This window comes from Chelonia mydas, chromosome 8 (assembly GCF_015237465.2).
Source record: "Chelonia mydas isolate rCheMyd1 chromosome 8, rCheMyd1.pri.v2, whole genome shotgun sequence".
NCBI classification, from domain to species: domain Eukaryota; kingdom Metazoa; phylum Chordata; order Testudines; family Cheloniidae; genus Chelonia; species Chelonia mydas.
Genome location: NC_057854.1, coordinates 84,037,739 through 85,191,171, shown reverse-complemented (window position 1 = coordinate 85,191,171; position 1,153,433 = coordinate 84,037,739). Strand labels below are relative to the sequence as shown.

General features: G+C 40.6%; 3 protein-coding genes across 7 annotated transcripts; all 3 read right to left on the bottom strand.

Moving 5' to 3' along the window:
* Window positions 1–64,539: 64,539 nt before the first annotated feature.
* Window positions 64,540–87,277, bottom strand: PTGER3 (prostaglandin E receptor 3). Its single transcript, XM_027825881.3, has 2 exons — window positions 86,107–87,277; window positions 64,540–70,311 (listed from the first exon to the last, which is right to left on the bottom strand). Exons 1-2 carry the CDS (start codon window positions 86,953–86,955, stop codon window positions 70,024–70,026), a joined length of 1,137 nt encoding a protein of 378 aa, XP_027681682.2. The 5' UTR covers window positions 86,956–87,277; the 3' UTR covers window positions 64,540–70,023.
* Window positions 87,278–95,327: 8,050 nt separating this feature from the next.
* ZRANB2 (zinc finger RANBP2-type containing 2) lies at window positions 95,328–111,251 on the bottom strand. The gene is made up of 10 exons (XM_007063439.4): window positions 110,997–111,251; window positions 109,836–109,888; window positions 109,616–109,724; window positions 108,183–108,265; window positions 106,749–106,825; window positions 105,559–105,696; window positions 104,267–104,439; window positions 100,603–100,689; window positions 97,819–97,983; window positions 95,328–97,281 (listed from the first exon to the last, which is right to left on the bottom strand). The coding sequence occupies exons 1-10, from the start codon at window positions 111,050–111,052 to the stop codon at window positions 97,218–97,220; spliced, it is 1,005 nt and encodes a 334-aa protein (XP_007063501.1). The 5' UTR covers window positions 111,053–111,251; the 3' UTR covers window positions 95,328–97,217.
* A 94,627-nt stretch (window positions 111,252–205,878) lies between these two features.
* On the bottom strand, window positions 205,879–805,907 carry NEGR1 (neuronal growth regulator 1). Of its 5 annotated transcripts, XR_006283270.1 has the most exons (9): window positions 805,469–805,907; window positions 542,257–542,489; window positions 440,527–440,652; window positions 395,517–395,648; window positions 348,288–348,408; window positions 338,645–338,796; window positions 295,941–295,982; window positions 209,677–225,098; window positions 205,879–209,575 (listed from the first exon to the last, which is right to left on the bottom strand). XR_006283270.1 is itself a non-coding variant. In XM_043520871.1 (8 exons), exons 1-8 carry the CDS (start codon window positions 805,642–805,644, stop codon window positions 224,974–224,976), a joined length of 1,107 nt encoding a protein of 368 aa, XP_043376806.1. In that variant the 5' UTR covers window positions 805,645–805,907; the 3' UTR covers window positions 205,879–224,973. The 5 variants fall into 5 exon arrangements, 4 of the variants coding, with proteins under 4 accessions (XP_043376806.1, XP_007063502.2, XP_043376808.1 ...); XM_043520871.1 differs by having other exon boundaries at window positions 205,879–225,098; XM_007063440.4 differs by lacking the exon at window positions 295,941–295,982 and having other exon boundaries at window positions 205,879–225,098.
* Between the last annotated feature and the right edge of the window lie 347,526 nt (window positions 805,908–1,153,433).

Sequence of the window (1,153,433 nt, the reverse complement as noted above, 5' to 3'; positions counted from 1 at the left end):
GGCTGTTGGGACAGGAAAGCAACAAGGGACCATACCAACCTCTGTGCAAGCATCAGTGTTAATAGGGAAATGCCCTGTGTGATTTCAGCTGGTTAGCAGGGTCTCCTGCAGTGTGATTCCTTGGTGTGAATTGGACTTGAAAATACCCATTATAGAGAGCAGGCACACTCTAATAACATACAATGAGAGCACAATGCAGTGTGTAGGAAAATGTGACCTCATAGTTACTAACCTGAAAAATAACAGATGGTACCAACTGAAGTTGATAGTAGTGGATAAAAACCACAGACCCCTTTTAGGGAATACAGCCATACAAGCCATGATCAGGGTTCAGTGTCAGAACTGTATGACTGAAGTGCAAGAAGCAAAAGACGGAATTCCGTGGGCAATGGAGAAAATTTGTAAAGGATATGGGGATTTTACAAAGGTGACAGGTGCCTCAAAGGAAAGCTGCAATTACAAGTAGACCCTGCAGTGGAACCTGTGTGCTTACTGTTAGGATATATTTCAGAGTAGCAGCCACGTTAGTCTGTATTCGCAAAAAGAAAAGGAGCACTTGTGGCACCTTAGAGACTAACCAATTTATTTGAGCATAAGCTTTCGTGTAGCTCACGAAAGCTTATGCTCAAATAAATTGGTTAGTCTCTAAGGTGCCACAAGTACTCCTTTTCTTGTTAGGATATAGATATTCAGGCCTGTCTGTAAAGGCCTATACTCTAAGAATTTAGGTGTATTCTTATCACTTAGCTAGTTATAGAGGTATAAAAGAGAGAATCAAAATCACTGTCTGCTGGTGTAAGGTCCTTCTCTTACTGTGACAGTCTGAGGACCTGTGCTTAGGCTAAGATCTTTGGCGAAGCAGCAGAGGCAGCCATAAGCTGGGAAGCGACCGATCACATCCTCACATTCCAAACTAGTCACATTGAAATAAAGTGCTATTGGGCTATTAGGAATACAGTCCTGTCCTGATAGTGCCTGTCGCCTCCAGAGAAAGGGAAGTGCCTGGAAGATGTAAAAGGAAACTTAGTTTGATAGCATCCTGTTGGGCAAGAACTCACTTATCAATAGCTGGGATGTGAAATCCTCATTTCTTTGTTGTTCTATCACTGTAGTCCCCATTTCCCTATTGTTTATCTGTATAATCTCTGTCTGGTTCTGTGATTGTTCCTGTCTGCTGTATAATTAATTTTGCTGGGTGTAAACTAATTAAGGTGGTGGGATATAATTGGTTAAATAATCATGTTACAATATGTTAGGATTGGTTAGTTAAATTTCAGGAAAATGATTGGTTAAGGTATAGCTAAGCAGAACTCAAGTTTTACTATATAGTCTGCAGTCAATCAGGAAGTGAGTGTGTGGGGGTGGGTTGAAATGGGAACAGGGAATGGGGGTGGGGAAATTGGAATCATGTTTAGCTAAGGGCAGGAATGGGAACAGGGCCACAGGTAAGGCTCTGTGGTGTCAGAGCTGGGAAGGGGAACACTAAGGAAGGAAACTGGAATCATGCTTGCTGGAAGTTCACCCCAATAAACATCGAATTGTTTGCACCTTTGGACTTCGGGTATTGTTGCTCTCTGTTCGTGCGAGAAAAACCAGGGAAGTAAGTGGGTGAAGGAATAAGCCCCCTAACACTTACCATGAAGGAAGGCACACTATGTAATCCAGTACACAAACAGCTCAAAAGTCTGCAAAGCAGAGGTATTTGTAGCACCCATAGAGGTCCTTACAGCCTGGGTAAGTAGCGTGGTTGTGGTAAAGAAGCCATCGGGCAAATTCTCTATCTGCATAGACCCAAAGCCACTGAACTAGGCATTGAAAAGAAGCTACTATTTATGTCTCACAATTGAGGACATCTTTCCAGAACTGTCCAAGCCAGAATCTTTACAGTCTGTGATGTGAGGAATGGTTTTTGGCAATAAAACTGAACAAAAAGTCCAGCATGCTGACAGCCTTTCCGACATCATTTGATTGCTCAAGATGGCTGCACATGAGTGCTGGAAGGCCTGCCTAGGTTGCAAATAATTGCAGATGATATCCTCGTTATAGGTGAAGGGAGCAATGATATAGAAGCTGGAAGAAAAAAATAACAGAAAACTATACATTTTTCTGCACTGATGCAGAAACAAGAACATAAAAGTGAACCCAGAAAAAATGTGACTCGAAAAGCGTGAGCTGATATACATTCAATATCTACTCTCAGCAGATGGACTGAAAGCAGATTCCAACAAGATCAGGGAGGTCAGAGACATGCCAGCTCTAGTGGATATGAAAGGAGTACAATACTTCATAGGAATGATAAATTTTCTGTCCAAGTTCTATAGGAGAAATGAGATTGGACATTAAAAGAACGCTTTAATATACTCTTCTCCTTGGAGGATTTTGGGATCTATTCATGGACAGCTCACAAACAGAGGAAGAATGTGGCAAATTATCCGCTCTTAAATTCTAGTAATAATATGAAGTTGTACTCTTTCATTTGAGTTTGTTTAACATATATAGTGTAAGCTATTTGTTTTTCATTAATGTTTTTATATTAAGTGTAGTAAATACACAGTGAGCCAAATTATTCCCTGTTGTGACTCCATTGAAGTCAATGGCCTTACCCCAGCCCTGAATTTAGCTCAGTAAGTATATAAAGAATTTTATATACAGTTATTGTCAAGCATAACCTAAAATGGAGTACATTACAGGTAAATCCTGTTTGCACTGAAATACTGTGCAACGAAAATGTTTTCAAGAAAGGAAACCCTTGCTCTAAGTTCAAAAGCAGTCGCACAATCTTGCACAGTTCTTAACCTCCACCCTGTTTGAAAATTCTGCTCCTGTAGGTTTGCAGATTTGTAAAGCTCCAGTTCAAATGGCTAAGAAGGCTAACAAGTTGTACATGCAGTGTTTGGAAACACAGTATCACAGCTGAGTGTGCAGGATGGCATTATATTTGAGGGCAGGAGAGCTTTTGTCCCCACCTCCTTATGTAAGGATGTCAAGCAAAAACTCCATGCCTCATACCTGGGAATTAACAATTGTCTTAGACTAGCTCAAGAATGTGTTTTCAGGCCAGGGATGAATACACAACTCTGTGATACCTGCCCGTTGTGTGATAACCACTAGCAGAAAGAGAGTCTTGTTACCACATGAGCTGCCCACCTAACGCTTGGAAAACGTGGGAGTGGATTGATTTACATTCAAGGAAAAGCAGTTCTTAATGACAGTGGACTACTATTCAGACTTTTGGGAGGTTGATGCCTTTCTGATTCAAGAACCGCATTAGTGATTGGCAAACTGAGAGCATACTTTTAGAGATGTGGCATTCCAGACATGGTATTCATTGACAACAAATGCCAGTTTGGAAGAATTCAAGGAATAGGCATGCAAATGTGATTTTGACCACCATACCACTATCTCAGTAGCTAGCTAGAGTAATGGTAAGGTGGAATGAGCTATGAGACTGTTACAACAGGCTCTTTCTTCTGATTCAGACCCCTTCTTAGCATTTTTGGCACACAGGAGTATCTCATGATAGGGTGCCAAAACAGTCCAGTGCAGGCACTGATGGGATGAGGGACCAAAACCCTGCTATCAGTGAAGGGAGACTTGTTGCAGCCAGAAAGATGGGGACACCATTGAGAGGAGATGGCCATCAATCAGAAAAAGCAGGCACTGGAGTACTACAGGTCAGCCAAGGACCTACCAGCCCTGGTGACGGGCATTCCTGGGAGGATTTGGCCACTACAGAGACACCAGATGGAGTGGACTGAAGGTGTCATGAAGGGAGCAGTGACATCCAGGTCATATGAGGTGACTATACAAGAGGAACATGTGGTCCGAAGGAACATGAGGCAGCTATAACCCAGTGGACACAACCCCCAGAGTGCGCCTACAGAAATCAGCACAGAACTGAAAGAGAACCATCAAGAGGTCAACCCCACAGGGAAGGAGCAGTCGCCACAGAGAGAGAGAGAGTTTGCTAGACAGAGAGAGGTCACTCCTGATGTGGTCATCTCTTGAGGAGACTAAACTATCTCAAAGATTATGTGACCAGCTGAGTCTGTAGTAAGGAGGAGACTATGGAGGAACTATTCCTGCTGCATGAAGGAGGCTGTTATTGAGGGGACACTGGGGGAAGCAGGGAACAGGCAGAGTTAGGTTGGAAGCAACTCAACCTCATGGACAAAGCATTGCACGGGGAGCCTGCATTTAGCCTCACTCATTGCTAATGAAACAGGCAGGGCCAGATTAAGACCTTTAGAGACCTTAAGCACTGAAAAGATTATGGTGCCCCCTATATGTAATTCAAAATAAAAACAATACTATATCGTAAAATAAAATTTTATTTTTCGAAATGACACAAAACTTACATGTATGCTGAAATTAAAATAGCTTCTTTCTAGATTTTTCTGATTGCAAAATTCTGGATAAGTTCATCGAAGCTGACTCGCCGAAGCATGTCCGCTTCCATACACAATAGGGAAAGTGAATCAAGTCTGCCTGACACATTGTTGTTCTCTGAGGGTTTTTTTCTTTTCAGCTGAGAAAAAGAGCATTCTGCGGAGCAGTTAGTAATCATCAATGTTAGAAAAATATGTAGTGCGATCTCTACATTTGGAAATACACATTGTATTCCTTCTTTCAGTATTGTGTCATGAAGATCAATGTGACTGAATTTCATTTTTCCTGTTTCATTAAACTTTGCATGCATATAACAGTGGAACTGTCGTACTTCTCCACAGAGATTCATGTTCAAGTCAACAGGGTATGAGTCAACTAGCTTTTGGGAACCTTGTGAATATTGTTCGTCAGATAAGTCCATATAGTTTAGAAAGGAAAATCTACTTGATACTTCTTTGTACGCTTCACCTCTCCTCTTCATATGAGCTTCAAGTGTATCAATTATAGCATAGTAGGTGGATACGTGAAATTTGTCTCTAGGATTCAATGCTGTTTCTATTGCACTGCTATCCTTTGCTTGTTTTTTCCTGATTCGCTTGCGGGACTGGGCTTCTTTGTAGTTAGTATCAGGCAAGATATCTTTTGATATGTCTTCAAATCTTTCGAAATCATTCCTCAAAGTGTGTAAGTGATCTGCTAATAATTGACAGAGGTCTGCACATGTTTTCAAATCCAATTCTTTTTATTGGAGAGCTTGACTTGTGTGGTAAAAGTGTTGTTGTTGTAAAATTTCATTCCACATGGTCAACATGAATACAAACTCTAGTACTTGCATCTTGTTTGCAGTGTTTTCTGCCTCTCGTATAGTTTCTCCCTTTTGTGATTGGTCTTCAGCTATACTTTCTAATGCATCCACAATCTTTGAGTAGGACTCCAGAATTGCACTTGTTGCCACTGCATGGGCCTCCCAGCGAGTATTAGAAAGAGATTTCAACACACGATCATTGCCCAGATATGTTTTAAGAGCTGCCCATGGGTGTGTTGAGGCAGAGAAAAATGTATAAAGTAACTGGACTGTTGAGAAAAAACTTACTGCCACCGGACAACAATCAACAGCACTGCAGCCAACAAGATTGAGAGTGTGTGCAGCACATGGTATGTATATGGCATTTCTGTTCTAAAAGCTTCTTCTGCATTCTTTGATAACGCCCTGACATGTTGGCAGCGTTGTCATAAGATTGACCTCTGCACTTTGAGAAATCTATTCTGCAAACTTGGCACAGATAATGCAGGACTTGATTTGCCATTTCTTCACCAGTGTGGCTTTTCAAATTGAGGAATGTTATAAATCGTTCAACTGGTTTTCCGTCTGTGGGAGACACATATCTTAGTACAATACTCAATTGATCAATATGTGAAAGATCAGGTGTAGAGTCGACAGATAAACTGAAGTACCCAGCAGTACTTATTTCATCCACAATAGCTGAACGAACTTTGTCACTCATTAGACCAATGAATTCATCACATATTGTCTTGGATAGGTATGATGGTTTACGTTTGCCAGCATTCCGATATTTTGAGGTATGGCCTGCTAAAAATGGGTCAAACTGAGCCACAAGCTCCAACCATCCCAAGAAATTTCCATTCTGCAAATGTGACTTCCTTGCATTATTTTGATCTACGTTAGTAGGACGCCCCCCTGGTTTAGGTGGGGATAAGTAATAAAAAGAGAAAAGAAACTGGGGAAGAGTGTGTAGTGAAGTGTAAGGAAGTCTAACAAAGTTCTGATTTTTCCCACGATGACTACTTCGATGCTTTTTTTGAAATATCAAATATCAAATTTTTTAAAAAAAAATCTCATATTTTTTTTTTGGTGCCACCTACTTTGCTGGTGCCCTAAGCACGTGCTTAGTCTGCCTATTGGGTAATCCAGCCCTGGGAATAAGGCAACCCTGCAACCCCTCAGCTGCACTGCCAACTCCGTGATAGAACAGGGGTTGTGAGCCGTGCGTATCCCCTAGGAGTATATGAAGGAGGGTGTGGACACTGTCTGCATATCTGCGAGTCCCCTGGCCACTCCGTGTTCCTAAAGTCCCCTCCTTGCTGGGCTGTGGGAATCTGGAATGAACCTCAGTGCTGCAGAACACAGGGGCTGTACATTTACAGTGACCAGATAGAAAGCGTGAAAAATCGGGACGGGGTGGCGGGGTGGAGAGGAATAGGCACCTATATAAGAAAAAGCCCCGAATATCGCTATAAAATCGGGACATCTGGTCACCCTGTGTACATTCCTCCTGTGTACCCACTCAGTAGCAGCCTCCTCCATGCAGGGGGAACTCCACAGCTCTCAGACTTCCCTTGTGCTGGTTTAAAGCAAGGCGTCTTGTGGTGATTTTATTGTTTAATACCGAATACAAATGGTCGTCAAACCATGTATCGCAAGCCTTAGTGCAGGAAGGGATTTTAAACTATAATCGCTGCAGTCAACTGATGAGATTTCAAAGAGGACTAGAAACTATTGGAGAAAGCTGAGAAAAAGACCTCAGGCCAAATGCTGCTTGTCTTAATCACTGCACAAGTCATCTCATTGAAGCTAAAGAGATTACTAAAGTGGAGAAAGTAAGAAGGATTGGTCTGAAAGAGCACTGAGACAAAGAAAATCAGTGAGTTTCCTTTCACAGGTTTAACTTCCATATACGATTTAGAGTTAAATTTGACCACAAGCTCTTTGTTTCAGTGCATGTTTCCTTTGATGTGTGGCTCTCATTAATATTAATGTAGACAGTGTTTAATTCCTTCTCAAAGTTTGCCCTGTGACCTCTTTCATAAAAGGCTCTACGGAACATATTACTGTTATTATCAGTAATAGATCTAGTACTGAGAAAGTGTGATTAGGTCACAACCTGTGGTTGACTGAACTTTTACTGAATGTACTCAGATCATATTACGAAATGTTTAAGTATTTCAAGAAAGATCCCTTTGAAAAATGTTGCCAAAAGGACATTGACCATATGTCCTAAGAAAAACAGAGTTGCTGACATTAAAAAATTGAGATTTCAGCAACAGCTGCATAGTTCAAAGATAAAAATATGCTTTCTGGATTTTTCTAATAGCATTTCTTCTAACCCTATCAAGACTTGTTTTTTCTGTGTTTCATCCATGTCAGCTAAGGTGCAAGTGTTACCTGTACAGAAGCAGAATACATGAACACAGTAAGTTATTTGCAGCTAAGTGAATAACGATAAATAATTTTCACTTCTCCAAGGCAGAAACTGAGAGCTTTTTTAAATAGAACTCACCAAATTGCGTTAGAGAACTTGTTGGGATTTGTCACCTCAAATGTATTTTCTGTCATATAACTGATCAGTGCCCAATACCAGTTGTCAGATGCAGAATTCAGTGACGGTGATTTAGTATGGAAAGGAAATCTCTGAAATCACAGACTGTATGGTAGGCAGACATATCCATTATTATTGTAGTAGCACCTAGAGGCCATAAAGGTGAAATAAAGACACTTTTAATACCAAGCCCATAAGAAGGGCTAGATTTGAGCGTCCTCTACTCATGTTGGGTAGTACCCTGCTCTTCAATTCCACTGAAATTTGTCTGCTAAAGCAATTTGATTAGTGGTTTTAAAAGGGTAAACTCAACATTGAATTCAGTAGAACTACTCAAGGTGTAAGACATTAGTCAACATGAGTCAGGGGTGTAGAATCTGCCCCTTAATGAACTAAGGGATTTGATATACCCTCTTAGATATATGGCCACAGAATCGATAAGGGAGAGAAGTTCATAAAGCCTGCCTTTCTCAACAGAAAGAAGACTTCTGAATTTATCACCAGCTCTGAACATTAGCCTATCATGTGCCATGACTGAAGAAATTGGTTCAACAGGGTTCCTTCTCCCCCCCTACCCCCGCCAAAATATATTATTTAAAGGTCAAGATTTCATCGTTAGAGTAAAAGGCAGAGAGCCTGTTCTCTATACACAAATTCATGGCGGGGGTGGGGGGGGTAGGAGAACTAAATCACACATGTAGCTGAAGAGGAAAAGCTATGAGAAAGCTTTCTCCTGTCCTTTGGAATTGTTATGAATGGTGAAATTAAATTCATTTCCCATTGATACCCCAGTTCTTACTATGCCACTGTCCTCAGCTGTCATATTTATTGCATAGATGTCAGTAGAGACATCCTTCTTAAAACTACTATTTTAGTTTGGGAAATATCATGCTTTCCACAAGGGAAACAAGGAACATAGAATTTTCTGGGCCATGTGCTCAGTTGGTGTAAGTTGGAGAAGCTACAAGGACTTCACTGGTAACCCCTCTGTTATTGAATGCATGGAATCTAATTGTTACACTTGTCACACACAGTCTCTCTTCTGGCTGATACTTTTTTGTGTGTGGGTGGGTGGGGGGATTTTGTTTGCTTGTTTGAAGGAATAAAGAGGAGGCAACACCAAAGATTTTATTAATCCACTGATTCCATTTAAACTTAGCCCATAAAAGCCAGAAAATATGAATCTGGGAAAGAACAGATGGTGGCCATGATATATCTAGACATTTATTTTCTCAATAAAGATCAGCTGGTTCTCCAGCAACGCCAAAATTCCCATTGAAGACTTCAAAGTCTTGATCACTTTCAAGTTGTTACAGATTCAATTCAGAAATGTCAGTCATCACATAGACATAAATCTATGAGCTGTATAAATCCTTTGAGCTGCATAAAAATGATTGACAGATGGCAGACCTGATTCACCACTGCCTTGCACCTCAGTTACATCCATTTACACAGTGCAAAGTGGTTGTAAACTTCTGCCATTCTGATTTCACAGGAGTAAATGACTATTCCAGGTGTATGGCAGTGTCAAATCAGGGTCATGAAGCTTGCTTATAAATAACTGTACAAGGCCTGGTGGGAATGGAATGTCCTGCCCAGCTCCTACAGGTTAACATTTAGGCTTCACAAAACAAGAATATAAAAAAAAAAGGTGACTTAAATAACATTCAACATGGCGGCAGAGTCTCATTTTTGGTAAATTGTCACAGCTGCATTGAGTTCCTGCCAGTTGACACCAGCTGAAGACCTGGCCCATTGAACTGAAATGCAGAGAGGGAAGTTTGACATGTTTTGTTTTCATAGTATTTATTCTGTTCTTGTTTAGAGATGGGTCCAACTGTAACATTGGATGTGAAACTACGCTCTCCTCCCAAGGAGTCCAGCTCTGGACCCACACTCCACAGTCAGTGCCTTTTAATGTACTACACTGAACCGTTACAGAGAAGCCAAAACACACTAAACCTTGGGGAAGTCTGGGGTTCTGGTCCAAATCTGATACATATTCTGCTGTTCAGGCCCATCTCTATTTCTGTTGTCACTAACAGCATTGGATGCTAAGCTACTGCTATATCAGTTCAGAAGAGAGCTTAGAAGGTGTGCAGTCTTATTTAGGGTTAGCACTGGTAGCAAGACAGAGGTCTTCCCTTATTTGTCATTGCTGGTTTTTGTTAGGCAACAGGCTCCATCAACCTTGGATATTTCATTTTCCCTTAACCGATCACCAGGATCTCCTTCAAATCCAACATTACCAACATATCCAACATATATGTAATGTGTGCTGATCAGTTTGAGTAGATAGTATTGTTGTATATGAATAAGGTGCTTTCTGCTTGCTTACTTTTGTTGGTATGGCTGGTACTGGGGAAGGAAAGGACCTGGAAAAGTATTACTGCTTGCATCTTATCAGTCAGAAATGTCCTACACTCTGTATGTATCAAAAAGAAATCTGTCTGGAAATCATGGAGGAAATGGGTCATATACAGTCTGTGAGATTTTCCCTGGTTGGTAAGTTTCTGTAGCAGGACAAATGAACACACATTTCTTTAGCATTCACTAACTGTATTTAAATTCTTTGGGAAATGAAATTCAATGAGCCACTGTCAGAATTGATCTTTTTTTCTAGCTATCACAAATGATTATAAAATACAACAAATGTTTCTTCATGTTTCATTAAGCACAGTGTAGAACAGTGCTGTCCCCAATGTCTTTCTGCATTACACGAATGAAGTATTCAATCTTTCCTACGTTCTAGTCAGGAACAATGGAACTGTTCGCTGCTAGCATGTGTGCCTCTACATTCTTCAGGCAGAAATTTCTCAGCAGCATTGACACAGCTATGGAACTCACACGGGATCTGAAAGTGAACACAAACTTTTCAGTCGTCTTGTCCAAATGTGAATCTCACCTCTGTGATCTTGCATTTTGTCTCCGCTACAGATAACTAAAATAATAATACTGGTGATTAAAAGAATCCAAACACCAACCTCTGGAGGGGGTGGGGGAGAACAATATCAAATACATCCTTATATATTTTTCTAATCTATAAGGTTCTCAGACACTCTGATGGGTAGGGTACAAAAGACTATGTTAGATTATATAATATATACTCTAGTTTTCCATCTGGTGAAATGGAAGAAATTTACTTTTATGGAATTTTGACAAGAAATGTTCATTATATGGGTGTAAACCGTGTACCTGTTTTGGTAATAGCTATCAATAGCTGCCTGTTTACTAAACTTCAATGGTAACACATACTACCTGGGACAGAGGAAGAATGTACTGTAACTTAACATTATATTATACTGACTTGAATTGTGTCAGCAATGTGAAGGACTTTTTTTTCCTATTCAGCATGTATCTAATCACTAATCTCAAGCTTTCAACCTGCAAAGGCCTAAATATGGTCTGCTTGCTTTATGCCAGTAGTCCATGGGACTGAATGTGTGAGTAGGGTGAGCAATGTAATAAAAAACCCCTGTAAAGAGAGAGACGAAAACGTTACTGATCCTGGAGGCTTAACACGACATGGAATGAATTTCCTTTAGTTTAAATGACCTCCTCTACAAAAGGTTTCAGAGTAACAGCTGTGTTAGTCTGTATTCGCAAAAAGAAAAGGAGTACTTGTGGCACCTTAGAGACTAACCAATTTATTTGAGCATAAGCTTTCGTGAGCTACACGAAAGCTCATGAAAGCTTATGCTCAAATAAATTGGTTAGTCTCTAAGGTGCCACAAGTACTCCTTTTCTTTCTCCTCTACAACCTTAGTCCTGTGAATCTGCATTGCTGATGTGAATTATATTTCCTGACCCCCCCCCCCTCATTTCTTATCCCATGCTCCCCCTTATGAATGGAAAAGACTCCTCTACAAAGAATTGCAAAGTCATGGCGTTGACCTCCTTCATTTTCCTCCTTGAGACTTGCCTCTGCTCTGATGCGTCCTTGCCTGCTGACAATTGCTAGTGAGATGGCAAGCTGTGACTGTTGCTTACCATGCAAAATGTTACTTTCTTCATCCATGACATCTGTTTGTTTAATCTTCTCTTGAGTCTTGTAATTAAAAACAAAGTTGTAACTAGCTGCAAAATAGGGGGTTTTTCCCATGGAAAATTTTGACTTTTTGTTGAAAAGCTGAAAAGTTTTGGCCCAAAACAGACAAAAAATGAAAAATGATCTGGACCCATGGAAAAGAAGCCCTTGAGGAATTCCATCATGATTTCAACAATTTCCATCCCACCATCAACCTCAGCCTAGACCAATCCATACAAGCGGTCCGTTTCCTGGACACTAATGTGCTAATAAGCGATGGTCACATAAACACCACCCTATATCGGAAATCTACTGACTGCTATACTTACCTACATGCCTCCATCTTCCATCCAGGACACACCACACGATCCATTGTCTACAGCCAAGCTCTAAGATACAACCATATTTGCTCCAATCCCTCAGACAGAGACCAACAAGATCTCTATCAAGCATTCTTAAAACTACAATACCCACCTGCTGAAGTGAAAAAACAGATTGACAGAGCCAGAAGAGTACCCAGGAGTCAGCTACTACAGGACAGGCCCAACAAAGAAAATAACAGAACCCCACTAGCTGTCACCTTCAGCCCCCAACTAAAACCTCTCCAGCGCATCATCAAAGATTTACAACCTATCCTGAAAAACGATCCCTCACTCTCACAGATCTTGGGAGACAGACCAGTCCCTGCTTACAGAGAGCCCCCCAACCTGAAGCAAATGCTTACCAGCAACCACACAACAAAAACACTAACCCAGGAACCTATCCTTGCAACAAAGCCCAGTGCCAACTCTGTCCACATATTTATTCAAGTGATACCATCATAGGACCTAATCACATTAGCCATGCCATCAGGGGCTCGTTCACCTGCACATCTACCAATGTGATATGTGCCATCATGTGCCAGCAATGCCCCTCTGCCATGTACATTGGTCAAACTGGACAGTCTCTATGCAAAAGAATAAATGGACACAAATCTGACATCAGGAATCATAACATTCAAAAACCGGTAGGAGAACACTTCAACCTCTGAGGCCACTCAGTAAAAGATTTAAGGGTGGCAATTTTGCAACAGAAAAGCTTCAAAAACAGACTCCAATGAGAAACTGCTGAGCTTGAATTAATATGCAAACTAGATACCATTCACTTGGGTTTGAATGGAGACTGGGAGTGGCTGGGTAATTGCACATATTGAATCTATTTCCTTAAGTTAATTATCCTCACACCTTCTTGTCAACTGTCTAAATGGGACATCTTGATTATCACTACAAAAGTTTTTTTCTCCTGCTGATAATAGCTCATCTTAACTAATTAGCCTCTCACAGTTTATATGGTAGCTTCCAACTTATATATATCTTACTGTATGTTCCATTCTATGCATCCGATGAAGTGAGCTGTAGCCCACGAAAGCTTATGCTCTAATAAATTTGTTAGTCTTTAAGGTGCCACAAGTACTCCTGTTCTTTTTTTGAAAAATGATTAGTTTTTGAGTGAACTTTTTTGGTTTTTCACTTTTCTGACAAAAATGTTCATTTAGTCCATAATTTTCTTTTGAAAATAAGTTTTGATGGAAAAATTTTGACCAAAATCATGGGATAGGGGCTATTTTTTTACTTCATGTTTGTACAGTGCCAATTGTACAATGGGGCCTTTTTCCTTGAGTGAGCTGTTTTAGCCTGTGCTAGGCAGTAGTCAGGCTAGATCAGGGGTGGCCAACCTGTGGCTCCAGAGCCACATGTGGCTCTTCAGAAGTTAATATGCAGCTCCTTGTATAGGCACTGACTCTGGGGCTGTAGCTACAGGTGCCAACTTTCCAACGTGCCCGTGTGTGTAGTATTCTGTCTAATATGTGTATCCCAAATGGAACTATAATGTTCAAAGAAGGATTATATTATCATTTTCAACAAGATACTGTTTTGGCATGTGTGAGCAGATAATGGAGAACTGGAGGTAAGGGGGAGCGGGAAGAGGGAAATGCAGATTAGATCTCAAAAGAACACTTTCTTATACTTTTCTTCTTGAAGGATTTTTGGGATGTGTTCATGGACAGTCCACAAACAGAGGGAAATGTTGCAAATTATCAGTTAAACTCTAGTAACAATATAAAAGTTATGCAGTTGGTTTAATTGACATGAATTGTTTAAACTATTTGTTTTTCATTAATATTTTAATATTAACTATAGTAAATACACAGTGGGCCAAATTCATCCCTGTCGTGACTCCATTGAATTCCATGGACTTATACCCATCTTGTATTTAGCTCAGTAAAGAATTTTTTACAGACAGTAGCTATCAGGCAAAACCAAATTTTTTTTCATTGAGGTAATACATAGCACACGTTAAAGGTGTATCCCATTTAGTAACATATTTGCACTGAAATACTGTGCAATAAAAATTGTCAAGAAAGGAAGCCCTGGCTCCATGTTCAAAAGCAGTCACACAATCTCACACCGACCTTAGACCCTGTTTGAAAATCCTGCCCCTGTAGGTGTGCAGCTCTGTAACGCGTCAGTTCAAATGGCTAGGAAGGCTAACAAGGTATGTATGTGCAGTATTTGGAGAAACTCTGTTGCGGCCGTATTTTATAACACTTATTTATAACAAATGTAAATGGTTGGAGATAGCAGGGTTGAATTTACATAGTGGTCGCAAGCTCTACACACAATATACTTCAAGCGAAGAGCAGTAAAAAAATGCTGTAGTCTGCCACTGACGTCAGTGTGAGTTGTACTGGGCTCATAGCAAAGGGTGGATGTGCAGCTGGTATATGGCAAATAGGGAAAAGATGGGGAAGTATTTTGTTTGTTTTTGGATTTAACTCTGATTTTTATAAACTGCTTCGGAGGGATTATTTTAGCAAACACTGTTGTTTTTTTTTAAACTGTAATGGACATACTACACTTGATCTTAGCTGGGAGAATGAATCCTGAAAACACCCATGGTAGGAGAGGATGGACCAATTTTGGATGCTCATTGGAGGACAAGAATTGTTTTGTTTTAATGTTCAGATGAATTACGTCTTTTATTATCTCTTCCCTCGCTTCATTAAAAACACATCATTGACAGTCCTGCTCTGCTGTGTGAGAGCTGTTATGAGACCACTGAGGCACTGGGATATATTTCACACAGAGCCTGTGGAAATTGCTTAGATGTTAGCCAGCCAATTACAGGAAGTAATTGTGTAAATGCTTACAGACAACAAGCATATTGCTGCTAATATAGGTGAATGTGGCCACTGTTGTTTGTCATAATTTTTGGAGGGGCATCTTCCAAGAAGTACCTGAGAATTTATTTCATACAAGCAAGATGAGCAATGAAGAAAAAGTACCTGGTGATTTATGAGAGAGATTTTCAAAGGTACAAGAAAGGAGTTAGGTATTGAGTTTCCGTAAGTGCCGGGCACCAGTTTGGTCACTGTGCCTTTGGAGAAACTCTCCCTGTCACTAGAACTCCTCATTACAAATATAAGTTTGGGTAAACCTCTTTGAAACTGGTGGGTGTAACACCCTCCTTTCATTCGGGATAAATGTAAGAAACAATTAAAGTCCCTTTAATGGAACCAGATAGCTGAAACAATAGGAAGCTCCACTCAAAACACAGGCATATGTCACTGCTCAAAACAAAGGCATGTGTTTTGCTGTACAGAAAGCTGAAGTGTGTGGATGGAGGGGTTTCACTGGATATTGTTTGATGTGGTGGTGTGTGTCTGTGTGAGTACGAGAAGGAGGAGAAACAGCAAAGAAACAAAGAAGGCAGCAGAAAGTCAAGGCCACAGCCAGAACAAGCACTGGAAATGTGACCCTGAGAAAAGTCTGGAAACAGAGCTTTTGGACTGTGTGCTGGCTGCAGAGGAGTATGGAACTATGAGCAAAGAAACTATCTTCTGCTGTTTGATTCCTGCTGTGTTCAGGGAAACAGGACTTTACACATTTTTTGTAAATAAATAGGGTTGCACCAAAGAAATACCTGAGTCAATCATCAATTTTTTCTCCTTACCAAAACAACCCAATGCACCCTGAATTCTGACTAGTCGCTGAGCTCAAAAAGTGGTAACAACATTATCTATCCCATGCAACGACTCATTTCAGAGCAGCACTGTCTCAAAGAAGCCAATGCTACATTTTCATATTGACAGGTCCCTGTGTAAGAAATGTTGTAGGTCAGAAAAGATTTGTGGGAGTCTGGAATCACTCATAAAGGAAAAAAGAATTTCTGTTACCCTAAGTATGTGAATACCCTCATGCTCTATGTAGTGCCTAGGGCAAGATGTGGCAGATGATGTACATATTATACCCACGGTAACAGTGATTCATGATAGTACATATGAAATGCGGACAAAGGCTGTTCCTCAAGACACCAAATAATGGCAGCAGATTTTTCCTAAGTTGGTGTTTCACTCAGATATGCGCATCCTTTCACACAGAGGCTGAACAAATGAAATGATCAGTAGGGGTCTTAATGGTTCAGAAATTGTGAAAAAATTAAAAATCTTCTGGCTGCATGAAATAGAGGCAATTTTCGTGTGTCTTTTAGCTCCATATGTCACTAAGTTGCTATTATGGGACCAGAAGGAGCTTTTTCTAGATGTGGAACAGGACTCTGATAATTTATCAAAGTAGTAGGGAAATGTTTTCAGACAGGGTTGTGAGACTTTAAAGCAAATCTGGCAAGAAAGGGATCACTCATTAGTATGTTCTTCTGTCAGGCATGAAGTGGTCTTGTTGTGCAGATAATTCCTAGGGGAGTGATAGAAAAATCATTCTGTTAACAGGTTTCTCAGAAGTGCAACAGAACATCTTGTTCCTATAAACAACCTACCCGCACATACCTGCTGCCAGTGCCAAGTCTCCATACCACTGATTGGTTTATTATGATGCGGAAGGGCAGGTTTTATGACATTACCAGTTTTTGATGGCTGCCAACCTCACTGCTGTGTTAAAAAACTGCTCTGAATGTTCTTCCGGTTGAGTAGACGGATCTGCTTTGTCATGTGCCAATGCATTGTCAGTCACTTCTGCCAGTGATTCTGCTGAGACGTGAGCCAGCTCAAAAATGTTTCTCTCCATCCATTGGCATAGCTGAATATTGCTACAATACTCTGATGTGGAACTCTGAGAAAAATAATGTGGACAATGAGGAGCATTCTTTGATAACTTCTGGAAGTTCATCTTCCAGATCTTCTACCAGCCAACTAAATAAAGGGAAAGAATGGAGTACTGTAATAGGGTTTTCCAGTGGTGACTAAAATCCACATTTTTTACTATGGAAAGTAAATCTGATCTTTTCAAAGGATGCAAAGATAAAGTCAACTGCAAGGCAAAGGGATGTTCTTGGTTTCTATAGAGGAGCTTTGGACAGGCACAAAAGGAATGCATTTAATGATCTCTTAGTTTTCACTTTTTGTAGGACTCTCTTTTTGAGTTTCCGATCATTGAAGATCTCCTGGTTAAGCCATGGTGGTCTCTTGCCATACATCCCATTTTTCCTATGCAGTGAGATGGTTTGCTCTTGTGCCCTTAATAATGTCTATATCTGGACTTTAGTAAGGCTTTTGATACTGTCTCGCTTGACCTTCTCATAAACAAACTAGGGAAATGCAACCTAGACAGAGCTACTATAAGGTGGGTGCATAGCTGGTTGGAAAACTGTTCCCAGAGAATAGTTATCAGTGGTTCACAGTCAAGCTGGAAGGGCCTATCAAGTGGGATCCCGATCAGTCTTGTGTTTGGATCTATTCAATATCTTCAAGGAACTTATGAATACTCTCCTTATCCCTAAACCTAAACCAGCACCTCTTAATACAACCTGAGGCTGTATTAACTTGAGCTGCTTTTCTGTCCATATTATGGGTCCCTCTCCCCATTTTACACGCACACTTGGAAGTTTTCAGTGGCAGCTGTGGAAGGAAAAAGTCCTTCAAAGCTCCTGTAGTTCTCTTTGGGAACAGGGGAGCTGTACAGGCCATGAAAGAAAGCAGGGCATTCTCTCTTGTGTGGTGTTGGGGTGGGGCTGAGGGAACTGAATACAGATTCAGAACAGGATGTTTGCCAATTTCAGACATCTCTCATGAACGTCATAGTTGCAGAGAGTTTGCCCCCCCCACGCACAATGATGTTGGTGAATTGTCATGCACTCAAAAATCCTAGCTTAATCTATATATACACTTACAAATCTCCTAATAAAAAATTAGGCCCTGATCTTATGAAGGCCAGAGAACCCTCAATCCCCATTGACTTCAGTGGGAGTTGGCACCTCACTGGAAGCCTTCAGCACCTTGTAGGAGGAGGCATGAAAAGCATTTGTGCTTGTATTTTCCTTGATATTTGGAAAATAGATTGTGGCAGTGCAGACCACCAAACCCAGGCTTTTACAGAGCAGCTAGAGAAGAAGAGCAGTCTTGAGTTCTGGCTTGCTAGAATAATTAGTCTCCAAGGGCCTTAGAAAAATGGAGGCTGGCTGTGGACAGGGCTATAGGCAGCATTTGGCCAAGCTGCGCTTTGGGATCCGTGTGTTATATGCCTGACAGTATAGTGCCTACTTGGATGAGTAACTGTTACAGTGTTACTTCCTTGAGGTACTTTTAAAGCTTTATTGTGTCATCCTGGAAAATTCAAACTGTTTCACTGAGTGGGTGCCATGGTATGTGTGTGCGTATGTAATTTTGTGTTTGTATTACATAAATACAATAACTGACAATAAATTCAGTTTTTGAAAACATTTTCAAACACCACATTTCCTGGGCATTCAGCCATCATAACAAAAATAAAAGCTCCTTCTCCAATAATTGACTATATTTATTACAAACCCGAAAGTCTGCTGTCTAATTGATTATTTTCCCACAGTGACCTCCTCTAAACTTATTTAGAGGGAGCTCTTTTGCTCGAGGAGTCGACTGTGTAAAAAATACCTTCCCAAGACCACATGAGTCACCATATATGAAATGTTTCGTTTTATTTTTTAGTTTCTTATATCTTAAAAGATAATTTCCAGCTGAAAATTGGACATATATATGTCCCTCTAACTGAAGATAAGAAACAGAGGCTGTATTCATATTCCCTATCAAAAATGCACATGAGGGTCCCATGTAAATAATAAAAATAAACCAAAACAAGGTCATTCATATTTAAGGCTGAGTTTCTTTCCTGGCCACAAAGGTTTGTATTAAAGGAGAAAGCTAAACGCACTGTATATCTGGAGATTAGTTTTATCTATTTATTGGTTTTATAAATTTCTCTTTCAGCCCAAATATTCTTTTCACGTATTTGGTGGCCAGTTAGTTTTCAGTTTGTTATATGTTTATATATTTTTAAAAGGAATATGAAACTAAATGATTTACAGTAAAATAGTCTCTAGGAGTCTGGACAATTTCCTAAACAGCTGTAATCACTGATTTCAATGGCTGATTTAGATCAGCTGAGTATCTAGTCCTGTATCTGAGGGGCCGCATGGCTCAGAGATTGGTGAGGAATGGGCTATGAAGCATTTCACCTCTGCTGCAAGATATCGTTTCAATTCTGGTTCTGGCTGCTAGTGAAGAAAGTTTTACCTAAAGGATTGTAGGTTTCCTATGGGAGGTGAGATGATGGTCTCAATCCAGATCCTACTGGGCAAATTTTCATACATAAAAAATTCCATTAACTGACTCCCTTCCTGGCAGTCTCAGAAAATAGTCTAACGCTTGAATAATCAAAGAGACAAAGCTATGATCTGATTCCTGGAAGGGTTCCCTCCTAAACACTCTTGTTCCTTTCTGATAAGTCAAAGGTGTTAGAATAGTACTGATGAACTACTGATTTAATGCATCCTGGGATACACATGTCGAGGATGCCTGACAAGTGAAGGGCTTCCCAAGTTATACAGAGAGCAAACTGCTTTCCTAGTTCATTAGCTTAGGGCCAGATCATTCCTAGAGCTAGTATGGGGGCACAGAGGGGAAGGAGAATGCAAGGTGTCTTCCCCCCAACCCCTCTCTGCCCTATGCAAAAAGATCAAGGACAATCAGTCCTTGCAGCCGGGTAGTACAGGAACAGTTCTCTTCATGCGTCTGCGGGTAGACAAATTGTCTCAAATGAAGGAAGGGATAGGAACTAACTAGGGCTGAGACACCCCACCCCCCGCCGAAGCCAACACTGGCTATCTGCAGAGAGGGGTGCATGCTGCACCATCCCAAGATGCAGTGCAGTGTGTATGCTCCTGCATTCCTTGGGCAGAATCCCTCCTGCTTGGCTCTGGGGCTAAGAGCTACAATCTAGTCCTTAAAATGTAAGGCATGCCATTTTCCCGGCAGAGCCGGTATTCGTAGTAATAATAACCGATACCTTCAGGGTGAAAGGTAGATTTGTCAAATTTCAGAGCCCTAAAGCAAGGTATTCTGTACCACCCAGCAGTGACATTAGTGATGCAATTTTTGAATGAATGCAGGGTAGCTTTTGTCTTAGCCTTTTCAGTACCTTCTGAGAATATTCCATTCTTCTTTCCTTTTTGCTATCTGTGCATGAACCAATGGTCTTTTGAACAAATGAGGCTTTTCCCTGCACTTTAAACAATCTTGGTCCGTTTACCTTTATACCAAGGCTACTTCACCTGTCAGACAATATGCTGTGTTAAAGGACATAGTCTAAAGTCCATGGGAGCGTCTGGTTCTTCAGCACTTTTGAAAATTAAGCCATTTATTTGGACAGCTAAACACAGACTTAGAACCTTAACTTTAGGGACCCATTTTATCAGAATCTCAACCCCAGATCACTTTTCTCCATTCCATAGGGTGACATCAGAGTTGCTTTGCCTGTTGGTTGCTGGCAACAAGATGTCATCTTACCAGATACATCAACATTATACATCATGTCACCACTGGCTAATGGGCTAGGATGTTCTAGAGTCCATTAAGCAGTGGAATAGCTAGCAGTGAACAAATGATGGCGAAGTACAGGTGGCTCTGACAAGGGTGTTGTAGATTGTATGGTATGTGTTTCGGCAGTTAATGACAGAAATTCAGATGAGCAGTAAACTAGCTCAGTCAGCTGATCATCTAAACAAGTTCAGTAGCAAGACTAAAATAATGACAAGATTTGAATCAATGTCACAAAAGGAAGTATTAGCTAATAGCAAATCATTAAATACATTATAATCCTATAAATCAGTGGTTCTCAGACTTTTGTACTGGTGACCCCTTTCATACAGCAAGCCTCTGAGTGTGACCCCCCCCCCCGCTTATAAATTAAAAACACTTTTAAATATATTTAACACCATTATAAATGCTGGATGCAAAGCAGGGATTGGGGTGGAGGCAGACAGCTTGCAACCCCCATATAATAACCTTGTGATCCCCTGAGGGGCCCCGACCCCCAGTTTGAGAACGCCTGTTATAAATAATAATGATACTTGATACTTGTATAGTGCTTTCATTTTCAAAGCACGTTACAAAAAGCAAGTCAATGCCTGCACTGTTAAGCCCTGATATGTTGAAAATGGCCATTCATTTTCAGATTTTGAATAGTAAGGCCCAGTTTTTTAAAGGCATTTGTGTTGCTGCACTCGGTGTGGCAAAGCACTTGGTGTTGCAAAGCCTAGATTTAGGAGCCTACATCTCATTTTCAGTAGGGATTTAGGCACTTAGTCTAAATCCCATTGACTGTTGATGGAATTTAGACTGAAGTGCTTAAATTCCTTTGGAAAATGAGATTTAGGCTCCTAAATCAGTTTGCTGTGCTCAGCATCACAACATCTATGTCTAAATACCTTTAAAAATCTGGGCCTAAATACTTAATGAGGCTCATCCGGAAAGGCATGATTTAGTTCACATGGGTTATCCGATGCATTTGTAATATGTTTATCACCATAGTATCTAAGCACCATTACAGCAATTAAAAAAATATTATTGCTTGTGAGCAGACCATTTTCTCTCCTGTGTGTGTGTATGTGTGTGTGTGTGTAACATGAATTCCAGAATTCAGATACATTGCATGCTTGTGTTACTGTGGACGTGTTGCAAGAAGTCACTACTCCTGTGAGTCCCAGTGATTACAATAAGATGACTTGCTTAAAGATTCATAGGATTGGGTTCTTAATTATATGAGTCAAAGCAATTCATTAGATCACATCAAGAATTTGAAATAACTCTGGTATGTTTTGCTCCTTCACAAGTAGATCCAGACAGCAGATATTCTTGCCCATCCAATCATGTTTTCCACATATTACTTTTGGGAGGTTTTCCTTTGCTGCACAGACTAGTCTCACATTTACTCTAACCGAAATTTCAGATCTATTGCTAAAGGAGAAAATATCCTGAGACATCTATTGAACTGAGTTCTGGATGATTCTTTTAACAGAAAACAACTGAAGGATAGCTACAACCTCAATGGATGAGATGGGAGAGGATTGTGTGTGCAGTATGAGGATATTGGGAATGGATGTTGCACAAGCGTGGTCTCAGAATCAAAGTTAAGGCTGTGCTTTGGAAAGGAGGGAAGGACACTTTTTGGACAGAAAGAAATATTGTTTAGTGAGTGTAAGGTATTAACAAAGAAGCTTATCTGCACATGTGTTTTCTGATACAGTGAATGTGATACAGAACTGATTGTGTAAAATTCCATCGTGCTTTCCAGTATTTAGAAACAGAATGTGTCAGGCTTAGTTATTTATTTAACCAGAAAAATTTCTTCCTTAAAGCCATCGGTCATATGAAGGTGAACCAGAATCCCTGAGCTACTTGGAAAGTCACAGTAGATTTGAATGCAGCTTTAAAGAAAAGGGTATGGAATGAAAGAATATCATTAGGAGGTAGAGAGGATAGATATACCACTTCTGATACTTATAATTTCTTAGGGAAAGTGTTGGTTCTCAGTTACACTGGTATAAATCTAGGGTAATTTCTTGGTCTTCATTGGCATTCATGTGGATTTATGCTGCTGTAAATGAGATCTAAATTTGGACCACAGCTTCCTTTGTTTTACCTTGAGTCATACCCACAGAGATTGAGGGAAATATTCTCTCTAGATAAATATTGAGTCAGTCACATTCAATATGATTAGACTATAGTGATGTAAAACTAAGTACATATTTTAATTTTACAGTAGTAGCTAAGTATATTTCACAGAAACCATTCCTGTATATATTCAGTAAGAAAAATAATGAAACAATAAACCTGAATTTGGGAAAACATCTTTGATGCCTGTAGTTTTGCCTTGATTAAACTTCTGAAAAGGTAAAGGGTCACTCTTGTAAAATGAATAACATTTATTCTGAGAAACAAAGATCTGTGATGCTTTTAACATGGTCATCACTGAGAAGTTGCTGCTGGCTGGAAGAAAAAAGGCAGAAGTAGCTTGTCTTGTTCTAGATCTCAGAGATTGGCATTACCTTTTGAATGGTAAGGTTGAGGTTTGTGGACTCTCTTTTTTTTATCCTGTCTACGTCAAAAGCAAGCTCTTTTAAGATGCCTTAAAAAGGTATCTATAAGATTCTTTTGTAATATCCTTAGGGCCAGATCGTCAGCTGGTGTAAATTGTCATAGCTCCAGTGACTTCAATGCAACTATGACAGTTTACACCCAGGGAGGTTTTGCCCCATTCTGGCTACAAAGAATTTCCTTGTACTGGAATTTAATTTCACCAAAATTCTTGTTTACAGCTGAGCTATAAGATAGTCTTTAATAATGTAGTTTATTTATTTGAAGAATTCCATTCTATGTGAAATGATAGGGGGTTGGGCTTGCCCCTTAGTCTTATATTCCCATCACCCTGCATTACAAAAGCTTCTCCTGGAAGAACCCTCCAAGTCCAGTAACTTGAAAGAACATCTGTTGCTTTCTGAGAGAATTCTGAGCCTGCTGTGATCAGGAATCAAGGCTCATCTTATGTCCTGATAGGAGAATTCCTACAGAGTTGAGGTGTAGTGTGATGCTGCAGAAAGAAACTCTTACCCCGACTTCCAGTGCTTGAACCTCACGATGGCCTTCTGCATAGCATAGCATGACTTAGAGGGGGAACATGGCACTCACCCTATTCTGGTGTCTACCAGATTTGGTTAATCTTATTCAAATTAGCTAATATATGTATTTTAGGGAAGAACCTCTGTCCAACAGGCCACTTTGGAAAGGAGGAGTTCAGAAGAGTTGTAAAAGGAAACCTGTCACTCCCCAAAGCTTGAGTTTCAGCTCTCCTTATTATTTTTAATGTCTGAAATTGAGCAAAATCAACATTTTAAGGTTTTTTTCTATCTGACAATGGTAAGTAGCCCCTCTTTGGTCCCGTCCCTCACTACTGCAGGATCAGCTTGGAGAGTTACCACAGCCATAGGGCGGCAAATTCTACAGCTCTAGCACCGGGGAGAGAATGGCGGGACTGATGTATTGTTGCTCAGAGTCAGCTTGTTTTAACAAGCGTACCTCCCCTTCTCCTCTCCAGACAGCACATCCAAACCACTGACTCATGTCTGCTGAACATTAGCACCAGATCTGACCCCCCTCAGTACTGGGCAGCACAGGGTGGATACAGCATGGAACTAGGCTCAGAATATGGCCCTTGGTTTTCAGTGGAAATTCCCAACGTACCTAATGCAATGAGTTAGCAACACACCATATACGTTTTCAGTAATTCACAGAACAGTCTGTTCAGTATAGGATTCAGTATTTTTGACAAAGGACAAAAGGAAATGAGCGGTCTGTGCCTTACAAAATGAATTTCTTTAGGTGGTAGGATCCACAGGACTATTTTATCAGCCATCCTGTTGTTATCACAATGTCTGATTACATTCCAAATGCATCTGAAGAAGTGAGGTTTTTACCCACAAAAGCTAATGCTCAAATAAATCTGTTAGTCTTTAAGGTGCCACCGGACTCCTTGTTGTTTTTATTCCAAATGATACTGACTGTTGCTGCAATCAGCAGTGAAATAATACAAAGGACATACCTAAATGAAGCAGGGATTTTTACTCTGAATAAAACTTTCATTAAAGCCTTTTGCTCAGGCTGAGATTTGTTACTCTTTGGTTTGAAATAACCAGGTATTCCCCCACCACCACCTTATTCAATAGATCAATTTTAGGAATATTAAATAATGACGTATTCCACTTCCACTGCAGAGCCCAGGCATTTAAAGTGGCTCTAGCCTAATGCCTTTATCAAGTAACCTTGGGGGAAGGGAACAAGAACAGATGCTGTGAGAAAGGAGAGACTTCATTTTAAGGAGTCTGGTAAATCATGTATTTCTGTAGTGAGTATTACAACACATATGAGTTCCTTAAATTGCAGGCTTTCTTATTGTTAAATAGATGCAGACTAATCAAATTTATGAATCTGTTTCTTTTATCTCTGTTAAGGCCAGAAGAGACCATTGGATCATCTAGTCTTACCTGCATAAAGCAGGCCATAGCATTTCACCCAGTTAACCCTGCACTAAACCCAAAAACTTGTTTGACTAAAGCATATCTTCCAGAAAGGCATCCGGTCATGATTTGAAGACACCAAGAGATGAGGAATCCACCACTTTCCTTGGTAGTTTGTTCCATCGTCATTGCTAAACATTTGTGCCTTATTTCTAATTTAAAATCATTTGGCTTCAGCTTCCAGACATTGGTTCTTGTCATGCCTTTCTCCACTAGGTTAAAGAGCCCTTATGTAACCAGTGTTTCCTCCAGCGAACCAGCCTTACATTTTTATGATTCTATAATCAATGCAAATGATCAAAATTAGAATTAACCTGAAACTTTGCTGAAAAGGTCTGGTTTTTCCCTCCAAAACAAAAGAATTTTTAAATTTTAATGACATTGCTTTAGTGAAAAGTGAATTATAATGGCTTATTATTCTTACAGTAGCTCCTAGAGGTCCTAACTAAGTTCTGTGCACAGTTGTGCCAGGCACTGTACAACTCTGTAGTCCCTGGATTGAAGAGCTTCTAGTCTAAATAGACAAGACAGTCAAAGAATGGGAGGGGAAGCAGTTCATAGTCAAGTAATGAAATGAAACATGAGGAACGGTACTAATAGCCTGCTGGGGGGAAAGGGAATATACTTAACTGAGCATGGCACATTAAATAAGAAAACTGTAGAAAGGTCTGTGAGATTGCACCTGCACTACTGAGAGTGAGACTAACACACTGTGGGATCCCTGCAGTCTTTACTAAGACCTTGCAAGGCAAGGCAACAGTTCCATTAAACTACGTGGGAATTTTGCCTGAATAACACCTGTTCCTTCAACCCCGTTCAACAGGAGTTGTGAGGTGCTCAGCTCCTCTTGACAGAGCCCTTAAGGTTGTGGTCCCATCTAATTTGGCACTGCAAATGATGGCAGCCTTGAAGTCATTATGTCTTCATTGATGCTACATCCTATGTGTGGAAGGCCTCGCTGCTTTGGTCCACCAAGCGACCACCCTCTTCTCATTTGAAATCCTCCTGAAAACTCAGCTCTTCTGTGATAGTTACAAGAGAGTCAAGTATATTCAGTCTTTGAGCTTTTATCTTCCTTATGTTTACACACCTGTAAAAAACAAGCCCAAACCTTAACCACCACGATGCGTTACACATGCACAGGCTGAGTAACCTTGTGATCATATTGCAGTAAGCATTGCCCTTTCTTACCCCTCCTCTTCCCTAGGAACTCATGTTTAGATAGGGGCTTGGACCTGTATCTGCTGTGAAACATCGAGCACATGTCTAGGTGCTATAAAATAATAACATGCCAACAGTTTGGTGTATACCACCTGAAGTCAATGGGAGTTTTGACTCTGCAATGGTTGCAGGATTGGGGTCCTTAATTTGTCAAGGAATGGTGATGTTGGAAAAAGGGAAGAGATTGGGACTTCAGAAGAAAAGTTATCAGGAGGGGTAGGAAAAACTGTTGCCAGAACCTGGACAAAGGGACTCTAGGGATATTTCATGTGAGCTGTTTTTAAGGGTTATTCATACACATAGTCATTGAACTGTAAATGCAAAAGACACAATCAGGTCCAATTTTATGTGCCCTTACATGAACTCCAGTATTCTGCAAGTTGTAGTTTACTGTACTATAAAGCAACTAATCTATATACATTTCTTTTCAGTCACAGGCTTAAAAGCCTTTTAACCCATGAATTTATTTTCTTCAATGGATACACGTAGGCCTTGTCTACGCTCCTGAAGTACATCGACCTAAGTTACACTACTCCAGCTACATGAATAACTTAGCTGGAGTTCATGTAGATTAGGTAGACTTAATGCGTGTCTACACCATGCTGCATCAACGGGAGACTCCTCTCGTTTTGGTGGAGTACCGGAGTTGACTGGAGAGCACTCTGCAGTTGATTTAGCGGGTCAGACCCGCTAAATCAACCCCCGCTGCATCGATAGCAGCAGCATCGATCCCCAGTAAGAGTAGCCATGGCCCTAGTAACTGTGATTCCTTCCCTTGGAAACAGACTATGTAGAGGAGGGTTGGGTGAAGATATAGTAAATTTAGTCAATATCTTTACAAAAAGTCACAATAACTTATATTTCCTTCATTGATTTCCTCTATTAAAACAAAAATCCCCAAAATGTAAATAAATTGTCATTAATAAAATGTTTATTAATAAAAATACTACTCAGCATTTATATACTGTTTTATATTTTTCAAAGCACCTTCACTAATTAGGGCTGAATTTTGCATGGTTCTGAGCACTCTCAAATAGCACTGACTTCAGTGGAAGTTGAGAGCACTCAACACCTAGTAATTTTGCCTTAAAACACCTTATTCCTTCAAATCCTGTCAAGTAGAGACAGAGAACAGAAAAGGGACTACTTGTGCGTACATTGAAATCAGTAGCAAAACTCCTCTTGCCTTCAACAGGGCAGGATTTAAGCCCTAAGGGCATGACCCAAAGCCCACTGAAATAAATCATGCAATGAGTTCTGGATCAGACCCTGAATGACTTTCCCAATTCTACACAATGAATCAATAATACAGTTTGGACTCTGACATTTCTGGTTCAGCCCTAAATCCAAACCATGTTGCCTGTCAATATACTACTAACATTGCCATTTTTGTCATGATGTTCCCTGTGTTGGACTTTTATAGCTTGCTATAATATATGCTTGATGTGAGTTACTTCTAAGAAAAGGGAGTAAATGTATAATTCTCATGAAAGTGAGGGATATAGTGCAGACAAGAACCAGATGTAGCATGGATAGGCTCTTGCAACTTTGCCAATGCATTTTATTTCTGACCTACACCTCCCTATGCTACTTCACTGTGGGACCCCTCTGGTACAGAAACTAGCAATCATGCCAAATCATTTATTAAACTTAGTAATTTGTAATGCTCCCATGGGTGTATCCATTCATAACTGCCCACAGTAGGATGCAATTCTAACAAGGAAATGCTCTCCTTTCAACGAGGAAGGAAACTGGAAACATTGGGAAAGAAGGTTCAGCTGATACTGGCTTGGCCAGAATGTGCAGAGCAGTGGTTTTGTGAGGTGCACAGATATAGACTGTCCATTTTGTGCATTTTCACTTTTGATCTGAGATGAATTCTGAGCCAATGGGCCAAATGCTGCCATGACAAGTGGCCACAAAACTGACTGCCTCCAAATGGGAGTTGTGTGCACCCATGTGCAGGACAAATTTACCGCAAAGTGAGAGACTGTTTTTGCCTAGTACTCTGGAGCAATGGCTGTTGCAATAAGTAAATCAATCTTGCGTGCTGCAGTTTTAAAAATTAATGATGCATTATAACCTCAGAGCAAACTTTCCAGTAAATAAAAATGTGGTAGAAAATAGCTGGTTAGCCTGTGTAGCTCCCACACTTCAAGGTAGAAAATCATGGTAAAAAATATAAATAATATAATGCATCTCATTAACTTTTAACCCTCCTACACTCAAAACAAATCAAATGGCAGCAGATTAATAATGCACATAGCATGCTTTATATGGGACTCAGCAGCCTCACAATAAATATTAATAAGGACATTAGTTCCAACTAGCTGAATCTTGAATTGCAAGGTCTTAGACTAGTTATGATCTGCAGATTTTATCTTGTAAATACTTTTCCTGCCCCTGAGTTGTTGCCAGCACTTCCCAGAGAAGATCCAACAGACCCAAAATAGCTAGCCAAGGGCATCTGATCCCTATGGGTTACCTATGAGTTGCAAATAGCCAATTCAAGGGTAAACTGTGATCTGGTTATTGCTGACAGGCAAGGTGCCAAGGAATGTTTTTAGGCCAACAGGCACAACAAAGGTGAATCCTTTTTCTCTTTGCATTTTTGGTGTAGGATATTCTTTGCTCACCTCCTAATGAATGGTGGATGGAAGCTAATGGATTTTTTGCTTTGTCAAAGCTCCTTGTTTGTGCAGTTGTTTCAGGTGTTGGTTTTGTAAAATTCATATATTCCATTGTCACAGGAAATCCTTGCTGGACATAGAGAGGCTAATTCACTGATACCTGATGTAACAGGCAATTTAACCTTTGAAATCTGGCTGGATATAGCGTTAGGATTTAGTGAGGACAAGTATAATCCACCTAGCAATAGATAAATTTGAGTATTAAGCACAGATGGCCAGCTTTCTAGGTACACCTAAATGTGCATTGAGGGTGCGCAACACTATCCTGGATCAGACCCTGTGTTTACTGATATCTAACTGTGTTAAATGAGTAAAAGCTTTTCAGTAAAATTTTCAAAAGTGTCTAATTGATTAGGAGCCTAAGTCCTATTTTTAAAAGTGATGTAGGCATTTTAGAGCCTGACTGTCGTTGAAAATCAGTGGGACTTAACTCCTAAGGGTACATCTACACAGCATTTTGGAGCAGGTGGCAGCTTTGGGCTACCAGGGCTCACGCTCGAGCTCTAAAAATAGCTGTATAGACAGCACTCTAAAGTTGCAGCTTGGGCTCTGAAGCCCACCCCCTTCCCTGGACATCAGAGCTTGAGCTGCACCCTGAGGCCTAACTTCAGAGCACCGTCTGTACAGCTATTTGTAGAGTGCTAGTGAGAGCCCCACTAGGCCGAGTCTGTTGACCTGGTCTGGGAAGAGTGGGATGTTATATAGACATGCCTAAGTCGCATTTGAAAGTAGGACTTAGGTTCCTAAGTAACTTAGGAGCTTTTGAAAATTGTACCCCTTGACAAAATTTCTTTGCTGTCAGAGTATTGATCTTCAATAGCACTGCAGTTCTACTGCAGTTCAAAGTTACTGGGCCTATTCAATGGAAAGGGATGCCAATAAGTGGAAGTTAGGAACATAATGAGTGAATGCCCAACATATATAAAGTCTTTCTGCTCTATTTACCACAGCTGCTTGTATACTGTACTTTGAAGTGACTCTCCCTTCAGCAGCATGCAAAGTACTCTCTCTTCAGCAGAAATGTTGTTAAATGGCTTAACTTCCCTTTTATTTATAGGCAATTTCTCTTTCTCCTTTGCATACAAACAATATGTGTGGAAGATCCATCCTGATACCAAAATGGTACACTAAAGCTGTTTAGAACTGGTACCAAGAAGATGTGAATCTATATTTTCAGATTTTTATAATGACAGAATTTCCTATGTAAAAATAAAATTTCCAACAGTTTGCTTCGAAAGGCAAGACAGGGATTCTATTAGAGTTGTACACATGATCGTATAAGAGCCAAATTGTGTATTGTCTTATGCAGACAAAATTCCCATTGCCTTCAACAGAAACTTTGCCTGAGTAAAAAATGCAGGATTTGGCTGTAAATAAGGCCCAATTGTGCAAAATGCTGGTTTGCACCTTTAGGGCACTAATTAATGTCTTTAATGTCTATTGCCTTACTTGGGTTATATAACAAATATCCTGCAACAAAGTTGACCCTCTTCTGTGCCTCCAACTATAGATTGCTGCCAGATCCATTATTCCCATCCAATAGTGGAAGTCTATCAACTCTCTTTTGGGTTTGGCAAAGTGTGAGAGATTGTTGTCATAGAAAAAACTTACTAATGTAAAATACAGAAAATATATTTTATCTGTTGGTTTTCTTAAATATGATGGTTCTAATATATAAGCAGCCAAACGACCTAGTTTATTGCATATAGAAAACTAGAATTGTAGGACTGGAAGGGACCATTAGAGGTCATCTAGTCCAGTCCCTTGCACTCATGGCAGGACAAAATATTATCTAGAACATCCCTGGCAGGTATTTGTCTAACCTGCTCTTAAAAATCTCCAATGATGGGGATTCCACAGTCTTCCTAGGCAATTTATTCTAGAGCTTAACCACCCTGACAGTTAGGAAGTTTTTCCTAATGTCCAACCTAAACCTCCCTTGCTGCAATTTAAGCCCATTGCTTCTTGTCCTAGCCTCAGAGGTTAAGCAGAACAATGTTTCTCCCTCCTCCTTGTAACAACCTTTTATGTACTTGAAAACTATTAGCATGTCCCTGTAGTGGGGTGAGCACCTGCTCCAGCCCCGAAGGGGTTGGAAAAGCCCCGCAGAGGGCTAGGGCTGGGGAAGGGAGTGAAACCCTGACTGACTGGGGGAAGTGGTGGCAGTTGAGGGCCACGCTCCAATCAGGGCCCAACTGGCTCTATAAAGGCTTTGAGCCAGAAATTCCAGGAGAGTCTCCCTCTGCCTGTAGAGGGAGAAGGGCCTGGCTGCAAGGTGCTGAGCAGGACACCTAGATTGGAGCAGGGCTGGGGAAGGGCCAGAGGAGCTAGGGCTCTGGCCCGGAAAGGCCTATTAGATAGGGGGGTTGTAGGAGCAGCCACAGGTAGGCAGAAGCAGCAGGTCCAAACCCCCTCACCTGTGATGAGTGGCTTATACTGCAGTCTGCCCCAGGGAGTGGGGGCTAGTTGGTGACTGGCAGTAGTCTAAGACTGAGGTGGGGATAGTGGGTGGGGGTTCCCCTGGGAGCGGGAGACCCAGAACTGTGGGGGTACTGGTAGGGGGCAGCACCCAAGACAAGGGCACCAGGGTCCGGGAGGGACATGGGGGCCAGGGGTAGTGAGACACCTGCCTGAAGGAGGCGCTCTGGAGGCTGGATGCTTATTCCCCAATGGCGACCAGTAGGAGGTGCTGCTGTGTGAGTCTGTGCCCCGTGACCGTCCCCGCTCAGTCATCTCTTCTCCAGACTAAACAAACCCAATTTTTTCCATCTTCCCTCATCAGTCATGTTTTCTAGACCTGTAATAATTTTTGTTGCTCTTCTCTGGACTTTCTCCAATTTGTCCCCATCTTTCCTGAAATGTCAAGGAGTCCGGTGGCACCTTAAAGACTAACAGATTTACTTGGGCATAAGCTTTTGTGGGTTAGAACCCACTTCATCGGATGCATGGAGTGAAAATTACAGATGCAGACATAAATATACTGACACAGGAAGAGAAGGTAGTTACCTCACAAGTGGAGAACCAGTGTTGACAGGGCCAATTCAATCAGGGTGGATGTAGTCCACTCCCAATAATAGATGAGGAAGTGTAAATTCCAGGAGAGGCAAAGCTGCTTTTGTAATGAGCCAGCCACACTCAGTCCCTATTCAGGTCCAAATTAATGGTGTTAAATTTGCAAATGAATTTTGGTTCTGCTGTTTCTCTTTGAAGTCTGTTTCTGAAGTTTTTGTATTCAAAGTTTTTTGTTAGCTACTTTTAAATCTGTTATAGAATGTCCAGGAAGATTGAAGGGTTCTCCTACTGGCTTTTGTATGTTACAGTTCCTGATGTCCGATTTGTTGTCCTTTATTCTTTTATGTAGGGACTATCCGGTTTGGCCAATGTACATGGCAGAGGGGCATTGCTGGCACATGATGGCATATATCACATTAGTAGACATGTAGGTGAATGAGCCTCTGCTGGTGTGGCTGCTGTGGTTGGGTCCTCTGATGGTGTTGCTAGAGTAGATATGGGGACAGAGTAGGCAACGAGGTTTGCTACAGGGATTGGTTCCTGGGTTAGTGTTTCTGTGGTGTGTAGTTGCTGGTGAGTATTTGCTTCAGATTGGGGGCTGTCTGTGAGTGAGGACTGGCCTGCCTCCCAAGGGCTGTGAGAGTGAGGGATTGTTTTCCAGGATAGGTTGTAGATCTTTGATGATATGCTGGAGAGGTTTTAGCTGGGGGCTGTACGTGATGGCCAGTGGTGTTCTGTTATTTTCCTTGTTGGGCCTGTCCTGTAGTAGATGATTTCTGGGTACCCGTCTTGCTCTGTCAATCATGAAAGCTTATGCCCAAATAAATATGTTAGTCTTTAAGGTGCCACCTGACTCCTTGTTGTTTTTGTGGATACAGACTAACACAGCTACCCCCCTGATAATTTCCTGAAATGTGGCACTCAGAACTGGAAATAATACTCCAGTTGAACTCTTATAGTATGGAGTAGAGTGGAAGTCTTGCTTACAACACTCCTGCTAATCCCACAATGCTGTTTGCTTTTTTTGCAACAGTGTTACACTGACTCATTTTTAGCTTGTGATCCACTATGACCCCCAGATCCCTTTCTGCAGTACTCCCTCCTAGGCAGTCATTTCCCATTTTGTATGTGTGTCACTGATTGCTCCTTCCTAAATGGAGTACTTTGCATTTGTCCTTGTTGAATTTCATCCTATTTACTTCAGACCATTTCTCTAGTTTATCCAGATCACTTTAAATTTTAATCCTATCCTCCAAAGCCTTTGCAATCCCTCCCAGCTTGGTATCATCTGCCAATTTTGTAAGTGTACTCTCTATGCCATTATCTAAATCACTGAAGATATTGAACAGAACCAGACACAAAACTGATCCCTGCAGGACCCGACTTAATATGCCCTTCCAGCTTGACTGTGACCACTGATTACTCTCTGGGAGCGGTTTTCCAACCAATTATGCTCCTACCTTATAGCAGCTCCATCTAGGTTGTTTATACCCATTTACCTTATGCTTCTTGCAATCAATGCTCCCACTGAGTTCTCTGATTGTACCTGCAAATGTTTATTATATTTTTGTTACTCTGCATCAAAAATATTTTAAAAAATAAAATTAAATACTATTTTGTTATCCACAATAACATAAAAACATAGATACTCTCTGCATGATCTCTGTGTGTTCATCTTGTGTCAGGGAACTTCACAGATATCAGTCAAATATTAACCCATTATTTACTGGAGTTAATTTATGCCCAAATCCAGCTAATTTTCAGTTGAAATCAATGGCATTTATTTGCTTGGGCAAGGTTAGCAGAATCCAGTCTATTCACAGTTTATATCTGCACCAGTTATTACTAGATTTATGTAAGGTTTGTTGTAACAAAACCTGAAACCACATAAAAATCTTGCTTCGTTTCATATTTTGTTGCAAACTTAAAACTCTGCCAAGCTTCAGTGAAAGCTTTGCAAACCTTTCTAGCAAACTTGACCCCAATTTAAATCCAGAACCAGGTGAAATTTAGTGATTTCTATTTAGGTTTCAATTCATGTTTTCAAAAACCCTGCATCTGCTAAACTTTGAGTATAAACTGACATTAGCCCCAGCTGAGAAACAAGTTCATCCAAGCCCCTGGAAATTGTCTGTGTTACTTTTGTACAGCATGCTGGGGACTGATTCACGAAGCACTTAAGTACTTGTCTAATTTTGAGCGCAGAAGTAGTTTCACTGATGTCAATGGGACTACACTTAGGCTTAAGTACCTTGCTGAATCAGGACTTCACCAGGGGCTAAAACCTGCTTACTTACCTCACGTGATTAATCCCACTGGAGTAAATGAAGCAGGATTTTTCCCAATAACAAACTTTTTCATTCTCTCTGAAGTTTTGACAAAGGTATATAAATGTAATAAAATATTATGTTCTCATACCCCACATTTCCTCTGAATTTCTCGTTCCTCCTGGCCTCTAAATCATTGGCTCTTGCTTTTCCTGCAGTTTCCTCCAAATTCCATTAGACAGCTTTTGTTAGGTGGGTCCTTCTTACTTTCCTCACTTCAGCACCCTGATTTTGTTCATTTATCAAACCATCTTTTTAAAACTGAGGTTAAATCTAATTTTTTCCAGTTAGTTTTGGGTTAGACATTTGGGATGGGATTTTCATGAGTGCTCAGTTGTTCCCACTGAAGTCAGTGGGAGTTTTGACATTTATCAGAGGGAGCAGAGTTGGGTCAGTGCTAAGAGCTTTAGCAGATCCCACCCTTGAGCTCTGTTTAATTTCTGTGTGTGTAGAATGCTTTAGAACATTTACATGAAAGATGCTTTATCTACATGTCATTATCAGAAACTGAACTGTGGTCAGGTTTCTCAGTAGGAAGTTTAAAAATAAACTCACACCTCCCAGGTTAAAAGGTTTTTAAAATTCTGTGATGTGGTGGAGAGTCTCTATAAAAATGTTGTGCCAAATTCTGATCTCCACTATACTAGTGCAAACCCTTGAGTAACTCCATTAGAATCAATTCTCATCCTACACCAGTACAAATTCACTCTATTGACTTCAGTTGACTTACTCTGAATGTGTACTGAAGTAAGTAAATCCATTTATTCATATCTGAGCATCAGTGACATCCTAGCACCAAATGATGAGGTCACTGAATGTGTACTAGTGTAAGTGTAAAGTCCATGTCTGCAGCCGGTCAAGGACTCAAGGTCTGCAACAGTGTACCGGAGATCTGAATTTTTATAGGGGTTTTCTACTACATCAGAGCGCTGGAAGTCAGGACTTGTCCCAAAATATACATTTTCCACAGCATCTGCATTTTCACTTTAAAAAAGTCAGAAGGTCTGATTCTGTTTTCCTACCGTTTTTATACCAATGTAACTTCATGGATTTCAAACAAGTTACTCCTGGTTTATTGTGCTTTGAAATCAGAATCAAGCGCTAAGTTTTAGCCTTTCTATTGCAACCAATACTTATGCAGATAGTCTTTATTCACATACATATTCCCATTCATGTAAATAGGGCTATCTGCATGAATAAAGGCTGTAGGGTTGGAATTATATCCTGCATCAACTAGGTAAACTGCTGCTTTGTTAAGCTTGTAGAAATCTGTCTTCAATTAAGTATAGGGGGAGCAAAGATGTAAATTGATTCCCACCTCCATTCACCACAAGGCCTGAGGTTAACATCTCTAGGCATAGGTAACCAAGGAAGCAAATACTCAACTTCAGTCACTTTATGCAAATAGCGTATTCTTAGAAGGGAAGAACAGACCATTACCTGTCATCTGTGTTCCTTTCACATCATTATTTCCTTGTACTCCCTCATCTGTCTCTCTGTATCCACCAGTCATCTTTTGTCTTATATTTAGATTGTAAGCTGTTTGAGGCAGGGATGCTCTTTTTTTCCCCCCCTGTCTGTACAGCGCCTGTCACAATGGTGTCCTGCTCCATGATTAGGGGGTCCTAAGTGTACAGTACTAATAATAAACCAAACACAGACACTGAATATATCAAACCCTAATGTTAGCTGATGTAATATGTAAGGCTTTACAATCATAACTAATTCCAAAATAACCACAGCACAATACATTTTAAAAAATTACAACCACCCACCTTCCCCAAAACAGGATGATGTGTGGAAAGACAGGACAGACCTCAGGCAAACTAGCATTAGTACATGCAGTGATTGAATCTCACTGCTTCCGGAGGGTCTGAGCTGTATGTAAATCATAAGGGGCATCATCTAAATGGATGATATTGGGGGGGGTAATAACCTGAATAAAATGTAAAGCAGTAGTAATCCTAAGAGTGTAGTGAGGATTCCTGTCTGATTGCTCCCCAGGGAGTTCACCAAATGGTAGCATGCTCTCTTGATCCAGGCTCTGATCCTGCAGGTCCCTGCATGGTGAGGAGCAGGGTGTGCAAAGCTGCTGTGCTCCCATAGAAGAGTGAGGGGAAGCGGCAGGCTGGCATACTCCTGCCTGCTGTTGGCAAGTCTCAAACTGGCTACATGTCATGCCTCTCTTAACGCAATTTACCAAAAGGTTAAAATGGAGGAATATGGATAGAAATGGCGGTCTGAGGAGATGTGGGTGATGTGCAGACCTCTGCATGCTAATGAGACACTTAGCTATCATGGCTCCATAACAGTGCTCTTATTAATACAGGATTGAGTTCCCCTGTAGTCCTTGGCCTGCTCACCACTTTTTTACCTTGTGTTCATAAGCAGGGCACTTTACACCTACCTTGGGCACTGTCATGCTTTTAACATACTTGGCTGTTTCCAATGATTGACCTATTGCCCAGTCACCATAATATCTGGCCACTGTTACCCCAGGGATGCACATATGAAAGAGAGAGCTCCAGTCCATTAAAATTATTTAAGTACCAGATTAGTTCCTAGAAACCCTTAACCCTGAGCCAAAACTTACATATCTGGATGCCTAAAGTTAGGCTCCTACCTCCATAGTTATGTACTAAAACAACAGTAGCCTGATTTGTAGAGATGCTAATTGCCCTCAAATTCCACTGCAGTCAATGGGAGCTGCATGTGGTCTGGTTTTCAGAGGTGCTGAGCACATGTTTTGGTTCCTATATGTGGATTTAGAAGCCTAAGTACAGGCTCACCTAGGTTTGAACTTTTCATCCTAGGTTATTGTACTGATTTGTCAGAATAAATTCAGAGGTATTATGTAGCGTGGTCAATAGTTGAATTTCTTCTAGATATCCTTATTTAACACCAAATCAATTGCAAACAAAATATCTGACCAAACTGACTGAACTCTTGGGCAATGTTGAAATATGAGTTAGCATAGTTATTACGCTATTGTAGTGTATCAAGGACTGTGTTGGAATTGCAAGTTATCACTTTAATGGTGAGGGTGTTTCCTGGTCCTGCTTGTTTTCTAGAGGGCTCTATAGTGAAGTGTGTGATCTGGGGTCAGCAGACAACCATCCTAGAGTAAGATAAGGTTGGTCATCCCTCTCTGCTTTAAGCAGCAGCCTGCTTTGTGTCTCTCTGTTTTGGGGTTCTTGTGTATTATTGCTCAGAATTCTAAGAAATAAAATAGTGTTATGTTTCAACCTTTCAGTAAGAATATTCTGTTTGTTTGTATCATGTGAAACATAACTGTCAGTAGTTATCTGAAGTTATAAACCTTTTGGTCAAATATATCCTGCATGTTTCCTTAAATTGGATTCCCTATGTCTTTAGAACCATAAAACCATTTAAAATATTGCTTTGAATAGTATTCCTGTCAATCTTCAAAACTAATTTTCAACCTATCCTTGGCTCACAGGTTTAACTTAGGCTGGTGTCATTTTTAGAGATTTTTCTCTCTAGCCTCATCTCTATTAGGGCCTGAACTAAAGTAATTGGGAATCTTTCCAATGGCTTTGGATCAATGGCTTTGGATGAGGGCCTTAGAGAAATGCAGTTAAAACTCACAATAGTTCATACATACCTAATGGATGCTCCTCAGTTCTTTTTACAATAGAATCTCTGTTGTACACTCCTTTGGAGAGGAGTAGTTCTTTTTCTTGTCAGTTGTCCCATTTATGACCTCAAGTGTTCAGGAGATATTTTGAACTTTCAGAGGCTCTTTTTTGGAAGATGTTCCATGACCTACTGTGGCTTTTAGATGTTGCTTATAATTATTAGAACTGGGAGCACTGGCTGTTGGGAGTCTGAAAGGACAGGAAACAGGAAGGAGAGGGGAGGAGTCGAGAGGCTGGGAGAAAGCTACGGAGGGTGCAGCAGCACCTTGGTATAGAGGTTTCCCATTTGAAAATAAAGTCCAGTTGAAGCTTGTTAGTACCTTGCCTGGTTGATACAACACCTACTTCTTTCCCTTCAGCATGGGAGTAATGTATCACATTAAAAATATTTTACCTATATTCAGTGATGAGCTGCCAAAATCTTAACAACTGGTTCCCTCCTACCCCACGAGGGGGTCATTGCCCACACCCGCCCCCTGGGACTCCTGCCCCATCCACCCTCTCCTCCCCTGACTGCCCCCAGAACCAGGCAAGGAGGGTCTCGTGGGCCACTGTAGTGGGTGCCCACCCTACCCCAAAGAGCCAGAGGGATCTGCTGGGGGGGGCGGTGAGGTGGGGAGTCCCGGCGGTGCTTACCTGGGGCAGCTCCCAGGAAGCATCTGGCAGGTCCCTCTGGCTCCTAGGGGTGGGGGAGCATAGCTGGAGGGGGAGTAGGGGGAGTGGCCACTCCCCACGCTGATGACCTCAAAAGTGGCGCCTTAGGCACCAACTCCATGGGTGCTCCGGGGCTGGAGCACCCACAGGGAAAATTTGGGGGGTCCAGAGCACCCACTGGCAGCTCCTCGCCCAGCCTCAGCTTGCCTCCGCCTCCGCCTCCTCCCCTGAACGCACCTCCCCGCTCTGCTTCTCCACGCACCCCTCCCTCGGCTTCCCGAGAATCGGCTGTTTGGCGGGAAGCCGGGGAGGGCTGAGAAGCAGGCGGCGGCTTCCCACTCAGGCCGAGGGTGGCAGAGGTGAGCTGGGGCGGGGAGCGGTTCCCCTGCGCGCTGCACCCCCCCCCCCAGGTTACCTGCTGTGGCACAGGCGGCCCTCCTAGCGCCCCAGCTCACCTCCGCCTCCCTGGGCCTGGGCGCGATGCCGCCGCCTGCTTCTCAGCCCACCCCGGCTTCCTGTGCGAACAGCTGATTCGTGGGAAGCCTGGGGGGGGGCGGAGAAGCAGAGTGGGGTGGTGTGTTCAGGGGAGGGGGCGGAGCGGCGGTGAGCTGGGGCCGAGGGTGGGGCAGGGAGCTGCTGGTGGGTGCTCTGCACCCACCAAATTTTCCCTGTGGGTGCTCCAGCCCTGGAGCACCCATGGAGTCGGCGCCTAAGGTGCCACTTTGGGCCGGTTAAACTTAGAAGCCCTTTTAGAACCGGTTGTCCCTCACGGAACAGCCGGTTCTAAAAGGGCTTCTAAATTTAACAACCGGTTCTAGCGAACCGGCTCCCCCTCACCACTGCCTATATTTAAATCTAACTCTGTGTGTGTGTGTGTGTGTGTGTGTGTGTGTGGATAGCAGTGTGAAAAACCAGACTAAGCAGCCACAGCTCTTAAGGAAGTGAAGGAGTTATGAATGCTCAACACCTTTATAAATCATGTGATTCATGGTGTATAAATAATACAGAACATCTCTCTAATCCTTTGGAGCTACAGTCAGGTTAGTTTCTTTTCTCTTATGATGGGGGAGGGATAGCTCAGTGGTTTGAGCATTGGCCTGCTAAACCCAGGGTTGTGAGTTCAATCCTTGAGGGGGCCATTTAGGGATCTAGGGCAAAAATTGGGGATTGGTCCTGCTTTGAGCAGGGGGTTGGACTAGATGACCTCCTGAGGTCCCTTCCAACCCTGATATTCTATGATTTCATCTCCCAGGATGGATTACCTGCCAATTTTTCTTTTTCTTGGTATTCATTCAAAATACTCTCTGCTCTTGGGTGATATCATCAAGATTTGAAAGCAAGAAGTAATGAAAAAACCCTTTTCTCTATCCTAAGAGTTCTGCTGTTGTCATCTATCTCTGTAGTGAAATACCAGAGGTGACAGCCAGTGTACATTTCTACAGGAAATACCATGGTCATTTGTTTTCTTAATGTTTTTCTTTTACTGCTTATCTGATTCTCTGGGAATATGTTCTGATTGCAAAGAAATATTTACATTTTCAGCACTGTTTAGTTCTGGTCCTGCTATATTTTCATATTTTGATGCCGTAGAATTTTCCTAACTTGAATTTTCCTAATTTGTAATTCTTATACCAAAAATGGCAGTTTCTCACTTTCCTTTTCAACAAATGCTACAGCTCAAGTGTCCTCCTCAAAGTAATTATGATTAACCCTCCAATTTTGGGGGGAGACCCTCAAGACACACACTTTACTAACCAAAGAAAACACACTGGCCCCATTGAAGAGAATGAGAGTTTTGCCAGTGACTTCACTGGGGCCAGGATTTCACTCCAAATCTTACTGTTGTGTGATCTCATCTTCCTTTCTTCTAACACTTGGTTGTCCATCTAAGGGTTGCAAAAAGGTGTCTGGTGGTCTTTATTACCCTACTCTTCCCATATTACTAAATGGGGTCCTGGCTAGATGGAAGATAAGTCCTTGGATGGCAAAGGTTGGTAAAAAGATGGTGCTTTTTACCATCTTTCATTAAATCAGTCTTAACAGTAGACCCAGCTCTGCTTCCACCTGAAGCCAATGGCAAAGTCCCTTTAATTTCAATGGTTATGCACAGTTATAATCACTAAGGGAATGCAGGATCAGAACTTCAAATTGTAAAATCATTGGGTCAGACTCATCCCTGGCGTAACACCATTGAAGCAGTGTCTTGTGTCTGAAATGTCATCCTGCAGTGATGAGCAACACAGAGAAACCTATAAATTAATAATAAATATGTAAATAAAATGGTGTATATAATATATGATTGCTAGTATCAGAGAGCTCTGAGGCTATTCAGAAAGCAAGTATATAACATTTACCAGTGTACTAGGAAGTATTTTTCTGAATAATTAAAACTAAACTATAACAGTCGAGTGAACAAAGTACCTTTTTAGTATGCATTATCCTTGCTTTTTAAATTGTCTTTCTTGTGTATGAATTCACAAAATTCAGCAGTTAGTCTTCTAGTCATTCTTGTGAGGTTCTTTCCTAATGAATGCATCAGGATCAGTCTAAGCGAGTAACACACAGTCTGATTTCATTTTCCTCACTAATTGGCAGAGTCGTCTCCACACTTCATCACTGATGGTGCTCCAGTTTCCATAGTCTTAAACTGATTTCTCATCCTTTTAATATTCCTGCCAAAAGCATATTCAATGAAGAGTAAACACTGTGTGCACAGCAGACTGAGAGTCCAGAAACACATTCTCCATTGCTGTGATTCTGATTGCAAGCCTGATGAAAAACCTCAAATCCTAGCCATTGGGAGCAGCAGAATCTATCTGAACAGGGCCCCCATGCATGATTAAACTTCTGCAAACAATATAGTCTGGATATTATAGGCAAATTATCCTCATGCAGCTAAAGAGGCCAAAGGTATTTGTTTCTGATAAAACATTGCTGAGTGGCAAACACATCCCTCCACTGGAGCTACTTTATCATGCAGAGTTTTTAAAATAAAGCATATTGGGCTGTGATGTGCTCCCAGATGTACACCCTTAGCCTGTGTTCAAGTCTGTGTCCTATTAGTGCGTGTGATGACAAAGAGAAGGGATCAGGGGAATCTATTGATTTATTTTCCCATTTCAACAAAAATTCTTTCCCATATGTCGAAGGAAAGAAGCAGCATTACTGGGTAAATACCTATTCTATATAGATTCTTATACCATGCTCATCACTGTAGTATCTGAGTGCTTTCCTGTAGTGTGGTAAGCAACGTGACTAACATCTGTCACGCGTTAGTTCTCTCATCCTCTCCCCAGGGGAAGAAGTATGTGCAATGGAGTGTTCTGGAATTTTTTTAATAATATATCTATATGCACACCTGTTGGTAAATGTTAGAGAAGTCAAGGTCAAAGAAATATTCCTTGCACTTAAAGCAGAATGTGCTGAGATTTGTGATGGTCCTTAGTTCCTGTGAGACTTCATTCTATAGTCTTAAGCTGGCCCCTGAGAAAGCCCCGTCTCCCACATAAACAATCTGATGAGGTTCAACAAGGACAAGTGCAGAGTCCTGTACTTAGGAAGGAAGAATCCCATGCACTGCTACAGACTAGGGACCGAGTGGCTAGGCAGCAGTTCTGCAGAAAATGACCTAGGGGTTACCGTGGACGAGAAGCTGGATATGAGTCAACAGTGTGCCCTTGTTGCCAAGAAGGCTAACGGCATTTGGGGCTGTATATATAGGGACATTGCCAGCAGATCATGAGACATGATCATTCCCCTCTATTCAGCATTGGTGAGGCCTCATCTGGAGTACTGTGTCCAGTTTTGGGCCCCACACTACAAGAAGGATGTGGAAAAAATGGAGTCCAGGGAGGGCAACAAATGATTAGGGGACTGGAGCACATGACTTATGGGGAGAGGCTGAGGGAACTGGGACTATTTAGTCTGCAGAAGAGAAGAATGAAGGGGGATTTGATAGCTGCTTTCAACTACCTGAAAGGGGGTTCCAAAGAAGATGGATCTAGACTATTCTCAGTGGTAGCAGATGACAGAACAAGGAGTAATAGTCTCAAGTTGCAGTGGGGGAGGTTTAGGCTGGATATTAGGAAAAAACTTTTTCACTAGGAGGGTGGTGAAGCACTGGAATGGGTTATCTAGAGAGGTGGTGCAATCTTCTTCCTTAGAGGTTTTTAAGGCCCAGCTTGACATCCCTGGCTGGGAAGATTTAGTTGGGATTGGTCCTGCTTTGAGCAAGGGGTTGGACTCAATGACTCCTAAGGTCCCTTCCAACCCTGATATTCTATGATTCTAAGCTTTACTTTTATTGATGAATGTTCCACTGAGCCATGGGAGCAAAGTTGTCAACCATGGTCTTCATCCTGGGGCTTTAGTCAATCTGAGTCAGGCTGTGGAGCACCAGGAAGAGAACTTGAACTAGATTTGATAGTCTATGGGAAGCCAGCATAGGGAGCAGATGACAGGTTTGATGTGCTCATGGTAGCCTGTGTTGCTGAGGAGATGTGCTGCAGCATTCTGATCTCGTTGGAGTTTCCTGAGTGCTGAAAGCTTAATGCTCAGGTATATTGTATTGCTGTAGTCTAGCCAAGACATGATGAAGGCATTTTATAACTGATGCTGAGGTCACAGTTTGACGGCTGGGACTGAGCCTTCTAGCTAGCCATAGATGGTAGAAAGCATTACTTATGGATAGTGCTGTATGGGACCTTAGGATCAGCGAGGAATCCAGAAGCCCTCCAACGCATAGACTTAACTGACCAGTTGTGGACATGTATCTTTAATGAAAGGAGACTGCACTGTGGTTGCAAACTCCTTAGAATGCTTTCTTCCTCCCACCAGCATTACCTCGATCTTGCTTGGGCTCAGCTTCAGCTAGCCATTCTTCATCCATAAGCTGACATCCAAGCACTGGGCTATCTTGGTGCAAGATGTCAGAAAACCAAAGATCTATGTGGGCAATAGGGAGGAAGTGTCTGCTTCAGGGCCTGTGTGTCAATGACTGAGGTTAGTGTACAATGCTGATTCACCAGCTCATCCATTCCTCATCCTGTGGATGTCCTTTAGCAAGCTTTGGAAATTGGTGGACTTAAATATTTTTGCTGGAAACATGTGGGTGCTCCTAAAGATTGTGACAAAGTTCCTGCTCTACCTTGGTGGGTCTTGTGCTTATTGGCGGATTTGCTCACCTTGGAGCTTCACGGCAGCCCTCAGCTTGGCCGTTTTTCTGAACCCACAGTCCAGGTCGACTCCTTCTGTGTCTGCCCAGGAGTTGGGAGGATTTAGGGGGAACCCGGACCCGCCCTCTACTCCGGGTTCCAGCCCAGGGCCCTCTTGAATGCAGCTGTCTAGAGTGCCTCCTGGAACAGCTGTACGACAGCTACAACTCCCTGGGCTACTTCCCCATGGCCTCCTCCCAACACCTTCTTTATCCTCACCATAGGACCTTCCTCCTGGTGTCTGATAATGCTTGTACACCTCAGTCCTCCAACAGTCCGCATTCTTACTCTCAGCTCCTAGTGCCTCTCGCTCCCAGCTCCTCACATGCACACCACAAACTGAAGTGAGCTCCTTTTAAAAATCCAGGTGCCCTGATTAGCCTGCCTCTTTATTGATTCTAGCAGCTTCTTGATTGGCTGCAGGTGTTCTAATCAGCCTTCTGTCTTAATTGTCTCCAGAAGGTTCCTGATTGTTCTGGAACCTTCCCTGTTACCTTACCAAGGGAAAAGGGACCTACTTAGCCTGGGGTTAATATATCTGCCTTCTGTTACTCTCCTATAGCCATCTGGCCCAACCCTGTCACAAGATCTATAAACTGTAATGGGAGTACAGCAGAGTATTCATCTAATTTAATTTGAAATGGGCAGGAAGTGATAAGAATATTTTCAGGAAGTCAGTGGAGGTTTACATCTTCTGAACTTTTTTTTTTTTAAATATCTGCAATTCAAGCCCTGAGACAGATAACACAACTAGGCTGGGTTACAGTAACAGCAATGATGTGTTTACTGTAGTCCTTGTGTTTCGTTGTTCATTAAGTAAATAAGTTATTCTGAGACCAGCCTCAGTCAGAATTGAAACAGTACATTATTGCGCTGGTTAATGAGATCTGTCTGATTGGTCCCAGTAGTGCAAGAAAAGAAAGGAACATTGCAACTCTGATAGTTTTTACTTGCCTGCTGTGCCTTGTGCACAGGCTTCTGCTTGAAAAAAGTGTCTCAGTGGTGTGCTGTTGGGGGGAAAATCCGCCAATAAGCGCAGGACCCACCAAGGTAGAGGAGGAACTTTGTCACACCGTACAGAGACAATAGTATCAAATTTAGAGCAATATCCTGTTTTCTGTATGTAAAACTCCCACTGATGTTCATGAGTGTTTTGCATGCTGATCAGTGATAAGATAAAACCCTAATACTGTGCACAGTAAAGGATGACTCACTGGCTACTTTGCACCCTGCTGAAACTTTCTTAGAAGCAACTTTGTTGGCAAAAATGTAAAATATGGAAATAGACGAGGGAGACAAAATATTTGCTTAATTTAGTCTTTGTCAAACAGACCTCTCAGTTGTTGAAAGCTCCAGTTTTCACCACTGATGAAGCTGTTATTAGAAGGCAAAGAACCGTTCATGTAGGAGAATCAAATATATGAAGTACCTCTGTTACAGGCCTTTTGGGGAAACAGTGTTGGTTTTGTGCTGTCACAAAATCAGGTCACAGGCGATATCTTCCTGAAACAAAGGACACACACTGCTCTAATAACATTGGCCTGGCTCACATTGGACAGAAAATTGCCATCAGGCTTCTATAGAGTTAGTTTTATGATGAAGCTGATTCCTTTTCTCCTGCGGTACTTGTGATTGTTGCAAGGTGTTTTCGAATGGAAGTAACATTGGCTAATGTGTCCATTTGACATAGCAGGCTGCAATTTGAGAATGGCAGATGTTGAAATAGGACCCTTCCTGATCAACAAGAAGATCATCACCTGAAAAAAGTCAGCATTCTGCTACCAGTAGCTACAGATCTGTTTTTACGGCACTCAGTACCCTCCTGGTAAAGCTGGTGTTGTCAGAAACGTAGGTAGAATGATTTTGTTTGCCTCCCTAATGAAGGAAAAGTCACAGTGAAATTGTAAGGAGCTTTTTCTGTTTTTTAAATATCAAAGCAATATAAAGGTGAAAAACAAAAAGATGTGAAACCAGGTGAACGGAGGATCTAGGAAATGACATAATTGTCAAAATTCTGCTCTCCTACCAGTGTGACTCGGGGGTAGTATCCTGGCATGACTCACTTCTCATTTGTGGTTGGTTTGAGTGAGATCAGAAACTGGCCCATTGTGGCTGCAGTCTACAGTCCCTCACAATCTTCAGACACAATATGTACGTGGTGTGTGTGTATAATTAGTGGCATCCTGACCGTTTCTGGAAGGGATCTGTCTGCAATCTCTCACTGATTGATGGAGATCAGAGAGATTCTAACTATTAGCCCGGCTACTAATTATGTTCATACCAGTTACATTGATTAACATGCCAGTTGCATACTTAATTTTCAGTCATCCCATAATAACCTACATAGATAAAAGGTTACTTTGTCCTGATCAAACTCTCTATTGGCATTTGTGCTTGTGGAAAAATCTGATGTGCTAAGCCACTTTCATTAAAAATGAACTAATATGGTATCACTCAAAAGCTGAACTTCCTATGAGATTCCAAATTAATCAAAAACTTAATTTTTCTAAATAACTCCCTCCATCAGCTGGTGAGTTTCAGAGCCCCTCCCCCATTCCAAATTAACAGGTTCTATTTAACTATCAAGCTTCAAGGTTATTATTTAGTATCTTAATGTTATCCTCACTTCAGAGGAGGCTGCTCTGCTACAGCAATCAGATTAGAGCAAGGTTTCAATGTTACTGTCTTACATAGCTGAACAGAAACTGTGAACTAGGCATGTTTCTCAAGGCCTGTCTAAACACAGTTTTTGCACGGATTTAAACTAAATCCGTGGAAGAACTGATTGAGTTAAATCAGGGCAACCTGCTGGTAGAACTGTGTCCACCCTAGGTAGGGAGTGGCACCGATTTTAACTAATACTTTTTTCTATTGAATTAATTAAATTAGTTCAAAAACTGTGTGTAGACAAGTCCTCAGACATCTCTAAGGTCATGTTTACGGGGGTGATTGCATCAGGAAAAATCTTTTGTAAGTGTCCCTTCCAATGTACTTTTGTCAAATGAGATGCCAGGATGCATGGTCAGCTGGGCTGTCAGTCTCCTCTACCCCCTCTTGTCTCATTCATGGTGCTCATTGTCTGGTCAGGCATGTCACCGCATGCCACTTCTTGTCTGTCAGGGAAGCCATCTCAGGAATCAGGGAACACTCTGATCATCAAGTTCAAGGAGAGCTTCCCTGAAACTCTAGACCTGCTCACTAGCTACCCACGTAGACTCTGCAATGTCCCCCCACAAACCTACACACACGTACCTCTGTTCTTCTTCTCCACTTCTCCCCATCACTGGAAACAATCTATTCTGTTCTATTCTATCTTCTGTTATCACCCTCATCACTAAAGTATCTGAGCACTTTCCAGTGACTCATCAACTGGTGTGATTAACACCTGTCATATGTGGTTCAGTCTGTCGTCATCATCATCATTATTTTATCAGCTGTATTACCGTAGCACCTAGGAGCCCTAGTCATGGACCATTATAATAGATGCTGTACAAGCAAGAACAAGTCCTTTCCCCAGCATTTTTAACCAGGTTGGCTGAGATCCCCCCACTTTGTAAGATCAAGACAGCTGGTGCTTGTCCTCAGATTGAAGGATGCCAAGGTGTCTTATGCACCCCCCAAAATACACCAGAACAGACCTTTGATGCTCACCTGAAAATAGTTCCCCTTCCACACTGTTTACCTCTTCCTGTTAATTTCCTTCTAAAGTCTCTGCCAGCTTTTCATTAGTGTTTGACTTAGACAATACAGAATGGTCCTCCTGGGAGTTAAGTTTCTCCAACCCCCTGTTTGGAGAAATTTGTCTCAAAACACTCTACCTTTGAGTGGCCTACTTTTAACTATACATTGAGAGAACATAGTATTTAGTACATATACATAACTGCTCACATTTTCCATATATGCCTCTCACAGTGACTCTGATAGCCCGTGTCATACTGACCATCAGTAGATACCTTTCATAACTCCTTTTGGTGAGCCCTTGGGATCTGTTATATTTGGATGGAATAAATAGGCTAAAGGTGTTAACATAACTTAGTTACTATTTCATATTAAACAGTGTTAAATAAGGTTAGGGGTTTGGTACACAGAGACTTTAGCCTGCTTAGTACTACGGCAAACACACCATTGTTCTAACTTTTTATTAAAGGTAGATGGAAAAACAGTTAAAGCATTTGAAATGTAAAATGTTAAGTAAGGCTTCTACTTTAACTTTTTTTTTAAGCTGGAGAGAGTTTTAGAAGGCAGACTTTCCTTGTTTGGCAGTTTTTAGATGGGATTAAAGATGGTAACTGCTTTTTGGGGGAAAGAGAAGAGGCTAATTGAGATAAGCTGGAGCTGTTGCTGCTGCTGTTAAAGTTCAATTTTGTTTTATTTTAGGTGATGTTTGGGATTTAGCTGGAGCTGGAAGAGGTAGCAATGTAATTTGGATTTCTTTTTGGTCTGATTTGGCTAGGACCTTTTTTTTTTATTTGTTTGTTTTTTTATAGGATTAAGATACAGAAGGTCCAGGGTCCCAGGAGATGGGGATGAGGGTGGCAGCATTTTGGTGAAGCTTGCTTCAGTACCTCTGTCTGTGGTTTTCCCCCCAAAATCTTTTTTTTTAAAGGACCCAAAAAGACAGTGATGGGTAGAATAGTCAATCCCCTTATTATTGTCTACCAATTAGGCTGAATATTTGACACACACCAATTTTGGTTTATTAATTTCGGATTTTACATCTGTTTTTAACATAGTCCTTGAATCATATCAGCTTGGCCTTTTTGTCTGGACTAATTTCTCAGAGGTCCATTCCTCAGAGGTCCAGTTTTCTAAATCTTCTTTATCATATTTATTGCTGTCCTCTGGACTCTCTCCAATTTGTCCACATCTTTCAAAAAGTGTGGCACCCAGAACTGGATACAGTACTCTGCTGAAGCCTCACCAGTGCTGAGTAGAGCACGACAATTGACTCCCATGTCTTACATATGATATTCCTGTTAATACACCACAAAATGATAACCTTTTTTTGCAACTGTATCACATTTTATCCCAGAGCCTTAGTTGATCTTTTAACTATGCTTGAGCCAAGCTATTGACAATCTTGAAGATAAGTATTGAGACCTCGAACCTGACTCCGTATTCTATTGGAAACAAGTGTAGAGAGTGGAGGACAGGTTTGATGTGCTTGCGGCAGTCTGTGTTGCTGAGAAGTATCCCACACTGCTCTGCATGTCACATGCCCTGCATCCCCCATTGCCCTGCATGTCACAAGGAAGCATATAACAGCCTATCCAAACCCTTATTTAATATTTAAACATTTACTATTATACCAATCAGGGAATCTCTACAAATGACTGATTGCTGTTAGTGCATGCTCCTCCAGAGACCTTCCCCTTTCACTTTGGACTAAAAATCACTCCAGATGATCCAATCCTTTTAAGAAGAACATGTTTTTAAGAAAGGACTGAATCCAGTGTTTGAACCACAATTATATTTTGTTCCAGTCTACATTTTACTCTGTCTCCAGCATATGTCACCAAAAGGAAGTAAAAATTTAGTCGTCAACAATGCAGTCATTTGTGACCTGCAGTACAAATATGTCAATAGAATAAACAAACTTATTTAAGTACTATAATGTTTCTTTGCTAACAAGGTATGTGATAGGTTATTCTTGGTTTAGATAGTAATAAGGCATATAGCTGCCAAGCTAGCATACAGATCAATCCTCTACATTACCTCACAGCTTTAGGGAAGAAAATACATTTTAAAAATAACTCCCCTCATTGGGTAGGACTCGCTTGCATAATATGTTAAAATAAATCAGTAAAACATATTTGAGCTAACTGGGTATATATTCCGTCAAAACTGATCAAAATATATCCTGCTCAGTTCCGAATACAGTCTACACAGTAGCAGTCCAACAGCAGCCGAATCTATTTTAGTATAACATGAAATGCCAGAGGCAGCTCAGACCTAGAATTTAGAAGATAATCGTGTTTCTGATAGTCCGTGTAATGAGTCCTGGCTGTTGTATGCTTCATTATGACATGCAGCTTATTCCAGAGCTTCATAGGAAAACCTTGTAGAATGTAATGGGGACACAGTTCTGTGGAAATTACTCCAAGAACTCATCAAACTATTGACTGTTCCATGTAGGACAAACCCTCCCTCTCCAGAAATTACTCCAGGAAAACTTCACAATGGGATCCTCACAGAATTCTTCTCCTTCCTCCTGACCAAAACCTCTTCCTGCAGGTATTTCTGTGGCATGACTAATCCACGCCTTTTGTAGCAGGCAAAATAGGAAAAAACAGATTTTATAGCTAATGGGCCATATCCTCAACTGTTGCTGGGGAGGGTACAAAGATGCCCTTTGCCAGTCCTGTTTTGTGCTAGGCCAGTTGCACAGCACACATTGGAGTAGCCCAGGGATTGGCAACCTTTGGCATGCAGCCCATCAGGGAAAGCCCCTGGCGGGCTGGGCCAGTTTATTGATCTGCAGCGTCCGTAGGTTCGGCCGATCACAGCTCCCGCTGGCCATTCCAGGTCAATGGGAGCTGCAGGAAGCGGCGCGGGCTGAGGGATGTGCTGGCCGCCCTTCCTGCAGCCCCCATTGTCCTGGGACGGTGAACGGCAGCCAGTGGGAGCTGCGAACAGCCGAACCTGTGGACACTGCAGGTAAACAAACCGGCCGGCCTTCTGGGGTTTTCCCTGGTGGGCCGCGTGCCAAAGGTTGCCAATCCCTGGAGTAGCCTGTAGGCTGCTCTAGCTTGTGCCAGCTTCAGTAGACCTAAGCAATTGTTAGTGGAGCCTTAACCATGCCCCTATACTGGCAGCTGGTTTGGGAGATGGTGTAGGAGCCACTACAGTAGAGAGGTTCTCTGGTGGCTGGATCTGTCATGTTTTAAGGCTGCTTTATGTCAGTGTCATAGACAGTCATAGAGTTTAATGCCAGATGGGACCACCAGATCATGTAGTCTGACCTCCTGTATGTCACAAGCATATCACCACTTAAGCTCTGTCTAGGGGACTTAAGTGCAACTTATACAGTGCGTAGACCTTGCACTGCCCAGGTGCATATCAGCTGAAACCCTTAGCAGCAGACAAAGGATGGATCAATTTTTTCCATAAACAGTACTGGTGTCAAGCTAACAAAAACAAATTCAGGCTTAGTTCATCTGTAGAGGGATGAATTTCAGCCTGTATAGTCCCTTCAGGAAAGTATTTTATATAAGATTCTTCTCTCAGGGATTTAGATATAGAAATGTCTACACCAGGATCTTTTAGTTCTCTTACTCCAGGCATTTGAGTAAAACAACTGTTGTAGTAGAGCTGGCTCCAAATTTTTGATGAAACAGGTTTTTTATGAAAATGCCACAAAAAATGCACAAAATTGTGCTGATTTTAATGACATTTTTCAATTTAATATTTTCAGAATGATTGGGGGGGGAATCAAAGATTTTGTTTTGTTTTTATTTCACCGTTTTGTTAAGCATTTCATTTTGAATGTCCTAATTCATTTAATTTTGACTTTAGAAATTCACTCCAAATTCCCTGTTTCATTTTGTTCCAACTTTAGAAGACTTTCTTTTCACCCTGTATAGTCCCTTCAGCCTCTTTCAACCTAGAACAGTAAGTCCACTAGTGGCCATTTTGGTTTCTAATTTCACTGCATCAAGGAAGGGAAGGGAGTGTTGTAGCAGGGCTCGGTAGGACTAGGGGAGTGACAGTGGGGATGGGGGGAGGAGATGGAGGAATGAACCCTTCCCCACTCCATGAGGTGCTGCCACTGCACAACCATATGGGAGCACGTTGTGGTGGTGGCAGGCAGCCAGATTTGGCTCCTGCCACCAGTGTGATGGGAGCTCCCATGTGGCCAGGAAGAGGGAGAGTAGGACCAATGCCCTCTGGTTGCACCTAAAGAGGCACCAAGGGTCCGTTGCCATACTGTCCACCCAAGCAGTGGGCTGGCTCCCTTCCATGTCCAGGTGCAGCCCATAGCACCTCACCCAGGTTCTGTCCCAGAGGAATGGGACCAGGCCTGGGTGCACTGACAAGCCACGAGGGAGCAGGTAACTGAGTGGCTCTCCTCAGTGGGGCAAGAGGGGGAGGACAAGCTGCAGGCTCACCCTGGGGTGCTGTGGGAAATGTTCGTGGCCTGGGAAAGGGCAGTGGAGGCTGAGGACTGCCTCCATGTCCACTTTCAGGACCAGAGGGAGGCATTTGTGAAGTGGTGGGCCAAGGCTACCGCTTTACTTCTCAGCCATGCTGTTGCCGTGGAGATCAGTCTGTCCCAGGCGCCCCTTCGACTCCTGTGGAAGAGGATTAAAAGGGCTCCACTTTAAAAAAAAAAAGGGTTGGTTCGTTACTTTTTCTATTAAAAGACACAACATTCCCCTGCCCCAGTTAGTTTGTCCTTTGTTACATTCATCAGGTTCATGTTGTTTCTAGTGAAGTTAGTTCTGCTTCTCTGTGCCTTCACTGGGGACTGCACTTTGACACTGTGGGGAGGCTTGTGTTTTCGAGTCGGAAATGGTCTATTCTGGGTCAAAAAAAGGTCAAAACGTTTCATTTAGACCCAAACTGTTTCAAAATGAGTGAAACTTTTTGTTTTGACATTTTCAACTTAAACATGTCAAAGTCATCAAAACAGAACATTCTGATGTTTTAGAAATAGAAGGGTTTTTTTGGCATTTTGGTCCCATGAAGAATTTTGAAAATTTGCCTTTTCATCCTAATTTGGAAGAAAAAAAATTGCACAACTTTTCATTGCATTTCCTAGCCAGCTCTAACTACAAGCACAAGCTGAAGGATTCTAGACCACTCTTACACCAAAATCAGAATGTCTACAAAGGATTTTGCACCAGTTTAACTAAATCAGTTTAAAGATGAATTTAAACATGTGCAACTTCCGGGCTTCTCAGTGCCAAGTCCCTCCCGCCCCAGTGAACACTTCCAGCTCTGCATCTGGGCCATCCCCTGTGCTGAAGAAATTCTCCCTTGGCCGTCTCTGGGGCTTTTATAGCCTTTGTATGGTACCAGATAGTGTACAGGGGCCACAGCAAAGGGAAGGATCCCTCTCTTTATATTTGTTCTTTGCTATTTGCTGTTTTCCTTAATCTGATATAAAAGTCCTCTTGCCAGAAAAACAAAAGTTTTGCTCATTATGTCTCTGTGTATTTTGTGTGTACAGTGCCTAGTTTGATGAGGCCCCAGTCCTAATCGGTGGTGGTGGATGCTGCCACAAAATAAATAAATAAATAAGATTGTGAATAAGGGAACAGGCAGGACCTTTGAAATAGGCAGACCACATGTCTCTATCTGCTATTTCTGTTCTGAAAATCTTTTAATTTAAGCCCAAAGGAATTCATGTTGATTTCTCTGAACCATCAATAAAGCATATTATTAATGACTCTGGTGGAAGTTTGGGATTTGCTTTTGTTTGACAATTTTTTCATACATTTTAGTGGATTCCTTTTGCCACAATTCATCAATACAAATTTAATGTAATTCAGAAGCTATGCTAAAGACAAGAAATGTAACCCATTTGTGGAACAGATATTTGAGTGAACAAATAACATTTTCCATATTGGTCCGGAAGGTCAAAAGTTCCCAAACAAAGGAGTCACTGAATCTCACTGGACCAGAATCTGATCTCCCATTCACTGGCTTGACACCAATGTATATTTATGGACTTCAGTGGAGTTACTCCTGATTTACACTGTGTAGGTGAGATCACAATCAAACCCATTGATTTTAGTCAGGCTAGTACTACCTATGTGTCTGATTATGACTGAATTCGTAAGTGAAGAGAACATAATTGCTAGAGCTGCCAAATGCCACACGTACTCAGAATGTTTGTGTCCATCCTAATCTTCTGATCTTAGCAAAAACGATAGATCTGGCATTCCCTATGACCAAGTTCTGCTCTTTTATGCTGTGCTATACATGACATCACTATAGTTTCTGAGTTAACTAATATTTTGGGGAAAAAATCCTTCGTGATTAAAACATCCCAGTCTGCAATTCTGTTTGTAATTAGCTCTGTATTTAGACTCCTTGTTCTGTTCTCCCTATAATAACTCCCTAAACTATTTTTGAAATATTTGTCTCTACAATTATACCAGTAGGTAAAAGTAGAGACAGTCTAGAAAAATGTCTACTAGACAGTCAGCAGAATTTCTAGCAGATCCCTGTAAGTTTTTGATTTGTTTTCACATTCTTCTGTATTTCATACAGGATATCAGATGCTGTAATAACAATCAGGGAATGGCTGATGCTTGCCGCCACTTGTCTCTTGTTAGTAAAATTATGACTCTATCTATTTTCTGAAATAAAGATTCCTTCGCTGACAGAGTGGAAAAAGGCATTTTAAATTTGTAATGTTTCTAAATGAAACTGTAAGTATCTAGGGTTTTTTAAACTTGGAACTGAAGCCAATACCGACAGTTAGAAATGGAATAGAGGCAGGATACAAATGCTGTGATATCTTATCTAGTTCTGAAAAATGCTCCTTTTGCCTGGTAGTGCCAAAATACTGAAGCATTTTTTAAGACTGATCCACCCTCCCTGGTTACACTTTACTGAGCCATATGAGGCCCTGACCTAAGGTCCAATGCTTCACTCCTTTACTCCTATGACTGGTCCTGCTTGAATAGGATTACATGCATGGGGTAGGGTTTGCCAAATTAGATGCTTATTTATCAAATCTCACCTCAAGAATCTTCCAGCTGAACTATGAGAGCGTACATGAAATCACTTAGAGGCTCAGACTGTGTTTGGGGTTTTATGAGCAGAGGAGGCTGCAGAGGGGAGTGGGGGAAGTCAGTTACATTCGCTACAGCATTCCCTCCTTTTCCCAGACCTTTCAGGGTGCTCCAAGGGGTTGGGATTTGCTGGGGGAGAGGGTGAGGCATGGGTAGGATGGTGGTCACAGAGTGGGTGGCCCCACGCTGGTTGGTGTTTGGGCTGGGGACACCACCCCTTGTGCCATGAAGAGATTACCTGGGAAAAATCAATGTTCTGTTTTGAAAAATGTTGAAATGAAACATTTTGATTGGGTGGGGAGAGGCATTTTTGTTATATTTTTAACTGAAAGAAGTTGGTGAATTTGATATGAATTTATAGAATATTGTGGTTGACCTTAATCTGCATATTTCCCCTCAAAAATGTTTCATCCAAAAAAGTTTGCCTAGCTCAAATCAGGGGCATAAGAGCCAGTGCAGAAGTGCAGGGATTCCGCTTGGATGGTTCTGGCTTCCTGCAGATAAACTGGGATCCCATGGGTTTGTGGGATGGTCCTGCAGCGCATTCCATGGGGAGTCCGGCAGGAAGAAAGGGGAAACCCTCCCCCCCACCCCCCTAGGGAGAAACTAGGCTAACCTGCTCTTTAGTTGCTGGGCAGGGAGCCTACTGCAAGAGGGGGTAAATGTTAATCAGGAACTGCTGATTTGCTTCCAAAGCTTGGACATGCATTTTGGCTAAAGGAGTTTTTAAACATGTTTTTCAGTTTATTTTTTCTCTGATGTGTGACATTTATGGGTTATCTAACATTCTTACAGTTCCATGGACTATAGCTAAAGCCAGAGTGACTTTTCTACTACACTGCTTCCTGTTTGTGAAGTTTGTTTGGGTTTTTCCTCCTCCATTTCCATGTGCTCCTTCAACAAAACATGCACAGTTACTTGGATTCTCAGATTCTGTATTTGTTTGGTAAAATTTTCCACAAGGTCTGGACATTGCTGTATAAATCAGACCTGGAGAAAGTGCTGGTCAAAAGCTATTACTGTATGTTGAGGGGAAGCTGATGGATAGATAAATGTAAGATGTGCTCTACGCTAGGTTTCCCTAGAAACAGAAACAGGTGCTCTGGAGCTGCAGCCAGGGAACTCCTCCCTCTTGCTTTAAGAATGCTGCAGTAGTGTGAACTTGGATCCTGTTTTTCAATGCTCATCTGTAACAAACTTCAGAAATTAGGTTGTCTGTGGCTGGACAAGAAGAATGTTAACAGGACACATGCTCCCATCTAGCTATTTGTATAATCCTCTGGTGGAACAGTAGGAAAGGCTCTCATTGTTAGCTTTTCACATCAGAATTGCTCATTATTTACTTCTGCAGGTGTGAGGGGAAGTATGAAAACCTCTGAGAACTGGAAGAAATGTCATTACATAGGGGTAATGGTAATCTCAGGCTTGGCCAGCTCCATCTGCAATCACAAATGGCCCTTGGTGTGGCTCTCAGAGCTGGTCCCAGGAGTATACAAATATTGCAGTTCTGCTTAGAATCTCCCGGCTCAGCAGCCAATGGGCTGGGCAAGGAGTGGCCACCTGCAATAAAGTACCCTTTTCTTTATGTAGGAAGGGTGAAGGTGGCATATGCTCATAGTGTCCAAGAGGAATCCTGGGACCCTCATTAAGGTTGTATGGGAGGGTAGAAGTTTTATTGTGGGTGGGATGAAAAGAAATAGGTGCCTTCTCCTGCCATGCATGATTCTTGCTCTCCCTCTGAGAATATCTAAAACTGGCACTGGTGGGCATGGGAATAATGCTGTCTGCAGCAGTTATAGATAAATAGCATGTAAAAATTCTATGCTACTATTCTACTAATGGCTGGGAATAAAACTAGGCTAAGTTACCATATCTATATCTCTGTAGCTGTGAACAAAATATTGTGTACACCTTTCTCTGTTATGCACCTCAGACAGGGACTTTGGTCCCGAGGACTGTTAGACTGATGGTGCAAGCATGTGATGCTTAAAATGTGCTAAAAATGCAAAGTATTTGTCCCAGGTTGTCATCTTCAGAAATGGAGGCTTTCATCTCTCCTTCATTCTTTCTCATGCTCAATGCAAATGAGTGATAACAAAAGATGCTGCTAGGGTAAATGCTTTGATCTGCCATAGGACGTTTATTGTTAGGGAATTACACCAAATTGCCCCGGAGCCCCACTAAACATGACGACAAGACTATCATTGTTGTGAGCTTATTTTAAAAGTGTTTAAAGTTCACTCTAAAGAGGAGTGCATATGGTACTGTATACATTGCTTGCTGTACAGTATTTGGTATGCATCCACTATAAAATCATTGGGTTTGGAAGGACCCCCTAGGAATTCATTTAGGCGCTGATCCTGCAGTCTTTACAGATGTGAGTAGTCCCCACCCTACTAAATGAGGATTTCTCATGTGAGTAAGAGTAGCAGGACTAAGTCTTTAGTCAGTCCCTCTGTGACTCCATGACCATTTAAATCTATTAGTACTTGGTCTGACTTCTCTGAGTAATAATGTAAATGATCCTGGATTTACATACCGCAGAATCCTAATAAGTGCCGTAACATAGATACTAACTAAACAAAGTAACCCCATTAGGAGTGTAGTACAAACCATTAGATAATGTTTTCTATCTGCCAGAAAAAGACCATTCATATTATGAAGTCTTATCTAGACTCAATCAATAAAAACTAAACAAGCTTACAGTTTACTCTAATAGTTCTTTTCTTAAACTGATGTTGGTAAATGAGTACACAGTGGTGATAATTATAATGGTTAAAGGGATACACACACTAGAATCTAAAATATAATATGTATGCTAAATTAGCACATCTAAGACTGATTATGTATGTATACAAGTGTTAGCCATATGTGTTTTCATTTACCAATATCTTTTTAAATGGAAAAATACATAACTATAACATGTATACAATACTGTGGTATTGTAAAGTAATTTCCCCTAGTAAAATGTAGGGATTTAACACCATTTCTGTAAATTACTATTACGCACACACACACACACAGAGGCTAGGCCACATAAATTTGTAAAAATCTTCACCACGTGCAGCAATGGTTGTTTCAGCCCTGACTGACTTTCCATTGTAGATGGTCACCAGTGTGTTATAACAGGACCCAGTCTTTGCATCCCACATGCTTCCAAGCCAGCTGGGTCTGGTAGTGACTGATCACTGTTCCAACTCTCTGGGTCTCTCCAGTACACTCCCAGATGAAGACTCTGTGTTTGTACCCTTCTTAGGCAGTGAGACCATGAAGTCTAACCTTCTAGACCTGGGAACCAGTGTCACAGTCCACCCCTGCACATACTCTGGTTTAACTATTTGGGGACCACGTGACAGTTAAAGCAAGGAACGCAGCCTCTGCAAAGGAACTTAACCTCACTCACACTTCACTCTTAGACAGCGCCAGAGTGTTAAGGATCTAGGGAAAACAACAAACTCCTCAATGCAATCCCTCCCCTTAGTCTGGTCTTTGTCAATCTTGGGATTTGGCCCAAGTCCTTCAGGGAGTCCAGATCCCTCCTGCCTCCACTCCTCCTGCTAAGTGGTCTGGTTCTGGTGTTGAAATGGCTGATCTTGTCAGAGAGCATGTCACTTTTTTGAAAAGAAGCCTGTGAGACCTTTTTTGTATTCCTGTCCTTCCACTAGGAGTTTCCACACCACAGCCTCCAAGTAGGATTGCTGGCAGAGTGTTAAACGTCAGTGGCTCTGCCTGTAGCAACCCCATAGGTCTAGCTGGGTAGAGTTGTTCAATGTTGATGGCCCCTTGATGGCTCTGTTTCAGTTCCTCAGGCCCAGCTATGGATTAGTCACAAAGTCCATGTCCATGGCCTTCCAGAGTGCACTACCTCCAGGTAGGGGGTCCTAGTTCATGGCCTACATCTGGTACAAGGCTATGCGCCTGCTGAGGGTTCACACACGTCTTTCCTTTTTCACTGGACTGCAGTCCTGGGATCTGACAAGCGAAACCCTGGGGTGTCCAAATTGGTTCCCTGCTTCTATTTAAACCAAGTAGAGGACCAGGAAGCTGTCAGTAAAGCTGGGTTTTTCTTTGCTTCAGACTGCTTCTCTGGGTTGCCTGATCCTGCTACCTGACTCTGACCTCCCAATATGTGCCCTGCTTCTTGACCCTGACTCCCAGTCTGCCGTCTGGCCTGTCTCAGACTCTGATTGCCTGGTAACCTGACTCAGTTTAGTTGTGGCTCCCAGAGCTACCAGCCTCCCTGCCGCTGGAGTTGGCTGCGTGGTAGCTTTGGACGCATTACAGCTGTGGAATCATTAATAATTAATTTCACTTAGCAGTTGCCAGGAATCCAGGGAGCATATTTCATTTCAGTGTTTTTGAAACAAAAATTTTCAGAATCCCTGGGCCACAGGAAACTTTGAAAAATTTGGTCTCAGTCCATATTTATTGCAACCAAATTTCAAAATGTGGCACTTCTCTGCTAACCAGAAATCCTGAATGTCAGCTAGCTCTAATCACACAGGGCAGGCTACAGTCTGTATATTGCAGGTATATGTGAGAGGTTTATGTAGGGAGCCTGATCATGTATTCTTTGCATATCCAGTGATATGAGTGAGTTTAGGATGTGAACAAAATCAGGATCAGGGCCCAAAATAGCAGCCTATAATGATTCAGTAAAATCCACAAATTTCCTGTAACAATGCAGTAACAGCGCTATAGAAACACCAGTATCATAATGGGCAAGTGGGTGGAACATCCCTGCATGCTTATGAAAATAGAATGAAGTTGTAAACATAAAAGTTTGCCTTCTGGAATCAGTAGGTATTATCTTCAAGTGTCACTAATTTTATTGAAAAGGTGGGTTTTTTTTTTTCATTTTTAAGGTTTTAACTTAATAGGATCACTCTTCGCTCTGCATACTAAAAAAGTGCTGTAGAGATCTATTTTAACTCTCTGAATACGAAGGGGTAAATAAAAACCTTGTAAATATCCCACTTGAATTAGTAATATTTTGGAAAGCTAAGGTGTAAGAGAAAATAAAGAGAGTGGAAATTTTCACTGTCTAAGTACTTACTCTCTTCACCAGGATATTTTTGTCACCTTACCATTGTTAGAAGTCACTTTAGCCAAGTAAATTTTTCCTGTGAGCACTTAAATTTCACTCTATCTTCTCTAGCAGTTTGTTCAGGTTCCTACAGCAATCTTTCTTTTAAATATTGCCATTTATTTCTCCAGTATATTTATTCAAACTTTGCTGTATAACTGAATGTATTTATTCTTTGTAACATTAATAAAAAGCCTTGTCAAAGATTTAGGTCCAGAATAAGAATGGACCTGAATCTTCAAATCCCCCTTAAGATATGAGTGAAGTTATTGCTCATGCACCTCATCCAAAGCCCACTGAAATCAAGGGGATTTTTTCCACTGACTTTGGAACTGGCTCCTATGAAAGGTTCCAGAATGACAACACAGGAACCTGAAGTCCTGAAGCCAAAGGTAAGTTACAGCACTTTGCCATGATGTTCCTCCAATGTGCCTCAGACCTGCTTTGGGGATCCCAACTCGTAGGTGGATGAACAAGTCAGCATGAAGACATATTTCTATTAATAAAGGCTTACTTGTGCTTTTTGAGTAAAATCCACCCCTGTGCAGATGACCAGCCCAAGGTCAATTTGGATGTACAAGCCCTCTACACCAACATTCCACACAAAGATGGACTACAAGCCACCAGGAACAGTATCCCCGATAATGTCATGGCAAACCTGGTGGCAGAACTTTGTGACTTTGTCCTCACCCATAACTATTTCACATTTGGGGACAATGTATACCTTCAAATCAGCGGCACTGCTATGGGTACCCAGATGGCCCCACAGTATGCCAACATTTTTATGGCTGACTTACAACAACGCTTCCTCAGCTTTCGTCCCCTAATGCCCCTACTTTACTTGTGCTACATTGATGATATCTTCATCATCTGGACCCATGGAAAAGAAGCCCTTGAGGAATTCCACCATGATTTCAACAATTTCCATCCCACCATCAACCTCAGCCTGGACCAGTCCACACAAGAGATCCACTTCCTGGACACTATGGTGCTAATAAGCGATGGTCACATAAACACCACCCAATACTGGAAACCTACTGACCGCTATTCCTACCTACATGCCTCCAGCTTTCATCCAGACCAGACCACACCACACGATCCATTGTCTGCAACCAAGCTCCACGATACAACCGCATTTGCTCCAACCCCTCAAACAGAGACAAACACCTACAAGATCTCTATCAAGCATTCTTAAAACTATAATACCCACCTGCTGAAGTGAAGAAACACATTGACAGAGCCAGAAGAGTACCCAGAAGTTACCTACTACAGGACAGGGCCAACAAAGAAAATAACAGAACACCACTAGCCATCACGTTCAGCCCCCAACTAAAACCTCTCCAACGCATCATCAAGGATCTACAACCTATCCTGAAGGACAACCCATCACTCTCACAGATCTTGGGAGACAGGCCAGTCCTTGCTTACAGACAGCCCCCCAACCTGAAGCAAATACTCACCAGCAACCACACACCACACAACAGAACCACTAACCCAGGAACCTATCCTTGCAACAAAGCCCGTTGCCAACTGTGCCCACATATCTATTCAGGGGACACCATCATAGGGCCTAATCACATCAGCCACACTATCAGAGGCTCGTTCACCTGCACATCTACCAATGTGATCTATGCCATCATGTGCCAGCAATGCCCCTCTGCCATGTACATTGGTCAAACTGGACAGTCTCTACATAAAAGAATAAATGGACACAAATCAGATGTCAAGAATTATAACATTCAAAAACCAGTCGGAGAACACTTCAATCTCTTTGGTCACTCGATTACAGACCTAAAAGTTGCAATTCTTCAAAAACAGACTTCAATGAGAGACTGCTGAATTGGAATTAATTTGCAAACTGGATACAATTAACTTAGGCTTGAATAAGGACTGGGAGTGGATGGGTCATTACACAAAGTAAAACTATTTCCCCATGTTTATCCCCCTCCTTCCCCCAACTGTTGCTCAGACGTTCTTTTCAACAGCTGGGTATGGCCCACCTTGATTATCACTACAAAAGTTCCCTTCCCCGCTACCCCCCGCTCTCCTGCTGGTAATAGCTCATCACTGTATTTTCCACTGAATGCATCCGATGAAGTGAGCTGTAGCTTATGCTCAAATAAATTTGTTAGTCTCTAAGGTGTCACAAGTACTCCTTTTCTTTTCACTTTCAAAGTAAGGCTTACACAGAATTTAAATAGAGCTAGTCAGAAAATTTTTATTGAAACGGTTTTTCACTGACAAGTGTCAAACTGGTTTATTACAACACAAACCGGAGACACTTTGAGCTGGAAAGATGTTTCAATCAGGATTAAATAGCAGCTGCCCTTAATGATTTTAAAAATAAAATAATAGAATACTTCAACTATTTTAAGTCATATTACAGTAGATCAGTAGTAATAGTGCATAATCATGAACTCATTTAAAAATAATTAATATGACATTCAAAATTCCCAGAAGAAACATTTTTGAAATGAAAATTTTTTGCCATTTCCATTTCACAGGAAACTCTGAAAAATATGTGTTGACATAAGAACGGCTATACTGCTTTAGATCAATTGTCCATTTAGCCCTGTCTTCCAAAAGTGGCCAATGCTTCAGAGGGAATGGACAGAATAGGGCAATTATCTAGTGACCCATCCCGTTGTCTGGTCCCAGCATTCCATTCCAATCTGAAACAAAAACAAAAGTCAAAATATCAAGAAGTCCCTGAAATGAAATTCCAGTGTCCAACCAGCTCTTGATGGAATTGGTGCATCAGCCTTAGGCTGGTCTTCTGTACCAAGGAGAAATCCCCCTCAAAGCACAATCCTGAATGATGGGGATTGCACCACCGTGAGAGCTCTGAGGGCATCATGACTCAGACAGGCACAGAGGACAGGAACGGCATAGCTGCTCTTGCATCTTCCTCCTGTAACCAGCCAGCTCTGCTCCACTGTCCGAGCTCTGCACCTGCTTACTATTACCCCTCAGAAAAATGGTGCACAAGGACTGCACTTGTGCCCAACCCTTGCACGGGAGTATGAGCAAGAAGGGCGGCTCCTTGGGCCCTCTCCCTGCATCTGAATAGGGCTGGGCCAAAGAGAGTGAGAATGACTCTGTAGTCCAGTGATTAGGGCACTCACCTGGGAGATGGCAGACCTAAGTTTCAGTCCCTCCTCCAATGCCAAGTTAAGTATTTATACAAAGTAGAAGAGCTTCAACAGGAGAGACTGAGATACCCACCCCCAAAATATCACATAGTCTAGTGGTTAGGTCCCTCTCTTGCTTGATAGTGGAGGAAGATGAGGAATGGCACATATCTTGGGCTTTACAAAATTCAGTCCATTTTGGTCAATTTCATGGTCACTGGATTTTAAAAATCGTCAATTTCATGAGTGCAGCTATTTAAATCGGAAATTTCACATGGTGTAACTATAGGGGTCCTGACCCAAAAGAGGGTTGGGGGGTCACAAAGTTTATTGTAGGGGGGTCACGGTATTGCCACCCTTACTTCTGCACTGCCTTCAGAGCTGGGCAGCCCGAGACCAGCCGCTGCTGGCTGGGAGCCCACCTCTGAAGGCAGTGCTGCCACCAGCAGCAGCGCAGAAGGAAGGATGGCCTGGGATGGTATTGCCACCCTTGCTTCTGCACTGCTGCCTGCAGAGTTGGATGTGCTGGCCAGCAGCCACTGCTCTTCAGTCACCCAACTCTGAAGGCGGTGCAGAAGTAAAGGTGGCAATACCGCAACCCCCCTACAATAACCTTGTGGCCCCCCCCACATCCTCCTTTTTGTTCGGGACCCTGAGTTTTAGAAATGTTGGTCTCCCCTGTGAAATCTGTACAGTATAGGGGAAAAGTACACAAAAGACCAGATTTCATGATCCGGGACATGTTTTTCACAGCCACGAATTAGGTAGAGCCCTCCACATATCCAGTCATACTAGCATTAATCAAGGGGTGTAAGATCTGAAGGCAGACAGCTGCTCAGACATGTCCATCTGGGACTCTTGCCCAATTGCTACTCTTTGGAAACTCCTACCTGACACTGAGAAGACAGGGAACGCTTTATGTGAGACAGAAAGGGAATTTTTTTTTCCCAGCTGCTCAAATTGTTCATCACAAGTTCAAAGATTGCTCTTCTGTCCAAATGGGTGTCTTAGATACACTATTCATCTGTTATTCAGAATCTGTGGGCTATAGACTCTGATCTGCTGGTGCTCCTCTTACCTTTAACAAGGAAGTGCAGGCGCAGAGTCATATCAATATCATCAGCTGTTCTTAGCCCACAGCAGGGTGAAAGCCTCTTCGGCACTGCTAATAAAAATACATGATGAGCCGTTCTGCATGCAATTATCAATGTCACCATAGCTGTCTAAATATGCTACTGTGATCTGCAAAAGTGGTAAGGTGAACAACCCAGACAGTTACGTACAACAGCAAACACAAATGCTATAAATCAGGTATCTTGTTTTATCAAGATATACAAATGTGCTGCTAACCTGGTGATAGAGTGCTAGATTCTGCCACCCTTACTCACGTATAGTACTACCTTATTCTGCAAACGGTGACACTGATTTCAGTGGGCATGAAGTACTACTTGGTGTGCATAAGGATGGCAGAATCTGGCCCACAAAAAAGGCCAGATTCTGTACTTAGACCCTCTGCCGTCAGTCCTAATGTTGTCAGCACAGAATTTGGCTCAAGGTGTTTACCAGCAAATAGTGCTCACATTGAAGCCAATTACAGAAGGTTACTTGAAACTGTTGTAGCAAAACGTTGCAGGCAAAAGCTGGCATCAAGAAATAAAGACCAGTTGTTCTGCTGAACTTTTAAATATTTATTTTGCATTGACAAATATGACACACACACATTCAATACACCAACAGCCTGTGTTTTGAATGCCAACAAAATTATAGCAAAGAATTCCACCAGACACCACAGTTGCTACAATGTCTCTGACAGAAGTACATCATTTTATCAAAATGGATCTTTGAAATACTACTGTAGTGAAATTTACATACTTTAGAATAATATAGAAGGCATCTGCAAAAATGTACAGCAAAAATATCTTTCTCACAAAACCAGATAAATGGGAAAACAAAACAAATCCTTACATTTCTGATAAAGATCTTTGAATTCATTTAAGAAAGTGCTTCAGTTGCCAGTCATGTCATATCGCCATGCCTGGCAAATAGTGCTTAAATTCTTTTGCTATAAACAAATAAGATGTAAATAATCTATCCCACTTTCTTGTTTTATAAAATGGTCTTCATATTACTGCATCCAAAGACAGATATGATCCCCTTTTCTCTAAATTAAAAAAAATAAAGGAACTGTTTTAATAACAGGAGTTCAAGACGGATGAGATTATTCTGAGCATTATAATGCCCATATCTGGTTCCCTTCAACAATTAGCTTAAACTATCTTTACATTTCATCAGTTCTTATATTGCCATTGCATATCTCATTGTTAGTCTATATGAAAAACTAATGTTTTCCCAGTGGCTCCTACAGTAGAAGTGGTGATATTAGGACAAAAATTACTCAATTTCATAGACTTTTTGTACGCTTGCTACACTATACTAGAGAAAATTGAATCCTATTGTACCAGGCTGCTGTTCAGCTATTGACAGAAAAGTCCAGCAGAGCACAATTCACTCAAATAATTGAGGTCACTCTGACCCACTTCACAAGGGACAGACTTCTGAAAAATGGCTAATGTGCATAAACTGAATGAGGCTAAACTCTTGAACAGAAAAACAGGCTTTTAACATACCATTCTTTTGGCACGAAATGGCACATGGCACTTTTTCAAAGAGAGTAAGGGATAATTTGGTTTCATACAGCATCTTTCTCACTCAGTATTTCCCAAAGCACTTACCATTAATGAGCTCGACACTAGTAGGACAGATGCTGTGTAGGCACATGTGGTCATTTTACTGAACATTATCTCCTTGTTAGACAGTAGAGCTGGTTTTTTTCAGACTGCAAATGTTGGCCAGGACATTGTAGTTCTAGTTTATTGTATTCTGTTCCATTACCTAGAAGGTACTGAATGCCAAATTCTGATCTCAGTTACATTGGTGTAAACCTATTGTAGTTGAAGGGTATGTTTCCGATTTTCAGAATATCAGCCAAATTCCACTCCTTTTTTGCACCAGTGCAAACCTACTGAGCTGTGCATGTCCAAGCGGAATTAAGCTCTATGTCTTCTCAGACATATTGTATGGATGTGCATAACTGACTATCCTAATATGCCTTGAAGAATAATGGATCTGCTTTTAAAAGGTGTGTCCTTGGTTCCGCCTTAGGTATGACACTAAATTATTAAGATAGTGCTCTTATTGGATCACATTAGTCTAAGTAGTGTCCTAAGAGCAGCTTTCATTTATAAATGATCTATTTATATAACTATACCTGAATCAGCCTTCTTTTTAATGATAGGCACATTAATATAACACATAACTTTTGCAAGAGGGACATCACAGAAATGGGCTAAGATAGAAATACCCACACAAAAAGCATGCAAACCAGAAGGGAGACTTGCTAACTGGAAAAAAAAATGCTTTCGATATCACAACATGCTGCCTTCCTCACTTAGACTGCTGTTAGATGTGTCTTCTGCCCTGTTACCGGGGAACATCATAGATGTTGTTAATTAGGTTAATTAGGTTAATTAGTCTTATTGGACGGGTTTTGCACATCTGTTACATATTCAGGAGTTGTTTTATTTTTCCGAGTAGCTATCTAGCTTTAGAGATACATCAGTTGGTGAACAGCTGTTCCTAAGAGACTATGAATGAAAACAAGAAAATCACAGTGAGCCACAGAAGGCCACAAAACATTTGATGGAGTTGCACTTCCTACAGGTGTATGTGATGAGGATTTAGGAACTATACAGGAGTTTTTCTAAATGATATTTTAATAGCTGAAAGCCTTTTTAAATGTTAGCAAGGCATTTCCCTTTCTTTCACTAGCCTCAATTGTTATTACCATTCATTTCAAGGGAAGTTATAAGTGTGGAAAGTAGTTTGAATTAACCTCCTCGTCAGGTACCTAAACCTCAAAGGAACTAGAACCTGTCTAAACCTGTTTGGCCCAGCTCTAATGTAACTCTTTAAAGTACAAGATGAACACAAAGAAACAACTCTACCATTAACCAAGTCTACACTTAATAAAAAAAAAACAAGTTTAAAACAGGCACATTAATTCAGGGCAAAAATTACAAAACAAAAACAGCAAAAGACATTATTAAATTCTAGGTGACTTCACATTTTAGCTTAGAGCCAAACTATTAAGACTGATTACCATGAACGCAGGCTAATCAAAATCTTATTTACAGACTGCTGCTCTCCTACCTTTTACATTCAAAGTGGGAATCCATTTGTTGTGATTATTTCTCTCTGGTGTCCATGCAGGCTGACTGGTTTGTTTTCCATTGACGCAAGCAATATGCTCCTTAAATTGGGTTTACATCTTGCTTTATTTCATAAAGTCATTATCCTCTCTCCTACCACTACACTATGTAGAAGAAACATTACTTTTAGGAGTCTCAGTGTCCTGTTTCCAAGCTAATGGCAAATTTCCCATTGATTTCAATAGGAGGAGGATCAGACCCTTAGCATTAGATTCACAAGGAGGCCATGGCATTGTAATGCTGAGTGTTACCACACCAAACTTTTTGGTGCCCCGCTGCCTAGTGCAATTCACAAACCCACGTTAAGCACAATGCAGGGAGAGAGTAAGGTGCCTAAAAGGGATTCTCAGAAGCCAATACCCTGATTAGCAACAAGCTAACAGGAAATGCTGAGGACAGGGGTGCGGCCTAAATCCCACCCTTCAAAGGGATTTAATCACTGGCCAGAGAGAGATGCCTTCCTCCACACAGGGCTCAAGCCATGAACTCCTCTCCTGGAGTTAGGCACCCAAGTCAGCTCAGCCCTTTCTTGCAAAAAAAATATTTTTTTTGCAGAAGGTGGAGGAAAAGGCTGTGGTGCCCACATTATACCCAATAGCCCAGCGGGTAGAGCAGTCCCCCAAGCTCCCCTATAGGCCTTCACTTGACTTGCTAACCCAAGTTAAAAGATGAGTTGCCTTGTGTTGACTGCTAGTTTAACCCAAGTTAATAGCATATCTCTTTTTTGCAGTGTAGACCTACCCTTAGTGACTGATCCAAAGGCCATTGGCTTCAATGGGCTTTGGATGCAGTCCTTGATTTCTTCCTTATTCAGTCAGATATGGGCTGAATAAGCATGTTTATTTTGTGTCACTGTGAAACTGAACAAGAAGGCAAGTAGATTTAAAGTAAAACCAGTGGATTACAAAATGTCAAAGTACCTGAGTGTAATTTACACTAATTCTTGAATTATCATTGAGATGTCAGAGTCCTGATGTCACATTAAAAGTAATCAGCTTTGATATACAATAGTAACTGCCAGTATAACTCCAGTTACTTTTCTTTCTTGTCTGTCATGATGGTGCAGATTAGACACAAGGGCATGAAAAGTGATTAGCCAAATGCTTTCTGCCTGCCACCTCGGATTTTCATATTTCATGCTATTTCAATGTGTACCTACAGACACGGGAAGATTAGTTGTCATGAATGTTATCCTTATCTACAAGAGTATTTACAGTAGCACATTTCTAATATTGCCCATTACCAAACTACAGACTAGTGTGATATCAAAAAATATGTTTGAACTTGAGAGCTAATTTTTCCAGTCAATTATGCACTGCTGTTAAGTAAAATTATGCCATTTTAAAGGCCTTATCTGCCCAATGGTTTTTCATACTCTAACATATGAATACAGTTATTGTACCAATCCCATGTACAAACCTCCTTTAACTCAGATAGAAATTCCATGGCTGAATTTAGATATGGCATAAGAAAACGTATCTCCACTAATCTCAGCAAGCTTGCATTTATGTGTAACAGACCAGAATTTGGCATGTATATTCTTGCAAACAATTTCATAGAGATCTAATCCAGCAAGGAAGCCATTAAATGGGACAGGTTAGAGGTTATGGGCCCATGAAAAACTGGAGGAAAAAAGGGGAGTTAGTAAAAGATGGTCAAACGATTCAGCAGAAACGTGAGTCCTTATAATCCACCCTGAAAATTATTCCAGGAAAGATCTGACTAATGAGATCCTCCAGCTGAAATCTGACAATGGGGCTTGATTTAAAAAAAGAAAAAAAAATTCCAAGGCTGTCATGTTTCTGAAAGCTGTATTTTAGGAAAAATCTATTGTTTCTTGGCTGACATTTCATATTGTGAGTGACCCACCCTTTGGGAGCTTAAGTAAATAAGTGGTGCTGTGTATGTGGTGCGCCCACCACCAGAGGGTAGCTGAAAGGTCTTTCTGTTCCCAGAATCATGACCTTCACAAATAAAGCTGCTCTTTGAAGGTGTTGGGTGAGTTTTTTGCTATGTGAAAGGGGCATCTACTGTAAATAGTTAAGGTAGACTACATCACCATAGTGATGAGTGCTTTGCTGGGTGTTTCACAGGTATTACTTGTAAAAAAAAAAAGTTTTAAGTTTATCTTCTTTTTGTTTTCTTTTTTAAAGCAGATTGTACATTTCTGCTGTTCCCCAAAGCCCCCTCTCCTTTGCAGCAGGTGAGTTTATTCTTGCAGTCACTAAAAATCAGTAATTACCATGGTAAGCCCCTGTAGCACATAAGACTCCAGCAGCCTTTCAGCACTTGAAAGAGAACACCATTATTCTACACAAAGGCATTGGCAATTCTTCTAACAAATCATTGAAATCTAAAGACAGGGAAGGACTCCTATTATTTTTCCCCTCAAGTCTCTTGCATTTTCCCCAGAAAAGGAGGTAGGAATAATATCTGGATCTAGCCGATAATCTTAAGAGTCAAAATTAAGTACAGGAATGAGTCTTTTCAATAACTTAAGCTGTTGAATCTGTGCCTCAAATGTTACCTGACATAAAAATTATTGATTCTTCTCCTTCAAAGAAAGAAAAATCCCCAGAAAACATGAAGTATACAGCAGAAAAAAAGTCATATTCTTTAGCTTGAATGGTTTTAGCTGTGGATCAAAAAGAGACCAGAATTTTAACAGGTAACTGTTAATAATAGACCATATTCCTTTGTTTATACTTATGTATTGCTGGCACACCGGACACATAATTATCTGGCAGTCTAAGTCCATTCAAAAGTACTACTATGCTGCAGTTAGTTATGTGGGGACCGGCATGCCACAGATGCCCAAATTCACAGTAAGGCTTAAGACTACTTGTCAAAAGTAGTTTGCATGCAAGGTGTATCAATATTCTTTCATGCTGCTGTTTGTCTGATTTCATCTGTTAATGTGATAGGTCGCCCTTTCCATCCATTATTAGAACAACTGGAGATAGCATTTGCTACCTGACAAAACTTTCGGAGGAGAATTTTTCTTAATAGCAGATAAACCCAGGGGTCCAAGATCTGGTTTAGTGAGGCCAAGCGGATAGCCGTCAAGAAGAAATTACATTCTTTCTGCAGTTCTATGCTTTGAACTGTGTTCTCAGATGGCTTGCAGTGTTCAACCGATGTGTGACTGAAGATCATTTTCAACATCATAATCTAAGAAAAGGTGAGATAAATGTGTATCATTAAAAATAAACCACATCCATATTTCTTCAGGCAGGTATGAGAGAGGGGCCCATCAGATTAGAATCTTCCGATCCCCTCCTGCTACTTCCCTCAAATCAAACCATGATCATGGAAAATAAAGAATGGCCCCCATGAACTTCATTCAAAGAGGCCTTACATACAATAGAGAGAGAGTGTGTGTGTGTGTGTATTTACGTTGAGGATGTGCTTCAGGTCACAGCAGTAATGGGGGGAGAGAAAGATCTTACCCTCCACCTTGTCCACTGGTTTGATCTAATATATCTGGCACTGATATCAGCCAGGAGCCTGTTATCTCCCATCTTTGGGACATGGCAGAAGGCTAGATGAAGTTGTACTGGTGAGAGATGGACTGATCTAGACTAGGAAATTGCAGAGCTTGGGAAATCAATTAAAAGAGCTCATTCTGCCACCTCCACCCTTACCCATGTTGCTAAATCTAGCTGGATAATTCATATTGAGAGAAGAAACTTCAATATAATACGAGTTAATAAGGTACAAAGAATGATAAGAGTGGCCATTTGACCCCTAAGTATTTTAGTTGGTGTGGTTGAGAAAAGGTAGGCAAATTGTAAAATCATGGGCATTTAAACATACTTTATGCATGTGTTTCCATGACCGACATATCCCATATGTTACAGTACCTACCACCCAAAATGGGGCCAGAGTGGCCATGCCTCTGGCTACTATAACATGACTGGCAGCTGTCAAAAGAAATTTCATCAGTAGACTGGCTTTTCTTGATGTGTTACCACTAACTACCCTAGGTAAAACAATAGCCATTAATTTGTAGAAAGCAGCCTAGGAGCTGAAGATCTTCAATCATACTATCTCCCAGAAAATCTGTACTCCAGGGCAGTCCTAACACTTGTATTTCAAACTGTCAGCTGCTAAACTAATAGCACCATCATAGAGATGTGTCAATGATCCCCTTAGACCTTGGGGATTTTAGGTAAGATCTGTGCATTACTTGATATTGCTTATTGAGATGGTTGGCACAGATAGACATTTGAACTCAGCAAATCAATTTTCCCTGTTGGTTTATCATATGCCATAAGGCTTGTGGCTTTTAAAGACTTATCAATTGAAGACTGCAATATAATAATTCAATCAATCACAATAATGCTTAGCACTTCAAGAGCCCTTTGCATCTCAGAATCTCAGAGTGTTTTACAGACATTAATGAAATAAATCTCGTAATACAGAAGCATCATTAGCCCCATGTTACTGAGAGGGAAATGAAGGCGAATAAGAGTTTAGTTCATTTGTCCAAGGTTATACAGGAAAGAGGCAGAGCTAGAAATAGACTCCAGCTTCCCAGTCCTTTGCTTAATCCACAAGACCACAGTTTCTCTCTGTCTATTGTTTTCCCAGGATATATCCATTAATTACCAGAAAAAAGATGGTGAGAGGCTCTCTGTGTTGTGATATGTTCATCCCTCGGCCCACGCCACTTCCTGCAGCCCCCAGGCCTGGAATGGCGAACCGCGGCCAGTGGGAGCTGTGATCGGCAGAACCTGCAGACACTGCAGGTGAATAAACTGTCCCAGCCTGCCAGCAGATTTTCCTGATGGGCCACATGCCAAAGGTTGCCGATCCCTGCTTTATATAATTCTGAGAACTAGGAGGCACATTTTGAAGGTTGTCAAATATGTATTTATTTTTCCATGGTTTAGTTGGTATCTACTTTCTGATTTTTTTCCATTGAGATTAGCTGCTTTTATATTTAGTACCATTTCAGAGACACTTATTATAGCTTCATTATAGCTAAGGTCCAGCATATTACAAACTGTTTTCTAGGGGCTATAAATACAAGACAAAAATTCTTTCTGAGTATAAATTTGGCATATAAGTTTCTGCAAGGGCGTTTGGATTGCAATTGCATAATGGAGCAATGCCTATGCCCCACTACTTGTTTGTAATTAAAAACTAAGATACTCAACACTTTAAAGCAGACACATAATGAAAGACAATCTTTTCCCTGAAGAAAGTGCATTCTAAATAGGTCACACTGACAGAGGGAGAAGGGGAGACAGAGACACAGAGATGATACAAGCTCCTTGGGTCAGGGATTGTCTTTTTGTTATGTAGTTTCACAGCACCTAGCTCAGTGGGGGCCTAGTCCATAATTATGTCCCCTAGGTACTTCTGCACATCAGATAATAAGTGTAGCAACTTGCCAAAATCACACAGAAGGTAGGGGTGAAGCCAGGAATCGAATACAGGTTTCCTGACTCCCAGGCTGTTTCCCAGCATGGGAAATATTGAAATACGTATTTGAGTTCTAAATTGAAATCTGCACTTTATGCATGGCTATCCCTGTGCAAAAGACAGAATCAGCTTTTTCCATGGCACCATCTGTCCCAGTCCTGGAATTTACAGAGGATCAACTATGTATCTCAGGAACAAAGTGGAGGCGAGAGGAGAGACCAGAGAGGGGGCACAATTCACCCCCTGAGAAGCCCTGCAGGGAAACTTCCAAAACTTAATGAAGCTTGAGACTTCATACTGGCCCTTGACAGCCCAAGTGGCATGGGGGGGCCATCCCCAGGCCAATCACCTTGGGGTCCTTTCAAGTATAGCTATTGCCCAAGAACAAAGCAAACAGGGTTCTGTCTTGGGGTCCGATAGGCTGAGAGAGTTTGCAATGATAATTAGCATAATATAATTAACAGGCTTAATTCTGCCTCAGTTACACAGGTGCAGTTCCTGTGGGGTTTGATGGGAGTAGCATCTATGTACCTGGGTGCAGAAATGAGCCCAAAGGATTTACTGGTAGGTTATGATCCTTGTTTTAAGGTGATAAGGTGAGGTAGCTATGTATGTTAGTCATAGGATACTGCTGGACATTACAGGGCAAATCCAACCCCCCTTCTTCATGTTGTAGAGGGACACATGGAAGCAGACCTGATTCCCCTGCAAAAGGGTTGGTGGCAATGGACACTCGGGGCTGGTGGGGGGAAGTGTGTGTGGGAGCATGGATGGAGCAACTCCCTCGTTCCTCACAGAGCTCTTCTTCCATCTCTGTGAAGGCTGCCTGAACATCAGGAGGCAGGACAGAGGAGTGGGAAGGGCTGGAGGATATGCTGCTACAAGGTCATGGATACAAGGATGCATGCTACAAGGATATGCTGCAAGGAGGTCATGTATGGGTTGGCAGAGGCTACTCCGTGGAGACAGGACTCCCCTCCCAGCTACTCCTGCCTAAAGACTGGTCCCTCTATGCACAGATGCCATCCTCTTCTCCCCATACCCCAATATGGCTCCTAAGAGCAAGGGCATGGTTTTTCCTAAAGAATCCTTGCAAATAATTAAAAATTACAATTCTGGAGGCTGGCTGGCTGGCTAAAACTAGTTAAGCGGAGCCTCCAGAAGTCAGGAAAGCTCGCCAGTAGTTTTGTCCTCAATGATCACCAATCACATAGGTCTCCAGAAGCTGAGTTCTCAAGCTGAAACATTAGACTTAGCGCAAGTTTGAATTTGTCTGTTTTTAAATAGAATGAATGCTCTTTTAAATTGCTTTATTTTATAAAGTTGCTGGGAGTCTTTGAGCTTTCATATATATAACATGTTGTGAGTAGATATTTAAAATTAGACTGGACAGATCGTTAGTAAATGTATAATACAGAATACGTAATCTTGTGCTACCAGGAAGATGTACTTGATGACATAATAGCTTTTTATTATCTCTAGAGTCCATGATTCTATGTGAATTGCCCCATCACTTTATGTAGTTTATAGTTTAATAAAATAGGGTGATTAATTTACATTATGATACAAATTGTGGGCCAGACCCCCTGTTGATATAAATCTCTGTGGCTCCAGTGACTTCAGTGATTTACACCAGTTGAGGATTTAGCCCTGTAACTTTTACAGACTTCAGTTAAAATTATTTTAATAGGCCAACATAGAATTCATGGAATTATAACCTTATATGTTGTTTAAAGTGAAATTTCCAGCAAAGCAATTTAACATTCCATGGAACAGTGGAGCATTATGTAATATAAACAAAACAGATAGCAACTGGCACATGAAAGCAGATTCTTTATAAATACTGTATTTTATCTGCCAATTTATATTGCAATTTCATGAATTCTGAGATCACAGAACAAGATTAAAATGATTATAAGGGCTATCATGTTTCAGAGTTCCTCAAATACTGATCCTAAAGAAAATAACCTGAATGCTGGGAATGTTAATTAATTACCTTTTGGTTTCCATTTGCTGTAATGTACACACAGAGACATATTTACATCTCATAATTATTATTTGTATTATGGCAATGCCTAATGACCCAATCAGAACGAGGCCCCATTGTGCTAGATTCTGAAGACGCTCAATCTAAACTGTAGACAACTAATGATAAGTGGCTTTAAATAAAGAGTTGGAGAAAGTAGATGGGCAGGAGGAAGAGGGTCACAGTGGTAAGGTCATGTGGTCACACTGTATAACCCATGTGCCTAACAGGGAGATATCTCTTTAGGACAGGGGAGAGCAAACCATGCCCCTGCGGCCCCTTAGGAAGGGGGAGGGCAGAGGGCTCCATGTGCTGCCCTCGCCTGCAGGCACCGCCCCCCTGCAGCTCCTATTGGCCGGGAATGGGGAACCATGGCCAATGGGAGCTTTGGGGGTGGTACCCTCAGGCAAGGGCAGCGCGAGGCGGAGGTGCTGGCCCTACCCCACCTCACCCCCAGGAGCCACTGCCGGACATGCTGGCCACTTCCGGGAGCGGCATGGGGCCAGGGCAGGCAGAGAGCCTGCCTTAGGCCTGCTGCATGCCACTGCCACTTGAGGTAAGCGGCACCAGGCTGCAGCCAGCACCCCGCACCCCACCTGCACCCCAACCCTGAGTCCCCTAACCCCCTGCCTTGAGCCCCCTTGTTAGGATATAGATATTCAGGCCTGTCTGTAAAGGCCTATACTCTAAGAATTTAGGTGTATTCTTATAACTTGGCTAGTTATAGAGGTATAAAAGAAAGAATCAAAATCACTGTCTGCCAGTGTAAGGTCCTTCTCTTACTGTGACAGTCTGAGGCCCTGTTCTTAGGCTAAGGCCTTTGGCTAAGCAACAGAGGCAGCCATAAGCTGGGAAGCGACCGGTCACCTCCTCACATTCCAAACTAGTCACATTGCAATAAGGTGCTATTGGGCTGTTAGGAACACAGTCCTGTCCTGATAGTGCCTATCTCCTCCAGAGAAAGGGAAGTGCCTAGAAGATGTAAAAGGAAACTTAGTTTGATAGCATCCTGTCTGGCAAGAACTCACTTATCAATAGCTGGGATGTGAAATCCTCATTTCTTTGTTGTTCTATCACTGTAGTCCCCATTTCCCCATTGTTTGTCTGTATAATCTCTGTCTGGTACTGTGATTGTTTCTGTCTGCTGTATAATTAATTTTGCTGGGTGTAAACTAATTAAGGTGGTGGGATATAATTGGTGAAATAATCATGTTACAATATGTTAGGATTGGTTAGTTAAATTTCAGGAACATGATTGGTTAAGGTATAGCTAAGCAGAACTCAAGTTTTACTATATAGTCTGCAGTCAATCAGGAAGTGAGTGTGTGGGGGTGGGGTGAAATGGGAACAGGGAATGGGGGTGGGGAAATTGGAATCATGTTTAGCTAAGGGCAGGAATGGGAACAGGGCCACAGGTAAGGCTCTGTGGTGTCAGAGCTGGGAAGGGGGACACTAAGGAAGGAAACTGGAATCATGCTTGCTGGAAGTTCACCCCAATAAACATCGAATTGTTTGCACCTTTGGACTTAGGGTACTGTTGCTCTCTGTTCATGCGAGAAGGACCATGGAAGTAAGTGGGTGAAGGAATAAGCCCCAACACCCTCCCACACTCTGCACCCCAACCCCTTGCCCTGAGCCCCTTCCTGCACACCACACGCCCTCCACACCCAAGCTCCCTCCTGCATCCCAACTCCCTGCCCCAGCCCTACATTCATGGCCCTGCATACAATTTCCCCACCCAGATGTGGTCCTGAGCCAAAAAGTTTGCCTACCCCTGCTTTAGGAAATCTACTGGGTGGGGTAGGAATGAGTTGTGTGTGGTTCACTGTTGCTAGGCAGATGCACAATTAGCAGTCCACACTCAGACGTTTCTGGAATTGGGTTTGGTAGTTTTGGGTATGCCCTGTTGCTGGGCAAGTAGTCAGGGCAGCGGCTTTGCAAAAGGCTATCTGTGGGTTGGGAGAAGCTGAGCCACAGGAGCAGAAAGCAGGCTGTTTTCCCCTAACTCTGAAGTATTTTGCAGCAGGTTAGTGATAATGTTAAGCCTCCAACAGGGAAGCCCTGGCTGCGTTAATTATAGAAAGGGAAACCTTTTTTTATTTTAATTGTATACTTGGAATGTTGTTTGATTTTAACCAAATTATTTTAAATTGTCTCAATTAGAATGATTCACCAACTTTTATCTTATTTAAATGTGATGATGGGGAAAGAGTCACTTATTTTGTTATTTTCAGTTTTTTAAAACCTTTTTTTTAAAATCTAGATACTTAACTGAGGGGTTGGTTAATTGGTTAGCTGACTAGCTGAGTGATTGCAGCAGAGGAAGATGATTCCAGCTGGAGATTTCTATAAGCAAGTGAAGGGAAGATGTTGTTGCAATGCTTTTGACTCAGCAGATTGTATAGATTTTGGTGAGCAAAGACTGTAAGTGAGATTCAGGTGAACTCAATCTTAGCGTTTGGGAACTCCAAGTTACATCTCACTGTTTTTCTGTGGGAACTGACCTGTTTATATTTAATTTGTTTTCTTTGTTACAGTTTATGTATAACTGAAGATAATGTCTGTGGATTATAAGGTGGCCATGTTATGTTGTAGAAATTGTAATGTTTCTTTATCTTTATAAAGTTGGTACTTAAGAATTACATTTTATTCCTTTTTGTTCTCTTTGGATCTGAACGTGGGAAGGTTGACCCTGTGCAATCCTTAGTGAAAATCCTTAGTGACTGAATTCTGGGTGTCCTTTTTTAGGCAGTGGAGAAGGACAATGAAGTAAACTTCTAGCCCACCCAAAGGTTACAATAGCCTGTTTCATGGACAACTTACTGATTGCAGCTTCCATTAATTTAGTTTTATTTTTTTAAAGACTTCTGCCCATGATTATTTCCAGTTTTAAATTATATAAAATAGACTTAAGCCTCTACAGCTGTCTAATTTTAAGCGATAACAATACAACATCACTTCCCCTGTATCCCCCTTTTTTAACCAAGCCTTCCTCGGGGTCTGGGCACTGTCATCTACCTGACAATTCCGCTACGATTCCCATCATAAAGGACTGATGTCCAGGGCTTTTGAGGACCTTGCTGCTCCTTGCCTGTCCCTCACCATAGTAACCTCTGACTAATCCCATTTAGGGTTGCCAGGCATCCAGTTTTCGACCAGAACACTCGGTCGAAAGGGACCCTGGCAGCTCCGGTCGGCCCAGCTGATCGGGCTGCTAAAAGTCCGGTTGGCCGCAGCGGCCAGCTCTGCACGGCTCCCGGAAGTGGCCAGCATGTCCGTCTGGTTCCTAAGCACAGGGATGGCCAGGAGCACTCCACTCCCTAACCATGCCTGCGGTGCAGGTGCTGCCCCGAGTGCCGGCTTCGCAGCTCCCATTAGCCGGGAACTGCGGCCAATGGGAGTTGTGAGGGCGGCACCTGTGGACAGGGGTAGCATGCAGAGCCCCCTGGCCACACCTGTGCCTACGAGCCAGAGGGACATGTCGCCGCTTCCCAGGAGCTGCCTGAGGTAAGCACCGCCTGGAGCCCACACCCTTCTCCCCCTCCCACACCCAAACTTCCTCCCAGAGCCTGCACCCCCTCCCACACTCCAACCCCTTGCCCTAGCCATGAGCCCCCTCCCGCACTCTGAACCCTTCAGCCCCAACCCGGAGCCCCCTCCTGTATCCCAAACCCCTCAGCCCCAGTCTCACCCCAGAGCTCGCATCCCCAGCCGAAGCCCTCACCGCCCCCCCCACATCCCAGCCCAGAGCCCCCTCCTGCACCCTGAACCACTCATTTCTGACCCTATCCTGGAGCCCGCACCCAGTCCATACCCCCTCCCACAGCCCAACACCCTGCCCCAGCCTGAAACCCCCTCCCACACTCCAAACCCTTCATCCCTGGCCCCACCCCAGAGCCTGCACCCCCAACCAGAGTCCGCACCCCCTCTTGCAGCTCAACCCCCTGCCCCAGCCCAGTGAAAATGAGCGAGTGAATGAGGGTGGGGAGAGCAAGCAACAGGGGGAGGAGGATGGAGTGAGCAGGGGGCGGGGCCTCGGAGAAGGGGCAGGGCCTCAGGGCACAGTTTTCTGCAATCAGAAAGTTGGCAACCCTAACCCTGTTTCCAAGAGAGAGGCCTAAAACAGAGCATTGCCCATGTAAGGTTTTCATTTTATAAATATAATGAGTTAATAATAAGGGTTTTCAAAACTCATTAACAACAGCGGTTTACTCAAAAAAACCCAAAACCAAAAACAACAACAAAAAAAACCCATTAAGCCACAGAATACAAATCTCATTTTACCAAAGTCTCTACAGCATAAACAAATGATTCTGGGAGAAACTGACTTTTTAAGCTGGAAAATACTCACAAAATGTTCAGAATAGTTGTTTTAATGCAATTGTAGATAAAAATGAGTAATGTAACTGGGGTTTCAATGAAAGCCTCTGCTTTTGGCCTATGTTTATGCAGGATGTCAGACTAGATGATCATAACAATCCCTTCTGGCCTGAAAAAAAATCTCTATTTTTTGAGTTAGCCTTAAAGGGTTAATTGCTTTGTATTCCAAAGTATTGTATGCACTAATTATAAGTGTAATCATGACAAATATATTCCAGCAGATAATTTTTTAAAAAATTAAGAATTGTTCTTTAATGATTACTCATAATGTTAAAACTATTTATGCACCAAATTTAAGTCTATCTATGCTAGGAAAAGAGGGACAAGGCAATTAAAAGGCAATTCTCCCTTTACTGCACATAGAAGAAATTCCATGGGCGTTAAACACAAACATCAAGGGAAAAAATATACTTTAGATTTCCTATCTATGGGCTATGTTGGGCCTGATTCTGATCTCCTTTATGATGGTTTTACTCTGATACGCTACTGACTACATAGAGTTACTCACAATTCATTCTGAGAGAAGTGAGATCAGAATCAGGCCCATTGTTCCTAGTGTGTGCCAATCTTTTTAATTATTTATTACAAAAAACCCACAAATTGTTCTGTAATGCCTGCACTGAACTTTGGGACTATGAATCCAAGAGGGATACATGTTGGCATAGAGGCTACACACTGGAGAGAAGATTTATGGAACTTGGCTCCTGGAAAATTCATGAAAAGTTTTGAAGTGAGAAACAAATACCACTCATTAATTCACTCTGGGTATCAGCAGAGTCCCAAGCAGACAGGCAGAAGAAATAAGATAAAACAAATTCAAAGGTCTGCTGGCCAGTATGTTTTTAATTGGCCCTGCCTTTGATTTGTAAAGGTCAGGTTGGTTGCCAGTTCAGCATTCACTGCTGACCTTTTATAGCAATATGTTAGAGGATCTCTTTGCCTTCTCTCTACAGCTCCCTGAATATTTTCTCATAATATCAATGATGTTTAAAAGCCTCAGATGGTCTGTCCAACTTCTGCTGTGACTGTCCCATTTTTCTCCTCGCTGCATATAAGTGCGTCTTTTGCTCTTGACATAGATGCTTTAAGTAAAGTGGAGGGCACCCTTACAGTATAAGTCAAGTAGTTTGTCTTTCTGCTTTTAATCTGCAAAAATGTTATTTAAAATAAATCAACAGGAAGCGTAGAGGAGGGGATATTTTTTGTTGTGTGTGTGTGTGTAAGAAAGAGAAAAGGCCATTTTGCTTAAAAACATAAGGCTTGGTGAAACAGACTTGCGAGATCCTTCTGCCTTTTAAAGAGAGGATCATGTGTTCCTCTGCATTTGGAAAACACCTAGCACATTTTAGGCACTAGCTACATAATAAGAGTAAAAGCAAAATATGACAAACAAAATGGAAGTAGTTTGAAATTGCTTTAGGTCTGTATTCAATGTACGGTACTAGTGAACAAGGAAGAAGTCATTAAATGTTGTCTTTGGCTTACTTAGTTTCACAGTCTTTAATGACAGACAACTCCCATGTTTCAAAAAATGGAGCTGTTCTTGTCTCTTATAGCTTTAATATTACACTAGAAAAGGTAATAAAGCGGCAAGAAAAATAAGCCATCAAGATACACACAATAGGGCTTTCATAGTATTGATAGTGGAAGGAGACATCTGGTATCTGTGTGAGCAGTAGAGATTCTGGCTGTATAAACACTCATTAGGGGCCAGATACCAGAAACACTTATGCACATGACTAAATTTTCAGTTTATGGCCCTATATTAACTGGTCGGGTTAAGAATCAACTAGTTTATTGACCCTCAAATAATTAAGGCTAAGGACAAATATTATTTTCCATACTGGGAGTGAAATCTTGGCCTATTGAAGTCAGCTGCAAAATTCCCCTTAACTTCAAAAGGCCAGGAATTCAAGCTTGTTAATGGGGATGTTGGGGCAGAGTTAAGTCTCCATAGAGTTGTGTAGCCTGCTGTATATTCTAGTCCGTTTCATGACAGCAAAAAATGCCAGCCATCTTGAATGTCCTGAAGGGAGAAGTCTCTGTGGCTGTTTCTAAAGCATTTAAATCTTAAATTTTAACTGGAAAAAGCCTATTCAAATAGGCTTTGAGAACAGCTGCATGAACTCCTGTCATTGAAGGAACAATAGTGAGTATGGATGGCCCTATGGGAAAATGCATTAAGCCAAAGTCAGGAGGATCCTGCATAGCTCTCCTGCCTTCAGGCCCCATACACCTTGTGCAGTGGAACCACATCCGCAATCCACATTCTACAAGGCTGAATAGGCTTCTGAATGGAAATATTCAACAAGGAAGCAGTGACAGCGGGTGATAGTGCACCTCTTTGGTCAATTCTAGCAACTGTCATTCAGCTCTAATTCACATGTACTAATGTGCTGCATTAAATCCTGTGAATGAAGATACCTTACTGCTTTGAGGGCTCACTACAGCATTTGTTCTTACATTGCTGCTGAGATGTGAAGTAAGATGGTTGGTTTTGGTATGAATTAGAAAAGGTGCAGATTTGTAGAGAGCAGGATAATCAGGATGTTTTGTAAATATTGGGTTTAATCTTTAAATATAACATTTACTGTTCTGTGAAGTGACTTGAGATCCTATTTTATTATTCATATTAGGACAAAGCCTGCTTTCCTCATTGAGGCTGTGATTCAAGAAAGCACTCAACTTTAAGCACGCGCTTTCCCATTGACTTCAGTTTAGGATTTAGGTACATGCTTAATTTAAACATGTACTTCAATGCTTTCCTGAATAAGGATCCTTTGCTGAATCAGGACCTAAGAGTTTGAATCTAAAGCCCAATGACATCAGTGTGGATTTTTCCATGAGCTTCAATGAGCTTTGGATAGGGCCATAAGTTTCTACTTAGTTTCCCAGGCAAACTCTTGATGATGCAATTGTTTTTGAGCAAAGGCTTAGTAAGGGTATTGTAGTTTGCTCATAAACTCACACTATGCCTCTGAGATATGATATTGCAAGAAAGCAATAGTTTAGTCTGCAGAAGAGAAGAGTGAGGGGGATTTGATAACAGCCTTCGATTATCTAAAGGGGGGGTTCCAAAGAGGATGGAGCTGGGCTGTTCTCAATGGTAGCAGATGACAGAAAAAGGAGTAATGGTCTCAAGTTGCAGTGGGGGAGGTCTAAGTTGGATATTAGGAAACAAGATTTCACTAGGAGGGTGGTAAAGCACTGGAATTGGTTACCTAGGGAGGTGGTGGAATCTCTATCCTTGGAGGTTTTTAAGGCCTGGCTTGACAAAGCCTTGGCTGGGATGATTTAGTTGGTGTTGGTCCTGATTTGAGCAGGGAGTTGGACTAGATGACCTCCTGAGGTCTCTTCCAACCCTAATCTTCTATGATAGCCAGCTCAGTGCTGAATACTAAAGTATGAGACTCTGAGACTATCATGCACTTAGACAGAATCTTTCATCCCAGGCTCCCAAAGCACTTTGCAGACATTAAGTAATGAAGCTCACGTGTATTGTTTATCAATGTCATTCACAAACCCATTCCAAACATTATGTAAAAAGAGGATGGCCAATTAAATAAGGAGGAGACATTGGGCTAGATTTGCACCTTGCTCTCCTCCGTGAGAAAGGGAAAGCAGATAGTTGTGCTGCCCCAGGACCAAAGCAGAGATGGAACGGTGAGAGTCCCACTCTGATCCCTGGATCCCCCTTGGAAGGTGTAAGTTACACCCGCCCTTTCCTGGGCAGTGTATGGTCTCTTTGGTGCCAGCTCAGCTGTGCTGACCTACATGTTGGGGGGTAGAGCCAAGGCTCTGTCCCCTCCCAGCCCCTGCCTGCCTACTCCTTGTCCACCTGCGGTGGGAAGGGGAAGTAAGGGGAAGCAGGGAGTCAACTGAGAGGGATAAAGGAGTATCTTATGCCCCCTTATTCTCCTGCATGGCCACATAGGCTAACTTCTGAATGAGTCCACTGGGAGTGTTGGGGGCAATACACAGCACAACATATCTATTTTAGCTTGCCAGGAGGTGCATTTACACCAAAGGCAGAGCTGGATAGAGCACTGTCCACCAGCAGTTCCTTTCTGGGGTCAATTGGCTCATTCAGCTCCTCTGGTGTGGAAGCAGGAGGCTATGTAGCTTTTAGAGAAGCTGATTCAATATAGTGGAAAAAACAGTTAATCACCAACCGCTGATATCAAAGACTGAACACATGATGAAGGGAGGGGCAATGTTAAAAAAAGCAATCATATCTAAATTGGGCATCCTGCATGCGTGTGTGGTCAAATCCATGCTACCCTGGTGCTCTTAAGAGTAAAACATTGTCCTGTCTCTCATATAGAAAGCAATTCCTAGGTTTGCAATATGGTTACTGATTTCACATTAATGATCTCTGTACAGCTAACATGCAGAAGTTGCAGGGGGAAGCGGGGTTGTTTTAAGATTTTCCTGGAATGTTATTAATTTACAAAAAATAAAGTCATTGGGCAGAACTAGCTCATTTCTACTGCTATCTTATTTACACTGAATATTCCAGTAGCACTACTAGCCATTCTTAGCTGCACTAGTCAATGGTAAGGGCCGAATCCTCAACGCTAGTACATGAGCCATGTACTAGCATGGGGAGACCTGCAGGGGTCTCTGTTGGGTAGGAATTCTCCCTACCAGGAACAGCAAAGGAGTCAGTGAGGCCCACAGGTGCTGGAACTAGGGATGCTGCTGCACCGCCTGCCTCCAAGTGGTTTCCATTATATACAGGGTTTACAGTTTGGTTCAATGGCTCTCAGCACCCCCACTATAAAAACTGTTCCTGCATCCCTGCTGTAGGCAGCCCAAGGTGGTGGTAGGCCCCATAGCTGGTTACACCTCTTCCCTTCAGAGATGCGTGCATGCATACACATCGGAACATGTCTGGTGGGTCCAGGTGCTGGATGCTCTAGCACCATTCACAATTCTATCCTGTGGGGGTAAAGTCCCTGCCATTCTTCATAGTGTACAGTGCTACAGATATCATCCCCTCCCTTTACCCCTCGGACAAGTCTCATGCAGCAGAAACACACACATTCTACATTCAGGGCCCTCTGCTTCTCAAAAGGGGTTTGTCCCAGATCAACAAGGAAGGACTGAGCAAGAAAAGAACAGAATAAGAAGAAAGGGTAAAAGTTGTGTGATTAGCCTCTTTAAAAAAATGCTAAAATGTTGCAGTGGTTACTGTCATCACTACTTCTCTGAAAACAGCCAAAAATATGAAACAGCGAACAACCCTTGAATGAAATAACTAGTGTAACAAGTGAGAGGTAGATAACAGGGCCCAGGTCAGATCATCTTTCTCAAAGCAGTGGAGTAGGTGTGCCTACAAGGTTGGTGCAGAAAAAATACACTTTTCCCCCTTAACACGAGGCCCCATCACAATAAGGCTTCCAGCAGTACACACTTCCTCCCAAGATCCTGAAGATGATTGATAGCCTCAGTACTTGGTGCCTGTTCCACCAACTCTAGGCTTCTCAGTGCTCCAGTAGGTAGATCCCTTGCCGTGGTTGGATGAGCAAAAACATCCCTGCCACACTTCATAGTGCAGAGAATACAGAACTGCTCAACCTGCTCTCTGCTATCCAGGCAGCAGAACCACACCAGTCCTGGTGTGTTTTGACTCTTTGCTAACACCAGTCTTTGGACGAAGTTTTGAATTTTCAAATCCCTCATCAATCTCCCTCTTCTTTCCTTTCACTCACTCACTACCTAGCTGCCAAATACATTAGTGTCTCTAATCTCTTCCAAGACCCACATTCTTCCTTCATGTTCCCGGTTTCTTTTCTTCCTTCTTTGCAAAGCCCTCATTTCCCTAAACATCCCCACCTCTCTTGTCCCAAACCTTCATTCTGCCATCCCCTCTGGAATGTTTCCCAAATGGCCACAGCCTATGACAGCCCCCATTCTACACAATCACAGAAATATGATAGCTCATCTAGTCCAGTCCCCTGCACCGAAGCAGGACTATGTAAACCAGGGGTTCTCAAACTGGGGGGCAGGACCTCTCAGAGGTCGCAAGATTATTACATGGGGGGTTGTGAGTTGTCAGCCTCCACTCCAAACCCCGCTTTGCCTCCTGCATTTATAATGGTGTTAAATATATTTAAAAGTCGCACTCAGAGGCTTGCTATGTGAAAGGGGTCACCAGTATAAAAGTTTGAGAACCACTGATGCAGACCATCCCTGACATGTATTTGTCTAAACTGTTCTTAAAAACCTCCCATGACCAAGACTCCACAACCATCCTAACTAATTTAGTTCAGTGCGTAACTACTCGAGAAACTTTTTGCTAATATCTAAGCTAAATCTCCCTTGCTGCAATTTAAGCCTACAACTTCTTGTGCTGTACTCAGTGGGTAAGGAGAACAATTTATCACCCTCTGCCTTATAACAACCTTTTATGTACTTGAAGACGGTTATCAAGTCCCCTTTGGTCTTCTCTTTTCCAGACTAAACAACCCCAGTTTTTTCTCTTTCCTTGTAGGTCATGTTTTCTAGACCTTTAATAATTTTTGCTGTTCTCCTCTAGACTTTCTCCAGTTTCTGCATATCTTTCCTGAACTGTGGTGCCCAGAACTGGATACAATACTCTAGCTGAGACCTTATCAGCTTCTCATCAAGGTCTTTCTGAACCTCCATTTCCCCCTTAGCCTTCTCTCGGGGGTGGGGGAGGGTGTCTGTCCCATACATCACACTCACCCCTGCTCAGTTCCTCAAGAGGACCCTCATACAGGTCACCCCAGCTCTACTAGCTCTTCACAGTGAGTCCCCTTGTATATGTCCACCTCCCATCTTCAGCTCCCCTTCCCAAGGGGTCCTCCCATACATACTGTGCCCTGCACCTGCTCCTATCCCCAGTACCTCTCACCAAGGGATCCCCTTATACCTGTATCCTGCTACTCAATTCCCTTCAACAGGGTGCGCCCCCCTCCACTTGCTTATCTCCCCTACAAAGCAGGCTGAAAGTTGGGGGACACAATGACAATGTTTTAGGGAGTTGGATGTAACAGGTTTTCCCTCCCCGCACCCCCACTGTACCGTAACCATCACCCCCCATTCTCTGTGAAAGAATGCTGTGGGGTTAGCAATATCACACAGCAAATTAAAATGTAACCTACCAACAGGGGTGACCAACAAGCAAAGAGAACACACATGATCCCCAATAGCTGGACCAGTGTTTCCATGGTGATTCTCCCCCACTGCCTGCTGGACTGAGATGCCGAGGGTTTGGTCCTGCACCGAGCCACTAAAGCTTTGATCGTGGCCAAGTTACACGCCATGGTGACGATCAGAGAGCAAAGTCCCAGAAAGGCAAAGGCTGAAGCGAAGAAGGTGTTGCCCGCAACGGGGTTGTCCCTGGCCTGGATGAAACACCAGGTGCCTGGCCACTGCAGGGTGTACTGCCCTAAGCCAGCGATGGGCAGGAGGGCAAAGACAAACACTGCCAGCCAGATGCTGAGCAAGACAGTCTTGGTCACCCCGGTTCGCATGTGGCTGGCGTACCAGTGAGGCGCTCTGATGGCCAGGGTCCTTTCTACGGCCATGGCACTGGCGATGAAGAGGGGGCAGAGGCCGAAGACGGTCATGCAGAACCCAAAGAAGGTGCACAGGTTGCCCGAGGGGTCCAACTCCTGCCAGTTCCTGTTGGCCTGATACACGGCGATGACCACGGGGCTGGTGAGGAGCTGGCCGGTGAGGTCGGTCAGCGCCAGGGAGCCGATGCACAGCAGGAAGGACTTCTTCCGCGTGTTCTCCGTCTTCTGGCAGGCGCGGTACACCAGCAGCATGGCCAGGGCATTGCCCACCGTGCCCGTCAGCATCATGCTCAAGGGGAACGCCACCGAGACCGAGCCGCACCCCTCCGCGGGGCGCGCCGTGCCGTTGCCGGCCCCCCGCGCGGCGCCGCCCCACGGCCTGGGGGCGGTGTGGTTGAAGCGGCCCCACACACACAGCTGGGGGGGCGTCATGCCGCCGGCTTGGCGCGGGAGCGGAGCCGCAGCAGCAGCCCAGCCACGGCCGCGCTGCCCCAGCCCATGGCGGGGAGCTCCGGCTCAGTGGGGAGAAGGGACCAGCCGCCGAGCTATAAGGCAGAGGAGGCGGGGCCCCGGGGCTTCATTCATCCAGTTCTGCTTGGGGGGGGGGGGTGCGGGGGGCGCCTCCCACCCCTGAGAGGCTGGCAATCGGGGCGGCTTGCGGCCAGCAAACCGGCGCGACGGGGGGCGGGGGACTGCCACTGGCTGGGTCCTGCGCGCGAGCCGCCGGGCGCCGCGCTGCCGGAGGAGACTGAGCGAGGAGCCCGGTTTCCAGCGGTAACCGAGCCCGGGGGCAGGGCAGGCTGTGGGGCTGCAGTCCGGCTCAGTGCAACGCGGGGCGAAGTTGCCACAGACCGTTCTGCTGCTGGTCACATTCTTCCTCCTACAGATTGTTCCTGACAGGGAGCTGTGTGTGTGTGTGGTCCGGGGAGACTCGGGACCATTACAGCAAATCACGAGGTTTCCTTTTATTTATTTGTAATTTGGGACGCGGGGGACGAGAGCAAAAGGAACAACCGCGTACTTAGAAGTGAAGGGGGCTATTAGCGCCATCTAGCTGGACATTAACACGCACGCAAAAATCCATTCAGACAGCTGCTCTGTTACGTTACACCGTCGCTAGCTCCATGGTTTTAATAGATTTTCTGTACCTATGCCTTCTTACTTCTGTGCCAACAAAGCGAGAACCCAGCAGTTTCCTTTGGTAAACCTTAAACGCTTGTAAATCAAGTCAAACTTTATTTGCGAGTGCCTGTATAGACCTGGCACTATGACTGGTGATTATAAGAATGAAAGGAAGTATAAAAGATGCTTTATCCTTCCCTGGAATTATCTGGTTTGACAGCGCTTTTCCACTGCTTTCTCGATTTAAAAATCAGCTACACTGGAATGGAATTTACACCTTTACCATTGTCTTCAGGAGAGGAAATCACTTTTTAAAAATTCCTTATTAATCGGTCCATTAAATACATTTAACATTAATTAAAATTGTTAGGTGCTTTTTATTCTCCTCTTGCCGCTCATCTTCAACTTAAATTCACACCACAGCTGTTTTCTCTTCTTCATGTGGAGCTATATCCTAGAATGCTTACTTATGTATAAATTGCACTCATTCCAGCCCTTAATTTCTTTTATCCAGTACAATAGCATCATTGCTAGTGAAACCCAAGTTATTATCCTGACATAAACATCACCTCTGTGGGTATCTATGAATATTATTGGATCATAAACACCAATTGTTGTCATTAACATCAAGCATCAGTATATAATAGACCGGGGTGGCCAACCTGAGTCTAAGACGGAGCCAGAATTTATCAATGTACACTGCCAAAGAGCCACAGTGACAGGTCATGCATCCGATGAAGTGAGCTGTAGCTCACGAAAGCTTATGCTCAAATAAATTGGTTAGTCTCTAAGGTGCCACAAGTACTCCTTTTCTTTTTGCGAATACAGACTAACAAGGCTGTTACTCTGAAACCAGTAACAGGTCAGCAACGCGCCCTCCCCCCCCCCGCCCCATCAGCTCCTCCCCTGCTCTGAGCATCTTCCAGACACCAGCAGCTCCACCACTCAGCACCTCCCCATTATCTGTTTCATGGAGTGCAGTAGGCTGGGGGAGGGAGGGAAGGGGAAGGAGCGAGGGCATGGCAGGCTCAGGGCGGGATGGAGTGGGGGCAGGTGTCTAGCAGGGCCAGAGGCTGAGCAGTGAGCACCCCCCGGCACATTGTAAAGCTGGCACCTGTAGCTCCAGCCCCAGAGTCAGTGCCTATACAAGGAGCCGCATATTAACTTCTGAGGAGCCACAGGCTGGCCACCCCTGTAATAGACTATTGGAGTTGTTTTGGCACAGGACAAACAAAATGAGCCATCATCTTTCTCTTTAGAAATCAAAATTTGCCAGATATTAATTCATAATATTCATGCTGCTACTTTCATATCAGGTTAAGGAGGAATAGAGCAAAACTAAAAACAGGGTGTGGCACAGTTTTTAAAATGTTGTGGTAGTAGAGGGAAAAAAATTTTTGGTGGGGGAACTTCATCCCCCCTCCCCAGCCTTTGAGGCCACTTTATCATTTCTTCAGGTAAAAATCCATTTTAGCCAAACAATGGAAGTCTTAGTTTTAAGTAACTAACATTGCAAGATATTATTTAGTTACTGCAGTTATTTTATTCAGGTGTGGCACTTTTGAATAGACGAATAATAAATCTGGGGGAAAAGTAGTCCTACAGAGTGAGTTTAAGGTATCTATTCTGCCATCTTAGGGAAGTCTGATTAGTTTTTCACTTTTGTATAAATGAAAATCTGCCATCAGGGTCCAGCTTACAGGTTTAGTGCGCCATCTTAGGGGACATAATTGCTAAGTTCAGGTATCCTCACTGGCAGATAATACTTTATCATTCAAAGAGATAAATTCAGGTTTCATTAAAAAAAAACAAACCACAAACAAACCCAAATTTAACAGAAATATTTTCATGAAAAAATGTTGAATGCAACAAACCTGTTTGTAACACAAACATTTCAGTATTCTACTAGTGACTGAGAACCAGAAAGTGGAACTGAAGATAACACAACCAGTTCTAATACACCTGCATCCAACAATCTCAAATAGGCTTTACAGTCATTACATCTGAGGCTTTTTAAAGCTGCCTAATGGGTTTGGACACCCAATTCACATTAAAATTGGACATCCAAATCATTAGGCAGCTTTGAAAATCTCAGCTAAGTACACACATCTCACTGCAACCATGTGAGAGTAACTTATATGGCCCCAATAACCACAGTATCTGAGTCTCACCATTTTTGATGTACATTCCCCACATCATCTGTGTGAGGTAGGGCAGAGCTATTCTTCTCATGAAGAGATGGGGTATTGTGGCCCAGAGAGATTAAGGCCAAGACCCAAATCCTCAAAGGTATTTAGGGTCCTAACTCCCATGACTTTCAATGGAAATTAGGAGCCTAACTACCTTTGAGGAGCTAGGCCTAAGTGACTGGCCCAAGTAACATAGTCTGTGGTAGAGCTGGGACTTGAACCTAGGTGTCCTAAGGCTTACCTTGTGTCCTAACCACTGGACCACCTGTCCTCTCTTGTATTAGCTCCCTTTTACAAGTGAAAACAATGAGGAGTACTTGTGGCACCTTAGAGACTAACAAATTTATTTGAGCATAAGCTTTTGTGGGCTAAAACCCACTTCATCAGATGCATGGAATGGAAAATGCAGTAGGCAGGTATACATACACAGTACATGAAAAGATGGGAGTTGCTTTACCAAGTTGGGGGGTCAGTGCTAATGAGATAATTCAATTAAAGTGGAAGTGGGCTATGCTCAACTGAGTTCAGGGAGGTCAGGGAACTTGTCCATGATCGCAAACACGTCTGTTAACAGCAACAGGATTACTGCACCACACGTGTCTCCTGTTTCCCAGTCCTCTTCTTGATCTAAGTTGTGAGAAAGAGGCTGAAATCAACTTGATCATTTTCATTGCTGTAGCTGATAAGTACAAAAGATAGAAAACAGCCTAAATGAAGAACACTAAATTAGCTTAACTCAGCCACTTGCAGCACAATCCCTGTGGAAGGGGTGGGGGTGGTCATCAGCACTGAGTGCTGCTATTTGGCCAAACTTTTTGGTATAGACAATTCCATGGTGTATGCCATTGTGTTAGATGTCTGCACAGTGATACAGCAACTCCTACTGCCCTGCATAAATATTGCAGCAAATGTGCATGAGCTCATGGAAGCCTAAGGTGGGAAAAGGTACATGACTGCACCATAATTCAGATTCTAAAGACCAGGAGTGACAGTTCTGCTCAGCTTAGTGACAAGTCTGACCTCCTACATGACACAGGTCATAATAATGACCCCCCATTTCCTTTCCCAAGCCCTCACCCCCTGCAATCTCATTTCTGCTGAGTTCAAATGCTGACTGCTTTTTTATTTTACTTTGTTGCTGAAGTAGTACAGGGAATTGCATTTGTCCGAAACAACAGCACCATCCAGTGATTTGTTGTGTTAATAACTTGGTATTTTTCACTCATACAGTATCTCAGAGACTATTTAAATCAGCTTTCTTCATGAAAGGTGCCAGCTGATATCTGGCTGGAAATGAAATTATTTGCATAAGAAATGTACTAAATGCTAATTTTTGGCACTACATGCTATTTGTGCTTCATAAATTTATCTGTATATGAGTATTCAGCTCTGCCTTTATTTTTAGTGGAATGGCTATTTTATGCACATTAATCAATCTTAATGGTGTTGGAGATTTGACTCAACAGTTCTAGTCTTGAGAATGTGAGCAAGATTTCTGTATTTATTGAAATACCTGGCACATGTGGTTAATTACATAATGCAGGAGATAGAAATTGTCTTGGGCTTTTCTTGTTTTTTTCTTGGGTGACTTAAAGGCTCACAAAAAAGGTGGGTACCGGCACCACAGAGATTACAGCCCTTTGTGTAAATTTCTCCATGGGTTGTATTTAGCCTCCTTGCACATTTAGCCCCTTGGCACTGTACTGAGACCACCAGCAAGCCTGGTTACTAATATGGTAGTTTTCAGATGGGGATGCTTACCCCTTAGCAATTGAACCCTCATCTAACTCATCTCTCATAAGTCAACCAACCATCAGATGTCAATTACTTCAACTTTCTCCTGACCTAGGCTAGATTCACGCTGTTACTGACAGGCACAAAGATCTGTGCCCCATTGCCAGTTCCTGAGATACTCTGCTGCCACCATCAGTTGCAAGGCTCTTTTCTCCCAGACTGCTACACAGTTAGGTCAGATCTCCTCTACTATGCCAACACTCCTAAATGCCTGCAATCTCCCTCACCTCACAACAGCTACTTTGCTATTCTCAGTCACTCTCCTTTGGCCAGTCCTAGCCCCCTTGATGTAGCAGTTTCCAATAAATAAATGGAACATACAGGGTGATATGTCACAGCCTGTCCTCCTCAGTTCAACAAGAAGACATTAGAGAGGCCCTGGGTCAGGCCTCCTATTTCATGTTAACATTAATGGGTGTTTCACAAACAAATTAACATACATACATTGTTAAAAATATAGCTGAGAACGTTCTCTCCGCTTTCTCAAGCCCTAGCACATTGCTGCTAGAAAAGCAATGTTGAGTCCACTCTTTTGTTCTCAAGAATAAGGCCCTACACTAATTCTGAAGACCCAAAACAAGAGAATGATTACATACTGCATGTGTTAAGGGACTGCTAGGCAGGGCTTAGAAAAATCTTTAGAACATTATACCAAGCAAGGACTTTTGCCCAAATTCAGCTAGGAAGCTACAAGAATCCTCTGTTGGCCACTGTTTAAGGTAATCTAAAGGGGAGGGAGGGATGGGCTTGTATCTTGTAAATGTGGTTTTATTTTTTTTTTAAACTCTTCATTTTGTACATTATCAAGAGTCTCAACTATTTTTTTTTTTTTCTTATTTTGCTGGAGGTTTCTGGTGGAGGAACTAGAGATGAAGATTTGAAGCTCCCTTGTCTCTTAAAAGAAGGGGCAGAGGTGTTCAATCTTTACAGCTGGTATTCTCACTGTTTAGAAGGCATTTGAATTAAATGGTTTTTAATACCCAATAGCTGAAAATACTCCAGATAAAAGCCACTTCTTTCCTCAGTCGGCCTCGGCGATATCACAAGTTCTCCAAAATAGTTCAAAAAGTGTACCAAAGACATTAAAGTTCTCTTCTTTTACAATGCTATCACCGACAGTAAAAAGATAATAGATACAAACAATTCATTTCAGGAATTCCAAAGCTCTTAAGTGACAGAGCACTGTAGACCAATTTTATGAAAACAGGTTTTTTTTTAAGTTTTAGATCATTAAAAAAGTGTCCTGCTCTCAACCTCCCTCCCTCTGTTGCTTTCTTTTAAAACCAGAAACTCAGATTTCGGACAGATTGATATTTTAAAATCTCTAGGAGAGAAGCAGGGGATCAAGACTGTGACAAATGGCAGAGACGCTGATGTATCGTATTATCCACTGTTGACACTGAAGTGTATGATAGGCAGGCCCAAGAGGGCTAACGGAGCAACATACCAAACAGATGGACTAGTCTGTAACTGCTGATGAGGCACAGACTGAACTTTTGCTGTGGGGATGGCAACTGAGCTCCTCAATCAATCATATTGTGTGGCAGGATATAGGTCTATTCATTCTGTAGAAAAGGGGAGAGGAATGATAGTAGGACTATGAGAAGACACACCACTTCCTAGATCAACAGGAAACTGAAGTGTTTTACAAAATGTAACATGTACCATTTCATAAGTTTCCATTCAGAGCTTTCCCTTCACATGGTAAAATTTCCCTACAGCAATAGGTGCAATATGGGTTTAAAAATTAAATAAAAAACCTTTTCAGTAGTTTTGCATATGTTGGGATTACACATTTCGCAAATTCCTGCCATGACATAAACATGCATAAGTATAACCCCGTGGTCAGTGCATATTACATGGCATCCTCTATGCCTGATCCACAGAGGACATGTCTGTAATAGCCTGGCTATTTACCTCAAAATGTAAAAAATCATGTTTATGTGGTGTAAGTTTCACACACAGTGCAGGGATGGAAACGTATCCCAAATTATTAGACACACTAATGCTAATCCTGCCTGCTCCAAGTTAGTACAATGCTAATTATTTAAGTTGAACGGACTTAAGTTATTATGTTTTTCCTGAAAGATAAAGACACATACCTAACATAAGCAATTCGTTGATCCTTTGTCACCCTCACCTCTTGCAGAAGAAACAAATCACTGAATTTAGGTCTGGGGCAAGTAAATCTATTTACTTTTAAAATGTACTACTTTGCAATTTGAAGGCTACATATGTATTCTGTTAATGATTTAGGATTTCAACCCATTCTCCTCTCTCCCAACTATTTATTTAAAAGGCAATTCAGCTGATCTTAAAAAAAAAAATCAGTTATTCTTCATCTTTTACATTCATGGTTTGCATTTTCCATTTTCACTCAGTTTGGATAATGAAACTTGACTGGTCTGTTTTTATTCAGTTTTACTTTATGGTTTTGAAAGACTGCTTAATGTACTTCCATGAAGACGTTTCTTTTATTCCAAACCAGACCGATTTCCCTTCATCTGGGCTAATATAAGGGCTTGGCTACACTTGCAAGTTAGAGCGCATTAAAGCCGCCCCAGGAGCCCTAACTCACAACCCGTCCACACTGGCAAGGCACTTAAAGCACCTGGACTCTGCAGCAGGAGCGCTTCTGGTAATCCACCTCCACGCTGCGCCTTGGCTGAAACGCCCCAGCGTCACTGTGAACCAGGTGTTGCATTACTGCGCAATTATCGGCCCCCGGAAACATCCATAATCCCCTTAAGTCAAGTGGCCACTCTTGTCATTGTTTTGGAATCGGCTGTAGAATGCGGCTATGTCCTTTCAAAGCTCCGTTTTTGACAGCCAGCATGCTTATCTGCTCCAGGACAAAGCAACCATTAGTGTGGAATGATGCTTGCTGTGAGTGTGTGAGACAGATGGGAGGGGGAGCAGGGTCTGTCTGAACTTACAAGACAGCAAGGTGACACGCTCTCAGTTCCCCAAAACCCCACTCTCTTTCTCCCCACATACACACAACACACTCCCTGTCACACTCCACCCCCAACCCCCCATTTGAAATGCACGTTGCAACCACTTGCACGTTGGGATAGCTACCACAATGCACTGCTCTCTGTGGCGTTGCAAGAGCTGCTAATGTGGCCACGTCAGTGCGTTTGCAGCTGACAGTGTAAACACATGGCAGCATTTTCCCTGCTGCAGTCTCCAAAGGCTGGTTTAACTCCCAGCGCTCTACATCTGCAAGTGTAGCCACGCCCTAAGTTTTCCAGGTTTAAAAGAGGTCTGTAGGAACTCCAACATTTACTCTATAGCTGTTATTTATAATCTAATTATAAAGGTCTTTACTTAGGACGTGTGCAAGGCCAAGCAGAAGGCCATGGAACAATATTTTACTGTAGTCAAATTATAACATTAGGCTATGGAAGTTGATTTCTTTTTCCTGAAACAAGCCCTAAGATTAATCTATGTTTTACACAAAGCAGGCCTGATTCTGATCTACTGCCCAGGTTTTTTTTTTTATTTAATAAGAATGGATATTGCTTGTATTTTATGAGACATGTTGGGATTGGATTAACTGCTTTTGCTTTTAAGTTGCTAGTTCTTCTTACATCACAGATATTTTAAACAGAGTAAAAAGGCTTAGCGTTGCGGAAAGTTTAAAGAGAGCCAACAGATAGAAAGATTTGTTCTACATGTCTAAACAAACACTCATTGTATAATTGACTCACAGGCTTTATTTACATTTGTCTGCAGAATCATTTCTTCATGAAATGACCTAGTACATTTTATATAAGCCAAATGAAACCATAATTTTCCTCAGAGTTATCTGTAGCTTACCATTTGCTAAATTTAAAAACTTTTATCTAAGTACAGCAACAATTTTAATACAAAGCACAAGAATAAACCAAAAGGTAACATATAGCTTCTAATAGATCTGATTTTTACAATTTAGTAGGTAGACTTTCCTGAAGTCAGAGGCACAGTTAAAAGAGACTAACTGTTCTTGTGCAATCTAAACTACACTTAGCAAGGAAATATAAAAGAAAACAATAAAGAAGTAGTTGCAGGGCAATTTTTTCTGCAAAAAGATTATCAAAATATTTCTACAACAAAAACATTTTGCTCTGTCAAATCAGTCCAAAAGAAACTTAAAAAGTCATTTTTTAAAAAAGGAAAGCAGAATGTAATTTTGCTCCGTTTGTCTTTGTGAAGTTCATTTTACAAAAGCAACTGTCAAAGATGTTGAAAGTTTTACTACTCAAATAATTACAGATATATTGCTTTTTTGTTTTAAAAAACATTATTTTCCCTTAACATACTTACCTTATGATGCCACTGAAGATAACTGTTAACACAAATTTTTCTTAACCAAACAGAGCTCAAGAGTGACCAGGCTTTAATGTGATATTGCTAGTAAAACAAATTTCATAAAGCATTTTAAGCCATAAATTTTATAAAGTTTAGGGGGACAGTGATGATCTTTGATCACATTTATTTAGAAGCACAGATTTATCTGTATTTCAGTAGAACATCTTATGCAGTTTATCTACCACAAGTAAAATTTAGTGTGGAAAAAAATAGCTCTCTCCAGCCCAAATTCATCTTTGACTGGTGGCTTGCAGAGGCTACAACCTTGTACTGTAATTCCAAATAAACTAGTTTCATAAAGTCCCCCATCACTTCAAAAGTAGCTACATAATGTTGATTTCAGCATTATAAGTCCATACAAGACTGTTCCCTTTCTAAGAGAGGATCACAGACTTCATACACATGGAAATTAAATTGCACTCAGCAACCTACTGCAGAAAGCAAGCTTTTCCTTGGCTGAGACAGGATCAAATAGGCTGAATCTCCACAGAGACTTACAGCTTTGAGACAGACCTCAGCTATGGAGAAGAGAGTGCTTAATGATCCAAAAATCCTTCAATCTGGGAGAGGGGAAGTCTCTCGCACCCACTACAGAACCTAGTACTGGGTGCGGGAATCGGGCGTCTGCACTAAATCTGTGTGAGAGAACTGCCACTCATCACAACTTTTGTTTAAATACAGAAAAATTGGAAGCCTGGCCTAAAACCTCCCCATATGGGATACTTTCGCCTTAGAATTGTATTAATTTCCTCTGGTCCTATCAAAAGTGCATTAAAGAAGCTCAGGAGCTGTTATGTGCAGGGAACTCTCTTTTGGGGGGTGGGACTACACATATCAACCTGACTCCATTCACAGATCAACCTGTCTCCATTCACAGCGGTAAATAATGTAATGGGTTGGAGCCGTAAAAAATAAAAAACAAACCATCTGGTAGTACTAAAATAAGTGGGCCCAATTATACATTGTTTAACAATACAAATATGCAACATCTGAGGAGATAAATGGAATAATGAAAAGTACACACCTACTCTGGAGAATTTATGGCTTAAAATGCTACCTTACTTTTTGTTTAATGAATGAACAAAGCTGCAGTTTCCCAGAAAGCAAGGACGAACATGCACTTCTACTAGCAGATTTAGCACTTCTGACCAAATAAGACACCAAGTTCTTAAAAATATGCCTCATGCACTGGACTGGATTTTTTTTTTTTTTTTTTTAGATGTGAACTTTAATACATTATTTCTTTTTAGAACTTGTACGGGAACCAGAATGGGAAGATCCAGATGACGACCTGCGGCGTCTGTAAGATACAAACAGAGAAAGCATGCAAAGAAATAAGTTCAAATTAATTTGATCACTCACACCCACAATAGTTAGAAGACTAATTTATTTGATGGGGTAGTATATAAACTGAACATGTAAATCTGAAACCTTCAGTTTAGGCTCACTAATGTATTACACTTTTTAGTATTAAATTTGCTACACTTCATATTAAATTTACAATTCCTTGATGTCACAGTATTCATTTATGAAAGTTAATCAAGCAACGGAGTACATTAGCCCTTTCAAACACTGAAAGAATGGTAATCTAGGTCTTTTTCTATGGAACATGGTCCTAACAGGAGATTTTGCAAAGAAAGATTTTTTTGATGGTTTTAAAACATTATGTTTTAAAAAACAGCATGGTAATTGGGAGAGGGAGGGCGAAAACCTATTTTTAAATACCAAAATGAATAACTGATAAAATTCAATCCTTTCCCCAGTTCATTTTATTTCTTCAGAAAGTGTATTACACACATTTTAAATGCACCCATTCTTATTCTACATAAACCCAAACCTTTCGGGTGACCGTGATCTCGATCGTCTTTTTTTGCGATCACCGGGCGAAGAAGATCTAGAGCGACTCCGCTTCTTGCCTCTCTCAGGGGAAGATGATGAACGAGAGCTTGAGTAAGATCTTTTTCTTGGGGTTGAAGACCCCCTGTGGGACCTGGAGCTGGATCTTTATTGATTAAGAAATAAATTTGATTTAATTTGTGCATAATACAAAGAAGTCAGCAAAAGTCTACTACAGAGTTCAGATCCAAGACCATTCAATACAAGATTTGCCACAACATTTTACAAAATGTATTTGTAGGTATTTTAATACTTACTTCTTAGTTAATAGCCAATAAGAACTTCTATCTTAACAATGAAAATACTTATTTTTAAAGTAATGCTTTTGAAATATAGTATTGTGGACCAGTGGTTTGGGAGCCTTTTCCCAGTGTTCTCCAGAATTAAGCTTTTTGTTAAACATACTGCAGGAGACTGGGATGAGAGACGGCCTACAAGAAGATTATACTCGTGCTAAGTAGTACAGTCCATAAAGTGAGAGGCTGGAGAACTACAGATTTAATAAGCTATTTAAAATCATGTTTCATTTTACCATTAGTACACATATTCCATTATGGATCATTAAACCAAGGCTACTTCAAAAATAAACTGCCTAAAAAAATTACTAAAATTGAAGAAATCTCAAAAATGGCCATTCCCCCCACCCAAATTCACCTATTTGAGTTTGCAAGACTTTTGCTAAACTGAATTTTAATAAACTAAAAATGTTAGCAAAATACCTTGCATGGCATTTTCTCATCTATGTTTACAAAAATCAGCTACTTTCTCAAGAAAAAAAATCATATTTGTGGATCTGAAAAGCTGCCGGACAAGGTGATGGAAATAGAATTTAGGACCTCCTGACTTCAAGCCCAATGTTAAATCCACCAGACAAAGACAACTTGGTGACAGTACTTTTTCAGATATCAAACATGCATATTTTTCTGCAGAAATGTTTCACAAATTTTGTAAATAATAAAGTACTCACAAATGCTAATCTGAAACCTGTCACAAATGTTAAGCAATTTAACAGACAGGAAGGTCTGAAATCCAGTTTTTAAACCAATTTTGTACCCTAAAAATAACTTGTTCTGAACTTGTTGCTTCCGTACCAATGGGGAGTCAAATAATAACTTGCTTTGTCTTTTATTACTTAACTTTATAGCAGCTGCAATTCTCACTATGCTAAAATTCAGACTAATCCCCAGGACAAATATAGCCAATATGGACATTGGGCAAATGCAGGATGAATGAGGGAGTAATCCTTCCCTCAGAGCAGCTAAACAACCGTTTCAGAAGATACATCCACACTGCAAACCACTGGCTGCAGCATGTAGGGTAAGTGTAGCTCCATGCCATGGTGAAAAGCAGGATGCGTGCACACTTCAGTATGTAGCTACATGGGGCAGTGAAAGGCTCTGGCAGGGGGGAGGGAGTGGGAACCTTTTCCCACTCCCTCCCCCCTGCCAGAGCCTTCCCCTCCTCCCAAAGTCTCTCACTGTGGTGGGGCAAGGCTCCAGCAGCTCCCTGCTGCTGGAGCCTTTCCCTACCGCAGGGAGTTGCTGGAGCTTCTCTGTCCACTGTTGGAGTCTTCCCCAGCAGGGGAGGAAAGCTCCAGCAGCAGAGCCTTTCCCCACTGCCAAAGTCTTTCCCTACACTACACTGCTAAAAACAACAGTGTGGACAGAGAGGCACTGCTTGCGTGTGTAGAGAGCCGTGCAGAGTATTTACCATAAGTGTCAGGTGTATCTTTATCCAAACATTCACTATCTACACCATTTATATGTGGTCAGAGAGGTGGGGAGGGGAGTTCACATGCTGCCATAAGGAGTGTGCAACGTAGACATACCCATAGTGGCTGTACGGAGCACTTCCACAGTTTTCTCTTTAGGAGATAATGGAATCCCTGCTTATACTCCACCCCTTAAATGAGGACACTCAAGAAGTCAGTGCCATACAAGGGATGCAAGATTATTTTTAGATGCCCTGTCCCACTTGTTTCACACCATAGGGGCCATCTCCAGGAATGGAAAGAAGAGGTGGATTTGCATTCTACTGCAGAAACTTCTGGCAATAGGAAGCCTCAGTGAACTCATCACAAAGACTAATTGCTAGCTTTGGCTGCCATGCACAGTTCAATAACTGCTATACAAAAAGACCAGCTAAATCCGACTCTAATGAGTATATCCAGAAAATCTGGACCAAGTCTTGCTTGCCTTGACCACATGTGAGTAATCTCACTGACTTCAGTGGGTTACTTACATGAGTAATTGATCAGTGATTTCACATATTTCCCCCACATTTACAATAATGTTTCAACAGTTTTATCTAATGGGGGTTCATATACATTACCAACATATACAAAATAAGAATATAGCACATCTTCTAATATTTCACACTTAATCGCCAGAGGAAACAGTAAATAAAGTTGCAAGAATTATTTTAAGCAAAAATATGCATTCAGATTCTCTTGCTTTCACATACAGCAGACATTGGGTTATTCACTTGCCTAGCTTTAGACGAGACTTTTAAAAATATTCTCATAAAAAAACAAACTTGCATTTTCAAGAATAATTATTTCATTTAATAGTGGTAACTCCTTGGAATACTGGACCTGGGAACAACTGATTTCCATGCTGAAAATGAGTTAAGTCAAAATAGTTTTTTTAGAGAAACAAACAAGCAATCAGTTCTGCTACCCTTTTAATTTCTCTCTGCAAAGCAGAGAGAAAACTACCTCATTCACCTTGATTTCGACCCACGAGATCTAGAATGTTCTCTGGAAGTGGAACGAGATCTTGATCTGGAACTGGAAGAGCTTCTTGAATGGGACCTGAAACAACATGGAGGATTTTTTCCAATACTTAAACAGCCTTATGAGACATGATTATTGTAAAATTACTTCTAGAATTTTGCTCAATGCATACGAGCATCTGAAATACTAGTTCTTAATATCTGAAACTTTTCAAAAATTAATATTCATTTTCTTTCATAAATTGTTTTTAACAATATGCAGATGCAGCTATTTATCATACATTAAGGTCCTTGGGGCCCAGATTCATGAAAGAGATAAAAACATTTGGTCTTTAAAGTTTTGCCAGATTGTACATTGGAGTTATTTATCTACTTTCAACTGTTAATGGATAAATTCTAGTCAGAAGTTCCAATATATACAGAATGGCATAAAGAAGTTAAGGTTTTTATTAATGGCTTCCTATTAAGATACTGAAAGTTGTCATTAGAACTATTAGTTAAATTGTGAAAGCAGACAAAGTAAGTAGGGTAGCAGTTATTCGGTAAAGTTAATAAAATGATTGCTTACCCATTAACTATTTCATGAATCCAACCCAAATCTTGAATTTGCACCTTAATGGGACACCATCACCTTGGATTTTTAGAAGTATATTAAATTAGGAGTCCTAGTATCTGATATAGTACTCCAAAAACACTATCATGAACGTTTCTTAAACAAATTATTTAAAAAGTGTCAAGATTTGTTATTCACTTGTTGATATTTAGAAGGCTGTTTTCAGCAAGTGTGAAACTGCCTATAATCAGTCTCATTGTTTCCTCTGTATAAAAGGCACAATGCACACACAAGAGTAAATTTTTTTTTGCTAACTTATGGAAATCTCAGGTATTAAAAACATTGTAAAGTTACAAGTAAACTAATTTCAGAGTAGCAGCCGTGTTAGTCTGTATCCGCAAACAGAACAAAAGTACTTGTGGCACCTTAGAGACTAACAAATTTATTTAAGCATAAGCTTTCGTGGGCTACAGCCCACTTCATCAGATGCATGCAGTGGAAAATACAGTAGGACGATTTTATATACACAGAGAACATGAAACAATGGGTGTTCCCATACACACTATAACGAGAGTGATCAGTTAAGGTGAGCTATTATCAGCAGGAGAGACTACAAAACCTTTTGTAGTGATAATCAAGATGGGCCATTTGTATTTTCCTACTGTATTTTCCACTGCATGCATCTGATGAAATGGGTTGTAGCTCACGAAAGCTTATGCTCAAATAAATTTGTTAGTCTTTAAGGTGCCACAAGTCCTCCTGTTCTTTTAAAGTAAACTAATGCAATTTTCAAATTGATGGTGTCTCCTTAAAATGCAAGCTGCAAGAGTACAATACTATAAGTCTGGTATAATTGTAATTATTTTGAACAGAAGACATGTCAAATCAAATTTTAATAATCTTTTCCGGCACTATTTGGTCAATTAATTCCATAACTCCCAATAAATATTGTTACCACTGTCTCTATTTCATCATATTATGCAGAACAAGAATAGCCTGCACTTTTATTTCCAGCAAGATAAGATTTATGTTTCTAAAAAACAAAAAAATCCTTCAAGGAGAACTCAAAACCCTTTGAACACACATTTATGTTTAATTAAATGAAGACTCAGCCCAATGTTGAGAATATGTATTGAAGTACCCATGACAAGATTACACGCAACACTGGGAGATCCCAGGAGAAACAAAATAAATTAAACTACTTTTCATCAACTTTGAGGGTTGTGAATTTATGTTTGACCCTTCATCTGAGCTGATAGTACTTTATACTTTAAAAAAAAAAAAAAAAATGACAGATAATCTTATTTGCATTCCAGTAGCTCCCATGCAGTAGGTGCAGTTCACACAGGATGACACAGTCCCCGCCTCACAGAGCTCAGACTCTAAGATGAAGTGTGGAAGAAGAGAAATGAAACGTACTATCAAAATGTGTTTTTTGATAAACAAATTGGCAAGTGCCAATCAGCTCTGCCAATAATATTTGGTTAGCTTCTTGTAGGCACTATAGCCTATGTGGGCCTTATGGAGGCATTTCAAGGAAAGGATAGTGATCTATGGATCTGTTCATGGAGGGCATTCTGTATAGAAGAAACTTTATGCAGTGAAAAAGGGGAATTCAGTAGAGGATTCAAAAAAGTCAGGCAAGGATGGTGCACTTAGCAAATGAGTTTTGAATGGACCGTGCAGGGGCAATGTGGTGTCATGTAGGCCAAGTAAAGCATTTAATATACACATCCTGACACAAATGAAAAAGGAAAGCTGATTTTCACATATTTGAAATCCTGGCCACTTCAGAGACAAAAGCAAAGTGTGCCTCACTTACCTTAAAGTCTGGCAAAACAATAGCTGATATTTTAAAGAGAGAAGCAGTTTAAGTGTTGAGACCATCCTAATGGATTTTTCTGCGGGTGCAAATTCTCCTAAACCAAGAGGCTATTCACCAAGTTTCAACTTGGGCAATTTATTATAGTTAAATTGAAGCTTCCTCCTACAATAACTAATTCTTAGCTATACTACTACTAGTTACATATCTGTGGGTTAATCTTACGTTTATTAGTATTAAGGAGCTTAAGAAATAGAGATATTTTGCAACCAACTAGTAAAATGATGTGTTTATTAAATGGTTGCTTCACTACTGATTTGAGAATAATCTTTTCTGTGTTCTCTTTAAATGTGCAAATTAGAGCTTTTATCTGGCCTCACTGAGACCCACGTAGACCCTGCAAACTCAGTTAAGATCATCTTCCTTGCCTGATGCTCTAACCCAGTGGTTCTCAAACTTGTTCCACCACTTGTGCAGGGAGAGCCCCTGGCGGGCTGCGCCGGTTTGTTTACCTGCCGCATCCGCAGGTTCGGCCGATGGCGGCTCCCAGTAAGTCCCTCGGCCTGCGCCGCTTCCAGCAGCTCCCATTGGCCTGGAGCAGCGAACCGCAGCCACTGGGAGTCTCGATTGGCCGAACCTGCGGATGCGGCAGGTAAACAAACCAGCCGGGCCCGCCAGCGGCTTTCCCTGCACAAGTGGCGGAACAAGTTTGAGAACCACTGCTCTAACCACATCATAATCATCTTAATCAATCATTCCACTGACTTCCCCTTTTCTACCAAATGAAACTCAAATTTCTTATCTTCACCTTCAAGGCATTTTCCAACAGTGGCCTTCTACTTTATCTGCTCTGATTGCATTACCTCCTACTTTACTATCCCTGCCTCCCAGTTTGTCTACTTTTCTCCCAACGATCCTCAGTACTTCCAAAAAAGCATCTATTTCACATTAAATGCGACTACTCAATAGCAAGCCAAAAGGACTACAATTAGTTTTGAAAACATGCTAGCTTTCCTGTTTTTATAAGCCATATTTGTTACAGATACAGCTGAAACATTAACTCACTGAAAGCGAAGTGACAAACTAAAAGAAGTCCTCACTTCTAAAACTGTGGAGCTACAAAAGGCCATTATAAAAATGTAATCTACCTGCGTAAACTGAATATATAAAACTGTCACATTAACAACTGAAACTATAAGTCAATCACGAAAAAAAGATGTAAATAAAGAAGTTAGATACTGACATTTTGCCTGGCGTTACCCTTGACCTGTACCCGTTTACCTTGACCTAGACCTTGAGCTTGAGTGGGAGGATGAGCGCGATGAAGATTGTGAGTGGGAAGATCGAGACTTAGAGCGACTGCGCCTGTTGGATTTCTTTTTCTTATTAGCATCTTCTTCCTCACTGGCATCAAGATTATATTTTGAGAGATCAGCCTCATCTTCATCCTCATCCTGAAAAAATGCAGACTGTTAGTTAGGTTTGGAGACTTAAATATGAAGAAAATATGCAGAAAGCAGGATTACATTTTAGACTGTTTTTACTTGCTCTTGTCTGTAGTTTATTTGGAGCATATTGCCAATCCTTTCAAATCCGTTTTTTTAGTTCTCTTTTGTTAAGATACCAAAAAACCCTCAAGCATTGAGTGCAGCTTGTTAAAAATCAAATAGCTAGATAAAAACAATTTCAGAAACAGCAATAAAATAGGACTGAAAAAAGTGATCCTCAAAAACCTGCATAATGACTGAATAATTAAAAAGTTAGGTAGTGAATTATAATGCCAGTATATATTATATATTATAATAATATAATTTGTATTACAGTTCAGTGTCTTAAAAAAATGAGACAAAGATTTTGGGCAGATGTCTGGCAGAAGTCTCAGGCTCCGAGGAAGTCTATCCCACTACCAAACTTAGGTTCCAATTCTGCAAATTCCTCACTGATTTTGGTCAGTGTGTAAAAGTAAACATGTGCACAAGTCTTTTCATGATCATGGCCTAAAAGGAACAATTAATATTTAACAATCACTCTGTATTAAAAACAAAACTGCAGATCAGGAGGATATTTATTTCAATTTTATAGCTAAAAATAAAGCCAGCATCATTTAACAGAAGACATCTGGAACATGTCTAGTCCATGTTGACATTTATTTTAGATATTTTGAAAACATCAGAAATAGTGCAGCAGTAAAGATTTTAGTGTGCATTTTCACCATACTCTACTGGATCTACCTATTAAGACATCCTATATAAACATATATTTCTCACAATGATTAATTCTGTTCCCAAAGTTAAAATATAAATGTAAGTTTAAGTGATAAGATTCTGACAGCAGTCATTCAAAGCAACAAATACAGAGTTCAGGCTGACAAACTCTCCTCAGCTCATGCATTCTTCCAATACACACATATCCCACTCCAATATGTATACGGAGGTTAGGTGAGCATATCATCCTTACTTATAACTTATGTATTGTATAACAATATTGATTTACAAGCAGTTAAGAATTAAGGCCAATCTCACTTAGTAAGAACACAGTATGTTAGCAGTAATAAAGAACAAGGATTATTTTACCTCATCCAGTTTATACTTGGAAAGATCTTCATCCTCATCCTCTTCTTCTTCCCCTTCAGATTCCTTATCTTCTACTTCCTTCAGGATAGATGCAGGCCCAACTGGCTTCCCTCTGTATTTTTTTTTTTTGCGACCAAACTAATTGCAAATAAATAACGTGAGTGACACACGCTTTGTTTCTGCCCACTCCACCATAAGTAAGACTAATTACAGTATATTAAACAAGCAGCCTCCTACGAGCTAATATGAAAAGACTATAATGAACTAAGACTTTTGTAAGACTCGTGGGAAAAAGTGAAAAATAGTAAAGACAACTTTAATTACAAATAAAAAAAAATATTGCTGTGTGGAGACAGAGAAGGCAAATTTCTACCATGAAATCTTAGTTGAATGACCCAAAAGTACTCAGCAAAAACCTACTGTAGATCTAAAATAAAGACACATCACAATGTCTATATTCTGATAAATTCATCAATAATCTGGATGTAATCAAACAGCATGTGCTTTACAAGACTGCTTTATAACAGACTTCAGTATATTTGGGAAGCAGTAGGAGCACCCTAAAGAAAATAGCATAGGAAATCTAAAGCAGATCTTGCAAGCAGTTAAACTAATGAAACATGAACCACAGTTAAATTTAATTTCTAACTGATTTTTAGACGTTTACCCCCCACACCTTTCCAGATTCAACATGAAATCTGCTTCACATATGAATCGGCAAGAGATGTAATTCAAAAGATTTGTACAGCTAGCTTCCCTCACCCTGAGCCTGGATGGCTGAGGCTTGGTCTACGCCTAAAACTTAGGTCGACGTAGCTACATCACTCAGGCTGTGAAAAATTTCATGCGCAGAGGGATGTGGTCAGGTCAACCTAAGGTAGCTGCAGCTAGGTCAAAGCTTGAATGCCACTGCTGACGGCAGCTAGGTCAATGGAACAATTCTTCTGTTGCCCTCGCATCTCAAGGGAGTGGATTTACTACAGCAACAGAAAACCCCCCTTCCATCGCTGCAAGAGGTGTCTACACTACAATGCCATAACTGCAGCTGAGTTCATTGCAGTGCTTGCCGCGTAGACATACCCTGAGTTAGTTTCTTAAGCCAGGCTTCCCTGCCAGATACGTGCTCTTAAACACAAATCTCTTCATTTTAACTTATGTTCCTCCAATGTAATAATTATACATAATCTTACCTCATCATATTCCCCATCTGATTCTTCACGTTCTATATACTCAACATTCTCTCTTTCATTAAAACCTCCTCCATATCCTGTAAATTAGAATGTAAAATAAGAATGCATGACATAATCTCTTATATTGTGTAAATTCAATTACATTAAATACAAAGTCTTTGGTAAATACTTTTATTATGCCACATTTGATTAAAATCCAGTAGAAGATGTTTCTAGATGTATAAGTTATCATGAAACCTATACCAAGAATGTTATGCAATCTGAAAGGAAGCAGACATTGAACTGTTCTCACACAAGTGTATCAAAAATAGTTTTTACATATCTAATTGAGAAGCTGAGGTAACCTTTGAGGTAAATGAAAGAAATACATTCCACTGCAACTGTTTACGTAATTAAGGGCCAAGTGCCACAAAGAAGCCATAATCAGGCTGCAAATGCCCAGCAGAGAATCACTCTTGCATAGGAGAACACCCTGCTGAAGCATCTGTGCTGCAGCCAGACCCTGCCTCTCCTTCTGACCCACAGGGCATGTCAGGGCAGAGGGGGCTCTGCTCCACCACTGCCATACTTCCATGATGTAGGGTCCATTATAGCCCATAACGCAGAAGTGGAATTTAATATTCCTTGCTAGCAGTTTTAAGTTGAATACAATCAAGAGTGGGCCTTAGAATCAAGAAAGCTGAAACAGACTCCCCGACACCCTATAGATTTGCCAGGCAAATTTGGCTCAGGAGATAATCTAGTCCCCCCAAAATATTTTTTGCACGTTTTGTTTAACCCTACATTTATAGGGAGATCTCAGAAGGAAAGCAGAGGAAAAGGGAATATCACTGAGTTGACATTTCTGCTTAAAGCACAATTTCTGCTACAAGCACATTTCTGCTTAAAGAACATTCAGTTCCAGTTACAACATGGTTGCAACCCTGACCTAGTTATAATATGGTTCCATTTTGTAATGCAGATGGCACTTTATTATATCCAAAACATGACCAAGGCTATCGCTTGATTATGAAATAGTTATGGTCCATTCTATATTACAAACTGGAAATGTGTTGTAACCTACTACTGACTTATAAGTTTAATGTAGATGGTCTCTATGGCTACATATCAGAAATTCAAAATTAACATCTCCTGGGCTTAAGCATAATCTGTTGGAAATTTATTTAAGAATTTGTTTTAATACTGTATCTTCACGAAAACTGAGAAAGTGGTTTAAACTGTATGACCTTAGGGGATTTCCTGAGGTGAACCACTGTCACACTTGTATTTTACATACTAGTAATACTTGGCACATATATAGACTTACAAGGATGGGATATGCAAAAGGAAGACTAGTTAGCATTGCTACGCCTATTAAAAATGACTACTTGATTTAAGTTAAGTTATAAAGTTTATGAAGAGAACTGAATATTTAAAAATGCAAATTCATCTTACCTGTCCTTTCCTCCAGTTTTGCATACTTTGGAGTATTACACATATTACATTCTGATCTCCTGGCCCAGTTCACATTGCCACAACTTTATGGGGGGGAGGGAAAAGAAAGTAAGTGTAAAAATGCAACATTTTATTTCACGTTAAAGAGCTTGCGAATTAGGCAACATGCTCCAGAAAAAAATGAAATCAATTTATATCGATTAGCTGTGATTTAAGTTCACTACTAAACAAATAGGCATTTGTAACATCACCAGGGCCTACTCTTGCAATACTTATGTACATGCAACTCCAAGAGAAGTCTATAAGAATTTTGCCAGCATAAGGATCACAGACTTGAGTCATGTAGTCAACCCAAAGAGCCCCAAGAGAGGCACAGCTATGATCAAGATTAAAATGCATATACATGCACATATCTAGACCAAATCATATTATAGTAATAAAATGGCATATATTCGGGCATAAAAGGAATTTTCACATCATAACTGCACAGAAGTCATTTTTACCTGTAACTTTTTTTCAAGGGTTCTATATATATATTGGGGAAAGGTGCTTGGATTATTAAAAAAAGGCAGCAGAGGTGGAAGAAAACAGAGGAAGAATGGAAAATAGTGGGAAAAGGACAAGAATTGGGGGTGGGGGGGAATAGGAGAGCATGAATGCGAAGTGTAGGAACACAGGTGCAAGTGCAAGTTGTAAAGTTGAAATTTGACATAAACGTCAACTAGAATTCAATTAGCATTTTCTGGAGATGGAAAAATATTCGAATAAGTACAGGTTTCAGAGATTGGAAATTTTATGTAGAATTAACAAAGACGGAATAGATAAATCAAAACTAAGAGGGTCTCAGGAGATATGAAGCTCGTCGTAAAATTAGGTTATCAGAAAAAAATCTGTCTCCATAAAAGTTTCAAACAATACAAGTATTCATATGAACAAAGTTTGTGAAAAAACAATTTCTCTGTACTTTTCCCTTCTTTTGCACTTTCCGAAACTTCACAAAGTCACTATGAAGTAAGTTTTATTCTCCCACTTGCATCTCTTTTTAAAAAAATCCACACACACAGTAGCCTGTGAAGTGAAGTAACTTGCCTATTGTCAGACAGGAAGTTTTTCAGTCAGATCAGGAACAGAACACATACTTCCAATCCTGTGCTATAATCAAAAGACCATCTTGTCTGTCCAAAGCCACACTGATTAAATATTTGTTGTCCAGAAAAAACTAAAACTAAAAACTAATCTAATGTGAAAACATATAAAACCTATTTTAAAAAGCAGTAAAAAAAAAAAAAAAAAAAGGAGGTCCCAATTTCTCTTGCCTACTCACTAAAAACCACATTGATTCTGACTGAGTTAAATATCCAAGATACATGACCTTTTAGTCAATTAAAAATGTTTGTGGAAGGAATAATATTTAAGTTTCAAAATCAACATACGTTTTACATTGCCAATCATTAGCACTGAACAGGCCACGGCTCTTTTCAGCAAGCGTCTTCCCTATTTCAGTCCCTCCAGCTTTCATCATTTTGGCTTCAGTTGTTTTTTCTGAAAACAGATTCAAAAAAATAATTTTCAAGAAGTTTCTTATAGATTGAACATTGCATTCTTTTGGGGGGGATGAGAGAGAAGGGAAATCAAAACGGGAAAGATAGTCACCTCGACCACATCTGTTACAGCTGGTTCTTCTAGCAAAATTAACGTTTCCACACCTGAAAAAAGAAACATATTCTTATGAAGGGCAATTAACAGTTTTTTTTAAAAAGGGAAGAGGATAAAGATGATAGCAATTAGTATTCGGAAAATATTTTAAAGATGAAAATTCTTATAAAATTTTCTTTGTTTTGCAAAATGAATCATGACATTTTCACACCTTAAATTATTTTAATGTTGGTAACTTAATTTTTGTAGCTAAAATAAAACTGCTATAGAAACTCAAAGGACCTTTTAAAAATGACTTTTTGTTTTCTAACCTCTGACATAAATAAGCTGTTTGTAACAGGGTGGCTAGTTTTCCTTTTGTTGTACAAATACACATTTCAGACCAGCAAAAAACAAACAAAAAAAGGCCACTGGCAATTTTATTTTGTCAGGATTCTCTGCTTCACAATAATAGCAGTAGGACCTTCATTAACTGTAAACATCTGGCAAAAGTTGGCAAATATTTTGTATTTCATAAAGCACTCCGGGCAAATATCTCACTTTCTTTATTAAATATTTTCTCAAAGACACGGGAACCAAACTGAAGAACTATAAATAAGCCTGAAGGATTGTTGGGTTTCACTGCAGATTTTTAAGTACTCCTGTAGCCATGACACTTTCTAGTTTATGGTCCTGATTCTGCAATGTTTCTGCTCAGACACACCCCTGCACCGACAGACCCCTACCGACAGCGATCGGGCTCTGGGGAGGCACACAGGATCAGGGCCCGTTCACTTTCTGTGCGCTGCAGAGCTGCCACCGTGTCACCACCCCGAGAGCGCAGTGACCCTGGGGTGCCGTCCGCAGAGGAGCTGAGCCCCCCGGGCGGGGAGGCCTTTGAGTTGCAGGGCGCTGATCTAAAAGGCGTTATTCATATCTCGGGCCCCACTGAGGCAGCCTGAGGCAGCAGGGATGCCCGCAGGGAGGAAGGTGCTAAGGGGCAGGAGTGCGTCTGAGCAGAAGCCACCCGTCCGTTCAACAGCCCCGCAAACGGCGCCTCCGGTGCCCTGTAGGGAGAAGACTCGAGGACGTTGAGCTCCCCCGAGTCCCGCTTCCCTCCCCTCACCGGGAGCCCTGGTGTCCCGCCCCCCGTCCGTGGCGCCCCCGGGCCCCCCTCACTTCTTGTCCGGGCAGATCCAGTCCCCGTCGCTGACTCGGAAATTCTTCGTCGACATCTTGGCCCACCACGTCCAGAGCCGAGCGTCGCGGCAGGGCCGGGGTCCTGCGTCTGACGGGGCTGCCTCGTAGCGCCTGTTTCCCGCGATCAGCCACCAGTGTCGGAGCGCACAGGGTCTGGCCCGGCCCTGCCCGATGAAACACGCCGAGGGGCAGCCGTGCGACGCGGGTTGTAATCAGGCATTGGAATAGACACCCTGCCCGGCCGGGAAGGGGAGGCGGCGCGGAGAGTGCCCCCTAGGGGCCGGAGGACCCCATGGGTGGGAGCGCGGGCGGGGCTGAGGGTGAGAATGAGAAGTGGCGGAGGGAAGCAAAGGGAGGGAGGGGGGAGAGAGAGCGTGGTGGGAGCAGGAGGGGTAGGGGCAACCATATTTCCCAAAGAGAAAATGGGACATCCCAGGTGCCCCTCTCCCCCACACATGAGGCTGTTGCTGGAACCCATCCCGCCCACTGGCACGCTGCCTCCCCTGCCCAGCTCTGCCTTCCCCCCTGCAGGAGGGGGCTGGCAGCTCTGACTGCTCGTGCCCTCCACCCCCAACCCACTGCACATTCCTCGGCACCACACCCCACTTTTTTGACAAAAATGAGCATTTGTCCCATTTGCTCTGTGTTTTCCCCAGGAATTGAAATGGGGACAGTGTTTACATTTATGGGGGGGGGGGGGTGTTCAGGGCCGATGGGGGGTGAAACTGTGTGGGTGAAGGTGGGCTGTATGGCACCATAGTAAAAACTACAACATGTTTCATGAACGTTTTATTAGATTTTAAAATCATCACACAAATTAAAGTTGGCTACTCAAGCCTTCTGTGAAGCACTACAACTACATCCTTCTTGGTTTCTTGTTATAATTTTGCACAACTCTGTTAATGAACTTCTTGAATGCGTTCATCTTTGATGGCTTCCCATGTGTCCGGTACTTCCATTCCTTCAACTGATATGCTCATTAGTTCATTCACGTGATCAGGCAGAAGGTGACTTCTTTCAAAACACAAAATTCTATTCAATGATGAAAAAGAACACTCAACTCTAGCTGTTGTGACTGGGAGTAGCAAGAGATGAATTCCTACTTCTTTCAGCCCAGGAAACATAGCATAAAGATCAGGTCAAGCCACTAGTGATGATAAAAAAGAAGTTGAAGTCAATCTTCATTCTCATTCGTCAAATGATATTCCACTCTGTGTTCAAATTCTCTATTCTATCCTGAGCAAGTGGCAGCCCCATTGCTGGTAGTGCCTCACTCCACTCAACTGTCATATTTCCTCTCAGCCTTTGTTTTGTTAGGCTAAATTGGTATGAAAAGATTTTGAGCAGCTCTAGTTCATTGCCTTAAGCACAGCACTGAGAACATTGTTTTGCCACCATTGACTGAAAACAGGGGAAGAACTGAATAAAATTAACTAAATTGGTAGAAATGGGGTGGTAGTGGTAGACCATAACATTAAGGAGTGTAAGTTACAATTAAGCGTATTCTAAAGAAATAAGGTGATGGTTTATAGTTTAAAGTTTGATAATTTAAGTGTTGTACAACATTGGCACACAGCCAAGGACAGTGAATTGGCAATTTAAGCAGGGTAGCCTATAGCTAGTGTGTTGGTAGGCAGATATGGACTAAGATTAGGTAAAGGTCATTTCAACACTGCAGAGAGGGGTGAGTCAGGCATTCTCAGTCCAAAACTAGGTGAGGGTCACCATCCCATAATAGTAAACATCCTATCTTACTAAAACTTGTGTAACAGCTTTGATTGACAGCTAGATTTAGCAGTTGTGATTGATCTATAAGTATGGACCAATCAGCGAGGAGTTAAAGATGATTGGAGGATAGATATGCTAATGATAGGATTGAGAAGCCAATTAGAACAGGCCAAAAATTGTGTAAAAGACAGAAAGCAAGCAGGTAAAAGTCAGTCAAGTCAAGAGAAGAAGGAGAACCAGAAGAAAATGAGAAGAAACCTAAAGAGCGGAGGAATCAGAAGCATCAGAAGCAACTGCAGGGTAACAGCAACAGCAGCAGCGCTGCTGGGACAGAGCGGAAGGACCTAAACAGACAAGAGGCAGAGAAGCCTACAGAGAATAAGCATGCTAGCTATAGTATAAGTTATAGAATAGAAATAGGGCTAATGTATGTGCATACTTAAGATAATAAAGATGAGTATCTGTGGTGTGTGTGTTTGTTACTATGTATAAAATTTTGAGTTTATTAAGGTTAGTCAGTTTCCTGCATATGACCTATCACCATGTGCAGAACATAATCACTTAAGCCATTCCAACTGTATAACATTACAGTATTGGGTACTTTATCTTGTATACGTGTGCTAAGGGATTTATGTTTAGATTAATTGTGTTAGGAAAGATTGGGTGCATTGAATAAAGAAAAGAATTTGTTTTGGAAAAGTGCTGCTTGGGTGTCAATCCTTTGAGCAGAGGGCTGTATCCATGTCCTCCCAGCGGTGAACAGATCTAATCTGTTCTTGGGAGTTTCCTGAAGGCATAGGAAAATCCTTGGTAAATGCTGGCAATTCTACTAGGGCGGGACCCCTCCTTTCACCTTGCAGGAACAGATTAATAGGTCAAGATCTTGGGAACCCAGATAAGCAATAGGAGGGCTACTCTGGGATCCCTGAGTCTGTTCTTGGGGTAACAAAATAAGGTCCTTAAATCTCCTGTCATAAGGTAGGTTCTCCATTCCTCTGGCTATCCTAGTAGAAGTAGTGCAAGTAAGCTGGTACGGTCAGCTATGCCGTACTATTAAGACATTTATTGCCAGTATGCCGTACCGGAAAGACACGTTCGGTATCCGCTGAACACCGCAGGGCTCTCCTGGGAATCACAGTGGCGAAAGAAGCAGAACATGGGGCTGCCAGGTGGCCCCACACCAGCAGCTCCTCCAGCACAGCTGTACCGCTCCCAGCCCCACCCCCAGCCCTGTCCTCCGGCAGGGCTGTACAGACCCCAGACAGGAGATGCAGCTGTGTGGAAGGGCTGAAGACAGTAGAGCCATGCTGGAGGACCTGCTGGCGTGGGGCCGCCTGGTGGCCCCATGTTCTGCTCCTTTCACCACTGCGATTCTCGGGAGAGCCCTGCAATTCAACGGATACCAATTTCTATGCATGGATATCTGCATCCGTGGGTATAAATTTGTATCCGTGCAGGGCTCTAGTCAGGGGAACACTTTTTGTGAGGGGGGTGGGGTCGGGGGGTGACGATGGTGGCAGGGACACAAAGGGTCAGGTGACCCTCCCCAGGCTGAAGTGCTCCCACCGGCCCGGGCAGGGAGAGGAAGGGGCAGGGCCAGCCTGCTGGAAAGGCAGGGCAGCCTGCTCTCCTCTTCCAGCCACACTGCCTGGGATGCTGCCCGGTGCAGCCCAGCCGCTGCCTAGGAGAGCCAGGCACTCTCCCAGGTAGCTGCTGTGCTGCACCAGGCAGCATCCGGGAGTGACTGTGGGGCCTGGCTGCCAGCAGGGCCAGTGCAAGGATGTTTCACGCCCTAGACGAAACTTCCACCTTGCACCGCCCCGCCCCCCCCCCCCCCGGCAGCTCCCCGCCGCCCCCTCCCTCCCTCCCCTCAGCCCGGGGAGCCGCGTGCAGCAGCTCCCCGCCCTAGCTCACCTCTGCTCTGCCTCCTCCCCAAGCATGCTGCCGCTTCTCCCGCCTCCCAGGCTTGCGGCGCCAATCAGCTGTTTGGAGCCGCAAGCCTGGGAGGGAGAGAAGCAGAGCGGGGCGGTGCTCACGGGAAGAGGCAGAGCAGAGGTGAGCTGGGGCGGGGAGCGGTTCCCCTGTGCGCCACCCCCCCCCTTACTTGCTGCAGGCGGCCCTCCCCGCGCCCCAGCTTACCTCCGCTCCACCGCCGCCCCCAACCACTTGGCGCCCTAGGCGACTGCCTAGTTTGCCTAGTGGTTGCACCGGCCCTGGCTGCCAGGAAGAACAGCCGAATGCCAAGGGAAGCCGGCACAGTGAGAGGACAGAGCTCCCCCTCGCCCGGTAACATGGGATGGGGAGGAGACTGGGAGAGAACAGCGGCCCCGGGGCTGGAGGTGGGGAAGGGAGGAGTCACCTGGGGAGGTCACTTCCACCCCCTTTAGCTGGTGTCCTCCCTTTGTGGCCCTCCCGTGAGTCAACATACCAGTAAGAGTTAAAATCTACTTGCACCACTGTCTAGTAGCCCTTCTTCACACCAGTTCCAGTTTGAATTCATCTTTCCTAAACCTGGGAGACCAGAATTGCATATAGTATTCCAGTGCCATGTATAATGTTATTAACACTTCCCTATTTCTAGTGAAAATATCCTGCCTGGGATTGCATTCTAGGATTGCATTAGCCTTTTTCACAGCTGCATCACATTGGTGGATTATGGTCATCCTGTGATCGAGCAAGATACTCAGGTCTTTCTCCTCCTGTGTCACTTTCAACTGCTATGTCCCCAGCTTAAGATCAAAAATTCTTGTTAGTCTCTAAGTGCATGAGCTTGCACTTTGCACTGTTGTATAGCTGCTGATGCACCCTATGTAGCCTGGCACTTCTGAAGTAGGACCACAAGCACAGACAGGTGGGGTCACATTGTCATGCAGACCTGGGATGACTAGCAGTGGGTCCAGAACTTTCCAATGGAGAAACCTACATTTCTAGAGCTTTGTGAGCAGCTTGCCCTAACCTCCAGCATTACAACACATGCATGAGGGTGGTCTTGCCAATCCAGAAGTGGGTTGCTCTAACCATCTGGAAGCTGGCTATTCCAGACGGTTCCAGGTCTATTGCTAACCAGTTTGGTGTTGGAAAGCCAACTGTGGGTACAAGTGGTGGCAGAGGTTTCTGAGGCAATCAGGTGTGTGATTTACCCAAAGGTAGTGGGCATAAACAATATTCCTGAAGTAACTGCTGGTTTTGAGAGAACAAGGTTTCCAAACTATGGTGGGGCCATTGGTGGGACTCATGTGGCTACAGTGTCCCCCCTTAAGGAGCATATGAGTACATAAACCACAAAGGGTACCACTCCATTGTTATGCAGGCCCTTGTGGACTTCAGAGGCTGATTTATGGATGCCAGCATGGGCAGTCCTGGAAAAGTTCATGATTGTAGGGTTTTCTGCCAGTCAGGAGTCAATTTTCATAATCATTCTGAGACATTATTCCCCCCAAATGACATTGTCATAAATAGAGTTACTGTCCCCACTGTTAGTCTAGGGACCCCACATAACCCCCTTTGTCTTTGTTTATGAAGCTTATCCTGATCTTGGAGGGCCTGGCAAAAGGTTTCTTTATACTTGTGATGGCAGTTCTGGGTGCAGTCCAGACCAGTGACGGGTTGTGTCATCACCTGCCCTGTAATCCTGAGTGCCTCACAATGTCTTGCTGCTGTAGCTCACAGTCTACGATGCTCCCAGCCAGCCTAAAAGCATGTAGTCACACCCTGAGTGTCTATGTGCTTAGATCGCTCTGATTCAGCCTGTGTACAGTCCTGCTCTGGCTTCCACCAGTGTTGATTACAACAAGCAAGGTGACCCAACACACTCCCAGTCCCTAATTTTTCCAAAATTGTGTATTTTGAAATGTCCAGCCCTCTCATGGAGTGTTCAGAGAAATAAAAAGTTTTGTTTGTTCCTCTAAAGACCCAGAAACTAATCAAAGCTTATTAAATGGGGGTAAATACACCCTTTCATTTAAACACAGCACTGAGCTGGTTTATAGTAATAGTAAAACAAGTTTATTAACAAAAACAAATAGGTTAAGTGATGCCAAGTAAAAGGAATAAAGTTAGAAAGGGTTACAAGCAAATACAAATGAAAATATGTATCCAAAAGTCTAAAAAATTTAGAAGATACAGGCTTTGTTCAAGATGATTTGTTACCTATATTCAGTTTACAGAAGCTTCAACCTCCACTGGTTGAAGAACCCATCTTTCTCAACTTGCAAGAGCTCTGTTCCCTTGTGTCTGTCTAGTGATGGATACCAAAGATGGCTTCTGTCTTTGCTTATATCGTCCAAAGTTCAATTATTTCGTTTCAAGAGGCAGGATGACCTCATGCTGTTCTTACCTTCCTGTGGGCTTCCCAGCCCTTTGCATGAGGCTTCCATACTTTTGGTTCCACCAGGCTTAATTTACATAGGAGACAGGTAAATAGCTGCCTTCCCTCCTGTCTGGGAGGGAATCTGCATTTTAAAACATAATATCATTAAGTACCCATATTTCCTCATATAATGTTCGTACATACATTTCACAAAGATATTAATCACCAGCGTGTCATTAGCTTTCAGAAAAGACCTCACATACACTCTTATAATACAGTAATATTGTATATAATCAGTTGATTCAATTGCTTATCACTTGAAGTTCAGCCACCCCCGAATCTTTATAGGCCATAAAAACCTTTGCAATGAATTCTTTGAAGATTAAACCCAGACCAAGCTTCTCTGTCCTGTTCGGTGTAGATGCCATGCTGTCTTCTCCCTAACTTATTCGTGTGAGATTTGCCTTTGCTTCTTGATGGCTTTGTTTCCACAATATGTAAATACACTCTCATTGTCTTTCAAAGTACTTTGGAAGTACCTCTGAGATGGGGAAAATATATTCCTTTGTCTAGTGCAGGCCTTTTTAACAACTGCTGCTGACATCCCTGGGTTAAGCACACTTTAGTCATAATTCTAGCATATATCCATAACTCTTAATGCCCACTGCATACATACATCACACAAGTATATTAATGATCAGTGGTGATACTTCACAAGGCATATTTTGTACAAAAATTATTACAATAGTGTATAGGTTATGAATATAAGGATGTAGAAGGTGCATTTGTCACACTGAAATCCCAACAGCACAATTTACAGAACTCTTTGGATTCCAGTGTCATCAATGCTGCCTGTAATAGTGTGGCTTGTTGTGCTCTTCAGAGTCTTTGTGAAGGCAAAGGAGAACCATTTGCCCCTGGATGGACCTATGGCAGCAATGGATTGCTGAACTCTACAATCAGCCAGAAAGTGCCCCTGTCACAGCTGGAGCAGGACGCAGTAGAAATCAGGGATGCTCTGTGCTCCCACACTATACACTTGCGCGGACCAGAGAGGAACTAGGGAGAATAGTATGTTTATGAATGTGTTTGTACAGCAGTGCTAACAATAAATGAGGTACTGTCACTGTATGCAATGAATGAGGCTGTGTGATGATTGGCGCTTGAAGTAAGTGTCACCTACTGGTTACAAGGTCAGTTCCTTCTTAGTGCAGGGGGGGTTTGGCAGAGGAGCCCAGGCACTCCCATTACCCCAGGCTCCAGCCCAGGACCCTGAGAGAGTAGTCAAAGGCCAGGCACTCCTGAGCACCTTGCAACTGCCCTCCCTGGGCCACTTTCTACCACACCCCCATAGTCCAAGCTTTGCAGTCTGTAGCAAAAATCATAGAAGAAAATGTATCAAATGCACCTTTAGTCTGTCTGGGTCTAGCAGGTAGGTTCCTCATTTCCCAGAGGAGCTGCTGCAGCATCCCTTTTCAGGACCTCCCAGGGCAGCTCCTTTTCCCTGCCTTCTCAGCCCCCTTCTGAACTCTCTGGCTTCCTTTTAAAGCCTGCCTCTACCCCAGGCATGCTCTTAAGGTGTGGTTGTGTGGGGTTGTCTGGGCCCAGAGTTGTTCTTTAACTCCTTCAGTCCTAGTGTGGGGTTTATACACCCTGTCACAGGGGGATTGATTGTCATGATTTTAATTATGCATGAGAGATTACTAATGAAATGGGCGGGTGGTGCACCGTGTAGCAAGAACTGTGGATTTTCATTATGGATTGATGTATATAGATGCATTGAGAAATTGTGTTTGCCATATCATGGTTTACCTTTATTATTTGAAATACACATTATATGATGTGATGCAGTGATGATAATGAACTTAATAATATAAAAGCCTTTATTTATGAACATGTCTGTCTTACAAAAACACAATATTAAAGCATTGCCAGGCAGGCCAGCTGCCATTAGGACACCAAAATACCAATAATAAACCAATAACAAAACCAATAATAAAAGAAAGTCCATAAAACAAAAATTGAACAGTCCAAACAGTGACAAGTGCCAATAGATAAATCCTCTGCTTTTGTGTGTCCCTTGGCACATCATTCTTCTTTTCCTTTCTTGTACATGGAGGATGCACTTGGTGCTGCTCCATGGTCCGGGGAGGCCTGCAAGGGGTATATTTACCCTGTCCAGCTAGTGTGTTAAGGAGTGCATTGGCCACCTAACCATGGAATCATACAATGCATTCCTGGTCTGTAGCACTTGGTACCATGGAGGGGATTCAGGACGTGAGAAGCCTGCGCTCTTATGGCCAATACCACAAGTAGCCTCTCAAATAGGTCTTTCCACTGTACTCTTACTCCTTCCGCCAATGTTCTTGCCAGTCTCTCCTCATGTGCTGCAGTTCTGTCCTCTCATTCTGCAGTCTGTCTGTGCTTTTCCACTTGGTGCGAGTCCTCTTCTCTTTGGTAGTGCACCTGCTTGTTGGCCCTGTCCAGAAAGTCCAACTGGAAATGCTTCCACTTGGACTGGTCTGCGACAGTTCAAAATCCCAGGCTCCTGCAGGAGTGTGGCTGAGCTGCCAAAGTACGGAGGCCTACAGAGGTAGACCTGAAAACAGTTATCAAACATTGTCAAATATTGTCTCAGTACTTCAAAAAAGGTTCAGGGCATCCACAGAGAAAAGTGCCTGCCGAGTCTTAAGGCCAAAAAAAAAAAAAAAAGAAAAAAAAAAGATACAAGACATTAAAACACAGTTTTACAAAGTAAGAGAATGCTTCAGTTCCCAGGAGCTCTGTGGACAATATTAAGTTAATCAGAGTGAAAAGAAATGCAAATAATGGTCACTTAAAATATGCACATGCTAGATTTTTTAAAATTGCTGACCGCTTTGGGAGAGGGGTGAAGTGTGTGTGGGTGTGCAGGGCCGGCCAGCAAACCAAGCACATGCAGTGATGAGCTGCCAAAATCTTAACTGGTTCCCTATAAAAAGTTCTGATTTAAGGGATGTGCCCCAGTATGTATTTTTTGTACCAACAGGGTTACCATACGTCCATATTTTCCCAGGAGGAATTTTTAAATTTTAAAAATTCCTCCCGGACGGCGATTTAAGAACCAAGAAGCCTGACCTGTCTGGGAAAATATGGATGTATGTTAACTCTGCCTAAAGTTCTTTTTTAAAAAGATGGGCCTGAACTAGACATGAGCTCCGTTTCACATGTGTGGTTCTCCGCCACTCCCTGGGGGTGTGCTAGGGTGACCAGATGTCCCGATTTTATAGGGACAGTCCCGATTTTTGGGTCTTTTTCTTATATAGGCTCCTATTACCCTCCACCCCTTGTCCTGATTTTTCGCACTTGCTGTCTGGTCACCCTAGGGTGTGCACATGTGTGGGTCCCAGCTGCTCCCTGCCCCCCTCATTGAAGCAGGTGTGCAGGGTTACTGCCCTGGGAACTGCAGGGCACCAGTGGACGTGGGGCCAGCTGCAGACAGGGGCGTGGGGCAGGGCTAGCTGGAGGCAGTGGGTGCAGGGCTGGCTGCGGGCAGGGCAGGGCAGGGGGTGCAGAGCTGGCTGGAGACAGGAGGGTGTGGGGTTGGCTGGAGGCAAGGGGGAGTGGGCTGGCTGGAGACAGGGCAGGGGCTGACTGGAGGTAGGGGCTGGCTGCAGGCAGGGCAGGGGGGTGCAGGGCTGGCTGGAGACAGAGGCTGGCTGTGGGCAGGGGAGGGGGTGCGTGCGGCAGGGGTTGGCTGGATACAGGGCAGGGGGTGCAGCAAGGGCTGGCTGCAGGCAACTGAATCAACTGGAAACAACTGAGTGTTCTAAAAGTGAGGCTTAATTTTACTTAGAAATCCTATCAGGCACCTGATGTGAGCAGGGGCTCCAGCTGTCAGTCCTGGGTGGCTGCTCCCCTACCAGCCCTGGGGTAGGTGAAGAACCCGAAGGAGCAGAGGTGAGGCTGGAGGCTGCAGAGGGACTGAAGTGAGAAGGGTGAAGGATGATTGGGTCAGGGGCCTGTACTGATGGTGGGTTCTGAGCAGATGGGGCGGTACTGGGAGCGTGAACTGAGGGTGGTGGGGGTTGATGGGGTAAGGGGGCTGAACTGCAGGGGGCTGAATTGAGAGGGGTTGGGTGGAGACAGAACTGATGGGGACCTGGGGGACCGGATTCATTGCTGGGCAGGAGACAGGCAGATGTGGGGGTTAGAGCTCCTGCAGCAGGGGCCAAAATCCCCGTATCCAGTACATGTGGGAGAGTGGGCAGCACTATTTGTCACATGCACACACGCTGGGGATGGGCAGCGGCAGTTCAAACATCAAGAGATTGACCTAAAACCACAATATAATCTTTTTAAAAGAGGTCATGATCTTTGGGCCAATCTCATGACTTTTGATCTCTTGAAGTTGTCAATACTGTGAGCCACACAGAACTCTTCTTCCGATCTGGGAAAGGAACTCCCAGCTTCACAGCAAAATGCAAGGTGGAACAGATTGTTTAGCATAAGTACTTAGCACATATTCTAAGGGACCATTCAAGGTGGATTTCAGAATAGCAGCCATGTTAGTCTGTATCCGCAAAAAGAAAAGGAGGACTTGTGGCACCTTAGAGACTAACATTTATTTCAGCCTAAGCTTTCGTGAGCTACAGCCCACTTCTTGAGCTTTAGCTCACGATAAGGTGCCACAAGTACTCCCATTCAAGGTAGAGTGACCTCTTAACTCCTCTGCAATCCTGGGGGTTAGTGGGTTACAGATTGTTATAAGAAGCCATAAATCCCCCTCTCTGGTCAGTCCATGATTTTTAGTGTCTAGCAGAAAAATGTATTTAAACTCCCAGGCTCATCTTTTGAAAGTGTTGTGCAGGTTCCCTTTAGGGATGAGGGCTGATAGGTCAGATGTAGAGTGATCGCTTTGTGAAAAGTGTTCACCTGCAGGTGATATAGTATTTTTGTCTTTTATCATTAACCTGTGTGAGTTCATTTGAGAGCACTGTAATTATCTTCTCCCTTGAATGGTTCCTTACAATCTGTGCTAACTATTTATGCTAAACATTCTGTTTCATCTTGCATTTTGCTGTCATACTGGGAGTAACTTTCCCAGACCTGAAGAAGAGCTCTGTGTGGCTTGAAAGTTTGTCTCTCTCAGCAACAGACATTGGTCCAATAAAAGATATTACCTCACCCACCTCGTCTCTCTAATATCCTGGGACTGACACGGCTACAACTCCACTGCATATCCCTAATGAATCCAAGGTAAAAACATATTTTTGAAAACTAATATAGATTAAAGCAAATGTAAACAATCTGGCTCAATTCTGTGCTACAGCTGAGGTGGACATGGCCCAGCTCAGAGGTGAAGTAGTATTGTGCTCCCCAAATCCTGGGACTACCTAATCCCTGATGTAAATTAGAGCAGCTTCAGGGCTGCTCTATTTTATGCTGACTGCCAATGGTCCCCCAAAATTGCCCCATTGGCCATGGAACACTGGGGCATAGGGATTTTGCAGCCCCTTTTCCCAGCATGGACCCCTGCATCAGGGACTGTGACTGGTGGCAAATGGTGATATGAGAGCTGCAACATCCAGCCAGGGTTTTTCCTAGGCAGGGGTAATCCTTCACTGACCTTTATGGATGCTTTGCATAGTTGAAGCAGTAAAGCCAAATAATTCATAATGATCTTGGCAGTTCTCAACAGAAACGGTGCGAGGTAGAGCCTGGTGCTCCAAATCCAGACTCCGACAACAGTCTTCTTGAAGTCTGGGAGTTTTGACTGCACCATGACTTCAGGATTGAGCCCGTAGATAGTAGAACAAAGGGAAAATGAATTCCAGGCAATAAAAGTTGCTCTTGAACTGTAGGGAAAAAAAAAAGAGCTAGGACGTGTTCAGAAATTATCTTTCCCCCAGATTCCAAGCACAAACTTTCTAGAGCAGCAGTACTCAGCCTGACTGATCTCTGGAGTTGTGTGTGACCATTCATGGCCTTTATGTGCCTCTCTTCCCCAATTTGAGTAAAGTGGGGCAGGGCATCCTTCAAACAAAATGGCAGTCACAAGGGGTAAAATGGCCCACTGGGGAAATTATGAGAATACTGAAACAAATGTTCGCACAGGGAGGCACACAGCTATGTGGGTGGAGATGAGAAGATACTGTTCTTTTCTCATTTGGGACTGGGTGGGCACAACAGGAGATGCACCATGTGCCATCTTTCTTCTAACTCTTTCTGTTTTTTCCTCCCTTCTTTATATACATCTTTCTCTTTCCATCCATCCTCTTCTTTCTTTCCCTCCCTCCCTCCTTTCTTTCAAATGAAGTAGTGAACTGGAGAGACCCAGACCTCTCTCCTTAGTCAAAGCCAATTTTCTTGTATATATTTCATGTGCTTATTTATAGCCTTTTTGACTGTCCTAGTAATGTTTATTCACCTTCACTAGCATGCTGTAACTACATTTTGTAATAAAAAAAATCACACAAACCCTCTGTTTTGGAATCTGGCTACAGGATTGTTATTTACCACCTTCCACTACCCAGTACACAAGGCACTGTGACAGCGTTATTAATAAAAGAGATAAAATAGTAAGAGATTGCTGGAGAAGGTGTGTTATGAATGGACCATCTGGGTTTGTCTGCCACAGGAAATGCTGTTCAGTTATTAAATGGCCCTAGTAAATCAGGAAAAGGGCTACTCCTGCCTTCTATTGGTGCAGTCCACTGTGCTAGGCACTGGGGCAGGATTTGTGGCGGCTCCCCTGCTTTCCCATGCAGACAGATTTTAAGGGCAAGGGGTAGACATGGGGCCAATGGGACCACAGTTACCTGAATCCGCCATTGCCCCCTGTAAATCAGCAAGAGCTACTGGACCGCAGCTACTGGACTGTGGAGCAGCTCCACTGCTGCCTTGTGGTCTGGGCACGGGTATGGGGGAGCAGTCCCTAGAAAAACAAACAAACAGTCTCCTCTGTCTCGGCTTGGTGCAGAGCGGGGGATTTAGGACAAACTAAACAGCCAAAAGACTATGATGCTATTTGGTGCACAGCCAGTTTTAATGAGCTGCACTTCAGAGACAGGCAGCATAGTCTGGAAAGTTTAAAACCTCTATTAACAAACACTTGTTTCCAGCTGATATGCTTTCATGGCACTGAATAATCAATCTAAACTTAAAAAAAGATGTCAGAGGCTTTGATAGCACTATAATGGATAGAAACAAATGGTCTTTGGTCAACTTTGTCATTATAGATCTTTAGAACAAGGTAAAGAAAAATAAGGCATGAGAACAAGCAAGAGATTATAGTTGTTCACTAAAACGTTTAGAAAGATTTGCTTTTGCAGTGACATTATGCACTACTTTATTCAGTACAGTAGGTGGCACTTTAACATACACTTCCAGTGTATTATTCTGGGAAATTAATTTTAGCTGTTATCTTTTATTAAATATGGGGGAAATATTTTAAAAATATACTTTATCTAAAAATCTATTTGCAAAAAGACAAAATTGTTTGTTCCTATGTGCGACCCTGCTGGGTTTTGAAAGGCAAAAGTACTTAAAACATACACCTGCTATAAAACATAAGGTTGGCAAGATGTATCAGAACCATGCAGTGTGTCCCTCCTTTACACTGTTTACATCTAAACAACATGTGTTTTGCTCCATATACCATTGCTTTTATTTCAATTAAAGGTAAAGAACCTGGGAAGGTCTCCCCAAAATAACATGAGTAGAGCAATGGTAAACAATTGATGTCTCAGCAGAATATTTAAATATAAAATACTTATTCAGATTTGCTTTCTACAGCAGGCAGGATATTTAAACACTGGAGTGAGAGAGAGGCAAAATCAGGCCTTTCACTGGTAGAGTTAACCAACCAAAAGATAGCCTTGTTGCCACTGGTCAAACTTTAAGGGACCTACCCTGTGAGGTCACCCCCTGAGAGACAATGTAAAGTCAGTCAAAGCCACTCCAGGAGTGATCAGCACCTTCCAGGATTGGGCCCTAAATCCCCGATGTCTTGCACTGTCAATTGCACTTCCCTTTGTGAAATGGGCACTTTGTGTACTATTATTCAGTTATGTATGTGACGCTAATTTACAAAGGGCATTTGTTCTTAGTTACACTGATGCAACCCTGTTAATGTCAGTGGCGTTGCATCGTGTAACCAAGAACAGAATTTGGCCCCCGAGGCTTAATTCATGCCTGTGTACCTCAAAGGGATATTTGTGTACAAATAGCAGTAGCACGCAGTAGAATATAAAACTTACTTTCAGGGATTAAAACAATAGAACAAAATTTCATTGTTATTGACGCTTTCCCTCCAATCTGGTATTCTGTCACTTACTACAGGGCATTGATTTACTGTCTGGAGACCAGTCCAGATCTCACTGAAGACCTGGGTCCTCTCCATGTACTTTAACAAGAACTAGATTGGACTCCCAGGTCACCAGGAAAGGCGGTGCTATGGAATCTCTGATTAATATTGAAATGATTATTGATGTTATTGTAGCCTCAAGTGGCCTCAGGATTTAGAGCCCCATTGTGCTAGTTGATGTATAAACATACAGAAAGGGACAGTCCCTGATTTTATTCCATATCTGGCTCCACGCAGGTGCAGTGGTCCATCTACACAGAGCCATCTGCAGAATTAGGGCAGAAGAGTCCTCTCTGTATCATAGAGGATAAAATCCTGATCCCATTAAAGTCAATGGCAAAACTCTGATTGACTTTAATGTGGCCAGGATTTGATAATCTCTAGACTCTCTAGACTGCCCTTCAGGGAATGTTCATAATATAATTAACAAACCGCCCTCACCCTTTGTTAACATTTTGGAACCAATAAGATGTGTACCATTTTTGATTGCTCTTTCATGCTTTTACTTTTGCCTCCTTTACTTATAATATTTATATGCCATCCACTTATACTAAAGTCTTTGAGGCAGGATCCATTTTTTATCATGTCTTTAAAACACTTTGTTGGTCCTCTACAAATGCATTATACTAACAATTTAAAATTGATGAATTATCAATTCAGAGTGTAATGTGTCTCCATTAGATGACATCAGACTATCACAACCTTGTATTGTTGTAACTGAGCATACATTAATCTCCTTTAAAAAAAAAAAGAGCACCAGGGCTTGACAGATTTCTTGCTGAAACAAGAAATAGAGAGTATAGCACTACCAATGTGAAATTCCTTAAACCATTAAAATAAGGCTTATTTGTTTATAATTTCCTAAAAAAAAATATCTTCTGTGACTGTAATGGAAATGGAAGTTTTAAAAATGCATCATAACATTTTAACTGCATTGGTCTTGCAATGTTTTTTCCAATTTTCAAGTGTGACAGACATTCAGTAATAGAATTTCTCTAACAGATGCTTAGTGAGGAGTACTCACATGTCACTCAATCTGACATGGTTTTGGAGAAAAGATATGTTCTTCAGCATGTGATCATTATAAAAGATCATCAATTGCATGAGAGTTTATAATTATATTAGAAGAATGGTTCAAACCTTCTGAGAGCACATAAAACACAATTAAAAATAGATATACTATAGTTAAGAGTGTAAACATCTGTTTATTTTAACAGTTTAGTGTGCAAATAATCTATGCACAGATTGGGTATTTTTACATAAAATATCTTTATTTTTTGGAGTCAGATATTTTCAATGCTCAGAAATGTACTTGATTTTGTCCCATTGATGACACATTTCTCTATTTTCTAAAATGTTGACTGGGAGCCTTTTTGTCTAAACAGTGTGTGAAATTGTGTTATCCATGGAAGGAAAAAATTGTGTCCATTTCACAGACACCTGTGGATACACCATTTACACATAGAACTTCAGCAGAAAACGCACATGTCACATGAAAATGGTCTGCTTTTTGTTGTTATATTTCGTGGTTCTCTAGGACAATAACTTCACATTCTCTAATTGAGCTCTCTGCTGCTTTGACTGACAGCCTCTCACCCAATCTGTGTGGCGATACACATGCATCGTTTTCTCCAGCAAATTTCACCTGTCAAGCTGCTGTCTTAGCTGCACTATTCCTGCTCAAAAATAAATAAGAACTCATAATGCACTTGAGCCTACCATTCTGCCAGCAAAATCTAGATATTTATTTGCCCACAATTTAGCTGACATTTACAATACAGATTAGGATTTGCTTTTACAGCCACTGGAGACCTAGCCTGGCTTTTAAAATTATTCCCCCAAAAAGATGTAAGGCAAAATAACATCATGATACAAGAGAAATATCATATCCAACAAACAAATAGCCCCCAAATATGCAGAACAGTTAAGACATGGACCATCACCAAGAATTGCATTAATCATACACCTTCAAAACATTAAGCCAAATCTCCTTAAAATGTATGAGTTATTTAATTTAAAAATACTTTGTGGTTACTTAAATCACACAAAAGTGCGTGTGACAGCCAACTATATTCAGGGATGCAGAGGCTTACAATTTTTAAAAATTGGGGGGGGTTCACATTAAAAATGATTATACATTTTATTATTATTTTAAATAAAGAAGCGCTAGTTTGGAAAATCACCACCTCTACCAGTTATATAGGTCCTAACCCTGAACAGTGTCCACAAGCTTATGAACTACAGCAAGGATACCCAGTTAATGTTACTAGGTATTGGTACAGTAAGGTGTATCTTCTAGAGTTGACTCCTAGTTGGGGGCTGATCCAGAATGATACTGCGCACTATACCGGGAGTCAGCATCTTGAAGGATTGGGCCCTTTCTGTGTACCCAAAAAGTGGACAAACTAAAAAAAAAGAATGAACAAATGTCTGTTGCACAGGAAAGAAATTCTGCCAGGTTTAATAGGTCAGCTAACATGCTAGTTCAGGGGTGGGCAAACTTTTTGGCCTGAGGGCCGCATCGGGTTTTGGAAATTGTATGGAGGACCGGTTAGGGGAGGGGGTCGTGGCCCAGTCCACGTCCCCTACCCCCCCCCGGACTCCTGCCCCATCCAACCCCCTCCTGTTCCCTGATGGCCCACCCAGGACCCCTGCCCCATCCACACACCCCCGCTCCCTGTCCCCTGACTGCCCCCGGAACCCCTGCCCCTGACTGCCCCCTGCCGTCCCATCCAACCCCTTCTCTCATTCCTGACTGCCCCCTGGGGACCCCTACCCCCATTCAACCCCTTGTTCTGGCCCCGACCTCATCCACACCCCCCCGCTCTCTGACCACCACCCCGAGCTCCCCTGCCCTCTATCCAACTCCCCCGCAACCCCGCTCCCTGCCCTCTTACCGTGCTGCCTAGAGCACTGGTGGCTGGCGGTGCTACAGCCCTGCCGCCCGGCTGGAGCCAGCCATGCCACCGCGCAGCACAGAGCACCGGGTCAGGTCAGGCTCTGCAGCTGCGCTGCCCCAGGAACTCACAGCCCACCGCCCAGAGCGTTGCGCGGGCGGCAGAGAGAGGTGAGGCTGTTGGGGAGGGAGACAGCGTGGGAGGGGCCGGGGCTAGCCTCCTGGGGCAGGAGCTCAGGGCTGGGTAGGAGGATCCCGTGGGCTAGATGTGGCCTGCGGGCCGTAGTTTGCCCACCTCAGTACTAGTTTCTACCAGATTAGAGGCTGGAGTACAAATCCAACCTTGTGATCCCATGCCCCTCTCAAAGAGATGTAACATTATCTTGACAGGACAAATAGTGAGATGGAATGAAGGGATAGATTAAAAACTTCATTTTCTATTGCATTTGTCACAGACATATTTGCTGTTTCATTTTGGGCAGTATAGCTATTCTGCAGAATTTGATGATTTCCATGCTATTTTTGTATCAAAAACATGCAAAAATTCAAACTCTTAATTTCAAAGTTGCCTTTTCCTTACAATGGGATCATCTCCATTGGAAAAGTGGCCCATCTTCAGACAACATTCACAAACCTTGCAAATTTCTCAGCAAAATGGTTTCATTTTTGTGTGTGTAATCAGATGCAAACTCTCTCAGATTTTCAGTAACCTAGACATTCCTCAAATATTCTGCACCTCTCTAGTCTAAAAGAATTAAGAGAACTGTGGTCCAGGCATCGCAGGTTCTACCACAAAATGCACACAGTGACTTTTCCTTTCTGTTTATAAAGCACATTTACTGTGTAAAGGTCCTGGCTGTTATTATATGACTAGGTTACACCAGTCCCATTAAACTGTTCTACAGCTATTCATTGTTTGCTTTCTCTTATTATTACTCTTATTTTCTGACCCCCCACATCTCTCAAGGAATGGACTGAAGAATTTTTCAGAAGTGTAGTGGATTTCTCAGAAAAAAAATAAAAGATTTGCCATTAGTACCTTTTTTTTAGGAATGAACCATGAACTCTGCAAATTATACGGGGACACTTAGTCCTCTTTCCTCTTGGTAACTTGACGTCTCTCACAAGCACAAAAGGCGTTTCTCGAATTCGGCTCTGACAGTTTAGGTGAGCAGGTGGCAGCAGTTCTAATGATGACACGTCTGAGATTTCAGAGAAACATAAGACAGAAGAGGTTGTGCGGAAGTAGCTGTTCTGTGCTCTCATGTCACTGAAGGAATAATAAAACTCCCAAGAGGGAAAGCAGAAGACATACTTTAACCTCTGAAAGGCGTTATGATGAAGAATAGCTGGGTGTTCTTTAAACGTGCAAATAATGGTTTTTCAACAGATAATATTCAAACAACTTCTAATTTCAAGATCTGTGCAATGAAAAAAGGTTCGTTATCTAAGACAATGGATGTAATTACAAAGATTCATGAATGAGTTACTTCAGGAATACATTTGTCTGATCAAAAATATTTAATGTGCAAGTTCAGCTAACCTAGAAAAAGAAACTGTGAGACTTAGAGAGATCTTATATCTCATTTTAAAAAGCTTGGTTGGAAAAGGAATTACCATTTAAATGGCCAACTTAAACAAGATACAATTAGCCCTTTCCATGCTAGCCCTCCACTGCACTTGTTATGCTACATGGTATCTTCATTAATTAACATACCGTAGAAACCAATGGAATGCTAGGTCATGTTATATTCTATCTAATCTCTCTCTATAGGTATGTTTGTCACCATGGTATCAGACCACCTAGATCCTGGAAAAGCTTAGATATTCAACAGCATAGCTGGGGCATTCTACTTGGCTACATCAGGAATGTTTAAGAAGCATTTAAACATTTATGGTTACATTTCCGTTCTCAGTCAAGATCTTTCATTTGTCAATTCATCAGAACAAATTCTGCCATGAAAATAAATGGTGTTACCTGGGATGTACAGAAGAGCAGAATTCAGCCTGTTAACCCTAGAAAGGGGAAGATCAGGTTGGTACTAACTGTGTCAATTTGTAACTTGCTCATTGAAATAGCTCACCCTTCTCTAACTAGTCTATTTGAATGAGTGATTTCTTTTTTTTACTAGGTCTGCTTGCATATAAATTAAAATGTCTTTGACTAAATATTTGTTTTTTTGCATTCCATCTAGAAACATAAATGAGGACAATGTATTCACCCATATTACAGTAGGAGAAAATACATTAATAGATTTCAAAGAAATGAAAACAATTCCAAAAGGGTTTGAGCCTAAAACTTTCTATACTGACCTATCTACAAGGCTACAAATGCAGACCATAGTTTTGCCCATATGCAAAACTAAGGAAACACATACCAGACCTAGGCCTGATTCTGATTTCACTCACACTGGCATAAAATTAGGAGTAATTCCACTGAAATGAATTGAGCTATGCCACTGTAAAACTGGTGTGCTGTCAAAAATCAGACCTCACTGCATTTTCAGTGCAGTTCTGGCACCACACCCAGGAAGCACTTGGGGCACCTTCAAACCTAAAAGCATGAGCTGGTACAGCTTGAGCTAAAGTTGGGGGCTGTAACAGAAAGGGACCTGTAACATACATTCAGCAGAGGGTTATTAAAGCACTCTATAGGCCTCAAATGCTCACCACCAGTGCCTCACCAAATAGCTACACTGAGGCAATGCATGAGGAGAAGGTGGAATCCTGTTTCATACCTATTACCTCAGCCCTAAGATTAAAATAGCCCTCTCAGCCTGGAGATGTCTCCACTGCAAGGGGAGTCCTGGAGGACCAAGGAGGCAACTGCATCCACACCCTGCATGCTGGTGCACCTGAGCAACTCCCAAATCCTAGACCCCCCAAAAGCAAAACTGTGCCAGTGTCACTACCAGTCTATGGAAGTGTAGGCTCAATTTGTCCTTAAGTGTATCTCATATTATTCATTATGGTTTTTATTAATGATGGAAGCTTTGTAGATCCATCCTGCACCACAGCCTTTCCTATATTTTCCTTCAGGGACCCAGAAACCAAAAAAACTTCAAACAATTATGTATTATTCAATCAGTTCATTGCAACATTTTACAGTACTGTTGGGGTTTAAAACAAAGGTAGTCTGAAATGAGATTGTCTTTCAATTTTCTGTGATATCAGGGAAGTGCAGAGAGGTGGAGGTGGGAGTTTGTCTTGGATATGATTTTTTTTTTTAAAGGCCCAATTTTCCTGGCAAACTGGGTTAGTGTCAATCATATTAAGCCTAAATAATTTAGGATTCACTTACAGCTGATATCCCTTCAACTGAAGTGATACCCAAGAGCCACTCTAGCCTAAAGATTCAGGGCTAATTTATGCAAAATGTCAGTGCAATTAGAAAGATTTCTTTTTAAAGTTACAACTGCCCACCTACTCTCTGACCTCCCCCTGCACCTCTCCCACCATTTCCTTCACTTTTTTTAAAACTTGCATGTACATGGCCTTATCTGGCACTTCCCCTGCTATTTCTAGCAACAGCTATTTCTATCTTCCGGCAACTCGCAGAAGTTACTAGATCGCAGGCCCTGGTTCTCATGGGAGACTTCAATCACCCTGATATCTGCTGGGAGAGCAATACAGCGGTGCACAGTCAATCCAGGAAGTTTTTGGAAAATGTAGGGGACAATTTCCTGGTGCAAGTGCTGGAGGAACCAACTAGGGGCAGAGCTCTTCTTGACCTGCTGCTCACAAACCGGGAAGAATTAGTAGGGGAAGCAAAAGTGGATGGGAACCTGGGAGGCAGTGACCATGAAATGGTCGAGTTCAGGATCCTAACACAAGGAAGAAAGGAGAGCAGCAGAATACAGACCCTGGACTTCAGAAAAGCAGACTTTGACTCCCTCAGGGAACTGATGGGCAAGATCCCCTGGGAGAAATACATGAGGGGGAAAGGAGTCCAGGAGAGCTGACTGTATTTTAAAGAATCCTTATTGAGGTTACAGGGACAAACCATCCCGGTGTGTAGAAAGAATAGTAAATATGGCAGGCGACCAGCTTGGCTTAACAGTGAAATCCTTGCTGCTCTTAAATACAAAAAAGAAGCTTACAAGAAGTGGAAGATTGGACAAATGACCAGGGATGAGTATAAAAATATTGCTCGGGCTTGCAGGAGTGAAATCAGGAAGGTCAAATCACACCTGGAGTTGCAGCTAGCAAGAGATGTTAAGAGTAACAAGAAGGGTTTCTTCAGGTATGTTAGCAACAAGAAGAAAGTCAAGGAAAGTTTGGGCCCCTTACTGAATGAGGGAGGCAACCTACTGACAGAGGATGTGGAAAAAGCTAATGTACTCAATGCTTTTTTGCCTCTGTCTTCACGAACAAGGTCAGCTCCCAGACTACTGCACTGGGCAGTACAGCATGGGGAGGAGGTGACCAGCCCTCTGTGGAGAAATAAGTGGTTCGGGACTATTTAGAAAAGCTGGACGAGCACAAGTCCATGGAGCCGGATGCGTTGCACCCGAGAGTGCTAAAGGAGTTGGCGGATGTGATTGCAGAGCCATTGGCCATTATCTTTGAAAACTCATGGCGATCGGGGGAGGTCCCAGATGACTGGAAAAAGGCTAATGTAGTGCCCATCTTTAAAAAATGGGAAGAAGGAGGATCCTGGGAACTACAGGCCAGTCAGCCTCACCTCAGTCCCTGGAAAAATCATGGAGCAGGTCCTCAAGGAATCAATTCTGAAGCACTTAGAGGAGAGGAAAGTGATCAGGAACAGTCAGCATGGATTCATCAAGGGCAAGTCATGCCTGACTAATCTAATTGCCTTCTATGATGAGATAACTGGCTCTGTGGATGAAGGGAAAGCAGTGGACGTGTTGTTCCTTGACTTTAGCAAAGCTTTTGACACGGTCTCCCACAGTATTCTTGCCAGCAAGTTAAAGAAGTATGGGCTGGATGAATGGACTATAAGGTGGATAGAAAGCTGGCTAGATTTTCGGGCTCAACGGGTAGTGATCAATGGCTCCATGTCTAGTTGGCAGCCAGTATCAAGTGGAGTGCCCCAGGGGTTGGTCCTGGGGCCGGTTTTGTTCAATATCTTCATAAATGATCTGGAGGATGGTGTGGATTGCACCCTCAGCAAGTTTGCAGGTGACACTAAACTGGGAGGAGTGGTAGATACACTGGAGGGTAGGGATAGGATACAGAGAGACCTAGACAAATTGGAGGATTGGGCCAAAAGAAATCTGATGAGGTTCAACAAGGACAAGTGCAGAGTCCTGCACTTAGGACGGAAGAATCCAATGCACCGCTACAGACTAGGGACTGAATGGCTCGGCAGCAGTTCTGCAGAAAAGGACCTAGGGGTTACAGTGGACGAGAAGTTGGATATGAGTCAACAGTGTGCCCTTGTTGCCAAGAAGGCCAATGGCATTTTGGGATGTATGAGCAGGGGCACTGCCAGCAGATCGAGGGACGTGATCGTTCCCCTCTATTCGACATTGGTGAGGCCTCATCTGGGGTACTGTGCCCAGTTTTGGGCCCCACACTACAAGAAGGATGTGGAAAAATTGGAAAGAGTCCAGCGGAGGGCAACAAAAATGATTAGGGGACTGGAACACATGACTTATGAGGAGAGGCTGAGGGAACTGGGGATGTTTAGTCTTCAGAAGAGAAGAATGAGGGGGTATTTGATAGCTGCTTTCAACTACCTGAAAGGGGTTTCCAAAAAGGATGGCTCTAGACCGTTCTCAGTGGTAGCAGATGACAGAACAAGGAGTAATGGTCTCAAGTTGCAGTGGGGGAGATTTAGGTTGGATATTAGGAAAAACTTTTTCACACTGGAATGCGTTACCTAGGGAGGTGGTGGAATCTCCTTCCCTAGAAGTTTTTAAGGTCAGGCTTGACAAAGCCCTGGCTGGGATAATTTAGTTGGGGATCGGTCCTGCTTTGAGCAGGGGGTTGGACTAGATGACCTCCTGAGGTCCCTTCCAACCCTGATATTCTATGATTCTAGAGTCATTATTACTGACAAATCTTTAAAGAATCTTTCTGCATGGGGCTAAGTTACTCCCTTGCTCCCTGAGGCTAAGTATCCGTATCCTGACAGGGTTCCACCTAACTCTGCATGTCCACAGGGCCTAGGAACCTGGATCTCTTGGCCCAGGACTGCAGGCCACCAGAAGATGATAATTGCTTATGCAAGGTAATGGTGACTGACAATTTCATCTTTAAGCTATTTATCAGTTTGCTCTCTGCATGGCAGGTGTCACAAGAACATGACAACTCTTGTCAGTGAAACAAAAGAATCTTGTGACAGCATTTCAATTGAATTTTTTCACCCAGCACTCACCACATTAACACTATGCTAAAGCAATTTCATTCATTAGTCAGAAAAATCCCAATGAAATCCTGATAAAGTATATGACATTTTTGTTTTTACACCCTAAAATGCACCTGATCCCCCTTCTTCAGCACCTTCAGAATAACCTGACTTGGTTCATTAAGAATCCTTTTATTTGTTGCAGACAAATAAGCTAACCATGGGTCATTCTGTTAACACAGGTGATTCATTCTTATGATACAAATGATTCATAACGCAGAAGGTTTTTTAATACAATGCCAAAGTTAAAATGACACATGCCAAAAGGAAGAAGTCACAATTCCTCTCTATATTTTCATTATTTATAATCAGTGACAACACACACACATGCACGCACTTACATGCACAGTCTGCACTGCTCATGCACCTTGCCTACCCATGGTGACTTCATTCTCCTGCCCTATAACCTTAAGAGTGCTCTACTTATATTGGTTCTGTATAAAGAACACCCATAGATGTCCAGTTACTTTTGGCCTTTATTTTATGTTAAGAAAACAAAACAAATGTAAGGACTGTAGGAGGGAGCATAGTGTGTATGCTTCCTGTCTCTGAACACAAAATGGCAGTGGCCTCTGTAGCATAAAGTGTGACACAGCTCCATCTAAAATTGCATAGAAAACGTGACATAACAGATAGAAGCTGCATACCCTGCAACTCGTAGCATATTTTTAATAGCTTCAGAACATGGCATAATGTCATGGCTCCAGTGGTTGAGTCGGGAAGAAAAAAAACACACAAAAACAAACAAACAAAAAAAAAACAAAAAAACCCACGCAGTTGTGCTCTTCTAAATTCCCCTCACAAACCAAGATAGTCCACTCTTGATGCTGCCGCATGTGGGGAAAGCATCTCTCAGAATTTGCAGCCTTGTGAGGCTGCCCTTGTCCCCTAGAATCCTCAATGGGCCCACTTTCCCCAAGCAAATGATTTGGGGGAAACAATAAGTCAACTTTTTGGACTTTCCTGCATTTCCTTTGCCTCTCCTATAGGCATCTCCACAGGGGCAGGTAGTTTGGCCCTCAAAAAACATAAATTTACAGCCTTTTAAAGAGGAGACTCTTTCGTCACAATTGCTAATTAACAGAACACTGGAGATATCTGGGGTAAAATAGGCAGATTGTGTAAAATGATGTTATTAAAGAGCAGCAACTGAACATAAAAGCCGTTTAGAGAGCAGGCATCTTCTCTCTATTAGCAGGGTTTTCTACATTCTATTTTCAGGTAGGCATGTTCATCATTCACTGAAGTCAAGCATATGTATCTGAGAGCGAAGTCTGGCCAATTTGTGTTTTATATCACTAGACTAGTGTGTCTGTTGCTCCTATTGATTCCTTTGTCCTTTGCCTCAGTACTGTTCTCCCTTGAGTTTTACTCTTTCCCCCCTTTCCCTCCTACTTCAATGCTTCCCTCTTTCTCGATCTGTACCTTTTCTTTTTTGTTTCTCTCTTCTTTTTCAAACTATTGGCATACCAAGCACATTGACTTCCGTCTAGTCAGATTTGCCCTGCAGCACTTACTGAGGTGGTAGTTTGCCTGTACAGGTCATGTACTGCTGTAAGATTGAAGGAATGCAATGGAAGTCACATTAGAAAAATTGGATGGGGACACACATTGCTCTTTAGAGTCCACTATGTATCCTTAGGCACATTATTTCTCTATACCATGCTCTGGTCATTCTGTTTTCTGATAACATGTATCTTCACAATGTGATAATACTAGACATTTTCACAGAAGTCTTCCTTCTGAAATGGCATAAATTAGGAATTAGTGTTTAGTAGCTTTATCCTGTACTCTTTGCACACCTAAGCCTCTCATTGAAGTCAATGCAATTCCTATGCCCTTTCAGCATTCCATATATTGTTGCATACAAGAGTGAGATCTAGCTTTTTTAAGGTAGCAGTGTTACCATTTAACATATTGTGCTTAGTCAAGCTCTATGACTAGTTTCCATTTTATTATTATGCATCATCTCTTACACATGCACATGTGACCCTTCTGCCAGGCAGTTACCAGCAGCAAAAAGGGTTGGGTTTAATATATATAGGGTCCTTCTTGACAATTAACTAAACTATCTCTAGTCCCACCCAGAAGCCTGGGAAAGCTACACATACCCTCCCTTGGTGCCCTGAACAGGCAGAATTTCCCCACTCACAAGCACTCAGAGTATGTGTACAAATGAGCGAATCCTTATTATGAGAAAGGGATCACAGTCATAAATTTGGGAAACAAAGCAACAGACCGTACATGCAAATAAAGAGTAAAGTATGCCCCTTTCTAATAACTTTGATAGTAATCTGTAACTCTCTTCCCATCCATTGGTAAGAATGTCCCATACAGCCCCTTGACTGTACCACTTCACTCACCCATCAAACCTCGCTCTTGGTTGGGACCACCAAGTAGCAATAATCCAAGTGTTTTTTTGCAGGTCTGTCTCTAGGCCTTTTGGAGCGGCTTGCCCACCTACAGGTGCCACCACTTAACTCATCTTAGTGATTCAGCTTTATTAAAGCACTGGATAGACAGGATCTCACCACAATTCATCCATCTCTGCTGCTGTCCTCTGTGTTGTCTCTCACTGTGAAGTCCTCAGTCTGTGTCAACTCTCACAGCAAAGTCCTTAATCTACATTGTCTTTTGCAGCAAAGTCCCCATACAAGGAGAGACAAGAGAATTTAGAAAAACGAGAAGTCCGTTGGCACCTTAAAAACTACCAGATTTGGGAATAAGCTTTTTTGGGTAAAAACCCCACTTCAGATGCATTGAGTGAAAATTACAGATGCAGGCATAAATATATTGGCACATGAAGAGAAGGGAGTTACCTCACAAGTGAAGAGCCAGTCCACCTTACAAGTGGAGAATCAGTGTTAATAATTTAGGACCTTTGAGCAGAGTCCTGGCTGCTTGGAAATGAACTTTTTATCACAGGGTCAGAACTCTTTCCCCTCTCTGAACTTCTCTGAGAGCCCACTAACTCATGTATGGTTATGGTTACTACCCAAGTGCCATTAGAGAAAATATGGGTGGGTAGTCTATACAAATTAAGTGCTCTATGGTAGCACTATTCCCTTGTCACCAATTGAGGAAGTAAAGAACTCTTTCCTCTGTGGCTTCTTGTCAAGACCAGAGTTTGGGTGGTCAGGACAAATAGTTGAAGAAGTGGTGGTGAGAAGCCAGGAACCAGAGCCAAGGGTTAAAGCCAGGGTCAAGAATCCCTGTTGAAGTGGTAGAGATTAAGTGCACTACATAACGGGAGTGTACATCAGCTACTGTGGTGAGGTTAATGCACTGCAGTTTGTCCCTTGAGCAACAGGGTTTACCAATAATTATTTCTCCCCCTTCTTCCCTCCCCCCACTTTTTTAACCTTTAGGAAAAACATTTCCCTGCGGTTAATATTTTGTTTGTGGAAACTTTAATATTATCTATTAAAGGCTATTTTTGGCCACTTAATATGATTTGATATTATCAGAGATGTGTCATGAGCCAGTCCCCTGGATCTGACCCCCCCCCCCCCCCCGCAAAGCTTGGGAGCGTAGATTTAATAGATTAAGGCCAGACGAGACCACTATGCTCATTCAGTCTGAGCCCCTGTGTAACACATGCCGTAGACTTTCCCTGTGATTCGTATATCAAATCCAACAACTCTGTGGTTGAACGAGCATATCTTTTAGAGTGACTAAGTCTTGATTTAAAGACCCCCAAGTGACCGAAAAATGTACCACAGTCCCTGGTAATCTGGTCCAATGGTTAATTGCCATCACTTTTAGAACAGTGCACCTTTTTTCAAACTTGAATTTTGCTGACTTCAACTTCCAGCTATTGGATTTTGTTGTACCTTTGTTCTTCACTGGATTCAAATGTGCCTTCAAACTGATACTCTGGATTGAAAGATCCTTGATCTTTGGATCTGATTCAGATTTTGCAGCTGTGCTGTTTCTGCTTTATGTGGGTGTTTCCATGGAGGAAAGGCAATGTTCTATAGTTAAAGTAAAATTAAGAGTACTCCTAAGGATTAATACCTACCCTTAATACCAGTCCAGACTCACTGACTTCAATGAGTTTGCTCAGGTGTCAGTGAGAGCAGAATCTGGCAACAACTGAAATCACAAGGTATTATGGTTTGGTTGTCTAGCATGGACAGAGACCAAAGAACAAAACAGAAACTAGAAGGGCACTAAAGCTGTTGGATCAGGAAACAATCTGGTGAATTCAGATTTTCGTGGCAGTCATTACGGGGGAATTGATGCCTTTTTAAGTTGCCTGGTAACACACCCAAGCATGAAAAGAACCTCCACATATATGGGAAAAAATTCTTATTGACTCACCATGTATGGAGTCCTTTTCAGGCCACGGCATCATGGAAAATGATCTGGGTGCCACTGGTAGCAGTGGAGAGAGGGCTAGTAGAGAAAACGCTGGTTTAAGGAAGCTGGAGTGGAGAAACAGCCGATATTGAATTTTTCAAAAAAAAAAAAAATTGAAGAAAAAAAGGTAACAGAGATTGTAGTGCTCCATTCTTCCATCCCATCTGTTCCTTTCTTAGCTGGTCTGCATCAGCTTGCTCACTTTCCCCCTCCTGTCTCTGCCTGCCCTTGCGCTTTTCCTTTTTTCAGCTACTCTTCCCATTCCTAGCTTCTTGTCTCTGTTTTTCCTCCCAATTGCTTTAAATTATGACAATTAGGTCCTCAAATCATTCCTCATTGGAATGGAATCTCTGGGCATTGAACTTTCCCAATAAAACAGAACACTGATTGCAGCTGTGCCAATCACTTATGGCACCGAGATATTTTTGTTACTGCATTTTGCGCTGCTCAGTCTTGGAAGAGGGGAAGCAATATGAGAAGCCAGAAATGGCCCCTCTCAGACTTGCATGGAGCTTTGTTAGAGCTGATGACCAGGAATCCTAGTTTTCTGGGATGAAAAAACCCAAAATTCTCTAAGAATAATAAAAATCTGCATTTTTCTGCAATTAAAATAAAATTAAAATGTCCCTAGCCACAAAATATATATGGGTATCACTTGAACACAATGTTTTATTGATAGAGACTTACAATTTAAGCAAGTTTGAAGCCTACCACTGCCATCAATCATTATAATAGAATAAAATCAATAGAATGATCCAGTCACAGTGCATTGTTTCTTTACTGTTGTCGATGGCTCGGCTGTTTCGGCCTCTTGTTTTCATTTCTTTTCATTCAGTTTACATTTAGTTCTTTCCATGTGTTCTACAGTCGTCTGCCATCGAATGTAATCTATGGCCTTACTGTATACGGTACACAACAGCACATTACCATCAACATGAAATGTGTCTTTGCCAAACTCAGCGACACGGTCTTTGGGGGGATTTTTAAAGTTTTCGGCAGCTTTTCATACTTCAATTACTCACGTCTGGAGGCTGAAGTGAAATCTGAGATGTGTTAAAAAATGAATCCCTATATGCCGTTTAGTAACCTCTGTACACTGGAAGCAGTTTATCGGAGTATGTTTAGTTATGTAACTTTAAAGCACATACAAAAATCAACCACAAGAGGGGGAAATTGTGCACGTTGAATAAGTGACAATGGTATTTTCAGTAAAATGTAGTTAGTTAATACATGTTTTTCTTTTTTCATAAAATGTAAAAACTAAAGATTCGCTGTAAAAACAAAAATTCCACATTTTTATGGGCAAATGGATTTCTAGGCTACCTGCTGGTGATTCATGCAGCCTCTGGCATTATGTACTCTGGCATGACCCCAGGCATTATTAACATCCTTTGTCACTGCACACACTGACAGAATCCTGGGGAAAATTAGCTCTGGCAACACTATTCTGTCCATCTCTAACACAATTCAGCTAGACCCATTCATGGCGAAAAAGAGGCACTGGCTGGATCAAAGCGAGGAGGAGAAAAAGTGGTGGGGCAATGGCAGGGGTGGGGAGGTCAAATCAAGTCACTGGGACCAAGATTTAGCCCACTCTATTGGTGTGCTCATGTTTTGTCCATTGATGCACACAAACACTTAATCATGGATATAGCTGGCGAATTTTAAGTCAAGATTGGATGTTTTTCTAAAAGATCTGCTCTACGAATTATTTGGGGGAAGTACTCTGACATGTATTATACAGGAGTTCAGCCTACATGATCACAATGCTCCTTGTGGCCTTGGAATCTATGAAACTGGAGTGTGATTCAGCAGGTCCAAGAGGGAGAAGTCTTGTCCTGTGTAATGCCAGCTAATGTCTATGAGGGAATTAGCCGTCTTATTGGATGCCAGTTCCAAATAGGGACAGCTGAACTCTCCATGTCCAGAGAACGGGTATCATCTGGTATCCAGTGTATTATGCAGGCCAGAGTAGTGCTTTCTGTGGACTGCATGGTACAGCACCATTCATTGCTATTTATCTGCACAACTGTATTTTTATTGTTCACGGGCAAACCTTAAAAGGTTTTGAGATTTGTGCCAGCTCCTGGACTCGGGTGTGGCCGCAAAACTGCTTCAAAAACAGGCTTAGCTTGATACACGAGGAGTGAAATCTCTGGGTAGTGTAAGGCTGACCTTTTTATGGGGACTGCAGTGGTCAGGTGGGAGTCCCACTGTGGGGCAAGGATTGAAAGCAATTTAGGATGCTGCAACTCTTCTCGGTTTTCCCGGTCAGGGCGGCAGATAGATGACTCAGTCCCCCGGAGGAGAGAGTCCCCGACCACCACCACCCGCCTTCTCCTCTTGGGAGTGGTGGTCGTGGAACCCCCAACCTCAGGACATCGCATCTCATGCCTTCCAACCAGCGGAGTCTCCTTCTGCTTTCTCCCCCCAGACATATCATCTGGTCCACTCTCCGCAATGATACCTGTGGAGAGAACATGAAAGAGGTTAGTTACCTGTGTCTGTGTTACTGGAACCCGGACGTTCCGCTTACCTCTTCTGGAGGTCACATGTTGCCAAGCTCCTTCCTTAGAGGTTTTTAAGGTCAGGCTTGACAAAGCCCTGGCTGGGATGATTTAACTGGGACTTGGTCCTGCTTTGAGCAGGGGGTTGGACTAGATGACCTTCTGGGGTCCCTTCCAACCCTGATATTCTATGAACTCCTATCAGGGCAGATTTTTCTACCACTAGGAGTCCTTTGCATGGACTTTGGTGACAGAAGCCAGAATAACCTAGGTCTATAGAGCCCTTTGGCCATCAGAGCACTTTTCCAAGTTCTGCAGGAGGATTTTGTGTAGCCTTAGTAACAAAACAAAGTGATTATTTAGTAAGTGAATAAAGAAAGACCTATTAAAAGGGTTATAAAATGCCTGCAATACGTCTTGTTTTATGTCCATTATCCCTTACACATGTTAAAGTTGTATGGACTTCTTTGTTTTGTATAATTTGATAGTGCAAAGCAGTGAATGCAGATAACTCTGACCAGTAGATGTCATCGTTGTGCTATTTAAAGCTATTTACAGAGTGTCTACATTTCATTTTGAATGGACCATAAATAAATAGTCACTATGAAATATACTGAGATGTAAAATAGCAGGTGCAGCAAATCTGTGGTGAGGATACATTTAATGGGTGAAGGATTCAATATTCCATCTACTGAGAAAACTGTATATAAAAACTCCATCTGTAGCTTTTTTGTCCTTGTTGTGGAAGATGGTTTTATACAATTAAGTGGCAAAATGGATTAAAACCATTGACAAAAAAAGTAAATATTTGAGTAATTTTTAGGTTCCATCTGCATACATTCAGATTGGGGTAACAAGTGCTTTATAGTTCTCCTAGTTCCAGTCCTTATTATAATCAATAATTACATGGTTTTTTTAAAATGATGCTTCTATTTCCCCCATTTTTCTTCCCCAGGTGCCCCTACATTTCCTCCACTCATGATCTCCCCTGGAGCCCATCAGTCAAGTGGCATTATACTGACACCCATCACTGCAGAATCTGAGCACCTGTTCAGCAGCCATCCATACAGCTCTCTGCGTTGGCCACAATGGTTTGCACGAGAACAATGCAATGCACTCTATTTCCTTCAGTGGATAACCAGTCTGCCTTTACAATGTTCCTGTCTTTTCTTAACTATGAAAACTGGGACTGGGTTCTGCCTCAGTTGTATACTATGGATTTGCAAAAATTAGATTAATCTATGAATTGAAGATCTGATCCAACTCCCACTGAAGTCAACGGGCATCCCAGCAGCTTTTATACTAAAGTGTTGACCTGCTCAGATTGTCCTGTATCCCGAGAAGTGCAGATCTCCATACTCCATTCAAGTTTATGTTAGCAGCGCTCCATAAAAGAATGTGATTTGATCATAAATAGGTGGATATAGCCAAATTCATATTCTACCATTTGAAATAAGTGGATCTCAAGCCAATATTTTGGCCAAATTCACAGCTAGCATAAATAGGCACAACTCTATTGAAGTCAGTGGTGAAGTTACCCCATTTATCTTAAATTCAGCATAATGCGATAGGAAATGAATTGGGCACTGAAAGCTGCTTAGATGCGAAGCCAACAGGGAGCTGTTTGGCTATAATGGCTGGTAAGTTCTTAGGCCTTCACTTGTCTAAAGTGGTAAGTGTCTGCATCAGTTTATATGGTAATTACTATAAAATTTGTAGCCGGCTTTTCTCATCTCTTTGTGATTGCTGGAAAAGAGATCAGATAATGGCTCATTTCTGTTGCAGAATCCTGATGACGAGCCTCAGTTGTTCAAAACTCCTATCAAAATGCCATGTGCAATCACAGTTTGTGAAGTAGAAAATAATATTTCAGTTCTCTGTACAGCACAAGAAAATGTATCCTGTAGTTAACTCCATATGTCATCTAAGGACTGGCTAATGGCCACTAGGGAGTATTACTATGTGGACACTGGAAGATCTGTTGCTGCTGGATTACACTCCTGTTCTACTCTGTTGGGAACCTCCATACCCTCCTTGGCTGGCCTTCTCCCTGAAACTGATCCAGCTCCACTGTAGTCACTAGGGAATAGTGTTGGATCAGACCCACTGTGAGCTGCCTCCCTCTGCTGCCAGATTCTGCACTTTCCTTTGTCCACAAAATAGAGACTATGTGTGGAGCTCAAAGCAGCTCCATGCCAAGGAGCAGGCTGGCTGGAGAATATAGCATTCTGTTCACTCAACAGAGCATCGTGTGGTAGGGGGGAATCTTTTGGAAGCCACAGGGGAATATAGGGAGGACTAGGAAGATCATGATGGGATCTCATTTCAGAGACAGGAGAGAAGTTGGAGATGGGCCATGTGTTTGAGTGCGTGTGTATAGGGTGGGTGGGGAGGGCAGTGAAATACCCAGAATGAGCATACTCATTCTCCATACAACTTACAGAGGCACCATCTTGAACTACAGGATAATCAAATTGGTGCTGAGATAATAAGTATCAGAAGAATGAATTAACTTCAGATACTATAATTCCCTGTCCATATCTTGGTCTGTTACGTCAAGTAAAGAATTAGCTAGTGTGGCGCTATCTGGTGCCTAGCAGTCAAAATGAGGCACATTGCAGGAAACTTTCACACAGAAGTATGTACTTCTTCATGGGGGTATTTATGACTTAAGCACTGCACATGTCTGGCAGAAAGTGTGGACCTAATAACCCCTCACACAGCCAGACATGCATGTAGCAATCTTTGAAAATCAAAAGATAAAATCGAAGATGAGCTTTGGTGTTCTGACCCCAAAAAGCAATCTGTCAACATTTGGAGGTTACACATATAGCTCTTCAGAAGGCCAGTGTTGCCACTTTACGGACAAGTATGCATCTGAACATGATATCTCCACCTACTTAGCAATCAGTTTTGGGCTCCGATTGCCATCATACAAGGGTTTACGGAGCTTAACTTCAGATGATCCCAACCTGAATATTTGGGGTTTCACAGGTTACTGTAAGTCAAGCTCCTCTCGCCATTTGGCCCATTTTTGATGATGGCCATTTGGACAAGGAAGCTAATGTTTAGAAAGTATACTCTAAGGCTGGAACAATACCAACTGGACAACATGGATGGTTCCTGGAAGTATAAATCCTTCCATCTTGCCACTCTGCAATATAATTTATTACTTTAGCAAGACACCTAATCGCAGCCAATCTAAGAAGTGACAGACCCAAACTACTTCCATACCTGGGTATTCCTCCTGTTAGGGATTTCTGCAAAGCTGATGGACTGCTCCAGAATATTTATTATATTTTCTCCTATTTACTGAGGTGGTCAGGGGTGGGGCTAACGGGGTTGGGGGTAGTTTTAGTTTTATTCATCATTAAAATGAGAGTAATCTGCATACCTTTTAATCCAGGATTAGCCCTTTTTACTTTATTTTCCCTTCAAACTGACTGTCAGTGCTTCAAAAACATCAACTGCTGATGGATTTCTATACAGCTGCCCAGGCATCTGTGAATGTGAATGTGCTTTAAACAATATCTGAAGATTTCTGCTTGGGTTTTAAGCAAAAAGAACAGCTTTTTCAGAAAACATTTGCATAGTCTTCAAATGTAGCTTCAAAAATTATGAAATTTAAAATCATTAATCTCTGGGAGACTATTTTAGATATGGTTAGGCTTTCGAACCTGATTATGACAAAATCCTCCCATTACATTCCCCCCCCCCACAAGCTTCATTATCACTGAAGTCAGAAGATTCAAATGCTCAAAAATGGCACAGTAATAAGCAACAAGTGGTTATTTTCAAAGGAAGGAGATTTCAGTACAGTCAATACAAGGGTGTGAGCTGGGAGGAAAGAAAAGAAAAGATTCTTTGATGTGTGTTTTGAGCATAGAAGGGTATGATCCACTCCGGAGTATGTTTGACGTAGATACACAGAGGTCATAGAGTATGCATGGGTATTGCTAGAGATTAATTTTCACATCAGGCTAATATGGGCGTGAGAAGCCATTTCTTTTTACACAGAAGAGATAGAAGCTGCATATAAATCTTGTGGGAACACAGCACATAATCTTTTTCTCAACAACATACTAAGAAGGGAGAAAAAAAAAAGTCTTGCAATCCAAGGTGAGTCAAGTGACAAACAATGTCTAGAGGTACAAAATCAACATGCTGACCCTGTAGTGAGGCAGCAGGCAGCTCTGTACCCGTAGAACTATCACAGCTTGGCCAAGAAACAAATCAGAGACGCAAATGTCATTGCTGTAAAAGCACAATATATTCCAAAGTCAGTCTTCAGGGTCCTGCAGCTGCCAAGAACTTTCCATGAGTGACTGTCTGTTGGCTCTCACAACACTAAAGCATAGATGAGGTGAAGGGAAGCACAGCTCAACACCACAGGCTACATAAGGAGAGAATTAGTATTGAAATTTTATACAGGTTTGAGTCACTATTACTGTGAAGTCCACTTACATAGCTATCAATTAAAGAGATAGGCCTGTTAAGGATGAATTCCTCCTCCCACAGGAAAAAATACAGTGCGGTCTTTTTAAGAGAACACCACATAATAGGAAAATAATAAACTCCCAATGCGTTTAAAGGTAAAGTACAATTGAAAATTGACGATAGATGAACAAGTCAGATGGATGAATACATTCCTTGTACATCAGACCAAGATGTAGCTTATGCTGCCCCTCCCACCTCCTTGGGCAGAGGGAAACTTCTGCCTGTAGATCCACTCTGCTGTGTGGATCCAGGGTTAAAGTTGCCTACATGGTAGCTGTACTGGTCCAGTGTGTGAGGGTGGAGGAGCTGGGTGCAGTGCAAGGCTGGAGAGCTCATACATCTACCAGCCCAGCAGAGTTTGCAAGGAAAAGTTAATCCTCCCATTAGCACCATGGTTGAATTTCCTTTTCTGGGAAACTTTTTCCACAGTGAGGAACTCCTCTTAAAGGGGTGGGAAAGTAGCTCCCAGAGCAGCAGTGGCCAAGGGGAAGTGACTGGTAGCTGCAGTGAAACTATGCTGCCAGGAATCTGGGGAGAGAGGGACAGCATGAGGTACACAGAACCAGCAGAGAGTCATATGGTCTCCATGTAGATTGTCCTGACCTACCACTGATCTATTCAACATGGAAGGCAAACCCTGACTCCAATGGACCAATGAAGGGGACCCAGTCTTTTAGCAATTTCCTTTCTTTGAATGCATCCTGTGGGTTTTAGCATGGGAGAGGTAATGTAGTTCCAAAATAGGAAGGAGCATATTTAGTGGTTAGAGCAGGAGAATGAAAGTCAGGAGACCTGAATTCTATTGCTGACTGGGTCATTTAATCACTCTGTACCTCAGTTTCCACATCTGTAAAATGGGGATAAGAAGGCTGACTCATCTTTGCCAAAGGTCTTTGACAGCTTTGACATAAGGACATTATATAAATACAAGACATGACTAGTAATGAAATTGTTTCATTAAACAGGAGAGCCCCTTTCAATGAGGAGGTGTTAAAAGAATACAACTATGGTGCAACAAAGGTTTTGTCCCATATTGTTAATTGCAGCTATAATCACTAGATTTGTATTCAAGATGTTGTGAACTAACTCAGGTCTTTTATGTCATTATTGTACAAGGTCAGACAGTGGTATGGCTGATGGGGAGTTTGGGCTTTTCAGCCGTGCACTGAAATTTCACCCTTAGAAATAATGTTCCTTTATCTTTAACTTGCTTTTCTCATCAGGTGCAATGATGATGAATTATGTTGCCACGTAAGGTAACCAGACAAGATGCAATATACAGAGCTCACACAGCATTTTCCCAGGGATAATAATACTTAGCACGTTGTATTTTCAGCAGGAGATCTCAGAGTGATTTGCAGAGGAGGGTTAATTTGAGCAGCTCTGTTTTTACAGCAGGGGAAACTGGGGCTCACTGCACACTAAGCCTGGGCTCTGAGTCAGGTTTGAAGTCCCCTTCCATCCACCCACAGATCACTCTGACTCAGGTCAGCAAGCTCTCAGGACCCAGGTTCCTGTGACCCTGCGAGGAGGAGTAGGTGAAAGCCCAAGTCCCACTATGAGTTGGGTAAAAGTGTAGAAGCAGGTCAAGCTGCAGACCCAGGTCAGATGGTCTGTGTAGCACAGTACGGAGATGTTAGCATAGCTGTGAGTCCTGGGTCCAGCAATTATAAATCCAGCTTTACAATGCAGTGTGAATGCTCAGGCCCGGGCTTGGAAACACTGAGTCCACAGACTCTGGCTTAGTGTGCTGTGCAGACATACCCAGAACCATTTGTTCAATGTTGCATGGAAAATTAGTGCATAGCTGAGAATAGACACTAGGGAAGGGATTCTTCATCCCATTGGCAGTTCCCGTACACTGGTGTACCAGTAAAAGCCCTAGGTCAGCTATGGCTTAAGGCAGACCTATACTGTCCAATGAGTCCTCTTCCCTTCCTTCCTTCCCCACAAGGACCAGAGTAGGGGGTATGCTGTGAGTAGTAGGAAGTGGACCTATAGCACATAGTGCTATGGGGATTTTCAGTGGTATTACTTCCCATAGGGCAGCCTGGGGACGCTGCTATGACTGGGGATGACCTCCTGAGCTGCCTAAATTATGCTAAGGCTGCACCTGCCCTTGCAGGAGCCCAGAATAGGAGGGCCAAGATGACTGAATGCCATCTTTGCCCTCCCTGCTGCAAGGCAGTGAGTTCTGCTTTGGCACAGCACAGGATCTCAGCCCACGTCTCTTGACTCCCAGACACATGCTGTAAGGTAGCTGCTAAAATACCCTCCATGCTCTCCTGTCATGCACCCTGATTTACAGCCTGTGCAGGCAGAGTGATTTCAGCAGGGATATGTGGGTGTAGGTTAAGAGAGAACTGGGACTCAAGTTTTTACAGCTACCCATATGTGCTCAGCAGCACTATGGTGCAATGCCATTTTGAAGGACCCCATCCATCCAGAGCTCTGAAATTCTGTTGGAGGAGGCCTGGAATCCCCCTGGGGGACTGAGTCGACCTGTCAGTTGACACCTGGTTAGCTACAAACCACTTGTAAATTCATCAGCCAACTCATTTTACAAGAACACTATGAGAGAGCAGCTGTTTTTAATGTTTAATGAAAGATATTTATAAATTGCTGTAATAACATTGTTTACCGTTTGAATTACCTCTCTCAGTCTGGTTCATTAGCTGTCATTAGAAGCTTCTCACAACATGTATTCTGCATATAGAAATAGTGTAATAATTCAGAGTCAATCCCAAATGAACTTTTTCCCCCACAGAAGGGTCCACAATGTATAATGGGAATGGAAGAAGTGATTAAAGAGTACTTGCCATTCTTAATGTAATTGTCTGTCCAGCATGCCAACATTCTCCAACTTCCCTTATGGAAGTCTTAAAGATTTTACTAGGGATATAATTCTTTACTATTTCTAAAGCACTGTGGTTCTCAACCATATCCATGTTGGGACCAACCTAGGATACTCCTTCTGTCTAGTCAGGATCTAGTTGACACCCCTGCCCTTTTAACAATACCCTCCAGGCTGAGAAACCCAGTGAGAGGATGGCTCAAATAAATCTGCCCACACCCATTGATTCTTTAACATTTGCTTTTTTGCCCCCTTGAAATTAGGAAAAGGTGACATTTTTGGCATGGTGTGATTGAGGTGGAGTGGTTATTTCATGATGACTGAGCAAGTAACTGAGCTTAGCCCCATCAGAATGGCCTAGAAGGAAAGGATTGGGCAACAGGCCACTCTGGGAGGCAGCATGGGATCCTGCTCAACATCTAGCCAACAGAGAGCTCTGTGTTGCCTAGAATGACCAGGAAAAGCAAGGGGCATCAGAGGATCAGGCACAAGGAGAGAGCATGTGGGCCAGTGCATGTGCAGCAGGCTAAAGGTAGAAGCTTGGGTGCTGGCTGCAGAGGGAAGGTCAGATTAAGAGATCTGATTGGAAAGAGCCCAGGGAAACTTAGGCAGGAGGCTATGGGAAGAGGTCATCTTTGAGCTGGGATGAAAGATGGAGACCAGCTTAGCATCTGTGTAGTCACGTGACGGACCTGGGAGAGGCTGGGCAGCTGCTGAGGAGCAGGCCAGGGGCTGTGACCAGCTCAACTAGTGTTGTGGGAAAGAACAGCCTGAGCAGAAGACTAGCAGTAGAAAAACCTCAAACAGCAGTGAGGTGGGTTGTGGTGTAGTCTGTCACCCTTGGGAGAAAAATCCGGTTCAGTAACGGAACAATGGACAAACAGTGCATCAGGGAGACAACATGGAGCGATGCCTCCAACATGACCAGTAGGTGTCTGTGAGAGCACCAGAGACTGCAAGACCGGGCTTATGAGATCAAAGGTCTACGTCTGTCAGAAAGAGGTAGACTTAAAGATGTAACTTGGGTGGAGGCCCAAGGAACCCTGAAAGGCTGGCCTTGTACCTCTGTGACCTTAAGTACCCTGTATTCAAACCCTATAATAATTTTTGTTCAAAATATGCATTGTAAGGTATAATTTGAAAACCAATATCTCACTGATCATTAATATTCTTGTATAATGTATATAAATGTGTATTAAAAGTTATGAACATATGCTGGAATTGTGACTAAACTGTGGAAACTGGTCATGTTCGGGTGGTCAATAGGTGTGACCTAAACAAAGGAATGTTTGTTTACCTTAATTTCCATATAAGCAGTAAATAGGCCTTTCAAGACAGCAGGGGGAAGAGATGGCAGGAGACAGAACACTTTGCATTCCAGCAAACACCAGTAGGGAAAGAAAGAATACAAAGCTTCCTTCCTCACCAGACTCCATGTCACCTTCCTCATAGCTTGCATGAACTTAACTTTGAGAGGTAACCCTGAGAAAAATCCATTTCAAAGGTTCACTGGACTATAAAAGAAAGGGGTAGAGAACCCCAAGTTCTTTCACCTAAGAAGACAAAGCACCCAGCACCTTTGGGCCCCTGAATGAGTTCCTGACTGAAGGGCTGTGGGGTAGTCACCATCTTGCTGGAAGACTGTGGGTAGGAAAATCCATCTTGATCAAATCCTGTACCTTGCTAGATTAAGTTTTAAACTTTTAGATGTGTGTTCTCACTTTTATTTGCTTGTAACCCTTTCTAAATTTATTCCTTTTAGTTGGCATCACTTAACCTATGTCCTATTATTAAGGCTATGATTTAGTCATGGGTATTTTTAGTAAAAGTCATGGACAGTCATGGGCAAAAAACACAATGGCTCTTGACCTGTCCATAACATACTAAAAATACCTGCGGTTAAATCTTGGAGGGGAGGGCGCTAGGGAGGGGGCAGTTGCTGCGGGGGGGGGGGATATTGGGGGAGTGAGGGCGCCCAGTGCCAGCAGCATCAGCGGCCAGGGTCCACAGATCAGGGCTGCTCCGGCCAGCCAGCCAGCGACTGCTGCCGGAAGCTGCTGGAGCAGCAGCTGGTGTGGCTGTGCCTGGGGCTACCTGAGCAACTGGCCCTAGAGCCAGCTGCTTGGGCAGCCCTGGGGTCAGTCACACTGGCCTGTGTAGAAGTCATGAAAGTCACGGAATCCATGACTTCCACGACCTCCGTGACAGACATGGAGCCCTACCTATTAAGAAATTTGTTCTACTTTTACTACAAACTGACTCAGTGTTGTGTTTAAATGAAAGAGTATTTACCCAGTTAATAAGTTGTCATGTGTTTTTGGGTCTTTAGAAGAACAAACAAATGTTATTTCTCTTAACTGCCCAGGAGAAAGTAAATAAGGAAGTGTTATTTACTTCTTCTCACATCACAAGAACTAGGGATCACCAAATGAAATTAATAGGCACCAGATTTAAAACAAACAAAATGAAGTATTTCTTCACACAACTCATAGTCAACTTTTGGAAGGCCAAGACTATAACAGCGTTCAAAAAAAGAACTAGATAAATTCATGGAGGATAGGTCCATCAATGGCTATTAGCCAGGATGGACAGGGATGGTGTCCCTAGCCTCTGTTTGCCAGAAGCTGGGAATGGGTGATAGGGGATGGATCTCTTGATAATCATGTTTTCTGTTCAGTCCCTCTGAAGCACCTGGCATTGACCACTGTTGGAAGACAGGATACTGGGCTAGATGGACCATTGGTCTGACTTAGTATGGCCATTCTTACATTCTTTCTTTAACACAATATGCCCTAATACAGTAAATCTAAAACATATACTTGAAAAAAAAATACAGACATAAATTCTCACATACAGATCATGAGATAATACACATTTTATTAGCACAGATTTATATTAAGGTACTTAATATTACGATATCATGCAGTTGGAAATAGCTTTTTAGTGGTTACACTCTATGTGTGAGCCGGTCACATATAGGATGCTGGCAACAAGCTACTTATTTAAAACATTTAAACTATATACATAATAACAAATATACACAGACATCCACCTTTGTTATCCCAAACTTACTCAATTTATTTCTTATCACTAAAATCACCAAGCTTACTTTTCCTGCAGTCTTCCTTCCCTCTGACTGGTCTGTTCTGTCTATCCAGCTGTTGTCTGCTGCTCTGCTACTACTGCTTCAGCCATGACTGTCATCTTCTTCTGTGATATCAGCTCTTTTAGCTCTTCTATCACGCTTTCTACTCAGGCTGACTAAAACCAGTCAGCTCTCTGCCTTATATACAGATCCTAGCTTTCTCTGATTGGGCCTTCCCTTCTTATGGGCCAATCATGGCTGCTAACCTATCTGTCAATCAAAGCCAGACCTGTTTGAAGACTCGTACTATTAAAGCTGGACCTGTTTGAGACCTTGTGCTATGCTTAGCTGACCCCTCCCTTCAGGTTTTGCAGTGACCTTTGACTCACCTCAGCCTGATTGTTTGCTAATTGCTCCAAGACAGCCATTTTGTTTTCTCAGGCTATGATTGCTTGCAACTATCACCTTGTTTTCCCTAGCTGTAACCACTTAAAACCATCTTTATTAACTTTGAAATCCTTATAACTATATGGCAAATTATGCACTTATGTAGATCTTAACATTATGATTCACTGTCATCAATCTATTTTGTTTGTTTGATTAGGCCTAAATTTTGGTCTTTTCCTCTGTTTCAGCTAATGGTGGCAGGACAGAGATTTTAATGCTATATTCCTCTCATAGAATAGAGCAGCCAGAAAATCTCTTGTTTCAGCTGAGAGCATCCCAGGTTAGGAACTATGGCAACAAAGCATTGTGAGGCACTCCGTGGCAGGGTAAGTGATAACAAAACCCCTTACTGGTCTGGATTGCCCCCTGAATCCCGTTTAAACCTCCCTTATAGACTGATCTCCAGGGGGTGCTGCTTGGAAAAGCTCTGCTTTTCTTTTTAAATTAATTTCTGACATTTGCATCATTTCTTGACTATCAACCCTAGTAAAGAATTCTCTTATACTTAAGAAGTGTGAGCTTGTTTATTGAGAACGTATCAAGGGCTCAGCCTGTAAAAATCTAGTGTTCAGAGAATCTTCAGCACTTGACTCTGAGGTCAACATAGGACATTGCCAAATATCTAAAAGGGACTAGTGTGCTAAATTCCTTACAGAGCAATGGGGTGAGTTCTGATATTTTATTTCCATACCCCACCTGTCACTCAAAGGGACCCTAAAGCACTTCACTAAGTCTATATATACAGCACCACACAACTTCAGCCACCTTGGGGGCAGAACCCTAAGCAGCAAATGCATATGGTAGATGATACAAGGTATGCAAGGATCAGGGATTAACACAATGACCATGTGTCAAGGTTCCTTCCCCACTCTGAACTCTAGGGTACAGATGTGGGGACCTGCATGAAAGACCCCCTAAGCTTATTCTTACCAGCTTAGGTTAAAAACTTCCTCAAGGTACAAACTTTGCCTTGTCCTTGAACCCTATCCTCCCACCACCAAGCGTGTTAAACAAAGAACAGGGAAAGAGCCCACTTGGAGACATCTTCCCCCCAAAATATCCGCCCAAGCCTTACACCCCCTTTCCTGGGGAAGGCTTGATAAAAATCATCACCAATTTGTACAGGTGAACACAGACCCAAACCCTTGGATCTTAAGAACAATGAAAAAATAATCAGGTTCTTAAAAGAAGAATTTTAATTAAAGAAAAGGTAAAAGAATCACCTCTGTAAAATCAGGATGGTAAATACCGTACAGGGTAATCAGATTCAAAACATAGAGAATCCCTCTAGGCAAAACCTTAAGTTACAAAAAGACACAAAAACAGGAATATACATTCCATTCAGCACAGCCTATTTTACCAGCCATTAAACAAAAGAAAATCTAATGCATTTCTAGCTAGATTACTTACTAACTTTTTACAGGAGTTCTGAGCTGCATTCCTGATCTGTTCCTGGCAAAAGCATCTCACACACAGACAGGCCCTTTGTTCCCCCCCTCTCCAGGTTTGAAAGTATCTTGTCTCCTCATTGGTCAATTTGGTCAGGTGCCAGGTGCTTAGCTTCTTAACCCTTTACAGGAGAAAGGGTTTTTCCTCTGGCCAGGAGGGATTTAAAGGTGGTTACCCTTCCCTTTACATTTATGACACCATGCAACATCATGCCTAGCCAAGGACACCCTTGCATGATCTTTGCATCAAGTATTTGTGATCCATGATTTTTTATCAGTATGGGAGGGCAGCAACCAATGGGAGCACAACACACAGAAAGCTGCTTGGTTAGGAATTGGTTTATGTTTTAAGTGTGTATGTAAATAGTGTTAAACAACCTGGGGGTGGAACATCTACATTGCAATTAAAGAGCCCCACAGCCCAAACCCTGTGAGACCAAGTCAGCTGGCATGGGCCAGCCGCTGGTATCTAATTGCAATGTAGACATACCCTTTCTGGTTTTGATTCTTATGTATTAGGGTTCTGGATTCTAAGAAATAAAACTCTTATGTTCCAGTCTTCCAGAAAAAGTATTTTTTCTTTCTAACTCTTCTGTGTGGGTGCTATGAATATAACACTGATGTCAGCCTCTCAATGGCAGTCTTAGGGTTTGACCCTGGAATCCCTTGCTCACATTGGTAAAAGCGACTTGTGGGAGTTAATGTTTGCAGGATTGATCTTGGAACATTTAAAGTGATAACTCTGATGTCCTCACTAGCATTTTCTCTCTCCCTCTCTCTCAGAAAAGTGCTTTAATGTTTATATTTTGATTTTTTAAAAAAGACTTCTAAGCCTATGCATGAGGTGTAGCTGAGTGCATAATGACTGTCACTGTTTGCCTACACTACTGCATTACCAGTTTCTGACATAACTAAAGCACTGAACTTGGGAACAACTTGAGTATGAAAGGCACTTTATAAATCCAAATTCTATTAGCCATTTCATGCTGTACATGTACATTGTACAGTACATCCTAGCTCTTTATCTTGAAAAAAGAGCAGAATACAAGACTTATAAAAATGTGCTTACAATCAACAAAGAATTATTATTCCAGGGCAGCACTAATCTATTGTCATATAAATGCCAAGGCAGCCAGATAAGACTTCCACTGTTTAAGTTGAATAGTTTCTGCTCTGTTTTTATATATTCCAGCTAAACTAGTACTCTTCATACTTTTTATTTATAAATCCAGCGAGTGAAATTGTACAGAAGACGATGCTGGGCTATATATTTTTTTCCTATTCAGTCTTAACTACTCAAAGCCATTCTCCAATTATTTAATTAATTTATTTATTCTGAATGCCTGGCATTTTGCAGTATCCAAATCCAATGTTGCAGTGGATTCCAGTAAATCATCCCTGAAAGCTCTGCCTTTCTTATAAACCGTTCTGTGCAGAGCATCAATCATTTTACTGTTTCACAGGAATAAAAAAAAAAAGTTTTCTAAATCTGTCTTGCTTTATCGTCCACCATTACATAAACAAGATGATTTATGGAACATGAAAAGGAAACAAAGGAGGAGGAGGAGATGTATAATCTTTTTAGTTTTTTTTTCTTTATCCTGGAATTTACACTGTCTGTTTTATTTTTCTAGAAGTGCTCTTGTACTGAGTCAGCCTCTTTACCTTTTTTGGTGGCCTCTGCTCCTTATCTTTCATGCTGTGCCCCTAAGATGGATAAAATACCTGAATACTGCTTTGTGCTGGGCTAGATAGTGCAGGGGATCTAAATGACCCTCATCGGCAGTGTGCTGGTAGTGTGCTGATTTACCTGCCTTGGAACCCTGGAGTCCACTTACCTCAGCACAGCTGAGTGGATGAACAGCACCATGGTGTGGCACTTTCCATTGCTCTAACATGCTGTGACTTCGCCATGGAAACCAGAATACCGAACATACACACACGCGCAAATCAAAATGATTTGGTTGCCATGGTGATGCAAGACAAGTGATCTTTTTCACAGGTTCATTGGTGGCACAAAGGCAGGTAATCAAGTATCATGGGGCTACAGCAACTCCTTAATAGGTTCCACTGCCAGGAATCTGTAGTGACAAGTGAGCCAAGGACAGCAAGACAAAAATCACTTCGGTCTAAATTGTGGCTTTAAGCTACTGCCGATAGGAGGAGAGTGTGAGCGTACAGCACCCTGGCGACAGCTCTTGCAGACGTTGCTCTTCAGGCAGGCACATTACTTCCAAGTTAGCTGAAGGAAGCTGCTGCTACAACTTTTAATGGATTGTAAATTGTGTTATTCCTGCGCTGGCCCAGCTCTGTTGGCTGGTGTTGAAATGGGGTGGGGGTGGGGGTGTGCGGGAGGGAGATGAGGCCTTGCCCTTGCTGAATGTCTCCTTCCATAGGGTTACTGCTACCACAGGGAGCAGACTGAGATTGAGCCTGAATCCAACACTGGGGCAGAAGGAGAGGGAAGGGGTTCTGGTATCTTCTAATCTCCATCCTATGCGCCAAGGCTAGGTATAGTCTAGCCACTAAACCTTGAACCGGTTCATGCAGTCATAGCAGGCATTATGGGCCACCTTCTGTTCTCAGGTACAGCAACCCAACCTCATGGACTCAAAGCACAAAGACAGACAGGATTTTAACCCTCTCCCTGCATAGACTGGTCTTCAACTCGTTTGAGTTAAGAAACATGCGCATCATTTTGCGAGGTTATACTCCTCTAGTTATGCTATTAAATAATACGGGTTGAAGATATTTCCTAATGAATGTGGGCATCATACAATACTGCAGCCTGGCACATATGAAATACCAGTTCCACAGTGCAGCTGTGGACAGACTTGGGCCCCGTCTAATAGAAAGTGTCTCTTTCTTCCTTTTCAAAATTTTTTTGTTATTGATACATTTTGAATTAACATGCAATTGAAAAGCCATCACACCAAAGTCCCTGTGTCTTTGAAAAGAACAGAATAGAGGGAGAAACATTCCAAGCCACTAGCAGCACCTTCCAGCAAAATGCATTTAGAAAATAGCCTTGGCTAAACAAAAGCCTTGGCACTAACATAATTGGCCTTGGTACATCATTCTTCCGGAGCAAACAGGGCTAGGGAAGAACAATTTGTCAAAGATACACATTTGTAGTGTTCAAAGAAACAACTTTCCAGCACCGTGTTATCTCTTTCCTCCCCCTTTATACACCTATTGTTTACTGTAAGTTTTTGTTCAAGGGAAAAATTAGGTATACTCCTGAGTGTCTGGCTGCCTCAGTAATTTAGACGTGCCAGGCTCCAATAATTTTATTATGCCCCTGCATGTTAGGGAGTATCTTCAAACAATAGTATCTTGTAGGCTTACTAGAATATAATGAATCCACTATCATCAGGCATAAGTACATGCATGTGATTTAACACAAGGCGGTATAATCCAGAATAAATGTGGATAGGCTAGAAGGCTGAACTATTGTATCACAGAAAGTCTGGATGAGATGAGAGGAGTTGAATTTTTTGACCTTTATGTCATAATGGTTTTGAAATAAAGTCCAATATTTAGCAGCAAATATAGTCAAAGGTACTTTTTGTTCAAGCTCTGTCTATTGTTTAATCCGATTCTATATGAGAGTTCCTGGGGTAGAAGATTCAAGAATTCCTCCTTGGAGTGTAGGCAAGGGTATATAAAGGATGGAACCCAAACCTCTTTGCTTAATAGATAGGCAGCTGGCCTAGTGGACAGGGCTTCAGATTAGGACTCAGAAGATCTGGGTTCTATTTCCCAGCTTTGCTACTGACCTGCTGGTGTGACCCTAAGCAACTCACTTACTTTACCTTGCTGTGCTTCTGTTTCCTTCCACCCCTTGTCTATCATGTCTGTTTAGACTGCAGTCTCTTTAATGCAACGACTATCTCTTTGTGTTTATATAGAGCCTAACATAAGGAGGCCCCTCCCTTGGTTGGGGCTTGTGACAAAGGATCTGGGATCTGTTGATAATTTATATCAAGGGAAAATTGATAAGAAGGTTTAAAAGGAAGCCTGATAACTGGATACAGCCAGAGAAAAAGGTCTGTGATAGGCTGTACTTGACCCAGGTAGTTAAGCATTTGAAAGGTGGCCATTAATAATTCTTGCTAAAGGACCTTCTTCTCCTCCCTTGGCAGTCTCCCAGAGGCTGAGAGAATGCAAAGATTCACCAGTCCTATTTATCTTCAGAAAACTGTTTTGGAAAATGTGAGGAGGACTCTTTGCTGCCTTGGATCAAGGGGCAGGTCTCGAGGGGGATGAAAGAAGTCTCTGGACATAGCATTGAGAGGCTGTCAGGAGAAGGATCAGAGAAGGAATTTGCTTTCTTAGTACAGCAGGTTGGGAATTTTCTGTCACAATGATTTTCCAACAGAAAATGCAGCTTTAGCAAAACTCAAAATTTTCCATGGAAACATCTTGATTTTGTAGAAAATGTTTGATTTGCGGTTGAGAAAAATTGAAATGAATTATTTAATTTCAGGTTTGTTTGACCTGAATCAGAAGATTTCATTTGGTTGAACTGCCTGGAAACATTTTGTTTCAATTTAGTTCAATAAAACAAGAAACTGCACATTCCTATCATTCCTGATCCATAAAGGAGAATGAGGGGCATATGGCGCTCAAACTACAGTGCCCATGAGGCAATGCACCACAATGGGAAAATGAAGTTAATATTGAACTGACTTGAAAGAAAGCGTTTTGGGTCATTTCAACAAACCCAAATGAACCATTTACATTTGAGAATGAAATGAAACATTTTGACACTCAACTATGTTTAAATGAAACTTTTTAAAATGTCCAAAATTAAGATGTTTGGAACTGCTCTTCTCTGAAAGGTTGTGAAATTTCAGCATTTTGCCCAATTTGGAATGAAAAAAAATGCTGAACGACTGGAATTTCCTACAGGACAGAAATTCTAAATTTTGCTCAGCTCCGCTTTCTAGAGAGTATTATGAGGATAAAACCATTAAAGATTGAGATACACTTAGATATTCTGGTAATGGGGGCTGTATAAGTAACTAAGATAGATAGACGTGTCCGTTGTTTTAAACTATCTGATTCTGGGCCTGATTCTGCTCTCATTTAAACTAATATGAGTCAGGAGCAAAGCTGGATGGAAATGTTTAATAAAATAAATAAAAGGAAAACATTGTCCTTCAGTTTTTTGTGTCATTTTCCTACCACGCCCCATCTCTTCCCCCCGAGCTCTAGTCATTAGAAAGTCAGTGGAGTTGCACTGGTATAAAAAAAATAAGGGAGATCACTATCAGTGTCCTTGTTTCTGCAAAATGAGGATGGAAATATTACAAGGACAGGATTTCTAATAAGATTCCTGGACCTTACATCTTCTGGTCATTCCAGAACATGGTATATCAGGTACGGTATATCAGGACACAGCTTCTGGACTTGGGCTGAACTAGAAAGCACAGAGGTGTGCAGAAATGAAAATGAAGGAAAGCTACACACACAGTTTCAAACCTCCACAAATGTATCATTCCATTTCAGTTTGAGTCTTTTTGTGAAAGTTCTCATTTTGTATGAGCCAACTGACCCAGTCTTAGTAACAGTACATTGTAAATCATTATGTTGTAAGCTTCCTCCCTTCAGGGTTGTTTTATTGCTGGTTCATTTCTAGCCTCCAGCCAACAATGCTCTCTTCACCCATCTTCTGCTTCATGAAACTCTTGAGGGGTTTCTTGAGTCCTAGAAAAGGTCATGTTGAAGTGGCTTGTTTTTTACTAGTAAGGATCATGTTGGCCTATCCTCCACTTAATGTGCAGACACGAGTCAGGGATTCGATAAGAAAAACTGTAGAAAAACAAAGGACCTATTGGGACAATGTAAAAAGCAAATGTTTTTGATGGAACTGCTCTGGAATATGCCCTGCCTGGTCACAGTCAAGCCCTCTCTGTAATGGTGATGTAGGTCAATGTATCCAAATACTGACTGTAGCCAAATACTTAATACTAACTTCTGCACTTCCTGTCTAGCCGTCTACCTAAAGCAATCTATAAAGCTCTTGTCGCCATGGCTCTAAATATATAACAGTTATTATATACAAAGAAAAAACATTTATTTAGGACCTAGTTTTGCCCCTCTGACTCCCACTGAAGAGTGGCTTACTTAGCAAGTAGCCCCCTTGGGACAGATTGTGACAAGCCCTCATGTGAATGCACTGTGTGTGAAGCAGTAAGAAGAGTTTTGCTCTTGTTCATCCCAGTTCAGGGCCAAGCAGAATTTCAGTCTCTGGACTCAGGGGAGCCCAGAGACTACTTCCCTGGCCCTTGAAGGAAATAGGGGATTATTCCCACTGTTTCTCTACAGGGCTCCTGGCTCAGGAACACAAACCAAGTTAAAATTTATTTTATTGACTCTAAAGTCTTCATTTTTGTTTGAATCCAGGAGCTTAATGGTTGTATATCAATTAATCTCCAGCCTGTTATTCCAAGATAATACTGTGATTCAACTCAAATCACATAAAACAGCACAGAGGACATATTATGGGCTGGACAGTAACCTACCAACCCAGTCTGATAAAGAGGCAGTGTATTGCTGTTATGCCCCAGGATGGAGCAGGGTAGGGTCCAGATTGTGACTCTGCAAATCACAGTCTGGTCTCTGCTTCCCCTGTGCTCCAGGGGTGGAGGGGTGGGGGAGATCTGTGCTACGGAGCCCTTCTGCTGGTGCAGTTTAACTCCAGTGTGCTGGCTGGCATTTTGTGTGGGAAGGCTCCACCCAGTTCCCACCCACCTACATGGGAGGTGGAATAACAGCATGTTGGTGGATACCCTCCACCACCCCACCACCCTGTGCATGCTCTGGTGATACAGGTAGCCCACAAGAGGGAGTTAAGAACCTTACACCTCCTTACTCCCCTGGACAGGTGCACAGGTAGGCTCACGATTGAGACTTACGACTTTATAAGCTTGTGTTCTTACTGACCTTACAGAACTTCTCAAATGCTGTGTCACACTGAGTTCTTAATAAAGAGAGTACACAAACATGCAGCATCACTAAAGGAAGAAAAGTAGCTCTTTAGCTTCACTATGCTGCAACTTCTCAAGCCTATCCTTGCTAACTAGCACACAAAACCAAAATCTGCATTGGAAAAACATTTGCTGGCCCACCTGAAGTAGGAGAAAGTATTTCCTGATGAATGATGCACTCTCCTGTGATTTTGTTGGGGAATAAGTTACCTGCACTCCAGGCATTCATGTCTGAAAAAAAAATCCATCTCTTGTCTTTGTGAGGGTGAGAAGAAAATCCTTGATGGCTAGAAAGAACAGCAAAATTCACAGTAACAACTAAACACAATACACACACACAAAGCTCAATACTCATCAAGCAGCTATTCAACTACAGCAAGATCAAAACAATTGTTCCTGACCCAACTCTATTAGCATTCTAGAAGTGCAGAGCTTATACTATATATGTACTTGGAGGAAGAAAGGACAAGAGGACCTTTAGGTCAATATAAAACATGCAAGAAAGAAGACAAAAGCTAAGCTTAAGTACACTGTCAGGATTGTTGATCTTAATCTGATATTTAGGAACACAACCTAAAAACAACACTGGAACAGGGGTGGCCAATCTGTGGCTCCGGAGCTGCATGTGGCTCTTCAGAAGTTAATATGCGGCTCCTTGTATAGGTGCTGACTCCGGGGCTGGAACTACAGGTGCCAACTTTCCACTGTTCAACCCCAGGCTCCACGCCTTACCCCAAGGCTCCCGCTCCTTCCCCCGCCCTCCCCTGAGCCTGCTGCACCCTTGCTCCTCCCCCCTCCATCCCAGAGCCTCCCGTACACTGCAAAACAGCTGATCGTGGCGGGCAGGAGGCACAGGGAGTGAGGGAGAGGTGCTGATCGGCAAGGCTTCCAGCGGGCAGGAGGTGCTGGGGGTGGCGGGGGAAGGGGAGCTGATAGGGGCTGCTGTGTGGCTCTTTGGCAATGTACATTGGTAAATTCTGACTCCTTCTCAGGCTCAGGTTGGCCACCCCTGCACTGGAGCATTGGTTGTAGCATGGTTGTCTGCAATGCAGGCCATGGTGAGTGCTGCAGCCACCAAACCAAGATCTGCATGTTGGTGGTTTGCTTTCCCAGGATATTTTTATAAACAATAGATGAGGCCTTTTCTATTTAATGGCATCAAACTTTTCATCGGACATTATAAAAAGTTCAGGCCACACTCTCCAGGCTAAGTAGGCAGCTTTGTGTCAGTCTGCTGTCATAAAGCTGCCCTAAAGGCAGCAGGAGTGGCCAGAGAATGAATTCCTATAGTGCAGGGTGATCCGTGGGTGGCACAGAGCACCCCATGTATGGCAGTGCAGTAGCATGACCGGAGAAAATGGGACACAGCTGGAGTGTCCCTAGGCCTGGAGATGCCTGGCTCCTGGAATGGACCATTTGGATCAAGGGCACACAGGGCAGGCCTCAGCATGGGTCTGAGCCAGTAGAGGATTGGGGTGGGGACCACTAAAGAGGCATAAAGCCACCTTTGGCTCCCCATGCTCCCCGCCATCCCTACATACCAGAGCTCAGTGAGACCGGAGGTTGTGGCCCTTTATTTTATTTCTATTTCAAATCTAAAAATATAGCACCAGCTTCTCCTCTCACTTACACGGTGTAAAACTGGTAACACTGGGAGGAGAACCAAGATCACCATGTAGAATCTACACTGATTTCACTCCTCCTCATGCTGGGAGGTTCTTATGTGGATGAGGAACTAATCATGTGAGGGAAGATTCACTTCGGGGTGTAGGCCAGGCAGTCCTGGAGCTCTATTGTTTGGGGACAGGTTTAAATTCTAACCAGGTAAAACAGCAGTAGATATTCGCTGAGTTAGCTCATCCAACTGTCTCCATTACCACCCCACCACCTTCATAGAATCATAGAATATCAGGGTTGGAAGGGACCTCAGGAGGTCATCTAGTCCAACTCCCCGCACAAAGCAGGACCAATCCCCAATGAAATCATCCCAGCCAGAGGCACTCATCCTTGGTCAGAGGCACTCATTTTTTTGGCACTGCTGGCCACCTGTGGTCCCTCTAACAGAGGGATGAGTGCATCTTGTCTCTGGTGCTATAGCCTCCTTCAAGTAGACTTTCTGCTGTTGGGACTTCCCTCCAAAGATGGTGCAAGCCCTGTGGTGAGTCTACCCCACAATGATCCCTGATCAAATGCAAGACTGTCAGGTTCTTGTAGTCTTAAGAAGTGAATGAGTGTGAGGAAATGTAGCAAGACTTTCATTTTTCTTTCCTGAGTTTGTCCTTTGTTAAAGGTTATGAGGGTGAAATGCTTCAGAGTCCAAAATACTGCTGTAACCCTCCACAATGTTATTCCCTTGTTGACTGTATTGGAGGTTTCTCTGTCTTTTTGGAATATGTTCTTTACCTCAGCAGTTTTCTGCAGTCCCATCTCTTCCCTGTATTGCACCCAAATTAAACAGTATGCAGGCCTTGAAGAGGGATAAAGTAGCTTGAAACATCTCTGATTTTGAAAGAGAATGACTTCCTGACAATAGGAGCAGCCTGTCATGAAAGAGGTACAAGATGGATGAGGTAATATCTTTCATTGGACCAACTTCTGTGGATGAGAGAGACAAGTTTTCAAGCCACAAAGGCCTCTTCTTCAGGTCTGGTGGCTTGTCCTCAACACCATTTTTTGACACCTTCACTCCCACCTTGTCTTTTTAATATCCAGGGATCGACACGGCTGAAACTATACTGCATACAACAAGGAAAGAGATAAACAGGTAGGAAGACGGGGCCAAGTAAAATGGAATCTCTTCTGCCACTTGTGAGCCAGTGAGTCTATCTTGAAAAAAAAAAGTGATTTCTTTCACTTGATCTTTAATCCTTAGGAAATTGGAATCTTTAGAGTAATTGCTGATGGAATTTTCCACAAACTGGTGTCTGAAAAACACTACTAGGCATAAATATGAAAACAATTTGGAATTTATTAATGCTGTATATTAAAATAATTCATGGTAGAAAGTGCTGGTTAGAGGCTGGACTCTTTAGATAAATGTCACATACTGAACATTTGCATTAATTTGCTGCACAGATTGTTTTGACATGTCACATCCTGAATAAAATGTAAGAACAGTGTCTCCTGTGGCATTTTAGAGCTATAGACACATGGGCTGGACCTGGAATCCTTACCACCTTGTTTTGTACTTATGAGATTTTTTTACTGGAAACCGCATGAGTTTATCTTTAAACACTACACTGTGCAGATTCCCATAATTTACATTTTTAACTTGGCAGAGGGAGAAGGAACAAAAAATATCTCAGAAGAATTCTAGCAGTATATCTGAATTTCTTCGAGTTTATGAAGTTCAATAAGAATCCAACATTGTTTTATTATGTTTTTCTTTTTTTAATTGCCAAACCATAGAAATTGGAATTTCAGGTCTCTTAACTAAAAACAAAATGAAGCTGTATAGAATAAGGATAGAATAGAATAGAAAGGAATTACAAATAAAAGCGTGCACTCAGGCATTACAGTGAAAGCAGCACTAGGCAGGCATAAAGCCTGCATTCCCAAATATGGAAATATCCCTCACAACAAGAAATAACCACATTTCTCAATGTCAGCCTAACAGACTGCCTCTTGCAGCTGTGTCATTTTGGGGCATTCAGGTTAATCTTGGTCTAGATTGTACAAATCTTGACCCCTATGAGTAGTCCTTCCTAATGGCATTGGGCCAACTGTTGTGTATAGGATTTGAATGTCATACCCCAATTTCTCTCCTTCTCCACTTACTCTAGTATCAGTGACAAAGGGCCCAATCCTGCAATCCCTTAAGCATGTGCTTAACTCTACTTCTGTGGAACTGCGACTGTTTGCAGGGTTGGTGCCATTGTTATGGTTCCCTTTGGAGATGTGATGAAGTAGTTACTGGAGCTGGTTTAGAATGTTTGAATTTTCAAAATGTCTGTGAAATTTGTTTGTAAAAAACTTTCAAAACTATACACAAAATATCGTTGCTGTTTTTCAGCTGGTTTTCAGAGTGATCTAAATTTTTTTGAAAACTTGAGAAAAATGTAACAATTTTTTAAAAATTTGTCTGGATAGTTTCCTCTATATTTTTTTTATCAGCTCTAGTGGTTATCCATCTCTCCACACCCTTACTTGAAACAAAGGATAGGCGCCAACTCCGTGAGTCCTCCAGTCAGCTTCCCCCCGATACCCCACCAGCGCCTCCCGCCCGCTGGCATCCCCACCAATCAGCACCTCCCCCTCCCTCCCAGCGCATGGATCAGCTGTTCCGCAGTGTGCAGGAGGCACTGGGGGAGAGGGAGGAGCTAGGGTGGGGCACACTCGTGGGAGGGGGCAGAATGGGGCAGGAAGAGACAGGGTGAGGGTGGAGTAGGGGCAGAAAGAGACGGGGTGGGAGCTTAGGGGAAGAGGTGGAGTGGGGGCAGGTGGGGGTGGGGTGGCAGCAGGAAAAGGTGGGGTGGGGGTAGGGGTGGGAATGGGGGCTTGGGGAAGGGGTGGAGTGAGGACAGGGCCTGAGGCACAGATGGGGGGTTGAGCACCCCCTAGCACATTAGATGATTTTAGGGGTCTTAATTTTGGGATGCCCAATGTGAGCTACCCTAAAAGAGTCTGATTTTCTGAGCAGCTCTTGGCCATCAATTGGATACATTCATCTCTGAAAGTCAGGCTCCTTTGGAGTGTCTCAAACTGGAAATTTAGGCCTGCATTTCTTGATGTATAAGCAAGGTTCCTAAACCTGCAAACACTCATACTTTGCCTCAGGTTTTAATAAGGCTAATGAAGAGCTAAGGGACAGTGGCAAGGTGGCCAATGGGAACAAGGATAAGGAGGTAGAAATTACCACATCCAGGGTGGAGGTCAAACTCAAACAGCTTAATGGGACTAAAACTGGGGTGGGGGGGCAGGATAATCTCCATCCAAGAATATTAAAGGAATTGGCACATGAAATTAGAAGTCCAATAGTAAGGATTTTTAATAAATCTGTAAACTTTGGAGTTGTACTCTATGACTGCAGAATTGCAAATATAGTCCCTATTTTTATGAAAGGGGAAAAAAATGATCTGGGAAACTACAGGCCTGTTAGTTTGACCTCAACTGCATGCAAGGTCTTGGAAGAAATTGTGAAAGAGAAAGTAGTTAAGGACATAGAGGTTAACGGTAATTGGGATAAAATACAACACGGTTTTACAAAAGGGAGATCATGCCAGACCAACTGATCGCCTTTGAGAACATAACAGATTATTTGGACAAAGGAAATGCAGTAGATCTAATCTACCTGGATTTCAGTAAGGCATTTGATACAGTTCCACATGGGAAATTATTAGTTAAACTGGAGAAAATAGAGATGAATATGAGAATTGAAAGGTGGATAAGGAACTGTTAAAGGGGAGACTACAATGGGTCATACTGAAAGCTGAACTGTCCGGCTGGAGGGAGGTTACTAGTGGAGTTCCTCAGGGATTGGTCTTGAGACCAATCTTATTTAACATTTTTATTACTGACCTTGGCACAAAAAATGGGAGCGTGCTAATAAAATTTGTAGATGACACAAAGTTGGGAGGTATTGTCAATATGGAGGAGGACCAGAATATCATACAAGAAGATCTGGATGACCTTGTGAACAGGAGTAATAGAAATGGGATGACATTTAATAGTACAAAGTGTAAGATCATACATTTAGGGACTAACTAAGCTGGGGACTTAGCAGCTGGATGTGACAGAGGAGGAGAAAAATCTGGGTGTATTGGTTGATCACAGGATGACTATGAGCCACCAATGTGATGTGGCCATGAAAAAGGCTAATGCAGTCCTAGGATGCATCAGGCAAGGTATTTCCAGTAGAAACAGGGAAGTGTTAGTACCATTATACAAGGCACTGGCGAGACCTCATCTGGAATGCTAGGATTTTGGTATCCCATGTTTAAGAAAGATGAATTCAAATTGGAACAGGGGCAGAGAAGGTCTATTAGGATGATCCGAGGAATGGAAAACCTACCTATGAGACGAGACTCAAAGAGCTTGGCTTGTTTAAACAAACCAAAAGAAGGCTGAGGAGCGATATGATGGCTGTCTATAAATACATCAGAGGGATAAATACCAGAGAGGGAGAGGAGTTATTTCAGTTAAGCATGAATGTTGACACAAGAACAAATGGATATAAACAAGTTTAGGTCTGAAATTGGCCAAAGGTTTCTAACCATCAAAGGACCGAAGTTCTGGAACAGCCTTTCAAGGGGAGCAATGGAGGCAAAAAACCTAACTGAGCTTGATAAATTTATAGAGGGGATGGTCTGATAAGATTGCCCACAATGGCATGTGGCTCATCTGCAACTGCTAGTAGGAAAAATCCCCAATGGCTGGAGATGGGACACTAGATGGGGAGGGCTCTGAGTTTCTACAGAGAATTCTTTTCCAGGTGTCTGCTGGTGAGGCTTACCAATGTGCTCAGAGTCTAAGTGATCGCCATATTGGGGTCAAAAGACCCTGCGGGTGGGGTGGGGTGGGGAGTGTGGGGGGGTTGCCTTTTCCTGCAGCATGGGGCGCAGGTCACTTGCAGGTTTAAACTAGTGTAAATGGTGGATTCTCTGTAACTTAAAGTCTTTAAATCATGATTTGAGGACTTCAGTAACTCAGCAACAGTTTAGGGGCCTATTACAGGAATGGGTGGGTGAGGTTCTGTGGCCTGTAATGTGCAGGAGGTCAGACTAGATGATCATGATGGTCCCTACTGACCTTAAAGTCTATGAGCGCTAAAGGTAAGCATGTGCCTAAGAGTTTGCAGCACCAGGGCCAAATAGAATCAATCATACAAGAGGGGTGCTCCTCTCACATTGCCTTTGAATAGCTTTTTGTTTCTTTTCCTGTGTCAGAGCTACATTCTGCTGTCACTTATACTAGTTTAAATTAAGAGTAACTCCACGAAAGTCAGGTGTAAATCCGGAGTAAGTGAGAGTAGAATTTGGCACTCTATTTACAAGAATTCACATTTAATAAAAGTTTCTTTCTCCAATTCCATTGACTAAAAAGGATGAGATCTGTAAGTTTAGGTAGTTCCCATAAAGCCTTAAAAGCCCCTGGATTGTCCTCCACACCTTTTTGGACACCTTCATTTCTAAACAATGAGAAATAATTCTTGTTCCTATGCTGCCTAATTCCTATATAAATTTATAGAACACAAAATTAAATTCATATTAGGCAGGGAAAGAACCAAATGTTTGTGTTATTTCGTCTTTTCCCCTGCAGCTCAATATTTTTCCTAAGTTTTCTCTCCAGCAGAACCGGCTCTAGGCACCACCAAAGCAAGAACATGCTTGGGTCGGCACAATTGCAGGGGCGGCATTCCGGCCACCCTTTTTTTTTTTTTGGCTTGGGTAGTTGCGCTCTTGGAGCTTGGGGTAGCAAAAAACCTAAAGCCGGCCCTGCTCTCCAGTCCACTTCTAAATGATTCAGGTGACAGGGGTGGGGGAAGGGAGGTGGTGCAGTTTTAGAGCTGATGTAGTTTCCTTGAACTGCTGCTGTAGCAGGGAGTGTATACTCCATACTAGGAACTAGGTACCCCAGCTAAGGAAGTACAACGTTCAACATGCCGCTCTGTGGGTGCATTGAAAGGAATGTAATCATTCAAGGGGAGGCTTAAAACCATCTAAGAGACAAGCAGCAGGGTAGATTGCAAAGGGTTAATTAAGTGCATAGTGGGAGGGCTCTTTACCCTCTCTCTTTTTGTGGTTAATGGCAATTTCACACTCTAATTGGACAAGTTAGAAGTTCCAGGGAGTTACAAGTGGAACAGGTGAAAATGTAACTGATGATAACTGAAAGTTAATTATATTCCTTCTAGAAGTAGCCATCAGGTATTCTGAAACACATAAAAGAAGAACCTGGACAGCAACATGCATCTTAATGAGAATCTTGGCAAGAGTCTGATCATTTTGGCTACCCTTTAAAATCTCGGCAAACGCTCTCGGTTTGTTGGATTATATTTTTTCACTTCACCTACAAGCTTTTCAACTTCACCTAAAAGAAAGCCAGATGCTCATGATTTGGTTGCAAGAAATCCTTTTGATTTGGGTTTGCTGTGGGTTTTTCCTCCTGATGGCTAAATGGAAACTCTGTATGTGGAGTAGCTACTGATTCAGGCCCTCAGAGTGAAAACAAAAGCCCTGTGATTTACTGCTCCAAACTGTACGTTTGATGAAAGCCGTCATGAGATGAGCTAATGTGCACCCTTATTGCTTAAATAGGAAATATAAACACCTCCAAATGAGAAAGGAGCACTTTGTTCTCCTGCATTACAAATGTTAAGTGATTCAATAAAACAGAGAACCATAGCTGAGTACACACCATACATCTGTGTAAAATGGGTGGCTTTGTTTATACATCCTGTTTAATATCTACATTGCATTTGCACTGAGGCATTAAAAAGAAATAATGTGAGCAGCACAACTGAAAGCATCAATCTCTTCCTTCTGTTCTTTGCTTCCATAAGGGCAACTTTAAGGCCAGGCTCAGACAGTGAATTGGATGAAAAGGAGGCAATGTGGGAGTTAGTTACTCTTCCCTCCACCGACTCATTGCTATCACACCCCTGGCTCCTCCCCATGTACTTTCCTTTCTGATTTCACAGTGTGGCTCTCCCTTTTTCTCTCTTCTCAATCTCATCCTTGAGGACTTCAGTTTCCATGTCAGGTCCCCCTCTAACCATTAGCTGCCCAAATCCTTGGCCTCATCTCCTGTGGTCTTCAACGTTAGCTCTATCCTCTCACTTACAAACATGGCCACTCAACCTTGTTTTCACTAAAAACTATCCCTTCTGTTTTCTCTCTGAATTCCCTCTCTCCTGCACCACCTAGTCTCATTCAGCATCTTGTCAGTGAGGTTCCTACCCCAGGAACCTCTGGGCTAGGCCCCAGTAGTCACCTGGGCCTCTGTTCTGCGGCATTCAGGTGTTCCACCACACCAGTCCAGTCATAAGAAACTCAGCCCTCCAGCTGAGCCCCGGATAGCCCCAGAATGGGGTGGGCTCTCAATAAACACAAACACCAATGAAATGTCCCACAGGTGTGGTAAAGCTCTCTTCCTTCAGAGGAACTTCTGGTAAGCTGTGGCTCCAGCTAGGCTCACTGGCTAATGTAAAATAATAGTGCCCTTTCAAGTGGATGAGCATCAGGCCCTCCCTTCCTTCAGGGAGGGGCCCTTAGGCAGCAGTCATCTGAGGAGTTCTTGCCTTTAGCCAGCTTTGCTTCAAGAACTGAGGACTGGAAACCTACTCTATTCTCTGATCTGCCACCAACTGTGCTGGGATTATCCCATTTAAGATCCTCAGGCCAAGTCCGATGTCTCTCACAGGTGTGGTACATTATCTTATTAACCCTGTGTTGCCTGGTGTGGGGTTTCTACCCCATCACGTGCCCACTAACTCCATCCCCTTCTGCAACCTCCAGTCTGTCAACGTACATGAGATCTCTTCCACTTCAGCTCTCTCATTGCTCCTCTCAGCTCTCTCATTCCTCACTTCAGTAATTTACTTCCTCCATTCCATGCTCTTCTCTGTACCCTTGACTCTCTCTCACCATTAAGTCTGTCCTATTAACCCCAGCCCTGACTTACTCCCTATATCTGCTTCCTCCACTCCTGTCCTGTTGCTGCTTCCCATAATCTTGAAACATTGCAGGTGTGTTCTGTCCTACTTCAGCTCTGCCGTCGCTCTGGCCAAACCGCAATGCCATTCTCCTCTCACTGAGTGCAATGCCCGCAGTCCCTGTCACTTATTTTTAACCATTGACTCTTCCTTAATCTCTCTCCCCTTACTTTCTCTTGGCACAGCGTCTTTAAGATGTTTTCAGAGAGGAAATCGAATGAGAGGCCAGTGTCAGGGGCTGGATACCACAGGGAAACGATTCAAAGAGACTCAGGGATTATATGCACCTATTGATAATCTGCAAAGTGAAGTTAAGGCTGGCATAGCCCAAAGGAAAGTGCTTGAGTGGCTGAAAGGCTGGTGTTGTTAGGGAGCTGACGCCCAGCTACCACAAGAAAGACTCCCACTCGATGGAGGCAGGGGATAAGAAGGTGACTCACAGTCCTGGGTGCCTTGAGAACTGTTATATCCACCAAGATCTTCTGTGTCTCACATCCTCACCCCCCTCCTTATCCCCCTGCCTGCCAAACACCATGTCCTCCTTCTTTCCTGTTACTTTGAGCTCTACTCTCTTCTCCCCACCTCTAACCCCCCCCACCCATCCCTTCCTGCTTCCTTACTTCCATTGTCCTGGTGTTTGCCCTTCCCTTACCACCTCTCATTGGCCTCTGGTTCCTCCCTCACCCTATGTAAGCATGTCCTGGTTTCTCCTATGTTTTATCCCACTTGTTTTTCCAATGACAATCCCATTTCTCTTTCCCTTAATCTCAAAAATTACTGAATGCACAGTTTACAACTGATTAATTGATCTTCCTTCCTCCAACTCTGTCTTGGAATCATTCAAATGTGGTTTTCAACATTTACACTAAACTGAAACCACCCTGCCTAGGGTCTGCCTAGGATCTCTTCATGGATAAATCACAGGGCTTCTATCCATCCTCATCTTCCCTGGCCTCGCCGTTCCTTTTGTTATTGTTGATCATTTTCTCCTTCTTGACCTCTTATATTCACTGGGCTTTTGAGATACTGTTCTCTCCTGCTTCTCCTCCTACTTCTCCCACTTTTCTCTTACCTCTCTGACCATTCTTTCAGTATCTCTTTCAGTGGATTCTCCTCCTCTCCTCTCCCACTCTCTGTGGGGCTTCCTCACAGCTCTGTCCTTGACCTTTTGCTCTTTTCACTGTGCATCCTGTTTTTAGGTGGTCTCATCATCTCACCTTGTGTCAGCGATCATCTGTGTGCTTATGACTCACATACCTCTTTCTCCACCACTGAACTGTCTCATTCTAGCTCCTGTTGCTTCTCACCCTCTCTCTCTGTCAGCTCCTCCTGGATGTCTTATCATAAACTAAACATGGCCCAAACTCAGCTCCTCATCATTCCTGCCAAAACTCCTCCTCTTCTCTCCCTTTCTAGCACTGTTGACAGCACCACCATCTTCCCCATCACCGAACCCAGCAGTCTATGAGTTATTTTGACTCCTCCTTTTCTGTTACACTTTTCCAAATTCTGACACTTTTCTCTCCTCAGAAGGCAATCTCATGACTGTCTCCCACAGTGCCTGTACAAATTCTCCTGAATTCTCCTTCAGCTGAAACTGGGGCTTTTATGGTTCCCTTCATGCCACTCTGGTCCTTTTATCTGGTGTAAAGGATCTGAAAGTGGAGATAAAGATCTCATCCCATGTCTTTGGTAAATTGTGTATGAACAATGGTTTAAGATTACTGGATGAGTAAAGGTAGTATATGAAAAGCAGAGCATAATACATCACTGGCCTCAGTATGCACAGGAAAGCTGCTGCCAGAGTTTTATTTAATATTCACTACACTGATTCCTAAAACTTCCACAAATATTTTTAACATGTCTATGTATTGTGGGAGGATTTGGCAGGGCCCACTATCAAGCTCCAGATAGTGCTTGACTCTAGCCCAGCTGCACTGAGTCAGAAGGGAAGAATGCAAGGAGCCATCACTCCTTGGTGATCTAAATGAAAGAACTAGGTGAATGCTGCTCTGGGCTAGTATCTCAATGTGCACGGGCCAGTTCCAAAGGGGCAAGGACATGATCCTACCATCCATGCCAGTCAGGGAAGGAAGAAGCATGCAGCACCCTGGCATGAGGTAGTTCAGTGGATGCGCTTCACCTGCACAACCAGGGAGCTTCCAGAGGCTTTGAGCACAATGTGGTCCACAGGACTACCAAAGTGGGCCTGGGCATCTGTGGTATGATCTAGCCCTAAATAATGGGTTACTAATCACCAGGCGCTGTGTCTGGGTTCCAAGGGAGCATTTCATCCCTCTCACTCAGGGGAGGCAGAGGTTGTGCTGAAGATCTGGAGGTAACATTAATAAATATGTGGTTGAGATTTGTGTCTCTCTTATTAAGGGCAATAGCTGTAGTTTCAGTGGAAATAAACCTGCAAGAGCAATGGAAGATTTTTATTTTGCGTATTGCACCAGTTGCGGTTGTGTTCCTCCCAATTGCTGATGAAGTTATGTCGAATAGTAACGCAAAGGAAAGCTGCAGATTTTGCTTTCCAAGTAATGCTGTGAAAGTGGTTTAATAGCATTCAGACAGAGAGGGTGTGGCAGCTTGCCAATGTTAAGCCTAAGTAAACGGCAATAGAAATGGAAATGATTGTTACTGGCTGAACTTGTGCCCCGGGATTAAACGGAAATCTTGCTGGCACCATGCTGGGAATATTGAAGGGAATTGTAATTCTGTTGGCTTGGCCTAGCAGTAGCACTAGCAGTTCCATTCATATAATAAGGAGCAGAACAGGATCTCCTCAAAAAATTATGAACAAATGAGTAGAAACTGCCTAACACCTCAATAGTAAATAATACGAACAGTGAAATTGCTTGATATCGTGAAGGCTGCCGTTATGAAATTACTGAACCAGAATAATAGCAACATTGTTCCAATTCCCTTCACTGCTCCTGTGGATTAACTGACTTTACATTATTTCCCAGTGATACATTCTGTATTATTTATTGCTGTAATCAGTAAGATTCCAATGCCATAAATAACTTTTCTCACGCTATACGTGACTTTGTTTTATGGATCCACATTAATGTATTAAATTAGATTTCATAGGAGATAGCTATGGCTACAGTCCTTTCAGAGAGCACATTTATAAAAGGACAGCTGTTTGGCGGACCTTGTGTCTGAACTTTGGTCCTCCACCTAGAAAAATACTTTTATATGGAAGCTGGAAATGGACAAGAAAAGTAGATAAATTGCGGCTACGCCACAAGTGGACCTTACTTTAGCAATGCATTTTCTTTCCAAATGCTTCTTCCGTTAAGGACCTGTTTGGTGACACTTATTCCTGCAAGTAGGTCCACTGACTTCAGCTGAACAGTTTGCATGAGTGCTCACTAAAGTTGCACAGTTGGGCACACCTTCAGGAAAGCAGATATGAGTGAACAATGTGGAGAGGACCATTCTTCTGAGGAACTCATGCAGACTTCTCAATATGCCACAGGTCTGATTCCTTAAAGGTCAAATCTGCTTTGAATCCTGATCTACCAGAGAAGACGTCTTCCAAACTTGAATGCCTAAAGTTAGGTGCCTACCTGGGCTGGGAGACTGGAGGTCTGTGTTCTGTTCCCAGCTGTGCCACCGATTTACTTCATGGGTGTGAGCAGGTCACGCCACTTCTCAGCATCTCAGTTGCTCCATTTTGAAAGTGGAAATAATACTTACGCTCCTGGGGTGCTGGGAAGCTTAATTCATTAGTGCTTGCAAATAGTTTTGAGATCCTAGGGCAGAAGGAACTATAACAATGCAGAGTTGTTATTGTGGATTATTTACCAAAAATAATGCAATTTTCAAATGTGTTTTGTACTATCAGGTTCAGAATGAGGTATGGCGTACAAGCACCCCTGAGGGGGCTCCCTTGTTCTCGGAGGTTCAGCTTTCATTTTATTAAGTTGTTATGGTTTGGGCTCCATACAGGGGTAACTATGTGAAATTTAATGCCTGTGTTGTACAGAAGTCAAACTAGATGATCTAATAGTCTTTTTTTACCTTAAACTATATGAATCTATGAATGGTTGCAAGGAACGTCTCAAAAATGTGAGCTAAGTGTAATTTATGGGGAGATGTCTATGGGCTTGTCTTCACTAACTTTTGTGAATTGATTGCCAGTTAACACATTTGTATGGGCTAGTGTGGGGACTCCCTACACATTTCATGCAAGCTACAAACTTTTATTCTTCACCCTTGGTTGAGCCATAGGGCAAAGAACAAACACGTGTAGTCTGTGTGAAATCTGTGGGGAAGGTCCACACCAACCCTTGCAAACATGTTAACTACCTGGAATTAATTGGCAATCAATTAACTCAAGGTGTAAAAGTCTACTGAAGACATATCCTTTGTCTTCACTGCACAGGTAACATGGGCTGTTGACCTGGGTTCGGAGGTGCGTTAAGCCTGTTTACCCATTGGGGATGGGGGTTTACAACCCTGGCTCTGGTTTAACTTGGGCTGGAATCTGTCCATTTTGGGTGGCGATGTAGGCTAAATCACTTGAGTGCTAATAATCCTCCAATACTTTCCCACAATTTTCCCTGAGGACAGAGACGTTTTCCTGCAATTGACACAGCTGTTTGGGAAAGAATCCTAGAGCATCTCTCAGCACACAGAGTCATGTGATGTGTCCCCAAACACATGGGTGACTGCAGTAACTTTGCTGTGGGGACAGTCACTCATGAAACAATAGGTCTGGGAGGCGTGAACTGCCCCATTTAATCTCACTGAGGTGAGGCTAATCTAAAAGTCAACATCGGAAACTTTTCATTCCTAATGTAAGAGCACAGAGGGAGGGCCCAGATCTGCACAATTTACTGAGGGTGATGTCTCATTTTGGTGCCACCAAGTGGGCACCATTTCGGAGACATCATCACTTCCCCTCCAATCAAGGAGCCACGTCAATGTCTCCTCACCCACTTTCCAATTCCACCACAATTTACAATCTTCTGTTGCGGGGGGGAGGGGAGGATGAAAATGAATGACGTGCATAACATATACGTATTCATACTCAACAAAAACTGTCACCCCGCACCCCCTTTCTTTTTTCTCCTGGAAATCTGAGCAGTGTGAACATTTTTAAATGGCTGTTCTAAAGCCCTTCTGCAGTGTGAAGGGAAAAGGCATTTTTTCGTTCCGGTGTGAAGCTGTATAATATTGTGGTAGGCCTGCTTGCCCTCTAGTACTCTCCCAGAGTGTGTCAGTCTATGAAAATATAGAGCACTTCAGAAAAAAGAACTTGTCTGGAAATGACAATGTCAGGCATTAGACAGTAGATGGGAATCATCAGTATCTTCAACCCTGCAGCATCTAAAAAGATATAATGATCCACGGACACTGCAAGCTTGCACTTTATGCCTATTGTGTTGATAGTAGGTTTCTGGGCTACACCAGAATTACAGAAAGTTACTGCCATTACAATGTCTTAGGAAACCCAGTTGTCTAATAAAGACAAAAGGATTTTTTTAAGTGTAGGCAGTGATGTCTGCTTCAAGCTCAGATTCCAAAGAAAAATGAGCCCTCTCAGATAGGCAAGGGAAGCATAAGATATTCGCAGATATTTCTTTTCGGGGAATAAAAAGGAAGCTCCTATACTAGTAAGATCTGTCAGCACCAGTCCTGAAGGCAGCATTCACCACAGATAAATCCCACACTGGACTTTTGTGACTATCACTGGAGAAAAGCATTAGCTAACCCAGCCTGTATTTGTTCAAACAAGTCAAATACCCTTAAAAGCCCCCTAACTGGCCTCCCCAGGTAGAGATAGCAGGAAAAGACCTGTTCGATAGGCTGTCCCTTAGAAAGCCCTGCAGGGGAATCTCGTGGTCAGTAATAGTGCCTAATTGCTTTGGCCTGCCCAAGCCCGTCACTGGCCAGTCCCAATTAGCAGCTGCCTGACTGATAGTCATGGGTCCAATCAGGGGATGTGACCTGGCCCAGAACCACCCCCACACTCTGAAGGCATCGACAGTGGGACCCAGCCCCCCTGGGACCCTGCAATTCTTCCCAGTTAGCAAATTATATTTTTCTGCAGTTGTGGCAAAAATAACAGAGCTTCTCCAAGAGGGCTTCGGTCAGGACCCAGAGCTAGGAAGCCACAGAGAGTATTTCTGCACTGCAGCTGGGATCAAGCCTCCCAGCCCAGACAGACAGACAGACTTGTGCTAGTAGGCTTGAGCTAGCATGCTAAAAAGCGCAGCGTGGAGGAGTGGCACTGGCAGGGGCTCAGGCTAGCCACCCAATCTCAGACCCAGTGGATCAGGTGGGTCCTAGCTCGGGTGACTAGCCTGAGCTTCCACTGGTGCCTCAACGTGCTTGTGTGCTCATGAGAGTGCGTGCCAGGCAGGGAAGCTCGCTCCCAGCTGCAGCATAGACATACCCTGGTGTCTGACTGAGCCAGCATCAGCATGCCTGGGATCATGTTACATTGCTGAGGGGTCCACAAACCACAGTTAGCTCTGTGGGGCAGGCCCATGAAGAGCTGGCCTGGCAAAGCTTGGCTACCATTTGGGGCATCAGGCATCACCACTGACTCACTTGGAAGAAGGTCAAAGAATACTGTGGCCTGGACTTTGTATTTACACCACCGGAAGTCTGTCTCCCTCCCTGGCCAGCACCCTTTAGGCACCTGTAGCTGGGAGGATGCTGTTTTGTTTCTGAATGCAGAGCACCTAACCAAACCAGAACTCCAAGTGGAGAAGTGACAGGAAAAGCTTCAGGTCAAATGCCCATTTGAATCACTATCTTCCAGAAGCAAAAGGCAAATGATGGCATCTGGCAGCTAAACTCTCCATATTTTGGAGGCATATATGACCATCAATTAACTTCTAAATTATGAACCAAAATCTGCCATATGTATTCAAACTATTATCTTTCAGTTAGTAGCCCACTAACCTCCCCAGACCATCTGAACACATCATCACAGCATATTTCCCTCCTTTGTAAGTATCCCTGGAGAGAGAATGAATGAAATATTTTACATGTATTAGTGAAGACTGTTATCAGAAAGGAAGGAAAATATGATTTTAAAAGTTTTTTTTGTCCATTTTTATTGCCACAGGAATTAACGATAAACAAATTCCTTGTCTCTTTTTTAACAAACACAATCCTCATGCTCAAAGTTAAGGTTTCTATGAGGAGCACAAATGTCTAAACGTGGAGAAAAAAGGAGGTGTGTATTAAGGTATTCTTTAATCTGATGGAAATTTCCATTTTGTAAAGCAGCAGTCCGTGCTTCATATGCATTAATTAATTAAAACTGACTCCTAAGCTTATCTTTACAAAGTTAGGACCATAAAATTTCTCCCTTTTAATGTTTCTTTTAATTGGTCTTTCATTGAAAGCACAGAAACACCAGCCAAATCAATTAGCTACCTCAGATATAAAACTTATTACTGACACTGTAAAAACTGGAATTTTTTCACATACAGCAAAGAGGCACCTTAAAAATGCAAGCGAGTGGGCAGGTACAAACAACCAAAATCAGTTCAGCAGTGACGCACTGTTTAGCGTTTTATTGATAACTACAAAGTCTGGTTAGAGCGACAGTGATCAGAATAGAAACCCTGTGATTAAAATTCAATTTGTTTTTCCTTACTGTTATGGAGATGACTCTATTCAGCAGATAAGGGTGAATACTCTCTGGGAACAACAAACAGGGTTAAATAAAGACATTATCTGAGTCAGATCCAGAAATATAGACCTTGTACTTAGTCCTGAAATCAGAAAGCCCAACATCACAAATTAGCATAGTTAAAAGAGTAAAATAAATCTAGCAATTGGAAAGCTGGTATGTTTCAGCTAAGTAGTTTTGTCATTGTTGATTGAGACCAGACATTTTTGTTCTCGATTCATTAATTTGAAGACAGAATGGAATTAATTCTTGGGAATCCTGTAATATTATTGCTTGAGATATTGTAAGGTTTGGTACTCAGTGCAATTCTTTCCCCCAACATTTAAGAGTAATGTACAGTTTAATTGTATAACATACAAATACAAACTGTACTATAGAAATAAGCATAATGGTGCTTTTATACTTGTAGGCATCTTTGTTGTCTTTTCAGATTGCAAATCATTCAATACTAGAGGGTCTCGTGCTTTTGAGGCAAGGTAAGTTGAATCACAGTAGGCACAGGTCAACAGGAGAGCTAAGTGAGTACGTTTTCAAAAGTGATGTGCCAAGTTATAACTATAGAATTCCCATTAAAATCAATGGAAATGAAATGACTAACACTCTGTGCACTGCTTTGAAAAATTTATCCCTGCCATTTTTTCCACCTACGTATAAAGGCAGATCGCTGTTGGGGCTTGGCTCATGCAAGGTACTGAGCACACTAAATGGCCTCAACTTTCGTTGCCTTCAGTTGTGGGTCTGATTCAACAAGGCAACTAAACATGTTCCAAAGTTTAAGCTACTGCGTAGTCCTGTTGAAGACTGGTTAAGGCTAAAGTTAGGCATGTGCTTAAATACTTTGCTGAACTGGGGCCTTAGTGCCTTCCAGGGTAGGATTCGTGGTGGCCTGGAATTAGACATCTAAGGAAGTGCCCTAATTTTCAAAGGTGCTGAGCGCCTACTGCTCCCATTAACTTCATTGGTAGTTGTGGGGTTTGCTTGGGATTGCTGAACAGCAGGCCACTTCCATCTAGAGGCTTAAATGTGGATTTGGAAGGCTAACATTAAGCACCCAAGTTTGAACATTTTTGGCCTCCACCTCCCATTCCCACCCTCACTCCCTGTTCCCCGGCACTCAGGAACCCCTGGTCCACCATTGCTCCTTATGGCCTGATGACCCAGGTGTGAGGGGAAAACCCTTCCCACAAAACTCACCGCCAATCAGATAGTCCCCTTGTTACCAAAGGATCCAACATTGCCCCCCTTAGTCCATAGCTGGTATAGCATCTCCTCCTGTGGCTTGAGGGTGTTCTTTCTTTGGCTGGGGCAGGGCTTGTGCTCAGGGCCCCACATGGCGTCATTTGTCCAGTAGAGCTCTGGGTCCCTGGGCACCCCTGTGCTCACCCCCTACAAACACTACTGCAATGATATTGGCACAAAATATGCCTTGTGTGGCACCCTTTGAAAACTGAGTACACATTGGTCAGTAATATCATTGTGAAATGTATGACAACGCTGTGTGTGTAATTGCTGATATTCTACTTTACAGTCTGTGTCTAAAACATGTTTAAACCAGGCACATTTCGGTGTGGGGGTAGAGGGAGGGGACGTGTTGATAAACAGCTTATCTCCAGACAAGTGAAAGAGGCCAACTCTTAAATCAGGTGTGGGCAAATTCAGTGGGCTATTCACTGGTATCGGAGGTTGCAGGAAGAGAACATTTATAATGTAAAATTGCAGAAGGAAGCATCACATAGTTGCTCATCAGGGAACACTTAAAGCAAGATGAAGTCACCTCACCCCCTCCCCTCTGGAGGAGAGACAACCCCAGGGGATCAGTTTGATCCTGGAAACAAAGGCAGACTTTCAGATATAAGGACACACAGAAAGCTATCCTTCTCCTGAGGAGACAAGGAAACCCAGCGCCTTGGATTCTGAGGATTTTTACTATTTCTACTTTAATTCCTGCTATTTGGCATCACTTAACCTATGCCTTGTGTTAATCAACTTGTTTTATTATTTTTTTTTTTACTGTAAACCAACTCTGTGCTGTGTTTACAGAGAAATGTGTGTTTACCTCAGTTAAGTTAGTAAGCTGCAATGTATTGACTCTTTAAAAGAGCAGCAAAGTTAGTATCTTCTATGTCAGGTTTCAGAGTAACAGCCGTGTTAGTCTGTATTCGCAAAAAGAAAAGGAAGACTTGCGGCACCTTAGAGACTAACCAATTTATTTGAGCATAAGCTTTCCTGAGCTACAGCTCACTTCATCGGTTGTGTGTAATGTGCATTGCACAGATATCTCTGAGGCACTTGGAATTCACTGGTTGTTGCCTGCTAGGCAAGACTAAAGACTGGTAGAGTCTTGAGGCGTTTGCTGGTGAGGAAGACAGACTGGTGTGGCAGGGAGCTGACACACAGCCTAATCTCCAGCAATGCTCACGCTTGCTGAGACAGCAAGGTAACACAGTGGTTCAGAGCTCTGGGTTTCCCCAGCAGTGTATTACAAGCTCCCAAGCACCTGTCTCCCATATTATCAGTTCCCATCTATAGGCTTTAGGCTATGGATGTGTGCCTGGTACGAATACTATGGCTGAAAACATCCACAAATTAAAGACACATGACTGCATCATGGGATGCTCATATTACAGAATGGCAGTTTTAGGCTAGTGTGGTCACCTTGGGTTCCACTGTGCCAGGAACCCTGTATTATATATACCCTGACCTGCCGGTCATAGCACGATCTCTGGGCTCTATTGGTTCTCACAGATTCTGTCTAACTCCAGTGGTAGCCAGCAGGAATGACTCCTCCTAGCTTTCACTCTACAATGGGGTAAGGGCACTAGAGGTCACAGAGCCCATGGTATGAGGGTCAGCATAGCCAGAGGGCAATTACATGTAGGCAGGAGTTGGGCAGTCTGTGTGCGGATGCAGAAGTGATGGAGGACACTACCATAGGTGAGAAGGCAGCGAGGTGGATCTACTCACAGATTTGTTCACATGGGGCCCTGCAAAACCTACAGCTGGCTTTATACATACCCAACCGGCACCACACCTCTGTCAGTCATATGTGTTTAGTCTTTCACATGGCTTGCACCCGGGAGTTGCTTGCAACAAAGATGGACCAGGAGAGAACTACCTGGTATTTATTGTTCTTAGAAGGTGTTCACAAAACATCCAACCTACCTGCTGGCAGATCAAACTGATGAGGATCTCCAGGCCTGATTCAATTCTCCTCCCCTAAACTGGCAGGCCTGGGAATGATTGCAAAGATCGTGCACATCATTTCCCTGTGCTTTGATGTCACTGTCTGAACCACTTTGCTTCTAAGGATGACATAATCAGCAGCTATCAAAGACTTTAGAAGAGGGAGGGGATGGTATAGGTTTCCAGCTGTGACATCCCCATGACAGTATATCCACTGTGGCAACATTGCTGTTGCATATGTTAGGACAGGTGTACTCTATCTCTAAATCTGTAGTAGGAAGGCAGACAGGATGGCACTGTGGAAGTTCTAAGCAGACCGTCTCCAGTTAGCACAAAGGAGTGGGAGAAGGAAAGAGAGCTTTAGGGCTAAGGTGGGTCTTTCTTATTATAATACATTGCCTTGTTTGAGGTTAAGAGAAAATGACTCTGGTTCTTTACTAGTCACATGACAGCTGTAGTGTGTTTTCCAGACAGTAGTACTCCTGGTAGTTACATCTGAGTGAACAGCAGTGAGTTGCTATTGTTGGGAACCATGTCAAGTTGAATGAATCTGGTGGTCCAATCTTTGTTTATGGACTTTGTTTTTTAGTATCCACATACGGCATTTCAGGTCTCTCTTCATCACTATTGGCTGAGTTTTCACTTAGTTCATTTTTAGATGTTGCAAAGGTCTGTCTGCCCTGTGTGTTGACAGCTAAGAGCAGCCCACATTCAGTTAGGTACAGCGCTGAGACAGGCAGTGTGGGATTTTAAAGGTGCTGCTCATTGTTGGCCTAACTCTACTTCCCTTGAAGTCAATCAGAGTTAGGCCAATGTTGACTATTTTTGAATCTCCCACCCTCAGCCTGGGATGAAAGCACGGGAATGTGATCAAATTAAACACTAATACACATAAGGTCTAGCCCATTGAATAGTTCTGGTTTAACTATTTCAAGTGCTAAGGCTCTTGGTGTAAAATGGAACCTTATTCACTTCGTGGCAGACATCTTTGTTCAGTATCCAAGATAACAGAGCAACCATACCACTCAAAGCTGTACTCTTGTCATACTTGATACACAAACATGGGTGTGCCAAGCTACTGCTTACATGGGTACCAGCATCAAAAGGAAAACCAAAGATTTTGCAGGAAATAATATTGATCTTCTTTGACTCAATTCAACACCCTTGGGAGTTTTTCCATGGACTTTAATGGGCATTAGCTCAAGCCATAGGTCAATATTCAACAAACTCCCCAACATAATGTTGGGCCTGATGTGCTATTTTCAGGGTTATAATGTGGAAGAGATGTAAAACTGAGGTTCTCTTGGTATCCTGGGCAAATTCCTATCTGGGTTTTTACATTCTATCTGCCTAAATTCCCTCTGCAGTGTCAATTTATCAACTTGGAGTCATTAAGAATGCAGCTGTTCCAAGTCTTCTGGGGTCTACGTCTCAGCATGCTACCTCATTCCTAAATCCCCACCATAAGCTCCTACTACAGCAGAGGGCAATTATTATAATTTTCTTCATCTTACTGTTATGTAGTGTTCCTGTGTGCTCTTAAATGGCTGCCATGTTTCACCCCAGACGTAGCTACAGTTCAGCATCAGGTGACGTGATTCCTGTAGCAAATTTTGCTAAAGGGTTTTTGGATCCTTTGGGATGAAAAGCACCATACAAAGAAGAGCTCTGTGTAAGCTTGAAAGCTTGTCTCTCTCACCAACAGCAGTTGGTCCAATAAAACACTACCTCACCCACCTTGTCTCTCTATTTAAATATAAGGCATTATTATTATTACTATTATCATTCGACCAGCATAGGAATATTTAAAGGGTAAGTTCATTTCTTGGCAGGAATGACTAAAAAAAGCAACAACTAATATTTCCTTTTTTCTTCTTTTTTTTTTTTAATATTTCCATTAGACAATTGTAATTCATTATTTGCTAGGTTACTGGAGGGTACACTTCATCAGCTCCGTTTCATTTAGAATACAGCTGCTCCAAGTCTCATGGGGTCTAGTCTTTCTCAGCATGCTACCCCTTCATTCCTAAATCTCCCCACTGGCTCCCAGCGTTGGCATGATATTATGATTTGACTGATAAACCAGTAACCTAAGTGTAGCCTATTTGTCTGAACTTCTATCAACTTACATTTGTCTGCTCACTCATAGCTGCCATTGATGGCAATCTGGTTTGCCTCCTAGTAAAACTCTAATGCAATTTAGTTCTCATGAAATTGAGGGATGGATAGCACTGGCTGGAGTCAAACAGAAAGTACTGTGCACGGTTCCCCACGCAGCTCTGCCCATGCAGCTTGATCCTCTTCAGCAATAGCTCTGCTGTTCCAGTTCACAGCCTGTCTGTCCAGGATGCCAAAACTGTATAACAGCATTAGGATGTGTCCAAAAAATCCATCACTCGCTTTTAAAAGGTCTAGTTTATTTCACTTTTTTCTCCAATCAAGTTTGCAGGCAGATGAGCAGACAAGATACCGCAGTGCTTAAATACTCCCCCCCAGGCTCCTTGGATAGACAATGCATCACACTTTTGTTTACTCACTAACATTTAGTATATATGAAAAAGTGACTTGGCTGTCATAGATCCCAATGAAATAATGCGAACATCAATCTCCTTTTGCCTGCCATGGGAGCTTTGCGTATTTTAGGTTCAGGTACTGCTGGCTCAAGATTAAGAGAACACAACTTGAACTCTCTTTTATTCAAGGAACCCTTCTTCCCCACTGAAAAACTTCCCTAGAAGCAGAGGGTTATGAGGGGTCAGAGTCTGCCACCTTTACTTATGCTGCATATTGCGTTAATTCTGATCCTGTCTGGGTCCTTCCACAGAGCTCACTGGAGGAACAGGGCCTCCAGAGCAGTTCTACTGAAATCAACAGGACTTCTTACAGAAGAAGATTTTAGTCAGCGTAGCAGAATCTGACCCTAGATTTGGAAATTCAGTGTGCACGCTGCAATACATTGAAACAACATGGGGCTTTCACTCACCTCCACTGTACAGTACTTCTAGCTTATCTCTCTTCCGAACATTTGCTTTCTGAGGAGCATGAAAAATACTTGTGGAACAAGATTGCATGAATGGGTTATAAATGCATTTTTTTCTTTTCTGTTTTTTCAAAAAAGCAAGAGTTAGGAACAATACAGCCAAAATGTTTTATTTGGGCAATACAAATACAATCAAATCAAAAATATCACAGATTTTCATACATTAGTAAGAAGTTACTGTACACTTGAACAGTTGCCATTTTTACAGCTAACGAAGCTTTACCTTTATTAAAATGTATTTTCCTCTCACATAAAATATACACTTTTCACTGACGTATTTTACATCATACACCTCTCTGGGATAAGAAACATTTCACAAACAATGCACAACAGAGGCCATCTTCTCTAAACCCATACAAAATATTACATAGAAGCGAGAAACACTGTAATATCCTACTAGGCTGAAGCCCTCAAATGTCATAGTCTGTTGCTACTAAAAATACTACATGCATCATAAAATGCTGTACATTGTTTAGAGTTTGGACTTGTAAGATTTGTTCATAGTTCCACACGGTACTTTATAGTAAGTGTTAAACATCACTTTGTACTAATGGCACACTGACTCCTCCTTTATGTCCCTATGTGCAATTAAAAATAATGGCCCAAATATTAGAATAAATACAGTACTTTTGGCAGTATAACGCCAAGGTTGATCATTTGATACTGTGTGTGTCTTGCAGACATGCGGTTTGCTGTAACCTGATGGCATGTTAAAGCTCTCGGATGAAATCCTAGTTGCATCAAAGTCAATGGGGGTCTTCCCATTGATTTCAATGGGGCCAGGACTTCACCCTTGCAGTAGTGTTATATTTTCCTTACAATTAGTACAATACAAAAGGAGGAAAAAGGTTCCTCGAAGATTCCAGCCATGCTGTAATACAAAGATCACTAGCAGTAAGCATGTCTGTAATGTAAGGTTTCTATAAGAACATCCCTGGGGACTATCAAGACATCATTTTTATAAACAGTTTCTTATTTAATTTAGAGAGCAGAGGAAGGAAATAAGTACAGTGATCCCTACAGGGTGTTGCTAGGATTTGGAAAGAATTAGTGACTCAATCAACTTAAGGTCAACCTACTGAAATAAAGCATTTCACAATCTTCTAATCCTGGGAGAGATTCTTCTGTTAACCGAAGTAATTTGTCTGGCAAGTTATAAAAAAGTGATTTTCTTCCTATCCATTGTACAGTAGTAAGGTTACATGGAAAATTACCGAGTGGCTTTAGAAACATTTTTCTGAACATATCAAGTACCATTAATTCTTTTTTCAGAGGCTTTAATTTTTTTTTTCAAATAGCAATGTCTGTCTGATTAATGAGCCAGATGCAATATGTACTGTAGCATTGTCTATACACTATCCTTTCTATGCTTGTAACCCTCCTGAAAGGAACCAGCTGTTTCCTAGAGCAATCCTGTGGGGTGCTGAGCTCCCAGAACTCCCACAGGGAGATGAAGATGCAAAGTAACTCACAGGGCCAGAACCAGTGTTTGTGTGTCTGATGTTTACCATGAGTCTAGCTAGCCCTAGGTTCCCATAAAAGTTAATCCAGGCTTGAAATTTCAAGGCTCCTTTCAGACCTCAGCTTCTCATTTTGCACAGGTTGTTACTAACTTGCTGTCAGACTGGCTTTACATAGAAATGTCCTACACACCTCTCACTCTTCTCTAAGGAGAATATCCCGAGCTAAGATTTCTGCAGTTACCTTTGGAATAGGGGATTGTCTCTATTCAGAAAATCCATCAATCCTCATAAATAAGGCATCCGTTTAATGTATTTACTGTAAACCACATTTTGAAACTAAAATTCCCAACCATTTCTCTATCATCTTGAGATGATTTATTTAGAATTGAATAAAAAAAGAGAAACATATATATATATATTTATAAAAAAGCATTATTTTCTAATTGTGACACAATGTACAATGCATGATCTGATTCTGGAATAAAATGCAGTCCCTGCAGGAAGGAATATGAGCATAATGTAAAGCAATTTAATCGTCTTCCTTTATACAAGTGATGTGTTTACTGTGTAATAATGGCTTTATCATTTCTGTGACTAATGGCTGCTCAGACAGAGGAAATGCAGTCTGCAGTGGTTTCACTTTACTTATAGCTTCACATTGCTATGCTGCTTTGAAATGAAATCCCTATTTTACCCTAAGATCAACATAGTGACTTTGACAAAGTCACTATGTTGATCTTAGGGTAAAATATATGTGCAACAGAAATGAATCACTAGTGTAGGTATGTTGCCTGAAAATGCACTGACCTAGTCACTGCTTTAGCCAGTATACACAATCTGGTTCCATTCAGTCCCATCCCTCCATGAGCTTTGGGGCAATGCTTTCCACACTGCTGATTGATTATATTTAAGTAGGATTTCATGCATTTGGGCTCATATTAGTCATGGGAATATTTTTTTTTTGCAACTGTGTTAGGGGGACCAGTGTATTGTGATGAATTATTTTCCTTGGATTTACTTGGCCCACACTGTTATCAGCTAAAAGCAAGCTAGAAAACAAACAAATACAATATCTGATCTTTTGACAGATACTGTACATTAGATTCAAAGCAGAAATTCCATCAGCTGAAGAGAGAAAGGTGTGATAGGTCTCATCCATGACAGGAAATCTGCTTCTGAAACTAGGTGAGAGGCACATTATATTGGAACACTATCGAGAATCCTGCTCCTTGAGTACAAGTTAGATTTTTTGTATACAACCATCTATTTACAAGAAAGATACACGTAGAATGTAGGGTAGAATGTGGCCTAGAGTCTATGAACCAGGTATTTATTTAGTCTGGAATGAAATAAATTATTCCACTCATTAGCTGAAATTGGTTAATCTCTCAAATGGATGTTCTAGAGTTTTGAAATTCATTACAAAAATGGATAGCATCATGATGAATCTTTCTTCTCTCTCATCTTGAATTTCAACTGATCAAATGTATCTCATTTTAATTAAACTAAATTCAATTAAAATACACTTTGGGGCACCCTCTAAAGAGAATATCTCTTTCTTACAACCCTAGTTAAGACTAATTTGCTATCATTTGTGTCCCACATATCATATAGCGTATGATATCATATGTATCATTTTTTACATTTGGCTCTACCAAATATATTTTATTTTTTAATATCTGGTGTTTGTCCTTATTCTGATAATGTAAACATGAAGTGTGTGTTTCCTGTAACACATTTCATTGGAGTAAAAGGAACAGGAGTACCTGTGGCACCTTAGAAACTAACAAATTTATTAGAGCATAAGCTTTCGTGCGCTACAGCCCACTTCATTGGATGCAAAGAATGGAACATATAGTAAGAAGATATATATACATACACATACAGAGAAGGTGGAAGTTGCTACACAAACTGTAAGAGGCTAATTAATTAAGATGAGCTATTATCAGCAGGAGAAAAAACATCTTAATTAATTAGCCTCTTACAGTTTGTATGGCAACTTCCACCTTCTCTGTATGTATAGATATATCTTCCTACTATATGTTCCATTCTATGCATCCAATGAAGTGGGCTGTAGCCCACGAAAGCTGATGCTCTAATAAATTTGTTAGTCTCTAAGGTGCCACGAGTACTCCAGTTCTTTTTGCGGATACAGACTAACACGACTGCTACTCTGAAACCTTTCATTGGAGTAGTAAAAGTAATTCATTCAGTAAGGCCAGTTCTAGCAAACCCAAACTGTAGACCTAATTTGATTATCTTGTATATTTCAACCATATAATTGCATCAAAACCCCCTGTTTATCACTTGGTTTTCTTACTGTTCTGTGATATTTTAATGTAAACATTAACTCAATGCCTATGCTTTTCTTCCTTCTGCACAGAAATGAAAAAAAATATCAATATTTACCATGGCCGTATCATGGGGATACTTAAGTAAATATATAGGGACTGATTCTGCTTTCACTTACATCATTGTCCACTAGATTTATTCCACTTAAATCGATGGAGTTACACCAGTGTAAAACTGGGGTGACAGCAGGATCAGGGACATAGTGTTAATCCGCAGCAAATATCATCTTCGGTACATGTAAATCTGTCTGTACAGAAGCCCTGCAGAATAACCCAGCTGGGCATCAGGAAAGGACTACTAGCAAAAAACGGCTGCACAGAGATACATACCTAGTCTCCCAAACCAAAGATGAAGACATGGTTTTTCATCATAAAAGTCTACAATGATACAAAGCTAACAAAACCCGCTTCCTCACTGAAAGTCCAGAATCTATGTACACTATATACAGATCTATAGAACAAGAGCTCTGCTAGAGACTAGAATGGCGGCACTTTCCAGCATGCCTCTGTTATGTGCTCCATTATATCATAAAGTAAATTAGCAACTGTCTGCTCTTCTGCCCCTTTCAGTCTCAGGGGAAAGGATATTAGACTTTCATTAAATCCTGCTCCCTTTTCTTATTCTATTTGCTGTAATAAAATAAAAGTTGTTTTTCATTATGGGTCATTATTCGTTATACATGTCAAATCTGGCAAGTTTCAAGAAAAAGAACAAAGTTCCTTGTGGAAGGAACGGTGTTCTATCTGGTGAATAGCACTGGGGCTATATGATTTTTTTTGTAATAACAGCAATACTGGCTTTTTGCAAAAGGAAAGTGTTTGAAGATGTACAGTACTACAAGTGGAAAAGCATTTTTTCTATCACATGTCCACATTATTTAAAAAGGGAAAAAATAACCCCAATTTCAAAGGTAGTTTTATGTAAGCCCCCTATTTGCAAAGCAAAAGGCTCAGTCAGACCCAAGCTATCCTGGTATTTATTGATTTTTTTAGGCTCATTTCATAAAATACTGAGAAACAGAAATTTTGTCTGATTCTTTCCCATGGGACTCTCAAGGCGGATGCTGCACAACTACAAAATTTAAAACTTATTCCCATACAGTATACCTATAAATGTCACTAAAAATGTGACTCGGTTAAATCTGAGCCCTGGGAAACACTGTTGTGGTGTTTTGGTAAAGGTTGTAATGCACAATCCGTGCATCTTTTAGGAAATGAAATAACAGTAACCACTTGTTTTTCTGCATCTCCCCCTGCACAGGAAAGCAATACAACAGTGCTGCACATGAGAGTTGCAGCCTTACACACCTCCTCTCCTTACATCTTTCATTATTCACAGAGAAATCATCACACTGCAGAACAGAAATAATTCTCAAGCATTAATTTGATTTACGTAAGTGAACTGTTATTCAAATGTTTACTTTAACTGTTAGCAGTTAGCACAGACACTTTATGTTCCGAACTGATGAATAATACTAGGCTTTCCCTTCATTCTCCTTTATGCTTTTTTTCCACCTTATTTGCTCTTAAGTAGCTTTGCCATCAAAAGCTGTAATTCTGCTGAATGATTTCCCAAATGCGAGAGGAGTCCTACTGTGTAATACTTGCCAAATCTAATGGTCAGATTTTACTGCGGTGTGATTCCATTTTGCAGTCCAGCTAGTACCATCCTATAATTAAATCGCAAACTCATGCAGTTTAAAGGTCAAATGCTTTAAGTGCGCCGACACAAATGCGGGCGCTCAGACTGGAGACCAAAGTCAGCACATATAATAAACACTTCTGTTCAGTTAAAATGAAGACTTGTATCAATTATTAAAAATAATTTGCTTCTACATATTTTGCATGAAAATGTACTCAAATGATGGAATTGGCACACATGGCTTAGAAATATATAAAAGGATAATGGCAGATTGATGTTTATTTTAGCTTTATAATCAGGCAAGAAGTAATGTTGATTTTCACATCAATTGTCTTCATTTTTGGTGAGGGCTCCTACAATAGAAAGCATGACAATGCAGCAGAAATGAAACTAAGAATTGTATGTTAACAGCTAGGGTAAGCTGCTTTGCAAGAGATGCAAATGATAATCAGCAATCAGTCCATCAGAGTTCAAATATTAACGATACATATGCTCTGAAAAGAGGTCTAGCTTAGAAACAAATTAGAGAACCTAAGACCACTCACAGTTCACATTAACTCATCAGATTTCAGTGACCAGCTAACTCTGTGGACCACCAGGGAGCCCGCTTCCTGGTTCAGTAGCATCCCAAAACATTTTGCACATCTGCACATTTTAGTAGCTGTTCTTCCTCCTCAATGAAGCATTACTTTTTTTGTCTAGATGATTTCCATTTGGTTCACTTTACTGACAAAGGGATACTACAAAGATAAGTAATTAAGCTTGACGTACTCTGCAAGTAAAGCAAAAATTCATAACTAAGGGTAAGTATCCTTGAAATAGTGAGAAGTGTCATTATTTGGGCATTAGCCAGGAAATTAGTAATAAATTTGTGGAATTACATCACCATCACAGTTTCATTGGTCCTGTACAGATTCTTTTTTTTTAAGTCAATGAGTCAGATCTTTGAAGGGTGTAAGTCAGCATGCTTCCATTGCCTTCTACTGAAATCAATGGAGTGACACCAATGTATTCCATTTGAGCATCTGGCCTGATATTTAACAAAAGAAATTTAGGATGCTTAAATGGATTTTATATTGCTAATGTATGTTTTAGTTCTCTTCCAGTGTAACAGACAGGGATCAGCTCAAAATAAGGATCAAGAACAATGGAATCTTATTTTGTCAACTGTTGTGTAAATATCATACATTTAATGTAATAGGTACTATTAATTTACCATCTCATTCGCCAGTGAAGTGCTCCAAGCCTAGGAGCCCAGGATATCTCCATTCTGGGCCAGTGGAATGGCCCCTAGGGTTCCATTCCAGCTGACATGAGCTGGAGCAGCCCTAAGGCAGGCCCATGATTGAGGCTGGAAAGAGGACCTGCCCTGAGATGTATTTCCACCAGATTTGTAACACAAGATTTACTGAATCTTTTTTTTTTAAACAGAAAAATGCAAACCCCACTCCTGTTTATAGCCGTATTGTGATGTGTGTTTGCAGGATCAGACTGTTTCTTGTTTTTTCTTACCTATTTATCCCAAATAAATATTACAGATTCAAGATACAAAAATCAGCATAAAATTAGATCTAGATCCTGCAATACTTTGTATATGTAATACAACTAGATACAATTTTAGAACGGAATATTGTTATGCCAAGACCGTTTTACTTATTGCTAAGTTTCCCTGTTCATGGCTCAAAATAGTTTCTAAACACATCCCCTTAAACGCTCACCTGCGTTCCTTGTTTAAAAATTGCTTCAGTTTCCTAACCTATTATTAGCTCAAATATCATGCAGATCATATTGTCACATTGCCTTCTGAATTCTAAGCTTCATGGCACAGGTATTGTTTATTGTTTTAATATGTCTTATTATCATCTGATAATGTACTAAGCCTTCTGCTGAGGATCACTAATGAAAATATATTTCTGGAATGAGGAACAGAAGGCTCAGAACCAAGATTTTTTCAGGGCAATGTTTTTTACTGCTCTTTAAAATCCCCAATATATGACTAGTAATATATAGTAATTAAAATATAAGCTAGCAGGATTAACTCAGCAAGCACTTTACAGGCACTCTTTTCAGGAGACTGTATCTCCGTCTCATCCTTCCCAAGGCTTCCTAATTACTGCAGTCTTAGAAAAAGGAAAAAGGTTTTTTAAAGTCAAGCTTATATTAGACAAGAGGAATAATCACTAGTGATAAGATACTAACGATCAATGTCAATGCAATACAAGTTAGAATCAAGGGGCCAATTCAATATAAAAAACCTCCTTGTTATGCAGTGCAGCAACCTGCACAGAGCTATTCACATTTCCATCCTTGCAAGGGATTTTACAGAAACTATCTAAACTGTTGGCTGAATCAAGCTCAAAGCGCTAACATTTTGTTTCAAACGGAAGAGAATTTGACAGCATGGAACTGGTATATTCCCAAATTGCCATGTTAATACAAGTTGGGTTTTGTGTGCAGGTGCTGGGTGGCGGTGGTGGCCTGTGATACACAGGAGGTCAAACTAGATGATCTAGTGGTCCCTTCTGGCTTTAAACTCTAAGACTCTCTGAATTTAATTGAACATGCTGCATGTGTAATGAGAAGCAATCCATCTCACTCCTGTTGATCTAATAGTACTGTATAAACATTCAAGACAATCAGTCCACTGAGTGCGTAATATGAATGTCAATCCTAAGAATCTACATTCATTTGGCTGGCTAGAAAATGACAGTGCTGGAAGAAATATCATTAGCGTAGCTGAATTTTTTCTTTTTCCCTGGGAGACACAATAAAACCTAACTCCTGCCCTGGCTGAGGAAAGCAGGCATAGTGCAGATGCCACATACTGTCGCTGCCCATCCAGCACAAAGAGCTTTTTACCATCGCAGTGTGGGATAGCATACCATGGACCACTGCAATGGGCTGCAAGGCAGAGGTTGCGGATTCTCTGGGCAGAAACAAAGTGCATGTCATGTCTGATCTGCTCCTGGTCAGCACTGGTCCAGGGCTTAGCCATACTCCTTTTCCTCCAAATCAGGGCTCAGACAGTCAAGACATACATCCTATTATGTTATAGCACCAGAGCTGTCATGCAGCCTTTTGTGTTACAGGGACAGAGCTGGCAATCTGTCCCTTGTGCAGTGTGCAAGGGTGCCATATGTCCCTTACATTTAACACAAACGGGCTTTCCTGTTTTACTGGCTATCCATCAGAGCCATAACTATGCCTTTTAGTGCCCAAGGTGAGTAAGCATATTTGCACCCCCTACCATTTTTCCCCCCCCTCATTTTTCTGCCCCATTTTCCCGCCTCTGCAGCTTTGCCCTATGGCAGCAGCCCTGCCCTGGTTACGGCCCTGCTAGCCATAAATTTGGCCTAAATTTCAGAGGTGATGAGTGGCCTCAACTCCAAGAAAAGTCAATGTGATCCGTGCATACTCAGTTCCTCTGAAATGAAGCCCACAGGGTGTGAACTTATAAAATACCTACCAACCTAAGCGAGATGACTGGTTCCACCACTATCCCCCAATTTTCATACCACGAATCACTCTCAAGGTGGTAAAATCTTTCAAAACAGAAGACACTTTTTATTAAGGCAATCAATGTATATTGTTTGTAGAGACACAGTGCATACCTATCTCATCGTTTTGAGCAACCAGAATTTTATGTTTCCATAAAAAAGAAACATGCTCTTTAATTTCGTATTTGGCAGGACAGATTCAATGGCAGTTCTCCAGTAAAGAGTCATTCTGCTTATGGCAACAAATGTACAAATGGTGCTTCTCTTACTACACAGATTAAATGATTTTTGTGTTTTGGTTTCACAAATCATCCATTGCTAATTTAAGATCACTTACACGTAGGGATTTTTATTTTGAAATATGCTCTCATTTTAGGTACTATAATAGCAAACCAGTGTGTATTTTGCATAGCAAAATTTTTTTTAATTTTCACTAGGATCATCTGCTAGGATAACACAGAATTCATGAAAAGTAATGCTTTACCTTTAAATACTCTGGTATGTTTACTCACAGTGATTAGAATCCAGCTATGGGAGGATCAGAGCATTCCCTCTACAGGGGACCTTTTATAGACACAATTTTCTCTACCTGATCAAAAGGAAGGAAAACCTTCTCTTCTTTCCTTGATCACAGAGCAAGCCTCTTTGTTGGGTATCCCTGAGTTTATGGGATGGGTGGGGGAGGATCAGAGCCTGGCCACTCCCATTCAGCCTGCAGATATCCAAGTCTATACACTAACTCAGCTGGAGATAAAGCTGTTTGGAGCAGCCTTCACTCCAGCAAAGCTTCCTTTGATGAAAATAGAAGCATAATGAGGCACTCTGCTGCTGAAATATGTTGTTGTTCAAATTCTAAGTATCTTCCAAGTAGCTGCAGGGGGATTCATGAGTTATGAGGAGAGGCTGAGGGAACTGTGGATGTTTAGTCTACGGAAGAGAAGAATGAGGGGGGATTTGATAGCTGCTTTCAACCACCTGAAAGGGGGTTCCAAGGAGGATGGATCTAGACTGTTCTCAGTGGTAGCAGATGACAGAACGAGGAGTAATAGCCTCAAGTTGCAGTAGGGGAGGTTTAGGTTGGATATTAGGAAAAACTTTTTCACTAGGAGGGTGGTGAAGCACCGGAACGCGTTACCTAGGAAGGTGGTGGAATCTCCTTCCTTAAAAGTTTTTAAGGTCAGGCTAGACAAAGCCCTGGCTGGGATGATTTAGTTGGGGATTGGTCCTGCTTTTAGCAGGGGGTTGGACGAGATGACCTCCTGAGGTCCCTTCCAACCCTCTTATTCTATGATTCTACCATTTTATTGCAAGCACTGATCTTGTCATGTGGTCTAATGACAGAAGAAAGTCAGCAAATATAAAAAAATATGCTCTGGCAACTAACTGGGTTAATTCTTACACTCACAGCTCTCTACAGCTCTAGTTTGGTTCATCAGCATTTTTAAGGTAATCCTTGAAAGAGAAGTGCTGTGGCTGAAATATGTGGTAGTTGAAAGTCTAAGCATCTGCTGGAATTTTTATTTAAGCTGTTTTGTTCCATGTGTAATATTTCATAAAAAATCTTTAAAATGGAATATTTATATAAATTTTTGGTAGCAGCAGCGCAGCCAGCTGTAGCAAAGTTCATTTTAAAAAGAATAAATGAGTTACAATTGAGATTTCATGCCACTCGTGTCCTAACTGGTGTACCACATTTAAGGTGAAAGTGATATTACTATCATGAAGGTATTTTCATGCAAATCAATTTTTTTGTGCCAATGAGCAAGCAACATGGCTACATAAAAACACTGGTTCTTAAACTTGCATATATAAGATGATCGTCATTATATTTTTCAGATCACCTTTTCATTATGCTGTGTTTTATAAATGTGTTTATGGAAAAGTGCTCACAGAATATATTAGCATTTGACCAGAATAGGGTCTTTAATTCAGCATGCATGCATTGACAATAGAGCATATATTATCCCTCCCACACAGCATTTACTGTCATTATAATCGCCTACATGTATTAAGTTATTTTGTTGATGATTATGGATGAACACTAGTGAGAGAACTTTGTGAAAAATAAAGCTACAATGCCAACAATCTGAAAATGAAGAAAATATGAGGCATAAACAAATAGCTTGACTTGCACATGATAGTCTCAAGACTATGAGTTTATCATAGGAAAATTAAAAATTATATCCCGTCAGCTTTAACTTGCAGCACAGTGACATCAAATCTTATGCCTTCAAGATTTTCTCCACTCTGATTCCTGACTGTAACTCCTTCGAGTGTAAATGGAAGCAACACACTCACAAAGCAAGGGAAATCCAGCTGTGTTTGTGTGTGGTATGGCTATGTATCTGCCAATTGATGTCTCTTCTGGGTGAGCCAATGTGCCAGGGGTTCATGTAATTTTCCATTACCATCGCCTGTATCAGTGGAATAATAATTATCATGAGGCAAAAACTGTGTGTGAATGATGAAGTAATTCACTGCAATTTGTAAACACCACATCAAGTATTATAATAATACGCACTCCTTATGCAGCGCTTTGCATCTTCAAAGTTCTGTCCAAACTTTAACGGTTTAATTAACATTAGTAGCATTCATATTATACCAGTTAAGTCAATTTCTCTAGTGTCAATTAGCTGGTGTTGATAGTGGTGGCAATGAGGAACAGAAAATTGGTCCAGATGATTGCAACAACCACCTGTCAGATCATTAGTTTAACTTGTTCTGCTATGGTACCATACTTGGGTGGCCGTTTGACTTTCAGGCTTGTAAACCACAGTATGTGATGATGTAGCAAAGCTTTCTGTATACTACAGAGTGCCAGGTATTTTCTAATGTTGTTGTGCAGCAATTTGGTGTTATCAGAGGGCTCTTTCTCTTGTGTGGTTATAGCTCCATCATATGTCTCTGTCTCATGCTGGGACTGGACAACAGGGGATGGATCACTTGACAGTTGCCCTGTTCTGTTCATTCTCTTTGAGGTATCTGGTATTGGCCACTGTTGAAGACAGGATACTGGGCTAAGTGGACCACTGGTCTCACTCAGTATGGCCATTCTTATGATACCTGACTCTGTGATCCTTTAGGAGCCTCTCCTCTTCGAGAGCCTCCTATGTGAGGCTTATACTTGTCTCCCATGAGTGTGTCTGATTTTGGTTTTCAGTGGCTGACGACACAAAACCTGGATTGATTGAGCACAGATGGCACATAATAAAAAGGCATATGGAGAGGTTTAATAAGCTTGGCTAATGTTTCCTGGCAGGTGCCACTGGCCAGTGTCTCTGGACTAGGAGGTTGTGGCTGAGGAGAAACAACACAAATTGTGGAGGGATGCAAGGGCTTTACTAAAACTCACCTGTGCACTCCTGCAATCCTGGGGCTGCAGGACTGCTTCTCTACCACTGCTGTAAACTGCAGCAAATCTAAGCAGCTCTAATTTACACTTGCTGTTAACAGCCCTAAGGCACTGAAATGACTGGTGGGCATTGGCACATCCTTCCATGTCCCTTTTCCTCTATCCACAACCTCTGTGCCAGCAGCAAGGGATGGTTTGGGTTCAGGAACCTGCCCAAAGGCTCTGTGCAACACTAGGATACCCTGACATTGCAGTGACCCTCCTGGAGCTGGATGTTCTAATTGTATGGCCAGAATCTTGTGGTGCGGGTCTGAAGCTCAATGGAGGATCTGATCTTTTATTGCTAACCTTTATTGAGAGTTACCTTCAAATTCTGTGCTTTCATATTTTTCTGTTGGCCTTGATGTTGGTGGTTGAGAGGGAGGGGAAGTGTGGAATGCATTAGGCTTTGTTGTAGGTGGCTTTGAGGAAATCTGGGATACAGCAGATGAAAAGTGAAAGAAAAGAAGATGCTATTTCCTTCCTGGGCACCTAGCTAGAGAGATCTAATGGTGTGCTTTCTACATTCAGATAGGTGGGACCTAAGGATCCTGTTTCAGTGTCAGGTAGAGGGAGGAGGGGGCCTGGAGCAAAGGACACACATTCATCTACAATCTTGATATGGGCAATCTATTGGCTGAACATAGGCCATGTTCAGGGAGAGTGTAAAGCCTTCACACAGTCCAATCTGTAACATTCAGATCCAAGGGGCAGGCAGAACATTCAAAGAAAGGTTCACTGACTTGCTAGTGTGCCAGAATCCACAGGCAGTGTCTCCCTAAGCAGGGTTTCATCCTAAGAGACCGTTTTTAAAGCAGTGAGTGTTAGGGACTTTGCTGAAATATGTAATTGTACTAATTTCTTTATTCATCCTACTTTTACCGCATCATTAGGAAAATAAACTTGCCACAGTACTGTCATAGCTCCCTACGGTAAGATGTAGAAATGTACAGTAGTTGGTATTCTAACTCACCTGATTTCATTTATAAATGATTCAGACTAAGATATAAGTGAAAGGAGAAGCCAAATGCTTTCTTAGTTGATAAAATATAATCCTTAATTGGCTATTCCCTATGTTGGAAGCAGACCAAGAGAAAAACAGCATTTCAAACTTATTGTGTTCCTTATTCAGTGAAAAAGTCCAAAATCATGTCCCGTTAATAAAATGCAATTATGCTTTATGGGTATAAAGCTGTCTCTATAGGCCTGTCAATTGTGCTGAGTCAAACTAGCAGCTGAGGTTTACTAGTTTACAAAAGCTTGTTTTGTAATTATCACAAGGGAGGATTTTCCTAAACTCTAATTTCAGCAGATATTGGCTTAATTCATCAGAATTTCCCATTACTGTATTTCAGGTAAAGCATTAAGTTATTACTCACACCACATGATATTGTCTGAATCCTTATATATTAGAAACAAAGTGAACAGAGTGAAATAAAATTATATTTCATTCTAATAAAAATGACAAACATTTTTTTCTCTAAAAGCATCCTATGGGAAGCAGAAACTGATTTGCACTCTCATCTCTGCTTGTGTATTTAATCACCCTGAAGGATGCATTTATTAACTTTAATTCTTTAAAACACTGTCTGTACTCAGTCTATTTAATATGGTTTGTGCAGTGAAACATGAAAATTGCACATTGGAACCAATCATATACCTATTTAATGTATAGTTATACACATATCACATCTGTGGTGGCAAGCTTCATGTTATAAATTGGAGAATCATGTGATAAACTGCATTTATCATGCATATTTGACCACCTCAGCTGAACTCTGCTCACTAATTCGTGTCCACTGGGGCTGTTTCTAACATACCAAACCTCTGGAGAACATCAAACAGTTGAACTTTAAAAAAACAACAAAAATGTGCAAGAGAGCATTTTTTTCTTTTCCTCCCAAATCCAGAATTCTCCCTCACCCAAAGTTACACCAGCCTAAAGCCCTACACCTCCACTATTCACTCCTGCACCATGGTTAAGCTCTGACAACTTGCAACACTGTAGAGATAGAAAAGGGAGTATTATGCCACTGGAGAAAAGAGACTTTCAGTTCTCCAGTGACACGCACAAAGAAATTGCCTCTAGTCCTGAAAGTTCCTGAGATATCAGGCCTTAAAACGGCAACATCACTAAACTCAAAAAAGCTATTTTAGGTAATCTTTTCAGGTTTCGAAAATGTATTATTTACAGTTTTCTTTTTTTCCATGTCCTGCATTGTTTGGCTCATCGAGACGGATTCTGCTCTCATTTAAATCAGTGGAAATAAATAAATAACTCAGTGGAGGTCAGTAGAGTTTCACTGGTGTTACACCTCCATGGAGCTCCTGTTGATTTACAGTGGTGTAAGATTGATTGGTATGGGTTCTGTAGTTATTAAAAATATTGGCTTTATAGGCTGTGGATTATAGAAGTAATACCAATAACATTTCAAAAAATTTCTCTAAAACATTTCTGTGATAGCTTTTCTATAGCATGTGTGGCATATTCAGAATACACAACAGTGCTGTACAAACATTTTATCACATTTTTTGTAATGACCCACATAACTCGCTTATGGACTCACCCCTTTCGTGCACTACAGTCATCCCAAACTCAGGTCGATAAAACCTTTACATCATACAACTATAGCTTCTTTCAATGGACTGGTATATCTACAAGATTAGGTTTACCCATCATAAACTTATGTGAATCACTTTTACTGAGTCTCAACTCTTTGGCATCTTAATTAGGATTTGCCAACTCTTCCAGCACTGTGTAACATGGAAAGGCAGACTGATATGACTCTTCTAGAGCTTGAGCCAATGCCCATTAAAGGCAACATAAAGACTCCCATTGACTTCAATGGACATTGGATCAGGCCCTTAGGGAGCTCTCACTTTTAGATTTATGGCTCAAAGAGTACAGGATATGGGAACATACTGACCTGTACATTGGCTATATTCAGTATTTTCCAGAAAAGTAGGGTTTTTGTATCTGAATTTTCAGCATATGGACATGTCCAATTATATGCTCTAGTCCCACTTTTGGTCAACTCTATTTTCTCGTTGTTATCTAAATGGCTCCTTAGCTGGTAAGTCAGGATTTCTAAGTGCTCAACTTACAAAGTTCTCTTTCTATAATGGGAGCTGCAAAGCTTGTTTTGCCAGTAATGAGGGAAACTAAGCTTGTCCATCTCAGGTGGCAATTTTTTAAAAATCTACAAGTAAACAAACTTACTTAGACACTTTTAATGTTTCTTCCCTACTGGTATGACAATTTTTTTCATTATGGAAATTTGGCTGGCTTTTGAAAAAGTAGAGCATTCTTTAAAATCAAGTGATTTACAGCAGCATTAAGAATGCTAAAGGTGATCTATTGTTAGAGATAGCTCTTAGAGAGGCTTCTTCCAGAGTTCCTTTCAATTAAAAACCCATGTAAAGACTATGAAATCTAGTCTCCACTAACACATACGCCCCTCTCACTGCTTCCTGGCAGTTAGACACGTATACTGCACAGAAGAGAGGAAACAATTAATTATGGGCCTAATTTTCCCCTCATCTGGCACACATATGCAAAGATCTTGAAGCAAAGGACACTCATTTGAGGGCAGAATTGGATGGTCCAATATGCATGTAAGAACTGCTCTAGAGCCTCAGAGCCTGCAATACTCTAGAAATTCTCTAACTAGAAGTATATTAATTAGTGTTAGGAAAAAGCAACATCCTATTACAGTTTCATTGAACAGCTTCTTACAAGAGTTTGCAGCCAGCCAAAGTATATCATTTGTGAAAGTGAATGTTGTGTGAAATGCCTTGCTCAGATTCATTCCAGAGGAAGGAGTATGAGTTCACAGGGTTAAATGGGTGATAAGGAAGTTGAAAAGGATTTAGTGGAAAAGAGGGTTAGGTACAGAGCATTAATGCCATAACAAAAATATACAGCTAGCGATTCACCAGATATTGTTGAAAACACATATTTCTAAGCTGCAAAACCTGATTCTTTGAAAATTGAATGTGAACAAAAACACTGGACATCTAGTTAGTATGTGAAGATAATTACAGAACAGTTTATAAGTTTCTAGAGAGTTGACATTCCCTATTCACACTTCATAGACAACTTAATGTGTGCTACTGTGCTCTAAGGAGAAACTTCTGAATATAGATCTGACTTCCTGTGTAACAGTAAGGTCTTTTGTAACCACTGGGCCAAAGTTTTAAAGAGGATATCTTCCTTTCGTGGGGCAATTCGCACCCTCACTTGAATTGTGGATGCAAATCACAGGTACAATAATCTACACCCCAAATGTCACTTGGGAGCAAAACGACTTTTAGAAAACTTGTTTTGCAATTTAATATTATTACTATTAGATGTAATGCTGTAGGGCCCAAAGTCGCTAGTCAAGCTCAGGGCCCCATTGTGTTAACTCTGTACATACTGATATACTTGCCCGGAGGAGTTTACAGTCTAGCTTTAGTTTTACTTCCCACTACTTTTTTTTCCATTCATGACAAAATTGATTTTCTTAAACTTGTTTAGAAAGAGCCTCCACAATGCTTTGGAAACAGTGGCGGGTCAATCCCACCTGCGCCCAGATCTCAGGGGCATGAGTTGGCCCACTGTCTCCATTAGAGGAGAATGAAGCCATTTATTTCAGAAATAGCATGTTGGAAAATGGCAGATTTAGTTGGGTTAAATGAAAACCCAGGCTATGTCAGGTCCCAAAGAGGTTCTGCAAACTTCTGAAAGCCAGGGCTGATGAATAAGTATTAAGGCTATGGACTATCCTTGATCTTTGTGTAACATGCCTGTTAATATCAATAGCAGTTCAGGTCACAGAATGCAAATGGCCTTTCATCTTGATCCTAAAGACATCTATTAGCTTCATATGATATTAGCTCAGAATATAATTAGCTGAAATGCTATTCTGGAAAAGATTGTATCATGATGTGGTATTGTTGGAGAATGATTATTAAGGCCCTAAAATTAAGACACCCCTCAAAATGCAACACAAGGAAAATTATCAACAAGGGTTTTTTTTGTAATGATTCACAAATGTTAGTTTGGACTTGACTGAAAAAAATCTCTGAAAACCCATGTTTAAAGAAGATAAAGAAAATATTGATATTTTGAGATTGTGGCAGTATTTAGCCCTCCAAATAGGTTAAAGGGTGTAATAATTTACATGTACTGAATTATGATATTGAAACATAAAAACAAAGAATTGCTAAATGGTAAGATTAACAGCTTTTTTAGTTACACTTCAATAATTTATAATTATGGACAGTGAATGAGTTAGATGAGGTAACCTCTAGGCTAAGGTCTTGCTGGCATGAGTGTTGTTTTGCCAATTCTCTTTTTATATAGAATTTCTGATTTGGTTAACCTGATGTTATTGTTGATAGGACAAAGGTAACAGGCTATGCTGGAAGATTTTTTTAAAAAGTACACCAACTTATAATGACAAAAAGGCCCCTTTACTGGGAAAACCCAGGAGCAGGGTGACACAGAAACAGAATAGCAAACTGCCAAAATTGTGTAAATGGAATCTTGCACATGCATATTGTATGGGTTACCCAGAATAAATGCTTAATGGGTTTCATGCTGATTGGAGAAAGGTTAATAAATGTGTGATGAGGAAATATATAAAAAGACAAACCTGTGTTGCAGAAACACCGGAACAGGGAAACTGAATGAATGGGATGGAAGGACAAGACCAGACATCAAAGGCAGCAATGACCATCAATGAAGTACAGGAGAACTTCCAGTGCCCTGGAATGCAGTAAATTTGGCTCCCTACCAATTTCATCTTACCTGTTTATCCTCTAGCATAAATATATGTTCAGACACTATACATGACAATAATTCTGTCTGAAGTAGTATAAATAAAGGCAAAAATTGATTAAGCCTAAATTCGGTTGACTTGTGACTCAGTTTCCTACCTTATACTCCCAACAGTATGGAAAACTATTTATTGCTATTTCAGTGCTAACGTCAAAAGTTTTCAATTACTCATAGAAATAACAATGCAGCCAAATAACAACAACAACATCATCATGCTCAGTTTTATCAAAACTATTGGGTAAGTAAGAGTTCCACACAAATAACAGCTTCCCATTCTGACTCAGGGAAAAGATCTAAAGCTGTACCTTAAGCTATCGTCACCAAACTACGCTCTTAGAATATCTGAGTCTTAATGACAGATGACTGCCCCTTCAGCTATATTCATGCAGGATAACATTAACATCTATTTTCCAGTCAGAGAAGGTACACCTAATGAAACTCTCGCTATTGCAAATGTACAGTATATAAATGTATCTGAGCCCTCTGTACCCATCTAACAGTTTGAGTCTGAAAGTGAGATCACCTAAAGCACTGACCTGCCACACACCTATTTAGAGCAAGACAAAACATATGAATGCCATAAATAAAGACATTTTACTATACATTGCATGACATAGTGAGAATAATACCTTTGTTTTACTGAGTCATGACTTTCTATTGATGGACTGATTAGCCTTTCTGCCTTCACCAAATGTCTACCACAAAAGCTAGCAGTGGAATCTCCTACGAGATAGAGAAGCATCCTCACAGGAAGTCAGCAAAGGTTCTGAGGTGAAATCCTGGCTGTATTAATGGGAATTTGGGGCCAGGATTTCTGCAGTGAAATGGATTGTCGCTATTACAGAAGCTGTATTTTCATAATTGAGGTTTGAAAAATGATCAGACACGTACTAGGCAGATGACCAAACATACTAGCTAAAGGTAGATACAGAAGGTATGAGTGGAATGGTTTAAACTGTGAATTCTCTGGGCAAGTCCTGGCAGGAAACCCAGCCCTTCTGCTGCCGTAGCTGCTGGAAAGGGGAACAACATAGCTGCTCTTTGGATCTTGTTTGCAGGCTCTGTCTTTAATAGCAGCTTCTAACCAGAAGGTGTCTGTTAAATTTGAAGCTCCACTCACCTCTAGCTCATGGATGAAAGAGGAAACTTTAGGACTAAAATCCTGGCACAGCTTCATTGACTTCAGTGGGGCCAGCATTTCAACCAACCTAATGGCTGCTGTGAGGGAGGAGGGACTTCACCCTGCAACATAGGATCTCTCTTGCAGGAGAGGAGGGATTTTAAAAAGAAGTGGGTGGTTCCTTCACAAGCATAAAGTGGCAATTTATACCAGCTGAGGATCTGGCCACAGGACTCTAACTTGTGCAGATTAGAAGTCCCAAAACAATTTAAAGAGGGTTTAGCTTTGTTGTTTTAAAGTATAAATTAAAATATAGACGCTATTAAACTAAAGGAGCAGTCTTTTTAAATTCTAATTGACTCATCGTTTTGCTTGCATATAAGGCATACTGTAAAGCTGAGCAAAATTAATAGGGACAATAATTTAATTTCCAGAAGCTCATTTTTGGAACAGATCAGCTCTTCATTTTTATTCTGACTGCAGGTCTAAATATCTAACAGCACAGACGCAGAAGAATGTAACATATTGCATCTTTCACTGGAGCTGCCCCTTATCTTGAACAATTTGCCAAGTGCATGTTCTGTGCCAACTGATCGCATCAAAAAAGCATAGGGCTTGAGGAGTTCAGAAGCTCAGTGAAAGGAGACCTGCGCCGATACAGATTCAGAACTAAGATGTGTGCACTTCAGCCATGCACTTCAACAGAATGAGCTGAAAGATTTGTTCAGAAATAAGGAAACAGATCATGCTCATGTGATTGTGTTCCCATCTATGGAATAATGTTGCCTAGATACCATTCCCTACAACCCATGAATCTCTTTGTGTCTTTCTGATTACACTGTAAATCTCACTCTCTCATCTGTCATAAAGATTGATTTTTCTTTTATTGTTTTGTCAGTATATGGTTTTATCTCTGCAAGTCCCCCCCACCATAATATGACATTTTGTTGAAAGTAAATGTTATTAGCTCTACTGCGTGTTATTGAGTGAAGAGCTAAAAACAAGTCCGGCAAATTAATAAACACAGTCACAAGATAATAACCCATAAAGAGAGTGGAACACAGTGTACATGTGGGAGGTCTGCCCAGTGTTTATTACTTTTAGCACTCCCAAGCCATACTGTGCCACACTTCAAACTCTGGCTGAGTCTAATACATAGGAATCACTAATGATTTTGTGAAACACAGAAAGGAAGAAGGGGAAAATCTCTGGGACAGAAGCTACAATATTGTGCTTATTGATATTAAAGCATTTTTACCAAAGTGGCAGTAGGCTAGGTAAAGAGGAGATATGAGTTTATTACTGTCTCCTCTGGAGATCTCACATGGTTTTCTGTGAGGTTTCCCAATGGGCTGCAGTAGCACAAGTCATTATTTCCTTTGGAAATTATTTGAAGCTATAGCAATTCGCAGTGTTAAAGTCATGTTATCTTCTGAAGGAGGGTACTGTAATTACTTTGTGTCACCATTGACTATAGGCTGATGACTTTCTTTTCGTCTCACACATTATTGCAATGAGTTTTTATGTGCACATAAAGGAAATGTTTACTTTTATTGGACAGAAATTTGTGAATGTTTATATAAATATCTGTACTGTTGGGTCATAGCAGCTTCCCGCCCCCCGTCCATTATCAGGGCCTGCTGCTCTATTGCTTTGCATCTTGTGCAAAGTGAGTGTAAGCTGCTAGCAAATCAGAATGCCACATTCATTACATTCTGTTTACACTGACCTTGCACTCATTTTACCTGGGTGTAAATGACTTCACAAACTGTAAGACTGCACTTCAATGCAGTGGTTCAAAATGTACCAGGTTGTAGGTTTGTAATATGACTTAATACAGAGCATTGTTTCCATTGAAGAGGAAGAAGCAGCCCAGAACAGTATTGTTCATAATATTGTGTTAGTTATACAGGTGAAAATGCACATACAGTAGCTTAGTCTTATTAGTCTGATAGCAGTCTTGTTACAGCCAGCTTATAAACAGGTTATTGGATAGGATACTGTGTGAAGGATTCCTGGTTATGTATAAAGAACTGGAGTACTTGTGGCACCTTAGAGACTAACAAATTTATTTGAGCATAAGCTTTCGTGGGCTACAGCCCCCTTCATCGGATGCATGCAGTGGCATCTGATGAAGTGGGCTGTAGCCCACGAAAGCTTATGCTCAAATAAATTGGTTAGTCTCTAAGGTGCCACAAGTACTCCTGTTCTTTTTGCAGATATAGACTAACACAGCTGCTACTCTGAAACTTGGTTATGTATAGTAAATGCTGTAAGTCACTGGCTTTATTTGCTCTCTTTAGCTTGATGCTAAATTTTTTTGGAAACCATTTGAATCCCAACTGTAGCTCCTCCCATTTCTTGACTGCATCCTGGAGTAAATAATGGTAATAATAGTTCTTATATTGCACTTTTCATCTCTACCTCTCAAACAGCTTCACAAAGGAGATGAGTATCATTTGCCCCATTTTACTGATCCCAACCTGGAGGCTCAGGGACATGAAGTGACTTGCCCAAGGTCACAGAGAAGCAGAGATGAAAATAGAACCCAGGTCTTATGACTCCTAGTCCCTTATCTAACTATAGGATTAAACTAACCCACGATCACTGCACTGCACAAAATGAGGCAGAAATATACTTTAGGTGCCTGCCAGGTTTTAATATTGTTTAAAAAAAGAGACATGCTGTAAAAATAACATATTTTGGCACGTAGGCAGCTCAGTGTTAGGCACCTTCTACAAATGAAGATAGATAACAATATTTTAGTGGCTTATGTATTCTTCAAACAAATCAAGATATTCTGCTACCAGGTAGCATGAGTTATACAGCACCATTTCATACCTTACTTAAAATGGAATTATGTTATAATCTCAGAAAGCTAGATGAAAATCAAAGGACGCAGAAGATGTACACAACCAACACATTCTCTTTTTCATCTATCCAAAGGTGAACCAAATTCCTTCACATCTCACATGTCTGTGGGAGCTGTCTCAAAGCAGCACATTGCAGGAAATTAATAACCTTGAAACTTAAAAATTTGGGACTTTTATAACATTTTACTTTGATTGTATTAATGAATGATAACTGGGTACTAAAAACCTTCAGTAGGTACTTCAGGGAGGGTCATCCCTCGTGTTTGTACAGCAATCAGCACAATGATCCTGATTAGTTTTTGGGTGCAATTGGAATACAAATAATAAATAAATACTACTAACAATACACTATCCAAAAATATGTGCCAGATTCTCAGGTGGTGTAAACAGGAATTGATTCAGTGACGTCAATGGAAATTATGTTGCTTTACACCTGCTGAGGATCTCGCCTTTGATCCAAAATGGAAATGGGGTGTCCAATGACTGCATAATAGTGACGATTCTTCAAAGTGTACCAGTTTTACCTTGGATAAATAGATCAGGTTACTGCAGTATACACAGTGCTCCCTTGCACTTCCCATTATTCTATTTACGATATGAAATACTTTGAATACTGCAAAGGCTGACTGCAAATACATAGTTGGCTATCTAAGGCGACTGGCATGTGTTTCGGCACCAGTATACTATACTGTGCCAGATTCTAATCTCATTTGCACTGGTATTTAATCTAGAGTAACTGCTCCAACTTCCTTAGCATTTCTCTGGAGTTACACCAGTGTAACTAAGATCAGAATTTTTCACACCTTCAGTGATGTAGTTATACCGAAATAATTGTGTTTTTGCAGAAATATACATACCTACTCAGGTACTGAAGTCTGGGTATTATACCATGGCATATGCTTAATTATATCTCTTTTAGAGACCAATCCTGTAAACAGTTATAACCAAATGTATCTTTAATCCTGTACATAATCCTATTGATTTCAAATGTAGGAGGGGGTATTATCACTGTATATAGCATTAGTGAGACCACTACTGGAATAGTGTGTCCAATTCCGCTGTTCAGACTTGAAAAAAGCTGTGAGAAATTGGAAAGGATTCCGAAGATAGCTACAAAAATGGTTTGAAGTCTGGAAAACTTCCTTACAGTGAGAGACTAAAGAAACTCAATCTGTTTAGTTTATCCAAGAGAAGGTTAAGAGGTGACTTTGTTACAGTCTGTAAGTAATTACATGAGGGAAAAATTTCTGATGGCTGAGGGCTCTTTAATTTAACAGACAAAGGAATAACAGGAACCAATTGAAGGAAACTGAAGATAGATGGAAACTAGAAATAAGGCACACATTTTTAACTGTCAGGGTAGTTAGCCATTGGAACAACTTACCTAGAGACGTGGAGGATTCTCCATCACTCGAAATCTTCAGTGAACAATGGCTATCTTCTAAAAGCCCAACCAGAACCATGCGCATGATGCAGGACTTGGAGAAATTCTACGATGTGGGTTATGCAGGAGGTCAGACTAACTGATCATAATGGTCCCTTTTGGCCCTAATATCTATTAATTACTCAGTAAAGATATACATAATAGCAATTATTTGTAGAATATCATTAAGTTGACTCCCTCATTGGACAAATAACGAGAAGGACAACAAGCAGAGGAGGTGCCCTTCTCAGTGGTGTAGCACACACGCCACATCAATCCAAAGATCATGACTGTGACCAGTATTTAAAAAAATCCCTCTTTTTTTAGCTTGAGAGTTTTCTGGAACTAATTATGAAATCCTTAATATTAAATATTCAGGAACACTTATTTTTGAATACTTTTGGTTTAATTCAGATTCTTTGAAATTTTAATATCTTGCTTTAATATTTAATGTCAGCCTTGACATGCATATGGAAATGCAAAATCTATTCTTTGAACAAAACAAATCACAGAGGTAGGTTCCTATAAAGAACAGACTTCTTCCCCCCCCACCCTGAAATGATTAGTAGACATGTGCAGGTCTTTTGATGTTTTTTTCCCCCTAAGGATGTTTAAAGGTATAGGTCATAGCAATAATTTCAAGTAACCCCATTCTGTCTGCTCTGTAATGTATCTATGCTGCAGTTCCAGGAATATATTGTAGTCTCATATCCTCAGGTATGCCAAATGATTTTCTCTCTATAAGCTAATCTCTTTCCCCCCTAATTAACAAAGAATATGATCTTTTAAAAATTGGCTGATTCTATTTTGGAACTTGTGAATCATTCTCATCTATCAAGTTGTACCTGAACTGCATTTTTCAATTAGGTCTGATACTTCAGGAGACACTTACGGTATATTCTTAAGGGCTACACAGAATACAAAAGACAGATAGATCCAGACAGTAAATTAAATGGAAAGGTAAATTATCCCGTGTCTTTGTGGAGAAAGAGCAAACACATTATCCTTGTGCCTTTTGTTTACTGATCTGATGCCAAACAGGTTACTATTGTGAAACATTACCTAGTTAGCAAGCTGCAGTGAGAGCGCATAGGGAACCTGCTGAGAATAAAGTGTGCATTAGTATTCACTTGGCACCAAAAAGATGCCATTCATATCTGTTCATTTATAACATTAATTACACATAATAATTCTAGGTTTTAGTTAAAACAACCCTTCATATATATAATGTACTGTAAGATTGCTCAGTTCACGTGTCAGCCCCAATTAAAACCTCTCTTAGCATTTGTTAAAATCTGGCTCAACTGTTTAACATCTTTTAGAGCATGGTACCTTCAAATGAAAAACACCATGCACTCTTTTTTTTTTCTTCCTTTTTGCAGTTTCAGTTGTCTAATTAATGGGACCATTAATTTGTGAGTAGCATTCAAACTGAAATGAGTAACACAGGCTTTGTTTAATTTTCTAAGGATCTACATTAGAGTCAAGATCCATAAGAAGTACTTAGAAAAAATTCACAAATTGACTTTGCCTTGTACTTAACAGGTATAGGCGATACTGTAGTTACATGAAAACTGAATGTACCCTGGGAAAAAGGAGTACTCGTGGCACCTTAGAGACTAAGGTGCCACGAGTACTCCTTTTTTTTTTTGCGAATACAGACTAACACGGCTGCTACTCTGTAACCTGGGAAAAAGGGTTCTTTTTAAGGATACAGTGTGAAACTGACATAGATCCTCTAGAGGATTTTGCATGCTGTCTTATTCAGAAAGCTAAAGGTGAATGAGCCAAATCGCTAAGTGTGAAAGGGGAAGAAAATGTGTGTGAAAATGCAAATTAGCAGGAAGATTATTAATACAAAGGCTCTCTGGTCAGGACATCATGATATAACGGGGCTGATTTGGAAAAATGACCTCTAGTTTTGCATCTGCAATTTCACATGTACACGTATCATTGGTGCATCTTTACAGACACATTTTATGCACTTAGATGAATGGCTGCTTAGCTTTCACTGCCAATCAAGTGTTTACATTTTGAAAGACCAGACACTGTAACCCTTATTCACAGTGAGTAGTAACTTACACACATATTCTCATTGGGTTCTGCTGGACTCCCTTTGTGAATAAGTATAACTTGGCATGAATAAGGATTGCAGAATTAGGATGCAAGCGGCATATAGTTTATGCCAGCAGCAGCGGATGAGGTGCGTATGGGTTTTTATACACACCCCCACACAACTCAGTAGCATATTATATATATATTGTAGTTCAGCAAGAACTACTGCCACTCCTGAGAACCAGTGATGAGGAGCCATTGCAGGATATCTGCTCTCTGGCTCAGTGGGAGTATTCAGGAGGTGAGCCCTTTCGGTCTTTTGAGGGGAAGCTACAATTTGTGTGGCACTGGAACTATAGATGAACCTGAGCAGTGGCATTCAGATCCTGATCCAAGCTTTCCCACAGTGCAGGCGTGTTCAGATTCTGTGTTCTGATTTGGCCTATTATAAAGACTGGCTGGACCCATCAAGTTTGGAGATGGAAGACTTGGTGGTTTGAGATCCACCCTCTCAGTTCAGCCACAACTCTAACTGCAATATGCTCTAGCAACTTGCACCACAGCTTTCAGAGACAGAAGAGATTTTGGACTCTTAGTTGCTATAAACCAACCTGGATACGGGGACATCGGAATATCCTTATGGGGGAGGGGGTGTCCCTCTGTGGAACTAGCCCAGACAGACTCCTCAATAGTTCTACAGAGTCTGAGCTTTGATTTTCAAAAAAAATGTAAGTCTCTAGGTGTTACATTCTCAAAGAAAATCTTTGAAACTAAAACATAAAGAAAGTGCAACCTATGTGCAGAAGTCTGCCTAAGCTTGAAACAAGAGTTTTGAGGATTGCACTGCCATATTCATTTCAATGGATACTATCTAAGACACCAGTGATGTTACTTTCAATGTCAACATGGTTAGCTATTTCACTGCTGATCAAAGCATTTAAGAAAGAAGAAGAAGCATCAGATTCTGAATAACTGCACCAGTGTTTCCCAAATAAAGAGCATATTTGTGTAGATGGGACACAAATGACTAGCCAGGTTGTGTGTGTGTAAGTTAAGAGGTGTTGTAACAAACACATGGTGGGGTTGAAGTGGAGCAAGGGAAGGAGGGGATCAGTTGGGAAAGATAGTTATATAGGATAAGACAACCATGAGATCTTACTGTCTTGGGCCAAATTCCACCCTTATTTAAGCATGAGCAATTTGCCCTGAGACCAATCCGAGAACAGATTTTGTCCCTTGGACAGGTTAAATCTATCTGAAAGTGGGTCCAGGTGGGTGTGGAATAATTCAGGGCTTCAAGTGATCTCAAAAATGCCAAGATTGTCATGACCTGATGATGGAAATTCATTAGCTCCTAACTTGGAAGTACATAGCTATGATTCTCTTTTCCTGTTAAACCTCTGTCTGTCTGCAAAGGAACAGGAGAATATGTAGGATGGATATTATGGATGATACACTCGCTTGCTTGCTTTCCTGTTTTCCCTAATCTAAAGCAATCCCACTAAATTATACATAGTTTGGAAAACAAAACCATATTTAAGGGCTGAGAGAGCTTATTTAAATATATTAGGGATGGAACAGCTAATTTACCCTTATTAACTGCAGCATTCTACAGTAATGATTCAAAACCACTACAGTTTACAGTAGTGATACTGTTTGTGGCTATTTTTATTTTTAATATTATTAAATATTATTATTTTTAACTGCAAATAAATGTAGACCTGCGATATCTTGTTTAAGTATATTTGCATGTATTATTTATATACGTGTCATCAAATCCTGGGCAGGGAAGCACTTTTTTAAGACCAGAGAGCAGTCGGAAAATGGATAACAAGGTGAAATAAATTTGCAAGTGACAGCGGTGCACGACAAGAGGAGCCCCAGGAGGGGGCGCCCAGGATGGGCCCAGAGCCGTCATGTGGTAGTCTGATGTGCAAATGGAACAAGTATTGCCAGAGTGAAGAGTTCAAAAATCAGGAGACAAACCAAAGAAAGCCCCTGAGACCTACTTCCAGCCTGCAATGCCACACAAAATGTGTTTCCAGCATATAAACCTCAGTGCCCCACACCACTGCAAGTGGCCTCATGTCCTGGAAAGAGGAGGAAACACACAGGAAAAACCTGGCATAGGGATGAGCGATGCTGCATCAGAGCTGGCCTTAGCAGCCCCTCTCACTAGCAGGCAACAGCCTTTTCCCCTCAGAGCTCTCTTACTTAGGGAGGACGGGGGGTTGCTACGTTTGTGTCACTGGCTAGCCTAGCCTAGTTTGAGGCTTGGGTATTTTCCAGTCTCATTATTTGGTCCCCAGTCATAGACTAAAATGAATTGGTTTAAATCCAAACAAGTGTTGCAAAGAAGATTTTTTTGTGCAAAAAAGATTTTTTTGTGCAGAAAAATTCTGCGTGCCACCCTTACAGTGAGTGGATCTTACTTGAGTAGCCTCATTGAGAACAATGGGGCTTCTCATGGAGCTAGGTACAACTCAAATGAAGTAAGGAGATCAGAATTGAGCCCTTAGACCCACTAACAGCAATCTCAGTAAGACTTCTCTCAACATCAAAAAGAAAATATTCTCATTTTACTCATCACAAATAGAATGCAAAACAGATTAAATAAACATGTTTTATATTTGTCATCACATTAAATCAAGTGTGAATTCCAGACAGTAAGCTGAGTCTGGAATTATTTTGATAATTTGATAATTACACACAAATGCCATTTCTCACTGACACAAGGTTTGTTTTTTGCATTAGTCTGTATATTCCCTCCTCCCCCCCCAACTAGGGTGACAAGATAGCAAGTGTGAAAAATTGGGATGGGAATGGGGGGTAATAGATGCCTATTTAAGAAAAAAATATCGGAACTATCCCTATAAAATCGGGACATCTGGTCACCCTACCCCCGCTTATTCCTTCTAGACATTCTGCCCTTAGAATCTGTTTCAAGGATTGTGAAGACCAGAGACTGCGAACTCTGTATGAGAGAAATGGGCCTGAAAACCGTGCAAGGGCCCAATCCTGGGTCCTTGTTTAAACTGGCTTTAAGCAGGGGAGTCTCTCCTTGGGTTGGGAGCTAAGATGGAATTCTCCACCCCTTGTGCCAGGAGCCAGGAGTTCTAGTGCAGCTGCTAACAGAGCCTCTGGGCTATAGTATCTGCTGCTGTGCCCCCCTTCAGCGAGTGGTCCTCTGGCTGCAGCCAGTGCTCTGTGTAGTGCAAAGGATAAAGCATTTCCCTGGCCTATTTGCTGCCTGCTCTGTGCAATGGAATTGTGGTCATGCGTTTCAGTTTAGGGCCTTCCGCGTCTGTGGAATGTGGGAAGGTGTTTTGCCCCCAAAACAGTACATTTAAGTTAGAACTTTCAAAACTTTTCATTAGTCATATGGTCTGTTAACAGTGGGAATATTAAATATAAGCAAGTGTCTTTAAGTTAAGACAAGTGAATTATTAAACTATTGATTACATGGCCTATAGTAATAGCCTAGGTTTCAGAGTAGCAGCCGTGTTAGTCTGTATTCGCAAAAAGAAAAGGAGTACTTGTGGCACCTTAGCGACTAACCAATTTATTTGAGCATAAGCTTTCGTGAGCTACATCAGTGCATCCGATGAAGTGAGCGGTAGCTCACGAAAGCTTATGCTCAAATAAATTGGTGAGTAATAGCCTAGACAACTAACTTTTGCAATGCTATTTGGGAATTGGTCCAGTAGTGCATAATGGTGGTCTGATTTGTGTGTGTGAGGATGAAAGAAGGAAAGGAGAAGAGAAGCTTTTCTCTTTTTAAATACAATGATGTAGTTTCCTCTTCTCACTGGTTATGACAGAGGTTATGCCACTGCAGTGGGTATTTTCCCAGAAATGGCTTGGGGGTAACAGTGATACATTTCAAAGCAGTGCTGAAGTAGTTTCTTTCACTCTCAGCTAGATAAGGAAACAAAAGAACAATTGCAGTTTTTAATTGCAAGCCACCTGAAAAATAAATACAGGATTAAAGATTTCAAAGGAAAATCCTGTATACCCCTTTCCTTGGTCTTAGTTTGGGAGGAAAATAAAGAAAATGGCAGGGAAAGCTTGCACAAAGACTTGCACTGGCTTGGATGATTTAGTTGGGGATTGGTCCTGCTTTGAGCAAGGGGTTGGACTAGATGACCTCCTGAGGTCCCTTCCAACCCTGATATTCTATAATTCTATGATTAGACTGTTTCTGTTAAACTGCTAATAAACCAAAACTAGGTGGCACAATGGATGAATACACCTGCCTTTCATCTCTGGTGTTCTGGGTGTAAATTCCTTTTCAATCACAAATACCAGTGAGTTTGGTAATTTCACCCTAGTTCCTCTATAGTGTAGTACGGTCCATGAAATTTAGTATAGCTGTCTTGAGAGGACAGGACCAAATAAATAACAGTAAGGTCTGGCCAGGACTGAAGTGTATTATCAGTGCTATGTAGGGAAGGTTGTACAATGCCTGCCTATGCTATGCCTGAACTCTAGTTGGTGCCATTAGTCACTTTCATGGGATCCATATTCAACTACAAAAGAAAAAAAAAGTGTATTTGTCTAATGGAAAATCATCTCCATGCTTTCCTATACCACATGCTTCTAGGGCCTAATCCTCCTTTCACGAATGTCAATGTAAATCTTCGCATTAAATCTAGTCCCTAAAGATTAGATGACAGCATAGGAACAGGTACCTTTTGCAAAAAATATATGATCAGTGATCTTTACATTTTAAAATTATTTCTTTAAGTATTTTGGGGTATAATTCTCAACTCTCTCAATCTGTGCATTAACCTTTCTCAGAGTGTTTAATTCTGTACTCAGATATAAGGTCAAAGCCCTTAGCTGAACTTTTTATTTCAGAAGAACTGAGTATCTTGTCTGCAAACTTACTGAGAGAAATATCTTGAAGGCAGAAGTGCTCATCAATGCCTCTTGACTAACATTACTAACAATCTCAATTTAAAAGGAGCGGATGTTAAATCTGATGTAGCTCACAACTGTTCTAGGAAGCTGAGTTACTAAGGGTAATTAACTTTTGAAATTAATTTTTAATATGTACCCTTTTACATTATATTCACATACAAGATGGTGTTTAACACAATGAAATGAAAACTGCAATGTCAAAATGAAAAATGAAAACTGCAATGTCAAAAATAACTATACTGTAAATGCTCTGGAACTGGTCCACTAAGTAAATCATCTACAGGGAAGGCAAACCTGTAATCAAATATCTCCTCCATGTTGTATGAATATAAATAACATAAAAGATAGTATTTTAACTCCACACCTCTTACTGAAAGCACAGACTACATAAGAATAATATGCACTTATAGCGTCTTTCATCCCAGGACCTCAAAGGACTTTCCAGACATTAAGGACTTGAGACTGAAAGGTATTGAGTATGCACAGCTCTCACTGAATTTCCCTGGCAATTGTGGGTCCACAGCACATCTTAGGAGGAGCTCCTATTTAATTAAGTCTCACAACATATCTGGGAGGGAAGTATAGCTTAGAATGGAACCCAGGAGGGTCCGTGCTCCCAACCTTCTGCTCTTGTCAGGAGAGATTGTCTTGTACCCCACTGTACTATCTCCTAACAACAATTCAGAACATAGAAGCTTAGCTTAGCAGCTTTGTAATGAAATTAATGTGTAACCCCCCCGCATGACTTGAATAAAGAACTGCACCAGAGCAGCTTGCTACTTGTTGATTAAAAATATTATGGGTGCAACTTGCAAACTTGGGTGCCTAACGTTAAAAATCTAAGTCCATATGTAGGTCTCTGAACACACTCCCTGATGATCAGAGATGCTAAGCACTCAAGATTCTTGCTGTTTTCAAAATCAATTGAGAGCACACATAGCACCTCAGGAAAAAAAAATCAGAATATTTTTATTCAGGTGCCTAATTTTTGATACCCAACTTTGGAAACGGTGACACATATTTTTCACCTCTAATAGGGGCACCTGAGGATATTAACAGTGTAGGCCAAACCCTCCTCCCATGAATGGAACCTGATTCATTGAGGTTAGTCAGGACCTAATCTCTCTCCCATTAAAATCAATGCCAAACCTGCATTGACTTCAATGGGAGCCAGCACAGGCCATGAGTGAGTCAGGTGAACTGGATTTGGCTCTCTATGTATGTTGTCACCAATAGAATTGGTCAGAAAACAAGGGGGGTGGGGGTGGGGAACCGTGAAAAAATTCAGTTCTAATTTTTTGCCAAAATTGTGCCTTCATTAACATTTTCCGACCTGCTTTATCACCACAAAGACTTGAATACTTGTAACAACACCACGACACTGATTTACAGCTAAACAACGCTTTATGGATAAAAAAGCTTCTCTGGGATTCTCCTGCTTTCATGCCTATAGGATGGGTTCATTAAATCTTAAAAATAATAATCAAGCTTTTTGCTCACCTGTGGTTTAACCATGTCTGCTTGATTAACTGTGGCATAAGATACTATTTATGGAAATGTCTCAGAATAAAACTTCAGAAGAATGTGTGAACTATGCCGTGTAATTTTTTTTATTATTTTAAATTATCCTAAACTCCACATGGCTGGCTTTCAAGCTTATTTTCCAGATCACTGAAAGCAATGAGAGAATTTTTGACAGACACCAGCTAAAGCAGCTTAAAATCAAAGGCATCGCTTTCTAAAGGAGTATCTATAGAAGAGCCATTGACCACATTTTCCTTAGGTCACTGCTCAAGTGTGTTTTAGGCAGGATGTCAGGTCATAGAACTAGCATAATCCAGTTTGTTTTTCTACTCCTATGAGCAAATGGGTAAAAAGACCCAACAGATTTATACAGTGTGGTTAAAGATAATTTAAACATGTTCAAATGCAATTTACATTCTTTAATTTTTATCACATTATCTTCATTTATAGGCAGAATATATTGGAAAATAAGTCCTGTTGCTTTACTGTACTAAACTCATAGTCTCTTCAGTTTTAAAGACATTTCCAGTCATTGGGGGGAAGGGAATTTACAGTGGCTTACCCTAAAGTTAACTTTTTTCTAAATGTAAAAAGATCAAAATTAATGAAGGGAAGAGTGAATTCAAAGTTCCATAGTGGAACATCCCAGTGCTTTTAGCAAATCACTTGAAATGAGGGAGGAAAAACAGTCCTTTTAACATTTTAAAGCTTTTGTAGCCTAATGAACCATGCTACCTCCTGTAGTTTCTATCAAGTTGGAATTTTTACAAGAAACTGTCTCATTAGCATTAAGTGGAAGCAGACTGGCCAACTTTTACTGTAGCTTTCCGGAATGTTTTACCTCTCTCATTTGTATTTAGTTGATGAAGTATCACTACCTCAAGTGATACCTCAAAAATGTTAAGCACATCTAAATGACTAGTATCTTGGAAATTAAATTAATCTTCCAGAAGATGAGAAAAGGGTGCTTTTTATACTGGGGGAGGAGGGGCAAGACATAATCACAAAACTGGAAAAGGGATGGGTCCCCTCTTTCCACAATTGGAAATATACAAAAAAGCAAGATCAGTGTTATCTAAAGTCCCTACAGTTTATTCTCACTTCAGAGTCGCATTTAAGTAGATGCCTTTAAGGTTAATGGGAGCTGTGCACTTATGACTGTAATGGGTTTGTTAAGTGGAAAGCTTATGTTATTGTACATATTTCACATCTTGTAATGGGTAAATTGTATTTTGCTTTTGGTTGGAAATTAATAAAGAGGATAGATGTTCATTGGGGAAAACAGACTGCTTAGCCCTCTGGACGCTGAATATAATGTATACATCATTACAGGCCTTTATTCAGCTGGCAGTCTGCAAAAAGCAGTGACAGGATAACGAATATTCACATATTTAAAACATTTCGGGGGAGATTCATGTGGTCTTATTGGCATTAACTTTACAATATTGTCTTCTTTCCTGTCTTTAAATTCTGTGTTTTGCTGCAGAAATGTAATCTATTTGACTTCGGGTGGTTTCAGCTTTACCAGGTTTAATAGTTCCCAAAGAAGGTGAATAAAAAAAAAGTGAATAGATGAACATTGATTGCAAGTAGAATTACAGTCCCCTCATTATTTTTCATTTTTGTTTACATTTCTATTTAAAGTTCTTCAAGATTAAGGGCCAAATTCTCTGGTTGGGCAGAGCTGTGCTCAGAGCAAGATCAAAGTGAAAGGTGAACTTATGTCACCTTTACATTTACCCAATCATGGTGATGGCTCCTGGCATAAGTTAGAGCAGTCCCCAACAGGCCATTTGAGCAGCCAAGGACTGCTGGGGTATCAGAATGCTCCTGTACCAGGGATGGGATAGTGGATGGTGCAGAGCTGCTCAAAAGTATACTATGTCACTCAGCAATTCCCCTTCCAATGGGAATCCTCAAAGGGCTGGATCCAACAGCTTTACGGTTTCTTTGTGCCATTGGAGAGGTATAAAATAGTCATAGGAGGGCTGAGAATCTGGCCCCAAATCTTGTTTTAAAATACAGGTTTATATGTGGTCAGACCAAAACATAGGAGAGCTGAGCTTCAAATATATTTTTAAATCCAATTTAGGGCATCTAGAGTTTAGCTGTGATTCATCTCTGGTTTATCAGAAGTGTAAAATGAATATGTTGATATATAAATTTTAGAGCAGAAGTTCACAAAGTTCACAAAGCCTTCAAACTCTAGAAATTAGGCATACGGTTAACAGAAAGTCGACTTGTTAGGATAAGAATAAATATGCATATAGTAATTAGTGCTCAGCGGTGATGGTGACCTGGGGAAATCTCCTACACCCAAACTTATATTAATTTTGAGAACCAGAGTCAGGTATTGGACAGAACATGGATCTCATTTGGAATCCCTTCAGCATTTTCCTGTTATCCTTATGACAGTTGTTTTTTACTTGGCTATTTTCAGTTATAATGTAAGAGTCCATTCTGAAGATAGACTAAAATTGCTCCCCTTCCTCTAAATATTCAATAGAGAAAAGCAAGATATGATTGAACTGTTAGCAGACCCAACCCATTTTAAGTGCATTTAATGTTTCAATTCATGTGTAATGAACATAGTTAAGATGAGTCAAACTGAAACTGAAGTCTTCACTTCACAACTTCTACCCTCCCTAGCTGAACAAAAAATGTGACATAAATTTTGGCACAGCCAGAAAAGTTAAGGTTATACTGGCTCTGGATCAGGAGATCTCAAGTATACCTATTCAGAAGATAAATTGTGCTGTGCAGAGGGCAAAACTGGCATAAACTAAAAAGCTCAGGGATAGTTATGTAGCTTGGAGGTGGGAACAGTTGCACAATTCTCCACCAGCAATAATCCATCTATCCACCTCCAGCTAAGGCACACGGTCTGAGGAAATTACAGCCATCCTAGAGCATTGTACAGCCTCACAAAAGACTAAGAGAAGCCAGCTCTGGCCTAAGAACCATTTTTTTGACTAATTAAAAATATTTCTCTTTATAACATGAGCTATAACTCCCCCCACCCCAGATGCTGGTGAGGTATAGTTTGGGATGTCCTGTCATCCCTCCCTCCCAGGCACTGTTTTATTATGGGGGAAAGGAGTAATCTTTAGGCAATGTGCTCACTCCTGTTGTCAGAATTCAGTCATGTTGATCTACTGTTATTAGACCACACTTCCTCTCTACAGATCTTCCCCAGCAGGCTCAATGTCTATCAACAAAGGGAATGTCCACCTGACATAAGGACATCTGAGGGTGCACTGAGCATGAGCAGTACATTTTCAACACCTCTGAATGCCACATGAATGGAGATAGAAGGGCTAAGTCAGCTGTTTGCATATTAGCATCATGAGGCTGTTACCTGGGAGAACAGAACAGAACAGAACCCTCAGAACAGAAAGCAACTTTAATGAGGCATGTAGAGCGTCTTTAGGTCAGCAGCCAAGCCGGTGCTTTTTGCTGCATAGGTCTTTAGGAAATGTAGTACTGTATTTAACACTGTGCCCTGTTCTGAGACCGTTATAATTGCTACAGTAGGCTCAGTACTAGGTACAACAATATGATGAGTTAATTAGTCAGTTCTCTAAGGGTTTCAGGACAAAGTGTTTTCTAAAGTTTAAATTCTGCTCTCACATATTCATGCACTTAGGCCAGCGTCAGCTGCATGTGGCCCTAAGGATTTTGGAAAGCCATTGTTAATGGTGGTACAATGCTGTGAATGAGTGAAGGCTTCCAGAAGCTGGGAAATAGGGCCAGCTGGGACTTCTGCATACAGTAAGTATAGTCCTGCCTTATCTCCCTAAAGCCAGACACCTTCCTTCTGCCTGGCTGCACTCCTGATATGACTGTCTTTCCTCACAACTGTCAGAAACTCCTGGAATAATTTGTGTTCCCAGCTATTTTTTCTTGACCCAACTCTCAGGCCAGCAATCAGAAGGAAGTGATCAGTGTGTATGTGAGAGAGTAGGGAATGGAGCTGAGCAAGAAGGCAGGAAGAGAATAGGAGGTACTCTATCCCAGAAGGCTTGGGAGGTGGAAGAAATGTTATTGTGTTGTGTTAAAGACAGGGAAATAGGGCCAGCTGGAGGGGGCTCCTGTGAGAGGGAGAGAGAGAAGAAAAATTCAAAATGAGCATTCAGTGATACCTATAAAAATCTTTACATATGCCCTTGCATTAATGTACCCTACCACCTATTCACAGCATTTCCTTTAGTAAGTACAGGCAATTCTGTAATATCTACTTGCAAATGTACAAGTTTCTGTGGCAACCACCAAACTCCTTGTCGTTTTCTCAGGGCAAAAATTGCTGAGAACAAGTTGATTTGTCTGCAATTCAGGTCAGAGTGTCAGGACAGAGTTTCATCCTAACTTTTCCTTTCCTCACATATGTTAGTTTGTACAAGAACTTTAAAATTATTTCATACTTTTAAAAAAAGAACTGATCATGTTTGTTTTTTAAGAAACAAAATCTTCCATGGCAGATTGTGAAATATGGATTATTTACCTCCAAACTGGAAGAGCAAGATCCAGTCTTAGAAGTAAATGCATATTTAGACTTTAAGGCATATTGTTTTTCCAGGTAAATACATATTTTGGTATACACATTCTTTAATACACAGTTATGTGGGGTAAGCAGATATTTTGGTAGGCATAACGTTTATCATTATTTTGCTAGAGTGCTAACTCTGAAAATGTGCAAAAGAGCAGCTTTCACTGGTAATGTCTTCAATACTCCTGTCTCTTAGAAACAGCATATTTTCTAAATATATATAGAAAAGTTAAAAAAGCTGTCTAGTTATGAAGAATATATTTTCCTGCCAAGTTATAAACCCTTGAAACTGCGTTTGTATTAGAAATTCTGAGATGTCCTTAAATTCAATATTAGTAAAGAATCATGGTCAACAACACTATAATTACAGCACCATTGCCCACATATGTCATCAATGCAATGGTAGTTAATAGACCTGAGTTATTGCACATTCAGGAACTTATGGAATTACAAACTTTAGTAATTCAAGTGCGGGACCACAGTTTTAGCATAAGAAATGTTGTACTGCTTGGAGCAAATCCATTTATTTTCTATATTTTTTCATGGTTGGGATAAATATAATAATAATTGATTAAAAAATCTGAACTGTAAGGGGTATCAACTGGATGAACATAGACTATATCATGAAAGTATCAGCTAGAAAGTAAATATTTGCCAGAGATTAAAAGATCAATTTTGTAAAATGCTACTGTATTTAATTTTCAACAGTCTGCACAGTCCATGTTGAAAGAATGTCCCAATAAGTCCCAAACTGTACAATTATCAGGTTATTATATGGAACAGATTAACCTAAAATGCAAGTAACTTTATTTGACCAATATTGAGTTGGGCCCCAACCCTGCAAAAACTTCAGAATTTGCTTAACTTTATGTACTGTGAGGAGTTTCTCTGGGACTACTCAGTGCATGAAGTTACGCATATGCATAATCCTTTGCACAGTTGGGGCCTTAGATGGTCAGGTGTTCATGAACACCCTGTGAGAGACCAATCCTACAAATACTTAATGACCAACATAGTGTTAATGTGAGTGGCCCCAGTAATTATGTGTAGAATTGGTCTCTTAAATTTGCACACCCAAACTATCACTTTTGAACATGCAGAGTTGATAGATGTTTAGGTACCTAATTTGCAGAAGCAAATGTTGTGCCTAGAAACATGGATTTTTGCATGCTACAAACTGTCTCACAAAAATGGCAAGTGCAAATTCAGAGGCTGGGTTGAAAATTTGGCCTATGTTTTCCAGTGGCTTTATTGGCAAGAATATTCTCATGATGCAAAAAAGTAAATACTTCATTTTTTCATATCTAATAAAAATGTTTCCATACTCTAGTCTGCTGCCAGAATCCTCACATTCCATGTGTCAGTAATCATGGCAAAAAACAATTAGCCTAAATATAGAATTTGGTCCAGCTACAGTATAGAAACAATTCCTAATTCATGTGAGAAGAGGCATATGAGTTATACATCTCCTTGATCTGTTTCTGTCTTCATAAAACGGTAACTGACATGTAATACTTTCTGCAGCACCATTTTTTCCTGTTGAATGGATTCTAGAGCTTAGCACTTTAAAGCTGCAATACAAGAGTGAGCAGAATCTTAGGACAGTGTACAATATGGGTCGTACTGTTTTATACACTGCTTCCCCAACTAATAAAATTTCATCATGTTATTTGAGGTTTTTAAAAAAACACCATATTTATGAAAATAGAACCTGCTTAGCGCACAAGCTTAAGAGAATAATAGAAATATTCTACTCCATTACTGAATACAAACAGCGTGATTCAATACATTTTATTGCCCTGTTACGGAGTCAGTGTATTCTTTTTATGCTCCTTATCTAAACGTCATTTAATAATTACAACATATTTGCTGCATATTTTGTTTATATATTAGTAATGGGGCAGTTGATCAAGGTACTAAAGAAATCCCTAATTTGAGTTTTAAAAAATAGGATATTTGCAAAATGAACTTGAAAGTGCTGAATATGTACAGTACCCAGCTAGCTAGTTACAGAGCTTAACACAGTAGCAAAAAATGACTGAGTAGGAGCATGTCTCAGTGAAATTTCTGTGGCAGTGATACTAAAATGTCGCCAAATTAGCAATATGGTGTTCAGTGACAATCTTCTTTTGATATAAAGAACTCCAACTTTCACATGGCAACAGTCTTTTTATTATTTACTGTGGTTTTATATACTGAACAAGTGACCGGATAATTTTATATTGTAATTAATGTTTTAATTAGAAATTCTAATCACCAGTAGCTCTTTCTGTATGGGCCCAATCCAATTCCATTGAAACTGGTGGTATCTTTGTACTGACTACAATGGGTGATGGACTGGACCATCTATGGTCAACTTTCATAATGAGTCAAATTTTTAAAGGGACGCTGCTTCAGCCTCTAGTTTTTTTGCAAGTGCAGCTGAGTGCTCACAATTAATTTACAGCATGATTGTTCAATAAATTGGGAGCAAAATTAGAGGCTGTTTTAAAAAACAACTCTATTATAGTCATAGAAATAAAATTTGCTATTTTAGGATCTAATCTGTTACTCAGGCAAAACTTCTCTTGAACTCAATGCAATATGTGGGGATTGCAAGGGTCATTTATGAAAGGTGAAATTAATTGTTATGGTAAGATATTCATACAATCTTAGCTGTGCATTAATGAAATTCTGGAAACTATGCAGTGTGCAATGTGTCGGCCTTTGCTAGGTGGACCAAAATATAGTTATTGGAGCCACTTGTTTTTAAATATATCTATATTAAATGTATGTTCAATGCTTCCTATGTTCTCAGCTATCTGAGATTTAAAAACATTTGCATGAAAGTATCATTGCTAAGTTAGTCTGATCAGTACAACTCCAGTACAAGAATATCAATTCATGTAGTATTGGCCAATAATAAAAAAGGGACTGTCACGATCTCACATATACAGCCTTTTAAGAGTTCTGACTTAGAGCAGTGAAAGGGATAAGTGCTACATTCAGAAGAAGTCTCTTAACAGAGTTGTGCTGTATTTTATACCGGGAAAACTTGTTTTACAAACAAAATCTACAGATTAAACTACCACTAGAGGGAAAAAATAAGGGAAATATACCTGTGCTATTCTTGATTGACTGGTTAAAAAAAAGTAATCTAGTTTTTGTGGGCAGAGTTTGGAGCAGTTCCATTACCGCACTGGAGGTGGAAGAGAACGGTATTCTTTTCAGCCAATAGCATCTTTGTCCTCAACTGGAGATTAGGTACGCTTGAATTTACAAGGTTGTCATTACCAATACACATTCCAGAATGTTGGAGAGGAAAAGAAAAGTAATATTTTATGAAGGCACACCCATGCTGAATTTACAGGGGGGTGGGGAAGCAGGAACTGCTTTATGCAGTCTTATTACAAGGCTCATTCTTGAAACCTGAATATCATGCTAGAAGAAAATCTAGATATCTGTTATATTTTGAAGAAATGTTTTGAAGGCAATATTATTTGATTTCTTAAAATAAAAATGCTTCTGAATAATTGTGGATAGAATCGTATTTAAAGAGGGAACTGAATACTTGTATTGCAGCCTTAAGAATCACATTTTCACTGCAATATTTTTTTTGTAAACTACAGTCTGCAACCCAGCAGACCATGACTGAATGCTTTTGAAAACTTGTAGATTACAAACATGAAATCACAATTAATATCCTCTAAAAGTAATTTCAGAGCTTTCACGTCTTAAAAAAGGACAATGTGTACTGCTTCACAAGGTAATGCAGCTAATCAAAAAAAGGAGTAGAATTAAAGTATTTACATAATGAGCAATTCTACAGAAGGCGATCATCCCCATGTAAGCACTGCTGATTATATCCCACGCTGCTTTTAACAAACTGTACCAGATTGGCTCCAGTCATCAGCACTTTCAGAGAATCCTTAAAAGCCTTTCATGGTTCTTTATATTTATTGTAGAATGATGTTCTTCAGGTAGAATATGCTGGTGAAAGAGGATAGTGTCAACACAAGGTACCAGCAGGAGAACAGAACTTCAGCACCACCGGTAATCCCATATTGGGCTGTACTTGGAGCTGGAAAGAAAAGAATAAATATTAAGTAAATATATCTATTCCTCATCTCCATTCTTTTATTTTACCAGCAATCTGGAAATCTTTTGCATTTTTCTTTCTGTCTCAGGATGTGCTCAATATGAAACTAGAAGATAACTGGAAAATGCAGCTGAAAGATAGAAAGACACACTACAAAATAGACTGGATAATGTCTATTCTTTCATCTTACCTAGAACAATAAATAATTATTACCATTAACATTTTCAAATGTGGATGCCTAAAATTAGGCAATTACATCCCTGTTTAGACACCTGAATCAATGACCTAATGTTCCGATGTGCTAAGCACCAAGGTTCCCATTGAAATCAATGGAAGTTGTGGGCGCTCAGCACTGCTGAAGATCAGATCATTGACTCAGATGCCTAAATATGGATTTAGGTACTTGACTTTAGACACCAAAGTTTGATAATTTTGTCTGGCTAGGAGGTCCATGCTTATTTTCACTCTCTTTAAAAAGGGATTTGTTTTACCTTTTCTTAATGCAAATATATATTGCAATCTTCCGTTTTAACATCTCAGTGAATACTATAGTTATAATTAATACATACAAATAGAATAAAGAAATACAACAGTATATTAAAAGGAACAGCAACTGAAATAAAAACCAAATTTTGATACAGCAGTGTTCAGATTGCTTGCTGGCTATTTTGATTGGGACTTTAACAGATGACGAACACAAAGACAAAAGCGGAAAGTGTTCATTTTGTTTTAACAAAATCATAGAAATTAGAAATGAAAAAGAACAATTAAGTCATCCTGGACATCCCCTGAGAATGCACAATTATTTCCACTGTTCATTCATTATTTTTCTGTACAGTTCTAAATGATACAAAGAGGTTGGGGCTTTTATTTTTCAGATAAACACAATATCAAATGAATCACTGAACATTATTATTTTAATCCTAATAAAGCAAAAAGAAAAACAACCCCTAAGGAACAAATAAGATGAAAGTTGTGCTGAGAACCACTGGGAGGTCTGATTTAATAATCAATATGGGCTGAATTCTGCCCTCAGATTTGCACCTACATCTGTTACTGAAATCAACTGAAAATGCACGTGTGAATCTCAATGCAGAATCTGGGCCTTTCCATAGGTTCCCCTTTTTAAGACTGTGCAAACACTGACAACTCGATTTCTCATAGCTTCAACAGTGCCAAAGTGCAGACCAGAATTTATGAAATGGGCTTTGCTAGCTTCTAACACAATACTGACTATGATCTTGATTCTGCATTCTGAATGTAACAAAACTCCCAGTCAAGTCAAAGGCAGATTATATGCACAAGCATGAAGGACTGAGCCTTTGGATATATCTGTAATATGCAAAGCTGAAAAGGAAATTACAGTTTACTAAAGACTTCGTGTTACCTTACATACATCTTAGTACAGTCTCTCATACAGGAAAAAGAAAAGGAGTACTTGTGGCACCTTAGAGACTAACAAATTTATTTGAGCATAAGCTTTCGTGAGCTAAACTAGATCACAAAAGCTTATGCTCAAATAAATTTGTTAGTCTCTAAGGTGCCACAAGTACTCCTTTTCTTTTTGAGGATACAGACTAACATGGCTGCTACTCTGAACCTGTCGTACTGGAAAGCTTCTCTATTTAGGACAACTTTAAGCATGTGAATTTAAGTCAATGGATCTTAAGCACTTGAATAAAAAGTTAAACAGGCTTAAGTGATGTCCTGAAGTGATGGATTTAAGCATGTTCTTAAGTGTTTTCCAGAACCAGGGCCACAATTATTTACTTATTACCATACAGCCACTGTATCTTATTTTTAATCAAAGCAATGCTAAATTATCCCTTGTTTCAATCAGATGGTATTTCTTTTAAAGGAGAGTAGCAATCTAAGTATGAAATCTTGCATTTTATTATGTCTACCACTAATTATTCTCTTAGATAAAACCCCAGAAACTCAAAATTTGAACTAAAATAAAAAAAAAAAGCAGTGATACTAAACATTGGCCTAGCAAAAGGATCTTGGATTCCCAATCCTGGTGTTGCTGGATAATTATGAGAAAATAAAGAAAAGGTAATATACTCCTTCATTTTTATTTTCTTATGCATAGCTATTTTTTCACATAGTTAGCAGTGTATGTTTCATGCTAAGTTTTGGGGAAAGTAATGGAGAAGTTACCGTAACAATGTTACAAAACATGAAGTCTCTAAATAGGTTAATGAAAAACATGTTTTATTGCATAATTTGATTATTTAGCTACTGCCTATTCCCCCTCCACTTCCCTTTAACAGTCCTCCTTACATCCTAGACTGCTTTCCCCCCACTTCCCCCATTAACATTCTCTGTTCAGAGGCAGAGGACTGCAGCAGGAGTGCTGCAGGTTGGATTTAAAGTACATTGCTATCACTACGTGGAGAACCTTGTTCTTCGTGCCTAGCATGACATGCATTCTTGTGCAGAAGGCCAACAAAAGGCCTTAAGCTAAGGTCTAAGTGAGACTAAGTTGTGCATAGGACTTGAGCTAGTCCTCTGCATAGGCTGAATTTTACCTCTGAGTTCTAGGCACTATTGTTTAGTTCCCTTAAGTTCATGAGCGCAAAAACCATCTACTTTCAAGTATATATTCTGCAACAATGCAACCTGTAAAAAGTAAAGCCACATATTTTTCTTATCTATTTGCACACTTGTAAGTATCACCCACTGTATTACAGCACCATTGTTTTTGTTTCTGCTACACTAACCATACTGACTAATGCATGTCCGACACTTTGTTGTATTTATTAAATAATGAATTGAACTCACTGCTGAGGTATTAGATTGTACTTCCTACGAGAGAGTTTGATGCCTCTCCCTCATAACACTGAAATGCTCTTGATACAGCTCCAGTCTTTCCTTCAGCACTGTAATGCTATACCTGGTTGTCCTACTCACCTCCAGTTATGACTTTGCTCAAGAAACAAGTAACCCAATACAGGATACCTCCTAAATATTTGAGTGATATATTCAAAGGTTATGCCGTTGACAACATGGTTGTAAAAAGGGTCCTCAGATTTATTTTTCAAATAGACCATCCTGTAATCTTTTCCATTTAGCCAGTTTCTGCAAGGAATCTAAGGCATTTATGAATTGGTGATTTGGAATGCCTTAAATAGATTTTCTTAGCTGTCAAAATTCCAATTCCTCAAATAATTTTTTAATTATTATTACTGGCTTTTCCATGGCATTTCTATGTATAGAATCTGAATATCTCACAAACAATCAATTCATCCTACAACAGGGGGTGTGAGGTTGGGAAACATTATAATTCCCATTTTACATACAGAGAATGCAGGCAAAAAGGGGAATTCATTCTTCGTTCCAGAAAAAAATTATTCTCCCAAGGTTACATGGGAAGTCTGCTGGGATCAGAAGAGAAATTCTCATGTGCCAGTTTGGTGCCTTAACAAGACCATCCATCCTCCCATCATCATTTATTAATTACTGAATCTTGGGAGCTTTACACACAATGCACAGTTCTCGTTTAAAAAATTAGTTATCTAGTGGGAGGGTTAAATTTTCAAAAGTAACTTTGAGCACTTAAGAACCTCAGTCCTATTTAATTCCATGAAATTTAGGTTCTTAAGTCTCTATGTCATCACTTTAGAAAATGGGACTTGAGCTCCTAAATCACGTAGATAATTTTGAAAACTTAACCCATTAGTCTCTACTTTTGTTAAAATTACAGTAAAACTCTCACCAGATAAGTATGTAAACCACTTTATCCCAGTCAAATTGTATGTCAATATAATCTGAATATTTTATGCATAGCATTAGGGATACTAGTAATGATGTTCAATGTGTTTCTGTGATAGGAAAGGCCATCTGGGTGCTAAACTACTGTAGGCTAGATAAACAAACTTGCTTCATTGTTTTCTCAAAAACTGAAGATACAGAAACTAGTCTCAAAGGTTTTCATTCGAACTTGGAAGAGCAGTAAATTCAATTTTTTCAAAGGAAGAAGGAACTTTAATTGATACAATTCACGGCTGAGATGAAGGCTTGAAATTATACAAAATGAATACGGGTATTCCCAGAGAAAAAGAATACTAAAGAACAAATATAGAGAATACTATTATAAATGTATATTAGGGATCAATTTTTCCCCTCATAAAATTAAGAACAGAAGTTAAAAATCTTTTGAACGATTTAATCAGTTAGAGACACATTTACAAAATTTCACATTGTGTTCAATTCCTTTAGGCAGTGGTGTGGGATTACAGGAAAATCACGTCAGCACAGAAAAACGGTAGTACTGTATGTAATGGTGATAGCTCATGAAAAACTCAACTGGTAACAAGCGGTAAAACTGGAAATAATAGCTGTGCTGAGTCTTATTGTAATTAACTTATTAACTCATCCTATGTATTTTTTGTGTGGTCTTTGTCTTTGTTTCTGCATAAAATTTTCATCTTTATGTCAGAGTTGACCCACGTAGGTGAGGGTGAAGAAAAACTAAGATACAGCAATATTTCACCTGCTGTGTATATTTTCGTTTGGTTTTGGTGACAGGGTAGTTAGACTAATAACTGATTAAGTCTCTAGGTTCCATGTTTTGCCACGAATATCAATCTTTCTGCAGTAGAAAATTATTACTTTACTAAATATTTTCAAACCCAGCCTATTATAAACACTGTTTAATGTATCTTGATATTAGAGGATCCTTATGAGTAGTTCAGCATTGTGTCAGAGCATTACAAAAAGAAATTAAGTGGGTTTTATCCAACTGCCTAAACTGTGAACAAGAAACCCTTTAATACAAATAGAAGTTACCTGTGAGCAATGTGTATATTTATTCTGAAGTAACAAAAATTTTTGAATTTCAATTCAACATTAAAAAAAAATTCCCAATTCCCCCTCTTATTTGTTGCACTTGGTTGCATTATGCATCTGTTTAATGTATAATGGCATAGTCTATTATGATAGATACTATGCCTTTTGTGAGGCAGCCTTCATTCAGATTTATAAGGTTAGAAATTTTCAGACAATTGAGCAACGTGACTGGAAGAATATCCCTATTCTTTATACAGTTTCTTGGATGATTGATTCCCTAACTAAAGACATTTTTAATGCAAGGTTTTTTGGGGGGGAGTGGGGGGAATTATTTTATGAAGCACCACAGCTACTCAGTTTATTACAGATATCCATGAATTAGGCTGAAAGTACACTCAAATAACAATAGACACTGAAACATGCATCTGGCCTCAGTTTAGACTGAAGACCTCTGACCTGCATGCAGGATAAACACAAAACAGGTTGGCATATATTTCCAAAAGTGGCTAGTGATTTGGCATGATCTAAGTTTTGGGTACCCAACTTGAGGCACCTTAAAGGGACTCAGTATTCAGAGGGCAGGAGCTCAGCACTTTGTGAAAATTAGGTCCCTTTAAGTTGTCTCAAGTTGGGCCCCTAAAACCACTGGTCATTATTGAAAATATAGGTTATGATAAAAGGCTTATAACAAACATTATGGGTGAAGAACTATTGGAAAGTCAACTTTATCTGCATGGAACTATAGAAAATATTCATTTAAATAAGATAATCTAAAAAGTTATCAGCAAAATGTTGGGTATGGCTAATTCTTAGGTATTTACTTACTGGAAAAACAAAAAAGGCATTTAGTAAAAATGTTAGCACTCCCTCCTTTCACTTTGATGTATAGCTCATTATAACTTTTCTAGCTTGTCTGAAATGGAAAACTAAAATATGTAGTATGAAATTGTGATTGAACTGAACTTTCGAGAGATGGACCTTAATGCAGGGCCATGGGTGGCCTGTGTGCACCGGTCAGTTACCAAGCTGTGGTCAGGAGATGAATAGTGGGGTTACAGTCAAGCTAGGTCTGGATACCAGGAAGTCAGGGGCAGACAGCTGGCAAACAGAAGAGTTGTGGACAAACCAGAGTAAGAACCACGTTTTGCACCAAGAGCTGGGTGGTGGTCTTGGCAGAGGATACGTGGTTGCCGGGGAGGAAGTGGCCCATATTAGTCAGACAGTTCACACCCATCAGATGCTGGGAGTTCCACAATGAAGGTTAGCCTGATGGTGGTCCAAAGCCTAGATGGAGTCTTCAGGAGTACTAAGATGGCAAGGGGTCTGGTCCAGGATTTCTTGGTATGTGCACACACTTGCAGGCACCCACGTGAGCTTGGACTTTGACCTGCATGAGGGACAACCAGGAAGAATGGGCAACTATACAGAAGATCTTAAGGCTGCCACAGTGATCTGCCAATGGAGCATCGTGGCCCAGCCATAGCACCTCCAGTAGGGGACACCCCAGGGAGACACATATACATCCATCGAAGTAGGTTATTCCATCCCACACGAAACAGTGCATCTTAGCGGCTAATGGCATAGATTGTATCCCTTGGGCAAGCAGCTCTTCTTTCAGGGCCCTTCCTTCAAGTTGTGCTGAATTGTGGCATTTACAAAATACCATGCTTGAGGAGTTGGGTGGGGTCAGAAATAGGTTCCTTGTTTTCCTGGTAGTATTCCCCCTTTTGTGATAGAGCATCAGCTTTCCAATTTTGGGTGATAGGTAATTGTAAACTCAAATTGGGAGAAGAACAAGGCCCACCTTCACAATTTCTGGTTCAAAGTTTGAGCCTCGTGAAGGTACTCAAGGTTCTTATGGTCAATAAATACCTTGATACTGGATGCAAGGTGGCAAAGCCATTCTTCTAATGCAGTTTTGATTGAGAGCAGCTCTTTGCTCAGGATTTCATAGTTCATCTCTATAAGGATGAATTGTCTGTGTCTGTGTCGCTGTCAGGGCCATGTTGGATGCATCTGCTTCTACTATAAATGGGCAGGTGGGGTTGGGGTGTGCCATAATCGGACCTGTGGTGAAGGCAGTCTTGAGGGTCAAAAGCAAGCTGGGCTTCAGGTGACCAAATGAATCAAATGGCTTTATGAAGGAAGGAAGTCGGGGGCTATTTGTTCAGAGAAGTTGGCGATGAATATCTATAAACAGTCGCAAAGCCCATGAAGTGCTGAAGTTTTCAGAGGGTCCAGAGTACTGTCCAGTTGTGGATGGCTTCCATGTTCTACAGGTCCATCTGAGTGCCCTCCCCGGAGATGATGGAACCTAAAAATTCAACGGTGGCCTGGTTGAACATGGACTTCTCTACTTTGGCATACAAACAATGCTTCTGTAGTCTCTCCAGGACAGACCAGACATAATGGCAGTGCTGCTCAGGGTTTTCAGAAAATACCAATATAGCAAGGTAGATGATCAGGTACTGATCCAGAATGCCCCTGAACACAATGTTTATGAAATGTTGGAATGTTGGGGGGAGCATTCGTTAAGCCAAACGGCATTACTAAGTATTCAAAGTGCCCCTACTACCAAGAATAAAAATGGTCTTCCATATGTCCCCAGGCCCTATGCGAACTAGATTGTATTCCTCCTGAAGATCTAGTTTAGTGAAGATCCTGGCAGTTCTCAGGTGACCCAACAATTCTGGGATGAGGAGCACGGGTACTGGTTATGAATCATCACCTGATTCAATATGTGATAGTCTATGCAGTGGCATAGTGACACATCCTTTTTTTTGCACAAAGAGGATTGGTGACCCTGCTGGAGAGGTGGGTCTCCAAATGAAGCCCTTTGTGAAATTTTCCTGGATATACACATGCAGCCCCTCCTGCTCTGATTCAGACATAGTGTATATTCATCTGTAGCACACTTTTGCTCCAGGTTGTAAGTCTACTGGACACTTTTAGGCCTTATGTGGGGGCACAAAATTCACATTTTTCTTTTTGAACACACTCAAGTAGTCGTGGCACCTATTGGGGAGCCTGAGGTTCTGGTCTGGAGCAGCTGCCTTCTGGTTAGTCCATGATGAACAGGTTCTCGCTTTCAAGGGTCTTATCCAATCCTGGGGCCATGAATGCAGTTTACCTAGGGGTTAGTCAAGCAAGCAAGCTTTCTGGCAATATTCAGAGGAGAAGCTAATGATCCTCCACCACCAGGAGACATGGATCATGCCGCTCTAACCAAGAAATGCCAAGAATTATTGGTAAGAATGGAGAGTGGATTGCAACCAAAATCTATTATTTCTTGTTGCTCTTCCACTATGGTCACTGGTACTGACAATAGGAGCAACCCATCAATTGTTTGTACAGGGTCTGGTGTGGGTTTTGGTCAGAGAGGGATCTGGAGGGTTTGGATTGCCTTAGCATCTATAAAGTTTTTCTATTTATATATAAATATTTTTTCTATTTATCTATCAGCTTACATTTTAGACCATTTAGTTTCTGCTACATTTGTTTTTAACGGAGTGTCTTGGAAATGCAGACATAGCAGAAAACTGATTTGGCTCTTGACACTACTATTGCTTCAGATATTGTTCTTCAGTACTATGTCTTGCCAATTTTACTGAACAGTATGTCCTTGGATATCCTGGACCTGCTCTTGCAATCTGTTGCGGGCATTTTTGCAATATTCCCAGTAAAAGTAGTCCCTCACCACGGTACTATCTGAATGTTAGCGTTAGTATTAGCATATGGTGTCTAATATCACTTGGTAAACTGTACAAAAGAATTTACTGGTAACTGGGAATACAAATTGCTAATGGAAACGTGAGTACCAAAACAGTATCATCTTTTCAACAGGAAGAGAAAGAATGCACAAAAAAACAAAACAAACAACCCCAAAGCCCCGGGTTGATTAAAGGCTTCGAAAAAAAATGCAGTAAATGACTTAATCTCTATATTTTCTAGCCTCGTCTGCATGATTTCAAAATTAACAAAATTTCAAATTCCAAATCTAAGAATGAACTCTGAATTCTGATCTGTGTGCTGTTATATTGATTGTATTAGAACATCCTAGATTTTCTGTAAGAATGTGTTCCTCTACCTTTAATTTTACTTCTTCCCATATAGATTACATGGAAAGATTCTGTGCTTTCACTACTGTGGTTTGGCCTCAGTTTCCAGTCATGGCAGTGCTTTGTTTATTAGAATAAATTTTCTGATGTTAAGAATAGCCAGACAGTGGAACAATTGCTCTTATAGCTATGACAAACATATACAAAGTGTTTACATTGAAGATTAGGTAAGTAAATTGAGAGTACCGTATAGTATGCAGTAGGGATTGAATTAAAAAAGAACCCCACTGAATTTTCACCCATTGCAGGACTGAACTTATTCAACTCTTTTCTTTATTTTATATAGTATATTTTATTAATTTTTTATGACCTTTTAATGACAATGATCAACCGGATGGCATTGCTATACTATTCCAAAGGTAGGAAGTTCAAACTTTTTCTTGGAGCTTCTGAAATGTTTAGTAAGTATTCATTTCCCTTCTTCCCATTCAGGTTCTAGTCAACACCTATTTTTGTCATATATCTAGCCTAATTTGAAGACACAAGGAGCTTAACAATAAACGCCAACTTTTTGGATGCTTTCCTGAACAGTGCCTTAAACATTTGAATTTACATGTATATCTAGTAAAGGGTTCTACCTGCTCGAAGCACAGAATTACATAAAATAACCCATAATTCTAAGATCTCTGCTATTCAAACATCAGGAAAAGAATCTTTGAATAAAAAGGAGATGACATAAGGCACTACAGTACTTCTCTGCACCTTAATCAGAAGTAACTTTCCATAGTATTTTAACTTTCAGTTGTGTTGTAGCATTGATAAATAACAATATTAATGGACACCTAGGGCTAGATTATGCTGCTTCATGCTGGTGTAAACCTTTGCATAGGGCTCCAGCTACAGAAATTCTACCAAGGGAGGAGGCTGCAACAGAGAAATGGCTACAACTCCTTCTCTGTTGGGGTGGGGTGAGCTCTATGTGACAGAACAGCCTAAAATCATAGGCAGCACTGGCTGACAAGAGGCATAGCTGCGATAGCTAAGGAATGGCATTTTTATCAGTGCATCTTCTTAGCAGCTTCCACCTGCAGAGCACCTTGTGGCAAATGAAGGTTGTCTCATTGCTCGCCTGTCCCTGGGATTTGAACATTCCTGCACCACCTTCAGTGAATCTGGCCCATAATCCTAAATGATGTTCAGTCACATTTCAAGATTTTTCTTGGTATATCTGACAGGTTTCACAGTGGTTGAATGCCAAAAGCACACACTGAAAATAAACTACACAACACTTAATATTCAGTGGTCTTCAGTGAAAGATTCTATTTAAAAATATCACTCCAATATATGAAACAATACATTCCCAGTCCTCCTATGATTACATATGGACCTTGTGCTTTTGATTTGATTTTTCTGCATTTATTATGAGTTATTCTAAAATGTAGGACCAGATTGTGCAACCGTTTTGTTGAGTAGCACTTACTCATATGAGCAATCCCTGCTCATGTGAGTGCTACTTTAGCTAATGGTTGCAGAATTAGGCCCTTAAATTGTAGATCCTAATTAGTATGCATTTCTGCAGAAACTTGCAGTCAAAGAGGGTACTATCTAGAATAGCCCTATCAAGGGGTTCAGAAGAATGCATAGAAGGATACCCCCAAACAGTCATGGGAAACTACACCTCCATCACTAGACCTAACTTGAGGAGTTCTATCACCAATCCTATTCAACATCTACATGCAGCCACTAGGACAACTAATAAGAAGACATGGCTCATGTGGCAACAACACACAGATAACATACAGATGAAGAGCAGCTAGTTCAAGCTGAACCCAAGCAAGATGAAGGTTACACTAGTTGGTAAAGGGAAATGCTTGGAGGAGTTTCTGGCCATGGTGCACTCTCCTTTGGTTGAAGATACACATTCACTACTGGTTAAGTTAGTCCATAGTTTAGGAGTACTCCTGCATTCCTCATTGACACTGAGCTCTCACACAGAGTATGTGAGTTACACTTTCTATCATCTCTGGTTGGCTAGGAGACTCCATCCCATCCAGACAAATGATGACCTGGCCTCAATAATTTAAGCCTTCACCATCTCCTGGCTGGATTACAGCAGTACTGCAATATAAGTAGGCATGAAGTCATCAGTCCTTAGGAAACTCCAGCTAGTACAGTCTAGGCAGCAGCACATCTCTTCAGCAACACAGTCTAATACAAGCACATTAAATCTTGTCCTCTTCTCTGTACACTGGCTACCCACAAAAAAAGAGTCAAATTCAAAGTTTTGATCCTTATCTTCAAAGCACTCAGTGGTCTGGGCCCAGAATACCTCCTGTAGCTCTGGGGTGAGGACTGTGGTCAACAACTCTGCTTTTGAGACACAACTGAGCTGTACACAGCAAGGGTAAATTTCATTTGTACAGGAGACAGAAATTTCTTGGGGGCCACTCCAAAGCTATAGAGGAAACTCTACGTGATCTCAGAACTGCCTTAAACACTAACACTTTCCATTACAAGTGTGAGAAGCACTGCTTTGGCCTTGCCTTCAATAACAAAGGCACATAGCACAGCAGACATCAACTAAGAAAATAAAAAATATATTTAAAAATCCTTATGTAATTTTGGAGAGAAAAAAAGGGAGAAAAAGAATTACATGACAAATGGGCTTAATGGATTTCTAGAAGATACTTTTTATTGGCGTATGCACAACATGTCTCAGATGGCACATGACCAGGATTCATCACCGAATTTGGTCCGCTGGTTGGATCATTAGCTTCCCCGGCCCAGGCCGGGTAATGACGGGGAGCGCAAGTCAGATGATATGGTATGAGACCCTGAACAGACAAGAACAGAATGGAATGGGACCATTCGTGAGAGTGAGCACTGCACTTGATAGTAAGTGTTTGCAGGAACAGATTCACAGATTGAAAACTCACTGGGGGTTGGACCTGTCATTTATTTGCCTGTAAAGCACCATTATTACTAATCATGTTTAATACAATAGTGCCTAAGGACCAGTGAAGAAGGTGTTAGGCCCTGTACAAACACAGGATTTCAAAGAGTTTTCAATCCAAAGAGAAAAGACAAACATGGAGTAGGGGAAAGGGTTAGGGTGACCATACCTCCCATTTTGGCTGGGATAGTCCCTCTCTTAAGACCTGTCGCGGCCGTCTTGACTTTTTGGGCAAAAGTGGGCATTTGTCCCATTTGCTCTTGCCGACTTGATCAGGTGGTAAGAGCAAATGGGACAAATGCCCACTTTTGTCAAAAAAGTGGGGTGCAAAGGAACATGGGGAGGGGGGTCGGTGGCGATGCCAGCCCCACATGGGAATGGGGCAGAGGTGGTGGGAGGAGGAAGGGCTCCAGCAGGGGGCAGGCAGGGCTCAGATGAGCAGCGATGCCAGCCCCAGCCTTTGGGATATATGGTCACCCTAGAAAGGGTAGAACTCACCAGCCGAGTGAACAATGTGATGGCAGCAAATGGCATGTTAGTGCCAAAATTTTGTTTTGGTTTTGAAGTGGGGTCAGTTAGGAGAGGATATGACAAATGGAAAGAACAGTGAAGGGAGAGGTGACTTTGAAGTGAAGGTGGTTGAGGAGGACAGGGCAGGGAAGAAGGTAAGCGCAAGAGGGGCAGGTGTGGGTGTTGTTACGGTGGGAGAGGGAGATGGTTAGAACAAAGTGCCAATTAACATAGGGCAGAAAAAGTCCAGTCAAACCTGTAAAAAGTTTTCTGAATGTCCTAAGGTCCCTGCTTTGGCTACTTCTAGGGTTGCCAACGGTCTAATAGCACAAACCCAAACACCCTTGTCTTGCTCCCTGCTCTGCCACTTCCCCAAGGCCCTGCCCCTTCACTGAGACCCCACCCCTGCTCACTCCAGCCCCCATCCCTCTGTCACTTGCTCTCCCCCACCCTACCTCATTTTCACTGGGCTGGGGCAGAGGGTTGATGTGCGGGATGTGCTGCAGGCTCTGGGGTAGGGGGTGGGGCCGAGGGGCTCAGGGTGTAGGAGGTGGCTCCGAGCTGAGTCTGGGGCAGGGGGTTGGAGTGTAGGAGGGGGTGCGGGCTCTGGGAGGGAGTTTGGGTGCAGGAGGGGGTGTGGACTCAGGGCTGGGTCAGAGATTTGGGGTGCAGGAGGGAGAGAGGGGGGTGGCACTTACCTTGGGTAGCTCCCGAACGTGACGAGCACATCCCTCTGGCAGCCACTCCTAGGTGTGGGGGCCAGGGAGCTCCGTGGGCTGCCCGTGCCCGCAGGCACCACCCCTGCTGTTCCCATTGGTCACAGTTCCCAGCCAATGGGAGCTACGGAGTCGGCGCTCTGGGCGGGGACAGTGAGCGGAGACTCTCTGCCCCCACCTAGGAGCCGCAGGGATGGTGCCGACCGCTTCTGGGAGCGGTGCGGAGAGAGGGCAGGCAGGAAGCTGCCACAGCCCCGCTGCACTGCTGGACTGTTAGAACCCAAAATCTCCCAGTTTGGCTGCAGTAGCCTCTGGGAGATAGGGCCTGATTCCAGGAGTCTCCTGGCAAAACTGGGAGGGTTGGAACCCTAGCTACTTCTGTAGCTGCTCTTATCAGCTGGAGTCTCTGGCTGGTTTCTCCCTGCAGGTTTTTTTCCCCCAGTGCCACATGTTGGGAGGGATAGGGGAAAGGTTGCATAACCTATGTCCTAGTCTCCCAGAGTGTGTGTGAATGGGGTCTTCCCCAAACAGTTATGGGCCCAGAGAGGATGCTGGGGGGAGCGGTGGCCACAGCTGGCCCCTCTTTCACGTCCTCCGTCCAGTGCATCAGTCCCTGCTCTGGCCGCTGCTGGAGTTGCTCCTACCATATACACCTATGGTACTATATAAATAATAATAATAATAACATATAGTAACATTGGTTCTTTCACTAGAAATCACTAAAAATGATAAGAGTAAGGAATACCTGAAACCAGAGGAGAAGAAATAAAATAAATGAAGAAATAAAGAAAGACTGAAAGGTTCACCATATTTAGTTTGCTTTCTACTCCAGCCCCAAGAGTTTGGAATTTACGTGAGTTTTGAATAGCAATAACTAAAAATTTCACTAGTTTCCTTGTAAAGAAATCTGAGATACAGTTGCCATGTTCTTGCCAATTTTCAATGTAGGTCAATCTTATTATGTGGAGAACAAGAGACATGAACAAAACATCACTTTTACTTCCCAAGCATAAGTTTCAGCTAATAAAATAAATACATAAAAAGACAACATTAGGTCTCGATTCAGAAACCTTTCCTTGCTCAAGAAGTCCTTTTGCGGCTAGTAGTTTATTCACATGAGTAAGAACTGCAAGATTGGGCCCTCCCTGGAGGAATCTGAATTATTTCTCAGCCAGAAGTGAAAGGGGTTTCTCTTTTACCTTAGCTTCCTTTGCTTACAATGGCAGTTTATATTAAAAGTCAGTATGACAAACCAATCTTTAATTTATTACAAAAGTCAAGCTAGCAGGATCAAGCATACTGTAGGTGGTATTTTATCTTATCATATTAAAACCATCTCCCCAATGTAAAAGACAATCTGAACTGCTGTGGCTCTATAAGCAAGTGGAAAATTATGTAAATCTGATTTCCTTGGTATGAACCAGCACTATCTTTTTAAAGCTTATTAAATCATATTCAGATTGTATAAATACAAAGACACTAGAATATTTGGAATAAAAAAAAGAAGATGATATATCCAGGTAAGTAACTGAAAAAGTAATGTTTTCCAAAGCTGACAAATCAGACCAATTCAATACTGAAAAACAAACAAACAAACAAAAACTAACCCCCCGGCCCCTTTAGCTGCTAATTAGCAGCTCATTAATGATTAAATTGCTCGTTCGTAATAGACTAAAACAAGATATGGTTTCTATAACTCCTTTCATATCCAGGATATTCCCAAAGCACTTTACAGATCAATGAGTTAGGAACTGGTAGTGCAGTGACAGTGTAGCCAAACATAGAAACAATAATATGCCCAGAAATAATCACTCATACAAAGCTTTGGAAACTAAGACGTGTTCTACTGAGGGAGAGAAAAGCTGTGCAAGTTTAGGTTCTTGAATCAATTTAGGTTCAGTTGTAGCTTTGAGTTCACATCTGGTAAAATGAGAATCTGAAAGAGAGTTGAATGAAGGGAAATGAAGACTCAAAAGTAACATACAGGATACAGAACCAATGAATTTTTTATGGATATAACATACCCACAGACTTAATATATAGTCTCAACTAACTAGTTATGGTGTAGTTAATATGGCAGTTTCTTTTAACAAAAACTTCAGCTGTAAGAACCTTATAATAAATATCTTCATTTGCCTAAAACATCTTTGAGCACCAGCATCGTCAGGTGAGGTAGACTCAGCTCTGGGAATAATGGGCCAACTTCATTTCTGGCATAACTATGACTTCAAAGGGGTCACCCAAAGGATAAATTTGTCTCAATTTCTGATATTTGCAACAACTGCTGAAAATCCAACAGAAGGAGCAAAACCAAAGTGGACCCAGTTCACGCTCAGGATTGCTTTTGCAGACCCAACCCATGCTGCTGACTAGGACGCAGTAGCTCAAACTGTCTGGCAACCTCTATTTTGTCATAGGCCTGCAGTCTCCTGTTATGGCCCCAAGTGAGTAGTGTCAAGCCAGCCAGGAGAAGCAATGATTCAGTGCCTCTCCAGGGCAGTTTCTGTAGGCAGGGCTCCAATGGAGCTCCAGACAGAACTTAAAGCTGCTCCCCATCCCGAAACATGTCAAATACCTTCTCTAGTACCTCAGCTTCCCTACAGACAGGGGACTGGGATGAATCTTTTATCTTTAAGATCTACAGACTAATAATTACTGGGTATGTTTGACTGTGTCACATTCAGGGTGGAACAGCAAGACAAAACAAAACACATAACTATTCAGAATCAAATAACCTGCAGTCTGATTCTTCCTGGGCAAAGAAGTTGCTTTTATTGCAGAAAAGAAAATGTTGACAATTTTCAATGTAATAAAACTAGTCTCCTAATTTTGCAGAAAGTTGAAAATATCTTTTCTTCATCTATGAATGTTCATTTCCCAAAAATCATAGTATATTAATAAGCAAGTTTTCAGAAAACTGGCTGTGTAGTTTAAAATGAAAACTAGGTCATCTGGGCATTTTTGAAGAAAATTGCGATTTTTCTTCACAAATCACTCTGATTAGAACTGGAATCGGAAATATTATTAAAATATAACTTTTTTGAAGGATAAAAAATTAGAGAAGACATACACATTATCATATTATTCTTCAAATACATAACGGATCTCTCAGTAAATGCATCTACTTCACTAAAACAACCTTACTGCCATATGGTTTGCTGGATAAATCTCCTGCTTGTGTTTTCGGTCTGGGTATAACCTTCAGGATAAAGTATCCTCAGTAAAGTCTGGCTAGTAGAAACAGGAATGGAAATAACCAGGTGCCCAGCTGCTGGATCATCTTGGAACAAGCAAGATCTCTTGAGGCATGATGTATACAGAGTTATCTACTTGAATGTGCTACCATCTGGTAAGTCTATTCTGCATCAGTGCATCCTCTCCTCGCCTTGAAACTTATGGAAATCTCCAGGTGTTCTGAGATCATCTGTAATCTTCAAAGCACACTTACAAGCAGTGGCACATCCCTTAATCTTAGTACCAAATAAATAGCACCAATTATAGTGATGCGACGGTGACATTCTTCTGCAGTGATTATTTTGGAGGCACTTTCATTCTAGGCACATTGTAAAACACTCACAACTTTTTGAAAAGAGCTTGAAGTTTCTCAGACTTGTTCTAACCCCAAGATGAATTTTCTGGTAAAATTCTTTTTGGCTGTTTGAGTTCTTTGAGTATGGAAAAAATACTTTTTTCTGTGAATTAATATAATATTTTAGAGATTTTTGGGGGGATGGGGGAGTTGTCCTTTGCTAACTTAGTCTTAAAATTCAAATGTGCTATGAACTTAATATATCCTCAGTACTACTAGGCCACTACTCGGGTATGTGAAACTGTTTTGAAAGAATAACTGAAATATCTGTCACCTCCACCATTATTGTCTTGGTAAGCATGGGAAAGCAGGGTTTTGTGCCCAAGTTAGTAAATTTTTCATTAAAATTTTTAAGGCTGCCTTTGACATGTGAGGCAATTTAGTTTAGAAATAACGTTCTAAATGTTCGAAAATATCGTGGAATTAACAATACGTAAGAAAGTGTCCACTAAATGTTTAACAATGAACTAAGTTGCTACATACAGATACACATATACATATGGACCTCTGCACAGTGAAATAATCATAGGTGCATATAGCATCAGACATTCAAATAGATGCATGAATCTATCTATCTATTAGGGCTGTCGATTAATCGCAGTTAACTCACGTGATTAACTTAAAAAATTGATCGCCATTAATAGCAGTTTTAATTGCACTGTTAAACAGTAGAATACCAATTGAAATGTATTTAATATTTTGGATATTTTTCTACATTTTCATATATATTGTATTCTGTATTGTAACTGAAATAAAAGTATATATTATTTTTTATTACAAATATTTGCACTGTAAAAATGATAAACAAAAGAAATAGTAGTTTTCAATTCACTTCAAGTACTGTAGTGCAATCTCTTTGTCGTGAAAGTGCAACTTACAAATGTAGATTTTTTTTTGTTACATAACTGCACTCAAAAACAAAACAATGTAAAACTTCAGAGCCTACAAGTCCACTCAGTCCTACTTCTTGTTCAGTCAATCGCTAAGACGAACAAATTTGTTTACACTTACAGGAGATAATGCTGCCCTCTTCTTATTAACAATGTCAACTGAAAGTTAGAACAGGCATTCGCATGGCACTTTTGTAGCTGGCATTAGAAGGTTTTTACATGCCAGACATGTAAACGTGTTTACATGGTAAACATTCGTATGCCTCTTCATGCTTTGGCAACCATTCCAGAGGACATACTTCCATGCTGATGATGCTCGTTAAAAAATAATACATTAATTTAATTTGTGACTGAACTCCTTGGGAGGAGAATTGTATGTCCCCTCCTCTGTTTTACCCACATTCTCCCATATATTTCATGTTATAGCAGTCTCAGATAATGATCCAGCACACATTGTTCCTTTTAAGAACACTTTCACTGCAGATTTGACAAAATGCAAAGAAGATACCAATGTGAGATTTCTAAGGATAGATATAGCACTCCACCCAAGGTTTAAGAATCTGAAGTGCCTTCCAACATCTGAGAGGGACGAGGTGTGGAGCATGCTTTCAGAAGTCTTAAAAGAGCAACACTCTGATGCAGAAACTATAGAACCCAAACCACCAAAAAAGAAAATCACCCTGCTGCTGGTGGCATCTGACTCAGAGGATGAAAATGAACATGCGTTGGTCCGCAGTGCTTTGGATTGTTATTGAGCAGAACCTGCCATAAGCATGGACGCATCAGCATGGACGCATCAGCCCCGCCCGCACTCTGCCTCTTCCTGTCCCTGCTCCGCCCATATGGGGGCCTCGGGGGAGGGAGCAAAGAGGCATAAGTGGTAGGCGGGTGGGGACCTCAGCAGAGGAGACAAAGAGGTTCAACAGGTGGGGAGGCCTTGGGGAAAGAGGCATGAGAGGTCAGCGGGGAGGCCTCAGGGGCAGGGGTGGGCAGGGGATCTCAGGGGAGGGGACAGAGCAGGGCCAGAGGTGGAGTGTGGGCAGGGTTTCAGGGGGAGGAGGCTGAGCGGGAGTGGGTCTCGGGGTGGGGCTATGGTCCAGGCACCCCCAGGCTCCCCAGATGGAGGAGTCACATGCCGCTCATGAGGGTGAGGTACAGCATTGGCCTTAAAAGCATTATTTCTGTCTATCTGCAGATTCAGCACTGAATTGTGTCACATTCAGAATGGTATCTTTGGAATAGAAACTCAGAGCTAGATAATCTGGTCTATTCTGCTGTGTGTGCTGTTGCTGTGCTCTCCAGGGACTCCAGTGGCTATCAAGTTGCAGTTGGCTTCCCTGCCTGCACTCACAGACTCCTCTGCTGACACACCCTCGACCCCCTCTGCTCCATGAGAATCTGGCTCTCAATTCTTTAAAATAAAGCTTAGATTCTACAAAACTGGCTTAACCCACCAGAGAAGTGCTAGAAAACCACTAGAAATTGGCTCAGTCAACCTCTACACAGAGACAAGCTCTAAATCAAATACATTTTAATTTCCTGACTTTAGGGCATATCATGTTGAATTCAAAGGTTTGGGGGTTTTTTTGGTCTACTTTTAATATGTTGATAATTTCTCTGCCTCTATGGTCTATGTTGTTCAGAATCAATTGTCATCCATGAAAGGAAAGATTATTATTCCTTGTAGTAATAATAAAAATATGATAACACATTACTCTTATAAGAATTCTGAGGTTTGGGTGTAACAGGGTATCTGAGAAAGCCACCTATCAGTTATTATCTGCAGCTTTTACCGTAATATTAGTGAACAGAGAAAAATCAAAGTCAAACTGCTACAGAAGTACAGTAAAGCAAGCCAACTCCTCCTCCTCTTTGGAGAAGAGTCATAAGAAATAACTATCTTATCCATCAAATAAAATGGTGCCATTTACAGTTACTCTTACTATTTCTTTAAGCTGAAGAGCTTTCCCTGTGTGTGTGCTAAAACTGGAGTTCTATAATACGACGTGAGCTCTTTGAGGCTGTCTTTTATTATATTTCTCTAGCGTGTCCAGCATGTGTGATGCCTTTGGGTGCTAATGTAAGACAAATAATAAATTATATTACTAAGCACTTAGACCTGTTTTGCTGATAAAAGTGGTACCCAAAAATCTTAAAGGTGACTCAGACAGTTGTAGAACTGTAATGCCAAGTGACAGTGTTGAAGTAGTGCTCATATGATCAGTCCACCAAAACTGTTGGAATAATTTGGCAGAAATATAAAGATGGCATAAAAGTTCTACTGGACAAAATCTGTCCGGAGTGACTTCAGTAATGGAACAATTAAAAGACTGAAGAAAATACTGATCTTCATAAATGTATCATTCCCCTTCCGACCCCCACCTCTGAACAGGCTCCCTGTTATTGTGAATTCAGTTATCAGATGTATGGAGGTAGATGCTGTTGCCATAAATGAAGATGAATCATTAACTGGCAGAAGATGAAGATAGCTTTTAGATTGAAATTAAGGGATTTGGTAGTATAGCATGTTGTTAGAAGAATGTGATGGTGTTTTTCCACAGTCAGTGGAATCGCCTATCAAATACCAATGGATGTAACTAGGTCACATACAGGAAAATGTATCAGTTTTAGTCATTGGGGATACTGTCTTTTATTATAGAATTAAGATAAAATTAGCTTTCATGGTTCCTGGCAAGTGCAGTTATTTTTGTCCAGGGACTTAGTTGTTGCTGAGCTATTCTATTTAACCATATCTGGCATGTAAGGCTCCATTTTATTTGACAAGCAACTCAGAACATTTTGTTTGCTGAATGGAATGATCTGCCTTGAGCTCTATACTGTGTTTGATGTTTGCATAGCTGGGAGGGGCACAATTCATAGTGAATACACTTTAGATTAAGAGAGATTTACTGGCCCATATATTTGCATGCATTGTCTTGATAAGTCAATAAGCACTAACATCTTCAAGGTTGTGAGTCCTTCGTGTGGTATGCTGGGCACCTTCAACTGTTGTTAGTTTCAATGGGAATTGAGGATGCTCACCATCTCACAGGCCCAACTCAGTTACTTATTTATGCACAACATTTTAATTTTATAGATGCTACAATGTCTACTTCATTGACTCTATCAAATTTCACTCCTAAAGTATTGTGGCTGGAGTCCAGCCTTAAAATGAAAATAGTAAATGATGCAGTATCTGCAACATTCCAGCAGATCTATTTCTGTGAGTCTTCATTTGATTAGACTATGTAGGCTGTGGTTGATCTTCCTATAGAACTCTGACTAAAAATATTCTGTAATTTGTTAAGTGTAATTTGTTCTGGTGAAACCTGGAGCTAAAAACTGGGGCTCTATTATGTATTTGATCAGCAAAGAGGAAATCTTGCCATTTTACTGGTGACTATTACAAACTAGTCTGTAAAAGCTTTCTTTGCTTGACTTTCTCAGTTCAGAAAGGTACCTGACTAGTTCATACCATTATGGTATGCAACAAAGCCACCAGTCCCACTTTTGTTAACAATTCAGGTCAGAGTCCCTTTCCCTGATTTCTTCCTGTACCCCTTTTCTCTATTTTAATTTGTTCCCAAAGCAGACAAAGTTAGGTTATATGTGCCATTTTCTTAAAAGCCGCACTCTTACTAAATAATCAATACAAGCAACTTATAGAAGAACTAACAAAAATAACCAGTACCCAGGAAAACATCAGAAATAATAGATACAGTAAAAGTAAACATAATCAGAACATGAAATAGCTGGTTGTAGAAGAGTTAAATATTTTCCTTTCACTGGTGCTGACAGACTGATGGATCATCAGTAACTTGGATGCCATCAGTTATTGACTAATGAACCTCCAAACTGAGTTTTCTTCAGCAGATTCACACCAATGAGACTCTTACAGTACCTTCCAATCTTCATCTAAGTTAGTAAATACTAAGAAGGTAAATACTTACCCACTGCCTATCTCAACAAATCTTCTTCACTCATTCTCCCCATACTAGAATACTAGAACATCCCAAATGTATATAGAATATTCCCTTGAAATCCTTATGCCACCTTCTCTATGTCAGGCTGCTTTAAAGTGCAGCTCTTTCACAAGCCATAGTTTAAACCATTGAGTTTTAGTTATTAAGGAAGCCAGTGGACATTTAGGCTTTCTACAACTCTAAATAATTAATAAACCTATATAGGATAATTTCCACAGAATAGTTTTATTTCAAGGCTCTCATTTTAAAGCTAGGTCCCATGCAAATGCCTTTGTAAGAATAGTGACTTTAGCACACGGGTGCTCTTCAATCTTAGAGAACCCTTTTGTTAATAGGTGCTATATTGTTAGGTAAAATGCTAGTTATAGCTATCATCACTCATGAGGAAAAGTAATTATTTTACTTGGACCTCTCTATAGATCACCACATCTAGGCTATGGCTTGGGAGGAGCTCCCTATAAACATCTGCAAAGTTACCTCATTATCTTCTTTCAGATCCTTCTTTAAAACTTTTGTGTGATGCCTACAACAAATTTGACAATGATTAGGCTGTTGAAACTACTGCCGGTCAGGCTGACCAAAACTGTGTCAAGCTCTTTGCCTTACAATCTAAGTATCTTTTGTTCTGTGCTTGTATAACATGTAGCATAGGGGAGTCCTGGTCCATTGCTAGGGCTTCTAACCACTCTGGTAATACAAATAATCAACAATAATATATGGGTGTCAGTATATATAACTCATGCACCGATGATAATATGGCAAAAAGTTATGAAGCTTTTGGATTTCTAAAAGGTGAAAAGTTCTTATTTGGAAAACAACCAAAGCAGGTGGTTAACAGAGACATAGCAGACAAAGTGACATTTTTTATCCATATGAAATCACCCAGCAGTTTTTGTACATCTTTGTCACAGCTCTCTTATCCCAGAAGGCATTTCTCTCTCCTTTGCTTCACAACACATAGCTAATGCTCATTGATTCTTGCATCCAGCAGCCTTGCAACATGAGAAAACTATTTAAATTCACGCTCAGCAATGCGAGTTAGAAATTGGTTTTGTGTGCATGTATTACACTGTGCCTTTACTATACATTATCAGGCTTGAGTAATCTCCCATAGTACATTAAAATAATATCAAAGATTTGCATGAGAAGTTCCTTTTAGTTACAGTAGAAGCAGATATGAATAAATTGAAGAATGGAAAGAACTTTGGTGCACTTGGTCCACCCACTTACAAGGAAAGCTTTGAAATTCAGTGGGTCTACCCAATATTATTGGACACCAAGTAAAAGTCTGTCCTTTTCTTACTTTTGTCCATTATATCTGCTCCATGCATTTCCCAGGAGTCATTTATAAAATATAATGATCCCCTGGGGGAAGAAAGTCCCTCTTGTATCAGTACTAAAACCATTCTGTATCACCTTCAAATCATTTGACCATGCCTCTGCAAGCTAAGCTCACCTTTCCCAAAGTCCCAGTGTGAACCTTTTAAGCACGTGTAGACGTATCAAGCTACCCTTTCACTCTTTTTTAGTGGTTTTTCTAAATCATCTTAACATTTTATAAAACTATGTAGTTGTGAAAATATTTAAGTGTGCACTCAGCACAGATGGGATTACATTCAATCCTCTCTCTTGGTAGTAAATAAAGGGGAACAAAGTCATATTATATCACTGTCCCTAATTAATACAAGAGATTAGGAAAACTACAATACTGTCTCTGCTAACCAACATTTTAAAACTCCAACCACTGCATTAGCCATTTGTTGAAATAATTATAAACTGTAATACTGACACCCCACAGATAAAAACATTGACTTCTTCAGGGTGCCTGAATAAGCACAAATAAATCTGTTAAATGGATTATGTATGGAAGATGGTAATAGGCACCACATTTTATTATATTTAGGTTAATGATGTATTAAGGGGGGGAGCCTTAAGAAATAGTTTATATGCAGAAAGTAAAACAAACTAAGGAGGAAGGGAGAAACCAACTCAAGGTCAGGCTTAGTGGTAAAAGACAGATGATGAAAAAGTCTAGCTCTTCAAAAAAAAATTTTTAAAGAAAAGATTGTAAGATAATGGGACTCTGAAGTCTCGGTAGAGTCCTACAGATAAAAATCTCTAAATATTGTTATACTTGAAGTTAGTTGAGGATTTATGACTTTGGAGGAGCAGTTCCACAGTCTATAAAAAGACTGCATTAGAAAGCGATGACTTGAGACAGGAGAGGTAATCAGCTTGGAGGGCACCACAACACACTTATGAGTGTTTTGACCAGAGAAAAGTTTGTCAAAAAGAGAAACTGCAATTCCTGTCTTGAAGGCCAGAGTAGGATTGTTCAAACAACAACCTTGAAAAACTTACACAAATCTGAATCAGTGACACCACCAATTTGTTTAGTCTTATGGAAATACAGTCATTCTCCAGGCTAAGCACTGAAGATATGAATCTCACGATGGAAAATTCACGATTCAATTTAAATACAGAGAGACAAGATAGATAACGAGTCCTTTCAAATGGGAAAGCTGAATGGAGATTTTGATTAAACAGAGACAAGCCTCTTAGACCATGACAACATTTGACCAAGTGATACTTTGGATATTTTAAGTATGCCAAGAACCATTTCAAGCTGACCACGCCACTGTTATTCCCATGTTTCTCCACTGTGAATCACTCCTATAAAAAAAATTAACTACAAAGAAAGAAGTCCACGTCACACAGTATGATCATGTTATTATGTTTAATCACAGTGTAGGAAGAAGTCATCAGTGAAGTGATACTTGGTCTCATCTTACAGGACAGTCAAAACTCTTAAGTAATATTGAATCAAACGATGTGGACATGATTGTGGCGTTCAGCCATGACACAAGTTGGAAGGAATTGGACCAGAGAGGCTCTGCACTAGTGGCCTATACTGGAATTATTGTGTCTAAGGTAGAACAATGGCCCATAGGGTACTGTGGAAAACTAGGCCTGAATAACATTTGCATCCCCACCCTTTTATAGAGTGTAATGTTCACACTTAGTCATGCCAGCCCAGCTCCACTGGGCCCTTCCCTGCTTACCAACTGTGGGGAGTCTAAAACTAGCTTTTTGTGCTGGTCTTTCCATTCTCTCCCACTCTCTGGGACTGCAAGGATCAGGACTGCACCCAACACAAGGCAGGAGGGAAGGCTATTTGTGCTCTCCTCTCCATTTGTGCTCCATGCAGGGCCAGGCAAAATCCATACCCACATAGCTTAATCTAAATCACTCACAATAATCTGCCTGCATTTTAGAGCACCCCTGACTCTAATATCTAGTTGCTGGATTCATTCTATCCTAGGTTACATCCCAGAAGTCCCATTTTCTACTGTGGGCCAAATTCTGCTCTCACTTATGCCCATGCAACCACACTGAAGTTTATATGGTTGCATGGGTATAACTGGCTAAAACTTGGCCCTGTATGTTTTCCAACCAGGAAGCACTTTGCTCTGTTGAGGCAAATGCATTGGAAATCATTTCAAGACAAAAGATGAGAGGTACAGAAAATAAAAATGATTACAAAAGCGGTCCATCTACTATTCTACTTTGGTAAAATGAGATAAATGCTACTTTCGTATATTCTGAGATAACAGTCTGAGGAAATATAGCTGAAAAGCTTTGGTGGCTTAAAAAATGGGTTTGGTCACTCTCCAAAATTGAGCAGTTGCAGAGGAAGTCAGAAGGTGAACCACTAAAGGAGCAACAGCATTTATAGTAAAAAGGAAGCGAGGTGGACATCAGCAAGTCTTACTCATCTCTATTTCACACAAAACCACCGTTTTTGAGATTCAACACTAATGTATTTACACTGATTAAGTTCCTATTTTCAATACAAGCAAATTAAGGCTTGTCATGGCATGTTTTGGGTTTCAATCTATCATGAGTGCTTAGAATAGCATCTGAGTATGCCTGGACAGGAGTAATTGCTAAGATTCCAGAACAGGAAATGGCTATTCTTTGTACTCAGTGTTAGCACTATCATTAACATTAAATATTTTAGTATAAATTTGCAGTATAGCCATTAGTCCAATCTGCTGCACTAATAAATTCTGAAGAAATCCTTAATTTGAAGGAAAACAGGTAACCTTAGCTAAATTCTACTATTCTACTACTGCCCAGAATGAGTTTGCCACTGAACAATACACAAAAATAAAAACAGCCCCTGCTTTAGAACTTTTAGTCAGGTATCATTACTGAGATGATTACACTAGTACTCAAGAGTTCTGGAGGAGAATCACTAGACACATAAGCTCATTGCTAATTCTCATTACAGTATTTTGCATTCTTCAGATCATTATGCAACCAGTAACTATCATTATATATATATATATATATATATATATATATATATATATATATATATATATATATATATATATAAACATTTCTACTACATACTGTAATAGCTCAGTCTGATATTGATTTTAAGGTATCCTAAAATGTCTGTGTAAAAAAGTTGTCACTGAGTTCAGATTTAAAACATAATGAAATACCTGAGGGATTTGGGGAGGGGTAATAAAAACACTTGAGACAATCAAAATATGACAGCTATTGGTTGCACCATAACAGAGTATAGATTTGGGGGTCTGTGTGTAGAGAGGCCTTAGAGTTCAGAAAGACAATAGAGATTGTCCATACTAATTCAAAATGTCAAGTACCTCAGAAGATAGAGCTTTCAAATAGCGTGTGGGTGGGATGCGCAACATTCTTTCCATTCACCGCTATTCACTGCACATTGCTAGCTTTGTCTGTCTTCTAGATTTAATCCTCCCCCCCATTTCACTCCACACACACTCCAAATGTCTACCCATGAGGTCCTGAATCCATTCCTATTCTCTTGACTGGAGTCAGACCATTACCAAAGATAAATTCTGAATGTAACCTTTAAGCCTAAGTTTTTCTGTTATGTCCACGCTCCACAGTGAAGACGCTATGTGGTGGCCACATCTGGACCCCTTAGGGAGACACCTGTCATTGAGAGTGGGAAGTGAGACTTTGAACCTGATGGGTTGGCTGGATTGCTAGTGTGGTGCTTCTTGCTGCAAGAGCACATTTTTTATCCTGCCATTTCAAGCTGTCTAGAACAAATAACACTGCAGTCAGGTAAACAGAGCCCAATATTTAAAGAAATAGGAATAAATACATCCAACCTCACACTATGAATGTCAGACTTGCTGATTTTACCTCATTCTCTGGCTCTCATTAATCTTGATCTTGAAATAACATCAAATGATTTAGTCATTAAGTATTCACTAAAGACTTTCTTCTATTTTGTGCCTATGTGGACCAAGTTCCACAGTTCTTACACAGGTAAACTTAGGTCAGAGTAGGTATATTCACAAGTTATGGGCAAAGAAGAGTCTATTGTCCCTTTACTATTTCAGTCATCTCCAGAATAGAAACTGTGTTAAAGATGTACTGAGTACAAAATCACAAAACCAAACACTGGAAAGCATGAAAATACAAAATTAAACGATCTTTAAAAACCTTAAAAATGCCATTGTATCACACCCACCTATACATTCCCCAAGCTACAAAAATTATGATTATTTAAAAATACAGTATTTGATTTTTACTGATATTCTACAGTTATTTTTTAAACATACAAGCAATTATTCTTTATAGCAAGCTCAGGACTCTAATTTCTTTATGCAGACACAAATTCAGCATGGGATGATTACACAATTATCAACTACATACAGGGCTTCTGAGGTTCATATTAATCTAATCTAATAACTCCCAAAATCTAACTAACTTTCCAAAACAGTCAAGCATACTAGTCCTTGACAAGGCCAACAAAGTAAAGCCAATTTGAGTGTGTGCAGTAAAACATTGAGGACTATTTTGGATAAGTCAAAATCCTTCATTTTTCAAATTTACAAACGATGAACAATTTGTCCAATATACCACGCACATAGAAAAAAAATAGTACTGAGTCAAATGACCATGTGTGAAATCTCAAGCAGACTGGTTACATTTTGGTAAATTAGTTGGGAAACCTTCATAATGAAGAGGATGACGTGCATGTTGTTGAAGAGTAGATATTGTCACTTGTCTGACATGAATGATCCTTGCTAAGCAGTGGGTACGTGGAAAATATTCTAACTAATCACAATAGCTTGAGAATGAGAACCCTTATTTTAGAGTAACAGCCGTGTTAGTCTGTATTCGCAAAAAGAAAAGGAGGACTTGTGGCACCCTAGAGACTAACCAATTTATTTATATAAATTATATAATTTAAATAAATTGGTTAGTCTCTAAGGTGCCACAAGTAACCCTTATTTTGGCTTTCTTTGCTTCTGAAGAGTTAAATCAGAACCTTCACATTCTTTTAATGTTATTTTTATGCTCAATTTACTTAGTTTATAAAAAAAAAACCCAAGTGTGTAATTGAGATGGTATATGACACAATGTGACAGAAACCTCATCAGGTCTACATATAATGGAATCATTACAACTCTTTCATTGAAATTCCAATGAGTTCTTTAGAAATATTACAAACTGCATGCATGTATGCATGTACAAACTGCATGTGAGATATAGAACTTGAGGGTGGTTTGATGATGCTTTGAAGTGCATCTAATTGCACTGAGCCTTTATATACCTTGATGCATTTTCCATGCGTTGCAACATAGTAGATTAAAAGCAACAGTTCAAAGATCTCCTAGTGACCCATTAGTCATGGATCATGAAAAAGGAAGTGTTATGGTCTTCAGTGTCAGTCTGTATACTACTTAAGATGTTCAAAATCTGCAGCTCATTGACACAATAGTTAGTAATGGCTCCAAAGGAGATGTCAATGCATACTATTAAGGACCCTTATTCAGTGGATTATTGACTCATTGAACTCATATGATAGACCACAGTAGCTCTGAAGGAATCAAGTCAACATGTATTTGAGTATACATATATTATATGCTTCTGCTTTCACAGTGAAAAAGTATAGTACAAGTTTTATTTAATAGCAGTTACTTGATTATGAACTTTAGTTAAATTTTAAATCTTAACACAGTGGCTGCCATTAAAAAGTCAACATTTACCAACAATTACCACATTGTGATTTCTAAGATACTCCAGTTATTGTTTAGTCCAAATCTAGGGACTTACTGTAATGTCTCAGATACAACAGTTGGTGAATGTTGACTTTTTGATGGAGACCACAATGTGTGTACACATTTTTTATAACTGTCAGAAACCTCATGAAAAATTAAAATAATGATGATTTTGACAGACTTTTAACAGCCCTAGCAGGAACTGATGCAATTTAGATAATCACTGTAAATAATGGATTCCTCACCTGTTGCTGTTTAGCATGTATTCCTACTCAAGCAAATGGCTTTGGATATCATAAAATCTTCGTAGAGAGGTGTTAAAACAATGTAGTGTCCTCTAACTTTTCAGATGTTACAGATACCTTTTGTTAAAACAAAAAGTATTTAAAATATCTCTCCTATACTATCTGTCATGGGGCTTACCTGTAAAGCAACTTGGAAATACAGAGCATCATTGAGGCACAAATAAATTTGATCATATTGAACATGAAAATTTTTATTGAACAATAAAAAATGAATCATGATTATGCATTTAATAGGATAAATGAAGCAGTACTAGAAGACAGATGTTCTTGATGTCTAACAGGATAAAATAGTGCAGTCCTAACATCACTTGAGTTTAATTTCTACTGCTAAACAATATTTCATAATCACGGGAAGTATTTATGAGGCAAATTACCGAGAAAGAATAGAATAAAATTGGGTTTTAGATAGCATCTTTCATATTCAAGGGATCTCAGAACTCCTTGCACAGATAGCAGTGCAATGATCATAGGAAAATGAAACAGCCATCATGCACTTCAGAATAGCTGACATAAAACTGCCTTGGATATTAGAACCTGTTTTTATGAATAGAGGCAATATTGGCCATAGCCCTCTGGATAACCCCTAATTATACTGATAAGCACCATGTGATCCTTAACTTTAATGATGATAGCTGTCAAGGGACCACAGTTAAGTAGCTTGTCCAAAGGAAGGCTCCTTTAACAATGTAGCAGCCTTATAATATTCAACTGCACTGTCAGTACTGAGTGTTGGAGGGGGACTTGAACCCATGAACTTAGATATATGAGTGCTACTATGTGTGACATGTTGACATAATGTACACAATTTTCAATTAGAGCTGGTCAGAACATTTCATTTTAACGAAATATGTTGTTTCATTAAAGCTGAAATGTACCAGTTTCCACAATACTTTCTATCAGGAAGTAGATGGAAAGAGACAATAGCTGGGTGGCTACGGTATTAGGCTGCAAAGTGGGAATGACCTAGGATGAAAAACTCTGCTCTGACTCAGGCAGAGAAGCAGGGACTTGAACCTGAACCTCATACACTGCACTAGCCTATAGACTGTGAGGTGCATTCACTCTCTCTCTCTAGTTGACTGTATGTGACATGTTTATGATAAACATTTATTTAGGCAGAAACAGAGAACTGTCCAAATGCAGATTCTTTGGGAGTCAATAGGAATTATTTCTATGGGGTCAGGATTTCACCCCTACAATTTACAGTCTTAACCAGTTTTAGAACAGGCCACCAAGGTACCATCTGCTTAGGGTTCCTACAGCACATGGCCCCAGTGGCTCACTTTCGACTCTGGGGGCACAATCTGTTTCTCCCAGGACTGAGGACAAAACCCTGAGAGGCAGGGCAGGACAGGGTGTCAGTCTGGTTGCGGCTGAAGCTGCTGTAGTGGTGCAGGCAAGGGAGGAACAGAGTTTGCACTTTCAGAGATCTTTGATTTTGACTAGGGAAGAGGGCTATGTCTCTAGGTAAAGGAGGTTTGGATCAGCAGTGGAGGTGCAGGTGGACTGGGGCACGTGTTTAGAAGGAAGAGGGAGTGAGGATAGCGCAACAGTTTGGGGGGAAAGTAGCAAACAAAAAAATTAATAACGACCATATTTTGTATCTTCCATCACTGTTTCCTGTACTGTTTATTTAGAATATAAGCCAATCAGGGCAGGGAATGTCCCTTACCCTGGAGATGCACAATGCCTAGCACAATGCGGAACCAATCCCTTATTATTATCCCTAATAATAATAATAATATAGGGCTTGTGGCCTAATACGGACCTGGAGGTGTACTACCCTCATCTGAGCTCTGTCACAGGGCTCCTCAAAAACTCCACCCTGTCCTTAGCACTTTAAAACACTCCCCTGCTACATTAGGATTCACTTTATTTAGTCCATACACACATTGACCTTCCAGACCCCAACCCCAGTTCACTGTCCCCCTCTCCTTGAATCTGGAAACCCCAGCCCTCCTTCCTGGAGCTGAGTTCAATTCAGTCCCTTTATTCCTTGCAGGAACCAGTCTTGTTCCCTGCAGCTTACTAGGTAGGGGTCGGTCCTGCCTGACACTCCCAGCCCTACCTAGCTGGAGTGTTACTGGCTATATCCTTCCCCCTTCTGTCTGGTTCCCCAGGGCCTGCCTCAGCCCCTTCCTTCTCTCCAGCTGCCCTTTCTCTTCTGGGTCAGTCACAAAAGACACCCTCCCTCTGGCCGCTCTCCTGAGCTCTCTTCAGCCTTTTAAAGAAGCACCCAGATGATCAGGATGAGGTGTGGGTGAGCCCAACCACCCTGAGCGGGCCAGCCAACCTATTACATTCATCTAGATGACAATCAAGTTTGAGCACAATACTCAAAGGGTGAAGAAACTAAGACTAGAGAGGAATTATTAAGAGTTTTACAAGGAAGTTTAAAATGACGGTATGAAATTAAGCAAAAATGTAGGATTAATATGAAAACTGTTATTCAAAATGAAGGCATTAGAAAAAACACTAGAAAATACATTGTTGCAAACAATCCTGAATTTGGCATGGGAATGGACATCATGCCCTTACAGTTTTTTTCCTCAGATCAGATTTCTATGGCTCTAGAGTACAAGTCTACAGGAACTGAATTCTCATCATTGGCCCAACAGTCCATGAAGTCTAGCAAGTTTCTTCAATAAAGTCCAGTAACAGTGCCATTGCTCTATTCAACATTCTACAACAGGAAAAAAATCCATGATCAATATCCCCATTCGCATATTTTCATAAGGAATGGTGTGACTTTGAGCCATCTGCTAGAGTTCTTTCCTCACAGATTTGCCTAATGCAAAAGTGTCAGGTTGCAAAGATAGCTATTAGGTGTATTTCAAGTATCATATGCATTGCACATGCAATTAGATATTTATGCATATGCTTATGACAAAATACAGTAGTGCTTCTACCACTGGACTTTAATGACAGTGATTCCTTCATTTGTTAGTGTCATGTTGGAGAAAAGAAAAAGCATTTTAATGTGAGATTAAATTTAAATTTAAATTTAAATTTGGGAACTAATTATTCTAATTTGATAGAATTTTTGTTTCATGTGCATCCCTGACAACTATTTATGACTTTACTATAGATAATTAGGGGTTGAGTGTTACTCTATAATATTGTAAATAGCTTTACAGACATTAGCTGAACTGCTAATTTTTACAAGAGATGAATTTATTAGTAGTAAAATGTTTGTGCTTTTGACCTTTAAAAACATTCTTTCTATATTTTAAAAGATTGGTTTGAATCAGTTTTCAAAATGCAGTGTGACGTTGTAAAACAGCTCTTGAATTAAACAGCATATTAAATCTACGTATTCAGTGGCAACCTTTGATAGTTCTTCCATATATATTAAGAACTTTTTGTTAGTTCTACAGCATTCAAGCAGAGTCATATAGTATACCGTGAATGATAATCTTTTACATTAAACTTTGCAGTTCCTGGACTGTTCCAACGTCACTCTTCTGATTTCAAGAAAGGATACTAAGTTAAACAGATTTCTTGTTTTTTTGGTGATTCTGCATATAAAAGCAACTTTCATACAGAATTTTGCTAACGCAGATTACAATCTTAAAACAATTCTTCCAATATGACAGCAGACAGGTGTTTTCTATAGATCTATGTTTCATTCATCTTGTTCAAGGATAAATTTAGCTGATGTTCTTAAATATTTGATTACTCACTTTTTCTATGTTACTTTCACATACAGCATAAGCTGCTAAAAATATTTTCAGATACAACTATTAAAATGCTGTAATTTGTGAAAGTACTGTGGGCACTGCTGGTGAATCACATTAATATTAAATAAATTCATCATTGTTAGCGCTCACATTACAAAAAAGCAGTGAATGAAATAAATAGCAAAATCACAATGATGGGACATTTAACACATAGTGCAGCCTTGAAATGTAACTGACAAGATCTGCATTACTTCACCAGCTTGTTTCGTATGTCAATACTGCTTAATCATGCAATTGTTATGGAGAACAACTAAAATAGAAGGACATTGGATAAGTCACACACATAAAACAGATCTACAGCTTGCTGGCATATGAAATTCCTCTAATATATATTTTTATGAAACTACCAGCACATTATGTGCTTGGCAGCATAAATAATAAAGCATGTTACCCTGGCAATTTTACATTTACTGTATTAGTTAGTAAATGCAATGGCCACCCTTATTCTCCTATAATAAAAACTACCCAGCCTTTTCATGAAAGATGATTGTAATTTCCACTGGCCTGTATATGCAATAAAAACATAGCTCATCAAAATTTGAGCTATCTGCTCTTAAGATACAAGAGCATTTTTCTTGAACACTCTACGTGACATTAAATATTCATGAAACTAGAGAGAGTTCAAACACTGCCTAAGTAGAATTGTTACTACTTTTCAACTTGATTGAAATCATTTCTAAACTAGACTATACTACAAACAGCTGAGAGGACTCTTAAAAAAATAGACTGTGAGATATGCAGAGTGTGTCCAGGTACTGTAGCTACTAGCGATCGATTTTTCTGAAAAGCGTTGTTCCTCCTCTGAAATTGATTCATGATAACTGCCTCCATTTGGGTCAAACAGTTATTAACCGCTTGTAAATTTTAATTAAATGATTTGTCACTTTGAACATATAGTTTGTCATCTTGCAGCTAAGCGATGTCTCTTTATCAGAAAATGACTCAGGGGGAAGGCATTCATCTTGTCTGTCATTTAAACACCCATTAAGATAATTTGGTTGTTTGCACAGAAGCAAAGTTGAGGTGTTGTAAAATAGACTGCACCACTTTACATGAGCAGGACCACAATGTAAACTGTAAATATATAATTTGGCTTTAATTACACCCTAATAATAATTTTAGTCTGGTCATTTTTCATTTACAGACATTCAACTTTCTGAGTACAGCAAACCTTCCTCCAGCTGCATTTAGCAGGCAAGAGTTTCCCTTTTTAGTTCCCCTTTCCTTATTTTATTTGAAGGTACAAACTGCACCTGTGATTATTGGACTGTTTAGTACCTGATTTACACCTACAGTTGTTAGTCCCCACAATTTTGCTAGTGCAAAAAGCAAGGCCCAGTGAAGACTGGGTTAAAAACTAGGCTAGTGTATTTGTTTGACTGAATATAGAAAAAATAATCTATTTCAATGAAGTGATAGGGTGCTCCAAGGGCTGGGTGGCCTAGCTTAGTGGAGATGGATCAGTTGCTAAAATGGACGGCTGACACAACCTGCAAAACGAGCAGCAGCAACTCTTGCAACAAATGGCCAAGCAGCAACAGCATTTGATTCACGATTTAGCAGCAGGTACAGTAGGTGTTTGCAATACTACAGCCAGCTGCCACAGTAAAGCCAGCGACCAGCAGTGGCCCCCACCCCTATCAGACTTACTAAGCTGGGGCCTGACAATGATCCTGAGGCCTTCCTTGAAACCTTTGAGTGAGTTGCCACAGTAGCTCCCTGGCCCCTAGACTAGTGGGCCATTTTGCTGGCCCCATACCTAACCGGGGTGGTGCAAACCGCTTATTACACTTTAGATTCCATTGTGGCCCCAAAGTATATGCCGGTCAAGGCAGCCATTCTCAACGCCTTACAGATCTCAAAAGAGACATTCTGGCAATGCTTCCCCATTGCCCAGAAGCTATGAGACTCATGCTGGAGATGACTCAGACCACAGACGAAGACAGGAGCTCAGGTGGCTGAGTGGGTCCTATTTGAATAGTTCACCCTGATACTGCCCCCTAGGGGGGAAGACTGGGTGTTATGGGACCATCCTGAAACCATGACTGATGCCATGGCTGCCAACACCCTCATGATGACACCCCTCCAGGGACCTTTTGTGACCAAGGGCCCCACACCACTGAATAAGAAAGTGGGCTGTGGAAGCCAACATCTTGAGGGCTTCAACCCAGACTCAGGGGGGCCCGAGGATTGAGAGGCCCATGGATACACTGAACCAAAAGTCCAGAGCCATTGACCCACAGCCCAGTCTGAGAGACTGCCAGCCCACTGGAGTTTAAAAAGGGAATATCACCAGTTCCCAAACTAGGGGGATGCCATGCAGAAGGGACCTCCTGAGTACCGAGGGACTGGTGGCAACCGTAAAGACCAAGATGTGTATTTTGCATGTGGACGCCCTGGGCACTAGTCCTGAGACTGCTCCTATACGCAGTGCAGCTTTGGGAAAATCTGGACCCGAGGGGCCCAAGCTCAATAAAGAAAATCTGCAATGCTAGACATCCCCATAAGGGTGCATGGGTCGGACGTGGCTATGTCTACACAGGGATAAAAACCCTGCAGCTGACTTGGGTTTGTGGGACTCAGGCTCTGGGGCTGAAAAATTGCTGCAATTTCTACATAGGCAGACCCTACCTATTTAAGTCAATGAACCTTTTGCTTGTATAGGGATTGCAGGATTAGACCCCTAGTACTTTATTCAAATTATTTGGTTATGCTGTTCAACAATTTGTGAAGAAATCACAAACTTTATTTAAATTTAATCTGCAAAATATGTAGAAGAATTCAGTGTTCTTACAAGCTAATCAAACATTCTCTGACATTAAATTGTGACTTTTTATTGTACTGGTATCTGTAAATAGAAAATTGTGCCTTTGCTACAAAACAACGTATTTAATAATAAATGGTCTTTCGCTGAAAAAAACAAACATATGTACTACAAGGGAATAAGGATTAAATCTTATGCAATCAAGACAAATCATTTGCTTATTTTTCCTATTTTCTGAGTATCACAATACGATGCTGGAAACAAGTGAGTAATATTTACTGTCATGTCTATAAAGTGAATTGAAAAAGCTATTAGTTGGGTCTGCATGTTTCAAAACCCTTGCACTTGATTCACAAATTATAAACATGCTGAATTCTTCTGAGCCATTAACTTCACCATCTAAGTTGTGTGAGGGAGTGCCTCACTTGTGCCTGCGAACATCCAGAGGTGAAAGAAAGTGAGTTTACCTCAGAAATCAGAGCTGCATGCCCTACAAGCATGACTACTAATTTAGTTGGGGGTTTGGATATCACTGTGATAAAGCATACAGTTTCAACTAAATGAAGATGGATGAGTGTAGAGAACCTTGGATTTGAGAGAGAGCCTCTGTGGAAGGAGGCTGAATTCCTTAGTTTCAGTAATCCTTTATGACAGTGGCTCTCAACCTTTCCAGACTTCTGTACTTCTTTTAGGACTCTGATTTGTTTGTGTACCCCAAGTTTCACCTCACTTAAAAACTACTTTCTTACAAAATCAGACATAAAAATACAAAAGTGTCACAGCACACAATTACTAAAAAATTGCTTACTTTCTCATTTTTACCATATAATTATAAAAATAAATCATTTGGAATGTAAATATTGTACTTACATTTCAGTATATAGTACACAGAGCACTGCTTTATGAGACTACAACAAGGAACAGTGTCCTAATTTACAGGATAATTTGGAAAAACAGTAAAACTGTGAGAAAAAAGATTTTCTGAGTAACTGTACACCCTTTTAAAGAGGACACAGATGTGGGCTGCTGGAGTAAAGTCTATCTATTATCATTCCATTTATTAATTTGGCTAGAGTGTTTACTTGCATAATTTCCTAAGGGTAAATGTGATTCCTTGAATAATAGACTAGGTAGTGTTCCTGCTTATTTTCATACAAAATTTTAATTGACTGAAAGACTTGAATGTTATAATATATTAACGCATTTCTCTAGCCTTAATTATTTGGAGTTGTAGCTTTAAAGGATTACAGCAAGAGATGGATTGGCAAGACTGCAAACCAACCCCAATAACTACTCTATACTTTTACAGCTAGATATAAAGGGCTAGTTGCGTCATTTATGTCACAGTTCAGTGTAGGATGTAGAATGAAATCCCTTATCCCAGGAAGAGTGACAGGGATACTGTACAGGCATAACTTCTCCTGGGGTTGCACACTTTGCACAAAGCAATTCAGTGGATGCAGAGTATTATCCCAGTATGTCAACCCATCTCTACAGACTGGTGTAGGTATGAGGTGGCAGGCAGGCGACCACTGTCTTCCTATCCTTTGTAGGCTAGTTGCTCCCAGCGTGAGCAGTCTCTGTACTGCCCAAAATTCAGGGGCTACTACTAAGAAGGAGGAGCTTGAGCAGCAGTGTAAGAGGAGAATGGTTCTTGTGTACCCCCTTTCCTGCATGGCCATGCAAGGGACATCATGATCTGGCCCAGAGGACTCAAGAGACATTGTGCAGATGAAAAATAAGTCAATAAAGATCATAAAAATTTGGGAGTTTTAAATTGGAATGGGGAATTAACCACAAAACACCTCTTTAAAATTAGTGGCTTTTAAAATCTCAACCAATAACTGTATTGAAATCAGTATTTGGGGTGGAGGTATCTTGCAAAAGTGTAAACTGTAAAGGCCTTGCAGGAGACAATGTGTGAATGGACTGATATCAACAATGCAGTGCTTAAGGCTTGAATTGAGTATATTATTCATTACCACATTTGCTCATCTGTTTTCTAAAGTCAAGGCAGTCCTTTTTGAGCAGAACAGGATAAGAAATATCCATAGTTTAAACCAGAAATGCAGGCATAGCATCTCCAATATTGAGACATTTAGAGTGACACGTATCCAGATATCTGTTGGAAAAGTAATATGGCAAACCCCACAAAATATCCAATAATGGAATAAGTAGAGGGCAACTTCCTGTTTCAGAAGGTGGAGAAAGTATATATGCGGAAGCCATTTTACATATTATTTTGACCATCAGGGAAGAATTGGTTGTGAATCTGAAAGTGGCAGGCAACTTGGGTGAAAGGAAATGGAAACATGGAAAAATGGCTAAGGATGAGTAAAAAGAATAGCACTAGCACGAAGGGACAAAATCAGAAAGGATAAGGTACAAAATATAAGTTACACCTAGTAAGGGACACAAAAGGTAATAAGAAGAGATTCTGAAATACATTAGGAGAAAGAGAAAGATGAAGGAAAATGTAGGTTCACTACTTAGCATGGAATGAGAGCTAATAATGGGTGACATAAAGAAGGCTGAGGTGTTAAATACCTATTTTGTCTCAGACTTCACTAAAATATTTAATTTTGACAGATACTTAACTCAGTATTAATGACAAGGAGAAAGAACAGAAGCCAGCATAGGAATAGAATGGGTAAAAAAATATGTAGATAAGTTAGATGTATTCAAGACAGCAGGGCCTGACAAAATTCTCCCTAGGGTACTAAAGGAACTAGCTGAAGCAACCTTGGAATCATTAGCAATTGTCACCAAGAATTCATGAAGGACAGGTGAGGTCCCAGAGGACTGGAGAAGGGCAAACATAGTACCTATCTTTAACACAGGGAGCAAAGAGGACCTTGAAAAATAATAGATCAATCAGTCTAACTTCAATACCTAGAAAGTGTGACAGGGTCGGGCCAGATGGCTATAGGAGAGTAATAGAAGGCAGATATATATTAGCCCCAGGCTAAGTAGGTCCCTTTTCCCTGGGTAAAGTAACAGGGAAGGTTCCAGGACAATCAGGAACCTTCTGGAGACAATTAAGACAGGCTGATTAGAACACCTGCAGCCAATCAAGAAGCTGCTAGAATCAATTAAGGAAGGCTAATCAGGGCACCTGGGTTTTAAAAAGGAGCTCACTTCAGATTGTGGTGTGCGTGTGAGGAGCTGGGAGCAAGAGGCACTAGGAGCTGAGAGTGAGAACGTGGACTGTTGGAGGATTGAGGTGTACACGCATTATCAGACACCAGGAGGAAGGTCCTGTGGTGAGGATAAAGAAGGTGTTGGGAGGAGGCCATGGGGAAGTAGCCCAGGGAGTTGTAGCTGTCGCACAGCTGTTCCAGGAGGCACTCTGGACAGCTGCATTCCACAGGGCCCTGGGTTGGAACCCAGAGTAGAGGGCGGGCCCAGATTCCCCCCAAATCCTCCCAACTCCTGGTCAGATACAGGAGGAGTTGACCTGGACGGTGGGTTCAGAAAAACGGCCAAGCTGAGGGCTGCCGTGAAGCTCCCAGGCGAGAAAATCCGCCAATAAGGTAGAGCAGGAACTTTGTCACAAAAGATACTGGAACAAATTATTAAACAATCAGTTGTAGGTGCCAACAAGATAATAGGGTTATAAGGAATATCCAGCATGGATTTGTCAAGACCATATCATTCCAAACCAACCTAATTTCCTTCTTTGACATGGCTACTAGCCAAGTGGATAGGGGAGAATCAGCAGATGTGATTTATCTTCATTTTAGTGAAGTTTCTGACACAGTCCAGCATAACATTCTCATGCACAAACTAGGGAAATGTTGTCTAGATTAAATCACTATAAAGTGCACAAACAAATGATTGAAAAACCATACTCAAAGAGTAGTTATCGATGGTTCTCCATCAAAGCACGAGGAGGTATCTAGTGGAGTTCCACAGGGGTCTATCCTGGGTCCGGTCAATATTTTCATTAATGAGTTACATAATGGAATGGAGAGCATGCTTATAAAATTTGCAAATGACACCAATCTTGAAGGGGTTTGGTAGCACTTTGGAGGACAGAATTAGAATTCAAAATGACCTTGACATACTGGAGAAATGTTCTGAAATCAACAAGATGAAATTCAGTAAAGACAAGCATAAAGTGCTACACTTAGGAAAGTGAAAATCAAATAGGGCCTGGGGGTTACAGTGGATCACAAACTGGATAAGAGCCAACAAAAGGCTAACACCATTCTGGGATATAGAATCATAGAATATCAAGGTTGGAAGGGACCTCAGGAGGTCATCTAGTCCAACCCCCAGCTCAAAGCAGGATCAATCCCCAATTAAATCATCCCAGCCAGGGCTTTGTCAAGCCTGACCTTAAAAACTTCTAAGGAAGGAGATTCTACCACCTCCTTAGGTAACGCATTCCAGTGTTTCACCACCCTCCTAGTGAAAAAGTTTTTCCTAATATCCAACCTAAACCTCCCCCACTGCAACTTGAGACCATTACTCCTTGTCCTGTCCTCTTCTACCACTGAGAATAGGCTAGAACCATCCTCTTTGGAACCACCTCTCAGGTAGTTGAAAGCAGCTATCAAATCCCCCCTCATTCTTCTCTTCCGTAGACTAAATCCCAGTTCCCTCAGCCTCTCCTCATAAGTCATGTGTTCCAGACCCCTAATCATTTTTGTTGCCCTTTGCTGGACTCTCTCCAATTTATCCACATCCTTCTTGTGGTGCGGGGCCCAAAACTGGACACAGTACTCCAGATGAGGCCTCACCAGTGTCGAATAGAGGGGAACGATCATGTCCCTCGATCTGCTGGCAATGCCCCTATGTATACATCCCAAAATGCCATTGGCCTTCTTGGCAACAAGGGCACACTGTTGACTCATATCCAGCTTCTCGTCCACTGTCACCCCTAGGTCCTTTTCTGCAGAACTGCTGCCTAGCCATTCGGTCCCTAGTCTGTAGCGGTGCATTGGGTTCTTCCGTCCTAAGTGCAGGACCCTGCACTTATCCTTGTTGAACCTCATCAGATTTCTTTTGGCCCAATCCTCCAATTTGTATAGATCCCTCTGTATCCTATCCCTGCCCTCCAGTGTATCTACCACTCCTCCTAGTTTAGTATCATCTGCAAATTTGCTGAGAGTGCAATCCACACCATCCTCCAGATCATTTATGAAGATATTGAACAAAACCGGCCCCAGGACCGACCCTTGGGGCACTCCACTTGATACCGGCTGCCAACTAATATACTAATTGGAGTGTCATATACAAGACATGGGAGATAATTGTTTAGCCTCAGCTGGAGTATTATGTCCTGTTTTGGGTGCCATGTATAAAGAAAGATGTAGACAAGTTGGAGAGGGTCCAGAGAAGAACAACAAAAATGATAAAAGGTTTAGAAAACTGGGCATGTTTAGTCTTGAGAAAAAATGAGTAAAGGGGGATCTGATAACAGTCTGCAAATATGTTAAGGACTAGTGTTAGCATATAAGCCTGTTTGTCACCCTGAGCTAGAATTTTGGGTTTGACCTTTTGATACTCTTATATCTTATACTAAGATGTTTGAACAAAGAACAAAAGACACGGTGTGTGTTTTCTCCCTAGCCAGATGGGTTTGTTAGTACAATGCGAACAGATAAGAGCAGTTAAAGTGTTTCCAGGCATCATGGGAATGTAATAAATGAGCACACTTTAAGATTGCCTCAAATCTCAAGATAAGGTCAAGCAACCAGTCGGGAGGGGCAAAGAGGGATTGGGGGGAAGGTATAAAACACTAAAAGACCAAAGAAATGCCTGTCCCTGACCATAGCACGACCTCATTCCTCCTCCCTCCCATGGGATACAAAAGGGGTGGGACTGTGGGTGTGCATTGCAGGTATATTTGGGCCTGCTAAGAAGGAGGAGGTGAGAATAGGGAATGGGAAATGAGAATGGGGAATGGCCACACAGGCAAAACTCTGAGGCATCAGAGCTGGGAGGGGGGGAAGGGTTAAATGCCCTGCAGCATCAGAGCTGGGAAAGGAACACTGGGAAACAGTTTCTGCTGGCGTGTAGAGCTATGGATATGCTTGTTTGGAACTAACCCCAAGTCTGCACTTCAGACTTCTGGTCTTCTGCTTTCTGTCTGTGTGACAAGAACCAGGGGAGGGGGCGAAGGGAAAGCCCTCTAACAACTGTTATAAAGAGGGTTGTTAGCAATTGTTCTCCATGTCTACTGAAGTTAGGTCAAGAATCAATTGGCTTAATCTGCAGCAAGGGACATTTAGGTTAGATATCAGGAAAAACTTTCGAATTATAAAGAGAGTTAAGTACTGGAATAGGTTTTCAAGGGAAGTTGTGAAATTGCATCATTGGAGGTTTTTAAGAACAGGTTAGACAAACATCTGTCAAGGATGCCCTGCATACACTTGGACCTGCCTAAGCACAGGGGTGGTGAATTAGATGACCTCTTGAGGTCCCTTCCATCCCTACATTTCTATGATTCAATACCCCAGGAATGATGGCCAAGCACATGTTCTTAGAAAAGGTTTTAACGTGTTTGACAAGGGGTTAAACACACAGGGTCAAAGTCACACCTGGTGTAAGCAGCTGCAACTCTCATGGCACTCGTTGGCCATTTTCAACAGTGATAGAAAGGTGCTGGCTCATATGCTTTTCCTATTTGTTCTGCTTTAGTGTTTCAGTACATTTTTTCTCTATAAGGCCAAGGTTTAGGTTATGGAATTGCAAGATCATTTTTCTGAAAGAATGTTCTTTTCTTTTTGCTAGTGATATTTTCTTCCTGTAAACTGCTCTACATTTCTTTAGGGTAATGAACTAAGGTGGTAAGGTACATTTTGTTCTGCAGGTTTCTTGACATGTATGCAGGAAAAGCCTTTTTCACCCTTAACAACAAACCCTAAAAAGATCAGGTCTGCTTTCTGCAGCGTTGTACTAATTGCCTCCCCAGCGGCAGCCGCAGTTCTGCAAGTGTCCTCCTCGGCTCTGCCTTTTCACCTCCAGCCTGTGCTGCTTGAGTTCTAATAGCTCTGTTTCTGCCTCCAGCTGTGCTATATGCTGCAGTTTCTGCTCTGCAGCCACTTCATATTATCTCACCCTCTTCACCTTTTCCTGAGAAATGGCTACTGATATTGATGGAAGGAGAGGCAAAGTAGCTTCTGGTGTCTGTTCAGCTGCAGGATATATGCCATGTACAGTGAGTTGAAGGGGTAAGTAATGTTTTTGGACCCCTAGATTCCAGGCACTAGCTGTGCCTCTCTTTCAGTCCTATGATGTATTTATTTTGTTTATTTATTTCAGCAATGATATATTGCTTTTTTTGTTTTACCCTTATTGGTTTATTCTTTAACTGTTTGATAGTCAACAGGGAATCAATGACTGACAGCATCTTTTCCGTATCTGTGATCTTTAATAGGAAAGATTGCTTTCCCCCTCCAGAGAAACTGCTGATGGAGGTACTCAGGGCAGGTGTTGATGCAGATGTTGCTGAAACCAGAGCCCCGTGCCTCCAAATACTGGCAGGTTGTGTGGCTGCTCTTGTGGCCTGTGTGTGTGTGCGCGCATGCGCAATGATCTCCATCTCTGCTTCTCCTTTATGATGAAGAGGTCAGGCATCTGGCTATGTAAAGAAAAATAATTCCTACTTCTTTTCAATAACCTCTGCCTCCAGCCTCCAGCAGACCAGGAGTCATGTTCAGGTCCTCGAGCATAGGGTGCTGTACTTTGCTGTCCCAGCTTGTGCCTCAAGGGGAATTCATCCAAGGGAGGATTGGCAATGGTACTACAGCCTGTGCTCATGCATGGGAACTTTAATCTCCCCCAAAGTCTCCACAGGATATGTATTAAGCCAGCTCCAAACACTACCGCTAATGCTGTCCACTTTTGAGCAGTGCTGAGTGGCTGTTAGCCCCTGGTGGAGGTGAGGTTGTGTGTTCCAGTGTGTATGCCTGAAGAATTTGGCTCCAAGATTAGTCCTACACACTTATCAATTTAGGCAAAAGGTAAGAGTAAATGTATGCTACATATAGGATCAGATTCTTCCCCATACTATAGCTATGTGGGGAAATGCCCAGGAGTCAGATAGCTAGCAAAGTTGACTCTGTGCTACCCCTTTCTGCTCCTGGTGTGTTGAAAGTGGGACAATAACATCTGGAACATGCTGTGTTTCTCCAGTGTCTGCTGGTGTAATGGCTCCAAAAAGGCAATTACAAACCAGTAGCCATGAAGCTGCTCCTAGGATTGGGATTAGAAGGGTGGCATAAAGTCAATTTTGCATATAGCCCTGCCTTCCTTAGGTGCACTGAGCACTGCCCCGGCCCTTGCAAATCTGGCCCTTGCAGTAGAAATACACTTTAACAGAAAGGAGATTTCCCTCCTTCTGGAAAGTTACATTTGAAAAGGATTTTGTCATTCAGACCAGCTCTAGTCTAGGTGAATTATAGCTCAACTCTCTTTAGTGTTGTGTTATATTTATATGTTCCAGTCAGATCAACTTTAAATCATTCATATTCCCTAGTTCATGAGAAAACAGCAGACTTCAGCTGATAGACAATTTTCTTAGCCTTCCAATACTCAATTATTTTTTGCCTTTGATTTTGCCATCTATTTGGCACTCACAATTTTCTCAGTGCCCTGGACTGTTCAGTGCATTTTTTTTCATGTAAATGAAGAATAACCGTTGTGCTGATGTGTCAATGGCTCATGAGAAAATATGCAGGTATCCTCATATAATGGATTTGCATTTTGTGCAGACTACATATTTATCTTGCAGTCAGTCTATTGCACTAGAGGAGGTAAAATCAACTCTAATTCACCACAACTCAATGTAGGCCAGCATGTCATGGCTGTTAAGCTTTGGTCCTCTCTTGCCTTGACTTCTTTAACTGATTACACCGACTCTGTCTGCTGTTTGCTCTCTCCAATATGTTTTCGTTCAGAACAACTACTCTAAACTTGTCACCCCCTCCTTGACTCTCTTCTTGGAATCCCTGTCGCTCTGTGCTTTAAGTTCAAACTCCACATCTGCAGCCTCAATTTTAAGGCACTGCAAAAGTCTCACCCTGCCAACACCTCACTCCTTGTTTCTCTCCACTCAGCAAATAGCTGCCACTCTCCTTGCTCCCTTTTAGCCTTAATCCTGCAAAGTGCTCTCAAATCCTTCCTGGTTCATTTTATTAATTCAGTGCTAAGGCTACAATAGCTCTATATTGTTTATGATGGGTACATCACATGTATGTGTGTACATCCTGAAATTTGGCACCTGGAATCAAGTTAGGATATAGGAAGATAAGGCAAGAAACTGCTAAAGTAGATTTAATTAGCTGTTGGAAACTTTAGAAATATTCAGGGTTGTCACACTCTAACCAAAACTATCACAAAAGAAGAAATACTATATAATCCTGCTTAGGTAATACAGAAAGGGCACAATTCTGCAAGGTGCTGAGTGCCTTCAACTTTCTCTGCCATTAACCTCAATTGGAGCTGATGGTACTCAACACCTTGTAGGTTTTGGTTCTAAGTCATGCTCAATACCTATTAAAGAGGGGTATATCCTATATTTTTTGCACAAGTGGAAAAAGGCATATTTTGCTATAATGGGCAAATGGTTTTTGCTAATTTCTATTGCATATAACCCTTGAACTGCTAAAACCTTCATGTATCTTCATACAAAAGAAGGTTTCTTTCTAATTCTAGAATATGTGAATAGTGACCATTTGAATTTAGCTGGCTGAGGATTTCTTCCCCTTTGTAAAAGGCTGCTGCTTCTTCATTTAAAATGGACCATTCTAAATGAGATTCCTCGGGGGTGGGCGGGGGAAGCATTAGAAGATTCTAGATACAGACATCTTACAAATAGCATTGCAGGCATTAGTTATTACTGGAATGCGTGTATAACTGAAGTGCTTTGCTTTGACAATTTACCACTAACTATTCAAATTACTTGTTGTTTTCCTATTATAAAATCCATACTCTGTTAAATCAAATAAATTCTTGTTCTTTCAAAAGTGAGTTGTTCTCTGAATCAGCTTAGTATGGCAGAGAACTCTTTCAATGTGGCTCCATATACTGTGTCAGTTGAATGAGACCTTTATTTTCAATGGTAGGTTATAATTTTTTCATCTTCAGAAATAATAAGAAGAGTGAGTCCCATAATAAATTTTAAAAAGTTAGTTAATTAAAAGGATAAGTCCCTGCCATTGTGGGCATTACTGAGAATGAACAATCTCTTTCACGTCATATCCCTATAATATTACTCTGCGGAAATTTTAGTAATATATTCTATTTCTTAGGCTGTAAGATGTTCAGGTTCAGGACTTGCATTACCCCCCCCCCCCATGGTTGTGTCACACCTAACACAATGGGTTCTTTGCAATAACAGTATAAATATTAAATAATAAATTGAGAGCTCACATTTATTTCAATGGGCTTTGGATCAGACCCAAAGTGCTTAACATTGAAAGCTTCTATTTTAAGTTATCTTACCCTGTTATATATGAATAATAGTAATAGTCAAAAATGTCTGACTTGATCCAGTAGGCAAAATATTTTGCTCATAAAACAAAAACCTTTGATGTGAAAGAACACTTTCTTTAACAAAGGTTTCAGTGTAGTCCCATAGTCTGTATGGATCCCTAATATCCAGTGGGATAATTATGGGTAGCAGAAAATGAACAGGAATCAGAGCAAAAGCATCTACGAGAACATTTTCCATGCTACTCTTACTGGACCACTGGAACAGTTTTTGGCAAACTGGGCCAGGCACTTAACATTTTTCATCATGATTACATGTCCTGAATTATAGTTGACTGATCTGAATAGTATTTGTACAGGATTTTAAACAAGTCCTCAGACTCAAGAGTGTAATATTCTAATCCTGTTGCAGACACACAGAGGTGCACCATACCCCAGAAAGAGTTTGCATTTTTTTTAAATTAATGAGATTCTATAGTTTTCAGCCATCTGAGTGGCTGGGTCTAGGAGGAGGAAAATTCTTAGGAGTTTCAAACCACAGTGCCTGAGGTTTTAGAGTATAATGTATAATAAATTACCTTGAATATCTGCCCCACATTTTGCTTGATCTAAGTCATCACACTGAATTCTATGAGTAAATTACCTCTAAGTCTATTCAAGCCATTTGGAGTATTCATAGCCTATTCCACTTTATTTGCCAGCATACTTGGGACATTTGCAAAATTTACTACTCTGAAAAAAATTCACTTGCATATATGGTATAATATTGTGCAAAACGAGGCCAAATATAATGAGCCAGCACTCTCATGAGCAGCAAAGAGTTCTGATAAATGAATAAACATTTCTGAACTGAGAACATTTTAAGCTCTCTTGGGTAACTTATATGACCAGAGCTGTGAAGCTCATACAATAGATAACCTTTATGCACATTGACCTTGGTTACATGTAATAGGGCCTGAGCCTCCTCTCACTCACAGGATTTTACCGCCATTGGTAAGCTGCCATTGACTTCAACTGAATTACTTCTGATTTACACCACTATGGGAGGGGAATCAAGCCCACTATTGTGTTTTAATGTATGGATACACACATGTTCCTGTAAAATCAGCGACACATATAATATATTTTATATTAAACAGACTATTATAGGGAGAAAAAAATCACATTCACTTGTGAACTCCCTTGTGGCATATCCATTTTACATGATCCCTAAAACACAGAATCCTATAATCATATGCATCTTTTATGTCTGATGCTGTCCTTAAGATATCAGAAGTGTAGAAGAAAAGGGTACTGAACTCTTTATGAAACAGTTCAGTCATTTGAACATTGTAATAGTAATTTAACTGGAACAAAAAAGGATATGAAGACAGTAAGGTTTTAAACATTAGGCACAACAGAAGTAAATAGTTGACTCCATACTACATAACCAAACATTTCCTGGGCCCTATATGTGTAATAGGTAGACAGGTTGTTGCTAATTATATCCAAATGTTCATACTATAAGGAGGTTAAAAGTAAAGCTGGCTGGAAACTGGAATCCCCATTTTGCAGGAAATTCAGAAATTAAAAAAATATTCTGAGGAATTGGATGGCCAAGCTGGCAGGAAACCAGACAGGTTTGTATCAGAAACCTGCTTGGATTCCAGCTTAATTTTGTCAAAATCCACACGTTCCCAAGGAAGTTTTGTTTTCAACAAATCAGCATTTTCCAATGAAAATTTCTGACCATTTCTAGTTCTAAGTTCTTTTGTATGGTAAAAGGAAGAGGAACCTTCCATTTTCTGTCCATATATTTGAGTTTGGCAACTCAGTCAAAATACCTATTGGCCATGTAGAACACTCACATAAAATATGTTCATAATACAATAAATATTAAATACTGCTCTGGTCTTCTCAAACACAACTTATCCTCAGATGCAGGCTCCTTGAAGGAAGTTTTTCTATCTTTTGTCCTGGTCCTCTCAAAGTTACAAATTGGAAAGTTTATCTTGAACATTTTTCTTGTTATTTTAATGCTATCGAAGGACTGCAGATTGGGAGCACTGAAAACCTAGAACAGCACATTCTTTGGGCTAAATTTACAGCCTAACCTCAATGCAGGACATAGTCACTTTGGTCTAAGAGCAATTAGATGTGTAAGAATCTGATTCACCAGCACAACCCAGGTACACAATCATCTAAATGACCTAGACTACACCCACAAATAGAGAGTCATATTTAAAAATCTGGGTCACTACCCCAGAACAGTTACAGAGCAGGCATTTTCAGTCTTTGTGCCTTAGAGTTCATCTGGATGAATCATCTCTAAGGGTTGGGGTTCTGTAGTTAACTCTATATATCTATTCAGCCCTTAACGCTGCACTGAGACTGTCAACATATACTAATTGAGATGGGGACACCTGTCACTAGGAAACGGATGGAGACCATCACACATTTTATCTGCATTAATATTTAATAAAAGTTGTTGGAACTATAAGGAAAAATATCTATCTGTAAAACTTTTCCAAAAATACATTACATCTGGAACGTTAGCTCTTCGCTTTACTGCTTTTCATCTGTAGTTCTAATATATCCAATCTTATTTGCTATGTGCTTACATTGGCAAACAATGGCACCAAATAGAAAAACATAATCACCTAAACATATCAGGTTACCTTTTATACTGATTCCAGAACTATCATATTTGCCAGTATTAAAATACTTGTCCATGGACAATTCTCCAAATCAGATGATGTTTTAAAGGCTTCTGGGCCCAAAGCTGATAAGAGAATTGTGTGCATATGCCATTGAATTTTAGGGTGTTTTAAAATATGAATATCTTAATTATAGGACAGCAAAACTGATATAGTTATCAAACTGTTCTTGAAAATCTGCTCACAAAACACAACATGCAAAAAATTGATAAGATTCTGCGTGGTCTGTCCCATATAATTTCATTGACTTATGGCATTAATGCTGATGTTTTGTTTTGTGTTTTGTTAAAACAATAAAACATGCACGAGGGAGTTCAGAGGAGAGCAAAAAAAACCCTGCACAGTGACCAGTGCAAAATACATAGACAGGCAATGATTAGAGAATCTTCCACACTGCAAGTGTGGTATTGGTTTTGAATCCTTATCTGAACCAATACTGCCCCCCCACCCCAGCTTCTGAACCTCATGCCCTTCCTGATTACATATTCTGGCTCCTCTTGCCACTTGGTGTTGTTTGGGTGGAAGTCTGCTGGCCTGCTACCTCTATCAGCTATGATTTGAGGTGGCTCATAGGTCACCCATCTTCTTCAAGGAAGTGGAAGAAAGAACTACTTTTCCAATATTTTTATGGACTCTACTCTCCCCTCCTTGTTCTGGGAGGGTGTGATGTGTTCCTCGTCAAGGCATAAAGAGTTTGTATTTAACACTTACATTATTTTTATTAAACTATTACACAGTTCGAGCATAACAGCACCCAGCACCTGGCATGGTCTGCAGCCGGCAGCTCCCTTCAGTCCAGAGCCAGTCCTTCCAAAATGGAAGGTAAACTTTGATCTCTGCTTCAGAGTAACAGCCGTGTTAGTCTGTATTCGTAAAAAGAAAAGGAGTACTTGTGGCACCTTAGAGACTAACCAGTTTATTTGAGCATGAGCTTTCGTGAGCTACAGCTCACTTCATGCATCCGATGAAGTGAGCTGTAGCTCACGAAAGCTCATGCTCAAATAAACTGGTTAGTCTCTAAGGTGCCACAAGTACTCCTTTTCTTTTTTTGATCTCTGCAGCATTCTTACATAACAATAGATGCTTTAAACAGAGGTGTAGTGTTTTCCTTGGGGTATGTAACAATAAGCATCAAGTTATTGATGTGGAAATGACTTATTGCAATGAGAGGTACTGTTACTATGGGAGTGACTACATTAATCCCTGTGCTAAGCCTTTGAGCCTTCCCAGTGGGTTCTAAAGTCTCCAAAAGACTAAGCCTTGGCTGTGTTCAGGCATTTCAAGTGTGGTGCCTTCTCTCCAACTAATTTGCCTCTTACTTGTTTCAATGTTAACAGGTGCTGAAATATGATTTCAGAGACAAAATCACCACAACCAAAATAGTGAGACATTTCAAGCAAAATTTCACACACATACAGATTCACCTCTTTCCACATGTCTAGTTAGAACAGAGGTCCCCAAACTGTGGGATGTGCCCAGCCCTCGCGGGGGGAATGCGGACAGGAGTAAGGGAAGGCACGACCCTGAAAAGTTTGGGGACCACTGAGTTGGAACTTTCCAAAGTTTTGGATTACCTTAGCGTAAAGATCTTCTACCTCTTACTAACAACATTATGGAACTATACAGATCATGAAAATATATTCTAGACTAAATAAAGGCCAGCATTCATTTTTAGCATGCTATATTCTGATAACCCTTCAAATAAAAAAAAATACAAATCTCCACCCTGTTATAGACATAAGACTTGCCATACTGGGTCAAGATCATGGTCCATTTTGTCCAGTATCCTCTGTCTGACTGGCCCATACCAGAGTTTCAGGAATGTACAGAACAGATTAATTATGGAGGATCCACCCATTTTCCACTCCTGACGTCTGGTAGTCAGAGGTTAAGGGTTGTGCCAAGCATGGAGTTGCATCCCTGACCATCTTGGCCAATAGCCATTGATGGACCTATCCTTCATGAATTTATCCAATTTTTGTGAATGAAGTTATACGTTTGGCCATCAAAACATCCCATGGCAATGAGTTCCACATGTTAGTTGTGTGAAAAAGTACTTTGTCTTGTTTGCATTAAACCTGCTGCCTATTAATTTAATTGGGTGACCCTGGGTTTTTATATTGTGTAAATAACACTTCTCTAGTCACTTTTTCCACACTAGTCATGATTTTATAGACTTCTATCATATTCCCTGTTAGTTGTCTCTTTTCTAAGCTGGACAGCCCAGATTTTCTCTCCTCATATGGAAACTGTTCCACTCTCTTGATCATGTTTGTTGCCATTCTCTGAACCTTTTCAAGGTCCACTGTATTTTTTTTGAGATGGGCAACCAGAATAGGACACAGTATTCAAGATGTGGGTGCACCATGGATTTATACAGTTGTATTATGATATTTTGACAGACTCCAAATTTCATTGGAACCTTTTGCATCATGAAAAAATACTTGCATCTTTACCAAAATCAACAGTCAAAGAGAGCAAATTGATTAATCAAAATAATGCATTAGGTTTTGAAAAACTTGGAAATTCTCATTTCTATCTGAAACAGTGGCTAAGCAGAGTCTAACTAGGCAGAGTCTCGGAGCAGCTATTTGACTCAGAAAGGCTACTCAGATTTGTTGGAAAGCTTATTAATATTTAAATTCCCAAAGAAGAGCATGTCTGTAGTCAATATTATATCAGCAGAAAGTATTCTTACATTTTGCATACAGATCTACAGAGTATGGATCAATGGACCGAAAATGACCTACTTCTGTCCTGTTCTTTAGCTGACAGAAAATAGTTTTTCTCGTATGTGATGTATTTATTCAGCAAGCAGTGAATAATATCCTTATGATTTGCTGTGGTCAAGAGTCTTCTGAAATAATATAGTCTTTAAATATTAGAGGCTGTCACTGAGTTCACACAGTGAGTTTTTTGAAACACGTACTTCTTTTAAACAGAAACATTTACCTAATTCCACAGTTTTTATTTTCAAAATGTACTTTTTCTCAGGACGATTTAGGAACATCTCTGAAACAAAGTTTCCATTTATTTTGTAAGTGCAGATGAATACCTTACTTCAAAGACAGTTCATTTTCTAGAGTACAACTAGTTTATCATTCGTCTAAATGTCACAGGTTTAAGAACTAACATTGCTTTAATATTCCACAGTTCTTATAATAGCAACTGCTACACTAAATAATCTGAAGATGAATAGCCATATTAGTTGAATTTATAACCAAACCTTCCCACCCCAGAATGTGGTGCAACAATTCACATTAATATATCATTCTAAAATACAATAAAAATAATAAACCTACCTGCATAAATGTATAAACAGGAAAAATATAAGGCATCCAACATAGGGAAAGGGGTAAGGTTTTAAATAAATATTGGGCCAACTGTAGCCAAAACACTTTAGGAAAAAAAAGCCTTTAGATTTAGTTTCAAAGGGACTCCATCTACCTAAAAATTACATATCTGTTTGAAAATATTATACCTACTTGTAATTACAAAAGTACTTAAGATAAACTATTACACATATCAACGGGGGCACAGAAAAAAACCTCTATAGTGTTCTGAAAATTATTTTTTTTTAAAATCAGGGCATATTATATTGTATCATATTATGTGTGCAAAGGATACTTCAACCAGAAAATTGATTTTTTTAAATTAGCCAATTAAAAAAAAAAAAAGGTCCCTGAGATGATTGCAAAGGTATGATGTTAAGAAGAAGCAGAAAGTCCAGATCCATCAAAATTTCAAAACAACCCAACCCAGTACTGAAAACATTTGTTTTATATTTACTGTTATTATTTCCAATGTGCCTACTTACTCTAACACAGACTATAACAGAGAGAGGGCTTAGTGGCCCTTGCTTCTGAGAAAGCAGAGGAAGAACCCACAGATGCAAAGACATTTAAAAATCCTGAGGGGAAACTTTGATTTAATTTGCTATAGTAATTCTTCTAACAACAGTGAATACAACATTCCCAACATAAAAGCAATACTAGTCAGATGATTTATTTTACTACAAACTGGCATTGACCAGAAGGCTCAATAATGTTGTAAATTCTAAGGTTCATAGGGTCCAGTCCTACAGTTCTTATTCAAGCAAAATGGCCACTGATTAAAATAGGAACATTGACTTTGTAGGATCTGAAAGCTAGGGCTTAATGGATTTTCCCTGTGACTAATAGGGCCTGCTTGAAAATTGAGATTGTTTTAGTATCTATGTATATTAAAATATACTAGATAAGTTACAATGGCAGGACAGAGGGAAATAATTGGGGACTCAACGAATTGTCCAAACTGCCCACAGTATTAAAACAGATACAGTATGCACTTTTCCTCTGAATTATATAAAGCAAGTGCCCTCATCACTGCATGTCTTTAATTTTCATAAGTCCTTTAATAATGTGTGAGATCATGAGTCCCTAATTATTTCCCTATGTCCTGTCATTATTACTTATTTAGTCATCTTCAAGAATTCAGTAGCCTCGTAAAAGATTCTTCAATGCATTGTCTTCAGAATAATTATTATTATGGTAAGGGACTAAATCATTGCATGAGACTTGTCATAAATATAAAGGGAAGGGTAAACCCCTTTAAAATCCCTCCTGGCCAGAGGAAAAATCCTCTCACCTGTAAAGGGTAAGAAGCTAAAGGTAACCTCGCTGGCACCTGACCAAAATGACCAATAAGGAGACAAGATACTTTCAAAAGCTGGGAGGAGGGAGAAAAACAAAGGGTCTGTGTCTGTCTGTATGCTGCTTTTGCCGGGGATAGAACAGGAATGGAGTCTTAGAACTTTTAGTAAGTAATCTAGCTAGGTATGTGTTAGATTATGATTTCTTTAAATGGCTGAGAAAAGAACTGTGCTGAATAGAATGACTATTCCTGTCTGTGTGTCTTTTTTGTAACTTAAGGTTTTGCCTAGAGGGATCCTCTATGTTTTGAATCTAATTACCCTGTAAGGTATCTACCATCCTGATTTTACAGAGGGGATTTCTTTACTTCTATTAAAAGTGTTCTTGTAAGAAAACTGAATGCTTTTTCATTGTTCTCAGATCCAAGGGTTTGGGTCTGTGGTCACCTATGCAAATTGGTGAGGATTTTTACCAAACCTTTCCCAGGAAGTGGGGTGCAAGGGTTGGGAGGATTTTTGGGGGAAAGATGTGTCCAAACTACATTTCCCAGTAAACCCAGTTAGAGTTTGGTGGTGGCAGTGGAGATCCAGGGACAAAGGATGAAATTAATTTGTACCTTGGGGAAGTTTTAACCTAAGCTGGTGAAAGTAAGCTTAGGAGGTTTTCATGCAGGTCCCCACATCTGTACCCTAGAGTTCAGAGTGGGGGAGGAACCTTGACAAGACTACAGTAAATATCAACCATGCACCTGATTTTCAAATGTGAGCAACTAACTCGACATCCATGTGCTAGGATCAGCATAGAGGAGCTTAAAATTTGGTTTCAGTACTTAACTGCTAATTTGAACTTTCCAAATGTGAATATGGGCACCCAAAGCTAAGCACAAAAATTTGTAACAAAAATTTATAACTACGCTCCCTGTTTGTAATCTTTTTTCTTTAATTAACCAAGCATTTTTTTAAAGTGCTCTCCAGATCAATGCTGCAGAAGAGACAAAAAGTAGTTTAGTAGTGGTTTAATACATTCAAACGAGAAGTTCTGTGTTAAAGAATACGATCATTTAAAATCCATTTGGATTTTGTAAAAATGCTAAAAATATTTGAAACCTCTGTCTACTAATATGGATGATAACCTTTTTGAGTGAATATAGAATTTTGGGACTACTTTGTTCATGAAATGTTTCACCTATTCATATTCTTCTTGAATTACAATTGCTTGTTTTTGGCATCTCAAAGATAGAAAGTAGAATTGTACGACTAGGACTCTGTTAAAATTAGTCTTTGTAGATTTGTAGTACATTTTCTGCTTGGAATAACAAATGAAAACACATTTTATCTAAGCTTTTTGGAATAAATCTTTACAAAGCATACCAACAGAGTCACCGTATGTGTTTTATAGACAATTTTTAACATTGAAAACTCAAAGTAGCAGATTAGCATAGCTTGACTGAACTTGATCATGGAAAATCGGTGAAATGAATGTTCTTTTGTGTTACGGTATTTGTCTAGCAGATTCAATGTTATGGTGTCTTGATAGTGTTTACACAGTATGGAAGTGTTAAAAGTCAATGGAGCCTCATCAGTTCAGTATTTCACCTATTGAGATAGGGACTATTAGTGATATTCCCCAGCTAAATAGTTCTAAGGGAAAGCTAGAAAAAGACTGATAAGGAAAAAAGAAAAAAAAACTACAGTAATGAGATCCAGCAGAGTTTGAGCATTTATTTTAGCACCTTAGCATGTAATTGACTTTTTTCCTTGTCAGCATGTAGATCAAGTAATGAAAATGAGTCATATTTTTCAAAGATGCTTGGATACATATAGAGGGGAATTTACTAGACTTTATATTCCATGCTGGACTCTGGGACCCACAAATCTTGTGGCTGCAATCTCCCACCAACACCACATACTCAGGAGTTGGCACACCTGAAAAAGGTATAGGAGAACTTCAGCTTTTTTACTTAAAAAGTAAAGTGTTTTTTTCATTAAAAAAGTGTTAATTGCCCACTTCATATTGACACCTTATGCTTAACAGTTTAGCTGTGACTCTCATTACCTTTCCCAGATCTGAAGAAGAGCTCTGTTGAGCTCAAAAGCTTGTCTCTTTCACCAATGGATGTTGGTCCAATAAGCTATTACCTCACTCATCCTGTGTCTTTCTTTAGAAAAGTAACTTTCTAGCCCCTTTTATTAAGATATAACCTGAAAATCGAAACCAGTGATAATGATTGATAGGGTTAAAATTGTACCACTCTGATTTTTTTTAAAAGGTCCAACTCCCTATAGTCGCCAATAGCTGGTTTTTGACACCTGTAAAACTCATAGGCCCTGTGATTTTTTTTTCTGGGGGGGGGGGGCGGGGAAAGGGGGACCAATTGGTCCAGACCAATTTGTGGTTATGAAGGCAGTACTACCTTGGGTGCTGCTGAGAGGCTACCAAAGCCACACTCTCCATTCTAGTTATTTCTTGCTGGACTGACTTCTCGGCAGAGCACTAATGTAGTTGTGGCCACAAGAATAAGTGGCCTAGCATGAGATGTAGAATGATCTAGTGGACTAATCACAGGAAAGAGAGCACTTTAATTCTAATCCAGTCTCTGATATTCAGTCCTTCTGTGGCCTTATGCAAGTTACAGAGAATTCTGCTGTAGGTGTGTGTGTGTGTGTTCCATGTGCACAAACTTAGAATATTTTAGCCAACAGTGACATTGGGGCTACACTTGTACCCTTCCCACCTTTACATTGCCTACAATGAGGGTATAAAGGGCAGAGCAGCTCCAACTACATTCAGTTCCTTCACTAATACAGAAATTCAGACTCTATTGGTGCAGAAGAAGGGCAGGTAATGAGATCTGTGTGGACAAAAGCACTCCACACAGACTCGAGAAGAACACCAATTACCGTAAGGTAAGCAACCTCTTTCTTCTTTGAGCATTTTATCCACATGGATCCCACCTTTGTTGCCTGGCTAATGGCTGCCAAACTGGGCATCTGATCTAGAAGCTGGAGTAGTGATTGGTAAACACACGAACTGAATTCCAAGTAACCACCCTACAGGTCTCAAAAATAGAGACTCCCCTAAAAGCAGCTGAATATATCTACTGAGACCTAGTATAGTGTGCTCTAAACTAGAAAAGGAAGAATGTATTTAGAGTGTCTTGGAGAGCAAACAGCCTGCTCTTTAAACTGATTACCAAAATTTGCAAAGATTTTGAAAGATTTACAAAATGTCTTTGTTCTGGAAAGGTAAAAGGACATAGCCCTAAGAACATCTAGTGTGTGGAGTTCAGCCTCTGCAGGGAGTCAGGTGCTTTACGAAAAAATACTGGTAAAAGGTATAAATTGATTTATATGAAAATCCTTTTGGTAAACATTGTGGATGTGGGCATGAGGGTAACCCTCTCCTTATGATAAACGGTTTATGAAGGTACTGTCATCAAAGCCTGAATTTCATTCACTCTGCGAGTCGAAGTGATGGCTACCAAAAATGCTCTTTTAAGAGAGAGGTAATATAGTGAACATGATGACATGGGTTCAATGGAGAGGACTCTCTGTTCCTGGAATACTTAATCTATAACCGAGACTTTCAGCTCCCACTCATGAGTTACAGATCTTTTCCTGCTCAGCTGATCCAACACACTCTTCCATATACTTAGAAGATGAAAGCCAATCTGATGTAGGATGCACCAGATATGTCTCTTCTCAACATAAGGGGGATGATCTTGACCCTCCTTGTGTGTTTAAAAAATGCATCAATCTTCTATTGTCTGTCAATATCTGAGTAGTGGTACCCTGAAGGAGAGGCAGAAACACCTTGTAGGCTAGCCAAACAGCCTTCAGCTCTGGAACATTTATGTGTAAAGATATTAAGCTCAGGACCACATGTCCTGTGTCTGAAGAGAGTCAGATGAGCCCCTCAGCCTTGTCTGAATGCATTGGCCACCAGAGTCTTTGAAGAAGGTGGTGGTTGAAGCAAAATATGCTGGTAGGTGTTCTGAGGTCTTTCTACCAAAGCAGAGGTGACAGTATTTTCAGGTGAACTTCTATACTGGTAAGTCCATGGTGTGTTTGATTGGCTGATAAATCCTCCTTAACCAGCCCTGAAGAGGCCAGAGGTGTAGTCTTGCGTGTACAATCATGTAAATACAAGCTGCCATATGATCCAGAAAACTGAGGCTGATTCTCAGTGTGGTTTTTGGATGAGACTGAATGAAAGAGATCAAGTGATTCTTTGCAGAGACTATGGTCTCATTGATCTAGAGTCCAACATGCCCCTATACATTTTTTAGATTGAGTAGGGGTGAAAGCTGGCTTGTCCCAATTGATCTTGAGGCCTGGTTTGGGAAATAAATGAAGAACTGCATGAACATCCCTTGTGACCTTCTGCTATGAATGACTTCCAATCAGCCAACCATTGAGATACATATGGAAGTCTTTTCTCTTTATATGAGATGCCATCTCTGCCAGATATTTGGTAAAACCCTTGGAGCTATTCAGAGGTCAAGGAGTAGGACTCTGAACTGACAGTGAAATACATTGACCATGAAATACAGAAACTTCCTGTGAGCTGAAAGCATTGACACATAGAAGCAAATATCCTGCCTGTCAGCAGTTGTGAACCAATTAATAGAATCCAAGGAAGGAATTATAGAAGAAAGGAAGATCTTTTGAAGCAACAGATGAACTAGTTCAGATGCCTGAGATCTAAAATTGAATGTTATCCTTCTTTCTTCTTTGGAATGACTAAGTAGTGGGGATAGAAACTCTCTGTAGCAGAGCCTGGCAGGGCCCCCTTTGTTCCTGCCTCTGCTAGGTCTACAAAGTCACTCTGAGACCCTGGGGGTTAGTATCTACTGGTGCGGTTTATTCACAGGCTTGTTCCCACCACCGTTTCACCATATACAGTTGGCCCTTCACTGTCTGCAGGCAGGAGAGAGGCAGAGAAGAGCTACCTCCCTACTTCCACTCCCTACCTTTTCCCTTTCTTTCTGCTCTTCCTGGCTTCCTTCTTCTGAGGCTTTTATACAGTCCCAGGTTAATTAGGTGGCAGCTGTCCCTGCTTCCCCAAGTAGGGCCAGATTACCTCCAGCCAGCTCTAATTTATTCTCCTAAATGGGAGCTGGCGTGACAGAGGGCTGTACCAGCAACCCTGTGCCCAGCACCCTGTCACATCCTTGCTTCAAAACTCTGGAGGCACCTCTTCTACTGTACTCAGTTGAAGAAGAGAGTCTGTCTCCAAAAGCAGCACTGTGTCATGAAACAGGTCCCTGAAGATGGATAAGTTGGGGAAGGGGGATATGGAATATATTTGCTAGATAATTTCTAAGAAACACTGGTCAGTAAAAATTGCAGACTATGTATCTGAAAAAAAAAAAAGGAAAGGTGACTTCCAAAGGGAGGAGAGAAATGGTAAAGATGCTCTACAACTGGGTTCAGGACTCTCCATCAGTGCATCAAACCTGCAACCTCATGCCCGATGAAGAATTTGCTGTCACAAAAAAAGAAGGCAGGCCTCTCGTCTTCTAGAAGGGAACCCTTTTTATAGAAAAAATCAGGAGCCCTTTTGTACTGATACAAAGAAGATGGAGGTCTTTGCCTGAAGAAGGATTTCAATCTACTTTGCTCTTTCTTCTGCGATGGGGTGTAAAGACCGAGAGACCAAACAGAGTCATTTAGAGAATGAAGTGCTTCATCAATTCTTGAATTAAAAAGGTCATGGCCCTCAAAAGGAAGGTCCTCAATAGTGGCCGGAACCACTTTTGGAATGCCCAATGACGGGAACCATGATGTTCTTTGCATAGTGATCTTAATGGCCTTTGAACTCATTGCAGTGTCAGAGGCATCCAATGAGGCTTGTAGAGCTCTCTTCGCCACCAACTGGCCTTCTTTAACCACTGACTTCAATTAGTCTCTAGTCTTCTGAGGAGAAGTTTTTCAGTTTACTTAAAAACTTTCCCCATTGAATAAAATTGTACTTAGCCAAGAAAGCCTGTTAGTTGGCTACATGAATCTCCAAACTAGCATATTAGTAAACTTTTCTTCCTATAAGATGTGTCTTCTTGGGCGCCTTGTCTCTGGGTATAGAGTAGGGGACCCAGGCAGCTTAGACTTTTTGTGAGCTGTTGTTACAATCAAAGACAGAGGGATTGGGTGGGTAAAAATGTACTTGAATGTCCTTTAGGAGGAAACTGGTTCAGCAATCTGCTCTCTTAGATGTGGCAGAGATAGTTGATGGGGTCTGCAACAGATTTTTGACAGGGTCAAGAATGTTCTCTTTAACAGTCATGGCTGAATGACCTTGGATACCAGGTGCAAAATGTCAAATAATTTATAAGACGTCTTCTGGACGTTCTCTAGGGTGAGTCTCAAAGAAAGAAAAGTCTTTTTTTAAAAAAAAAAATAAAGCCAACCAGCTTAAATTAAGATTTATCAAAACCCACATTAATACTAATCAAACGAACCAGCTATAAACCCTAAACTATCTAAGAGCTACATGAAAGCAAGAGGACACTGTGAGCTCTGACTCACTACCATGGGCAGTGAGCAGAAACTGCATGGCAGTTGGATTGGTTCTGCCCTTATTACCCTTCTTGTAGGAAGCATGAGGGTGCACAGAGCACGTGTGCATATGCCCCAGTGGACATTGCTGGCTAACAGGTTCTAGGCTTGCATGCATGGGATGCACACACCTACAGTGGGATCGGTGTGAAAAATGCTTAAAGAAGAACCTTTCGTCCTTTGGTTCCCCCATTTGTTTGCTTTTTATAATATTATTTCCCTTTCTCACAGGGACTGAGGGGATGGTTAATTATTTTAGCTTTGTAAAGTACTATGTAAATACTACAGCCCCCCTGAACCGAATGGCTGGTTAGCTAGCAACCCCCAGATCCCTAGGTTATTTGTAGAATTGTCCTCCAAAACATGTTTTATAATTATAGAAGTGCACAGATTCTATCATAAGTAGATGGTTTTCCCTTCTCCTGAAGCAGAAGACTGAGTGGAGCAAGAGGACTTCCTCCACATTTTTGTACAGTTTCAGGGTCTGTCTACAGTGGAATTGGAAATGTAATTGCCAACTCGAGTAGATATACCCACACTTGAGCTCTGCTCAAGCTAGTGCACTAAAAACAGAAGTGTAGCTGTGGCAGTGCAAGCAGCAGAAGAGGGTAGTTACTTAGGGTCTTAGACCCTCCTGCCCCTTGTGCAGCGTGGCCACACTTCTATTTTTAGTGTGCTATCTTGATCAAATTACACATCCTCACTCCAGTGTAGATATACCTTCAGTCAATTAAATTTGGAGATGCTCTGAGGAATAATTTCATTGGTCCTACCAAAAATCCTGTGTATATTGATATGACCATGGTGGATGGGAGTTGGTTATGTTGGGGATGGAGGACCTGAAAAATAGCTTTGTAAGTCTATCCCAGCCACCTGAGTCTGACTCTGAGATCATTGAAACGTTTCTGCATACAGGCATTTGAACCACTCTTTTTTCCATGAAAACATTTTGTAAAACAATATATAATCTTCTGGTTTTGTTGAATTAATTTTAGAAAGTTTCCATAAATTAAACCAGAAGCATGACTGCATAAAATAGAGCCTGACTGACTTCAGCTGGGAAAAGCTAGTAAATTGAACATCAAAACTGACCCATATTTAACTCTGCTCATTGTATATAAGTGGAAGAGAATCTCAACATTATGAAAGAAGCACTTCAGATCATGCATATGTTAATGTAAGGACTTGATGGTAAAACATCAATTATTGACATGTTGGAATGTAACTCTCTGAAGGCTTAGTTGGATTCTTCATTCCTTAATCTAGATACATTTGACCCAATAGACCTTTGGTTATCTTATGATTGATCTTTTATGTCAAAACTCACTTGAACTCTTCTTCACATGTGAACTCATTGCACGATAGACTCTTATGGGTGTCTTAGAACAGCATTATCGCAAGAGCCCCCTTTAACTTCATTGAGACACAGATTTCAAAAGGCTTATCATACTAATGATATACTGTTGTGCTTGTGCACTCAGTCATAAGGGCAAAGAGAATTGTTAAACACAGAGAGAGAACTTGGCTTAGCACACATTTCCCATTCTAAGTTAACTTCAAATATTCCTAGAAGTTCCTTTTTACTTGGAAGTAAATTCTCAGTACAACACGAAAAAAGTATTGCATTACTCTCACTAACCTGAATGAGAGTCACATGCTTAAATCCCCATGCATTACAGTGAAAACTTACCTCTGTATTCTCTAATCTTTAGATAATATTCCATTGTTCATGATTAGTTTTTCACTAATGTAGCTTTTCCCTGAGTATCAAACTCTGTCATCATTCAGAATATTTTTATTTGAACTCTTTTAAATTTAAATTTAAAATAAAAAAAGAACACAATACAACATGCAGTTGAATACCAATGACATCAAAGAGACAGAAAATACCTGTAAGTCTATCTGTGCCTGTAATAATTAAATAACAAATTAAACACATAATATCTATTCAAAATTATTGGTTATATATAAAAATGTTAATGAACTCATGAACCATTACTACACCTGGTTGGAGCCTCTGTGGACAGTTGTCCACGGCGGCTGGACAGAAGGGAAGAAAAATATTTAAGTGATGTCGGAAGGATCCCATGGATGGAAGACAGAATCCCATGCACTGCTACAGGCTGGGGACCAACTGGCTAAGCAGCAGTTCTTCAGGAAAGGATATGGGGATTACAGTGGATGAGAAGTTGGATATGAGTCAACAGTGTGCCCTTGTTGCCAAGAAGGCTAACGGCTGCATTAGTAGGAGCACTGCCAGCAGATCAAGGGAAGTGATTATTCCCCCTCTATTCAGCACTGGTGAGGCCACATCTGGAGTATTGTGTCCAGTTTTGGGCCCCCCACTACAGAAAGGATGTGGACAAATTGAAAAGAGTCCAGCAGAGGTCAATGAAAATGATTAGGGGGCTGGGGCAAATGACTTATGAGGAGAGGCTGAGGGAACTGGGCTTATATAGTCTGCAGAAGACAAGAGTGAACAGGGATTTGATAGCAGCCTTCAACTACCTAAAGAGGGGTTCCAAAGAGGATGGAGCTAGGCTGTTCTCAGTGGTGGCACATGACAGAATAAGGAGCAATGGTCTCAAGTTGCAGTGGGGAAGGTCTAGGTTGGATATTAGGAAATACTATTTCACTAGGAGGGTGGTGAAGCACTGGCATGGGTTACATAGTGTGATGGGGCAAGGCCAGATGGCTATAGAAAAGTAGTGGGAGATAGATATATTAGCTCCAGGCTAAACAAATTCCTGGTACCAGGATAAGTGAAATGGAAGCTGCTCCAGGTCAATTAAGACACCTGGGACCAATTAAGAACTTTCCAGAAGGCAGGGAGAATGCTAGGTTGATTGGGACACCTGAAGCCAATCAGGGGCTGGCTGAAACTAGTTAAAAGCCTCTCAGTCAGTCAGGTGTGTGTGCATGTCAGGAGCTGTAGAAGGAAGTTGTGCTGTTGGAGAGGCTGAGTAGTACACACCATATCAGGCACAAGGAAGGAGGCCCTGAGGTAAGGGTGAAGTGGAGCTTGAGGAAGTGAGGGCTGCTGTGGGGGAAGTAGCCCAGGGAATTGTACATGTCATGTTTCTAAAAGGTCAGCTACCATAGCTGATACTATTAGGGTCCCTGGGCTGGAGCCCGGAGTAGAGGGTGGGCCTGGGCTCCCCCCCCGACCTTTGCCACCTGATTAATCACTGAGACTGGGAGACAACAGAGACTGTGCAAGGAAGGATAACTTCTCGTCACCTCCCTCGCTGGCTTATGATGAAAATGGCTCAGTAGACTGTGACCCTTGTCTCTAGAGAAAGAAGGGTTACGTGGAGGGTCACAGTGAGCCTCTGAGGCTAGCAAAATCCGCCAGGGAACGCGGGACCCATGGAGCCAAGGACAGAGCTTTGTCACAATAGGGAAGTGGTGGAATCTCCATCCTCAGAGGTTTTTAAGGCCTGGCTTGACAAAGCCCTGGCTGGGATGATTTAGTTAGGGTTGGTCCTGCTTTGAGCAGGGGGTTGGACTAGATTACCTCCTGATGTCTCTTCCAACTCTAAACTTCTATGATACTTCTATGATTCTATGTCCTATTCTGAGAGGTAATGATGGCCCAATCCTGCCAGGTGCAGAGAACCTGCTAAGATGTGCTGGTGGCCCTGACTGCTTAGCACTTCATCAACTAAAAAGCCTGAAGTTGCTTTGCAAAGCAAATACTTCACATGGATTCTACACACTTTTTCTGGAAAAACCTTATGGTTAGAACAGTGAAACAACAAATAAAAGGTCCCACATTTGGGTTTCCCAAATCTTTTTGTACGGGTTTATCAAAAGACACAACAGACCAATAGAACAAAATCAACTCGTGTTTAGCTATTTTAGATTTAAGAGTCCCCAGGTCTTTCATTGAGCATGGCCTTGCCTCACTTACTTTCCCAAATCTTTTCCTATAAACAGTTTGCAGAAATCACTCTCTCAGAACATGTCTCTTCTCATCCTGAGTAACATTCATCTTTGAAAGCAACATGATAGTAGACTTCACACCCACCTTCCAAATAAACCTCCTTTATTTGCAACACTTCTTGTTGTCTAACATGCCCTAGCGGGACTGATGTAGGGAAGAACAAGAACTGATACCTCTCATTCTGTTTCAACTGTTGTGCTGCCTAAATAATTCTCTCTGTCTCAGTGACAATCTCACTGTTCTTTTTAGGGGATCCTGGGGATCCTATTTGCCTACGACTTAGGCTGTCTTTTAGTTTCAGTTTCAGGACTTCAGGTAGTTAAGTAACATTCTGTACTATCCATTGGCATCTCCAGAATCCTCATGTTCAGAACCCTTGTTTTAGGCACTCACTGTCACAGTCAGCAGTAATCTACCCCTTCACAAAATGCTAAAATATTAGATTTTGTGCTGCATTGTGCCCCCAAATTATTTGCAGTCTAATTTCCATTTCTTCCACATTGCCGACATCGTCTCCGGATGGTTTTCAAGTATTTTTACCAGACAATCCCATGGTGCTTTGCAATGCATTACCAACTTCATTTGGTAAAGTACTTCCTGTCTCAAATTGGTGGCAGTGTAGGAGACTGAAGAGAATTCAGACTTCAGTCTGTAGATGGCTTAAAAAAAATCCCAATAAAAACATTTGCTTCTGCTTCTTCATTTGAATAACTTTTACTACAGAAGTAAAAAACTAGACAGTGGTATAATGTTGTTAAGTTTCTTTGATCTATTATGGGTTATTCAAAGGGAAGAGAAGAAATTTTAACAGCTAGGTCCTAGAAACCTAAAAACATGTAGCTATTTCAAAGGCATCGATTAAGTTACATAAAAGTCTTTTTTTTTCTTCTTTGATAAGACTAAATTTAACATCTTTAATTTCCTCCTAATGCATGATGGTCAACTCAATGGAGCTTTACCTTATTCCAAAAGTTTATACTCAGCCTGGCTGGAAATACTGTTATGGAACTTTGATACATGTATAAGTGCAGCCATGTTGAATGTTTATGATTTGAAACAGGGTGGATTAATTGTTAACCAATGGGGTGAATCCCAGGTGAGGAATTACACATAATAGTAAACTGTATTTAAAGAATCAAAAAATGTTTAAGAGCCCAGTAAAAACTAGGTAAGGAATGGAAGCATGGAAAAAATCAGAAAGACAATGAAAGGAAGGTTACTTTTTCTTTTAATAAAGAGTGTATGATGTACTTTTCTGCTATTAAAGCAATTCAGTAATTATGGAGAACTATCATATGAATTTGGGCCACTTGAGTGAACAGTTCCACATGCAGTGCTAAATTATTTCATTATGTGCGCATCTCTGTATAGTCTGACAGTCAGGTGAAAATGCTTCTCTGCCATATTTGTAAATAAATTACAAACATATCTTTAACATTTAAGTGAAACTGATTATAGTTTAACAAGCGATCATGAATAAGTTCACAGAACTGGTTTTGGCTCAAGCAGTGATTCCATGAAAAGGTGACAATATTGAAGAATGTATTTGCGATTAATCGTGACCCTTGTTCCTTGTAAAGAAACATTTCTTTTGAGGTTTACCTTCTCTCTCTTGATGTTTCCTAGCATTTTAATGCTTTTTTTAAATAGAGATGTGGAATAGGATAGTGATTTCAAATATTTTTGCTGCAATAACGTTGAATTCCCTCTTAGTCTATACAGTAGGCAGCTATTATATTTTTTGTATATTCCTGCTTCTAATTCAATAATCTTTTGCTACTACAGCTATCAATTTACTTTGTCTACAAAAGTCCAAAAAAATTTCCAGCTGCAGAAATTGCCAGTTACTCATTTTTATATCGCTCCTGAGCCAATTTTCTATAAAACAAGGTATTTTCATTTTCACATCATGAATTCTGCTGGCTAGTCAATAGTTTTTAACATGGAATTCCTAATGAATGCTTTGATTAAATTTCAGGATATAATCACCACTTTATTTACTTTCTCTGTAATGATGGCAATATCTCTGAAAACCAGTGACAGCCAGTTAGTTAAACAACCCCTGCCTCTCAAAAATCTACTTTGTTAGTTGTTTTTTAAATTATGTTTATTAAATCCTTCCCAAAATTGTCTCTGATGTTGCCTGAAATTATACTGTTTATTTAGCACTCTATATTTTGACTAGAACTTTGATCTATGAATAAACTATCTTAATGTAGCAGCAAACTTACAGCATGAAGAAAGTTTTGCCATTGCCTTCAGTAAGAAAAAGACAGGACCTACGTTTTTTAAAATTCATTTGTCATGTCTAAAGCCTGATAATCTCAGTGTACCATCTCACTAAAAAAGTTATGCATAAAACTTGGAGAAGACTGTAAACCTGCTACAATGTTAATATGATCAAAATGTAGTTAGAAAAGGAATTTCTGTGTTTAATATTTATATTAAGTTTAATATTTAAAATGGTTTTTTGATTGCTCAACCAGTGGTAAAGCAGATGGAAATATGCATACAGTCTTTTGTATTTGCTTTAACATTTATGGGGTCACAAGACTGTTTTTACCGAAATGGCGACCAATAAGCTCAGAAATGCCATTTGCAATAAAAAAATACATTAGTTTTTTAAATGCACTGTACAATTTATCATAGTGGAAAACACCCCTTACCTTTTATACCTTCACCCTGCAGGGCTGATCACAGTATAGTTTTCTTTTAATCTTATCACTTGCTACATTTCATAGACCTTATTTTTGTGAATAATGGTGTTAATAATTCAATTTTCCAGTCCTGTTAGTTGAATCAGAAACTGATATGGCAAAGACTTTATAAAATATTAAGTAGACTTCACTACCCTCATTTTGAGAAAAAAGAATGGATGTTTCTTATGTTAATCTAGGTTTCAGAGTAGCAACCGTGTTAGTCTGCAGTCGCAAAAAGAAAAGGAGTACTTGTGGCACCTTAGACACAAACAAATTTATTTGAGCATAAGCTTTTGTGAGCTACAGCTCACTTCATTGGATTCGCAAGTACTCCTTTTCTTTTTATGTTAATCTATTAATCTTTAATTTCTACCAAAATCTTTATTCTGGTCATTTCCCCCCATAAACAAAGTCCTCAGCAACAGTACTATCCTAGTCCACGTCGTTGTCCTCCTCTGTTGAGAGTGAGGCATGCTAGGGGCTCAGATCTTGGCTGCCCTGGAAAACTTTTAATTGACTTTGAAATTACATGATATTATAGTAATAGTAACAGCATACCCTAGATATTTAACATATTCAGAATAGAGAAGTGTAAGTAATACACAGGAACATTGTCTAGTTATGCAAGGCAAATTTAGAACAATTCAACTGCTATGTTGATTTCAGTGGGACTAACTTTCATGAGCAAGGATTATGACTGAACCCTTATTCTTTAACCAGTTTGATTTTGTTGCAACTTTTAAATCTGTACTGTCAACAGATCAACTCTCTCTTACGTTTTTCATTTTGCAAATGTATTTTAAACTCATCTTTGAAATTATTTAAAGTTTGAATATATCATACATATATGATATTCATATCTATAGCTATTCATTATCTTTTGCTTCTCTTAATTTTCTTCTCTTTGGCTTTAAAGGTGTGCCATTCCTATTTTGCAGACTGTACCTCAAACAAATGCCTTTTGTTTATTTTTAGCTCCCTTTTTACATCCCTGCTTAACCACAGTGATCTCTTGTACCCAATTTCAGTATTAAGAGAAATATATCACATTGGGATGCTGGTCTCTCACTTCATTAGTTTCTAAACTATATATTTTTGTCTGTAGTAGATTTTCCCATTTACTAAGAATTCCATAAAAAAGTCTTTGTGACCTTTTATGTTAATTCAAAGTCAGCTTTCCTAAACTAGACATGTCTGTGATCCTTGCTGCAGTACTTACCCTCATAAGTCTTTCAAACTGAATAATATTAGATGCCATCTAACTTTAACCATATAATATTTATCATTCTTGCCTCATTTCCTTGAATTAGGTCCAGAATAGCATCAGACCATGTAGACTGTTCAACACACTGTATAACAAAGCAATTCTGCAATACATATTGAAAGAATAATTCAGTGTGAAGTTTGTGCACAGTTGACATGCCATTCAATATCTGAGTTATATCAAAGTTCTGGACTCCTTAAAGGCTTCTGTTATCTATAAAAACATTTCTCGATCTATCTATATTTCACTCCGTAGAGGTCTATAACAACAGTGAAAAATCGCCTGACTAGCTTGGTTTAACTTCAGTAGAACCTGTGTCCGTTCTTTGCAGGTCAAGTTCATCCTCCCCTTTCACCCCTGTCTCGGCTTTATTTTGTCTTTCCTTTTTATGAGAGCCATATTATGGTCTTAAATAAATCCACGTTACTGATCTTTCTTGGTAGTTTAGTTGAAATGCTTTGGATTGCCGGTGTAGGAGGTCCTGGGGTGGATAAAGGCAGCAGTTTCTTGAGGGAAGGAAGATACAAATGGTAGTATGGACGTGCAGCCCCTCTGTGAAACTGGAGCCTCTGTATCTGTGGACTTTGGAAAGTACACTCCTTCACAGTCTGCCCAGCCTCTATCTTAATAGAGCCTTCTCAAGGTTAACCTTGGAGCTCGATGGGAAGGTTCAATATGCTTCTTAGTTTTTCTTTTGTACCTCCTCCTTATTGCCTCTCCCTGACTTCTACATCATTAGCCAGTGAACACTTTACTTTGGGTTATATTGTACTCTCCTTTAGTAAATCCTGTGGGGTAGGGGAAGGAGAAAGCCCATGAGTCACCTTGTGGAGTTACTGGTGACTATTACTCTAATGGAAAAAGGAGATAGGGCAGGGGTGGGAAAACTTTTTGGCTCGAGGGCCACATCTGGGAAAAGAAATTGTATGGCGGGCCATGAATGCTCAGAAAATTGGGTTGGAGTGCGGGAGGGAGTGAGGGCTCTGGCTGGGGCGGGTGGGCTCCAGGATGAGGAGTTTGAGGTGTAGGAGGGTGCTCTGATCTGGGACCAAGGGGTTCTGAGGGTGGGAGGGGGATCAGGGCTTGGGCAGGGGGTTGGGTGCGGGAAGGGGTGCAGGCTCCGGTTGAGGGTGTGGGCTCTAGGGTGGGGCTGGGGATGAAGGGTTTGGGGTGCAGGAGGGTTCTCCGGGCTGGGATTGAGGGATTTTGAGGGTGGGAGAGGGATCAGGGCTGGGGCAGGGGGTTAGGGCTTGGGGAGAGGCTCAGGGGTGCAAGCTCCGGCCAGCACTTGCCTCAAGTGGCTCCTGGAAACAGCGGCATGTCCGTTCTCTGGCTCCTACGCGGAGCCGCGGCCAGGCAGCTCTGCACGCTGCCCTGTCCACAGACACCGCCCCTGCTGCTCCCATTGGAGTGAACGAGGGGGCCATTGGAGTGTGTAGGAGCCAGAGGGGGCCCATGCCGCAGCTTCCAGGAGCCATGTGGAGCGGTGCCCAACCCTGCTCCTCGGCTAGAGCGCCGGAGCGGGGCAAGCCCCTGACCCCACTCCCCAGCGGGAGCTCAAGGGCCAGCTTAAAACGGCTGGTGGGCCGGATTTGGCCCATGGGCCGTAGTTTGCCCACCCCTGAGAGAGAGCCACAGAGGATGCAACGGGTTTGGTCTCCAGTCCCTTTAGGGAAAGGAGCCAGGCTACATTGACTCCACCCCCCATTTCTGCTCCTGTAGAGAATTAACTGAGGGTTAAATTTTACTTTTGTTTTTTTCTTTACCATGTCTCACAGCAGAGAGAAGAATAGAGGCCCAAATCCTGCTTCTCTCAGGAAAAGTTTTGTGCCAATTTTTTCCCTTTTTCCCCGGAAGCATCTGACTCTCCTTCAGATACTTTTGCTAAGAAACATGTTTGTGAAACGCATGCTCGGTATATTAACTGCTTTCAGTTTCCTCCTAAAAGCCACATTTGACTACACTGCAGATTAGTAATCTGATAACATAAAAAACTCTTAGTATATTATAATAACCATTTTCTTAAAAAAATAATTGTGTGAAAGGAGTTTTCTTTTCACACATCATATGTGTGGGGTCAGTTTTTATGACCAGTTGAGAAAATATGGTTTTATAAAAATCTTTAAATTTAACTGTGCAAAAGACAACCACTGTTATATGCAAAAATGGAACCAAAATTTGTATAGCTGTTGATCCAGATTGTGCCTCCTAGGTTTCTGTTTGGAGGGACCTCTCAGCTTGCAGATCTCACTCCTTGTGTATAAAAGGAGATTTAGCCACCTTTGTGCCACCCATGGTACCATCATCAGACCCTGTGGAGAATTCTTTACATGGACTGGGGGAAGAAAGTTCAACCGGGAAGGTCTGGAAGGGGACACATCACTTCCCCCTGCCCTGTCCCTGTGGACATTAGTTAAAAAAAAAATACAGACAGGGACTATATTATCTTTTCTACAGAGTTCCTCCTCCCACTGCATTATGGGGACACTCATGGCTGAGGCAGTCCCTGTTAGAGTGATTCCAATGGAGACACATTGTTAGGGAACCAATAATGGGAAATCTCCCAGGGGTCAAGGCCTCTCTATGGATAATCCTCACCTCTCACAGATCATGGGGGCCAAGTGTAGGGCCAGGCTCTGCAACCTTTTTTACATGGAGGCAAACTCCACCTCCTTCAACAAGACGACTTCTATGAGGAAAACCTGACTTCCCTGAGATCCTTCTCTTGAGTTTTTCAGAAGTAGTGATGACCTGGAATGTTTCTTTCAGAAAAGCTAAATACATTCCTTCATTTTGGTTTGCAGAAAAAAGGCTTACAAAAGCCAAAGCAAATGCCTTGTTTATAGTAACACAAACCAACCGTCAGTTTTCTACAGCTAACACTACAAAGAGTACTAAAAGTAAAGGCAATGCACAACTAAGTCCCCTTGTATGCATTTACTGCATAATCTTTGGACAGAGAGAGAAGGGAGGCAGGAGAGATACAAACCAGAACAGTTTTCTCAAAGAAAGAAACTAATAAAAGAGCAGAGTATACACCTCAAGGAAGGACAGACTAATGAATACACAAAGACAGGAAAGAGACAATCCAGCAGTACTAGAAACAATACTGCCCAATATCAATTCAACTTATTGATATGACAATGTAAAGTCATGATTCCTGAAGAGAGAGAGAGAGTACCCAAACATACGTTGTGAATGTATGTGGATACTGACCTGGGCTTGAGACAGGACTAGAGGTAGTAGGCTCAATAATTTCTACAAAAAGGGAAAAGGAAAAAAAAAAGAACATTTGGATATTAATTACACATGGAACACAGATACAAAATGAGACAATAAACAGTCATGCAAGAGACACCCATAAGACCTTTTATTGAAAGATTCAACTGACCACCAGAGATTCTGTGAAAAACATGCAATAAATCAAACCTATGTCATGAGATTCACATCACTGTCTTTCTTTTTAGAACTATTTTATTCATGCATCATCAATACACAGTACACAGGATACCACATTCCAATTTGCAAATTTCCATTCTGCCAGCTTTCTAAACCTACCATTAAAGTTTTCAAGCCAAAATTCACAAGGAATTCTTCTTGTGAAATACTGAAACCTGTGTACAAAAAGGCTTTCTTTCACCCTAAGTATTTTTGCAAACATAAGCAGTGACAAAGACTGTGAACATAAGAAATATGATTAAGACAATTCTGGCATTTTCTTAGGTGAACTTGAGGAAATAATTGTTTATTATCCTCTGTTTAAACTGTTTCTAGAAAACATACATTGAAAACACCAATATCAAACCACATTTTGAAAAAGTTTAATTTACTTGGTGCAATACAAGGAATAGTAAAAAGAAGCTATATACAATTCCAAAATTCTCCACACGTAGTATAACAAATCATTAACTTTGTGACATCTCACTATCTCGCGATGGTAGTACTTTATACTCCACTTTTTCCATTTCTTTTTATTGGATTTAATAGTGCTACACAAACCAAACATACCAATCTTAATAAATATTGCACAGGTGCAAATAACTAGTAACATTTCCAAGCGGCAACTTAATGCTCTTAATTAAAAAAGATTCAACAGTAGCATTACCTAAATCCAAAGGATCCTGGGCCATACAATGAAAATACCATGAAAACATAATGCAACCGCTGAAAAAATATGAAATAACTAGTAAGACAACAGTAGACATGCAAATCATAGCAAAAGAACTTCACTCTGTCGTCTCCATTTCAATTTTCCATATTAGCTGCCATATTCGATTTAATGCTGTGAGTGTAAGATTTATTCAAAATGAAACAACACCCAACATTTGCTGAAAGAGAGACATTTAATTATAAATATGGTTTCTTTAAGAAGTGCTGCTTCATTTAAAACAACAAAATGAATTTTAAAATCATGCATTATTTTGAATGCAAGTTAATAGTGTTACAGGCCCTTAAAATGTATCAAGTGACAACTCAATCATCACATGAATTTATTGTGATATTTAAAATAAATCTGTTCTGAATTGGCACTTCCATGACACTGTACATATTATTTTATTAATATATGCAGGAATTCACAACTGCACTGTATTTTAACTTTACAATTCATTTTGAAAACTAAAACCCATGCAGTGTGAAAGGCTGACATTTTGTGCCATACACAGTGGTTTATATAAATGGATTTGAAGCTACAGCTTCCTACATATTGCTTAGAGATGGTTTACACGATTACCCACATTTATCAGTTCAGCTGGTGGAGGAAACCCACCTGATATCTGAGACAGCTTTAAATCACTTCAGGGATGGGTAAACCATAACTGCTTTTTGGCATGATGGGTACAACTCACCCTAATGCAGGATCTGCAAAGATTCTCTGCACCTTTTAATCCCCATGAACCCTCAGAACTGGGGTGAATTTCACCCTCTGAGAGTGGAGCTGCCTTCGTCTCCAAGGCCCCAATAGAACAAAACATGGAAACCCATGTGTAACGTTATATATGTGAGTATTAGAGGTTAGTGGGACTATCACATGCATAAAGTCATACTCATACATAAGTGCGCTGCTGAACCAGAGCACAAGTGAGCTCTTACCAGGGGATCTGCCTGGGAAGAGCATTCAAGAAAGATGGGAAGGCCCTTGAATGTTTGCAGTGCAGTGTTCGGCTAAGATCTGTTAGGTAGTTCTGGGTTGAAAACAAGTTCTGTTATTTTGGGACACCCATAGTACAGGTATATACACCCCAAGGAACCAATCCCAAAACCTTGCTAGCCAAATGGATCAGTCTGGAAGGAATGATTGAAAATCATCCTCTTTCTATAGAACATGGACTCAGAATCTACTTAATCATTATGAGGATGGCAAGCTCCAGCCCCAGGCTTTAACACTTATGATCCTGGAGACTTAGAATGTCTTGCAGGAAGGGAGACTCCTTTCTTTCTCAAACTCACTGTTACTTATTCAATGGAAATTCCCTGGTGGGGTAGGAAATTTCTTGCAGGACAGGTGACATTCTAAGGCTACAGCCCTGTACACTCTTGTTGCCTGCTCGTTTCAGTAAGTCTGATGCAAATTCAATATAGAAAAAAATAATTTCAGTGGATTCTTCTGGGACCAGAATTGGTGTCCTGAAAATGAAGGTTTCTGCTTAAATGACGGCTATACATACACACTTTCCCGCAATATATTCTACAGATACATCACTTATTAAAACCAAATTATATGACCCTAAAGAAATAATGCTCTCTCGGTGAGGTACCTGTTCTGTTAACTAAACTGACTGACCAGCAATGTCTGACCTTTAAAAAACCATGGGCTTTATTATGTTGATGTGAATTGGGAAGTTATTCAATTGTCTTGGTAACCTATTTGTAGGGCCCTACCAAATTCATGGCCATTAAAAACTTGTCACAAACTGTGAAATCTGGTTTCCCCCTGTGAAATCTGTTTTTTTTTTTGGTGTGCTTTCACCTGTACTATACAGATTTCACAGGGGAGACCAGTGTTTCTCAAATTGGGGGTCCTGACCCAAAAGGGAGTTGAAGGGAGGGGGTCACAAGGTTATTTTAGGCGGGCGTGGTATTGCCACCCTTTCTTCTGCACTGCCTTCAGAGCTGGGCAACCGGAAAGTGGTGGCTGCTGACTGAAGGCCCAGCTCTGCCAGCAGCAGAGCAGAAGTAAGGGTGGCAATACCATACCGTGCCAGCCTTACTTCTGTGCTGCTGCTGGAGGCAGCTCTGCCTTCAGAGCGGGGCTCCCGGACAGCAGCCGCTGCTCTCCAGCTGCCCAGCTCTGAAGGCAGAGCCACCACCAATAGCAGTGCAGAAGTAAAGGCAGCAGTACTGCAACCCCCCTTACAATAACCTTACAACCATCCTACAACTCCTTTTTGGGTCAGGACCCCTACAATTGCAACACCATGAAATTTCAGATTTAAAAAGCTGAAATCGTGAAATTTATGATTTTTAAAATTCTATGGCTGTGAAATTAACCAAAATGAACCAGGAATTTGGTAGGGCCCTATCTATTTGCAGACTCTAAAACAATCTGCTTACGACACCAACTCTGCCTTCTTAGATGAGTGACAGTATATGGCCTCACTGACAAGCACTATGTGCCTCATTTTGTGGAGAATCAGTGAGAGTCTGTGAAGGTTAGTGGCTGAATATATCATAGAGCAGCATTGCATTGTTGTTAGAGATGGCCTAAGTGGAAGGAACATTTTAGTAGTGCATAGAACGGGGGTGAAGAAAAGTTGTCTGAAAGGAGTGAAGTGTCTTGTGAAAAAAAGCTTGTATTCATATAGAGCAACTAGCAGAGGAAAAAAGAAATTAGATTAAAATTAGGTATCCCTGAAAACCAAGTGTACTGTAGACAGGAACTATTGATAAGCATACTTCAGATGCTATCTATTAATTTTTGGTTTACTATTTTTGATCATTTGATCTGGTGGATATCAGCCCTTGCCATGTCTATATGCTTTGGAAAATCATATCTGGTTTCCCAGGTGTTATTGTTGTCTTCACTTCAATAGCATTATACAGTGGTGATATGAGTCATCTTCCTGGTTGTCCTGAGATAACATGATCTTGTTCTTATGATATTGTAGGAGTTAATCCTTCTTATTGCTGTGATTTCCTATAGAAGTCCTGGGTTCCATTTACTGCAGACTAGTAGCAAAGTTATCTTTGCTACTGTCAGCAAGAAGAAAAGGAGTACTTGTGGCACCTTAGAGACTAACCAATTTATTTGAGCATAAGCTTTCGTGAGCTACAGCTCACTTCATCGGATGCATACTGTGGAAACTGCAGAAGACATTATATACACAGAGACCATGAAACAATACCTCCTCCCATCCCACTCTCCTGCTGGTAATAGCTTATCTAAAGTGATCACTCTCCTTACAATGTGTATGATAATCAAGTTGGGCCATTTCCAGCACAAATCCAGGTTTTCTCACCCTCCGCCCCCCCCGCCCCACAAACTCACTCTCCTGCTGGTAATAGCCCATCCGGGGCTATTACCAGCAGGAGAGTGAGTTTGGGCGAATACAGCCTAACACGGCTGTTATTCTGAAAACTGTCAGCAAGGTAACTCATGTTTTACTGTAATTTGCCATTAAAAAGAAAACCACCATTTCCACCACATCAATATTAATAAGGATTTTATTACTATTGGGCCAAGTTCCGTAGTCGTGACTCAGGGCCAGATTCTCCCATCTTTACTGAAGTTTAGTAGTACCTCACTTTGAAAGGAGTCCCATTCAGTACAATTACTTGCTGAGCAAAGTACTACTCAGCATCAGAAAGGAGGCAGAATCTGGCTGTAACTCCTTGGACAAAACTCCCATTGACTTTACACATTACTAGAATCATAGATCAAGCTATTTGGGGCTGGAATATCTTCCCCAGCTTCAAGTACCAAAACTCTTTTTTGGACATGTTTATTCATGAAGCAGTTCACGTCTTTAGAGAGAAAATAAAAACAGCTGGTTTCCTCATGAACACACTGGGCTATTTTATTAAAAATAAAAACACATTAAAGATTCATTAGTAACATTCTGCTTTTTTTTTTAGCATTTATTTTCCATTTCCTTTGGGCCCAAGTCTAGAATTCTTACAATATCAAGGTCTCACATATATCACAGATATTGAGGGACAGTTTTGCTAGCCATATTTTACACTGGCATATGATATGCAACTGAAAAATACATAAAAACATGACATTTTTTACTTCTATGACTTCAATGGGAATTTTTGCCTATGAGCATTGGGTCATAAAGAAGTAGAACAGTTGAGCTGTTCACACCTCCTTTCAGAATTTTGACATTTATAAATTTGGTCTAACGTGAACTTTTGCATCCATGAAACCTGCACCTCACTCCCAAAAGAGAACATAACTGTGGTGTTGTACCTCTCAGCCCAGACTTAAAGAAAAATGAATTTTCTATGGGATCATGCTTCCTAGCGGTAGCATTCTGAGTCACATCTTGCTTCTGGGGAGACCACTAAATCTCTAGTTGACTAATAATTTATATAGTTTTAACAATAACATGTTGAGAAAGTTCATAGAATCAGAGTTTAAGGCCAGAAGTGACCACCAGATCATCGAGTCAGAGCTCCTGTGTATCACAGGCCACCAACATCACTCGCACACTAAACCCAACAAATAACATTCCCATTAAAATGTTACTAATGATGCACTAATGAGTTTTTATTTTTATTAAAATAGCCCAGTGTGTTCATGAGGAAACCAGCTGTTTTGTTTTTCTCTCTGAAGATCCAAACAGCATCATGAATAAACAACATATCCAAAATGTTTTGGAACAGGATAAGGTTTAAGACAGGGTGAAATATTCTAACCTAAACACCTCTGATCTAGACTCTTAATTCTGTGCAAACATAACAAAAAAATCAAGCCATAAAGCACAACAAGTGAATTCCTGAGAGATTAATGAATGCGTCTTTGAAATATGAGGCCAAGTGTGTGACGTTAACGTTAACTGTCAGGCTTCTTATTGTGCCCTAAGTGTGATCCCACGCATTTATTTCAGGTGTGTAACAGCTGCCACGTGGCTCCGCAAAAGCTACTGTAAGTCCCAAGTTGCTGTAATGGATTCTGGGAGTGTATGTAGAAGCACATCTTAGGCATCCTGGAACTGGAACAGCAAAACCCAGCACAGGCTTTTCTGGAGAGCACAGCCCAAGGCAGGTACAGCCAAAGTCTAAAACACATCGGTAAAAGCCGATAAGGCAAGACAGAGTAATTTCTTTGAAAGCGTGCATATGTGTCTTTTAAGGTTCATCTTGCTTTAAATATACCTCAGCAATGACAGTATGAATGGGTGATGATCATCAAGGTGCTTTCAGGAGTCATGTGACTGTGGAAAATGGACCCATGAAGATCAGTATTTCTGAATAAGCACATCTTGAATGAGAGTTCCTATCACTTTAAAGGTTCTGCCATAAATTGCAGACCTACAGAGTTGCTGAGCAAGCTGGAATACCCTTACTGAAGTTTGTGGAAATATGTAAGTAGCAAGATCAGTGTATTTGATAGCTGTTTAATTTGTGCTGATCTATAGGCATTTTTGCATTTCTGCAGGATTGAATCCACAGTGAAGACATTTTCCCCTAAAATAAGTTCATTATAAGCAGATGTTTACTATAGCTGGAACTGAAATTTACACAATGTGATACAAAAAGAAAAGGAGTACGTGTGGCACCTTAGAGACTAACAAATTTATTTGAACATAAGCTTTCATGAGCTCACATCTGATGAAGTGAGCTGTAGCTCACGAAAGCTTATGTCACCCCCATGCCAGATTGGGCTACAACAGGCCAGAGCAGCTGCACAAGGCAGCAGCCAATCAGGGAGGGCCTGTTAGAGAGCCAATCAGGGCCAGTGTTACAGCCAATCAGGGCTAGGCTAGGCCCTATATAAAGGCTGCCCAGGAAGGGAGCAGGCAGTCTCTCTCAGATCTTCAAGGGAGAAGGTCTGTCTCCTGAGTGAAGGAGACCTGCACCCAGGACAGCGCAGCGCAGGCTTGGGGGAGCCGAGGAGAGCTCCAGCCCAATACCCGCCAGGCTGCAGGCCCTGATAGAAGGGCCTGCAAGCGGGCTGAAGGGGAAGCGGCCCAGGGAGGAGAGGTGAACAAAGGGAGCGAAGGAGGGCAGGGATGCTGCCGCCAGAGGGTCCCTGGGCTGAGAGCCAGAGTAGAGGGTGGGCCTGGGTCCCCCCTTCCCCCTTGTACTACACCCGGCCGTTAGGAGTGGCCATAGCATACTGCACCCGACCCCTGATAGAAGGGATTAGACTTTGAGGATGTGGTTGGCCACTGCTGCTGGGGTGAAGTGAAAAGACTGCTGTTAATCCCCTTTCCCCCCGGAAGGGGGCAAGTGTGGACTTGGGGGCACTGCCGGAGGGCAGTGTCCTGAAGAGGACACCGTGAGCTGGGAGCAACGCAGGTCAAGAAGCAAATTGAGGGCGAGAGACGGACGGGACACCACCGGCAGAGGGCGCTCTGCATGAACTGAGCTAATTCCCAGGAGAGACCAATAGGAGGCGCTGCGGTGGTGAGTCCCAACCCCATCGCATGGACACATGCTGTTGGAACATTTATCCACCATACACTATCATGTATTCCTAAATGAGTTCTCCAGCTTTTTTTCCCATCTTCAAATGTTATTGATGAAAGAAGAGAGAGAACAATGTAGATCCAAGAAATTTAAGATTTGGGTCATGATCCACCAGGAGAAACTAGAGAAGTCTGACATACAGAGGAGGATCAGCTCAATCTTCCAGCACTACTCAGATTGCTTTCTTGTTTCTCCTTTTTCTTGAAGAGGAAATGCTGGTTCTTTTTCAGTGTTTATTCTGACATAAAAATAAAGCAAAACAGAAGCATAAGAAAAAGTGATTTTTTTTTCTGCTTGAACTCCTTGCATATTGTTTAATAATGAACATAGAGAACTTTTAATCACACGAGGCCCCATGCACACAACTTATGCTTTCCCTCCTATCCGTGTGGTAGCTTGCCTTTTAGGCACAGTATTCAGCAATTTTTTTATAACAAACTGGAAATGACATAATACTTACTTTAAGGGACTGGCCCCTTTAGCTCCTGGCACTCATGGTCCACTTGCCTGTTTTTTCCTCACTGGAAAAATCACCTGTTTCTCAGGACCAGGGAAAAGATGACCAAATATCTTCGTTGAAGACTTTTCTAAATGCAGTTCTCCTCCAAATGCACCGATCATTTACAACTACATAACTTTAACATCACTTTGACAACATACGGAAAAATATCCTATTCATCCATGAGTATAAAGAAGTTAAGGATATCTTCTGCTAATCATGGCCTTTAAAAACAAAACAGAAAATACCTTTTTTATATTGAACAATATTAAACAATGAAATACACTGTTCCATATTAAGAATAAAGAATACACAAGAAAGCTTACCATAAGTATCTTTCTACTTACCAATTTGCATAGTCCCAGCAGGGACAGAGAAAACTGTGCATCCAAAACACATTGATGTGAAAGATTTTACTTTACTGGGATCCATGAATGCAAAGATGGGCTTCAAAGTAATATGTTGTATGTTGTTCATCAGCTGACAATGGTGTTGATAAGGCCATTTCAAACACATTATGCGATTACAGTTGTTAAGCAATACCAAAATCATGATGTTCTCTTCTATTTTGTGGATTTTGCATTCAATATTGCTTCAGAAATAAACTAGACCATTAAAAAGGGTCTTTGCAAAAGAAGAGCCCTCAGTAATATAAACAGCTCTTTGAGCCACATGAGGCTTGTATAGCCTACCACAGGTTTGCAAGTCTACATTATCTGCAAGGTTCATAGAACTGACTTTTGTGATTAACTCAAACCTCTGTGATAGAAAAGACAAGTTCTATGTATGGAACTGCAACTAACTGAAAGAACTGCTGGTGTCGGAAGAATCCCTCCAAAAGTGAAAACTTATTTAAAGTCGATTTTCACATAGCAGCAGCTGAAAAAGAATCACCATAGGGAGGTCCAACATTTCTTTAAAAGGAAACACAGCTTTTATAATCCTGGATTGGGTCCAAAATTAAGCAGCAGTGCACTCGTACCATTGCTTAGATACCAGCTTTCACAATACATAGATAATGTAAAGCACATTATGAAAAAAATGTTTATATGCTATGGTCCAATCAGATTTCCTGGCAAACGAAATGATCCTATACCAGACTGATATGGAACTATATATGGTTACATTGTGCTTTTTTATTTATTTACATGTTTGGTTATAGGAATTGTATCCCACTTTCCAAATAAATGTGGTGTAGACAAACTGAAGAACTTATAAATTGTTTTTTAAAGCCTTTAATTTTCAAATACTGTAACTTAAACCCCCCCCATTACTGAAACATTTTATTTTGGTCCATGTGTGAAAGGATTAAAATAACTGCAACTGCTCTGCATATAAAAGCTTGTATTTCTTGAAATGCTGGTTTTGTAATGTGTTATGTGGAAGAGTATAAAACTTAATACCACTTTCTCAGGAGAGCCCAGGAATGAAAAGCGTACAGTGAATTAGCATTGTCAGGGAAAGATGTCCACTGCATTTGACCTAAGTATAGTTCCAGCATATCCCTGCTCTAGTCTTAACGTTTTGCATTATAGATACTGATCAATGTTCCTCCTACAACAATCTCCTCAGTTATATTAATTTTAGGTTAATATTACATGAAATAGTTTTCACTATGGTAACAGTAAGGGATTGCAACAGTTATGATTAGATATTTATATATAGCATACAGTGACATTTACATGTTCTATATATTTAAGGCATACTATGGAGAAATGCACTCTTTATTATAGGCCAGATTCTTATATCCTTACTGAAACTGAGTAGCACCCTGTTCCATAAGCACTATTTACACTATTAATTGGAAGAACGGTATCTGTATTGGTACTACAAGATTAATTATTCTTCATCTGTTTAGTAAAACATAACAGTCCTATCAAAACATCCATTTTACCTCAATCTGTATCAATGGTATCTGTTCTTGATCTGTAAACAATGGTTAGGTTTCCCATATTTTACGGTAATAACTTGACAGGTCCAAAATAAAAGTGGCATTAGTGTATAGATATGAGTTGAAAATTAATTGCATAACTATTTTCAATTAAGATCATTGGTACTTAACTACATTAATTTCATTTAATCTCCTTCAATCTGCACCTTATGTTAATGAATATTTTTTTTTTTAAATAAAAAGGCTCGTTAAGCCAAAGTAAGCCAGGGACTATTTGAATGTGATGGTAAGTGGAAAAACTTACTCAAATATAAGCCTTCCAGATGAAAAGGTTTAAGTGGATTGGTACATGGGAGATGCCCTTAATTAATTCTGTATCGTATAATCATTAATATATTGCAATAACAAGTCAAGCTCTTTTCCAGGTATGAGTTATCACATCTTAGTTGCCAAATAATAGCTTATTTTACTTGAGTGGTTTGTTCTTTTATTACAGTAAGATAAATATTCATATTTCAATTTGTACAAGATGATTAACAATTAATTTAATAGCTATGAGCCTGATACTGGAAAGGATCAAGTAGGTCATTCATTCCATCTTTCTGACCATGAAGAACTGTTCACTGCTGTACATTTGCTATTATCTGTCTGCCCTTAATCACAGCCTATTTTTGTAAAGCTCAGTATATTTTAAATCTTGCCAAATGGTGTTACGCAGTATTTTAATGTATGCCTAAAATGATAATTCATTACTTTAATATTTAGGTCTTTAAGACACTACATTACACACTAAGGGTGAAACTTATGCCTCTGCAGAAGTCTAGGACAAGACCTACATACCATTTAAACCCAATAGTTATGGATTCAATTCTGTAGCCTTTAGGTTAAACCCTTATGTCTCATCGGGCCCTGTGTCTGAAGGATTAGGTCCAACAGTTGTTAATGTTGCAAATTTTGCTAATCCTTCAATCTGCTATGGATATATGGGGTTTTTTTTGTATTTTTTTTAATACTGGATTTCTTGATAGGTTACAGACTGGAAATCACCCTATTTAATGCAGGATGAATTATTTTTCACAGCTTGAAAAGGAAAAAATGGAGTACAAAAGTCTGTCAAGTGTTCTAAATACTTTTAAATAAGTACATTTCTCGTTAATTCAGTATATTGTAAATGTGGGGTGTTTTTAAATGGAAAGTTATTTTTCCATTGGAACATTCAAAACAATATTTTAAAACATGACAGGATCACACAGTGATATTACTCTATACTACTGACAAAAAAACCAAAAAACCCAGCTACTTCACTTAACTATCCATACCACATTTGTTCATGTTCAAGGCTTTGCCTTTTACAAGATTCTTGGCGTATTTATGGATAGTGACCAAATGAGAAAATTTTAGCACTATGTATAGGGAACTTTTCACAAGTTCACCTTCATATTACAACCTTCTTTTTGAGTGTCCTATAAACATTTACACCACTAGTTTCTGACCCCATGGTGTTTCCTTGCAGTACAGATGGTATAAATCCAACAAAATTCAAGGGTGAAAAAGTGAAGCACATACAAGTTTCAAGCAATGTAAATAAATCTGAAGAGTGAAATCTTTACTCTGCTTATGTAGACTGAAAAATTTAAACTTGACATCTTCCAATTATAAATAATCAGATTAAAAATGAAGATAAATATTGTATCACAAATACAGAAAATATGACTCTGCACCTTCTCTCCTCCAGTGTTTGTAATGCAGGATCCTCAGATATCCTCTTCCCGATTCATATATTGCTAGAACATAATGGCTATGGATTTCTGGACAGTCATGCAATGTAACAAAGTGGCTTCATTCAAGATAACCCTTCTCCCTGTCCCTTTTACATAGCCATTATGGAGCTCCCCATTACAAAGTCAGCATTTACCAACAGTTACCACATAAAGAAAAGGAGTACTTGTGGCACCTTAGAGACTAACAAATTTATTTGAGCATAAGCTTTTGTGAGCTACAGCTCACTTCATCGGAGCTGTAGCTCACGAAAGCTTATGCTCAAATAAATTTGTTAGTCTAAGGTGCCACAAGTACTCCTTTTATTTTTGTGGATACAGACTAACACAGCTGCTACTCTGAAACCTAAGTTACCACATAGTGGCATCTGAGGTCTGTGCTCTACTCAACCACCCCTTTTTCTCCAGCACCTTCCCTCTGACTAGTAGCTCAGTTCTGTTTCTCTGTTCAACTCCTTCTCCTTCCTTGCCCTAATGCAATTTAGCTGTTTGCTCCAGTCCTATTCAGGCAACCCTGACAGCCACTGTTAGGGTGCCAACCCCCCCAGTTTCGCCGGGAATCTACCGGAATCACGCTCTATCTCCCGGAGGCTACTGCAGCCAAACCGGGAGATTTTAGGCACTTGACAGTCTGGTGGCACAGTGGGGCTAAGATAGGCTCCCTACCTGCCTTGGCTCTGTGCCACTCCTGGAAGTGGCCGGCACATCCCTCTGGCTCCTGGAGAGGAGCAAGAGGGGTCTCTGTGTGCTGCCATGCCTCGAGTGCCGATTCCGCAGCTCCCATTGGCCGGGAACTCTGCGGGGACCCCTTTGGCCCCCCACCTAGGAGCTGCTGCCAGAGGGGTGTGCTGGTCGCTTTCTGGAGCTGCCTGAGGTAAGCGCTGCCTCCCTTACCCCCTCCTGCACCCCAACCCCCTGTCCCAGCCCAGAGCCCACACCCAAACTCTCTCCCAGAGCCCATGTAACCCACACGCTTCTTGGTTGTGGTTCTCTGTCCCGAGACAACTTAGAGAGAGATTAATGAGTTTGCTCTATAGCCTTAACTAAGGGCCATATGGCTTTTGGCCAATGGGGACTGTGGGAAGTGGCGCGGCCCAAGGAACATACCGGCCACCACTTCCCGCAGCCCCCATTGGCCTGCAGCAGCGAACCACAGCCAGTGGGAGCCGCGATCGGCCAAACCTGCGGATGCGGCATGTAAACAAACCGGCCCGCCCCGCCAGGGACTTTCCCTGAACAAGAGGCGTCCCAAGTTTGGGAAACACTGCAGTAGACGATCATGCATTTAGCACCAGAGGTCTCAGGTTCAATCCTGCCTGCCGACAGCCGGGGTCTGTTGGCGTTCCTCCTGCACCCAAAAATTCCCTCCCAGAGCCCACACCCCATCCTACACCCAAACTCGCTTCCAGAGCCTGCACCTCACATGCACTCCAACCCCCTGCCCCAGCCCATACCCCATGCCCCCTGCACCCAAATTCCCTCCCAGAGCCCACACCCAAACTTGCTCCCAGAGCCTGCACCAGTCCATACCCCAACTCCCTGATCCAGCTTGGTGAAAGTGAGTGAGGTGGGGGAGAGCAAGGGAGAGCAGATGGAGTGGGGGGCGGGGTCTCAGAGAAGGGGCAGGATAGGGGTGTGGCCTCAGGGAAGGGGCAGGGCAAGGGTGTTTGGGTTTGTGCGATTAGGCAGTTGGCTAGCCATTGCTGCTGTGCCTGACATTACTCAGCCTGCTCTGTTGTCTTGGTTTGTTGGGCAGGACACTTAAATACTTTTTTGCCCAGATAGCACTCCTACTTGTTCCAGGTTTCTGGACAACAGAATTTCCCCTGCCTATGAACACTGCATTCACAATCTCTAAAGCTCATTCCTTTTGTTGCTGAGAGAGTGAACATCCCCGTTCTGAGGATGCAACTCTTCCATCAGCAACTAGAATTTACATAAATACCACTACAAGCTCTCTGAACACCTTGTCTCCTAAGCAGAAATTTGTATTATATATACACACATACAAACTAGTTGGCATGAGGAGCTAGAGACCTGTGTGATTCCTCTTCAGCTTGTTTTCTGGTCTCGGAACTACCAGCTTATAAACATTCCAGCTCAGTGTCACTGATGTACCGCAAGAGTTGCAGCCTGCCCCGGTCATCCTTCACCACAGCTGAAAGAGGCAGTAGGACTGCAGGAAGTCAGCCAGGTCTCTCTGTAGTGCCTCCTCTCAGCTACAAGGGTTTTACTTATTTTTGCAGTTGCTGAGCAGGCAGGCAAGATTACTTTCTCTCTTCACCTCTCACAGCTCCCTCTGTCAACTCCTTCACTCCCACTGCTCAGTGGAGCAGACAGTGGTAGGTGATGGCAGAAGCTAGCACCAACTGCCTTACACACGTTCACCCACTCATCTCCTGGCCCTCAGGAGCAGAAGCAGTGCTAATAGTGGGAAATAAATTTAAGGAGAGGGAGACAAAGTGAGTTGGTCAAATTCTGGCTAGGGCGACAGGAGCAGTGGGGTGACAGAAATGAAAGGGAAGGAAAGAGTTAAGAGGAGACCACCCACTGTGGGGGAGAAGGGTAATGGGGGAGAAAGGAGCAGGTAGTGGGCAAAGAGAAAGACAACAGTAGGGGAAAAAAAACAGAAAAGAAAAGAAAAAACAGTAGAGAGAGAGAGAGTGATTGTCACTAGCCAGGAGGGGAGATAAGGACAAATCTTTGGAATTTGTGCATGGAAAGTTGCTCCTGACCTAGGGCCTTTATTATGACTTGTCAAAAAAACAAACAAACAAACAAACAAAAAAAAACCCATCAAACATGCCCACAATCTCACAAACTGTTTTAGACACTCACCACAAGTGTGTATCCCAAAGTCACTTCAAAGCTAGTGTTGCAGGGTTGCCAGGTCAGTCAGCTAATGGTTAGGGCCCACTGCCCGGTCTCTCTTTTCACTCTGTGTGTCCGGGATCCCCAGATGGGGTTCAGCTAGGTCCGCTTCCTTGCCATTCCAGGGGTAGGCATAGGGGACTCTGGGCTGGGAAGGGAAACCCAGGAACTCCCACCTCATTGGGCTCAGGGCCCTGAAAGTGTGATAGCACGGGCTGGCCTATGCTTGGCTCACTTCCTGATCATCTTCCCCTGTGTCACTTACTATCCTGCCCAACGTCTCAGATTGGGGCGTGACTGCTGTTATATAGTCCTTTGCGCCAAACCCCCAAAGTCTCAGGGCTGATGCATACAACCCTCTGGTGCTCCCACACGTGGTTCTCCCTATCTCTGGGGTGATGTTTCAAAGAAGGAGGGAAAGACAAACAGCCAGACCTCCTCAGTAAGATCTCCTTCTCCTCCTATCTCAGGAATGTGCTCTTCCTGGAAATGGTGTCTCTCCTCTGCCCTTTCTGGGCTGCTGGAACTCTTTTTATACTGCTCTCTTCCACAGGAGCATGCTCAGCAGTGCCTGAAGGGTAGAGTTTTCCTGGCCCAGCACTGCTCCAGCCTTTCCCCTGCCTTGGCCTTGTTTTTGTAAACTCCATCATGCTACAGGGTTTTGTAAACTCCATCACGCTACAGACTGAAAAAAAAAATAGAGTGGTTTACTTGCCCACACCTTTCAGGAGAGGCCATCACCGTTACCAGGCTTCTCCAGATCTCCCCCCGTCTTGTTTATCTATTCTCCTGTATGTCCTATAATGCCTTGCCAGAAGCTAGGAATAATATGGGTAAACTATGTTTTCCAGTTTGTCCTGCTCTCTGATTCTCAGAAAGTTACACGATGGAACAATCAAGAGCCAGCGACATGCCTTGTCACTGAGGGAGTTTCAGCCTACGCTGCTCATCAAACTACAATTTCAGCTCCTAAAGCCAGGATCAGCAACATGGTCTGTTTCCCTGAGATCACTTCCTCTCACACAGAGACAGACTTATCCTCTGCACCACAGGCATTTTACATGCTCACCATGCTTAGAGCTCAAAGGGCTTATCCATCGTGTTAGAGGGACCAGGAGGAGAGAAAGTACTCAATGTAAAGACTAATGCAAGGGATTGTGAATCAGGACTGTTAGATTAGCATCCAAGATGTGCCACCAACACACTGTATGATCTTATACAAGTCAAATCTCTTCTGTGTCTCAGTTTCCTCATCTGCAAAATGGAGATAATTATACTTTCCTACTACACAGGTAAAGTGAAAGAACCTTAAAATGCTAGGACACAAGGTCATATATATGTGCCAAGTATTATCATTAAAACATCTTTATTATTACCAGAGATGCTGAATTAGAGAAAGCTTGTTCACTTCTCTCACATATTCAAAATTCCACTCAAAAAATAGCTACCCAGAATTTCACCACTATGGGGCTCCTTACGTGCAATTCATGTGTGCACAGTGCCTATTACAATGTGGCTCTGGTCTCTGTTGGGGTCCCTAGGTGCTACCATAATACAAATAATGTAATAACAAAATAAACATGACAAAGACAACTGTATGTACTGGTAGCACATGGCTTTGCACTGGATGAGCAAACGATTTTAATAATTCACCTTAATTATGGGAGGGCAGCAGACTTTTTTTCTCTTACTGTGTTCTGTATAGCACAAAATGATAAAAAAACTTTATTGCTGATCTGCAGGTATTTTGTTGTATTTATTTGAGTCTGTCTGTCTGTCCCTATTATTCATGTTCAAAAATTAACAGTGGTGACAAGGGACATGTCTTGGCAATCCACTGAGAAAAGGACCACAGGACTGTTCCCACCAATATTCAGAAAAAAACAAACCTATAATGGAACTGAACATATGTTACTTAATTACATATGCTCGCAAAGCCTCCCAGAATCTGAAGTGACATAGATAAGCTCTAGAGGAAAGAAAGAAGGGGAACAAGTGTGCCAAACACACTTCTGTGTAATGCAAAGATAATAAATAGTAAGTGTGGCAGTTGTAAACAGGCAAAGAGAGAGCAGCTTACTAAGGAAGTAAGGTACAGCTACCAGTGACTGTAGGAAAACTCCATTTGGGCATAACTTAAGAGTTCATGGCAAAAAACAGGAATTGTTGTACATAAGTTAGTGCTTTTGGGCCCCACTGAAAATAATGATTTGAACAAAATTCATAATGGCAACCACTGTTTAACAAGAGACATGAGGATTTTTGATAGTGTAGAACACAGAGAACATTTGGAACTCACAAATACTATAACAAAGCCCCAAATTGTACCCAGTTTTCTCTCCTGAGCATGGCAGCAGGTAAAACTTTTGGCCTGTTGCACACAGATTGTGCAAGTACTACATACACATTGTCTTCTGAAGCCACTAGTAATCACCAAGAGATTTCATTTTAACAAAAGAAAACAAGAAGAGGGGAAAAAAATTCGAGTCTTAAAAAAATTGCACTGAAGTTGAGACACACTGGATGCAACAAGGTAATAAACTGCACTATTATTTGAATGTCCTGCAACTTACTCATCTTCCCCTGCAAAGCTGGAGACAGTGACTGTGCTATGGTCTATGGATAGACTGTCATTCTTGGCAGGGAAGAGGACTTCCACAATCCATCCCAATCATAGTTTGAAAGGGTTTAGGTGAATGGGCCAGAAACTCACATTGTGGCAAAAAGTGAAAGAATTCTATCACTCCTGGTGCAGACTCATACTTCATTTTCATAGGAGAGCTGGGTAGTATCAAAGATATCCTCTTAAAGCTAACTTCTATGTTGAATTTAGAGACTCACACAAATTAAAGAACAAAACAGCTGCAGGGCCACAACAAAAGTTTTATTTTTCTACTGAAAACTACAGAGAGAAAAATGGTGCCGCCACCCCATAATATTAAGGCAGATTTGAGGTGGACTGTTCATTCTATGCGAAGCCACATAGGGCCAGATTTTCAAACGTATTTAACTGCCTAAAGATGCAGATAGCCAGCTAGAGGGATTTTCAAAAACACCCAGGCGCTTCTGAAAAATCCCATTGCATCTTTAGGTATTTAAATACATTTGTAAATCTGGCCAATAAATACAAATACATAGCAAAAACTACAAGTCCAAATGATTAATAACCTTCTAAAAGTATTTATTCTTTTTGCACTATGCCAAAATACAAAAAGAAAACAACACATTTGATATGTAAATCAAAGAGAGAGAGAGAGATTGTGGGTCTGAAATTACAAAACACTGCCTAACATTCTCAAAAAGAAAGGTAATAAAAAGCACAGCCAATTTTCAAATGAGACCCCATATTCCTCAAAGTTTTGTAAGCTGTTTATATCTTTTCCCTCCTGAACTGTCACCAGGAAAAGCACAAAACTAACCTTTGAGTGTATAATCTTTGTAATATTATCTTTCTTTGCATGCCTGAAACAACTCAATTAGTCTTCCATGAAAAAATGTGCCAGACATAAAGTGGACTGTCAGCCAAAGAGAAGAGAGGGGAATAAATAGGGATTTTAATCTCAATCAGTAAACACAAAAGGGAAATTTTCCTGAAAGACTGGAGCATTAACCTAACTTGCCCCTGAGAAGTCTGGCCATTTCTGTCAATTTTTATGCTATGGTTTACTTATCAAGTCTGTAGAAGTAAGCATTTACCATGATAAGCTCTACATCATGATACACACATTACCCCTGAAATACAGGATATTCTAACTTCTAAAAAGAAATCCATCACTGTGTAGCACGGAGATTGTAGTAAAGACATTGCTTTAAAGCTCATCGTGTGTACTTTATAATTAAAATAAAAAAAGAGAGAGGAAAGTGAGTAGTTGTATTCCACCGAGAGATAAAAGCGAGCTTTCTATGCCCTCTTTTTAATGTAATCCATAAATGCTTGCTTAACCTGTTCCTGGCCTTTTGCTATTATGAAGCCAAACTGTGGAAATATTTCCTACAGAACAAGGTGGCAGAACATCCTCAGTCTAAAATGATTAAAGGAAACCACACAATGCACGTGGTCTGATTTTCAGAGGTGCTGATTATCAGCTCCCACTAACATCAATGGGAACACTGGGTGATGGTGCTCATCATCACTTTTAAAAATCAGACCTCTCCTGTGTACTTTATGTTTTATGTAATGAAACCAAGGAAAAGCAAATGGAGAAAGCCTATTTAGTTACCACATTTAGGTGAATATCTAATAAGCTGCCCCCCCCGCACAAAACTCCACCAAATAATAAAATAATATAAATAAAATAAATATAAATAAAATAAAATAATTTTATTCCATTTTACAAAGTAAAAATATTTTACTATCGAAGAGGAACAATATTTGCATATAAATCTTTATTTCTAATCTTAGATTTTTCCAGAGGAAACAGCTGGTTTAGATGTAATTTTTACAGCTGTTCAGCCTACAACAAAAAGAAGAAAAAGTGACAAAATATTCTTAGTACTCTTTTTAATTTGTGCTTTCATTAATATGTATAAATAGGAAGTTCATGAATAATGTAGAAGCAGTAAACTGTTAGAATTTTTTTGCCGTTAAAAAAACATATGATTAGAACTACTCCCGCTCCCACCAATTATATATCATTGTCCTCAGAGGTCATTCTTTGAATCTGCACAATTGTTAACTCTCACTTCCAGCCATAAAGTAAATTTTACAGAGTAAACTATATATTAGAGATACGATAGAGCTGAAGTGTACACTACAGTGACACCTCTTTCCTGCTATATAATGGCATGCCTTCAACAGACAATGCTATCAACCAAAGTTCTATTCAGATTGGACTTTAGTCAATTACATACTTTCTGGCTTCTGTAAATACCACACATCTGACAAAAAGCCTGTTAATTTTCCCCTTTTTACTGACTATGCAGATCTGCAACCTGAAGAATCAGGAGCCAGAGGGATCATGCAGATAATCTTTTTGCCTCCTACAAAATTCTGCACTTGAGTTAGAAGTTTGTCTCCTACAGTATCTGCTATCATGTTCTGTATTTCTCAGTCCTGTGTTAATCCTGCATAAAATTGGACTATGTTATGATGCAATCATACAACTAGGGTTGCCACTTTCTGATTGCAGAAAACCGAACACCCTTGCCCCGCCCCGCCCCTTCCCTGAGCTCCCACCCCACCCTGCCCCTTCTCCAAGCTTTGTGCGCCTCCCCCACAGCTTCCATTGGCCAATGGGAGCTGCGGAGCTGGCGCTTGGGGTGGGGGTAGCACGTCGAGCCTCCCTGGCAGTCCCTGCACCTAGGAGTTGGACATGCCACCTGCTTTCGGGAGCCCCGTGGAGCTAGGGAAGGCAGGGAGCCTGCCTTAGCCCCACTGTGCTGCCGACTGGACTTTTAACAGCCCGGTCAGCATCACTGATCGAAGCCGCCAGGGTCCCTTTTCAACAGGGCATTCTGGTAGAAAACCAGATGTCTCGCAACCCTAGATACAACTACCTTGAAAGATCCTTTTAAAATATCCTCCCCTTTCTGATTGACTGGTCTGTTTCTATCTTTACATCCAGAAGATGTTCCTTTCCTTTTTTTCTGGTCTGCTAGTTAAGGATATACACCTCTCATCAAATATCAGGAAAAGACTTAGTCTGATATGAAACAGCTTACCCCAATATTGAAGACCTTAGTGCAATATGCCCAGTAGAGCTCTCTGTGTCATCAGAAATGTCATTCACCCATTACATATCCAGAGAAAGTAACAGATTTTCTGCAGGGGTTGAATGCTTTATATCTTAATGCTATTGCCTGCAGCCAATTAAAGTGATTAGATTTTACCCATATTTTTTTAATGAACTGTGCTCAGCGTCTCTTGCCAGCATAAAGGATTTCTGAGAGCATTTTTGAGAAAGAAAGTTCTTAAAATGTTCACTAAATTAAACTAGCAGAAATTAGGCTTAGTGAAAAAGGACAGTTTAAAATCTATTCCAAAGGATTGTCTGGGAGAAGAGTAGTACATTATCCTTTTATTATCCTAAGAAGAGGGTGGATATATAATAGGGTATCCACAATCCTTTTGCTAACTCAAACAGAAGTGGACAAACAACAAAACAATAGGGAAACAGATGAAATCCTTCTTTGTGTCCTAATTAATTCTGGATTTAAGACTGTTATTGATATCTTTAAAAGTCATTTGATCAATAGAAGTGTGTGTGTGGTTATAAGTGATATCTCATTTCACAACTATATCAAAATTACATTACATTTTTCATGATGCTTTAGCTAATCCATAGACAGTACACTGTATTATTGTCTCCATGGTTATGTCCAAAAAGCCACATTATCTGTGTAACAAATGACTTAAAGATATAGTTGCTGTAAAGTAGTTGCCTACCTTACTCCAATACTAGCTCCTACTGATATAGCAATTTGTGAATAAGTTCTTTAATCATTACTGTGTAATTACAGTATTACTGATCCATGATGAATTGAAATCCACAGTCAATGTCTATCAAATGAATCGTTACAAATTTGTATAAATTACATATTGAGATATGCTGGCTTCATGGTGAAATTCTAAACCATATACAATTCCTGAAAAAACTTCATTAAGCTTGAATTATGGTTGTAAATTTATATTAGTAGTTTAAGGAAACACATTATACAATTAGCCTCAAATTTCCCAGAAAAAAATCTATTCCTGCATAACATCACACACATGAAATTATGGACCGTTTGGTTTGTATAAAGTTACAGAAGATGGAAGGATCAAAATTAGACTTAGAAATAGCAATTCTAGGTTCAGCACAAACTATGGAAAGATTATGGTCTCTGTCAATAATAAAATGCTAAAAGAAAGGAAATATGCAGCAGAGCAATTCTGGACATGTGTCTGGCACTGGAACCACCTTTCACTTACAGAGCAGGGTAATGAGAGGAAAGACATTGCTGTTCACAAAAAGAAGCGTATACTCCAATTTGCATGTGCTACTGATCCTGGCCAGGGTCACAGGATGTGGGCTGGCACTGAAGTTATTCCTCCTTCATAGCACTCTGAAGCACTAGGGAGAGATTACTTTTGCACACTAGTGTGGGAAAAACAAAAAATCAATGAAGATATTGTTGCCTATTACAATATATCCTTGCAGTGAAACTCCTACTGCCCCTGCTCCAAAGAGTCTAGAGTCACATAACATATGAAGATAGGAGAGGGCAATAGATGCAAAAATTATATGAATATGGACTGCTGAAATTAGGCATGAGCTATAGATAGGTAAGAGAGAATAGTTAGTGGTGTAAGACTAGTCAAAGAAGTGTCTCACTATTCCATATAATAAGTGGTACTGCAAACAGCAAACACATGTATGTAGAGGAAGGAAATAGATTCACTGGCTGGGGAGCTATGGAATGTTCAGAGCCAGGAAAGAAGTGAAGTGTATTTCTGTAAGGTACTGGTTTGAATTCTCCCCTTACTGATAAGTCCACAGGACCAACTAAATCATAAAATGCATTTCTCTTGTGTGTGGCCCCATCCCAACCACACAAAAGAATCGGTTATCCCATTTAAAGGATATGAATTGTGATTCCAAGGGGATTTTCTAGTGCTCAGAGTGATATACTGCAAAAAGATATTAGCTGCTTGTCCCTCTCCTCAAAATTAAGATCTGACTGTAAACCACTAGCCATTATACCCCAAACAGGGACCAGTACAACTGAGGGACAGAGAGAGTACTTTAGGCTTCATTCTCTTTTTCTTACAGGGCAGAGATTGGACGGAGGTTCAAGTCCTATACACTACAGAATCATAAGTTATAAGTGCAAATAAATGTAGTGAGTATATAAGCATATATAAACTGTGTGTGCTATTTTGTGTAAAATAAACAAATTATCACTTACAATATTAAGTTCTCCACCTTTTCCATACTGGGATAACACTGAGACCCCAGAACCCGCTTCTCATTTAGCAGCATGGGAAGGGCAGAGTGGTCATGATCATCAGGTTGAAAACCCCTGCCCTAAGGTAGCTCAGTCTTCCTTTCATTTTATTCTGTGGTACGAGACAAACAGACTACACTTTTATGTACACAAGAATATATAGCCCTTAGCCTACTGAAGACCAAATACAGAACACTTATTTTTTATGTGTAGAATGGTCAGCATAAAACCAAACTAATAATTAAAAAATCCCAGGAAATTAAAGTACATAGAAACAATTTCTTAGGTACGTCAAGAACATCTTTAACTATCTTTTCATCAATGTAAAGCAAAAACAATGCTGCTGACCCCAATCTCCACTCAGTAAACAGTAAACACTCAATAAAACTGAACCACCAATAAACCCCTGGATGAACGTGGGTTTTATTTAGCTCGGCAGCAAGTTGTTCATTAGAGTTTCAAACTATCACACAGTTCCTCTAAGCCCTTGTGACCTTACTGCCTTTCATCTCTTACTCTTAATCACATGTACTGAAAGAGCCTGTTAGGCTTCCTCTGCATCATATGCTTAAACAAAGGCAGAAAACTGCACCACTGTGATGCTGGGAAATTCTAATTGCTCCCAGTGAAGAAAATAAGGGAGCTGCTGAAACTTAAGATTACATTCAAAGCAAAAACAATCTCTCTGAAAGCAATTCTGAGTGTAAAATGAACACAGGGCTTGCTTGGTAAAAGCTTGCAAGAGGGATGCAAGCACTAGTCATATCACATACAAAGCTAGATCTTGTTCCCTGATTTTATTTGAAAGTGCTGCAGGATTTGGTCCTTAGGTATAATTCTCCAATGTTGAACACAAGAAGACAAAGATTCAAGGCGGAATGCACAGAGCACCAATATATTATTTAAGGGGTTTCCTACAGTGCCATTATTTAAAGAATGAGGCATTCCTGTGGAGTAAGTGTCTGATTTTTGTAGCAACCATAAAACCCCACCAAGCAGGGATTCCAAGATGGAGCACCATGCTAATTTGAGATTTTAAAAAAGATTTTATTTTGTTAAAAGAAATATGTGAACCTACTGGCATGACTGTTAAAAGAGAAAATGACAGTAGGCACTCTCAAAAGGGACATTTTCAAGGGTATGGTCAATGGCAAAACTCATCTAATTAATTATTAATATAAATCCAAATGAACTTTACTCCATTTATGTAGCTCAGAATGATGAAGGAATGAGTATACTCTCCTGAAATTTCAATACGTGCTTCCAAGGAGCTACAGGTTGCAGACTTAGAACACTAGAGCTTTGACTAGCCACCCCCTTTTCTTTTTTGTCTAAATCTAATAATGAAATAATAGAAATGCTTTGATTCTGTAACAGAAAATGTGCAGATGCACCATATACCCAAGCAGAGTCCCACTGACTTCGGAGATACTCTATGCAAATAGGATGTATGCAGGATCCTTCTATCTATAAGGTCAGCTCCCAGACTGCTGCGCTGGGCATCACAAAATGGGGAAGAGATGGCCAGCCCTCTGTGGAGATAGAGGTGGTTAGGGACTATTTAGAAAAGCTGGACGTGCACAAGTCCATGGGGCCGGACGAGTTGCATCCGAGAGTGCTGAAGGAATTGGCGGCTGTGATTGCAGAGCCCTTGGCCATTATCTTTGAAAACTCGTGGCGAACGGGGGAAGTCCCGGATGACTGGAAAAAGGCTAATGTAGTGCCAGTCTTTAAAAAAGGGAAGAAGGAGGATCCTGGGAACTACAGGCCAGTCAGCCTCACCTCAGTCCCTGGAAAAATCATGGAGCAGGTCCTCAAAGAATCAATCCTGAAGCACTTACATGAGAGGAAAGTGATCAGGAACAGTCAGCATGGATTCACCAAGGGAAGGTCATGCCTGACTAATCTAATCGCCTTTTATAATGAGATTACTGGTTCTGTGGATGAAGGGAAAGCAGTGGATGTATTGTTTCTTGACTTTAGCAAAGCTTTTGACACGGTCTCCCACAGTATTCTTGTCAGCAAGTTAAGGAAGTATGGGCTGGATGAATGCACTATAAGGTGGGTAGAAAGCTGGCTAGATTGTCGGGCTCAACGGGTAGTGATCAATGGCTCCATGTCTAGTTGGCAGCGGGTGTCAAGTGGAGTGCCCCAGGGGTCGGTCCTAGGGCCGGTTTTGTTCAATATCTTCATAAATGATCTGGAGGATGGTGTGGATTGCACTCTCAGCAAATTTGCGGATGATACTTAACTGGGAGGAGTGGTAGATACGCTGGAGGGGAGGGATAGGATACAGAAGGACCTAGACAAATTGGAGGATTGGGCCAAAAGAAATCTGATGAGGTTCAATAAGGATAAGTGCAGGGTCCTGCACTTAGGATGGAAGAATCCAATGCATCGCTACAGACTAGGGACCGAATGGGTAGGCAGCAGTTCTGCGGAAAAGGACCTAGGGGTGACAGTGGACGAGAAGCTGGATATGAGTCAGCAGTGTGCCCTTGTTGCCAAGAAGGCCAATGGCATTTTGGGATGTATAAGCAGGGGCATAGCGAGCAGATCGAGGGACATGATCGTTCCCCTCTATTCGACACTGGTGAGGCCTCATCTGGAGTACTGTGTCCAGTTTTGGGCCCCACACTACAAGAAGGATGTGGATAAATTGGAGAGAGTCCAGCGAAGGGCAACAAAAATGATTAGGGGTCTAGAGCACATGACTTATGAGGAGAGGCTGAGGGAGCTGGGATTGTTTAGTCTGCAGAAGAGAAGAATGAGGGGGGATTTGATAGCTGCTTTCAACTACCTGAAAGGGGGTTCCAAAGAGGATGGCTCTAGACTGTTCTCAATGGTAGCAGATGACAGAACGAGGAGTAATGGTCTCAAGTTGCAATGGGGGAGGTTTAGATTGGATATTAGGAAAAACTTTTTCACTAAGAGGGTGGTGAAACACTGGAATGCGTTACCTAGGGAGGTGGTAGAATCTCCTTCCTTAGAGGTTTTTAAGGTCAGGCTTGACAAAGCCCTGGCTGGGATGATTTAACTGGGAATTGGTCCTGCTTCGAGCAGGGGGTTGGACTAGATGACCTTCTGGGGTCCCTTCCAACCCTGATATTCTATGATTCTATGATCTGTGGACTGGGACCGAAGCCATGTCTGTCATGCAGGGAATTCTCACAGGCTCAACAGGTCTGCTACACATTTTTAGGTTCAGCTATTTTGCTGTATCACAGCTCTGCGTCCCCAGTTCTCTGGGCTGCCAGAAATTGATCTAGCCAATAGCATAATCAAGAGCAGCCTCGGGGTTGTTTTAAATTACACTCAGCTTCAATGGCCCTAGACTGGCTCCAATACTGTCGGAATATCCAGCTGGCTATTTAGGGCTATTTAAGGTGACTTTGCAACACTGGAGTGGCCCAGATCAGCTGTGTTAGGGGCCACGATCTGGCTCTCAGTTTGATGACAGAGAGTCTGTTTTGTTTTATATTATATTGTGTGATCTCTGAATAGACAGGGAAAGATTTTTGGGGAATGTGAAAGAACAGTAAGACAGATTTTTGGTGCCTGTGTGGGCTGTCTCCACTGGTTTTAAGCTTATGCTGTTCTCAAGACTCATGAATAGGTCATCTGATTTTCTGGATTAGTTTTTTTTATGTTTGGGTGTGAAAATAGGGTAAAAAAGGAAAAAAAAACACTTTCTATTTGTTAGAAGCAATGAAAGGCAATTTTACTTATATTATTACAATTTTCAGGGTTTTTGGTTTATATAAAAGTCAATAATTGTATGTAGAAGTAGATAATTTCTCTAAGGATCAAAAGAATTAAAAATAAATTTCTCACTCAAATGAATGGTCATGCACCAAGAATTGCATCTTCAGTTCACATTCTATCATGTTAGCTCATTCAGGTTCAACACTAATTTTTAAATATTTACACAGATCAGCAACACTTTTAGTATCTAGGAGTTAGTGGTGAATGCTCAATGACCAGTAAAAGTATTCTTATTTTCAAACTGCCTGACAGATATCCTTACAAGTTAAAGTCACTAGCCTTCTGACTGACTAATGGCACATCATCATTACCAAACAACATAGGTCAGATGATGACTGGAAATATGAGGAAGATTTAATGTTTTCCTCCTGTTTTAATCATAATTTTAAAGCTTGGATTGACAGAAAGCAGGGTTTTGATGTATCTGAATTTTAAAATTTTGAGAAATTATATTTTGAAATGTGCTTGTTGATACTGTAGATCTTTCTGAGTTTACCAAGTCTAATTTTCAACTCACTTCTAGGAAAAGAAGGGTAACATTCCTTTAATGCAAAAATAAATAATGAAATAAAATTCCAAATGAACAGATTTAGCAAGTATTGCCTCAGAACATAAATGCAGCAGCTGCTGGTGATGTAGAAGTGTGCAGCACCTCCATCAACTGTAGTTTTAAAAGCCACGAAAGGCTCATAGGTCAAATATTATAAGATTCCTAACCCCAAACTCAGGCTTACCATTTTGTTATTTTCTTACTGAACTGTGTTACTTTGGAATTTTTAGTCCTTATATTCTCAAAGAGCTGTTAAAGATTTAAATGTTACAGCCCAAAGAGTTCAGCATGATTATTTTCTATATTGCATTATGTTTTAGCTTACTGTAACAACAATAAGATTTGCTACCTCCTCTTTCCCTCTCCAGGACAATTTTGAAAATGAAATACTTAAAACATTTTGTCCTGAGAAAGCATTTTAATTACAGGTGTTAATATAATTTCAATCATCAAGTTCCCAGCTTTACGTTTTATCTTAGAATAAAGTTTATGAAATTAAAATATTACAAAGATTAAAAACTTGAAAATGCAGAGTAATAATAAATTTGGGAAGGAAGTACATTTCTGAAAAATAAATTATATGCCTTTACCTCTAACTGTCTCAAATGTTACAAGCGGTACCCAGACATCAATTGCTAGCATATTTCAGCTGCTCTGTTTTTTTTAAACCCTGAAGCTTTTATAAATCCTTAGTTTATTACAGAACACTGTCAAAAGCTTGTGAGATTCCTGTGGGTTTTAAGTTTGTTGGTTTGACATGATAACACTGTAGGTAGATTTCAGAAAAAAATCTGCTTGAATCTCCTCCTTTAAAGACTTGGTTAAATCCCTCAGCATCTTGTTTCCTAGATGATCCAATGCAGAAGTTAATGAATGTTTATACAGGGACGTGACTGAAAAAAAAGCTCTCTTACAGTTTTAAATCTGTGAATCTATTTTTGGTATTGTTGCATTAAAGTACAGAAGATTTCCCCCTCCCTAATTTTCTGTGATTTCCAATTTGTTGCTGAAATGTGTATGAATTGCACAGCAAGTTTCAGCAAGATGAATGATACATTTTTTGGGGTAGTATGCCACCCACCACCATTTCTTCTGAATCATTTTTCACATTTTAACTCATTATACTAGAAGATTGCTCACAAGGTAGAAACAAACAAGTGCCTTTCAGGAAATTATGGTTTGGAGAGAAGCTGCTGTTTTCTAAAGAGCAAGAGAAAGCAACATATATTCTTTGGGGGGCATGATATCTCTGAATATGGGTCAAATCCTGTTTGGCTTACTAGTTGCTTCAATGGGATTTCTTAGTGAGTAAAGTCAGGAAAATTTGGACATCATGTACATCTAGTCAAGTACGTATTTGTAAACTTCACCTACAGTTCCATTTTTTTAAATAGAAGAATAGTTGGGGTGACTGCACTTAGCAATAAGAAAATTCCATAGATGTCCCTATATTACACCATTTCATTGGGACTCATTCGGTATACAGACTGAGAACGAGCTCTCAGATCTGGTTATAAATATGCAATTTAAGAAAAGACATAAGAAAAGGTAAATGCCCCAGGATCTTACAGCCTTTATAAAATCTAAATACAATATTTTCATACAGGTACAATCCTGGGATCTTAAAATTCCATCTGACCTAAAGGAAGAAATGGAGGAATAACCATATCGATTAGACCAGTGGTCCATCTCGCCCTGTCTCTGACACTAGCCAGTGCCATATACTCCAGAATAAAGTGCAAGAAATCCCAGTTATAGAATAAACTGGGCATGGGGGAATTACTTCTGAACTCTCATTAGTCAGTGGTGACTAATTACCTGAGCAATGAGGGTTCATATGCCTTCTGAAAGTTGTGAGCCAGATCCCTATAGATCTACATTCTTTACGCACGCAGAAGAGATGGCCATTTGTTTTATCCTATTGGATGAAACTGCGCATGCTGCATTATGGATATAAATCCCTCCATCTCTTTTGATCCTACTAGGCAGTAATATCTTGTGACAATGTATTCCACATATTATATGGGTTTTTTTAAGGAAAAGATTCCTTTTATCAGTTTAACATTTGTTGCCTTACAATTTTATTGATCATCTGCTGTGTTGTTGCATCATGAGAAAGGTGAAATAGGAAACCCAATTAACTTTTCTATAACATTAGTATGCACACTAGAACTGGTCAGAAATTTTCCAATGCAACGTTATTCCACCAGAAAATGCAGATTCATGAAAAATTGAAATATTCCATGAAAATGTGTCAGTTCTGATGAAATGCTAACAGAAACCATCTTCCGGAGACCTCACCCGGTGGGCTGCTGGGGAGTGGGATTGCAAGCTCCCAACTCCTCGGCAGCCTGCTTGGCTGACTGAAGGGAAGCAGGGACTGGAGAGCCTGGGAGCAGTGAGAGCCCAGCTTCCCAGGGCTTCTAGCATCCTCAGATCCAGGGCATCCCACCTGGCAGGCTGACAGGAAGTCTGGAAACCTTGGCTCCCAAGCTTGTTGCTCTTCAGCAGCCTGGGCTTCCGACTCTGGGGCAGCCTGCCAGATGTATTGCCTCAAAGCCAAGGTTCCCAGGGTATCCAAATCTCTTGGCAGCTTTGAACATTTCAGTCACAATCTACACATTTAAGTAATCTCATGTCCTTAGTTTTGTAACCTTTGCCTCTTCTCCCCGCTATGTTTTTTGTTGCTCTCACCGGTTGTGCCTGGGCTAATAAGTCAACTCTAAGCTCTTTGGGTACGGTAAGGATCTTATCTTTTCTATTTGTTTGTGAAGTGCCTAGCACACTTTAGGGGGATATAATAAAATAATGAACTGCAACCATCTTCACTAACTATCTCAGAACCTGACAGCACTAATCCTTATTCCGATAAGCAATGCTTACTCTCATGCATAGTCTACATCGTAATCAACATGAATACATGCAGGGATAAGTGCAGGATGGGGCCTTACTTTTTGTGCAGTGCTGTACACTTTAAGGGCATGATCCAAAGCCCAGTGAAATAAATGAAAATATTCCCATTCACTTCAGTGGGCTCTGAAGAGGCCCTTAATCAGTTGGGACATTCAATCCCACAAATGACTGAATTTCACTGGCATCAAAAGGGATTCATGTGTAGAATTTTTAAAGCAGTCAGTTAAGTTTATAAAGTACTTTGTGTTCTTTTGAAATGAAAGGCTGTATATAAACATAAGACACAGTATTATTATTATTATTAGCCTCAAAGATAAAATGCTTTGCTCAACTCTTCAGGGTTTCATGACATCCAGCATTCAACTGAATTGGACCTGCATCCAGCTTACAATATCAAGGGGTGTGCAAAGTGATATGCTACAAGCAGTTGGCAATCAAAAGCAGAAGTGTCACAAATTATTTAAAAACATTTAGGGGTTCACAAAATGTGTCTGCATACATCACATGCTTTGAAAGAAATTCCCCACCCCATTACTACACTCCACCACCTACTTCCCACAAGGAGAAGAGAAGATCCCTGGCCTGCCTTCTCACAGGAACCAGAACAACAGGACTTGACAGGAAAATCTCTAGATGGAGTATGTGTACCCCATGGGATTTTCTTTGGAAAAAACAAGGCCGCAGCAGTAGGGGTCCATTTCAAATGAAAGATTTAGCTATATCATACTGGTTTGCAATCCAGTGCTCTGTCTCTGCAGGAGCCCATGTACCTCGTAGTTTTTTGGGCCTTACCCAAAGCCTACTGAAATCAAGTCTTTCCACTGACCTCATTGGGCTTTGCACCGAGCTCCTAATGCCTGCAGGAATTTGAAAACAAATTTCGCAGACCCTCCAACTCAGACCCGACATAACATAGACGAGCAGTCAGATTTCAGTCTGATTCGTTTTTAGGGTTAGTGCTTTGTGAAATGAAATAGTAAAACAAGAAGGTATAATGCCTCTGTAAGTTATTAGGCAACAGAACTGAAACTCTGAACATAAAGAAGATTTCTCTGGAGAGCACATTTCTTTGCAGAAATGACAAAATGGTTAGGCTAGTGGTGATATTCAGCTAAAACTTAGTGGGAACCTGCCACAAAGCCAAACACATTAAAATACAATTTATCAGTCAATAAAGAAAATAACTTAGAGTTTAATGATAAAACAGCCTGTAAAAATTCTCACTGAATTTCTATGCAGCCTGTGACACACTGTGCATAATTTCAAACAACAATATTTTAAATTATTGAAACCTATTAATAGTAGCTACAATAGGATTTCTATGTTCCTGGATGGTATAGCAGTTGGCCGCATACACAATAAACTTAATAGCGAGAAATCCTAATAGGGACTCAGATTTTACTGCTAGATTAGACAGGCAAATATAGTTACCAGGTGACTTAATACAGCTTTCATTATATCAATAAAATAGTATAGTATCAAATTATTATCCTGGGCAGAAAAAAAGAGCAAAAAGCTGTCATGGATCAAACCCAAATCTCCGCACAACTAGACTAACAAAGCTTTATTCAGAGGTTGAAAGACAAGAGTGCGTGCCTTTACTCATTGCTTATACATATGGAGTGTTAGACACAGGTGAGGGGGTGGTGACAGCAGCTTTTAGGCCATTAGCAGTGGCAGTATGGACAGCACCGGCATGCGTTCACATCATGAAGTGAAGCTAACTTGTTCCTGCCTTGTACACGCTGGTAGGTAGTGTCTAAGCTATGAGGATGAATAATGCATAAGGTGCTAAATGTTCAGTCTGTATATGTTTTTGTGCAGTTCAAATACACATTCAAATTAAGGAATTTCTCTCAGACTATACTCAGAATCCAATTTGCAGTCAGTCATTCCAAGGACAGTATACAGGTAAGGGATGTGTTAAGTGGATCATTATTTGATGAATGCCACACAATCTGCTGCAGAGATTAATTATATAGCAATACAACAATTATGATTACATCTCTGTAGCACAGGTGTGTGTGTTTATAGATAGCTATAGCCATAGGCAGATCTAGCTATAGATTTACAGATATATAATCTCATATATAATGTATCGTAACAAATTCAAGGTTACTAATGATGAATCGAAAACTAAAGTGCATATATGGCACTAGGGTAGGATTTTGGGATTAAAAACAGTATTATGTCCATTATCTGGAGTAGTATTAGGTCTTTAAAAATGGCTGGAGATGAATATGCAATTTGCACTGTGTAAATTACAAAATGTGATGAAAATATACCAGACCAAAGAGAAAATCTGCACACCTATTCTTACCATAATATTGACAATGATGGTACAAATAAAGGTATTTTACTCATGTATCAAATTACTCACTTTGGAGAGTAAAATTTTCCCAATGCTGCATAAAAAATTAAAGAATGACGTGGCCCAGTATTTTCTATTTAGAAGATGTCGCATAGTGCCATAAATATCTACTGTTTAAGGATGCCCACTATACACACCTATGCATGTTTGACATTCCAGTAGAGGTCAGTGGTATACAAATCATGCATAGTAAATGTGACTGAGCAATACACATATTACTACATGTTATGTGGAGATCACAAAGACTTAATTTAAAACTTAAATATATATAAATATATATATAATATTCTTTTTTTACATTGTAGGCATGGAGCGCAATTTATTAAAGATATTGTTTGGGTGTGAATCTTTATGTGGGAATTGGGGCACAATCTAATCAACAAACATAAATTAAGGGCATGGGCTGGTGCTTAATGGCACTGAGGAAAGTTTGAGACAAGATCATAAGCATGTTTAAGTTCACAGTTGGATGCTTAATTCAACAGAGTAGTTCTGTTTTGCTGCAGAAATTAAATTAGCACAGAATATACTGTCACATCACACAGACATCCTGCTATCCAGTACCTCCTCTTCCAAATGTAACCACTAACATTTTTCCTGCAGCTCTTCATGATGATTCATATTTTATAATCATTATTACTATTACTTCAAGGATTTCTCTCTGATGCCAAAAGACCTGAAAGCAAGTAACAAGTATGAATGGATCATTTAATCCACCACTAACAGGAAGTAATATCTGGGTAGTTACGTGCAGTGATGAGCTGCCAAAATCTTAACAACCAGTTCCCTATAAAAAGTTCTAATTTAAGGGATGTGCCCCAGTATGTATTTTTTGTACAAACAGGGTTACCATACGTCCCTATTTTCCCGGGAGGAATTTTTAAAATTTAAAAATTCCTCCCGGACGGCAATTTAAGAACCAAAAAGCCTGACCTGTCTGGGAAAATATGGATGTATATTAACCCTGCCTTTAAAGTTCTTTTTTAAAAAGATGGGCCTGAACTAGAAATGAGCTCCGTTTCACATGTGTGGGTCCCCGCCGCTCCCTGGGGGTGTGCTAGGGTGACCAGATGTTCCGATTTTATAGGGACAGTCCCGATTTTGGGGTCTTTTTCTTATATAGGCTCCTATTACCCCCCACCCCCTGTCCTGATTTTTCACACTTGCTGTCTGGTCACCCTAGAGTGTGCACATGTGTGGGTCCCAGCTGCTCCCTGTCCCCCTCATTGAAGCAGGTGTGCAGGGTTACTGCCCTGGGAACTGCAGGGCACCAGTGGACGTCGGGCCAGCTGCAGGCAGGGGCGTGGGGCAGGGCTAGCTGGAGGCAGGGGGGGCAGGGCTGGCTGCGGGCAGGGCAGGGGGTGCGGAGCTGGCTGGAGACAGGAGGGTGCGGGGTTGGCTGGAGGCAAGGGGGTGCGGGGCTGGCTGCGGGCAGGGCAGGGGGTGCGGAGCTGGCTGGAGACAGGAGGGTGCGGGGTTGGCTGGAGGCAAGGGGGTGTGGGGCTGCCTGGAGGTAGGGGCTGGCTGCAGGCAGGGCAGGGGGGTGCAGGGCTGGCTGGAGACAGGGGTTGGCTGCGGGCAGGGCAGGGGGTGCATGCGGCAGTGGCTGGCTGCGGGCAGGGCAGAGGGTGCGGGGGTGGCTGGAGACAGGGGCTGGCTGCAGGCAGGGGGTGTGTGCGGCAGGGGCTGGCTGCGGGCAGGGGGTGCGGGGGTGGCTGGAGACAGGGCTGGCTACAGGCAGGGGGTGCAGCAGGGGCTGGTGCAGGCAGGGCAGGGGGTGTGCCAGGGGCTGGCTGCAGGCAGGGCAGAGGGTGTGGGGGTGGCTGGAGACAGAGGCTGGCTGTGGGCAGGGCAGGGGGTGCGGCAGGGGCTGGAGGCAGGGCAGGAGTGCGGGGGTGGCTGGAGGCAGGGCAGGGGGTGGCTGGAGTTGGGGGCTGGCTGCGGGCACGGGGTGCGGGGGTGGCTGGAGGGGAGGCAGGGTGTGCAGCAGGGGCTGGCTACAGGCAGGGGGTGCAGGGGTGGCTGGAGGCAGGGCAGGGGGTGGCTGGAGGCAGGGCAGGGGGTGGCTGGAGTTGGGGGCTGGCTGCGGGCAGGGGTGCTGGGGTGGCTGGAGGGGGGGAAGGGGGTGCTGGGGTGGCTGGCTGCAGGCAGGGGGTGTGGGGGTGGCCGGAGGGGGGGCAGGGGGTGGCTGGAGATGGGGGCTGGCTGCGGGCAGGAGGTGAGGGGGTGGCTGGAGGCAGGGCAGGGGGTGGCTGGAGGCAGGGGCTGGCTGCAGGCAGAGGGTGCGGGGGTGGCTGGAGGCAGGGCAGGGGGTGGCTGAGACGGGGGCTGGCTGCAGGCAGGAGGGGAGGTGGTGGCTGGAGGCAGGGCAGGGGTGGCTGGAGATGGGGGCTGGCTGCAGGCAGGAGGGGAGATGGTGGCTGGAGGCAGGGCAGGGGTGGCTGGAGGCAGGGGCTGGCTGCAGGCAGAGGGTGCGGGGGTGGCTGGAGGCAGGGCAGGGGGTGGCTGGAGACGGGGGCTGGCTGCGGGCAGGGGGTGCGGGGGTGGCTGGAGGGGGGGCATGGGGTGGCTGGAGATGGGGGCTGGCTGCGGGCAGGAGGTGAGGGGGTGGCTGGAGGCAGGGCAGGGGGTGGCTGGAGGCAGGGACTGGCTGCGGGCAGGAGGGGAGGTGGTGGCTGGAGGCAGGGCAGGGGTGGCTGGAGATGGGGGCTGGCTGCAGGCAGGAGGGGAGGTGGTGGCTGGAGGCAGGGCAGGGGTGGCTGGAGGCAGGGGCTGGCTGCAGGCAGAGGGTGCGGGGGTGGCTGGAGGCAGGGCAGGGGGTGCGGGGGTGGCTGGAGGCAGGGCAGGGGGTGGCTGGAGACGGGGCTGGCTGCGGGCAGGGGGGTGGCTGGAGACGGGGGCTGGCTGCGGGCAGGGTGGTGGGTACTCATGGGGAGAGCAGCAGGACGCAGCCCAGGCCCAGCAGAGCAGCTGGGGACCCACCAGGCAGCATCGGGAGCCCCAGGGCCAGGGGAGCAGCAGCAGCACCAGGGCTCGTGCCCAGGGCCAGGCGGCAGCCCACATGGCTCCCGCAGCGCAGCGCCCCCGGCGGCCGGAGGAGGAATTACATCACTTCCTGGCCAGAGCCCATCAAAGCCTCAGCGCTCCCTGCAGGGAAGCGGGTTAACAAACAGTTCTAAAACTGCTTCAAAATTTAACAACCGGTGAGCACGAACTGGTGTGAACCGGTTCCAGCTCACCACTGGTTACGTGGCAGCTGTTTAATAGGGCACAGCAACAGACAATTTCTCCTCTACAGTGAAGCTCCTAAAAAGGTACCATTTACATTTTTGCATTTGGCTAAAGTATTGGCAGCATTCCCCATTCTATGCATAGGTGATACATAGAATGGGGATTACTACAAATACCTTGCACAATAGTAAACTGATACAATTATGGTTACTTAGCTCAGTAACTATGGTTCAAGATGATTGCCTGAATGAGCTGCCTGTTGCTCTCATTAAAAATGAAGGTGGAGGAGAGCAGATCCAATGGCCACTTAATTCCCCCCACTGATTCAAGAATCTGTGATAAAACTCAAATAGTGAGAAAAGGTGGCAGGAGGCCATACAGGAAAACATCTAAAAGAAAATCACAATTATTGTTGTAACTATCCATTTTTCCTTGAGCACTGTTTACATGGATCCATGCTGCAGGAGACTGACAAATCATCTCAGACCTAAAGAGATGGATCTAAGGAGTTTCTTAAAGAAATGTTACAGAACTATTCTCACAAAGTGAGTGTCTGCTCTACAGGCTAAGCCCAGGGAGTAATGCTGCATGAAGATGAAGGTATGAACAGAAATCCAGAGTCTTGCTTACCTCTATCACAGAGACATTTCTGAGATATATTTGGAGGCTGCCTTAGAGCTGGTGGAATGAGCCCTTAAGATAACGGAATCTCTATTATATCATAACAAGAGTCTGATCTACTTTGATACCTTGAATAGAAATGGATTGACCTGTACTATACAAATAATCTGTCTGACCTGTGGAATAGCATAGTTCTATTCAGATAGCAACGCAAATCCCCCCTATCAATGTAACCTAACCTCCCTGGGTAGGCCTGAGGGGGAAAAAAACAGGCAAATGGACAGACTGATTTAACTGGAAATCAGAATAATTTTAGAATGTAGGGTGAGAATTAAGGATCAGTGTATCCACAGTAACAGCACATAATGTAGATCACCTGTTAGTACTGGTATCTCATTGAATCTCTGAGCCAATGTGGTCTATGCCAGGAATGAAGTTTCTCAGGAGAGAAGGCAGGGTCTTTGGCTACAGCATGGAGGCTCCTTTGCCAGCGCTGTATAAAGGGCCAATCATTTGAGGGTGGTTTTATGGTATTTTAGAGCGTGCAAATGTAATGCTGACAAACCCCAATCATCAATGGGTGGGATTGAACCTGGGACCTCTAAAGCTAAATGCATGAGCCTCTACTTCATGAGCTAAAAGCCACACAGCTCTTAGTCAAGCCTGTAGCAAATTCATTAATTTCTAGGTGATCTAGGTGCCACTAGAGGGGGACAGAGCACCACACCCAGCAGGCATGGGTTACACAAGGAGTTCTCTGTTCTGCCTCTAAACAGACTGGGATTTCCAAAGGACAAGTATTCTCTTGCAATCTAATCTCCCCTGCCAATCCAGAAGAGTGTAGCCACAAGGACTGGCACACAGTGATGGGTGTTGAGATGGACCAGGTTGCAGTGGCACTTGAATCATAAGTCACAAGTCATGTTTTGTCATTCAGCAATGTGAGCAGTAGCTTCTTTTTAGTTTTCCTCAGGAAACTGGCCCAGAAGTGGGGACAAGCTGTTTCTGATGAGGGAATACTTCTTATTAGTGCATTTGGTAATTAGCTATCCTCACTTGCAGCATAGCTGATACATATGGATTCTACCCTTGAAGGTCTAATCTCTTCTATACTCTTTTTCTGGCTGTCAAACAAGTCAATCCAAACTGTCAAGACCTCTCTGAAGCAGCTGAATTGGCTCTCAAATCTCTTCTATAAGACTTGATACCTATAGGGCAGTTCTCCTGGATGCAGCTGACATGGAGGCTGGATTTAACTACAGACCCCTTCTAACTCAAAAATCCTCTTATTTTCTAAGGGGGCCACTAGGCTAGGTTGCCTCATCTGAACAATGTAGAACAAACAATAAAACTTTTCTTGGGGCAAATAAAATTTGAAGTCCAACATCTAAGCCAGCCTCTCCAAGAGTTCTTGATAACTTTTAAGGTCATCCGTATGGTGGGACTACCAGTGGTGCAACAGAATTGTTTGCTGAAGAAAAGTATCAGTGCGCCCTTCATCCGCTCAATCCTCTGAGGAGGAGGGTGGCTGAGAAGTCAGCTGCTGGCATTAAGGCTGTGAGGTTTTCTTTTGATGAATGAGATCTCAGCTTTTTCTTCTTAAGTGCCACCAAAACATTAATGGGTCGGAGGAATACTGGTATAGGCAGTAAAATTAATATCCTGCATTACACGCTCACTGAACGTTCTTCTGTTGGAAATACCCAAACATTTCCATATTCTTTCTCCCATTATTAATTAAAAACAGAGAAAATATACCTGACTATATTAACCATAAAATACATGACTCCCTTATTTGTAAAATCAACCAACCAACCATTTTATAATCTGTATATATTATGTCACACATACAGGTATCTCACCTGACATTTCCAGTCAGTGAACTGCAGAGCATAATACTGTATGAGATACATGTTTTAGCAGTAAATATTGTGACTACTTGTTTTTTCTGGTACAGCAGAGTAAGTATTCGTGTAAAACCTGTGTTAGTGGCTAGAGTTAAAGTTAGACCCAAAGGGCAGTTTCACAAATTCATTTTCAGGAAAATGCTTTCTTCTTTTATTTAAAACTGTTAATTTAGAGGAAGATTCTGCATATTTAATCAAGGACTATTCCTTTCTCCACCAACTCCCTGCCTTGTTCCTCTGTAAATGGAACCTTTTATTCTGGGTACATATCATAACAATACTTGTTCCCTTGAGAAAATGGGTTTAATGAATCATAAAATCCGTGCTTCAATCAGAAAAACCTGCATTCTTCCTCTTTTTAAGTGCTGCAAACTGTGGAAAATCTGCTTAAATAGTTCAAAATATTTGATGAATAGGACCCATAGATGGCAGGATGGGACCATCCAATCAGCGCGCACACTAAAATGGTGCCTTGAGAGGATCATCCAGTTCATATACTTGTACAAAGAAAACGCAGGAATACATCTGGAAAAGAACATATCTGGAATATACCAAGGATTTAGCCATGAATAATTAGCAAACTGCCATTCATTATTAATTTATGGGAACCACTGGGTCTCTGTTTCTTCCTGCAAAGTTCACTTTATTGCTGATCGATTTTTAATAGCTAGATCTTACACTTTCAGAACCCATCATGTTCTTCAATTAGTGATGTGGCAAAGCTCAAAATATCCACAGAAGCTGGAATATCTGGAAGAGCCCCCAAAAATTCAGATTCACATCAGATCTGTTCTGATTTATTTCCCAGCTTCCCATAGAAATGATCCTGACCAGTTTCTTCTGCTCACAACAGTATCTGGATTACCTTTCCCCCACTTTGAAAAACAACTGCCTCTACTCCTCCCACCCAGCTGGCATTACTATTCCATAGTTATGTCACTCCCTTAACCCAGGCAACCACTTGTGGCCTGGTCACTCTCCTCCCAAACCAGCTGCCCAGGCCACATGAAGAGATTATGTACCTTATAATTCATCTGTCCCCATACCCACTTCCTGCCTCTCTGCTGGCTTAAGCCTGAATGTACACACCACGGATACTCATCCTCCCCTTGCTAGTAATCCTATGTTAAGTATTCTTGTATTTCTTAATAGCCTTAATTTGAACCCTTTCAAAGAATACTCTGCTGTCGAGATACTACTACAAGAGAATACAGCAAAGGTCTGACCACCCCTCCCCTAAGAAAGGAGTACTGGTTCTTGATAACTGAGATGTCATGTACCTACTATATATGAACCTGCAGATGAAGAAAATGCAGGCTTTCTACTGCTATATTTAAAGAAGATCCTTTTAAAGATGCATACATAGAAGCATCCAATTAACAATTGCTCAGAGACATTGGGCAATTTGCCAATACGTAATAGCAGAGGTGTGTAGTCTTTTGCACTCAATATTTGCTGCTTTTGTAATACAGAAGGGCTTTGTGACAGAATCCTGATAAAATCATTTGTCTTCGTACACTGATTGTGGTTCTGCAGAAGAACTCAGAAGTACACCCAACAGCGGCTCTGCAATCGCAGTAATTATTGGCAGCTTTTCTAATGATACTATTCTAACCACTCAATGGCTCATTTTGTAACATACACTCTTCATTTTTATTAATATACATTTAAATAAGACATCAAAGACTAATTTGTAAAATATTTTAGGCAATGTTGCCACCAGATTATGTTTATCCCTGCAACGGATATGTTTCATCATCAAATAACTCTTTATTGTTAACTGAAAAAAACCCTCCACAACAATGGTTTGTAGATTATGGTGTTACACATTGCTATATCTTTGACTTTCACCAAACTAAACCGTATCTTTTAGAGAGAAAATACTCTCTGTCATATGAGCATAGAACCAAATACTTAATAGAATCACTACTCGAGGAGTTTTGCATGAGAATCTCTCTTCCTGTTTCCTGGGACTATGCAAATCATGTCACAGGAACAATCTCAAAAATCCTGAATTCCTTATTCTCGTGCAGTTCATTAACTCCTGACAAGCCATAACTTGATTTGCGCAATGCTAATATAAAACAACAAAATATTATAAAGTACCCCATCCTGTATTACTTGCACACTCAAAACTCTCAGTGACGTTCACAGTGCTACTATGACTATCATATTCTACAACATTGAATGCAGGATCAGACCCCTGTTCCATTATTTTCTGTCATTATGTTCCACTTTAGATCTGCCATTATCTTTTATGATGCAAAATTTCTATTAACAACAATACTAATACTTTGCATTTTATATATCCCTTTCAATCCTTACATCTCTGAGTGCTTCACAAAGATGCTCAGCCTGTATCTACTATCATCAAAATAGAGCCAGGATAGTATTTTCCAGCTCTCAGCTCTATTCTGTTGCTGCTGGCACACAGACTTTGGCCAACCTCTGAGCTGCCTCCCAAACCAGCTGTTACTTCAAGTGAACTGGTTTTAAAGCATAGGAAGGGTGCATACCACCCTGCATCTCCAAGAACAGGCTCCCACACATGATGTGATACAGCTCTCTTCCCTCATTAGGCCTCCACCCATCTGAATTGGCTTCTGCAGCACCTGAACTTGCTCCTGCACATAAACTGGGGAGTGAAGGAAACTATACGCTACTGTTTCATTCCCTGAACTGACTCTGGCTTCTCCCTGAACTAGAGTTTATCAAGGGGGCAGAATTTCTTTACAGATACAAATTTCATAAAAACTTTTAACACATTTTTATTTGCCTATTTTCACTTTTCTGACTTTCACCTGCCCAAATTCTGACCCCGTACAAATTTTGAATACATCCAAACAGTATGGAATGCACTATGGACCTGATCTTTGCCGGATTCTTCTTTTGTTTGTGCTGCTCCAGCAGTGCTAATCAGGTGGAAAGATGGTTTAACAGCTGGAGATTCCTTGATGTGGTGGACATCCCCATGTGGCACAGAGCTGTTGTTGTTGGCTTTACAACACCCTCTTCCCACCAACCCAGGCTTAAGGAACATAGCCAGAGTGCGTCTGTACACTAGTAATCCTTGGACCGCAGGACAACCCTTTTGCTAGTAGCAGCCAATGCAACTTAGAGTAACTTTCTAAATTTCACCAGAAAGTGAGCTGGGTATGTAAAGGTGGCCTCTAGTCATCTTTGCTACTCACTTGTGCTGAGCAGAGATTAAACACGTTAGGATTCAGCCATATGTCTTTAATAGACACAATGACAACAGCTATACAGGTAAATGAGCTTTCCCCCTAAATTCAGATATGTTCGTTTCAATAAAAGTATGCCACATTTTATCCAATTTGTTTGGAAATTTAGGGGAAGCTCTACTACTTACATTTACTCTAAACTCTCATGTGGAATGTTGTTTTGGGAGGATGGGGTCTTGTATTGTATTGTGCTATGTCTTGTATTTTAGGTTAAAAACATTTGTAACCATTTTCTCATTTGGGTAATGACATCTCAAACATTAAATACATTCTCCCTGTTGAAGCAATATAAATAGGCTTCCTACTACTCTATGATGATTCAGACTCTTTTCGTCTGCTTTAAATAATATAAGTAAGATATCAGGGCTTAAATTCTCAAGGGATTATTTCCTGGAGCCCCTGTGCCGCCTGCACCCCCATTCAGGGCTCCAGGCTTCAGCTGTAGGCTGGGAGGTCTTATGGCTTTAGACCTGGGGAGTTGCCTAGTCTTGGGGCTTTAGCCCTGGGGTCAGGGAGCTGGGGCTTCTACCCAGCAGGAGGCACTGGGGATCCCGCGGGTTTGGAAGTATTTACCAGAGCTCTGCTCTGAATGGCTCCAGCTGAATATAAGCCCTGGAAGAGAAAGGAAATAACTGGACTATTAAGAAACTTCAAGGTTATAAGTTAGGAGTCTCAGAATTTAAGCATTTATTTCCACTGAACCACTGGACTCACGGTTTCTTTAAAAATAAAAAATGTACCAAATTTTGCAAATAGTTCACATTTCCTGAATTCCTTTTTCACCATTAAATCTGTTATATTAAAATACTGTAAATTAACACACATAATTCACCTGATAGACAATATATATCTCCAGATATCACTATCACAGATGTCACGATTTTCAGATCAACTACAGAAGTACTGCAACCAGAGATAAATGCCTTAACTCTAAAAGTAGAAGATAATTGAAATAGGATATTTCAGACTCATTCTATGCAAAAGAAATTGGGTGTTAATCACCAAGCTACTTTGCTTTGTCCATCACAACCACTCTTGGCTTTTCAGAAAGATTCAATCTTAAATTCAGACAGGTTTTCTGAGGGATTTATGAGAATTGGTCTGTAGATTGGGAAAAATGTGTCAGAATAAAATCTGTAGGGTAGAGTTATGAGAGAGTTAACCTCCATGAGTGTAATCCCTGGTTTGTGCATGTTCAGGTATTACTTCATCGAACAGACTGGAAAGTTTTCTTGTTTTGTTTACAGTAAAATCTTAGGCATGCATTATTCAGTCATGCTAATTTCATGCTTGCAGTAAGACCTTGGATTTTTGTATCTCCAGTATGTAAAGTTTTGAATCTTTCTTGGACTTCTCAAGGAGAGAGCATCAGAAAACAACAGATTCTAGTTACAACTCCATCAGAATAATGAAAAAGAGACAGAAACCAAACTCAGCATCATGTGTAGTAGCAATCCCCCACCACCAAAGATGTGGTACTTTTGGATTCACTTAAAGCTTCTCTCCATCCCCCAAATAAGGATCTTTCTAAAGCTCAATGTATTATTTTCAGGAAGTGAGTAGTTAGATTTGTGTATTTGCAGTTATTAAGGAATGTATGCTATGGTATTCACACTCCCTGTGAAAAAAAACCCCAAACAATCATGCTGAATTCTTATGCTTTTCCATCCATTGTAGAAAAACAATTACGAATATTTTGCCATACATTCATGTTACTTACGGTTGAGAGGCAGGCTGGCATTGGTCACCCCCAGCTTGTTGGCAGCGACACATGTGTAGTTGCCGAAATGCTCCTCTGTTACATTGGTGACAGTGAGAAGTGATCTTGTACTATAGTTTTTAATAGTAATTCCATGTTTACCATTGATCAGTCTAGAAGGCAAAAGGAAAATCTTCTGTAAACCACATGCCTCAATCAATCATGTTTGCATTTTCTTTATTTGCTTATGATGCCTGACTGCAACCACAGTAGCTAACAGTGGGGAATTATCCAGTGGTATAAAGCTAACACAATGGCAGAGGGGCTGGGGAGCACTGGCAAAGCAATAACTGGATAGTATTACATTGGTACAATTTCCTGCCAATTTGTTCTATAGTCTAAGGACAATAATTCAATGTAATGTTCACTTTCATCTAACTATCACTACCCTATATCACTGAGCATATAGTATTACAATAGTAAGATAGAAAGCCCAGATTTTAAATCTTGGCACCTTAATAGGAAGGTGAAATCCTGTACTTGGATATTCAAATTGGCACATAACTGTGTAAAACATATAGCTGAGTGTCCAAGTAAAGTAGTGTTGTGATAAGTTTAAGCGCCAAGTCTGAAAATTGTGCCATTAGTGCTAACAAACAAAGTATAAAGCAAAGTCATCCAATTATCATAGTGTGGTCACACTGACATCTACACAGCCTGTGGAAGCGAGCTTCCCAGATCAGGTTGATGGCCTTGGCTTGCAGGACTCATGCTACCACACTACAATAAGATGCATAGACGTGGCTCAAGTTGGAGATTTGGCTCTGAAGCCTAGGGAGAGGGGTCCTCCAGTCTGAGCAGCAACTTTGAAGTGCTGAGCACTGCTCTACTTTCCTTTGTCCTGCAAAGAAAACAGAAAGCAGTTTGCATCTTTCCAGGTGAGGATTCGCCTGGTTTGAGGAAGTTTCCAGCTCCTGAGATGAAGGGCAAAATGCCCCCTATAAGGAGCCGATATAAGACCCAGGATATTTGGCACAAAATAAGGCTCAAAATAAGGCGTACTTCTCCCGCATTTTTTTGTTTTGGCTTTGCTGGAGAGTCCCACGCTTCCATCTAGTCCCTGTCATGCAAAAATGGTAAAGAAGCGCAGAAAGTGTTACTTACTCCTAACGCCAAACAAGGGACTTTATTAGGAAAAGGAAACAGTATTATTCCTAAAATTACTCTGCATCTCTCTTTGCTTTACAGGAAAGCTTTTGCATTGAACTTTTTCAAGATCCCCTCATTGGTTGTGTAGTTGTTTCTCTAAACAAAAACCAGTTGTCTAGGGGAGCAACTACTTGGATTTATGGTCATTCCACAACCATGGCTACCACATTGGAGAAAGGGATATTGACCAAGTTAGAAGAGTAACAGTGTGTCCAGGCAAATGAACATCAATTTTTGAGCCCTCTCACTGTCTAGATTCACCAAAGATAAGGGATACCTAATTCATCCTATGTAAAAAGCAGGCACTGTAGTGATAAATAAATAAATATCTAAAAGAGATAGCAAATCTGATTTAATATCAAGGTTTTTTAAATGGCTCAGAAAAATCTGGGGTAGAGGGGCAGCCATGGGACTTTACCTGAGCTGAGAGGAAAATCTAAGTCTTTATAATTTGTCATGGTAGGGAAGAATGCACAAGGTGCATCGTACCAAGTCAGACACAAGAGAAATATAGTTAGATTACATGATGGAAATAACCAGCTATGCTTGATTACTCAGAGAATTGCTTATATTTCATATTAAGAGCAGAATTTTGGCTTATATAAACATGTTACTCTTTAATTTTGATATATGGAAGCAGAGAATCATAAATCCAGGAGAGGGATGCAATCTTTTAATATTCTGCCTCAAAATGCAAATTATCATTATTAATAGTACATCTGCATATTGATTATTGAATATTTTACTGCATTTCATTAACGCTTCTAGTTTTCATTTAATCACTATACTTTCCTGCATATAAATTAGATTTTCATTGCAGTGTGTACTTTATATTCTCAGTGTAAGTCAACACACTAAGAGTTCTGTATTGTTTTTATACGTGTTGGCTGAGTGTATTGGCTAAACCATACACTGAAAAAGAATATATCAAATTTCAGTGGCTATGTACTACCCAGTGGACACTTCAATTTCAGGAACAAACTAAGATAACTTACTGGAAGAAAAAACAGAGGATTGAAAATTTGGTTTTGTGGGTAAGAAGAATAGTAAGAAAATCCATGTTTTCCTCCAGACTTGCGAAAGGCAAAAAAGTGGCCCTTCATTTTAAAAGTACATATTACTGTAAACGGCTATTTGCCTTCTGAAATAACTTTCTTTTCCTCCACCACCCACAGAAAAACTGTGAAGCTCCTGCTTTGCAGTTCTGGCTCCTCAAAAACTTACCACTTAGCTGCTGAACAGCGTACCATGTACATAATACCAAACTTACATGCAGCATTGCATCATATATCTAGCACTGAAATTTTGAAAGACATACTAAATAGTACTTTGGTGCTGCAAAGACCATTTTCACTGCTCTAATGATCAGCAGCAAAGAAGCTAATAGAAAGCTTTGTGGGAAGGGCCTTTCATTGGGTTTTACATTGCCCATTCCAGTGGTCAGACCTGCCAAATGTAAGTGTTAAAGGCTTTTATGCTTTCATATAAACCCAACAGATGCCAGTGATCATGGCAGCTACAATAGAAGGATGTGAAGACAATATTGAACACACACCCCCCCCAAAAAAAACCCCCAAAAAAGTTAAACAAGAGAAAGTCTTTGGTCCACAAAGTCTGGGTCAGAGGAGAGAAAGATCCTACAACACAGAGCCATGAGGCTCTACCCTTATGAGGTTCCAAGCAGTACAAGTTCTTTTCTATCACACAAAGCCCACCTGCATTACAAGTACTGACTTTGGTGATGCGAGCTGCTTTGACCTCTCTCAAGCTTTCTGGCCACATTGACTTTTGTGCTTCCTAGGCTTTGCCAGCAGCATATTTTGGTTACAGCTTTTAGTCTACCTATTAAGACAGTCAAAACTTTCCCTTTATTCTGTTCTCCTTCCCCACAAAATCCCTCTTACTTTGTACTCCCTCATTCTTCATTCCTTCTCTCAGTATCTCCTCCCTTTCTCATCCTTCCCTCTTATCTGCTTCCACCATGTTCTCTCCCTCATGCCACTAGCCCTTGTAGATGCTGGTCTTTGCCTACCTCCACCTTCATGCTTCCTAGCTTTACTCTCCATGCTCACAGCATTTGCAACACCCCGGCTCTTTCTCTTTGTCCTCCTGGGTTTCTACCACTCCAGCTTTCACTCATCCTCCTTACGCTTCCTCCCACATCAGCTCTTCATCCCTCCTCTTACCTCTGCTTCCTCCTACTCCTCCTCATCTCTATTGCTCCATCATCCTTTCTAATGTCTTGCCTCCCATTGTTCTCCTCATCTCCCTCTCTGTGTTTCCTCCAGTTTGGTCCAGCGGGTCCCATTTCTGTGTATTCAGCCTCTGCCACCTTCAGCTTCCCTATCACACCTAGTTTCTATTAGCCTCTTTTCCCAGCTGTTTCTCCAGCTTCTGTGCCCCAGAACTCCCCTGTCCCTGTCATTTCCCCACCCCCCTGAATTTCTGTGACCTCCAACCCATCCTCCAGGCTATTCCCACCTCCAAATTCCTCTCCGTCTATCACAGCTCCCTCAGCTATCACAGCTGCCCTCAGTTCCCATGTCCTCTAAGGGTGGTTTTCCCCTATCTGTACCTCTTAACTCTGTTTACCCTTCGATGCTCCTCTGTGCTCCCAAGTTCCTCTTTCACCTTTCATCCCACTGTACCAGTCCCTTGGATGTGAAGCGGGAACTAGCTGCTCTTGCTATTGGGGAATGGAGGCAGAGTGTGCCCCTTTAGGCCCTGGGAGCCATTTAGGGTGGGTCATGGAATTTCACCAATAATTTCTGTATCAAGCCCATAACTTCTGTATGAGAGAGTGAATTTATTTTAGGATGATACCCAGCTGACTATAAGCCCAGCTCTCCTGTTCCTGGGAAAGGGATGGAGACCTGGGATTCCTACCAGAGTGCTGCCTCTAGGCTCCATTGGGGTCTACATCATTTGTATCCAGCAAGTAAAGGAGCCTGAGGAATATGAAGTTTCATTCCCCTTAAGCTGCTGGAATGGAACATGAGCTTTCTATCTCTATCGCCACAATCCTCCCACTCAAGAGTCTCCTCCTACTCTACCCTCATCCTCCTTTTCATGTCATTCTCTTCAACAAATAACTCCAGTGCTTGTATCTGCCGGTGGTTCATAACTTTCTCAAGCAGCAGCACATGCAACTGAGAGGGACAGTTTCACTACTTTTCTCCAGATTTCTGAACAGCAACACTAAAATCGATCCCTCGGCCACTGTTTGAGAAAGCTTTGAGCAGCAATAAAGGCACAGAAGCTGTCTGTCTGCAGACCAGGAAAACAGCACTGTACTGGTTAACATGGTGCAAATTTAGAAGGCTTTCTTTGCAACTATAAGGCTAGAAACATCTATTTTTAAATAAATAATAATAATACTACCTAGCTTTTATATAACACTTTTCATTTTTAAAGGGCTTTACAAGGAAAGGTCATTATCATTATATCCACTTTAAAGATGGGGAAATTGATGCATAGAGAGGTCAAAGTGACTTGCACAAGGTCATCCAGCAGGCCAGAGGTAGAACCAGGAACAGAACTCATGTCTCCTGGGTCCAGTCCAGGACTCTACTATATCACAGGGCCTCCCATGGAAATAGAAAAGGAGTACTTGTGGCACCTTAGCGACTAACCAATTTATTTGAGCATAAGCTTTCGTGAGCTACAGCTCACTTCATCGGATGCATTCAGTGGAATACATCCAATGAAGTGAGCTTTAGCTCACGACAGCTTATGCTCAAATAAATTGGTTAGTCTCTAAAGTGCCATAAGTACTCCTTTTCTTTTTGCGAATACAGACTAACACGGCTGCTACTCTGAAACCTCCCATGGAAATGAAAGTTTATATTCTGCTGCCTTTGTTTTTAGGATCCTCACTCCTCAGTGTTGTGTGGTGTTTGCAAGACCTGTTCATTGTCATTTTTGCTTACAACAATGTATCTTAGTCAATAAAATAACTCGAGCCATTTTTACCAAGTCACTTTTCAGAGAGCAACTGCACTTTAAGAGAATGCAGTACATCATCTTTTCGTTCACCTTGCTATATCGCACTTGAGGCCTTCCAGTATAATAAGATCTCACTTTTATTCCAGGTATTATACCTAGAAACAGACTACAGAAGATCACGCATCAGTATTAGCCCCAAGGAGTATTTATCTTTAGTCTCAAATTTGAATCAATTAATGTTACTATAATCTATTAGACCATTATAATGATTTTAGTCTTTATTAGGTTATTTGAAATGTATGTTTTGTTTTCTTTATCAATTTTAATGGAATTAATATTTTTAGATTAAAGACCTTTGGGCTGCCTCCCTCATAAAGGTTTAACCCTGTACTGTAGGCAAAGTGAAAAATGTGTCAGTGTGGATCGGTAGGATAAAATAAAATCCCACTCCACCTCTCCTGCCAAAAAATCTTTGTCCTGTTCCAGAGCGCAGCTCAAACCAATCCTTATTTTGAGATTTTGAAATATAGTGATAAATCCTCCACAAATCCCTTGAATCTCTATTTTTATCCAATTTTGTCATCTGGGTTTTTAGACAGGGTTTAAAGTACAAATACAGGAAATCTCATGAAAAACTCGTTATCAAATAGAGCTGTGTGAAGAGCTGATTTTTCAGTTAGGTGGCCAAAATGAAAAATCAGAAAAATATTTTGATATGGGTCAACCTGAAATGAAAAAAAATTGAATTTTTTGGTAAATTGAAAAAGTAAAATAAATATTGTTTCTGGCGAAATGAAACATTTTGTTCAACCTAAAACACTAAATTTCATTATCAATTTTTTTAACTTACAAAAATTAAATAAAGTTGAAGTAAAATTTGTAAAATTGAAGTAAAAATTCAAAATTGTTCTGAATCTAAGTCTAAACATTTCATTTAGAAGATGTTGAGACAAAACATTTTCAACTTTTTTTGTTTTTTCCCCCAACTGAAACAATTAGCAAATTCGCAACAAATTTGCAAAATATTTCAACTGGCCACAATCTGCATTTTTCTTAAAAAAAAAAAAAAAGTTTTGTCTGAAAAATTTCATCCAGCTGTATTCTCCAGGCGGTTCCAGCCCAATTAAATTAATTCATGAGTTGAATGTTTCTGCAGAATGTGTTGTCCCGTATATTAAATGGAATCTCATATTTTATGGTACACACATTCATCAGTGCTCTGAGATCTGCAGTGGCTGACTACTGGCTTCCAGGTGGAGTTTAAGGTATTGGTATTGACAGATGAAGCTCTAAATGGTCTAAGACCTGACTAACTGAGAGACGACTTTTCTTCTTGTCCCACATGTTACAGCTGATATTAATATGGTGCTTGAACTGGAGATCATAGAATATCAGGGTTGGAAGGGACCTCAGGAGGTCATCTAGTCCCACCCCCTGCTCAAAGCAGGGCCAATCTCCAACTAAATCATCCCAGCCAGGGATTTGTCAAGCCTGACCTTAAAAACCACAAAGAAAGGGGATTCCACCACCTCCCTTAGTAACGCATTCCAGTGCTTCACCACCCTCCTAGTGAAGAGGAGATCCCTTAGCCTACAGAAGATGGAACTTCCCATGAAATGTTTTGTGTGAAGGTTTTTTTATACTGGGATTTGCTCCTCACCTTGATCCAAACTAGCTTGAATTTGTTGACCTTCAGAGCATGAAGCATCTTTCTGAAAAGACGCGTGTAAAGGGTGGATGGGTTGGGGTTTGAGAGGAACTTATTGATAGGGACTTATTGACAATTTGTTTTGCAACTTTTTAATTTTCCCGACTAGTTGTTTTATGCAGCGGGGGTTTGTGACTGTTCCCCTCCGCCCTTATCTTATGGACTGTATTTTGAATGGATGCCAGGGTGCCTAGTGCCTTGAAAGGCAACTTTTTATTGTGTTTAGATCCAAGTAAATGAAACAGTTTGTAAATTCAACAGCCAGTTATTTCAGATACAGATATTCTTGGGTCTTTTTCAAACTCACTCAACACTCAATTTTGTTTTTAAATTCACTCAGCACTAAATTTAGGGTCCAATCCAGTTCTGATTATAGGGAATGGAAGTGTTTCCATTGACTTCAGAAGGAATTGAATTGGCCCCTAACATTTCTGGCAAGTGACTTCAGCCACGCCTATAAATAATCTGCTCACCGCTCTGCATAGTCTTTTCCTGAACTGCCTTTGAAAATTGACATTTCTCAGTTGTGCGTTACGAGTAGAGAATTGGCTTTACCAGCATAGTACTGTGTAGATTTTTCATCTTCCAGAGATGACACTTGCAGGGGTATTATTGGGAAACACAGCAATGTATGAGAAAAAAAAAGTGACTTTCTTGAAAATGGGAAGGTTCTGCATTGTTCAGAAATACTAGAATCTTTGCAAATGTTCAGTATCTGCAGTGTGTCTATAAACAACATTTTAACAAAAATACTATTTACCATTAGACTTAACATAAGCATGTACTAAAAATACTTAAGCAATAAGAGACAATAGAGTAGTGCATTTCTGGGTGATTAAAATAAGCCTTAGGTGATATAATAACTGAAGCAAAAGGCAGATGGCAATGACTTTATTGTCCTGAAATGCATTGCCTGTTGTGTCTTACTGCTCTCATGAAACTTGAGTTCATACATAAAAATAAGGGAATCAGTCAGATCCATGAATTTAATGGATATTACTGACATCAAATCAGGAGTCTCCAGTTGAGTCCAGACTCTATGAAGTATGCAAACAGTACCGCAACATTGCTTGTAAAAAAAACAAAATACCTTCTCGTACTTAACGGTAGTTTTTTGGTATAATAAACGGAGAGAGACAAAGTGTGGACCTTTGGGAGCAGGATTTATGGGGTTCCCTCAAAAGAAGATAATCTTCTGCTACTGTTAGTGCTAAGTCTCAGTTGCACCACATTGAAAAAACACTTTGCAACTCATCTGAATATAGTATTCATGACCATTCTGTGAAGTTGTGCAGCAAAGGGAGCAGGTAATACTCCTATAGGGGAACAAATCTAAAGAAGAGCAGCTGGCCAGTCAGAAATGTTCTGACTAATTGTTTTTGATGAAGAATGCCCATTAATATTCTGTGTTAAATCCTAGCATTAATGGGAAGCTAATGTTAAGAAAGCAAGCACTTATCAGTCCGGAAATTCCAAAAGCTAAGCTAAACATTCACTTTGTCCCCTTGGGCATATGCCTTAAACAGACACTGACCACTTAAATTTGCCCCAATATTTAAATTTTTGTAAAAATAAACTTTTATATAAACTTAAGAGCTGTAAAACAGTTTTCACATTAAAAATATCTCAATGAAAGCAGTTGTTTTTAAATAAATAAAGATGTCCTGGAGGAGAGGGATACTCAAACTAGGTAGCATTAAGGATCTAAAAATGAAACTGACTAAAAACAAATATGAAAAACACTTTGATTTTCAGCGTGCAAGACGAGAGAAAGTAAACCCTGGACCAGATTCTCAGCTAGCATAGAGCATCCTAGCTCCACCGACTTCAGCGGAGTGATGGCAATTCACACAAGTTGGGGATCTGTTTCTCAGACCACAAATGGCAGAACTTGTTTCCCCCCACTGCCCAGTCTTTTGGTTGAACAACCTTTTTTTCAAAACGGAAGTTGTCTGTAAATACTGTTACGATAGTAAAAATTTCCCATTTTTTGTGATTTTTTTTCTATCCATCTTAGGCACGTATATAGCCTCCATTACCATAGTATCTGACAATGGTGCATAATCTTTTCCTTCTCATTGCTGGATGGAATTTTGGGCTTTTCCTCATCTCATCCTAATGCTGGGAGAGGGCTCTTCCAATGTTTCACTTGGTTTCTGCGAGAGAGAGGAGGCTTTCATCCCTCATTCTCCAGAGAGGCTGTGATGATGTCTCGTCCCAGTAGTGCCTTCCTTCTCACCTTCTGAGTAGGGGGGAGGGATTCTCAGGGCTCCCATGCTGCTGGGATTGTTTCTTTCAGTCACTTTGATTTGCACACACAACTTGGCTCCTGCACTATGTCTGATACCCAGGCATTGGCTTTAGTAGGGAGCACTCCAATGTTCAATGCAGTGTCATTAAGATATATCAGGTATTCCTCAGATGTGCTGAAACATCTGATCTGTTTGCATGTGAGTACAAGTACACTGGAAAACTGAAAAGACTTTGGAGACTGGATTGGGAATCAAATATTAGGCCCACAATCTAAAATCAGGCTCATGATAACCAAAGCTATCCACAAGATACACTGACTGCATCTTTTAAATGCTTCTTTACACATTAATGGACCCAATCTTAGAAGTTAAGCCCTGTCCGTATTCTGTTTCTTCATTATAATTTTTCTACTGTAAATCAACTGAACATTAGTACTACACCAAACTCCACTGATGCCTCTCTTTATATCACAAAGCTTATAATGTGCAGAACAGCATTAGACTGGTATCAGTGTATAACATATAGAATAAATACATGCAGGCTACTTACTTTCTCTCTCCTTTGTACCACTCAAAGACTGGAGCAGGAACTCCTGCACTTTCACATCTTATCAGTCCATTACCTCCTAGCATCCCACCACTGGATTTAAGTTCCTGAATTGTGGGGGCGACTGGAAAAAAAATTGAAGCGCAAATTTTAAAAGAAAAATCACTACAGATTTTTTTTTCATTTCTTCTACAGGATGCTTGAAGTCACTTTCATGTCTGATGGATCAACACTTTCCTATTTGATTTTTGTGACAGGACTACTCACAGTTAACCACATTTCTCAAACTGGATATGAAAGAAGTTATCCCTGAAAGTAGAATATAATATACAGCTTTTATTTAGCTGTGTGTATCAGGCAACAAACATATAATCCTGTGTTAGTAACAAACAAGTGCCCACTGCATGTTGCACTAGGAATTATTCAAAAATATTTAAATTTCTTACCAAAAACAGTATGTACCCTATAAACATACATAATCCTTAAGGGACTTCTACAAACCCCATCTGGCAGGCCCTAAATGTATAAAATGACACAATGCCCACAGACTCTGCTAAGATTTTCACCCGTCTAAGGAATTCAGGATTAAACCAAAAGAGTGTAAAATGTGGACTGTACATATTAAAGGTAGAACTCACTTTCACAACAAGTCTGATTTTTCCCATAATTCACTATACACATAAATGTTGCATCCTAATCTAATCTAATCTAGATAAGTGATTGCCAATTTCTCAATTTTTCAGGAAAATCCAACCTTAAACACCACAAAATTGCACAGGAAATAGTTTAACAAAGGGAAAACATGAACAGATAAGCAATTGCCGCCTTCTTAGACTTTTTTTATATTTTCATAGCATTTTATGATGCATATAAATTATATTTAAAAACAGAAAAAAAACCCATACAACTTATAAATAAAACTCCATTCATGTTTTTCAAGCAATTTTCCAGATGTTGCTTTAAACTAGTTATATATATATAGGTGAAATGACTCCTCCCTCCATTCTTTTTCATAACAACACTCATCTTTAAGCTTGTCATTTTAAGAGGCCATAATCTTTTATGAAAGCCGAGTACTGCAAAAAAAAGGAACATCTATATTAAACAGAAGGTTCATGAGGAAGTTCTTTACATAGGCTGGTCAGTTTCATAATGCTATTTTATGTGCCAATAGGGACATGACTAAGTACAAACAAAAATATGTGAATCTCGTTAAAAGTACATGAAGTAGAATTATGATGTACTAAAATAAAATGTCTGGAAACAAGCATTTGTATGCAGTATCCACTTCTGTAGACCCTTAAAATAGCCTATACAGTGACTAATGCAGAAATTACCCCTAAGTATATTCACAAATATTTAAAAGGACACTTTACCTGGCAAGAATTATTGCCAGTGAAGGGCATGATCCAGCTATTACTGAAGTCACTGGGAGTCTGTCTCTCCATTGACTTCAATGACAACTGGACTGAGTCCCTGTCACAGGGTTTGGGGGGGTGCAATCGAGACCTGCAAAGGGTTGTGTCACTGCCCTGTAACCCAATGCTTTGCTGCTGTAGCTTCCAGCCTGGGATGCTCCGAGCTAGTGTAGCATGCAGGTCACACCTTGAGTGTTTTTGTTCTAGACAGCCCTGATTCAGCAGCTCTGACCCCAGTAGCCTGTCTACAGCCCTACTCGGACTTCCACCAGCCTCGGTTACAACCAGCAAGGTGACTCCAACACACTCCCAGCCCTACATTTCTCCCAAACCATGTGCTCTGCAATGTCCAGCCCTCTCCTGGACAGGTCAGAGAAATAATATGGTTCATTGTGCCTTTAAAGAGACAAAAGCGCAATACAGTGTATTAACTTAACTGAGGTAAATACACCCTTCCTTTGAAACAGAGCACTGAGTTGGTTTATAGTAAAAATAAAACAAATGTATTAAAAATAGCACATAGCTTAAGTGATACCAAGTAAGAGGAGTAACATTAGAAAGGATTACAAGCAAACAAAAGTGAAAACATGCATCTAAAAATCTAACATTAATCTAGCAAAGTACAGGCTTTGGTCAAGATCATTTCTCTCACCAGTCTATCTTCTTTCCAGCCATGGCTGACTTTCCCTCAGTCAGGAACTTCTACGGAAGTATAAGGTGCTGGCTTCCCTTGTCTTCCTAGGTGAAATATCTGTTTCTAAGCAGGTTTCTCACCTATACAGAGATTTCAACTGCTGTCCCCCCTCTCCCCCTTGGGTGAAGGACCCAGCTTTCTCAGCTTTCAAGAGCTCTGTTCCCTTGTGTCGCTCTAGTGATGGATGCTAAAACAGCTTTCTGGCTCTGCTTATATGTTCCAAAGTTCAGTGAGCTTATTTCAAGTGGCAGGGTGACCTCATGCTGTTTTTTCCCCTTCCTGGGGGCTTCTCATCCCTCTATATGTAAATGGAGATTCCATTGTTTTGATTTTACCATACTTAATTTACATAGGAGACAGGTAAACACCTGTGACATTCCCTCCTCCCTGGGAAACACTTGTTTTCCCTCAGTTTGGACACATACTGGAAAGCCTAATATCAATGCAATCCATAATTCCTCATATAGTGTTAATACATACATTTTACAAAGATATTAATCACCAGTGTATCATAGGCTATCATACAACATCTCACTCGATAAAACTTTGATAATACAGTTTTACGGTATACAATTGGTTGAGTCAATTGCATATCACTTCAGGTTCAGACCCCCTCCCCATAAAGTTTCTCTTTGCTGCTGGAAACAGTCTCCTCTGCCTCTTGTTAGCTTGATAGCTTTGTTTACCTAAAATGTAAATGGGCCTTCATTGTCTCTGCCTGAAGACCGGGCTAACCAGAGAAGCAAAAGCACATTCCTTTGTCTAGGGCAAACCAATTTACTCACTCCCTCGACATATGTGGTTTAAATATATTTACATATATCACATAAGAATATTAATGATCAGTGAGTTATTAGATTTCAAACCATATATTACATGTCACCTTTTATATAAATATCATGACACAGTGTGTGAAGTATAGTGAGCATGTCAGGCCTGAGAGGAGCTACTGACATAAAGCAGTGAACCAGAAATGAGCCTCTGTATCACAATCCCATATATTGTCCCAGATCTTTGGACCTTAAAGGCAGTTAGACACTGTAGTTTGACAGCATGGTGTGTTTAAAGTACAGGACTGGGAAGACTGGGTTCTGTTAATGACTCTGTCACTGACTTCCTGTGTGACTTTGGACACAATCTCGCTGGGCTTCCATTTATTAAAATATTAACTATTAATTAGTATTCCAGAGATGTGAGAGAGCTCATCCAATTTTATATTAATTTGGAGTCTGGGAAGAGAAAACCTGGATGCTAGAAATATGAGGATGTAGCCCTGCATCTAATAAAAACACACAGGAGAGTAAAATTTTAGATGGGATTGAACAGAATGTATGATTTTCCATACCAATACATAGCACACTGTGAACTGGCTTCAGAAGGCCACCAAAAGATCTTTTCTCTCCTTTAATTTCAGAAGCCATAACCACTCTCTCCAATTGTCTCTTCCCCGTGATAACAAGAGCGTGAATGAATCAGTCCATTCTCTTTAATTGGTAGTGACAAGATTTTCAACTGTGCAATAAAAAGGCGTTCTCAATTTACATGCACTATTACCATGATTTAAAATCAGGACCACATTTTTACAGAAAAGCATACTAATATGTGTAGTGAAAACTAGTAACCCTCATGGGACTAGAATCTGTACTGTCTCTGCTGAGAGATGCAGCACAGAAGGTGCACTCTGAGACTGGGGGCAAATGCCACCTTTGTGCTGCCCCAATTCTGGGCTACCAGGGAAACTGAAATAGCTCCTGGCATAAGTTAAAGCAGCTTTCAGGATGACTCTATTTTTTGGAAGCTGTATCTGGGTTTCTCTGGGTTGTCCTGCAGCTTAGAATTGCCGTAGCACGAAACACTATGAGCATAACCTCTCCTATCTCTAATTCACCCACTCCCACCCCCACGCCAAGGCATGTAAGGTGAGGCAGCATAGTGCTTACATGAGCCTGAAACTGCTACTGTGCAGAGGGATTTCCCCTGGGCCTGTTGCATCCCTGTAAGGACCATATATGCCATCACAGCAGTGTAAAAGGACTGGAGTTGGGGTCAGAATCCAGACCAAATTCCAGATTGATGACAATAAACAGACTCCCAACTTCTTTCTGTTGTACTCAACCAAATGAAAACAGTTTAAATACGATATCTGTTTGTTACCCCTAGACCCCTTACCTAACTTCCCTCAGTTACACAAAAAGCAGACATCTACTTCCTCAGCTGAACACCACCAACTGCTTCTGCATATTTCTCCTTTTTAATCAGTTTGTATTTAAGTCAACTGTGGATGCCTTTCTTATAATTCTGATTCTCTGAAGATACCACCTTTCAGGATTCTCACACCTCTCAATGGCACATTCAGAGACCAACATTCATAAGTGGTCCGGGTGGCTTGTGATCGCAGGGGGTTTGGTCATACTCTATGCTGCTACCGCTTCGGTCAAGAGTAAAAACAAAAAACCTTTAGCAACTGGGGTGTTCCACGAGGCTCATGCTGAGAAGTTAAAACCAGGAGTTAAAATCCTGCTAGTATTTTTAGAGAAATATTTCTTATCTTTTTCGTTTAACTCACTTTCCTTCTCAAGCACTTTTCCTGCTGCCTATTAACTTTTCTCAGAGAGTGATCCCTCTTTCTCTGTCTGTTAGGAAAGTCCAGCTGCCCTCAGTAACACTTTGCTGTGTTCCCTCCTTTACTAACTGCTGAAATTTTATATAGCCACAGGTTAGGAAATTGAAAATAAATAAATACATCCCAATGGTCACTCCCAAATGACAGGTAACCTATTGCAATATGTGCAATTATTATAAATTGTGTTAAACATCTAGTTACAATTACCCTTTTTAGTGAAGACGGAAGCAAAATCATAGAATCATAGAATATCAGGGTTGGAAGGGACCTCAGGAGGTCATCTAGTCCAACCCCCTGCTCAAAGCAGGACCAATCCCCAGCTAAATCATCCCAGCCAGGGCTTTGTCAAGCCTGACCTTAAAAACTTCTAAGGAAGAAGATTCCACCACCTCCCTAGGTATAAGCATTATACATTTCAGCTTTCTTGATGTTGTCCGTTAGTTCTCCTTCTTTGTTACCTAGAGGGCCTACACTTTCCTTTGTCTTTCTCTTTGTCTTTATAGAACCTCTTCTTATTGCCTTTTACGTTGCTTGCTAGGTGAAACTCAGTTTGTGCCTTAGCCTTTCTGATTTTGTCCTTACATGTCTGTACTATTCTTTTATACTCATCCTTAGCAATTTGTCCATGATTTTTTTTTTTTTTTTTGATTTTCAGGTCATTAAAGAGCTCCTGATGCAGCCATATTGATCTCTTGCTATTCTTCCGATCTTTCGTTTGCATCAGGATAGTTTGCTGTTGTGCCTTTAATATTGCCTCTGAGAAACTGCCAGCTCTCCTGAACACATTTTCCCCTTATATTGTCTTCCAATGGGACCTTAGCTACTAGTTCTCTGAGTTTATTAAAGTCTGAGCTTTTAGAAGTCGATAGTCCTAGACATTGCTCATTGTCCTGAAACATTCTGTTGCTCTGAGTCCTTCTGTGACAAGAAAAAACACTAACTGAATAGCTAATACTTTCCTTACAGTAAATGAAAATAATAAAAATAATAGTGATATTCCACAAGAATTTTTAATCACTCATGTGTTATAATAATGAAATTAGTTTATTCCCTGCTAAAATATATATATTGTAAAAGAATATGATTAACATTTAGATGAAGTAACAATATGAAGAAAAAGGGGATTCTATAACACTGGTATATGCATCAGTTCTAGCATATAGCTTTTGTGACTCAACTTACAGACGTACCCTCCTTCCCTTAGGTCATGATTCAGGTACATCCTTACTCAGCAAAGTATGTGAATACAAGTTCAGCTTTTACTCTGTACATAAGTGAATGGGATTTCAAAGAAACTTACATATATGATTAATTTCCAGCAAAAAAACAAACAAAAACCTAGGGCCTTATTGATGAACTTTTAAGTTTATCACTTAAGCAGAGTGGATAAGAGCAGTAAAACTGTTCAGCCCTGATTGACCCTTGAGAAATCCCAACACATAGCTGCCTGACTAGAAGGCGGTAGCTGGAGACAGTCAGAACTCGCTGGTACAACCAGCATCAAGCATTCAAATAGTAAAACAAAAAATATACCAATGACAGTTTTATAGGACTGGCCCCTTGGTAGGCTGAACTTATGAAGTGAGTAAGTAAGGATGAGGGGTGCCGTAAAGTTTTTATTGCCATGAGTTTTACAATTGCATGATGAATTGTGCAGGTCTTGCTAAATAAGAGACAAAACTTTCCAGTAACCAACACCATCACATATTCTGGTGATGTCAGTTATTTTGAGGAGGGGTTCGAGGAATGTGTACTTTTTTAGGCTGCACTGGCTATTTCAATTATATTCTATAGGAATAATTATATTATTGGTAGAAATAGAGTTCAATAACTTCCACTAATTGAGAATGAAGTCAGTTTTAAAACTGCATATCATATTTTGGGAAAAATGCAATGACGTGCCCATTTTTATGATCACATGTAGTGAGGCCAAATTCCGTACTGACCCCCTGCTGTGTAATCGTCTTGAAAATTAATCACTGACAGTGGTAGTGCATGGGGCTGAAGGCAGGCAGAATTCGACTATGTGCCTCTCTTATCCTGTACTGCACAAGACAGATGTGGTATTGCACAAATAAGCATAACAGTGACAAACAGGACAGGACCCTTATCCTGTATCAATGACAGTGCTGATGTATGGCTTTGAAGTTATTGCCTAGTTGCCAAATTAAGGCTTGTGATGAGAATTAGTCATTTAGTGCTTGCATAAACCCCTATGGTCTCCCATTCACCACTCACTTCCTACCCATTTTTTGCCATGCATTCTTGCAAGGAAGGGGGCAAGCATGCAGAGGGCCTGAGATTTACTAGTAGTCAGTGTGGAGAACTACACCTAGCACTAAACCTTACTTTGGATGACGTGTGAACCTGGGCTGGGGCACAATCAGATTGCACATTGTGCTACACAAAGGCTCCCAACATCACAATCACAATTGAGCATGAACATCACATGTGCTTAGTAGTAGAGGCTCATGGATCTATTGTCTCCTTAGTGTGTATGTATAACTCCTACAACACTTAAAGTTAGATATGTGCAGCACGGGCAGAGTGTATCCCTTAATGAACAGTAAAGTAGACAAAATCCTTTTTGAAAAGCATTTGTCACAGACCTGTTTGGTTTCATTTTAGTAAAATGATTGGATGGATCATAATTCACTTGGCTAGGAAAGTCTCTTCTTACAGCTGCCTGTCCATTGCACATTGCGGTCTTCTCTTGTGCTTAAACAACAAATAAATTAAACAAAGAGTGGAGATGACATTTTTGCTATTTATGTTGATATTTCTTTGTTCCATAATTTGTTCCTGCTCAGATTACATGCATCTGAAGTGCACTATCCCATTTTTGATAAACCAGGCCTTTATGCTGGTGGGATATCATTAGAAACGAGATTCAGCATCTCATGTTCCAACTGGAAACCGGATAAGGTAATACTGAATCTGCTCTACCAAAGATTTTCAGTATGTTTTTTAATGCATAATTTATAAAAGAACAGGAAGAACAATGCACAAGGTACATAGGCATTCAGACAGCTACAGAAAATATGCAAAAATTCTAGCTAGAACAGGTTTTGTCTTTTAACATTTTAATGAGCTCTGGGACTTTTATGCATATTAGTTATGTTGCCCTAATTACTCATTATAATTCTAATGTGCATTTTATATTTAATTACAATGCTTATAAAGATTTGGTATGGACAGTAAATTATTATAACTACCATGAGCATAATGATTATGAGCTGAACTTATTAACTTTTACACTATCATTCAGTGGTAGTAACTTTCAATTTCACCTGTGTGATTAGCCACACTGTCTGATTAAACAAACATTTTTGTGAAATTAATTGTAAATATCAAAAAAGTATCTTTTACTTTGCCAGATTTCATTAAAATTTAAGTTTTGGTTTCTTTCACTTTTTCTTTTGGTAAGCAAATTACTCTCCAATGTTTCAAAATAAACATATTTTTCTTAAAAGGGACCAGGTTTTTTTATAGTTCATTGAAACAGGAAGTCAAACATTAGCAGTTTTCAAGTCTTTGGGATGTCTTAATATGAAAATCACCAAGGTCTTTACAGCAGTAAGAAATGTCATTTATAACCTATACTCAGCCAGACACAGTAAAAATTGGTCTCTTTATGGAGATTTATAAATCTTTACAAAATATTTCAATTTGTTTAGGGAAAAATGAATGCTTTTTCATCAGTTGTAAAATGTCGTGTTTGCCAAAATATGATACATTCATCTTAATCTATATTATTAATATTAGAGAAAAAATTAGTTCATGTTACCACAGCATATTTGCAATTCATAAATGTATTCTTGTAAAGATTTACTAAGTCTTAAAAGGGTCCAACTCCTGATTTCTTGCATTGGGCCAGAAACAGCAACCCTAATTCATACTGAGTAGCACTTACATAGTCTTTTTTAATTTCCATATCAGCATGAGAAACTGTCCTTTAATCATTAAACAGACAAACTCTCTGCAAAATCAAAAGCAGTTTGCCTGAGTAAAGAAAGAAGGAAGGATATAAAACTGAAGACCTGAGAATTTCCAAGAAATCCTTTCTTTTGTTCCAAGAAAAATAAGTTTTATCTTCCGTGTGTGAATATTTGAGAGCGTCAAATACCACAGAAGTCAGAAAGCTAAACAGCTACAAATACTTATTAGGTAGATTATCAGGAAGAAATTAAACAGCTTAAAATGGCATTAAATACAATGGGAGGTGTGTGTGTCTCAGGTCAGAATTTGCTTTCTAACCACTGCATTTTAGATATGTTTTCTGAATGTGTGTGATATATGTGTGCCTTTCATAATGATGGCACAAGACCTCTCCTGTCATAAATATAAAGAGAAGGGTAACCACCTTTCTGTATACAGAACTATAAAATCCCTCCTGACCAGAGGCAAAACCCTTTCGCCTATAAAGGGTTAAGAAGCTAAGATAACCTCACTAGCACCTTACCAAAATGACCAATGAGGAGACAAGATACTTTCAAAGCTGGAAGGGGGGGAACAAAGGTTCTGTCTGTCTGTGTGATGCTTGTGCCGGGAACAGATCAGGAATGCTCTTCAGAACTCCTGTAAAAAGTCAGTAAGCAATATAGCTAGAAATGCATTAGATTTTCTTTTGTTTAATGGCTGGTAAAAATAGCTGTGCTGAATGGAATGTATATTCTTGTGTTTGTGTCTTTTTGTAATATAAGGTTTTGCCGAGAGGGATTCTCTATGTTTTGAATCTGATTACCCTGTAAGGTATTTACCATCCTGATTTTACAGAGGTGATTCTTTTACTTTTTCTTTAATTAAAATTCTTCTTTTAAGAACCAGATTGCTTTTTCATGTACACTTTGGGACAGGGACTATGTGCTATTCTGTGTTTGTACTGGTCCTAGCTCAATAGGCCCTCATTCTTGGTTGGCCCCTAGGCATTACTGTAATAAACATGATTAGTGATAATAATGAGGCGGATGCAGCCAGGTGCTCTGCAAATTTCCTCAAACAACTTGGACAATGTACAAAACATTATGATTTGGAACATGGCCACTACTACAGTCTGGAGTCCCTTCGAACACATGATTAGCAAAAATGTGGGGATACACTTAGGACTTTCGCTACCTGAATTGTGATAATGGTGCTATTTAACTGAAACATACAGAGTGCAACAGTCTTTTTTTGGCTCTTGTTTACAAGATTTTCTGGATAAACAGTTTCTATTTTCTCTCAGTGCTGCAGAACTTAACTGATAAAAAACTAATTGTTTGGATGCTAGGAAGCAGAGTGGGTTAAATGTATTGTCTTACATCTTTATAGGCCAATGTTCAAAACAAGGATTAGATCACAACTTATTTTCTGAAAAAAAAATTTTTAATTCCTTATGAAAAGGATACAGCTGTGACTTTCTAGTTTGACATTTGGTATGAATATTTTGCCCACCGTTAGTCAGAAACACTGAGCAATATTATTACGAGTATTCATTAGCAAGGGAATGTTCAGAGGTGGTGATGACAGCAATAATCAGGATGTTGCACATCAGGACAGGTGAATTGGCAGAACTACTTGGGAAAGCTGGAATACCTGCCCATATTTTCCTTCATTTAAGCCAATTTTACATCTAAATCCAGCAGTTTTTAGTTTAGGTGTTAATACAATATCAAGCTAAACTATTTAGACAGTGAAACTATGCTACTTAGGGCTTGTCTACACCGGGAGTTAGCGTGGTGTAAATCAACAGCGTGCACTAACTTGCCATGTAGACAAGCCCTTAGACTTTAGCAATATTGTCAAATATAACACTCAGAAAGGTAGTGAGCAGATAAGTGTTTCAAGTCAACTATGTACAGTGCATTGTGAACTGACATATGTGCCATGCAGCATGTGGTGAATTACATTTTAATAATAATTTACAATCCAGAAATGGATGTTATCTTCTTACTCACACAGATATAGTAAGTGTTTAACATAAGCTAAAGTAGCATGGGCCAAAATGGTGTTTGTAGACTCATAGACTTAAAGACCTGAAGGGATCATTATGATCATCTAGTTTAACCTCCTGGACACTGCAGGCTAAAGAGCCTCACCCACCCACTCCTGTAGTACACCCATAACATCTGTCTGAAATCCTCAAATCATGGTTTAAAGACTTCTTGCTCCCATCGTAAAGAAGTATCATTGTTCTGCTTTCTTACGAAGTAGTGTTAGTTGCTCCAGAGTAAGGTTACAACTGAGTTTCTATTATAAGCCTAATTTTTGCTCCACACTATCAAAAAAAAAAAAAAAAAAAAAAAGGAAAAAAAAAACCACACTGGCCTCAAAATTAGCAGGTTAGATTTGAGGCAGAAAATATGTAGAGAATCAGTTAAGTGATTCATGAGCAAAATCATTAATATTGATTTTCAAGAAGTCTTGGAACACTGATGAAGTTCCAGAAGACTGGAAGAAAGCTAGTGTTGTGCCAATACACAGAAAGGTTAAACAGGACAACCAGAGTAATTACAGGCCTGTCAGCTGACGTTGATCTCTGGAAAAATAATGGAACTGCTGATACAGGACTTGATTCATATATAATTAAAGGAGAATAATATAACTAATGCCAATGGTTTATGAAAAATAGATCCCATCAAACTATCTCAATATTTTTTGAGATTACAAATTTACTGGATAAAGATAATAGTGGTGATATAAAATACTTAGACTTCTGCAATGCATTTGAAATGGTACCACACAACATTTTGAATAAAAACCTAGAACAATATAAAATTAACACAGCAATTGTTAAGTGGATTGAAAACTGGCTAATTGTAAATAGGGACACACCATTGAGCAGGTGTATTTCTAGTGGGGTTCTGCAGGGATCAGTTTTCTGATGCTATTAAACATTTTATGTTTTCTTCAGTTCATTTATAAGAATCATCGCTGATAAAGTTTGCAGGAGACACAAAGATTGGGAGCGTGGAAAAAGAATGAAGAGGACAGGTCACTGATACAGCGTAATCTGGATCGATTGGAAAAGTGAGCACAAGCAAAAAATATGATTTTTAATACAGCCAAATATAAAGTTATGCATCTAAAAATAAAGAATGTAGGACATACTTAGAGGGTGAGGAACTCTATCCTTGGAAGTGATGACTCTAAAAAAGACTTGTTGGGTCACGGTGGATAATCAGTTGAACATGAGCTCCCAGTATGTTGTTATAGCCAAAGAACTAATGCAATCCTTATATGTATAAACAGGGGAATCTTGAGAAGGAGTAAGGAGGTTATATGTCCTCTGTATTTGGTACTGGTACAACTGCTGCTGGAATACTGTTTCCAGTTCTGGTCCATAATTCAAGAAGGATTTAATAAATTGGAGATAGTTCAGAGAAGAGCCATGAAAATGATTCAAAGAACGGAAAACATGCCTTAAAATGATAGACTCAAGAAGCGCAATCTATTTAGCTAAACAACGAGAAGGCAAGGAGTGACTTGATCACAGTCTATAAGAACCTAACATGGGGAACAAAAATTTGATAACAGGCTTTTCAGTCTAGCAAACAGGCACCAATGGCTGGAAGTTGAAACTAGACATACTCAGACTGGAAAAAAGGTGCACATTTTTCAGTAAGGGTAATTAACCATTGTAACTACTTACTAAAGTTTGTGTGGATTTTCCATCACTGGCAATTTTAAAATCACAATTGTATGTTTTTCTAAAAGATATGTTCTAGTTCAAAAAGGAAGCAATTCAGCTAGGTCCTATGGCCTATGTTATACAGGAAGTTAGACTATGATCATAGTGTGGTCCTTTCTGGCTTTATAATCTATGAACACTAAAACAGAGAATTCACCTATGTTCCAAAACCATTTTGTTGTTGTTGGCACTTTGCAGCATAAAAACAGAAAGCAGGAAAGAAATAATACATAGTTTATAATGCTCTCCGAACTCAAATCTAGGACCAAAGATTTGGGTTATTCCAGTCCAATTATAGAAGTTATTAAAAATCTGATTTAATAACTTCACCAGGGAACCAGTGCTGTAATCAGCAAGCTTTAACAATAGAATTGAAATCTACACCTACAATCAGAGATTGGGTGGAGTTCAAATGATTAACAGAGTCATGGGGACAAGAGTACGGGATCTGTGAATACATGCCACACAGGAGCATAGCTTTGCAGATAAAAGGTGCACAACACAGACTGCCATCACAAAACTAACTTGGACATTAAGGGTGAAATCCTATCTCCACTGAAATCAATGTCAAAACTCCCACTGACTCCAATGGGGCCAAGATTCCATCCACCCTAGGAAGTTGATAGGCAGGCACCACATTCCTGTGTATCTCCCAGGGTCTTGCAAGAGTAAAATCTTTATCCTGAGGACCTACAGAGAGTCAACGAAGACACACAGTCACACTGTATATGGGCCTGGACTCTTATTTTCACCTTCACAATTGTGTGTGTGTGTGTGTGTGTAATACTAGCATGAACTGAAAAGTGTGGGATATTTATCTGAACCAGGCCTGTCCATGCCAACAGAGTAGAAAAATCTCTTCATTACTGTAGAAAACCCCCCTAAATCCCCTAAAAAATTCTTGCACCCTCAAAGTCCAGCATAGCAGTTGAACAGACTGCAATGTATTCTATATTTATGCATTAGGATTCAATTTTATGATTATTATATATACACAAGGCATTAAGTATATTTTTCTATTAATTGTGAAAAAGTGAATGTTAGTATGATATTCTGCTAATCCTCTAAAAAAGGAAAAGATTGTTGGTGACACAAAACATTGCTTGCAAAAAATATAGTTCCATAGTGTCTTTCACTTTTTCCAAACTGTTAGTGATTTATTGATTTATTAGAGCCAGGTTTAGAACAGAGCTGAATTGATTTGGGAAAGTGTGTGCACTTGTATTTAAAACCCTGCAGGTGGATCTACTGTTTTGGTGCCTGCAACTGATGAATCATAGATAATAGGCAACGAAGGTCCAGGAAGGTAGTCAATGCCTTTGCAATGAGTGTCAGCATATTGTTTTACATCATTATCAGAAGGGCTGCCTTGTGTGTTAAGATTATTCATTGTGGTCTGAATTCCTAAAATAAGATAAATTTAATCTCTAAGTGACGCGCATTTCCTGGTTAGAGATATTAATTTTCTGACATTCATATAATTTTTATTTTATTTGAAGTGTTTCCTTTTTGGGGGAGCAGATTTTCTTGTTCAAAGAAAATTTTACATCACGTCAAGATTTTCTGGTTTAAAATTTTTATGGTATTGAATGCTCTGGAAGGACACAACCAACTGCAGAGGCCTTTGGACATTTCAAATGACTGCCAAATGCTACTAGCAAAAGTTTACTTGGCTCTACCACCACCTGCAGTTCTTTCACAAATTATCTGGAGAAGAAAAAGGAAACCCACAGCAATCTCCAGAGTTAGCCATCGAGGAAATGACCCAGAGTGGAGAAGCCCAGAGGTACTTAATACTCAACTCTCTCTTTTATTTGAGGAAGTCTTTTATTGCCTGTATCAAGATCACATTGATGTTTTCTGTCTGAAGCATAATTTTGGGGAAGGCAATGACATACATTTATTCAAAAATATTTTAAATCCCTATTATTACTCATCTTACTGCTGGTATTGAAAACAGTCTTGTCTTCACCTGAAGGGGACAAAGCACAGTGTGTATTGTTGACATCCTGATCAACTTGTGCTGCTTGACACCTGAACTGAAAACTATCCTGTCTCAATGACAATGCTAGTGTTATGACAAGCAGCTTCTCATCTTCCAGTGAAGGAGCAAAACTGCATCCTTGTCCTACTTGCTTTATGCAACTGATCAAGATCTCTGAGGATCTCTGAGGAGCGTGACAAAGTTCTTCCTCTGCCTTGGTGGGTCCTGCGCTTTTTGGCAGATTTGCTCACCTCAGAGTGCAGCTCTCAGTCTGGCCGCTTCTGCTAGAGGCTCAAACCTGCCGTTCACTCAGCTAACCTCATCACTGGCCAGCATGGGGGAAATGGAGAACAATCTCTGCGTCTATTGTCCCACCTAGTGGGTCGGGGACAGGCCAGATACCTTTCCAAATTAGACCTTCCCTTCTGGTGTTACTCACAGACCAGGTCAACTCCTGTGTCCAATCAGGAGTTGTGGGGATGGGAGGTACCTGGGCCGGCCCCCGACACCGGGTTCTAGCCGAGGGCCCTGTGGATAGCAGCTGTCTACGTCTCCTGTATCAGCTGCACGACAGCTACAGCTACAACTCCCTGGGCTACTTCCCCATGGCCTCCCCCCAGCACCTTCTTTATCCTCACCACAGGCTCTTCCTCCTGAAGCCTGATCACACCTGTACTTCTCAGTCCTCTTGCAGCATGCCTTCTCACTCCTTGCACGCCCTCTACTAACTGATGGGAGGTCCTTTTTAAACCAGGAGTCCTGATTAGGCTGTCTGCCATAATTGATTCTAGTATGTTCTTAATTGGCTGCAGGTGTCTTAATTGGTTCTAGCAGGTTCCTGATTGCTCTAGTGCAGCCCCTGCTCTGGTCTCTCAGGGAACAGAAAACTATTCATCCAGTGGCCAGTATATTTGCCTTCTACCAGACTCCTGTACCCCACTGGTCTTGGTCTGTCACAGGAGGCAGAAGATGGCTCATTTGATGGGCTGATGTCATAGAATTTTAGTTACACTGTACCACTGGCATAGAATTCAGTAGGTGAAAACAAGGTAGAGATTTTAAAAGAGATAGCCTTTATCATTTTTTCCCTGTTCATGGATTATCTTGAATACTAATATGCTGTAACATCTTTAGATATAGCATCCTGCTCTATGCGGCCAGCGTAAACTGATGTTGTGTTATGGGAGCTGAATACTATCTACATAAAGAAAACAATTTCTATTTGACTTTGTTGTGCCTTAACATGAGCAACATCCTTTAAAAAGAAGCTGCAAATATCTAGGAGTTTGCAGAATTCAGGGCAACAGAAAATCAATGTAAATTTAGGACCAGGACTGATCTTCAATCAGAGCCTTGTGCCACATTGTTTCTGTCTGTCTTCTCAAATTTTAAACACACATCTGAAGGACATAATTGATGAGCACTGTACTTGTAAACAAAACATCTCTCTCTCTTCTATGGGAATAAATATGTTTTCTCAGATCAACACATTACAACACCTGTTTATTTTTCAGATTTTAGTATACGGTTCTTAAGTCATGGATATGGGCAGCCTTTCTTAGTCTAAACTTATTCATGATGGAAAACATTTGGACAACTATATAACTATGTGACATAACAACATCATGGTTCAAATCCTGTTCACCCAGCTCACACAAGTAGTCTCATCAATGACATCACCCTTGCGAGTGAAATTATCAGGATTTGGTCCCATATCTCCGCTAACAGGGAGTTTCAAGCTCTCCCGGTGAAGGAGGAGCAAATATGGGACCCTTGGGGTAAGTGGCTGACTGTAGTGTGTGTTTGTGTTTGGGGGTTACTTGCTGTGTGCTGAGCTTGTGTTTGTCTGTCTGTCTGTTTGTTTGAAGGACTGTGTGCTGTGGCTGGCAGTTGGAAGCTGTGAGCTTCTAAACAACGTTTGAAATCTAGAAGCCTCTGTTCATTGGCTGAGCCTTAGTTAGGGGGCGGAGCTATCAATAAGGCCAGGGCTTTATAAAGCAGTGAGCAAGCAACCAGGGACTGCTAACAGGGAGTTTTGAGAGGGTGTGTGGGAAGGGGGTGAGGTACACTTGCCGTTCTTTAAAACCTAATCTATAATCAAAACTTCTTGATTTAAACAAAAACCCTATCTTTAACCTAAGTAGCTGTAGGAGAAAATGCAGGCAGAAGCCCAGCAGCAGAGTGGGGGCTATCCTGTTTATTGCACTCAGTGTACCATGATTACCTGCCCTGTGGGCAGGTGGCGTATGTGTGCATTCAGTGCAAGGAGCTCCTGGCCCTCAGAGACCGTGTACGGGCTTTGGAAGCCAGGGTTGTGGAACTGGAGGAGTTAAGGGAGGCAGAAAGGTTTGTTGATGAGGCTTTCCGGGACACTGTAGATTTGTCCCACATCTGGTCAGACAACCCCTGCACTGTTAAGGAGGATGAAAGGCCCAGAGAAGGAGAGCAGATGGTGGGAACAGAGGGAACCCTTCCCATAGTTGGGACCCTCCTTCTAGATGATGTTGTGGTATCCTCTCACACTGAGGTTACCTCTCTGAGGGAGGGAACTCCAGTCATTAGGAAAAGGTAGGTGTTAGTAAAGGGAGATTCGATCATTAGAAACATAGATAGCTGGGTTTGTGATGACCGGGAAAACCATATGGTGACTTGTCTGCTTGGTGCGAAGGTTGCGGATCTCTCAAGGCATCTAGATAGACTTATGTGTAGTGCTGGGGAGGAGCCAGTGGTCGTGGTACATATAGGTACCAGTGACATAGAGAAGGGTAGGAGAGACGGCCTGGAGGCCAAATTTAGGCTGCTAGGAAAGAGACTGAAATCCAGGACCTCTATGGTGGCATTCTCAGAAATGCTACTAGTTACACGCGCAGGGCCAGGTAGGCAGGCAGAGCTTCAGAGTCTCAGTGCGTGGATGAGACGATGGTCTAGAGAGGAGGGGTTTAGATTTATTAGGAACCGGGGAAACTTTTGGGATGGGGGAGCCTATACAGGAAGGATGGGCTCTTCCTAAACCAAAGTGGTTCCAGACTGCTGGCATTTAACATTAAAAAGGTTGCAGAGCAGTTTTTAAACTAAGAGATGGGGGAAAGACGATTGCTGCAGAGATGCACATGGATCGGACAGAGACTTCTCTTAGAGGAGAGTCTGTTGATAGAGATTCTCTAGGTTTTAGTCAGGAGGAGAGGATGGAAGAGGATAAAGTATGGGCCAGATCAGATGAGAAACATTCACATAAAGAATCCGACACATCAGAAAAAGGCAGACAAATAAACAGTGACAAGTTTTTAAAGTGCCTGTACACAAATGCTAGAAGTCTAAATAATAAGATGGATGAACTAGAATGCCTCGTGTTAAAGGAGTATATTGATATAATAGGCATCACAGAAACCTGGTGGAGTGAGGACAATCAATGGGACACAATCATTCCGGTGTACAAAATATATCGGAAGGACAGAACAGGTTGTCCGGGGGTGGGTGGGGGGAGGGGAGAAGGGGGAGAGTGGCACTATATGTGAAAGAAAATGTAGAGTCAAATGAAATAAAAATCTTAAATGAATCCACATGTTCCATAGAATCTCTATGGAGAGTAATTCCATGCTCTAATAAGAATATAACAGTAGGGATCTATTACTGACCACCTGACCAGGACCGTGACAGTGACAATGAAATGCTAAGGGAGATTAGAGAGGCTATCAAAATAAAAAACTTCAATAATAGTGGGGGATTTCAATTATCTCCGTATTGACTGGGTATATGTCACCTCAGGACGAAATGCAGAGACAAAATTTCTTGATAATTTAAATGACTGCTTCTTGAAGCAGCTGGTACAGGAACCCACAAGGGGAGAGGCCACTCTCGATCTAGTCCTGAGTGGAGCGCAGGATCTGGTCCAAGAGGTAACTATAACAAGACCACTTGAAAATAGTGACCATAATATAACAACATTTAACATTCCTGTGGTGGGAAGAACACCTCAACAGCTCAACACTGTGGCATTTAATTTCAGAAAGGAGAACTATGCAAAAATGAGGAGGTAGTTAAACAGAAATGAAAAGGTACAGTGACTAGAGTGAAATCCCTGCAAGCTGCATAGACACTTTCCAAAGACACCATAATAGAGGCTCAACTTAAATGTATACCACAAATTAAAAAACACAGTCAAAGAACTAAAAAAGAGCCACCGTGGCTTAACAACCATGTAAAAGAAGCAGTGAGAGATAAAAAGGCATCTTTTAAAAAGTGGAAGTCAAATCCTAGTGAGGTAAATAGAAAAGAGCATAAACACTGCCAAATTAAATGTAAAAATGTAGTAAGAAAAGCCAAAAAGGAGTTTGAAGAACAGCTAGCCAAAAACTCAAAAGGTAATAACAAAACACTTGTTTAAGTACATCAGAAGCAGGAAGCCTGCTAAACAACCAGTGGGGCCCCTGGACGATCGAGATACAAAAGGAGCACTTAAAGACGATAAAGTCATAGCAGAGAAACTAAATGAATTCTTTGCTTCAGTCTTCACGGCTGCGGATGTTAGGGAGATTCCCAAACCTGAGCCGTCTTTTGTAGGTGACAAATCTGAGGAATTGTCCCAGATTGAAGTGTCACTAGAGGAGGTTTTGGAATTAATTGAGAAACTTAACAGTAACAAGTCATCGGGACCAGATGGCATTCACCCAAGAGTTCTGAAAGAACTCAAATGTGAAATTGCGGAACTATTAACTATGGTTTGTAACCTGTCCTTTAAATCAGCAACTGTACCCAATGACTGGAAGATAGCTAATGTAACGCCAATATTTAAGAAGGGCTCTAGAGGTGATCCTGGCAATTACAGACCGGTAAGTCTAACATCAGTAGCGGGCAAATTAGTTGAAACAATAGTAAAGAATAAAATTGTCAGACACATAGAAGAACATAAATTGTTGCGCAAAAGTCAACATGGTTTCTGTAAAGGGAGATAATGTCTTACTAATCTGTTAGAGTTCTTTGAGGGGGTCAACAAACATGTGGACAAGGGGGATCCAGTGGACATAGTGTACTTAGATTTCCAGAAAGCCTTTGACAAGGTCCTTCACCAAAGGCTCTTACGTAAATTAAGTTATCATGGGATAAGAGGGAAGATCCTTTCATGGATTGAGAACTGGTTAAAAGACAGGGAACAAATGGTAGGAATAAATGGTAAATTTTCAGAATGGAGACGGGTAACTGGTGGCATTCCCCAAGGGTCAGTCCTAGGACAATCCTATTCAACTTATTCATAAATGATCTGGAGAAAGAGGTAAACAGTGAGGTGGCAAAGTTTGCAGATGATACTAAACTGCTCAAGATAGTTAAGACCAGAGCAGACTATGAAGAACTTCAAAAAGATCTAACAAAACTAAGTGATTGGGCAACAAAATGGCAAATGAAATTTAACGGGGATAAATGTAAAGTAATGCACACTGGAAAAAATAACCCCAACTATACATACGATATGATGGGGGCTAATTTAGCTACAACTAATCAGGAAAAAGTTCTTGGAGTCATCGGGGATGGTTCTCTGAAGACGTCCATGCAGTGTGCAGTGGCAGTCAAAAAAGCAAACAGGATGTCAGGAATCATTAAAAAAGGGGATAGAGAATAAGATGAAGAATATCTTATTGCCCTTATATAAATCCATGGTACGCTCACATCTTGAATACTACGTACAGATGTGGTCCCCGCATCTCAAAAAAGATATACTGGCATTAGAAAAGTTTCAGAAAAGGGAACTAAAATGATTAGGGGTTTGGAACGGATTCCATATGAGGAGAGATTAAAGAGGCTAGGACTTTTCAGCTTGGAAAAGAGGAGACCAAGAGAGGATACGATAGAGGTATATAAAATCATGAGTGGTGTGGAGAAAGTGAATAAAGAAAAGTTATTTACTTGTTCCCATAATATAAGAACTAGGGGCCACCAAATGAAAATAATGGGTAGCAGGTTTAAAACAAATAAAAGGAAGTTCTTCTTCACTCAGCGCACAGTCAACCTGTGGAACTCCTTGCCTGAGAGGTTGTGAAGGCTCGGACTATAACAGGGTTTAAAAGAGAACTGGATAAATTCATGGAGGTTAAGTCCATTAATGGCTATTAGCCAGGATGGTGTCCCTAGCCTCTGTTTTGTCAGAGGGTGGAGATGGATGGCAGGAGAGAGATCACTAGATCATTACCTGTTAGATTCACTCCCTCTGGGGCACCTGGTATTGGCCACTGTCGGTAGACAGGATACTGGGCTGGATGGACCTTTGGTCTGACCCAGTATGGCCTTTTGTTCTTATCTAACAGAGAGGAAACTCTTTCCTCTGATTGTAGGGTGCATAACTGAAGAACCTTCCAGTTTTAAGAACACAGGAAATTTTTAGATTAAAGCAGAGCAGGAAGCCTTCCAAGACCCATCCCCTACTTTGAGATCATGGTTCTGTCCTACCTATTTTTACTGATGAGTACTTAACTAATTTTATAAAATACTTTGTCTTGTAACTATTCTTATAACTGCCCTGTCTGTATTTATTAGCCTTAATGTGAAGTCAAAATTCTGTCTCAGTTGCTTTAGTGCTCAGGTCCCCTTTAGCTGAAGTGTATAATATTCTTGTATATTTGACATTACAAGTTAATCAACCATTATTTCTCTGTTCCCTTCCGCATAGTGTGTGCATGCTGCAGAAGAACTCTGTGTAATGTCCTTTTCATCCTTGCAATACAGATCTGGCTTCCTACATCCTTCTGAACAACCAAAAATTTCTAGTTCTCTTATTCTGTAAAGTATTTTCTGTATCTTTTATATCAAGGCAGTGCATGGAGGCTAATTTTCAAAATTTAGCTATATCTCTTTAATACAAATATCAGCCATTTGTAAGTTCTACCATCACACAGATCAAAAGATTTAAAAAAAAAAAAGAGGCTTCCTTTTCTTCAGATGAGATTTAAACAAATAAAAGCATGTTGACAAAACATCTAAATGTATAACCGTGGATTAGATAGAAAATTTTACTCCCTGGACAAAATTGTGAATTTGCCTCAGATGTAAATTGACTGTTTGCCATTTGCTAAAGCTGCCTCTGGTTCTGCCAATAAATTTAAGGTGAAGTATCCTTTCCCTACCATTCAAAAATGCAAGTGCAAAAAATCTGAGCACCACATTTCAGCATGTTTCTGAAGTTAGGGAAATATACTGTTCACGCTCTGAATGATATTTTTAAACATCTTTAACTTCATTAATTCAAAACTAGATTTCTGTAAACAAAGCAAAACATATTCCTTATTCAGGAATTACCAAATATGGAGTTTTAAAACAAAATAGTTTTTAACTCATGTGCAAGACAGAATCTGCTAAAATTTTCACAACTGAAATCTGCTTTCTGTCCATGGCGAGATTACTCAGAAATGAAAAACAGACTTTTACTATGGTTTAAAAGAGCCCATACACACCACTGGACAGACCCATACACTTCATCCTCAGAACTAAAAATCTGAGAAAGTTGTAAACAACTGAAAAGAGAAGTTTTGGATGTAGTACCAACTGAACCACAAATACAAGGTCTTTTAAATATTTTCTGTAGTGCAGACACCAGTTCTTAATGTTTGTTTTCCCCCTTTCCTTACTAACATATTAAGTGGTAGTAACAATCATTGCTCAACATTTTTTATTCTTTTTTCCCGCCAAGTAAGCTCTCTCTCAAATTTTGCAAAGCAAAGACTTTTCTGAAACAATTTGTAAAATTTATTCACAGAAAAAACACTAACCATGAATATTTTGAAAAGTTAACAGTAAGGAATAATTGTATTAGGCTATGTAAAAAGTTTGAAAGCCAAAAGAAAATCTTAAAATTTCTACAAAAAGAAAAGGAATACTTGTGGCACCGTAGAGACTAACAAATTTATTTGAGCATAAGCTTTCGTGAGCTACACCTCACTTCATCAAATAAATTTGACAGTCTCTAAGGTGCCACAAGTCCTCCTTTTCTTTTTGCGGATACAGACTAACACAGCTGCTACTCTGAAACTTAAAATTTTTAGTACCCCTTCTCTATCCCCTGGACTGAGTGCCATGCATCTGCATTTGGGCTGTGATGTCAAAGTGTCTTAAGACTATACTTCCTTCCATTTAAATCAGGAGATTGCCCTCCCCAGATTTCAGCCTAAACTGATGTATGGAATTCGCATTCCTTAGCAGTTATAAGAAATTAAGTTTTTGCTGAGCAGATCCTAATTTTATAGAAAGTTGGATTGCCTCTGAAGATGCAGAGCAGGTTTATAAAAAATGATGGCTGAACTTTCTGAGCATGACACTACACTACTTAGTTTACTGTCTTTGCTTTTACTACCAGTGGAATGACACCAGCGGTGATTTACAGGTCCTATTTTTGCCAGAGCAGACAAGGCCTATGTTTAGTCCAAAGGCCAAAAAAAGGTTGTCCTGCTTTGAAATCCAATATCTCTAAATGGAGTAGGCTATTCTTAATTTAAGGCCTAGTCCCTAACTTAAATCCCCTTACCCAAGTACTTCAGAGGTACTAAAAGCATGGCCATCCTTCCAGGGGAAATGCAAATGAAGTCAACAGATATGCCATGGTAGAAATGGTGTAAGTGATGGGTGTGACTTGCTATGGAACAGTCCAGACCAGTGGCAGACTGTGTCACCCCTGCCCTGTAAGGCCTTGTCTGCCTTACAATGCCTTAGTGAAATATCTCCCACAAACAGCCTTCCAAAATGCAAGCCATGATTTAATGTGTAGAAGGAGATTTTGATTGATTTCAAGGCTGAATGCCAAACTGACTCAACTATGGAAAGCACTGATATTTGCAGTGTGACAACACCAGTTGAAAGTTCAGAGGTGTTGTCTGTGCTGCAAGAGCACAAAGAAGCATTTTCTAATAAGCCAGGGAAGACATACTTGCTAACTCATAAAATTATTATAGAAGGACCACAGCCACCTCCCAGCAGACCCTACAGGGTCAGTGGAAAGGTGCAGGAACAAATTCTTACAAAAATACAAACCATGTTAGACCTAGGAGAATAAAAGAGTGTAACAGCTCTTGTGCATCACCTGTGGTCTTGGTCCCTAAGAAACACAACACTGTATGGTTTTGTGTTGATTATACAAAACTCAGTGCTGTCATAGTACCAGATGTGTATTCCATGCCTAGAACTGATGATATGCTGGATATTTTAAGCAAAGCTAAATATCTCGGCTCTTTTGATTTAACTAGAGGTTACTGGCAAATTCCTTTAGATAAGGATGCACAGAAAAAATCTGCTTTCATCACTGATATTGACTGCTATGAGTTCACAATGTTACCATTTGAGTTAATTAATGCAGGAGCCACCTTTCAGAGGCTGGTCAACCAAGTGTTAAATGGTTTGCAGAGCTTTGCAAAGGCGAATGTGGTGACATCCCAGCATTTAGCAACACTTGGGCTGATCACAAAAAAACACTTAAAATTGTGCTGTCAAAGCTCAAAGAAGCAAGCCTAACCATAAACGTCTCTAAGTGTAAAACTGGAGCAGCCAAAGTTCCTTATTTGGGACACTGGATAGGGGGGTGTTTAAATATTCCCAGATCCCTTAAAAGTAGAAGCCCTTATAAATTGGCCTGTACCCCAAACCAAAAAACAGGTCCACATCTTTCATAGGCTGGTAAACTTTTACAGAAGGTTTGTGCCTGGGTTCAGTGACATTGTATCTGCAATCACAGATCTATGTAAAAGATAAAGCCTGACCTGTTGCCTACAGGTTAGTTGGTGGCTAACCTTACCGTAGCTTTGTAAGGGGGGGAATATGTGACAGAATATATCCCTGTATACACAACCTACACATTATTGTAACAATACTTGTATTACATATACCTTGTAAGGTATCATTGGAAAACTCATTATTTGCTGGTCATTATTTCCCTGGTAAAATATGTGTGGCAACATTGTATGTGAAGTTATAAGATTTTCCTGGATGATGTTATTAACACATGTTCCAAACCCCATAGCCCTGTCATTGACATGAGAGATTAGTAGGTTAAGAGATAGTGGACCTATACCTTTTACAGGTAGCCATCCAATGGAGACATCTGCCCCTGCGGTGTTTCTTTTGAGATGCAATGCTGGCTGTTAGGCAGGTTTTAAAATCTGTTAGTGAGACAAAGACTGCGACAGATATAAAGTTAAAAATGAAATGGTTTTTGGGCAGTTCACCCAGACCCAGTGGAGAGGTTGATTATTCCACTTGGTGAGCTCATGCCAAATAATTATGAAAAACAGTTAAGTCTCTGACAAGGTCAAGAGAAGGAAGATCATTGAGAATATGAATGAAGGCACCCCTGTTGTCATAAATATAAAGGGAAGGGTAAACACCTTTAAAATCCCTCCTGGCCAGAGGAAAAACCCTTTCACCTGTAAAGGGTTAAGAAGCTAGGATAACCTCGCTGGCACCTGACCAAAATGGCCAATGAAGAGACAAGATATTTTCAAAGCTGGAGGGGGGGGGGGGGAGAAACAAAGGCTCTCTCTGTCTGTGTGATGCTTTTGCCAGGAACAGAAAAGGAATGGAGTCTTAGAATTTAGTAAGTAATCTAGCTAGATATGCGTTAGATTCTGTTTTGTTTAAATGGCTGATAAAATAGCTGTGCTGAATGGAATGTATATTCCTGTTTTTGTGTCTTTTTGTAACTTAAGGTTTTGCCTAGAGGGATTCTCTATGTTTTGAATCTGATTACCCTGTAAGGTATTTACCATCCTGATTTTACAGAGGTGATTCTTTTACTTTTTTTCTTCAATTAAACTTCTTCTTTTAAGAACCTGATTGCTTTTTCATTGTTCTTAAGATCCAAGGGTTTGGGTCTGTGTTCATCTATGCAAATTGGTGAGGATTTTTATCAAGCCTTCCCCGGGAAAGGGGGTGTAGGGTTTGGAGAGGATTTTGGGGGGAAAGAAATTTCCAAGCAGGCTCTTTCCCTGTTATGTATCTGTTAGACGCTTGGTGGTGACAGCAATAATGTCCAAGGGCAAAAGGTAAAATAGTTTGTACCTTGGGGAAGTTTTAATCTAAGCTGGTAAAAATAAGCTTAGGGGGTTTTCATGCAGGTGTCCACATCTGTACCCTAGAGTTCAGAATGGGGAAGGAACCTTGAAACCTGTATTCACACCCTATACACCACTGTACAAAATATGCCAGGTGAGGTATCATTTGAAAACTAATAATTCACTGGTCAGTAATATCATGGTGAAATGTATATACAAAATGTGTATTAAGAGTTATGAACATAAACTGAAATTATGACTCAGTGTGTTTACCAGACAGGTTTGGGGAGTGGGTAAACTGGTTTATCAAAGACAATGGAAACTCTAGCCACATGTCAAAGTTGATGGGCACTCAGCTGTTAAGTGGCCAGTCTTTGACAACAAAAGGGGGCAGAGCAAAGTGATCAGCATTTTAGCAAACAACCACACAGAACCTCTTTCACCAGGAGACTCCATGCCTTCTTCCTCACAACAGGAAGTAACTTTATCCAGGGATAACTGTCAGGAAAATGCATTCCAAAGGATTACTGGAGTATAAAAGTGGGGGGCAAAAACACCCAATCACCTCTCTTTCTCTCAGTCTCTTTCACCTAAGAAAACAAAGGACCCAGACATGTGGTGATGTGAGAGATCCTGACCTGAAAATTTGGTCATCAGTGTTGCTGGGAACCTGTGGTAAGAATTTTACCTTGAACCATGTCTAGTTTAAGTTGCAGCTAATGGAAAGTGTTGTATCTTTATTTCTCTTGTAACCATTTCTGACTATAATACCTATACTCACAATAAATAAACTTGTTTTAGTTATTGTTTATTTATTTTTTAACTCAAAACTAATCCAGTGTTGTATTAAAACTGAACTGTTTGGGTAACTCCAGTTCAAGTAGTATATTGACCCCTTACAGGGACAACTGACTTTTAATATCTGAACTGTCAGGAGAGAGCTGGACAGTGCAACATACATTTGGGGGGGGAAAATTCGGGACTGGGAATGTGTTGGGATCACCCTGAAGGTAGTAACCAAGGCTGCTGGAAGCCAGCGTGGGGCTGGTGTGTTGCCGACAGGCTGCTGGGATAAGAGTTGCTAGACCAGAGTTGTAACTATACACAGACACTCACACTGTGACCTGCATGCTATTTGGCTGTTTGTGAGCAGTCCATATTGGGAGCTACAAGAGCAAACCGCTGAGAGACACCCAAAATTGCAGGGCAAGTGATGACACCACCCCGCATTGGTATGGATTGCACCCTGAGAATCTGAGAGTTTACTGCCCCTTGCACTACAGATACCCTTATAAGTTGGTACCAAGGCAAGTGCTAGAAACTGTTTTAGGATTCTACAAAAGGTCCATGGGAGTTTAGTGAGTGTATCAGAGTTTAAGACTCAGTTTTCTGAAACTCATCAACATATAATAGAACAACCTTCTGTGTACCTGAGCAGATTACATCCATTAGCCCACAATATTGTTGAGTTTAAGGGAGTAAAAAAATACAGAATTAGATTCACATACAAGATCAGTTTTTACGAAGTTGTTGACAAGTAGCATTGCTAATCATGCTCAAGATCAAGGATGTTAATTCAGATGGCCAACAGAGAAACATTTTCTGTGCAGAATTCTTTTTGAAGTTAGTTCTATCAAGGAGGAGCATTCTAAATCAGAAAAGAAATGGGATATGTAGCGGATATCCATGGATTTGCAGGGCACTACAAATGAAAAGCCAAGAACCAGAGCTGCCTACTAGAGTATGTGGGTGAAGAGGCCAACCAGAAAATAATCATGTAGGCCAATGGAGTACAAATTAAATTTTAGAATGATAATCCTGGAGAATAATTAGCAGTGTGAGCTACAAGATTTACAAAGGTTCTGCCTTGTGACGAGGACAGCATGCTGCAAAAGTTTCAAACTCTCCAAGTCCATGGCCCGGAAGATAAAGCACCCAAGATTCTATTTCCATTGACAGGAAAGGTTTACAGTGATGTGGTAAGTATATAGCACATGTGATTCTGGCATCAGGTCACAGACCAAGTCAGAATGAGGAGATGGATGAGAAATGAAAGACCCATCTATATTTGCAAGAATGATTTCTCCTGTCAGATGGGGTTTTGTACAGGAAGGTCCAGAGGAAAAGAGAAGAGTTGGGACAGCTAGTGATTCCCTACAGTCAGAGACTGGGAATTAGAAGGAATCCATGATGAGATGGACCACATGGGAGTAGCAAGAACCTTAGAGCTGGTTGGCAATTAATTTTGTTGTCCTCTAATGCCCTGAACCATAGATGGGAAAAATGTGAAATTGTGTTTTGCGAAAATACTTTGCATACACATGTTTTTGGTTTGAATATCTTTTTCCGAACAGTTATTTCAAGTCATAACTGCAATTCTATGTGGGTGGGGGAAGGAAATCATGAAAATGTGGTATATATAGATCTCACTCAAAAAAAAAAGTACAATACACTGAGAATATCAGCAACTCCTTTTCACTTCTGTCAGAGCTATAGATATGTGGTTTCATGTCTATAGGTGGTCATGATCAGGGTTATTTATCACACATACAACACATACCAGCTAAACTGGACTCCATTGCTTTTCCTGTAGGTTGTATTAGAAGTTACAGGAAACAGAAAAAGTTGGTACATTGTTGTGACTAATGTTCTATTGTGCACCAGTGTCTAATAAAGTCTGCAGAACATCAGAGACAGATCTGTGAAGTAGCCTTTTGGAAGCTTTTATACATATTGTTCACTTTTGAGAAATTATTTTTTGTTGCATCATAGAATCATAGAATATCAGGATTGGAAGGGACCTCAGGAGGTCATCTAGTCCAACCCCCTGCTCAAAGCAGGACCGATCCCCAACTAAATCATCCCAGGCAGGGCTTTGTCAAGCCTGACCTTAAAAATATCTAAGGAAGGAGATTCCACCACCTCCCTAGGTAATGCATTCCAGTGTTTCACCACCCTCCTAGTGAAAAAGTTTTTCCTAATAGCCAACCTAAACCTCCCCCACCGTAACTTGAGACCATTACTCCTTGCTCTGTCATCAGCTACTACTGAGAATAGTCTAGATCCATCCTCTTTGGAACCCCCTTTCAGGTAGTTGAAAGCAGCTATCAGATCCCCCCTCATTCTTCTCTTCCACAGACTAAACAATCCCAGTTCTCTCAGCCTCTCCTCATAACTCATGTGTTCCAGTCCCCTAATCATTTTTGTTGCCCTCCGCTGGACTCGTTCCAATTTTTCCACATCCTTCTTGTAGTGTGGGGCCCCAAACTGGACACAGTACTCCAGATGAGGCCTCACCAATGTCAAATAGAGGGGAACGATCACGTCCCTCGATCTGCTGGCAATGCCCCTACGTATACATCCCAAAATGCCATTGGCCTTCTTGGCAAAAAGGGCACACAGTTGACTCATATCCAGCTTCTCTTCCACTGTAACCCCTAGGTCCTTTTCTGCAGAACTGCTGCCGAGCCATTCGGTCCCTAGTCTGTAGCGGTGCATGGGGTTCTTCCGTCCTAAGTGCAGGACTCTGCACTTGTCCTTGTTGAACCTCATCAGATTTCTTTTGGCAAAATCCTCTAATTTGTCTAGGTCCCTCTGTATCCTATCCCTACACTCCAGTGTATCTACCTCTCCTCGCAGTTTAGTGTCATCTGCAAACTTGCTGAGGGTGCAATCCACACCATCCTCCAGATCATTTATGACGATATTGAACAAAACCGGCCTGAGGACCAACCCTTGGGGCACTCCACTTGATGCCGGCTGCCAACTAGACATGAAACCATTGATCACTACCCGTTGAGCCCGACAATCTAGCCAACTTTCTATCCACCTTATAGTCCAAAATTAAGCATTTAGTTAATGAAATCCAAGTGGGTGATTTGTAATTCTTTAATATGAAATGTGAATAGACTTGGAAAGATTAGATTTTTATTCGCAAATGTTAACAAATGTTGATTTCATTGTACACACACACACACACACAAAATATTTTCATAGATAACAGAAACTTACAAATAGGCAAAGTAAGAAAAATGCTGCTTGAGCATTTCATTTAAGGATATTTACTTTAGTATATTTTGACATGTGATATTGACAATTTGTGTTTTAATAGTTATAAAGCTTTAACTTTTTCAATCTCTGCATTTATGGACATTAAATAATGACTGTCTAGTGTCCCTATTGCCTGCCACTTCACCCCATAATTTTGCACAACTACGAACATTTAAATTGCTAAAAATGTTTAAAAATCAATATCGATTTTATAAAGGATAAAAATTTAATTTTGCCAAGCGTCAATACGAACAACAGTTCTAAAGTAACACACCTTCTAAAAGAGTAAGGACAGTGAGAAATGTCTAGACAGTAAGAGGCACAACAAACACTACAGTATAATTTCTTCCACAGTAGTTTTAAGGTTACAGATATAATTAGGTTAGAGTGACTTGTACAGTATGTCTGATTTCAAAGTAAAATTAGAGCATTATGGATAATATTATGCAAACTGCCATAGCAACAGTGAGGCAGACTTCTAAGACATGCTAATGAGTTAAGCTGTTCTGCAAAAACCTAAACTATCTAAGAAAAAACAAACATTTAAAATAAAATTCAAGTGATTAAGGACCCTATCCTGTTCCTATGCAAAACCATGCAAATCTCTCATTGACTTAAAAAAAAGTGGCAGCAGAATCAAATCCTTAGTGAACCATTATATCAGAAATAAAACAGAAAATTAAATGACAGTGTCTACATATTTTTGTTTTCTTTAATTAACTTCTTAGCATTAGGGAAGCAAAACATTACATTGGATTTTACTGTGGTAAGAATCACAGCAGAGATGGAAAAGACTAATAGGTTGATGAAGTCCATCCCCTGGGCATAATATTGTCTATTCATTTCAATTTGCCTTTAAAATAGTACAAAATGTACATAAGCAACAAATCAAATTGGAAATTATACATGTAGAAATCAACCAAAACAGTCACTATTAGAGCAGATTGAATATTAGAATAATATTTATGTAAATTCTTGATCAAAACTTTAAATGCATTCACTTTTGTTGTGTTCATGTCCCTTGTGTTTGTTTTTCTATGAATATTTAGCAAATCTCCTACTTGTCATTAAAAGGAAATGTTAAGCTTAAATATTCTAATATTTGGCAAGAGTGAATTCTGAATGACTTAAGTGAAAATTCCAGCTGCTGGTTAGTTGTGTAAGTCATCCAATCAGAGAAGAGAAACAATACCACATGACTTATGCAACTAACAAACAGCACCAATTTGCTTAGCTTACGCTGTGCAGGCTCCTCACGTTGGAAGCCCAACAGAGGAGGAGGTTGCAGTACTGAAAAGTAGTTGCAAACTCCCCTCTCTTATTAATGGGGAACGACAATGGTAGACCGTTGCTGGCTGGGAAGGGGACATTGTCTGAAGATGTGCTAACTCAGAACAACCCCTTAAGCAATCAGTACCAGCAGAACTCCTTTGGAGCACTGGTCAAAAACTAAAGATATCTATTCTCCCCCCAACCTCTGGGCGAAAGCCAGGGGGAAAGAGTAGGTAGCAGGTCCATAAGTTCCCTCCCTTATGTTAAATACCTTCCAGGGGTCAGGAGGCTAAATTGGTGCAGGGAAGTGTAATTTACACCACCCTGCCCCAGCACCAGTGAATCTAGCGCTTGGTCTGTAGCACAAGACCAATAAGAGCTACATTTAAATTAACAATCTTATCCTTTATTTTCAGTTTAATAGTTGCATTTTCTTTTAGAAGGCTAGTGGACTCTTACTTGGTGAAATCCACATGGTCTAGCTTGAAGCAAACTGTTTATTTTACAGCTACAGCAGAACAGACCTTTAGTATAATTTACAAGAGGCAGCTAAAAACAGAAATTCTGCAATGCAAGTCCATTTAAAAGTTCACATTTGCTATTCATTAATTTAGGGAATTGACAATTTTACATAAATTAAAATAAAAGCTTGCTTCATGGTGCATGTGTCTCATTCTTCATCTTCTCAGCATGACCTCAGTGCTTCTAGGGATTTCAGCATTTAGCAACTGCTTCTATTTTTTTTTTAAGTATTTCATTTATAAAACAGACAAGAGTTAGTGAAGCTGCAGTAATGTATGTATAACTACAGACCAGCTTTCAGAATACGTATTAAAATCTTGTTAATCCAAGATTCTAGTTGTTCCAAAAGGGGGCTCAAGATTATCATCTGTAAATCAGTATTTGCCTTATAAAATGTAATGGAAAATGTGAATAAGATTTACTGGTAAAGTGAAATTGGATTATATCTTATCTATTTTAGCTCAATTTGGAAATGTATTCCTTACTTGGAAACTACCATCACCACACTACGTGATGCTAAGATTTCATTACACTTTCTTCACTGAGCACACGCAAAAAAGTCATGAATTCTGTGACCATCATTTCTAAAGAGAGCACGAGAGACACACATATATTAAAGAGAAAAATAATTTATGCAATACACCACTGCAAAGAAAAAAAGGTTACAAAGTTATAATATTTACGGTACAAGGGCAGACAGCAAATTGCTGTTTATGTCTGGTTGGATGTAATCCAGCCTGGAAACTTTAGAATCAAAAACTAATTGAAACCACATAATTTTCTTGTACATATTTGGAAGACTGAGCAGCTATTATATGCAGTGAATATCCATATTCAAAAATATGCCTGTTTCCTATGCAGCATAGCTATTCAGGGTTCACTGCAACCATATATTACAGGGCATAGTAAAAACCTGATTTATTCAACAACTACTAGATCTGCAGTAAATAGTGTAAACTTTTAATTAATAGGAAAATATTGACTACTTCTTTTGACTATATATTTTTTACATTAACCTGTTCATGATAATCGTGATACTATATGGCCAAAGGTCTATATGTGTAGTGTTTTGGAAAAAACACACTAAAGTCGTGATGCAAGAGGATATGCAAGGAGAATACAGAGATGGAATAAAGATCACTTGAACCTTAAATCAATCCAGTGTACATCAGCAGATCAGAAAAGCTTAGAAGGGAAAATGCAAAGCCAAACAGAGGATGCAAGAGGCTGCGTTACTTCTAAAAAGAGCATGCACCTATTGTATACCTTGTCCCAGAGTAATCAAGTAAAAATCTTGTGAGATATAAAGGCTAAAATTGGGTCATTCGTCCCTAGAGTACTATTTGGTAATCTGGCCACACCCACACAGTAAAGATCTGTTGAGGAGCTGAATTGGAAGGTAAATAATGCAGCCAAATTAAAAACCCACGAGAATTAGGTAGAAGATTAGCAGAACACATCATGTACCAGAAACACAGCCACAGCAAAGTATTAGGATGGGCAGATGAGCAGAATAGAAGTGGAGGTACCAGTGAGCCAACAAAGGACGAATTTTATCAATAGGGTTAACAGAACCAGACATCCTCCAATACCAAACGTAGATTAGGAAAATTATTGTGTTTTTTCCCAAACACAAACCCTTCCTTTACTGATAACTGCAGTATGCTGCTCCCTCAAGTATTTCCCTCTATTCCATCCTGCCCTTCCACCCCGAGCTGTGCTCTTAATGCTCATCTGGTTTTTAAAGAACTAAGCGATACTAAACCACCTTGAGTTACACTTTCATCAGATAATCATTGCTTTGTATGGTTGGAGTTCACTATGTGTCTTGCTAGAGTTGCTGTTGGTTGCATTTTCCTGACTGAAAAATCAAGGTTTGCACATATATCCTTGCCCATCTATCCACATTTATACCTACTTTAATTACAATTGTAGAATCAATGCCATTGGAACAGAGTGCATACTGTTATGCTTCTGCTAATCTGAAGTAACGCCTCTGAAGCCAATGGAGTTACTCCCAAATTACTACAGTGTAACTGACATCAGAATCCAATCCAATATGTCCAAAGGCACTGGAGTGGTAAATGATAATATAATTTCCAGATCACTGAGCCAAGTGACTATAATATTTTTGCCAGTTGGTCTCTCTCCTCTTGTTAATACAGCAGTTTACTCCAAAAAATTCTTTTCATCTAGTGGAAGAGGCAATAAAGTTTATTCTCCAATATCAGACAGAACTTGGGTGCACAAGTGACTCTACACTGGGATCTAAGGGGCAGGATTCGACAGACAATATACTGTACTATATGAGGGTCTCTTGCCACACTGTATATGAGAATTTTTCAATAGTAGAAAGGATACAAAGAAGAGGAAGGCAGGCTTTTATCTTCATTTGTTCACTTTTCTAACAAAAGTGAATATTTTATTCAGTGTATATTTGGAAAAAAGAAAAGAAAAAAGGAGACTGAAGAACACACCATTAAGAACAATCCTACACTGGCCTGGGGTGGGCAAGATGATCAGAAGGCTTTTCCATCTTCAATTTCTATGATTCTTTTGTTAAAAACCTTACAGATTTAATTTTCAATACATATTTAATGTAATTATTTTCACATAAAAATAAGAAACTGGTCTTAATATAGTGGTATTCAGTCTCTAAGAGCTGAAGAGCCATTACATCATTAAATGACTGCAGAAATCCACAAACCGATTACGGAAATGAAGACCTGACATTCCACTGTGTTGACCATGCAACTGAAACTCCATTCAGGGCTAGATTATAAACCAGGCTACCCAGCTAGTACTGATGCCTAGAGAAGGAATCCTTGCGGCCAGGTGTAGTAAACCTCTCTGGGCAAGCATTGCACACTCAAAGGAATTGTGATATTCTGCTTCCAGCTGCAGGCATCTCTGAGGCCAATATGAGAGCCTAGGGAACAGTATGCAAATACAGGCAAATAAATGTCTTGCACAGATTGTGATGCAGCCCTGAGTAGTATGGGGTGTGCAGGTCTGAGCATTCTCTATACAACCAGCCTAGCTGATGTACCTTATCCATCAGGCAGGCTTTTAAGCTGGGGTAAGGAGCAGACAGTGTTGGACATCATCTTTTTGCTATTAGCTGCATCCACTCATGTCTCAGTTCAGCATCTGATACTTGTGACAGAACTGATGGTGTCAGCTAGCATGAGGTGGAATGGTGATGCCCTTGCAACGGACAGTGTGACCCAACTGGAACACCACCAGTGGAATTATGTTACAAATCATCTCAGCATGCTGTTGTGGGTGGCTATTCAGCAATGCTCTGAGAATGTAAAAACATAGTTCCAAACTCTGCACTACTTCACAGGAATGTGACTGGCCATTTCCACATTTCTTGTAGGGAATGTGCTATGAAAGGTCACGTGCAAAGGCTACTCTGTTCTCTGGCTGGAACTCACATTGCTCTGACCTACACAGTGCAATGACAAACATGTATTGTAATTTCACAATCTAGCCCTCAGTGGTTAAGTGGCTCTTCACTTACCCCCTCCCATGACTACTAGCAGGCATGGTGTGCAATCCCTGTGTAAACCCTCCTGGTTGCTGAGACAGTTAGTGAGAAGGCCTCTCTTTGTGAGAGGGGAAAGAGTGGTTCTTCTAGCTGCTGGTGTGTGGGGCATGGTTTTGTAAAATGCTTGTACAGTGTGCCTGGGCCACAGAAGATTACTATCATCAGCTAGTGGAGTTACTCTTTTCTATTCAGTGCTAGAGATCTATGCTTTATTGTTGTAAAATATCTAAGGTTAAGTCCATATGGGGGTGTTTGACAATGCTGCCGAAGCATGGGGCTTTAAATCCTGTGGACCTCAAGAGAAGTTTCCCCAGAGAGATGGAATATGTAACATGTTTTCACAGTATATGTTGTGTCCCTAGCTAGTGGTTAGTTCATAGAGAGACTAACAATCTATTACCGCTACCAGGTTACTGCTTTAGCTCGAGAGGCACAGAGATCTGTGCTTTGTAGATGTACGTGCTAGGTTCAAACCCCACTGTCAACCCACGCCAGGGTTGTCGCACTATCTCCCATGTATCTAGCAGTTTAGGGAATATTCCTAAACTCTGTGCTTTCCTCACTTCATGGACCTCATGCAGTGAACAGAACACAGATTAGGCCCATATAGTCAATGAGAGCCTGATGGAAGACACCTCACTGCGAAGCATTTTTTACTCTTTGAGTGGTAATTAGGCTGATTACAGGCCAGATTCTCAGCCCTGGTTAAGTCAGGGCACAAAGAGAATTTAAAGCTGCTATAATTGGGCAGCTGGAGAGTCCTCTCTGTAGTGGAATCCAGCAGTGGTGTAAAGCTTGCACACCAGTTTCCCCTGCTGTGTATGAGGAATTCAGGAGCAGACATGGAAGCTGAGAGAAGACCAAATGGAGGTGTAAAAGGTGGGCTTAGAGGATTTTGTACTCTAATGCCCTTGAGCTGATGGAACAATCCCTTATGCTAGCATGACCCCCAGGCAGCCCCAGGACTCAGCTCACACTCAGAACAATTGAGAATTAAGTGCTTAGTATTTCAGTATTCTCTACCCAACTGTAATTTTACATTTAAAATTCAATGTGAATGAAATATACACAGCAGTTTGATCACTACAGGGTGCTTATGCTTTTCTAATGTAAGTGAGTTTTATCTTGAAATGCTCCTGAATATAATAAGTCATTCTTCTGCCTAGTCAGACTGAATAAGTGTTGTGGTATGGAACAGATGTTGGGAGTGTTTCTGCATTTAGTTCAGCTGGCTAGTGGACAAGTTACATACTGAGACCAACAAAAATGTATAACAATTAGCTGACTTTTACAAGTTTTTCATATGCACAAGCTGTTTCATCTTGTACCTGAATCTTGGTTTTGCCATTTCTTCAGAAAAAATTATCGAAGGGATAACATACTCAGCATGGGCCCTATGCAGACCCAAGAAGCCTACAGCAAAGTTAAGGGGAAGCAGAGTTTGAAGATTCCCTTTCCCCTGTAATAAAAGTTGTATTTTGTTATACAGAGACTCAGGTCATGTCTACACTACAAAGTTAAGTAGACTTCATGTAAATCAACATTGAGCCTCTGATTTAAGCAAGTTGATCTTGCATGTCCACACTACACTCCTTGTGTCAGCGGAGTGCATCCTTACCAGCAGAGTTTGCATTGACACATGGCTAGCTATCCCACAGTGCACGAACCTGAGTGGAATTTTGGGTTGGGCTTGCAACATCTTATGGGACCAAAACATTGGTATGGGTTTTTATGGGAACATGGCATTAGCCCCCTATGATGCACTTATGTCCCTCCTTCCCTGAAATCAATGGCAAACAAATCAAGCCTTTCTCACAAGCCTGGATTACCTGCGCAGACACCATAGCACAATAAGCATGGACCCCGCCTAACTGTACACTGTTGTTGTGAGCATTACAAACACCTCATGCCTCATCCTGAAGTATTTACACAGCCGATACAGGAGCCGCTGCACAGAACAATGTGATGCCATGCAAGCAGCCCTGCTGGAGGACATAGAGCAGAGCAATTTGCAGTTGTTGACGACAGTCACGCATCACCTTGACATGGCTGAGTGCTGTTTCTGGGCCCAGGAAACAAGCACTGACTGGGACTGCATTGTTATGCAGCTATGGATGACGAGCAGTGGCTGCAGAATTTTCGAATGCATAAGGATGCTTTCCAGGAACTGTGTAAAGAGCTTTCCCGAGCCCTGAAGCACAACAATACTAAAATGAGAGCTGCTCTGACAGTTGAGAAGTGAGTGGTGACAGCTCTGTGGAAGCTTGCGACGCCAGGCTGCTACCTGTCAGTGGGGCATCAATTTGGAGTGAGTAAATCTATCATAGACTCATAGAATATCAGTGTTAGAAGGGACCTCAGGAGGTCATCTAGTCCAACCCCCTGCTCAAAGCAGGACCGATCCCCAATTAAATCATCCCAGCCAGGGCTTTGTCAAGCCTGACCTTAAAAACTTCTAAGGAAGGAGATTCCACCACCTTCCTAGGTAACGCATTTCAGTGGTTCACCACCCTCCTAGTGAAAAAGTTTTTCCTAATAGCCAACCTAAATCTCCCCCACTGCAACTTGAGACCATTACTCCTTGTTCTGTCATCTGCTACCACTGAGAACAGTCTAGAGCCATCCTCTTTGGAACCCCCTTTCAGGTAGTTGAAAGCAGCTATCAAATCCCCCCTCATTCTTCTCTTCCGTAGACTAAACATCCCCAGTTCCCTCAGCCTCTCCTCATAACTCATGTGTTCCAGTCCCCTAATCATTTTTGTTGCCCTCCGCTGGACTCTTTCCAATTTTTCCACATCCTTCTTGTAGTGTGGGGCCCAAAACTGGGCACAGTACTCCAGATGAGGCCTCACCAATGTCAAATAGAGGGGAACGATCACGTCCCTCAATCTGCTGGCAATGCCCCTACTTATACATCCCAAAATGCCATTGGCCTTCTTGGCAACAAGGGCACACAGTTGACTCATATCCAGCTTCTCGTCCACTGTAACCCCTAGGTCCTTTTCTGCAGAACTGCTGCCGAGCCATTCGGTCCCTAGTCTGTAGCGGTGCATTGGATTCTTCCGTCGTAAGTGCAGAACTCTGCACTTGTTCTTGTTGAACATCATCAGATTTCTTTTGGCCCAATCCTCCAATTTGTCTAGGTCCCTTTGTATCCTATCCCTACCCTCCAGCGTATTTACCTCTCCTCCCAGTTTAGTGTCATCCCAGTTTAGTGTCTATCATGGGATCTATTGTGATCCAAATTTGCAGGGCCATTAACAGACTTCTTCTAAGAAGGGTAGTGACTCTGGGCAACGTGAGAATGTAGTGGATGGTTTTTGCCGCAATGGGGTTCCCTAACTGCGGTGGAGCGATAGACAGAATGCACATCCCTATCTTGGTACCAGACCACCTTGCCAAACAGTACACAGAACGAAGGGGGTACCTGTCAATTGTGTTGCAAGCGCAGGTGGCTCACAGGGACCATTTTACCAACATCAACGCGGGATGGTCAGGAAAGGTGCATGATGTGCACATCTTTAGGAACACAGGTCTGTTCAGAAAGTTGCAAGCAGGAACTTTCTTCCCAGACTGAAAAAAAAAAAACACTGGTGATATTGAAATGCCATTTATGATCCTGGGAGACCCAGCCTACCCCTTGCTCCCATGGCTCATGAAGCCATACACAGGCAGCCTGGACAGCAATAAGGACTGGTTCAACCATAGGCTGAACAAGTGCAGAATGGTGGTGGACTGTGCCTTTGGACGTTTAAAAGGTCGCTAAAAGAAAAGGAGTACTTGTGGCACCTTAGAGACTAACAAATTTATTTGAGCATAAGCTTTCGTGAGCTACAGCTCACTTTATTGGATGCATCCGATGAAGTGAGCTGTAGCTCACGAAAGCTTATGCTCAAATAAATTTGTTAGTCTCTAAGGTGCCACAAGTACTCCTTTTCTTTTTGCGAATACAGACTAACACGGCTGCTACTCTGAAACCTGTCATTATAAAAGATCGCTGATGTTGTTTTCTTACTAGGTTAGACCTCAGTGAAAGCAATATCCCCACTGTTATTGCTGCCTGCTGTGTGCTCCATAATATCTGTGAAACAAAGGGAGAAAAGTTTCTGCTGGGGTGGGAGGTTGAAGCAGATCACCTGGCAGCCAATTTTGAGCAGCCGGACACCATGGCAATACGAAAAGCACATAGATAGGCTTTGCATCTCCGTGAGACTTTGAGAACCAGTTTCAGCAATGAGCCAGAATAATGTGACACTTATCCATTGTTCCTTACCAAACTGTCCCCTCCATTGCATTTTATCCCCTGTAAATTCTACCCGCACTAACCACCGGGTGTTGAATGAATAAAGAGCCTTTTCTCCTCAATCTGTTAAGTTTTATTATGCATACAAACACACAGAGACAGCAAAGAAAAGTAAGATAACCTGGGGCAAAAGGGCTTATAACACTGTGGGGGGAGAAACAAAGAAAGTTTGCTTACAGATGCACTCCAATAACAATCGAAGGTGTGGGAATGGACACCTTCTAGTCCTTGTACCCTCTCCTTGTGTTGGGTACAAGGGATATCAAACTCTCCCCCCACACACACACTTCATAGGATGTTTGGGGGAGGAAGATGTAGAACTGGGTGATGATGGAAGCAGGTTCAGCATAGGCTACAGAGGGACTCTAGCATCAAGCTGCCTTTCTTGAACCTCAGCCAGATGCCTCAACATATCTGATTGCTCCTTCATAATCCGCACCTTCTCTTCCTGCATGGCATGCTCTTGTTCCCTGCATGCTCTCCTGTCCTTCCTGTCCAAGTCCAGGTTCTCAGACAGGGTAATCCTCCATGTTCTGAGCTCCATCTTGTCACTCTCGGAGGTGTGCATTAACTCATTGAACATGTCCCCCCGAGTCTTTTTTCCCCATCTTCTAATCTGGGAAAGTCGCTGTCCTCGTGTGGAGGATGCACCGACTGACAAGGTTTCAGCTGCAAGGAATGCAAAGCACAAGAGTAGCACTGACAGTGCATACATTGTTTCTGGTGCAAGGTTAATGTCTTTTAAATAAAAAAACACCCCTCAATACACTTCACTGCAAGTCACAATGTAATCACAACCGCTGGCTGTTGCAAGAGTAAGTTTGCTGCTCCAGCCATGGTGAGTAAGGCTCCAGGGCCTGGGTGAGAGGTCTTGTGGAGGACATCCTTGGGATCACAGGTTCGAACTGGAGAAAAGCCCCCTTACCCCTAGCAACCTGGATAGTACTTGACGACAGGCACCAGTGTAAAGCCCCCCAAATAGTTTGTTTTTTTACAAAAGCAGCACCGGCTTGTGGAGGGAGACAAACAGGAAGTCGCCACCCTTCCACTTTTTCCCCTCAGTGCTGTTTGCAATTCATGGTGATCCCTTCCAACCACAACCATGGCACACTTGGGAACGCCTGGTTGTGAGACCCAGATTTCACCAAACGGCGGGCGGATTACTCGTTGGCGGTTTAAGAGTGAGCATTGAAAACGTCCCCTGTTTCCCCTAGGTGACCCTATGCGATATCACTCTCCTGAGGGTAACAGAGGTGGCAAGGGCGCAGATGCTACAAGCATCTGGGTACAGACCTGGTCGTTTTGCTACAATGCTGTGTGCTGCAATGGTGCCAGCAGAGTTAATAGTGGAATGGCACAGGAAAGTGTCCTTCCATGGTGGGCAAAATAAGGCAGCCCTTCGCAGAAACCTGCTGCAAAGGATTGCAGAGTACCTCCATGAAAGCTTCCTAGAGATCTCCATGGAGGATTCCTGGGCCATCCCCATGCACATAAACAGCCTTTTACTGAGAGCACCCTCTGTGTAGCTGGAGTGGCCACCAATACCCACTACACCTATTTTTTGTTCAGATTAAACATAAAAAAATAATAGCATGTAACCCCTAGAGTTTGATTGGAAATGTGTACTCTCCAGAGGTGCCTTCCCCAGCATCATGCTCCACCACCAACTGGTCCTGTGAAGGGATGGGCTGCAGGGTTAAAAACAGTTCTTGGCTGTTGGGGAGAATGGATCCTCCGTTTGCCTGACTCACATTCTCCTCCTCTTCCTCATCAACAATGTCCTCCTTGTTGTTGCTTGAGGTTGCCAAGGGCTCCTGGGAGGTATCCATGGAGTTTTTAGGGGAAGTGGTAGGGTCACCGCTGAGAATCACATGCAGCTCCTCATAAAAGCAGCATGTCTGTGGGGCAGAACCAGAACAACTGTTTTCCTCCCTTGTCTTCTGGTATGCTTGTCTTCTGGTGTAGCCCTTTTCCCTCATGCTCTGCGCAATCTTGGCATAGATGTCAGCATTTCTTCTGCTGGATCGGAGCTCTGCCTGCACAGACTCTTCTCCCAACACAGCAATAAGATCTACCACCTCCTGCATACTCCATGCTGAAGCGCATTTGCAGCCTTGAGTCTCCATGATCAGCTGTGCTGGCGAGCTCTCCATGCTGATCAAACAGGAAATGAACATTCAAAAGTTTCCGGGGCTTTAACAGGGGAGGAACTGTTTCCTGTGTACCTGGCTGACATGCAGTGGATTTGAAAGTGCTCTCCAGAGTGGTCACAGCGGAGTACTGTAGGACACCTCCTGGAGGCCAATTCATTAAAATTACACAACACAATGTCTACACTATCCCCATGTCGACCTGTGGATGTCGAAGCAAGAGCTATGCCTCTCACAGAGGTGGAGTACAGAAGTCAACTTTATAGGGCACTTAGGTCGGCAGAAGGGACGCGGTAGTGTAGACACATACATTATTAGATCAACTTAATGTGGCTTATGTCAACCTAAGTTTGTAGCATAGACAAGGCCTCAGTTCTTGCCTCTTAGAAGCACCTACGGGTGTTGATTAGTTTTCTGAGATCACTAGGTGGGGGCTCCAGCCAGTCCTGTTTGTACTGTTAAGAGAAATCCCTAGATGTTGAACCCAGCCCTTGTTGTGCTGTCTCCACGTGGCAGAAGGTTACATTCTGGGCGCTCCTCCAGGAATCTGGGCGAGTGCCCTCGCAAGCTCAGCTTGAGCAAACCATTGGTTTTGGAAAACACAATCACGATTCAAAAGAACGTAACCATGGGCAAACAACCATCCCAGAGTACGTTGGGCAGTGTCCTTTGCCTCAGTTTCTGGCTAGCAAATGTACCGTTAACACGACACTCTCCTTTTCCTCGGCAGCACCCCACTCATGGCTGGCTGTCCTGGGTCAGCAAAGACCCAGAGTTCATTGGTGTGTTACATGGGCTCACCTCGCACCCCAAAAAGGGACGGGCACCTTGAGCAATGCCTCCACGGCCGCTGCTGCCGGCTCACTGCTGCCGCTGGCTGCTGCTGCCACTGGCTGCTCGCTGCCACCCCTGGTGCTTTCTCTGCCACCATTCAGCTGTGCCACTGCCATTACCGCTGCTGCCACTTTGCTGACCCTGTGTTTTGAGGCTCCAGCACGTAGCACAGCTCTTAGTGATGAGATCCTCTCCGCTGCTGCCTCAGTCTTTCACTGAAACACTGACCCCACACCAGGTCTAAGGTTGAACTCCTGGACCTGCTCCGCACTGATTTCAGCTCCGCTAATCCCTGAACAGAAACAAGGAGTCTCTATGGAGTCCAATCGGCTGTGTCTTTAAACACGGGAAAGAGGAGGATCAAATACTGTCTAGGATTCTTTAGGCACAGTCCAGAGCATCAGGTAAGGACACCTGTCCCCACCCTCTGTCATTTTCACTGTGATTTGGCCTCCCCTCCCACTGTTTAGCAAGTGAGGTTCAGTTTAGGGTGACCCCCCTCCATCAGGGCATGCTAAGTACCGTTCTGCTGCCCTTTAGTCATACAATAAGGATAACAACATTTCATTACCCCTGTATTCAATACCAAAGTGAATTGTAACACAAAATCGGCCAAAATTGATCACTTTGGCAATGCAGTTCTGTCTGCTGAAGACCTAGGCAGACTAGGTGTGTCCACACAAATACAGTCTGCTCCTGAAGTCTTTTCCTCCAGTTCATTACTAGATGTCAGGGGCGAGCTCATTCAGACCCTGCTTACATAAGCAAACACTGTCTAAAGAAGAGGGACAAGGTCCAACTGGCATGCCAACCCAGCCCTTGTTGTTGCTGTCTCCACGTGGCAGAAGGTTACATTCTGAGCGCTCCTCCAGGAAACTGGGTGAGTGCCCCTCGCAAGCACATCTTGATCAAACCATTGATTTTGGAAAACACAATCACGATTCAAAAGAACGTAACCATAAGCAAACAACCACCCCAGAGTTAGTCATATGGCTAACATTCTGTAACTGCAAGGTATCTTTATACCTCAGAATCTTTCCATCACATTAAAAAACAAAAACAAAATAAATCAAAACACACAGTCACAGTTCACTGGAAGTATATGTCAAAAAACTGACAAAACTTCATTAGCAAAATTAAATGACAGAGTTCCTTCTCAAACTAGCATTATACCCTCCCAAGCAAAAACTCTCATGTACACAAACATCCTACACACTCAGACAAAAAACATGAGTGATTAGACTAGTCGTACTCTGTGTCCTGTACATCAGCAGTCTTGGACTTGTATTAGGGCTGCCAATTTGGGTTGGACATATTCCTGGAGGTTTCATCTCATGACATAATCTTTAATTAAAAATTAATCTTTAATTCCTTGGATAGCTCAGCATGGAGAGAATTCCTGACTGAAGAATACCCTCCCTCAACCTGGGGAGCCAGATATTTCCCTCATACCCTGTCCCCTTCTTCTCCAGTACAACAATAGCAGGAGGGATAGCAAAAGTTTCCCCTGCACTTTCCATTTCTTCATCCTAGAGAATCACAAGAGGCCAGGTAGCTCTGAAGATCACCTTCTTTCCCCTCTAACCGAGAAAGGGGGTCAGATAATAGGAGAAGAAAGGAGAAATGATAGGCTGCTAGGAGAGGAAGACATGGGGAGTCCTGAGGTAAGGGAGACAGATGTGGCTGCGTGGTTCAGAGGGAAAGGGGGAGAAAGATAGGGAGGGGGCCACAGGAGACTGAGAGATTCTGATTCTTGTGAGGAGAATAGAAAGACTGTCTTAGAACCAGGGAAGACAGGCTCACAATGTAATTTGCACTCAGGGGTCCAAAGATTCTTTTACTAGAAAGTTCCCAAAATTCTATTATCTAGCTGTGGAAGGGGGCTAAGAATGAATTTGCTGTCTCTCTTTCAAGTCCTATGTTCCAGATTTGCCTTCAGTATATGTGCCATTGGTAATGTCAGAGGGCTGCCTTGAAGTAAAAGGCTGTTTGGAGGCATGGCAAGGGCATGCCTAGCAGAACCACAGGTCAAAATCCTCTGCAGAGGGGCACACAGGCACTCTGGATGCAACTGCAGTGTGAAGGCTGAAACAACAGACGTGGAGTGACTCTAGTGGTGCTCCGCAGCCGGGGTCAGTCTAACTGTCAAACTTCTACAGAGACCACTTGTATAAAGCTGAGCACAGAGGTCAGGATCTAGCCCCAAAATCTTTGCTCCTGGTTATGTAAATATCCCAATTGAAGTTTGGCACATATTGCAGGTTCTCAGTGCTGAAGTTAATTTTCTTCTAAATTACTTGAAACAGGAGAAAATCAATTTGGCTGCTTTGTGGGAAAAATAAAGACAGATTGTTCTAGATGTTTTATTTCATTTTTCTCTAGCAGAAAAAAAGGTTCATACAGAAATAAAAATGGCCAGCACTTAATCCTGGACATAATTAGTTTGTAGCTCTAAATAAAAATTACATTTATATTTTTATATATTTATATTTAAAAGTAGCCAAAGTGTAAAATAATATTCGAAATATTCATTATTAATGGAAGTGTATAAGTGACTAAAAATTAGACTGGAGAAGCTATTAGGGCTCTCAGTATAAGGAATGATGTACTTAACAAGGCTATAACCCCCATCAAGGGGCAAAGTCAAACTGGAGGCATTTGTGTCACTGAGCTCCATGACAGAATAACAGTTTACAGGGATTAAAGTATTTATTATTGAGCACCTCGCTAAAACAACTCTTTCAGCCTCACCAAGCCCCTCTTCTGTACCTCAGCTCCCTCCTTCCCTCTAGGTGCAAAATTCTGTCTTTACCTGAGTGGCTCTTGAAGAGGAGGTGGAAGAAAGAGGAGCGCTGTGAGGAACCAAAGTTTATTTGGCAAAAATGCAACCCTGAAGCTACCATCAAGGATGGCTGAGAGGGCACCGCTACAATGCTGCCAGGTACTGTTAACAAGGAGAAAGTGTGAATGTGACTAACAGTGACAAGGGGCATAGGCACAAGGGGTCTTGGGGCTGGAGATGCCTCTTAACCAGCAGAATATGTCCCCTTGGGTACATGGGATGTAGGGCAGTGCACCTGCTGAGTATACACCTTGGTGCTCACTTAACTCTGTAAAAGATTCTGGGACACAGGTTGCATGAAAGTCACTCCACAAAATAAGGGCCCCACTCTACAAACCTTATTGATGTGAAGCCAATTAGAATACTGTAATGATAAAGGACCAATATTGTAAGGATTTGCAGTTGTACTGTAATACACTATATTATAACAAAACACTGAAGAATAACAATGCTGTACACTTACATGTTGTATAAAACTATTATAGTTATCCATAAAAATAACACTAATTTTAGATTTTTAAAACAATTATTTTTACTTTCCAAAATTTGGGGTCCATTCAGCAAAATGTTCATGGAAACAAGGGACACAGGAAACACTGAGTACAGTGTGACAGACTCAGTATTAGCTTCCTGAAACAGTTCTGCTCATATTATCGTTTTACCAATGTGAACCTGATCTATGTATCAACGTTTCTATGTATTTCAACCCTGGACCTCTCCAAGGCAGAGAGTTTGCCAATTATGGTCAATTGTACCAAACCCTCTGGTGATTTAGGGACATGTAAAAAAACCTACTAAGGCACTGATTCTGCTTCCCTTACTCTCTCACATCATTGTAAGTACTACTCCATGTGATTAAGTGAGGCAGTATCTTGCCTGTAATGATAAGAATAAAACAATCAACTAAGCCTATATGGGTAAAAGGCAACTGCATTGATCTACTACGTCCCAGCACATAATAGCCTACAGCCATACCATTTCATAAAGCAAACAAGTTCAGGCCTGGTCAGTGTTCTGATAGGATATCTCCAGGGAAAACCCAGGTAATGCATTTAGTAGCATAAGCAATTCTGCCAGCCATACTCCTCTCTCTGAATCATTACAGAACTAATTTCATAGCATGGTGCTAAAAAGCACTGTGCTGTTAGCGACACTAACTTTTGAAGAAGACATAAACCAAAGTCCTTGCAACTTGTAATTATTTAAGATCCCAAGGCAATTTTCAAGAGAAGAGGAGTGTTAATCCTGGTGACCTGGCCAAATTACAATCTAAGTAATTGCATTTAGCCTACCTAAAATTTCCCTTGTAGTTTCACCTGAAGAATTTATTCTCATTTCCTCCCCTTAAAGTTATGTAGTTTTACTAGCATATAATTAGTGTAATATTTCAAATCAAAAGAGTAGTGTAACTGCTCTAAATTGACAGGAGAGAGCTATCCTGTCGCTTAATTACTCCAGCTCCCACAAGCAGTAGTAGATATGCCAGCAGGAAAAGCTCTCCCTCTGACATAGCACTGTCCACACTGTTGCTCAAGGGGGTGACTAATTCACATCCCTGAGTGACATAATTTATGTTGATTTAAACTGTAGAGTAGCCTTAATCTGAAAGCAAACCACTGACAAAAAAAAGCCCATGTAAGAACAAACTTGACAGAATATAAAGAAATCTAACAGCCAGTCTTATGCACTTCCATTGATATCAGTCATCTCTACTAAGATGTTAATGAAATAATTGCATTCTAGCAGAGCTTCTCATGTATTTGTACTGGGGTTATATCATAATAAGACCTTCTATTTAATATACTTCCACTGAGATAGATCAGTCTAAATGATCTCTTCTTCCTACATTACTATACAACTGCGCAAAATTAAACCACAGAACACTGTGGCAAAAGAACTCTGAGAAAAGAATATAGCCTTCAATGTCCAAATACAGGGATTCCAGTCCCATTAGTAATAATGAGAATTACACAGTTCAATCTCCAGTTTGAAAAAATATCACCACCCCAGAATCTGACTTATGTCCACAAAAGCAACAAATGTGAAATGTCAACCATTACCATCGTCCATTTTGCAGAAGGGTTGGAGGACACATAGATAATTTCAACCTTTATTCCACAATGTCTCCCTTTTGTGGGATTAACTCGGACCATGAGTGTCCAGGATGTTTCGCTACTTTAACAGAAAAGGGCTACTATTTCACCAGCTTGTTGCCACTTTACTAGAGTAGTCTGTTTTCTTCTCAGCTGTGTTTTCCTCTCCACTGGATTTAGTGATTAAAAAGTAACAGGACTTACAGTTTACTGTGACTTTTACTTTTTTCACGTCTGGGACTGAGACATCATTTTCTGCACTGCATTCATATTCCCCAGCCTGGTCTCTTGTAATTCCATAGATGTCCAGATATTGTCCATTTTCAAATGGTTTTGCTGAAATGAAAAGAGAGCGAGAGAGAATAAATTAGAGAAAGTTTAACTGGAGGTGCATGAAGCATCATTCAGGTATAATAACAAACTCATGATTTTCTTCTGGATATTCCTGACAAAATTATTCCAAATGACACTGGGCAATTATTACAGCCTTTGTTCTCCTACCTACAGAAAACAATTTTAAGGAAAAGAGAGAAAGTTTAACAAGTGATACTTTAACAACTACTTCCCAGGGAGGGGTATACACATGTTCTTTATAATTTTTTCTTGTATACACATATTCTTTATAATCTCAACATACATTAGATAAACTACTGCAAAATGGGCATATATCTATTAATCTTCTAGCACGGTAGATTAAATTCACCAATATGGTTCCGTATATATTGACTTTTACAAAATATAACATGCTGCTTTGACTGGGAAACTGACACATTTTATATATTTTTATTGGGAAAAAAACATTTTGACTAAAGCTTCTGAATAAAAATGTTTTATTAACATAGACATCCACTATATTCTAGCTCATCCAGAAATCTGTATACATTATTGTAGATGCCTGCTTTCAAAAATCAAGAACTAAAACAAATAGAAAGATAACTGAGCAATGGAATAGCTAATCTCTCTCTACTAAGGAGTGTTTATATTGTACTAAATTCTTTATTCAATCTTCCCTCATGCAAACTGCCAGTGAAAAATGGATTTAGTAAGAGCTAAGTCAAAACTGAGCAAAGACATCTGGGTTGGCCCATTCCATAGTAAGCAAAAATGTTATCATAATTAACAGTAATGGCCAGATATTTATTTGATATAAAACAAGTTCAGAAAACAACTCAGGTACGTGTATACATCACTTGTTGTGGAAGCAGTTATGAATGTGTTATTTATTCTGAAGAAGGACAGTTTATGTCTCAAAGGACGAACTGCTCAAAGGACGAACTGCTGCAAACTTAAGCTGTGACCTTGAGCAAGTTGCCACAACTCTCTGAACCTCAATTTCCCCAACACTGCAGAGAAGTGTTGCCAGGTTTATTGTAAGCACTTTGAGATCCTTACAAGGAAAGTTCATTTTTCTGTCCTTTGAGCAGTTCTCAATAGACTAAAGAACAAATAAAATACCTTTAAATTCTGCACAAAGTTATAAACATTCACAACAAAATATAAAATAAATTGAAAAATATTAATTAAATCTTACTAAAATGCCCAACAGTGGTTATAATAAATCACATGTTGGAATATACATGCTTAAAAGGAGGGAGGAATTGCTGGAAATTGCTATCCACACTGTGACAACACAGATAAGATTTGGTCAACTGTTAAGAACCCTGCAAACAATGTACAGAGCAATGGTAAAATCTTGAAATAGTTGTATCAGAAATTCACTCCATGCAGAGGATGAGTACAAGGCCTGTTCATTGCTTAAGTTCCACTTAACCCTTATTTTGAGGATTTAATTGGTATATAGGCCTCCTGCAGGTTCTCTACACAGGAGTTTCTATACTTATCAAGATGTCACTCACTAACAGGTCCCAGATACTTCAGCTCATTCACAGGGAAAAAATCCCACAGAAAATACCAGTTCCAAAAAGTAGGAATGATAAAACTGCAATGGAAAAAATATGAATTGAACTGAACAGTGATAAAATCTAGTGAAATAAAGTACAGGATACAGTAAATTGCACCATGATGGTTTTTCCCCATGTTGTTCATAAGAGATAAATTATGAAAAGTAATCTTCCACAAAAGAACCAGCTGTTACTTTTCATATGGTTGGCTGCTGTTATATGCCACTGTTGCCAGGTTGAATCAATTTATTGGAAAATTTTATTTAATATCACTCTGAACAGAAACATATGTTGTTGTACTGTACTTCATAAAACATATATTTGCTTGTATGTACTATCACCTTCTTGAATGTGCTGTACAGTGTATGCTGTTGAGGCACTGTATGAGAACACTCTATCACAGACACTAATTTTGGCTTAAGAAAACTATTTCACTGCATAAACCAAGGAACACTTTGCTGATTAATCTTTCAAAGTTCATACATTTGGCATATAAGGTTGCATTTCAGAAATTGATTGTGTCATTGTGGCTTGTGGTGGAGTACGAAAACCACAGGTGACAGGGCTGCATCAGACTCTCTATGGATTCCAATCCAGTTTAGTGGCTGGAGGAGCACCCACTCTTTTATGCCCTCTCTGCGGGCTCTGTGGTAATTGGATCTAGATAGTTAAGCATATATTAGCTTCTCTTCCCACAAGGGATAGACTGGCTCTCAGTAAAAAGGGTGATGTGAGTGTTTTATGCAGGTTCTCTGTGTTTAGAAGAATTTTATCCTATATTAGAGAAATGAAAGTAGATGACATGTCATATGGGAGAACGTCAGACAACCCAAACAATCAATAATCCATATAGAAACAGCAGGATATCAATAACCAACACCACACTGTGAACAGACTCCCCCTTCAGCGCCTCCAAACCCAGGCTGATAAGCACTCTTGGTAAATCATACGGCACACAGATCTCACTGGAGTAACTTATAAAAATATGTTAACTATTGTTTTTTCCTTTATTTCCAGTGTAACACAGTGTAACAGCAGCTAGATGGAGGCCCACCTCTGCTCCCTGGTCAGCCTTTTATACAGCTTGTTTTTTTCCCTGGGTTCTCCAGTTGGTGAGCTAATTACCTCCTGAGTTCACCAGGCTCTCTACAGATGTAAGTGATTCATTCTACCCTTCCAAACCCAATCAAGCAACCTAACTCCTTCCTACTCTAACTGCACTCAGTGTTGTGGGTGATCTAAGGGTATGTCTACACAGTGTTAAAAGACCTGAGGCACAGCCGCAGTTGGCCTGGGTCAGTTGACTCAGGCTTATAGGGGTTGGGCTGAGGGGCTAAAAATTACTGTGTAGACATTCAGACTCAGGCTGGAACCCAAGCTTTCGGACCCTCTACCCTTGCATGATAGCCACTTTCAGCAATTTCTCTCCACTTTTAAGCAAATTTTGAGCCCCAGAGACTGAGTCAGCTGACCCAGGCCAAAACCAAGTTTGTAATCCCTGTGTAGACATATCCTAAGTGACCGGGGAGCTGGCCTCCAAAGGGCTCTATTTGTAGCTGCTTACAGCTCTCTGGCACACTCACAAAAAGAGCAGGATACACAATCCACCCTCACTCCTCTCTGCGGGAAGTTACATCATAAAAGATTAAAAATGTGATAGTGTATCTCCTACAGAGGATTGTAAACAAAAGTAATACAAGAATATCCTAATCCTTACCTCTAGGAGCACTTAAAGCTAGAACTGAGTTACAAGGAAGAAAAAAAGTTTCAATGTGATCAGAGGTGTACTTTACAAAATATTATGGGAAGCACTGGGTACAAAGTCCAAAAAGGGTTCAATGAAAGGCTACCAAATCTCCATGAACTTATTTAGCTACACAGAGGAAACCCTATCAAATTTCACATCCCAAAGGGCAATGCTCCAGTGAATCATATATGAAATGTTAGTATTTTTTTATTCATCCCAAAGGATCTACTTTTGTGAAAGTTTGTGAAAGACTCTTTAGTTTCCCCAGTTTGTATGATAATCCTGCATCTAAAAGCACATTGTATAGAGGCCACTTGCTTTTTGTTTAAAATCATATTGCAACATGAAGGAAATCAACTGACAAAAGCTGGGTGAGTATTATTCCAATTTTACAAAGGAAACTGAGATACAGAGGAGTTAAATGACTTGCTCCCAGCTACACAGCAAGTAAGTGGTGGATATGGGAACAGAAATCGAAGCTGAAATCCTTGTCTCACTGACATTAGTGGAGTTTTTCTAATGAAGTCAGTGGGATCAGGATTTCAGCCTAAGCATCTTGATGGTCTACTCTAACCACTAGACCACACTGCTTCCCTGGAAAGAACTTTCCATACACTCTAACTGTGCACACTAAAAATAATCACAATACTCAGTTTGGGTAAGTCATCCCACTTTGTAATTATCCACACAAACGTAGGCTAAGTCTGTGATAGCTAAATTTATGAGATAACAATTACATGGGAGGCTGTCAATAGGAAAGCACACAATTTGTTTATAACACTGAGAAAACAATGCATAAAACACTACAAAAGTATACACTACTGTATGTTAAAAATCCTTTTAAAATTATGAGATTAAAAACTCTCCAACCTAAAATTCTTTGGGGATTGGATCAATCGTGAAAATTTGGAGACAGGGTATGTCTAATCTTGGAGGTAATTAATGCCTTTTTCAATTCTGACTACCAACATCAGTTTGGAAAGAAGACAACAAGTGAAGTGTAGTGTCTTGCAAATCCATAAAATAGATATCCAGGATTAGACCCACTGGCCACTAACTAACACTCTTCACTAGAAACGCAAGGTTATTTTTTTTTAATGCATAAACATAAGGAAATTCCCCAACTTCCTCTCTCCTGTCTCTAGCCTTCTTAACCATTCCTTGATTGTAACTATGCTTGTGGCATTTACTTTGCAGTCTGAATGAGATAATACTCAGCCTCAGCAGAGATCAATATCACTGCCACTCCATATTGACAGAAGTGACAGGTTTATGTATTCGGCACAACTCTGCTACCACACAAATAGCATTAGTTCCCAGATTTGGTAAGCAGTCATCAGTCCAGTTGAAAATTATCAACAGAACCAATATCTGCAGGGAAGTGAATGTGTAAATAAGTATTGACAAAAGACTGCTTCTTGGTACTGTTAGGGAGAAAGGGTGCTGAATAACAAATTGCTACTGCTCTAACTCATCACAACTACTACGTAGAAAACTTGGGTTAAGGTCGCATGGTACCCATGTGGAAGATGGCTGCCTAGTCCCAGACCTCCTCACTCCCACGTATTAATTCATCTCTGATAATTACTTTCCTAACAAACTGACAATACATTTCTGACATAAAAGTTTAAATTAAACCCCTGGATAAACTTCAAACTATTGAATATGAATTCCAATGAAGAATGAGAGGCAACAAAAGACCTACGTTTGAATCACCTAAGCAGCTTAAGGGAGAGGTTGCAAGGCTACAGTCGAACCTAGCCCAGACATTACAGCACTGAAAGAATTCCTCACAGACTGACTAGATTCAATCTCAAAAGATATTCATGGACTCTCTAAACATGTAAAATCCCGAATGTCCCACTTAGAAAATAAGCTACAAAAAACTGCCATTGAAACCAGTGAAATTAAAGAAGAAACTGCCTCCTTCAAGTTTAGATTAGACAAACGGGAAGAAAAACAATATGACTTAGAAAACAGATCTTGAAGAAAGAACCTTCATCTCTGGGGCATTGCTGAGGGGCTAAACGAGAAGGATATTATCAGCTTTCTTCAGAAGCTGATCCCTGACAAACTTAAATTGGACCCCCCAGTTTCCCCCATTAGACATTGAAAGGGCTCATTGAATGCCTGGTAATAGAAGGCAGGAGTCTAAGCCCAGACCCATCATCTTCAAACTGCTGAAGTTCAATGTTAAAGTAATGTTAATGAATGCTGCAAGAAAAACTGAAACCCTTATGTACAAAGGTCACAAAATTTCTCCTTTTCCTCACTTCTCAGCTGAAATTAACAAAAAGAGGGTTGCATTCAATGGCATAAAAAATTATTTTGAGGGGGACCAATGTCAGATATAGCATCAAGTACACATTCACCTTCTCTATGGGTTTAGAAGACTCCGGGGGCATTTGGCAAAACCTCCTCTGAAGCTTGGCAGATATTTCAAAGACTGAGACTGAGGCCAGATTTGAGAATCATAAAAGCATACCTCAACAAGTTTAAAAATCAGTTTGTTTTCCTATGTTTTCTATGTAGATATGGTAATATTCACTTTATATAATCTTCTAACTCCTAGAAGATAACCAGCTAGGTTGAACTTTTCTTTGATCTCCTTTGGGACTGAGCAATAACAACAACTGAATAGCACTGTGATGCATAAAGCAACAGTTTAACACTAAGCTGGGATTTACAGTGCCATTGCTAGACAGAATCTCTTGAAGAGCTCTGCCTCTGATAGGTCATGTTATGGTAATCACACGTCCCTTGGAACAGTAAATATTCCTGATGTGTAAAGTAGACTATAACCTAAACATTAAATAGCATTAGTTATTCAAATTGTGCAGGGCATTTGACATACTATGAACATGAATTTTTTATATTGTTGTATTTTTCATATTTAGATTTGGTAGTAGTTTATATTTGATTTACCAAATCAACTATAAATTTACAAGTGATCAGTCTGTGTATATATACATATGTTTATGAATGTATACATAAGACCTTCTGTAGGTAGAAATATATTATACATGTTTTTGAATACCAAATAGTGTTTACAGGGTAATATTTGACTTCAAATATATTTGCATGTAGAAATGTTTAGACTATTAGTAGATAATATAGGGAGGGGAAAAGCAGATGGAACTGAAGCCATCAGGGATCTGAACATGCCCACCCTGGCTTGTTTTAAGTCTGTTAATTTTTTCTTTTCTGTTACAAATATACTTTGGAAGACACATGATATTATTTAACTATAGATCTTTTTGTATACCTAATTCCCTTAGAGGCTCAACTGAAGGCATAAATTCATTCAAAACTAACCAATATCTAATATGTATAATACAGACCAGATCCTAGAGATTTTACAGTATCAGTGGGGAAATATGTATCTTTAGAATAAGGTTATATGTCTTAATATACAATTTAAAACTTTGCATGAATATTCTTGGAGTATGTTCCTGGAATATGAGGGGACTTAATCAACCTTCCAAAAGAATTAAAATCCTGAGATACCTCAGGTCAAAAAAGTTCCAAGTAGCTTTATTGCAGGAAACTCATATAGCATAAATAGATGCCAAAGGAATCAAGAAGATGTGGCTAGGTGTTGAGTTTCATCTATCATTAAATTCTAAGAGCAGAGGCACAAACATCTTATTTCATAAAAAAATAAATTCTCAATATATACAGTCTTGGTCTGATCCTGAGGGAAGATACATTCTTTTTGAAGGCTGTTTCAACTCAAAAAAGTTAATTCTAGGAAGCATTTACAAACCAAGTGGATTCTGAATTTTTCAAAGACATTGCAGACATTCTTTCTAATAAAAAAACACATTTCTGCACTACCAAGAGGCTACTGGAATACTATGGTAGACAGACATCTGGACAAATCCAGTCTCTCAAAGGACAAGGGGCCAACCCTCATTAGAATAGAACCTCAGAGTTATGAATGCCTTGGGAATGGAGGTTGTTCGTAACTCTGAAATGTTCATAACTCTGAACAAAATGTTTTGGTTGTTCTTTCAAAAGCTTACAATTGAACATTGACTCAAAACAGCTTTACTATGCAGAAGAAAATGTTGCTTTTAATCATCTTAATTTAAATGAAACAATCACAGAAACAGTTTCCTTACCATGTCAATTTGTTTTTAAACTTTCCCTTTATTTTTTTAGTAGTTTACATTTAACACAGTACTGTAGTGTATTTGCTTTTTTTTCCCCCCTGCTGGTGCCTGATTGTGTACTTCCAGTTCCAAATGAAGTGTGTGGTTGACTGGTCAGTTCGTAACTCTGAGGTTCTACTACATTAATGAATGAATTCGATTTAAAATATATATGGAGACTGAAACACCCCAAGAAGCATGACTATACATATTTCTCTACAGTACATTTATCTTACTCTAGAACTGACTTTTCTTGTGTCTTCAGAATTCCAGCATACCTAGAAGCAGCTACTGATAATATATCAATTTCAGATCATGCTCCCATTATACTTGCCTTAGACCCTTCTTACACATCATTAAAATCTTCAAGGTGGAAGCGGAACCACTGCTACTAAAAGAGGCAAAGTTTTGTCCCATAGTCGATTCAGTAATCTCTAACTCCACACACACAAAAAACCACTCAGTTACCTCAGATTTCTTCTTCTGGGAAGCTCTGAGAGCTACCGTGGAGTTGAATGCATAAAGCATGTCTCCCAAAAGAAGAATGAAAGACTCAATAGTAGACTCTTTGAACAAGAAAATAGATGAGTTGCAGAGATTGCACATAACTGACCAAAATAATGAAAAAGTTCTATGTTCTCTATTCAATGACAAATATAAATATAATGAACGCTTATCCAGCCAAGTCAAATTTGCACTCAACAGCGTCTAAGAAAGATAGTATGAATGGGGAGATTAAGCAGGTAAACTTCTTGTCCAGAGACTTAAGATGGAGCAGGCCCATGACAGCGTTTCTTCCTTATTACAAGAAGATGGGGGGCGGGGGAGGCAAGGAGCTATCCTTAAACCAGTAGATATAAATAATCAAATTAAACAATTCTATAAAGATTTATATGAATCGGACAACCAATCTGACTCTAATAAATTTGACCCTTTCATTGAATACCCTAACTTAAGAACAATGCCCTAACTTCAGAACAAGTGTTGTTTTTATACCCTAACTTCAGAAGGGAAAGTTACTCACCTTACAAAAAGAAAAGGAGTACTTGTGGCACCTTAGAGACTAACAAATTTATTTGAGCATAAGCTTTCATGAGCTACAGCTCACTTCATTGGGTGCATTCAGTTCAATTTTCCACTGAATGCATCTGATGAAGTGAGCTGTAGCTCACGAAAGCTTATGCTCAAATAAATTTGTTAGTCTCTAAGGTGCCCCAAGTACTCCTTTTCTTTTTGCAAATACAGACTAACATGGCTGCTACTCTGAAAACTACTCACCTTGCAGTAACTGAAGTTCTTTGAGATGTGTGTCCCTGTGGGTGCTCCACTCTAGGTGTCGGTGAGTCTCAGCGCCGTTGATCAGAGATTTTTGTTAGCAGTGCCTGGTTGGGATGCAGGCGCTCAGTTGGTATCTCCCGTCTCGTTGGAATCTTCCTGAGCACCTGCGTCCCGCACCCCCCTCAGTTCCTTCTCTACTGTGGAGCGATTATACTAGTACTCCAAAGTACAGGGGAGGGAGGTGGGGAGTGGAGCACCCACAGGGACATACATCTCGAAGAACTTCAGTTACTGCAAGGTAAGTAACTTCCCTTTCTTCTTCAAGTGCTGTCCCTGTTGGTGCTCCACTCTAGGTGAATGTGTAGTAGTTCCCACTATGGTTGGCGGGACTTTGGAGATGGGGCAGTCAGTATTATAGAGAGTACTGTATGGCCTACTATGGTGTCTGCTGTGGTATACTGCGTGATACCATAGTGTTTGGCAAACGTGTGTTCAGATGACCATGTAGCCGCTTTATAGAGGTCAGAAATGGGTACATTATGTAGGAAGGCAACGGATGTCGACATAGCTCGAGTGGAATGAGTTCCAATGCCTTCAGGCGGTTGAATATTTTGAATACAGTAAGAGGATCTGATGCAGTCAGAGATCCACTTGGACAGATGTTGTTTAGAGATAGCTGTACCTTTCGATCTTTCGGTGATGGAGACAAAGAGTCGTGGAGATTTACGAAATGGCTTAGTCCTGTCTAAGTAAAAGGCGATTGCTTGCCTGACGTTGAGAGTATACAGGGATGCCCCGTGTGGAGTCTTGTGAGGTTTGGGATAAAAAGTAGGCAAGTATATCGGTTGGTTAAGGTGGAAGGTGGATACCACCTTAGGGAGAAATTTAGGATGTGGTCTCAGAGTGACTTTGTCTTTGGAGAAGATTGTGTACGGAGGATGGGCCACCAGGGCGCTTATTTCACCTACTCTCCTTGCTGATGTTATTGCAACTAAGAAAGCTACCTTCATGGACATATGGAGAAGAGAGGAGGTAGCTAAAGGCTCGAATGGAGGTTTCATGAGAGTGTGAAGAACAAGGTCAAGATTCCATGTAACTGCCATTGGGTAAATTTCAGGGTAGAGATTTTGCAGGTCCATGAGCATTCGTTTTATGGTGGGGTGGCTACAGAGTGAATAACCTTCTAACAGGTCGTGGAAGGTGGTAAGCGCTGCCAGGTGTACTTTGATGGAGCTGAGCGAAAGTCCGTCCTGTTTTAGTTTCAGGAGGTAGTCTAGAATGTTAGGGAGGGTCACCGTATTGGGCATTAAGTGATTATGTGAGCACCAGAGAGCGAAACGCCTCCACTTCTGCAGGTAAGTTTTATGAGTTGAGTCTTTTCTACTGTGCAGGAGGACATATCGGACTTGCTCTGAACAGGCTAGTTCATGGGTTTGGAACCATGAAGGACCAAGGCTGTCAGGTGGAGTTTTTGGAGATGGGGGTGAAGAACCTGACTGTTGTCCTGGGAAAGGAGATCTGGCCTGTTGGGGAGAGCCCGTGGATGATGGGAGGACATGCGGAGTAGGTAAGGATACCACGTCTGTCTCGGCCAAGCCGGGGCAATAAGGATGACCCAGGCCTTGTCGTCTACGATCTTTTGAAGAACCTTGTGTAGCAGAGGGATTGGTGGGAGTTGTTCCACAGGATGAGGAACGCGTCTCCTAGGGATGCAGTCCCGAGTCCCGCTCTGGAGCAAAACAGCCGACATTTTCGATTCTGGGTTGTGGCAAAGTGGTCTATTGATGGGGTTCCCCAAAGGGAGAAGAGCTGTTGAAGTCTTGCGGGATGCAGTTCCCAATCATGTTCTGTTGACAAGTGTCTGCTGAGTGCGTTGGCAGTAGTGTTGTGGCAGCGTGGTAGGTAGGAAGTGATGATTTGTATTTGATGTTGTATGCACCAATTCCATAGTCGGATGGCTTCCATGCAAAGGGAATGTGATCGGGCTCCCCCTTGTCTGTTGACATAGTACATACATGCTTTGTTGTCTGTTAAGACCCGAATAGATTTGTTCTTTATAAGGGGAAGAAAGTGAATGCATGCTCACCTCACTGCTCTGAGCTCTAAGAGATTTATGTGTAGGTACGTCTCTGATGCAGACCACTGTCCTTGTGCCCCCTAGATGTGTCCCCCTAGATGAGCTCCCCAACCGATTAGGGAATTGTCCGTGGTGAGCACGAGCGTTGAGGATCGTTGCTGGAAGGAAACCCCCATGCAGAGGTTTTCTGGTCTTGTCCACCAATGTAGGGAAGCTAGAACATTGGGAGGAGGAGTTAGCAGTGTCCCTAAGGTGTGTCTGTTGGGTTTGAAATTGGAATTGAGCCAGCCCTGAAGACATCTCATGTGTAGCCTGGCGTACTGGACCATGAAGGTGGTGGCTGCCATGTGACCAAGGAGCTGTAGACAGATTCTTGCCTGTGTCCTGGGACAAATAGAGAGCGTGCATATGAGCTGTGTAATAGCAAGGAATCTGTGATATGGGAGTGAGGCTCTGCTTTGGATTGAGTCGAGATGAGCTCCGATGAACTCGATCTGTTGTGTGGGTGTCAGGGTGGATTTTTGGATGTTTATTTGGAGGCCTAGGCTGTGAAAGAGGGAGGTGGCAAAACAGGTAGCTTGAAGTGTCTCGCCATTGGAGTTGCCCTTGATGAGGCAATCGTCCAGGTAGGGGAAAAGTGTGATCCCATGTTTGTGGAGGTGAGCCACAACCTTCCAGAGTTTTGGAAAAGACTGTAGGCACTGTGGAAAGGCCAAAAGGAAGAACTCTGTATTGAAAATGGTCGTGACTGATTGAGAATCGTAGGAAGCATCTGTGAGCTGGATGAATTGATATATGAAAATATGTGACCTGTAGGTTGAGGGCTGTGAACCAGTCCCCTTGATCCAGTGCAGGAATTATTGTGCCCAGTGAGACCATCTTGAATTTTTGTATCCTGACTAATTTGTTCAGTCAGCGTAGATCTGGTATAGGCCTCCATCCCCTGGTCTTTTTCTGGGTCAGGAAGTAATGGGAGTAGAACCCTTTCCCTCGATGTTGGGTCAGCACAGATTCCACTGCGTCTAGCTGGAGAAGGTGAGCCGCTTGTACAAAAAGTAGGTGCTCGTGAGAGGGGTCCCTGAAGAGGGACGGGGAAGGGGGAAGGGTAGGAGGATAGGATATGAATGGGATAGAGTAACCGGACTGAATTATTTTGAGGACCCAGCGATCCTGTGTAATACACTGCCAGGCATCTTGGAAACTCTGGAGGCAGTGGCCAAATGGGCAAGTAGGCTGTGGAATCAAGGGGTGGTCGCGCAGACCCTCGACCAACATTTCAAAATTGTTGTTTATTCCCAGATGGGTGGGAGGTGATTGCTTGAGCTTGATTTTGTCTGTGCTTAGGGGGTCTAGAGCGATTCTTATTTACGTCATATGGTTTGGGTTGAAACCGATAATATTGTTGCGTGTGCAGTCTTTGCTAAGGTTGGTATCATTGTCTCCTGGGGAGTGAATACCCAGGGTGCGCAATGTCGCTCTAGAATCTTTCATGGTGTGAAATAGTTCTTTTTTTTTTTTGGAAAACAGTGTCTTTATCAAAGGGGAGGTTCTCCACTTTGGTCTGCAGATCTTTAGGGATGCCAGATGCAGAAAGCCATGAAGATCTGCGCATAACCACAGCAGTTGCAATAGTACAGGCTGCTGTGTCCACCGTGTCTAAAGAGGCTTGTAGGGCCATTCTGGAAATCAATTGGCCCTCACTCAGAAATGATTTAAAGTCCACTCTCCTATACTCTGGAATGTAGGAGGCAAATTCAAAAAGTTTATTGTAGTTATCAAAGTCATAGCTGGCGAGGAGTGCAGAGTAGCTTGCAATCCTGAACTGTAGAGTGGAGGACGTGTAAACCTTGCGACCCAAGACGTCAAGGCGTTTAAGGTCCTTGTCTTGCGGGGTGGGCCGATATTGTGGCTGTTTTGTCCTTTGTGCGACTGCATCCATGACAAGAGAGTTCGGTTGTGGGTGAGAAAATAGGAAGTCAGCAGGAACATAGTATTTACGTTCGGCCTTTCTGCAGGTTGGTAATAAAGAAGCTGGAGTTTTCCAGAGAGTGTCAGCTGGTTTCCGGAGTGCTTCATTTATAGGGAGCGTGATTTTTGAGGGTGCAGAGGGTTGAAGGATTCTGAGGAGTTTGTGTTGTGTCTCCTGAACCTCTTCTAGGGGGATGTCTTGACTGAGTGCCAACCTCAGGGGCTGAGGCTTTAGAAAGAGCTGAGGCACCTGTCAGCACAGAGGGTAAGGATCTTGCAGGAGTTCCTTTTCCCTTGTCAGAGTCTCACCTATGAGACTGCTGTGCTTCTTGCCTCTGCTCCAAAGAGGGTGAAGCAATGCTCCACACTGGTTCAGATCTGGCTGGGGAGCGCGTAGGAGTGGGTTTAACTTTCCCCATCTCTGAAAGCAGCTGCAGGGATTTTTCCATCAGAAGCATTTTAAGCCGCAGGTCCCTGTAGCGCCGAGCCCTTGACTTGAGGCTCATACAGTGAAGGCACTTTGCGGGAATGTGGGTTTTCCCGAGGCACGTCACACAATGTGAGTTCCCATCCGACCGTGGCATGGAGTCCTGACAGGAAGCACACTTTTTGAATCCTGAAGCCCCTGGCATTGTGAACTAGAAATGGCAGGGGAGAGTGTCTCAGCAGGAGACAAGACTGAAGTGAAAAGTTTTTGTTTTTTTTAAACTAAGTAACTAACTATGTAACTAACCTAAAGGAAGGGAAACAACTGGGATTAACTAGTAACTATTTCTATATTCTTTGTTATTTTTTTTCCCTACAGAGACCAGGGAAGATAAGTAGCACTGCCCCGAGTCCCATCTCAGGTGCTCAGGAAGATTCCAACAAGACGGGAGATACCAATTGAGCACCTGCGTCCTGACCAGGCACTGCTACTGAAAATCTCCGATCAACGGCGCCAGGATGCTCTCACACCTAATTTGGAGCACCCACAGGGACAGCACTCAAAGAAGAACAAGTGTTGTTTATGGACAAAGCTATCACAACACAAGAGATCGAACAGACTGTAAAAATATGAATTCTGGCAAGGTCCCTAGGATGGACGGCTTTCCAGCACATTTCTACAGAACGTTTTGTAATTAGTTATCTAATATTCTTTCAAAGGTCTTCACTGAAACATTCCAAAAAGGAACCATGCCTCATCACATGAGAACTGATTTAATTACTTCAATATTAAAGAAGAATAAAGGTTGTTGCAACTGTGGCAACTTTCACCCACTATTGATATTGAACACAGATTGCAAAATAACTGCAAAAATTTTAGTGACATGATTGAACACCATTATCCCATCCATTATACACACAGATCAGGTTGGTTTTATTAAAGGAACATCGGATTCTGAAAATCACTCACTTGATCCAGTAAACTCAGATGTCAGATGTTCCCTCCATAGCTTCATCTTTAGATGCAGAGAAAGCCTTTGATAGGGTTGAATGGCCTTATCTAATGGCTGTCCTAAAAAATGGATTTGGACCAATATTCCTGAATGGGGTCAGTGTATTATACAACTCTCACCTTGTTTATTATCAACTAAAACAATTATTTCTCCATTTCAGCTAGAAAGAGGGATACAACGGGGCTGTCCCCTCTTGCCCCTCCTTTTTAATGTTTCTCTTGCACCACTGGCAACGTACATTCATCAGCACTTAGCCATTGAAGGTTTGACTTTAAACAGGAAAGAATACAAAATCAGTTTACATGCTGATGACATTTTTACACTATTGAAGAATCCATCCTCATGAATCACATCATTATTGAATGCAGTTGATATTTTTGGAAAGATCTCGGGGTTTCACTTTAACTGGAATAAGTCACAAGCAATGGATATACCCAAAAGACCAGATCTTTCTCAGGTTCAGCATTTTCCACTTCAAATATGCAAGGAAATAACTTATTTAGGAAATTTATCCCATTATTCTCAATATTGTTTCTATAAATATGGGTTATATATTAAAAGAAATTTCCCAGGATGTAGATAGATGACATCTCCTCCCTCTAGCCATACTGGGGAGAACAGAAATAGCCAAAACAAATCTGCCCCAGATTAATTTATATTATTAGCCTATTGCCTTTCCAGGTGTCTTTCTTGCTTTTTTCTCTAATAAATAGGCTTATCGTGCAATTCATGTGGGATAAAGAATAGCCTCGCTTGTCACACAAGAGCCTTAAAAAATCTGGAGCAACTTGAGGTTATATGGGGTTGCCAGATTTGCATTTATATTAATCTAGCATCCCAAATGTGTCCCCTCCAGTAGCTCTGTATACACACCAGCCTGGTTTGATATCGAAAAAATCTTAGCTATGCCGTATTTGATTCTCTTTATTCTTTTAACAACTTAAAAGGCTCCCCTACCCTTATGAGAAAATTTAATATCAACAAATATCAGCTACCACTGTCTCACAGTTCCTTCTTTCAGCAGCTATGCTCAAGGATTCATCTAAGAATAGGGGACAACTGCTCTGTTTCAATGTTCTCATCTCTAGAAGAGCATGTTAAGAAATATGGAAACAAAAGTCTCTTTGTAAGAATTACTTATCAGCAGCTTTATGCTTTGTATTGCCCCCTAAATCTCAGTCTCAACCAAAAAAAAAAATGGGAAGAAGTACTTAGCCTAATTATCACAAGAGAAAGCTGGGAGGATATCTGGCTTAATGTGAAAGATACTTCAAGTTCCTTATCCTTGTGATTCTTCCAGAACAAGATACTAAACAGGTACTACTGGACTCCAGAACATTTGTTTAAGGCTAGATTGGTAACTCACATGGAGATGCAAACAGCCACATGACAATCTTTCACACATTCTCTCTACCTGTCAAAAAGGCATATATTCTGGAACGCCATATTCAGTGCCGTCTCAAAAACTTTAAGTGTTGCTTTCTTTCCTTCTCCAAGCTTGTGTATTTTAGGGGTGCTGAGTAAGTTGGTATTGCCAGTTAGCACTCAGAAATGGATTGCATTAAGTATGCTAGTGGCCAAAAGAGTTATTTTGAGAAAATGGAAATCTAGAATTCGTCCCTCATACACAGATTGGTTTAGGGAGCTTTCTACTACTGCTTTAATGGAAAAAATCACTCTGTGTAATAGAAATGCTTGGAAAAAATATGAGGATGCCTGGTCACATGTGAAACTATTGACTACTTTTGCAACTTAGTATACATTAGTCCCTGATACTCAAAGGTTATATTCTCACTTATTTATCTATGTAGTCACTTTAATAATTGATGCCCTGCATGACGTTTACAGATTTAGAGGGTTTTTTTTGTTTTTGTTTGTTTTGCATGTTTTATAAATGATGACTGTTGAATTTTGTTATTTATATGATATTTCCATCTTGTGCATGTATTTTTATCCTTAGTTTTGTTATGTGTTTATATTTTACATAAAAACAAAAAAAGTTTTTTTTAAAAGAAAACTTGGGAGTGCTTATATGATTCTTATTAGAGGGGTGTACCAGTGGTGCCATTGTTAAGTGTCTGTCAGCACTTCTTTGTAAGTCTATTCTGTACATGTGGGGATGCTATACTGACCTATTAAAATTCCCTGGTACAACTATCTTTTCAGAACATTAGCAATCATGTAACAGCAGATTTCTGTAACTGAACATAACTGGAGAAAAAGATCAGGGCTAGACAGCTATACCACTAATCCTTAAAAAATAGATTACAGGTCCTAAACCATAGATTCTTAGTATCTTTTATACAGTATAAAGGAGTTGTCCGAATGAGGATTCACTGAAAGGTAGTGTCTGCTTTAGGTGGACACACCATAAAAGGAAAGCTGGTTCAGTGTCTAAAGCAGAGGATTAGGGATCAGGAAATCTGCGCTGTATTCCTGGTTTGGCCACAATCTTCCTGTGTGACAGACTATATCACTTAATCCTAAATTTTAAAAAGTCATCTCTAATTTCGTGTGCTTCAATTTTGCGCATTGATGGCTTTATTTTCAAATGTGATGGGTGTCTAGTGTTTGCCAACCAAAGTTAGACAGCACTTTTGAAAATATGCCTCTTAGCCTTTCTGTGCCTAGTTTAATCACCTGTAAAATGGCAATGTAATCTGAGGAGTTGCAAGGTATAATTAACGTATACAAAGTCCTCTGAACTCCTTGGATGGAAGGTGCTATAGAAGTACAAAATATTATCACACATAATTGCAGAAAATATTAGAGGAATTACATATGCTTTATCAAGAGGAAAACGACAACTTTAAGCCCTAACTTCATTATGTCCCATCATTTTCTTCCAAGAATACAATAGAGTCAGTTGCTACAAGGAGAGTCAGTTGCTACAAGGACAGAGTCCAGCGGAGGGCAGCAAAATTATTAGGGGTCTGGGGCACATGACTTATGAGGAGAGGCTGAGGGAACTGGGCTTGTTTAGTCTGCAGAAGAGAAAAGTGAGGGCGGATTAGAAAGCAGCCTTCAACTACATGAAGTGGGGTTCCAAAGAGGATGGAGCTAGGCTGTTCTCAATGGTGGCAGATGACAAAACAAGGAGCAATGGTCTCAAGTTGCAGTGGGGGAGGTCTAGGTTGGATATTAGGAAAAACTATTTCACTAGGAATGTGGTGAAGCCCTGGAATGGGTTACCTAGGGAGGTGATGGAATCTCCATCCTTGGAGGTTTTTAAGGCCCGGCTTGACAAAGCCCTGGGTGGGATGATTTAGTGGGTGTTGGTCCTGATTTGAGCAGGGGGTTGGACTAGCTGATCTCCTGAGGTCTCTTCCAAGCCTAATCTTTTATGATCCTATGTCACATATGAAGTTTGTGGTAATATATATCATTATCATATATAACATTTGTGGTAATATATAATTATAACTCATTTGCTTACACATTTTGAAAATAGGAAAATGAATTTCATAATTATTTTAAAAGCCACATATATATGCATGTATATACAATATTTTCTCATGAATCCATGGATTTTTGTTATTTTTGTCACTAATGTCTATTACATTTTATCTTCACTGTCAAAAACATCTTGTTTTACATCTGGAGAATTCCAACAACCACCCAATAGAAGAAAAGATTTTATATATACACACACATCTACCAGTGAGCAGAGACAACGAGTTAAGACATATTGTGATTACTGTATACCCTAAATAAAGGCATAGCCATAGGAAAAAGAGAAGAAATTGAATTACTAGTCTGTGAAAAAGAGTTTCAGAAGACAATTTAATTTTCTCACTATTAGGCTCCGTAGTGACTCATAGATGAACTGGAGAGAGAAAGTGGGAATTAGAGTTCTGAGATGAAATCCTGGCCCTACTAAGTCAATGGCAAAACTCCGACTGACTTCAGATAGGCCCAGAATTTCACCTCTAGACTCTTACAATGAACTACTTATGTATTTTTCAATTAGTTCACGAATAGAACAATCAAGATAGGTCTTTACCAATGTAATGACTGTTTTTGTTCAAAAAAAAATCAAGGAAGATTGTACACATTGTATAGGTTAGCATGGCTTTTCTAGCCTTTTAGTGTTTATTACTTTCTCTCAGAAATATTCCTTTTTAGCTATGTTTTTACACAGTTTGTGGGATAAAATGTGCAGAGCACATCTGAGTGTTCATGTTAAAGGTTTGTGTTTCGGAGTAGCATTATAACATATAATAGCAATACATCATTACACAAATGCATCATTAGAGCGACAAATCTTTTGAAGATATTAAATTGCTGTATTACTGTCAATCATCAAAGCAATGTAGCTGTGATGACGTGAGAGCACTAAGTAACGTTAATGCCAGCATAAACCCGTCAGTTACCATGTAGCATTTTTAGACTAAACAACACTGGAGTGTTCCTTTAACATGAATATGTAATCCTCAAACATCACCTTATTGGGAAGAAAATCTTTTTTTTCCCTTTGATGCTGTGTTCAATAGAGAGAGAGAGATAAATTTACTCTTAGGAATCATTTATATTTTTCTACATGCACAACCTTCCCATTTGCTGCAGCTTATTAATGGTTAGGTTTGACTCACCAAGGTACAGATTGGTTTTAAAAGTGAAGATGTCAAGTTTAATTCCCCCCCCCCCCCAACTTTCTGAAGTTTTGTCACTGAGCAGAACTACCTGTCATACTAATCTATATACCTGAGCCCCATAAAGTTACCATTTTTGGAAGTAACTTTGAATTTTCCCTTTACACTCATTGCAAAAAAGAAAACATTACTGTCTCATATGCTAAAATGCATTAGTGTATTGATTTTGGTGCCTTAGAAGTAGGATCTTGATAAAAGGACAACTATCTACATTTTAATACTTACCGTGAAGATGCTATGGATCAGTTGCTACCTTTTGGAGGGAAAAAAAGCATTTAAGCCAAAAGATTTGATGGATATCTGTGTACTAAAAGGGCAGCATGTCTACCAGATTATGCCCTTTGACTTTTGGGGATCTGTTTCTGGAAGTCTTTGTATTGCATGGAAGAGATTGGTATATTGGCAGTGCAGACACAAATACCAGTGTTCAATCGACAGATAGATTATCTGGGAGAGAATTACATGTTTTTTTCTTCATTCAGGGTTCTTTATTCAGAATATGCTCTCACAGATTTAGTCAAAGCACTAGCCTTTAACAGGGAGACATTCTTGTTACTTTGTGAAATTCAGAACTCTGTTTGGCAGAGCTGAAATATATGAAACATTTCATTGTGGAAGACTTTCCATCTCTAGTCTTCAGGGTCAAATAGTCAAATAAGAAAATTTATACTTCTCAGTTTGGTGAAGTAAAGAATTTATAAAACAACAACAACATAATTAGGGCTAACTTCATCATGGGGCTAAGTTCAGAGCTCTTATGTGGGGATTTATGGACTCTTAGCAGGGGGCTAATTATCTGTGACTCATGCTAATACAATTTCTTCATTTCAATGGTTAACCCTTTGTTAATGTGTGCATTTGTATCTCATTTTAAGTCTGTATAGTTTTATTTTTTTGCATTCCTGTGTGTTTGAACATTTAAATCCCGCAGTTCTGATTCTGGCTACATCTGTTTACTTTTCCTCCTTTTGGGTAGCTTTTGGTATACAAAAGTGATATCCTCCTCCATCCTGCCATTCATGGCTATTGTTTTACTTTATCCACAATAAAAACATCTGACTTCAATAAACCCACTGATTCCTCCAGTTTTCTCTCCCAAGATTTTTGTATGTAGCCTATTAAGACAAGGCTATTACTGCATTCTAAAGTTGAGGATATGTTTACCAATAGAGAGTACTCAAGCACTTAACCACAATCTCATTAACTGTTTACGCACAAAACTCACCTCATCCCTTCTATGAGAAATAAAGCCCCCCCCCTCAGTGTACTCATTTATTCTCCTTTTCTACACTGATATCCAGCACTCAAAATGAAAGGGGAGGAGGTTAATAGATGGCTACACTATACTCTCCAGTTCTTACTACCGGGGGAAAAAGGTAAAAGAATTTAAGCAAAGAAAAAGTTGGAGCATCGCATTATATTTTGGAGATCATCCACCACTACGCTCCTACCCTCCAAATCAGGCACTGCTCTCCAGAAGATCACATTGCTCAGAACTAGACATGTCAAGAACATACACAAATAAATGCAAAACTATTTGCAGTTTGTACTTGCTTTGGGTTTGGTTATGAACTAGACATTTCATTGAAAAATCCACCATATTTCACAAAACTTTGACTAAAAAACGCACTACTTCTCAGGTGATAATTAGTCCATCTCTGAGGAGACAAAGCCTAATCTGAATGAAAAATGGTTTTAAAATTCTAATTTTCATGTGATTTTTATGCAAAGATAATCATTTTGCCCATTTTTGCTGAAAAGAGGACACAAAATCACCTGAAACAAAAAATGAAATATTCTTATACACATTTTCTAAAAAAATGATCACCAAATTTGTATAGCTTTCCTCAGAATATCCATGTTTTACTAAGACTATCATCGTATCCTCACTACATAGCAGACCAAAGTATTTAAATATCTTAGTCCGAATCTCCCTCACTACTCAAAACAACTCCACATTAACAAGCAGAATTTTGCATTGGGTTTCAAAATTTACAGATGACATGAACATTTCCAGAATTACTGTTAATTGTTCCTAAAGGGATTCTAAAACATTTGGACAGTTCTCATAATGATGACATTTTTATGAGACCGTTTAATGGGCAGCCCATTAATCACAGAGTTTAATATCAGTGACTCCATATGTAAAGGACTGTTTGATACTGAAAGTGATTTTCAGTCCTGAATCCTCAGATTTAATCTATTCTACAGTGGATTTCATCCATTGCAGGGTAAAGTCCATTGAATAACATTTTTTAAAAACTGAAATCAAAAGACATTTCCTGTCTGCAGGATAGATGAATTTTTGAGGATTCAGTACTATACATTTTCTTTCCTTAAATGCAAAAATAAAGGGAAGGTTGAAAGACAGTAACCACTGGAAGCTATTAATTGCACTGCTGCCTTTAAATCAGGGGTCTCAAACTCAAATGACCACGAGGGCCACATGCGGACTAATGCATTGGCCTGAGGGCCACATCACTGACACCCCACCCTTGCTGCCCCCGGTGCCCCCCCACTCCACCCCTTCCATGAGGCCCTGCCGCACCCCGCCTCTTCCCATCCCTTCCCCGCCCCCATTCCAACCCCTTCCCCGAAGTCTCCACCCCAACCCCGCCCCCCTCCCTGCCCCCAGCAGGAGCAGGAGAGGTGTGGGGTGTGGCGGGGCTCAGGGCAGGGAGTTGAGGTGCAGGAGGTGTGCAGGGTATGGCAGGGGGCTCAGGGCAGGGAGTTGGGGTGCAGGGTGCAGGAGGGGTGCGGGCTCCGGCCCGGCGCCGCTTACCTAGAGTGGCTCCAGGGTGGCAGTGGCGCGCACCGGGGCCAGGGCAGGCTCGCTGCCTGCCTGCCTGCCCTGGCCCTGCGCCGCTCTGCTCTGCTCCAGGAAGCAGCCAGAACCACGTCCCTGGGGGGTGGGGGGGGCACACGGCTCCGTGTGCTGCTCTTGCTGCTCCTCCAGGGGCCTCCCCTGAAGCTCCCATTGGCCGTGGTTCCCTATTCCCGGCCAATGGGAGCTGCGGGGGGGCAGTGCCTGGAAGCGAGAGTAGAGCATGGAGCTCCCTGCCCCCGGGGGCCGCAGGGGCATGGTTCCGGCCACTTCAGGGAGCGGCATGGGGTTCGCGGCACCACGGGGTAGGCAGAGGGGCCTGTGGGAGCTTGGTGGGCCACACGAAAGAACCCCACGGGCCGCATTGCACCGTGTGTTTGAGACCCCTGCTTTAAATCGATAAATAAAATTATGTGTTGGAGGAAGTCTATTTCCTTTACCAGGTTCATATCTTCTTTTTCCTCTTGAGTTGGTGGGAAACTGCTACAGATGTGTTTCATATTAAACATTGCCACTGCTTATTGAATTAAATCACTCAACTGTTTTACATTATTTTTCCTAAGCAAGTAAAATAAACTAGTTTATGCTATAGAATAATACAGTAAATACATTGATTTAGTGACGTGCTGACTTTACAGATTGCTAAACTTGACTCCAGAATAGTAATTTTACAATAAGATGGACTAGAGCATGAAACCTTTGGCACTTAGGAAATTCCAATTAGTAAAGATGCCTCAGCGTGTCTCCTCAACAACACAGGCTATTGTGATGATATCTAACCTGTTCTCTGCTCTCTACACTGGCTTCCTATAGACTGTCAAATCAAGTTCAAGTTCTCTGTTCCTCACACGTTCTTGTCAACTGCTGGAAATGGCCCACCTTGATTATCACTACAAAAGGTTTTTTTTCTCTCCTGCTGGTAATAGCTCACCTTACCTGATCACTCTCATTACAGTATGTATGGTAACACCCATTGTTTCATGTTCTCTGTGTATATAAAATCTCCGCACTGTATTTTCCACTGCATGCATCCGATGAAGTGAGCTGTAGCTCACGAAAACTTATGCTCAAATAAATTTGTTAGTCTCTAAGGTGCTACAACACTCCAGTCTGTATTTAGATGCTTCAGGGCCTGAACCCAAGGTATCTAAAAGTCTGTCTAAAGCTCTGTGATGAACACTGTAGTTGACAGATATGCTCCTCTGGCACAGTGGAACTCTCTATAATAAGGGTTGTCATAAATATAAAGGGAAGGGTAAACCCCTTTGAAATCCTTCCTGGCCAGGGGAAAGCTCCTCTCACCTGTAAAGGGTTAAGAAGCTAAAGGTAACCTCGCCCGCACCTGACCAAAATGACCAATGAGGAGACAAGATACTTTCAAAAGCTGGGAGGAGGGAGAGAAACAAAGGGTCTGTGTGTCTGTCTACATTCTGTCTTTGCCGGGGATAGACCAGGAATGGAGTCTTAGAACTTTTAGTAAGTAATCTAGCTAGGTACGTGTTAGATTATGATTTCTTTAAATGGCTGAGAAAAGAACTGTGCTGAATAGAATAACTATTTCTGTCTGTGTATCTTTTTTGTAACTTAAGGTTTTGCCTAGAGGGGTTCTCTATGTTTTGAATCTAATTACCCTGTAAGGTATCTACCATCCTGATTTTACAGGGGGGATTTCTTTATTTCTATTTACTTCTATTTTTATTAAAAGTATTCTTGTAAGAAAACTGAATGCTTTTTCATTGTTCTCAGATCCAAGGGTTTGGGTCTGTGGTCACCTATGCAAATTGGTGAGGCTTTTTATCCAACATTTCCCAGGAAAGGGGGGGTGCAAGTGTTGGGAGGATTGTTCATTGTTCTTAAGATCCAAGGGTCTGGGTCTGTAGTCACCTAGGCAAATTGGTGAGGCTTTTTACCAAACCTTGTCCAGGAAGTGGGGTGCAAGGCTTTGGGAAGTATTTTGGGGGGAAAGACGTGTCCAAACAGCTCTTCCCCAGTAACCAGTATTAGTTTGGTGGTGGTAGCGGCCAATCCAAGGACAAAGGGGGGGAATATTTTGTACCTTGGGGAAGTTTTGACCTAAGCTGGTAAAGATAAGCTTAGGAGGTTTTTCATGCAGGTCCCCACATCTGTACCCTAGAGTTCAGAGTGGGGGAGGAACCTTGACAAGGGTAAAGCACATCTGTGCACGATACAGACCTTTCTCGGTGGCCAGTCTGAGACTCTGGGATAAACTCCCCCAGGAACTAAGGACAATCACAAAACACACTGTCACAGTTGCAGGGTAACTGAATCTGTATCCCCACTCTGTATTCCACTACAGGAGTGTCCAGTCATATCTCAGGCCTCTAACCATCACCTGTCTCTGGGGAGGGGGCCATGTGCCTTCTGACAACGGGTTTTAAGGCTGCATGCAGCCCCGTGCCATACATACACTGCGATATCCCCAGCAAGCCAGTCTGCTTAACAGCGAACGGATGTTTTTGGCTTTCTCTCTAAAGACAATTAGTGTTTTTACCAGTGACCACAGAGCTCTTCCAAAGCAAAGTACATTTATTATGAGAGCAAAAGCATCACAGAGGAAAAACATAACAACAATAAAAGGATTAAACCATCACTAAACATACCAGGAATTTCTCATCTTCTGCATGGGGAGTCCGGTAGGACAAAAGTCTTTCCAACCCTTCTGCAGGGGTTAGGGCCACCCTAGGACCTAAGGTCCTGTCTGTTTGCTGAATCAGAAGAATCAGTGTCTGTTTAAACTCAGCTTTTTATACCAGAAATCTTGCTTTGTCTCCCAGGCTCTTGAAAACAGATAAACAGATAAAACTAGTCTCCCCCACTCCCCCGCAAGGTCAAGCTTGAAAGGCTGGGCTTTTACATAACTAGTGTTGGAGGACGTAGTGAGGTGGAGTGGTCTGTCACTGAGCTGGAGGGGGAGGGGCTACTCTCAGATCCCTGGTGGGCAGAGCCAGGCCAGTCCCACCCCTCCTGCCGAAAGCTAAGGGATGGGACAGGAAGTTTAAGAGGTGGGGTCTCTAGCTCAGTTGAGCCTGAGCCAGGGAAGGAGATGGATGTCCCAAGCCTGCTGCAGGCCCCAGGCCCTGCTACCAAGCAACGAACACCTTGACTCCAGAGGAAACTGAGAGCGGAGAGGAACAACCAGGATTGCCAGCGGCCAAATACCCCAATGAGATCCCTGAACAACGGATCCCCTTGCCCAACCTAGGATAGGAAGTAGCCGAGGGAAACCAGACACTGGTCCAGTTTTGCAGTCAGAACCCAAGTTAGCATGTTGAGTGGGATGCCTGCTGACCTAGTGGTAGCGTCCTCCACTGCTGTCAGGGCCCTGGGCTGGGACCCAGTGGAGTAGGGTGGGCTCAGGTCCCCCATCCCTGTGGCTGCCCCGCCCTTGTGGTGGCTGCCTACTCACCTTAGGCCAAGAGCCCTGTGTTTGTTGGCCATCTGCCTGAATCAGGACATCAGGTGAAAGACTGCATATAGCCCTGCCCTGCCTAAGGACCCAAGCTCCCTAGACTATTTGATGCTCTGTCCTGTTCGAGGGCCTGGGCTCCCTAGACTGTTTGTTGCTCTGCCTGAGGGTCAGAGCTACCCGAGCTACCTAGGCTGCTTTGCTGCTCTGCCCTGCCTAAGAGTCAGAGCTACCTAGACTCTTTTGCTGCTCTGGCCTACCCCGCCAAAGAGGCCTCAGGCCCTGGGACTTGATTCACTAATTGCCTAATACTTGGTGGTGCCCCAATGACATAGTGAGGCAAAGTGACCTCCCACTGAGCCAGAGGGGGAGGGGCAACCACTAACCCATCTACAGAGGATCTGCATTAACCCTCCCCCCGCCAGGATTCCCCAGGAAACCCATTTAGCAAGCCAGGAACACACAAATACACATCATCATTTGTATGGGTGCAAATATGGGCTATAAATATTCTACAGCTCATGCTGTCTGGCCCATCTGAATATAAGGGCTTTTTGAGATTTTCATGCTTTAAATATAAAGAACAATATAATCCTCAAAGATGCTGCATGTGGTTGCAATATTTGTCACACTCACCACTTCTACTTCAAGTGCAAGGAACGTGTCTTTGACCTTGCCTTCTCTAACATAAATAGATAGTTGTTTTCAGTGTTGTTGTAGCTGCGTTGGTCCAATAAACAAACAGAAGCTGGTCTAATAAATTGTATTACTTCACCTACCTTGTCTCTCTTAGAAATACATAGTGAGATGTATATTTAAAAAAATGAACAACTAAAACCCTATCAAAGCAAGACATTCCACTGCACATACTTCTCCCCTGGGGACAGGATGAGAGAACTAAACATGTGACAGATGTGACATGTGACTTAATGCACTACTGGAAGGCATTCCGATACCATAGTGTAATAGCCTATATAGAGTAGAATAAAGTCCCTATAAAATATTAATGTCATAAATATTTAAAGTACAGTAGCATGTAGTTTTATGTACATACATTTGTCAAGTATAATTGTCTGCAAAACGATCTAAGCTCTTAGCTTCCCCATTCTAACATTGACTTCCACAAAGGGGTCACGAAAGTGGTTGTCTTCCAGGAAGCCATCAATTGACCATGTGGTCCAGCACCTTGCAGTAGATTTGAAACTGAAGATTGAGACATTTACATGCTCAGAGTGCCAGCATGATGTGCTTCCTTCAGACAGACCTATTCATTGTTGATCCTTCCTGCCATGATTTGCTACTGAAACTTTTGTGGATTGTGGGTAGGCCATTCCAATTTAGTTGCAAGGAACAGATGTTTCACCTGAAAGTTGAGTACAGTGCTAATGTCTCAGTCAAACAATTGCCCACAAGAAGAAAAATGATGGCATAAGGGAGGCATGTCATTGCCACTGCTTATCAAATTAAATCACTGAACTGTTTTACTATTGGCAGAGTTATTCTTGACTAGCAGTAAGGCTTTAAAAAGAAGCAAAGGAAGTGCCTTGTGATCACTTGGAGTACTAGACAGATGATTGGCAGCTCCAGGCTGGCAGTAGTCACTGGCCTCAGGAATTCAGACTGATGAACCAGGAAACAAATAATCCCAAAATTTAAGATACCTAGGACAAAGCAATTCAAGTGGCACCTTAACAACAATCCAACAGAGAGCCCTTTCAGATGGGACCATTTCCAAAGTACTTGAAATATCCTTGACTTGACTTTGAATTATAAAGCTAGGAAAAGCTTGGTCTATGTCTAGATATTTTACACAGTTGAGACTAGTATTAGTATTAGCTCTGTAGTGTTAATGACAGCCGCTGTAGAGTAGTGTGGAAGTTATCAGCTTGTTATAGACTAAGAAATTGCTGTATTGAATATATTGTTTGGGATTGTGATTATATTAATTGAAATTTAGGTACACTAACACCTATTGTATTGGTCTGTACATGCACATGCTCTATCGACTCTTGGGTATATATAATTCACTAGGTATGAATGCTACAACTGCAAAGTATAGTTTAAAAATAAAGCCACTTTTGAGTTAAAGGAAAAGAGTTGAGCATCTTAAAATATAAATTCACACATTATACAAGTCCTTGGAAATCTGATCCCCTAATTGACTTAAAGTAAAAAAAAAATCCATTTTCATTTTAAAAAAATCCACCGCACATAGTTCTTACTTTTTAAACAGGATTTTTACTGTTTCTGTATTGTGCGGAAATATTTATTAAAGTTTTGAAAAAAATTATTACCCTTTAATAACTAAATACATATGGAACAAGGTATTTTAACATTTTCACATAGTTACTGCTAATTTTAAGCCTTCTTGTTATTTTTTCAAGGTAGTTATTTTTAGCTGAAACTAAAAGCAAACAAGCTGACTTTTTTCCATAAAATGTCAAGATTTTTGTAGTAATCTGCTCCAGTGAGATTTTTGCAGGAAACAGCGTCCCTTTCTGTGTTCAGTGACTAGCAAAGACTTTTGTCCTGTAATTGAATTGAATCAACTCCTAGACTCATTCGTCCTAGACAGTTCCATCATTTGAGCGCTCTGAAGATGTATTACACTAATATATCGTCAGAACGACCAGTGTTATGATGATACATTAGTGTAATACATCTTCAGAGCTTTAGCACTGTCCAGAAACAATAGGGCTAGTATTGGATTCAGTTCAATCATGGTGTGCGCACCCACACACACAAGAGCAGAAGGCGAGGGTTGGGGGGAGGGGTGAAGAGAAACTGGAGTTTGCTAATAAGGGGAGGGGAATCACAGCATGAAAATGGAAAAAAAACCTACCTCCAAAACATCAGACTGCCAATATTATTGAACTGCAAATAGTGTATTACAGGCAATGGAGAGTGAACTGGCTGTGAATATTCTGCTTTGCAGGTGTTTATTATTCTGCTGTTATCATGAGCTATACTCTAGATGGCTCAGGTAGTGGTGCCTGTTGTTAAGGATGCCCAACACTTTCCATTGTAAGACCCTGTTTTCTGGTGCTTATAACTTTGACAGACTTTAAGCCTTTGAGCTTAAATTTCCCATGCTGTTTGTCTGTCAATGGCTGATTTATTTTATTTTTATATTTTATTTTATTTTTTTAAACTTCAGCCAAAATGGTTCATCTGTTTCTCAGAACAAGTTATTTTGCCAACGTTAACATTTTTTTACAATCATTTCTTTCTCTTTAGTGCCTCCTTGCTTTGGCACAGGGACTTGAAATTTGGCAAGGGGATCATCCTTGGTGATCAGGGATGTGCCCTTTGTTCTTTCCATGAAAATCTGTCACAATTTGGGCAAGTTATGAGCATCTGAAAAATCTCAGTTTGTGCCCACTCAGCAGAGTCTTGTTAAAATTTGGCAGCTAAATTCTCTGAAGATTTCATCTACACAGAGAATGTGCCATTAACTCTCAGCTCCTGTGTCTCAATGGATTGTTCATGAGTCATCCCCACACAGCAACTGAGTGAGACCACCTTGTGAGAGGAGACTCAAAGACATTGCCTTGTTTAGCCTAACCAAAAGAAGGCTGGGAGACATATGATTTTTCTCTATAAATACATCAGAGGGATAAATACCAGGGGGAGAGAGGAGTTATTTAAGTTAAACCCCAATGTGGACACAAGAACAGATGGCTTGTAAACTGGCCATCAACAAGTTTAGGTCTGAAATTAGATGAAGGTTTCTAACTATCAGAGCAGTGATGTTCTGGAACAGCCTTCCAAAGGGAACAATGGGGGCAAAAAACCTAAGTGGCTTCAAGACTGAGCTTGATAAGTTTATGGAGGGGATGGTGTGATGGGACTGCCTATGATGGTATGTGGCCTATTGGCGAATGCCAGTAGCAAACATCCCTAACTGCTGGAGACAGGACACGGGATGGGGAGGGCTCTGAGTTACTACAGAGAATTCTTTCTGAGCTGTCTGCCTAATGGGTCTTACCCACATGATCAAGGTCTAACTGATCACCATATTTGGGGTCAGGAAGTAATTTTCCCCTGGGTAAGATTGGCTGAGACCCTGGAGGTTTTCACCTTCCTCTAAAGCATAGGGCACAGGTCACTTGCAGGTTTAAACTAATGTAAATGGTGAATTCTCTGTAACTTGAAATCTTTAAATCATGATTTGAGGACTTCAGTAACTCAGCCAGAGGTTAGGGGTCTATTTCAGGAGCAGGTGAGGTTGTGTGGCTTGCAACGTGCAGGACGTCAGACTAGATCAGTGGCTTTCCAGACTACTGTACTCCTTTCAGGAGTCTCATTTATCTTGCATACCCCCAAGTTTCACCTAACTTAAAAACTATTTGCTTATAAATCAATTGAACTAAAATAGTGTACTTACATGTCAGCGTATAGTATATAAAGCACTATAAACAAGACATTGTACTGACTTCACTTGTGCCTTTTATGTAGCTTGTTGTAAAACTAGGCAAATATCTAGATGTACCCCCTGGAAGACCTCTGTGTATCTCCAGCGGTACACATACCCCTGGTTGAGAACCGCTGGACTAGATGATCATGATGGTCCCTTCTGACCTTAATATCTATCAGTCTGTGAGGATTTCTCCTACAATTTCTTTCCTGTTAGACAGGAGCTGCTGTGTTGCCAGGCTTTAGGACTGGGAGGAGGGATGCTGTTTTCCCTGTTCTCTCAATGCTCACTCCTGCAGGCAGTGAGGAGAAAGAGGAAGTAGCCTGACCTGAGTGCAGAAGGCTGAGGAGCAGGGCTGAAGGGGATGGGGAGAAGAGAGACTGTGACAAGGTTCTGTTGAAACTGTGAGAAAGAGCTGGGGAACAAAGAGTCAGAGGGAGGTGGGGTGACTGAGATGAGGAACCTGAGATGAGAAGGGGCAGAAGGGAGACGAGGACTGAGACAAACACAAGTTGGAGGGGCCAGAGGCCAAAGGGTGGGTAACCACTAGAGAAAACTCAAATAGCTGTGCCTCATCTCCTTCTAGTGGATGGGTCACATAGAGGATGACAACCTACTACTACTAGTCAGCTCAAGTGGCAGATGACTGTGCTATGCATCTAAACATTTTAATTCTGCTGATGAACTATGAGGGTGTGAATATGTTTCCAACATGGTCTACTCTGTTTTTTTCAATTTGCTTTTTAAAAACCTAGGAAGTACATCCAAAATTAAAAAACATTCCATTTGAGAAATCAAGCACTCAAAAGTTAGGAAATGCCAGAATTAAGGGCACTTGTATAAACTTTAATGAGTCTTTAATAACATGATCACAAACTATGTTTTCCGTAGGGCCCCGATCATTCAGCGCATCATGCATTTTTCAGTAACAGCAGGGGATCTAGACAGATTTGCAACTGCCAGCTTCATCCAACTCTTTTTGTCTCACCACCAGTCACAATCTTCTTGTTTTACCTTCTCCATCCCCCAAACCCCAAAAGAGTGAGAAAAGAGAAGCATATCTGAAAACCTTGTGCATGTATAAAAGAAATAGCTGCCAAAGCAACTTTTTGAAAGAAGAGGAGGAACTGCAGATCATCTCCTTCCCTTGCTCACTTGGGGCATGAACCTAATCAGTGGAGTGGATCAGGCCCTTTCAAAATTACTGCCTCATGGTATTTAGATAGGGGTCCACTTTCCGTATACAACTCCTCTTAGTAACATTTGCAGTGCTTGCTTTCCAAAGATGGTAATATAACAAGTATGGTGTGAAAACAAGTGTTTAAAACTAGCATTATGTTTCAGACAGACCTTAATTCTTTAAGATTTTGGTTTCATTCTTAAACTATGGATGTTAAACTTTGCTCTTAAATGTCAGAACAAAATAAATATCTCCAATTTAATCAAATGACATTTCAACAATACGAGAATTTCAGATTACAAACTACAGTTTCACATTCCTTTTGGCGTTACACTGTTTGTGTAGATTTTGTGGATTTACATAATGGGTTTGTATAATGAATATTTATATAATGAATTCATTTACATAATGACTAAGTTAAACATTCACCATAAAGATTACAGGCCAATAATTTATGTACTAAGTTAAAAACATCTTTAAATATATTTTATTTTCATTCACATTAACATTTTATTTTATCTTTTGTTCAAAAAATTGTATAAGACCTCATCTAAGTAGAGGCTGCATTGATGCAAACTATGATAACTTTTCTGAATTAGACTATATTGAATCATTTGTATACAGAGATTTCAGTATCTTACCTTTTAGTAACAGCTTTGACAAACAATTCCAGAATCTTTTAAATATAATTCTTTATTATTTAGCACTGTATTCTTGTTCTGATGTATGCAAGCCTCACTATTGTCAGTGGGAGTTCTAGGAGAGAACTGATGAAAAATATGAAGGGCAAATGAACCTTAGCTCTAGATAAACTCAATTTGCAGAAATTAGGATGCAAACACGAAAGAGAAAACTAGTGTTTGCAAGTATCCTGTACTTTTTTTCCTAATAAATCGGGGCATATCTTTCACTTTTTAATTGATTTTTAGTGCTGTTTGTAACTGTTTATATTCCAAAATATGTGCTCCAATACAGTACAGCTACATTGTTACCTCAAAAGAAAATTACTTCAACAATTTATACGACAGACTACCAGACAGAATATAATCTGTTGGGTTTCCAGGGCTGCTTGTTTCTATATTGTCATGGAGTTATTTCACAGAGTTTCTGGGCCTTCCTCCTCTCCCACAGACCAGTCCTAAATCCTCTATCCTTATCCCAGAGAAAACAGAGCCATGACAATAGTAAATCAGCTACAATACATTCAAACTCTATTTCAGTTCTCTGCCAAGAGAGATTTATCAGTGTTTGCTCCTTGTAAGAAGTGGGGTTAAATGCAGCTGGAAGCCAAACTAAATTAGCCATATTATGATTAAGCTTCTTTATTATCCTAGACAATATTCACATAAATGCAAGTTAATTAAGATCAGTTACTTATTCTACAGTAAGTGTGTTTTTTTTGAGATACTTTGTCCACACAGACTTCACTCTTGGTATACATATGCCCCAGGTGCCTGAGATTAGATTATTTTGAATAGCAGTGTCCCGGCCATCCTCTCGCTTCCCATGGCCACAGTTATAAAGGACAGGGTGCAACCTGCAGTCAGTTCCTTTGTTAATTAGAATCCCATAAGAATAGGACTCAGCTAACGAGGATGGAGGGTGGGTTGTGGAATCTTTGGAAAGCACATCTCAAAGAACCATACTTACTGTTGGGTTAGTAACTTTTCTTTCTCTCAGTGATTGTCCACATAGAGTCCACTGCTGGTGTCCAACAATCACATGCCAATTCGCCTGGATATGGGCAAGAGGAGTCCTATTTGAATAGAGATTCCGGGACCATCTTACTGACACTAGCATCTGAGCTGGATGCTGGAACCAGGAAATAGAGAGTGGTAAATGTGTATCTAGAACTCCATGTTGCTGCCTTACACATTTCTGATGTGAGGATGCTACCAGATGTGCTACAGAAGTTGCTGCAGTCTTAGTATAATGAGCCCTAATTTGTCCAGGGACAGTCTCTTTAGCAATATCATAATACGACAATCTGAGACCCACTTGGACAGCCTCTGAGATGATTGCCTCTCCAAGGGCTGTCCCTTAACCTGCTCAGCAAAGGCACAAAAAGTTTAGATGTACACCTGGGCAGCTTGGTCCTCTCTAAATAAAAATACCAGGCTCTCATGACTTCAGTGTGGGGAGTTTCATTTCACCTGAGGCAAAATCAGTTTAGGGAGAAAAAACAGGAGTAAACAGACTGATTGATATGAAAGTCAATGGTTACCTTAGGCGGAAACCTCAGATGACATCTAAGGGTGACAAAAGAACATGTAAGGGGGCCTGAATCTCCCCTGTTTTCCTAGTTGATGTGATGTCTACCAGAAGGCAGTTTTCATAGACAGGTGATAAGCAGAGCACGTAGTCATAAGCTTAAATAGGAAACCCATCAGTCTCAAAACCAGGTTAAGATTGCAAGAAGGAAGGAGTTCCCTGACCGGTGGGAAAACATGGGTGAGCCCTTTTAGAAATGTCACCAGAGCTGGATAAGTGAAGATCATGTGGCCTTGAATGGGGGGGTGACTAGCAGAGATTGCTTCCAAGTACACCCTTATAAAACTGAGGGACAATCCCAATTGTTTCAGGGAAAGTAATTATTCCAGAATTGCAGAAATTGAAGTTGTCAATGGTGAAAATTTTTGCTGAACTATCCAGACAGAAAAATCTCTTCTATTTGGCCTTGTATGTCAGTCTGACTAAAGGTTTCCTGTTGTTAGCAAATGAACCAGACTCTCTATGATTCTTTGTATTCCCATAATTCTTTGTATATAAAACCCCATGATTCTTTGAACAAAGTGTGTTGTAGCTATAATTCTAGTTTTTGTGCTTCTAGGGACTTTGTACTTAGGTTAAATATAGTCTGTGACTAAGTGGTGGAATGTATATAATATTTTTACCCTGACCCCGTTGACCCATGGAGAATTGTCCAGATATCCAGAAAAAGACTACTTGTGATTTATAAGTGATACGTGTTATTAAAAATGTCTTCGATGATTGATCAAAATGGCCCATTGAGGGATGTTTCAGCTTATTAGGAATTACCTGTTGCCACATATGTTTTCTACAATAAGAATAGAAAGAGGTTTAATGTTTTTTGAAGGGAGTTGTACATGCTGAGAGGATTTTCCCCATATCATCCAATCATCAAGTTAGTGGTACACCTGTATTCCTTGTATCCTCAGTTACTCAGCAATGACTGCCAGAACTCTGGTGAAGACTTATGGAGCTAAAGTGTAGGACTCTGTACTGACAGTGAGATTTGTGAGCTAAGAATCTCAGGTACTTCCTGTGAACTGGGTATACTGAAAGGTGGCAGTATGTGTTTTGTAAGTTGAGAGCCACAAACTAACCACAAGATCCAAGGAAGGGATTATGGAGACTAGGGTAACTATCTGGAATTTGAAACAATGGGTGAAGGCCTTGAGATATCTATGGGCCCCATTTTCTTCTTTGGGACTAGGAAATAGTGGGAATAAAATCCTTTGCTCCTGAACTCCTTTGCTCCTGAACTTATTCCACTGCTCCCAGCTGTATAAGGGAATCTTCCAGATGCTTCAACAGTGTCTCATGACAAGGATCCTTGAAAAGAGATGGAGAAGTGGGCTTCCACAGCTTGAAACTGGGGTGGGGTACCCTATGCTGACTATTTTGAGGACCTAGCAGTCCGAGGTTATTCCAGTCCATGTCTCCTGGAGGAGGAAAGCAGTTGCCAGTGGATGGGTTGAATGGAAGAGGATCCAAAGGTGCTCCAGTCAGGCTCCAAACATGCACCTCAAAACAGGTTCTTTCTAGAAGCCCCAGAATGTGGGGCAGCGAAGACAACAGAAAGGGCTACCACCAATAAAATTGCTGTCTCCTGCTTGGGGGCTTGGAGGACCACTGTTGCTGATAATAGGGATGTTGTCATCTCTATCTGTAGAAAGACCCTTGTCTCTGGCATTTTCTCTTTGGGACTTAGGCATACAGGCTCAAGGATCTTAGAGTTGTCCTAGAGTCTTTGAGCATATGGAGGTATTAAATAGCTTGTTGCCTTCAACTGGAACTTGGATCTCTTTAGGGAATCCTAATGCCTGCAGCTAGAAAGATCTCTTCATAGCTACAGCAATAGCCATTGTCCTACCCACAATATCAGAGGCACCTAGTGCAGCTCATGATGCCACTTGAGCAGTCAGCCTGGCTTCAGCCATGAGAGATCTTTATTTCTTATGCTGACGCTTCTGCTTCAGAAGCTTCACTAAAAAGTCTGTCCCAAGGAGGATGTTGTATTTTGAAAGTAGCACTTGATAGTTCATTACTCTCATCTGGAGGCTCACTGAAGAATATATTTTCTTCCCAAAGATTCTTTGGATCTTTCTCCTAAAGGATAGATTTATGCTGACCTTGTTGCCTTGATTTTTTCCTGAGCTGCTTGAATAATCAGGATATCAGGTATTGATAAAAATATTCAAAACCCTTAGTGGATACTTGGCATCTTCTTGGTATCTTCTGTTAGCTCTTTTAGAAATTGCTAGAATTGAGCCAGAAGTATGCCAGATCACTCTGGCAGGTTCAAGCAGTCCATAACTGATGGCCACAGCTAGACACTAAAAGTAGAATGTTGCAGAATATCCTGAGCTTCTCTTGTATGGGCTCTAGTGGGATATCCAGTATCTCCACCATTCTTTTTAGCAAGTCCTGAAAGACTTTTGTTTTATCCATAAGCCCTGGAGGAGGAATAATGACTACAACTGGGGAGGAAGATGAGATGGTGGCAGATAGCTGATGCTGTGGATCAGAAGAGCAATCATCACCATTATATTCCTCCTCACCCTCCATTAGTAGAGGATGGGACAGGAGAGGAGCTTAAGAAAATGGGACCTCTGTATTCATAGATTCATAGATATTTAGGTCAGAAGGGACCATTATGATCATCTAGTCTGACCTCCTGCACAACGCAGGCCACAGAATTTCACTCACCACTCCTGCGAAAAACCTCTCACCTATGTCTGAGCTATTGAAGTCCTCAAATCGTGGTTTAAAGACTTCAAGGAGCAGAGAATCCTCCAGCAAGTGACCAGTTCCCCATGCTACAGAGGAAGGCGAAAAACCTCCAGGGCCTCTTCCAATCTGCCCTGGAGGAAAATTCCTTTCCGACCCCAAATATGGCGATCAGCTAAACCCTGAGAATATGGGCAAGATTCACCAGCCAGATACTACAGAAAATTCTTTCCTGGGTAACTCAGATCCCACCCCATCTAATATCCCATCACAGGCCACTGGGCCTATTTACCATGGATATTTAATTACCAAAACCATGTTATCCCATCATACCATCTCCTCCATAAACTTATCGAGTTTAATCTTAAAGCCAGATAGATCTTTTGCCCCCACTGCTTCCCTTGGAAGGCTATTGCAAAACTTCACTCCTCTGATGGTTAGAAACCTTCGTCTAATTTCAAGTCTAAACTTCCCAATGACCAGTTTATATCCATTTGTTCTTGTGTCCACATTGGTACTGAGCTTAAATAATTCCTCTCCCTCTCCGGTATTTATCCCTCTGATATATTTATAGAGAGCAATCATATGTCCCCTCAACCTTCTTTTAGTTAGGCTAAACAAGCCAAGCTCCTTGAGTCTCCTTTCATAAGACAAGTTTTCCATTCCTCGTATCATCCTAGTAGTCCTTCTCTGTACCTGTTCCAGTTTGAATTCATCCTTCTTAAACATGGGAGCCCAGAACTGCACACAGTATTCCAGGTGAGGTCTCACCAGTGCCTTGTATAACGGTACTAAAACCTCCTTATCCCTACTGGAAATACCTCGCCTGATGCATCCCAAGACTGCATTAACTTTTTTCACGGACATATCACATTGGCGGCTCATAGTCATCCTATGATCAACCAATACTCCAAGGTCCTTCTCCTCCTCCGTTACTTCTAATTGATGTGTCCCCAGCTTATAACTAAAATTCTTGTTGTTAATCCCTAAATGCATGACCTTACACTTCTCACTATTAAATTTCATCCTACTACTATTACTCCAGTTTACAAGGTCATCCAGATCCTCCTGTAGGATATCCCTGTCCTTCTCTAAATTGGCAATACCTCCCAGCTTTGTATCATCCACAGACTTTATTAGCACATTCCCACTTTTTGTGCCGAGGTCAGTAATAAAAAGGTTAAATAAGATTGGTCCCAAAACCGATCCTTGAGGAACTCCACTGGTAACCTCCCTCCAGCCTGACAGTTCACCTTTCAGTAGGACCCGTTGTATTCTCCCCTTTAACCAATTCCTTATCCACCTTTCAATTTTCCTATTGATCCCCATCTTATCCAATTTAACTAATAATTCTCCATGTGGCACGGTATCAAACGCCTTACTGAAATCTAGGTAAATTAGATCCACTGCGTTTCCTTTGTCTAAAAAATCTGTTACTTTCTCAAAGAAGGAGACCAGGTTAGTTTGGCACGATCTACGTTTTGTAAAACCATGTTGTATTTTGTCCCATTTACCACTGACTTCAATGTCCTTAACTACCTTCTCCTTCAAATTTTTTTCCAAGACCTTGCATACTACAGATGTCAAACTAACAGGCCTATAGTTACCCAGATCACTTTTTTTCCCTTTATTAAAAATAGGAACTATGTTAGCAATTCTCCAATCATACAGTACAACCCCTGAGTTTACAGATTCATTAAAAATTCTTGCTAATGGGCTTGCAATTTCATGTGTCAATTCCTTTAATATTCTTGGATGAAGATTATCTGGGCCCCCCGATTTAGTCCCATTAAGTTGTTTGAGTTTCGCTTCTACCTCAGATATGGTAATATCTACTTCCATATCCTCATTCCCATTTGTCATGCTACCATTATCCCTAAGATCCTCTTTAGTCTTATTAAAGACTGAGGCAAAGTATTTGTTTATATATTGGGCCATGCCTAGATTATCCTTGACCTCCACTCCATCCTCAGTGTTTAGCGGTCCCACTTCTTCTTTCTTTGTTTTCTTCTTATTTATATGGCTATAGAACCTTTTACTATTGGTTTTAATTCCCTTTGCAAGGTCCAACTCTATTTGACTTTTAGCCTGTCTCACTTTATCTCTACATGTTCTGACCTCAATAAGGTAGCTTTCCTTGCTGATCCCTCCCTTCTTCCACTCCCTGTATGCTTTCTGCTTTTTCTTAATCACCTCTCTGAGATGCTTGCTCATCCAGCTTGGTCTACAACTCCTGCCTATGAATTTTTTCCCCTTTCTTGGGATGCTTCAGATAGCTTCTGCAGCTTTGATTTAAAATAATCCCAGGCCTCCTCTACCTTTAGATCCATAAATTATTCAGTCCAATCCACTTCCCTAACTAATTTCCTTAATTTTTGAAAGTCAGCCCTTTTGAAATCAAAAACCCTAGTTGCAGATTTATTTTTGTTAATCCTTCCATTCAGTTTGAATTGAATTAACTCATGATCGCTTGAGCCAAGATTATCCCCTACAGCCATTTCTTCTATGAGGTCCTCACTACTCACCAAAACCAAATCCCCTCTAGTCGGTTCAGCAACTACTTGATGAAGGAATCCATCAGCTATCACATCTAGGAAAATCTGAGCCCTATTGTTATTACTAGCACTCGTCCTCCAGTCTATATCTGGGAAGTTAAAGTCTCCCATGATCACACAGTTTCCATTAGTATTTACTTTATTAAAAACATTAAAAAGGGCTCTATCCATATCCAAATTAGATCCCGGCGGTCTATAGCACACCCCAAACACTATCCCAGGGGAGGCTCTAATAGTTTTCTTCCCCAATGTAATTTTTGCCCAGACAGACTCTGTCTTATCCATTCCATCGCTTCTTATTTCTTTACATTCTACCTATTCATTGTGTGTAGGGGGGAATCTGGCTCTGGATGCAATTGAAAATGCAGGTTTCATACCACATGGATTGATCACCCAGGGAAATCAGTATGACCATGGTTAATTAGGGTAGTGAGAACAGGGACCTATGGATGGGCAGCAGGTAGGGGGTTCCCTGTGTGTCCTGGATGGTCTGGTATCCTTCAATATCCTTCTGGTATTCCTCTCTCAAATCTCTGCAAGACTCACACTGAGCTACCCAAGACAGTGAGAGGGCATGTTCTTGTGAGGAATGTCTGCTTTGTTCCTCCTCTTCTGGGGAGACAGAGAAATACACCTCTTCTAGCAGAGTCGCAGTTCTATCCAGTGTTCTCTGTGTGGTGTTGGTGTCAGGAATGGTTTCTTCCTGCAGTCTTTTAGTGCCAGGAATGGTTAACTTCCTGCAGCCTTTTAGTGAGCGATGAGTCCAGAAATGGTCAGAATGAAAGGTCTCAGGTTGCTGTGGAGTGCATTGGTGCCACTGAAGAGAGCTCTCAAACTAGCTTGGGTAAGAATTTGGTCAGTACCAAGGCAGTGGTGGGAGTTGAAGTAGTGGTTCTTGGTATGGGGAAACTGTGCTGGAGCTTTCGGTGCAGACACAGACAGTGCTTGAGGCTTTGATATAGTAGTCAGCACCTATTATCGTTAATGGAGGCAGCACAGTCCTTGTTGTGTGTAGAGACCATTGTGCCAGTTTGGGATTTGGTGCAGACACATCAGAGCGGGACTCCTTATGACCCCGGTCTGAAGTCATCACTGAGATGCCTGATGAGTGGGGCTCATGAGAGGTCTTCTGGGAACCCGGAGTCATGTCACCAGGGCAGTTGATGCTTGAGGTGGACCCAGTAGCTGGAGCTCCTTGGATGGTCTGCCAAGGTTTGATATTGCTTGCATGGACTTTTCAAGGAGAAAAAGTTTCAGTTTTGCCTCCATTACTTTCTGGGTTCTTTCAGAGAAGACTTGCAAATCTAACCATGCTCTGGAGCACATCCCTCTCCCAGGCACAATAGGCACTGAGCATAGCCATCATTCACAGGTATTGCCTCATCACAAGAGGGGAAAACTTAAACCACAGTGATTTGGTGCTGGCTATTTTCAATTACTGTACAGGGCAGATCCTTCTACAAGGTGTTCCATGCATGGGCGGGGGGGGGGGGGAAGGGTTAAACCCCTATACAGGAAAACCTATCAGTAATCTAAGTCTAAGAGGTTTGGTTTTGTTTTGAATATATGCAAATGGCCAACGAAAACTGTAGATCAGCATCAGCCACCTTACGCAGAGCAAGGGACACAGACACTACAGGGTTCTGTCTCAGCCATCTGCTGAATGGAACTGAATGGAGGTTACAGCTGATCCACCCCTTATACTCTTGACTACGGGAAGAGTAAGTGGCAAGGGCATAGGTATTGCCTTAATGGACACTATTATTCAAAAAACATCCCGTCTTGCACACATAGGGCACATGCACTTCAACACTGGAAAATCATTTGAAGAAGTATTCTAGTCTTCTTTTAGCTCCAAGGGCGCTTAAGGGACATTGGTGACAGGAATATGTGGAATTCTGGCAGAACTGTTAAAATACACTGGACCACATATTCTTTTGTGGCAGACACTATTCAATGTAATCTGGAGAACCTGTCCAAATGACAAAAGGACATTACTCGCAGCACAAAGACTGATTTTACTATCACAGCATTACTCTTCTATCCATCCTAGGGAAAGTTTTTGCTTCCATCTAGTTGGCCTGAGCTACTGATATCTTAAGAAGAAAGAAAAGATCAGTTCAAGCTGGCTTCACTCCTGGTCATTCAATGATGAAGCAAATCTTCACAGTGCACCAGCTTATCAAGAAGGTATGAGAATTCAAGTGCCCCCCCCCCACTCCAGCTTTGACAGTATCTTGTCTCCTCATTGGCCATTCTGGTCAGGTGCCAGCGAGGTTATCCTAGCTTCTTAACCCTTTACAGGTGAAAGAGTTTTGCCTCTGGCCAGGAGGGATTTTATAGTTCTGTATACAGAAAGGTGGTTACCCTTCCCTTTATATTTATGACACCAAGTAAATGCATTTTAGTTATATACCTTGATGTTAAGAACCGTACTGACTTCAGTTTTGCCAGTGATGTAGTGCTGGTTGCTGAGTCAATGGATGAGCTGGTTATGACACTTAAAGCCCAGGAAAGCTCAGTGGAAAAGTCAGCCCAAAATTTAGTTGATGTAAAACCAAAATTATTCCCGGTGGCAATTTCAAACACACTGAGGACTCTAGCACCTTTGTGGGTGATCATCCAGTCATGACTATTGGTGATTTCACCTACCTCGGCTCTGTTGTCGATAACATGAGTAGCAGCAAGTAAGAACCTGAAGCCTGCACTGCATATGTTATCAGTACCTCATCAGGAATGTCTTTCACAAATTGAACACACTGGTAAATAGCAATATGACGCTTCGGTGCTAAAGAGCTTTAATGTTTCAGTGATAAGTATTCTGACCTATGGGACAAGCACCACACTGTCAAGATTGAAAAGAAGTTGGACACCATCTCAAAATGACTGAAAACATCAACTGGCACAAAATTCAAGCTGAAAGACAAGATACCCCTCCTAACTAAACTGGTATTGCTTTCTCAAATGATCAGTTTACGCTCCCTAAGGTTCTAAAGTCATCTGCTCCAAACATGTTCCAACTTCCCTGAGAGAATCATCTTTGACTTTGACCCAATGAAAGCAGAATGGAAAAGACCCCCTGGAAGACCTAAAACATGATGGCTGGACAGTGTTAACAGACACCTGTGCCTTACAGGTATCCTATCCCATAACGCACCAATTTTGGCTCAGGACAGAACATCATAGAGGAACATAATGCATTTGGTGTCCTCTGTGCTGTCCAAGCAACAGCATGAGAACTAACCTAGCCTAACAAGGGAGCAATACCTTGTGGATAATATGCAATGAACAAGAATGGTCTGGATGCTTCTCCTTCCAGAAACCATTAACACTACTTGACTAAAAGACTTATAGATTGTGTGGCCAAAAGGGACTATAATGATCTCTAGGATGACCTTCTGTGTCACACGAGTCATAAAATTTCATCAAGTCCATATGTTCTAGCTCATCTAGAAGTTATCTTTTAGAAAGACAAGCAAAAGTCTTTCACAAGCAATCCAGTGTATTCCCTCCCACATGGACTGAGTGCACTGGTTCTGCTGCCCTCCAAGTCTCTGGCTGCACACAAACTCATGACCCAAATTTTGATTGCAAACACAAATATGCTATAACTGGAGGGAGGTAGCTCTAACAATAATATTTACTGATATATATTTTAATACTATTATACTGTATAGACTACATAGTTACATATTTATTATTATTTTTTCAGAGCTTTTGTCTGTATTTGACTATTGGTAGTTTAGAAAATACATTTTATCCAGTTAAATGAATTACAGAGAGCATGCAAGTTACATTGCAGTAAGCAGTAATTAGTCAACTTCTTTATTGCCATTTGGGGCTTGGTTAACCTTGCCTATTCTGAGGAATTATTTTTTCTGAACATTGTTCACTCCTGATTCCTCTTAAACAGGCAAGGTTAACCAAAACTCAAATGGCAATAAAGAAGTTGACCTAGAATGTAAAATTAAAATCTATGTGACAAGTTTTAATTAAAACACAACCAAAGCACTGCTCCTCTCTTGAAAAGATAAATAGCTGAGCCAATGGGGTTGCAAGGGATTGTATCTAAAATAAAAAATACCAATTAGAAGCACTTATGAGACATTAGCAAGATGGCAGTAGGGTTCAGCTAATGTAATTCATTTTTTCAGGGAACCCTAGGGAGTTCATATTTAAAGCAACTTCATATATAAAGCTACCATTCTAAAGTCTCCCCAAGGTTTCTGATACTATTTTGATTGACATTTAGTTATAAACCATCTTTATGATGCAACTGATATTTTCTAGTTTATTAGTAGTCACTTGAAATAGTTTTCATTGTCATTGTTTTAAAGGCCAATAGTAACTTTTTCAAATCTTGTTTTGTAAAGCAAACTACTGCTCAGACTCACTTTTAGGCACACTATGCTATGTTCCACCACATACAGTAATTAATTGCATTACTCTGGTCAGTGTAGGAACACATTCATTTATCCATTCTAAATGAAAAGTATCCAAACATTTGACTAAGCAATCAGATGTAATGCCAAGTAATGTGATCTCTCCAGCAACCTTTCAAACTAAATAATTAATATGGAAGTAAATAAAAGGAAACATAATATTTTAGTTACAGAACAATCATTACATCAGTCTTATACTCCAGTAATGACAGGTTTCAGAGTAGCAGCCGTGTTAGTCTGTATCCGCAAAAAGAAAAGGAGTACTTGTGGCACCTTAGAGACGAACCAATTTATTTGAGCATATGCTTTCGTGAGCTACAGCTCCGATGAAGTGAGCTGTAGCTCACGAAAGCTTATGCTCAAATAAATTTATTAGTCTCTAAGGTGCCACAAGTACTCCTTTTCTTTTTATACTCCAGTACTGTGACATTCAGTGATAGCATACTCCCAAACAACTCAATGGTTTTCAGAAAAGTTCTTTGAAATGAGTGAGAGAGTAGAACAGACCCTTTATGTTTAAAATATATAAAAATATCCACATAAAAACATTCCAGATCCAGCACCAATGCTGTGTACCACTTTCATCTGGCAGTGGAGGGCAATCCTGCTAGACATAAAACACGGAGGATTGTCAGAGCCAAAGCTCTGCAACACGGAAGTGAAGTTCCTTCAGCAGTCAGCAGCAGAGAGAGACAGGAACTGAAACAGCTGAGGAGTGGAACTCCCTTATACAGCCTCAGGCACTGAAAGCTTGAAGCAGTTAGGGTACTGGAGCACTCCTCAATGAACACAACTTGCAATAAGGTGCTCTTGCCATCAGTGGTAATATAGAGAGGCCCCCAAAGAATATTTTTTTCTATCATACTTAAAACAGTTTAACTCTGTTAGTCACATACAAAAATTGCTTAAAAAATATAAAAAGAACTCTTTTCAGAGTGGTAGCTGTGTTAGTCTGTAACAGCAAAAAGAACGAGGAGTCCTTCTGGCACCTTAGAGACTAACAAATTTATGTGAGCATAAGCTTTCGTGGGCTAAAACCCACTTCATCGGACGCATGTAGCGGAAAATACAGTAGGAAGATACATATATATATACACACAGAGAATATGAAAAAATGGGTGTTGCCATACACACTATAATGAGAGTGATTAATTATGTGAGCTATTATCAGCAGGAGAAAAAAAACTTTTGTAGTGATAATCAGGATGGCCCATTTCCAACGGTTGACAAGAAGGTGAGAATAACAGTGTGGGGCGGGGAAGAATAAGCATGGGGAAATAGTTTTACTTTGTGTAATGACCCATCCACTCCCAGTCTTTATCCAAGCCTAATTTAATGGTGTCCAGTTTGCAAATTAATTCCAATTCAGCAGTCTCTCATTGGAGTCTGTTTTTGAATTTTTTTTGTTGTAATATTGCGACTTTTAGGTCTGTAATCAAGTGACCAGGGAGACTGAAGTGTTCTCCGACTGGTTTTTGAATGTTATAATTCTTGATGTCTGATTTGTGTCCATTTATTCTTTTACGTAAAGACTGTCCGGTTTGGCCAATGTACAAGAACTCTGTGTGTGGAATCAGAATCACAATTATTTCTTTAGATATCATGTCTGCTTGCAATTTTTCATGTATACTTTAATTTAAAACTATTTTGATAAACTATTCTGTATAACAGCATAATCACAAGGCTCAGTGGTAGTGAAATATTAAAGAATATTAAATCAGCATGATGTAAATTTCATCTTTCTTTTTTAGGTATAGAGAACTGTGTCTGAAAGATTCCTTTGTTTTTTGAGATGTTTGACAGATTACTATGGTCAGCTGAAATGAGCATAACCTGCGAGCCAGGAACTCTCATCTTGTCTCTGACACTGACTCTCTCCTGTGTCCTAAGGCAAGTCACTTAGGTCCAGATTTTCAAAAGTAAAGTTGAATTTTTGGTATCTCAGATTGTGTGTTTAACCCTATGTCTAAGGGCTGAGTTTAACAGGTGCTGAGCACCCACAACCCTCACTGACTTCAGCTAGAGTTTTTGGGTGATCACCTTCTCTGAAAATCTGGTCCAATTGTCCTAAACTGCGCACACAGAACTAGTGGTGTCAATTCCTAATCTATAAAGGCATGAATGGTGACGGGTTTCCTGAAAGAGAGAAACTCTGGGTTAAAAATAGTTTTGTGCTTACCTGATGGAGAGATATGTCTCCAAGAAATGGAAGGCTCTGGTTTCCCACTGGCCAAGCAAGTAAGTGTAACATTGCTTCCTTCATTCACAACAATGTCAGTTGAAATACGAGATATCTTCGGAGAAACTGAAATGGAACAATGAGAAACTTTAAAAAAAAGAATTTTGCATTAGATTGAAAAAGAGTGATTCATTTCCTCCAATGTCAAACATAATCTTGAAGTCCAAACTTTTGGGATTTTTTTTTATATAATTTTTATCTACATTGGTTTTCATGGTATTTTGCAAAGAAATTCTTGTTCAGAATTGCTTACTTCTAACCACAACTATTCCATCATTTATACAAAGGTACCGCCCATGGATCAGGATGCTCCATATTAAACACTAGGACAACTGCAATCTGCTCCAATTTATGAAAATGTGGAATAGCTCTCAGGTTCCTAGCAATCTGCCAGTGTAGCTCTTGTTTAGGCAAAATTTGGACATGCTCATGTTAGTCCATAATGGACATTAAATTAAAATGCTATTGTTCTCTGAAAAATGATTATGCAAAAATAGTACTTTCCTATTCATTCCATCTGCTGCCTGTGTGTATCTAGAGTTATATCTCCTCACATTAGTAAGTAAAGTAAGTTTTTATTGCTTTTTATGACTGTTGGTCCTGCAATGCCAATATAGCCAAGAGAGAGTGAGCTGGATTTCGTTTTCCTTTCTGTATCTTAAGCAGAATTGTTCAATAAATTCCATTTATAGGACTAATTAGAATATAATAAGGCTTCAGCAGTGTAACTGAAAGCATCAGTGAGGGCATAACTTCAAGACAATGGAGGTTTACAAGGATCAATGGGAGGGTAACATTTGGCCTGCAGAATCTTTATTACTGGTAATGATGCACAGTAAGACAAGAACCAAAGTTGACTTTTGGAATCCAGGCTGAGCTTTCACTTGTGAAGTGCTTTTTTAGGTATTAACTAAGCACTTTTAGTATGGAAATCATTGAAAGATAACAACAGGGAACACCACATTGCTATTTCTGCAAACACTTTTAGAGTACAGCCACATTCTCAATGTCAAACATGCAAAAAGCGATATATTCTGTACCTTGGTATAATGGAATCTTCTAGTAAACTTGATGAAACTCTAGTAATCGCTACATTTTTGTACCAAAAATGCAGTTTTCAAACAAAACTGTTCCATAATGCAAACATATGCTTGTATTACAGGAAAAAATATGATTATAATATTTCAGTTTTTTGAACAAAAATATTTACGAAGAAAAACAGATTTCTTCTCTCTTGCGGACAAAATCTATTGTCTTAACTGGGCACCTCCTTTATTAAAATTGTAGTAGCAACAACCTTCATAATGACAAAAAAATACTGAAAATGTTCAGAAGATCTGGAGTATTTAGTTTATTCCCTAAATATTATTAAGGTACAGAAACATTCAAAATAGTTTGATCATATTAGTTAAAAATTCCTGATATTTCAACCCTTACTTTTGAAGTGGAAGAGCAAAGGAAACCTTAAATTACATTAGAATCTCATTAATTATTACACCCTTTATGAAACAGAGCGTGAATAAACAATTGTTAAAGACCAAGAATACACTATCCAAAAATGCTTTAAGTTCCTTTTCTGATAACTGCAGTTTAAAGTATTTCACATGGTTGTATACAGTACTGTTAAATATACTGTAGTGTTCTATATAAGTTATTAAGTATGGAACCTCACCACAACATTATTTAATATTTGCTAAGAAGGGAGACTCAATTTTTTACATATGGATTATTGGGTTTGGCAACTAGTGAAGTCCAGGTTATTAACACTCTTCTATATGTATTATGGGATAGATTGTGACTGGACCTCTGTAGGTGCATAATACTTGAGGTGGATGCAAGGAGCCTTCTAAATTCAGTGTAGGTGTCAGCCACAACTGTAGTCCCTTGCATTCCCTGCACTAGAACAAGCCGCAGTGTTACCCCCACATCCCCAAAAGGTTTCAGGGGGAGGGTGGGCCTATGGCTCTGACCTGCACACTTGCAAGTAAGGGTTGTTGGTTCTCAAAGGTCCCGATGCAGCTCACCAATCCCTCTTCCCAAATCACACACAAGGGTCTTAGTTAAAACTAAAATCTGACCTGATGTGCACAGTGGTAAAATAGCTATAAACATATGGGATCAAACGCTGTCACCCTTCACATTTCTTTCCACAAAGGATGGAAGTAGATTAGGGGAGTGGGTATTTAGGCTAAAACAATGGACCACACCTCTGGTCTTAAACATGGCCTTTAATTTTATTCCGCTGCTCAGTACACAGAGGACCTATATAAATTCTCTACTAGCGGGTTTCAAGAAAGCCAAACTGGAATGCCACAGTACCCCATAGTTCCCCTTCTGCTTGTGACTACATGCACCACAAATTCATGATCTGGCCCACAAATTCTTCTCAGCCTTTTACCCAGTTCAACCAAGAATAGCCGATTCAAGAATAGTTTATGATTATCCCCTCAATGTTTTTTAAAAGTGGCTTGGACAGTGCCACCCCACAAACTGCATACATCAGAGACAATGAAACCAAGTTGCATTTGAGTGGGTAGCCTCTATGTTTCCTTGAGAGGAGAGGGCCACAAAAAAAAAAAATAAAATGAGCAGTTTTACATTTCTGTGTTGTAAACAGTGGGATCCATAATAGCACCAGCTGGGGCTGTGTTGTACAATTAGATTTTGTAAACATTCTTTTATCACAGTCATTTACTCGCTGAAAAGTTGCTTGAATGACTCAGCATCTGCTATATACTGTGTACCATTCTTTGCAGACATTGAATTCTGCATCAGCTAGAGACTATAAATATTGAGAATTCAGACAGAATGTGTGTCGGGCTGTCTAAGACCATAATTTACCATGAAAGAGCTAACTAACTAACTAACTAATAATAAAAAAATAAATTACTGCAGATATAGGGATTTACATTTCAAATTACTGTACAATTATTAACCATTTAATCCTAAAAGAAGCCGTATGGGAAAGGTAAGTAGAATTCCTAAAAAAGGTAATGTCCAAGTCCCCAGGCATCTGCCCTCTCTGTAGTGTTTGGAGTAAGGCAGTTCCATGCTAAAACAATAAAAGCAACTGATTAGGGCAGGCAATCGTGGGGGAACCTGTTTTGGGATGGACAGGGGGAAACAAAGACTAGAGAGAAACAAAGATTGGGGAAGCCATGTGACATTGCTAGCAGCAGCTCCGTAGGAAAACAGAGCCTGATAATTCTTCATAGCTGTTGCTAGGCATAGTATGAACTGAACATGAAAGCCTGAACTACCCCATAAACAACTGAGAAAGGAAGGAAGAAATGAATCCTGGAGTATGGTACATCAAGACAATACAATGTTTCTTTTACCCAAGACCTGGGGTCCAAATATCCTTGGTTTATAGAAGCATGTTCGTAAGCTAGTTGGGCTACAAATACCCTATGAGCCTCATTTATTACAAACGTAGGGTAAGATTAACTATTACATTTTGAATAGTAACCAGCATTTGATTTTGATGTTTTGAATTGCACCATTCAAAATTATTTTAACGATATGTACCAGGGTAAGTTTGGTCAAATAGATCTATAAAAATTGCACAGGACAAGAATCAATAAAAATAACACAGTCCAGTTTCTTTGCCACAAGAGCCTGTGTAAGGCTGCAAAAATGCAAACAAGTCAATTTTGCAGCCTTGTACAGGCTTCCAGAATAGAGAGAGTGGATGGAGCATTTATTGAATCTGGCCTACAGATACCACATACAGACATACAGAATAACATCTTTGAAAAAATACGCTTCAGCGCTTTTCAAAACTGCACTGCATGCGAAAAGCACTACTTCTCAGTCTACACAACTCCGGAAATAAGATGGAAGTTTAACAGACATTTCTAGTTAAGAGAGACAAGGTGGGTGAGGTAATATATTTTATTGGACCAACTTTTCCTGCTGAGAGAGACAAGCTTACACAGAGCTCTTCTTCAGGTCTGGGAAATGTCCTCAGACAATCTGTTCCACCTGGTATTTAGCTATGACACTCAGAGCACATTTTCCAGACTTGAAGAAAGAGCTCTATGTTAGCTCAGAAGCTTGTCTCTGTCACGAACAGAAATTGGTCCAATAGAAGATATTACCTCACCCACCATCTAATATCCTGGGACCAACACAGCTGCAACAACACTGCATACATTTCTAGTTTATTAATTACTTACATCACTGGGATTATTTCAGTAGCTGATTTTATCTGTGGAGACTATGTCAATCTCACTGATGGCCCACTTTGTTTATACTCTTCCACAATGTGAAGGGCTTCCCAGTAGGTCTCTCTGAGCCTAGGACCTACGTGTCCAACTTCCACCAAGCATTCTGACTGATAGCCCCAGTTATTTTGCCATGTGCACATGGACATAGTCAACCAAAAGCTGCCCCTATGTGTGCACAACATAGTACTAGTAAAATATAAAGAAATAAAACCCCACAAACAGCACAGTGCACCCTGAGTGAATACAAATGAGTTTGGGCAGATAAAATGGTCTTAGTGGTGGTGATGGGAGTGGGGAGGAATTCATGAAGTAATACAGGTTGTAACTACATTTGAAATACTTTAAATTGTTCTGCATGTATAATTTTTGCATGTCATCAAAATGTACTTATTGCTAAATGGTGTGATGGGGCTGGGGCTCATTGGTGGTATTGCCTAGTGGTTAGGTCCCTGTGTCACAACTCTCCCCTGTCCCCAGCGTTCCCTGCCATTGGTCGCTCAGACATGGTGGCTGTCTCTCTTCCAGTAGACAGTAACTCGGCCTCTGGTCAGGTCATCATTGAAGTCCACCCCTTTCCAGGGTAACAGTGCCCAACAAAGCACAGAAGTCCAATGTCCTCCCAAAAGGAGCTTTCTGCCCAATTCTGGGTTCCCAAAGGCCTCACACCCTTACTTCAGCACTTATAATGTCTTATCTCAAGGTACGGGAGGTTATGCCACACTTGCGGCTAGCTGGTTATGGGAGCTCAGGCCCTTTCTCTTTATCAGGCTTCAACCCAGGGCCCTATGAGTGGCAGCAATATTAAGCCCCTAGGAGTGCTCCAAAGCTGCTTCCCTCAACCGCTTCCTACCATTTACTTTCCAACTCCAGGCTGTGGTCACAGTCTCACAAATAATCAAAGAAAAGATAAAGTAAACGGTTCCTTAGCCCTTGAAGACAAACTAGTCCCTCCCCCAAATCCTGGGGGAGCTACCACTTGCAGCCCCACTCCGTGCAGCAAGGACTCCTGATGTACCCTTACTCAGGAACTCCCAGGATAGGTCCATTCTTCTACCCTATTTTCTATCCCCTCCTTTCTGAGCTATCTGGTTCTCTTCTGAATTCCTCCTCCAGCTGGAGCAGGCTCTACAGGTGCGATGGGTCAGGGGCACTTGGGCCTAAACCTGCTCCTTAACTCCTTCTATCCCACTTTGGGGTTCACATACCCCATCACAAATGGAAAGAGGAAGAAATTTTCCATTCAGTTTTATAGGAACAGAATTTTATAACTGCAAATATTTTTAAAATAAATATTGTAGGTAGGTTAGTTTCCGGTATTAAAAAACCCATATGTCACTGTGAATAAATGCAGATCTAAGTTGATTAAGCTTCAAGTTCTGATTTCATTATTTCTCTGACAAGCCAAGCAAAATTGCATTAGTATGAGCATTGCCAGCAGATCGAGGGAAGTGATTATTCCCCTCTATTCAGCACTGGTGAGGCCACATCTGGAGTACTGCATCCAGTCTGGGACCCCGCACTACAGAAAGGATGTGGACAAATTGAAGAAAGTCCAGCGGAGGGCAATGAAAATGATCAGGGGGCTGGGGCACATGGCTTACGAGGAGAGGCTGAGGGAACTGGGCTTGTTTCGTCTGCAGAAGAGAAGAGTGAGGGGGGATTAGATAGCAGCCTTCAACTACCTGAAGTGGAGTTCCAAAGAGGATGCAGCTAGGCTGTTCTCAGTGGTGGCAGATGACAAAACGAGGATTAATGGTTTCAAGTTGCAGTGGAGGAGGTCTAGGCTGGATATTAGGAAACACTATTTCACTAGAAGGGTGGTGAAGCACTGGAATGGGTTACCTAAGGAGGTGGTAGGACCTCCATCCTTAGAGGTTTTTAAGGCCCAGCTTGACAAAGCCCTGGCTGGGATGATTTAGTCAATGTTAGTCCTGCTTTGAGCAGGGGGTTGGACTAGATGACCTCCTGAGGTCTCTTCCAACCCTAATCTTCTGTGATTCTATAAACTGGGTACTGGCCACTGTTTGGAGAGGAGACTGCAAAGGCAAACCCTACAGTACTAAAATAAATGTTAGCATAGGTGTCCAGTTTGGGAAATAGCTGGAGCAGAGATTTGTATAAGTAGCAAAATTTGGATCCTGACTTGGATTTCAAATATCCCTACATTCAGTGATATTTGGATTTGAATTTTTTGTTCTGTCCATTATAAAGATATGAGCAATTTGCAAAATTTAAATCTGTATCTGCAGTTTGAACAGCCCTCAAAATTCAGGATGTATGTGTTCAGGTATGGCTGAAGCCTATCTAAACTTCCCCTGCAGTTTTAATTGGATATAGTATTACTCTTCAGTTGACATCCTAAACTACTGTGCTAAGTTGATATGCACTGTTAAGAGGCAACGAGCTTCCCACAACTAGTTGGCTGTGTTTTCATAGAGGGAGCTGTGGAATTGACTTAATGAAAATTTCATGTAAAAGTCCTACACATAGGGCTGCCAACTTTCTACTCACACAAAACTGAACACCCAAGCCCCTGCCCCGCCCTCCCCCCCACCAAAGCCCACCCTTGGCTCACCCCTTCTGAGGCCCTGCCCCCTGCTCACTCTGTCCCCACTTCCCTCTGTTGCTCACTCTCCCCACCCTCTCTCACTCACTCATTTTCACTCAGGGGGTTGGGGTGGAGGAGTGGGTGAGTGCTCCGGCTGGTGGTGCAGACTCCGGGGTGGAGCCAGAAATGAGAAGATCAGGGTGCAGGAGGGGGCTTTGGGCTGAGGCAGTGAGTTGGGATACAAGAGGGGTGAGGGTTCCAGCTGGGGGTGCAGGCTCTGTGATGGGGCCAGGGATGAGGGGTTTGAAGTGCAGGAGAGGGCTCCAGGCTGAGGGGTGGAGCTGAGGGGTTCGGAATATGGGAGGGGGTTGAGGTGTGGGAGGGGGTATAGGCTCTGGGCTGGGGATGTGGGTTCTGGGGTGGGGCCAGAAATGAGGGGTTCAGGGTGTGGGGGGGCTCTGGGCTGGGACAGGGGGTTGGAGGGTGAGAGCTCCAGCTGGGGCTGTGGGGTGGGGATGGGGATGAGAGGATTGGGATGTAGGAGCGGGGGCTGGGCTGGGATTGAGGGATTCGGAGGGCAGAGCACCGCTGCCGGAGCCCCAGGGTAGCAGTGGCAGCCGGAAGCCCCCGGGGCTCTGTCGGCAATTTAAAGGGCCCGGGGCTCCCCACCAGAGACCCTGGCCGTTGCTGCTACCCCAGGTGCTCTGGCAGCGTGGCTCCAGCGGCGATTTAAAGGGCCCGGGGAAGTAGCAGCGGCCGGAGCCTCGGGCCCTTTAAATCGCTGCCCGAGCCTTGCTGCCAGAGCCCTGGGATAGTGGCAGTGGCAGTTTCTGGCCAATGGGAGCTGCAGAACTGGGGTTAGGGGTGGGGGCAGCATGCTCCCTGACTGCCCCTATGCGTAGGAGCTGGAGGGGGGACATGCCACTACTTCTGGGAGCTGCGTGGAGCCACGGTAGGCAGGAAGCCTGCCTTAGCCCCACTGCTCTGATGACTGGACTTTTAACAGCTGAACTGATGACCAGACTTTTAACGGTGCTGACCGGAGCCACTGGGGTCCCTTTTTGACCGGGCTGTCTGGTAAAAAACTGGACACCTGGAAACCCTGCCTACACAGCACCCTATGCTGAGCCTGTCTCTCTCCTTCGTCTTCCTGCTGTAGCTGACCCACCTATGGGAAACTGGCCACAAGATGGATAAGGACAGGAATTGGCCAAAGTGTGGCTGGGGTGGAGGATAACCTCACTCATCTGTGAACACCAAAGTGGGGTGGATAGGAGCCTTCTGCCCCAGATCACTACACAGTGGTAGCTGAAGTTTTCCTTTTTCTTTTCACAATTTGTTTGTAGGCTATGAGGATGGAGTCTTCAACACAATGGATCATTTCTCTCTCATTAGCTGAGAAAAATGAAACTATTAGCCATTCTTCTCTGCTCCTTCAAACATTTTCCCAGTCAACCAAGCGAGTACCCAATCACCAAGTTAGGTTGTCCCATAACCTTATTACTCAGCATTTATACTGGATAGACTTTGATAGTCTGATCCAAGGAAAGGATGATGAAAGACTGCAGTGCAGTACTCATGACACACATGGTCTCTATTACTGTTGGAGGTGGCTGAGGGAGGGAAGGACTCTCTCTTTTAAATCAGAAGCTCAGTGTTTGTGACCACACAGCAAAGAAGCGCTGTACAGTTTCTGTGATTCACCCATCACAAAAGCTAATTTTGATGAGATACAGTCCTAAAAGCATTTTAAAAACTGGAATAAATCAAGGTGCAGATGGAGAGTATTTACAGGTACCTTGTCATAGATCACCTAAACATTTATAAACCTGATCCCATTTGTAAAAGAGAGCCCTTATAAAACAATATTTTTTATTCCTATTGAAATGCATAGTATATAACTTATTCCAAGACTGTGGAGATGGGTATCTTTTCCCTTGTACAATTCCAAGCAGATGCTCTCTCCTGAATTATGGTATTATGCTAGATCACGCAATTAACTTCTTTGGTAAATTTCCAGCATCCCTCACCAAAAGTACAATTAGTACCTTCACACCTATTCCTAGAGATTACTGGTGAGTCTCTATTAGCTATACAAACTTGATATTACTCAAAACTGATCAAGTTCAGACTCCAGGAAGACCATGAGCCCTCAGGACAACCTCTGAGACTTTCACTGCCATAGGGACTACAATCATAAAAGCAAGGAAAGCTAAGAAATAGTTCCAAGCCAGAGAGACTGCAAAGAAGAAAGAGCTTTTGAATTCTTGGACTTCCTCATCATCTAAATTCACTTAAAGTGAGGGATACACATTTTGTCACTAAAGCAAACTAACTATATTTGCAGTGCATTATTTTGAATTGGCAGAGAGAAACGCTGCCAATGTGTGGGATGGCAGGGCAGACAGGAGTCAGTTGAAAGGCAAATCTCAGGCTTTTCAATTTCCCATTACAAGTAAGTACATTACTCTTCCTTGCTGTTTGGAATAGGTTTGTACATTTCCACAGAAATAAAAACATATTTCAGAATGTGCCACAACCTAACTTTCAAAAATAATCCATGCTTTTCCCAGTTCATTTAATGACCCCAAAACCACACATTCACTACCAAGCATTTTCAAGATTAGAAACATACAAAAGAATTATTTCCACATAAAAGAATAATTTTATTAATCAGATTCGCCATGTAGATTCCTGAAATTAATCCATTATTCTAATTCACTCTGCAAAAGACAGTTCTATACGAAAGAAAAAACTGGACAGCTGTGACCTACATAGCCTAAAAATGAGATAAAATATGCCCATTTGTCATGAAAAAAGTCCAAAGGATCATTATTAAATACAAATTCCACCAAAGTTAGATATCATTCACATTATAAAATTAATTGGCAAAAGACAAAAAATTCAAAGGCATACTCTTAATTCCTGCCATGATACATGTACTCTCATGTACATGGAATGTATAATAAGCCAGTTCCCAAGGCCCTAAGGTAGGGGACCATAATATCTTAAGTATATAGGTACAACGGACAGAAGAATACTATGAGTAATTTAGCTCATGTTCTGGCTTTAGTCACCCTAAAGCTATTTATGAATAGCTTTCTACATTTAAGTTCCTTGTTTCTATCTTTAAAATAAAACAGAACAAAAATATGTTCATAGAAAATTACTTGGAAGAATGGAATAAATTCAAATGAAACAGTTATTCTCTCAAGTAAATGTATATAGCTGACTGATGTAAATATATACTTTGCACAATTGAATATTTTCCAGGTTAAATAACTATTACTATTTACAGTGGCCTTAACCCATGTGACTTCCTTCAAAGCTGTTCTCATTTTTCTGGTACATGCACATATAAACATTTTTTTGGAGGGGAGGGCTTGACTAATGGCTATTTGTTGTGGCATGTTTAGCTGCCACAGAATACTCGGTTGCTCCAGGGGTACTTGGATGGCATAAAGATGTCACCAACCCACTTCCCTGTACCTATCATAGGGGACATAGCTAGAGCTTTACTTATCATAGGGGACTGTCCTCTAGATTTTCTGTTTTGACATAATAATCAACATGGGGCTATTACAAACCAGTGCAATTGATAGCTTCTCTGGTGCTGTTCCAAATTACATGGGGAATCAGGGCCAGAATTAGGGACATGCAAATAGATCTTATAGACACCTTGCCTTACCCTCCCCCACCTTTCCTTTGCACATTGCTGGAAAGGAGGAATGGAAAATCTGGCCCATCCACAAGATCTGTTAAGTATAGCGATTTATTTTACTTTGACTGAGAGATACAAACACCAGTACAAACATGGGAGAGGGAAATATGCTAACATTGATCTCAATGGGAATTGAGGACACTAAACATCTTGGAGTATCAGTCCCAGAACATACCCTTCTAAAGATATATCTGCAGATCTCCAGCTGGTGAAAGTTGGCACAGTTTCCATTACTTCAATGTAGTGATACACATTTACACCAGCAAAAAATCTGGCCCATCAAACATTTTCAGAAATGGCTTCCAAAATTGCAGCAACAATTTTTCCCCTAGACATAGGAACGTTGACTTTATCAAGGAAACTTTGTGTGTATAGAAAAATCAGGTAACTACCCAATCAAATAACTATTCAATTTTCAAGCAAAAGAACAAAATCATGACTGAAAACAAAATTGTGCACACAGAATCGCACCTGCAATTTGAGAAGCTGAGTTGAAAATTTGACCATTTAAGGCTTAAATCACTTCACAATGTCCCTTCAATACTTTAACAAAACTATTGAAAATAATTTCTATTTGGCACCATTATATATGAATAAGAAAAACTAGATGGTAGAACTCAGCCTGTTTTTGTGCTTCATAAATCACTGCCTAGGAGCGTTGCAATTCAAACTTTACCTATATTTATCCAATAGGATACAAGAACTCCCTTAGTCACAGACAATCGTATTGGGTAAACAGAATTTTCTTTCTGAAGAAAATGATGTGATCTCCCACCTCCTGTCTCCTTCCAACACCATTTCCTCCTTTTTCTCGTCTCCCCTGCTACGGTTTTCATCCGTTCTCTTCTTGTATCGTATCCACGTGATCCCTTGATCCATTTTCCTCACTGCTACTAAGCTACTTCACCCCCAAAATTTCACTCCCTCCATTTTACTCCCCTTAAGTTCACTCTCTTCTGGTCTGTTCCTCTCAAAATAAAATCATATCATGTTCTCTGCCATGCTCAAACACCCCACTTTTGACCCCACCTGCTCCTACAGCTATTTCCCATCTCTCTTCTTTTATCTCTAAACTCATACACATCATTTACAACTACTGCCACAAATTCCTCTTCTCTAACTCCAACTTGCTTTGCATGCTCTATTCCACCAAAGCTCTCACAAAGTTTTCTGATGGTCAAATCCCATACTCATCCTCCTTGACCTCTCTGCTGCTCTCACTCATCCTTGAATTCTTGTCTTTCCTTGGCTTTTGTTATTCCTTCCTCTCCTGATTCTCCTTCCCCCCGTCTATTCACCCCTTCAGTTATGCTTTCCTTCTCTCCTTCCCACTGTTGGCACCTCTGCTCCCCATCTTCCTTTATATCCTTTTTCTAGGTGATCATATCTTCTCATAGGCTTATGATACTGTCTAATATCAACAAGGGAACACTGGCGAGGAGGGATGTGGGGAGGATAGAAACACTGTTTCATGAAGAATTTGGAGATTTTGAAATTTGGTTTAGTTTAGATTCCAAAATTCTGAACCTCCCTAAGAAGAATGATTTGTTCCAACAAAATATTTGACTTGAACTGTTTCTATTTCTATATTATATAATACAAAATAAAAAATTCTAAATGAAAAGTTATTTCAAAATGAAATATCAAAACTTTTTTTTCCTCCAAAACAAAATTTTGGCAAAATCTACACAATTTCATGAAGCAGTTTGATTTCAACAGAACTGCATTTTCTGATGGAAAATTATTGGTAGACGTTTTTCCAACCAATTGTATTTAAAGCCAAAACAATGAGGCATAAACTTTGAAGAAAAATACAATTTTGTACAGTAATGGTATAAAACATTACAGCTTACAATTGTGCTGTTAGAGTATTCTATGAAATTCCTGTAGACTATTGTAGGTTTTTTGAGAATATGAGAAAGCGTGTCTATTTTCATCATAATGTAGAATTGTCAGCACCCGATAATATTTATTTTGTGAATACAGTTTCATAATTAAGCAATAATGAAGGGGTTCAGTGTAAGTGGTTTAAATAGCTCAACTGAGTCCTCCCTTTAGACTGCCAAACATTTTTCTGGCAGTTTAGACGCACAAATGTTTATTGCACTCTTCACTGCAAACAGCAGTGATCATGAGAGCTTGCAAACATTTGTTCACCAAAGTTCAAAGCTCTGCTGCACAGCTTGATGCAACTCTACTTAATTTTTCTGTTCAAAAGATATAAAATATTGTTTAAAATCAGAGCTGTAACAGCTGAGGTCCCTTTAGGCAGCAACAGCAGGAAGTACACTACACACTAATAGTAAAGCAACACATCACAGAAAGACCAGGTCTCTGCTGTGATTTAGCCTTCACTTTGGTAGAAATGAGCGCAAGAATGTGTGTATTCATAAAAAACAAACAAGTCTGAGAGGACAGCAAGAGAATACCTGAATGCTCTCAGTATTGGTGGTGTCAGTAGACCACTTTCTTTAGCTGGGGACAGAAACCAACCTCCCTTCAGATATCTGCTTTCTACCTAAATTAGAGAAGGTTAAGAGGTGGTGATGTCTCCTCTGTAAATCTGTGTGGTCACTCGTGGAATCTATGGGCTAGTGTGCTCTCCTCTACAGGAGAAAAGGGCCATGGATTTTTTTAGTCCAAGTTCCATGGGCGTTGTTCCCACTTTGCACCCTCACCTGACTCTGCCCTGCTTCCTTGATCTCTTATGCACCTGGGACAAAAAAGCAAAACAAAAAGCCCAAATCTCTCCCTAGCTTCCCTTTCCTAACTGCCCCCAAACTCACTGATACAATCGTTATTTCTCCTCAAGTTTTCATAACTCTATGTTCTCTGTTTTTCTATACTCCGTCTCCTGTTGTTCATTTAGTGGCTGTTTCAGTGGTTCTCTCCCTTTTTGCTTTCTGTTCTTCCCTCCTATTTTTCCTTTACATTTTATCCAACGATTACCTTATCTATCCTCACAGCTTCTCTACCCAGGCAACTGCCAAATCTGTCTCTTACTATGTTGAGTCTTGAATCTCCAACTGGCTCTCTGATATCTCATCTTAAATGTTACCTCAGCCATCTCAAATTCAATGTAGTGAAAATGAACTCTCATTTCCCTTATCTTCCTCCCTTCTCCAGGGCTCTTAATAATTCCATTGTCCTCTCCATCCTCCAGGCTTTACATTTGATTCCTCTCTGCTCCCTCATATTGAGTCTGTCACCTCATCCTGATGTTTCTTTATTATGTTTATTATGTTTCTTTATCCTTCACTATTGCCAAAACCTTTGAGTATTCCCTGGTTATTTCTCACTGTGTCTGCTTTAACCTCCTATTTGGCCATCTCAATTCTCTTCCATCTAAAATACAGCTGCTGAAATTATATTCCTTCCTTGATACTTGGATCATGTCACTCCCTATTTAAATGTCTTCCCTGTCTTTCCTTCTCCTTGTTATGTTCAAGGTTCTCTTTGACAGCTGCACAGCTCCTCTCTTGCCTTTACTATGCCTTCACTCCCATTTTGTCCTATTACCCCTTCTGCTCTCTTCATTCAACCCAATCATCTGTCTTATTAACTCCCCTTGTATCCATCCACTCTGACCTTTTTGGTTCTTCTGTGTTGGAAGATTTTTCATCTTCTACCCTGTCTTCAGTCAAATATCTCCTGAAAGTATTTGTCTTCTGCAAAGCTTTCAATGATAATCTTCCAAAAGAAACATTTAAAAAGTAACTAGACTACTTTGAGATTCGATCTTCCAATCCTTAGTCATCTGGTATATTCTGTGTCTGAACTGTACTCTTTGTCCCATTTAGATTTCGTGTCCCTTGGATCAAAGACAATGTCTTCTATGTTCTGAATAACAGTTAGCACACAAATGGTATTCAGTAAATAATAACAGGGCTCATAGTCACAGAGTTCCCCTTTTGGGATTTCTCCCTTTTCATTATGTTTAAGGATCAGATGTAGCTTTGAGGGCTAGGGGGAAAAGAGTTCACCGAGATATAAACACAAATAACAAAATCAGACAGAAAAGAGCTGTTGGACAATATGTGACAGTAGCATTAATAATCTTTATAATGTTGTAATAAAATGAAATGCCCTTCTATTGGGCTTACTGTGTCCATGTCAGAGAGGCAAAATAGTAGTAGAATGTTACATTAGATATGAGGCTTTGTTGAGCCAAAGGAGAAACCTAGTTCCTTATTAAAAATAAAAAATATACTTTAGAAATTCATCATAAATGCTCTCATACGCTGAAGAAATATTATTACAAAATCTAGTATTTTGGAACATTACTATAGCAAGTTTTGCATACATTTTTGTAATAAAGTTTGGAAAAACTAAACACTAACATCAAGGACCAGATGCACTTGTGTCTTCTAGTTCCCACACAGCTTCTTCGCAGGTATAAATTATGAATTTAAATGGCAAGTGTTTGCTTTCACTCTAGTGTATAGTTATGTGACTTTTTTGGAATCACTGGGCAAGCAATAAATATTGTACGAAGCTGGAAAATCCTTGGGAATGCTGAAAGTGCTGTGATGTCACAGCTCAGTACACACTGCCAACTGTCCAGTTTTTTGGGCTCAGGATCATCCCAGATATTTTGGTACGTAAGAGGTGGCAACCACAGTACGTGTTAGAACTGGGGGTTGGCAAACCTTTAAAAATTCCCCAGAACCTTACATTTGTGCTGATTTGAACTTCAGTTAAATTCATCCCTATGCAGAGAAGCACAAATAAAGCTGAAGTCAGAATTAAGTGGTACATAGATTTTGTCTGGCCCTCTGCAACAGCATTGACCCATATAACCCATAGAAAATATCCTTTAAACATTTTAAAAGTAACTAAAGATTATATACTGCACGATTGGTGCATTAATAAAACATTTGAAAAGATTGTGGGCTTGATTACAGAGTGGTACTTTGGTGCTGCAATGCTGTGTATTGCTGTGCCTAACTAAAATTCACAACCCCAAGTTAGGCACTGAAGCTCCCTGTATAATGCATGTGCAGAGTTAGGAGCACAAAATAGGGATTCAAAAAAGCCAGCGTACTGAGCAGGGAGCTACCTAAACTAGCTAGTAGGAAATGTCAAGGAGACAGGTATGGCGTAAGCCATGCTCCTCAAAGGAATTTAGGTCTAGAATCCAGGTCTCCACCTTCCCAGGGGAGGGCCCTAAGCACCAGACTATAGAGTAATTCTCACTCTGGCCAAATGAATACTTTATAAAAAGTGGAACACTTTCAGCAGGAGAGATGGAAAGAGGCTCACCTGTGAATACCCCATTGCCAAGAGGTTAGGGCACTCTACCTCAAGGTAGGAGACCTTGGTTCAAATCTCTGCTCCACATCAGACAGAGTGGGAATTTAAAACCATCTCTTCCACATCCTACCTGAGTGCTTTGGCTATTAGGTTTTAGGGGGCACCCCTTGTCTTCTATGCGGGGGGGTTAGAAATGCTCAGAGAACACCTACTGGATCAAGTACCTCAGGTAAAATAGACAGGGGAACGCACCTTTGTGACTCCCACCAGGGCTAGGGAATGAATTGGGCACCAAGCTGCTCAGGGATGTTAGGACTCAGGCAGTTTTGCCAACTGGCAAAAATTTAAGCACCTAGAGGACTTTACCAGCAGAAATTTAGGCACTTGGGGCTTATCCACACAACCCTTAAGTTGTTGTAACTTACGCCATTCAGGGGTGTGAAAAAGTCACAATGGGGCCTTGATGTCGGTTGGGACCTCCAGACTCTATCGTAGTACAAAATATTATCACTTTAATTCTACAGATACAGAAATGAGGGAAGACAAACTAAGGCTCCATCCCTGCAACTGGCTCCACATGGAGCCCCACTGACTTCACAAGCAGTAGCAGGACCAAGTCACACCAGAAGTCTGCAGCAGAGACTGGAACTGAACCCAGTAGTGACTTTCCCAGTTTCAGAGTTACTGCGTATTGGGGATGATGTTAGGTGTCTGGTAGGGAGCTACCAGAATTGTGCTGTGACAGTAATATCATCCTGTCTTTGCCTGTGGTTAGACATGTAACAGTTATCTGAGTGCAATAGCCATAACTTCCTTTACAGGATGATGATGGAGGGTGTGACAAAGGGGGAATTTTTTGTAATATTTTTTATGAATTCTAGGCATGCCTCAATTTCCCTCTGTCTGTTGCACTGCTACCTAATGGATGTGAAAGGATTAAAATTGCTCGTGGAACAGTGCAGGAGACAGGAGGTGTGTGTGCGTGTGCGCATCACCTCCCTGTCTAGGCAGATGAATAGAGTCATTAAAGGACTGGCTCAAATTGACCGAAATCAACAGAGGGTCCAGCAAGACAAAGATGCCCCAAGGACTGAATAGTCAACATCTAACAGCAGAAACCCCAGCAAGCAGGACTTGTGAAATGAGGGAAGAGCAAGATGTCAAGTAACTAAAAGAAGGGTTGCCTTTTTGAGAGGACTCAGGAGCCCAGACCAGGGGAGACAAGAGGGGGCCAGGGGAAGGGGGTCAGAGATACAGTCCATTATGCTTGGCTGACTCATCATGGCACTGGGTTGGCCGGGATGGAGTATGGCTTGACGTCTGCCTTTCTGTGCTAATCTAAGGACTTTCAGATTCTGTATGCCAGATATCTAACAAATGGTTACCATTTGGAAAAGGCTGCTTTGTGTTGCCACAAATACTCAGTGAGAGCACTGCACCTTGATCAAGCCTCCTGCAGGAGTCTGGCTTGGCTAGATTTGTTGCAGGGAGCCGTGGACAGAGACAGTTTGTTGGTTCCGAAGGGCCAGTCTCACTGTCTTGGAGGCCCTGGACCTGCCCCTGCGGAACTGTGTGGTCCTTGGAGCCTGGCGCACTAAAAGGGTCACTCCCAAAGAGACTGGTTACAGGCTGGACCATACACCAAGCCCTGTGATCCTGTGAGAAAGGGTATTTGGAAATCTGACATTCCAGTTTATATTATTTTAAAAAGGCAGTTCCACTGGAAAATCGGGGCATTTAAATGGCATTTTCAGCATGCTGAAGTGTTTTGAATTTTCTGGAGTTAATACCAGTAGCTAGAAAATTTACCAAGATAAAGACTGGAAAAGTAAAACTTTTCAGCCAGCTCTAGTTAATAATGCTCTCCAGGAAGACAGGAAGACATGGCGGGGAGCCAATGACATGACAGCTTTTCAGAACAGCTATGCTGGCAACAAGAGGCTGGCTCTATGTATAGATACCCAAGAATCTACAGGGTTGGAATATGATTTTTCACAAGGAAACACAAGTTCTGTAAGTCTCCGCCTTCTCCTTCCCCACATGCCTGAGAGTTCGTTTCTTCCAGATTATTGGTGGTAAATCAGTGGGTAAACTTCAAAAATTTCTGACAACTATTTCCCCCTACTCCCTTCACACTTTTTTCCATAGGAGAGATTGATTTGACTCAAAGTAATCAGAGAGGTTACTGTGAACTGCTATTCAGTACTCCTAAGAAACATATTAAAATTACACAATAACTGTGTCTCAATAACTGGAACAAAGTGTGCACATTAAGAAAAATCAAAGTTAATCTAAGCATCTCTATTTAGTTTGTTTGCACTATGGTATGTTTTAAATATTTGCTAAAGCTTGCAGGCACTATATATACACCGTTAAATAAATTAATACATCATTCCCAGAACTGCACATCAATATACAGTAGCATGAGGGACATTATTTTCTTCAGGGCTCTTTAATAAGAAATGGAATTTCCTTTCGTCTCCAAAAGCAATTTTTTTAAAAAAAGTGAAAATGAAGACCTATAGAATTCAAGCAAGCCTGACAGTAATTTATTTTAAATGTGAGTAAACCCACAATACTAATTATAGCCCTAAATTTTGATTTCATACTAGTGCTAGCAAGGAGTCATTCACTGCAATCATTGGAGTTACAATGAAGAGAGATCAGAGTATTTTTCACAAATAATTCAAAATTCAAATAAGAGTTTGGAAGCGTCAAAGCTGAAGTCATTATTATTTGTTGTTATTAAAGATCCTATGGCATTATTGCATAAACAGTTGTACAAACTTTAGAGTCTTGGCCAGATTCCAAGATAGGTATTTACATTCTGCCTTCTGTACCTAAATTCCCCCTTACACTATTCCTTAATAGTTTCAATTGCATAAAATATTCTTTACCTATTATATTCTTAACCTCTTGCCCTGGACTGTTATAGTATATAGCGTCACTGTGAGCTTCTGAATTGTTGCCACATTTTAGGAGTGGGTGAAATAATTATTTAAATTTACAAATCAGTTTGTAAAGTACTCGAGGCTCCTTTGTGACAAAAGATGCTATCTAAATGTAATTTTTACCATCAATAGGCAGGACCCCTTGTGAATTACATTTGGACTAGAGTCCAACAATAGTTTTGAAAAGAGTGAATCTACTATATATTTAGACTACTTACATTATATATATATTGGTGGTATATATACACTTGGTTTTTATGCCTGGTTTACTACAGTCCTGGCATTTGAGAAGAGACTACACTCAGACCTCAGAAATCCCGTGGCCACTGTCCCCCACCCACGCTATCTATTTAGGGCTGAACCAGAAATATATATGAAATATCACAACTTTTTCCTTTTTTAAAGTAAGCTTCTAGCCATTTTCCTGGCAACTGATCTAAACCAACGTAAAACATCCTTATAACTGAGAATTAACAAAAAAGCTGGGCACCACTTCTTCAACAGGAAGATGGGAAAGACCTAAAGATCAGCCCATCATTGATACAAATACACACACCCTTTTAAGCAAAGCAAAATGGGTCAGTCTGATTAATCAACCGATATTACAGTTTTCTGTAGTGCCCATTACTGTAGCTTCTAAAACCCTTTCCAGATATACTCAATCTGTGTCGAGGTACCTTCTGTACTTCCTGGATTCTTCTGCACTTCCTGGGGTTGAGGTTTTTTCTTTGTTCTTCACTTTTTATGCATAAATCCTTTTGGTTATGCTGAGAAAGTTTTAACAAAGAGAATTGTCTTGGAGCATATCCTAAAACTGGTCAGATCCTGGATTAGGCTAATCATCCCTATAACTTTATTTTTGGCTCTCATGTGTTTTATCCTGGAATTTGTAAGATGCACTGTCTCAGAGGAGTACAGCTGTCTCCACAATTCTTGGAAAGAGGTCTTGAACTGGCAACAGCACACTGGATGACCACAGAGGAATTGTAGTACAGGGGGATGCATTCACAGTAGCCTATCCTATTGAAGAGACTGGCAGCGATATTCTACAAAAGCTGGGACCCCCGAATTGTTTCCATTTCAGCTTCTAATAGAGTGAGTTATAGTGAGTCTGGAAATGATTAATGTATCAGTGTGGGCAGATTCCTTGCTGAAAGGAAGGGGCAAAGTTTCCCAGAAAGTTAAAGATAGAATAGGGCATTATTTACTTCTGATGCTTCCATTTTATCAAGGGATAATAAGTTAAATGGGACCCCAAAGCTTTTCACCACTAAGGCATATGGGGGAGGATGCTTTCACTGGGAGGAAGGGGGGCACTAGTGTTTCAGATAGTTCTTTGCTATCATCTTCCTTCTGACTAGCATTACTTCAGTTTTCTTCAGTCTGAACTTCACATTCCTCTATGCAACAGATGATCTATTATAGGCATTGAGACATCTTTGTGATGGCACTGTTTGGAGATTGATATGTACATCTGGGTGCTGTACATTATTGGCAATGAAGCCCATAACATCTCATTACCTCTCCAAGGGGTCTCATGTAGTTACTGAAGAGATATGTGCAAGGATACTTCTTTCTTTGATTTTTCTCTGCAAAGCTTATTGCTTTGTCTTCCTAACATGCCCACTGATTGTACTAAACTTGGATAGTTTCTAGCAATCACCAAAATGACAAGAAATTGCTGATTACGTTTCCTTTTATGGCTTGGACCAATTAATTAGAGCTGGGTGACCAACACAAACAGTGATTTGTAAATATTTTTATGGGAGAGAAAAAAGTGCACTAAATTCTGTTTGCTATTATTTGTCAATTTATACACCAAATACCTCTCAGTTTGCTATTGTTCAGACAGCGTCCAGGAAGTCTTGAAAATGTTCATGTTCCTAAACATTTCACAAAATTTAGCACAGTAAGCATTTGTATGAAAATTTGTACCAGGAATGTATGATGTGCTTATTTTCCTATTTTCATAGACTCTAAGGCCTGAAGGGATCACTGTGATCATCGAGTCTGACCTCCTGTATAACACAGGTCATAGAACTTCCTCAAAATAATTCCTAGAGCAGATCTTTTAGAAAAGCATCCAATCTTGATTCAAAAATTGCCAGTGATGGAGACTCCACCTCAATGCTTGGTAAATCATTCCATTGGTCACTTACTCAATGTTAAAACTTACATGTTATTTCCAATCTGAATTTGTCTAGCATCAACTTCCTGCAATTGAGTGGTGTTACATATTTCTCTGCTAGATTGAAGAGCCCATTATCAAATATTTGTTCCCCATGTAGGTATTTATGGACTGTAATCAAGTCACCCCTTAACCTTTTCTTTGTTAAGCAAAATATACTGAGCTTCTTTAGTCTATTAATATAAGGCAAGTTTTCTAAGAACATAAGAATGGCCATACTGGTCAGACCAATGGTCCATTTAGCTCAGTATCCTGTCATCCAACAATGACCAATACCAGGTGCTTCAGAGGGAATGAACAGAATAGGTAATCATCAAGTGATGCACCCCCTGTTGCCCATTCCCAGCTTCTGGCAAACAGAGGCTAGGGACACCATCCCTGCCCATCCTGGCTAATAGCCATTGATGGACCTATTCTTCATGAACTTATCTAGTTCTTTTTTGAACCCTGTTTAACCTTTAATCATTCCTGTGGCTCTTCCTTGAACTGTCTCCAATTATCAACATCCTTTTTGAATTGTGGTTACCAGAACTGGACATAATATTCCCGCAGCTGTCACACAAGAGCCATATACAGAAGTAAAATAACACCTCTACTCCTACTCAAGAATCCCCTGTTTATGCATGCAAGGATGGCATTAGCCCTTTTAGCCACAGTGTTGCTCTTGGAGCTCAAGTTCAGCTTATTATCCACCATGACCCCCAAATCTATTTCAGAGTCACTGCTTCTCAGGATAGAGTTCACCAACCTGAAAGTATGGCCTACATTGTTTTTTCTTAGATGTACAGATTTACATATATCCGTATGACAATGCATATGGTCTCCTTGTGGCAAACTTAGTGACCCAGATCGTGCTATATCAGTGACCTGTCCTCTTCATTACTAAACACCACTCTCCCAATTTTGGGATCATTTTCACACTGTATTAGTGAGGATTTTATGTTTTCTTCCAGGTCAAGGATAAAAATATTCAACAGCGTAGTGCCAAAAACTGATCCCTGCAGGACCCACTAGAAACACACCTGGTCAATGATTCCCTGTTTAGAATTACACACTGAGACCTATGACTTAGCCAGCTTTTAATCCATTTAATGTGTGCCATGTACATTTTATATTGCTCTATTTTTTAATCAAAATGTCATTCGGTACCAAGTCAAATGCCTTACAGAAGACTAAGTATATTATATAAACACTATTACCTTTATCACCCAAGCTTGTAATATCAACATGTGACAATCACACACCAAAATTTAAGGAATAATGGATAGTCCACGTGAACAGCTTGAAATGTCAACCATAGATAATCTATGGTTGGCTTTTCTATTTACTTGTGAATAATGAAGACATTCACAGACAAACAATTGTTGAACAGAACTAAGGGGCTAAAATTCACAATGAATATTATTTGTTATGGGCATTCCATCAGTGGTTAATTATTCTACATATAATAAAGCCTAAATCCCTCTTAGCTCTGAGCATTAAATCCTCCCTCCCCTCCCACCCCCCCGGCATTTACACATTCCCATGCCGTTTTCCCTGAGGTGAACCACAGTGTATTCAGTGTCTGCTCATCGGTCACTACTATGTACACAAGGGGCAACAGTTGGTCCCATAACATGCCCCTCCCCCCATGCCAGCTAAGGGCTGTTTCACAGCTGAGGTGCAAACTTCCAGACAACCAGGAAGCCCATCTATGTTCATAGGAAACAATACTGTGCCGGCAGATCCCTCCCACCATCAGCCTGGCCTGTCTGAAAGCATCTGGAATGCAAACACAGCGGAAAATAAACACTGATTCTTCACCAGTGGTCTCACAGGTATTCTGTATGCTTCAGAATGCCTGCGTCCAATTGCCTGAATTGCCTCGGCCCCCAGATCCAGCTGTGCTTCTGCTGTTGCTGCACCAATCTTGAATGAGTGGGAACCCAATTCCTGTGCTGGAAGCCCCAACCTTGTCAGTCCCCATTTGTAATAGATTGGTATATTGTAAGGGGATTCCCACCACTGTGAATAAAGAGGAGCCCATCCCTCTCTGGTCTTGTTTGTGCTCATGGCCTTGATAAGGCAGATCCTGCACTTGTCACCCTCCCTATAAAACAATGGGATTTCACCCTGGCCTCTTTGATCTGCTTTTGACCTCCTTAAGGTTAACATCAGCAGTCATCCCTTCCAGTCTATATCCCTCAATTCCAAAGCCCTTCCAGAAGAATCCCAACAGGACCCAGGTACCAGTCCACTGATCCTAAGAGTGTCAAAAAATGCTACCAGGAATCCAGCCCTGAACAAGGCCACCTCTTGTCCACAATGTTGTATGGACTTTGGGATCCACATCAGATCCCTAAGCATATTGACAGTGATAGGACAAAGTGTATCCACCCTATGGTGAGTGGTTCCAGACAACCCTCCTAGAAACCTCCAAACTAAAAACTCACCACAAGGATCTGGGTACCACTCAGCCTACTGACAAATGTAATGCCCAACAGGCGAGTGGACATGGTTGATGATGCCAGTTGCCAGGTGGCTAATGACCCCATGTACTGCAGCACCTAGTCCTCTGTAATAGGTCATACTGGTGACAGGCCTTCTCACTCCTGAAATTGCATAAAATCATTAAAACTTCTTTTATAGCTCCACATTATTTGCATAGCCGCTGAACTCTTTGCTACACTGACAGCCACCATTTCATAGAACTAGTTGCATCCATTCATGTTCCTTGCTGGCTTCTGGTGCCAGCTCTTGAAATCTGTCCATCTGAAAATAAAACAATGCATCTGCTATGCCATTATCAAACCCAGGCATATGTGTGGAAGGGGAACAGATGTTAGGTCTTAAACACTGTAGTACAAATGCTCTTATCAACCTCATAGCTCTGTGTGATCTGGAGGTCTGGTGAATGATAATATGTACCACCACCATCTTGTTGCACAAGAGAAAAACATCTTTTTATTAGTAAACTCTATTCCTCAAATGATCACTGCAAGTCTGCAACCAAAATGGGGGAAAAATCCAGAAATGTTACATCCTGCATGATACCATTTGTATCCAGGTATCCATTTATGGGCACACCACCTGTCTTGGTAAAACACCCCAAAACCTGTACCTCCCAAAGCATCCAAGTGAATCTTTAAATCAGCTTCAAGTATCTATTCCTCCCTCCACAATGACACTCCATTAAAATGGCTGAGAAACTGTTCTCACATCCCAATCCCCCTTCATCTCACTAGTAACTCTTACAAAGTGGTGATATGCCTATGCAGCTGCAAGATATCTACCCTAAGGCTACCGTCCAGTAGGCAAAGATGCCCGATAATAGATTGCAGCTCACAGACTGTAATTTTCTTGCTCTACCTCTCCTAATCAAGCCCCATAACTTCTGAAGGTTATCTTGAGGGAGGTAAGATATATGTTGCCAGTGTGTCTAGCTCAATCCCCAGGTAGTACTGAAAGGCCCCTCCTTTTTTTCCTGTTAGAGTTATCCCCAATTTTTCAGACCAAGCCTGAAAGGTGTCCCTCGGGCTACCACACTTGTCCAGATTTTCCCTTCCTGCAAACAAAAAGTCATCTAAGTAAATACACTGCTTTCATGTTGTAAGTTACTCACTAGCTCTCTAGCCACCCTTAAATGGGCAACACCCCTTCTGTTCTCCAGCCACCCCTAAAGGGGTAAGACACCTTCTCTTCCAAGCCCAGCAAAGGTTCCCACTGTCTAATGTGAAGTGAGGTCAATCTCAGGACCTGCCATGGACTGCAAAAGTTGTGTGTGAACTCCACCAGTTTTAAATACAATCTATGTGAGTACAAGAGTTGCCACCTTCTTGGCCTCATTTTCCCTAGTTATGTATACAGAATAGAGGCTGAATTTGGTCCACGGTGTTTTATTTTTATAAAAAACAAGAAAAAAAGAAAGTGCTACATACAGACCCTCGCTGAGATTTACATGACTACAATGAAGCTACTTTGTTATTCATTCCTTTACCATCTTATCCTGTGTAACACTGTTTTCTTTTTTTATGTGGTGGTAAGACTCGATTTTACTGAGTATAAATAAAAACTACTTTACAAAAAAAGGGGCAACAATTTAAATTATTTTCCTTTTACAACTATTTCTTGCTCCAGTGAAAAAAATCTATTGCAACCAAAACAAAAAGTAAATTGTACATAATTGCGTCCACAACTTCCCCCCATAACATTGTGACAAGAAGAGAATAAGTGAAATTGAAATATTTAGCACAGTGCACAAAATACTCAAAAATATACATTAATTTTCACAGTAAATTTTATAAAGCTTTTAAATGAGTATGCACTACATTTACTTAGATAAAACTAAAACTACAATCGGCTACACTTTGTACTAATGTAGAACTGATCTTTTACTTATGTGGCAATCAATCACCAACTCAGAAAATGTGGTTTGGGGTAGGGAGCTTGTTTTGTTTTTGGTTTTTTTTTTTGCATTTACATTGTTAGATCCTTAAGAGCATTTTGATTGAAGAGCATTGCTTTAAAGGTCCCCACCTTTGCTTATTAAATATATTTTGCCTTGTGTGCAAAGGAAGCATCAGCACTGGGTCTGACAAAGTAAGTGATGCATATGTTGGAAAGAAAAATGGCTATGTCTTGACACATCATTTGTTTCCAATTTATTGCTGAAGCAAAAATATGAAAACCTCATAAAAAGCAGTACTTTTCTGAGATTTTGATTAACCGGTATCCCATACTTCTCTCATACCATCAGAATTACATAAAGCATTTAACAAGCCTCTGTATTTTCACTGGAAATATACTGTCATGTAAATGTAGTTATCCATCACAGATGGATTTCTTTTTGACTGATTTAAACATCAGCCTCATAGTACAGCAACAACGAACTATGTTGCCATAAAAATAGATCATAATGAAAAAATGGAGAAAGAACTCTTAAAAAAAATAGTGTGCTTAACAAGGGCATTGTTAACCATATGGTTCTATCAACCACTGTTAGAGTCAAACTGGTATAAAGATTTATGAGAAGACAAGAACTGATGGCTAATAGCCTATCATCAATTAAAGCATTGCCATAAATTGAGTTAAATGTTAAAGACCTCTTCTGAGCTAATTGTTTCATGGACTTCTTGTTAACCATCATCAAGCACCTCCTTTACATCTACTCAAAATAGGGATGAATTATTTGCTCCTATTTAGTAAATCTTTATTTTCCCAGCAAACTACATGATTACTTATTCTACATTTTGGGCTTAACTCATAATGGTCTATTGATAATTTATATATATGATTGATCTAAAGTAAGTACTTTAGGTAGGTTTTTAGATGAGCTCATCTTCCTCTTGGGGCAATGCCGCTTTCATCTCATTTTCCTTTGCATACAGGAAATAGGTCAACACCATGGCTTTCTGGACCTATGTCCGCACATGAAAACAGTATAAGAACATAAGAATGGCCATAGTTGGTCAGATCAATGGTTCGTCTAGCCCAGTATAGCATCTTCCGGGAGTTGCCATGCCAGATATTTCAGACAAAATTAACAGAACGCGACAATTTATCGAGTGATCCATCCTCTGTCATCCAGTCCCAGCTTCTGGCAATCAGGGACACCCAGAGCAAGGGTTTGCTTCCCTTGACCACCAGGGCTAATAGTCAATGTTGGACCTATCCTCCATGAACTTAGCTAATTCTTTTTTTAATCCAGTTATGCTTTTGGCCTTCACGACATCTCCTGGCAACAAGTACCACAGGTTGACTGCGTGTTGTGTAAAGAATTACTTCCATGTGCTTGTTTTAAACCTGTTGCCTATTAATTTCATTGAGTGACCTATGATTTTTGTGTTATGTGAAGGGGTAAATAACACTTCCTTATTCACTTTCTCCACATCATTCATGATTTTATAGACCTCTATCATATCCCCATTTAGTTGTCTCTTTTCTGAGGTGAACAGTCTCAGTCCTTTTAATCTCTCCTCATATGGAAGCCATTCCATACCCCAGATCATTCTTGTTGCCCTTCTCTGTACTTTTTCCAATTCTAACATATCCTTTTTTCTTTGTTGTTGAGATGGGGAGACTCATGCAGCATGCAAAGTGTGGGCACACCATGAATTTATATAGTGGCATTATTGATGTTTTCTGTTTTATTACATATCCCTTTCCCAATGGTTCCTTGCATTCTGTCAGCTTTTTTGAGTGCCACTGAACATTGAACAGATGTTTTCAGAAAACTATCCACAATGACTCTAAATCTCTCTTGAGTGGTAACAGCTAATTTAGAACCCATCATTTTGTATATATAGTTGGGATGTTTTCCAATGTGCATTACTTTGCATTTATCAACATTGAATTTCATCTGCCATTTTATTGCTTAGTCATCCAGTTTACTGAAATCCCTTTGTAACACTTCACAGTCAGCTTTGGACTTAACTATCTTGAGTAATTGTCTGCAAATTTCCCCATGTCAGTGTTTACCCATTATTGTCTATCCAGATCATTTATGAATATGTAGAACAGCACTGGTCCTTGAGGGACCCTGCTATTTATATCTCTTCACTGTGAAAACTGACCATTTATTCCTACCCTCTGTTTCCTGTCTTTTAAGCAATTACTGATCCATGAGAGAACCTTCTCTCTTATTCCATGACTGCCTACTTTGTTTAAGAGCCTTTGGTAATAGACTTTGTCAAAGGCTTTCTGAAAGTTCAAGTACACTATATCCACTCGATCACTCTTGTCCACACATTTGTTGCCCCCATCCCAAAGAGTTCTAATAGATTGGTGAGACATGATTTCTTTTTATAAAAGCCATGTTGACTGTTCCCAGACATATTGTGTTCATCTAATTGTCTGACAATTCTGTGCTTTACTATAGTTTCATCCAATTTATCTGAAGTTAGGCTTACTGGACTTTAATTGCCAGGATTGCCTCTGGAGCCTTTTTTTTAAATTGGCATTACATTAGCTATCCTCCAGTTATCTGGTACAGAGGCTGATTTAAGTGATAAGTTACATACCACAGTTAGCAGTTCTGCAATCTCTTATTTGAGTTCCTTCAGAACTCTTGGATGAATACCACCTGGTCTTAGTGACTTATTACTGTTTAGTTTATCAATTTGTTCCAAAACCTCCTCTACTGACACCTCTGGGACAGTACCACAGGTTCATCACCTAAAAAGAATGGCTCAGTTGTGGGAATCTCCCTCACATCCTCTGCAGTGTAGACCAATGCAAAGAATTAATTTCATTTCTCAGCAATGACTGTACTGTACCTGAAGCAGGGGGATGTTGTCCAGACTTGCTGGAGGAAGGTAGCAGGGCTTTATGGTGGGGGGAGGAAGTAGGTCAGAAACTGCTGCAAAAAGGTGGGTGGTGGGCAGGGCAAGGCTGACTCATCCCCTGGGAACATAAGGGCAGAAGGCTTTATAAGGTGCAAGCCCTGGCATTAGAAGCCCTTTCTCCACACAACAGGCAAGGCAGCACCCACCCTCTCTCCACTCGAGGTGAGAATATCAGGTTGGGTTAGGACACTACCATGTTGGCTTCAGTGGAGTGTTGTTTTTTTTTGCCTTCTCCACAGCAGATGTTAGGCAGGACCTATCATGGTGAGAAGGAAAAGGGGTTTATAAGTGTGGAGCAGATGTCCAGTGCAGGTACTCCATAGGGAAGGCATACAGTGAGCAGACAAATGTCCTGATAAAGGACCTAAAAAGGAGATGCTGGTTAAAGGAATGGAATGGGGTGGGGGGAGGGTTGGGAGCTCCTATGATTGGTATGGCAGGGAGCCATCCCCTCTTTCTTATAGCCCACCTTAACATGGGTTGGCTGGGGAACCTGGATGGAAAATGAAGGTGAGCTGATGGAAGCCATAGATAGTTATCTGCATGAACATGGAGTTGCCTGCACTGTACACTTTTATCTGCCAAGTAGTCCTAGACATCTAAGAATAAGCCTTATTAAATCCATATCAAGTGTCTCCTGACCTTCCTTCGGTATAGCCGGACAATGGCCTTATCTTCCTTGAGTGGTCCTTTGGCACCTTGATCGTCCTGTTGCCCCACTGATTGTTTGGCAAGCTTCCTGCTTCTGATCTGTTTTTTTTTTAAATTGCAATTTGTTTTTGTTTCATTTTCTCTTCAAATTCTTTTTTTGGCTGGACTAATTATACTAGTGCGGGGTTTGGGAGGGGGTGCAGTGTGCAGGAAGGGGCTCAGGGCCAGGGGTTAGGGTGCAGGAGGGGGCTCATGGCAGGGGGTTGGAGTGCAGGAGGGGCGTAGGGTGTGGCAGGGGGCTTAAAGCAGGGGATTGGGGTGCAGGAGGGGGTGTGGAGTGTGGGAGGGGGCTCAGGGCAGGGGTTTGGGGTGCAGCAGGGGGCTCAAGGCAGGGGGCTAGGGGACTCAGGGCAGGGCGTTGGGATGAGGGGTGCAGGAGGGGTCGGGGTGCAGGCTTCTGCCCGATGTTGCTTACCTCGAGCAGCTCTGGGGTGGCAGCAGCATGCAGCGGGGCTAAGGCAGGCTCTTTGCCTGCCCTGGCCCCGCGACACTCCTGAAGTGGCCAGCATGTCCGGCAGTGGCTCCTGGGAGTGGGGTGGGGCTGGCAGCTCCACCACGTGTTGCCCTTGCCTGTGGGTACTATCCCTGAAGCACCTGTTGGCCACGGTTCCCTGTTCCCAGCCAATGAGAGCTGTGGGGGGCGGTGCCTGCAGGCAAGAGCTGCTCACTGAGCCTTCTGCCCCCTCACCCCCAGGGGCCGCAGGGATGTGGTGTCGGTCACTTCCAGGAGTGGCACGGGGCCAGGGCAGGCAGGGAGCCTGTCTTAGCTCTGCTGCGCCACAGGGCTGGCAATCCTGCAGGCTGGACTGAAAGTCCTGACGGGCCGGATCCAGCCCGCGGGCCGTAGTTTGCCCTCCCCTGGTATAGATAATACTTAGTCCTGCGTTGAGTGAAGGGGACTGGACTAGATGACCTCTCAAGGTCCCTTCCAGTTCTATGATTCTAGTACTTGTTCTCTCTGCAACCCTTTCATCACTCTCCAAATTTTTTTCATTACTGTACTCAATTTATTACTCAGAAAATACAAAAGTAGAAAAGCTAGACTATGTGCCTTGAAGGTATATTTGTTGTCACTGACTTGATGCTAGAAAAGAAGGAGAGATGGAACAAAATAAAACTGGCATATCTGTTAATTTGTTTGCAAAAATTTTGATTCAAATCAGAAAATTTACTGAAACACAGATCTAGTAATATAATATTTCTAACTAAGCATACCACTCTCCATCATTCTGCTCTAAATTAGAAGATTTAACAGCCATTAATTGTTATAGGAACATAGGGTTTTGCCATACCAGATCAGCTCATTGGTCCATCAGTTACAGTATCCTGCCTCTGACAGGATACTGTAACTGATGGACCAATGAGCTGATCTGCTTCAGAGGAAAGCCAAAACAAAACAACAAACAAACAAAAAAACCTCCAATGGCCATTCGTTAAATGTACAGTGCTGTACCTGAGGGGGGAAATTCCTTCCTGATCTGAAAATATTAGCATATTCCTGGAAGAGATATGGTTTCCACTTACCTTTGTACCCATAATCACCAACATTATAAGTCACAAAATTACCTATCTCCTTTGAAAAATTATGGATGTTATTTATTTCTATGGTCACCTGCAATGCAGAGTGATAAAATATTTCCATTTAACTTTAGTGTATTTGATTTACTGGTACTTCTTGGTCAACTGTTTCTTTTTCTCTTAAACTTGTAGCAGCTCTGTTTTGTGGCTTACCCTCTCCTTTTATTTCTGGAAAACGTTCATTATGCTTCAGCTCTGCTTAAAGAAGGTCAAAGTAAGAGGGAGAGTTACCTAATTTTGTTGCCTCCTATCACAGATGCCACTGCCACGTGCTGATGAAGGCTTCTTGGGGCAATGAGATGCAGTAAGAAACACCTCCAAAAGGTATTTATGTCCCAGAGCCAGCCATACAAAAATGTGTGTGTGCGCATACTGTGCAGAGCTGGGTGTGGTCACATACTTGCTGCTCCCCACCCAAGTTCTAACTAGATGTCTGTACTAATGTAAAAACAAAACTGAGTAATGCCAGGGTGGAGTTATGGGAAGGACTGGCTTCTTCCCTGAAAACTCATTTGAAAATAGAGATAGATGCGTATCTGTTGGGAATGCCTCCTTCTCCTCTCCCCTTGGAGGGAAGCCTAGGTACTGGGTAGGGCAGATCTTCCTTTAGAGGAGGGGTTGTAGGTAGGGGACTTCCACCTGAGACACCATCATTTTCTCCTATTCAGGTTGTTGCTGCTCCTCCCACTGACTGGAAAAGCTGTGAGCCCCAAAAATTCCTCACCTAGATACCCGTTCCTTCTGCTGCTGCCACTTCAGCATCCCCCTGCTTGGTGAGTCTTCAGTGCACCAAGAAGGAGAGGGGGACAGGGAGATGAGGTGGAGCTCCTGCTCATTTTTCAGCAGAAGGGAAGTTATGCTCCACTGCACTCCCTGTTAATCTAACCTACAGTCCTTTCATCTCAAGCTTGCATCTACAATCTCTTTATGGAGTGTGAACGTGACACATGAGCAGATTCCTTTCATAGAAGTGCTAAATATTGTTTTAGAGAGATTTTTTGAGGGATTTTTTTTTTAAGGCCCGGCTTGACAAAGCCCTGGCTGGGATGATTTAGTTGGGGATTGGTCCTGCTTTGAGCAGGGGGTTGGACTAGATGACCTCCTGAGGTCCCTTCCAACCCTTATCTTCTATGATTCTATGATTATCCCTCCAAGATAATGAACACTGTGGCAGTACCTGCAATGTTTCTCACTCTTAAATTCTACTGACTGTACTTTATGTGAGGTTAATAAGAATAAATTAGCATAATCAGAATAAGAATTCCTATTACAATGATTCACTTGAAATAAAATTTATATAAAGTTTTGAATGAGGGTCCTTTCTACCTCAGTGATTCCCGACCACTGGTATTCACACCCATACTGGTGCCAGAGGTATTTGTAACTGGTGCTTTACCTTAATGCAGGATGGGTACTCGTGAAACACTGCTGCCTGACTGTCATTCATGTATGTTCACACTAATCCCATGATGGAGTTTGTGTTGATCGACCTGGAATGTACTCACTGAATGAGTGGCACCAGATATTGGCTTGGTCAATGTAGCAAATTGTTACAATTGACTTAAGCTGGAAACCATTCCTCTAGTGGAAAATGCTTGCAACAAAAAAGAGACGGTGAGAAAAGAACAAGATTCCAAGATACTGGTCTACCCTAACCCAAATTTAGTGAAAGAACACATTGCTTTCACTGTGCTAGTTGTCAGCTTGTTCAAGGTTCCTGCCAATGGAATAAGGGCAGCAATATGCCAGTTAAAAGAAGATACTTTTGATTTACAAAGGCTCAGCTTTAAATAAACCTGCACCTTCTTTACTGTGCCAACATGTTTTAATTTAACATATTGTCTCAATATCTTGACAAAAAGAAGAAAAAAGAGACAAAAAGATTAACAAACAAATAATTCTGCACTACTTTTGCCTGTCTCTTTCTAATAACAAGCCTGTCAGAAAATATTTATCTTCAAAACACAAATGTGTTATTATGGACTTTTTTTCACAAAAGGCTATTTTTGAGTATTGTTCCTTAGCAAAGAAAAAAAAAGAAAGAAGTGGGACGATATCAGCTAAGTGGAAGAGTTCACTGATAAATCCAACCGAACTGTATATTTTAGCAGTATTTGGTTCATGAAGCAGTGTCCAGGTTCTTTCCCCACTCTGAACTCTAGGGTACAGATGTGGGGACCTGCATGAAAACCCCCCACGCTTACTTTTACCAGCTTAGGTTAAAACTTCCCCAAGGTACAAACTATTTTACCCTTTGCCCTTGGACTTCCACTGCCACCACCAAATGTTTATCTGGGTTTATTTTTATTAGGAAAGCGTCATTTGGAAACGTCTTTCCCCCCCAAATCCTCCCAACCCTTGCACCCCACTTCCTGGGGAAGGTTTGGTAAAAATCCTCACCAATTTGCATAGGTGACCACAGACCCAAACCCTTAGATCTTAGAACAATGAAAAAAGCATTCAGCACAGCTATTTTCTCAGCCATTTAAAGAAATCATAATCTAACACATACCTAGCTAGATTACTTACTAAATTCTAAGACTCCATTCCTGTTCTGTCCCCAGCAAAAGCATCACACAGACAGACACAGACCCTTTGTTTTTCTCCCTCCTCCCAGCTTTTGAAAGTATCTTGCCTCCTCATTGGTCATTTTGGTCAGGTGGCAGCGAGGTTATCTTTAGCTTCTTAACCCTTTACCGGTGAAAGGATTTTTCCTCTGGCCAGGAGGGATTTTAAAGGTGATTACCCTTCCATTTATATTTATGACAAGCAGTTTTAACTTGCTGTTACCAAAAGAGAAGTTTTCCCTCCTCATTCTATTAAAAAACACTTTAAAAAAAACACTAACAGAAAACTTGCTTTCTCAATTTTGTTTTTGATTTAAGTCTATTTGGTTGTTTTACTCATTTCCCTGGTTGCTAGAATGTGACACACATTTAGAAATGTTGACTTCTGTGAATTAATCATACAGAAAATTCAGAGGCAAATTCTGTTCTCAGTGCATGCAGCAAAACTCCCACTACTGCGTTAAACTTGGAACTCAGAAGGGAAAGCAAGGCAAACAGGGACAGATTAATATAAGGCTTTTAAAAATAAATTTATCAGGGATGAAATGAATACTAAAGAGAAATTCACACTAATGTTAAATGGAGATAGTTAAATTAATGAGGATAAATAAAAGTCCCTGCCTCTTAGAGCTTACAAGGAAAGGCTCTAACCATGCAAGGTGTTCAGCAGGGTCCAACTCGTCTGCTCTCACAGATCCCTGTTGACTTTAATAGGGCTCCATATGGGTTCAGGGAAGAACACAGAACAAATTGTAGGATCAGGGCCTTAAAACAAAAAACAGACAAAGCCAAAACATGATGCACTTGGAAACTGGAGAAGGAAGCTCAGCAGGATGAAAAAAAAGTATTGTTTAAATGTATATGTTTTAAAATGTATTTTCCTTGAGTTTGCAAGTCTCACTGAAGAACTGAGCATCGAGGAGAGGCACTGATACATATATGCTTCTCTAACATCTTTAGAAATGATTTAGAAATGGCAGAGAAAACAACTGAATTACATTCATAGATATAAAGCTAGGAAGTCTTGCAAAGGGAGAACAGAGCAAAAATACATGCGGATCCAAACAGATAGTAAAACAACAGAAATTAAGTAAAACAGATTTAATATGTTTATGAAGACTGTAACAAATCCATAGCCATCTACATCTTCACAGATGTTACTAGGAACTTCATGGCAAGGCAGCAGCAGGGACAGAATCTAGTCCTCCTACTACAAAAGATTGGCTCTCCCAGTAGAGTTTAAGTAGAATTTGCATTAGTTTTTATCAGAACAGGGCAACAAGAGTATTGTTACAACACACGCAATTAACTAGTTCTGACTACACCCAGTAGCTAGTTAATCACAATACTTTGGGCCAAAATAATCAAAACACAGGCATATATGAAGAAAAGATAGTTAGAAACAATAAATATGAGGAAGACCTAGAGTTGCCAGGTGTCCAGTTTTTGACAGCTCCCGTTAAAAGTCTGGTCAGCAGCACAGTGGGGCTAAGGCAGGCTCCCAGCTTGCCCTGGCTCCATGCAGCTCCCAGAAGCAGCAGCATGTCCCCCCTCTGTCTCCTATGCATAGGGACAGCCAGGAGGCTCCGCACACTGCCCCTGCCCCAAGCGCCGGCTCTGTAGCTCCCATTGGCTGGGAACCATGGCCAATGGGAGCTGCGGGGGCAGTGTGCAGAGCCGCCTGGCCGTGCCTGCACATAGGAGCCAGAGAGGGGACATGCCACTGCTTCCGGGAGCTGCCTGAGGTAAGCACTGCCCAGAGCCTGCACCCCTCACCCCTTCCCATGCCCCGACCCCTTGCCCCTGCCCTAATTACCCTCCCACCCTCCGAACCCCTTGGTCCCAGCCTGGAGCACCCTCCTACATACTAAATCACTCATCCCCAGCTCCACATCAGAGACCAAACCCCCAGCTGGAGCCCTCACCCCCCCCCACACCCCAACTCCCTGCCCCAGCCCTGATGCCTCCTCCTGCCCTCCGAACACCTCGGTCCCAGTGAGGAGTATGCTCCTACACCCCAAACCACTCATTACCAGCCCCACCCCAGAGTCTGCACCCCAGCCGGAGCCCTCACACCCTCCTGCACCGCAACCCTCTACCCCAGCTTGGAGCTCCCTCCTGCACCCCAAATCCCTCATCCCCAGCCCCACAGCAGAGCCCACATACCCAGCTGGAACCCTCACCCACCCTGCACTGCAACTTCCTGCCCCAGCCCAGAGCCCCTTCCTGCACCCCAAACCTCTCATCCCTGGTCATATCCCAGAGCCCGCATCCCCAGCCGGAGCCCTCACCCCCTCCTGCATACCAACCCACTGCCTCAGCCCACAGCCCCCTCCTGGACCCTGAACTCCTCATTTCTGGCCCCGCCGCAGAGCCCGCACCCCAACTCTCTGCCCCAGCCTGGTGAAAATGAGCGAGTGAGGGTGGGGAGCAATGGAGTGAGCAAGGAGTGGGGTGTCAGGGAACGGGTGGTGCAGGGTGGGGCCTCGGAGGAGAGGTGGGGTAGGGAGCAGGGCCAGGGTGTTTAGTTTTGTGTGAGTAGAAAGTTGGCAACCCTAGGAAGACCTCAGCCTGATAATAAATGACATAGGGCCTAAATATGCATATGTACATGGATCTGAAATGACAGTAGAATCAGGCCCTCAGAAATTAACTGCAGTGTGATGTGGTGGCTAAAAGGTTAATGTTATATGGAGCTGTATTCAACATATAAAAGGCATAATGTCAGGGACAGATGTAAAAAGTTCTCTTTATACAGCATTAGAGAAGTCACACTGTGATGTGTGCATTTGGAGGTGTATCACTATAGCAAACAGACACCCTGGCAATGAAGGGGGGAAATAATAAAAAGAATACCAAAAATGACCAAAACAAGGAAACTTTAAAAGAAAAAAATACCTACAACTAGGTAACAAAAGTGACTAGAAAAGAAATATTGTAACTATCTACTGTTCCAACATTAATAATAGACAGGAAGAAAATTCCTTGCAGTGGATATGTGAGGAATAACTAGAAATAGCATCATAAAATGTTGTCAGTAAAATTAGCTGAACAATACAATTTTTTTCCAATAGCAAGTTCAATTAAATTATGAAATAGTTAAGAGAAATTTGTAAGGCTCCTTCACTGGATTTATTCAAAATGGACAAAACACTCGAGAATTTACAAAAGAGACCCATCCTTCACCTTATAAGTCATTCCCATCTCTTACCTGTAAGATTATGTTAAATACCTCTTAAATGTCTGGTACTTTTGCTTAGTTTTTATTCTCTGAGCAGTTTACTTTACAACAGGAAAAAAGTTGAGTTAATTCACATTTCTTGTGACTGGTTTAAGTGAACTGGCAAACACTGCAGATTGACATTCCAAATGATACTGTTCAATCGCACATCTCAGTTCAGTTCCCTGCAATTAAGGTGCTTTGATTACTTAACATGGAAGGAATAGCCAGCAAGTTTTTTCCATCTTTATATTCTGCAATAAATATTCTAAACTTTCCTTTCTTCCCATGTCATTAGACATAAGACAGCAAATAATTATCTTCATATTTTCCATAGCAATTGATTGACATCCTCAAAAAGGGATCAATAGGCTGCTAATAATTATACTAGGGCATACACACATCCTCTCTCTTAAAACCCCAAAACACTACTTTCCTCTAAACTAGTAACTAACACATCACTGAATCTGGTGTAAAACCAATTGGGAGAGATTCATACATCTGATGGTCAAACAAGCCACACTTTTGTACAGTATCAAACTTCCGTAATTTTATACCTGCTGTTTCATACTACTGTAGATAAAGGAATAAAAGACGTAACAATTCTATGTTCTGTTAATTCTAAGAAAAAACGAGAGGCCAGTTCTCTAGTGGCTAGGAGAATCAACATGATTTTCTATTGCAAAAAATTAGGCTCTCCTATATATATAATATAGATTATTGACAAACATGTACAATGTAGGGTTGACAGATTTTCAAGCTGGAGTACAATAATATTAGTAGGTACTGGAAGTTTTCACTGAAACCTATTTTTCTTACTGCATGTGAGCTGAAATAAAATTAAAAACCAGACATTAGAGATTAATATTTTCAATTATCCCTCTTAGCAAGGTGAGAATATTAACAGGTTTTACCAGTAAAAACATAACTAGCACAGAAGTGCCATTAAATATCAGCTTTCACATAGTATGATCTGGTTGCCAATGTGACAGTTAAGACACAATTTATATTTAGCCCTGTGATAAGTATATATTTCTTTTTTTGAAATCTTGTGTGGCTTTGATTTTGCCTAGTATTCAAAATATAGCCATTAAAATGATCTTCTTTGCCAGTGAATGGGTACTTATTCAATATTTCTTTTTATCCTTTTTATTCCATGTGTGGTCCCAGAACTTCTTAGATTGTAAACTTTTTAAGGTACAGACTTTGTATGCATGTGTACAAAGTCTAGAACAATGGGTCCCATTTTGGCTTCGCCTATGGGTGCTACTGCAATATAAACATTAACTAATGACAAAAGAATATTTTACATCTTTCAGTAATAATATTAGTAAGCATCCATCTACATGGGCTATTCCCCTGTCAACATAGGTGCATAAATTTCCACTGATGGGAATAGAAGTTATCTGTACACCTGAGAAAATATATCCATTTGCCTTATTTTTCATGAGAGCTCACTATGTTAATACTTAAAGTATGTGAACTTAGATTCTACACTGAAAAATGCTAGAAAACAGATAGAATGACCAGATAGGTAGAATCTTTACAGTTAAAACATAACTACAAAAAATTAAGTAATAACTTATCACCTGAAGTGTTTTAATATTAAATGGTCATAAAGGGTTTAGATTAAAAAATAGTGCTTTGTTTAGGTTGAGTAGGATAGGTACTATCTTTTTTCCATCTGAGTTGCAGCACATTAGCAAAACTTTTAATGCAATTTCAAGTGAGTTCATTTTTATTTGCAAGAAAGTTTGCAGAACTAGAAATGTTCTGAAAATATATGCAGAGGATTGTTTCCACTGGAAATGTTAATGCAGCTGACTTTTTGTGAGGTAGAGCATTCCCCAATTTGGGATCAGAAACAATGGTATGTGATTTAGGTGACCAATCATACATTAAGTGAATCAAAAATACAATGAGCAGGTTGCAAATAATCCATAGGCAAAAATTCATTTGTACAATTAATTGAGCAACAGAAAAAAACAATAAAGTTAATAAAATAAAAATTACAGTCTATTGAAGAATAGTTTTCAAACACAAGGATGTTGAATTTACTGTATACACTTTTGTTTGTGTGAAATAATTACTCAGTCCTAGTCTCTGCCCACCACCTCCATTCTGTTGCACCCCTTGGTATACTCCTAAGGAACAGGTTTCTGAGGGAATACAAGATGTGGGATTTTGTTTGTTTGTTTGTTAAAATAATTTCTCTAACCCTATTAATAACAACATAATATGTGAATAGTAAATCCTGAATCTTAAGTATCCTATTACTGAGTCTGTTGGCCTTCACTGTACTAGTCAGCAAACAGTCAGTCCAGCCAGCAAACTGATAACATTTCTTCTGAGTAAAATGAAATTATCAATATGTTCACACAAGATCATACCCTCTTCTACTCTTGCCTGTTCATTAACAAAATCACCCTTCTGAGGGACTTCTGTCCTTATAATAATATTTATAAAGTTTTAAGGCAAAAGCAATCATCAAGTCCCACAGTATTGCCTGAAGTAAAGGGCCAGTGACTATTTGAGAGCCGAAAGAATGTTATTAAATTCCCCATTAGAGGATTCAATTTGATTAAGAAGGTATCCATGCCAGGCAGAGACAAATTCAGCCTCTAGTTACCTCTCTGAGAGACAGTCTCCTGAGGGCTAAGCATAACAATAGTGTATCTTCTACAGTGGGGGAGAGACTAAAATTAGACATTGCAGTGGAACACAAACAAATAAATCAATCCTGCTATATGATTAGTGGAGGGAGAAGAAGTGAAATCCCGCTTCTGAGAGTGCACTTTCTACCAGATACCGATCCACATGTACGAGAGTAGAAGCAATATGGGAGTGTGACTAGATCTATATACTACAAGATTCAAGTTGCCAATTAGAGTTGGGACCATTCCCAAATTGGGCAAGAGCTTTTATATCTCATCACCAAGGCTCCACATTCCTATTAGTTAATTTGTTTACCACAGTAATAATTAACACCCTCACCCTCTTTCTAATGCTTTTAAATCCAGTTTAAAATATTTTTCACTTGACCAGAGAAGCATGGTTCAACATGCTGCCACTGTGGATGGGTCCAAGTATTACTGCGGCAGGGGCCTGATAGCAACCGTGACTGTATGCGAGGGGGCATAGTGGAAACACATGGGGGGGAATAATGGTAAGGAGTTGCAGAGTACAGTGGAGCTCTGCTGTAACAAACCTCCTCTACTTTGCCAGCACACAGTTCTTACGTTGAGAGTCACAGGGGATGCAGCAGACGGCAGCTCCGCACAGACATATACTGGAAAGTTAAATACAATGGAGCTTCTCTTTAGGCTGCTTCACTCCTTCCAAAGCCATGCTAATGTGAGAGGATGGAAGTAAAGGGGAGCTCTGGGTTATGGGAAGTAAGGGAGAAGGGTTTGTGTGGCATTCACAATGAAGTGCATGGGCGGGAGGGGAGGAACAAGGAGCCTATCATGTCCTCTCTTTCGTTTATTTGATTTCTGACACATGATTAATGGGTTACAGCTCTCTCTATTTTGTGGGGTTCTACTGATTTATTGTGTTTTTAATCACCTAGAGTTTGGGATACAGGCCACTTATTAGACTCATCTATAGACTGATCAATGCCTCTTGTTGCTACTTTTTAGAATCCAAATAAATAAATGTATGTTCCCCTACTCATGGCCACAAGACACTCTAGGAAGTCCTAGCCCTCTCCAGTAGGAGTTCCAGTCCAACTGACCTGTTCTGGTTCTTTACACTTGAAATCCCCTTGGCTGAGCCCCAGATGGCTCACCAGAAGGGGAAGCAGACTCCAGAGAGGAGTTCATAGCTCTATGCTTGAGGCATCTATGGCTGCAAGACCTCCACCCCTTACCTATATCCCATCCTCCATAGTTGTTAACGCCTTAATGGAGTCCCAGTCTGATAAACTTGCCCTAGGTTTCTGTCTGCACTGCCTACACCCTCAATGGCCCACAGATAATAAGTCTCCTCCCTCTTCCAGGAACCTTTGTGGTCTCTTGTTAATGACCGAGATCAAGACAGCATGATAGGGGGCAAGTAAAAGGAAAAGCCCAACCTATCAGCAACCATGACCCTGAAGATCCACTACAGAGCCAGCTGCCTCTGTATTATCAGAAAAGAAAGTAGTAGATAGATCTCAGCAGTTCAGCTATTTTTTTCTTAGTGGAGATCAATTCAATTATGGTGAAAAAGAATAATTCTTTTGTATTTGACGTTTAAATTCTAAGAAGTCCTGCGGGGCGGGGAGGGGGGAAGAGAGAGAGAATGAATTTTAGAGTTTGTTGAGATACAGGAACCTCCAAAAGTGACACTGTCGGGGCAGAATTTGAAAAAGGGAACTTTTTAAATGTTTCCCATACAAAAATTAGTATATATTTTTTATTTTAAAATGACAGGGAAACTTGTATCATTCTCTGAAGAGTTATTGTGACAAATTTAGAGATTACATTTAATAATTAAAGTGTGAAAGAGTTTATTCTTATTTTAAGTGCAATTTTCAACATAACCTCAACTTTGTTGTCAACTAACAATGGCCCCATAATATATGCCAAATTTTACAATATCATATATATTTATGTTATTATGTGTGTGTGTAATTTTCATTATTATTTTGGATTTGTGTTTTCAGGAAATTCAATAAAAATTAATTTAAAATAGAAACTATGAAATTATACCATGAAATACAATGATAATTAAAGTCTCTTCTAATAATGAATTAATCAAATCTGTGGTACTATTCAAAAGTATTACAAGGATTAAAAACATTCAAAATAGCCAGCTTACTTCAATTAATATTGACTTCCACAGCTGAATATTCAAAATCCTTTTTAATTAGGATTTCAACATCTAGCTAATGACTTTGCTCAAATAATACAGAGGACCACTTTCCATCTTTAGTTTAAAAATTACAACAGCAGCTTCTCAATGCTGTGTAAGTGCGTAGTATCTCGGCTTCATAAATAAGTGAGCAGAAACATCTAGATTAATTTATCATGTTTTAATATTAAAAGCTGATAAAGCTATTCAATTTGGTTTGTTCAGCAACAAAAATCATTGCTGGCCTCCATTTAGGGAAAGAGGGATATTGCAGAAACATCAGTAAAAGCTATCAAATCTCTTCCGATGTTCTTTGCTATTCTAATTGGCAAGAACTTCTCCCACAAGAAACTTAGCTTGGATCTATAAAAATGGAACCAAAGTGTTGTTGGAACCAGTTAGAAATGGCAAGTAACATTTTCAGAAGTTGCATCTCCTTACAATTATACATAGAAAGCAGTTTAACAAGAAAAGTTGCATCTAAATTTGAAAACAGAGGTGTCTAAAGAGAAGAAGTTCATAGGATGCCAAAAAGCTTACTGTCACAGTTCAGGGGTAGACTGGAGCTGATCAGTCTGGCACTAAAGCATCCAAGTGAAATTTGCAACACCTGCAAATGGTGATTAAGGGCAGCTGAGCTATCTAGAGAATTTGACACAGATCCAGTTGTAACTGCTATTAAATCAGTCTCATTTGAATGCTACACTTCACCATTTCTTAGAAAATAACCTCCCAAGGCCTAGAATTATTGTAGCTTTGTAGATCTGAAAAAATGGAAAAGGCGTTTGATACTCTGTAGGAAAATGTATCAGAGATGCAAGGAAAATCATATAGCCTACACAGATAGAGGCTTCCATCATGAAATACCTATCTCACATAGGCTCAGAAGCACTTGGCACAGCTCAGGAGCAGGGGGATGAAAGACATCTTTAAGCCACTTTTACACAACCCCTATTCTGGGCTGATCTGCTTTGGTCCAGTTCCTCTCTCTGGACCTCTCTAAGTTGCATTGGCTGCTAACAGCTCGAAAAGACCATTACAGGTGCCCTGCTGATTCTAGCTTTTCACTCCAGGGAGGGGTGTGATAAGGGAGTCATTATGATAGCTGTGTGCTGGCAAAGAACCCACAACACTAGGGGAGCCCCATTGTCTAATAACTGAAAATGGCTAAGGTTGGATATGTCAACCTACATTGATGCTGGCCTGGAAGCTAAAGAACTTAATATAGTTACACAATGGCACTTTCCAACATACTCTGCCATTGGCTCCTTATGTTTCTATACAAAGAAAAGCTTGGAGTACATTTGTATATTTCTGGAGGCCTGCCCAAGGTTGTATTGGCAGCTTTGAAAATTAGACTTGGCATTTGAACACAATGAGATATTAAAAGGAAAGCTTTCCTGCCATACTGTATGTTGACTTAGTTAATGGTAATTTTGTGATAGCATTCATAAGTAATTTTATATTCCTACCTGGAAAGATAATTTTTGGTTGTTACAGTGTTAATAATTTAAATCTGCAATAATATTCCAAAGAAACAGCCCAAGATGTGGTGGGGTGGAAAAAAATACTGTGACAAGTCCCAAGGTGTTATATGACCACAACTTGGAAACTTCCACTTGCCAATTTGAAAGACTCATGTTTTGGTGCTTTGTACTAATTTTCAGATGATACTCTTGACAAAGTAGCTCAGATCATATATCACATATGTATAGTCTTTTACGGGTGGAGGGTTTACAAGAAGTGAGGCATTCAAAACAAAAACAATGTAACAGGAGTAATGGATATTAAAAACACACAGGTACTGTGTAATCAGATGAACATTTGCTAACAGCATATACATCTTTGAATGTAGTGTATGGCCTACAGAGAGCAAGAAACCAAAATCTGATTATTTCCAATTGAAGTGAGGCACTTGTACAAAATGAAGTCTCATAAACGTATAGCCATTCTACATTATTCAGTTTAAAAATGCTTCTTACTTTGTTCTTCTTTACTATACTTGTCTCTTCCTTGAGGATGTCAGAAGGGGGAGCTGCCTACTCACGTAAAATGAGGGGCGCAGATGACCTGGCTCCAGGCTTCCTCCACTCCCCTCCCATGAAAATAACACTGGCAGTGGGGATATCTGTTGAAATACCGGGGGGGGGGGGGGGGGGGGGGGGGCGGGGGTTCCTATTAAGAGGGTTTCAGAACCTATTGGAGCTCCACTGGTTCAGGTAGGCATCCAAATTGATCTGAAACTCCAAAAGTTTAGGAGTTTTGCTACCATCACTGTTTTCATATTTAATTTGCAAATGATTGACTTTCAGTGACACTTAGGCTCCTAAATGAGTTAGACATTGCAACACTGGGCAGAACACCACCTAAATACCTTTAAAAATCTGGTTTCAGAGTAACAGCCGAGTTAGTCTGTATTCGCAAAAAGAAAAGGAGGACTTGTGGCACCTTAGAGACTAACCAATTTATTTGAGCATAAGCTTTTGTGAGCTACAGCTCACTTCATCGGATGCATACTGTGGCAAATACAGAAGATGTTTGTTTTTATACACACAAATCATGAAAAAATGGGTGTTTATCACTACAAAAGGTTTTCTCGCCCCCCAGTCCACTCTCCTGCTGGTAATAGCTATTACCAGCAGGAGAGTGGGGTGGGGGGAGAGAAAACTCTCTTTTTTAAAAATCTGGGCTTAAATAACTTTAAAAATAATAATTTGTAACAAAGGAACAATGCTGGCTCATGGTTTTTTTGACAGGTGAGGTACAAATCACAAAATAGTTATTTCCACCTCATCCCACCCCCAATGTAGAATTTAATAGCTATTAAAAATTTGCCTTATTTATAGGTTTCAGAGTAGCAGCCGTGTTAGTCTGTATTCGCAAAAAGAAAAGGAGTACTTGTGACACCGATGAAGTGGGCTGTAGCTCACGAAAGCTTATGCTCAAATAAATTTGTTAGTCTCTAAGGTGCCACAAGTACTCCTTTTCTTTTTCCTTATTTATAGTGGACCCAGGAGTTAGATCTGCCCCCCCTCTCCCTGGCCAATGCTATCCAGGAGAGTGAGGGGCAAGGGGGCAGGGTACAAGGCAGGCCTGGTGGCTCCTTGTGCACATGCACAGGGCCTCCCACGGGGGAGAGGACTGGGGAGGTACAGGGCACAGGCCCCATCCCCGCCCTCTGCAGCCTGGTTTTATCTGCCACAATCCTGCTGTGGCCTCACCAAGCAGTGGTTACCACAGCAATGCCTTTATAAAGTGAGTGCTGGGCATGTAAATCGCCATGGTAACAAGGCAGCTTTTTTGACACATTATTAGCTATATCAAGTTTTGAGCCTCATGCAGAAGTACCTTCTTACAACTTTCTGGCAAGCATTTCACTACTGGAGACAGTGAGTAATGATATTTGAATCAAATCACAATTTGCCCTTAAATCTGTGTATACTCATGAATGAAATAAAAAGATATTTTGTAGCTTTTGGGAATTCTTGGTTTGGCTGTGCCTCCCTCGCCCGGGCTGACAAGCTGCCCTTGCAAAGCGGGGATTTTTTCCCTTTATAAAACTATTGGCTAAGGGCTTGCTTACATAAACGGATGGAGATTTCAAGCATGATATTAATTTATGTTCAGAACAGTCTGTATGTGTCTATTCTAAAGAGAGTTATGAAAGAAATAATTTACTGTAGGTCACGTACCATAGCCAGAATTGGCTATTAAGGAGTTTGGAAAATTAAGCAATAGAACACAACAGGCAGTGTATTTCTGGGGGATTGTTCCAAGAGCTTTCAACTGCCAGTGAAGTGCAGTAGTCTTCCCGACACACACTTCCTGGAGTGTCTCCCTGCAATTATGAAATGGAAATTATAAAAGGAAATCAGAGGGGGAATCAAACAGGTGCATTTTAGAGAGATTGTTGAAAATGGTGTGACATCAATGACAATCAAAACCTCCATTTATGTCCAAAGTTCTAGAAACATTTGAAATATGAAGTAGAGCAAGTTTGAAGATATAATACCCAATGACCCACCCTTCATTTCAAATAACATTAAAGATTTCACCAAAAATAGAATATTCAGAGTTGAAGCTATTGTTCCTCCCTTTTGTTTTTTTGGTCTTGTAGCAATAAAGCATTGATCACTTGTTTGCTGATCCCTCCAAATGAGTTTATCACAGAGTTTCTGTCTTAAAGTTGAATGCCATTTCATTTGTGTTTTGAGTCAGACTTCCATGGTCAAATTTGCACAGTGCCTGCATAATTACAACCTACAAAAAAAGTACTTGCATGGGCAAGTGAAGAGTTGCAATAATTAGTTCAATTACCCATTTTGCACTCGGAAATTGGATGTGCTTGCAAATTCTGCAGGTGCAAAGCTAAGGAGTTGTGGAGAAAATTTCAACCTAATGTTATCTTAAATGCACTTAAAATGCACATTTAATTTACTACTTTTAAATATTTTTTAAAAATGAAACCACACAAAATAGAAGTATTTTGAGAATTTACATGAATTTCCACTATACACACCCATTTTGCCTCATTTGAACCCAATCTGAACATCACACTGTAGGTTTGAAAAGTCTTTAGGCATAAACTGTCAGAAAACCCTTGATTTATCTTCTCACGCCTTCTTCTTTTCACTGCCTGGGTACAATTTCCCTTCATTCACTGACACTTTAAATATACTCATAAGACTGAAGCCTCAGATGTGACAAGAGTTTGGCTCTGATGAGCAGAGGACTACACCACCGTTCTGTTTCCCTGATCTTAAAATGGCTGGGGGCCAAAAAAGCCCTTCACATATCTTAGAGCAACTCCAGAGCTTCAGTGGCCAACCACCTGGCAGAGCACTATCCACTCCACTATGCCCCTTTCACCCTCTTCACACTCAACAATCCTCATACTCCAATAGGTGGGTAGCATAGATTTGTCTGTAAGAATGGGAATTTTTGTTTTGACCCTTTAGGGCAACTTTCCAAATGCAGTGAGCTGCCTCAGCAGTGCCAGGACCCAGAACTGAACCTACAGATATCAGTTTGGGACCAAAGTGAGTATCTTCGATGATCACACGTGTCCCCTATAGGCCACATATTTTGTACCAGTGGAACATTTCTGGATTTCTACTCTCCTTCATGTAGATTTAGCCGAAGGGACACCATGTTAAAGAACCCATATGGGATCCTGGCCTCACTGACATCAATGGGAGTTGTGCCAGTGACTTCAATTTGCACTTTATTTTTAACTTGAAACACCCATCAAAAAAACAAACAAACCCACCATGGCTTTAAATTGCAAAAAAAACCAACACCTCCCTCCCAAAATACCCTAGATGATGGCAATTTAATTAATTGATTGTATGAACTCAAACCTTAATTCTGAAGTTTGTATTCCTCACACTACACAAGGCTCACCATTCCTAATTTAGACTACATCAAACGTGCATTTAATATACTGAAATATACTCTGAATTGTGTCATGCTGATAGGTATTCATACAATCTTTAAAAGTGTTTATTTGGAGTTGTTTTGACATGATCATTTGTTACATATTAGACCAATCCATTTAAATGTCAGTCAGAATATATGTTTCCATACTAACAAAAAACATGCAATTTTCAAATTATAATCTTTGATTATAATTGTTATTGCTAACAAAAATTCTGAAAGGGATATTCAACCTTGTGCTTCAAGTTTTAAAACAATCTCTATTGGAGATTAGGATTATAATTAATCTAAGGGGCAAATTATGCCACATCTGCCTACTACTTCTTACACATACTTCTGAAGCATCTGACGCTGGCCATTATTGGACACAGGACAATAGACCAGGTAGACCTTGGGTTTGATCCAGTCTATCAATTCCTGTGTTCATTTCCTTCTCTGAATCCAAGATATTATTGACTAATGCTCTGCAAAACTTTATTTTAATAAATGCATCCCACATGTTAGAGCTGGGAAAGATCTATTAGATCACATATTTCATCCTGCTGCTCGTGCAAGATTGTTTCCTATATTATGTAAATTAGTACTTTTTCAAGTCTCATTTTACTTTAAATGAAGTGCCTCATACCACTTGCCTTGAGAGATTATTTCACAGTCTACCAGACCCCATAATCAAGATGTGTTTCCTGATATTCAGCCTAAATTTTCCTGTACTTCATCCCATTACTCCAATTTACACCCCTTTGTGTCACCTTAAATAATTTCTTCCTTGATGAACCTTTGAAATACACCAATTTATGTCCCCACTTTTGTCATTGCTTAGTCATGTTATACAGATTGTTTCCATGTTGTCTATCTCCATAAGGAAAATCTTCCAGTCTCAAATGTGAAGGGCAACAGGATGATTAATCTAAATTATTCTGTTATGAATACGTCCAGAATTGAACACAGTATTTTGTCATATTAAATAAATGCTTTTGAGTTACAGTGACATGCAAGTACATATGAAACTATTACATTTCTAATTATTTTCAACTTAACCATGGCTAGTCCTGATTATTAAAAAAATTACAGGTGGAGTGCTGGCCCCACTGAAGTCAATGATAGTTATGCCACTGATTTCAGTGGAACCAGGATTTCCTTCTCCAACCAAAAGTTAGTCCATGAGATGAAGATATCTTGAGAATTATTTTCCACTTCATGTGTATTAGAGCTGTTACTACTAAATTGTCACTCTGTCTCTACCATTACCACACACTGATATCTGATATGTAGAATATATCTGTGTGGGTTTTTAATGGCAACCATGGTATGTAACTACCAATAGTTTTACTGTGTTAATTTAGCCATGTTGATCCCAGGATATGAAAGAGACAAGGTAGGTGAGGTAGTCTCTTTTATTCGACCAACTTCAACTTTTAGGGCACGTCTACACTGCAGTTAGACATCCACAGCAAACCTGTGCAAGCTGATGCAGGCTTGCAGGGTTTGGGCTGCAGGGCTGTTTCATTACAGTGTAGATATTCGGACTTGGGCTGGAGCCCAGGTTCTAGGACACTATGAAGGCCCCAGAGCTCGTCTACACTGCAATTAAACAGCCCCGCAATCTGAGTCCTGTGAACCCAAGTCAGGTGGCACAGGCCAGCAGCGAGTGTCTAATTGCAGTGTTGATAGACGATTACTGAAAGTTACTCGCTCACACTGAAAGAAGAATATACATCCTACATATAGGCTGCACAGCCTGCAGGAATTTTTATGCAGGTTATAAAGGCTTAGAAATGTGTACAAGAAATAAACTATAGTGGCACTTTCAGATGCTGCTATATATATATATGTTTTAAAACTTGTGACATGGAAGAAGGGGATTATTATAAAAATGAGAATTATAGAAAGTTTTTTTTTCTTTTGGCTAAAATATGTCTTTCCTTATTGGAAAATACAGATTCAAACAGATTCAAACTTTCTAATCAGAATTCTGGAAGACAGAAAAGTACAATTAGTGCCACACTATTTAATGTCATGATTAATGATTTACCAGATTACATTGACAGACGTATAAATTCCCCTATTTGCAGAAAATGGGATATTTTGAAAGAGAAGTTATAATCTGAGCAGTGAGACAAGACACTTTTGGCATATGTAAGGCGTGAATACAGGGTCAGTTACTGATGGTGATCAGGAGTCAAGTACAGAGTAATTATTTTTAATCAAATTCTTTTAACCAAAAAGTAATACAATGGTGTTTAGAGTGCACAACAGCAGATATGTATGAAGAGGCTTATGTTAAATGTTTCCTTTTAAATACAAAAATTATTGGCATTTATTTTGGAACCTGAATAGTAATTTCACTCCTAATATATGCTAATATAATCTACAAACTTTCTAAAATAGTTGCAGATAATAATTTTTAACGGAGCAAGGATAATAAACCAATGAACAATGCCAAATAAATTATTTGTTTTGAAACACTGCAAACACAAAAAAGGTTACTAATACAAAAGAGCTGTTACCATATAATGCCTTGACTACACTAAAAATTGATTTTTTATACACCCATGCCTCACTTAGGTCACCGAGGCCTAAATTGGATACTATACTTTCAACAGTTTAAGAAATGTATCTTTGTACCTCCTCTAGCAGGTGAGTTTAAGGGTAGTAATAGAGGAAATAATGTTAAAATTAAGATGCAAACTGCGGATTATTAAAATTCAAAGCTAAATAAAATTAGTCCATCATTTGTATAGCTGCTTTTTTTTTTTTTGTATTTAGTATTTAGTGTCACAAGGTCTCAAAGATGAGGTAATAATGTAACTGTTCCATCTGTTGCACTGTGCTGTATGTAATAATGGCCTTGAGCTAGGTTTAAGATCACAGACCTACGGCTGTGACTGTATTATCTGACTCCTTAAGTCCTTTTTATCCATTCAAATTAGAGCACTTGAATTCAAATTCACATCTCTCCCATTGGATTTTTTTAAAAAATGAACATGTTTACCTGGAGAGAGAAATATTTGAAACAGTGCAAGGAAGAGGAACACCAAAAATGCAGGAAATGAACAGATTTTGTATATACATCTTCTTAGGCATGATTTTCAAAAATTTACTTTTAGGGCTAGAATATTCTGTTTGTAGGATTCCCAAGTTTTTGTACCGATACCTGGGAATAAAAGATCTGTGAGAAGCATGTATAATAGAAGTTAGAATCATACTACAGCATTAAGAAGCAGTGTCTTGTCAGAGTTTTCCGTTATTATAGAGTTTTTCCACTATCAAGTACCATACCATTTATTACGCCTATTATTGCCTCAGGAATTACAGCATACATCTAGTCACACATCCTTCATGGTTTTATTGATGCACATTTTTCTTTATATAGCTCTTTTAAGAGATATGGCCTTGAAGCTTCTTTCAGGGATGTGTCCCTGTGTGCCCATAAAAGAGGGTAACACATCTTATAGTCAGGCAGAATTAAAAGGAAGAGGAAATTTTGTGGGCACCCCATTCCTAGCCTATACACAATGAAGGGGCAACAGAGTAAAATACAGGAAGAAGCCCTTTAAAACTTAAGAAGTGGTTCTAAAGTTTTCATGGAAGTCAATGAGAAGCACCAGATTTCAAAAGGAAATCACTGGTTGAATTATCTGTCTTACACAGCTGCTGTAATAACAGAAGTATGTCCGGAATCTTTTAAATGAAAGTTAGTAGATGGAAGAGGGGAAGCAGAGGTTGCTACCAAAACTATTTACCACCATGTTTCCGCAGCATAGTCACATTCACATTTGAATGCAGACGTGTTTTCCCCAATCTACCAAATCTTTGTTTGCTTAACCTTTTTCCGCACAGTGACTTCCACCTCTCAGTGGTAAGATATAAGTACAAAATGTTATCTGGTTACAGCTATGCATCAGCCGGCAGTGGGAATTATTTTAATAATTCTTATTCATCATTTCTGCTATTGCAAATATGCATTTAGATTTGGATGAATAGTTCATATAAAAACAAAAACTCATCTGTGTGTTAGATATATAGTTCTACTGGGCTTTGAACAACTATAAGACACTCAGGACTGTTGCAAAATTAAGCATTTGGAAAATCAGTGCTAGAATGGCATTTTTCATGTCTATTTGCTTCAAAGGATGCTCTGATTTTGTTAATTGCCTCAAAGAGGGCTTCAATTTGTTATTTGCTACAAACAGTGTTCTAATCTAGTGTATCCTCCAAGTTTGCAGCTGTGTTCAAGTATCGCAATGTGTTGGTTGCTTGCTAACTTATTCTTCTGAAATTAATTCACTCAGTTCTTTATGTGACGTGATTTTTATGGCTGTTTAGATACAAATTGATTTCCTTGTACTATGTGAGCATTTAAACACACTGTTCTCTAACATAGCAATATCACTTTACAGAATCAACATCTGAAAGTCCAAATTTGCACTCACAGTTAATAAATAATGAAATACTGTATGGCCACTGTACTGACTGGAAAGACAAGTAAAAATAAACTGGATTGCCCACTTTAATAAAAGTTCGTCATGACAACAGACTTCGAGCAGTGATGTGACTCCAGGGGGCTTCTAGGAGTCCCTTGTTAAAATTCTGCCATCAATTCGAAAGGAGAGTTGGCTGATTTCCTTGCCTCTGATGAAGTTCACCTACTACTCAAGATCCTGATACATCATTCTGATCAGATAAAGCTTGTGGCTCATAAAATACTTCGGAAGAACATTTTTTGGTCTTTGAAATCACCCACAGAGAGCACTAAATGGTGACAGATATATTCAAAAATATTGTCCAGAGAATACCGCTGGCCTCCACTATATGGTCTTTACCCCTCTCCACCTTCAAATTATACACTTGTGTCAGTACACCACATATTTTTCAGAAACAAAGTATAATATTTCCCAACAAACTGCAGCTTATAATAAGATAGTGGTGGTGTTTTTTAATTTTTGTTTGTTTTTGCTAGGAGGCGGGGCAAATTTGGGGGGGATAGGTTGAATATACAATCCTAGTTCTAACTGCAGATGAAGAGTCGTCTAATAGGTTTGGAAAAAGGCTGAAAGTGGATGTTTCTTAGCACTCCTTCTGACTAAGATCATAGACAATGACTGGCCACATTAATTACTGTCATGAATTTGAATCTACAGCTAGAAATGAATATCACAACATATAACCAAGGAGGCATAATGTGAGCAATGAGCCACTAGTCTACATTGGACTCAGCACTTTAAATAACTTCTTTCAAATGTCCTAAAATAGTTTTAAAAGCCTGCCGTGCAATTTTATACACATAAGAAGGATTAAATCAACCTGACTCACACTGATCAGTCACAAAACTCTACATTTAGGGCCTGATCCAAAGCCCAATGACTTCAATGGGCTTTGGCTCCAGCTTTTATAGATAGATCCTGATTGTTACAATGAATTGATTGTGGTGTGATCAAATCTAATTCTTATTCAAAATGTGGGGTTCATGTTTAAAGCCAGGATATTTTTAATACATAGTTTTTGGTGTTATTTGAACCTTTTCCTTCCCTCTATTTGTTTAGGCAATAGGAAAGCAATATCAAATGTAATTCCAAAGCAATCCATGTTTAGTGCTTTATTTTTTGTGGTAATGATACCGTACCTGCATAATACTCATTATCCAGAAATTTCCAGATCAAATTTGGCAACTATTATACTTTCAATAACTTAGTAATTCTGGTGTGCCATTTTGGCAATTATTTTGATTAATCTACAGGTTCCTTAGTCACCCTGAATATGCTGACATTCCCAAATATTTATCCAGCAACAAGACAGTTTCTTGAAATAAAATTGTTGTTCTCACAATTAAAATTAGACAAATGGCGGCCAAGTGTGTGTCATGGACCTAATGCAACCCCTGCCATCCGTAGTTCTACAAAGACACCCCTAGCTACCTTCACTTTTTAATACTGAAATCTGAATTCAGGAGACTTTCGATCTGAGGCCTGTTTCAGAAAGCATTAGCTACAGAATGCTACTTAGCATTGAATGATGGGACTTGCAGTCTCTGAGGGCTGCACTCTGTATTATGGAGCCACTGGTCATAACTCCACAGTTAAGACTGTTCTATTTTGCACTTAAAGCATTTAATGTAGGGATTCATTATGTATGAAAAATTCAGTGTATACTGCCCAAACTTACAGCACTTACTCTTGGAATACAGAATTAATTTTCTATGAATTTACAAGTAAAACTGTTAATTAATTTATGAGTTATAATTAATTAATTAAACATCTGTAATCAGTTTTTTCTTTGTCCTCAGTGATCTTAATAATGGAAGAGAACAGACTCTTCAAAGTTTTCATGTAGTTAAAATTAATTGAAAACATACCCGTATGCTACATTTTTAGAAATTAGGTTGTAATTAAGCTAAATTATTAACAATTGTGGTATCTAATTGTTATGATTGTTTAGGCTACAAAGTGAAGTCAACAGTTTAGGTAACTTTGGTGGGGCTGCTGTAACATCACAGCTAACTCAGCCAATCATTAATCTTCTTCTACAGCTAATCTGCATGCAACAGTTTTATTGGATATAATGACCCAGTGGTATGAGGAGGTTGGACATGAGTCAAAAGTTGGTTACTTAGCCCAATTGTCACTGCTCTTTAAAGATTCTGTGGCCACATACTAGTGATATTGAAGCTCAGAAACTGGGCTGTCCACACAATCTCTTTCAAACACTGATGGTCTCTGTAACACAGCCCACTAATGCATGAGTCTTTTAAGGGCCATCTTCATCAGTGCAATCCACTTGTTCTGTGTGACTCTGATGCACCAGTGAATTACCCCTTAAAGATAAATTATTTTAAAGATGATTTAAGGTTCCTACTACAGCTCTCTAATACCATATGCTAACCTTTTCTTTGGGTTTCTTGTTTATATTGACATATGAAATTTTCAATTAAGAAAACTAAGGAAATTCCAAGGAAAAAAATCTACCTTAAAATAGAGTTCAAGTCTGAGAGTATATATCAGTAATTTAAGGTAAAAGAACCTTCCAGCATTGCTGTAATTATTCCCTAACCATTATAAGCCCAGGAAATTGAGTTACGGTTACACTTAAAAGAAATCGAAACATGTTAAGGCACCCAAACAACCTTAGCTGTGTCCTGTAGTAACACCATGCGGGGAAAAATATATTTTAAGAAAATCTTTAAAAATCAGTTTAGTCTAATCTGGAACCACAAACACTAAAATGCTTTAATCATAAATTAATAGTTATTGCATAGTATCCCTAAAGGGCAGAGTTAAAGTTGTTTGGGAGACTTAATTGTGAATTTCCATAATTTAACATGCTTACATTATTTTAAATCCTTAACTTAATAATAGTGGAATTTCCTGGGTCTGAAATGCTTGGATTTGGGATAATTACAACACCCCTGTAATATATTTAATACTTAAATCACTGATACACACTTTCAGCTTTAACTCCATTTTAATGTAGGGTTTTGGGGGTTTTTTTGTCTTGGAATTAAAGAGGAAAGTGGCAACAATCTGCTCATTTATGCAAATTAGATGACATCCTGCAGTTCTTGGTGAGTTAACAAAGGCTCACGGCTGGGCAATGTCAGTATGCCTCCCAGAAAGGGGTCTACTCATTTTTCAATTAGCACAATACTAATGCATATGATTAAAGGCTGACACATTATTTTCTTATTTTTGGTAGACTAAAAGTATTTCAGAGTGATGCTTAGTCCAGGTCACAAGAAAGACCTCTTTTTATTGTTTTCCTTTTATTGAATAAGAAATAAAATATTTATGTGATCTCTAATATTAAATCAATAAATTTGAAGGTACATTTAACTGTAATATAACATCATACCAATTCTCCACTAAATACATTGAAGAAGCACAACACTTTAGTTCCTTTACTATTTTAAAAGATACAAATAAAATTGTATCGTTTTCCAGTGAAGAAAAAGTCTTGTAAACTTTATATTGTACAAGTAAATTCTTTAAATATGGAAAGTGGAAGTTATTTCACCAAAGGTGGCAAGTGGTAGCATTTGGTTTGTTTCTGGTATTTCAAGCTCTTTGCAATAAAGTAAAATAAGACAATTATTTTCTAACAAAACTCATGATCCTTTAACATTAGTTAAAATACATATTACTAATCTGCTGGTAATGCAGTATTTAATGAATATATTTAAATCTCCTTTATGATCCTGAAATAGGTCATTATGCTATGATGGCATGTCTCCCTTTTTTTTAAAAGAGTCACAGCATGCCAGAACTTGGATCCTCAGCTGGTATAAATCAGCATAGCTGTTTGTTTTTAGTGGTTTTAAGTTACGCCAGCTGAAAATCTGGCCCATTATGTAGCAGCACTACATTTTGGTCAGCAGCATCAAGAGTAACATTTATTTGTTTATTATTCAGTGTTTATATTTCTATAAAGTAAGTGTATGTTTGGAAAATTTTACTGCATATCTGTGTCTCACTGAACTGGCTATGCATGGCTCAACAAAAACATTCCATTCTTATTTTGAGAAAATTCACTTTAGTTTCAATGGAAAATTAAAAGGTAATAATTAACCTATCATATGTCAGCATGTGCTAAGCGGAGAGGGTTAAAAGTTTCAGCTAAATCTATTTTTAACCTTTTTGAAGAAAACAAATTTTCATGAAAGCTGTGTCTCATCTGAATTTTTCAGCTAAAAGAGTTGGAAAATTTAGAGGAAATTTTTTAGCAAAACAAAAATATTTTTATTTTATATACATATACATATACACACACGGAATTCTTACCTTTTTATCAGTCTCAAGGATCTAAAGTTCAGGAAATGTAGAGTAGTTTAAAAAAATCACTAAAAAGATGTAAAGCCTGAAAAATTTGTCTAAGCACTTGAAGGTAATATTATGAAAATGAATAAATTGTATACTGTGTAGTTCAATTATTGTTCAACTATGTTGTGCTGTTTCAAACCACTTATGGAAATAATTTTTAGCAACTTTATAATCATTTATTTTAGGGGAAACAGCAACACAAGCTTTTTTTTCTGGAATGGGAGCTCCTGGGTGCAATGAAGTTAAAATGCTATTAAGAGACCCTTCCTGCATTCCTAGATTTTCGTGGGAGTCCTCTGTATACAAGGCATCCCAGATCTAGCCCCATATGCACTGGATGAAAAATAACCTGGCAGATTATCCCAGATATGTGGACATTTCTATTTATTGTCTCCCAATGAGGCACAGTCTGTAATATTTAATAATTGTTTGAAGTGTTGTTGTAGCCACGTTTGGTCCCAGGATACGAAAGAGACAAGGTAGCTGATGTAATATCTTTTATGGGACCAACTTCTATTGGTGGAGGAGACAAGCTTCAGAGCTTTGCAGTGCTTTTCTTCAGGTCTGGAAAGGCACTCAGATTATAAGAGCTAAATTCAAGGGTGGAAAGATAAGGAATTAACAGTATAATTAGGCAGGCCAAAAAATAATTTGAAAAGCAACTAGCAAAGGGCTGAAAAACTAACCGAAAAAAAATGTTGAAGTGTTGCAGAAGCCTGCCAAACAATCAGTGGGACCACTGGACGATCAAGGTGTTAAAGGAGCACTCAAGGAAGATAAGGCCATCGTAGAAAAATTAAATTAATTCTTTGCATCGGTTTTCTGTAGAGGATGTGAAGGCGATTCCCACACTTGAGCCATTCTTTTAAGGCAGGGGTTCCCAAACTGGGTTCACGGCTTGTTCAGGGTAAGCCCCTGGCGGGCCGCAAGGCACTTTGTTTACCTGAGTGTCTGGAGGTACGGCCGCTCGCAGCTCCCAGTGACCGCGGTTCCCCATTCCCGGCCAATGGTCTCTTGCAATATGTGTTAACTCCTTATCTGTTCCCTCTTGTATTTAGCTCTGACGCTATGAGTGCCTTTTCCAGACCAGAAGTTGGTCCAATAAAAGATATTACTACCTCACCCACCTTGTTTCTCTCATGTTTGATAATGTCTTTTTTTGCCGGCACAGGACAAAATATTGCAGTAGTAAATGTTACCTAGTTTTCAATACTATAAGAGTCTTCCACTCACGCTGTTCATATTAGATGACTTTCATATAAATTTGTGCCAGTCATGCAGATGATCAGATCAAGTATGAGTGAATTAATAAATCATATTCTACAATAAAATATGACATTTACTAAACCAGAAGCTTTTCTTAAAGTAAAGGTAAGGCCTCCGCTCTCTCTCACAGTTCAAGAGTTTTAACAAATATATTTAATTAATTTATTTTTATTAAATATACTTATATGGGGGGAAAAGGTAAATCCAACAGCAAATCCCAATCTAATTATAAAGTAATAGCCAAAAAAAAAGCTTACATCTCATTTATTTCCCCAGATTCCCCAACCTCTCTGCAATACATCTCAGCCCTACTTAAGGTGCGACCCGAATAAATGGAGCTTGTGCACCCTGAAGATCAACAGATTTTGTCTATTTCAGACCAAGTGGGGGTGGGGTGGGATGTTGGTTTCTCTGCACAGTTATGCATCCAGGGAGGCTGCTGGGACGTGGATGAGGGAGAAAGAGACTGAACGACTGGGGGATGCTCCTGACTTTGCCCCCACAAGCCTTTTGGCATGATATGTACTGTTTTGCTTCCCTCCCCTTCTATGGGAGCAATTAGTGCCATATCTGAGACTGGAATTTTAACCTCCTTTTTAAAATTGGATTCTAACATAACCCTCTGGACCTATTCAAAATTAGTGACTGTACTATACTCCTAAACTTTGAAAAAATAACAGGAAAAAAAAATCTTCCTTAGTCCCTTCTACATCTCATGTTTTGACTTTTTCCTCTATCTGCTGAAAGATCAGTTAGAAACCATATTTAAAAGACTTATAAGTTCCAAGCTTTCCTCTTGAGAATGTCCCAATAAGATTTCTGAAAGACATTTTATCATTCCCTCTGCTAGATCATTTCCTTTACTTGTGTGCAGGTTAACTTTATTGTACAAACCTTCAGGGGGAAAAAAAGTTGAAAATCCTCCCCTAGCTTCAGTCAATTAGAGAGTGAAAGAGCAGAAACTTCCGTTTTTGAAGGCCAAATTTAGAAACCCTAAACCTCCTGAATTAAATCTCACTATGAAGGTATTTCAAACGCTAGGATCAGAAATAGCAGTGGCTTTAATTTCTCTGTAGAGGATGAACCCTTCCTAGATTGCTCAGGTTAGTTAAGCTCATTATTTGCTGTCCTGAAATCTTTTGAAGATTATAAAGTCACTCTAAATCTAAAGCCTGTAAATGTTTTCCTTACAGGGAAATCTTTTTAAAAAATGGTCAATGAAAGACTAACTTTTACAAAAGGGGATTTTATGATCAGGAAGATTTAAGCCATGCATTTTAAAGTTTCCTCACAAATTCCTTACATTCAAATATCAGAGGGAGAGCCTGTGAGTTTTTCAACTGTTCCAAGAACTATTCAGCAGTGTTGTGGGGCTTGGTGTTTTTATCTTTGGTAATAAAACAAGTTTATTTCTTGTGGGTAGTGAGTGTGCTTCTGCTTGTTATTTGGATTTGTTCCCTTTCTTTAAAGATGCACGGTATGGGTCTTCCCCCCCCTCCTTAAATTAGTAAAATAAATATTCAGATATCCATTTAAAAATTTTCTCAGCAGGAAATTGACCACCATGAAAAGGATTCACACAAGGTCCTTTACTAGTTAATCTCTGCATAACGAACTAAATATTTCCTCCTATGGACAGCACAGAGTGCACTGGGAAGTTTTCGCTGCATTCAGGGAAGGAATGCTCCTCCAAGAGACAGAGCAGTAGCCGATTGGCTCCGCAGAACTGGATTAGCTTCTGAATTACTTATGCCTCTCTCCGGGAAGAGATGACTTTCATAGTCATAGTAACAGATCCACCAACTCCACCCCTGCCCCTATTATCCTCATATGTAGCACTGTACACATAGCCCTCCATTGAAGCTAAGCTCAGTGACACAGAGAGGATGGTTTCTTTCTGAATCCTGTACTCTACCCTGGGCAAATGGAACTATACTTGATCAGTTGCAAGAGAATTCTTCACGCCTGCTCAGAAAAAGAGGTGAAATTTTCCTGAGGATTTAGATTGTTGCCTAAAGCTTTATCTAGTGTGAATTTTACCCCAAGAGAACGAAGTATGTAAGGTTCACAGTAGATCTGGGTCCTGATTTTTAAAGGTGCCTCAGGGAACTAGATGTGTAAATCCCATCAAATTTCAGCAAGATTTTTGATGCCTAATTCTCTTCAATTATTATGAAAAATCCCAGCCATAGCTTCCAAGATTTTACAGACCTTCCATTGCTAGATTCTTATATGGTAAGAACAAAGGGGGTCTGACACTATATTTCAGTATTACTTTGCATTTATTAATAAATACTCTGGATACCCAGTAGGTGTTTTTATACAGAACTGATTATTGTTCCAAGCTTTTTGCCCTCAGTTCCTACCTTCATAAGTGCAAGAAATCAGTATTATTACCTTTACGTTGACACAGCTCAGAGACAGTTTCTGTGCACACTTGGTCCAGTTATGGAAATACTGAGCCAAACTCAATCTGAAATGTGACCAATGACCCTCCCTGGGACTCAAGGGGGGGAAGAGGCACTCAAAGGAAGCCTCCACCCCCAAATAATCCCCCTTGAGCTCACGTCCCCTCCAGCCCATTCCAACCAACTGATCCAATTTCAACAAGTCTGTTCCCCCTTGTACCCATGTCTCCATCACCTCCCTGCCAGCAAGACCTGCTGATACTGCCACTGCCACCAGCTCTACCAGTGGCTCCACACTGGCTGAGCTCTCGAAGGGAGCCCACTGAGAGGAGAGACAAGACAGTCTCCTTGCACTCGGTGCTGGCACCACAGGGGACCCCGATGGTCAGGTGTCATCACTGCAGGGGAAATCTTGCTCAATCCCCACATGGATACTTGGTGACGGAACAAGCTCATCGAGAATCTAACAGACAATCCCATGGAAAGATTCACATATATTTTAAAGCCTATAAATAAAAAATAAGACAAGAGTTTCAGGCCGCTCCTAAGGAGCACTGTTTGGGAATTACCTGGGGGGAGGGGCATATCCCATACTATGAGAAAGACTTGCAATATTCACTTATAGAATCTCAGGGATTTATTGAAATCGTGCAAGTACCAACTCCAGCACACACAGGCAATACTGAACTATCTACAAAGTTCCTCTTCCCCAAACCTCTGATCAAACAGATCATAATAATATATAAGACAACTTATCACTAAGATAGAGATACAGCCCCATCTGTTGGTGGAGGTGCTGTCTGCAGGTAGAGGAAAGCTGGATACGCTGGTTTTAAACTGCTCAGGTATTCCTAAACATCAGAGAAAGTCACAGCTTTACTCAATTAGGGTAGCTTTCCAGCTGTTTTAAATCCTTAATTGGAGTACAGAAACAGGCCTGGCCTTACCATGAGGCGAACTGAAGTGGCTGCCTCAGGTGCCAGACTAGTGGGGGGCACCACTAGGACCCAGAATGTAGAAAATTCTGTCTGCTGCTGGTGCATATGTATTCTCTCTGCTCTAGATGCACAGAGATGGTGGAGTGCTGTGCTGGAGGAAGCAGGGCACAAGAGACATAACAGGCAGGCAGGAGAAAAGGTGAGAGGGAATAACAGACATCAGCAGGAGCTGCAGAGAGAGAGGAGGACGAGCCTCTTAGGTACCTCTCTAGCACCCCCAGGAGCCTGGACTGATTAACGCCAGCTTCTCAGGGAGCTTCCTGTTTCCTGCTGCTTCCCTGAACCCACTTGAGGAGAACAGGAAGTCAGCTGAAGTAGTAGGAGCCAGTTAGGCCCTTAAGATGCTGATATCTTCCCTCACTCAGGCCCTGCTACCAGCCTACTTATTTGTCCCCTTCAACTGAGTGTTGAGAGCCACTATAGCTGGCATAGAACAGCAGTCATGAGTGAAAGAAGAAAATGCCCTTCTGGGGTAGCATTCAGAAAAAGAAAGAAAGCAAAGGAAGCTTTTCTATCTAAGCAGGAAGGAGCTCTCCTGAGATACATAGACACAAATGTTCACGGTGAGCCTTCTGGCCCCAGTGAGGATGTGAGTGGTGAGGAGATGCTTGATCTTCCAGTTAGTCAGAGTGCAGGTGACCTGGCAGCTACTGCAGCATCCATATCTCCACTTCAAATGGATGTAACCATGTACATTCCTGAAGAAAAGTGTAGATCAGAGAAGAGTATGGTGGAGGCACAAGAAACAGCTGCTGCTGAGTTTAGTTCCTTAAGTCTAGATGATCCAGGACTGTGGACCCACTTGAGCAGTAGCCTGAGAGACTTCCTTGTACTTCATGGGCCATAGCAAGTGAAAAACTTCATGTTCCCCAAAGACAATGAAAATAGAAGTTTCCATCCAACACATTACTGCCATGAAATCCCCAATGGTGACAAAGTGGAGAGGCCATGGCTTATGTACTCAAAAACCCAGAATGCTGCATACTGCTTTTGTTGCAAACTCTTCCAGTCTAATGTTCCAGCCACATTGAATTCTACAGGAACAAAGGACTGGAAAAATCTGGCTAGAAATCTAGCATGCCATGAGAAGGCAGCAAATCACCAGAGAGCATTCCATAGGTGGAAAGAGCTTGAGATGAGACTAAGGTTAAAGGCCACCATAGATGATCAGCATCAAGAGAAGATTGCATCAGAGTCTCTTTACTGGCAAAATGTTCTGAAAAGGCTCATTGCCATTGTGAGAATGCTTGCTACTCAAAACTTAGCACCGCGTGGCACTTCAGATCAGCTGTATGTGCCAAACAATGGAAACTTCCTTAAAATTGTGGAGCTGATGGCTGCTATTGATGCTGTACTCCAGGAGCATCTAAGAAGAGTCACCACCCAAGAAATGTACACACACAACTACCTTGGAAAAACAATTCAAAATGAGATCATACAGTTACTGGCAACAAAAGTCAAACAGAAGATTGTGGCAGATCTGAAGTCAGCAAGATATTACTCTGTTATTCCGGACTACACATCTGACATCAGCCATATGGAACAAATGACTTTAATGGTGTGTTTTGTAACAACAATAGAACCTAGTGAAAATGTCCCTGCAATGGTGACTGTCAGAGAGCATTTTCTAGAATTTATTGACATTGATGATACTACAGGAGCTGGTATGACAAATGTGCTTCTTAAAAAGCTGGAAGATACGGGAATTGTGATAGCTGACATGAGAGGTCAGGGCTATGATAATGGTGCCAACATGAGAGGAAAGAACCGAGGAGTACAGACTTGGATCCGAGAGTTAAACCCTTGAGCTTTTTTTGTCCCATGCAGTTCTCATTCATTGAATTTGGTGGTCTGTGATTCAGCATCAGCTTCTAGTGAGGCTGCTGAATTTTTAAATGTAATTCAAAGCACCTATGTATTTTTCTCTGCATCATCTCATCGATGGCAAATTTTGAAGCAACATCTGGGAGCATCCTCTCTGAAACTGAAACCACTGAGTGCCACACGATGGGAAAGTCGAGTGGAGGTGATAAAGCCTATCAAACACCAAATTGGGAAGATAGATGATGCCATAGTTGCCATTATGGAGGATAATGCTATGACAGGAACTGTTTGTGGGAGAACAGTGGCAGAGGGAAATGGAATCACCAGAAACATACATAACTTCAAATTTCCATGTGGCTTAGTGTTGTGGCATGACATACTGTTTGAAATAAATGTTGTAATCAAAAGACTCCAACGTGTTGACCTTGATATATCTGGAGCAATGGAACAACTGGACAAAGCAAAGTCATACCTACAGTCTTACGGGTCAGATGAGGGATTTCAAAACGTTCTGAAGAGTGCACTGAAGTTGGCAGAGGAACTTCACACTGAAGCTATTTTCCCAACCATTCAAGAATACAAGAATCACTGAAGAAGAAGACATTTTGATTACGAGGCATGGGATAATTCCATAAGAGACCCCAAAGAATTCAAAGTTGAATTCTTTAACCAGGTGCTAGATTGTGCAATATAGTCAGTTGAAGAATGTTTCATGCAGCTCAAGGAACACAGCAGTATATTTGGGATGTTGTATGATATTCCAAAACTTCTCACTACACCAGCAATGCAGGGCACTAGAGACAGTGTTGACACATGATGACATTTGCGATATTGATGCAAGTGATTTAGGTGAACTGAAAGCCCTTTCAAGATACATTTCAGCAGGATCAATGCCAAAGGCTGTTCTGGAATATATGTGCACAAATAAGATGACCACCTCTTTCCAAATGCTTTTGTTGCTCTGCGCATACTTCTAACACTTCCTGTAACAGTTACCAGTGAAGAACGCAGCTTCTCCAAGCTGAAGTTAATAAAATCACATCTACACATCCACAATGACACAGGAGAGGCTGGTCGGCCTTGCAACCATCTCAATAGAACATGAGCTGGCCTAGATTGTGGGCCTTCAGCAGGAAGCAGTTCAAATCTTTGCAATCAAGAAAGCACCTAAAGCACCACTTTGAATATTCAAACAGATAAAAATGCCAGTGTTTACTATGCTGACAAGAAAAGTTACATTTGCTGTTCAGGCATTTGAAAGTTAAGTGTTACCTAAAATTTTTGAACAAGGCATTTTAAGTTATTCGTTCTCCTTTTTTTGGGGTAGATAGCAGAGCAGTACCATGAAAGGAGTAGAACAGGAAAAAGGCAGAATTGAGACCTTTCAAAGTTTTGGCCCAAGCAAGGGGACATGGGGGTATCATAAATATAAAGGGAAGGGTAAACACCTTTAAATCCCTCCTGGCCAGAGGAAAAACCCTTTCACCTTTAAAGGGTTAAGAAGCTAAGATAACCTCGCTGGCACTTGACCAAAATGACCAATGAGGAGACAAGATACTTTCAAAGCTGGAGGGGGGGAAACAAAGGGTCCTCTCTGTCTGTGTGATGCTTTTGCCGAGACCAGAGTAGGAATGCAGGTCAGAACTCCTGTAAAGAGTTAGTAAGCAATCTAGTTAGATATGCGTTTGTCAAGGTTCCTTCCCCACTCTGAACTCTAGGATACAGATGTGGGGATCTGCATGAAAACCCCCCTAAGCTTATTTTTACCAGCTTATGTTAAAACTTCCCCAGGGTACAAACTATTTTACCTTTTGCCCCTGGACTTTATTGCTGCCACTACCAAGCATCTAACAAATATAGCAGGGAAAGAGCCCACTTGGAAACGTCTTTCCCCCCAAGATCCCCCCAAGCCCTACACCCCCTTTCCTGGGGAAGGCTTGATAAAAATCCTCACCAATTTGCATAGGTGAACACAGACCTTGGATCTTAAGAACAATGACAAGCAATCAGGTTCTTAAAAGAAGAATTTTAATTGAAGAAAAAAAGTAAAAGAATCACCTCTGTAAAATCAGGATGGTAAATACCTTACAGCATAATCAGATTCAAAACATAGAGAATCCCTCTAGGCAAAACTTTAAGTTACAAAAAGACACAAAAACAGGAATATACATTCCATTCAGCACAACTTATTTTATCAGCCATTTAAACAAACCAGAATCTAACACAAACTAACTAGATTGCTTATTAACCCTTTACAGAAGTTCTGACCTGCATTCCTGCTCTGGTCCCGGCAAAAGCAACACACAGACAGAGAGAACCCTTTGTTCCCCCCCTATCCAGCTTTGAAAGTATCTTGTCTCCTCATTGGTCATTTTGGTCAGGTGCCAGCAAGGTTATCTTAGCTTCTTAACCCTTTACAGTTGAAAGGGTTTTTCCTCTTGCCAGGAGGGATTTAAAGGTGGTTAGCCTTCCCTTTATATTTATGACAGTGTTAGATTCTGTTTTGTTTAAATGGCTGATAAAATAAATTGTGTTGAATAGGATGTATATTCCTGTTGTTGTGTCTTTTTGTAACTTAAGGTTTTGCCAGAGGGATTCTCTATGTTTTGAATCTGACTACTCTGTAAGGTATTTCCTTTCCTGATTTTACAGAGATTTTTCTTTTACTTTTTCTTTAATTAAAATTCTCTTTTAAGAACCTGATTGCTTTTTCATTGTTCTTAAGATCCAAGGGTTTGAGTCTGTGTTCACCTATGCAAATTGGTGAGGATTTTTATCAAGCCTTCCCCAGGAAAGGGGGTGTAGGGCTTGGGGGATATTTTAGGGGGAAGACGTCTCCAAGTGGGCTCTTCCCCTGTTATTTTTGTTAGACGCTTGGTGGTGGCAGCAAAAAGGTTCAAGGACAAAAGGTAAAAGTTTGTACCTTGGGGAAGTTTTAACCTAAGCTGGTAAGAATAAGCTTAGGGAGTCTTTCATGCAGGTCCCCACATCTGTACCCTAGAGTTCAGAGTGGGGAAAGAACCTTGACAGGGGGCATTATTTGAGCTCCCCTCCTCAGGTGCCAAAATGTTGTGGACCGGCCCCATACAGAAAGATGCATGTCTGTATATCACAGTACACATGGAAATCCGTTATAGATTATTCTTTTGCCTGAAATATTTTTACAAAAATTTACAACACTGCTTTTGACATGCAGCCAAAAATAAAGCAGATGTTTGGCAAAAGCTAATTAATCTCCACAATTTTAAAATTTCAGATTTACACTGATGAAAGATTAACCTTTCTTTTCTCACAGAGTTCCTTTTTGAGGCATGCTTTCTCCATATTTTAGGAAGATATACTCTTTTAGTATTGGTGTAATAATTTAGAATAATTTATATGACTAAACTGAGCTCAGGTCTCAGTCAAAAATCAACTGGAGCTCTTAATTGTTTGGCTAATTTAATCTCAACTAGATAACGTCACAAATGTCATCAATTATATTTACTCTTATAAAATTTCATAAAATTGTTTAAGATTAACATCACAATTCTGTTTGACGTTTTTGAACTTGCTACAGTTACAAGTAAACCTCAGGGCCTCATCCTGCAAAGATTTTACACACAGTGTTTAACTTAAGCACAGCAAGAATTAAAAAAAAAATCCAATTGATTCTCTCTCAAAGAGAAACTAAGAGGGACCTGATAGGTAAGGGATACCTATATCAAAATTAGAAGTGGACCCAAACAGAAAATATCATAACTGGATCGGAAAATGAACTCCCACACATTTCAGGACTAGAACCATTTCAGTCCATCTGTGCTAAAAGACTAAAATGTGGGATATTCCATTGCTCTGATTTCATTTAACTTCCAGTTATTCAGTTTTTAGTATTTTTTAATTTGAAATCTGTTTTCAGACATGGGATCTGGGGGGAGGAGGTATAATGTGTATACTGAGTGGGTTTGTTTCTTTATCTGTCTGCAGTATCATGGCTTTTTGTGGAGCTAGCATTGCCTGCTTTCCTGTTATTTCCAGTATTTCTGTATCCCGGGGATACAGTGGGCATCATTACAAATAGATGTTTACCATATCCCAACGTGTACCTTTCTGCTCAATGAATGAAATGGGGAACAATGTGCATACTCTACCAAATGTAAGTTCAGCAGGGGGCTAATGGTTCAGTTTTGGTACTACTCACGGTACATTCTATGTCAGTGAACCCACTTGAATTATTTTAGAATTATGAGCAGCCCCTTTGTCATAGATGTTTTCTCTCTCTCTCTCTCTCTCTCTCTGTTTTCCCTTTGGATTAGTTTTCAAGATGTGCATTTGATTTTGTTCTATTCAGTTTGACATACTATGTGGGAATAACCATTTAGGTCTCAAAAATATCAAATATCCAGGTCATCTTCTCTAATCCACCTCCTAAAAGAAGATAATTCAGCTGCAGGCGATCCCAAGGGAAGAAAATATACAGGGAGAAACCAATCCAAAACAAAAGATGATTTCTCCCTGCAGTTGATTCCCAGATCATGAAACATGATACAGAGATGCATCATATCTAAATTAAAAGGGTAGAATCGGGCGTTGTGCTTTGGAGGTGGAATTTAAATTAACTGATTTACATGCTTCCTCTTTTCCAGTTAATCCAATCACCTGTGCAACTGCTGATAAATTTTGCTTTAGCCCTCTGTGAGGTACATCAAGTAACTTACAGCAGAACTCTGAGACAGTAGAATCATTGGCAACAGATTGTATCCTCTTTGTGAGTTTTATAGTGTCTTGGGGAATTTCTCTTTTTCCAAGGACATTCATTATTAATGGGAATTATCCATGTGCATCGAGGATAGAATAGACTTCCTCAATTAGAAGATCTTACAAAGAAGCATACACTGTGTTTTCTTAAGTAAGGGGAAACTTCCCATAAAAAAAAAAGAAACATTCAAGATTAAAAGGAGGACTTGTGGCACCTTAGAGACTAACAAATTTATTTGAGCATAAGCTTTCATGAGCTACAGCTCATGTCATTGGATGCATTCAGTGGAAAATACAGTGGGGAGATTTATATACATAGAGAACATGAAACAATGGGTGTTACCATACACACTGTAACAAGAGAGTGATCACTTAAGGTGAGATATTACCAGCAGGAGAGCGGGGGGGAGTGGGACTTTAGTAGTGATAAGCAAGGTGGGCCATTTCCAGCAGTTGACAAGAACGTCTGAGGAACAGTGGAGGGTGGGAGGGGAATAAACATGGGGAAATAGTTTTACTTTGTGTAATGACCCATCCACTCCCAGGCTCTATTCAAGCCTAAATTAATTTTATCCAGTTTGCAAATTAATTCCAATTCAGCAGTCTCTCGTTGGAGTCTGTTTTTGAAGTTTTTTTGTTGAAGAATTGCAACTTTTAGGTCTGTAATCGAGTGACCAAAGAGATTGAAGTGTTCTCCGACTGGTTTTTGAATGTTATAACTCTTGACGTCTGATTTGTGTCCATTTATTCTTTTACATAGCGACTGTCCAGTTTGACCAATGTACATGGCAGAGGGGCATTGCTGGCACATGATGGCATATATCACATTGGTAGATGTGCAGGTGAACAAGCCTCTGATAGTGTGGCTGATGTGATTAGGCCCTATGATGGTGTCCCCTGAATAGATATGTGGACACAGTTGGCAACGGGCTTTGTTGCAAGGACAGGTTCCTGGATTAGTGGTTCTGTTGTGTGGTGTGTGGTTGCTGGTAAGTATTTGCTTCAGGTTGGGGGGCTGTAAGCAAGGACTGGCCTGTCTCCCAAGATCTGTGAGAGTGATGGGTCGTCCTTCAGGATAGGTTGTAGATCCTTGATGATGCGCTGGAGAGGTTTTAGTTGGGGATGAAGGTGATGGCTAGTGGCGTTCTATAAAACCTCTCCAACGCATCATCAAAGATCTACAACCTATCCTGAAGGACGACCCATCATTCTCACAGATCTTGGGAGACAGGCCAGTCCTTGCTTACAGCCCCCCAACCTGAAGCAAATACTCACCAGCAACCACAAACCACACAACAGAACCACTAACCCAGGAACCTGTCCTTGCAACAAAGCCGGTTGCCAACTGTGTCCACATATCTATTCAGGGGACACCATCATAGGGCCTAATCACATCAGCCACACTATCAGAGGCTCGTTCACCTGCACATCTACCAATGTGATCTATGCTATCATGTGCCAGCAATGCCCCTCTGCCATGTACATTGGCCAAACTGGACAGTCTCTACGTAAAAGAATCAATGGACACAAATCAGACGTCAAGAATTATAACATTCAAAAACCAGTCGGAGAACACTTCAATCTCTTTGGTAAAACTATTTCCCCATGTTTATTTCCCCCCACTCCCTCCATTCCTCAGACGTTCTTGTCAACTGCTGGAAATGGCCCGCCTTGATTATCTCTACAAAAGGTTTCCCACCCCCCTCTCCTGCTGCTAATAGCTCACCTTAAGTGATCACTCTCCTTACAGTGTGTATGGTAACACCCATTGTTTCATGTTCTCTATGTATATAAATCTCCCCACTGTATTTTCCATTGAATGCATCCAATGAAGTGAGCTGTAGCTCACGAAAGCTTATGCTCAAATAAATTTGTTAGTCTCTAAGGTGCCACAAGTACTCCTTTTCTTTTTGCGAATACAGACTAACATGGCTGCTACTCTGAAACCTGTCAACATTCAAGACTGATTCTCTTGCAAATACAATGAATACAGCCTTTGTTCCTTGAAAATTAGAGAGGCACTACATTGTTAAATAAGACCTATCTCCAGTATCTTTTTTGTTTTTAAGGTTATGAAATGAGCTCAACTGAGGGCTCTATGGAGTGCTCTATTCACCAAACGTTTGCAGCAATCATTGCATGCTTCCCAGAATAACTCTATTGAGGCATCTGATCTGGAGGGACCATCTCTACTTCAGTTTCCATGCCCAATCAATCCTTTCATAAGGCCCCCTAGGTTTAGGGGATGATTGTTGTAAATCAAGGTCAGCTGAATACATTTCACTTTTTTCTTCTGTTTCCCATATTGAGATGTTTCTGTCCCTTTCTGCTTATAGATTTGTATTCATGGACTGGTCACTGGAGGTGAAATATTTTTGCTTGTGTATATATATATCTCATTTTATGAAATCATGAATCAACTTTTGCTAAAGCAGAGTCAGCTACAAAGATATAAATGACATTCTATTTGACTATGCCAGCTAATAATGCCATCTCTCAAGGATTTATTAATTTCAAGGCAGGTATACAGGCTTACCTTACACTGTGACCCTTTCAGATCAGACTGTATGAAAGGAAACAGAACAGTGCCACACAAACAGATACTTAAATATTATGTGTCATGTAACTCCATAAAAGACAAAGAAAATTATCTGTGCAATAGGTTTTTCCACACTTAAAAATGGAACCATGGCAAGAAGCATAGAGCTTATTTTACTGAAAGTATTCTATCAAAGAAGTCCAAAGTTTGCCACCCATGTACTGTCTATAAAAGTCAACTACACTTCCACTGGTGTTTGACTTAGTTCTAATTATGCAGCTGATTTTGCTTAAAAAGTATTTGAGAAGAGAAAGACAAAGGAAGATGAATATTGTATGGAGATGTATTCAAAACTTTCAAGGATGGATAATTGTATAAAAGTTTATAAGTTTAAGAATAAATAACATTTAGTTATTTTACTGCTTTGGCCATTTCTTCCTGGTGAAAGGATTATCAGGACCATTTTCTTTGTATTTCCCTTCCCATTTAGCAATTTTATTGCTTCGCTTTTTTGCTTGGTTTTACTTTGCCCCATTTCTCTATATCTCCCATCTTCCTTCTCGTCAATGGACCAAATCACCAATGACAAAGATAGATACAGCATCAGTGAAGTTGTGTTCATTGATGCCAACAGTGAAGTTATCCCATCTTTTCTAGTTTATGTGTTTAGAATGTTATATTGGTGCACATTACCAACTACCAGACTGAATTACATTTATTTAAAAAATACATCAAGCCCAACAGCAGTTGAGATCCATCATGCAGATCTGAATTTTGCCTTCAGTTTTCAAAGGTCCAATATATAAATACTGGTTCTGTGTAATATTCTTTCTCCTTAGCACTGAATAGAGACTTCCCTCTTCCTCTTAAATTCTTTGACCCAGGAATAAAGTATAGTCAACGTCACTGTTTGGCATTAAGGTAGTAAAGACACTAGAATCATGCTGCGCTTCATCTAATTCCCACTGAAAAAAACCAAGAATCTTTCCACACTGATGGGAATTGGATCATCCCTCCAGAAGCTCCTATACAGCCTCTCATCTCCCAAGCTCTCTCTCATTTCCCCGGTAAGTGCTGGAATGATCCCACCCTAGAATCCAAGAACTTTACATTTCCTGATCGCCTCTTCTCAGCTGCTGGTTTTGCTTTCATCCATGGCATTAATCCCTCCTTGCCCCTACACTAGACACCTTCTTGTTGGTTCCTGATGTGTGGGAAGTATCAGGAACTATTAGCGGGGGATGCAAGGCACATCAATAGTGCAGCTAGCATAAAAGGGAAACTTCTAGAGAGGATGGGAAGAATGATGGGCTGCAATTTGCTCCACAAAAGTCATTTCCCCAAAATAAGAACCTCCCCTTTGTCTTGGCTCAGCACTCCCTCGCAGCTTCAGAACCCCTTGAAAATGTTCCCAGGTGATAGCTAGCATTAGCTAGTTTCCAGTGTGCCTGCTCACCAGTGAAGAGTGGGAGGGTTGGGGCATATATTGCCATTGATATACTAATGGAACTCACATTAGTATTAGTGATCAGGGTTGTGGTAGGGACCCTGCAAATAATTAGCAACGCTGTAGCGGTGCCTACTTGCAAGGGTTGTTTTCCTCTGATGCTTTCCAAGCTCAAGAGTTATTAAAAGCAGATAAGGAAAATCATAATCCCTCCTCCCTATGCCTCATAGGGAGTCAAGCACTGTAGGTGCAGCAAGCTGGACAGTGCAGCCTACACATTTTTCACTTCTTGTTCATGCACAGGAGCTGAGAAAGGGACTGTGCCTAGCTAAGAACAACTCCCCCCCCACCCCCCATTTTCCATCTAAGGCAGCATAGCAGAGCACTTCTCCTTACTTGGGGATGTGCTTGTCATGCATAATTTAGCCCAAACGTAGCAGTGGGAAGGAATATTTTTCTGGTGTGTTCTTGCCTAACAAACGGTGACATTTCTTGCATTTGGATTGTATGATCCATTTATTGATATAAGCATGATTGATATGATAACAGTAGACTAGATCAAATAAAATCTGGCACAAGTGGGCAGAATGCCAGTGTGAGTGGCTTCAAATAGATCTTACTTACACAGCAACATTTTGCAGAATTTTCTAATCATTCTTAATTTCTAATTTAGGGTTTTTTCCTGCAATATGCAAAGTTTGCTCATTAGCTCATTTTCAACTTGTGTGGTAAAACAACAAATTAGCAATGTAAGCACTGGTAAGAGGATTTGGTTGAATATGAAACACATGAAGTTTGCTATTTTTATCGCATCCTTCAGTTTTTGTATGTGAAGTTTCTTGTAAATGATGCATAACTGATTAACGAATCAGGCATAAAAATACATCCCTGTATACATCTGAGTCAGAAGAAAAGTGATATATTTTCCCTTGCTGCTTGCAAGAAATGCCCAATAAAATTAATATAGTTTGTATATGCACATCCAGGAGATAACATACCTGCACAGGGCTCATTGCATGGTCAGGGGCTTAATTTTGTTTATGCCTGTATTACAGTCTTTTTAGAGTGAGGTTCTACTCTGAAATTGACTTACTAAAACAATACAGATCTTCTCCTATGTGTGTTTGGAGTCATACTGACCAAGCAAAATGGGTCAGAGTTCACTGACAAAGTGCGATTTTACTATTTTTTACTCTTTTTAACCCTGCAGAGTCAACCCAGCTATGAGTATCAGAACTGGATTCAATTCTGTCTCTTGTATCATCATCAAAATTGATAACCAAGTTCCAATAGCGAAGGTTAATTCTATCACTAATTACACCTGTGCAACCTCTCTGAAGATAATGGGCTCACACAGGTTGAACTGACATAATTTGGTATGCAGAATCTTTATTACTTTATTACTATATGATGCTGTACAAATCAGAAATAGTTCAGTCCGACTTTCCCATTTAGAGATTGTAGGTCTGCAAGTTGGAAAACAACCAGTATGACTTTTAAACTGAGCAAAACTGAGCTTGAGTTATTGAAACACAGTGAGAAGAGAACCCCACAATGGCTTTTTTAAAAGAGTACAACAACCCTTTAAAATGCTCCATTGGGGATGAAAATCTAGCTTACAAAACATGGATGCACTCATAATGTAACCAAAACTGTATTATAGCTTCCATGAAGACCTGGTATCCTGGACATTCCAGAAAGATATAAAATGATTTGCACATAGTTTTGCACTAACACGTTGGGCCGGCAAATCCCTTCTTTCCAGGTTGTCCTGGTGATCCAAACCTTTCCAGCAAATTGAAGAAGTGGATTTTCTCCTCCTACACACCCCCTACCCAGGTTTCATACAGGGCCCAGGATTTTTCTGTGAGACCTAATACTGCGTCATGTGAAGGAGAGTGGTAGTTATACAACATTGTACAACTCTTCAACGCTCAAAAACGATAACATATTTTCCTGACAATCTATGGTTTGATATGATTTATTAAAGTTAATCCACCAGTTTAAACTGACTGCTGAGGAACCCATAGAATCTATTTATGCATTGACATGAATGAGGGAATTTGACCCTTGTCCTGTCCTTTCCAAAAGGAAATGGATATAGATTCCTACAGAAATAGAATTATACATATTCGTATTTTAGCTGGCCTTAAAACAAAGGCATGTATGTAAAATATGTAAGAGAAGACTGTGGACACAAGAATGAAATTATAGTGTGTTGGAGGTCTTGAAGGCTAATTAGCTAAAGCAATATTACCAAAAGAAGACAGCTTTATAGTTTAAGTGTCATAGAAAGGAATTTTCATAGCAGTGCCATCAACAGATTTTATGAAGTTCCCAAACCACATCCCATTTCAAGGCTTCTAAAAATTACAATCTAATTATCCAGCTAAGGATTATGCTTAAATTAGGAGTTTAAAATTCCAGCCACTGATCTGAAACTTTTTGGTATTGTAAGAAATTAAAATCCATTTTTATAGTTGCTTGGGATTATGGCAGAAAAGATTTCTAAGCAAGTCAGGTTAGGTAAAGCAGCAAGGTATGTGCATAAATTCTTTTAAAAAAAACCCTAAGAACTTTAACAAACTGAACACAGATAAGGCCATACACTTGTCATTAATGAATGGAGCTTCAATTAATAAATACATCATGGTATAGTTAGCAGTTCCAAATGGTACTATATATGGGGCTAAATTAAGGAAATCTGGGACTCTAAGGCACAACTAATAGCGAGCCTCCAAGGCCCCGACCCCTTGCCCATGCCCCAGCGCCACACACTGGGCTTACTCCTCTGGGTGGTAGCAGCAGGTTTCAGAGTTATGATGTATGGGTCAGATCACACCTCTTGGAATTACTGTTTCAGGCAGTTTGAAGACTGACAGACAGGCAGACATCAGTTACATTCAGCTCACATTTCCAAGTTTTCCTTTGCATACATAAGGGCTAGAAACATTATGTAAGTGAAAGCTGAGAGTCTGACCTTATGCCGTGACGTGGGAGATAAGGACTATAGCATGGGCTCAAAAATCCCTATTCCTTACTCCAGCCCAGACTACATATACCTCTAATGTAGTATAGCAGTTCTAAAAGACTACTTCCTTTTAATATATTCTCCTTATATTCTCCTTGAACAACACCTGTACACCTGCTACCGACAGAGTATGGTACTGGAAGGCAAGAGGTCTAGGCTCTCTTCCTGTCTTTGCCACAGACTTTCTCTGTGTCCTTGAACAAGTCACTTTAAGAAAAATTGGGGTACGAGTCCACTAATTTTGTGCTTCAGTTTCTGAGTGCCCAACTTGAGACACCTAGAGACTGATTTTCAGAGGTGCTGAACACCCCAAACTGCAACGTAAGTCACTGGGAGCTGAAGATTTTAGCACATGTGAAAATCAAGCACAGTGTTTCTCAGACGGGTACCCTAACATTGAAGCATCCAAAATTATTGGACATTTTTATAAGTTCGATTTAATTCTCTCCGTGCCTCAAGTACCCCTATCTGTAAAATGAAGATAATACTTCTTCCTACCTAACAGGGATTCTAGTAATAAATTCATTCATGATTATAGACTGTAAGGGCCTTAGGGCATCATGTGTATTTTGTGGTCTGTTTGTACAGCATCTAGCACCATGGGGTCCTTGGTCCCTGACTAAGTCCCCTAAATGCTACAATAATAGAAATAAATAATAATAATAATAAAATGCTTTGAGATCTTTGAGAAATAGAGCTATAATAGGGCAAAGAATCATTATTGTGTACTTAATGATGATGGACACATTGTTGCAAAGTGTACTGTTGATGTAACAATGCTCAGTGCTTAAAATACATATAATGAAACATTCCCTGTACCAAGGAGCACCTAAGTTTGATAAAAGCTGTAAAATAGACACAGTTTAGACAGCTACAAGCAAACTCAAAAAGATATCAATGTCCAGGAGACACAATCATCTGAAGGTATCAGCACAGAAGTGTGATTAAAATCAGGATCTGAAGGAAAAGAGGACATTTTTATCTGTTTCACTACTAAAATCTAAATTAAGAAATCTAAGAATTCATACAGTTGAGTTGTTACAATTAGAGTACCAGATACTGTTCAGCATGTTATTTACAAAACAGTCTAGTTATGTACAGTCTATCATCCTAACCCAAAGAATTAATATTTACGCTGGTGTGAGACATATTATATACCAACACAATAATACAGTCCAATTGCTTCTTCATTTTGCACAGCAAAACATCACCAGAACAGCAGACACTTTGCTTCCAAGTATTGAAAGTAATACCTTCCATAAGGTGAAGTGGCAAAAAATTTCTGATACCACTATGGTCATATTTGAATGTCCTTGCAATGGACCAACAACTTTTTTCACAGCAATCTGATACAGAGCTACAGGAGAGAGAAAAAAGGATTTATTAAAAAGGGACGAAAAGCTGTCATACTTTATAACAAGTGAAATGTTTTAACCTTTAGGACACCAAAGAGTGCACATGCTTAGCACTCTCTACAGAAAGAATAAACCACAGAGAGCTCATTCAATCTCAGCCACTTTTCTTCTCTGTGGCTCAACCAGTCAGAGCCTTGGATTTAATCAAATAAGACCTATTTCATCTGTCTAGACTCCACACAGAGCATCAGAAGAAAGCCCTCTGAGTGTGTGAAGAGTCTTTCACTGCCCTGCTCACTTCACTTCAGCTGCTAACTCAAGCTCCCTGCAAAATGTTGTTGCTCACTCTTTGCCAGTTCCTCCCCACCTATAGACTAAGCTCATGTTTGAAACCCAGTCCCCGTCTGCCGGTTTCCAACTTGAAATAATAATCAGGAAAGGTCAGGTCAGGTTCCAAGTGCAAACCAGGGTCAGGGATGGTTCTCTGGTAGAAGGCCTCAAGGATGGCAGTCCAGAAGGCAAAATAATTCTACCCTAGAGTCCCAATGAAGCCCTGATTTCCAGGATCTAGAAGCCCTGTACTCACTAGTGGCCACCTTCAAAACTCAGAAGCTAGCCACTTCCCAAGTTGTTAAACAGCAGGGGCCACCATATGATCTAAGAATAACACAGCTTATTGCAAAGCTCCTGAAATGTATTATACCACTAGAATTTCTAATCAGCTATTTCCTTTCATCTTTGGTGTACTTCACCTTATAATCAAGGATCTCAAAAGTGCCTTATATATATTAATGGATTAAGACTCAGAATATGCCCTGAGAGGTAGATAAATATTACTGTCCTCATGTTATAGATACCTGTGAGGAAACTGAATCACTGGGATGTCAGGGACTGGCCCAAGTTCACAGTCAGAGACAAAGCCAGGAACGGAACCTAAGTCTAGTGACTATCAGTCCAGTGGTTTAATTGGGAAATAATCCTTCTTCTCCTCAATTCTGTTTTGAATTAATATTGTTTATTGCATTCATGGAATCGTCCATTTATTTCTGTAATAATTTCAAAATGTAAAGAATATTCTAAGAATATTTATTTAGTTTTTAAAATAATAATTATAATTCTTTTCCTTTTAATTATAATCAAGTCATGCTAATTGCCTTTATTGATACATGTAATGTTCTGAATGCTTATAATTAGAATTATTTAGCTTGCAAGGTAGCCAGCTAAGTACTGTAAAATGGGAACGAGGTTCTAATTACTGTAGAAAAGGATTGAGTAATATTCAACAATAAATTAATCACATCTGAGGAAAGATGGACTAGATGTCAGCTAGATTGCTCCAACATTATAGTCTCTAGTACTTTGCCCACCCTAATTTTAAGACTCACAAGCAAAGGTTATTGAAAGGTTATTCTACAATCTAACACTGCAGATACAATCTCAAAAAGCAGTTTTTTAGTATTTTTTCTTTCATGCTGTACCAGATATATTCACATTTGCCTTCTAAGTACTGCTCTTTTCCCCCTGTGAATAACCACAATCAGTAACTATTCACATATGAGCAGCTAGCTTCACTTTCACTGATTTGCCCAAGTCAGATATCACTGTCAACTTATCACACTCCAGAGACTGAATGCATCTTAGCATATGCAGCATTTGTTAGTGCATTTTTTGAGATTCACCAGTTATCTTGTTATTCAATTATCTCTCTTTTTTGAATATTTAGTAGATATAAATATTTCAAATATTTTCTTAGAATATTCCATTCTACTGTAAAATCACAGTTTTGTTATGGCAGAGCTATAGGAATCACCATAGTTTGAAGAAACCTTTAATTCTAAAATGTTTCATAGATCAGCATTATCACGTCTAGAGTAACAAGAACTGAACCACTCTATAGTACTTTGTTCCAAAGTAGAACACAAATCAAAGTGAATATAAACTACCATTGAGTAACTGGCAAGACTCTAGAACTTGGTTCCCCACTCGGTGGCCTAAACTTGGTGATTTTCTGTGCACTCTGCAAAAGACTTTTGTTTGACAGGGTCGCTGGACAAGGCTGAGAGTGTGCTTTCTAGGTGCTGGAGGGGATAGGTGGCTATCCTATTGAACAGATTTTAATGCTGCTCAGATTGAAATGAATATTTATAGTATAATTAATTATATCAGGGCACTTGGATAGGCCTCTATTATTTTATATCTAAATAAATAAACTCTAAACCAGAAAAATATAATTTGATACTGGGCCAAATTCTCTTCTTTATTACAAGGCCTTAAAAGGGGATGCACAGATGTAACTCAACACAGAATTGGTCACATACTCTATATCCTTTAATTACATACTTCAAATATATAATTATCCTTCATAATAATGGCAAAAAAAAAAAGATTTCAGACAAGAAATGGGAGACAAGCTTACTTCACTTAGGGCATTCTATTAAAATGTCTACTGGGAATTGGTCTGGGTGTTTTGTTTTTAGTCTGTGTTGCACGATATGTTTCTTTTGGGACAATGCGTCAGTGTTATTGCTGAGTACCTCATCCCTTTAGTTCTTTGTCTTCCCATTGTAAATATGCAATGTGAATCTTTTTGCCCTCAGATACACTTCTGCAACTCCACTGATACCTATGGGGCTGCACAGCTGTAATGAGAGGAAGAATTCTGCCCAGTGAGTTAAAAAAATATTTGTATAAAAATATTTGTACAGAAATAAACATGAATAAAAATAAAATTAGAAAACAGATTTCTTAAAGGCAAATTCGTCCCTTTCATGTAGAACAACATATAGGCTAGTGTATGTATATTACACTGCGTATCCATCAGATACTCTTCTTAAATGATAATACTGTTCAAGTATGTTTGCATGTTTCCTTGTAAAGTTGCTATTCTTACATGCACATTCAGCATGTTAAAGCCAGTGTGACTTCTCATGTAAGGGGAGGAGAATTTGGCTCACAGTAACTGAGGGAATACCCTAACATGCCTGCAAGTTTTGCAAACTTTAACCTTTGACAATAAACAAGTTGACCCCAGGACTAGATTTTTCTGTGTGGTAAAATGGGTTTTAGTAATACTCCTGTCTGATCTCATCTTTTGTGCTGTTACAGGATAGCTAAGATTTCCCTGAAACCTTCACAGTTTTTAGGAGAAACGATGCTAGGAATTGTACTTTCAGTGCAGAATTGTACTTTTCAGACTTCACTTTTTAAACCATTAACCAAACTTGACAAAAGGTTTTTATCCGATGATAACATTTCAACTAAGGTATTTAATGTGCCAGACATTATTAGTTTTAAATCAGTCTAACAGCAAAATTCTGACCTCAATCTTTCATCTAGAAAAATCTCACAGGAGCCATATACCTAACAATGTCTTCAGTCACATGACAAAGGCGATACACCCATGTCACTATTCTTTAGCCATCAGTTCAGTATGCTCTGTATTATGCTAATGTCTGTTATAGTATTGGTAAATTTTTTTACCCATGATATGCTTTCCTTATTTCAGAATGGTTAATGTCTTTTTTATTATTTGCCTGGTTTTCTTTATTTTTTATATCATAAGCATTTTGAAAAAAGTTACATACACAGTATTTTACTATACATTTTAATTTTTGCTATTTTTGATGTTTATTCTGCTTCATTTCATAAATGTGTTAGCCTCTTGATATATACACACACATTTTTATATATATAAAAATATATATAAAAGCTATATATATACCACTACGGTTAGCACAGTATGCTAATGTACAGCATAGCATTGTGATGTAGTATTTTATTCATTAATGGTCTCCTGCAAAGCCCAGTGAAGTCAATGGAGATCAATATCTTCTGACTAAAATAGGATTTGAATAGGCTTTAATATAGTATATATTTTTCACCGTGCTTACTCACAGTGCTAAGTAGAAAAATTTAACAAAGAAAAAACAAAACCTCAGAAAACAGGCGAAAAAGAACAAGAGGTGAATATAGCTGAACTGCTTAGTAATACTGACCATAATGTAATTAAATGTAACATCCTTGTAGGGGGAGAAATATCAAGGAAACCCACCACAGTAGCATTTAACTTCAATAAGGGGAGTTAGTGAGGAAGTTAGTTAAATGAAAATAAAAAGGAATAGCCACCAGAGTGAAATGCCTGCAAGTTGCATGGAAACTCTTTAAAAACACAACAGAAGTTCAAACGAAATATATACCCCGAATGCAAAAAAGAATAAGAGGACCTAAAAATGCCACCAGAGCTAAACAACACAATAAAAGAGGCAGCTAGAGACAAAAAGACATCCTTTAAAAAATGGAAGACAAATCCTACTGAGGAAAGCAGAAAGAAGCATAAACCCAGGCAAATCAAGTGTAAAAGTATAATTAGGCAGGCCAAAAAAGAGTTTGAAGAACAACTAGCAAAAAAATACTGTTAGTTTTTGGGTCAAATCCATCAGAAACAGGAAGCCTGCCAAACAATCAGCTCCTTTAGCACCTGGACAAACGAAGTGCTAAAGGAGCACTGGAAGAAGACAAGGTCATTGCAGAGAAACTAAATGAATTCTTTGCATTGGTCTTGGCTAAAAGGGATGTGAGGGAGATTCCCACACCTGAGCTATTCTTTTTAGGTGACAAATCTGAGGAACTGTCCCAGATTGAGGTGTCAATAGAGGAAGTTTTGAAACAAACTGATACATTAAACAGTAATAAGTCACCAGGACTAGATGGTATTCACCCATTCAGAACGAAGCCAAATATGAAGTTGCAGACCTAATAACTGGGGTATGAAACTGGGGTATCACTTAAAACAGCTTCTGTGCCAGATGACTAGTGGACAGGTAATGTAACAACATTTTTAAAAAGAGGCTCCATGGGTGATCCTGGCAATTACAGACTGGTAAACCTAACTTCAGTACCAGGCAAACTGGTTGAAACTATAATAAAGAACAGAATTATCAGACACATAGATGAACGTACTATTTTTGGGAAGAATAAACATGGCTTTTATAAAGGGAAATCATGCCTCACCAACCTATCAGAATTCTTGGAGGGTGTCAAGAAAGCATGTGGACAGGGGTGATCCAGTGGATATTATATACTTGAATTTTCAGAAAGCCTTTGACATGGTCCCTCACCAAAGGCTTTTAAGGAAAGTAAGCAATCATGGGATGAGAGGAAAAGTCTCTCATGGATCTGTAACTGATTAAAAGATAGGAAACAAAGGGTAGGAATAAATGGTGAGTTTTCACAGTGGAGGGAGGTAAAAAGTGGGTTCCCCCAAGTATGTGTACTGGGACCAGCGTTGTTCAACATGTTCATAAATGGTTTGGAAAAAAGGATAAATGATGAGGTGGCAAAGCTTGCAGACAATACAAAATTACTCAAGATAGTTAAGACTAAGTCTGACTGAGAAGTGTTACAAAGGGATCTCACTAAACTGGGTGACTAGGCAACAAAATGGCAGATGAAATTCAAAGTTGATAAATGCAAAGTAATGCACATTGGAAAATATAATCCCAACTATATGTACAAAATGACAGGGTCTATATTAGTTGTTACAACTCAAGAAAGATCTTGGAGTCATTGTGGATAGTTCTCTGAAAACATCTGCTCAATCTACAGTCAAAAAAGCTAATAGAATGGTAGAAACCATTAAGAAAGGGATAGATAAGACAGAAATATCAATGCCACTATATAAACCATGGTGCACTCACACTTTGAATGCTGTGTGCAGTTCTGGTTGCCCCATTTAAAAAAAGATATATTAGAATTGGAAAAAGTACAGAGAGGGGTAACAAAAATGATCGGACATATGGAATAGAAACAGGAGATTAAAAAGATAGACTGTTCATCTTAGAAAAGAGACAACTAAGGGAGGATAAGATGGAGGTCTATAAAATCATGACTGGTGTGGAGAAAGTGAATAAAGAAGTGTTATTTCCCCCTTCACACAACACAAGAACCAAGGGTCACCCAATGAAATTAACAGGCAGCAGATTCAAAACAAATATAAAAATATTATTCTTCAAACAATGCACAGTCAACCTGTGGAACATGTTGCCAGGACATGTTGTGAAATCCAAAAGTATAACTGGGTTCCAAAAAGAATTAGATGTGGAGGATAGAGCCATCAATCGCTATTAGCCCAAATTGTCAGGGATGCAATCCTGTACTCGAGTCACTAGCTCAAGCCGCCACCCATGCCTCAATGTCCACACTACTATTTTTTGTGCGCTGGCTCAAGCCTTGCTAGCACAAGTCTGTCTATCCAGACTGGGAGGCTCACTCCCAGCCACAATGTAGACATATCCAGAGTATCCTTCAAAATGAAACTCTTGTTCATTGTTTAATTACACTAATAAGGTTATGCATGATTGGAAGAGTAAATCACACACTACATTGTTAAACTTTATTTTCTTATCACTGAACATCTGTATGAGTTGACACAGCAGGTTGAAACAATAGCCTTTCACTTCCAGAAGCTTCAGAACAAGCCTTATCATGGGCCTGAATTGGCTCCTGGTTTGGAGTCCTGCCATTGACTTCAGCAGGATCAGCATCAGGCCCAATAAGTCTCAAGTACAATCCTAAAAGAAGAATCTTTTTTCCACAATACATGATACAATCACTTGGGGGAAAATTCCCATATGTATGGAGCACTCCAATAGCTATGTCAACGTGACAGCAGAATGTGGCCCAGGATATAGCAGCAGTTGTCACTCTCCTCACTGTTATTTACTGGAATAATTTTAGTGTTGAAAAACAGGTCTGGCACACTGCAGAGCTCTGTAAAACCTTCTACAATGCAATCTACATTGGAGTACTCCTAGTCAACAGGGTACCAAGTAATGAATTCTATCCACTTTTTAAGTCAAATCATTTTGACTGCAAATGCATTTACAAAAAATCTATTTAATGTTCTCCATATATAACTTTCAGAATTTAAAGAAGGGTTGAATGGCAATTATTGAATTCATTTTAAAGAAGGAATTCTGGACTTATTAGGATTTAAATAAAAACAATTAGTTTGTCCTGACATTTACTAAAGTATTCAAATTTTCAAATAGATTATTTTCATGCAAAACAACACTCTGGTTTTCAGATCAGGATGATGAACACTTGCTGTAGTCTCACTCACAAGTTAATAAAATATTACTATGCTTTTGGACATGCCCAGTTTTTAAATATAAAACTAGAATTTGAATTCTATTCAGCCAAAAATTTGCCACTATCTCTGATAGTTCAGAAAATTTCCTCAGTGCTTTAAGTAGTTTGAGTTTCATATGGCTCCACTGACCAGCTGGTTCCTAAGGTCTGCAGGAAGGGGTTCCTAAGGTCTGCAGGAAGGGGTTCCTAAGGAAGGGGGAACTTACTCCATCCAACCTTGAGAAGTCTGCAAGAGGAAGGGGAAAAGGGACATTGTGACTAGTTAGAAGCCTCAGGCCACTTAAGAGCCCCTTAGGCTTGAAAGAGAGAGTGCTAAGACGACTCCTAAGAATTACTGGGAGTTGTTCACTTCTGACAGACCACAGCATTCTCATAGAAATGGAGGTTCGGTGAGAATACCTCCAATCTTCTTCTCCACAAGCTCTCCAGAGTCTCTCAACCCCTCTTTTCCCATATATGCTTATTATTAATAGTCACTTTATAGACTTTTTCCATCAATAGATCTCAAAATGCTTCAAAGCAGAGGTATGCAAGACAACAGAGAGTTTAGGAGAAATATGTGAGTAGCAGAACAGGGAGTCATTCCCCTCTTCCCTCCCACCACCTTTGCCTCAGGCTCTTTCAAGAAGACCCACTGAGGGAATCCACTCCCTCTGTCCCCGCCTGCTCATGTTATTCAAGCCCATCTCTGACCCATTTAGAAATTACTCCTCAAACTATTATCTAATTTTAAAATTAGAATTTAATCACCTTAACTCTGGTCCTTTGCATTAGATCTTAAGTAGATATGTCCACTCCCATTTTTTGTTACAAAAAAACATCAAAAGACATTTTGGACTCTAGTGAATACAACCATTGAAAAGGTTTTATAGGTCAGAAACAACTTGTCCAATTTACTTAAAATCAGGTAGAAAAAAACTACTTTTGAAAAAGAGTCCAGTCTATCAATTTTGATGTAGATATTCCTTTGTGGATTTGAGATGGGGCAAAATACAGGCTTATAAAGAGAATTCAGTTGCAATCTTAACTGTGGAGGTATCTATCTCCACTCCAGAATTACTCTGGTTCCACACTAGGATAACCCTGTTTACTTCAGTGGAATTATTTCTGACTTATACCAATGCAAGTGAGATCACCATCAGGCCAGGTAAGATGAGAGTTTTCATGATTTATCAGAGGATATTAAAGAAGAAATGATTTAATAGGTACAGGACTTGTCTACATGGTAGAGTAATTACTACAGCGGTGTGATTTCTAAAGCACATTAATGTGTTGTTCATAATTGGTCCATGTAGACCTTGCTGGTGTGGACTAAATGTTCCCTAGTGTGCTTTGATAAAGTGATGTCACTCTGTTAAAGTGCACTGGGGAACATTTAGTGAGCACCAGCAGGGTCTACATGGACCAAGTAGCATGTAGCATGCTAGTGCATTTTAGAAATCACACCCCCATAGTGCAAATTGCCCTACTGTACAGACAAGCCCACAGGTAGAGTCCATTTTGCTAGAGTCCATTTTGAATTGCCAGGAATTGCAAGAGCTTGTAAAGCATTTAATCAATCCACGAAAACAAAAACAGTGGGAGAACATTCTGACTGGTCATTATTCACAGCTTTCATGGATATGGCCCATAATAATAAAGATTCTAAATAAAATTACGGAACTGGACTGCTTTTCTATTGTTTAGTAAATCTAACCAAACTACTTTAAATCTGGAACAAATTTGCTAATTCTTTCTCTTTTTGTTCTGAGAAGGGACAAGATGATAACAGTGGCTGGCACTAGCAAGTTAATTTTATAACTAAAACTGACATCCCACTCAAGTACCAGCAATTTAAAAAAGTAATATGTTGTCAGTTTTAACTGGAAAGTGGTGGTGATATGAGTTTAGAAGTATTTTGCATATTTATTTTGTTCCACTTTAAATGAATTTGTGCAAGGTTTATCTTGTTAGTTCCAAATGCAAGTCCCTCTTGGCCAGATTTAGAAAATAAATTAGACTTCACAAACATTTCAAAGACTGAATCAATACATTAATATTTAGGAGGCATTAAGGAGGCTTATTAAACAAAGAAAAGGACTGGAATATTACACTGGAAATATGAAACATTTAAATCAAAAACATTGATCATCATTATGGACTGAATCTATACATATACAATTAAATTATTTCCAATTCATTATATGCAAAGTATATCAAATGTTTTAAGAAACCAAAACATAGATAATCCACAGAAAAAAACATATGAGAGAGAAGTAAGAAAAGGAATTTATATAAGTCTCTCACACATGTGGACCCAATTCTGCATGCCTTATTTACACTAGTCCCAAAGGTGACCTGGGATGTAGCCCAGTGAGGAATGAATCAAAATTTCCTGACAGGTTTAGTCTTTGCCTTCCAATCTGCAGCCCTCATCAGGTGCATGGGATAAGGAGCATACTAATCACATCATTCCATGTTCTCATTCTCCTTTAAAAAGCCTGAGAAACTCCATCAAGAACATGGAATTGGAAAAAATGACAGTCACACGCTAAGCACTTGATAAAACACACATGGTTATCTTAACTCTGTCCCATGGTATTTATGTAAGATAATAGCAGTTTTCAAACTGTGGTCCATGGATAGCAATAAGACCTCTAACTTACTGAACTCCTTCTTAAATATCAGTCTTAACTTTGTCCAGTAAAAGGTGAAGAATTAAGAAACCAAGCTGTTGCTCCTAAATACTACAAGGCTTCATTTCTTTCCTCTATCTTCTTTATTTTTAAGAACAGCTTCAAAATGCACCTTACTCAAACTCTTCCAGAGCCAGAGCATTAGAATATGGCTTGCATTTTCCTAGTATAGTTCAATGGTATCTGTGACCCAAGGTGCTTGTGGTAGCCCTCACTGAAAATGCCAACGTTAGGGCAGGCTGCAAAAGGGAGAGCAGATATTCCCAAAACTGGGGGTTAACACTGAAGATAAACTCACCAACCAGTCACAGACTGTACTTCTGATCTCCCACACTGGTTATCAAGAAATAATAATAAAAAAAGAAATCACACAGCTCCCTTATTGCATTCCACTTCTTTGGCTCCCAAACAGCACCTAGGTCCAGTACAGTGAGAAGATATTTAAAAAACTCTGCTCACTATGCAAAATGATCTTCTGCACCCCAAAGGGCCAGCCACATTGCCAGGCCAGTATTAGGTTGGATCTTACCTAAAATACCATGCTGCCAGCCAATCCTTTCATGTCTAAAAGGAAAAGTTTATTATAAAGAAAAAAGAAAGAACAAGAAGAGAGTTGTTAAATGGTAAAGCAGTCAGATACATATAGAGACTCCAAAGTCCATATATCAGGTTCTTAGAAGTATTGGTGAGTTTGCTGGCTTGAAAGTCCCTCGGGAACACATCCACAGATTGGATGGATCATTCAGTCCTTTATTCAAAGCTTTGTTTGTAGAATACAAGATGGTAGGAGGTATTTCGGTGCTGAATTGGGGCTATGTCTGCACAGCTAATGAATTCTGATGGATAGTGTGAAGATGTATTATGAAAAACTGCTGTTTTATGAGTGCCCACATATATGTGGATCCACCACTGCAGCCAGGGCCTGTAGCATGTACACTCCAGACAGACACAATGGGAAGCACTTAAGGTTAACAATGGTACTTATACTTCACACAGAGGTTATGCAAAAAGTAGCTGCATCCTTAGAAAAAAACATTTTGCTGATTCGTCTGGAGGGAAGGGGAAAGATAGGAGCAGTTGAAAGTCACTAGGAGGAGAACAAAAACAGGGCAGGTTAAAATAAACACACAGGAACAGGGGCCAGACAGGAAGAAGCAGCATGGGGCAAGAGAGAGAAAAGTCACAGAAGGTGGGATGGGGCTTGTCATAAATATAAAGAGAAGGGTAACCACCTTTCTGTATACAGTGCTATAAAATCCCTCCTGGCCAGAGGCAACATCCTGTTACCTGTAAAGGGTTAAGAAGCTCAGCTAACCTGGCTGACACCTGACCATAAGGACTAATAAGGGAACAAGATACTTTCAAATCTTGGGGACGGGGGGGAAGGCTTTTGTTTGTGCTCTTTGTTTCCATGTTTGTTCTCTCTTGGGATGGAGAGAGGCCAGACAGAAATCCATCTTCTCCAACCCATCCTAATCCAAGTCTCCAATATTGCAACCAGTATAGGTAAGACAGGCGAGACGGATTAGTTTATCTTTTGTTTTATGTGAATTTTCCCTGTGTTAAGAGGGAGGTTTATTCCTGTTTTCTGTAACTTTAAGGTTTTGCCCAGGGAGGATCCTCTGTGTTTTGAATCTGAATACCCTGTAAAGTATTTTCCATCCTGATTTTACAGAGGTGATTCTTTTACCTTTTCTTTCATTAAAATTCTTCTTTTAAGAACCTGATTGATTTTTCATTGTTCTTAAGATCCAAGGGTTTGGGTCTGTGTTCACCTGTACAAATTGGTGAGGATTATTATCAAGGCTTCCCCAGGAAAGGGGGTGTAGGGCTTGGGGGGATATTTTGGGGAAAGACGTCTCCAAGCGGTTTCTTTCCCTGTTCATTGTTTAAAACGCTTGGTGGTGGCAGCATACTGTTTAAGGACAAGGCAAAGTTTGTACTTTGGGGAAGTTTTTAACCTAAGCTGGTAAGAATAAGCTTAGGGGGTCTTTCATGAGGGTCCTCACATCTGTACCCTAGAGTTCAGAGTGGGGAAGGAACCCTGACAGGGCTCCAAGAGGGAGAGGACTAGCTAGCATGCAACAGCCTTCATGAAGACAGGATATCTTGCATGTCTGCCTTCCCGGACCCAGATGGTTCCAAAGGGCTCGCAGGGGACAGGTGAGATACAAAGTGAGGGACATTGCAGTTTATTATTTTGTATGAGCTCTACTCCCCTGTGCTTTACATGAAGAAATATAAAAGAGGATAAAGTTGTTAGGCTATGTTAGAGTAAAGTGTCTCTCTGTATGTTGACTGCTTCACAACTCCTGCATGCCCCTGAGTGAGCTAAACCGTAAACCAGAAGCTTCTGAGCTCTGGAGTGGAGTTCTGGGACAAGGTGTGTTTAAGTAACAGGTGTATCTCAGGTGTCAGCACTAGTCCAGGGGGTCCAAGGCAGGTGGGCCAAGGAGCTCCATTTCTGAGAAAGGGTAGCAGACTGAGAGTCAGTGCTCAGGAAATGTGCCAGAGGCCAAAGGAGGAACCAGTGCTTTAGCTTGTTGACAGTCTAGAAGCTGAACATGCTTTAGGGGCTCCAGAGCACAGAGGCTTGGATTCCCCTCACAGTAGTTCTACTGGTTGGCCAGGAAGAGGCACTTGCTAGGATCTGTGACAATTTCATTTTCTGATTTTGATATCAGAAAATCTAACACTTAAATCATCAGTTCAAGAGTTAGCATCTAGCTCTGATTAAGACTGAGTTGACTAAGAACTCCTTCTAAACTTGTAATTAATTACTGATAATTCTCACTTCCCTTTAATAAGGTCATTGAAATAACGTTAACTGAAGATTGCCCTCTTTATACATCCAAGGAACGCATTAGTCCTTTTTGGCCATAACATCACATTGGGAGATCGTGTTTAACTGATTATCCATCCACCATGAACCAAAGTCACTACTTCCCAGGATAGAGTCCCTCATTCTGTAAATATGGCCCGCATTCTTGGTTCCTAGATCCATATTGTGTGCATGTACCTAATTTATAAAGCAATCTGGATCGTTTGATATCAGTGACCTGTTCTCCTGTCCTCTTTACTACATCCTCAACCTGTATGTCTTCTGCAAACTTTATCAATGATTATTTCATGTTTTCTTCTCGGTCATTGATATCTTGGCATAGTTATCAATGAACTGGACCTCACTAGAATCACATCCACTCAATGACATTTTCCTATTTACAATTACATTTTGAGACATCTTGGTTAGTCAGTTTTTAATCCATTTAATGTGTATCATCTGAATTTTGTATTTCTTAATCAAAATTTTGTGCAGTACGAAGTCAAACAGTATGAGGACAGTCTTATCCCATTAAAAATCTATTTTTTCCTCACTGAGCCACATCAAGAACATCAGGCAAAAATGGCACACAAAAGAAGAGTCAAAATGAGTTTGGAATGATTGTACAGAAAGATCTCAGTGCAACAGAGAGATTCACCCAGGGAACTCTTTTGGAGAGTAGGGTTTCATCATAAATGATTTTGCAATCTTGGGACCTGTTCCTGCTCCCAGTGAAGTCACTGAGAGTTTGGGATAAGGCTTGAGTCTTTATTTTCTTTCATTTGTAATGTGTAGCATATAATTCCTGGCCTTCAAATTCTTCCTGCCCTGAAGGAAGGGAAAGCCCTTTTTTTCCTATACAAGAACTCATTGTTATTCAATAGAATTCACCATGTAACAAAGGAGGCATTTTAATGGACTGGAACTTTGCTTTAAAAAAATCTCCTGTTTCTAAAATTTTATGTTCTGTTGCAGACTCTGCTGCCAATTATCCATATGCAACATAAAGGGAGAACTAGCACTTTGGTTAAGTGATTTTGCTTTCATTTTGTATCTCCTTTTTGCTTTTTATTTTCATTTATTTTTTTCCCAACAGCACACATTGTTTCTAGTCTTTCAGAACAAAAGAATGAACAAAACTAAAAGAGAACATAGAAGCTGCTTCTGTAGAATTTAGTTATGCCATCCCTATGAACCCCATTCAGCAGAGATGATATATAGCTTGATAGCACCAATTAGCTTCTTGAGGTTCATAAGAGTCTCCGTTATTTCAAACAGATCTATCCCCAGATCAAAGTCATTCCTTATAAATGTGTAAGTCTCATATCTTTGCCTTTTTTACCAGAGAATATGGAGGGTGAGTTTATTCTCAGTGCAAATATGAGACATCCTTTCAAAAAATGTTTACATACTTGAAGTCAGGCACTAGCCAAACTGAAACCTGATGCCCACACCGCTCTGAAGGGAGACTACATAAATAAAGGTTAGTCCACCTTTTATCTCTAAGTTGCTGCTTCAAAGCCAGCCCAAGCAATGATGACTACAATCTGATGACTATGCAGAGACCTGTATATAATGAGTGGTTGATCTCACTTTGAACCTGACAGTCATAGACAGCATAAAACCACCTTTGTACAATTAATAATTGTTACTATGTGCAAGCCTCCGCAGAGACCAAGAATTGAATTGGAATGGAGATAGAACCAATAGATAGACTCTTGCCCAAGATCGGGGCTGAGATGCTGTGGGGAAGCTTTGAGTGCTGCTATTCCTGCTGTGCCAGTTCAGTGCATAAATAGGGGATGTTTTTTCTTTACAGAGCTGTCAGTCTGGCAGCTTTCCGCAGGGCTAAATTTACTAAAATTAAAAGGGAAACACAGAGGATAATTGGACTTTAATTGCATCTTTAAGATGGTTTTATATCCTTTTCAATATGGTTTTTAGGCTTGCCCAGATGTGGTCCCTCAAATACAACTTAAAAAAAATGAAAATAAGCCCAGATTTTACACTGAGTACAACACCCTGTAACTGTTAATACTAGTACCTGGCTGTTGTCCTTCTAGTATGCTACGGGTATGTCTACACTGCAATTGAAAACCTGCATCTGGCCTGTGCCAGCTGTCTCAGGCTAAGGGGCTGTTTAATTGTGGTGGAGATGTTCAGGTTGTGGCTGGAGCCCAGACTCTAAGACCCTGAGAGGTGAGAGAGTCCCCTGCAATCTATGCACCTCAATTAAACAGCCTCTTAGCCTGAGACCCGTGAGCCTGAGTCAACTGGCTCAGGTCACCTGTGGGTGTCTAACTGCAGTATAGATATACCTAAGTCAGCATTTGAGGAAGATCTTCTCTGGGAAACAGTGAGGTTTCTGGGAAAATACACTCTCCCAACATAATGATATTATATATTGCACATCATTATATAAAAATATTTTTTCCAAAGACCCCTGCCTTTTAAGTTCACATTTTCCAAGTGATGTGACTTAGTTAAGATTCTTTTTGGTGGAACTTTTGCCCCACATTATCCATACTGCAAGCAAAAATAAAAAAGAACTAGAAGTAAAGAAAAAGGAAGGAAGCACAAGGAGAACTCCATGTACAAAAGTGATTAAAAAAGTCATAAGACACTTGAAAGTGTAAACAGAATGGGTTGACTGTAACAGAGCAGAAATACATGAGGTTGGATCAAGTGCCTTGTGTAGCTAATCAGCTGGAACACACACATCTTGCAGAAGATATATTTGATCTGGTGTGCAATTTTTTTAAAAAATATGGATTTTGCATACTAGTATAATACACAGAATATAAGAGGGCATGCAGCTGATAGCCCAAATGAAAAAAAAATTGAAGGGGGTTAAATACTGGTCAGCATTATGAGTTCTGTATGATTAATGCTGCAAAATTTGGAAAGTCTGAATAGCAAGTGCTAAGCTTCAGAATGTTGATGGCCAAAACCTAGAAACTCTGATTTTGACTAAATAGAGCTCCTTGCAGCCACCTGATTGAGCAGGTCCTGATCTACCTTACTTATACTCATTACCTTATTAATTGCAATTAAAAAGATTGTTTGCTGTCTTCTTATATCTCTGTTGATCTCAAAATATTTGAGAGACTAGGTGGGTGACATAATATTGGACCAACTTCTATTGGTGAAAGAGAGAATCTTTCAAGCTTACAGATCTTTTCTTCATGCCTACCTTCTTCTAAGGTACTCAACTGTGAAGTCTGATATAAAGGCTGTTATTTAGGATATAAAATGCTCCTGGTTCCAATTGCTGTTGAATTTTTGTGGAGGTTACATTAATTGACATTGAAAGTTTTCCCAACATTTCTGCAATTAGTCTGTCATTACATGGGATAAAACCCATGCAATAAAAAAAGGATGAAGAAAATAATTGCTGCTGTTACTATATGTCAGGTTTGCAGTGAGTTTGTTTAAAGTTAAAAGATTTCCAAATCTAATTTGTTCTAATGAACAGAGAGGCTGAGTGGCATGTTAATGCAGTCAGACTTGACAGGAGGTTTTTTTGGCATCACAAAATTGAAAAATGGCTTGACATGCATTTCTTTTCTTCTGGGCTGTCATAACTGAAAAGAGAACAAGTAGAAGAACTGAAGGGGAAAAAAGGAAAAGCAGGGAAATAACATCTATCACTAATGCCAGATATATTACTGCTAATAAATAAACTTTCAGATATGCACTGGACTGGCCTGACTCCAGAACATGTACCAAGGCTCTTTGAGTACAGAAATTCTACTCCTTATGCTACCTGAAAAAAAATTAGGTCCTTCAACCAAAACTCACATCTTCCCTTCAAATAGTACTGTAGAGCTTTCCCATTGTGTTTACCCTGCTTCTCAGGAACTTTAACAGGATCTGATTATCTGCTGTGTCATAGACTTCACTGTGTTGAGCAGATCATTTAAAACTGTTACAAGGTGATGGCTGGGATTTCCAAAGGAGCCTATGGAATGAGGGTGATTTCACTGGGATCTGGGGGCCTAACTACTTTTCATATAGAATAAGGGGTAGAGTCTTTGTACTGAAAAGATCCTAGGTACATGTTCTGGAGTCAGGCCAGTCCATCCACATCTGAAAGTCTATTTATTAGAGGTAACATACCTAGCATTAATTTAAGATATTATTTCCCTGCTTTTTCTTCTTTGAAAACTCCACCCAATTTGACCATACCTATTGTGTAGACAATTTATCATATATATCCCTTCTATCCAGATGTTACTGCATCTATACTGCCACACGTTCCTCAGAAGCTTGGCCACATATGGTAAGTTAGATAAAGTGGACAATTAACAAACATATTCACATAAAGCAAGGTCTCCTCTTACAAAGACTTCACTACTACTTTCCTTAAAGCCAAAAGAAAAACTCTCAATTTTAGATGATTGTCAAACAGCTCACCAATGCTGAATAAGAAAACCAACACAAGCTCCCAACATTCAAAAAGGAATTGTCCTGGCCACAGATGCAAGCTACTGATATGGAAAGTTGACAATTGTGGAAATGAGATGGAAGAGCAATAGGGCTTTTCTCCTTCAAAATGACCATTTAGATGCTCTATAAGCCTTTTAAATAAAGAAATATAATTGAGACAGCAAGTTTAAACCAGTGAGTAGCACATTGCTGGTAAGCATGTTCTGTTCTTGTAAAAGTCAGCAGCTATGAGAGTAAGGGCATGGTTTAACAAAAAACTAACTTTTCATAGGAAACTCTCTTTAAAAATCTACTATGCATGTTTAATAGATTTACAGTAACATACAAATAGTTTACTCTAACAAAATTACATGGATTATTTGAATAGGCCTTTTATTTTTTTAACCAGTTAATTCATTATTAAAGCCATTCTTTGTGCATTCTTCCATTGTTCACTGTGATTTCTAGATGTACAAACAGAGTTCTCTGAAGTTCCACTGGTCCTATGATCTTCATAACTGTGGGGAAAACAAGAAGGAAATAGACCCTTCAGGAAGCCCATGAATAAGGTAGATCCCTACTCATTTGGCACTTGCCTTCTGCCACACAAGTTGATGTCTGAGGAAAAAGCAGGATTGGGAAGCTGCAGGCCAAACAGGTCTAATGTGGTCTTGCCACAGTCAAGCCATCAAATGGAGACTGAGAGTAGAATAAAAAATTTCTGTGGCAGAAAAACACCCCTCAAGATACTCCCTTCTTGCATGGCATGTCCCTGCAGGTGCATTGCCCTCTACTCCAGTGGTGGGCAACCTGCGGCCTGCAGCCAGCCAGCTCCCAGTGGCCTAGGTTCACTGTTCCCGGCCAATGGGAGCTGTGGGAAGCGCCAGCTAGGCCCACGCTGCTTCCTGCTGCTCCCATTGGCTGGGAATGGCGAACCGTGGCCACTGGGAGATGCAGGCGGCTGTGCAAATGTAAACAATTGGTCTGGCCCACCAGTGGATTACCCTGACGGTTGCCCACCACCACTCTACTCCCTGTTTGGCTTTTGTAGGAAGTCACTCCCAGGCCAGAATACTTTAAACTGAGATACCCCCTGCAAGGGGTTTCATTTATTAAGTCTCTTACAGCATATTCATTAGTCTTTAGCAATTAGTCCGGTCTAACCCTTGTTCCCTCCTTAAGCCAGGAGTCTCACACTGTCCTTCTAGGGTCTCCTTTGATAACTCAGGCCAGCTGCAGACCTCAATCAGGTTCTCTTAGCTGGCCTCTATTAATTCTGTCCTTTCCATAGACAGACTTCTTTCAAGCTATGCACTCACTATCCCCTCTTTTGGCTCACTGGAGACTTCTCTTTTATCATGCAACTGATTTAGCCACTTGACCTACTTGTCATGTGGCTGTGATAAAAGATGGTTACTTATCTATATTGTAACTGTTGCTCTTTGAGATGTGGGTGCAGATCTGTAATTCACTCAGATGTGCACATGCCCAGCACACCAAATCTGGACAATTTTGCTTAGCAATATCTGTAGATGCAGCGGTATTGTTGCTGCTGATCCCCAAAGTGATGCCTCTTTGTGGCTGAGGTATTGTGATACAGAGGCCCATTGAGGGTTCATTAACTCTGTGTCTGCAACTCTTTTCAGGCCTGATATACTCACTATGCCTAATACATGGTTGTCATGATATATACCCAAAAAGTGTATGTAATATATAATTGGAGAACTAATGACTCATTGATCATTAATATTCTTGAGTGATGTATGTATGGGGAGTGTACAAAGAGTTATGGATATGTGCTAGAATTGTGGTCTTAAAATGTGTTTGGTAAGCAATGCATAAGCCCAGTCAACACTAGACAAAGGAATGTGTATTTGTTTTTCTGACCAGCACACATCCAGGCCAATGGGAGCTGCGGAGCCAGAGCTCGGGGCAGTATGCAGAGCTGCCTTCTGCATCTCCACCTAGGAGCTGCCAGTACAGGTTGCAGCTTGCAGAGAGCTGCCAGAGGTGAGCACCCCCCCCCCGGATACAGCACCCCGAGCCCCCTCCTGCACCCCAACCCCTTACCCCAAGCCCTCTCCTGCACCCAAACTCCCTCCCAGAGCCTGCATCCTGCACCATCTCCCACACTCCAGCCCTGTACCCCCTCCTGTACCCAAACTCCCTCCCTCTTAGTTAACTGGGATGTTTCACTTACTGGCACCCTCCATTCCCCCAACATGCTGGATAAACCAGCTTTTACTATATATTTACATACAAGATAAACACTCTACTACCTTTGTCTGCATGGTTGCTGGACTTCAGTATTAGGGTTTCCCTCTCCTAGATGCTGAGTCCTATGAAGGCAACTTGTGGTGTTTCTTCCCTGGTACTTGGGAAGACGACTGCTGCCAGGAGTCAGCCAACATAGCAGGAGTGCTCATAAACAAAGCAGCTGTTCTGAGTCGGAAGACTCCAAGTGTGAACACAGAGCTGCCTCCATCAGTAGAAATGTAAGTCTGGCCACGCTGTCATTTTTGGTCACTGATTTCAAGTCCCTACAAGTCCCTGTTGTACAACTCCCTGAGACACTCAAGCAACTGAAGTGCAGGCCACTTACTGCCATTGGCTTTTTGCAGGAATGAGGGAGGGTAAAGCCCGGTAACTGAGGCATGCTCTGGCCCCAGTACCAGAACGCAACAAAAGGAACTGGAATATGTAACACCACTCTAGAAGGAAACAATATTAAAAGCTACCTAACACCAAAACTATGGCTAAATGAGTATCAACTATGTACAAAATAGATAAATTTTGAAAACCGTGTGAAGGCAAGACTAGACAACATGATAGCCGTCACAGGTGGTAAGAAGGAACTGAAGGAGGTCGGGGCGGCTCGGCCCTGTATACCATCATGAGGCCATGGAGTGAGCACGTGCTGCCTCGACTAGCACTGCTGAGGGGAAAACCTCCAGGAACTGTGCACTGGGCGCACAGGCACGTGAAGCGAAATGGATGTGTGCAATCGCACGAAGAAGAATTGATGCATTGGGCTGAAGAGATCCTTTGTCCTCTACTGTATTTCAATGTAGAAGTTAACCCACTAGTTACCATTGCTAATCCAATTGTATGCAAATAATATGGCATGATTCCCAGTACAAAAATCCCATAAAAGTTTTAGTTGAACTCAGATGACTGCAGTTACAGGAGTATTTTCATTACAACTGCATACAACAAATATTACAAAAAAAACGATCTTAGCTACAAATTCAGAGGATTCAAAGGTTTTTGTCCCTACTAATAAAATAAGGTTCTTTATGTAATATATATACTTGGTTCTTTCAAAGCTATAACATGACATTGTTGGGTTCAAAGATGCACTGGTTAAAAGTAATTAGTGTGACAAAGATTTCATATACAGTATTTGTAAAGGATTTGAGTATGCTATCTGGAGTATTAAAGATTGCCATTTTAAATTCTGTTTTATATTAATAGCTTTATTACTCATTAAAGATTCAACTGAAAATGTTAATGATGATTACACCAACCGCTAATAAATTGAAGCCTTAGGTTACACTTTGCATTTTTGAAGATATAAATGCCTTTGCTTAATAATTAGGCATATTTTTCACTATTGATTCATTATTTCAGATCATTAGCTTAATTAATTTAAAGCTTTCATTTATATGTTTTATATGCAATTAGTTTGCAACTTTGCTTTTCAGTTCCTTGTTTGAGGGCATTAACTATTATAAAAATAATCAAAGCAGGGGATTCTTTACTTTGGAACTGTACAATACATATTACCTCTTGTAGTGGGGTGAGCACCTCGCTTTGGAGAAAAAGGGGTTAAAACCAGCTGTGGGAAAGGGCTACCACGAGGAGCCAATCAGGCAAAGGCAAGTAGCAGGCAATCTGGACCCGGTAGGGCTGGTATAAAGAGGGCTGTGAGCTAGGAGGCAGGCTGTCTCACTCCAGCCTTGAAGCGGGAAGGACCTGGCTGCCTGGGAGCACAGGGTACCTTCAACAGAGCAGTGCTGGGGTAGGGGCAGGCTAAGCTGGGGAGCTCAGGCCTGGCAACCTCCCAGGCTGAGGCCTGACAGGAAGGCCTAAGGAGGTACTGGGGCTGCAGGGAAAGGCAGCAGGTCCAACCCCTAACCAATGATGATTGCCCATTCCAGACTGCAGTTTGCCCCTGAGTAAAGGGGCAAGATGAAGACCAGCAGTGGGTCACTAAAGCGAGGTGGGCTCAGGGGACTGGGGTTCCCTGGGTGAGGGGCAGCACCCCAAGGTAAGGGGACTGTGGTCTGGGAAGGTCGTGGGGCCTACACATGGTGGCGATAAAGGGACCGCAGAGGGGCAGGTAACAGAGGGCGAGACACTGGTCTATAGAGGGCACACAAGGGCTGAGAGAGTTAATTCCCAGGACAGCCAGCAGGAGGCGCCGCGGTGGTGAGTCAGCGCTCTGCTACACCTCCACAGACTAACAGAAATCACATCCTAGTCCTGCAGAGGTGATACAGGAAAAGCCTCCAATTGCAGGATTAGGCCAGGCCTCTTAGCTATTATTTTCTGTGAGAATGCAGATTAAAGAAAACAGTGTGGATTATTATATTTAAAAAAGAAAAAGCCTTGTTTTTTGCCTTCACTGTTGGTGTGTCCTTTCAACAATGGTTCATTTCTATATTTGACAAATGTTTCTTTCAGTCTAGTTTAGTTACTTTAAGCTGGTCATTTAATTCTTGTTTGCATGGCTTTGCATTACAATGGCATACACCACAATTGAGGTGCTGTAATGAAATACTGGAATTCTTTTAAATTTTGTTGGACATCCACTGAGAGCATCGTGGAGCCAGGTCACATATACACTTGTAGTTTAGATGAATGCCAAGAGAACAATAGAGGAAAGCCAGGGTCTGCTGTCTAGGCATGTAGCAACATTAGTAATTACTTCCTGTTCTCAGTCTCATTAGGGGCTTCTGTGGGAGCAGAGATGTAAAGCAAATGAATTTCAATGAGCTGCTTGCTACCACCTCAGAAGCACTGGGGAAGGGTGTTACGTAGGGCCACACAACTTTATTATTGTCCTCTGCCTCCTTTACTCATACAGGCTCATTGTGAAATATTGCCACAGAGGTTCAGGTAAGTCCAGTCATTTCCATAATAATGTTAAAACAAACCCCCCAAAACTAGCCTACCAAAAGTCTTGATTTGATACCATAGAAGTTTTAAATAAAAATCTTTTTACCTATGAATTTCAAGAGCAATATTCATTTTCATGCCCAGTTTGTGATAAAGACTATGTGGCTTCTTCTTATTCCCATACCATTTGAAGAGATTGCATATAACACTTGTGCCTTCTTGTATTGCAGAATGCACCTTGCTAGCCTAAGGGAAATGCGAATATTTCCCCCCAACTATATTTGGCATCAGTGTTAAAATGCAAAGGCAATAAACCCTCCCTGAACTTAGCACATGATTATGTATTTTAAAATGATGACAAGACAGAATACTTGGAGCCACCTAGACGATCTACAGCAAATTGACAGATATACACGTATTACCTCTGCTGGAGACAATAGACACGATCACTTCAAATATACAAAGTTTTTGGTATTTCTATTTGTGTACACACACACGTACACACACACACACACACTCTATTTCGTTGATGTTTTTATTTGTTCTATTTTCAACTGTCAACACAGTAAATACATTTGTCAAATTTTTTTTTAATGTTGTACTGACATTGTCTGAAATTTTACCAGATATATCTCATACTAGATTCATACCTTCTTCCTTTGCTTTTGCATCCTCAGAAAGAACAATACACAAATGGTAGAAATAATTTTCACTCAGGCTTCTTTTTTTTTTAAAATCATACATAATTCCTGTGCTCTCAGACATTTGGGGCTACATTCTATGCTGCGGCAGATGGGGTAGTATATCAGAGAGCTGATTAGAGTTAGGATTCTCTGCCTCATTCCACCCTAGCATAGGTTAATACAGCCTGGGAGTTCCTCTAGCCCATGCCAGCTGGCAGTAGTCTCCAAGAGACTGTCCACCAACTTGAGATGGCTGAAGTGATCTCCTGCCATGCACTCTCCCTGCCCCAACATAGCCCTATACTGGAGATGGAGGTAAGGTGACACAGGACGCTGGTATTCCAATTCTACACTTACTGGGGAGTCGGGACTTGATCCCTCAAAGGGAATATCAAGCATAATAGATTCTTCTCTCTGTGCTGCCTGGGCAGTGCAATGGGTGCAGAGCAGGGCTGGGAATCTATGTACAGGTTCTTAAAGAAGCAGAAAACCAAACTAGTAGCATACATGAGGTTAAATGACTGTGTAGCTATAGCTAATGGTTATTTAACTTTCTTATTGTCAGAAATAACTGTTTAATTAAACCTGAAAAAGAGTAATACTGGGCCAAATTCTGTTCTCATTTGATATTCCCCATTCAAGTCAATGGATACTGCACTAATGTAACAAAGCAGCATTTGACTTGTGGTATACAATTTCTTTCTTCTTCTTACCCTACCCCCTCAACTATCACCCTCCACTCCCATTGTTGTTTCTAACTCCAGAACAGCAGCAAACTCTGGATACTTAGCTTTCTAGCAGAGAGGTAACCTTTTTCCTTATTAAAGGAATTTAACTGTTATGGAATTTGTGAAATGAACTGAGTTGATATTCCTGGAGACTGAGGTTCTCTATCCATGTGCTAATAAGCTAAGAGGCCACCTCCATGGCCATTTAATCCTTGCCTCTCTTGTAAGACTCCCATTAAAAATGCCAATGTTATGGTTATGTTTTATTTGTGTAGTGGGGAGCTAGCCACAAAGCACTGTACTGACATCACTAAAGTTACAACAGCTGTGTTCACATTCCACCTGAGCAACCAACATGCAAAGCAGCATCTGAAAGCCATCTTCTGCAACATAAAACTCAGGCACAAGGATTTCCTGAAATATCTTGGAATGGTTCTGGATTGCACCATCCCATACGGCCAACATCTGATGAAGACCACTGCCATGATAAAGACTAGGAACAATATAATCCACAAATGAGCTGTGACCAGTTGGGAAACAGACATTCTCATCTTATGATAGCCTCTTTGGCTCTCATTTTCTCAGCAGCTGAATATTGTGCAACTATATGGGCAGGTAACACAAACGAAACTTGTCGATGTGCAATTGAACACTGTTAATCAAATTGTTTCAGGAGTGCTGAAGTCAACACCAAGTCTGGTTTCCTTCCTTATTTATGCATATCTTATCACCATCACTTTGAAGAGAAGCAGCAGGAATACAAACATAGATTTGCCCATCTATGAAGATCTCCAAACTCCCCTGCAACCCAACATGGTGCCTTAAGTTTAGGAGCTCTTTCTGGTTAATGGCAAAAACTCTTAAAATCTTAGGATTCTCACCAAAAGACAAGTGGTGGAGGTTGTGTAAAAATAACAGGATCAAGAATCAAGATCTGATTATGGTCCTACAGACCAACCACCTGGCTTCACGATGCCATGTAAGATATGGATCACAGTGAACCATATCAGAACCTCATATGGGCGTTGCAATTATCTACTACAAAAATGGAAAATGAAGCATAGCCTGGGATGTGAATGTGGAGAAGACATCCAAACCATAGACCAACTAGTGAACTGCAGCCCTCTAAAATCCTTCTGTAGGAGGGATAGTCTGGATTCATTCCGCCAGAAGCCATAGAGCGAATGACAAATTTGGACATTGACCTTTAAGGTTGCTTTTACAGTTGCCATATGAAAGAAAGCTAGAGTTATTTCACACTGGCCACTGGACAACAATCAAATAGTAAAATATTTTGATCACTGCCAATCCAAGTCTGGATTTGAATGGTTGATCAACAGATGAAAGGTTCAACATCTCATTGCTCATTTCTAAACCACCTGTCTCCTAGAACTTTTTAATTAGGCTATAGGAGTGTTTAAAAATAGTTGATTATTGGGCTGCTTATTCAAAGAAAGCCAAGCCCTTAAAAAAAGGCTTTTGGATGCCCTCAATCCTTAATCTGGAGAATTGTGTACTCTTTCAATAATTTACTTTATCTTGTCTTGAAAATTTATCATTCAAACAATATTTTTAAAATATGTATGCATTGACATGACCTACTAAAATCTGAAGAATAAAAATGTGTGAGACAGCTTGTTTTAGCATGCAGATAATCATCTCTCCTTAAGGACAATTGTTTCTCTGACATTTACTTACTGCTTGAATTGACCCTGTTTGACTTATTGATGTTTGTCCCTCTTGAACTTATATTCATATAACTGAAAAACTGTTTAAATGCCAATCAATTTCAAATGAATAATTACATTTATAAACAGCATCATATGATTAAGCTTTTTACCTTACCTACTACATGCATTTCTGAGCTCTGGAAAACAAAGTAATTGCAAAACTGCAGTAATCCCACATCAGCTACTGAAGTACAAACTTTCTGTGTCTGAGTGTTACCTGTTTGGCTTGTTGATGAGGCAATTATTAACTTAAAAATATAACATAAAGGTGTTTATCATATTTTTAAAACATAAACTACTTGACACTGCAAATACTGCAGGCATATCCTCTCTAATAACAGAAAAGATAAAACAGTAACCGAAAATAAATGAATCCTTGCAAGTAATCAAGAATAACCACATTTTGAGGAGACTAATACCTGACTTAAAGGCAACAAAAGAATAACTACAGAGCTCACTTTTGCAGGACAATGGCTTTACGTAAGTGCGACTTATGCAGGAATGAAATCAAGGTAATTTTGGCATCAATATGGTGATATTCTGTCCATAAGAATGTGTTTGAACAACTCCAGCCTATACTGCATAAGTCTCTATCTAACACAATAGCTTCTTGACCCACCTTACTTTCTAAATGCACAGGTACTGAGAAAAAAGCAGGATTGTTCAGTTAGCATTAAAATTCTTATATCTTGTACAAAAAGCTGTGCACAGTAATTAATAAATGTAAAAAAAAACTTACCACAAGTCTCTTACGTGGTTGAAAAGGTCACAGAATTTTTTCCTCCCGATATATGAGGTCTATGCAATATGTCATGAGGTCATGAGGGGCTGGCTAAAACATGCTCAGATGCCCATCATCTAGGTCACATACACTTTCATGATCATGGCTTGAATTTAAAAGGGAACTGAATAGAGAAGTAGGTAGTTCACTATCTACCTATACAAGACAATGGAGCTGAGGATTTTGCCTGAGCTGTGCTGAAAAGTTCATAGATTATAAGGCCAGAAGGGACCACTGTGATCATCCAGTCTGATTGCCTGTATAATACAGGCGATAGGATTTCCCTGAATTAACTCCTGTTATAACTAAAGCATATATCTTATAGAAAAAAATTCAGTGTTGATTTTATGAACTTAGTGTAATCATTATGGTGCCAAAATCCATGGGAGAGGTTATGGAACAAAAATATAATAACATTAGACTAACATTCTAGAGGATGCATTCTGATCACAAGGTTACTGTGCATTAAGAAGAGAACATATTTTTTAAAAAATAATTTAATAAAGGACTGTTTTACTTTAAATGCTGATTTTTTCAATACATTCCTAATAATGCTGTGCAATTGGTTAAAACACGTACCTTGTACAGTTAAGTGCACCTGCATTGTTCTCGGAGTGTGTTGGGTCTGCACAGAACAAGTGTATGGACCGTCATCTGTCACATCTACATCCTGTATCTGAAGGCTGTATTCCCTTTTATTTGCTGTTGCAATTGAAACTCGAGGATCTACTGACCACTTATCACCTCCTGCAAAAATAATACTTGACCGGTTCAGCCAGGCACCTTTTGAAGCTCCATCTTCCAAATAACACCTGTGAATTAAAAAGATTAATAATCAGAAAAAGATTAATAATCAGAATGAAAATAAAGAGAGCTTTGTAAGTTTGTTAGTTATTTGTTTTCACACTAAGAGTCAATATTTCATATAACTACAACTTATTAGACATGGCTTAAAAAGCTGCAAGTCATTTAGAAATTCAGAAACCAAGTTTACTTTGGCTCCAAATATTGGGGAATCTTCCTTATAGCTTGCAATGAAAAGGTTTACACATAGGGAACTTCATTATCATCTCCTCCCTCTCTAAGTCTGCATTTTTGAATTGTTGCTGATGTGTGGCTACTGAGGACTTCAGTAATTTCTGAACTAAACCCCACGACCACTTCTGATGACAATAGGCCTAGAACTCAGTTCATTCTGCTCCAAAAATCACAGTTCCCTATCATTTAACTCCCTTAACTATCAGATTATTAAGAAATTTTAGCAATTCAAATTCCATTCAGTAGTGATTGGGATAGAGGTACATGCTATCTAGTATGAAAATTACTCTTCTTTTTCTTCCAAAATGAGTTTCTCCTCATTTGGTAAAATATTTGAAAAATTATTTTCCCTTAACTATTTTTCATGCCATTTCACAAGACTGACAATTAAGTTAAATATTTAACTGTACTATTTCTTTTTATGCTCATCTTATTTATCATTTCTAAGTTTTATGTTGTACAGTATTCTCCATTTATGTAAGCATAGCTCCCATTCCTAGACAACAAGCAAGTATGAAGCATATTTCAGCTACATCAAAATAAATGGAAGTGGATCAGTGGTATGTTAATGATTCAAACTAGTGTAATTAGTTTATAGTACACAACTGTAGTTTTGTACAATTATTGTTTATTAAAGAAGCAATTACAAAAAAAATAACATGCAATAGGGTACACTAAGCGATTTAATTGGAGCTCTGCAAGTAACTCCCTGCACGTTAAGATGTAGATAATACACCCAATGAATGTGACAAACTGCTTTCTTCTTTCTAAACTTCATTTTGAAAGTCTTTCTCTACAAATTAAAGACTAATTCTTTTAAATGAGTACAAAGCAGAACTACAGAATGAAAATATACATTGAAAGAGTTTGATATCTTTACACACTACACTAGGGATTTGAACACAGTGCTTGAGATTGCTACAAAATTGCAAGCTGAATGCAACAGGGTAGGTTACTGCTAACTATATGCTAACTAAATTAATCAGTTGAAAAATATTATGAACAATATATATTGCAGAATCTAATTTGCAGTCAGTTTTACCATGTGCAGAATCAGAACTAGTAGAAGCCAAAGTTCAGTGTTAACTGAAAGTCTTTTTTGTATGTATTCCATAAAAATATATAGCCCTCCATGAAGATAATTAAGCCACTGCATTGAATTACTATTGTTAATATATGGCATTACATATTAGAAAAACATTTGTAATATCTATCTAATATAGTTTTTCATCAAAGTAAATTGCTCACTGTTGCACACTGAGCTAAGAGAAATGACCGCACCTCATCTTGAGGGTATTTGGCTGGCTGGTCGAATGAAGGAAACGGTACTTTACGGCTGGGGTGGGAGGGGGGTGAAAACTGTTGCAAAAGGGTCACTGTAGTTGGTGACTCATCCCTTGGGAATGCAGGGTTTACAAGGGATAGCCCTGCACCCCAAGCCTCCCTTTTACATTGCGGGGGGGGGGAGGCGGTTGGGGACTCTTATGATTGGGTACGGCAGGCAGCCAACCCCCACATTCTTATAGCCCACCTTAACCCTCCTATGGGGGGTGGGGGAAATAGATGGTAAGATCCTGGCAATGGATTTGCTGGAGGGACCTGGATGGAAAAAGAGGGGGAACTGGTGGAAGACCCCCGGGTATGGTAAAGTCCCAGCAGTGGATTTGCTGGAGGGACCTGGATGGAAAAAGAGGGGGAGTGATGGAAGCCCCCCAGGTAATTATGGAATAAACGTGGGGTTACCTCCACTGTACACTTTTATCTGCCGGGTAGTGCCAGACATCTAATAATAAAGTTGCAAACTGATTAAACCCATGGCAAATGTCTCCTGTCCTTCTTTCAGTATAGCCAGACAATCTACTTAACAGGATATTGTTAAATGTTAACTAACAAGTAATAAAAACAGATTGTTGATTTGTTAGCACAAAATCAAGAAGGGATTATTAGATTGTTGGGCCAAACTATGATGTGAGGCCACAAATTTATGTGCAAATCTGCACATGGCACTTGATCAAGTGGCTATAAAATACTATTTCTAAAACAGTTTTAAAACAGAATGAAAAATCCTGACTTAAGTATATACTTCTCATAGCTGAATCCCTGATAATGAGATGCAATGAGTGTAAAAGCTAATGCTAAATTTCATTCTAAAAATAAATAAATAAATGAAAAATCTAGCCCTTTTTGTTGCTCAGAAAGCCTTAAAAATTTAACTTGATAATGTATTACCATGATAATTCATAAAACTCACATATTATCTACAGCCCGAAAGGCCCCTGTTTGTGGTCTGAGAACCTGATTTTTGGACAGACCAGCGTGCAGCAGTGAGGGAGTCAGGGCCTCCTGAGCTGCCACAGATTGTGTTACAGCTGACACAAGCTCCCTCCCATCTGCCAACCAGCTGAGAAACCAAGGTAGCAACTGGTTGTCATGGGGGGAGCAACTCAATGGTGCATTGTGCACAACACCAAGCATGAGTTTGGAAGCAAATTGCTCCTGTGTTCTAATCCTTCACATACAGACTCCTTCTGATGCCTAAGGCTTTGTTGCCATCTGAAAATGAGGGAAACAGTTCTTTCTTCCCTACCTCACACAGCAGCATTTTGACTGATCATTAATTGATGTTTGTACAATGCTATATAAATTCTAAATATTAGACACTGATTGACAGGGAAGGGAATCTTGCTGAGACAGTGGAATACAGATGGGAACAAGAGAGAGAAACCTTAATTCCGAAAGCTTATGCTCAAATAAATTGGTTAGTCTCTAAGGTGCCACAAGTACTCCTTTTCTTAATTCAGAAAAGCACTTAAGCACATGCTTAAGACCATCCATATGCAAGAGAAAACATAAGTAGGTGTTTAATCACAACTATGTGCTTAAGTCTAATTGATTTTATGGGGGCTTAAAATGAGCTCTTAATTGCTACCTTAAATAGGAATTTTCTCCTGAACTGTAATCAGAGAGGGGATATCTGTTGGAAGCAAAGAGAATACATGAAGGCTCGGTAAGGGAGGAGAGAAAATATAATCCAGGAGAGAGCAATGGGATGGATGTTGGATCAGGTGAGGATGAAAGAGAATATGAGTGAGAAAGGAGATGTGGCTTGTCAAAGAAAGAAGAAGAGAAAATTAGATTAAAAATACACAGAACTGAGACAAAAGGAAGAAAATGTTAGGAAGATGGATAGAGAACACCAGAAGAAGGAAGGAAGGAAAAGGGAATAAGGAAATTGGAGAAGGGAACAGGTAAGAAAAGGCATAACATTTAGACAAGTAAATGTTACTTATTTATGCTCCTTTTATTTTATTGTACTCCCCTGAAGATGTCTGGTTCTATATGTTTGGGACACCAAGACAGAGACTGAAAGCTCTTCTATGGAGAGATGTTTCAGATTTTTCTTCCTTGTTCACACCAGTATGAGCAGACCTCAGTGGAAAGCTTTGGGTTCCTAAAGGAAGAGTTTGGAGGTCTGGAGAGATTTGGGGGATGTAAACAATAATCTTGAAGACCTTCCCTGAAACCCAAAAGATGATACTGTGCATAGTGGACTGGGGAGGGGCAAGGACAAAAACCACACTTTGCAGGCACACTCCAAAATCCTTACACTGCTCTTTGGAACTTGGTATTTTTTTTCTCTAATACCACCCTACAGCAGTTTGATGTGAGGTGTATATGAGTATTTATGAAGGTAGCCTTTGGGTCCAGGTGAATATTTAGATTTTTCTTTCTCTCTAATTCTGCCCAGATACATGGGTATATATATATACACACACACACACACCACTAGCATAACTGCTCCCCCCTCCCCACAAAAATAAAGGGTTTACTTAGATTGTAAGAAAATAAGCCACTTTTGCTCACAAATGTTGAATAATGAAAGTAGCAATTTTAAGGGTACCAACTAAAGATAAAAGTGGATTTTTCCTCAGATTCAAAATTAAATCACATGAAAATGATGTTCAAAAGGATAGGTTAGCCATTTACTGTCACAGCTGCCTCAGCACCCTAACGGGCAGTTCTGAAGCTGTCAAAAGCCTGCAAAGAAGCCAGATGCTGTGACGTGTTCTGAAAGTTGCAAAGTTTCCTCATTGCTCCTCATTTAAACATAGCTCTTTCAAAATCATGCTGAGAAAAGGTGAGATAAATGAGTTCTTAAAAGGGATATTATAAACATTAGATTGCGTCCAGCTGTTTTATTTGGTCTGGTGATAGTTTCTCACTCTTTTTGAACGATGTGCCAAAGACCAAGTTGTTCTTGCTTGGCCAATTCCCTTTACCATCCAAAGTGAACATCACAAATAGATAGGAGGAATCTGCCAAAAAACAACTTTAAAGTTGATTAACAAATATAATATTGTACATTGACTATAATTTACTCACTACAACAAGGGGATCAATTTTCAAGGTTGAGCAAGCAAGGTCATAGACAGGACTTTTCCTGATGTATAACCAAAAATCATACTTTCCCAGTTTAGGTTCAGTGGCTCTCCTTGAAAACAAGAACTTTTCTGGAACACAGAGACATAACTCAAAGAAAAATGACATTCCAAATCAGGTTCCTGTTCTGCGTGTACCTTTAGAAAGTGGACTTTTAGGAGTGATAAAATATGTGTAGAAAGAAAGATTATTTTCCCTGAAGCAATCTTCTCCAAAAGTAAAAAAAAAAGGGCCATATTCTGTGTTGACTCACAATCCGTGCAAATCCACTGAGGCAATAAGATTGAACTAAATATAAGCCAGGGCAGAATTTGGCCCAAAGATTTCATGTAGGATAGATTGAACATTAGTAAGAACACAGCAATTTGCTGCATTGTCCCAAACCAGCAACAAAAAGGTGGCAAAAAAAAGCAATGGAGAAAGTGCCTACAGTATTTAGTGCAGTGGTTCTCAAATTTTTGTACTGGTGACCCCCTTTCACACAGCAAGCCTCTGAGTGCGACTCCCCCTTATAAATTAAAAACACTTTTTTATATTTAACACTATTATAAATGCTGGAGACGAAGCAGGGTTTGGGGTGGAGGCTGACAGCTGGCAACCCCCCATGTAATAAGCTTATGACCCCCGGAGGGGTCCTGACCACCAGTTTGAGAATCCCTGATTTAGTGTACAACCAGTCAATTTTATTTGCTGCAGATACATTGTCCTATGAATTCATATTTTTTCTGTTTGTAAATTTCTCCTGATTTGTGAATGTATTAATTACCCATATGTTCAAAAATACATTCTTGGCAGTATTGTGCTAGTTCTTCCTTGCCATTTATCCCTTAAACCACAATTGCTGCATACACTCATCTCTGTTCACTACCCCACTTTTTCAGTGAGCAAAAATACTTTAACTTTTAATATTTTATGCATTTCACAGTGTGTGATAATTCTATGCTAATGAAATTAACTACCAAAGATTATAAAGGGTTTTCCCTTTTTCTTTTGGTTTAAAGCCCATTAACATTATTTAAATAATGATGAGGGTCAGACAGACAACTTAGCTTGTATCCCACCTACTGCCACACAAGAATTAAATTTGGCCTTGAAACTCACTTCTCAGATTGATAGGAACATCATTGAACTGGTACCTTCAGTGCCTGTGGGAAGTCTACAGACTGCACAACTCTCACACCATTATTGCAACCTCAAAGAGGTAATGTGCCCTCAGCCGTAAGGGTGAGTGAAATATTCTCAGAACATGTGCATCTTGATCTCTGAGGGGGCAGGAAAAGCTTAGATGAAGGGGGAAAGTGTCCCAGAATGAAAGTGAATGAATGTTACATGATATCCTTCTGAATAGGACCAACTTCCTTGATTTCCACTCACGATGATGAGAGCTCCCTTGGTACATGCCTTGTTTGAGGTCAGGTGGGGTTATAGATCCCCTACACTGAGGTGCCTAAGGCTGTTCTACTGTCAAAATAAAAGGACAAACACTGATGAGAGTGCACTACTAAAATGTCTCTTTCCTTATAAGAGAGTAGCAAAGCAAATAGGATACAAACACAAAAAAATGGTCAGGTTTAGAATCTTGTTACAAACTTGAAACTTGGCCTAAGAAGCTGACAGGTTTCCTAAGATTTGCAACCATTTCAGGAAAATTTGGGCACAGTTTTGTGTGATCCTGAGAATATATTCAAAGGACTCTGATCTGAATTCTTGTTTTCATGCAGAATAATCCAGAGCTTTCTACTGAGTTTCATTTTGGGGTTAGTTTGATCGCAAAACTCAGAACCTGATTCCAATTCACTTTATACCAGTTTTACATAGTGTGAATCTATCAGTTGAGTTACTCCTGATTGACTCCACTGGAAGTAAGATCAGGCCCAAAGCTGCAGATCAGTGCAGAAAATCTTGTGAATTGAAACTACTGACTTTTCTATGGGTCTCTGTCACAGAGTCTGATACTTGTATCACTTACAACAAGATGCAGGGTTTATGCACTGCTCGTGGTAGTAAGCACAGTCATAAGACAAACCATTCCGATGTGTAGAAAGAATAGTAAATATGGCAGGCGATCAGCTTGGCTTAACAGTGAAATCCTTGCTGATCTTGAACACAAAAAAGAAGCTTACAAGAAGTGGAAGACTGGACAAATGACCAGGGAAGAGTATAAAAATATTGCTCGGGGATGCAGGAGTGAAATCAGGAAGGCCAAATCACACCTGGAGTTGCAGCTAGCAAGAGATGTTAAGAGTAACAAGAAGGGTTTCTTCAGGTATGTTAGCAACAAGAAGAAAGTCAAGGAAAGTGTGGGCCCCTTACTGAATGAGGGAGGCAACCTAGTGACAGAGGATGTGGAAAAAGCTAATGTGCTCAATGCTTTTTTTGCCTCTGTCTTCACTAACAAGGACAGCTCCCAGACTGCTGCGCTGGGCATCGCAACATGGGGAGTAGATGGCCAGCCCTCTGTGGAGAAAGAAGTGGTTCAGGACTATTTAGAAAAGCTGGACGAGCACAAGTCCATGGGGCTGGATACACTGCATCCGAGAGTGCTAAAGGAGTTGGCGGATGTGATTGCAGAGCCATTGGCCATTATCTTTGAAAACTCATGGCGATCAGGGGAAGTCCCGGACAACTGGAAAAAGGCTAATGTAGTGCCCATCTTTAAAAAAGGGAAGAAGGAGGATCCTGGGAACTACAGGCCAGTCAGCCTCACCTCAGTCCCTGGAAAAATCATGGAGCAGGTCCTCAAGGAATCAATTCTGAAGCACTTAGAGGAGAGGAAAGTGATCAGGAACAGTCAGCATGGATTCACCAAGGGCAAGTCATGCCTGACTAATCTAATTGCCTTCTATGACGAGATAACTGGCTCTGTGGATGAGGGGAAAGCGATGGACGTGTTGTTCCTTGACTTTAGCAAAGCTTTTGACACGGTCTCCCACAGTATTCTTGCCAGCAAGTTAAAGAAGTATGGGCTGGATGAATGGACAATAAGGTGGATAGAAAGTTGGCTAGATTGTCGGGCTCAACGGGTAGTGATCAATGGCTCCATGTGTAGTTGGCAGCCGGTATCAAGTAGAGTGCCCCAAGGGTCGGTCCTTGGGCAGAAAAGGACCTAGGGGTTACAGTGAAGGAGAAGCTGGATATGAGTCAACAGTGTGTCCTTGTTGCCAAGAAGGCCAATGGCATTTTGGGATGTATACGTAGGGGCATTGCCAGCAGATCGAGGGATGTGATCGTTCCCCTCTATTCGACATTGGTGAGGCCTCATCTGCAGTACTGTGTCTAGTTTTGGGCCCCACACTACAAGAAGGATGTGGAAAAATTGGAAAGAGTCCAGCAGAGGGCAACAAAAATGATTAGGGGACTGGAACACATGACTTATGAGGAGAGGTTGAGGGAACTGGGATTGTTTAGTCTGCAGAAGAGAAGAATGAGGGGGGATTTGATAGCTGCTTTCAACTACCTGAAAGGGGGTTCCAAAGAAGATGGCTCTAGACTGTTCTCAGTGGTAGCTCATGACAGAACAAGGAGTAATGGTCTCAAGTTGCAGTGGGGGAGGTTTAGGTTGGATATTAGGAAAAACTTTTTCACTAGGAGGGTGGTGAAACACTGGAATGTGTTACCTAGGGAGGTGGTGGAATCTCCTTCCTTAGATATTTTTAAGGTCAGGCTTGACAAAGCCCTGGCTGGGATGATTTAGTTGGGGATTGGTCCTGCTTTGAGCAGGGGGTTGGACTAGATGACCTCCTGAGGTCCCTTCCAACCCTGATATTCTATGATTCTATGATTCTAAGAGCATTTGCAGGTTTAAGTCTGTAGCCCCCTACATCCAAATTATTTGAAGCATTTATTGATCATTCATGAATGATAAAACAAAAACCAAAATTGAATTAGGCACCATAAACACCAATAACATAATCTGTCATGTTAATTAAGGCCAAATTATTTATTATAATTAATGGATACTGATTGATAATGAATGTATTATGGGCCCCATCTTTTTTTCTTCTTGAGCTTCTGCTTATCTTTAAACATCACGCTAGTCACCATAAGATTTCACTTAATGCAATTAATTTTAAAACAATCTCCAAGAAGCACCAGTTATGTTTTATGAACAAAGAACAAACATATAACAAAATTAATTGAATCAAGTATTACAATAATTAAATAAATGAAATATTAATCCTTATTTATCTTATGTCTCTTGAGAAAATTTTGACTAAACCATAGTACAGTCAGGAGATTGTCTCTGTCTTAAAATGTGACTATGAGAGTGCAATGGAAAAAGTAATTCCTTTTTTTTTTGATGGAAGGCTGTAATCAAAAATGTTTTACACAAGATTTAAAACATCATTTCCAGTGTTAACTGACATAACTGCATGGGGATATTTCAATATTTCTTCCAACAGTTATCAGAGAATGACTTGCTGCAATTTGCAAGTATTGGATATCATCCTGTCCAATTTCCTTAAAAATCTCTAACCACATCTTCCCTATTCCTCGCCTTCTATGCTATTCTTTCTCCAGGAATAAATCTAGGTGTTTCTTGAACTCATTGCTACAGTCACCTTCCCCACAATTAAAACATAGATTTATTACTAATTATACAAAATAGTTCTGCTTGAATTTCTTAATTGGGATTTTTTTTTTTTTTACTTATAGGGGTTCGGAGGGTAGGAGGGAGATCAGGGCTGGGGAAGGGGATTGGGGTGCAGAAGGGGTCAGGAGTGCAGGCTCCGGGTGGCACTTACCTCAAGCAGCTCCGGGAAGCAGCGGCATGTCCCCCCTCCGGTTCCTAGGCGGAGCCGCAGTTCCCGGCCAGTGGGAGCTGTGGGAGGAGGGGGGACATGCTGCTGCTTCCAGGAGCCATGCCGAATAGGGCAAAGCCCCCGACCCTGCTCCCCAGCTGGAGAGCCAGAGTGGGGCAAGCCCTGGATCCCGCTGCCCGGCAGGAGCTCGAAGGCCAGATTAAAACGTCTGGAGAGCCGGATGCAGCCCCCGGGCTGTAGTTTGCCCACCCCTGCCCCAGACACATACTCAGGGTGGCTTGCCCGTCTCACTGCTTGTGCTGCTGCATCTACTTTTTTATTTTTTTAAAACATGCTAGCGCCACGAGAAACTGCCTGGCTCCTCGAACTGGGAGTGGCACCCCCAGCTTGACATGCAGACATATGCTAAGCGTGGAATCCCACAAGCTGTGCATGTGGACAGGGACGGGAGGGTGGAAAAAGAGAAAGTGGGAATCTAGCTGTAAAGGTGTTAGTCATTTTACACAAGAGCTACAGAGTTAAAAACACAGAACATTTCCTATTTATACCTGGCTTTAATGAAAACAATGTTATATGTTATGAATTGCTTCTTTAACTGAATATGTCCTTAGAATGTGTAAGACAGAGCTGTGCAGAAAATGTTTATAAAACAAATACAATTATTGACTTTTCAATGAAAATTTTGATTTGTCAATGAAAAACTGAAATCCATTTTTGGGTCATCTAAACCTCCCCCAAAATTGGTTTCGCAATTCTGTTGCTGTGCCTCATGCCCCCATTGTCTTTGGTGGGTTAGGCTCCCTAGATGCATCATGGGAGATGTAATTCACCAAAACCTCCCCTCTTGTTGAGATGATTTGGTGCATCACAGGAGATGTAGTTCAGCCAGAGTATGTAGACCATCAAGGGGAAGGAGGGCATGAAGGACCCAAACTACAACTCCCATGGGGCACTACAGCATCATTTCAGAATCACTTTTTTATTTTTAAACAAAACTATTTTGATTTCTGGGTGTTCAGTTTTTCAAATAAAAAAATCAAAATTTTCTATGGAAAGCAGACACTTTTTGCGAAATATTTTATATAAAAACCCAATTTTCTATTAAAAACAGTTTTCAGGGAATATTTTTGACCATCCCCAAGGATAGAATGGATTTAAATCAAATGGTAAGTGAACGTGGAACATCAGAAGGTTCAGAGGTTAATTTTGGATAAGCATGCAAAAGTTCAGAGCCTTATCTGAGTGATCCAATCCTCAAGGGTCTGATAATTGGGCCAAAAATCTTGCAAGGATTCCAGTACTTCCTGCTTCTGGCAGTGATAGAAATATTATAAACACAGACTATTGATGTTTTCAGATTTTCACTACTGTTCTATCTGGAAACAGTGAGTTGAGATGAACACCAGAAAAGATAACAAAACATAGCTAATTGAACTTGTCTGAACCATAAAGAAGATTTATTTCCAGCTCTAAGTGAAAGTTCACTAGGTACTTTTTTTTTAATCTAAACCAATTTGTCCATGCTTAATAATAATTACAGGCCAAAATCTGGCCCTGGTAATTCTGTGGCACAGAGCTGCACACCTCAGAGGCACTTGGGTATGGAGGGCAGAGAGCAAACAGCCCCCCACTGCCAAGTAATTCTTACCCCTACCAAGGCAAATATATCCATATATTTAGCATTCCCGTCACTCTCCCCTACTGTGTATGCAGTTTACAATGTTTAATGCTGCTTCATGGCTGCAGAGACCCCTATGGTAACAGGATGGCTCAAAAGCCTATTAGGAGTTGCTTGGGGTAGCGAGCTTATATATATATGAGCTCAATACTTCCCAGATACAGAAATCTTCTACCCTCTATATGCAGCAAGAGATACTGACCTCTCTACCGATGTAAGTAATTATAGCCTGAGCAACTGGAACCGTGAAGACCCAGGAACAACCCTCTCTGCAGTGGAAAAGAGGCCTAGGATTGGGGTCTACGTGTCTGGGGATCCTCCTGAATAAATGTCTCTCTATAAATGTCTGAAGCATTTCATATCACAGTGGAATCACACCCATATCACAGAGGAAGCCAGAATGGAGGGAAAAAAAAGCCTAAGCATCATTGGAATTCACAACGTTAGATAGACAATTTTCTTCAAGAAGCAACACAGCTGATTTACAGTTAACGGAGTTTGTAGATGTCAAATTAGCCACCAGAGGGAGACTATGTAGTTCAAAGAATGGAACTGAAATCTGCACAGCCAATTCCCAAGAAGCCAAATAAAACAGGAGCTTAAGATCTATGAACAGTATTTTTAAACTAGAGTTTAAGGTTGTAGATACAGAACTTTCTCTCTCTGGCATTTTCATTCACTTGATAGGGATGGTTTTGCACAATGCATCTGCCTTTTATAATACTACGTACAGTTTACACTGTCCACAGATTAGGGAGGGATACAAAGAAACATACACAAGGAAAGCCCTGTTTTTCTCTACTTTGCATTTGGACAATGCAGTTTGTGAGAAGTTCATTTTGGTTGGAAATGACTGGAACATTGTCTGAATAGGTTTAAAGAGTGTAAGATACTATATCTTGGTTGGCATCTTCATCATACCATTTGCTGTACCCTGAAAACCTAATTTCAATTCCTGTTGATTTTTCAGTTCATCCCAGTATATCTGATTGACTTTTGGACTTCCTCAAAACTACTTTTTTTTTTTTTTTTTTAAAGAAAAGCCTTCCTGGATAAAAATAACCCAGCAGCACTCAACTGAAATATGATGGGTTTTTCTCACATGCAGTGCTACCTTTCCAGAGTAAAAAGGTTTACAAATATTGAATTGTCTGCCTTTCCCAGCAGGCAGAAACCACATTGTACATTTTAAACTGTGCACTCCAATTTGGGAGCAACTCTAGATGACAAACTGTTAAAGAAGAGAAGTGCTTATTATCATAATTATGAATAGATTTTAGTCCCTTCTAGAGTATGACAAATCTTGGTGGATGCTGCAGGGTGTGTCTTAGAGCAGTAGGAAACAAACTAACCCTAGTAAGTTCACTTCATTGTCAGAATTCAGGTTAGGAAATCCATAGCCAGACAGTCCATCATTCCCAGCATCTTCCTCTTCTTTACAACAAGCCATCTGGCCAGTTTTACAACTCAGCATACAGTTCAGTTCCTCTTCCTATTCCAGTCATCTGCTCCAAGTGCCAAATCCTGACCCCCTCTTCTGGCTCAGCAATCTCTCACTATCCTCCTTATGCACAATCAGAAAGAGTCCAATCTCTATTCCACCCTCACCTTAATTGAGGTTGGAGAAGCTTTGCTTGAATACGTAGGCATTGGCACCTAGGTATTTTAAACATGCTCACATGAGCTCTCTTGTCCTTTGGCTTTTTCTTTGCAGAGATTCTACTTTTTAAGCCACTTAAATTCTACTCAGTAATATCATACATATTATAATAAAGCTTATCATCTTTTTTTTCATTTTCAAAAGTTCCAGTCCATCTCCCTTGAATGGCATATATGTTCTCCAAAGGCCTATATGTTACCCATCACTGTGTGGTATAGAAAGGAGCTAAATAGTGGATAATTGGCCAGATGGAAGGCATTTATGTGGCATACTTCATCCCTCATAGCATACAACTTATTCACAACACCAGTGTGCCTTCACTATTGTGTAGGGACAGCAGGCAGTACAAGGAAGGATTTGGGGACCATGATACTATCCATGATAGGGTCCTCTTATAAAACTTTACATAAAAATGGCCATTCTGGATCAGACCACTGGTCCAGCTAGCCCAGGATCTTGTCTTCTGACAGTGGCTGGTATCAAATGCTTCAGAGGGACTGCACAGAACAAGGCAATTGTTGCATGCTTCAACCCCTGTCATTCAGACCCAGCTTCTGGCAGTCAGAGGTTTAGGGATACCTAAAGCATGATGGGCTGCATCCCTGGACATTGTGGCTAATAGTCATTGATGGACCTATCCTCCATCAACTAATCTAATTCTTATTTGAGATTCTTACCCAGTGTTTTCATTCAAATAACTAATTTAATATAGTAGCAATATACTTATTCATAATTAGCTCATTTGAAAAGTTTGCTTCCAAACTTATTAGTTTCTACTTTTTTGGGGTGTTGTCCAGCAATATTTTATACTCCTTCATGAAGCAATAGATTTGAACTAGAGAAATGTAAATGTTTTGGGAGAAATCAAGGAAACTGTCCAGAGATACCTGATGATCCATGGATTTTTCAAAAGAAACAGCTAATACCATGTGCTTTTTAACTGGCAAACTGCCTGAAATAAATGGATCAAGTGGCTACTTGCTACCTGAATTTTCAGGAGTAATTAACATAATTACCATCCACATGTGTCTCATAGGTCACCTTTAGTACTTTTGAGATTTTGTGTATGGTTTATTATATGTAAGGGCTGCACAAACCACATTATTATGCTCTATGACTGGGCTTCACAAATTTGCCAGACACCTACCAGCGAGTTGCTGATATGAAAGATGGGAAGGCAGGGGAACACAAGAAAGGTCAAATGCAAAAGTTCCAGTGCTTTCTCTGCTGCTTCTTCAAGATTTCCCAAGCACCTGCAAAGGGAAAGATTCTTGACATTGTCACTGGTGCTCAGAGAGTTCTGAATAATGTTTGATGGATCCCCAAAGGGATTCCCCCAGGTTCATGGGGACCAAATACACAAAGGGATCTAAATAGCAGCGGATGCATCTGAAGAAGTGGTTTTTTACCCACGAAAGCTTATGCCCAAATAAATCTGTTAGTCATTACGGTGCTACCAGACTCCTTGTTGTTTTTGTGGATACAGACTAACATGGCTACCCCCTGATACTTGAAAAGTATTGTATTAGTTTCACTTGCTGTTGCAACAGACACACTGGAACTGTTTTTCTGAAGACTTAGAAAAGAGCACTGCACCATTTTACCTTATGGTCACGTTTAGAGTGTAATCTTTGCGATCCCACGGGCTAGGCACTTCTTTTTTAAATTAAAGCTTAAATACTATAGCAACTGATACTTCAGCCTCCTTCATTCACCAGGGAATGCCTCTTACTCACTAGTAGCAAATGGAATTTTCCAAGCCCTGCTCTGTAGTATAAAGAAATAGCAGAACCTCATGGAATTCACCCCACCTACTACAATAATTCTACTTCCATCCACATATCCTCATTGCAGACTGCTACTCTATTACGGATCTTTATAGTCTCTTAGAATATTAACTTAAATGCCTTCTCTATCAAGAGAAACAATTCATAGGAAAAACTAGACACAAACATTTTTTCTTTTTTGTATGACCTTTAACTGTGATTAGCCAAATCGTATTTAAGGCCACATAGTATGTTTGTCATTATCATGATTTGTATGTAAAGTTGGAATTTTAATTGTAGATCAATGGGAGTTCGGTATCTAGGCAGTTTTGACCATCTGACTAGATGCCCTATCTGCATCTTTAGCAATTAAATCCTTTTTAAAATCTGTCCCTAAATGTACAAAAATCTCCAGCAAATTAGATTTTTTTCAACTTTTCCTATGAGAGTATCCTAATGAACTAAGATTTCAATAGGAAAGTGGCTGAACGAAAGGGTGCCTCAGCATTTTTCTTGTCTGTTTTCATCTTGGATTGCTGCTTGCAAAGCAGAGTTTCAAAAGCTAGAGTACATACTGTGTAGAGTAGTTTGTAACAACTGTACTTACACAAATAGCATTACACTAAAGGTCTTATCCAATTTTCTTGCACTGCCTCAGAACAATTTAGACACATCAGCTGCCTGACAAAAAAATTGACAAAAAATGTAAATGGAAAGAGATTTTATTTTTATACCTCTTGCAAGTTTACTAATATAATTTGTCCTATATTCAGTGCTATCTGGATTTAAATCTGTGTGGGTTTCAACCTTAATATCTAAATCATCCAAGCCAAACAAAAGTTTTGTTCTCATGAACTAGGTTTCCAGCCTCCACCATTCTGAACAGATAGCAATGAACTGAGATAACAGTTACATGTATATTTCAAATATCAAGTATAGGTTCTTCATTTTATAGGCCAACTCCACCAGATGGAATAACCAGGCACAACTCTAATGAATTAGAATTATCTACAGAATTTTTATATGAAAAAACTTCTCTCTTTCTCTGCCTCCTCTCCCCCCCGCACTCACTCTCATATGCTGTTGATGGATTGATTTTGCAGACCTAAAGTGAACAAAATAAGCATAATAGAAAAACAACAATAATACAGTGGAGACACTTTAAAACTGTAATCTGTTTGATATTATTGGTTCTACTAATATTCTCCACTCCATATGTAGGGATTATCTCCCACACTAGTAGAATCATTCTAAACAGGAGGAATTTTAATTTGCAATCCCTACAAAAAGAAGTATCATATACTGGCTGCTACATTTTGCATCTATTTATTTAATTCCCAAAGCTTATATGATCCTACGTTCTTATTAGCGTACACTGGTTTCTAAACTTTATGAAAAAATTGGTCACTATAGCAAAATAATATATAAAAATATAAACAAGGACTGCATATTTTTGTTTAACCATTCAGTGGGAAAAAGTCTTCTTGACAAACTTAAAGTCAGGTATGTTTGTATTATATAAAAAGATGAGTCAACCATTTCTGCAGATGACAGCCAAACCAGATGGTACAATTTTTCCCCTTGGTTTTCTGCCATGTGACACTGAAACACAAATTAAAGGAATAAAAAGCAACATAAGCTCTGAGACCACAGCAAAGCAGTTAATCAGGCCTTTGAAAATGTTGTTTGTTATATCTGAAATGTTCAATAACCTGGGCTTTGGTGGAAGGGTTTTAACATATATATATAAAAACACACATACATATATATATTTTCATTCTGTATATATAAAATGAAAATTGGTATGTTTGTGAACATACATGTGTCTGAAAGCAACCAGCTAGGTTACTGATAGAGATCAAGGAATAATTAGCTGCTGCATTTGTTTCAGTTTAGAACACTTATGGTGATCCTTATTATTTTCAAGGCTAAAAATGAAAAAAGATTTCATCACTGATGTAATAAGTTCTGACAAAAACATGAGGACTGAGAACAGAAGATTATTACAGTAAGATACATTCATGAAAAAATAATGAATGTAGATTTGCCATTATACTTGCAAAATTCAAATACATGCCACATCTTACTAATGAATGTATTATGATGGCCATGGAACACCCATACTGGACTTTTAATTCTTACAGTGCAAACAAAAAACAAAAAAAAAGAAGAAGGAATACAGGTCATTTTAGTCCAGGCATATTCCATTGGTCAGACTCACTTGTATTCTAGGGTTTAATTTAAAAAATAGTCACATGAATGTTTGATATTATCTTGGGTCTCAGAGAGCAGGGATAATCTAAAAGAGTTTGATCTAAAAGAAAAATGAAAAGCTACTGAACTGTATGCAGATATAAATACATCAGTTGGCTGAAATATGTGAGCAAATATGAGTTGCACAATAAAATCATTTGTGAGGAAGAAGAAGCCATAGTTTTTGGACATAGAAGAAAGAATCAAATACTCGCAGCTGTGATTTGTGGGGGACTCCCATAACAGTATCACAGTGCTGACCTAACATGGAACTATGGTATTCCAAGGACACTCTTCTAATTTCTCTGATGCATACTTTTTCTCATGCTCCTTTTGGAGATGTATGCCTCTTTACAGGACTAAACAAAGTCAGGGACCAGACACCCCCGCAAAGGAACTGAGAATAGACTATAAACAAAACCAAGTGCTCCTCCTCTTTATGGGCTATGAACAGAACATCATAATCTCCTAGACCAGGGATCGGCAATCTTTGGCACGCGGCCCATCAGGGAAATCCGCTGGCAGGCCGGTTTGTTTACCTGCAGCATCCACATGTTCAGCCAATCGCAGCTCCCACTGGCCACAGTTCGCTGTTCCAGGCCATGGGGGGTTCAGGAAGCAGCACGGGATGTGCTGGCTGCCACTTCCTGCAGCTCCCATTGGCCTGGAACAGTGAACCAAGGCCAATGGGAGCTACGATCAGTCAAACCTGTGGATGCTGCAGGTAAACAAATCGTCCTGGCCTGCCAGCAGATTTCCCTGACAGGCCACATGCCAAAGGTTGCCGATCCCTGTCCTAGACTGAGTCAGCCTTTTCCCACCCAACTAAGCCACTCTTTTTGACTTTCTCCTTTTATAACTATCACCTCGACCTTGCAGAATAACAAGGCTCAGCTGCATGTATTCTGTTATCTAACTCCTCCCTGTCTGATTCCCTGCTCCTGCACAACCAGGTTAGGCTCTACCTATATGGCTTTGGACAAAGTGCCTGGGTCTCCTGGAGCACATTGGCTTTAGTGTTACTGTTTTTCAAAAACATGTTATGTTACATAAAATAATAGAGAAAAAGCAACACAGATTTCCCCTTCTGATTCAAAGGTTCATATTATTGTCACACCTGTATGTTAGTGAAAAACAAGACATTCTGCTCTCTCCAGGATAAATTGTATTGATAATGTTTCTATAACACACATTGCATATCTGTGAATCCAGCTCTGTTTCTAGAGACAGGTACACATACCACTGACATTGATTTAACTATGAAACTGAAATTTGAACTACATAGCATGATTTGCATTAAACAGAAAAAAATATGATAAAATATGCATGACAAACAGACACAAGTAAAGTTGGGACAAGCACACACACTTACTATGAGCCTGATTCTCTGCGGTACTAAGTGTCCCCATCTCTCAGATGCTCTCAGTGGGAGGTGAGGATGCTCATCACCTCCCAAGAGGCTCACAGGATCAACCTCATAAGGTATTTAAATACTGAGGTGATAATCCCATAAACAATACAGAATCCAAGCACAGAACTCACAAACTAGAGTATAGCTCCAGCCCTTGGAGCAGCCTGGGAGTGGAAGGACTAGAGAGGCCTTACACAGCCTCCATGTGCAGTCCTATAGGTGGCAGCACTGCACAGAATCTCCACTGCTGCCCACTCATGACATACACCTATCACCCTCAGCCTGGCTCCCAACATGGCCTCAACAGCAGGGCTTGGAAGGGCGTCCTCAAAAGGGAGTCATATAGCTGCTTTCCTCAGTTCCTGCACTGGAGGAATCATCACCCCACTGGAATCAGGGCTTTTAGAGACTCTTTGCACCACCTTCATTGGCATCAGTGGGAGTTCCACACATGAAGCAATTGTAGGACCCGGGCCTATGATGAGAATACTTAGCCCTTGCTGATTAGCTTCACACTTAGGGGCCTAATCCTGTAAGTGACAGCTCTTTGCAATGCAAAACTCCAAGTACTTCAGTTGAGTTTTGCTTCTAAGGATTGCAGGATTGGGCCCCTAAACAGCAGAAAGACAAACCTATGCAATAGAAAGCTAGAGGTTTCCAATGATATCACTAATATAATTATCTCAAGTGCATACACTGTAGCATGAGGCTTAACAACCTATGGAGCATGAGAAGAAATCTGGAAAAAGTGTGGTTTAATAAAATTAGCTCTTCTTTTTACTCTACCTTCTGTGATTTGATGTGGCTGATTTAGGCCCTGATCCTGTCTGTTCAAACCCAACATGACTAAGATAAAGCTCCTACTCTCCCAGCCCCCTCCCAATCCTCCACCTACCTCCTTTCCCAATCACTATGGACAACACCACCATCCTGCCTGCCACTCAGGCTCATAACCGCAGAATCATCTTCAACTCTACCACTCTCTAGGGTCCTCACATTCAGGCTATTTCAGGGGTTCTCAAACCGTGGGTCGGGACCCCTCAGGGGGTCACAAGGTTATTACACAGGTGATCGTGAGCTGTCAGCCTCCACCCAAATCCTGTTTTGCCTCCAGCATTTATAATGGTGTTAAATATATTAAAAAGTGTTTTTAAATTATAAAGGGGAGGAGGGGTTGCACTCAGAGCCTTGCTATGTGAAAGAGGTCACCAGTATAAAAGTTTGAGAACCGCTGGGCTATATCTAAATCTTGCCCATTCTTGTCATAATGTCTCTAAGATTCGGCCTTCCTTATCCACCCACACAATTAAAACTCTTATCCAGTCTTGCATCATATTATGTATCAATTACTCCAACATCCCCCTCTCTGGCCTTGACAAATACTGTTTTGCTCTGCTCACATCCATTCAGAATGTTGCTGCAGAGATCATTCTTCTAGCCCGTTACTTTGACCAGACCTTCCCTTTCTTTCCATCCATCAAGTGGGCTCCTCCTTCTCTATCACATCAGACATAAGCTACTTGTCTTCACTTTCAAGGCCCTTCACACTCTATCTATCATCTCTCATTCACTAATGAGATACCAACTCCTGCCTCCATTTGGCCCACAACAGCTGTTGACCACTTGTTAAATTTTCAAACAAGCACCTTCATGCAGTTCTGGTCTCCCATGTTTAAGAAGGATGAATTCAAACTGGAACAGGTACAGAGAAGGGCTACTAGGATGATCCAAGGAATGGAAAACTTGTCCTATGAAAGGAGACTCAAGGAGCTTGGCTTGTTTAGCCTAACTAAAAGAAGGTTGAGGGGACATATGATTGCTCTCTATAAATATATCAGAGGGATAAATACCGGAGAGGGAGAGGAATTATTTAAGCTCAGTACCAATGTGGACACAAGAACAAATGGATATAAACTGGCCACCAGGAATTTTAGACCAGAAATTAGACGAAGGTTTCTAACCATCTAACCAGAGGAGTGAAGTTTTGCGATAGCCTTCCAAGGGAAGCAGTGGGGGCAAAAGATCTATCTGGCTTTAAGATTAAACTCGATAAGTTTATGGAGGAGATGGTATGATGGGATAACATGGTTTTGGTAATTAAATATTCATGGTAAATAGGCCCAGTGGCCTGTGATGGGATATTAGATGGGGTGGGATCTGAGTTACCCAGGAAAGAATTTTCTGTAGTATCTGGCTGATGAATCTTGCCCATATGCTCAGGGTTTAGCTGATCGCCATATTTGGGGTCGGGAAGGAATTTTCCTCCAGGGCAGATTGGAAGAGGCCCTGGAGGTTTTTCGCCTTCCTCTGTAGCATGGGGCACGGGTCACTTGCTGGAGGATTCTCTGCTCCTTGAAGTCTTTAAACTACGATTTGAGGAACTCAATAGCACAGATATAGGTGTGAGGTTTTTTGCAGGAGTGGTGGGTGAAATTCTGTGGCCTGCGTTGTGCAGGAGGTCAGACTAGATGATCATAATGGTCCCTTCTGACCTAAATATCTATGAATCTATGCTCTCCCAGGCTGTCTCTAACCCTTGGTATTTGCACAAATCGACCTCCTTATTCACCTTCCACTCCCTCCTCAAAACTCTCATTTGTTGTGATGCCTATCAAAAATCTGACAATGGTTAGGCTGCTGATGTGCTGAGACCACTGCCTGTCATGTTGAGTCCTTGTACTCTCCCTGTATCTCTATTCATCTGCTGTCTCTTGTCTTATACTTAGATTGTAAGCCCCTTGGAGCAGGAACCCTCTTTTTTGTTCTGTTTGTACAGCCACTAGCACAGTGGGGTCCTCATCCGTGACTATGGCTCCAATGCATAATGCATACAAATAAAATAAAAAATTTGACTTACACACAAACCCACCATATAGAGTAAAGTTTTCAGTGTCTGTTCAGAAAAAGAAAAATGGCTGGGTGTCTTACAGATTAATACTGCAGAGCACTTACAGAGCTATGTGAGGAAGCCTGTACAGTTCCTGCTTAAATCATGCCTGGCTTGAGCCAATGTTCTTTGTCCTTCAATTATATAAGTACTGAAATCACAGAATCAAAAAAATGAAACAAATGGTAGGCCTGATTCATCACTGTATTACTTCAGCTTAATCAGGCCCAGGAAAGAAATGTCATTTTATTTATGATATCTGAACCCTTTGTGACAGGGTTGGGCCAGATGGCTACAGGAGAGTAACAGAAGGCAGATATATTAGCCCCAGGCTAAGTAGGTCCCTTTTCCCTGGGTAAGGTAACAGAGAAGGTTCCAGAACAATCAGGAACCTTCTGGAGACAATTAAGACAGACAGGCTGATTAGAACACCTGCAGCCAATCAAGAAGCTGCTAGAATCAATTAAGGCAGGCTAATCAGGGCACCTGGGTTTAAAAAGGAGCTCAGTTCAGTTTGTGGTGTGCATGTGAGGAGCTGGGAGCAAGAGGTGCTAGGAGCTGAGAGTGAGAACGCGTACGGTTGGAGGACTGAGGAGTACAAGCATCATCAGACACCAGGAAGAAGGTCCTTTGGTGAGGATAAAGAAGGTGTTGGGAGGAGGCCATGGGGAAGTAGCCCAGGGAGTTGTAGCTGTCGCACAGCTGTTCCAAGAGGCACTCTAGACAGCTGCACTCCACAGGGCCCTGGGCTGGAACCCAGAGTTGAGGGCGGGCCCGGGTTCCCCCCAAACCTCTCAACTCCTGGTCAGATACAGGAGGAGTTGACCTGAATTATGGGTTCATGAAAATGGCCAAACTGAGGGCTGCCGTGATGCTCCAAGGTGAGCAAATCCGCCAATAAGCACAAGACCCACCAAGGTAGAGGAGGAACTTTGTCACACCTTATAAAGTATCTTTCTGTCTCATGCACATACACATGTATATACAAAATATGTATAATATTATGTCATCGTGTGCCTTGTCCTGTTCTTTATTGGATCAACATGGCCTGGAGTTCTTACTTTAAGCAGATACTGCTAACCTTGTAACATAATTCTCTCTAGGTTGGTTTTCAGAAAAATAATAGAGCTAAAGGAGGAACTGAAGCTACCCATAGCGGCATAATTCATCATGGAGTGTTGCATGCCATTATCTCAAAAACATACAGTGTAATAATCACTTGAAGTACTGATAACACATAATTGTATGCTTCTCATAAATTATAGGTGAATGGGAGTTTCAGTTAATGAGTGCCAAATAGTAGCTCAGGAACTGTAGTGATTACAGAAGATGTCGTTATGAATGCATTTATTATTGAGATATTACAAAGTCTTTTTATAGTAGAGATGGTAGGCATATAGATAACCAACCAACCCATGGAAGTACCTGTATACACAACTAAACTAACTAAAGGTAACCAGTTAACTTATCCTGCCTGCTACCATCCCTTCACATAAAAGCAGGACTTTAATAGAGGCTGTTTAAATATAAACATATATTTATTTTGTCCAACATTTACCAAACAAAAGCTAAAACTAAGACAACACAATTTTCATCTTTTATTTTAACGAAATTAGAGAAAGAGGGGGAAAAAACCAGTTCTCGTTGACATTGTAAAAATAAGGACATGCGTGTTGCCCAAAGGAAAGCCATCATCACTGGATAATGATAAGAATTATGCAGCAGTGAAAAGCCTGTGACATAACATGAAACTGGATAGGCAAGACTAGAAGGTCCCACTGTGATCCTGACACTTAAAGCAGTGGTTTAGAGTTGTATGCTATTGGATACAAAATACATCAGATAATGCCCATCCTAAATGAACTCTTCCACTGCAACCCCTGAAAACTCAAAGGTTCCAATACAGAACAAAAACAAATTTAGAAACCTCAAAAGTTGCCATGAAATGGAATTGTCATCCGCCAGAGAGATCTCCTAGTGATACATCTATGGTATTTAAAACTTTGCAGTGGTCTGTGCACATAAGGGTTCCATAGTCCCAGCCAGCCAAGAATTTCTCTAGTTGCTCAGACTACTTCCTGTTTTATATAGTACTCCTTAGCCAATCAGAGGGCTGGATGTTCCCCTCAATCAGAAGCTTTCGAGGCGGGGCCCTCTGCAAGCTAGGCCTTTTCTGGACCCTTCAATAGTTACTCAGGGGAGCTGCTGGGTGGCAGTCATAGCCTGAGCATTGCCTGGGGACCTGTAGGCCTGTGAGCCCTGACAGGTAAACACCAAAATGCTGGAAATGTTCATTTCAGCTGAATAACTGTAAAGCTGGTTCAGAAAATGCCAAACATAAGTTGTGAACAGAAAGCTGTCCACTCTGAAGATCCAACTGATTTGCTCCATAATTTCCCATTTTAAATGATCATTCAAACATCTCTGATAGTACAAAAACTGACACAGAACGTTGAACAAGGAGCACTCAGATTTGCAAAAGCATGGAGATTGTTACTGTCAATGAATGCGCACAAATGACAATTAAATAGAACTGTCACTCCTCTGTTAGTTTTGGATGATGTTACATTATTCTAGGAATTGCTATCTGAGTAGCTCACAGTGACAATATTCTTTCAAAGTTTTCTGCTAGTTTCCAATAACTTCATTTATAATAAGTATAAGCAGCAATATATAAGATCTAGGTTGAGATTCTGGATTGCACCTCTTGGGTGAAAGGCTGCTGTAAATCACCTTTGTGCCTGTCAGATTCTGAACAGCTCCAGGGGCCACTGAGGCCCTCAGTACAAAGTAGAGCAGCCAGCTGGGAGCTGCTCTAATTTATGGATCATCTTTCTTTCTGGGCTGTTTGTGAGCTGGTCCACAGCCTAAAGCAGCCAAAATTTCCCATAGTTGTGTATACTATGGGGATTCACCTCCTATCCACAACACAAGTCAATCCTTCCCCAGCCCCACCCCAGCATATTCTCATGCACTGGGTTTATGAAAGAGTCTACATAGGACAGCCTAAGGCCTTGTCTACACTACAAAGTTTTGTCAGCAAAAGTTATGCCGCTTTAATTAAAGCACTTGAGTCCATCCACACTAACAGCTCTTGCATCGACACAAAGTAGTGCACTGTGGTAGTTATCCCACCATGCAACTGGCCGCAGGGTGGTTTGGGAAGGGTTTGCAATGACTCATGGGGCAGGTTCAGCATCACATGATGGAAGTTTCTCAACCTTATCATTCCTGGGGCATCCCAGTAGATTGTCAGCTGCTTTTCAACTGAAGTGTGTGGGGAGGGAGAGGAGAGTGCTATGTCTGGGGCGGAGCAGACAGCAGGCTGACCGACCTATCCTGAGACAGGGAGAGGAGGACACCCCTCCATGTCAGCCCTTGGCTCTGCTTGGCACAGCAGTCTCTCTGGAAGTAACCCACTCTGCCTGCCTGCCTATGGTTCTGTGCAGCTCTGTGAGCTTTCTGTGCTGAGGAATATCAAAGCAGCACAGCAGTTCCCCCCTACACACACCCGGCCCCGCTCCCTACAGCAGCAGTCTAGATGCCTGCTGCTGTGTTCCTAGTGCAGGGCAGAACAGGAGCATTTCAGTTAATGATTTGCTCTTCGTTCCCCAAAGGGGGCAGCACGGAGCTGTCAGATACTTCCAGGAGCTTTGAAATGGGAGGGGTATATGCATGCAGGGCAGTAGAGATCAAAACAATGAGCAGAGCGGTCACGGTAGGCATTGTGGGATACTGGTGAAGGCCAGTTATGACAACAAAACAAACAACAGTGTCTACACTGACGCTCTGTCGCTTTAACTTTGCTGCAAAAGGCTTTATGCGTCTCAGTGAGGTGGTTTTGTTTTGTCGGCAAAACAGCAGAGTTTTCCAGCCAAAAGTAGCTTTGTAGCGTGTACACCTCCCCTGTTTTGTCAGCAAAAAACAGCTTTTGCCGACAAAACTTTGTAGTGTAGACAAGGCCTATGTATCTTCTATGCAGTGCCTGTCCTGGTGGAATTCTTCTCCACCCAGTTATGGCATTTCTATGGCCACTGCATGCTGCAGAAATAACAAGGGCTGCAGGGAGAGGACGAATTTCTCCCTTGATCTTTTAAATAAATGTAACCTGATCATTGCATTTCTTATTTAAGCTTTGTTAAATCCATGTATCTTGTGTATCACATTTATGTTTCAGTTATTTTGTAATAACAAAGTGGAATTTTTCTTAGATAGTCTACAAGTGCCTTTCACAGTTGCTAGAAGCCCACACATCTTCAGGAGGTGGAAGGAAACCCTAGCACCACTGCTGTGATAAAATGGAGGGGATCTTAGGTAAGTAGGCCCTCCCCTACCCGTAGTGAAATTTCAGGGGATAGAGGGAGATGGATTAGTGGGGATACTTCACTATAAGAGGGTTCAACTGTATTGCATATATTCTTTAGTCTTGCGTCTAATGTGGGTCCTCAGTCTATAGAAAGAAACACACCAGATACACTCCCTTCAATATTACTCATCTACAATGTTTAAAAAGGGAGAACAAAAGATTGTGCAAGGAATTAAAAAAAGACTTGGAAAAATATTTTTTTTAAATGACAAACTACAACAAAAGGGTTTGAAATCACTGGAAAATAAACAAGCATGCTGTGATTTGAGCTATTTCATCCAGGGGTTAGTTTTGTAGCTTTGATAGAGGGAAAAAATGCCTAAAACGATATACAATGCATTCTTTGAGCTCTGTGGTACACAGACCCAGGGAGGATAATAGGCATTTTAATTAGCGTAGGTAAGGCAACATTTGCTATATCTTTGTGTTCAGATTGAAACCTGCTGCACTGTACACAGAATGATAAAAGATCGGGACTATTCCACGCCTAAAACAACACAAATAGCAAAGGAAGACTAGAGCAATGTGTTATTTTCTAAACTGTTGTAATAATCATAATAAAACAATAGGAAGTAGCCTCTCTGCCATTATTTTGAATGGGATGGAAGGTTTAAGATATGAATAGGGTATTATAAATCAAAGAGGATACATTAAAGATTTGTACAGCTTCAAATGTTGGTACCTAGCTTTGTGATTTCATGTGCCTGTACTGCTAATAGGATGAACTTTTTTTTTTTGAGTACCTCAGGAGCCTATTCTCATTTTTCATGCTGTATTTCCATTTGATTCATTCTTTGTGAAAAGAAATTTTACCAGAGGAATTTAGCTTTTTACAAGATGCAGTCAAGGAAGTAGTTTACTTAGCAAAACCGTCATCTCCACTCAACTGGTACTCTTTGTCTTCTCGCAGCAGATACCCACATGGTTGCCTCAGTAATCCAGTCTAAAGAACATGGCCCATGAACATTAAACATAGTTACCACAGGATAATCACAGCTATTGATTCTGACATGCTGATTTTCCCTGAAAAATCTCTTACTATGTTCTGCTACATTAAGGAGCTAGTCTTAGAACACATTCCCTCAATATGTGTTTAGCCATGCTGTTTTTCAATCCTAATTATTAATGTGAATTCTTATTTATATGATAGAAAGAAACAAATAGAAACTACCTTCTGTCTAACATTTAAAGAAAATGGTGCAGAAACAGGCATGTATTAGTATGAATACAGTTCATAGCTCTAGTTTTCTATTAAATGTGTTTATGCTATAACAGGTATACTTGATAGAAAACTACACCACATTGTATTAACGACCATCTGATTGTACTCAAATACTATCCATTAAATAATTATGTAATTTATAGGAAAAAATTTCAATATATATGACTCTCAATTAATTTTAAATATTTCACTGCTCTCCTGATCAGCTGTAAACAAAAAAAGGAAAATATATCAGGGCAATCCTCACCTTAGGTCATCTAATTTTAATAAGAAGTCCCATTTTTACACTTCATGAAATTGAGTGAGCCCATGTAATTTATAAGAATGTACTTCATAAACTCTGACCACTGAATCCACTTTGAGAAATATCCACTTCCACTTCAGAATATCTGTTCCAGCGGATTACATATTGTAATGCAGATCACCTGTTGCATTACATACTTCAATCATTTCTGCACTTAGGCACATGTTTCTCCCTCATTCTGTGTGAACTAGGGATAGATTCAGGGGAGATTATGGGGGGAAAAGGCCTAGAAATAACAGGGAGCTAGCAAGTTAGTGGAAAAACTCCAATTAACTTTAATGGTGTAATATCAAGTACTTGGGGAGCAGGAAGTGGTGTTGCACACAGCGGAAAGTTGACAACTCTGGACCTTAAGGAAAGGAGCTACACTGCGGATCCAGGAAACCTCTATGGCATCATGGAATTTGATACATCTGAGACCAGTGTACCATAAATGCACCCCTTTGTGGGGCTCTCACTGACAAAACTGAAGTTGACAATATCTAATTGATATCAGTGGGAGTTCTTGCACCAGGCAAAAATACACTAATCATTTCCTAGGAGGGACATAAGGAAAATGGCATTTTTTCTTTATGTCTTGCTAGTGAAATACTTAATTTAATGGATTCTAGCCTTAGCTTTCAGTACTTCCAGAAAATGGGGGCCTGATTCTGTGCCCTAGTCTGTTGGCATAAAGTGGCAGAAACACAGACAGATCACTTCAGCCAAGAGTTCTCCTGACTCAGGGAGGTCTCTAGAAGAGGTAGGACTGATGAAATAGTCCTTTACTACACCCCACCAACCTCTCGTGTAGGGACATGTAAGGGGCTGGCCAAGGCGTATGAAGGCCATATTTGTACTGCAGACCTTTAGTACATATCACAAAGTGCACTGCAAATAGTATTTACAAATAGTCCCACTGAAGACCACCCATGGTAATAAACACTATGCCAGTGGTTCTCAACTCTGGTCCACCGCTTGTTCAGGGAAAGCCCCTGGCAGGCCGGACCGGTTTGTTTACCTGCCGCGTCCGCAGGTTAGGCCGATCGCGGCTCCCACTGGCCGCTGTTCGCCGCTCCAGGCCAATGGGGGCTGCAGGAAGGGCGGCCAGCACATCCCTCGGCCCCTGCCACTTTCTGCAGCCCCCATTGGCCTCGAGCGGTGAACTGCGGCCAGTGGGAGCCGCGATCGGCCGAACATGCAGATGCGGCAGGTAAACAAACCTGTCCAGCACGCCAGGGGCTTTCCCTGAACAAGTGGTGGACCAGAGTTGAGAACCACTGCACTATGCCCTGTAGTAAGTGTTTGTAGAATCAGGCCCTAAGTTTGTTGCCTTTACATCTGAACCAGGGCACTGTCCAATATAATTGTGAAAACTGTTTAGCTTACATAGTCATGCTGTAATGTAAGATAAATTATTTTTGGAAATGGTTTAAGTTTTGAGAAACTGAGTGCTTTGAAGGATTCTGAAAGGACATTTGTATTGAGAATCAATAATTTGTCTATGATAAAAGAAAAAACTCCAGTACCTGGCTATGCCTTATAACGTGTAGGAAATCAGCATTACTAAACACATATTAATTATTGCCCATGTGGCCACCTTATTGACACACACACAGGGAGTGAGGGATGGACAATCCAGCCAAATATACAATAAATGCAAATTTATGTATGGATAGTGCTAATAATTATTTGGAAAGTCATTTGTGCAAGTTGAATCTGCTCACAATCAGCTCTAAGTTACATGACTGTCTCTTATACAGTAGATAACCTAAGATCTGAAAGATCCTGGCAACAACACATGGCTAATCTTTACATTAGGATTAGTTGTTCTTGAATAATTTCCTCAGTGCATTAGCTACAATCAGGATTTCTATTAATATCTAACACGGATGCCTTTTTTCCCCTCACATATTTCCCCATACATCCTTGGGAAAAAAATCTGCTTTTTTTCTTCACATTCAAAGTTCTCTGCATGTTCATTTACATTATCTCCCTGGCTTGATAATGAGACCACATCTTTTGGTAATTTACACTTTCTTATCTCCAGTGCCACAGAACAAAAACAGGTTTGTTTGTTTTTTAATCTATTTCATCTATGAGCACAAAAATTAAGAGGTGCCACTAATCACTCCTGTATAGAGGTTCTTGTGAGCATGCCTACTACTCTGCTGCAAACACTGCATCAACCTGGAAAAATTATTTTTTAAATCATTGACGCAATGCGGTACTTATAAAATATACACATGAAGAGGGAGAGACAGAGGGAGCAATGAAGGGGTTCCTTTGACAATTCTCTGAAAGTTTGCAGTTGTATTATTTATGAGATTTATTGAGAGAGCTCTTTCTTTGAATACTTTCTGTACTATTGGATCTGGCTGGAAGCTCTTCCTTGATTATTTTCAGTGGGGGATAAGGGAATTTGATTGAGAGCTGCTGGCTAGCAACTACCGCAACCTGGGGGAGTGATAAAATTAACCTAAAGCAGTGCCTGACCTATTCCTTTCAGTGCCTCACAATGTAAGGGAAAGCTACTTAAGAAAATTAACACTATGATTTTGTGGCATGTATATAGGGATTTTGGTTGAGTAAGTAGAAGAGCTGGAAATGAGCAGAAAATGTCTCCTGTCCCATGAGAAATTTTGCTATTTCAAAAAATGTTCCATTCTGCATCAGGACAAAACCGAGACCTTTCAACATATTTCATGAAAAATTGGAGAGTGAGCCCCAGAACAGCCAACTGGGATGTAGGAGAGAGCCACATCCAAATCCCTGCTCTCTCTAAGTCAGTCTTCCAGATCACAGCCACGTGCCCTTACCAGCAGGCTACTGGCTATTCTACTTGTGGTCTCTCAATTACTCTAGTTGGAGCTGTTCCACTTTGTATAAATAATTAAATATTCATTGAAGGAGGGACTTAAACATGGGTCTCTTACATTGCAGGTGCATGCCCTAACCCCTGGCTATAGTCAGCCCATCGCTAGTTCCTAAACAATCTGGCTCTTCACTCTGGTTTTGAGCAGAATTTCCAGTAATCTTCCCAAAGAAAGATCTGATGAATTGGCATTTTCTCATGAAAAACTCTTTTGTAGAAAATTTTCTAATCAGTTCTAATAAGGAGTACACAGGGTTTAAACGTATACTGGGTTCTTATTGTTAACAAGAAAAACAGTTTTTTCTTAGTACATTAATTCCAAACTACCTTGGCAATTTTGACTATAGTCAATGGAAAGACGACAGTGCACTTTGGATCAGGCCCACAAACCTTAAGTTCCAGAACCCCCTTAAAGTTGGCTTCCAGCACTAAAAAAATATTTTTTCTAGCAACCTTCAAATGTAAAGAAAAGATACACAACATATTTTATTTCAAACAGCACAAAACCTAAAGTGACAGAACTTACGGCGGAGGAAGAGTGAGACAGTTTTTGTTTCTATTAACTTGGTGCTTCATTGTCTACAGCCCTCTGATACTGAGATATTGCACTTTAAAATTTCTATTTAATGTAAAGATGGTGAGTAACCCTTAACTATGTAGGCAACAGGCTTACATGAGCAATCTGAAGGTGAATTAAACATCAAGCTGTCTGCTCTCCATTAAAAGATCTTTTGAAGAGTCTGGGACTAAGCTTCTGATGTTCAAGGACCCAATTTAAACTCTTTCTAGAATGTTGCTGGATGGTAACAAACCTGTGGTATACTAAAAATCTTAAACTCTCCTTTATATAAAAAGCTAACATATTAACAGGTCTGTAAACACATTGAGATAGATAGATAGATAAATAGATTATATTAAAAGGTTCTTGTCTTTTAATGTTTATAAACAAATTATTCTGGAAAAATGTGATTATTCTCCATCTCCCCAGATTATATCACTTCTTACTAAGCAATAATGTAATTACACTTGTCCAGCAGGATTAGCACTGCCTTGAGCAGTGGTCCCCAAACTGTGGGGGGTTCCCCCTCAGGTGGTGTCAAGGTTCCTTCCCCACTCTGAACTCTAGGGGACAGATGTGGGGACCCGCATGAAAGACCCCCTAAGCTTATTCTTACCAGTTTAGGTTTAAAACTTCCCCAAGGTACAAATTTTGCCTTGTCCTTGAACAGTATACTGCCACTACCAAGCGTTTTAAACAAAGAACAGGGAAAGAGATCACTTGGACACGTCTTTCCCCAAAATATCCCCCCAAGCCCTACACCCCCTTTCCTGGAAAAGGCTTGATAGTAATCCTCACCAATTTGTACAGGTGAACACAGACCCGAACCCTTGGATCTTAAGAACAATGAAAAATCAATCAGGTTCTTAAAAGAAGAATTTTAATGAAAGAAAAGGTAAAAGAATCACCTCTGTAAAATCAGGATGGAAAATACTTTACAGGGTATTCAGATTCAAAACACAGAGGATCCCCCTCTGGGCAAAACCTTAAAGTTACAGAAAACAGGAATAAACCTCCCTCTTAACACAGGGAAAATTCAAATAAAACAAAAGATAAACTAATCCGCCTTGCCTGGCTTACCTATACCGGTTGCAATATTGGAGACTTGGATTAGGATGGGTTGGAGAAGATGGATTTCTGTCTGGCCTCTCTCCATCCCAAGAGAGAACAAACATGGAGACAAAGAGCACAAACAAAAGCCTTCCCCTCCACCCCCAAGATTTGAAAGTATCTTGTTCCCTTATTAGTCCTTATGGTCAGGTGCCAGCCAGGTTAGCTGAGCTTCTTAACCCTTTACAGGTAACAGGATGTTGCCTCTGGCCAGGAGGAATTTTATAGCACTGTATACAGAAAGGTGGTTACCCTTTGCTTTATATTTATGACAGGTGGGCATGGAGGAATGTTCAGGGGGGCACAGCAGGGCCAAGGCCAGCCCTCATGGGGGGCAGGGGAGGGAAAGCCACCCAGCCCTGCTCTCCTGGGGCCCCGCTCCCAGTCCGGGCTCCGCTCCTGGCCCCAGCCTTGGCCCCTGGCCACAGCTTTGCTCCCGGCCCTGCTCTCAGCTCCGCCCCCGACTTTGCTCCCGGCCCTACCTCCCAGTCTCAGCCCCTGGCCGCGGCTCCCTTATCCCTGGCCAAGCAAATCCCTCCCTCCTCCCCCCTCGGAGGTGCAGCCCTGCTCTTTGCTCTGGCTCCTTGGGGGTGGGAGGCGCACAGGAGTAAGGGGGGTGCATGGCTGTAAAATGTTTGGGGGTCATTGGCCTAGAGTATGATGCAATAGATAAATTAATTGTATGTTTGTTTTTATAAACGTTAGCTGAGGAAATAACAAGCATTTTAAGGACTTAGTACTTCTATTTGAAAACCTGGTTTGTACCACTGCATACCAAAGAAGCAGCATGGGCCAGTGGATCAAACACTAGATTGGGAGTTCAGGAAGGCCAAAGGTTTATGGTCAGTTCTGGTGTAAGGGCACTGTATGCCCTTGGGCAAGTCATTTAACCTCTTTGTGATTCAGTTAGAGCAACTGACCCGGACTAGGGCCTCAAGGTGCTACTGTAACACAAACAATACAAGAAATTTCCTTACAGTAGTATTTCCCTTCTCTAATACTTTTGCCAGTCTTGTTTAGATTATTTCAAGTTTAAAATAAGTTTATACAACAGAACAATTACATTGTTTGATTCCAGTAAAGTGTTTATTTTTTAAAAAGTTTGTTCTGGTTGTTAAAAGCAAGCATCTTGGGCCTAGAAACAGAGCCCAAGTTTACTTATCCATGAATAAATATATAAAATGTAGTACATTATCAGTGCTGTCCAGGCTGGAAAAAAATAAAAACTTGGTAAGCCATGCCCAATGTATATTGTATGCAAGAAAGCATAGTTAAGAATCAATGTGTATGATGATCCAAATTGTTAGAGTATCAAGAATGAAAGCTGAAATTCAAGCCCAAATCTTGGAGTGCATGATTTTAGGCGCTGTCTATGCTACTAGAAAACATCTTTAAAATATAGTTCTGTAGCATTGTTATGGTCAAGTCTTGTTATGTTAAGTTTTCTTGTCTGTACTGTAAAAAAAACAAAAACAAAAAACTTGTTTAACTTTTAGAGATCTATGGTTATAGCAAGGCTAATAAACTGTTCTCCATGGCCTTGTCTACACTAGGGAAAGTGGGATTTGTTTGTTTAATTTCAGAAGCCCTCATGTAGACAGGCTTCCAGCAACTGTAACCGTTTTCAGCATTATGCAGTTTCGACTTGTTCCCAACAGAGTTAGATAAGGCAGCCAGTGGGTCATCTACATAAAGGGGCTCCCAAAGTTAACACTTGTTCATCTGCAACAGTGGGGAAAACTTTTCAAAAATGTTGCTAGTGTTTAATCAGGGACTTAGATCTGTGTGTTAATTCTGGGTTCAAAAGTAATTATTACTTATTTTTCTGTCCACGCAGGCAAGGAAAGTACTTTTATAACATACTTTGGCCGCTACAAATGTGCTTAAACATGTTTTTTTGGAAGTGCAGAGGGCATCCTAAAGAGTAAATCATGAATGTCATGTAGCTAAATGATTAGGAGAATGAGAAAATATGAAGTTGGGGTGAAAAGACAGTAAAAACCAAACAATAATGGAAGTTCAAAGGAACTGATGTAGAAATTCTGAAATAATTTAGAAAGCAGATTTCACCTGCCTTAAAACTAACTAGCAAACAAGCCCCCTTGGAATCTTAGGAAGTCCATGAAGAACTTTCAGTGGTTTCTGCTTGGCAGGTGAATGGACAGTCCGAGGTAGTGTAAGTTAGTGTATTCCTGTCTGCAAAGCTGTTAACTAAACTAGTGCTACCAAAACCTGAACCAGGAAGTTACCAAAACAGAAACAGGCTGTGGCTGATTTTAATCTCCATTTGAAAAGTTAGAAAAATCAGGAAGAAAAATTTTGCCTAAACAATTAAACATATTTGATAGATACTCAGGAATATCAAGGAAGGTAGCAATTCTCTTTAAAACGTCTTGGTAAGCCCTGAAGCCACCCTGGACAGTTGAATAGTCCCAGGGAACCAGTCTGATCAGATGAGGAGGAGGAATAATGCAAAGGAGGCTGAGGCCGATCCTCCTACAGTACAGTGGGTGGACAGGATCTGGAGGATCTGGAGGATGGTGTGGATTGCACTCTCAGCAAATTTGCGGATGATACTAAACTGGGAGGAGTGGTAGATATGCTGGAGGGCAGGGATAGGATACAGAGGGACCTAGACAAATTGGAGGATTGGGCCAAAAGAAACCTGATGCGGTTCAATAAGGATAAGTGCAGGGTCCTGCACTTAGGATGGAAGAACCCAATGCACAGCTACAGATTAGGGACCGAATGGCTAGGCAGCAGTTCTGCGGAAAAGGACCTAGGGGTTACAGTGGACGAGAAGCTGGATATGAGTCAGCAGTGTGCCCTTGTTGCCAAGAAGGCCAATGGCATTTTGGAATGTATAAGTAGGGGCATAGCGAGCAGATCAAGGGACGTGATCGTTCCCCTCTATTCGACATTGGTGAGGCCTCATCTGGAGTACTGTGTCCAGTTTTGGGCCCCACACTACAAGAAGGACGTGGATAAATTGGAGAGAGTCCAGCGAAGGGCAACAAAAATGATTAGGGGTCTGGAACACATGACTTATGAGGAGAGGCTGAGGGAACTGGGATTGTTTAGTCTGCGGAAGAGAAGAATGAGGGGGGATTTGATAGCTGCTTTCAACTACCTGAGAGGTGGTTCCAGAGAGGATGGTTCTAGACTATTCTCAGTGGTAGAAGAGGACAGGACAAGGAGTAATGGTCTCAAGTTGCAGTGGGGGAGGTTTAGGTTGGATATTAGGAAAAACTTTTTCACTAAGACAGTGGTGAAACACTGGAATGCGTTACCTAGGGAGGTGGTAGAATCTCCTTCCTTGGAAGTTTTTAAGGTCAGGCTTGACAAAGCCTTGGCTGGGATGATTTGATTGGGGATTGGTCCTGCTTTGAGCAGGGGGTTGGACTAGATGACCTCCTGAGGTCCCTTCCAACCCTGATATTCTATGATTCTATGATTCTATGACAATCTGAAGCCTGTAGGCCTGGAAGGGCTTGCTTTATATCAACATCAGGACCTCCTCATGTGAGCTAGCAGGTTGTGTGCTCGGAGGTCTGAAATGCTGAGAAACTGGGGAGGATCTGGAAGTGGGAGGCATGGCCCTTGGTTTCCAATAGGGCACTAGGTATCGCACAGGGTCTCAGCCACGATTGTGGCACGATTGCGGCAACCATCCAGTGGGTTCCAGTACCAGAACTCCCTTGATCAAGGAGAAGAGAAGTGCTGTCTTCTATCCCAGGAGCAAAGGGCATAGGAACTCATCTTAGACTCCAAGGAGGACCCTGAGTCACCTGACCATGGTGGTGGTAGTGTGCCAGATAGTGCTGAGGTCCATGGTTGTTGCTCTGGAGATATCAGTACAGGGGACATCATGCTAGATTTACCCTTAAACTGCACAGGCTGAGAAAGCACAGAGGCTCTGACAATCTATCCCTGCCATGGTACTGAGGACTCATCATGACTGAGTAAGTGGGCAGCCAGGACCCTGAGGATCCACCAGTGCTGGCTGGCTTGTCTCTAGTACAACTGGAGAGGTCTGGCACCAAGATGCAGAGTAGGTCACATGCTGCTGCATAGGTCTCCAATGTCATCAGTACCAAGAAATTTTCCTGATGCTTCCATTGTTGTCCGGAAGTAATCGGTAGCATAGCAGGGGTCAGTCTCAATTACGCAGGCACCATAGCTAGCACTGATGACCCCTAGTGAGAAGAGTTGGTACCAGGAAGTGCCTTCTCCTGGACTACACCCTTCCCTGTCCTCCCACGCTGGTGGATGGTACCAGGGACCTCCATTGTCTAGTGGAGCTAAGTCTCTGCTCCTGAATCCACCCTCTTGTGCATCTTTCTCAGCATTGGAGAAGGGGATTGACGCTGATGTTCAGAAGCAATATCCAGAGGGGCACTCCTCACCAATGCCTAGTACTTGATGCATGCCCTGAGCAGGAAGGTTCCAAAGGTGGACACGGGACAGACTCATGAGACTGTGGCACAAAGTCACCTCTGTAGTTTTTGGTCCTTGGGCTTGAAGTCCCCTGAAAATCTGGCAGAGACCTCTAATAAGACCCTTTCCAAGGCACTTTAGACAGATGGAATGCAGGGTCACTCACTGGCATGGATTTCCTACAGCTGGCACAAAGCTTAAATCCTGCAGACGAAGGCATATCTTGGTACCAGGTACACCAATAATAAGAGGGGACTGAAGCTCCAAAACAAACAAGAAAAACAACAAAGAAAACCTACACTTGTCTAACTGTTTACAGTAGGGAAGATAATTTCTCTTTTAAGAGAGAGAGAACTTAAGTAGCAAGTCAGTGTACTCTGTCTACCGACCAGTAAAAAGGAACTGAGAGGGATCTGCCCTTTATACCATCATGCAGCAGGGTACCTGTGCTGCCCTGATGGGTACCAATATAGGGAAAGTCTCTGACTCTGCTGCACTAGGCCTGCACACACCTGAAGTGGAGTGGATGAGGGTAATGACTCGAGGAGGAAGCAGAAATACTTCACAACTGATATGTAGTAATAAAGAAACAACTATTCTTAGATACAAATAAAAGAGTAGTCCAAACACTAACATCTTTACCTAGTTATTACTCAATTCTTACTCACATTGACTTCATTGGTTTTCCCTGAGTAAGTCTGAGTAAGAACTGAGGTCTTCAAGATGTAGCCTAATATTAAGCAATATTTTATAAGCAACTATTATGCAGGAATTAAGTTCAAACAGATGGTTCTTCTAGACATGGTGCAGTGATAACATGATACTGAAAACAAAAATGTTCTTCCTAGATGAGAGAATTTTTTGCTTAAATTTTTGTAGGCCATTTTTTTTTTAACTAGAGGGTGAAAAATATTTAGCCTATCTAACTCCAAGCAATACTCATTGGGATGTTAGTTATACAGCAAAGTACAACACTATTTAGGGTTTACTCATTTGCAACCCAAGCTGCATGTGACTGGATTGGACTAGTCTACTCTGAAAAACTTATCCTATATCTTTTTAAGTAATGTGTTTTAATATTTTAGCCATATTGTGAACAGCATGAATCACAAAAAGAATATTAATCTTTGAGAACCTTGTGCAATTGAGATTAATCAGCTTGTCTCTAGCAGGCAATATCTGCAACTGCAGAACAAAAAAGAAGGACAAATTCATAAAAGCACACCTAGTAATTAGCCTCTTTCCTATATTTTAAAATCAAATGTGTATCAGAAATAAGCTAAAATATAGATATTTCATTAAGATATCTTGACAAATGTATCAATATTCAGTCTGATTTATAATGTAAGAAAAACAATTAACTAAAGTTTATGGTGCCATTCAGAAAGAATATATAAAAAGGAAAAGGATATAAAATTATGACTTAGTATTTTTCACTTTATCACAAAAGGGGATGATAAAATTTAATGAAAATTAATTTAAAAACATAATGATTTAATTACCTATTTTGGAGGATCCATTTTTGAATGCAGTAACATGAATAGAAATAGACAATTCAGATTAATTGGTGATAGAGGTAGAGCAGTATAAAGGAAGTTGTTGGAATGTGTAGGCCATTTTTTTTAACTAGAGGGTGAAAAATGTTTAGCCTATCTAACTCCAAGTAACCAGTAATCCCTAGGGAATTCCTTACACTACAGTTGTTATTTCTATTGTAAAAAAAAAAAAAAAAGACATAGTTCTACTTCTGATACACATGTTTCTCTCCCACTGAAATCAATACCAAACATGCTCATCTCTAAAGGAAACATTTGACTCAATATCTTAACATTTATTTTTGATTTTTCAATCCAGGTGTGTGTGTGTGTGTGTGTGTGTGATTTGACCGTTTAAGTTTGTGCATATCACTGCATTATCACTGGCATCTGATTATGCATTTGGCTACATGAGGCATTTCCAGAGAATGCTGGCCATGATTGCTCCAAATTACATGTTCTCTAACCTGTGTGTGAACTGAAACCAGATTGAAAAACAGGATTCAGGAGGACAGCAAGCAGGGAAGGGGACATCTGAGAGATTCTTTCATGCTCCAATGTTAGCTGCATGTTTGACTCAATAGGAAAGGAAGACAAGCAGGAGTGAAAAGCATTAGCAGTTTTGAGGAAGGAGAACTTCTCTGAGCTGCAGTGGTATGCTGAAGGATAGAGCAGTGGACTAATAAAACAAAATAATTGTAAAGTAGTGCACTACTGAGAGAATGAAAAGAGGGGTAAAGACAGAAATCACCATTGTTGGAGCATATTTGTGTCCAGCAGTTATCAACGATACTGTTTACTTGACTGGAAAGCCACAATTTATCAGGAACAATGCAACAGACTGGAGGGATATGTTTCCACATGAATGTGATCTTTCATTGCAGTGATGAGGTTAAATACCCCTATTGTGGAGCAGGAAGAAAGGCAGTTGTAAAGGAAGTGTGTGTGAGTGAGGGAGAGGGATGGCCATTTTTCCTTCACTTTATCTAAAAAGCTGATTTCCTCAGACCTTAGCAGAACTGTGGTGTGATCTAAGCCCTAATTAAGGAGTCTTCCCTCCTGAATTAATGAACACAAAAAGAATCTATAGGAATGCAGGATTTACTGTACCAGATCAGAGCATTGGTCACATCTAGTCTGCTCGGCTTTCTCTGGGTGACTGATACCAGATATTTCAAAAGAAGGGGAAACTTCCCATTATACAGCTAGCAGACTACCATCAACCCATCCCACCATCAACCTCAGCCTAGACCAATCCACACAGGCGGTCCATTTCCTGGACACGACTGTGCTTATAAGCGATGGTCACATAAACACCACCCTATACTGGAAACCTACTGACCACTATACTTACCTACATGCCTCCAGCTTCCATCCAGGACACACCACACGATCCATTGTCTACAGCCAAGCTCTAAGATTCAACCGCATTTGCTCCAGTCCCTCAGACAGAGACAAACACCTACACGATCTCTATCAAGCATTCACAGAAAAAATAATAAGTCCACATCAGAACAAAAACATGAAACCTTAACATTGATGGAACTGATGTTTTTTAGACAGGCCTAATCTAGATCCTCCCAAGCATAGCCATTCTATTGGGCTCCTCAGCTGCATGGACCACCTTCAATGTACATGGTACACCTGCAATGTACCACCTTTCCCCGCCGTCTGTCCCAGACTACTCTAACAGTCAAGGGATTCAGTTCCATGAGAATGGAGATATGTGGGAATAGACACAATGGGAAAGTGTTGTGGAGAGATTTAGGGAACCATGGATGCAGTTTTCAGTGTTCAATGGTGAGGTGGGAAACTTATGATATGCAAAGATCAGAACAGATGGGGAGAAATCCTTTTTCAGAAGGCTTAAATTATCACTGTAGAACTAATGAAGCATAGAGTAGTTTGTGCACTGCACTGCACAACAGTGGAGCATGAGCAGTAAACATCAGACTAGTGTGGGGTGGCATGGAATCCCTGTCACCTGGGGGTCTCCTGTGGCTGCAAGCTTGTCAGGACTCTGAACTGGCACAGCATAAAGCATTCTGTACATCCAAGTGAATGAGGTCCACCAGGTCAACTACATCTACTATTTCAGTAGAACTGTCCAATATAAAAATACTCTTTCACCATGGAATATGCCCAGCCATTTAATAAGCAACATGGCTTTAGTGAGACACCCATACACACAGTTTATTCGAAGGTATTGATCAGCATTCTAATATGATCACTGCAATCATATTTTTATCACCAGTCCTTTTCACTCAAACTTGCACACTTTTTTCCTGAAACAATAATACTTTAAATTGCCTTTCAGACTCAATGGTTTTCATTACATGGTATCCTACATGACTTATAATAAACCTGATGTTCAGTGAACAACTTTGTATCATAATAATTCATAGATTATAAGGCCAGAAGAGACAGTTGTGATTATCAAGACTGACTTTCTGAGTAACACAAGCTATAGGACTTTTCTGAATTAATTTCTATTTGAACTAAAGCATATGTTTTAGAAAAAAATCCAATCTTTATTTTAAAATTGCCAATGACAAAGAATCCACCACAATATTTGACAAGTTGTTCCAATGGTTAATTGCCATCACCATTAAAAACCTGTGCCTTATTTCCAATCTGAATTTGTCTAGCTTCAGTGTCCAGCCATTGTACTATATCTTTGTCTGCTAGATTGAAGAGCCCATTATCAATATTTGCTCCCCTTGTAGGTACTTCTAGACTGTGATCAAGTCACCCTTTAACCTTTGCTTTGTTAAGCTAAATAAACTGACCTCCTTGAATCTATCAGCAGCAGGCATGTTTTCCAATTATTTAATCATTCTCATGGCTCTTTTCCGAGCCCTCTCCAGTTTATCAACATCTTTCTTGAATTGGGGGCACCAGAACTGGACAGTATGCCAGCACCGGTTGCACCAGTGCCAAATAAAAAAGTAATATAAACTCCTTACTCCTACTCAAGATTATGCTGTTTATAGATCCAAGGATTACATTTTTATGTTTTAGCCACAGCGTTGCATGGGGAACTCATGTTCAGGTGACTATCTACCATGACCAACGTTCCCTCTAATTTTTGACAGGCCATGTGCGCAACAAATTTCTTCTGTGCAAATTTTTGACAGACTGTGTGTGCAAAAAATTTCTTCTGTGCAAATTTTTGTGCTTCTGTGCAAATTTTTGTGTGGGCAGTGTTTTGCCATGTACGCGGGGTTTAGGATCTGTGTGCGTGTGCACGTGGGCACAGCTTAGGGGGAATAGTGACCATGACACCCTAATCTTTTTAAGTGTCACTCTTTCCCAAGATAGAGTCCCTCAGTCTGTAAGTATGGCCAACATATTTTGTTCTTAAAGGGATAACTTTATATTTGGCCATATTAAAACACATATTGTTTGCTTGCGATTGTTTACAAGTGATTCAGATTGCTTTCTGTCAGTGACATGTCCTCTTCATTATTTACCCCTCCCCCAGTTTCTGTGTTACCTGTAAACTTTATCAGTGATCATTTTAAGTCTTCTTCCAGGTCACTGATAAAAATATTAAATACCACAGGACCAAGAACAGATCCCTGTGGGACCCCACTAGAAATACACTTACTAAATGATGATGTTGATGATGAAGCACTCTGTGTAGGATCAAAAGCTTGTCTCTCTCACCAACAGAAGTTGGTACAATAAAAGATATTACCTCACCCGCCTTGTCTTTTTAATATCCTGGGACAAACACAGTTACAACAACACTGCATATTTTGATATCTGTCAGTTTTTAATCCATTCAATGTGTGCCATGTATATGTTGTATCATTCTAGTTTTGTTTTGTTTTTAAATGAAAGTGTTGTGTGGTACCAAGCCAAATGACGTACAGAAGCCTACTTCAGTAACACATACTGCTGAATATTTGGCAGAGAGTCTCAAATACTGAACAAAATCCAAACGGCAGAGGAGAGCGCCAGGAAAATTAAAATGCTAAGATCATACTAAAGTTTCTATTACTTTAAAGGCCTGATTTCTAAGGGAATTCTTCCACATAAGTCAGATGTTCACATAATGTAGACTGAAAAGTGTGGAAAGAGCTCATTCCTCTTATTCCCTAGTGTCAACAGCAGAAAACATAACTTCTTTCAATTCTCCTTCATGATATCTTTTATATATATATACACACACATTGTATATATTTCCTTTACTATCTGCATTTTATTGGTCCCAGAAATACGAGCTGTAACATAAGCCATAACATGATGATTTCATGGTAATCCTATTTCTTACTTAAACGTAAAGAGCTAAATAATACCAGGTCAATAACATTCTAGATATCACAAGACAAGTGACCTACATTAGCTAAGAGAGCTATCTGCGTTAAGGCACTTCTATACATAGGATAGTATTTTTATACATTAACATTTTTGTAAAATATTTTAATTTTAGTATAAGTGAGGTCAGTCCTTTAAAAAGGTACCAGATTTACAGCTCCGAGCACCAAAGTTATCTGGACCCAGAATATAAATAGCTGGGTAGGGCTACAGCAGCAGCAAAAGTTTCCATATTCTGATACACCAGTGAGCCTCAACCCTGATCTAGTTGGACTGATCTTCCAGGTGAGAAGGCAGAGCAGTTTCCACAGCCATTCAGTTCTTTGCTTATCCACTGAGCCTGCCAAAATGGGGGCAGTTGTAATGGTGTGTTTTATCATGTGAACACCTGTCCACTAGTAAATGGATTTATACTACGAAACTCATTTAACATACAGCAACCATTAAGGTATAAATGAAAAAAACGTCAATTTCTGATTACCTTCGAAAAATGGCCAAAATTCAGTCCTTTAAATATCCAATTAAAGTACAAATATTTGTACTATGCAGTTACAAACCTCACTTATTGTTACATTGCCCTGTAATTTACTTATCAACCATGCAATGTTTGCAGCACTTTTGAGCTAGAAAGGATCTACTGTTACCATTTAGTCTTTGAGGCCTACCTAGGGAGGTAATGAATCTTACTTTTAAGTACCAAACTCAGAATTTACAGTCACTAATGCTCAAGCCATCTATTGTGTCCCTTAAAGAGACAGAAATTAATCAGACTTAAAACATTCAAATTGCTTTGGGATTCCAACTTACATTTTATTCTTCACAGAGAATAAAGAAGCACATACTGGTAAATATTTCAGGTTCTTAAAGTGCCCACAAATTACAATAAATGTCTGACTCTTCAAAACAAGCATGACTGAGATTAATCAAGTGCATGATATGCCAGAGAGCCTCAAATGCTGAACAAAATCCAAACTGCAGAGGAGGGTGTGTCAGGAAAAGTAAAATGCTAAGATCACACTAAAAGTTTCTGTTACTTTAAAGGCCTGATTCCTAAGGGAAGTCTTCCACATAAGCCAGGTTTTCACATAATGTAGACTGAAAAGTGTGGAAAGAGCTCTCCTGTCTAATTTTCATAAACTCTCTCGAATGAACAAGATGCACCTATCCCAGAACACAGATTTAAGAGAAAATTAAGAAAAGTTTGATGTCTCAGTTAAAGCTACCCGTAGGCAGCTTCAGCTGAAGCAACATATATTTATGTAGCAAATTACCTAACCTGAATTTGATCTAGGCTGCAGTGCAGATAATTGTTAGTGTTTTGCTCAGAGGCCAGTTTTCAAGTTTTTTTCCACTGAAATTTTTAACCCCAATTTTGAAGAAAAATTATCATGTTTCACCCACAATTAATTCTTTGCCCACTTAGTTGAAAATTTAATGAGTCCTTGTACAAGTAGATTTAACCTGGAAAATAAACCTTCCTAAACCTCTGAAAGTTAACTAGAAGAGCCTTACTCTTGCTGCTGTATGGTTAATGGTTTTCAGTCTCTCTACCTAGGGTTTCAGAGAGTGAGGCGAAGAAGAAAATATTTCAAAATACCTGCCATTAAGATTCAAGGTCCAGGCTCTGGCCATGAAGTGCTTGATTACAACATACCAGGTGAAATCCTAGTATGTAGAAGTCAATAGCAAAACTCCCATTGACTTCAATGGGGGCAGGATTTCACCCATTGTTAATACTGGTCGCTAGAGTTAATATCTTTATCATTTAATTATGAAATATACAGTGTTGACTTTTACCCCCAAGATTTATATTTTTCAAATAAAATACTAGTTATAAATTATAACTAGTTATAAAATATAAAGTCAAAACGATTAAAAGATCTCTTGATCTATATTATTCAACCTCATTTTCAATCTAGTCAAAATTCCCTGACTTGTTTTGAGCACTTGAGGCATTCTCTTATTAATTATGGCTGCCATAACATTGTTCAAACTGCAACAGCCTGGTACAAAAAGTATTTTCCTCCAGCTCGCATTTCTCTTGGAAATGAAGTTGGTGGAGTTACAGTTAGTGAACATGGCATTAGTGTTTAGAAAAATAAACATGAGATATTGGCTAGAACAACAAATATAATCACAATCAAGAGGTTTCCAAAAGCTTTCAAGAAGTTCATGAAGCCATGAAATTCATTAGGCATTTGCATTGGTACAAACTTCAATTCCCACATTTGTTTATTTGTATGGGGGCGAGGGGGGGATGTCTGGGTCTTTACAGTGTTAAAAAAATGGCTTTAAAATAGTATTTAGGAAAAGCAAGGGTGGCAAAAATTTAAGTTTGACCTACAAAAAATTGCAATATTCTCAGTTTCATTAATATTAATAAATAGGCCACATTTCAGCAGGGTACATAAGCAGCTATTTCACTAAGCATGTGATTTGTCTCAGAGACTACTCATGTGCCTAGAGCTAGGCACATGTTTAAATACCTTGCTGAATTGAGCCATAATACTTGTAAAGAAAATGGGTCTGCTTCTCTCACATACTAGTATGAATCAAGAGTATTTCCACTGAAGTCAAAGTAGTCCCATCAATGCAAAAGCAGCATATTGGGTGAAGAAACAAGCCCTGGAGTGAAAATCTATAAGTGAGTCCACTTTACTACAGTACTAATAATTGATTTTATAGCCTAGTTTAGACATTTCTTTAATATGTATTTTAATAACTGCTGTTTAGATGTGTATAGCTAGGGCTGCAGGCTTGTTATGATGGTGAAAGAATCACAGATACCATGACTTCCATGAGGGAACGCTCTCAGTGGGTTGTCCCACTGGCCTGGTGTGGAAGGGAGGCCACTGCGGGGATGCTCCACCCATGCTCACTGCAAAGTGACAGCTCCTGCATCCCATGGAGCTGTGACTGGCTTGGCTTCCCATTCTGAGGTTGTGCCATTCACTCAGATTTGGCGTGGCTGTCCCTCTGTCATGACATAGGGTAGCTGGGCCAAATCTGAGTGGTGTTCCAATCCCATGTGGCACTTTCAAATGCTTGTAACCAGCCCAGTGGGACACAGGAGCTGCCGTTGCCCATGCCCAGGATAAGTGCAGCGCAGGCTTGCTGTCAAAGCCCCAGGCCCAACCCCACAGGACAGGATCTTCTGCTGTAAGGTGGGGATGGGACAGGCTCATTCTCCAGCCCCATTTCCTCCTCAGGGGATCAGGGTGCTGAGTGGAAGGTGCTACTGCAGGTAGTTAGTGCCCCCTCTGTGAGGCAAGGTGAATGTTCTGGTGGAGATGGAAGAGGAGAAAGATCCTGGCCTGCTCGGATTTTGAAGAGATAGACTTGAATTTCATTTGTCAAGACTAAAAAAAACTGGACATCACAAAGCAGTCAGTAAACTTGTGACTTTTTCTAAAGTTACTACCACTAACTTTTCTAAAGTTACTTCTCCATGATTTTTGATAAAAAATGGTGTGACACATATGCAGCTCTATTTATAGCCAATATAACTCAATTTGGAATAAAAAATCCTAAACACACTGCCAAGGGAAATTCTTAGAAATAATTCAGAAATAATGTGTCACATAAGAATTTCTAACCATGTGATATAAATGCTTATTTTAAATCACATTGCTTAACACTTATAATATCATAGGTTGCCTTAAAAGATGGAGAGGTGTTTCAAAAATGTTTTCAAAAATCTTATGTACTAAAGATGTGTTAGTGTTATATTTAATACAGTGTTGTTGTTTCAACATAATGGAATTCTGCACACTCAAGTATTCGTTATACTTTTAAATGTTAACAAGTGTTCATATTGCTAACAAATGGCCACAGATTATTAACATCTATGACTAGAATCAGTCCTCTATAGGAAACTTGGAAGTGTCACTTTGGGATGAGTCACTTAATCCCAAACTCCATATTTGGAGTTTGTTTCATGCATGCCTCCTGTATAGAGATCACCCTCTTTGATTCAGGAGGTCAGAGCAAACATGCTTTACAAACACAGAACACAATTTCTTGAGTCAAAACTTAGTACAACAAAAAGATAGATTAGCTGCTTTTGGTCTCCTAGATGGTTGTCTTTCTGGTTGGCAAACCTCCTTCTCCTGCCCACTCTTGCACAAAATAAAATCAGGTTATTTTCTTACAATTTAACTAGCTGTTTTCAATTAGAAGGACCTTCCCTACACTTGAACATGTGTAGCTTGCCCTCAGTCCAGCTTTTTTTAAACTTTGCTGTTATATTTTCCTCTATAATGTTCTTCAATGCTCACCTGATAGAGAGTTGAACCCAGATCTTCAGGTGTTGAATGACTATTTAATTAACACACTGTCCCACTTAATCCCCAGGAAATAAGCTGTATTTCAGATAAAATCCCTCTCTTTAACATAAACTCATGAGCCCATTTATGGATATTGGCACTACTAACTATGGTCCTGGTCCTGGAACAGGTCATACAGGCACTACAACATTGTGCTCGGGAGTAAGTGTTCGGAGGATATGCCCATATGGTTGAAAAAAGAAACACCTGCAGGTAAACGGGAAATAAACAAGCAATGCTTTGCACTTAAATAATGCCTTGTATCCCAATATTATAAACTACTTTACAAACTTAAATTAGTGAAATAATATGTAGTATTTGAAAGAACTGATTTATACATGAGGACAATATGAGAAGTCCACAGTTAGCTCCTATATCACTTAACAGTGGATAATCTATGTGGTAACACTGATAACTACAGATCAGTTCCAAAACAGAACAGAGCAATTCAGCAACTAGGCAACTGTTCAATTGTTGAGACTCTTGCCAGGCATGATCACCGCACCCTCTATTCAACTTTTCAGTGTTTACAGAGAAAGGTGGCAACAGCTTGTCCAGTAAAGTCAGGATGTCAGCATCAGCCAGATTCTGCAGGATCAGTTGCATTGATGGGAAGATCATTTCAGGATACTCCTCAATTGTCTATCACCTGCTGTCCCTCTTCCATTTGAATAGGGGCAGGAAGTTCAGGTAGAGATGAAGAGACCCGGATCACAGTCCATAAAATGAAGTCTGGGAATGCATCAAGGGTTTTGTAACTTTACCCGAGTTGCTGAAGACAATGGAGAGTATTGTTGTACAATGGCCACATAGGCTCCTCCAGATGATTTGGTGTCCTAATATCATCCCTGATGGCTGGATGAAGGGGATTATTCTTCTGCTGTTCAAAAAGGGTGATAAAGCTGAATGTAGCAACTATAGGTATTAGTGTTGTTGGTTCTGAGGAAAGTTTGTGCTTCAGTGATAACGGCTCGAATCAATGATGCATTTCATGGCAAAGGTCAGGATATGCAATGAGGCTTTAGACCTGTTGACTAGATCTTTACCGTGAGACAATTTTTTGAGAAGATGACTGAATTTAATAAGTCATGAGCAGCATTTTTATAGACTTCCATTAGCCCTTTGATTCAGTGTATTGGCCAAATCTGTGGGATCTGATAAGGTATCTCAGCATCTCTGAAAAGACAGTGTCATTGAAGAGCTCTATAATGAAAGGGAAAATCATAGTTGAGTCAATGGAAGATACATAGGATACGTAGGATGGTTTCCTTTCTCCATAAGAATTCAGCAACGCTGTGACTGTCACCATCATTATTTAACATGAGCATTGACTGGTTGATGGATAAACTTGAGTAGGCAGCTATCAGTGGCATTGAGTTGAGCACCATTCTACTTCAAGACCTTGAATACACCAAAAATATTGTCTTGGTGGTTCAGTTTGATGAATCGCTGCAACTCATGACCTATATGAGTGCAAGAAGCAATATGCATTGGCGTTGTTATTAATCTGTATAAAACTAAATCCAGGGCCATTACCATCAACCAGCTCCAGAATACAGCAAGCTCAATATTAACCTATCTGGACAGCACATCGCACAGATGGCATCTGTCAAATATTTGAACAGCATCAGAGACAATGCTGGGGGATTCTTGAAACATGTAGAGACTCACAGAAGCAGCAGCTGCTACCATGTTTGGGGCCCTGAAGTGGCCTCTGTAGAGATGTTGTGACATCAGGCTGGCTACAAAGCTACAGTTCTACAGAATCTCAGTTATATCAACTCTGTTGTATGGAAATGAAACACTGGCATTGAGGAAGGCTGAAGCACTTCCCATCAAACTGACTTTTTTATTCTTGACATCTCCATCAGGTGCTCCATATCAAGTGGCAGGACAAGATCAGAAACAAGGCTATTCAAACCCAGACCCAGCAACCACCTTCAGCAACGATGGTTCAGTTTTAGCAGCTTTCTTAATATGGAGATAGTATAAGAGTGGAAGACCAACAAGGTGTGTACCAAGGACGGCTGCTACATGGCCAACGGTCATGGGGGCACCAAAAGCTTTGGTAGCATGACAAGATTGCCAGTGATGGACATAAACTGAATATACAATCAGACCACCCTAAGCAACTTGCCAGAGATTGAGCTTAAAAGATGGAGAGGTTTTTGAGGGATTTGAAAGGAGGCCATGTCCCTTTGGGATTTGCCATGATGATGATGATTTGTGACTCTCCATTTAAAAAGGGAACATTTCCTTGACTACAATACAATGGCAGAGATATTTCCTGCCTAGAAAGAAAAGAATGTCCAACTGTAAAAACAGTCCAAATGAGAAATAGTTGTGTATTCAAGATTTAGTATTCTCTCATTTCTTAATAGTAAAAATGATAAAGCTGATTCTCTGAAACTGCCAAGCTACCACTACCTGGAATTATCATTGTGTAAACTGCTTAAATTCATAATATTATTCTCAAAAGGGCTATTTCCAAGGGCAACATCCACAGCTTCCAAGAAAGTATCTTAAGGAATTTTGAAAAACTGAAGGTGGCATATGAGTGTTGCTGTTTTGGCCAAAAATGTTGTTTTGAGAATGCTTTATTCATGGCATAGCGCTTTCCTTGCCATTGTGGGCATCTATACTGATGCTTTAAGATTGAACTATATATGATAAATATAGGTTCTCTCTTGTCATGATTTCTTGAGACCTATCTCTGTTTTGGACCATCCAGGTTGTCTTTACTACATAGAGCTTTGTTCTGCTGTGCCTAGTGCAATATTGATTTTTACAATATCAATATTTTTGTACTTGGAGCAGATTAGAAGCAACATAGTGAAATCCAGCCTGCCAACCAAACATTCAGGGTCAGAATGGAGAGATCCAAGACAGGCCTAATGAGAAAGTAAAACAGACAAGAGAAGAAAACAACTGTGGATAGAGAATGAGCAGCAGAAGATGAGATGAGAGCTCAAGTATAAGAGGAGAAAAGGTATAAGGGGAAATGAAAAACACAAGTTTACAGGATTCCAAATTTGAACCTGCTAAAGAAATAATTTTAAAAGGGAGAAGAATTTTAAAAGGGTAAACATCAGGGTTACAGATGTAGACAAAATATTTTGAAAAATATACCCTTTTTATCTGACATTTTTAAAAGTAGCTTTTTTGTCTTACTGTGACTATGTTCATATTTATGTTCATTAACAAGTTGCTTTAGTAGAAAAACTCATTACACAATTTACACTGTGTTTTATTTCATGACTGTTTGCTGCCAGATAATCCAGATGATGTGGAGTTAGTGCCCTCCTAGCATCTGGCCAAGCTACAGATTTGAATGAAAGCAAACTGGCTGAGGGCTAATGGTTTAAGCTGGAGAAAAAAAGTTATGCTGCTGGGTATTTAAGGACAGCAGCCAGAGCACATTGTGGGTTGGTTCTTCCCCTACAAATGAAGGGGTTTGCCCACTCTTTGCTAATAGGGTTTAGAAGATCCCCAGTTGTTCCTGGAGTTGTTAATGGCCAGGAGCAGTCTCCAAATCTATACTTATCTTGAGTTTTGTGCCTGTTTTTATTACATATGAACCTTGCCCGCTTTAATCCATGCCTTTGTCAGATCCAGAATGGATTACTGCAATGTATTCTACACATGTCTATCCTTTGAGACTACAATGAAGCCACAGCTGGTACAGAAACAATTGTACTAGGCACATTTTTTATGAGAGAAAACAAAGTTAAATAAATATATTGTGACAACTTTGCCTATCTCTAATGGCACTAAAGAACAAGAATGGAAAAGCAGTAATTGACAGAACAGGAATGAAAGTAGTCTGCAAAGATTTCTACACCAAACTGTTTGCATCTCAGATGAATGTCACACAACCAACACTTCAACAGAACAAACGAGTGCATACTCCCGGTCCTTGTTGGTGAAGTTCGACATGAAGTCTACCAAATGAAGGAAGGAAAAGCTCCAGGAAAAGACGGACTGATAACCAAAATTATAAGAGCTAGAGGCCAAGACCTCTGGAAAACCCTTGCTCAGAGGTTTAGCCATTACTTGGAAATGCAGAAGATACCATCCAGCTGGAAGGAGTCCAACACCATTTTGCTGTACAAGAAGGGAGATTGTGAAGATCTAAAGAACTATTGTCCAATATGCCTGCTCTCACGTGTCTACAAGCTAATCACCAAAATAACAACAAACTGACTCTCACAGAGTCTAGACAAGCAATAGCTGAGAGAGCAGGCAGATTTTCAAAGGAATTTCAGCACATTGGACCATATCTTCACTATAAACCAGCTATTAGAGCACTCAAGGGAATACAAATTCCCTTTATGAATTGCATTAATTGATTATGAAAAAGCGTTCGACAGCACAGAAATCAATGCAGTACTGAAAGCTCTTGCAGAGCAGGGCATCTACAAAAACAACATCAAACTACTAAAGGAAGCAAATTCTGACTGCACTACAGATATAACTGTGTTCGACACTCCCCTTGGCATCCCAGTCAAAAAAGGTGTGAAGCAAGGAGACCCGGTTTCACCGATACTCTTCGCAGTCTGTCTCGAAATGGTAATGAGGTGGATGAACTGGAAAGGTGGAATCAGCATCAATGGAGAGCAGTTAAACCATCTCAAATTTGCAAATGATACCATGTTGATTGCTGAAAACACTATCAAACTACAGAAAATGCTACGAGAACTCGACACAAAAAGCAGTTAAGTCAGACTCAAAATGAACCACTCTAAAATGAAATTTATGTGGTCTGATGCCTTGCCACAAGCCCAAATAATAGCCAAGGGAGAACAAAGAGAAGAATTTGAAAAATATGTCTATTTGGGCCAAGAAATTAGCATGCGCCATGATTGGGAAGGTGAAATCTCGCAAAGTAAGAAAGCTGGTTGGCACGCATTCCATTCTATCAAGGATGTCCTCCAAGGAAAAATCAACAAGACAACATATGCCAACCTCTTCAACTCAACAGTAGCGCTGGCAATGTTGTACGGCAGCGAAACCTGGGCACCGATGAAGTCAGAGCAGCAACATCTATCTGTCAGAGAGAGGGCGATGGAAAGAATTCTGGGGATTTCAATCCACGACTGAGTCCTCAATGTAACAATCAGACAGCATAGAGGAGTGCAGGGCATCATTGTTGAAAGCAGATACAGTGAAATGCGATGGGTCAAGCATATAGCTGGGCTCACTGACAATCGATGGACCACAGCTGTCGCCGAGTGGTACCCACAGGAACTGAAACGACCACTCGGCTGACCTCCAAAGAAATAGGAAGACTTTATCTGAAAAGGCATGGTCGCACGTGGAGGAGGAAAGCCACGATAAGAGAATAATTGAAGACGTGTTGTGATTGGCGCAATCTATATGAGGGCTGAAGGACCGATCAATCATGGTGATCAATCTGACAAGAAAACATGTGTATGATAGGCAACCAGGTGTGCCATTCCTATGTCTGTCATTTAATTATGGCATTTATTTAATTTTAACCTTCTTCTGTGTAACTCACATAGATTTGAAATAAAATATGCAAATAAATTCTGTCTCTAGAAAAGGGTAAATTCAAGCATGAAATAGAATGGATTTCTATTCTATTAATGCACTGTGGCACTTCTCTGTGTCCAGTTACATTAGCCTATGAAAGTATTTCCAGCTTTGTCAGCCCCCAGAAATGTGTTAAAATGACATGGTGAATTTAGAATCTGAGTAAATAAACCCTCTGTATAAAGGCCTCAAAAACCAAATACATATAATAGGAGCTCTTCATGCATTTTAAATGCCTATAACTCTATATCCAAAAGATGTAATATATGTTCTATCAGAATAATTAATTTTTAGGTAAATATCTGGCATGATACATACTCTCATACCCTCTGAGCTGATATATAGTGCCATATATGATTTTGTGAGGGAAAAATAGTTCAAGACATTTCAGACACATTATGTATTTTGACATTAAGCAACCAGCAATTAGCCAAAGTATATAATTGCATCTTAATGACTGAAGGTGAAAATGACAAAGGAGTCTGAAGAAAAATGTTACAAAAATGAGGCTTTGACAACAGAAAAAACACATTAAAACAATTAATACAAAGATTATCAACAGAAAATAAGGGAAGGTGAATGCTATTCTAAATAACCTGCTGAAATTGCAAGTAGAGTAGACTGCCAAAACCTGCAGTCCTTATTCAGGCAAAATGGCTGTTAACTTGCACGGTGAGTCTCACAGGTGGCTCACTGTGTTTGCACAGAGATCCAGTGCTAGCAATATGCAACTGCCATACATAAAATTACTTTCTTAAGAAACATGGCAATACCACTGGCTGTTCATATTTTATTATTTTGCTGTGTATTTCTCTGTCATACTGTTGCACAGTAGTGCTTCAGAACAAGGAGAAAGTACTTGTTGTCAGTGATGAGCTGCCAAAATCTTAACAATGGGTTCCCTCCTCACCCCACAAGGGGGTCGTTGCCCACCCCCGTCTCCCGGGGCCTCCTGCTCCATCCAACCCTCCCGCATTCCTTGACGCCCCCCACCAGGACCCCTGCCCCATCCACCCCCCTCCCCTGTCCCCTGACTGCCCCCAGAACCAGGCAGAAGGGTCTGGTGGGCCACCGCAGTGGGTGCCCACCCCGCCCCTAAGAGCCAGAGGCACCTGCCGGGGGGCGAGGTGGGGAGTCCCAGCGGTGCTTAGCTGGGGCAGCTCCCAGGAAGCATCCGGCAGGTCCCTCTGGCTCCTAGGGCGGGGGAGTGTAGCTGGGTGGGAGTGGCCACTCCCCCACTGATCACACCAAAAGTGGCGCCTTAGGCGCCGACTCCCTGGGTGCTCTGGGGCTGGAGCACCCACGGGGAAAATTGGTGGGTGCAGAACCCCCACCAGCAGCTCCCCACCCCGTGCCCGGTCCCAGCTCACCTCACCTCCGCCTCTGAACCCACTGCCCTGCTCTGCTTCTCCACGCCCCCCAACCCCGGCTTCCTGCGAATCAGCTGTTCGGCGGGAAGCCGGGGAGGGCTGAGTAGCAGGCCGCGGCTTCCCGCTCAGGCCAAGGGTGGCGGAGGTGAGCTGGGGCAGGGAGCAGTTCCCCTGCGTGCGCTCCCCCGGGTTACCTGCTGCGGCGCGGGTGGTCCTCCTCATGCCCTCACACCCCCCACCCCAGCTCACCTCCACTCTGCCTCCCTGGGCCTGAGCGGGAAGCCACTGCTTGCTTCTCAGCCAGCCCCGGCTTCCTGCGCGAACAGCTGATTCGCGGGAAGCGGGGGGTGGGCGGGAGAAGCTGAGCAGGGCGGCATGTTCAGGGGAGGAGGCGGAGCGGAGGTGAGGTGAGCTGGGGCCGCAGGTGGGGCAGGGAGCTGCTGGTGGGTGCTCTGCACCCACCAAATTTTCCCCTTGGGTGCTCCAGGGCTGGAGCACCCATGGAGTTGGCGCCTAAGGCGCCACTTCGGGCCGGTTAAATTTAGAAGCCCTTTTAGAACCGGTTGTCCCTCACAGAACAACCGGTTCTAAAAGGGCTTCTAAATTTAACAACTGGTTCTAGCGAACCGGTATGAACCGGCTCCAGCTCACCACTGCTTGTTGTTTTGGGGAAGGGGATAATTTAATGACCTAAGCCTCAGTTTTGGCTTGCCTAATCCACCTAGAACCCCAGGTTCAAATTTAGCAAAACTGACTTCATTATTACATAGTAGATCAAATAAGTACAATGAAATTTACTATCTATCTATTCATGGTTTGAGGGTAGGTTTATCTACCCTTCTTGGCAATGTAGGCCTATGAAACTTTTGTATGTTCTGTTGTTCTGTACCTTGCTGCTTGGCAGTTGGCTGTTGTCCTCTTCCCCAGAGAGGGTGATACAATAAAATATACAAATATGTATATGAAATATATATTAAAACAATATAATTTGTGACCATAGGATCCTATGAGATTAAGCTCTGCCCCTGGAATTACATATAGCAGTAGTAACTAGAAGTGTCTTTTGCCATCTTCAGCTGGCCAAGAGATTGTGTGCCTTACTCTGACATGGATTTGCCCAGTCATCAATAACCTTCTCACTTTCAAGACAGACTACTGTAATGTGTTCTTCTATCCCTGAAGACCCACTAATGCAGAGTATGCCTTTCTGTCTTTTAGATAGAGTAGACAGACAAGGGAACATTACACTAATCCTTGATTGATTGCCATTTCACTTGTGGTTGAAGGGCATTTCTACGTACCTAAAAATCCTTTTATAAAGGGGCCAAGAATCATGTTATCTCAGAGTATACCCTTATCCCCTACAGTATATGCCATCATGGCAGTTTTACTTGTCTGGAAACTTCCAGTATTAGTCTTCAGAAAGGCACTCAGAGGTGTTGGTCCTGGGGTCTTCTCAGCAATAGGTTCTTCACTCTGGAATCCACTGGCAATGGCATTCTATCAGAGTGCAATTTGTGTCTTTTTTATCAAGTTTTTCCCTGACAATGGTTGCTTGGATCCCTTACGGGAATATTTTCTATCGTGTGGGTTATGAGAGGAAGCTCTAGTAGAGGTGGCTTTGGCAAAATAAGTTTGCTTTCTAGTTTAAGAGAATAACATTACATTGTTTGTTTTAACTACATAAATGGCCTCTAGGTAGAACAAGGAAGGGTGTCTTACACATTTTGTAAGTATCAGGGTAGCAGCCGTGTTAGTCTGTATCCGCAAAAAGAAAAGGAGTACTTGTGGCACCTTAGAGACTCACAAATTTATTTGAGCTCAAATAAATTTGTTAGTCTCTAAGGTGCCACAAGTACTCCTTTTCATTTTGTAAGTAATAATACAAACTGAAAATCAAGCTACAAGAGGAAAATAAAGATTATAAAGAGACTCAATTTCCTATCATTTTTTTTTATTATTTCATAAAGTCCCTTCCAGGTGATTATGGGCATCTCAATGAATATCAATTTTTGCACAGCAGGTGCTGATGAGCACTTCGACTCCACACAGAAGAAGGGGACAAGAAATAATATAAGCACTCAGGAAATATTAGTGTGCTCAGCATGTCTGAGAAGTTTATTGCTCGTGAACCCTGAATAAGATGCAAGATAGAAAGAGAGAGGAAAGTCAGTGGGTGTGCTAATATTCACTGTGAAAGGGATGGTACAAAAGTGCTGAGATTATAGAAAATATCTCTGTGTGTTGTTTGTGTGCTTCAGACAGGAATAAGGCTCACTAGGCAAAAGAGTGATGGCACTATATTGCAGCACTTCTTTGGAGCATCTAGGAAGATTAGCATGGAGCTAAGGAAGATAAAACAGGAAATGTCAGAAAGATTTGAACTGAAAGCAGAAGTCCAACAGGGAAGCATCTTCTGCATCTTGTCTTCCACTTATTTAACTATTAAACAGTAATGTGATACAAGTTGCATCTATCAAGAAAAAAATGTTGATAAGGGCCTAGATTTAATGGATGCTGCAACTTCTCCTCTTGGATCTTCTTGTGGATGCTCTATCCTGGAAGAGGGCATTCAGTTCTTTCTACCATTTCTCAAGACATAAGTAACAAAAATGGAGGGAGAGGAGTAGAGGTTGGCAATGAAAATTATTAGAGACACTGAAAGAGGAAAGACTGAAAATACTTGGACTATTTAGCTTGCAGGGGATAGAAAAGGGGGGATATGATCAAGTATGCAAAATAATCAAGTCTAGAAAAGGTAAATTGTGTTCTCCTATTGACCTTTTCTTATAATAAAGTAATAATAATAAAATTCCTAGCTCTTATCTAGCGCTTTTCATCTGCAGCTCTCAAAGCAATTTATAGTGCAGGTCAGTATCATTATTCCCATTTTACAGGTGGATAAACTGAGGCACAGAGCAGGCATGTGACTTGCCCAAGGTCACCCACCCAGCAACGAAACTAGACATGGAACCCAGGTTTCGGGAGTCACAGCACAGTCCACTAGGCAACACTGCCTCCCAATACAAGAATAAGAAACCCATAAATTATAGAAGTATAAAGGCAAATAAATGTTGTATAGTTCTTTTCCATAGCTAGCCTGTGGCACTCACTTCCAATAGATAGCACCGGGGCCAACAGCACAGTAGCATCAAAAGAAGGATTAGATTTTTATACGAATAATGAAGCCATGCAAAATTACATTAAAATAAAAGAGCTATAATCTCTCAAGTTCCAGAGTGTAATCCCACCTCTAATTGACAGGGGTTAAAAAGAAACTTATCTCTTATTTGGTTAGAGCATAATTGTCCATTATGGAATTTCCTGGGACTTCCTGTGAAGCACACAGTACAAATCAGTACCCGAGACATGATTCTGTATTTGAGGAATCATTGGTAATCTGGTATGGCAGTTGCTATATTCCTGTATGTGATTTACCCTAAATTTACACAGTGAGTCAGTAAAAGAACAAGCAATTCTTTTCCAGGGTTTCGATTCCTAGTCTTATGCTGTATCCCTGCCTGACCATACAGCAGAGTTGACACTCAGTAAACTGAACAACCAGATAATAGTTTAAATAGGTGGCAAACCTAAGCTCGCCACACTGTGAGTACGGTAGGTTTGTACCAACTGGGTTTGCCACAGAACTACATTTTATCTCTATTGATAATAGGGTCAGAAGATAAAAATGATTTCCTTTTACTACTTTTGCTATCATATATCCTTAAATTTCTCAGAATAAGGAATACTATAGTTACACTGCGCTGAGTTACATGAATCATCAGCCAGTATTAACAGCTGCTGTACAACTCAACCCGCTCTGAAAATATGTGTGAGACTAAATATGCACAATGCTTACAACACAAATACTATGGTCATGGGTGCCTTCTGTCATAAAAAGTAACATTTAAACATGTCTGTAGTTCTTCAGAAGACAAGAAACTTAGGGAAACTATTTGCAAATCACACCATCACCTTGGTTCCATAATTTTCAACTCAAGACTCATAGGAGCTTTATTATGCATATGCTACACATATATGTGCTAGATGCTTTGCAGGCATAAATAGGACAGGTCTTTGTCCCAAGAAGTGTACAATCCAACTTCAATGGAACTTCAGCTCATGCTTAGATTTAAGCGTGTGCTTAAGTGCTTTCCTGTAAAGAGATGATCTAATTAATCAGGCCTCATAGAAGGTAGTAGGGTGGCTTTCAATATAACTAGTTGAACTATGAGTAATCGACAGAATATGAAACTATCACTTTCATACACAAAACTGAAACAGTGGGGGCTAAGGAGGTGTCCCATCTTCCCTTTGAAGACGCAAAGTCCTGTACAGGTATTATGTGCAATAATATCAACCCTCTATTTTATATTCCTAAAAATGTCTTCTTTAAAGATACACAACTATACAGTTATATACTATAAAACTTATAAATGGACAAATGACTTCTTAAAAACATATATCACTATGCTAAATACTAAACAGACACTTAGGGTGAGCCTACACACAATCTGAGATGCGACTGCCACTCTGGTACACATACCTGTGCTAGCTCTACCTGCGCTAGCTTGGCTAAAAATAGCAGTGTAGACACAGGCTGTACAAGCATGTTGGGGACCCTGGGGACTACATGCGTCTACACTGTTTTTATACTCTACCATGGAAAAAGTTAACATGGGTATGTTTATCCAAGCTGCAATAACACCTCAGATTGTAGTGTAGACTTACACTTAGAGCAGCTGAGGAGGATGTAGGGAGAAGATGGCTCTAATCCAGCTTTCCACTTCCCCAATTATGGAGCAGCTGGAAGTTGTAACAGCCCTTGACACCATTTAGACCAGTCTAAGGGCTGTTACAGGTTATACAAGCTGGAGCAGTCCCACAGGGACTTCTCCCTCCCACCATGGCACCTCCTTATGGTCCCTGAGCTATCTTCTGTAAAGTGTGCATAAAAATAAACAACATTAGAGTGCTGTCATAACCATAAGGGTAGCCTAAAATTCCTCCTTACCTGTAAGGGGTTAAGAAGATCAAATAACCTGGTTGGCACCTGACCAAAGGAACCAATGAGGACAAAAGATACTTTCAAATCTGGGGTGGGGGTGGGGGAGAGAGGCTTTGTTTCGGGTTCTTTGTTTCTGTGTTCGTTCACTCTTGGGACTAAAATTCTTCTTTTATGAACTGATTGATTTTTTTTTCAGTGTCCAAAGATCCAGGGATTTGGGTCTGTGTTCACTTTGTAACCAATTGGTTAGGATATTATTCTCAAGCCTCCCCAGGAAAGGGGGTGTAAGGGCATGGGGGTATATTTTGGGGGAACAGGAACTCCAAGTGGTCCTTTCCCTGATTCTTTGTCTAAATCACTTGACGGTGGCAGCATACTATTCAAGGACAAGGTGGAATTTGTGCCTTGGGAAAGTTTTTAACCTAAGCTGGTAAAAATAAGCTTAGGGGGTCTTGCATCTGTACCCCAGAGTTCAGAGTGGGGAAGGAACCCTGACAAGTGCGATAATAACACCTTGTACTTAAATAGCACCTCCCATCTGAGGACTTCAAAGCAGTTTACAAACATTAATTAAACCTTACATTCTCCCTGTGAGGAAAATACTATTACCCTTGTTTTACCCATGGAGAAACAGAGGTAAAGTAACTTGTCCAAGACCAGAGAGTAAATCAGTGGCATTGCCAGGAATAAAAGGCAGATCTTCTGACACACAGTCCTGAGTTTCAATCAATTAACTTATTTCAACTGTAGTCTCCCTCTCCAAACTTAAAGAGCCAAAAAATAATGTGGTATGCTAATACTGATTTCTTGTTTAAACAATAGGAATCTTTCAAATTTGTAGTAAACGGCTTTTTTTCAATGTGCGATTAGGACTTTAACCACATGCAATGGACAATAAATGGATGTTGTCACATATTTTTTAAAAATAAAACTGATAAACAGCTGAAGTAATCTATTGTCCTATGCAGATTTCCAGTTGTTTACTCAATTTTAAGAACAAATCTTCATATCAAATAGATTATTGTGACATAAAATAGCATCTTCCAGTAATTTGTGCCATAAAGCTACCAGAACATTTTAAGCTGAAAATACACACTCCAGGAAAAAAATTATGTATCTACTGGCCCATTTTATTAGGCAATGCAAACAAAATGTTTTTTATATTGAGCTCTTAATGAGCAAATTTTCAAATAATTTCCCCCAGATTGTTATGAATTCTACATTAAGATGCAAAACCTAATTTTCTGGAATGTTTCCACAGCCATGTTATACTCAATCAAGGTTATCACTATATTCAGCACTGTATTTATTGTCAAATGAAATGTTTCATCACTATTATGAAACTTATGAATGTTACTAGCTTGCTAAAGCTGACAATTACAAATCTGTCAACCTTCACTTTTTAACATGAAACCTGACAGCTTTAAGACTGGTTCTTTAAAGAGACAATATACACTTACGTTTTGGAATGGTGAGTTCAGATTTCTGAAATTATATGCATATTAGCATAATTAAATTGCTTCTGCCTTTAGGGTAGCCAATCAGATTGTGTAAATGTGACTGTTCATCGAGCTCTTGAAACAATTTGCCACTTGAGAGCTATAGTGTAACAATTCAATTGCGGTTTGCTACAAAATGAATTATAGTCCAGAAAACCTGAATTCTATTAAACTTCTAACGAATATTCTAAAGTCTAGAAACCATAAGTGATGTTACATTTTCCCTTCCAGGCATCTTGCATGCTTAACATTAAATTGCATGATAAATAATTTCAAAGTAGTTCAAATTAGCATAATCTAAACGATGTGAGCAAGCCTTATTTACAAGTGATCCCATTGTGTTTGGTAAAATTTACTTGAGTGAGTAAAAATTATTCAGATGAACAATACAAACATTTTAAGTGAGAGAAATGTTTCTATAGTGGAGTGATTCTGAAATTATAAACTCTGGATCACACATCACATTTTAATTCTGATTTTCACACTATGATTCTTACACAAAAATCAGAAAAATATATCTTTTATAGCATTTGCATTGCCTGTATGACAAAAAAATATTCTGATGATATTCTGAATATATGGCAGGTTGCCTTGCACTGTAGTCACAGAACTTTGTTTTGTGATGTTTGTAAAGATATACAAAATTAGGCAGCTCAACAGCCAGCTGAACAGCAGCATAAGCCATCATGTTAAAGACTTGTGCTCATGAGTGAAATTGGGATATTCTTTCCTTAGGATGTGGATAATATGGAGTATTGTGCAAATAATGATTCTCCTAGAGTCTCATTGCAAAATTATGCTGTGGGCCTTAATGAGTTTGTCTTCTTTCCCACTAGCAACATAAGTATCAATTGCAGCATATAGACAAGCTGTTTCATATGGGTATTACTGCTCCCTAGTCATGGCAATGTCAGACTTGCTCAGGTATTTATTGTTTTGTAAGGGTTTCATCCTCTAATTGCTAGAGGATTTAAAAGACAATGTGTCAAATTATCTGGTGGGCTATGTCTTTTTGTGCTTGTTAAGTCCCATGGAGGACCTGTAGATAAATAAGACCCTGCTAGCTAAGGATTTTGCTAGTGTGGGGAAATCCTCAAGTGTTATAGATCCAGCTGTACCAGCCCCACATCATCCCTTCCATCCTCAAGGGGATGTGGCTGGAATATCCCTGTATATTAGCAATCCCCTGCTGCTGAAATGAACCCCAGGGACACTGGCTGGTGATGTACCTAGACCTACTTTGAAGTTTCTTTAAAGTACACTGAGAGGACTAAGCCAATGAAGAATCAGCCCCATGATTGGGAGCCACAAATGGATTCTTCGCACCACCTCCTACCCTTTCTTTGGTGTACCTGACACTTATTGGGTGCAGCTGAGAATCTGACCCATAATGTATAAAGAAAGAGAAGTGTGTGTGTATACATGGCCATGGACCATTAAAGCTACTGTGCCGAGAAAAGGAGATACTTATTATATAGGAGAAATATTGGCACAGAATGAAAATTGATTAAAAAGCATGCTGATGTCATAATAGCAAATATTCTCAAGATTAACCATGAGAAAGAAAGGGACCTCTTTTAATGTCTTTTGTGGGTTACGTGGCAAATGCAATCTCATTCTTTGGTGTCCCAGGCCTCTTTTCTGAAGAAGAGGATTGTTGAGGGAGCACAGCAGGAGATGCTCAGCTCCTTGCAGGATTAGGCCCATAATCTGCAATTGCTTAAGTTATGCATAGGAGCTAGTCTATGATGGAATGGGCTGTACTATTTCTGTAATCACATATTTTATTGAACAGTCCCTAGGCTATTTTAATATTCAAATCAATTGAACATTTAGTACAGTAATAATGTAAGATTAATATTTGTACTGCTTGAAAGAATCTTGATCCTTTAGCAGTAGTGAAGCTAGCAGGCTGTGGGTAGAGAAAGACTTGTTAAAATGTCAAGTTACTTGAAATCTGAAAGGAAGTTGAATGATTTGTTCAAAAGTGATAGAGCCTTTGTGCACAGGTGCTGGGGTAGGAGGGAGCACACACAATGAGCCTCTATATATTGTAATAGCTCACATGAGGGTCTGCACTTGGTGGAATACAGCAACTGCTTCCTTGGCATGCTCTTGGAGGTGTGGAGTGCTCCAGCGGACAGCAGAGGTGAAGGGGGGAAGTGTCAGAGACCTGTTACACTGGGGGGTGGGGGGGGCAGCAGGTTATGCTATTGTAAAGGATGGTGCAGTCTGAGATTCCCCCAGCACACAGTAGTCTTCCTTCTTTCCACAAGTCACAGTCCCTTCCCAGGGGGTAGTGTGGCTGTACGCTGCCCATATTAGAGTGAGTGGCTAACTGCCACAATTTGTCCCTTAATTTCACTCAAAAGCAGCTGGAACTACTGACTTCTCCAGCTCAACCTGAACTTATGGTACTGGTGCAGGAATCATAGGTGAAGTTCTATGCCTTGCATTACTAATTATTATTATTAGTAGTAGTAGTAGTATTACTGAAGTGCCTTTGCACCCTAGTGTATAACTTTTTGGCCTTAAAATCTAGCCACGTGTGAATAAGCATCTAGTTTCCTGCATCAGAGCATGGACACTTTGAAGGAAACTTCCTACCAGTTATAATGTAAATGAACTATATTCTTTTTTGTACTGTAGCTTCCTTGATGATCACATGACATTAAGAATTGGGGATGCTCCTCACCGGACATGTGATGATGAATACTTCACAGGATCAAGCCCCCCTCGTCAGCACAGAACATAAGAACGGCCATACCGGGTCAGACCAATGGCCCATCTACCCCAATAGCCCGTCTTCTGACAATGGCCAATGTCAGGTGCTTTAGAGGGAATGAACAGAACTCACCCACTCCCAAATACTGGAAACCAGCCCCGTTGATAATTAAGTAAAAGTGTATTAGGTAACAGTTTGAGGTCTGCGTTCTTCTTTCCCTATGACCACTAATGAAATGTCCTCAGAACTGTAGGTGCAATTGGAGCTTTCTGTGACATGTGAATGTCGTCATGCTCAAGTCAAGACATTTTCCTACTTCTATTCTTATATTTCATTGCATAATGTAAGTAAGACATTGCAGGCATTGCATTTTTAGGGGATTATTATACTTCTTAGAAGCAGATAAAGCCAATCAGCCTTGTGCCTTCTAATACCACCCAAGCATGCTAGAATAACCCAGAAACATATGCCTGTCATAATTTATTGCTTCATTTTTACTTTGAGCAATTTGTATTGTACTCTCTTCTGCAAGAATATGAGCACCTTTCAAAAAAAAAATAGCAGCCTCAAAACACATATGATTTATATATATACACTGAGGTAAGGGAATGTTATTTTTTTCCTAACCATTACGTTTAGGTATGGATAAATATCAGACACCAAAGTATCCACTAATCTGTATAGCTGTATTCACAGACAGACACACACAATAAGGGCAGCTACTGAACAGCTGAAATCAGACCATGAATTTCAATATAAGAAACAGGTGGGGTAATATAGAAGTTTTCATTTCCTTGACTCTATAAACATTTTTTATTGTGTGATGTTTGGAATTTGGAGTATTTGCATTACATTAAAAAGCAAAACTTATTTTTGTACACACAAATATAACCATATGCAGCAAATGTTACAGTTACTTTAACCGATCAGAGCAGGAAATATTAAGAATTATAAATGTATTTGTGCTCCTTACTGCTGAATGATGGAAAATGACATGATGGTATCTGACATCCTTAGCAAAATAAGTAAATGTGTAAGCAAAATAGGACCTGATTTAAACCCCTCCTACATAGTTTTACTGGTTGAAAGACCAGAATAATTGGTACAAATAAATACCCTGAGAGCTACACAGCACACACAAGACTTACTGAGATATGCATAAATATATTCGAAAATAAGCTTGATTATGGCTGTCACAAATAAATTCTACACCAAAATTTTTTTCCCTAGTTCCACACAATTGTTTCTAGCAAAACATTTGAAGAAATTTTCCCTTGGTCAAATCTTAATTGAAATAACGGAAATTAAAAAGAATGGAATTATCTACTTAGCAGTTGTCAAAGGCCTCAACTTTCTAACCCCTTAACTGTGAACTGCTAGGTTGTAAATCAGTAAGGGGGAAAAATTCTAAATAAACCATAATTAAGAAAACACAAAATGTAAAGCTGTCAGAACCATGTCACCTGCCTGTTGAAAATCTAAGGGTATTCTGTGTTTGGAAATTACCATTGTGGAGTAGCGCAAGCACAGAAAGGCAGCTACCATGAAATCATTCATGAGAATTTGGAATTAAAATTCTGCTTTATTTTGAAATTTTTTTTTCCAGTAGATTTGAGTGTTTATCATAAAATATACATTGTTCATTGCATCTGATAATATTCAACTCATCATCAACACTTAAGAAATAAACAACGATCCCAAACGATTGGCAATAAATACATCACCACATATGTGCCACGCCACATATTTTAAGGAAAATTAAGGTTTAATTCATTTTAATTAATTTCATATATTTATCTGAATTTTTACTACTCTTCAGTTACAGAGTGCCCATCCATTTAAAATATATTAATAAACAAACTGACCCATCAGATACCCCAAGTATTTATTTATTTGTTTTTTTTATTGCGCTACAGTAAAACACTGATTATGTGTGGGACGATTGCACAGTGGACTGTGTGTGTGTGTGTGTGTGTGTTATTCTACACTGGAATGTTCAAACAGAATTGCTAGTTTGAATGCCTAATACCAAAGAAAGACCATCTACAGAGACAGCAGCGTGCCTATAAATCGACTTTTAATTTTTTTTACAATTTTGACGGATACTCTTGATACTTGCTTTTAAGCATTTTTTTCAATTTTTATCTATTTAAATTTTGTTGTGGGAAATTATAGGGGGTGTCAAACAACGATTATTTAATGACAGCAGACATTGAGATTCAAAAAGTTCAAGCTTTATAACGGTTATAACACAAACTGTCAACATCACATGTCAAAATATACAAAGTAAATATTCTTAAACCAAACTCTAGTAAGTTCTCAAGCAGCAGTTTTCTTACTTTACCTATCTCTAAATTTTCATTGCTATGGATGGATTTTTTTGTGTGTCCGTTGTGCATCTACACTGAAATCTAAGTTTATCGACACTTACCAACAAAAATCTAATTCTTCCAAGTCTACCTATAAACTATCACCTATATCTGAAGGCTAATCCATTGCCCGGTAATGTCAGAAGGTCCACTCTTCCTCCTCTTTCAGTGTTAAGTGGCTGGGCAGGGGCATAGATGTGTTAAAAGCCTAATCCTAAACCATGAAATTCCGTTGGAGTTTTGATATTTACTTCAATGGGCACAGAACTGAGACCTAAATCAAATCAGTGATTGGGGGTGGTGGTTGTGTTATGTGTGGGAGGGGTACATAGTAATGTTCATTTCAAAGGCAAAAAAGGAAGTGATATGACCAAGTACAGCACTGAAAATATTACATACATATACATGACAGAGAAATAGCTTATAGAATCATAGAATATCAGGGTTGGAAGGGACCTCAGGAGGTCATCTAGTCCAACCCCCTGCTCAAAGCAGGACCAATCCCCAATTAAATCATCCCAGCCAGGGCTTTGTCAAGCCTGACCTTAAAAACTTCTAAGGAAGGAGATTCTATCACCTCCCTAGGTAACACATTCCAGTGTTTCACCACCCTCTTGGTGAAAAAGTCTTTCCTAATATCCAACCTAAACCTCCCCCACTGCAACTTGAGACCATTACTCCTTGTCCTGTCCTCTTCTACCACTGAGAATAGTCTAGAACCATCCTCTCTGGAACCATCTCTCAGGTAGTTGAAAGTAGCTATCAAATCCCCCCTCATTCTTCTCTTCTGCAGACTAAACAATCCCAGTTCCCTCAGCCTCTCCTCATAAGTCATGTGTTCCAGACCCCTAATCATTTTTGTTGCCCTTCGCTGGACTCTCTCCAATTTATCCACATCCTTCTTGTAGTGTGGGGCCCAAAACTGGACACAGTACTCCAGATGAGGCCTCACCAATGTCGAATAGAGGGGAACGATCACGTCCCTCAATCTGCTCGCTATGCCCCTACTTATACATCCCAAAATGCCATTGGCCTTCTTGGCAACAAGGGCACACTGCTGACTCATATCCAGCTTCTCGTCCACTGTCACCCCTAGGTCCTTTTCCGCAGGAGTTATAAAGCTGTTATAACTCATACAGGGTAAAGTGCACAATGTAAATGCAAGATCAAAGGGCCCAGATACTAAACTGGTGTAAATTGGGATAGTGCCACTGATGTCAATGGAGCTACACCAATTTACACTAGCTGTGGATCTGGTCCCGAACTAATAGCGATATGTACTGGAACTCAGAATTTCTGAGAACTAAAACACTTCACGAATTCGGCTGAGGGGAAAAATCTCAGTATTGATAAAAATCAGAATTGCAAGAACTAGAGTTTTTAGGCTGAAAATATTATGCAAATGCCTACTTAGAGTTCATCTCTAATTTCTCGAGCAATTACTTTGTAGTAAGAAAGATGATAATTTGAATGTCCAGTTAAAATACTGATCAAATTAATGCTAATGGTTGAATTGAATAGGCATTTAACACTGCAATCGAAGTGTCTAACACATGACATCAACACTAGTTTATAAGCAGCAATGAGAAAGAGTAACAAAGGCGAACTTTTTTAGCGGTGCCACCTTAAAATGGATCTTTTTGACTCTATGTTCTTAAGGGATGTTTTAGAACTACACACTCCTCTACTCCATCTTTCTGTCACAAAGATTAGTGTCTTCCTCCTTCTTCAGGATAACAGACAATGAGCCCTTGTACCTGAACTCTGCAGTTAAATAAAATTCCATGTGCACCACTATAACTCACAAAAATATCCAGCCTGAAAAGTTCAAAGCAAAGCATGGAGTGGGGCTGTGGGATTTTAAATGTAATGAAAGATGTAAAGATTAATCCCCACATGCCAATTTCAGAATTTAACCCAGATGATCAACTGTGAACCAAGTGCAGAAATTAAATGCTAATGTGCAAATCCTTCAATGGACATGAAGAACTCTGGATGCAGCAGAACTAACGAGGCCCTCTTCAAAGAGTAAGGGAGCATGATTCTGGATACACAAAGATGAGTATGTCGCCATTTGTCCCAGGTGGCAATAGGCAAACTGCATGTAGGAGCTAATAGTTGCAGCCGAGTAGCCTGGCTGTTGGTCCATAGGTTGGGTGAGGAAGAGAGGGCATGGCAGAGAATTCTTTTTCCTCCCAGCCCTTGGGGAGAACCTCTGTACTGAGCCTGGATATGCATGCCTGCTGCTAGATACAGAAAAACTTATAGCTCTTGCTATTTTTAATTTAGGAAGAGAAAAGGAGAAATATTTAAATGAAATCTACATAGTTCATTACAAGGGTAAAAGTCTTGTATCCTTGTGGGGCACCGAGACCCAAGCACTGTCACATGGTACGATCCCACACCCTGGATTTCTTTTTGCAACAGTCCTCATACACCCTTATGTAAATTCACCAGTGTACTTTATTCACAATCTCTTACACAGCCTCACATCCCATCACCTTAAGGCTTTTCCCAAGCTTCAACATATCCATGTAGGTACAGGATGGGAGAGAGCTGTCTCATCTCCCTGAGATCCTGAGCTTCTTTTGCCTTTCTTTCAGCCCCCTTCTCTCCCTTCCTGTCTCCCATTAAACAGTCTCCAGCTGATGAGCTCACCCACCTTGTTGACTGATTAATCACCCAGTCCTAATCAATCATCTCCCAATTTGGCCCACGAAGGGATACTTACAAAGTGTACAGAGTGGTGAGCCAGCCCTACACTACTCCCACTCTATCACAGGCACAAATTTACAAGTTCTGATTCTTTCGTATCTCTTAAAGTAAAAACGAGAGGCAAAAATCTCATCTTCATGTTTTGGATATATATATGTCCAAAATACCAAAACCAAGTTGTAAATATTGTGTCCTGACCCTGGCTAAAAAACAGTCCTTCAGCAAGTCCTCAGAGTTTAAAGTCATAAAGGGATGGGGTTTAGAGGCACGATGTGTGTGTTGTAGCTTAAACTTCCCTGATCTATCCAAGACCTCAGTTAGCTCTGTCCCTCTTGCTTTAATCATGCTTCTGGCTTGAATAATCTGTGTGGGCATATGTGCTGTGATTTTGTGTGCCTCCCAGGCAAACCAGAATATGAGTGCTGCTTTTACGGTGATCCTTTGAGCCTGATTTTGGAATAACCATGAAGAGAGACAGGGTCTGGTCCACAGAGTCTACTATATTACAGGTTTCAGAGTAACAGCCGTGTTAGTCTGTATTCGCAAAAAGAAAAGGAGTACTTGTGGCACCTTAGAGACTAACCAATTTATTTGAGCATAAGCTTTCGTGAGCTACAGCTTACTTCATCCGATGAAGTGAGCTGTAGCTCACGAAAGCTTATGCTCAAATAAATTGGTTAGTCTCTAAGGTGCCACAAGTACTCCTTTTCTTTTTACTATATTACAGTCTACTTAAAACCTTTCTTCTTGTTGTTGACGCAGGCAAAGCCATGTTTGTGCATCTTTTATCTCTCTTGCACATAATTTTCAACCTTTGGTAGTCACGATTCTGGTTGTCTGAATAGATTCAGTTTAGCAGGGGGCCTGTAGATGACAATTGACAATACTTACCAGATGTTGAAATATCATATAGCTCTAATGTGAATGGTAATTGTGCTAAATATTCTCAGTTTTCCCTTTATAAAACAACTGTTAAAAATACAGGATGCTTAATACAGTTCATGCAGTATTAATTGTGCAGCTAACCAAATGCATATCCATACTAGATACAATACTATTTCTCATCACTTCTCAGAATGGTATCTAGTTAGAAATTATTATTGCTTTCAGAAAAAGCAGACATCTGAAATTATCCACTAAATAAATTCCTTGCTCTGGAAAACATGAGCCTCCCACTGCAGCATGACGGCTGATGGCTTTAACCAATCTACTTCATATAGTAGTAATGAGAAGAATTAGTGAGGTCAGGGATGCTGCCTTCTATAGAGAGACTTTTGGTGAGTCACTGACAATTCCAGAAGTGCGCAATGTGGAGAGGGAAGGAAAATGTTGAGATGAGGTGAAAAAAGGACTTGGAGGTTTTTTTAATGTCTTTTTAATTCTGCTTGGAGATTCTTGCTGGTCCTGGTGTGGATTTGCAGAGACTGTCGCCTGCCTTTCCCGTTGCAGAAAGCCAGACTGGTTAGACCATCCAGTGTGATACGTGTCTACCAGTAGATTCTCTCAGGAAGCAGGTAGGAGAGCTACTACTTAACCGGGAAGAAGAGGAAGATGAGGCTTTCTTTAAATAAATAACAAACTCATCCAAAGCACTGGACTTGGTGATGATGGGGGACTTCAACTAACCAGATATGTTTTAGAAAATAATACAGCAGAGCACAGATTATTCAAGAAGTTCTTGGAATGCATGGGGGACAACTTTTTATTACAGAAGGTGGAGAAAGCAACAAGGGGGAAGGCTGTTATAGATTTGATCCTGACCAACAGGGAAAAGCTATTTGAGAATTTGAAGGTGGAAGGCAACTGGGGAGAAAGTAATCATGAAATGACAGCATTCATTATTCTAAGGATTGGTAGAAGGAAAAACAGCAGAATAAAGACAATGGACTTCAAGAAGGAAAACTTTAGCAACTCAGAAAACTGGTACGTAAGATCCCATGGGAAGCAACTCTAAGGGAAAAAAGAGTTTAGGAGACTTGGCACTTTTTAAAAGAGATGTTATTAAGGGCACAAGAGCAAATTTTCTCAATGCATAGGAAAGATAGGAAGTATAAGAAACCACTCTGGCTTAGCAGAAGGTCTTCAATGACCTGGAACTCAAAAGAGAGTCACATGAAAAGTAGAAACTAGGTCAAATTAAAAAGTATGAAAAAAAAATATATATATATAAAAGAATATAATATATTTTATATATATATAAAACCCACAAGAAGGTAGAGACAAAATTAGAAAGGCCAAGGCACAAAACAAGATTAAACTAGCTATTGACGTAAAAGATAACAAGAAAACATTTTACAAACACGTTAGACCCAAGAGGAAGACCAAGGATGGCGTAGGCCCATTAATCAATGAGAAGGGAAAGACAATAACAGAAAACGCAGCAATGGCTGAAGTGTTAAATGCCTTTTTTGTTTCAATTTTCACCAAAAAGGTTAGCAGTGATCTGATGACTAATATAGTGAGCATCAGTGTAAATTGGATAGGATCTGAGACTAAAATAGGAAAGAACAAGTTAAGAATTACTTAGACAAGTTAGATGTCTTCAAGTCAGCAGGGTGTGATGAAATACATCCTAGAACACTTAAAGAACTGGCTGAAGAGATCTCTGAGCCATTAATGATTATCTCTGAGAATACATGGAGGAAGGGAGAGATACCTGAGGATTGCAAAAGGGAAAATATATTACCTCTCTGTAAAAAAGGCGAATAAGGACAACCTTGGGAATTATAGATCAGTCAACTAAATTTTGCTACCCAGAAAGATAATGGAGCAAATAATCAAGTAATCAATTTGTAAGCACCTAGAGATAATAAAGTGATATGTAACAGTCAACATGGATTCGTCAAAAACAAATCATGCCAAACCAACCTAATATCCTTCTTTGACAGGGTAACAAACTTTGTGAATACAAGTAAGTAGCAAATGTGATATATCTTGACTTTAGTGATATATCTTGACTTTTGACACCATCTCACATGACCGTCTCATATGCAAACTAGGGAAATATATCCTAGACGAACCTACTATAAGGTAGGTGCACAACTGACTGGAAAACCATACTCACAGAGTAGTTATCAAAGATTCACAGTCAAGTGGGAAGGGCATATCAAGCAGGGTCCTAAAGGGATCCGTCCTGGGTCTGGTTCTATTCAATAGCTTCATAAATTATTTGGATAATGGCATAGAGAGTACACTCAATGTTTGCGGATGATACCAAACTGCGTGGGGTTGCATGCACTTTTGATCTTGACAAACTAGAGAAATGGTCTGAAATAAACAGGATGAAATTCAGTAAGGATACACTCAAAGTACTAGACTTACGATGGAAAAATCAATAGCACAAATACAAAATGGGAAAATGACTGCCTAGGAATGAGTACTGCAGAAAATGATCTGGCATTTTAGTGGACTGCAAACTAAATAGGAGTTAACAATGTAATAATGTTGCAAAAAAAGACATTCTGGGATGCATTAGTAAGAGTGTTGTAACACACATATGAAGTAATTCTACTCTACTCAGCATTGAAAAGGCCTCAACTGGAGTATTGTGTCCAGTTTTTGGCACCACACTTTAGGAAAGGTGTGGACATATTGGAGAATGTCCATAGGAGAGCAACAAAAATGATTAAAGGTCTAGAAAACATGACCTATGAAGCAAGATTGAAAAAAAATGTGGTTTGTTTAGTCTGGAGAAGAGAAGACTGAGGGGGGACATAACAATAGTCTTCAAGTATGTAAGAGGCTGTTATAAAGAGGAGGATGATAAATTGTTCTCCTTGTCCACTGAGGACAGGATAACTAATGCAGCAGTAAATTGAAGCAAAGGAAATTTAGGTGAGATATTACGAAAAACTTCCTAAATCCAAGGGTAGTTAAGCACTGGAACATATTATCTAGGAAAGTTGTGAATTCACTGTCATTAGAGGGTTTAAGAACAAGTTAGACAAAACATCTGTCAGGGATGGTCTAGATAATATTTAGTGCTGCCCCTGTGCAGGATTCCTTCCTGTCCTACATTTCTATGATTCTATGACTATTGGAAGACAAAATATAGTAACTTTTTAACTGTACAAAGGATAAAGGCAATAAATTACAAATGCTTTTTAAATGAATAAATTAATGAGTGCAGTACATGAAGTGAAATTTAATGAAAATTTTAAAGTTAAGCCTTTAAACAATGAAGTGAATTAACTGCTAAGGCTTTATAAATGAATTAATTAACACAATACATGAACTGAAATTGAATTATGTTTTCAAAGATTTTAGATTTTATGTAAAAAAGGAGGTATACATATGATTGTAACTTTTTAATCGGGTTTAATCAGTGGGAACCAAGAACACTTGCCAGCTCTGTATGTAATTTTAGTTATATGTAGTTATTCTCTTTGGTCCTGATGCTAACAGTATCATATAAATTAGACATGGAAACAAACAATTAGGTAATCTAAACCATCCCCTTACATGGAAAAGTGTTCCCTATAGCATGTGTGTACACTACAGTTTTTCAGGTCCTATTGCAAATGTCTCTGCCACTGGGGTTATCCCTGTTTCCTTTTGGAAACTAATCCATAGTCACTAGTTCTTTATAGTCACCATCCTATGTTGTCTCTTACTGTATCTCATTGCTGTTAGTTATAATCCCGTGGACTCCCTTGTTTAGAGTGCATTCTGTAAAGAGTTTAGCACAACTTTGGGAGTGGCACAAATAATAAACAACATAGATAGGAAAAACCTATTTGGTTCTCCATACCAATTAACCAGTACAAGATTATTCCCTAATGCAGTGGTCCCAAATGTGGTCCACAGACAATTAGTAGTCTGCAGAGAGGTGGCTGGTTCCAGTTGCTAAAATACATTAAAAGAAGCTACAATGTATCATATACGGTCTAGTATCAGTTTTCCATGTAAGCAACTGCTGTAGTTATTACAGGGATGTCATTTGATCAACAGTGGGTAGGGTGGAGGTCCATGCTATCAGTATTCTGAGAAAAGGTGGTGTATTAGATATTTATTCTATTATGAAAGATAAAACTTGAGAAGCCTCCTCCTTGAGTAGTTCCTTCCCCTTTTTGGTGTCTTTGCCCTTCAGATACTTGTAGACAGCTATATCCTTCACCCATAGTTGTTTAGCCAAGCTATACATTTTAGTTCTTTTATCCAACAGTAGCTGGTGAGCTTGGTAAATGAGTAGGTGAAACTAATGCACAGGGTGTCTGTCACACTGGTGCAAATCTGGAATAATTCTTTTAAAATAATTTGAACCTTACCTGATGTCATAAACTATATATGATTCAAAACATGTAGGTGAGGCCTACATTTGAGGAGGTTCCTCTGCTTTAAATCTTCTAGCCCATTAATCATTTGTGTTGCTTTATACTGTTTTTCACTAATGTATCCATGTTTCTGGGATTGATGCCCCCAGAATGGAACATGATGCACACAAATGGTATCCATTGTATCAAAGTGGAACTTGAATCTCTTAAATGAAGTTGTACATTTTTGATGAAATATTAATCAAAGATTCTATCTAAAATACTACATGATCAAAATGTACTCACAAATAATTTATGCAAAAGAAAAAGTATATTCTCTTCTGCCGTGGTTAGAGTGATCTGATATTCCAGTTTACAAGGACTGACCAATTTTAATGACTCTTGTTCAATTTTAGGGAATGGATAACATAGTAATATGTGGATTTTTGAAAAACATGCACAGCTTTTAGAAAAGGCATACAGTAAATGTTCTTTAAAGTATTTTACAAAAAGTTCGAAGTATTGTGAAAAATGCACCCAAAAGCCAGCTAGCTACTCAGGTTTAAATACAAATACTTTCCCTAGATTATGCTCCTCAGTGAAGAAACAAACACTTCATTTAAAGATTCACAAGCCAATGGGAGTTGTGTACACTGAGAACTTCTGACATCGGGTCATTATCCTCCAAGCACAAAGACTTGTGAACTAAGGAATGACACCTGACTTCAAAATCCTTAGGACAGGGAGAAATAACCTTAAGCAAAAGGTAGTATCTAACCACAGAAAGACAACATAGGGTCAGAAAAGTGGAACCTTTAGTAAAGGCATTCAGCTCCCTATACTGTCCTAGCTGAGGATATAGCCACAAGAATGTGGTCTTCTAGAATGAAAATGTAGAGTACTGTAATGCCGAGGCTCAAAGGAAGGACATACAAAACCTTAAGGAAAGAAAGTGCCAAGAGGAATTATGCAGCCAGATGACAGAATTCATCATATGCAAAATGAGGGTATGAGTTAAATAAAGATTTAAGATTAAATCTGAAAGGAAGACTATGGATGATCCCTAGAGGACTGGCCCAATTTCAGAACAAAGAGCCAAATTCTACTCAGATTTAAACCCTGTGCAAGATCATTGACTTCAAAGCACTAATTTCAAAGGGATTGCACAGGATGCACACAATTTGGTAGAAACTATCTTTCCTACTTCCCCCAGTATAACTTATTAGTCACCTCTTTCTGGCAGAAAGAACCTAGTGGTGAAGAAAGTAGTGCTTCAATTTGCCTCTCTCAAAAGCCAAGCAACGAGAGGGAACAGATGATACCAAGGCACTGGGGATGCTCAAACAGAGCAGATGAAAGGAAAAGGAATGACACCCTTATTCTCATCTTCAGAGGTTGATTTTTGTGCTTCCAACAGTGCAGTAGGAAAGGTTGCTATGGTTTCATATGGAGCTGACTAGAAAGGATGAGATGAATAAGGAATGACGTGCCAGAGTAAACTGAGATGGGTTCTTGCTGAGACAAAACACCCGACCCTAACCAGAGGAGGAGGAGGACTTATTGTTTTAAGAGTCTGAAGGATGAGTACTTTACTTTCCATGAAAAATCTTGGTCCTGATCTGTATTAATATGGCTATCCAGATACATTAGGCTCTATATTGATTCTAAGAGAAACTTCTTCACAATGATGGCAAAAAACCAGGATTCTAGTATTGCATAGTTTTACACCCCTTCTCTTGGGTGCCAGCTCTGGATCTCCCCATTGTCAACCATTTATTTGGATGCTGCTGTCCTGAAGATATCTGGCTTATTGAAAAGGCAAACTCTACAAGATTAAAAACAAGGGATTTCAATGCAATGCTAAGCAAGACTATAACCACTGGGCTACAGTTTTGGTTAAAATGCATGGCAGTTTACAAGTAATATTTTGTCCACTAGAAGGAACACAATGTTTTGCAAAGATTATAAAATAATTTATTTTTAAATTGTTGTAAAGATCTAAAGATGTTGTAAAGATCTCAGGGGATGCTGGAAATGTTTGTAAAATCAGTGGTTTAAAAATGAATTTTGATTTGGCTAGGAAGTACAGAAATAGGAAACAAGAATTTTGGATATCACAGAGATTTGATAGTCATTGTTTGGAACACAGGATTTACAGGCTGTTCAATTTGCAGCTCATATTTTCTGCCAAGATCTACATGAATATAAAACTGAAATCAGACATACTATTGTGCATTTCGTTTCTTCAACAAAAAAAAATGAAGGCGAACTAGAAATAGAGATCTGTTAAAATTACTTTTCAGCATATTAAAGTGAATAGGTCTAGTACAAAAATACCCCTAAATTCCAATGCTCAGTATTGTCAGCACAATAGCCCAAACTCCTCATTGCATCTGAATGAATAAAAAGTGCCCCTAGTGTTTTTTGTAACTTGACATCCATTTACAACTGACTCACAAATGTATACATACCACTGAAATACATCCATTTCTGAGGCAGAGTGAAGTACCAGAACAAACAACACTAAACATTAGTACAAGAGGCGAAGAATGTTAACTCACCCAATTGAAACTACAGAGGACATTTACAATAAAAGAACGTCATCAGAACTAAGTGTTGGAATTTAAACCAATCAATTTATCTAACACCCTTTAATTTGTAAAATGCACCATGGGATTTTAATGAGCATAGGTTACTTACCTAGTTTAGATACTATGGTGATAAGCATGCTAGAGAGATGATAGATAGACTGGGACCTTAGGTTTATATTTCATCTGAAAAATGGCATCTCTATCAGTGCAGTGCACCATAGTACTATGCTGGGACATTGGTTCAGAATTGACTTAGAGGATAGAAGGTCACATACCCAGTTGTCAATTCCTTTTCCCTCAGTACATTGGCGTCCTTTGGGGATCTCTCATTACAGTGCCATTTCTAAACATTTGTTGACATCGCAGCTCTAGATGACACAACAAATGATTCTGATCGGTAATCAGTTAAATTTGCATTGCTCTTTTCAAATTATAAAATATATGGTCATTTTATTGAGTTTTGCATTAGCATATTTCTTCCATTAGTTGATGTATGGAGTGAACTCTAATGGCCCAATCCAATTCCCATTAAAATCAGTTGAAAGACTTGCATGCATTTCAATGGAATTTGCTCGAAGGTTGGATCAGGCCCTATCTAATGTCAGTGGATTTGAAAGCCCAAAGTCTCCAAGAACATTGAGGCAGACATCCAGATTTGTGTTAGAGCTCTGTAAACAACCACTGGGCAGCTATTGCCAAAGATTACTTCAATAGTCCAGGATATTATTTTTCGTTCAGTAAAGAGGTCTTTGGTAGCTCAGTTATAAAGTGAAACGCAATTAAATAAGCACTCGAATATTATATATAATTGTCTTTTGGGGTCTACAAATGAAATAAGCTGATTAGGATCATAGCATTCGAGATCTGGGTTACAAAGCCCAACAGCCAGGGAGCTTTTACTCATCTCTGTCTTTGCTGAGCTGTGTACAGCTGTTCAGGTCCCAACCATATTCACTTAAGACTTTGCCAACGGCACTATCTTTGTCCTTAACAAGTTTAGCTAAGCTTTTACAAGCACATGGCAATTTCTGCTTGTTTCACATAATCTGATCAGATGAAATTCTTTTACCTGTACTAGAAAATAATTGCTTGCCTATCTTCTGCAATGTTCTTTTATCTTTTCCCATGTGGTTAAAATTGTTTCTTCAGTTTGCTGGTCTGAACTCTAAAAGTTGAATGCGTCTCAACCCTCCCTCTCTCTTGCCAATCAAGATAGAAATAGGATATTACATTATGTTATAAAGCTAGCACATAAACATAATATCTACAAAGTAATAAAAAGTATATTTTCAGAATGCCCTAATTTTAAATTTAGAATGGACAGCAATCACGCAGGTATTTTCCCCATATGTAATAGTGTCATAAAATTTTAAAGTTGTTCTGAAATGACTGAAGGTGCTTTTCTACTTCTAAAATATGTATTAAATTATATGAAACCAACAATTCTATATCTGCAGGACACTGGGCTAAATTCTGAACTCCCTTCAAAATCAATAGTTACAGTAATTTAAGTGGAACTATTAATTTTTGTAGCGAATTTTACGCATAAGTCTAAGCCTAATATAGGTCTAGTCTAATATACAGCACTGGACTGGGAATCAGTGGATGTGGGTTGTATTCCCAGGGCTGACACTAATGTGATGTGTGAACTTGTGCAAGTCACTGGATAAAATTTGCAACAGCTCTTAACAGAAATAGGAGCCTAAATCCCATTGACTTTAACAGTCAATGAGATTTAGGCACCTAAACAACTTTGGTGCTTTTGAAAATTTTGCCTTCCATCTCTCTGTGCCTCTGTTGGCTCTGCTACACTTTGTTGGTCTTCTCTAATTAGAGTGTAAATTCTTTTAATCGCTGAATTGCAGACTTTGATACACTTACATGGAATAGCACGTTACTTCACATATAGACCCTTCAATGGGATTACTTGTGAGTAAGGCCCCAATCCCTCAAACACTTACTGTGTTTTCAGGATTGAGGCCCAAGGCACAACCCACTGTAAGAATATCACAATCTAGTTTAAAGGATTACAAGGCTGTATGCACCACTAAAGAAACCATTAGACCTCTTCACACCCTTTAAGGATTTAAGTAGAGCCCAGGGACTTGTGTGGCTCATCACACTAAGGTGACTTTCATTCTAAATGCAGAATTGTGCTTTGAGCTGCTTTTGTTTTTGATTGTGTTGAAAAATTATGAGGAATGTCTATAAACCTGAAAAGTAAACACAGTGAATGTGTTAGCTCTTTCACTTATACTTCTCAACCATCCCTCCATTATGAACCACACTTTACTTTCAGATACATTGGAATAAATCCAGAGTAATTCTGGTAATTTTAATGGAATTTTTACTCTTGATTTACACCAGTTTAAACAAAATCATATTCTGGCCCTATGAGAGCTAGATCACAAATTTATTTACCTCCATTGCAAACAAAGCTTGTATTTTTCTACAGTCTCAATTGCAAATTATCTATATTCTACATGCAGACAAATGAAACCATGGTTACAGAAGATGTTAAGTATGTACTACTAAATCATTTTAAGTTTCCTCTCTTATTAGGGTTAGATAGTAGCACTGAGTCACCAGTCTAGATAGGAGTGGTGCAAATTATTTTACCCTACATTTAGCTAGGTTGTGAAGTATGTTTGCAATGATTTGAAGGATTTTACCTTACTAATTATTTTTCCACTGTATCTGTTCCTTTATAACCTCCTCTTTTAAGATTTCACCTTGAAAAGTAATTTTTTTTTTTGCCATGGACTAACTGGTGAACAGCTCTCTTGCCGTGTAACTATTTATTTTATAAATGTTAAGGTCATGAGTCAATTTTAAAACAAACATTCTGATATAGAACATCTGTATTATAGTTTGGAAATCATTAACCAATTAACTGAATGTCTAAGGGCCTGATTCTGATATCACTTTCAGCATATGTATAGCAGCGTACCACATTTGCTTCCTTTGAGGTAGCATTAATGTACATCAATGCAAGTGAAATCAGAAGTAGGCCCTACATTTGAAAATCTGATTCTGTAACTATGTTTTGTAAACAAGGTACAGTACCTGAGCTTGACTCATTTAGGAAAAGAAAGGAAATTAATAGTTGGGGACATTTATTGTGAAACTTTAGAGGCAATACAGTCATCTCCATGGAACATAATCGTAATCCAGGTACAAAAATGTGATTTATGTAAAAAACAGAAATCCCCATTTATCTTTTCAGAATGTGGATGTGTCTGTTCTGTTCTTTTTACACAAACAAATAAACATGTTGGTCTTATTTCATATATCCTAGGTTTAATTTATAAACTCAGATTATATCCTCTCCCTTAGGTGTGGATAATTTATTCATGAAACTCAACAGGTATAAAGATTGAGTTCACAAGTTATCATCCATTGAAGGGTGGGGGGGAGAAAGATGTTTGTATACTTGTAGAGGGAATAGGATGCTTGGCTCTCCATCACACAAGTTTTCTGGTATCCTCACAGATGTTGGTCAATGTTTGTGTAAGTCAGAGGCATCTCCATGAAGGTTAATCCCTCCACACTACTTTCCAGGCCTCCCCTCTCTCTATAGCATGGTTTCTGCATCCTGATCCCACGTAAGCAGGAAGCAGAGAATAGATTGAGTAAGCTGGGAGATGCTGACATTAATGCTGCAAGGACTTTCCCAGGGTAATCCAATTTCAGAAGGGATAATGCTGCATAGAGTGCCCATCTTTGGCTCTATCCTGCCTTCATTCATTCATGCCCTCCTAGAGCAGTGAAGCTCCATTTCTGTTCAGTTTTATATCAAAGGATGCCCACAACATAGGGAGATGAGACAGATGCTTGTCATCCTCTGTGTCTATCAGAGTGGGGAGAAAGGGATGATCCTAACTTTATTTACCATTGCTGTCTTGTATTTAATCTTTAAAACTTTGCTATGTAGGATTTAACTTGAATCGAAATAATTAACTAAGTAAAACAGACAACCAGTTTCCTAACCATCTGTTCTTGAATTAAAAAAAAAAAAGCCCAAATAAAAGCTTTTTAATGGTGTTGGGTGAAAGAGCTCAATATTTTCTTATTTATAAATATTAGTACTAAAGTAAAATACTGTTCAGCCATTTGTCATTTTCTATGGTATCTGGTTAGTAGCGAGATAAAATGCGTAGAGCTATTTATGTTGCTATGGGTATCTGGTGACTCAGTATGATCTATAAATAAGCACAGGAACATCTCGGGGCAGAAGGAAGATAAAGATGCATTCAAATGAATATTAAGTACAACATGGATTGATTTAAAATTAGTTTTTGGTTCTTAATCAGAAGCGTTGACCGTATTAAGTAACATTTAATTATGAATGCCATGTGGAAGTGTCTTTTAAAAACAACTGTTCAAAGTCAATTCACTGCTGGGCTTGATCTGGCTCTTCATCAAACCAGAAGCCACAATGGAGAGTAGAGATGGGTGACACCTCAGCATCGTTTCCTGTGTGGATTCACTGGAAAAAGAAATGGGATTTGCTTTGGCTCTGTTTATACCTTTGTGTTGGCTTTCTCCAAACATTCTCACAAATAATTTTCCTGCAGCCCTCAAGAGTCCCTCCAGAGTGGGAGAAAGAGGAGGACAGAGGATCCACACTACGGAACATCCTCTTGCTCCATCCCACCCTCTGCTTGAACCCATTCTGACCCCACCCTTCTGTGCAAAGACTGCTACTGCAGAACTGAGCTCTACACTGCACAAGGGATGCACACAACCTATGCACTTCCCACTTAATGAGCTGGAAGCCTTCTGCTTTTGGCCTATTTTACAGCAGCACAGGATCACTTCACCCCAGTGAAGTGTTTTAATCCATACCCTGCCAACTGGGTATGGGGTACATATTTCCTGTCAGATTGCGTCTCGCATGCAGGAGAATTGCAGGACCAAATCCAGGAAAAATGTTGTCTGCATTAGGGTCCTAATCCAGTATCATTAAATGGAAATTTTGCCATTGACCCAATGAGCATAGGATCAAGCCCTAGCACTAGAACTGAGCCATCAGCTTGCAAAAGTGGAATGGCAAGTTCTTCCAATTTTCTTAAAATATGCCTTTTTCCACCTCAAGAAATAGTGACCAGACTTACTCTCACAAAAAAACACAACCCCAGGAAAAGATGGCATTCACTATAACTTCCTAAAAAACCGAGACCCTAGTTGCCTGGTATTAACTGCCATTTTCAACAAATGCAAACAGTTCTGCCATACTCCCAGTTCCTGGAAGAAGTCTATGATGGTGCTCATCTACACAAAAAGTGAGCAAGATGACCCCAGCAACTGGAAATCCATCTCTCTCTGTTCCACCATGTACAAACTGTATGCCTGCTGCATTGTGGCTAGGATCGCAGACTGGTCGGTGAACGAAGGAGCCATCAGCTCCATCCAGAAGGGCTTAATGTCATGCAAAGGCTGTTACAAACATAATTTTGTCCTTCAAACTGCCATCCACATGGCCAGGAGGGCTGTCATAAAGGGAAGGATAAACACCTTTAAATCTCTCCTGGCCAGAGGAAAAACCCTTTCACCTGTAAAGGGTTAAGAAGTTAAGATAACCTCGCTGACACCTGACCAAAATGACCAATGAGGAGACAAAATACTTTCAAAGCTGGGGGGTGAAGGGGAGGGAGAAACAAAGGCTTCTCTCTGTCTGTGTGATGCTTTTGCCAAGAACAGAAAAAGAACGGAGTCTTAGAACTTAGTAAGTAATCTAGCTAGATATGCGTTAGATTCTGTTTTGGTTAAATGGCTGATAAAATAAGTTGTGCTGAATGGAATGTATATTCCTGTTTTTGTGTCTTTTTGTAACTTAAGGTTTTGCCTAGAGGGATTCTCTATGTTTTGAATCTGATTACCCTGTAAGGTATTTACCATCCTGATTTTACAGAGGTGATTCTTTTACTTTTTCTTCAATTAAAATTCTTCTTTTAAGAACCTGATTGCTTTTTCATTGCTCTTAAGATCCAAGGGTTTGGGTCTGTGTTCACCTATGCAAATTGGTGAGGATTTTTATCAAGCCTTCTGCAGGAAAGGGGGTGTAGGGTTTGGGAGGATTTGGGGGGGGGGGAGGGAAAGATGTTTCCAAGCAGGCTCTTTCCCTGTTATATATTTGTTAGACTCTTGGTGGTGGCAGCAATAAAGTCCAAGGGCAAAAGGTAAAATAGTTTGTACCTTGGGGAAGTTTTAACCTAAGCTGGTAAAAATAAGCTTAGGGGGTTTTTCATGTAAGTGCCCACATCTGTACCCTATAGTTCAGAGTGGGGAAGGAACCTTGACAAGGGCACAGAAGCAATGTGCCATAGCATGGCTTGACCTGGCTAATGCTTTCGGATCCATGTCCCACCACCACATTTTTACCACTCTGCAAGAGTTCGGGATGCCTGAAAAGTTTTTCCAACTGGTCCAGGAACTTTATGATGGCTGCACCACCACCATCCACTCCATGGAAGGAGAGATGCCTGAAATTCCTATCTGTAATGGTGTGAAGCAAGGCTGTCCCCTTAGCCCCATTGTTTTCAACTTAGCCATGGAGCCGCTCATTTGTGGGATCTCCAGTGGTCTAGGCGGTTTCGACCTATATGGCAATAGAATGAATATCCTGGCCTATACAGACAATCTGGTCCTGATCACAGACAATCCTGAGAGTCTCCAACAAATGCTTGATGTCACCAGCCAGGCTGCCAACAGGATGGGTCTCCGCTTCAAAGCCAGAAAGTGCGCATCCCTACATATCGATGGTAGTAGAAGGGACTGGTCCAAACACCGCCATTCCAGATCCAGGATTAACCCATGATCTTCCTTGAAGATGGGCAAGTGCACCAACATCTCAGCACGCCCATGGGTTTCTGTGTGCAGCAGACACCTGAGGATACCATCGCAGAGATCCTACGAGACATTGCCAAGATTGACTTCTTCCCTACTGACACCATGGCAAAAGACCAACGCCTTGAACACAAATCCAGGTGCTGGAAATGGCCCAACTTGATTGTCATACACATTGTAAGGAGAGTGATCACTTTAGATAAGCTATTACCAGCAGGAGAGTGGGGTGGGAGGAGGTATTGTTTCATGGTCTCTGTGTATATAATGTCTTCTGCAGTTTCCACAGTATGCATCCGATGAAGTGAGCTGTTGCTCATGAAAGCTTATGCTCAAATAAATTGGTTAGTCTCTAAGGTGCCACAAGTACTCCTTTTCTTTTTGCGAATACAGACTAACACGGCTGTTACTCTGAAATCGTGGAGAATGCTTTGCACATTGTCATGAGAAAGTGATTTGCCAGGACTCCCTCCCACCAAGATGTCACCAGCTACCTGAGCGTCTCCTTGCAAGACAAATTTGGCAGAGATGGGGGAGATTTTGCTTCACTCTGGAGTCGTGCCCACAATGCTACGCAATGACTGGAGAAACATATCTGCTGCCACTGGACGTGGTATGAGGAACACCAGGAGCTGGGAGTCCCGATGCCACAGGTGAAGCACAGAGCACATAATCATCACTCCAAGAGCTAGAACCATGCTGGAGAAGACCCTGAAGGATGCCATCCACTGCCAGTATGCGGAAAACCTGAAATAGAAGCCGAACCAGGGCAAAGCTTTCGAGGTGACTTGCGAGTAGGATGCAAGCAACCACTTCCTCCCTGGGGGAAGCTTCACCCGATTTGCTGACTGGAAGTTCATCGATAGAGCACAGCTCAACTGTGTCCCACTGAATGGAGCTGCCCACTGAAGGACAATCTCCACTCGTTGCTATATTTGCTTTCTACAACCAACTCTCTGTATAACTTTTCATGAGTGATGTACCTGAACATTTGGATGCTAACACTTAAACTATATGGTTAAATTTATTAATCTAAATTTGGGTTATTGCGGATTATGTACTATATGTATTTTATGATTCTAAATCAAACATTCTACTTTTGAATAATTTAAGCACTATACCTAGATGTACCAACGCTATTCTCTTAACCTGTGTATTATAAAATTTTAACATTAGCTTTAATAAAAAAAATTTAAGGCTGAATATGAATGGAATATGGGCACACATGCCAACTAGCATTTTTTTTTTTTTTACTATCTCTCTCCATTCACCTTGGTGTTTAGATACGGTCCTCACAGTGCTTTGCAGCTTTCTAAGCAACCCTGATGGTACTGATGTTTCTTGTAAAGTTGCAAGTACCCACATCTACATAAAATCAGCTGCCTATGTCTCATGCAAATAGGATTTTGGCCACTCCCATCAGCACTAGTCCAACTCCACTGTTATACTAACTTTTCCCTGCCAAGAGATAAGGCCGTATGTATGATTTGGTCCTACTTCCCAATTCCTTTGTATCTGGAGTATAAATTAGGCATCTAATCACAATTTATTTATTTATTTATTTGTGTTACGGTGGTCAATAATGTGCTAAGTTCTTTACTGAACACTTAGAAGACATTTCCCTGTCCAGAAGAACTGAAAAAGTAAATAAAATCCTAACATATGAGTAAAAGAACCAACTGTGGCAAAACAGTTAAAAGGCAGAACTGGGTTACAAGAACATGATTCTGTGGTTGCTTAGAAATTAATGTATGCTTTTTGGTGAATGTTAAGTTATGATTGTTTTGTTTTCTTTCTTTGTAGTCATAGAATGTTTTGGGGCTATTAAAACATAGCTATTATAGCCATTACCAGTAAGTCATATACTCTAAATTTTGTTCTGTGCTTAATGAAAGGATCTTCAAACCCACTTTTATCCAGCAAAGAAGTGAACTGTCTTTTGTTTCATTAGGAACCTCATTATCAGAATTTCAGTATTTTTTGAGCTTTAAATGCAAATATTTCTGCACCTCTCTCCTCTTAGCACTTTATTTCCATAGGGCTATGTATACTGCCCCTGCATGCAGATTTAAGGCATGTATTCCACTTAAAGGGATGCTGTCTGTACAAAAAAAACCGTGATAATTTTTAGTCACGTTTTTAATTTCTTTCTGATCTCAAAAGGTTTTTTTTATTTCTTAAAACAATTGGGCTACTCATATTTACTACAAATATTTAGAATAATTTAAATATGTTCCTTTTTTTGTTGGCAAATCATCATTTTCATAATTTGTTTCCTTGTGATATCAGGTTCAATTTCCAAAACACACAAGGTGAGCTACGTAAAAGAGTGCATGTTTAAGAACATCATAGCCTAATGAGGAATTACATTATTATTAAACAAAAATGTCTGTTAGAATAATTCCCTTCATTTCATAAGGGGGAAAATACAACAGTAGACACTGCCTCTGCTAAAGGACTGAACTGCACCTTTACCACAAGCCCCAGATATAGGAAAATGTGTTATTGCACTGCCCAAGGAACAGCTCAGGAAGCTAAAGGGGGATATATCTTGCTCAATGCCCTGGAGGGGATGTAATTTGTGCCAACCCTATACCTGGCATATAATCTAGCATGCCAGCACAGATGTGATGCATAGCGTGCTGTGTGTGTGGGGGGAGGGAATAAACCTCCACTCCCAGGCCCTAGTCCCACCCACCTAGGTGGGACAGGGAATAGCAGCTCTCTAAAGGGTGTTTCTCTCCAAGATACAGGTAGCCAGCAAAGGGGAATGAGGAGCCATACTGAGAATATTCGATGCCAACACTGATCACCAGCTTGTCTGCCTCTTTCACAGCTGTCTTTGTACCTTCTTCCACATTGTCTCTACTTATGAAACCTTCTTCCCTCAACTGATATGTAACTCCTAACTATTGTCTTCTCCAGAGCTGCCTCTGATACTTACAAGAAACTAGTCACCTAATAAAGCAGGGGTGGGCAAACTTTTTGGCCTAAGGGCCACATCTAGGTATGGAAATTGTAGGGTGGGCCAGGAATGAGGGCTCCAGATGGGGGTGCGGGCTCTGGGGTGGGGCTAGAAATGAGGAGTTCAGGGTGTGGGAGGGGGCTCCAGGCTGGGGCAGCTACCATATTGTGCGTGCTACAAAAATACAAATAGTATGGTAATAATATTGGGATATCTTCAACTGAATAGATTTTGAAAAATTCTTAAATCCATATTATCCATTTGTTCTTTCCCTCCAGCATATAGATATACATACAACTATCATAAAGTGAAATATTTAAACAAAGACAACTTTTAAAAAGTTTATAAAATAATGATTCTGTTTCCCACTCTAAGTCCAAAACAAAGTTATATGTCGAAAGCCAAAAGTAGACATCAAAATAAACAAATTCATACGTTACAAGTTTACAACTGGGGGACATCATCTTGTGGCTTGCAAATTCACCATGAGACAGTTATTTGGAAATGTCTCTCTTCTTTTTCAGAAATGCACAGTCAACTGCAATGTTAACTGCACTGTTAACAGTAAAATTAGTTATCTTTTCTGGTACCATTTCTGCATTTGACAGTTACAATAAAAATCACTCCAAATGATGAGAACTTTACCCTGAGTAAATATACTCAATCACATCTGCTAAGCGAGCCTAACAGACTATCAGCGGCTATGTTTTCTTTCAGTCTGAGTTCAGTGCTATCCATGACGTAAATTGTAGCTTAGTTCAAGAAAATGACTGTAAAATAAATTATATAAGCCAAATTACTGTGGTATATCGGTTTCACTCAACTGTTGGAACAACATTCACAAAGTATGTCGAAATAACTTGTGATACTTTTAAATATTAAAAGACATTCATTTTTAGTTTACTATTGATGAGAAGTTCTCAGATCCAAAATCTTGAATTAAATGGGGGGAAAAAAGCTGTGACTGAGAGGGCCCAAAAATCAATCCAATTTACATTACAAAAGAAAGACTCCGTTTCCTTACATTCCTACTTTGTTTTCAAATGATCTTCCAGACTGTTTTAACTAAGAGAGCAGCAACCTTTCCAAACAAGAGCTGTGTCACTGTAAACATCTTGCATGTGTGCCCACAAAAGACTCAGTACTGCAAGGTGCTGAGCACCTTCAACTGCCAGTGAAGTCATGTGGATGATGTTGGTCCACACTGCAAGCGTGAGTAGTCATTCCTCTATGCTAGCAAATAATGTTTCAATATTCTTTAAATTCCAGGAAAAAAAAAGTTAAAAGAAAATTAAAGGTTGCAAAGTCTAGCACTTAACAATTAAGAAACACCCATATTAAGTTTGCCTCTACAACTACAATTTAGGCCACTTGAGTGCATGTGTTATGGCAGTCTTGTCCAACATTGCATCAGAAGTCTCTGGCAGAGCCAGAAATAGAACCCAATACTGCTGTGTCCCAGTCCAGTGCCTTAAACACAAGAGACTGCTCTTTCATGTTCTTTCTCTTCTTGCAACTTTCTGCCTCATTCAGTGTGCATCTTGTGCATTGAATGAGACAGGGATCCCATTGAACAAATAGTCTGTGATCATATTCCTGTATAAATAAAGCCAGATGTATAATTCATATACACAAGGGGGTCAAAGCAGGTAGTGAGGTGTCAGACCAGGAGCAGGTTGCCTTGGGTCAGAACGGAAATGTACCAAGTTACAATTCTCTGCACCCAGAAAGGAGAACAAGTCGTGAAAAACAAACAAACAACAAAATAGAATATAAAGGCAGCAGTGCTCATATGCTTCTAGAGCAGTAAATGAATAGGATAGTTTCACCATGTTTGAATATATAAACAAGGACACAGAGAAATGTTATTCATTATGACAAGACAAATACACAAACTAGCAGCAACACACAGTTAGGAAGATGGCTAGTTTATTTTGTAGACCAAATTAAGTGTCTTCTAGTTTAAAGAACAAAACTCTATTTTCCCTACATGCAATTTTTCATGATTGATAATGGTGGAATACACTTCATGTTAAGAATTTAAAATTTCATCATGAAGACAGTTTCATAATAGCAATAGCACTCATTTAGCAGTTTCCATTTTCAAAGCATTGTGTAAAACATTAACTAGTCCTCATCTCACCTGAGTTAGGTATGTATTATCAACATTTTATTGATAGGAAAACTGGCCCACATAGAGTCAGGTGGTCTTCCTTGGAGGACTTACATGCACCATTTTTCTTGCCCATCAAAGTTTTGCTCATACCATACTATGTTTACTTTGGAAATGTCGTTTACAAGCTTCCCTGATATAAAGGCAATATAGCAATTACAGTAGTAGGAATCTTAAGACACTGTAGACATAGCATATTGTGATAGATCCAGGCCAGCTGGGTACAGCAGAGTAGCCTTATTGGGATCTGGGAAGTGCTGCTAGAGGATCCCCCCCCAGCCTAAGCGGGGGTCCACAGGACCTGGAAAACCAAACAATTACGGGGGACAACTAATGAACAACAGGGACGGGAGTGTAGTCAAAGGGTCAAACAAAGGGAACCAGATGGGGACACCGAGCAGAGAACCCCGGACAGCGCCCACTGCTCCTCAAAGTCGTCAAGGGAGTCAGTGGACGCCGCCCAGAGGAACTCTGCCCGGAAGCGTGAATGGACAGAGGCCCCACAGTCACAGGAGACTCCATCGGCCAACCTCCTCACCCTGGTTTTATAGATGGCCACTTTAGCCAGGGCCAGGAGGAGGTTGACCAGGAGGTCAAGCGACTTAGCGGGGCCATGGACAGGGAGTGCACAGATAAGGAGGTGAGGGGAAAAGTGCAACCAAAATCTTAACAAAATATTGGTGAGGAGCCGGAATAGGGGCTGCAGCCTGGCGCACTCCAGGTAGACGTGCGCCAGGGTTTCCCTCATGCCGCAAAAGGGGCAGGTGTCCGGGATTGGGGTGAACCACGCCAAGTACACGCCCGTGCTCATGGCTCCAAGAAGGAGCCGCCAACTGATATCACCGGCAGGCCCCGGGTACAGCAGAGTAGCCTTATTGGGATCCAGGAAGAGGGCGGGCAAAGCCCGCCCACTGCTAAAGGATCCCCCCCCAGCCTAAGGGGGGGGGGTCCACAGGACCTGGAAAACCACGTAATTACGGGGGACAACTAATGAACAACAGGGACGGGAGTGCAGAGTACCCTATTGGGATCCAGGAAGTGGGCGGGCAAAGCTTGCCCACCGCTAAAGGATCCCCCCCCAGCCTAAGGGGGAGATCCACAGGACCTGGAGGCCAAAAAATTACGGGGGACAACTAATGAAAAACAGGGACGGGAGTGCGGTCAAAGGGTCAAAAGAAGGGAACCGGACGGGGACACCGAGCAGAGAACCCCAGACAGCGCCCACTGCTCCTCAAAGGCCTCAAGGGAGTCGGTGGACGCCGCCCAGAGGAACTCTGCCTGGAGGCGTGAACGGACGGAGGATCGGAAATAGGCCCCGCAGTCGCAGGAGACTCCATCGGCCAACCTCCTCACCCTGGTTTTATAGATGGCCACTTTAGCCAGGGCCAGGAGGAGGTTGACCAGGAGGTCCCGCGACTTAGTGGGGCCACGGACAGGGAGTGCGTAGATAAGAAGGTGAGGAGAAAAGTGCAACCAAAACTTTAATAAAATATCGGTGAGGAGCCGGAATAGGGGCTGCAACCTGGCGCACTCCAGATAGACGTGCGCCAGGGTTTCCCTCACGCCGCAAAAGGGGCAGGTGTCCGGGATTGGGGTAAACCACGCCAAGTACACGCCCGTGCTCATGGCTCCATGAAGGAGCCGCCAACTGATATCACCGGCAGGCCCCGGGTACAGCAGAGTAGCCTTATTGGGATCCAGGAAGAGGGGGGGCAAAGCCCGCCCACTGCTAAAGGATCCGCCCCCAGCCTAAGGGGGGGGGTCCACAGGACCTGGAAAACCACGTAATTACGGGGGACAACTAATGAACAACAGGGACGGGAGTGCAGAGTACAGAAGGCAGATATACTAGCCACTAGATTAACAGTTTTTTCTTCCCTGACTGACCAGGGCAGGGGCTGCTCCAGGCTAATGAGAACACCTGACTCCAATTAACCTGCAAAGAGTCAGGTGAGGCCATTAAGCTAATGTGACCACCTGACTCTAATTAAGGCCCCTCTGATAATATAAAAGGGCTCACTCCAGTCAGGTAGAGAGGAGCTAGAGGAGATGAAGTGTGGCTGAAGGGCTGGTTAATGAAGACACCCTCACGTCATTGGTAAGGGAGAAGCAGGAGAGCTGAGGGAAAGTGGCCCAGGGAAATGTAGCAACTCTGGCAGTAAAAGGTTGGCTACCAACAGCTGCTACCATTAGGGTCTCTGGGCCGGAACCTGGAGTAGAGGGTGGGCTGGGTTCCCCCCAACCCGCTACTACAGAAACACCTCCTGGGAGGGGAAAACAGGCCCCTGTCAGGACAGGAGGCTAAACTATTTTGGCATAAGGCTGTAGGAGCAACAGAGACTATAGGAATTCTCTCACTAACCTCCATTGCTGGCTTATGATGAAAAGGGCTCAGTAGACTGTATCCCTGGCCCTAGAGAGAGAAGGGCTACGTGGAGGGTCACAGTGAGCCTCTGAAGCTAGCATAAACTGCCTGGAAGGGCAGGACCCATGGGGACAAGGTCGGAGCTCTGCCACAATATATATGAAGATAAATGAGTGTGATTGGCGTTTCTTGTTTTCTCTTGTGTTTTTGAGTTGCCACATGCAAGTTTGTGCCCTCCTTGAGCTTGGTAATATAGCAAGAGATAATATTACAAAACCACAAGTGCAATGCTATAAAACAACAAGAAGATTTGGTAATTAAAATACCATACATGTGAGATTTAAAGAAGATACCATCTGTTTTTTTTCCTTTATTGTTTGCTTATGCACCAATATAGCCACATAAAGCAGGAAAGCATGTTTCTGGTCTGAGATGGTCTTTCTGCAACTGGAGAATCTGATACAGAGAAGACTATATCAGGAATCTGGGGCTTTGTACTTTGAGAGTGTTGATTTGATCTCTGCCAGTAGTATGTTGAGAAATGTAGTCTGGTGGCTGTGTTTATTGCTGTTTTTGATGCAGTGATTATAAATATTGAATGTGTTCAGTTATTAACCAGAGAATGGTATTTCTCTCATGTGTGTATTGCAATAATGGCACAATAGTGAGTTGTTTTGTCTATGGCACTTTCTGGAGCTTAAGTTTAATTTACTTTGGTAATAAGAAGTGTAACACTTGTCCTTCAAGATTGAATATCGTGGGTAATTCTTGAGAACGGAAAAGGAAGGCTGTTTTGGTTCTTCTCCATTGGAGTGCTGATTGTGCAAGGAGTGGGAAGGAGACTGCCTGGGCAGTGAGCTCAAGGGAAAAGTTAATGTTCTGTCTCTTCTAAGATATAAGCAGATGTAACCTTATGATTATATTAACCCCAAAATGTATAGTATTTTGCATCCTTTCCTGATTATATTGATGAGTTTAACCAACATTTCACACCCAGTGGAGCCTGAAAATTTTGCATCATTCTGTTTGCAATCTTTTATGAAAAATAATACATGGTATTTTTTTAAAAAAGTCAACATGTCTTAGTTTCTTGGCTACAGCTTCATTTTACAAGATTTTTTTCTAATCTACCTCTGTGCTGACTCCTTATTTTTATTTGAGTTTAAACACTACATTGATATAAGATTCTCAATAGACAGGTAATGACAGCCAGAATTAGCAGTCTCAAGTTAATTTCACCTTGTATAGTGTCCAAGTTCACGTTGTATAGTATCCAAGGTTTAAAAATATTTCCTGAAAACACACTACTCTAAAAGTAAGATTTAAAACCCTAAAGGAAGAAGTAGGCTAAATGCCTATAGTTACAGGATATTTCTCTCGGTTAAAGGGTGGAAGAATATTTTTCCATCAAAACATATGTAAATCTTGTATCTTTGTACCTGGAATTTACAAGTTTCAGATCTAAGCTGTGAATGTGAGATGTAAATCCCTCAAAATTACTGATTTTTATAGAGTGAAGTCAAAAACATGTACTTCACATGCAAATCTATCACTAGCAGATGCTCTATATTTTTGTAAATTTCAATCATAACTCTAGTTTCATAGCTTGAAAACACCTACTAGATGGAAGAAATTTTAGGCTGGTCCCATGTCCTCTCTTTTTAAAAAACACAGTATTTCAACACAAATAGGAAGAAACATGAACTCTAGAGAGGTTTTCTTTGTACTAATGAAACACCTTTCTGTGCTTTTCAGTTTTCTTGTCACCAATATGATTTTCAATACAAGCTACAAGAACAGGAGTACTTGTGGCACCTTAGAGACTAACCAAATTTATTTGAGCATAAGCTTTCATGAGCTACAGCTCACTTCATCGGATGCATTCAGTGGAAAATACAGTGAGGAGATTTATATACACACAGAATATGAAAAAATGGGTGTTTATCATGCACACTGTAAGGAGAGTGATCACTTAAGATGAGCTATTACCAGCAGGAGAGTGGGGGGAGAGGGGAAGAAAACCTTTTGTAGTGATAATCAAGGTGGGCCATTTCCAGCAGTTAACAAGAATGTCTGAGGAACAGTGGTGGGGGGGAATAAACAAGGGGAAATAGTTTTACTTTGTGTAATGACTACCAATGTGATATATGCCATCATGTGCCAGCAATGCCCCTCTGCCATGTACATTGATCAAACTGGACAGTCTCTACGTAAAAGAATAAATGGACACAAATCAGATGTCAAGAATTTTAACATTCATAAACCAGTCGGAGAACACTTCAATCTCTTTGGTCACTCGATTACAGACCTAAAAGTTGCAATTCTTCAAAAAAAACCTTCAAAAACAGACTTCAACGAGAGACTGCTGAATTGGAATTAATTTGCAAACTAGATATAATTAACTTAGGCTTGAATAAGGACTGGGAGTGGATGGGTCATTACACAAAGTAAAACTATTTCCCCATGTATACTCCCCCCTTCCCCAACTGTTCCTCAGACGTTCTTGTTAACTGCTGGAAATGGCCCACCTTGAGTATCACTACAAAAGGTTTTCTCCCCCTTCCCCCCCCCCACTCTCCTGCTGGTAATAGCTCATCTTAAGTGATCACTCTCTTTACAGTGTGCATGATAAACACCCATTTTTTTCATGTTCTGTGTGTATATAAATCTCCTCACTGTATTTTCCACTGAATGCATCCGATGAAGTGAGCTGTAGCTCACGAAAGCTTATGCTCAAATAAATTGGTTAGTCTCTAAGGTGCCGTAAGTACTCCTTTTCTTTTTGCGAATACAGACTAACACAGCTGCTACTCTGAATACAAGCTACAGTAAACATACAATACAATGTTGCATGTATATATTTCATTGCTCCAGTGAATCTGTTCATAGATTTGGAATACAAGAATTACACCCAGTTGCCTCTGGCCCTGATACCCATTAAAAGTCAATGAAAAGGCACCCATAAATTTAATGGGTATTGGATCATGCCCTATTTGTTAATATGCTCAAATTTTAGAGTCATGCTAAGCATGAGAGTATATCCATTTGATTAATTTCCTGGTCTTGAGTGAAACTGTGATGTGCTTAAACTATTGCTCCAAAATTTGACTTTCAGTACATTGTATCCCACTGAACATGTTTCTAATTATTGAAATCATCAGCCACCATTGAAATACATATGTTATTTATTATAGAAAATGAATGGAAGAGTGGTTATTACAATTAAAGTTAATGTCATATAATTTAAATTTATTTCAATTTCAGTTCTAAAAGTAACAGTCAACTAGTTTAGGACCCAGTGTTGACAACCTTAAAATTGTTATCTAGATGAATTCATTAGTCAAATTCTTTGCCAGAAGAATTAAAATATCAGTTGTAAAATACAAACACCCCTTCTGGCCTTCTTACGGTAGTTAACAAACTATTGCCATAGTTATGCCAACATCATAATATTCAGAAAGTCCTATTTACAGAGCATTCATTTAATCTGCTCTATAGGAAAGATCATGAGAAAAGCAGTCAGAGAAAGAGAAAAATAGTGTTCTTCATATTTCAGAGCTTCTCAGAAACTCTCATACAATGCAGTTTAGCCCTCTTCAGAAATAGTTGTCTGTCTTTTTAATATTCAGTTAGCAACATGCTAATATGTTTGATTCAGGGCCAAAGACTGGTTCCTGTGTAAAGCTGAAGGAAAAGGGTCTTGCACTTGAGTGTAGGGGAGATACAGCCCTTACTCTTCAATCCAAAGGTAGTGCAAAGAGTGCCAGTACACCCAGGCCGTGACTATTAAGGCATTTAGCTTATAGTAGTACATGCCTTCTCTGACCCCCACTGCAGTTCCATGGAAAATGCTGTCATAGCTCATTGCCTGGTAGAGAACTGAGGATCTTGGAATTACCTTATGTGGACTCTTTGTGGCCTTGCCACCCATATGGGAGGGAACATGGCATATCTATTGAAAACATATACATAAAACTACAGTGGGTAACATTAAAGAAGCACTGTTGCCATCTCCAGAAATGTTAACAACCGTATTATGTTGTCAGGAATTAAAACAAATACACTCAAACCAGACTAGGACAAATAAGTCTTTTACCCTGCTCTAAACGTTACTCAATCTGATTTCTGGCAGACTGCCAAAGGGAGTGAATTCAAAGGGTGGGAGCACTCAGATGAGAGAATCTTCCCACCAGTCCTGAAGAGTCCAACTCCAAAACAGAGAGCAAGAACCTTGTGGAGGATCTTAATACTGAGGTGGGGGATGTGTGAGAAGCAGCTCCACACTATTCAAAGCTTTAAAAGAGTATCACCAATGCCTTGACTTACATCTGGAGATGAACAGGAAACTAGAGTGAAGACTCTTCTGCAGTTTCCACAGTATGCATCCGATGAAGTGAGCTGTAGCTCACGAAAGCTTATGCTCAAATAAATTGGTTAGTCTCTAAGGTGCCACAAGTACTCTAAAAGAAATTCTTACAGGGGCTTGCAAGAGGCACACAGCTATATTCTGACCAGTTTGACCTTCCAAGTGGACTTCAGGAATAAGGGCCTAGAGTTTTTGAAGATATGAATGACCATTATGAGAGGAACAACAAGCACTTGGCTTGTGATTGAAAATAAAAAAAGTGTGTTTTCTGCCTTCCCTTCCAATTTGCCATAATAGAGGTTTAAGGGTCAAACCTCTGAACTAGTATCCTCCTAACACACCACAGCCGGAACAATTGGCAGTGCTGCTCCACCATCTTGTTTACATGATCAAAGCAATGTAGCCACTGAAGTTGAAGACCTGAGTAGCAGACCACAGAGCATGATAGAGGGTAATCACCAAACTACTCCATAACTTCCCCTATATGGTGGAGGAGATATACTCCATGTACATAGTAATACTTTGCACTTACTATATGCATGGCATCTGTCAGTCAAACATATCAAAACATTTTATAAATATTGATTGATTAAGCCTTGTGGCATCCCTGTGAAGTAGCACTAAGGACTATTATGCCCATTTCATACAAGTGAAAACTGAAGTATAAACAGATTAGAGGTCATATAGTGTGGCAATGCTTCATTACTCTAAGCACCACACAAACTTCCTTTCTGTGGTCTCACCAGTGGTTTTCCAGAATCCATGACAGCTTAAAGAAGATGTTATGTTTCCTTCTTTTTGTAATCACAAAACTCATTCCTTTTACATTTAGAAGATGAAGGTATTTTAAAATGTGCTCCTATATTTAACAAACAGAACTGCAGTTTTATTTCTGCATAAGGAGTCTTACTTTATATGCAGTTTTATCACCATTATAAATGTTACTTTATTATTATTGTGTTAGTTTGCAGTGCCTCAGTAAGGCTCAGGGTTTCAATAGAAAGTGTTATACAAATACCTAGGAAAAGTCCCACCACAAAGAGCTCAAAATCTTAAGTCACTGATCTTACAGATTTTCACAAGTATAAAGCTATTGACCTTCATAAATCAGTGTAAAATCAAGTGTGTGTTCTTCATTGTGTAAATGTGATACAAATTCACTGTTTTGTTTTTCTTTTTTTCCAGAAGGGGTACAGACCCTGAGCTCCCTAAAGGCATACAGCCCAGAATTTTGTTGTTGTAATGCATACACTGTCAATGAAAATGTTTTTCTCTGTATAGTGTTATATCACTGTTTAAAAATCATAAAAGAAACCTAAAAGTTTATACATATACTAACTATATGTAAACTAGTATATATTATAACTATATTAACGTATGCCATGTAATATGAGAATCACAATGCCTCTCTTTATATCTCATTTTTAATGCACCTTTCAAAACTCTTATTTTTATTAACCAAATTATCCCATGTCTATCTGAAAGCTTCCAAAGTAAGGGCAACTGGCAGAAATAACACACACTGATTGGTAATCACAGAGCCAATCAACAGTAGTTTTTCCTTCCTGGCTTCAGCAGGCTGTTTTCCCATTTTTACTAATATCCAGACTAATAACTTTTATAGACTCCTTTTTCCTCACACAGGAGCTATTGCACCTAATGGTCCAAATTGTTTTTCTCAGTAACACGAGAACACTGCAGAAATGAACAACAGTAGATCCCATGGTAAACTTATCTTTGGCAGGATTTTTACTCCCAAGAAGTAAAAAGGAATAGGATATGAGCAAATTTATAATTATGTTTAGCATTCACTATAGGTGAAATTCAGACCTCTGTAACCTTTGAAATACCACTGTACTGATTGCTGCTTTTCCGTTGGCAGGAGTGAAGAAATAGGTTGGACTGCATTAATTAAATTGGCTTGGAGCTTTCTGGAGGTCTCCAATAACTTTTTTAATTATAACTTAATACTTCAATCTAGCCCTTGCAAAATTGAAATTTCTCTCCAAATGCCTACACTTCATACTTATTCTTTCCCTTTTCCCAAAATACTTATAGAGGCTCATCTAGGTTGTGAGGTTACTATACATCAGCAATACCTCAGCCATGAAAAGTGTTTCATATATAACATCAACATTTTTTGAACTTCATTTCTATAATGCAGACTTGTGGGTTACAAAATTTATTACATCAAGGGCCAAAATTTCAGCAGCCAGCATCTGTATTAAACAGGCAGGCACATACATTCATAGGAGAATTCTGTCTCCAGTCAATGGAAGTTTTGCCATTGACTTCAATGAAGCCAGGGTTTCACTCCAGGTATCTAGGACCAGTACAAGCTTTTCTGTACCACTTAAAGCCATGCAGTTGCTTGCATGGCTGAGTGAAGAGGAAGCAAAGTAGCAGCATAAGGGCTGTACACAGCGGCCTTACCTAGGCTATCACGTTAGCAAGGTTGGAACAGGGTCAAGTGATCTGTGATTGTTTGGATCCACTGGCCTAACACCCTAATGTAAAAATAGCACAGTGTGACTGCAGCCACTATTCTTATAAATTAGAATAGCACAAGAGTGGAATTCATCTTATGTACTTCCTCTCACCTCATAAAACATCATACAAAAGCTTCTTTTAAACTAATGGAATTGTTGCACTTATAGAAGCAAAACAGTAATCCACAGCAAGCTGGTAACTAGAAAACTGGCTTGGCACAACACAACTTCCTAGTTTCTGTAAACCTGCCACAGTATATAGTGAAATTTATAGTGAACATGCCAATGAAATTAACATTTATTTTGGAATGATGGTTATATGTAGTTCAGGCATCTCTACTTCATGTCTCTATACTAAACAGTAATTATTTTTACTTCCATACTGGAATCCTTTGCAATGTCATTTTCATAGTTGTATTTTAATATAATTGTACATTCATATATTAATAATATATATAATAATATCTAATAATTTAGAATGAATTCCTGTACTATTGCATAGTAGTCACTCTACTGGTCAATTAACTAATCCTGATTATGATTCCTATGAACACTAAATAAAATATTGATTAGCAGACACTCTTATGAATGTTAACTTTTTCACTTTCACTCCATAGTTTCCTGCAAGAATACAATAAAGAATGACATTTACAGAAGACAATATACAATATTCTGTGGTAAAACTTGAATTTCAGAAACTCTCAGTCTAAAGGTTTTACTGACTGTAATATATTCTCAGAATACAAGGGTTTAAGAGCTAAAAAAGAGGACATTTCATTTTCGTTCTTTGCAAATGTTTCTGTTTGAATGGAATTCTTTTCTGAAGCAAATATCAAAAAGAGCTAGAATGACATTTCCTAGTACTGAACAACTTCGATTTTAAATGTACAAATTCCTGTATATGAGCTTTAATGGATGGTTTCAGCAGTCAATCTAATCTTCATACCAAGAAGGGAGAGAGGGTGAATCATTCTTCTCTGTACAAATAACCTTTGAATAATTTAATCTTTCTTTCAACAGGTTATATAGAGCACTAACAATTTGCTATGGGGACAATTAGCAAATAAAATGGTTTAAAAAGATTGACAAGTATCTTGATATGATGAAACCTGAAACAAGAAATTTGAAATATTAGCGCGCTGAAGATCTCACAACATATATTCGTCTGAATCCTTGTACAAATGAAATAATTAGGAAAGCCTTTATAAATTACTTTTAATTTTATTATGGAATTGCAATAGTGGAAATGGACAATGACTTCAAAAAGTGGAATGATTTACTCTGCACTTAAGATCTATATTGAAGTTTACACCCTTTTGTCTCTCTTGGAGGAAGCCTCTGTAGAATAAGCTGAAGTCAGGATTCAGCATTAGGATGGGTTTAACAAGACTTGGCAATGCATATGCAACAATTTGATTGACAACCCACAGGCTTCTGGACATGGGAATTCACTGAAATTTTGGAAAAAAATACAGAACTCTAGCGGCTTAAATGATATCTAGTGACCTTTGATCTTCATAATATCTCTTGATCTTCAATCTTTAGAATATTCAAAGTAATGGATTTTAAATATGACTAAACCATTTCAACTATGGGAATCATAATCTCACATGTTGTCTCTGAACTATTTTACCATTTGGAAGTACAATGGAATTACAAAAAGATTACTGAAAAATGAATCAACAGCCCTAGGCACTGTTTTTTTTTCCCCCTTGCTGCCAGTTTAGAATAATTAGCATAATACCTGTAAAAATCCACAGGTATTATGTAAATAATTTACATTATTTACCTGTACATAATTCTGATAAATAATCATAATTATTAGCAAAAATGTCCAACAATAATAAATACAATGCAGAAAGAATATACTTTGTGTTCATTGGAACTAGTTTATTGGAACTAATAATGCAATGGTTCTTGGGAGGATTATTCTGACAATTCTGTCCATTAATCAGCCTCTCCTCACTTCTGAGATCAAACATGACAATTAATTTATTATTCCTTGATTTAACTAAAAGAATTATCCAAAAATCACATACTAAACAGTTGTCAAGTGAAGAGGTTTTTGGTAGACAGATACTAGAATAAGGGAAAGCAGCAACAGAATCTCACCATAGAAATAGCTTAGTCTTCTGAACAGCCTGATAACATGACCCATTACATTTCATGTTGGAGCACGGTTTTAAACCTCACACACACACACTTTTGACATTGCACTTTAAGGCAAGAGAGCCAAATTAATCCTTATTTTCATCAGGTCTGAGTTTGTCCACTGTTCTGGTCACATAAAGTAACATCACTAAATGAGAAAATGAAATTATTTCACACCATAAGGTAATTAATTGCAGGCTTGCAATTCTTTGCACTGGAATGACAACTATATAATAATGTAATACAAGCATTACTGTTACATAAAACAAGAAGATGCTGATTATAAACTCTATGCATTCAAATAGAATCTTTCCCTTATCAGTAAATTTTAACAAACATTTTATCCCTTTTTTTGTAGAAAATATTGTACTTTTGTATTATACACAGAATACCACAAGTTGAATTTCATTGTTAACAGTATTTCTTTCAATTACTTTTAGTCTAGTCCGAACTGTGTATTACCCAAGCAGAATAATTGGAAATTTTGTAATTTCACTGTCCCAAAATATGGGGCCTATGTTCCTGTTTAGTAAATTAGCAGCAACTATAGGCAATTATGAAGAACCAGAAACAGCAACACATTTCTAACTCTTCAGAATAACAAAGTGGAGTGTCTGGGTACGACAAAATGAATGCGAACAAACCTAACTGTTACTGTAAGAAATTACACTTAGGCTATGAGCTCTTTGGAGTAGGGACCATCCCTTTCTTGTCTATCTGGAACGCAACTACCATATGCTATTATTCTCATCAGAGAAAAGGAAGAGAAACTTCCAAGCTCACAGTGAACAAACTGGTAAAACAAAGGTTTTAATTTATTTAAAAACCTTCAAAACAGCAAAACTCTAAGGCTGTGAGATACCCATGTCTCGACCTATTAGAGAGAAGCAAATCTGGTGAATGGCAGCTCTATAGAAGGGCACTGTTGTTCCTGCAGTTTTAAGTCCTCAGCACTGGAAGGAAGGGAGATTCTCTAACCCAGACTAAAAGTAATCAAGAGAAGGCACTTTTTTAAAGAACTGATGTAAAGAAGGGTCTAGTTTATTAAAGAAGACATTTTGCCCTGATTTCTGAACCTATATTGGTTCAGAATGTACTACAGTAACACTTCTCATCTGAGCTATTAGTGCTGCATATGAAAAGAATAAATGTGTACATTACACAAATTATTTTCATACTTTAAAGATTTAAATAATTTGAATTTATGAAATTATACAGCAAATATTAAAAGTATGATCAAATACATTTTAGGATTTTTAAGCTGTACTACACTTTATGAAAATTGTTAACAGAACTATATGTTTATTATACAGAACATGTTAATTATGTAGGTTGCAAAATCACGCACTCAGACATTAGGAAATGCCAGATTTAAGATTGCCCATGCATCCTTAGTTCTGCCCAGTTTTGCATCCATCCTATGCTTGACTGAGACAGGGGTCCTTTGCAAACAAATAGTATGTGATCATATAATTACAGAGCTTACCATAATGCATATGCACCAGGGGGGCAGAATGAAGTTTGCATGTGCTACTTTCAATCTGGCATTTCCTAACTTTAGAGTGCTGAACTTCACAACTTAACTGATGTTCTTTCAATGTAGGTTTGTTTATTTTAATGTAATCTCCTACTTTTTTAAAAAAGAAAAAAATGTAAAAACTAATTTTAGTACATGTAACAACACCCTTATCAGCATAGTTTGAACCCCAGATCTTCAGCTTTACGTCACAGACTTCTACAATTTAAGCTACACTATGGAGAAATTACACTTTGTGGCAGCAGGAGAAAGAAAAAGTTTCTTATCTGATTTTTCTCCATGTCGGACAGTCTGTACTGCAGGGAGATGGAGCTCACCCCACAGAGCAGACTGTTAGACAGGGTGTGTCTGTGAGAATTCTTATCTCAGAAGGTGGGGAACGGGCTACTGACGCTATGTGTTGGGTTTCGGGGATGGGTTTGGCAGAGCCAGGCCCAGCTCAACTTTCTCTTTTCCTGTCTCCAGAAGGTAGGGCTCCTACCCCAAATGGTGCTCTGAGACGCAGAGATCATCTGTTAGGGCCATATGTTCATTAATTATATCTGTATTTTGCTAAAAATTTCCTGAACAATGTAAATAAAAAAGGGAAACAACAGTTTATATCTCACCCAAACCAGAATTGTAATTTCACAGGACAAGTGAAAGACATGTCTCTCGCCCCAGGGCTTAGTCCCTACTGAATTTCACAGGTTGGTTGCAAACCACTGAGATGTTAGAGCCTCTGATGGGAGGAATTTCTTTGCATGCCTCCACTTTGTGGACACAGGAGAGCAACCAGCAAAAAGTGTTTTGTCCTCTGATGTTCTACAGTAGTTCTTCTGGTGTCAATGGGCCTTGTGTGTTGGTACAAGACTTAACGTCTTCTGTTGGAAGCCAGCATTTCACATTTTCCTGTCTAGTGATTTATACAGTTACAGAGAATTACAATGCAAACACTCAAATATTATCTTTCAATGGGGGATACAGATGTTATAAGTGAGATTAATGCAGGCAACAACTTACAAGCATTCAGTAGTCTAAACACTCAACACATTTTCATAACTCTACTACCTATTTTAAAAATATTGTCACACAGGTAAGCCAGACTAATTTCACCATGTATTTGTCAGTATCCAAGTGAGGCATGGGGATCTTAGCATAAACTGGCACCTGGTTTGCCAGCATCATAGATATAATAGAAAATAAGATCATTTGTAGAGAATTATTAGCTCAGACAATATAATCTAATGGAGAACTCTCTCTCTGCTATAAAATTTTATAAATTTTAGATATTCTATAGAAAGGTTATAATACTCTATTAAATTCTATGGAATTTGTAGAAGCACCACTCAGGAGATATAAGATGGCTTCAATGTCATTCAGGAGTGTTCATCACATTACCAGCATGGATCCATTGTGTGTTGAAACTCCACATCATTCTCCATAAAGATATGTAGGGGGGCTGTACTTTAAACATCGGGAACCTGATTCATTTCTGCTGGTAGAACCCAGGGATCCCAGACATGGAAAATCTGCTGAGATTGGGGATACAATGCAGTGCAGCAAGCAACAAAATCTCCTCTTGATTGGGGGCCAGTTTGTCAGCACAGCTCAGAACAGGAAAGAGAACATTTCCTAGAAAGCATCCAGTGCCAGAGCTTTTATGGTGCCCCATACATAGTTTAAAATTGCCTTCTCTCCTGCAGTGAAATACAACTGGCCTCCTCCAGGGATGAATGGCTCTGCTGGCACAGTTCTCACTGAAGGAGAAGGGATTACAATAAATATTCCCCTGCAACCTTCAGGGTGAGTCAAACAGATACAAGAGAAACAAGGGGCCTAGTGAAGGAGAAGAGCCTCAGAGATGTATATTTGTAAGTGTATATACACTTTGCCATTTGCAATAATCAGAACAAACAATAATAACCACCATTTATTTGCTCCTCCCTCCCCCAGCTTCTCTTTGTTACTATGCAAGCTAGCAAAGCTTTCAGTTTTATGGTAGTTCTCCATGAGTGGACTCAGCAAAAATGTCAAATTTCAGAGTTAGTCAAGATTAGAAACTGATTTTAAAAAACAATAATAATGTCATTTGTGTGGTTAAAAAGTTTTGGTGCTTAGTTTTTAGTGAATAGAAATCGTAGATTACACTGTGAACAGAAGAAGTCACTATGTGAATATTAAGAGTTATCCAAACCCTGAACTGAAATTGGAAAGAATATCTACATGGGATTGTAGACAAAACCAAAATAATATTTCATTATTTGATTTAACAGATGTAATAAATCTGGCACTTTCATTATAGTGCATTGAAAAGCAGATGGACAGTTCTTCATAATAATAATAGGACTTACATGTTTAATTCTTTGTACACTCCTCTGAAAGTTTCATCCAGGATAAAACGGTTACTAATCTTTTGTAACTGATGTTCTTTGAGATGTGTTGCAGATGTATGTTTCATTCTTGGTGTACATGTGCCCTGTGCACAGTAGTTGGACATTTTTCTCTCATTGGTACCCATCATGGTGGCTTGAGTACCCTCTGCTGCTGGGCCCCACTGGATGCCAGTATAAAGGGCCCAGCCACTCCCAACCCTCTCAGTTCCTCCTTGCTGGACACCTCTGATGCAGAGGGATAGCATGGCTGGTTGTGGAGCAGACATGTGTAACACATCTCAATCAACAAGTTACAAAACCCCTTAGTAACTGTTTTTTCTTCAAGTGAGTGCACATGCATTCCACCATGGGTGACTCACAAGAGGTAAAGTAGTAGTAGGAATTAAAGTTCATATGTACGCAGACTGGCATACAACTCATCCAAATTTAGCATAGTCTCTGGAGTATGGATTAATGGCATAATGGAATGAGAAGGTGTGAACCGAAGACTAGGTTGCCGCTTTACAAATCTCCTGGTTAAGGACTTGCACAAGGAATGCCGCTGAGGCCACTTGTAGTCCTGAGGAATGTGCTGTCACTTTGCTTGACAGGGAAATGCCTGTTAGATCATAACAAACACAAATGCAGGAAGTTATCCAAGCTGAAATTCTGTGCGAAGAGAGATTGGGAAACTCTTAATTCTGTCTGCTATGGCCGTGAATAGTTGGGTTGACAAACAAAACTGTTTAGTCCAGTCTATGTAGAATTCCAGAGCCCTTTTAACATTTAAGATGTGCAGACATTTCTCCTCTCTATTGGCATGTGGTTTTGGATAAAATATAGGTAAGTAAATTGACTGTGTAATCTGAAAATTGGATACAACTTTAGAGAGACATCTCAGATGAGGGTGCAAGCACACTTCATTCTTCAAAAAGATTGTATAAGAGGTTTGTAAGTCAGAGCAGACAGTTCAGCCACTCTCCTGGCTGAAGTGATAGCTACTGGGAAAGCCCCCTTCATAGATAGGTGCAGTAAGGAGCACATTGCTAGAGACTCAAATGGTGGCCCCATGAGCTTCCACAAAACCAGGTTCAAGTCCCAGAATGGGCATAGGTGCCCTTATTTGAGGGTAAAATCTTTCCAGGCCCTTCACAAATCTGACTGTCGTATCATACAGAACGGCTACCTACATGGTGATGGAAATCTGATATTGCTGCCAGATAGGCCTTGACAAAAGAAATTGAACCTGTGCTGCTTTAGGTGCAATAGATTGTCTGGGATATGCTGGACACAGAGGCCTGTATTGGCAAGACCCCAGACTGACAATACCAAACAGAAAAAAAGCCTCCATTTTGAGGGTAAACAGCTCTGGTATAGCATTTTCTACTATTAAATAAGATATGGTGAACTTGCTTCAAGCAAGAATCATCCCTAGGATTTAGCCATGGAGCCTTAGGCGCAGGAACTAGGGGTGCAGGGGGTCCCGGTCTCAGCTTGGGGGGGGAGGGGGCAGAGATTGGGTAAGGGGGCTGACTTTCAGCCTCCACTCTATTAAAAATGTTCCAGCACTACTGTCCAGGCCATTAAATGAAGGACAAGCACGTTTGGGTGGAGCAGTTGACCATGATCTTTTAGAGGTACACCACATGTAGTGATAGGTATGTGTAGGACCTTACTTGATGATGATGAACTTGAAGAGGTCAAGGGTTTTTTTTGAAGGCCAGAAGAGGGGATTCAGGAAAGATTTGTTTCAGGATGAGGTCCCCATCGAGTATGGGTTGTAGTTGTTTTATGATATCCTACAAGCTCCCCGCAGAGCAGGACATATCAACTCAAACCAACACCAGACTATGTCAGAACAACGGATGCGAAACCTCCACCGCTACAATGATCAACACCCTCACAACACAGCTTTCAAGATCCATAGGTCCTACATGTGAGTATCACAACATGTGGTGTTCCTCCCCAGTGCACTAAATGCCTGGACAAGAACTATGTGGGTGAAACCAGACAATCACTACACTCTTGGATGAACTCACACAGGAAAATGATAAAAAAAAACCTGTGGGTGAACACTTTTCACAAAGCAGTCACTCTGTATCTGACCTTTCGGTCCCCATCCTCAAAGGAAATCTGCACAACACTTTCAAAAGATAAGCCTGAGAGCTTAAATTCATAACTTTGTTGGACACTAAAAATCATGGTCTTAATGAAGACACTGGATTTATAGCTTAATACAACAATCTGTAACTCACTAAGTCCTCCCACCCCCTTTTGTCCTATGACTACAGGACTGTTAATAGGCCACTTAGAATGGTCCATTAAAATATGTGCTAACAACTTATACTAAACTATCTGTTCTATCTTGTATTTAGCTGTGACACTCCAAGTACCTTTCCTAGACCTGAAGAAGAGCTCTGTGTAGCTCAAAAGCTTGTCTCTCTCACCAACAAAAGCTGGTCCAATAAAAGATTTTACCTTACCCAGCTTGTCTCGCTAATATCCTGGGACCAACATGGCTACAACAACACTGCATACAATCCTGAAGACTGGGCATGACATCTCCAAGTGTTCCATCAAAATGCCTGGTGACATTCACACAGTCTAGATGGTGTCTAGATGGCATGAGCATTGATACAGAGGCAGAAGGAGGGGGAGCTCTACATCTACAACCCCTACTCTTTTTCTTCAGGTCCTGCCAAGGAGTAGGGGCAGAACAACAGTGGGTATGCTGTGGGCGGAAATGCTTTCTGGATGGGAAAGGAGTGTACAACCCCAAAGACTTTAGAGTTGCCCACCTCTGCCCTAGAGTCTCTCAAGCCATGCATCGTAGAGTCCAAAAACAGCAAAGACCCTTCACAGGGCAGGTCCTGTGAAGGCTGTTGCAACTCTTGTGAAAGTCCCAATGATTGCAGCCAAGAGCTCATGTGCATTGCCACTGCAGAAACCATGGACCCAGCCACTGAGTCCACTATATCCAGCACAGCCTGCAGTGAAGACATCACTACAGATTTCCAACCACTGACTTTTGGACTCAGTAAAACAAATGATTCTCAAAGAAAACACTGATAGAATCATTTATGTTGAGAGAAAGTCTAGTGGGTCAGCTATCTGATATGGCTCTTCACTTTCACCAGGGCAGAATTGGTTTCATGATCCTGAAACCAGTTTTACTAGATGGATATTGCGTCTAACCTTGGCATATTGTTTGCTTGCACTGAGTTTGATTGATATGTATCAGTGACATGTCCTCTTCTTTATTTACCTTTCCCCCATTTTTGTGTTGTCTGAAAACTGTCAGTGATTTTGTTTTCTTCCAGGCCATGATAAAAATGTTAAATAGCATAGGGCTGAGAACTGAACCCTGCAAGACCCCCTAGAAACATGCCCACTTGATGACGATTTCCCATTTACAATCACATTTTGAGAACTATTAGTCAGCCATCTTTTAATCCATGTAATGTGCGACATGTTAATTTTATACAGTTATAATATTTTAATCAAAATGTCATGTGGTACCAAGTCAAATGCCTTACAGAAGTTTAAGTATCTTACATCAACAATTTTATTTTTATCAACCAAACCTGTAGTCTCATCAAAAAAGATATCAAGTGTTATCATTATCATATATCGACTATATCATCTGTTTTCCCCCAAATACAGAACAGAAATATGTCTTAATCTCTTCAGTCTTTTCTGCATTATTATTGATAATTTTATGCTTAATTTTAAGCACGTGAGTAATTTCATAGATTTCAGATTACTGACGTACACACAAATGTTTGCAGAATTGGAGGTATAGTTTCTAAATACATTATGGCCAAAATGTTCAAAAATGGAAACTGAACTCAGGCTCCTAAAACAATACTTTTGCAATCAACCAAGTGGCCAGATTTTCAAATATCATGAGTAGGCAACAGCTCCCTCTGAGGTACTTTTAAAAAAGCTGACCACTTGCTTAGGTGCAGAAATATGGATTTAGGAGCCTTACTTTAGGGTCCAGATTTTGAAAAATTAGCATATATATGTGTGAATATATATTATGAATGTATTACATATGTGCATACAAATACACACATTTGTTTTCTGCTCTGGACTTCCTCATGTGTCCTGATTTCTTGGTCTGTAAATGGCACTCTCTTTGGAAAATAAAATATCTCAAGTTTTGTATTTTACACAGAACTAAGCACATTGCCAATGCTTAATAAATATTAAAAAATATTATCATCACTTTGCAGAGTGAGTCATTTTTGTTACAAAAGATCCCTTTTATCTAATACTAAAAGGTCTAATAAAAAGCAAGTGTTTTAGCGCAATAAATGCAATAGGTTTATTTCTATTTTCATAATTTTTTTTAAATCAGCAACACTGCATATTCCTAATACAATGATTCAATTTTTACACAGGAATCTGGAGCTTTATTTGCTTAGATTTTTAGTAATACATTTTCACTAATCCCTTGAGACTCTGTACTCTATTTACAGACAAGAGTAGGGTACCTATTCATATATTTCACACTGTGCAACTTACTATTTATCTTAATTAAAATAGAAACAACAACAAAACCCTTTGAATACTCTATTTTTAAAGACTCACAAGGATTCGTGATGAGGTTTTTTTTTATCCTTTTATGTTCTGGCCTTTTCCTCTTTTGAAGAATTATTTCCAATTTGAGTTAAATTATATATATAATTATATATATAATTAGTTGTACCTGCTAGAGGGGAAATCACATTTCTATAGGAGTCATGTATCAGCACAATTAACCTGAAATTCCTAATGCCCTCCAAAAAAAAATCAAAACATTTAATTTCAGTTATTTTTGAGCCTTCAGATCTATTTAAAGAACAGAACTGTAGTAATGTACGAGATCAAGAAAAAAGCAAGTTCAGATGCATTACAGTAGACTTTTCTAGTGAACTTGATTATATTAGTGGATTTGTTAGACGCTTTAGGCCTCGATGCTCAGTGGACTTCAATGGAGTTATGCTGATTTACACCAGATGAAGATCTAGTCTTACATGACTACAGTGGCTTATAACTCAGATAGAGTGACCAGATAGCAAGTGTGAAAAATCAGGACAGGAGGGTGGGGAGTAATAGGCTCCTATAGAAGACAAAGCCCCGAGTATAGGGACTGCCCCTATAAAACTGGGACATATGGTCACCCTAATCCCAGGAATACAGAACACAGTATCAGACAAGTAAGAGTCTTTATGCTGAAAGTCCTCTGAGTCTCTGTTCCTCCCTTATGATTCACCAATCAATATTTTTTAATCAAATCTGTCCAGGATAATGTTTTCTCTCTAAATCTAAAAATGCAGAAATTATTGCCCTGTGTAGAAAATTTTGTCAAAAACATCATCTTTATATTTTTCCAATGTGTACTCTTTTCATTGTTTTTATGTCTTAATTTTCCATCCAGCAACACCTCAATGGGAATAGAAATGTTAACTTGCTATGTTGGTTCTCTTAATGTTACTATACAACTTCAGTACTGTGTTTCATGAACCTTTGAGTAATATCAGCATATTGTCATATGACCAGATGAAAATAATCATATATTCACTACTATGCCTAATATGAACAAAACTATGGAATATCACTGCAGATAAATCAACAAAACTCCCAAGAGAGGCAGTATGTTTTTGCATATATCCATCAGCAATATATCCACACAAATAGCTAAATATTATTTACAATACTCAAGTCAAGTTAATATTACAGTAAATGATAAACTGATGTTAGAGTTGAGGACCAAATCCAGGGCGTCGGTAAGAACAGCCTCTGTGTTGTGATTAAAATGGAAACCACACTAAAATTTTGCATAGAAATAAATCTAAATGCTTGTCTACTGTTGCATATAGGTATAGGTATTTGCTATGTGAGGCATAAGTATAAGTTAAGGCACTAACGTAATGAGCTTACAAGTCTCAAGGCCTGAAGACAATAGCTTAGCTAAACTAATCAAGGCATAAGGCCCAAAAAACCTTAGCATATGGAGTGACCCTAGATCACATGCTGTAATAAACAAGTATGACTAAACTGCTGACAGGTAACCACAGCTTGAGATATTTTAAGTTTGGGTATCTGCTGATGTTCCTACCACACAAATGCCATGGTAACTAATGGGGGAAGGTGGATGAGGTAATATCTTTTATTGGACCAACTTTTGTTGGTAAGAGACAAGCTTTCAAGCTCTGTGTATGCTTGAAAGCTTGTCTCTCTCATTAACAGAAGTTGGTCCAATAAAAGACATTACCTCACCCACCTTGTCTCTCTAATATCCTGCAACCAACACAGCTTACAACACTGCATACAACATATGGTAACTAATGGGGGAATATGCTAATGACCTTGAAGTAAAAGCCCTGGAAGCCTATGGGAGAAGAGAACCCCAACATTAGTAGGGTGAGGAAATACAGATGAGGAAAACGGGCTGGCAACCCATACTGAATATGCATTATGTATATGGCCACCAGTCTAACACATTATAAAACCTGTATCCTGGCCTGCATACCTTGGGACATGCCAGGATGACTACCACTGGTGGTGGTGATGAGGAGGATGATGACGACGACGACCTTGCTGGGTTGGAGTGTTTGTGACTTGACTAATTGTGCTAAATAAAAACATTAAAAGAACAGAAAGCCTTTCTGAAATGTAATTATCTCCTTTGTGCACTCAAGGGTCCTCATCACTGTAATAATGCTAATACTTACGGGTCTGATCAAGAGGCAGGACCCTGCCAACCCACAACGTTAACTGGGATTTCCAGTTGATCAATACAATTAATACACAATCCATAGATCAGGCAATAGTACATAAGGACACTCAGGAAAATAAATCAAAATTAACTGAAGGTGTGAATTTAAAGTGGATTAGTTAAACTGCATTAAACCCCTGTGTAGACACACTCATTCAGAATTAAATTGGTCTTAATTCACTGAATTAAGCTAAACTGAATTAAGGCCACTTCAATTCTGAATGAGTATATCCACACAGGGACTTAATGCAGTTTAACTAATCCACTTTAAATTCACACCTTCAGTTAATTTTGATTTATTTTCCTGAACATCCCCCTGTAGACAAGCCCTTGGTTACTCTTTTATGACATGAAGTAGGCATGCACAAAAAGTTCTGCACACCTTTGTAAAAAGATGGCTAGGAGGAACATTCTTTTCTGTTTAATTTTGCCGGTATTTGTAGAACTTCCCATTCTCTACACCTTCCACCTCCTCAAGAAAAAGCTGTCACTTGTATGACTACTGTTCACATACAGTAGTAAAATGCTGTTTCCGTATCCTTGTGGACAGGGGATTATTATGGGAATAATAATACAGTTGATGGAAAACTTTGAGACAGGAGAAAACTAAACTTAAAGTCTAGTCTCAAATCAAGAGTTCTAAACCATCACAGGCAACAGGGGTTAAGCCTAAAGGAAATGAGCCTGGGAGTTGTACAGCAACAGTAAAAGAAGCAAGTGAAGCTCAGCACCACTTCAAACTCTAATGCTGCTGTCATGCCTTTGCTTATGCATCCCAAGCAGTCTAACCTACACAAATCATTCATTAGAAGCCCAGGTTTGAGATCCAGCGGCAGTAACTCTAATTAGTGTTAAGATCTGCAGACTATCAGATAGGGGCTAGTCTCCTGTCACAGTCATTGTCAAAGAAATAATAATAGTAGGGCAAGAGGTTTTGGTACCACAATGTGATGGCTTACATATTACTGATGATAGAGATGATGCTTAAAGTCCAGAACTGTAGATTGAATATAATAGAGAAAATAATTCCCAATCATATCCAGAGCATTATCAGAAGCAAGCTAAAAGGACTGGTTACAGACACTAGGCATACATGTTGGGCACAACAAGCCTCAGAGATATATTAGGATATATTGGTTTTCGTATATTTGCTAGAACTGGGTGAATCATTCCTAACCAGCAATCTGATGAATGACATCTATTTTTATGTTCTTGGATAATCTGTGAACAGACTGTAATTTTCTCAAATTTATTTATTATGGGTGAAATTCACCCCAGGGCAGAAGCACAGCATAAATACTATGCACCATTTAAGTATTATTTAAGCCCTATTTGGGGGCTTAAGTGGGACTTAAGTGGCATGAATAGGCTTTGAGCTGACCCTCTTCATAGGGATGGATTCCATTCTATTTGACATCAGTTCCAGACATGTGGTTACACTTTTGACAATTAATTCTGCAGTTCATCTGCAAGCCGTTTGCTCTGATCATGTTATCTCCAACTTGTTTTTATTGGCACTCTGGTCATGTGGATGTTTTTGTTCCCTGGTTTGAAAACCATAACATTATAATTAGAGTTCCAGTGTAATACCAATGATGAATCCCAAATATGCTCTCAGTGAATTATATTTGCTGACAAGCTTGCTGTTTCAGTGAACATACCTGCCAGTAAACTTGTCTGCTAAAATGTTCATTAAAAACTAACACTCCCACTCAGCAAAACCTTGTTTTAAAGTGTGAATGAAGCTTTTGGAAAATTCAGTGCAGTATTTGCCCATATGCAATACTTACATTAATTTTGAATACAGAAAGTTAAACAACTTAATCTGGCCTCCTAAAGGTGGCCTCTTATCTTGCTTTTGAACTGGGAACTAATTCATCACTGTAATTTATTCTGAATTCTCGATCCAGTTATGTGGATTGCTGGGCAAACAATTTGCCCCACTGTATTTTCCACTGAATGCATCCAATGAAGTGAGCTGAAGCTCACGAAAGCTTATGCTCAAATAAATTTGTTAGTCTCTAAGGTGCCACAAGTACTCCTTTTCTTTTTGCAAATACAGACTAACACGGCTGCTACTCTGAAACCTGTTCAAGGTAAGTATTTGTTGCACCTTATTAGAGCTGGTTGGAAATTTTCCATTGGAATGATTTTTCTGATGGACAAAACCCTTTTTGCAAAATCAAAATTTTACCAATTAAAATAACTGATTTTCGATGAGGAAAATCAAAGTGATGGCTCCCTGGCTATCTTCCTGGAAGGTGCTTGTCAATTTCACTTTTTGCCTGCAGGAAGAAAGCAAAATAAATAAGAGCATTAAAGGTAGGCTGCCAACTGGGTAGTAAGCAGGGAGGATGAGCATCCCAGTTCTCTGCCTCCCCTCACTGGCCAGCTGCCTCTTTGGCAGCAAAGTTGTGGGGAGGTGGAGATCCAGGGTAGTGATGAACCTAGGGTAGGTGCTCTTCTTCTTGCAGCCTTTCTGGAAAGCTCTTGTCGATTTCACTTTATCTGCTGGCCAGGCAGCCAGCAAGCTCAAAAAAACATTTTGGAATTTTTCTGGCAATTTCTTCCTGCAAATTTTTTTGCGGTTTTGACTTTTCATTCTGATTTGGGATTTTAAAAAATGCAAAAATGCTTTTATTTGGTAAGGAGGGGGAGAGAGATCCATTTTATGGTCAGCTCTGGATATTATTCACTATTCATACTGTATATTTGTTCACCTAAGTCATATGATATTGTATCTGTCCCCAGCTGGATCACCTAACCCATAAATATCTTTTAAAATATCCAGGTGAATAAATATGTGGCTTATGAATATGCATTTGCATTAGTATTCAGAATGCTTTTACTTTCTGTGAAAGATAAAATCACACCCTTAAACATTAATAGGTGGATAAAAGGGAGGCACAATTACCAGCAAAGTCAATCAGCAGATTTTATCCACAATTGGCAAATTTTGTTGTTACTGTTTTCACCTAGCTAACTGTGTATCTTCACTAATAGCACATTATTTTGCAGTGATTCCAATGACACAAACGTTCCTGATTTAATATCCTTGCCCACTCTAGGTTACCCCAGGCCCTGTGTGAAAATATGTTTTTGTTTATTTTTCCTCCCATGCAGAGAGGAGAAAACCAATGTTATATAAACACGGCCTCTAGGCCTTGGCTTCTTCAGGAAGTATGATGTGCAGGGATGGCAAGGAGCTGAGGGTGCCAGGCATGCAATGCACATAAGTGGCATTCAAGCTGATGCCACCTGTCTCTGATTCTTGGACATTTTTTGAAGGGGAACTGGGGGAGAAAGGGTGCAGGGGGAGAAGCAGAGGGGAGAGCCTCTTGTAGCTCTCATCATTCCCCAAATCTTACAGTTGAATAGGGACTTGTCCAGCCCCCAGAATAAGTTAGAGAAAGATGAATTTATGCCTAGCTTCCCATGATCCCAAGGGGCCATTCCAGCAGCTGTGCAGGGCTTCTCTGGCCATGCCTCCTACTCAGAGGCTCTACGAAGCCCAGTGTGAAATCACAACGGTACCTCTTTATCCAGAACTTTTCAAAATTTTACCAGAGACTTTCTATGTTAGATAAACTGCTTTTTATTATGAAAATAGTCAAATATTTAAATTGTTATTCTGTATCTTATTTTTCATTTCCTCTAATCTGAAGCAATCACTCATCTTGCAATACTGATGCCATGTTCATTTTTATTTACACATAACTTTATTCTAAAAGTACTCCTCTTTGTAATAGAGCAATTTAAAAACCATGTACAGCAATGCAAATTTATCATTACCCATAAAGAAGGGACTTGCTAAAGAAATCCAGAACAGTCACACAACAGCAATCTTAACTCACTGACTACATATCATTGGTAACCCCACAGCTTTTTCAAAAGGTGTGGGCATTCCTTTAAAATTGGTAACAGAAACTGTCAAGGTTCCTTCCCCACGCTGAACTCTAGGGTATAGATGTGGGGACCTGCATGAAAACCCCCTAAGCTTATTTTTACCAGCTTAGGTTAAAACTTCCCCAAGGTACAAACTATTTTACACTTTTGCCCTTGGACTTTATTGCTGACACCACCAAGGGTCTAACAGATATATAACAGGGAAAGAGCCCGCTTGGAAACATCTTTCCCCCCAAAATCCTCCCCAAACTCTATACCCCCTTTCCTGGGGAAGGCTTGATAAAAATCCTCACCAATTTGCATAGGTGAACACAGACCCAAACCCTTGGATCTTAAGAACAATGAAAAAGCAATCGGGTTCTTAAAAGAAGAATTTTAATTGAAGAAAAAGTAAAAGAATCACCTCTGTAAAATCAGGATGGTAAATACCTTACAGGGTAATCAGATTCAAAACATAGAGAATCCCTCTAGGCAAAACCTTAAGTTACAAAAAGACACAAAAACAGGAATATACATTCCATTCAGCACAGCTTATTTTCTCAGCCATTTAAACAAAACAGAATCTGATGCATATCTAGCTAGATTACTTACTAAATTCTAGAACTCCATTCCTTTCTGTTCCCGGCAAACACATCACACAGACAGAGAGAAGCCTTTGTTTCTCCCTCCCCTTCCCCCCCCCAGCTTTGAAAGTATTTTGTCTCCTCATTGGTCATTTTGGTCAGGTGCCAGCGAGGTTATCTTAACTTCTTAACCCTTTACAGGTGAAAGGGTTTTTCCTCTGGCCAGGAGAGATTTAAAGGTGTTTACCCTTCCCTGTATATTTATGACAGAAACCAAAGAAAAAACTATCATAAACAGAGTTCAGTGAATAAATAATAATGATGATTACTAATAATTTATTCAGTTTAGCAAAGCACCTCAAAGGCTTTTACCAGCCTCTTAATGGGTTAAGGCTCACCACACCTCTGTACAACAGTGAAGTATTACTGCAGTATTTTGAAGTGGCCTCTCATTTTGGGTGCTTCATTATCTAGGTGACCAACATCAACTACTACTTGAACTCCAACTGAAGTGGTGCCTAAATGACTTGGCCCAGGTAGCACAGGATTTTTGCACCACAATGTGGAATAAAAGCCAATCTGCTGTCAGATCTATGTGTTAACCATTACCGTTAATGGACACTCCCCAGATACATAAGCCAGTAAAGGCCTTGGTCCTATAAGCAACTGAATGCTATAATGGGAGTTGAGGTCACTCAGAACCCCACGGGATGAAGTCATTAGTGACTGTCCTGATTAGCACAAGAATACATTGTGCTTGTGAAAATATTTTTATTTAATGATTTGCTTTTACATAAGCACAGTAGAAAGCAATAAACTCCATAATAGAGCAGGAAAGACTCTAAAGAAATGCAAAGGCCATTCATTGGGAAGCTAATACCAACAAACCAGAATTCACATGTATTCACTACTGAGTTAAGTCCACCATGGATGAGTGTAACAGACAGCAGGATTCAGTGCACTGAATGTATAAATATAAACTGTTCAATATAATCTTGCAGTTTTGCATAATAGAAAATGTTCTCTTTTTTGGCAGGAGGAGGATAAATCATGCCTAATCTTAAAAGCAAATTTTACAGAAAAATCAGTAAACTAAATGTAGTTTATTTGAGCAAGCAACTATCCATTGTTGCTAATGCAAGATGAGACACCTTGTTTTTTTATTATTTGTTTTAAGACTTGGTAGGAAATTGGCCGTAGCATAAAACTGCAATACCTTAAAAATTATAATACTAAAGTTGGAATTAACATAAAAAATAAACAGACTTAACAGTGGTATTGCATATTCACAGACAAGATGGCCACAAATGGCTCATATTTCTGACCTGATGGATGAAATCAGGATTTTTTCTTTTTCAATGAAAGTTTAATACCTGCTGGAAAAAAAGTCAACAAAATGAGGGCAGCGTAGTTTGGCTTAAAAGAAAAGCAGATTAGTAGGCCTGGTGTTAACACAGAAAAGCAGACAAAATACCCTCAGAATGAACTCTTAAGTGACCTTGGCTGTAATCCACCTCTCAGATAAAAAACTTTACAAATCATTGAAGAAGCACAATCAATCATTTTCTGGTATGAACTGAACTATGAAAAGCCATCCTGGGTAGACCAACAAATGACTCATGAGAATCAGTATGAGAAGCTGTATGTATCAATCCAATGACAGTGTCAAAAGGACAGTATGAAATTATTGTTTACAATCCTAGAGTCAACTAATACAACAATGGAAGATAAATCAAAGTCTCACATTCAGAGCAAAACAGCAATGACCTTTACATGGACAGTCTCTTTGGTGGGTTGAATTACAGAATCATAGAAATTAAAGATTCGGCACTGAAATGACACCAGTTTTCACACTCACTTTCTCTCTCACAAACATCTCCACTCCTCCTTCCATGCTGATGACTATGCCTGGAAGAAACACTCTCTCTAAACGTATTGTCTATCCCACCATTCTCACTCACATCCCTTCTAGAAACCCACTTCTGATGCAAAGCCTATAAGACATGAACCAAAAAAATTCAAAGAATAAAATAAAATAGTTCAAAACAAAGTACAAGAAATAATTTATTCTTACATAATCATGTCCACTCGTAACCCCTTCTTTGTTCTCTGTCTCTCTCTTTGGGTACAGTATAAAATTTAGATTTTTGTGACAAGATCTTTCTCCTATTAGGAGGTGCATAGCAAACCTTTTGCGATAATACAAAAATATATAAGACTTTTATATTACAAGAGATGATGAAACTCTGGTCATCCTGTACAACTTTCACCAGTACTAAAGTTATGGTTCCCAGGATCATTACTGGTCACATAGTGCTAGCTCTTCTCCTTTTTTCCAGATGATAAACTATATCAAAAGACAGATAAAAATACAAGGGACACATCTCCATTATTAATTTTCCATACCAGTACCTGCTGAATTTGCCATAGGATGTTATATGACTATAAAACAAAGTGGCATCAAGGAGCTTATAGTTAGGAGATTTCACTATAGGATGTGTTAAGCTTTAACTACTGAATTGGCTAACACAGGGAGTGCCATGAAAAAGTCAGCCTTTCCCAAAAGTTTGCACATCATCATATCTTTTTAAGATTACCCAGTTTTCCCAATACTTAGAGAAGACAATATTGGTGGCAATACCGGCAAATATATTGACTTATTACGGCTCCTTTTGTAATATCACTGCATATTGGTTTAACCAAAGACTTTAAAAAATTCTAACAGAATAAATTAATGTAATTTGCTGGAAACATACTATATCTCTTCTTCAAGAAGGCCCTGCCTGTTTCAAAGATATATGACACCTCTCCCCCCTATAAATTACAGTACATCATAACTAAAACATATTACACATGGAATCCATTTGGGCAATAAGGGCCTAATCCAAAGTCAGGCTTTGTGACTTAGTGAGAGTCTCTTCATGTTCTATGAGCTTTGGATCAAGCTCTAAGTCTTCTCAGAAATATACAAGCATACGGGATGAGACAGGAAAAGTATCAGAAATATAATATGCTCCACCTCTTGTGGTGTTTAGATGTTGCTTGTAATTATTAGAATTGGGAGCACTGGCTGTTGGGAGTCTGAAAGGACAGGAAACAGGAAGGAGGGGGAGGAGTTGAGAGGCCTGGAGAAAGCTACAGAAGGTGCAGCAGCAGCTTGGTCAAGACTTTGAAAATAAAGTCCTGTTGAAGCTTGTTAGTAGGTTGCCTGGTTGATATAACACCTCTATAGAATTAATTATATTATAATGAATTTACTGAGCAGTAATAGATCAGCAGAGGGCAATGTGATGAAACTGCAAAGGATAAATCTGCCGCTGCTTGCCTGGCTTCTTGCTGGAGGTTGATAGGGCAGCCAGGAAGGGATGGTCGCAATGGCAGCTGGGAACCTAAAGTGATGAAGGCATCTGTTCCTGGTGGCTTCTCGGGGCTGCTGAGGGGGGATTTTGTGACTAGTGGTTTGCAGTTGGAGCTATCATGGTTTAAAAATAACACGACTCATGTCTAAATAAACAAACGACTCCATGACAGCCATTTTTTTTCAACAATGGATAGAGGCCTGCCACTAGGCCCTGAAGTCAGCCTCTGCTTAGCTGAGGGGTAACGATATTACACTGTACATCAAAATATAACCTCGTGCCATGGAAAAATTAGGTAGATGTAAAATTCACCAAACAGTTGCAGAGGATACAGAAATTCTGTGGGTTTATCCTGCACTAGCGCTAATGGGAATTACCTGTGCAAATCTCTTATTCCTCAATAAAAGAAATATTTTTTTGAGTTCTAAAACTGTACCTTTTTCACTAAAATAATGCTAGGCTAAACTATTAGGCAAATTATGGAGTATCTTTTTATTTTTTAATAAAAACAAGTCTATTTTAAGTACCTACATGGAGCCCATTACCATAGAATCTGAGTGTCTCACAATCTTTTAAAATGCATTTATCCTTACAACAAACTTGTGTTAGGAAAATACTACTGGCCCCAGTTTACACATGAGGAACTGGGTCACAGACACGAAGGAACAGATTTTTAAAGGTATTTATGTGCCTAAAGATGCAGCTAAGCACCTGGCAGTGTTTTCAAAAGCACTAGGTGCCTAACTCACATTGATTTCCAGGGGAGTTAGTCACTTAGGTGCTTTTGAAAATTCCACTAGGCACATATCTGCACCTGGCCCTCAGGGATTATCCAAGGCTATGACAGAGCTGGAACTAGAACCCAGATCTCCAGACTCCTAGGCTAGTGCCCCCTAATCACTGGACTTTCTTTCCTCCCCGAGTTTGTTCACTGAACATGTTTCCTGAGATCACCCAGCTATAGGTGCAAACCAGGTGAGTTGCACAATAAAGGTATCACAGATTCAGGGAACTAGATGAGAGTTGTAAATATGCCCCTTAGTTGTCACTTATCTAAGATATATATTTGTAGTAGTTTGTCTTTTCTGATATATTAGTTCCTCCATTTCTTTATTATTTTTAGTTGCTTTTCTCCAAATTGACTCAAATACATGCCTAGTTTTCTATAAGTAAGTTTCTCTAAATAGAATGCCACGTTGTTATTCACATCCATGTTTACATTCACCAGATATAATTGTGGTGCACCTTGGGGGAAACGATTTGGGAATGTGTAAAGGGGTGGACTTAATGCTCCAAGCAAAGAGGGACCTGTAACTTTTTCGTGTAGTAAAAATTGTGCTGTCAGCCACGCTTCATCATAGGGCCCACCCCAGGGTAGATAAGGCAAGGAGGTATGTAAACAAGAAGGTGGCCAAATGCTTTGGGGCATAGGAGGGTTGGTAATTTTGCAGCCTGGCATAGCATACAGGGCACCAGAGTTATTATGGGAGGATGGGGTTCACGCTCACCTGTTAGACTTGGGTGCAGACACATTTTTGGCTGATATTAAAGGGGACATTAGGAGATGTCTGGGAACCTGACTAGGTTTGGGGAGGAGGCAGCCAAGCTAATTGCTGGTGCTTCCTTGTGGCAAATGTTCAGTGCAGGCACTCCATAGGGAAGGAGGTGTACAGTAAGGACTAAAAAAGGAGTTATTGGTTAAAGGAGCAGAATGGGTAGGCATGATGTTCAGGGCTCCTATGTCTGGTACGGTGGGGAGCCAACTCTCTTTTCCATAACCCTCGTTTGGGGCCGGTGGTGATAAGGTGCCAGAAATGGGTTGGCTGGGGGACCTGGATGGGAAAAGAGGGAGGCTGGTGGATGCCCCCGGGGTAGATATTGAATGAACATGGAGTTACCTGCACTGCACACTTTTACCTACTGGGTAGTTCCAGACATCTAATAATCAAGTTGCGGCCTGATTAAAACTATATCAGGTGTCTCCTGTCCTTCTTTTGGTATACCCGAACAATAACTGCCCGACACCTTTAAGAGTGGGGTGCCATTCTCATTCCAATCTCAGAGCTATATGGGAAGGAACCAACTCACTGGTCTGACTTATACCTCTTCATACTCAGTCCAAAATCACTTTGGCCAACACCATGGGTAGCCCTACACCTCTGTGCTGGGGAGCCTATCTGGGCTATCCTCATTCCATGACACAGCACAATGAGCTATGCACTTCCCTTGTTATTGGATGAGAGCAATCTTTCAGTCGAATCTTTTCTGTTTTTTGCTCTAACAGGGATAGATCTAACTTTCATTAAAGTCAGTGGAAAGAATCCCATTGACTAACTGCTGTCCATAATGTTCAGAAGTCTCTCTTAATTGATTTCAAGGCCAGAATAAATGATTGTGGTCATCTGCTCTAACCTCTTGCATAACACAGGCCAAAACATTTCCTCTAGTAATACCTATATCAAGTCCATAACTTCTGATTTAAGCTTTGTAAATGCACATCCAGTCTTCATTGAAAAAATTCAATGTCCAACATATCCATCACTAAAAATGCTGGGTGGGAAAATAGAGGCATAGAGAAGTGGAGAAAACTGCACAAGGTCATATAACAGATCAGAGGCAGAGCCAGAAATAAAACCCATGTCTCCTGACTCCCAGTCCTGTGCCTTATCTTCCTCATGAGACTTAGCTGACCCAACTACTTCCAAATTTTCCTTTCACACTGATTATTTTATTTCAGGTTTTTTTCCCTCCACGTACATCAGCATACATTTTTGCCAAGTGGAACTTTTATTACTGACACACATTTCTAACTTCACTAGAATCCTTTGTCTCATATCCCTGTACCCAAAGGTGTTTGAAATATCTTCCAATTTAGCATCAGCTACACATTTAATTAACTTTTTATTCCCTCTTCCACAGCATTAGTAAAGAGTCTTGCCCTAATATTCATTATTGCTTCATTCCACTGTTCACTTCCTCCAACTCAGAACATTGTCATATGTAGCAATACCCTTTGAGATGAATGCTGAAAAGTTTGTAATACACTCCTTTCTTTGAATGCTTATGAGGACAGATATAATTCAAGCAGAACCCAATTTTATGAAACTCTTTTTGCCAGACTGTCAACGTTCCCAACCTAATAGCTAGGCTATAGTATGTTTCTCCCAATTCCAATGTCTTCCAAGAATGTTGTGAAATTTAAGTCCATCAAATAATTCTTGCACATTTAGTTTATTTACTTGTTGAAAAGATATTTCCACATGTAAGAATTGCTCTTTGTTACATTTTAGAGGAGTTGTACTGTCCTGAACTTGGGCTTTGTTTGATTTTCTATACAAATACATACACATTTTCTATTCAAGTACTTACAATACGGTACCTTTGCTCCTGCTGGAATTCTGCACCATTGCACAATGCAGAATTTGCACAGAACTAATGTTCCGCATATAATTTTATTTTTTCATGCAGAATTTGTGATTTCCACCAAAAAACTTCCTTTTTCTGGTTTTGCATGTTTCAAATCTGTTAGTTACATATATACATTACATCTTTGCATGCACATTAGCATTCCTGCTGTGTGAGCAGCGAGACTCAATGTAAATACCTCATGGTGTACTATAAAATTAAGTTGCTCATGACATGTTTATAAAGCAGTCCATAAAATGTCAGGACAAATATCTTCCCAAAGTAGCCAGCTGGGTCCAGATGAAGTTACTAAAGGGCAAAGGGATATTCATTCTTTTATACGGGCTGGAACCATAGGCCTTCTTGATGGGTGCAGCAGTCTCACTTGTACCATACAGTAGCACTTCACCCTGAACTCTACTCTGCGCTCGTCTGACCCTAGAGGCACCATCTTCCCTTATCTATTACCTTCCAGCCTAAACCCACCCCCCTCCACTCCCACCTGTCACTGCACCCCCTCCCCAGCACTCCCGCCCATGCCCGGCACATACTGAAGGAGGGTTGGCTGGCGAACCATGTACACACACACACACCCAATACCCCCCTCCACACACACTCGCCTGATACACACACACACGCGCACACACACACACACACACACACACACACACACAACCTTGGTCTCCTTTCCCCATGCTAACCACCCAGTATCTTACAACTAAACTACTGCTAACTCACCAACTCCACCTTCCACTACAGGGGTGTGACCCATAAACCTTACAATACACACAGAATCTTTAACTTGGACAAGACATGACAGACAGATACAAAACATTCCTTAAGGACACCACCACTCTCGTAGACCAGGTCATTACAATACTTTTGTATAATGACTCTGTTTAAATGAAATATTTAATTTCACTGAAACAGAAAACTGTCAACAAAGATACATCAAGTTCTGTATTAATCTGCCTAGTAAGAAATCTATTTGTCAAAAAATATTTCCTGAATCTTTTTTGTTGTCTGTATTGTTACAGACATACTTGCTGACAGGTATTTTTAAATAAATTACCAAAATACTTGAAACTGGCATGATTATACTGTTTTATTTTGACATATAAATTATGCAAAATTATAAAATATTATATGCAGAATTTTTAATGTTTTGGCACAGAATTTCCCCAGGAATAATCCTTATTTTATGAAGATAAGATCAGATTTTGTTCTTGTGCTAATACCATGTTCAATATACTTGTTCAATATATTTCTCTGTGTGTAGTCATCTACTTCCTGATTCATTTTAAATTAATACATTTCAAATGATTATTAAATGATAGTTTCTGTCATTCTCTATTATTTCAATTAAATTCCCACATCTAGGGGCTTTGAAGTTGCAGTTTGGTTCATAACTTGTACTGGTTATCAGTATCTAAAATGATCACATTTATAACTTTGTATAATAGTATAGGAAATCACACCTGGAGCATGATTCTGCATCCCTTACACCGCAAAACATCCATGGATATACTGTAATAAGGTTTTGAATCTTCTTCGCCTACTATTAATTTTAGGTTTAATATTTAGCAATAAAAGGCCCCACAAAAAAGTAGTTGATAAACATCTGAGAAATGGCAAAAAATGCAGTGCGCACACAAATCTTCATGTGTCAGCTTTACACCTCTCTTAAGGCCTCAAACAAACACCAGTTAAGTCAATGGGAGTTTGCCACTAATTACAATCAGAGCAGGATCAAGCCCTTAGTTCATTTCAGATCTCCTGACTGCCAGGTTGGGAGATAGAGACCATCTCCCCACAATATATGTTCCATGTTGGTTGGCAATTTTCCCTTCTAGAACTATCCTGCAAGAACTCAATGTTTTGAACGTGAATAAATAATAAAATTATCATTTGACCACAGTATCTCCTGCCTGATACAGAAGGGAAAAATACACAATACATTAGTATCATTATAAGTCACACAACTAATCATAGCAACCAGTCTGCTCCAGCAAATGGGTAGGTTGATAGCAATCACACTGTGGGCAGAGAGAGGCAACACCTTGACCCTTCCTAAAGAAGGATGGCTGCCCTGCCCTGCCAGCCAATCTCAGGCCATCTTAGAAGCCAGAAAATGATTGATCAAGTGGCCTAACAGAATGTGGGCACATGGGTCCCTGGGGTGCTCTGCAGACAGCTCCTGAAAGGAAGGCAGTGTGAGCAGCGATCAGTTATAAATTAATTATAAAGTGAATGATTTTTAGTTAAAAATAATAAATGCATCAGTGAGAATAAGCAAAAGCAGAAGGATGAAGTTTGCTTGAGAGGTTTAGAATGAGCATGGACAGGACAAAAGGCAACCTATTTGCTCTCAGTTATGATGAAGAGTTGATATTAATGATTCCCTTCTGTCACAGAAGGTTGTGTGTGTGTGTACATATCTAACGAAAGATACATACACACACCACTGATTCCTTCCTATTATTTGATCGGCAGTGCATACATATACACAAATAATAAAGAAAAAATTAAAAATCAGAAAATAAAACTCGTATATCAGAAAACTATACTTTTGATTGTTTTCCATCTTTATATACCTGTGGCTGGGCATGTAAAGCATACCTTCAGATGACAAATAGTGGTTTGGAACCAATTGGAGCAATCAAATTCCATGCTCAGGTTTAAGAAGTAGGACTTGACCTCATATTACTGAAGCTGTGGCTATCTTCAACAATACCATAAAAGCAAAAGTAGCTGAAAGACAAGAGAAGTCACTATGCCACTGCCATTATGGAAAGGTGACATTTAAATAAATCCCCCAAGGAAAAGAGAGCTGCCTTTCATATCAAGATTGAAGTAACCCTCAGATTAGGACAAAGTTCCATGGAGAACTGTCAAATCAATTAGCGATTTTAAAGAAATTGAAGTAACAGATAATGTATGGAGGATCATAAACTGAAGTTTTGATATGCCATCAGCAAACACAGAAAAAATGACACCTGAGTCCAAAAAATCTCAAAGAAATAAGTTTAGATCAAGCATATTTGAATGAATTAAATGAGCAATTTTGGTATGACTGACAAAGCATTATGAAATACTGTGTTAGGCAGCATATTAGCTCAGTCTTTACTCACTGATTTTTATCTCTGTTTAAATTAATTAATTTAATTAACTGGAAGAACAATTTAGAAAAATACTTGCTACAAGACAAGTTAACTAATAAACAGCTTTATAGTGGAAAAGAAAAGAGGACATGCTACCCAATGAACTTTGTACATAACTAGGGAAACAGTTGTTCGCTATAACTAATGCCAAAGATGGAAAGGATACAGAGCAGATAAAATGATAGCATAGAGAATAATTTTTCAAAACTGAAACCAACTAGTTATGCAAATTGCTTTCACAAATTACTTGCATCCAACGAAGTGGGTATTCACCCACGAAAGCTTATGTTCCAATACGTCTGTTAGTCTATAAGGTGCCACAGGACTCTTTGCCGCTTTTACAAATCCAGACTGACACGGCTACCCCTCTGATACTTTCACAAAGTAAGGAGAATGCAAATCAAACTTGGAAGATTTCATAAATAACCTGTCAGTTCCTGGAAATCCACGTATTAAGTGGTGCTGATTAATATACAGGAACTCATACACAATTTACAATAGGACCAATATGCTAGCTCTTAAAAACTGTATTTGTACACTGAACAAATTATTGTGCTATGAAAAATGCAAGAGATATAGCTAGATATTTCTGTCCTCAACATAATCAGTCTGTGTTCTTAAAAAAATAAAATTGAGAGATTTGCTCTGAAATGCTCTAAAGGACTTTGAAGAAGAAAATTTCAAATTTAACATAGCAAAGAGAAATATGTACTAATTTTCATAAACACTTCAATTTTCCTATAAAATTAGCTGCACATCAATGGTTATCATCTCTAGTTGCAACTCAGATCCTGAGTGTTGTGGAAGAATGAAAAAAGGGACAGTCAGTAAACAAACAGGGTAAGTAGATACAATGAGCAAATGCACCCACTTGAGAGAAAAACAAAGCAAGACCTGTAACTAAGCAGAAAATGTGGCTTCCCTCAGCCTGGCTGATCCTCTGCTGCCATACAGCTCCTTTGGACCATCAGCAGACAGCATAATTTAAAGCAACCATGAGACTGATCTTCTAAATTAAACCAGAGAACTGGATAGGCACACAGGATAGTCCAGATTAGAGGAGCATAAATATGACTTAAAGCCAGCTTTGCACACACACCTCTTAAGATGCAGTGTGTGCTCCTCAGAGGCACCTAAGGATTGACATCTTTCTTTTGTACACAGTTATTTTAAGTATTTTCCCATTATTCTAAGAAAAATACCATTAATAAGTTTTAAACATGCTGTTTTAATTATAGAATGGAAGAAAAAGCTGGCTAGCATTGGAAGAGATGATCGTTTGATATGTAATCGTTACAATCACAGACACTAAAGTATAGCAACACGGGTCTTCATGATTTTTTGCACTACATCTTTGTTTGCATTTGAAGGGCAGCTACCTGCTGTAATTGCACATTAAATGGAAACTACCTGCAAAATGTCATGACATATAAATTGGTTTTCTCCCATTGCCATACCTTTTTCATGAGTATAAAGTATCCAGTGAACATTCTTAAGCCATTTTTAATGAGACAAGCCTAGAAAATGTCAGATGGAGGTCATCTCTGGAGTTTCATACACAGAAAACTGTACTTAAATGGACTGTGACTTTGCTAATGATATTCAACTCAAGGCAATATAAGGACAAACATCAGCTGAAACAATGAGTTCAACTAACAAAATGCAAGTCATAAATTAATGCAAGAAAACCCCAAAAGTGATGATAAATGGAAAGGCAATGAGTAGAGCCCTGCAAATTTGCAGATATCTTGCTTTATATCTGTGGATATCTGCATCTGTGGATATCTGGAGACGATGTTTGTGGATAGTGGATCGGAAGTGGATACAAATTTTGTATCCCCGCAGGGCCTTAGCAGTGAGGAATGAAAGGTGGTCTGGCATGGGAGAAAAGTGAATCTTTTCACCTATTGTACCGGGTTATCATTGGCCACTATAGGGAAAGAGAGACAGAGAAGAATTTTTATCGTGAAGATTTTTATAGTGCACTTTTTCTGCAGACACTGTTCCATATCAGAATAAAAAGCAGAGATGTGCTCAAGCACTCAGATTCAATTTCAGGAAGCAATGATCCAGACACATACAATGTGAAAATTTCACTGTCCACTTCTCCATAATGTTTTGTTTATATGTATGACTCATAATGATGAAGAAAATTCAGGAGATATAGCCAGATATACTGGTTTAATATGCTCATGCTGACTTTTAGATCTCTTTTCTCGTGAACAACTATGAAACAAGGAAGTAAGAGAAAGAAAAAGATTACTCTAAATGTTAAAGTTCAGAGTTTACAGAAGGGTTGAGTATACCTTTGGAAAGAAAAATTATGATTTTTTTCCCCAGTGGCTTGAATGTAAAACAGAAAAAGGGACTTGGGAAGAAAGTGAAGCTGCTAGAACAAGAAGCCTATCAAGACCTTCTGTGTGATGAAAGACTGGAATACCCTGAAGCTGAATACTGAATAAGGAAGATGAATTTAACTCTTGAGGTTGTGTGTGTGGAAAATTCGTATACATCCATGTAAGTGTTCACGATTTTTGGTTATCACATACTATCAGAGGCAGAAGATTCTTCAGAATATGCATGCTCAAACCTATATCCTGCCAAAATGTGTTGGTTTACAAATGTATAATTAAGAGATTTTCAATGACTCAGTGACAAACACCATAAGGAAATAAGAATGCACGAGTTTCAAGTATGATTTATACAGACTCTAGAAAACAGGTTTTTTTTATTTTATTTTTTGAGTTTTCCTTTTTCATTAAGCCTGCATATGCTTACAGAATGCATTATCATTAGGAGAGAGATGAGCAGTCAAGGTGGGGCACTATAAATCATCAGTGTGAAAAAAAGAAAACTGCCAGTGGAAACAATCTGAAGCAAAGATATTTCAGCCGATAGGGCTGATGAGCAGTATATAGACAGAACTCTATCTCTCCGTTTTGTAAACTAGATTAACACTCTAGAGATTCATGAGAGACAGAGAAAGACCTCTAGTAGAATGACCCTTGATGTTTTTATACCCTGAACTATTTCCTGGCTGTATTTGTATGCAGCATAACATCAAATCCAGCAATGAAACAAGATTTGCAAGCTACCAGGCCACTCTATTCAGAGTGAAAATATTTTTTAAAACATCTCTTTTATTAAAATTCCCTGTCCTGGCTAATTTAAAACATAACTGTTTTTCTTTTTTCTCTCAAGTGCAAACATTTCACTAGATGTTTTAGGAGAGAGAAACAGAGAAGTCCATGTTATGAAATATAAACATATTTATTGAAGAAAATGCATTTTTAGAAATAATGCTAAATGTTTCAGATATTTTGTATCTATTTTTCAGTCTCCAGTACAATGTAAGGTTTGTAGACTAGCTTTCATACACTTTAAAATAAAGAAACAATGTTCATAGAAACAATGCTCCTAACAGACAACAATAAAAAAAATACTGATGATGGCTATGGGGTGAGATTTTCAGTCACTGGTCTCCATTTTTTTCAGGTATAATTTAATACTGGCACAATTTTGGTGCACAGATTAGGTCATTTGGATGGTTAAGATCCTAATTTTCAGATGCAGTTAAAGACTAAAGGGCTTGTCACAGCAAAGCACACCAAAAGGGCATGATTTGTAAAGCCCACTAACATGTTATGCTGTAATTGTCCGGTGTAAACACTGCTGGTATGGTGTAAAAGGAACCATGTTTGCCTTGATGTAGTCCTGTTTCAAATAGGACTATGTTAACATAAACTAGGTATCTTTTAGAACATGCCAGCAGGATCCACAAAGGACCATTACAGCGTAACATGTTAGTGGGCTTTACAAATCACACCCCTCTAGTGTGTTGTGCTGCATGGTATAGAGAAGCGCTTAGACATCATAACAATCTAAAATTTGAATACAACGTTTTGTAAGGACAAAACTGAACCTGAATCTATTTGCACCCATAATTGTGCTACCACAAAATCAGAGGCCCAGATAAGGCTAGTTTGAAAATATAGTCCATAAGAACTATATTTCAAGACTAAATATCAAGTTAAAAGAGACGGTGGCAGAATTGTGATACCTGAGGTAACCAATTAATCTTTTTTATTTTGTTGTATGAATTCTGGATTGATCAGTTTGTGTTTTATTTTTCGAGTAGGGGTTGGGTCAAGTTGTGTATACAAATCTGAGCTTTTGCATGAGCAGAAATACAGTTGTGAAAAACAGAGCATTCAGAAATTGTACAGACTGGATAAAGGCATGTCTGAAAATATGGCCCTGATTTATAGGGCAAAAAGTAATGTACAGTCACGTTTTATGCAGTTTTAATATGCTGAATTATACCTAACGAAAACCACAAGTCCTTCCCCCTCCCCCGCGCCCCAAAAGGTGCCTCAGAAGAATTTTAGAATGGCAGAAATGGTGCACTACTGGCCTCTGAGCTCCTTTGTCCACCGACAAGAATATTTTTAACTAATCAAACAATAAAATATAAAATAATTTAATCACATTGTCTGGACAGATTCTTAATATCACAGTGAAGGGTCTAGAATAACAAGCTTATATAAAAGCAGAAGTGATATTAAATATTAAAATAGAATTAAATATTAAAACACAACCTCTAAAAGATAAAAGGAAGTAAAAGTCACAAGCTAGTCTATTATTTCACTCAGTTTTGTCTCCAAATTCTTTGTAAAAGAAAAGATGTGGCTGCTCATGGGAAAGCAGCTAGCAGACTATTTCAGTGTTAACTCTCAACTTTCTTCTGATTAAAAATTCATATTCAAATATTTTGACTACCATGATAAAGGCCTTGTCATTATCCATCTTTTTCTTTTTTTCTTGTCAATAATACGTTCAAGACAAATGTTTCTTTGGTGAGTGATATCAGACTGGCAACTTATCTACACTTCCAGAACCAATGTAGTCCATGAACAAGTGGACCGAAAAAATCTTTTTAGAAAAAAAAAGTCCTCACTATTATTTCTTCTAGATCTTTAGTAGGGCTGGCTGGAAAAGAACAATTCCATTTTGCAAAATATTTCGAGTTTCAAAATGTGTGTTTGTTTAGATGTGTGACAAAAGCGATACATTTAGAAATTTTCACACACATAAAAAAAATCCTGAGGGAGTGAGACCTCAAAGTAGCCAGTACCCCAGAGGTTAGTGCAAAAGATTTCAGTTTCAACAAAATGAAATGTTTTGATGGGAGGGGAGGCGGCGGGGGAGAGAGAAACTTTCTGGAAAAATTTTTCAACCAACTGTAATCTTCAGATTATTTCAGCTGCTCCAGGTCATGCTCACAAATTTTCCACTAGTAGTGTTGCAAAACAATCAAAACAATTTCTTATTTTATGGAAACAGTGACTACAGCGATAATGTCAAAGTGGCTACACACTTGCTGGGGCCTCTCAGGATGTGTCTACACTGCAATTAGACACTCGCGTGGCTGGCCTGTGTCAGCTGACTTGGGCTCAGGCTAAAGGGCTGCTTAATTGCATTGTAGACTTTCAGGATTGAGGTGGAGCCCGGGTTCTCGGACCCTCCCATCTCACAGGGTCCTAGATCCCAGACTTCAGCTTGACCCTGAACATCTACCCCTCAGTTAAACAGCTCCTTAGCCTAAGCCCTATGAGCCAAGTCAGCTGGCACAGGCCAGCCGCGGGGGTCTAATAGTAGACATGCCCTCAAAGATCAGATTGACAGCCGGTATCTGAAGTCAATCTGGTCATATTCTTCACAAGACTGAGGGCACCTAGTATCTAAAACATATAGATCCCAGGAGGTCCACATGTGGCAGCAGAGTGTATGGCCAGCATTTTAAAAGGAGAGCGAAGGCCTAGGAAGGCCTCAGACAAAATGGGACCCTCCAAATATCACCAAGGACACAAGAGTCACCTGATAGCTGATGTCCAGGAACTGCATGAAGCAAAAGAAAGCTTTTTTCCTTTATAATCTGCTTCTCTCCCAGCAGATCTCAGCATCCCATGGTTGATTCTACTCTTTATCAGAAGTAACAATTGTGTCTCAGCAGACCTGGATCTGGCTTCTTCTGACAGAGAGAGAGAGGCAGCTAGCATGGGAGGAAAAAACACTAAGGTGTTGCACAAGGATCATGAAAGGAACGAAAGGTCAGTTTATTCGAAGGAAGAGAGGGAAAGGAAGCTGCCAGGAATGAGGACTTGTAGCTGTGCCAGCCCAGACTCCAGCAGCCTGTGAGAACAGCCTAAGCCCAACAGCAACAACTGATCTCTGACTGCTCTGAGAGGGTTGCCAACTTTGGTTGGACGAATTCCTAGAGATTTCATCACATGACAATCTTTAATTAAAGATTAATTTTTAATTCCTAGAGACTACGGGACAATCCTGGAGGGCTGACAACTCTATGCTCTACACCCCTACCCTCACCCCCCCTGTGGCTGTGATCTCTCCTCTGTTGCCCTGCTTCTTGCCTTGCTCCAGCCCTGATCCTACTTCGTTTCCAGCCTCGCTCCCCTGCTGTCCAGGTCACTCCAATCCTGTTCCCCTGCTTGGTTCCTGACTCCAGCTCTGACTCGGTGTTGTTCCTGGCCTGGCTGACCCTCCTTCAACCACTAGGCTTGATCGCCCACGCACCAGTTCATGACAGAAGTAGCCATGTGGTAGAGGAGAGGAGGGTTGGAAGCATCAGTGAGGGAGGAGAGCAGGGATAGTAGAAGAGAAGACGGAGGCCCTGGACCTAGGACACTTTTGGAAAATTGTCCCTGGCAAAAATATGTTTGAATGTTACCAACTATTGAAGTGCCTGGCTGTGGATTTAATTATGTTCTTTATTGAGTTTAATGTTATGACCTGTATCCTTCTAAACAAGATGAATATAGCTTGCTGAAATGTTTCATGTGGTTGCATGGAATAACCTACACAAACCCTAATAAGAATAAATACAGTTAAATATTGTCAGGATAGGACAACACTTACCTCTTCCTCAATTTAATGCAGAGTTCAGAAAGAAAATACTATTGTAAACACCAGAAGGCTAATTTTCAGAACATTGTGTGGGGATTTCCACATATTACTCCTGTTAAGAATAACAGGAGCTGTGAGTACAAGCCGTGAAATGTGCAGAAAATTTACCTCTTGACGGCTAAAAGATTTAATATAAGTTTCTTCTGATACTCTGTAGTCTGGAGTAATCCTTTCAATTTTAGAAGCATATTTCTCAAAATTGGTTAAACATTTTCAATTTTTTTGTTTGTCTGAAGAACAATGTAAGAAAAGATACATTAGAAAAGTGGTGAGAATGAAAAGCAAACAGGATCTACAGTACCTCCCAAGTAATTGTACCTTTCTTAATTTACCAGTGTAACCATGGTAGATAACTACTGCATACTCAGAAAGGCAATTCACTAGCATTAGTCATTCTTGATGTTAGTTTAATTGTTCACGAACTGGTTGTGAAAAGACAATTTATCATAAAAACAGTAAATATTTTTTTCTTATAAAGCTTTGAAATATGGTCTGAGTTATATTGTCCAAACTTCAGAAGGAGTCTTCCATTTACTGGTGCAGCAGATATTAATGTTCCAAATTACTGACACAAAATGTTCTTAATATAATTCAGTCCAAAACCAGAAGGAAAACCATCACTGGAATTAATGCATATTGGCCACTCAACCACTCTGATCTATGATTCAGCCTCATTCATAAATTATTACAATTTTCACATGTTCCTGAGACACTGAATTTTAAGCCTCATAGATAATGTTTCTTTATCATGTTAATAAAGCTGTACAACAAAAGATCAGCTATATTAGTGCTATTTACAATTTTTGGGGAGAATTAAGTTTCATTTCAAATAAGAAAAAATGACTGCAGGAACTATCTGCATGGAAAAAATCTGCATTAGAAACAAACATCTTCCAGTGAGATTGGGGATAGCACAAGTGTGTGGAAGCCAACTTTGTGGTCCCTAGATCAGGAGACCAACCCAGATAAAAACTCTGTCTCAGTTTTCAGAAGAGTTTTTATCAGTGTAGTTCTCTCAAAACTGTCTTGCTACTCTCTAGATCACGGTGGGCAAAAATGTTTGGCCCAAGGGCCATTTTGGGGAATAGAAATTGTATGGTGGGCCGTGAATGCTCACAAAATTTGTGTTGGGGTGCACGAGGGGGTGTGGACTCTGGAGTGGCGCTGCGGATGAGGAGTTTAAGGTATAGGGACAGAGGGGTTCGGAGGGGAATCAGGACTGGGGCAGGGGTGCAGGTTCCGGATGGGGGTGCGAGCTCTGGGGTGGGGCTGGGGATGAGAGGTTTGGGGTGCAGAAGGGTGCTCTAGGCTAGGATCAAGGGGTTTGGAGAGTGGTAGGGGGATCAGGGCTGGGGCAGGGGGTTAGGGCATGGGGAGAGGTTCGGGGGTGCAGGCGCCAAGCGGCGCTTACCTCAAGCGGCTCCCAGAAGCAGGGGCATGTCCATTCTCTGGTTCCTATGCGGAGGCGCGGCCAGGCAGCTATGCACCCTGCCCCATCTGCAGGCAGCGCCCCTGCAGCTCCCACTGGAGCACGTAGGAGCCGCAGTGGGACCATGCCGCGGCTTCTGGGAACCGCATGGTGCAGCCCCTGACCCAGCACCCCGGCCGGAGCGGGGCCGAGCTGCATGGTCTGGCCCCTGACCCAGAGCCCCGGCCAAAGCGCTGGAGTGGGGCCGAGCCGCTGGTGCGGCTTGCAGCCCAGGTTAAAATGGCCCACAGGCCGGATACAGCCCGCGGGCCGTAGTTTGCCCACCCCTTCTCTAGATGCAAAATCTCCCAGCTCTGAAGGCACAAAACTTTTGGCTGCTGAACACCACACAAAGAAGTCCAACTGAATTCATGTAATAACAATACTCTCTCCCCTTCACCCAATGGCTCACAAGTCTGTTGGTAACAGCCACCAGGACATTTACTGTCCAGGTAAAATTAAGGGGCACGTATTGACCTCACCAATTAATGCTACTCATTGAATTGCATCAGTTTGTAGTAGTTTTTAAGGTGGGAAACTGGAGCCATCTGAAATGTAACCTATTTCAATGGATCTTTGGTTTTTTAGCACTTTTGCTAGAAAGAAATGTTATATATAACCTAACATAAATGTTTTTGTTCCTTATTCAAATTAGTAGTGTCAGACCCCTAAATGCTGAGGTGGACCAGAGCTTCACAGTTCAGATTTGAAGTGTCCCAAATTCAGGTGTGTTCAATTTTGCAATTCATATTTAGACCCATCTCTTATTAAAATTTACATTTCTTCTGCAAGCCATTAGTTGCTTAATTGAAAAAGGCACACCTCCCTTTCCTGGGTGTAAGTATTCTTTGGGATAAAACCGTTTTCTAACAGGATTTTAAATATATGTATTGAAAACAGCTTGCTGATCATGCCTGAATGTATGTAGGAGACATTTTATTGATCAAGAGTAACAAATGTTATGAGAAGTAAACATATTATTCAGTTCCCCCCAACACACACCCAAATCGGAAAACAGTATTTATGTATGCATGCATCTGACCAAGAAATCAAGTGGATGAGCATCATTCTGAGGATTATAACATTGTTTTCAAGGCATAAAATTCAGGTGTACCTCTTACCACTTCAACGCAAGCAGGAGTTTGTGTTCTATAGAAGTTATAGTTACAAATAAAACTTTCTGTATTGTTTAGGGCTTGTTTCATATAGCTCAATTCCAATTGCTTCAATATCCACACAGAATCAGATACCCTGTATGTCTCTTCTCTCAAAATCACCTGAGTCTTCTTTACTTTTGGTCCTAATGCAGTTTCCTTAATCATTCCACTTAAATGACTGTCACTAACTTAGCAAAGTACAAATCAGAAGTGAAATCTGCTTTCTTCACAGTCAAACATCTAGATTTGTGCAGTTTGTTGTCTAAACAAAAACCTTAATATAAAATAGTAAGTAATATTTAGGCCATTTACTACTGAGTAGTAAAATAATTATAATTAGTATTTACATGTTCAAAGCCCTTTCCATGATGTAATTAATCCTCACAACATCTCTGTGAGGTAAGAACATCAGTATTATTGTTCCTGTTTAATAAATGAGGCAAACTGAGATGCAGAGATGGTAAAGCATTTATTGAAAGCCATACTGCAAGGCAATGGAAGAGGGATGACTAGAACCCTCCCTCCAGCTCCAGATTCCGTGCTGTAACCACACTATGATTCTGTCTGTCATTTATTAAATACATTCAGAAGTTAATTAAAGTGGCAGGCCCTGATGATATTTACAGTAATTTATTAGCTTGCAGTGTACAACCATATAGACTATGGCTGATTAACAATAGATTATGATAATCAGAATGCCCAAGTGGGACATGAAGTTCCATGATGAATTCTGTTTCCATGCACACTGTCAGATATCTGCACAAAGCTAAATAAATTTATGCTAAAAAGGGTAAATTCTAAATTCTTATCATACCTATTCTTTGTTGCTTGATTCTTCCTATTTGCCATAGTCATCTATCACTATTGGTTTCAAATTTCAACTTAGTGTCCCTTGAACCTATATGTACTATTTGCTTCTAATAGCCAATACTTTTTCTTTCTGTGATATATTCCATAGGATAGATTCAGAAGCTCGTCAGAAACTGTAATTTCCATTCTGCAGGAAATACTGACATTAAAAAATATGTTCCATATCAAAATTTTCCCTGGAACAAAAATTCCAAACAATTAAGATATAAGATCATATTTTATTTACATAACATGGAAATATTTCATTTTGATAAGGTAAAACCTTTCCATTTTGATGTTTCCATTTTGATTCATTTCATTTTGTCATTTATATTACATGAAAACTTTCAACTTTGATGAAACAGCATTTTCCAGTTAAAAACATTCCAACTGAAATGTTTTGACTAGCTCTAGTTATTTAGTCCTTTAGGGCCAAGATCCTAGCTTCAATGGAGCTAAACGAATTTACATCAGGCCATTTCTCTTATAGAGTATTGAATATTAGAGAAGAGTATCTGTGTTTTCATTACATATTATTTAAATACGTTATAGAGATGAAAATGCATATAGAGAGGGATAATTAATTTTTTTGCATGGTGCTACAGCTACCTGCAGTTGGAGCCATGTACAACAATTAGTATAGTTGCAGTACACACAACAAGTAAATAAGTATGTTCTAATTTACAATAGTCATTTGGTTGTGTTAAGATTAAATATAAATAAGTAAATAAAGCTGTACTTCCATATTGTACCAAAAAACTCTTTAATTAAGAGCTTAATTAACAATGTTTATTTTGATATAATTTGAGTATAATGCTAATAAACCTACTAATTTTCATAACTCATAAAACTGTCATTGAGCTTGATAAATAAAATATTGATTTGATATGAGTTTTAACATAAGGCACATTAATAGTTTGGCCATAAGACTTGTAATATATTTTGACCATTCATGTTTTTTTTGATGGTATGACAATGTAAATGGTTCCATGTGAACTTTCAGCACTCCAAAATCTATAGCACTGTCTATGATAAAATGTGCCAAAGTAAAATGATCTTTTTTCATGGTTTTATATTTTGCTTCTTACTTTTATCACAGACTCAGCTGCAAACGCATAAGGAAGCACTCTAGAACCATTTTAGAAGTGGTACATTCCCTAATCTACCACAGAAAATAACTCTTCTGAGTCCTTGTGCGGAGTTTTCAAGAATATGTATTTTATAGTGCACTACTTATTATTTCTTTATTTCTGCATTTTTATTAGCTCAGCAAAAGCTATTTAGACTAAATTTCCTTCCAACCTGTCTTAAGACAAGATAATTAATGGTTGTTTTGCCCGTAGATAGAGTACTGTCATGGCTCCCTCTATTCAGGCAGTAGATTTATATATTAAACAATCTTCAAAGGACAGTACTGGGCAGATGGAGATAGTGGAGTTCCTGATAAGCATTTTCAAAGTGGGTGCTCAAAAAAGAATATTGCAAATACAGATGAGGTCTTTTTCTTACTTCCCATGCTTACAGTGCACTTGCTTATGTCTTTGCACCCTAAGAGTGTCACTGTCTCTTTAAAAAGAAAAGGAGGACTTGTGGCACCTTAGAGACTAACAAAATTTATTTGACAGGTTTCAGAGTAACAGCCGTGTTAGTCTGTATTCGCAAAAAGAAAAGGAGTACTTGTGGCACCTTAGAGACTAACCCATTTATTTGAGCATAAGCTTTCGTGAGCTACAGCTCACTTCATCGGATGCATACTGTGGAAAGTATAGAAGATCTTTTATACACACAAAGCATGAAAAAATGGGTGTTTGTCACTAACACCACACCTTTGAAAAATCTTTGCAAGACTGTCTTCCCCTCTTACAGGTCAACATTTTAATTTTATGAAAAATGCAGCAGGACTATAGGACAAGGCAACAACTTAAATTACGCTGGATGTTCTTGTTGAGGTAATGGGCACCATACTGCTGAGGGATCTTTGCTGGACTGGTTTTGTTTGTTTTCCTACAAGACTTCCATGTTCTATTTATTAGCTGACAACCTAACACCAGTTTGTGGATATACTTGAGGTGGTCAGCCTCAAGAGAGAAAGCTTGGTAGAGAAGCACTTTCTCATACCTGATGTCTACCACCAAAAAAAAAAAAAAAAAAAAAAAAAACCCAACCTTCTGGAGAAATCAGTTCTCTCATAGCAAGGAGTCAACTGGTCAAAAAATGTAACTGATCTCAGTGCTGTACTAGCTCTCCCACGAACTCCTCACTTAAGTACAGTGAGTTGACACAAATGGGTGGATATGACATAAATTGTTGCTACTTCAATTACATCCAGGTAATTTTAAATTGCAGGATTCCTCAGTCAAGGACCTATTTCATTTTCATGGAGTTATTCCACTGGATAAAGGAGAGCCTTTGCAAAGTTCATTTGTGAAGGAAAAGACTATAACGGAGTTCAAAAAAGAATTAAATAAATTCATGGAGGATAGGTCCATCAGTGACTTTTAGCCAGGATGGGCAGGGATGGTGTCCCTAGCCTCTGTTTGCCAGAAGCTGGGAATGAGCGACAGGGAATGGATCACTTGATGATTACCGGTTTATTGCCTCTGGGGCACCTGGCATTGGCCACTGTCAGAAGACAGGATACTGGGCTAGATGGACCTTTGGTCTGACCCAATATGGCCATTCTTATGTTCCTCTAATCTACCCTAGGAAATTTCCTGGAATCAGGGCCTGCAGCAGAGCCAGTCCATGGGCAACGTAATGAATGTAGATGGCTTGTAGTAGGCTGCCTGATTAGTTGGAGATGTCAGCAGACTCGTCTTCAGCCCAGAAGCAGCAGCAGTTCAGCAACTACTCAAAGCATTTGCCCATGGTTCTGATAGCTCCTGCTTATTCCTAATACTGCTCCCACCTTGTTCCCAGTCCTCCTACTGCTTTGGACCCAACTCAACCCTGCCCCTGCTTTGCCTCATTCTGGATAAGCAAGTTCTGACCCTCAGCTATGATTCTGGACTTTTGACTATGTGTCTGACCCTTGGCTCTGGCATCTAGCCTCTGACTCCAGATCCACTCTACTATGATTCCCGATTACTGAGTCCTGCCACCAAGTTGACCACCAGTGTCCTGGTCACTGACAATTTGAGCAGCCCCAACACAAGCAGTAAGAGAATTAAAACTGATACAATGAGCACGCATTCTACAAAGGCCAATATATCTCTGACAGAGATAACTGGAGCCTTACAGACCTTGCTGCCTTAGACTGCTGCCCAGCAGGTGCAGAATGAAATCCTGCCAGCTCAAGCCACACCATCTTCAACTCCCAACCCCCCTCTCCCTGCAAGCCCAAGATCCCCCTACTTGAAAAGTTTAATGGTGATCACGACAAATTTGGTGGATTCCTAAATTAGCATTGGCCCCTATTTCTGCTACACCCACAGTTGTACCCCAACAACCAAGTCTAAGTGGGACTGAGTATCAGCCTGCGTACCAGGGAGGCTGGCTTGAATATCTCTGCTCCTGAAAAAAATCAAGCCCGGTTCTGGGACAATTTGAGGACCTATGGTGGTGATCTTTGATGATCAAAGTCACAGGGGTATTGCAAACCTCCTGAGCCTGTACCAAGATCCCACAATCAGATCCCTAGGTCTCCTCCAACCTCTGTGCATACTTCTGCAGCATTGGTCTATGATATCAATTAACTATTGTAGAACTACCACACTCCCAGGAACACTTGGTAATCCTGGTGGTTGTCAACCTCCTAACAAATATGGCACACTGTTCCACATGGGAGACCGCTTCGTTATTCCCAGAAAACATCTTCCATTAACATGGGTTACTGATGGGCCCAGCATTAGACAAGCATCTTCAGTTCATCTCCTGGTTCTGCTGGGAATCTGTGAGACTCCTTAGCTTCAAACCCTCATCTTGTCCTCCTATCACGCACAGACTAATAGGTAAACAGAAAGGGTCAATCAAATCTTAGAGTAATATCTTTGCTGCTTTTTGAGTTATCACCAGGACAACTGGCTTCTCTTGCTGTGCTATGCTGAATTTGCATATAACAATGCAATCCACACCTCAACCCAACATAGCCCATTCTTTAGGAACTATGGCTTTCACCCCCACTGCCACCCAGACTTACCCGTGAGTTCCCCAGTACCAGCCACCACAGATTTAGCCTCCCACCTACATCGGGTGCACCCAGAGCTCAAGGAACACTTGCAGTCCTCTGAAGAAGCCTAAAAACACCATGAAGACTGAGACTATCAGGCTGCTACCAAACTGGCAATAGAGACCAAGATATGTCTCTCTGCCCAGAACCTTAAATAAAGTCACCTGCCAAACTACACTATCAATACCTGAACCCCTTCAACAGAACAGAATGGGTAAATTACAACTGTCCGGATCCTTGTCATAGTTGCTATTACTTTAAGTGAGCTTTTATTAAGATCGGAATTATACTATTTTAACATTGACCTTAAAGGTACTAAACTTTTTTATAGTGTGGTACACGTTTTAATGCAAAGAGTATCTTGGAGACAGCTCCTTTTACTCATGATCATACAGCTCCTTTCTCTTCTCTCATATATTATCCCTGAGGTAACTACAGGCATTGCCTATATAAACCAGGAAAGTATTCACTGTATTTTAGCTAGCTTTTAATGCAGTTTAGCAACTGGAAATATAGAGGAGGAATCAGCAGTCACAACTGAAAACCTCTGACCTAAATGATACAACATACTGTTGTTATGCCTATGGGTCCAAACTCTAAGGTCTTTACTCAGGCAAATTCTCATTGAAAGGAAATAAAAGTTTAATCATATCCCACTTCATGTTGTTTTCTGTAATTAGACAGCCTGCAGGATGGCCTGATATTTTTCATTTTTATAAAAATATCTTGGGTGGTTATCTTTTAAAATATCATCTTTTGTGCAAAACATGCATTTTTAAGACAGTCTTTTATTTAAGAAGACAGCAGCACCTTACAATAGTTTGTAAGAGTATATTGGAAAATAAAAGATATTTAACAGATTTAGTGTATTTCTTTAACAGGTGACCTCTGAATATTATTTTACCTTTAAATGCATGGGTGTTTTATTCTTATCACAGTTTTATTACTTTATCATTGACAGTAAAATCTTCTTAACTTGTACCCAGATTAAAGGATGGCTGATTTAATTGCTGGGACAAGGACACACCTAAACAGAATGTCCAGTGCTGTCTACACGTACCCTGGTGTTGTCATTTAAATGACATGCTTAGTGTTCTCTGAAAGCCTTTTCAGAGCAGTGAATTCCAGATTCCAGTGTCCCTGATTTATTAGAGCTGAACAATTTCTCTTATCCTAGGGCTCCATGTGCCAAAATTATTCTGCTGGGGAGTGCAATGAAGGTGCATGACACCAATGTCAGTTCCCTTTGTCAGAGAACAGAAACAAGCAGAAGGCCCCTGTAAGTGTGGGGTGGGAGCAGCACATTTAGCAGCACCTCCTACTACATCTTTTTTTGAGGATGTTGCACACGCTTTCCCCTGACAATGGACTGCCAGTCAGTGCCCTACAGCAGCGTTTCTTTTGAGGTGCTCATACCACTGGCAGTGCTATGACTTCCCAGGGCCTGCACTTTTATTTAATTTAATCCATTCAAAAGTGTTTGGTTTTTTAAATTTATAAAAATATAGAAATTGGTGTTGCTATGTCAACTTCCATTCCTTTAAATGTTGCCCCCTCTAAATATACACAAATATACGTTTTGAAATTCTGTCTAGACAGTCTATTACTTATTGCAAAGACTTTCAGAAGAATATATTTACAAATCCTTCATTTCCATAATAATTTTTTTTCTTATGTATGGAGAAGCAAACTGTATAATCACCAACTCTTGAATTTTGCTACAAATTTATCAGAATATGTTGTCTTCATCTCTTTCCAGACAACATTAAACCACAGCTCTCAGAAAGCTGTTCTCATTTATAATACAATGCTCTTGTAGTGTTGGCAAATAGGAAATTTCAGAGATAGTGAATAAAGAGAAAGCTTCATCTACTGTTAACAATCCCTTAGGACACTATTTGTAAAGAAATGGCCTTAGATGCACATGCAAAAATATGCAGTTTCAATACTTGGCAGAAAGGTTATGGAGTGTAGTACCAATCCTTTTAGAAAACTTTATCCTCATTTTCACTCTCTCTCATAGACTGCGTATGTTTTAATGCAATGGACAAACCCTGTTCAATTACTTTCAATATACGAAAACAGGATCCCATTAAAGCATCTTCCGTGTTTGGACAGCAACACTATTTTGAGAAACATACTGCTTTTTCATAATTAAAGCATAAGAAATATGCTTATAAGTCTGCTGTTATAAGTCTGCTTTTCACACCTCTCAAATTTAGTTAATAAACAACAAGTTTCTTGCAGTTTGGTATGTCCCAGGCTGTCTCTACATAACATTTCTTACATAATTTGAGATAAAGCAGAAACTTGGATTTTGAGATCCAGGGCCAGATCCTCAGGTGGTGTAATACATCATAGAGCCATTGAAGTTAATGGAGCTATGCCAACTTACATCAACTAAAGATTTGGCCCCCATTGTGCCCAACATTTGAAAGAGCCCAGTAGTTTTAAAACTCTTTCCAATACTGCTTTGGATTCATCCATTTCACTTATTCTTTCATCTAAAATTACAGATGGTTTTATTTACTTTGTCTCCGTGAGGCGTTGTGCCTTTCACTGTAATTTTTTTTCTAGATTTATTGGTTACCTGAATAGATATTCAGAACCTTTATCATGTACATAGAGAACTCTCTATACTACATGCTTACTAACTTTATATCTATTATTTTCATATGCACATTTTCATCTTTATTTAGAACACTGTGCTATTCACTACTCTGGATATGTATATAGGCATACAAAAATATATTTTAAATGTATATTGGAAACCAAGACCAGCTCAACAATGAGTACATGTATTTGTGTGTTAAAATAAATGGTCATATATAAGTACACCAAAAATAAATATAAACAAAAATATAAAAGAAAATAAATATAAATGCCCTGCAAGCAGGGGGAGCTCTAACCCTTCTTTGAACAGTATCTACAGACACTGGATCAAGCCGTCAGCGGGTGTAAATGAGCAAAAATCCATTGATTTAGACTGTACTCAATACAAAAACACCAGTTCCCTGGGGTATGGCCTTACTGGTGACTTGAACAACAAAAGCGTGATGGTGAAAATTGGTTGTGGTAAGACAGAATGGTCAATTATTATTAAACAGCAGTGGGAAATTGACTGCATACCTTAATTGTGCATTTCCAGACCTTCTAATGATTAGGGAAATTTTTTCTATACATGAATGATTGGGAGGTCTATAAACATTTGACTGGATGCTACCTATAGAAAGTTTTAAACCTATTCAACCATAACAATATTTTATCAAATATTTAATAAATATTTTGGGTGATTGACATAGGATAGGGTCATTTACATAGAAGGCCTATGTTTAAATATAAAGTATATTGTATGGCACAGAGAAATGAACATGAGTTTCACTTAATGCCTAGTAGAAAATGTAACAAATTTGCATCTGACCTTATTTCCAAAAATATAAATGTAGCAATTATGCATAGCTCAAAGACAAATGTCACTAAGAAGGGCAAGGTAGTCCAGTATGAGGCTGACACAGCACTAGCCTCACAGTCAGTTTCACTACCAACTCAATAATCAGCAATGGTTTTATCCTAGGGCGACAGGCTATGGCTACACTGGGGCACACAGTATACATGAGAATGTCAAAGCTGAACAAATGACAAGAATCAGACTACCTACTGCATTTTCTTTACGCCATATTTAAAAGACTTAACGGACTGAAGCATAATCAGCACTGTTATAGTTCCCTGTAACAGTCTGAAAATGAACAGAAACATTATTTTAGAGAAGCTCCTTCCTTATCATAAGCAGTTAAATACAAAAATCAACACCATTAAGAGACATTTCAGTAAACATATACCCTGAATTTTTGTAAATTTTTTTTATTTTATGAAATGTGCCTAGCATGGTCTCTAAGAGGGCTAAGCTAAAACCAACAGAATGAGCCATGACTAAACCAACATAAATTTGGTACAGGAGAATTAAAAAAACCTCCCCAACCACAAATAACTAACTCCTGCTGCTCTGAAGCCAGCCCTTGAGACAAAACAATGGCCACAGACATAAGACTTGCTACATTATCAGGTCTCAGAGTAACAGCCGTGTTAGTCTGTATTCGCAAAAAGAAAAGGAGGACTTGTGGCACCTTAGAGACTAACCAATTTATTTGAGCATAAGCTTTCATGAGCTACAGCTCACTTCATCGGATGCATACTGTGGAAAATACAGAAAATGTTTTTATACACACAAATCATGAAAAAATGGATGTTAATCAGGTCTGCAAACTCAAATTCTCTCAGACCATTGGGGGAAGTCAATTCCATAGCTGAGGGCTCTCAATGAGAACACCTTGCCCCCAAGTCTTCCAGCCATGCAAGTCAAAGGGTGAACACTCCTGATGACTTCTCTGGAGCCAGGATTTCACCCAAATGAGAGCATCTGATCTGATCTTAACTCTTTGTAAATAGAATGAGGAGTGATGCAGACTCTAAGGAGGCCAGACTCATATAGAGTTATCTAAATTAAAAACAAGCATCTGGAGTTGGAATATTGGTGGGGGGGGGTTGGTATATGAATCATGAACAGATTATCATCATTTATGTGAATGTGCTTGGCATTCATAACTGTTTTGGTGTACCTTTTGGATGAATAATTGCCAGACTATGACTCATTTGTGAACTGTTCACTACAGCTGTTCATGAGCCAAAATCTGTGGTCACATGGTATTGTTTCTGCTCTCTAATTGGATGACTGAACATTCTTAACAGGAAACTAAAACAAGTGATGTACTTCTGGTTTGAACTATGAAATTCTAAGGATTCACAAATATTTTCACAGATACAGGTGGCTGGAAGTTATCCCCATGTACAACTTCCTTAAAATGTGTGCTAAAGTTACACCAGAAATGTTTCCACAGCAATACAGCTCTCTAAATGACTTTTGATTCTGTTGAATCTGAATTACATTTGATTTACAAATTCTCAGTTCTTAAAAAGATAGGATTGGGTGATTGCACAAATAACTTAGTTACAATCATTAAATGATATTTTTTTAAAAAACAACCACTGATATTATCCCTGAAACCATCATAAAATTGAGGTAATGGGAAAGAACCAGTAAATTTTTAGTATTCATATCTGAAGTTTACTCAAGTAAAACATTGCATATATTTTTGTAATTTATATTTAAAAATAAATGTAGGCAGTCTCTCTCTTTGAATCCTTAAATGTTTGAGAATACCACTTGAGAGCATGCTTCTAACTCCCTTGCTTAGCTTGTGTTGTCAATAGAACTATACCTGGAACTTTATACTTACTGATATGAAATTTTATGAATCTGCTTGCATAATTCTAATGATCAGAAATTCAAATAAATAAATGCTTATATGTTTTCATGTACAAACCATCGGGGGGGGGGGGGAAGGGGGGAAGAGAGAAATCTGTGTAAAATGTTGAGAAGTGAAACAATGTTTCTGAGGAAACCACATCATTTTTCCAGAGGAAATAGGGCATTTATGAGGAAATACCAAAACTAGACAGAACCAAATTAGCTTTTGCATCATAGTAACATGGTTTGAGACAATTATAAATTATTTCATCAAAAGCATAAATTATGCAAAATGTGAGGAGGTGCAAAATAACATAAAAAGAAGGGGTAAAAATTTCCCCGCGGTAGGGGTAGGTGGAGGGACACAACCGCCCACTGTTATGGAAGAACATCTGTGAATATTTCACAGGTTTAATATAGATGTCCTGTTGAGGATACTACCCATATTTAAAAATGGTTCCCAAATAAGGTTGATGATGTATCCATTGCATTAAACATTACATTTATAATGTAAAAATAAGTTAAAATTGATTGCCTTTTTTTGAAGAATCATTTTAAGCAAACTGTATCAAGCTTCCAAAGTCACTATAAGAACGCCCAAATATACATCACAAAAGTGATATCTGCCTCAGACAAGAGAATCCAAAATGCTCACAAATAGACCCAAATGCAGCCAACAAATATCCACTTATGATATTATACTGTTATCAGTACAGTTAGCAACAGGCATCATTGACAGATTTCTCTAGTCCATTTTATAAATATGTAGATCTGATATATGGTATATAACAGAGATCAAAAATTGCATCAAAACAAGCAGTTCAAGTGAAAATTATTTGCGTTATTACTGGCATAACCGTTTCCCATAACTATAAGAATTATTTGTCTTGACCTCAAAATTATCTGGATTAAAATCTGAGATTCTGTTGATGTTTAAACTAACTAAGTACAACAAGAAATATTTCTCATTTGCTATAGGATGTAGGTACTTAAAAGCTCAAGGAGAACAAAATGATAAGCAGCTAAGATTACATTACATAATATAATCACACTGGATCATGGCAATACATTGCATTAAAGGGTTTTCAGAAGAGTTATATTCCTTTAAAAGGAAGACACATTTTCAAACAGCAGCTGTGGAACAGACACTCAAGACAAGTAGTATTCAAGTGCAGCAATAAATCATGAAACCTGTATGTCTGACACAGGGAGTTGATCAGGAAAATGAATTGCTGTGTCTTGAGTGCAAAGTATAATAAACAGAGGTGCCAAGAAACAGTCATATCTGCCAGTAATAATTTGGAGTTGAAATATAATCACACACAATATACATGATAAATAACATGAAACTAGATCTCCAATTATACGGGTAAATTATACATTTACGTGGAAGTGAACATTTGTGCTGAAGTTATGAAAAGATTTTAAAGAGCTACTATGAATGCTGTGCATTGAGATGCTAATTCATAAAAACACAAAACTTCTAAAAATCTTGTGCATTTTCAAGATCCTAAAGCTACATTTTTTCTATACATCATGCCCTCAGTTTCAAAGACGTAAACAGTTTCAGCCAACAGCTTCTCTCCAAAATCCTCCTACATAGATTTTAAAGGGACCTACAGAGTTAACGCTGAAACAATGCATGGGAGCTACTTAGAAGTATCTGAAATATCCCTTGGATTGCCTCCTCCCATGTTAAACCCATTGGAGAAAGCTAGGAGGATGAAATCTGCATAGGGAGTCCCTCCCTGACCACACTGAAAATCTCCCCCTTCCTCCCCCCCCCCCGAACACTCTGTGGGGCCACCCAAATTCCTGGCAGGCAGATCCAGGGAGCATAGGAAGGCTTTGGCCAACTACACAAAGTCATTTGGTGATTTCCTTAGGACTCATGATCCATTAATTTATTTCCTCATTATTGTTACTTATTCTTTTGTGTCATTAGCTCGGTTATAAATACCCAAATATTGCTCTGTGACAAAACATAACATGATTGTCTCTTCACAAAACAGGAATATATGCTGCATATCTTGAATGTGCATGTAGGTGACCTTTCATTTTAATAGTCTGTTACTTAGTTGGATAATCAAGATGTTTGTTATGGTTCTTAAAGGTCAGGATAAAATTAAACATCATACGTTAAAATAAATTAAAATTACATTCAGCAAGGAAGCAGAAGAGTAAGTGACATCAACCCCATGGACCAGGGCCTGATCCAACGCCCACTCAAGTCAGCGGGAATGTTTCTAATGGCTGCAGTGAGAGGCAGGCCAAACCGCAGATGGGCAAGGGATTGCTTCAATGATTATGTGATTTTTTTTTTCAACAAAGTGCAGTGGAAGGTGTAACATAAATGGGAGGGAAAAGGTGTTGGATAGAACTGATGGATGCATAACTGAGAGGAACATGAGCCACAACGGATGTGATAACAAAATGCTACTTACACGTGGAGTCTTTGCAAGTTAGGATCCTGACTGGCACAGATGTAAAACAGTGGCTCTTACTTCATCTCCTGAAGGCTGCCATTTTGTGAAGAACTTTTCCTTCATCTCTGTCCTACTTTCTGTCTACAATGAATGGGGAAATTTTCTGCATTGCCAGGGCTCTTCATCTTAACAAGAGTTTAGCTTAAGTATAATTTTTTAAAGTGTTAGTTAGCTGAAGTAATCTTAATGTGAAAATAATAGCTCTCCCTTTTTGTGCTCTGGACACTACATTATCTTGGAATCTTATCTGAATATAAAATTAGAAGTTTTCTAATGATATAAAATTGTGAATCAAATATTCCACATTTTAATTTTTTTTCAGCTCTAGCCATATTTCTTTCACATTTTCTGTAAATTCCTGCTGGAAAATGAAGTTTATTTCTACGAATTTAAAGGATATAATATCTTCCAAAATCTATATCTTTAGGGTTCAATTTCCATAAGCTTGGATGAGTTCAAAGCTACAGGTGAACACTTATTCTAGGATGCAATCAGTCACTTTCAAAGGTGGTGGCTGAGCATACACAGTGCTACAAATACCCCAGGTGAAAGAAGGGACCACAAAGATAGGAATGCATAACTTATAGTATAGAAGCAATCCAGACTAACTATAGGTATAACCAGTGATGAGCTGCCAACATCTTAACAACCAGTTCCCTCCTCACCCCCACAAGGGGGTCGTTGCCCACTCCTGCCCCATCCAACCCCCGTGTTCCTTGACACCCCACCCCCAGGACCCCTGCCCCATCCACCCCCCTCCCCGTCCCCTGACTGCCCCCAGAACCAGGCAGGAAGGTCTTGTGGGCCACCGTAGTGTGTGCCCACCTCGCCCTGCCCCTAAGACCCAATGGAACCTGCTGGGGGGCGAGGTGGGGAGACCCAGCGGTGCTTACCTGGGGTGGCTCCCAGGAAGCATCTGGCAGGTCCCTCTGGCTCCTAGGGGTGGGGTAGCATAGCTGGGGGGGAGCAGCTGCTCCCCCCATTGATTACATGAAAAGTGGCGCCTTAGGCACTGACTCTGGGTGCTCCGGAGCTGGAGCACCCACAGGGAAAATCTGGTGGGTGCAGAGCACCCACCGGCAGCTCCCCATCCTACACCTGGCCCCAGCTCACCTCCGCTCCGCCTCCACCCCTGAATGCGCCGCTGAGCCCTGCTTCTCCGTTCCCCACCCCCCGGCTTCCCGCGAATCAGCTGTTCGCGCGGGAAGCCTGGGAGGGCTGAGAAGCAAGCGGTGGCTTCGCCCAGGAAGGCGGAGGTGAGCTGGGGCGGGGAGCGGTTCCCCTGCGCCCCACCTCCCGCCCCCGGGTTACCTGCTGCGGCGCAGGCGCCCCCCTGCCCCAGCTCACCTCCGCTCCGTCTCCACCTCCGCCTCCCTGGGCCTGAGCACGAAGCTGCCGCCTGCTTCTCAGCCCTCCCCGGCTTCCCGTGCGAACAGCTAATTTGCAGGAAGCCATGGGGGCGGGGTGGAGAAGCAGAGCGGGGCAGCACGTTCAGGGGAGGAGGCAGAGCGGAGGTGAGCTGGGGCTGGGTGCGGGGTGAGGAGCTGCCGGTGGGTCTTCCGCACCCACCAAATTTTCCCCTTGGGTGCTCCAGCCCCAGAGCACCCACGGAGTCGGCGCCTATGGCGCCACTTTTGGCCAGTTGTTAAATTTAGAAGCCCTTTTAGAACCAGTTGTCCCACGCGGAACAACCGGTTCTAAAAGGGCTTCTAAATTTAACAACCGGTTCCAGTAAACCGGTGCGAACCGACTCCAGCTCACCACTGGGTATAACACAAGCTAGTCATGAGTCAGGTACACTCAAACCTGCAGGTATAGGTGAAGCATTTAGCTCTTCTGTAGTTGCTATGCTAGTAACTTCTGTTCAAAAAACAATGTTACTTGACACAAAGACACAGGCTGTTAGAGAGCCTGTTCTGTGGAGAGTCTTCTTCTTGTTGTTGTGATAACTGTACACAAAATCTAAGGTTAGTGACCCTAGCCCAGGCCTTAAAACAGATTAAATATTATTCTTCTCCAAAACTATAATTCAGTTCCTAGAACTGTTAGTTAGAAATGAGGAATCATAAGTAGGGTTACTCCTGAAGTTCCAGGAAAACCAGGAACTATTAATTTGCTCAACTGCAAAAACAGAGCTCCTGCCAAAGAGTAGCCAAGTAAACCAGATAGTTTGAGGCGCTAATTCTTTCAATATGTTCATTATGTTGACATAATATGAAACATGATAAGGAGCAGTGATCATACTTCTTTTTCTTTTTTTAAAAATTTCATTATGTCTTGTTTTGAAGACACTAAGTTACAGTTTGTTTTTTAAGCATAATGTTGTGTATGTCAAGATGAGAAAGTTATTTACCTGCAATCCTGCTTCTTTGGAGGAATTGATTCCTGTCTTGAGTCTCAGCATCCAATTATCAGGAACTCTCCTAGCTCTCAGATCTTTGGCACCCTGATGCCATGGCAGCTGTGTTTTTGCCTAATTGCTTCATGTTCCATCCCAACTACCACTGCCTCAGCTCCTTCTAGAACGTTCTGAGCCAATCCCTGAATGAGCAGGAAATGAGACTCCCTTAAACACATCTATATCTGAAGGGGGGTGGTTGGGTAAGGAGAAATCCTTTCAGATGTGTTCAAAGAAGCAGAACTCTAAAGATAAGTACATTTCTCTTCTTTAGTTATATTGTACCCATAGGATTCCCACTGCTACAGAGTGCAAAGCTCAAGCAATGTTTCATAATACACTGGTAAAAAGTACTGCCAGCATCAGCAAGAAGGGTGGTGAGAGATACTGAAGCAAAGTAAGGCCCAGTCAGGAAAGAATCATCACAAACAGAGACTCTAGAAGGGGGATACTTTGCATATTCTTCATCCAAGTAATAGGAAGCCTAGCAGCTTGTGTGCTTTAGCTCTCTGTCACCAATGTGCTAAGGCTGAGCCACTAGTTTGCTCTGGACACAGCATCTACAACAGGGATTTCAAACTCAATTTACCTTAGGGCCAGTGCCAGTCCTCAAATCCTCCAAGCAGGCCAATACTGTCACTGAAGATGGTGTTCCAGAAAAGAAAACATTTATATTGTATTTTTATTTCAAATTTCTTAGAAATAATAAAACTGTCATACAACTTTATACTATTCTTCGCCTGCCAGAGAGTTTTTAGTGTTTGCCAGGACACCTGGCGACGCTTCAGTTCCGTCAGTTTGCTGATGTTTGGCCTCTGTGACTGAGCAGTTGAAACCTTCAGGATTGCAGCAAGGTGGGCATCAGATAGTTGTGTTCGGTATTTTGACTTGTTTACATTCATTGTGGGAAAAAGTGACCCTGCCTCCATTGCTGACTCTGCCCGGCAACTAACGATGCTGCCTCCATGGCTGACTCTGCCTGGCAACTAATGGTGCTGACTCTGCCTGGTGACTAGTGATGGTATCTCTGGGCCTCTCCCCCAGCCAATGGGAGCTGCGAGGGGGCGGGGCCTGCAGCAGACATTACCAGCAGCGTGGCTGCATGCGTCTCTCCTCCGCCGCGCAGTGAGGAGGTTCTCAGGCCGCAGATGGCCTACAGGCCGGGACTTTGAGACCCCTGATCTACAGGGTGTTGATCAAGGTGCCAGAATGGCATTTAACCTCCAAGAACAAGCATGTCTTCACCTCCAAGATGCTTACTCAAATGAGTTTGAGGTGCCAGTATGTCGATGTGTCTTAAGCATAGATGGTTGGGGCGACTGAATGGGGCTTTCCTGTATGGCAACCCTCCAAGTTTCCATGATCCTGGCCTCAAGTGCCCACATATGACAACATAATGCCCTCCCCTGACAGTCAGATAAATGAGGAGTCTAGCCTCTAGAGCCCTGCCCTGCTCTTCCCTTAATCAAGTGTTTCAACAAGTATGGCTAAAAGGCCAGAATATTCTTTCCAGGAATCTGGTGTCACGGATGTCTGGGCACCTAGCAGTCTGCCAACCAGAAAGCACTGCAAGGAATGAAAACCTTGAGTACTCTGTGGTGAGGGGAAAGTCGTCTTTACACAGACAAATCCCTGAAAAAGGAGAAACAAAATCAAGGGAAACATTAAAAACTGGCAACACAAATCTAACCCAAGAATTAGACAAACTAGCTATTCTCAGCTCTGATAGTCTGAGGGACGCAGTGAACACAAAACCATTTCCCTTAGCCATTATAAACAAAACAAAAAAAACCCCTCATACAAAGCAATTATTTTGAACTTTCACAGCCAGACTAGAGAGAGCAGCTGCCTCTGTCCTCAGATTTAATGCCTTAAAAAACAGCCCAAACTTCAAAGACAGCCACTACTAAAACTTGAGACTGAAGGCTCTACACCATGAAAACTGATTAATTGAAGCTACCAGTTAAAGAAAGGCTACCTATAAATGGACCTTTAGTCTGTTGCAAAATTGCAGAAAAGCTTCAAAAACAGACTCCATCGAGAAACTGCTGAACTGGAATTAATTTGCAAACTAGATACCATTAACTTGGGCTTGAATAGAGACTGGGAGTGGCTGGGTCATTACACAAATTGAATCTATTTCCCCATGTTAAGTATCCTCACACCTTCTTGTCAACTATCTGAAATGGGCCATCTTGATTATCACTACAAAAGTTTTTTTTTCTCCTGCTGATAATAGCCCATCTTAATTAATAGCCTCTTACAGTTGGTATGGCAACTTCCACCTTTTCATGTTTGCTGTATGTATATATATCTTCTTACTATATGTTCCATTCTATACAGTTGATGAAGTGGGCTGTAGCCCACGAAAGCCTATGCTCAAATAAATTTGTTAGTCTCTAAGGTGCCACAAGAACTCCTTTTCTTTTTGCAGATACAGACTAACACGGCTGTTACTCTGAAACCTGTTCATATTATGTGGCACTTTGCCAACTTTTGTAGCATTTTACCATGACAAAATATAATCTAGTGCAAAGGTACATGTGTTCCATTGTATTAAATTGTTTTTCTTAATTTCAGCTTTATTTAAGTGGTAATAATAGACTCCTCTCTGCTGTGAAACTATAGACCCTTCTGAGAGTTGGATCATGCCTGTTCCTATAGAAACTTGATACAGTGAAGTGCTGAATGCCTGTGCTCTGAGATCCCTGGATGAAATGTTGTTTTAGGGTGTTTTCCAGTGGTTTTAAGAGGCTGTTCCAGTGCAAGCAGATGCAGAAGAAAACAATATCCATGAGATAAGAAGGGAAATTACTATATGAGGGGATGATTACATCTGACAGAACCCATAATTATCTTTCAATGTTTTTCTTTTCCTACAAAGAAGTCAAAATTTAAACCTGTTTTGAAGGTTAAACTTGCACATAAAGGTCAATAATCTATGTTAGTTGGAAGTGTACAAACCTAGAAAATTGGTTACCACCAATATATAACTACCACATCAGAGCTTGAAGAGATTACTTTTACATCACTATGCTACTATTTATATTGCATTTTAATATGTTTAAGGGATTTATTATGTTGAAGGGATTATCTCTACTGCTTTGCACTATCCAAAGCAATAAATGGCTGCCAAGTTTGATTAATGGCCGAAGCAAAGCTAAGGCATTTAATCAATCTCAAAGCTTTTTATTGCTATTATTCCACAAAGCAAGAGATTATTCCTATTATGCAACAAACCACAGCATGAAAAAGAAAATGAAATAGGAAACTACTATTTTTCCCTTTATGGGGGATTGAAATTGTTGGCTAACACATTCTTGAACTTTCAATTGGCATTATTTCCAATTATGGCAAGGCATATATACGTATACACACAAGCAGGACTTTAAAATGAAAAGATGAGTGAGTGGCATGTGTGAAAAAAGAGTAACATTAGACACCTGCGGCCTGATTTTCAGAATTACCCATGCAAAAATGTGCATGCAATTGCATACCACCAGGTAATTATCTGATTTGCACGTGTAATCAAAAATCAGGCCATCATTTCAGTAAGAGTTGCAGTGTCTTTTGGTTCGGAGATATTGTCCATTATAGGCTGGCACTGATTGGCTGGTTCTCATGTGTTTAAATTTTAATATGAATTTAATGCTCAGGTGAGATTCCAGAATTAAAGCTGTGGAGACCAAACTCCTTCACTTCTCTAAAAGCCCAGGCACTAGCAATTCAAGCTTCTCAACACTTTTTACACTGCTGTGCCTTAGTTATGTGAAATGCGGACCAACTACAGGGATGAGAATTTCCATGCCAAGTCTACAAAGCTTTCAAATATGCCTTTTGGAATTTTGGGGGGGGGGAGGTATGCACCCATCTTTTTTTCTTTTTTTTTTTTTGGCTTGTGCATATTGCAATACAAAAAACCAACCAAATAAATACACTGCTACCCCCGATATAACACTAATTCGGATATAACGCGATAAGGCAGAGCTTGGGGGGGGGGAGGGCACTGTGCGCGCCGGTGGATCAGCGTGTCTGGTTCTGACATGCTGCTCTGAGCGGCGTGTTAAGGATGCCGGGCTGGGGCCGAGGGGTTGGATAAGGGGTAGAGGGTCTTGGGGGCAGTCAGGGGACAGGGAACAGGGGGGGTTGGATGGTTCGGAGGTTCTGGGGGCTGGGCGGCCAGGGGACGGGGAGTGGGGGCATTGGATAGGGCATGGGAGTCCCGGCGGGCCTGTCAGGGGGCGGGGGTGTGGATAGGGGTCGGGGCAGTCAGGGGACAGGGAGCAGGGGGGTTGGGTAGGGGGTGGGGTGATGGGGGTGATTTGGGATGGGGGGGTCTCTGGAAGGGGCAGTCAGGGGACAAGGAGCAGGAGGGTTTGGATGGGTCGGGGGTTCTGAGGAGTCAGTCAGGGGGCAGGAAGTGACTATTAATAACGGAAAGGCTCGAGGCCTAAGCAAGTTTGATATAACGCGGTTTCACCTGTAACGCAGTAAGATTTTTTGGCTCTCGAGGACCACGTTATATCAGGGTATAGGTGTAAAGCTGTTTACAAGCAGCAACTATTGCTATGCAAACCCACAACAGCAAGGAAATGAAATGTTAAACCACCCAGCAGTACATACATTCTATTCCATAGGTGCACACTTTACCATTACCACACCTAAAGTTCATCATGGACCCCATGCACTGCAATCTTAATGCCCTTTTGCTCTTCAGTATGCATCCCTTTCAAATATTATTTTCCCCCAACACTAGTTGTTGTATATATTTGATTGAAGAAGTTAATTGTGCAGAGAAGGATGGTTAAAGGGGGTGGTGCAAGGCTGGCATCCTTAACAGGGCAGAGTTAAAGTGATGGTATGTGTTTGGCAGTTGTGGTAATGGTGTTTTTAATGCTTAAGATTGGATTTGTGCATGTGTAGGTTGGGGAAGGGGTGGACCTATGGGAGGCAGAAGCATGCTGCTGCTGAGGAAAATTGTATATTTTATCCTGCCCCAGTCCATCAGGGTTTTATCCTGCCCCATCAACCTGCACATAAACCTTCAGTTATGATCAGTAACAGCTAATCATGACTCTAAATTCAAGGATTTTTTTAAATTATCCATTGCACCTAATCTACTGATAATCCACCTCTATACTAATTTCTACAGATACACAAAGGTACACAAAAGATATGCCAACAATGAAAAGTGGAATTCCCAAGGACAAATTTCAGCTAGAGCACAATTTCAAAGAAATCCCAATAAAAATGTAGGAAGAGAAAACAAAACCCAAAGCAAAGAAACAAAGTATACACTGTGTGAAATTTTACACCGATTGGTTACCTATTTTTAGAGAAAACCAGGAATTAATGTCTCATTTCACACCCATTTTATTATGCACCCCTAACTCTGGTGCTACCAGGCACCTTCATAATTCCACCAGAAGAGGTGTAATGGTCACAAGTAGGCCAGAGAGTACAAGCTAAAAAGACAAAAAGCACAATCCTTGACTCCCAAATGCTGCCTTAGTACCTCCCACCTCTTGCTCTTGACATTAACAGTCTGTGGAATATCAGCTTTGCATGTTTTGGGGAATTAGGACCAGGATGCAAGAGTTGTTCCTTGTCATTTCCCTTCTGACAACCCCTTTTCCTGTGCATGTGTAAGGACCAGATAGAATTTAGTCCCAGATTTTGTACACCATTTGCTTTTATCTCCTTAGTTCTAAAAGCTGAGATTTCAATTTATATGACAAGCTAATATCTTTCATGCCATTAAGTATTTAACGCCAAATTTTTCAAAAGTGACTAGGAATGTGGAGTACCTGAATTCTGGGGTTCCCTACTTGAGATTCCTCACATTGGTCTGTTTTTCAGAGAGAGGTATTCAGCATGTTCTGAAAACAGGCCCCTTTAAGATGTCTCAAGTTGGGTATTGAAAAACGCAGCCTCCCCTCCCGCACAAATCACTACTCACTTTTGGAAATCTTGGCCTAAACTTCTCTGATGAATATTAGATCAAGACTTATTGATACAGTAGAATATGCACAGTGTTAAAAAATTACTATGGGCTTGATCTTGTAGCTTTCATTAAAAACAATGCCTGCAGGATCTAGCAAATTGATAGAACATCTCACTATTCATGGTGATTTCTTCCTGAAATAGTATAGTAAAATTTGCACACAAGAGAATTGCACTTTAATCAATACAAAGCTGGGATGTCAATAAATGTATTTTTCTAAACAATAACAGTACAGCACCAGTAATGAGAACTGAGATAATAGAGTTCCGTGGATATTAGTTAATGGAAATCTCTGCTTAAATGATGAATATGGTACTTAAGAGTCCAATTCCACAAAACCTTAAACAAACAACTTATTTGTAGCTGCTGTCATGGATATATTCCATAATTTTGAAAAACAACTAGACAGAAACTGTACTATCCTATTTTATAACATATAATATGCTGTATTTAATAACAACAGAGTACTGGAGGACTCTGACAAAGGTAAATCTCTATAACCAGTACTCAGACTATGACAGTTAATAAAAGTTTTTCCTAACGCCTTTGAGGTAATAATTAACAATTTATAGCAAAATGGGAGAATGGGATAATAAAAAAGCCAGTAGCACATAAAAATGGATGAACTAACTCCAGAATGACTATATAAGAACAATCTTCATAAATAAACATGCAGTACAGCCATCCTTTCAAGAAAGTATGATTTTATCAAAGAGTAGAACTGTTAAGTCTAGAAAGGAACCATAGTAGGTAATTAAATACAAGCCCCTCTTTTTTCCCCTCCCAGACTATTCTGATGCTTTTGTAGTGGCACATTAAAGGTTATTCACATAGATACAACTAGTAGTTTCTCATCAGTACGATAAAAGCAGTGGGTGTCAGAGGGGACTGGTGAGATGAGGGAAATATCTCTTGACTGTGTTTGCAGGAAACAAGAAGACTGTTGAAAGAGTTGGGTTTTCTTGGGGGTCCCTGAGATGGAGAGATCCTGTCAAGGATGGTAATGGGAGCTCTCTTTACCTTTAGAGTCTTACGCCCCCTTGGGAAGGGAGGCGGAAGATGTTACAGGTATCCATCCACGTCAGATCAAAGGAATTTCTTATTTAAAAATGATTTCCCAATGCCGATCTACCTGTTTAAATACTGTCCCAATTATTTCTCTTCCTACTATGCTATATTCAGGGTCATATAAATGTATTAGCAGATAATTATTCAACCCCTATTGAAGTCAACTGGAGTCTTTCCATTGACTTTAATGGGAGCTGGATTAGACTCTTAGGGTATGTCGACACTGCAGCTGGGAGTGTGATTCCCAGTGTGCATGGACAGACCTACACAAGCTCTGCTCAAAAGTTAGCATGCTAAAAATAGCAGTGTGGCTGTTAAAGCGCAGGCTGCAGCTTGAGCTAGTCACCGGAGTCCAAGCCTACCCAACCCACTGGATCTGAATGTGGGTTACTAGCCTGAGCTGCCACTTCTTCCACAACTTCTACACAGCTATTTTCAGCATGCTAGCTCAAACAGAGCTAGCGGAAGTCTGTCTACCCATTCTGGAAATCACACCTCCCTACTGCAATGCATATGGTTTACTGACTTTCTGTAAGAATTTCATAGAAACTCACACCACTTCTACATAGCTCTTTCTCTCTCTTATGTATATAAAGCATAATCCAGTACATTACTCTCTACTGTGCTTTTATTCTCTCTTTTTACTTCTCTTCCCTGGACCTTGTAGTCCTTGGTCTAGTGATATAATCCAAGGAGAATTAATTGTACAGACATTTTAACAGTAATGATTGAGTCAGTGGATCATGATTCCGTCCATGTAACAAGGGTGACACTGGGGAGGGCACATTTGGTGGATATGCAGCTGGATTGGGAATCAGAGACCTGTGCTCTGTTCCTCGTTCTGATTGTTGTGTGAGCAAGTCATTTTGCCTCTCTGTACCTCTCTTTCCTTTCACATTGTTTGTTTGTAAAATCATCAGTGCCGTAACTGTCTCTCTTACTATATGCTGGCTGGTACAGTGCCTACCACAATGCACACTTAATTGTAGCGGAGGCCTCTAGGCTTCAGAATAGTTGGCAGCCGGTATCAAATAGAGTGCCCCAAGGGTCGGTCCTGGGACTGGTTTTGTTCGATATCTTCATTAATAATCTGGAGGATGGCGTAGACTGCACCATCAGCAAGTTTCCAGATGACACTAAACTGGGAGAAGAGGTAGATACGCTGGAGGGTAGAGATAGGATACAGAGGGACCTAGACAAATTAGAGGATTGGGCCAAAAGAAATCTGAGGAGGTTCAACAAGGACAAGTGCAGAGTCCTGCACTTAGGATGGAAGAATCCCATGCACCGCTACAGACTTTGGGACCGAATGGCTAGGCAGCAGTTCTGCAGAAAAGGACCTAGGGGTTACAGTGAAGGAGAAGCTGGATATGAGTCAACAGTGTGCCCTTCTTGCCAAGAAGGGCAATGGCATTTTAGGCTGTATAAGTAGGGGCACTGCCAGCAGATCGAGGGACGTGATTGTTCCCCTCTATTCGACATTGGTGAGGCCTAATCTGGAGTTCTGTGTCCAGTTTGGGGCCCCACACTACAAGGAGGATGTGAAAAAATTGGAAAGCGTCCAGCAGAGGGCAACAAAAATGATTAGGGGACTGGAAAACATGATTTATGAGGAGAGGCTGAGGGAACTGGGATTGTTTAGTCTGCGGAAGAGAAGAATGAGGGGGGATTTGATAGCTGCTTTCAACTACCTGAAAGGGGGTTCCAAAGAGGATGGATCTAGACTGTTCTCAGTGGAGCAGATGACAGAATGAGGAGTAATGGTCTCAAGTTGCAGGGGGAGAGGTTTAGGTTGGATATTAGGAAAAACTTTTTCACTAGGAGGGTGGTGAAGCACTGGAATGCATTACCTAGGGAGGTGGTGGAATCACTCTCCTTTGAAGCTTTTAAGGTCAGGCTTGACAAAGCCGTGGCTGGGATGATTTAGTTGGGGATTGGTCCTGCTTTGAGCAGGAGGTTGGACTAGATGACCTCCTGAGGTCCCTTCCAACCCTGATATTCTATGATATTACAATATTAATAGAAAGTATAATTGCTTATAACCCTGATTTGTCATATGACTGGGGTGGGAAATTAAATTTGCCTTCTTACCAGCGTGCTATACATTTCTTACATTAAGAAGGTTAATAATGTCTTTCTGAGTAAGAAGGAAACAGGGAAGCTTTCCTACTCAAACACGTCTTTTTGTGTAGGCATATGCAATTCTACACTCCCTAGTATTGTTACTAGAGATCAAACAAGTGCCCACCTACAAGATGCAAGTTACATAAAACCTTCAGAATGTTTTCTGCAGAGGAAATGGAAGTTTTCCTAAGTTATAAGACAGAGGAGAAGGTCCTGCAATATGAAAGCAGATTTTATTTGAGCTATTCATCAATCAAAGAGAGCAACAAGAAAAGAACAATTGGCCAGTAAATTAAGTAGAGGAACAAGTAGATGGTGATGACTATGTTTAATGTATGTTGAAATCAGTATTAAAGCTTCTCAATGTTACCCACAAAGCTTTATGCATATGGAGTTTTAGAAGAGCCTTCATCTTTGGAGATATGAAATATTACATATGGGTCATATCTAAATGAATAGATTTTTTTAAGTCTACAAGAGACAATTACATCATCTAGGCTCATCTTCTGTGTAACACAGGCCACAGAACTTTAATCAGTCACCCTTGTATGGAGCCTAGTAACTTGTTTTTGACTAAAGCATTTTTTCCAGAAAGTCATGCAATCTTGATCTGAAGACATCAAAAGAGAATCCACCAAATCTCTTGGTTGTCGGTTCCAATGGCTAGTTACCATCACTGTTAAAAAGCGTGTTCCTTATTTCTAATTTGAATTTGTCTAGTTTTAACTTGCAGACATTGTTTCTTATTATCCCTTCTGCTAGAGATGATTACCTGGTATTTTCTCCCCAGGAAGGAACTTATACAGTATTCAAGACACCTCTCAATCTTCTTTTTCATAAAGAGCTCCATCTGTTTAGTTTAAGTCTCTTACTGTAAGATATTTTCTCCAGTCCTCAAATAGTTTTTTCCTTTTTCTGCACTCTCTCTAATTTTTCAAAATCCTTTTAAAAATATGAACACCAATAACCATATTCCAGTATTCCAGTACTGGTCTCATTAGTGCTGTAAACTGAGTTAAAGTCACCTCCCTGTTCCTATTCACTGCTCCCTTTTTATATATCCAAGGATTGTGTTAGCCCTAAGGAGTTTCTCACCCCTATGGGTTTACCATGAGGACAAGTGGGATTCGTATATACAGTATTTATGCAATATGCCAAGCAGCAAGGAGATTACACAGATTTTTTTTTTTATTTACTAAGTCTGCTATTTGAAACAAGGCCATTACTGAATATTGGAAATTCCATCAATTATCTTTAACTTAGCCACATCCCCTATGCCTTTCAGATATTTGAAAATGTACCATATTAATAAACATTCCTACTAAAGTTCATGTGGTTGCTTTAGTGTGGTCCCGCAGCCTTAAAATCTCAGCTATCCTGCATGGAGATTCCTTTCTCAACGGGAGGAATTCCATTGAATACTGCTGAATTTCTGTGAAAGAAACATTTCCTTCCTGCAAGACGATTAGGATACTACTGCTGCAAGGTGGCAATAAATATAAAGGTTGAGTCAGACTATATGTACTATGCAGATTTTGAGTGTGATGGTACAAGCTCTCCACAATAATGGAGAGATAACACTGGGTAAAAAAGTGTTCATTATTGCCAGTTACTGTCCACTTGTACTTGTCAAGCTTTTATTTGTATTTCTATTAAATGGTTTCAAAAAGCAGATTTCCAAAGTCAGAGATAAATGTAAAAAAGCATTCTCTAATTTTTATTGTGAAATGTAACTGCAAGCTTCCTCAATTAACCCATCTTCAGCAACAGGCCTTTTCTTATAGGCTGTATAGGTTTCCTATATAGAGCCTGATCCTATAAAGAGATCAAAACAGGCAGACCTTGAAATTGGCCATAGTATGAGAAGATTAAATAACAGTACCTTGTAGTCAGTTTTACAAAGTAATGTTCGTAATAACTGTCGGATAATTGAACTTGTATGGCAGCTTAGACAGCAATGGCAAATTATCTTGTAAGATATTGTTGGTTGTAATATTTTTAATTTTGTATGAATGCCTACGGTCAAGATAGGCATATTAAAAATTTACATAAATAAATTATAAAACTTTTGCCGTATAATACTCTTCCCAACAGCAATAAACTCATTAGAGTTTTTGGCATCCTTAGGCACTAAGGTATATAACAACATATTTAAAATGGCAAAAACAATCCATATAAAAACATTTGAGGGTATACAGAACGTTGTTTAATACTCGACTATAGTGCTTCATGAATAAGGTAATCAATAGAATATGGCATTTTGTACATAATTGAGTAAACTGATACTATAGTAATAGTTATTATATGGTATGACCAGTTCCTTGACAAACAGTATGACAGAAATCCTCTAAAACTCAGGTATAAGTATTTCAAAAGATCAGTATCGTCCAATATTTAATCTTTACCTGCAACACCCACACTCCTACCATGTCATTACTGTCCATTCAACATAATTTGCATAATTGCTTCAAAGTCCAAAAGGAACTCACACAACCCAGTGAACCCCAAGTCCCTTTGATCATCTCATGTGCAACGGACAATCCATCTGACCATTAACCTAAGCATCAGGGAGGGTGGGATACTCATATTGCCAAGGGCACAGCAAGAAGAGACCATCTACTTCTCTGGTTTATAGAGTTCCTAGTGCAATGAGGTACCCATCTTAGTTGGCCCTTAGCACTACCATAATAAACATGATTAATAATAATAAGAGGTCTCCTTTGTTCTGTCTTTTATGGTCTGCATTCCACATCTACTTAGCAACCCGCAATGCATTGTAGAAGTACCAGGATTGATCAATAATAGATGTAAGACAACAAGGCTGCCATTGGCTGGCAGATGCTGGAGTGCTCCCTGAGGGCTGTGGTGTGCCCTCCCAGTCCCACAATCAGTATCAGCTCAGATAGCTGGCATCCCTTATATGTTTCTTCCCTCCACCCTTGGAAAAAACCTGGGGGTAAACTGTCACAGGAGGTCTGGATTAGAAGCAGCCTTTGACTTTTTTGTTTTTGGAACATATTCCTAAATGTGTAACATCTTGACTCTGCCCTGCTCCTATGATAATATTTAGTTATATGGCCAGTGAGCTGCTCATTTAGTAGATGATATTTTATGGGGCCCCAGAGTCAAATACAGTGCCATAGCACCCAAACCCTGCAGCTTCAGGGAGCCTCAGATACACTCCATAGTTTCCATGCTATTTTGATTGATGTAGAGCAGATTAAATGTATTGCAATTATGGGAAACATAACATTTATATGGCCCTTTGCACACTCATAAAAACATAAGAACGTCCATACTGGGTCAGACCAAAGGTCCATCTAGCCCAGTATCCTGTCTTCCAACAGCGGCCAATGCCAGGTGCCCCAGAAAGAATGAACAGAACAGATAATAAAGTGACCCATCCCCTGTCACCCATTCCCAGCTTCTGGCAAACAGAGGTTAGGGACTCCATCCCTGCCCATCCTGGCTAATACTCATTGATGGACCTATCCTCCAGGAACTTATCTAGTTGTGTTTTTTTTAAAACACTGTTATAGTCTTGGCCTTCACAACATCCTATGGCAAAGAGTTCCACAGATTGACTGTGCATTGTGTGAAAATATACTTTCTTTTGTTTCTTTTAAACCTGCTGCCTATTAATTTCATTTGGTGACCCCTAATTCTTGTGTTATGAGAAGGAGTAAATAACACTTCCTTATTTGCTTTCTCCAAACCAGTCACAATTTTATAGACCTCTGTCATATCCCCCCCTTAGTCATCTCTTTTCCAAGTGGAAAAGTCCCAATCTTATTAATCTCTCCTCATACAGAAGCCATTCCGTACCCCAAATAATTTTTGTTGCTCTTTTCTGAACCTATTCCAATTCCAATATATCTTTTTTTGAGATGGGGCAACCACATCCGCATGCAATATTCAAGATGTGGGCATACCATGGATTTATATAGAGGCACATGATTTCTGTCTTTTTATCTATCCCTTTCTTAATGATTCCCAACATTCTGTTCATTTTTTGACATGAGTGGATGTTTTCAAAGAACTATCCATGACTCCAAGATCTCTTTCTTGAGTGGTAACAGCTAACGTAGACCCCATCATTTTATATGTATAGTTAGGATAATGTTTTTCAATGTGCATTACTTTGCATTTATGAACATTGAATTTCATCTGCCAATTTGTTGCCCAGTCACCCAGTTTTGTGAGATCCTTTTTGTAGCTCTTTGCAGTCTGCTTTACACTTCATTATCTTGAGTAGTTTTATATCATCTTCAAATTTTGCCACCTCATTGTTTACCCCTTTTTTCCGATCATTTATGAATATATTGAATAGGACTAGTCCCAGTACGGACCCCTGGGGGACACCACTATTTATCTCTCTCCATTCTGACCATTTATTGCTATCCATTGTTTCCTATCTTTTAACCAGTTACCAATCCATGAAAGGACCTTCCCTCTTATCCCATGAGAGCTTACCTTAGAATCATAGAATATCAGGGTTGGAAGGGACCTCAGGAGGTCATCTAGTCCAACCTCCTGCTCAAAGCAGGACCAATCCCCAACTAAATCATCCCCGCCAGGCCTTTGTCAAGCCTGACCTTAAAAACCTCTAAGGAAGAAGATTCCACCACCTTCCTAGGTAACCCATTCCAATGCTTCATCACCCTCCTAGTGAAATAGTGTTTCCTAATATCCAACCTAAACCTCCCCCACTGCAACTTGAGACCATTACGCCTTGTTCTGTCATCAGCTACCACTGAGAACAGTCTAGAGCCATCCTCTTTGGAACCCCCTTTCAGGTAGTTGAAAGCAGCTATCAAATACCCCCTCATTCTTCTCTTCCGCAGACTAAACAATCCCAGTTCCCTCAGCCTCTCCTCATAAATCATGTTTTCCAGTCCCCTAATCATTTTTGTTGCCCTCTGCTGGACGCTTTCCAATTTTTTCACATCCTCCTTGTAGTGTGGGGCCCCAAACTGGACACAGAACTCCAGATTAGGCCTCACCAATGTCGAATAGAGGGGAACGATCACGTCCCTCGATCTGCTGGCAATGCCCCTACATATACATCCCAAAATGCCATTGCCCTTCTTGGCAACAAGGGAACACTGTTGATTCATATCCAGCTTCTCGTCCACTGTAACCCCTAGGTCCTTTTCTGCAGAACTGCTGCCGAGCCATTCGGTCCCTAGTCTGTAGCGGTGCACGGGATTCTTCCGTCCTAAGTGCAGGACTCTGCACTTGTCCGTGTTGAACCTCATCAGATTTCTTTTGGCCCAATCCTCTAATTTGTCGAGGGCCCTCTGTATCCTATCCCTACTCTCCAGCATATCTACCTCTCCTCCCAGTTTAGTGTCACCTGCAAACTTGCTGAGGGTACAATCCACACCATCCTCCAGATCATTTATGAAGATATTGAACAAAACCGGCCCCAGGACCGACCCTTGGGGCACTCCACTTGATACCGGCTGCCAACTAGACATGGAGCCATTGATCACTACCCATTGAGCCCGACAATCTAGCCAACTTTCTATCCACCTTATCGTCTATTCATCCAGCCCATACTTCTTTAACTTGCTGGCAAGAATACTGTGGGAGACCGTGTCAAAAGCTTTGCTAAAGTCAAGGAACAACCTTGCTTCAGAGTCTTTGCTGAGGGGCCTTGTCAAAGGCTTTCTGAAAATCTAAGTACACTATATCCACTGGTTCCCCCTTGTCCACATGCTTGTTGATCCCCTCAGAGAATTCTAGTAGATTAGTTAGGCATGATTTCCCTTTACAAAAACCATGTTGACTCTCCCCCAACAAATTATGATCATCTACATGTCTGACAATTTTGTTCTTTACTATATTTTCAACCAGTTTGCCCAGTACTGAAGTCAAGCTTAATGGCCTATAATTGCCAGTATCACATCTGGAGCCTTATTTAAAAATTGGCATCACATTAGCTATCCTCCAGTCATTTGGTACAGAAGCTGATTTAAATGATAGGTTACAAACTACACTTAGTAGTTCTGGAATTTAACATTTGAGTTCCTTCATAACTCTTGGGTGAATACCATCTGATCCTGGTGACTTATTACTGTTTAGTTTATCAATTTGTTCTGAAACCACCTCTAATGACACCTCAATCTGGGACAATTCCTCTGATTTGTCTCCTGAAAAGAATGGCTCAGGTTTGGGAATCTCCCTCACATCCTCAGCTGTGAAGATGGATTCAGAGAATTCATTTAGTTTCTCCGCAATGGCCTTATTGTCTTTGAATGCTCCATTAGCATCTTGATTGTCCAGTGGCTCTACTGGTTGTTTAGCAGGCTTCCTGCTTCTGATGTATGTAAACATTTTTTTGTATTAGTTTTTGAGTCTTTAGCTAGCTGTTCTCCAAAGCTGTTCTTTTTTGGCCTTCCTAATTATATTTTTACACTTCATTTGCCAGAGTTTATGCTCCTTTCTATTTTCCTCACTAAGATTTAACTTCCACTTTTTAAAGGATGCCTTTTTGTCTGTCACTGCTTCTTTTACTTTGTTATTTACCCAATACATTTAAGCTTCTATTATGCATCGGTGCAGCTGTGCCAATGTAGCATGATAGTGTAGACGTGCTTAGACACACACACAGTGTTCCCTCCCTCCCACAACTCTGTTCCTTATAGATGGTATATTCCCTACTGGGGGTAAGCTTTCTGCTTTACAGTTGCAAGTCCCTGTTACTTGTTGTATTGCTGTTTAAAATTAGGTGCACAGTGCTTATGAATGCTCATTGATTGTGAGGACTCACAAACTCAATAAGGATTTTTGTTATTTATGGAATGGACTGCAATGCTCAGAGTCCTCAGTCAAAATGATTAGATTAGGAAAGGCAAGGGCCTCAGAGACCTTGCTCCATGAGGGGGAACATAAAAAGTTGCCTTTCAATTTAGTTGAATGTCCTCTTGTCATTGTATTATGATGAGAAAGAACAAACAAGAGGGTAGGGGAGCGGGCTGGATGTTGCCCTCTATGCATCACCCCACTCGCATTTTTGCCTTCTAGCTCTAAATGTTCCACAGCCAAGCCCTGCTCCACAAGATGTTAGGAAGTTTTAGAAAATTCACATCAGGTACAGCAAAAAGGAAGGGAAAAAAGAAAAATAGAGGAGCAGATTACATAAGCATGTTAGAACAGCCATACTGGGTCAGACCAATGGTCCATCCAGCCCAGTATTCTGTGTCCCAACAGAGGCTAATGCCAGGTGCTTCGGAAAGAATGAACAGAACCGGTAATCAAGTGATCCATCCCCTGTCGTCCATTACCAGCTTTTGGCAGTCAAAAGCTAGGGACACCCAGTGCATGGGGTTGCATCGCTGACTATCTTGGATAATAGTCATTAGTGGACCTGTCCTCAATGAATTTATCTAATTCTTTTCTGAACCCTGTTATAGTTTTGGCCTTCACAACATCCCCTGACAATGAGTTCCACAGGTTGACTGTGCATTGTGTGAAGATTAAAAGACAAATGCCTTGAAAGGATTTTGACTCCTGTTACCTCTTCAAATGTAGAATCAGCACAGGAAACTGATCAAGAAAAAAAGTTTAGAGGTGCATGAAGAAACAGGGAGCAAGAAACACTGTCTAACTGTTATACTATTATACCACAACAAATGGATAATAGTAGCCACAACTCAGAAGACATTCCATTAATTCTAGTATCCCTTTTTAAAGTCAGTGATTCTTCAACATTGCCCAGATTCATCGATGACAAAACAAGAATACCCATAGTGAAACATGGGCCCTTGCAAGTTAAAGGTAAAAGTTTTCCAAGTCACAATGGGAGCAAGTTACTGAAGAAAATTAAAAAAGAAAATTGAAACATGGAGAAAATGTACAATGACACTGGCGCATTTAGTCCAGTAAAGTGGATGTAGTGTTCTGCTTCTGTTGTAAATTATCTGGTGTTCATAAGTAAAAGCTCATTGATGGTGATTTTCCGGAATGGCAATAATCCACAAAATTCTCAAAACTCATGAGAAAAGTCATGTTTGCATCGGAAATACAATGAAGTGGAAAGAATTGGAAACACAAATGAAAACTGCATCTGCAATTGACCACACTTCACAATAATTGCTCGAAACTCAGGCACAACACTTGCAAAGTGTATTTGAAGGAATTGTGGCTATTGTTCTTCACTTAGCTTAATGGAACCTAGCATTTTGTGGATCCATGGAGAAACTTAACGAGAGTGGAAATGGAAACTTCTTAGGCCAAGTTGAGTTAATGGATAAATTTAAGCCTGTGATGAAGAAAATATAACATAGTTCTTCGCAAAAGGAGAAAGACACCATTACTTAAGCCCTACAAGACAAAATGATATCATTATGAGGTCCTCAAAAGGCAACAGGTACAATTATTAACATAAACAAAATGAAATTATTATTTCATTATTTTCAACTGAACATGTGATATCAGTCAGATATCAGTCTGTCATTTTGAGGCATGTTAAGATGTCAGAAACAGAAGTCAACATTGAAGAGCAGTTCCTATCATTTCTGAATGTTCAGGAAACTACCAAAAAGGCTTTGTCAGATGAGATACTTCAGGAGTTATCCATACATGATACGACATTTGATAATTACAGGGGACAGGGATATGGTAATGGAGCTAACATAAGAGGACAGCATGAATGTGTGCTAGCTCGTTTAATCCAAAAGAACAAAAATGTATTTTTTGTTCTTTGCAGATGCCATTCTTTAAATCTAGTGCTGAGTGATGCAGCACATTCCTCAAACTCATTGACATTTTTTTTTGCTGTTCTTCAGTATATGTACATTATATTTGCAGCTTCAAGCAGTAGGTGGACAGTTTTGAAATCCTATGCGAAAACAGCATTAAAGCCTCTGTTCATCATAAGATGGAAGAGCAAAATTGAAAGTGTCAAAGCTATGCGGTTTCAGACACAAAGTGTGCAGTTGGCGCTGTGGAAATTGAGAAAAACAATAAAAGATACTGTGGTAGATGCAGAAGCTGGATCATTGGCAGATAAATGCTCCTCATTTTGGTTCATCATCTGACTTGTGGTTTGACATAACTTAGTGTTTAAAATTAATATTGTAAGCAAACAACTGCAGAGCTCAACGACTGATCTTGATGATGTCATCAAATTAATTGAATTAATCAGACAGAAATACAAAATTATCATGAAAATGCATTTGAAGAGTCATTGTTAATTACTATCAGACAGCAGAAGAAACATCAGTGCCTGAAGTCCGCAGAAAGAAGTTGTTCAGCTGCAAAGCAAAGGGTCAAGTCATTGGTGATGAAGAAAAGAGATTTAAATTTGACTTCTTCAATGTTGCTATAGATCCTTCTCTGGTGAAGCTGGGAGAACATTTTGAATTACTGCGAGAGCATATGATCGTGATGTGAAAAATATTGTGAACTTTTTTTTCCCCCAACAAAGAGCATTTAAAAAATGTTGCTGTCACCTGGAATCTGTTCTGATGGTCGTACTTTAGATGGGTATGACCTGGTACATAAACTCCAAAGTCTTTCTGGTATTTTGCCGAAGCCTGCACTTGAGATATTTGAATTCATTTTTAGGAGGGGTTTATCCCCGATGTACCGAAACACATTTATTGCTCTACAAGCGTCTCTCACAGCTCCAATCTCTGCGGCATCTGCAGAAAGAGGTTTTTCAAAGCTTATGTTAACAAAAACTTATCTGATGTCTACCATGTCTCAAGAATGTTTGGTGGGACTAGTTACATTGTCCATAGAAAGCAATATTTGCAAGACCCTGGACTTCAAGAACATGACAGAAGAATTTGTCAATAGAGCACTCTATTACTCAGGATAAACAAGGTAAGAAAAACATTCATTATATTCTTTTTCAGTAGTTATCCACTGACAAGAGTAAAATGTGACGGACAATTTTAGGTTCTATTCACAATCCATTACTAGTTGTAGATTTCTATAGGTCATTATTTGCATAGTTTGATTCAACTGATAATGGAATATTATTAATGGAAAGGGGTCCCCTTGGTTCCCTCGCAGGGAGCCTCCAAATTTCTTGCTATTCAAATATCACTAGTCAAATATCCTTTTTTGTCCATACATTTTCGAAACATTTGCAAAGCTTGTTTTCTTTCCAATATATTTTTCATTTCCAGCCACTGAACTTTTGTGGTCTCAAAGCCTCGCTACTGACTTGAAGCTATGCGTACAGTGATTGCAGAAATTGGCCCTCAGAGTATTGAGTGTAGGGACAGATTCTCAACTGGTGTAAATTCTCTTAGCTCAGATGAGGAACGGCCCTTCGATGTATCAGTTGTGCCTATGTCACATTACAATAAATCATCATAAGGTTGGTCTGCGCTTTATCACACCTTGAACACAGCATACTGGCAAATACAAGGAATTGGTTTCTAAAGCCTCAGGACAGTGAAGGAGACTACACAGAAAGAGTAAGAAGTGAAATGAAAATGTTCAAGTTTAAAAATAATAATACCAAAGAACATATCTGGGCAACGGAAAGGCTCTTGAAGGGCCAGATTTTCATCATTAGTGAAATTTTGTCCTCTTTGTTTCAGTCCTTAGTAGGCTGACAGGTTCTTTCTGCTAACATATGAACTGTTGGAACATTGTTGTAAAAAGTCATATTTTCAAATTCCACTAGCACATATTTAGGAATACATATTTGTAAAACGGTACATCTGTGTATTAACAGTGAAAAATAATAAATGAAATTCTGAACAGATACCAATAAATCTACACAAAATGTATACTAGATTCCCTAAGTACCTTTCTTGTATGGAAGCTATTTTTATGTCCAGATGGTATCTAAAATATTTGGGTCTGCATTCTAAGAGCCTGTCAGCTCTATCTTGTTGTGTTCTTCACATATCACTGCTCTGAATCCTTCAGTAATTTGCCTAGAAGCAATTCATATTTTATAGGCATTAAAGGTCCAAAGCTGAGTGTCTTAAACTGAGAAGATTTGCAGATTTCCTCTGACATTTATTTATTGTCCTTTAATATTAATTTGAATCACCAGTGATCCTGACACCTGTCATGAAGAACAAGCCTTTCAACCTGAAAGATACCATGAATTTGTAACTGACACACTTTGACTTGGGAAGAAAAAGCAATTTATCATTTTTTTAAAAATAATGTATAATGAAAAAAAGAACCCTGGATGAGCTTTCCCCATTAAAAGTGTGAGGTTTAAGTGATAGTGCAAAGATTTTCTATCACAAATCATGGTTAAAAATAACTGGGGAGAAAGGAACTGGATCAAAAGACAGAATTTTCTGAGAATACATTTGAGAAAAATTCTAGTTCTCATTTGACTCAACTGCTTGATCACTGCAAAGCCCAAAAATCTCAGAGTTCCTTTTCTGTACTTTTTCTAATGATATAAAAAATAATGTATCAGGATATAGAAGTTCATTTTTAAAGTCTTATGTGAGAAATTCAGTGGTCCTTTGCTACTATTCAGATGAAATAATGAACAGTTCTGAACTCATTTTGATTAGAGCATGTCGCAAATAGGGCATTTCTGAAATGGAGCAGCATGCAGCTATGGCCATGAAGCTGCTATAGACTAAAAGTTGGCACTAATACAATGCTGTAGTTGTTACATTCAGACCATGTTTGCAGTGTGCCTAAAGAGCAAAAGTGGCAGTAAGGCTTTTAGCACAAGACCAGTATCTGAATTTGAATTTCACTGTTGCCTCAATATTGAGATTATTATTAAAAACAAAAAATCCACCCAATATATCCTAAAATACACTCATGAAGTAGCTTTTAGAATTAGTACAGTCATGTTGGTTACTGGAAATAGCTTGGATACCCTGTTTCAGGTACTTGTAATTTATTGTAGCTTTTATATTTCTATAATGTATTACATTATAGGAATCTTTAAATATACTTTGGATTATAAATATACTTTGGATTATCCTGCTTTGAGCAGGGGGTTGGACTAGATGACCTCCTGAGGTCCCTTCCAACCCTGATATTCTATGATTCTATGATTACAATATATTCCTCTATGCTGTAATCAAACAGATTCTGGGCCAGATCCTCAACTGGCATAAATGAGCATAATTCTGAAGTCAGTGAAGCTGTGCCAGTTTACAGCAGCTGCAGAGCCAGCCCTGAGTGTAAAGCAGTGATGTAACATTTCATGTTGCATTATATTTTCCATCTTTTTTTAAATATAGTCACATTTCTGTACTGATGCTCATGTAGTCTCTCTCTATACTCACCTAGTAATGGTGCTAGGTGTTTTACACAAAATAAAGAAAAATACAGATATACTAGTTAATTAATATTTTACATGATCAGGGACAGTATACACAGGATTAAGCACATGTCTGTTTACTTCCTTTGACAAGCAACAAGTAAATTTAAGATAGCCATTTGGTCTATAAACATTGTACGAAATCTGGACAGGACCCAATCCCAGTCTGGATTGGGCTCAGGACATTATAGCTCCTACTTAGTTTGATTTATTACCAGATCATGTTTCTTTTTCAGAAGGGCACAGTTAACTCCATTCACAGCTGTAGTCCCTATTGCTACCTTTGATGATCTGTTCCACAATTTAATACCCTCTATGTACTAAAATGTTTATCCTAATCTCTTTGAAGGAGTGGCCCATTTGGGTCCTCATTTTAAATCCCCCTCTTTTACTTTCAGATAATCCCATGGTACCCTTGTGAGCTTGTAGGGATTTTTCTTTTTTTATTTGTTTTGGTTCACTACATAGGTTTCTCTGCTTTAAAAAATGCATTTTATTAGGCCTTTACATTTAAACACTAAAATGCACAGAGACACAGAAACATATCCAGTGTATGGCATATATACAATCATAGGCACTTGTTCTTTTGTGGTCAGTGCTATAAAAAAAAAACCTTATAAATCAATAAAATAAGTACCTACAACAGAAAGCCCAGCTTTAAGGTTCAGCTAAGTGAATAAAATCTTAAAGTTGGAATGAGCAATTCTTGCTATTAAATATTTAAACACTGATGAGAAATTAATCATACTTTCCAATGAGCAACCATATTTTATTGAATGTTTCCAAATAACAGTTTAAATTAAAGGACATTCTTTCAAGAGCAGCCAAATCACTCATTTCAGTAGCCCTGTCAATTATCCAAAGACAGTCAGATTTCCATTTTTGAATAATTAACATTTGGCAAGAACTGTAGCTCTGAAGAGCCATTTGCCTTTGTTGCAATCCAGATTCTCCAAAAGTAGAAAATTATCTAGAATGTATCAGTTTTTAAAATAATTTCCCCCTTTTACAGTTCTTGTCTTTAATATCTCATAGGGTGTCTACACTACGAAATTAGGTCGAATTTATAGAAGTTGGTTTTTTAGAAATCATTTTTATATAGTCGATTGTGTGTGTCCCCACACAAAATGCTGTAAGAGCATTAAATGCATGAACTCGGCGACGTGCTTCCACAGTACCAAGGCTAGCATCGACTTCTGGAGCATTGCACTGTGGGTAGCTATCCCACAGTTCCCGCAGTCTCCACCGCCCACTGGAATTCTGGGTTGAGATCCCAATGCCTAATGGGACAAAAACATTGTCACGGGTGGTTCTGGGTACATGTCGTCAGGCCCTCCCTCCCTCCCTCCATGAAAGCAAGGGCAGACAATCGTTTCACGCCTTTTTTCCTGAGTTACCTGTGCAGACGCCATACCACGGCAACCATGGAACCCACTCAGCTCACTGTCACCCTACATCTCCTGGGTGCTGGCAGACGTGGCACTGCATTGCTACACAGCAGCAGCTCATTGCCTTGTGGCAGCAGACGGTGCAATAGGCCTGATAACCATCATCATCATGTCCAAAGTGCTCCTGGCCGCCTCGGTAAGGTCAGTCAGGAGCGCCTGGGCAGACATGGGTGCAGGGACTGAAATAGGAGTGACTAGACCAGGTCATTCTCTTTAGTCCTGCCAGCAGTCCTATTGCAGCCTTCTGGTGAGCAGCTAGGAGATGAGGATGGCTAGCATTCCTATTGCAACTTCTGCTGCCAGCCAAAGATGTAAAAGATAGATGGAGTGGATCAAAACAAGAAATACACCAGATTTGTTTTGTATTCATTTGCTCCCCCCCAACTCCCTCTGTGAAATCAACGGCCGACAATCATTTCAGTGAGGTCTGTCAGGGGCACCTTGAAAAGTTTAATGGAGATTCAGTCCTGCCTGAAATACCGGGGGGGAGGGATAGTTTAGTGGGTTGAGCACTGGCTTGAGCATTGACCTGCTAAACCCAGGGTTTTGAGTTCAATCCTTGAGGGGGCCATTCTGTGTGACAGTTGTTTTTGTTTCTCCTTGATGTAAAGCCACCCCCTTTGTTGATTTTAATTCCCTGTAAGCCAGCCCTGTAAGCCATGTAGTCAGTCGCCCCTCCCTCCGTCAGAGCAACGGCAGACAATCGTTCCGCGCCTTTTTTCTGTGCAGAGGCCATACCACGGCAAGCATGGAGCCCGCTCAGATCACTTTGGCAATTAGGAGCACATTAAACACCACGCGCATTATCCAGCGGTATATGCAGCACCAGAACCGGGTAAAGCAAAACCGGGCGAGTAGGCGACGTCAGCGCGGTCATGAGAGTGATGAGGACATGGACACAGACTTCTCTCAAAGCACGGGCCCTGGCAATGTGGGCATCATGGTGCTAATGGGGCAGGTTCATGCGGTGGAATGCCGATTCTGGGCCGGGGAAACAAGCACAGACTGGTAGGACCGCCGAGTGTTGCAGGTCTGGCACGATTCCCAGTGGCTGCGAAACTTTCACATGCGTAAGCGCACTTTCATGGAACTTTGTGACTTGCTTTTCCCTGCCCTGAGGCACAAGAATACCAAGATGAGAGCAGCCCTCACAGTTGAGAAGCGAGTGGCAATAGCCCTGTGGAAGCTTGCAACGCCAGACAGCTACCGGTCAGTCGGGAATCAATTTGGAGTGGGCAAATCTACTGTGAGGGCTGCCGTGATGCAAGTAGCCAATGCAACCAAAGATCTGATATCAAGGGTAGTGACCTGGGAAATGTGCAGGTCATAGTGGATGGCTTTGCTGCAATGGGATTCCCTAACTGTGGTGGGGACATAGACAGAAACCCATATCCCTATCTTGGCACCGGAGCACCAAGCTGACGAGTACATAAACCGCAAGGGGTACTTTTCAATAGTGCTGCAAGCACTGGTGGATCACAAGGGACGTTTCACCAACATCAACGTGGGATGGCCGGGAAAGGTACATGATGCTCGCATCTTCAGGAACTCTGGTCTGTTTCAAAAGCTGAAGGGACTTTATTCCCAGACCAGAAAATAACCGTTGGGGATGTTGAAATGCCTATAGTTATCCTTGGGAACCCAGCCTACCTCTTAATGCCATGGCTCATGAAGCCGTACACAGGGAGCCTGGACAGTAGTCAGGAGCAGTTCAACTACAGGCTGAGCAAGTGCAGAATGGTGCTGGAATGTGCATTTGGATGTTTAAAAGCACACTGGCACAGTTTACTGACTCGCTTAGACCTCAGCGAAACCAATATTCCCATTGTTATTACTGCTTCCTGTGCGCTCCACAATATGAGAGAGAGAGTAAGGGGGAGATGTTTATGGCGGGGTGGGAGGTTGAGGCAAATCACCTGGCCGCTGGTTACGCACAGCCAGACACCAGGGCAGTTAGAAGAGCACAGGAGGGCGCGGTGCGCATCAGAGAAGCTTTGAAAACCAGTTTAATGACTGGCCAGGCTATGGTGTGAAAGTTCTGTTTGTTTCTCCTTGATGAAACCCCATACCCCCCCCTTGGTTCACTCTACTTCCCTGTAAGCTAACCACCCTCCCCTCCCCCCTTCGATCACTGCTGCAGAGGCAATAAAGTCATTGTTGCTTCACATTCATGCATTCTTTATTAATTCATCACACAAATAGGGGGAGAACTACCAAGGTAGCCCGGGAGGGGTGGTGGAGGAGGGAAGGACAAGGCCACACAGTACTTTAAAAGTTTAAAACTTTAAAACTTATTGAATGCCAGCCTTATGTTGCTTAGGCAATCCTCTGGGGTGGAGTGGCTAGGTGGCCGGAGGCCCCCCCACCATGTTCTTGGGCATCTGGGTGAGGAGGCTATGGAACTTGGGCGGTTGGTTACACAGAGGCTGTAGCAGCGGTCTGTGCTCCAGCTGCCTTTCCTGCAGCTCAACCATATGCTGGAGCATATGAGTTTGATCCTCCAGCAGCCTCAGCATTGAATCCTGCCTCCTCTCATCACGCTGCCGCCACCTATCAGCTTCAGCCCTCTCTTCAGCCCGCCACCTCTCCTCCTGGTCATTTTGTGCTTTCCTGCACTCTGAAATTGTCTGCCTCCACACATTCCTCTGTGCTCTGTCAGTGTGGGAGGACAGCATGAGCTCAGAGAACATTTCATCGCGAGTGCATTTTTTTCGCCTTCTAATCTTCGCTAGCCTCTGGGAAGGAGAAGACACATGCAGCTGGTGGAGAAAAAAAAAGGGACTGTGGTATTTAAAAAGACACATTTTATAGAACAATGGGTACACTCTTTCACGGTAAACCTTGCTGTTAACATTACATACATAGCACATGTACTTTCATTACAAGGTCGCATTTTGCCTCCCCCCACCGCATGGTTAACCCTTCACTCTTCCCCCCAGCTAACAGCAGGGAACATTTCTGTTCAGCCACAGGCAAACAGCCCAGCAGGAACAGGCACCTCTGAATGTCCCCTTAAGAAAAGCACCCTATTTCAACCAGGTGACCATGAATGATATCACTCTCCTGAAGATAACACAGAGAGATAAAGAACGGATGTTGTTTGAACGCCACCAAATATACACTGCAATGCTTTGTTCTGCAATGATTCCCGACTACGTGCTACTGGCCTGGCATGGTAAAGTGTCCTACCATGGTGGACGGAATAAGGCTGCCCTCCCCAGAAATCTTTTGCAAAAGCTTTGGGAGTACATCCAGGAGAGCTTTATGGAGATATCCCTGGAGGATTTTCGCTCCATCCCCAGACATGTTAACAGACTTTTCCAGTAGCTGTACTGGCCACGAATGCCAGGGCAAATGAATCATTAAACATGCTTGCTTTTAAACCATGTATACTATTTAAAAAAGTACACTCACCAGAGGTCCCTTCTCTACCTGGCAGGTCCGGGAGGCAGCCGTGGGTGGGTTCAGGGGGTACTGGCTCCAGGTCCAGGGTGAGAAACAGTTCCTGGCTGTCGGGAAAACGGGTTTCTCCGCTTGCTTGCTGTGAGCTATCTATAACTTCATCATCATCATCTTCCTCGTTCCCCAAATCTGCTTCCATGTTGCCTCCCTCTCCATTGAAGGAATCAAAGCACACGGTTGGGGTAGTGGTGGCTGAACCCCCTAAAATGGCATGCAGCTCATCATAGAAGCGGCATGTTTGGGGCTCTGACCCGGAATGGCCGTTTGCCTCTCTGGTTTTCTGGTAGGCTTGCTTCAGCTCCTTAAGTTTCATGTGGCACTGTTTTGGGTCCCTGTTATGGCCTCTGTCCTTCATGCCCTGGGAGATTATGACAAATGTTTTGGCATTTCAAAAACTGGAACGGAGTTCTGATAGCATGGATTCCTCTCCCCATACAGCGGTCAGATCCCATACCTCCCGTTTGGTCCATGCTGGAGCTCTTTTGCGATTCTGGGACTCCATCCTGGTCACCTCTGCTGATGAGTTCTGCACTCACCTGCAGCTTGCCACGCTGGCCAAACAGGAAATGAAATTCAAAAGTTCGCAGGCCTTTTCCTATTTACCTGGCCAGTGCATCTGAGTTGAGAGTGCTGTCCAGAGTGGTCACAATGGAGCACTCTGGAACAGCTCCTGGAGGCCAATACCGTCTAATTGTGTCCACAGTACCCCAAATTCGACCCGGCAAGGCCGATTTCAGTGCTAATCCCCTTGTCAGGGGTGGAGTAAAGAAATCGATTTTAAGAGCCCTATAAGTCGAAAAAAAGGGATTTGCCATGTGGACGGGTGCAAGGTTAAATCGATTTAACGCTGCTAAATTTGACCTCAACTCCTAGTGTAGACCAGGGCATAGTTTTGTGTTTCACATTAGGGAAATTAAGCTCATTGCTTGCACAAATACATTTCCAGGGTGTACCATTTCACTGTATATAGTAACAATAGTATAGCTACTGCAAAGTAGTGATGTGTGTTGCTGTGTTTGATAGTTCGGGGAGATTACACAGACCCTGTCTTGTGGGCTGGCTGAAGAAATCACTTCAGAGAGCCTAGATACCCATTAAACTTGGCCTAAGTCCTGCGGTCAGACTAAAGTGGGGCTACTCCCAGGCACAGCATTCTGTCTAGGCAGATCTGATTGTACCATGAGGACTAATATGAGAAGAGACTGCATTAAACTGTATATTATGTTGTGTCAGCTATTATAAGCCTAAAGTAATAGCTGCTTTACAAGTGTAGAAAAAAAATCTCTACTTTTATAATTTCTTAACAATTCTACAAAGTGTTATGCATGTGCCTAACATTATGCACTTTAAGTGGTCCCATTGACTCCAACCATTCATTTTGTTGGGACTATTCACAGTATATAAAGTTATCCATATGCATGCATCTTTGCAGAACCCATTTCAAATAGCATCCATTCATTTCAACTTGAATTGCCATCTCTAACGTATTTTGTATTTTTGGAAACAAACAGTTGTTTGAAAACAACCACTTTTCAATTCTTTGCAATGGTGAGGTGATTCTATAACATCCTTCTCAATATGTATATGGTATAGTAAACTATGTTAAAATGAGGCATTAATTGTTAAACATGGTAGATTTTTCATTTTTTTTAAACTCCAGATATTATTAGAGTTTTATTTGCTCAGTCTCTTACTTCAGTACTAGATAAACAAAATAGTAAATACACAAGTGAAGGAAAATCTATAAACCTATACGTAGGTTAAAGTTGTTGTCTTTGGTGGGAGGCTAATATGTCATTTCTTGAGAGGAAAACTTAGCTTATCCATGTATTACACTAGTCAAACCAGGATTCTGGGGTCTCTCATGACTGTTATATACTCTCAATCCACCTGTTTTCATCATTACCATCCATAGTCTACGTATCATTTTCTGAACTTTTCAGCTGTCCTTTACAAAACACATTTGTAAAATGAAACCAAATGGTTTCACAGCACTAAGTAGAGTTTCTTCATCAATAAAGCTTCCAAGCAACACTAAATACCTTTTCAGAGAAAACAGATGAGAGAAAGTACAGAAGCTACATTTTTCCAGCAATAGTCTCAGGCACCTGCTTATTTCTTTGTACATAAGACATTTCTCCTTTGCAACATGTTTACTATTAAGGCAATATTCTTCCTCTTTTATACAGGCAAATAGACTTGGTTTTGATAGGATTGTTCTGCTCTCTACAGCAGATGCTATCCATAGATTTTATTTCACCAATAAAACACAAAACTAATATTTTTATCGCTTCTGAATTTCTGGTTTCTGAGACTTTATTTTTCAAACCAATATTTTGTTAAGAAATTGCTCACCATTTATTTAAAAAAAACAACCCACCACTCTTCTCAATGAAAACTATCAGAGTTAACATGCAAGAATTACTGAGAGGGAATAAGGTTTACAAACTAATGAAGAAAAATGTCTATTTATTCTAAAACATGCAGACAACTTGAAAACCATCTTGTTTGCTAGTTTACTGTAGCAATATTTGCTGTACTTTCAAATTAGCTATAGATCTACTTCAGCAAAAGGTACAGCTAACCGTCACATGACAGTTATTGTTTCATAGCATCAGTTTTAATGGTATCTAGACTAGACAATCTTAATTGGTAGAATAATCTTAGACTACTGTACGCAGTTAAGAATCATATATATTATGGTACACCTAGTTTAAGAATTGGTTACTTATATATTTACATAATGAAGGGCAATCATCAAAAGCTTTGGTTTGGAAACACCAAAAAATTTATTTACATAGCTACCTACTTAATGATACCCCTCCCCCAGTCCATGCCTACTCTCTTCTGAAAAGTTCCTGATATCATTCTGTCCTTCCCTGCAATACTTGCTTTCCCAAACTAATGAGAATTCATGGCCTTCCTCCCTGCTCTGTCTCTACAATCTTTCATTGATAACTGTGACTGAGCAAGTCATCGAAATAGCACGACAGTACGAAACATTCACCTCAAACCTTGAATCCTCTTGTACATAGCTTGTGTCCAAGGTGCAATACATTCAAGAACAAGAGTGGGAGATGACTGTAGCACAACAAACCATGCAAATTCCATATGAATACCCCAATCAAAAGGAGGGGCTACCTGGGCCAGGAGGAGCATTTAGGTAGGGAAGAGTAGACCACGACTCAGAAAACAACTTTAAGTATTGCAGCCATGAGACTTGTTAGGAGGCTAAGAGTGGACTTAAGCAGAATGGGGCTCCTTTTGGGAGTTCAATTTAATTTATCTTAAATCTCCAAGAGATGCAGATGCCAGTTCATTTCCAACTGCATCAAACCAAACTGTAGAGTTCAGTTCCTGAAACCAATCTCAAACTGAATCTTGCAGGATTCAAAATTCTAGTTAGGTATTTTTGTTCTGATTCTTGTTTAACTCTATCGCAAACTCAGTTGTAAGACAATGGAATTCATGTATACCCTTATCTCACCCAAAAAGTTCTTTGTAGTGGTATCAAAGTGCAATTAAAGTCCATTTTGAACAGTTTGAGGCTTCATTATTCCGCCTAAAGGGTATGTGTATGACATCATTTATAGAAATATGCATTATGTACATTCCAGTACATGCTGAGAATATAGGAATTGTTTTAGAATAATATTCAGATCCTTTAGAAGGAAAAATGAGGCAAGAAAGCTGTTCAAAGTGAACTATAATTGTACTTTGATAATACTAAATAGAACTTATTAGGTGAGATGCAAGGGAATAATCATTTCTGAACTGCATTGCTGCTAAGGGATTTATGTGCGTAACATCTTACACAGCAATGAAATAATACCACTGTATGCTTTCTGCACTGTGCTCCAGATATGTGATTGGCAGAACACCTGGAGTTTATCTGTGTTTCATATTATCTCATTATATCTAACCTCTGATCCAGCTATTCAGCTGGTGTAAACCATTATAGTTCCACTAGAATCAGTGTTGCTATGCTGATGTACACCAGCTGAGGACCTGGCCTTATATCTCTGTTATAGATTGCACTCCAAATCATATATACACACTTTAGAAGGAAAAGTTAAGTTGCAAACCTGTTCCAAATGGACTTTAAGTGCATTTCAGCAGCACTAAACAGAGCTTTGTGGTTCAGATCACAGAGTATAATGAATTTTGAACTTCACTGCTGGAAGCACTAACACATACAAAGACAGTGGCAGTCACATGCAGTGATGCTTGTGTGTGCCAAACCATAAATGCATGCACATTTGATATTACACAGGCAACTGACTGTATTGCTTGCACAAACATAGGCATTCTTGTAAAATTTGCACCTAGCCGTCAGTCACTACATTTTAAGGATTCCATTACATTGAGTCAGCATATACAACGTTCATCTTTTGTAAAATCATAAAAGGATTGATTTTAAAAGGTACTTGTTATAGTTTCTGAGGTAATTGCACCTCTGACTCCTTTGTGGTCTTTGAGATTATCTCACTTAGGTCTCAGGACTCTAACTGTCACTTTCTTGGGGCAGAATCATGCAATCCACTCCCTCCAGATTGGGGATTTAGGCTGCAGTATCCTGTAATTTACTGTGTTCATTTTAGCAGATCTGACTTTAGTTCAGCACCTACAGAGCCTGTGCTCTCTAGGGCAATGACAAGATTAACCAATGACCAGCCAGCCTTCATAAAGCAAAGTATTATTTACTGAGAACAAATGCATTACAGAGAAAATATAGCTTCAAAACACTTTAAACAGTTTTCAGTTCTTTGTTTGCCAGGCCTCTTGAACCAGGTCAAACTAGCATATGCAATTCCCCCTCCCCCCAGCCAGGAAATGAGACTTCTTCAGACTTGTTACCTGCCCAGGAATTTGCATTAATTTACCTCCCAGTCATTTTCGTTCCTGCAGAAAACCTAAGGCTTCTCGATTTTGGTTTTAATTTTATTTTATTTCAAATTTCCCAGGAATTTATCAGTGTTTATAGAAAAAAAATTTAAAAGTGTGAAAAATCAGTAAAAGCCAAAAATGAAGGCCCAGGAGATGGGTGGGGCTGTGTGTGAAGGGAGCCTTCAGCTTCCTGTGGGCCTTTCATGGCAGTGGTCAGTCTCAGCTGCCAAGACCTGGCTCCCTGCCTATTTCGCTCCCCCAGGGGGCAGGAGAAGTAGATGGGGCCATGTTGCAGGTCTGGGGTCAGAAGGCGGTTCTGTCCAGCAGGGAAAGCAGACGGGGGCTATCACAAGCTCCCTGCCCTCTCGTGGATAGTCAGAGAATGAGATGGGCAGGGAGCCCTTCTTGACTGTCAGTACCCGGCTCCCTTCATCTCACTCCACACAGCTCAGGAGCAGTTAACTTCCGGCAGCCAGCAGTTAACTTCCTCTGTGCAAGCATGCTGTACCATCCGGCGGGGATCGGGGGGAGAGCCAGGTCAGGGGAGTTCCAGCACTTGCAAAATTCAGGTTAAAAAAAAAATCAGTAAAACTTGAATAGTTACTTTTGCAAAAGGCAGGAATTTTGGGTGGTGGTGGGGAAGAATTCAGTAAAAAATGTAGGGTATTAAGAATAGCACACAACTCCTCATTGATCAGAAATACAATCACTAGCTCATGAAGATACACATAACATTTATAAAGTTGATACAATAGTCTTTCAATATTCCATGTGTTCATGGCATTCTGACATAGTGCTGAGCACCTTCTGTGAGGTGCTGAATGCCCACGACTCCTCCTGAAGCTGAAGGCTGATCATGTCACAGTCCAGAAGGTACTCAGCACTTTGCAGAACTAGACCCAAGACAGCCAGTTTTCTAGAGAAAAAATTATTTTCCCTACAATGAAACTCAGCTATTTTTAAATAGAGTACTTATTTAATAAAATTACAATTCTCAGACACCAGATACAGAGCGTGTCATTACTTTGTGTTGATTTTGACATAAAATGACATTTCAAAGCTATTGTACATGCCTTAGTTCTGGATTAACTAGCAACTGGATTTACTGCACAGTGATTCTGGCTAACATACAACTAGTACATATCAATAATTGGAGCAAATTGATTACGAACAATTCTCCATATTTACTGTGATACAGCTGTGGGCTCACCATACACATTTTATCTCTTCCAATAATACTGTAGATAAATCCTGACCTGTGCACAAAATTCAATTACACTGGCTTTGTGCACGAGAAATGTGTAGTAGCTAGATGGATGAAATACTCCCCACCCAAACTAGCACAGGACAGGTAGCACCAGTGCTGTAATGCTGCAGCTTCTGTTACAGACCACCGGCTACTCTCTCCTGACTTGGGGATTTGGTAAACCGTCATGTAAACGCAGACCCAGAGGCCATGTTCCTGCTACTCCCCCACAGTCTAACCTGCTCCCAAATTCCTCTTACACCCTGCTGTGGAGGAAACCAGAATGGAGCTGTTCTTCACAGCGTACAGACAAGGTGGAGTACACTAGCATGTTCTCTCCATTGCCGTGGCCTTTACACAGTAGAATGATGATTCCACTACTTTTTAAAAACATTCATGCTCACAAAAGGAGGTCCAAAACTTGACTACAATTTACTAGATTTTCCTTCATTTAAAATAATAATAAATAATGATAATAAAATCGAGGACCAGACTTTCATCTGAAGTAAATTGGTTTAGCTTCACTGAAAGCAATGGAGCTTCACTGATTTGCATCAGCTAAGGATCTGGTCCCAAATACATAGTATAAATATTTATAACATTATGATAATTATCCTTATTTATTTATAGCTTTTGAATCAATACCATTGGTAACAAATGGTACAGAACATTCATGTAGATCATTGCTTTTTGCATTTTATGCTCCATTTTACATTTACTCTGGTAAGATGATCACCAGCTATGCCAAGATTTAAATGATTAACCTTGCTGTAGAATGATCTAGAAGGAAGAATTATTCTGTCTGCCAAAAGCAGTTCCTGTACTTTCAAACACTAATAGACTCTGGCACTACAGTGCAAGATATAATGAATCCAGAATTGAATTTTTCATGCATTTTAGTGAAATTCTATGCTGAAACCATAAGATAAAGTAGTTTTTTTGTTTGTTTTCTAAGGAAAAGGTGCCCAAAGTTCTCACAAATATATGTCAGATATTTAGAAAGGCACCTAGAACTAGAAACTTCCTCCAAGATTTGTCAGGTTTACAGTAGCTGCTTTAACTTAATATACAATAGTGTAGAGTATGAAACTATCAAGGTCTCATTCCTTTTTTCAACTCAAACAGCTGCTACCATCGATGAAGAAGCAGGTGCTGAAGCACAAATGATATTACTGCTAAAAAGAACAGACTATTTGGTTATAACTTTCCTCACTAGAATATTATGTCAAAATACTTTTAAATTCCCTAAAGTGTTCAGGTGGGATAGGAAATTAAATGGCAAAAAGGCTTTTAAATAAAGATTTGTTTTATTATTCACCTCAAATTCCACTGTTTTCCCTAAAATTAATTAATTAATTTGGGGCACCCGAAATAACAAGAGATCTATTCGTTTAATAATAGGATGTATGACTACTGCATGGAAGCTGTGTTAGATTTTTTTTTTTTTGGCTCCACAGCTTGAAAGCCTGCTCCCAACTCAGTGGACCAAAAATGAATGGAGCTGCAGCCTTCTAATGACAGCTTGAATATTCTGAGCATTATTATGCACAAAATCTATCTGCTGAAATTTTCATATATTGCAGTTCAACACCGGACAATGATGCCACTGACAGTGTTTAGGGAGCTAGGCCATTGCTCTGGGGAGACCTTTCTGAATAGCTGTTAAGTCTGCTGTTTGCAATACACTGTAGAGAGCTGTCCTGTGCATAAAAGTTACTCCTTATGTGCAAGACATTTTAAAATCATTCCAGCATCATACTGCACTAATAGAACATTTTGGGAATAAAGCTTCCAGGAAGTTACCAGTTTCATTTTGGAAGCCGAAAGGGAGTAAGGGTTGGAAGGCTTCTTGTATTTCATTGTTATTTGACTCAATAATAGAGCTGGAAGTGTTTTTACAGATGAGGCAGACCAATACTATGACCCCAGGGGGTTGTGGTTTAACTGCAAAACATAAAAGCAATTGTGTGTAATAAAAGATTCAGAAATGACTAAGTAGAAAGTAAGTGTTGTAATGCTTTGTCACTTAATTTGCCTCTTGCATATACGTGCAGAACGCAGTGTGTGTATGAAAGATAGATTTAACACTATTCCTTGGACTTGACAGAAAGAAAGAAATGTTTTCAGTACATAAGAAACACCTGGCCAAGCTTTTATATTCATTATGGGGAGGAGAAAGAATTATGAGCCTGCTTGGGTCCCACAGTATTGTATCTTTTATTGTATCCTATAAGCAACAGGGAACTGTTACTAAAACTCAGCATCCTTCCCCACTCTGAACTCTGGCGTACAGATGTGGGGACCTGTATGAAAGACCCCCTCAGCTTATTCTTACCAGCTTAGGTTAAAAACTTCTTCAAGGTACAAACTTTGCCTTGTCCTTGAACCTTATGCTGCCACCACCAAGCGTGTTAAACAAAGAACAGGGAAAGAGCCCACTTGGAGACGTCTTTCCCCCAAAATATCTCCCCAAGCCCTACACCCCCTGTCCTGGGGAAGCCTTGATAAAAATCATCACCAATTTGTACAGGTGAACACAGATCCAAACCCTTGGATCTTAAGAACAATGGAAAAAACAATCTGGTTCTTAAAAGAAGACTTTTAATTAAAGAAAAAGTAAAAGAATCACCTCTGTAAAAATCAGGATGGTAAATACCTTACAGGGTAATCAGATTCAAAACATAGAGAATCCCTCTAGGCAAAACCTTAAGTTACAAAAAGACACAAAACCAGGAATATACATTCCATTCAGCACAGCTATTTTACCAGCCATTAAACAAAAGAAATCTAACGCATTTCTAGCTAGATTGCTTACTAAATTTTTACAGGAGTTCTGAGCTGCATTCCTGATCTGTTCCCAGCAAAAGCATCACACAGACAAACAGACCCTTTGAGGAGCAAATGGCTGGGTTAATTGTGAAACTACAGAAACTCAGAGGGAACTTACAGGATCATATCAAAAACAAAATGCCAATTATGTAAGTGTGATGTGTGTGTGATGGAGTTAAATCAATAAGACTCATATAGAGAAAATAACTGCTTGGAGAAGCTTACAGGTTCATTTCTTAGGTAATTATGTGCTCTAATCCCACTTACATTGACTTCAATAACAGCAGGCCTCCTTGGAACTGCATGTACAACTAAGGGTAGATCTAAGAGTCTGTCTCCATAAGTGCCTGTAATTCTCATTGATTTCAATGGGAATTATAAGTGCTCAGCACTTTTCAGAATCAGGCCCCAAGAATCTCTTTGACTATTTGTTTTTTCTTCATGGACATTTCTGTTTGTTTCAATTTGCATGGTGTTCACATCAATCACAATTTTCAAACAGATACACATTCAATCAAATCCTCTAAAACACAACATGAAACTGACATTACACCATCTTTTGATGAAAAAACATAAATTTGCCTTTAGTCATTGGAAACTGGATCTAGGTTTCCAAGAAGAGTTCAAAACTTTTGATGTCTGAGCTGTGAATTCGTAACTACACCCCAAACCAGCAGAGATATGAAAGTTTTGGGTCTAGTTAAAAACATTTTTTCTAGAAATGATAGCAACATATAATGAAAAAGGATATAGTTGGGGTATCTAAGGTATGGTTGCCTCCATGGGCTGGACAGCCCACGCTTAGAGAACAAAAAAAAAACCATCAGGAGCTGAATAGACAGTCAGGAGAACTTCAAGAGACTGAACTTCGGATCATCTTCTTAAGGGGGACGGGTCTTGGGGATCTAGGAAGTTCAGAGGGGATGTACAGTATGTGGGAAGAACACTCATAGCTCAGGAAGGCAACAGGAGGGGGCAGGAACCTGATCTGCTAACTAAAGATAATTGAACATATCTGTCATAAACAACAAAGAGCAAAGTCTGGGGTATTTTTGGTTTCATGAGTCCTGTTTTTTGGAACTGATTTGATATTGAAAAACAATTTGACAAATATTACAAAGTATCAATAGGTAGCATACTGATTATTCATGAAGTATTGAGCGATAATGTCTCATTAATTCAGTTGCTGGGTCCAGGCTCCAACCAGACAGCCCCATTGTCCTGATACCCCGTTAACCCCCTGTCACACAGCATTGATGCACAGACGACGGATAGTCCCGTGTTGACGATGCTAACTTGACACTCAGATGACCCAGGTTCAATTCCTTACTTCAGCTAGAACACTGGACAAGACTGTGCCTTATTTTCCTTTCTGTAAAATGGGGATAATAAATAGCACCTCCCTGTCTCATAGGGGTGTTATGAGGATAAATGTGTTAAAGATTATGAAGCACTCAGAGATTATGGTAATATGGTAGAGCTAGTCAGAAATTCTCTGACTGAAAGTTTTTCTGCTCCAAAATACAAATTGATCACAAGCAAAATGTTTTGCAGAAATGTGTCACCTTTGATGAAAATTCATTTTGAAACAAATTTAAAGCAAAACATTTCAATTTTTTGGGAATGGATTTTTTTATTTTCTATTTTGAAACAACTTTCAATTTCAATTATTTAAAATTTTATATCATATAAAATAAAGTTGAAATCTAAACAAAACATTTTGATTGTCAACATTAAATGTTTTGATTGTCCTGAAATGCAATTTTTTTCAGAATTTTGGATTGTGAGAATTGCATTTATTTATTTATTTTCTTCCATTCTGGAACAGAAGAAATTTCAAAATCACAAAACTTCACCCAAAACAAAAAAAAAAATCCAGTTTGTGCACAGCACTATAATGGGTGCCAGATAAGTAGCATAGAATCAGGGACTTTCACATGCTCAGGGAGTGAGGGGACAATGGTTTTGCCGTTTCAAGAGGCTTTCCATTTGAAATTCCACTCCATCCAAGCCAGGCAACAGAGAAGCTGAGTGTGCTTTCATTGCTCTTTGAAATACTTTTTCTTTTTGGCGCTGTCTGGAATTGTTATGTTTCTAACATTTTTGTAAAATTTATATTTACAATGTTTTAGAAATTAGGCCTATTTTCTTCTTGAAACCTCACATTAGAAGGAAACCTATATAGGAATATTCAGACCAAAAAGAAAGAGGAGACTATAATATGCCTTATGACTATAGAAATCAGTGTACAAAAAGGGAAAACTAGAAAATGTTTGTAAAATACATGGAGTGTCGTACCAATTATTTTCTAGGGATGCTGGTATCTTCTCATTATGTATATTTTTTCATGTCTCATACTGGAGACTAGAAAAACAACCTTTAGCTGCAGATGTATCAATGGATAAAGATGAGGAAATGGCTTAATTTTCATCAGCCACAACAATAAACTGGGTATGCATTCAAAGAAATGCAGCAGGACACTCTGGTGTAGAAATTCTCTCTCAGATCCATTTTACAGCCTGCAGTGCCATCCTCACCATCTGCAGAGATTCTACCTAAATAGACAAGGAAAATCAAGCTAAATATCCATTAGTAAATTATGCAGATAGCATACCTTAATAGCTAAAATTAACAGTTAAATGTTGGTATAACATTAGGAGATTCAGGCTAGTTCTGAAACTGCAGTTTCTGTTATGATTTTCTATGATGTACTATAGTTTTCTTTCTATCTACCTTTAAAAAAAAAAAGTAAAATAATTAAAAGTTAGACAACATGCTTAAGTAGCTTGCTGAATCAGGGCCTTAGTTAATCATGCACATTTACTCTGCACTTCACTTTCCTTGATAATTAAAGCTAAAATACATCTCATAAATATCCTTTCTTCTCATGAATCTTTTATGAAAACTAATTTTACTGTACTACTTAAACAAGAGACAGTTACATTTTGTATAAAACCTTCTGCTTTCACTTCAGGAAAAAATGAATGAATACAATATGGAGGAAAGATAGTTTTCAATCTGTTTTTACAAAAAGAGTATCAAAATGTATGTTGCTTTAAAAAAAAAATCACAGAAATCTGGACTCCACAAGCATCCTTTAATCCTGCATTTTAGTACCTTAAAATACAACAAAGCAAACACACCTTTTCAGCCAGGTGGTTGGAGACCTTCTTTCTTGGACCATTAATTTCAGAGAAAAGGTTTTTAACTGTGAGCTGAAAACAAAATGAAGCTAATATAGGGAAGCTTGAGATGTTTGGGAGCTATCGCCAAAAAACAGATTACCCAAATGTAATTATGGAAGAGGTTCCATAATATACAACTATTTGTGCTTCTTTATTATGGAAATAAGGAACATTTCTTCAATAAATACTACAACATAGCAATCATATTATGTAGGTACATATCTTATTCTACAACCAGGTTCATGATTGAATATCTATGAAATAGAGAAAGGACTCTGAAGAAATTTCGAGTGTACAGCTTCAAATCTTCTCAACCAAGCTAACAAACTGTAAGTGCAACTACCTTATTCTGTGTTAGAACAGCAGTGACACATGTTAATGGAGCTGTTATCACACAATAACCAAACAGCATTAATATGTCTAAGTCCAAGTTCTCAGGAGCAAAAGTCACTGTTCCCCATGGAAACAATGGCTCAGAGTAACGAGACTAGTCACAGTGTCTCACAGGCAATTACAAGCAGTCTAACACCAATTTTCACAATTTAAGTACATACTGGTGGGCCGCAATTTACCCCTAACCTATTCACTATCAGGGAAACTGCATTATAAGGTTATTCATCCCTATGGAGAGCACGTCGTGTTTGTGCTGCTGCTGTCTCCACAGATTCCATCAGGGAAGGACAGCTTTAAATTGTGGCCACGGGTCCTAGGATTCCCAGCTGCTAAATCAGCATATCCCTGACTGTTCAAGTCATGGCCCCTGCATGTCCTGTTCTGCCCTCTGGACACGAAGAGGTGGGTTACAGGTGGAGGCACTTCAGCTACTACCACTCCTTCCAGGAAGACTTTCTGCCAAGAAGGACCTGGTGCCCTGGTTTATAAATCAAATAAATAAATAAATAAGCTTACCGAACTACAAACTTAGACACTCAGCATCACCTGTTTGAATGGAAGAGCATGGTGGTAAAAAATGAACCACAGTCATGATAGTTACTATTTCTAAGTATGACATCATCCCACAAAATATCCACCCACAAGTAGGTATCCCAAGCTGTATGTTATCAGAACGAAACATTCAATCCAGCATTTTCTAACCAAACTAATTACTTAAAAATGACCCATCATCTTTCGACCCATATACATTCAGTGCCACCTTCTCATGAGGTTACCTCCTTCATTATGTTAGAGTGCTCCATAGTTTGTCAACGGATTTGTTAAGGATTGAAAGGTCTCATATCAGTTTATCTATCTCAGGGGTGGGCAAACTACGGCCTGCGCGCCGAATCCAGCCCGTCAGGGCTTTCGATCCGGCCCACAGGACTGCCTCCCGTGGTGCCACAGGCCCCGCACCACTCTCAGAAGCGGCCAGCACCAAGTCCCTGCGGCCCCCTGGGGTGGGCGAGGGCTCCGTGCGTTGCCCTTGCCTCCAGGCACCATCCCCTGCAGCTCCCATTGGCCGGGACCAGGGAACCACGGCCAATAGGAGCTTCGGGGGAGGTACCTGGAGGCGCAGCAAGGGCAGTACACAGACCCCTGTGCCCTCCCCTCCCCCAGGGGCCGCGCAGGGACGTGGTTCCGGCTGCTTCCCGGAGCGGCGTGGCGTGGGGCCAGGGCAGGCCCTGGTACGCGCTGCTGCCACCCCAGAGCTGCTCTAGGTAAGCGGCGCTGGGTCAGAGCCCGAACCCCTCTTGCACCCTGCCCCCAACTCCCTGCCTGCACCTCGCACTCCTCCTGCACCCCAGCCCCCTCATACACCCTGCACTCCTCCTCTGCCCCAATCCCTTGCTCTGAGCCCGTTCCTGCACACCACACTCCCTCCCGCACCCCAACCCCCTGCCCCAGCCCTGAATACAATTTCCCCACCCAGATGTGGCCCTCAGCCCAAAAAGTTTGCCCACCCCTGGTCTATCTGGATTCTAGTCCCAGCTCTGATTTGCTGTATGGAACTTTGGCAAGTCAGTTCACCTGTTTGTCTCTCTATTCCCTCTCCCACCTGTATCTATCTCGTCTATTTAGACTGCAAAGTCTTTGAGGAAGGACACCCTTGCTACGTGTTTATACTGTGCCTAGCATGAAGGGGCCCTAATCTTGGTTGGAGCATCTCAGTGCATCTTAGTTACTTCTATAGTGTCCATCACAGCAGTATCTGAACACTGATAATTTAGTATATTTGCTCCATTAAGCAATAATGGGATTTTTCAGTTTTCTAATATTTCTCATATAACACTAGAATATCTCCAACAGGTATCTGTCAAGCTCTAAGTGGAAGATTTCAAGTGATTTTGATTCCATTGTCTTTTGTGGAAGTGTTTATAGTCCCGAGACCTAATACAGTACTGACAGGACTTCAGGGAGAGAAGGGACTTCAGATATGAAAAGTGTTTATCTCCATAGGTTGTAAGCAAATGAAATTAATTTCCTGCCCCTTATCTCAGACCATACTGGTAGAGCAATGATCCTAAATAAAGCAGCCACATTTGGTACCACAGAGATCACCATCAATTCAGCTAGAGAAACTCAACAATCAGTAAACTTGGAGTAAGTTCTGTTCAGAAAATAAATCGTCCAGTGTCCTAGGCCACATTTCAATACATAAGTACATCTAGGTTCTGATCATAAACAACATAACACAATATCAGTGATAATTACTTCCTGTGAAGCAAACATATCCAATACAGATTTATCTATCCACATGTCTGGATGTAACAGTTCAATGCTAAGTAGCTTGCGTTGCTAAAGGCAGTACTGAAAAGCTAGCTTAACAAAGGTTTTTGATGTTACTTCCTAATAATAGTGCAGCACTACTTACTAGACAATATGAAAACCTGGACCAAAGCGAGAGGTATGAAATAGCAACACTGACTGAATCAGAAAGGAAAGCAGATCCAAATGGTTTCAATAATCTGACAGGTTCTGCAAAATACAGTGCTGTTGTAGCCATGTTGGTCCAGGAAATTAGAGAGACAAGGTGAGTAAGATAATACATCTTTTATTGTACCGGCTTCTCAAAAGCTTGTCTCTCTCACCAACAGAAGTTGGTCCAATAAAAGAAATTGCTTCACCAACCTTGTCTCTCCAAGGCTTTGCAAAATAAATTCACTTTGCATTTGTGACTGTGGCACAAAGGAAAAATGAAACAATATAGTAAAAAAAGTTCAAAAATATTGTGCCAAACCACAAAATATTTCTGAAGGGCACTGTCAATTTTACAGCCCAAAGTTCCTAAGCCCTAGGCAAGCAAAAGTAGCCTAGGCGGTGTCAAAAGAGTCCAACATAAATTCTCTCAACCCTTCAGGACCTCGAGAATTTACAGGGGAGTCTATCATCCATCCACTCCCCACAGCAAATTTTCTGCACCCAGTATATCACACCGACTCTTTGTTTCTCAGACCCTCTAATTAACTCTTCTCTCTATGGCTTCTTCTCACAGCAGTGGCCTTGTGCACTCATTCTCTCACCCGATATTGCTTGGCAGCTCACAATGAACAAGGCGGCTATACCAGCATGCAAGTGACTCAGAGTATTTAGGCCTCTTGCTGATTTTCCTCACTATGTTGCATTTAACAACTGTTCTCTCAGTCTGATTCTCTCTCTCGTGAGAGGAGGCTCCCTAAAATGCTCTCTATTTATTAGACCTGCTGGCTGCATTCTGTTTTCTAGCTGGCAACTTTCCTTGTCTCTTGTCTCAAAGTTTCCTGGTTGGCACACTCTTCATCTCCACATTCTGTTATTCTGCCAACAGCATACAATATTTCCCAGCCAGCATCCCTCTGCAACAGTGCTAACAGGCTTCACTGGATCTCACTCAGCCACTCAAAACAGGCACAGACACAAATTCAAAAGTATCAGATGGATGCAGAATCTTCCGAAGAAAAGAAATAAAAAATTCAACAAGACTCCTTACACAAATAGTTCTCAGATCCAGCTGCATATTCCAACTAGCTGAAAAAGACAGAGGCTATATTACCATCTAATATAATATATTTTGCCATCTAAATGCTTCCTTGCTGAAAATAGCATGTGGGGAGTGGAAAGACAAAAATCCCAAGGATGAAGAGGAGGCTAAAGTGGGGTAAGCAAGAGCAATATCTTCTAGAAGCACTGATATAGCACATTAAACAGGGAGATGTTCCTATCTTTAAAATGGGCGTTGGCTATGTATTGGACCCCCCAGGAGTCTGGACGAATGAGTTTATCCTTTCCTTGGAGAGACAGACATGCTGGAAAAGCGGTAGATTCATGCCCAGGCATGGGATTGCTCTGCTCTTGTTATGGAATATGCCAGTTCCTGTTTTGCCTCAACAGAGTTCAGCTACATGGCCAAAATACTGCCCTTACATTAATGCAATTTCATTGACTTCAGTACAATCTAGTGTAGAATTTGTCCTATTTTACTTTTAGAGACTTGCGCACTTGCAAGCTATTAATGGTTGAAAAGAGAGAAAAAGACCATAAAATACCTGGATTGAAATTCCATCTGTCCAGGTATCTTTTTTCCTCCCTGTCAGGAGTCATACAAAGAAATTTATTTACTCTGACAGTCTTGCCATCAGTTAGCTCCCCCTCCCTTTTGCAATTATGAGCACAAGAGCCTCTGACTGAAAAAGAACAGCTGCAAGACCACACCAGGTACCTAAAGTAAGCACTGCTACAGTTATTGTTACCAATCAGCAAATTCCTTCTAAACTAATCCAGTGATTACTAATTTATTGAGGACACCATTTTCAGAAGCAGCCACACTGCTAGGCACCCAAAAAATTGAATCACCCAAAGTAATGAACTCTGGGATTTTTTTGATCTAACCCTTTTACCGTTGATGTTCGTTGCAACCTTTGTGCTCCAGAAAGATGCGGTGGCCCTTTTTTTCCCAAGTAACATTCCATTGGAATTTCAGAAGAGTTGGGCCAACACTGTGTTGGGAGTGTCACACCCAACATTCTTGCCGTATTAGCTGGTAATGAAATATAGTTGTCTGCCTGTCTATCAGTGGCCAAACTAGAGGAACTTGCAATTGCATAGCATTGCAGGTGCTTCACAAGAAGGGTTTGGTGGCAGGTAAACACCCAACACTTAGAAATCATAATGTATTAGCTGATTTTAGCAGAAACATTAAATATTATAAAGGACAATACAGCAAACAAAATTGATCTCACTAAGGAGATACAAAATGTTTTAAACAATAAGAAAAAATATCAACAACAATCCATGATTTATCATTGCCACAAGGTTATTCTATACGTTCAGCAATATATCTCTTGCAAAACAAGAATATTGGTTTTCACTTCAAAGTAATGGTATTTACATTCACAAAAACAGATCAAATTTGGGAATGTTTATGAAAGTTATAGTTTTGCTAAACTTCTCCAAAAAGTGGTAAGGTAATGATTTATATTAATGCAACAAAATAATTAAGATGCGGTGCTGGAAATTTAGGATATTGTAAGTTAATACATGCTAAAAATTAGTATTGATTTATTTTCTTTAAAGTTGTGAAGGAGTCTGATAATAGAAGGATGATATGTTTCCAATAAAGATTTTGCAACACTAGAGCTAATTTGAAAATATGATTCAAAAATATTGACTTAAGTAAAACAAGAACACTGTCTCTTCATAATCAACTCATGGATTCTGTTAATTTATGAAAAGGCCAGAATCAGATGACAACTTTAAATCTTGAAGAACCCATTCCTTCCTCTATTGGCCCCATGTCATTCTCTGAATGTCATTTTGCATCTCACTTAGGATTAATCCTGGAAATACTTTTTCATTGATTTTAACACAACAATTTGATAAAAGTGGGATTGGAGGATTGAGCCATTGGAATTTAAGCTCCTCGGGAGCAGGAGCAGAGGCTAAATTCTGTATTACTTTAGTTTTCTCATACAAGCCCACCCAAACCTATAGTACTATATTACCATTATTAAGATCAAATACAACACTTCAGGAATAAGGCCTAATTATATCCCTCCACACACAGAGCTTGCCCCCCTCCACCGCAACATCTTCCTCCCCTTCCCTGCTGCTCACAGAAGGCTCAGTTTAATGCAGAAGAAACATACAAGGGAGCTGGTGACACAGAGCTAGTACAGTGACACAGGGCCTCCACATAGATGGATGTCCCTGATCTCCTACATATCCTTAGGGGAACATGGGGTGGTTGTGAATAATCCATACAACTTGTTCCATGGGATGGGAGTGCTCAGCTCGCTCCCTTATTGGAACAATCCGAGAGAAATCTCCAATCTGCCTTTGAACGTTATCCTCTTTCACCTCTTCCTTTGTGGTTTCTGGGGAAAGAGGTGACTTAGACACGATAACTCACAACCATCACCATACAGTTGTTTAAAACAAAAAAAAAAGAGTTAGCTGCAAAGAGACTGTAGCTATGCTGCATGCTTTTCTTTAAGTTTTAGAGAGGGTCTGTAAAAAGAAACAGCTCTGCAGAATTCAACTTGAAACAAAAAGGATTAACTCTTAAGAGATAAAGTGACCATTTATCCCCAGCTGTAAAAGAGGGCAGTTTTAAGATACTAAAAGTATGTTCTGGTATAATGTACCCTAGCCAACACATCTAAGTATACATTTCTCCAATTTTAAGAGGAAGTTAGTAAACATAGGTTGATATAGTAACAAATAAAAGCAGCCATTAATTGTAATCCACAAATATTATGGGTGTGAGTAATATTTTACTGATATGATTAGAGAAATAGATTTCCTGAAGTCAGTGGACCCAGTTCTGCTCTAAGATGCCTGCAGTGCTGTCAAAAGGAGGTGTGCACATATACCTGATTGCAACATCTGTCCCAAACACATTATAATATTGAATTAAATGAACTTGACCAAACACATAGTGCTTGTTTCTTACCCATATCTAAAATGTCTCAACAGACAATGATAACATATTTCTTCTTTTTCACCAAATTTGCCAACATATGAGTGTGCCCACAAAAATGTGCACATTACCATTTTAGCTTCACAATCTCTCATTTCATCATGCAAATTGGGTTCTTGCACTCAGAGGACTTGACCCTCTACAGTTTCACACTTTGTCTGGGTATTTACAGTTGGGCAAAATGGTACCAACTCAGAATGGCAGCATTTTGCACCACTTTGCATAGGTGCAAGTGATCAGCACAGAAAACCAGGTCTGTAATGTAGGTCTCTAATTAGGCAAGCTGCTTATACAGGTGCAGGTTTTTTGTGAGTGGAAAAGTGTGCTTGTTCATTTTTGTGGGCACCCACCTTTAATTGTTTTATCTTTTAAACGTGTTCCTCTGTCTGCCTCCCCCAGTGCAGATCCTCAGCTGATGCAAATTGTCATAGCTCCACCAAAGTCAATGGAGCTATGACAATTTACACCACCTGAGGGTCTGTCCCAAATATTTCTATTCCATTTATTATTTCCTCAAATGTTCCCAGCCCAATTCAGTCATGCTTACATTGATTAGTACCTTACTCTGTGAATAATCTTATCATAAAGCCACTAACCTCAATAAGTGCAGTAGCAGGTTATATACTTTTAAATATTCTTTTAGATATTAGCCCAGGAGAATACAAATGACTGATTAAATACAGCTACAACATACCAACAAAGTCTGCCTTTGAACTGGGATATGGTGACCAGTTGAAGCTATTTTCCCAAATTTTATCAAAAGTCAAAGCTACCATTGTCATCTCCACAATACATCATGATTACAAGAGACACAAAAATCAAAAGTGAAAAATAATTCTGGATTTTAATACTGACAAGACAAGGACTGAAAATTTGGATAAGCTACAGAGAATCTTATTTTTTCTATAAAAGAATTATCAAGAGATTGCTGATGGCCTCTCAAATTAAAGCCGCTCCCCATATATAGTTATATTTTTAAATATGCCTAAGTATCAAGAGGGAGGAAAAGTTAGACAGAATATTCTCTGTTAGATTAATAAAAATTAAGTGCCTAAAGACACAGATAGGCAGCAAGTATTATTTTCAAAAGTGCCGAGGCACCTAACTCCCATTAATTTCAATGGCAGATAGGGGTCTAAGTATTTTGGAAATTCCACTAGGTGCCTATCTTCACCTTAGGCACTTATATGTATCTTTGGAGGACCTGGCTGTTTGTGGAATCTGCGTCAATACCTCATTACTGTCACACTAGCAAAATACTGCTGTGTATCATCCTGAAGAGAATTGAGCCCAAGATAGGGAACTGTCTGGCTGAAGAACAAGCCAGGTTTAGACAAAAAAGAAATACAGTGGATAATTCAATCAGCATGTGCTATACGAGAACGTGCTGGAAAACAACACGAAAGTGGTCCATGTCTTAGTGGATTTTGCTAAGGCATTTGATAGCATATGACACAAACCTCTTTTGGGAATCTTACATCTGGTCAGCTTTGGTGAAAATATAATAACGCTAAAATAAAAATCTCCACAGAAGCATGATAACTTTGGTGCTTGTGGGGCATGATCAGAATAGTTGGTTTGACATGAGGACAGGTGTCAGACAGGGCTACACACTATTACCCACCCTCTTGAACAGTTGGCTTGAAGTCTTAAAAAGAGCCACTGGTAGAAACCTACAGGAGAGTGTATCCGTCAATGGATGACAAAGTAGTCATCTCTGCTTCACTGATAATACTGACCTGATTGGATCATCACAAGAAGAGGTGCGAGCTGGATGACTGTAGGAAGATTGCCTAAGCCAATGTTGCAGGGACTGGTGGCAGGGGCACCCATGGTGAGGGTAGTTCAGTGATGTGGCTGACTAGACAGAATGGTGCTTTGAACTATGAATATAACAATACCACCTTTAAAAAATCTGTCCCTAAATAACTGATGCAAAACCACTGAAAGGAACACTAGTAAGAGCAACAATTTAGCTAAAGACCTGTCAAGAACAAATCTTTATGATAGAAACAGACAAAGATGTGGGTGCACAATATATACCATTTCTAAATTAAATGAATGAGTGGCAATGAGACCATTTATTTGTGATGCATAAATCACAGATAGCATATTGCTAATTTTAAAAAATATACAAGTCACATACCTTATAGATGAGATTACACACATCGACCTCATTGAATATAAAGCACTATTATAGCTCACAAGCAGCAAACCAAATACGATGCTAAAGCACACCGCTCTTTAAGATGTCACTGCAAAGTGAATCACTGTTTATAGGAGAACTGAGGTTTGCCACAGATCAAAATACATATGGACATATTGAACATATAGCTCACAGTAGCTCAATGAGAGTTAGGTCAAATATAACTGGTAGCGTAGCTGTTGTATCATAGGCAGCGGTGGCATGGATTAGCAAGGTCACGTACAAATCTGCCTGAAACTGGCGGCTACATACTCAGCACAGCTAAGCCATGCTGTCACTGTCTGTGCTACCGTGACTAAACTGCTATTTATACTTAAGCTACCACAAGTCTGTATGTAAGCACACTAGGGAATCATATCCCTCGCTCTTAATGTAGACATAGCCTTAGGGGCAGACTCAACCACCTTTAGTGACAATGATAGTACATTTCTCAACAAGTAGTATCTCTGAAGTCAACAGGCCTACTTTGCGGAGTAAAGTACTACTCAATGTCAGTAAGGAAGACAGAATCTGGGCCCCAGTCTATCTCAGACCCAGAGAACCATGTGATAATGCTGAAAAAAAGACACTTCTAAAAAATGATTTTGAAAATTAAACCAATATTTAAATTGATGTTAAAGTTTCTGCTACTTTCCTGCGTGTTTATTTTGAGCACTTTATGTTACTCCTTGCTTACCATAGCATTCATCTGAATACAGGCATGGACATGAGCTACATAGTCTCCAGTCTCTTTAGGCTTCTCTTCATTGCAATAATTAACTTGAGTTAGTACACTTGGGTTACTCCACTCAAGCTAGTCTACCTCTAGTGACAGTGGCCACACTGCAAAGTAACATTCCAGCTACACAGAGTGATTTGATTAGCAGAATGAGTGGGTTAGCAGTAGAATTGTGCTAACTCAAACTATAGCCTGTAGATGCTTCTCACTGCATTACTAGCTCGAGCACCAGCAGCACTTGAACGACAACCCAAACTTCCTGATGGGACAGCTACTTAAATTTAATGCACCACTTAACCTGCACTGGCGATTGTTGTGTGTGCATGAGAGTCAGGTTAGGGACAACACTAAAATTATACCTCAAGCTAACACTGAAGTGAAGACAAGTCCTTTGGCTCCTCGGAAATGCATGTCACCTATGTGAGATTAAATATCAGATGGAGACAAAGACCATATATGTTTGCTCCTTAGGCCTCAGGCCTTATGGAAATTAGTTTACAAATATGGAAAAAGCTTATTAAAAATTGCGTCAGACAGTTTTGCCATTTTTAGGGTTCATTTTTTACTTGGATTCCAGAAGAACACTGCTGCAGCAGTTGTAGTTCTAAACCTCTTGTTCTGGTTTCTGATGTCAGTGAAAGATATTTATAGGATCTCTCAGTCTCTAGCTTTCTTTTTCATGGCTTGAAGACCTCAGGAAATATTTTATTAACAGTATTTTCTGAACATGTACCATACCATCCCTACTTCCAATTTCATTGGAGAGAGGAGTGATGTAAAATAGTATAAAATGGCCACCAATGAATGTAAACAAATACATTATATTATTTATTTTTTGTGGTATTTCCTATATTTAAAATGTAAACTACAGCCAGGCATTAATATTGCACCTCATTTAATGTTTAGCAGTAACCACTATATGCTCTTCAGGCAGAAAACAGCATGAAGTGGGAAAGGAAGTCAAAATGAAACATATTGTAACTAAACAAATGTATTTCTCTTGAACTCTGGTGTTTCAAATGATAATAATAACCTATGCCTGGGATGAAATCTTGGCTCTGCTGACATCAGTGGAAGTTGGCTACTGACTTTCAGTGCAATATTTCACCAATAATATGGTACCATCCTGGAAAGAGCATAGCTAGAGATTTCTAGTACAACTACTGAATATTTTAAATACATATAGTCTATTAAATCACAGCTAGTACTACAGGATGGTAAAGTAATAGAGGTAGGGGTGCATCATATTTACAATTTTACATCAATGTAATTCCATTGATTTAAATAGAGTTACTCAGAATTACACTGGCATGAGAGAAGACTCAGAGCCTAGGCCTTTACTCTCTCTCTAAATATCTATGGCACTAAATACAAAAGTTTAATAATAAATACTTTTAATAAATAATAATAATATGCTAGTGAAGATTGAAGAAAATCATGTAGAATAAAATAAAGTACAAAGTACATATATAGCAAAGTTGGAGGTAGACGAGAGGAAGAAAAGGACAAGGAACACTGGAAATGAGCCTTCAGACATATCTTACATATCTAGGATAAGTGTAAGAAATTAAATTGCCATAAAAAGGCAGAGGTACAGCTAAGTAAGCTCAAAAACTAGTAACCAAGACAATACACACCAGACCAGATTCTGCCATCCGATACGCAAGCATGTGCAACTTTAATTGAAGTCAAAATAAGTTACACACAAGTGTATTGAGCCTATGGTTAGTAAGTAAAGAAGAAGCGGGACCACTTAACACTGAGGATGGAGTGGAAGTTAAGGATAATCTAGGCATGGCCCAATATTTAAACAAATACTTTTCCTCAGTCTTTAATGAGGAGCTTAGGGATAATGGTAGGACGACAAATGGGAATGAGGATATGGAGGTAGATATTACCACATCCGAGGTAGAAGCCAAACTCAAACAGCTTAATGGGACTAAATTGGGAAGCCCGGATAACCTTCATCCAAGAATATTAAAGGAACTGGCACATGAAATTGCAAGCCCGTTAGCAGGAATTTTAAATGAATCTGTAAACTCAGGGGTTGTACCGTATGACTGGAGAATTGCTAACATATTTTTAAGAAAGGTAAAAAAAAAAAAAAAGAGATCCGGGTAACTAAAGGCCTGTTAGTTTGACATCTGTAGTATGTAAGGTCTTGGAAAAAAAATTTGCATGCAGACTTTAGTGTCAGGATCCCAATAGAAGCAGTCAGTACCAAGAGTCAGAGCAGGAGCAAACTGGAAGCAGGAAGTAGCAGAGGAGTGCATAATCAGGTTCCAGGCCAGTGTTGATACCAAGAGTCAGAATCTAAGTCAGGAGGCAAAGTCCAAAGCAAGCCAAGGTCCAAAGCAAGAAGCAGTCATGGCAGTCTCGGGGGCAGTGGAAAGTTCTGCCACTGACTGAGCTGCATCTAGTGTCATGGGCATACGTGTATTAGTGGTCCGGCAGAGTTTGTGGGATACTAGTACCATGCTTTGTTGACAATAAACCTGGCTGGGTGCCTTTGTACCTTAATGGATTTTGTGGTTACTTGGTAGTTAGCAATGAGTTGGCACAGCAAACCTCGAGCACAGAGATGGGACAGCACACAGGAAAAACACACACACACAGCCGAACATCTAACCACAGTAATATTCAAACAAAAACAACATAAGGTTTTGTGTTCTACTTCCAAAACATGTATATACTCTGGATTTTCATATTGCTGAATTGGTTAATAACGCATTATGTTTCAATTGCCATTATAATAATGAAGTGGTCATTGAAATTATACTATAAATTCTATAGCTATTCTTCCTATACTACATTAAGCTAATCAACTGCTTTTTGTCTAACTAATTGGAAATGAGAATTATTGTAGCTTCGCGTAAGTGATGTTCACCTTACACATGCTCATGATACACTGTACTGTTGCCTGGCTGTGTGTCCTTGGTGAGAAGGCACAGCATGTTACATCTAGGAAGCTGAAAATACACTTTTTTCTGCTGATAAGAACCCTGTGCATCAGCACTTGGTTTTCTAGAATACAATCTATGATAAGGTTTCTTTACAAAGATGATATGGTGAGACATTTTTGACATGACAAAAGTGCTATAATGAAGTGAAAATCTCAGTTTACAAAAAAAATATCTCTAAGAGCTTTTATGATTAAGATTAGAAAAGTCATTTTCAATTCACTAAAGAGCAAAAATATTTTAGTGTCTCAATCGTTAAAAGAACAACCTTGAAGAAAGCAAGAAATGTTTCCAAATGTAGAAAGAAAAGACAAATTATACAGGGGTGCTTTGAAGATGTATTACATTTAGTGTGGTTTATTATAATTACTAACACCAATCATTCCTTTTAATAAAAGGTCAGTTGCTTTATTTGTCAAGAATACTGCCATAGATCATTTTAAAAGTAAACTGCAATAATCATTTCCTACTAATGATTTCTTGTCCGCATTATTTGTCATTTGTTTTTAATAGGAAGTCTTTAAATCAAACATTTGTTAAGGTGTTGCAAAAATACACAATTTTTACTAAAAGAAAAGGAGTACTAGTGGCACCTTAGAGACTAACCAATTTATTTGAGCATAAGCTTTCGTGAGGTACAGCTCACTTCATCAGATGCATCCGAAAGTTTATGCTCAAATAAATTGGTTAATCTCTAAGGTGCCACTAGTACTCCTTTTCTTTTTGCGAATACAGACTAACACAGCTGCTACTCTGAAACAATGTTTACTGTAGTAGGAAGGTTCTTGCTCAGAATTAGTAGGTTGCATGCTGCGCTAATAATCAAACAGCAGATATTTGCAAGTCAATACCACCTTATTTGTCAAAAGTGGGGGAGCAAATAACACTCTCATTTAGACTGTGCACCCCGCAGTGTTGCATGTTTGCATAAAAGGGCAAGACTTGGTTCAGTTTGAGTTCCACTCAGTTAATTACAACATTTAGGCTTGATCCGGCACATTTTACAGATGCAAAATTCCTACTGATGGCAACAGGAGATGCCTGAGAAGGGAATGCAGGTTTGAGGCCTCCTTTGCTCCTTAGTTCTTTTTGTAATTAACTTGTAACAGTTAGGAGCCTGACCTTGCAAACCCTCCATGCATGGAACTCCTATTGATTTCAGTGGGAGTTTGGCTCAAAGAGGGTTTTGCAAGAATACGCTCCAGTTTGGGGCATGTTGTGGGTGCACTGAATTAATTTCTATCTGCTTTTACAGGCTAGAAATGTGGGAGGCTTTTCCTAATTTCAGCTTTCATACCTTTATTCAGTGTGAGTGACAACTACTATAAAACAGCATGAGAGATTCTTTTTTTTATATGCACCAATATGCAACCTTCCCACCCCCCCTTGACGTCTATGCATATTGTGAAAAAGCTAATAAATCTTGCTTCAGTTCATTTTTCTAAAACTATTAGAATGCACTATAATCTTCCTTCAACACTCTGCGGTATGAGGAACACTGAGTAACATTTACATGTGTACTTTAAACCTTGATTACTGAATAAATAGGAAATCTTGACACACTGTATACATTTTAAACATTCTTCAAAGGGAGTGAATGAAGAGTTCTCATTTTCTAACTTTTACCATTTGAAATAATACTTTATTAGTAAAATGCACTGTAAATTAACAAAATGTCATGGATACCATTAAATCTTGCAAACCAATTTAGAACTCTAGAGCAAAATAATTGATTAAAGTTTTTTTTAAAAAAAGACGCTGAAGTTTTAGGCTTCAAGGATTAATTTAAAAAGACTGCGGAATGTAGATTTAAGTTCCAGACATATGTTTATTCATTTAGCAGAGTATTGAACAAAAATATTTATATTCTTTTTATGGTACTAGTAAAGTTGAGTGATGTGAACATCTTCATATTTAGATAATATGAATTAACAATAAAAAATCCCCATTAGGAGTAAGAATAGAACAAAAGGAGAATTATTTTTATTTTATGAACTGTTTAAAGCATTTGGAAGGAATACAGTATTACATAGGAAGTTGCTCTTTGACCCTCCTTCCTCAATGGAACATAGAACCTCAACATGCATAATGGTCCTAAATTGCCCAAACCCACTGTGTTCTAACAGATTCTTAATTATAGACTTTCAGTTCCTTATTTTCAGTGTAACATCACATATAATACGGTGTTCTTACTGGGAAAGGCTTGACATAACGGGGTCAGGGAGCCATATTATTTTTGCTCTAGTGTAAATGCAATGGGAGAGGAGGATGAAGTGGTAAATGCAGGGAGCCCTTCCTCCAAAATACATCTGGAAAAAAGGGGAGCCATGATTTGGACATGCTTGAGGGCATCTTCAGGACTTCATTTACCTTTGGCTGGCCTAGCCAAGTGCATGAAGAACCACCCACATTCAGTTGCACAGAAAAGCAAAGAGGGGAGGAGTTAGGAGAAGAAAGGAAGAAAGAGAAGTATCACCACAGAAAACGAAGATAGCAGATATACCTTGAGATTTGATTATAGTGACTTAGATATACCTGCTTCTAATGAGAGACAAATTATTGTGAGCCCTTTCTGAGCTCCATATCAAATATTAATCATAACTACAGCATACATGGACAAATATATTGTTTCCCTCAATAATAATTAAAATAAAATAACAACAACAACAATAATAGACACACAAAATTTTGAATTAAACAAGAAAAAGAAGGATTTCTGGAATGGACTATTTAACCGCATCATGAAAAACAGTCTTGTGTGTGAATTTAGATTTTCTCTTCCTTAGAGGCAATAATTTGTGTAACTAAAAATGCGATTAAAACATTTTAAAAATCCAATTATTAAATAGAGGTTCGCACTGAAATCACTGAGGATTTCTGCATAATAACTGGTGGCATAATATGGCCTGAGTAATTTATAACCTACTACTACACAGAGAAGCCCCTGTTCCAAAGCTTTTACAAAATCCTAGTAATATTTTTCAAACAGATCTTTAAAGTCCCTTTAAGAATTTCAGCATTGTAAGAAATGCAGTGTCCAAGATTCTGTATACAAAGGGTTCAAATTTTAAATTTTTATTTTTAAGATCTACTCCATGCCCAGAGGGTAATTATCAGAACTTCAGAGGCAACTTGTGGCCACAGATAAGACTCTGTCCCCTTGTGTGCTCATGGACAACTACATATGGAGGTTGCAAAGAGTGACACGTACAGTGCTGATAGATCTCCAGGATCAGAATAGTATTCACAGACCCAGGGATCTGAATTCTGGAAATTGCCAGGCCATAAGAGGACCAGGACAAAAACTCCTAGACAATCCGAACCTTTACCAAGCATTTAGTTGTCCGAAAAAGAATACTCTAGCTACATCAACGTAAGTGTTTTCAATTTAGAAAAAATATATTCCACCAACTCAAAATCAAATCAAAATTATAATAAAAATATTACTTAAGAGAAATACACATGCTAGTCATGATATATTCTGAGGCCAGCAAGTCACTGTCTGATTGCATATACAGTTTTGGACAGTGATGATGATTTTTGTTTTTACCTAAATGTACCTGGACTTGAAGAAATACGTAACAAAATGAAAGCTGAAACAAAATCCTTGTTTTTTTAAGTCCTAGCAGACAGGATAGAGATTTTTGTGATCTTTCAACCCACTAATGAGGCAAGCACAGCCTACCACCCTGCAAAGCAGTACAATGCATTTGTGTCTTCTGTCACCAGCTTCACTCTATGTTGTCCACTGTGAAGAGTGGCATCATGGCACCTCCATCAAGTGGGGCTTTCTACCTTCATTCTTATAAAATTCCAAAGCGTAGCTGCAATGTTTAGAATACTTACCTGTAAATGATGTTATTTTAACGGGAGCTGCACAAGTGAGGGCAGTGTTTTCCAAGGCTACTAGCTAACTACTGAAACATACTGGTAGGAAACCTTTTGCAAAGGGCTTTTTGTAGAAAATAAAGAGCTCTGATGTCTTGGCACCAACACCAAAACTTTTCTAGATTCTACAGCAAACGATAGGAACTGAATTGATGGGGTAGAAAAAGCCCCAGGCTTGAAGCGTTAACCTGTCATGTGCCAGCACATATATCTTCAGATCAAGATATACAGCTGCCCCTTGGGGTGGGGCGGGGGGAGGAGGATCAGGTACCTAGGCCAGAAGCCAGTGCCTGGGTATGTGCATTAATATCAGATTCATATACCAGACCAATCTGAGCAAGATAGAAGTAAGCATTATGGCAATGGCTTTCTTCAACCATTTTTTCAGATAACCACTTAGAGAAGAGGTTTGGGGAAAATAAGTAATCATGTTTCCACAAGATTGCAAAGACATCCCCATAAGTTGCCTATAGATCACAGTATTGTCTGTATTAATGGGTCATCTTGGCACTCTAAGAGAACAAACAAGTTTGATGAGGCACCCACTACTCGCCCCTCCATCCTAGACACTAGATTCAGAACACTGAAGGGAGGTTCTTTTCTCCAATGAGAACTTCACATTCAGTTTAGATACTCGCTAGATCAGGGGTTCTCAAACTAGGGGTAGGGAGGGTTAATAACGAGTTTATTACATGGCGGGGTCGCAAGTGGTCAGCCTCCACCCCAAACCCTCTTTGCCTCCAGCATTTATAATGGTGTTAAATATATAAAAACGTTTTTTTAATTTATAGGGGCAGGGCTTGCACTCAGAAGCTTGCTATGTGAAAGGGATCACCAGCACAAAAGTTTGAGAACCACTGCACTAGGTAAATCAGTTGCCATCAGGTCCGGATTAACACAGGAGCTTTAGGGGCTGCAGCCCTGGGCCTCGGGCTAAGGAGGGCCCTGCAGGCCCTCGGGCCGGATCCGTCCCACAGCAAGTCTCCGCGCCATGGGCCGGACCCCAGTCCCTGAGCCTCAACGCCCCCCACCCCACGGGGCTGGAGCTGTGAGTGCCGACTCGCCGGCATGCCCCTGTGCCCCAGACGAGGGGCGTTCAGGGAATCTCTGTGCGCTGCCCCTGCCCTGAGCACCAACTCCATAGCTCCCACTGGCCAGGAACCATGGCCAATGGGAATTGCGAAGGCAGCATCTGCGGGCATGGGCAGTGTGCACTGTGCAGAGCTGCCTGGCCCCTCTGCTGAGGGGCTGGACATGCCGGCCATCTCGGGGAGCAGAGCAGGGGGGGTTGGATGGGTCAGGAGTTCTGAGGGGGGCAGTCAGGGGGCGGGAAGTGGGAGGTGGCAGATAGGGGGCGGGGGCCAGGCTGTTTTGGGAGGCACAGCCTTCCCTACCCAGCCCGCCATACAGTTTCACAACCCTGATGTGGCCCTCAGGCCAAAAAGTTTGCCCAGCCTTGCCCTACCCCATCCTGGAGCCCCCTCCTGCACCCAAACTCCCTCCCAGACCCCACACCCAACCTGCACCCCAACTCCCACCCAGAGCCTGCACCCCGAACCTCCTGCCGCAACCCAATGCCCTGTCCCATCCCTGCCCTCCCCACCAGCCTGAGCTGCACCGCCTCCCGCATCCCAATCACCAGCCCGAGCCCTGAGCCCACTCCTGCACTCCAAACCCCCAGGGGCTCCACAAAATCTAATAGCCCTGGGCCCACAGGAGAGTTAATCCAGCCCTGGTTGCCAGGAGAGATGTAGAATCTCAGTAAAATGAGAATTTTGGAACTCTTGCTTACCCAACCATATGAACTGGCCACACCAACTCTGGCTATCAGAACCATTTCCACAGTCCTGAGTTCTAGTACTCTGAGGTAATTTTTTACAGGAAAGGATCATTTTTTATTGTCCTTTGCTCCATTACCTCCCCCTCCTTCTCCACATACATTCATGTTCCAGTAGACTGAAATACAAGCACTGTGATTGAGGCTGGTCCCTGTGCAAGGATGAGCAGATGGGGCTCCCTGTGCTGTCTCCTCATTTGTTCACTTGCACATGAACAGGCACTATCTATTTAGTTTCTTACTCTCCCATATATTTCTGTGAAGCTGAAAGTGGATGATTAGAACTGGTGGAGGTTAAAAGGGGTTACAGAGTTTAATTGACTAATATTTGTAAAGAACCATGAGATCTTCAGATGGAAATTGCTGTAGAAGCGCTAAGCATTATCATCATAGCCATCTTCATCATCAGGCTGGAGTTAGAAAATTTCTCATTCCCAAGTGTTGGAAGTAAGGAGAGATACACAGAGAGCATGCATGGATTTTGTTTTATATTTCATTGTGTGGGAGACTTTCAAACAAGGTGCATTTAGTTGAAATGTGAATATTATGTTCCAATCACAAGTTTATCAGAGTAGCACAAGTATAATTGTGTATGCAATCAAGCTGTAACTGGCAGAAATCAGAATGTATGACTACTAGGAATATTTTTCTCTAGGAATAATTTTTATTATTTTTATTCTGATTTTTATAGCTAGCACTGATTTACAAAAAATTTTGCATTTTAAATTGCCAATATGCATTTTTTATTTTAGAATTCAGATAACGTACCTGTATTATAATACAACATCGATCCAATTTTCTTGTTTCAGCAGAAAGAAAATATAGCAATAGACCTTTTCAAGGTTTGTTAGCCATGGATTTAGCATTTTACAGGAAGCTATGTATTAAACTGGAAAGTTTATAATGGACATTTTAAACAATATGAAGTTGGATAAAGTAGCTTTACAGCAAATTAAGATTAATCTTAGATTATAACAGCATACCATACAGAAAAGAATCACTGAATTGAAAAATGAGATTTTTAAGAGATTTCAGTGTTTAAATAATATAAGTTGTGCAACCGAAGGGCATGGTTTAAAAGTAATAACTCCAGCATCCGAAAAGGTATGTTTCCAGCTAAAAATAGATCAAAGACTTTCAAGCCTTTTATAAACCAACTGCCTTCTTTTCTCCCCCTTGTTTTAGTATGAGTCACAAAAACATGTTGAAGCAACATTAACACCAAGGCATAAAATAAAAAAAATTAAAAAAAAAAAAAAAAAAAAGGAAAGGCATTCTGAGGTAGGCCTTCCACAGCTCCCTTAGTCAACTCAGTTGTGTTTAGACATTGTGATGTCTGGCAACACAGAATACACACCCTGGGGGGATTCTTTTCAAGTAGCTTGCCATACAGTAGTACAAATGACACAAACACAGACATACCTAACTACATACAGTAAAAGCTGTGTTATCTGGCACTTTACCAGCTGGAAAGCCCTATAAACCAAAATTTCTGATCTTCATTGAAAGTCCAGTTTATAGTCCGGTTGGTGCGGGGCCGGCAGGCTCCCTACCTGGCTCTACATGGCTCCCTGGAAGCGGCGACATGTCCCTGACGCTTCTAGGCAGAGGAACGGCCACGAAGATTCGGAGTGCGGGAGGGGGTGTGGGCTCTGGGAGAGAATTTGGGTGGGGAGGGGGCTTGGGCAGGGGTTGGGGCACGGGAGGGGGTGTGAGGTGCCGGATCCAGATGACGCTCACCTCAGATGGATCCCCACAAGCAGCGACATGTTCCTGCTGCTTCTAGGTGGAGGCATGGCCAGGCAACTCTGTGCACTGCCTCTACCTGCAGGTGCCGCCACCGCAGATCCCATTGGCCCCGGTTCCTGGTCAATGGGAGCTGTGGAGCCAGAGCTCAGGGCGGGGACAGTGCACAGACCCGCCTAGCTGTGCCTCCACATAGGAACAGGAGGTACAGGTTGCTGCTTGTAGGGAGCCACCTGAGGTGAGGACCCCCCAGATCCAGCACTCCCTCCCGCACCCCAACCCCCTGCCCTGAGCCCCCTTCCACACCCAAACTCCCTCCCAGAGCCCATGCCCCACACCCTCTCTCATGCCCCAACCCCCTGCCATGAGCCCTCTCCCACAACCAGACTCCCTCCCCCTTAGTTAATTGGAATTTTCTTACTTACTGACACCCCGGATCCCCCCAACATGCCGGATACCAAAGTTTTTACTGTATTACACTTAGCCCATATTTGACAAATTAAATATGTTCTTTGTATCCTACGCGTCGACTTCATGGGTGCTCCGGGGATCAAGCACCCACAGAAAAAAAATGGGGGGCGGGGCTCAGCTGTTTGGCAGCTGGCTCTTCAGGAAGGGCAGAGAGAAGTGAGCGACGGGCGGGTGGGAGCTTTTGGGGAAGGGGCAGAGCAGGGGCGGAGCACCCACCAGGAAAAATAAAAGTCAGTGCCTGTGCTTTGTAGCAACAAGCTGCACAACCCCTCTGAAGATTGGAGTTGCTGACATTTGGTTAAGATGATGCTGGGTTCTGGTGAGATGGGCCAGAGGACCACTCTGCCTCTTCTCAGACTGAGACAACCCCTAAAGTCTCCTTGCTTTGCCTCTTCCCTTGCAAGTACTTTCCCAAACAAAGGTGGTAGTTATTCTCACTGCCTTCGCTGCAGGCTCACCTCAGTCAGCTCTGGGCACAGCAACACTCTGCCCTGGCTCCACTGAAGCCACCAAGCTCCTCTGAGGCTCTCTGCTTGATCAAAGCCCCAGCAGGATCTCAGCAGCAGCTTCTGGTATGGACAGAGCTCCACGCAAGGAAGCTCAGCTTCTCTCCCAAAATGGAGCCAAGCCCCACCCCATGCTTGCACTCTCTGGAAGAGGAAGTCTCTCTCTCCCTCTCTCCTCCCCCAAGGCATCATGGGCGTTATGGTCTCCAAGGCTGGATTGCAGCCCGCAGGATCTTCCCAACTCGAACACTCCCAATTAAGTTCAGAGGCCCCTTCAGTAAAAGGTGCCTACATAATGTATTACTGGAAAGTGCTGTCTACTATCACACTGGAAGAGGTCACTCAAACAAGTCCTTTCCAAATTAACATGGTTTTTTTTCCTGAAGTTCAACGTACCATTCCAAGAGGTGTGGATAGTTCTCTGAAAACATCCACTCAATGTGCAGTGGCAGTGAAAAAAGCTAACAGAATGGTGGGAATCATTAGGAAAGGAATAGATAAGTGAAAAAATGGGAATCTTCCCACCTGGAAATCTAACACAGTGCCCAAGTGGGAATATGTCCTATTCCCTGTGATCTCTGGCCCAAGACAGATTGATTTATTTTAATTGAGGTTTTTATCAATGCCTGCAGTGCATAAAAAGAAACCCATGCAAACCGCACTCCACATGAGCAGCAATACTGCTAAATGAAGGAGTTTCAGGTTCTGGCCCTTAAGGAGCTAAATTGAACCTTTGTGTAAGTATGTATATCTCCATTGCAATGAAATTGACTTCCGTGGGACTGCATTCCTCAGTGTTAGCTTCAAATATGGCAAAATAAGTGAGGACAGACAGTGATTTACCTCATAAGAACATAAGACCAGCCATACTGGGTCAGACCAAAGGTCCATCTAGCTCAGTATCCTGTCTTCCAACAGTGGCAATGCTAGGTGTTTCAGAAGGAATGAACAGAATAGGTAATCATTAACTGATCATCCCCTGTCCTACTCATCTATTTGGAAAGATTAGGGTGCCTTGTTTACATACTGAGGATGAATCTACCATACTTCCCACCCTAAGGGAGAGGCCTTCGTCCCTCTACTTAGACTAGTAGAGAAATGAATCTGCTCCAAGAAAGGGAAGGCTTGTTTTACTAAGTGCAGTATAATGTAAATACTCAGTGAAATCTTACAAGACAAAGCCCTTTTCATTCTGCTATCTAGATGGGAATCCTTAAGGTAGTGGGGCATGTCTTGTAAATGTCAGTATATGGAGATACGGATTTGTCAGCTGTTTTAACAGTTAGAACAAATATATGAAGAATTCTATGGCTGCTAAAACCAGGATGACAGGATTATATTCAGGCAGCAAATAATCTGTGTTGATTTTACTGAAGGCTATTTTACCTAGAAAGACAAAAAAAAAAAAGGAATCAGAAATAGCTTGCAGTTCAGATACACTCTACAAACCTGAAGAGGAGGAACGTGGATGTTTGAAAGCCATGAGAGTTCAGTTAGTAAATCCCAAAGTGGAATAAGAGTTTTGATATTGGTGTCAGTAACATGAGAAACAACTCACATAGGAAGTATGGCTACAGCATGCAAAACTCTGCATGCACAATGACTTTAGCAGGCTTCTAGAGAATACATCTGTATTGATTTTTTTTGGAACACAGTGTGATATAGATGAATGTACACAGGGTTGGGAATTATAGTGGGGAGGGATATCAGAGGGCAAAAGTGGTGGTGCTGTTGGGGCGGGTGTTGGGGCCACAGAGAGGGCAAGGAAGGTTATGAAGAGAGGAGTAAATGGGGATGGGTGCTAGAGGAGGGAAGATAGGTTGGGACCTCAGATCAGGGAGGCATGGCACCCCTCAGTTCTACCAGTGCACATCAACCCACTCTTCATCCCCAGTTCTGCCAATGCACCCCAGTCACACTGCACCCCAGCCTTGATACACTTCATAGTTCTGCCAATGCAATCCAAACACCCAGCAACCCATAATTCGGCCAATCCTTCCCAATCACGCTACATCCCATAACCCTGCAAGTGAACGCCAACGACCCTGAACCTCAACCTTCCAGCACCGCAATGCTCCTGCAGCCCCAACTCTACCAGTAGACCCAATCACCCTACACCTCAGATGTCCTGCACCCACCAGCTCTGCCAGTGCACCCCAACCCAGGCACAAACCCTGAACATATCCACTAATTCAGTAAGATTATGAGCTTTGTGGCAGGGACTGTCTCTATTATAGCAGTGGAGCACCACTACAGTTAAGGTTGTGTCCTCACTTCTGTTTAAAGGTTGACCTTTCTAAATGCTCTAAAATTGAAAGGTTTAGTTGGATTCCTTTGAAGTTGGGTTTGCTTCACAGGGTAGGGTTAGTGACCCAAATTTGGAGTTTTTTGAGATCAGCATTGCAGAAATATAAACCCTGAAAAAATAGCCATTTTTCAAAAAGTTTTTAGGTTTTTGTTGGGTCTTTCCATTTATATATGTTTGTTTGTTTTTTACAGAGAACTAGAGATCAAACTATTGATGTGATTGTGGTAGGGCGCATGCGCTCACGCACACGCACCAGCATGTGCGCGCACACACACACACACACAGAGCAGAGCAGGTTAAATTAGGTTAATTAACCTGAAAGACTGTGCCTGGGAGAAAGCCAGGGATTGACAGGCTGATGGATGATGAAGCCCAGCTGAGAAGCAACAGGTGGGGCTGGTATAAAGCCAGGGAGTTGGCAGCAGAAAGGGGCTGCAAGGGGAACTAATCTGCAATCATTCCCTAGGAGTAGGGCACTGTGTTTGGGGCTACAGTATTAAGAAGTCTGCATTTAAGAAGTCTGGGAGGAGGAAGTTTGGGCTGGTATAGCTAGAGAGGGAGGAGCCAGAAGACGTAGGAAGGAGTCCAGAGAAATAGCATCAGGATCTGGGAACAAGTAGACCACAATTGCGGCCTGGCTTCCCCTATAAGCCACTGGGGAAGTGGCGTGGACTGGGCAGTGAATGGAGGACTGCTATTTTGGATGAAGAGCTTTTGATACCTCAGAAGACGAAGATTATAGTGATCTATATATAGTGACCATATCTATATATCTATCTGTATTGGGCCAATGCATGAAGAGACAGAACCCTGAGTCATGGAGAGGGAGAGAGATGCAGCAGGGGATGCCAGTGAGTGACAGAAAGTGGTGTCAGGCCTGTAAGAGCTAATCCTCAGAGTAGACAGGAGGAGGCACCCCAGTGCTGAGAGTCCTCTATGACAGAGATGTGGATAAAAATATTCTCAGTCTGCCAATTTTACCCAGGGTTCTGCATGGCTCCTGCTAAATCTTTAGAGGACCCAAATTGAGAGTAGTGTTTCAGGAAATTTACATTTTTTTACAGCATGCATGCACCAATATGGACAAACAGCTCGATGATTTCCATTCCACCATGTGATATGCTGTAAATGTCAACTTTAAGTGCTCTAAAATCCAAATAGTTACCTAAATTGTTTTGAAATATGTTGTGCCTCATGGGAGTACAGGGTAGTATTAATGATCCAAATTTGACCAATGGATTCCTGAGTTACAGTCCCCCACCACCACCAGTGGCTTCATTCTGCTACCTTATATTGTTAATCTGAGAGGTACTAATAATTGGATAAGTCACAGACCTCATTGAGATTGATGGCTCACCATTCAATTAATATAACTAAGGATAAGTTAATGACTAAGCAGAAAATTGGAGGGTTTATGGCTGAAAATATGTACTGTATAGCACAGAAATATTACAGACTCTGATACCTCACTATTTTTCAGAAATGGGATATATATATTGGGCAGGGGTCAAAGGATCTTTTTCTCCAACATAAAACTATCAGTATTGTAGAACAGAAACCCTGTCTGTGATTCCTCTTGCTGGGCCTGTCACAAACTCTGCCCTCCAACCATTTTGAAACGCAAACACGAACACGATTTCACTGTAACGTAGATGTTCTTTGCTCCAGACACAGCATGAGAGTCAAGTTATTGGGGTCGGGGGAGAGAATAATGGCAATAGAAACGTTTGTATACCAGAGTGTGAGGACTTCAGAGAGATTTGTTCCCTGCTTGCAATGGTGGGTCCTGGGTACAATAAACGGTGAGGGGGCCAGGTTGGAGGGAAGAATGCAGTGAATGGGTCAGGGGCATGGCTAGGGAGGAGTTCCAAAGCAAGGCTGACGGGGCACAGCTAATTTGGGAGGTGGTGATTGGCTAGACTGGCATGCAAATTGTGGGGCAATGTGCCTCAATGTCTAACTCCTGCCAACAACATGTCTTTTCCTACTTAAAAACAAAACAAAAGAACACCTTGGAAATTCAATGGCAAAATAACACATTAATGCAGAGTTAAGGTTCCATTATGGTACGTTGTCTCCATACAGAACACCGAGCTGAGCAAAACTCAAGCTTCTGAAAACCAGTAAATGCATGATTTAGGGTGCCCATGCAACCTTAACTCTGCCCTCTTTCAGCAATGCCTCCATGCACCCCATTAAAACCAATCTGCCAACCCCCTAATACCATAAGCTTTTCACTTCCTTTTACAACCTGTTCACAGGATGTCATCCAACTTTATTAAGTACAAAAGAAAACAGAAGAAAAGGCTGCCCAGCTTCCCATCTGTAAAATAGAGAACACTCCATCTACCTCAGGGGGATGCTGTAAGGATTCATTAGTTATTGTCTGTAGCATTTATTTGCTTTGGACATATAAAGTGCTATATAACAAATGCTGCATACCATTATGTCATCCATTTGGGCCTGGTGGACTTGTATGGGTATAGCTCTCAAAACCACACCCTAGTCAAGCGGGCAACCACTTTACAATGGAGAAAATATGCAGATATACTAGTATCCATTGCTTTTGAAGAGGAGTAAGGAAGTAGACCTGGACATAGGCATCATCATCCAAAGTCCAGGGAAATCTAACAGTTTCTGTCTTCACCCCCACCTGACTACTCTTTTCACTGAGAATGGATGATGAGATGGGGAATCCTTCTGAAAGTCCTTTCCGTTAGCTAGCATGATGTACAGTCTTAGCTCAGTGTGCTGCATAAAATAAATCACTAATCACAGCATTTTCACTGTTTCCTTTCCTCCCTCCCATGTATCAGAGAGTGTATTTACAAAGAAAACAGCATGATTATTATTCTAAACAGCATCCTCAGTAAAGTAAGCACAGCTGCATCTATTCCTCCTCAAAGGTAGAGGAAGGTGGAAGTGTGTGTGAGAGAGCACACTCCAGGGCCTGTCTGGTGGCCCAAGAAAAGTATAAACTTCCTATACAAAGTCTGTACCTCAACTGACAAATCTCAGTAACAGCAGGAATTTGAGAATCCAAGAGTTGGGGATTGATTCTGAAATGATTAGGGAGTTATTTTATTTTTAATAATTTGGCAGGTTTGAATATGTCCCAGATTTATTTTGAAACTATAAAACCTAATGCTCTTCCTATGACTTCAGGGCTTCTCTTTTTTGCAACTATCCCATCATTTATTATAATTCCAGTGGAATGCTTCGCCCCTACCCCCGCCTTTTTTTTAAACCATGGACCGGATTCTTTACTGCCTAATACTTTATGTACTTATTAAAACCTATGCAAAGTGGATGTAGAAGGCTTCCACATCATAATTCTCCACTGTCTCTCATGGCAGCACTTTGCACAGGTATAAATGCTTATCCAAAGTACCAGCCGGTGGACACTCTGATTCCATGTCTGCAGTCTACATGTGCTCTAGTCACTTGTGTGACTGTTTAGGAAGTATTGTGTTGCATTTTAAATTTTTCTAAAAGCTTCTTATGTAGAGATATAAAAATAAACTACTGAAGATTTTTCACCAGGTATATTTTGAGCTCTGGGCATGGCCAAATCATCTGAACCTGAGGAAAACCCCAAAACATCTTAAAACCTGAATTTTCTGCAGAGAGCACCAACAGTAGAGACTGTGGGCTGGCAGTGTGACTGTGTGCCATTCAGAAGCTTTATGGTAGTTTCAAAAGTTCTCCATGAAAGGGTAGAGGATGTAGGTGATTAATATCATGGCCAGTGCATCCATCAGAATCTGGTGACTTTCTCTAAGCCCTGAATTAGTGGCTGTAGTGTGGATGCACAGGCAGTCTGGCTAGTTGGGATGTAGAATGTTGTCCTGCACTCCACCTTTTTCCCAGGTGGAGTACAGCTCTGCTAAACAGGCTTAGTTCTATTCCCAAGAATAGGCCACTACCTTCCACAAGGTGTGAATACAATTTTCTCTAAATTATAAACTTTTTCCATTGAAGGCTTAACTGCCAACTAAGCCTCTTTTTACACATTGTGAGTTAAAGTTGAAGCATAATCTACACAAGATAAGACCATTCCAATCATGATTAACAATGCCATTAAATATACAAGACTTTTTGCTTCAATACATTTCGGCTCCTATACACTTTGCTGTGTTCTGCATATTCTAATTATTCATCAAAAATGGAATGCCTAACCCCTCTTATTCAGAAAACTTTCCTATGTAAAGCATATTTTAACATACTGAAATATCAGATATGTTTCTGTTCCCAGCCAGCCAGAAGCAATACCAGTGCATAGTACATTCTTCTTTAACAGAGCATTCATTTTCAGATCTTGACCTTCAAAATCATAGCACAACCCAGAAAAAAGTAAATTCTATTATCTAAAATGTTTCCATGTGTTTTAAATTCTTGAAACCTACTAGTTAAGATTAGAATCATTTGACATGAATGCACACAATACAGACAATGCCAATAAGGATTTTTTATTTAGTATTTACACAGATTTGTTCATTCTTTTCATTAAAGAATGGAATGTGAAGTATTCAACAGCATTTAATAGCAATAGGATGGATAATCCCTAAAGATTTCAAAATTTTCCACATATTGTTTTGACCCTAGGGACACTGTACTGTAAGTAGAAATACTTTCACATCCCAGATCCACGTTAATATACATTTCCAATTTATTTATTACTACAAATGCTACAGAATTTCCCCATCCATCTGTGAAAACAAGTGAACAATATCATTTTATGTATTTAAGATTACACTTGCATTGTTCCAGGATTTATTTAGTATTTCATTAGATGCTCCCCTTCATCTCACAACTTTAATTAGCAATTGCAGTCTGGGATTACCTGTGACTGTCATGGGGTGAAAAGTTCCAGCTAATGAATTATTCAAAGCAAATTAAGAGACTGAGGGAGTTCTTTACCTGTCTAGGACTAATACACACTTTATTAGTGAACACTTTCACCTGCATAGTCATAGGTATATCATAGACTGGATGTTTATACTCCCCTGAAATGGATTGTGTGCCTGTTAGTGTCAAATCTGGAGTTTTACTGCTGTAGAGATTACGTTAGCGCTGACAGTTAGTAAATTAGATTCTTAACATATAGCATATCTTTATTAAACCTGGATACTTCTAGCCACAGTTAAGCATTTTGTATTACTCATAAAATTACCAGTTTGTATTACTCATAAAATTCCACAAAGACACTCTTCCAAAAAATAGACTGATTGCATCACAGAAAGAGTTTTTAATCATAGTGAATTTTACATGAGGGTGAGTTTTTCTGCAATGTAGTCCTCAGATCACTAGGTGGGTGCTTCTATACAAAGTGTTATTTTTACCCATTGCATACCATGACCAACTGGAACAGGTTTGTAACAATGGACTATAGTAACATAGTAACAGATAATTCTACAGGAAGTCAGCAGAAACAAATGCCAGTTGAGCTAACTACTCATAATGCAGACAAAAACATACACTCACACAAAAGGAGGGCAGAAAGATCCATTTTTAAAACAAATATTTGTAAAAATTTTGCAAAATATTTGTAAAGCCATAAGCTCCTACATCTGGTTCCACATGAAGACTATTGGATGGAATTTTCTGTTTGCTTTCTGTTAGCTTAAATCTCTGAACCTCTGTTCATTGTTCATCCTTAACTGAACATATCTGGTTGAATCCCCTTGTATCACAAGAAATAGCCATATACCTTGTACTGGTATCTGGAGAAGGAATTATTTGAGCTATGGAGAGAGAATAGTCAGCTGCATGCATTCTGAGTCTCATGGGGTTGCTCCCATAGATCTCAGCAAACCTAAGCCATAGCGGTGCCAGGCTCCAGTCCGCTACAGCTTGGAGCAAAAAGGCCTGTTCCTGCTCCCACTGATATCAATGGGAAATTTCCACTGGCTTAAATGGGGGAAAGGAGAAGTCATGTCTAAAATCAGTAAGAAAAAGGATCTGAGGCATTTGTCTGCTTTGATATGTCCAGCCAAATCTATCATACCACCATATTATAACAACATGTTACCAGAAGTGAACAGCCTTGCGAGCTGGTACTCCTGTCAACCAGGTTGTAAAACAGGAAGATATCTGCTTCACTTTATAACACTGCTTATCCTTAAAACTAAAAAAAGCAGACATATAATCCCCTTCATCGTAATTATAACACTAAACAGCAAGTGAAGCATATAATTGCTAAACATTTACAGCAGGAGAATATTATAATGCATAACAATCGAATTTTGAAACTGTGTTAGCAGCTTATCTATCAAAATTAAGACTTGAAGCTTTAATGCAATTTATTAAATTAAATATCTTTTGATACTTGATGTATTAGGTATATAAGGTAAAGGCACCACTAAATAAATTACCAACACTAATCAGGGATACTCTAATCTCCTTGCAACATGACAGCTCTGTTATGGTGTAGACTCCCAAAGGACAAAGAGCCTCTTCTCAAAGATATTGATTTACTCCACTGCTCTTTCTTCTACTTACTAATTATTACCAGTGCAGTTCCTCCAATTAATCAGCTCAACTAAACAGTAACAGTAGTCCACGGTCTTTACATTCATTATGCAGATAAGTGACAAAGTCAATGCTTCCTGCACAATTGCTCTAATTACAAACCTTTTTTGGTCATAGATATCAAGAGTGTAAACAATAAATAGAATGTACTTCCACCCATTGGTTCTTGTTATACCTTTCTTCAGTAGATTAAAGAGCCCTTTAGTTCCATGTATTTTCTCCTTGTGAAGGTACTTATACACTAATAAAGTTACCTCTCAAAATTTTTGATGAAGGGCTTCATTGTTTTGCTTAAGACTCTCACTGTAAGCATTTTGTCCAGCCCTTGAATAATTTTTGTTCAAACGTGAAACCTTATTGCACAAATTTGGAGAATTGCCTTCCCAATGACACATGGCATGACCTTCAACTCCTAAAAGCTGAAGAAGAATCTGCACTCAACCATTCATACATATATTCATAATCCTTATATTATCTTATAAGATTGATATGGTTTTTGTGGATGCTGAACGCTATACTTCACTTATGCACATCTATCACAAATAAATATTTACTAGCACACCCATAGTATTTTCTTCAATAGTTTATTTACCTCCTGATGAAATGTAGGTGTTTTTCATCCATAACTATCACTGAAATTCAGGAGTGAAAGTGATTTAGAAACTAAATCATCTTACAGAAATGTATTTAGTGTCACATAGCTGAACCCATTTAAGTGCTAAAATGCACTCCTTACCATTTATCACAGTTTTCCATTCTATAATTAGAGTACACAGTTTAAGAACATAAGAATTACCATATATACCAGTAGGCCATCTATTTCACCATCATGTCACAGACAGTGACCCAAGTTATATGAGCCAGAGAAAGGTATAAATATAATATTGCACTTAACTGGCAATATTTACATTTCAGAAAAGTTTCTTTTTCCTCCCAACTTGTGATTAATGTATGCCTTAAAGCCAAGAAGCTAGATAGTCCTTGATATTTTCATCCTTGCTTCTGTAAGTGAAAGTTATCATATTATTTGTTATTTATATTAGCATAGTATCTAAGAGCCTGAGTCATGGATTAACCCTAGTCATAGCATACTCTATTGTGCTAAAAGAAAAGGAGTACTTGTGGCACCTTAGAGACTAACAAATTTATTTGAGCATAAGCTTTTGTGAGCTACAGCTCACTTCATCGGATGCATTCAGTGAAAAATACAGTGGGGAGATTTATATACATAGAGAACATGAAACAATGGATGTTACCATACACACTGTAACAAGAGAGTGATCACTTAAGGTGAGCTATTACCAGCAGGAGAGTGGGGGGGGGGGGCGGGGGGAAGAAGAAAAACTTTTGTAGTGATAATCAAGGTGGGCCATTTCCAGCAGTTGACAAGAATGTCTGAGGAACAGTGGGGGGTGGGGGAGGAAAAACATGGGGAAATAGTTTTACTTTGTGTAATGACCCATCCACTCCCAGTCTCTATTCAAGCCTAAGTTAATTGTATCCAGTTTGCAAATTAATTCCAATTCAGCAGTCTCTCGTTGGAGTCTGTTTTTGAAGTTTTTGTTGTTGAAGAATTGCAACTTTTAGGGCTTTAATTGAGTGACCAAAGAGATTGAAGTGTTCTCTGACTGGTTTTTGAATGTTATAATTCTTGACGTCTGATTTGTGTCCATTGATTCTTTTACGTAGAGACTGTCCAGTTTGACCAATGTACATGGCAGAGGGGCATTGCTGGCACATGATGGCATAGATCACATTGGTAGATGTGCAGGTGAACAAGCCTCTGATGGTGTGGCTGATGTGATTAGGCCCTATGATGGTGTCCCCTGAATAGATATGTGGACACAGTTGGCAACGGGCTTTGTTGCAAGGATAGGTTCCTGGGTTAGTGGTTCTGTTGTGTGGTTGCTGGTGAGAATTTGCTTCAGGTTGGGGGGCTGTCTGTAAGCAAGGACTGGCCTGTCTCCCAAGATCTGTGAGAATGATGGGTCATCCTTCAGGATAGGTTGTAGATCCTTGATGATGCGTTGGAGAGGTTTTAGTTGGGGGGCTGAAGGTGATGGCGAGTGGCATTCTGTTATTTTCTTTGTTGGGCCTGTCCTGTAGTAGGTGACTTCTGGGTACTCTTCTGGCTCAAGAAACTCCCTGAAAAAGCACAAGAACAAATCCGCACAGACGCACCACTGGAACCCCAACCTGGGGTATTCTATCTGCTACCCAAGATCCATAAACCTGGAAATCCTGGGCACCCCATCATCTCAGGCATTGGCACCCTGACAGCAGGATTGTCTGGCTATGTAGACTCCCTCCTCAGGCCCTACGCTACCAGCACTCCCAGCTATCTTCAAAACACCACTGACTTCCTGAGGAAACTACAATCCACCGGTGATCTTCCTGAAAACACCATCCTGGCCACTATGGATGCTGAAGTCCTCTACACCAACATTCCACACAAAGATGGACTACAAGCCGTCAGGAACAGTATCCCCGATAACGTCACGGCAAACCTGGTGGCTGAACTTTGTGACTTTGTCCTCACCCATAACTATTTCACATTTGGGAACAATGTATACCTTCAAATCAGCGGCACTGCTATGGGTACCCACATGGCCCCACAATATGCCAACATTTTTATGGCTGACTTAGAACAATGCTCCTCAGCTCTCGTCCCCTAATGCCCCTACTCTACTTGCGCTACATTGATGACATCATCATCATCTGGACCCATGGAAAACAAGCCCTTGAGGAATTCCACCATGATTTCAACAATATCCATCCCACCATCAACCTCAGCCTGGACCAGTCCACACAAGAGATCCACTTCCTGGACACTATGGTGCTAATAAGTGATGGTCACGTAAACACCACCCTGTACTGAAAAACTGACCGCTATTCCTACCTACATGCCTCCAGCTTTCATCCAGACCACACCACACAATCCATTGCCTACAGCCAAGCTCTACAATACAACCGCATTTGCTCCAACCCCTCAGACAGAGACAAACACCTACAAGATCTCTATCAAGCATTCTTACAACTACAATACCCACCTGCTGAAGTGAAGAAACAGATTGACAGAGCCAGAAGAGTATCCAGAAGTCACCTACTACAGGACAGGCCCAACAAAGAAAATAACAGAATGCTACTAGCCATCACCTTCAGCCCCCAACCAAAACCTCTCCAATGCATCATCAAGGATCTACAACCTATCCTGAAGGACGACCCATCACTCTCACAGATCTTGGGGGACAGGCCAGTCCTTGCTTACAGACAGCCCCCCAACCTGAAGCAAATTCTCACCAGCAACCACACACCACACAACAGAACCACTAACCCAGGAACCTATCCTTGCAACAAAGCCCGTTGCCAACTGTGTCCACATATCTATTCAGGGGACACCGTCATAGGGCCTAATCACATCAGCCACACCATCAGAGGCTCGTTCACCTGCACATCTACCAATGTGATCTATGCCATCATGTGCCAGCAATGCCCCTCTGCCATGTACATTGGTCAGACTAGACAGTCTCTACGTAAAAGAATCAATGGACACAAATCAGACGTCAAGAATTATAACATTCAAAAGCCAGTCAGAGAACACATCAATCTCTTTGGTCACTCGATTACAGACCTAAAAGTTGCAATTCTTCAACAAAAAAACTTCAAAAACAGACTCCAATGAGAGACTGCTGAATTGGAATTAATTTGCAAACTGGATAAAATTAATTTAGGCTTGAATAGAGACTGGGAGTGGATGGGTCATTGCACAAGGTAAAACTATTTCCCCATGTTTATTCCCCCCCACCCACCCACCACTGTTCCTCAGACGTTCTTGTCAACTGCTGGAAATGGCCCACCTTGATTATCACTACAAAAGGTCCCCCCACCCCTGTTCTCCTGCTGGTAATAGCTCACCTTAAGTGATCACTCTCTTGTTAAAGTGTGTATGGTAACACCCACTGTTTCATGTTCTCTATGTATATAAATCTCCCCACTGTATTTTCCATTGGATGCATCCGATGAAGTGAGCTGTAGCTCACAAAAGCTTATGCTCAAATAAATTTGTTAGTCTCTAAGGTGCCATAAGTACTCCTTTTCTTTTTGTGAATACGGACTAACACGGCTGCTACTCTGAAATCTATTGTGCTAACTACTATACAAACAAAGAACAAAATAACCAGTCCCTGGACCAGAGACCTTACAATCTAAGTATAAAATACGAGACAACAGACGGAGACACAGACCAATGAGAGAGCATAAGGAAACAATGAGACAAAGCTGATCAACATGATAGGCAGTAGTCTTACACCACCAAACATCTAACCATTATCATGATCATATTTGCAGTTATCAAAGAAAAGGAGAGATTTAAGGAGGATTTTGAAGGAGCATAAGGAGTTAGTTTTTCAGATGTTTATGGGGAGTTCCTTCCAAGTCTGATGAGCAGCATAGGAGAAAGCATAGAGGTGTTTCTTTGAAAATTAAACAAGTGGGCAATGGAGGCTGCCATCATTGGCTGATGAGACGTGGGAGCTGACATCTCGATAGTGAATAAGGGATGATAGATCAGCTGAGGATAGGCCGTGAAGGACCTTGAAAGTAAACATAAGCAGCTTTTGTTTGATGCAACAAAGAAGTGGGAGTAGAACACTAGAGGGATGCAAAGAGAGTGGTGATATGGTCAAAATGAGAAGCAACAAAAACAATATTTGAGCAGCAATCTGAATTAATATGAGCAGGGCAAAATTGCATTTGTTGTGAGATTATGAGTTTTAGTGTGTGAATGGATGGGAAAGGCCATGTCTAATGGTAAACTTACACTGCAGCTGGGAGCATGCCGTATACCCAGGGTAACATAGGCAGCAGTTCAAATAATACATCACTAGGACCAGATGGTAGTCACCCAAGAGTTCTCAAGGAACTCAAATATGAAATTGCGTACCTGCTAACTGTGGTATGTAACCTATTGCTTAAATCAACCCCTGTACCAGATGACTGGAGGACAGCTAATGTAATGCCAATTTTCAAAAAAACGCTCCGGTGGCAATCCTGGAAATTACAGTCCAGTGAGCCTAACTTCAGTACCAGGCAAATTGGTTGAAATTATAATAAGGAACAGAATTATCAGACCCATAGATTAGCACAATATGTTGGGGAAGAGCCAACACATGGTTCTGTAAAGGGAAATCATGCCTGACCAATCAATTAGAATATTTGGGGGCGGGGGGGAGAGGTCAAACAAACATGTAGACAAAGGTAATCCAGTTGATATAGAGTACTTGGGCTTTCAGAAAGCCTTTGTCAAGGACCCTCACACCAAAGGCTCCTACAAAAGTTAGCAGTCATGGGAGAAGAGGGAAAGTCCTCTCATGGATCAATAACTGGTTAAAAAGATAGGAAACAAAGGGTAGGAATAAATGGTCAATTTTCACAATAGAGAGAGGTAAAGAGCAGGGCCACCCCAGGATCTGTACTAGGATCTGTACTGTTCAACATATTCATAAATGATCTGAAAAAAGGGGTAAACAGTGAGGTGGCAAAGTTTGCAGAAGATACGAAATTACTCGAGATAGTTAAGTCCAAAGCTACAGTGAAGATACATAAAGGACTCTCACAAAACTGGGTGACTAGGCAACAAAATGGCAGATGAAATTCAATTTTGATAAATGCAAAGTAATGCATCCTGGAAAACAAAATCCCAACTATATGTACAATACAATGAGGTCAAAATTAGATGCTCAAGAAAGAGTCATTGTGGATAGTTCTCTGAAAACATGTCCTCAATGTATAGCAGCAGTCAAAAAATCTAACAGAATCTTAGTAACAGTTAGGAAAGTGATAGATAAGACAGAAAATATCATAATGCCACTAAATTGAACCATGGTACACCAACACCTCAAATACTGCATGTAGTTCTGGTCACCCCATCTTAAAACAATATATTAGAATTGGAAATAGTACAGAAAAGGGCAACAAAAGTGATTAGGGGTGTGGAACAGCTTCCATATGAAAAACCTGAGATTGTTGAGCTTAGAAAAGTGACAACTAAGGGAGAATAGAGGTCTATAAAATCATGAATGGTGTGGAGAAAGTGATTAAGGAAATATTATTTACCCCTTCACATAAGGAAAGAACCAAGGGTCTCAAATAAAATTAATAGGCAGCGGATTTAAAACAAATACAAGGAAGTAAAAAAAAAGAATTAGATAAGTTCATGGAAGATAGGTTCCATCAATGACTATTAGCCAAAATGTTCAGGGACATAACCCCATGCTCTGGGTGTTCTTAAGCCTCTGACTTCCAGAAGCTGGGACTGGATGACAGGGGATGGATTACTCAATAAATTGCCCTGTTCTTTTAATTCCCTCTGAAGCACGTGGCACCAGCCACTGCTGGAAAACAGGATGCACGGCCAGGGGGACCACTGGTCTGACCCAGTATGGTCATTCTTATGAGCTAGGCACCCAAGTATGTACCACGGGGGCTGGGCATGTTTGTACTCAGATAGCTAGCCTAAGCTGCTACCCAGACATGCCTTTAGAGTTATTATGCATGGAGAATCTGCAAGATTTAAACATATGAGGACTCCTGGCTATGAAGACCTAGAGAGAGGTCTGAGTGAAAGATGACCCCCCCACCATTATGGGTTTGAATGACAAACAGGCAGGGCCGGTGTAACCACTAGTCGAACTAGGCGGCCGCCTAGGGTGCAAAGATTTGGGGGTGCCAAAAAGCTGTGCCCCCCCCATTTTTTTTTACACTATTGCTTAGGGGCAGGTACCTGTCAGTCTCCAGCGCTCGGGCCATGCCAGGGCCAGCAGCCTCTTCACCTTGGAGTCTCCCCTACTTGCCCAGGGGTCACTCCTCCTCTCAGGCTCCCCAGCCACTGCCGCCACGGCAGCCCGGGAGGACGCGGGCAGGGGGCACCACCACAGAGGAGACGCAAGGGGCCGGGCTTGGCTGGGGCCCCGCACCTGCCAGCCAAGAGCAGCAGGAACTGGGCACCACTCAGGGGGAGCCAGACAGCCCGAGCCCAGGGCGCTTACGCTCCCCACCTGCCCCTGCTGCTGCAGAGGCTGCCATTGGAGACTGACAAGTACCTGCCCCATCCTGGCACCACCTGCCTCCCAGCGCAGTGAGTGTTACCTGCCCCACCAGCCTCAGTGCCCTGCCCTATACTGTCAGCCACCCCAAGCTCACTGTGACACCAGCACCCCTTGGCAAAGGGCCCCCTGATCTTCACAAACAGCTGTCACTGCAGGCCTGACAAACTCTCTGCATCCCACACAAGTCTTACAGGGCACTTACCCACAAAGAGGAACATGGAAGGGATCTACACAAGGCTGTTTATAATGCCAAGTTTACTAGTTTTTGGAGGTTGACGGGGGGAAGAGTGGGGAAGGGAGAGCGCAAGGTAGGGTTTCATCTAGGGCACAAAATATCCTTGCACCGGCCCTGGAAACAGGATGGTCTATCATATTGCCACAATAATCAAAGAGGTGGAGAGGGAGGATTTGTTTGCAGCATGATTAAGAGCTTTATTTTAGCCATGTTGAACTTGAGCTGACAACTAGATATTCATGAGGAGATCTCAAAAAGGCTGAGATTTTAGTTTGGACAGAAGGAGACAGATCTGGAGTAGAGGTAGATCAGTGGGTCCTCAGCATAGAGATGGTAGCTGAATTTTTGTTTGCAGATGAGATTGCCCAGATATAAGGTGAAGAGAGAAGTGAAGAAGACCAAAGACAGAGCCCTCTGGAGCCAGCACTGAAAGCTGGAGGTAGGATGAGGAGGATCCTCTGAAGGACACATTCATGTAGTAATTAGAAAGATGGAAGGAAAACAAGTAGAGGACAGTGTCATGGAAGCTAAAAGAGGATAAGATTTTAAGATGATGATCATGGTCATGCCAAAGGCAGTTGACAGGTCAAGGAGGATAAGAATGGAGTATGGTTAGGAGCTTTTCCTAGGAAGCGGTTTAGAAACTTTTTTGAGAGCCTATATTGTTCCTACTCATATAATGCTCCAATCTCTTTGTGAATGTTAGTAATCTCTTTTCCTTGCAGCAGTGAGTTCCTCAGGTTCATCACACAGTGCTCAAGTAGTATTACTGTTCCTTCCTAATATATTTTCATGAGTTCAGGTTTCCTGCTTTAGGATCCTAGCCCACGGTCCAGACTTCAGAAAGAGAATTCTGCTGATTTAAGAGTCATTTTTCCATTAAAGTTGCATGATTGCGTCTTTCGTATAACACATTAACATAATTGTAAACTGAATTTCACAAAGCATTCTGCCAAATTATTCTGTTAAGCAGAGGACTAAGTCTATTTTAAATTTATTGTTGAGCAAAATACTGCCTTTAATTATACTGTGCAACTCACTGACCCACACTTTGGTAGTATAGGTATTTGAAAACAGAATCGTCCCATAGATCTTTACCTATATTACATACTACAAGGAGGAACAAATCTAAATTTACAATTTGCTAAAGGCCTAAATTATTGTGACGTATACAGTACCAATCGTTAAACGTTTGTTTTGCTCTTACTGTGTGACAAAACTTCAGAGTTTTACACTTCATTCCAAATTATAGCTCTGTAAAACAGTGCAGTGTTTATATGATGGGATTATGTGTAGCATCTGAGCAGTAGGGAGACCCACCTGCCACTGCCTATTCCCAAAGAAGGTGCAATAAAATATCCCTGTGACCCTGCTTCAGCTACTTTCATCATAGGTAGAAGCATGGGAGGGAAAGCAGGCTCTGTCACTTTGTCTCCCTCTTGTGCAGGTGGGCAGGAGAGGATGGAACAAGGTTGAAGCTTTCATTCCATCCCTCAACACTGAAGCTAGTGAGGCTGTGGCTGCGAAAAAGGAAATATGCGCCATGCTGGGTATAAAACCAGGGCCGTTTACCCCTTTCCTAGAGTAGCATTCAAAGCTGAGAGTGATGAGGAAGAGATGGAGAGACAGAGTCCCATTCTCCGTCCCAATGGCAGCTCAAGAGTGTGCTTCCCCCAGAGGTGAAAGTAGGCAGGTACGGTCTAGTATGGCGTACCAGCAAGAGCCGGTACGTAGCTGACGGGACTGGCAGGGGGCAGCTTCCCCAGTCCCTTTAAATCACTGCCAGATCCCCGCGGCAACTGGCCGTCGCCGCATGGGGCTCCAGTAGTGATTTAAAGGACCCGGGGCTCCCAGCTGCCACTACCACAGCTGGATTCAAAGGGCCTGGGGATTTAAAGGCCCAGCCCCTTCCGGTTGAGGCCCTGCCCCTCTATTCAGGACTCCAGCGTACCGGTAAGTCCTTTAAGTTACTTTCACCCCGGCTTCCCCTTACTCTGGGTTTGAACCCAGAGTGATGGCAGGATTCAGTTCTACCCAGAACTCCTTACTCAGGTGAAATTCTCATTGACTTTGGTGGGAGTTTTGCTCAGGTATCAGTAATTCAGGATTGGACTCATTGGACCAAATTCATCCTTGGCATAAACAAATTTAGCCCCAGTTTGATACTGCCTGCAAATGCACCACACCTTAGGGAAAAAAATCCTAAAACACAACCTATTACTTTTGAAAACCTATGCACTACTTTTTCCAGATGAGTCTAAAAACACCAAGATGTAAAATTCTCCAATAACCAACATTTGTCTCTCTATCAGTCTCTCTCTATATATGCCCTCCCTCTTTGTAGTTCTCAGCGTTCTTCTCTACTTCTATCACTCTCCTCAATCTTCTTAATATCCTTTCACCTTCCACTGGTATTCTTCTCCAAACTCCTGAGTATTGTATTTAACGTTGCTGAGTATTATATTCCAGTTTCTTGTACTTATTCTGAGATTTTCAGATAAAGCTGTCTACAGATGTGCTTTTTCTATTGCACAGTAATTTAACAGTAGTTTGGTATGTCAGTTTACTTTAACAATTCAAAAAAATTCTTTGTTGCTTTGGACAACTGCAAAAGCCTTTCAGCTGCTTTATACAACTAAAAATCTCCAAGAACAATTTTGAAAAGAAATGCCATATGCACAAATGAATAACTGCTTTATGCATCATTTTCAGGAAATATCAAGTGTAAATCAGAAAGCAAATCTCTTGCAGTTGTGGATGGGAACTAAGTGAGAATAGAATGAAGGTAAGACTATAGATTTACTCCTAAAATATATACGAGTATAACAGCAACTTTTCACTGAAAGAGATGCAGTGAAAAAATTGCACAACAGGAAAACAAGGAATAAGAAACTGAAAATTCCAATACAAGACAGCCAACAGAAAAATATGTTTTGGTTACTAACAAAATAAACGTTAAAAATAAATAAAAATCCTGCATTGCTTGAATACATGGGGTGAAATCCTGAAGTCAATGGCAAAATTTCCATTTATTTCATTTGGGAAGGCTTTCACCCATGAAATTTAACAGTAAATCAAATGCTCTCAAAGCTAATCTAAATTTCTCTTGCATTATCATCACTGGTCATTGTGGCTTGCAAGAGATGCAGCACAAGGGAAAAGGATTTAAGAGTGAATGACAGTGCCTAAGTGACTTAGGAGCCCAAGTCCCATATTTCAGAAGTGATAGGCATTTTAAATTCTCAGTGTCTTTTCAAGTCCATAGGATTTGGACTCCTATATGCCCAGGTCATTTTTGAAATTGGGACTTAGGCTTTTAACTCTCACACACACTTCTGAAAATGTTACCCAATGTTGATCCAAACCTGTTCAGTGAATAATCAGAGCAAGCTTAGTATAGGTTTACATGAAGAAAAGGGGAACATATAGGACTACAAGCTCCTTAACAGACCTTATCTTTGTCTAGGTGAATTACCTAGTTATTTTTTCTAGTGCTAAGAAGCCTTTAATAATACTATTGCATTGATCAGTAATAAGAGTTTGATCAGCGATCCAGTGAAAGCAAATTTTTTTTTCAATGTAGGCCCAACAGATCTGCAGCTAGAAAAGTTATTTACTTTAAATTTATACTCAGCAGACATACTTTTAGAGTTGGTATAGTTATCTGAAATATTGTTTCAGTTTCTGTACAGATCTGATCCTGGGAACACAGGCTCTTCTGACAAATCCAAAAGGACTGAAAAAAAGAGATTACTGCCTGGAACGTTTCCTGCAGAATTAGCGATTAACATGATGCTTTGTCCATGGAATGTTAAAAAATGCTGTTGTAACTTCGAAGATCATTACAATAGATGATGTCTTTCTCCATCATTCAGAATACTGTTAACCCCTTTAATCTGAGTAGCTAGCCAGTTTGGGGGTTCTTTTTGGTTGATTCCATTAGGAGGAGAAATTGATGGAGTACTTTGATGCAATCCTGTTTACTTACAAAGAATGTGCATACTGTCCTATTTCCTTGACACCATAGGAACCAAACAGCAGGAGAGTGTTTCTCTGCTCCACGCCTCTTTCTGGCCAACACTCTACCCAAAAGCTTTGTGTCTTGGCTTTTCTCAGAGTCATACTGCTGTTTCTCTGGCCATCATAGCTTCCTTGCTGTCTTCTCCGTGTGCTTCTCTGGGGTTTTTGTTGCTTCTCTCCAATACACATTTCATTGTTCCCTCGTTTAGCCTGCACAGAACATGGTTGTCATGCCCATCAGCTTTAATAAGGTGGCTTGGTTGCCTAACCCCCAACATACAACATAGTTACTTATTCTCCTTGGAAAATGAAGGTCACTACCCAAGGACATGACCCTGCCTTGTTTAGCATATAAATTGATTCTATAGGGCTCGGCACAGTTGCAGAAGTTCCCCCACACACACACACAAACTCAACACAATGCAGTTAGTAAGTAATGAATTAGTCAGCAAGATCTTACTTTTTTTTTCATAAGGATATTCCATAGCATTACATTACAATGGGATTAGGGCCACTGTATAATACTTTACCATACCAACAGTCCCATTGTGCTCACTAGGATTACTCAGAAGCAAGGGGTTACTCAACATGAATAAAAAGTGACAGACTCAGGCCCTTACTGTGTATAATGTACGAAGTTTAAAAGTAATTTGGAGTGTTAGAAAAACAAGTTTATCTGTACCGTGCTAAAGATGTTTTTACTGAAATAACTCATTTGGTCTCCATCAGTTGGAAAAGGGTACCTTACACAAGATGTTGAGAATTCCATCTACAATGCCCATTAACAGTGCTGAAGATTTAGAATATTGAGACCACATTCATTTTTATGATTCCATAAGGCTTCAGAGGGGTCTGATAGATTTTCTAGTCCTCCAGGGTTAGGTCTAGAAAAGGCAGCACTGAGATGAGGTCTCTTCGGCTCACTGAAGTCCTAGAAGCTCATGGGAAACTTTGACCTACAACCTGCAATTTGTATGCTCATTCTTACTGACAAAAAATATAGCAAAGAGAGTAGGCCTATTATTGGAAGAAGTTGTCAGCATCTCCATTCAGGATGTCTGGATATCAACATCTTTTTTTAAAAAATCATTGGTAGGCTAAAACACCTGAAACCATTTTATTTTTTTATTACCCTGTCTTTAAATTCCTTTATGGAATATTGATATACTGGGAAGGACATACTGAGAATGGAGTTCTCAGCATTCCTTGATCTCTGCTAATCTGTCTTAGAATAGATGGCCAATAAACTCTTTGGACAAAAATCAAGCATCCATGCTCTTCCTTACAGATCAGCTGATTTTGACTTCAGGAAGACAAAGAATGGTCTCATGGCAAAATAAATTGAATGCCACCCTGGAGAATTGGATTCAAACCCTGCATCTTCCTATGTTTCTATGTGGTGCTGGACAAGTCACTTAAATTATTTACACACTACTAAAAATCTTATTAGTAATTGTCATGGAATGCTTGTTCACTTGAAATATTTAAACAAAACTATTGCACTCAGATGAATCACAAGCAGTTTATCATAAAAAGTACTCTTTACACTTCTACAACCAAGATTCAGTTTAAATCCATCATCCATTCTTTAGTCATAGCTATTCTTTTTTAGCATGATATACTGTGTGATATACTGAGGCAGAAACTAAATCCAGATTGAGTATTTAGATTTAACACAAAATAAATACATAGATTAAGGCCCCGCTCCTGTGATTTGATCTACTTGGGTAGGCCCATTAACCCAAAAAGAATCCCACTCAAGTCAGTGGGTTCTACACATGTACAAGGGTGTATCCATTGTGAACATTGCTGTAAAGATAATTCCCCAAACCTGTTGCTTTAACCATGTCACCCCTCTCTTTGCATTTCTCCACTGGCTCCCCCTTCTCTACCATATCGAACATAAGCTACTTGTTTTCACTTTTAAGGCCCTTCACATCCTGTCCCCACCCAACCCCATTCGCTACTGAGCTGTCAGCACCCATCTCCGATCTGTCGGTGATGCCAACCTCCATCATCCCCCTCTTAAATTTTCAAACAAGTACCTTTGTGCTTTCTCTCATGCTGTCCCTCATGCTTGAGAGGCACTCCTCAATAAATAACCACAAAATTACCTCATTAACCCCTTTCAAAATCCTCCTTAAAACTCTCCTTTGTAGTTTTGCCTAAAATATCTACATAATGATTAGGCCATTGGTTTGCCAAGATCACTACCTATCAGACTGACAAATAATGTCTTGTTATTTCCTTGTACCCCCCAATTATAAGTAAACTACAATAAAAAACATGATAATGCATGGGAGCTAACAGACAGCAAAAATGTACCCGAATTTGACAAAGGATACATTTAACTCATTGTCACACCACTGCTCGAAGTATCTGAGGGGATACATTTGCTGACATGGAAATCATGCTGCTGTTTGGCACCCTTTCAATAACTTCTGCTTCACTATAAAGAGAGACCACTGTTGTTCTGAGCAAAACCAGTCTTTCAGTGAAAGCTGCAGTATCTAAATCTGCCTTCATATACCGAACAGGTGTATCTTTATTGTTTCTGAGGGAAGACTTAGACCTATGCATGCTTTATTTTGTAGATAAATACATACACGTACACACACCCCAGCAAGGGCCTAATTTTCTGCTGTGCAAACCAGTGCAATTCCATGGATTTCAATAGAACTGCCTCCATTTAAAACAGAATAGAATTTGGCCCACTACATATTTAAACTAAAGATTTAAATACAACTCATTGGATAGTATTTATTACAAAGAATGTCAAAAAGTTTAGCTTAATGAATCATATTTCAAACCGTGAGGTAGCACTAAGTTGAACAACTGGAATGAGTTGTAAGAGACAAGTGGTCCCCAAACTTTTCACGGTCACGTCTCCTCAACCCCGTCTGCACCCTCCCCGCAGGGAGCTGTGGGAAGGAGCTCCAGGGGGGTTGGGGTGGACGTGGATGGGACAAAGGGGCCGCAGCTGGGGCTGCAGCCGGGGCTGCAGCCAGGGGTCGAGCCTGGGGGTGGGGCTGGGAGCGGAAGCCGTGGCCGGGCTGCGATCAGGGGCTAAGGCTGGAGATGGGATTGTGCCTAGGGACAGGGCCAGAGTAAAGCTGGGTGGCGCTGCCTTCCTGCCCCCTGGGGGGGCTGGCCCAGGTCTTGCTATGCCCACCTGAATGTTCCTCCTTGCCCCCCTGGGGGGGCACACCCCACAGTTTGGGAACCTCTGTAACAGACTATGCTCTGTTAATTTAATTTGCAGACTTTTTCTAAAAACTTTAAACACCAACACCTCTGTATGACTAGGAGTGTAACATACATAGAATTTATACAAGTGCAAAAAGTCACACAATTAAATATAAATAGGTTAATTTAAAATAAAATTGTGGCAATGTGTAAGACTATATTACAAAATTGTGACAAATGATATCTTTCTTTCTTCAACCCTCTGCCCATTAATGGTCTTCAGAATGAAGAGTCTAGGATAATTTTCTAGCTCAGTTTTTCCACCCAAGGGAAAAATATCTTATCATAACTGGGCTATTTTCATAATTTATTTATTCATCATCAAATCTACTTTGATGTGACTAGATCTCTGCACCTAAGAATTGATAAAATATATCTTAATGTTCACTATGATTGACTCTATCTTTCCATAATCTCTTCTCCATGCAGCCGAGTCTGACTTGACCCAGTAATGGGCTATGGCCCAGAGCAAAATCAAACAAGAGCAATATTCAGCAATAATACACAGAATATTTTTAGAAATAAAATCTTGTCATTTTCATGTTGATTTCCCCTAGCTGAGTGTTTTATTAAAGTCCACTGGCTGTCTCTCTGATTTCCTGAACCCCAAAAGGTAGGAACAAGTTTTTTGTTAGTTTTTACTTCCTGTTCTTAGACAGTCCAAACCTATGGGCAACATTTTTAGTCTGAGTACAGGGCAATACAAGGTTTAATCTGTCTCTGACATGACTCCTTCATATTTCTCGCAACGAAAGCAGCCATCAAGATCCCCCCCCGCCACAATGTCTTCTGTGGGCTTTTGTTTTGTTTTGTTTTAAATTTCCTTCCTCTGAAGCATCAGGAACGCTCACAGCTGGAGACAGCACATTGGACAGGGAGGGCCAGAGCTCTGAGATGACACTGAGCATTCGCTCAAAAGAGAAGAAAATATTCCCTGCAATTCTCGTGGGCTTGGGCATTGATGCACCTCGGTTCGGCCTATTGTCTGCCTGTGGCACATAAAATGGACTCATCTCCTTTGGGCTGTAATACTTTGTTCTAATTTCAGGTGTTGGGCTTAGTATGTTGGTACTGAGTGGTATTGGTGGCCTGTGATATACAGAAGGTCAGACTAAATGATCTGGTGGTCCCTTCTGGCCTGAGGCTCTATGACTATGATGTAATTGCTTAGTATAATTAATGCTTTCAGTATTTATTGTTATTTGAAATACAATAGGGACTAGAGGCCCTAACCCAGACCTGAGACCCACCATTCTGTTATGCAGTGTGTGAATATATTTGTGCGTGTGTATAAAAATACACACACGACACTATTATATATAATTTTTGTGTGTATTTTTATACATACAAATACATATACATGAGAGATATTATTTATATAAATTATATAGATAGAAAGGGAGAAAGTTCCCACCTTGAAGAGCTTGCAGTCTAAACGGACACACAGCAAAGAAGCAACGTGCTGTGAGGATAAGCCTGTGTAGAAAAACTGAACCCCCAAATTGTGATATTTAAGCGGAAAAGCCTTTTGTTCCTCTCTGAGTTAAAATCTAACCTTTCTCATAAATTCTGTGCAACAAAAAATGTTGTTGAAAGATAAGTTTCTGAATACCAAACTAGAAAAAGGGAAGTTATTCACCTGTCCATATAAAAGGAAGAGTTCAAGAGGAATTGGAAGGAATTGTGTCTGTGTGCATGGATAAGAAAATATTTGATTATTTTTCCTAGTATTTGAATTTCAATATTTTGCAAGCTTTTTATTTTTTAAATTGTTTTTGATTGGGGACTTTTGTAGCATGATTGATCCACCAACCAAATTGTCTCTGTAACGAGGAACCCCGCTTACTTGATGGTGAGTTGAACCAGGACACCTACGCTCAGAAGGAGAGCGGTGGAACAGGAAGTTTAAAAGGCAGGCCCTGAAGTTCTTTTGGGTTTTAGATACCACTAATTCCCAAATAACCTGCCCCTGAAAGGGACCTGAGAGTGAGGGGGTGTGGCCTCCCTCCAAGATTGACTGGAAGGGATGGCCACACACTCCAACGGTCTCAGAATACCTACAGACCTGCTGACGGGATATACTTTTGGATCTGTGGGCTTTCCAACCCAAGAATTAATTAAATGGGGAAGTTCTTTGTATGCGTAAAGGCAGTCTTCTCAAACATAGGGTTGCCAACTTTCTACTTGCACAAAACCGAACACCATTTCCCCGCCCCCTGTCCTGCCCCTCTCTGAGGCCCTGCCCCTTCTCAGAGGCCCCGCCCCCTCATTCTATCCTCACTCACTCACTTTCACTGCACTGCCTCAGGGGGTTGGGGTGCAGAAGGGGTGAGAGCTCCAGGGTGGGGCCAGGGATGAGGGGTTTGGGATGCAGGAGGGAGCTCCAGGCTGGGAGGTGATACAAGGGATTGGGAGTATGGGAAAGGGCTCTGGGCTGAGGCAGGGAGTTGGGGTGTGGGAGGAGGTACAGGCTCTGGGCTGGGGGTGTGGATTCTGGGGTGGGGCCAAAAATGAGGGATTCAGGGTGCAGGAGGGGACTGTGGGCTGGAGCAGGGGATTGAGGAATGGGGGGGTGAGGGCTCCTGCTGGGGGAGCGGGCTCTGATGTGGAGCTGATGATGAGAGGTTTGGGGTGCAGGAAGGTGCTCCAGGCTGGGACCAAGGGGCTCCGAGGACAGGAGGAGGATCAGTAATGGGTCAGGGGGTTGGGGCATGGGAGGGGATCGGGGCATGGGTAATTAGTAAAGAGACTTCTCTATCTAGGCATTCTTGCTGTTGGTGGGGTTTTGTTGTTTTGTTTTTTTTATTTAGTTCCAAAAGGTCGGTGATAATGAGCATATGCCCATCATGCATGTGTGTACAGAACCTACGGAATTTGAGAACAGCATCTATACAATAGTTTCTGAAATACTTAAATAACCTCAAAGTCTGAAAGATCACACATGCAGATAGTTCATGAGTTGGGAGTTATTTGTTTAATCCTGATACATTATGCTATTTTCTCCTAAATTGTTCATCTAAATTTTAAGCATAACAAGCTGTGGCATTTGAATTTTATTGGACTATTTCATGTAACCCTTTGTTGTGGAGGAAAGAAATTGACTTAGCTACCCATAATTTGAGGAGGCTGCCTTAACTGTATCAGAACTGTAGTCTCAACAATCGCTTCAACATGGGAGAGACTTGACCCTCCATGTGTCAGTTGTTTAGCTGGGACATAAATATATCGATTGACACTGAAACTGATAAAGCCCCATTACTTTGAAGGCTGACAGCTAAACTAGACTGATATAATCTCCAATTATTACATAGAGCTTTTAAGAATTGTTAATTTACTTAATATTTTAATCAACCTGCTAATTAATTTGATTTGATATTAACCACTCTCTTTTGTTTGTAGTTTTTATTTTCACCTTTTGCTTAATTATTTAGTTTAGTTAATAAAATATATGAAGTTGGAAACCTGTGCAGTTCAAGTGTTTCTTCCCCAGATGTCAGAGTACTGAACAGGAGGAGTCCTGGAGAAAATAAGAGGCAACTCTGTAACCCACCTGGTGGTGATCTGTAGACCTGCCCTACAATCCTCCCATAACTGGTGGCCAGATAGGAACACGATAAGCTTTTGAAAGTTAAGTTATATATATTTCTCTCAATAAGCAACATGGGTTCCAGAACATTTGAGGGCCTGCTGTGGTGGATAAGAACCTGTGAACCAAAAGGCTGACCAATGCCCTGTAATAAACCTACTCCATACCAACTAGTGCGAGAACACAATCCATGTTATTTTCTGGAAGGAAATGTTTGTTTGATCCATTGAATAGGTTTGATATGCTTAATTAGTTATTGGTAAGTATTCCTTTCAAATATTGTTTTTGTAAAGTCCTGTCTTTGTGCTTAGAAAGCTGGCAAGAGATAAAAAACGGTTACCTACCTTTTGTAACTGTTGTTCTTTGAGATGTGTTGCTCTGTCCATTCTATTCTAGGTGTGTGCGCACCCAAGTGCACAGCTGGTGGAGACTTTTGCCTTAGCAGCATCCATAGGGTCGGCTGTGGCACACCCTTGAGTGCCACGCTCATGCGTCGGTATATTAGGCGCCACCAACCCTATGCCCTCTCAGTTCCTTCTTGCTGGCAACTCCAACAGAGGGGTAAGAGGATGCGTAATGGAATGGACATGAGCAACACATCTCAAAGACCAAAAAGGTAGGTAACAGTTTTTTTTTTCTTCTTCGAGTCCTTGCTCACGTTGATTCCATTCTAGGTAACTCACAAGCAGTATCCTTGGAGGTGGGCTCACAGTTTAGCAGCTTGCAGTACTGCCCTACTGAAGCCAGCATCGTCCCAGGCCTGCTGGGTAAGTGCATAGTGGGACGTGAATGTATGGATGGATGACCAGATGGCCACCCTACAGATGACCTAAATAGGCACTTGGGCCACAAAAGCTGTGAAGAAGCCTGTGTCTTGGTCGAGTGGGCGGTTACAATCACTGGCGGGGGGGGAGGGCGGAGCACCTTCATCTGATCATAGCAGTAGCAAATGCAGGCAGTGATCCAGGAAGAAATTCTTTGAGCAGACACTGGGAGATCTTTCATTCTGTTGGCCACCATGACGAACAATTGCATTGACTTACGGAATGGCTTGGTGACCGAAGGTGCTCCACTGCCCCATCAGGCGGTCCCATGATCGGCTTGCCCTTAGATGTAGGGGTCTTAGCCGAGCCTGGTGCCTGGTGCAGCGCTTGTGGTGCTGGTCGGACTACTTGTTCTTTTGCCGCCGGGGCACTTCGGGCAATGAGGGCCCTGGGAGAGACCTGGGTCCTCTGCTGCTCCCTGGAGTCAGAGGCAGATCCCTGGTTGGGCTAGGGGGTCCCACCTCCACCATACTCCCATGAAGCCCTGGGGCAGCCACATGGCCTGACATCGATCCTTTGCCCAAAGCCTCTTTGCCTTCTGGCACTAGGGAGCTTCTTAGGCACTGGCAAGGGGGAATGGTGCCGGGTGGAGTCCACCGCACCGAAGCCAAAGTGCTCGGTTTAGGGTCCGAGTGAGAGGGCTCTGATGCAGTACGAAGCACAGCCTCCAAGAGGAGGGCCCTCAAGCGGATATCCCACTCCTTTTGGGTTCTAGGTCAAAAGTTTTAACAGATCCTGCACTTGGGATTCCCCTTTCTATGGGATTCCCCCAAACACTTCAAACAGCTGTCGGGGGGGTCACTGATAGGCATTGTCCTGCTGCATGATGAATATGGTTTGAAGCTGGGAGAGCGGGGCATGCCCCGCTCCAGGGCGAAGTCCCGGCCGGGGTGCTAACTACCAGCTAACCTAACACTTAACTTAATGGCTAACTAAGTACCTACAAACTATATACATACAAAGAAGATAAAACAAAGGGTGTAAAGAATCGCTAATACTCTTGCGAGCTGCAAGACAAGGCGCTCCAACGTCACGGGTGGTAAGAAGAAACTGAGAGGCCTTAGAGTCAGCGGCACCTAATATACCAGCGCATGAGCGCAGCACTCAAGGAGGCACCACAGCCGACCCTATGGATACTGCTAAGGCAAAAGTCTCCGACAACTGGGTACATGGGCACGCATACAACTAGAATTGAATCAGCATGAGCAAGCAATTGAAGAAAAAACAGAGTTCTGTGTGAAAACAGAAGTGACAGTCAAGTCTTGGGTATTGTAACAGGGTGATTTGCCCATGGGCTGGAGAGCCTTGAGCTAAGCCAGACCTGATTAGAAGATGAGCCTCACCTGTGGCAAATCCAGTCATCTAATATAAAAGACAGTAGGTAGCTGCAGGGGGTGTCTGGTTGAAAACACGTGCAAGCCAGCGAACACACACACTGGAGACTGTTGATTCCAGATGGAGCAGATTGACAGAGAAAGAGCTCCATCTGTGGCTTAAGAACTGAAGCTAAATTTGAACTGGTGAATTATGATTTTGGACTAATATGAGGAGTTCATGGAGGATTGTTTGGATTATTTTGTGATTATGGACTCTGATGGTTGTGTGGACTTTATTTGATACTAAACCAGCACTGGAAAGGGGTGTTATGAGCCACAAAACAGATGTCTGGAGTGCTTAAGGGGCCCTGGCCTAGAGGGTCTGTCTATATAGGGTCAGGCTCCAGTCAGAGCCTGAACATTTACAGAGCAACTTTACAGCTCGGAACCACAGTCCTGCAAGGCATAAGACCCAAACACTTTAGCATAAGCAGCAAACCAGGAGTAACCCTAGATCATAAAATATCACAAGATAGAATGCGGTAGTGACTCAACTGCTGACAGAAAATCACAAAATGGTCATTTATACCAGCTTGCAATATTTTAAGTTTGGAACATCAGCAGATATTGGACCATAAGAGTAACTGACATACATGCTAATGAGCTTGAGGTTAACAGACTAGTAAACGATGGGCGCCCCAACATTAGTAGGGTGAGGAAATACAAATAAGGGGATGAAACCCCTACTGAATATGCATAAGGCATAGTGGCCTCAGCATAATACTTATACCAGTTGTATCCCAGCCTGATTGCCTTGGGGAGATGCAACTCTTGGGAGATGACAGGATGACAATCACTGATGAGGAGAATAATTTACACTTTCAGGTCTTTTGCAAGGGATGGTGAGAGTATATGGATAATCAGACTCATGTTCTATATTATCTCTATCTACCTGGCTGGGTTGGCATGTTTGTAACTTTGCCAACTGTGCTAATAAAACTATTACAAATGCCGAAAGTTTTTCCTAAGTGTAAGTGTTGCAACTGTGCACATCAGGGTTTCCAGCTGAACACTAATTTTTATACTAGGCCTGATCTTGGGACAAGAATGCACCAAACTTAAGAGTATTAACTGGTTTCAGAGTAGCAGCCATGTTAGTCTGTATTCGCAAAAAGAAAAGGAGTACTTGTGGCACCTTAGAGACTAACCAATTTATTTGAGCATAAGTTTTCGTGAGCTTCAGCTCACTTCATTGGATGCATAAAGTGGAAAATACGGTGAGGAGATTTATATACACACAGACCACCAAAAAATACCAAATACAAAATATTAACTGGGAATTCCTAAGTAATCAATAAAACATACAATCAATAGATCAGGCAACAAACCTTGTCTCGGGGAGTATGGCTTATCTCCACAGAGAGAGTGAATGGTGCAATTCATAGACAGAATTTTATTCTGGATTTGGGTTCTGATCGCTTAAGTGAGGAACAGCTGCCTCCACCCAGGAATTATTTCCCAAGTGAGCGAGCATATGAGAGTCAAGAATTGTTACCCCAACATCCAACGTGGCAATTGGAAGGTTAAGTCTCCTAGGTCCAGAAAGGGATCAGGAAAAGCAATACAAGGAGCAGGACCTGAGATGGAACAGTATATTATAGTGTTAGGTCTTGTCCCTGTTTCATGAAGCCACAATTAGCGTGCTCATCAAGGTTGTGCAAGACAGTTTTACATTACTCTCCTCTGAAACTGCCCCATCAAACAGCTGAAGAAGGAACAGTCCCTCCATGTGCATAGCTAATTGAATGTAATTAGTGTTTTCCTAGAACTTGAGTTTCTCGCTGTGACAGACAAATTTTCTGTGACATCCTGAACAAAACTTATGGAATTAACATAATTCAATAAAGTTTAAGTTAAATCTTATTGAATTAGGTTAGTACCTTTGGGGTAGGTGCTATTAAAAATGCAACTGTGTATGTGTTACTGTGGCATTGAATGTATATTCTCAGTACAAGAGGGATAGTAATGTACTTCATCCATTATCAGCTCTTTAAAGCCAAGTCCCTGGACAGGTCTGCATATATCTAGTTCAGAATGGATTCTCCAGGGACCAACAGACAAAGAAAAAGGTTTTGGTTAAATAGCCTGGTATTAAACTGGCTCAGGGCCTTTCTCCTGTTCCAGCAAATGGACAGGATGCCTGATTCACAGAGGGTCCCAATCCTTAGGGAAGGGCTGGAAGGACTGGGCCTATTGAGGTCCCATAATACTGAGTGCCTGTTCTAAGCTGAAGCTGTGATGAACCTGTAATCACAAGAAACCCTGTGGGTGGGGTGTTGAAGGTCTGATTTTGCCAGAATCCATGTTAGGGTTTGGGTGATCGCTGGTAAGTTTATTAGCATGTGTATAGGTTCTCTTATTGTTTTAAGATGTTTGTCTGTAGAGCTTGTACCTTAAGAGTAAAATAGGCTTTGCATAGAGAGAACTGTGTGGTAGCTTATCACTGTCAGCCAACCCAAAGGCTGCCGACACGTGCACTAACACCTCTCAGAATTGCATTAAAACCATTAAGGCCTGGTCTGCACTAACAGTGTAAGTCTATCTAAATTATGTTAGTTAAGTTACATAAGTTATGTAACTTAAGTCGACGTAAGTTACATCGACTTAAAGCATCGTCTACACCACGCTATGTCAACGGGAGATGCTCTCTCATCTTCAGCAGACCCAATGTCACTGCATCGATTGCAGTAGTGCCAATTTAGCAACGTAGTGTAGACAAAGCTAAAGAAAACTATGCACTGGTGGGACCTGTATTACGGAATTTCTCAAAATATAGGCTGCTAGAGCACTGAAAAATCTCAAAAGAAATTAAAATCTAGCTGCATGAAAGCAAACAGGATAGTACAGTAATGAATGGATGTGAGTGGGAGGCTTTGAAGGAGTTTGCAGTGGAGGAAGTGAAATACAAAAGTTTACTTTGCAATAATACTGCAGACCATCTTAAGGAAATTTGGAATTAAGGGAGTCTGCCTACAGAAACTCACTCCATCTTGCCCGACATGCAATGCCTTGATAGAAAACAATATTCTGTAACATGAGTCCCCCTTTATACCTGGAGCAAAGCGTAAAAAAGTGATAACCTTAATTCTCTATTTCCTGGGTTATTTTTGTCTGGTTGGTTTTGGTATTTTTCTTGTTTATAATCAGAATTTCAATAACAGTTGAATGTGTTACCATAAATTTACTTAATTAATATCCTGAGAGGGAATTGTAAGGGTAGGGAATTTCTGAAGTGAGAGTGGGATTAGAGTTTTTTAAATTGCCCAGTGAGTTCAATCTTAAATTGTACTGATGTATTTAGGATGTATTTTTAAGTTATATCAATGGCACATAGATAATATGGATTGGTCACCTTTGTAGCATTTCCATAAATCAAATAAATAAGTGATTTTGGTATCCTGAATAATTTGATTAATCAGTCACACAATATTCACAATAGATGTTGCAGGGTGGATGAAAATTCATATCATATAGATGTACAGGTGTGTACACACTTCTTGTAAACACTTCTATTAATAAAGTTTAATTTGTATTTTTTACTACAAAGGGTATGAGAACTGTTAATCTATGGCCCATTTTTGCTCTCACTTATACCAGATTTTGCACCAATATATTTTGCCATGGACTCCAATGGATTTATTCCTGGTTTATAATAGCATAAAAGATCAATCCTATGAGTTGCTGATCATCTCCTTAGAGAAGCTAAGTATCAACAGCTCATTACCTTACAGGATCAGGCCCTTAGATGAGACTCAGGACCAATATGTTACTAAAAATATTTTAATTTAACAATCTACAGCAATGTTAAAAATAAAATACAGAAGTTGAAACAAAGCCATGGGAAATGCAGACTCCAAAATTGCTGCTCTTGGTGGTAAAGATAATGCAACATTTTCTTAAATGACATACCTATATTTTCATCATCAAGTTTGTTTCTGTAGCATTTTATAAAGTTGAAAAAAAATCAAGTAAATAGCTAATTAATGCAATTAAGTACCTACAAATGCACACATCTTTGTGATCATGAAACAAAGTAGTTAATCAGTTTGCCTTGGGCCTTGTCTATTCACAGAAATTGCACTGCCTTTTTAAACTGATTTAGTTAACTGAAAACCCATGTGTGGACCCTTTTATATCAGTTTACAAGTCGCTTATTTCAATTTAGTTTAAACCGGTTACTAATGGACTTAAGCTAAACTGAAAGAAACTTGGTAAGTGTCCATTACAGCCTCTTGGACGGATTTAACTAAATCTGTTTAAAATCATACCTTAAATTAAACTGGTGCAATTTTTTGTATGTAGAAAAGACCTTAGCCATTGCTGCTAAAGTGATATCGCACTGGAGAAACAGCCTTTATTTATTTACATAATAAAATAACTTGATGAGGCCTTTAATTTTAAATATTTGAAGAATTTAGAACAATCTACTAATCTACACAGGTTAAGGTAGTGGGTCATAATTTTTCTCCAGTTAACTGGAAGGAGCAATTTTATTGAAAGTAAGTGGCACTATTGATTTGTGTAGTTTAACAAAGGTTATTTTCCACATCTGTCCTTTTTGCCTGCACTGAAAACTTGTTCCTCACTAATTCAGTCTGAGAAATCAAATTATTTAGGGGTTTTAGTCAGAGTAGCATCCAATCCCTTAAAGACTTTAAGAGTTTGATAATGTGAAGCTGGAGCTCCCTGAACTGCAAGTGATGCGAAAGAAAGAATTGAGGTGCTCATCACCTTTTAGGTTGGGCCCAACTTTTTAACCAAAATGTTTAAATTTTTTAAAATTAAATGTCTGATCTTGCAACTTTTGCTTACGTAAGTAATCTTTACTTGTGGGAGGGGACCACTCAAATAAATAAGTAAGGGTTGCAGGGCCAGCTCCTAAATGAGTCAATGCAATTTCTGAAGTCAGGGGCGGGTGGGAATGGGAGTGAGGGTGGGAGAGGGAGGTAGGGTGACCAAATAGCAAGTGTGAAAAATTGGGAGGGGGTGTGTGTGCCTATATAAGACAAAGCCTCAAATATCGGGACTGTGCCTTTAAAACTGGGACATCTGGTCACCCTACAGGGGGTAGAGGGATGCCATATTCTGAAATTCAGTTTCACTAAAAAGTTATATTTCCTAGTGGCTTATCTTTGGTCACCCTTTGACTGGGTCCTTCACCAAAGGCTCTTAGGCAAAGTAAGCTGCCATGGGATAAGAGGGAGGTGCTCTCATGGATTGGTAACTGGTTAAAAGATAGGAAACAAAGGGTAGGTATAAATGGTCAGTTTTCAAAATGGAGAGAGGTAAATAGTGATGTCCCCCAGGGGTCTGTTCTGGGACCAGTCCTACTCAACATATTCATAAATTATCTGGAAAAAAGGGTAAAAACAGTGAGGTGGCAAAATTAGCAGATGATACAAAACTACTCAAGATAGTTAAGATCCAGGCAGACTGTGAAGAGCTACAAAAGGAGCTCTCAAAACCGGGTGACTGGGCAACAAAATGGCAGATGAAATTTAAAGTTGATAAATGCAAAGTGATGCACATTGGAAAGCATAATCCCAACTATACATATAAAATAATGGGGTCAAAATTAGCTGTTACCACCCAAGAAAAATCTTGGAGTCATTGTGGATAGTTCTTTGAAAACATCCACTCAATGTGCAGTCAAAAAAGCAAACAGAATGTTGGGAATCATTAAGAAAGGTATAGGTAATAGGACAGAAAATATCATGTTGCCTCTATATAAATCCATAGTACGCCTGCATTTTGAATACTGTGTGCAGATGTGGTCGCCCCATCTCAAAAAAGATTTACTGGAATTGGAAAAGGTTCAGAAAAGAGCAACAAAAATTATTAGGGGTATGGAATGGCTTCCGTATGAGGAGAGATTAATAAGACTGGGACTTTTCAGCTTGGAAAAGAGATGGCTAAGGGGAAATATGATTGAGGTCTATAAAATCATGACTGGTATAGAGAAAGTAGATAAGGAAGTGTTGTTTATTACTTCTCATTACACGAGAACTAGGGGTCACCAAATGAAATTAATAGGCAGCAGGTATAAAACAAATAAAAGGAAGTATTTCTTCACACAGCACACAGTCAACCTGTGGAACTCCTTGCTGGAGGATGTTGTGAAGGCCAAGGCCATAACAGGGTTTAAAATAGAACTAGATACATTCATGGAGGATAGGTCCCTCAATGACTGTTAGCCAGAATGGGCAGGAATGGTGTCCCTTGCCTCTGTTTGCCAGAAACTCGGAATGAGCAACAGGGGATGGATCACTTGATGAGTAAATGTTCTGTTCATTGCCTCTGTGGCACCTGGTACTGGTAACTGTCAGAAGACAGGATACTGGGCTAGATGGACCTTTGTTCTGACCCAGTAAGGCCATGCTTATGTTCTTTTGTCAAGCAAGCTCGCTCACAGTGTTGTTATCTGTTCCATGTACCAACCATACAACAATTTAGGGCCAAACATTATTTCAAAATGGTCAGGAGATCCCAATCAGTACTTGGAGGCTAGGGGTTGTGGCAGATTCTATGCCCTGCTCTGCTGCCTTTACACACCGGGGATTTCCCTAGACTGTGGAAATCCCCACTTTAGAGCCAGGCTAGCTAATTCCTACTCTTCTTTCTTGCAATCCTTAGCTGGAAACAGGAAGGTGGCAGGAGTGCACTGTATTCCAGATATCCTTAGCTAGTACATAGTTCCTAGGGGACTGTTGGGAGCTGTAGAAAACCAGAACCACCCAGGTTACTCCAGACTTTGCTGGGGCAGAGATTCAGTGAGTTGTAGCTGGTTGTGATGATGTTTCTCAGCTTCTGCTTCTTGTCTGTCTTGGACTGCCCAGGGGGACTTCAACAGATGCTTCCCTAGGCTCAGACAGAACCTATTGAGCTCCCATCCTCCTCTACGTGGGGCTCCCACAGCCCAGTAGGGAAGAAAGAAATTGATCAGACAGAGCTACTCTCTCCTCCCTTCCCTGGTGTGGCAACCAGCCAGCAGGTGACCTGCTGAACAGATGTATCATAGTTCAGCCTCTCAAATTGTTCCCAGCACACAGTAGCTAGTCTACTACATGGGCTGCAGGAGAAATGGTGGAAAGCCCTTGGAGAGAGAACATCTCCTACCACCTCCCCATAGAGATAAGGCTGATTCAGACACTTTGATCTAAAATTGCAGGGCACAGCTCAGAGAGAACATATTCAGTTCATAATCACATGCACATTAGTTCTTAACTGGTCTCAACAGCTGCTGTTCAGAGCTTCAAAATATGCAAATGGCCTTCAAGCCACTAAATGGACACCACTGTATTATAGTATATTTCTAGTATCACGTAGGACATGTTATTTGATAGAGAGGTGATTTGCAATATTAGATTTGATTTCAGTTGTACAGGGACTGACTTCTTAAGTGAAATATCCAATTTGATAGATGATGCAGTTTATGAATGGTAATAGCCTATATTTTAGTGTGAACCATGTCACATTCAACATAAGATGTGTTTATTTCAAGACTATAATGTACAACTCATCAGGAATATAGACTTCAATGGTTAACATTTTCATTTAAATATGACAGGCATTCACAGCTATGTTTTTTTTTAAACAAATGACAATGTAATTATCCCAAAGCTAAGGTTATGCTCGGAGTTCCTGTGTCAAGCTGAACATTTTAATGGGTAGCATCAGAGCCACAGAGGAACAAATAAACATTGAGTGTTAAGCTCCCTGTCAAACTCCTTTTAGATAATTAAAAAATAGTAAATTGACATTTTGCAGTTTGAATACCAAATCGCTGCAACCATAATTTCTCCGTACACTACATTATAACTATTTGCTCACACCTAGACTCCCAATAGTACATCTCAGTAGCTGGTAATTGCATTTAATAATTACACTGAGCATACGCTACACATTTTTAAAAGATTTTCACCTTTCAGGCAGAGGAGTGCCCACCAGTTGATAATTAATAACTGTTAAGGGCCCTTCAGGCTAGCATGATATCATCAAGAAATACCACAAAGTGTTGACACAACAGTCATCCAGCTGAATGTCTCAAACAAGACTGCATTTCCCCACACCCCTCATGTAAAGTCAATGTACTACAGTGCCAGCTGGCCAGCATGTCTCTTCTTCTGGAAACAGAAGTTGGCTTGTTTTTTTATTTCTTTGTTTGATACAGAAGGGGAGGCAGGGAAAAGAGGCAGAGGAAAAAACAGTAGTAAAATTAAAGCCTTATGAATTACTGTAATATAGACAACTTCTTCAGTAAATACAGAAGACTGATGAACATTTGGATTAATCACTTACCATTCTGGACATTAACTGTTAGAAGTAAAGGCTTTCCCACTCCCCAAATTAAACATGAAACCCCCAATATTCATGTTCCCTACATCCAATCCAAACTTCAACACTAAGACTAAATCTATGGTGAACAAAATCCACATATCATCAGAACTATTTTACCTGGGCACTTTGATGATGTTGTTTCACTGACTAGCTCATATTTTTAGTGCTGTCTCCCAGCCTTCTGACAGATTAAAGACCTTCAAAATAGACATTATCAAAGGTTACTCTATGGTTTTGTCTCTGAGAAATATTGCACCAGTTTAACTCAACTGTTTTTAAATATATCGAGTTCAGCGGTTCCCAAACTTGTTCCGCCACTTGTGCGGGGAAAGCCCCTGGCGGGCCGGGCCAGTTTATTTACCTGTCGCGTCCACAAGTTCAGCCGATCGCAGCTCCCATTGGCCTGGAGCAGTGAACTGTGGCCATTGGGAGCCGCGATCAGCCGAACCTGCGGACGCAGCAGGTAAACAAACCTGCCCGCCCCGCCAGGGGCTTTCCCTGCACAAGCAGCGGAACAAGTCTGGGAACCATTGATCTAGTTAAATTGATTCCAACACATTCTATAGATAAGAATATAAAAAGGCCACTGGAGCATGGGTCAGCCCAGTGGTCCATCTAGTATTCTGTGTTCAGAATTCAGTATTCTGTGTTCCAACAATGGCCAGCACCAGATGTTTCAAAGGGAATGAACTTATAATGTGATCCATCCCTTGTCATCCAGCCCCAGCTTCTGGCAGTTTTAGGGACACCCAGAGCATGGGGTTGTGTCCTGCTAATAGCCACTGATGGACTTCATCTTCCATGAACTTATCTAATTCTTTTTGAACTTAGTTGTAATTTTGTCTTTCACAACATCTGCCGGCAATGAGTTCCAGAAATTGACAGTGCATTGTGTGAAAAAGTATTTCCATGTGTTTGTTTTAAAACTGCTGCCTATTAATTTCATTGGGTGACCCCTAGTTCTAGTGCTATGTAAAGGGGAAAACAACACTTCCTTATTCACTTTCTCCACACAAATCATGATTTTATAGACCTCCATCATATCCCCCTTAGTTATCTCTTTTCTAAGATGAACAGCCTCAGTCTTTTTAATCTCTCCTTATATAGGAGAAGTTCCTTACCCTAATCATTTTTGTTGCCCTTCTCTGTACTTTTTCCAATTTTAATACATCATTTTTGAGATGGGGAAAAGCAGTGTTGACCCTTCCCCAACATATCATGCTAATCTATGTATCTGATCATTCTGTTCTTTATGATAGGTACCAGGCAAATGGATTGAAACTAAGTTAGGTATATTAGTCTGTAATTGCCAGGATTGCCTCTGGAGCTTTTTTTTTTTTTTTTTTTAAATCTGCAATTTCAGATCCGAGTTTCTTCAGAATAGGTGAATATTATCTGGTCCTGGTGACTTATTACTGTTAATTTTATCAATTTGTTCTGAAACCTCCCTCTATTGACATAAGAGCAGCCATACTAGGTCAGACCAAGGGTCCATCTAGCCTAGTATCCTGTCTTCTGACAGTGGCCAATACCAGGTACCCCAGACGGAATGCACAGAACAGGTAATCAAGTGATTCCCATTCCCAGCTTCTGAAAAACAGAGGCCCGGAACACCATCCCATTGGCTTCTCAATCTGGGATGGTATAGTCCTTATTTGGTCAATTTACTGACAGAAGCTTAAGCAAGCATGTGACCGGGGTCCTAGTGGGGAGCCAGCTGTGGTCACTCAATTAGGGTGAACTGCAAAGAATGGGGAAGACAATCCCCATAAATCTGGTGGATATTCCAATACTTAGATTCACCAGACCAGCATAAAACAGCTTCTTTTATTACCGTAATGGTTACTCAGAAATCCAAACAACACAGTTCCCTTAAAGTGATCCAACCTCAGGTCTCCATCCAGGTACCCATGTCAAATATGATGAAAATTTCTGTAAACCTAATTTCATCATTTAAAAGAAAAGGTTCTACCAATCCCAAAGGATCGGACACATTACCTCCCAGGTTAATAATTGTTTCAGATCTTACCCAAATACATGCCACAGCCAATTCTTATTAACTAAACTAAAATTTATTAAACAACGAGAGAGAGAGAGAGAGAGAGAATGGTTAAAATATCAATATACATACAAACATGAGTTCAATTCATTGAGGTGCAGATTCACAGCAGAGATAGTGAGCTTCGTAGTTGCAAAGAGTAACTTTAGAATTCAGTTCATAGGTGATAGTCCAATGTCCAAATCTCATATGCAGGGCGTATCAGCATAACTGGGACCTCAGTCTTGTGACGCAAACTTCCCCTGATGAAGTCTAAGCAGATCTGAGATGACAGAATCAGGACCCAAAGATATTTTATACAATTTCAAGTCTTTTGACAAGTTGGAATTCCTCAGGGAACACAAGGTAATTAGAATGACTTTGAAGGAGGTCCATCACTGGTGCTTAGCTATAGTCATAAGGTGATTTGCTTGTTCCTCCACCGTTCACAGTACATTTCAAAGAGAGATGAATACTGAGATATCCCATGTTTACAATTCATTTACATTACAGGATGTTCTTTTGGCCTCTGAATTATCAGACTACAGCATAGACAGGGACTGTCCATTACATTGTCCACCCTACTCATACATATGTAAATACAGAAAAACACAAACATTATCTTCCTACATGTCTTTTGAGGGTTACTTATTTTCCAGGATGTTTAACCCCTTCTAGCCATGCATCACAAAGTGTTACTCCAATGTAAGTGTGGTTTGCATTGGTTTAACTAAGTTGATTTTAAAATAGATTTAGCTAAACCAGTGAAACTTTTCTTGTATAGACAAGGCCTAAGGGAACATGTACCGCTTCTTTAGAACAGGGTAGGAAGCCAGGCAAGTGGGAGGTAAGGTTCTAGGGAAATCGCTACAGTAAAGCAGAAAGAGAGGGAAAGAGTAGGAATAGGGAGATTACTGTTTCACTTATTCTAATGATGTTCCTTGTTCAGTATTAATAGAAAGTGACATCTTCTGTGATTCTTTCGCATTGCCACAAGCAAGCCATCACTATCACAGCTACTGCCACCAGAATTAGCTTCCCCCATGTAATGTACAAATGCTGTTTAAAAATGACTAACAACTTTCTAGAACATGCACTGAAGATGCAACTGATGATGCGTGTCAATTGATTCAAGTTAGAAAAGTATTTTAATTTACCTCTTTGCAGAAATTATCAACTTCTACATAAAATTAACAGCTTTGGCATAAAAGCCAGCACTTTAATTCTAAAAATAATTATTATGGACTTCCAAACCCTGACACGGCTTTTGTATTTCACCTAATTTAACAAAGAAATATGAAAAAATGAAGTATAAAAAGAGCTGTGAGTTAGAACAGCATCTTGGTGATCTAATATTTCCTAAATGTGTCCAAATTATTCCTAGTAATGCTCACGTGTACTCATTTTTATAATATCGACCATAGTCCACTGAGGAATACTGTAAAAGTAACTAAAGTCACGTCAGACCACTAGATGAAGAACCATCAACTTAACAGTGATTGTCTAAAGTTTGTTTACATTACATTATTTGATTTTCACTGCCCTAACATGGTTTTCATTCTTCATTATTCAAGGAAGTAAAAGCATAAGTCGAGTAGGAGACCAAATATTTTGTGTAGCCAGTTGTTTCATTTAATCATTTAATAGAGGATTTATGTTTGTGGTTAAGTATAATCAATGCATGATGGATTGGTTTCAGTAGGATCGGATCATAGTAGTATAAATGCTGATGAGCATTTATGAATGATTTGTGTGTATTAGTATATACACACAAGCAAAGTAAGACTGTAATGCAAGGCCAAGAGGCTGAGGTCTGTAAGATTTCAACTTAGCCGTACTAGGCCTCAGGCCTAAGGATGGTTGACATAAATATGTGACCTAGGAATAACCCTGTATCAGTAAATTACAAGATTACTGTAAAGAATATGCCAGTGGATGCTGTTTGGGAAAATATACCACAATGTATCTGTCTAGACCACAAGACCCCTGATTGTACCATCATAGATGGACAGCGAGAATAAAAATTAACGAGGAGTCCTTGTGGCATCTTGCGGCTTATGCCCAAATAAATTTGTTAGTCTCTAAGGTGCCACAAGGACTCCTTGTTATTTTTGCTGATACAGAATAACACGGCTACCACTCTGAAACCTGTCACCATGCAAGTGAGAATAAAGGGAACTAAGAGGACAGCCAAAGAGAAATGGGGCACCATAGATCAGTGAGGGATGGAAGTATGGATAAGGAAAAAGGGGTTGGAACCCTTATGCATATGTATGATACTTTGTGGGTATAAACATGACCCAGAATAAAAGGTGTTGGCACACCTGTGCGTGGAGGGAAGAAATCCACAGGGAGATGCCAGGATGATATTTATAACAATGATTAGCACTCCAGAGTCCCTCAGCAGGAGATGTGTGATATGCCGGTTATAGTAAAGTGTTTAGTCCCATCTAGCTGTTATTATATTTTACTAGTTGAGAGACTGTTTATCCATTTAGTGAATTTTTTAATAAAGGAAAATGTAATAAACTGGAATTGTTTCTCATGTGCTCCTAGGGTCTCTAAATACTACTAACATTCCTGATGTTGTAGCCCTCAGGAGACTGAATCATTAACCAGTGCAGTCTAAGATTAATCAGTAGTCAATGCACTCATCCATAAATATAGCTACATTTGAAACATTTAGATAATTCAAATGACAGAAACTGAAGAATAGCACTGATTGATATTTCTTTAAAAGTTTAAATTCATTGTGGACAAAGGATGTTCTCCCTTGGAATTATTACTTCAAACGTCAAATATCATAGAGAATAACGAACAAGGAGGGTTTCAGAGTAGCAGCCGTGTTAGTCTGTATCGGTAAAAAGAACAGAAGTACTTGTGGCACCTTAGAGACTAACACATTTATTAGAGCATAAGCTTTCATGAGCTGTTCCCTGTCAGTCAAGTATCAGGTGGACAAATTGGGAGCCCAGAGGGAAGTTAAGGACACTTGTTCAATGACTGATAGAAAAAACAAAGATACATTTCGTATTGCCTTGAACATGTGGCTATATTTAGAGAGAGAGAAGGTGTATGAGGTAATATCTTTTATCCGACGAGAGACACTGTGTAAGTGCAAGAGCTCGTCTTTCACCAACAGAAGTTGGTCCAATAAAAGATATGACCTCCTTATCTTTCTAATATCCTGGGACTAAAACAGCTATCATAATGCTATATTTACATGGCTATAGGAATGGTTTATGGCAAAACAAGCCCTAATATATGCTGAACTACTTTAAACGGCCACTGAAACAACTGCTGGGGGTAGCTGCCACAGATGCTTCCCCCCCAGAATCTAGCCATCATCTCCTTCTCTGTTTAATCAGTGAGGCCCTGGCCCTGCACCATTAAGGTCAAAGGGAGCTTTGCAATTAACTTTAGTGAGCTTATGTTTGAACTGTTAGCTTTTACTTGTTCATTCATATATTGACTGCCTCTTTCTTTCCAGAATGGTGAAAACTGTTTTCCGTGTGCAAGTTCCAGCTAACCACATGAAGTCTGCATTGGCAGAAAAGGTGTCTGGTAGATTCCCTGGGACACAGTACTGCAAGCCTACAGACACCCCATCCCCTAGAAATAAGAAACTGGAACTTTCCGCAGCTGTTCTGAAAGAACGACTCCCTCGGTTAGTCAGTCTCTCTTACAGCTGTTTCCTGTTTCTGCCTCCCACTAGCTTTCTCCAGCACCCTAAAAACAAAAACTCCTTCCAGTTCTGCACACACTGCTGCATCACCCCCACAGACACCATACAGATCAGAAACTAGCTTTTTCAGGATAGTGGGACTGTCTTCTAAAGAAATGTATCCCCTGATAAGAGAACATCCAAACCAAGGCTGATGTCCAGATTGGTCTGTAAAACATGTGACATGACAAAATTATTAATCGTTCCCAAGAAGTTAAAGACCAGAGGCCTTGTTCTTTTATACCAGAAGTAACTCCACTTACATTCATCTGAGAGGAAAATGAGTCCCCAGTACAGTAGCCAACTAAGAAGAAAGTCTTCATTCTCAGTATCTATTATAAATATAAAGTGCATTCTACTTTGACAATAGTTTAAACAATAAAATATGCGCTTTCCACGTATATAATGAAAGATCAGTAAAAATACAATGGTAAAATAGATTACGTACAACATGGATGTTTTCTCAAGGGAATAAATTATTTTGCATATCGTTGACTATATAATGAGATTACTTTTATGTAAATTTAACTACTACATCATAGATGTTATACTAAATCAGACAGCTCTTATTCCTATATGTTTATTTATTCAAATATTGAAAAATCCCAAAATATTGTACATAAATACATTATATATTTACTTTGTATTTGCATAACTACAAAACTATTGGCAATTTCTGCAAGAGATATTGTATGTTAGATTTTTCCTAGACAAAACTGTTACTACTAACAGCTGGAAACTCTTTGTTTTAATTATGCATGACTAATGATAGCTGTTTGCCTGTTTGACCATCAGATCATATGCTGTTGCCAAGGGAAAATCTTTTTTAAGAGAGATTGACTGTTTTTCCTCTTATAAAGGAAAACATGTTCTTGTTATCTTTTTATTTCTAACTCAGCTTTGCAGCTTCAAAAACCAAACTGTATCCAGTCATGATGCCATACATCTGAAACATTGGCCACATAGGATATGTGACATATCCCCAAAATTTATCTCTCCAAGCTAAATATATAGGAGATGAAAATGCAACAGCTTCACTAACAATTAAACCCTGCCTAATGGCATATCTTATTTGTTGTGGTGTATACACAGAACTTGTTAATGGGCAGTGCTCACTATCACAGAAAGCTCTCTCTCTACCAGTTGAGCAACTGAAAATAGCCTACCACCCCAATCAGGAGTATAGGTCATGTCAAATACAGCTGCCTGCCACACAGGTACTTTTTCTCCATATGCTGTAAATAAATATGAGACACATGTTAAGGCAAGATCTTTTTGAGAATTTTAAAGTGATGTTTAAACATTTTATCTGGACTATTTTACATATACCTCCTCACGTAAATCCAGGTGCCTCAATTAATTTTGCCTGTTCTGAGGACTCAGTTGTAAATTTTTGTAGGAAATTAAACTTTTGCCAAGAGGATGAGGAAACATTTTTCTGCTTGGTTGATTCTTAAAAAGTGGCAGCTACCCAGGGTTCTGCACTGTTAGATTAACAGGCACGGAGCTGGTGTGTGACTGTCTCAAGTGTTCATAAGATCAGCTCACGCAGATGCCCACATTCTTGATTTGATGTTTGGATTGGGATTGGAGGAATGGAAATTTTGCCTCTGTGATGAGTTATCTCCTGTGGTTTAAAGGAGGGTTTGCCTTTCCAATCAGGACAAAGAACTTGTTTTGAGGGTCTATTCTCAAAGGCTAATAGAATCAGAGTTTTTAAGAGAACTATGAAGAACTTCTCTGTACTTTCAACAGGCTACCATTAATGGCTTAGTATAGGACTGTGTAACAATGTTTTGTTCTCTGTTCTCTTCTAGAGCCAAGAGCATTCTGTTTGCCAACTTTATCTTTTCAAGTCATCTTGGTTTACAAATTAAGCAAGAGGAAATATGACTAAAGAGCCATTGCTGGAAGTCTTTATGTGAATCTGGTCAATTGCGTCATATATTTTTTTCTAATCTTAATTATGTGATGGCTAAGCAGGAGACAAATATGAAGGTTATCAGCAAAATTTCAGTCAATGGATTTGTCTCCAATTGTGGACATCTTGATTAATCCAGGCTCTCTTCTCTTGATTGCTATTTTAAATCCCACCAGTCGTGTGTACATCTTAAAGTATTTTTCTGAAAAAAATCATTCAGATTCAGGCCAAACTATCTCCTCCTTCAACTGTTGAAGAGCAATCTCTCAAGGGGATAAATGCAAGGTCTTCACTGTTTGAGTTATGGCATGCATTGCTTCCTGAGTTACTGGAGGCTGGAAGGAGGACATGCCCCTCTTGGCTGCGACAATCAGTGGCTTTAATTATTGGTGAAGGTGGTCAGTGCACCTATTCAGGAGGGCAGAATGCCATCTTTGAAAGGAAATGGTCAACTCAAGATTAAAATATTGTAATCTACTCTACATAGTTACATCTTAAATCTACCCCTGGGATGTACTGTAAACTATTTGGCCATGTAGAGACTAACCCTGGGACATCCCTTGTACTCCATTCAAGGCTCAGAATCATGGGGCTCCAGGAGTCCCTGTGTAGGGAGATTTGGCACACTCTGCCAAGTGGCAGGTTTCCACTGCTCACTGTATATGTGAATTGTTGGTGTGCTAGAGGTGTGGCCAAGGTATCCATGTAATGTATGGATCCACTGAATCACATCCCTGTTGGGAGTGAAAGCAGCAGGCCAATCCAATACTCTTCTCCATAGCCAGTAATGGAGGCCATGGCCCAGATGGACAAATAGCCTGAATCCCTGGAATTGATTCTTCCATCTCCTATTCTCCAAGGTTTGGGTTATAGTCCACTCTTGTGCACAATGAGAAGAAGAAAGTAATTACAAATGTTAAAGCCCTTTCTTTTGTATATAAAACAGCATGTCTTAAATGGATCAAATTCCACCATTTATGTCTTACTGATTCCTTAATCTGTGATAAAATTTAGAGGAACTATCTGAAACATTTATGATAGATACAGTAAATAATTGTGGAGCAAATTAAGAATAGTTTAACTACTTGTACAATTTTCAAGTGCCATAAGGTGCTCATCTGATAATTGGCAGAGATTTGGAATGTGAAAACTTGCTTAAGCAACCTCTTAGTTTTACAAATCTAACTATGGCAAAGTGCATTTATATTTTCTGAAAGATCTGAGAAAAGATGCAAGCAGCAGATTAATGTATGAGCCTAAAATGTAGAAGGATACCAAATAGGGGCACAGAAGTCAAGCAAATTCCCTATTAATAAATGTGAAGCAACTAGGAAAGATAAAATAGCAAAGAATTTAAATATATACAGCAGCTGTGTGGACATGCATTGAGGGGACTCTAATGATAATACATGTAATCTCAGCTAAAATATGCTAGGCCAGTTATTTAGAGGCATATTCTGCTATCAAAACTCTCATTTACTTCACTAGGAATTCAGCATTTGGAATGATGGTGGAGTAATGACGTTGGTGGATATGTCAGGGACTTTCCACCTGTATGTGTAGTGGTGCTCCTTTGCTGAACACTACCAGATTTATAGGCCAGTTTCTTTTTGGAAAACAAACTGGTGCCAGAGATCAAAATTCTCAAAAGTGATTAAGTGACTTGGGAACCTAGTCTCATTGACTATCAGTAGGATTTAGAGTTCTATGAAGATTACACACCTTTTTAAATTTTTATCTAAAACCTTAGGATGTTTCCTAGTGAAAAATTTACATTATATACACAGTACCTTCAGCAAAGATGGTGAGAACAGCAGCGAGACTACATATATTAATGTGCCCCCCATACTTTTCTGTAGTCAGAAAAACAGCTCCCTCTTGAATAATCCTTGGTGTCTGTCATGTGACACGACTGTCCTCTGCACTATCACCTCAGCCCAAAGTCACAAGGCACAACCACATGGAGACTATTATTGCAAACACTGAGATGAGCTAATACAGATTTGGGCTTGGTGTTAACTCTGAACTCTTCAGCCAGGTTAGACCATAACTGACATCTACTTGAGTTAGCTTCTCTACAAATCTCCATCCAGACAAAAGAATGCCTAACCCACGTGACAACCTTTAACAACTGCCTATGTGTGGTGGCTGCAGCCAGCTGTTTTGTAGTCCACTGGGCAAAGCTCACCAGCTACGTCTACACCAGGATTTTTCAGACTCATAATTCCGAGGGAGGTACAACTCCTCCAGTGTTAGCACTGGTAGGAATTGCAATATAGACAAGGTTCATGCATTTTTAACCATTTTCCTGTATAACCATGGTAAAACACACACCTGAGTCCACTTAAACATCATCTGTGTTATAGCTTCCACCAATGCTCCTTCCAATGAAGCTGGAATCATGCATCTAAAAATTCTTAGTTTAGACAAGAACCCTATGTTTAACTCTCTGCTTGGAAAGCATCAAGTTATTTTATAGTACTCCAACAATTTAACAACATGAATTTCATTACAAGTTTTCCCACATTGGTATAAAGGAAAACAAACACTTCTACCTACTTTCTAAAATAGGGTAATTTGTAAATTTCATTCTCTCATTACATTGAAAAGGATCCACTTTTGGATTTGAAAAAGAAATGAAGAGAAAATTATCTTTACTTTTTCTAACCCCTGACATAAGTGTACAAAAGTAGGTCTAATATTTTTGGCTATTACAGGTTTAGATTTTAGATAATAAGAAAAAGAAAAACTGAATGGCACTTTAAACTTGTTTGAAAGTAAATAAGTTATTTGGAGCAAATTTTGCCCTAACTCACATTGGTGTAAATCCAGGATAGTTGCCCTGAAGTAAAAATCTGGGTTTAAATTTACATCAGAACAGCATAATTGGGCCCTTTTGTTGTTTCTATTAATGAACTAATAAGAAAGATCAGGTCTGAAGAAATATATTGTCATCTAGATAAGGATGGTCACAATTAGACTTTGAGTTACGTATCTGTAGGTGGTCAAACTCATACATGTAGATATTTTAAAGGGATTACGTTTGCAATGTCCAGCAATGGGCAATTTAAGGACTCTTCTTTCCAAAATGTATAAGACTTTCTGCGACATGTAAAATCTAGAGGGCCAAATACATAATCCAGCTGCACACTAGGCTATTGTGGTCAGGTGCATAAAAGAGTAAAATCCTCTCTCCGTTTTTTCCCCGAAGTGATATCAGCAGGGCAGTAAGTCCAGTAGAATGGTCTTTGGCTACAATATGCAACATTCACCCTCCAGTAGTTCCTAGAGCTGCACCCAGCAGTTTAATTGACAGGAAGCAGGTACAACAACAAGGAGACTAGTAGAGGGAGGCTCTGACAGTAACAAATACATAAGCAAGAGTCATTTGATTGTTGGAGAAATAGAGGCAAAAACATATTCAAGGCAGCTCTCCATCTTCATTGTAATCTCAGTTTAGCCTTAATTTGTCCCTTCCCAAAGTGTGTGGTTTCTAAAATTGCAGTTTCTGTTATTAAGATGTTGCAGACATATTCCAAACCTTTGCTGCTCAATTCTTTTTGCAATGGCTTTAAAAGAGTCATTAGATAAATACAATTTGCATATATTTCTAAACGAATCATGATTGTTTGGAGTATTTTTAGCAATTTAAAAAATTTGGACAACACTTTTTTCTCATGCAATGCTAAGTCCTGGGATGCTTGTATCAAAGTCTTGCTGACTTCATCAATGGGAGCAGTGCACAAACATTGCAGGGTAGAATTCGTCCCTCCGGAATGAGGTGGCTTTTCTTTGTAAATGACATCATACTAAATCATTAGAAGTTATCTTGAATTATTACAGGAGGGAGTAATAGCAATACTATTTGAATCTTTTTTTTAAAAATCATCTTCCTTTTCAATTAGACTTGGATAAAAATAGCGTCCAATGAGTCTTTGCTTGGGTGCAAGGGTCTGTCTGTGTGCGGCAGGATTACAGACAATCTTTGGGGGGAAAAAGACAGAGCCAAATTTAAAGTATGTAGATATTAGGCATCACTCCCTCCTGCTCAGACATGATACCTACTGAAGTTAAAGGGGGCTTCCTCTGAGTAAGGAAGTCTTAAGATTTTTGAACCAAAAAGTCCTATTAGCCAACAAACAAAACCACTTAAATTGGAGAATTGGTCTGAAATCAACAAGAAGAAATTCAGTAAAGACAAGTGCAATGTACTACACCTAGGAAGAAAAAAAATTGAATGAACAATTGCAAAATGGGGAACAACTGACTAGGAAGTAATACTGCCGGAAAAGATCTGGGAATTATAGTGGATCACAGATTGAACAAATCAACGTGATGCAGTTGCGAAAAGGCTAATATTCTGGCTTTTTTTTTAAACACAGCGTATGTCATATGTCAGACATGGGAGATAATTGTCCTGCTATACTCAACCCTGGTCAGGCTTCAGTTGGAGTACCACTCTTCAGATCTGGGCACCACACTTTCAGAGAGATGTGGACAAACTGGAGAGCGTCCAAAGGAGAGTAACAGAAAAGATAAAAGCTTCAGAAAACCTGACTTATGAGGAGACGTTAAAAATCTGGGTATGTTTAGTCCTGAGAAAAGGCGACTGGGGGGGACCAGATAAGTCTTCAAATATGTTAAGGACTGTTAAAAAGAGGACAGCAATCAGTTGTTCTCCATGCCACTGTTAAGAAGCAATCAGCTTAATCTGCAGCAAGGCGGTTTAGATTAGATATTAGGAAAAGCTTTCTAGCTATAAGAAGAGTTAAGCACTAGAATAGGCTTCCAAAGGAAGTTGTGGAATGCCCATCACTGGAGATTTTCAAGAACAGGTTAGACAAATGCCTCTCAGGGATGGTCTAGGTATTCTTGGTTATACCTCAGAGTAGGGGGTTGAACTAAATGACCTCTTGAGGTCCCTTCTAACCTTACATTAGAATAATTCAGGTTGTTTGACCTCAGATACTTTGTTTCAGGGTGTTTTTAAAGGGTACACTAACAGAGGAGAATGCAGTGCCTTCCTTACAACTTTTAACCCAGTGTGGAAGACCCAGGTTCAATTCGCCCCTCTGCCTAATATCCTGAATAAGTATTGGGCCAGAGAGGAAAAACTCCATAATCTGGTGGTAGGAGCATTCGCCTGTGACGCCAGAGTCTGAAGTTCAAGTCCCCGTTCCTATGAATAGTTATTTATACCAAATAGAATAGCTTCAACAAGAGAGACTGAGAGCAACTCTGCCCAGCGCTCAGCTATCACGAGGTGGAGAAGAGAACCAAGTTCAAGTCCCCCCCTCCCCCCACATTGAATAGTAAGACTGCATTTTTCTAGCAAAAAGCCACCCATGCATAAATAAAGTTATTTATGTGAAAAAATTTCACCTAGCTCTAGATCCAATCAGGATTGGGCCTAGCCATATTGTGCTAGGTGCTGTAGGAACAGAGGAATACATAATCCCAACCTCAAAAATCTTAAAATCAATGCAATTACAAAATGAAAGAGGCCTACCTGTGGGAGCATGTAACTCACCCCCTGTCAGTTCAGGATTGTTCCCCATGGTATGTTTGTCTAATGCTTCGTTTCATGGCATTCCATTAGCATTAGAAAAACATTACAAACCTGTGCTTGTTGTTCTTTAATACGCCTCCACACTTGTAAAATGAAATGACAAACTAGTTATTTTACTTATGATACTTAGTGGTATTCTTCATCTTTAAATCTCCACGCACTTAAAACATTTATTTTGCATTTTTCAGATGAGGAAACTTAGAAGCAGAGAGGTCCAGAATGAATTCATAGCAGTTCACAGAATCTGGTACCCACCCTATCGATTGAAATATGTCACCTGCTTACTACAATAGGACACCCTAAATAGTATTTTCAGCTCCTAGGGATAGCTTTGTAACAACAGTCAAGGGCAAAATTCTGCCCCCAGTTACTCAGGTGCAACTCCATTTGCTTTAGTGGGAAAGCACGCACGTAAACTGAATGCAGAATCTATTCCTAGCTCTCATGTGCAATTAAGTTAAATGGCACAGGCAAAATCACTTAAAAATGTTATAATCTTGAAAATCTGAACAAGAGTGTATTCAGAGCAAGAGTATTAAAAATGCTTTGACTCTCAGATAATCAAGACACCTGTAAATCAAATGAATTAGCATAATCTCTCTCATCACCTAGTAAAATGCTGACTCAAAAAGTGAGGAGAATGACTTGTAGAGTCTAACTCCTTTAAAAGGCTTTTTATGCTTGACACCAGCAGTCATATTGGCTGTTTTAAATACATTAATTAGAGGCTTTCTGATTTTAACATGCAAAGTACAAAGGTAACTCCCTGGAGACCCCACTCCTGCAAAGGAGGGAATAACGAATGCAGATACAATCAGAGAGCAATCTGACACTAAGTGAGGAGCCAACACACACACACACATCCCCCACAACCAATGGTCAGCACTAACAGAGCTCCACTACAGGAAAAAAGATGCATAGTACCAACTTGGAATCACACTTATACAGCTACTTTTGAGTACTACAGTGTACATTTATCAAGAAAATCTAAATACTGTGGTCTGGGGGAGCTGGAAGAAGCTCCTTTTTCTTTGCACAAATTAATTACTTCATTGAACAAACTGGACGATGTATTTACAGAGCAATACTCTGTTTCCAGTGCTAAGACCTAATAAAAAACAACTTCCTTATTTTCATTAATTAAAAAAAGTTTCTGTATATTTATGATATGAATATCCTCTGGGGAAAATTTCAGGAGGAGCAAAGGTCTACATCAAAAGTCTCATTAAATGCTCTATGCACTCCTTTAGCGATGGTGCATTGTCCCTCTAAAGTTCTCATTCACTTGTAATACTGTAAACGTCAATCAGCAAGAAACCCTACTAAAGATAAGAAAGATGTGAAAATATGGGTTTCATTAATAAGTCATCTATGTCTTTAAAGGGTGGGAAGAATGCTTTATATTGAGATGGAGGGACTATGAATACCCCATATATTATTTCAGCACAAATTTGCTTTTGGCTTCCAAGTTCTACAGGTAAGTAGTGATGTGTACTCCATCCTTAATAGTATTCTCTTCCAAAACAGATATTCTCTCACTTATGAGATAAAAATGATTGTTTGACCTTAAAACTCCAATTTCATTTATGTAATCCATCTAGCTGCACAGGTACTGAGTTGCGAACTCACAATTTTAGGCCTCACAGAGTTTAATATACTGTAGTGCTACACTCTAGCTGTAAGCCACCAATAGATAACCCTTAGAGTCACACAAATATTTGTATTAATTTTTATTTTATAATCTTGGAATTTTTTTTATTTTCTAGAACCACCAGTGACACTCAGTATTTGTTTGAGTTCTGTCCTGAGCTAGGAACTGCAACTCCTCAACTCTTGTTCACTGCAACCTTTAAATCTGAAACTCTGAAAATAAAGATAGGAAATGTAATAGCAAAATATGGCTGTCGACAAAAATAGAGAAACCAAAGCAAGTGAATTCATGGTTTTAGAATGCCCTAGGAGTCTAACTACAGTATATTCCTATAAATAAAAAAATCTGTCAATTGCACTGCATAGACTCTGGTTGTATTTTCAGAAGATACTACATCAGAACACTCAAGGAAATCTTATGCAATATTTTCCAAGAAAAATCTATGAAAGCTGTATCTGGCTAAGTCACTTTTTAATCTGGAAGCCTAAATCAGCCACTTTGAAAAGGAAAATAAAATGGTCTATAACCAAATACTTTGTGGTTTAAAACTATTCAGATTAAAGTCTAGACTTACAAAACACAAGAAGATTCAGCCTATTCATATCAAATCTGAAGTACCAAGAAAATGATTTTTTAAATTACTACAAAGTATCGTGACAAAGTAAAATGTATCAAAAAGTTAAATTTGAATGTTTTCAGTTTTAAACTGAAGATTAATGAATTTAAGTCAAATAGAAGGATTCAGCTACATTAGGTACAGTGCACTACTACTGGTAAACAAATTTTGCACCAGCCAACTGGACTGGAAAAAAATATTGTTACCATATGGAATGCAAGCTTCGTTAAGGGATGCAATAACTGAGTTACCATAAGCATGTAGTCTCTTAATGGCGTAAAACTAGAACTCGCAGTTGTCATTGCATGATGGTTCTTTTCATGTTAATCATTAGGAAACAAAAAAGCTAAAATCATAGTGGATATACACTTATAATACTGTGCAATCTTTACAACTGAGCAATATACTGGCAAGGAATGTCTGAATACCAGATTCTATAACAGACATTAAAAACCATCAGGTAGAATTTTTATCCAGCACTAGGAATTTCCAAACTTCCATTGACAAACTTACTATTCAAAAGGCAGGTATATATTATTTGCATCCATCTAATGTTTAGTGAAAAGTCTTAGAAATTCTTCTGTAATAAGGTGTTTGCTGTCTATAGTTGTCTCAAAACATAAATTCACCGAGTAGGGATTCTGAATTTATAACCCAAGGGCTAATCTATGTCCTTAGACTAGGTTTGGTTAAAATCTAAATATTTAAAGTAGGACATGATTTCCACCACAGATCAGGATTTAAGAGTTTCCTAATATAATTACATACCACACCCATAGAATTAAACTACTAATGCACTGGTCATTGGTTATTAAACAAAGACACCCAATGTTAATATTTAAAGATACACATCTGCAAATGTATTTTGAGACCATACAACTCACACATACAGACTTGCACAGCGGATGACAATAAAGCAATTGTCTGAATAATGTGTGTTCAAACATCTGAGGAGGGCAGTTATGAAGAATTGCTGAGATCTGTACACTGCTGAGTATCAATTTACATTTAAAAAGCAGAATAAGCTTCTGCGAGTATGTCCTTCTGCAATTGCTTTGGTTTAGGGAGGTAACTGGGCTATAGCTGATCTCTGATGAGCCATTACATCTTTCAGAGGCTCAGCAAGGAGTGAGAGAAACGAGACTTAGGAAGAAGTAGCAAACTTATTCCAGAGGGAAAAAAATTTAAAACAAAACTTCCCAAACTTAACAGAGTAGAAGAGTATACCGCGTAGCATAGGGAGACCGCTTGAGAACTTCTACTATATCTAGAAATAGGGCTATCGGGGAGGAAGAATAATAGGGACCCGCCTTTTACTTCCACGGAAATACTGGGATGGCTCTGGAAAGGGACAAATGAGAAATACACTTTCCTAGGAGCAGAGGGACTGGCCCTCCTGAATAGGAAGAGTTGGCATGAATGACTGAGCACTAGTTTCAAAGTGGTACCGCCTCTCCCGGACCTCTTACTCTTAACCAGGGCTGCTTGGACTTGGAGGTGTTTTATTTATTTATTCATTTCTTTTTCAAGCAGCCGCCGCCGGAGCGTGTTACAAAACGTCCATCTTTCTAATGCTCAGAGTGAAAATAAACCCTCCTCTTCCAAGGGTAGCTAAACCAACGCGCCCGTTAGAAATGCCTGCGGTCGCCCGGCAATGGCTTTGCACAACGCTCTCACTCACTTGCCCAGAGAAGTAAAGAAGAGGCTCGGTTTCCTACCTAAGCACAGCCGTGTCCCCTTTTCGGACCACCAGGTTGTCCACAGCTGCCCCCGGGAAGTCCATACTCTGTCCGGCTGGGAGGCAGGAGGGCAACAAGCAGCACAGGCTGAGGAGCACAGCGGCCAGCCACTGGTTTGAGCAACAAGCGCCCTGCACCAACAGCATCATGTCCATCCCTGCTCCGGGCTGCTCCCGCTCAGCTTCCAGCTCCTCTCAATCCCCAGCCCCCGCTACGCGTGACGAGCCTTCGCTCCAGCCAGGCAGCCAAGGCACTGGCAGGGTTCTGCCTCGCCCGGGCGCTTTCGGCCGAGTCCGGAACGCGTCTGTCCCCGGCTGGCTCGCACACCATCCAGCGAGGAGAGAAGCGCGCTGGAGACTGAGAGCAGGGGAAGCAGCAGCCGCCGCCGCCGCCGCAGCCGCGTCAGGCTCAGCAGCAGCAGACGGCCCCCAGGCTCCGAGCCGGTTGCCATGCAGCCGTTTCCTTAGCAACTTGTCCTGATGACTGGTGATGGAGCTGGGGGGGGGGAGCGGGGGGGGGGAGAAATAGCTAAAAGCAAAGCGGCAATGGGAGGAGGTGTGCTACAGCCACCGACATGGCAATACGGAAATAAATGGCATGCAATTAAAGGCAGTGATTGCGGAGTGACCCCCGTTTGCAGGCAGGAGGGAGACAGCCCAGTTGGCTAGTCAGCGGCTTTTTAAAACACCGACTAACTCGTTCCAGCTGCAATGCCCTGCACGGCGGCTCGGAGCCACGCCCGACACTGCTGCCCAGGACGGTTCCGACCCAGCGCGGCTGGGAGCGGGGCTTCGCGCGCACGCCTCGCCGGGACCGGGCCAGCAGCCGGACCGCGCGAGCAGGCTCCAGAGCTGGGCTTCTCCCGCGAAGGCTTTAGGCAAGCGGGGAGACCTCTGCTCCGGCGCCCCTGGGCTGTGTGTGAAGAGCCCCAAAGCCTCCTCAGGCAGGAGACGCCCCCCGCCCCCAGTGAACCCAGCTTGGGGGCGGGAAAGGGGCCCCCAGCGCACGAGTGAAGTGGAAGGGGGGCTCGGGAACCCACACCTTAGCCTTCATCTACCGTCCTAGGCAGAGGAGAGGAGTGATGAGGCTCCTGTAAATGCCTAGCTAAATTAGATAAGGGGCTTGCATTGCCCTAGGCTGGAGAGAATGCAAACCCGCCTCTCTCCTCTGAGCTAGGGAGAAAAAGAAACCAACGCCCAGGAAACACATCGCATCCCCGAGGGACCAGCGACTCCCATCTCCCAGAGGGACAAGTCGAGAAGAAAAGAAAGTTCCCTTAACAATAGGGCACCTCCCCTTAGTGGAATATCCCATCCTGGGAGTATGGGAGAAATCCTCCAATGGGGGTTCCCATTCTTAGAGAAGGAGCACCTATGGACCAGTGGTATCAAACAATTCTGTTGTCCAACCAGACTGCATTATAGACCTCTCAACCCCTCAGAAAAGTGTTCATTAAATTGTGAAACTTAGCAACTCTTATTCCAAAAGGAAGGGCAGTAAACTGGTACGCAGGTCCAGGAATTTGAAATGCAGTTTATTTCATTGACTCCTAGGATAAAGCTATTTGCCAGTAACTCTTCTTTAAGTCAAGGGTGCACATATATTTAGCCAAAAGTATATGCTTGATCATCAGTGGGAAGTATTAGATTCAAGTCAAACTTTGATACCACATTATGTTTTCAGAAGTCTATTCGGAATTGTATAATTTTAGCCCCAGAACTACTGGGCTAATCCACATCTAGCATAACCACACTTCCTGCTGTCATTCTCCTTGATAAATGGTTGTGGCACTGATACATCCTAATGGAATCTTTGAAGGTGATAGTATGATGCATCAAGGTAGTTCTCCCTGGTCTCACCACAAATTTCAATACAAACCTTCAAGACTTTTCATTGTAGTTCTTCCTGAAGTTCTGTTAAGATGCACATTTAGGAAAAAAGTCTCCTCCTTGTCCATTTGTAAACTAAAATCCATTTCCATATCCTGCTCCCAGAACTTTCTATAGCATCTCTGAACATATGCATGAGCAATTCCTGATGGGATCTCTCAACCTCATATCATCACTGATCCAGCTTTCCTTAAGATTTCATAGGAGCGTTGTCATTTTGCCAAAAATGTGCAAGCAAAATTTTGCTTTAATATAAATTCTAACACTTCTGCCTTAACAGTTACATATTGGGCCTTCTCCTTTCCCTGAAAGTCTTTGAGATGTCCAAAGCAGTAAATCTCTCATTTCTGCCAACTGGCCTAATCTAGACTGTATAATTAGCCATGCCCTTCAATGTTTTGGCTTCAGTTTCCCAGCTCTTTACCAGGGTATCTAGGGGGTTTTCACTTTTGGTGAGAAAGGAGCTCAAACAGTGGAAAAACAAAACAAAACCATTTACTCCTATAGGAAAATGAAAATAGTAGCCCCTACTACTAGTCTGGCCCTGTGCTATTAATAAACTTTTATAAAATCCACCTCAACACCTGCTCAACTCTTTCTTTAAGATCATCAGGTTGTGGATGACAGGTCGGTTTTGTCCTGCTGACATGTATTTTCCAATGTAGTTGTTGCATAACTGAACATATAAAATTGGACCTCTGATCAGTTATAATCTCTTCAGAAAAGTGATCCAGTATATTTTTGGCTATTTGAGAGGAATGGTATCTCAGTTACTGTTAACAGCATAAGAAGTGCACGGTGCCTTTTCGTACCATAGGTTACCTTCTGGCATTCAGGACAGATTTTGAAACATTTAAGTTGCAAAAGGTAATAGAAGCTTGTATAGTAGGCAAGCTCTGTGTGTCCCTTAGGGCTAACCCAGGCTAAACACTGGGGATCTTTTGCTTATGCCTTGAAAACCTTTCCCACGAGTGTCCAAACAGCATAGAGATAGCTTTTCCTTGTTAGGAATTTTTATTCCCTTTCCCTTCATTCTGCTTCCAGTTGCAAACTTAGCAGATGGGAGGAATTCATTTGCGTGTCTACTCTTCATGTGGGTGCGGAGAGAGGTGAAGAGAGGAGCAACAGGTAAAGTCTTTTGGCCTCTGATGATTCACAATAGTTTGTCTAGAATTGATGGGCCTTCTCTGTTAGGCAGGAGGACCTAATACCTTCTGTTGGAAGCCAGCATTTTATATTAATCTATGTCTCTTTCCTGTCCGGTGATTTATACAGTTATGGTAGCTTACAATACAAATGCTCAAATATCTTACAATACAGGGCACAGGTGTTACAAATGACTAATACCTGGAGCAATTTACAAATTTTCAATAGAGTCGAAACACTAAGCATGTTTTTTATAACTAATACCTATTTGAACAATACTAACAGGTGAGCCAGACTAATTCCAACTATGTATTTCTCTGCGTTCAATTGAGACATGGAGGCCTTGGCATGAGCTAGCACCTCGTTTGCCAGAGCCAAACAGTCCATAAACCTGTGACTTCCAACTCCCCTTCCCTTGGCAGTCTTAATCTCCTTTTCTTTTGTGCTTCACCCTCTTTTATTGCATCCCACTTTTATACGTCTTTTCCAGTTACCACAAAAGATCCTGATCTAATTCAACGAAGGGCATTCTTCCTCCCTTCTTGTCACAAAAGCCTCATACCAAGTCATGTAGAAGGCTTGGCACCAGGATATAAATGCTGCATAATATATAATGCTCATCTTTGTATATTAAGTAGGGGAAATTCTCCAGTCCCTGTACACACAGTTTTTTAAAATCATCTCAGATTGTTTAGATCCTTTATGGAGAACCACCAACTATACACAAGAGAATGTGGGAACATTCTGTACCCAAGAGTTCTCTTACCAGCTGGACTTTCAGTATCACAAAGCATTTCTGGGTGAAATTCTCAAATGGTTGGTTTCAGGCTCCTCCTGGGAGCACAAAATATAAGTTTCCAGAATGTTTGATTTCTGAGTACAACAAGCCCCAGCCTCATTTGATCACAGTAAAAAGTCACATGGAGCTTTCCCTTCTCTTCCACCCTGTATTCATTCATAAGTGTGTGTGTATATATATATATATACACACACATACATACACACACATACATACATACATACACACACACACACACACACACACACACCCAACCACTTTTCCCTTTGGACAATTCCAGTCCCATATTCTCACCACTCTTGGTGCCTCAAGTTTCAGAGGGATTCTAAACAGTCTCTGGTGACAACAAAACTTGGTATTCTAAATATGTCTCCCGCAGACTTCCCACTTCCGTGCTGTTTTTTTAATAGTCATTCTCACATTGAGGTATGAACATACCTCCCCAGTACAGTCAGGAACTGTTCTCTAATCACCATATTGAGAATTTAATCTTTGTTCCACAGTTTGGCCCACATCCTTGCTAAACTAGTAAGATACACCAGGGTCTAGGTGGGTGCTTTGCCTGTTGGTATGCTCAGACTGCCCAAAACTCTTGGCACTGTTTCTTCACTAATATAATCATCTTTACAGGATAGCTATTTTCTCCTCTGTATAATTATTCACCAAATACATGCTCATGGGCTTTTGAAGCCTTCTCTGCCATCTGGGATACTAGATAAACAGCCCATACATCCTGCAGCCATTCACATGATAGTGCCCTGCACTCAAACCTGGTGAAGATTTGTTCATTATTTTCCCTTTCCACTTACTGAAGTAACTTTCTTTAACTTTTTTCCTACCATCCTCTCAGTAGGCTCCCTTTGCCTTTCAAACTGCTCTCCTATCTAGACATGTTGTCTGGAGCCTGATGCTGCTGTATGCCTGGGCCTGGAGGGGAGGAGAGTGTCTAGTATAGTTCTTTTCTTCAGGACTCTAGCAAATCTAGCCAAACCCAGGAATATTTCCCACTCCCTATCTGCAGTCCCCAAATCTCAATCCTTTCTGCTACCAATTCAAGAAATGCTGGACACTTAGAACAGGAGTGGACACCTATTCTGCCAAGGAAATATTTTTCTGAGCAGTCCCCATTCCATTCCAGACCCAGGAGTGGGGTGAATTTGGGCATCCACCTCTACACCAATGTTTAGAGTCTTCCTTTCCTGCTCTAGAAATAGGAGTTCTTCAATCTCTTGTACCCTCAGTCATTTATGTTGTCTTGTCTCCAAGTCCCCCACAGAGACATCCCACTCTGACAATCACTTGTGACATGGCCCCAGTGGAGCATCAGGATGCTCCCGTCCACCTCAGAAGTGTAGGACAAAAGATAGTCAATACAGAAGGGTTTATTAAAGCTAATGTGTTTACCACAAAAAACAAGATACAAAAATGATAAGGGAACACATCAATCCTCAAAATATCAGATTCCATGAGTATCTACTATTTAGCAGTTGCCTGACATCAAAGAGCTATCTTAGAAGGTGAGCCTTTCTGCCTCTAACCACTCTTCCCACAAGTTTTCTCCCTTCCCCCAGATCATATTCAAACAACTGCCTTCCTCACGTGTCTTTCATTTAACTGCAGTTCAGAGAGAGAAGAGTCTGTATCTCAAGGGCCTCAGGCTCCTCTTTTCCCAGCATGCTTTGCCATTTGTCATAGCAGTATAGCTCAATCAACTTCAGAAGTAGTTCATTCCTTCCTCTCTGCTGCAGAAATAGCCAACTTTTCACTTTTCCCTGAATTTACCCTTCATATAAGATGGCCCTCCATATCCACCTTCATCCCTTCCCCCAACGGAGTACTCTCATTCATTCTATCACGGGAGAAAAGGGTTGCTCTGACCCATCCTTACCTCAAAGGGCTAGTCTTGGGACCACAGTAACACACAAATGGAGAAAACAGGTCTTACCTTGTTCTTAAGCCATGATTTGCTCCATCCTAAGTCCTCTTTTTATTTCCCACTGATTGCATGCCCTCTCAAACAATACTGAACCAAAGGTCTGTTTTCAGTTAGTAACTTTGATCAGGCTCCGGTGTAAGAGAGAGTGGAATTTAGCTGTTGTCATGGGTTTGTGCAATATTGTTATTAGAGCTGGTCAGATAATATCTATTGAATCAAAAATATTAGGAAAATGTAAATGAACAAAATATTACCACCATATGGAATGCAAGCTTCATTAAGGGAAACAATAACGGAGCTACCGTAAGCATGTAATCTCTTAATGGCATGAAACTAAGTCATCCAGCACTAATTGTTAGACAAGTTGCCATTCATAGTGGTAAATAAAGGCATTTCTTAGCCTCCTGTTGACATCAAGAGAAAGACTAGTGAATAGCTGGAAATCAACTGTTTTAATTGGGAGGGAGGCAGTTGTGTTATGTAAGAAGCCATTTAAATGTTTTGAGCTCTCTATGCAAAATAGTCAATATTATACACTCATATTGTGGTGATGGGCATGATATAAGAGCACAGGTAGATCTAATTTTAGGAAAAGCCATTTACCATTTATTAAGTCACATAATACTGTTTTTACTTGACCTTAAGTATTCAAAATAATTTTTGCTCCTTGAATAAAGAGACATTTCCACAATAACATCCTGTTAATTTAAACATAAGATCATTTAACATCTCAGTTAATGATAGTATGGAGGTCAATATGAAAGTTTTTATTGTATTTTCATTTTCAGATTTAAATCCCCTGGTTTCAGGCCATTTGCAGATCAGTGAAAAAACAGGTCAGGAGTCAATAGAGTTTTGTTGTTCTGGAGACTAAATTCTTTCATCTGGATCGGTTTTCTGAGACTGTGCAGCACCTGCCACCAAATGTGTGCACATGCACAGTGCACTTCCATGGGAGAAAAACAGAAACCTTTCACATTCACTGGTTTTCCAGGAAAACATCTCACTTGGAATGTCTTCAATAGCACGGGGAAAATGTTCACTACAGAGATCTGTATGTGGGTTCCTCTAAAAAATTAGATAATTTATAAATAGGTCAAGGCATATGATAGAATATTTGTGCTGAATTTAACTTTTTTTGGTTAGCAAATCAGTATCCATTCAGGGACTATTATCTTGGAATGTATTTGTTATTTGTAAGTATTCGTTTAATAGTCTGGACAAAGTGTTCAGACTGACAAACTCTTCACTCATTTTTTGTGTTGTGTGTTTAACTCACCTGGAAGCCCTAGTAAAAGAATGTGGAATGAAGTGATAACTAGGACATACGGCGAGTAGAAAACTGCACTTTTGATCTCCGATGGATTGATGTACCACACAAGAAAAGATGACAAGTGATTCAAGTAGGATGTCTCTGAAATGGTGGCCACTTGAGAGCCAATGTGCAGTACATAGTGACATAGATAACTGTAGCAATGAAGCAGGGTCCAGCAATCCCTCCTAATATGTCCTTTTCAATATACATGTGGAGTGTGTGGTTCTTTTGCAACAGGCTCTTTGGATCGACTTAAATTCTTTGGGGATTCTTGTTTGTGTTGATTTGTTATTAATATTCTTCTTCCTATACACTTGGGACAATGATCATCAGTGGTATCAGCCCAGATTGTCCCTCAATGGGAGCTGCTATATGCTCTGCTTCTGGGCACTTTAAACATGGCCTGGGCATGCTTGGGAAATGCATATTAGACTCCAAGCTCCCAGCACTTCTGGTGTCACTGGCAAATTCAACCAACTGTTTGGGTTTACAGCCTATAGTCTTGTTTTTAAACTTTTTAGAGAAGGAAGTCATTGTTGCTGTAATTCAGATATTTGTTCAACTAATTTCTCAATTCCTTTCCAATGACTCCTTGTCACAGCACAACTTGAGGATTCCATATCACAGTCCAAGGAAGAAATTGCTCACACGTGTTTGCCTCAGATATATTGTCAAAACTGTCCAGATGTCTCTTTGCCAAGTCTAAGTCAGCTGCATGCTTCTCTTCCTCCATTCTGAGCAACATAGCAAACTGGAGAATGGCCATGTTCATTTTCTTTTGTTCCAGCTAGAGGGTAAGAATCAGATTCTGATCCCAATGCCACCTGGAGAACTGTTTAAGTAGTAGTTCATCTCATTCTGTAGAGGGAATACTCCCTCTTGCGATAACTTTATTAAGACCTGCAAGTCTCTCTACCTTTGAGCACAGGATTCTGGTAGACGTTATCCAGCTCAGCATAGTGAGAACCTAAACTACTTAGAAGTCTTATCTCTCTGGGGTGCATCAGTGCTACAGTCCACATCTTGCATAAGATTCCAGACAACACTGTGCAGATTGCAATTAGGCTGTTCAGCTGGATTCTGTGTATGAAGGTCCAAATTCTCAAAAGTGCCCACCCAGTGCTCAGCACTTCAAACAGATTTTCAAGATGGGCTCCCAAAATTGGGAGATATTTCAAAATTTGATCCCAAATACTTTCCCAGTGTTATTTCCTCCCCGCCCCCCCCCCCCCAATCAAATTGTTGCATTTGCCACAGGGATGCTAAATGATAGAATGGTTGGGAAAACTTCTTTAGAACCATTTTCCATTAGAGAATGTAGTTCTGTCAAAATCTCAATGTGTTGTGAAATCACATCAATTTTATGAAATGTCATTTTGGAGAAAAAGAGATCCAATCATTTTGACATTTTCTGAACAAAGACTTTTAGAAAAAAACCTGTTCATTTCCATTTTTAATTTTGTACTATGTATTATAATAAAATAAAATTGCAATCCAAACAAAATGTTTTTATCAAACTGTAGCAGTAGGAGCATCTTGAGAACCCTCCCCAGCTCTATGGTTTGTGGCAGTGACCGTGGAAGGCACCATTGGAGGACAGCTCTTGTGCTGATTGTCAATTAGAACATAAGCCTGTGTTAATCATATTGTCTACTTTAATTTAAAAAATGTGATGTACACAAAACAAATGATGTTGTGGGGGAGAATTTTCTTTTGCAGAGAATTTCAAAAATGTTCAGATTTTGTTCATAATTAGGGCCCTATCAAATTCACAGCTGTGAAAAAACGTCACGGACTGGGAAATCTGGTCTCTACCATGAAATCTGGTCTTGTGTGTGCACTTTTACCCTTTACTGTACAGATTTCACAGGGAAACCAGCATTTCTCAAACTGGGGGTCCCAACCCAAAAAGGAGTTGCAAGGGGGTTTCAAAGTTATTGTGGTGTGGGGGGGGGGTCGTATTATTGCCACCCTTACTTCTGCACTGCCTTGAGATCTGGCATCCCATCCCATCCTTACTTCTGTGCTGCTGCCTTGAGAGATGGACCCTCAGCCAGCAGCCACCACTCTCCAGATCTCAAGGCAGTGCAGAAGTAAGGGTGGCACTGCCTTCTGAGCTGGGCTCCTGGCCAGCACCTGCCACTCTCCGGCCGCCCAGCTCTGAAGGCAGGGACCCTGCCAACAGCGGCACAGAAGTAAGGGTGGCAATACCACGACCACCCTACAAAAACTTTGCAACCCCCTGCAACTACCCCTTTTTGTGTCAGGACCCCCTACAATTACAACACCGTGAAATTTCACATTTAAATATCTGAAACAATGGAATTTATTATTTTAAAAATCCTATGACCATGACATTGATCAAAATGCACCATGAATTTGGTAGGGCACTATTCATAACAGTAAACACATTTTGAATTCTCAAAATCCTGTGCAAAATAGGATCTCCACACAGGTCTATTATGTGATCATGAATAAGCAAGGAAAGTGCTCTGTAAGACAGTCTATTAAGCTGCAGTCTTCATTGCAAACATGCGAGAAACCTTGATATAACTTACAGGGACTAGCTCTGACAACAAACATACAAAAAAAAAATATCACAAAACTGATAATGGAAAGAAAGCCATAAAGGACACATTTATAGTAAAGCACACTGAAAGTTACCAGTCACATAATTTTAATGAAAATATGTTGTGCTATTGAGATGGTTTGCAACTCTTATATCTACCAGTTAAATCCTGTAGCAGCAACAGTGCTGGAACACAGGCAGCAGAGAGATGTTGCTCCCTCTTTTTCAGCCTCTGCAAAGGCAATTGGAGCAGCAGTTCTGCAGAGTAGCCTCTTAAATCAGTTATCTTAAACCAGAAGACGTGCCGAGCTGCTATGCAGCGTCTCATCCAAGATATTCTTTTGAAATCTGGGCTCTGTTCCTTGTCAGTTAGAAGAGCACAGGTAAATTTAGGTTCTTGATTTTCAAGCCTACTATCTACAACAATTATGGGGTAGGTTTGCACAGCATGCTGTTATCAATAAAATGTTAGTCATGTGTGGGTGCATGAAAACATTTTCTTTACCATATGGTGTACTAAGGAAATAATTGTCAAATGACAGACGCTCACTAATATTGATGCCAAATACATTTATAATACCATCAACTTGTTAACGGCCTACATTTTCCTATTTTTAAGATACACAAATTAATATAGTTTGAAAACATCTAGAACAAGCCTCAGATTGGAGGCTTTTAAGAAGAAAATATATTCCAAATACAAGGATAAATTATTATTTTCTTCTATCACAACCAGCAGTGATTTGGATCACACTGAAAACAGGCAAAGGGCATAGGTTCATACCTGCATAAACCCATCATTTATCTATTTAAAATTAAATGGTAACATACAGGAGTTTTCAGTTACCAATATGAAATATCTCTTCTTGGGGCTGCTATTTCCTTAGGAACTGACATCTTCAGTATCCAGAGCAGAAATGGAATTTTGGTTTTGTGGAGAAGCAATTCTAATGAGTACTACAACTCTTCAAGCTTGAAGACTAAAAAGTGAAGCCACTTCTCTTAGTAGGGATACAATAGATTTTAGAAATAGACAACACTAAAAAAACCTTTTAACTGCAAGAATATTTTGTCTTTCAAATTTTATTGCCGATTGGTAGAAGGTAGCTCTATCAAAAGTTAGATCTGAAGTGAAGATAGTTTCAGAATGAATACTGAAAATTATTATGGTACTTTAGAATGCCATTAACCAGATTTTACATCTGTAACTTTCATGTACTTTGAGAAGCTATGGATTATGCTCAAGCATTATGTTAAGTATAACAGCAGCAGCAGCAAGTATTTGCTTCCCGGATATTTTTTAGTCAGTAGATGCACTATTATTACTAAATAGATCAGAATTTAAACTCACATTTGGTGTTTGACACATTCATACTTTACAATTATTTGTAATCTGAACCCAGACCCATATTATTTTACTGCAGAAGGTTTTATGAGTAACTTGGGCAAGATAGGACCTGTTATCTCACAAGCACCTCATGAGAGCTCATCCCTTCTAGATCCTTGAATGGAAAGGGCCCCCTCTATGTAAGGATCTTCCCAACATTTGCACAGGTGCCTGTACAGCATCATCCCAACCTCATCGAGACCCTGTGGAGAGAAGCCCCACAGGGTGATGAAATGAAGACTGGGTGAGCTAAGCAGGAGGAACCAGAACCAAAGAGGAGAGGGCTCACGTCCCCTCTCCAGGCCTGATAATCAAAGCCCATGTCAAGGAGCTGGTGTCAAGGGAAGAGGCCTCTGATGGGGTTGTTCTGGTCTCCCACAAATTCCTGGAGGTCTATGAGGTTTGGAAGTGGAGCCTATTTTCTAGGAGAAGAACCACCACTGCCCCACAGAGGAGAACTTGGTAGTGTGACACTGTTTTATTGATTAAAAGGTAATAGTGGAGTTCCATTAATTACATTAGGAAAAGAAACTGTACTTGGGACCCAAGTCTCCCAAATTTAAATCAGAGAGGGTATGTGGATAATTACATATTCTGGGTATTTGCGTGCCTAGACATGTAATACCAGAGATGGGACCAAATCATAGGGTTTGAATGTTCAAGTTGAAGATAGTTCAGATCTGGGGTTCTAATTCAGATCCATCTCTAATGATTACTAAGGGCCCAAATTGGAAGACACGTCACCCACTGTACCACTTAATACCACGAGTAGTCTTTTTGATTTGTAGCCTCAACGTAAGAGAGATTTCAGAGTAACAGCCGTGTTAGTCTGTATTTGCAAAAAGAAAAGGAGTACTTGTGGCACCTTAGAGACTAACCAATTTATTTGAGCATAAGCTTTCGTGAGCTACAGCTCACTTCATCGGATTCATACTGTGGAAAATACAGAAGATGTTTGTTTTTATACACACAAATCATGACCTTGATCATCATACACATTGTAAGGAGAGTGATCACTTTACATAAGCTATTACCAGCAGGAGAGTGGGGTGGGAGGAGAGAAAACCTTCTGTAGTGATGAACACCCATTTTTTCATGATTTGTGTGTATAAAAACAAACATCTTCTGTATTTTCCACAGTATGCATCCGATGAAGTGAGCTGTAGCTCACGAAAGCTTATGCTCAAATAAACTGGTTAGTCTCTAAGGTGCCACAAGTACTCCTTTTCTTTTAACGTAAGAGAGAGTGAGCTAGTCCAGAATCAGAGGATGTTGAATATTTACTTTGTGAAAAGTACATAAAATCAGTAGCAACGTTGTCCTTTCGTTGCCTTGGAATGAGTTAGAATCATAGAATATCAGGGTTGGAAGGGACCTCAGGAGGTCATCTAGTCCAACCCCCTGCTCAAAGCAGGACCAATCCCCAACTAAATCATCCCAGCCAGGCCTTTGTCAAGCCTGACCTTAAAAATATCTAAGGAAGGAGATTCCACCACCTCCCTAGGTAACGCATTCCAGTGTTTCACCACCCCCCTAGTGAAAAAGATTTTCCTAATAGCCAACCTAAACCTCCCCCACCGTAACTTGAGACCATTACTCCTTGTTCTGTCATCAGCTACCAATGAGAACAATCTAGATCCATCCTCTTTGGAACCCCCTTTCAGGTAGTTGAAAGCAGCTATCAGATCCCTCCTCATTCTTCTCCTCCGCAGACTAAACAATCCCAGTTCCCTCAGCCTCTCCTCATAAGTCATGTGTTCCAGTCCCCTAATCATTTTTGTTGCCCTCCGCTGGACTCTTTCCAATTTTTCCACATCCTTCTTGTAGTGTGGGGTCCAAAACTGGACACAGTACTCCAGATGAGGCCTCACCAGTGTCAAATAGAGGGGAATGATCACGTCCCTCGATCTGCTGGCAATGCCCCTACATATACGTCCCAAAATGCCATTGACCTTCTTGGCAACAAGGGAACACTGTTGATTCATATCCAGCTTCTCGTCCACTGTAACCCCTAGGTCCTTTTCTGCAGAACTGCTGCCAAGCCATTCGGTCCCTAGTCTGTAGCGGTGCATGGGATTCTTCCGCCCTAAGTGCAGGACTCTGCACTTGTCTTTGTTGAACCTCATAGGATTTCTTTTGGCCCAATCCTCTAATTTGTCTAGGGCCCTCTGTAATCTATCCCTACTCTCCAGCGTATCTACCTCTCCTCCCAGTTTAGTGTCACCTGCAAACTTGCTGAGGGTGCAATCCACACCATCCTCCAGATCATTTATGAAGATATTGAACAAAAGCATCCTGAGGACCGACCCTTGGGGCACTCCACTTGATACCGGCTGCCAACTAGACATGGAGCCATTGATCACTACCCGTTGAGCCTGACAATCTAGCCAGCTTTCTATCCACCTTATCGTCCATTCATCCAGCCCATACTTCTTTAACTTGCTGGCAAGAATAATGTGGGAGACCGTGTCAAAAGCTTTGCTAAAGTCAAGGAACAACATGTTCCTTGGATAGCTTAAAACATTTTGTTCACCCCAGAAAACAGAGATATATTTCTGTTTCTAAATAAATTTGGATATACAGAGGGCTCCTGCCCATTTATGAACATTGACTTTTGTATATTATGCTATAGCTTTGTTCATACTAGTTATTTTTTCCAGTTTTATTAAACTCGTTGCAGGTTTCTTGTCTAAAATAGTTGACTTCCTGCTGAGTATTCTTTAAAAATCACATTAAAAATTATTGTAAACAATTTAAAGAAACATTCATGTTCCTGTTCAAAAAAAGAAATAATCCATCATAAAAACTGAATATCTTCCTTTTTCTACCTGACAGCTCACTTCCATGCAGAGTAGTTGCCATTATAACATCAATATCTGCCAATGCCTGGGTCCTCAACCGGGGGATCCTGACCCCCTAATGGGGTTGCAAGCAGGCTTCAGGGGGTCATAACCACCATCTATTTCTTTATGACTAGCTGGAAGGGAAGTTCCAAAACTATTTTCTGTTGTAATATGGAGTCACAGTATTGCAAGGTTGAAAAACACTGTGCTAGCAGTTATCACCATTATTTCCTGTTTTAAGCATCAGAAGGAAATTAGGATTTCATATTATTTACCTACAACATTCAAACTGTGTACTGATTAAAATGGTAGTCAATACAGCGTCAGCAATATGTGACCTATATATCATAAAATTTTATGGTGGGAGTCACCAGATGGTGCTGTCATACATAGTCTTACAATTATTATTATTCACATGTGAGCAGCGTAAGGTCTTGGAAGAAATACTCGTACTGTTGTTACTTTTGTAATGCTTGTTCTTTCTATGGTAGAGTTGGAGAAAAGGAGAAGTTTGTTGTGAGACTTTATGCTAATTAGAGAGAGTAAGGCAAAGAGCAGAATTGCTCCCTGGGAATCAGGCATTGGTATTTTGGCCGAGATTCCTGAAAAAGGGGACTGCCAGTGTCCCTGTTAGAGCACTTCTACACTTCTCAAGAACTGTTGTATATAATGTACATTTAAAAAGTGACTAAGAAGATACTAGCACTCTGTGTCAACGATTTCTAGAACTGATTAGGAATTTTCTGAAACATTTTTTTGTCAGAAAATATAGATGCAGCTGATGACATGACAAAAAACTGACCCTTCTCTCTCAAAACTGAAATTCTTTTGAAAAAAAAATCAAAAATTGTCTAAACATCCTGTTTTGACATTTTTTTGATTTTTTTTCAATTCAAAACAGGTTTTTGTTTTGAAGTTTTAGTACATTTATACTAAACAAAAAAGTTAAAATAAGAAAGTCAAAAAATCAAAACAAAACATTGGGAAATTACTGAAGTAAAACATTTCGACTGACCTGATCCAAACAAAATGTTCAGATTGTTGGTTTGCAAAAAAAATAAGATTTTGATTTTTAATCCCAGTTCAGAATGGGGAAAAAAAAAATCTGAACCCTGAAAAGCTCTTGTGGAATGGGAAATCCATTTTCCACCCAGCTCTACTGTTATTACCCCTAATGAGAAACCAACGTGCAAGGCCATGAAAAAGCTGCTACCACTCAGCAGTGAGGCAACAGTGTATATTCTATTCAGGTAATAGAAGCTGCATAATAGATGATAAATCCCCAAGGCAGAAACCTTAGTTTAATTCATAGCAGTAAATTGCCATGCACAACTGTGCCACTTCATCTGTAATAAACAAACCAACAAACAAACATTAAAGCAATAAATGTGTTCTTTTCTGGGTTTAAACAAGGAAAATCAGTTGTAATTTGGTCCTGAGGAAGCTGGGCAACGTTCATGGTGGGGGTCCATTTTTGTTGAACGGTGGAGGTTTAAGTCTAACTTTCTTTCCTTTGAAATGTTCAGGTGAATAATATTTTAAATGTAAATTTTAATTTAAGTAGTTTAATTCAATACAACTGGAGTTAAAACTGCAGTCACTCTTTCAAAATAGATTATGGTTGCTCTATTGCCACCCAATATTGAAAGTAAAAAACCAACCAAACAAAAAATCCAGGGGTGAAATAAAACCAGCTGAAATAACAGAAGCTGTGTTCTTATTGTAAATATCACATTGTGTGTTTAAAAAATGATTTCACTTCCGACATACAAAATTGGATGCAGTTAACCAACCCCAGCAGTTAAAACTTTAGAGGGAATGGATGAGAAAACTGGCGAAGGAAGAGAAAACACTTAAATATATGCAGACCTATGAAGTCAGTAAGAGACAAGAAATCAGAAAAGCTGCAATACTAAGATCTGCTGCATTCCAAAAGAATACAAGTACAGGAGATTTACAGCAGGCAGATGTGGAGACAGAGAAGGGGACAATATTGATGTTGTGATCAAAATGTTTGAGTAGTCTCGTACTCTGCAGAAAAATATGTTTGAGTGCCACACGTTCAACATTTACAAAAGGTCATGTACAGTCCTTGATCTGCACCCATAACTCCTGTTGACATAAATGGGAGTTGTACCATATATCCAAGGTACTATATGACCACAACAGCACATAAAACATTTGACAAATTTATAAGAGATCTGATACCTTCCCAAAAAACTAATATGAAAACCTCATGGAGAGTATAATTCTGTGATGATAAAAAAAGAAAATTGATTATAAATGCTGAGACAAGACACTGATTATTGTAGATGCCTGAAGTCTAATTCAACAAAAGAGTTTAAATGGAAAGAAAGATTATCAAGTACACTGTGTACGATAACAGGGACAGTATAAACACCACAGTGCATGGGAGCGCTTCTCAAAGATTAAACAGTGTGCTATGTTAAAGAGAATTCCATTTCTGACCACATAAACAAGTCTTTGAATATAGGTTGTGAGGCAGATAGGCCTGCATATAAAATTTGAATCCTGTAATAGGGAGGCTTGTCCTTATGGGCCGAGGGCTGGTCAGCCCTGAGTAGAAAGGAGCCACACCTGGATTGGATCAGGTGGTTCACTATACGAGCAGCAGGAAGCTGCAGTGAAGAAGGGTTGTGAGAGTTGCCGAGACTTCCAGAGACACAAGGTCTGGCAGTGAGCTGTGGAAAAGAGACCCCTGAGGACAGGGCCTAAGATCAGCAGGGGAATTGTTATGTTGTTGTTTTCAGTTTTGCTTTGCTGTATTGGGAAAAGAAAAGAGAAAAGCCTGGTCAGGAAGGCCTTTGAGACTTTTTGGTGGAAAAGTTATTAGCAAGGCACTGCAGAGGCATCCCTGACCACAAACAGGTGCACAGGAGGTGACTGATCCTACTATAAACCCCCAAAGTTGTGTGTGTTTAAAAACAAATTCTGATCAAAGTTGAACTGCTGAATACTAAAATATAAAGGGAAAGTTAAAAGCATCTCTCTCTAAAATATGAACTGCCCTTCTATATGCATGGCTGAGTGAATATGATTTGTGGGATTTTTCCTAGTTCCAATTTCTTGCTAGCGTTGCATTTTATTGCAAATTACGTTTGAGTCAGGACTTTACCATGGTTGAGATAATGTCTATGGCCTGACTCTTGACCTCAACTGTATAAAAATACCTATGGAGCTGCTGATTAACCAGATATATTTTTGAATAAATGGATTTTCTAAGACCAAAGTTACTGGAATAAGGAGGTTCTTTGTTTGCATGAAGGTGACCTATCAAGACCCTACTGGGTGATGCCAGTGACCTCTAAAGGAGAGTACTCCATTTTAATTCACCAAAAAGCTCCTTAGAGGAGCTCAGAAGGGGAAGAACCAGTTAGGCCACCATCTTCAAAACCTGAAGTAAGGGAAGAAGCCTTGCTGCTCACTTCAGGTTTGCCTGCCCGCAGTAACTGCTGCTGCGGCTGTTGGCCTCTGCATGAGCAATATCACCGTGGATGACAAAGAGGCCTATGTTTCCTCTGCCTTCCTACTTGAGGAGTAGGAATTCAGTAGAATGCAACATCTAAGGTTCAATATATACCAGCAAGTCCGTCATTGTTAAATATCAGCATCAACAAGACCACTCACTGATCTTTACAACCACATGCCAGCTTCCTGAAACCAAATGAAACCACAAGAGTTGTGACAAACATCCTGCTTAAGTATTAACCTTTTGAGTTTTGTTTTCCCAATGTTTCTTATTAATGGGATACCTCTTCCTGAGCATTCTTGAATTTGTTTTAACTTCAGAAGAGGGCTGGTATTAAAAGTGTGTTGTTAGAACCCACAGAATCTATTTGAGAAACGCACCTATGGAATAGTTCCTCTAATACATTCAACTTTCCTTTTAAGCAGCAAGGTATTTCCTAGATTAGGAGTTGCATATTTAATCTTGAGAAATCATGTTATTTTCACCTACATTTGTCATTTGAATGTTAAATGTAACAAACTGCATCCTCCCAAATTGTATTGGAATATTTCATGGTAATCCTGTGTTGCAGGAGAAGGGATTGGGGGATAGGCAGCCTGCCCAAATTATGTTTTAAATGGTATCAGAGCTTCAGTCTCAACAGTAGCTTCAATGGTGGAGCGGTTTGACTCTCCCTGTGTCAGCTATTTAGCTGGGACTGAAATATATTGATTGGAATATACCCTATTACTTTTTGGTCTGATGTCTAAATAGACTGCTGCCTTCCCAAATTACTACATAGAATTTAAGGAGTTGTTGGTTTATTTGATAGGACAAGCAGCCTGAACCTTGTTTTATGATTTAATAGTAACCCACTTTGTTTTAATTTTAAGCTTTTGCTTAGTTATGTAGTTAATAAAAATATACAAAATTGGAAACTTATGTGGCCTGTGCATTTTCCTCCCCAGATGTCCAAGTCTCAGCCCTGGTCTACACTGGGGGGTGGCGGGGGAGGAATCAATCTACGTTACGCAACTTCAGCTATGTGAGTAACGTAACTGAAGTCAACGTACTTAGATTGACTTACCACGGGGTCTTCACCGCGGTGAGTCGACTGCTGCCGCTTCCCCGTCGACTCCGCCTGCGTCTTTCGCAGAGCTGGAGTACAGGAGTCGACGGGAGAGTGCTTGGGGATCGATTTATTGCATCTAGACTAGACGTGATAAATCAATCCCCACTGGATCGATTTCTGCCCACCGATCTGGCAGGTAGTGTAGACATGCCCTCAAATATGAGAATCACCAGAGTAAGTGAGAGGCAGCTCTGTGACTCATGGGGTGAGGATATATAGACCTTCACTATAGCCTTCCTGTAACTGGTGCCTGAACTGGCACACTGTTGGTTTTTGAGGGGAAGTTGACTTTTATGTAATGATTATTTCTTTTGATAAGCAACATAGGTTCCAGAACCTTTGATGGGCTGGTGTGATGGATGTGAGTTTCAACCTAAAGGCTGACCAGTTCCCCATAATCAGTTTATATGCTTCAAATAAAAATGTATGTGCTCAGTTTGGACTCAAATGCAAATATTACAAGAAAAAAATCACATGAATGAATTGCTGTGGAAATGAACTCGCTTTGGATGTGCTCAATTCCATTTTGTGGTTGTGTACCACAGGCATTTGAGCAATCGAGTTTTACAAGATATACACTCTTTGGTGGAAAACGAATAAAAAAAAAAGCCAGATGTTCCATGTGCGAAAACCATATCTTAATCTGGATATTGAAGTATTTGCATTAGAAATGCTTGAACATTATAATTCAGTAGGGAAAGGAAATACATATAATGTATTTAACCAGTCACAACTAAGCAACATAACTCATTTTGAATACTCATATGCCATCCATAGTGTAACAATTTTTAAAAGACACTATTTGTCAAATTCAAATAATGAATACAAGAGGAGGAAACTGCAATCTGTGTGTGGATATTAGGCAAGTAAAATAAGTTTAATTCATCACATACATTTATGTTGCCAAAGTCACTTAACTGTAATTTCCAGTACATAAATTTGATATACACATTAATAATGGTTCAAACAGATACTGTCAGACATTCTGTTCTAGTGTAAAAGGGAGTAACGCCATGAAGTTAATGTAGTTGCACCAATTTAGCACAGAGGTTGAATTTTATACAGAAGCACTCCACATAAATTTGTAGATAATCATTTCTAAGTAATTCAACAAAATGCACAGATCAGTAAAGCCAACCAATAAAACTTCTTCATATGCAAGAGCAAGAAACACCACATTTATATAAACAGGAAATCAGAACAAAGATTAAAAAGTTTTGAGCAAAATCCTATAATTCTACATAGTGCAAATCCCCACTGGTTCAATGGGAATTTATAGATTCCTAGATTAAGGTCAGAGAGTCATTAAGATAATCCAGTCTGGCCAGAGAATCTCACCCAGCAATTTCTGCATCAAGCACATTAGTTCTATGGCCTTTGTTATACAGGAGGTCAGACTAACTAATTACAATGGTCCTTCTGGTCTTGGAATCTATGAAACTTCTGTTTGAGTTATAGCATTTTTAAAAATGCCCAGTCTTGGTTTTAAGTGATGGAAAATCCACTACATCTGGAGGTAAGTTGTTCCAATGTGAAAATTATTAGCTGTCTAAAATTGGCAATTTTTCTAGTCTGAATTCCCCTAGCTGCAGCTTTCCACCACTAGATTTTGTAATACCTTTGTTGGCTAGATTAAAGAGCTCTTGACTATCAGAATCTCTTTCCCCAAGTAGGTGCTCATAGACCATGATGAAGTCACCTATTAACCTATTCTTCTGTAAATCTCTAATTATAAAGCGTGTTTAAGATTTCAAATAATTCTTGTAGTTCTCTTCTAGACGCTTTCCAATGTTTCTACTTTTTTTTTTTTAATAAAGTAGAGACACCAGAACTAATCACAGTATTTCAGTAATAGTTTCACTAATGCCATATATGGAGGTAATACAACCTCCCTTCTCTTACTTCATCTTCACCTGCTTATACATTCGAGGATTGGATTAACCCTTGTAGAGCTGCAGCATCACATGGGGGTACATTTTCAGTTGGTTATCTTCCATGATCCCTAAATCCTGTTCAGTGTCACTATATTTCCTCCAACTTGTGAGACCAACATTGTTTGTTCCTAGATTTATGAACTTTACTGTATTAAAATGCATCTTGTACTGATGAACCCACTTTACCAAGCAATCCACATCAATCTGTACAACTGACCTGTTTCCATCATTATTTACCACTCCACCAATTTGTGTCACCTGCAGAATTTACCAGCAGTTTAATCTGCATAAAAAAGTGTCCCAAATCATGATGAATTTAATGCATTAGCTCACATTTTTGTTAATCTGAGAAATAAGTGACCGAAAACTGGCCAAAATTAAATCAGAGACAAAGATGAAACATTTAAAGCCTGAAATGGTAATGTAAAACGTTTGGCCTGCAGGCAAAAAGGTATTCCACTTTCTACAGGAATAAGCATGAGCTGGATAGATGGAATGTTTGAGACTGAAAGAATGATGATAAAGCATGAAAAACTGCGTGTCATTTAACCATCATCAATTTTAGAATAAAGGAGAAATTAAAACACTTGGAATGAGAGATGATGTTATGGTCATATGTACAGAATCTGGAGAGGTAGAAATAATTATATTTAAATTTGACAAGTGTCAGCTGCATTGAAGTCTTCAACAGAACTAGATACTCATAACTTATGAAATTCCACATTGCCCATGGCAAAATCTGGGGACAGACTTGCTCATTTTCATTTGTGAGCATTTACTCATAGTAGTTTGAAATAACACCTCTACACCAAAAGTAATACTGTGATCATTCACACACAGAAGAAACATTTCCAGTAGCCGTGGTGTACCTGAAATAATGAAATCAGTCAATGGATCGTAATGTATTAGTGAGGGACTCTAAAGATGCTTGTAAGTGGGAATTCAAATGTGAAGCAGTGTATTGCTAAGAAATCCACAAGCAAATAGACTGTCTGAGAATACAGTTCAAATAAATCAAAGTCTGCTGGAAAAGGCAAGAGCCAAAGGAGGTGATGATTCGTACCTAGTTTCTTAGACTATAAAATAATTCCTATAGGCATGTGCATTTTACCACATTATGTGCAGATAAACAAGCAATTTAAATCTAAACTAACTCTTTCTAAGCAGATGCCAAAAGACCTCCTTCCACTTAAAAAAATCAGATCAAATGAAATCAAGAGAAAACAAAACCAAATACAGCATTGTAGCAAATCTGCAGAAGTTATATATAGCTGACTCTGTTCATGAACCAAGTCAGTCAGATGGCAAAAAGAAATCTATTACTCTTAATCACATAAAACATTCTGCATTAATGCATAATTGAAACACCCAAAAGGTAAAATACTCAGCTGCAATAATCAGCTGATAAAACAGGAGAAGTAGTAAAACAGATTACAAGACTTTTGGGGCACAGGATGTTAGATGCAAAAATATCAACAAGTAACTACATCCAAGCTACTGAATATTGTTAATATAAAGACTACTTAACTGATCAAACCAAAGAATCAGCCACAGGTTTTGACAACATACACAGTATCCAAAGGAAGCGTTAACTATAAATCTGTGGTACGAAGGCTAAGGAAAAGAATAAATACAATAACCTCAGAGTGGGTGAAATAAAAAGCCACAGTAATCCTCTCCCCTGCTAAGAGAATTTAGTAATCTAACTTGAACTCCCAAGGGAAAGAAAAAGTCTGTTTGTTATAATATCTGACAGATCTATCGGTGGTACATTTATATAGCAAAGGACTTATGACTGGGATTTCTTTTCATACTGCAGTTTTAATTAAAGCATGCTCTGATTTTGCATTTCCAGTACTGTATTAAGAAAAAAATTGCTACACATATATTCTTGGGGTTTATTTATTTTTTAAAAAAATTAAAAATTGAATGTAGTGTTATAAAACATGCTAGACTGACAGCTGAGGAATGGACCCCTCCATTTCCGTGCAAAAAAGGTCCAATACATGATCCCCATCACCAGGCCTCTGCTCTGCTGGGAACAGACTACTACTCTTGGGAGTCTTCAGTCTACATACCACATGCTGAATATATAATCAGAGGGGAAAGTTTGTAATGTAGTAAAGGGTAAAATATTTCCTTCGGAAAAATTATTAGAAACACAGGTTATTGTATGATGAACATCTTCTCTTTGTTAGAACAATGTTCCAGAATATTAATAATATGGTACTATAGGGTCTAATCCTAAACTGGTATAAATTGGTACTGCTTAGTGACATCAGTGAAGTTCCAGTATTTTCAATGGAGCTATGCTAATTTACAGCAGATGAGGAACTAGCCCATAATCTTTTAAGGTTTTCCCATGGCTAGTATACGTATACACTATCCTTCTAAACCAGTGGTTCCCAAACTTATTCTGCCACTTGTGCAGGGAAAGCCCCTGGCGGGTGGGCCAGTTTGTTTACCTGCCGCATCCACAGGTTCAGCCGATCGTGGCTCCCAGTGGCCACAGTTCACTGCTCCAGGCCAATGGGAGCTGCTGGAAGCGGCGGCCAGTACGTCCCTCGGCTTGTGCTGCTTTCAGCAGCTGCCATTGGCCTGGAGCAGTGAACCGTGGCCACTGGGAGCCGCGATCGGCCGAACCGGAGGACATGGCAGGTCAACAAACCGGCCCGGCCCGCCAAGGGCTTTCCCTGCACAAGCAGCGGGACAAGTTTGGGAACCACTGTTCTAAACCTATTATTCTTTTCTGCCTTGGAAAGGCAATAAAAAGTTAATATTTTACTTTGTAAGCCAGTAACAGAATACTTACCCTAGCAGCATTCTCTGGTAGCAGTGTCCTCCTTTAAGATACAGCATGTGAAATGGAGGATAGGGGTCACTCTGGATCCAGAAACTGATCTTTTACTTCTTGTCTTGGGGTTAACCATTCCCTGCCATCGATTTTGAGATGCTGATTAATTTCTTAACCTCCTCAGTGTAACTTTGGCCAAGGAGGTGAAAGCTGAACAATCTGAAGAGAAGAAATGTAGTGGTGTGGAGATAGCTTTATAAATCCTATCAATCTGAGTTATCTGATCTGCTCAGGCAATGATCATCCAGCAAAAGGTCTGACATTCTTGCACACTTTGCCCAAGATAATTTCCCCCCCTGCACAGGGATCTAGAAAGACTAGCCCATTCATTTGTTTTTCTTTTCAAGTCCTATATAATCAACATGCCCAGAAAGGGGACCACTGCTTGCTACCTTCCCCTGGACTACAAGCAATACACAGCCCTGCTCCTCACAGTCTTGGAGTTTCTTGTCTTTCTGTTAGGTATTGTTCACTTTCTAATATCCAGAAAAACAAATGCTTCTTCCAAATTAGGTGTATGAGATAGTTGTGTGTCTGCTGGCCATAATGCTCCTCAGTCACTTGTCAGAGTATGCATCAAGTTGTGAAAAATGGCAACTGAAAGTCTTCATTCAGTGGCTCCTCTCCCCTGTAGTGGTGCCTAGAAGTTGCACTCCAAGTGCTAGTGATCCAGCTATGACATTCCATATCTCTGAGCTGATGGGCATGGTCTTGTGTACTCAGACTTCTGACAATAGTAGAAACTGGAAGCAACGCAGAATTGATGGGAGAAAGCCTAGGAGAGAAAGTGTGGATCAGATCCTTCCTCAGGCCTGACAGCTTAGGAAGGTGGAAAGATGGAGACTCACAGTTTGTCAGATTCACTCCCAAAGCCCTTCATACTAGGTGAGGGAATCTTCCCACAAAGGGAAGATACCATTTACGGAGTCAGCTAGTACAGTACTGCCTACCCACCTGATGTAATCTCCTCCATGGCCTGGAACTGGACAATGGCACATGGAAGAAGAGTTTGGTGGACTGAGTTCTATTTGGTGCTGAGATGGTTTCTACCTCAATAAAGTACTCCATGCCCAAACTGTAGACTTCCCCCTTATAGCCATACATTGAAAGACATTAGGTGGATATATCTTCCATGAACTAAAAGTAGAGTGAGTACAAAATGTCATGTCAGACATCACCTGATATCATCATAAAGATCAAGCAGATCATCATATTTGGAAAACAAATGCAATCACTGTCCTAAGAATAAACTGCCAACAGAACAATTCAGTCACCTAGGAAATAAAAGAAAGTTCTAATCTTCTGTATTTTCTTAATAGTAGTATAGGGCATATTTTGTTTAATCATGGTAACATAGTATGCCATTTTGTATCAGCATAATCTAATTTTTAATAAAGTAAGAAAATCATGCAAGTAACCAAACAATTGATTTAATCAGTTTTTGAATATATTTTATTAAAAACTGAAGAATTAGTCTGGAATATCATCACAGGTTGATACAGAGTATCTTTTATCTATGAAGAAAGAAGAGACCTTTTGTGCTTTAACAACTTCCTCCCCCACATCTTTTTGTCCTTTGTTTTTTTTCCAATGAACACAAAAGATCAGCCTATTTTTGAAAATGCTAGAATACCACTGTTTAGTGAGATGACTAATATTAAATATAATATAATTAGTAGGGAAATAGTTGCAATATTTCGTTTTGGAAATTAGACAGTAAGAAAATAAGTTAATAGTCAAGTTATCTTTAAGAAATCCTTTTCTGTTAAACACTGAAATATTACTTTTTCAGAGCAATTGTTATGACAAGAGCACTGAATTGAAAACCTGAATTCTAATCGCTCACTTTGGTTAATCTGAATTTTTGTGGCTTAGAAACACAGCCAGTTTTTCCCCTCTGGAACTCAGTTCCAGCCTATTCTGAAATCCTTAATGAATGAATTCAGTCTGACTGAAGACAAAGTAAATTTGGAACTGCATAAACATAATGAACAGGAGTACTTGTGGCACCTTAGAGACTAACAAATTTATTAGAGCATAAGCTTTCGTGGGCTACAGCCCACTTCCTCGGATGCATAGAATAGAACATACAGTAAAAAGATATATATTGTGACAAAGTTCCTCCTCTACCTTGATGGGTCTTGCGCTTATTGGTGGATTTGCTCGCCTTGGAGCCTCACGGCAGCCCTCAGCTTGGCCGTTTTTCTGAACCCATAGTCCAGGTCGACTCCTCCTGTGTCTGACCAGGAGTTGGGAGGATTTGGGGGGAACCTGGGCCCTCCCTCTACTCCGGGTTCCAGCCGAGGGCCCTGTGGAATGCAGCTGTCTAGAGTGCCTCCTGGAACAGCTGTGTGACAGCTACAACTCCCTAGGCTACTTCCCCATGGCCTCCTCCCAACACCTTTTTTATCCTCACCATAGGACCTTCCTCCTGGTGTCTGATAATGCTTGTACACCTCAGTCCTCCAACAGTCCGCATTCTCACTCTCAGCTCCTAGTGCCTCTTGCTCCCAGCTCCTCACACGCACACCACAAACTGAAGTAAGCTCCTTTTTAAAACCCAGGTGCCCTGATTAGCCTGCCTTAATTGATTCTAGCAGCTTCTTGATTGGCTGCAGGTGTTCTAATCAGCCTGTCTGTCTTAATTGTCTCCAGAAGGTTCCTGATTGTTCTGGAACCTTCTCTGTTACCTTACCCAGGGAAAAGGGACCTACTTAGCCTGGGGCTAATATATCTGTCTATTACTCTCCTGTAGCCATCTGGCCCGACCCTGTCAAAATATATACATACAGAAAAGTTGGATACTTAAGTATCCTCACACCTTCTTGTCAACTGTCTAAATGGGCTATCTTGATTATCACTACAAACGTTTTTTTCTACTGCTGATAATAGCTCATCTTAACTAATTAGCCTCTTACAGTTTGTATGGCAACTTCCAACTTCTCTGTATGTATGTGTATATCTATATCTATATATATCTTCTTACTATATGTTTCATTCTATGCATCCGATGAAGTGGGCTGTAGCCCACAAAAGCTTATGCTCAAATAAATTTGTTAGTCTCTAAGGTGCCACAAGTACTCCTTTTCTTTTTGCAGTTACAGACTAACATGGCTGCTACTCTGAAACCTAGAAACAAACATTATGGTTGATCTACAATATCAGCAAGCACTAACATTCAACTTGAGCACTACATGTACTGGTAAGTGAACACTATTTAACATGTAATTCTTATATCTGGAGAAGTTTAAAATAGTTCTATTTTTGTTCTAAGACTGAGAAAAGAAAAGGGGTGGGATGGAAGGATCCATGGTTCAGCAAAGTGTTGGGTGAATAGGAGAAGGTAATTGATGCCGATGCCACCTTACTGCTATTGGAGATATTGTAAGCAATAGCAACAACTTGAGAAGCTAACAGGTTTTACTGCCTGAACCCGCCAACTGCTCCAGTATAGTGCTGCCTAGCTTATGACAGCTGACAAATCCTAGAGGCAACATGTGCAACTGCATGGTTTACATCAGTGGTGGCCAACCTAAGCCTGAGAAGGAACCAGAATTTACCAATGTACATTACCAAAGAGCCACAGTAATAGGTCCTCCCCCTTCAGGTTCCCCCTCCCCGCCTGCTGGCATCCCTGCTGACCCTCCCCGCACCTCCCGATCAGCTGTTTCATGGTGTATGGGAGGAGTGAGGGCATGACAGGCTCAGAGGAAGAGGTAGAGTGGGGACAGGACCTGTAGCAGAGCCAGGGGTTGAGCAGTGAGCACCCCCCAGCACACTGGAAAGTTAGTGCCTCTAGCTCCAGCCCTGGAGTCGGTGCCTATACAGGGAGCTGCATATTAACTTCTAAAGAGCCGCGTGTGTCATTGGAGCCACAGGTTGGCCACCCCTGGTTTACATGTTCTCTTGGCCAGCTCTGGTAAAATTAAGACCTCAGACTGCACTCTTCAGTAAGCAGAATAGGGTGGGTGTAACCAGGTCCTTGCTTATGTCAATTCATGCACTTGTGAGGGACATTTGGCGGACAGACTTAATTTGTTTATGGAAGTTAGGATCTGAATGTGTTTAACAGGACTGAATATGTTGAATTTGGGGGTGTTTTTCAGCTTTTTCAGTCTGACATACTGGTCAGATTCACTACTTCCAGGGGTTTGTTAAAATGCTAAACCCACTCATGATAGCTAGGTCAGAAGCAGGAGTAAATAGCTGTCTGTGTGTGGGGAAGTAGCACCCAGCACCTACAAGGAGAATGTTGCCTTCTCTTTCCACCCAAAAACTTAATCCCATGGGGCTCTGAGGAAAGGGGCATTGATTTGCACCTCCCCATCTTGTCTACACCTGTGGGCGGGGGAAGGGAGGGGGGAGAATAGTAGTGATTTGACAGAAGTGTTAAACAGGGACTTGTACAAGCTTGGGGGCTCTGTGCTGAGTGGTAAAGCTTCCAAGTAGGCCACTTCATAATTGACTTTTCTGATTCATTTACAAGGAGGTTCTGACTAGAACTGAATAAATAATTGATTTTTCACTTTAGAAGCCAAAATATTTTTTAAAAAAAATCAAAAAAAAAAGTGTGGTTCATTTTGAACCAAAGTGATTATTTTTATTCTTGCTGAAACCAAACAAAATTTGTGTTCACGTCAAACAAATTGCTTTTTCTAAATGAAATGTTGATTTAAAACCTAAATGTTAAAATGGTTCATTTTGAAAATGTCAAAAAAAATTTCACATTTCTAAAAAAAAAAAAGTCCTAGCTTCTTTTTTTTTTTGCCGAAACTATTAGCTAATAGCAATCCACATTTGCGAATGTATTTTTTGATGAATTTACTGCTCGGTGAAAAAAATACACCCAGTTCTAGTTCTGCCTTTTGTTTCTGCTCCTGGAGTCCCACTGCCATTTTCTCTGAAATGCTTTACTTGTAAAGCTAAGTAAATACTAGTAAGAATAATGTTTATATTTTACAGTCTGGTAGTGGCTCACCCAAAATAAGCATATCAATCACATATAATTAAGCTGTCAGCTCTTAAATTAGGAAGAATATTGCACTATAAAAAAGCAAACATAAATATCAAAAACAGTGTGACATGGAAAAAGCCGTGCAGCTGTCAGCCATGCCCATATTCAGAGAAAACCTAAGTTGGCTGCTTTTTTCCCTCATTCCAGGTTGTTTTTTAAACTTAATTTTAAAGTTATTTATTTTTTTCTAATTAATGCAAATTTGATTGTCTAGCATTTCAGCAGAAGTAATCACAGGAGAATTTGAGACTGGATGTTTGATATTTAAACCTACCTGAAAATGGATTCAGATAATACCTATGCTTGCAAATAGGAAGCTGACCTTTAACACCATTAATCTATGCTATATTTTTATGCTGTCTTCTATTATGATGATTCAGATTCAGTTCCAACAATCTAATCAGCACTAGACAGATAAAATAGCAAGTCCTGCTCTGAAAAACTTGCAAGTTAAATCAACAGAAGTGAACTAAGCAAAAGAAAGACAAGTAGATACATAATGTATCAAATATACAGATGGTTGAAAAATTTCTGTTAAAACATTTTTCCCCCATGTGTAAAATTGCTTTTTAATGAAATGGAAAGATCTTTGTGGAAGAAAAATCTGGTTGTGTCAAATATATGGGGATTCTCATTAAAAATCAAAAAAGAATTCTAGGAAAAAAATTGTTTGAACTAACTCAAAATCTAGATGTTCCACTGGCTGGATAGTATAGTTTATATGCATTGCAGTCCATATGAGACCACTTGTTTTGGACACAAAAGGTCACATCTCCAGTTACTGGCAGAGTTTCAACAGCCTATTTTATGTGGTTATGGTTTTAGGGTGGTTAAGCAGTGGAATAAATTGCCTAGGGAGGTTGTGGAATCTCCATCATTGGAGATTTTTAAGAGCTGGTTAGACAAATACCTGTCAGGAATAGTCTAGATAATACTTAGTCCTGCCATGAGTGCAGGGGACTGGACTAGATGACCTTTCGAGGTCCCTTCCAGTCCTATGATTCTATGTAATATGATCTGGGTTGTCCCGTTTCACCTTCTGTATGTTAATGGCTTGCACGACGAGTAATGCTTGATCTATTTACAGCTTTCCATTCAGATCCTGATTGATATACCATAGCTGTGATTTAATTGCCTAAGACACATTATTAGCCTTTGAACAGGCCTCCCATTTCCACATCTATTATATACATATTGTGGGCCTTGACCATCCAACCAACCTGCTTTCTCACCTCCCTAGAGGTCCTTGCCATAGAGGTCTAAATAGAAAAATGTGCAAGTGAGGAGCCACTATGGTAATTATCTGCCCACTTCCATTAATTGGGGATTCCCACTGGGGAAAAAAAGTGTTATGATTCCACAGCAAATAGAAGAGTGGTTCTCAAAAGTATTTAATCGTGCTTTCCCCCCATGGTGTCGTAGTAGTTTACACCCCACACCACACAAGTACATATACAGATACAAAAAGCATGCAAGTCTCACTAAACACTAAAAACAGTAAGGTATTGATTCAAGCAGAGCCAATGATCCATTGTAAGAGCAAAAACAAAAAACTGCGATTGTGGTTGATGCTTACAATTAAATGTGCACACTGCGTTGTAGCAAACAGATTAATGTATAGATGCATAATATATAACATGTGTGCGTATATATATGCATCTATATATTTGACCCATATATTTGACAAAACCAGATTTTACATTATGCATCTTCGTACAAGGTTATACAAGTTTAATAGACGTATTTCAAAATGCACAGCATCATCTGAGGACCTGATATGTCTGGAAGAATCAGCTTTGCTAGTTATTCATTGCTGTGGGTAAGGTTTTTTTCCCCCTAAAACATCTCATGCTCTTCCAGAATACATTCTGCACCCCCAGCTTGAGAACCTTTAAGACACATACTTATTGTCTGATTGTTCAGCATGTGTCTTATTAATTATTTGTTAATCACTTTGAACATCAAAATCATGATGTGTGCGCTAAGAATTACATCTGGGATTCTCAGATGTGCCTGACTGAATTAAATGCCCAAATCCTCTTAGAATTCAGTGGAAGTTGAGCACCTAACTCCTCTAGGCAGCCTACATGATCAATAAAAGACAAGCTTCAGTTGCCATGTTGGTGGTGTAAATACGGAGATGAAAAATCTTCATAATTCTACAGGCCATAAACCTTTTGGAGCTAAATTTTAATGTTCATCTTTCCTTTCCTTTCAGGTTTCCAAAAAAAAAAATATCAATCAATTCTTAAAAATAAAAACCACACCGCCATGCATCTTAAAATGTCAGCAATACCCATTTGGACATCTCTAACATAAATGAATATTAAGAATAAAATGATGCAATTTCTTTACAAGACCTCCAAAGGCCTATCATCTGTCAAACCATGGACCTGGTTATTCACTCACTTATACCACTATAACTTAGAAGTAGCTATTCTAATTCCATTGGCCTAAATAGAGTATGTAGCTCAGAATCCAATCCTATGACAAACATTTTTTTTTGTACAAATGCTCAGAAAGGGCCCTGAGTCACCTTTAGTAATGCTGATTATTACCTTATTCTGCAAGTACAGTCAATAGAGGACTAAGGGTGTTAGACTTTGGCCCAATAATATATTCAATAAAGCACTTGTGATTGATTATATTTTCATTGCAGTGACATCCAATAAATAAAAGGTGAAATCAATCAATATAACATTGCAATTAGGGTTTTTATTTTTTTATTTTTTGTTTAGTGCCTCTGAATATGGAGATACCCTCTGCTTCTTTGTTGGAATTAGACAGATATTTGGATGCATGCTACATTACATGCCTGCCTGATGACAACACACTGGATCAAAGTTTATTAAACTTTCTTCTTTAAAGGATTAGTGGACAATTGTGGATAGGTAAACATGGATAATCTCAAATTAGAATGGATTAGATCCTACATCATCTTAATTGCTATGCATTTCCCTGGTTTGCCTGTCAAGAAAGGAAAACATTAATCCAACACTTTAAGGATGTAGTACAATACCCAATTCAGGGAACTTAAACATGCATATGTCTCCAGGCTATACTTCTTAGAGATTCTGGGATATCCACAATGGCTGTGATAACATACAATTATTCTCTGAGGGGAAAGAAAAGTGTTCTAGTTCCCTGGATTATTTTTATGCTGAGTGGAGCTGTCTCAGTCACACTGTACAGTTAACAATTCTTTGAACATTCTAACTTCCTGCATTTTGAATTTATCGATAAGACTTATTGCAGTAACAAGGAAGCCCCTCTAATGAACACTGCAATAACCAAGTACTTTTGTATCAAAAGTATGAAGAGAAGTCTTTGCATCAGTCATAGAAAGGAAACATCTTCTGGAATGAAGAATTCAGGGTGGAGAGAACCTGCTCATCAAGACTGAAGTAATTTCAATGCAGTTAGACCAAGAAATTTGGAGTCTGAGCTGACCATACACTTAATATTAGCAGTTTAGCGATTAATTCCACCATAACGCAACTGAAGACATCTAACGTATTGTCTTTTAATTGATCAACAATTCAGTTTTAGGTAAAGTGTGGCAAAACTAACTCTTTGCTACTAACATTCTCTTTCAGGCTGGTAAGTAGAGAACAAAGAGATTGCCTTATTAATTCTAAATGTACAGAAAAAGCTGTGTGTTTTGCTCTCCACATAATAAAAAGCGCTCAAATTTATATTGCCCAATAGTATCTCTAAATAGTAATGACTGATAATTTAATGATCTAGCTTACACTAAATAGATCTGATATCAGAGAGGCAAGGACAAAATGATTAGTGAAATATATTTGACAATGGCACATATTTCCAACATCACTTAAACATCTAGAGACATCCTGATTGAAAGCGTTTTTTGGCAGAAAGACAGACCCATTTCACCTCTCAATTAAGTGGATGTTTTATAGTACTGTGCATTTAATCTGTAAATCATATTATATTCAATCAGTAGTGCACATCAGGATGGTTGGGCATGTAATGCTAACTATTTATGTTTCGATCTATGTTCTGGGAACATCCACCGTAAAAATCTATGGGCCAGATTATGCCCCCACACACCGGCGTCACAAAACATATGGAAAGCCAGTCTTAAAAAGTTACCCCTGCATGGTGCACAGCTTTATGCCATGCTTCCTTCTGGTTCATGGCACGGTGGGCTTTCCTAGAGGTAAGAAAGTATGCCCTGGGGAGCCTGTGTTGCAGTCTTGCCATACCTGGCTGCCAGAATGGTCCCTGATAGCCTTTTGGCAGCTCTGCTCTATGTCAAAGATTGGACTGGACCCCAACCAGCACAAGGATAGAATGAATACAAAGCAAAGCATAAAACTATCTTTGTCACTCCTCCCACCATCAGTGCACTGAGCACAGCTTGGCAAGATCAGCGTATCTGGCCCTGCATAGGGCCATTTATCATTCAGAAGAAACACACTGCACTTTGAACCTCTCATGTATGAGAGTGAGACCCATTGTACTAACTTCTAGAGTCCAGGTGTTTTCAATTAAGGTATATGCCAGTGATAGTTAAAATAGTAAAGTGTAATTTGAACCAAATTAAGCATGCCTCCACGTTTCTACTTTGTTTCATTTCTGTGTTTTACGAAAGAGTCATAAGCTGCCATCCCAGTTTTCCCTTTTCGATGCCAGATATAAATTTAGGGAAGAACTTCTGCAGGATGACTTCATTGTTGTGCAGGAATACAAAGCCCATTAATAAATCTATGCATTTTATCAATAAGATAAACAATACTCTCTCTTGCAAGCGGAGTTCATTGCTAGCTTTGACACTGCTGGTATTTAAACAGAGTGCTAACAAATGAAGCAGACAGAGCGTTTTGAAATAGATTATTTATATATAGGGTGTTAGTGAGGGCAAAAGCAAGAAAGCCCTTATACTTAGAATAATAATTAAAGGTGCTTTTAACATCCACCCACCCAAACACTGAAGCCATGTCAATTAAAAATGAAAGAGTTATAGGGATGGCTTCAACGTACAATACAATTAGTTACAGCTTAATCTATCATGCAGTATCTGTTCTGAGCATTTTAATATATATTAAAATGGACTGGCACATAGACATTTTTCATTTGCATTAATGCAATTGGATCACTGACAGCGTCAACAATGACCTCCTTTCTTCTCCATATCGGAATCAAAGATGTAGCCAGGGCTGTTCTGAGTGTCTTTAAAATACATTCATTACTATGGATGATATGGTGACCTTTATTGTGCTTATTAGCTTTATTATGTTTATGCACTAGCATATGCAAAAGAAATACAGCAGTCAAAAAGACGACCGATATAGGAAGTATAAAACCTTTGGCATAGCTTTGACGTTATCTGTCTATACTTGCTTACTATGCATTGAGCAATGCAGAATGTTCAACTATTGTCTTGTTCAAAGAGAATGAAAATCATAAAGGTAGACCTGTTTTTGAATACTTGAGATGAAACCCCACATAGGCTGAAAGCAGGTAGAGAAGACAGATAAAGAAAGGTATGAGATTACAAGAAAAGAGAAGAGAAAGAGGAGGAGAGGAAATTTAATGAATAAAAATAGTGAAATAAAATGATAAAAGGTGGGAATGAAAATTGAGTGGAAGGTATCAGATCAACCCATTCCATATCTTTAGCTCTAGATGTCCCCTTTAATACTGAACAATTGCCTCATGCTGTAACTAGGCCATTTTGCTTAGAGGTGCAGAGTCCCCATTCTTCTGCTACTTAAAGGGATTTGACTGTGTATTCCCAAATACATGACCTATGCAGAGAGATGTAGTCACATGACTTCTCTAGCTGATGCTATGAGAGCATATGTAACACAGACATACAGATGCAAACCTAGTCAGCAGCAGTATGAAAATAAGCTAACCAAGACCACAGCCAGTATAATATCCCATATAACCTCTCCCTGTGGGAAGTGCATAAGGACAAATCATCTAGTATCAAGCTACTATAAAGGTCTTACTACATACCCTTAAGAAGATCAAAACCACACTCTGCCAGATCAAGTGAGAGATGAATGCAAATTCCAGAGATGAAGACTGAAAATGCTTTGCTACTAGCCCCTTCCTATTTAATTCAGAATGGCTCAACCCCTAACCCCCAATTCAATTGCACTAGATGAATTTTCAAGCCGCACGCAGAGTACACTGTAGTAATCTAGTCTGGAGGCATCAGTAAAGGCAGAGGCATTGGAAGTCCAGGAAAAAAAAAGGTCACATCCTTCTTACCTGTCAAGCACGTAAGGGGTGGTGGGGCGGGGGAGAGAACACTCTTGGCCACGGCTGCTACTTGAACATCTAGGATCAAAGGATCCAACATGCTCCTCAAGACTGAACAACAAGGAGTGGAGAGGCTCCTTCCAGAGGAGATAATAATTCCCCACCATTTCTCCTAGTTGCATCCTCTAACCTACAGGATCACCTCATATGTCTCTGGGTTACTGCTTAGTACTAGGACTGTTAATCAGTTTTAGATCACAGGCACTGAAGACAGAGGGTGCATTCTGGAATGACAGGGTTTTTGCACTGCTGTTACAGAGTGTAGCCAGATGATTCACTAAGAGGCAGTGATTAGTGACAATTGATGAAGTCTTGTTCTGCAGCTCCCAGTAAATTGTATGGCACCACAACAAGGTACGCCTATTGTGTTTTTTGGTTGGCAGGAAGTGTCAGGACACAAGACCTTGCAGAAAAGATACATCCTACAATGTTTGTATGTACTCCTTATAAATGTGAAGTATTCTCTAGCACTTTTCATTTGAAGACCTCAAAGCTCTTCACAAGGGTGAGTACTTATCACTAAACCAATTTCATGGATGGGTAAACTGAGGCATAGTATTTAACTTGTCCAAAATCATATGTGGAATCTGTAGCTCAAGTGGAATTAGAAACCTAGTTTCATAAATCTCAATTTGATGGCCTAACCCATACTCAGTCTATGGCCAAATTTAAATCCTACCTAAGTGATAGCTTTCTTAATACAAAAGGGACGTGGTCCAGAGTTTAATAAACTCATTTTGAGTTGTTATTAGCAGTTATGCTGTCAATGTCTCACTTTTGTAACAAAAGGAAATGTTACATATAGCTTGTGACGGACAGGTGCTTTCTTTTCAGCTTCTTGCTCTAGAAGTATGTTATGAATACTTTATTAGTTGTAGACAGATTGGCTTGTAGACTTGTTCCTGTGTTTCCTGTTTAAAACATTATGTATCCAAGAAATATATTTGCTAGCCAGAGGCAATCTGACATGTGCAGATCTCATGCTGCCTTCAATAATAAGCAGCACCAAATGTAGACAACTAAAAAATGTGTCATCTTTTAGGAACAAGAAAAAAAAAAAATCAAATAAACTGTAGTATTTGTACCTTCTAGACTCTGCTAATAAATCATGCCCAAAGCAAGCTTAATGATTTTGTTCATAGCAGCAGCGTACAGTGGTACAAAATATTTTTTGGAGCAAGATTGACAGGGAGAAAAATGTTCTGAATTAGTGGGCACAACACAGTGTCAAATTTTGACACCACTTTTTTCCAATCTGTTGATAGGAAAGTATAGAAATTCAGATTTTAAAAAATGATCCAATGTCATTTAACTCTCTCAGCAGCTTTTCTGTTTTTTACAAACTCTGATCAAGCTAGAGATCATGACAAAAAAATCAAAAGCATCCAGACATTCTGCCAGTATTCATTTGTTAGCTATAGACCAAGGATTTTCAAACTTTGACTACTATTTCTCAGATAAAGTACAAAATATATATATATTCAAGCCTCCTCTAATGTAAAACTTTGAAAGAGGATTTCAGAGCACTCTTCCTAAGAGAAGATTATACTACTAATGTACATTTTTTAAAACAGATAATCAGGGACAGCCAGTTATTTTTTTATTTTTTTGCTAAATCATTTCAAGTTAGGACACAGGAGACAAATACACATTGTCTATAGAATGCATATTATAAGAGAGGATTCTTCCTTTACTGAATAAGTGAAGTGTATACAAATTTCAGAGATTAAGACTGTTTGTAGACCATTTAGAAACAAACATCAATGTTACGATAAATTTTGGTAACTGTTACCCAGATAAGATAATCCATATTGTGGACCTCAGTACTATCTCGTTATTTTTTGTTTTGTTAAAAAAGAAACCAGAAAACAAAACCCACACACACAATGCGTAGGAAAACAAAGGGATGTTGTATTCTGTAATATTCTTTGAACAAAAACGTAATCGGTTTTTCAATTTCTAAACAAAATGGAGTAAAAAGGTCTGTATTTCCACACTAACTCCCAAGTCGGGTCATCTCTAGCTAACAGGAACACTTGTGGATTTGATCTGTCTGCAATACATATACAGTGATCTCTGTCTTCTTTGACTTTATCCATGTAATAAGGAAGCCCGTCTGATTAGAAGACACACTCGGTCTATGTGGGGAACAGTAGCATAGCATTTTTTACATCTGTAAAAAGAAAAGGAGTACTCGTGGCACCTTAGAGACTAACCAATTTATTTGAGCATAAGCTTTCATGAGCTACAGCTCACTTCATCGGATGCATTCAGTAGAATTCCACTGAATGCATCCGATGAAGTGAGCTGTAGCTCACGAAAGTTTATGCTCAAATAAATTGGTTAGTCTCTAAGGTGCCACGAGTACTCCTTTTCTTTTTGCGAATACAGGCTAAAATGGCTGCTACTCTGAAACCGGTCATTTTACATCTGTGTGCTTCCAACATGGGAAAAGGATAAAAATAGCCTCACGCTGTACTGTCTGTGATGGTCATTAAACACAATAAGAACAAAGCTGCTTCTCATTGGAGGACACTTCAGAATATGATACTTCAAGCCTTATCCAAATCATGTATACAAAAGAGATACCCTTTCTATTTACCATAATGAGAATGACATCAGCAGAGCCACAGGATAAATCTGACACAGACCCAATGCTGAAACAATGGCTGGGTTTCAGTCTACCTCAACACTTTGAATTTGTTTTTAGACTGGCTGCATACTCAATCTAAATCAGGGAAAAATTTTCTTTGAAAGGCTGTGATTCAGCCCAAACAGGGCATTTTGCCTCCAGAAACCCTAATCTGAAATGGAAGTCACCAGATCAGGAACAAGAGATAGTCCACTTCGAAAGAAAAATAAATGGTGTGTAAAGTAAAGTTAGTGTTCTGCTAATCGTAATGGAGAGGTCAAAAGCAAATTAGTTAATTTTCAGTTAAACACACACGTTAGAGGATATGTCCTCATGCACCCCTCCCCCTCAAATTCAGGTCGACAAAATGTGAGGCATAATATGGCTCCCATATGGCTCAAACAAAACTAAAAGAAAATGTACACCATGCTCCTCATTAAGGTAAAATGTTTATCGAACGATCATTCATCATGAAGACATTCAGACTCTAAAGGGAAAGTATGTAACATCATCACTTGAAAAGGCACATCTGCCTGCGCAGTCAAATAGGGAGAGTGATGTGTTAATCAGACCTCCTGAGGTCCCTTCCAACCCTGATATTCTATGATTCTATCATTATTGATAGCCATGGATAAGAGTCAGATTTAAAGGCACATTTTTCCACATTCTACTCTATTTGACTGCCTGGTTAATTCAGTGAAAGTTGGAGGAACTATGGTCCTGATTTCAATGACAGCCATCATCAGACCATCATTGTGGATCTGTGACAGCTGCTCCATAGTTTCTGCTGCAACAGAGTTTCTATTGTAAGCTTGATTTTGCACTGCCTGCCCATAAAATTCACACCGAAATATCAACCTTTCAATTGGTAACGGTCTGTGGCAGAGGTAGAATTTTTCCTACTCGATTTTATGCTTAGTGGATGAAGGATTCATTAGTTAAATAGGACATCCCTTCCTTCCCTTCCCCCTCAAGAGGTGTCCAGCGTTCACAAATTTCAGTGTTTTTGTTCACTTTGCTGCAAAAGAGACCCCAAGAAGTAGAGGTAAAATGATAGAAATGTATTGCACATAACCAAAGATTAGGTGATTAAACTCTTATTTTAAAAAGTTCTGAATATTTTAAGTAGTAAGCATGGGTCATGGGAAACTAATAAGCTACAGTAATTTCAGCTCATTGGCAGCTCAAGTGACAGTGCGGGGAAGCAGGATCAGCCAGCCAGGCAGCCAGGAGGGCACTGGGGTTAGGGGAGAAAAGAGTGAAACCTTCTGTTGCTACACTACACCTCTCCCAAGGCCCCTAATCTCCCTAGACCCTTTGGAGAATGTTTGGCTTCCCTTCATAGGCCCTGAGCCTAAGGAGGCTTTTTAAAGATCCATAATTCCTCATGAGCCATTGCCAAGCACAAGGTGCACTTCTTCAGTCTTGCCTTCTCTAACAAATACGTACCAGTGCGTATATATAAAAAAAAACCCAAACACAAAACCTGACCAAATCAAAACATTACATTGCGCTCACACAATTCTCTTCTCTAGGAAAGAGAATGAACCACCCATGGCAGGTATTAGTCACAGTACTTAAAGCACAACTGGTGATGAGAGCACTACAACAGAATAGGGGCTCCTGGGCTTTTGCAGTTTAAATGACTAGAGCAGACTAGAAAATGTATCTTTTCTCCTCCCCCCAAAAAAGAAAAAATTAGACTTCAATTGAAGAACTCAAAACTACAAGCTTTTAGGTACAAGCCAGAATTTTTTGGTTTTCAGCCAAAAATAATATTTCAGTTTTTTTCATTTAAAAAGATTTCAACAAAAACTCATTTCTACAGAAAGCAGATAATTTTTCAGGAAAAGTTTGCTGTGTCAAAATTCCCATTTTCTGTCGAAAAACACTTTTGAAAGAACCTTTTTGACCTGCACTGTAAAGATCCATAGCAATCTTGTTAGTCCTGGGAAGCCCATTTTGGAGGTGATGAGCCAATTTGGGCTCTTCATAAAGCTTAATGATCTAAGAGACAAAACAAAACACACACAGAGTTCCGGGGTAGAAAATTCACCAGTATTTATCAAACAAACAGTTTTTTAAGTCAGGATTTGAGTAAAAAGATGGAGGATGGATGGTAGAAAAAAGGCAAGACACCATTACAGCTTAGCAAACAGCATGAAACATTAAAAAATAAATCAACCCTATGACTCTTATGCAAAACTCCTATAAAATTTAATGTGCATGAAACCCAGAAGATGCTATACAAATTGCTCTATAAACCTGTAGAATATATTCAAGAATGATGTAGGTTTTGCAAGCTTTTTGACCCGTTCTGTACAATTGTAGTTAGCAGGATTCTTTCCATTGACGTCAATGGGCTCTGGATGAGGTCTCCAGAAATTAGAGTTATGGACATTTTTCATTTGTTTAAAATAAATGGGTATTTTGATCCACTTCTTGAATCTCATTTATCTCAGTTCCATAGCATTATTCTATAAGAGTAGAGTTAGAAAGAACTTCATAGGACCAGTTCTGATTCAGGTAAAACTGCTGTTGATTTCAAATGAAGTTTTGCTTGATTAAAGGTCAAGCCCAAAGATAACAGAGGGAACAAGATAGTCAGTCTTTCCTTTGTGTCCCTAAGTGTAGTCTGGGGTATAATTATGTAAGACATTGTAGGTGAAGGCTGATCTAAATATTTTGAAGGGGGAGAGGGTTGCAAAATATTTTTAAAATATAAATCGTGATGTTTCCAATTTGAAGTTTCTGGGGGCGGAAATTAAACCAAAAATGTTTTGGTTATTGAACTAAACTGGAAGAGGACATATTTTATCAGTCATCGTGCCTGCACTCCTGGAGAGGAGAAGAAATGGGGCTCCAGGGGAGGGTAATATGAAGGAGTAATATCTATGGGAGAAGAGGAAAGGGAATGGGGAAACTTCTGTCAGTCACAGTAAGGGAGTACAGGATGGCAGATTCTGCTCCCTGGCAGAGAGGTGTCAGGGAAACCTTCCTTCACAGGCAACCTGCCTTCTCCACGTATAGGGAGGTGGTGACAGGTCAGTACCCTCTAGAGCCACCTCTCACACAGATCTTTCAGGCCATAGTAGGACAATTACAGGCATTTCTATCTTTTGGCAGGAATTCTCAGGCAGCAAGACTCAGGTAATGGGCAAGGCAAGGAATGTGTGAAAGTCTACCACCAGCCACTGCCTTCATAACACTGACCCAGTCATCTGTAACCTCAAAGCCAGGTGATAAGTCAGGGTCTTTAATCACACCACAGTGACAACTGTCAGTTTCTACACAATGTGGTGCACAGCATGCTGCTTCTCAAAGCTGCACACAGAGGGTGGCACGCGGTCAGTTGAGATTGGTGCTGACAATGATGCTGCCACCCTTGTGAGCAGTGGTACTTCCATTGGTATTTGAAGTTCTGTGGACTCAGTGGGTGTGACTGCTCTGGAACTCAGCCACTAACAGTTCCAGTGTTCCTATTTTGTGTAGTCATTCCTGATGTTCAGAAGCATTTCTTGTTGCCTAGACTGACATTGTGAGCCTGCTGTTGAGTCACTGCCCTTGTACAGTCCAACTGGTCAGTTTAAAAAAAAAAAAAAAAAACCTCCAAAGCCAGGAGGATGGTTTTGTTGATTTACTGGGCCTGACACCTGGGATCTAAATTGCCGTTGGCTGCCAAAAGGGACATATTGAAGGAGCAATGCCCTCCTACCAATGCACACAAAGCCTCTTTGCATTGCTAGTGGCTGCAGTCACATTTCATCCCAATTGAGAGCTAAAAAAAAAAAAAATGTCCATGCCAGGACTGAAAAAGGCCTTCAGCATTTATAGAGGGATAGTTCCCTGGCCACCAGCATGCCCTGGAGTAATCTCTGGCACAGCTTCACCCTCATGCTGGTAGGAGTTTACGAAGGATGGACTAACTGGAGCTGCACTTTGAAGGAAAACCTCCTCAGCATCACTGATGTCATTACAAGTTATCACAACCTTCAACATCAATATTTGTCAGGGGAATAGTCCTCTCCTGAAGCTCCAGGTCACCAGTGAGTCCTCTTCCCTTCCCAGGGCTGTTTAAGGAATTCGGCAACGCCCTTCCCAGTGAGCAATCCCAAGCTGGAGGTGAAAGATGTCCCTTTAATTGTATCTGAAAGGACTGCTGCTTCTTTGCAGCCTCTGTTTGTGGTCTGCCATGCTCAGAGGAACTCATAGGATGGGACGCTGGTCTATCCCAATCTTGTCACCAGTCTTCTTCTTTCAAAAACTAAGAACTAGCCATAGGCCTTTTTGAGATGTCTTTACCACACTGCCAATCCCCTTTGAACCTCTCAGGAGTAGGGAAATATTTTCCCACCACCCAACAGGTGAACAAGCAGTGCTGAGAAGCAAACACTAATGAAAACCTCACACCAAGAGGGTGATAATAGTACTGCTTATGAAATCAAAGTACCTGGCCTGCTTCAGTGACCCCAATGTGCCCACACACTATGAGCCTGCTTCTCCAAGCACAAAGGGACACCAGAGTGAGACGCTGCTGGAGTCAGCATATCACACACATTCTCCAAGAATTTATCTGCACATTCATCCAACCAAGTCAGAAAGATACCACCTAACATGAGAGCCTGTACTCAACCTAAGGTTTCCCAGTGAGACACCAAAAATGAAAATTACTTTAGAACAAAAACAATTCAGTAAAACAAAAAAAACCCCATCAAGTATTTCAGAAGAACTAAAAGTTTGTGAATTTTTTCCATTTTGAAAATGTGCCCTTTTCCATTGGAAAGAAAGGGTTTGATAGATGTTGACGAGTTCTAGTGCAGAGCTTGAATATGATGCAGCAGAAGACAGGATGCCTGTTAGGAGGGTGAGGAGGAGAAGAACGTGGTCAGAACAGTGAGAGAGATGACACTCATAAATGATGGCGGAATTGCCAATGAATAAAGTTATTTTAAACATCACTGCAGACCTGTGGGCACTTGCCAAGTGTAAGGCTCACAGCAGTGAGCACGGAACATTTCTGCAGCCTTAAAACTGGCAAGCATGTTAATTCACTAAATTGTCTGGGAAGAAACATTGATAGCTCTTGCAACACTGAAGAAAAGTCCAGTCACAATATGTAAAGAAATTAAAATGTGTAAATGTAAATATTTAAGTGGGAATCAAGTTTAAAGTTTTAAAACATAAGGAGGCTTGTAGAATATTTTAAAGCTATTCACAGTTAAAGCAAAATGGAAGGTACAAAAAGTAATTGGCACATATATGTGGCAGATTACACAATACATACAGATCTCAGTTTATTATTGCGTTCACCAGCTAACTAATGTTTGCTCATCAGCTACTTGGTATGTGGTGAACAGCTGTATAGAGCATATTAAGATTCACCAATCAAGTCAACTCCCACTACACATGATATAAACAGAAACAATATGTGATAACCCAAATGAGCCCGTTAAAATGATTCAGCAAAGACCACTTAGGAAAAGTGTTTTAATTAAATGCCACTTAATTATAATTAGATACTGAATTGTCTTATTTTTGATCAATGTCTGAAACAGTGTTAAGGTTACAGTAGAAAAAAAGATCAAGCTAGCCATGCAATGCTAATATTATTGTTCTGTGATCACCACTAGCCTTCAGAATTCTAAGGTTGCTTTGCACTGCTTTGCTTAGCATCGTTGTGTTAAATTTATAGTAGCACTTCACAACAGATATCACAAGGGCTCTCACTGACTTATGGCAGATGTGGAAGTGGAATATCAAAATGCATATTTTACAAGAATTTTAAAAAAATAAAGTCAAGCCAACTGACTCCACTGATGTAAGCTGAAAGTGTTTCAACAAGGTGGCTCAGAAAACAGTCTGCACACAGACAGGCTTGGAAACAATGTGTCCACAGCTGCTGTGAAAATGAAAGCGCTATACAGAATCCAAACATCTAAATATTAAAGATCTGAACTGTCTTCCACTGCAGAAAGTCTGCTTTTCTATAATTTATATAAAATAACCCTGCTGGAACATGATTTTGCCATCTAACTTACATGAATCGGATATTCATGAGCCAGGATTATTTGTTGCCCCAAGAAACAATCTCTAGGTATATATGGAACAGAGGGTGAGACAGGAGAGATAAAGGTGAGGTATGGAAGGCACATTCTACAAAATGGGTGAGAGGAAAAATAATCAGAGCAATCTATATGAACTGAATGTCACACAGATTCAGAGCAAAGCAGGATTGTTATTTTTATTAAAGCGGAGCCTGCACAAAGCACGTAGAGGAAAGGAAGACCTCTTCCTAACTACATTATTTCTGCCTTCTAAGAAGTAGAAGATGATTAATGGTGTCCACAGTTTCTAGAGTCTCTCCTGGGATTGGGGTAGTGAGGATCACTGGAAGGAATGGGGATTTGCATTTAGTAGATATGCTTTTTTCTGTATTCTTTGAGAGTTGCAGGCACTGATCCTCAGCTGCAGCTGAGAAACACTCAGAGCAAGTGAGATGGGGGAAGCTTGAAGGCACTTAGTCTATCCTCTAATTGTGGAGTATTTCAGGCCCAGATCTGAAGGCTGTTCTCATTTGCTCTGGTTACTAGTGACCCCCGAGGCCATGCTGCAGCCAGAGATTATTAGAGCATAGCACACTCCAGTTATGCCCTGTATGCCAGCAGCCTGGAGAGGGGTTGACATAGGAGCCATTATGGCTGCCAATCTAGGATTTCTCTAGGTGGGGGAAATATCGCTGTAGCCAGATATGCCAACTTTAGGGCTACTTTAAATTTACCAGAGCAGTGCAAAATAGCCACAAAATGATGAAAAAGATTGAGGCCTCATTGTTTTAGGGGCAGCGAGGGAAGCAGTGTACAATGGCAGTCTCCACAGATGTATTTAATAGTCTTACTGTACAGAGCAAGTAACCGTAGGCACATACTGTATCCCTGTGTCTGAGAGTTAGTTTCACTTACTGTAGGTGAGTGTGAAACTTTGGTAAGTGATCTAGGTATGGGAAAATTGTGTCTGCTGTTCCGCTGTTCCCTTTGGTCTGCAAGAGCTCAGAGGGGAAATGTGACTGCTCTGATGGCAGTTTATATTATTTTAACTGATCACAATATTTGTTAAACCTGTTTCTGATTTATCGTATTGATTGCACTGTCTTTGCATACCTGGATTCCATGATATGATTTTGTGAACAAGGTCATCTGAGAGAGGCTTACCCAGATGAACCTCTATGTCCTGGAAGGATTATGGGATCACAGGATAGAGGACTGGGGGCTCGGGTTCCTCAAAAGCAGCATGGGACAAAGTTGGTGTCTTTTCCACCAAGAAATGCATCACCACTTTGTCCTCTGTGCCATTTGAGGTTATTGACAGGGTCTGAAGCTATGGATGAAGCGGAGTTACAGGCTGGTCTCATGACATGTCAGAGTCAGTGCCCGAGAACCCAGATGTTGTCTTGCCTCCTGAAAATACTCCTTTGAATTCTGAGTCTTAGAGCTGCCATGACTCAGTACTCCAAGATCAAGGATACCGCTGGCGCTATGGAAGTTCCTTCGACAGCTGTCTCCCAAGGAAGGTATGGTCATGTTGCAGAAGAATTCTGCTATCAGTTTGAGTCTTTGGATTCTGAAGGTGACAGAGGATGAAGGCAGCTACTCTGAATTGTTCCTGAGTCCTCAGCTGGATGCTGCAAAAGGAGGGGTCAAGGCACTGTAGAAATTAGCAACTGTTTGACTAACACTAAAGTGATGCAGGGGATTGAGCCTTATTTCCCAGACTTACAGTATTTTACGAATTCTACAGTTTTCATTTTGAGATGGAGGCTCATGGACCGTTTTGATCCCAGAAAGCATTTTCTTTTCAAGAGGCTGGTTTGCAAGGTTAAATAATGTTAAAAGCACACAGGCACTTTAGTGGCTTGCCTCCCTTTGAGCTCTCTTGCTTTCCCACATCCCCTCATTTGTTGTTTCTAACTCTTGCCTTCCTTGGTCTCTCTTCATGTTGGCTACTTAATCAATGGGTGCAGAGATGGGCATAAAAAGGGCACAGCATATGAATTTTAGAAACAAAAGTGGGCTTTTCTTGCAAAAAGCGTAGATTCTGAAAGTAATGTAATTGGTTAAGCAGCAGCAATTTTGATCCATAGATTCAATGTAGAAGTGGCTTTTCTATTCTCCCTTTAGCTAAAGGGGCAACGTTTTTTCCTTACAGGAGATCATTCAGGAGCTGATGTTGTGTGTGGAAGGACACAGTAGTAGTAACTATTTTCAATGATAAATGTTCTTACTCTTGATTAAGCCTTAACTTAGCTATGAATTTGAGAGTACGATTATCCTAAAAGAGGAAACTAAAATTTCACAATTGCTCATGTTTTAGATAGAAACCATGAAAAACGACACCTACAGCGTGCCATTCTACAGACTTTACATTTGTTTGGAACTGGACCACACTATTATATCACTATCTCATAATTAGGCTTGGCAGAATTAGATTTTTTAATATCATTTCAATAGATATCAATATTTAAGCATTTTTTCCATTTTTATCAATTTAAATGTTCACAGTTGCGAGAAATTAGGGGGCTCAGACAGTAATTATTGAATGCCAGCAGACATTGAAATTCAAAGACTTAAAGCTTTATTACCTTGAAAACAAACTATCAAAATCACATGTGAAAAATATAGAAAGTAAGTAGCCTTAAATCAAACCCCACTAAGTGCTCAAGCAACAATCCTCTGACTTTGCCTATCTGTACATTTTGATTATTAATCAATGGAAGTATATTTATCTGCTTCTGTGGTACAGTGACATCGACATTTACTGATAAAAATCGAGTCCTTCCAAGCCTACTCATAACATAGCATGTGTTTCACAGATGGTCTTAGTGAGATTTTCTTGTTTAGAGAAATTCACCAGGGATTCCCCCCTCCTCTTGTACATTACATTCTTAAAGAATTGGACCATTTCTGCGTCTCTTGAGAAATCTTGGCTTGCCTGCTTGTGCCTAACTCTTACTCCTTGTACAGTGCCTAAGCTACCACAATACTATTACTACCACTAACAACAGCAGCCCTTTCAGTTATCAGCATATGATGTTGTCATGGTTTTATTTCAACAGGGAGAGATGTGCAGTCTCTTGGCCTATTGCAGTAATTGTAAAGGGGCCTCTTCTGCCTAGATAAGCTTGGCTTTTTAGGTGATTCTTGGCAGGACAATGACCCTCCACTTCTCCCCCCTTGCAATTGTAAGGGGGTGCAATTAGAATTTAGAGGCTGGGGTGGTTCTTTAGGTGTGATTGTTTCATAATAACATACTGAGAAGGGACACTCATTTTATTTAAATATATAGAGAGAGCGAAGATTTTTGTTTCTTTTACAGCCTGGCATAAGGTTAAGGGTTGCATTTTCAAAAGAGCTCAGCCTTGACCTATTCTGCTCCCATTAAAGTCAAGGGTAAAACTCCCACTGAGTGTGATGGGAACAGAGTTAGGCCAGAACTTTAGAATGCTTTTAGAAAATCCCACTCTGTTTCCTGCACTTCCTTCTTGATTTGCCTCTCCTTTGCCACTCCCACACCATCATCTCCATCTCTGCCTCTTGCATCACCCCTGCTTGTGCCAGTCAAGTCTACCTCTGCAACCCCTCCAACCAGACATAGCAGCAGACCTATACCTCTCACCTTCTCCTCTGCTGAGGGCCAAGCCATCCTTGGCTCATCAGCCTGCTTCACCTGCTCTTCTCTGAAATCTGCCCTTCAGTTCCCTGCTCTACCTTCTCTACTCTTGCCTAACATGCATGTTCTTACCCCGTGGTCATACTAAACAGTGGTAGCACTCCACCTACTCTTCATTCTCGCCTCCCTTCTGCAAGCTAATTTTATGTTGTGTTGATTTCTGCTGGCAGAAAAAGCTGGCTGTCACATGAAAATACATGGTGCAAATAAATATGCAGCGAGCCTTTCCCCATGGAATAAAACTGATGAAGTTAACTGGTCCTGCAGAAAACATGAAAATCATTGATACTGGAAGTAAGTGGTAAAACCTACTAAAGCAATGTACTGGGTTGCATAAGCACTATAAAATGGAGTGACAGCAAACAGAAGTACATGCTGGCAAATATAAGGCCTTGCAGTTAAACATTATCCTAAGTTCTCTGAACAAAGTACATCATTACAAGTTGTGGTTCAGTAATGCCGCTTACTATAGATACACTCCATTTAATGCAGCAAAATACTGGAAACACAGTACACTTTCATGCTTTGTACTTTGAATGGGGGAAAGGTGCTCCAGGCATAAGGGCAGCATGGAAACACAGTACAGAATTGCAAGTGGGAAAAGATGGTGAAGGGCATGTTAAGACAAGAGTTGGTAGAGCATATGGTACTGTGAGGGGAGGGCGCAGTGGAGACAAGTACTGACTTTTAGGGTGAGCAATGCTGTACAGAACCTTGAAAGTGAGGATGAGGAGTCTGATCTATTTTATCAGCTGAAGACTAGATACAGTGTTGTGACAGCCCTATTGGATTTACTGCCCTCTTCTACTGCAAGAAACAGGCTGTTCTCCATAGCTGAGCAGATAAGTGATAGATGCTTTGACCCAATCAAACCATGAACACAGAACGGATTGAGTCTGGATCCTGGTTTAATTGTCTGCAATAGTTTCAACACTTTCTCTATCACAGCCAGAGTGAAAGAAAATAAATAAATAAATACAGCATATTTTGCCTTTTATCAGAGAACCTGAAAACAGTTCGTATACGGTTAAGTAAGCCTCATAATATCTTTGTGAGGAAAACGTGTTTTCCAACTGCATAACCTCAGACAGAGAAGTTTAGTGATTTGTCAAAGTCAAACAGCATGTCAGTTGCATAGAACCTGGGAATTCTGAATCCCAATCCCTATTCTAACTACTAGAATGCACATTTTAAGACGACGTGAGGTGAGGGGGTAGAGTAAGAGGAGAAACAGGCTGGAATTTTCAAAGAAGCCAAAGGGAGGAGGGTGCCCAGTTGATTTGGGTGTCTAGTTTCTCTTACATCCTTTTAAAAAAATGTCACCAATACTTTTCATACTCCATTTTCAGAGACTAGACATATTTCAGTATAAAATAAATTACAAAAGAAAGAAAAACCACTTCCTTTCTTGTATTTTCAGTTGCATAACGCATATTGACCAGATGCATTACAGCAAACCAGAACCCAAAAAGTGTGCTTTATAAACACCTTCAGTGAAATCTTAGCACCATCTAGAATTTCAAATCAGAGAAAACACTTTAAAAAAAGCATGCAATCGCAACATCTCTCTTTAAGAAACACTGATTCACAGCAAAGGGTAAGATGGATAAACGGTTTTCCCAAATGCACTTATTTTATCTCTAACAATATAAATGTAAAACTTAATTGGTTCACTGTATTCATTTTGACATGCTCTGAAGTGCTAACTAATGTTTGTAATACTTAAGGATCTTTTCCTTCTAAAATTGATCTTATCTGCCCACTTCCAGAAACAGATCTGAAGGAGAAACACACAAATGTACAACATGCAAAGAGGGAATGCCAATCACCACTCAAGGAACCAAACAAAAATACTCCAAAAGAACTAGGGAACTAGATCAAACTTGTGGTGGCATTGTAGTGTAAGAATTTGAGTCTTCTTGCATTTACACATAATGATGGGGGGAAATGCAGCTAAATGACCACAACAGATGAGGCAATCTGCACACTAAATTGATGATTATTTTTGGAAGCATTTTAATGGACTGTTTCATTCCTCCTTTTAATGAGCCACACAAAATATTTTTATCTAAACAATGTAATGAATTGAAGGGGCCAAATTCACCTCCAGGGACATGCACCTGCATACTCCATCACAGAATTTGGCACAAAGAATCCAGATTGAGGTCCCTATTTGGATCTCTTGCTTCTGTGAATAAATCATTGCAACAGGCATGACAGACTCCATCTGGAATGCTGTGTGGTGTAGTGGCTCTGTATTGTCCTCCTGAAGGACACCTTTGCCTTCAAGAGGGCACAATTTAAGGCATCAAATATGATATGAGATCTGAAGGATCCAGTTTTAATACTATGGTGATGGGTACAGTACAAATGCCTTGACAGATTAGACTAGACAGCAAAGGATAAGGGAGTTAGATATATTCTGACAAGAAAGGAGAAGGCTGACTGAGAATATAAAAGTGGTAGGGAAGGTTGGTACTAGGGCCCATGAGCTACTTGAATTCAATATACTGTTGCTCTGCCTTCTGACACCAGTAGCCCCATTTTGATCATCTGCGTGGCCAGTCTGCTGAATAGTAGCTGAAGTATGGGGCCTTGCAATGGAGAAGAAATCAGTGATTTAGGCTCAGGGTATGTTCTACAAAACAACTTGCTTTATTTACATATATACAGCAGTCCTGGAACAGAGGCACTCAAACAGCATGCAGGCAATCCCCTCTTCCACAAATCATATACCAATACAGGTCTCCTAGGAAGCAGTGTTGTTACAAGAACTGATTTTATTTGAGCAGAGAGATTAAGACAGAGAGCACTCTTCTACTGCTCATCATGACTTCTCCCAAAGGCCTTTTGGTTTACCAAATGATCAATCATACAAGTATTTCTTCCAAGACTAAAAACTTGCTCACACAATTAAAAAAAGAAAAAAAAAGAACCCAGAAGACTATATGTAACAATGCCACTTGGTGACATTTGGCCTAGCAATACTAAGGAAAGGGTTGCAAGGCATTAGATTTTAAGAAATCTAGTGAGCATGATGCAGTTGGAGAAAGTATAAACTCCATGTGCAAGATGCACTCCTTGCGTTGTACACTGGCAGAAACTGTCCCCTGGAAGTCTGTGGGCCTCTTACATCAGCCTGAAGCAGAACAACAATGCAAATTGACTGCAACCCCGCTCCATAATTGTGTTAAGTAGGTGGGACTGTCCAAAAGAGGGAAGTAGATTCAACACATCTCCCTGTCAGCTTCCACCAGTGGGACTTATATAGAAGCCTGAACAAATTGTAAAGCTGCCTCTCCTCAGACTGCACTTTGGGGGAAAAGCAGCTGTAGCACCATCATCTCCCTTCCCCAAGATTAAACTTCTGATGTAGCTGTCCCCATGAGTTCTAGGGGATGAAAACACCATTCACTGACAAGGGGTGAATCCAACTGCACTGATATGAAAGGAGCCTGGAATATTTTCAGTGATATCTTAATTAAGGGGCAATAAATAATTCCTTCAGTACATAAAAATACAAGGAAGCAGCAGACATTGTGGCTTTGAGATAGACTGCTCAAATATCGGATGGTAAAAGAGGAGCCTGTACTGAAAAGAGGGGGGACAGGAGGAGATAATCAGACAAGCCACAGTGAGAAAAGGTGAGAACAACAAATAAAATATTGAAAGAGTTAAGCAGATCAGTAGGGACTTTGAGGAATACGAAGTATGTTTGGGTTTGTCAGGAGAAAGAAAACTGAAGATGAAGTAGGTGCCTCAGTATATGCGGATGGTGCTGGAAGTGACTAGATCTTTGCAAACCAGCTGCAGTGACTAATGAGATTGGGTTTGGGCTCCCCAGTTCTCATGGTCAGTCCCAGCCCTGATGCAAAGTGCAGGACGGCCATAGTGGAGGGAAGCTGTGACACCCCACTCCATCCCTGACTAGCCTGTTAGGTCATGAAGAGGAGTTAGATGTACAGGCCAGCATTTAGCACATAAGCTCTACCAGGGAGTCTGTCCCTGCCAAGGAAATTTTCTGCTATGTATAGTTGTAGCCAGTTTCATGTCCCCTTTGCACCTTGAGTGCCCAAAGAGGCCAGATCATATGAGAGAATGCAGCCCTATGACTTCCATGAATTCAGCATCTTTCTGCCCACAGAATGCCTCCAAGCCGACCACAATTATACTCATTATTTGAAATGACTCCATTAAAACACTAATGGTTTTCCTCTGGGGATTGATCACAAATAGTATAGCGAGTTCATTTGCTGGTTTTTGAAATTCTACCTGTGTTCTCAATAATTTTAGCATGGTTTCTGTTCCTTCCTTGGGTGAGTGCAATGAAATCTGCAGGAGGAGGGGTTTGGGATGGGCGACATAAGTCTTCTGGTACCCCGTTGGAGAAACACATCCTGAACCAGAGCGTGTAGTCAGGTTTTTAGGGTTGAATCCCTGTAGAAGGTTTCAGGGAGCCTTCCTGAATTAAAAAAAGCAGGTGAAGCTTAGCCTAGTAAGGCTCAGAACACTAGAAAGGGTCTTGTCTGTCTGAGGTACCATGCTGATGGGCACCATGAAAAACCTCAAGTGCTTTTTTGTGGGAAGGAAGAAGTCTAGCACAGGGAGCTGGAGACATACAAGCTGCTTTCTGAATACTGTTGGGTGTTTCTACATAGTTTATTTTTGAGCTTAAGGATTTATGCTGTATGAAGGAAATGTGAACAGACTCTGATGTCTTAAGTATTTTATACAGACCCACCCACGCACATATGCAAAAATATACCTGAAATCCCAGAGAGGAGTTTTAATAGGATGGCAGACTCTAGGACCTTTTATATGGCTGCAAGACTTCTCTCAAGACACCCTGCTCTCAAGTGCTTGAGCTCTACATGTATTAACTCGAATCTGAATGTTAAAAACTTTCAAGGAACTTCACATGGACAGTCAGAGAATCCGGTCATGGTTACAGGGCTAGCTGCACCCATGGCCCCTTTCTGGTCTCTGAGCTCATCCCCTCAGGTCTGAGATGTCATGCCTTGACCAGTCTCGGGGTGGAATTTCATAGTTCTCCCACTCGTAGCCTGGGGCCTGGGCTACAATACCCTGCGTATCAACTATTCTGGCTGAGTTCAACACCTGCCACTCTTCCATTCAGGACCAATGGCCACGGGTCTACGATGATCAGACCACATTCTAAAAGAGAAAATATTGTTTATTTTAACAGTTTATTTTTCTGGCATGGTTCCTTAACTCAAGTGTTTGCTGAGAAATGGGCTATCTTGAGCCATTCTTTTCTTTGCTACTTGCTTTTCCAGACAGCGCCCTGTTGAGCTACACCTTTATATTCATATAGTAAACACCCTAATAACTAGTACAACATACAGAGATCATAAATCAGAGGGCAGCTCCAAATCCATCATAATTATTTGATGAATAAATGTCAAATAGCAACTATATTCAAAACAATCAAAAGCTTCTTTTGGACAAATTGTAAAAAGGTTAAAATCTACCATGAATGTTTTCATTCATCTTTAATAAGAAAGCCAATTTGAACCTTCTGGATGAATAGGAGAAGAGAATTCCTTATTGCCAAGAGTATTTTTTCTTTCCTGTCTAAAGAGAAAAGAAATTAAACCTCTGATGAGTTGACCTTAAGCAAGAAGTTTTTCCACAGGTCTTGGAGACTACTCTAGATTGTATAATTCATTCACTGAGCTTCCGACACAGCCCCATCAGAAAAAAAAAAAATCAGAAGATTTCAATGCAATGGCTGCATTCCGGTAAGTATTAGAAGTGATTAGCTGTATTCATGAATCTATAATTGCACCTGCATACAACCAAGAAATCTATAGAAACATGAAGTAGTTTTAAAAACATGAATATGCATGTGGTCTGGGATGCCAAAAATATCATAATGAAAATTTGAAATTCTTGAGGACCTCATATTGCTATATTTTCCAGATGTCAGAACGCAGCCAGCTATATAAAGCATAGTCACCATATTGTAAAAGTTAAATAGGCAATTAAGCTCGAGCAGGATTTTATATAGCATCTTTGTCTTAGGGTGGTCCCTGCCTGGAGTGCCCTCCTGCAGCAGGCCACAGCTTGATAGGCACACCTGTCTCAGTTTCCCCTTAGGAGCCCCAGTAACTCTATGCATGCTCTCCTGACAACAGTACCCTCCTTGGTCTAAAATAGGTCCTCAAAGACATAGTTCATTTCTCATCCCTATGCAAAGAGTTATCATCCAACACCCCATCCCACAATGCCCCACATAATCACACACCGGTGCCTTTGACGGGGGCCAGATTCTCTGGCAGTCCTTCCCCTCTTGTATAAGCACAGCTCCCCATCCCTAACCTAGGGAAAAAACCAGGGGAACAACCCTCACTCCCCTGACCATCATAATTCTTAGAGTCACAGAAGATTAGAGTTGGAAGAGACCTCAGGTGGTCATCTAGGCCAATCCCCTGCTGAAAGCAGGGCCAACCCCAACAAAATCATCCCAGGCACAGCTTTGTCAAGGCAGGCCTTAAAAACGTCTAAGGATGGAGATTCCACCACCTCCCTAGGTAACCCACTGCAGTGCTTCACCACCCTCCTAGTGATATAGTGTTTCCTAATATCCAACCTAGACCTCCTCCCACTGCAACTTGAGATCATTGCTCCTTGTTAGGTCATCTGCCACCATGGAGAATAGCCTAGCTCCATCCTCTTTGGGAACCTCCCACCCCTTTCAGGTAGTTGAAGGCTGCTATCAAATCCCCCCTCACTCTTCTGCAGACTAAATAAGCCCAGTTCCCTCAGCTTCTCCTCATAAGTAATGTGCCCCAGCCCTCTAATCATTTTCATTGCACTCTGCTGGTCTCTTTCAAATTCATCCACATTCTTTCTGTAGTGGGGGGGTCCAAAACTGGACGCAGTACTCCAGACGTGGCCTCACCAGTGCCAAATAGAGGGGATTAATCACGTCCCTTGATCTGCTGGCAATGCTCCTACTAATGCAGCTCAATATGCCATTAGCCTTCTTGGCAACAAGGGCACACTGTTGACTCATATCCAGCTTCTCATCCACTGTAATCCCCAGGTCCTTTTTGCAGAACTGGGTTCAAATCTCTGGTCCTGGAGAGGTCAGCACGTAAGCCACTCCACTGCTCCCCAGCCCCCTTTGGCCCTTAGCTCTGGCTTGGAGCCAGTGAGTATCTCCTCTGCGGTTCCTCCTACTTTCAGCTCTCTTCATCCCTGGCTTTTTGGCTCAGGGATGCCAGCTAGCGAACCCCTGACTGATCCCCTGACTTCAGTTTTCTCCCAGGTCTCAAATATACAGTCTCTGGCAGATTTCACCTTCCCCTGACTTCCACTCAGGCAGTTCTGATGCACCAGGGCTCTCTGTGTCCAATTTCCAGAGAGAATCCCAGAGATCTAAAACATCAGCTCAGGATTAAAAAATCAGGGCTTAAGCAGTTCACTTCAGGCCGCAGGCTCATCCACAATGGAAACACAACCACCCACCTTTGCTCTACTGGATATAACCAGCTCCCCAATTCAGCAGAGATCTTTATTTCCTTCCAACATGGAGACTGCCAAATATCCATTTTCTTTCTTCTGACTCCTCAGAGGTCTTTGAGGAAGTACTGCTCGCATACCATAGCTGCTGTATATGCTGATAATTACTGATCTGTCCCTAGAGAGGTCCTTCTGCAGCTGTGCATAATTGCTATCTAATGATCTGAACAAGCCTTTTCCCAATAATGTCATACTGCTGTGTGCCTCTCCTCCAAACCATATTGACCATGGCATTTCCAGAATTTCTGGCATGAAGTCTCTCACTTTCCCAACCTTTCTAGTCATAACTCCTCATCATCAGCAGCCATAAATGCAGTCAAGGCTTAATCTGAGTGTGGAAGCCTGACATGGAAAACCTACATTAATTTCTTCTCAAATCCCTTGAGCAGTGCTTGCTTCTCTTCTTCATAGAGAACCTGAGTACTACAGTTCTTGGAGGAGTTATATGGAGAAGTCAATTATTTGAGAAGGCTGGATGGCGTTCTGTATCTTCTGAAGGCAGAACAATTGATTCTGATTTAAAAGCAAAGAGTGTTCCTAAATTATTGGCTCCAGAAACAAAATGAGTGTCTGGTAGAGGAAGATCTTTGAAACTTGTATTCTGATCTAGCAGAAATCCCTACTTTGTTGTTCATTGAGGCACTCTTATCTAAAACGTACACATTAAATAACTGTATTCATTAGCTTGGATCAGTATGGGGTCTGCCAGCAAAGCATTTTGTTTGACTAGAATTTGCTTGATTCTATGCAACTTAGATAAAAGTTAAACAAAACAGCAATATATGCCACATAAGATTACTGTTTGATCTTCCAGAATATCTGAGCCCCTCGGGATTTGCTTTGTGTCAGCTCTCACCTTCTACTATTTCACTCGGAAGTGAGCCTGATGCTGGTTTCATTGCTGAAATGACAAACCACAGAGTGATTCTCCTTGAGATGCACATACCGAATGACGGACAAGAGACTGGGTCAGATGACTGGCAATGGAATAGTCAGAGCCTTTTATTGCTTGGTCACTGGCTCCAGTCTGACCCAGAGTATCATGTGAATGTAACAGAAAGCCATTACCATCCAGTGGTTCTTTAGTAGATTATTTTATGAAATAGTCAGTAATATAATTCTAATTCCTAAGTAGGAAGGTGTCCACCACCATCATAGAACTACGATAGAAATACTAATTCTAAGACCCCACAGAGCCTCAGTGAATATGCTAGTGATTGTTAAATTACTCTCTCACCTGTTGGGTTGGTTGCCGTAGATCAAGGTTCAGCAAACTTCATCCTAGTTCTCCCTGAAGATACAAAAATACTCAGGACTCCCACTTTTAATAGAGAAGGAAATCTCTTTCCAAGGGAAAATAGCACGTTTTCGTAGGGTATTTTGAACATATAGATGGTACAGTCAATTTCTTTGTTTTCAGGTCATTCCCAATCAAGCAAAAAAAAAGCGCAGAAGCAGCTATAAAACATTCCGTACACAATAAATGGTTCTTTTACCTCTTTTAATCTAGAACTTAGTAAAGAGTTTCCATTTATCATTTTTCTCATCTTGCCTGAGCCTTGCTTAGAGAGTTTGGCACCTAGCCAAAGAGGTCAGCCTCACAGTTTGAGAAATACTGCCTTAAACCACAGTTCAGTCACAATGGCAAGGCAGCTTCAAGAAGCTTGCACCCCCTGCGGCCCATTCTCTACTTATTTGTGGACAAGCAGATGATCTTCAGTCTTGAGCTCAACAAAGGTTATAAACGCTAAATTCCAGCCCTGCCTCTCTCCCCAAAATGGAGGTCCAAATAATCCCCTCCAATGGAAAATACCCATGGGATGGGCCTTGGAGGGAAGACATCTTCATGATGATCCCATCACACATGGTCCTATTTAACAGGGCATGGGGAGACCACAGGGCATATTCCTAGTCCTAGCAGCTCCTTCAGGAGGTTAGGGCCTTACCTGTGAAAGCTCTGTACCTCTATACAGAGGACTCCTCAAGTCCTGGGAAGGGAGAGGGCAGTGGAGAAGAGAACGTAGCACTATCTTTCTTCACTGATTTCTGTGGAGCTGGAAGGGGGACAGTTTACATCTCCCTGACCTGTCCATTTCCGTTCCCATCCCAGCCAGGTTCTACCCCCTCCCACAAGTGCAGACCCCAGGCAACAAGGAAAGGCCTCTGCAAGGTCTGAGGGCCAGTGGGACACTGCTGCAGAAGTAGATGATCCTCCTCCAAATATGGAAATGAGAATATGCACGCACAGCATCCCCGCTCGGCACTCATGGAAGGTGGATAGTCTGGCCCAAACTCTGGAATTTCAAAATGTAAGTGAAGGATACTTTAACACTGTTAACTTGGATTGTGTTGACATTTGTCAAAGTAACTCTCAGTCAAGCATATTTAAATATAATGTTCACTTTGAATTTCCTTTTTTAAATGATACTTTAGAAGGATTGGAAATGAATATGTTTTAACTGAAATAATGGAACAATTCCCATCTCTTGGGTTAACATTCATTTGGCCTTAAGTAAATGACCGACTACAACTATTATTTTATAGATGACCACCTGTCATACTTAATCGGTTAAATAGCACAGTGCATTTTCTATATATTCTTATGTGCCTATTGTGTGTTTCGTTAGGCATATTATTTATTATTGGACACTGAACTGCATTTGGCTAATCATGAATAAGTAGTACATGCTTCGAATAAAGGGACTTCCAAACTGCTAGTCAGACAGCTGCTGATTTCACAAGATCAAAATGGATTCATGCTTACATATCAGTTGATATAGCATGTAAAGATCCGACTAAATCGGAACACCAGATCGAAACAGTCCTGAGCTATGGAATTGCTAGCTGCTGATGCTGGAGCTTCAAAGTTCAAATGATCTTTAATTTTCGGGCTTGCTTCTGCACAGTCAGTGGATACTCAGAAGAGGAGGTGGGGGCATCTCTACATGAAGTCACTCAGATCCAGGAGGGAGCAGGAAGGGAGATCACCCGCCCCCACAACAAGAGACTGGGAACAGAAAACAGAGGGATAGGAGCAGCTGGGAGGTATCAAGCAGTTTGGCAAAGTTTGATGTGAAGTGGTTCCCTTTGAAATGGCATCTGGGTAAACCTACAGAAATGATGCAGTACCAACCGCTATGAAGAGAAATGGCAGCACACAGGGTTCGTCTCCCCACTTTTGTGAGGTCACAAACCATTTCTTCGTTCCCCTACTGTATTTGCTAGCAGTCAGTCTGGACTGGCACAAAGGGACACTGGAGAATGTAGAATTACTATAGGCGCTGACCCTGGAGCACCCATGGGGAAAAAAAAAAGAATAGTGGGTGCTCAGCACCCACCAGCAGCCCCACAGATCAGCCCCTCCCTGTCCCTCCCAGCGCCTCCCGGCACAAAGGGACACTGGAGAATGTAGAATTACTATAGGCGCTGACCCTGGAGCACCCATGGGGAAAAAAAAAAGAATAGTGGGTGCTCAGCACCCACCAGCAGCCCCACAGATCAGCCCCTCCCTGTCCCTCCCAGCGCCTCCCACCGACACTAGTGTAAATAAGGAGTAACTCCATTTAAGTCAGTGGCATTATTCCAGTGGCAGAGATAAGAGAATCAGGACCACATTGGTTAGCATCCAAATTTTGAAGTGTCCGACTTTCTTTCCAAATAACTACTATACACTGCCAAGGTGCTATTCGTAGAGTAGGATTTCCCAGGCCCTTTGTGAAACAGTAGTATTATTTATTCACTGTGTACATCTGGCTAGAGAGGTTATATGGATTTGTTACTGAAGTTCTTTGCCTTGTCAGTTTTAGAATTAAAGATGGCAAATATAGTGCAGTTAAGAGATTTTTACACTGCACTGAATTCGGGAGTAACCTCACAGCAAACGAACATATTTTGGGCTACATTTCTTAACAAAATGTTCTGCTATGTAATCTCTCTGTTAAAACCTAACAGACTCATGGGGATATGAGGAAATACTAACTGCAGTGACACCATTCACAAAGTGTTACTTTGAAACATGGTATTATTGTGAAAAATTGCTTGCATTTCTGAATAGGTAAAGCATGTTTACATTGTATTTACGTTTTATAGCATAAAGTCTTGATGGTGACTTCACTTAGTAGTTTTACACTGGGTAACTCCACTAACGTCAATGGAGTTTCTGCTGATTTGTGTGTGATTGTAACCCAGAAAGAAGCCCACTCAGTTTAAAAACAGCCATACTGTTCAGCATGAATTAATTATTCCTTTTAGTGACTAATATTTTCATTTTCAATAGCATGCTACTCTATAAATTCACTTTAAAGTAGCATTAAATGAAAAAAAAATCCTAATTTGGCTAGTCTATTGAGTAATAGAGAAACCATGCAGTTACAAATAAGTTTAAACCATAAATGTATATGCCTGTATATTTTTTCCTAAAACGAATTGTTGTTAATGAGGCACTCAGTTCAAGTCACAAGAGCAACACTCATAGACAACATAATCTTTGATTAATAAAAAGTCCCCATTTATTGTGGTACTAGCAGTTGACTATATATCACGCACAGTGCAGAATAGCTGGGTATACAAGTGCAATGAATGTTTTATTTGTTAAGAATTTTAGCTGCAAAATTTTTTATCATCTATTGGCCAACATACTAAACTAAATATATATATATATATATATATATATATATATATATATATATTTAAAATCTACTATGGTAGGATACTTAAATGCGGTGCTCTCTTAGGTTAACACTTGAATTTAGAGTCTGATCTGCTTCTGTTGAATCTCTAGTCATCCTCAACTTTATCTGGATGACAGACTCCTGTCAAACATAAACCAAGTAATCTCTGGATACGTATTTAAAAGGTCAGGCTTATGCTGCACAAAGCCTACAAAAAGGCTTTCCATCTTCCTTTTTTTAAACAATAGTGGTTTTTCTGCCTCACATAATTCACAACATAATACATAAAGTTAGTATTCATTATGTGCATACTACAGTGTATATATTTCCATTGTTTTTTCTAGGTACCTGAACTACAAAAAAATCTGTAATAAGGGCTCCTTGGGTGGTTGGTAGTAATATATTCATGATTTGCTTGTATTCTACAGCTGGCTCTACATTAGAATACTTGGTTACTCACTACAGCAAATATCTAGAGAAGGTAGGAGAGGAGGTGTCCATACTTTTTACATCTGACCTCAGATTCAAGAATTCCTTCACCTGAAGAAAGGACTCCTTTAAGAAAATCCGCAGGGTATGAGAGTCCATTGCTAAAACCAGTGTGGTATCCTGATGATACTTACTTTGGTTTCTAAAATGCAACTATTTCTACGCAGGCTGCTTTACGCTCCCCACTGGCTTCCTCATGGAATTTTCTGAATGAGTATCACGCTGCTACTAAAGTTCCCTAGAGTTTATCTATGGAAAATTCAATGATCATATGAATGATTTCTCACAGGGTTTGTCTTCCCAGTCAGTTACTGCACAGCAAGCCAGGGTGTGAATATACAGTACACTAGCCTGCCACACACCAACTGGCTAGGTGGACCTTGCTACCGTGTGCAAAAGTTCCATAGTGCCTGCTGATGTCCTTCTGAACAGTTAACACAGGATAGGCTAGTGTGCTGTACATTTAGCAAGAAGTAGTGGTAGTGGACTTGCCAGAAAGGATTTCCTGAATATGAAGTGCAAATTGGTGGCTGCGCTGGAAGAAAAGATTCTTGGATTGGAAGGGCAAGTAGAGATGCTATGGAGCTCCTACAGAGTCAGGTTCAGGAAACAGCAGTCCCCTAGGTTCAAGAAAGAAAGGAACTGGTCACCCCAGGAGTCAGAATGAGGAAGTCAGAAAAGGCTTGGCTTTTTGTAAGCAGCAGAGACAAAAGGTTAAGGCAGCACTCTATATACCTGGATACAGAGGAGGATGGGCAGGCTATAGTGCGCAGAGAGAAGAGGATCAGGAGGGATTTCCACACAACTAGAAGTTTCCAATCAATACCACGTTCTCAATGTAGAAATTGTAGAAGATATCTCTCAAGATCCAGCTGATCCTGGGGAATGGAGAGATGTACAGGAGACACCGGTGGATGGCTGCTCGACCCAACCTCAACCAAGAAAATTAAGCCTGCTCACAAAGCATTCTCCAACTGCCCAAGGAAGACAGATCATCCTTGCTGGGGATTCAATACTCAGAACTGAAATTACATTGTGCAAGAGACAGGGGGACAGCAGGGTGGTGTGCCATCTTCTCAGAGCCAAGACATGACACAGCACTAAAATTGGATAGGCTTCTGAAGTCCATAGGCAAGAATTGACGGTCACATTAACTTAATGACACTGTGTTGCAGGGTGTCGCATATAAATAAATGGAAGAGTACTAAAGAAGAATATTGTCCAAATAATCATCTTGGAGATCCTTCACCATATCCATAAATGATCTGGAAAAAGGGGTAAACAGCAAGGTGGCAAAGTTTGTGTATGATACAAAACTACAAGATTGTTAAGTCCAAAGCATGCTGTGAAGAGTACAAAAGGAGCTTACAAAACTGGGTGACTGGGCAACAAAATGGCAGATGAAATTCAATGTTGATAAATGAAAAGTAATACACATTGGAAAACATAATCCCAACTATACATATAAAATGATGCTAAATTAGCTGTTACACTCAAGAAAGAAATTTTGGAGTCGTGGATAGTTCTCTGAAAACTTCCACTCAATGTGCAGCAGCAGTCAAAAAAGTGAACAGAATATTGGGATATCTAGAGAAGATATATTAGAATTGCAAAAGGTTCAGAAAAGGGTAACAAAAATTATTAGAGGTATGGAACGGCTTCCATAGGAGGAGAGATTAAAAAGACTGGGACTTTTCCACTTGGAAAAGAAACGACTGGGAGGGGGGGCATATGATAGAAGTCTATAAAATCATGAATGGTGCGGAGAAAGTAAATTAGAAAGTGTTATTTACTCCTTCACATAACACAAGAACTAGGGGTTACCAAATGAAATAAATAAGCAGCAGGTTGAAAACAAACAAAAGCAAGTATTTCTTCACACAACGCACAGTCAAGCTGTGGAACCTTTCGCCAGAGGGTGTTGTGAAAGTCAAGACTATAACAGGGTTCAAAAAAAATCAGATAAATTCATGGAGGATAGGTGCATCAATGGCTCTGAGCCAGGATGGACAGGTATGGTGTCCCTAGCCTCTGTTTGCCAGAAGCTGGGAATGGGCAATGGGATGGATCACTTGATGATTACTTATTCTGTTAATTCCCTCTAGGGCACCTTGCATTGGCCACTGTCGGAAGACAGGAAACTGGGCTAGATGGAGCTTTGGTCTGACCCAGTATGGCCATTCTTATGTTCCTGTCCCACAAATGACGGAATGCAGAAGGCAGAAGATTCTGGAAGTGAATCACTGGCTAGATAAGTGGTATAGGGTTTTTGTTTTGTGGAACATTGGTCCACCTTCTGTTTTGAGAGGGCTGGGCCTGTATAGTTTGGATAGCCTCCACCTCCATAGAAGAGGGACCATTTTCTTCAGGGACAGACTGGCTAGAGTAGTCAGGAGTGTGTTAACTAATAACAAAAGGGGATGGTAAAAAAGGGAAGATATGAACACTCATTTAGCACCGAATCAGGATTTTGAGAACAAAATTAAGAAACCAAAGGATACGAAGAGAAGAATTTCTTCAGTTGCAAACACACCAATAATAGGAGCCTGGATAACAAACAAGAGGAATTGGAATGGCTTATTTAGGAGCATAAATTCAATCTAGTTGGTATTACTGAAACCTGTTTGGAGGATTCACATAGTTGCAATGTTTAAAAAAAAATCAATGGTTATAACATTTAGGAATGATCAAGTGGGCAAAAGGGGAGGGCGAGTGGCACCAAAAGTCAAAAATGGCATTGTGTGTTTGAGTCACTGACAACTCAGAAGAAAATTATCTTTAATGCGTATGGATCAATGTGCTAATAAATAAAGCACAGGATGGGATACTAGTTTGTGTTTGCTACAGACTATCAAATCACACTAGGGAAATGTATGACCTGCCCTGAAAGCGCCTATCTATAACATGCAGGAAAAGCTGTGTGATCATGAAGGACTGCAATTTGAGTGACATATGCTGGAGGTTTCATGCTGCCAGTGCTAAAACATTTTCTGAAAATTTTAAATATTATACATGACAATTTCGTAACTCAAGTAGTGTTGCCAACATAGGGGAATTCTTTATTATACCTTATCTTGACAAAGAATATAAATCAGTCTAGGAATTGTAGAAATTGATAAGGGAAGCAAAGGGAAAACATCTATGATCAGCAGAGTTAAGGGCAATAAATAAGCCTCCTCAAAGTATATTGGGGGGGAAAAAAGAATCCTAACAATGAGATCAGTCCATTACTAGATGGAAATATGTAGAATCATCAATAATAATGCAAAAGAGGCAAAAAATGATCATAAATATTTTGTTTGGGAGGAAAGATAAAATTAGCCATATCATGACAACACACTTTCCGTTCCAGTAGTATCTTGCAAGGATATTAAAGCAGCAGCTACTAAAGTCAGACATTTTAAAATCAGCAGGTCCAGATAACTTGCATCCAAGTGTTTTTAAAGAGCTGGTTGAGGAGTACATTGGACCATTATTGTTGACTTTCATTTCTTGGAACAATGGGGAGATTCCAGAATGCTGGAAGAAAGCTAATGTTGTGCCAATATTTGTGCCTGGATGCATATATAAAGTGAATCTCCAGTACAAGTAGAGAGATGATTTTACCTCTTTACTGGTGCCATCACTGCTTGAATACTGTGGCCAGTCCACAGTTCATGTAGGATGTTGATAAACTGGAGATGGTTCAGAGGAGAGCCATGAAAATGATTAAAGGATTAGAAAAAAGTACCTTTACAGTGATTGTTAAGCTAAATAGGTAGACTCAAGAAGCTTTCCAATTGCCCCTCACAAGCAAAGGTGCTTAAAGCATTGCAGGAAGCTGATGTGAACCTAAGTAGCATGGACCTTTGATCCCCTAATGACTATTGACAGCACAGGTTACACCTGTAGGCACTACTGCTTTCTTCTGAGAGGCATAATCCCAGAAACCCTTAAACAAGAATCACCAGTGAATGTGAACAGCCCCTCCAGTTATCACAGATCAAGAGCACCAGAAAGGTGGTAGCTAATCAGCTTCACCAAACACTCCAGCTCCTACAAAATGCCCCTTGAATTTGTCTTCAGACTAGGGTTAGGTTTAGAGTCAGAGATTAATTTTCTTGGAGTATGGGACCAAACATACATTCTACTGCTGTTATAACTCTCAACAGCCTTAAATCCAGTCACCACAAGGTGCTGCTGACTTGCCTGTAGGCCCCAGCAGGCACGGATGAGGTTGTGGTAAGCTGACATTGCTCTTTCCCAACCTCAAAAGCTTTCTCTGTTGAGGATCCTCAGCCACCATCTCACTATTATGTGAGATCAAGCAGAACCCTGATCTTACAATTTTCATATCATTTAGCAGGCATTCCATGATGACTGAAGGTGTGGGCCACTCCCAGCAATGTGCTCCTGGAATTTAACTGTTCATAAATAAGTACCTTCAAATTTATGGAGGAGAAAAGATGAAATGGGTCCTTCTCCTGAAGGGTCAGTGATGTCAGTTTTCAATTTATTTAATGATCCTTGCATACTTTTGAGATTTGAGACTTAGAAACGTAACCAAAGAATAATTATTAACTAGCACCTTTCACTCACAGTTTGCCAAGCTCTTGTCAATCCAAACTCCTGTGAGGTAGGCATGGATTATTACATGCATTTTATTCATAATATAATAGTCATGAGGGAAACTAAATCACTTTCTCATAGTCACCCAGAATTGGGGTGACTAATCTATAACACAGGAGTCTTGGCTTCCTGATCTTCTTCTCCCGTCACTAGACTCTACTCCTCTGCAGACCCTGATACATAATTTTCTTTCTGCAGCATCTGATATGCTAACTTGACTATGACAACAACAGTGTTGGGTATAATTAACCAAAGACACTAATAATTTTTATGCTACCAATGGTCATTCATCGCATTTACAAAGTGGATATAAATGTTTTTTGCAATGCAATTAGAATGATATATTTTCAACAAAACTAGGATATATGCTTCACCTTTTCTGTAAATGTTTCTTTTGCAAAAGAGATGAACTTCTTCATTATGACAGGTAAAGAGCTCCAGTACAGAGACATTTCACCTTTTTTCACCCTCTCTGGCAGTTGTTGCAGGCTGTTAAACAGCTTTAATAGTTACTGAACCCAGCCTCCTGCTCTAATGGCATGGAAACTTTATTTTTATTGTCCTTACTATCTTCATGGTTCATTGAATGCAATGTACAACCATTTTTCAAATGGCTACTGGACCCCAGAAGGACCCGACAGTTAAATGAAAGTTGTCCGTCTTCCTCATGCTCTAGCTAGATTGGGTAATAAAAAAGAAGAGAACCTAGAAGCAAGGCCCAAAACTTAGATCACTGGACCAAACAAATAAAGTTAAATGAGTTCTTCAAAGACACAACAGGGAAGAGTATCTTCCTCTACCCAATTTCTAGACTAATGGTAGCCAGTAGTAATATATTTATAATGAAAGGCTATTAAAATTACCATTGTGCCTTAAACAGTGGCTAAGTAGGAAACTTACAGAAAAGGATCTAACAGGCAACAACAGAAGCATTTGAATGCTTTGAGATGTTTTTACAATTACAGTTGATTTAATGCAAGATAGATGAGGCTTTGGAGACACTTCCATATCTATTTATTCATATAAAAAGAGAGTACAAAACTATTTAACTGCCTTTGCATTTTAAAAGGTGTAGGTTACAGTGATTAATCACTCTGCTGAACATAGACATGGAAATGTCCTGGTTTTCCAAGTGCTTTAGCTTGCTATTCAGTGGAGAACTCACACATTTTTATTAGAATGAGATTATTGTGGGACCTCAAATTTATGTTTTAAACAGCCAGAAAGGAGGGGCAGAATTTGTTTTGTTCCGAGTATGGGATCGGGGATCCCCTGAATACAGGATGCATAGGAAATTGCAGGGGAAACACACTCAGAGGAAGAAGCAGCGTTCATCTATAGATAGGATTGCAATACCTCACTAATCTGCACTTTATGCCAACCCTCATGCTTTACAATCCCCACAGAAAACTCCTAGTCCTTCTCCATGTCAGAAGATTTAATAGCAGGGTGCTGCAAAAAGAGCTTACATTACCAAGTCTTCGTTATTTTCACAAATTATAGCACAGTTGACAACTTTAGTTTACTTTTATTTCCAGTATGTCCTGCAGTACATCTACTAGTAATTGATGAAGATGATCATAACAAAACTACATTACATTGTCATGACCATTTAGTATTGTGTGTATAGTATCTCAGATGATCTTTCCTTGCTTTTTAAAAGTGTCTTTCCCCCGAGGCTGACCACATGTCCTGCTTTTATAGGGACAGTCCCGATATTTAGGGCTTTTTCTTTTATAGGTGCCTATTACTCTCCATCCTGATTTTTCACACTTGCTACCTGGTCACCCTAACCCCACCACACCACCAGTCATTTGCAAAATGCAGTAGTTCACATGTCTCCTAGTTGTTAGTATGAATTAGTGAGAGTCTACGCATGGGTGGCAGGTATCATAGGCACAGGAAGGCTCTGCCTTCCTAAACAGCCTTTTGTCCCACTGCCCATGCTCCACCTCCATGCCCCATCCTGCCTGCTGTTCCCTTTGTGCCAGAGGCTGGGGCCACACCGCCTGCCTGGGCTGCTCTGGCCACACTGCCTTCCCAGGGCTGGGACTGCTTTGCTGGGGGCGCCTTCAGGGGCCGGGGCCACTCAGCCGGGGGGCGACTTCAGGGGCCCAGGGGCCAGCTGGCTGTTGGGCTGGGCAGTGATGCCCAGGGAGGCTGGGGCTGCATTGCCCGGCTCTCTGGGGGGGGCTGGGAGCACTAGCCTGGGGCAGGGGCCAGCAGCCACATGTGGGGGGTTAGGGGTGCTGGGCAGGGGCCAGCAGCCAGAGTAAGGGCTGGGCTCCAGTGGGCACGGAAGGGGCAGGGCCTTGGGTGGAAGGGGCAGGGGGGCTACCCTCCCTAAGCCAGGGGTTCACCCACCGCCCACGAGTCTCCATTATTTATGCAATTGAGACAATTTCTACAGCTAGCCAGGAGTCACCACAAGGTCATCATCAACATAAAGGGAGAGGAGGATTTCCCCCTCATGTGGAAAAACCCAAGAGAGCGGTACGAGACTTTTCCACTGGTTAATTTCTATTTTTGCCTCTCACCACAGAGCAAGCAAAGAGTGCAGCTCCCAGAACTCAGCTTTGGCTTCCTGGTGGATTTGCTGCCGATTCCTAGAGCAGAGTGGGAGCCATTAATTTGTCTTTTCCTCTAGCCCCACCCCATCTCACATAGAGAGTCCACCATGTGGGTCTGGATGGGTGCTGTAGGCAGCCATTTTCACCCTCCTGGGGAAAGGTAGATATTAAATCATGGAGAAAGTACACAGGAATCCTGGGGAAATGATCACATAAGTGATTAAACAACAGCTTCATATGTGCACTGGACATTTCAGGCATGTGACAGAAACTCCCATAAACAAATAATAGTATTCTTCACTAATGGTCCAACCACTTCATTCAGCAATACTGTGGTTTTGGCCATTATTGCAGCACTCTCTCAGAAGGACATGTTCTTGCCACCCCTCAAAAATGAACATTTCCTGTAAGATTTATAAATTTTGGGGGGAAATTCTTGAGGAGACATTCCCTCCTGAAAACTGTTTTTACTAAGAATTTATAATAGCATTTCCCATTTCTCTTATTGTACCTCTTAATTATCCCTCATTATCTGGGTATGCAAGTCATTCTAGATCTCTGGTCTACCTCTGCCCCACACAGAAGTATTCTGAGTTGGGTACAATTCTCTGTTGTCCTGAAGGCCAGTACAAGACCTATGCACCACAGCAGCCTCACTTCAGCCCTTAAGTTGCACATAGGCTTTTCGCCGGCCCTCTGCCTAGGGGTGAATTTCACCCATTGCACCTTTGATTTTTGTAAGTTATTTGCATCAGAAACTCAGAGGCATGAAGCCTGAGAGATAATTCATTTATATTAGGATACTGATCCTACATTGTTTAATGTGTTCTGCAATATGTTGTTCTCTATCACCCCTCCCCCAAACTGTCTCTCAGGCTTCGCAAAGTGAAAAGCAATGCTTGTCATCTATGCTTATTAATTCCCCTCTCCCCCACTCTTCTGATATGACAGCCCTGGTCTACACTACAGGGTCAAATTTAGCCCCGTTAGGTCGATTTCAAAATGAATGCGTCTACACAACCAACTCCGTTCCATCAACCTAAAGCGCTCTTAAAATCGACTTCTGTACTCCTCCCCGGTGAGGGGAATAGCACTAAAATCAACCTTGCTAGGTCGAATTTGGGGTAGTGCAGACGCAATTCGACGGTATTGGCCTCTGGGAGCTATCCCAGAGTGCTCCAATGTGACCGCTCTAGACAGCGCTTTGAACTCTGATGCACTAGCCAGGTACACAGGAAAAGTCCCGGGAACTTTTGAATTTCATTTCCTGTTTGGTCAGCATGGCAAGCTCAGCAGCACAGGTGACCATGCAGTCCCCCCAGAATCGCAAACGAGCTCCAGCTTGGACCGAAAGGGGGACACTGGATCTGATTGCTGTATGGGGAGAAGAATCTGTGCAGGCCAAACTCCAATCAAAAAGAAGAAACGCTAATATATATGCCAAAAATCGCACAGGGCATGGTGGAGAGAGGCTACAACAGGGACGAACAGCTGTGCCGTGTGAAACTTAAGGAGCTCAGGCAAACCTACCAAAAGACTAAGGAGGCAAACAGTCACTCTGGGTCAGAGCCCCATACGTGTCCCTTCTATGATCAGCTGCATGGCATTATATGGGGAGACCCTACCACTATCCCACCACTGTCTGCGGACACCTGCAAGGGGGGAGTCTCATGCCAGAAGGAGGAGGATTTTGTGGATGAGAAAGAGGAGGAGGAGGAGAACACGCAGCAGGCAAGCGGTGAATCTGTTCTCCCCAGCAGCCAAGACCTTTTCATCACCCTGGAGCCAATACCCTCCTAAGGCGGGATCCTCGATCCTGAAGCCAGAGAAGGCACCTCTGGTGAGTGCACATTTGTAACTACAGTACAGGGTTTAAAAGCAATAGTGTTTAATGTTTGATTTGCCCTGAAGAATTGGAATGCATTCACAGCCAATACAGCTACTGGAAAAGTCTGTTAATGTGTCTGGGGATGAAGCGGGAATCCTCCAGGGACACCTCCATGAAGCTCTCCTGGAGGTACTCTGAAAGCCATTGCAGAAGGTTTCTGGGAAGGGCTGCCTTATTCTGTCCTCCATGCAGGGCCGGCTCTAGGATTTTTGCCGCCCAAGCAAAAACATTTTTGTCCGCCCCCACTTTTTTTCCCCATGCCCCCCGCCCCCGGCCCTGCCCCAACTCCACCCCTTCCCCAAATCCCCAGCCCTGCCTCCTCCCCCAGGTGTGCTGCATTCCCCCCCATTGCTTCCTGTGGCTCCCCCCCTGCTTTGCCTACTCCCCTGAACACGCTGCTGCTCCGCTTCTCCCCCCTCCCTCTCAGGTGAGGGAGAGGCAGCGCATTCAGGGGAGCAGGCGCAGCGGAAGCGAGTGAGGGTGGGGGAGGTGCAGGAAGTAATGGGGCAGGTAGAGGAACCGCTCCCCGCCCCAGCTCGCCTCTGTTCCACCACCGCCGCCTCCCGCAAGCGCGCTGCTGCTCGGCTTCTCCTCCCTCCCAGGCTTGCTGCGCCAAACAGCTGTTCTGCACGTGGCAAGCCTGGGAGGGAGGGGGGAGAAGCGGAGCGGCGGTGCGCTCAGGGGAGCAGGCGGAGGCAGAGCGGAGGCGAGCTGGGGCAGCGGGAGCACATTTCTAGGGGCGGCATGGCCGGCACCGGAATGCCACCCCAAGCACCTGCTTGTTTTGCTGGTGCCTAGAGCCGGCCCTGCCTCCACGCTAAGACACTTTACCATGCCAAGCCAGTAGCAAGGAGTCTGGGGTCATTGCAGCACAAAGCATGGCAGCGAATGGTCCTGGGTTTTGGTTGCATTCAAGCAACATTCAGTCTATATCTTTCTATGTTAGCCTCAGAAGAGTATCATCATTCATGGTCACCTGGCTGAAATAGGGGAATTTTTTGTAAGGGAACAGTAAAAGGACCCTGTTCATGCTGGGCTGTTTGCACTTGGATCATCCTGGAGAATAGCCATGCCGTGGGGGGAGGGGTGAAGGGATCATCCCAGAGAATAGTAACATGGTGGGGTGGGGGGAGGTATGTGCTGCACATCCACCCAAAAATCGCAGCCCCTCCTTTTAAATATGAGACCCAACCAGCATTGCTTGCTATGGGAAAGGAAGGCGTTGCTGTTTGAAACCATTCCCACATGTTATGAAGGCATAAGAAGCGTACCCTTTGGCTTACCATGGCTGCCTGGAAACCAAATTCTATTGCCCAGCCATGTGCGATGTGTCACCACATCAGCAGGCGCTCAATGTAAAAGGCAAAATGCGACCTTGTACCTAAAGCACATGTGCTGTCTGCTGTGAATTGCTTGATTCACTGTGAAAGAGTCTCCCTTTTGTTCTCAGAAATGTATCATCTTAAATTTTACTCTCCCTTTTTATCTCCCCCCAGGTGCAAATGTTTCTATGCTCCCCCATCATCTCCATCCCTGAAGTTATTGCAGAATAGAAGACGGAAAAAAAATGCACTCGTGAGGACATATTTTCTGAGCTCATGCAGTCCTCCCGCACTGATAGGGCACAGCTTAATGCACAGAGGCAACTAGTGGCAGAGGCCAGGAAAGCATTAAGTGACCACGAAGAGCAGAGGCAGGAAGCGATGCTGAGGGTAATGGGGGAGCAAATGGACATGATGAGGCTACTGGTGGAGCTGCAGGAAAGTCAACAAGAGCACAGACCGCTGCTGCATCCATTGTATAACTGCCTGCCCTCCTCCCCAGGTTCCATAGCCTCCTCACCCAGATGCCCAAGAATGTGGAGGGGGAGGCTCTGGGCACCCAGCCACTCCATTCCAGAGGATGGCGCAAGCAACAGAAGGCTGTCATTCAAAAGGTTTTGATTTGTAGTGTGGCTACAATAAGCAATGTGGCTTTGCCCTTCCCTCCTCCCCCACCCCACCTGGGCTACCTTGCAGCACCATTGAGAAGTACCCCTTGCTGTTTATGTACTGGTTGGCAAGGTGGTCCGGTGCCAAGATAGGGATAGGTCTTTTCCAGGCTTGCCAGTTCCACACCATCCTCCCATACACACATTCTAGCCTGCCCGCTTTTTTTTCCATCCTATTGTACTCCACCAACTAACTCTAGTCTCAAATACCTACCTAATAGGATTCCCTTCATTCAGGTCCTTACCATCTCAGCCTCCTCCCTGATACTGCATACATGGGTCTCATTCCTGCTAGCACTATTCCACATATAATCCAGCAACATTGAAGCTATTGAAACAAGAAGGGTAATGTATCCGAGTGCCTCTTTGGTTGCCTATGTCTCTAATCTGTACAGAACAGCTGGTCTTACCATGGTTTTGTATATTCGTCTCCTAAGTATTCTGAGCCTCTGTATATCAAATCACTCCACTTATCTGGAACCAGACTTCCCCATGCTCAACACCCTTGCTGTCAGGTCTCTGTGGACTTCTCCATTTGCCACTAATCAATCCCCAAAGTTCTTAAAACCCAGAAACCTGATTTAGGCACTGGCCCCAACACTGATTTTCTTCGGTGTTTGGTTCTGCATGAGTCAGCCACATGATTTCAGGCTTTTCTTTACTCAGTTAGCGGCCACAGTTTGTTAGGTCACTCTTCCAGGCATCAGTCACCTGGACCAAGCCTACCTCACTGTCAGCCATTAGTGCAGTATGGTCTGCATAGACCAACTTCATACCATCTTCCATTTGGATTTGCTTGCTTATGAATTCAATCACAATTATGAATAATAATGGATTAAGCACTGCTCCTTGGTGAAGCCCCAACCTCAAAACACTGAAGGATGTCCCCCATTTTTATCACAGAACGGTTACCCAAACCTGTCACCATCTGGACAAAGTCCTTCAGTAGCCTGATAGAATTCCATCGGAGGTACCAGCAGTCACCAATGTACTTTCAAATCAAGGAAAGCCCAACCATTGTCAACATTTCCATCCAGCTTCTTTTCCACCATCTAGCAATGAACTTGCCATCTGTCATCCCTTTTCCCTTTCCAGAAAGGAACTGTTCCTTTCCTAAAATGGGTTCTGCTATTTGATGAACGTGACTTTGGTTCTCTGACAATTTCACCCAGTTGGGCAGCAGGTCAATTCCTTGGAACTTAAACTGTTAAATGTCATCCTTTTTTTTTTTTTTGGTATATTAGTACCAGTATAGCCTCTCTCCAATCTTTTGGATTTGTCTTTTCTTTCCAAATTGCATGCAGGACTCCCATGAGTCAACATACAATCTGTCTCAAGGGTTTGCCTATTTCCTCCATGACTTCATCTAGACTTGCTGCTTTTTCAGGTGCCATCTTCAGGAGTTCAACACTGACCTGTACCTCTGACAGGTCATCAACATAGCACAAAGGGTTCTCATTAAGTAGACCCTCATAGTATTCTTACCATTGACTATGTACCATGTCTCCTGTCACAGGCAGTCGGCCTCCTGCACCCTTTAAGAATGGTGTGTTCACTCCATCTTTCATCCTTTTGTTTGTCTGTACAATTACATATATTTTCTTTTGGCAAAGAGAGAGCAGTAGTTCAACTCATAACACAGCAGGTCTAAAGCTAGGATTCTTGCCTTTCTGATTGCTTGTTTTGCTACTTGCTTGGAGACTCTACAGGCAGAAACTGCTTTTTCTAAAGAGTTAATTTTCCATAACCTTTTTGGCTTCTCTTATTTCTTAATGCTTTCTGCCCCTCTCCACTTCACCACCATTCTTCACAAGAAGATGGTATACCCAGCTTAGTGTGTCCCCATAGCATCTCAGATCAATATGTTCTTGAACATCTGCCACTCTTCTGCTGTTCCAATTTGCATATCTCTTGGCTCAAAACTTGTGACGGTTTCTCTAAAGTTGTCTGCAGTCACACTGCACAGTTTTCACATCCTGATGCAGTCTCATTGTCACAAAGCTCACACTGGGTACATTTGCCGGTCATGTGTGTTGCCACCAATGGTTTGTGTTGTGGTGCAACAGTTTCAATCCTCAACCATCTTCCTTTGGTTCATTCAGGTTAGCAAGAAATCTATGTGCATCTTCACTCTGCTGCTTTGTGTTGGCAATCACCCACTGATTGCTAAAACATGTCAAGGACTGCAGCACTCTCTGTAGTCTGTGATCCTAATGTATGCCATCTCAGTATGAGCTCATAGGCTGAATGACATGAGCTCATATGGAGGAGTAGTAATTCCTCTGGTTCAGCCATATTTGCTCGGTTCTGTCTAACTTCTTCCTTCTCTTCCTCAGGACAACCTTGTTGTGGGGTGTATATGGATACTAAAAACAACCCACACTCCTTTACTTGTACTTAGCCAGCCATTAGAGAGTCATTTCCCAAACAGTTTTACAAAGTTCATCTTGAACCACCACTCTTAAACCCTTTCTCCTTCCATTGCCACCCATGTAGTATAACTTATAGACCAGACCCAGTTCTCAGCCTGCACTTCCTAGCCATCTGGTCTCCTACACAGACTATATTGATGTTGCTTCAGACCATCAACTCAGCCAACTCTATGCCTTTACCTGTTAAAGGACAAAACATTGAGTAGCAGTAACTTGCAAAGATTTGTTAGACATGTATTTTAGGAGTCCAAATTTTCATCTGGTGATTGATCTTTAGGGCTATTCTCCCCGAATCTAGGGAAGACAACCAGATCCCAGCCACTGGGAATCCCATTAGCTCAGGGCCTGCCATGCATGCGGCAGGCAAACTCTTCATCTAAAGGCTAAAGAGCCCTCCCACCATTTGCAAGAATCCCTAATGGGATGATAAGCATGCCAGACTAGCCACCCCTTAAAACTGGTAACTACTCAGGCCCTTCAAGTGCAAGCTGAAAAAGAACAAAGATGCAGTGTGTCACCTAGCACCATGATCAAGGTCTCCAGCTGGCAAAGCCTGACAAGACCCATGGCCTGGCTGCTGCTTCTTCCTTTGTAGGTACACTGCCACCCAGTTAGTTCTGAGGAGTATATATACGTGGTTTCCTCTTCTCTCTCCAGGGCTTCATAAGAGTACACTGCCTAGTACTCTAAACATTTTTATCCCATCTCAAGAAGGTTTATTTACGAGTTTTCTTTCTCCTATGTGAGCTACCTGCCACAGCTAGAGGGACCCACCCAAGCAGCCTTGTTTTATGGCGCCGGACACTGTCACACCCGCACTAAACAGTTGCCATGGCCTGGGGTAGGTCCGATAATGAACTCGGTCCCTATAAAAATGTTCCAAATGGCCACCACAATACAGTAGCATCGACAACTGAGCTCCTACCACTTCTCTTATGGTGAAGGTGATTCCTACCTTTCTCAGTGTTTGTATGTATTTCTCCTGTGTAGTTTGTTGTTCTTAAACTTAATAGTGGAAGATATTTCTCCAGTAAGCATTTTATAGTTATAATAGAAAAGGTATAAAGCAAAGCACTGGACATTGTCAGAGGTTACTGAACGATGGAATATATTTTATCCTGAGGAGAACAAAAGCCTAATTATCAAGTTATTTTTATGCATCAGGAGAGTTTTAAAATAGCAAATCTGAAGTGAGAGACATTCCTTTTTACCAATATATTAACAGGTGACATTTTAAGACAGATATTTTCAGATCCTGTAGTACTTTGTATTAATATTAAGCCTAGTTCATATAGATCATTGACACACATTTAAAAGCAGGACTGGATGTATGTAAGATATAAGATTATTTGTATTAAATTATTAGACCAGAGGCCGAAGCAGCTGTTACGGATGCCAAACTAATTTACAGAATTAGAGCCAGTACAAAAAGTTAAAGCTCAAGAGAGCCACAGAAAGCTTGGCAGTGACTGTCAGTTTCTGCAGCGGTAAAGGAGGTGAGTTCATGGCAAGAGTCAAAACCAGATGAAGTAGTGCTTGCTAAGGATCCCTGGGCGTCCGGCAATGATTATAAATCTTCCCCAGGGAATGTGGGTCACCTAGCAAATATGACCTCAGCTAAAAGTAAACAACAACATCTGGCTCCCATTTTACCACAGCCTAAATAAGACCTGAAAGACAAAAAGTCAATGGATACTTCGCTTAAGGAGGCTAGTCTAGAGGCAGTTCAAATATTGCAACTCTTACGGTATCTTAAATTAAAAAATATATGCCCAGTTTTTTTTTTTTTAAAAAACAGGTTCTAATAAAAAGCAAGCTATTCTGATCAAAAAAATGAGGTGTAAAACATTGCTATATCAATTAAGTTAAAATGATAAACAGATTGAGGAGAATGTCTAGGTTTATTAACCTAAGACCTACATATTTACCTTGTGGGACAATCTCTGGTTTCGTGAAATGAAGCGCATATTCAGATATGTATTCAATGCCAGATTTTTGGAATTGTGCAAACATCAATATGCACACATTGGTATGCCTAATTTTTGTGTGCATGTATTATGATTACACAAGAAATAATGGTAACTACATTCTCAAATGACTAGTTTGTTGCACTGCTGCAGGCATTGAATGCACAATTGTGATGTTTTTGTGTGAATGTAGCTGGCCTTAGTTTTAGAACTATGTTCAAAAATGTAATTCCTCCTCCTTTTCACAACTAATAAAAAGTGGATAGAAATTGGTTTAACTACATCATCATCTCCCAGAAGGCTTTTCCTTTCGATTAATATTCTAAGTCTAAATAATAGCTTAGGTGGAACTCATGGTAACCAGTTAGGATGAAGTAGTTTTGAATTACTTATTAACATTGTTTAGTATATTATTGACCTACTCAGAGGTTAATAAGATAGTCACGTTATGAGTAAATACGTTTTTTCAGCCAAACCTGAACCAGGAATAAAATACATTCTAATTATCTGTACAGCTTATATATAAGTATCGGGTTAGACTCTGAAGTGTCAGTCACTTGTGAAAATGGGAAATCATTTTGGCACTTTTGAAAAATACTATCCCTAGTTTAATTTGAACACTGCCTCCTTAGCTGATCTCCATTTACAATGGGCCTGATACCAATCTGACAACAATGTAAATTGGAAGTCATTTCACTCAAGCCAATAGATCCCTGAAGTCAGTGTAAATGAGATAAGACTCAGGCCTAACAAGTGAGTGCAATTTCAAGATGCCTTCCACTGAGTAAACCAAGTAAAACTCCATGAAAAATTACATTCACAGTTGAGTTATTTGCCAGTAAAAAAAAAAAGTTAGTGTACTTTCAGGCTTGCTATTATTTTGCTTTCCAATAAAAAAAGCCTGTCAACTCCTCTAATGTATATGTTTATCATCTGTCATGGACCAAAAGTTTGTGGGAAATGTGTCCCTTTACAATGCTTAAAGTCACACAAAACTAATTTTTCCCCTTTATTTAATCCTCCTTTTGTGGTATTTCCCCTCCAAGTTTCCTTCCATCTTTCATTATAAAAGCATAAGCAGCAAAATGCAAGGAGAAAGGTCATTATATACACCTGGCTGTGATGATTTCAAGTTCTGATTAAGATAACACTTGCTCATAGAGTAAAAACAAAAGACAATACTTAAAACATATTTTGCATATGGTCAGGTATTATACAAAGATTTTGTTTTGTGCTATAATAATTTAAAATAATACATCTGGCTGGCGGAATGTGAATGGTTTTAATCACAGAGGCCTTGTAATCACATATACTCTTTGTATCCTTTTCCATTTCATTTCTGCTTATGTGAAAATGAACAAAAATACAAAATCGAGAGTCATTTTAACGTTGACATTAGCAAGAGAACAATGGCTAGCAGCTTTGACCTGCTTTTCCATCTGGCACTTTAACAACTGTTTAGATTAATACTGGTAGGTACAATAGGAACTGAAATTTTTCTAGGCCAAAGTTTAATGGTGTTCAGCGTAGCTCCTCACTAAAAGGTTCCATCCACCTGTGGACAAAGCCTCCTGTCTGTTACCATGGCCCTGAATAAAGTGACTGATGAGCATGTGAATCCGTTTAAAGTAGCAAGAAGGAAGCACTTATATTCCAGTTAACTATGCTGTCTTGATACGAATTATACAAGCTGTGATAATCAACAACATATCAGACTGCTGAGAACCCTATTAGCATGTGGTTAACATGCTAGTGGTCACAGTAGCATTCTGCTGTGTAGAAAGTGGCCTTTGGTATATCACACTTCAGTGGTTTAAGTTCAATAATAATAACTCTCGTTTAACAAGATACAAGATTGACTCTTATAAATTAGAAGATAGATCATGAAAACAATCTAAACTGCTCTATTAATAAAAATAGACCAAAGCCTTTTGGCACAATTCATTTCTCATTTCCACTTTCAAGTGGGCTCTAAATATAAGAAATCATGCCTGCCCAATTAATCACAGTACTGAAGATCTTGAATAGCTGTGGAGAATGAAAAACCATTGCTATTAGAAAGTTTAAATTAAAACACTTGAGCTAAATTAAGGAGCATTTTAAAAACAGGGACTGTTGTCCAGTAGCAGCTAAGAACTAATCTCTTTGGCTCATTCCCTTTTATTTTTTCCCCTTGGAATTGTCTAATAAATAATTTTCTAGTTCCTTTAGGGCTTTTTGAGTTTGCCTGATGCCACTTGTGTTAAAGAAGGAAACAGGGTTTGACAGTAAACATTTAAATTCCAAATTATTTTAATTTACATGCTAGTGACAGAAAACAAGGTTTCACATATGGTGTCAATGTGTTAACCAACTTTATCTACTTTCTACTATTTGAACACAACGTAGACACTACAGTCTTAAGACAAAACAGCTAAACGCAACTTATGTACATTGTACACTTTGGAATTGTCACATTGCATCTGTGGGATTAAATGTTTTAAGGAGCTGTCAGGTTTAATTGGAGAGTTTGCACAGTTCTGGCTTATGGTATAAAAGAAAAACATTTTGGTAGTGTGATGTATCACTTTATGTGAACGTGTAGATCTAAATAAAACCATCTGCGAACAAAGCCTGAAGAATTAAGTAAACAACTATCGTAAATTGACTTAACTAATGCTTAATTTGTACATTTCATCATTTTTTGCTGGATGATTGCAATTATTTTTAAATTGTATAAATTTAGTACATGAGTGACATTGATAGTGGGAGCTCAACCCAGGCATAGCAGTGACAGATATGTACAAGCCTCATCACACAAACAACTCTACATAGGACATCTCAGTTTGATCTGCAGCAGTCCTGTTCTCAAGGGTTTCCCAAAGTTTTTCTGTCACAGCTCCAGGCTTCTTTGAGATTCCTGGCAGAGTATTTTTATCTTCCTTTTTAAAAGTCCTTCCCATCCAGGTCATAGCTTGACTGTATGTGGGGAGCGGCTTCCAAGGAAGCTTAGTATCCCCAACCAGCAGCAAAGAAAGGAAGTATACACTTATCATAGCAACAGTCAAGTTTGACAAATGTCCATTAGAAATGGGTGGATAGCCCATTAATCAGCCAGAGTAAACTCACAAATTCATATAAAATTAATTTTGGAATCAACCTTAGATATTTCAGACTTCTGGGTTGAGCAAAATGGGCACCAGTTTTAATCATATTTGAATATCAGGTGAGAAAACAGAATAAAAGTTATTTATCCAGCACAGGAGTGGAGTTATAGCATTGCATTTCAATAAAGACAGACAATAACACATTCATTTTTCAATGTCCAATGCAAACTACAGCAGCCGTAAGAAAATTAATGAAAAGCAATAAGCTTTCACCAAGCTAGAGGGACCATGGCAAAAAACTTAGGTGACATATCAGATCTGAAAAGCAGGTGTTACAAGTTGACTGAGTATAGTAACAGTTACATAATACAGCCTCTTCCTTTTTGATTCTGGAATCTAACCTTTGATATCCATAAACATGACTGAACCAAGGGCTCAGCACAGGTGATATATGAGCAGACTTTTTGTGGGGGGCAGGGCGGATGGGGACCTGGGACTATTTAAAAACACCAACAAAACACTGTCAGGGATAATCCATCATGTAACGGTCTTTTGACATGACCCTGGCCTTTGGGAGCAAACAAATATACCTCAGATAACATTAGTCCCATTTAAGATATTCTCTGTAAATTCAGGATAGCCAAGAAACCTTTATGGCAATGGGGAAAAGATTCCTTGAACTAATTCTGCACACACAAATTTAACCTCACATAAAAGAGTCTAGTCAATGGTTGAACATTGGCCACTTGTCTGAACAGAGGGTATTGGGAAACTTCTCTCACAGTAACATCTGCATTTTGAGGAGGAAGGGACCAGATTATTGTCCATGGACCTTCTATATACAGAGACCCACTGACAATTGGTAAGCCACCTGTGGGTCAATGTAATAGGAGAATTTTGCTCTGGTTTGTCAAGCTTTTGCTAAAGGAAATATTGTAATTTCAATAGAGCTGGGTAAATAATTGATTTTTCAGTTCAATGGAGTTGGAAAATAAAAACCTTCATTTTGGGTTTACCCAGAGTTTTTTTTTTTTTCCTTCCATCACCAAAAGAAAAGCCCAAAATTAATTTGTTTCAGGTTCAATGAACCCTTTTGTTTGACTCAAACAAACATTTTGTTTTTGGGTGCTTAGCTATATTTCACTTTCCAAAATAAAAAGTAATTGTTTAACAAGATGTCACTTCAAAATGAAGTGCTGAAATGTTTTGTGCCAAAAAAGGGTTGAAATGAAACATTGACTTTTTTAAAAATTCCCCCTCTCCTCCATTTTTGTTTGGCTGCCGCTATTTGCCAAATTCACTCCGAATCATCAACAGTGTCAGTCAACCTGAAACTGCATTTTTCAGTGAATAAACTACTCAGATGGGAGGGTTTTTTGGGGCACAGATCTAAAATGCATCGTTATTAAGTAATTACTTTAGGTCATATGCCTGGAAACTCCAGGAAATATATGTATCATCCCCTTATCCTGATGATTGGACCAACTGGTATCTAGCTGAAGCATCAAAGGGAAGAGAAAAGTAATTTCCTTAGATACTAGCTTATCTTTCAGTTACTATGAATATAAATCAAAATGACTTCAGAATCAAACTTGGAATCAAAGAAATTTCTGGTCATGTCATGGCAGCAACTCCTTCTGTGGATGGAGGAGATGACATTTTTTCAGTAGGGCTTTCATATTGAAAATCAGAAGGACAATACTCTCCAAATTTATCATTGATTTCCACACTCAGTGTATGGGCGTTAACCAGTTTAATGCTAGTTTTGGAGCCTCTTACGATTTTAAGATAGCGTTTGCCTGATGGCTGGTCAGCAGATGTTTCAGCTCAAGCCTCCCACTGTGAGTTTTTCATGCAGTCCCTATTTGTTTTCCTTCTGGAATTTACTTAAATATTAGCTTACAAGCTGCACATATTAAGTGCACATCAAAATTGCTGAGTTAGAGATGAAGTCCTACAGCCTTTTGCATGGCTTACGGTAGCAGCAGCTGGCTTAATGTACGTTTTTCCAGTTGCATTATGCAACTAGCTTTCTGGTGTATTAACCTCTTTTCCTTATGTACAAATTCAGATCTCCCTATTTTGCAGGCAGGCAAAAGACATTGAGTGAACAAGGAGGGTGTACATATAAAACAAATAAAAAACAAACAATGTTCTAAGAAAAGTTTGGGATCAGGGACAGCTCTGACAATTGTTTATTTTAGAAATCTCATTTATGCCTATTTATTCGGTTTATAAGACCACCAACTGTGCAGAAGGAATGTACTTAGAAAGTCACACGATTACCAGTAAGCAAGTAAACGTGAATGGGTGCATCATGCTTATTACAATGGTGAGGGAAATTGCTACATGATAAACAGAGATAGTTTATTTGTGGCATTCACCGGTACTTGTATGTATGTTATTTCCTTGTTATGAAAATAAAGGTATTTTCAGAAACGTTTAGTGGGCAGAAGGTTTACACACAGTTGAAAAAAAAATTACCATTTGAGCCAACTCTAGAGATACAGTAGCCTACTCTTTTTTTTTTACATCAGAGTAAAAATAAAAGAGGTAGTTCTTATGGACTTAATGGAATTATGATGGTGTAAAACGAGTGTGAGAAGAATCTCGGACAGCCCTTTTCTCCCACTGAACCATAGGTGGAGTTGGGAGGACAATGTTCTGTTAAACTCTCGAATTCACAAAAAAGATGGCATACAACAGTTCACCTAAAAATACTCAATAAATCCAATTAAAATGTACAGAGATTGACTCAGACTAACCCCTACCCCATCCCAATACCTCTAAAGCTTGTGGGAATTCAAGAGTGCTCTGGATCCAGTATGCAGCCCATCTGTGTCATCATTGTTATCCTAGTGTCCCAATCAAGGATCAGGGTCCCATTTTGCTAGATGTTGAAAAACATGGAGCCTCTACCCTAAAGAGTTTACAACTGAGGTAAGAATTTATTTGGAAAATAATTCATCACTGTTTAAGCAGGCTGGCCTACAATACTCACATTCACAAATACATACACGAAAAATGTTAGGAAGTAGTTTAGTTTTCCCATTAAAGAATTTACTACATAGAGTATGCCATCTTGCTGGGTTATTACAGCAAGGAAAGCCTGTGCATGAACGGATAGCAGCTTTCCATGTTAAGAGTATTTATACAGCACTGCCCTTTTTTTTTGGGGGGGGGGTGGTGAGCTATTTTTCCCCCTGCAGTGCCACTGTTGCAAATATTTTCAGCTTACAAAGATGCTATTGGTTCATATGGAGCATTTTTAATAGAATAGTGTAAATATTACTGGAAGAAGTTGATCATATTCTGGATGAATGGAAAAAACCTCTCAAATCCCAGTTACCAGTACCCAATAGTATACTTATACATGACAGCTGTGTTGCTCAGAATCATTTGGACCACCTCCTGTTTTATTTCACTTGTAAACTGTGTTTACTACAGACTGGACAGATCTCATATTAGTAAGGAAAAGGTAACGTTCAAGTTCATGAAAAAAAATACAGTACCAAATTCTGCAGTCTTTCCTCAGGGAAAAATATCCAGGAGTATTTTACATCAGTGGGAGTTTTGCCTATGTAAGGAAGGCAGAATTTGTTTCAGGGCATTTATCATCATAAATGCCGTTTCCTGCTTAGATTATAGCTTTATATCAAATAGCTATGTAGAAATATTTAAAGTTTTTCCTATTGTTCTTAACAAATACTGTTCCAGTCCTGAAGGCTCAGCATACTACTTGTCCTATGGTGAATTTCCTGCCTTGTAGAAGGATTTCCATCAAACCCCATTGAATTTCCATAAACCAAATAAAACTAAAATATCCCTCCTTTTATGGAGAGTAAGTGGTATTTTAATGGATACAAACTATAGAGACATGCTTTTCAGCATTTACATTGGTCACCCTACTACCAGCCCCACTTTATATCAGACAGCAAGTGTGAAAAATCAGGACGGGGGTGGGGAGTAATAGGAGCCTATATAAGAAAAAGACCCCAAAATTGGGACTGTCCCTATAAAATCAGGACATCTGGTCACCCTAGCTGGTAGGTGAGTGTTACACCATTTGTAACAAAATTTATAAAGATGCAGATCATGGAGCAAAAACCTCTGATGCACCACTTAGTATGTGGGCTGCCATGTTCTTCTCCCAGACTCAGCTTCACTTATGAGGCCACATCCTCAGCTACCATAAACTAGAATAACTTCACTGAAGTCACCAAACCTAAGCCCTTTTACACCAGTGACCATATGATGAAAGACATAGCTCCATTTCAATAGTGTAATCTTGAAGTGACACAGGCAAAGATGATTATAGCAAGGTCCACCTCTTAAATCAATGGACACAATCTCCTGACCCTCCTAGTAACTGGCATATCAATGTCTGACAGCAGTTAGAGATCCAGGAATTAATACAAATACACCCCAGAGTACAAACTGTACCAACAAAAGGCAGTCAGATGCCCTCAATAAGAAGGGTAGATTTAAACCTCACCAGATCTTCCACTGGCTTCCCTCAATTTATTAGAATCATCTCAGTCTTTTACAGATTGGGCTACAGATGACAGCTAGCTCAACCTCCTCCAAATATCAACACATGGCTCCAGGAAGCAAGAAAACAAAAGTACTTTCTACTTCAGTCTTTTTGCTTCTTCAGTTCTGGAAGGATGGAGGGCAGAATCATGTCTTAACTTTTGAATTCTTCCCTGACTACTTTTCCTTTCAGCTGCAAGCTAGAAGTTAAAACAAAAACAAAAAAACCACAAAACAAAACACACATTAAGGAAAAGAAGTTAGACGATGAACCCCAGCTTAAAACAGTTTATTAGCTGAGAATACTAATGAAACTCCATGTAGGTTATTAACCATGCAAGAAAATCAGAGTACTAAGCTCTGTGTGGGTAATTAGATGTATTGGAGTGTAAGAATGCCCATTCTGGGCACGTTTTGTTACCCTGAGAGCATTAGCTGACTCACCTCCCGACAGTCAGTCAGGGAAAGCATGCCGTTCGGATTCCTAGATGCTTATGTAGGGGCTGGGGCTTCCTTTGGTGGCTGAAATCTTACAAGACAGTCACAAAGCATGCTCAGGAGTGATTTTTAAATCCCCTTAACACAAAAGACACAAGCACTCTGGCATATAGGAGATGATCCACATCTCATATCAGAGGTCAGATTCTGCATTGCACAGTGATGTAAGGGAGCCTGAGCCGGGGACATTCTGTCCCTTGGAATATTTTTGTTCAACCAATTCCGAGTCTTTACATTTCTATCTATAAAGTGTGTACATAGATTTTTACCTTCCTGCCCAGTTCTCCCATAACTCAAAACCAGTTGAATGGATTTTTTCAATCAAGTTTTCCACACACACACAAAGATTCCCTAATGGCTGAGACCAAACAGATTATTTCAGCACTAAAGGTGAATTACTGAAGAACTCATGAGCATATGTAGCAAAGGTCATAATGGAGGGTTAACTATGGCCTTAAATTAACTCCTGGGAAAGAGCAGATACATTACATTTTTGAACCTTTATTCTCCCACAAAATGGGAATTTGTAGTGGATGTGGAGTTTGGGATTTTTTAAAAGTATTAGTTTTCAGATTTCTTGTGGATGATTGTCCTGACATTCCATGCAGCACAGCAATCAACATACATCTTCAAAAGCTATTACAAAATATTGTTTTGTATTCAAAGATCAAAATTAAAAGAAGTCCACAAAGTGAGATTTACATGAGTAAAAATATTTTGAGCAGCATAGTGATGTTTTGAAAGAGCCTTTTTTAAACGAAGCGGTCATTCTCTTGATCTTCATCATTAGTTCAATACCTTTCTGTCTGAAATCGTTCTTCATATCGGCCTCGTGAGAGCCATTTGCACAAGAATGAATTTCATTTACTCTTTGCCTTATTGCCTGATTTCTTTTTATTGATGCCAATTTTAAGTCTTCAAATTTCAGCTCATCATTTCATTTCAATGCAGAGTTTTCCCCTCAGGTGGAAACTCTAATACTCATCTCTTTTGACCACAATTGTGACATATAGGAACAATACCTCCTCTTTATACAATGTAATGTAAATTATTTCCCTGTGTTACTTGTCTTATTAGAATAACTGCTAGTCTCATTCCTGTTTGCAAAACATTCTGAAGAGTAAATGCTAAGATTATAATTAGTTCAACATTGTTTGTGCTAGATTTTTAGTCCCAAAATGGTAAGAAACAAGTTAAACAGCTGGGCTGGTAAAAGAAAGGTGCAGAGACTTTTTAAATGTCTCACAAGGCTACTGGCTACACAGGAAATCTAAAACAAATCTTCACAGAACAGGAATTCAGAATTCATTCTGAATTAACACAGTGACAGTGATGGGTTCCATTTGTGTATTGCTTTGGATGTTCAGTTTCAAAAACTTGTCATACTAGCATAATATCAGAATTCTAAAACGCAGAGCCCTGTATTGTTTCAAACCAGATGATCCGATAGCCCCAAGAAATAGAATATTACAGCTAATACAGGTATCTTCAAACCTAATAACGGAAAGTGGGCATTGATGCTCCTATTCAAAGTATTTAAATTCATGCTGAATTCCATCCCCTTTTCAGAAAAAGCACTTAAGCATGTGCTTAACTGAATCCTGCAGAAGACAGTGGGACTTACACATAGGCCTAAAATTAGCATATACTTAACCACAATAAATTATTTTAATTTTAAAGTTTTCACCATTTCTCCCACATCAGCAAATTCAATTTTTTCTAGCTGAAGGCAGTTATTTGAAATGACAGAGTATTTGCTTTACTGTTGCAGGAATTTCTATATGCTAATTATGTGAACAATCCCTTGATTGACCTATTCAAATATAGAGAGACAAGGTGCATGAGATAATATTTTATTGGACCAATTTCTGTTGGTGAGATTGAGAGAGACAGACAGACAAGCTTTTGAGTCAACAGAAGTTGGTCCAATAAAAGATATTGACTCACCCACTTCGTCTCTCCAGTATCCTGGAACCAACACAGCTACAGTACCACTGCGTACAATCATTCAAATGTAAGCATACCTGGCTGATCCACTGGCTCATAATATTCATCGTTTCCTGAATATTTATGCTCATAAGTTTGGCAACCATTATGATGCATGTTATACAGATTGTTTTAGTGAAATACCTGTCAGAGCCAGGAAATATTTTGAAAAGCGTTTGGGAAAGAAGATGGCAAAGCCGCCATTGGCTTGTCTCTGCTGAATGCGCATGGTCTCAGGTAAGGCGTTTGTGGGGCCTATTTCAATCCCTTTAGGCAACTCAGACATTTGTTTTTCAAAGCATTCATTGCATTGCATGATGGACTATTCAGGCTTTTGATTCAAGCTAGTTTACATCTAAATTGCTTTCTTCATTAAGCTCAAACTTCAATTTTCAATATATTAAATTTGTGTGTTGTTCAAAGCAACAAAAAGTTCTTTTTACAGGCTTTGTTCCTACAATTATTAAATTAAGGCGGTCATTAAAAAGTAGTTTATCAAGATTTCTTGTATATAGTTTGACTTTTGTACTATGAAATCAAATAAAGCAAATCTGATTGCAGTTTAAAAAAAAAGAATAATACACTCTGCAGAGTTAGATTCCTCCAATTCCTCTTTGCTATACTCTATTAGGAATTATTCATTATGGTGAAATTCACCCCTTGTGCTTAGCCCAGACAAGACTTATGTTCTGGTTAGGACCCACTTGAGTCTTCAAAAATTGGGCTAAGTGGGACTCAAGTGGTGGACAGGCCTTTATGGGGCCCTCTGCACAGTAGTGGATCTCACATAATAAGCTCATGTTTTTCCTCCATCACAAACTCTATTCCTCTTCATGTTTGTTACTGTACATTAATATAAAATGGTCAATCTTGAAACTATTTATTATAAAAGTAATAACCCTACTTCCCTTCAGGCTTCCTACTCTGTTTCCCTCCTCCTCAATAAATCATCAGGAGTCCGTGTCAACCATTTAAGAGGCCAGTTAAAAACGACAGTTGTTCCTTTAAACAATTTTTGGGCAGTGCGTGCAAACATGTTGAATCAGAGTCTCACTGCAGCAAGAGTTAATCCTGGCTGAACAAATACCGGGTGTGTCTAAATCCATAACTAATGGCTGATTCATTTCACAACACTAAGAATTGTGACTTGATACAAATTTAACATTTAAAAGAAAACCGTACTAAAATATTCTCAGTGTAGGAAAGAGAGAACGAGAATAGTAACTAACTTCTACCCTCCCTGTGGGTACCAAAGAAAGGAACGCTTACTTCTTGAAAGCTGAACAACAGGTCTGCAGCTCTCCAAGTGCCACTTTGCTTATGAGAATCTTGCAGCATCTCTGATACTACCGTATTCTTTCCACAACTACACTGAGCCAAAGCTTTTAGTTGGGGGGGGGGGGGGGGAAGCAGATTCAGTAACAAAGTGTTCTGTGAATTCATATCAGTTTCACTAAATTGTTAATGAAAAAATTCCAAATGTCAAAATATTTTGTTTTTGCATTTCCTAAACAAAATATTTCAATTTTTTGGTCTGAAATGACTTCATTTAGAAATTTCCTTCAGTGATTGAAAACAGCCAAAAACCTTTAAAAATGGTTGAAATTGAAATGAAATGTTTCAGGTTGAACAAAATGTTGTTACATCTCAAAACAAAGTTTGGGTTGCCTTTATTTATTTAAACTTTTTGATTTGCCAAAAATTCCAAAGAATTGTTTGTTTATTTTTTTTTGGTTTGGCTTAAAACTGTATTTTCTGGGTTTTTTTTCCAGAATTGCCAGTGAAACTGAAAAAAAAATCAATTTGCACAACTTTACTCACAACATTTGTGGGGTGTCCTGATAGAATTAGATCAGTCTCAGCACTAGCAGCAATAAGTTAGATACACAGACAAGCTGATAAGCGATGGATCTTTAATTCCTGGCCTCAGTTATTTAACATGAATCAGGGTTACAAAAGGTGTGGCTCAGTGTCTACCGACTCCCGTGGCTAGTGTTACACTAGTGTTATTCATATGGTACAGGAGTCTCATAAGGGGTCTATTTAATTATAGGTGGAGCAGTAGCACTGTCAAAGGTTAAGGTGGGTGAACACTTTCCTTGTGCCTCTTAAAAGGAGTTCGGACGACTGTTTGCTGTGCGGTGGTAGCAGTGATGGTCCCAGGAGAGACAAGGTGGGTGAAGGAATACTTTTTTATTGGACCAACTAATAAGTGTAACATTTAGCAAGGAGGGCAGAACTCTAAGTGTATTACCAAATTGCACCACTGAAGGAGCAATTTTTTGCATTACTGTCTGTATCAGTCACTCATAGTGGAAGCTAGACTCTCACTATCCAGAGTGTAAAAATGGAGACAAAGTTGGGAATTTGGCTATTTTAGAGTTAGATGACCGTAAAATCTGGGTTTCCTAAAGCTAATATTAGTTTTTCCAAAGACTCCTTTTTGTGCAAACATGCCTTTCGATCCATCCCTCTTTCCACTACAAAGTAGCAGACTGCTTTTGTCTATCTCCCACCATGGGAACCAGTATTTCTACCAAACCCCGACATACAAAAACCTCTGGCCTCACAACAGACCCTTTTTCTCTATTATTTTCAGAGGCAACTGAATAGAGTACCCAGCCATTAGAGGGGGCCCCAAGGTAGAACTCATTATGTGGTGTGGAACTAAAAAAGGGAATAAGAATCTTGGGTCTTCAGTCCCTACCCTAACCATGCAACAGGAAAAAAGTCCATGGGGTGGGGGTGTGTGAATAAATCAATAGTTTGGGCTGTACAAAGCATAAGCTGAGCACCTACATGTCAAAGAACTCAAGAAGACTGTGTGAATGAGACAAGGCAAAGTGTTTTGAAAGGCATGATCCCTCAGTATTTCAGTCATATTGTAATAGAGGGAATTGAGAAATTTTTATTTTTTATAAATATATGCACCTTAATATATCTGTGGGATATTGCCTTGCCTGGCTGCAGTTAGATCAAAAAGGGATTGTTAAAGAAACCAGGCAGAAAAGGTAAAACCATGGCCTAAATGAGGAGCATTCTTTCAGGCCCAATAGCCACGTCAGTAGCCATGAAAAGGGTCTCCTCAACCCCAACTCTGATGACAGGGCTGTTTGCCAAGGCTGAGAATGTGAAGATAAGAAAAAGACACCAGTCTGTTAAAAGAGAAGGAAAAAAGGGGGGGAGGGGGCAGGGAATCATTGGCTCCCATAGGATGCCAGATTGACTTGAGAACCAAGAGAACAGGGGGAGAAAGGTGAAGTCATGTCTACCTAAGGGTTTGAAGGTAATGCCAAACATATGACAGACAGTATGCACATAACAGTCTTATTTTAAGACTATTTCTCAGAGTGTTATATGCCTTTCCGCAAAATACATCACACTCTCTTTTGAAGAAGCTGCTTCTCTGTTACTGCATACTGTTACTGTCCACAAGATCCTGATGGGAAACACTTGCAGGTGCCAACCGTATTGGATCTACCAGTTATGACAGTTGGCAACCAGGGGAGATGTAACCTGGAGGCCCAGTCAGAGGGTGGTTGGATTGTGGGATTGTACCCAAAAGGGAAGCAGAGGCATGGGCCTGCCACTTGAAAGGGTTGCATTTGGGGGACTGGTAGAGGGTCTCATGTGGTGCAGTATACCCAGGGACCATGACATGTAACACCTGAGAACACTCCAGTTCTGACAAAAAACCTTCTTAGGTTAAATCTACAGTACAAGCTAGAGGTGTGATTCCCCAGCTCATGTACATGTACTCACGCAAGCTCTCATTGAGAGAGAATGCAAATATAAATAGCAGTGTAGGTACAGTAGCTCAGTTAGTGGTAGTCAAGGCATGGCTTTGCTAGGCCACGTACATACCCACCAGTTTCAGGTGGATATATACTTGGCCTAGCTGAGCTATTGCTCTGTTGCCTCTAGCCATGCCTCTGCATCTATATTGCTATTTATATTTCCTCTAGCTAAACAAGCGGAAATGCTAGTATGTGTACATGAGCAGGGGAAATAAGACTTAGATAATAGTGTAGATGTAACTTAAGAAGCTCCTTAGGGAATATTGGCTGTGGATCATTGGACACTAAGGTCCCAGTCCTTCAGGGCTTCCCAGAAAGCTCTGAAGTCAAAGGAAGCCTACCTGTATGGTGTTTGGTGCAGGTTCAGGATACAAATAAAAGATGTCTTTAGCATGCCAGTCAGATAGTCATCCTAGTACAAAGCATTGACGTTAACTACGTTACTGCAATGAGACACTTACAACTTTACATGCATAGATGTTAGGAAATTCAAAATGATCCACAAGTTACTAGGACAAAGGACAGGTTTCAGAGTAGCAGCCGTGTTAGTCTGTATCCACAAAAAGAAAAGGAGTCCTTTTGGCACCTTAGAGACCAAGGAATTTATCTGAGCATAAGCTTTTGTGAGCTACACCTCACTTCATTGGATGCGTGCAGTGGGAGAAAAAAAAATAAAGGTCAAAGGAGGTGCTGTCGTCATCATGACTAGGTCGGAATATGAACAAGAGGCTGCTAGGCAGCTCTCCAACACCACATTCTACAAGCCATTACCCTCTGATCCCACTGAGGGTTACTAAAAGAAACTACACCATCTGCTCAAAAAACTCCCTGAAAAAAGCACAGGAACAAATCTGCACAGACACACCCCCTAGAACCCCGACCGGGGGTATTCTATCTGCTACCCAAGATCCATAAACCTGGAAATCCTGGACACCCCATCATCTCAGGCATTGGCACCCTGACAGCAGGATTGTCTGGCTATGTAGACTCCCTCCTCAGGCCCAACGCTACCAGCACTCCCAGCTATCTTCGAGACACCACTGACTTCCTGAGCAAACTACAATCCATTGGTGATCTTCCTGAAAACACCATCCTAGCCACTATGGATGTAGAAGCCCTCTACACCAACATTCCACATAAAGATGGACTACAAGGTGTCAGGAACAGTATCCCCAATAATGTCACGGCAAACCTGGTGGCTGAACTTTGTGACTTTGTCCTCACCTATAACTATTTCACATTTGGGGACAATGTATACTTTCAAATCAGTTTTCAGAGTAGCAGCCGTGTTAGTCTGTATTCGCAAAAAGAAAAGGAGTACTTGTGGCACCTTAGAGACTAACCAATTTATTTGAGCATAAGCTTTCGTGAGCTACAGATGCATCCTATTAAGTGAGCTGTAGCTCACGAAAGCTTATGCTCAAATAAATTGGTTAGTCTCTAAGGTGCCACAAGTACTACTTTTCTTTTTTCAAATCAGTGGCACTGGTATGGGTACCCGCATGGCCCCACAGTATGCCAACATTTTTATGGCTGACTTACAACAACGCTTCCTCAACTCTCATCCCCTAATGCCCCTACTCTACTTGAGCTATATTGATGACATCTTCATCATCTGGACCCATGGAAAAGAAGCCCTTGAGGAATTCCACCATGATTTCAACAATTTCCATCCCACCATCAACCTCAGCCTGGACCAGTCCACACAAGAGATCCACTTCCTGGACATTACGGTGCTAATAAGCGATGGTCACATAACCACCACCCTATACCGGAAACCTACTGACCACTATACTTACCTACATGCCTCCAGCTTCCATCCAGGACACACCACACAATCCATTTTCTACAGCCAAACTCTACGATACAACAGCATTTGCTCCAACCCCTCAGACAGAGACAAACACCTACAAGATCTCTATCAAGCATTCTTACAACTACAATACCCACCTGCTGAAGTGAAGAAACAGATTGACAGAGCCAGAAGAGTACCCAGAAGTCACCTACTACAGGACAGGCCAAAGAAAACAACAGAATATCACACGTCACCTTCAGCCCCCAATGCATCATCAAGGATCTACAACCTATCCTGAAGGACGACCCATCACTCTCACAGATCTTGGGAGACAGGCCAGTCCTTGCTTACAGACAGCCTCCAACCTGAAGCAAATACTCACCAGCAACCACACAACAAAAACACTAACCTAGGAACCTATCCTTGTAACAAAGCCCATTGCCAACTGTGTCCAAATATCTATTCAGGGGACACCATCATAGGGCCTAATCACATCAGCCACACTATCAGAGGCTCATTCACCTGCACATCTACCAATGTGATATATGCCGTAATGTGCCAGCAATGCCCCTCTGCCATGTACATTGGACAGTCTCTATGCAAAAGAATCAATGGACACAAATCAGACGTTAAGAATTATAACACTCAAAAACCAGTCGGAGAACACTTCAATCTCTCTGGTCACTCACTCAATTACAGACCTAAAAGTCACAATATTACAATAAAAAAAACTTCAAAAACAGACTCCAGTGAGAGACAGCTGAATTGGAATTAATTTGCAAACTGGACACCATTAAATTAGGTTTGAATAAAGACTGGGAGTGGATGTGTCATTATACAAAGTAAAACTATTTCCCCATGTTTATTTTTCCCCCCTACTGTTCCTCACATGTTCTTGTCAGCTGCTGGAAATGGCCCATCTTGATCATCACTACAAAAGGTTTTCTCTCTCTCCTGCTGGTAACAGCTCACCTTAACGGATCACTCTTGTTATAGTGTGTATGGTAACACCCATTGTTTCATGTTCTCTGTGTATATAAAATCGTCCTACTCTATTTTCCACTGCATGCATCTGATGAAGTGGGCTGTAGCCCACGAAAGCTTATGCTCAAATAAATTTGTTAGCCTCTAAGGTGCCACAAGTACTCCTTTTCTTTTTACGGATAGAGACTAACATGGCTGCTACTTTGAAACTTGCCACAAATTACTGTAATTTGTCCACTTTGCATGCACTGTGGTAAAATATGAATAAATATCTACATTAAGAGAAGGATAACGTCATAGAATCCACTATTTACTCACAAGACAAAAGGGATGGAACCAAATGTAAGATGATCAACCCACCTGATGTATTTCCTCATAGTCCAATCTTTTGGCCTGAGTCTGCACTGTAGGGCCCTAACTGTGGAGCATGATGAAGTGACCACAGAGGAACCGTTCAGAGGAAGCAGAAAAATTGTTGTTTCTTTGACTTCCATGCCAATATGACTAAAGTAAGCTCTTAAGCATGGACGTTTAACATTAAACAGTAACGCGACAGGTGATTGAAGTGTTTGAGATACTATTGCTGTGGACACATTTTTATTCGCTGGATTTTCATCATGTATTTACAGTGTTAATCATAATGGTGTGTTTGAGATGGTGGGGAAGAGGTTATGCATGTGAGTACATTGGGGTGGACAATGCATTCTATCTATGTATGAATATATTACAGGTAAAATCACAGTCATGGAGCTCTGCATCCTTTTTGTATTTTATAGTAACATTTAACCAGTGATAAGAATTTTAATAGTCTGATGTCAATGTAATTATTTACATTAATTATTTACATAAATAATAAACTATGTTGGAGAGTTTACTGAAGAAGCAAGCTCAGCTAGCCTGTGCATTGAAGAGGATCTTCATTTTCCTCTCAAATCATGTAACTAAAAATGAGGCTGTAATGTAAAGGATGAATAGTTTGACATGCAGCTATGAATAAATGTTACGGATTTGAAGGAGATTATCTTTACAAAACTGACAAACATTTGCCTCTACTGTAGTTACTGTGTGGAATTTAAAAAAATATAATCTATTTACATGAGGCACTAGTGAGTGGAGTCATAAACGTGGCGAGGCGAAGCAGTACCACCAAGGCTACTTTTACTGCTCTTTGAAAAAGAATTGTGCACATCAGTCTAAGGCATGCGGCACATCACAGTATACAGACTAGCCAGTTGTGGACTTGGCCACAACCCCTAGATGGTATGCCACATCAGCTTATTAGCCCTCAGACTGTTGCCATGTCAGTATTTGAGACACAAACAGGGAGGGAAGCTCTCACCATACTAGCTAGAGCTGTTAAGGATATGTCTATGTACCACACCAGGAGGTGTGTGGGTTATTCTGTTTCATCTAGTGGCAGGCAGGGGGAGAGGGAGAGGAAAAAGAAATATATGAGTCTGCTCTACAGTCTTAGCTAACAGCCAGTTGGCTTTTAGCTCATGCACTATGCTCCAGAGATTCCCGGTTCGATCCCACTCGTCGATGACTGGGGTCTGTCAGTGTCGCATCTACACTGCAATTAAACACCCCCGGCTGGCCTATATTAGCGGAATTGGGATCAGCCTGCGGGACTGTAAAATTGCAGTGTAGACATTTGGGCTCAGGCTCTGGGACCTCATGAGGCGGCAGGGTCCTTGAGCCCAAATGTAGACACTATAATTTTACAGCCCTGCATCCAGAGCGCAAGTCAACTGATACAGGTGAGCAATGGGTGTTTAAATTGCAGGATAAACGTACCCTAAGAAAAGGGGAGCTATCCGTTTGCTTTTAGTAGTGCAGAGGGAGCTGCCCTCTGGCTGGTGTGCAATCTGGGATCTAAACAAACCATTCTCCTGAAGGCAAGGAAGCGATCCTACTCTGCTGCCTTCCTTGGGTGAGGAGTCAGACAATCCACCTCCCCAGCGTACACACACAGTGCATTGCAGGATATGGCTCTCATTTAACAAAGTAACCTTGGTGCAGGGACCTTTTTGTTTTATTTGTACAATGTCTTGCTCAGCGTGGCCCAGGTTCTTGACTAGAGTTCCTAAATGCTATGCTAATACAAATGAATAATAAAATAAGGCAGTTTTATCTAATGGTTTTTAATTGCCACTCATCACCATTGCACCTGAACATGTTCCATGTAAAACAAATTGCAAAGTTCCTGGTGGATTTTGTGGCGCGTCTGGCTTATCTTCCCCCTTATCAGTTATAGAAAGCTGGCTTGGGGTTAGGATATTGGTCATCTGGCACTGGCAGACATTTCTCTACAAACATAGAAAACACTTTCAAATGGAATATTGAGATCCAATACTTGCATCTCATTTATCTAAAGCATTAGCAAAGTGTCCATCACTAATATAGAAAAGCCTGATCCAAAGTCCATGGAAGTCAACAGAAAGAGTCGCATGACTTCACTGGGTTTGGACCAGGTCCTAGGCATGTCAGTATACATCTGACTTTCCCGTATGCAGCCGCAGCCTGTTGAAGTGTCTTTTTCTGCTCAGCAAAGATTCATAAAGGAAATTGGTTAAAACCACCATATTATATATAAAAATAAAAGTTTCCATGGCTGTTTAGAGAAAAGAAGGGCATTTGCAAGTGCTGGAAATTAAAGCCATACATTCACCTTCAATTTCTATGCACCACAGATGAGCACTTTCATAGCCCACCACACTTGAACCTTCACCAGGGAAAACAGCTGTCTTAAGTTAAGAATCACACACTACTGTCTGTATTCTCATTATATTACAATTTCTGATTAAGAATGGCTATCCACATAGAGTTATGTGTAAATCTAATGTCTTACTGTACTCACTTTTAAACTGACCTGAGATAACTAATCACCTTTGTTTTACATTAGATTAAATTCCAAGCGTCTGAAGATGAAAGGTCACTGATACAAACATGCTTTTATATTGTCACATTCTTGGACAGTTCAGTAAAAATAATACATCATTCAAAAAGGAAGGACTAATATTCAAAAGCTGAACTTTGTTTCATATATTTCTATCCTTTTTTTTTTAAAAGTACTTTTCTGCCTAAGTGACAGAGTGACTTGCAATACTGCCACTCATCTGATGGTAGAGAACATTTAAAAGGCTTTTAAAAGAGTTTTGTTAGAGCATATTTTAAAACCAATCATTAACTTGTGACCTTTCATGACAATATATGTAGGAACCACAAGAAACAAACATTAATTAGAAATGGAGTGTTCACTAGCCTATTTTAAATCCAGTTTCAGCAATAACTCACTCATGGTTACTTTTAAGGCTATTAAAACATCCTTTTTAGGAGAGCTCTCTTATTTGCAAAAAAGCTGATATTTTTCTGGAAATTCTAGCGTTTTATAGTCATATACATTAGTAGCAGCCAATGATTTCCATTCTACATGCCTCTAACCTATCAATAGTCCTCAAAATGTGGAAAGGCAGTGTTGTGTATGAGACTGAGCTAGGAATTCCCAAATTCTAATCCTTATTAATGGTTTAAGGCCAGAAGAGGCCATTGCAATCACCCAGTCTGACCTCTTCCATAACACAGGCCACAGACTTTCATACAGCAATTCTCTGCATCAATCCCAGTATTAAACTTGTGTTCCCTGGAGAAAGCCCTTAAAAAAAAAAAAGTCTGTTTATTGACCTGTAAAATGTGGATAGCAGTAGTCTAAGGTGTGTGTTAAGCATTGATGTTTGTACAATATTTTGTAAATGCTATTAAATGGTCTTTTCAAAAATGTATCTACTGTAATTTTCTACCCAATCCCCAGAAAGTTAAAAGATGTCAGTTACACAGAGATTATTGTAAGCTTTTTATAGATTCAGATGACACCTTTTTCATTGCAATACAGATGAGGAAGTAGCCTGTTTGACAAGCCTACCTGCTTAAAAAGTTCAGATTCCTGAATGATGTTAGTAGTATTTTGGCGGGTTCTTTTTTCCCCCCACATTTTGGTTTATAGATATCCAGCACAAGGGCTTATAGATGTAAGTGGGAAAACTTGTGTAGCTCTTTTGCATTAATTCTGATCATGAAGTGTATCCAGATACCATGCAGACACTCACTTTTGAGCATCTCTAAAGAGCACTGCGCAAGGATAACAAGATAGCATTGCCATACGCTGTGGAATAGCAACACAATGCATTTCTGGCCATGCTCATGTGTAACAGTCTCATTAGCTGATAGAGCACAGTTGTTAGAGACACATGCTGCACCTTTACTTTCATTGTCTTCAATCACTAAGATGTGTGGCATTTGAAAAAGTCAAGTGGGGAGGATTAGACTCAGCTGGGAAAAAAAAAAAATCTTGACAGAGCAGATGAACACCAATCTGAATGGAAAGCACATTTACAAAGAAAGGAAAAGTAGAAACCACTCCCCCTTTCTCGTTTTAGGAAGCAAGAGTACAGGGACAGGTTATTCCCAGCTTAAGTCAAAACACAAGAACCTACCAAAACAACTGGAACTTAAGCAGTCACAGTCTACAAATGGCTTGTTAGCAGAGTGGAAATCATATTTTTAAGTGATAACACAGCATTAAGTAGTATTCAGATTTTAACGTTCTGCATGCTGTAGCTGCAGAATACCCACCTGGTAGCAAATTATAATCTGAACAGGTAGAAAAGGGCACTGCATTCCCCACTCAAAAGGGCATTGAATTGGAGAAAGCCACAGGTTTCTGACTTGCACAGCACAGAAACACCGAGAACAGAAACAGAGCAGCTACGTTTATTATAGGTAAAGTACATGCATAGAAATCCTCCTAGAATAGAGTCTACAATTCACCCTGGGTTATGTCTAGACCTCATCCTTGGTTATGCTGAACTCCGCCACTTCAGTCTACCCAAGCCCCCTGGTATTGGAAAGTCCATGTGAACAATGTTAAGTCAGTGAAAGGAACTTGCAAGAGTCATTTTGCAGGAGGCGCAAAGTATAGCAGTGCAAACCAGAAGTGGCTAGGAATAGGACATAGCCTGGGCTGGTAAGGAACACCCACTTCAGCACCTCCCCGAGGCAGCCTCCATTAGTGAGGCCCAATAGCTATCTTCCCACGGTAGGACTTGCAAAGGGTAGCAGAACACACACAGCTTGCCATCATCAAGGTCTGCTGGTGCTCAGGGCTGGTTTAACAAGGTGAAAAGTGTACCTCTGTCTTGGGGGGTATAAACTGAGTCCACCTAGGATAATTTAGCCACTAGACAAAGGAGAGATTTGAGGCTGGGCTACTTGCAGCTATAGTAAAATCAAAGCAGTACTCTGATGAACCAGTTTCTTCGCCTTGCCATATAGAGACCAACAAAGGGATAAAGTATCAATTCCTTACTTATTAGCAGATACTAGGTTACTCAAGCCATAATCGATTCCCAGCAGGAACATTTCACCCAAAGGCCTTTCTTGCACCACTAAGGGAAACAGAATGAAAATATTCTACCATGTAAATAGTTGCCTGCCTGTTCAAAAGCTTATCTGCTCCAGTGGGGATAATAGATACCTATTATGGGGTATCTATTATGCCCACTCTCCTAGCAGCAAACCAGACACTGCTGTGTCTCTACTTACTGTACAGCTTTAGCAAAAAATATTTCAAGAGACAGTCATGTTAGAGAGCATGAGAGAAGTATTTAGCTCAGTTCAATGCTTATTTAAATATTTAAAAAGAGAGACAGACACCTGCATTTTATACACACTAATAAAGATACACAAAAATAATGGAACAATGAAAGCCAAATCTCACACTAATATCTTTGTCCTCCTCCATACGTAGCTAGGAATAGAAGACCTAAGAGAAATTGTTACACATTCTCAAATCCATTATCAATGTCTTCTTGACAGTCATTTATACTTCATAACACCTTCACAGTAATCACTATAGAGAGTATAGCACAAGCACATAGCATGTTTCCGACAGATCTCAGAATATATATGGGGCAGATTCAAATCATTGTAGCCCCATGCCTTCCATGGAGTTATACTGATTTACACCAGTTGAAGATCTGGTCCTTTTTGTGGTCTTAACAAAATGAAATAAAAAAAATTAAAGAGTAAATAATTTTCAACCACCATGTAGGTCATCTCACATTATACATATATCACAAAGTTCTCTTTGTTCTAAAAAGTACCCGAGATTTTATATCCTATTACAATGGGAGAAACTAAGGTATAGCTCCACAAAGGGACTTGGGCATGGAAACTGAGTATCACGATGCATGACTTATAAATGCCTTGGGGAGAAAAAAAAATCAATGGAATCCAGAAAGCCTGAGTTAGGCACTGAGACTCCCTATACAATACATGGGGAGAGAGAGGTGCCAAAGAACAGGATCCACAAGAGCCAGCATGCTAAGCTACCAAATAGATGCCAACAAGAAGGATTTTTCTTAACTTCCCAACCCTGCCCCATGTCTTAAGTACCCAAGGGAAGTACCTGTCTCCTGGGATCCACAGCCATGAACCCTGTGCTGGAGTTAGGTGCCTAAGCTGTTTCTTGCAAGAGACATAAGAGGAGGAGGCGCCTTCCTTATAATTTTGAACCCAGTGGTTAGGACACCCCCCTGGGATGTGGGAGATCTAGATTTAATTCCCCCATCTACCTGATGGGAGAAAGGATTTAAATATGTGTCTCCTACCACTCAGTGACTGGGCTAACCACTGAGCTATGGGGACTCTCTCATGTGCCCCTCTTAAAGCTGTTCCATTTCAGATAAACACTTCAATGGGATTTGAGGCAGAGAGAAAATGAATGATTGTATAGCCTGGCAGTTAGGGCAATTACATGGGAGACCCAGCATCCAGTCTCCCTGCTCCAGTGATTGACTATTTATCCCTAAATGAAACAGATTCTGGGAGCCTAGCTCAGAATATCTTATAGCCCTGTGATAAGAGCACACTGCTGAGAGGTGGCTGATCTCTGTTTAAATCTTTTCTCCCCATCAAGCAGAGGAAATAATTGAACCCAGGTCTCTTACATCCCAGGTGTATCTCTAAGCACTGGGCTAAAAGTGAGGCTCCTCCTCCTTTGGCTGAATTTTGTATGGGGCCTGATCCAGTAGGCTTTATCTGAGCACACCTACAGGGCTGGGCATCACATCACCTGATTTGATGTTCCAGATGCACAAAGCCTTGCTTTGTGCACATACCCAGCCTCAGAAACGTAGGGGACTTATGGCAAAAATTTAGACATTGAGGGATTTTAGATGCCTATAGGGTTAGGCTGCAGCCCAGCAGGGCTTCTGAGGAGCCTAAGCTTTGGGCTTGAGTGCATGAAGTGGGGAGTTAGAAGTCTAAGTCCTTTTGAGGATCTGGGCCTGAGATCATATCGTTCATTCAATTAATGTGTTTCATTCATACACATTGAGGAAGTTTCCTTTGTGTGAATTTATAATTAAGTTTTCTTGTAAAATTACTATTTCGAGCTAGATTGAGCCGTTAAGCCCGCCCTGTACATAAGGCTGGTATGTAGTGCCACTGGCCAAGGAGAAACTCTGATAAGGTTTCCTTCCTCTCCCCCACTTGCTCCACTAGGAAAATAGTTTGCCACAACCCTTTACCGGTACTGCTTGCTTCCCCTTTTGCCTGCTCCCCATTGCTGGCTGGTGTATTGGGATGCTGGATCCAAGGATCTACCCACCTGCTTAGAAGGGTAATATGAGGCATGCAGCCCTGTTCTCTACCTTACATGCAGACCTGCAGAGCCCCAGGTACAGATTAAAGCAACTTCAAGTGCTACTCTAATTTGCACCTGGATCCCTACAGTCTCATGAGTTGTTGCAGCAACCAGAAATAATCACAGCACAGGAACTCACCCCAGCATAAAGGGGGCTTAGGGGAGAGGGATAAAAGAATAGCAAAGTCTGGGAAAAGGCAGCATGGATTGCAGATCAGTTGCTCCAAGACTAAAAGCATAGCTCAATTAGCCAGCATTATTCCCTTGTCTCTAGAAAAGATTTGGCTAGGTCACCAATTTTCCTTTAGCCAGTAGATGGGAGGTATAGTTCATTTCATACAATGTTGTTGAAACTTGATTTAAGCAACTCGCTCAGCAAAACTTTGCATCTCAGCAATGGTCATGTTCTAACATAACCCTCCCTCTTTTTAGAAATGACTTAATTGCACATGAAACCAAACACTGGAGATGGGTGTTTAATATTATGTAAAATGATGCATCACTGGTGAAGTCTTGTCAGTTCAATTTGCAGCAATGTGTACTCTGTAAGCTTCACTTTAGAAGGTTTAGCTCTGTGTACAAAACAATGTGTTAAACAAAATTAGAGGTATTCTATTGTGAATTAACCTGCGCATTATCAAGAGTTGTTTACTTGTGAGTGGGTGAGAAAAAGTTTCCTTTTATACTAGAAAGACAATGAGAGCAAGGCGCACAAGGAAATGAATTGACAAGAGATTGCTGGTAATATGCCAATCATACATGTAGGTGTTCAAAAGTAACTCCTCATGCCTCCAGTTGAGCACCCAAAACCGTGTTAGAGACCAGACACGGAGCCTGCATTTCCAATTCAGACAGGACGCAAAAAGTGCATTCCATAAACAGACCAAGAGGGCAGGGGGGGCCAGAGGAGAGAGAGATGAAGGACAAGAGTAACAAAGATCAGGCAGCTACTTAGTGAGGCATGTACACATCTTGATAGTACCACTGAATTTATGTTTATAAGTTGGCATGTAAAAAAGGAGAAGTGTCTTTTTAGGAAGGATTGGAATAAGAAGGAGGTGGCCTGGTAAATAGGTTTATGGAGGGGAAGCATGGATGCAGGAGCAGAAAGAAAATGAGTGAGAGAGACCCATGAAAGGGTTAGCCAGAAGCTCTTGGTAGGTGCCAGTACACGTAAGAGCCATTTTCTCAGGATATGTACAGACAATGAGGGTGTATTTGGAAGGTGTAGTCCTATCTTGTCTGATTAGCTGATGTGAAGTTACATAGATGTATTTCAGAAATTGACCAGAATGATACTGTTCTCTCAGCTTGCTTGTATGGCTGAATTAAGCTTCCTAGTAATTCCATTGTTAAAATCCATCTCCAGATTTTAAAATGCTATCACTCCAAACACAACAGCTCTGAATAGGTCTGCTCCCTAGGCACATTACTACATCATTCATGTGATTTACACCCTTATGTGTAGCACAGTCTCTTATTTTGCTAGTGATTTGCAATTTGAAAGATTGTTACTTAAAGGGCTCATGTGGTTAAAATCAAGACTGAATTGCCGCATGTGTGCTCTTAGAGAATGAAATCCTTCAGATGATGAAATATTAAACTGAAGTCTTAGCTACTTGTGGTAAATGTTCATATACCCTTTCACTTAATATTAGTGACGTTTGCGTGTATCCTGGCCAAATACAAATTTGTCTCACTAAGAACTGGACTGATACCACCAACTCACTTCAACAAACAGTAATAGCTTTTGGTCACCACCTTCCATGGCTGGATTTGAAGAGGCAGCCTGTATCACATTCCCAGTCCCCAAGGCCATTACCTCAAGGAAAAGTAATTTTTCCAATCCTCTGTCTGGGATTTGAACCTATGTCCTGTATTTGGTTAATTGCAACTCAACTAGCAAAATTTCCTTCTGTGGTTTCATTTGACGAATGGTATTCTTCACTCCCCATCCCAGTATGCTGCATAGATTGCAGTGAACAGTTAACAAGCTGTCATGTTGCACCCTATCAATTAATTTAATTGGGACAGTTTTCCAGAGTTACTTCCTGTTTATCAAATTTGCCTACTTAAAAACCCCACACACCTTAGTTTCAGATTTGGGTGCCCTAATAGACATAAATATGCCTCACAGGCTCATCCTTTAAGTTGCAGAACCCATGCACTTTGTCAATTACAAATTGCAATATGATGCATTGCAGTTTTCTTACCTATAGACCTTCCCAGCCAAATCAAGTGATTGTTCTCCAAAGATAGTCAGCTGGGTAAATGTCAGGAGCTCAAAAAGTAAATTATAGTGCAAATAGTTTTGATATTTCTATGAAATGAAAGTAAAGCATATTTATTTTAAAAATACAGAAATTTTATTTAAAACAAGAGAAAACCTTCTATTGTGACCTTTACAAGATTCCAAACAGTGACGAATTTGGTCATTACAAATAACCTTTTCCCAGCAAGAGCTTTACCAACTGGGACTTCCTTGCAGTAATAGATGTGAATTCATTTTCTTCCTACAAAAGTGTGCAATATAAAATCCTGTGTATAATATAAAATTCTTTAAGATATTTAATCTGCAGTCATACATTTTTTAAATATGAAAACAAAAAAGAGGAAATTACAAACAAATTTCAAATGATGCGATAGCGGTAATGTAGCTTGTATTGAAGTCATATCCATAGATCCTAGATCTTATGCAACGAACTAAAAAAATACTTATTTCCAAGATTAGACCCTAATTCAGCATGGTGTTTAGAGATCTAGGATTACTCATGTGCTTAAAATTAGGCACATGCTTAAGTATCTTACATTATTAGGGCCTTAGTGCAAAATCTGAATGTCTTCTCATTTGTCTTGGGATGTTGCATCCCTGTTTTGCATTTGTTAAACAGAGCTAAAATTAAAAATCAAAATACCAAATGAAGAGAGACACTAAGGAATTAAATAATAATACACCAGTTCATACCTCATGTTATAATACTCCACACTGGTATTGTACATTATGAAATAAATATTATTCCATAGACACGTGCCACGGACAATTTCTTTCCTCTATTAATAATATTTAGCAGTGAACACAGAATTGGCATTTAATCAATAATTCAGTGCGAATACAAGAATGGCAAAACCCCCAAATCTTGAGCAAGCGATTGAAGTGTCATCATGTAGGAATGAAGTACTCTGTAAAAGTAAAATTTTGATTATTTCTATTTTAAAAGGTCCAAGCCAATGAAAAGCTTAGAACTATTAACAGGTACTTAAGTGCCACAGTCATGCACTTTCTCCAGCAGCTAGACCCAGTTCAATGGGGCTTTAAGCTATATTGGTCACATGATTAGTGACCAGTGATCAGGCATGAGGAAGAAGTAAAAATGACTAAAAGAGTACCCACTAAGTCCCAGTGTTTTTAAAATGTACGTCAAGGGCTCCCGGGACTTTGGATGAATGCCCTGTGTGGTGAGTTTGTGTAAGCTTGTACATTAAATAAATGCATGTTTAAATAAAGTTGCGATTTGCCAATGTGCTTTAGGGAATTTAGCCACACAAGCTACATTACTTTCAATGGAGTCATGTGGCTCCTAGTTCACAAGGAAAAAAAAAATCTCATACTAACTACCTAGAGAGCCTGAGTTAGCTTGCATGAGGTGACAAATTGTCATTGGCAAGCCCCATATTTTTAACCTAAAATGAATCCTGCCTGAAAAACAAGCCATTGCAGGCCTTTGACAGGAGAGGAAGTCAATTTATTGTCATCTTATAAAGCTAGGCTTAATTTAAATTAAAAAGGGGCCTGCATTTAATAAAGCTGCCTTTTCTGGTGTTGAAATGCCACCTTTTCATGCTACAGTAATCCAAATATATTATATATGGTGTCAAATTCAAGCAAACTAAAATCCATCACTTTCACCCACTGTTAGTTGTCAAGTACAATTTCAGTATTAATCATTACATTCAAAATTACTTAGAACTTCACACTGTCATTAATTTAAATGTCATTGCTCCACTAAAAATTGAAGATAATAAATAGGAAATGAGATAACAGATTTGGGAGTGTAAACTTTGTCCTTCTGTGCCACCTTTAAAGTATTAAAACAATCACATTACATAAAAATTTTATGTTGTATTTACTTGCAATCATTCGTTAGAAAACTACAGGTAATTCAGAGGAGCACAGATCTATCTGATAAACCCCATTGGTGGTTCCTCTTTCTCCCTTCCAGCACAAGCTATGCTTTTTCACTTATCTCCTCCTACACAACTGTGGGAGGATGGAGGTAAACAGAGTCTTGCTCACTGTGAATCCCTATGCCCCCATAAAGCACTATTCCTCCTTGAGATCTCCACCCCACAACACTGCTCCTTCCACTCCCTACTCCTCTCCATATCCTTCATCACCCTCATACCCCCTTTCTACACAGCCATTCAAACTGCTTCTTTGTTCTGCAGGAAGTTCCTAAACAGTGCACTGGGGGATGTTGGAGTAGCAGGGGGATGAATGGGAATACGGAGGAAGGATTGAGGGATCAGGGTTTTGGTTAGGGGGCCTGCATGGAGGGAGCAGAGCTCTGTGGATGACATGGGATGTGAGGATGCCAAATGCCTCTGCTCTGAGGCATCAGTGTTTGAAGCACTCCCATGGTGCTGTTAGCTACTACACCTTTGAGTTATTCTATTGTTCACTCAACTGTGTCACTACACCAGGCTACAGGACCTTGGTCTGAGCCTATTAGTTGTTCACTTCATCACTTTCCACAGAATCAGGTATGTAAAAGGGTTCACTCACCACAGGAGCACCTCCTTGTAGCCAGGTGTGACAGATACCTCCTTATTTGGCACTCCCTGCCAACAGTCACTCCATTGCTGGGGTAGCGTCTCTTCTAGCAACTTGGACTTCTAGACAGGTCATGCATTAGTCCACCCCTTCCAAGTGGGCACAGAAATCAACCCAGCTATAGTCCAATTACCTTAAAACAGGTCTTCCATCTGTCTCTGAGCTCTGTGGGATTTTCACCCCACCGTTCTTGGTAGCTGGTATGGGAACCCAGGCTCTCCCTCTATGCTGGATTTCATGCTAAGGACCCTGTAGCGAGCATTCAAGGTCTTGCTACCTCCCTGAACTGCTTCTATTCTCCCAGAGACCAAATACAGGTTCTGCCTCCCTTTCTGCAGGCCCTGACTGCTCCAAACTTCCTGACTTTATAATCACCACCCAGCCCTCTCCCCATCTGGGCTCCATCATTTATTAAGTTTGGTTTTCTTGTTCTCTCTCCCAGGTGCTGCCAAGTATGTTAATTGTCCTCTCAAGCCCACATTAACTCCTTCAGGGGTTGTGTGGAGTATACACTCTGTCACAAGACAGTTTTTACAGACACTATATACAAATATTGAAATGTACATTAGACATTTCTCTTCCCTGTTGCACAGTAACTGTCCCAAAGTCTATCCAACCCTTTCCTTAGATTTTTCCAGTTGCCTTCAGTAGCAGCAGCTTTTATGTCTGAATATATAGAGATCCTGCTGCTGAAGTCAATGGGAATAAGATCAAGACCAAATAAATTGATAGAATTAAAGCAGCATTTATAACCAGTCCCGACAAGATGGATAAACCCATCATGGGAAAGGGTAGAAAGGGAGGGAGATAGAGAGTAAAAAGAAGGAAGTATGTGAGAGGGGAGCTGAAGAAGACAGTGGCTTAACCCCAGATGTCTGACCTTCAATTTAAATTTCATCTGTAATAGAAAAGACTTTTTCTGCCTTCCTAGAAAAGGCTTGTGTCAACCTTAGCAGCAGTATGAAGCTATCCAATGAATTTAATTTATTCTCTTTTTCTTCTGTGTTGAATAAATTTTGTTTTATTTAACCCAAATAGGAGTAATTGGCTATTCTGAAGGTAATTATTGCAAGGTATAGTGAAGAGAGGCAACTGACCCTTCTACCACCACGATGAGGGGTCTGAGGCTGAGGCCAGCTTGGGTTCTCATTCAAAAGACACAAACCATGAGATCTCATATTGTAATAAGCTTTCTGACTGCGGCATAAGAAAACCCAAGATGCCAAGGAAGAGAGCTAAGATGAAAGTATATTTGATCTTTTTCCCTATGTGATCTTTAACTTTCACCTCTTAAACACATTTCTTATTGTCCCACAGCATTTTTGCCCCTCAGTGTTTCCTAAGCCTGTTAGAAATTTAGTAGGTTTCTTATAATTTTATTAGCTTGGCTCCGAATTAAAATCTATTTTAATAATCCAGTTTTACTAGAAACACTGAGAAATTTTACCATATAAACACAATAAAGCTTTACACATTGATAGGATTCTTAGTAGGCTTGCTTTCTTACGAGGTTTTCAAGCACTGGTAAAGGTTGCTTTTACAAACCAATTATTGATAAAATAGAAATGTATAGAAGTTATTTTGTAAAGGAAGCCAAAGAAATATTAGAATGTAATTGGAAATATATTAATGATTACTGTTAATAATGATATTTAGCATTTGTATAGTACTTACATCTTCAAAATGCTTTCTAAGCTGGTGGGGATTTTGCTCTGTCTTCCATTAGCTCTGTTTCTTCTGTGAGTAGCACAGATAAAATGCATAGGTCAAAGCACCAACTCTACATTGACCCAGCAGGGTGGGGGGAATGGGATTTTTACCCCAAATGTCAATTAGGACACAATAGTTAGGTTTTGGAGCTGCTCTGAGTGCTGCTCTGAGTGCAAATAACTTATACAAAATGCTCAGACAGGTAGTCATCAGAAAATTTCAAAAATGTTGGAATAAAGTAGGAAATGGCTTTGACACAACTTTTCATGGAAATATTTCCCCATGTTCTGATATGCCCCATCTCAGATTCCATTTTGCAGGGAGTGATAAGAGTTGGTAATTCTTCCTCAGGTGTGCTGAGGCAAGCTTTCAACCAGTTTCAGACTGATCTCATCCACATTTGTGCACTTAATTGATTGCAAATTAAGGACTTATTCCAATTGTCCACTGAGGTCAATCGAAGGACTCCCATTGACTGCAATGTAAGTTGGATCAGTCCCTGATGATACTATATCAGAGAAACTGACTTTACATAATATAGGTCATGTAGGCAAGAATCACAGGATCCAGACCCAAAATAGCAATTTAAATACAATACAAATTTGGGCACCAGCGTGATAACTTCAGAACTAGGGTAGTGTATATAAAGACTATGCCTGGTGATGATAGAAGACTCCGGAGCATTCAGCACAGCTTGTAATCCATGCAGCTCTGTCGGGGGGTCTGTAAAGTAAAATAGTGTCATAGTAAAACAGATGAAGCAAACAATGCATAAATCTCCTCGCACCAAGACATCTGAGGCCAAATATTTATTAAATAGTAATACAATTTTCTAACTACAGATGATACATGTTGAACAAAAGACATAACTAAGATAAACACTACAGCAACATCTGTAAAAGCAATGTTTTCACCATCAATCTGTATTTCAGAAGAATGAGCAATGCCTCTGTGACCAGGTGCTCCAGTTCATAAAAACTCCTCCTATGAGACATTAAATTTAAAAATAAATGTTGGGACATTTATGTCTGAGCTTCTGAAAGGCAGGATAAGCAGAATCAGAAAAAAAAAAGCCAGGTAGAGTTGAGTTTTATCAGCAAAGCCGTGAAAATTGAGACCATACTGTTGGAAAACTGAAGCCATTGGGGTCATATAAATACCAAAAAGCATTGAGCAAAGAACAAAGCCCTGGGGGAATTACATTAACTTGAGCTGAATACTTCAATGCATAAGATACAAATCGTGACCATTTAAGTAAATAAGAAGAAAACCAGGTAAACACTGAACTAGGCACTCCTACAAGATGTTTCAATTGATCTGAAAGGACCTCATGATCTATAGTCAGTGGTGTTTAATACAAGTCTAGGAGCCTGATTTTTATCACAAAAATGCAGGCACGCGTCACTGCACATGCACTGAAATGGATTTTGGAAGACATTGGATCTGATCTGTAAATGTATATAAATATCAAGGAATTCCTGAATCAGCCTGTAACAAAAGAATACTCCACAGACTTTAACAATAGTCTGTAAGGTGCCACAAGTACTCCTTTTCATCTTGGTTCAGTGACCCTGACTAAAATCCAGCTGAAACTTGCTGTAGTGTACACAGTTACTGGTGAAGAGGAGACCGCAGCTGCAACAACCCCCTTCCCAGAACTTATCTCTGTCCTTTATTTAATGCTCAGAGTAAAATGAGTGCTCAGGAAAGGTGTTAGATTGACAGAAGCTTTCCGTTTATCTACAAAACTGGTACACAATGGGCAGTATTTATTTAAATATAAAGTAAAACACATACCAGACCTGGGGTTATTACTATTATTATTTTTATAGTACAGCACATTTGCGTGACACAGAAAAAGAAAGAAAGAAAATGAAACTCACCCTGCCTTGAAGCGTATATAACCTTAGGGTGTATCTATCCTGCAGTCAGAGGTGTGATTGTTGCTCAAGTAGATATATCCGTGGTAGCATGGCCAAAAATAGCAATGGAGCCCACAGCAGCACAGGCTTAAGCACAAGCTGTACAAGCTCATCCAGTCCCCATGGGTATGGCCACATGTTGCTAGCCTGCATTGAAGCCGGTGCTATTGTTTCTTCACTGCTATTTTTAGCATCGCTAGCTAGATTAAAGCTTGTGCAGGATGCCTACACGAGCCACAGTCACATTTCTAATTGCAGTATAGACATTATACTTAGTCAGGGGTGGGCAAACTACTGCCCGTGGGCCGAATGCGGCCCACCAGCCATTTTAATCCGGCCCTTGAGCTCCCACTGGGGAGCAGGGTCTGGGGCTTGCGCCACTCCGGTGCTCCAGCCGGGGAGCAGGGTCAGGGGCTGCTCCGTACTGCTCCCAGAAGCAGCGGCATGTCCCCCCTCTGGCTCCTACGTGTAGGGGCACCCAGGGGGCTCCACTCTGCATGCCGCCCCCACCCCAAGCGCCGCTGTGTCCAGGAGCCGCTTGAGGTAAGTGCCGCCCGGAGCCTGCACCCCTGAGCCACCCCCCTGCGCCCCAACACCTGCTCCAGCCCTGATCCCGTCCTGCCCTCTGAACCCCTCGATCCCAGCCCGGAGCACCCTCCTGAACCCCAAACCCCTCATCCCCAGCCCCACCCCTGAGCCTACACCCCCAGCCAGAGCCCTCACTCCCTCCCACATTCCAAGCCCAATTTCGTGAGCATTCATGGGCCGCCATACAATTTCCATACCCAGATGTGGCCAAAAAGTTTGGGCCAAAAAAGTTTGCCCAACCCTGCCCTAAGTTATACAAATATAGAACATGAAGGGATGCAGGTAGAGAATGGGAAAGCTTAAAACAATACCAATTAACTGACTCCATATAAAGCAAGCAAATCCTATGAGTTCTGAAGCTCATCAGCAGGGCCAGAAGTAGGGATTGCAGGAAGGTGTAAACTAGATAATTGCTGCCAAATGAACGAGGCTCAGAACATTATCTTTCTATGAAGTTCAAAATCACCTTTTCCCTCTTACTGCAGAATTTCAGGGACTACCAGCTTCTCCAGCCCAACCAACTTGGCCTTCATTTAAGCAATAATTATTTGATACAATGGCATTTTCAGGGACAGTGGAAGTTCTGCCATTGGGGCACCTTGCACTCAAGGTAATGCCTAACTTAGAAAAATGAGAGCATAAATCAAAGTAAAGTAAATTGACCTTCATCCCAATTCCATGCACCATTCACAGCTGTTAACATAATGAAATAATTCTCCAAATGAAGAATCTATTTGGGACTCCACAGACTGTATAGTGCTCACTCATGGTAGAATAGGCAGCAAAAGGTACCTGGTTGCACTACGTGCCGGGCAGCAACAATACAGCTCCGAGGAGAACACTGAGAAGTGTACTTTAGTAACAAGCTCATGGACAGCTAAGAGATTAGGCCACTGGAGCCAAAGCTCCTATACCAGAGGCCTGTGACACTCCACACCGGGCAGGGGGACCAGGACCTGGGCTGCAGAAAATGAAAAGGGCCACCACATTGCTCCACCTAAACTGTTGACCTAAAACTCATCCGCCTTGCCTCACTATAAATAGTCAGACAAAGATGAGGCACAGAAACATACTGGGAGATCCAAAGAATTAAACCGTTATTTTAGTTTGTTTGAATCCTGAATGTATTAATTGATACTTCATTTATTTTAGTTTTGGCAAAGGCTAGGGGAAAGCAGGTTTTGATAAACAAGTCACACGGAACAAAAGATCTGAATGAAGAGAGAATAATTCCCAGAACGTCAGGCTCAGTCATTATAGCCCATTCAGGGTTACTTTCACCCCACTACTCAGTTGTTTTTACTTTGCCCTACCCATTTTACTACACCTTTCAGAAATAGGGGAGATGGTTTTCCCATTCCCATTCAGAACCCATTCCTTTTCCTCTTTATTATTTCTTCCTCCCTCAGCATCATCTTCTTCTCACCTTAGTTCTTATCATCATGCATATGCACAAGAGAGTCGAATTAAGTTTGCACTAGTAACTTTTAATTCTGGCATTCCCTAACCTGAGAGTGCTTGACTTCGCAACATTAACAGTCTTTTAATATAGCAGAAAACAAAGTTTGCCTTTCCAACTCAGCATATGCCCATGTAGTTCACAAAGTAGTTAGTTAAATAATGCTGATACAGTGCCTATGTAGGCAAACAAAGCAGCCATTATGGACTTAACAGCAGCCTTGGATGTCAGAATGTATTTTATTAAGAGAGGGAATAGTAAGCAAGATAATTTTTCAAGAACTACTCTGGGATACATGTATGCGATACACCCATAAATTCAGGGGGAGAGAGAAAAATGTAAATAGCCATATATATATTTATTGTAGCTAAATAACAAACACTCGAAATATGTTTCTGTGGGCTTCATCCTGTCATCTTCTCTGCAGCTCAGGACAGCCCTGAGCCAATGGAACTGGTGTGTTCCACTGAGAAAGTTGGAGTAAATTTGGATACCACCACAGAGCCCCTACTCCACAGGAGATCCCAAGGTGCAAAAGGCTTTGTGGACAGAGGCAATGGATGCACTGAAGTGTGGATCCACCAGCTATTTCCTCCCAGAGATGCAGAACACACGGGTCATGGAGGCTACTGCCTCTGTTGTCTGTGGGGAATATTCCTTCAGGGTGACATTTCCAAAGGCACCACAAGGAGTTATATGCTTGACTTAACTGAATTTCAATGGGATTTGGATGCCTAACTTCCTTAGGCTCCTAGCCTTCCTTCGTGTCTCTCCAGGAATCCCCAGATCATCGTCTGGCCAGAGAGGCTATGTGTGGAGTTGAAGATTTGGCCTCATATATTGAATATTCTCTCTAAGGACACAGATTCTATTTCTGAATTTCTGCATCCATACATCATAAAGAAAATATAAATCTAGCTTTACACATGTAACAAAGCCTGTTACAGAAACTGTTGGTATTCATACATCTTTATTGCTCATAAAGATTGATATTTATGCCTCAAAGTGATGGAAGATAAAATAGTATCACTGACCTTGTTAGAAATGCTTTAACGTAATATACCAGGAAAGCAGGTGTTTATATAGAGGGGAAATTGTCATTAAAGTTGATAACATTCTTCCATTATTTGACCAAATGGGTTCCTGAGGGCTTATATGTCAGCAACAAATATCATGTTCTGTACATAGAGTTAGGTAAGGTATAGAAAAGTCGTGAATTATAAACAATTCAGTAAAAAAGATATAAAGGCAGAAAATGAATTAAAATTACACCCTGCAGTTTTCTAGAAATGAAGTAGAATACTATATACAGTATATCTCTGCTCTTGAAGGTGAAAATGCGTTTGCTATCATTATCCTAGTATGCTGCGTAGCATAAAACAAGATACACTAATGGCAAAGCTTTTGACAGTAGCTAAAATAGCCTACAGCGGCTATCAATACCCTACCTGTTAATGTTACGTAAAATTAAAAGACCAGCTTGAGGAAATCATCTGCAACATGTCTTGGAAATTGTTACTATCAAATAGGAGAGAGACAGAAGAATTTCTCTCTCCATTTTAATTTGTTTCAAAAGAAACCAGCACAATGTCATATGTAAAGTAAAGGATGTTAATATGCAATTGCTAAGATATGTATTATCTTGGGTCTCTGAAAAAAATTGCCATATTCATATAAATATTTATTATCCATGTATTTTAACACAATAAATTATTTTTTTGATTTCAGTATTTCTTGCACTATTATGTAGGTTAGAAGGGAGCATTAGTAGCAAAAAATGTAATGGTTTTTAATAATCAGCTTTAGGTCATTAGAAAAGTATCCTTCAGCTAAGAAAAGGAAGATTGTGTAAAGAATGCCAGACGCACAGCTCTGTGGTAGTCTAAGCTGGGTATGACTTAAGAACAGCAAACTGTGTTCTTCAAACTCTAGCAATGTACTCAGGTGCCAAAATCCTTCCTTCCCCATAGTATCAGTATAGCTGGCCCCATGCATGGTGAGATAAACTCAGCTATGTTTATCTCAGTGATAACATACTCAGTTGCAGTAAACCAGTGTGAAATTCACTTGTAGTTCCACCATGGTCTCAATTGGTGTGCACTCTGGAACACATGGGGTGTATGTGTATTCACATGCCCTGAGTGTCACAGAGGGAGTCTTCTGACTGGCTCTGCATACAACACTACCCCTCTGAGTGGGACAGAGATGGTGTAGCAGCTATTCTAGGCCATAATCTGTAGTAATAGCTGTGTGGAAGCGGTGCTGATGAGAGTGGCACTCAGCCTTCCACATTCTTCCTCCTTCATATGGTGAGACTCAGACACATCACCCTACAGATACACACAATATATCCAGTTTTACCCCCATCTACTAGTTAAATTTTGGCTACAGATCCCAGAATAGCCCATTCATTGAACATGGCAAATACATTACTTTTTTTTACCAGGTAGGAGAGAGAGGAATCAACCTATGTGCAGAGTATGTTACCCTTGCCTACAGATGAAAATGTAAGTGGCTAGGGGCCTGGTTCTGCAGCTGTTACTCATTGTTGAAGCATTCACATATCCAAAGGCTGCATGACGGGCCCTAAAATTTAAATTGTTATGATAGAAACCTGTTCCTGTTAGGTCAAATGTGGGTAGGAGTTATGGTTGTTTTTGAAAGCATAAAAGTTAACAATATGTACAGTCAAATAAAATACTGCATAGAGTATGCATAAGAGGACCCAGTAACTGCTGGTGTGGGAACTATAACTTTGCATTTCCTGACATGTTTAAAACTGCAACATAACACTGCATAGCTTGTTTATTTGCAATAAACCATACATTAAAATACCAGTACATAATGTTGTCTTAACAACTGCATATCTGAATATAAACTGGACAACTTTAAGGTACCCAGTTATGAATGTTGAAGCTAATGCTCAAGCTTTGTTCCTACTGCATAGTGGGGAGAGTGTCTACATTGCAAAGGTAAAAACTTAAAGCATCAGTTTTATTCACCCCTTCAGTACAAAAGGTCAAATATAAGAGGCTTTCCTTGCCATGAGAGAAATTGTGAAATGTATTTAAAGATAAAATGCCAAAATCTCCCCTGAGCCCTGGTCTACACTACGGGGTTAGGTAGAAGTTAGCCGCGTTAAGTTGATTTAACCCTGCACCTGTCTACATGACCAAGCCTGTTTTGTCGACTTAAAGGGCTCTTAAAATCAATTTCTGTGCTCCTCCCCGGTGAGAGGATTAGCATTAAAATCGACCTCGCTGGGTCAAATTTGGGGTAGCGTAGATGCAATTCGACGGTATTGGCCTCTGGGAGGCATACCAGAATGCTCCATTGTGACTGCTCTGGACAGCACTTTGAACTCCGATGCACTAGCCAGGTACACAGGAAAAGCCCCGGAACTTTTTAATTTCATTTCCTGTTTGATCAGTGTGGCGAGCTCAGCAGCACTCAGCACAGGTGACCATGCAGTCCCCCCAGAATCGTAGAATGTTTCTATGCTCCCCCCTATCATCTCCGTCCCTGAGGTTATCACAGATTAGAAGGCAAAAAAAACACACTCGCGATGACATGTTTTCCGAGCTCATGCAGTCCTCCCGCACTGATAGGGCACAGCTTAATGCATGGAGGCATTCAGTGGCAGAGGCCAGGAAAGAATTAAGTGAGCGCGAAGAGCAGAGGCAGGAGGCGATGCTGAGGCTAAAGGGGGAGCAAACGGACATGATGAAGCGTCTGTTGGGGGACCAAATGGACATGATGAAGCATCTGTTGGAGCTGCAGGAAAGCCAACAAGAGCACAGACTCCCGCTGCATCCACTGTATAACCGCCTACCCTCCTCCCCATGTTCCATAGCCGCCTCACCCAGATGCCCAAGAACGCAGGGGGTGGGGGGAGGCTCTGGGCACCGAGCCACTCCACTCCAGAGGATGGCCCAAGCAACAGAAGGCTGTCATTCAAACAGTTTGATTTGCAGTGTGGCTACAATAAGCAATGTGGCCTTGTCCTTCCTTCCTCCCCCACCCCACCGGGGCTACCTGGTCCATTATCTCATTTTTTTTAATTAATAAAGAAAGAATGCATGGTTTCAAAACAATAGTTACTTTATTTCAAAGGGGGGAGGGTGGTTGGCTTACAGGGAATTAAAATCAACAAAGGGGGTGGGTTTGCATCAAGGAGAAACACACACAATTGTCACACCATAGCCTGGCCAGTCATGAAACTGGTTTTCAAAGCCTCTCTGATGCACAGCATGCCTTGCTGTGCTCTTCTAATCGCCCTGGTGTCTGGCTGCTCAAAATTGAACACTAGGCAATTTGCCTCAACCTCCCACCCCGCCATAAACGTCTCCCCCTTACTCTCACAGATATTATGGAGCACACAGCAATCAGTAATAACAATGGGAATGTTGGTTGCGCTGAGCTTTGACCAACAGTGCCAGCGAGCTTTTAAACATCCAAAGGCACATTCTACTACCATTCTGCACTTGCTCAGCCTATAGTTGAACTGCTCCTTACTACTGTTCAAGCTTCATGAGCCATGGGAGCAAGGGGTAGGCTGGGGTAAGTGAGACCGTACGGTGCTGCCAGCTGGGAGAGCAGCCTGAGACAGAAGCCTCCAGCTCGCAGGAGAGCAGGGTTGCAGCGGAAGTGATGGAGCCATATACCATGCCCTGGAGGTTGCTAGGAGCTGGGCAGGGAAGACATTCCCAGAACCCCCGGCCAACCTACACGTCCGACGAGGACGGCTTCCAGTCCTACTGCACCATCTGCTGCAAAGTTGCAGGAGAGCAGGAGAGCAGAGTTGCAGCGGAAGCGGTGGAGCCATACACCATGGACAAGGACGGCTAGCAGTCCTACTGCACCGTCTGCTGTGAAGGCACCCAGGAGCTGCTGCTATGTAGCAATGCCAGCTGCTGCAGGTGCTTCTGTGTTGAATGCTTGGAGGTCTAGGTAGGGCAAGGTACCTCGGCCAAGGCAAAAGAGCAAGAGCCCTGGAGCTGTTACATGTGTCAACCACAGAAGTGCTATGGGGTGTTACAGCACTGACCGGACTGCAATGTACGGCTGCAAGACTTCTTCACCAGGGACAAAGGACAGGAATATGATGCACCTAAAATCGAAAAAGGCCTGCACATTTCCCAGAGTCACCACCCCTGATAACAGAATATCAATGATTGCATTGGCTACTTGGATCACAGCAGCCCTCACAGTAGATTTGCCCACAACAGCAGTGGTGACGGTGAGCTGAGTGGGCTCCAGGCTTGCCATGGTATGGCATCTGCATGGGTAACCCAGGAAAAAAGGTGCAAAACGATTGTCTGCCATTGCTTTTACGGAGGGAGGGGCGACTGATGACATGTACCCCAAACCACCTGCGACAATGTTTTTGTCCCATCAGGCATTGGGAGCTTAACCCAGAATTCCAATGGGCAGCAGAGACTGTGGGAACTGTGGGATAGCTAACCACAGTGCACCACTCTGTAAGTCGATGCTAGCCACGGTAGTGAGGACGCACTCCGCTGACTTAATGCTCTTAGTGTGGACATACGCAATTGACTGTATAAAATTGAATTCTAAAAATTGACTCCTATAAAATCGACCTAATTTCTAGCAGATCTGACTACAGCTGTTTTTTTAGCAATGAAGTTCAAAAACAGGTCTGATCTGGTTTTCAAAACCATGCCAATCAACTTTTGGGTTTCCAACACCAGGGACAGTTCACACTCACACCCCACTTCAGCCAGACACCAGTGTTTGAAGGATTGGGATAAATACAGAAATACAGTTTTTGCGTATCTCTGAATTTTAGCTCCTAGTGCTGGGATAGATCCTGGGTGGTATACATTAGGATAGCTCCATGCTGAAGACAACAGAACTGCACTTATGTACACTAGCTAAGGATGTGGCCTGCGGACTTCCCATAAAATCATAGATTTTTAAGGCTAAACGGGATCATTATGGTCATCTAGTCTGACCTACAGCATAATACAATGTGAATAGAATAGAAATTTCATTCTTTCACTGTATAAATTCCATTAATATTAAAATGTTAAATCCAGATTAAAATAAATTGAAAATATGGTCAAACGCAAAGTAGTGTCATATACTGTTGCTGATCTGTATATGTTACTCACACTCATGTCAACAGAATTTGTTCAAGAGGATCTGGCCCTAATGTCTAAACATGTCTAAAATGTCTTTACTTTTTTGACCATTAAGGTTATTTCTATCACACACATCAGATTGTGTAAGAGTTTCCAATCCCATACACTGCCAATACCATTCTTCGCAAGGCAGTTTTCACCCACAGAAGGCTCAAACACCAGTACATTCAGTAAATTGTGGCTAGATTCTGAGCACAGGCTTATATGTTATTAGTCATGTTAGTAGACCTATATTATTCAGTGGGGCATTCTTGTTGATAACAGTGGAGCTACTCATGTGTTTAAGGGCTACTTATTGATAAGTTTTCAAGATCAGTCCCTTTGCTCTCAGAGACAGGACTGCCACATTCACTTAATTCAACAGGAGTTATGTTCATGTCACTATTGTACGTAATTTCAAATGTAGTGCTTGCCATTAAAATAAACTATATTAATACTACAATGGAAAACTCTGACCCACTTATGAATGACTGAAAACATCAGAGCTAGTTGACACCCACCACTGTTTTATTTTTCATTTTCTTCTGTCCCAGTTGTTTATGATTTAATAATGTGCATTGTCAAATTGCTTCTTTAAATTTTAATTACTAAATTTAATCTTTGAAGAATATTTTTCAGTATCAAAAATATAAATAGAAATAGGGCTGAACAGGATTCATATCAATAATTCAGTCTTACAGTTTCACACTTAGAAATGAGTGATTCATTGTAAACATACAGCCATCACAGAGAAAGTAGACATTGAAATATGGGGAAAATGTGAATAAACCATAATTATTTAATAGCATTCCAACATTATAATTTTTTTAGATTGTGCTTTAATTATAATGTACCTTACAGGATGAATTTTGCATCTCCAATTTATGTAAGAACTCGCTTTAAAAAATAAAAACATGTCTGGTGTCAGCTAGCTATGACTGATATATTTTGTCAATCATTCTTAAGTGGGTCACTGTTTTCTCAGAGGAATATGTTTAGATTTTTTTTGTTGACAAGTAGGAAATTAGACATTGCATCTAATACAGGTGTTTTCTATTGGGAGTTACAAAACTGATCTATTCATGACGTATAGGAAGCATACAAACATGATGTATAGATCCCTTTTAAATCCTTCCAGAGACATGCATTTTAGCAATTATAGATTGGGCTTTGTGGAACTATATCATATATAATGAGCATTAGCAAACATAATTGTCCTCTCATTTTCATCAGCATAAAACAGAAGTAACTGCGTGGATATGACATTGGTGTAGAACCAGTGTAAGTTAAAGATGAATCACTCCCAACTTATTGTATCAGTGTAGCTGAGTCTTTTCACTTCTTTAGTGATCATAGGTCTGATTCTACTCCCTTTGAAGTCAATAACAGAAAGACCATTGACTCTACTGAGAGTAGAACCAGGACTCTGGTATTTTATTTGGAGACATAACTTTTCAGTGAATTATTATACCTTTTGGGAGACAATTTAATACCACAATATAAAGCCTTCCATTGACTTCAGTGGGGCCAGGATTTCACCCATGAAGATTAATTCTGATTATGTAGCCAAAAGCTACATACTGTAATTCCTAAACAACAGAATTTTCAGGCTTGGGCAAAAACCTTTTGTCTTCTGTGAAGCTTGAAGCTGCACCTCTATCCCACAGTGATATAATCCATGAAATTTACATGCTGAAAAAAGTACTGACATTAGCAGTAGGAAGGGCTCTCTGAAGCTGACCAAAAGACACTGACACATTTAATTTCTAAAGGAAAAGTTCTCTCCTGTGACTAAGGCTGTCTCCATCTCTTAAGCCCCAATTATTCCCTTAACAAATGTTGGGCAGGGCCCTTGCATTAATTCTAGCACACAACTAAAAATAACGTATGTCTGCAACATCTAGAGTTTCCAGGCTTTCCACTTTTTCTACAACCTCTCAAGGTGAAGAGCCTGTCAAGGTAGTGGCTGCAGCCTGAAGAGAGAGAACATTTCTTACAAGACATTATTAAAAGTGTGGTTTGAAATGTATTATGATGTGGCAGGGTGATCAGCAGCTATGGAAACCTGTCCATTCATAGGTCTCAAAGTCTTAAGAATGGACTCTGCCAAGAAACACCCCCATATTTGAGGACTGGCAGCTGCCTTGATTATATTCCACACAGCCTATGGAACTTAGAGCACATATGGTGGGACATTTGGTGGGATATGGTGGGACATTCGGTAGGATGTAAAGAAGCAGCTGTCCTCCAACAGGAGTCACCTAATTATCACAGTTTCATGGGGACCAAGCCAAGACATCTTTGTCACACCCTCAAAAGATTTGTAGGCCCCAAGCTAGCACTGGTAGAAAGAAAAAAAAAGCAGCAGTGCAGATCTAGGTATGCCCAAAGGATATGTCTTTTCTGACTACAGAAATAATACATTGTGCTTGACACTACACCTACAATTTTACACCTCAATGATTTTAATATTATGAATAACAGATATCTAATATCAACTTCAACTTTCTGAGATGGAGGGCTTACAGTGCAGCAGTTTTGCCTGCAATTTAGATTCTTGTACAGCAATTCATTCTCTGCGGTATCTGGATTACAGCCATGTTAGTGTCTGAATATTTGAATTTTTATCCTATCATATAGTGTAACCCTTTTATATATAGTATCAGTTCAAATCACAGTAAAGAAGCCAATGTAGTTCGCCTCCATTTGTGGTAAAAAATGTCAGTATTTGAAGGGAAAACTTTTAGATGGCATTAGTAAATTTTTATACCAAGTAGCATTTATAGAAGGTAAATAATACTGATCAGTAACTACAAATAAAATAAATAAAAAGAAATTGGTTGAGTTACTGAAAGGTATCACCTATTTTGTTTCCTTGGAAACCCCTAATTCTCAACAACAGCCCTATTCAGCACTTTGATGGCATTTTTTAGTAGTCAAATGTCCTTAATATATTTTATGAGCATTAAGTCATTAAGCCTCACAACATATCTGTGCAGCATTATTATAATCATATAAATTATTATCCTGTGATGGGGTGTTCAAACCCCACACTTGGCCCCAAAGGGGTTAAAAGACAGTACTGGGCCCAGATAGTCCTGCCCTTCCTAACCTTCAGAATATGCTCCAACTGGAGAGGAGACTTAAAAGGGACCAACCCAGCTCCCAGCAAAGGAGGACAGTGGGAAGAAAGAAAAACCTACCCTCAGGGCTCCTGAGCAAGAGTGCTGAAGAAGCGTCCCTGTGAGGAATAGGACTGCATGCTGAGCTCGTTTGGGGCAGAAGGTTTGGTTGCCTTTTCTTTTTCTTTTGTTATCTTATATTGGATTTAGAGCTGTGGGGAGAGATGGATGATAGGGATAATAGATGGATTATCTAGATAAACAGACAGATTATCTATGGGGAGAGATGGATGATAGACCCAGGGATAATTCTGAGGGCACTCCCAGGTGCCAAACACTTATTGGCTGTCATAAGACCCTGGGTCAGAGCCTGGGTCTACCAACAGTCCCTGTTGCAAGAGGGGAAGTAGCCTCATCCCCACCCCATTCCCCCTCTGATAAGAAGAGGGCAAGCACATTGAAAACCCCAGGTGAAGCTAAGCTCCTACACAATTGAGGAACTGGACTGAAAGGCCCTCCCACTGTGAGGAGAGTCTGGATACTGGGTGTGCTACCCATTAGACCATCATGATCTGGCCCTCTAAGGACACTATTACATTTGGTGGAGAATGCGGTCAACATACTATCCCAAGACTGATGGTAGGCCAGAGAGTGTGAGACAGAGAAAAGAGATGGATTTTGAGGAACTGCTGAAGTGGGTTCTCAAGAACCAGCAGCAATAGGCCACCCAGCAATAGCAGTCATCTGCTCCAGCAGCTTGCTGCCCAACAACAGCTGCCAGCATCACAGCAGCAGCTGATTAGGAAAATGGCAGTGCAGCAGCAAGAACAACAGCATGTTCCTAATGCCACCTAATGCCTTGAGTCTAACCACAGGAGGGAGGAATGCTAACCCAATACCACCCATCCCTGTAACGCTGACAAAAATGGGCCCCATGGACAACCCAGAGGCATCATGTCTGAGAGAGATGCCATTGCATCCAATGGTCCAAGAAAAGCTGGGTCACCCTATTGGCCCCTTACTTGCCTGGACTGGCCCCAGCGGCATATCAGTGCCTTGATGTGAAGGCTGAGCAGGACTATACTCATGTCAAGGCAGCCATCCTAGACATCTCACCTGAAACCTACTGGCATCGGTTCTGCCACTAGAAATCCCCACCCCCACCCCTGGAGCATGACCATGGACTGTTGCCCAGAACCTGAAGGAGAATTGCTGGAATTGGTTCTAGCAAGAGGGATGCATGGCAGTTCATGTGGCAGAGACGACTATCATGGAACAGTTCATCCAAATTCTCCCTGGTGGGGGATGGGGGGGCATGAGTGGGTGGTAAGACATCAGCTGGAAACCTTGGCAGAGGATGTGTCTTTGGTGGAGAATGACTTGGTGTCCCTTGGGCTGGAGGTGGAAACACCAAAAGTCAGCCCTGCATGCCCCCCCCCCCCGCCGCTGTAACCCAGATACCTAAACTCCGCGAGGTGTACCTCAGGGAAGTTGGACACCCAACCGTAGTGTAGGGGGACACAAAGGCCAAGAGAGGACCCTGGAAGCCAACTGTCAGTTAGCTAAGAGGGATCCTGATCAAACTGAGCAACCTTATCTGAAAAGGCCATCCCACTTGGGAGAATAACAGCAGAAACAGCTTCTCCCATGGGGAAATGTTTTGCATGTGGACAACAAGGACATTTCAGAAGATACTGCCGGTTTATGGACTGTAATTACAGGCAGGCCTGGACAATGAAAAACTGGGCTCAGAAGAGGGGCCCAGGGAAAATGTTAGTCCCTATGCAAGTGGATGGAGTAGCAGTACAGGACTGATAGACTCAGATTGTAGCCGGAGTTTAGACAGGGAGATGTTGGTGGGGTCCAGAGGTAAATCTGGAGGCATGATCTAAATTCAGTGTATGCATGGAGACATATGACCCTATCCAATCAGAGAAGTACATCTGACTGTGCAAAAACACATTGAAACAGTATGGGCTGGCATAGCTAAAGACCTGCATTACCCAGTTATGCCTTTTTTAGAAGTAGTGGTCAAAGGTTGTTGGGGCACATCCATAGAAGAGGCTAAGCCAGAGCAGGAAGACCCAGGGGCTGGAGATGGCTGCAGTAGCTGAGAGGGGGCCCTGAAAGAGAGGGCTCTGAGGGAGGATGAAGACCAAGGAGAGAGACCATCCTTATAGGTAAAGGACCCATCACCTGAACCCAACCTGAGCAGTAGGGGTCTGCTGCCACCTCTCAGCCTGGACCTGCTGTACAGCATGGTAGACTTCATGGAAAAACAAAAGAACTCAGACTCAACTCTGAGTAGTGCTCATGAGCAGTTCATCCAGGCAAATACAGTATTAGATCCCCAGAACTTGAAAAAGTGACCCCTATTCCACGCAGACTTCTCAAAGTCATTTATCCTGCATAGAGATGTGTCCGATGTTGAGCTCAGAACACTGCTATCTCAAGAATTTGGAGAAGAACATCCTGTTTCCTATCTCAGCAGGAAGTTGTTCCTGTGAGAGGTAACATACTTGGTCATCAAGAAGGAGGCCCTGGCAATGAAATGGGCCATCAATACCCTACACTATTTGTGTGAGCAGCATTTCTGCCTAATAGCTGACCATGTACAACTCCATTGGCTTGATGAACTTGATGAAAGACCACAATCCACATATTATGAAGTGGTACCTCTCAATGCTGCCGTATAGCTTCCAGATGACCCATTGTGTGAGCATAGAAAATAAAAATGTGGACTTCTTTTCAGAGGATGGAGGGGACACAAACCAGACCTGCGACATCACAAAGGCCCAAAGGGGTTAAAGGATACTCGGGCGCTACCCACTAGACTATTGGGCCCTCTGAGGACTGCAGAGGCTAAGTGACACTCCCTATGTCTTATGTAACTCCCAATTTCTTTTTCTTATTTCATGGTGTTTAGCCAAAAACACTGATTGCTGTAATTACAGCTGCTGTTTCTACTTGCTCTGAGCTGATAACAGAAACATTCCCAGACAAGTACAGAGCCCTGAGTGACTGCAAAGAAGGAGCTGCTATTTCAGCACACTAGAAGGAGTGCAGGATGTTGTTAACCATGCTCAGTAGCAGTTTTGAAGCTGGTGTGGAAGGCTTCATTAAGGGCAGACTTTTCTGCATGTACACACATACACCTTCCCCACTCCCTCCCCCACTTTGTTAGAAGCTCCTGACCAGTCAGTAGTGAGTTGTGTCAGGGTACAACACTGGTAGCCAGTGTGAGCTCTGTTCAGATCTAGCCCAGCCTTACAGGGAGAATATAGAGCTGCCTGGAGTAACCCAGACTGAATCTGTGAGGTGGATCTCAATGCAGTTTCCTGTAATTTTATAGGTTATTTGGACATAATTGTCAAGTTCTTTTTATTTGATATTCTGTATACGTTCAATAGTGTAGATGCTGAAACAATTGGGTATGTTGTACAACTATATGTTTTATTTAATTGTTAATACAATACCCACGGTAAGACTACATGAAAGCAGAAGATCGCCAATTGTCAGAAGTTCCAATCCTTGTATTTATTTTGTAAGGTATTATATATATTTGGGGAAGGGAAATGGTTAGGCCTGGTGTTATATTCTTCATTTTAAAGGAAAATAACAAATCTGTAGTTAGTGATGCTAGTCTAGCTAGGGTGCATTGTGTAACTGCTCTGCTGTAATGATTTATCTTTTGAGTGTTATTCAGACAAAGGAAATTAATTTTGTGTGTGCATAACTCTTTTATAGTAAAAACTGGTACTGGATTCCTATGGAGGGAAAGAAAATAAATCCTATTATAATTTCCACCTTTAGTATACAGAAGGTTCCTAAATTAAAGGATATTTTAAGTCAGAAAGGAACTCTGTAGAAGAACTCTGGTAAGTATATTGATTTATGTCCCTATGTAGAGTACATAGAGTCTGTGGCAGAGCTAGGAAAAGAACCCAAGCACCAGACTTCAAGCTCCCGTCTCTATTCATTATGAAAGACAGTGTCCCTTGTTTCTACATATTGCTTCTTGGCATGCTGTTTCCTTCCAGAAGCTGTAAGCATATCACATGATTTCAGCCTAGACCCAACCAACCTTGGAAACACAATACCATCAGTAGGTGTCAGTGCTATTAACTATCTGCTGAAGATTGCCATTTTTACTGTCCTTCTAAAAACAGAACATAGCAGAGGCAGATTAATGAGCATACCTCAGCCATTTATTTAAATTAGCAGGAGGGTAGTATAGTTTATACCATTTTTGTTTGAATAGTAAAAAAGCATAATTTGGTCATAAATACCAGTAACCTAGTCTAAGAAATGCAGTCAGTATTTTTCTTTCTTCTCAGTCCACTGGGAAGAACTGGGAACTAGATATTAAAAAAACAATCGTCATTCCCTTAATTCTGTTTGTAGGAACTACAGCTGACTGGTCTCTTGGCATCAGCTATCCCAACAAGTTCTAGCATTATCACATCAGTGAAGACCGGAAGCCATTTGTAAGGCAATAGTCAAAGCAGAACAGCCTTCATCTGTGACTTTGCCAAGGTGTGAAGCTAGCAATGAATGATACACAGGGAAGGGCTATTGTTTTTTCAACAGTTCTTTGATGAGATCTCTCTGTTTTCTTGTTCTTAAAATGTGCACCTGATTTCTTTAACAAATGTCAACAGTAAAAGGCAGAAAGGTGGCCACTTGATTCCAGTTAGACCAGTGGTGGGCAACCAGCAGCTCACGGGCCGCACGTGGCCCATCAGGGTAATCCGCTAGCGGGCCTCAAGACAGTTTATTTACATTGACTGTCTGCAGGTATGGCCGCCCGCAGCTCCCCAGTGGCTGCAGTTCACCGTTCCTGGCCAATGGGAGCTGCGGGAAGTGGCACAGGCATTTTACAGCTCATCCCTATAAAATGAAAGTTTTCTGATTTGTGAAAATAATTATGAAATATGATGATTTTCCCCAGTTCCATTGATAGTGGGGGATTTTTACATAATTGTAGTACTGAAAGCAAGTCATTTATGGGGAGATCTCTTAGATATGGCCTCAGTCATTCTTATTTTCCTCAGCCAAGACTAGATTAGGTTTTATAGGTTGGAAGGTTTTTATGCAAGTAATATACCCATCATCTCTGGTATATTTAGAAACAGTCTCCAGAAAATCACCATAGTGAATAATGAGCTCTGTGAAATGGTGGCAAATTAGAATAACTCTGAAAAGTATATGGAACATAGACATTAACAATTTTAACTGGACTCTAGTGTAGAATAAATACATTGCACAGATAATGAGTAAAGAGGCATTTATTTCCTAGCCACATTTAACATCAGTCAACAGCAGAAAATTAAACTTATCTTTAAGAAACAAACTGATATCCTAAACATTTGGGTTTTGAGACTGCCTGAAAGAATATCATGTCTATAACCTGTGATACAGCAGAAAAGGGTCTTATCTATGGCAGAGGCATAATATATTATACAACTCATAATTTTTATGGAACATAACAGCACATTAGCCTCTCTTTCAGATAGAATAACAGCTAAACATGCCTATATTTTACAAGCAATCAGGGAGCTGTATAGAATCCAAAGAAGAAAGACTAATTTACAGATATGCACAACCACAGCATGGGGTTTCTACACAAGCAAATACAGCTGTGGTGTGTGTGGGTCCTGATGTTTAGACACGTGCATCTGACATTCAGAGCCATTTGTATTTACAAATAGCATGACTTTATTATTTTCATGGATTTTTATTTAATTTTAAAGATAGAGGATAACAGAGCTGTTTAATGCTTGAAATAAACTAATAACAAGTTGGGGAAATGTCAACTTTCTGACCTACAACAAATGGGAGCCTTAGTTTATGGATTTATGTAGTCACTGAGTAGGCAGGTGACATATTGGCGCAGGCCAACTTGAAGAGCATCCTTCCCCCTTCCCATTTCCTCCAGAAAACTTAGGTACACCCTTAAAGAGCTTCCATGTCTAAGCTGGCATCGTTGCTGGCCAAATTCTGGAGTCCTGTCTCATTCAGTCCTTAAATGGGCAACTGTAAGTCGGGGTCCACACCCCTTCTGGTTGAGTGTGAGCTTGCTGTTTCTTAGTTCTTAGAATAGGGTGGCAACTACATCTCAAGAGCAGCCCCCCACCTGGCCAATGGTTTCTTCAGCGGGTCTTCAGTGACTCAGCCCTCCAGCCAAGACACACACACCATCTGTGAGTGGAACAGAACAAACCCCTTCTGGGGAATACAGTCTTTACCTTCCACCAACCCTTCCTTCCTGGAGACACTACCGTCTATACCAGTCCAAAAGGGCCCATCGTGATACCCTCCATTCAGCAGTCCCCCTCTCCCTCCTCCGGGTTTAGTCTGTAACCAGAGCAACAGGGCTCATTGCAGTACCCTTGATTGGTCTGGCTTGGTTCTGAGCTCAGTCCTTGCTTGGTCCCTGCAGCCAGCCAGAAGCTACTTCTTAGCTCCTCCAGCCTTTGGCAGCCACCCTCCCCAGGCTCAGCCCTGCCCACACTGAACTGTCCATGGCCCTGCTGCTCTTCCAGCCAGCTAGGAACCTAGTGCTATCTCTTCCAGCTCTATGAAGCAACTGACTGCTCTGTCTCTGCTTCTTCTTTTTATATGGCCCTCCTAGCCCCTGACTGGCTGCTCCAGCAAGCCCTCCGATTGGCTGGCCCCCTTCAGCCACACTAGGCCACCTGGAGGACTTCTCCTCTGATCTTTCCTGGGGCAGGGTGAGACAGGGTCACAAGGCCTCCAGCAGGGGGCCTCCAGATCTAGTCCACCCCATCATAGCAACACTCCCATTTAAATGAATGGGAGCACTGCCTGGGGAAAAAGTGTGTGACTAGGATTTGGCCCCATATTATCTGAAATAGGTAGATTAGCTGCATCCATACATCTTATGGTGTGCTGCTATCTGAAACACAGACACTCCACCAAATGTGGGACATAGATTTCTGAGAACCAGTACTTCTCCCTTCATCCTTCTGTCAACATTCCTTTCTGCCATCTTTGTCCCCTCCTTCTTCTCTCTTTTCTGTTACAGGAAGGCTGTTCTTGTGCTCACACACTGCCTTCCTATGGCTCCCCAACACACTGGGAGGAGTGTAGTATCAAGCGGTCTGGAGCAAAGTGTCTTTGTGCTATCGCAGCATCATGGCTATCCTTAATAGACCACAGAGTGGGCAGTGGTGGGAGAGGCCATCTCATTTGAAATATTCCTTCCTTTTCAGTGGGCATTACCTCAGTCTTCTACAGGTGTAGTTTCAGCCAGATGCTCTTAATCCAGTCACTGATCTCATTTATGGACTGGGGGACATGGGTGCAGGTGTTGTTAGCATGTGAAGTTAAGAAGATTTATCGTTGGGTATTCTCCACATACTATTGGAATTTTACATACAGCTGTGACAGGGAAAAGAGGGAAGTCTACAAGTAAGAGCTGTGGGGACAGAACCATAATCACCCATCACCGGCATTTGGGACAGGTTTTAGAAGAAGGGCCTGAGACAGTTCACTGCATCTTTCACAGTGCCAAGTCTATAAGGACCAGCAAGACTTTATGATTGACCGTGCTGAATGCTGCTCAGATAGCCAATGTTATGAACATGGACATGGCTAAGAGGAAATATTCCACTAGTGCCACCAGCCCCATTTCTGAGCTACTCTGAAAAACTGATTGTGATGGGTTCTGGACATTGGTGGAGATCAGCTGTAAATGGAGTTGACTCATCACTAGCTTCTCATTTATCTTGCTCATGAACTGGAGTTAGGCATGTGGTATTAGATGGTAAGGTTAGTTGTAACATTCATTATTTTGTAACTGGAAGCCCTTTACCTTTTTTTTTTTTTTTTTTTAGATAGGGTAGCACACTGCTTTCTCCAAATAAGTATCAACAATTTATATTTAGTAGCAAGTTAGATGCTCATAGGTGCCTTGCACCAGCCAGGCTTGGCATGGCTCATAGCCACAGATGCTGGTTTGGATTTCTATTGATACTTCAAGTTCTTCCTCTTGACTTAATAGTCTTACTCCTTTGTTCCGGAGATTCTCAGTGCTGGAATAGCAGAGGTATTTCAAATCAAGTCTGATTCTGTGCTGGCAGAAACATAGGTGGGGGCAAAGTTCACACAGTGCCTGGAAACACTATCCCTAGCATTAGCCAAAACGTTCATTGTCTATTTCACAGTACTTAAAATCCCCTCCAGTTACCACCAAATTGAAAAATAAGAGGCTACATACAATCCAGCTGTTGATTGTATAATTAGCCTTTCTGTGGGGCAGAAGCATTACTCTTCATCAAACTCCTGTAGCTGCTTTGTTTGCACAAACATACTCAGCTAAAATCCACCCACCCACCAGTTCAGGCTCCTGTAAAACTGACATTTACTTGTTGAATCACTGAAACAAACTCATTAAAAAAGATACAAAGAGACCTAAACCAGGTGGGTAATTTTTCTGCAAGTCTAACCCTTAAGCAGAACCAAAAATGTAGACATTGCTGAAGGCTGAAAGGAAATGCATTTGTTTTCTCCTCTAACATTCTATCCCCCTACCAAAATACACTTTTTATTATAGGTAAAGGAGAATTGTATAATTCCGTGACTCCCTTGTATAATGATTTTTATTAGATATGCTTGATACCACTGGATTCACTCAGTGAAAAACTATGGTAAAATCTAATCAAAGATATACAAAATAAATTATCACCCTCTTTTCTGTTCAACATAAAAATAATTGCTACTGTGATTCCCATAGTGATTTACTGTGTGTATATAAGTGAAAGGGCACCTGATAAGCAGATGTGTGATGGCAAGTGATGATAAATATTCATACATATAGTTAATAGTAAAATATTTTCTTCTCTAATACTTATTCCACTTTACTTATTTCTAGTTGCTGGAGAGGTAGACATATTAAAATATTAATTTTCCGCTTTACTGGAATGATTTCAGAGTCAAGTGCCATTAAAAGTCTGAATGTAAATATGAGAAAAGAGGATATAACTTGCACTAATCCTCTTCATTTTTTTTTTAAAAAAACAACTGTTTATTTGCACACTTGTTTTCCCCTCCCCCCAACTATTTCAGAGTTTCAAAATGTTTTTGGAAAGAGTTAAGCCAGGCATCCATCAAAGATACATTGGGCAGCACAGTTCTGTGAAATACTAGGCTTCTATCTTTCAGGAGCTGCTGAAAAGGCTTGCACTTGTGCATCAATAGGAAAATATGCTGTAGGTTAGAAAATTCCAGCTCAGTCATGTGGGCTTTCCACACATACCTGTTTGCAGTATGTTATATACCTATATACTGTACCTTGCAGTTGAGGTAATATGTTGTGACTGCATTGTCCTTCAAGATTTTCACTGTTATGTCTTTGATGTGGGAGAGGTAAATTCTCTATGCCAGACAAACTGCTCGAAGTGAAAAAGAGGCAGAAAATTAATTTTCACATTTTCCAGTGAAGTTTTGTGTGTTTCACGGCAAATAATCAACTTCACATTTTCTGTGAAATCTATCCATCCAGTTCATCTTTGTTGCCCATCACTATGTTATGTGAGTGCAATCCATGACAACTTGATGAGTGTAAAACAAACACATCCTCAAGACAGAGCTTGGGCCTAAATCTTTTCTCACACCAATTTTGCACTGGTTTCATTCCATTCTCTTCAATGGAGTTACTATTACTAATTTACATCAGTGGAGGCGAGACATAAACCTTATTAGTTTACAACACTATTCATAAGCAATAACTTGAATAATTGAAATATATCCATCATTCTGTAGTATCACAGGTTGGGGAGGCTCAGGTGAGGGGGAGTGGCAGGCGGCTGGGGGAGAATAGGGGGTGGCACCTGTCAGCCCCACATTCTGCCATTCTGTGTGTGCATGTGCCAGGATACGGACAGTCTGAGACCCATTCCCTACCCCCTACCCCCTGCGCCGCATGTTTGGTAGGATCTGGGAAACTCTGCCTTCCCCAGTGGTGTCTGAGTCCCCCTCCCTGCTCCAGTGCATGTGTGACAAGATCTGGAGGAGCTGCCCATCTATGGGGATCAACCATCCTCCCTGCTGCCGTTCATGGGTCCCAAGTCCTGGGGAGGGGTTTGACTTACTGGGGCTGTCTGACCCCCCCTCTCTTTACTCCCCTTTCCCATGTGAGTCAGGATCTGAGGAAGCTCTGCCCCCCTGAGTGGATAGCTCAGAATAGGCATGCTCAGACCATGTGCCAAGAACACACTGGAGTGAGGAGCTGAGAAGGGGCATGACTGACACATACCAGACACTCTCCAGCATTGTAAAGGGAGGATGGGAACACCCACTGACACAAATGGAGGAGTTAACACATCTCAGAGCTATTGCTTCAGGCTTTATTCAACTCCTTGAGGTGTTTTGTTTTTAGGTGAGAGCATCATGTTGAGATGAATAGGCTACTTCTGAGCCTCCTGTGCTGCACATGGATGTGTACACCCTTGTTCTGCACCTACTGACAAAACATTGCAGGATGTGAGAAGAGACCCAGACTGGCTAAGCTGTGCACAGAACTTAAGAAAACCAGGGAATACAGAGATAAGGTAATGTAATTTTAACACTGCCCTCTCGGAGCTGTGCTCCCAAACGCTCATCATCACACAGATACTCACATTCTGCCATTTTGCTATATTACTTTTTGCAGGTAGCTACTTGCATCTGCCCTACATGCAAACACTTAACCGGCTCCCCTGACAGAATGCCACACTTGTAAAACGCAACAACCACTTCACACTGACTCACACGATACCATCTAAACCTATATTTTTCCTTACCTATCATTAAAGCAACAGACTGCTCATATATCCCACCTCACTATTGAGAATTCCCATGGCAAGCCTCACCCCCCGTGCCTTGCTACTGAGACAACCTCCCCAGTTTTTCAATAAAATGATGCAGACTAGCTCCACAGGGTACACATGCTTCCTTTTCCTTTACGAGTATACACAGCATGGGCCCAAAACCCTGATCTACTCATATCAGAATCACAGCTCTGTGATGCTCCTCAGAGTAATTCCCATCTCCTCAGATCCAACACACCTCTGCCAGCCTGTTCCACCTCCTGCCTCCACTATTCAAGCCATTCCATACAGCTACAAATCACACACTGAATGCAGCTGCTGCATGCGGATAAGTGCCAGTGGTGCTTGCCAGTTCCAGGGGGAGAGCGTCAAGGTTACGGGAGCACTCATCTTAACTCTGTATTTCCTGGTTTTCTGAAGTTGGAGCTTTGTGGAGTTCAACATCCTGGAAGGACATGAGCTGTCACTGGGAAACATTTACTCTGTTAACCAAGTTTCTTGCCATTGAATATGATTTATCATTTTAGATATCTAATATAGCCAATGGACTCTAAATAGAAGCTCAATGGTTGGATGAAGGCTATTTTTGTCAATATGATTTTGGTTCTATTTTTTAATGACTTTCTGGCTTACTTGATTCGATACACAGTCAAACTAACATTAGTTTTTTGAATTGCCAGATTTATCTAATGGATATGCAGCAATGTGAAGAACAGCTACATACTCTACTTGTATAGGACTCACAGTTGCATACAACATAGAATCATAGAATATCAGGGTTGGAAGGGACCTCAGGAGGTCATCTAGTCCAACCCCCTGCTCAAAGCAGGACCAATCCCCAATTTTTGCCCCAGTTCCCTAAATTGACCCCTCAAGGATTGAACTCACAACCCTGGATTTAGCAGGCCAATGCTCAAACCACTGAGTTATCCCTCCCCCCACCTATTCTGTCAGTGGTCATTTTTACCACTTAAGAGGTGGTGCTGAAATGCTTTGACATGCAAATTCCTCCTTCCTTCTGTAGAAAACTCAGTAGTTCTATCATATGAAAACAAACTGCAAGTATAAAACTCTACCTGTCCAGAGTAGGAGCTCCTTGAGTACATAGTATGGGAAAGATGGACTGCAGAAGCAATGTGAGGATCCAGATCTAGATCAGATTTAGGCTTGAGTTCTGGTTCAGATACGACAGTGTCAAAATAAAGGTTTTGGTAAGGTTATGGCTGAAATGTCATAAGTTGTTTTTCTGAGATTTCAGCCCAAGATGGTGGGTATTTCAGAAGATCCCCTGCCTGTTGTGGACATGATCCAGGAGGGTAACAAAACTGGAGAAAGAAAAGGAGTACTGGTGGCACCTTAGAGACTAACCAATTTATTTGAGCATGAGCTTTCGTGAGCTACAGCTCACTTCATCGGATGCAATGAAGTGAGCTGTAGCTCACGAAAGCTCATGCTCAAATAAATTGGTTAGTCTCTAAGGTGCCACCAGTACTCCTTTTCTTTTTGCGAATACAGACTAACACGGCTATTACTCTGAAAACTGGAGAAGTGTTTGGAAGTCAGAAGTTGTCTCAAATCTCTACCTCAAAATTCAAAAATGTGCAAATTCCAGGCTTTAGTTCATCTTTACTATAAAAATCTCATTGTGAAATTAAAACTGCAGTATTTTCTTTTTTAAAAAAACTATGATGCCTAACAAGCAGATGGAAGAGCGTATCTTTTTGTTGAGCTAGAAAGAAAAAAAAATGGGCTAATTCTAAAGAAATCAGAATATTTGGGGGGTTGGGCTATATTTTAGTTAATTCATTGTCAAATAACCAGGTAATTTGCTCATTCTGGATACCTGATTGTCAAATAACCAGGTCTAGGGAGATGGGGGAGGGAGGAAGGGTTTCAAGTACTGGTAAAACAATAGCTCGCTCCCTTTGACCAATCGAATCCAATCATTATTAAATCTTTTTATGAATGTCTAGTAGAAATCAGGTCTCCTGGTATTTGTGCTCATCAGTCAGGGAAAGATTGATGAAATCAGATAGTTTTGGGGTAAACAAATAACTGCAGGTTATTATTCTGTAAAATGTATGGTGTGCCACCAAAAGAACAAATAAAGGAACATAAACAGAAGCTAAAACACATATGCGCTATTTGTAGGTACCACACTGAGGGTATGTCTACACTAGGCCTCAGTGAGAAATTCTTTACACAGCCCTCAAGTTCATGAGCTAGCAGAAATACCTTATGCACAGTGAGAAAACACATGTGTCAAATTATAATTACAGGCAGACTCTCTGGCCCAGAATCCGCTGCTGCAGCTCAGGAGGGCTTACTGTGGATGCAGAGGAGAGTACAGTGGTGGTTTTTAGCCAACTTTGCGCACCTCTGATCCTGGAGATGCTCTTCACAAATTTGATCAGTTTGAGGGCTGTTTTCATTTGAACCAGCTGCCAGTGACCTTTTGGGACCATTATAGCAGCCAGGGGTCATTGGTAACCAAGGGTGCCCAAACCAGGCCCCTAGCAGCCACACCCCTTTCACCAGGTAGAGGGCTGGTGCAAGAGCAGCTATGGTGGCTCTATGTAGGGGAGATCATCTGAGGCTAGGCTTTTAGACAATTGTGCACTGGCTGCATGACATGTAGCTTGTCTAACTTTCTAGAGGATTTGACCCTCCGTATTTGACTGACAGCTCTTCAGCTGCACTCCTGCAGAAAATGTTGGCTCACCTGAAACTCTCATTCAAAGGTTCTGAGTCTAGCTCAACATCTTGAGAGGGAGGCATGGTAGCTGGGTTTCTGAGGGGATGAGGCAGTGGTTGCTGCTCAGCTCAAAGTCTGAGCAAGCAGAACTATTGTTCTCAGAGGCAACAACTGGGAATAAGGTACCAGAAGTCACCTTCTTCTAAGTGTCCCTGTGTCCCTGTGCTCTAACTATTAAGGTCAGAGATTCCCCCTTGGGGACAGTGAGATCTATGCTGCCACCATGTCAAGGTTCCTTCCCCACTCTGAACTCTAGGGTACAGATGTGGGGACCTGCATGAAAACCTCCTAAGCTTACTTTTATTAGCTTAGGTTAAAACTTCCTCAAGGTACAGACTATTTTACCTTTTGCCCTTGGACTTTCGCTGCCACCACCAAACGTCTAACCGGTATTATTATTATTAGGAAAGAGTCCGTTTGGAAACATCTTCCCCCCACCCCAAAATCCTCCCAAACGTTACCCCCCCCCTTTCTGGGGAAGGTTTGATAAAAATCCTCACCAATTTGCACAGGTGACCACAGACTCAAACCCTTGGATCTTTAGAACAATGAAAAAGCATTCAGTTTCTTAAACAAAGAATTTTAATAGAAGAAAAAGTAAAAAGAATCACCTCTGTAATTAGGTAATTAGATTCAAAACATAGAGAATCCCTCTAGGCAAAACTTTAACTTACAAAAAGACACAAAAACAGGAATATACATTCCCTCCAGCACAGCTTATTCTGTCAGCCATTTAAAGAAATCAGAATTTAACGCATCTCTAGCTAGATTACTTACTAAGTTCTAAGACTCCATTCTTTTTTCTGTTCCTGGCAAAAGCATGACACAGACAGAGAGAGAGGCTTTGTTTCTCCCTCCCCCCCCCAGCTTTTGAAAGTATCTTGTCTCCTCATTGGTCATTTTGGTCAGGTGCCAGCGAGGTTATCCTAGCTTCTTAACCCTTTACAGGTGAAAGGAGCTCCAGGTAGGGAGACCTGGGAAGACAGGGCTCGGTCCTGGAGCTGGTTTTGTTCAACATCTTTATTAAAAATCTGGATGATGGGATTAATTGCACCCTCAGCAAGTTCGCAGATGACACTAAGCTGGGGGGAGAGGTAGATATGCTGGAGGGTAGGGATAGGGTCCAGAATGACCTAGACAAACTGGAGGATTGGGCCAAAAGAAATCTGATGAGGTTTAACATGGACAAGTGCAGAGTCCTGCACTTAGGAAGGAAGAATCCCATGCACCACTACAGGGGACCGACTGGCTAAGCAGCAGTTCTGCAGAAAAGAACCTGGGGATTACAGTGGATGAGAGCTGGATATGAGTCAACAGTGTGCCCTTGTTGCCAAGAAGGCCAACGGCATATTGGGCTGTATTAGTAGGAGCATTGCCAGCAGATCAAGGGAAGTGATTATTCCCCTCTATTTGGCAATGGTGAGACCACACCTGGAGTATTGTGTCCAGTTTTGGTCCCCCCACTACAGAAAGGATGTGGACAAATTGGAGAGAGTCCAGCAGAGGGCAACAAAAATGATTAGGGGGCTGGGGCACATGACTTATGAGGAGAGGCTGAGGGAACTGGGGTTATTTAGTCTGCAGAAGAGAAGAGTGAGGGGGATTTGATAGCAGCCTTGAACTACTTGAAGGGGGGTTCAAAAGAGGATGGAGCGAGGCTGTTCTCAGTGGTGGCAGATGACAGAACAAGAAACAATGGTCTCAAGTTGCACTGGAGGAGGTCTAGGTTGGATATTAGGAAACACTATTTCACTAGGAGGGTGATGAAGCATTGGAATGGGTTACCTAGGAAGGTGGTGGAATCTCCGTCCTTAGAGATTTTTAAGGCCTGGGTTGATAAAGCCCTGGCTGGGATGATTTAGTTGGGGTTGGTTCTGCTTTGAGCAGGGGGTTGGACTAGATGACTTTCTGAGGTCTCTTCCAACCCTAATATTCTATGATTCTATGACTGGCTGTGAGAACAGTCTGGGACAGAAAAAGAGCTCTTGTGATGAGAGAAGACTACAGAGCCAAGTATGAGATTTTGTGTGGTGACAGACTTTATTTTGGGACTCTGAGGATTATTAGGAAATGTTTCTGTTCAAAATCAGCCCCAGATAGGGGTGGCACTAACCCAGAAAAGAATTATTTCTGTTATTAAACCCATCCCAGCAGGGCTAAGGCCTGACCAGTGCTCAGAAGATGGGGACAATTACCTACTGTGTCTTACATACGGCACTCCTGTTAAGACACCCCAGAATATTAGACTTTTTTCCACACCTGCATAAGATTGTTGACTCACATTCAATTTGCGATCCACTATAACTCCCAGACCTTTTTCAGCAGTACTACCACCTAGCCAGTATTTCTCCATTTTGTAGTAGTGCACTGGATTTTTCCTTCTTTACTGAAGTACTTTGCACTTATCTTCATTGAAATTCATCTTGTTGATTTCAGACCAATTCTCCATTTTATCAAGATCATTTTGAATTTAAATCCTGTCCTCCAAAGTCCTTGCAATCCCTCCCAGTCTGGTGTCATATGCAAATTTTATAAACATACACTTCACTCCATTATTCAAGCCATCAGTGAAAATAATGACTAGGATTGGAGCTATGACTGACCCCTGCGATACCCCACTAGATACATCCTCCCAGTTTGACAGTGAACCATTCATAATTACTTTGAATTGGGTCTTTCAACCAGTTTTGCTGCCACCTTATAATAATTTCATCTAAACCACGTGTCCCTAATTTCCTTATGAGAATGTCTTGTGGGACTGTGTCAAAAACCTTATTAAAATCAAGACAGATCAAATCTACTGCTTTTCCCTATCCAGGAGGCCACTAACTCTGTCAAAAGGAAAAGGAGTACTTGTGGCACCTTAGAGACTAACAAATTTATTTGAGCATAAGCTTTCGTCCGATGAAGTGAGCTGTATCTCACGAAAGCTTATGCTCAAATAAATTTGTTAGTCTCTAAGGGGCCACAAGTATTCCTTTTCTTTTTGCGAACACAGACTAACACGGCTGCTACTCTGAAACCTGTCATCTGTCAAAAGGGGAGTTAGATTGGTTTGGCATGATTTGTTCTTGACAAATCCATGCTAGATATTCCTTATAACCCTATTATACTCTATATGGTTACAAATTGATTATTTAATAATTTGTTGCAGTATCTTTCCAAGTATCAAAGTCAGGCTGACTGGTTTATAATTCCCTGAGTCCTCTTTGTTCCCCTTTTTAAAGATAGGTACTATGTTTGCCCTTCTCTAGTCCTCTGGGACCTCATCCATCCTCCTTAAGTTTTCAAAGATAATTGCTAATGGTTCTGAGATTGCTTCAGCTAGCTCCTTAAGTACCCTAGAGAGAATTTCGTAAGGCCCTGCTGACTTGAATACATCTAATTTATCTAAATATTCTTTAACCTGTTCTTTCCCCCATTTCGGCTTGTGTTCCTTCACCCTTGTTGTTCATATTAATTGTATTGAGCATCTGGTCACAATTTACCTTTTCAGTGAAGACTGAAGCAAAATAGGCATTAACCGCACCAGCCAAGGGCCAGACAACCTCCTCTGGCAGAAAATGTCAGGGAGGGGAGGGCCAGGGAGAGGAAAACACCACAAGGTTCCTCTCATGGAGGTGACCTAACACTGTCCCTCTGATGAAGGTGTTTGGGGGACTGTGGCATTTGGAAGTGATATCCTTCCAACCTGACAAATTTTGGGGGTCTGTGGGGAAGGAATCACGTCTGGAACAATGTTTCCCTTAGCTCCATTGCCACCCACCCTCCAGCAAAAACAGGGTCAGAATTGGAGAATGCTGTTTTCAATATTAGGCACCTAAATTAGATCCACCATTTCCATTATTATAATACCAATTAAGTCTTCACTCAGTTATTCCTGGTTTAAGTAAAACTGAAATAATATAGGTGGTGCTCGAGGAAATTTATCACCATTATAATATCACATTTAAAATTTTGAGATTTACTGTACAAGAGCAAACCTTGCTGGTTTATCAACAATAAGCAGCATTTTTGTATTCCATTCCACTGATATCCATTTTTCATGCTTTAGCAAGGTGAAGCTTTCTAATCAAGGGAAAGTAGCATGGTGCAAGTGTAGATAATATATTTCGATGGAGGTTTGTAATGAATATAGTATTTATTAAGACACAAGTCATTAAAAGAAGACTTGCATGGTTGCCTGATTATTTTATTGATTTTTTTTAATGCATGAGTCAAGGCAAGGATTATAGTTTACAAGAAACATTTTCATTTCTAATCTTTAATGTGATAATGTGTCACCATATTTGTTCTGTGCTGTTTAGAATTTTTTGGCATACACATGCTGTGCATCCTAAATTGAGTGCAAGGTTAGAAAGAGTAGGACTGAAGAAAGGAATAATGGCAAAAGTCTGGAAGATGTATTCAAGCCATTGATTTTATTATTTTTTATTTGTCCCTATTAGTGGGGTTTTTTTTGTATGTTTGAATATAGCACCTGTCCCTGCCCTCAATGAAGTCAATAATAAGACTTCCACTGATTTTAGAGGTGCAAGAAGAAGTTTGCAATGCACATGAACAATATCAAATTTGGCAATTTCAGAGGATGAAGTTCTCTCTATCAACAGAACAAATACAGGATTTACATTGGCAATGTAAATCTGCCCTCCCACTCCCCCCAGTCTCCTGCCAACATACCTCAACCAAGATTTAGAGGCACTATCACTAAGGTTAAGCAGATATTCATTCTCTCTGCCAATTGAGAGAATGGCCTCTCTGCTCAGAATGTCACTCAGCTGACCACTTAGCAGTTTAAAACCACTGTCTTTTGGAAATGTTGACACTTGGGAAGTGGCCAAATAGCCATAGAATGGTAATAAGAATCACTTTCATCCACTGCAAATTTAAGCTGGACTTGAACTGTTGACCTAAAAATAAAGGGCCCTCTTCTCATTAACATTCCCTAATGTGGTCCCTTCATGTTTGCTCTTCATTATATGCCAAAATATATTTAATGAGTCAAATAAATTGCACATTTTAAATCTATGCATTGTATATTTGATGATAGCATCAAAGATGTTGATTTTGATATCAGAAGCATATGAAATAGAAGTCAAGATTAAGGCATGGTGCTGGTGCCTTCATTAACCGAAAACTCCAGCTGAGTTCACTGGGCACCTGTAGCCATGGAGGAAGGGAGCCAAGTGAAGGAAACTGGAACAAAGAACTTTGAGTAGATAAAAAGACAACAGCTGAAGGACAGGGCACAGAGTAAGGCTGAACCCCAGTCCCAAAGGTTGGGGTATCTGGGATAAGCTAGGCCTACCTAAGCCTATAAGTAGATATAGATATAGATAGATAAATGCCAAGGCCTTTTATTGTACTTAAAACCCTTTTCTCTTGTTATGATTTGTTCCTACTGTTAAGATTAAACAATAATTCATTTTGGAAAGTCTTTTTTGCATCACTCTATTCATTGCTGGTCACAGCTCCCCAGGGGAAGACTTGTAAGCACCATACCTGGTTGGGCTTGCTGAAGAATCCCTTGGCACACAGGGCACTGTAGCCCTGACCTTGGTCTAAGAGCGGGATAACCACAGATTCCACCCTGGGGTAGATAAAACAGCAAAGCAAAAGTGATCCTTTTAGAGAGAGCTACTTGGGATATTCCTGCTCTCCCTCCCCAGCTGCTGCAGAATCCCTCATAGTGCACCTCCCAGTTGCCAAGACCAAGTACTGGTGTAATGCTTTGCCTTCCATGCAGAGTACAGACATGCTGATATTCCATAGAGCTACATAATAAAAAGACACCATTTGCAAAAGTAAGGAAGCAAGGGAATCTGATTTACGAACAACAGCCAATCTGTTGGCAGGTACAAGTGAGAACAACTAAGCTATGGATTGTGACTTTCCCAACCAACAGTGGATATGAAAAGGAAAGGAGAGAGCAAAAGACTACCCTGGCATCATGCTAATCACTGAGAATAAGTGACAGGCATTTTGAATGGCCTTCTCTCCCTTAACTGTGCAATTAATGTTTGTATTTCTTTTGATGAAGGAACAAAATTAATCATTAAGAGGAATATGACTGTTGCAAATGCAAGATTAAATGAAGCAATACAAAATAGATTATTGTCTTCTATATCTGATCAACAAAGTGTGATAAATAAAACAAATCTTCCTTGTGGAAGAAAAAGCAAAAAAAAAAGTTATCTTGAATTCCTTATTTTATTTTAAAATAAATTATATCATGATTAATAAGGTCCAGTAGTTTAGTATGTGTCTGCGGTTTGTGTCTGGGGCTTGTTTTTGGAATGAATAGGAAACTTCTCTTTCCCAGGATCAGCAGGGCTCACAAAGGGTTGAGATAAAAGAAGATAGTAAGTGGTTTTTGAATGACTTTGACCTTTACTACACTTATGCCTAGTGTGCAAGAAGTGATGATTTCTTTTCTTTCTTTTGAGAGATAGAAGGGTTAGATAGTACTGTTCTGTGCTGTGGGATGCTATGGGGTGAGAATGGTGCTAAAATGAGTGAGTGAAGTCTAGCTTTGTAAGTGACAGTTTGGCTATGGAATGATTGCAGAGGTGTATGTCATAGCATATATGTGGGAAAAGCAGGAGAGGAAAGTGTATTCATAATTATTCCTCTTTTAAACTAACACAGAGAAGGTGGAAGTAGTGATATGTTCTCTAGACTCTACAGCTGGTATATGAACTCCCATCATTCCTGCTGTTATAAAAAATGTCATTTAAATTAAAAAATCATATATTTTATATCATTTTAATAAAATGTATAACTATACTTAGACCTTGTGAGGGTACAAGCTACTTTATAAATATTAACTTGATGCTTAAAAAACTGTAATTGATCATAATTAATGACTCTCGTGTCATAATACCTTCTATTAACACTCTCTACTAATCATTTTGTGTTAAATTTACAGTCCCCACATTATAGTTAAATATCAGCTCTGTGATTACGTATGCATAACCACTTTTGCCAGACATTTTTATAGAACACTGGCTCCTGTAAACAGGCTGGCCACTTCCTGAGGTATTGCTGCATGTGCCCTGCCTCAATTTCCCCTCTTCCTGGGGTCCTCAGTAACTCACAAAAAGCTTTCAATAACAATGCCCCTTCTTGGGGTCTGGTTTATGAATATATAAAATAAATTAAAAATAAAGTCTTTTCCACACCAGTCTTCCACCCCTGTCTGTCTTTTTAAAGTCCTTTTCTTTCACCCAATCCCAAGCCAGGCCCAGCCCTTCCTCCCTGAGGGTCTATCTTTCGGTTTCTCACCACTTTCTCCTTTGAGTTTTACTTCCTCATAATTTCACTCCTAACTCACAGGGCCACACTCTCCGAGCAGCTTCTGTATTCCACTTGGTCTCCTTAAGTATCCCCCTATCTCTGCAGCTTCGCGTTGCACTTACAGAAGAATCACTTGACCCCCTGCTCAGGTGTGCCTACCTAGTAACTAGGATTGGCTGGCCCCCTAACCTGGGGCCTCCCTCTCTATTTGGCCCTCACTCCCGAATGTTGCCCACCACAAGGCAAGTTCTACGTAAGGGAATGCTGTATTTCTTTGTTGCCCCTTACAGATTTGTTTCTCACTCTACCCTGTCCAGCTCTCCTTTTTTCTGACTATGTTCAAAGAGAAACCATTCTTTCTCCCAAGCTGCCCCCATCAGTGCTGCCTGGAGGCAAAGCCTGTCTCTCTCATCCACTAGCATGCCACTCTGCCACCCCATGCCCCGTTTATCTGAAGCTAGCTCATCACTTTCCTTCAGGGCCAGCTGCCTGGCTTCTTCCAAAGCAGATAGTTCCTTCTGATAGCTCTCCTTCAAGGAGAGTAAACCACTAATGTTCTCTCCCAACAGTATTGTATGTAATCTTTCCACATCCAGCAGCCCCGTCCTGCCACTCCTTAGGCATTTCCACGAACTGGTCCTGCATCTCCAGGACTGGTCCTGTCTCCAACTTAACATCCTTTATCTGAGCCTTCAGTGGTTCTATTTTCTCCTCCTGACATCCTGCATTAATTACCCTTCTGTATAAGGTCGGAACAGCTGTGGCCCCCACAGCTACTTCTGTCTCCGACCTCAACTCTGCAGTGGTACTGGTCATCAGTTCTGAAAGTTCCTTTTCCTTCCTGAACTGGGAAAGGGCCTTTTTCAGTTCAGGCACCTAGAGCTTGCCAAGTTTCTCTAACAGCACATGTAGTACTCCCTGTGTTAATTTGCAGGTCTGGGGTCTATTTCCTCTGAGATTGCCTGGTTTTCCCTGTCTCAGACCCCATCTTTCTTTTCTCCAGGGTCCTGAACCATATCTGAACAAGTCTCTACCACATGTCCTTCTGTTCCACAGCAAATGACGTCTCAGAGGGAATCTTCTCCCACCCTTGCCCTAGCTGGATGCATCTCGCATGCCACAGGGGACACTGTTGAGCTAGCCTGTTGCTCATCTTCTTTTGCTTTTATATTGTTACAGTGCTTAAAGAGGCAGATCCTTCCTCTTGACACTTAAAACACTGGGATGGGGTCTTCTACCTCCAGACTGCCCCCGGAGGTCTCTTCCCTGAGCCCACTTTGAGTGCACCCACTGCCCCCTGGGGCACTCCAGCTTGGGTGTAGGCTTCCCACATTTAAAGCATAGCAGGATCTTCCTTACCTGCTGGCAACAGTTCACCGCTGTGCCTTGAGCTGCACTGCCTGGGTTGCCTGCTGACTCTGCAGGAGCTGCAGAAGGAAGGCTTGAATCCTCAACTGCTGCTTGGCCAGTACACAGACCACATCCTTCATTTTTCTCCCTCTTGACCCTCAAAACTTCCTTCATGTTGGGAGAAGGGAGCAGTCTCTGAGCCTGCTGACTATGCTAGTGTCAATGAGTGTGCTGCCTCCCATCTGCCCTCTCATGGCTTGAGATCACTCTACAGGCAGCCTGCCTCAGTTCTCCCTTCAAGGGGCTTCCTAAATAAATTCTACACTGGCTTTTTTGTCCATAATGCCCCTTCTCCCTGGGTCTAATTTATTAACATAACAAAATATTCAAAATAAAAATTCTCAAATCCCCATCCAGTCCCTGCTCCCAGTCATCCCTCTGAGGGCCTCCCAGGACTTCTTGCCTGGAGCCATTTCCCTGATAATTCAGGGTTCCTTGCTCCCAAAAACCATTGATACTAATTGTTTCTCCCTGTACCTCTCCTTTCTCTGCAGCGTCCTGCTGCTCCTATATGGGGAAATCATCTGACCCCTGCTTAGGTGTGCCTACCTAGTAACTATAGTTGGCAGGCTCCAGGCCTCTAGCTGTGAAAGTAGCAAGCTATCCTCTTCCAGCTCCTCAGTTATGTTTGTCATGCTAAAAGAATTGTCTTGAGACATAGGAAATATTCTCATTTCTGTCTTCCCCACCCCCATTCCTTTTGAACTATAAATTCTGGCTTGTAAAATAGGTGACTGTTGAACTTTCCAGAATACTGTAGGACACCAAAGTAATTCACTGCCTGTTGCCATATTGGCTATCATCCTGAGGTTTCCTAAGAAAAATCTATTAATTTATTGGATTTATATTATTACTCTCTAGATTTCTGAGAGCAAGGTGGATTATCTTCACCCTTATAACACAGAAAGCTTAACCTCTTATTGAGTTTGGCATATGGACTTCAAGATATCAAAAAGTGTCTGAATTTCTATTCGCTATATTTTTTTTTAGAATGACATCTGGCATTGGTTTTCCAGAGCAGCTCCCACATTCTAATTTTACATTTAATGATCAAATGTCCAATGGCTGCACAATAAATATGTGTACATAAAAGAGTACCTATAAATGCTTGTGTAATTTCCATGATTGCATGTGCTATCCAATTTGGGTACCTGCATGGGCAAAATTTCCTTCAGTGCTTCACTAGAAAAGCTGAAGGAAGATAGTGAAAGTTTTTTACTAAGTTCCATGTGAATCCACCCCCCCCCCCCAATTCTCTCTGAAATGGTTTTTCATTAAGTTCTGAGGACCCAAACCATTTTCATAGATTAATTTGCAAAATCCGTGTTCCGGTGTGAAATGTTGTGAAATTTCACATTTGGAAATTCAGACAGAAGTCCCATGGGCTTTGTATTCTTGGCAGTTTGAGCTTGTAGAGGAAAAACAGGAAGGGACAGAAGAGGCTGAGAGTCACACACTCATTTAGAATATATTATATAGACTAACACCAGGTCAGGAAGAACAGCAGTGACTTGGGATAGATATGATATGGCTTTACTTGTATTAGAAAAAACACTCCCCATAAATATTAAACAAATAGAGTCTCTGCTGGTGTAAATCAGTGTTACTCCACTAAGTCAACAGAAGGATGCCAGTTTACATTGGCTAAGGATCTGTCCCATAATATTTACATGTAACGTAGGGTAATATGCATACTGAAAGTTTTGATAGAAAATACATTTCACTGTGTAACAATGAATATTATATTACAGTGTATAATAAAACTGAAAAAGTACACCCTTAAAGACAAAGAAACAAGTAGCCATTAAAATTTTGTGGGAGACAAAATTAAAGTAACCCAATCAATAGTAAGTTTCACTTATTGGTCTGAGATAATGAATTAAGAGTATTTTGATTTGTTGATACAAATCTGTTTCTTTTTTAGCATGTGGTTTGAAAAGCATCTGCAAGGAAAATATCTCATATTAAAGAGATGGGTAAATGGTTTTTTCCCCCCCTTAAAGATAGAAGGCTACTTTTTCCCTAACTAATTTTAAAACATATCTCACACAAGATAGCTTTGCCATTTGCTTTCACTAACTGATCTTGGACAACTATGGTTATGTTTTTCACCTGTACTGTTACTTTAAAAGAAGATGTTGCTCTCCCTTTATGCAGTACACTAAGAATAGGGCTATGGGGATTCTACTGGCATGAGGGAACCCTTCTAGTGTTGCTAGCTTAGCTGATTGTGCACCACCTCCTCTCAGCCATACCCAGGCTTAGTGTCCCAAGCAGGATGAATCATGCCCAGAGTGCATTGAGATTAGGTTATCCCCAGCTGCATAATGGCCCCTACAAATTCTGTTATTAACATGTCATTACCACTGGGGAGGGGTGGGGAGAATCTGTCTAACCAAGAACTGTTTTCACCCCTTTTTCATTGGGAATGTGCTCCTGTTTCTGGGCTTGCTACAGCTCAGTTGAGCTGCAGATGTCAGCTGTTATTTAGCCATAAAGGAGGCAGGTAGCAGAATGACTAGATTTGGAGATGGGTGGGTTCCTGAGGATGAGTAAGGGAAGAATGCAGAGGTAAGTTGGGTTCTTAGAGGATGCGAGTTGGAATGCTGGTTTTTTTAAGGCATGAATAGTGATGGGGACAGAACATGGGTTGAGGTGGTCGGAGTTCCCAGGACACAAGATGGCACGAGGCAGGAATGAAGCAGGGTCCTGGAGAATCTGAGTCCAACATGGGTTTGGAGGAAATGAAGTTTGGCCCAGTGAGATGGGAGCAGGAGCAGAGTTCGTAAGATGGGGAAATTGACGTGGAGAGATATGAAAACGGAAGTCTTTGAATAGAATTTTGCAGCATGCCCTATGATCTCATTAACTGATTTATATATCTTTCGAAGATGTAAATAATATTTAAAATTGTGTTAACTCATTCTTGGATATTAGTGCCTGGTTTGTCATTTTTGAAAATAAGCCTGCCTTACTGTGACACCTATTCTTCTCAATAGATCCTTGTGAACTATAGATTTAAACTCAAAGTATTTAAGACTTTGGATTTTTTAAATTCAAAATCTGTTTTTTAGTTCTTCCATTTGAGTTAGCTATGAATATTCACAATTTTTTTAAGATGCAGAAAACTTCAAATGCCCAAGAAAGGCTCCACAGATTCTGTTGAAGGATTTCAGGCAAAGAGACTATATAGAAAACCATGCCCTTCAGAATCAGCTACACACCTTGATACTAAGAATATGTGATCCAGTTCCACCTATTAGTTCACAGATTGAATCATGATCTCATTACTGCATAATAGACTCCACGCACCATTTATGATGTCAAGAGTGAGATGGGCCCAGATCAATTCACCGTTTACTGCTTGTCCACTGTTCACTACAGTTTTCTTACTCTTCCACTATGAAAGGAGCTCCATGCTGTTTTCTAGCCAAAAGTGACTTGAGACATCATCAGATATTTTTCTAAACACAAGACCTTCAATGAAGCAGCGAGGCATCACACAATATCTGGATGCCTCTGAGTTGTTTATGAGCATGCAACCCACTTTGCATACATCTTGCCCAAGAAGATAGCATCCATGAGGAATAGCTAAATGAAGGATTCTCAGTGGTGTATATCATGAAAATTGCCAAAAGCTGCACCCAACTGTGTCTGTCACTGTGCTTTGATTACACAGGACAGCACCATAGGGAATGTGCAAACACTATTTGAATTCTGCACTGAGCCAAGGAGAATATCTGGAAAGTGCTTCAGTTATGGTGCACTACACATCACCCTGAACGCAAAATGAATTCTGTGAAATCTGTGGTCAAATAGTGAGAAAGTATATTGTTGAGGCAGCAAATGCATCAGTAGGGTTTCTATTTTAGCTGATGAGCCGACATACATTGCGGAGAGTGAACAAATGTCTCCAGGAATGAGGTTTGTTGAAATGAAGTGTGGAAGTGCCTGTATTCAAGAGGAATTCTTGGGTTTTGTCCCAGTATTTGCACTGAGTACAAAAACTGTAGCCAATAACAATTTTAACAAGTGCATCTGAGTTTGGGCTTGACCTTTTCAAATTAGATGTTCAAAGATATGACTGCCACGGCAGTAATGGAGGGCAGGAAAAGTAGAAGGTGTTCATAAAAGAAATACCCCAAAGCAATGACTGAGCATTGCTCATTGCATAGGTTAAATCAGGTTACTAATGACTCAAGCAGTATAAATGAAATCTGCACCATCACTGGAACTGTCAAAGCAATTATCTAGGTGTGGTTTTGTTTTGTTTTGTTTTGTTTTGTTTTGTTTTGGGGGGGGGTGTTTGTGTGTGAGAGTACTCTAAGGAGATGGCTAATCCCTACCATACCTATTCTATGAGAGATATGCTGGCTGGAGAACTATAAGAGCATTCATATTTTTATTGCAAATATACCCATTTTTATGCAACTGGGATACCTTGCTTATACAGAAACATAAAAACAACACAGTATACACATTGGTTCTTGTTGTGTATTGAGCACCTTGTACTTTACCATTAGCTGGATTATTACTGTGAAGTTTTCTTCGGTGGTTGAGCCAGTGTGATGCAAACACTACAAGCTGTGCCGTTAGAACTACTTCACATGCACCCTGACACCAGAGAACTAACAGGACCACTTAAGCAACAGACTTAAACTGCTGAGATCAGCCTAATCAAAATAGAAGAAGTTGCTCTGAAACTGGCAATTGAAGTAGGAGTGGAGGATCACCAAATAAGTCAAGCCAATGAGAAGAGTTCTAATGTCTCTCTTTCTGTGCCTTACAAGGGCTCTCCGCTTGCAGATTTGCACCACGCTTTCCCCAAAACACCCAAAGGCCATGTCTACATTAGCAAACGTACAGCGGCACAGCTGTACCAATGCAGCTGCGCCGCTGTAAGATCGCTCATGTAGGCGTACTACACTGACAGGAGAGAGCACTCCCATCGGCATAGTAAAACCACCTCAATGAGCAGTGGTAGCTATGTCGGTAGGAGAACTGTGCACACTACCACTTATGCTTGCAAAGCTTATGTCACTCAGGGAGGTGTTTTTTCACAACCCTTAGCAACATAAGTTTTGCTGACATAAGTGGTAGTGTAGACATGGCCAAAGCAACACTCGGATTGTTAAAGCTCCATCATTCCTCAATGCTCAGGGTGAACAGTCTTTCCAAAAACTGTGACAACATTCAGTCCATGTATGCATTCAAAAACATTTTAAAAGAAGCAATATGGTCTGAAGAGTGAGCCAATGAGAGGCAAAATGTACAGAGAACATAGGCTATGTGTATGTTTTGGAACATAGCCATACTAATGCTGGGCACTAATAATGGTATCTTGACTGCTCTTGCCTTTCCACTCACAACTTGTACCATCAGACATTCCTTCAGCACTCTGTGCAGACATGGTTGATGTTAAGTGATGAGCAGTTGGATGGACTATGTCTGATCAGTGCCTGTCAGAAGAAGGTTAAGTAGTACAGTTGGTAGGAAAATTTCAACTTTTCAGTGAACGATTAAAAACCCAAATATTTCAGTTTGGGAAGGCTGTCAAAATGCCTCATGCTTTCATTCACCTCTATAGGCCTCGCTGGTAGGACTACAGTCTGCCCTCTTATTGTGGCAAGACAGTGATCATGGATGTTCCCTGGCTGGGAGAAAGTCTCACTTGGGAGCCTGCCCCATAAAAAAGAATGGGGACATGAGACAACTGAATTGCAGTTCCCTTGAGTCACCGGGGTTAGCAGTTTCGGGATGTTGACTTTTTCAGTGAAATAATGCATTTTTCTAGGAAAACACATATTTTTTCAGAAAATGTTTTATTAAGTCAAAAACCTCATTTTCTGTCAAAACAATTTTTGAGAAGTCCTACTAAGCTGTAGGACACATTTGTAGAGAGACTGCCTAACGGCTTTTGGATTTAAAGTAGGCAACTTCAATTCCTCTATAAAGAATACACTTAAAAATAAGTTAACTGTGCTGCAGCTTGGTACGTCATTAGCCTAATGTTCTGTTTAACTACAGCTATCAATCATTTCTTGATTAGAATCTTTTGTGCCTGGCAACAAGTAAATGTATGTGAAGCAGCAGCCTTACCTCAGAGTCCTGGAAAGATGAAAGGTATTGCTTTGGTAGAAAAAATGAAAAATAAAAGAGGATCTGATTGTTTCAATTACTAACCAAATCACTTAACTAAAACCGTTTTTCATTAATTGGGAATTATACAATAGATTTATCAAATAAACTCCCATAATGGATGAGATCCAGAACTCATGTAAATCAGTGTAGCTCCCCTGACTTCAATGGAAGAACACTGATTTATATGAGCTGTGGATTTAACCTTACATTCCTACAATAAAAGAAAAGGAGTACTTGTGGCACCTTAGAGACTAACCAATTTATTTGAGCATAAGCTTTCGTGAACTACAGCTCACTTCATCGGATGACGCTCCGATGAAGTGAGCTGTAGCTCACGAAAGCTTATGCTCAAATAAATTGGTTGTCTCTAAGGTGCCACAAGTACTCCTTTTCTTTTTGCGAATACAGACTAACACGGCTGTTACTCTGATTCCTACAATATTTATTCATAAAGGGCCTGATCTCCATTCTGTTATGCCAGTTTTATGCTGTTATGCCAGTTTGTGCTGGAAATGGCCCACCTTGATTATCATGTACATTGTAGGGAGAGTGGTCACTTTGGATAGGCTATTACCAGCAGGAGAATGAGTTTGTGTGTGTGGTTTTTGGAGGGGGGTGAGGGGGTGAGAGAACCTGGATTTGTGCAGGAAATGGCCCACTTTGATTATCATACACATTGTGAAGAGAGTGGTCACTTTGGATGGGCTATTACCAGCAGGAGAGTGAGTTTGTGCGGGGGGGGGGGGGGGTGGAGGGTGAGAAAACCTGGATTTGTGCTGGAAATGGCCCAACTTGATGATCACTTTAGATAAGCTATTACCAGCAGGAGAGTGGGGTGGGAGGAGGTATTGTTTCATGGTCTCTGTGTGTATATAATGTCTTCTGCAGTTTCCACAGTATGCATCCGATGAAGTGGGCTGTAGCTCACGAAAGCTCATGCTCAAATAAATTGGTTAGTCTCTAAGGTGCCACAAGTCCTCCTTTTCTTTTTGCGAATACAGACTAACACGGCTGTTACTCTGAAACCAGTTTTATGATGGTGTAACTCCACTGAAACTAGTTTAAAACTGGTATAATGGAGTGAAGAATCACTAATTAGTGTACGCTTAACAATTTGCTCCCTGTACAGTATTTTTTCAGCAGATACCCTTGAAACTAGCCTCACCTTAGCAACAGTGTTCATTAAAGCACATTTAAATCAACTTTTCATAGCAAAACTGCATATATTATTCTAGGTCCCAAACCTGCAATCTCATCCACTCAGGCCCAGAAGCACAAGAAGCTGCCTGTATGGATCCAATTATGGAGGACTAGTGATGGATGCTTATTCAAAGTATACAAACATATGGAGAACTCCATCAAGCTGTGTGGCCCTATGTCTCCACCCAACAGACCTTGTAACTGACCCATGTACAATAAACTTCCTAAAAGGTGTTGCCTTCTAGCCAGGAAATTTCAGAGGTCAGCTAATGTGCTTGAGAAATATTATGCCGAACAACAGAGAAAGAAGCCAAATCCATCAACATGACATTCAGAGGCCTGAGTAAATGGTGGAAACTAGTCAACATCCTATACACATGAGGATGTAGAGCATAAAGAAGAAGAAACAAATGATGAAGATATATCTGTGGATCTATATGTACTTATAGAATATGAGCTCTGGTGAGAGTACCGTTAGAAATTATCTTTGCAACTCACTTTTGTTACTGTAATCATTACTTACAGCAAAGTCTTGAATAGCTGCTATATGGCAACAATATACTTGACTTCATTTGAATTTGACATTTTCACCCTTTTTGTGTGAAATTGTCAAGAAAGCACCAGTAGGCAAATGGAGGGGGGAAAGGCTCTTAAAGACATAAAACCATATATTAGAATGAAAAAGAGTGTTCTTTTTCGAAATAAAATGTGTAAGAATCATACAGAAGACGTGACAAAGATGTCAAATGGTAATCATTTGCAGAATCTAGACATCTGGTCAAAGAAACAGAGCAATGAAAATCCTAAAAGGTTTTTGATAAATAGAAAATAGTTTCTGTATAAGATCCTATCCTGCAATGATAGAAATCCATGGCAATATTCCCATTGACTTTAATGGGAGCAGAATCAGGGTCTAAACCAATTCAGTTTAAACTTCAGAGGCAGCTTTTATCTGTGATGGTTTGCAAAGAATATAAATATATTTCCAGCTTGAAAGCCAGTCTACACAATTATTTTTGAAGATATATGTAACAAAAAGAGGTCCCTCAGCGTCAGGATTGTGACAACAGTAATTGGACCAAGGGTCAGAGCAGTGTAAAACCTGAAGCCAAGAGTAGCAGAGAAGTTTGCAGTCAAGTTCCAGGCCCAATACCAAGGATCAGTATCCAAATCAGGTTTCAGGATCTTGGTTAGAAGGTAAGGTCCAGATCAAGGCAAGGTTCAAGCCCAGAGTTCAAGAGCAGTTATGGTCATGACAACTACAGGAGATCCATACCATTGCCTAGACACTTCTTGGAATGCCCTTTGGGTGTATATAGGGTGGGAAGCCAATCAGGAGCCATGAGGCTGCTGCCTATCTCACCCCTTGAGGTGTGTCTGAAGTGGTGGTAGGTAGTGGAGTGCAAGCTGGTTACAGCTATGTGGAGGTGTTCATTGCCTGGCAACTCTGCAGGCCTACGTTTGAGGCCCTACGTTGCTGGATCTTACACTTAGCCCAGTAGGCATTAAGAAATAGGCTAACTTGGTTGCCTTTGTAACTTTCATTAAGATGTTCTTCTGGAATTTAATAAATCATTTGATAAACATTTTCAGCATCTATTTTACCGCAGGATTTTTTTCCCCTTTAATCTTCCTTTGGGTGTGAGGAACAAAACCAAACACGTATAGATTTAATTCATATGGATCTAAAAAGCAAAAGCAAGAAGCATATATTGCTTGACATTTCTCTGCCGGTTGTTCCTAACATACCCTATAATTCTGTATATGACAGAATGCCACAAAGGATCAAATGCAAATAGTTAAGCAGCCCTCTATTATTACATGTCATAAACCCATAGACTAGACAACTGATTTGCTTTACTTACCTAAAAACTACAAGTCATGATTTCAGCACATCACACCTCAATTATTCATGAGATTTGATTTTCAGAATAAGGCATCATGAGAAGTAAGGTTTCAAGTAAGGAATATATACTTGGATTACCTCAAATTGGTGTACAGGGACTGCCAAAGATGTAGGACTAATATGCAAGTATTATTATTTCCTACTACTATTAGCAATTTAAATTTCCGTAAAATAATAAAAAAAGGGAGCCCAGTTTTGTGCTCAGTTACGTGGGTGCAAGTCATAAAACCGAGGACCTAATCCAGTCTTTAGTTCCATGGACTAAATTAAGAATGAAATAGTCCCTGATTTTGTTGTTATCATTCCAATTGACAATCTTTCCATTTCTTCATTTTGCTTAACATTCTTGGATTTGTTTCATTTCTAGACGATGTGGTCTCCTTTAATTCTCATTCAGTTGTGCTGAATTCCATTGTGTTACATGATCTTACCTGATGTCAGATGTTAGTTGCTGATTCCATTTTAATCTGGGGACTATTTTCACACCCTGGCATTTAAACCTTGAAGCCTCAAAGATGCTGGGTGCAGCTGCTTCCACCCTATAAACTGGCAGGGCATGAGGATTAATTATGGTGGATCACCACTGCTATTTGAAAAGAATCCCATCCGGGTATTAAACAACCCAGCACCACACCACTTGAGCAGAAGCTTGAAGCTGAATTCTGAACAGCACCAATTCATCACCTCCCTAGAACTATTTGTGGCTGTGTAACTTGTATCCTGTGATTATCTATTTTACATCTAATCTTTTTGTACAAAACAACCTGTTATCTAGCTTTGCGTCAGTCGCAGTGGGCATTCTGACTGGCCTGTGAACAATGCTTTCATACACTATACATCTCAGGAAACTCTTGTTGTGTTCATCCATGTGATGACAGGAATTATTCTTGTATGTACTGGCAGAAAAATCTGTTTGACAGCCTATGCTGGGGCTAAACTAGACCAAGGATCGGCAACCTTTGGCACACAGCCCGTCAGGGAAATCCACTAGCAGGCCGGGACGTTTTGTTTACCTGCAGCATCTGCAGGTTTGGCCGACCGCAGCTCCCACTGTATGCAGTTCACCATTCCACGCCAATGGGGGCTGTGAGAAGGGCTGCCAGCACATCTCTCGGCCCACACTGCTTCCCGCAGCCCCCGTTGGCCTGGAACGGTGAACCACAGCCAATGGGAGCTGCGATCGGCCGAACCTGCAGGCGCTGCAGGTAAACAAACCGCCCCGGCCCATCAGCGGATTTCCCTGACGGGTTGCGTCCCAAAGGTTGCCGATCCCTGAACTATACCCAGCTACTTCTTCCTACCTGTAAGTAAGTCCTAGCATTTTCTTTCTCACAAAGCTTTCCACAAACTTATTTTCCAGTGAGCCTCTTCATATGTCACAATTGTATAGTAAATAATAACATAATACTTATGGAATGACTTTCACTTGAGGATAATGAACATTTAATTATCTTTATGCACTTCTATGAGATAGTATTATCCCCATTTTACAGAAAGGTAAACTGAGGTGCAGGACAATTAAGTGAGTTGTCAATGCTTATACAGCAAGTCAATGTCAAAATGAGAAATACAACCTGGGAGTGAAATCCTGGGCCCATTGATGTCAATGGGTGTTTGCTGTTGACTTCAATGGGCCCAAGATTTCAGCCTTGGAGTTTTGCCTCCCAGTTCCCTGTGCTAACCGCTGGACTATGTGCCTTTTAATTTATGAATGAGTATATAGTTTATCAAAGACTCTATTTTACATGAAAAAGCAATGTTCAAATAAGGGTACCCAGTTTTCATGCTTGCAATGTGGGGAATCCCAGAGGACCCTAATGTTTTTCTAGCCTTATTCCCTGAAATTGGGTTTGGGGATGGAACTTGCTATCAAGAAAATCCATCACTATGTTCCATCCGTTTTTCAGATATGATTTTGCAGCATAAAATATACCACCCTATGACATCAAATTCATTTGGAAAGAGGGAGGGAGAGAGGGGGATGGGGGGGAATACAATAGGCCTGATCTTCAGAGTATATTAACTCAACTCCATTGAAGTCCATGGAGCATACAACTGGTTGAATGGTTTTATTCCTCAGAAATAGACCTGAACATCTAATAGCTAATTTGAAGCATTGGGACATGAAGGATATGTCTACTCTGTAATCAAAGCTGTCCTTGTACCTCAGGTAGGCAAACCCTGTAATAGCTTCATTCTTGGTAGCAGGGCTAAAAAATAGCAGTGAAGATGCAACAGCATGGGCTTCAGTGTGGGTTGTACAATCCCACCTCAGTATGTACTCATGTTGCTAGCCTGCACTGAACCCTGCGCCACCATGTTTTCACGGTTGTTTTTAGTCATGATAGCTAGATGAAAGCTGGCATGGGTCTGCCTACCCGAGCTGCAATTACACCTTCATTTTCAGCATAGATGTATTGTTTATGAGGCCACTCACTGGAGGAGGGTACTTTAGGATTTGCACTAGAGCTGCTCAGAAATTGGGAGGCTTTTTCCATGAAAAACTTTGAACAAAAATAATTAGTTTTTGTTGAAATTTTCTGCCAAAGAAAAACCAAAACCCACAAAACTGATTAATAGATTCCAAGGTCAGAAGGGACCACTGTGATCATCCACTTTGCACTCCTGTGTAACACAGGCCATAGAACTCCCCCAAAATAATTCCTAGAGCAGATCTTTTACAAAACATCCAATCTGAGTTTAAAAATTGCCTGTGATGGAGAATCCTTACCACGACCCTTGGTAAATTGTTCCAATGTTAATTACTCTCACTGTTAAAAAATTACACCTTATTTCCAGTCTGAATTTGTCTAGCTTCAACTTCCAGCCATTGGATTGTGTTATATCTTTCTCTGCTAGATTGAAGAGTCCATAGTTAATTATTTGTTCCTCATGCAGTTATTTATAGACCATAATCAAGTCACCTTTAACCTTCTCTTTTTTAGACTCAGAGAGCTTAGTCTACGTAGTTTATCACCATAAGGCATATTTTCTAATCCTTTATCATTCTTATGGCTCTTCTCTGAACCCTCTCCACTTTATCAACATTCTTCTTGACTTGTGAACATCAGCCCTGGACACAATATTCCAGCAGTGGTTGCGCCAGTGCTAAATATAGAGATAAAATAACTTCTTTACTCCTAGTGACAGCCCCCTGTTTATGCATCCAATGATTGCATTAGTCCTTTTGGCTACCACGTAGAACTGGCTGCTCTTGTTTAGCTGATCATCCACCATGACCCCCAAATCTTTTTCAGAGTCACTACTTCTCAGGATAGCATTCCCCATCCTGAAAGGATGATCGACATATTTTGTTCCTAGATGCATACATTTACAATTTAGCCATATTAAAATGCATACTGTTTGCTTGTGCCCTGCATACCAAGCGATCCAGATTGCTCTGTATCAGTGATCTGCCCTCTTCATTATTTACCACTCCTCCAATTTTTGTGCCATGAAAATTTTATCAATGATGATTTTATGTTTTCTTCTGGTTCATTAAGAAAAATGTTAAATAGCATAGGACCAAAAACTGATCTTTGTGGAACCCCGTTAGAAACACACCTGTTCAATGATGATTCCCTGTTTATAATTACATTTTGACACCTATCAGTTAGCCAGCTTTAACCCATTTAATGTTTGCCATGTTAATTTTATATCTTTCTAGTCTTTTAATCAAAATGTCACATGGTACCAAGTCAAATGCCTGACAGAAGTCTAAGTATATTACATCAATACCATTACATTTATCAACCAAACTTGTAATTTCATCAAAAAAAATAGCAAGTTTGACAGGATCTATTTTCCATTAACCCACACTGATTGGCATTAATTATATTACCCTTTTAATTCTTTATTAATTAAGTTCTGTATCTGCCATTCGGTCATCTTGCCTTGGGTCAATGTCACATTGAGAGGCTTATGATTACCAGGTCATCCCGCTTATCCTTTTAAAATATTAGCAGAGCATTAGCTTTTATCCAGACTCCTGGAACTTTCCTGGTGTTCTAAGCTATATTTAAAAACTGTTCCGTCGTCATGGGAACTAAAGTCCTAAACAGGGATACCCTGAAAACAGCTATATTGAATTATGTTAATAGAATTTTAAAAGTAATTAGATCGCAAAGATGTTTTGTCTTTTCTAGTTCAGGGCTATGTGAAACACTGCTTTAGAAATTATTGTGAAAATAATAACTTGTTTATGTTAATAAGATATTGTCCTCTGAATTCTTTATCAGTGGTCTTATAATCTTCAAACGTGTATACACTGCAGAATTGTTTAACTTGATTCTTATCAACCCTGCTAAACCTAATTTTCTAGACTTTCACTTGATGCTTCTTTTTTGGCTTCTGATTGGCTGAAATTTTTGCTTCACTTTTATAATGTGGCACAATGAGAAATTCTAGCTTTGGAGCGTAATTGGAGTCACCTCAGTTGGATTACAAATACAGAATTCTCAGAAAGTTCCATCTGAGCCTGCTAAAAAGCAACAAAATTTCTTTCCTTTTTGAGAGCTGCCTTTTCGTCCCTTCCCTTTCCCTTTCTGTAGCTGTGAAGATTTCTGGTACTTATGCTGGTAAAGCAGTCATGTAACCTTCTAAAACTCTTGTTTGAGTTGTGCCTATATTTACATGGTTAGGAGGTCACCAGCAAATTCTTTTGGCTGGGTTGCTGCGGGATGTTTTGGCTGGGAAAACATGTCAGTCGTTAAATATATGACTATCACCTGCAAAAAGAAAAGAAGTCACATATTTGCAAACCAATGTAAATGTGTCTCAGAAAAAAATGTCTTCCTGTCCATATTTCCTTCAGGATTTTCAGGTTGCCTGGGTGATATACAGTGTGCTAATGGGGCGGAGATATGCTGAGGTGGAAAATGGAAAGTAATTGGAAGAAGGTGTAACGGAGAATGCTCCTACAGTGAGACAAAGAAGCTGGCCTAAAACTTAGATGGGAGAGTTAACCTTCATATGCCATCTAATCATAGGCGTCTCCCTTTCCAAGCAGCACAGGGGCTTAGCCCCTGCAATCCAGTAGAACCCCAAAGATCTGGGTGGAGTCTGGGGGATCTGCAGATGTCATGTGTCTACTTCCTTTGCTCTGCAACTCGCCCCCAGCTCAATGGAAACGTGACTCCAGCAAGGGACATGACGCATCTGCCCCAGAAGCCCTCCTGAGGGATCCAATTATTGTCAATTTAATGCTGTCTGGGTAAGACTGTAATGAAAGCAAATATGTTTATGGTCTCTGTAGCGGGGGGGTCATCCGCTCCTGCTAAAGGGCTTAAAACAGCCCTTAAGAGGGCTATGGCTGGGAGCAAGCAGTTCCCAGGCTGATTGGGGGAAGCAGGCTCAGCTGTAGCCACACCCCAATCAGGGCTCAGCTGTCCCTTATAAGAGGGAAGTGAGCCAGGAGCAGATGGAGTCTCCTCTAGCTGTGGAGGGAGATGGGCCTGGCTGCTGGGGAGCATGCCAGAGGTGAAGCAGGGCTGGGGAAGGCCAGAGGAGCTGGGAAGCTCCAGACTGGAAAAGCCCCAAGCCCCAGGCTGCAGGCCTGGCAGACAGCCTAAGATAGGTACTGGGGTTGCAGGGGGCAGCCCAAAGGTAGGCAGAGGCAGCAGGTCCAAACCCCCCTTGCCTCTGATGATTGGCTTATACACTGCAGTCTGCCCCAGTGTGTGGGGGCTCAATGGTGACTGGCAGTAGCCAAAGACTGAGGTGGGGATTGTGGGTGGGGGTTCCCTGAGGAGGGGAGACCCAGATCTGTGGGAAACGGTCCGGGGTCCGGGAGGGACACAGGGGCCAGAGGCAGCGAGACACCGGCCTGCAGGGGGTGCTCCGGAGGCTGGAAGAGCTAACTCCCTGAGAGACCAGCAGGAGGTGCCACAGGGGTGAGTCTCGCCCCGTGACAGTCTCTGTACTCCCCTCCATGCAAGAAATCATAATAATAGAAGGACCCATGAGCTTCTATTAAACATACCTCTTTTGCTACGAGCGTTGTTCTTCCTGTTTTTACTTTTCACCTTTGTTGCCTGCCATCAACAATCAACACTTGTTCACTGTGTGAATTGTTATATACTGTGTGTGTATTTGGAGCTGGGATTTGATTTTCTTCCACAACTTATGTGGGGATGGACAAAGGGCAATCTTCACTAGACCCACTAAATCGATCCCTGCTGAATTGATTGCAGCTAGGGTGACCAGACAGCAAGTGTGAAAAATTGGGACGGGGGTGGGGAGTAATAGGCACCTATATAAGACTAAGCCCTAAATATTGGGACTGTCCCAACAAAATTGGGACATCTGGTCACCCTAATTGCAGCAGCATATATCTCCCCAGTACTGGAGACCAGCCCTAAGGATTTTCAGCACAAAGGAAGTTCATGCATAGAGATTAAGAGACTAGAGCCCTTTAACAACAATTTAGATTTACATAGTGCCTTATCACACCCAACCATCCCAATGTGAAAAGCTAAAATCATCTTTTAAAAAACCACACTGTTAAAATAAGATTTACTTTGTTTTTTAATAAGCAAAATAGCAACATTATTAAACCCATATTTAACGATTAGATTAGGCCTGTTAGCCACACACTTACTTTGAGGGGAATCCAGAGCAGCACGAACCCAAGGAGAGGTACGGGAAACATTGTGATTCAGGGAGGGGAACTGCCTCCTAGAACTCCCTGGTGTACAGTGGAAGGGCACTCCCTGCACCACAGTTTAGGAGAGGGTCTAATGCCCCACGGGACACAAGCAAAGAGTAATCTTTGTGCCTGGTCCCTCTGCAAGGATAAATGGCTCTGTGCACCCTCCCCACAGTTGGTGCTTCTGTGCAAAGGCCAGGCAGAATTTGGTTCCCTCACTGGACTATAGCTCTCCTTAGGCACTATGGGGGCCCAGCCAAAGGAGATACTGTGGTGCATCATGGGAGATGTAGTCCGATGAAGAATCCCAGCCTGAAGGAGAGAATGGGGATATGAGAGACCTAAACTATGACTCCCATGAGGCACCGTGGCAGTTCAGGTGGATGCAGCTTAATATCGACCAGACCCAAAGTGAAATGTTTTGATTTTCCATAAAACAACTGAAAATGTAGTCAAAAATTAACATTTTTTTCCTGGAAAATTTCAATTTTGCAGAAACTACATTTGCAATTAAAATAAAATCTAATGGAAAATTCCCAGCCAGCTCTGGTTCTGGGAGCTAGCACAATTAAAATACTACATAGATTATAAAAAAATTAACTGGTTAGTCAAATGTTATAGTAGTTGCAGCTTTATGTTTCTTTATCAAAATATGGAGGTACTTGACTTTATTATTACATTATTTATTATTTGTATTACAGATGTACCCAAAGATACAAATCAGGATCATGTCTCTCTTTTCCTGTGCACTGCACCATCATAACAAAAAACAGTTGATAGTAGGTGGCTTGTAAAGGGAACACACAGTTACCTATCTTAGCTGAGTTGCAATTCAGAGGCTTATTAACTTTTGTTTACAGACAAAATGACTGAAAGGGAGATATAAATGAATCACTAGCAGATCATCTGTTTAGAACGATAACTAATACAGTGCTATTTATTTTCTTGCTATATCTAAGAAAGGTTAGTAAACTGTTGTAGCGTCCATTTATAAATATACTGCTCATGACTAGAACTGAGTTTCATAGAGCCATATGATATCAGAAAAGACTAAAATTCTAATGTGTTTCACAATGTTTCACTTATAAGAGTCCATTCATCTATTGTTTCATGGAGAATTTATGCTGTTAACTCCTATTACTGCTAATGGGAGTTATGGATGTAAATGTGACACATCACTGGGAGAATGGACTGCATGCATAAATGAAGCTAATTTTTCAGAGCATTTGGAACTAGCGATGATAATAATTTTGCTTTTTACATTCTAGTCACTGGACCAGCTCCTGAGAGGTAAGGAGCAACTGTAACTCCCGTTAAGGTTCATGAAACCTGCAGGTACTCAGCACCTCTCAGGATTTGACTTCGATGGGATTCCTTGTCTGAACGGGCATTCCAGGATCATGCCATATATATGGCACATAATACACAATTATGGGTGGCCACAACTGAGGTGGAGGATGGCAAACAGCTGCCCCACTTAAAATTGCATGACAACATGTGAAGTGAGGGTATGGAGGGAACTCTGGCCAAAGACAAAATGACAAACCCCTATTCTGTTGATAGGCTCATTACATATTTAATAATACATAACAGGAATTGGAAATGACCATGATCAGCTGCTGTATGGAGGGTCCTCTCCATGTGTGGCTCTTTCCCTATCCACATATAAAGGCATGGTCACCTTCCTCCCTGGCAACATTTCTTTCCTTCTTTAGACCCAAAACAGGAGTAGGTTTTAGAGTGGTAGCCATGTTAGTCTGTATTCGCAGAAAGAAAAGGAGTACTTGTGGCACCTTAGAGACTAACACATTTCTTTGGGCATAAGCTTTCATGGGCTAGAACCCACTTCATCAGATGCGTGGAGTGAAAATACAGGAGCAGGTATAAATACATGAAAGGATGGGGGTTGCTTTACCAAGTGTGAGGTCAGTCTAATGAGATAAATCAATTAACAGCAGGAGTAACCATTCACTGTCTTCTGCACCTACAAGTGTGAGGACTGCTATTTGCATCAATCGGTAGTTCCAACAATAGAGTCAATATACTGGGTTTCTTCTATATAACGTATATAGAATCATAGAAGAATCATAGAAGATTAGGGTTCTAAGAGACCTCAGGAGGTCATCTAGTCCAACCCCCGATCAAAGCAGGCTCAACCTCAACTAAATCATATGTGTGTGTGTGAGAGAGAGGGGTCTTGCACTGGTGTAGCTACACCTGTGTTAACTGGTAGTGTAGATGTACTAGTATAAGAAGGGGAACACACCTGTGCAACGTACTGTGGTAACATACAAGGATAAATAGCATGGGTGCAGAGTAACTACAGTCAGGATTTGCGGTGGGGTAGTGACCTTGATGTTGTTACACAAGTGCAAATTTTCTGAATTAGACACGCCCTTACTGTTGACTGTCCCTGGGATCAGTAAATCAACTGCAGAAAGGGCTTTTCCAACAGGGGCATGAAGCTTTTCTGATCACAGGAAAGTTGATCACATGGTAACTTGATCTCATGACACTTACACAAGTCAGAATGAAAGAGTTAAGGTTTATTATTATTTTAGGGCTCTTGACATCTTGTGCAATAGCGCAGACAGCACTTGGGTGACTTGCTAGAACAAGGTCTATATTTGGAGTTAAATATATGAAAGCCATGGGATAGTATGAAATGAACTGGGGGGTAAGAGAAAGAGGGCAATCCACCCATGCTCCCCCGTTTAATGACAGGAAGTCTCAGCAGAGTCTCTTGATGATCAATGTGCACAATGACATTGGGACAATAACAAAAACGAACAAAAATCCCCTATCCGTTTGGAGGTGAATTTGGAATTACATGCAGTAAATTTTCAGTTTCACTTTATTAACCACCCAAGATTTATAGAGAGACCTTAAGTACTGTTATTGTTTATAATGCTCCTATGCAGCATTAAGACAATATTGTAAATCCCTGATACAGTATACATTGTAGATTGTTATCATACTCAACATAAATCTGGGCTTGTTGCAATATGGTTGAAGGAGCTGATGATTTCTTTTTTCAGTAAAAAAGAAAACATTCTCTAATTGTCTTTGTGGCACATTTAGCTTGTTGCTGCCTGTTCAGCATCTCTTAATTATAAACAGCTTTGAATATATATATATACATTTTTACCTGGGGGGAACTTAAATGTGTCTGTGATGAAGTGGCAGCATGGTGACTTAACCAGCCAAGGGCCAGCTTGTTGTTTGTGCATTCTAGGGCCCACTGTCTTATTCTTGGCAAAAAAAGATCTGGTCTTGAATTGCAGCCAGAGTAATTAGTACATGTTTTAGGAACTCAGCACATGAAGCAAGATGGCTAGTCCATTGAGCAGTTTTCTTGAGAGTGGAAGGAAAAATAACAGGGACATATGTGAGTGACCTTGAACCTTTAGTCAAAACACATCACTGAATCAATTGCTACCACATGCCGTGTTCTGATTTGCCGAAACAGCATTTCTTTTCTAGCTGTACATGCTGAACTTGTTACTACCCCTCGTGCAAAGGAAGAGCTGAGAGAGAGAGAGAAAGAAAAGGCGAAGGACAAAGCCAAAATCTGGACTTCCCTAGAGACTGGCTCTCAATAGAGGAACCTTAAAGGCTTTACTAATAGTGACATAGCTGGGAATCTGCATAAAAGAACTCTCAAAACACTGACCTGTTGAGCTATCTTTAGATAAGGTTAGAGGGAAAGCTAACACTACAGACTTTTTGACTCAGTTACTAAAAAACATTAAGGTTCCTATGCCGTGATTTTGCACTGTTATACTGGAAACTCTACAGCTGGGATATGGCATTTTGAATTCTTCAGGGAACCAGGAGTGCTGTGATCAACATTCCAAGATGTAAGCTTCATGGGGGGTAGGGGGTGGGGGAAGCTCTGGAGAGCTGAATCAAACACTTCTCCATTTGCTTTCTCCAACAGCGATTTGTGGTGCAGCTAAATCAAAGTCTGATATGCCACACTTTCTGAAAGTAATCACCTTTTAGCAGCACATTGCAAAATAAGAGTTTAAATTAATACTAACAAGAGCTAGGAAATTACTTCTTTTCAAATGACAAGACCCATACTTCATGTCATTTTCATTTGGCTACAGAAAAAAGACAGATGGTCATATTGTCTGCCTTATCAATAGCAAGATGCCTGTTTATGCAAACCTTTTAAGATTTAGCAATCTGTAAATACCATGGCTGCGGCAGCATGAATCCGCATTTGTCCAAAAGGCTCTGTGAAGTGAAAATATCCAACCAAATAGTACAAACCGTGCATATTAACTGTCAACTTTTAAACAACCCCCCCAACCTTGGCACATATGTTGTGTATTTTGGAAGACAGGGTGGCTACATGCAGGAGACTCTAAAAATCAGTTTGTTTCAAGAAGAGAAAACCAGATCAAAGCTGTCACTGTTTTTTAATTATTATTATTTTTCTTTAAAATTGCCATTAACCTAGCTGTTAAATTGTGAAGTTTATTGATGAAAATACCAGAACACACCATCCCTGTAATGACAGTACATCAGATGAGAAAAAAAAATAAATGCTAATTTCCAGTGGAAGTGGTAACAGGTCAACATTATTTTATCCTGTTATAACTGCCACCTCCATATGTTTTTTCCCCTGTTTAGCTCTTTATGAAGAGAGGTGAAGACCCAGGGAATGCAGAAAGGCATGTTTAATTATTTGCACAGAAAACTACTTTAACTTTATGAATATTAAATGGAAAGAAAAGCCTTTTATGAAACCATGCAAAGATCTGGTGGAAGAAATAAAAGATAATAAACTCAGAGCAGTATCATTTTTATTATAGTCAAATGTTTTATTCACCAAATACTGCATGAATCATCAACAGATGGGGAAAAAAAGAGTAAGATTGTAGGATAGGTAGAAGGCAATATACTGCTAAGAAGGGTATCAAATGTACTGTCTGTAGCACTCTCTAACAAGGTAAAGACCTGGTTCTGGGAAGTATTCAGCACCCTAAGCTACCATTGACATGAATGGGAATTAAAGTGCCCAGCACCTCAAAGGATCACACACCTGGGACCAAACCAATTTCAATTCCATATATTTTATACTCAAACTGAAGCTTGAATTACTTCAATTGAATAGAATTATTTGCCTTTAAGGGTCTTCATCGTATAACCCTGCCCTATCTTTCAGACCCATTTGCTGATTGAGCTGTCATCTCCTGCTTTTACTTTGACACTGACACTGACGCCAGCCTTGATTGCAGGAATGTCTACTTTTTTGCCAAGCAGCTCTCAAGCCACCCGCCATATGAGAAACCCACCCACCCCCAGTCCAAATTCATAAAAATGCCACTTTTAGCCTAGAACTCAACTAGTGCAGAGGGAATCCAGACACCTAGCTAGAAGCAAGCTCTTTTATTGTATGGGATGTGTTTGATTTGATTCTTCTGATTGATGCCATTTATTTTTATAGTGTTAATAAAGTGGGATTTTGGGGCAAATCTTGAGTCCATTCTCAAGGTTGGTTTGATCAGATCTGGGGACACAGGCATTCATCAGTTCTAAGGCCCAAGACTCAAAGGGTACGTCTACATTGGAATAGAAGACTGCAGCACAGCTGCAGGTGGCCTGGATCAGCTGACTCAGGCTTGCAGGGCTAAAAATTGGAGTGTGGATGTTTGGGCAGTGGCTGGAGCACAGGCTCTGGGACCCTCCTGCCCAGTAGGGCGGCAGAGCTCAGGCTCCACTCCCAGCCAAAACATCTACACAGCAATTTTATAGACCCACATAGGCCCCATGAGCCTCAGTCAGCTGACCTGGGCCAGCCATGGATGGTTATTGGTGTGCAAACATACCCAGTACACCTGCATACCCATTTGTACAAGCTGAGAGAGTCCATGCACTGGTCAGTGCCATACCCATACTCACATACCCAAAGATTTCATAGAGTCGGGTGGATCTCTCAACAGGTGGTCATCGAGAAAGGGGTGGTTCCTGCTGGGGTCATCCTAATGAGATTTAATTGCCTTTAAGGGCCTTCATCTTATAACCCTGCCCTATCTATCAGACCCACTTGCTGATTGAGCTGTCATCTCCTACTTTTACTTTGACACTGAGGCCAGCCTTGATTGCAGAAATGTCTACTTTTTCACCAAGCAGCTCTCAAGGGTCTTCCTCCCTCCTTAGCCTAACCAGAGAACCTATTTTATCCTGTTGTCATGACCACACCTACACTTTATGCACATGCATAGGAGTTTCAAGCCTCTTTCCTTATTTGTACTTCCACACCCCATGAATGTTCAGTTCCTCCATTATTCATAGGTTGTTTTCTTAGTTCCCCTTATTCTCATGAACATCTATGCACAACATGTGTCCATGGTAACACAATAATAAATAGATGATCAAATGAACTAATTGGCTACAAGAGAGAAGGTGAGCAAGGTAATATCTTTTATTGACCAACTTCTGATGTTGTAAGGTACAAGCTTTCCAGCTACACAGAACTCTTCTGCTTCCTTCCCCAGACCCGAAGAAGAGTTCTTTGTAGCTCAAAAGCATTTACCTTTCACCAACAGAAGTTGGTCCGATAAAACCTCATCTGTCATATCCTGGGACCAACACAACTCCCTCTGATTTCCCCCCTCACCCTAGCTGAGTTTTCTTAGGCTTTTTATGAAGCCCAGGTATTCCAGGCTGTCACCTGACACCGCTTAGCCTGAGAGGCAGCTAATTATGGCACAGACAGGGCTGGTTGAAGAAGGCTGGCTAGTAACAGATCTCCTGGACAGGCTTCCCTTTTACATTTCTCCATTTTAAAATTTACAGGCAATTAGAAACTAGTGTCTTTCTATATTAGGCGCTCCAGTTCTTTCGATAGCACAACTTTTTAGGGCAGCATTGTAATTCATTGAAACCTGAGCACACATGGGGTTGCACATGGCTCCAGGGGCAAAGGCTATGAAGAGACAGCAAAAGCACATCCATCCCCTACACAGCAAATTTAAATATTTTAATTAGATCTGTACTTAACTAGTTTTCTGTCCTCAGCTGTTATGCCAGCTATGTGGAGGCATAAATGGTGATTGTAAGGTATTTATTTAGCTTAAAGATCAATGGAGATCTCCCTGAGTCCTGAGGTAAGCTCTGCTCAAAGCAAATGAATTCATTAATAAATGGAAGCAATACTTTCTTTAAAAAAAAAGATTCGATAAGAATTGTCCATTAGAACTCAAGTCATTTAAGTAATGCTCTCCTCCCTGGGATCAAGAAGATGATCAGGATTTTCAAGGAGGGGGGGTGCATTATCACTAAAAATCTACCCACGGGGACTCTAAAGAGGTGAGCAAGGGAAGGCAGAAATGAGGATGTCACCTTTCATTTGTAGTCAGGGCAGGACTGGTGAGTGAATGTGCTCAGCTCCTTCTTGCAGGTCAACACAACCTACCTTTGTGGCAGGATGACTGTGGACCCTCTAGTGCAAAGTATATGTAAGAGGGGGTATATGTAGGGCCTTACCAAATTCACAGTCCATTTTGATCAATTTCATGGTCATGGGATTTTTAAGGTTGTAAATTTCATGATTTCAGCTTTTTAATCTGAAATTTTACGGGGTTATAAAGTTATGGATTCTGACCCAAAAAGGAGTTATGGGGGAATCACAAGGTTATTGTAGGGGGGGTTGCGGTACTGCTACCCTTACTTCTGCACTGCTGCTGGTGGTGGCAATGCCTTCAGAGCTGGGCAGTTGAAGAGTGGCAGCTGCTGGCCAGGATTCCAGCTCTGAGGGCAGAACCGTGACCAGCAGCAGCACAGAAGGAAGGATGGCATGGTATGGTATTGCCACCCTTACTTCTGCACTGCTGCCTGCAGAGCTGGGCCCTCAGTCAGCAGCCGCCACTCTCTGGCTACCCAGCTCTGAAGGCAGCAGCGTAAAAGGAAGGATGGCCTTACTTCTGCACTGCTGCCTTCAAACATGGGTGCCCGGCCAACAGCCGCCACTCTCCGGCTACTCAGCTCTGAAGTCAGCACAGAGAAAAGGGTGGCAATATCGTGAACCCCTAAATTAGACAGAGACAGGCACCTACAAGATCTCTATCAAGTGTTCTTACCACTACAATACCCACCTGCTGAAGTGAAGAAACAGATTGACAGAGCTAGAAGAGTACCCAGAAGTCACCTACTACAGGACAGGCCCAACAAAGAATGTAACAGAACGCCACTAGCCGTCACCTTCAGCCCCCAACTAAAATCTCTCCAGAGCATCATCAAGGATCTACAACCTATCCTGAAGGACGATCCCTCACTCTCACAGACCTTGGGAGACAGGCCAGTCCTCACTTACAGACAGCCCCTCAACCTGAAGCAAATACTCACCAGCAAGCACACAACACACAACAAAAACACTAACACTAACCCAGAAACCATTGGCAAAGCCCGTTGCCAATGCTGTCCACATATCTATTCAGGGGACACCATCATAGGGCATAATCACATCAGCCACACTATCAGAGGCTCATTCACCTGCACATCTATCAATGTGATATATGCCGTCATGTGCCAGCAATGCCCCTCTGCCATGTACATTGGCCAAACCAGACAGTCTCTACGCAAAAGAATAAATGGACACAAATCAGAAGTCAAGAATTATAACATTCAAAAACCAGTCGGAGAACACTTCAACCTCCCTGGACACTCCATTACAGACCTAAAAGTCGCAATTATTCAACAAAAAAACTTGAAAAACAGACTCCAACGAGAAACTGCAGAACTGGAATTAATTTGCAAACTGGACACCATTAAATTAGGTTTGAATAAAGACTGGGAGTGGATGAGTCATTACACAAACTAAAAACTATTTCCCCATGCTAATTTTCCCCCTACTGTTACTCACACCTTCTTGTCAACTGTTTGAAATGGGCCATCCTGATTATCACTACAAACGTTTTTTTTTCCTGCTGATAATAGCCGACGTTAATCCATTAGTCTCGTTAGAGTTGGTATGGCAACCCCCATTTTTTCATCTTCTCTGTATCTATATATCTTCCTACTGTATTTTTCCATTGCATGCATCCGATGAACTGGGCTTTAGCCCACGAAAGCTAATGCTCAGATAAATTTGTTAGTCTCTAAGGTGCCACAGTACTCCTCATTCTTTTTGCTGATACAGACTAACACGGCTACCACTCTGAAAATAATTTTGGACTCCCCGGCAACTACCTGTTGGGTCAGGATCCCCAGTTTGGGAAACGCTGGTCTCCCCATGAAATCTGTATAGTATAGGATAGGTAGTAGGTAGTAGTAGGTATCCTTCAGTCTCAAGAGACCATGGGTATGCGACCCTGAGAGGTAAAGGATTTACTTAGTTGGTTTTATGGTAGCAGCAAACGTGGCTGAAGAAACCCACACGAGAGAGACAATCTCTGCAGCACGTGTCACATTTAAAGGTGATGTTTTGACCTTTTGGGCTCTGACTTCTGTGAGCTCTTTTCTCCTCTGCTAAGCTAGACGGCTTCCTCTTGGAGCTCCAGAGACCTTTGTTAAGCTCTTGTTTCCAAACACTGCAGTCTTGAGTGCGATCTTCCCATTTGTCCATATCCATTTCTTTGAGGTCTTGCTTGCACACGTTGTTGAAACACAATTTTGGACATCCTTTGGGTCTTTTTTCAGATGCCAATTCACTGTAGAGGATGTCCTTTGGGATGCATCATTCATTTGGCATACATGCCCAAGCCAGCAGAGGCGTCTCTGTTTGAGGAGTGTTTGCATTCTGGGTATGCTGGCCTGTTTGAGCACCTCAGTATTTTGTCCTTCCAGGAGATTCCAAAGGTAATGCATATGAAAGCTGTTCAGCCTCTTTTCCTGATGAGAGTATAAGGTCCATGTCTCGCTCCCATACAAAAGTGTGCTGATATCACATGCACAATACACACAGATCTTGGTGTGTTCTTTCAGTCTGTTGTTTTGCCATACCCTCTTGTTCAGTCTAGACACTGTTGTAGCAGCTGTTCCAATGCAGATGTTGAGTTCTGTTTCACGTGAAAGGTTGACTGCAATAGTGACCCCAGGTATGTGAACTTGTTCACCACTTCAAGTTCATAATTGTTGATCTTGATAGAGGGTGCTTCCTCAACTCCTTGGCACATTATGTTCATCTGTTTTAGGCTTATAGTAAGCCCAAAGTCTTGGCAGGTTTTGGAAAAACCATCCATTAGGCTTTGATGATGAGCTTCTGTGGGTTGTCACTGCTGCATCATCAGCAAAGAGGAGGTGTTGGATAAGGGCCTCCCGAGTCTTGGTTTTTGATCTGAGTCTTGCAAGATTGAACAGCTTTCCATCAGATCTTGTGTGCAAGAAGACTCCAGTGGTTGAGGAACCAAAAGCTTGTTTCAGTAGCAGGGAGAAGAAGATCCCAAACAGAGCTGGGGCAAGTACATAACCTTGCTTAACACTGCTGCAAATCTGAAAAACCTCAGACACTGAGCCATCATATTGAACTGTGCTGTACATGTTTTCATGGGAGGATCGAATCATGCTTAATAGCCTGGGGGGACGTCCAATTTTTTCTAGAAGCGTGAATAGTCCACTTCTACTGACAAAGTCAAAAGCCTTTGTGAGATCGATGAAGGCTATGTAGAGGGGCTTTTTTTGTTCTCTGCATTTCTCTTGTAGTTGTCTCAGTGAGAAAATCATGACCTTTCAGCTCTGAAGCCGCACTGTGATTCAGGATAGATTCTGTCTGCAGGGGTCTGAAGTCTGTTCAGACAACTTGGGCAAAGGCTTTTCCCATAAGACTAAGACGGGAAATGCCACAATAGTTGGTACAGTCACTCCTGTCACCCTTGTTTTTATAGAGAGTGATGATGTTGGCATCTCTCATTTCTTGTGATTCTTCGCCTTCTTTCCAGTACAGGCAGAGCAACTCAAGAAGATGTTGCAGTAGAATAGGTTTTCTGCATTTTATGACCTCGGATGGTATGCCGTCTTTTCTGGGGGTCTTTCCATTGGGGGAGGCCATCTACGGCAAGGCTAAGCTCCTCAACATTCGGTTCATCATTGAGTTGGTTCATAACAGGCAGGCTTTTGATGGTACTGATGGCTGCATATGTAACAATATATAGGATATATGGACATAAAAGACCAGATTTCACAGGGGGAGACCAGATTTCATGGTCCATGATGCGTTTTTCATGGCCATGGATTTGGTAGGGCCCTAGTTATATGAGATCCTTACATTACTCCAGTACCTGCTCCTGCCTGACTTTCTCCTACTGAACCTAGCCCTATATCTCTCGTGAGTATCCACGCATGCCTAGTAGGCAATTAATTGGAAGGAGTGAATATCCAGCATCAAGCCATACTTCTATGTTACACACATGGTTTTTGTGAAAAGTGAAAACATTCCTATTAAGCTGGTTTCCTTTTAATTTAGTTTATTACCCCCATCCACTCACAAGAGGATGAATGTGTCTACTTGCACTATACTTCCTTTTAATTCTTGTCTTCCAGAAGCCTGGACTAACTCAAAACTGTTGATTAGGTATGTTGATCTTTCACTCCAGACATGGTTGTGAGAGGTCTATACCTAGAATCAAACTATAATCTATATGTTAGGAAAACCTAAGATGCTTAAGGAAGTGGTAATAAAAACAATTAAAGTTACAATGCAAGCAGGGGAAAATCAGATGTAAAATATTTGAAATACTTTACAATAAGCTTGCAGCTTAATAGGGCCCAGCAATTAGTACAAGGTTTGAATAGTTAGCCTATTGCTGGACCTAGGGTTGTAAGATTTAGCAATATGAATCTTATGATTAACATAAACTGCAAAATCCATTTTAATATAGGAGAGATACTTACCACATCACACTATGGTTATGTACAGTATGAGAATTAAAATGAATTAAAGCTCAGCTGTTATCTGTATACAAGGGAAAAAACAATATATTATGGCAAAAAGGATAAGTTTATTCTTTCATAAGTGAAAATTCTTCATATGGGAGAAATTATGCAAAATTCATCAACCTTAAATGTCTTTGGTTTTCAGTATTATGAGGATCCAAGGAGCTTAAGTGAAATGCAATTACAGCAGGTAGCGTTCTCCAAGACAATTTCCCCTAATCATTGCAATAAAAATCTATATGTACATGATCATTTGCAGTTACAGCCTACATTATAAAGGATATAAATTCTCAGATTTCAGGGTTAATTACTTGCAAGGGTCAGGAAGGAATCCTCTTACACCTCTGCCCCCTCCTTCAAACCCTTCTTGATATTGCAATGTATAATTAGGTAGGTGTAGTCTTCTTATGAATTATCTCCTCATTGTCTATTGCTGAATACAGGAACCGGGACTCTCTACCACTCTTTGCCTGCCTTGTTTATTTAGACTGCAAGCTCTTTGGGGCATGTATTATCTCTTAGTATGAGTTTGTACTGTGCTGAAGCACAGTGGGGATCCTGATCTTAGTGGGGTATCTCTAGAATCAATAATAATGATATTAATAATTAATAAGTTTCTTGAACCAATAGTTTGCCCCAGTATAAGAACTCCTGTTTTGGAGGTAACATAATGACCTCAGAACTGTAAAGAATAGTTATTTCTAAATAATGTTCCTACTTTTATTTTTAAATAAATCTACTAAATCAACCATAAACATAGACTTGTACATTGTGGTGATATAAACAATGAATTTTAAATACATTAATACACTTCTCAAGGATCTGCACTGGAGGATATGATAGACGAATAGATATTATCTTTATTAAATAATTTTACTTTTTTGTCAGTCCTTGACCTCCACACAGGAAAAGGGCTTCCCTGTAAGTGTATTTAGGATTTAGCAGTGTGACAATGGCACATTATGACCTTGGATAGACATCAGGCTTTGTACAGTATTTAGTGATGGTTGTATGAAGAAATTTCCACAAAGGTTCTAGTTAAATATGATTTGACCTCCTAGATAAGCATAGATTTCCTCAAGCTCCTAAATGTATAGGCTGTACCCAACATTTAGGATGGTACAGCCTCCCTCACACACTATGTCTGGCCTGATTTGGAGAGGGATGGGACCATCCCTGCATCTCCTACTTGCCCCTCCCCACCTGCTTATGCGTAGTGAGTGCAGAGGGAGCAGATCCTGTGCTCCTCTGAGCAGAAGAATTGAGACTGTCCTTGGCTCTTGAGTAGGGCAGTGAGACTACTTATACCCAATTATCCTCTGCACATCTGCCCACGGGCCAATCACAAAGGCCAGTCACATCTGCCCAAGGGCCAGTCCTCTGAACATCTGCCCAAGGGCCTGAGTATTTAACTAATACAAAATCTGGCATGCCAACTGGCATATTGTCAAGACAAGTGCATCTGGAATTCCATGTTCAGTGATGTGCTTTGTATTGTTAGAAATATAAGGCTTTATTAAAAAGAGAAAAGAATACTGTCAAACATAAGAAACACAGTATCTTGGTGAATATGAATCAGTGTTTTATAGATTTCCTTCACCTTCTGCTCAGAAATTCAGTCAAGTATGACAGCCTTCAAGGAACCCCAGATTTTGAAAGTTACATGCCCTTCATTAATTCTTTGTCAAATCCATTGGGTCGATCTCAGTAACGGCAAGCCAAGCATTAAAAAATCATGCATCAGACCCTAACAATGGCTTAAAATTATTATTTTTTATATATTAATATTTGGATACTTTTTTTGCCTTCTACCTTGGAGCCTTTAGGGTGCATGTTTTCAAGGTTTTCTCTGCTAGAAACTTTTCTTTTTAAGAAAAATGAAGGCTAAGAGTCTCATGTTATCACCTGACTCCAGCAGCTGAGGCTTGAAAAGCACCAAACATTGCATGACTTTTGATAAAGTTGTCAGAGCTGGCAACACTGAGATCCACCTCCATTTGTCTGAGTGAACGTCAACTTCAAAATTACAAACTCTGCTTCATATGTGAACTGATGGGCCCACTCTAATTATAATTTACAAATCCAACCTTTGAAAATCTTGCTTCCAACACCTCTCCCTTGTTTTAATTTCACACACAGTATGCTCTGTACAAAAGTACACCTCTTTCCTATCTGGGCCTTGGAGTTTTTCTCCATTGGATATGGTGGTACTCATTAAAATGCAGTGAAATTTTGCTGAATACAATGGAAACACATTGTATCTTAATGAACATTAAAAAGTTCTGTGATTGCCCAGCTCATACATTACTAGGAGGACTTGCTGAAATGCCTAAAGATGAGCAGATACAGCATTCAATATGTAAGCTAACTTCATACTTATTTGGTCTCTTCCTTTCCATATCTCAGACACATCAAGCACCATGGTTTAAAAATACAGACACTATAATATGACATTAGAACAACAGAATGTATAGACTATGTCCTTATGGGCACCATTTTGCTGGAGATTTGAACAACTGTCCAAGAATGTCTGAGTTACATTATAGATTTACCTCAATAAAAAGTCTCTACTAACTGGAAGTTTATACATTAAATTTAAAATGTGTGTTTGCTCCAAGTGTGAGAACATTCATTCTGTATTTAAGGGGTATACTTCCATTTTTAAAATTCAGCTTAGTTCTCATAATTGGTATCAGACTGATGGGCTAGAACAATGTTTCTCAACTGGTGGGTTGTGAATCCCCTGGTGGGGGTCACAAAAGGCAATGAGGTGGTTGTGAGGCATCAAAATGTTGGTATAGAGGTATTCAGCCTCTATGCTAATAATTCTAATTGTACCAACCATTGCTCCAATTCTGATGGTATTTTTTGTTAATCTACTCACTGAAAAATGACTTGAGACTTATAACTAATTTGACATCCATATGGAATTCAGATGGTAATGATATAATTTGGTCATTACCTTTGAACCAATGATCCAGATGTGAAAGGATGTGCATCCCCCTGAGTTATCTGGATCCCTGTCTAGTTCATTTTCTCTCTTAGAAAAAGTCAATTAAAAGTTTATCCGAAGGTAGAAATAAAATATTCTAAATGAAACATGGTTAAGCAGATCCTGATAAACCCCTGTCAAAATTGAACACAAGATGACCACAAGACAATGCCAGTGAAAACTGCTTATCCATATTGCTGGTCCCTAAAGAGGGAAGAAACTGTGATCCAATGTCAACTGTGATGTTCTCCCATTAGAGGGAAGAGGGGTTGGTTCCAAACCTATTGAAGTCAATCAGAGTCTTTCAATTGACTTTAATGGGCTTTGGATCTAGCCCTGAGCCATAGGGTTCCATCTTCAAGAGAGAAGAACTGGGAATTCAGGAAACCTAGAAAAAATATAGGGATGTCTGCTTACGGGATATGATGTATGAATCTGATTTGGTTAGTTGCTGAGAAAGATCTCTTTGTTAGGTGGTTCAAAGAAGAGTTCTCTGTAGTATGAGACATTTGTATAACGCTGAAAAAAACTCATCTCCCCTTGTGAGTAGAACTCTGTTTGACATCAGTGGAAACTATGCACCTAAAAAGGAAGGGAGAAGAGAACCTAAGTAAAAGACATTTGATTTCAAAGTGTTATGCTTGATTTATTAAATGACTGAAGAGATGTATGTACCATTAAGTTGGATCATGTCAAAGTGACCTGGGAACAGTGTATTTTTAAAGGTCCTTATAAAAAAAGTCTTATAGGTTTCTCACTGATTAAATACCACTCTTTTTCCTTCCAAGCTGCCAGGTTTTTCTTCCTTAAAAATAATGATAATCTACTTATAGAGCAAAGCATTGAAACAGTTACTTATGTAAAAAAAGTTTCATATTCTTTCCCAATGCTAATTGTAGGGTTTATTCCTTCAGCAGGCTGTGAGTACTATTAGACTTTGAGGTTACTACACTAATCATTCTTGTTCTTAAATAGTAGGATAATTACTGAAGCAATATTCTATTCAAAGTGGAAATTAGATCCACCCCCTGGCAGATTTAAATTAGGAACCATTTTTTAAAACAATGTTCTACTTTTCTCCTTCAAATATGCAAGGTTGATCTTCAAAAGGGACTGGCCGCTCCATTCAATTTAGTGCTCAAAATTGGAAACAGATTGGCCGGAAGACTTAAATCCTCCACCACAAAACAAGTACAGCATGAGCAACTAGACTAGTTAACATTGCTGAGTTAGTATTTGCCCATATCTGGATTAACATTGCAACAAGTCCCAGTTACATTTCAAAATAACAGACAGCATAGTGATGCCAAATGCATATGTGTGGTTGACAGGCAATTATACTGATGGGAGTCTACTTTTTTCACTGTAAACAGGCATCGGTCCCTTTAACATAAATACCAACTGAACATATTCAGCTAAGAAAAAATCAATTATTTCAGATGGATTTATTCCATACTAGAAACTGTAATTTACTGTTGTGACAGATGTCACCATTACCAATATAATCTATACACATCTATGTATGGATATAGTGATAGATAAAGGGATAATCTACATGAGAGCCAACAGAGTGGTTTTATTTTCATGAGAAAGGAGCAGGATGAGTACATAATTCATGATTGCTAGTGCGAAGTGAAGAGACACTGTGTTGTGCATGATTATTCCTCACTCAATAAAATAATCTGAGGTTTTTATCTAGGAACGGGAGTACAATAATCACCAGGAAAATGACTCAATGAACCTGACATGTTGGGGTGCTACATTTAGTCTCTCTCAAAGATTCATATCAAATTTGCTCAGTTTACAAGTCAGAAGACAATTATTCTAACCGTCAGCCCTGGAAATTCAACTGCAGATCTGAGAGTCCAATATCTGCTACTATAATCAATGGAAACAAAAATTCTGTAATGGAGCTTAGCTCGTAACTTATACTGACGATGCACCAGGTTGAACAGGATCAAACTTCCTCAGCTGTATTCTCATTAGACCAGGCTGAAAAAGAAGAATTCCATTTTGCATTTGAAGTTTTTAATGAAGAGAGTGGGCTACCGCAGAATAGCTAATAGGATGGGTTAGGGCACTCACAGGGGAAGGAGGCGAGCCAGACTCAAACCCTGCTCTGCCAGATTTAGAGCAGAGGCTTGAACCTGGATCTGTCACATACTAGATGAGTGCCCTAACCACCAAGCTATAGAGTCAGTCCCAACTGCTCTTTGTAGAGCTGTTCCACTTTGTGTAAATAATTTAATATTCATTGCACCAGTGAGAGCAGCTAGCTGCATAATCCAGTGGTTAACCTTTGTGTGGGGATGCCAAGGACCCGGTTCAAATCTCTGCTCTGAATTAGGCAGAGCAGGGATTTGAACCTGAGTCTCCCACATCAGTGCCACAACCCCTTGGCTAGTCTGGGGTCTGTTTCAGTTTGTCTCTCTTGCTGGTATTTTTGAGCAGGAATTTCCATCCTGAGCCTGAGAAACCCTTTCAACAAATCAGTTTTTCTCTAATAAAAAACATTTTCATTGACAAATGCCCAACCAGTTCTAATTCCCATGTTGGATCAGGCCAGAGACCCATCTGGACCAGTACCCTGCCTCTGACAGTGGCCAGCTCCTAATGCCTCAGTTGAAGGTGTAAGAAACCATGTAGTGAACCATTATGGAAAAACCTGCTCATAGGGGTCGATTCTTCCCAACCCATATTAGTTAATGGTATATTTATGCCCTGAAGCATAAAAGTTTATATCCTTTCTAAAGCTACCCTTTAATATAATATAACTGAAAATGTTTTCATTATTCATATAAATACCTATCCTTTTTTAAAAAATCTACTGAGCTGTTGGTCTCAATTTTATCTTGTAGCATTGAGTTCCATACATGTTCTTTTATCAATGTTAAATGTGTTGCCTTTCAACATCATTGAATCTACCCTTACTCTTGTATCATAAAAAGGTAAATAGCAGCACCTGTTATGCCTCCTCTGTACCATTCATTAATTTGTATACCTTGATCCCTTTCTAAGGGTCTGATACAAAGCACACTGGTCTTCAGGGCAAATAGAGCATAAATTAAACAGTCCCATTCTTTTCAATCTCTCCTAATAGAAATCAGTTCATACCACTGATAATTTTCATTATCCTGATCTGAATCTCCCCTCTCTTTCTGCTATTCATGTTGTGAGATAGGTTAACCAGGACTGAACACATTATTCCATTCAAGTCAGAAGATATGAATCAGACATACAAGGAGCAGAGCTGCTGAGTAAGAAGCGGGTAATTTTACATAGTAATTTTTCTGACTATCCCTGAACTTTCAGCTGTTAAAAAACAAACAAAATAATAATGGGAATACAACCCCCTGGAAAGAAGTGTCTTTTAACCAGTTCAGAGCCCTATGGGCCTATAGTGCACAGGCAACACCTGGTCTATGTCAAATACTCTAATGTTCCATTGTAATTGACCACGTTGCACGTCCTTGTCACCCAAACCAACAGAGGACTTCACTGGACTTTAAAGGCATTTTAAACATGATTTTGAAAAAGAATGACATTGCCTTTCATCAAAATGAGCATGCTCCCCAGACAATAGCTGTCTGGTTTCTTTCTGCTCCTTAGATTTCATAACATGGCCCTTCTGAGAAGAAATATTTAGGTGTCAGGAAGCAGGGGAAATTCAACTCTTGGCTTCATAACAAACTATTCTTTCACTCTTCAAGTCCCTTCCTCCTCCCAAGAGCATTCCTATCCAAGAGGACACTATTCTCTCTTTGAGATCTAGAACAAATGTTTCAGTAATGTCTGCTATTGGGTCTTTCTGAGGCCAGGCACTAAGACCTCTCCAGAAAATCATCGCTTCCCATATATTGTCCAATACAGGCAACCACAAGAACTGTACAGCTATGTCCGCACTTGGAGCTAGGGGTGTGATTCCCAGCTTGAATAGACATACTCATGTTAGCACTCACAGAGCTAGTGCACCAAAAATACTAGTGTAGCCAGGGCAACGGCAAGTGGTGGCATGGGCTAGCCACATAAAAATCTGCCCAGACCTTGTGGGTACATAGTTGGGGCAGCCAGCCCATACCATCACTCACTGCTGCCCATGCTACCAGAGCTATACTACTACTTTTAACTGAGAGCTTGATGAGAGGTAGCGTGAGTATGTCCACTCAAGCTGGGAATCATACCCTCAGCTCCATGTGGAGATGTAGACTTAGTCACTTTTCCACTGCCATTAAGGGGATCACTTCCATGATGCTCCATGCTCCATCTCCTACCTCATGCCAGGCAATTAAGTGAAAGAATGGACTCAAGAATTGCACTCTAAGTCCTTAGCAGCATGATATGTTACATGTAAGCCACAACATTGGCCTTTCCTATAGTTCTTTTATATTTTGAGTTCTCTATATCTCTCGTGGTAATTCAAGTCCTCTTATCTTTGGTGGTAGCAGTGTTGTTCTTTACATTAAAACAAGAGAGCCTGTATTTTAACAATTCCATTCTTTCATGTAAATGCTACTTAATTCTAACACAAAAGAAACCTGAGCCTACTGTTCAGTGCATTCTCTTTGAATCTGGGTGTCACCATCCCAAAATGAAGAATGACCTTTGGCCTTGATGGCCTCACCCCACATCCTTCCATAATAATGTTAGCTGCTCGACCCAGTGGCAGCATTCATTTGGCCACTACTCAATCATAAGAGCTGTGATCAGTGGTATAAATTGGACTAGAAATCTCTTTTTGCTTGAGACAGCAGAGGAATCATATTACTCCAATAAATCCCAGAGGAAGCTATGCCTGTGTTTGTGAATTCTAGCTTATCTTTCCTTTAGGGGCAGAAGGCTTCTTAACTGTCCATGTTGATAAAGAGGGTCTGAGATGGAGACAGAGTCTTCAGTCTACCCGCAAATTGGCTGAGTCTTCTAATTTCTTGGAATGGCAGCTCCTGAGTGATTTTTTTTTTCTTTTTCTGCTGTTGGCCTTTGCATAGAGCAAATAAGACAACTGTTGAAGTAACTGTCTAAGTAATAGCAAGACATGCAGAGTAGAAAGAGATTGAGGATGCTTAGGAAATCATCACCATACCAAGACTAGAAACATGCTCCCTAGATGCCTATGTCTTAAATATTTTGTTGCTGAATGTCTGTGGTTCCCTTCCTCCCCACTGCAAGTACAGAGTATGGAAAACTTCAAACAAATGGCTTGGTTTTTAAGCTTCAGCTACAAATCAGAGCAGCTCAGTGTGTAATGATCGCACACAACAGGTGGCCCCCAACGGAGTCTTTAAAAAACATTTTTAGGAAAGTTAAAAACAAATACTCTTTAAAATAATTGCTCAGCTGTGCTTTTCAGCAAACACAGAGCACAGCAGTTTAAACACAGCTTCTTGGTACTTGTGCTTTTAAATTACCCACATTACTTACTCAGGTGCTTCACTTTGCATGGCACTAAAAATGACTGGTAGGTCAATGCATGGCCCCAGAACAACACAATTAGTGAAATACACTTCTCTCGCCAGGAGTCAAGCCAAGCTAATCAATAATTAGCTTCACCATTTCATGCTATTACATCAAAAATTAAAATGATAGATTTCAAAGAGCCAAAAAAAAAAGAAGAAAAAAATCCTAGCCTTTGGGAAAGGAGGTGACTTTACTCAGCTTGAGGCTTTTTTAACTTTCTGTAAGATCATCCTGAGTCTTCTGCATGGTGGCACTGAAAACAGGGAGACAGTAGAAACCTGAACAAGATACAACCCTTATTAGGCCACTGCTGAACTTGTAAATTTCTCTCTTGGACCGAGAGGCTTGTGTTTTAGAAACATCTGTTCAGCTATATGAAGAAGTCTTGGAAATAGTTTGTCTTTATTAAGGTTCTATGGTCTTCCAGAAATATGCAGGAAAATGGAACTTCTAAGACACACTGAGTACAATTTTCAAAAGTGACTCAGTGATTTAGGAGCTTAAGTCCCATTTTGAAAAGAGACGTAGGCACTTAGAAGTGGTATTTCAGATAGCAGTGTGAACTGGACCTTGGCAAGCCCTGACTTCTTAATGACAATCCCTTCAACATATAATGAATAATGTAGCGGATAAACAGAGATAGAATGTGTATCCTAGATCTGGGTACAGAGGACACCTGCTCTATGTGGATATGCTACTGGCTGCACTGTAGGGGGATGTCAGCTTTCAATCACGCACACTCTGCCTCCCCATCCTGCAGAGGGAGCCCATGGATCTGGGGAGGATGGGAAGGGAGATTGGATTGTGGGAAATCTTGCTGTGAGAACTCTCACTGGGCTTTACTTCCTCTCCCAGGCATTTTTCCACAGGCGAGGGTGAGCTGACCTACAGGTGTTCTCCCTCTTGATCTTCCAGAAAAGCAAGTAGCATGAACTTTAAACTCCTTCACCTCCCTGTGTTTCTGACTGATAGGGGACACATTACACTACAGAGGCAATTATCTCAGTCCCTGCACTCTTAATACCCACAACGAAGGGGCCATTTCATTTTAATCGAAGTGAAGCAAATATACTTGTCACACTAATTCCAAAGTACTTCAGTCCATCTCCTGTCATAAGATATATTTAACTAACTTATAACTTTCACGCTAGGCTGACAAGTCACAATCACTGTGTGCTGCTGTCTCATATTTAATCAGCCACGGTAATCTTTCAGTTGTGACTCAAAAATGGAGAAACTGAATAATTTAGAGGGGATCAATTTTCAGCCACTACATTTATTAAGACCAGGAATTACACTGTTTAAATAAAATAATCTCTAGAGACAGAGAAAGGGCCCTAATAATATTTGATCTAAATGATGCCATTTCCAAATAATCTGTTAAAGTTTATGTTTTAAACCCATCGCTGTTACTGAAAATGAGCAAATGTATTTTATTTTTTGGTAATATCTGTGTCCCAATATTTGGTTTCCATGATTAAAAGATATAAAGCTTTGAGCAGTCACCTACTTTAGATAAGCAAAAAGCTTATTGTGCGTATAATACCAATGAAATAAAACCATATTCTCCCATGATTTGCTGCATTATTAATAGTGCTCCTGAGCTCATTATATCAAATTTAAAGACAGATCTAGCAGCGAGACATATGAAGGATGATCTGAGTTGAGGGCCTACAGCAAATTGCTTAAATCTTGATCTAATTACTCCTGAACATTCAGAGTTACAAGCTTTTCACATTTGGCAGGGAATTCATGAAAATTAGCTTGATCAGTGTCAGAAGATTTTGTGAAAAAATAATTTTTAGGTGTTTGCAGTTACATGTGCTCATCAAATTATCTATGTAATAATGAATGAGTTGGCTCATGATTTAATTCCCACTTCAACAACTGTGTCGCTTATCTGTGTTTTAACTTTTTGATATCCAGTATCTCAGTTTTGCATTGAAATAAGTGGAGTGGTAAATCTTCCATGTGGTTCTGTGTCACACAAAATCATTCATCATGATTTACTGTTCATGCCAGAGGTGGGTTGTAACGGCCCCACTACAAGAGACACATATCACAGACAGAACAATGGATGTTCAGTAAATTATAGCTGGTGCTGGTAACTTGGAACGCTTTTGTGTGAGGCAGCATTATGTACAATGTTATGTCACTGCATATTGAAGAGAGCAAATAGATTTCCCCGTGCTGGAAAAGTAATTAGAATGCTGGGGGGGGGGGGGGAGGGGGAGTAAGCCCAGCAACCTACCCCACACTGAAATTTGCGAATTGGTTAGCTGAAGAGCAGATCGACGATTACTCACGCCTAAAGTTCAAGTACATTTTAAAGCAGCAATTGATCTTTTTAACCTCCACCAAATGCTTTGTGTGGCTGCAAATTGTAAACCAGAATATAAATTCACACATTTTAGCAGGCGTTTGAGTCATAATCACTCTTGGACCCAATATATAACAGCATATTGATCTTAATTAATGAGACCATTATACTTTGATTATGACACGGCAGTATGCATCGTCATTTTTATCTCTCATGACCCTTTCCTAAAAAGCATATGTGTTTCCTTATGTAGTGCTGTATTTCTGTCTGGGCTAATTTTTTTAAAATAATTTATAAAATAGCATAGACTGGAGAAGCATTAAGATGGCCGGTTTTATAATTTGGTAGGCTGGAATAATAAGTAGCTGACACATTGTAGAACTGAATTACAGGCTTCAGTGATCACAAGGGAGTGCTATTCAGTTACAAGCAGAGGTTCTTTTTTCACATTTCTAATGCATTGTATCACACTGGAAGTTCACAGATGACACCTCTGTCCATCTTCCCTGTAAACCCCCTTTCCTCTTGGATACTCTTGCAGTCTCACAGTCTAATATTCAATCTTGATAGCCTGGAAAATCTAGGTGCTGTAAATGTCCCACCTCCACCCCACACCCCTGATTTAAGCAATCATCTCAGTCTCATTTCATCTTGCCCTAGGGCAAAATTCATCCCCTCTGTAACGGTCAATAGTCAATAGTTACATCTGCTGCTTATGCCACTCTTTCTCTGACTTTGTCATTAGCAATTACTCCCCTCATTCCAGTCTCCGTCTATTCTGAAGGCAGCTTTGGGCCTTATATTAGAGTTGGTACTTTTTTTTTGCCTTGATGGTCCCCTCACATCTATTAAATATGCTGTGATAGTGCTCAAGCTAGCTTTTACTCAACCCTGTTCCAGCTAAAAGTTCCAGGAGATTCAGTGATTCAGGTCCTGATTCAGCAAAGAACTTCAGTACCTGCTTAAGTTCTATTAAAATCAAATGGGAATTAAATGCGTACTTAAAGGTAAGCACATACTTAAGTACTTTGCTGAACAGGGATATTTAAAGTTAAGCATGTGCCTAAATTCTTGGCTGAACTGGAGCCATATGCCAGAGCTTACTGTCCATTAACCATGTGGAATGCACAACTCACTCAATCTCTCCAGTGTATCATTGCTCATGTTCCTGATGACTCCTTACCCCGCTCCCCAAAATATCTTCCCTACTGACCATTGTGTGAAGTTTGCTATAGTCTTGTTGCTAAACAGCAACAAATACACTCCACCGTTACTGACTTGAGCACCAGGTGCCTCATATTTCCTTTATCTACCAATAGTATGGCACCCATCCCCATACCACTGAGTATAATCAGCTTCTATCTCAATGCGATCAGTCTCATTTAATCAATGAGAAAAGTAACTCTTCACCAGTTCTGACTTTGCCACTTAGATCCAACTCCCAACACCACTTTATTTCGCCTGAATGTTTCCCTTTACATTGGAAAAACCCAAATCTTCCTGTGTGTCTTTTTCACTTTCTAAATGCTACCCTAGCTACAACCTCCCTTTCATTAGAAAAGTTCTGAATATTGTATTGTCCTCTTAGCCCTATGACCACCTCTTCAGACTTTTCTTCCTTGATGACTTTTATTTAGAGGTGGGTAAAATATTTTTGGTAAATTGACTATTCTCCAAAAAATGTGGGGGATTTTGGGAAACTGAAAAAAATTGCAAATTCACGTTACATTCAATAAATATTTTAGCTCCCCTTCAAAAAAAAAACCCTGCATTTTTTTTAAATTTTAAAACTTTTTTAAATAATTGATACTCCAAAGCTGCTGGTTAAAATTGAAATTTTGTTTAGACAGTGTCAATTCAGTTTGACACTTGAACCATTTTCTTTGACCTGAATGATGTTTGTTTGTTTTGTTTTTCCTTTTGTGAGGGAAAAAAAAGTATTTTGAAATAAACCAATTTTTTTTCAGATTTTTCAGTTTGGCCAGCAAACTGAAAAATCAATTATTCCCTAACCTGTACTTTTAATATGGCCCTTGGCCTTTTCACAATGCTGAGGTTACCCGTTTCCCAGCAGTAATGACCTATTTGTTTCTTCTGTTCAGAGATTCTCTCTCTCTCCTCATTCTACTTAATAATCTCAGTGCAACTTTCCTTGTTGTGTGCCTCAAGCAAAAATCTAATTTTTCACCATTCTCTTATTTTGCCTTTTTCTCTAAGCTTTTCTTTTAGTTTATTATTTACAACTCCCTCCCCTCCGAGGTATGGGTCCAAATTCATCCTTGATGTAACTTCATTAAATCAGGTCGGATCTCAGTTACACTGTTGTAAACCCAGAGCAATGTTATTCATCAGAATCCGTTCCATTTAACATGCCCTTTCTATCTAACTTATGATTAACACTTTATGCAAAGCCTTTTATGATATTTAATGTGAAGGAAATTACATACAAATAAATTGCATTGCATGCTGTGTAGTGAAAAATCACTTCACATTGCTTCAATGTCTATATTATGTAAAGTAGCATGATACAAAATGTACAATTTACAATTTCTCAGTAGAAAGGGAGATATGTAAACAATGAGGTACCAGCAAATGCAGAGATTTCCTATGACAGTGTGGATTGATTCCTGTGGCGAACTCACACTCTTGCTATTTAAATTCTTCCTGTGATAAAACCCATGGGAGGCGCACCTGTCTGTGGGTTCACAGAAAACAAAACAGGCAACAATTCAAAGTGTTTTAGTTTAAATGTCATGTGTGTTCTCAATTAAACAGGATCATCTCATCATCACCATACAACCTCCATTTTACTGCTGTTTTCCCACCAAGCTAGATTTTTATTTTCAATAAACTGAGGTAAAGGGACTAGCCCAATAGATAGAAGAAATCAGTGGTGAATCCAGGACTAGAACACAGGGGTTCTTCACATCTGCCCTGAATGCATGCCTTTAGGGGCTGCCCACAGAGCCACAGGTATGTAGTTAATAACAGCTAAAACATTAGATGTGCTGCCAAAGAGGTACACATCATGTTACACATGCTGGTGCTTCATTTCAAAATACTGGAAAATAACCAGCTGATCTTGTTTAATAGGGACCACTTTGGGAAATTTTGTCAAAGCACAAGAAATGGCTTAATGATCGCTACCAATCATATTGCTGTTCAGGTTCTGAAAGGTACCAGTTGACACAAAACAGAATATTCTAGACAGTTTGATTTCAACTGATGACCATCATTAAAAACCAAAACAAACCAACCACAATGTTATACAGCCACAGTCCAAAACATTGGAGTTTACAATGGTGATACACTATTGTTTGAGCTATAAGTGATCATGCTTTTAACAAATACGTTAGGGGATGATTTCTCTTTTGACTTTTCATGATTTCACAAAGCTTTTCACAAAGACACATAAATGTAGCCTATTAAAAATAGAATCCTCTCAGACATTATTCATCTCAGAGCCCTTGAAAAGACTGTCTTGCATTTTATGTTCACTGTAAAGGATAATTTATGGGCTTCATCTCTGATGGACAGCTATCAGTCTGCCTTTTCACTCTCTTCTGCAAATGCATAGATTGATTTGTACTGTAAGGAAAGCTGTAATTGCCAATGCAAGTCACTGGACTTGGGCTGCAAATGAAAAATGCACATAATCTACAATAATTAAGCAAAAAGTAGTTGACAGACAGTTGTACAACAAATGTTAATTACAGAGCTATTGAGGCTAGATAGCACCATAGGTCACTACAATAGCTTTTGCCTCTCCAGAGACTTAGGTTCAAATCCTTATTTAGGTTACAAATAAAAATGAGTTTGGCAGCCTTGTCCTACTCCTATTTGGCCACATTAAAAAAAAAATCCAACAACAGAGAGTTGGGCACAATTCAATACAATTGGCAGCATCTGCTCAAGAGAGACCCAGGCCACGGATGGCCTCTGCTCTGTCACACAGAGGTGCGTGGGAAGCTTTCCTGGCTTTTGCCCACAAATCCCTGGCTGAAACTAGAGCCCAGTTTTTGAGCACTAAATTCACCCGTATTTTAAATCTTGAAAAACACAAAGGGTCATCTGAAAAATGCTCTTTAAAAGCAATCAAATCCAAAGCAAAGAAAATAAGAGCCATACTGCAGGGTCATATGTGTCAAAGGCCCTGCATGCAGACATCAGTACATAGACGGTGTATTGCTTTGTGTGGGTGTATGAAAAGTTGTGAAGAGACTAATGTGCAACGATTAGAGAGGTGTCACAGCTTGAGGAGACCTTGTGTCATTTGAGGGGCTTGTTAACCGGATGTGGAAACTCTGTACTCACACAAACATATGGAAAGGGGGAATTTAAGGGGACATGTCAGACTAGGTTACCAACCAAAAAGGACTGGAGAAAGTTTATTATATACAGACACCAGCTTACAGGAGAAACAATGGCTTAGCATGTGGATTAGGGACACGCTGAGCTGGGTGAGGAAAGAAGGTAATTAACATGCTCCAGGTATGCAGTCAACACAGGTGTACAAGTATTGTAAAGTATTTTTACTAGAGCTGTACCTGGAAATCTTTTAGTTAATCTGCTCCTTATGGCAGTTTGGGACCCAAAGGCCCCAAAGAGGATGGGGCTCTATTGTGATAGACACAACAACTAAGAAGCAACACACACACATGCACAAACACAAATCCTGTCCCAGTGTAATTAACAAAACCATGATAAACAATTGATACATGTTATATGCCAACTGCAACTTATACTTCCCAAGAGCAGTATTCCCTTCCAACTATATTCAGTTATTCTGTTCCTGTAACTTGGAACATAAAGTCCTTGGGTAAGAGACTGTGACTGGGATTTTCAATCATCCTAAGGGGCTTAAGGCACCCAAACACCACCAAAATTCGCCGTGATGTGGCCTTTGAAAATGCCAGCCTGTATCTTTTTAATTACTGTACAGCAGCATGCACAAAGATAGTGCTACATAAATTATGTCATAGTCAGAACTCCATTATGTGACATGTGTGAATTAATTAGTTGACAGGGATGCTTTTTCTGGAATAAACCACCAGGTATGACTGCTAAGGTTCAATGATTACACAATATGGATTTCATGAGAAATATAATCATACATGTTATGAGGCCTACTTCTACCAGAGACCTATGCACCGGACTCTTGCAGATTTCAAATGGAGCACTGCTCCATGGGGGAAGTGAAGCCAGAGTTTAGCTCATTGTGTTTGACAGTGTGACAAGTACCACAACATTGGAAGAACAGTTATTCCTTCAGACATGATACCTGATCCCCATTACTGGGCTCTAATTTTTTAAATCATGATTTATAGATGCTACATAATAGATTTTGGACTAGATAATGGACTAGATTTTCAAAATCCCATGTAATGGTTTTACAGCAAAACGTCTGTACATCCATTGTACACTGATCATGCCCTCTCCCAGTCACATGCACGTGCACATGACTATCCATCCCATTTACTCGGTAGAAACCTTCTCCTCTGTAGTCTGAGTCGGGAAATCTCCACTCCATTTCCCCACAGGCAAAAGGAGCGGGAGCTAGGATCATCTTGTCCCGTTCAAGGATGGTCATTGGAGTAACATGTTCTTTTCCTCCCCATGGAAGACCATGCTGAGAGTTCTGATTTCCTATCTCCTCTTCTTGAGCATGATGGAAAGATACCCCTATCATCCCCTGGGCCCTTTTCCTATTTGCTTGAATCTGGGGCAGGACCCAACGGGAGAGATGAAGACACAGATATTCGGTGCTAAAAGGAGTCAGTCCCATGCACTGTGCTCATGTTTGAATTGAATGGCAACCAGCAGCCTTAAAAAGTGTCATTTCGTCAGCTCAGCAGATGTCCCCGACCCATGCTAATGCTAGGCCCAGGACAGCATTCACACCTGTCCCCGCGATGGTGGCCCTGCTTGTAGTGGTAGCATTGAGCTTTGTACTTTTGCCTTAGGATATTTGGCCTTCACTAGACTTACATGATAAATCTTTGATCTGTGACGAAAGCATCAAATGGCTCTCTTTGTTGCTTTGTTCTAGTACTGAAGACACAGCTTTGCATATGCCTCGTTTTTCTATGGGGAGCAGCATACATCAAATATTTGCAAAAATCACCTCCATTTTAGTATGTTTTCTCCTTGCTTCTCCTTACAGAGAAGCTGAAAAATGTATGTAAATGTATTCAAGCTATCAATTGCTGGTGACCTTGCAGTTGTGAGAAGCAATGCCATTTTTCATTTGTCAGGCATTTCAGCTGCACTAACTGCTGTAGTGAGATAGAGCTGAAATCTCTGCTTAAAAGTTCCCCAATTACAGTCCATATGTCCAACCATTTGCAATGGAAATGGAAGCTTAATTTCATCCATCATAACATAAATGCCTTTCTTCTCGTGCTGTGCTTTTGTGGCTGCTTTTTCAAATTTGCTTTGAATTACAGTGGGCACTCAGTACCATGTAAAGATTAGCAATCACTTAGAGCACTCATGTCAGCAGAGGAAATTGGAAGAACCTTTGGTTGACCTTTATTCATCATAGAGAGACCCATTCTTGCTCCCACTGAAGACCTCAATGGGAGCACAGTCCAGGTTTGTAACCAAAATGGGATGACACTATAACAGCATTTTACTGCAGTAACATTCAGAGCGTGTTATTATTACATCTCTGGGCCTTCACAGTGTAGGCTGGGGCTGCTAAATTGAGAAGTAATTTTAACTTTGCAAGTTCCATGAGCATTGCCTATAAAGTTCACGTGCCATTTGGATAACACATGCTCACAGGGTTTGAATTAGTTCATTTTTTTATTAAAACTATTTGCCCAACTATTTGTTGTCTTTTATTATGTAAAATCCCATTGACATGCCCTATAGATTTTAAGGTCGGGACTGTAAATATTTGTCTCTTGTAGAATGATTAGCTCACTAAGGCAAATCCTGACTGTTGAAGTCAATGGGAGTTTTACCATTGACTTCAGCTGGGCCAGGATTGTATCCCATTTGCTTGTATCAAATAATAAGTAGTAAGAATTGGGGCTGGGATGTTAGAAAGTAGCATGCCAATAAACTGGGACTGACATACTGGATTTGTGGCTCCTTGGCAGGGTTACTAGAACTAGAGGTCCTGGGGGTGTGGCACCAGGTATGATGTAATAATAGCAGCTGAATTCATGGCTTCCATCATATTCAGGTTTTATAGTTTTGTTCAACGGTTTTCGGTACCCCCCTCTATATAAAATTATTCCGGTGCCCATGCTCCTCTCAATCAGATATTCAATGGGATTCGGAGTGCTAAGTCCGTTGGCCTTCTCTAAAAACCCTCCCTTGAAAATTGCTGAATTATAAGAGAATTTACAACTCACTTCTAATTAGAGCTGTGTCATGCACAGATTCAATACAACATTAACAGAAATATCCAGTACTATGGGCCTAATTCACCACTACAATAGACCGGAGTTATGCAGATGTAACTTCTTTGAAATGAAGCTCCAGGCATTTGATGCCTAGCTATTTAGGATAGCATTTTTCAAAAGTAGTCATCTTTACCTTAACTCTACTCCCTCTCAAGTCAATGGGAGATTTTCCACCGACCTAGGTGAAAGCAGGGCTAGGCCAATGCTGAGTGCTTTTGATAATCCCACACTTTTACAAAAATTATCCCTTGATTTCAATGGAAATTTGAAAAGAAAAAAAAGGTTTCAGTTTATGTCAAAACTGATCCAAAGGAGCCACATATTCAATAATATATCGGTGGCAGTTTATTGTCATACTAGTGTCTAACTGTGGTGTTAAACATCAGTTTAAATAAATAAATAAAAAGATACTGACATAACACTCCAGGGGTTCGATGTGGAACAAACCAAAGCCAGGCAATTAATTGCAGTTCCCTGAGGACCTGCTGCAATACTGTGGTGAAAAAGAAGATACCATGCCAGAATATGGAATTTCCTTGCTTCTCTCAGTTTCAGTCAAACCATCTCCTCACAGTTGTTGTTATTTTTTTCAAGTGTCATATGCATCAGGTGTAGTTTGTATCAGCCACTGTATAATAAGATACTGGGATTTATTTCGATGGGATGGGCCGGCCCCATCACTACGAGGAGCATAGCCATAACTCAGTGATGCAGGTCACTCCCCATTGACTGTAGAGACATTTTAAGTATAGTTATTACATACTGGATTTATATAACTCCCCATCTCTATAACTGTCTTTTTGATTTTCACTCCACTCATCCCACAGACACCTGACTGTGCAAAATTAGCTCTTCCGGAATGTGAATGGGATATGAGAGGAGAGGAGATCAGAGAGAAACTAAGGAAAGGCGAGGAAACGGAAAGGTGAAAAATCAAAGCATAAAACAACTGAGTGCTTAACTAAACTGTACGTTTATTGATTGATTACTTACAAGTATATATATTATATTATGTGTGGTATATTTTAAATGAGTTTACTGAAATTTCCCTCTGGACACTATAGATTTCTGCATATAATGTATTCAAACGGGAGTGGTAAATCTCTGAAAATGATACACGCCATGAAATACGGGTGTTGCAATTCACATCTTTGAATAATGCAAGACTTTTTCTTTGGCTTTGACACCAATGGAAATGCAATGGCATTCAGTGGGATTTTTAAAGCTGCTGATTCCAAATTTCTATTAATTTCTAAAGGAAACTTGATATCCAAAACCCTTAGGCAGTTTTGAAAATTTCAGTCTTAACTGATTTTGTCAATGCTGTTTTATCTTTAAACATCCTGGGTCAGGTGGGCAAAAATTTCATTGACTTCAACCTGGCCAGGATTCCACTGCAGGAGACTACATGAAATGTAGTTCATGTACTGACTCCAAATAAGTCTGATTTAAGTGGCAGGAAACGTTAATTTAATAGGTTTGGTATTGTAGCTGTGTACTGGAACTGTATTATACCAGTTGTATGTATGCAATAAAGTTGAGGTTATGTTTACACCACATTCTGCTGTCATATCTTTCTTCCACCTCGTCCAATTCCAACGTTATACAATATAACACCACTATATATATATATATATATATATATATATATATATATATATATACACACACATAAATTATTCATATGTTAATAAATACCAGTAAGTATGTGCATAAAGACTATTTAGCACACATTGTACAAAATGCATTCTACTACTGGTAAATATTAACGAACTATATTTAATGGATATTCCACATACAGAATTGGCTTTAAAGATTAATTCATAAGCTTATGTAATATAGTTTTAAAAAATCCCACAATTGCATGAAAGGAAATAAAAGCATTTCTATTGATCTTTATTGTACAGCTCTGATTCTTATTCTTCCAACGTTTTCTATTTGGAAGTCACTGAAGTGAAGTGAAAACCATTCACCCTATTAAACAACAGTTTGCTTCCTAACAGGAAGTGATGGCTAATTTGTTACCCTTTGATCAGTCACTAATGCTAACTTCATATGTGGTCTCTCCATGTTTTTGGTGTTAAACTGCTATAGATTAAAGGATTTAACTGTTTTCTATGGTACCAGAGAGACAAGGTGGGTGATGTAATATCTTTTATTGGACCAACATCTGTTGGTGAAACTGACAAGCTTTCAAACTACAGAGCTCTTCTTTAGCTCTGGGAAAGGTATTCAGAGTGTCAAAGCTAAATACAAAGTGGAACAGATTGTTTATCTCAAGTAGTTAACGAATATTGTACTAGACCATACAAGGTGAATTGGGCTGTTAACATCTCTGCAGTCATAGGACAAAATGGGGGGGGGGGCGGCTAATGGGTTACAGATTGTTGTAATAAGCCATAAATCCAGTATCTTTAGTAAGACCCTAATTTTGAGGGCCTACCAAGTTTGCTTAATTATTTGCTCCATTATCTTTCAGGTACTTAAGTGAAGCTGACTGGTCTGTAATTCCCTGGGTTGTCCTTATTTCCTTTTTTATACATTGGCACTATATTTGCCCTTTTCCAGACCTCTGGAATCTCTCCTGTCTTCCATGACTTTTCAGAGACAACCACTAATGGCTCAGATCTCTCCTCAGTCAGCTCCTTGAGTATTCTAGGATGCATTTCATTGGCCCTGGTGACACAAAGACATCTAACTTGTCCAAGTAATTTTTAACTTGTTCTTCCCCTATTTTTCCTGTGATTTTACTTCATTTTCATGGGCATTCACTATGTTAGACATCCAATCTCTATGAACCTTTTTGGTGAAAACCAGAACAAAAAAATCATTTATCACTTCTGCCGTTTCCAAATTTTCTGGTATTGTTCTCTCCCCCTCTCCCCCCCTCCTCCCCCCGCCCCGCACATTGAGTAATGGGCCTACCCTGTCCTTGGTCTTTCTCTTGCTTCTCATATATTCGAAGAATGTTTTCTTGTTACCCTTAATGTCTCTAGCTAGTTTAGTCTTGTTTTGTGCCTTGGCCTTTCTAATTTTGTCCCTGCATACTTGTGTTATTTGTTTATATTCATCCTTTGTAATTTTACCTAGTTTCCACTTTTTGTAGGACACTTTTTTGAGTTTCAGATCATTGAAGATCTCCTGGCTAAGCTAGGGTGGTCTCTTGCCATATTATGGATCTATGGCATCAACATTTCAGACAGTGATGAGTTGACACATTGGCCTTGAATACTGAGTGATCTCAGTTTGTTAGCTAGGAACTTAAGAATGTTCCTAAAATTAAGCATATAAATTACAGTGACATTATTTTCAAAACTAAAACCTGAGATACTTTTGCGTGGGCAATATTTTCAGAGTCACCTAACACTCCTACAAAAGACAAAAAAAAGTGCCCATGTTCTAAAAGAAGTGTGTTCATATTGCCGCTGTCAATTGCTGACTCAACAGCAATGTATTTATACATTTCTCAATAAAGGATTTTTTCCCACTAATTTAGCGTTCTGAATGAATTTATTCTGAAGCACTGAACAACTGTCATTAGCATTCACTTTTCAGAAAAGAAACAACTTTAATAATGATTTTTCTGTTTGCTCCAAACAATGTTCATCACACTAAACACTTATTCCACTGGACTGTCCTGCTGAATTCTACTGTGAATAGCAATGCATCTTGAACCATTTGTGCTTATAAAACAACCAAATGTTTTGATTGATTAAATGAAAAACAAGGACACTCCAGGTGCAAAAAATTAATTTCAGGTCCTGAAAGAAGACACTGGGCTGTCCTCTGAAAAATGCGGGAAAATCCCAATAAAACAGGACTATATGGTCACTTTAACATAAATAGATCCATTGATATCAGTGGGACTACTTGCATGTTTAAAGTGGAATAAATGCGTATGTGTTTGGCTAGTTTAATATCATACAGACAAGTCAGTATCTGAAACTTTAAAAGGCAAGCAGTTTCCGTGAACGTGCTAGGTTATTCAACCTATAACAGTTTACCATCAACAGCCAAAAAAGGCCACATATGAAATGAAATTAAATGGATTGAAACAGCTAATAGTATTTATGTTTGTATTTATTTAGTGACAGGGAAAAGAGCATTATTTTTATTGGACGCAGTTCTAAGACTGCAGCTTATAGTATAAAGCAATTTTTGCAAATGAAACTTCTTTTCACTTAGTTAAACTAAAGTAGAGCATCACAATCGAAAGGGGAGAGGGTCAAACCTAAATTTAGCTTGTTGCATCATTTACTCTTGGTCTGAGTCTAACCCATATTACCATCAATGACCTGTCTTCTGGATGAGATGTAAAACAGAGGCCCAGAGCAGCTGCGGTCATTAAAGATCCTATGTCACTTTTCATAAAGGCAAGGGTGTTAGGCTAATCTTGGTGTCCTGGCCAGATTCCAACTTGTATAATTACTTTCTGAGTACCTAAATTCCCGCTATAATGTTATTTGGAGAAGATAATCTTCTCTACATCTCTTGAAAAAACCCTGTTGTGAATAATGTTGTTGGGGCTGAATGGCAGCCACATTCCATGTTCCATTTCAGTGGCAAGGTGACCGATCCCTTTTAATGCATAAATCTGTTTGGGATCATTCAAGATAAAAAGCATTAATAAATTCAGAATTATTATAGCAGTAACATCAGTGAGCCCACACCCAGAGGTGAATGGCAGAGATCAAGAAAAAAAATCCAAAGAAAATTAAATATTAAATATTTAATTAAAATAGGTGGATGTCATGGGCTGGTGTAAATCAGCATGAGCCCATTGGCTTCAGTTCATACCAGCTGAGCATCTCTCCCTATTCATTTGTCTTTATGTTTCTTGTATCTGTTTATCTTCAAGAAGGAGTATATTTGCTTATTGATTTGTCCTAGCCATTAATTATAACTTTAGTAACTACTTTTACTCTTACATCTAGGAGAGACCTTTAGTTTGGAAATGAAAACAACACTGGCAATATTTACAATTAAACATACTGAAAGTCAGCTAATTAACATTACAAAAATATCTCAGCTTAGTTCTGCAATCTTTACTCATCTGAGCAGTCCCATTTTGTCAGCTATATGTTGTTTAGAAAATGAACGTCCCATTTCTAACGTTAGCTTATTTTGTCTAGTTTAGTTCAAGCTTATAGTTCAAATCAGGAATTTGCTGTGAATAACAGAAAAAAGAAGTGTGTGTGTGTGGGGGGGGGCTATTTAACTCACTCCTAGGAAATCCCATGTACCAGTTCTTTGTTTTGGTTTATACTTACATATTGTTTCTTTATGTACAATAACCAAAACCAAACAAACAAATGAAACACCTCCAAAAACAATTCCATTAGAGTCTGGAGATCATGTGTCTCTGACTTTGGCATCGCAAACTAATTTTCAATAAACAGAACATTTTTTGCAAAGAGCCATACAAATAAATATTGATTTATTAGCTCCCAGGGCTTCTTGTCTTCAGAGATATATTATCCAGGGGGACATTTTTCCAGAAAATATAATGTTAAAAAGACCGACTACTTTTTGAACACATGTAGGCATTTTTCCAGGCCACCTCATCAGCAACTAACCCCCAGTTCTACAATGGGATTTACATGGATCTTTATTCCAGCGTGAAGTCCCACTGAAATCAGTGGGATTCGTGCAAGCATGAAGGTTTACCCACTGCAGGATCAGGGCCCTAATGTGAAACTGACCACAGGTATTGCAAAGATAATAGTGAATGGAATTCAATACTTGGAGCTCTATGAAAAATGTGGTGTCCCCCACATTTAGACTATAAACTATTATTTTCCTGTATATCTATTTTTTCTGTCTTTGTTCAAAATGTGTTTTGAGCATAAAATTCAGAAGCCTTCATAATGCTTTCGTGGCAGGAAAGCCTCTTTTTGGTCAGAATCTTTTAATTAAATCTGATAATAATTGAAAGCACACACACAAAAGAATGCTAGCTTAATTTGCAAAAAGAAAATTCTCATTCATAAATCAGAGTTATTAATTTTGAAATACATTATATCAGGTCTTAAAAATGCACCCAAAATGTGCAGAAACCATGGGATGTTACATTCCATGTCAGAATATTGTTATGTATTATTATCAGAACCTAAACAAGCCAGACAAAGCAATTCATGATCTAGGAGCTGTATTATAAAAGGATCAAAATGTATAAGAGACATTAGGACTTATTCTCCTTTGACTTTCCTGTTATATAGCCATTTACACCTATACAAAGTCATAGTAAAAAGCAAGCAGCAATGTGAATGAGTGGAGATTTCTGATTTAGTAGCATTTTGCATCCAAATTACACTGGTGTAAAGGAACTCATTAAGCACCTGGCAGAGGAGAATCAGGCCCTTCATAGTTCATTTCTAAAATGGAAATGATTAGAGATTGTCCTATATGAGCATGCATGAGGTGGGAAATAGAACTGACTCCACTTCCGGAAGTGATAATGGGGATCTATGCTAGGTCTTCTGTTAAGTTACATCAGCTACACTCAGACTCTCTTAATATAATGAGATAGGCGCAGGCACGTCAGCTTGGCTTCTACATTTTGGGGTGAAATTTTGCTAAGAATGTGCAAAGAAGCCCCGGACCTAATAAATCAATATCTAGTTGTATGGCTCTCAGATACAATTGTTCTGTTTATTGAAAATTAGTTTGCTATGTCAAAGTCAGAGGCACATCATCTCCAGACTCTAATGGAATAGTTTTTTGGGGTATTGTTGTGGTTATTGTATATAAACAAAGAATATGTAAGTATAAACCAAAACAAGAACACTAAGAACTGGTATATGGGGCTTTCCTAGGTGTCAGTATTTGTTTGCGAGTATTTTTTATGTTTATTTTTCCTTTTTTTTTTTTAATGACACAGGAAAATATTTATAAGGCATGAGGTACGGAAACTGTCATGAGAAGATCAGATATGTTATTTTGACACCTTAAACAACTTCCTCGGGCATTCAAAAGTCAGGAAAACATATAAACATGTATAGAAACAGAGATAGTTGCAGCTTTGAATGCACAGCCCTAAAGTGGAATAGCACTTTTAGAAGACATGCTTGGAAATTTGAGCAAAAAAGTGCCAGAGGAGCAGTAAGGCTATTTCAGTCGCAGTACATACTGTCACACCTTCAGGTGATAGAAGACTGGGAATAACACTGTCACTATTAATGATTATTATTAAGGTATATGCAGAGGCCCCAGATTGGTCAGGGGCCCATTGTGTTAGGCACTGTACAATCACTGCCCAGAAGAGACAAGAGACAATTAAGGCAAGATACAACAAGCTGGGGTACCAGATGGAAGTGAGTGGAAGAGGGAAGATGAGAGAAGTGTGATTAAAATAGTTACTAAGAGTAGTTAATTACAGGTTTGTGTAATTTTATAAGATAGGTTTATATATTTATTTTATAGTGATCTCTGCTGATCAACATCAATATGTACCACAAGTCTGATATAACATTTTAATTACAGCTGATAGAAACTACACTAAGGCATGCGTTATCCCTTGTACAGTACAGTCATTTGCCATTTCAACCACGTCTTCATTGGTCAGGAGGAAGGTTAAGATTTTATCATGATTATTTTTAGTAAAAGTCATGGACAGATCACAGGTAATAAACAAAAATTCATGGGAGCCCATAACCTGCCTGTGACTTTACTAAAAATAACTGGGGTAGGGGGAGAGAGCTGGGGGGGAGAAATGACAGCTGGAGCCACTTGGGGGGGACTGGCAGCCTGAACCCCACCACCATGCATGCCACACAGTCCAGGCCCTAGCCCTGGTTGCTGTGGGGGAGGGTATATGGGCCCAGCTGAAGCTGCAGACGGGGTGCACAGTCCCAGCTCCGGCCCCAGCTTCAGCTGCTCACAGCTGAAGCTAAGTCACAGAGGTCTAGTAAAGTCACGCCATCTGGAAGTGCCAGGACCTCCATGACTAAATTGTATCCTTAGTGATGAGACAAGAAAAAGGGAGATTTTTATCATCTTGTGGCTGGGAAATTAAGAACGGGCATCATTATTATAACAGTAAGTATTATTCTTGAACTTGCCCAAGCCAGCACTGAGGTCCGCTAATATTATATCAACTTACAAAGCTTCCCCAAGGACATCCCCACTTCAGACAATGATAAATGGCTCTGTAAGGTTAGAAGAAGCTCTTCATTATTGTCTCCAAAGTGCACGGGCAAGCAAATTTCCTTGTTAGACAATTGCTTCAGCATTGCCAAGAAACAACAGAAATATCTTTAATTTCAAATATTCCACAAACTGAAAATCTCATATTCTCCCTCAGCCTGTTGTGCTTGAATACAGCACAAGACCTTAAAGACAGAGGAATACTGGAATTTACACCACACTCCCATAAATAAGTAGGTGTCAAGGCAGAAGCCGTACAGAGTGAATCTCCCTTTACAAAGCTTTTTTTACACAGCATTTGGAAAAAAAGAAAAAGTATATTTCATCCTCTGTTCCAACTTCTAGAGTAGACGTATCCAACATTCCAAAACTCAGTCAGTCCAATAATCCAGTTTATGATGCTGTTCAATTAAATAAACCAAATTATAATACATACAGTTGTGGCACACTTGAAGTTTCTCAGCTCCTGGAACTCTGTACAGCTCCTAGGGGGTTCCTACCCTATCACTACAACCATAATGGCCCCCAGAGTCCTCTGACACCATTTCCCAGCATGCTTGGAGTTGGGATGGAAACAGAACAGACTGGAAACTACAGCTGAGGCCAGTGGGGCAGCTTCTGCAAGGGGTGATATGGACAAATAGTTTGCTGGGCCAATGATGAGACAGGGTGCTCGACCCCTCCATGGGAAGAGACAGCCTGACCCAGAGACAAGGAGAGTAGGTTTAGTTTCCTTCAGTTTTGAGCTTTGAATTTGGAGCTGAGAGAGATGCAGAACAGTTCAGGGAGTCTCTTATTAATTCCTATCCCAACAAAGGGAGTCTGAACTGCTGTGGGATCTAGTGCATGGGTCAGGCAGCTCCAGCCCTGTGGAGATAACGTGTTTGGATGGCAGAGATTTGAGCCGGTGCTGACTACCGAGAGCCAGCCAAGACCTCCACATGGCTCCAGACCAGAAAGGCAGGAGAGGAATTTATCCTACCCAGAGGCAAAGACACTGTAAGAGGACCCCTTTTTTTGTTAGAGCCAGTCAATATTCACAGCACTACAGCAATCACCTCCAGACTCATCCTCAGTGTACCATCTGCCTGGGAAGGTGCCAGGGAGCGACCTTGGGGTTGGGATAAATCATGAAAGTTTGGAGGTGTGGAATCTGTTGATTTATTAATGTAGTATTTATTAGTTAATCATAACTCTCTTCTTCCCCATATCCTATTTTCCTGCTCCCAGTATAGTTCCCTCTTGTTATATTTTTTAGTGTGACTTTTCTTTGCTGGGGTTTGTGTTAATGTACTTTATTGTTTCTTGTGTATTGAGGTTTTTTACACTGCTTGCCAGCAGTGGTAGCCTTATTCAGTTTTCTAAGGAACAGCACCCCTTGTGTCCTGGACACAGTGAGGCATCACGTTGGGTGGTGGCACCAGGTGCCACAAGAAAGAACCCAGGACCAAACCCATATATGGAGAGGGGAGAAATCACTTCAACAGGCAATCAGCAAGGAGGAGGCTTGAGCCACACCTCAGGGAAGGGCTACATTATGTAGAAACACTTTGGGGGGGGGGATATTTCTGTGTTATCTCTTCTGTACACACCATCAGGTATGATGATGCATTATTATATATTGACAGAAAGCATCCATATGGATGCTCTTAGTGTAAGGAAAAGATATCTGTGTATTAGGTTCACCTTTCATTGAACTGTATGCCAGTGATACAGCGACCAGCAGTTCACAGCTAATTTGACTGCATCTGCATTGAGAGAATGAGGAATGAGGTTTACATTGTCAAAAATGGAATCTGCGGTACAGAAAGAGAAGGCATAAGATGCTCCACTTGAACAACTTGTATCAGTTATCCTGTTCACGCAGAACTGAAACCCACTGTTTCTATCATAGAGCAAGTTGCAAGTCATTTGCATTTGCTTTGCTCTTTCCACTCTTGTTCACTTCTCATTTTTCCAGAGGAATTTTCTAGACAGTGTCTCCTTATGATCTAAAATAGGAGACATTTCTTAAAAGGCAAGAGGAACGTATCTTCGATGGGACCCTTGTTATGTTAGCCATTTTATCTCAAGTGCATAAACTAGAGGATGAAAGTGTTAAGAAGTAGAACTAGTTGTAAACTACTTTTTTCCTACAAAATATTGTGATGAAAATAAAGGTTTATTTTCATCAAAATGTATAGATCTTTGTCAAAAAAGTAAATACCAAATATTTATAGGGTTTTAGCAATTGAAAACTGAAAAAAATGGGGTTTAGTTTGGGTTTTCTTTACAACCTTCCCCCCAAATTTTGACAATAATGGAAATTATTTGTAAAAAATCCCCTTTTGTTGAAAAGCCTTTTCTGTTCAAAACCATATTGATTGGAACTTTCTGACCAGTTCTAATAAGATGTAGGAATTTTGCAAATATTACCATAGGAGCAGAAGATACAAAGCAGGCTTCCCAAAATGGAAATGTTCTCTACCTCTCACCGTCACCTCTTCATTATTGGTAGGTGACAAAAGGGAATGTTTTCCCAAAGTAATTTCCATATTAAGGCAAAGCAATTTCTATGTAGCACACTTAAAAGATGCATTAAATGCAGTAGGAGTTAGCTGGTAAAGGAACCTATGCTGAAGTTTGTTATAAAGAACCTATATGTTTTATGCCATGACTTCATGTTTCTTTCTTCTTGTTATTCTGACCCAATTAAAGTCATAATAGTTAATTTAAAAGGCATGTTAGAGTTATTGCATTTTGGGGGACCCAACAACAAAATCATTTCAGCAATTTCCTGTCAAAAATTTTAAATTGATTTTCTTTTTAAAAAAGTTTTGTAGAGTGTACATTATCTTTGTGGCCCCCATAAAGGCTGTTAAATTTAACCACTTCTTTTGGAGAGGTTGAAACCATTCTGCTGCTACCCTGTGTGTGAAATCAGACTGATGAGTAGTCAAACAAGCTAAAGCTGTGCGTGACCCCAGAGAGCTCATAAAAGTGTACCAGTGGGTTGTAATGCCCATTTGAAAAGCAGAGTTAAGTATATGCCTGTTCAATGCATAAGGAATTCCTGTGAGAGACTGAACACATGAGACTTGGCAGATATTTACTACTGTGATGACTGTTTAGACTTCATATCCAGATTGCATTTGAGCATGCAAGAATCAATTCTCTAATTTAAAATCAAAGCAATACATATAGCCTCTGTAACTTAGCAAACTTAATATTTCTTAACTATAGAAAAGGGGTTTTTCAGACTCCTAGATCTGGCCTGTCTAGTCCACACCCTCCACAAGGTCACATGTCATTCTGAATCCATCAGAACACATTGAAGTAACTGGAATTATTCTTTATTACATATAATCTTGCAAAGTAAAACAAAAAGAGGTGAAATGTAACAAGAATACTAAGTGTAATTTACACATTTAGGATAAAAAAAAGTTGTAAGTTAAAGCAGCTGGCGTTCATTATCTTACACCTTCCTTGTAGTTTCTTTTCATATTACTCCCTCTTTCTCAGACCCTCGGGATGTAAGTTATATCATCTTAGACTATCTCAGACTCAGTGGGCTAAATTCAGAGAGATCAGAGGTAGGTGTAATTTACACTTTGGAAAATGGATACCGACCTAACTCATGTGCAGCTTAGACACTGAGGGGGCCACAAGAAGATGTAATTCATGCCAACTTACACTCCTTGACGCACGTCTGAGTCTGGCTCACAGTTTCTTATTGTTATGGAGTAAAAGTTGTGGAAATACTGTTTGGGGGAATAGCAGAGGTTCCCTACTGAATAATCCTAACTCTATGTAGCAGTGTGTATGCTGTTCATCTCCTGTGGGTCTCCTCTTTTTGGTGCAATTCCCAGCTACAGTTGGAAGACGTATATTTCTCTGTGCTTGTATTTTAAATACTACAGTGAATATCTAACAAATGGCAATACTATGATGTTTTATGAGAGATTCTTTCTTTTAAGAGTTGAAATATATACAATGCAATAGGTATGGTGTAAGAAATATTAAGATTCATGTGGTTGCTAATGATGGAATTCATATATGCTAAGTGCTCATTGTTTGGTTTAGGTTTAGCGTTATATTGAGAGCTAACACTTAAGATCTTGATTCACAGAAACGCACACCAAAAATTCAGTCTCAGTTGTAACAATCTCCTCTCTAGCCATAAGTCTGTGGGCTGTCCAGACTTCTTTGATCTGCAAAACGGCTGAATATAACACAAGAACAGAGTTTCTCTAGGTACTTTTTGCTTTTTCTCAAAAAAATTTAATTTCTTAAAATTTTTTTTAAATGTACAAGTTAACCTAGCTGTTGTTTGTTTCAAAGATATCTGAGCATTTGTTTTGGTTCTTATTATATCTGAACTGGCTGACTGAAGGCCTACTTGTAAAGAGTCCTTTGACTCATTAGGACACTAGGTAAGCATAGCACTTAAGCATATGCATAACTTTAAATACATGTTTATGATTCCTGGAAATCAGCAAGAATTAAACACATACTTAAGCACCTTGCTGAACTGGAACTTAAATGCAGTCATGTTGGGTAGTACTCTGCTCCACCAGTAGCCCTCTTCAATGGGACTACAATGAAATAAAGTACTTCTCAACAAGTGCAGACTCAAGCCCCAAATCAATTGGTTGATGAAAGAAAATAAATACATAAAACACTAAAAGAAACAGTTAAGCTTTTGAAATGTACTAAAACCACCACATCCATTTATGTTTTTGTAAAATGACCAAAGGTGTTTAATAACCTGTTGAAAAAAGCATTTCTCTTTCCGAAGGAGCCTAGTCTCTCTGATATAGCATGGCATGAGGCAATTTTGTAGTGACTGGTAAAATTGTCGGGCAGCCCTGTGTAATTTGTGGAAATGCATTGTTTAATTTATAATTCCCCACAATCGGACCTTCTGGACCTTTAGCCTTTTCTAAAGCCTGACTTCATCCCTCTTTCCTCTTTTTTCAATTCATAATAAATAGCGATACTTCAAAAAGCCTAGTTATTAGTCCCCTCACTTCTAACTTGTCGAACAAAGTGTTACACGATTCTTATGCAAACATCTGCAGAGGACATGGTGCTGTTGCTATGGTATAGTGTGGTACAAAATATTTGTAATCCTGATGCTGAAATTTGCAATGAAAATACTTCTCTTCAAATCATAATCACCTCCGTGCAAGAAGCTGGTCCTGGGGGAGGTCTAAAGATAGCAGAAAAGTTTCTGTTAAACCTTTTAACATGAGAAATGGAAACCATAGGTCTAGTCTAAATAATAGCAAAGGGGAAGTTTCTCTGGGTAAAATATAATGCTGTAACAGAAGACTGGTACTAAATAAAATACTCCACTGAGATGTCAAAAAGACATGAATAGGGTATTGTTGGGAATTCTTTCTGCTGCCTACAACACAACAGGAAACCAAGAGCCAGTTAAATGTCCTATTAGGACTGTAAATGTACCTATTGTAGACCATCAGGTTTACAGCAGACATTTTACTGGTCAGATATGGAAATCCTGCTTGCTTTTAGGGTTGCCAACTGTCTAATATTGCAAATACCCTTGCCCCACCCCTGCCCCGTCCCTTTCCCAAGACCCCTCCCCTTCTGAAGCCCCGCCCTTTCTCATGTCAGCCCTGCTGTTGCTCACTCTCCCTCACTCACTTTCACCAGGCTGGGGCAGGGGGTTGGGGTGCAGGTGGGGGTGCAGGCTCTGGGCTGGGACCGAGGGGTTCAGAGTGTGGGAGGGGGCTCTGGGCTGAGCCTGGGGCAGGGGTGCAGGAGGGGGTGAGAGGTGCAGGCTCCGGTAGGGAGTTTGGGTGTGAAAGGGGGTTCAGGGCTGGACCAGGGGGTTGGGGTGCAGGAGGGGATTCGGGGTATGGGCTCTGGGAGGGAGTTTGGGTGTGGGAGGGGGCTGGGGCAGGGGGTGAGGGTGCAGAGTGCAGGCTCCAGCTGGGCAGCACTTACCTCGGGTGGCTCCTGGAAGCAGCAGCATGTCCAGCAGCAGCTCCTATGCTCAGGGGCGGCCAGGTGGCTCTGCACACTGCCCCTGCCTGCAGGCACCACCCCTACAGCTCGTCTTGGCCACAGTTCCCCATTCCCAGCCAATAGGAGCTGCGGAGTAGGTGCTTGGAGTTGGGGCAGTGTGCGGAGACCCCCTGGCTGCGCCTCTGCCTAGGAACTGCTCCAGACATGCCGGTCGCTTCTGGGCCGCCCGGAGCCAGGGCAGGTAAGGAGCCTGCCTTAGCCCCGCTGCGCCACCAGACTTTTAGCGGCCCAAAATCTCCTGGATTGGCTTCAATAGCCTCTGGGAGATCAAGCCTGATTCCGGGGGACTCCCGGCCAAACTGGGAGGGTTTGCAACCCTACCTGCTTTTGATCTTTCCGTTTAAATATATTGCAGAAGTTGGGATACCCAATATTCATCATTCATCTCAAAATCTAGTTTTATCAGGGTTTGGCAGTTGCCAGAAGGTAGAGATCATATTTCCCTTAGGCCTAATAAGCACCATTAAGCTAGATACCATGGCTCCCCATGTAATCACCCTTTTTTCTAAATTCAGCCAGGGCTACGCAGCTGATCACTTTTGATACAGCAAATGGCCATGTTTTCTCTGTCCTTATCTGCACAATTTGTATGATTGTAGAAGTTAAATGGGCTGCAAGAGATGGGAGGTTATGTCTGAATCCCAAGTAAATACTGTAGAGCTGCAGAACCAGGACCAAGCAACATGGTTTCAGATGCTACGGGGCCAGATGCTAGCACTCTGGCTGTGGCCAACTGAAGCCAGAGGTAAACCTGCCTTGTGTGCCCTCGTCCTAATCAAAGAATTCTGCTGATCCTTTGTGCTCCTGGAATAACACAGTTCTCTTTCACTGTTAGCAATTAAAATTCATTAGATAGCATTCTCATTGGTAAAGGTGCTTCAGGTTTGTTTTTAATTTTACAACTTCTAATAATTATTTTACGAAACATGATTTCCCTCCATTTTACCAGACCACATCATTGACACTTTCAGGGATTTTTTTTGGGGGGGGGGTCTTTTAATTGTCCTTTATTTCCTTAATTATTTTAATTCTTTCCAATCAAAGCACTTTCCCCCTTTTCAGATCAACGTAATTTGTTTAATCTCATTGCTATCCCTTTACTTACCTAGCAAGTCTCTCTAGTCTCTATCCATCTGCAAGTTTTCGGAAATGGAAATATCTTCACATTTTACAATTCAAAGTCCACTGTCTGTTTCAGACTCTCAGTCCACACAGGATCACTAGAGTCTCTTCTCCTGCCTCTTTACAGCAGCTGCTCCTGGTTACCATTTATTTCTACTGTCTTTCAGAAAGTCAGGTGTCTGTTAGCCCCTCACACTATACTTCATGTTCTCTACAGGCTTAGAGGCAAGATTTTTAAATGCAAGTAGTGATTTTGGATTATTCCGCTTTCTGTTGCCCAGTTTGAGATGACTCCAGGGGCCTGATTTTCAGAAAGTGGTGAGCACCCATCCTGGAGGAGTCTCAAGTTGGGCATCAAAACACTGAAGCAAAATTACCACTCACTTTTGAAAATCATGGGCTAAGTGTTTATTTTTATTACAACAAAAAGTTGCTCCAGGATGTAAATTGTATGTTGGTAAAACATAGTTATTGAATGCATTGTATAAGAATCCCCGTTATACTTGCATAACCTTCCTAGCCCCACAGTACAGCACAGAGCTTTCCTTAAACAAGGTTGTTGCCAAGATCCATATGAGGCATTTGACACAGAGATGAAGCATTACTGAGATATGCCAAATATTCCTTACTTTTTCTTAGGTTGGCCTTAGCTGGAGCTACTACAGGAACCAAGGCCCAATCCTGCAAATGCTTACATGTAAGTTTACTTTACTATTATGAGTAGTCCCAATTACTTCAAAGGGACTATTCATGGTAGTAAAGTTAAAGTGTGTGCATGAGTTTGCAGAATCAGGGACCAATATATGAACCCACAGAAATAGTTGACATAGAAACACAGATGAGATGAACAACATCTAATCAGTTGCCACACTAATTTAATCAGGTTCATATGCAAAATAAGGAAAATGTGTGGCATACAAGTGAAATAAATTAATATTAGCCAATTCCAAATGCAATGAAGTGCATCACTGTAGATGTTTTACTGATACATATTATGATTATCAATTATAATAGCCTCTACAATATGAAAAGCACAGGAGATATACTGGATGTGGACTGCATTTAGACTTTGGGTCATTGTGTAAAAGAATAACTGCCACATTGTAGCTTTCTCATGTACACAATTCTACATTACTGAATACACTTTTGTATTCTGTATTTCTTCATCTAGGAAAAAATCCTTTCATGTGAATATCCCAATATAAGGAACAACTCACAATTTGCTCAATGTTTTTATTTCAAATGTCTAAAGGAAGCTCTACAGTACCACTATTGCAATAGCCAATCTAACGTGATTTTTCCTTGTAAGTACAGACTTTGGTGGGAGGCAGTGAGTCTGCATGTGTGAATAGAGGGAGCTATTTGGCCCAGACCCTAACATTTATACCAACGCTAATAACATCTGTTACACCATCACTGGTTCTAATACTCATGCATTGATGATGAAGGAGGCCTACAACCTACCAAGAGAAAATAGACTTCTGTATTCTTGAGTCAAGGAGCAAATCAAAAATGTCAGAAACATGCTGGATGTGCTGGCCACCAGAGTGGATTCAAGAGTGGCAGGAATTCTTCCAAGCCTAGTGAGTCCAGACATCAAGGAAGATGGCAAGCTGACTGGAATGGAGAGTGCCTGGAAGGACAGCACTGGTGCCTTTGGAAGAGCAGGAAAATAACCATAGAAAAGGAGTATTGTCATCCTCCATCACAGAGGACTCGGACCCAACTTTCCAGGGCCTCATTGCCACTTCTATGACTCCAACATGATGTCTTCAAAGTCTTGAGCAACACTCTTATTTTTAAGTGAGCACTATAGCACAGGCTGAAGGTCTGATCCTACACCATTAAAATCAATGGGAGTTTTTGCCATTGACTTCAATGAGTGCAGGATCAAGTCTTTCAACATTGGAGACAGGAGAAACAGAAAGAAAGAATGAATCTAAGTACAAGCAGTGATATCTGATCATGGGCATGAGCAGAGTTCATTTTGAATCACTTTTATGCTTATGTAAATCTGGATAATGAGTCCCATGTACTATGGTGATTGGCCTCCTATAAATACCAGAGCCCCAATTCTTTCCTGCTTTCAATGTTGTGCGGTGATTTACACCTGTACAAAGGGAGTACAAAATGTTACCAAATCACAATGGTGGCTGTTTTGCATAGATGTAAATTAATCTGCAAGATCTGAGTTAGTGCAGAATCAGAACCTACAGCTAGACTATACTGACTTTTTAATAGCAACCATTGTATGTTGATTTTAAATACTTTGCACAGGTGAACATTATACAGGGAATACAGTTCCTCATTACAAATGTATTTGAAGATCTTACTATGACCAAATTCTAATCAAAAAGAGCGATCAATAAAATACAATACTGATGACGAAAATAATAAACATGGTACAACATTTATTATCCTTTAAATAACATCAGAAATATTAAAGAGTGTGAAAGAAAACTTTGAAATAATCACCCAAAATAGTCTGGCAAGTTTACCTAGAATACTTGACCTAGTACATGTTTCTTGATTTTAAAGAGAGACATTTAATTAAAACTGTTCTTGCTGGAGTAATTATTATTGCAGATAAAAAGATCTGCAAAACCCTGGGCTAGTGGTTTGGTAAAAGCAACACAAATTATTTAATATTACTATATATCATGTTTAAAGTGTGATATACTATCTAGCTTTGTATAGTTTAAAAGCACATTGGGGTTTTTGCTGGTTGACTTAGCACACAAGATGGTGTAAGAAGCATTTCAATTAAGCCCATAGTCAAACAGACATCAAGCAAATTCCACCTTTATTTGCAGTGCTGTGCATAAAATTATTCAAGCATCACATTAAAGAATTAGAATTCACAGAGTATGAAATCGGACGAAAGTTTCTTCCTTGAATAGATATCTCTTCCTCTTCGTAGTATGCAATTGTTTAACAAATGACATTTAGTAATGTATGTGAGTAATTGCCATGTTTACTGCTCATTACCTCTTTAAAAACCCAAGAATATAGTAATAGCACTGATTTTTTTAATAAGAAAATAATTTTCATTATAAAGGTTAAAACAAAGGAAGTGATCTTTCTTTATAATTTAATAGTTTAGCTACTGTTTCTTTGTGGTATTTAAATTCTTAAGATTAGCATTTCAATTGGATTTGTGGAGACTATGTAAAAAGATGACTTTAAAAGGTGAACTATTAATTTTACTCACCAAAGTGATTTTTTTTCATTCCTCACAATTTATATTGTCATAGCTACAAATCTCCTGAGACAAATGCATCAGTTGTATTCCCCCTGCTCCCCAAGAAGCACAAGATTTTGTTTCCTACCATGTGCCACTCCAAAATAAGAGGTTTTATGGCAGATACACAGGATTTAGGTCCCAATATTTCAGCTCACAAGAATGCTGAGCACCTTATGGCATTGAGCTCTGAGTCTAGAGTGGCAAGGTGCTGTGTGCCCTCATCTCACTGGGAGCTGAAAGCACTCAGCATCTCCCTGTAGGCACCATGCACTGTGTAGGTGGTGGATCTTCGACTATAAATTGCTTTAAGTCAAAACCCCATGACTTCTACTAGTTCAGTTCAGCATCAAGCACACTGTTGCAGTACAACAAATAAATAATGGCAGAACTTCAGACCCATGCCTTAGCTTAAATAAAATAGCTTATTGTGTTCTTTGGAAAGCACCGGTGGTATACAAAAATATAGAACTGGAAATGGCTTTACACTTAGTCTCCAGCCTCCTTACAAAGCACAGACAAAAGAAATAGAAGCTATCAGGACCGGCTTAACTATCTACAAAGTCACATAGGCAGAATCATTGCAACAAATATGCTGCTCTTAAAAGGTAATCCCGGAGGATCATGTATTAGGGTAGTATTGTAGAACTACTCTAAATGTGCCTGGTGAGGCATATACGGTTGCTATTCACTCAATCTCTGCTTGGCCAAAAGGTTGGGAAAGTTTGGATTTGTGATTTAAAGAAATCTGCCACATGATATGCTGTAGTGTATAGTTTTAGTTCCTGGAGGAAACATTCTTTCTAATACCAATGATTGCTTAATTATTTACTCCATTAGCTTTCCGGGTACTGAAGTTAAGCTGACTGGTATGTAATTCCCCAGGTTGTCCTCATTCCCCTTTCTATAGATTGGCACTATATTTGCCCTTTTCCAGTCCTCTGGAATTTCTCCTATCTTCCATGACTTTTTAAAGATAATTGCTAATGGGCTGCAATGGCTCTGTGCTTTCCTTTCTGAGAAGGCCTTACATGCCCAGTCCCCAGAAATATTAGATCGGTCTCTTTTATAAACTCAACTGCTGACATTTGGTGTCAAGAAAGGACACTTGTGTGGCACTGGTTTCCAGAAGGTTCCCAAGGCTCAGTGTAATCAAGGGAAACAGGTCATTCCATAATCGGGAACAGGCAGAGGCAGTTTTCATGAGGAACTGTATTGATACCATGGTACGTAACTGTCTTCTTCTTATTTCTATTTTGCATGTGTGGGGGAGGTACTCAAATGCTGCCATGTTAGCGGCCATCTAGGTACCTAGGCAAAGAGAGCCACATTCGGTGCAGGTTTTCTAAAGTTATGTTTATTTTGTGTAGAATTATATCCTTCCAGAGTTTAAAAGGTATAGTCATACAATGGTTTAGCTCTAGGTCACAAATTATAAAGTCAATAGGATTACAAACGGTTTTTCACCTAATAAAGGGCAAAGCACAAGCATGTGTTTAATTAAAATCCGACTTTAATCTACACCATGTAAATATGCATCCGCTACGAAGGGAATAATGGAACACTCTTAGGATGAATGAGGAAAGTCCCCCGCTGAAAGTCTGAACATTACTGATGGGATTCTGTTTTGTAATTCCCTTTGCAATTATCCTTCAGCTGAACTGGGAACTGCACTTCTGACACTCTGTGGCCCATCTGGCCTCAGTCACAATCTAGGGAAAATCCAAGAGCAAACAGTCCATTCTGGGCCAAGGAGAATGAAAATCAATTTTAACCCAAAGAATAAGAAATATTGGTGCAGATAAATCTCACTAAATATTAAAATCTGCTGTAGCCAGGGTACAGCACTGACTTGGGATCTGTCAGGAAGAAAAACAAATATTATGAAACTACTATTCTCTAAAAAGAAAAGGAGTACTTGTGGCATCTTAGAGACTAACAAATTTATTTGAGCATAAGCTTTCGTGAGCTACAGCTCACTTCATTGGATGCATTCAGTGGAAATGAAGTGAGCTGTAGCTCACGAAAGCTTATGCTCAAATAAATTTGTTAGTCTCTAAGGTGCCACAAGTACTCCAGTTCTTTTTGCGAATACAGACTAACACGGCTGCTCCTCTGAAACCTACTATTCTCTAGTATATGACAGATCTGAGCTGAGTCAAAATACAAATAGAGGGGAGTAAGAGCCAGTTTTATCACAACTGTATATTTAATTAACGTATTTAAATAGACACAATCACTGTTCATAGGTTACCAAAACATCAATATACATGAGTAATCAAACTCATCTAAATACAATGGACAAAAGATCCTCAGATGACGTACATTGGTGCAGCTCCACTGAGTGGAGGGCAGCTATGCTGGCTTATACAAGGTGAGGATGTGGACCCTTGTAGTTATCTACCATTAATCAATTTTGAATTATTAAATACCTGCTCCACCTAAACACCTGTTACCAAACTTGTGGCTAGAAGGTGAGCCCACTGAACCATCAAATACCTCTTTGCAAATGGACTTGAGATCATTTCTCCCCTTTTGCCCTCTGCAGCAGGCAGGGAAAGTGTAGGATCCTCTTCCAAAAATCATTCCACCACTTATTTACATTTTACAAGCGAATTCACCACACACATGATGCATACATATTATTCAATTAGCTTACACCTGGGGAAGAAAACACAGAATTGCAACTGGCCATGATTTATGGGATTGCCATATGGTGTCAATAAATACGCCTTCAGCTGATCTCTCATATTCCCTACAACATACATCAACACATAAAATTAACACTCATTAAACTACTGTTAAGAGCAAGCATTCTGGAAACACATTTATCCACTAGGCAGCTGGAGATGCCTGACTACATTTTCAGCACTTGACTGATTGGTGACAACTTGAAAATATATTCAACGCAAGGAGAGCTGAGATACTGTAGTTAGTGAAAACATTAGCATTCACTTTTTTAGTAGCACATACAACCTGCCTGCTAATCTCTTCCAGTTGCAGGTAAATCCATAATGGCTTAGAAGCCTCTTTTTATTTTCTCCTGGTGCCGTGGTAGGAAAATGAATATGCTCCTGAATAGTGTCCAAGATTTAAGGTACTAATACAAGTAAAGCCAACATATTTGTTGAACGTGTGTTTTGGAGAGGTCTTTTTTCTTGTTATGAAAAGGGCACAGGTTACTTTGCGTTGCAGAGGAATAGAAATAAGCAATAGTTAGCCCTTCTCCCCAGGTGCCCAATGAGAAGGCAGCAAGCCTTAATTTGCCTCTCCAAGACAGAACATGGAATGTTCATCTGCCACTCCCAGTTCAAACAATTCAGCTCTCAGATTGCTCTTCGGCACTACCAAGGAATCTAAGATATATTATGAATCAATCTCTTATTCCTGCAAGGCCTTGTGGAATGGGCAGTAGGGAGGCAAGACTGTTGCTTTGTAGTATAATTGGAAATTATGTGTGCGTGTAGGTGTGACTAAGTGCTAAGCAGAGTTCTCCACCTCAAGCAGAGGTAAGTCTCAAGAGTTCAGGATGTAAAAAAGGCTTGATCAGTAGGTGGAGGAACTGTCATCCTCTGCATGCACCTGTATCACTGCAATGCCAGCTGCTCTCCACTGGTCTTACTCTTGCCACTAGACAGGAATAAGCTGACAGCCTTGCAGCAGTGCTTTCATTATGGAGGGTCCCAGTGCACTTCCTGTTCTGTTAATCACTTTTAAACTTGCATTTATAAGCACCACACTCCAAATCTGCACTAAGAAAACAGCCTGGAAAGATCCATTTTCTCCCCAGTCTGTCCTTCAGGCAGTTTACTAATGTCAATATACCTCTCTAGCCACTGGATTATTTGCACCTGAGAAATGAAATCAAGTGAAACATGAAGGGGTATAAAAGATTTATGAGTATGTATAATGATGTGTAAATAGCCATATACCTGTGTAGAAGTGTACTGATGTCTATAACCACATGTGCTTATGTTGGTGTAGTCAATATGTCAAGCCCATCTAAACCCAAACTCATATTCTGGGTTGTGCGTTTGAAAAAGAGCTTTCACAAAAGACTTTATCCTCAGAGATGTTCCCAGTAGAAGTTTGGGCGCTAAAAGCTTGTCAGGATCAGGTCCCCATTTCTTTAGGATTTCAATTATCTTTCATCTGTGTTAGTGGAATGTTTTGATGTTCTTGGCACATTTCTTTAAAAAAGGCATAAATAATTAATTTCTGACTGATGTAATCTCAAAATGGGAAAATATTGTCTGGTGGCTCCACAGGAAGTAGGGTTTTAATGTCCAGCCTGATGGAAAACATCGTGCTTGGTCCTTGCAAAGATTCTTGTTTTCATTTGTTGAAAGGCAGTCACAGAGCAGATTATATATGCTGGCTGTGCATAAAAGCAGGGTTTGTCCTGTGTGCATCCACTTACCAGTGTGGAGGTTAGGGTGACCAGATAGCAAGTGTGAAAAATCGGGACGGGGTGGGGTGTAATAGGTGCCTATATAAGAAAAAGCCGCCAAAATCGGGACTGTCCCTATAAAATCGGGACATCTGGTCACCCTAGTGGAGGTAAGAGTCACCCCACATCAAAGTTATTTACTAATACAGTCATCATTTTAAGTTTAAAGCTATTTAGTAATGAAAGGGGGAGAGAGAGAGAGAAACTAATCAAACAGGTACTCTCCACAGTTTAAGGGAGAATTGTTTACAATGTACATGCCCCAATCACTTTCAGGTCACAGTTAGCTCTCGTTCTAACACCACAGCATGTAAACAATTACAAATGAGAAAAATAAAGAGGGGAAATGAGTTCCAAACACCAGGGGGAAATGTTCCTGTGCCAAAGTCACAAATACTGCATAGCTCTCTGTCCAGAACCTCCTGATCATTGGCTGCTGTGTGTTTCAAAAGCCTTTCTTCCTGCAAAACCTAGAAACCACACAAGCTTCACATCTGCAGTTTATATCTGAACAATATTACACAAAGCTTTTTTAACACAGCTCTATATGACATCACTTTAATCAAATGAAGATAAGTGGCTGCTCACGTATTTCCAAATCAAAAGCATGATTGTACTTTATTAGTAACAGCATGAGGATGGTGAATTTGCACCTAAGTTTGCCTGTAGTTATTGTTATAAAATATTGCAAAATATGTCATTTAGGCTCACAATTTTGGTAATCTCTGCCCCTGATGTTCATTCTGTATCTGACAGTTGATTATATTCTGAATGAACCTGAGTTTGGCAAGAAAGGGATTCTAGAGCCACTCACAATCAAATTTCACTGCCTTCTCAGGGATTAAATAAACCCATTGCATTGTTACAGATCCAAATCAAGAGTGGGGACCCAGTATGCAGGCATTGTAGAGACACAAAAGGAAAAGAGTGCCCCTGTCCCAGAAATTGCAATCCAATTTGAGACAAGACTCAAAGGGGAAAGGAGGTCAAGCATCATCACATTTTTTGTTTTTGTTTTAATAGGCTAGCTTCTATTCACCTTGATGGTTCCTAATAGTTCCCTTTTAAAAAAATAAATAGAATCAGCTGTGCCTGTCACACATCTGGACCATCTTTGGTTGGCTGATTTCTGCAGTTGGGTCCAGGGGAGGGATTTGAAGGATGAGTACATGGTGACTTCATGCCATCATTCCTCAGTACAGGAAAATTAGCCCCACCCATGATGTCAGATGAGCTTCAATTTCAACTTGAACTGCTGCCTCATTTGCAATCCAGACAGCCTCATTTCTGAACATCTGCTTTGTGTGAAGTCCCAGTGAAAACAGACAAATTCTAGAAATGGTTTGGCTTGTGCGGCTGTCTTCTACACACCTATGGTTTAAATCAACTTGGGGTGACAATTGCTTAGCAGATTCCATTTCTAATACTTTTAAAAACATATTTTAAGAATAATGTAGTTATTGACCACCTGCTTAATGTATACAAATGTTCACACATATCAGCAAAGAAAACAGAGGCCAAATCATGCTTGTGAGTAGAAATTTACTCCAGATTTACAGTGGTGTAAGAAGAGCAGAATTTGGCCAGATGATTTTAACTACTAATGTTATGTACAAAATAATTACTCAAGAGTAATTGAGCGGTTTCGTTAAATTGCTCCTGAGAGAGTCATCTGATAGTAGAGAGGCAGCAGTTACCATGATAGTAACTTTTTCACATGGGAACAGCAAAGAGAGAGTATTGAAAGCTATTAAATATTAAGATTAACAAAGCCAACAAGCACTGTACAAGGCACCTACGAGATTATTATTTCCTAGCATCTGCCCAGCAATACAGATTAAAAGAGTGAGGAAACAATTTGCCATTGAAAGAGCAGAAGCCATGATTTTGTACCCGACCAAACTCAGTGTCCCATGATGATAAAGCATTCATGTTCCGGATCATTCATTCTGCTAATGCACTCTTGGAAGAGATGAAAATGAGTGGAGTGTAAACAGAGCAAACTGTGAAGCACTGAAAGATTGGAATAGACTTTGGAAAGAAAATACAGGCATAACACGACTGGTCTCTCTTGTATAATTCCCTGATTACATGGCTGAGAAGAGAGCTACTGTTATCCTTCTATAATGAACATTAATGTAAATCAGATAGTAGATCCACACTCTCCTCATTGCTCTATTATTCTATTTTGAGTCATGGTCATGCTGTATATGCAATACTAAGGCAAATACAAGCTTTCTCCTGCAATACATTTTCACCCAAAACGTCCAGTGTTTGGGTGCATACGGAATCCAATAGCCAGCTGTTTGTTTAAAAGCTACGAATTACATATATGAAAGTGGGGCTGCATAAAAGGCTACACTCTGACTTGGACTACACTCCCCTGCTAAGGTGTAAGAGCAAGTAAAACTCTCTGAGCACCCCTGCATGGCCTACCCAGACTTGGCATATGGGATTATATAGGTGCTCTGCATCTGCTTACCCGTTCCTAAAAGCAGGTAGGAGGGGTGAGAAGGGTGGGGAATGGGCAGCATTGTGGCCCCAACCCCCATCTATTCATTGGCCAGAACAGTTGAGCAGGCATAGAGGGTGTTTCACTCACTACACCCTCAGAGTAAGAAGGAATTGTGATTTAGAACTATGTCCTTAGGCTTCGTCTACACGAGGATGTTCAGAAAAATTAACCTGAATGAACTAAAGATGTGAATTTAAAGTGGATTAGTTAAACTGCATTAAACTCCGTTGTAGACACTCACATTCAGAATGAAGGTAGCCTTTCTTCAGTTTACTTTAATTCACTAGGACTTGCCTATACAGATAAGCTAGCAGGCACTAAGTTAGGGAGTGAATTTAGAGCATATCAGCTACTCCACACTATATCTCCCCATGTAGACACTCTTACTGCACATTAAGAGTGCCCTTGGGAGGTTTAGCTTAGTACACTTGCAAAGTGAATTAAGATAATGGGCACAAGGCAGTCTTAGTGTGCAGTAAGTGTCCACAAAGAGAGTTAATTCGGAGTAGCTAGTGTGCACCAGCTACTGCAGGCTTTTATCAGTGTAAATAGGCCCTAAGAGCAAAATGAGTTTAAAAAATGTATTTTTGCTATGGATCTGAAATAGCAAAGCTCTCACATTCTGCCCCAATTCCAGATATCTGCCAAGGACAATTGGGATTTTGTTTGTGACTATACGTGCTCAGCTCAATGTTTTTCTTTTCTCTTCTTGCTGCTTTTTTACAAAATAAATATTTTATTTTATTACTGTAATGACTAAACACATAGCGTGTTTGTACTTTATTCACATTTAATTCTACATGTTAGCAGGTAGCTCTGTCATTATTTTTAAAACAATGGCTTGTTTCCTTGGTTTTGCATTTAATTTCGAGGTCAAATCCTGAGATATCACCTCCATTTTTACTCTGATTGAAATTAATTGGAGTTTGTCCACCTGGAGGCCAAATGAAGTCAGAGAACTCAGGATCTGACCATATAATTGTGTTTGATATTTTCTCTCCGTGGCTCTCTCTTAGCATTTCATGTGCTGTCAGCTGTGAACCTATTGCACCTCCATTTCTGTACTTTCCCTTTGGGTATTCCTGAAGTCTAACATCTGTACAAAATCCCTTTCAAGTCCAAGTCAATACATGACAAAACATAAAAGTTTTTGCCAACCTTAAGTTTAGAGAAACTCAGAGCTAAATGTTGCTCTCTACTGACCTGGTGCATGGAAGGATTGGAGAAGGATGGGTAAGAGGACTTAAGGAGCATTATTCCCTGCGTATGTATCAGGGCTGGATCTTTTCCGAGCCCTGTACGGAATGCTAAATTGGACTGCCTGCTAATGTGCTGACATGCATACTGGGGTCTGTTCCTGCAAACCCTTAACTCAGGTCTATAGTCGTTATTCATATGACTATTCCCTACTGTGTTATTATCATTATTAATATTTATTTATATTACAGTAGCACAGTAGAATCCCCTGCAGCTGTTTTGGGGGTAAGGATTATGGGATTGCAGAATCCCATGTATCGAGGGGAGCATAGCCTGTGGGTAGGGGAAATGTACTGACTGCTGCAGACAGCAGGAGCTGCTAGGCAGGAACATACATCACTCTTGTTCCAAGGAGTAGAAAAGTGTACTTCCTAGACTACCCTTCAGGCCAGTTATAATAAATCTCCCCTGACAAGAGTCCTTTTACAGAAGATGTGTCTTTGTTCCTCTTCACTGTGCTGGCCAGGGCGTGTTTCAGATCTATATGGATTCGTAATGAAAAGCTACATTTTATCAGTTCATCATTTACGTGAACACACATAGTGATATTGATGGAGATTGGACCCTCTGTTCTATGGAGCGCAGCACACGGTATACTTCAGGCACCCTTTGATGGGCATGTGGAGCTGCAAATTTGTGTTCAAGGAAATACAGTGGAAGGAAATATGTTAGTATGACTTGAACTCTTCTGCTTCCAATATGATGTCTCTGGGCAGTAATTAGAATAATCTTCAATATACTTCACAACAGGCTGCATTATTCTCAGTCATCACTCACTCTTTGCTTAACCATGAAAATAAAGAAGGAACAGCTATTTGAAAAATATGCCTAATCAGGGTAACTGCCTATAAATGTATTTGCAGGGTGTAAACACCAAGGATGAAGAAGACTTGTTCACTGTGGAGGAATTAGTAGGAGTAATGGGCTGAAATGAAGAGGAGACATTTAGGCTGAGTATCCAGCTAACACAGCCTGGCAGTGAAATGCATTAGGATGTAGCATAGTCACCCAAGGGAGGTGGTGAACCATCACTTGGAACTTTTTTAAATGGGCTGAGCAAGCTGAAGCACTAATGAACATACTGTTAGCGATAACCATGCACTGACAAAGAGATGGGGTGGATGTATTTTATGCCTCTGAAACTCTTGACTGTTTCATATATCGGGACAGCATGAGAAAAGATGCAAAACCAAGAATTAAAAGAAAGGGAGCTGTTAAGAGTGAGAATGAAGCAGAGAGAAGCTATGGAGATGTAGACTGCTGAGTGATGAAAGGGAGGATAAGGATCTTGAACTTTGGCTCTGGGTACCCTGTTAACCATGGGAAATTCAACCTTGAGCATTCAAGGAAAACAAAACCACAAATGCAGCAGCAGTTTCCTGTCCCCTTCCCACCAACATAAGCCAGCCAATCACCAGGAAACACTACAATGCAAAATCCCCTGCAACACAGGTACCAAACAAAAACATGAACCACAACACCTTGGCCCTCTCCCAAATGCTGATATGGCATCAGGCTAACTGGGACTGAAGAGAGGGAATTCTAAAGTCACAGTGACCTTATGGGAAATAGATTTCTCCCAGGTAGAAGACTTGCAGGAATGGGCAATAATGAGGATGGTGGGCTGCTGTCAATAGAAATGAGGTGGAAGGGAGAGCGTTTGTGTGGGAAGTTTGGCAGCAAGACATCCAAGATCTGAGATGAATCCTGCAATTAACGATAGTTGGCTCATTTAATATATTATTAATTATTGTTTCTGATAACTAACTTCTTAGGGTTTAGTGTTGCTCATTACTTCTAGTCTCTAGGCCTCTTGTCATTTCTCTGATTGGTTTTGGACTCTCTGAACTGATTGACAATAGTAGTACACAGTAAGGCAGTGTTTCAAACACTGTAGTACATCAATTTGCATCTTGTATGTCTCCCTTTGTCAAACTGGGAGCCCCTAAGGATGTGTTATCTAAACATGCTGGCCACTGGAAATCCTGGCCACTGGAGTTTTGCCACTGACTTCACTGGGCCAAGGTTTCACTCCTTGTTTCCACAGTTGTCAGGAATAGGTTTGGTGGGTTCTGTTTGTTTTCCTCCTTGGTAATTCTGGTGCCTATGGCAGTATAACTAATATGTCCTTATCTGGTCAATAGGCTTAAATTAGTGTCATTAATATAAATGGGATTTTCCTTGTTCCTTATAAAGTGGCACTGTCAGAGCTTTAAAAAGTAGAATACCCATTTGGGTTTTTTTCATTGGAGATGCTATTAAGTGACAAATTATAATTATTTCAAGATGAGGTTTCTTTGAGAAGGTGAACAGTGTTAGGATACATATCTTGATCTGCAACGTACTGCATATTCCTCACGACGGTAAGCAATATATTCCTCATGACTGCAATGTAAGATTTTTACAGGTGCTGAGGGCAAATGAGACAGATTTTATTTGTGAACCACTATATGCAGGATATCTTGACTAACATGTGCAATAGTAATTCTGTACAAGAGCAGTGCTTCCAAAATGCGTTCACACGCATCCAAATGTCTGAGAAATAGTATGAAAACGAAGGCAGTTTTAGCTAACCTTCTTTCGGTAACCCAGAGAGGTCAAGCATTTGATCTAGACAATTAAATCCGGCTGCTAAACTCAGCATTAACAAATGTTGCTATTGCACAACACAAAAGGTTGTGAAATTGTGGGAAAAGCCACGATGGGGCCATGGAGAGGGGAGAAGAAGCTCTTCAGGCAGTTCCCGCTCTGTGAAGCAATCTTTTCCTTGACTGCATAAAATTCAGATAAACAAGAAGGGTGGGCGTGGCTAAGGTTTGGGAGGGAGGAGAGGAGCTTCTCTAATTGGAATAAAAGAAAAGGAGTCCTTGTGGCACCTTAAAGACTAACAAATTTATCTGAGCATAAGCTTTCGTGAGTAGCTCACGAAAGCTTATGCTCAAATAAATTTGTTAGTCTCTAAGGTGCCACAAGTACTCCTTTTCTTTTTGCGAATACAGACTAACACAACTGCTACTCTGAAAACTAATTGAAATGTCTCACCCACAGAATATGGAAGAACCACCCTAGAAGCTGTGAGATACTAATGCTGCTGCAAACAGTAACATCTCCCCTGTACACTGTCTGATTAGAGAGTAGAGCTGCGGCAGCATGGCTACTGCTGGGCCTCTTCCCTATGTGCTTCATTTTAGGGCTGACAGGTTAGTGGTTTTCTTGCAAATTCAATCCTGGGCAGCTCTGCTGAGGGTGCTAGTTGGGGTGCTAGTTAATGGGAAGTAGACTGAAACCACAAGCCAGCACAACTCAGTGCATTGTTAAATGCAATAGTAGAAGGAGTCCCATGCCACAATATTGGGATCTAGCTCTGGCTTTGGAAACCCCTCATTCAGGGGTTGAATTGGGAAATACAAAAGCAATGGTACTCTCCCAAGCTTAGCCTCTGTCTGATACAACCAAATGAGATGATACTGGTAATAAATAGTGCAAATGTTCTAATATCATGCATAGTGTGCTGAACTTAGACTTGGACCCCACTGTGCTCCTCAGTCTCGATTTACCATCAGATGTCCTGCTAAACGCCTTAAACTCAGCTCCCTTTGATAAGACTTGAATGCCCCACTGGTCTCTGTGAACTTGGCTCCTCCTTGATGGGACTCAGACACCAGCTCTACCCTCTTTCTTGTTGGCTATATGAGACATATTGGGAAAAAATATGTGTTCGTGCAATTCTTCACTGACACCTGCTGGTGGTGGCAAACTTTGATGTCAATCATTGACTGTGCAAATCTGAATATGTCCTTCCCTCTCCTTATTTGTGATCTTGGATTTTTGGCAAAATAATTAACAAAGTTGTGTGATAGCATTGTCACTGGGCCTCTGAGATAACACTTCCATTGAGATGAATGGGGCAGCTCACACATTTCTTAGAGCTATTATTTCAGGCTGTTACCTTTCTTTCACATTTTTAGGGTTATTTCTTCAACCATACCATCTACACATTTTTTATAGGACAGTTTAAATTCTGAAGCATCAGATAACAGCTTCCAAAAGAGTGTGGGCTGACTAAGCTGCCACAAGCCATTCCAATTCAAGCCCTACACTCAGTGTTGAATATCTGGATCTTGGGTTACAGTCTGGACCCATCTCTGCATTTCATATTTAAAATGACTGGATTTTAATTTCAACAAAGCCTATTAGTAGAAGGTATAATGACAGAAAGGAAGCATATGAGTAGGGAATGAAGAGGAGTGTGGATGCAGAAGATGAAGATATTTACAAATAAATCTGTTTCTATTTTTAAAAGCTAGAGAACAGGGAAAGTGGACAATTGAGTCACAGAAATGTACCAGAACAATTGTAGTTGAAAGCACATTACAGCAGAATTCTAATGTTGACAATTACATTTGATCCTTGAATTTCAGACTGCTCACATTCACATTTTCTAACAAAAGAATGGAATAATTAATGGACACATTTATTATGGATACATTCCTCTTGTGATTTATGGTCTATAAAATTTACTCTGTGTGGGGAGATTTAGGAGCTCACATAGCGGGTGCACCACAGAACTCAGCTCCCTGCATGAGGCTGTGTTAAGGGAAGGTAAAGGATGTAAAAGGGATTGGATGGCATGTGGTTACTCCTACACTCTGATGCTGTATTGGCATGTGCAGTGGGGGTCTGATGCCTCGAACCACAAAACCCTACAATTCAAGAATCCCCTTTATGCACAACCCAGCTGCTTGGGTTGTATGCTGCGGTGAGGTTCTGGGACCCAACGAATGCAATGAGCTGTCAACCTGGAAATGTACATGGTATATTTATACTGGCAGGCTAACTGGGGACATTCATTTGTACCCCCCCCCCTTTCACACACACCACTCTCATGTAGACATTTCTTACTTACTTCATAAAAGAGATAAGATATATTTTGAGGCTGGTGATATCTAATAAAACTGTGCAGCTTGGTGTGATTTGTATTCTCCAAACTGACAGAATACATTTTCTCACAATCAATGTGGCTCTAAGAATTCAAAGTTCAAGCCATTAATTAAGTAAGGGAGCTCCATAATGGCACATATGTCTTAATGGAAAGTTGGAGATCAATTTCTAGTACAGTATCAGTCTGGCTCTGCTAAATACCTCTGATGACAAGAACTTTAGTGCAGTTCTTCCATAGGCGGTCCAGGATCCTTATTCACAGCATTACATGGCCAATGGTGACTAGATTTTAATAGTCATTCTAAACAGTAATGAGTAAATATCCAGGGCCCAGCCTTCACTTGCATATGCACATACACATGCTTACTTTTTGCAAGTGTAAACATCTATTTACACAGAAGTGTTAGAATTTGTATTTGTGGGGACAAATGAGTTTATGGCTGTGATTGTAGCACTTGTGGGAATGCAGGTGCTTACATCAACAAACTATGGCGTGTACCAGAATGTGTGCATACCAAAATGTATGCTTGCAGTTTTCCATGTGCTCAAAGCCTGGCTAAAAATTTGCCCCTAAAAATGTATTCAACGGAAGAGCTGATTGGAATTCCCCTCCCCTGCACCTGGGAAATTTTTGACAAATATAAACTTTTCCCCCACCATTGTTGTCAAAGTTTGCAGTGGAAAATTAGGGTTTTTAATAGAAAAAGCAAAACCCTGAACTTTTACTGGGCTTTGGTTTTCCATTGAAAAATCAAAAATGTTCAAGTAGGCACTTTCTGTCATTTCACCTAGCTGAAAAACCATTGAAAAAAATGTTTTCATAGAAAATTTCCTACCAGTCCTATTCAACAGACAGCTCTGATGTATTCTGAACCACGCTACAGACCATAGAACTCCTTTAGGGAGTCATGACTCTTGGCATTGCTCACATATCCTCCAGGAGGAAATTCTATTTCAGTTCATATATGGCCCCTATCACCAAGGCAAATCTTAGCCACTCTTTAACAGCTGAAATTGCGAACCTCCATGGTGCTCACGTCCATCACCATTATCTATGCTATTTATTAAGCCACTGTTCAAATCCCCATCAATAAACTCAGTGGCGACCCTTCCATGTATATTAATCACTGAAGAGAAACCTCAGGCTTCCAAATCAACGGTCATATAATTGAGAACGTTCTGTAGAGCCTGCAGTAGAGCTTTATAATTATATTTTTGTTAACACAAAACACAGACTGAGTCCTGCAAAACCTTACTCGCATGAGTAATGTGAGTAGTCCACATTACCTGCACTGGGTCTACTTTGATGGATAAGGATGACTCACATGAGTAAGATTTGAGAGGATCAGGCTTTATGTTTAAAAATAAATTATTCTCCATTTTCTAAGTAAATTGGCAACATAGAAGTCCAGATTAAAAGAGCTTTAATTCAGTTGGGTTGCCAAAATTAATTCACTTAAAATGAATATCTTGCTGTACTTGAACTACTTATGCATTGTGATGGCACCGCTTCTGCTGCCAAATACATTCTTCTAAGATTTACAGAACATTCTAAACTATATTTGAAACTATAGTTTGAGTAGATCGGTTAAAAGCTATTGGGTGGGCAGGTATTGTCCACCTCCAGTTTTATCCAGCATTATCCAGCACCCCCTGAACAGATTTATAGAGGATTGCTACACTACAAACCCAAAGCAACAGTTCATTTATTTAGAACATTTGGCTGAGGAATGCCCCTTCCTGCCATGAAATTTCTTGGAAACATTTGTTTAAATTAAGTTCATTAAGACTGCAATGCAGAGAAAGTGTATTGAGAGTTGTTCATTGAATTGCAATTCAGAAACACACCAGTGATTTGGGAGCCCACAAAATAGGCAAGCTAGGACCAAGCTGTGGGAGGATGTTGCTTTTGTAGCAGGTTTTTCAGAAATAATGGGCCTGATTCTTCCCTGCCCTGCACTCTGTGTAGCTTTTTACAGCATGCAAAGTACAGGAAAGTGGATGTGAAATTCCTCCATATTGATTTACTAGCTTTGTACACACATTTTGTACAGGTTTAAATGCCTGCACAAGCTGCAGGAGAATGGCCTTATTTTCACCAGGCCCAGGCTTTTACTGATTTAGGTTTTCCTTTCAGCGGAGATGCAAAAATTAAAGCAAACAAACAATCTGTTTGTCATAGAGAAAAATCAGAGTGAAGATATGGGGACAGATCTTCAACTGGTTCATTGACTTCAGTAGAGCTCTGCCAATTTACACCAGTTGAGGATCCATTAGGCTTTTAGTATTTAACATTTTCATCAGTTCCGCAGTGAAAAGGGAGGCAGCAAAATCCATCAAAGCAAAGTCAAATAAAACTAAGGGATGCTGGAATGGTACTGTGTACAGTCACCGATGCTTTGGTATCTCAGTGACTTCTGAGAGCATGACCCGCCTCAAGACCCTTTATCTCTTGTCATATACACAGTAGGCTCAACCCCTAAAGGGGCTGATGAGCATTTACCTTGACACAGGACAATCTTAAGTGATACAAAGTCAGTGCAGATGGTTTTATGTCACCCATCTCCCACCACTTGGTATAGGGGCATGTTGCAAATGGGGGAGGGGAAAGCGTCAGGCAGAGGCAACCCAGGCCTGCCAATAGTGGGGGAGGGGGCAGAGTGAGGGCAGCTGGCTTCAGTGCTGTTACTGAGCACCAGAAGGTGGCTTTTGTGTCAGGGATGTGACTTTTGCTGTTAATGTGAAACAATGCCCTCATCTGGCCAAGTTATAAGCCTTTGAAAAATTGCAATGTGCACATGCTCAGTAGAAACCTCAGGAATTGAGGTGAGGAGAAGACTGGGACTAGGATGGGGAGCCCAGGGGGAGAGAATAAGACTGCATGAGCAAAGAAACTGTGATGGAATGCGGAGTCTGGGACTTGGACGAGAAGATGGGGTTAGGGGAAAGACAGCACTGGAACAGGGACAGGCGGGAAGACACAGAGACAGAACGGGACAGGCTTAGTCTGAACAGGGGCAAAATGGTCTGACTCCTTGAGCACAATCCCTTCCAGTGCCAGGAATGGAACTCAAGATTCTTTAGGCTCATCATTCCTCTACTGTCAGCAAATATCTATGAATCCCAATGGCAAAGCGTGCATTTCATCCCCCTCTACTGCTGGTCCATTTAGAGGCTAAAAAGCTACTACTGCTATTGGTTACTTCATTAGTTCAGGTGACAGAGGTCTGTGCGGTGAATTGAAAATTCCAACCCTGCCAGTGAACCATGTGAGTGTCAATATGGTGCCATAGGACATAATTTCTGTTTCTTCAGTTGCACAGGCAACCTTAACCATGGCATTTCCTAACTTTTGAGTGCTTGACTTTGTAATCTTAATGTTACTTTACCATAGCTTTTGTGTGTGTGATTATACAGATAGTAAGTGACAGATCTTTCCATGGCAGGCTAACTTACACTTTTATGACCATGGATGAGTTGGCTTCCAAAGCTCATGAACTTAATCCTGAGGAGTCAGCAATCTAAAGTTCTGTGCAAAGAACATTGTACTTTATCTATTTATTACACCAGTGGAATATAAGGGACAATGACATTCACTTAAATTTTACTTTTCTCTCTCTCTCTCTCCTCTGTCTTACCCACCCTCAGAAGACAGCACTGAATGATCAAACTCAAAACAGGATTTTGATGACCATCTCTTAAGAGTTCATGTGATTGAGTGGAAGAAATTGCTGTCCGCTTTTCACTGTCATTAGCCATGCATCCTCAGGGTAGTCCTTTTAGCACAACATCCTGTGAGGAAATGCAAATGCCATTGGTTTTATTGTCACAGGTGCAGAAATTGCTTCTGTAATATCTCTTTCCTGTTCTTCTGTTGCTGCTGACCACTGAATCAGATTCAGTTCTAGTGCTATGGTCCTTTATCTTCTAGACATAATTTTGCCACTTATGTTGTTATAAGCTTCTTCCCCACTTTAACAGTTTTACTGATTTAATGGCTATATTCTGTATGTCTATCGTTTTCACAGACACACACAGTTAAAGGTAGCATGCTGTACTGATCAAATACTCCAAGTCAATCACTTTCTTTGGTAGACACTGCAAGTGTGGTAGTAGTTTTTGATGGGTGAACCTGAACATTTTCAGAAGTTTGGTTCAGTTTTCATAACACTCAAATGTATGAATGTTTGATCTATATCACTTGGATTAGAAAAAGTGGCAAGAGATCTCACTTAAAATAAGCATTCTATTATGATACTTCCGCCTTCCTTCTTCTTCCTAGGACAGAAATATCACAACAGCTCCCCCATTTTGGTGCTTTGTTTCTGATCATGGTGGGAACCAGGAACTTCAGAAACATGTGAAAATGACTGTAATAATTTCAGGGTAACTGCCCCTGTATCCTCTCCTCCATAGTCCATTCCAGGACTGTCTAGTCAGGTCTCAGGACTCCTGCCATCACCTGTCTCTGCACAGAGACCCTTGTTCCACTCCTTTCTGATCAGGGGTTTTTAAATCTGTACAGCTCCCTGATATCCCCTGCAAGCCAGTCTGACCATAGGCCAGCACTTGTGCTTTGCTTTCCCTCTGAGGGCTCTGAACAATGTATTGGCCACAGTTACAAGCTATCACACAGCTCTTTCTAAGCAAGCACATTTATTATTAAGGTAAAAGCATTACAGAGAAAACAACAAAAAATAATTAAAAGATTTAAACACACACTAAATATACCAGGAGACACCCATTGGTCTTATAGGGCCCTAGTAAGTCAAAGCCTTTCCAACTCCCCATTGGACAGAAGAACCTGTCCCTTTGCTGAATCAATATGAAGGCTGCAAGTCAGTTCATGTTCATCCTTTTATATCAACCCCCTTTTTGTGCAGTCTGGAAAACCCAGCCTATATAGGCAAACCACTCCACACTATCAGAGGCTTATTCACCTGCCCATCTACCAATGTGATATATGCCATCATGTGCCAGCAATGCCCCTCTGCCATGTACATTGGCCAAACCGGTCAGTCTCTAAAAGTAAAAGAATAAATGGACACAGATCAGACGTCAATAATTATAACATTCAAAAACCAGTTGGAGAACACTTCAATCTCTCTGGTCACTCGATTACAGACCTAAAAGTGGCAATTCTTCAACAAAAAACTTCAAAAACAGACTCCAACGAGAGACTGCTGAATTGGAATTAATTTGCAAACTGGACACCATTAAATTAGGCTTGAATAAAGACTGGGAGCGGATGGGTCATTACACAAAGTAAAACTATTTCCCCATGCTTATTTCCGCCCCTCCCTGCCCCTGTTACTCTCACCTTCTTGTCAGCTGTTGGAAATGGGCCATCCTGATTACCACTACAAAAGGTTTTTTTCCTCCTGCTGATCATAGCTCACCCTAATTGATCACTTTCATTATAGTGTGTATGGCAACACCCATTTTTTCATGTTCTCTGTGTGTGTGTGTGTGTGTATATATCTATCTTCCACTGGATGCATCCGATGAAGTGAGCTGTAGCCCATGAAAGCTTATGCTCCGATAAATTTGTTAGTGCCACAAGTACTCCTCGTTCTTTTTTCTGATTCAGACTAACACGGCTACCACTCTGAAACCGTCCATGGGGTAGTTCATCTCTAGAGTTGTCTAGTCTCAGTGACCCACCTTACTCACCTGCCCCTCCACACACACAATTTTTAGTTCCTGGAGGAGTTGTAGTAACCCTCCCAAACAGAGTAGAAAAGAATCATACATAAAGCACTCATAAATTTAATACAAACATACTGTATGATATCGGTCACAACACCTACTGAAAAAAAAATCTGAACTTTTCTGAACCTCAAAAAAGGTTGGGGGTTAGGTTTGCTTTGAGGGTAAAGACAGTTCCTATTTTTACCCTCCCCCCCCCCATCAAAACAAATAGCTATTTTCTCATTTAAAACATGCAGAAATTAGAACATTAAAATTCAAAAACAGATCCTTGTCTTCACAAAATTTTAAAGGCAGAGGTGCTAGATAATATATAATATAATATTTGTGAGTAAAATTTCCACTCAAAAATTACCCCATTTTGAGCCCAAACTGAGTCTCACAAATCTTTCACCAACTGACACCAATTTTTGTGGATTGGTGGTGAATGGTTAAATCATAAGACTTAGGTTTTGGAGTTTAACTACAAATATTTTGAATAGCCCATTTGCAACATGGTTCTTTCCTGGCCTGGCAACCTGACTGAAATGTGTATAACCAAGCTAAAGCCTTGGAGAGTCTGGGTCCTCTGACTAGGTTATAGTTGTGATATAGATGGATCTTTATGTGTACTGGATACTGTAAAAAGAAGCAAACACACAGAATGAGAGCGACACACACAAAAGACCAATGCATAATTTAATAGCCTAAAGGCATCTCAATTAAGCAGAATTACTGACCCAATTAAGCAGCAATACTTACCATTAATCATTAAACTCAAATAATCTCATTCAGAGATATTCCATTTAAATAGTTTTCCTGTACTGTGTTTTCATGTGTCTTAATTACTATGGGGCGGATTCCTGAAGAAGAGAGGTCTCTATCCAGAACACTGAGGGCACATTAATAACTTCTAGTACATGGGCTACAGAATTATTCTCACTCACTTTCCCTCCTGGCTCAATGACTATACAACTGTGGATAACTACTTAAACAGTCATTGGGCCAGAGAGAAAGAATGACTCTATTGTCCAGTGGTTGGGGCACCCACTTGGGAGGTGGGGCATCCTAGGTCCAGTCCCCCTGCTCTAATCACTCTCATTTTGTATCCAGGGTGCAACAGCTTCAAGAGGAGAGACTAAGGAATATCAGCAGAATATTGCATAGCGTATCAGTTAGTGCATTCTGCTGAGAGGTAAGAGACTCCTGTTCAAATGCTTTTGTCTTCCTGTTGCAGAGAGGGCAAACTTGAACCTGGGTCTCTCACATCCCAGGCAAGTGCTTTGTCCACTGGGACAACAATTATAAGGTGGCACCACTATCATCTCCTCCTCTAAGTGTTTTGTGCTGGATGAGGCAGGCGTATAACTCATTCCTGCAAGAAACTGCTTTGGCACTTAAGCCTCCTAAGTCCATAGGGTTCCCATTTGTGAATTGTTAAAGAGAGCTAGGCATCTCCCTGAGGCTTGAACTCATCCCCCTCTGCTTGGCATTTCCCATTGGCAAGCTTAGGCTGCTCCCCACCTACTGTGCTGGTTTTTGTGGATCACATTCTCTCTCCTCATTCACTGTATAGGGAACCTAGAGTGCTTAACTTGGCTTCATGGATCCGAGTGTTGTTCCTGTGATTCTAGATACCACGACACTCAGTGTTGCAATGCCTAAGTCCCTTCATGGATGTTCTGGAATTTTGACAGCTTGAGTTGAAAATTTCCAATTATCTACAGAAGCTTAATAAATACGGTGAGGAATATAGATAATCGCAACATAAACTTCATGATGAATCAGCGTTCTATAGAGAAAATTCAAACATCATAGAGCTATTTGCTGAAATGCAAAATTAGATACAAACAACTGAGAAATGCCATTTATTTGTTAATACTTTATATAAAACTATGTTTACCCAGGAACCTTGGGCTATGCATTCCTCAGGTACAATTTGTTGCAACATTAGCCACCCTTGGCATGTGAATCACAGCAGTTTCAATGAACAATAGTTTCTAAAGTGTGTGTGTGTGAGAGAGAGAGAGAGAGAGAGAGAGAGTGTACGTAGATATATCATATATAAATGTATATCTAGAAACAATTGTATCTGTGTCTTTTTTATAAAAAGATGGCATGGAATTTAGAAAAGCCACTCTATGTACTGGCTTTTTCATTTGGAGTGCCTAGATTTCACTTAATTTTGCACTCATCTGACAACAGGTAGTATGTATAAAAATAATCTTCCCAGTGTTTTTATAAATGTAGTCTTACTGTATGCCAAGTGTTTAAAGTTCATCTGACACTTATAATGACAGGGCTTGTAAGAAAGCCATCACACAATAGTGACATGTTCAGTGTAATTATTGGATGCAGCACCTAAAGCACCGTACTTATTTGCTTAACAAAAAGGTAATTGAGAGAGAACATTGGTGTGGTGGTGGAGAGAGGCATTATTGTGTGGAATTTCTGTTCGGGCACAATGGCTGTATTAACAAAAGCATCTAATTAATTTTGCCACAAAAACCACGAGTTAGAATGCCAGTTCACTTTATGAGCTAAAAATAACAAAAGAAGATATTATCATGTTTAATATAGAGATATGGAATACAGGATGGTATGAATTTGGGCGGCACACATTGCTGCATGAGAATCACATTACCCTCAACGAGTGCTGATTAATTTTTTTATACCACCCTTTGTTTTGTGTATCACACATGGATTATAGAAAGACATCTTTAGGAATGAAGAGTTTTATATGCATTTATTGAGACTGGGTTTTATATCCCTTTGCCTATAAACACTTGTGCCTTGGATAGCAGTGGCCAGATCCTCAGCTGATGTAAATCAGTATAGCTCTGCTGGATATACGATGATTGATGCTGTCTGAGGTTCTGGCCGGATATGTTTAATTGTACAGGACCTGGAGCTCTAAAATGCATAGCTTTTCTATATTTGAACTAGAAACAATTACTAAGTCTCATTGCAAAGCACAGAATCTTCACTTCCAGTGGTGCAAATCCTCCATTTCTAGCCTTGCTGGGCTGTGAGATATCAGACATTGGAATTGTGAGACTTTTATGTATAAAAAAGCCATCATTATTAATATTATTTGTTATTTATGCTCTAGTACAGTGGCTCTCAACCTTTCCAGACTACTGTATCCCTTTCAGGAGTCTGATCTGTCTTGTGTACGCCCAATTTTCACCTCACTTAAAAACTACTTGCTTACAAAATCAGACATAAAAATACAAAAGTGTCAGAGCACACTATTACTGAAAAATTGCTTACTTTCACATTTTTACCATATAATTATAAAATAAATCAATTGGAATATAAATATTGTGCTTACATTTCAGTGTATAGTACATAGAGCAGTATAAACAAGTCATTCTCTGTGTGAAATTTTAGTTTGTACTGACTTTGCTAGTGCCTTTTATGCAGCCTGTTTTAAAAGTAGGCAAATATCTATATGAGTTGATGTACCCCCAGGGGTATGCATACCGCTGGTTGAGAACCACTGCTCTAGTAGGTCCCATAGCCCCCCCTCCCCCCACCCCCGTCAGCCCTGTTGTGTTAGGCACTGTAACACAATACAGAAACATGTGTTCCTAGACCTGAGGAGCATACAGTCCATTAAGGATGCTCGAAGCCTTGTTGGTGCTGGGCCTGAGGCAGATGTACATTTTTCAGGAGGCTGGGGAGGGAATTGAACTTTGGTGGGCAGAATGAGGAAACATTTCCCAGGCAGTTTTATTTTAAGCAAAAGTGGCTGTTTAACTCTGCTCAATCATTTGGAATTTGAGAATAAGCTGTGCCGGTTATAGGGCTACTTTGCACAGCTGCAGGGTACTTGAGAATCTGACACTGTTAAGGTCAGCACTGATGTATTCTAGTTCCCTCATTACACAACACCTAGGGGCTACTATGGGGGTCAGACTTAGATACAGCATAAACCTACAGGGGCCTCACACAAATGGCCAAGGACTCCAGCAGGTTTTGGGAAATGTACAGCTGCCATGGGTATTCTTCAGGGAACAAATCCCTTCCCTGTAGGGAATGATTTCAAGCTCTCTGAGTTTCCAGTTGCCTATAAAAGAGTAACTCTGATTTGGCCCATATTTCTTTTTTTTTTTAAGGCATGCTGCAAAGTCACATAACCTTGACATAAAGTAAAAAAGAAAAAAAGAGGATATATATTATATGTGCACACACACACACAAACACACTTAGTATTTAGCTTTTAGACAGTTCTTTCTAGGAACATTTAATTGATTACATCACAATTTTCCTCAACTTCCCCAGAAAAAAGTGCTGTACCCCATCACCTTAACAGCAACCTACTTCAAAAACCTTATCATTTCAATTTTTCACACATTCTGCTGGTGTGTATGTTCAGTAAAGGTTTCCATTATTTTATAGATAAAAAGGACTAGAGCATGAAAATGTATGTTGCCAGTACATTAGTTATAGCCATTCTGTCATTAATGAGAGGTGTGTGATGGTATACAGAAGTAGAGACAACATAACACACATGAAATGTAACTTCCTATCCTTAAACTAAAGCAAACAGAACAATATAGATAAGAATATAACTACTTTATAAAGGGATGGATAACTTATCTGCAAGCTGTTTTGACTATTCCTATAGATGATTGCGGGGGACGGGAATCTTATGCCAATGACCAGATCTCGCATTCTATTTTTTTATGATTTATCAACAAACCAGAATAAGTGCACGTTACCACTTCAGCTGCTGTTGCTAAGTCCAATATTTACTTAGCAACCATTGGGTACCATCAGTGTCAATACTGTCTCATGCAGAAGATGTCACTGGTGGCTCACAACTGGAGTAAAGAACATCTGCTGTTAACCACCACCCAGGCTTGAGTATTCCTTTTCCTTTTTCTTCCACTGCTAAGCAGTCTAGAAATTATCAATGGCCACGTTCCAATGGCAATGGCAAAACAATGCCATAATAGTTGCTTACATTATGATGGGCAGAATGGGAGTTCAGTATAAAGAAAATGCATTATACAGTTAAAAAATCTTTTTATTCTTCTTCATGGCCTGCTTTTATCTTCTCTTCTTGAGTTTCCATTTTTCTCCTTTATCTTGCTTTGGCAGAGGCACTGAGTATTGATGAGTCATGACATACAATTGTTTCCCAGGTAATTTCTCCTGGTACTGAAAACCAAAATCTGTACTTTTCAGGTACCATGTGGGGCCAATTATGCCATGAACTTAAAAGGATACGAAGTGGATTCCGTATTGGTAGACATTATGCAATCCAAGATATTTTCCTATTGTCATTTGCTTGCTGACATTTAAATTACGTGTCACTCTGCAAGCAGGAAAGTTGTTTCTCACTGTGCCATTGAGACCAAACTGTCATGAAGAAAACATCACACAAAGATGTACCTTTTGATGGTACAACATGATTATCCTGATCTTATATTTTATTGTGATTTCTATTGATTATTTTTTTCTGGCTTTTTTCTTCCCCAGAATAAAGTTCTTACTTTGATGCTTTTCTTTGATAAAGTTATAAAGCTGTGCCAAAGACTTGAAATCTGTCATGGGGCTTTTCCCTTCACAAAGAATAAGTTGCAAATTATGTCCCCATGTTCTTAAAAAGCTGCTTGCCTCTCAATCAACAAATATTATTCCATGATACTGTGAATCTGTCATTTTTTATCTCAGCTTTTGACTGAGTTCTACTGAAATATTAACGAGATTCCTTACATATGACATTGCAAATACAGTGTTTGTTCTGCACATCTTATTTATCCTAATGTGGCTTCTCTAGTTTCCAATGGTCTTTTATTTTGGAATGTCACCCCATAGAGTTCTTGTCTCCTTCTGACAGAAGTATTGCTCTATTGCAGGTTTCCTAAAACAGCTGTCTCGGTCTCAACCAGCTGTGGGCTATCATCCCATTGAAAATGCATCTGAGCCAGCTATTACTCTCATTTACATTAGAATAAATCAGCAAAGTCACTGAGAAATTTAAGAGAATAACTAACTACAGGTTCTTAGGTAGCATAGCACAGACAGTATTTGCTGAGCCCTTACTCTGAGACTTGTTTCATAAGGATGCTCTTGTCATAAGGTTTCAGCTCTCCCAACCCATATAATCAATTTTAAACTGCTTGTAAAAATACATCCTATGATAATTTGCAAAGAACAGGGTTCCAGAATATGGAGAGAGTACAAATGTGTCCCAACTGAACCAAGGTCCATCTCTTTAAAGGCCAGGCCCATCCATTTTCACATTTAAGAACGTAATAGATTTTAAAGGTGAATTGCAAAGGTTTTGCTGAAAAGACCTTGTTTGCAAGATCCCCAAAGAGGAAAATGTCTGCAACTGTTATTTAAAAACAAATATTTGGCACTGTAATTTAACAAACTTGAAGGGGATGATTAACTCTTTCTGATATTAAGGAATCTCCTATTGCGGATGCTGTCATTCTTCTACCAGAATGAAAGACCTCACAGCTATTATTGCTCATGGTATGCCTGAAAGAAGATGCCTTATCCTCTTTACCCATTATAACATAGACTGAAAGAGCTGTTCCTGTCATTTTTAACTCCTGAAATAACTCCCTGTGATGGGGCATGACTCTACACTGTGGCCATCCTGGGAATTAGCTCTGGTTCATCGGTGCGCTCTCATCTAGTCTCACTGGCATCACTTCTGTTGTCATGACCCGTGTCGCTCTCAGGACCGCAGTGTCCTCTTCTGGACACAGCCCTCTGGCTGTGACCCACTCGGTTCTCTCCCCACTCCCCTTCTGTGGGGGGGAGGGGAAGAGGGAGGTCAGCAGTCCTCTGTCCAGCCACTTGCCCCGGTGGCAGGCTGCAGTCCAGGGTCTAGCCACCTGCATCAGTGGCAACTGGGGCCAAAGTGTGTGGGGGGGGGCAGTCACACAGTGTGTCACCTCCAACCCCCATCATCTGTTTCCCTGGGCCATTTCCCTGCAGCCCCTGGCACCTTCTCTGCCCTTGTATAAGGGCCCCGGTCTGGCAGCGGTCAGCCAGGAGCTCAGTCATCCTGCTCTGACCATGGTGCTGTCTCTTCTCCCTCCTTCAGGGCAGCCAGTCCTCCCTTCTCAAACTCCAGGGAGTGACTAAAGCTTCTCTGTTCAGCAGCTCTTCTTATATGGCCCAGCCTGGACCTGATTGGCTGTCTCTCTAACCCTTCTCCAATTGGCTGTCTCTACAAGCCCTTTCCTAATTGGCTGCCTCCTGCACAGCCTCCTCCTCCTTCTGTCAGTGTGGGACAGATGCCCAATCACACTCCCTCAAAAGTGTTCCCTGATTTTTTTTTATGGACGGCTTTAGTGCATAGCCAAATTTAACTCAAAATTTAGTTAATTTAACTTAAAAAATGAACCCTATCAACATACAGGTCTTTTTTTTTTAAAGTCATTTGCTTTTCACCTTTATGTATAATAACATGTCATAAGGTCACAGCACCTGCTATCCAAGGACCTCAGGTGTGTCACAAATACTGATGAAATAGCACCACAGGTTGAGTAGAAATATATTACAATCACCATTTTAAAAATGGGCACCTTAAGACAACGAAAATTTAAGTGACATGCCAGAATCATAAATCAGTGACAGAGGAAACAACTGAACCCATATATCCCAATTCTCAGTATTTGCTTTAACCATTAGATTATCCTTCCCCACTAAAGTAACCTTAGGAACTGGAAAAGCCATGTTAATAGTAAGGAGAGTCTAGAGAGCTTCCTTGAGACCATTTCTTGAGAACAGGTAGATGAGTGGAGAGAATAAGAAAGATAAAAGCTCATGTCGACCATTATATCTTCAGAGTCTGAATGTTAAACAAACTATGCTCTCAAGATGATCCCCCTCAATCCAACCATTCTTTGGGTGCCAAAACAGTCTGTATAAGCCTACTGGGGGAAAAGGCATGATGTGTAACAAGCAAACACTTGTAGAAAACAGGAGAGCTTAGTTTACTTCTTTGAAGTAAGCAGACCATGCCATAAAAATATTAGCTACTGTGGGTACAACACATGACATTAGAGAGTGTTGATGCAAAGTTATAGTGCAAGGAAAGACTGTTTTTTCTTTTAGAACTAAAGAGATCTGGCAGGAAAATGCTTCAAATCTTGTATGACTGTCTTTTACTTGTTGTTCTATTATTCCTGTTATTGGAACAGGTTCTGTACCATACTTTTTAAAGGTATACTACCAAAATTGGGGAAATATTGGAAGAGTATATTGGTGCTCTATCGCAGATCGACAACTTGCAAGGGAAGTTTAAGGCAACTCTCTAATGGTAGGAAGTCTCTTGTGCAGTAATAGCTAGGTGGATCCTCTGGCACAACTGCCCAGTTCAGAGGACAGAAACCTAATAGGAGTGGAGATTCAGCATTCCCTCCACTGGCTCCTCTACCAACAGCATGTCAACCCCTGCTGAAGATGTGGGCAGAGTCTTCAGCACAACCAAACACGGACAAGGCCTGCCAGATGCTCCTGAGGTGTTAGAATCACAGAGGGCAGTGAGAGGGAAAGGGATCTCCCAAGTGGTGTGTGTAGGTAGCTCATGGAGAGAAGCTGGACCTTGTACAATCCCTTGTAACCTTGGCTTATGTTGGGTGCCTGGGGCAAGGAAATAAAGATCACTCTCTTACCGGCAGACCTGTGTGCAACACCTTTCTTACACTGGTCAGACTCAGCAATCATAGAATCATAGAAGATTAGGGTTGGAAGAGACCTCAGGAAGTCATCTAGTCCAATCCTCTGCTCAAAGCAGAACCAACCCCAACTAAATCATCCCAGTCAGGGTTTTGTCAAGCCGGGCCTTAAAAACCTCTACGGATGGAGAGTCCACCACCTCCCTAGGTAACCCATTCCAGTGCTTCACCACCCTCCTAGTGAAATAGTTTCTCCTAATATCCAACCTAGACCTCCACCACTGCAACCTGAGACCATTGCTTCTTGTTCTGTCATCTGCCACCACTGAGAACAGCCTAGCTCCATTCTCTTTGGAACCCTTCTTCAGGTATTTGAAGGCTGCTATCAAATCCTCCCTCACTCTTCTCTTCTGCAGACTAGTTCCCTCAGCCTCTCCTCATAAATCATGTACCCCAACCCCCTAATCATTTTTGTTGCCCTCCGCTGGACATTCTCCAATTTGTCCACATCCTTTCTGTAGTGAGGAGCCCAAAACTGGATGCAGTACTCCAGATGTGGCCTCACCAGTGCAGAATAGAGAGGAATAATCACTTCACTCTATCTGCTGGCAATGCTCCTACTAATGCAGCCCAGTATGCCGTTAGCCTTCTTGGCAACCAGGGCACACTGTTGACTCATATCCAGCTTCTCGTCCACTGTAATCCCCAGGTCCTTTTCTGCAGAACTGCCGCTTAGCCAGTCAGTCCCTAGCTCGTAGCAGTGCATGGGATTCTTACATCCTAAGTGCAGGACTTTGCACTTGTCCTTGTTGAACCTCATCAGATTTCTTTTGGCCCAATCCTTCAACTTATATAGGTCACTCTGGACCCTATCCCTACCCTCCAGTGTATCTACCTCTCCCCTCAGCTTAGTGTCAGCCATGAACTTGCTGAGGGTGCAATCCATCCCATCATCCAGATCATTAAGAAGATGTTCAACAAAACTGTCTCCAGAACAGACCCATGGGCACTCTGCTTGATACTGGCTGCCAACTAGACATTGAGCCATTGATCACTACCCGTTGAGCCCTACGAACTAGCCAGCTTTCTATACACCTTATAGTCCATTCATCCAATCCATTCTTTTTAACTTGCTGGCAAGTTTACTGTGGGAGACAATATCAAAAGCTTTGCTAAAGTTAAGATATATCATGTCAGCTGCTTTCCCCATATCCACAGAGCCAATTATCTCATCATAGAAGGCAATCAGGTTGGTTAGGCATGACTTGCCCTTGGTGAATCCATATTGACTGTTCCTGATCACCTTCCTCTCCTCCAAGTGCTTCAGAATGGATTCCTTGAGGACCTGCTCCATGATTTTTTCCAGGGACTGGGGTGAGGCTGATCGGTCTATAGTTTCCCAGATTGTCCTTCTTCATTGTTCATGGAGACAATCCTTTAGTGTGGCAAAGTATTTTAACCATATTTTAGCCACTTCCCCCTAGAGAATTTTTAAAACAATTATGAACCTCAAAGATACAGACTGTATTTATCGTATTCAACACAAACATCATTAAAATAGAAGACTTCTCAAGCTGTCTTTTTCATCTGTCACACTCAGTGTTCTCAGAGTAGAGCCAGCATGCTATTACATGATTTGCATTCAAAGCATAACCTGTACGGTTCAACTTTCAAATTTTAATGTCGGGCGATAAAAATCTTACTGTACTGACCAAACATATTTCCTAGAACATTAAATCCTTCATGAACCCTCCTGCTCTACTTTTAAACAGACGATAAGATTGCAAATCATAAATACTGAGTGCTTTAATTTACTGCAGTTCACTATAACCATGTCTACCAGGGCCCCTATAGTAAAGGGTCTGCAAACATTTTCATTATACTGTTACTCTGTCTTAGCAGCCCTTATGACAACTACTTTCATTTGTCTTGGGCAGGAAACGGTCATATAGGTTTTTTAAACAGTGACTAAACCAAACCACTTAGGCCACATTTTGTTTATAGTATCAAACAGTTTTTCTTTAGGTTTCAATTACTTTTTCTGACTGTACGTAGGTAAAATGCAAGGCACATTTTTATAGACACTTGACCTTTGCTGTTTGCTTTCTGCCTTTTGTAGTTGCTTATCTGTCGGAAAAAGTAACATCCCTAAAGCGTAAATTTTTAACGGTGAGAATAATTAACCACAGGAACAATTTACCAAGGATCAGGGTGGATTCTTCATCACTGATAATTTTAAAATCAAGATTCGATGTGTTTCTAAAAGAGCTTCTCTAGAAATTATTTTGGGTAAGTTCTATGGCCTGTGCTCTACAGAAGGTCAGATTAGATCACAATGGTCTCTTCTGGCCTTAAAATCTATGAATACTGTCAGGGTTCTGTTCTCTTCTGGATACAATGGCTACACCCCACTCACTATGTTGTCTTTGCTCCTGCCTTTTGATTGAAAGAGCTTTGGGGCATGGGCATACCCTATCATTATACAGTGTCATATATAACTAATAATAAAATACAGTGTGCCTTTTTCACAAAAGAAGCAGCTCCAGTAGTGAAATCAAACATTTGAAGAGAATTTAAACTATTTTAAAGTGTGTTTTGTTGGTATCACTGTTACATGCAATTAGATTTCATAAAGCACAGCCTTCATTTGATGTGTCACAGCAGCATGATCTGAAATATAATATCTTGGCTGAAATAAACATTGTTTGCCGGCAACCTCAACTGTGTACTTTCAGAGTGCACTTCCAGACAGTTGTTATAATTGCCTGTGTACCAATACATGGAACCACAGAAATTAGATATGGCCACCTTTAAAGGCCACCTCGTCCATCCTCCCACCAACACAGGATCGTTGCTTACAGTATATTCTCCAGTGTGGTTTCACTACTTCCTCTGGAAGATTACTACACATTCTGACAGATCTCACAGTTATGCATTTGCCAGCATAATATTTGAGTCCAAAAGTTAAGACATGGTTATGAAGGAAAAAGGGTCCCGATTCAGGAGACTGGTTCTTCTATGTCCAGGGTAGTTTGGGGGAGGAGGAGTGGTGTAAAATTGGCTGGGCTGTGAGCTATATTTGTCTCGTCCCAAACAGCAGTTTAGAGGGCGCTTTAAGCAGAGGCAGCTGCAATCTCATGCTTGTTTCAACAGCCAAAAAGTACAATGCACAGTAGCTTTGGCCACCCTTCTGTCCCCAGCCAAGTGCCCAGGACCAGCTTAAGGCAATCTGGGGCTTAGGCGCACCATGATGTGGGGCCACCTATGAGTCGATCCTTCTAGTCCCTCTTCTGCACTTGAGCCTCACCCCCTCAATCAGAGTGGTGGTGGCTGGAGGACTCGCTTCCTGGAGAAGCATGGCCATGGCTCTGGGACCCTGCCATAAACTGGCCATTAGACCTAGACAAGGGTGCAGCAGTGGGCATGTTAGCTTTTGTATGTATGCTCAGGAGCTCCTGGAGGCATTCTTCTTGAGGACAAACACCACGTCAATGAAGTTTGAAAAGTGGTGTAGGATCCAGTTGGATGAGGAGAACTATATACAAATGCCAGGGTACATTTTATCACTCCAAGTTTTTAAATCTCTCTCTCTAAGCTGGGGAAGGTCTTATCTCTGGTACAGTGTGTCCTTGAATGCATTTTTTCCCTCCAGCTTCACATTCCCACTGCAATCACACCGCCTTACCTTTACAAATGATGCACACAAATTAACAATGTTCAACATTTTAAATTTGATTTCACACCTCTCAGCAAATTCTGTGAAATTTCTATGCTTCATCATTTACAGTTACTCACAAAGAGTATGTGTGAAATAACTGTGGAGGCAGCAGTGAAAGTAGAGAAGCAAAACATGAAGCTGTAATAATTCAGCTGAAAAAGTCTGCACAATGTACACAGGTAATAAGATTTATTTTATTTTTTGCATTCAGATCTACCATAGTGCTACAGAATCCGGCAGCTGTCTGAGAAACAGGAAAATGAATATTATAGTGCTGCCAAAACTAGATGACTCTATAATTATGAGCCTTAACTTTCTCATAAGTTTTCCATTTACTGACAATGGCTTAAGCATATTATAATCACACCTCACTCAAAGGCATTATGCTTTATTTTTCCTTAACTAAGCTTTTAAAAGAAGGCTTTTGTTAAGCTTCAGCTGCAAAATAATTTTAAAAATCTTGTAACTTATCAGTTTTCACAATCTGTCTATTGACAAAAAAAAATAAATCACCAATCACAGCCACTGTTGTCAAAAGTAATAATTGGCGCAGCTATTTACAGGACTTCAGTGATGCACAATGCATGTCTCACTTAACTGAGCAAACAATAAAATGCCAATAATTGTACCATATGTTTCTATTCAGATATTGATAAGAATGTTATCATACTTTGGAGACACCTATTCATTGTGTTGTGGAGTAGATATGAAAAAAATTCTTGATGGGAGTTGTTAATATGAATTCACTCCATGCTAAGTGTATTAAAGGAATTTCAACCCATCAGGAACTAATCACATTTCATTTTCTATTTTATTTTTTCTTCTCATGGTCAACACATACCAGCACAGCTGAGGTGTGTGATAATCAAAGTCTTCTTCATGGCTGAATAAATTTAATACTCTTGCTTCATCAGTGCAGCGTATTAAAAAGTCCCTTGACATATTTAGCCTGATTGTTTAAGGTATTACACTAAAGCCATGGTATTACAGATTTCATATACAGCATGCTGGGGGTGTCTTTGCTTTCATTTATCTGTAACATGACATAAAAATTGGATTCAAATACCTTTCTTTGCAAAAAAAAAAAAAAAAAAAAAAAAGCAGGACACTTGATAAAGTCATAATGTAATCCCCACCACAAAAATGGAGAGCTAAATGAATAATTATTTGGTATTTGTATTAGTAGGCTAACACAAACAACTCAGGTATTTTGAACTGTAAGGAAATAATTCAGCAACGTAATGTAATATGAAATAGATATTTGTTTTATAAGCACACTAGTTTTTTTAAAAAACAAACAGTTCCAGTTTGTTTAAAATGACAAGTTATTTTTCTATGGCATAATTTAATATGTGCATTTAAAATGCACTCTCTGCTCCTGTAATTCCATGTGTTAGTTTAATTTAAACCATGCATTTTCCTGCTGATTTGTTAAGACAACTAACATTTTTGTTTGTTTGGCATAGGAGACCCAGAGAATGAGGGGTGATTGGAAACTCTTATGTGACCATCTAGTAAAAACTTGAGCTTGTTTCTGAAATTAGATATGCAGTCTCCAGGGAGAAGGTATCTTTCTGCTGCTCCTTTCTAGAAGATTCGCTGCTGTCAGATTCACAGAAAATATTCATAAAGGCCATTGATAAGGCTGGTTGTGCTGCCTTTTGGCCAGAGCTAAACATCTGGCAGTGGCAGGAGCTAGAAAGAGGCAAATATGATAACAAAAAGGAGGGATACATTGTCAACTCAAAATGCGGAAGCAGATGGAAACCCAGTGAGGCACCTGAGTTCAGACCTATGCTCATTGAGACATATCCCAAGGCCTTTCAAATACCACCTAACTTTGAACAAGGGAGAAGAGGAAGAATCCATCCTGGAAGTCTTCAGTGTGGCATGAACTCTCAAATATACCATAAAGATGAAAGTAACTCTGAACTTGAAGGGATTAAAATGTGAAGAGGCTTGTGGATAGCTTGGGTATTTTTTGCACCTGATTGACAGCATCTTTGAAATAGTGCCCAATGCCACCATTCTTAAATGTCAGTGTCACCTAGGATACCTGGGTACTGAGAATCAGAAACCCCATGTTCCAGATCCACTACTGCCACTGACTCTCTGTTTAACCTTGGGCAAATTTACAATCTCGGTGCTTGTGGTTCCCCACCTCAGAGTTGTGATGCTTAATTTAATTAAAATTTGTATCGTGTTTTGGAATACTGACCTGCACATAACTGGTCAGGGAGTGGTTTATATGTCTTTATTTTGATGGTGACTGGTTTTTTTTCTCCCCTTTTTTCAGAAATATGTTTTTATAGCAAAGTTTAGTGCATATTGTAAGCCTCCAAGTGGCAGTGAAGCATTTAATCAGAGTCTGATCCATCTCCCACCAAAGACAATTTGTGTCCGTCCCTTCCCCCAAAACAAAAATTCCTTTTTTGGGAAAAGTTAGAAGTGGGATTAGGAGGTAGGTGCCCTGAGGCTCACTAGAAAATTCCAGCCCAGATGTAGTGGTTTCATTTAAATAGGCAGAGCTGATTTAAGCTCATTGTGGGTTACCTGTGGACCCACTCAGCTGGACTCACACAGTGTAAGCCCACGGTACATGTATCTGCTCGGCCATCATCCCTTGTGGAGAAGAGAATCCCTCAGAAAGCCACCTCCATTATCCTGGGAGAAAAGGCCCCTAGTATCTCCCTCTCTGAGGAGAAGCATCTGCAGTCGCCCTCAGAACCCTTCTACTCTGGGGCACCATTTTCTGAGGACAGAATTCTCAGAATCCTCTGCTGCCAGAGGATTCATCATCTATGGAACAGGGATATCCTCTTGGGAGCATTGTCTAAAGAAAGCCTCCTGCTGAGGCACTGTGGCCTGGGTGAGGGTAGGGAGACCCTCTGCTGGGGCACCAATACCACATCTTCACATCCCTATCCCATTATGACTCCCACAGGGCTACCCCATAGATTCATGAATTCACAAGAATTCACTGAGACAGATCTTAGAACTTCACTACCTGATGCCTGGTGTGACACCATCAACAATGGTCACTGTGGCTGGAGCAACAGTCCTCGGTAGACAATGCTTGCTTGATGACCGATGGTGATTATGTTTCAGTTGGGAAATGTGGAGTATTCAACTGCTGGGAACTTGTCACTTGATGAAGCCTAGGTCTTCAGCTAAGCAGCTCACTCCCATTTGTATTTGGAGTGAAGCACAGAATGCTCAGCACAGTCTCTTTCCCACTCCACTCCTGGAGGGTCCCTTCCCAACTCAGGGTAGTGGCAGGGTGTGCATTCTGCTAGGGACTGCCCTTTGTTTAATTGGCTAAACTTTTTATAATATTTCTGTTTTAAAGTTTTCCAGACATCCCATCTTTAAGGCTTTTGTCCTACTTCCTTTCACTTCAATGGAAGAGGAAAAGGCCTAAAGTGGCTGAGTTCTGCTTTTCCTATATTGGCTTACATTACACATGACATGGTTCTGTTAGATTCATTACACTTTAGAGATACAAGAAGTCTAGAGAGATTTTTCAGGACCCTATTCTGTAGCTGCAGCAGCAGGAAACCTCTTTAAAAACAATGGGAGTTCTGCACAGACTTATAGACGTGGACTTTCAGCCATTCCTTCTGTGTTGAGCACCTGAGTTTCTGAGCTTTGTTTGTTCAGAACAGCTTTTCTTGTGGCCCAAGCAGAAGAGAGTGACATTTTCATGTAGACTTCTTTTTATTTTTCAGATTGATTTATAGCATCGAAGAATAAAAGGCAGTAACACAAATACTTATTTAAAAAGGTTAAGAAGCCTCCACATGTCAGTGAAGCCTTTTATCGGAGCCTGATCCAACTCCCATCCAAGCTTATCTGTATCCTTCCTCCAAATCAGAAATTCCATGGTTGGGAAAAGTACTAAGGAAGGACTTCCACAACCAGAATTACGACAGATTAAATGCTTCACAGGGATAAATGCTGGCCAGTACTGACAGAATTCCTGAGATGGATTCAAAATCATTTCAGAAGCCTATTTACCTCTGCATCCAGGGAAGCAGAATTCACAAGTTTGTACACTCCTCAATTAACGTCTAACAGCCAATTTAACTGTGTGAACTATTAGACAACTTGAAAAACTTTAGACAGAAAAATAGGTCAGACATTAGGTCCCTGCTGGGCACAGTTACATCTAAATTAGAAAACATCAAAGCAAAAATGTGTTGATTTTGTAGTAAAGTTTCTGCATTAGATACCAGAATGCAGCTGAGGTAAAAAAAATCTTCAGTAGTTTGGAGAATAAATCTGTGAGCCTAAAGCAAGTGCCTGGGTCTATGATAATTTAAAACAAAACCTCTCTATTAAAGGCCAGACTGGAGCTTATGGGAAATTCAATTAAAGTTAAAATATGTATTTTCCAGGCCTCTCTAATAGAGTGGATGGTAATGACCCTGCCTCAATAACTTCAAACTTGCTTTGGGATATACTCAAGGGGGCAGATTTTCCTATTGTTAATAAATCATTTTGTATTCCAGTGAACAACTAGAATTGCTTCAGTACACCCAGGGCTGGGAATAAAGAAAGCTATGGTAAAATGTCTCATGGTACTGTTTAATATGGGTAAAATTCCTCACTGAGATCTGCACCGAAGATCGTAACTTCCATATTCTGATCTACTTACATGTGTGGACACCCAACTAATCATTTGGAGGTCACACCTGTATAGAGAACAGAGCATTAGTGTCCAGATCCTTTGTGATGATCTGAACGGAGAATTTCCCCCTACATTTTGTAATATTTCTGGAACAGACAAAAGGGCTAGATGTTCCCTTTGGATGTGTAGCAAGAAAGAGCAGGCATGATGGTTTTGGGTAGGTGGGGAAGTGGATGGGTGGTGTTGGTGGCCTGTGATATAAAGAAGTCAGACCGGATGTTCTATTGGTCCCTTCTGGCCTTAAACACCATAACTAAAATACTTGTGACAGGATAGATGACATGATATGTGCATTCTCTGAACTGCAAAATGGAAACAGTACACAGATTTGAAATGTAAAATAGATGTAGAAGACACAATCAGGGTGGAGTCCTGAGACTGGTCCATTGGACTAGGTTCTTTCATTTAAATGAATCAGAAAAAGGCCTGGAAAGCCTGACGGAATTAATGCTGAGGCTCAAGTGGAACAAAATGATATAGATTGTACATAGAAATATCATTATAAATAGCACATGTTTAGGGTACTGGACTGATAAGATTTGTGAACAAATATGAAAGTGGAACTAGTCACATATTATATATGTATGAAGTATGACTACTCTATGACAGAACATCAAATCTACTCGGAGGTGTGGGCATGTTCCTATAAGGTGCTGAAGCTCTCAACTTCCCCAGAGGTCAACTGGAGTTGAGGACAGCCAGTACCTCACAGGATCCAACCATAGTCTAGTAAAAAGCAGAAAGCTGTTATCCAGACATTATTTTTCAAATTTTTTATTTAAGTTTACAGTTTTATTTATTTCTCGAGTGCTGTTTCTAAGACAGAATCACAAATTCAAGTAGTTCAGTATCCAGAACTAGCACACTACGTGGATTTTAGCACATCATTTGATTTTCCTGTTTCATGTTGGACTTAGCAACCTTTCCCGATGTGATTTCTCCAAAGAGCTCAAATTGCTTCAAATAGGCACTAAAAGCATGCTACTTCTGCATAAAATGCCCTTTGGTTGAAGGAGAGAATTTAGAGATTACTCTCAGGCTTTCAGTGACAATACAGGCTACTTAACCTTTAGAAAACTTAGTCTTGGCAGTTTGTTTATATATGTAGTGCCTCAGATAGCAACCCAGAAGAAAATGCTCCGACCACCTACAGAAGAAGTGACTTATGATTCATGAACAGATTCAGGATGTGATTGTAATCACAACACAAGCCTCGTGCCCTCTCTACATCTTGATATGCACGTACTTTGGAGGAAAACAAAAAACAGAACAAACAAACAAAAAAAACCTGCTGCCCATGTATAGAGCACTGCAGCAGCAATGAACTGAGCTATCTAGTGCAGAGGAGTCATGACAAATCCATTTCAACACCTACTGATGGAGGAAGGCTTTTGACACTACTGTGAAATTTCTCAGCACTACACCCACCCACAGTGACCAAGCAGTTTGGGCTAGAATTGTCAGCCATTGCTATTGATATCTGAAGCTAATCAGTGACAACCCGAGGGTGGGAATTTTAGTGTTCAAGGAAGACCTAACATCTGCATTTATGAAGAGATTAAACACCCTGTACCTGTATTCAAGATGCATAAGTAAAGGTTTGCAGGGAATTTTCTTATCAGAGTACAGACTTCTGAGACAGTCTTTGTTCTCCAGTCCTGATCGGGATATTGATGTTTAACTGTGGATTTCAAGGCAGCTTGAAGGGATGCACTAAAACAGTAGTGTTCAAACTAAGGCAGCTGTTTTGCTGCAGAGTCCCCCTATAGTTTAAGTGCATATCAAAGGCTGAGCAGCTTGCTATGTTCTCGCAGCACAGAAATCTTCAGTTGTACCAAGCATCATGACACTGATTAATAAAACTATGCTCACACGCTAGCAAAACAAAAATATACTATTTAGGTAGTGCATTAAACAGCCCTCAGCTCCTCAGCAAAAGCCATTTTGAGTATGCTTCAGTTAAAGATGACACAAACCTTTGCCTTAAAGCTAAAAGAACTATTAACTAAAAGACAGAGCTTATAAAAAGGTATTGTTAGTAGGAAGTCCATTACTATGGCCTTAGTAATAATAATATCCAGATAATGAATTGTGCTATTCTGCTAATGACTTGGGGGTGTGGATTCATACTTTTCAAGTGCTGTTCTTCAGAAGATCACACATCAGGCAATTAATATCCTCCCTTGAATATTGAAGATGCTAACCCCACTGTGATTAAAGTAAATGAAAAATTTGCCATTTGATTATACTGAGAATAAAACGGGATATGACTGGGAATAGAATTCCTGCACTGTAAATTCTAGCAAATTGACTAACATCCATCCAGGAAAGTCTGTATTCCATGCTACAAGGTAAAATATAGTTGTATATTTATAAAAATGCCTGCGCTGAACTTGTGAACTCAGACTGGCAGAGTGGGTCCCCTCCTGTCCATCCAGGACTATCAAAAATTAAGTGGGTCATTGTAGGACAAAAGCAGTATTAATTGCCCCATCAACCCACGAAGAAGAATGTGCAGAAGGTCTTATCCCATTGCTTGAATGCTGGAAGAGGGAAATAAAAATAGCTAACAAAGATTTTTCATCTCCTTGCTATTTGGACTCTCACAAGAGCTGGAGTTAAGAAACAAAAAGCAGAGGTTCCTTGGGTTAAGCCCTAAAAAGCCATTCAGTGTCGACAGATTACTACCTCTCTCACCTTTTGAATCACACATTGAAATGTATTTGTCTGTAAATTCCTTTACCGTGAAACTAACTCGTATTTCTTTTTCCTAGTTAATAAATCTTTAGTTCATTTGTTGCAGCACTGACTACAGGCATTGTCGTTGGTGTGAGATCTAAGGTACAAATTGATCTGGGGTAAGTAACTGGTTTCTTGGGACTGGAAGCAACCTGAATATTTTGTGATTTTTTGGTGTAAGTGACCATTTTTCACTAAGTCCATTGTACTTAGGGGCCATTCTCCTACTTGTGCTTTGAAAATCTCCTTTACTAAGAAGTAAACCACTGATCCATGCAGTAGGGTATCTTACCTTCAGCATACTCTTTAGCCTCTTGGCTCACCTTCTCCCCAACCCCAATCACAGACATTCTGGGGCAGGCTGGAGGTTTCCTGAGGGCTAGAGGGGTGGGGTTCAAGCTGGATGCATTCTGAAAATCTCGGGACAGTGGAACAATCCCTAGGGAAATGTGCCAGCTGGGGTAAAATATAGCAGCCCTAAGGCTGCACTAATTTATGCTGGGGGCCTGTTCAGCCCCTGGCAGTCCCAGAATCAGGTAAGAAGAAGATGGTTTAGATTAAGACCATGATTTCTGATTTTTCTGGCAATGAGATTTTTTTTATAAAAACATTTTAGGTAATTACACTCACATTGCAATAGTTTGTTGTACCTTTACATTATTATAGTTTTCCTAATTTTTCTTTTTTAAGTACCTTACTATATATGTGGCCTTTCCAGTAAGTTAAGGCTATTTGAATTCTGGCCTGTGGCATATTATATTTTCAGATGGGTTGGCTGATAAAAGAATGTTATTGGTGTGTATGTTAGGGGTGATTTAAAGTCTTTTAATACACAGTATATGTGAAAAAATATGGCATTTATACTCCTGTATAACACACAAATACACAAATATTATAGAAAAGCTGTTAGTGGCCAAGATGATTGCAGTGGTGGTGGGAGATGTCCAGTTGGAGGGAGGAAGTATTTATCTGGTGTAATGATTGTTTTTTTTTAAATGGCAGCTGTTTAAACCTGCTCAGAGATTTGGAATGTTGGAATAAATCCCGGGAGATGAATTAGTGGGCAAGTGAGGTAGTCAAAAGTGCATGAGAAATAAATCATATGCAGATATCACCACCACATATGGATACTTTTGAGTAGAAAGGGTTGTTTAGAAGTTCCATGGATAGGACGGATATTTCTATACATATAGAAGTTTTCATATAGGGTCATTAGGAAAGTTATTAAGAAGGCATGGAGTGTAGAGTTTTCAGTCCACAAAGAACACCCAACTGTATGATTCTGTCTGATCTGAGTGGATGATGCAATTCAGCATTTAAGCCAGTATCTAGCCAAGATTGGGGCCTGGATGAGAATGAGCTGTCTAAAACTCAGCCCAGACAACAATGAGGGTGTTGATGGTGGGTTGGGTGAAGCAGCCGGAGGAGATATTGGAGGTAACATCAGTCACTTTGACTGAAGGAGTAAATCTGCCATTAGGGTTGTCATAAATATAAAGGGAAGGGTAAACACCTTTAAAATCCCTCCTGGCCAGAGGAAAAACCCTTTCACCTGTAAAGGGTTAAGAAGCTAGGATAACCTCGCTGGCACCTGACCAAAATGACCAATGAGGAGACAAGATACTTTCAAAAGCTGGGGGGAGGGAGAAACAAAGCCTCTCTCTCTGTCTGTGTGATGCTTTTGCCGGGGACAGAACAGGAATAGAGTCTTAGAACTTAGTAAGTAATCTAGCTAGAGATGCGTTAGATTCTGATTTCTTTAAATGGCTGAGAAAATAAGCTGTGCTGAATGGAATAGATATTCCTGTTTTTGTGTCTTTTTGTAACTTAAGGTTTTGCCTAGATGGATTCTCTATGTTTTGAATCTAATTACCCTGTAAGGTATTTACCATCCTGATTTTACAGAGGTGATTCTTTTTACTTTTTCTTCTATTAAAATTCTTCTTTTAAGAAACTGAATGCTTTTTCATCGTTCTTAAGATTCAAGGGTTTGGGTCTGTGGTCACCTATGCAAATTGGTGAGGATTTTTATCAAACCTTCCCCAGAAAGGGGGGGTAACGTTTGGGAGGATTTTGGGGGGGAAAGACGTTTCCAAACAGACTCTTTCCTAATAATAATAATACTGGTTAGACGTTTGGTGGTGGCAGCGAAAGTCCAAGGGCAAAAGGTAAAATAGTTTGTACCTTGGGGAAGTTTTAACCTAAGCTGGTAAAAGTAAGCTTAGGAGGTTTTCATGCAGGTCCCCACATCTGTACCCTAGAGTTCAGAGTGGAGAAGGAACCTTGACAAGGGTTCATAACTTAGGGATGATTTTAGACTCCCAACTCCTGCATGATGATCACATTACAACAGTAACCCAGTTGACTGTATACCTTCTGCATCTGGCTAAGAGATTGTGACCTTTCCTTTCAGGTGTGGACCTTGCCACTGTTATTTATACTTTTGTCATCTCCAGAGTATACTACTGCAATGGTCTGTATGTGGGCTACACCTTAAAACCATTCACACACCAAAGCTAATGCATAATGCAGCAGTTCGCTTACTGAGTGGGGCGTCTGACTGGAAGCATATGACCCCCGTGTTCTAGGATCTGTCCTGGCTGCCTTACCATTGATCTCGTTCTTCCCTCACCTGATCCAAAATAGATCAGATCTGGTGACTTTCCAGACACACTGTAAAAGATATCTGCTTGATAGGGTTTGGGGATAGGCTGAAGGGAAGCTTTCCCCAATGACAATGGGGATGGAAAAATTTTTCTGCGGGTGGCTGACTGGCTGAGTTCCAGTAGAAGTGATTACCTTAATGTTGCTCCGTTTTTATAGTATTAGTAATGATATTTTAGAGTGCCTAGAGCCTTGGATAGGTGTCTTTTTAATTACTGTAAATCTAAATAAATACATAAACAATCTCTATATTAGCTGTCATCACAGGAAGTTGGACTTCTGAAGGGAGTGGTTCCAGAATTAACATTACAGTATCACCCTGTAGTGATTGGCTGATATGCAGGTGCTAGTCTTAGAACAGCTAGGAATACATTATTTCAGATATGACAGCACGTTTGCTTCCACCAGATACAGAGACCCTGCAAAAACAGAGATTATTTTGCAGGGGGATTACCCTTAAGCAGCCAGGCAGATTGCATTGCTCCAGTTTGGAATACTTCTCACATACATGCTAGGCACAGACTGTCTCAGCTTTGATTTTGGTTTTCCCAAGCCACCTTGTTCATGGTTTTAGCTGTACAAAGCCCAGAGCAGGGGTGTACCAGATGTGCATTCCATTGTATCCAAATTACCAAAGGGATTAAGTACAATTTTGACACCTCACTGACACCCACACACAACACCATTTAGCCTTCCTCTAAAATCTAATTCTTTGCTTTTTCTTTCAATGAAAAGAACAACATTATTTTCATATCACAGTCAGTCTAATCTGAATAATTACTCTCAAAACCTTGTTTTTCAGAATAGCCAGCCATATCCTACAGTCTGGGTTCATGGGCTGGACTTCATTGCTCTCTTCATGTCTTGATGCTGTACAGCAATTGCTGTACTCTCCGGGGAATGGAAACAGAGTCAGACTCATTGTGCCTTCTTCTCCTTGCATTCCAGTTTTCAACACATGATTCTGGTAAACTGGAAACTAGTTTCCTACCACGCAGTTCTGGCAGCTGAGATTAATTCTCCAAAGACTCCTCTTTGGAGGCAAGCAGATGGTACATATGCATGTACTTTATTTTTGATTGTACCAGTTCTGAATAATTTAAAGTTCCAAATCTTTATAAAACGATTGTATTCTCATTTTCCAATAACTTTTTTTTCTCTTTTGCTTCAGAATTCCTTCCCTCTACTCTGTTTTGACATTTGGCTGAAACTTCCTCCATTTTGCACTGTCTTCATTGTTACATGCCTGCTGCTGTTCTTTGTTACAATTTTAGATAAGTGAGGCTTTAGAAAACTAAGATGCTTTTAGGAACTGTTCTGCCGGTGATTTCGCTCTTACCATTTGCAAAAGCATTTTGTGTACATAAACAGCACACTAGCCAAATGATGTTTGTTATCACTATTTCTGTGGGTCTGCACTTGGCACTTGCATTAGAATTACCTAAATAGGTTTAAATTCCAGAGGTAGTGGGGTGTTGTTGCTGTTGTTTTTAGGAGCTATACAAGGCACATCATCACACGCATGAACTAAACTATCTTTTATATCAGTTTGTTGGTGAGTCAGTTCAAACTCTGGGCTTTATCTGCCATTCATTTTTGCTCAGGCCTTATTGAATACAATTGGAGTTGTGCATGCAAGTGATGCCAGGATATTGCCCTATATTAAGAATGATTGCTAGCTATAATTGCCCAAGAAAGAACATAAGAAGCAAGGCTTAAAGTGGTCTCAAATACAAGCTGGTTCTGTCATATGGAATGGAATTTCATTAGGTTGTAACAAAACACCGGGGCTAGGACCCCTTGTTTAATTCATTTGCAGTGCTATTTCTTCCTTTAAGGAAGGAAATGTGTTTTATATCCTGGAGCAGAGTCTAGGTGGTTGATCCCTTCTGCCTCAGATAGGAAGAAACTCCACTTTCACATGTATCAGAGTTATGCTAATCCTGGGATTTGCATTTTTAAAAATAGTACTTCCTTGTAATCACAGGCCAACATTTACAAACCTGGGTGCCTGAAGTCAGGTATTCTAAATCTATATTTATTATTCTCTGTCTTCTCTTCACAAGGCGAATTTTTAAAAAATAGTTACCATGGTACATTTTTGTAACATTTCAAATGTATGAAGTGTACAATTCAGTATATGTGAATTTTACAAGCCAATCTGCAAAGAAAATTTTGGTTCTCTGATTTTTCATGCACAATGTAGTGTTGATGATTCAAACACAAAGTAAATTGAACTGATGAAAATGTGAGGGTGAACTAAAATGAATATGTAGTTATGATATTATATGTAATTATTTGTAGTTTTGATCAGGTCTAGACAACAGTAGTGCAAAGGGTCTGTAGAGTTCAGCCTTCAACAGAGATGGGAGATGAAATCACTTCTATGTTGCCAAGGCTGATTATATCACCAAATATCTGTCTAACCAACAACTAGTACGAATACATAGTACTAATGGTACAGCAGGATTTGGCCCTTAGAATGCATGCCAACAGCTATAGGACTGGCAGCTGCAGTTCCCAGAAAAGTAACTGCTTTTTACTCATCACCCAAGCTGAGCATCTGGGTGGCTACAAAAGTGCAACTAAGGAAATGACATATTTATTGGCTCTTCATGCAGTGCTCTCAGGAATATGAAAATAATCTGGAAAATCCTATTATTGTGTTACTTTATAGTCTAATTCCATGCTCTGGACTCCCATCAAAATACATAGGAGTTTTGCATAAACATTAGAATTGAGATATAATGACATAAAGGGTTAAAAGCCTCCACCTATGGAGAAATCAAGGATGAATACTTACTGAGGGTAGCATTGGCTCTGTGTTGGTGGATTATAGCAATTAGAAGATCCAGAGGTGCTTGGGTCTATGAAGGTTAGGCTGAGACAGAGCAGGGAAGAGCCGAACCCTGTACAGAGTGGGTGGAGCCAGGGACCAGGCAGAAAAGCAATATTATGAGAATGGTATTATAAGACTTCTTCCTCCTTAGCCCAGAATCAGGAGTAGGCTTTTCTTAGGGTCATGTTCCTTCTGAGGCTCCAGACCATCAGGCTTGGTCCAGATTAAGTCCCCTAAATCCAATATATCAAAATATTACAGAAAGAAGAGCTGGATTTGGGAGGGGTGGTTCTGATATAATACAAAGGGAGCTATAGGCCCAAATCCAGCAAAGCACTTAAGCATATGCCTAACCTTAACCACATGTGGAGTCCCACTGAAGTTATCACAGACATTTAGTGGGCCTGAGAAGCTAGTTAAACTTGAATACCTGAAGACAATCACAATATATGTGAGTTTCAAGTAATGCAGCAGCAAACAAGACCAATGCAATTTGGGACTGCATATGCAAAGGCATTACATTACAGGTCAGGTCACAGGTCTTTAAACTGCTCCTGCAAAACTACATTCAATTCTGGGCACATCGGTACTATACAAATATAGACAAATGAGAGTAAGCTCAGAGGAAAAACTAAAAAAGACTGTGAAGCTGGAGTGACTGATTTATGGGGAAATAGTAAGAGCTAACCATGTATAGAATAGCTTTACCTACTGATGATGAAAATGAAGGGGAGATGGAACAGTCATGATAACTGCGTGGTTGCCTCCTACATGGTACTTTCCCCTCACATCAAGATTGACCTTGCCACAGGAGTCTGCAATTAATTTTTGGAGTCAGAGCATCAGAACAGACTTTTATAAATGTGCTGATTTGCCAATTTTTGCTTTTTAAAATGTATGCAAAGAAACCTGAAATGTCTGTATTTGCAAATAGTTCAGCAATAAAAATGTTTTGTTTCATTCGCCAAGGGTTATTTTAATTAAAAGTATTTACCCCCTTCCCCAAAACTCCCAATAAATTGCAAATTTAATTATTTCTCCTTTCCCCAGTTGTCACATAAGATTTTCCAGTTTTTGCTTTTGTATTTAATTTCACTGGAGACATTTTTGCTAGTGAAAATGGGTGGTGGACATTAGTTAAGACATAAGATGATTTATCCCTCGGAAAAATGCTCTTCCAACATAGCAAAAGGTATATGGGGAAAGGTAGTTCCGAATGACCATGGAATTAGCATGTTTTCCCACACTGTCATAGGACACTTGGTAGTATAATTTGTACAATTATTCTTTGATCCTGCAGAAATATCCCTGACGAGTGCACAGTCAACTTTATTATACTATAGGGTTTAGTGCCAACTGTGACACCACATTCTTCACATTGTAGAAAGAATTGATTCATTCTGCGCCATGCCCCAGTCCCTTCCTGGAAATGGATTCATGTTGTGACATTTTCTGTTCTTGCTACAATCTTTGTCACCGAAATGAGGTATCCAGAATTGCATTGTCTCATTTTCACATTGCTATGCTGTATTTTGTTGACCTTTTTAATATTCAGTATTTTGAACGGCTGACCATTCCACTCCTCCTCTCCCTAATAAAAGGGAGAACAGCCTGTTGCAAAGGATGGGAATGACCAGCCAATTGAAATGAAGAATTCTGAAAAGGTCATAGCGGCACAGAAACTCCATCTATTGCACAAAATTTATTAGACATTAAAATTCGGATGCCTCCTTTTCGTGACAAAGACTGTATCGACAGCAAAAAATAAAAATAAGCCCAACATCAATCTAGTGTCATGCTAACAGCAGTGTAGAAAAAAATGTGGGATTGTATCATTTATCCCATTGTTATTTTGGTTTTTAGCTTGTGCTCCTCTTTGGATAGTATATTAGAGAAACATAGAGAAAAGATTAATTTACATTTGATTCAGGAATCTATTTATGGTGCTACCCAGACGCCTTGAATGCTTGTGTTTGTTAGAGTCTCCTTAGCTACACTAGCTCTCTAGACAAAAAAGGTAAAACTCATTCAGATAAGAGACATTATATTTTTCTCCTTCTTCAGCAATGTTGGAAACATTTTCATAAGGTAATCTCAACAAAGTGTTGGCATCAGCATTACCATTATCAATGGACATCTGGTATTCATTGTCACATACAGAAGCAGCAAATTTAAAGTCCAGGTTAGAATATTCAGAACAGCTAATGTGCTAGGAAGGAGAGGAAATGTAGATGGGAACTAATATTCACTTTGAATCAAAACTTGATTTGAAGCTATTTTAGAGCCAAGTGCAGTTTAAATGCACAGGAAAGGCCTGAGCTAGCAAGATGTTCAGGTATAATAGTGTGAAATATGTAAATTACATAACTGAATGCAATAATCATGTCAAATGTGGCTATGCTCTCAATGCCTATTAAATGGAAGCTCATTTAAAGAGGCAGGTGCTGCTTAAGGCCCTATCCAGTAAAGCCCTTAGGCACATGTGTAACTTGAAGCTAGAGACAGGTCACACTGAAGTAATTTGGACTATGCACATACCTAGTGCTGTAAACTGAGATGTATAAATTGAATAATCCTTTGTTCAAATTATTTATTCACCTTTAAATCTGTGTTTGTATGCCATGTACCCAATAGTGCTCCAACCATGACTTGGGCTTCTGGGCATTACTATAACACAGTGGTTTTTGACCTGTGGTCTGTGGACCCCTGGGGTATCGCAAACTATTCTAAGATTTCCAGAAGAGTCCGTACTTACATTCGAAAGTTTGTAGGGGTTTGCAAATGAGAAAAGGTTGAAAATCACTGCTACAATAACATTGACAAATGATAATACCAATATTTATGTGTGTATCTATGTCTGCATATGTACAGTTTTTATTATATATATTGTTTTTCATATGTGTCAGTTTCAGTTTTATCACTGGTTTCACTCTAGGTTGACAGCTTGGCCCAAAATATTTTTTTTTATTTTGTGCAGAACCAATTTTTATGTGCCTTGGGCTTTGGAGATGACAGAGAGTTATATACTGAAACCAAAATTGGCTTAATGTTATCCATTCTTCAAAACTTTTAAACAGGAATAACAGATTTGGGTACTCTGCCATTCCAACTACCGTTTAAGAGAGAGAAAAGGTTTTCTTACTCTCTGGAATAAGCTTCCTTTGGTATTTGACCACATATACCTTCTTGAAAAAATTAAATCTCAGACATAATGGGAAAATTCACTCAATGGAGTTTTACTAGGGTCTGGCCTAATGGGTGCAGGTTAAATGACTGCAATCATTAAAGATGCCTTATTGTTCTATCATGAGTTACCATCAAAAGTATTCGCATGTGTTGTACTACACTTGCACTCATAGCTAGTTCCTCACAAATATCTGCAGAATTTATTCACTGTAATCAGTTTCAGCCCATTTAGTCTATCTTTATTATTCACTATAATGATTATGAAACTGATTTTATTGGCTAAAGTCGTATACGCACTAAAAAAGCACACATTCTCCTCTGCATCTTAACTGCGACTTGCAGCACCCCACCCATTCAAGGCCTTCTGTTGTCAAAAGCTACCAAATATAATCCATATCTAAGTTTTTACCCCGCACTCTCCACCACAGCATCTGAGTGCCTTATAAGCTTTAGACGTCTTGAAGAATTGTCCTATATATATATAGAGTAAGTTTCTTTTCCTCCCTTTCCTAACATTTTTTCGGGAAGAGAATGAGAAGTTTGTTAAGTGAACAAATAAAACTAGCACTAGTAAACCCACCAAATTCATTGGATTGAGGTCCAAGCTATATTCTAGTCCTGCTGTCCTGAGAGATGGTTTAGCTCTTTTTTTTTAAGTACAAACATTAAAACCTATCTTAAATGATTACTCAACAGATTGATAAAAATTAGTTCCTTCAAGAGAAGCGGCCTTCTAATAAGGGGGGAATACCATTGTACCCCCCCCCCCCAAGGACATTTTGGGGTGAGGTGTCTTCTTCCAGTACAGGCTTAGCTATGTGTAAAACCTGTTCTGTAATAGATACTCTAGACATATCTGAGCAAATGTAATATTACAAGCTTAAAAAATAAATTATGCTCAATCCACCTCAACTGGTTCTTTGGGAATCAGAAATGGCTGGAACTCTGGTCTTTGCAAAGCAGCTCCTCCACTATCAATCAAGTGATCTAAGGCTTTTACATTTTTGCTCAGATTTGTATGTTAAAAGTTTGTTTCAATTCCTTGTGGACTTTCACACTGACAGTTATAGTCCAGTTACTCTGAGCGCTAAGGTCTGAAAAGACCTCAGTGAGATCTATAAAACTGCTTAGTGCAATATTGGTATCCAAGTGATTTCACAATGAATAGCAGATGTTAGTCACATCTCTTAACGTACTTCTGAAAGACATTTGTATAAAACAATCAGGTACTTAATCCTCTCTGTTAACTTGTGCCCAAATACAGTTCTGCAAATGTATTTCTGTGATTTTGCAAATGCAAATGTGAGTGTATAAATCTATGTTTTCAATTTAAGAGGCTGCTTTCTGAATGTTTTATTTAGCTTTCATTAACCAAAATCGATAGGGGCTATGTTAGGGTTGTGCCAGTATGAAGGAAAAAAGTGGGGGGAAACCCCTGCAATCCTAAATGTTACTCTGCATAAACACACACACCCACACCCACCAATAAAACTTTAGGGCTCCCCTACAACTGGCAGCAGATGGGGAAGAAGGGGAAGTTTACCTGTATGAAGCCAGGAGGAAGAGGAAACAGCTGGACCAGATTGGGTGGAGTGGGGCACTGTCCTTCTATCTGACTGGAAGATGGGGATATTTATACCCTGTTTTATCCCAGGGAAGCCATCTTTTGCCTGGATTGGGCTGGCAGCATGCATTTTCCCACCCATGAAATCTGAAACAGGACCAGGTTCTTTCATGATCTGCTGTGGCTATCATGCTAGGCTCCCCTTTTTGCCTGGAGACTAGGAAGGAATTTTTCCCTCCCTTAGATTGGCCAAGATGGGATGGGTTTTTTTGCCTTCCCCACAGTGGATTTGGTGTGGCCCCCAATGCTGTGCAGCATGGGAGTTAGGTTATTTTTGGGATTCCCTCCAAGACCTCTTTCCACTCAGCTTCCCAAGAACTAAGTTTGACTCCAGATTTCTTTCCTTGTGTATCTTTATTTGGCATGCAACAAAACTACACAGAGTTGATCAGACTCAAGCGTAAGGTTTGGGTATAGGGAGTATTACACATCCAAAGTTACACAGAAAACCTCTTCCTTTGTATACATTTATACATGGCATTGCATTTACTATACATTGCATCATGTTTTGGGACTGGCTTGGTTACTTTGTAGGAACCAATCCCTGTACAATATGCTCTGCCCATGCATAATCTGACCTTAACTTTATTTTACAACTAGGCTTGTTTACCAATATCAGGCTATTCCTGCTGATCTGAGCTAGCCATCCTGACTCCATCATATTACTTATTACAGTGGTTCTCAAACTTTTGTACTGGTGACCCCTTTCACATAGCAAGCCTCTGAGTGTGACCCCCCTAATAAATTAAAAACACTTTTAAATATATTTAACACCATTATAAATGTTGGAGGCAAAGCAGGGTTTGGGGTGGAGGCTGACAGCTCGTGACCCCTGTCCCCCAGGTAATAACCTCGCGACCCCCTGAGGGGTCCCGACCCCCAGTTTGAGAACCCCTCACTTATTATGACAACTTAACCCTCCATTTGCCTTCCCAACATGCCCTCTAAAAATTGAGGCGAGTTACTATAACTATAGGCAGGCCTATAGTTATAATGTTGCAGATGTCCAGTGTAAGTACTCCTTATGGAAGAGATATGGTTATTGAGTAAAATGGATTGGAAAAAGATTTAAAGGAAAAGCAACCTTTAAGGGAGCTGAGGAAGGGTGGTTTGGGGCTCTTATATATGGTACAGTGGGAAGCCAACCCTATTCCTTTTATAGCTCCCTGAACCCTTTCACGAGGTGGGGTTGGGGCGCGGGGGGAGGGGGATGGTAACACAGTCCCAGCCATGGGATGCCTGGACCAGGTTGGGGATTAAGTGGAAATGATTAAGGAAAGGATGCTGACTCAGACTTTAAGACCAGAGAGAATCATCATGATCATCTAGTCTGACCTCCTTCACATTGCAAGCCACAGAACTTCGCCTACCCACTCCTATAATAGGCCCATAACTCTGGCTGAGTTACTGAAGTCCTCAAATCTTGATTTAAAGACTTCAAAGTGCAGAGAATCCACCATTTACTCTAGTTCAAACCAGCAAGTGACCTGTGCCCCATGATGCAAAAGTCGGCAAAACAAAACAAAAACCCAAAACCCAGGGTGTCTGCCAATCTGATGTGGGGTAAAATTCCTTCCTGACCCCAAATATGGTGATCAGTTATACCCTGAGCATGTGGGTGAGACCCACTAGCCAGACCTACACTGTACAATTTATTGCCGGGTACTCCTGTTGGATCATATTAAAGAAGTTCTGTATTAAAATCACAAATGAGTTTGATTCCCCATAGTTTAAATTCCAGGGTATTACTAATTAAGAGGTCTCTTGGTTTTTGGTACTGTTTCTCTCCCTCTATGTGTGAAACTTGCAAGCTGCTAATTGTGTTAGTACATTCTAAGACAGAGTCTGTTCTCAAAGCAATTCTTTGTAACAACAAATACTCACACAGAGAGAGACTCAAAGCAATACTCTGTAACAACAGAAACAGCACCCAGAGACTCCCTGCCCTTTTGTTGTATTCATCTCGCTTTGTTAACAATTGTGATTAAAATAGAGATAGAGGATGTATGTGGATGGATGCTTGGTGTGGATAATAACTGAATGATCAGGGAGGTGCCAGCCTAAGAATCCAGTCTCCATCGGCTGAAGAAGGCATCAAGTGGAAATAACCAGAGGACCCCCGGAGGGCAGACTGGAATCCACCCAACGGCCTCAAGGATGGGAGAACCAAAGAACAAGATAACATCTGGCAGCACGGAGCCGTCAGGAATGTGCCATCTGCTGATTGATTCAGCAACAGCATGATGAAGCAATTCCCATAGACTGGCATAGGAAGAAATTCCTATAAAAATGGACTCTAGAAAGTGAGAACTTTGGGGTCTGATTCTGCAAACCAACTTCCAGGAGCATCAGATGAGCATCTGACAAGGCCCTGCTCCCTCATCATGTCCAGGCCACCTGGCCAGTGGCTTGGCATGAGCAACTCTAAGACTGGTAACTATGATAACAACCTATCATGGTTGTTGGGAGAGCAATACAGCGGTGCATAGACAATCCAGGAAGTTTTTGGAAAGCGTAGGGGACAATTTCCTGGCGCAAGTGCTAGGGGAGCCAACTAGGGGGGGCGCTTTTCTTGACCTGCTGCTCACAAACCGGGTAGAATTAGTGGGGGAAGCAAAAGTGGATGGGAATCTGGGAGGCAGTGACCATGAGTTGGTTGAGTTCAGGATCCTGACGCAGGGAAGAAAGGTAAGCAGCAGGATACGGACCCTGGACTTCAGGAAAGCAGACTTTGACTCCCTCAGGGAACAGATGGCCAGGATCCCCTGGGGGACTAACATGAAGGGGAAGAGAGTCCAGGAGAGCTGGCTGTATTTCAAGGAATCCCTGTTGAGGTTACAGGGACAAACCATCCCGATGAGTCGAAAGAATAGTAAATATGGCAGGCGACCAGCTTGGCTTAATGGTGAAATCCTAGCGGATCTTAAACATAAAAAAAGAAGCTTACAAGAAATGGAAGGTTGGACATATGACCAGGGAAGAGTATAAAAATATTGCTCGGGCATGTAGGAAAGATATCAGGAGGGCCAAATCGCACCTGGAGCTGCAGCTAGCAAGAGATGTCAAGAGTAACAAGAAGGGTTTCTTCAGGTATGTTGGCAACAAGAAGAAAGCCAAGGAAAGTGTGGGCCCCTTACTGAATGAGGGAGGCAACCTAGTGACAGAGGATGTGGAAAAAGCTAATGTACTCAATGCTTTTTTTGCCTCTGTTTTCACTAACAAGGTCAGCTCCCAGACTGCTGCGCTGGGCATCACAAAATGGGGAAGAGATGGCCAGCCCTCTGTGGAGATAGAGGTGGTTAGGGACTATTTAGAAAAGCTGGACGTGCACAAGTCCATGGGGCCGGACGAGTTGCATCCGAGAGTGCTGAAGGAATTGGCGGCTGTGATTGCAGAGCCCTTGGCCATTATCTTTGAAAACTCATGGCGAACGGGGGAAGTCCCGGATGACTGGAAAAAGACTAATGTAGTGCCAATCTTTAAAAAAGGGAAGAAGGAGGATCCTGGGAACTACAGGCCAGTCAGCCTCACCTCAGTCCCTGGATAAATCATGGAGCAGGTCCCCAAAGAATCAATCCTGAAGCACTTACATGAGAGGAAAGTGATCAGGAACAGTCAGCATGGATTCACCAAGGGAAGGTCATGCCTGACTAATCTAATCGCCTTTTATGATGAGATTACTGGTTCTGTGGACGAAGGGAAAGCAGTGGATGTATTGTTTCTTGACTTTAGCAAAGCTTTTGACACGGTCTCCCACAGTATTCTTGTCAGCAAGTTAAGGAAGTATGGGCTGGATGAATGCACTATAAGATGGGTAGAAAGCTGGCTAGATTGTCGGGCTCAACGGGTAGTGATCAACGGCTCCATGTCTAGTTGGCAGCCGGTGTCAAGTGGAGTGCCCCAGGGGTCGGTCCTGGGGCCGGTTTTGTTCAATATCTTCATAAATGATCTGGAGGATGGTGTGGATTGCACTCTCAGCAAATTTGCGGATGATACTAAACTGGGAGGAGTGGTAGATACGCTGGAGGGGAAGGATAGGATACAGAAGGACCTAGACAAATTGGAGGATTGGGCCAAAAGAAATCTGATGAGGTTCAATAAGGATAAGTGCAGGGTCCTGCACTTAGGATGGAAGAATCCAATGCACCGCTACAGACTAGGGACCGAATGGCTAGGCAGCAGTTCTGCGGAAAAGGACCTAGGGGTGACAGTGGACGAGAAGCTGGATATGAGTCAGCAGTGTGCCCTTGTTGCCAAGAAGGCCAACGGCATTTTGGGATGTATAAGTAGGAGCATAGCGAGCAGATCGAGGGACGTGATCGTTCCCCTCTATTCGACACTGGTGAGGCCTCATCTGGAGTACTGTGTCCAGTTTTGGGCCCCACACTACAAGAAGGATGTGGATAAATTGGAGAGAGTCCAGCGAAGGGCAACAAAAATGATTAGGGGTCTAGAGCACATGACTTATGAGGAGAGGCTGAGGGAACTGGGATTGTTTAGTCTGCAGAAGAGAAGAATGAGGGGGGATTTGATAGCTGCTTTCAACTACCTGAAAGGGGGTTCCAAAGAGGATGGCTCTAGACTGTTCTCAATGGTAGCAGATGACAGAACGAGGAGTAATGGTCTCAAGTTGCAATGGGGGAGGTTTAGATTGGATATTAGGAAAAACTTTTTCACTAAGAGGGTGGTGAAACACTGGAATGCGTTACCTAGGGAGGTGGTAGAATCTCCTTCCTTAGAGGTTTTTAAGGTCAGGCTTGACAAAGCCCTGGCTGGGATGATTTAACTGGGAATTGGTCCTGCTTCGAGCAGGGGGTTGGACTAGATGACCTTCTGGGGTCCCTTCCAACCCTGATATTCTATGATTCTATGAATCTTGCAGAACCTGTGTGTGTGTGTGTGTGTGTGTATGAATGAATGTGTGAATAAATAAATAAATTGAATGGAATGTTATAGCTATAACTAACTGCTCACTATGATTCTTTCTGTATTCACAATAAATGTGACATTTTGCCTTTTCCCCTCTAATAAGATCCTGCTGGTTTTTATTTTATTGGTATAACACTCCCAGATATTTTAAGTAAATAAAGTTGCAGAGTAATTAAACTACATCCATTTAATCCTGCATTTCTTGCAGCAAAGAAAGGACAAGGAACCTTTAGATAACTACTGCCTGTTAGCCAAAATTGAGATTGGCACATGTTCATTAACGTTTCTCCTGCACTCTGGAAGAGATGTCACATCAGTATTAATTTTGCTAGTACAGGACTTTACTTATGTGTTAAATGTATGTTTTGTTGCCCTTTCTAGATTATATCTTTGTGGCTGTCAAACAGGGGAACCAATGAAAAATCCAATCCAGATCATTACTGATCTAAAATTTGGAAAGGACCAAGATGAACATCCAGGCAACAACAACCCCTATGTTATTTGGACTGTGTTGAAAGTGATGGTAGGCAATATAGGTGCCGAACATCCTATGCTTTTATTTAGCTTGGGCCCACACTTACAACAGCTTCTGAGAAAGTGCCTCTTTGTATTGGAGTTTAGAATAAAAATGAGTTTCAATAAGTGTGGATTAAGTCCTATTTGATTAACATACCATCTTTTCTAGTGTTGTCCACTATCTTCTTTTGTAATACTGTCTATGAATAATTGCCTGTTTCTTTCCCTGATAGAACTGGTCTGACCCAAAGAACAATTGGTTTAAAAATCAGTGGAGTATGTTAAACAAATGTAAATGCTTCTATGATGCAATAAGTGATGTGGAAAGCATGCATGTGATTATTTATACAATTTTCCAAACCATATTTTTTCAGTGTTCTTTTTTATTATTCAAATCCTATCAGCCATTCCACTTAGACATCATTTACTATTCCTCATTACTAAGGGAGAATAAATTGACCTTTACATTTCCAAGTGATTAAACAAGCGGTTTCTTCCTTCAGTAGAGCTGATCTTCAAAGTTAGTTGTACCTGTACCCCTCAGTGCCTAATTTGAAGCTATGCCAGCTGGCAATAGACCTTGGCACAGTGACTGAAGGCTCTGTCTATTATGCATGATACATATTCTGTCCAGCATGTACAGCACAATGTCATTTAATGTGATGAGTTTTAAGGCTCCCTGAATCCTCAATAGCGGTACATCCACACCAAATGTCTATTTTTGCATGACTAATATGACATTTTACTACCCCAGTTATAATGACACACTGACAACCACTTTATCTATTTTCAGAATGCTTCTCTGGGAAAAGCTCTTCATTCAAAGTCAAGAATAATCAACAGGCAACTTGTGCCTACAGGCTCTCAAAAGTTTTATAAGTGCTCCTGGATTACATCACCTACTTACCAGACAATTTTCTAGACAACCACTGGTCCAATGATTAGGTTGATAACCTGGGACACAAGAGATCTGGCTTAAACTCATTATTCCACCATAGACTTCCTGCGGGACCTTGGGCTGGTCACTTAGTCTCTCAGTGCTTCAGTTCTGCATCTGTAAAATGTGACTCATAGCACTCCCCTACATCGCAGGGGCGTTGTGACAATAATTATGTTCATAATTGTAAGATGCTCAGAAACTATGGGTCATAAAATGACTTAAAATAGGCAATTGTGTGTGTTGGCAGTTATTTCTATGAGCAAAGGTACACTGGCGCAGCTAGAATGGTGCAAGTGGTGCAGTCATACCAGGGCCTGAGGTTATGAGGGCCCAATCAGATGGAGCAAGACTCCAGCACTTCACCTGGCTCACGGGGTCCCAACTGCCCCTCTGTCATGATGGGGGATTCAGTTGGGCCAAATCTGAGTGGCACTATGACTCCCATGCACCAGGTTGCAATGCCACTCCCCACTGAAATCTGGTCTGCCTGCAGCAGGGGTGAAAATAAGCCGGTAAAAAGTGGCCACCGGTACTCAGCCATGGGGGGAAGTGGTGTGTGTGTGTGTGTGTGTGTGTGTGTGTGTGTGTGTGTGTGTGTGTGTGTGTGTGTGTGTGTGTGTGTGAAAGGGGCAAAGAACCCTGCTTAAAGCTTTTGCCCCCCACTCCCCGGGCCACCGTGAGGGGGATAAAAGGAGCAGCTGCCCCAGGGCTGGCAGCAGCCAGAGCCCCGGGCCCTTTAAATAGCAGCTGGAACCCTGGGCAGTGCAGGCCAGGCAGCGCAGATGGGCTGGCTGGGGGATGCTGACCCCCCCCCCCCCAGCTCTGCCCCTTCTGCCCAAGGCCCCCGTATCGGTAAGTGTTAAATGCTACTTTCATTCCTGGCTGCAGTGAGTGAGTGAGAACGATGGGATGGGAATGAAGGGAGCCAGGGATGGGGGGAAGCCATTGTACCCTAAGACAGTAAGATTGCTGAGCCAAGGGGGTGCCGGTGAATGGCCAGTAAGGTCCTGGTTGATGGATAAGGGGGTTTGGAAGCCAGTTGTTGGTGGGCTGTGGAGAGTGGTGGGGAGCTGCTGGATAAGGGGCTAGGGATAAGTTGTGGGAGCTGTGGGGCAAAATTTTAGTTTTCCGGATCAGGAAGGCAGCCCCTAACCTATTCTTGCACCACAGTTCCCTAGGGCCATGTTACACCGCTTCAAAGATACAGTAATGGTTCTTGAAGTGGTTAATTCACTTTCTGTATTCATACTTCACATCAAAGAAGTCTGATTAGCATAAGAAAATGTAGCAGAAGTCACAATGTGAAGAATAATTTCTAAGAAACAGATTTTTTGCTCCCCCTAGGAATTGAACAAAAACAACAACAAAATCAACCCCACAACTATTCTGCAACCACCAGCATATACAGCTTAGTGTAAGTAATAGCACTTGCAAAAGCAGGTGACAATTTTATCTTTCATTTTCTCTGGCACAGCTAAATTCCTTAACAGGCTGTAAACTCAAGTCCTAACAACAGAGAGCATAGATTCACCCCTTCCCCCCACCACCATTTGACACCATTTCCAATTATATGTTAAAATCTTCTTTGGAGTCCTAATATTCTGTAATCCTGCCAATTTGCATTTACGATGATGCTTTCCCTTTGGAAACAACAATCCCTTACCTTTTCACCATTCTGTCAAATGTGTAGAAAAATTACCTTGCTGTCAATGGAATGTTCTGATAATCATCTTGAAAATGTCTATTTCCTAGACATTTTGGTAGCCATTTTTTAAGTGGTCCATTGAGAGACGTCAGGAAGCTTTGTCAATAAAATGTCATAGCACAAAGAGATCTCAAAAAGGTCCTAATTATGTGTTATCAAGGCTGAAATTGTGCACACACTCTACCCCCTATTACAGGAAATCACCTCAAGTCTGATGTAAGCACTTCAGTAAATCAAGTGTAGTAATTCAAAGACCTGGAAATGACAGTGTTTGGCTGTGGCTTACGAAGCCCAGGCCAGTTAATAAAGATCTCTACATTCTAATTGCCAATGACATAACCAAGTGCTCCAGATAGATGACCTAAGATAGCATATGCTAAAATCAAATTTGTATTTTATTCAGCTACTGTCGCAACTCAGCCATAGCAATTAATGGCTTGCAAAACAGCAATATTAATTTAGCACTGATAGTTATCACCAACCCATACTGTTTAAAGTTAAAATTAAATTAACACTGTAATAGATTGGAAAGAAAACTTAAAATGCTGTTGACAAGCCAAACATTTTTTAATGCCAAACACAAATTATGGTCATAACCTCTTTCTCTTTTTATTAATTCAAAACAATGCCTTAAATCATATTAACCAATACTGATAAATGTTTCAGAAGTTACTTCATGGCAAATAGTGATTGGGCTGAGGTGTAGATTACAGTCAGGAAGCCATGTGTGAGTTACATATCTCTATCTTCATGTTTTTATGCCAATTTCATGTTCCGTTTTTGAAATTCCCCTTAAAGCATTAATCATATATTTTGTTAATGCACTAGCCAAATTACCAGGGGAGAAAAGAGAAAAAAGTTAGACGTTTACTACATTAGAGAAATGAGAGATGGAAAAGCCCCAGTTATTCATCTAATGTTGTGCTTCTCAATCTTTTGCACTCCGGGATCCCATGTTACAACAGGAAAAAAGTTTCTGAACCTCCCCTTGCATCTAACCTTAAAGAAAGGAGTGCAGTTACATAAATGATGGAACTAGGGGTTCCAGTTACACAGGTGCTGCCATGCTCCCTTGGTTGAAGTAGTTTCCATTATATTCAGGGGTTACAGTTTGGTTCAATGGCTCTCAGCACCCACACCATACAAATTGTACCAGCACCCTTGTTCAGTTATGATCCTCAGGTGGAGAACCCCTGCTCTAATCTATCTGAGGGAACAGAGAGAGGAACTAATGAAGGGATGGATGTTCCCTTCAGTATATTCTTCAATGCTTTATATGCAACTCCACATCCCTGGGTGTGTTATCAGCAGTGGAGATTGAACTTGGAACCTCTGAATCTTAAAACATAATCTCTTCTACCGCTGAGCTACATGACTCCATTCCGTTAGCCAAAGATGTAGGCAGTCTCATAAACCGGGATCTGTGGCCAGCCACCCCAGAGGTGGGGACAGGGTGCCACACTATGTGGCTGTGCGTTTCATATGCTGTCTCCTTTTAAATTACTTAAGGAATAGGTCTTCCAGCATTTCAGTTGGAAAGCTATTCAACTGCCAGTAATTTCATGTGGTCTAATTTTTTGAAGTCCATATTCAGAAAAAACATATTGTCTTCCCTTTCACTGATCTCAGAGCTTGAGCACAACCTTGTACACTAGTGACAGCAGAAGAAAGCTAGTGTCATAAATATTGGGCATATTGGGGTTTGTTGTAATGAACTAACTTTGTGTGTATTTTTATAAAACAACTTACCATCTAGTCACTGGCAAACAGAGGATAAAGAACATATTAGTGCCAGCTAAGGAACATCTTTATCTCAAATTATAGAGGCCTGTGTTTTGGGAGTTGGACTTTACAAGTGTATGTAATGTATCTAATCACCTTCAATCATCTGCACTACATGGATTTGTTACAAGGGGATTGGATGGATGAACATGATATTTCCAATTTTCTTCCTCCCTTTTCTTCCTAATTAGCTCTTCTCTGTTGTGGGAAAGTGAAAATGGCTTCCACCAGCCTCAGTGAATTTTAGATGATTCACTTCCATGGGCCTCTCCATTTGTGACGTTGCACTCCATATGTTTATGGAAATATGCTTCTGAGTGTAAATATAATGTAACTGGAATATGCTTTATGCAAAAGGTCTCTAGTAAGCTATCATTACAAAGCTTATAACCTACTGAGTGTGTTCATCCTATTTGTATGAATGTAGCATTCTTGTTTCTGAAGCTAGAAATATGAAGTATTACTCTGAAGTCCTATTGTAACTATGCAAAGTGTGGGCCATTAATAATGGCTTGGAATCTTGATGGCTCCCATTAACCAGGACAACTGGTTGTAAATGGCTCTGTTTACTTGTAAGCCTTCCTGTGTTCATGTGAATCAGGCTGGAAAGAATGGAGGCTTGGGGTCTCACAGGACATGTGACCATGTCACCTGGTACTGGAATCCATCTTAAACCTGGTGCTTTTCCATTTAGAAGGAAGGATGGGAACCCAGAGAGAGGCAAAGGATTCACGCCTTGTGCCAAAGTTATAAAAGGGTGTGGAACAAAACAAAGGGGGCTGCAATCATGAGAAAACCCCTAGTTACCACCTGAGCTGGAACTAACAAGAACTGTACCAGGGAAAGGACTGGGCCCAGACTAAGAAGGAGTCTAGTCTGTGAAAGAAGCTTACTGGAACATCTCTGAGGGTGAGATTTACCTGTATTCAGTTTCTTAATGCATTAGGCTTAGACTTGCGTGTTTTGTTTTATTTTACTTGGTGACTTACTTTGTTCTGTCTGTTATTACTAGAAACCACTTAAATCTTACCTTTTATTCTTAATAAAATCACTTCTGTTTATTATTGAACCCAAAGTAAGTGATTAATACTTGGTGGAGGAAACAGCTGTGCATATCTCTCTATCAGTGTTATAGAGGGCAGACAATTTATGAGTTTACCCTGTATAAGCATTATACAGAGTAAAACAGATTAATTTGGGATTTGGATCCCATTGGGAGTTGGGTGTTTGGGTGCTGGAGACAGGAATACCTGCTGAGTGGTTTTCAGTTAAAGCCTGCAGCTTTGGGGACATGGTTCAGACCCTGGGTCTGTGTTGCAGTAGGCTTGCATGTCTGGCTCAACAAGACAGGGTTCTGGAGTCCCAAGCTGACAGGGAAAATGGGCTCAGAGGTAGTTTCAGCACATTCAGCATGACAGTCCCAAGGGGGTCTTTGTGACCGAACCTGTCACACCATGCAAAGACTAACTCCAATGTTCTAATGAAAGTATAGCTAAATTAGAGGTTTTCAGGGGAAAAATGAATAGAATCCTTGGTAAAGTGGTTCAAGAAAACTAAAGTCCCATGTGCCAAATGATATCTAGAGTTCTTAATAAACATGACATTTGTGTTTCAGAAATGAGTTTTCAGTCTGATACATAACAGCCTTTAAACCCAAAAGGCAAACACCCTGAAATAATTTATCCACTTCAAATATAAAAATGCATTTACAGAAGTTAAAAACAACTGGTTTGCATCTCGAGTAGCTGGAGTAAGCCTAGAGTGTGCCCAAGGACTCTGTACTATGCAGCAATAAATAACTCACTGAAAAGAAGAATATATTTTGATTTTCAGTAGAGATTTATAGCCTTTTCAGCAGCATTGTGAAAACATGCACCATCCATATCAATATATTTTTGCATACTACACAAATACTTGCTGCACTGCCTCAAGAAGGGAACAAAGGAGCTAGAAATCCTTTTAATTGTTTAGAAGGTAGCTGAACAATGGGAAAGTTGCCTTTGCCTACAATCTCCCTTTCTAATTGCTTCCCACATCTAAGTAGACAGAACTGACATGTTTAAAAGCACATTCAGAAGTAAAAGCTGCAATGATTGCTTTTGTAACATGGTATTTCATGTTTCACATTTACTAAAGTATTATATAATAGCACTACTTAATGTGGCACTGCTTGAACACTTTACATTTTAAGAGTTGTACAAATATTAACCAACTAATCCTGTGCATTCTAATTTCATTATGTACCATTCCAATGTGCATTAGTTATACAGGGTTAAGAACATTAGAAATCTTAGGAAACTGGAAATACTAACAACCTCACAAATGGCTGCCCTTCTGGGGCTGACTTGCCACAGTCGGGAGCATCTCAGGACCCAAAGTCAGCAAAGTAGCAGTAGCAGTTGTCAAGGCCTATCCAACTCCACTATGATTTCAGGGTGAGTTGGAGGGAGGATGGAAAGAGAACAGGCCTGACTGGTGAAGTTCAGCTTACCAAATAGTTTTCCAAATACTAGCAGGGAAAGGGGAGGGCAGAAGGCCAAAATGGAAAATATTGGAGCTTAGTGAGGGAGATTGCACACCAAAGCAGCGCGGGAGAGGAGAGAAGAAAGAGTCACTTCTGTAAAGAGTGTGAGTATACTTCCAAAAATTGGTCATACGTGGACCAAGACAAAGCAAAGATAAAATGGTCTCCAGAAGCTGTAATTACAATCACCATTTATTTCAATTGCTGCTCCTCTCCCTGTAGCCACCCCTAACACAGAGGAGTTCTTTACTCCCAACTCTTCTCTAGCTGCTCACAGTTCTCAACTTATAAATGACTTGCATGATAGTTGGTACTTATCAGGGGGATGTTTTAAAGCTGTAGCTCCATCCAGCCCTTATATGACTTAGAAGTATTGTTTCAATTATTTTTAGAAAACAGGTTATTAAGAAAAAATATTTTCCCTCAAACCATGTGAGCTAAAGAGTGGTTATTTCTCCCACAAATTAAGACAAAACCACACAGAGTCTTTGCTTTTTCTTAGCAATAAAACAACATGAAGTCAACTCTTTCTGAGCTTTCCTGAAATTTTCTCCAAGGCTACTGAGGTTAGTGAGTCAGAACCAGGTACCACTAAAAAGTTTTGCTTCTCAAAACACTTTTACCCCTGAGAGAACACATACAAATTGCCATCAGCAAGCATGTTCATATTTTTACTTCTCCTTTACAATATAGTATGATAGACTACTGAGGAAAATAGCTTCTGGAGGAATATATGAGTAGTGAGCATTTCACCTGGGCCTCACATATGAGATATGTAGGTGAAGTAGCCCACCTTCATTCCAATCACAAACATGTATGTTTTCATCACCTCATAACTATCCTGTCTGTAAAATGTAGGAATATAGTGTGCTATCAATTTTCTCACATGCTATCTTTGTTATTTGTATTGTAGTAGTGCCTAGAGGCTCCAATCAACAATCTGGGCTCCATTGTGCTACACACTGTACACACATATCACAAAAAGAAAGACCCTGCCCCCAAAAGCTTACAATCTAAGTACAAACTGAGAGGAAATAGGTGGATACTACAAACAGACAACATGGTTATAGTGTGACAGTTACTGTAGTAAGCATCAGTCAGAAATGTAATAGAACTCAGCAATTTAAAATGTACAACATTAATAACTGGTTTCAGAGTTGCAGCTGTGTTAGTCTGTATCCGCAAAAAGAAAAGGAGTACTTGTGGCACCTTAGAGACTAACAAATTTATTTGAGCATAAGCTTTTGTGAGCTACAGCTCACTTCATCGGATGCATCCGATGAAGTGAGCTGTAGCTCACGAAAGCTTATACTCAAATAAATTTTTAGTCTCTAAGGTAGCACAAGTACTCCTTTTCTTTTAACATTAATAACTGTATCAGAAACTGTCATTTTACTTGGGGGGCACATGGATTTTTTGAAGTCCTCTTGGATTAATGTGGATTTTTCACCCTACAGTGATCTATTATTGTTACAATTAGTTACTTTTCATTCTTGCATTTCAGGAAGCTGTTGTTTTAAGCAAATACCCCCCCTCTTGCACTCCCTGAACAGGTAACTGGAAATTGAGGTAATTAAAGGAGAAGGTTTTCAAACACGCACATTTGGTAACTGACACATGCTCAGCTCTTGATGTGTTCTATGCCTGCTCTCATTAAATTTTATACACAGCAAACCTGAACAAAAAGCTTGTGCAGTGTTAGGGAACAATGATTCCTTTTTGTCACTAAAGAGGAGATTTATGGAGAAAATCACTTGAATCTGACAGTCACTGACATCAGTTCTTAGTTCATGAAAACTGAGTGGGACCTGATGGATCCTTCTTCTTTCATCAGAAAGCTACTATTTTTCTTGTCTGTGTTAAGAGTGGGAAGAGATGGTGATGATTTAAAAAATCCTCTCTTTTACCTCGGTGAATTTTTTTTGCATTTATAACATGAATCATTTTAAAAAATCTGAGTACATACTAGAAAGTATTTTCATTAAAAAAAATAGGCTTTTTGAAGCACCTTTCCTACTGGAAAGTCTGACTTATGAGAGATGCAGACGTGATATATGAACATAACGAGTCTGATTTTCCAAAGATGACCTCCACTTGTGCCCTAGCATCTTTAGGCTTGCATAGTCCTGTACACATGCTTTTCATGCCTCATCACCTGCACACAAAGGGGAGTAGCATCTATCACTTATGCATGCAGGTGCTAGTGTATTCACTGAGAAATCCATTCACTTAAATTTAACACCTGCCTGAAGCATGATCTTGACTCCTTCCATTCATAGCATGATCCTTTTTGAACTGTCCATATAGGGAGTGCTTGCAGAATAGGGATCTGAGGAAACTGTCTATAAATAATCTTCTGCCTTTCAAAATAGTTGTACTGAAGACTTTTCTTCCCAGCCCCCCACTCCGGTGTGCAACATCACTCATTTTGCTCGGTGCATTATGGGTGTCTCTCCTCCTTCTGAAGCACCAGTTACAGGTCCCTGACAGAAGAAGGTAACCACCTTGCTAAAATTAAGGTGTGTGCCATATGGAAATGCCTTTCTTCAGGACCTTGGCTGAAAATATTGTTGGCACCTAATACTTTCTAATAATCCTTCCAATCCTGTCCTAATTAAATAAAGGTCAAATCCAGAGGTCAGGCTTGTACAGGTTAATTTTTCTGACATTTATTCTTTTGTTGGCTTTAGTTTTTCCTCTCAGGTTCGGCAGGTTCTGCATGTGCCCATTCACACTTTTATTAAATAACATTATGCAGAAAAGACATTCCTATGGTATATTCCCCAAGGGAGTCAACATTGAGCTCAAGTGCCTTAATATTCAGAAGTCACTAGACTAGTGATTTTGGGTGCCCAACTCAAGATACCTCATATGGACCTGATTTTCTTAGTGTGAGTTCTGAACGCTATCTGAAAACAGACCAGTTCCTTTAAGCAGTTTCAATTTGAGCAACCAAAACCACTTGGAATGGTAGGTTGTGAGTTTTAGCTTGAAAAGGTGTCCTACTCCAGAAAATGGACAATAAAGGGAGGAGGGAAAGATATACTGATTGAAGGCTTTGCAGCGCTCCCTGATTCCCCTTCCATGTTTCCACAGACTCTTCTTCATATAATAAACCATTTGTCCTCACAAAGTTTCCAGCTGCCACATGATTAATCAAAATCATGACAATCTCTGCCTGCACTTTTGTTGATATCAAATTCTTTAACTCTATACTCATATAGGCTCATATTTTTGTAGGATAACCTTTTCAATCATAGTTGGTTTTTGAGGTTGAAGATATGTTTGGGATATCATGGGGAAATCTCCTTGATCTTGACTTTGACAGCAACCCTTATGACTGACTAATTAAAGATTTTAGCCTATCGAGGGTATTAGTTTGCTCAGATCCACTGTCTTGATTGGCAGGCCCGTCAGGACAGTTGGCTTCAAACATTCAAAAGAATGCCAAAGGGAGTTGCAGAGATGAAGCGAGTCTGACAAGTTTATATATTTCTATACATTGTGTGCATTAGTGTATTTCTGTAGCATTACACACCCACAAAATCATAAGGAAATAGGACTAGAAGAGAGGTGTGTTAACATTTACAGTTTTAGACTTTCATTGACTTAGTGTCACCCAAATTATTTAAATTTAATTTTATAGAGCTTATCTTTTGACAGCAACTGTGCTTGAATTATAATATTCATTAAAAAGCCTCATCTGATCACATATTTATGCTATCTTATGCTGTGGTACAGAAATAAAATAGATATATACATGCCGCTCCTTCTGAAAAGAGGATCTAATTTATTTATCTACACATCTGTGAATGAATTTAGCACTTGTGAAAGTGAAAGGGTGGTATCAATTGAATAAGCAAGAGCCAGACCTAGTTTGGGGCAGACACAGTGAAAGCTTCCGTGTGTTGCAGGATTAATGCATCTGAACCCTGACCATATTACCCTACTGGAAGACCTCTCTTGACAACAGACTGCCAATTATACTGAACTTCATGTTGGTTTTCAGTTGTATGCAGTGGAGTCCATGATAGGCCCTTGTGCACTGTATTCTTTGGAAGATCATAAATATGAAAAATGCCTCAGATTCATCCCTGCATCTCTGTTGCAGGCCCTATTTGCTCATAACTAATTAATAAAAGCCTCTGTCCTATTTTCTTTACACTAGAATTTTTCAAAACCTGTTTTGCTTTCTCTGTAGCCCTGAGAATGTGTGGTTAATTGGTATATTTCTTTAGTTTTACATGAGAAGCTTTTTCAATAATTTTGTAAAAATATCTTAACTCAACCAGAAGAGAGAATGTATCATTTATTTTGTCACTTGATAGAATTAGTTGTTCTTAGCTTACTGTGGCAGTATAAAATGTGAATGCAATATTTTCTAAAGTGTCCTTTCCCCTTGAGATTAGAAAATTTAATTTGAAATTCTGTATTCACAAGTGGTGCACTGGCTGAAGGCAAGCTGTAGAACAGATGACAAAGGTTATTACATTTTTGAAATTATATTTTAAGGACATTTAATAACTGTGAAGAAAAGACCTTTATGAAAATGGAAATTGGCAGATTAAACAGTGAGTTACATATAGTTATTTTAAAAACACACAGTTACGTTTCCTATCTCCTTTTAAAGGGCAAGTTCCTGTTCCCACTGGGGTCAAGGACAATACTTCACTTGCGACCAGGGTTCAGCAGAACCTGCAGTTATACTCTGAAAAGTGACTCTAAAAGGGCTTCATGATGTTCCACGCTTATTGTTTCTCAGTGATTTCCAGATACATTTCTAACAGTTTTTCTAATTACCAGCCTTACAAACTCAGCTTGTGCCATGAAAGCACAATGATGTTCTTCTGGCTCATGCATCGACACCAACAAAAAAGTTTCTGTGTGCCAAAATCTGCCTTTGTTTGCACTTGTGTAACTCCATTGTCTTCAATGCATTGGTGTGAATGAGGGCAGAAATCGACTCTGCAGTGGGAACTGAGGACTTGATCCTGCACCATACAAGCTAATGGGAGTTCTTCCATTGATTTGAGTGGGAGCAGGTTCAAGCACTTAATTAACAATCCTGTGGATGTTACATGAGCCAAAACACAATGCAGCTCACTCTTGTATAGATGTCTTGTATATATGGTGCTAAAACGAGTAAAAAGAAAAAAAAGTGTATATTTGGTACTCAAGTCAACAGGCATGACTGAATACACACAGGAATGGGTTGTGACATTTTTACACTAACTTTTCTGAACCACCTGCTCCCACCATTTTAAGGTAAACAAGCAAACACAGACTGTTAGTTTTGCATATAGAAGTCATATAATCAAGAATAAATTGTTGGTGTTTGTCATCTAGTTACTATAGTTCACATCAAAAAACCCATTGTCAAAACTGACACTAATTGGCACCCTAGCCTGCTGTCTAAACAGCGAGACCAAGCTTTCAATTTACAGACTGAGTACAATGAAGAAAGATGGTCTCTTTCTGGTCAGATCTGAGGTCCATTAGCAGGGCATGATGGGAAAGTGTGCACTGCTGCTACTTATGGTTTACACCTGTTCTCTGGACAGAAAAATTTAATTGCCATTGCTGTCAGTCAATCTGTCACCATCATGGAGCACTAAATTAACTTTTAGGCAGCAAGAAAATATTATGGACCCTATTTTGTAAGGGCCTTATCCAAAGTGCATTGCAGCCAAGGGGTATCTTTCCAATGCTTTGGTATTAAGAGGATCAGGCTCTGAAGTCTTATTCATGTGTGTAATCCTTACTCAGTGAATTAGGGCTGCTCACATTAGAAAGGGTTTCAGGACTAGGTCCTTTGTAGCATTTCAATATTTGCTTAATATAAAAAGACATTATTAGAATTCCAGTGTGTTCCTACTAACTTCTGTGCTTAAACTCTCTTTTAATAAGACCTATCATGGTATCATCTCTGCATGAAAAGCCTCTATTGCTACAAAAATAAACTTGAAGGATAATATTATTTTTACATTTTGCAATTATCGGAGAAATTAATATTTTACATTTGAAAAATACTGACATAATTAGACACTTGGGAAATTCAAAAAGGGATGCCAGAGGATAGTTAATACTTTGGTTTTACACATGATTAGTTAGAAGTCAGAAGCAAATACAGCATTTTTGCCTTCTTATATCGGTCGGTGGTTCATTGCTACAGTTACTTGCTGGCATCAAAACAGTGAGATCTTCCCCTCCACTCTACTGATATTTTCAATGTATTGGGAGAAACTGTCAGGTTGGAGGCTTTAGGATCACAGCAAAACGAACAGAATTCCAGTGAGGTAAAATGCATACATATGTAGCTAGTTCTGCAGAATTATCTGTAATATACAAAATTCAGCGATGATCATGGGTTGTTCAGCAAATTTGACCAATCTGATGCCAAGATCCAGAATATGGACTTGAGACTGAGCTATTGCTTGAGGCCTGGTTCATCAAGTTAGGCATGTGCTTAGCTTTAAGCGAGTAGGTCCACTGACTTCAGCGCTTTCTTAAAGTTAGACTGCTACTTAAAATGCTAAGCTGAATCAAACCCTGAGTTTGAGCAGAAAAATCTGCCTGTCTGAAAGGTAAACACTGAGAAAATGGGGAAAAAATAGCTCTGTAATTAAATGAAGTAAAATACCCAGTATAGGACACTAGAAGACAGAGAAAGCACTAATAATTGGTATGTGCTATATATTCCCTACAATGAAGGCTCAGATCTAAGTTATTAATTAGAAAAGTGGTTTTCAAAGGGACTAAGTTTCAAGATGGCTGAACATCTCATATTCATAGAGTTGGACATTAGACAGGATTTCTGGTAAGATGGAAGGTATCAACCGGGATAACTCCTATAAGTGTGTTTAAATTTCTCTTGAGTTGATCATACATCAGGGTGATCACCACTGTATGTTACCACTATAGTGATCACCACAATACATATAAACTGTCTAGAGTCATACTTTATTGGATTGTGCTCTTCTTAGATCTCAAATTGAACAGGATTGGGCTTGGTCATCACTGGGCGGGGGGAGAATACTACATATCATCTTGTGGGAATTAAATCAAGGAACATTCACAGGTAGACGTCCAATACTCATCTCTTAGCACAGTCAATAGCTCTTACTCTATACTAAATTATCAACAGATCAGGGTTTTAATAATATGAGTACCTTAAAGAGAACCCATCAAGGTTTCTGAGGATATAGCTACTAAAAGGTGAAGCTCAAGTAGTTCCTTGTGTCATCACAACTCCAACGGGAGTAAGCCTGGCCTTTGAATTGTGCTTGTACTATTTCATTAATAGATGTTTTCTACTGCAAGGAAATGATTCTTTGGTTAATATTTATGATCTTTTTATAATATCCATGTTTTGTGTTATTTGATAAAAGTAGAAGAAATGAGATGCTGTCTTGATAAAATTAGTTTTTCTCTCTTAAATTGCTTTCTCTGTAAAGAAGAGTCTGTGCTCATATTAGAAAGGGCAATTGAGAGCTTTTAAAATGGGGTTTTAATTACAAACATCTACATATCCTGTATATTTTTCTTTGCTCTTAAATTAAAAAAACCCATCCTGAATTTGCATAAATTAAAGTTGTTCTTGGTCAGTTTTATGCTACAAGTTAAGGTTAATTACAGATGCCACCTTTAACATTATCTAAGCCAAGGACCATTATCAGTAGATTCAGACAATTAATATTCCTCTTTCATTTCATTATTTGTGAAAGTTAAAAGGATAAACAAGGATACGTTCCCTTAAGTGGCACCGTAAAACATTTTACATTCTTGTATACACTTTACTTACACAAAGGTCAAATAAACCTTTTACAATAACTTCTGATTGTGAAATAAGGTTCATACAAAAGGCTATTTTCTGTTATTCTAGACACAAAGGCACAGCTGGTTGCACTGTGGAATTGGTCCACATTAGGTTATAAGGAGCCATGCTGCCCTCAGGTCAGGGAGGGACAGTGCTTCAGGAGGTACTTCCCGAGTTCTCCAACATGGAGAGGAAGCGTCAACTGTTGCAGAGAGGATAAGGCCAAAACCTCACCTATTTTCTTTCTCATTAGGGATGATCTTCACCCTTAAGAGTGCACAGAGAGAGCCGCCCCTGTGCTGCCTGAAACTGGTATTTATCCTTAGCTCCCAGTGTACACCTCTCAACCCCTGCACACCAAAGGAAAAACAAGAGACTGAAGAGACAGGTGGTTCTGTTCCCAGTTCTATCAATAACCTGTTGTGTGACCTGGAGCAAGTCACTTCTTCACCCCTTTCTCTCTCACTTTTCTTTTCTACCCTTTGTCCGTAAGCTCTTCTGGGCAAGGCCTGTCTCCTATGATGTTTGTGCAATGCCTAGCACACTGGGGCCTCAAACTCAGTTCGGCCTCTTATGTAGTACAATAATAAAGGGAGAATTTGACCCAAAAGTAATCTTTAAAGGATTTGAAGACATGGTTTCAAGGAAGCAATGTATGTCAGAATCCTAACCATGGGCTTGTACGGAGCAAAAACTTGAACGATTCAGAATTCTTCTAATTTCAAATGGTGTTTGTAGGGGAATTCCTTTACCATTCATGGGATCAGACATGAACAGACAAAGTTAGAATGACATTGCTAGCGATTTGCAGTACAGCTTCAGGGAGAGCTAGTTTCCTGAACATATATATTTACAGACCTTAGTATTTTTTGGGAAACTAGTGAATATGAAATATATAGGTAGATGCTGCACTGGTCTCTTGAAGATCACATGAAAACACATTCACTGACTGTCCAAATACTCCACAAAATCAAAAATAGTTGCTAGCCGCAGCTCAGGTAAGGCCCAGCTAAATGATGAAGTGAGATCAGCAGCACTGAAGCAGCCACAATTGGGATAGCCCGGAATGATCACTCATGTGCTGAAACAGAAGCGTATGTCAATAGAGACAGCTTGTCTGGTTATTCAGATGCTGATGCTGTAGTATGCTTCAATGGGACAGGCTTATCAGGCAGCCTATTTGTGAAGCCATACTGCCTGCCTTTATAATTTGTTAGGGTGAGGTGACGTGCTGCCAGCAATCAGAAAAAAGTAAAAACTGATTGGAACAAGCCAAATTTTCACTTTTCTGTTGAAAAAATCAAGATGCCAACTCATCCTTTTTAAAATGAAAAATCTTGGAGAGCTACATTTTCCATTTGCAGCACAAATTGTGATAAAATGTGAGGCTCTAGGACCCTGCACGGATGTGCAGAGCTACTCAGCATACTCACCGTGAGAGCCAGATCAGGTTGATCTAAAGAGGAACAGTAAGAGAATAGACAATCCAATCAGATACGACCGTACTAGGTGGTAAAGAGGCAGTGGGGGCTGTAACATTTTTTATACTGGGGGTGCTGAGAGCCATTGAACCAAACTGTAAACCCTGAATATGATGGAAACCGCTTCAAGCCAGGGCGTGCGGCAGCACCCCTAAGACACCTAGCTCACCATGGGACACACCATGGGACCTAGCTCCACACCATGGAAAGAGGTCTTTGTGGAGGGACCTCACAGCTTTCTCCTCCACACAGGGTGGGAAGTTAGCCCAAGCTGTGAGAGCAGAGGATACTTTGGACAATAATCAGTGTTTATGCTGAATTCAGTGGTGTGGGACCCCACCAAATTGCACAAACCACCCACCCCCTTGAATACACATTTTCAATATAGTTGCCAAAAGTAGTCCTATTAAAATGAAAAATCCAGCCCACACTGAAAAATTCTAGATTTGCTCTGCTAACGGACAGGGTTTTATTAGGAATTGGTAGAAATCTAAAAATCCAGCTCAAGAGGTTCAGAAGCAATTTTTCTATTGCTTATTCTTTTTTTATAATTTTATTTTTGTCCAAGTACATAGCACTTGTCCTCAGTTAGGACTATCTCTATAGCTAGTTTCAACTGTAGCCCTCTTCAAAAAAAGTGTGGTTATAATTTTTTTACAGGAAAAGTGCATTCAGCTGAATGGAAACTTTCTAACAAAACAAAAAACAAAAATCACCTTCAAGCAGAGATCAAGGATAGAAAATTTCAGCTCAAAAGGACATGTTCTGAAAAATGAGGAGTGTGTGAAAACAACCTTCCTTAAAACAGGAGTGACCCAGGCCCTCTATAATTATTTGTTTTTGTCCCAATGGCTCTGAATCCAGCCCATGCCTGTTTCCTCAGACATGCGAGACCTATTTCTACATTTAGAGTATTCAGTAACCTCCAGAGTTGCTCCCCACAGGGTTGCAGAATATCATGCTGAGTTTCACATGACCAATATTACAACATCACTGCTTGCAACCCACTCTTGTTTACTTTACATCAGCAACTCAGTATTGTTCATGTCTGTTTTTCCCAGACAAAAGTTCTTAACTTGATTCCTTGACTGACTTTTTTTTTTTTTTTTTTGCATCAGCCAAAAGATGGTTATTCCTGTGATGGGAAGTGTTATCTTTTGCTACAGGATACTTCAACTTTTGGAGATTGTCCAAGTCTCAAAATGTGGATCCAAATAATCATGTTGCTCATCTGATTTTCTTGTACAAGAGTTTTTGGACTGGGGCCATTATAAAGTTTGGGGCCATTTCCAAAATCCTTACCCAGGACAGTATTCTGAATGACCCAAGTTCATGTGTAGCCAATAATGGAACTTTGGCATGGGTGTTAGGATATAGATATTCAGGCCTGTCTGCAAAGGCCTGTACTTTAAGAATTTAGGTGTATTCTTATCACTTGGCTAGTTCTAGAGGTATAAAAGAAAGAATCAAAATCACTGTCTGCTGGTGTAAGGGCCTTCTCTTACTGTGACAGTCTGAGGCCCTGTGCTTAGGCTAAGGCCTTTGGCTAAGCAATAGAGGCAGCCATAAGCTAGGAAGCGACCAGTCACATCTTCACATTCCAAACTAGTCACATTGAAATAAGGTGCTATTGGGCTGTTAGGAATACAATCCTGTCCTGATAGTGCCTATCACCTCCAGAGAAAGGGAAGTGCCTAGAAAATGTAAAAGGAAACTTAGTTTGATAGCATCCTGTCTGGCAAGAACTCACTTATCAAGTGAGTTCTTGCCAGACAGGATGCTATCAAACTAAGCTGGGATGTGAAATCCTCACTTCTGTATTGTTTTGTCATTATAGTTCCCACTTTGCTATTGTTTGTCTGTATAATCTCTGTCTGATTCTGTGATTGTTTCTGTCTGCTGTATAATTAATTTTGCTGGGTGTAAACTAATTAAGGTGGTGGGATATAATTGGGTACATAATCATGTTACAATATGTTAGGATTGGTTAGTTAAATTTCAGGAACATGATTGGTTAAGATATAGCAAAGCAGAAGTCAAGTTTTACTATATAGTCTGCAGTCAATCAGGAAGTGAGGGGGTGGGTGTGTGTGGGGAAAATGGGAACAGGGAATGTGGGTAAGGAAATTGGAATCATGTTTTGCTAATGGGGGAAATGGGAACAGGGAATGGGGATAAGGAAATTGGAATCATGTTTTGCTAAAAGGGGAAATGGGAACAGGGAATGGAGCTGGGGAAATTGGAATCATGTTTGGCTAAGGGCAGGAATGGGAACAGGGACACAGGTGTAAGGCTCTGTGGTGTCAGAGCTGGGAAGGAGGATACTAAGGAAGGAAACTGGAATCATGCTTGCTGGAAGTTCACCCCAATAAACATCGAATTGTTTGCACCTTTGGACTTTGGGTATTGTTGCTCTCTGTTCATGCGAGAAGGATCAGGGAAGTAAGTGGGTGAAGGAATAAGCCCCCTAACAATGGGTCCATCTCTAATTATTTTATTTACAAACTAATAGTCTTTAAGGTTCAGCGAAGTTTATCGAATGTGATGGAGCTTCTTAATTTTTGTCAGACCTTACGACAAAACCAAGATGAACAACATGTAAATTGAAAAAAGAAAAGGAGTTGCTACTCTGAAACATGTAAATTGTGAGTGATATTTTGTTCAAGTGCTGATTTTAAGTTAAATATATTGATGACATCATGAATTAACAGGTAGGAAGCAATACCTGACATGCCTTCCTGGCTATAACAGTGCTAGTGTAAGGGGACTGTTGCCCCCTTACTAACGTTCAATGGGGGTGTTTTGGTTGGCTAGCTCCCAGTACTAAAAGGGGAAGGGTCTATGGGAAATCAGGACCCTGAGACTGACAGTCCCCAGGAACAATGGGGAGAGGCCAATGCTCCATGTCAGCCTGAATGACAGGGAGGGCAGGCTAATCAGGGAGTCAGGAGGCCAGGGAGGTCCGGCCCTCTGTGTGAGCTGGAATTACCTGGGTCAGACAGAGTGGGGCCGAGCTAAGGAGAAAGCAGGGGTCCAGGCTAAGCTGGGGAGCAGAGCTGTGCCAGATCCAAAGAGAGCAGACCCTGTCCTGGGAGCAGAGCTGCAGCCCAAAGCCAGAGGCACAGCCCAGAGAGCAGAGTTGCCCTGGGAGGAGAGCTGCAGCAACCAGAGCCAGAGGGGCCAGAAAAGCAGCCCACGAAACAGGTCAGTGCTGGGAGCAGAGTCACAGAAGCAGCCTGCAGAGCAGCCTGGGAGCAGAGCCGTAGCAACTAGAGGCAGAGGGGCCAAAGAAGCAGCCCAGGGAGTTGGAGGCAGAGCAGCAGCAGCGCTGAGGCAGAGTGATGGAGCTGGGGCTGGAGCAGTCCGGAGCTGGGTGCAGTGAGCAGCTGGGGAGAGCAAGGGGGATCTTGGGCAGCAGGCCCAGTACAGGGAGACACCTCAGCCAAGAGGCTCTGCACGCCAGGCTTGGATCGTAACCCTGACAGGGTGGGGGCAACACTGGGAAGAAGGGCCCTACCACTTAGAGCCTGAGAGCGTGTGACCACCACCAGAGCAAGTGTCCAACCCACAGCATCCCTGCTGCACAGCAGGGCCTGAGAAGAAGGCCTGGGACTTACAAGGAACAGACTGTGAACTGCCCTGACATTCCAGAGACACTGTTTGTGATGTTCCCTGCCACAGAGTGGGTTGATATGTTCCCTTTCACCTCTCCCATTTTTCCTTATTCTTTTTAAAATTAATTGTTGACTAAATAACTTGCATTTGCTTTAAATTGTATGTAATGGTCAGTGGGTCAAAGAAGTGCCCAGTGCAGAGAGAGTACCCCAGAGTGGGGACACCCTAGCTCCTGTCCTAGGTGACCACAGCAGGGTTAGGGGTCAAGCCCCCCAGGAATCCCTGGGCCCAGCCTTTTTGGGGTTATGAGGACTCTGCCAGACAGGCGAGTGGAAGGGGAGTCCTCAAGGGCAAGGAGGCCACTGGGTAAAGGCAGTGGGAGCGAGGACTCAGATCCTTTCACTAGCCCACTTCATCGGGGTAGTGCAGAAGCCAGGAAGGTTCCCCACAATAGCGGGACTATTCCCCCTCTTACACTAGAAATGTCACAGAAATACCCTCTTTCACAATATTTTTGTTTTCTGGCTCAGATGAAATGAGGAAATGCAGAGCCATGAGACATTTTTAAGTACAGTTATGAAACATTTTAAAATAGAGAAAACCTAAAGTTTCTGGGTGACAGTTTGGGCTGGTTTGTATTTTATCCCATCTGGTCCACTCATCCCTGTATCCCATATTAGGCTAAATATAACTGGAGTAGCATATAAGAAGTCTTGGACCTGGAGCCAAACTGTTCTCTGGTGTAACTCCACTGAAGTCAAGAGAGCCCTATTTGTCTCCTGATGTCCTCCTGAACACCTGATTGACTCCCTTCATGATCAACTTATATCAAACTTATCTACTATTAAACAGCCAAATGGCATTACATGGACATTGCAATTTCATTCAGATTCACGCTTTTCTGTATTCCTAGAACAATGGATTATTGCTGTCCAAATGCCAATGACATTCTAGCTTCAAAAGATGGTTTCAAACATCATATTTATATTTTCCACATTCTTGCACAGTCTTGCTCAATATAGAACTTGTCATACATATTTATATACATTTAACCAGTTAACCACATATCCCTCCAATTTTTAAAAGTTATTTGTGGACCGAAGAGTCCACAATCACAGGAAGTATCACACTTTTGATTTTAAATTCTCATTCAAGGCCTCACTCCAATTCCTCTCTCTAGTTTATTACCTCCCTCGAATCCTGCAGAGACTTTACACTCAGGTTGCCTACCTTCTGTTTGACCCTCCATCTCATAGGACAACCATGGGTACCCAAAGCTTTTCCTGTTGCTGTACTGTCTGGTCAGATCTCTTCTGTCTCTGAAGTTGGGCAGAGCAGTTCCTGTCTGTATTTAAATTCCCACTGAAAACCAATTGGCTTTTTTTTTAATGGATGGATCTCTTATGGATGGATGATGATTTAGGACTAGATTGTGATTCTGAGATGTAGCCCTGACAGTAAGAGGAAGAGTGAAGCCATAGTACCCCAGGTAAAATTCAGAGAAGTGTTGGAGTAAGTGAATCACAAGGATGCAAAATTCTTCCCTGAGCTCCGTGCTGCACAACAGTTGAACACAGCTTGCTCCCCTGCTGTCTTCATGCCAGTATGGGTGGTGCAGGGAGGGTGAGGCCATGGAACTGCTTTGGGGCAATGTATATCCTGGGGTGAATGGAGGGAACTGGACGTTGCTTCAGGACACACCTTTAAGATCATACATAGAGATGACTGCAATACAACCTCTACTCCCATGGAGAAGCCACCTCCACCACACCATACACAGGGCTTTCTTCAAGTCTGAGGAGAGACAAGGGGGGTAAAGCCAGGAGTGGAACTAGGAGGGGGACTAGGAGGGACTGTACATCACAGCCTCTGCACCCAGGATAAGCAGCAGAGGAAATCTGTTGCAGCTGGAGTCTGTATTAACTTTTATGTGAACCCCATTTGCAATGGGAAGCCTTTAAAAGTGAGTTCCAGGGGCAGAAGCTGATTGGGTAGTACCTTACATTGTGACAGCAAAAGATCTCCACTTTCAGGGAATCAGGGCAGAGTCAAAAAAGGCCCAGAGCCAATGTAAAGGCAGTCACAGGACCTCTGCATGATTGCATATGTGCTCCCATCAATTCCTTTAGATCTTTGTGGCTCTTAGGCAACCGGGAGGGCTTTGGGGGCCAGCCCCTCCCGACAAGGAGAATTCAGAGGAAATCAGTCCCTTTGGAGGAGAGTTTCCTGGCCCCATCACAGGAGCCAGGGATAGGGATTTCCATGTAGTTCTATTATCTCACTCTAAGTTATTTCCAAAAATAAACTAGGCAGTTATATTTGTATCAGTTTTTCATGATAGCATGTATTTTACCAAGAAACAGCTTTCCTAACCCCTAACCTGTACCGGGCAACAATCAAACCTGTGTCCTACTGACTCAGCATCCTGCCTGACTACAGTTATCTCCTTTCCCTTCCCCCAGTAACACCAAACACAGTGCTGGTGAAAGCTGCTGGTGTATTTTCCCCCTCAGAGAATGAACTCTTCAGTCTATAGAACAGGAACAGTTCAAGCAGCTCCACAAGTTGACCCATGTTTTGCCACCAGTTTATCAGTGTGTCTGACCTAGAGGGACTGCCTTCGGGGGCAACAGGGTAGTTCTGTCTGTGTGCCTTTGCCCATTCAATCCCTGACCATTCTGACAAGGCCAAAGGTGCAAGTTATGATGGCGGAAATCTGGATCCCTACTAACTAGCATAAGGCAACCAACTCTTTTTACACAGGCCAATGAACAGTCATATTATATAATAACTGACTTATAGTCAAATCCAGCTTGGTTTCAAATCAGTGATCTCAAGGCATCTGTATCCTATCACTAGTCCTGCAGAGTCCTAGATTCCTCACTTACAATAAACTCTTTAATTACCTATGCTTCTTCCTGCGTATGCAACACTTTAAAACTTCTTTATAGAATCACCCCAGTTTTCTTTCCCATCTTTCTGCTTAATATACTATACCTGTGTGTTACACGCCATATGCTTTGTTTATGTCACAAGATATTAACTATCAATTACAAATTGGTTTCAGAACTCCAAGAAAGTCTTGTGTGCAAGAGAGTTGCAACATTCCAGTTGCTTGCTGGATTTGATATTTCTAAAACTATTTGCTGGCTCTTGTTGACAAATCTTAAAGAATGGGTTACCTTGTGTTGATAATTAAATATTAGTGATTTCCATAAGTAAAGCACATCACCACTCAAGTATCCATGCTTAAATATTGAAATACATTTTGGAAACTAGTTTTGTTCATCTAAAGACTTTTTCCCTTAGAGTCAAAATCACATTGTCTATTTTAAATCTGTACTAACTGTGGTGTATAGAGGGAAAACCTGATTTATTCTCCACAGAGTCTGAAGAAACAGAAGACTGGATCATGCTGCTCTTATGAAGCCACACTGGAAATCAGTGGGGACAGCTTGGGTTATAAGAGACACAGGAGGTGGCCCTTTATGAAAATTAAGGGCTAGACTCTTTCACCTTTACTCATAATGAACAGTACATGACTCCTTGAGCAGTCTCATTGATTTCAGTGGGATTACTCATGGAGCAAGGCAGTGTCTGGCCCATAGAGTTTTGTGTGGCAATTTCTTGGAGGCATGAAAGCTACAAACCCTGAAAGTTATGACTCTTTAAAATACTGAAAACAGCCACTGCAAGGAAGAATGTGCTGCAAATGCACAGCGTGAGACATTCTACTTTATAAGCATGTAAGACCCTCTTTAATACTAATTTAGGAGCTATCTCTTTAAAAACCAATACAATTAATTTTGCATGATTCCTGCTCAGCTATAAAATGCCTCTAAGTTGAATCCATCCCCCTGGTGGTAGTTAAAAGCTGCTGACTTAAAATGCAGGATACCAGAATCTGAAAATTTACTAGACATTTACAACACCAAATGACTTAATTGAAAAGAGCAATTAAAAAGTTTTTAAGTTGTGGCAGTCAAAAAGGTCAGTGCAGTTTTGGACTGCACTATGCTGAGGCATCACATCACAGAGCAGAGAAATAACAGTCCCTCTTTATGTGTCTCATGTGCATACACTCAGAGTTCTGAGATGAGCTACTGAACAGTCAGAGAGCTGAGGCCCTTGGCTTATATGGAAAAATTGAGACAAATACCTATAGGTGAAAAATTGTGATGGCTTAGTGTTTGGTATAATGCACCTTTCCATTTCTAATGACTCTGCCTGGCCTGTGGGCTGCCATTTTGTTCTCAGGGTTCCTGCAGCCAGTTATGCAGGAGACACCCAGACTGAGTAAATGGGCTATGTGCAGGATGGGCCACAGGGGAGGAGCGGATCAACAGACTCCCCCACCCCCAACTGTGATAGCAAACCTAGTCTGAGGCTGCTGTGCTCCCAAGTACAGTGCTTACGGGAGGTCAACAGATCTGTAGAAGTAACGATCCATGGGTCACACTCCCATTGCTGAAACCGTTCCCCACCATGCTATTGCAGACAGAGCAATAAAAAGCATAGTTTTGCAGCTCATTGGGGATATTGCTCCCTTTCCACACTTCCTAAATCCTGCACCATGCCCACTTCATATTAGAACCACACCCAATTCCACTTGGGTGGGCCTCACAGAGCTGCAGAAATATGGTATGTAGTAAGTCTATATTGCTTACATAATGGTGAAAGAGTTATGACATGCACGAGCAGAAAAGGATTCTACAAACCTCCTGCAGGGAGAATTTAAACATCTTTGTGATGCTTTATTGCACCTTTAAGGGCCTAACACACACAAAAAGGACCTCTCTTAGTCAAAATCTACACTAAAGTGTTAAGGCATAGATTGCTAGAAGTAGGGTACAGCAAAGATGAAACTGGGGCTCACTGCAGCCTAATCACAGAGAAGGAAAGAACAAAAACACACTTTGCTGCTGCTGCTGCTGCTGCTGCTGCTTAAAACAGCCCTCGCCCCACTCCTTTCTGATGTCTACAACCACACTTATTCCCCAGCTCCTGTCAATACCATCTCTCTTATACTGTGCTGGAGGAAACTGGCTAATTACCCACAGCTGGCTTAGCTCTGCTATTCTGCAAATCCCTGCACTCAGGACAGGCACCTGTGGTCCTTGCTCTAGCAGGGAGAGGGTTAGCTGGTCCCTTGCCAAAGTCTGGATGGGGTGTGTCCATTCAGTAACAGATGTGTATGACTAAAAGCTACGAACTATGCTCCAACACATATACATTTCATTTGCAGTTTTCCAAACTGTATACATCCTTATTTTTTGGCATCCTTTGTAACTATCAAGATACTATATGATACATACTCTGTCTGGGGAAGATGTATTTTTTTTGCATGGGGCTGACCTATGAGCTTCAGGTATAAAAGCTACAATCCAGTTGACCTGTTCAGTGTGCTTATTGTATAAAACTAAACTGTACTTTTATACTGAAAACATAAGTAATAGTAATTGAGCTATGATAAACCTATGAGAGCTATAAAGCTGTGAGAATTCACAGTGCATCACTTATTCAAACATGTAGTTACACTGAGTATTATTCTGAGATTCTAGCTATTAATATTGTGTGAGCATTCTCCTCAGCTAGTCATGGATTTTGATATCTCTTTACCGCATTAACTATATTAGTGTCAAGTTTCAGAGTAACAGCCGTGTTAGTCTGTATTTGCAAAAAGAAAAGGAGTACTTGTGGCACCTTAGAGACTAACCAATTTATTTGAGCATAAGCTTTCGTGTGCTACAGCTCACTTCATCGGATGTGTTTGTGTGTGACCCTAGGTGACTGTGCCTTTTTGAAGGGGTGTTTCAGTGGTCAAGTTCTGGGTTATTGCAATCTTACTGACATTCCCCTCCTGTTGTAGTACTCATAAAGTTTCAGATATTATATTATTTCAGGAGAATTTATTGAATAGTAGAGCACTATATGAGCATTGCAAATAAATGCACGTATTTGACTTTCACACCGAGTTTCAAATTCTCTATATTACTATGCACTAGCTTTCATTTTTATGTTATTTCTTTCCCACTTTCTGTTTGAATTATTTCTATATCTGAGATATAATTTACATTCAATACAACTCAGGACAATAAAGTGCACTATTATGTTATACAAGGCTAATCTTTCCTTACACAAACCTCAGTCCTACAAAGGGGTTATGTAACACTATATTTGCTGATCTAATATGGTATAGGAATGGAGATTGTTATATTTACACAAGTTCTTGAAAGGGATTAGCTATGGATGACAACACCTAAAATACCACAACTGGAAGGTGGTCCTAATGACGCTATTATGATACGGAGTCTATAGTTAAAGTGAAATGACACAACACATTTCTTTACTAGACGTTATTTTTCTCTTTCATTTTGAGGCTTTTTAAAATAAAATAATAATAATACATAGATGAGCCTCCCCCTTCTCAGGTAGCTGTTTCAGGTATAATATGATGGAAAACATTTAAATAAAATAAAAACAGTTTAATTAAAACCAACTTCTTAAAATTAAAATGCATAAGGGAGATCAACTCAATAGGCAAATGATAGGCAAATAAAATAAAATTGAAGGTGAGGGAGTTAATAAGACCAATAGCAGTCACAGTGAAAACCACGTTTGAGATGGATGGCAGGAGTGAGTGAGAAGAGTGAGGAGAAAACTTATGGACTTATGGTGAGGAGAAGGTCATTAATAAAGGTGGACCCTGCAGAAAGAAATTAAATGTGAAAAGCTGTGGAACATTTGACCCCCACCTGTGGTCAGACCTGGGTTTTAAGGGTACCAAACCTCTGTGAGATTCTCGTAACGGTATTCTCCAAAACATGCCATTGGGGTCAGGGTTTCCCCACTGTGGAACAGAGTTCTGCACCCAAATACTTTAGACCCCTCGAGATTCACAGGAGGCTCTGCACCACCGGCAACCTTACCCCTTCGCTATTCCCAGACAGCACAGCTACAGCAGAGAGGTATTGCCATGGCTTCTGCAGCAACATGCTGTCCTGTGGACACCCAGTGAGAGGGAGGCAGGTGTTTCTTTCCAGGCACTAGGAACTGTATATCTCTTCTGGCTTTGCCGCCTGCCCACCTACTCCCCTCATGTGGATGCCTGGAGCTGCGGTGCACCCTCTGGAAGTCCAGGTGAAGTGCAAGATGCAGCTGTAGAGGTGGCTAATCTCCCTTTTCATGCAGGGGCCACAATCACTCCACGTGTTATGATTTATATAGCTCCATGGCTGCAAGTAGAAAGGCAAGATCCTTGCCTTCATAAGTTTAAAATCAAGGCTTCATCTAATTGACATAATTAGGCATGAGCCTAAACCAAAACACAAATCTGAATGTCCTTAAAGTCTGAGAAACTTCAGATCAGGATCTGAACATTGAAGCTTAGGCCCACCTCTAAATACACTGTAACAGAAACGAACTGCTCTTTCTTTCTCAGACTTGCCGTAGCAAGAATTTGTAAATATGTTGGATTCTGGACAGGTATATGTTTAAAACATGTTGTCTTTAAAATTAGTTGCACATACTCCATGCACCATTTTGTGCTACTGCATATATATTTTGAGGTCATGTAACAAGAGGCCTTATTATAATGCATATGCAAGGCGAAAGTGTTAGGACTGCGGTTGGAATCTTAACTCTGAATTTTGTGACTTTTGTGTAATTAAAAATCTCACCCTGAATCTTGCATTAATATAGCTTTTCCTGCATATTTATAATATATTCTGAAATTGTGGTATCAGAATAACAAAGTGGTACAATCTTAAAGCCATGGCTAGCCTACCCCAAACATTAAAATGAATGAAATGGAAGTCAATTTTTCAGCTTCCAAAGAGTCTGTGGTAGGAAACAAATTAGGCTCCACTGTAACTTGACTCTTATCTGCTTTTTTCATTCTCAGCAAGGCTGGAGGAGTTAGTATGTTTCTTGCTATCACTGAATCCTCCACAGGAAAGAATCCTATGTTGCGCTGCATACGGCCTGCATGGTACAGCACACATTGGGAAGAATGAGCAGCTTTTAACCACAAAAAAGTCTGTCTCCCAAGCCAGGATAGCTATATCATTCCTTTCTTCTTGGTGAGGATGTGAGAAAGAAGCAATGCTGTCCTTCACTAATGCTAATTAAAATATCTCAATGACTGCAGCATGTGCACTGGTCGCCATTGAGAATTCAATGTTTCCCAGCCCTTACAACATAGTGGCAGTGTTGTTGACTGTATTATTTTTTTTTTAACAGAAGTGGCTAGCAGTCCCACTTGAGATGGAGCACCACAAAACAGTGGCAAGAGAGAGTCCTTTTCCTGAAGAGTTTACAATGTAAATAGACGAGACAAAAATGGGGTGTGTGTGAAGAAAGATAGTATTATTATACCTGCTGTACCGACAAGAAACCAAGAATCAGTTCACTTGTCCAAGGTCACACAAGAAGTCTGCGATAGTCAGCGATTCCCTCACTTTCCATCTATGGAGTAAGTATGAGCATCTTCCATGTCGTGTGCGGATATGGTTTAGAGCTGTGCATATACACTATGGGGAAGGGAAGCCCGGTACTTGCACAGTGTAGTCGCCAATTAGACTTTTGTTTGGTATGTTGGCAGCCGCGCAGGCTTCAGGCCATCTTCTGTGAACATCCTTATCTTCCGCAAGGAAGGCTGTGGCACAAAACCACACAGCACAAGACCAGCACAAGAAGGATTTTATTTGGCGGTGAGGAGGGTGTTCGAGATCATAGTGTAGCAATAGTGTAGTATTTGCCATGATTTGACTGTGTGGTAATGTTGCTTTATGCTAATTTTTAATGCTGAAATATGGAACTGTAAAATTTTAATAAGCACATCAAGACCTCAGCTTAAAAATCCAGTTTTCTTGTTTTATGTATTGTTTGCTTTACACAGCAAGTGCTATTCTTTTTCCCTTTCCTAGCGGTCTTTGCAACTTCTGCCTCACTTGCATACCTCTCCTGGGCACAAGGTAGTCTTAAATTATTAAAAATATATTATTTCCATTACTGATGTAATTAAAATAACACAACAGCAAGCAGAGGTTCCTGAAATTCCCCAGAAGCCCCTAACCTAAAGTAATCTGGAGAGACAAGATGCATTATTGTAAATTCCTTCCTTCTAGAAGTACCTGCTAACCAGCAAGTAACTACTCTTGAGATACGAAGGCCTAATATACATGCATTCAGTTTATTTAAACATCCTTCAGAAGCAGTAAAAAGCCTTGACTGTATTTTAACAACAGATACATAGTAGGTAGTTCCCTGTGTGAACTCAGAAACTGATCTACACAATATGAAAACAAACACAATAGAAAACCTTTCAAATCGATGCCTTCATGTTAACCCTAGATATAATGTTCACATGTGCTCTCCTTCAGAAATAGAAACAGATGGAAAAGTTATTGTTGGGGCCATCACCAACAGTGTGTTTTAGTGATATGAAGAGAGAGGGAGAGAGAAATCACCAAACATCTGAACTTTATTATATAACTGTGGAATAGGTAGTAAAGGAATCAAACAAATATGAGAAATAAATTAGAGATGGGATGAGATAAACATAGAGAGACAACAGTATAGCTGCTACAGCAGCAGTGAATGTTTCTCTCCTAGCTTGGTATTGAGGATGACCTTTGTGGTGACCCCGTACATCTCTCTTCTCCAGATGGAGGTGAATGTGCTCTGATAGAGGTTTGAAACAATTACAATGGGCTGGGGAAATATTGCAAAAGAGATGGAGGAAGAAGATCATGCCTGAAGGGATTTTTTGCAATATATAAAAAGAAGGGAAATATATTTTAAACTATGAAAAAGAAATCAATAGTGCAATCCTATAACCAAATGTGGCTTCTGCTTTGTGGTGGTCTTTTTAAATTTAGTCCCAATGAAGCTATTATTACTATTATTGGTATATGTTATTAAAAGCCATTTTCTATTGAAGGAGACTGACAAATAATATACAATTAATTTAGGTGCAAATGCACTGCATTTTAGCACAGATGCATATAGACCAGTGGTTCCCAAACTTGTTCCGCCGCTTGTGCAGGGAAAGCCCCTGGCGGGCTGGGCTGGTTTGTTTACCTGCCAAGTCCACAGATTCGGCCGATCGCGGCTCCCAGTGGCCGCAGTTCGCTGCTCCAGGCCAATGGGAGCTGCTGGAAGCGGTGGCCAGTACATCCCTCGGCCCACGCCGCTTCCAGCAGCTCCCATTGGCCTGGAGCGATAACATGGAAGTACAAAGAGGCAGAACCCTCCAGGGTTAGGGGAAAGAACTCTAAAATAACCAAGATGGTGTGTGGGTGTGTGTGTGTGTGGAAGGTGAGAAGTAGCGACAGAAAATCAATTTGGCCAGATACTACAGATCCTCTTGTCAGTCAGAGACAGGAAGTGCTACTTCTAAAATAGCCAATTTGGGTGGCAGGAGAAGATACAGAAGCTTAACTCATCTGGCCAAAAATAAGAAAACTTTAAAAACTGAAAATAAAAAAGGCCAAAGGAAAAAGGAAACAGCGAGGGAAAACTGATTACAAATGAAAGATTCTGGACGCCGAACTACCTAATATGCAGGTGCCAATGATGTTCTGTCATTAGTGCCCATGGTAGACTATGCATACTAAACTCTAGGAGTAAAATTAAAGGCCAGGTTAAAGATTCTTCAAAATCTGAGAAGTTGGATAAAGAAAATGTGAACAGTAGTTGTGCGCTCACTTAATAGTCCCTCTCCTGCCTTCAAATGGCATCTGCCTAACATAGAACCTAAGAAGAACCTTTAATGCCCACACATAATATGGACATTGAACATGGATTTTATTTCATTTCACCATCATAAGATACCACCTCAATCTTGTCATTGCACTCTTTTTTCTTTCCTGTGTGTGCATGTGTGTGTATATAGGTGTAGATCAGTGAAATGGAAAATTTGGGACAAATTGAATCTCCAGTTAAAAATGAACGGGAGACTCTGGAGTCCACAAATGCCCATTCATTTCTTCATAAATGCTAATTACTTAACATTTTATTTGTCACATCAACAATGAGATCCACTGATGGTGTGGCATTAACTCACAATAACAGTGCCATTAATGCATGTCAGCATTGTATTATAATCCGAAGCAATGTTTTCATTGCCTCTCTTTCCATTGTAATGGGGCGAGACCTCTTTGTTTGTTTGTTTCTCACTGATGTGGTGATATTTCTGCTCATTTGGGTTTATTAAATCATTATATTATACTATTGTTCATAAGGCAATAACTGTTCCAGTGCCAGACAATCATTTTTGAGGGGTTACTTTTATTGCAACACTAGCTTACTAGGTTTTTAGAGTAACAAGTGTGTGAAAGTTTAAGAGTTCAAGGGATGAGGGCTGTTGAAGTTTTAATTAGTCAGTTATGTAGCACTATATGTGTGCTGGAAAGAAAAGTCCCTGTAGTGAACAGTTTACAATCCCAAGAGCCAGGTATCCTTCCTACAGAAGTTGATATAAAAAATCCAAATGACTTCCAACGGACTTTGGATTGTGGCCTCTATTTGACAAATGCAGCATGATGCTTAAGACACAGTGTCTCAGTCCTGCTTCCTTTGAAGTAAAGGGCAAAACTCACGAGATGGTCAAAAAATGACAGTTGTTTTATACAGAAAAAAAAATTCCATTCATTTCCCCCCCCCCCTTAATCTCTGCTGGTGTGGGTGGAAGGGGGGGGGAAGAGGGCAGGGGCTTTTGTTTGTTTGCTTGTTTTTACGAAATACCCAAAACATTTTGGATTCCAAAGGCTGAAAAAACAAAAACAACCTTTTTTGGGTAAAAGTAACATTTTGTCGGTTTTTGTTTTTTCAGTGAAAAATGGACCATTTACATCCAATCAGACATGCTTTTTTTTTTTTTTTTTTTTTGTTCTGGTCAAAACCCTTTTGTTCATTAAAAACATGCTTGATGGAAATATTTTGCTCAGGTCTACAAAACTCCAAATGGTGCCAATGCCAGGTCACCCGAGGAGCAGAACTAAGAGCCAACAGTGTTAATAAGCAATGAACTCTAATCAAACAGCTGACTTTTCAGAAAGACATTTGAATAAGGAAAGATAAGTTAGATACATTAGGAGATTTAAAAACAAATGTATTTATGGAAAAGAGGGGCAGGCCTACTACGAGCTGGTGTTGGATAAGAGTTCCTGCACACTTCCAGCCTGGAATTCATCTACTATAACAGTGTTTCTGTTTTGGTTAATTTATATTAAACAAAGCACCTCAAAGGGTTTTCTGCATGTCATTTTAGCAAAAACACAGCTCTGGAAAAAGCACAATGGTCCAAATTTTTCTCTCCTTCTTTTTCAGCTACTTTGTCCCACTCAGGTGGCATGCAGTGCTGGAATCTGTTCCTAACTGGCCAGCCCTTCCCCCTCCCACCCACAGCAGCATAGGGGAGCTCTGAGCTGGTGTAAAGGGGCATAGCCATCTTCTACACCAGCTGCATCCAGACCTGGCCTAAGGGGCAGGAGGAAGCATGTTGCAGGAGAGACATAGTGTGCCTGTGCTACACCAGTTCATGAGTGGTGTATGTCTGGGCCAATATATCCATGACTGGTTGGGGTAAGGGGAAGGAAGGAAAGCAATGCTGCTACCAACAAAGATAGAATCTGATGTCTCTAAGTTATGTGTCTCACTTTTTCCTGTCATATGCAGTGTTGTACTCTACCCACCTTGTCTCTCTATTTCCTGTCATACTCATTTTTAATAGAGCAGAAATAAAGTAGAGGGTGAGAATTTCCATGCATCTTTATACTTAAAGGAAGTCTGTAGGTCAAAATAATTCATGGGACCAGTGATAAACCTACTAAATATGATCTCCATGAACTTTTTTAAAAGATCAAAAGTATATATGAAAAATAAATATAAAATAATCAATAACTACTGTACTAATAAATCATCTGTCCATAGCTGTCACTGATCTTTAACCAACATGCAAGAGCAGAAGGAAATGTAATATAAAGTACTTTAAAATCAGAACAAGCTACCATACATATTATTTATGTTCATGATCCTTTCATATTGTACTTCCAATTAACCTTTATTTACTGAGAAATTATGACAGTCTAATTTGATTGGCAGCACTGGTGCTGGCGCCAGTGACTGGAGTTCAGAAACTCTGCTGGAAAATCATGGTTTATTAATACATCATTAAGCACTTTAAATGGATTTCAATGACGTATGTCTAAGGAAGGAGATAATTCAGCATTTGTTAGTTACTAACAGAATACAGAATTGGAATTTACAGTGCAAGCTTTAATATTAAAAATCCTAATGTGCCAGCAATTGAATTACAGTATCATTTTGTAGCCTGTATGTCATCTGCTTCTTTACCAGGAAGAACTATAAATGTTAATGATACTCTTTTATCCAGGCATAAGAATACTGTAATACAGTAATACAATCTAGACAAACATGAATGCAGATAAAGCAGCAATTCGGTTTATTTGTGATGTGTTTATGATGAGTGTTTAGTCCATTAAACCCCTTTAGCTGAATGACATCATTTACTGTAGAAGCACATAATTTGCATTATAGTCCTTTTAATGAGTATACAGTCATTCCAAACAAACATTTCAAAAGTTTTATCTATATATCTATATCCATCCATAATTTAAGTAGCACAAGGATGGATCTATTCCACATGATATAAAAATATGCTGATAGATTATCAGTGCTCTAGAAAATGCAGAAGAGCTTCCTGATCAGAGTCACTCTAAATCTTCCAAAACTTTGGGTAAAATCTGCAAAAAATGCTCCCCCACATCCATTGTCTCCTTTAATCTCTGGAATTCTGCACAAATAAAATTAGCATGTCATGCTTTATATGATAGAGGGCTCTGGCACTGGCTATTGATTTGTGAAATGTTTGCTATAGGGAAATGTATAGAAGAAAATATATTTTTGCTGGACACATTTGAGACAGCTGAAATGAGTTTCATTGCTGGCAGTGTTATTGCATGTTGACAGCATTCTGTAAAGAATGTGGTGGAGAATAGGAGCAGTACACCAAACAGTGCTCCATCTGGGAATCTTACAGTCTACAAGCTCAACACGATACAAATACAGAGTGGAGCCAGAGCCCAAAAATGTCACTAACAACAAGTGCTTTTTAGTCTGAAAGAGGAAAAGCTGGACAGGGTGGTTGGGGATAGTGAAGAGGCAGAGGACTGAGGGGTTGAAGTATGAAAAAGGAAAACAATGCAAAGGAAAAGGTGAGTAGCAGGAGAGAGGGGGCATGGATGGAGGGGATGGAGATAGTGAACAGGGTCCAGCTAGAGCCTCTGAGTAGAAAAAGTGCATGACAGAATTTCGAAGGAAAAAAGTAATTTACAGAATGCTTGTAGGTAACTCTTTTGGACAGCACAGTCTTATTTTCTTTTTTTTTATACTTTATGATTCTGCCACAGACTCTCAGGGTATGTCTACACTAAGAAATTAGGTCGATATTATAGAAGTTGATTTTTAGAAATCGATTTTATACAGTAGATTGCGTATGTCCACACTAAGCGCATTAAGTCGGCAGAGTGCGTCCTCACTACCGTGGCTAGCATTGACTTACAGAGCAGTGCATTGTGGGTAGCTATCCCACAGTTCCCGCAGTCTCTGCCGCCCATTGGAATTCTGGGTTAAGCTCCCAGTGCCTGATGGTGCAAAAACATTGTCGTAGGTGTTTTTGGGTACATGTCGTCAGTTGCCCTTCCCTCCGTGAAAGCAACGGCAGACAATCATTTTGCACCTTTCTTCCGTGTGGACGCCAAACTGCTTTCAGCAGACGGTGCAGTAGGATTGCTAACCGTCGTCATCCACCCCTTCTGCTGCAACTCTGCTCTTCTGCTACTGTCTCAATAGTGAATTTCTCCATGCTGTCTGTCATGGGCTCCTGGGTACGTGTGTTCTTCCTCGGGAAATGTGTGCGGTGCTAACCGTCGTCCTCCACCGCTTCCACTGCAACTCTGCTCTCCTGCTCTCATGAATCCACCTCGCAGGTCCTCTAGTCATTCTCTATAAATATCTATTCTCGTGGCATCCGTCATCAGCCACCGCTTCCGCTGCAACTCTGCTCTCCTGCAGACGCCATACCACAGCAACCATGGAGCCCGCTCAGATCACCGCGGCATTTCTGAGCATTGTAAACACTGCGCGCATTATCCTGCAGTATGTGCAGAACCAGAACCTGCAAAAGCAGGCAAGGAGGCGACAGTAACGCGGTGACGAGAATGATGAGCACATGGACACAGATTTCTCTCAAAGTACGGGCCCCAGCAATTTGGACATCCTTGTGGCAGTGGGGCAGGCTAATGCCATGGAACGCCAATTCTGGGCCCGGGAAACAAGCACAGACTGGAGCGACCACATAGTGTTGCAGTTCTGGGATGATTCCCAGTGGCTGCGAAACTTTCACATGCATAAGGCCACTTTCATGGAACTTTGTGACTTGCTTTCCCCTGCCCTGACGTGCAAGAATACCAAGATGAGAGCAGCCCTCACAGTTCACAAGCGAGTAGCGATAGCCCTCTGGAAACTTGCAATGCCAGACAGCTACCGATCAGTCGGGAATCAATTTGGAGTGGGCAAATCTACTGTGGGGGCTGCTGTGATCCAAGTATCCAATGCAGTCACTGAGCTGCTGCTATCAAGGGTAGAGACTCTGGGAAATGTGCAGGTCATAGTGGATGGCTTTGCTGCAATGGGGTTCCCTAACTATGGTGGGGTGACAGACGGAACGCATATCCCTATCTTGGGGCCGGACCACCATGGCAGCCAGTACGTAAACCACAAGGGGTACTTTTCAATGGTGCTGCAAAAACTGGTGGATCACAAGGGACGTTTCACCAACATCAACGTGGGATGGCCGGGAAAGGTACATGACGCTCGCATCTTCAGGAACTCTGGTCTGTTTGAACAGCTGCAGGAAGGGACTTACTTCCCAGACCAGAAAATAACTGTTGGGGATGTTGAAATGCCAATAGTTATCCTTGGGGACCCAGCCTACCCCTTAATGCCATGGCTCATGAAGCCATACACAGGCACCCTGGACAGTAGTCAGGAGCTGTTCAACAATAGGCTGAGCAAGTGCAGAATGGTGGTAGAATGTGCATGTGGACGTTTAAAAGATCGCTGGTGCAGTTTACTGACTGAATATTCCCATTGTTATTGCTGCTTGCTTTGTGCTCCACAATATCTGTGAGAATAAGGGGGAGAAGTTTATGGCAGAGTGGGAGGTTGAGGAAAATTGCCTGGCCACTGATTATGCGCAGCCAGACATCAGGGCAATTAGAAGAGCACAGCTGGGCACGCTGCGCATCAGAGAATCTTTGAAAACCAGTTTCATGACTGGCCAGGCTACGGTGTGACAGTTCTGTTTGTTTCTCCTTGATGAAAATCCGCCCCCTTGGTTCACTTTACTTCCCTGTAAGCAAACCGCTCTCCCCCCTTCGATCACCACTTGCAGAGGCAATAAAGTCATTGTTGTTTCAAAATCATGCATTCTTTATTAATTAATCACACAAATAACTGCCAAGGTAGCCCAGGAGAGGTGGGGGAGGAGAGAAGCATAGGGTAGGGTGGTGGAGGAGGGGAGGAGGGAAGGACAAGGCCACACTGCACTTCAAAACTTATTGAATGCCAGCTTTCTGTTGCTTGGGGTGGAGTAGTTGGGTGCCCGGAGCCCCCTTGTGTGTTCTTGGGGGTCTGGGTGAGGAGGCTATGGAACTTGAGGAGGAGGGCAGACAGTTACACAGGGGCTGTAGCAGTGGTCTGTGCTCCTGCTACCTTTCCTGCAGCTCCACCAGATGCCAGAGCATATCAGTTTGATCCCCCAGTAGCCTCGGCATTGCATTCTGCCATCACGCTGCCGCCACCTCTCCTCTTGCTCCTGCAACCTCTTATCTTGCTCATCCCTCCTGTCCTCGCGTTCATTTTCTGCTTTCCTGGACTCTGCCATTGTTTGCCTCCACGCATTCTGCTGAGCTCCTTCAGTGCAGGAGGACTGCATGAGCTCAGAGAACATTTCATCACAAGTGCGTTTTTTTTTCCTTCTTATCTGTGCTAGCGTCTGGGATGGAGATGTTAGGGGGAGCGTTGAAACATTTGCAGATGCGGGAGGAGAAAAGGGAGAGTAGTATTTAAAAAGACACATTTTAGAGAACAATGGGAAAACTCTTTCACTGTGAACCAAGCTACATAGCACATGTGCTTTCAGTACAAGGTCTCATTTTGCCTCTTATATTGAGGGCCTGCCGGTTTGGTGTGAGAGATCAGACACGCAGGGCCGGGCAACAGAATTCGGCTTGCAGGCAGCCATGGTAAGCCCAAGTCTTCAGGGCAAATTAATCATTAAACACGCTTGCTTTTAAACCATGTATTATATTTACAAAGGTACACTCACCAGAGGTGCCTTCTCTGGCTTCCTGGTCTGGGAGCCCGGGTTGGGAGGGCTGGGAGGGTATTGGCTCCAGGGTAATAAACAGTTCCTGGCTATAGGGGAGAACGGTTTCTCCGCTTGCCTGTTGTGCGCTATCCTCCTCCTCCTCCTCATTATCATCATCTTCCTTGTCCCCAAAATCCTCATCCCTGTTGTGTGAGACTCCCCCCTTGCAGCTGTCCATGGACAGGCGTGGGGTAGTGGTAGAGGTACCCCCTGGAATTGCATGTAGCTCATCATAGAAGCGGCATGTCTGGGGCTGTGACCTGGAGCGGCCATTTGCTTCTTTGGTTTTTTGGTAGGCTTGCCTGAGCTCCTTAATTTTCACGTGGCACTGCTGCGGGTCCCTGTTATAGCCTCTGTCCATCATGTCCTTGGAGATTTTTTCAAATATTTTGGCATTTCGTCTTTTGGAACGGAGTTCTGATAGCACAGATTCGTCTCCCCATACAGCGATCAGATCCAGTACTTCCCGTTCGGTCCATGCAGGAGCTCTTTTGCGATTCTGGGACTGCATGGTCCCCTCTGCTGATGAGTTCACCATGCTGACCAAACAGGAAATGAAATTCAAAAGTTCCTGGTGCTTTTCCTGTGTACCTGACTAGTGCATCTGAGTTGAAAGTGCTGTCCAGAGTGGTCACAATGGAGCACTCTGGGATAGCTCCCAGAGGCCAATACCGTCAACTTGCATCCACGTGACCCCAAATTTGACCCGGCGATGTCAATTTCAGCGCTAATCCCCTCGTTGGGGAGGAGTACAGAAATCAATTTTAAGATCCCTTTAAGTCGACAAAAATGGCTTTGTCGTGTGAACGGGTGCAGGGTTAAATCGATCTAACGCTGCTAAATTTGACCTAAACTCATAGTGTAGACCAGGGCTAAGGGAAGGGGCCTGATTTTCAGAGGGTATGTATGGCGGTTTTACTGAAAAGCAGGCCCTTCTATAGCAGTGGTTCTCAAACGTATTTGATTGGGTCCCCTTCTTTGTGTCTGGTTTCAGAGTAACAGCCGCGTTAGTCTGTATTCGCAAAAAGAAAAGGAGTACTTGTGGCACCTTAGAGACTAACCAATTTATTTGAGCATGAGCTTTCGTGAGCTACAGCTCACTTCATCGGATGCATACTGTGGAAACTGCAGAAGACATTATATGCACAGAGACCATGAAACAATACCTCCTCCCACCCCACTCTCCTGCTGGTAATAGCTTATCTAAAGTGATCATCAAGTTGGGCCATTTCCAGCACAAATCCAGGTTTTCTCACCCTCCGCCCCGCCACACACAAACTCACTCTCCTGCTGGTAATAGCCCATCCAAAGTGACCACTCTCTTCACAATGTGTATGATAATCAAGGTGGGCCATTTCCAGCACAAATGCTTTATATGATTTACTCTCTACATTTTCTTCATCCATGTCTAATTATATTTATAATTGTTTTAATAATAAAAACATTTTATAAGTTAATTAAAAAGCAATTTGGAGGCACTTTTTGTTACACAAATATATATCTGTCTGTCTGCAGTGTGTGTGTAGAGCCATCATTTCCTAGCTCCTGTTTTCAGTGTCTCATTCAGGTTCCTGCTGTATCATACATTTCCCTGGAACAGAAGTAACAGACTTCCAGAATTCCATAGAATACCACAGTGTCTTTCCCAGGTTCCCTGAGGTTGTCCCATCGATCCCCAAACAGCAGATAACTGTGCTTGGAGCATATTTACCTACAAAGCTGGTGGCTAGCTCCTGTCCTGAAAAACATCATTGCTGTTCTTTAGTTTCTGAAACAGTGGATTTTTTTCACTGTCTCCTTCCACTATCTGCAGCATGGCTGGCTGGGGATTATGCTGGCTCCCTGCCTCATTCTGCTGAACTGCTCTAATTTTTACTGAATGGGATCTGCCTGAGTGCCTCATCTTTTGCTCATGTTCCATCTCATTACAATAGGCGAACCACAGCCCCTCAAGCAAGGTCTCACCAACTAACTTTTGGATTTTCCAAAAATTGCCTCATTTCAGCTCAAATAGTATCACTCCATTGCCCTGTCATTATTGCCTGTGAAAGCGGGCTCTGGATGGTCTCTGGGTGATATTTCAGACCTGACTTGGCTCAGTCTGATGCAGAGATAATATGCTGCTGCAGATCCATCAAGTGAACCAAAAATCCAAAGGGGGTTTCTCTGGGTTCCTGAATTGTTCCCGTCAAATGCTGATATAAATCAGTAGGCATCCTCTTCTGCATAACATGCCTCAAATCTGCTGCAAGAGAATGATGCTGAGCATATGTTTTGCCTCTAAACAGATACAGAGTTTCCGGGTTTTTTTACAGTTTCCACTATCTCAATCTCTGTCTCACTCTTTTGTAACCCAGTCATGATTTTGTGTTCAAGCCTATTGTAGCTCAGCCAATCCTTTGATCTGATTCTCCAATTTCATTTTTCCAACAATTTTGAACTCTTTAGGGAATGTTGGGTACAGTCACTGCTGGGGTTGCAGAGCTCTAGCCATGAATGACTCTGACTTCATGGGTGAAAACCACTTTAATAATATGCTGGGAGTGACATATAAAATCTATTGTATACGATAGTCTGAATTCCTTACTGAGTCCTTTTTACCAAAAGAAGCATCGCAGGCAGGAGATTCCATGGAACTCCATTTATTTATGCTCTGACCCAGGAAAGAATAGTCCAATGGGACTACTCACATGTTTAAATCTAGGCACTTACTTAAGTGCTTTCCTGGATTGGGGCCTAAGCGGGGCCAGCCTTTGGGAAAATGTCATCCTGGGCGAACTTGTATTTCCATCTTGCCAATCTCCTCTGGCACCCGCTGCCTCCCTGGGCACCTCACCCATGCCCCCTGGCCCCTGCTGACTCCTCAGCTGTCCCCCCGGTCCCTACTACCTCCCTGGGCTCCCCACCACCCCGGCCCCTGCTGCCTCTCCAGGCTCCCCATCCATCCCCCCATTCTCCCTAGGCCCTGTTGTCTCCCTCCCTCCCCAAACATTGCCCTGAGCTTCCTTCCACAGCTTTGCACCACAGGCCTGCCCCACTCCTTATCTCTTGACCATGGTGCCCTGAGTGGTCACCCACATCACATGCCCTTAAGGCCAGCCCTAGGTACTTAGGCTCCTAAAGATGCAGAAAGGTACCTAGAGGTATTTTCCAAAATGCTTAAGCAGGTTAGACCCTTAACTCCCATTACAATTGGAGTTCCAATTATTTGGATGGGAGTTAAGTGCCTAACCTGCACTTTTCTATCTGCATCTTCAGGCTCCTAAATATCTTTACAAATCTGGCACTTAGGGGGCTTATTCCTTCCCCCATTTACTTCCCTGGTCCTTCTCACATGAACAGAGAGCAACAATACCCGAAGTCCAAAGGTGCAAACAGTTCGATGTTTCTTGGGGTGAACTTCCAGCAAGCATGATTCCTGTTTCCTTCCTTAGTGTACCCCTTCCCAGCTCTGACACCACAGAGCCTTACACCTGTGTCCCTGTTCCCATTCCTGCCCTTAGCCAAACGTGATTCCAATTTCCCCACCCCCATTCCCTGTTCCCATTTCCCCCTTTAGGAAAACATGATTCCAATTTCCCCATTCCCATTTCCGCCTTTAGCAAAACATGATTCCAATTTCCCCCCCGCACAGACACCCACACAATTCCTGATTGACTGCAGGCTATATAGTAAAACTTGAGTTCTGCTTAGCTATACCTTAACCAATCATTTTTCTGAAATTTAACTAACCAATCCTAACATATTTTAACATGATTATGTAACCAATTATATCCCACCACCTTAATTAGTTTACACCCATCAAAATTAATTATACAGCAGACAGGAACAATCACAGAACCAGACAGAGATTATACAGACAAACAATGGGGAAATGGGAACTACAGGGGTAGAACAAACATAGAAATGAGGAGTTCACATCCCAGCTATTTTTAAGTGAGTTCTTGCCAGACAGGATGCTATCAAACTAAGTTTCCTTTTACATCTTCTAGGCACTTCCCTTTCTCTGGAGGCGATAGGCACTATCAGGACAGGATTGTATTCCTAACAGCCCAATAGCACCTTATTTCAATGTGACTAGGTTGGAATGTGAGGATGTGACCGGTCGCTTCCCAGCTTATGGCTGCCTCTGCTGCCTTGCCAAAGGCCTTAGCCTAAAAACAGGGCCTCAGACTGTCACAGTAAGAGAAGGACCTTACACTGGCAGACAGTGATTTTGATTCTTTCTTTCTTTTATACCTCATAACTAGCCAAGTGATAAGAATACACCTAAATTCTTAGAGTATAGGCCTTTACAGACAGGCCTGAATATCTATATCCTAACAGGGTAATATTTTCAAAAGCTCCTTAGAACAACAAAAAGTTGCAAAAAGACAGAAGTGTATGTCAGGAGGTACAAATGACCTGTTGTCTTCTCTTCCACTTACTGGCATATCAAAGTCACATTCTTCACAATCCTCTATTTGCCCATTTGAAATAATAACTCAATAAAAGCTACTTATCAGCTACATGCATTTCTTAAACAATTGAGGACTGAATTTGAAAGCAAAGGAGACAGTAGTGCAGTATCCCCGGCAAAAGATATGGCTTTTAAGCTGGCATAGACTTCGGAGTCAGTGAATCATTTGACAAGGAATGATATACATTGGCAAAGAGCACAGAATGGAAACTACAATATCAGAGAATGCAGACATAGATCAGAGTCATCCCTCTCATTCTATTGTACCTCTCTCCCTTCTCTACTGATACAGTGTGTACAAGTACACCAGATCAATGGGCTGGGATCTACATACGTTCACAGTGCTGGGGGGAACCTCGGGGTACATAAAGAACTGAAGCAATAGAAACAAACACAGTGGCTCCTGCAGCAACAGCATGAAAAGAGAAGCATGTATGATTATATGATATAATAGACATATGGCAATCAGGAAAAGAAATGTAAAGAGCAGAGAGAGGCTTTAGATTTCTGAAATGGGCTGGTGTGCATATGATATGGGAATGTCATCTACCACCCCTGTTCTGAACATTTGTGGGAGAATGGGGGAGTAAAACAAGCTGTGTGCATTTGAGGCTAGCCATAGTTGTTGTTTATGGTCACTAATATGTGACTGTGGTGCTGTGTTAGTTTGTGGATTAAACGAAATGACACATGTATCATTATCCATGTTCTGGTTTAATTTTAATCTCCAGGAAAGCTGCAGGAAATGTTGGTAACATAATTCTGTATAGGAAGTAGGTATGAGTAATAATCCTCACCCCATGGGATTTTCTCATCTCCTCAAGCAAATAAATAAATGAAAAAGCTTACAAAAACAATTTTAAAAGCTCCAAGACTAGTTAGAAAGAAACAATTCTGCCTTCGGGCAGTGGGAGAATATCTTCCTGGCGGTGATAATGAGGGAGATTTGGAACAGAGTGCAAGATTTCCTGCCCTGTGTGTAAGTGCAAGGGGAAGTGAGTGTGTGAAGAGCCTCTCAGGAAACATGCACTAATACTGGGCATAAGCAGTACAGTTCTTGCACACTCTTAAGAAGACCAGTTCCTTTCCTTATCTGGTGTAGCTCCCAGGAGCTTGAGCATACACTGTCAAGAGTTATGGTGATTTATACCAGCTGCAGAGCTGTCTGATCATCTTGAGCTCTAGGTTAATGACATTACTAGGGTAACCCACATGTTTTGATCTCCTCCCCCCCTCAAAAGAAAGGGGGAACAGTGGGGAGAAGATATGGATATTAGTTGGAATACACTGTGTCTCTGTGTATTCCAGATTTACTGCCTAACAGATTTTGTTTAAAAGTTATTCACAGTATTCCAACTACTTTTGCAATATTTTATATTATTTACAGTAATTTTCTGTGTGTATTAATGTTTGTTTACTAAATCTGTATGGTACTCTCTCATTGAAGTTGACCGGGAACTATTAATATACTTTTATATACAACAGCCCTGAAATTAATTATACACAATATAATTAATTATATACAATACCACTTTTATATACAACAGCCCTGAAATTAACTCAGAAACGGCCTGAAAAGACATAACTCTGGCCTGTGCGTCAGCAGTGACATAAGCTGAGGTGCAGGAAGAAGGGAAATGTAACAGAGTTATACATAATAGTGCCTCAGCATCCTCTACCCCATTACACAACTGTATATTGTGTTGATACTATTGTCCAGGATCATGGCTACTTGTAGGCATTTGGGGCTGGATCTTACAGAACTATTCTTTTCAGTGATGTGTCTCATACTGATAGAACAGCTGAAGAAAGGCAGGATATTAGGATATATGGCCAGGTGACTCACATACAGACGGTTGATGGAGGACAGATGGATATGCTCCATGAATTTGCAGATTATGTCTCTGTAACAAACATAGGCAGAGACTGTATACTGCAGAGATCAGTGCAAAAAATGGCTGGTGATACCTAGTAACAATGGGGTTATAGCCACTTATAGCCACTGGTACTGTACACAGAGATTCCCAGCAGAGAGAGCATGAAGATCCCGAATGTTCTGATAAACGGTCTGATAGTGACAGACAGGATGCGATTGACAGATAATGGATTCAAGTCTTTTATACGTAGCCATTCACTAAAAGCATCTACTCCTGTTGTGAAATTTCTCTTGAGATACAACACTGGTTGTTAGAGCCGGTTTTGAAATCTGCGAGTGAGATGCAGCCTGTGACATGTAAAGTTTAAACTGAAATGTTTCTTAGTCAGTTTACCATGACCCAGTGGAGAGGCTGATTATCCTCTTGGCCAGCTCAAGCCAGAAAACTTCTGGAAGACGGTGAAGTCTCCGACAAGGTCAGGAAAAGGAAAATCATTGTGAGTTTTTTGCCCCCAGCACTGAGTGTAGCTTGAGGATCTGGTATGATGGAAGTGCTGTAGACTGTTTTAGGATTGGTAAAATGTTTTCTAAAGCACAGCCTGACTCAAATGAGTGGGACACCTGGAATAAAGAGACCTATCAAGCTATCATGCCAATGCACGGAGTACAAATTAGCTCCTCAGGAGGCTAGTCCTGGAGAAGAATCAGCAACTCAGCTGTAGGATTTGTTGAGATTCTGCTTTGTGATGAGGACAGCATGCCACAAGAGTTTTGGTCTCCAAGTTCATGGCCTGGAAGACCACCAAATGCCAACGTTCAATTCCCATCAACTGGAAATTTTTACAGTAGCATGATAAGTATATATAACATTTTTCAGAGTAACAGCCGTGTTAGTCTGTATTCGCAAAAAGAAAAGGAGTACTTGTGGCACCTTAGAGACTAACCAATTTATTTGAGCATAAGCTTTCGTGAGCTACAGCTCACTTCATCAGATGCATACTGTGGAAACTGCAGAAGACATTATATACACAGAGACCATGAAACAATACCTCCTCCCATCCCACTCTCCTGCTGGTAATAGCTTATCTAAAGTGATCACTCTCCTTACAATGTGTATGATAATCAAGTTGGGCCATTTCCAGCACAAATCCAGGTTTTCTCACCCTCTGCCCCCGCCCACACAAACTCACTCTCCTGCTGGTAATAGCCCATCCAAAGTGACCACTCTCTTTACAATGTGTATGATAATCAAGGTGGGCCATTTCCAGCACAAATCCAGGTTTTCTCACTCCCCACCCCCCCTTTTCCAAAAACTACACACACAAACTCACTCTCCTGCTGGTAATAGCTTATCCAAAGTGACCACTCTCCTTACAATGTGTATGAAAATCAAGGTGGGCCATTTCCAGCACAAATCCAGGTTCCCCCCCCCCCCCCCAAAAAAAACACACACACACACACACAAAAACTCACTCTCCTGCTGGTAAAAGCTTATCCAAGGTGACCACTCTCCCTACAATGTGCATGATAATCAAGGTGGGCCATTTCCAGCACAAATCCAGGTTTTCTCACCCCCCCACCCCCATACACACACAAACTCACTCTCCTGCTGGTAATAGCTCATCCAAAGTGACCACTCTCCCTACAATGTGCATGATAATCAAGGTGGGCCATTTCCAGCACAAATCCAGGTTTTCTCCCCTCCCCCTCCCCACACACACACAAACTCACTCTCCTGCTGGTAATAGCTCATCCAAACTGACCACTCTCCTTACAATGTGTATGATAATCAAGGTGGGCCATTTCCAGCATAAATCCAAGTTTAACCAGAACGTCTGGGGGGGGGGGGGGAGGGGTAGGAAAAAACAAGGGGAAATAGGCTACCTTGCATAATGACTTAGCCACTCCCAGTCTCTATTTAAGCCTAAATTAATAGTATCCAATTTGCAAATAAATTCCAATTCAGCAGTTTCTCGCTGGAGTCTGGATTTGAAGTTTGAACATTGTGATTCATTTTCTGGAGACCAAGTTAGGATGAGGAGAATTCATGATATCTGGCTATACTGGAGGGAATAGCCAAATCCTTTCCTATCAGACAGGGTTTTATAAAGGAATTTTCAGAGGAGAAAAGATTCAGGACAGCTAGTGGTTCCCTACAAGAGACTGGGCATTAGAAGGAATCCATGATGAGACCGGGCACAAGGGAGTAGAAGGAACCCTAGGGTTGGTTAGAGAGCGATTTTATTGGCCTTGAATGACCTAAGAAGAGGAAATGTCAGACCTGTGAGCATTGTCTCAGAAGAAAGGCTGAGGTAGATAACACTGTCAGGTTTGTGAGATTAAAATGTTTGCTCCATTTGAACTTGTCTGTTTCCATTTTCTAATTCTAGAACCTGATGCTTCTGATACCAGGAATATTCTAATAGTTACTGATTACTTTACCAACTACGATCAAGCCTACCACACCAAAGGCCAAACAGCCAGGACAATGGCTAGTGTACCGTGGGAGAATTTTATCAGCCAGTCACAGGTAGGCTGGGTGAATGACCCTCACAGAGGGCCAGGCACCCAGCCTACCTGTGACACAGCCACTATGGTTTCCTGGAGGATACACAGTAATCAAGGTGCAAACTTTGAATCAGAACTGATTGCTGAGCTATGGAAGATCACAGGAGTAGAAACTCAGACTGCTTCTTGCTACCCTTGAGGAAATCCAGTTCAGAGAGTTAACTATACTCTCCTAAGTAAGTTAAGGACTCTTGAAGAACACTAGATCACCTGGAGGAAATATGTCTGACTGCTAATTCATGCATATAATTGTACTAAGAATGATACAACTTGAGAACTGCTATATTTTTTAATGTTTAGAAGGCACTCTGCTACCAGTAGATCAGCGTTTTGGAATTCAGTAGCAAGGGCAACATGTGATATCACACCAATGATCTCTGAAGGGCCTAATACACAGACTACACTGTGCATATAATTTAACTGCAAAAGAAAGTGAGAAAAATCAATTGGCAAACAAGTGGTAATGGGATGTCAAAGGATTTGTGTCTACTATAGAGTCAGGAGGTAGTGTCTGGACATGTAATCTTAGCCCTAGAGGAAAGCATACATTTGCAGATAGATGGAAGCCACTATATATGTTGTTTTACCTATTTACAAGTTACAGGCTGAACTGGGAAAAGGTCCCATTCGGAGTCTTCACAGAGACATGCTATGCCTTGTGGATTAATTTCTGCTCCTGATTCATAGTGCCTTAGTGTCCCACTACCCCATTACACCAGTACTAGTATTTCCAAGTTGGTGGAGGGGGGCAAATGATGCAGCAGGGGTCGTGCTCTCCTGCTTTCACAGAACCCCCTCAGAGATACCTCCCTGCTAAAGTGGTGTGTTCTCAATAACAGAGGGCTGTACCTTTAAGGAACAGTGGGACTGTATTATGGGTGGATCTTGTGGGAGACCAAAAAAAGAAGTGCTACTGAAGTGAACTGGGAACACAAAGCAGTCCTGCTCGTGGCGTTATGACAAGCTGAGATTCTGGGCAAGGTGAAGCACTTTGCTTTTCTTAAAATGAAGCTAGAAAACGTTCCAACTACACACCTGCCCTTTTAAGAGAAGGATCAGAAAACAGAGGCATTGAAGATTTCCAAAGAGTGCACAGTTGTAGCAGTGTTCTGTCAGGAGTAACTATGTAATCTGTGGGGATCCCTGATTTATAAGTCAGCTGCTGACACAGAAACAGCACACACAATTAAACATCTTTGAGCCTCACAGAAAGTGTGTTGATCAACACCTTGTGCACCGTTTCTTTGGAAAGGGAAAGTTTAAGGCAATGTGCCTCCTACAAATGAAAAATAGCTATGATACAAAGGCAGTTCCTTTCTTTTAGCTATCTTCTCCTAACCGCCTTTCTCTATAGTTTCCTCTCATTTTGGCACAGAGGAGACTGAAAATATTGCTAGCTTTAACACTGCCAAATATGTTTCACTTTTACAATAAAAAAAGTTTTTTCTAACAATGCCCCTTTTCTTCCTTTTGGCACTGACAGTTTTACATGGTCTTTCTTTGCTGGGTAATGAATTAAGGTATAAAATCTAGTTCCCTGGCTCCAAGCAATAACCAAGAAACTTCCTTCATATCTTTTTCCTCTTTGACTCCGACTCTTTCTAAAAGCCTCATCTCATATTACGCATACATTTTGCTGTAATACAGACTCCTCAAATGCACTGAGATTTTTCCTTTGTCTTTCAATTCTTCATATTCATTAGTGATACACACAGATTTGTCTTTTGACTCTGGTACTCTTCTTTTATTCTTCATATGTAATGAGGCAAAAAGAATTTTGCAATAAAGGCTCATCAAAGCTGTCATTTATCTATGTTGGACTGTCTTTGTTATATATTAGTAATAAATGTCCTAAGTCTTTCTGTATCTGGATGCATTCCTCCTCATTATTTAGAATTGTTTTCTCCTGACATCCATGCCCATACTCTTTCGCTTCCTCCCTTTGCTGCTCTTTGTCTTTCAGAGCCAACTTTTAAGCTACAGAGTGACTGTGGTATATTAGCCATGATATGGAATTTAGAATTTTGTCTAACATTTCATTGGGAGTTTATCACAGTAGGTAAATTGCAGTTTCCTTATCAAACATTCTTCTTGCAAATCAGCATGTTAGGATGAAGGGTGGAATAATTTATTTCATTCTAACTAGCCTTGTTTACAGAGTGGCTTATATTATAAATTCAGATCCTTGAATCAGAATCTAACCTCAGTTTTTGTAGGCAATATGCTGGTTATGAAGAATCTTCCAGAAGATAAACATTTTGCAGTACCTGAGAGTAGAACGGCTCAGAGACTGCAGTGATGGGTGCTGCAGAAATATCATAGATAGGTCGGTAGTGAAGTACTGGCTACCTGCATCTTTCTATCTATCTGCCCCTGGCTTTCCTGCATGAATCTGGGGAAAAAAATCAAAGCAACCTATGTAAAGCTGAACATTCTAGCAAGATTTTTCCTTAAGAGTGCAAGAGAACAGCAGATTTGCTAAGAAAATATTTTTCATTTTTAAGTACTGGCACTGAAGGTCCCTGATGAAAGAAGAACTGGAGAGCTGTATAGTTAAATCAAAGAAACAAACTTAACTGTCAAGATGTGACAGCTGTGTCCAATAAAGATCTGTTTGCTGCTCAGTAAGGGCACATTAGTCTGCACAAAGCGGGGATATCGCTGAAGCCCTCCAACAATGAATTACTCATCACATGTTTTGTGTTTGGTATCTGATACTAGAGAGAATAACATACAGGTACAGGCCTGATTCTCTTCTCACTAACACCAGTTTTCTACCTTTGTCCTCAATGAAGTTACTCCTGATTCACCTCAGTGTAAATTGACTTGAAGAATCAGGCCCACAGCATGTGGGTGGGTGTGTATGAGAAGAGACTGACACAGAGAGTCTTAATAACCTCCAGCTAGGGTCTTCCATTAATTTCATACCTCCCCAAGTTCTCATGGCTTTTCCTGCATTCATTATAATTATGACAATTTGTTATATTTACTTTATAATTAAAATAACTACTCAGCATTTATTTTTAGCACAGTAAAATGAGGAGCTGAAGATTTTCATACAGCAATTGAAATAATAATATACAAAATCCATGGGCCAGATTCTCACTTGCACTGGGGCTGCTTTACTTTGTACTGCCAGTGTAAAGCTAGGTTAAATCTGAATAGCCGGACAATAGAGTATGGGGCCTTTGGAGATGCAGAGTCATCATAGTGACTCCTGTACCACCCCTTCTCCCTCTTAATGATGTCGAGTAATAGCCAAGAAAGGGAAAATAGATAGGTCTTCCCTTGTGATTCCCAACTGCAGTTAGAGCTGACATAATTTAGTGCAGCTTTCAGGCTGCTTTAATTCACACCAAGATACGGGCTCAATGCACATGCAGCACAGGACTTGAGGAACTCAGCTGTGGCTAAGAGCTAATACCCCCGCCTGCCAAGTTCCACTGTGCACCCCTAGGACACAGCTAAGGAACAGGGCCCATGCATCTAATGGTGGTGATGGGGAAATATAGAAAAAATAATCCCATAGGTGAGAACAAAGACACAAGGCTAGCTCTAAACCTGGTAATAGTTCCCGCTGAAACTAAAGGCCACATCTTGGCCCTCTCAGTGGCCATGGAACTGCCAAAATGCAGCAATAATGTGCTGTGGAGACTCAGAAGAGAATGGGAAGCATAGAGGCCATGCAGAAACACTCTGTGGCTCTTGAGTTGTGGAGAAAAGCCTTGAGGCAGCCTCTCTCTCTATTTGTGTGTGTGTGTGTGTGTGTGTGTGTGAGCACATGTGAGGTACGAGTGAGCTACAAAAGTGAAGGACACAGTGCATAGGACCACAGACTGCCTAGGTCCGTAGACCTGCTGCCATATTCAGTGGCCTGAAGTAGTGGTCAGAGCCAGGTTGCACAGGGGCTACACATCCTGCCTTTGATTTGGAGGGAGGATTCTGAATCCCTCCACGCCCACTCAGTTATCTCACAAATCCATTGTACTCAAGCTTTACTAAGGGAGACAAGATTTGGCCCAAAATGCACAGCTAGCCAAACAAAGATGGACTGTGTATCCTTTGGAGAATGTAACTATGTGGTTTTCTTCAATGCCCTACAGGACTATTTCACAATCAAATAAATCTGACACTCAGGAATAATTTCCAGAAACTACATCTAAAATTTTCCTTCCTTAATGTAATCCCATTGCTTCTCATTATTTGCCCTTGATCCATCCTCAATCATTTCTCTTCATCTTTGGTGTTCACAGTTCCAATACATGCTAGATACTTTATCAAACTATATATCTTTAGCTCTTTTAATGTATCCTCAGAAATTAATCTCTCATCGTCCCTAATTATTTGTTGTGTTATTCTGTGAAACCCTTCAATTTATCAATATATTCTTGTTTTCAGGTCCCTCAATTTGTACACACTATTCTAAGCACATTCTAACCAGAATCGTGGATTATTTTCCCTCAGATATCAGACAGTATCCGAATCTAACAGCATTTGGATGTTTTTTCCCAATATTTCTAAACTCCTGATGTGGCATTTATGTTTAGAGCTGGCCAGAAAACAAGAATTCAGTTTTGTGAAAAATTTTGAGATTTCAATATTTGTTTTTGTTCTGCATCTGAACAAAACCAAGACCTTCTGAAATTTTTGTGATAAAACACAAGAAAGAGACACTCCAGAATTTAATTGGTTCAGCTTTGCATGTGGAAGTCCGTGTTTTCTTTTACAAACACTTTCAGAGAGATTTTTGCAAGTGAACATCCATTTTTTAACAGATCTGACTGAATGTTACAGAAAAGCTGTGATGTGGAATGATAAGGGTGATGAGTTGTGACCCCTACAGGGCAAGAAAGGTGAAGATACTAAGAATGCAAGTAGAATAGCAACATTTAAGAACAAAATCATGAAGTCTTGTTTTCTTAGTATTAAGTTTAAATGCTAATTATTTCCCACACTTCTTCAGAAGTATTTTTAATTCATTCTAGGTAAGTTAGGGCTAAGTGATGGGTAAACCCTAAATTAACCTGTTTGTTCTAGAAATCAGGTTAGATGTGCCTTTAGATCAGATTTCAGAGTAACAGCCGTGTTAGTCTGTATTCGCAAAAAGAAAAGGAGTACTTGTGGCACCTTAGAGACTAACCAATTTATTTGAGCATGAGCTTTCGTGAGCTACAGCTCACTTCATCGGATGCATACTGTGGAAATTGCAGAATATCATTATTATATACACAGACACCATGAAACAATACCTCCTCCCACCCCACTCTCCTACTGGTAATAGCTTATCTAAAGTGATCATCAAGATGGGCCATTTCCAGCACAAATCCAGGTTTTCTCACCCTCCGCCCCCCCACAGACAAACTCACTCTCTTGCTGGTAATAGCCCATCCAAAGTGACCACTCTCTTCACAATGTGTATGATAATCAAGGTGGGCCATTTCCTGCAGAAATCCGGGTTCTCTCACCCCCTCACCCCCCTCCAAAAACCACACACACAAACTCACTCTCCTGCTGGTAATAGCCTATCCAAAGTGACCACTCTCCTTACAACGTGCATGAAAAGCAAGGTGGGCCATTTCCAGCACAAATACAGGTTTTCTCACCCCCCCCCCCACCCCCATACACACACAAACTCACTCTCCTGCTGGTAATAGCAACATTACTATTAATGAGACTGGGCTCCTGAGCTTACAAGATGATACATGCAACTGGACTCTTGCATCTGCATGAAGCCCTATTGGTGTCAGCGCTTAGGTAACACACTAGTATCTACAGAAGTATTGTTCCTCAGGTGTGCATTTTGGGTGGCTTGCATCTCTTAGGAATGGACCCAAGAGGATTAGGGCAAACAATAATCCTAAAACAAATAATAATAGAGATCTAAGCAATACCGGTTATAGGATGGCTATTACATTCAACAGATTATTTCCAGTCTTTTTTAGATTTATATTTAATAAAAGGACTATGAAAATTATGATTCTTTTGGAACCAATCCAGCAAAGCACTTGAGCATGTGGTTAACTTTAACTGGGTGACATTGACTTCAAAATGATAACTCACATGCTTAATGTAAAAAGTACATGCTAAGTCCTTTGCTGAACTGGGCTGTTATGAATAGTTGAAGGAAACACCAAATGTCTCAAGTTGGGCACCCTGAAACAGAGACACCTGAAGAGTTTGGCCTTAAATTTATTACAGCAACAGAGATGCATTAGTTGGCAGGAAACATAAACAGAGCAAATGATTAGCTGATTATAAGACAGTATTTCTGCTTTAGCAGAACATTTTTAATTATTAAAATAATTAGTGAGATTAAATTCAAAACAAAAGTCTGCAAATTCAACCTGAACTTGTCCTTGAAGCTTTCAGATGTCTCAGTTGAGCACCTTTACTGATGTTTGCATTAGCAGAATAGAATTTTAAAAAAATTCTTAACCTTTGTTTGGTTTATTTCTCAATTTCCTGAGTTTTTGACTATATTTCTTAATCTCCACCACCAGAAACATATCTAAGTATCTCTTGAACCCAAAAATCACGTCAATCACCTTTCTTGATAACTTACTCCATGTGTTCATTATACTTTGCATAAAATTAGTTCTGCCTGAGCACCCTATTTCTCATTAGTTGCCTAATTTTTGGATTACTGTACTGCTGCAATAGTTTTTGAACCTTTATCAATATGAGCAATTTATCTTGATCAACTTTAGGTCTCTTTCAGTGTTTTGTAAACTTTAAAAATTCATATTTTCTATTGCCTTGTTTGGAAGAATCTGTTTGACCTTAAAAATGGGACATTGTATAAATAGTGTTGTGCTCTGATTTCCAATTTTTTTTCTTATTGCTTTTGCAGGAGTCTACTGTTATGTGACTAACCTATGTATGTAAAGCATGCCCTCTAAAACACACACACACACACATACACACACACACAGAGTGGGGAGGAGGGGGCAGAAAGGATGTCGGGAAGTGGAAAACAGACAATAATGCAGAGGAGAGGCGTTGTCGTGAGAGTCAAAGGGAAGTAAAGGTATGTTGCAATATTTTAGCTTGGAGTAATATAGATGACACTCAGTGAGGCTGAAATACCATACCAACAAACATCAGGTAAAATTGTTTTATTGTACTTAGTACGCTGTCTGTCAAATGTGAGCAGATTGGCTTGTTGCAGTTTATCACGCGTCAGATGTAGGTCCTGATCCTGCAAAGTAATGAACGGTGGAACAGAGTTTCTTTTGCATGCACCATATTGAAGGATCATGGCCTGAAGGCCCAGAATTTCTCATTCCTAATCTCCTTCTTTCCCATCTTTCATCAGTAGGTGCCTGTGCTAAAGAAAGATTCTTGCCTGCTTCCCTTGCTCCACCTTCTTTTTCCTTCCTCCCATCCCTTTACTGCCTCTTCTGTCTTTCTCAGCTCCTAACAGTACAGATTCTTGAACATATGCTAGTAAAAATAACCCCACTGAGATGGTAGAAATGTCCACTGAAAATAATGAGAATGATTTGTTTATGAAAAAATGCAAATCTCAGGCAATTTTTGAGTCAGAAAAATGGCGAGGCTTGCAGGTAAATGGAGAATGCTAACATACATATTAATTCAGTCTCTCTCTGTCTGACACACACGCATGTTCCATCTCCACTGCACCTTCTTCTCTTGCCAGTTTTTTGGCTGTGCTTATCCATGACTGACACTGAGAAGCTTGTCCGTTCCTTATTCGCCTCCAGACTAGATTAATGTAATGCCCCGCTTGTAGGTTTGCCAAGCAGGCTGATAAGAAAGCTGCAAGTTGTTCAACACTCTGTTACTAGCATAGTGTATCATGCAAAAATAAATAAAACAAAAAAAATCTGATTGTATCTCACTAATTCTGAGACCCAGCTTTGACTGTCTGTAAAACAAAGAGCTGATATATTTTATATTAACCGACCAGTCATTTTGTTGACAAAATCTCTAATACATTTGAGATTTACTCAGAAATATTTCTCGCCCAGATTTTAGGGGAGATCACCCACAAAGTACTAATGCATATTAAGAGGAAGGGCTTATTTGCAGAGTGCTCCTCTTTTTAGGGTCTGAAGTCCATTAAGTCAATAGAAAGACTCCAACTCATTCCAATAAGGTTTAGATCAAGCCCATGTTGAATAAATTACCTTCTTTATCTCTTGGTTTTTAACGCAATTTGTTTACAACAGCGTTTTTCTAAGTCATGCACCTTAGTTTCGTTTGCTCTTTATTGGATTTTGAAGGTTTGCTGTGAATGGTTTTGAAATGGTTTGTGAAAATATAGTTGATGAGCCAAATTCTCCCCTCACTGACATTGCATCAGTACTTAGCAATTCCATTGAAGTCAATGGGGTTACTCTGGATTGTTTTCACTGTCAATAGCAGATATTCAGGACTGTTGCCACTTACTCCAGACAGCAGAAGAGTTTGGTTAAATGTCTTTTTTTCCACAATATCAAAACAATTACTTGCTAAGTGAATTTACCATAACCGCATAGACTCTGTTTTATTTTTCTGAGCTGCTATTTTCAAGGCAAATAGCAAATACAGCATAAATAAGTGAGCAATTCAGGTAAAGTTCCCAAATCTGCATTCCCCAGTGCTTGCGTTGAGATGTAAATGAGAATTCTGTGGATTCACGTAAACTTTCAGAGTAGCCACACATATAGGCCTGGGTACATACAATCCTAGTGACAAATACTATGGGGAAAAAGAGGAACACTTATGAAACAAAAAAGAAATATGAACGGAATGCTGTGTCTTCCAGCTCTTCACCCATCTGTTCTTCCTACTATTCTTCCTCCTCACTGTCATGGTGTCTTGTCATTCAATCCCGCCACCCCCTTTTTTTTCTTGCTTTTTTATTCACTGTAGAAAAGGCTTACATTAAATCAATTCTCCTGTATTCTTTCCTGAAATGGCATCCACTCAGCAAATAGCAAACAACATTGCATATAGCTTGGCATGTGTTCTCGCAGTCAATGTAAAATAAATGCCATCCCACTGATGAGGTTTAAAGTTGCTCCCATAGGTACTCAAGGGGACTGCCTCTGTCTTAAATGTTTTGCTTTGAATTTAGTGCCTCTTTTATAGGCATAGCAAATTGAGAGAGGAACACCCTGCTTTGTCTTCATAAAAAGGAGAAGCTCAAATTGTCTCTTCTACTGCTTTTTCTCCTGAAGTGCTGCATGTTTTTTTAGGCTTGTTCATTAGCATATAGCTGTGATTGAGGAATGTCATACAGACTTGGGGAAGCTATTAAGAACTGAAATGGAGTCGAATTTTTTTGGTTTTTAAATGTACTGCATTGGACAGGAGATATGGTTTATTTTAGCACTGTGTCAAAAGAAAATATTTTGATATCCTCAGTAGTTATTAAATTTGTGCTTGGATGACAAGTGAAAATACATTTAGGTCAAAACTTTATAAGTGGGCACTTATATGGAGTGCCTCCTTGGGATGCCCAACTTGAGAACCACAAACCCTAATTTTCAGAGGTGCTCATTGCCAGGGCTCTCAGTGACTTCAGCTGGACTGAGAGACCAGGAGTAGATGGCCAAGGGAGCACTCCTGTAGTTATATCTTGCTGCACTGAGCCAAGTTCCATCCTTATTTACAATTCCTTCATTACCAAGCATGGGCTCCCAGCCAGGGCTGAATTTGGCCAACTAATTACATAATGGGCCTGATCTTGTTCCCAGTGAAGTTGATCACAGGTCTGGGACCAACATGGTCTTTTCCCATTTTAAGTGACATTGGTACTTCGGGTCATTTCAAGTGTCTCTGCACTTCAAATGACTCGTGATCAAAGAGTGAGTCATTTGTGCTGGTTAAGCTAGCTATACAAAAACAGGCGCACGTTTCTTCATTAACCAGTTTGGGAAGCTCCTTACACAAAGATCTCTATGCTGGCTGGTTAAACTTAATCTTTATCATCCTCCCTCAAAGCATTTCACCTTAGCATGCCAGCATGGCTCCCTTCTGCTAGGAAAGAAAGTTACAACATAAAAAGTTCACCTACTAATATTGAAAAGATTCACAATTGTAAGATTTACAATCCCATTACAGAAACTATAAATCATACTCACACATACACTTAATTGTTGCACTCACCATAAACAATTCCCCTCTGCATTGCTTCATCTGGAGGTGACAAATTTATAAGTGATTCTGTTACAACTGATCAGTTCTCAAGGACCTTGAGTGGTAGTGTTTCTGCTTAAGGGCCAGATCCAGGAAGATGTGGGTACGCACTGAAGTGAGGGAGGAGCCAAATATTTCTCAGGATCAGACACTCATTTTGTCTTTGTATAAAAATATGCCTATAATATAAACAATTGTCTCCTCTCTTAAAGTAGTAATATAGGTGTATGGAAACAAAATGATCCCATTAAGTATGTGATAGCTTGCCACCAGCAGTTAACAACTTGTATTAGCAGACATTAATTAATGCATTGTTATTAATAAGAATAAATATGTATATAGCACCACAGGTTTTGCGTGGTGCTTTCCAGTTATTTAAAAAAACGGAGTCCCTGGCCCCCAAATCTTACAATCTATAACAAGAAAACCCAACAAAATGAAGGCAGACGAAAGAAAGGAATATGGAATCATAGAATCATAGAATATCAGGGTTGGAAGGGACTCAGGAGGTCATCTAGTCCAACCCCCTGCTCAAAGCAGGACCGATCCCCAATTAAATCATCCCAGCCAGGGCTTTGTCAAGCCTGACCTTAAAAACTTCTAAGGAAGGAGATTCCACCAGCTCCCTAGGTAACGCATTCCAGTGTTTCACCACCCTCCTAGTGAAAAAGTTTTTCCTAATATCCAACCTAAATCTCCTCCACTGCAACCCTTAATCCTCGTTCTGTCATCTGCTACCACTGAGAACAGTCTACAGCCATCCTCTTTGGAACCCCCTTTCAGGTAGTTGAAAGCAGCTATCAAATCCCCCCTCATTCTTCTCTTCCGTAGACTAAACATCCCCAGTTCCCTCATCCTCTCCTCATAACTCATGTGTTCCAGTCCCCTAATCATTTTTGTTGCCATCCCCTGGACTCTTTCCAATTTTTCCACATCCTTCTTATAGTGTGGGGCCCAAAACCGGACACAGTACTCCAGATGAGGCCTCACCAGTGTCGAACAGAGGGGAACGATCACGTCCCTCAATCTGCTGGCAATGCCCCTACTTATACATCGAAAAATGCCATTAGCCTTCTTGGCAACAAGGGCACACTGTTGACTCATATCCAGCTTCTCGTCCACTGTAACCCGTAGGTCCTTTTCTGCAGAACTGCTGCCGAGCCATTCGGTCCCTAGTCTGTAGCGGTGTATTGGATTCTTCCGTCCTAAGTGCAGGACTCTGCACTTGTCCTTGTTGAACGTCATCAGATTTCTTTTGGCCCAATCCTCCAATTTGTCTAGGTCCCTCTGTATCCTATCCCTACCCTCCAGCGTATCTACCTCTTCTCCCAGTTTAGTGTCATCTGCAAACTTGCTGAGGGGGCAATCCACACCATCCTCCAGATCATTTATGAAGATATTGAACAAAACCGGCCCCAGGACCGACCCTTGGGGCACTCCGCTTGATACCGGCTGCCAACTAGACATGGAGCCATTGATCACTACCCGTTGAGCCCGACAATCTAGCCAGCTTTCTACCACCTTATAGTCCATTCATCCAGCCCATACTTCTTTAACTTGCTGGCAAGGATACTGTGGGAGACAATGTCAAAAGCTTTGCTAAAGTCAAGGAACAACACGTCCACTGCTTTCCCTTCATCCACAGAACCAGTTATCTCGTCATAGAAGGCAATTAGATTAGTCAGGCATGACTTGCCCTTGGTGAATCCATGCTGACTGTTCCTGATCACTTTCCTCTCCTCTAAGTGCTTCAGAATTGATTCCTTGAGGACCTGCTCCATGATTTTTCCAGGGACTGAGGTGAGGCTGACTGGCCTGTAGTTCCCAGGATCCTCCTTCTTTCCTTTTTTAAAGATGGGCACTACATTAGCCTTTTTCCAGTTGTCCGGGACTTCCCCTGATCGCCATGAGTTTTCAAAGATAATGGCCAATGGCTCTGCAATCACATCCGCCAACTCCTTTAGCACTCTTGGATGCAACGCATCCGGCCCCGTGGACTTGTGCACATCCAGCTTTTCTAAATAGTCCCGAACCACTTCTTTCTCCACAGAGGGCTGGTCACCTCCTCCCCATGCTGTGCTGCCCAGTGCAGTAGTCTGGGAGCTGACCTTGTTCGTGAAGACAGAGGCAAAAAAAGCATTGAGTACATTAGCTTTTTCCACATCCTCTGTCACTAGGTTGCCTCCCTCATTCAGTAAGGGGCCCACACTTTCCTTGACTTTCTTCTTGTTGCTAACATACCTGAAGAAACCCTTCTTGTTACTCTTAACATCTCTTGCTAGCTGCAACTCCCGGTGTGATTTGGCCTTCTTGATTTCACTCCTGCATGCCTGAGCAATATTTTTATACTCATCCCTGGTCATTTGTCCAATCTTCCACTTCTTGTAAGCTTCTTTTTTTATTTAAGATCAGCAAGGATTTCACGGTTAAGATCAGCAAGGATTTCACTGGAAAGGAAGGAACAGAGTAAAAAGAAATGAAGATAAAGTGAATTTGATTAGATTGCAAGCTAATCTTGCAGTGCTGACCTTTTTTTTAATTGATAATGAGCTGTGATGTGGGAAGAGGAGCTGACAGTCCCCCTGAAGTGAAGAGGGAAGGTTGTGAGGAAAGGTTTGCAGGACTGGACCCTGAGCTTGAATAAGATATCCCAACTAAGGAATTGCGGAGATGAGGGTCATCTCATCTCTTGGTGTAGATAGCCATAGCTCCATTAAAGTCTATGGGGCTAGGACAATTGACACCAGCTGAGGATCTGCCCCATGAAACCTGAGGTAAATACCGTAGAGAAGATCCAAGCTTCTTCCCGCACTCCTCAATTTATAATTTGTGTAAACTAAGTAGAAGAGCCCTTTCACCAGATGAACTTTGGAGAGGTTGTACAGTTGTTGGCTGATACTGTATATTAGATGTCAGCATGGTTTTAATATGCATAAACCACGTATGTTATGCCAGTCTGATGCCCTTTGCATTCACTCCACACTGCTGAAGAGACCCACTACAACGTAAATATTTTCAGCATGATTGTGTGAGGTAAGGGGTGGTGTGCAGCTTTGCTGAGCCAGAAAGAGCCAGGTGAAGAAATAACCACATCACAATTGCTTCCCTGCTCTCCACTCTTGCCCTTCTGTGTATGTATGTGTGTGTATATGGTAAGCTATTGCAGCTTTTGAAATGGTGCAGCTTGCTTTCCCCACTCATGTCTAATCAGCTACATTAGCCAGCAAGTGTGTGTGTGTGGGGGGGGGGGGGGGAGTGGGCAGAGTGAAAGCTTTGCCCACACCCTGCCCTGACTCCCACTCCCCGCCCACTTGGTTGCACTGGGACTACCTGGAGAGCAGCAGCTGCACTCCGTATCAGACCTGAACCCAAGGTCTAGTTAGGACTTACTCTGACTAGCAGGGGTTGAGTGATTTATTCCCCCACTGTGGGACCAAATAAGACCAACAGGCCTGCCAACGGGGGCGCAAAGGGGGCAATTTCTGAGGGGTCTGGGTGATTTAAAAGGGCCCCGTGGCCCCCGGCCACCACTGTTGCCATGGTAGCAGTGGCAGCCAGGAGACCTGGGCCCTTTTAATTGCCTGAGTGGGCCGCAGGGCTCCTGGGCGCGCCCAGGGTGGTACTGGCAGTGGTGAAGAGAGCTGGGTGGGCAAGCCCTGGATGTGCCAGAAGAGTGCACCCAGCAGTACACCCAGCAGCAGCTCGGCCCATTGACTGTTCTGCCCTGGGGCCTGGAATTGCTGTTGGCGGGTCTGAAGACCAAGGTGCAACCTAACACTTAAATTCTCATCCCTCCTCCCTGTTGAAGGAAAAGGCCCAGGTAGGGACCATCAAATTGTAGAGGTAAATGTGTGGTTACGCAGGTGGTGTTGGAGAGAGGGCTTTGGATTCTTCGACCATGGGATGTTGCTCCAGGAAGAAGGATTGTTAAGAAGAGATGGGATCCACCTAGCAAAGAGAGGGAAGACTATCTTCACAGGCAGGCTTGTTAATCTAGTGAGGAGGGCTTTAAACTAGGTTTGTCGGGGGATGGAGACCTAAGCCCTGAGGTAAGTGAGGAAGTGGTATATGAGGGGGAAACAGAAGGAGGAGGATGCAACAGGGGAGGCCTCCTGATTCATACTGAGAAAGTAGGGAAATCGGCTAGTTATCTTAGGTGCCTGTAAATGAATGCAAGAAGCCTGGGAAACAAGCAGGAAGAATTGGAAGTCCTGGCACAGTCAAGGAACTATGATGTGATTGGAATAACAGAGACTTAGTGGGGTAACTCACATGACTGGAGCAATGTCATGAATGGGCATAAACTGTTCAGGAAGGACAGGTGGAGGAGAAAAGGTGGAGGAGTTGCACTGTATGTAAGAGAGCAGTATGATTGCTCAGAGCTCCAGTAAGAAACTGGAGAAAAGCCTGTTAAGAGTCTTTGGGTTAAGTTTAGGGGTAAGAGCAACAAGGGTGATGTCGTGGTGGGCATCTGCTACAGATCACCATTCCAGGAGGATTAGGTAGACAATTCTTTTTTCGGACAACTTTCCAGATCCCAGGTCCTGGTTCTCCTGGGGGACTTCAATCACCCTGACATCCGCTGGGAGAGCAATACAGCAGTGCACAGACAATCCAGGAAGTTTTTGGAGACTTCTGGGGACAACTTCCTGGTGCAAGTGCTGAAGGAACCAACTAGGGGACATGCTCCTCTTGACCTGCTGCTCACAAACAAGGAAGAATTGGTAGGGGAAGTAGAAGTGGGTAGCAACCTAGGCAGCCGTGACCATGAGATGGTTGAGTTCACGATTCTGACAAAAGGAAGAAAGGAGAGCAGCAGAATACGGACCCTGGAATTCAGAAAAGCAGACTTTGACTTCCTCAGGGAACTGATGGGCAGGATCCCCTGGGAGCCTAATATGAGGGAGAAAGGAGTGCAGGAGAGCTGCCTGTATTTTAAAGAAGCCTTATTGAGGGTGCAGGAACAAACCATACCGACATGCAGAAAGAATAGCAAATAAGGCAGTCGACCAACTTGGCTTAACAGAGAAATCTTTGGTGAGCTTAAACACAAAAAGGAAGCTTACAAGAAGTGGAAACTTGGACAGATGACTAGGGAGGAGTATAAAAATATTGCTCGAGCATGCAGGGGTGTAATCAGGAAGGCCAAAGCACAATTGAAGTTGCAGCTAGCAAGGGATGTGAAGAGAAACAAGAAGGGTTTCTACAGGTATGTTAGCAACAAGAAGAAGGTCAGGGAAAATGTGGGATCCTTACTGAATGGGGGAGGCAACCTAGTGACAGATGATGTGGAAAAAGATGAAGTACTCAATGCTTTTTTTGCCTTCGTCTTCACAGACAAGGTCAGCTCCCAGACTGCTGCACTGGGCAGCACAGTATGGGGAGGAGGTGAGCAGCCCTCAGTGGTGAAAGAACAGGTTAAGGACTATTTAGAAAAGTGGGATATGCACAAGCCCATGGGGCCGGATACAATGCATCCGAGGATGCTGAGGGAGTTGGCCGGTCAGCCTTACCTCAGTCCCTGGAAAAATTATAGGGCAGGTCCTCAGGGAATCCATTTTGAAGCACTTGGGGGAGAGGAAGGTGATCAGGAAAAGTTCAAATGGACTCACCAAGGGCAAGTCATGCCTGACCAACCTGATTGCCTTCTATGACGAGATACCTGGCACCGTGGATATGGAAAAAGAGGTGAACATGATATACCTTGACTTTAGCAAAGCTTTTGATATGGTCTCCCATAGTATTCTTGCCAGCAAGTTAAAGAAGTATGGATTGGATGAATGGACTATAAGGTGGATAGAAAGCTGGCTAGATCATCAGGCTCAATGGGTAGTGATCAACAGCTTGATGTCTAGCTGGCAGCTGGTATCAAGCAGAATACCCCAGAGGTCGGTCCTGGGGCCAGTTTTGTTCAACATCTTCATTAATGATCTGGATGATGGGATGGATTGCACCCTTAACAAGTTCGCGGATGACACTAAGCTGAGGAGAGAGGTAGATACGCTGGAGGGTAGGATAGGGTCCAGAGTGACCTCAACAAATTGGAGGATTGGGCTAAAAGAAATCTGATGAGGTTCAACAAGGACAAGTGTAGAGTCCTGAACTGAGGAGGGAAGAATCCCATGCACTGCTACGAGCTAGGGACAGACTGGCTAAGCAGCAGTTCTGCAGAAAAGGACCTGGGGATTACAGTGGACGACAAGCTGGATGAGAGTCAACAGTGTGCTCTTGTTGCCAAGAAGCCTAACGGCGTATTAGGCTGCATTACTAAGAGCATTGCCAGCAGATAGAGGGAAGTGATTATTCCCCTCTATTCGGCACTCGTGAGGCCACATCTGGAGTACTGCGTTCAGTTTTGGGGGCCCCACTACAAGGATGTGGACAAACTGGAGAGAGTCCAGTGGAGGGCAGCAGAAATTAAGAGGCTGTGGCACATGATTTATGAGGAGAAGCTGAGGGAACTGAGCTTATTTAGTCTTCAGAAGAGAAGAGTGAGGGGGGGATTTGATAGCAGCCTTCAATTATCTGAAGAAGGGTTCCAAAGAGGATGCAGCTAGGCTGTTCTCAGTGGTGGCAGATGACAGAACAAGGAGCAATGGTCTCAAGTTGCACTGGGGGAGGTCTAGGTTGGATATTAGGAAAAACTATTTCACTAGGAGGGTGGTGAAGCACTGGAAAGGGTTACCTAGGGAAGTGGTGGACTCTCCATCCTTAGAGGTTTTTAAGGCCCGGCTTGACAAAGCCTGGCTGGGATGATTTAGTTGGTGTTGGTCCTGTTTTGAGCAGGGGGTTGGACTAGATGACCTCCTGAGGTCTCTTCCAACCCTAATCTTCTATGATTCTTCTATAATTTCAGTTTTTGCAAATCCTCATGCACATGAATTTGAAATTTACTTCTCATGAACATTTTTTTGTCAGCACAACTCAACTGATCTAGTGCTTACCAGCAAAAATGGAATGTGAACATAGCCAAAGCAAATTCATTAAAAGAATTCAAATGACTTGTCATGAGATTTATATTTTATTTTATTTGTTTGCATTCCGGGATGCCACCTTACCAAAGATTCCCCAGCCATTGTGAATGGATGCCATTACTTACATGCTTGCTGCTTGCACATCTGGGGTATAAATCAACTTTCTCTGTGTATATCTGGTTGTACCATATTGTCCTATTTTCATCTGCGGCATGGCATAATAAATCTAAGGAGATAGATTTAATTCAACCTCTTTGTTTCTTCCAAGTTTTGCTTTTCTGTAAATCTGTTAATACATATCTGTACTGGGAATAATGGTCTGTAGAGTCCAGAGTAGTGTGTGCCTCTGCCTACAAGGACTGCCTTATCTATATAGGAATATAAAAATCCTGTTTCAATAGCTTAAATTCATGCTTTAGCTCCTTCAGAAGATTTAAAATCCTTTTCTGCAACTAGCAGATGAACTAATACTGAATAGGGAAACTCTCTCAACCTGATTCTTTGTTACCAAGATCAAGAAATAAGCACATGCTTGTCCATTATCTCAGGCATGGTACAGCTGAGCGCCTCCAAATTCAGTGTGTTAACCTCCCCCGCATCGTTAGGCTGCATGACACCCAAGGACTGTTATTCAGACATTCCTGGCACAACTCTAGATTTTAACGGTTGAAGCATTTATGGAGAATGGAGCACCAAGCTTATTTTGATATGGATCAAAGCTACCCCATATGTCCTCTTGACTGCACCAACTGATGGTAATGTAGGATAATAATGAAGCTATAAATCTGGAAGTGCTAAGCCACATTTATTTGTTTTAATATTAATAGTTTTGAATTTAATCAGCATTCAGGGTCTTCTCCAGAAACAATGACTGGGGAATCTATCAATTAAAAAACAAATGTTTTCTTAAAGACACTATAACTGGGAGATACTGGAATAAAACCAGAAAACTGGGCAGGATGAATGTTTATTTTGTTAAAATCTTTTTCTACAAGCCCATGGAAAGGTTAGGAAATAATTTTGCCAACTCTTTGGATTTCTCTTAAGCATCCCAAGCAAGAGTTCACATTCTGCTTTATACAATTCATAGAAGTGGAGTGGACTTTCTATCCATTAGCACTGAGAAAACTCTTTTCTCAAGCAATATATTTGTAACCTTTGTATCTTACAGGGTTGCAGAGAAGGAATCATATGAGAGGAGTGATTCTCTTCATGCAGAAGAATCGGCTTCCTTCAGACTATTTCTGATACTGCCTTATATCATTCCTTATATCAGAGGTTTCCAACCTGTGGTCCGCAGGCCCCTGGGTGTCCGCAGACTATGTCTAAGATTTCCAAAGGGGTCTGCATCTCCATTTCAAATTTTTTAAGGGGTCTGCAAATGAAAAAAGGTTGAAAACCACTGCCTTATATTAATTATTAGTATAATATGTCTGGCAACACCCAGCTCTGGTGTGCTAGGCACTTATTTCCAGTAGTACGTACTCTTAGTGTGATGGGCATTTTCCAAACAGATAAGAAGGCCCTGAATCTGCCACAAGTAACTCAAACTTGCAATTACTAGTTTGTATCACAACAGTATGCAGAAGCCGCAGCTGAGATCAGGACCCCATTGTGCTAGGCATTATATAAGCATACAGTAAAAAACAATACCCACCCTGAAAAGCATCTAGTCTAAACAGATATGACAGACATATAGTAGGAGTAACAGGTCCAGACAGGTGATGTGATTTGCTCTAGATCATGCAGTAGCAAAGGTGGGAATAGAATCCAGAGCTCCTGAGTTCCATGCTAGTGCTCTGTTCATTGGGCCACACTGCCCTCTTGAGAATAGTGCTTGATAACATGACTAATTGAGAACACACAATTTACTCTAACATGAATTTCTGTGATTTTAAGTCTCTTCATACACTTTTTATATAGCCTATGAAAGAATGAGATTTTACAATTTGAAATCAATATACCCAAAGAGTTCTATAAAATATATTTCTACTGAGTGTACCCTTTCCCCTCCCAGATAAAGTTTAAGAGGTTGTATTACAAGTATTCTGGTGCTATCTTTTGTGGTTAGCAATATCAGTGGATTGCTGAGAAGGGATAAAATTATTTGAAATATAAGTTCTCCATTTATAATTCATTTACAGTCAACCCTTAACATTTATCAGTATCCATATGTTTTTATTTCCTTTTTAAAAAATATCTTTGTCCCAATGATCTGCTCGTCCATAATGAAGGCAATATTATCAATATTGCAATGGTCAACTTGTAGCCATTTACCATGCAGAGGTTTCTTTCTGATACACCTTAGGCCCAGCCCTGCAATTGCCTGTATGCAGGTACATCCCAGCATGCAAATGGATCTCCATTGAAAACAATGAGTCTCCTCAGGAACCCACCCTCACACCCCCATCCCCCAACTCCACAGGCCATAGTTATTCCGTATAGCAAACACTGCAGTAACTCCCATACTATGTTATGCAATTGTGAGTACATATTGGCTGTTTAATGGCAACGACTGTAGGGCCTAGGTAAAATTCCCTTTGCAGATCTTCCATTTTTTCCACATTACAAATGTGTTTTTAACATTAGATTCTTTGGAAGCAGTTAGCCACAAACAATTAAGATTGCAATTAACGTCTCCCATAACAAAACAAAGATCATTCTTGAATTCTTCAAATTCTTTCCTGATTAAAGGTTTTGAATTTAGTTCTCCATTAGCTCTCACTTTGTGTTTTCTTTTTGTGTTGTACATGTCTGTCTATCTAGGAAATGTCTAATATTATGCCAACAGTTTTAATAAAAAAGAGATATTTAAAATTTGAATAGCTATAGTAAAAAATGATATTAAACACAGTTAATTGTTATCAAACATGAACAAAAATTTATCCTGGTATGAATAATTTTTTTTGCTGGTATGTCAGCTAACTGAATTAAAGTTTTGGTTGGTTAAACTCTCTGTTTGAGAAGACAGCAGCTCAAGTTTAATGATTTTTTCCCCATGGATGTGGGATCAAGCCATGAGTTTTCTGGATTTTGACTGTGTTTATACTTGCTCAGGAGGAGGCAGAAGAACAAGTCATAACATAAGCCTTTATCTAAAAAAGAAGAAACATCTGTTGGAGTGTGGAGCGGTTCATTTATTTTTAAAAGGACTTTGCAGGCTCAGAAGTCATTTGTGAATTGACTGCAGAAGAACACAGACTCACCAGGCTAAAGAGGAGAGGAGATGTAAATGAAGAGCTACAATAATATATAACCAGAATCCAGCTACTAAGGACAAAATAGACTTTCTTACAGACAAGAGGGTTAGAGATGAATCGTTCACTGTCTACTTAATTAGTCCCTTGGATCTGACCAAGCTACCCCTTCAGCAAGGTTAACAATATTTAAATATAAGAACAATAGAGAAATTACACAAACACATAAGAGGTTTTAAATCAAATGGTCACACAGACAGTAGATCAGATTCACATGTTTATAATCAACTAAGCCAACTGTCTTTCTTTTCTTTAAAACACATAGCTGTGGTTCACTGAGCCAGGGTGTTGAAATTATAATCCATTTATTTGTCTAAAACAACAAAACAATATCATACAGTTTTGCAAATTTAACATGAAATTGATTAAACAGTGTAAGTAACGTAGTACTTGAGAATATTAGAAAAAAATATTAGAAAGAAAATTAAAGCATTACAGGATTATGATTTATCTGTTCAATTTAAAGTTTGCCATAATTCAATTAAAATTAACACTTTCACACTGATTAGTGATACTCTTATTCATCTTTTCATGCTTTTTTTTTCTATGGGGAACAGTGTAGTGTTTGTAATGGAGGTTAGGCTTTTTTTATAGGAACACTGACAAAGGTTTCATATTTGAGTGCTTTAGAAATGTAATTCCAATTTAAAAGGTTCCCGGCATCTGGTATGTTTCAATGAGTGACTTTTCCTATCAAGCAATTGTCTTTGTGGCCTTGTAATGGGACAGTGAATGCTATTAGTATTCTCTCCCCTAGTTTATTTTCTGATATGAAGAATAGGAGTAATTTATTTCATTTTATAGATGATGAAGTGTTCTCCATGACTTTTTTTATGATTGTTATGTATTGGTAGTTTGTTTTGTGTAAAATGCAATACATGGCAATAACATTTTATGAGAGATACCAAAATATGGAATTACAACCTTGAGTGTTAGGGAGACTGAAACTTAGGGTTTATTTGTTTTAAAGAACAAATTTGATTATATCTGCATTTGTGTGTGCATGTTTATGCATGTGTGCAAGTGATACTTGTGTAAATATTGTGCTCACACATATATTTCAGTCAATATGACTCAGGATCCAAAGAAGCAAAGCTGATTTGCCCCAGCAGAGGCTCTGGCCACTAGTTATTTCAGGGACTTCCTCAGAGCTCTTTTCTCAAAGTTCTGTTCTGTCTTTTATAGTTTTTTCATCTTGGTCATCCTGCTGCTGCATTTAAGTTACCACTTTTATGCCAAAGACAATAGATATCTTTCAACAATGTTTTAATGACTGCTTGTTGTCCCTCTCTGCCTACCTTGATTAAGTAAACTGGAAGTTTCATCTTTACTTCCTTCGTTGAAAGTCTCTGAATCAGAAGGGCTTTTCTTGAGAACATTTTCTTTTACAAATGATCTTCCTTATCTCTTTTCTCACCTGAGACTTCCAGTTTTCTCCACTGTCCATAACCTTGCCATTAGCCTTTGCCTTGAACTTTTCTTCTATTCCCACCTCTCATGTATCTTCACATCAACTCATCATCACTTCTAACATTGCCAGTGTATGGCACTGCGCCCAGCTGGGTTACCCAGGAAACACGTTGATTCAACACACCTTCCAGACAACTTCTTCTAACAGGGCTTCTTTAAAGCCTCAGCCAAATTTTAGCACTGCCCTCTTTTAGAACAGGGCACAGACATTACCACCACCAATGCTACCCTGGAGAATGAATCTGTGGTTGGACATAAGGGGGGGCCAATTACTTCCTTCCCCCTCCACGCCGATCCATGGGAGTGAATCAAGCCCTAAGTCTCTACTATTGATTAAAGAACCCAGGGAATTTGGGGGTTTCATTGAACCTTTAAAAAAAGGGAAATAAGACCTAGGTTTGGCTTTCTTTCATTTTAAGAAAGATTTATAACTTCTAAAATTTCTTTTATTTTCATGCTAAATTCCTAATAAGCAAAGTGTGTGTGATGAACACACTTTCGGGAGCACCCAGCTTGCACAGGTGCAATTTTGGATTTGTGCACACAATTCAGATATTTCAGATGATGCACAGTCACTTCTGAAGATTTGGGACATGTACATGTGCTTTTATAACACAGGCATCGTGGCTGAGTGGTGCAAGCACTGGCCTGGGACTCAGAAGACCTCGGTTTTATTCCTGATCATAACTTTGGGTGAGTCATGTTACCTCTTTGTGCCACACCTTCCCCTCCTGTAAAAGGGAGATAATACTGATACACCTTTGTAAAGGACTTTGAGATCTATGAATGAAAAGTGCTATAAAAGAGCTACATATTATGAAATAAAAAGCTTGTCTTGTAAAATCAATAGAAACTATGGAACCTGCCTTTGTGTTTTGACATATCAGTGATTATATCTAGGTATCTTTTGTTCTTTTGTCCTGCGAGCTAGTAAATCAAAACCCAGTTGTCTTAGAAACATGTTACTCTAGCTATTACCCAGCAGTAAGCATTAATGTACCACTGGGGATTTATAGGAAAAATAGATTTAACAAGCGTTCAGGACCAGCTGAGTCAGCCTGCTACCTGACATAAGTGCATATTAGCAGTGGAGGTTTTAGTGTTTATGACACTGTTGATACAATATTGTTCTTCAAAAAGGATACATTATTTCAGTCATTCCCAGATTCATCTGAAGCTATACTTGTACACACATCCGTGTAGTAGGTATAAGTAAATTTGCACAGGTTAATCTTTAAAAATGACAGATGATCTGCATTTTCTGGTAGTAAACAATTTGCAGCTTGTGTTTACTATATATAATGTCTTCTGCTGTGACATTTTTTCTGGTAATGCTAAACAGATGAGATCACTATTTAGATAGATTGCTGGTGGGCTATCCAGACATGAACAGCTCACCGTTTCAGCTTATTTTCTCTTTATTTTCATGGATTCATGCAGATGTAAAACCTGAAATATTTCTCCGGTAGGTCCTATTTTCTGCAGGTGTGAGCTCTGGAGTGACAGAAATTCTTTTACTGTTGCAGGACAGTGTAAGAGTTAGGAATAACCTACAGCTGAAGATTCTGCTGCAACAATTGCTCTACAACAATATAAACCCACTACAGAGGCTATCCTAGAGTGCATAAAAAAAGAAGCGAAATTCCGAGGTCTTTTGTAAGATATATATCTTACAAAAGACCTCGGAATTTCGCTTCTTTTTTTTATACTAACAAACTCTGTTACTTTAACTTGCACCTTCTTATCACTACTCGTTATTCATCATATGAGGGTACACCAACTTGGGCTCTCAATGATCAGCAGTGTTGGATGTAGCTCTAGTGAAGGCTAACAGAGTATAAGAGGATCTGTTTTAGGCAACACTTGTGAATTTGGCCCTGTGAGTCTAAAGACGTCACTGAGTCCAACCTATTTGTCTACCTGAGCTGGTACAACATAGGTGCAAAAGGGACTGGAGGAAAGTTTACGTTGCACCAGTTTAGACTTCCAGGCTTTCTTAGACTTCCTTATGCCCATGTGAATATGGCTCATAGTTTCCAGAATGTCCTTGTTATAGTCACAGACACTAAATAAACAGTGTTGTAGGATGTTGGTGTCTGGAATGGACCATCCTAGTGAACTTCCTGTCTCTAAACAGATGAAGTATCTTTGAACAGGAACTGGCCAAATACTAAATTCAAATCACTTACACTTACAAATCAGGGCTAGATAACAGTTTGGGGGTTAACATCTTTTTTAATAATAGACAAGCTAGTTTAACTGATATAAGTGATGAATGACTGACTGACTATCTAATCTATCTAAACGTTTATACCATCCTAATCAACACTGAGTGCCTAAGCTGGGATGGACTATACCTTTATCATAATTGCCTATACTCAATATAGCCAAGCTAAATTATTCTGTTGGTGCCAACTGAATTAATTTTACTCAAACAATAATTTTCTAGCCACTACAAAAATCTTTTAATATTACATAGAAAAGAATTTATTTCTGATTAGCTTTTCGTTGGAGTTGGGGCATAGGGCACATTGCTTGAGCAGGGGTGGGGGGGAGGGATGATTATGCTTTGACACAAATGACAGTGATTCTGTCTGTCACAACATTATTTCAGTGGTTGACAGCAGTTGTGATAAAATCATACCTCAGGAGTGAATGTCATCCTGCTTAACATAGTCCTTATCTATACTTAGCAATGGGCCTGAGCCAGGCTGGGCAGCTCCAGATTTCAAACCAAATACATACAGAGTTCATGGGAGTGAGGGTTGAACTGAGGGTCCAGTTAAGACCCATCCCTATTTACAGTGCATGGAATCAGGCATGCAGACTAGCTAACAGATAGTGCACGTTATAGCTGTATACAAAATAGGAAGAAACAGTTACTATGGCATTTCAAATTCCTTGTCTGAAACTGCCATTCATAATGTATGGTGTATGCACAATTGTCATAACTCGTATAGACTCCCTGGCCAAACCTGGAGTTCCTGACTTCTTATGTTAATAAGCCAAATCCTGAGGCTTCTACTGACTCTAACAGGAGTTGCAGTTGTTTACAGCCTTCAGGAGCTGATCCAGATATCAACGGTACTTTGGCTGAGGAAATCCGAGTAAGGGTCTTAGTATTTGGTTCCCTGTGGCACGATACAGCATTTCAATCATTGCTTCCTGCAGACTGTAACCAATATAGTTCATGCCTATTGGACTAGCTGTGATTGGTTGAAAATGCCACCTGGGTGCTGTGTGTAAATGGTTTTAATTTACTATTAACATGGGGGGAAAAAAAGACAAAGATATGCACAGTAACTATTCTGAACTCCCAGAGAGACCAGTGTAGCAGTCTGAGAACCGCTTGGAGCTCCAGTGAGGACCAGTGAGGAGACAAGATACTTTCAAAAGCTGGGAGGAGGGAGAAAAACAAAGGGTCTGTGTCTGTCTGTATGATGCTTTTGCCGGAGACAGAACAGGAATGGAGTCTTAGAACTTAGTAAGTAATCTAGCTAGGTATGTGTTAGATTATGATTTCTTCAAATGGCTGAGAAAATAGCTGTGCTGAATAGAATGAATATTCCTGTCTGTCTTTTTTGTAACTTAAGGTTTTGCCTAGAGGGATTCTCTATGTTTTTAATCTAATTACCCTGTAAGGTATTTACCATCCTGATTTTACAGAGATGATTTTTTTTTTACTTCTATTAAAAATCTTCTTGTAAGGAAACTGAATGCTTTTTCATTGTTCTAAGATCCAAGGGTTTGGGTCTGTGGTCACCTATGCAAATTGGTGAGGATTTTTACCAAACCTTCCCCAGGAAGTGGGGTGCAAGGGGCGGGAGGATTTTGGGGGGAAAGACATGTCCAAACTCCATTTTTTCAGGAACCCAGATAAAGTTTGGTGGTGGCAGTGGAAATCCAAGGGCAAAGGGTAAAATTAATTTGTACCTTGGGGAAGTTTTAACCTAAGCTGGTAAAAGTAAGCTTAGGAGGTTTTCATGCAGGTCCCCACATCTGTACCCTAGAGTTCAGAGTGGCGAAGGAACCTTGACAGTACCTATTTTGCGTTTTGTCAAATCTGCTGTGAAAGTGTTCTTAGAACGAACATGTGCTGGGTCATCATACAAGACTGCTATAACATGAAATATATGGCAGAATGCGGGTAAAACAGAACAGGAGACATACAATTCTCCCCCCAGGAGTTCAGTCACAAATTTAATTAATGCTTTTTTTTTTAACAGGCATCCCCAGCATGGAAGCATGTCCTCTGGAATGGTAGCCGAAGCATGAAGGGGCATACGAATGTTTAGCATATCTGGCACATGAATATCTTGCAACGCCACCTACAAAAGTGCCATGTGAACGCCTGTTCTCACTTTCAAGTGACACTGTAAATATGAAGCAGGCAGCAGTATCTCCTGTAAATGTAAACAAACTTGTCTGTCTTAGTGATTGGCTGAACAAGAAGTAGAACTGAGTGGACTTGTAGGGTCTAAAATTTTACATTGTTTTGTTTTTGAATGCAGTTATGTAACAAAAAAATCTACATTTGTAACACTTTCACAATAAAGAGATTGCACTACACCACTTCTATGAGGTGAATTGAAAAATACTATTTCTTTTGTTGATCATATTTACAGTGCAAATATTTGTAATCAAAAATAATAATATAAAGTAAGCATTGTGCACTTTGTATTCTGTGTTGTAATAAAAATCAATATACTTAAAAAAGTAGAAAAAAAATCCAAAATATTTAATAAATATTTGGTATTCTATTGTTTAACAGTGCAATAAATCATGATTAATTTTTTTAATCACTATTAATTTTTTGAGTTAATCGCATGAATTAATTGCCATTAATTGACAGCCCTAAAAACAGATAAAACAAGAAAACAAACAACAAAGCATGTATCATATTATCTAAAGGGTTTGCCTCTGGCAATATATGTTTTTATAGATGGTTCCTTATGGATCTGAAATACCATATATTTCAATATATGAAATATATGAAATATTACAACAAGGAAGTCATAAACCATGACCTGAACAGGGAAACATAATAGCCTCTAACTTAAATGGAAGGTTATCTTCCACCCAGTGGAAGTTAGGAGTCAGTGCATTACAGACTCAAATTCCAATCTTAGTGCACAATCTTTCTGGCTATCCACAGAACATTGACAGAAACAAGGTGTCATACTTTTACATTTTAGGGTCTTTTTGAAAGCAATTTTAAACTAATACATCTTTGTAAATTGAGGGAAGGAAAACCTTACTCAGAGCTATTGACTGATGCTCAAACCCTCCGCACGACAGGCACACTTTTCTTGTGTCACTTCCTGACTTCTGCTGGTATCCCATTAAACTGCAGGTATACTCCAGACTTATCTGGGGCTCCTGCAAATCTATGTAACTATGTAACTCCTCTCCTAGGCTCAGTGTGGGGCTTTGTTCCCCTACCTTTACCTTCCCAAATGTATAGGCCAGGTGGGTAGATATATCCCATAGGAAAGAGTTTGTGAATTGTTCAGGATTGTTCAGGATTGTTAATTACTGAACCTGGTTATCTAGGGAGGTTGTAGAATCCCCTTCACAAGATGTTTGTAAGAACAGGATGGTGAAATACATGTCAGGGATGGAGTAGGGATACTTAGTCTTGCCTCAGGACCGTGGGATGGACTAGACGATCTCCTGAGGTCCATTCCAGCCCTACATTTTCTATGATTCTAAGTTTCTTATTAAACAGGACGAGGAAGGAACTTGTGATGTATCCCAGTGAGAGATGCAAAAAAGGGGAGACATTCCGATAATCCAGATGGCCCAAATTGTTACTACCTAGCTCTCAGCCAGCATGAAACCGCTCACACTCCACATACTGTGGCACTGGAGCATAAGAAGTAAACATCACACTAGCATTGTCCTTGATTGGGTGAGGCCCTCAGAACTTAGAAGCCCCCTGCAGCCACAGGTTCAGCAACATTGCCTCTACAAGCCCTGCTAAACTGCCAGCATTGCTCAGTTTAGACTTCCACCCAGGAATGGAAGTTGGGGTGTGGAGATTGCACTTTACCCAATTACTTCATTTTTGTTCCAGGGAATACTTGGAAATTCCAGCACTCCTGCAGAATGCTGAGCTTACTTATTTGACTGACTGGCAAATTAAATGGCAAAAATTAAAAGCCCTAAATAGGTTTTAAAAATTAACTTAAAACAAACTCTAATACAAAAGCTGTTTACAACTTCAACGCCCTTATTCTGAGGTTCCTTTTCCCTACAGAAATATTTTCTTTTGATATTTTAATTTCCTTTGGGCTGACTTGGAGGAAAAAAGTTAGGTAGAAACAGATGGTTGTCAGAAAACCAATGCTTGCAAAGCACAATTGAGAATTAGCGTACAAAAACTAAAACTTGGCACCATCTAGCTTCTCTTGATATAATTGTCAAAAGAAATCTGGGTAGCAATTTTTTTTGGAATAATATTTTCAATATTTAAAATGCTGAAACTTTAAACAAACAAAATAAAATTTGTTCAAGTTTACGGGATATGTACTGCAAACCTCTAACGATAATGTTCTAAAGGGCATGCATGTCACCCACAAAAATGTTATTTTAATTCTCTTATTAGTAAGCTCTGTGGAATAGTTAGGTCAGCTGCCTAAATAGCAGGATGGATCATCCTAATAACTTGAAACAACACAAGAATATTAAGTAAGTAACCTATGTCTTCCAATTTTTAATGAAGTTTCTCCACCCACACACCACTCACTACCTTTGATTTTATTCCAGCAACAGTGTAGTAGAACTGATCAAGCACTAAGATCACATATGCTATGTCTTCACGGCAAAAAAAGTTGTTTTTTTTATATCAAGAAAGCTATCTTGAGTTAGCTAGCTCAGCGTAAGACCCTGTTAGAGAGAAGGCACAGGTAATTTCTACCTCAGTGTAGCTAGTGCAGGTCAGGTTTATCTCAACTAGGTACATTCAGGTAGAATCTACAGAGCCTTCTCTTCACCAGGATCTTACACTGAACTAGCTAAAAACCCACCTTTGCAGTGAAGACATAGCCCCAAATCCTTCACCCCTCCAGTCTCTAGCCACCATGTATCCGTACCATCCCTAAGTGCAACTGAACTGGAGTAGTACACTAGGCAGGATGCAGAGTGCACACAAGGACCCACAACCTCCAGTTTCATACAGATCTTGCTCCATATGTTTTACCGTGAAGGTGAGTTGAGGAGGAGAAGGAGGAGCAGGAGAAAGACAGCTCCTGGGTGGATATGTGGGTGTGACCAGGGGATTCACTAGCCAGCAACCTGAAAGGGTGATGCGGCAATTATGAGCTATTGCAGATTTTGAGTGACTCCATTGCTAGTGCATTTCCTGGGAGAAAGTTTCTGTCCCCACCTCTAGAAACTATTTACCTGGTCTGTTCACAGGCACCAGGATTTTCCTTGTACATGACTCAGACCTTGTCCACACCTATGTTTTGTCAGCATAAATACATCAGATAGCAATGTGAAAAAAATCACATCCTTAACTAACAGATATACAAGCAAAAGCTCTAGGGTAGATGCAGTTATGGCTGCAAAATTGTCTTTCGGGATGGAGACAGTACACCTTTTTTCATTTGGGGAATTGGTATATAAGATATGAATGAACTCGTAAGCTACATATTCACTATATCTTAGCTACACCAACAAACTCTTTGTAGGGTAGAGTAGAATTATCAAATAGTGAGCAGTTCAGCAAGCTGAAGCTGGGTAAATCATTTAGCTGTGGGTAGTAATGTATGATGGTAAAGATGAAGATGATGGAACCACAGAATGCATAAGGAAAAAAACGTGCAGCAAAACCTACAAAGAAGTGCTAGAATTCAGGAAGAAACACCACAGCGAATGATTGTCTGAGGATACATGTCATAAAATAGAAGAAAGACGTACAATTAAACTGGAACTAAATCAAGAAAGACCAAGAACACAGAAACAGCGACCTCAGGAGGAATATGCTGTAAAGAACAAAGGGGTCAAAAAGAGAGAGCCAGGGAAGACAAACAAGATTCTGTAGACAAAACAGCAACAGATGCGCAGATTCTGTAGCAAAAAATGACATGAAGACACTGCACAACATCACTAGACAGTCGTAAGGAAGAGGAATAAACACCAACTGATCAGTCCAAGATAATGAGGAAAATCAAGACGTCAGAACAATTAAATACAGGGAGGCAATATCTTACTCAACTATTGAATGGTAAGCCAATGGTTAACCTCCCAGACACAGAGGAAGGAGAAGATCTGGATGTTAAATTAGGACCTCTCGCTAGAGCAGAAGTAGAGAGGGCAGTAAATCGGTTAAAAAGTGTAAAGGCACCAGATCTGGACAATATCCCAATGGAGGTCCTTAAGGCAAACTTGAAGAACACAGTAGACATTTTGGTAGGCCTCTTACAAAAGATATGAGAAGAAGAAAAAATGCCAAACTAGTGGGAAAATGCCAAAAAAGGGGACCTCATTCGGTGAAAAAACTGGAGGGGCATTCAATTGCTGTCTATCCTAAGTGAAATACTGACACGCATTAATCTTGGCAGACTGAAGAAGGCAGTAGTTTCAAGGCTCTGACAAGAACAGGCAGGGTTCAGACAGGAAAAATTATGCGTAGAGCATATAGTAACCCTATGCTTCATCACTGAACTGCAGTCACCGCTCTACATGAATTTAATAGATTTCCAAAAAGCCTTTAATATAGTGGATAGAACATTCTTATGAAAGTTGCTACACCACTATGGAATCCCCCAGAAATTTGCGACTATTATTCAGAGCTTCTATGAAAATATGATATGCCAAATAATACATAACTGTGAATTGACACACCCATTTAAGGTAACTACTGGCATCAGGCAAGGATGTCTTATGTCACCTATGACCTTCTTCCTGATAATGGATTGGGTAATGAGAAAGGCTACAGAACAACCAAGGGGTATACAATAGACTTCCACACTGAAGCTCAACTTTGCAGATGACATCAACTTTCTGTCTCACACCCATTGAGATATAACAGCTAGAACAAATTATCACACCAATATACAGTTAGTAGGGCTGAAAATGAACGCTGAGAAAACGAAAACCACGAGAATCATCAACACGCAACAAGAAATACCAATAACACTTCCCAGGATTGACATAAAAGAAGTCTGACACTTCACATATCTTTGGCAACATTGTTAAAAAAAAAGAAGTGTAACAGACGACGACATTAAAACCAGAATAGCGAAAGCCAGACATGCCTGTAAAGCCAGTCTGGAGAAACAGAAACCTTGACTCCATACAAAGCTTTGATTATGTAACACCATTTTAAAGTCTGTCTATTTTATGGCACTGAAACTTTGAGACTTATCAAGACCTTATTATCTAAATTCCAAGTTTTTTACAAAAAAGCTGCCTTAAACAAAACCTCAATATCAGATGGCCAGAAACAATCACAAATGACGAGCTTTGGAGGAGGACGAAACAGAAACTAATAGGACAAGAAATTATGGAACAAAAATGAAGAGGGCTAGGACACACATGGAGGAAAGAACTGAATAACGTAAGACTGACACTGAACTGCAATCCACAGGGCAAGAGGCAACAAGGTAGACTAAGGAGAACTTGGAAATGCACAACAGAAGTAGAACTAAAAGCTATTAAAATGACTGGGGAAGAAGCTAAGACTGCAGCAAGACACCTCCAAAGATGGAAGGCAGAGGTAAAGGCACTATGTTCCACATGGAATAAAGAGGCATAAGTCAAGTAATGTATGTTAGTCAATACCACATTTCAGTACATACAGCAAAATGCCTTGTATTAAAATCTGTGGAGAATTTATATGTTCCTACATTCCCTTTCTGTGGAAGATCACTAATTTTCAGTGAATAGCACTATCATCAGGTCCCCATTAATTTCCCTTTGATTTTATGTTTTGTATATGTTTGATTTTATGTTTTGTGTATATATATATATATATTTGGATGTATTCTAAAGGTTTATTTTTTAGTCTTTTTTTAACCTTTTAAAATATTAAATACTACTAGATATTTAGACACACTAATTTGTATTGATTCAATGTATTCCTGTGCTACATTCCATTAAATACATTGATATAGTTAGTATATCATGAAAGCAAATGTGGAATCAATTCTAATCCGAATTTTTTTATTTCCTGTACCTATGATGGTATGAGGTACAGAATGAAGACGCCATTCTTACAAACTCTTCTGGTCTGTGCCTAATAACATTTTATTTCTTCACGGGGTTGTTAAGTTAGAAACTTATACAGTTCTCAAAGAAGCAGATGACAGACCATCTCAGGTCAGCAACAAATTCTTTATAGGGCTGTCAAGTGATTAAAAATATTATTTGTGATTAATTGCATGATTAAAAAAATTATTCATGATTAATTGGGCAATTAATCACACTGTTAAACAATAATAGAATGCCATTTATTTAAATATTTTGATGTTTTCTACATTTTCAAATATATTGATTTCAATTATAATACACAATATAAAGTGTACAGTGCTCACTTTATATTTATTTTGGATTACAAATATTTGCACTGTAAAAAATAAATAGTATATTTCAGTTCACCTAATACAAGTACTGTAGTGCAATCTCTTTATAATGAAAGTTGAATTTACAAATGTGGAATTATGTACAAAAAATAACTGCATTCAAAAATAAAATAATGTACAACTTTAAAACCTACAAGTCTAGTCAGTCCTACTTCAGCCAATCGCTCAGATAAACAAGTTTGGTTACAATTTGCAGGAGATAATGCTGCCCACTTTTTGTTTACAATGTCACCTTAAAACGAGAACAGGTATTCTCCTGGTACTATTGTAGCCAGCATCACAAGATATTTATGTGCCAGATGTGCCAAAGATTCATATGTCCCTTAATGCTTCAACCACCATTCCAGAAGACATGCTTCCAAGCTGATGACAGGTTCTGCTCGATAATGATCCAAAGCAGAGCGGACCGACGCATGTTCATTTTCATCATCTGAGTCAGATATCAACAGCAGAAGGTTGATTTTCTTTTTTTTTGATGGTTCAGATTCTGTAGTTTCCGCATTGGAGTGTTGCTCTTTTAAAACATCTGAAAGCATTCTCCATACCTCATCCCTCTCAGATTTTGGAAAGCAGTTCAGATTCTTAAACCTTGGGTCGAGTGCTGTATCTATCCTTAGAAATCTCACATTGGTACCTTCTTTGCGTTTTTTCAAATCTGCTGTGAAAGTGTCCTTAAAATGAAATGTGCTGGGTCATCATCTGAGACTGCTATAACATGAAACATATGGCACAATGTGGGTAAAACAGATCAGGAGACATACAATTCTCCCCAAAGGAGTTCAGTCACAAATTTAATTAACGCATTATTTTTTATCAAGCATCATCAGCATGGAAGCATGTCCTTTGGAATAGTGGCCGAAGCATGAAGGGGTATATGAATGTTTAGCATATCTGGCACATAAATACCTTGCAACGCCGGCTACAAAAGTGCCATACGAACGCCTGTGCTCATTTTCAGGTGACATTGTAAGTAAGCAGCAGTCAGCAGTATCTCCTGTAAATGTAAACAAACTTCTTTGTCTTAGTGATTGGCTAAACAAGAAGTAGGACTGAGTGGACTTGTAGGGTCTAAAGTTTTACACTGTTTTGTTTTTGAATGCAGTTATGTAACCAAAAAAAAATCTACATTTGTAAGTTACACTTTCACAATAAAGAGATTGCACTACAGTACTCATATGAGGTGAATTGAAAAAAAATACTATTTCTTTTGTCATTTTTACAGTGCAAATATTTGTAATCAAAAATAATAATATCAAGTGAGCACTGTATACTTTGTATTCTGTGTTGTAATAGAAATCAATATATTTGAAAATGTAGAAAACATCCAAAATATTTAAATAAATGGCATTCTATTATTGTCCAAAATATTTAATAAATGTCAATTCGTATTCTATTGTTTAACAGTGCAAATAATCGTGATTAATTTTTTAATCGCACTTCATTTTTTGGAGTTAATCATGTGAGTTAACTGCGATTAATCGACAGCCCTAATTCTTTATTAAATAGTTCTTCAGCAGCTCAAAGAATATTTAAAATGGCTGCTGACATCCCATCATTTTTAACGTGAACTGTTCATTCTATATAAATGAATCCTCCCTATTGAGTGAATCATTTGTAAGGAATAACTTAATTGATTAATTTAGCCTCTTTTATTCCTTAAGGAGTATGAGCATACTGTAATTTCCTCAGATCTGTGTTACTGAAAATGATGTGTCAACGATTTTTTGTGAATTTTTGTAACTATCTCTATTGATTTTGAGCTGTACTGCTAATTTATTATACTTGCTCCAAAAGCTATCTTGATTAACTGTGGTTGGTAAGGTAAGCCACATGGGTTTGTTTCTGCTCTCTCACTGTGTGGCTGCAGAGTATTTCTGGAATGTATGCTGACGCATGCAAATGTCATGTTTAGTTTTTGCAAATATGTGCATACATATCATTGACATTCACTTTTAGGGAGCAATAAAATTCAAGTTAGACCAGTGAAATTTGATGAGTGGAATATTTGCTGAAAATAAAGACAAATAATTGAGCAGGGCTATTCCGTCCAAATTTGAACAAAGCTTCACAAAAATAGTTTGCACTATTTGACCAGCTCAGCTCTATGTCTATGACATTTCTAATGCCTAATCATGTCTACTATATGAGCCATGTCTATGCAAAGTCAGAGAAAATAACCTAACAGAGGTGAGTTTTCCCAGAGGCCTCGTTTTCATTTACCCCCTGGAGACAGTATTTTCAACATAACTCACAGGCTGTGGGAAGCAACTCTGGACATTGTGAATAGCACAGTATTGCACTGTCACCCATTCTCAAGCTTGACTACTTCTTTGTGTAAGGAGCAGAACTAGTCCAATACTACCAGTACTGGGACTTTGAAGGAAATAAAATAATAATCACCCTGAATCTGTGCATTGTATTACAGTGATGTTTGACAGCAACAAAACTGAATTGGGCCAGAATAAATATCACCAAGCACTTCAGCTCTGTTTGTTCTTAAGAAGTGCCTGTCAATAAACAACAAGCTTTTTGGCTGTACAAGTAGTCAGCATGTAAACATGTTTATGGTCACTCAGTAAGCACGGCAGACATTATCGTCTTGTCTGTATACTCCGATGCATTCTGAAAACAAATGGGGAGTGTGCTGAACCCCACCAGCTTCCAGTCCACAGCGCAGGGTGGAGCAAAACAATAGAAAGCTATGGTGGGGCCTTGAAGGAACAAAAGGAGATTAAGCAATAAACACCATCTTGTTTCCTGGACATATTTCTTCTGTACACAAAAAATTTGCTGTGGCACATCTGTTATGCAGAAAAAGAGTGTGGGGAAAAGGGCTGACACCCCAGCACAAAGGAGAGTAAGTAGCATATTAAACAGCATGCCTTCTTCAGAACATGTTAAACTAATGCACCAGTTTCCACTTCACATCCTGCAATTCCCCCCTCTGAGGGGAGGACTAACACGGCATCTGGCCAGCCCCTGCATGAATGCAGCCCTGCTGTATTCGCATGGCTGGCATGGAGCAAGAAGGGGAATAACTGTACGACTGAGCAGGATCCATGGGATGAGGGTTACGGATATCAGCAGACTTCATCCTCTGCTTCATTCACTAGCCTGGCCCCAGTTGGTCAGTTGAGGAAAACTGGATTCCTTCGCTCTGTGCGAGCCACTAAGTTCGTGAATCACCCTGATCCCCTCTGCATACTTTGATTACTGAAATTTATAACAAGCTGTCTCCTACATAATGTTAAAGAAATGGGCATGGCACAGTTATGATGGCTTCCTGACATTTGAGGTTTTTCATGTAGTGAATTTCACCAGATCTCATTCCATTTAGCATTCTTTGGGAGAACAGTGAAGATTATTCACATTCTGTTATAAGCTAGTATGGTATAAGGTTGAGATTTTAGCTTGAGAATGGAAAGAACAAGATTTGAAACAGAATAAGGGCTAATTTAGCACATTTCAAACTCAAGGGTACCTAAGTACAAGGAACTACATATAAAGCAGTGAGCAAGATATAGTGTAGGCAGAGTCACACACCATTACATACTCAACACACAGTAGCTTCTATAGAGCCTATGAGTCTGTTTAGTGAAAGAAGAGATGCCTGCCTTCAAGCTTTTTGAAAAAACACTGTGGGATTTACATCAGAGTTTTGGATTAAAAATAAAATCTTATGCAATCTCTAACAGTTCAGCATACCTCAATTTTGCACTGCGTTGCACTGACAGTGCTGGGCATCAGTACAAACCCTATGACCAAATTCTGTTGTCAGTTACACCAGTGGGTTTTCACCAAGGTGTCAGAGATCAGAATATACCCCCTTGTGTGGACCTCGAATGCACAACTTGCTGTTCCCAAAGTAATAGTGCTACCAGTCAAACAATACTAATACAGGTTCAGGCAAAAGTGCTCTTTATTAAATCTTTGATGTAAACTATGAAGTATTTAATTATATTGCTATGATACTTTTATACATCATTTTATGCCTTTGAAGGCAATTTTTTACAGGTCATTTCCCTGGATTTGCAAAGAAGGGAATACGTTTTAGATCAGCAAGCTACACTGTGCTGTAATAATTTTTATAAATTAATCTTTATTGGTGTGTTTTTATTTAGAATATAGAAAGAAAAAGTGTAGGTGATACAAATGCATGTAAAAGGACAGACAGTATCTCTCAAATATTCTTTTTCCCCAGCAAGTAAGTGGCAAATTCAAATGTCAATATAACATTCAGGGCCTAATTCTCCTCTCAGTCACATTACAGCAACTCTACCCTAGTCAGTGGTGTAGAATTGATGTGAGAGGATTTTTGGGCCTTGTGTGTGTGTTTGGAGAAAGAAGAGGAGAACATCTCATAGCATGAAAAAGTAACATAATCTTTCCTATTTGCTGATACAGGAATTCACATCTGTCATCTCGGCACAGTTGGATCTCTCAGAGAAGCCATACTCTATATCAATAAAATATTCCCATTCTGTAAGTCTGTACACTGGGTCAGCCTTTCTATTTTGCAACTGAGGGTGTGCTTGACATATTCCTGCATTCTGTTATTTCAATAGGTTGTTTATTGGTTGATAATAAATTAAGCTCACCAGAAGAAATTCAGATACCCCTTGAAAAATTCGTGGAACTTGTCTTTGATGCTTCCATTATCATTGAGTAAATAACTAGAAAGACAGTACCTAACTGTTATCCATGTCAGTCTGTTTGACAGCTTTTCTAATTTGATACTCATGAGAAAACTAATACCTCATATTGTCCTGATTAATAGACAAAGAGCCACTCATCATCTTTTGACTGGTGGTTTATGATGAGGTCAAGGTAATCCATCAATATTCTTACTTTTCAATAGCAACTCCAGCAGACATTCTGCATTCTTCAGTGAGATGATAAAACTTGCCAAGTAGTTTGAGTTGTGCTCTACGTTGTGACTGAAGGTGTTAAGTTTTCCAGGATTGTAATTGCTTTGGTGACATTAACAATATACTTAGATTTACAATCATATCCTGGACATGGGTCAGCGCTGTTTCTCTATTTCCGCTCATTCTTCAAATATACTGTAATATTTGAGATCATCAGAGATATTTTTCCTAATATCTTTTAGTCCATTTCAATGTCAGCAGATGCCTCACTATGACTGACTAGCCCCGTGCTGCAAATGCTTAGCAAGACAGGTCTGACAGTCCCTGAGGAGTTCTAAGATCTGTGATATCTTCTGCCATCACCATCTGTCGATCATTTACATTTTTGAAACTATGTATCTACCAATGACTTATAGTTTAGCTCTTCATCTCAAATCTTATGGAAAGCATGCTCTTGTTTTAAATATATTTTTCTCAAACTGCATTATAAATGTGCCACACTTAATTAAACATAACATAACGTTTAGGGTAAACGTTATCATTTCTATTAATAAATATGAAAAACCAAGTTTTTTCAAGCAGAGGAAAACATTTTTATTGCATTAGACAAAAACCTGTGAATAATATTAGGACTAATATTACAATCAAACTAGTAATGTATAATGTAATGACAGTAATGAAAACTCTTACATATACAGGCCAGAGCCTCATTTAGTGTAAATCAATTGTATTATTATTATTACAGTAGCACTTTTAGGCTCCAGCTGAGATCTGGGTCCCACTGGTCTAGGCACTATGAATGTATAGTAAGAACACTCCCTTCTCTAAAGAGTGTACAGTGTATGTGTGTGTATAACTGGTCAGACTATATTATATTACATTAGGATCCCTTGCATCTAGGCAACCACCAAATTTTATTTCACCTGTATCTGTCAGAATGAAGCTGTGAGATGATTGCAGTACTTTCTGGGTTAGACAGATATCATCTATCATTTTTAGACACTCCAAGGAATGCTTTAGTAGTGGTGGCATGAGACCTCCAGCATATGTCCCCCAGACTCAAATCCCCCATAACTCAATTTATCTGTCTATATAGTACAGATAGATGTTTAAGGAACTGCTCAAACTGTTCCCTTGTTTGATTTTGTCGTCTATAACAGACCCTGCCTATACCCCATCTTGTGATTTATTACTTAGTACATTGACCCTATGATGCTGGCAGACCAGCTGCCTGCTCTCGCAATTGAACACTGACAAATGCATAGCTGGAAAACAGTCTGGTTCACCTGTGTGTTAGCATTGTTAAAATATATTAAGATGATAAGAATGTGTTTAGACTTGATGAAAGGCTTGTAGGATGCTGCATGTATTGATCTCACCTGTAACATCTATAGCCCATAGTATAAAGTTCATTGAGTGTTTTCATTGTAAACCTCTGTAATTGTGTAACTGACCAAACAGGAAAGAAGCATTAATTACTGTGAAGTGTTGGTCCTTCACACAACAAGGCCCTTTGAAACCAAATGAGTCATTGTGAAAAACCAAAGGAGAAAGACTCTGTTAATTGTTTCCACCCACACCCATGAAGGGGGGACCTGCACATGAACTCATCCCAACAGCTTGAACTCTGGCAGACAAGAATAGAAATGCCTGGCAAGAAGGAACTGTATCACTATGCTGCTTAGAATTCAGAGAGGGCAATATTTCTATGCATAAGCAAGGGATCCCCAAGCTGCTTAGTTTGGGTTAACCCTAGGACATGAGAGCTTGCACGTATAGAAACTACTGTCACCTTTTTGGAACTTAAGACTGTAACTAATTTGTGTATGTTTACCTGCTTTAACTTTGTAAATGACTCTCATTTCTTTTTCTTAGTTAATAAATCTTTAGTTAGTTTATTATAGGATTACATAAGAACAGCCATATTGGGTCAAACCAATGGTCCATTTAGGTCAGTATCCTGTCTTCCAACAGTCGCCAATGCTAGGTGGCTACAAACGTTGTCTTTGGGATCTGAAGAGCAATTGACCTGTGACAAGTGACTGGTCCTTTCGGACTGGGAGTAACCTGAATATTGTTGTGATTTTTGGTTTAAGGGACCATCTATCATAAAGGCAAGCTTGCCTAGGTGAGAAGATAGACCAGAGTACCCAAGGAGACTGTCTGTCACTCCATATTATGGCTGCTGTAGTGCTTGAGGAGTTCACACATGATACTTGGTTGGTGAAATGTAAGTATACAATACACAATAAGTTTGGGGTTTGTTCCCTGCTTCTTAATAGGCTGCCCTGAGATTGGCAATCATGGTCAGGAACCACTCTAGACAGCTTGATAAACCCATAAGCATTCAAGGCCCTGTTCTTCTGAACGGTCAATAACACAAAAGCAGTTAAGGGTACTTTGATGCAGAGTGCAAACCCGCACCCCTTTCCTTCTGCCCACACTATCTTTCCTAAATTAGGAATTTAGTGAGTTTAACATTCTAGTTATGTGACTCATACCCCCAAGTTTCAGTAAGACAAAATGTATCAAATTCCTTTTAATAAATGAGCATTTCTAATTCCCCTTGTTTACTTCCCAAACTTCACAAGGTATTTAGGCAATTGAAGAAGTTCTCCTTACATTCCTTGATGCCTTCATTCCTTACATTCAAGCTACCTGAAGTCTCAGTCATATGCTTCAGCACATGTACTGGGCTTGCCCCTTAGCATCCTCCCACCTTTATTTTTCTTAAAAAAGGAAGTCTGAAGAACACCCCAACACATATCTTCCTCTCTCAGCATGTTTTTTTTCCAGATTAATGCACCCAATAGCTCTATACATTATAACTCAAAAAAAAAAAAAAAAAGCCAACCAACTCACAGAAAGCAAAATGCACACTTTCAATTTTCTTTTTTTAGGGAATAGGAAAAGGTTCACACTAACAGCTGTGTTCAGTATTCCAGCTAACAAGTCAAAGGTTTATCTATGCTTGATGGTGTCCAGTTGTTGATTCCTATTCTAGTGTCCAGCCTCTGATATCTTTGATTTAAGATTTTCCTTATTTTTGGTAGCAATTATTCTGCAGCAATAGTTTAAAGAAAATGGAACTTCCCCCTCTCTGCCAAATTCTCAGTGTAATGGGACTGAACAGCAGGCAAGGGTATGGAAGCCTCCCTATTCCCCCATCACTGGAAAAGGCTTTTTGAACAGGAACCATTTATTTTTCCCTGCTCAGCAAGAAGGTAAAGTAATTTGCATTTTGGGAGGCTGTATTTAATTCTCCAGGATTCAGCCCCTCTCTCAGGCATCAGAGCAGGAAATGGCAGCTATTCTTGCTCTGTTAATATTCCAGTGGGACTGCTTTCCTCATCGGAATCCTACATACTCTTTTAGTAGATATGGCATTGCCTTAAATTTTAAGGTTTAAAAGTCTAGACACCAATTTGTCCCCGAAGGGTCAAACTCTGATTCAATTTATTGGCTAGAAAGATCATGCACATTGGATCAGTGCCCAGTGGACCACCATCAAGATCAACCCCCATCTCCTAACATACTCTGGGTGCACAAAGGCGAGACCTGAGGATCTAAGTCATCTATTGCCTGAGCAATACTTGTTCCATGTAACTTTCCATGGTGGTTAACTTATTGAAAATAATTTATTGTTTAATTTCCAGTGGTATCACAGTATCTTAGATTAAACCCAAGAAGCAAATTGGAAAAAGTGGGTAGGAAGAGGAAAAGCCAATTGGCTCCTCCTATCCCAGCATGCCAGCCAGCATAGTTTCAAGGCCAGTAGAAAATTACTCCTCCCTTCACAGAAATATAGGAAGCAGGGAGGTGAATTACCTTCTGGGGCTATTCCTCCGGAGTTTCATCTTCTGCACCATCTCTTGCTCAGGTCTGTGCTTAACAGCACAATCTAGCCCTAAATGCCAAACATTCCTAACATCAATGAAGTCTAACATTATCGTGG

Excerpts from the sequence above, each read along its gene's own strand:
- ZRANB2 (XM_007063439.4), bottom strand. The coding sequence starts at position 111,052 with ATGTCGACGAAGAATTTCCGAGTCAGCGACGGGGACTGGATCTGCCCG. Across the intron at positions 104,440-105,558 it reads CCAAGTATAAACTGGATGAG|GATGAGGATGAAGATGAGGC; the intron begins GTAAAATAATCC and ends GCATTTTTTCAG. Across the intron at positions 100,690-104,266 it reads AGCTCAAGGTCTAGGTCAAG|GTCCCATTCAAGAAGCTCTT; the intron begins GTAAACGGGTAC and ends ATGTTGTTTCAG.
- PTGER3 (XM_027825881.3), bottom strand. The coding sequence starts at position 86,955 with ATGACGCCCCCCCAGCTGTGTGTGTGGGGCCGCTTCAACCACACCGCC. Across the intron at positions 70,312-86,106 it reads CTTGTTGGTCACCCCTGTTG|ATTATGATGTTGAAAATGAT; the intron begins GTAGGTTACATT and ends ACCTTTTCTTAG.
- NEGR1 (XM_043520871.1), bottom strand. The coding sequence starts at position 805,644 with ATGGACATGATGCTGTTGGTGCAGGGCGCTTGTTGCTCAAACCAGTGG. Across the intron at positions 440,653-542,256 it reads GGTGCACTTAACTGTACAAG|TTTCTCCGAAGATATCTCGT; the intron begins GTACGTGTTTTA and ends GTTCCATTTCAG. Across the intron at positions 348,409-395,516 it reads AGTAAAAGTCACAGTAAACT|TCGCCCCCACAATTCAGGAA; the intron begins GTAAGTCCTGTT and ends TTTTTTTTCCAG.